Source organism: Heterodontus francisci, unplaced genomic scaffold (genome assembly GCF_036365525.1).
Source record: "Heterodontus francisci isolate sHetFra1 unplaced genomic scaffold, sHetFra1.hap1 HAP1_SCAFFOLD_43, whole genome shotgun sequence".
In the NCBI taxonomy this organism is placed as follows: Eukaryota; Metazoa; Chordata; class Chondrichthyes; order Heterodontiformes; family Heterodontidae; genus Heterodontus; species Heterodontus francisci.
In genome coordinates, this window is record NW_027141852.1 from 14,874,461 (window position 1) to 16,027,893 (window position 1,153,433).

A 1,153,433-nucleotide genomic window follows, 5' to 3' on the forward strand; every position below is an offset into this window, starting at 1 on the left:
TTTAGTGTCTCATGAACAAGGACACCCAGGTCCCTTTGGACATCGACACTTCCCAGCCTCTCACCATTTAAGAAATACTCTGTCTTTCTGTTTATTCTACCAAAGTGGAGAACTTCACACTTATTCACATGATATTCCATCTGCTATGTTCTAGCCCATTCACTTAGCCTGTCCAAATCCCCTTGAAGCCTCCTTGCATTCATTCTGTACCTTTCAATCATGTAAATTTTGTCTGTTCTATTTCAGATTTTATATTTAAAATGTAACCATGGTGACAGAGTTTATTGAGATCTGATAGTGAGTTTGTTTTTGGACTGCGATTGATGTATCAACCTGTCAGCTGTACTGAATTGGAGTGAAATGGAAACAACTTCTGTCTCTCCTGCTGTTGTTTGACTGTTGGATTGAAAATGTGTCTCTCGACTTTGGGATCAGTGTCTGTCTGACTACTTCTTTTGTTTGTTCCAGTGGAACTGATGAGCTGGCAGTATCTCTGTGCTTTGGGAGTGATCCTGTACCGACTGTGTGTTGGAACGAGATCACTGCACTTTTCCTTGTGTCCAGGAATCACCACATCCATTCAGGTTCCTTCATGTATTTTCCTGCAGGAATGAAAGAACTGGTGAGATAGACGATACAAAAGCGATCAATGTAATCGTCCCAATAATAATCATTATGAACAATCACAAATTGAAAACCAGGAACACAAACAGTGTCAGTGTCTGACTCCACTGCAGTACTGCAGTATTCAGCTTCTGTTTACCAGGTGTTTGCAGAGGTTTTACAACAAGTTTGTGACATTCAGAAACAACACAAGCCCTGCACTGCTCAATGACTGGGACTGTCCGATAGAGCAGTGACCTTTACACAGTCACATTTCTATTTCAACGGAAAACAAGCAGCCACTATTTAAAATGTGCCTTTCACACTTCTCACCTGGTGTCTGCAATAAATGTTCTTTGTCTAACTGTCCACATCGTTATTTTGCGGCTATTTTTCCTCCACTGTTCACAATCCAACAAACAGTGAGAGACTGGAACTAAAGCAGGAAAATTCCTTCTCCTTTGGGTGGTGAAATTGTCAGTGATTTTCAATAGTGATTTCTTCCCATTGTGTCTCCCTGAGCCTGTACAGACACTGTCCGAGAATTAACTCTCCCTTCCCCGTGTCCCCGGCTCACTCCATGTTCCGGGAGCAGCTCCTGCTCCACAGTGTCTGTTACAAACACTCCCCGACTCCCCCTCAACTTCCCACCACTCAATGCTAATCTCTGAGCACATCTGCGGACACACTCCCAAAGCAGTGGCTGCTGGAAGCAGATGCTGTTGTTTCCCTTCCCCCGGGCCCGGGAAGTCTCCATTAGCAGCTGATTTAAAGCATCTTGCCCTGATTGAGTGAATGGCCTCACAGACTGGGTTGGGGAAAGTCTGCGCATGCGCTCCACTCCTCATTGTGACGTCTCACAGGGGGCGGGGCTACAGCGCGCGTGCGCAGATCTCTGCAGCAATTCAGCATTCAAACATCAATGGGAACTTTCCCCATTTCACCCTCATCAAAGTCCCAAAGAAAGTGAAGAGGGGCTTGGACTGGAGGGAGGGAGGGGCGGGGTAGGGGGAACCTAGAACCCAGAAAGCTGCCCACTTGCCCCATTTAGATGCTCAATTTGCGGTCATTCCCTGCAGGGGGTTTGTTATTATTGAGCCCCTCCTGGTAAAACAATCCGATAGAAAGAGGGGAGAAAGGAGGGAGCCGGTGTGTTTGCTGGGACCTTGCAGAATTCATTTCAGCAGCAAAAGTCCCGGGTTATATTAACCCAAGTGAAACACGCTGTCAGTGAGAGGAAAACCGAACGGCCCTTTTCATCTTTTCATTGGAAACAAAGTAGAGCCGGAAGTGCGGCGAGCAGAGCAGACACACAAGCTCAATGACAGGAGAGCTCGGCCGTCCCTGAGTTTCAGCTCCCGGCTCTTACATTTCCTCATCCACACTATCTTTACTGTGGATGTTCAGGGGTTCCTTGTCGGATCTGAGGACTGTATCCATTAAACATTCTGAGTCAGGAGATCCACACACTCTCTGTTACCAAGATTTATGGGCAGGAATGTTTCAAAACTTTGTCTATTAAATCATTGTATTATTCACAGAACTAATGAGGCTGACAGGAGAAGGGAGGGGAAGATGCGTTTGGTAGTGGCATCACGCTGTACCAATGCTTTGTCTTTCAACACACCATTAACATATCGTTTGCCTTTGCTCCATGACCTTCTGGTCAGCTATTCTGTGACCTTGTCCTATTTACACCTTCTCCTTTGCCCCACCCCCACTTTACTTGCTGATAACCTTTTACATTTCTAATATTTATTATTTCTGAAGAAGGGTCACTGACCTGAAACGTTAACTCTGCTTCTCTCTCCACAGATGCTGCCAGACCTGCTGAGTATTTCCAACATTTCTTGTTTTTATTTCAGATTTCCAGCATCCGCAGTATTTTGCTTTTATTATATATAAATGTCTTGAATATTGGAATCACAGAATTGTTATTGCCCCGAAGGAGGCCATTTGGCCCATCGTGTCTGCACTGACTCTCCAAATGAGCAATTCACCTCATGTCACTTCTTCGTCTTCTCCCCATAATCCTGCACATTCTTCCTTTTCAGATAACAGTCTAATTCCCCTTTGAATTCTTCAATTGAACCTGCCTCCATCACATTCTCAGGCAGTTCATACTTTAACCACTCGCTGCGTGAAAAAGTTTTTCCTCATGTCACTTTTGCTTCTTTTACCAATGACTTTAAATCTGTGCCCTCTCGTTCTCGATCCTTTCACAAATGGGAACAGTTTCTCCCTATCCACTCTGTCCACACCCATCATCATTTTGAATACCACTATGAAATCTCCTCTTCGCCTTCTTTTCTCCAAGGAAAACAGTCCTAACTTCTCCAATCTATCTTCATAACTGAAGTTCCTCATTTATTTTTATTTATTTTTTATTTAGAGATACAGCACTGAAACAGGCAATTTGGCCCACCAAGTCTGTGCTGAACAACAACCACTCATTGATCCTAACCCTGCAGTAATCCCTGCCACCACTGGGAATAATTTGGAATGACCAATTTACCTATCAACCTGCAAGTCTTTGGCTGTGGGAGGAAACCAGAGCACCCGGTGAAAACCCACGTGGTCACAGGGAGAACTTTCAAACTCCGCACAGGCAGTACCCAGAATCAAACCCATGTCTCTGGAGCAGTGAGGCTGCAGTGCTAACCACTGCACCACTGTGCTGCCCCAGCCCTGGAACTATTCTCATGAATCTTTTCCATAATCTCTCCAATGCCTTCACATCTTTCCTAAAGTGTGCGCCCAGAACTGGACTCAGTATTTCAGCTAAGGCTAGTGTCTTATACAAGTTCAACATGACCTCCTTGTTCTTGTACTCTATGCCTCTATCACTAAAGCCGAGGACACTGTATGCTTTATTAACCGCTCTCTCCACCAATTCCACCACCTTGGATGACTTATACCCCCAGGTCCTTCTGCTCCTGCACCCCCTTTAGAATTGTACCCTTTATTCGATATTGTCTCTCCATGTTCTTCCTACCAAAATGAATCAATTCACATTTCTCTACATTGACCTTCACCTGTCATCTGTCCTCCCATTCCACCAACTTGTCTATGTCCTTTTGAAGTTTGACACTATCCTCCTTCCAGTTCACAATGCTTCCTATTTTCGTATCATCCATAACCTTTGAAATTGTGCCCTGTGCACTCAGGTCTAGGTCATTCACATATATCAGGAAAGGCGAGGGCCCCAACACTGACTCCTGGGGAACTCCACTGCAAACCTTCCTCTCGCCTGAAAAATATCCATTGCTCACGACTCTTTGTTTCCTGTCACTCAGCCAATTCCATATCCATGTTACTACTGTCCCTTTTATTCCATGAGTTATAACTTAGCTCACAAGTCTGTTGTGTTGCACTGTTTCAAACTCCTTTTGATAGTCAATTAAATAAAAATACTGCAGATGCTAGAAATCTGAAATATAAACAAAATGTGCTGGAAATACTCAGCAGGTCTGGCAGCATCTGTGGAGAGAGAAGCAGAGTTAACATTTCACGTCAGTGACCTTTCAGATGCTGCCAGACCTTTTGAAAGTCCATGTACACCACATCAACAGCATTGCCCTCATCATCCCTCTCTGTTACCTCATCAAAAAACTCCAGCAGGACAGTTAAACATGATTTTCCCTTAAGAAATCCATGCTGACTTTCTGGAATTAACCCACATTTGTCCGTGGGACTATTAATTTTGTCCCGAATTATTCTTTTGAGAAGTTTTCCCACCACCAAAATTGAACTGATTGGGGAGTGAGACGAGGTGAGTTGCTCTAGCAGAGAGCCAGCACGGGTTCGACAGGCCGAACGGCCACCTTCTGTGCTTTCGCCATTCTCTGATTGTATGATTCTAGCGACAACTGCTGGTGGAGAGGCAGTGATGCAGGAATGGGTTGACAGAAAGGGGAAAATCTGGGCTAGTGTGTGTTTGCAGCATTTGCAGTTTGTGTTCGGGTTTGTGAATAAAGGTGATTTGGAAGCTGTGTTCCAAATTGAAGTGTTTACTGGAAGCAAGAAGTTGATGTAAATGAAGAGTAAAACGTGTTAAGATGAAGTGTGGTGTGATTGAGGATAGCAGTAAATATAGTGTTGGTGAATTATTTGTGTTAATAAACTTCCACTGCACCCTCTGCTGCAGGCTGCTGTTTATATCCAGCTGTGTATTAGTGCTGTGTGTTAACTAGATAAATGTTTGTTTCAACGCTGTTTATAAAGCAATAGCATTGCACTCAAACAGTCCCAGACATAGCAACACACGTACAAAAGCAAAATACTGCAGATGCTGGAAATCTGAAACATAAACAGAAAATGCTTGAAATAGTCAGCAGGTCTGGCGGCATCTGTGCAGAGAGAACAGTTAACATTTCAGATCTGTTTCGTTAGCTCACGTTAACTTTGTTTCTTTCTCCACAGATGCTGCCAGACCTGCTGAGTATTTCAAGCATTTTCTGTTTTTATTACAGCAACACAGGTGCTGGGAGGCTCAGCCTGGTTACACAATGTGACAAGGACGCTGAGTAACACCATCGACAATGGGACAGAGAGAAAAACACACAGAAAACCAATAGACTGTGAGGAAGCAAAAGTGAGGGACGCAGAGAGAGAGAAACAGACAGACAACAAGACTGAGATGGAGAATCAAGGCATTTATATTTTATTGAGTTCTCCCTGTTGTATCAAGGTATTTCCTGTTGTGTAAATATGTTTTCTGTTGTGTAAAGATGTCCCCTGTTGTCGTGTCAAGGTTTTCCCTGTTACTGTTTCACTTTTCTGTTGCTGACCGTCTCCTCACTGTGACCATTTGCCCTGGTTTTATTGTGGCCAACATCACCATCTGGTGGTGGAACGGAGACTCTGCAGGAAGGGGTTCACAAAGGGGGAGAGACTCGGTGATTTGTGAGATTTGTTGCTGATTGATATGATCTCTGGAAGAAAAAAGCTCATTGCAGTAAAGTAAGAAGCATGATGTCATTGTGGATAAACACCAGATGTTTTGAAAGTGACCTGTTTGTGTTACTACAAAATAGCAGAGAATGGTTTCGACCTCTGGTTTAAGGGCCCAACACACTTCCGCTGTGCCACTCTGCCACTGGCTGTTTCAAATTCCAGCTGCCTGTTCGTGAAATATGTTCATTTCCCCAATTATTTTTGTAAAAATACGATTGTAGTCAGATTGCTCAAGGATCCCAGACTCAGCAACACACGTGCTGACAGACTCACCCTCACTGCACAATGGCACAAGGACACTGAGTAACAGCACCGACAATCAGGCAGCTTTGTACAAAATTGGATTAAGGACAGAAAATAGCGAGTCGTATTAAATGGTTCTTTGTTAGGAAGGATGCGAGCATAAGAGGGGTGACAATCCCAGGCAGCAGAGGCACTCAGGTGAAAACCTCCCTCCTGCACATGGATGACGTCGCCGTCTTCTGCTCGGATCCGCTGTCCGTGCGCAGACTGATGAGCATCTGCGACCAGTTTGAACTGACCTCGGGAGCCAAAGTTACCCACGGCAAGAGCGAGGCCATGTTCTTTGGGAACTGGGCTGACCGATCCTTTGTCCACTTCACCGTCAGTTCAGATTACCTGAAGGTGCTGGGGATATGGTTCGGAAGGGCCGGGGCGTGCACCAAAACCTGGGAGGAGCGAGTAGCCAAGGTACGACAAAAGTTGGGCATGTGGGGGCAGCGATCTCTCTCCATTGTGGGTAAGAACCTGGTCATCAGGTGCGAGGCGCTCACGTTGTTGCTGTATGTGGCGCAGGTCTGGCCCATACCCCACTCCTGCGCTGTGGTGGTCACCTGAGCCATTTTCCGCTTCATCTGGGGATCTAAAATGGACCGGGTCCGGAGGGACACGATGTTCAAATCTCTGGATGAGGGCGGGAAAAATGTACCCAACGTCGCCCTCATCCTGATGACCACCTTCGTGTGCGGCTGCATCAAGCTGTGTGTAGACCTCCAGTACGCCAACTCCAAGTGTCACTACGTGCTGAGGTTGTATCTGTCCCCGGTGTTGCGAAGGATGGGCCTGGTCACATTGCCGTGGAACAATCCATGCAGTTGGACCGTGCCGTACCACCTATCCTTCGTGGAGCAGTTTCTGCGGGAAAACACCTTTGACCACCGATCCATCAGGCAGTCGTCTGCACAGAATGTCCTCAAGGCCCAACGGGGAAAGGAGACGGTGGATCCTGTATGATGGTTCCCCGAGCAGACCGTCAAAGTCATTTGGCGGAATGCCTCATCACCAGAACTTTCAAGCAAGCACCAAGATGTAGCTTGGCTCGTGGTAAGAAGGGCCCTCCTCGTCAGATCCTTCATGCACACCCGAAGTCTCACCCCCTCCGCGCAATGCCCCCGCGGTGTCTGTGGTGGGGAAGAGACCGTTGCCCACCTCCTCCTGGAATGTGCCTTAGCAAAGCAGGTGTGGAAAGAGATGCAGTGGTTTTTGTCGAGGTTCATCCCAAGCAGCTCTGTAACACAGGAGTCTGTGCTCTACGGGCTGTTCCCAGGGACGCACACCGAGACAAACATCAACTGCTGCTGGAGGACTATCAATTCGGTGAAAGACGCCCTTTGGTCTGCCCGAAACCTGCTGGTCTTCCAGCGCAAAGAGTTGTCCACCACCGAATGTTGCAGACTGGCACATTCCAAGGTCCAGGACTACGTGGTGAGGGACGCACTAAAGCTTAGGGCAGCCGCAGCAAAGGCTCAATGGGGAAAGACCACTGTGTAAGGTCCCCCCACCAGGCTGAACTGAGGGGCTGGATCCATGGGAAACCCCTCGAACTGTATCAGGAAAAGTTTGTGTGCTGTAAAATGTAAAAATGTATATGGCATGACAATGAAATGGAAGGGTTGTGAGGCAACTCATGATTGTAAAGAAGGAAGCTGATCACCTTTGCACTGTTTGTATTTTTTGACTTGATACTGTTTTGAACTGTTTGGGAATGTAATTTTTACAGATTTTTATGAATAAAGTATATTTTGGAAATTAAAAGAAAGTATTAAATGGTTCTCGGTCAGACTGGAGGATAGTCGGCAGTGCTGTTCCCCAAGGGTCAGTGCTAAAACCACTGCTTTTTTTGCTACAGATAAATGACTTGGATCTTGGAATATAGAGTAGAATCTCAAAATATCCCAATGACACCAAACATGGAGGAGTGGCAAACAGTGATATGAAATGAACTGCCTGCAACAGGACAGTGATAGGCTAGCAGAATGGGCAGACAGGTGGCAGATGGAATTTAATAGTGACGAGTGTGAGGTGATGCATTTTAGCAGAAGGAATAGGCTGAGGCAATATATACTTAATGGCACAGTTCTAAAGAGTGTGCAGGAATAGAGGGACTTGGGGTTCATGTGCATCAATCTTTGAAGGTGGCAAGACATATTGCGAGAGTATCTGATCTATGGGAGAAGATTTTAGATATCGGCTTGTTCAATTACAGTTTCTGTTTTCTCTGTTACTTGTGGTTAGCAAATAAATAGAGGTATTGAATACTCCTCCACCAGTCCTAGGGATCATCCAAGTTATTTTAAATCCTCCCATGGGTCCCCATGTCAGACTGAGTTCCATGTTTTAGAATCAAGCAAAGGAAATCTGCTCAGTTCCAAAACTATCAGCGAGTTGAAGCTGATAACGTGCCTCTGGTGTCATCAGCAACACGGGAAATGCTGCAGCTGCAGTGAGAGGTCAGGCAACATCTGGCAGAGTTGCCAGAGGCTATGTGTACCGAAGCACGGACGATGGAGGAGTCCATCCAGGCCTTGGGTGCTGCACTGTCTCTGATGGGGGTGTGTCTGGCTTCCTCCATTGAGAGATTGGTGACTGTCATGGAGAGCCAGATCCAGCCGACCAATCAGTGGCTGCCGGAGATGTTCGCAGACCTGCACTCCATCACTTTGTCCATGAGCTCCATCCAGCGGTGACAAGGTGAGAGGGGGGACGAGGCACCTGAACTCTCCACCAGGTCCACGTCCCTCTCAGGTCAGCAGGGAGGTACAAGTGTGTCTTATAACGGGGAGGAGCAGCTGGCTGCTAAATCTGGGGGTGCCCTCTCTGGGTGCTCCTGGTGTGGACAGTAGCTCCAAAGCCCCTCTGCCAGTGACACCAGTGATGCCAGTGCCTGCCTCCATCACCCTCGATGACAGAGGGGGTCCCTGTACCTGTGCAGGAGGCCCTCAGTGTGCCGGGGCCCTCCAGGCCTCAGGCAGCAAGAGGATGGCCGCCAATGTCATCCCAAGCCATGGGGCAGCAAGGTCAGCAGCCTGTCTCCACCTCAGCTGACAGAGCGGGGGGAGCACCACGTAGGAGCACCCGGAAAAGATTTAAGAAGAACACCTTGATTCACTGAGGGGTTCAAGGGTGAATGTTCATTCCAGATGTACATTCCAGATGGGACGTCATTTAAACCCTTCCTCCCAAGAGGCTGGAAGTGAGGGACCAAGCCCCGAGCTCAGAAAGCTTTGGTCTTGCCACTGTGCAATGTGTACCTGGGTGCTGCAGTGCAGAAGGAAGGAGTCAACAACAGGGCTGCTCACTGTCTGCAATGTAGTGTAATGATGACTTCACCTTTGAGAAACTGTATTCTTTTCGAGACCAAGCCACTGCTGCAACTCATGCCATCATCATACATTTGTAAAGAAACTCCATTTTGAAAGACACATTCAACACATGGCTTGCAATGCATGTACACACGCACACACACATGCATGCAAACACATAGAGGCACACGCGCGCACACACACACATACACGCACATGCACACGCGCGCACATGCACACACACATACACACACATGTACACACACACACATCGAGGCACACGTGCACATACACGCGCACACACGCGCACACACATGCACGCATACACACACATATCATGCACACACACGCATACACACACACACACACACACCAGTAAGGAAAATACCTGGACCTGAGATCATGTCGATAAGTAAGATGATAAGTACTGTTTGTATTTAATTTGAATATAAAGCCTGGGGCATCATTTAATGAAGACTTATGAACACAGCACAACACCATATTTCTCTGGCATTGAGGATCAAAAAAGGAAACCACACAGACAACCAGGGAAATACAGAAGACTTGCATTGACAATTTCAGATTTAAATAAATAGCAATCACCATGTGTGTACAATGACAGCCAGTCTTTCCAGCCTTTACAGAGACACACAGTAATCCAGGGCCACACTGGAGAAAATACTTAGCAAGATTTGAACTCCGAAAGGGGCATTCGATATCAATACACCCCGAAGAAAGTGAACGTTACTCCTACACTCTGCTGAACCAAAAGTCGACAATACTTTCAATACACTCAGAGACACCGGAAGCGATGATGATTATGATGCAGTGAAGAATGCTCTAACAAGATATTCTCAACAAAGGGCAAATCCTCACTATGAAATTTATGTCTTCAGGCAAACAAGGCAAGATAAATGTGAGACTCTTGACCACTACATGATAAGACTCAGAAGTCTGAGCCAGAATTACAACTTCACAAACATGGACAAAACATCATCTCCCAGATCATTATGACCTGCAAATCATCAAGACTAAGATGGCAAGCTCTTAGAGAGAGCAAATTGGCAAATTGTTAAACTTGCAAAGGCTACTCAATAATGACAGAACGTGGGAAGCCAGCAAAAGACAAGCTGAAGTCTGAGAAGGGAAACCAAATAAAGGAAAGAAGAAATTCTCCTGGTTCCTGTTCAGGGGTTTTTGCACCATTGTAAAAACATCCCAAAGTTATTCACCTGCTGTCCTGGCAGTATATTCACATTAATCTATTTACCCCAGCTATCACTTCACAGTATTGCTCATGTACCTTTAGAGATCTGTGCAACGGAACACCCAGACAACTGCTTGAGATTATTTTCTTTCTCAACCTTCTTTAATCCTTTTCCCTGAAGGGTGAGATCAGTTCATTGAGCACAGGCCCTTCCTGCTCTATATGCTGTTCAGTGCCTCATCAAATGAGAATAACTAACACACCACAGGCCAGGGAGCATCGGCCCATCCTCCCCTGATTGTGGTTCAGTGTCAACCAGGTCAGATCAGCTAATTCAACACAGGCCGGAGATGGAACCTGGATCTTTCCTGCTCTGGGGGCTCCGTACCATACCAGGTGTGATAAAGTAAAATACCACAGGCTGGGGATGGAGCCTGGGATTTTCCTGTTCTGTGTGGGGCTCTGTACAAAACCGTGTGAGATGAACTATCATCCCTCAGGCTGAGGAAGGAGCCTGGGCCCATTCTGTTCTGTGTGACTCCGTACCACACTGGGTGCGATCAGTTCACTCAACACAGGCCATGAATACAACCAGGCCCTTTCCTGCTCTGTGTGACTCGGTATCACACCAGGTGACATCAGCTAACACAGCACAGACTGGGGCTGGAGCCTGGGCCTGTCCTGCTCTGTGGACTCAGTAACACGATCTGTGAATACCTTTTATAAACACTCTGTGTCCAACATTGTGAGGCAGTTCTCTGTGTTTATATAGAGTGTCATTTATTGAGTGCTCTCTTGGATCCAACAGGGTAAAAGACGGTTGGGTGGTGGGGTGTGGATGGTGGTGCGGGGTGTGTGCAGAGAATTCGGGGGTGAGCTCTGATTCCTAACCATTTCTGGATTGTAAGGAATAAAGAATCAATGAAAGAGGGAGAAGCAATGTGGGAGAAGGGATGATTGAAGAATTTGTCCATGAAGCTGATTAAAAGTGTCTCAAACACAAGATAATATTCTTCTTTGGCCTCCCTGTCTCGAGAGACAGTGGGTAAGCACCTGGAGGTGGTCAGTGGTTTGAGAAGCAGTGCCTGGAGTGGCTATAAAGACCAATTCTAGAGTGACAGACTCTTCCACAGGTGCTGCAGATAAAATTGGTTGTCAAGGCTGATACACAGTTGGTTCTCTCCTTACATTTCTGTCTTTTTTCCTGCCAACTGCTAAGTCTCTTCGATTGTGGTCAATGTCACAGGGCTTCATGTCCCGTTTGTAGACGTCTTTAAATTGGAGACATGGACGGCTGGTGGGTCTGATACCAGTGACGAGCTCGCTGTACAATGCGTCCTTGGGGATCCTGCCATCTTCCATGCGGCTCACATGGCCAAGCTATCTCAAGTGCCGCTGCTCAGTCGGGTGTATATGCTGAGGAAGAGTCAGTTACTAGGGGACATAGGTTTAAGGTGCGAGGGGTAAAGTTTAGAGGGGATGTGCAAGGCAAGTTTTTTACACAGAGGGTGGTGAGTGCCTGGAACTTGCTGCCAGGGGAGGTGGTGGAAGCAGATACGATAGCGACGTTTAAGAGACATCTTGGCAAATATATGAATAGGAAGGGAATAGAGGGATATGGGCCCCGGAAGTGCAGAAGGTGCTAGTTTAGGCAGGCATCAAGATCAGCGCAGGCTTGGAGGGCCGAATGGCCTGTTCCTGTGCTGCACTGTTCTTTGTTCTTGTTTGTTGTTGTTGTTAATGTTGGCTGCCTTGAGGACTTCTGCGTTGGAGATACAGTCCTGCCACCTGATGCCAAGTTAATATTAATATTAAGAATTGGGAGGATTTTTAAAAAACCACCAAATGAGGAGTAGGAAATTGATAAAGAGGGAGAAAATGGAATCTGAGAGTAAACTGTCAAGAAACAAGTTATAAAAGGTTTTACTAGTATACAAAAAGCTCAACAATAACAAACAGATTCCTTCGATGCAGAGACAAGAAATTTATTGTGGGGAGAAAGAAAATGGTAGAGAGTTTACACAAATATTTTGTGTCTGTTTTCACAGTAGAAGGTACAGCGAACATGTCGGAAATCGTGTGGAACGGGGAAGAGATCTGTTCGTTGCCACCCTGGCTCAGGGTACTTAATGATAGCGACTAACTCTGTCATACAATCGGTTAGTGTGTTCAGCTATTACCTGTAGTGTTGGTGTTTTAAGCCCACCTGGTGACAGAGGCAGAGTCTATTTTCCTCATTTAGGATTCATTGTCACACAGTTCCAAATTGTGAATGTGTGCTTTGGCTGCAAGCAAGTATTTCCCAAACATTGCCAGCTCCGCTGTTATCCAGTAAATCACACCCTAATGCTTTTCCTTGCATTCATTTCACATAAAATTCTTAAATATTTAGATGATCATGTACCTCCAGCCAACCCATTAGAAATAAATCAAGTTATTGGGTTCAAAGTGCATTTATAGAACTGGAACACGCAATCCCACCGTGTGAAGCTACATTAAATTTGTGGTGATTGTACAGCTGGTATTAGAGAAAACAATCCAGAACATGTTGGACCATTTTAATGATATTTTACTTGCTTCTAATAACCTTATTTATGTTGATGTAAAATTTTGGAAAATCCTCTGGTCCAATAGCAGGTACATGAGAAAATGATGCAATATTTATATAAGCCTGGTGTGCTGGAATTCCTGCCTAAACTCCTCCACCTGTAACACTCCATCACCTCCTTAAAACTGAAAGTTTTGATCAGTATTTCGGACAGGAGTCAGCCCTGCCTTTTGCCCTGATTTGTCAGTAATCATTTAAAACCATTTTGGGTCAATCCCTTCCTTTAAATCCTGCACAGCAGCAGTGACAATAACTTTGTGGATTTAATGGTTGAGCCAAATCCGACTCAGTTCCCCAGGAGAAATTCCTGAACTCATGGGCACTTTGTATCAAGCAGCAGTTAGCAGCAAAAAGTCTGATTAATCAGAGTAGTGAGTCCAGTAAATACTTAAACAGAAGACACCCTGTAAAACAGAACTCCAAGTATCAGTTTGAATAAAGTATTGAACTGACAGAGTGGAGAGCAGATGAGGATTGAATTAAATTGCAATTCACTGAATCGAAACAAGAAGTGATTCTATCAAGAATGGGACACAGCTCTCTGTTTGTGAGCTTGTGGCGCAACGGTAGCGCGTCTGACTGCACATTAGAAGGTTGCGTGTTCAAATCACGTCAGGCTCAGTGAAATTTTACAGCAGCTCAAGCTGCTGGATTTTATATCAGAAGAGAGTTCGCTCTGTTGGGATAAAAACAAGAAATGCTGGAACCACTCAGCAGGTCTGGCAGCATCTGTTGAAAGAGAAGCAGAGTTAATGTTTCGGGTCAGTAACCTTTCGGAACTGTTCGTGTATTGTTCAATTTCAAAATCGACTTTAATAGATTAAAGTTCTTATTTCTGGATCCGTTCAATTTCCACGCTCAGTTCTTATTTCTCAGTTTTCTATCGGAACAATGTTTCAGGGATGTGCTATCTCCATTGTTTATACAATAACTCTGTCAGCAAGTGTGCGAAGTAAAACACAAACGACCCAGCGTGGGTCTCATCCCACACCCGGCTCCGTCTGCACAGCTCCTTAGTTCAGTTGACGAGAACGCAGTGTTAATAACACCGAGGCTGTGGATTTGAACGCCGTAAGTGCTGGCAGATGTTCAGTTATTACTTTGACATGTTTTCCTAACACTTCAAATCCAACTTTTAGATGCACACAGAATGTCAGAGAACTTATTTTGAATAACATCCATTGCCTCTTTGTCACTGGGCTGGAGTAATCCAGAATACATTTTAATAATCTTCCGTTTGCTGATAAAGGTTGAATTTGCGGCTGTTCCCGTTAATGGTCACAAGCAGGAACAAACAGACAGAGTGTATCTGACCGCCCAGAGATGTGGAAAGGCTTCAGTTTAGGACAATTGCATCAAATCAAATGTTCACCAGGCCCCGAGAGAGTCAAAAGCTGGGGGAAAGGACGGAATGAGATAGTGAATAAGCTAAACTGAGGTGGAGGTGGGATGGCAGCGGTCCAGGGGACAGAAGCAGCGAGGCCGGGAGTGAGCGGCCGAAGCAGGGTATTTTGTGGGGAATGGAAATGACGATCGCAGCCACTGAGGGGTGAGGCAATGTTTGGACGTAATTCCGTCTTGTGTCGGTGCGTGATGACGTCGGTGCACACATGCGCAGATTCATACTGGCAAGCTGACAAATGTTTGGATGCACTGATGATGTCGACGATCGCTCTGCACATGCTCTGTGTTGTCAGGAAACACTCTGTAGTGAATAAGCTAAATACAGAAGATATAAATATTTCCCATCCTTGATGTCTCACTATTCCAGTCCAACCCAATCCTTCAATGCTGGGTAAATAATTTCAGTAAAAATTGTGCAGCTCGAGGATCGAAACCAAAGGCCAATGCAGAATAAAGGAGAACTGACGGAACTCCAGACTGAACCAGAGATCTTCAGTCTAACACTCTCCCAACTGAGCTATTTCAGTCTCACAGTGAAGTATCCTTTGTGTCATTTATTTATTTATTTAGAGATACAGCACTGAAACAGGCCCTTCGGCCCACCGAGTCTGTGCCAACCAACAACCACCCATTTATACTAATCCTACATTAGCCCCATATTCTCTACCACATCCCCACCATTCTCCTACCACCTACCTACACTAGGGGCAATTTACAATGGCCAATTTTACCTATCAACCTGCATTTCTTTGGCTGTGGGAGGAAACCAGAGCACCCGGCGGAAACCCACACAGCCACAGACTGTGTGGCTTACAAACTCTACACAGATAGTGCCCAGAACTGAACCCGAGTCGCTGGAGCTGTGAGGCTGCAGTGCTAACCACTGCGCCACTGTGCCACCATTGTTTTGGAAGAAAATATAACCCTGGTGGAATTGCCCCTCCCAATCACACCTCACTTTATAGAACATAGAAAATGGAGAAAATTTATGGCACAGAAGAAGACCATATAGCAATCGTGTCTGTGCCAGCTGAAAAAGAGCGATCCAGCCCAATCCCACTTTCCAACTCTTGGGAATGGGATCTGAACAGATCTCAGAGCTCACATTATGTGAATGTTGTGCTGAAGTGTTGGTAAACATAGGAAGTTGACACACTAGGGGGGACCTCACACTGTTAGACACAGCGTGAAATACACTCAAGTGTTTATAAAACATTACAACATGTGAGTAATATTCCCCATTACTTTCTCAACACTGATAGATTGTGAAGGGAGAGACAGTCAGAAGTCTCACTGATCCACAGTGACCCCCAGCTGAGAATGAAATGAGATAAAGTTCAATCTTTAGCAGTGAGATGCTGGAGAGAGGTAAGAGTCCTGAATCAAGGAGAGACTTTCAGATAATGCTGTTGAATCTCATTTCAAACACTCCTTGAATTCACTGCCGAGGAATTCAGAGCTGGAGAATGCCTGTAAAATCAGCCGAAACAGGAAAAATAAACACCCACCATGGGGCTCAAACTCAAAAGCTTGAGATTCGGAGTTTCATGCTTTCATCGACTGAGCTCACTGGGCCTGAGACAGTGTCCCCGTCCTGTCTGTTATTGGACGGTGCAGCTGTTGGCTCCACCCCAGGGGCTGAATTTGTTCTGTAAACCATGAACCAGCTTCCTCTCAAATCCCAGGTTTATCAATAAATCCTCTTACAAAAGCCCCAAAGTGTGATGTATTCCTCTCACTCATCCAGAATAAAAGTTACATTCTATGATTCTAACTCTGTCAAATCTGTTCTGAACTAGGGACAGAAGACATCGGACCGGATCTTTTTGTCGGCGGCTGACATGGAGGGCGGACTTCTCACATCCACATGGCGAGAAGGTGTTTCAGGTGTTTAAATCTGATTGTCAGCAGTTTTATTCACTGGGTCCAATTGAACAATGGCACATGGGAACCTCGGGGCTTGACAGCCTCGCCTGGTTAAAGGAGGTGACTGGGAAGTGGGAGCTGAGTGTTGGCTTCACTAGGAAGCCATTGGGTGAGGTAGCATCACTTGGCAGCAAGGGTGGAGGGGGAAAGGGCATCGGGAAACACTGTCAGGATTGGGGGCTAAGGTGGCAGCTCTGCAGGCGGAGCCACACCAGGGTGCCATTGGGGCAGTGCCACCTCATTGAGGGTGACAAGTGAGGTAAAGGTGGCTGGGTGTTGTTTACTGTGAAGGCCTTGCACTCAGGGAAGGCTAACCTGTCATGGGCCTCATTCACCCTGGATTCGAGGCTCCCATTGAGGAGGTACAGTGGCTGCATAGTGGTTAGCACCGCAGCCTGACAAAGAACAAAGAACAGTACAGCACAGGAACAGGACTTTTGGCCCTCCAAGCCTGTTCGATCTTGATGCATGTCTGATCTAAAACTTTCTGCACTTCCGCAACCCGGGTTCAGTTCTGGGCACTGCCTGTGCAGACTTTGCAAGTTCTCTCTGTGACCGCGTGGGTTTCCGCTAGGTGCTCTGGTTTTCTCCCACAGCCAGAAACTTGCAGGTTGATAGGTAAATTGGCCATTGTAAAGTGCCCCTAGTGTAGGTGGGTGCGAGGAGAATGGTGGGGATGTGGTAGGAAATATGGGATTAATGTAGGATTATATAAATGGGTGGTTGTTGGTCATCACAGACTCGGTGGGCTGAAGGGCCTGTTTCAGTGCTGTATGACTCTATGAGAGAGAGGGAGGGAGATGCAGGCACCACAGCAGCTTGGGGGCCCACAGGAGGGCCAGCCTTGAACAAAAGGCTGGAGAAGGAGGCAGAGGAACACATCAGCCGAGGTTCAACTACCTGCAAATGCCCGAGTGACAGTGTCTCCGCAGACTGCACCTCTCCATGGAGGTCGTCACTGATCTCTCTGCCATGGTGCAGTTGGCCCCATGGGTCTTGGTGGGCATCTGATGCCAGTGTCCCTGTGCCACTGAACTCCTACACCACCAGATCGTTGCAGGGATCCACTGGAGATAGGTGCATAACCTCACAGTCTGTGGTGAATCAGTACATCAACATCACCAATGTCCTGTTCAGGAGGGCCGGCGACTATGTGTGCTTTGATCCAAACAGTCAAGCTGAGAGGGCTATAGGATTCGGGACCATCACTGGATTCCCCCAGGTGTAGGGTGTCATTGACTGTACATACTTGGCCATCAAGGCTTCTGTAGACCAGCCAGCAGCCTTCAACAGGAAGGGTTTCCACTTGCTCAGTATGCAACTGGTCTGCGACCACCGCAAATGTATCCTACAGGCGTATGCATGATTCCCAGGAAGCAGCCACAACACCTGTATAGCAAGGCAGTCCCAGGTGACAGAACTTTTCCGTGCCCCCACCCCCATGTGCCTTCAGAGATGGATCCTTGGGACAAGGGCTACCCAATGAGGACATGGCTACTGACGCCTGTGAGGAACCCACGCACAGATGCAGAGGAGAGGTACAACACCTGCCACCCGAGCGACCATCGAGGATGCCATTGGATTCTTGAAGATGAGATTCAGGTGCCGAGAGCAATCCAGTGGATCCCTTCAGTATGCCCTAGCGAGGGTCTCACGTATCATGGTGGTTTGCTGTGCAATGCACTATCTGGCACTACAGAGGGGTGAGGTGTTGACCAGTGAGGATATCATGGAGTGCAATGCCTCCTCTGATGATGAGGATGCGGAGGATGCCAGGCAATGCCAGATGAAGGGCCTCAGGCACAGCAGGAAAGCCACCAAGAGAGACACGAGACACCCTTATACATGCACGTTTCCCTTGAGCCTTACCCCCCTTTTTAAAAATTCATTTTTTTTTATTCGTTCGTGGGATGTGGGCATCGCTGGCTAGGTCAGCATTTATTGCCCATCCCTAATTGCCCTTGAACTGAGTGGCTTGCTAGGCCATTTCAGAGGGCATTTAAGAGTCAACCACATTGCTGTGGGTCTGGAGTCACATATAGGCCAGACCAGGGAAGGATGGCAGGTTTCCTTCCCGAAGGGCATTAGTGAACTAGATGGGTTTTTACAACAATTGACAATGGTTTCATGGTCACCATTAGAATGGCTTTTAATTCCAGATTTTTTATTAATTGAATTCAAATTTCACCATCTGCCATGGTGGGATTCGAACCCATGTCCCCAAAGCATTAGCCTGAGCCTCTGGATTATTAGTCCAGTGACATTACCACGACGCCACCACCTCCCCTTCTGGAACCACAGCAATAAAGCCTTAGCTTTCAGCAGCCCTGTTGTCACCTCCTTCCTTCTGTACTGCAGCGCCCAGGTACACATTGCACAGTGGAAAGGCCGAAGCTTTGTGAGCTCGGGGCTTGGTCTCTCACTTCCAGCCCCTTGGGAGGAAGTATTTAAATGGAGTCCCAAAGGGCATCAACACTAGGAAGGAGACATAGTGAGAGAACAACATTTCTTTATTCCATGTGACATCAAACGCAACCCCATCCATCTGGAATATACATTCACCCGTGAATCCCAAAGTGAATCTAGGTGCTCTTCTGAAATCTTTTCCGGGTGCTCCTACATGGTTTTCCCCCTGCTCTGTCAGCTGAGGTGGAGACAGGCTGCTGACCTTGCTGCCCCATGGCTTGGGATGACATTGGCGGCTGTCCTCTCACTGCCTGAGGCCTGGAGGGCCCTGGCACACTGAGTTCCTCCTGCACAGGTACAGGGACCCCCTCTGTCATCGAGGATGATGGAGGTGCTGGCATCACTGGTGTCACTGGCAGAGGGGCTTTGGAGCTACTGTCCACACCATGAGCACCCAGAGAGGAGACCCCAGATGTAGCAGCCAGCTGCTCCTCCACCTTATAAGACACACTTGTACCTCCCTGCTGACCTGAGAGGGACGTGGACCTGGTGGAGAGTTCAGGTGCCTCGTCCCCCCTCTCACCTTGTCACCACTGGATCGAGCTCATGGACGAAGTGATGGAGTGCAGGTCTGCGAACATCTCCGGCAACCACTGATTGGTCGGCTGGATCTGGCTCTCCATGACAGTCACCAATCTCTCAATGGAGGAAGCCAGACACACCCCCATCAGAGACAGTGCAGCACCCAAGGCCTGGATGGACTCCTCCATCATCCTTGCTTGAGTACACATAGCCTTTGGCATCTCTGCCAGATGTTGCCTGACCTCTCGCTGCAGCTGCAGCATTTCCAGTGCTACCGGTGACACCAGAGGCACGTCATCAGCCTAGGACTCAGCATGGGCCTGGCATCCCACAGTCCTCCCTCTGTCAGTGGCCTCGGCTGTCACAGCCTCCGTCAGCTGCCCGCGCCTGTCTGTGATGTGCTCACCAGCTTGTGAGCTCGAATCGAACCGCGATCGGATACCCACCGTGTAAGAGTTTCTGTGCTGGTGGAGGATGCGGGGAATGATGTGACGGTGCACCCTCTGAGGCTCCCTCCTCCTCCTCAGAGGTGTCCGGCTGTCCCCCAGTCTCTCCAGCTCTTCGCTCTTGTCATTCATCCGGGCCTGCATGTGAAAACAGGGACATTGAAGGGTTAGGGTCTTCCCATCGGGACATTCCAACCACCCCTACTGTGCAGCTCCATTGATGCAGTGGTGAACAGATGAGCAGTGTGGCTCCTTTGCAGCAGATGCTCCCTTGTGCCCCAGGAGATGCTCACTCACTCTCTTGGGTAGGTCTCCCTGTCTCTCCATCAGCTATGGAGCAGCTGCCTTGCTGCCCAGCCAGTTCCATGGCCTCCTCCTCCATCGGGATGAGGACATTGGAGATAAGGCACTCCACCGCCAGTCTTGACACGCTCTTTCCAATTGTGGGCTGTCTTCTCCTGCAGACACAATGATGAACAAAATTAGTCTCCCAGCGGGGACAAGCCCAACATCTCTGATGGTGATAGTCCAGCAGTCCATGATGGGGACACACATAAGTCTCCTGCATGCGGCCCCTCTCGAGGGACTGTGTGAGGTTATGCAATGACTGACGTGCGCCTCTCACTGAAATGCAGCCAAGCCTCAGGCAGCATGTCCTGCTGCCCTTCCCCAATACACATGACTGGGTGGTCACTCCCTTTCCACCAAACACTCCCTCTCACTCTGCCACATGCAATGTCCAAAGGGTCCAAATTGTTTAGAGTTCTCACCTGAGCAGCCCGGATCAGGTCATTGACCCACTTGCTGCACTGGATCCATGTCCTGGGGGTGAACCCACAGCTGCTGACCTCCCCCAATACCTCTAGCCAACCTTGCTTGGCCAGGTGGGCAGGCCTCCTCCTCCTGCCCCTGGGGAAGAGGATTTCCCGCCTTTCCCTTGCAGCCTGAAGGAGAACATGCAGGGAGACATCGCTAAACCATGGGGCCACCTGGTGTCTTCTTTCAGTCATGGACGCTGCAGGTTCGTGTTCAGCTCCTTGCCCATCAGGCAGCAGAGGCAGCAGAACGGGTCCTGGGACAGCAGAGGGTTCTCAGGAAGACACTCCTTTAAACCAGGCAGCAGTGAATGCAGGGCTGGCAGCCCTTTTAATATGGTGCCAGCACCTGCCGTTGTGTCAGATGTCGGTGCCATCGGTACCTCGTTCCCTGCCTCTGGTCCTTGATTCCACGGGCCCCACGTCTCCCCTTCATTAATTGGTCGGCTGCTCCGTGATCGGGGTCGGCCGGCCACATTTCACTCGTGTGGGGACGACACCTGCTTCCGGTGCCTCTGCCGAGAGCCGCACCGTTAGTTTAAAATTCAGCCCATGGGATCAAGAGTGGAAAATCTCCCCTCTGATTCTCTCTACTTAAAATGAAGGAGTCACCAAATTAAAACTGATGAAACCAGGGATTGTATCCTGGTTCTTCAATCTAGTGTTCTCCCAACTGAGCTATTCCATCCTCACTATGAACTCATCTTCATTGGAGACAAATATAACTCCAGGTGGAATTTCCTCACCCGTTCATTCCTCTCTTCAGGGGAATGGGACCCGACTAGATCGCGGAACTCAGATTATGTTAATGTTCTGCTCTTGATATCTTAATATTATCTTGCGTTTGAGCCACTTTTAATCAGGTTCAAGGACAAATTCTTCCATCATCCCTTCTCCCACATTCTCTCTCTCTCATTCATTCTTTATTCCTCACAATCCAGAAAGGGTTAGGAATTAGAGCTCACCCCCAAACCCTCTGCACACAGACCTCTGTCTGTTACCCTGTTTGATCCAAGAGACCAGTCAATAAATTACACTTTTTATAAACACAGAAAGCTGCCTCACAGTGTTGGACAGAGTTAAATACACTAAAGTCTTTCTAAAAAGGTTCATCTCACAGATTGTGTTACTGAGTCCACAGAGCAGGACAGGCCCAGGCTCCAGCCCCAGTCTGTGCTGTGTTAACTGATGCCACCTGGTGTGATACTGAGCCACACGGAGCAGGAAAGGGCTTGGTTGTATTCATGGCCTGTGTTGAGTTAACTGATCCCACCCAGTGTGGTAGGAGCCACACAGAACAGACTGGGCCCAGGCTCCTTCCTCAGCCTGAGGGATGATAGTTCATCTCGCACGGTGTTGCACAGAGCCCCACACAGAACAGAGAAATCACAGGCTCCATCCCCGGAGTGTGGTATTTTACTTCGTCACTCCTGGTATGGTACGGAGTCCCCAGAGCAGGAAAGGTCCAGCTTCCATCTCCGGCCTGTGCTGAATTAGCTGATCTGACCTGGTTGGCACTGAACCACAATCAGGGGAGGATGGGCCGAGGCTCCATGGCCTGTGGTGTGTTGCCAGCGGAGGTGGTAGACGCGGGCACGATAGCGTCTTTTAAGATGTATCCAGACAGATACATGAATGGGCTGGAAGCAAAGAGATACAGACCCTTAGAAAATAGGCGACATGTTTAGATAGAGGATCTGGATCGGCGCAGGCTTGGAGGGCCGAAGGGCCTGTTCCTGTGCTGTAATTTTCTTTGTTCTTTGTTAGTTATTCTCATTTGATGAGGTACTGAGCACCATATAGAGCAGGAAGGGCCTGTGCTCAGTGAACTGATCTCACCTTGTGTAGTCCTGAGACCCACACACAGAGCAGGACAGGACTAGGCCGAATATCCGGCCTGTGTTCAATTAGCTGATCTCATCCAAAAGATTTTGATAAGGTTCCACACAAGAGGCTTCTCTACAAGATTAAAGTCCCTGGTATCAGTGGTAATATATTGAGCTGGATTGGGAACTGACTGGCAGGACGTAGGCAGAAGGTAGTTACAGATGGATCTGGATCTGTTTGGAGACCAGTTACCAGTGGTGTCCCACAGGGATCGGTGTTGGGACTGTTGCTCTTTACTATTTCTATTAATGATCTGGATGTAGGTGTCGGGGGCACCATCTGTAAATTTACAGATGATTTGAAGATCTGTGCGAGTGTTCAGACTGTAGACGATACTCGACTGTTTCAGGCTGATCTTCATGTGTTGGGAGATTGGGTTCATGACTGGTAAATGATGTTTAAATTGTGTAAGTGCAGTGTTATTCATGTGGACAAGGGCGAATGCTCAACATTCATACACCCTTCAGGGAAAAACATTAAAGCAGGTGGAGAAAGAAAATAATTTTGAGCAGAGATCTGGATGTTCTAGTGCACAGATCTCTAAAGTTACAGCAGCAATGCTGTGAAGTGATAGCTGGAGCAAATAGAGGGTTGGGCTGCATTCAGAGGACAATTGAGTATAAGATGAGGCATATTCTTGCATGGGTTGTGAGTGACGCTGGGAAGGCCAGAATTTGTTACCCATCCCCATTTGTCCTTGACAAGGCGGCGGTGAGCTGCCTTCTTGAATTGCTGCACTCCATGTGGTGTAGGTACACCCACAGAGCTGTTAGGAAGGGAGATCCAGGATTTTGACCCAACATCAGTGAATGAACAGCGATATATTTGCAGATCAGATGGTGGGTGACTTGGAGGGGAATTTGCAGATGGTGGTGTTTCCATGAATCTGCAGCCCTTGTCCTTCAAGGTGGTGGAGGTCTTGTGTTTGGAAGGTGCTGTCAAAGGAGCCTTGGCGGGTTGCAGCATTGCATCTTGTAGATGGTACACACTGCTGCCACCGTGTGTCAGTGATGGAGGGAGAGAATGGAGGTGGTGGATGGGGTGACAATCAAATGGGCTGCTTTGTCCTGAATGATGTTGAGCATCTAGAGTGCTGTTGGAGCTGCACTCATCCTGACTTCTGCCTTGTAGATGGACAAGTTTTGGAGAGTCAAGAATCACAGAATTGTTACAGTGCAGAAGCAGGCCATTCGGCCCATCGTGTCTGCATTGGATCATAGAAAGTCGACGGCACAGAAAGAGGCTGCTTAGTCCATCGTCTCTGCACCAGTCAAAAAATGAGTCACCCAGCCTCATCCCATTGTCCAACATTTGGTCCGTAGCCCTGCAGGTTCAGGCACTCGAGGTGCACATCCAGACACCTTTTAAATGAGTAGGGGGTTTCTGCCTCAACTACCCTTGCAGGCACTCATTTCCAGAGTCCTCGTACCCTCTGGGTGAAAAAACGTTTCCTCATCTCCCCTCTAATCATTCTACTAATCACTTTAATTCGATGACCCCCTAGTCACTGACCTCTCTGATAAGGTAAATAAGCCCTTCCCATCCACTCTATCCAGGCCCCTCACAATTTTGTACATTTCAATCAAATTTCAATCAAAATTCAAAAGCAGGGATGTAATGCTGGAACTGTATAAAATGCTGGTTATGCCACAGTTGGAGAATTGCATACAGTTCTGGTCACCACATTACAGAAAGGACATAATTGCACTGGAGAGAGTACAGAGGAGATTTACCAGAATGTTGCCAGGACTCAAAAGTTGTAGCTATGAGGAAAGATTGGATAGGCTAGGGTTGTTTTCCTTAGAACAGAGGAGGCTGAGGGTTGACTTAATAGAGGTGTAAAAAATTATGAGGGTCCCAGATAGAATAGACAGGAAGGACCTATTTCCCCTAGCGGAGAGGTCAATTACCAGGGGGCACAGATTTAAGGTGATTGGCAGAAGGATTAGAGGGGACATGAGGAGAAAGTTTTTCACCCAGTGGGTGCTGGGTGTCTGGAATTCACTGCCAGGAATGGTGGTGTCGGCAGAAACCCTCAATTCTTTTAAAAGGTACTTGGACATGCACCTGAAGTGCTGTAACCGGCAAGGCTATGGACCAGGTTTTGGAAGGTGGGATTAGATTGGGCGGCTAGATTTTTTTCGGCCTGCACGGACGCAATGGGTTGAATGGCCTCCTCCTGTGCCGTAATTTTTCTATGGTTTCTATGGTTTCCAATTTTTCTTCATTGCTGCATTTTTCCAGTCCTGGCAACATCCTCGTAAATCTCCTTTGTATCCTCTTCAGTGCAATTACATCCTTTCTGTAATGAGGTGACCAGAACTGCACACAGAAGTCAAGCTGGCGCTTAACTAAAGATTCATCCAGTTCCAGCATAACCTCCCTGCTCTTATATTCTATACCTCGGCTAATAAAGGAAATGATTCCATAAGCGTTCTCAACCAACTTATCAACCTGTCCTGCTACTTTCAGGGATTTGTGGACATTCACTTCAAGGTCCCTCACTTCCTCTACAGCTCTCAGTATTCTCCCACTAATAGTGTATTCCTTTGACAGCTTGACCTCCCCAAATGCATCACTTCACACTTCTCCGAGTTGAACTCCATTTGCCACTTTTCTGCACACCTGATCAGTCCATTGCACCAGCTCTCCTGATGAGCTTTTCACCAAGTGCCTAGAGCTGCGTGACTGATTGCAGAATTCCAAGAATTCCCAGCCTCTGATTTACCCTTGGTGCCACAATATTTATATGGATGGTCCAGTAAGCTTCTGTCAATGGTAACCCCCAGGATGTTGATGGTGGGGGGATTCAGCGATGGTCATGCTGTTGAACGTCAAAGGGAGTTGGTTACATTCTCTCTTGTTGGAGATGGTCATTGCCTGGTACTTATGTATTGTGAATGTTACTTGCCACTTAGCAGCCCAAGCCTGAATGTTGTCCAGGTCTTGCTGCTTCTGGACATGGACTCCTTCAGTATCTGAGATGTCCCGAATTTGTCCTTTTGTGAAACCTTGGTCAGGCCTCACATGGAATATCGTGTCCAGTCCTGGTCTCCTCACATGATGGGTGATATTGAGGCCTTGGAAAGGGTACAGAGGAGAGACGTTAGACTAATTCCCAGTATAAGACATCTTCGTTATCAAGTTAGACTAAAAGAGTTGGGATCCCACATCTGAGAGAAACCTAGACTGAGGGGTGATCTGATTGAGGTTTATAAGATCATGAAGGGTCCAATTTAGCGTGGGAGATGAGTCATAATTGTAGATTGTAAAAGGCCAGATGGCACCTGAATCACATTAAATTTCATTTTGTTGGATTTGGCTACTGCATCAGGATGGTTGAGTGGTTAAGGTGTTGGACTTAAAATCCAGTAGACATGTGTCTGCCTGGGTTTAAGTCTCACTCCTGGTATCTATGCCTTCTAAATGTTGTTTGCTCCCACTTTTGCCTTGCACCATCATCTCTTCTGTCATTTAATCACTCCTGCCTTCCAACCAAACACAGCTTCCTATTATTTGATCTGCCCTGCACCTTTCCTTGCCTCTGCATTTGCTTATAAACTGGTAAATCTTGAACGTAATCTCCTCTGTACCCTCACAATGACCTTCTCATCCTTCCTGAATTGTGGTTCCTCACAGGATCCGCTGCCTCTCCAACTCCCCTCCAGGTCATTGAAGGCCCCGCGCCTGGGTCTCACTTGATAGGCTCGCCGGTAGTTGGTTCCTCAGAGGTCCACCACCGCTCCAGACTCCCTCCAGGAAGGGCTTGCCATAATCCTCCAATCTTCCCTGGATAAGGGGATTGGAGAGTGGCAAATAACACCCTGATTCAAGAAAGGGTGTAAGGACAGTCCAAGCAACTCCATGCCCGTTAATTTAACATCAGTGTTGGATAAGGATTCAGAAATGATAATCAGGGAAAATATCAATGGACACTTAGAGTGGTTTGAGTTAATTAAGGATAACCAGCATGGATTTGTAAAAGGCAGATCATGCTTGACTAATCTAATTGAATTTTTTGATGTAATAACAGAGAAGGTTGATGAAGGAAATGCAGTGGATGTTGTTTATTTATTTTATTTAGAGATACAGCACTGAAACAGGCCCTTTGGCCCACCGAGTCTGTGCTAACCATCAACCACCCATTTCCACTAATCCTACATTAATCCCATATTCCGACCACATCCCCACCTTCCCTCAATTCCCCTACCACCTACCTATACTAGGGGCAATTTATAATGGCTAATTTACCTATCAACCTGCAAGTCTTTGGCTGTGGGAGGAAACCAGGGCACCCGGCGAAAACCCACGCGGTCACAGGGAGAACTTGCAAAGTCCGCACAGGCAGTACCCAGAATTGAACCCAGGTCACTGGAGCTGTGAGGCTGCGGTGCTAACCACTGCGCCATTGGATTTGAAGAAAGCCTTTGATAAGGCACCACATAAAAGGCTGGTTAACAAACTTGAGGCTCATGGAATAGGAGGGTCAGTGTCCAAATGGAAAGAAAATAGGCTTCAGGGCCGAAAACAGTGAGTTGTCGCAGATGGTTGCTTTTTGGATTGGGGAATGTGCTGGGATCAATGCTTTTCTTGCTATGTATAAAATATGTGGATCTTGGAATATAGAGTAGAATCTCAAAATTTGCCGATTACACCAAACTTGGAGGTGAGGCAAACAGTGAGGATGATATGAACTGTTTGCAACAGGACATAGATAGGCCAGCAGAATGGGCAGAGAGGTGACAGATGGAATTTAATACTGTTATGTATGAGTTGATGCATTTTGACAGAAGGAATAGGGAGAGGCAATGTATACCTAATGGCACAGTTCTAAAGAGTGTGCAGGGTCAGAGGGACCTGGGGGTACATGTGCATAGATCTTTGAAGGTGACAGGACATATTGAGAGAGTTGTTGGTAAAGCATATGGGATCTTAGGCTTTATAAATAAAGGCAGTGAGTACAAAAGCAGAGAAGGTATGCTAAACCTTTATATAGCTCTGGTTAGGGGCCAAATGGATTACTGCATGCAGTTCTGGTCACTGCACTTTAGGAAGTATGTGAGGGTCCTTGAGAGTGTGCAGAGGAGATTTACCACAATGGTTCCAGGGCTGGAGGATTTTAGTTACAGTTGGAACTTGGAAAAGCTGGGTGGAGATTTAATAGAAGTGTACAAGGTTATGACAGTCAGTAGATAAGTTAGACAAGGAAAACCTGTTCCCATTAACAAATGGTACAAGGGCTAGGGGACACAGATTGAAAGTTTTGGGCAGAAGAGGCAGGGGAAATATGAGGAAGCACTTTTTTACACAGTGGGAAGTAATGACCTGGAACTCGCTGCCCACAAGCGTGGTGAAAGCGAAGATGATCAATGACTTCACGAGGAAGTTGGATGGCCACCTGACAGAAATAGACTTGCAAGGTTACAGGGATCGAGCCGGGGAGTGGGACTGACTGCATTGCTCCATAGAGAGCTGGTATGGACTCAATGGACCGAATGGCCTCCGTCAGTGTCATAAATAAATGACTCTAAGACTCTGAAATGAATTTTAAACCGATGATTCTTGTGTTGGTTATTGAATTAATTCATGAGAAGTCTGAATAATTTAATATGATTTGCAGCATCACGGAGAGAGCATTGGGATTTTGGAAACTGACAAATTGGAACTCCAGTCAGTGCTGGTTTAGGTAAAGGATGTAAGAAGTGAAGCAGGTAAAACCTTTTGAGTTAATTACCAAATGATCCACTTGTCTCTGGTAACCAACCTTGCTTTCAAGAAGCTACTTTTTTTTTCCAAAATATACTTTATTGATAAAAATCTCAAAAAATTACATTCCCAAACAGTTTAAACCAGCAAAAAGTCAAAAAATACAAACAGTGCAAAGGTGATCAGTTTCCTTCTATACAATTATGAGTTGCCTCACAACCTTTCCATTTCATTGTCATGCCATATACATTTTTACATTTACAGCACACAAAATTTTCCCAATACAGTTCGAGGGGTTTTCCATGGATCCAGCCCCTCAGTTCAGCTTGGTGGGGGGACCTTACACTGAGGTCTTTCCCCATTGAGCCTTTGCTGCGGCTGCCCCAAGCTTTAGTGCATCCCTCAGCACGTCGTCCTGGAACTTGGAATGTGCCAGTCTGCAACATTCGGTGGTGGACAACTCTTTTCGCTGGAAGACCAGCAAGTTTCGGGCAGACCAAAGGGCGTCTTTCACCGAATTGAAGCTACTGCTCTCTGAAATCACTTCATTGCTTTAAACAGTTTTTCAACAAAAAATGGTCTCATTTCTTTTCCCTATTTCCATATCAGGGTAACTTGTGGAGGGTTCAACATGTTTGTGTGAAATGATCATCTGTCAAATTAGAAGGCCCAACTGTAAAGTGCTGTAATTTTTCACTTCACTTGCAGTGTTGTGGGGTTTTGTTGGAGAGAACAACGCTATTAGAAAATGTAACATCCGTGTAAGGCAGTACCAGAACAAACTGTTCTGCCTGAATGAATTTTCTAGATCCTGGTATCCATAGAAACCTGACACCAGGGTGTGTCCTGTTGTAAAGCATAAAAATAAATCAGTTTGTGATGAACATGCAGCACCTGTTTATAGATGGATGTAAAAGGTAGTTTCCAATATGCAGGATTGGACTAAATTGCACCTGTGATTCTGTAAGCTTGTTGGTCTGTGGATTTGAAGTTGGGCCTTATGGCTGCATACCTGCTGTACCTTCCGTAATGGATGAACCCACATATAGAAGGCAGTAAGCACAATATCACTACAGTAACCAATACATGCTGTTAAACTGATTGGCCTGAAGGCAGGCAGGAAATATGGCTGCCTTCTTCCTGCAAGTCCAATCTTTTTACATAGATTTACATAGATTCACAGCACAGAAACAGGCCATTCAACCACAACTGGTCTGTGTCAGTGTTAATGCCTCACACAGCCTCTTCCCATCCGTCTTGTTCTAATCCCATTAACATATCCTTCTATTCCTTTCTCAATCCTGCTTATCCACATTCCCTTTAAATGCCTCTGTTCTATTTTAAGACAGGTATTAACTCATTTTAAATAAATTCATTTCAAAGAAACAGGTTAAAGCCATTAAAATAGCAGACAGAGGAGCTGACAGAAGCCTGTTAACTGCTGGTACAATTATACAACAAATATTTGATCCTCGGATAAAGAAGCGTGTTTCCAGGAATTCCCTGTTTTATTGATTTGTGAGTGTTCGACACCAGAATAACTAAAAATACACAATCTGCAACATCCACGGGAGGCACAATCCCGACAGTTACTCTGAGATCACTCCTGCTGTGGAACTCCACCACTGACCCCGCATTACATTGAGTACATAGAGTTACATCAAATCGACAGCAGTGGTTCTCAAAGTGTTTTGGTTGAAGGACCCCTTTTTAAATGGATTAGTAATCACGGACCCCTCCCCATCTAAATTATACTATAACCTCCTTTCACATTTACATTTCTGAATGTAAAATTCATCAGTGATCTGTTAAAGGGAGTTACAGGAAAGTTTACCAGGACTGTCCAGTATAGTGTACATTGATGTGATTGATGATGTGAAAACTTTTATCCTCCCTTCAGCTGAAAGATAACTTGACAGGTTCAGCAACCTGCCTGTTAAATACTTCACCACATGACACCTGCCTGCTCTTCCTGGAGTGGGATTAGGCTTTGTGGCTCCTGTTGTAAGTTTCAGGTGTAACCCTCCACCACCTGCCTACTCACTGCACAGTTGCTGAGTGTTTCAGGGTATTTTTCTCCCCCTCTGCTGTTTCCCAGCCTGTGTGCACTGGAATATCTCTGACTCACTGCCTGGTGTTCAGCATTCCTGCCATCAGGACACCGCCAGGAACTGGGACTGCGGCTTTATTCCGGATCCAGCTGCCGTACACAGTGAATGAAGCTGAGAGTAATCATCATTCCAGGCCTCTGAACAAGGCTGATGTGGCGGCTCCTTCCTCACCTCCCCCAGCCCCAGTCCTGTGAATACATTCCTGGTGTGTCTGGGGTCTCCCGTCTTCTCTCTCGAGATTCTCAGTCAGTCCAAGGCATCGCTAATCCGGTTACATGTCTGTTTCCAGAACTGCCTCAGCCCCAGTGCTGGCCCAGTGATCACTTCCCAAAGTCTTGCTGGAAATGGATCCCATTCCCATTACTCCACACACCCCCTGGAAAATCTGTACGGAGTGGCAGGGGTTCACAGACCCCAGTTTGAAAACCACTGATTTACAGGATTATTCTTCAGCATCAGTGACTTCCTGTCCCAGATCCAGACTCACGCTGCCTTCAGAGAATAAATCTCTGTTCATGATCTAATGTCGGCTTTTGTTTAATGAGAATGGGTCTGTACAATGATAGAATGTGAAGTAAATTGATGCTAACCTGGATCTGACGATAATAGTTTGAAATGTGTCTCAATGTACTTGGACCAGACACTTCCCTGATGCAGGGAGTGGGAGAACTTTTCACCATCTCCCACTTTGTGTCAGGACAACTGCTTTGAGAGATCAGAGAGAGGCCCAGCAGACATTCTGTCTGTGGACGGAAGTGTAAGGATTCTGTCTACGGACGGAGGCTAAGACATTCTGTCTGTAGATGGAGGTCCAAATATTCTGCCTGTGGATGGAGGTCCAGACATTTGGTCCACCTACGGGGATCCGGACATTCTGTCTACTGATGGAGATCCAGACATTCTGTCCACGGACAGAGGACCAGCCATTCTGTCTAGGGAGGGGGATCCAGACATTCTGTCTATGGATGGAGCTCCAGACATTCTGTCTACTGACGGGGATCCAGACATTTGGTCGACTGCCACAATCTGTGTTTCAAGTTCTAATGCATCTATTTCTAAACATTGACTTGAGATGATGAAATCTGTGAATTGATTAATTAATGTGTGACTTTAACCAGCACATTTATTGAAGGGACATTTCTGAGTTAGTGAATTATTGGTAGTTAGTGAACGATGAGCAATTTTATTCATGAAGCTGTACCTAGAAATCCATGGTCTGTTCCCAGTGTCCGGATCCTCAGTCATTGTTTCAATCCACCCACGTTCCTTTACATTCACTGTTTCTGCTACTCTTCCTCAAACACCAGCATGTCCAAATAGATCAACCTGTCCTTCGGGATCTAAATCATCCGCATCATGTGAAATGTCAAAAGTTTAAATTAAAAAATCTTCTGGTGAGTTATCTGTAATCTTTCTGATTATTTTTCTCTATCTCACACTAACTTGAGGACCATTTTGATCCTGTCCCGAGGAGAGTGCCATCTCTCCAGATGTATCACTTGATACCTGGTGTCTATGATGGGGAGGTTGTTGTCCTGTCTAGACCACCCTGATTATCCTTGCTCCATAACTGTCACGAAGAGAAGGTCCTGATATTGCAAGGAGAGCCTCAGGGCATCAGTCTCAGGGAATCTGTAAAATAGAGGAACACATGAGCGTAATGAGGCCATTCAGTCCCTCCAGCCTGGTCCACCATTCAATAACATCATGACTGATCTGTATTTCAACTAAATTTACCCAGGTTGGTTCCACATCCTTTCATAACCTAACTGAACAAAAATATATCAATCTCAAGTTTTGAAATTCACTCTGTCTCTCGTGGTCAGTCTCTTGCTCCCTCTCTCTGTCTCTATCTTTCACTCTCACCGTTTGTGTCTATCTCCCACCCTGTATGTGTCTCCCCCTCTCTGAATCTCCCCCTCTGTCTCGCTCTCTCTTACCCTCTGTCTGTCTCTCACACTCTACCTTTCACTCTCTGTTTATCTCCCACCCTCTCTCTGTCTCTATCTCACTTGCTCTCATTTTGTCTTACGCTGACATTGATTCTCCTGTTCAGATACCTTTGAGCTGCCACTCCAAGGTCAACACAACACACATGAGCCCAGGGCTGTGACCTCATACAGAAGACAATTGGACCAATGATTCCAGTCATTTACAATCAGGGTACATGAAGATGATGGTAGATAAGAACAACATTAATCAGAGTGGAAGGAAATCAGACTCATCCTGGTGTGAATCAGGTGCTGACTTAAAGCCCCATTGATCTTCCCTTTCTGTGATAGCACCATCTCCTGATTACGAGTGTCAGGAAAAGGCTGAATTGCATGTGGCAGAAAAGCTGATTGATCCAGATATGTAAACGTTTCCACAGCATAAATCCCAATTTAATTTTTAATGTGAAAGAAATGATTTGAACTAATTAACGACAGGTTTATAACGATGGCACCTTAAGCGTCTCAGCGACTGAATTTCATTAACCAAAAGGCTCCTGTAAAGTACATTTACTGGGATAATTTCAATTTGAACCAGGTTTGCTCTATTCACACATCGAAGGTGTGAGAGATGTTGTGGGACACACACAAAGTCCAGTGGCTAAAAGTGATTAACAGACTGGGTTTTGTGTTTCGTGATCCCGGGTCTGTTAGAACAAAGAACAAAGAACAGTACAGCACAGGAACAGGCCATTCGGCCCTCCAAGCCTGCGCCGATCTTGATACCTGCCTAAACTAAAACCTTCTGCACTTCCGGGGTCCGTATCCCTCTATTCCCATCCTATTCATGTATTTGTCAAGATGCCTCTTAAACGACTCTATGGTACCTGCTTCCACCACCTCCCCCGGCAACAAGCTCCAGGCACTCACCACCCTCTGTGTAAAGAACTTGCCTCGCACATCCTCTCTAAACTTTGACCCTCTCACCTTAAACCTGTGTCCCCAAGTAACTGACTCTTCCACTCTGGGAAAAAGCTTCTGACTATCCACTCTGTCCATGCCGCTCATAACTTTGTAAACCTTTATCATGTCGCCCCTCCACCTCCGTCGTTCCAGTGAAAACAATCCGAGTTTATCCAACCTCCCCTCATAGCTAATACCCTCCAGACCAGGCAACATCCTGGTAAACCTCTCCTGTACCCTCTCCAAAGCCTCCACGTCCTTTTGGTAGTGTGGCGACCAGAATTGCACGCAATATTCTAAGTGTGGCCGAACTAAGGTTCTGTACACCTGCAGCATGACTTGTCAATTTTTATACTCTATGCCCCAACCGATTAAGGCAAGCATGCCGTATGCCTTCTTGACTACCTTATCCACCTGCGTTGCCACTTTCAGTGACCTGTGGACCTGTACACCCAGATCTCTCTGCCTGTCAATACTTCTAAGGGTTCTGCCATTTACTGTATACCTCCCACCTGCATTAGACCTTCCAAAATGCATTACCTCACATTTGTCCGGATTAAACTCCATCTGCCATTTCTCCACCCAAGTCTCCAACCGTTCTATATCCTGCTGTATCCTCTGACAATCCTCATCACTATCCGCAACTCCACCAACCTTTGTGTCGTTTGCAAACTTACTGATCAGACCAGCTACATTTTCCTCCAAATTATTTATATATACTACAAACTGCAAAGGTCCCAGCACTGATCCCTGCGGAACACCACTAGTCACATCCCTCCATTCAGAAAAGCACCCTTCCACTGCTGCCCTCTGTCTTCTATGACCGAGCCAGTTCTGTATCCATCTTGCCAGCTCCCCTCTGATCCCATGTGACTTCACCTTTTGTATCAGTCTGCCATGAGGGACCTTGTCAAAGGCTTTACTGAAGTCCATATAGATAACTTCCACTGCCCTTCCTTCATCAATCATCTTTGTCACTTCCTCAAAAAGCTCAATCAAATTAGTGAGACACGACCTGCCCTTCACAAAACTATGCTGCCTCTCGCTAATAAGTCCATTTGTTTCCAAATGGGAGTAAATCCTGTCCCGAAGAATCCTCTCTAATAATTTCCCTACCACTGACGTAAGGCTCACCTGCCTATAATTTCCTGGATTATCCTTGCTACCCTTCTTAAACAAAGGAACAACATAGGCTATTCTCCAGTCCTCTGGGACCTCACCTGTAGCCAATGAGGATGCAAAGATTTCTGTCAAGGCCCCAGCAATTTCTTCCCTTGCCTCCCTCAGTATTCTGGGGCAGATCCCATCAGGCCCTGGGGACTTATCTACCATAAAGCTTTGCAAGACACCAAACACCTCCTCTTTTTTGATAATGAGATGACGGAGACTATCTACACACCCTTCCCTCGGCTCATCATCCACCAAGTCCTTCTCCTTGGTGAATACTGATGCAAAGTACTCATTTAGTACCTCGCCCATTTCCTCTGGCTCCACACATAGATTCCCTTCTCTGTCCTTGAGTAGGCCAACCCTTTCCCTGGTTACCCTCTTGCTGTTTATATACGTATAAAAAGCCTTGGGATTTTCCTGAATCCTGTTTGCCAATGACTTCTCATAATCCCTTTTAGCCCTCCTAGCTCCTTGCTATTGTCTTTCTATTCCTCAAGGGATTCGTCTGTTCCTAGCCTTCCAGGCCTTACGAATGCTTCCTTTTTGACGAGGCTCACAATATCCCGCGTTATCCAAGGTTCCCGAAACTTGCCAAACTTATCCTTCTTCCTCACAGGAACATGCTGGTCCTGGATTCTAATCAACTGACGTTTGAAAGGCTCCCACATGTCAGATGTTGATTTACCCTCAAACAGCCGCCCCCAATCTAAATTCTTCAGTTTTTGCCTAATATTGTTATAATTAGCCTTCCCCCAATTTAGCACCTTCACCCGAGGACTACTCTTATCCTTATTCACAAGTACCTTAAAACTTATGGAATTAGGGTCACTGTTCCCGAAATGCTCCCATACTGAAACTTCGACCACCTAACCGGGCTTATTTTTTTATTTCCAAAATATACTTTATTCATAAAAATCTGTAAAAATTACATTCCCAAAAAGTTTAAAACAGTATCAAGTCAAAAAATACAAACAGTACAAAGTGATCAGTTTCCATCCATACAATCATGAGTTGCCTCACAACCCTTCCATTTCATTGTCATGCCATATACATTTTTACATTTACAGCACACACAATTTTCCCGATACAGTTCGAGGGGTTTCCCATGGATCCAGCCCGTCAGTTCAGCTTGGTGGGGGGACCTTACACTCTGGTCTTTCCCCACTGAGCCTTTGCTGCGGCTGCCCCAAGCTTTAGTGCGTCCCTCAGCACGTAGTCCTGGACCTTGGAATGTGCCAGTCTGCAACATTCGGTGGTGGACAACTCTTTGCGCTGGAAGACCAGCAAGTTTCGGGCAGACCAAAGGGCGTCTTTCACCGAATTGATAGTCCTCCAGCAGCAGTTGATGTTTGTCTCGGTGTGCGTCCCTGGGAACAGCCCGGAGAGCACAGACTCCTGTGTGACAGAGCTGCTTGGGATGAACCTTGCACTGCATCTCTTTCCACACCTGCTTTCCAAAGACACATTCCAGGAGGAGGTGGGCAACCATCTCTTCCCCACCACAGCCAACACGGGGGCATTGCGCGGAGGGGGCGAGACTTCGGGCGTGCTGGAAGGATCTGACAAGGAGGGCCCTTCTCAATACCAGCCAAGCTACATCTTGGTGCTTGTTTGAAAGTTCTGGTGATGAGGCAATCTGCCAAATGACTTTGACAGTCTGCTCGGGGAACCATCCGACAGGCTCCCCCGTCTCCTTTTCTCGTAGGGCCTTGAGGACATTCCGTGCAGACCACTGCCTGATGGACCGGTGGTCAAAGGTGTTTTCCCGCAGAAACTGCTCCATGAAGGATAGGTGATACAGCACGGTCCAACTGCATGGAGCGTTCCGCGGCAATGTGACCAGGCCCACCCTTCGCAACACCAGGGACAGATAGAACCTCAGCACGTAGTGACACTTGGAGTTTGCGTACTGGGGATCCACACACAGCTTGATGCAGCCACACACGAAGGTGGTCATCAGGATGAGGGCGACGTTGGGTACATTTTTCCCGCCCTTGTCCAGAGATTTGAACATCGTGTCCCTCCGGACCCGGTCCATTTTAGATCCCCAGATGAAGCGGAAAATGGCTCGGCTGACCACCAGAGCGCAGGAGTGGGTTATGGGCCAGGCCTGCACCACGTACAGCAACAACGTGAGTGCCTTGCACCTGATGACCAGGTTCTTACCTACAAAGGAGAGAGATCGCTGCCCCCACATGCCCAACATTTGTCGTACCTTGGCTTCTCGCTCCTCCCAGGTTTTGGTGCACGCCCCGGCCCTGCCGAACCATATCCCCAGCACCTTCAGGTAGTCTGACCTAACGGTGATGGGGACAAAGGATTGGTCAGCCAAGTTCCCAAAGAACATGGCCTCGCTCTTGCCGTGGTTAACTTTGGCTCCCGAGGCCAGTTCGAACTGGTCGCAGATGCTCATCAGTCTGCGCACGGACAGCGGATCCGAGCAGAAGATGGCGACGTCATCCACGTACAGGGAGGTTTTCACCTGAGTGCCTCCGCTGCCTGGGATTGTCACCCCTCTTGTGCTCGCATCCTTCCTAATAGACTCAGCAAATGGTTCAATACAGCAAACAAATAAGACCGGGGAGAGAGGACAGCCCTGTCTGACTCCAGATTGGATCGGGAAACTTTCCGATTCCCACCCACTGATTGAGTCTGCGCTACTGATGTTTGTGTAGAGCAGTTTGATCCAATTGCAGATTCCTTCCCCAAACCCCATTTTGGAAAGCACGTCCATCATGTAGGTGTGCGATATCCTGTCAAAAGCCTTATCCTGGTCCAGGCTGATGAGGCAGGTGTCCACCCTCCTGTCCCGTACATAGGCGATTGTATCCCTGAGTAGCGCGAGACTGTCAGAGATCTTCCTGCCGGGTACAGTACAGGTCTGATCAGGGTGAATCACCAACTCCAGAGCAGATTTGACTCGACTGGCTATGACTTTGGACAGAATTTTGTCGTCAGCATTAAGCAGTGAGATGGGCCGACAATTTCTGATTTCTGCCCTCTCCCCCTTTCGCTTGTAAATGAGGGTGATGATGCCTTTCCTCATGGATTCTGACATGCTGCCGGCCAGGAGCATACTCTCGTATAGTTCCAGCAGGTCCGGGCCGACCCAGTACCACAGGGCCGAGTACAACTCGACCGGTAAGCCGTCGCTTCCGGGAGTTTTACTCGTCTCGAAGGACTCGACGGCCTTTGTCAGCTCGTCCAGAGTTAGCGGCTTGTCCAGTCTCTCCCTCCTGCTGTCATCTAAGACCTCTGTGATAGATGACAGGAAGGACTGGGAGGCTCTGCTGTCTGTGGGCTTTGCGTCATACAGCCCAGCATAAAAGGATTTGCTGATCCTCAGTATGTCGGACTGCGAAGATGTTACCGAGCCATCCTCTTCCTTCAGGCTGCTGATAACAGAGCTCTCTGTGTACCTTTTGGAAGAAGTAACGCGAGCACGTCTCATCCTGCTCGATGGAGCGGACTCTGGACCGGAAGATGATCTTGGAGGCCTCCCTGGCAAAGAGCGTGGCCTGCTGGCTCTTCACCTCTTGGAAGTCCTCCTTGACCTTGACCCCCATTGACTGCAACTGGAGCAGATTTTGCATACTTTTCTGGAGTCGGGACATTTCCCTCTGTCTCTCTCTCACCCTCTGAACACCTTTGTGAATGAAGAACCTCTTGATGTCCACCTGGCCGGGCTTATTCCCCAATACCAGCTCCAGTACGGCCCTATCCCAAGTTGGACTATCTACGTATTGTTTCAGGGAATTCCTGCACTGACTGCCTGCCCATTCTAGCAGTCACCCATCTATCTGCCTGCACCTTGGGTGTAACCACTTCTCGAAAGCTCCTGTCTTTGACACTTTCTGCCACCTGCATGCTCTTAAGTGCCTCCAGTTGCTGCTCCAACCGATCCATGCGGTCTGTGAGGAGCTGCAACTGGGTACACTTCCTGCAGATGTAGTCGTCTGGAACGCTGGAAGAGTTTGTGATGCCTTCCCTGAATACCAAAGCTAGGAGAGGCATTCTGGAAGGTATGGGGAGCCGTGTGTTGTTCCTGAGAATAACTGACAGTATCAGAACTGAAATAATCTAGAGTTAGAAAGAAGAAAAGGCCCAAAAATGGGAACAGTCGGTAGCAGGATATGAATTAGTCAACACTTATCTTGGAGAAATTAAGGACCTGACACAGTGTGTGTTTAAAACAACATTAATTGATTTAACAGATCTCAAAATATGAAACTCAAGCCCATTTGTAGGAGTTATTGACAAGAGGACAATTAAACTCTGACAATTAAACATATTTCAGTCCTGGATGTGATTAGTCTTAGGCAGTTCCTCGGGAACGAGGATGACTATCTTCCCCTCCAGGATGCTTAGGTGACACAATAATCCAATTCTGATATTCCAGATCCCCAAGTCCATTTTGAGGGGGTGGTAGATGCCTTTGCGTGGGTTCTTTTAACTTGGGGTGGCCATTGCACACCGACTACCACACAGTCCGAGCGAAGCACTGTCTTTGTCCAATGGCAGGGATGGCCGAGGTGACTGGAGACCAGTCTCCACTACACAGACGGGGACTAATACGTACACATGGCCAGCAGGTCCAGCTGGCGAGCCCGGACGCAGGCCGTGTGGATCTGTGTCAGGGTGTTCCTGAAAGAGCAGCTGAAAGCCTGCTCCGAGGGCTCCTGTGAGAAGGGCTCCACGGGACACCTCATGGAGTTGGCAGGAATAGGCTGAAGCAGAAAAACCAATATAACCAGTGGCCAGTCACAGGCTCAGCAGGAGACTGAAGTCTCTCAATCAGAGCATGGTGGGGGAAGAGTAGTAAATTAATCAAAGTTACTTTAAATATCTTCCATGCGGCTCACATGGCCATGTGAGCCGCATGGAAGATGGCAGGATCCCCAAAGACACATTGTACAGTGAGCTCGCCACTGGTACCAGACCCACCGGACATCCATGTCTCCACTTCAAAGACGTCTGCAAATGCGACATGAAGTCCTGTGACATTGATCGCAAGTCGTGGGAGTCAGTTGCCAGCGTTCGCCAGAGCTGGCGGGCATTCATCAAGGCGGGGCTAAAGTGTGGCGAGTCGAAGAGACTTAGCAGTTGGCAGGAAAAAAGACAAAAGCGCAAGGGGAGAGCCAACTGTGTAACAGCCCCGACAAACACATTTTTCTGCAGCACCTGTGGAACAGCCTGCCACTCCAGGCACTGCTCCACACACCACTGACCACCTCCAGGCGCTGCTCCACACACCACTGACCACCTCCAGGCGCTGCTCCACACGCCACTGACCACCTCCAGGCGCTGCTCCACACACCACTGACCACCTCCAGGCGCTGCTCCACACACCACTGACCACCTCCAGGCGCTGCTCCACACACCACTGACCACCTCCAGGCGCTGCTCCACACACCACTGACCACCTCCAGGCGCTTACCCATTGTCTCTCGAGATGAGGAGGCCAAAGAGAAGAGAACTTTAAATATCACAACAGAGCTTAGCGGGGGTGAGCGCGGCCTCCGCTGCACCGAGTCTCAGCGGCTCTCAGGACCCCAATCAAAGCCGCTGGGCCCGGCGGACGTGCAGCGAGGACCCCGGGGAAGGGAGGATGCACCATTAAAGTGATGGTGCAGCACCTCCCCCATCCTAGCCACCGCTACCCGGTTTCTTCTCCCGTTTATCTCAACATTAAGAAGACGCTTTTGCTCTGGACTACACTGGTTATAATGTAAGACCCAACTTTGTCACTGAATGTGACTAATAGCAGCAACAACAGCAGAATCTAGCCATTTCAGTCACATGTGAACTCGCTGATGTTGCAGCAGATTGGATGACTGAGTGAATCTCTTCCCACACACGGAGCAGGGGAACGGCCTCTCCCCAGAGTGAGTGCGTCGGTGTTTCAGCAGATCATTACTGCTTTTAAAGCTCTTCTCACAGTCAGGACATTGAAAAGGTCTCTGATCAGTGTGAACAAGTTGATGTTCAGTGAGGTTGGATGACTGACTGAATCCCTTCCCACACACGGAGCAGGTGAATGGTCTCTCCCCACTGTGAATTCTCTGGTGGTTCAGCAAGTTGGATGGGCGATTAAATGTCTTCTCACACACGGAACAGGTGAATGGCCTCTTCCCAGAGTGAGTGTATTGGTGCTGCAGTAGATCATTGCTGCTTTTAAAGCACTTCTCACAGTGAGGACATTTAAAAGGTCTCTCATCAGTGTGAACTTGTTGGTGTTGCTGCAGATTGAATAACCGAGGAAATGCTTTCCCACACACAGTGCAGGGGAATGGCCTCTCCCCAGTGTGAGTGCGTTGGTGGTTTAGCAGATACCTTGAGCTTTTAAAACTCTTCCCACAGTCAGGACATTTAAAAGGTCTCTCCTCAGTGTGAACAAGTTGATGTTCAGTGAGCTGGGATGTCTGAGTGAATCCCTTCCCACACACGGAGCAGATAAATGGCCTCTCCCCAGTGTGAACTCGCTGGTGTGTCAAAAGGTTTGATGAAGTTTTGAATCCTTTCTGACAGACGGAGCAAGTGAATGGCTTCTCCCCAGTGTGAACTCGCTGGTGTGAGAATAGATTGGAGGCAGTTGTAAATCCTTTCTGACACACGGAACAGGTGAAAGGTTGTTCCAGAGTGTGACTTCGCAGGGGTGATGAGTGAGTGAATCCCTTCCCACACACTGAGCAGGTGAAAGGCTTCTCCCCAGGGTGACTGCGTCGATGTATTTCCAGCTGGGATGGAGATCTGAATCCCTTCCCACAGTCCCCACATTTCCATGGTTTCTCCATGGTGCGGGTGTCCTTGTCTCTCTCCAGGTTGGACAATCAGTTGAAGCCTTGTCCCCACACACAAACACGTGTACAGTTTCTCCCCACTGTGAATGGTGTGATGTGTTTTCAGGCTGTGTAATTGGTTAAAGTTCTTTCCATAGTCAGTGTACAGGAACAATATCACTCTGGTATGTGTCTCATTGCCTTTCCAGTGAAACCGATGTTTCAAATCTTTTCCAACAGACAGAACAGACGAATATTTTTCTTTCTACATACAAAGGCTGATGATATTCCGGTTCTGATAAGTCTAGTGACGTCAATCCTCGGCGTGATGCTTGGTTTGATCTTTCTATCTCAAATACTCTACTTCTAAAACCCTGTAAAAGAAGTTTACAAAAGTTATCAGTGTAAATGCAGGATAGATATTCAGGACAGACAGTTCTAATTTCTATGGAACATTCTTTCCTGTCTTGTTCTCCAAAAGCTGAAAATCCCCATCCCACACACTCCCCCTCCTCCCTGTGCTGAAATCCAAACTCATCACACCATCTCCCACAGTTTTCCTTTTGGTTGACTTTTCTCCCTCCCCTGAAGGTGCTGACTCTGGCTTGATTCAGTTCTACACTCACTGCTTCCCCTCTCTCTCCTCCCCTGAAGGTGCTAACTCTGGCTGGGTTCAGTTCAACACTCACTGCTTCCCCTCTCTCTCCTCCCCTGAAGGTGCTAACTCTGGCTGGGTTCAGTTATACACTCACTGCTTCCCCTCTCTTTCCTCCCCTGAAGGTGCTGACTCTGGCTTGAAAAAGTTCTACACTCACTGCTTCCCCTCTCTCTCCTCCCCTGAAGGTGCTGACTCTGGCTGGGTTCAGTTCCACACTCACTGCTTCCCCTCTCTTTCCTCCCCTGAAGGTGCTAACTCTGGCTGGGTTCAGTTCCACACTCACTGCTTCCCCTCCCACTCCTCCCCTGAAGGTACTGACTCTGGCTGGGTCCAGTTCTACACTCACTGGTTCCCATCTCTTTCCTCCCCTGAAGGTGCTGACTCTGGCTGGGTTCAGTTCTACACTCACTGCTTCCCCTCTCTTTCCTCCCCTGAAGGTGCTGACTCTGGCTGGGTTCAGTTCTACACTCACTGGTTCCCCTCTCTCTCCTCCCTTGAAGGTGCTAACTCTGGCTGGGTTCAGTTCCACACTCACTGCTTCCCCTCCCACTCCTCCCCTGAAGGTGCTGACTCTGGCTGGGTTCAGTTCTACACTCACTGGTTCCCCTCTCTCTCCTCCCCTGAAGGTGCTGACTCTGGCTGGGTTCAGTTCTACACTCACTGCTTCCCCTCTCTTTCCTCTCCTGAAGGTGCTGACTCTGGCTGGGTTCAGTTCTACACTCACTGATTCCCCTCTCTTTCCTCCCCTGAAGGTGCTAACTCTGGCTGGGTTCAGTTCCACACTCACTGGTTCCCCTCCCACTCCTTCCCTGAAGGTGCTGACTCTGGCTGAGTTCAGTTCCACACTCACTGCTTCCCCTCTCTCTCCTCTCATGAAGGTGCTGACTCTGGCTTGATTCAGTTCTACACTCACTGCTTCCCCTCTTTCTCCTCCCCTGAAAGTGCTGACTCTGGCTGGGTTCAGTTCCACACTCTCTGCTTCCCCTCTCTTTCCTCCCCTGAAGGTGCTAACTCTGGCTGGGTTCAGTTCCACACTCACTGCTTCCCCTCTCTTTCCTCCCCTGAAGGTGCTGACTCTGGCTGGGTTCAGTTCTACACTCACTGGTTCCCCTCTCTTTCCTCCCCTGAAGGTGCTGACTCTGGCTGGGTTCAGTTCTACACTCACTGCTTCCCCTCTCTTTCCTCCCCTGAAGGTGCTGACTCTGGCTGGGTTCAGTTCTACACTCACTGGATCCCCTCTCTTTCCTCCCCAGAAGGTGCTGACACGGGCTGGGTTCAGTTCTACACTCACTGCTTCCCCTCTCTTTCCTCCCCTGAAGGTGCTAACTCTGGATGGGTTCAGCTCCACACTCACTGCTCCCCCTCCCACTCCTCCCCTGAAGGTGCTGACTCTGGCTGGGTTCAGTTCTACACTCACTGGTTCCCCTCTCTCTCCTCCCCTGAAGGTGCTGACTCTGGCTGGGTTCAGTTCTACACTCACTGCTTCCCCTCTCTTTCCTCCCCTGAAGGTGCTGACTCTGGCTGGGTTCAGTTCTACATTCACTGCTTCCCCTCTCTTTCCTCCCCTGAAGGTGCTAACTCTGGCTGGGTTCAGTTCCACACTCACTGGTTCCCCTCCCACTCCTCCCCTGAAGGTGCTGACTCTGGCTGGGTTCAGTTCCACACTCACTGCTTCCCCTCTCTCTCCTCTCCTGAAGGTGCTGACTCTGGCTTGATTCAGTTCTACACTCACTGCTTCCCCTCTCTCTCCTCCCCTGAAGGTGCTAACTCTGGCTGGGTTCAGTTCCACACTCACTGCTTCCCCTCCCACTCCACCCCTGAAGGTGCTAACTCTGGCTGGGTGCAGTTCCACACTCACTGGTTCCCCTCCCACTCCTCCCATGAAGGTGCTGACTCTGGCTGGGTTCAGTTCCACACTCACTGCTTCCCCTCTCTCTCCTCTCCTGAAGCTGCTGACTCTGGCTTGATTCAGTTCTACACTCACTGCTTCCCCTGCCTCTCCTCCCCTGAAGGTGCTGACTCTGGCTGGGTTCAGTTCTACACTCACTGCTTCCCCTCTCTCTCCTCTCCTGAAGGTGCTGACTCTGGATAGATTCAGTTCTACACTCATTGCTTCCCCTCTCTCTCCTCCCCTGAAGGTGCTGACTCTGGCTGGGTTCAGTACCACACTCACTGCTTCCCCTCTCTTTCCTCCCCTGAAGGTGCTGACTCTGGCTGGGTTCAGTTCTAAACTCACTGCTTCCCCTTTCTTTCCTCCCCTGAAGGTGCTGACTCTGGCTGGGTTCAGTTCCACACTCACTGCTTCCCCTCTCTTTCCTCCCCTGAAGGTGCTAACTCTGGCTGGGTTCAGTTCCACACTCACTGCTTCCCCTCCCACTCCTCCCCTGAAGGTGCTGACTCTGGCTGTGTTCAGTTCTACACTCACTGGTTCCCCTCTCTCTCCTCCCCTGAAGGTGCTAACTCTGGCTGGGTTCAGTTCCACACTCACTGCTTCCCCTCCCACTCCTCCCCTGAAGGTGCTGACTCTGGCTGGGTTCAGTTCTACACTCACTGGTTCCCCTCTCTCTCCTCCCCTGAATGTGCTGACTCTGGCTGGGTTCAGTTCTACACTCACTGCTTCCCCTCTCTTTCCTCCCCTGAAGGTGCTGACTCAGGCTGGGTTCAGTTCTACACTCACTGCTTCCCCTCTCTTTCCTCCCCTGAAGGTGCTAACTCTGGCTGGGTTCAGTTCCACACTCACTGGTTCCCCTCCCACTCCTCCCCTGAAGGTGCTGACTCTGGCTGGGTTCAGTTCCACACTCACTGCTTCCCCTCTCTCTCCTCTCCTGAAGGTGCTGACTCTGGCTGGGTTCAGTTCCACACTCACTGCTTCCCCTCCCACTCCTCCCCTGAAGGTGCTAACTCTGGCTGGGTTCAGTTCCACACTCACTGGTTCCCCTCCCACTCCTCCCCTGAAGGTGCTGACTCTGGCTTTATTCAGTTCTACACTCACTGCTTCCCCTCCCTCTCCTCCCCTGAAGGTGCTGACTCTGGCTGGGTTCAGTTCCACACTCACTGCTTCCCCTCTCTCTCCTCTCCTGAAGGTGCTGACTCTGGCTTGATTCAGTTCTACACTCACTGCTTCCCCTCTCTCTTCTCCCCTGAAGGTGCTGACTCTGGCTGGGTTCAGTTCTACACTCACTGCTTCCCTTCTCTTTCCTCCCCTGAAGGTGCTAACTCTGGCTGGGTTCAGTTCCACACTCACTGGTTCCCCTCCCACTCCTCCCCTGAGAGTGCTGACTCTGGCTGGGTTCAGGTCCACACTCACTGCTTCCCCTCTCTCCCCTCTCCTGAAGGTGCTGACTCTGGCTTGATTCAGTTCTACACTCACTGGTTCCCCTCTCTCTCCTCCCCTGAAGGTGCTAACTCTGGCTGGGTTCAGTTCCACACTCACTGCTTCCCCTCCCACTCCTCCCCTGAAGGTGCTAACTCTGGCTGGGTTCAGTTCCACACTCACTGGTTCCCCTCCCACTCCTCCCCTGAAGGAGCTGACTCTGGCTGGGTTCAGTTCCACACTCACTGCTTCCCCTCTCTCTCCTCTCCTGAAGGTGCTGACTCTGGCTTGATTCAGTTCTACACTCACTGCTTCCCCTCTCTCTCTCCTCCCCTGAAGGTGCTGACTCTGGCTGGGTTCAGTTCTACACTCACTGCTTCCCCTCTCTTTCCTCCCCTGAAGGTGCTAACTCTGGCTGGGTTCAGTTCCACACTCACTGGTTCCCCTCCCGCTCCTCCCCTGAAGGTGCTGACTCTGGCTGGGTTCAGTTCCACACTCACTGCTTCCCCTCTCTCTCCTCTCCTGAAGGTGCTGACTCTGGCTTGATTCAGTTCTACACTCACTGCTTCCCCTCTCTCTCCTCCCCTGAAGGTGCTAACTCTGGCTGGGTTCAGTTCCACACTCACTGCTTCCCCTCCCACTCCTCCCCTGAAGGTGCTAACTCTGGCTGGGTTCAGTTCCACACTCACTGGTTCCCCTCCCACTCCTCCCCTGAAGGTGCTGACTCTGGCTGGGTTCAGTTCCACACTCACTGCTTCCCCTCTCTCTCCTCTCCTGAAGGTGCTGACTCTGGCTTGATTCAGTTCTACACTCACTGCTTCCCCTCTCTCTCCTCCCCTGAAGGTGCTGACTCTGGCTGGGTTCAGTTCTACACTCACTGGTTCCCCTCTCTCTCCTCCCCTGAAGGCGCTGACTCTGGCTGGGTTCTATTCTACACTCACTGCTTCCCCTCTCTTTCCTCCCCTGAAGGTGCTGACTCTGGCTGGGTTCAGTTCTACACTCACTGCTTCCCCTCTCTTTCCTCCCCTGAAGGTGCTAACTCTGGCTGGGTTCAGTTCCACACTCACTGGTTCCCCTCCCACTCCTCCCCTGAAGGTGCTGACTCTGGCTGGGTTCAGTTCCACACTCACTGCTTCCCCTCCCTCTCCTCTCCTGAAGGTGCTGACTCTGGCTTGATTCAGTTCTACACTCACTGCTTCCCATCTCTCTCCTCCCCTGAAGGTGCTAACTCTGGCTGGGTTCAGTTCCACACTCACTGCTTCACCTCCCACTCCTCCCCTGAAGGTGCTGACTCTGGCTGGCTTCAGTTCCACACTCACTGGTTCCCCTCCCACTCCTCCCCTGAAGGTGCTGACTCTGGCTGGGTTCAGTTCCACACTCACTGCTTCCCCTCTCTCTCCTCTCCTGAAGGTGCTGACTCTGGCTTGATTCAGTTCTACACTCACTGCTTCCCCTCTCTCTCCTCCCCTGAAGGTGCTGACTCTGGCTGGGTTCAGTTCCACACTCACTGCTTCCCCTCTCTCTCCTCTCCTGAATGTGCTGACTCTGGCTTGATTCAGTTCTACACTCACTGCTTCCCCTCTCTCTCCTCCCCTGAAGGTGCTAACTCTGGCTGGGTTCAGTTCCACACTCACTGCTTCCCCTCCCTCTCTTCCACTGAAGGTGCTGATTCTGTCTGTGTGTACATGCTCTCTCTTCGCACCCCCCCCCCCCCCGCCCCCCCGCCAACCCCAACACGCTGATCCTCCCGGTTCAACATAATATCTCCCAGTTTTGGTGACGTGCTCTCCCTGACCCCTCTCCATTTCTCCTTCTTATACAGACTTTCCCTGACTGTCACTATTTCACAGAATCATACAGCACAGAAGGAGGCCAATCGGCACATTGTGCCTGTGCTGAATCTCTAAAAAAAAATTATGCAATTAGTCCCGCTCACTGCCTATTTCCCCATAGTTCTGGAGAATTTCACTTTGAAATATTTGTCCAATTCCTTTATGAAAGTTGTAATTGAATCTGTTTCCACCACCCTGTCAGACAATTCATTCCAAATCCGAATCAGTTACTGGGTAAAAAGATCTCTCCTCGACTGTCTTTGACGCTTTTGGCCGATTATTTTAAATCTGTGTCCTCTGGTTACTGACCCCCAGGACAGTGGAAACAGTTTCTCCCTCTCTACCCTATGAAAATCCTTCATGATTCTGAACACCTCTATTAAATCTTCCCTTAACATTCTCTACTCTGAGGAGAACAATCCCAGCTTCACCAGCCTGTCCAGAGAACTGAAACCCCTCATCTCTGGTATCATTCTAGTAAATCTCCTCTGAACTGTCTCAAAAGCTGTGATGTCCTTTCTAAAGCCTGGTGCCCATAACTGGATACATTACTCTAGCTGAGATCGAGCCAGCGACGCCCACATCCCAGGAACGAAGAAAAAAAGTCCCCTGACCAGTTCCCATTTCCCTCCATTTACAGACACTCCCTGCCCAGTCCTCAATTCTTATCCATTTACAGACACTCCCTGACCAGTCCCCATTTCCCTCCATTTACAGACACTCCCTGCCCAGTCCTCAATTCTTATCCATTTACAGACACTCCCTGACCAGTTCCCATTTCCCTCCATTTACAGACACTCCCTGCCCAGTCCTCAATTCTTATCCATTTACAGACACTCCCTGACCAGTCCCCATTTCCCTCCATTTACAGACACTCCCTGCCCAGTCCTCAATTCTTATCCATTTACAGACACTCCCTGACCAGTCCCCATTTCCCTCCATTTACAGACACTCCCTGCCCAGTCCTCAATACTTATCCATTTACAGACGCTCCCTGCCCAGTTGCCCGACATGTCTGGCTGGCAGTTTCCGAGAAGCCTCACCAGGAAAAGCTTCACCGCCGCCATCCGCAGGGACACAGACGGGATTGTTCCATTATATTGCGGCCCTGAGGCCCTGCTCCAGCTGTGTGTGCCCGCAATGAGCACGGTCTTCCCGCACTTTGTGAATATTCCGCTCCCGCTCCGGAGCCGGAGCTCCAACTGCTGACGGAACTCAGCCCCAACCGCGCTTGCGTGCCCCCGCTCCTGGAACAGACAGGGCGGATTCCGGAGCGCAGAGCATTCTCGGTAACCACACCTGTCATTAATGCCAGTCTCTCGTATGCGAATCAGGGTTTATTTCGTACTTTTCAGTTCCTGGTATGTTACTGCATGTTTTCTTTTGTACCTGTCAGTGCCTGGGAGGAGAGAGCCAGCTTCACGTTGTCACCGTGAGTTTCTGGTGTGAGAAAGTGGGCTTCTGCTCGGTATGTTTCAGTTTTTATTTTGAGATACAGCACTGAAACAGGTCCTTCGGACCACAGAATCTGTGCCGACCAAGAACCACCCATTTACACTAACCCTACCGTAATCCCATATTCCCTACCTGCACTACGGGCAATTTGCAATGGCCAATTTCTTTGGTGGTGGGAGGAAACCGGAGCACTCGGCGAAAGCCCACACAGTCACAGGGAGAACTTGCAAACTCCGCACAGGCAGTACCCAGAATTGAACCCTGGTCCCTGGAACTGTGAAGCGGCGGTGCTAACCACTGCGCCATTGTGACTGTTTCTGCTATTGTCATGTGAGTTTCACCACATGTATTTCAACAACTTGTATGTGAGCATCAGCTTTTGTTGATATCTATCAGTTTCTAATATGTGAGAAAGGGTTTGATTCGATCCCTACCAGTTTTTGTTACATTACATACCTCCTCTAAGTGTTCTCTATACTTGTCAGTCTCTTGTAGTCTGTGTTTTGCTTTGTATCTCTCACTCTTCCAAGTGTGAGCCTGGGTTTGTACCTAGTTTCCTTTGGACCTTGCAGTTTGGATATGGAAGAAAGGTTTTTACACGTTAACTGCCAACTCCTGCTAAGTGATAAAAACATAGAAAATAGGAGCAGGAGTAGGCCATTCAGCCCTTTGAGCCTGCTCCGCCATTCATTATGCACATGGCTGATCATCCAATTCAGTAACCTGTTCCCACTTTCCCCCCATATCCTTTGCTCCCTTTCGCCCCAAGAGCTATATCTAACTCCTTCTTGAAAACATATAAAGTTTTGGCCTCAACTGCTTTATGTGGTAGCGAATTCCACAGGCTCACCACTCTCTGGGTGAAGAAATTTCTCCTCATCTCAGTCCTGAAAGGTTTACTCCGCATCCTCAGACTATGACCCCTGCTTATGGACTCCCCCACCATCGGGAACATCCTTCCTGCATCTACCCTGTCAAGTCCTGTTAGAATTTTAGAGGTTTCTATGAGATCCCCCTTCACTCTTCTGAACTCCAGCGAATATAATCCGAGCTGACTCAATCCCTCATACGTCAGTCCCGCCATCCCAGGAATCAGTCTGGTAAACCTTCGCTGCACTCCCTATATAACAAGAACATCCTTCCTCAGATTAGGAGACTGAACCTGCACGCAATATTCCAGGTGTGGCCTCACCAAGGCACTGCATAATTGCAGCAAGACATCCCTGCTCCTGTACTCGAATCCTCTCGCGATGAAGGCCAACATACCATTTGCCCTTTTTACCACCTGTTGCACCTGCATGCTTACCTTCAGTGATTGGTGTATGAGAACACCCAGGTCTCGTTGCATATTCCCCTCTCTCAGTTTATAGCCCTTCAGATGATAATCTGCCTTCCTGTTTTTGCTACCAAAGTGGATAACCTCACATTTATCCACATTATACTCCATCTGCCATGCATTTGCTTACTCAGTCAACTTGCCCAAATCACCCTGAAGCCTCTCTGCATCCCCCTCATAACTCACCCTCCCACCCAGTTTTGTGTCATCTGCAAATTTGGAGATATTACATTTAGTTCCCTCATCTAAATCATTAATATATATTGTGAATAGCTGGGGTCCTAGCATTGATCCCTGCGGTACCCCACTAGTCACTGCCTGCCATTCAGAAAAAGACCCGTTTATTCCTCCTCTTTGTTTCCTATCTGCCAACCAATTTTCTATCCATTGCAGTACACTATCCCCAATCCCATGCGCTTTAATTTTACATGCTAACCTCTTATGTGGGACTTGGTCGAAAGCCTTCTGAAAGTCCAAGTAAACCACATCCACTGGCTCTCCCTCATCAACTCTACTAGTTATATCCTCGAAGAATTCTTGTAGATTTGTCAAAAATGATTTCCCTTTCGTAAATCTATGCTGACTCAAATCCATGCTGACTCTGTCCGATTCTACCACTGTTCTCTAAGTGCTCTGCTCTAAAATCTTTGATAATGGACTCTAGAATTTTTACCACTACCGACGTCAGGCTGACTGGTCTATAATTCCCTGTTTCCTCTCTACCTCCCTTTTTAAATAGTGGGGTTACATTAGCTACCCTCCAATCTGTAGGAACTGTTCCAGAGTCTACAGAATCTTGAAAGATGACCACCAATGCATCCACTATTTTAGGCTCACTTGCTTAAGTACTCTGGGATATAGATTATCAGGCCCTCGGGATTTATTGGCCTTCAATTCCTTCAATTTCCCCAACACAATTCCTCTTCTAATACTGATTTCTCTCAGTTCCTCCCTCTCACTAAACCCTGTGTTCCCCAACATTTCTGATATGTTATTTATGTCCTCATTTGTGAAGACTGAAACAAAGTATGCATTTAGTTGGTCAGCCATTTCTTTGTTCCCCAGAATAATTTCCTCTGTTTCTGACTGTAAGGGGCCTACATTTGTCTTCACCAATCTGTTTCTCTTCACATACCTATAGAAACTTTTAGAGTCAGTTTTTATGTTCCCTGCAAGCTTACTCTCGGACTCTATGTTCCCCTTCTTAATCAATCCCTTGGTCCTCCTTTGCTGAACTCTAAACTACTCCCAATCCTCAAGTCTGTTGTTTTTTTCTGGCGAATTTTTATGCCTCTTCCTTGGATCTAATGCTATCTCTACTTTCCCTTGTAAGCCATGGTTTGGCTGCCTTTCCGTTTTACTTTTGCACCAGACAGGAATAAACAATTGTTGCACTTCAGCCATGTGCACTTTGAATGTTTGCCATTGCCTATCCACCGACATCCCTTTAAGTAACATTTCCCAATCCATCATAGTCAACTCGAGCCTCATATTTTTTATTTTACTTTTATTTAGAGATACAGCACTGAAACAGGCCCTTCGGCCCACCGAGATTGTGCCGACCAACAACCACCCATTTATACTAACCCGACAGTCATCCCATATTCCCGATCACCTCCCTGCACGAGGGGCAATTTACAATGGCCAATTTACCTATCACCTGCAAGTTTTTGGATGTGGGGGAAACCGGAGCACCCGGCAAAAACCCACGCAGACACAGGGAGAACTTGCAAACTCCGCACAGGCGGTACCCAGAATCGAACCCGGGTCCCTAGAGCTGTGAGGCTGCGGTGCTAACCACTGCGCCACTGTGCCGCCCATACTTTCGTACTTTCATTTTTTAAGATTCAGGATCTAGTCTCAGAATCAACTACGTCACTCTCCATCTTGATGAAGAATTCTATCATATTATGGTCGCTCACCCCCAAGGGGTCTCGCACAACTTGACTGTCAATTATTCCTCTCTCAGTGGACAATACCCAGTCTAGGATGACCTGCTCTCTAGCCGGTTCCTCAACGTATCGGTTTGTGGGTTTCACACTGTATCTGTCAGTCTCTGGTATGTTAGTGTAAGGTTTATACTGGAACTGTTAGTTTCTGGTCTCGGAGTGTTGGTTTTACTCTGTATAGAATCATAGATCGTAGAGTAGTTACAGCACAAAAGGAGGCCATTCAGCCTGTCGTGCTTGTGCTGCCTCTCTGCACAAGCTACTCAGCTCAGGACACATCCTCATGTATTCATGAAGCTCTGCAATTTTCTTTTCTCTTCAGATAATTATCTGATACCCTTTTGAAAGGCATGGTTGAATCTACCTCTGTTACAATCTCAGGTAGTGCATATCAGATCTTAACCAGTCGTTGCATAAAAAAAAAGTTTTTTCTCATGTTGGCTTTGGTTCTTTTACCGGTCACCTTCGATTAGTGTACTTTGGTTCTCAAACTCTCCACCAACGAGAACAGTTTCTCCCTATGCACTCTGTCCAGAGCTCCCATGATTTTGAATAGCTCTATCAAATCCCCTCCAACCATCTCTTCTCTAAGCAGAACAGACAAAACTCCTCTAATCTATCAATGTATATGCCAGTCTCTGGTGTATAATGCACTGTACCTGCTGTCATGCACACCGGAACTGCGATGATACACAACCATGGAATAGCTCTGAAGTGTTATGACAAACGGACTTTGTCTTTAAAAAATAAACCTTTATGTTAGAAAGTGAACAATGGTCCAAAATGGCCACCGAAGAAAAAGGGGATTGGCCTTTTGTGTGTTCAAACTGTTTGACAAAGGCAAAGGACAAATCTTCGAATCTGAAAGGTGTTGAGGTAACCCATCCTACATCTATCCTCAAACATTCCAGAATTGAATGTCTTCTTATGAAACAAAGGAGGTGTGAAGTATCCATGTCCTGGTCCATTGTGCAATCACCATGCGGAGGAAACCAGAGTTCCTCCCAACAAGAGTTGAGAGATAACAGCATTTCCTTGAAAAAGAGCCAGAGAGAGAGAGACTCACCCAGGAGCAAAAAGCAACATCAGAACAGCTTTCATTCCAGCCAAGCAAAGAAGCACGTGCCCTGCTGAAAAAATCCAACATCTCCCTTTTTTAGCAGTGAGAGCTGGAAGTAACCCATCGTTTTCAACAGAACCTTCAATCAAGAGAGAAATCTACACTCATCTCAGGCCTGAATTCATCTCGAACTTGATTTCCAAGAGTATTCAACAGGTTTATCATAACCTTTCCCCCACTAAAAACCATCTTCCATTTGCCCTTCTCGATCTATCTTCTTGTGTGTGTGCGCGCGAATGCATGAATGGATGTGGTTGCCACAATTTCAGGATAAAGCATAGTTATCAATAAACAATTGATTTTCTGTTTTTAGAATCTACAAGAAAATCTGTCGCTTTCTGTTTATTAGCACAATAAAGCATCAAGATGCTAAACCCAAATTCAAATACACTTGCTGTGGTCAGGTGGGGAGTTGAAGAATGGGAACCGCTCACATCAAACCACATGGCTGTAACACTGGCAGTTTGTGGTATGTAAATATGCATTTTATTCTCTATCTGCCAGTTTCTGCTACTCGAATCTAGGTTTCACTCTGTATCTGTCAGTCTCTTGTATGTGAGTATGGGTTTTACTCTGTACGTGGCAGTTTTTAGTATGTAAATGTATATCTGCTAGTTTCTGATTTGTGAGTTCTGTCCTGTACCTGTCAGTTTCTGCTTTATACAAATGTATATTATCCTGCACCTGTCAATTTCTGTTATGTAAATCCGTATGTTGTTATGTACCTGTCAGTTTCTGGTACATGAGTCTGGGTTTTGCTCTGTATCTGTCTGTCTCTGAAGTGTCTACATAGATCGGTTGGAGACTTGGGCGGAGAAATGGCAGATGGAGTTTAATCCGGACAAATGTGAGGTAATGCATTTTGGAAGGTCTAATGCAGGTGGGAGGTATACAGTAAATGGCAGAACCCTTAGGAGTATTGACAGGCAGAGAGATCTGGGCGTACAGGTCCACAGGTCACTGAAAGTGGCAACGCAGGTGGATAAGGTAGTCAAGAAGGCATTCGGCATGCTTGCCTTCATCGGTCGGGGCATAGAGTATAAAAATTGGCAAGTCATGTGGCAGCTGTACAGAACCTTAGTTAGGCCATACTTAGAATATTGCGTGCAATTCTGGTCGCCACACGTCCAGAAGGATGTGGAGGCTTTGGAGAGGGTAAAGAGGAGGTTTACAAGGATGTTGCCTGGTCTGGAGGGCATTAGCTATGAGGAGAGGTTGGAAAAACTCGGATTGTTTTCACTGGAACGACGGAGGTGGAGGGGCGACATGATAGAGTTTTACAAAGATATGAGCGGCATGGACAGAGTGGATAGTCAGAAGCTTTTTCCCAGGGTGGAAGAGTCAGTTACTAGGGGACATAGGTTTAAGGTGCGAGGGGCAAAGTTTAGAGGGGATGTGAGAGGCAAGTTTTTTACACAGAGGGTGGTGAGTGCCTGGAACTTGCTGCCAGGGGAGGTGGTGGAAGCAGATACGATAGAGACGTTTAAGAGACATCTTGACAAATATATGAATCGGAAGGAAATAGAGGGATATGGGCCCCGGAAGTGCAGAAGGTGTTAGTTTCAGCAGGCATCAACATCGGCGCAGGCTTGGAGGGCCGAATGTACTGTTCTTTGTTCTTTTTGTTCTTTGTGAGCCTTTTTTCCTTTGTACCTTACAGCCAACAAAATCGGAACTCAGTGAATCCATTGATTCTCTAGCCAGCGGAAAAGCCCCTGGGAAGGACGGCATTACCCCTGAAATAATCAAGAGTGCTAAGCCTGCCATACTTTCAGCACTCTATGAACTGCTTTGCCTGTGCTGGGACGAGGGAGCAGTGCACAGGACATGCGCGATGCCAATATCATCACCCTCTATAAAAACAAAGGTAACCGCGGTGACTGCAACAATTACCGTGGAATCTCCCTGTTCAGCATAGTGGGGAAAGTCTTCACTCGAGTTGCTTTAAACAGACTCCAGAAGCTGGCCCAGCATGTCTACCCTGAGGCACAGTGTGGCTTTCAAGCAGAGAGATCAACCATTGACATGCTGTTCTCCCTTCGTCAGCTACAGGAGAAATGCCGCGAACAACAGATGCCCCTCTACATTGCTTTCATTGATGTCATCAAAGCCTTTGATCTCATCAGCAGACGTGGTCTCTTCAGACTACTAGCAAAGATCGGATGTCCACCAAAGCTACTAAGTATCATCACCTGATTACATGACAATATGAAAGGCACAATTCAGCATAGTGGCGCCTCATCAGACCCCTTTCCTATCCTGAGTGGCGTGAAACAGGGCTGTGTTCCCGCACCTACACTGTTTGGGATTTTCTTCTCCCTGCTGCTCTCACATGCGTTCAAGTCTTCAGAAGAAGGAATTTTCCTCCACACAAGATCAGGTGGCAGGTTGTTCAAACTTGCACACCTAAGAACGAAGACCAAAGTACAGAAAGTCCTCATCAGGGAACTCCTCTTTGCTGACGATGCTGCATTAACATCTCACACTGAAGAGTGTCTGCAGAGTCTCATCGACAGGTTTGAGGCTGCCTGCAACAAATTTGGCCTAACCATCAGCCTCAAGAAAACGAACATCATGGGACAGGACGTCAGAAATGCTCCATCCATCAATATCAGCGACCACGCTCTGGAAGTGGTTCAAGAGTTCACCTACCTAGGCTCAAATATCACCAGTAACCTGTCTCTCGATGCAGAAATCAACAAGTGCATGGGAAAGGCTTCCACTGCTATGTCCAGACTGGCCAAGAGAGTGTGGGAAAATGGCGCACTGACACGGAACACAAAAGTCCGAGTGTATCAAGTCTGTGTCCTCAGTACCTTGCTCTATGGCAGCGAGGCCCGGACAACGTATGTCAGCCAAGAGCGACGTCTCAATTCATTCCATCTTCGCAGCCTCCGGAGAATCCTTGGCATCAGGTGGCAGGACCGCATCTCCAACACAGAAGTCCTCGAGGCGGCCAACATCCCCAACTTATACACACTACTGAGTCAGCGGCGCTTGAGATGGCTTGGCTATGTGAGCCGCATGGAAGATGGCAGGATCCCCAAGCACACATTGTACAGCGAGCTCGCCACTGGTATCAGACCTACCAGCCGTCCATGTCTCTGCTTTAAAGAAGTCTGCAAACGCGACATGAAGTCCTGTGACATTGATCACAAGTCGTGGGAGTCAGTTGCCGGCGTTTGCCAGAGCTGGCGGGCAGCCAGAAAGGCGGGGCTAAAGTGTGGTGAGTCGAAGAGACTTAGCAGTTGGCAGGAAAAAAGACAGAAGCGCAAGGGGAGAGCCAACTGTGTAACAGCCCCGACAACCAATTTTTTCTGTAGCACCTGTGGAAGAGTCTGTCACTCGAGTATTGGCCTTTATAGCCACTCCAAGGCGCTGCTCCACAAACCACTGACCACCTCCAGGCGCTTACCCATTGTCTCCAGAGACAAGGAGGCCAAAGAAGAAGAAGACCTTACTGTATGGATGTGGATGAGAGTCATAGAGTTTTACAGCTTTTACACTGGATCTGCCAACTCCTGCTAATCAATTGTGGGCTCACTCTGTATCTGTCAGTCTCTGGAATATGAGTATAAATTTTACTCTGTACCTGTCAGTTTCTAGTATGTAGATATGGGTTGTACTCGTACCTGTCAGTTTCTGGTATATAAATGTGTATTTTGTCTGGACCTGTCAGTTTTTGTAAATGTGTATTTTGTTCCGTACCTGTCACTTTCTGCAATGGGTGTGGGTTTTGCTTCATCCCGGTCAGTTTCTGGTATGTCAGCATGGTTTTATACTTTTCTGGGAGGTGAGTTATGTTTTCTTTCTTTTTCTACTGTTATCATTCAATTTCTGGTCTGTGGGTGTGTGTTTCACTCCATATCTCTCAATCTCTGGTCTACAGCTTCTCTATATCTGTCAGTTTCTGATTTTAAGTGCGGTGTTATCTGTACCTGTCAAATTCTATTTTGTGAGAAAGGTCTTATTCTGTATCTTTCAGCTTCTGATGTGTGTTTATGGCTTGTACTCTGTCCTGGTCAGTTTCTGGTATGAGTATGTGTCTAACTCTTTATTTTTCATTTCTGGTTTATGAGTGGGGATTCACTTTTTATCTTTTATTGTCTGGATTTTGAATTTTGACCAGTACCCGTCCACTTCTAATGTGTGGGTGTGATTTTTAATCTGTGCATGTCATTCTCTGATGGGAGTAGGGGTTTTATTCTTGTATGTGTGTGGATTTTACACCATATCTCTTATTGTCCAGGATGTGATTGTGATTTTTAATCATTGTGTCCCAGTTTCTGACATGTTGGTGTGATTTTTACTCCATACATTTCATTCTCTGGTATTGGACTGTAGATTTTATTCCATACCTGTCAGTTTCTAATATGTGAGTGCAAGTTGTAGTCTGTATCTGGTATATAAATCTGCTTAATTGTGTGTGGGTTTTACTCTGTATCTGTCAGAGTCTGAAGTGTGAGAATAGGGTTTTCTTTGTACATGGCAGGTTCTGGTATGTATGAGAGATTTTCACTCTATACCTGTCAATTTCCAGTATTTCAGTATGGATTTCACTCTGCATCTGTCAGTGTGTAAATGTTTTATTCTGTATCTCTCATTTTCTGGGATGCAAATGTCGATTTTACTGCCTGTTTCTGGTATGTGAGTCTGGGTTTCAATCTGTATCTGCCAGGTTCTGGTACGTGTCTGCTATTTTAATCTGTACCTGTCATTTTTCTGGTATCTGAGTATCAGTTTTAATCTGTATCTGCAGGTTTTGGGTATGTGAGCATGGGTTTATTCTGTATCATTCAATCTCTAGCATATGAGTAGCAGCTCTTCTCTGTATCTGTTGGTTTCTGGTATGTGACTGTGTGTTTTAATTTGCATCTTTCAGTTTCTGATTCATGTGTATGTGTTTTTCTGTAGCTATCAACGTCTGCGTGTCATTCTTACCTTTCAATTTTTGTTATAGAGGAATTGATTCCACTCTGGACCTCTCTGTTTTTGGTATATGTCTGTGTGTTTTACATTGTAACTGTCCATCTTTGTTTTGGGAATCTGGTTTATTCTGTATCTGGCAGTCTCTGGTATATGAGTGGTTTATTTTATTCACTGTACATGTCAGTTTCTGTTTTGTGAGTGAGGATTTTAATCTTTATTTAAACTTTTCAAATACTTTTTAATGTGCTTTTCACACTGTATCTGTCAGTTTCCAGTAGATAAGTGTGCGTTTTATTGTGTACAAATCTTGTATCTTCACCTTGGAATGTGTGTCTCAGTTAAACTCCTCTGTATCTGTCAGTCCCTGATGTGGGCATGTTTATTTTAATCTATATCTGTTAGTCTCATTTAAATGATTGCTTCTGTGTGTGTCTGTGTGTTTAGTATTTACTTTCAATGACCAGAACACCAACCACATCTACACCCAACCCCTCACCTATTTCTAACTCTTGCATTTGTCAAAATATCTAAAATTCAATTACATTCACAGAATCCTGCTAATTTTCAGATTTTTAATTGTGAATTACTACCACAATTTCTGTCCATTAAATACCAACTCAGCTTTCAGTTGTTTGATAACTGTCACAGTTCTATATCTGATACTCATTGAGGCAGTTTGTGTTTGTGAGATTCATTAAGTGTCAGTCAGTCGCTTGATCTTGATCTATTCTGTGTCTTTCTGTGTTAATGTGTGTCAGAGTGTGAATATTTTTATATTTGCCAGTCCGTACTGCTATGTGCCATTGTGGGATTAATTTTAATCTGTCAGTCTCTGGTACGACATGTGAATGTGTGAATATGTAATTGTGAGTCTCTCGTACTGTGTGAGAGTTAGATTAATTCTGTACAACATAGTCTCCAGTGCTGTACGTTAGTATGAAATTGAATCTGTGCTTGTCCGCAATGTGCTGTATGAGAGTCTGTCACATTTTTCCAAATGTTCTTCTGTGCTATTGTATGTTAATTAGTCATTCATTTTGTATCTCTGTCAATCTGTGGTGATGTATGTCAATATGAGATTTATTCTCCAACTGTCACTCACTGCTACTGCATGTTTTGTGGGATTTATTTCTGTGTCTGACAGTCTCTGTTACTCTTTGTGAAACTTTTAAATCTTGAAGTTCAGAGTCTTGGGTGCAGTCGTACAAGGAACACAAAGTCAGCTTGCAAATACTGCAAACAATTAGGAAGGCAGATGGCATGTTAGCCTTTATTAAAAGGACATTGGAGTCCAAGCATAAGGAAGACTTGCTACAATTGTGGAGGGTTTTGATGAGACCACACATGCAGCTGTGTGTACTCTTCCTGGTTTCCATATTTAAGGAAGGATATACTTGCATTGGAGATGGTGAAATGAATATTCACTCGATTGATTCCGGAGATTAGAGTGTTGTACTATGATGAGAGCTGACTAAATTGGTTGTTTATTCTGTTACGACCAGGTGAGAAGGGGTCCAGGGGTTCCCTCTCAGTCTTTGCCTGGTTTAATCGTAACAGGGTTCAATTTTTAAAATACCGTGCTTTTAGCTCCCCCTTAGTGAATCCTTGTTCATTGCTCCAGTTGTAAGGCAAAGAAATCAAACAGATTTCCTTAGATTTAAACAAGAAAGTTAGAAGTTTATTAACCTTAAACTCTAATCTGGTTAACGACTATGAATACGCGAAGTGACCAGGCTAGCATACCCGATAAACACAGGTGCAGATAGAGACAGAATACATAGAAGGAATAAAGGGGGAACAGTTTGAGGCAATATCTGGTATTTACAGTCCTTTAGGTTCAACATGGAGTCTTTGGTTGCCAGTAAGTCTTGCAATTCGTTGGGGCTGATTTCACACTTCAACTTGTTCCGATGTAGGAGTCTTTTCTCTCTTGAGGTTTATGTGTCTTCTGTGGGTCCGGTGGCTTGGGTGAAAGGAGGAGAGCCAGGCGAGAGACTTGTTTGTTTCAACTACAGTTGCACACCGCCTTCTGAATTCAAACTGTCCTGTGGCAAGTTCAAAAAACCTGGACCAGCCAGTTAGTCATGTGACCAGCTGGTTTAACCGGTCCTGGCTCTGTGAATTGCATCATCTTAGCAGGGCCTGGAATGTGCTTCCTTACACCTTCAATGTCTGGTGATCAAAATCCATTTGGGGTTAATTAGAGCAGGGAAACAGTCCTTTATCTCCACATGCAGCATCTCTTAGTATGTAAATAACCTTCCAGCCCAGTGTCTGGTGATCTTCAAGCAAGTTATTTCTTCATTCCAGCAACAGTTTAAAATCAATGTTCATTTGACAAAAGTAATATGCCTCATTCTTGGCAGGTGGGGGCCAGCGAAATGAAATGCAAATTGTTTTTAAAGTGCATTTCATTAAAAGGGACTGGAGAGAAAATTAGGAATGGAACACATACACTCATCTCTCACACTCATTCAGAACCCTAACGATTGTTACAGGCTGTCTTTTCTTGGTAGCAGTGCTGCTTTAAACGGCATTTTCTGACATCCCAATAAACATGTGGATTTTGGGGAAGTTATTTTTTACAGTTTACATATTTCCAAGATTGTCTAAGGTGTCTTTGTCCCAATTGAGGTAAAAGCCTGCTACCCAACCCGAACCTGACGGGACCCGATGACGTGTCGGGTTCGGGTCAGGCCGCTCTTCCGGGTCCGCCTTCGGGCCGGACGCACACTGCAAGAATTGCAGGTAAGTATTAAGAGTTAAAAACGTACCTGAGCTGCGAGTCCAGAATGTCAAGCAGGGAAACTCTGAATCTGCGCAGGGAGCATCTTTATGACGTCATCACGCTTGTGCTGCAGCTTCCTGAAGATTGGGAGTTGGAAGGTAAGTAAAGAGAACATTGCGGGGGTTGGGTCGGGTCGGGCTGGGCTCGGGGGGAAAATGGAGGGAACTCAGGCCGGGTTGGGTCCAATGTGATTCTGTCGGGTTCGGGTTGGGTTTTTTTTTGTTATCTGAGCAGGCCTTTATGTTGAGGTCTGCAGAGGGGAGGGTTAGGTTTAAGTATACCTCGGTGAGAGTTCTGCTCAGGGGTGGGGGCAGTGGGCAGTTCCACTCTGAATTCTCTTTCAGTGCTTTGATGAGTCATGCAAGGGCTCTTCACTCAGGGAACGGCTGATTCCCTTTTTTCCTGACTGTGGGGGTGGATTGTTTGCTAATCCCCCCCATTCTCCTCTGGGACAATCCTGCCTGCAGGTATTTGTCCAATTTCTGCTGCAATCCCCTGCGTTACTTCGACTAGGTGAGGCATCACCTGCAATGTTTCTCTGCCTCTTGAGAACTTTATTTGTCTCTGCAGGTGCCTGCAAATGCTGCTAGCAACTCTGGTGGGGTGCTTCTAGTGTCTGCATTTACATAGGAGGATGTGGTGTTTAATTTTTCAAACATTTTGGGGTTTGCTGACTGGACAGTGGGGGTTTCATCCGGGATTCTTTCCAGACTTCCTTTAACCTGCCCTCTTGGTCCCTTTTTCCCCGTTCCTTTCTCACCTTTTGCCAGCCTGATGCCTGGCCTATTCCCTTTTGTTCTCAGCAGGAGTCCCTTACAGTTCACCAGCCTTCTGCTGTCGGGGCCTCCAAACACCGATACAGGACTTAGAGGTGTAGATTTCACTGCAGGCTGGGGTTTCCCCTCAATCTGGCACATGTGGAAACTCCTACAGTACTCCACTACATCTTTGTAGAGTTTTAGCCAGTCAAACCGCTGTGCTATGTGGGCTCTGGGTTTTTGTACACCGACATATACAGCCACTGTAGTCCCGTGGGCCATTCTTAATATTTCTCTCCGGTCCCTCTGTGGCAGCACTAACTGGTGAACCACTGTCCACTCCTTGCTCTCAGGTCTGTGACGAGAACTCCACTTCTTCATCAGTACCTCATTCTTTAAACAGTAGCAATCAGGGACTCCCTCTGCTTCAATTTCAGAATAGGTAGCCTGTGCTAACTCTCTCAATACTGGGTCAGCTCGCTGAGCCTCAGCTAGGGAAGATCTATTTAACTGATTCCCTGGGTCTTCTAACTTTCCAAAGAAAGTCTCGGACAGGCAGACCTCATGGTCATCTGCCTGCATTGCCAATTCAGTCTCCTCTGGGGGAGCTGGTTTGATCATGGCCTCACTCATTACATTCAGAGAAACTGCAGAGGACCATCTCCCGCCACTGCCCTGTCTCTCTCACCTCCTGCGGTCTCTCTTTCACTACTGGGGAAGCTACCACCTTTGTCCCTGCCCGATCATTACCTAGGAGCAGGTCAACCCCATCCACAGGCAAACTAGGGACAATCCCTATGGTCACCGGTCCTAAAAATAGGTCGCACTCCAAGTGCACCTGGTGCAAAGGTACAGGCATACGCTGCCCTCCAATACCATTTACCACTATTCTGTAGTTTACTGCACTCTCTGGGGCAAAGGTCAGGCCTTTTCCCAGTAAAAGGGATCTAGTGACCCTGTGTCCCTGAGAATTACTATGGGCTTGCTGGCCCCACTCCAGTGGTATGGGGTTACTCTTCCTTCAGACACACAACCGTGATAACCTTCAGGAATCCTATTAAATTTTCCTGCACTTGCAACGGTAGACTTCCTGGGTCTCACTCTTACTGCAGTTAAAGCCATAACTTGTTCTGCTGTGCTTTCCATCAGGGTCCTTTCTTCACTGAGCGGGTGTGCCCTGATTAACCCGACAGGTTTTCCTTTTAGTTTCCAGCAGTCAGCTCTTAAATGCCCTGCTTTATTACAAATGGAAGCACACAGGTCTCCGGGTCTCACTCCTACTTACAGCACTTTCCTTTTTGGCTGAAGGAGGGTCCCCTGTGTCTCCTGCTTTTCTTCCCCTCCCAGGATTGCTTGGGCTTCTATCACCTTCCCACCCTCTGTCCTTTTCGGATTTGTAGGGGTGATTAGGAAAGGTTTTCCCCTGGGAAACTGATTTATAAATGAGAGCAAAGTCATCGGCCAGGACTGCTGCCTGCTGTGCTTTATGAGCCTTTTGTTCCTCCACATGTGTCTTTATGGAGAGCAGGAGAGAGTTTTTAAATTCCTCTAACAAAATTACTTCTCTGAGATTTTCATAGCTGTACTTTAAGAGCCCTCAGCCACTGGTCAAAAGCCACCTGCTTATTTCTCTCAAACTCCAGGTAATTTTGATCAGCTTGTTTTTGAGGGTCTAAATATTTGGCGATAGGCTTCTGGTACTAACTCATATGCCCCGAAGATAGCATTTTTTGTCAGTTCATAATTTCATGAACTCTCATCTGGCAACATGGAATAAACCTCATCAGCTTTTCCCACTAATTTGCTCTGTAACAACAGAGTCCAAGCCTCAGCTGGTCACTTTAACTGCCTTATCAGTTTTTCAAAAGACACAGAAAATGCTTCCATGTCTCCCTCATTGAATTTTGGGATCAGTTGGGAAAGTTTTAACAATCCTGTACCCAGCCCTGAATTGTGTTCCTCCATATTGGCCATGCTTTCACTGTGGTTACTCTGTCGCCCCTGAGTTAACTCAATCCATCTCAGCTCTCTTTCTTTGCATTCTTTCTGGAAGGTTCTTTCTCTTTCCCTCTCCTCTCTCTCTCTTTCCCTGTCTTCTAATTCAAGTTTCCTCTGTTCCAATTGTACCTTTGCTAGCAATACCCTGTCAGAGTCTACTTCTAACCCTGTTTCTGCTTCTTCAGATTCAAGGGAAAAATGATTGGCCACTGGTCTTAGGAGTTCAGACTTCCTCACCTTGTCACGTACAGTGATCCCACACTACTCAGCCATTTTCCTCAACTCCTCCATAGTCAGTGCTTTTAACTTATTCCAAGTTACTTCCCCCTGGCTTGGGGAGCTACTAGCTTCCATCGCAGACATGTTAGTATTCCAGCACACACAACCACGAGAAAACCTGTATTGAAATCTTTTCTCTTTGTTGATTGGGAAAATATTGGCTTCCCACTTCCAATTTCCCTTTTGTCTATGGGTAAAATCTCAGATGCTCGCCCCCAAATTTCTCTTATGACTAGGTGAGAAGGGGTCGAGGGGTTCCCTCTCAGCCTTTGCCTGGTTTAACTGAAACAGGGGTTAATTTTTAAAACACTGTGTTTTTAGCTCCCCCTTAGTGAATCTTTGTTCACTGCTCCAATTGTAAGGCAAAGAAATCAAATAGGTTTCCTTAGATTTAAACAAGGTAAAAGTTTATTAATCTTAACCTCTAATCAGGTTAACGATTATGAACATGCGATGCGACCAGGCTAGCATGCATATACGATAAACACACGCAGCTAGAGACAGAAAAAGTAGAAGGAATAAATGGGAAATGTTTGAGGCAATATCTGGTAGTTACAGTCCTTTAAGTTCAATGTGGAGTCTTTGGTTGTCGATAGGTCTTGCAATTTGTTGGGGCACAGGTTCTGATGTAGCAGTCTTTTCTCCATTGAGATTTACGTGTCTTCCGTATCCAGTGCCTTCAGTCGTTTCTTGATATCATGTGGAGTGAATCGAATTGGCTGAAGTCTGGCATCCGTGATGCTGGGGACTTCAGGAGGAGGCCGAGATGGATCATCAACTCGGCACTTCTGGCTGAGGATTGTTGCAAATGCTTCAGCCTTATCTTTCACACTGATGTGCTGGGCTCCTGCATCATTGAGGATGGGGATATTTGTGGAGCCACCTCCTCCAGTTAGTTGTTTAGTTGTCCACCACCATTCATGGCTGCATGTGGCAGGACTGCAGAGCTTAGATCTGATCCGTTGGTTATGGGATCACTTAGCTCTGTCTATTGCATGCTGCTTACGCAGTTTGGCACGCAGATAGTCCTGTGTTGTAGTTTCACCAGGTTGACACCTCATTTTGAGGTATGCCTGGTGCTGCTCCTGGCATGCCCTCCTGCACTCTTCATTGAATTAGGGTTGGTCTCCTGGCTTGATGGAGTAGAGTGGGGGATATGCCGGGCCATGAGGTTACAGATTGTGGTTGAGTACAATTCTGCTGCTGCTGATGGCCCACAGCGCCTCATGGATGCCCAGTTTTGCATTGCTAGATCTGTTCAAAATCAATCCCATTTAGCACGGTGATAGTGCCACACAACACGGTGGACGGTATCCTCAATGTGAAGGCGGGACTTTGTCTCCACAAGGACTGTGCAGTGGTCACTCCTATCAATACAGTCATGAACAGATGCATCTGCAGCAGGCAGATTGGTCAGGACGAAGTCAAGTATGTTTTCCCCTCTTGTTGGTTCCCTCACCACCTGCCACATACCCAGTCTAGCAGATATGTCCTTTTGGACTCGGCCAGCTCGGTCCGTAGTGGTGCTACCGAGCCACTGTTGGTGATGGACATTGAGGTCACCACCCAGAGTACATTCTGTGCCCTCGCCACCCTCAGTGCTTCCTCCAAGTGCTGTTCAACATGGAGGAGTACTGACTCATCAGCTGAGGGAGGGCAGTAGGTGGTAATCAGCAGGAGGTTTCCTTGTCCATGTTTGATCTGATGCCATGAGACTTCATGGGGTCCAGAGTCAATGTTGAGGACTCCCAGAGCAACTCCCTCCCTACTGTATACCACTATGCCGCCACCTCTGGTGGGTCTGTCCTGCCGGTGGGACAGGACATACACGGGGATGGTGATGGCAGTGTCTGGGACACTGTCTGTCAGGTATGATTCCGTGAGTATGACTATGTCATGCTGTTGCTTGACTAGTCAGTGGGACAGCTCTCCCAACTTTGGTACAAGCCCCCAGATGTTAGTAAGGAGGACTTTGCAGGGTCGACAGGGCTGGGTTTGCCATTGTCGCTTCCGGTGCCTGGGTCGATGCCGGGTGGTCCGTCCAGTTTCATTACTTTTTATTGACTTCGTAGCGGTTAGGTACAACTGAGTGGCTTGCTGGGCCATTTCAGAGGGCATGTAAGAGTTAACCACATTGCTGTGGGTCTGTGCTAACTTATTCGGATTCATTCTGTACCTTTCCATCTGCTGCTCTACCTCATATTTAATTTGTAGCTTAGGCTGCACTCTTGTGGGATTGATCCGGTGCCTTTCAATCTGATAGTGGGTGTGATTGTGAACTGAGATTGATGGATCTACCTTTGAGCAGTACTGAGTTGGGGTGAATTGGAAACAACTTCTGCCTCTCCTGCTTTGTTTGATTGTCTGCTGGATTGAAAATGTGTCTCTGGAACTTGGGATCAGTGTGAGTCTGACTGCTTCTGCTCTCTGTGACTGTGGAACTCATGGCCTGTCTGTGTCTCTGAGCTCTGGGAGTGATAATGTACCTACTCTGTGTTAGAAGGAGTGGACTGTACATATCCTTGTGCTGGGGAATCATCACAATCCTTCTGGTTCCTTCAAGTATTTGCCGAGAGAAAGAAAGAAAAATATCTCTTGTAACTCAAGATCAATTGAGGTGGAAACTAGAAAAGACATGAATGTAATATTTCAATTAATAATCATTATGACCAACCACAAAGGATGATCAGTAATACAAAGAATGTCAGTGTCTGATTCCACTGCAGCACTCAGCTTCTGCTGATCAGGTTTTCTTTGGTAGTTTTATAACAATTTAGTGACATCCAGGAACAACCCAACATCTGCACTGCTCCATGAATGGGAATACCTGCTGGAGCAGGGATATTTGCACAAGTCAGATTTTTAATTCCACCTGGCATTATAATGCAAGAACTAGGAGCAGGATTAGGCCATCTGCCAGTCGAGTCTGTTCCACCATTCAATCAGATCATGGCAGATCTGATCATAGTCTCAACTCCACTATCCTGCCTGTCCCAATAACACTTCACTCCCTTGTAAATCAAAAGTCAGTCTAACTCAGCCTTGAATATATTCAATGACCAGCTTCCACCATCCTCTTGGGTAGAGAATTCCAAAGAACAACAACCCTTTGAGAGAAGAAATTCCTCCTCAATTCCATCGAAAATGGGAGATCCCTTATGTTGAAACTGTTCCCCCGAGTTCTTGTTTCCCCTCATGAGGGGAAACATCATCTCAACATCATCAAGCCCCTCAGTATCCTATATGTTTCAAAAGATCACCTCTCATTCTTCTGAACTCCAATGAGTGTAGCACAACCAGGTCAACCTTTCCTCACAAGACAACCATTCATCCCAGGAATCAACCTAGTGACACTTGCCTGAACTACCTCCAATGCAAATATATTCCTCCTTAAATAAGGAGACCAAAACTGTAGGCAACACTCAAGGTGTGGTCTCACCAACACCCTGTTCAGTTGCAGCAAGACTTTCCTACATTTATACCACATCCCCCTTGCAATAACGGCCAACATTCCATTAGCCTTCCTAATTACTTGCAGTACTTTCATGCTAACTTTTTGGGATGCATACACAAGGACACCCAGATCCCTCTGTACCACAGCATTCTGCAGTCGCTCTCCATTTAAATAATATTCTGCTTTTCTATACAGTCTACCAAAGTGGATAACCTCACATTTTCCCCACACTATACTTAATTTGCCAAATTTTTGCCCACACATTTAACCTGTCTTTATCCCTTTGCAGACTCTTTGTGTCCTCCTCACAACTTGCTTTCCCACCTATCTTTGTATCAGTAAATTTAGTTACAATACATTCTGAAGGGGGAGGTGAAAGGGAAAAGGACATGTAACAGTGAACAAAGGAGAAGGCCTGGTGAACCACGAGTAGTCATGTCTGACATAAACCAGACAAGGGTGAAAGTTTCATGCGTTCGTGCCTTGCTAATGATTGGATAGTATAATGTATACCTGCTTAGAATGTAATTGGGTAACCTAGCTATGTACAAGTAGACACAACTGGATTGAGATAAGAGACAAGACTGTGTAACAGAATGATTGGTAAATGTAAATGAGCTGCTATCTGTAAAATGGTATAAAAATGATGTTTTTGGAACTATTTGGGGAGTTCGTACACCATCTCGAATGGGTACGGTCTCCCTTGCAGATGCTTGCAATAAACCGGTGAACAAAGAGCTTGAGTCTCGTGTGGTCTATTATGGACAGAGGGTGACTGAACTCCTTTTCACACTCGGTCCCTTCATCAAAATCATTAATATAGATTGTAAGTAGTTGAGGCCCCAGCACTGATCCCTGTGGCACCCCACTAGTTACAGTTTGCCAACCTGAAAATGACCCATTTATCCCAGTTCTGTTTCTTGTTCAATAGTCAATCCTCTGTCCATGCTGATATATTACCCCTCAATACCATGAGCTCTTACCTTGTGTTGTAATCTTATACAGGGCACTTTAGCAAATACCTTTTAAAAGTCCAAATACACTACATCTACTGGTTCCCCTGCATCTACCCTGCTTGTTACATCCTCAAAGAACTCTACTAATTTTGTCAAACATGATTTCCCTTTCATAAATCCATGTTGAATCTGCATGATTGTATTATAAATGTTCTTTTGCTCTTTACTTCATCATGGATTCCAGCATTTTCCCAATGACACCCATTAGGCTAGCAGGCCTGTCATTGCCTGCTTTCTCTCTTCCTCCTTTCCTGAATAGGGACGTTACATTTGTGGTTTTAATATCCACTGGGACTGTTCCAGAATCTAGGGAATTTAAGAAGATTACAACCAATGCATCCACTATCTCTGTAGCCACTTCTTTTAAACCGATGCAAGCCATCAGGTCCAGGGGACCCGTCAGCCATTAGTCCCATTAGTTTTCTTCGTACATTTTCTCTAGTGATAGTGATTGTTTCAAATTCCTCCCTCCTTTTCTGCCTTGATTTTCTACTATTCTTGGGATGCTTTTAGTGTCTTCAGTGAAGACATACAAAATTCTTGTTCAAAGTCTCTGCCATTTACTTGTTTCTCATTCCACCAACCATTCAACCGAAACCGACAGCCGCTGTTCAAACCCTTAACACTTCTCACCTGGTGCCAGCCATAGGTGTCGTTTGCATAACTGTCCCCATCCCTACTGTCCGGCTCTGTTCCCTCTATTCACTGCTCAATAACAACAAACAGTGTGAAACTGGAGCTAAACCAGGAACATGCATTACAGGTTTGAGGATAGAAAACAACAATTATTTTCAACAGCAGCTTCTTCCCGTTCTGTCTCCCTTACCTTGTCCACAAATCGCCTGAGAAAGGCTTCTCCTTCCGCGCTCACTCCATGTTCCGGGACCAGTTCCTGCTCCACTCCGCCTCTTACAAACAGCCCGCGAACTTGCTCCAGAGTCAATGTTGATCTCTGAGCCCCTCTGCGGACAGGCTCCCAAAACAACGTGCTGCTGGAAGGAGACTGCTGTTTACTCGCTTACACCGGGACTCCCATCTGTTTCAAACAAACTTCTTCCGCTCACAGAGTAAATGACGCGAAAGGACACTGCGAGGGGAGGGGAGAGCGCATGCGCTCTTCTGCTCCTGAACAGTGGGGCGGGTGGGATTGCATCGCGCATGCGCTTCTTTCCCCACTCATTCAGAAAATAAAAATGAATTGGAACTTTCCCCAGTTCAGTTTTCTCCGAGTTTGAGCAAAGGAACTGGGGCTGTGGGGAAAGGTCAGAGAACGTTTCAAGCTGGGGGATTCCCCCTTTCTGAAGCTCAGTTTGAGATCATTCCCTGCAGTGTGTTTGCTCTTCATTCACCCGTCTTCTCAAAGCAATCCTCCGAGGGAGTCGCTGTGTTTGCTGCGATCGCGCAGGAGTTAATATCTGTCAGTAACAGTCCCAGATTAATGTCATCACATTGAAACTGTCCCTCACTGACAGTCATATCGAACGGTGTGAGCTGAAAGATTACAGAGATCAACAGGGCCAAGAGCGTTAAATCTGGAACATTGTTCACCTCACGAACTGTTTCACAGAGTCGAGGAATAATAATGTGTCTGTTTATGACACAGTATCAGTTAGAGATGAGACTGCACCGTCTGTCTCCCAGGGGATCTTTCAAAATAAAATGAGGCTTCCAGGTCAGCCTGTAACTGCTGATGGGGATCTCTCTCTGTCTCACCTCTCATCACCCCCCGCCCGTTTCCACCCCGCCCCCGTCTCTCTCAATTTTTCACTATCACCTCTGTCTCTCGTGCTCTATATAAACGTGGGATCCAGTTATTTGGTGTGACATGGACATACTGATAGAAAATGCACTATTGATACTGTCTCTCTTCCTCTCTAAATGCTGCACATATGTTTGGGATACATTATTGTTATCAAAGTTATTGAGTGTGATACGTGTGCACTTTATTGTGTTACTGATACTGTCTCTGATGATACATATGAATGTGTAATACAGTGTGATATGGGCACACTGTTAGGAATGGTCGGACTTATTCTCTGCGGTGCTGTATATGAAGGGGGATAATGTTAGTGAACATGATAGAATCATAGAAGGTTTAAGGCAGAGAAAGAGGCCACTTGGCCCATCATGATCTGTGGCAGCAGAAAAAGGGCTAACATAAAGGAATGGCAGGGGTGCTTCAACCTCGAGAATGCACCTCTTGTGCTATGTGGGAGCTCCAGGATGCTTCCCGTATCCTGGAGAACCATTTGTGCCAGGAAGTATTGTCAATTGCAGCTGCTTAAACTCTGGGTTTGGAACTTCAGCGGCAGCTGGTGAAACTGCGGTGCATTCGTGAGAAGTGAGTTATATGGATAGTATGTTTATAGATGTGGTCAACCCACAGATTAAGAGTATGCAGGGAGAGAGGGAATGGGTGACCACTAGGCAGACAAAGAGAATCAGGCAGGTATGCAGGACACCCTGAGTGCATCACACTCTCCGACAGGTTCTGAACACAGAGGACAGTGATGCTTCAGTTGGGGAGTGCAGCCAGAGCCAAATCCATGGCACCACGGGTGGCTCAGCTGCAAAGGGGAGTACAGGGAAGACTGGAAAAGCCATAGTGATAGATGATTCAATAGTCAAGGGAACAATCAGGCATTTCTGTGGCTGTAGACGTGAATCCCAGAATACTGTGGTGCCTCCCTGCTGCCAGGGTCAAGGATGTCATTAAGCAGTTACAGAGCATCCTAAAGGGGGAGGGTGAACAGCCAGCAGCTGTGGTCCACATCGGAACCAATGACAAAGTTGAAAGAAGGATGTTGTCCTCCAGTCAGAATTTAGGGAGCTCGGTAAGAAATTAGCATCAAAAGCAGTATTCTCCGGATTACTCCCAGTGCCAGGCAAAAATGAGTACAAGAATAGAAGGATAAGACAGATAAATGCCTGGCTGGAAAGATGGTGCAGGAGGGAGGGCTTTAGATTCTTGGGACAGCTCGGATGGGTTACACCTGAACAGAGCCGGGATGGAGTTCCTTGTGGGACATTTGCTAGTACTGTTGGGGAGGGTTTAAACTCATTTGGCAGGGGGGTGGGGACTGGAAGGTAGACTCAGATGGGACAAAATTAAAAATGAAAATGGAAGGCAGAAAATTAATGGATGAGTCTGGAAGACAGAGGAAACAAAGGTTAGAATTTTTTTTAAAGTTTGGCAGTGCTCAAGAGTATCAATTTCAACGCAAGGAGTATAGAAAACGAAGCAGATGAGCTGAGGGCACAGATGGGCACGTAGCAGTATGATATCATAGCTATTACAGAAACATGGCTTAAGGAGGGACAGGAATGGCAGCTCAACATTACTGGTTACAGGGTTTTCAGACACGATAGGGAGGAGGATAACAAAGGAGGGAGAGTGGCAATTTTGGTCAAAGAAACTAATCCAGCTGTGAGGAGGAATGATATGTTGGAAGGTTTATCAAATGAGGCCGCATAGATTGAGCTAAGGAAAAAAAAAGGGGCAATCACACTGCTGGGAGTGTACTAAAGACCCCCAAACGGTCAGAGGGAGATAGAAGAGCAGATATGTAGGCAAATCTCTAAGAAGTGCAAGAACAATAGGGCAGTAACAGGAGGGGATTTTAACCACCCCAACATGAACTGGGATACTTTTAGTGTGAAAGGAATTGAGGGAGCAGAATTCTTGTGATGCATTCAGGAGAACTTTTTTGCAACAAGAGAGGGTGAAGTTTTAGATGTAGTTTTAGGAAATGAAGATGGGCAGGTGGAAGGAGTGGCAGTGGGAGAGCATTTTGGTGGTAGTGATCATAATTCAGTCAGAGTTAACATAATTATTAAAGGACAAGGATAGAACAGGAGTTAAAGTTCTCAGTTGGGGCAAGGACAACTTTACTAAGCTGAAGAGTGATTTAGCAAAAGTGGACTGGAAACAGGTACTTGAAGGTAAATCAGTGTCAGAGCAGTGGGAAGAATTCAAAGGGAAGATTCAAGGGGTTCGGAGTCAACATGTTCCCACAAAGAAAAAGGGTGGGAAGGCCAAATCTAGAGCCCCATGGATGTCAAGGAGCTTATGGGTATGATAAGGCAGTAAATGAAAAATTATGCCCGACATAGAGAACTCAATACTACAGAAAGCCGAGAGGGGTATAGAATGAGGAGTGGAGCGGGGTGGGGGGTGGGGGGGGGGGGGGGGGTGGATGCGGAATCAACATCGAAATTAGGGAAACTAAGAGCGGGCATGGAAGAATATTGGTAATCAAAATCAAGGTGAACACAAAAATGTTTTATCAATGCATTAAGAGTAAAAGGATAACTAAGGAAAGAGTTGGGCACAGAAAAGACCAAAAAGGCAACCTATGTGTAGAGGCAGAAGATGCTGGCATTGTTCTTAATGAATAATTTGCATCTGTCTTCACAAAAGAGGGGGACGATGCAGATACTGTGGATAACGAAGAGGGGTGTGAAGTATTAGACGTGATCAACAGAGGGAGAGAGGACATATTAATGGAATTAGCTTATTTGAAAATTGATAAATCACCAGGGCCGGATGAAATGAACCCCAGGCTCTTCAAAAGCAAGAGAGGAAATAGCGGAAGGTCTGACCATCGTTTTTCAGACCTCACTGGATACAGGTGTGATGCTGGAGGATTGGAGGACTGCTAACATTGTACCTCTGTTTAAAAAGGGAGTGAGGGATAGACCGAATAATTACAGGACAGTCAGTCTGACCTCAGTAGTGGGAAAATTATTGGAATCTATTCAGAGAGACAGGATAAAATGTCACTTAGAAAGGCACAGATTAATCAAGGATAGTCCAGCATGGATTTGTTAAGGGAAGATCTTGTCTGACCAACTTGAACAAAATTTTGAAGAATTAAAAAGGAAGATAGTTGAGGGCAGTGCAGCTGATGTAGTCTACATGGATGTAAATGTAGGAAGCATGATCAAGAAGTTTGCAGATGACACAAAGATTGGCCATGTGGTAAATAGCAAGGAGGATAACTGTAGGCTGCAGGAAGATCTTCATGGTTTGGCCAGATGGGCAGAAAAATGGCAAATGGAATTCAATCCAGAGAAGTGTGAGCTGATGCATTTGGGGAGGTCAAACAAGGCAAAGGAATACACAATTAATAGGAAAATGCTGAAAGGTGTAGAGAAAGTGAGGGACCTTGGGGTAAATGTCCACAGATCCCTGAAGGTAGCAGGGCAGGTCGATAAGGTGGTAAGAAGGCATAGGGAATCCTTTCCTTTATTAGCCGAGGGATAGATATAAGAGCAGAGAGGTTATGCTGGAACCGTATAAATCATTAGTTAGGCCACAACTTGAGTAATGTGTGCAGTTCTGAGCACCTCATTACAGAAAGGATGTAATTGCCCTAGAGAGAGTACAGAGGAGATTTACGAGGATGTTGCTGGGACTGGAACAACGCAGCTGTGAGGAAAGATTGGATAGGCTGGGGCGGTTCCCCTTGGCACAGAGAAGGCTGAGGGGAGATCTGACTGAAATGAACAAAATTTTGTGGATTCTGGATAGAGTTGAAGTGAAGGGCCTGTTTACCTTAGCAAAGAAATCAGTGACTCGGGGAATAGATTTTCAGTGATTGGCAGAAAGATTACAGGGGAGATGAGGAAAAAAAAATTCAGCCAGAGGGTGGTGGGTGTCTGGAACTCACTGCCTGAAAGGGTAGTTGAGGCAGAAACCCTCAACTCATTCAAAAGGAGTCTGGATATACACTTCAAATGCCGTAATCTGCAGGGGTACCGACCAAATGCTGAAATGTGGGATTAGAATGGGTGGAAATTTTTTCATCTGGCACAGACATGATGGGCCAAATGGCCTCTTGCTGTGCCATAAACTTGCTTTGATTCAATAATTATCCAGCTGCTGCAGTGGAATTTGAACTCATGTCTCTGGACCATTAGTGGAGACTTTTGGATTACTCGTCCTTTAATGTAACCACAAAATCACCATACCTCTGTATGAGAGTTTTTACTGGTTTGTCATGTGGAGTTCAGTCTGCACAAATGGAATTGATAATCTATTTCACTCTGATCATGTATGAGATGTTTTTGGCTGGTAAATAATGTGGATCACAGTCAACTGTATTTTTCAATTCTGCAGTCTGGGTGAGTTCTACCCAGGCATCTAATTTACATCACAGTTTACACTTCGTATCAGCATTGCTCAGTCTGATACTGTATGTGATTTTTGGACTGGCAATGTTTAGATAAATTTACAGTAATGGAATTGATACTGTATTTCAGTTTGATATTGTATCAGTTTTTAGAATGGTATGTAATGTTTAGATCAATCTGCACTAATAGAATTGATACTGTGTGTTTTTAGAATGGTATACAATGTTTAGATCAATCTGCATGAATAGTATTGATACTGTATTTCAGTTTGGTATTGTATGAGTTTTTAGAATGGTAGATAATGTTTAGACCAAACTACACTAATGGAATTGATTCCGTATCTTTCCATTTCACAGTGTGGGTGAGTTCTGAACTGGTATCTAATTTGTGTCTCAGCTTACAATATCTTTCAGCACCTTTGAAACTTTCACTGTAATGAATGTTGGACTTGTTTGCGACTTGTATCTCAGGGTACACCATGGGGATGTTTCAACATCCTTTATAATCAATGGGTGTGAGCTTTGGGTATGGTATTTAATTTAAATCTCAGGGTACATCATTAGGTTAGATTCTGTGCCAATCAATCAGTCTTCTTCTTCTTTGGCCTCGTTGTCTCGAGAGACAATGGGTAATTGCCCAGAGGCAGTCAGTGGTTTGTGAAGCAGCTCCTGGAGTGGCTAGAAAGGCCAATTCTCGAGTGACAAACTCTTCCACAGGCACTGCAGATAAAATTGGTTGTCGGGGCTGTTACACAGTTGGCTCTCTCCTTGTGCTTCTGTCTTTTTTCCTGCCATCTGCTAAATCTCTTCGACTCGCCACTCTTTAGCCCCGCTTTTATGGCTGCCCGCCAGCTCTGGCAATCTCTGGCAACTGACTTCCATGACTTGTGGTCAATGTCACAGGACTGCATGTCGCGTTTGCACATGTCCTTAAAGCGGAGACATGGATGGCCGGTGGGTCTGATACCAGTGACGAGTTCCCTGCACAATGCGAGATGGGGATCCTGTCATCTTCCATGTGGCTCACATGGCCAAGCCATCTCAAGCGCCGCTGGCTCAGTAGGGTGTATATGCTGGGAATGCTGACCGTCACGAGGACTTCTGCATTGGAGATACAGTCCTGCCACCTGATGCCAAGGATTCTACGGTGGCAGCAAATATGGAATGAGTTGAGATGTCAGTCTTGGCTGACGGACGTTGTCTAGCCTTGCTGCTGCAGAGCAAGGTACTGAGGACACAGGCTTGATAAACTTGGACTTTTGTGTTCTGTGTCAGTGCATCATTTTCCCACACCCTCTTGGCCAGTCTGGATATAGCAGCAGATGCCTTTCCCATGCGCTTGTTGATTTCTGCATCGAGAGATAGGTTACTAGTGATAGTTGAGCCTAGGTAGGTGAACTCTTGAACCACTTCCAGAGTGTGGTCGCCGATATTGATGGTATCAATAACAAACAGTAACGTGTACCAATTCTATCTGATATTTAATTGCTAGCTAAGTCTGCATTATATTTAGATTGACACATTGCATTTCAATCTGCTAGTGGGTGTGATTTTGACCTGGGATTGATGTATGTGACTGTCAGTGGGACTGAATTGGGTGAAATGGAAACAACTTCTTTCTCTCCTGCTTTGTTTGATTTTTGGATTGAAAATGTGTCTCTGCAACTTGGGATCCATGTGGGCCTGACTACTTCTGCGGTCTGAGACTAGGGAATTGATGAACCATCTGTACCTCTGTAGTCTGAGTGATAATGTACCTCTTGTGTGTGAGAGGAGCTGGCTGCACTGTTCCTTGTGCCTCGAGTGCAGCAACCATCACATTCATCATGATTCCGTCAAGTATTTGCCTGTATGAAGAAAAAATATATCTTATAACTCAAGAACAGGTGAGGTGCAAAATATCAAAGATGTGAATTTACTTTCTGAATTAATAATTATTAAGAACACACACAATTGAAAACCCATGTCAGTATCTGCCTCCACTGAAGTACTGAAGCTCCCAGCTCCTGCATCACAAGTGTTCTGGGCAGATCCATCCAGACAAAACACTGCACTGGGATCGTCCCAACTGCTCTATGCTCTACACAATATTTCCAGCCATCCTGCATCATTTGCATAAATAAAGAAAAATAAAGCCTGATATGTATATTGCTCAATTCATTTCTCCCCATACACTTGCTCACTTGTTCCACCTCCCCTTACGTGCATCAATACTATTCACCTCAATCTCTCCATGTGATAGAAAATTCCAGATTCTATCCATTCACTGCGTAAATACAATTTTCATGAATTCCTCATTGGCTTTAGGAATGATGATTTTATATTTTTGGCTCTTGTTTCAGACACCACCACAAGTGGAAACATGTCTCCGTGTATTCCATAAAAGCCCTTCACTATTTCCTCACTTTTTTCATTTGTTATGTGACGTGAATGTTACTTGACACTTATCAGCCTCAGCCTGGATGTTGTCCAGGTCTTGCTGCATCTGGGTTCGGGCTGCTTCAGTATCTGAGGAGTCATGAATGGTGCTGAACATTGCACAATCATCAGTGAACATCCCCACTTTCAGCCTTGTGATGGAGGGAAGGTCATTGATGAAGCAGCTGAAGATGGTTGGGCCCAGAACATGAGCCTGAGGAATTCCAGCTGTAATGTCCTGAGACTGAGATGATTGACCTGAACAACCACAGCCATCTTCCTTTGTGCTAGGTATGACTCCAACCAGCAGAGAGTTTTGCCCAATTCCCATTTACTCCAGTTTTGCTTGGGCTCCTTGATGCCATACATGGTCAATAGCTGCCTTGATATCAAGGGCAGTCACTCTCACCTCACAAGGCAATGTTTCTTTAACTCTAAAATAAAAGCAAAATTCTGCAGATGCTGCAAATCTGAAATTAAAAAAAACAAAATTGCTGGAAATACTTAGCAGTTCAGGCAGCGTATGTGGAGAGAGAAACAGAATTAACATTTCACGTCTGTGTCCTTTCATCTTACAATATGTTTTATGTCCTGGTATGTAATGGTCAAGTTCATTCAGTTTGCAGTAATGGAATTAATACTGTGTCTTCCGCTCTGACCATTTGTGAGATTTGTGGAGTGATGTGTAACATGGAGCTCAGTCTGCAGTCTGGGTACATTATTGGGATAAATTCTGTACTTTACAATCAGGTTCTGTTTGTCTGCTGTATCTGACATTGAATTTGTAGTTCAGGCTGCACTCTTGTGAGAGTGACACAGTGCCTTGCAATCTGATAGTGGGTGTGATTTTGGACTGGGATTGATGTATCTCCTGGTCAGTTGGGGTGAAATGGAGACAACTTCAGTCTTTCCTGCTCTGAGTGACTGTTGGATTGAATAAATGTTTCTGGAACTTGGGATCAGTGCCGGTCTGACTACTTCTGCTGGCGGTAATTGTGGAATTGATGTCTCTGCTCTCTGTGAGTGATACTGTACTTACTGTGTGTGAGGAGCTGGCTGCACTTCCTCTTGTGTCGAGGAATCACTGCATTTATTCTGCTTCCTTCAAGTATTTGCCTATGGAAAGAAAAAAGTATTTATTATAATTCAGGAAGAGATGTGGTAGAAGATACAAAAGTGACCAAAACAATTTTTCAATTAATAATCATTGTGAACAATCACAAAGGAAACCCAGCAATGCAAACAGAGTCAGTGTCTGATTCCACTGCAGTCCTGCAGCCCCCAGCTACTGCATACCAGGGGCTTTGGCCATTTTACAACAATTAAATGACATCCAGAAACAATCCACTGGGACATGAATGGGACTGACCGACGGAACAGGAACTTTTACACAGGTCAGATTTCCAGTTCCCGCTCCCATGGTCTAACCGTTCAAGCGAAACCAAACAGCCGCTGTTTAAAATGTGTCCTTCACACTTCTCACCTGGTGCCGATAATAGATTCTCTTTGTGTAACTCCCCACATCCTGACTGTCCGCATCTGTTTCCACACTTCACTGTCCAATAACAAGAAACTGTGGGATGAGGCTGGATCGCTCTCTTTGCGCTGGCACGGACATGATGGGCCGAATGGCCTCATTCTGCGCCGGAAATTTTCCATGTTTCTGTTTGCTGAATTGTTGCAGAAATCTGCGCCTGCGCTCCCCTCCCCCAGCACTGCCTGTGAGCGGAAGAAGATGGTTGAAAACAGCCGCGAATGGAGAGATCCCAGTCCCGGGGGAAGGGAGCAAACAGCAGCCTCCTTCCAGCAACACATCGCTTTGGGAGCGTGTCCGCAGATAGACTCAGAGATCAGCATCGAGTCCGGGGCAAGTTCAGGCGGAGGCGGGGGCTGTTTGTAAGAGGTGGAATGGAGCAGTAACTGGTCCCGGAACATGGAGTGAGTGGGGGAAGGGAGAGGCCATTTTCGGGCTGTGTGTGGACAGGGAAAGGAGACGGAATGGGAAGAACCTGTTACTGCAGTGCAGTCAAACAATGATAATATTTGTATGGCTGGGCTTCCTTTGTGGGCGTTCATTATTATTTGAGAGATTAAATTCTTTAAAATCCTGTATGTTCTACCTTCCCTGTATTTCAGTTATAAACATACTTTTGTTCAAACAGGCAAATAATTGAATGAACCGGAATAAATGTGATGTTTCCTCCACCCAAGTTACAAGGAAGAGTGTCACCAGCTCCTTCTCATACAGTCCGTACATTATCACTCACAGAGCGCAGACGCGCAGACAGGTCATCAGTTCCACAGTCTCAGACAGCAGAAATAGATCCAGAGACACATTTTCAATCCCTCAATCAAACAGAGCAGGAGAGACAGACGTTGTTTCCATGTCACCCCAACTCATAAATCCCAGTCCAAATTCTCACCGACTATCAAATTATCACTGTGCCAATCCCACGATCGTGCAACCTCAGCTACAAATTATGGTTCCCGTTTCAAAGTTACAGAATTAACCTCAATAATGGAGGCATTATGTGTGTTTATGGGCGGCACAGTGGTTATCATCGCAGCCTCACAGTTCCAGCGACCCCCGGGTTCAGTTCTGGGTACTGCCTGTGTGGAGTTTGCGAGTTCTCCCTGTGTCTGCGTGGGTTTCCGCCGGCTGCTCCGGTTTCCTCCCACCTCCAAAGACTTGCAGGTTGATAGATTAATTGGCCATTGTAAATTGCCCCCAGTGTAGGTAGGTGGTAGGAGAATGGTGGGGATGTGGTAGAGAATATGGGATTAATGTAGGATTAGGATAAATGGGTGGTTGTTGGTTGGCACAGACTCAGTGGGCCGAAGGGCCTGTTTCAATGCTGTATCTCTAAATAATATAAAAATATACTCTGAGATTCAAGTTAAATACCAGCCCAACACGTTCTGAGTTTATGAGTAATAATTGCCATAATGTGTCCAGACATATACATTAAAACTCATCTGGATTATGAAAATAAAAGTTACAATATAAATTTGATTTGTGTAGTCTGAGCTATAAATAACATACCAGTCCTAAAACCTCATACTGTGTCAGTTGGAAGATACTGTACAATTCCAGACTGAGTTCATTTTACATGCAAGTCCAAGATTCTCCCTCAGACTGAATGGCACTGATCAAATTGATTCGTACAGCCTGAGTTACACTTGCACACCAATCCTGTATCAGATTGAAGGATACATTATTTTTCACTATTGTGTTTACAGTGACAGATATTTAATATCAGGTAAAACCTCAAACATACTGTCTGCTTAAAACCTATCACATCTGTGGCCTGTTGCATTGCTGACATTTTATGTAGAATGAATCCAGACTTGCAAACAGTCCCAGGGACGGAAGGTTATATAATGAATCCCACACTCACACAGAGTACCAGATACTGACAGATACAGAGTGATTCTGATACACATGCTCAGTGCCAGATGCTGAAAGGTATAGGTTGATTGCTGCACTCACTCACAGTATCGCAGCCTGAGTCATCTAAAGCAATCTAACACACAAATAGTAGCACTGAGACATTGAGAAAGAGTCCAAAACTCACATAGAGTACCAGACACTGACAGATACAAACTGAAAACTGCACGCACATGGATATAGGATTGGCTAACTCACAGAAAACAGAGTGGGGATAAATGGGGCATTTTCAGATTGGCAAACTGTAACTAATGGAGTGACACAGGTACAGTGCTGGGGCCTCAACTATTTATGATCTATATTAATAACTTGCATGAAGGGACTGAGTGTACTGTTGCCAAATTTATGGATGGTACAAAGATAGGTAGGAAAGCAAGTTGTGAGGAGGACACAATGTGTCTGCAAAGAGATATAGATAGGTTAAGTCAGTGGGCAAACGTTTGGCAGATGGAGTATAATATGGGAAAATGTGAGATTGTCTACTTAGGCAGGTAGAATAGAAAACAGAATATTATTTGCACAGTGACAGACTGCAGAATGCTGCTGTACCAAGGAATCTGGGTGTCCAGGTACATGAATTACAAAAAAGTTAGCATGAAGGTATAGCAAGTAATTAGGAAGGCAAATGGAATGTTGGTATTTTTAGCAAGGGGAATGGAGTATCAAAGTAAGGAAGTTTTGCTATAACTTTACAGGACATTAGTGACATCCCAACTCCACACAGTTTTGGTCTCCTTACTTAAGGAGGGATATACTTGCATTGGAATCAGTTCAGATAAGGTTCACTAGGCTGATTCCTGGGATGTTGGATTGTCATATGAGAAAAAGTTGAGCAAGTTGGGCCTATACTCACTGGAGTTTAGAACATTGAGAGTTGATCTTCTGGAAACCTACAAGATTCTCAGTTGCTGGCCGGGGAGATGCTGAGAAGATATTTCTACTTGTGGGGAAAAGTAGAATTAGGGACCACAGTTTCAAGATAAGTGGTCTCCCATTCAAGAAGGAGATGAGGAGGATTTTCTTCTCTCAGAGGGTTGTTCATCTTTGGAATTCTGTTCCCCAGAGGACTGTGGAGGCTGGGTCATTGAATATATTCAAGGCTGTGACAGACAGATTTTTGATCTACAAGGGAGTCAATGGTTCTGGGCGCAGGCAGGAAAGTGGAATTTAGGCCACAATCAGAACAGCTATGATCTTATTGAATGGCGGGGCAGGCTCGATGGGCCAAATGGTCTTCCCCTGCTCCTATTTTGTATCTTCTTTTCTTCTTGCACACACACATTCAACCAGTGTGTGGTGGACCGAGAATGAATCCCACTTTCATCCACAATTGCAGTGACTGAAAGGTATAGAATTAATCCCACAGATGCACGCAGTACCACTGAAAGGTGCAGAATGAATCCCATGCTCACACACAGCAACAGGGATTGAAAAATACATGTGATTCCCACCCTCACAGAACAATATCAGACTGAGTTACAGAATGATTTCCACATTCACATAGTGCACCACTGACGGCTAATTAATTCATCCCACAATCACACACATTACAGAGGCTGACAGATACAGAATCTATCTCACACTTTCACAAATTGAGTGACAGGTACAGAATGAATCCCAAATTCATAAACTGTCCGAGAGAATAACAGATACAGTACCAATGACAATTCAGAATTAATCCCAAATTTACACATGAAATTCGAGATGGACCGATACAAAATTAATTCCACATTCACACTCCGCGAGAGACTGATAGTTACAAAGTGGATCCAGAACTTGCAGACAGTGCCTGAGACTGACAATTACAGAATGAATTAAACACTCTCATACAGTACCAGAGATGACTGAAATGGAATTGATAACACACACATATGTGATACCAGCGATGGAGCATACAGAATGAATCACATTCTGGAACAGAGATAGAGTTATACAGTATGAATCTCACACTCATGTACAGTACAACAGATTAACAGGTAAAATATCAACCTCAAACACACATACATTACCAAGGGTCAGTTCAGAATGACTAACAAACTCAATTAATGTGTTAGAGGCTGAAAGATACAGATGAATACAAAGCTCAAACACAAGATACAGCCTGAAAGCCACACTCAAACACAGTACTGGAGACCAACAGATACAGAATGAATCCCACACTCGCACATAATTCCAGAGACTGACAGATGCAGAATGGATGTCACACTCAAACTTCTTCTTAGGCAGTCCCTTGGGAACAAGGATGACTTTCTTCCACTACAGGGTTGTGTGTCCTTAAGTAACTGAATAGTCCAATTCTTGATCCACACACTCGGCTACAGGTGGGGCAGATGGTGTTTGGTGAGGTGGATGAATGGGATACTTGAATTTCCAAATACTCCTTCCACTGTTTGCGTTTGGTTGCTACCTGGGCATGCCGACGTTGTTCAAACTGGCTGGCACCTTCACGGTTGCTTCTTCACCATTTTGGGTGGTCTCAGGTAAGAGATGCCCACGAATCAGTGGAGATGTTACTTATTTTTCAGGGAGTCTTTAAGGAAATTCTTGTAACGTTTCCTCTGCCCTCCTGGTAGTCTCTTGCCCTGACGGACCTCAGAGTAAAAAGCTTGATTTGGAAGTCTGGTGTCAGGCATGCGGATAATGTGGCCCACCCAACATAACTGACTAGCCATGAACAGTGTCTCGATACTGGGGTTGTTGGCCTGAGAGAGGACACTGATATTGGAAGCGCCTGTCCTGCCACTGAATTTGCAGGATCTTGCGGAAGCACCGCTGGTGATATCTCTCCGGGGTTTTGAGATGTCTGCTGAACAGTGTTGATGTTTCCGACACATACAGGAGGGCAGGTAACACTGCAGCCATGTCAACCATGAGTTTGTGTCTGATTTGAGGTCTTTGTCATCAAACATTCTTTTCCTCAGACAACTCAAGGCTGTGCTGACACACTGGAGGTGATGCTGAGTGACATTTTTAGTTTAGTTTAGAGATACAGCACTGAAACAGGCCCTTCGGCCCACTGAGTCTGTGCCGACCATCAACCACCCATCCATACTAATCCTACACTAATTCCATATTCCTACCACATCCCCACCTGTCCCTATATTTCCCTACCACATACCTATACTAGGGGCAATTTTTAACGGCCAATTTACCTATCAACCTGCAAGTCTTTGGCATGTGGGAGGAAACCCACGCAGACACAGGGAGAACTTGCAAACTCCACACAGGCAGTACCCAGAATTGAACCCTGGTCCCTGGAACTGTGAGGCTGCGGTGCTAACCACTGCACCACTGTGCCGCCCTATATGCCGCTGTGCCGTCTTATGTGAAAAGGTTGAGCAGGTTGGGCCACTGCGCCGCTACTGTGCCATCTTATGTGAAAAGGTTGAGCAGGTTGGGCCAAAACTCACTGGAGTTTAGAAGATTGAGAGGTGATCTTTTTGAAACCTATAAGATTCTCAGTTGCTGGACAGGTAGATGCTGAGAGGATGTTTCTCCTTGTGGGGAATGTAGAATTAAGGGCCACAGTTTCAAGATAAGTGGTCTCCCATTCAAGAAGGAGATGAGGAGGAATTTCTTCTCTCAGAGGGTTGTTCATCTTTGGAATTCTGCTCTCCAGAGGATTGTGGAGGCTGGGTCATTGAATATATTCAAGGCTGTGATAGATAGATTTTTGACCTACAAGGGAGTCAATGGTCATGGGCGCAGGCAGGAAAGTGGAATTAAGGCCACAATCAGAACAGCTATGATCTTACTGAATGGCGCAGCAGGCTCGATGGGCCAAATGGCCTTCTCCTGTTCCTATTTTGTCTCTTATTATCTTCTTACACACACACACTCAACCAGTGTGTGGCGGATCTAGAATTAATCCCACTTTCGTACAAAATACCAGAGACTGAAAGGTACAGAATTAATCCCACAGCTATATACAGTGCCACCGACAGGGACAGAATGAATCCCATGCTCACATACAGCATCAGGAATTGAAAGATACATGTGATTCCCACCCTCACAGAACAATATCAGACTGAGTTACAGAATGATTTCCACATTCACATAGAGCACCACTGACTGCTAATTAATTCATCCCACAATCACACACACTACCGGAGGCTGGCAGATACAGAATGTATCGTTCACTTTCACAAAGTACTAGTGAGTGACAGGTACAGAATGAATCCCAAATTCACAAACTGTACTAGAGAATGGCAGATCCAGTGCCAATGACCAATTCAGAAAGAATTCCAAATTTACACATGACACTAGAGATGGAGAGATACAAAATTAATTCCACATCCACACTCTGCGAGAGACTGATCGTTACAAAATGGATCCAGAACGTGCAGACAGTGCCAGAGACTGATCGTTACAGAATGAAATAAACACTCACATACAGTACCAGAAATAACAGAAATGGAATTGATACCACACACATATGTGATACCAGTGATGGAGCATACAGAATGAATCACACACACATAACAGGAACAGAGATAGAGTTATACAGAATGAATCTCACACTCATGTGCAGTACAACAGATTAACAGGTAAACCAACAACCTCAAACACACATACATTACCAAGGGTCAGTTCAGAATAACTGCAAAACTCAAATAATGTGTTAGAGGCTAAAAGATACAGATGAATACAAAACTCACACACAAGATACCAATAGATACAGCCTGAAAACTGCACTCAAACACAGTACCAGATACCGACAGATAATGAATGAATCCCACACTCATACTCAATACCAGAGACTGACAGATGCAGAATGGATGTCACACTAAACTTCTTCTTAGGCAATCCCTCGGTAAGGAGGATGACTTCCTTCCACTCCAGGGTTGTGGGTTCTTAGGTAACTGAATAGTCCAATTCTGGATCCAGACACTCGGCCACAGGTGGGGCAGATGGTGCTTGGTGAGTTGGGATAATGGGATTCTCCAATTTCCAAGTACTCCTTCCACTGTTTGCATTTGGTTGCTTACTGGGCATGTCGACGAATTTTGAACTGGCTGGCACCTTCGCGGATGCTTCTTCTCCAGTTTGGGTGGTCTCAGGCAAGAGATGCCCATGAATCAGTGCAGATGTCACGTTTTTTCAGGGAGTGTTGAAAGGAAATTCTTGTAACGTTTGCTCTGCCCTCCTAGTAGCCTCTTGCCCTGACGGAGCTCAGAGTAGAAAGCTTGTTTTGGGACTCTGGTGTCGGGCATGCGGATAATGTAGCCTGCCCAACATAACTGACTCACCATGACCAGTGTCTGGTTACTGAGGATGTTGGCCTGAGAGAGGACACTGATATTGGAGCGCCTGTCCTGCAACTGAATTTGCAGGATCTTGCGGAGGCACCACTGGTGATATCTCTCCAGGGTTTTGGGATGTCTGCTGTACAGTATCTATGTTTCTGACACATACAGGAGGGCAGGTAACACTGCAGCCATGTCAACCAAGAGCTTGGTGTCTGATTTGAGGTCTTTGTCATCAAACATTCTTTTCCTCAGATGACTGAAATCTGCCCTGACACACTGGAGGTGATGCTGAGTGTCATTGTCGATATCTGTCCTTGGTGACAGGAGGCCCCCAAGGTATGAACAGTGATCCACATTGTCCAGTGGTTCGCCGTGGATCTTGATAGTCGGGGGGCAGTGTCAGGGAGCAGGTTGGTAGAGGACCTTTGTCTTCTGGAGGTTTAGCTTAAGGCCAATTATTTCATATGCCTCTGTGAATGCATCGATAAGGGTTTGAAGCTTGGCCTCTGAGGGTGTGCATATGCCAGCGTCATCAGCATACTGCAGCTCGATGACAGAGGTTGGAATAGCCTTGCATCTGGACTGGAGGCAACATATGTTAAATCGTTTCCCAGCAGGTCTTGCAGCATCTGTGGAAAGAGAAGCAGAGTTAACGTTTCAGGTCAGTGACACTTCTTCGGAACTGGCAAATATTAGAAATGTCAAAGGTTATAAGCAAGTAAGTCGGGGGTGGGGCAAGAGATAACAAAGGAGAAGGAGTAGATTGGACAAGGCCACATAGCTGACCAAGAGGTCATGGAGCAAAGGCAAACAATATGTTAATGGTGTGTTGAAAGACGAAGCATTAGTACAGATAGGGTGTTAACGAACTGACGATTGAACAGCAGCAAGTACAAACATGAAAAAAACAGTGGGTAAGCAAACTGAACAAACTACAATGAAATGAAATGAACAAAAGAAAGAAAATTGTAAAATATGTAAAAAAGAAAAAAGAACTAAAAATTAAAGTAAAATGACGGGCCCCCGTCCTTGACTACATTCCAATGCATGGTACCCACCGTGCTGTCAGCACAATTCCTGACTGACAGAGACTGAAAAGGCAAACTGACAGCTAAAAATCCATAAGGCCGCTTGCGTATATGGAATTCCCGCCGAAATTCTAAAATACGGCAGAGAAGCACTCTTGACACAAATACATGGTCTCATTTCTCTCATCTGGAAGGAAGAGAGCATGACAGGGGATCTCTGAGATGCCGGAATTGTGATCATCTTCAAAAAAAGGTGACAAGACAGACTGTGTTAACTACAGAGGGGTATCCCTGCTGTCCACCACAGGGAAGGTCATCACAAGAGTCCTTCTCAACTGCCTCCTCCCCGTGGCTGAAGACGTCCTACTGGAATCACAATGTGGATTCTGTCCATCAACAGAAACAGTGAACATAATCTTCACAGCAAGACAACTTCAAGAAAATGTAGGGAGCAGCAGCAACCTTTATAAATGGCCTTCTCTGTCCTGACAAAGGCCTTCGACTCGACCAACTGGGAGGGATTATGGAACGTCCTCCTCAAATTTGGCTGCCTGGAGAAATTCGTCACCATCCTCCGATGACTGCATGAGGACATGCAAGCTGTAATCCTTCCCAACAGCCCTACCACTGAACCAATGCTAATAAAAAATGGGCTCAAGCAAGGCTGTGTCACCACACCAATGCTCTTTTCTATCATCCTCGCCACAACACTCCACCTCATCTCCTCACACTCACATGACCAGAGACTGAGAGACAGAATGGATGTCAAACTCACACACAGTACCAGAGTCTGAGAGATACAGAATGAATCCATACAGCACCAGACACTGAGAGCTACCGAATGACAGAACACTCTCAAACACAAAAGAAGAGAGTAAAATAATTGAATTAACTGCACACTCACCTACAATAGCAGAGACACAAGGACACATAAGTGTCCTCCCAACAACAGCCAGGACATTTCCAGGGAGGTTTACACGGGCAGCGGCTCTTTCAATATAAACTGGGTTTGGAGAGAGTCTTTATGAAATATACTTCCTGATTGCAGGTAGGGTGTTTGTGACTGGTTGCAAATCTTTAATCTGATTGGATGGGGAAAGACACCAATTAGAGAATTACAATATAAAACCTTTGTAACATCACTTCCAATCACCCAATCACAATCTTTACTTTCCCCCATCCGTCAATAGCATAGAGTTGTGGGATTGTCTATTTAATCCGCACTCGGAAGGGGTTTGGTTTATTTCTGTGTCTGAAATTGGAACTGAAGATGGTTGAGGAGAAGAGGAAAGCTCTACACAAACATCAGTAGCGCAGTCTCAATCAACGGGTGGGAATCTGAAAGTTTCCCGATCAAATCTGGAGTCAGACAGGGCTGTCCTCTGTCCCCGGTCTAGTTTGTTTGCTGTATTGAACACTTTGCTGAGTCGATGAGGAAGGATGCGAGCATAAGATGGGTGACAATCCCAGGCAGCGGAGGCACTCAGGTCAAAACCTCCCTGTACATGGATGACGTCGCCGTTTTCTGCTCGGATCCGCTGTCCGTGCGCAGACTAATGAGCATCTGCGACCAGTTCGAACTGGCCTCGGGAGCCAAAGTTAACCACGGCAAGAGCGAGGCCATGTTCTTTGGCAACTGGGCTGACCGATCCTTTGTCCCCTTCACCGTCAGGTCAGATTACCTGAAGGTGCTGGGGATATGGTTCGGAAGTGCCGGGGCGTGCACCAAAACATGGGAGGAGCGAGTAGCCAAGGTACGACAAACGTTGGGCATGTGGGGGCAGCGATCTCTCTCCATTGTGGGTAAGAACCTGGTCATCAGGTGCGAGGCGCTCACGTTGTTGCTCTACATGGCGCAGGTCTGGCCTATACCCCACTCCTGCGCCGTGGCAGTCACCCGAGCCATTTTCCGCTTCGTCTGGGGATCTAAAATGGACCGGGTCCGGAGGGACACGATGTTCAAATCTCTGGACAAGGGCGGGAAAAATGTACCCAACGTGGCCCTCATCCTGATGACCACCTTCGTGTGCGGCTGCATCAAGCTGTGTGTAGATCCCCAGTACACAAACTCCAAGTGTCACTACGTGCTGAGGTTCTATCTGTCCCCGGTGTTGCGAAGGATGGGCCTGGTCACATTGCCGCGGAACGCACCATGCAGTTGGGCGGCGCCGTACCACCTATCCTTCGTGGAGCAGTTTCTGCGGAAAAACACCTTTGACCACCGGTCCATCAGGCAGTGGTCTGCACGGAATGTCCTCAAGGCCCTACGGGAAAAGGAAACGGTGGATCCTGTCGGATGGTTCCCCGAGCAGACCGTCAAAGTCATTTGGCGGAATGCCTCATCACCAGAACTTTCAAACAAGCACCAAGACGTAGCTTGGCTGGTGGTGAGAAGGGCCCTCCCCGTCAGATCCTTCATGCACACCCGAAGTCTCGCCCCCTCCGCACAGTGCCCCCGCGTAGGCTGTGGTGTGGAAGAGATGGTCGCCCACCTCCTCCTGGAATGTGACTTTGCAAAGCAGGTGTGGAAAGAGATGCAGTGGTTTTTGTCAAGGTTCATCCCAAGCACCTCTGTAACACAGGAGTCTGTGCTCTGCGGGCTGTTCCCAGGGACGCACACCGAGACAAACATCATCTGCTGCTGGAGGACTATCAATTCGGTGAAAGACGCCCTTTGGTCTGCCCGAAACTTGCTGGTCTTCCAGCGCAAAGAGTTGTCCACCACCGAATGTTGCAGACTGGCACATTCCAAGGTCCAGGACGACGTGCTGAGGGACGCACTGAAGCTTGGGGCAGCCGCAGCAAAGGCTCAATGGGGAAAGACCACAGTGTAAGGTTCCCCCACCAAGCTGGACTGAGGAGCTGGATCAATGGGAAACCCCTCGAACTGTATCGTTAATATTCTCAATTGCTGTAAATGTAAAACTGTAATTGACATGACAATTGTGAAACGGAAGGGTTGGGAAGAAACTCATGACAGTATTGAAGGAAACTGATCTCCCTTGCAATGTTTGTATTTTTTGGTGCTGTTTGGAAACTGTTTGGCAATGTAATTTTTACAGATTTTTATGAATAAAGTATATTTTGGAAAAAAGAAAGAAGAAAGCAGCTCCTAAGAAGGGCGCCAAGAAAACCTTAAGTAAACCATCAGCAAAGGGCGGCAAGAGGCGGAGAAAGTCGAGGAAGGACAGTTACTCCATCTACATCTACAAAGTGATGAAGCAGGTTCACCCCGACACCGGCATCTCCTCCAAGGCCATGAGCATCATGAACTCCTTTGTGAACGATATTTTCGGGCGCATCGCGGGTGAGGCTTCCCGCCTGGCCCATTGCAACAAGAGCAGAACCATCAGCTCCCGGGAGACCCAGACCGCCGTGCGCCTGCTGCTGCCCGGGGAGCTGGCCAAGCACGCCGTGTCGGAAGGGACAAAGGCGGTGACCAAGTACACCAGCTCCAAGTAAAACTGCACAATGGACTGAAAAATATCCCAAACACAACGGCTCTTTTAAGAGCCACCCACAATCTCTCTGAAAAAGCTACAACTTCATCTCTATGGTATCGATTTGTTTTGTTTCTTATATATGAAAAGTCTGGAACTTTCTAATTGCCTTTGTGATCTCTGTTTTATCCCAGGTATATTTGGGTGATTCACTTTCACTGTCTGTGAGATCTTTGTGTCTCTACTTAATGATGCCATGTAAATTAATTACTGACCACTGACCGCAAGTGCGCTTTGATTTCAGACGCGTTCATATTCGGCCCCTTTCCTGTATTCCGCTAATAAAAGCTGACAGATCAGTTCTCAGTCACTTGTTTCCCTTGTTCAAGCTTGGCCTCAATAATTAATAAGTACATTATCTGGAAACCCCGCTGTTGTAGGAAACCTCAGTCTCACATTTCAACTCCTGACAATAAAACACTTTCTCTCCGCTTTTGTCTCCCACAAATAGGTTCAATCTAGAATCAGTGATTCGGTATCTTGACAAAGATTGACCTGAAATGTATCCGTTTGCAGAATGCTGTGAAAGAGACTTTCTGCCGCCGCTTCCAGACTGTTTCAAAAAGGACGGAGAATAAACCCGAATAGATACCAGATTGGAAAAGTGTATCTGGAACTTGTGACAATGTGTGGAATAATACAAGAGAAAGAGTTTAAAATCTTTGCTGTAAAAGATCTTTGCTGACAAATATCATTGAAATGTTCTGATCATGTTCATAAGATGAATTAAAGCAAATTTCTCCTTTGTCAAAACCGTTGTTTCCGGCACTGATATTGGCGGTTTTTTTTAAAATTGAGTAATCAGTAATAATCGACCAATCGGAGGCAATAGCTTCCTGTGTTTCTGTTTATTATCGGGGTTTGGTTTAAACTGACTGGGCGTCGGGTTCCAGCCAATTACTGCTCAGGGCGGTTCCTCACAGAGTTTAAAAAGGCGGATGTGCAGCAGATTCAGTATTAACAGTCTGTGTGTCTCAGATTGTGCAGAATCCGTTGAGAAAATGGCCCGGACAAAGCAGACAGCGCGTAAATCGACCGGAGGGAAAGCTCCTCGCAAACAGCTGGCTACCAAAGCGGCCCGGAAGAGCGCTCCAGCCACGGGTGGAGTAAAGAAGCCTCATCGCTACAGACCCGGCAGTGTGGCTCTGAGGGAGATCCGCCGCTACCAGAAATCCACTGAGCTCCTCATCCGCAAACTGCCCTTCCAGCGCCTGGTCAGAGAGATCGCTCAGGACTTCAAGACAGACCTGCGCTTCCAGAGCTCGGCCGTCATGGCCCTGCAGGAGGCCAGCGAGGCTTACCTGGTGGGGCTCTTTGAGGACACCAACCTGTGCGCCATCCACGCCAAGCGAGTCACCATCATGCCCAAAGATATCCAGCTGGCCCGCCGCATCCGCGGGGAACGCGCCGAAAACCCGGCTTCAGTAACAAGTGTAACAAGGGCTCTTTTCAGAGCCACCAAATCAGCAAAGGAAAGAGCTTCCATCTCTGTTCATCATCAAACACATTAGATTGGAGGGGCGGTCACATGGTTTCTGTTTTGTCACATCACTTTCCCGAAAGGCCTGTCGGACTGAGAGCTGATCTGGAATTTAGAAAGCAGCATTACCGGAGACTCATTGCTGTTCAGCACAATCACAACCCTGCTCCTGGGATCCGTTAGCTGACATTTGGGGAAAAGAAATGGATCCCAGTTTTATTTGGAAGGCATTAATGGAGCCAGCTCCGTTCACATGAGGGTTATTTACAAACATTACCCAATGAGTTCGCTAATAGTTGAATCCATTGGAGATCGGTACACAGGACATGTAAGGCAGCTCGGTCACACTGACTCGAACCGCCAGTTCCCCGGGGTTGCAAACCCTGACACTGCGGGGAGAGAATCCCCGACTCTCCCGCCGCCGGGGGAGTAGACAGCTTTGTGTCCGGAGAATAGGGAGGGCCGGGGGGAAGGCACATATTAAAGCGCTGCAATGGACTCAGCTCCCGTGTGTGAGCAACTCTCAGATTCCGTCCTCTGGGAACAGTGCGGTCTGAACAGATCAGGTTAGGAGAGAAACATACAGCCCGAGAATGGCCTCTTCCTGCATTTACTCTGCTCCGGGAGCAAATTCTCATTGAGAAGCCGGAGAGAGAGAAAAAACAGAATTCAAACTGTCTGCATGCGAAACAGGTCAATCCACTGTTACAATAACTCCATCTCTGATTCCCTCCTGACAGTAACCAGCCCTTTCACAGAGACTGTGGGTGGCTCTGAAAAGAGCCTTTGGTTTATTAGATGATATTTTGGCCGCTTTACTTTTTCTGGGAGCTCTGAGCACTGGTTTTCTTGGGCAGCAGCACGGCCTGGATATTAGGCAGCACCCCACCCTGAGCGATGGTCACTCCTCCCAGCAGCTTGTTGAGCTCCTCGTCGTTGCGGACGGCCAGCTGCAGGTGTCTGGGGATGATGCGGCTCTTCTTGTTGTCCCGGGCCGCGTTCCCGGCCAGCTCGAGGATTTCAGCGGTCAGATACTCGAGCACAGCAGCCAGATAGACCGGGGCTCCGGCACCCACACGCTCAGCATAGTTACCCTTTCTCAGGAGTCTGTGAACACGGCCCACTGGGAACTGCAGTCCAGCCCGGGAGGAGCGAGACTTGGCCTTGGCCCGAGCTTTCCCGCTGGTCTTTCCTCTTACTTTTTTTTTTATTTCCATAATATACTTTATTCATAAAAATGTGTAAAAATTACATTGCCAAACAGTTTCCAAACAGCACGAAAAAATACAAACATTGCAAAAGAGATCAGTTTCTTTCAATAATGTCATGAGTTTCTTCCCAACCCTTCCGTTTCACAATTGTCATGTCAATTACAGTTTTACATTTACAGCAATTGAGAATATTAACGATACAGTTCGAGGGGCTTCCCATGGTTCCAGCCCCTCAGTCCAGCTTGGTGGGGGAACCTTACACTGTGGTCTTTCCCCATTGAGCCTTTGCTGCGGCTGCCCCAAGCTTTAGGTCGTCCCTCAGCACGTAGTCCTGGACCTTGGAATGTGCCAGTCTGCAACATTCGGTGGTGGACAACTCTTTGCGCTGGAAGACCAGCAAGTTTCGGGCAGACCAAAGGGCGTCTTTCACCGAATTGATAGTCCTCCAGCAACAGTTGATGTTTGTCTCAGTGTGCGTCCCTGGGAACAGCCCGTAGAGCACAGACTCCTGTGTTACAGAGCTGCTTGGGATGAACCTTGACAAAAACCACTGCATCTCTTTCCACACCTGCTTTGCAAAGGCACATTCCAGGAGGAGGTGGGCGACCGTCTCTTCCCCACCACAGCCAACGCGGGGGCACTGTGCGGAGGGGGCGAGACTTCGGGTGTGCATGAAGGATCTGACGGGGAGGGCCCTTCTCACCACCAGCCAAGCTACGTCTTGGTGCTTGTCTGAAAGTTCTGGTGATGAGGCATTCCGCCAAATGACTTTGACGGTCTGCTCGGGGAACCATCCGACAGGATCCACCGTTTCCTTTTCCCGTAGGGCCTTGAGGACATTCCGTGCAGACCACTGCCTGATGGACCGGTGGTCAAAGGTGTTTTTCCACAGAAACTGCTCCACGAAGGATAGGTGGTACTGCGCCGCCCAACTGCATGGTGCGTTCCGCGGCAATGTGACCAGGCCCATCCTTCGCAACACCGGGGACAGATAGAACCTCAGCACGTAGTGACACTTGGAGTTTGCGTACTGGGGATCTACACATAGCTTGATGCAGCCGCACACGAAGGTGGTCATCAGGATGAGGGCCACGTTGGGTACATTTTTCCCGCCCATGTCCAGAGATTTGAACATCGTGTCCCTCTGGACCCGGTCCATTTTAGATCCCCAGACGAAGCGGAAAATGGCTCGGGTGACTGCCACGGCGCAGGAGTGGGGTATGGGCCAGACCTGCGCCACGTAGAGCAACAACGTGAGCGCCTCGCACCTGATGACCAGGTTCTTACCCACAATGGAGAGAGATCGCTGCCCCCACATGCCCAACTTTTGTCGTACCTTGGCTACTCGCTCCTCCCATGCTTTGGTGCACGCCCCGGCCCTTCCGAACCATATCCCCAGCACCTTCAGGTAATCTGACCTGACGGTGAAGGGGACAAAGGATCGGTCAGCCCAGTTCCCAAGGAACATGGCCTCGCTCTTGCCGTGGTTAACTTTGGCTCCCGAGGCCAGTTCGAACTGGTCGCAGATGCTCATCAGTCTGCACATGGACAGCGGATCCGAGCAGAAAACGGCGACGTCATCCATGTACAGGGAGGTTTTGACCTGAGTGCCTCCGCTGCCTGGGATTGTCACCCCTCTTATACTCGCATCCTTCCTCATAGACTCAGCAAAGGGTTCAATACAGCAAACATACAAGACCGGGGACAGAGGACAGCCCTGTCTGACTCCAGATTTGATCGGGAAACTTTCAGATTCCCACCCGTTGATTGACACTGCGCTACTGATGTTTGTGTAGAGCAGTTGGATCCAATTGCAGATTCCCTCCCCAAACCCCATTTTGGAAAGCACGTCCATCATGTAGGTGTGCGATATCAACAATCTCACAAATACCTTGACGAAGAATGGTTATTTTCCGCAGCATTTACTGTACTTATAGACTGAGAACTCATCTCATTGGTCGGTACTTAATTCACCTCATTTGCCTATATTCTTCACCAATCAGGACACTGACAAACGGAAGAGGGCGGGATTTACCCGCCACACTACCAGAAGCAGAGAATTTGTCAATTTCACAAAGCCCGCCAATTTCATTCTCGGAAAAGAGCGGATTAAAATAAATGTCATCCTTAGTCAAAGATTTCAAATCCCTTCTCTTTTTTTTGTTTTATTCAATTCTTTCCGTCACCAATCACAAGCGCGGTTTAAAAATGTTGTGTAAATTGTGGTTCATTCTACAATCGTTTACAAACTGTTCCAGTTGGGAATAAATCCCTGTTCATAGCATTTCCCTGAAGGAAAACACTCAGTTTAGTCTTCAATCAGAGCCCAGTGTCCTCTGAAAAGAGGAAGCCGGATCTGCTCAATCTGCTCTGTTCCTGTTCCGGCGAGTTGCTGTGAATGAAACGATGAATCAGTTCACATTTCAGGAATAGAGTGAAGGGACTAAGGTCTGACCTTTACAGCTAAAAACAGCTGTTAATGCAGTCATTGAGGAGCTGTGCAATAATAACAGCTTTTAGCAAAAAAGCGAAGGTGGATGAGCGGATTATGTGTCCGTGTACAGTTTATGGGACAGAAGACACAGGTACAGCAGTGGGAACGTTATTATGTTATACATTGTTTTAAAATAATTTAATAGAGATGTTCGGATGCAGCTTTTTCAGAGAGATTGTGGGTGGCTCTTAAAAGAGCCGTTGTGTTTGATCTGTTTTTCAGTCCATTGTGCAGTTTTACTTGGAGCTGGTGTACTTGGTCACCGCCTTTGTCCCTTCCGACACGGCGTGCTTGGCCAGCTCCCCGGGCAGCAGCAGGCGCACGGCGGTCTGGATCTCCCGGGAGCTGATGGTGCTGCGCTTGTTGTAATGGGCCAGGCGGGAAGCCTCACCCGCGATGCGCTCGAAAATATCGTTCACAAACGAGTTCATGATGCTCATGGCCTTGGAGGAGATGCCGGTGTCGGGGTGAACCTGCTTCATCACTTTGTAGATGTAGATGGAGTAACTCTCCTTCCTCGACTTTCTCCGCTTCTTGCTGCCCTTTGCTGACGGTTTATTTAAGGCTTTCTTGGCGCCCTTCTTCGGAGCTGCTTTCTTCTTTTCAGGCATCTTCAGATCCAATTTCAGACACAGAAATAAACCAAACCCCTTCCGAGTGCGGATTAAATAGACAATCCCACAGCTCTATGCTAATGAGGGATGGGGGGAAAGTAAAGATTGTGATTGGGTGATTGGGAGTGATGTCATAAAGGTTTTTTAACTGTAATTCTCTAATTGGTGTTTTTCCTCATCCAATCAGAATAAACATTTGCAACCAATCACAAACACCCTTCCTGCAATCAGGAAGGATATTTCACGAAGATCCTCCGGCCCCAGTTGATATTGAAAGAGCCGCTCCCTGTGTACAGCTCCCTGGAAATGTCCTGGCTGTTGGTGGGAGGACACTTATTGATGATTCTCTGTCGTTGTGTCTCTGCTATTGCATGTGAATGTGCAATTAATTCCACTGCTTTTAGTATGTGGTACTGTGTTTGCACATGTTATGTAATTCGGTAGCTCTCGGTCTCTGGTGCTGTATGGATTCCTTATCTATCTGTCAGACTCTGGTACTGTGTTTGAGTATGACATCCATTCTGTATCTGTCAGTCTCTGGGATGGTACGTGAATTTGGGACTGACTCTGAATCTGTCAGTGGTTCTGTATGTGTGGAATTCAAGCTATCTGTGTCAGCATCTCACAATATGTAGGAGTTCACGATTTATTTGTCAGTCTCTGGTAATTTTGGCAGTTACTGAATCTGCCAGTGGTACTGTAGGAGTGTTTGTGATTGATTTTGTATGTGTCAGTCTTTGCTACTACATCGGAGTGTGGGATTAATTTTGTATCTCTCAACCTCTGGTAGTGTGTGAGATTGTGGGATGAATTGATCAGCAGTCAGTGGTGCTCTATGTGAATGTGGAAATCATTCTGTAACTCCGTCTCATATTGTCATGTGCGAGTGGGAATCACATGTATCTTTTAATACCTAGTGGTGTGTGTGAGCATGGGATTCATCCTGTACTTGTTGGTGGTACTGTATGCATCTGTGGGATTGATTCTGTACCTTTCAGTCACTGGTATTGTGTATGAAAGTGAGATGAATTCTGGAACTGCCACACACTGGTTGTGTGTGTGTGTGTACACGTGTGTGTAAGAATATAATAAGATACGAAATAGGAGCAGAAATAGACCATTCGATAAGATCATGGCTCTTCTGATTGTGACCTTAATTTCACCTTCCTGCCTGCGCCCATAACCATTGATTCCCAACCATTGATTCCCATGTAGATCAAAAATTTGTCGAACAGAGCCTTGATTCAATAACTCAGCCTCCACAGTCCTCTGGGGAACAGAATTCCAAAGATGAACAACCCTCTGAGAGAAGAAATTCCTCTTCATCTCCTTCTTGAATGGAAGACCACTTAGCTTGAAACTCTCGCCCCTCCATTCCCCCACAAGGAGAAACATCCTCTCAGCATCTACCTGTCCAGCCCACTGAGAATCTTATAGGTTTCAATAAGATCACCTCTCAATCTTCTAACTACAGTGGGTATAGGCCCAACCTGCTCAACATTGTCTCATAAGGCAATCCTTCATCACAGAAATCAGCCTAGTGAACCTTATTTGAGTTGATTCCAATGCAAGTATATCCCTCCTTAAGTAAGGAGACCAAAACTGTATGGAGTCCTTTAGTTGGGTTGTCACTAATGCCCTAGACAGTTTTAGTAAAACTTCCCTACTTTTATACTCCATTCCCCTTGCTAAAAATGCCAACATTCCATTTTCCTTCCTAATTACTTGCTATACCTTCATGCTAACTTTTTGTAATTCATGTACCTGGCACCCAGATCCCTTGGTACAGCAGCATTCTGCAGTCTCTCTCTATGTAAGTAATATTCTTTTTTTCTATTCTTCCTGCCAAATTAGACAACCTCACATTTTCCCACATTATACTCCAGCTGCCAAACTTTTGCCCATTGACTTAACCTATCTATATCTCTTTGCAGACACTTTATCCTCTTCATAACTTTCTTTCCTATCGATCTTTGTCACATCCATAAATTTGGCAACAATACACTTGATCGCTTCATGTAAGTTATTAATATAGACCATACATAGTTGAGGCACCAGCACTGATCACTGTGGCACTCCATTAGTTAGATTGCGAAAATGAAAATGCCCAATTTATCCCCACTCTCTGTTTCCTGTGAGTTAGCTCATCCTAGATCCATGTGTGTATAGTCTTCAGTTTGTATCTGTCAGCATCGAGTGCTCCATGTGAGTTTTGGACTCTTTCTCAATCTCTCAGTGCTACTATTTGTGTGTTAGATTGCCTTAGATGACTCAGGCTGAGGAATTGTGAGTGAGTGCAGTCATCAACCGATGCCTTTCAGCACCTGGCACTGAGCATGTGTTTCAGCATCACTCTCCATCTGGCAGTGTCTGGTACTCTGTATGAGTATGGGATTCATTATATAATCTTCTGTCCCTGGGACTGTTTGCAAGTCTGGATTCATTCTACATAAAATGTCAGCACAGCAACAGGCCACTGATGTGGTCGGTTTTAAGCAGACAATACGTTTGAGGTTTTGCCTAGTATTAAATATCTGTCACTGTGAACACAATAGTGAAAGATAATGTATCCTACAATCTAATACCGGATTGGTGTGCAAGTGTAACTCAGACTGTACGAAGCAATTTGATCAGTGTCATTCAGTCGGACAGTGAGAATTTTGGACTTGCATGTAAAATGACCCTATACATCTGGAACTGTACAGTATCTTCCATCTGACACTATATGTGGTTTTTGGACTGGTAGAAAACTTATAGCTCACTAGACAAATCAAATTTATATTGTATCTTTTAGTTCCACAATCCAGATAAGTTTTAAACTGGAATCTGAGTTTGTATCTTAGGTTATACTGTTTTTCATAATCTCTCAATCTGATTATGCAGTTGAGATATGGACTAGTGTCCAAATGTGGGTGATGCAGTGGTTAGCACCGCAGCCTCACAGCTCCAGTGACCCGGGTTCAGTTCTGGGTACTGCCTGTGTGGAGTTTGCAAGTCCACCCTGTGACCGCGTGGGTTTCCGCCGCGTGCTCCGGTTTCCTCCCACAGCCAAAGACTTGCAGGTTGATCAGTAAATTGGCCATTGTAAATTTCCCTAAGTGTAGGTCGGTGGTTGGAGAATGGTGGGGATGTGGTAGGGAGTATGGGATTAATGTAGGATTAATATAAATGGGTGGTTGTTGGTCGGCACAGACCCGGTGGGCCGATAGGCCTGTTTCAATGCTGAATCTCTAAATAAAAATAAATACATTATGGGAATTAATACTGCAACTTCTAAACTCATAACGTGTAAATATTTAGCTGGTATTTAACCTGAATCTCAGAGTACATTATTGAGGTTAATTCTGTAACTTTGAAACTGGAACCACGTGCCAGTTCTATATGTATTTAAATTGTAGCTGAGGTTAGTCATAGAGTCAGAGTTATACAGCATAGAAACAGGCCCTTCAGCCCATCGTGTCCATGTCAGCCATCAAGCACCTATCTTTTCTAATCCTATTTTCTAGCACTTGGCCTGTAGACTTGTATGCTATGGCATTTCAAGTGCTTATCTAAATTATTCTTAAATGTTGTGAGGGTTCCTGCCTCTACCGCCCCTTCAAGCAGTGTGTTCCAGATTCCAACCCCTCTCTGGGAGAAAAGGTTTTTCCTCAATTCCCCGCTCAACCTCTTGCCCCTTACCTTAAATCCATGCCCCCTGGTTATTGACACCTCTGCTAAGGGAAAAAAAGTTTCTTCCTATCTACCGTATCCATGCCACTCATAATTTTTTATACCTCAATCAGGTCCCCCCTCGGCCTTCTCTGTTCTAAGGAAAACAACCATGGCCTATCCAGTCTCTCTTCACAGCTGAAATGTTCCAGCTCAGGCAACATCCTGGTGAATCTCCTCTGCAACCTCTCCAGTGCAATCACATCCTTCCCATAGTGTGGCGACCAGAACTGTACACAGTACTCCAGCTGTGGCCGAACGAGCATTTTATACAACTCCATCATAACCTCCCTGCTCTTATATTCTATGCCTCGGCTAATAAAGGCAACTATCCCATATGTCTTCCTAACCACCTTTTCCACCTGTGCTGCTGCCTTCGGTGTTCAATGGACAAGTATACCAATGTCCCTCTGTACTTCCTGTGGTCCTTTCATCTATTGTATATTCTCTTGCCTTGTTAGTCCTCCCAAAATGCATCACCTCACACTTCTCAGAATTAAATTTTATCTGCCACTGCTCTGCCCACCTTACCAACCCATCTATATCGTCCATAATCCAAGGCTTTCCTCCTCACTATTTACGACACCCACCAATTTTCATGTCATCTGCGAACTTACTAATCATATCACCTATATTCACATCTAAATCATTAATGTACACTGCAAACAGCAAGGGTCCCTGCACCAATCCCTGCGTACACCACTGGTCACAGGCTTTCAATCGCAAAAACAACCCTCGACCATCACCCTCTGCCTCCTGCCAATAAGCCAATTTTGGATCCAATTTGCCAAATTGCTCTGGATCCCATGGACTCTTACCTTCTTGACCAATCTCCCATGTGGGACCTTATCAAAAGCCTTACTGAAGTCCATGTAGACTACATCAACTGCTTTAACCTCATCTACATGCCTAATCACCACCTCACAAAATTCAATCAAATTTGTTAGACACGATCTCCCCCTGACAAAGCCATACTGACTATCCCTGATTGATCCCTGCCTCTCCAAGTGGAGATTAATCCTGTCCCTCAGAATTTTTTCCCAATAGTTTTCTTACCACTGATGTTAGACTCACTGGCCTGTAATTACCTGGTTTATCCCTGCTCCCCTTCTTGAATAATGGTACCACATTCACCGTCCTCCAGTCCTCTGGCACCTCTCCTGTGGCCAGAGAGGATTTGAAAATTTGTGTCAGAGACCCTGCAATCTCCTTCCTTGCCACACATAGCAGCCTGGAATACATCTCATTTGGGCCTGATGATTTATCCACTTTTGAGCCCGCTAAAACCGCTAACACCTCCTCCCGTTCAATGCTAATTTGTTCACGTATATCACAATCCCCCTCCATGATCTCTACACCAACATCGTCCTTCTCCATAGTGAACACAGAAGAAAAGTAACCAACCAAAACCTCGCTTACATCCTCCGGCTCCACATACAGATTGCCACGTTGGTCCCTAATGGGCCCTACTCTTTCCCTGGTTATCCTCTTGCCCTTAATATACTTATAAAATGCCTTGGGATTTTCCTTTATCTTGCCCACCAGTGTTTTTTCATGCCCCCTCTTCGCTCTCTTAATTACTTTTTTTTTTAATGTACCCACCCCCACCTGCACTTTCTATACTCCTCGAGGGCCTTTGCTGTTTTCAGCCCTCTGAATCTGCCACAAGCCTTTTTTTTTTCCTTATTCAATCCTTGATATCCCTTGACATTCAGGGTTCCCTAAACTTGTTGGTCCTCCCCTTCATCTTTACGGGAACATGTGGGCCCTGAACTCTCACTATCTCCTTTTCAATGACTCCCGCTGGTCTGATGTAGACTTTCCTAGAAGTAGCTGCTCCCAGTCCACTTTGGCCAGATCCTGTTTTATCATATTGAAATTGACCTTCCCCCAAAACAGTACCTTTATTTCCAGTTCATTTTTGTCCTTTTCCATAACTGCCTTAAATCTTAGAGTTATGGTCACTATCCATGAAATGCTCCCCCACTGACACTTCTACCACTTGTGCGGCTTCATTCCCCGAGATTAGGTCCAGTACCACTTTCTCTTGCAGGACTCTCTACGTGCTTGCTCTAAAAGCTCTCCCGAATGCACTTTCAGAATTCCACCCCCTTTAACCTTTTGCACTACGACTATCCCAGTTAATATTGGGGAAGTTGAAATTCCCTCTTATTACCCTATTATTTTTACACCCCTTTTAGATTTACCTACATATCTGCTCCTCTATCTCTCCCTGACTGTTTGGAGGCCTGTAGTACACTCCCAGACAAGTGCTTGCCCCATTTTTGTTTTTAAGTTCTAACCATATGGCCTCATTTAAAGAACCTTTTAATATATCATCCTTCCTTACTGTAGTAAATGATTCCTTGGTCAATAGTGCAATGCCACCTCCTCTTTGACATTCACCCCACCCCCTCCCCCTCCCCCTCCCCCTTGCCCCCATTCCAGTCCTTGTCACACCTGAAGATTCTATACCCTGGAATATTGAGCTGTCAGTCCTGCCCTTCCCTCAACCATGTTTCTGTGATAGCAATATCATATTGCCATGTGTTAATCAACGCCCTCAATTCATCTTCGGAGTTCTGAAGAAGGGTCACTGACCTTTTATTTTTTTATTTAGAGATACAGCACTGAAACAGGCCCTTTGGCCCACCGAGTCTGTGCCGACCATCAACCACCCATCCATACTAATCCTACACTAATTCCATATTCCTACCACATCCCCACCTGTCCCTATATTTCCCTACCACATACCTATACTAGGGGCAATTTATAATGGCCAATTTTACCTATCAACCTGCAAGTCTTTGGCATGTGGGAGGAAACCGGAGCACCCGGAGAAAACCCACGCAGACACAGGGAGAACTTGCAAACTCCACACAGGCAGCACCCAGAATTGAACCCGGGTCGCTGGAGCTGTGAGGCTGCGGTGCTAACCACTGTGCTGCCCCAAATGCCCTGAAATGGTAACTCTGCTTCTCTCTCCACAGATGCTGCCAGACCTGCTGAGTATTTTGAGCATTTCTTGTTTTTAGCCCTCAATTCATCTGCCTTACTTGTAAGACGCCTTGCGTTAAAATAGATGAAATCCAGCCTTGCATTATTCGCTTGCAATATTGTGGGATTGACACAGTGATAATTTGATAGTGAGAGAGAATTTGGACTGGGATTTATGTATCTACCTGTCAGTGGTACTGCGTTGGGGTGACATGGAAACAACGTCTGTCTCTCCTGCTCTGTTTGATTGATGGATTGAAAATATGTCTCTGGAACGATTTCTGCTGTCTGAGACTGTGGAACTGATGACCTGTCTGTGTCTCTGCGCTGTGTGTGTGATAATGTACGGACTGTGTGTGAGAAGGAGCTGGTGGTTGGGCTTTGTCTGTGAATGGCTCTGTGGTGTAGTAGACAGCACGTCACTGTTATATTAAATTTACGTCACCATCCAGTTGATGAAACCCTCCATTCTTTAACCATTGCACTGCCCCATGACAGGTAGATGGGGGAGGGGAGCGCAGGTGCAGATTTCTGCAAGAATTCACCAAACAGAAACATCAAAAAGTTCCAGCACAGAATTAGGCCATTTGACCCATCGTATCCACACCAATGCAAAGGCAGAAATCCAGTCTAATCCCATAGTTTGTTATTGGACAGTGGGATGTGGGGAGTTACACAAAGAGAATCTATTATAGGCACCAGGTGAGAAGTGTGAAGGACACATTTTAAACAGCGGCTGTTTGGTTTCGCTTGAACGGTTAGACCATGGGAGCGGGAACTGGAAATCTGACCTGTGTAAAAGTCCCTGCTCCGTCGGTCAGTCCTATTCTTGGCCCAGTGGATTGTTTCTGGATGTCATTTAATTGTTGTAAAATGGCCAAAGCCCCTGGTATGCAGTAGCTGGGGGCTGCAGGACTGCAGTGGAATCAGACACTGACTCTGTTTGTGTTGCTGGGTTTCCTTTGTGATTGTTCATAATGATTATTAATTGAAAAATTGTTTTGGTCACTTTTGTATCTTCTACCACATCTCTTCCTGAATTATAATAAATACATTTCCTTTCTACAGGCAAATACTTGAAGGAAGCAGAATAAATGTCGTGATTCCTCGACACAAGAGGAAGTGCAGCCAGCTCCTCACACACAGTAAGTACAGTATCACTCACAGAGAGCAGAGACATCAGTTCCACAATCACCGACAGCAAACGTAGTCAGACCGGCACTGATCCCAAGTTCCAGACACATTTATTCAATCCAACAGTCACACAGCGCAGGACAGACTGAGGTTGGTTCCATTTCACCCCAACTCTGTCCCAGCTGGATACATCAATCTCCGCACAAAATCACACCCACTATCAGATTGCAAGGCACTGTGTCATTCTCACAAGAGTGCAGCCTGAACTACAAATTCTATGTCAGATGGGAAAGACAAACAGGACCTGATAGTAAAGTACAGAATTAATCTCAATAATGTTAGATTGCAGACTGAGCTACATGTTACACACTACTCCACAAAACTCATAAATGGTAAAAATGGAAGACATAGTCTTCCATTACTGCAAACTGAGCACAAGTAGGAGGAGGAGCAGGCCATTCAGCCCCTCAAGCCTGGCCCGCCATTCAATAAGATCATGGCTGATCTCTCCCATGCCTCAACTCCTCTTTTGAGCCTGCTCCGCTTAACCCTCCACTCCCTGAGATTTCAAAAATCTATCTACCACCTCCTTAAATACATTTCGTGACCTAGCCTCCACAACTCTCTGAGGTAGAGAATTCCAGAGATTCACCACCCTCAGAGAAAAAAATTCATACACATCTCAGTTTTAAATGTGTGCCCCCTTATTCTGTAACAATGTCCCCTAGTTCGAGATTCCCCCACCAGTGGAAATATATTCTCAACATCTACCCTGTCAAGCCCCCTTAGAATCTTATTTGTTTCAATAAGATCATCTCTCATTCTGTTCTTGATAAGACAACCCCTGCATTCCAGGAATCAGCCTAGTGAACCTTTTCTGAACTGCCTCCAATGCTAGGATATCCTTCCTTAAATACAGTGACCAAAACTGTACGCAGTACTCCACGTGTGGCCTCACCAACACCCTGTACAGTTGTAATAAGACTTTCCTATTTTTAAACTCTCACCCCTGAGCAATAAAGGCCAAAATTCCATTTGCCTTCCGAATTATTTGCTGCACCTGCATGCTAACTTTTTGTGTTTCCTGCACAAGAACACCCAGATCCCTCTGAACTGCATTTTGAATTTTGTAGTTTTTCTCCATCTAAATAATAATCTGCCTTTTTATTCTTCCTGCCAAAGTGGATTACCTCACACTTTCCCACATTGAACTCCATCTGCCAAGTTTTTGCCCACTCACTTAACATATCCCTTTACAGTTTCTTTGTGTCCTCATCACAACATGCCTTTCCACCTATTTTTGTATCGTCAGCAAATTTGGATACTCTACAATCTGTCCCTTCCTCCAGGTCATTAATATAGATAGTAAATAGTTGAGGCCCTAGGACTGATCCTTGTGGCACCACACTAAATACGGCTTTCCAACCTGAAAAAGACCAATTAATCCCGACACTTTGCCTTCTGTGTGTTAGCCAATCCTCAATCCATGCTAACACATTACCCCCAATACCCTGAGCTCCTATTTTGTGCAATAACCTTTTATGTGGCGCCTTCTGAAAATCCAAATACACTACATCTACTGGTTCCCCTTTATCCACTCTGCTTGTTATATCCTCAAAGAGCTCTAACAAGTTTGTCAAACATGATTTCCCTTTCATAAAACCATGTTGACTCTGTTTGATTGCATTATGTTTTTCTAAATGTCCTGCTATTTCTTCCTCAATAATGGACTCTAGCATTTTCCCAATGACAGATGTTAAGCTAACTGGTCTATAGTTTCCTGCCTTCTGTCTCCCTCCTTTCTTGAATAAGGGCGTCGCATTAGCGGTTTTCCAATCCGCTGGCACCCTACGGAATCCAGTGAATTTTGGTATATTATGACCAATGCCCCTACTATCTCTGCAGCCACTTCTTTTAAAACCCTTGGATGGAGGCCATCAGGTCTTGGCGACTTGTCTGTCTTTAGTCCCATCAGTTTGTCCAGCACCTTTTCCCTCGTGATAGAGATTGTTACAAGTTCCTCCCTCCCATTTACACCTTGCTCATCTATTATTGTTGGGATGTTTATAGTGTCTTCCACCGTGAAGACCGATGCAAAATATTGGCTTAAATTATCTGCCATTCCCCTGTTCCATGTTATTTATTCCCCAGTCTCATCCTCTAAGGGTCCCACATGTACTTTAGCTACTCTCTTCCTTTTTATGTTCAAGGATATTCGATATTCCGGAAGAATAGGGAGAAAGGAAAAGGAGGTGGGGTAGCTTTGTTATTAAAGGAAGGGATCAGTGCAGTTGTGAGGAATGATATCGGTGTAATAGATGGTGATGTAGAATCAGTTTGGGTGAAAATAAGGAATAGCAAGGGAAAGAAATCACGCATTGGAGTGGTCTATAGGCCCCCGAGCTCTTGCTGTTTGTTTTTATATTTCTTGCCAATTTACTCTCAATCAATTTTCTCTCTTTATTCATTTTTTAAGTCATGCACTGCTGGTTTCTAAAAAAATCCCATTCCTCTGGCCTAGCACTAGCTTTTGCTGCTTTGTCTGCCTTTGCTTTTGATTTGATACTCTCCTTAACTTACTTTGTTATCCTCGGGTGGTTCATCGTTCTCCTCGAGTCCTTCCTTCTGACCGGAATAAATGTTTGCTGAGTGTTATGAAATATCTGCTTAAAGGTCTGCCACTGCTCATCGACTGACTTCCCCCGTAGTCTATTTTCCCAGCCTGCTTTAGACAACTCATTCTTCCTACCACTGTAATTGCCCTTGTTCAAGTTGAAGACACTGGTTTGAGACCCCAGTTGCTCACCCTCAAACTGAATTTGAAATTCTACCATGTTATGATCACTTCCCCCTAGAGGATCCTTCACTGCGAGATATCTTATTAATCCTACCTCATTACACATTACCAAGTCTAAAATAGCCTGTTCCCGGCTAGGTTCTGCAATGTTCGAAGAAACAATCCCTGATGCACTCTACAAATTCGTCTTCCATGCTACCCTTGCCAATTTGATTTGTCCAGTCTATATGAAGATTAAAATCACCCACGATAATTGCAGTGTTCTTCTTACATTATTTCCTGATTAATATTTTGTCCTACAGAGGCACAACTCCTCAGGGGCCTATAGACCATTCCCATCCGTGATTTCTTCCCCTTGCTGTTCCTTATTTCCAACCAAACTGATTCTACATTACCATCTATTACACCTATATCATTCCTCACAACTGCACTGATCCCTTCCTTTAACAAAGCTACCCCACCTCCTTTTCCTTTCTGCCTATTCTTCCGGAACGTCGAATATCCTTGAACATTGAGATTCCAGTCCTGGTCATCCTGCAACCACGTCTCAGTGATAGCTATCAAATCATATTCATTTATTTCTCTGTGTGCCGTCAGCTCATCTATCTTGTTACAAATGCGATGTGCATTCAGATAAAGAGCCTGAAGCTTTGACTTATTCCCATTTTTACCTATTCTAGTTCTAATTTCTACTGTACTCTTATGCTTGTATTCTCTGTTCCTACCGGTCACACTCTGATTAATGTATGCCCCTTCACTACCCTGCACCTCTGTTCTCTCGTTACTTTTCAACTTTATAAACTTCCCTTCAATAGAACCCTCCACCCCACTATTTAGTTTAAAGCCTTATCTACAAGCCTAGTTGTACGATTCGCCAGGACACTGGTCCCAGCATGGTTCAGGTGCAGCCCATCCCAATGGAACAGCTCTCTCTTTCTCCAGTACTGGTGCCAGTGTCCCATGAATTGGAACTCATTTCTCCCACAAAAATCTTTGAGCCACGCATTTACCTCTCTAATCTTATTTACCCTGTGCCAATTTGCACGTGGCTCAGATAGTAATCCGGAGATTATTACCTTTGTGGTTCTGCTTTTTAATTTAGCCTCAAGCTGCTCATAGTCCCTCAGCAGAACCTCTTTCCCAGTCCGACCTATGTTGTTGGTATCTATGTGGATCACAACAACTGGATCCTTTCCTTCCCACTCCAAATTCCTCTCTCGCCCGGAAAAGATGTCCTTAACCTTGGCACCAGGTAGGCAACACAATCTTCGGGACTCTCTATATCTTTGCTGTGGATAACAGTATTTATTCCCCTAACTATGCTATCCCCTATGACTACAATATTTCTCTTTTCTCCCCCCACTTGAATGGCGCTCTGAACCAGGGTGGTCAGTTCACTCATCCTCCCTGCAGCCTGTGCCCTTATCCACATTGGAAGCAAAAATCTCGTACCTATTGGATAAGGGCACTGGCTGAGGCTCCTCCAAAGCTAAATTCTGGATCCCCATACCTGCCTCACTCGCAGTCACACCCTCCTGTCCCTGACCATGGTCCAAATTGTATGTAATTAATCTAAGGGGTGTGACTGTCTCCTGAAACAGTGTCCAGGTAACTTTCGCCCTCCCTGATGCGTCGCAGTGTCCACAGCTCGGACTCCAGCTCATCAACTCTGAGCCAAAGTTCCTCAATCAGCTAACACTTGCTGAAGATGTGGTCACCGTGGATTGCATCGGCGTCCACCAGCTCCCACATACTACAGCTGTAACACATCGCCTGCCCAGCCATCTCTATTCTATTTAATTAATTAATTTGGATTGCAGTATTTAAAAAAAATCATTTAATTGTAATCTTAACCTGTAATGACATCTCCTGATTTAAATCACTTGGCCAAAACAAAACAGACATGGAAGAAATACCCACCAATCACTTACCGGCTCTCCTGTGATGTCACACTTCGATTATTGCTGGTCAAGCAGGTCCACAGAACTGAACAGAGCTCTTGCCACCGACACTGTCACTGTTTCTGGTCTCGGGCCTCGGCTCACTGCTCTTTATACCCCAGCTCCTCTCGCCACCGACATTGTCACTGCTTCTGGTCTCGGGCCTCGGCTCACTGCTCTTTATACCCCAGCTCCTCTCGCCACCGACACTGACACTGCTTCTGGTCTCGGGCCTCGGCTCACTGATCTTTATACCCCAGCTCCTCTCGCCACCGACACTGTCACTGCTTCTGGTCTCGGGCCTCGGCTCACTGCTCTTTATACCCCAGCTCCTCTCGGCACCGACACTGTCACTGCTTCTGGTCTCGGGCCTCGGCTCACTGCTCTTTATACCCCAGCTCCTCTCGCCACCGACACTGTCACTGCTTCTGGTCTCGGGCCTCGGCTCACTGCTCTTTATACCCCAGCTCCTCTCGCCACCGACACTGTCACTGCTTCTGGTCTCGGGCCTCGGCTCACTGCTCTTTATATCCCAGCTCCTCTCGCCACCGACACTGTCACTGCTTCTGGTCTCAGGCCTCGGCTCACTGCTCTTTATACCCTGGCTCCTCTCGCCACCGACACTGTCACTGCTTCTGGTCTCGGGCCTCGGCTCACCGCTCTTTATACCCCAGCTCCTCTCGCCACTGACACTGTCACTGCTTCTGGTCTCGGGCCTCGGCTCACCGCTCTTTATACCCCGGCTCCTCTCGCCACCGACACTGTCACTGCTTCTGGTCTCGGGCCTCGGCTCACTGCTCTTTATACCCCAGCTCCTCTCGCCACCGACACTGTCACTGCTTCTGGTCTCGGGCCTCGGCTCACTGCTCTTTATACCCCAGCTCCTCTCGCCACCGACACTGTCACTGCTTCTGGTCTCAGGCCTCGGCTCACTGCTCTTTATACCCCGGCTCCTCTCGCCACCGACACTGTCACTGCTTCTGGTCTCGGGCCTCGGCTCACTGCTCTTTATACCCCAGCTCCTCTCGCCACCGACACTGTCACTGCTTCTGGTCTCGGGCCTCAGCTCACCGCTCTTTTACCCAGGCTCCTCTCGCCACCGACACTGTCACTGCTTCTGGTCTCGGGCCTCGGCTCACTGCTCTTTATACCCCAGCTCCTCTCGCCATCGACACTGTCACTGCTTCTGGTCTCGGGCCTCGGCTCACCGCTCTTTCTACCCCGGCTCCTCTCGCCACCGACACTGTCACTGCTTCTGGTCTCGGGCCTCGGCTCACTGCTCTTTGTACCCCAGCTCCTCTCGCCACCGACACTGTCACTGCTTCTGGTCTCGGGCCTCGGCTCACTGCTCTTTATACCCCGCCTATCACCTGACCTTACATACCGGGACATAAAACATATCGTAAGATGAAAGGACACAGACCTGAAACCTTAATTGTGTTTCACTCTCCACATTTGCTGCCTGAAGGCCTGAGTATTTGCAGCACTTTTGTTTTTTTTTCAAATTTCCAGCAGCTGCAGAATTTTGCTTTTGTTTTCGGGTTAAAGCAACACTGCATTGTGAGGTGAGAGTGACTGCCTTTGACATCAAGGCCGCCTTTGTCCGTGTATGGTACCATGGAGCCCAAGCAAAACTAGAGTAAATGGGAATCAGGAGTAAAACTCTCCGCTGGTTGGAGTCAGACCTAACACAAAGGAATATGGCTATGGTTGTTCAGGTCAATCATCTCAGTCACAGGACATTACTGCTGGAGTTCCTCAGGCTAGTGTTCGAGGCCCAACCATCTTCAGCTGCTTCATCAATGACCTTCCCTCCATCACAAGGCCAGAAGTGGCGATATTCACAATGTTCAGCACCATTCGTGACTCCTCAGATAGCCCATGATCAGATGCAGCAAGACCTGGTCAACATCCAGGCTTGGGCTGATGAGTGGCAGTAACATTCATGCCACATAAGTGCCAGGCAATGACCATCTCAAACAAGAGAGAATCTAATCATCTCTACTTGATGATCAATGGCATTACCATCACTGAATCCACCACCATCAACATCCTGGAGGTTACCATTGACCAGAAACTGAACTGGACCAGCCACATAAATGCTGTGGCTACAACAGCAGGTCTGCTAGGAACAACAGCTAGGAACTCTGTGGCGAATAACTCACCTCCTGTCTCCCCACACATGTCCACCATTTACAAGGCACAAGTCAGGAGTGTGATGCAATACTCTCCACTTGTCTGGATAAGTGCAGCTCCAACAACACTCAAGTAGCCTGTTTGATTGCCCCCATCCGCCACCTTCAACATTCATCACCGATGCACAGTGGCAGCAGTGTGTACCATCTACAAGATGCACTGCAGCAACTCACCAACGCTCCTTCGACAGCACCTTCCAAACCCGCAACCTCTACTACCTAAAAGGACAAGGGTAGCAGATGCATGGGAACACCACGTTCCCCTGCAAGCCACAAACCATCCTGACTTGGAACTATATCGCCATTCCTTCATTGTCGCTGGGTAAAAATCCTGGAACTCCCTTCCAAACAGCACTGTTGGTGTTCCGACATCTCAAGGACTGCAGCGGCTCAAGAAGGCAGCTCACTACCACTTTGTTTAGGGCAATTTGGAATGGGCAATGAATGCTGGCATAGCCAGTGATGCCTACATCCCATGAACAAATGAAAAAAGTGAGGAAATAATGAACGGCTTTTATAAAGTACAAGGAGGCATGTTTACTTTTGTGGTGAAACAAGAGCCAAAAATATAAAATCGCCATTCATAAAACCAATGAGGAATTCATGAAATATGTATTTATGTAGTGAATGGTTAGAAGCTGGGATTTGCTATCACAGGGAGAGGTTGAGGCAAATAGTATCGATGCAGGGAAGGTGGAACAAGTGTATGGGGAGAAAGGAATTGAGAGATATACATATCGGACTTTATTTATCTTTCATTCATATGAAGCAAGATGGTTGGAAATATATGTAGAGCATAGAGCAGTTGGAACAATCCCAGTGCAGTGTTTTGTCTGGATGGATAAACTGCATTTATTTTAATGCAAGAAGCCTTACAGGTAAGGCAGATGAACTCAGAGCATGGATCGGTACATGGGATTGTGATATTATAGCTATTACGGAATTGTAGTTGAGGGATGGGCAGGACTGGCAGCTCAATGTTCTGGGGTACCGATCCTTCCGGTGTGACAGAGGTGGAGGTAAGAGAGGAGGGGGAGTTGCAATATTGATTAGGGAAGTCATCACGGCAGTACTTAGAGAGGATATCCCGGGGTGAATGTCCAGTGAGGCCAAATGGGTAGAACTTAGAAATAAGAAAGGGGTGATCCCTTTGATGGGATTATACTATAGACCCCCCAATAGTCAGAGGGAAGTGGAGGAGCATATAGGTAGGGAAATCACAGATAGGTGTAGGAATTATAGGGTTGTAATAATAGGTGATTTTAACTTCCCTCATATTGACTGGGACTGCCTTCGTGCTAAGGGATCAGATGGGAAGAATTTTTTAAATGTGTCCAGGATAGTTTTCTGAAGCAGTATGTGGATGGCCCGACTAGAGAAGGGGCTACACTCGACCTCCTCTTAGGAAATGAGGATGGGCAGGTGGTTGATGTGTCAGTGGGGGAGCACTTTGGGACCAGTGAACATAATTCTATTAGCTTCAAGATAGTTATGGAAAAGGATAGGACTGGTCCTCAGGTTGAAGTCATAAATTGGGGGAAGGCTAATTTTGATGGCATCAGACAGGAATTCTCAAAAGTTGAATGGGAGAGGTTGTTTACAGGTAAAGGGACGTCTGGCAAGTGGGAGGCTTTTAAAAGTGAGATAGGAAGAGTTCAGGGCCAGCATGTTCCTGTTAGATGGAAGGGCAAGGCTGGCAAGTTTAGGGAACCTTGGTTGACGAGGGATATTGAGGGTCTGGTCAGGACAAAGAAGGAGGCACATGTCAGGTATAGGCAGCTGGGATCGAGTGAGTCCCTGGAGGAGTATAGGGGATTTAGGACGACACGTAAGAAGGAAATAGGAAATTAGGAGGGTTGCCACATGACCAGAAGGACGTGGGGGCTTTGGAGAGGGTATAGAAGAGGTTTACCAGGATGTTGCCTGGTCTGGAGGGCATCAGCTATGAGGAGAGGTTGGATAAACTCATTGTTTTCACTGGAACGACGGAGGTGGAGGGGCGACATGATAGAGGTTTTCAAAGTTATAAGCGGCATGGACAGAGTGGATAGTCAGAAGCTCTTTCCCAGGGTGGAAGAGTCAGTTACTAGGGGACATAGATTTAAGGTGAGAGGAGCAAAGTTTAGAGGGGATGTGCGAGGCAAGTTCTTTACACAGAGGTTGGTGAGTGCCTGGAACTTGCTGCCGGGGGAAGTGGTGGAAGCAGGTACGATAGCGACGTTTAAGAGGCATCTTGACAAATACATGAATAGGAAGGGAATAGAGGGATACGGTCCCCGGAAGTGCAGAAGGTTTTAGTTTAGGCAGGCATCAAGATCGGCGCAGGCTTGGAGGGCCGAATGGCCTGTTACTGTGCTGTACTGTTCTTTGTTCTTTGAAAAGGGGCCATGAGATTTCCCTGGCAGATAATATAAAGGAGAATCCTAAAAGATTCTATAAGTATATTAAGAGGAAGAGGGTAGCTAGGGGGACAGTAGGTCCCCTTAAGGATCAGTGTGGCAATCTATGTGTGGAGCCACAGGAAATTGGCGAGGTCTTAAATGAATATTTTTCGTCCGTATTTACCGTGGAGAAGGTCATGGAATCTAGTGAGTTCAAGGGAGGGAACAGCAATATCCTGGAGCATATCAACATTACAAAGGAGGTGGTGTTGGAGGTTTTGAAGTGCATTAAGGTGGATAAATCCTCAGGGTCTGACCAGGTGTATCCTAGGATGCTATGGGAAGCAAGGGAGGAGATTGCTGGGGCCCTGGCAGAGATTTTTGTATCATCGTTAGCCACGGCTGAGGTACCGGAAGACTGGAGGATAGCTGATGTTGTGCCTTTATTTAAGAAGGGCTGCAGGGATAAGCCAGGGAACTGCAGGCCGGTGAGCCTTACATCAGTGGAGGGAAATTTATTGAAAGGGATTCTGAGAGACAGGATTTATATGCATTTGGAAAGGCATGGTCTGATTAGGGATAGTCAAAATGGCTTTGTGCGTGGGAAATCATGTGTAATGAATTTGATTCAGTTTCTCGAGGAGGTGACCAAGAGGATTGATGAGGGCAGAGCGATGGACGTTTTCTACATGGACTTTAGCAAGGCCTTTAGCAAGGCCCCGCAAGATAGGCTGGTCCGGAAGGTTCGAACACATGGGATCCAGGGTAAGCTAGCAAATTGGATACAAAATTGGCTTGGTGATTGGAGGCAGAAGGTGGTAGTGGAGGGTTGTTTTTCCGATCGGAGGCCGGTGACCAGTGGTGTGCCGCAGGGGTCGGTGCTTTGCCCTCTGTTTGTCATATATATTAATGACTTAGATGTGAATGTTGGGGGCATGATTAGTAAGTTTGCAGATGACACCAAAATTGGTGGTATAGTGGACAGTGAAGAAGGTTGTCTAATGTTACAACAGGATATAGATAAACTGGGAAAGTGGGCAAGGGATTGGCAAATGGAATTTAACGCAGACAAGTGTGAAGTGATGCATTTTGGGAAGTTAAACCAGGGCAGGACATATATAGTGAATGGCAGGGCCTTGGGGAGTGTTGTTGAGCAGAGAGACCTTGGGGTGCAAGTACATAGTTCCCTGAAAGTAGCAACACCGGTAGACAGGATGGTGAAGAAGGCATATGGCATGCTTGACTTCATCGGCTGAGGCATTGAGTACAAGAGTTGGGACAACATGTTACAGTTGTACAAAACGTTGGTTCGGCTGCATTTGGAGTACGGTGTGCAGTTATGGTCGCCACACGACAGGAAAGATGTGATTAAGCTAGAGAGGGTGCAGAAAAGATTCACAAGGATGTTGCCTGGTTTGGAGGGCTTGAGTTATAAAGAGAGATTGGATAGGCTGGGTCTGTTTTCCCTGGAGCAAAGGAGGCTGAGAGGAGACATGATAGAGGTATATAAAATTATGAGGCATAGGTGGGTGGACAGCCAGAGTCTGTTTCCCATGGTAGGGGTGACTAAAACTAGACGGCATAGATTTAACGTGAGAGGGAGGAGGTTTAAAGAGGATCAAAGGGGTAAATTTTTCACACAAAGAGTAGTGGGTATCTGGAATGAGCTGCCTGAGGTGGTGGTGGAGGCAGGAACAGTAGCAACATTTAAGAGGCATCCGGACAGGTACTTGAATGAGCAAGGCATAGAGGGATATGGAATTAATGCAGGCAGGTGTGATTAGTATGGATGGGCATTATGGTCGGCATGGACGCGGTGGGCTGAAGGGCCTGTTTCTATGCCGTATGACTCTATGACTCTATGGATCTGCCCAGAACACTTGTGATGCAGGAGCTGGGAGCTTCAGTACTTCGGTGGAGGCAGATACTGACACTGGTCTACATTTGTGGCTGTTATTAATGATTATTCATTGAGAAATTTAATTCATCTGATATTTTGCACCGCATCTGTTCTTGAGTTATAAGATATACTTTTTCTTCATGCAGGCAGATACTTGAAGGAATTGTGATGGTTCCTGCACTTGAGGCACAAGGAACTGTACAGCCAGCTCCTCTCTCACACAGTAGGTACATTATCACTCAGAGTACAGAGGCACAGACAGTTCATCAGGTCCCTAGTCTCAGACTGCAGAAGTAGTCAGGCTCACATTGATCCCAAGTTCCAGAGGCACATTTTCAATCCAACAATCAAACAAAGCTGGAGAGAAAGAGGTTGTTTCCATTTCACCCCAATTCAGTCCCATTGACAGTCAGATACCTCAATCCCAGGTCAAAATCACACCCACTAGCAGATTGAAATGCAATGTGTCAGTCTAAATATAATGCAGACTTAGCTAGCAATTAAATATCAGATAGAATTGGCCCACGGTACTGATTGAATGGCACAGAATCTGACCGAATGATATAGCCTGATATTTAAATTAAATACCATACCCAAAGCTCACACCCATGATAAAGGATGTTTAAATATCCCCATAGTGTACCTTGAGTGGCATACAAGTCCAACATTTTTTACAGTGAAAGCTTCAAAGGTGCTGAAAGATACTGTAACCTGAGACACAAATTAGATACCAGTTCAGAACTCACCCACACCGTGAAATTGAAAGATGCAGTATAAATTCCAATAGTGCAGATTGATCTAAACATTGCCAATCCAAAAATTACATACAGTATTAGATTGAGCAAAACTGATATGAAGTGTAAACTGTGATATAAATTAGATGCCTGTACAGAACTCAGCCAGACTGCGGAATTGAAAAATACAAAGACAGAGATACACATTATTTACCAGTCAAAAAATTCATACATTATCAGAGTGAAACAGATTATCAATTCCATTTGTGTATACTGAAATCCACATTACAAACCAGTAAAAAATCTCAGAGGTATGGTGATTTTGTGGTTACTTTACAGGACGAGTAATCCAGAAGTCTCCACGAATGGTCCAAAGACATGAGTTCAAATTCCACTAAAGCAGCTGGGTAATTTATAGAATCATAGAAAGTTGAAGGCACAGAAAGAGGCCACTTGGCCCATTGTGTCTGTGCCAGATGAAAAACATTCTACCCATTCGAATCCCACCTTCCAACATTTGGTCCGCAGCCCTGCAGATTATGGCATTTGAGGTGCATATCCAGACTCCTTTTGAATGAGTTGAAGGTTTCTGTCTCAACTCCCCTTTCAGGCAGTGAGTTCCAGACCCTCACCACCCTCTGGTTGAAAAAACATTTCCTCTTCTCTCCTGTAACCTTTCTACCAATCACTTTAAATCTATGCCCCTAGTCACTGATCTCTCTGCTAAGGTGAATAGACCCTTCACCTCAACTCTATCCAGACCCCTCAAAATTTTGTACATTTCAGTCTTCTCTGCACCAAGGAGAACAGCCCCAGCCTATCCAATCTTTCCTCATAGCTGCATTTTTCCAGTCCCGGCAACATCCTCGTAAATCTCCTCTGTACCCTCTCTAGTGCAATTACATCCTTTCTGCAATGAGATGATCACAACTGCACACAGTACTCATGTTGTGGCCTGACTAATGATTTATACAGTTACAGCACAACCTCCCTGCTCTTATATTCTATACCTCGGCTCATAAAGAAAAGGATTCCACATACCTTCTGACCACATTATCGACCTGTCCTGCTACCTTCAGGGATCTGTGGACATTTACTCCAAGGTCCCTCACTTTCTCTACACCTATCAGCATTTTCTTATTAATCGTGTCTTCCTTTGCCTTGTTTGACCTCCCCAAATGCTTCACCACACACTTCTCCAGGTTGAATTCCATTTGCCATTTTTCTGCCCACCTGACCAGACCATCAATATCTTTCTGCAGCCTACAGCTATCCTCCATGCTATTTACCAGATGACCAATCTTTGTGTCATCTGCAAATTTCTTGGATCGTGACCCGCACGTTTACGTCCATGTAGACTACATCAACTGCACGACCCTCGTCTATCTTCCTTGTTACTTCTTCAAAAAATTCAATCAAGTTGGTCAGACAGGATCTTCCCATAACAAATCCATGCTGACTATGCTTGATTTATCTGTGCCTTTCTAAGTGACAGTTTATCCTGTCGCTCTGAATGGTTTCCAATAATTTGCCCACTACTGAGGTTAGTCTGGCTGGCCTGTAATTATTCGGTCTATCCCTCACTCCCTTTTTAAACAGATGTACAACGTTAGCAGTTCTCCAAAACCACACCTGTATCCAGTGAGGACTGGAAAATGATGGTCAGACCTTCTGCTGTTTCCTCTCTTTCTTCTTTTAACAGCCTGGGGTACTTTTCATCCTGCCCTGGTGATTTATCAACTTTCAAATACACTAATCCTATTAATATGTCCTCTCTCCCTCTGTTGATCACATCCAATACTTCACACCGCTCTTCCTTAACTACAACACCTGCATCGTCCCCTCTCTTTTGTGAAGACAGATGCAAAGTATTCATTAAGAACATTACCAACATCTTCTGCCCCTACACACAAGTTACCTTTCTGGTCTTTTATGGGCCATACAATTTCCTTAGTTATCCTTTTACTCTTAATGTATTGATCAAACATCTCTGGGTTCACCTTGATTTTGATTGCCAATATTCTTTCATGCTTTCTCTTCAGTTTCCTAATTTCATTTTTGATTTCCCCCCTCCACATTCTATACTCCTCTTGGCTTTCTGCAGTATTGAGTTCTCTGTGTCGGGCATAAGCTTTCCTTTACTGCCTTATTATACCCATAAGCTCCTTGACATCCATGGGGCTCTAGATTTGGCCGTCCCACCCTTTTTCTTTGTGGGAACATGTTTACTCTGAACCCCTTGAATCTCCCGTTTGAATTCTTCCCACTGCTCTGACACTGATTTACCTTCAAGTAGCTGTTTCCAATCCACTTTCGCTGAATCACTCCTCAGCTTCGTAAAGTTGTCCTTGCCCCAATTGAGAACTCGAACTCCTGTTGTATCCTTGTCCTTTCCATAGTTATGTTAAAACTGACTGAATTATGATCACTCCCACCAAAATGCTCTCCCACTGCCACTCCTTCCACCTGCCCATCTTCATTTCCTAAAACTAAGTCTAAAACTGCACCCTCTCTTGTTGAACTTGCTACATATTGGCTAAAAATGTTCTCCCGAATGCAGCTCAAGAATTTTGCTCCCTCAATTCTTTTCATATTAAAACTATCCCAGTTCATGTTGGTTAAAATCCCCTACTATTTTTTTTTTTATTTCCAAAATATACTTTATTCATAAAAATCTGTAAAAATTACATTGCCAAACAGTTTCCAAACAGCATGAAAAAATACAAACATTGCAAAAGAGATCAGTTTCTTTCAATAATGTCATGAGTTTCTTCCCAACCCTTCCGTTTCACAATTGTCATGTCAATTGCAGTTTTACATTTACAGCAATTGAGAATATTAACGATACAGTTCGAGGGGCCTCCCATGGTTCCAGCCCCTCAGTCCAGCTTGGTGGGGGAACCTTACACTGTGGTCTTTCCCCATTGAGCCTTTGCTGCTGCTGCCCCAAGCTTCAGTGCGTCCCTCAGCATGTAGTCCTGGACCTTGGAATGTGCCAGTCTGCAACATTCGGTGGTGGACAACTCTTTGCGCTGGAAGACCAGCAAGTTTCGGGCAGACCAAAGGGCGTCTTTCACCGAATTGATAGTCCTCCAGCAGCAATTGATGTTTGTCTCGGTGTGCGTCCCTGGGAACAGCCCGTAGAGCACAGACTCCTGTGCTGCAGAGCTGATTGGGATGAACCTTAACAAAAACCACTGCATCTCTTTCCACACCTGCTTTGCAAAGGCACATTCCAGGAGGAGGTGGGCGACCGTCTCTTCCCCACCACAGCCAACGCGGGGGCACTGTGCGGAGGGGGCGAGATTTCGGGTGTGCATGAAGGATCTGACGGGGAGGGCCCTTCTCACCACCAGCCAAGCTACGTCTTGGTGCTTGTTTGAAAGTTCTGGTGATGAGGCATTCCGCCAAATGACTTTGACGGTCTGCTCGGGGAACCATCCGACAGGATCCACCGTTTCCTTTTCCCGTAGGCCCTTCAGGGCATTCCGTGCAGACCACTGCCTGATGGACCGGTGGTCAAAGGTGTTTTTCCGCAGAAACTGCTCCACGAAGGATAGGTGGTACGGCGCCGCCCAACTGCATGGTGCGTTCCGCGGCAATGTGACCAGGCCCATCCTTCGCAACACCGGGGACAGATAGGGCCACGTTGGGTACATTTTTCCCGCCCATGTCCAGAGATTTGAACATCGTGTCCCTCCGGACCCGGTCCATTTTAGATCCCCAGACGAAGCGGAAAATGGCTCGGGTGACTGCCATGGCGCAGGAGTGAGGTATGGGCCAGACCTGCGCCACGTAGAGCAACAACGTGAGCGCCTCGCACCTGATGACCAGGTTCTTACCCACAATGGAGAGAGATCGCTGCCCCCACATGCCCAACTTTTGTCGTACCTTGGCTACTCGCTCCTCCCATGTTTTGGTGCACGCCCCGGCACTTCCGAACCATTTCCCCAGCACCTTCAGGTAATCTGACCTGACGGTGAAGGGGACAAAGGATCGGTCAGCCCAGTTCCCAAAGAACATGGCCTCGCTCTTGCCGTGGTTAACTTTGGCTCCCGAGGCCAGTTCGAACTGGTCGCAGATGCTCATCAGTCTGCGCACGGACAGCGGATCCGAGCAGAAGACGGCGACGTCATCCATGTACAGGGAGGTTTTGACCTGAGTGCCTCCGCTGCCTGGGATTGTCACCCCTCTTATGCTGGCATCCTTCCTAATAGACTCAGCAAAGGGTTCAATACAGCAAACAAACAAGACCGGGGACAGAGGGCAGCCCTGTCTGATTCCAGATTTGATCGGGAAACTTTCCAATTCCCACCCGTTGATTGACACTGCGCTACTGATGTTTGTGTAGAGCAGTTGGATCCAATTGCAGATTCCCTCCCCAAACCCCATTTTGGAAAGCACGTCCATCATGTAGGTGTGCGATATCCTGTCAAAAGCCTTCTCCTGGTCCAGGCTGATGAGGCAGGTGTCCACCCTCCTGTCCCGTACGTAGGCGATCGGATCCCTGAGTAGCGCGAGACTATCAGAGATCTTCCTGCTGGGTACAGTACAGGTCTGATCGGGGTGAATCACCAACTCCAGAGCAGACTTGACTCGACTGGCTATGACTTTGGACAGAATCTTGTAATCAACATTAAGCAGTGAGATGGGCCGCCAATTTCTGATTTCTGCCCTCTCACCCTTCTGCTTGTAAATGAGGGTGATGATGCCTTCTCTCATGGTCTCTGACATGCTGCCGGCCAGGAGCATACTCTCGTATACTTCCAGCAGGTCCGGGCCGACCCAGTCCCACAGGGCCGAGTACAACTCGACCGGTAAGCCGTCGCTCCCGGGGGTTTTACTCGTCTCGAAAGACTCGACGGCCTTTGTCAGCTCGTCCAGAATTAGCGGCTTGTCCAGTCTCTCCCTCCTGCTGTCATCTAGGACCTCTGTGATAGATGACAGGAAGGACTGGGAGGCTCTGCTGTCTGTGGGCTTCGCGTCATACAGCCCAGCATAAAAGGATTTGCTGATCCTTAGTATGTCGGACTGCGAAGTCGTTACCGAGCCATCTTCTTCCTTCAGGCTGCTGATAACAGAGCTCTCTCTGTGTACCTTTTGGAAGAAGTAACGCGAGCACGTCTCATCCTGCTCGATGGAGCGGACTCTGGACCGGAAGATGATCTTGGAGGCCTCCTTGGCAAAGAGCGAGGCCTGCTGGCTCTTCACCTCTTGGAGGTCCTCCTTGACCTCGACCCCCATTGACTGCAACCGGAGTAGATTTTGCATAATTTTCTGGAGTCGGGACAGTTCCCTCTGTCTCTCTCTCGCCTTCTGAACACCTTTGTGGATGAAGAACCTCTTGATGTTCTCCTTTATCGCTTCCCACCAGTGAACTGGAGACTCAAAGAGGGGTTTCACCGTCCTCCAACCTTTGTAATCCCTTTTGAGTTCCTCAACGTTCTCTGGGGTCAGCAGTGTCGCATTGAGCTTCCACGTCCCTCTGCCAACCCGCTGGTCGTCCTGTAAGTGACAGTCGGCCAGTAAGAGGCAGTGGTCGGAGAAGAACACCGGCTTGACGTCGGTGGATCCGACCGTGACAGCACGGGACACAAACAGGAAGTCAATCCTGGAACGGGCAGACCCATTCCGATCTTGACCATGTGTATCTGCGCTGCGCTCCGTCTGCAGGTTTGCTGAAGACGTTGTGCAGTTTGGCATCCTTAATTGTTTCTACTAGGAATCTGGACGTAGCGTCCAGTTTGCTGTCGTCACTGCCGGATCGTCCAGCCGCATCGATGATGCAGTTGAAGTCACCGCCTAGGATGACCGGCCTGGACGTCGCCAGCAGCAGTGGGAGCTGCTGGAAGACGGTCAGCCGCTCGCTGTGTTGTACCGGGGCGTACACGTTGATCAACCGGAGCGGAGCGTTGTTGTACATCACGTCTGCTACGAGGAGGCGGCCGCCCACCACCTCCTTAACTTCGGAGATGGTGAAGTTACCACCCCGCAGCAGAATACCCAGGCCGGAGGAACGGCAGTCATTACCCCCCGACCAGATCGATGGCCCGTGGGACCACCATCGCGACCACTGCCTGTAGGTGCTGAGGTGTGGTATTCCACACTCCTGCAGAAACAGTAGGTCAGCTTTGACCTTGGCAAGGTAATCCAAGGTTGAAACACATCGCGTAGTCGATTTAATGCGACGCACATTAATGGAAGCAATTCTTACACCCATTTTTTACTAAAAATTAGTTGTTGCTTCCCATACCATTTGTCCTCGCTAGTCCCAGTCCTTCCCCTTCGGGATGTTCCTGCATACCCATCGTATGCGCAAGCAGTTTCACGTTGGTTGGGCTCAGAAACCCCTCCTGATTTTTCATGCAGGGTTTGTGCCGCTCGGGTGACATCGGGGGGGGGGGTCTTGTAGGCAGAGAGGATTGGGTTGTCCTCAGCTGCTTCCATCTGTTCCTCCTCGAAAACATCACAGCTCCCGGTCTCCCGGAGCTCAGGTGTGCCAGACGTGTCTTTGCTCCCGGTGTCGCAGAGCTGAGATGCGTTGGCCTCTTCGTTACGTGTCGGGCATTGGGGTTGGGGCACGCTGGGCCCATCACAGCTTCCAGTGCCCGGGGGCTGGGATGCTTTATCATCCATCTCGGAGTTCTGCTGCCTCTTTTGAAGGGGCTGTCGTTCCAGCATTTCCCCGTCCAGTGAAGAGGAGTTGTTGCAGTCTGATTCAGAAGAGAGCCTCCTCTTGCCACTGGTTTGGGTGGTGGCTTTGGGATGTTTTTTCTTTGTGGTTTTCCTCTGGACCACTTGCCACTGACCTGTTTGTCCATCTGCTGCCTCCTCCTCCATTGATTCTGTCTGTGGAGGAGGGGTTTCCGGTCGCTGGATAGGTGCTGGGTCGTTGGTTTCAGCTGCCTCCCCTTCCTTCTCAGGCTGAAGTTCCTCACTGCGGAGAAGGTTGCTGGTCTCCTTTCGGACAGCGGACGCCTTCGTCGAACCTTCGCCCGGCCATTCCTTGGACCTTGCCGCCTGAGCATAGCTGAGACAGCGTTTGGGGCAGGTCTTGTAGAGATGGCCTGCCGCACCGCACAAGTTGCAACACTTCGTCTGCTTACAGTCCTTGGTCTGATGGCCTTCCTCCTTGCAGTTCTTGCAAACAACCGTGCTGCAGTTGGCTGCCATGTGACCAGATTTGCCACAGGTGCGGCAAACTCTGGGCTGCCCAGCGTAGACCAAGAAGCCTCGACTTCCCCCGATAGCAAAGCTGGAGGGAGGGTGGATGATGGCTCCACTGGGATCTACCTTCAAGGTCACCTTGACCTGCCGCTTGCTGGTCCAGATCCCAAAGGGGTCCTTGACATCGGTGCTGCTGCCGGCCACCTCGACGTACCTGGCGAGAAAGGTGAGTACATCCACCACCGGAACATGGGGGTTGCAGAGGTGAATCGTCACCACCCGGTCCCGTTGTGACGGAAGCGTGAAGAGCGGCTCCGCTGTGAGGATCGACAGTGGAGCCCGGTCCCCTTTCTCCTTGAACGCCTTCAGGAACTTGATGCATCCCGCCACGTTCCGGAACGTCACTTCGAAGTATCCACTGCTGGGGAAATCCTGCAGGCAGAAGACGTCCGTCGCTTGAAATCCGCAGCAATCGAAGAGAATTTTCTTGATGAAGAAGGTGCGATCGACCGGTGCATCTCCTTCCTTGTCCGTCACGAACACCCGAACTGTGTTGCGCACTCCCTGGCCCGAAGCTCGAAAATTGGTTATAGCCATTTTACTCAAAGCTTCCCCATAATCACGCTTCGGTTAAACCTCATTAGCTACGATATTGCCACTGCGCAAAACTCAAATCCCCTACTATTACTGCTCTATTGTTCTTGCACTTCTCAGAGATTTGCCTACATATCTGCTGTTCTATCTCCCACTGACTGTTTGGGGGTCCATAGTACACTCAGTGTACTATGATTGCCACTTTTTTTGTTCCTTAGCTCGATCCATATAGTCTCATCTGATAAACCTTACAACATATCATCCCTCCTCACAGCTGTAATAGTTTCTTTGGCCAAAATTGCCACTCCCCCTCCTTTCTTATCCCCCTCCCTATCGCGTCTGAAAACCCTGTAAACAGGAACATTGAGCTGCTATTCCTGTCCCTCCTTAAGCCATGTTTCTGTAATAGCTATGATATCATACTGCCATGTGTCTCTCCGTGCCTTCAGCTCATCTGCTTTATTTGCTCTACTCCTTGCATTAAAATAGATACCCTTGAGCACTGCCAAACTTTTTTTTTTAATTTTCTAACCTTTGTTTCCTCTGTCTTCCAGACATTAATTTTCTGCCTTCCATTTTCATTTCAGCTTTTGTCCCATCTGAGTCTACCCTCAGGTCCCCATCCCCCTGCCAAACTAGTTTAAACCCTCTCCAACAGCACTGACAAAATGTCCCGCAAGGAACTCAGTCCCAGCTCTGTTCAGGTGCAACCCATCCGATCTGTCCCAAGAATCTGAAGCCCTCCCTCCTGCACCATCTTTCCAGCCACACATTCATCTGTGTTACCCTTCTATTCCTGTACTCATTTGCACGTGGCACTGGGAATAATCTGGAGATTACTACTTTTGATGGCAAGTTTGCTGATTTCTTACCGAGCTGCCTAAGTTCTGACTGCAGGACAACATCCTTCTTTCTAACTATGTCGATGGGTCCAATGTGGACCACAACTGCTGGCTGTTCATCCTCCCCCTTCAGGATGCTCTGTAGATGCTCAATGACATCCTTGACCCTGGCACCAGGAAGGCAACACTCCATTCCTGGATTCACATCTGCGGCCACAGGAATGCCTCATTTTTCCTTGACTATTGAGTCGCCTATCACTATGGCTTTTCCAGTCTTCCCTGTACTCCCCTTTACAGCTGAGCCACCCATGGTGCCATGACTTGGTTCTGACTGCTCTCCCCAGGGAAGCATCATTGTCCTCCATATTCAGAACTGAATACCAGTTGGAGAGTGAGATGCACTCAGTGTCCTGCAGTACCTGCCTGATTCTTTTTGACTGCTTGGTGGTCACCCATTCCCTCTCTCCCTGCTTACTGTTAAGCTGTGGGGTGACTACATCTATGAACATGCTATCCATGCAGCTCTCATCCTTTCAAGTGAACCGCAGTGTCGCCAGCTGCTGCATAAGTTCCAAAACCCAGAGCTCAAGCTGCCGCAATTGACCACACTTCCTGCACAAATGGTTCTCCAGGATACGGGAAGGATCCTGGAGCTCCCACATAGCACAGGAGGTGCACTCTCGAAGCTGAAGCACCCCTACCATTCATTTATTTATTAGTTGACCCTTTGCTACTGCTTAAAAAAAACCTTACCAATACTACAACACCTTAGAATTATTAATAAAACCTTACCAGTACTGATAAATCCTACTAAAAATCAATACAGTTCACCAGTTAAAATAAACCTTACTCAAAAAATAACACTCAGCTACTCACTTGTTCATTATTATGAATATTGAATTTATACTGTTTTTTTTTTAGTCTGCCAGAGTTGAGACGCTATAACCCAACTATTTATGCACCCACCCGAACGGTGGTGTATTAACGATTTATTGATAATCCCTAACAGCAGTTACTCACAACCAATCACCTTGCAGCTTTCCTGTTATGTCACAGTTCACTTTGTTTTCAAACTCCGATGGCCTGGGCTCCTGTCTGCTCCACTCACGCTGCTTCCTGCTGTCTGAGTGATCTCTCTGTCTCTCTCTCTCTATTTTATAGCTGTACATTGTGAGTTGTGGATTGGTATTCAATATTTAGCTCTGTGAAAACGATTGTGAATGAAAACTTAACTTTCAATCTTATGCATGGGCTGCTATGCAAGCTCCAAGTCCTTCACTTTGTAGTAATGGAATTGATACTTTATCTTTCAGTCTTAATCTTTGTGGGACTTTTTGACTGCTATGTAATGTGTAGCTCGGTCTAACATCTGACGTACATTATTGAGATTCGTAGGATCATAGGAAATAGGGGCAGGAGGCCAATCGGCCCATCGCACCTGCTCCGCCATTCAAACAGATCGTGGCTGATCAACTACCTCTACACTATTTTTCCCCACTATCTCCGTATCCCTTGACATAACTAGCCACATAACTAGGGAGGTAGAGAGGGCGTTAAACGGAATAGTAGGGGCAAGGGATCAACTTTGGGAAGACAATGGTAAATCAAAGAGTAGAGACAAGGCAAGAGAGAATGGTATGAATATTGGAAATGATAAACAGACTGTGACAGGAAGGACAGAGCATACAAATCTAAGAGTAAATCAACAGATAAGGCTACAGGTCACAAAAACAATAAAAGGACACAACTAAAGGCTCCGCATCCGAATGCATGTACAATTCGAAACAAAACAAAACAGATGAACTGAGAGCGCAAATAGAAATAAATCAGTATGATCTGTTAGCCATTACAGAGACATGGCAGCAGGACAACATAGATTAGGACCTGAATATTGAAGGGTACATGGCATTTAGGAAGGATAGGAAGCTAGGAAAAGATGGAGGGGTAGCTCTGTTAATTAATGATGCTATTAGCGCAATAGAGAGGGATGACCTAAGTTGAGGATACCAGGATGTAGAAGTAACGCAGTTTGGGTAGAAATGAGAAATCATAAAAGGCAAGAAATCACTTTTGGAAGTGGGGTACAGGCCACCTAACATTAACCACACTGTAGGACAGGGTATAAAGGAAAAAAATAATGGCAGCTTGTCAGAAAGGTACAGTAATAATTATGGGGGATTTTAACCTACAGACAGACTGGAAAAATCGGATGGGCAGAGGTAGCTTCGATGAGGAGTACACAGAATGTTTTTGGGATAATTTCTTGGAACAATACATTCTGGAGCCAACCAGAGAGCAGGCTATACTAGACCTGGCATTGTGCAATGTGATAGGATTAATTAATGACCTCATAGTTAAGGCACCCCCAGGTAGCAGCGATCATAATATGAATGAATTTTACATTCAGGTTGAGGGAGGGAAGAGTGGGTCCAAGACCAGTATTTTAAACTTAAATAGGGCAATTATGAGAGCATGAAAGCAGAGCTGGCTAAAGTGAACTGGCATATCAGGTTAAGGGATAAGTCAATTGAGATGCAGTGACAGACGTTAAAGGGGATATTTCAGAATGCACAGAAAAGATACATTTCAACGAGAAAGAAAAATTCTGAAGGTGGGACCCACCAACCATATTTAACTAAAACAGTTAAATATAGTATCAAACTTAAAGAAAAAGCTTACAATTGCACAAAAATGGGAGACAGGTCAGAAGATTGCCGTTTTTTATATACTGTTCAAAGAATGACTAAAAGGTTGATAAGGAAGGTTAAATTAGAGGACAAGAGAATGCTAGCTCGAAATATAAAGACAGATAGTAAGAGTTTCTATAGATATTTTAAAAAGAGTTAATAAAGTGAATGTTGGTCCTATAAAAAGTGAGTCTGGGGAATTAATCATGGATAAGGAGATGGCAGATGAATTGAACAGATATTTTGCATCGATCTTCACTATTGAAGATACAAATAACATCCCAGTATTAGCCGTAAGTCAGAAATGGAAGGGCGAGAGGAAATCAAGAAAATTACAATCACCAGGCAAGTGATATTGAACAAATTGTAGGAGCTGTGGGCTGACAAGTCCCCGGGTCCTGATGGACTTCATCCAAGGGTCTTAAAAGAAATGGCTACTGAGATAGTTGATGCGTTAGTTTTAATTTTCCAAAATACCCTAGATTCGGGGAAAGTTCTGTTAGATTGGAAAATAGTGAATATAACTCCCTTATTCAAAAAGGGAAGGAGACAGAAAGCAGGAAACTGCAGGCCAGTTAGCTCAACATCTCTCTTAGGGAAAATGTTAGAAGCTATTAAAGACATTTAAAGGGCATTTAGAAAAATTGAAGGTAATCAGGCAGAGTCAATATGGTTTTGTGAAAGGGAAATCATGTTTTACCAATTTATTGGAGTTCTTTGTGGGAGTTACATGTGCCGTGGATAAAGGGGAAGCAATGGATGTATTGCACTTAGATTCCAGAAGGCATTTGATAAGGTGCCACATCAAAGGTTATTACAGAAAATAAAAGCTCATGGTGCAGGGGGTAACATATTGGCATGGACAGAAGATTGGCTAGCTAACAGGAAACAGAGTAGGCATAAAAATGGGTCATTTTGTGGTTGGCAAGGTGTAACGAGTGGTGTGCCACATGGATCTGTGATGGGGCCTCAACATTTTACAATTAATAGAAATGACTTTGATGAAGGGACTGAAGGAATGGTTGCTAAATTTGCTGAAGACAAAGATAGGTCGGAAAGTAACTCGTGAGGAGGACATAAGGAGGATACAAAGGGGTATAGATAAGTTAAGTGAGTGGGCAAAGACCTGGCAAATGGAGTATAATGTGAGAAAGTGTGAAATTGTCCACTTTGGAAGAATAAAAAAGAAACAGATTATCTAAATGGTGAGAGATTGCAGAGCTCTGAGATGCCGAGGGAACTGGGTGTCCTACTGCATGAATCACAAAAGGTTAATATGCAGGTACAGCACGTCATTAGGAAAGCTAATAGAATGTTATAGTTTAACGCAAGGGGAATTGAAAACAGAAGTAGGGAGGTTATGCTGCAGCTATACAGGCATTGGTGAGACCATGTCTGGAGTACTGAGTACAGTACTGGTCTACTTATTTAAGGAAGAATGTAAATGAGTTGGAGGCAGTACAGAGAAGGTTTACTAGACTAATACCTGGAATGGGGGGCGTGGGGGGGGGGGTGCTTTATGAAGAAAGACTGGACAGGCTAGGCTTGTATCAGCTGGAATTTAGAAGAGTAAGAGGCGACTTGATTGAAACATATCAGATCCTGAGGGGTCTTGACAGGGTGGATGTGGAAAGGATGTTTCCCCTTGTGAATCTAGAACCAGGGGTCACAGTTTATAATTACGGGGTCGTCCATTTAAGACAGAGATAAGGAGAATTTTTTTTCCCTGAGGGTCGTGAGTCTTTGGAATTCTCTTGCTCAAAAAGTGGTGAAAGCAGAGTCTTTGCATATTTTTTAAGGCAGAGGTAGATAGATTCTTGATAAGCGAGGGGATGAAAGGTTATCGGGGGTAGGTGGAAATGTGGAGTAATCAGTTCAGCCATGAACTTATTGAATGGCGGAGCAGGCTCGAAGGACCGAGTGGCCCACTCCTGCTCCTAATTCGGATGTTCGTACGTATGATAACATTAGTATTCAGAAATCTATCGATTTCTGTCTTGAGTATATTCAATGATTGAGCCTCCACAGCCCTCTGGGACAGAGAATTCCACAGATTTCCCACTCTCTGAGCAAAGAAATTCCTGCTCATCTCAGTCTCAAATCGCCTGCCCTTATTCTGAGACTGTGTCCCTTTGTTCCAGCCTCACTAGCCAGAGGAAACATCCTAACTATATCTACCCCGTCACGCCCTGTGAGAATGTTGTAAGTTTCAATGAGATCACCTCTCATTCTTGGAAACTCGAGAGAACACAGGCCCAGTTTCTGCAGTCTCTCATCATAAGACAATCCCGCCATCCCAGGGCATGAGTCTGGTGAACCTCCGTTGCACTCCCTCTATGACAAGTATATCCTTCTTTAGATAAAGAAACCAAAATTGTACAGAATACTGCAGGTGCGGTCTCACCAAGGCTTCATACAATTGAAGCAATACATCTTTACTCATGCACTCAAATCCCCTTTCAATGAAGGCCAACATACCATTTGCCTCTTAATTGCTTGCTGCACCTGCACACTAGCTTTTAGTGACTCATGAACAAGGACACCCAGGTCCCTTTGGACATCGACACTTCCCAACCTCTCACCATTTAAGAAATACTCTGCCCTTCTGTTTTTTCTACCAAAGTGGATCACTTCAAACTTATTCACATTATATTCCATCTGCTATGTTCTTGCCCATTCACTTAGCCTGTCCGAATCCCCTTGAAGCCTCCGTGCATTCATTCTGTACCTTTCAATCAGGTAAATTTTGTCTGTAATAAAAACAAGAAATGCTGGAAATACTTAGTAGGTCTGGCAGCATCTGAAAGGTCACTGACCTGAAACGTTAACTCTGCTTCTCTCTCCACAGCTGCTGCCAGACCTGCTGAGTATTTCCACCATTTCTTGCTTTTATTTCAGATTTGCAGTATTTTGCTTTTAAATTTTGTCTGTTCTATTTCAGATTTTATATTTAAAATGTGGCCATGGTGACAGAGTTTATTGAGATCTGATAGTGGGTTTGTTTTTGGACTGTGATTGATGTATCAACCTGTCAGCTGTACTGAATTGGAGTGAAATGAAAACAACTTCTGTCTCTCCTGCCGTTGTTTGACTGTTGGATTGAAAATGTGTCTCTCGACTTTGGCATCAGTGTATGTCTGACTACTTCTTTTGTTTGTTCCAGTGGAACTGATGAGCTGGCAGTATCTCTGTGCATTGTGAGTGATCCTGTACCTACTGTGTGTTGGAACGAGCTCGCTGCACTTTTCCTTGTGTCCAGGAATCACCACATCCATTCAGGTTCCTTCATGTATTTGCCTGCAGGAATGAAAAGTAACTCTTAAACCTTAACATAAAAGCAAAATACTGCGGATGCTGGAAATCTGAAATAAAAACAAGAAATGCTGGAAATACTCAGCAGGTCTGGCAGCATCTGTGGAGAGAGAAGCAGAGATAACATTTCAGGACAGTGACCCTTCTTCAGAACTAGCAAATATTAGAAATGTAAAAGGTTACAAGCAAGTAAAGCAGGGGTGGGGCAAGAGATAACAAAAGACAAGGTGCAGATAGGAGAAGGTCACAGAATAGTTGACTAGAAGGTCATGGAGCAAAGGCAAATGATATGTTAATGTGTGCGGAAAGACAAAGCATTAGTACAGATAGGGTGTTAACGGACTGAAAATTGAACAGCCACAAGTACCAACATGAAAAAAAAACAGTGGGTAAGCAAACTGAACAAACTATGAAATAAAATAAAAACAAAACATATATTAAAAAAGGAAAAAAAAAACTAAAAATAAAAGTAAAATGGGGGGCCCGTCATGCTCTGAAATGATTAAACTCAATGTTCAGTCCGGCAGGCTGTCGTGTGCCTAATTGGTAAATGATATGCTGTTCCTCGAGCTTGCGTTGATGTTCACTGGAACACTGCAGCAAGCCCAGGACAGAGATGTGAGCATGAGAGCAGGGGGGAGTGTTGAAATGGCAAACAACCGGAAGCTCAGGGTCCTGCATGCGGACTGAGCACAGGTGTTCCGCAAAGTGGTCACCCAGTCTCCGTTTGGTCTCCTAAATGGACAGGAGAGCATATTGTGAGCAGTGAATACCGTATACTACATTGAAAGAAGTACAGGTAAATCGCTGCTTAATCTGAAAGGAGTGTTTGGGGCCTGGGATAGTGAGGAGAGAGGAGGTAAATGGGCAGGTATTACACCTCCTGCGATTGCAGGGGAAGGTGCCATGGGAAGGGGATGAGGTGGTGGGGGTAATGGAGGAGCGGACCAGGGTGTCACGGAGGGAGCGATCCCTTCAGAATGCTGACAGGGGAAGGCAGGGGAAGATGCGTTTGGTAGCGGCATCACGCTGTACTAATGCTTTGTCTTTCAACACACCATTAACATATTGTTTGCCTTTGCTCCACGACTTTCTGGTCAACTATTCTGTGACCTTCTCCTATCTGCACCTTGTCTTTTGTTATCTCTTGCCCCACCCCTGCTTTACTTGCTTATAACCTTTTACATTTCTAATATTTGCCAGTTCTGAAAAAGGGTCACTGACCTGAAACGTTAACTCTGCTTCTCTCTCCACAGATGCTACCAGACCTGCTGAGTATTTCCAGCACTTCTTGTTCTTATACCTGAAGAATTGGTGAGGTAGAAGATACAAAAGCGATCAATGTAATCGTTCCAATAATAATCATTATGAACAATCACAAAATGAAAACCAGGAACACAAACAGTGTCAGTGTCTGACTCCACTGCAGTACTGCAGTATTCAGCTTCTGTTTACCAGGTGTTTGCAGTGGTTTTACAACAAGTTTGTGACATTCAGAAACAACACAAGCCCTGCACTGCTCAATGACTGGGACTGTCCGATAGAGCAGTGACCTTTACACAGTCACATTTCTATTTCAACAGAAAACAAGCAGCCACTATTTAAAATGTGCCTTTCACACTTCTCACCTGGTGTCTGCAATAAATGTTCTTTGTCTAACTGTCCACATCGTTATTTTGCGGCTATTTTCCCCCCACTGTTCACAATCCAACAAACAGTGAGAGACTGGAACTAAAGCAGGAAAATTCCCTCTCCTTTGGGTGGTGAAATTGTCAGTGATTTTCAATAGTGATTTCTTCCCATTGTGTCTCCCTGAGCCTGTACAGACACTGTCTGAGAATGAACTCTCCCTTCCCCATGTCCCCGGCTCACTCCATGTTCCGGGAGCAGCTCCTGCTCCACAGTGTCTGTTACAAACACTCCCCGACTCCCCCTCAACTTCCCACCACTCAATGCTAATCTCTGAGCACATCTGCGGACACGCTCCCAAAGCAGTGGCTGCTGGAAGTAGATGCTGTTTGTTCCCTTCCCCCGGGCCCGGGAAGTCTCCATTAGCAGCTGATTTGAAGCATCTTCCCCTGATTGAGTGAATGGCCTCACAGACTGGGTTGGGGAAAGGATGCACATGCGCTCCACTCCTCATTGTGACGTCCCACTGGGGGCGGGGCTACATCGCGCGTGCGCAGAGATCTGCAGCAATTCAGCATTCAAACATCAATGGGAACTTTCCCCATTTCACCCTCATCAAAGTCCCAAAGAAAGTGAAGAGGGGCTTGGACTGGAGGGAGGGAGGGGCGGGGTAGGGGGAACCTAGAACCTAGAACGCTGCCCACTTGCCCCATTTACATGCTCAATTTGCGGTCATTCCCTGCAGGGGGTTTGTTATTATTGAGCCCCTCCTGGTAAAACAATCCGATAGAAAGAGGGGAGAAAGGAGGGAGCCGGTGTGTTTGCTGGGACCTTGCAGAATTCATTTCAGCAGGAAAAGTCCCGGGTTATATTAACCCGAGTGAAACGCGCTCTCTGTCAGAGGAAAACCGAACAGCCCTTTTCAACTTTTCATTCGAAATTAAAGAGACCCGGAAGTGTCTTAGACTCGCGAGTGGAGCCAGAGGACTGGAGAATTGCCAACGTTGCACCGTATGTCTTCAGGGAAAATTATGTTTAACTAACTTTCTGGAGTTTTTTGAGGACGTAACAGAGAGGGTTATTGAGGACAATGCTGTTGATGTGTACATGAACTTTCAAAAAGCATTAGATACTCATGGAATAAAAGGGACAGTAGCAACATGGATACGGAATTGGCTGAGTGACAGGAAACAAAGAGTAGTGATCAATGGATGTTTATTTGGGCTGGAGGAAGGTTTGTAGTGGAATTCCCCAGGGATCAGTGTTGGGTCCCTTGCCTTTCCTGATATATATTAATGACCGAGACCTTGGTGTACAGGGCAGAATTTCAAAGTTTGTGGATAATACGAAACTTGGAAGCATTGTGAACTGTGAGGAGGATAGTGTAGAACTTCAAAAGGACATAGACAAGTTGGTGGACTGATGGCAGATGAAGTTCAATGCAGAGAAATTAGGTGATTCACTTGGTAATGAGAACATGGAGACACAATATGGAATAAAGGGAACAATTCTAAGAAGGTGCAGGAGCAGAGGGAGCTGGGGGTATAAATAACCCATAAATCTTGGTAACAGAGAGTGTGTGGATCTCCTGGCTCAGAATGTTTAATGGATACAGTCCTCAGATCCGACAAGGAACCCCTGAACATCCACAGTAAAGACAGTGTGGATGAGGAAATGTAAGAGCCGGGAGCTGAAGCTCAGGGACAGCCGAGCTGTCCTGTCATTGAGCTTGTGTGTCTGCTCTGCTCACCGCAGAATCACAGAATTGTTACAGTGCAGAGGAGGCCATTCGGCCCATCATGTCTGCCCCGGCTCTCTGAAAGAGCAATTCCCTCAGTCCCATTCTCCTGCTTTCTCCCCATAACCCTGCACATTCTTCCTTTTCACTTAACTGTCTAATTCCCTTTTGAATGCTTCAATTGAACCTGCCTCCACCACTTTCTGAGGCAGCGCATTCCAGACCTTAACCACTCGCTGTGTGAAAAGTTTTTCCTCATGTCACTTTTGCTTCTCTTACCAAATACATTAAATCTGTGCCCTCTCCTTCTCGATCCTTTCATGAGTGGGAACAGTTGCTCTCTATCTACTCTGTCCAGACCCCTCATGATTTTGAATACCTCTATCAAATCTCCTCTCAGCCTTCTCTCCTCCAAGGGAAACCATCCCAACTTCTCCAATCTATCTTCATAACTGAAGTTCCTCATTCCTGGAACCATTCTCGTGAATCTTTTCTGTACTCTCTCCAATGTCTTCTCATCCTTCCTAAAGTGCAGCACCCAGAAATGGATGCAATACTCCAGCTGAGGCCGAACTGGTGTCTCATACAAGTTCAACATAACTTCCTTGCTCTTGTACTCTATGCCCCTCTTAATAAAGCCCAGGATACTGTATGCTTGATTAACCACTCTCTCAACCTGTCCTGCCACCTTCAATGACCTATGCCCATATAAACATAGGTTCCTCTGCTCCTAAACTCCTTTAGAATTGTGCCCTTTATTTTGTATTGTTTCTCCATGCTCTTCTTACCAAAATAAATCACCTCACATTTCTCCACATTGAACCTCATCTGTCACCTGTCTGCCCTTTTGAAGTTCTACACAGTTCACAATGCTTCCAAGTTTCATATCATCCATAAACTTTGAAATTCTGCTCTGTACACCTAGGTCTAGATCATTAATATATATCAGGAAAAACAAGGGTCCCAACACTGACCCGTGGGGAACTCCACTACAAACATTCTCCCAACTCGAAAAACATCCATTAACCACAACTCTTTGCTTTCTGTCACTCAGCCAATTCCATATCCATGTTGCTACCTCCCTTTTATTCCATGAGCTATAATTTTGCTCACAAGTCTGTTGTGTGGCACTGTATCAAACACCTTTTGAAAGTCCATGTACACCACATCAACTGCATTGCCCTCATGAACCCTCTCTATTACCTCATCAATAAACTCCAGCAAGTTAGTTAAACATGATTTTCCCTTAAGAAATTCATGCTGGCTTTCTTGAATGAACCTGCATTTGTCCATGTGACTATTAATTTTGTCCTGAATTATTTGTTCTCGAAGTTTCCCCACCACCAATGTTAAACTGACTGGGGCGTGGGACTAGGTGAATTGCTCTAGCAGAGAGCCAGCACCGGTTCGACAGGCCGAATGGCCTCCTTCTGTGCTGTCGCCATTCTATGATTGTATGATTCTATCAGCAACTGTTGATGGAGAGGCAGTGATGCAGGAATGTGTTGACAGAAAGGGGAAAGTCTGGGCTGGTGTGTGTTTGCAGCATTTGCAGCTTGTGTTCAGGTTTGTGAATAAAGGTGTTTTGGAAGCTATGTTCCAAATTGAAGTGTTTATTGGAAGCAAGAAGTTGATGTAAATAATGAGTTAAGACGAGGTGAATGTGCGTAGCAGTAAATATTGTGTTGGTGAATTATTTGTGTTAATAAACTTCCACTGCGCCCTCTGCTGCAGGCTGCTGTTTATATCCAGCTGTGTATTCGTGCTGTGTGTTAGCGAGATAAATGTTTGTTTCAACGCTGTTTATAAAGCAATAGCATTGCACTCAAACAGTCCCAGACATAGCAACGCATGTACAAAGGCAAAATACTGCAGATGCTGGAAATCTGAAACATAAACAGAAGATGCTTGAAATACTCAGCAGGTCTGGCGGCATCTGTGGAAAGAGAAGCAGAGTTAACGTTTCGGGTCAGTGACCCTTCTTCGGAACGTTAACCTGAAACATTATCTATTAACAGATGCCGCCAGACACACTGAGTATTTCCAGATTTTCTGTTTTTATTACGGCAAAGCAGGTGTTGGGAGGCTCAGCAATGTTACAAGGAAAAAGCTGATGGCATTCCAGTGTTTTCAGAAGCGTGATGCGATTGTGGGTAACACAATGTTTTAAAGGTGAGTTGTTGGCGTTACGATGAAAGATAAATAGCAGAGAATGGTTTCCATCCATCGACCTCTGGGTTAAGGGCCCAGCATGCTTCCGCTGCGCTACTCTGCTGTGGGACGATTGAATTCAAGCTACATATTAGTGCTTAGCGAAAGAGATGTCTTTTTTCTTGATCTTTTTAAAATAATAGTCTTGCAGTCAGCTCGCTCAAGAATCCCAGAGTCAGCAACACATGCGCTGATAGACTCACCCTCACTGCACAATGGTATAAGGACACTGAGTAACATCACCAAGAATGGGGCAGGAAGAGAAAAACACACAGAAAAACAGCAAACCACTATTAGCATTCAGAAAGGAACTGACAGAAAAAGGTAAATTAAAACCAAAATACTGCGGACAAAAAAAGGGACTGAGCAAATCAGCAAGAGACAGCGAGAGATTCAGTCTGCGTGTTGGATTCAGTCTGTATCTCTCAGTCTCTGGTACAGTTTATGCGTGTTGGATTCAGTCTGTATCTCTCAGTCTCTGGTACAGTTTATGCTTGTTGGATTCAGTCTGTATATGTCAGTCTCTGGTACAGTTTATGTGTGATGGATTCAGTCTGTATCTCTCAGTCTCTGGTACAGTTTATGTGTGTTGGATTCAGTCTGTATCTCTCAGTCTCTGGTACAGTTTATGCGTGTTGGATTCAGTCTGCATCTCTCAGTCTCTGGTACAGTTTATGTGTGTTGGGTTCTGTCTGTATCTCTCAGTCTCTGGTACAGTTTATGCGTGTTGGATTCAGTCTGTATCTCTCAGTCTCTGGTACAGTTTATGCTTGTTGGATTCAGGCTGTATATGTCATTCTCTGGTACAGTTTATGTGTGTTGGATTCAGTCTGTAACTCTCAGTCTCTGGTACAGTTTATGCGTGTTGGATTCAGTCTGTGTATGTCAGCCTCTGGTACAGTTTATGTGTGATGGATTCAGTCTGTATATCTCAGTCTCTGGTACAGTTTATGTGTGTTGGGTTCAGTCTGTATCTCTCAGTCTCTGGTACAGTTTATGTGTGTTGGATTCAGTCTGTATCTCTCAGTCTCTGGTACAGTTTATGCGTGTTGGATTCAGTCTGCATCTCTCAGTCTCTGGTACAGTTTATGCGTGTTGGATTCAGTCTGTGTATGTCAGCCTCTGGTACAGTTTATGCGTGTTGGATTCAGTCTGTGTATGTCAGCCTCTGGTACAGTTTATGTGTGATGGATTCAGTCTGTATATCTCAGTCTCTGGTACAGTTTATGTGTGTTGGGTTCAGTCTGTATCTCTCAGTCTCTGGTACAGTTTATGCGTGTTGGATTCAGTCTGTATCTCTCAGTCTCTGGTACATTTTATGTGTGTTGGGTTCAGTCTGTATCTCTCAGTCTCTGCTATGGTTTATGCCTGTTGGATTCAGTCTGTATCTCTCAGTCTCTGGTACAGTTTATGTGTGTTGGATTCAGTCTGTATCTCTCAGTCTCTGGTACAGTTTATGCGTATTGGATTCAGTCTGTATCTCTGAGTCTCTGGTACAGTTTATGTGTGTTAGATTCAGTCTGTATCTCTCAGTCTCTGGTACAGTTTATGCATATTGGATTCAGTCTGTATCTGTCAGTCTCTCGTACGGGTCATGTGTGTTGGGTTCTGTCTGTATCTGCCAGTCTCTGGTACAGTTTATGCATGTTGGATTCAGTCTGTATCTGTCAGTCTCTGGTACAGGTTATGTGTGTTGGATTCGGTCTGTACCTGTCAGTCTCTGGTACGGGTTATGTGTGTTGGATTCAGTCTGTATCTGTCAGTCTCTGGTACAGTTTATGTGTGTTGGGTTCAGTCTGTATCTCTCAGTCTCTGCTATGGTTTATGCCTGTTGGATTCAGTCTGTATCTCTCAGTCTCTGGTACATTTTATGTGTGTTGGATTCAGTCTGTATCTCTCAGTCTCTGGTACAGTTTATGTGTGTTAATTTCAGTCTGTATCTCTCAGTCTCTGGTACAGTTTATGTGTGTTGGGTTCTGTCTGTATCTATCAGTCTCTGGTACAGTTTATGCGTGTTGGATTCAGTCTGTATCTGTCAGTCTCTGGTACAGTTTATGTGTGTTGGATTCAGTCTGTATCTGTCAGTCTCTGGTACAGTTTATGCGTGTTGGATTGAGTCTGTTTATGTTGGTCTCTGGTACAGTTTATGTGTGTTGGATTCAGTCTGTATATGTCAGTCTCTGGTACAGTTTATGCATGTTGGATTGAGTCTGTATATGTTGGTCTCTGGTACAGTTTATGCTTGTTGGACTCAGTCTGTATATCTCAGTCTCTGGTACGGTTTATGTGTGTTGGAATCAGTCTGTATCTGTCAGTCTCTGGTACAGTTTATGTGTGTTGGATTCAGTCTGTATATGTTGGTCTCTGGTACAGTTTATGTGTGTTGGATTCAGTCTGTATCTGTCAGTCTCTGGTACGGTTTATGTGTGTTGGATTCAGTCTGTATCTGTCAGTCTCTGGTACGGTTTATGTGTGTTGGATTCAGTCTGTATCTGTCAGTGTCTGGCACAGTTTATGCGTGTTGGATTCAGTCAGTATCTGTCAGTCTCTGGTACAGTTTATGTGTGTTGGGTTCTGTCTGTATCTCTCAGTCTCTGGTACAGTTTATGCGTGTTGGATTCAGTCTGTATCTCTTAGTCTCTGGTACAGTTTATGTGTGTTGGGTTCAGTCTGTATCTCTCAGTCTCTGCTATGGTTTATGCCTGTTGGATTCAGTCTGTATCTCTCAGTCTCTGGTACAGTTTATGTGTGTTAGATTCAGTCTGTATCTCTCAGTCTCTGGTACAGTTTATGTGTGTTGGGTTCTGTCTGTATCTCTCAGTCTCTGGTACAGTTTATGCGTGTTGGATTCAGTCTGTATCTGTCAGTCTCTGGTACGGGTTATGTGTGTTGGATTCAGTCTGTATCTGTCAGTCTCTGGTACAGTTTATGTGTGTTGGATTCAGTCTGTATCTGTCAGTCTCTGGTACAGTTTATGCGTGTTGGATTGAGTCTGTTTATGTTGGTCTCTGGTACAGTTTATGTGTGTTGGATTCAGTCTGTATATGTCAGTCTCTGGTACAGTTTATGTGTGTTGGATTGAGTCTGTATCTGTTGGTCTCTGGTACAGTTTATGCGTGTTGGACTCAGTCTGTATATCTCAGTTTCTGGTACGGTTTATGTGTGTTGGAATCAGTCTGTATCTGTCAGTCTCTGGTACAGTTTATGCGTGTTGGATTCAGTCTGTATCTGTCAGTCTCTGGTACAGTTTATGTGTGTTGGATTCAGTCTGTATATGTTGGTCTCTGGTACAGTTTATGTGTGTTGGATTCAGTCTGTATCTGTCAGTCTCTGGTACGGTTTATGTGTGTTGGATTCAGTCTGTATCTGTCAGTCTCTGGTACGGTTTATGCATGTTGGATTCAGTCTGTATATGTTGGTCTGTGGTACAATTTATGTGTGTTGGATTCAGTCTGTATCTGTCAGTTTCTGGTACAGTTTATATGTGTTGGATTCAGTCTGTATCTGTCAGTGTCTGGCACAGTTTATGCGTGTTGGATTCAGTTTGTATCTGTCAGTCTCTGGTACTGTTTATGTGTGTGGTATTAAATCAGTATCTGTCACTATCAGATACTGTGTGAGAGTTTGGGTCACATTCTGATTTTGTCAATAGTACTTTACATTGCCTGTTACCAGTGTTGTAGTTATACTGGAACACCATGGCTTGGGGTTCGGCTAGTTCTGGAACACAAGTCTTCAGTACTACAGCCAGATTGTTGGCAGGGTCAATAACCTTTTCGGTATCCAGTCCTTTCAGCTGTTTCTTCATATCACAATTGGCTGAAGACTGGCATTTGTGACTCCTGGGGATCTCAGGAGGAGGATCATCCACTCAGCACCTCTGGCTAAAGATGGTGTAAATGAGCAGCGTTGTCTATTGCAATGATGTGCTTGACTCCCACATCATTGTGGATGGAAATGGTTGTGGAGCCTCCTCCACTGGTTAGTTCTTTCATTGTCCACCACCATTCACAACTGTCTGTTGCAGGACTGAAGAGCTTCGATCTGATCCATTGGCTGTGGGATGGCTTAGCTCTGTCTAACACATTTTGCTTCTGCTACTTAGCATGTATGTAGCCCTGTGTTGTAGCTTCATCAGGATGGCACCTCATCTTTATGTAGGCCTGATGCTGCTCCCGGCATGCTCTCCTTCACTCTTCATTGAACCAGGGTTGATTCCATGGCTTGATGGTAATGGTAGAGAGAGGAATATGCCTGGCCAGAGGTTACAGAGTGTGTTTGAATACCAATCTGCTGCTGCTGATGGTCCACAGTCCCTCATGGATGTCCAGTTTTGAGCTGCTAGATCTGTTCCGAATCTATCACATTTAGCATGTTGGTAGTACCACACTACACGATGGAGGGAGTCCTCAGTGTGAAGATGGGACTTTATCTCCACAAGCACTGTGTGGTGGTCATGCTTAACAGTGCTGTCATGGACAGATGTGTCTGCAACAGGTAGATTGGTGAGGACAAGGTCAAGTAGGATTTTCCCCTCTTGTTGGTTCTCCACCTGCATTGTTCCAGTCTGGCAGATATGTCCTTCAAGTCGCCCACCCAGAGTATATTCTGTGCCCTTGCTACCCTCAGTGCTTCTTCCAGTTGGTGTTCAACATGGAGGAGTACTGATTCTCCAGCTGAGGGAGGGTAATTAGCAGGAAATGGGCGGCACAGTGGCGCAGTGGTTAGCACCGCAGCCTCACAGCTCCAGCGACCCGGGTTCAATTCTGGGTACTGCCTGTGTGGAGTTTGCAAGTTCTCCCTGTGTCTGCGTGGGTTTTCTCCGGGTGCTCCGGTTTCCTCCCACATGCCAAAGACTTGCAGGTTGAGAGGTAAATTGGCCATTCGCAATTGCCCCTAGTATAGGTAGGTGGTCGGGAGATATAGGGACAGGTGGGGATGTGGTAGGAATATGGGATTAGTGTAGGATTAGTATAAATGGGTGGTTGATGGTCGGCACAGACTCGGTGGGCTGAAGGGCCTGTTTCAGAGCTGTATCTCTAAACATAAACCTAAACATAAACACATTCTGTTGCCCATGTTTGACCTGACACCATGAGACTTCATTGAGGACTCCCAGGGCAACTCTATCCTGACTGTATACAATTGTGCCGCCAGCTCTGGTGGATCTGTCCTGCTGGTAGCACAGGACATGGTAATGGTTGAGGGCTGTTTTTGCGATTGGAAGCCTGTGACCAGTGGTGTACCACAGGGATCGGTGCTGGGACCCTTGATCTTTGTAGTGCACATTAATGATTTAGATGTGAATATAGGAGGCATGATCAGTAAGTTCGCAGATGACATGAAAATTGGTGGTGTTGTAAATAGTGAGGAGGAAATCCTTAGATTACAGGGAGATATAGATGGGCTGGTAAGAAGGGCAGAGCAGTGGCAAATGGAATTTAATCCTGAAAAGTGTGAGGTAATGCATTTTGGGAGGACGAACAAGGCAAGGGAATGCACAATGGATGGTAGGCCCCTAGGAAGTACAGAAAGTCAGAGGGACCTTGGTGTACTTGTCCATAGATCACTGAAGGAGGCAGCACAGGTAGATAAGGTAGTTAGGAAGGCATATGGGATACTTGCCTTTATTAGCCGAGGCATAGAATATAAGAGCAGGGAGATTATGATGGAGCTGTATAAAATGCTAGTTAGGCCTCAGCTGGAGTACTGTGTACAGTTCTGGTCACCACACTATAGGAAGGATGTGATTGCACTGGAGAGGGTGCAGAGGAGATTCAACAGGATGTTGTCTGGGCTGGAGCATTTCAGCTATGAAGAGAGACTGAAAAGGCTAGGGTTGTTTTCCTTAGAGCAGAGAAGGCTGAGGGGGGACATGATTGAGGTGTACCAGATTATGAGGGGCATTGATAAGTTAGATAGGAGGAAACTTTTTCCCTTAGCGGAGGGGTCAAGAACCAGGGGGCATAGATTTAGGGCAAGGGGCAGGAGGCTTAGGGGAGATTTGAGGAAACATTTTTTCACCCAGAGGGTGGTTGGAATCTGGAACGCAATGCCTGAAGAGGTGGTGGAGGCAGGAACCCTCACAACATTTAAGAGGTATTTAGATGACCACTTGAAACGCCATAGCATACAGGGCTGTGGGCCAAGTGCAGGAATATGGGATTAGAATAGTTGGGTGTTTTATGGCCAGCACGGACAGAATGGGCCGAAGGGCCTGTTTCTATATAACTCTATGACTCTATGACATACCCATGGATGGTGATGGAAGAGTCTGGAACATTGGTTGCAAGGTATGATTCAATATTCTCTATGAGTGTGGGAATCATCATACATCTCGTAGTCTCTAATAGCGTGTGTGAGTTTGGAATCCATTCTATCTCAGTCAGTCAGTGGTACTGTATGGAGTGTAGAATTCAGTCTGTCTTGTTCTGTCTCCACTGCTTTATGTGAGTGTGGGATTATTTCAATATCTGTCAATCTCTGGCGCGATGTGTGAGTATTGGATTCATTCTGTATCTCTCAGTTCTGGTACTGTATATGTATGCAGTATTTCATCTGTATCTGACAGGCTCTGGTACTGTGTGTGTAGGATACAGGCTGTACCTGTCAATCTCTGTTAGTGTATTTGAGCATAGTATTTAGTCCGTATCTGTCTGTCTCTGGACCTGTGGATAGTATTGGAGATAATTTTGAATGTGTCAGTGGTACTGTGTGTAGGTATAGGATTCATTTTGTACCTGGTAGTGCATGTGAGTGTGGAATTGATTTTGTTTCTCTCAGTCTCTGGTACAGTTTGTGAGTTTGGAACTCATTCTGAATTGGTCATTGACACTGTATGTGTGCTTACAATTGGTTTTGTATCTGTCTATCTCTAATACTGTATCTGAGTGTGGAAATCATTCTGTATCTCTTATGCTTGGATAATGAATGTGTGTAGGATTCAGGCTGTACCTGTCAATCTCTGATGATATGTGTGCATGCAAGATTCATTCTGTATCGTTGTGTCTCTGGTACACTGTATGGGTGTGGGATTCATTATGTCTCTGGGACATTTTGTGTGTCTGGATTCATTCTACTGACAGGGGCCATTTGTCGCAATTGCTTGATGGTTCTCCCTCCACCCATTCTACATCAATTCTCACTATCTGCATCTCCCTGAAATCCTTTATACCTCAGACACTTATCGAGCTTTTCCTTAAACCCCTCTCTGCACTTCGCCATAACTGCTCTAGGTGATAGCAGCTTCCAAATGTTAAACGTTCTCAGGGAAAATACGTTCTCCTGTTTATTTTTGATTTAGTTTTTAGTTTTAGTTTAGTTTTAGAGATACAGCACTGAAACAGGCCCTTCGGCCCACCGAGACTGTGCCGACCATCAACCACCCATTTATACTAATCCTACACTAATCCCATATTCCTACCACATCTCCACCTGTCCCTATCACCTACCTATACTAGGGGCAATTTATAATGGCCAATTTACCTACCAACCTGCAAGTCTTTTGGCAGGAAACCGGAGCACCCGGAGAAAACCCACGCAGACACAGGGAGAACTTGCAAACTCCACACAGGCAGTACCCAGAATTGAACCCGGGTCGCTGGAGCTGTGAGGCTGTGGTGCTCACCACTGCGCCACTGTGCCGCTCTAATGACTGTTTTATATTTTTGGCCCCTCACTTTGGAAACCTCCACAAGTGGAAACATCTCCATGTCTACCCTATCAATCCACTTCCTAATTCCTCATATTGCCCTGTTTCTGCAACACTGACAGATCCTATGAATTTCTGCCACTCTGTTGCAGTTCTCACTCCCGGCCACTAGATATCACCACACTGCGGTACAACGAAGTTTGCAGATCAAAGAAAAACGCAACAGACAAGAATTGTTCATATTCTGGTGGACGGGTAGGTTTACAAACACTAGGGGCTGGTTTTTGTTCTCATCCTGATGGCGGATTTTGTGGTGGGGGGTGAGGAGGCGAAGAATCAGGGCAGAATTACCCACCACCATGGAACCCGACGTCGGGAATCCTGGTTCAGATTCTCCTGGAGGCGGAATCGTCTGACAACAACCTTCCTACTCAATGGCCTCCCTGCGGGATGGCGGGGGTGGTCCCTCCTTCGTGGATAATCTGTGGCCGACAGAGGAGCCCCACTGGGAACAACTGTATCCCCAGGGACAACACACCCCCAAACCAAACGCCCACCCCACCCCTCGCTGGGGCCTTCCGGACTGGCCCCAGCAAACCCGCCTCACTGCCACTTTGCCAAGATCCAGTGCTGGGCCTGGGTCTGAGGCCTCTGCAGTACTGGCAATGGCCACTACTCCCAGTGGAGCTGCCGATACTGCTGAACTGCCAGCCCTGTAAACGACCGGCAGCTCTTGGGGATGGGATCCCGGTTCCTATTAAAGTTTTTAATAGGACACGGATCCCGGCTCCTTAAACTTTGACAACAAAAGATTCAGAATCGCTCGAGGGGCAGGGGTGCTGAAAAAATGCAGAGGCAGGTCTCCCCCCACCTTTTAGGCCTGGCACCAGGAGCCCCGCCTCCTGCAAAAAATCCAGCCGAGGTATGAAAATATCTGTGATTACCTTTTGTTATACAAACAATAGCTGTAATGTTGTGCTAAATCCATCAGCCTGTTGTCCTGTAAGTGAGAGTGAGATTCATTATTACCTGCCAGTCTCCAGTATAGTTTGTGAATGTAGGATTCATTTTGTCTCAGTTACTCATTGTTACTGTGTGAGATACATTCTGAACCTGTCAGTCTCTGGTATTGAATATGAGTGTAGGATACATTCTGTCAGTGGTCTGTATGTGATTGTTGGATTCATTTGGTATTTTTTCAGCCACTAGTATTGTATATAAATGTGGGATTCATTCTATATCCGTCAGTCTCTGGTAGTGTGTGTGTGTGTGTGTCTCAATGTCAGCTGCTCTCTGTCAGTGTCTGGTACTCCATGTGAGTGTCTGCTGCTCTATGTGAGTGTCTGGTGCTCTATGTCAGTGTCTGGTACTCTATGTGAGTGTCTGCTGCTCTATGTGAGTGTCTGCTGCTCTTTGTGAGTGTCTGGTGCTCTGTGTCAGTGTCTGGTACTATATGTGAGTGTCTGCTGCTCTATGTGAGTGTCTGGTGCTCTATGCATGTGTCTTGTACTCCATGTGAGTGTCTGCTGCTCGATGTGAGTGTCTGGTACTCTATGTGAGTGTCTTGTACTCTATGTGAGTGTCTGCTGTTCTATGTGAGTGTCTGGTGCTCTATGCATGTGTCTTGTACTCTATGTGAGTGTCTGGTACTCTATGTGAGTGTCTTGTACTCTATGTGAGTGTCTGGTGCTCTATGCATGTGTCTTGTACTCTATCTGAGTGTCTGGTGCTCTATGCATGTGTCTGGTACTCTATGTGAGTATCTGCTGCTCTACGTGAGTGTCCGGTACTCTACGTGAGTGTCCGGTACTCTACGTGAGTGTCTGGAACTCTACGTGAGTGTCTGGTACTCTTTCTGAATCGGTCAGTAGTACTATTAGCATGTGAGAGATTGAGTATCACTAAGGCTCAGGTACTGTGAGTGAGTATAATAGTCAGTCTGTATCTTTCAGCATCTAATACTGGACATGTATTTCAGAATCACTATCTGTCAGTCTTTGCTACTTCATGTTAATGTGGGATTCATTATGTAACCTTCAGTCTCTGGGACTGTTTGCAAGTCTGGATTCATTCTACATACAAATTTCAGCACAACAACAGGCCATTGATGGAGTAGGTTTTAAGCAGACAAAGTGTGTAAGATTTTGCCTACTATTAAATATCTGTCACTGTGAACACAACAGTGAAAGATAATGTATCCTTCAATCTGATACAGGATTGGTGTGCAAGTGTAACTCAGGCTGTACTAATCAATTTGATCAGTGCCATTCAGTCTGACTCTGAGTGAGAATCTTGGACTTGCCTGTAATGTAGAGCTGAGTCTGCACGAATGGAACTGCTACAGTATCTTCCAGTCTCATACTGTATGAAGGCTGGAATGTGATCCAAAGCACAGTCAATACAAATTGAATTGCTATTGTATCTTTTAGTTTCACAGTCCGGGGGAGTTTTAAAGTGGAAACTGAGTTTGTATCTCAGGTTATAGAGTCATAGGGTTATGCAGCACAGAAACAGGCCCTTCAGCCCATCGTGTTTGTGCTGGCCATCAAGCACCTATCTATTCTAATCCCATTTTCCAGCACTTGGTCCATAGCCTTGTATGCTATGGCATTTCAAGTGCTCATCTAAAGACTTCTTAAACGTTGTGAGGGTTCCTGCTTCTACCACCCCTTCAGGCAGTGTGTTCCTGATTCCAACCACCATCTGGGTGTAAAATGTTTTCCTCAAATTCCCTCTAAACCTCCTTCCCTTTACCTTAAATCTATGGCCCCTGGTTATTGACCCCTCTGCTAAGGAAAAAGGTTTCTTCCTATCTAACCTATCAATGCCCCTCATAATTTTGTATACCTCAATCAGGTCCCCCCTCAGCCTTCATGCTCTAAAGAAAACAATCCTAGCCTATCCAGTTTCTCTTCACAGCTGAAATGCTCCAGCCCAGGCAACATCCTGGTGAATCTCCTTTGCACCCTCTCCAGTGCAATCACATCCTACCTGCAGTGTGGTGCCCAGAACTGTACACAGTACTCCAGCTGTGGCCTAACTAACATTTTATACAGCTCCAACATAACCTCCCTGCTCTTACATTCTATGCCTTGGCTAATAAAGGCAAGTGTCCCATATGCCTTCCTAATCACCTTATCTAACTGTGCTCCTGCCTTCAGTGATCTATGGACAAGTACACCAAGGTCCCTCTGGCCCTCTGTTCTTCCTAGGGTCCTACCATCCATTGTATATTCCCTTGCTTTGTTAGTCCTCCCAAAATGCATCATCTTGCACTTCTCAGGATTAACTTCCATTTGCCACTGCTCTGCCCATCTATATCGTCCTGTAATTGAAGTATTTCCTCCTCACTATTTACGACCCCCACCAATTTTAGTGTCATCTGCGAACTTACTGATCATACCTCCTATATTCATGTCTAAGTCGTTAATGTACACTACAAACAGCAAGGATCCCAGCACCGATCCCTGTGATACACCACTGGTCACAGGCTTCCACTCGCAAAAACAACCCTTGACCATCACCCTCTGCCTCCTGCCAATTTTGGATCCAATTTGCCAAATTGCCCTGGATCCCATGGGCTCTTACCTTCTTAACCAATCTCCCATGCGGGACTTTATCAAAAGCCTTACTGAAGTCCATGTAGACTACATCAACTGCTTTACCCTCATCTACACATCTAGTCACCTCCTCGAAAAATTCAATCAAGTTAGTTAGACACGATCTCCCCCTCACAAAGCCATGCTGACGATCACTGATTAATCCCTGCCTCTCCAAGTGGAGATTAATCCTGTCCCTCAGAATTTTTCCCAATAGTTTCACTACCACTGATGTTAGACTCACCAGCCTGTAATTACCTGGTTTATCCCTGCTACAATTCTTGAATAAAGGTACCACAGTAACTTTCCTCCAGTCCTCTGGTACCGCTCCTGTGGCCAGAGAGGATTTGAAAATTTGTGTCAGAGCCCCTGCTATCTCCTCCCTTGCCTCACATAACATCTCATCTGGCCCTGCGGATTTATCCACTTTTAAGCCCGCTAAAACAGCTAATACTTCTTCCCTTTCAGTGCTAATTTGTTGAAGTTTATCACAATCCCCCTCCCTGATCTCTATACCTACATCGTCCTTCTCCATAGTGAACACAGATGAAAAGTAATCATTTAAAACCTCACTTATGTCCTCCGGCTCCACATACAGATTGCCACTTTGGTCCCTAATGGTCCCTACTCTTTCCCTAGTTACCCTCTTGCGGCACAGTGGCGCAGTAGTTAGCAGTGCAGCCTCACAGCTTCGGTCAACCTGTGTTCAGTTCTGGTTACTGCCTGTGCAGAGTTTGCAAGTTCTCCCTGTGTCTGTGTGGGTTTCTGCTGGATGCTCCGGTTTCCTCCCACCTCCAAAGACTTGCAGGTTGATAGGTAAATTGGTCATTGTAAATTGCCCCTAGTGTAGGTAAGTGGTAGGAGAATGGTGGGGATGTGGTAGAGAATATGGGGTTAATGTAGGATTAGTACAAATGGGTGCTTGTTGATCGGCGCAGACTCGGTGGGCTGAAGGGCCTGTTTCAGTGCTGTATCTCTAAATAAAATTTAAAAAATAAATAATATACTTATAAAATGCCTTGGGATTTTCCTTTATCTTGCCCGCCAGTGTTTTCTCATCACCCCACTTTGCTCTCCTAATTACTTTTTTAAAGTACTGCCCTACACTTTCCATACTCCTCTCGTGCCTCCACTGTTTTCAGCACTCTGAATCTGCCATAAGCCTCCTTTTTTTTCCTTATCCAATCCTCTATATCACTTGACATCCAGGAAAGACATTCTATTTTACGGAATCTCTCAATCTGATTCTGCACCTGAAATTTGGACTAGTATCTAATGTATATGTCAGCATACACTATGGGAATTAATACTGCAACTTATAAACCCATAATGTGTTAATATTGGGCGGGTACATTATTGAGGCTAATTCTGTAACTTTGAAACGGGAACCATGTACCCAGTTCTATGTGTATTTAATTTGTAGCTGAGGTTGCAGTGTTGTGGGATTGACACACTGATAATTTGATAGTGGGTGTGAATTTGGACTGGGATGTATGTATCTACCTGTCAGTGGTACTGAGTTGGGGTGACATGGAAACAACGTCTGTCTCTCCTGTTCTGTTTGATTGATACATTGAAAATGTGTCTCTGGAACTATTTCTGCTGTCTGAGACTGTGGAACTGATGATCTGTCTGTCTCTCTGCGCTCTGTGAGTGATATTGGACGTACTGTGTGTGAGAAGGAGCTGGTGACACTCTTCCTTGTAACTTGGGTGGAGGAAAAATGACATTTACTCTGGTTTCTTCAATTATTTGCCTGTTGGAACAAAAGTATGTTTTTTAATTCAAATCAAGGTGAAATAGGAGATAGAGTTTTAATTAATTTAATCCCTCAAATAATAATCATTATGGATACCCGCAAAGGAACCCCAGCCACACAAATATTGTCAGTGTTTCACTCCACTACAATAACAGTTTCTTCCCATTCTGTCTCCCTCCCCTTGTCCACACACAGCCCGAGAATAGTCTCTCCCTTCCCCCACTCACTCCATGTTCCGGGACCAGTTCTCGCTCCACTCCGTCTCTTACAAACAGCCCCCACCTCGCCCTGAACTTGCCCCGGACTCGATGCTGATCTCTGAGTCCATCTGCGGACACGCTCCCAAAGCGATGTGCTGCTGGAAGGAGGCTGCTGTTTGCTGCCTTCCCCCAGTACCGGGATCTCTTCATTGGCGGCTGTTTTAAAGCATCTTCTTCCGCTCACAGGCAGTGCTGGGGGAGGGGAGTGCAGGCGCAGATTTCTGCAACAATTCCGCTAACAGAAACATGGAAAATTTCCGACACAGAATGAGGCCATTCGGCCCATCGTGACCGTGCCAGCGCAAAGAGCGATCCAGCCTGATCCCACAGTTTATTGTTATTGGACAGTGAAGTGTGGAAACAGAAGCGGACAGTCAGGATGTGGGGATTTACACAAAGAGAATCTATTATAGGCACCAGGTGAGAAGTGTGAAGGACACATTTTAAACAGCGGCTGTTTGGTTTCGCTTCGACCATAGGAGCGGGAACTGGAAATCTGACCTGTGTAAAAGTCTCTGCTCCGTCGGTCAGTCCCATTCATGGCCCAGTGGATTGTTTCTGGATGTCATTTAATTGTTGTAAAATGGCCAAAGCCTCTGGTATGCAGTAGCTGGGGGCTGCAGGACTGCAGTGGAATCAGACACTGACTCTGTTTGTGTTGCTGGGTTTCCTTTGTGATTGTTCACAATGATTATTAATTGAAACATTGTTTTGGTCACATTTGTATCTTCTACCACACATCTTCCTGATTTTTTTTATTCGTTCATGTGACGTGGGCATCGCTGGCTAGGCCAACATTTATTGCCCATCCCTAATTGTCCTTGAGAAGGTGGTGGTGAGCTGCCTTCTTGAACAGCTGCAGTCCATGTGGGTTAGGTACACCAACAGTGCTCTTAGAAAGCGAGTTCCAGGATTTTGATTGGGGAGGCAGTGATGCAGTGGTATTGTCACTGGGCGAGTACCTCAGAAACCCAGGGCCTTGTTCTGGGGACATGGGTTCAAATTCCACCATGGCAAAATGTTGAATTTATTTAATAAATCTGGAATTAAATGAAGCTCGTTTTATGATGGCCATGAAACCATTGTTGGTTGTTGTAAAAACCCATCTGGTTCACTATTTTCCTTCTGGGAAGGAAATCTGCTCTCCTTACTTGGTCCGGCCTACATGTGACTCCAGACCCACAGCAATAAATTTGACTCTTAAATGCCCTGTGAAATGGCCTAGCAAGCCTCTCAGTTGTATCTAACTGCAACAAAGTCAACTATAAATACCTTTTCTTCCTACAGGCAAATACTTGAAGGAAGTGGAATAAATGTAGTGATTCCTCGACTCAAGGGGAAGTGCAGCCAATCCACACATAGTAAGTACAGTATCACTCTCAGAGAGAAGAGACATCAGTTCCACCAACAACAGAAGTAGTCAGACTGGCACTGATCTCAAGTTCCAGAGACATTCATTCAATCCAACAGTCACACAGAGCAGGAAAGACTGAAGTTGTTTCCATTTCGCCCCAACTCAGTCCCACTGACAGGTAGATACATCAATCCCAGTCCAAAATCACACCCACTATCAGATTGCAAGGCACTGTGTCACTCTCATAAGAGTGCAACCTCAACTACAAATTCAATGTCAGTGGTGCAGTGGTTAGCACCGCAGCCTCACAGCTCCAGCGACCCGGGTTCGATTCTTGGTACTGCCTGTGTGGAGTTTGCAAGTTCTCCCTGTGTCTGCGTGGGTTTCCTCTGGGTGCTCCGGTTTCCTCCCACCTCCAAAAGACTTGCAGGTTGATAGGCAAATTGGCCATTGTAAATTGCCCCTAGTGTAGGTAGGTGGTAGGTATGTGGTAGGAGAATAGTGGGGATGTGGTAGAGAATATGGGGTTAGTGTAGGGTTAGTATAAATGGGTGGTTGTTGGTCGGCACAGACTCGGTGGGCCGAAGGGCCTGTTTCAGTGCTGTATCTCTAAATAAAAATAAAAAAATAACAAAGATAGAACAGACAAACAGTACCTGATTGCAAGGTACAGAATTAATCTCAATAATGTACCCAGACTGCAGACTGAGCTACTTGTTACACACCACTCCACAAAACTGACAAAGGGTCAGACTGGAAGACGCAATATTAATTCCATTGTTACGAGTTGAATGAAGCTGACCTCACATACCAGGCCATCAATCAGATTGTAAAATATATTGCCATTCTCAAATTGTGTTCACAGTGATACTGATTGAATACTAGACCAAAACTCTCTCACAATATCTGATTAAAACCAACAGCTATTAACTTCAGTTGATCCACCTTTCAATTAGATACAAGTCAGAATACATTTATGGAACATTAAGGTGTGAAACATATCCTTTCCAACACCATACCTGACCGATACAGAATGCATCCCAAACTCACATGGAACACCAGATAGTGAGAGCAACTGAATGAATCCCACATTCATATACAGCACTCCAAACAGAGAGCTACACAACAAATCCTACATGTTAACAGATTAACAGATACAGAATAAATCCCACACTGATACATAATGCTAGTGAGTGGCAACTATAAAATAAATCCTGTGCTCACATACAGTACCAGAGGTTGACAGATGCAGAATGAATCCCGCACTCATACACAGTGCCATGGACTGACAGGTAAAGAATGAATCCCACAAGCATGTATTGTACAACTGACTGATCGATGCAGAATAAGTCTCAAACAGTTCCAGAGATGGAGAGCTACCGAATGAATCCCACACTCATACATTGCTGAGTGTTACAGAGGAGTCACTATTACATGACCAGAAACAAAGACTGATGGAGACAGAATGAGTTGCAAACTTATGCACAGAATCAGGGACTAAGATTTACAGAATGTAATCATACAGAATACCAGAGTCTCACACAGACAAAATGAATCCCACACTCATATATCATCCCTCAAACTGACAGATACAGAATTAATCCCACTCTCACATACAGCACCAATGTTATCCAAGTATAGAATGAGTCTAAATGAATACAAGAGGTGGAGTGATTGTGAGTGTGGGACTTATTCTCATTCAGCCCTCGGCACTGAGAGATGCAGAATAATTTCAGTTGCTTACCATACCTGAGAATGGCAGACAGAGGATGTATCCCACAGGGTGGCACAGTGGTGCAGCGGTTAGTACCGCAGCTTCACAGCTCCAGCGACCTGGGTTCCGTTCTGGGTACTGCCTGTGCGGAATTTGCAAGTTCTCCCTGTGACTGTGGGTTTCCGCCGGGTGCTCTAGTTTCTTCCCACTGCCAACGACTTACAGGTTGATAGGTAAATTGGCCATTGTAACTTGCCCCTCGTGTAGGTAGGTAGGTGGTAGGAGAATTGAGGGAAGGTGGAGATGTGGCAGGGAATATGGGATTAATGTAGGATTAGTAGAAATGGGTGGCTGATGGTTGGCACAGACTCAGTGGGCTGAAGGGCCTGTTTCAGTGCTGTATCTCTCTATAACTCTCACACAGTACCAGAGATTGACAGATACAAGCTGAATTTTACACTTCCATTCAACTCCAGGTGTTAACAGGTATGGAATTAATATCATATTCACACACAGTACCAGGCACTGGCACGAATGAGTGAGACCTGCATTCAGATGCAATACCAGAGAGTAACTGACATTCAGTAATTACCAGTGACATTTAGTTTCAGTTATTGACTGAAACAGAATTAATCCTATTTAGTTTCAGTGAGTGATGGATAAGGAAGGATATCAACATCTTTATAGAGTGCCCAAGGCAGATGGATGAAGAAAGAAACTTATACTCACATAGAGTATCAGAGACTGTCATATTTTTATTAATCCATCATGGACACACAGGAACAGAGCCTGGCATACAGATGCGCACACTCAGACATAATACCAAAGATTCAAAGATATAGAAAAAATACCACATTCACTGACAGTGTTAGAGACTGACAAACACACTCACATACTGTTCCAGAAATTGACAGCTGCAGAATGAATCCCATACTCACATACAGTGCCAGAGATTGACAGATGGAGAATGAATTCCACACTCAGACACTACCACAACCTCACAAACACTGAATTAATCCCATACTCAGACACAATGTATCAGAAAAACAGAGACTGAATAAATTCCACACTCACACACAGAATGAGAGACCACAGTTACAGAAAGAAAACTCCTCCCCCCACCAAACACACCAAGTATCAGACACAGAATGAATCCCAGACTCATGTATAACAGCTCTGACAGATACAAAGTGTTTTCCACACTCACACATGCATTACCAGAAAATGACAAATACAGTGTTAATCCCACACTCACACACTGCACCAGTGAATGACAGATAGGTAATGAATTTCACTGATGGTCAGTACCAGAGACTGACAGATTTAAAAAATGACTTTCACTTTCACAGGCAAGACAACAAGCTGACAGATTTATGACAACATCAAAACCAATGATTGCTTAAATAAAATGCATTAATAGCTCATCTCCACTCCTAGTATTTCTAAATCCCACACATTCACTATAATGTGAACAATTATTTCCTGTTGTGTCCCTCGCAGATTTGTAAACTTCACTGTATTGGAGTGAGGTGACATCTACTGGCTGGAAGCAAGAATTTCAATAGAGTGGCAGAAACTCCCAAAGTCTGTCAGAGTTAAAGAAACCTTGCAATATGAGGAAATAGTGAAGGGGGTTTGATAGGGTAGATGGAGACATGTTTCCACTTGTGGGAAAAAAGGGCGAGAAATTTAAAATTTAAAAGAAATGAGGAATTAATGAAAAATGTGTTTATGTAGTGAGTGCTTAGAATCTGGAACATGCTACCACAGGGAGAGGTTGAGGCGAATAGTATCGGTCGGTGCACTGAAGGGGACGCTGAACAGATGTATGGGGTGAAAGGAATAGAGGACTATACATATAGGGCTTTATTTTTCTGTTATTCATTTATATGAAGCAGGATGGCTGGAAATATGTGTAGAGCATAGAGCAGTTGGGATGATCCCAATGCAGTGTTTTGTCAGGATGGATCTGCCCAGAACACTTGTGATGCAGGAGCTGGGAGCTTCAGTACTTCAGTGGAGGCTGATACTGACACTGGTTTTCAATTGTGTGTGTTCTTAATGAATATTAATTGAGAAATTAAATTGATCACTTTGATATTTTGCACCTCACCTGTTCTTGAGTTATAAGATATATTTTTTCTTCCAACAGGCAAATATTTGAAGGTATTGTGATGAATGTAATGGTTGCTGCACTCGAGGCACAAGGAACAGTGCAGCCAGCTCCTCTCACACACAGTAGGTACATTATCACTCAGAGGACAGAGGGATAGACAGTTCATCAGTTCCCCAGTCTCAGACTGCAGATGTAGTCAGGCTCACATTGATCCCGAGTTCCAGAGTCATATTTTCAATCCAACAATCAAACAAAGCGGGAGAGAAATAAATTGTTTGTGTTTCACCCCAACTCAGTACCACTAACAGGTCGATACATCAATCCCAGGTCATAATCACACCCACTGGCAGATTGAAATGCAATGTGTCAATCTAAATATAATGCAGACTTAGCTATCAATTAAATATCAGATAGAACTGGCACACAGTATTGACTGAATGGCACAGAATCTGACCTAATGATGTACCCTGAGTTTTTAATTAAATACCATACCCAAAGCTCACGCCTATTGATTATAAAAGATGATTAACCATCCCAACAGTGTACCCTGAGATACAAGTTACATACAAGTTCAACATTCATTACAGTAAAATATTTAAAAGGGCTGAAAAATCGCGTAACCTGAGACACAAATTAGATACCAGTTCAAAACTCACCCACACCATGAAAAATTACTAAATATTACATACCATTCTAAAAACACATACAATATCAAACTGAAATACAGTATCAGTTCCATTAGTACAGATTGAGCTAAACATTGCCAGTCCAAAAATCACACACAGGGCTGAATTGTATAAGCCTGCTGCCGAAATCGACGGCCGGTGAAAACAATGGTGGTCCGCTCGTGCGGGCCACACGTCGTGGAGTCACCGCGATCCGAAGCGTGGTGGCTCATTTAAATAGCCGGGGTGGGCCACCTCCCGCCGATCACATGTAGGGGGCGAGCTGACCATCCCTGGCAATGGCGTCAGCCGCCTGTGCGCAGGCGCTGATACCATTTTTAAAGGGCTTTGAGCCCTATCTTTAAATTTAAATATTTAAACCGCAAGGACATGAAAATAAACAAAGACATTTCTTCTGTCTCTCTCCCACCCCCAGTATCAATTAAATTAATGACTTGCCCTCTCTCCCCAAAAACACTTACCTTGTCCACCTGACCTTCCGTGCCCCCCCCACCCAAAGTGCATAAACTTTAACCTCAAACCCTTCCCACCATCCCCTACACCAATATGTTACTTTGACCATGTTCCCCCTCCCTCCTGCACTAAGAAACTTACCTCCTTCCCCCTGCCCATGAGTGTGTGCCTCGTTTCCCGGGACAGGGATCCGAAGGCCAGCCACCAGACTGACGATGGGAGCAGTAACTCAGGTGGGGACGTAAATATAATTAGTGCATTCATTTACATATATTTGAATATGCAAATGGAGGTCTGGTCGCTGAGCGGCGGGAAATGGGGTGCTGCCATGAGGCCTCGCTGCCACCGGCAATATCGGCGGGCCGGACCCTCCCAGCCTCTCCCGGAGGCATTTTCTGCTGACCCCCCCCTCCCCCATCATGAAAGGCAATGTCGGGTGGGGGTCTGTAAAATCCAGCCCACAGTATCCGATTGTGCAATGCTTGTAAATTGTAAACTGTGGTGTAAATTAGATGTCAGTGCAGAACTCACCCAAACTGCAGAATTGAAAAATACAGCAGACTGAATTACACATTATTTACCAGCCATAAAAACATATACAGTATCAGAATGAAATAGAGTATCAATTTCTTTTGTGTAGACTGAGCTCCACATTACAAACCAGTAAAAAATCTAATCTAACAGAGGTATGGAGGTTTTAGTGGTTGTGGTACAGGATTAATCCAGAAGTCTCGACTAATGATTCAGAGACATGAGTTTAAATTCCACTACAGCAGCTGGGTAATTTAAATTCAGTTAATTAAATAAATCTGGAATAAAAAAAATCTAGTCTCAGCACTGGTGACCCTGGAGCTACTGGATTGCTGTCAAAAAATCCATCAGATTCATGAATGTCCTTGAGAGAAGGAAATCTGCCATTCTGACCCAGTCTGAAGTATAAGTGATTCCAGGCCCACAGCAATGTGATTGAATCTTAACTGTCCTCTGAAATGGCCCAGCAAACCACTCAGCTGTATTGAAAGTGTAATTAGGGATGGGCAATAAATGCTGACCTTGCCAGTGACACTAACGTCCTGTGAATTAATAAACAAGCATTATCAGACTTAGAGATAACATTATCTATTCCATTGGAACCAGCTGAAGTACAGATAACATAGCACTCCAAAAATCTATCGTGTTAGAGTGAAAGATACTGTCTCAATTATTGATTGCAGCCTGAGCTCCACATTACATACCAATCTAAAATCGCATACAGTTTCAGACTGAGATACAAGATTGATTCCATTACTGCAACCGAACTACATGTTCCACATTATTGAATAAGCCTGAGCTCCTTTCTCTGGAAAGAAGGAGGCTCAGTGTTCAGGCTAATAGAAGCATTGGCTATGAAAGGATTTGATAGGGTAGAGGTAGAGATTTTTCACACTTGTGGGAAAAGTTGTGAATAGGAAATAGTCAGTAATAAATCAAATAAATAATTCAGGAGAAACTTCTTCACCCTGCTTTGACCGTGGTTAGAATCTGTAACATGTCACCACATGCAGCAGTTGAGTTCATGAACATTGCGACATTTAACAGCAAGTTAAATGATTATATAAGGCAGAAAAGATTTGAGGGGTTTGCTGATCAGATTAGATGAAGTAGAGTTGGAGGAGGCTCATGTGGAAATGCAAAATCTTGGGCACAATAGCCTGTCTCTTTGCTGTAAATTCTATGTAATTCTGTGTAGAATGAATTCAGAACCGCAAAACATCCCAGAGATTAATGGTTGCGGAATATATCCCATAAACAGAATCCCAGAGACTTACAGATACTGAACGAAACCCATACTCACAGGCAGTACCAGAGACTGACAGATACTGAAAAAACCCACACTCATAGGCAGTACCAGAGACTGACAGATGCTGAACAAAACCCACATTCACAGGCAGTACCAGAGACTGACAGATACTGAATGAAACCCACATTCACAGGCAGTACCAGAGACTGACAGATACTGAATGAAACCCACATTCACAGGCAGGACCAGAGACTGACAGATACTGAACAAAACCCACATTCACAGGCAGTACCAGAGACTGACAGATACTGAATGAAACCCACACTCACAGGCTGTAGCAGAGACTGACAGATACTGAATGAAACCCACACTCACAGGCTGCAGCAGAGACTGACAGATACTGAACGAAACCCACACTCACAGGCAGTACCAGAGACTGACAGATACTGAACAAAACCCACATTCACAGGCAGTACCAGAGACTGACAGATACTGAATGAAACCCACATTCACAGGCAGTACCAGAGACTGACAGATACTGAATGAAACCCACATTCACAGGCAGTACCAGAGACTGACAGATACTGAATGAAACCCACATTCACAGGCACTACCAGAGTCTGACAGATACTGAATGAAACCCACATGCACTGGCCATACCAGAGATTGACAGATACTGAATGAATGCCACACTCATACACAGGACGAGAGACTGATACTGAATGAGTCCCAGATTCAAAAAGTTACAGTGGCTGAGAATTACAACAATATTCCTACACTCACATACTGTACCAGTAACTTAAAGATACAGAATGAATCGCACACTCAAATAGCATACATGAGACTGAGATACAGAATGAGTCCACACTAACATACAGTACTGACAGAAACAATGGATCATAAAGTCACATACAGCAACAGAGACCTATTAGCACAGTATGAATCAGTCACATACAGGACTAGAATATGACTGACTGCAGCATGAATCCCATACTCCCACTCAGTAACCAAGACTGACAGTTCGCCGCATATAAAGAATGATTCGCATTCTCATGTACGGGACAACAGGCTGGCTGATGTGGCACAATGGTACAATTAATGTTTGGACAAACTCAGTGCAATAATGGCTATCTGTAGGACCTCAGAAGTAGTAATCTCAGGATTGCTACCAGTGCCACGTGATAGTCAGAGTAGAAATGAAAGAATAGTCAGGATGAATGCGTGGCTTGAGAGATGGTGCAGGAGTGAGGGGTTCAGATTTTTGGGACATTGGGACCGGTTCTGGGGGAGGTGGGACTATTACAAATTGGACGGTCTACACCTGGGCCGGACTGGAATCAATGTCCTTCGGGGTGCTTTTGCTAACGCTGTTGGGGAGGGTTTAAACTAATGTGGCAGGGGGATGGGAACCAAATGAGGAGGTCAGTGGACAGTAAGGAGGCAGTAACTAAAGCCTGTAAGGAACTAGATAATGAAGTCAGCGTGACAAAGGGAAAGAGTAGGCAGGGAGCAGATAATGTACGCAAAGGGACTGGTGGTCTGAGGTGTATTTGTTTTAATGCAAGAAGTGTAGTAGGTACGGCAGATGAACTTAGGGCTTGGATTAGTACCTGGGAGTATGATGTTATTGCTATTACTGAGACTTGTTTGAGGGAAGGGCACGATTGGCAACTAAATATCCCAGGATATCGATGCTTCAGGCAGGATAGAGAGGGAGGTAAAAGGGGTGGAGGAGTTGCATTACTGGTAAAAGAGGATATCACAGCTTGTGCTGAAGGAGGGCACTATGGAGGACTCGAGCAGTGAGGCAATATGGGCAGAACTCAGAAATAGGAAGGGTGCGGTAACAGTGTTGGGGCTGTACTATAGGCCTCCCAACAGCGAGCGTGAGATAGAGGTACAAATATGTAAACAGATTATGGAAAGATGTAGGAGCAACAGGGTGGTGGTGATAGGAGATTTTAATTTTCCCAACATTGGCTGGGATTCACTTAGTGTTAGAGGTCTAGATGGAGCAGAATTTGTAAGGAGCATCCAGGAGGGTTTTCTAGAGCAGGATGTAAACAGTCCAACTCGGGAAGGGGCCATACTGGACCTGGTGTTGGGGAATGAGCCCGGCCAGGTGGTTGAAGTTTTAGTAGGGGACTACTTTGGGAATAGTGATCACAATTCCATAAGTTTTAGAATACTCATGGACAAAGACGAGAGTGGTCCTAAAGGGAGAGTGCAACATTGGGGGAAGGTCAACTATACCAAAATTCGGCAGGAGCTGGGGAATGTAGATTGGGAGCAGCTGTTTGAAGGTAAATCCACATTTGATATGTGGGAGGCCTTTAAAGAGAGGTTGATCAGTGTGCAGGAGAGACATGTTCCTGTGAAAATGAGGGGTAGAAATGGCAAGATTAGGGAACCATGGATGACAGGTGAAATTGTGAGACCAGCTAAGAGAGAAAAGGAAGCATACATAAGGTCTAGGCGGCTGAAGAAAGACGAAGATTTGGAAGAATATCGGGAATGTAGGACCAATCTGAGACGAGTAATTAAGAGGGCTAAAAGGGGTCATGAAATATCTTTAGCAAACAGGGTTAAGGAAAATCCCAAAGCTTTTTATTCACATCTAAGGAGCAAGAGGGTAACTAGAGAAAGGATTGGCCCACTCAAGGACAAAGGAAGAAAGCTTTGCGAGGAGTCAGAGTAAATGGGTGAGATTTTAAATGAGTACTTTGCATCGGTATTCAACGAGGAGAGGGACATGACGGATGTTGAGGTTCGGGGCAGATGTTTGATTACTCTAGGTCAAGTCGGCATAAGGAGGGAGGAAGTGTTGGGTATTCTAAAAGGCATTAAGGTGGGCAAGTCCCCAGGTCCGGATGGGATCTATCCCAGGTTTCTGAGGGAAGCAAGAGAGGAAATAGCTGGGGCCTTAACAGATATCTTTGCAGCATCCTTAAACACGGGTGAGGTCCCGGAGGACTGGAGAATTGCTAATGTTGTCCCCTTGTTTAAGAAGGGTAGCAGGGAAAATCCAGGTAATTATAGACCTGGGAGCCTGATGTCAGTGGTAGGGAAGCTGCTGGAGAAGATACTGAGGGATAGGATCTATTCCCATTTGGAAGAAAATGGGCTTATCAGTGATAGGCAACATGGTTTTGTGCAGGGAAGGTCATGTCTTACCAACTTAATAGAATTCTTTGAGGAAGTGACAAAGTTGATTGATGAGGGAAGGGCTGTAGATGTCATATACATGGACTTCAGTAAGGCGTTTGATAAGGTTCCCCATGGTAGGCTGATGGAGAAAGTGAAGTCGCATGGGGTCCAAGGTGTACCAGCCAGATGGATAAAGAACTGGCTGGGCAACAGGAGACAGAGAGTAGTAGTGGAAGGGAGTTTCTCAAAATGGAGAAGTGTGACCAGTGGTGTTCCACAGGGATCCGTGCTGGGACCACTGTTGTTTGTGATATACATAAATGATTTGGAGGAAAGTATAGGTGGTCTGATTAGCAAGTTTGCAGACGACACTAAGATTGGTGGAGTAGCAGATAGTGAAGGGGACTGTCAGAGAATACAGCAGAATGTAGATAGATTGGAGAGTTGGGCAGGGAAATGGCAGATGGAGTTCAATCAGGGCAAATGCGAGGTGATGCATTTTGGAAGATCCAATTCAAGAGCGAACTATACAGTAAATGGAAAAGTCCTGGGGAAAATTGATGTCCAGAGAGATTTGGGTGTTCAGGTCCATTGTTCCCTGAATGTGGCAGCGCAGGTCAATAGAGTGGTCAAGAACGCACACGGCATGCTTTCCTTCATCGGACGGGGTATTGAGTACAAGAGTTGGCAGGTCATGTTACAGTTGTATAAGACTTTGGTTCGGCCACATTTGGAATACTGCATGCAGTTCTGGTCGCCACATTACCAAAAGGATGTAGATGCTTTGGAGAGGATGCAGAGGAGGTTCACCAGGATGTTGCCTGGTATGGAGGGCGCTAGCTATGAAGAGAGGTTGAGTAGATTAGGATTATTTTCATTAGAAAGACGGAGGTTGAGGGGGGACCTGATTGAGGTGTACAAAATCATGAGAGGTATAGACAGGGTTGATAGCAAGAAGCTTTTTCCCAGAGTGGGGGATTCAATTACTAGGGGTCACGAGTTCAAAGTGAGAGGGGAAAAGTTTAGGGGGGATATGCGTGGAAAGTTCTTTACGCAGAGGGTGGTGGGTGCCTGGAACACGTTGCCAGTGGAAGTGGTAGACGCGGGCACGATAGCGTCTTTTAAGATGTATCTAGACAGATACATGAATGGGCAGGAAGCAAAGAGATACAGACCCTTAGAAAATAGGCGACATGTTAAGAAAGAGGATCTGGATCGGCGCAGGCTTGGAGGGCCGAAGGGCCTGTTCCTGTTCAGTAATTTTCTTTGTTCTTTGTTCTTTGTCTCCATTCCCAATATTTCTAAGTTCCACCTGTCCAACATAAGCTGAACAATTATTGCATGTTGTGACTGACGGTCTGATCTGTGAACTGCACTGCATCACAGATTGCTGACATTTGCTAGCTGAAATTGAGAACTGTAACATAGGAGAAGAAATTTACACAGTCTGTCAAGGTTAAAGATGCAGGTAATGTGAGGTAATAGATTTTGTCTGTAAGTGCTGCACTCATATTGCTTCATATTTTTATATTGAAAATAAAGGTAATTGATTCTTATTTTAAAAAATTGCCTTAATTGATTAGATATTTGTAAATGTGCCCTGTTATATTTCACACTAAATGGAGCAGTATTTCTGTCTGATTTTTTTCGGATACTATTTACATCACTTCAAATAAAGAAAACATAACTACACAAAGAACTGAGCAGAACGCTGAAAGTTTCACAGCAAACAGTCAAAAGGGAAAGGGATGAAATACAAAAAAAAACTAAAATACTGAAAACACTCAGCCAGTCCAGAAACAACTGTGGAGAAGAGAAGCTCAGGTTAATGGTCCAGTTCTGTGACCCTTCTGAAGACCTGAAACGTTGCTCCTGCCTTCCTCTCTCCACAGATACTGCTGGAACTGCTGAGTGTTTCCAGAATCTTCTGTTATTCAGATTTCCAGCAAGTTTCTGTTTTTGAAGAATGAAATATTCCCTGGGAAGGAATTGTAAGATTTTGGTTCGGTCTTCACAGATACACAAAGAAGGGGACCGAGCTCATAATGTGATTTTAAAATAGTTTATTAAGTAGCAACAGTTTAATGTCATATTAAGAAGTATCAGTTTAAATATGAACAGTTTAAATATGATGATGCGTAAGCTAAATAGATGAATTAGACGTACGACCCATAACAGATTGAATGGATTACCGATCCGGATCATACAGTGGGGAAGAACAGTGTTGACAGTCTCCCTGACGATGAAGCAGGCGAGGTGTTGGTGTCCTCAGTCTTCTTCAGCCAACCAAAGTGTTAGGCCAAAGTCTAACACTCAGCTGAAGCCGAGCTTTGGGAAGCTCTCCTGTCTGAATAAGACTGACTATTTCCCTGTCGAGCACCTGTTTATATACTTTATTTCTCGGGACTGGTACCCTATGTCAATCATTTGTTCAAACACTTCTAACCAATGAATACAGGACAGGTAACTGAAGTATCAGGGTGGCCACCCCCCCAACTTTGTCCATCACTTTTGCTCAAGGTCATCTTTTAGTTTATCTTATACTGGAGCCCATTTTTAGCTTTCACTAGACACTTGTACTGATAACAGGGTACACAAAGTGCTAGAAGACTCCCTGTATCATTTCAGGAATATCTATGGTGTCCAGTGGCTTCTACATGACCCCCCTCAGGAACAGCATACTCCTCAGCCCCGATCTTTGTTTATACCAGTGCTGAACCTGGCTGCTAAGAACTGCTTCTCTCTCCCTCAGGAGAGAGAAAAACAGCTTTTCTGCGGGTGGCCTCATGCTATGCCTGCAACTTTTATTTTATTTATTTAGAGATACAGCACTGAAGCAGGCCCTTCGGCCCACTGAGTCTGTGCTGACCATCAACTACCCATTTATACTAATCCTATATTCCTGCCACATCCCCACACCTATACTAGGGGCAATTTATAATGGCCAATTTACCTATCAACCTGCAAGTCTTTGGCTGTGGGAGGAAACCGGAGCACCCGGTAGAAACCCACGCGGTCACAGGGAGAACTTGCAAACTCCGTACAGGCAGTACCCAGAATCGAACCGGGGTCGCTGCAGCTGTAAGGCTGCAGTGCTAACCACTGCACCACTGTGCCGCTATAATATATTGATATAAGCATTCTACATTATTATGAGAAGAACCAGTTATTAAAGGTCCCATTTCTTACAGAATGGAACTTTGCATAAGAAGTCGGATGAGGCCACTCGGCCCTTCGAAATAGCTCTGCCATTCGATAAGATCAGGGCTGATTTCCGACCTCAACTCCATCTCACTACACAAGCACAGATCCCTTGATCACCTAAGTGTCCAAAAACCTATTAATCTCTCTCTTGAATATACGCAATGATTGAGCATCCACAGCTCTCTGGGGAAGAGAATTCCAAAGATTAGCAACCATTAGAGTGAAAAAAAAACTCTTCTCAGTCCTGAATGACTGAGCCCTTCACACTGAGACTATGAGCCTTTGTTCTAGGTTTGCCAGCCAGAGGAAACATCCTCCCAGTATCTATTCTGTCAAACCACTTAAGATTTTTATTTGTCAGTACGATTACTTGTCATTCTTCTGCATTCTGGGGAATTCTAGCATAGTCTACTCGAGCTTTTCTCATACATGGATGACGTTGCCGTCTTCTGCTCAGTACGCAAACACCAAGTGTCATTATGTGCTGTGGTTCTTTCTGTACCCGATGGTGAGAAGGATGGACCTGGTCACATTGCCGCGGAACGCTCCATCCAGTTGGACCGTGCCGTACCACCTATCCTTCGTGGGAAGGTTTCTGCGGAAAACACCTTTGACCACCAATTCATCAGACAGTGGTTTGCACGGAATGTCCTCAAGGCCCTACGGGAAAAGTAGATGGTGGATCCGGTCGGATGGTTCCCCGAGCAGACTGCCAAAGTCATTTGGCAGAATGCCTCATCACCAGAACTTTTAAACAAGCACCAAGATGCAGTTCCGAAGAAGGGTCACTGACCCGAAACGTTAACTCTGCTTCTCTTTCCACAGATGCTGCCAGACCTGCTGAGTGAATCCAGCATTTCTTGTTTTTATTGTGACCAAGATGTAGCTTGGCTGGTGGTGAGAAGAGCCCTCCCCGTCAGATCCTTCCTGCACGCCTGAAGTCTCATCCCCTCCGCACAATGCCCTCGAGGTGGCTGTGGTGGGGAAGAGACGGTTGCCCATCTCTTTCTGGAATGTGTCTTTGCAAAGCAGGTGTGGAAAGAGATGCAGTGGTTTTTGTCGAGGTTCATCCCAAGCAGCTCTGTAGCACAGGAATCTGTGCTCCACGGGCTGTTCCCAGCGACACACACCGAGATAAACATCAACTGCTGCTGGAGGACTATCAATTCGGTGAAAGACGCCCTTTGGTCTGCCCGAAACTTGCTGGTCTTCCAGCACAAAGTGTTGTCCATGACTGAATGTTGCAGACTGGCACATTCCATGGTCCAGGACTACGTGCTGAGGGACGCACTAAAGCTTGGGGCAGCCACAGCAAAGGCTCAATGGGGAAAGACCACTGTGTAAGTTCCCCACATCAAGCTGAACGGAGGGGCTGGATCCATGGAAAACCCCTCGAACTTTATCGGGAAAATTTTGTGTGCTGTAAAATGTAAAAATGGATCTGGCATGACAAATGAAATGGAAGGGTTGTGAGGCAACTCACTCCTTTATTGAAGGAAACTGACCTCCTTTGCACTGTTTGTATTTTTTGACTTGATGCTGTTTGAAAATGTTTGGTAATGTATTTTTTTTTACAGATTTTCATGAATAAAGTATATTTTGGAAATAAAAAAAAGTCTGGAAGAGGAAAGAGCGGTGGGAAAGCTCGGTCCAAGGCCAAGTCTTGCTCCTCCTGGGCTGGACTGCTGTTCCCGGTGGGCCGTGTTCACAGGCTCCTGAGAAAGGGCAGCTATGCTGAGCATGTGGGTGCCGGAGCCCCAGTCTATCTGGCTGCTGTGCTCGAGTATCTGACCGCTGATATCCTCGAGCTGGCCGGTAATGTGGCCCGGGACAACAAGAAGACCCGCATCATCCCCAGACACCTGCAGCTGGCGGTCCGCAATGATGAGGAGCTCAACAAGCAGCTGGGAGGAGTGACCATCGCTCAGGGCAGGGTGCTGCCTAATATTCAGGCCGTGCAGCTGCCCACGAAAACCAGCACTCAGAGCTCCCAGAAAAAGTAAAGCAGCCAAAATGTCATCCAATAACCCAAAGGCTCTTTTCAGAGCCACCCACAGTCTCTGGTGAAAGGGCTGGTTACTGTCAGGAGGGAGTCAGTGATGGAGTTATTGTAACAGTGGATTGACCTGTTTCACATCTGGGGTGGCGCAGTGGTTAGCACCGCAGCCTCTCAGCTCCAGCGACCCGGGTTTCAATTCTGGGTACTGCCTGTGTGGAGTTTGCAAGTTCTCCCTGTGTCTGCGTGGGTTTCCTCCCACGTGCCAAAGACTTGCAGGTTGATAGGTAAATTGGCCATTATAAATTGTCCCTAGTATCGGTAGGTGGTAGGGAAATATAGGGACAGGTGAGGATGTGGTAGGAATATGGAATTAGTGTAGGATTAGTATAAATGGGTGGTTGATGGTTGGCACAGGCTCGGTGGGCCGAAGGGCCTGTTTCAGTGCTGTATCTCTAAACTAAAACTAAAGATGTGTTTTCCGTTCCCTCTCTGGATTGCGCTCTGTTTCTCTGCTCACACATTCCCCTGCACCCACCCATCCCCAGTTCAATGAAGAACTGAGCTACAGGGTGTCAGTCAACAATTTCATAAATGCCGCCACCTTCAATTTCATAAATTCGGAGATCCTCCTGGTACATTAATGATAAGTGGTTTGGCGCTGATGAATTAATTTAATAATGACAGTATCTGGGTCAATTCTGGTCTGTTTTTCATTTAGACAGTTTGAATTCTGTTTTTTTTTCCTCCGGTGATCTGAGCGCCGCTTCTCAATGAGAATCTGCTCATGGAACAGAGTGAGTGCAGAGTAAGAGAAGGAACTTGAAACAATCACTATCGCTAGAAAAAATGTATGAGGAAAACTAATGGGACTAAAGGCTGACAGATCCCCTGGACCTGATGGCCTGCATCCTAGAGTTTAAAAGAAATGGCTACAGTGGAGGCATTGGTTGTAATTTTAAATTCCCGAGATTCTGGAACAGTCCCAGTGGATATTAAACCGCAAATGTGAAACCCCTATTCAAAAAGCAGGTAATGATAGGCCTGCTAGCCTAATGTCTGTCATTGGGAAAATGCTGAAATCCATGATTAAGTAAGTGGTAGCAGAACATTCAGAAAATTAATGTACAATCATGCAGAGTCAACATGGATTTATGAAAAAGAAATCATATTTGACAAAATTATTTTTGAGGATGTAACAAGCAGGGTATATGAAGGGGAACCAGTAGATGTAGTGATCTGCTCTGATGATGCTACCTTCCATGACAGCACTTCTGATATGTCTTCCTTTTTCCTCAACAGAGGATTCCCCCCACCGTGGTTGACAGGGCCCTCAACTGTGTCGGGCCCATTTCCCGCACCTCTACCCTCACCCCTTCCCCTTCCTCCCAGAACCGTGACAGGGTTCCCCCTGCCCTCACTTTCCACCCCATCAGCCTCCATATCCAAAGGATCATCCTCCGCCATTTCCGCCACCTCCAGCATGATGCCACTACCAAACGCATCTTCCCCTCCCTTCCCCTGTCAGCATTCTGAAGGGATCTTTCCCTCCACCACACCCTGGTCCACTCCTCCATTACCCCCACCACCTCGTCCACATCCCATGGCACCTTCCCCTGCAATCGCAGGAGCTGTAATACCTGCCCATTTACCTCCTCTCTCCTCACTATCCCAGGCCCCAAACACTCCTTTCAGGTTAAGCAGCAACTTATTTGTACTTCTTTCAATGTAGTATACTGTATTTGCTGCTCACAATGTGGTCTCCTCTACATTGGGGAGACCAAACGCAGACAGGGTGACCGCTTTGCGGAACACCTCCGCTCAATCCGCAAGCAGGACCCTGAGCTTCCGGTTGCTTGCCATTTCAACACTCCCCCCTGCTCTCATGCTCACATCTCTGTCCTGGGATTGCTGCAGTGTTCCAGTGAACATCAACGAAACTCGAGGAACAGCATCTCATTTACCAATTAGGCACACTACAGCCTGCCGGACTGAACATTGAGTTCAATAATTTCAGAGCATGACAGCCCCCCATTTTACTTTCATTTTTAGTTATTTTTTCTTTTTACATTTTTTTGTATGTTTATTTTATTTCATCTTAGTCTGTTCAATTGGCTTACCCACTGTTTATTTTCAGGTTTGTACTTGCTGCTATTCAATTTTCAGTCCGTTAACACCCAATCTGTACTAATGCTTTGTCTTTCAACACATCATTAACATATTGTTTGCCTTTGCTCCATGACCTTCTGGTCAGTTATTCTCTGTGACCTTGTCCTATCTACACCTTCTCCTTTCTTATCTCTTGCCCCACCCCCGCTTTACTTGCTTATAACCTTTGACATTTCTAATATTTGCCAGTTCCGAAGAAGCGTCACTGACCCGAAACGTTAACTCTGCTTCTCTTTCCACAGATGCTGCCAGACCTGCTGAGTATTTCCAGCATTTCCTGTTTTTATATCAGTAGATGTTGTTTATTTGGAGTTTAAAAGGCGTTCGATAAAGTGCCATGTAAAAGGTACACAAGATAAGAGTTCATGGTGTTCAGGTGTAATATATTAGCATGGATAGAGGATTGACTAACTAACAAGAAACAGGGAATTGGGTTCAATGGGTCATTTTTCAGTTTGGCAAACTAACTAATGGTGTGCCACAGGGATCGGTGTTGGGGCCTCAACTACTTACAAGCTATAATTACTGGCTTAGATGAAGGGATCGAGTGTATTGTAACCAAATTTGCTGGTGATACAAAGATAGGTGGGAAAGCAAGTTGTGAGGAGGACACAAAGAGTTTGCAAAGGGATAAAGACAGGTTAAGTGTGTGGACAAAAATTTGGCAATGAAGTATAATGTAGGAAAATGTGAGGTTATCCACTTTGGTATGATGTAAAGAAAAGCAGAATATTATTTAAATTGAGAGAGACTGCAGAATGCTGTGGTACAGAGAATCAGGGGGTCCTTGTATATGAATCACAAAATGTTAGCATGAAAGTACAGCAAGTAATTAGGAAGGAAAATGGAATGTTGGCCTTTATTCCAATGGGGAAATGTGCAAGTTGTTGGTTCGACCACACCTTGAGTGTTGCATGCAGTTTTGGTCTCCTTATTTATGGAGAGATATATTTGCATTGGAGGTAGTTCAGGCAATTACCACTAGGTTGATTTCTGGGATGAAGGTGTTGTGTTATGTGGAAAGGTTGACCTGGTTGTGGTGCACTCATTGGAGTTTAGAAGAATGAGAGTCAATCTTATTGAAATATATAAGATTCTGAGGGGGCTTGACAGGGTATTTACTGAGATGATGTTTCCCCTCATGAGGGAATCAAGAACTCGGGGGAACAGTTTCAAAATAAGGGGTCTCATTTTCGATGTAGGTGAGGAGGAATATCTTCTCTCAAAGGGCTGCTATTCTTTGGAATTCTCGACCCATTGAATATATTTAAGGCTGAGTTAGACTGACTTTTGATATACAAGGCAGTGAAGGGTTATAGGGGCAGGCAGGACAGTGGAGTTGAGGCCATGATTAGATCTGCCATGATCTGATTGAATGGTGGAGCAGGCTCAATTGGTGGAATGGCCTAATCCTGCTCCTAGTTATTATGTTCTTATGTTATAATGCCAGATGGAAATAAAATCCTGACTTATGCATACAGCCCTGCTCCAGCAGGTATTCCCATTCATGGAGCAGTGCAGATGTTGGGTTGTTCCTGGATGTCACTAATTTGTTGTAAAACTACCAAAGAAAACCTGATCAGCAGAAGCTGAGTGCTGCAGTGGAATCAGACACTGACGCTCTTTGTATTACTGATCATCCTTTGTGGTTGGTCATAATGATTATTAATTGAAATATTACATTCATGTTATGCCGAAAACCACACCTGCCAAAAACGAGACATATTAATTTGTCATATGGAACATTATTTTTTGAACTGTTATGGACTTGAAATACCTTGTTTAAAAAGACCACAACAATGGCTGAAAATATGGCTGCACATTTGCATTCTAAAAGACTAAACAAGACAGTGGGAGTGCTCCCTGATTCAATTAGCCAGATGGGGTTGTCAATAGAGATGATCAAGAGACATTGAATGTGTAAGATACTGCATTCCGCTCCCCCCTCCCCACGCAACCCTCCCCCCACGCACCATCACACTCCACTCTCCCAGCAGACAATCAAACAATGCAGGAGAGGCAGAAGTTGTTTCCAATTCACCCCAACTCAGTACTGCTGAAAGGTAGGTCCATCAATCTTAGTTCAAAATCACATGCACTATCAGATTGAAAGGCACCGGATCAATCTCACAAAAGTGCAGCCTAAGCTACAAATTAAATATGAGGTAGAGCAGCTGATGGAAAGGTACAGAATGAATCCTAAGAATGTAGACCAGAGTGCAGACTGAGAGACAGATTGCAATGTAGTACAAACATCTCATACAGTATCAAAAGGAAAGTTACAGTATAATGCCAATTAGTGCAGACTGCACTACACATTACATACCCATCCAATAATCTCTGTAAGAGCTGTAATGAAAGATAGAGTATCAATTCAATGATTCTGATTAGACTGAGCACACCATTTGTGAGTTTGAAATATATGTCATCATTCACAAATGTGTTCTGAGTTACAGACTAAATACTAGTCCAAAACAAACAGAGATGAGGAGAAATTTCTTTACTCAGAGGGTTGTTAAACATTAGGAATTCTCTACCCCAGAGAACTGTGGAAGCTCAGTCATTGAGTATGTTTAAAGCAGAGATTGACAGATTTGTAAATACAAATGACATAAGGGGATATGAGGATAGTGTGGGAAAAAGGCATTGAAGTGGATGATCAGTCCTGATCCTATTGAATGGCAGAGCATGCTGGGTGTCCTGCTCCTATGTTCCATAAACTCTCACACCACAACTCAATAAAACACTCAGTTAAAATGAGGCAAATTGTGATACATTATGGCGTTAAACAAATAGTTCTCAATACCATCCCTGAGATACATATTAAGTACCGGTACAGAGGAATCCTGCACCAGAGTCTCATAGATACAGAATGTACCACACTTGTAGACAATACCAGTAGCTGAGAGATACAAAATTAATTCCACTTTAACTGACTGTCCCAGAAACAGACACATAAAAAGTGAATTGCAACACACATTAAGTACCAGAGACTGCCAAATGCAGAATGAGCTCTGGATGTGCACATGCAGACTGTACCAGAAATTGACTAATACTGAATGGGACCCACACTCATACGTTGTACCAGAGACTAACAGCTAAAGAATATATCCAACATTCACTTCCAGTACCAGAAAATAATATATGCATAACAGATATCACTCACATACACGAGCAGAGATTGACAGACAACAGAATGAATCCCACAATCTCATTCAGTACCAGATACTAACAGGTACAGAATTACTCCCATACACACTGTACTAGGCACTGAAAGACATAGGAGGAATTGTACATTCACATACAATAGCAGACACTGACAGATACTGTAGGAGTCACATGCTCACAGTGAGTACCAGATACTGTTGAAAAGAGAATTAATCCCACACTTGCATTCATTGCAAGAGACTGACAGATACATAAATGATATCAATACTCACATCGGAGACTGACATGCAGAACTTGAACCACACCCATACATAGTACCAAAACCTGAAAGGTATTAAATCAATAAAACAATCAGTATCTTACACATTCAATAAAACAGTGTCAAAGACTGACAAAGGTCACTTGCATAGAATAGCAGAGATTTTCATGGACAGAATGCATCTTATTTCACATTCAGTCTGGATATTGACCAATACACAATGAATCCTACGATCATACTCAATACCAAGTTCAGACAGACACCATATATATCCCCCACTTATTCACAGTATCATAGATTGACAGACACAGAGTGAGTCACAAAATCAATGAATTTCAGAGACCAGCAGATAGAGAATTAATCTCACTCTCACAGAAAGAACCAGAGACTGACAAATATACAATGAGACCCAAGCTCACATAAAGTGACAGACACTTAATTAAAACCACACACATACATAATACCTTAGACTTACACATAGAGAATGAATCAAACAATCACATTCTGACTGTAAGACTGGTGCATACAGAATGAATCTCACACTTAAATTTAATTCCAGACACTGACAGATACAGAATGATATCCACATTCACCCACAGTAGCAGATAAATACAGAAGCTGCCACACATTCACATACAATACTCATGATTGACATACAGAATGAATCACACAATCACATTTAGTTCCATAGACTGACACTCAAATAATCTCACACTCAGATACAGGACAACAGAGATAGATTTAGAATTAAATTTTCTGTCATATAATGTACCAGAAAGTGTGACAAAATTAATCTCATACAGTACAAAAGATTGATGGAATTTGTCCCACACTCAATGTAATAGGTTTTAAGTAAGTGAAGTGGGGATGGCGGAAGGGTGGGGAGGATAGGTGGAGGTGGGGAAGAGAACAAAAGGGAAGGTGTGTGTTCAGGCAGGAGACAGTTGCCCACCTCCTCCTGGAATGTGTCTTTGCAAAGCAGGTGTGGAAAGAGATGCAGTGGATTTTGTTGAGATTCATCCCAAGCAGCTCTGTAACGCAAGAGTCTGTGCTCTACGGGCTGTTCCCAGAGACGCGCACCGAGACAAACATCAACTGCTGCTGGAAGACTATCAATTTGGTGAAAGACGCCCTTTGGTCTGCACAAAACTTGCTGGTCTTCCAGCGCAAAGAGTTGTCCACCACCGAATGTTGCAGACTGGCACATTCCAAGGTCCAGTACTACGTGCTGAGGAACGCACTAAAGCTTGGGGCAGCCGCAGCAAAGGCTCAATGGGGAAAGACCAATGTGTAAGGTTGCCCCAACAAGATGAACGGAGGGGCTGGATCCATGGAAAACCCCTTGAACTGAATCTGGAAAATTTTTGTTTGCGAAAAAATGTAAAATGAAATGGAAGGGTGGTGAGGCAACTCACTCCTTTATTGAAGGAAACTGATCTCCTTTGCATTGTTTGTATTTTTGTAATGTATTTTTTACAGATTTTTATGAATAAAATATATTTTGGAATTTTACAAAAAGTGTTAGGGCAGGAGAGATTAACTGGCAAGCAGGTCATGCGGCAAAGACAAAGGGAGAGTGCTAATGGTGCAGTGAAGGACAAAACATTAGTGTACAGACAGTGTTAATGACAGAATAATGAACAGCTCGCTCCAAAAGCACAAACTTGAAAAACCAAGATTAAGGCAGGAACATGGTAACAAAAAATTATCAATCAAAATAAAATAAAATAATAAAAAAGATCCAGCCATGCTCTGAAATTATTTTACTCAATGTTCAGTCCGGAAGGCTGTTGAGTGTCTAATCAGAAAATGAGGTTCTGTTCCTGGAGCTTGCTTTACTGGAACACTGCAGCAGGCCGAGGACAGAAATGTGGGCATGAGAACAGTGTGGTGAAGTGAAGTGGCAAGCAACCGGAAGCTTGGGTTCATGCTTGCAGATTGTCCGGAGATGCTCCGCAAAGCAGTCACCCAATCTACGTTTGGTCTCCCCAATGTAGAGGTGCTGCATTGTGAGCAGCGAATACAGAAGACTAAATTGAAAGAAGTACAAGTAAATCGCTGCTTCACCTGGAAGGAGTGCTTGGGGCCTTGGATGGTGAGGAGAGAGGAGGTAAAAGGGCAGGATCTATGCCTCCTGCGATTATATGGGAAGAGGCCATGGGAAGGGGAATGCTGACAGGGCAGTGGAGGGGAAGATGTGTTTCGTAATGGCATCATGCTGGAGGTGGCAGAAATAGTGGAGGATGATCCTTTGGATGTGCAGGCAGGTCGGGTGGAATTTGGTTGCAGTTCTGGGAGGGAGGGGATGGGATGAGGGCAGAAGTGCAGGAAATAGGTCAGACACGGTTGAGGGCCCTGTCAACCACAGTGTGGGGGAATCCTCGGTTGAGGAAAAAGGAAGACATATCAGAACTGCTGTTGTCGAAGGTTGCATCATCAGAAATGATGTGTCAGAGATGGAGAAACTGGGAGAATGGAATGGAGTCCTTACAGGAAGCAGGGTGTGAGAAAGTGTAGTCAAGGTAACTGTGGGAGTCGGTGGGCTTAGAAAGAATATTAGCGGACAGCCTTAAATTCAGAGATGGAGACATAGAAGTCACAAAGGGAAGGGAAGTGTCGGAGATAGATCATGTGAAGGTGAGGGAAGGGTGGAAATTGGAAGCAAAGTTGATGAAGTTTTCCAGTTCCGGGCGGGAGCAGGAAATGACACTGACACAGTCATCATTCTACCGGAAAAAGAGCTGGGGTGTGGGGCCCTGAGTAGGACTGGAAAAAGGAATGTTTGACATACACCACAAAAAGACAGGCATAACTAGGACCCATGTGGGTAACCATGGCAACACCTTTTATGTTATTCTCTGAGTAACACACCTCCTGATTCACCAAACCGTGTCCAAGGCACAAGTGAGGTGTGTAATGGAATACTCTCCACTTGCCTAGCTGAGTTCAGCTCTTACTTCACTCTGGAAGCTCGACCCCATCCAGGACAAAGTAGCTCACTTGATCAACACCCCGTCCACCACCTTAAATATTCACTCCTTCCACCACTGGTGCACAGTGGCAGCAGTGTTTTCAATCCTAGACAGCACCTTCCAAACACGTGAACTCTACCACCATTTTTAAAAATTAATTCATGGGATGTGGGTGTTGCTGGCTAGGCCAGCATTTATTGCCCATCCCTAATTGCCCTGGAGAAGGTGGTGGTGATCTGCCTTCTTGAACCGCTGCAGTCCATGTGAGGTAGGTACACTCACAGTGCCGTTAGGAAGGGAGTTCCAGGGCTTTGACCCAGTGACAGTGAAGGAACGACAATATAGTTCCACATCAGGATAGTGTGTGACTTGGAGGGGAACCTGCTGGTGGTGGTGTTCCCATGCATTTGCTGCCCTTGTACTTCTAGTTGGTATAGGTTGTGGATTTGGAAAGTGCTGTCTAAGGATCCTCGGTGCGTTGCTGCAGTGCATCTTGTAGATGGTGCACACTGCTGCCACTGTGCGCGCTGGTGGAGGGAGTGAATGTTTGTGGATGGGGTGCCAATCAAGTGGGCTGCTTTGTCCTGCATGGTATCAAGCTTCTTGCATGTTCTTGGAGCTGCATCCATCCAGGCAAGTGGAGAGTGTTCCATCACGTTCCTGACTTGTGCCTTGTAGATGGTCGACAGGCTTTGGGGAGTCAGGAGGAGACTTACTCTTTGCAGGACTACTAGCCTGTGACCTGCTTTTGTAGCCACAGTATTTTGTGGCTACTCCAGTTCAATTTCTGGTCAATGGCAGCCCCTAGGATGTTGATAGTGGGGGATTCGGCAATGGTAATGCCATTGAATGTCAAGGGAGATGCTTAGATTCTCTCTTGTTGAAAGTGGTCATTGGATAAGTCCTGGATACTGTCGAGCACTTGTTGCATTTCTACACAGACTGCTTCAGTATCTGAGGAGTCACGAATGGTGCTGAACACTGTGCAATTATCAGCCAAAATCCCCACTTCTGACCTTATGATTGAAGAAGGTTATTGATGAAGCAGCTGAAGATGGTTGGGCCTAGGACACTACCCTGAGGAACTCCTGCAGTGATCTCCTGGAGCTCAGATGATTGACCTCCAACAACCACAACCATCTTCCTTTTTGCTAGGTATGTCTCTAACCAGCGGAGAGATATCCCCCTGATTCCTTAGAAGGACAAGAGCAGCAGACACATGGGAATACTACAATCAGCAACCTCATCTCCAATCCAAATCCTGACTTGGAACTATTTTGCCGTGCCTTCCCTGGGGCATATCAAAATCCTGGAACTCCCTCCCTAATAGCACTGTGTGTGTACCTATAACATATGGACTGCAGTGGTTCAAGTAGGCAGCTCACCAAAACCAGGGCAATTAGGGATGGGCAATAAATGATGGTCTTGCCAGCGATGCTTACATCCCATGAAAAAAATAACAAAAATAAAATGGAGTTAAAATCTCTATGAAAGAAATCTTTATAAAATTCTGCAATCAGTCCATGTGACCAGGGGATCCCCACACCCTTCATTCCAGTTTTTACTTGCATTGATTCCACTTCATTGTCACACACGATTCTCTCATCCTCCTTTCAACCCTCTTCAATAAAACCACTCACTTTCCATCAACAATTTGCAAATGGATTCATTTATGATGCTGGAACATTCCTCACACAGAAATTATTCAACTCAGTAAAAACATTCTTACAGCTGATAACTTTGCTACCAATTGAAGGACTGTCTAATGTGGTTATCAAGTCAGAGTGAAAAGTTTATTAAACTTGGTTCCATTCAATCCAGCTGTCATAAACTTTGAACCTTTATTCATTTTATAAACAGTATTTGAAGGGTCTCAGTAACAATGTTCAGTGTTGATGAGAGTGGGGTCTGGGTGAGAAGCTGCTGAGTGTGACAGGGTCAGGACTGAATGCAGGAAGTTCTCTAACAGTCTCTCTCTCTCTTTCTCCCTCTCTATTGCTGAAGGGATTGAGTTGATTGACAACTGGCGGCTGCTGGTATTTGAATAAATGAAGTTCCTTCCAACCATTTTTTGATTGACAGCTACACAGAACTTTTTTGTCCCAGGACACAAAAATGAACAGAAGTGGATCAGTGCAGGATGATTCTCGGTCTGTATAAAAGGGGTGTGATTTCAGCTGCCATGGTCCAGTGGTTAAAGATTTCAACATTGAAATCCACTGGACTAATCCGAGTTTGGTTTGAGTCCTGCTCACAGAGGACCTATTCAGTGATTTTAATTATTTTAAATCTTTAATCCTCTATTTCCACAAAACGCAGGCACTGAAATAACTCATACTCCTCACCATTGCTATCCATTATACAGGTAGTGGCTGCATGGTCCAATGGAGACACACTCGGAGGGCTCTGGGAGAGGTTTCTTCTCGGGTTTTAGGACTCTTTTGGTCCACCAACAGCAACTGGATGTCTGCAGAGGAACTCGGAGTGCCAGGCCGCTCAGAGGACAGACTTCCTAGGATCAATTTTAATCAGGGGACAAAATATCAGTGGAACAGAAAATCAAAGATCCGAGGATTGAGGATGAAATTCCCGATGTTTTGGAAGAAACCTGCAGATGTGGGACGTTAATATTTGCTCGGTGCAGATTCACTTTAGTCCGTTATTGTGTCCTGCGACAAACAAATGGCTGGCAGCTGTCAATCCAAAAAATAAAAATCAGAAGATTCTGGCAATTTCCACCCTTACAGCTCTCAGCAGTCTTGGTTCCATCCCATCCAGTCCTAATGACTTATCAACATGAAGTACAGCCAGCCGTTCCAGTATCTCCTATTTATTAGAATGCGCTGACTGAGCTGTGTCTTCATCACTTCTGGGCAATCAGACAGTTCACCCTTCATTCTGCTCTGATTCACTTTCCCAAAGCGGATCTCCAGATTCTCAAATCTGGGGACAAGGATTTCTTATTTGCTTCCTTTCAGTTTTTATCATTCTCAACTGATAATATAATCCAAAACTCGGACAAATCCTCCACCTTGCATCGTGTCCCAGACTCAGTAGAAAGCAGCACATAGTGACATGAACACACTGACAGATACAATCCGTCACACTCTGATTCAGTGAGATTAATGTCAAGAGTGGTTTCCAGATCAAATGCAATGATGAACAAATTTCTCTCAAAGGAGGTGTGGTTGACTGACGTACCTTTATAGTATTTGCAGTGAATTTCTGTGCAAGAAGGGACAATCGTCAAACATCCATTCCGAAATCCTTCGCTCAGCAAAGACAGATAGAGTCCTGTTTTAAATAAAAACAGAAAGTGCTGGAAATATTCAGCAGGTCTGGTAGCATCTGTGCAGAGAGGAGCAGAGTTAACATTTCAGCAGTTCTGATAAAATGTCACAGACCTGAAAGGTTAACTCTGCGTCTCTGTCCACAGATGCCACCAGACCCGCTGAGTATTTCCAGTACTTTCTGTTTTCATTTCAGATTTCCAGCATCTGCAGTATTTTGCTTTTGTTACTGTTCTGTCTTATTGTGCTGCTCAATAAAGTAGTTGGAAAACCAAGTTACAGTAAGGCTTTAAGGGGATTTGAATCCAGGATTGATCTGTTCATTAAAGAGGTGCTTCGACCAACTAAATCAAAGGGTCAAAATACAGTGTTTGAGTTTTTTGAGCTACAGATTAGTGCAGATCTTTCTAGCTGTGCTGAACATTGATTTCCATCTCCGGGTTCTTTCTGAGTCTGTGAGTTTGCAGTTCTTTGCGAGTGAGTGCCAGACCTGAAGATATGTTTAGACGATTTCTCGTAAGTCATTTGCATCTCCATATTTTTCTGAAATTTGTACAAACACATTAAATGAGGGAATCACATAAGTCACGCCGTGAAATTTCTCCACAAAACACTGAAAGGTGACAGTGTTTATTGTGAGGTGTTTCCACTTATTCAGACACATATCTAGTAAAAGTGATAGGACGTGATTCACATATGTAGTGTATTTGTATATTATGCTAATAATGTAATGACGTGATGATGTAATGGCGTGAATAAACACTTATTTGAACTGGCCATATTTGGTGTCCATTTCCTCTGCTGGACCCACGTGAAAATATTAGAGAAAATGGCAACTAGGGGAAGATAAAGTCTGTAAATATAGGCAGAAAACGGCAGCAGGGACTGCAGTAAACAAGATCAGCCTGGTGACTTAGTTGCTCGGATAGTGGAGAATTTAGCTGGGTTGTGGGCAGCCTGAGCCTCAGACTGTCTCCTGAGTTGAATAGGATACCGCAGGGTCTTAGTGCTCATTGAGGAAATTTGGCTGTACCCATGGGATACAGCGGAAAGCTGGCAACGAATGAGAGGGTTTGAGCAACATTCCGTTCCTATATTGAAAGAATGGGCATATTCTTAGAGTTAAGAATATTTTGGGACTGGTAGGTGAGGCGGTCAAGACTCAGAATAAGGCAATTCCTGAGCAAAAGAAAACAATTTTGCTTGTGGAAATTGGCCTGGAAGTGTCTGGCATGCTGACAGGCTCTGAACAAAGCAAAATATGTGCCAGTCAAAACAAAATCACCAAGTTGGAGGAACATTTCAATCCTAATCCACTAGAGATAGCAGAATGCTATAAATTTGGAACCAGAAATCAGAAAAGTAGTGAAGCAGTTGGTGAGTATATTGTGGCACTGAAGAATTTTTATTCCGTTGCAACGTGGGCACATTCTTAGACCATGCATTTTGAGACATATTTGTGTGTGGATTTGTGAACAAAAGAATCCAATCAAAGTTACTAAACACACAAAATCTTACATTTGAGATCGTGTGTAAGATTGTTGTTTCCATGGAGATGGCATCAAAGAATGTTAGGGAATTTTATCCCATGCTGGTATCTAGTACAGGCTTCTGTCCACTGTTAAAGTGCTTCAGCCAAGTCTGAAGTGGACAGACATAGCCAGAAGAGTGCCAATGATAGCAGTTTAGTGTTGTTATCACCATAAGGGCAACCACACAGCACAATCATGTCAGTACAGAAACGCAAAATGTTTTAATTGTCAAGCAGAGGCCAAAGAAGGAAAGGGAACTAATTCCAGTGGTAATGGAAAACAGTGATGTTATAAGGGTGGAGTTCACAATCTTGAAGTGAATCCAGAGTGCCTAACCAAAGAGGAGCAAGGGCTTTACAGCATTTATGCCACTAGCAATCACTCAAATGACGCAGACTTTTGTACAATGTTGTTGGTAAATAAACAGCAAATTGCTACGACCATGGATTGCTCCATCATGAATAGAGAAATGTATGGGAGCAAAGTCAGTGATGTACCTCTAACTGAGAGCACAGCTCAATTGAAAACCTACTCTGGTGAGGTGTTAGCAATGTGTTGGCAAATGGAGTGTAATGTGCAACATAAGGGCAGGCCCCTCAAGATACCTGTTTTTATTCATTATTTCATGGGAGGCGGGCATCACTGGCAAGGCCAGCATTTATTGCCCATTCCTAATTGCCCTTGACAACTGAATTGCTTGCTAGGTCATTTCAGAGGACAGGTGAGAGTAAACCACATTGTTGTGGGCCAGCATCACATACAGGCCAGACCAGGTAAGCACAGCAGATTGCCTTCTGTAAAGGGTATGAGTGAACCAGATGGGTTTTAATGAAAATCAATTATTGTTGCATGGCGCCACTACTCAGATTTTATATTATTCATTAATGAATTGAATCTGAATTCCACCAGCTGCCATGGTGGGATTTAAACCCCTATCCCCAGGGCATTAGTCTGTGTCGTGAGATTATCAGTTCAGTGACATTACTGCTATGCCAGCCTCTCCCCTACAAGGTAGTGAGATATGTCAACGAACCAATAATAATGGGGAAAGACTGGCTTTGAAAGCTGAAGTTAGACTGGAAGCATGTTTTTTCATGTGGTGTACCTTGGCCTGAAAATCAATGAAAAGAACTCCAGCGAGTGAAAGAGAAGATAGAGGCTATGGTCAAAGCCCCAAAGACAAAAAGATGTGTCTGAGCTTAGATCTTTTCTCGGCATGGTCCAATACTACTCACAATTTCTGCCTGAGCATGCAATGGTGTTAGCTCCACTACATAAGTTGTTGAAGAAAGATGTGAAATGGAAATGGTCTGAAACACAAGATGCTAATGATGCATGTAAGAGAAGCTCGATCAGTGACACACTACACATTCATTACCACACAAATGGTGAACTGAAGCTAGCTTCAAAATATGGAGTTGGAGCAGTAATCAGTCATGTTGTGGATCATGGCCGCTGCAAAGGCTCAATGGGGAAAGAACACTGTGTAAGGTCTTCCCACCAGAGTGAACTAAAGGGCTGGACCCATGGGAAACCCCTCTGGCTGTCTACACCAACATGGATCTGCTGTAAAATGTACATGGCATGTAAAATGGAATGGAAGGGTTGTGAGGCAACTCACTCCTGTATCGAAGAAAACTGATTTCCTTTGCGCTTTTGGAATGTCAACTTGGTGCTGTTTTGGACTGTTTTGTAAAGCTTTTTTTAAACAGATTTTTATGAATGGAGTATACTTTTGGGAAAAAGTGTCTGGCAGAGGTGAAGGATGCAAGGGACCTGGCAAAGGCAGAGCAAAGCGGCACCGCACAGTGCTTCTTGATAATATCCAGGGCATCACCAAACCAGCAATCCTCCGCCTGGCTCGCCGTGGCAGGGTCAAGCGGATCTCGGGTTTGATCTATGAGGAGACGCGCGGGGTGTTGAAAGGTTTCCTGGAGAATGTGATCAGGGATGCGGTCACCTACACTGAGCACGCCAAGCGCAAGACGGTCACTGCCATGGATGTGGTGTACGCTCTGAAACGGCAGGGCCGCACTCTGTGCGGATTCGGCGGCTGAGAAACCAGCCCCTTTCCCACAAACACACAACAAAGGCTCTTCGAAGAGCCACCCACCGCCTCACAGAGAGAGCAGTGACCTGGAAACGGGAGATGGGATAGGCTGTTCAGAACTGACTGCAATAAATCTGTGCTGTGTTCGGGTATAAAACTGGAATCCCCGAGTTTGACATTTCATTTGCAGCAAGGATGTGCAGTGGATTTGATTTTCTAAACGGGCTGTGTAAACAGTGCCCGAGGCTCTACACTTAGTTATTTCCCCAGTCGACACATGCCCTCAGTGAAAAGCCACATCACTCCTCCAGAATCACTCATTGTTTACAAAGAATTTCAAAATGATTTCGCTGCAATGAGGGAATACGGGAGTTTTGCAGCAGCCGTTAAATCGGTCACTGGAACCAGACCCACTTGTGATGTTATTTCCCCCGAGACGGTGTTTCCTGCACTGAAACTGACAGGGTTTGTGAAACTGACCAATTTCCAAAATATACTTTATTCATAAAAATCTGTAAAAATTACATTGCCAAACAGTTTCAAACAGCACCAAAAAATACAAACATTGCAAGGGAGATCAGTTTCCTTCAACACAATCATGAGTTGCTTCACAACCCTTCCATTTCACATTTGTCATGCCAATTACAGTTTTACATTTACAGCAAATGAAAATTTTCCCGATACAGTTCGAGGGGTTTCCCATGGATCCAGCCCCTCAGTTCAGCCTGGTGGGGGGACCTTACACAGTGGTCTTTCCTCATTGAGCCTTTGCTGCGGCTACCCCAAGCTTTAGTGCATCCCTCAGCACGTAGTCCTGGTCCTTGGAATGTGCCAGTCTGCAACATTCGGTGGTGGACAACTCTTTGCGCTGGAAGGCAGCAAGTTTCGGGCAGACCAAAGGGCGTCTTTCACCGAATTGATAGTCCTCCAACAGCAGTTGATGTCTGTCTCGGTGTGTGTCCCTGGGAACAGCCAGTAGAGCACAGACTCCTGTGTTACAGAGCTGCTTGGGATGAACCTCGACATAAACCAATGCATCTCTTTCCACACCTGCTTTGCAAAGACATATTCCAGGAGGAGGTGGGCAACCATCTCTTCCCCACCACAGCCACGGTGGGGGCATTGCGCGGAGGGGGCGAGTCTTCGGGCGTGCAGGAAGGATCTGACGGGGAAGGCTCTTCTCATCACCAGCCAAACTACATCTTGGTGCTTGTTTGAAAGTTCTGGTGATGAGGCATTCTGCCAAATGACTTTGGTGGTCTGCTCGGGGAACCATCCGACAGGATACCCCATCTCCTTTTCCCGTAGGGCCTTGAGAACATTCCGTGCAGACCACTGCCTGATGGATCAGTGGTCAAATGTGTTTTCCCGCAGAAACTGCTCCACGAAGGATAGGTGGTACAGCACGGTCCAACTACATGGAGCGTTCCGCGGCAATGTGACCAGGCCCATCCTTCGCAACACTGGGAACAGATAGAACCTCAGCACGTAGTGACACTTGCAGCTTGCATACTGGAGGTCTACACACAGCTTGATGCAGCCGCACACGAAGGTGGTCATCAGGATGAGGGCAACGTTGGGTACATTTTTCCCGCCCTTGACCAGAGATTTGAACATCGTGTCCCTCTGGACCCAGTCCATTTTAGATCCCCAGATGAAGCGGAAAATGGCTCGGGTGACCACCACACTTGAGTGCCTCTGCTGCCTGGGATTGTCACCCCCTCTCATGCTCGCATCCTTCCTAATAGACTCAGCAAAGGGTTCAACACAGCAAACAAACAAGACAGGGGAGAGAGGACAGCCCTGTCTGACTCCAGATTGGATCAGGAAACTTTCCGATTCCCACCCATTGATTGAGACTGCGCTACTGATGTTCGTGTAGAGCAGTTTGATCCAATTGCAGATTCCCTCCCTAAACCCCATTTTGGAAAGAACGTCCATCATGCAGGTGTGCGATTTCCTGTCAAAAGCCTTCTCCTGGTCCAGGCTGATGAGGCAGGTGTCCACCCTCCTGTCCCGTACATAGGCGATCGTATCCCTGAGTAGCACGAGACTATCAGAGATCTTCCAGCCGGGTACAGTACAGGTCTGGTCAGGGTGAATCACCAACTCCAGAGCAGACTTGACTCGACTGGCTATGACTTTGGACAGAGTTTCATCTCAGTCATTCAGGGACCTGGAATTCACACAGTTTGAGCCCATGCTTACCCGAACCCACTTCTGATTGGTCACCCTCTTCTTATTCACATGTCTTAACCAATCGCAGAGCCTTGAATTAGAAAATGCAGCCAAGCATTGGCTTAAATTGTCGACCTGACAGAATATTTTAAATCGAAAAAGCCTCCAATTTCAGTGCAGTAAAGAAGCGAATTCCTGGAAAATCTATGTCCAGTAGCTTGGGGCCCAGGCAACTGAAGGCAGGACCGCCAGTGGTGGAGCTTCTCAGCCTTTTGGCTAAGATCAAGTGTAGTATCTGTTCTTATCAGTACTTACTTGGCAGTGGAGAAACCATGATCAGTGGCTTTTGATCCTGGGTAGGCTTTGAGTAAAATGGCTATAACCAATCTTTGAGCTTCAGGCCAGGGAGTGCGGAACACCATTCGGGTGGTGGTGAAGGACAAGGAAGGAGATGCACTGGTCGATCGCACCTTCTTCATCAAGAAAATCCTCATCGATTGCTGTGGATTTCAAGCTAGGCACATCTTCTGCCTGCAGGATTTCCCCAGCAGTGGGTATATCGACATGACATTCAAGAATGTGGCGGGATGCATCAAGTTCCTGAAGGCGTTCAAGGAGAAAGGGGACCGGGCGCCGCTGTCGATCCTCCCAGTGGAGCCGCTCTTCACGCTTCCGTCACAACATGACCGGGTGGTGACAATTCACCTCTACAACCCCCATGTTCCTGTGGTGGATGTACTCACCTTTCTCGCCAGGTACGTCGAGGTGGCCAGCACTGATGTCAAAGACCCCTTTGGGATTTGGACCAATAAGCGGCAAGTCAAGGTGACCTTGACGGTCGATGCCAATGGAGCCATCATCCACCCTCCCTCCAGCTTCGCTATCAGGGGAAGTCGAGGCTTCTTGGTCTACGCTGGGCAGCCCAAAGTTTGTCGCACCTGTGGCAAATCTGGTCACGTGGCAGCTAACTGCAGCACGGTTGTCTGCAAGAACTGCAAGAAGGAAGGCCATCAGACCAAGGACTGTAAGCAGAGTAAGTGTTGCAACCTGTGCGGTGCGGCAGGCCATCTCTACAAAACCTGCCCCAAACGCTGCCTCAGTTATGCTCAGGTGGCAAGGTCCAAGGAAAGGCCGGGAGAAGGTTCGACGAAGGCGTCCGGTGTTGGAAAGGAGACAAGCAACCTTCTCTGCAGTGAGGAACTTCTACCTGAGAAGGGGAAGAAAGGGAAGGCAACTGAAACCAGCAACCCGGCACCTACCCTGCACCCGGAAACCCCTCCTCCACAGACAGAATCAATGGAGGAGGAGGCAGCAGATGGACAAACCGGTCAGTGGCAGTTTGTCCAAAGGAAAACCACAAAGAAAAGACCTCCAAAAGCGGAACAGGCCACCACCCAAACCAGTGGCAAGAGGAGGCTACCGTCTGAGACAGACTACAGCAGCTCCTCTTCACTGGATGAGGAAGTGCCGGAGCGACAGCACCTTCAAAAGAAGCGGCAGAACTCAAAAGGAGCTGGAAGATAAAGCCCCCCAGCCCCCGGGCACTGGAAGCTGTGATGGGCCTGTCAAGCCCCAAACCCAAAGCGCCACACCTAGCGACATGGCCAACACATCCCAGCTCTGGGACACTGAGAGCAAAGACACATCTGGCGCACTTCAGCTCTGGGAAGCCGGCAGCAGTGATGTTTTCGAGGAGGAACAGAGGGGAATAGCACAGAACAGCCCAATCCCTGCTGCCAACAAGACCCCCGCACCCCCACCGATGTCACCTCAGTGGAAGAAACCCTGCATGAAAAACCAGGAGGGGTTTCTGAGCCCAACGAGTGTGAAACAGCTTGCGTACACTATGGGTATACAGGAACATCCTGAAGGACTGGGACTAGCAAGGACAAATGGTATGGGAAGCAACAACTAACTTTAAAAAAATGGGTATAAGGATTGCTTCAATTAATGTGCGTAGCATTAAATCCACTATGCGATGGATTACCTCGCCAAGGTCAAAGCCGACCCCCTGTTTCTGCAGGAGTGTGGAATACCACATCTCAGCACCGACAGGCAGTGGTCGCAATGGTGGTCCCACGGGCCATCGATCTGGTCAGGGGGTAATGATTGCCATTCCTCCGGCCTGGGTCTTCTGCTGCGGGGAGGTAACTTCACCATCTCCGAACTTAAGGAGGTGGTGGGCAGTCGCCTCCTCATCGCAGATGTAATGTACAACAATGCTTCGCTCTGGTTGATCAGCATGTACGCCCCGTTTCAATGCAGCGAACGGTTGACCGTCTTTAGAATTAGAATTAGAATTAGAACTAGAACATTACAGCGCAGTACAGGCCCTTCGGCCCTCGATGTTGCGCCGACCATCTGACCTACACTATTCCATTTTCATCCATATGTCTATCCAATGACCACTTCAATGCCCTTAAAGTTGGCGAGTCTACTACTGTTGCAGACAGGGCGCTCCACGCCCCTACTACTCTCTGCATAAAGAAACTACCTCTGACATCTGTCCTATATCTTTCACCCCTCAACTTAAAGCTATGGCCCCTCGTGTTTGCCATCATCATCCGAGGAAAAAGACTTTCAATATCCACCCTATCTAACCCTCTGATTATCTTGTATGTCTCTATGAAGTCACCTCTTCTCCTCCTTCTCTCTAACGAAAACAACCCCAAGTCCCTCAGCCTTTCCTCGTAAGACCTTCCTTCCATACCATGCAGCATCCTAGTAAATCTCCTCTGCACCCTTTCCAAAGCTTCCACATCCTTCCTATAATGCGGTGACCAGAACTGCACGCAATACTCAAGGTGCGGCCTCACCAGAATTTTGTACAGCTGCATCATGACCTCGTGGCTCCGAAACTCGATCCCCCTACTAATAAAAGCTAACACACCATATGCCTTCTTAACAGCCCTATTAACCTGGGTAGCAACCTTCAGGGATTTATGTACCTGGACACCAAGATCTCTCTGTACATCTACACTACCAAGAATCTTCCCATTAGCCCAGTACTCTGCATTGCTGTTACTTCTTCCAAAGTGAATCACCTCACACTTCTCCGCATTAAACTCCATTTGCCATCTCTCAGCCCAGCTCTGCAGCCTATCTATGTCCCTCTGTACCCTACAACACCCTTCGACACTATCCACAACTCCACCGACCTTCGTGTCATCCGCAAATTTACTAACCCACCCTTCTACACCCTCATCCAGGTCATTTATAAAAATGACAAACAGCAGTGGCCCCAAAACAGAACCTTGCGGTACACCACTGATAACTAAACTCCAGGATGAACATTTGCCATCAACCATTGCTGCTGGCAACGTGCAGGCCAGTCATCCTAGGCGGTGACTTCAACTGCATCATCGATGCAGCTGGGCGATCTGGCAGAGACGACAGCAAACTGGACGCTATGTCCAGATTCCTAATAGAAACAGTAAAAGATGCAAAACTGCACGACGTATTCAGCAAACCTGCAGACGGAGTGCAGCATAGATAGACATGGTCAAGATTGGACGGGTCTGCCCATTCCAGGATTGACTTCCTGTTTGTGGCCCATGCCGTCACGGTCAGATCCATTGACGTCAAGCCGGTGTTCTTGTCGAACCACTGCCTCGTAATGGCCGACTGTCACTTACAGGACGACTAGCGGGTTGGCAGAGGGACGTGGAAGCTCAATGCTACACTGCTAACCCCAGAGAACGTTGAGGAACTTAAAAGGGATTACAAAGGTTGGAGAACCGTGAAACCCCTCCTGAGTCTCCAGTTCACAGGTGGGACGCGATCAAGGAGAACATCAAGAGGTTCTTTCTCCTCAAAAGGTGTTCAGAGGGCGAGAGAGAGAGAGGGAAATGTCCTGACTCCAGAAAAGTATGCAAAATCTGCTCCGGCTACAGTCGATGGGGGTTGAGGTCAAGGAGGACCTCCAAGAGGTGAAGAGAAAGCAGGCCTCGCTCTTTGCCACGGAGACCTCCAATATCATCTTCCGGTCCAGAGTCCACCCCATTGAGCAGGATGAGATGTGCTTGCATTACTTCTTCCAAAAGGTACACAGAGAGAGCTCTGTTATCAGCAGCCAGAAGGAAGAAGATGGCTCGGTAACATCTTCGCAGTCCGACATACTAAGGATCAGCAAATCCTTTTATGCTGGCCTGTATGACGCGAAGCCCACAGACAGAAGAGCCTCCCAGTCCTTCCTGTCATCTATCACAGAGGTCTTAGATGACAGCAGGAGGGAGAGACTGGACAAGCCGCTAACTCGGGATGAGCTAACAAAGGCCGTCAAGTCCTTCGAGACGAATAAAACTCCCAGAAGCGATGGCTTACCGGTTGAGCTGTATTGTGTCCTGTGGGACTGGGTTTGCCTGGACCAGCTGGAAGTATACGAGAGTATGCTCCTGGCCGGCAGCATATCAGAATCCATGAGGAAAGGCATCATCACCCTCATTGACAAGCGGAACGGGGAGAGGGCAGAAATTGGAAATTGGCAGCCCATCTCACTGCTTAATGTTGACGACAAGATTCTGTCCAAAGTCATAGCCAGTCGAGTCAAGTCTGCTCTGGAGTTGGTGATCCACCCTGATCAGACCTGTACTGCACGTGGCAGGAAGATCTCCGATAGTCTCGCACTACTCAGGGATACAATCGCCTATGTACGGGACAGGAGGGTGGACACCTGCCTCATCAGCCTGGACCAGGAGAAGGTTTTTGACAGAATATCACACACATACATGATGGACGTGTTTCCAAAATGGCGTTTGCGGAGGGAATCTGCAATTGGATCAAACTGCCCTACACAAACATCAGTGGCGCAGTCTCAATCAATGGGTGGGAATCGGAAAGTTTCCCGATCCAATCTGGAGTCAGACAGGGCTGCCCTCTGTCCCCGGTCTTGTTTGTTTGCTGTATTGAACCATTTGCTGAGTCTATTAGGAAGAATGTGAGCAGAAGAGGGGTGACAATTCCAGGCAGAGGAGGCACTCAGGTTAAAACCTCCCTCTACATGGATGACGTCGCGGTCTTCTGCTCGGACCCGCTGTCTGTGTGCAGACTGATGAGCATCTGCGACCAGTTGAAACTGACCTCGGGAGCCAAAGTTAACCACGGCAAGAGAGAGGCCATGTTCTTTGGGAACAGGGCTTACCGATCCTTTGTCCCCTTCACCGTCAGCTCAGACTACCTGAAGGTGCTGGGAATATGGTTCAGAAGGGCCGGGGTGTGCACCAAAATCTGGGAAGAGCGAGCAGCCAAGGTGCGACACAAGCTGAGCATGTGGGAGAAGCGATCTCTCTCCAATGTGGGTAAGAACCTGGTCATCAGGTGCAAGGCGCTCACGTTGTTGCTGTTCATGGCGCAGGTCTGGCCCATACCCCACTCCGGCGCTGTGGCGGTCACCCGAGCCATTTTCCGCTTCATCTGGGGATCCAAAATGGACCGGGTCCGGAGGGACACGATGCTCAAACCTCTGGATAAGGGTGGGAAAAATGTACCCAACATCACCCTCATCCTGATGACTACCTTCGTGTGTGGCTGCATCAAGCTGTGTGTAGACGCAAACTCCAAGTGTCACCACTTGCTGAGGTTCTATCTGTCCCCGGTGTTGCGAAGCCTTGTCACATTGCCGCGGAATGCTCCATCCAGTTGGACTGTGTCGTTCCACCTATCCTTCGTCGAGCGGTTTCTGCGGAAAAACACCTTTGACCACCGGTCCATCAGCCAGTGGTCTGCACAGAATGTCCTCAAGGCCCTACAGGAAAAGGAGATGGCGGATCCTCTTCCCCAAGCAGACCACCGAAGTCATTTGGCGGAATGCCTCATCACCAGAACCTTCAAACAAGCACCAAGATGAAACTTGGCTGGTGGTGAGAAGAGCCCTCCCAGTCAGATCCTTCCTGCACACCCGAAGTCTCACCCCCTCTGCACAACATCCTCGAGGTGACTTTGGTGGGGAAGAGATGGTTGCCCACCTCCTTCTGGAATTTGTCTTTGCAAAGCAGGTGTGGAAAGAGATGCAGTGGTTTTTGTCGAACTTCATCTCAAGCAACTCTGTAACATAGGAGTCTGTGCTCTACGGGCTGTTCCCAGGGACGCACACTGAGATAAGCATCAACTGCTGCTGGAGGACTATCAATTCGGTGAAAGACACCCGTTGTTCTGCCCGAAACTAGCTGGTCTTCCAGCAGAAAGAGTTGTCCACGACCGAATGTTGCAGACTGGCACATTCCAAGGTCCAGGACTATGTGCTGAGGGACGCACTAAAGCTTGGGGCAGCCGCAGCAAATGTTCAATGGGAAAAGACCACTGTGTAAGGTCCCCCCACCAAGTTGAACGGATGGGCTGGGTCGATGGAAAACCCCTCGAAATGTATCAGGAAAATTTTCGTTTGCTGTAAAATGTATATGGCATGGAAAATGAAATCGAAGGGTTGTGAGGCAGCTCACTCCTGCAATGAAGGAAATTGAACTCCTTTGCACTGTTTGTAATTTTCGACTTGGTGCTGTTTAGAACTGTTTAGTCATGTACTTTTTACAGATTTTTATGAATAATGTATATTTTGGAAATAATAAAAAAAAGTCCAGTAACAAGTTAAAAACCTGTTTCCATATTCCACTTTTACTGTCACAAATTCCGGGCGCTATTTCACAAGCAGATTTAATTTGTCAATTGTTGTCAACTGTTCGAACTGGCGGTAAACAACTCTGTTCAGCAATCTATAATGGGACAAGTAACTCAAACTCCGTGTGGAACAAAGAACGAAGAACAAAGAAAATTACAGAACAGGAACAGGCCTTTCGGCCCTCCAAGCCTGCGCCGATCCAGATCCTCTTTCTTAACATGTCGCCTATTTTCTAAGGGTCTGTATCTCTTTGCTTCCTGCCCATTCATGTATCTGTCTAGATACATCTTAAAAGACGCTATCGTGCCCACGTCTACCACCTCCGCTGGCAACGCGTTCCAGGCACCCACCACCCTCTGCGTAAAGAACTTTCCACGCATATCCCCCCTAAACCTTTCCCCTCTCACTTTGAACTCGTGACCCCGAGTAATTGAATCCCCCACTCTGGGAAAAAGCTTCTTGCTATCCACCCTGTCTATACCTGTCACGAATTTGTAAACTTCAATCAGGTCCCCCCTCAACCTCCGTCTTTCGAATGAAAATAATCCTAATCTACTCAACCTCTCTTCATAGCTAGCGCCCTCCATACCAGGCAACATCCTGGTGAACCTCCTCTGCACCCTCTCCAAAGCACCTACATCCTTTGGAAGTAATAAATTATGGACAATTGGTAATTCCCCTTCACACAGGCTTCAGGGGGACAGTGAGAAGTCACTGAAATAGTTGCTTAAACATTTTAAATAGTTGCCATTCCTGTTACAAATGTTTTGAAATTAGACAGTAATCAGCCCTTTCACAGAGACTGTGGGTGGCTCTGAAAAGAGCCTTTGGCTTATGAGATGACATTTTGGCCGCTTTACTTTTTCTGGGAGCTCTGAGCGCTGGTTTTTTTGGGCAGCAGCACGGCCTGGATATTAGCCAGCACCCCGCCCTGTGCAATGGTCACCCCTCCCAGCAGCTTGTTGAGCTCCGCGTTGTCGCGGACGGCCAGTTGCAGGTGTCGGGGGATGATGCGGATCTTCTTGTTGTCCCGGGCCGCGTTACCGGCCAGCTCGAGGATTTCAGTGGTTAGATACTCGAGCACAGCAGCCAGCACCCACAGGCTCAGCATAGTTGCCCTTTCTCAGGAGCCTGTGTACACGGCCCACTGGGAACTCCAGTCCAGCCCGGGAGGAGTGAGACTTGGCCTTGGACTGAGCTTTCCCGCTGGTCTTACCTCTTCCTGACTTTTTTTATTTCCAAAATATACTTTATTCATAAAAATCTGTAAGAAAAAACAATACAGAACAGTTCCAAACATCATCGAGTCAGACAATACAAAGAGTGCAAAGGAGATCAGTTTCCTTCAATACAGGAGTGAGTTGCCTCACAACCCTTCCATTTCATTTTACGTACCATGTACATTTTACAGCAAACAAATATTTTCCCGATAAAGTTCGAGGGGTTTTCTATGGATCCAGCCCCTCAGTTCAGCTTGGTGGGGGGACCTTACACAGTGGTGTTTCCCCATTGAGCCTTTGCTGCGGCTGCCCCAAGCTTTAGTACGTCCCTCAGCACGTAGTCTTGGACCTTGGAATGCGCCAGTCTGCAACATTCGGTCGTGGACAACTCTTTGTGCTGGAAGACCAGCAAGTTTCGGGGGGCAGACCAAATTGATAGTCCTCCAGCAGCAGTTGATGTTTATCTCTGTGTATGTCCCTGGGAACAGCCAATACAGCACAGACTCCTGTGTTACAGAGCTGCTTGGGATGAACCTCGACAAAAACCACTGCATCTCTTTTCACACCTGCTTTGCAAAGACACATTCCAGAAGGAGGTGGGCAACCGTCTCTTCCCCACCGCAGCCACCTCAAGGGCATTGTGCGAAGGGTGAGAGACTTCGGGCGTGCAGGAAGGATCTGACGGGGAGGGCTCTTCTCACCACCAGCCAAGCTACACCTTGGTGCTTGTTTGAAAGTTCTGGTGATGAGGCATTCTGTCTAATGACTTTGGCAGTCTGCTTGGGGAACCATCCAACAGGATCCACCATCTCCTTTTCCCGTAGGGCCTTGTGGACATTCCATGCAGACCACTGCCTGATGGGTTGGTGGTCAAAGGTGTTTTTCTGCAGAAATTTTCCCACGAAGGATAGGTGGTACGGCACGGCCCAACTGGATGGAGCGTTCCGCGGCAATGTGACGAAGTCCATCCTTCTCAACATCGGGTACAGATAGAACCTCAGCACATAGTGACACTTGGTGTTTGCGTACTGGGGATCTACACACAGCTCGATGCAGCCGCACACGATGGTAGTCATCAGGATGAGGGCAATGTTGGGTACATTTTTCCCGCCCTTATCCAGAGGTTTGAACATCGTGCCCTCCAGACCCGGTCCATTTTGCATCCCCAGATGAAGTGGAAAATGACTTGGGTGACCACCAGAGCGCAGGAGTGGGGTATGGGCTAGACCTGCGCCACATACAGCAACAACGTGAGCACCTCGCATCTGATGACCAGTTTCTTACCCATATTGGAGAGAGATCGCTGCTCCCACATGCTCAGCTTATGTTGTACCCTGGCTACTCACTCCTCCCAGGTTTTGGTGCACGCCCCGGCCCTTCCGAACCATATCCCCAGCATCTTCAGGTACTGTGACCTAATGGTGAAGGGGACAAAGAATTGGTCAGCCCAGTTCCCAAAGAACATGGCCTCGCTCTTGCCCTGGTTAACTCTGGCCCCTGAGGCCAGTTCGAACTGGTTGCATATGCACACAGACAGCAGGTCCAAGCAGAACACGACGATTTCATCCATGTACAGGGAGGTTTTAACCTGAGTGGCTCTGCTGCCTGGGATTGTCACCCCTCTTATGTTCACATCCTTCCTAATATACTCAGCAAAGGGTTCAAACAGCAAACAAACAAGACCGGGGAGAGAGGACAGCCCTGTCTGACTCCAGATTGGATCGGAAAACTTTCTGATTCCCACCCATTGATTGAGACAGCGCTACTGATGTTTGTGAAGTGCAGTTTGATCCAATTGCAGATTCCCTCCCCAAACCCCATTTTGGAAAGTACATCCATCATGAAGGTGTGCGATATCCTGTCACAAGCCTTCTCCTGGTCCAGGCTGATGAGGCAGGTGTACACCCTCCTGTCCCGTACATAGGCGATCGTATCCCCGAGTTACGCGAGACTATCAGAGATCTTCCTGCCGGGTACAGTACAGGTCTGATCAGGGTGAATCACCAACTCCAGAGCGGACTTGACTCGACTGGCTATGACTTTGGACAGCATCTTGTAGTCAAAATTAAGTAGTGAGATGGGCTGCCAAATTCTGATTCCTGCCCTCTCCCCCTTCCGCTTGGAGATGAGGGTGATGATGCCTTTCCTCATGGATTCTGACATGCTGCCGGCCAGGAGCATACTCTCGTATCCTTCCAGCAGGTCTGGGCCGATCCAGTCCCACAGGGCCGAATACAACTCAACCAGTAAGGCATCGCTTCCGGGAGTTTTACTCGTCTCAAAGGACTTGCCGGCCTTTGTCAGCTTGTCCAGAGTTAGCGGCATGTCCAGTCTCTCCCTCATGCTATCATCTAAGACAGCTGTGATAGATCACAGGAAGCTCTGCTGTCTGTGCGCTTCGTGTCAGACAGCCCGGCATAAAAGGATTTGCTAATTCTTAGTATGTCGGACTGCGAAGACGTTACCGAGCCATCCTCTTCCTTCAGGCTTCTGATGAAGCTGTGTGTAGCTTTTGGAAGAGGTAGTGCAAACACATCTCATCCTGTTCGATGGAGTGGACTCTGGACCGGAAGATGATTTTGGAGGCCTCTGTGGCAAAGAGTGAGGCCTCCTGACTCTTCACCTCATGGAGGGCCTCCTTGACCTCGACCTCCATCGTCTGAAACACATGCTAAGTGCCAGATGCTGAAAGGTTTTTTTTTTAGATTAGAGATACAGCACTGAAACAGGCCCTTCGGCCCACCGAGTCTGTGCCGAACATCAACCACCCATTTATACTAATCCTACACTAATCCCATATTCCTACCAAACATCCCCACCTTTCCCTCTATTTCCCAACCACCGACCGATACTAGTGACAATTTATAATGGCCAATTTACCAATCAACCTGCAAGTCTTTTAACTTGTGGGAGGAAACAAGAGCACCCGGAGAAAACCCACGCCGACACAGGGAGAACTTGCAAACTCCACACAGGCAGTACCCAGAATCGAACCCGGGTCCCTGGAGCTGTGAGGCTGCGGTGCTAACCACTGCGCCACTGTATAGGTTGATTACTGCACTCACAGTATCTCAGCCTGAGTCATCTAAAGGAACCTAACACACAAATAGTAGCACTGAGAGATTGTGAAAGAGTCCAAAACTCAGAGTACCAGACACTGACAGACACAATCTGAAAACTACACACACATGGATATAGAATTGGCTAACTCACAGGAAACAGAGAGTGGGGATAAATGGGGCATTTTCAGATTGGCAAACTGTAACTAATGGAGTGTCACAGGGATCAGTGCTGGTGCCTCAACTATTTATGGCCTATATTAATAATTGCATGAAGGCACTGAGTGTTTTGTTGCCAAATTTATGGACGGTACAAAGATAGGTAGGAAAGCAAGTTGTGAGGAGGCCACAAAGTGTCTGCAAAGAGATATAGATGGGTTAAGTCAGTGGGCAAAAATTTGGCAGATGGGGTATAATACGGGAAAATGTGAGATTGTCTACTTTGGCAGGAAGAATAGAAAAGCAGAATATTACTTGCATCAGAGAGACTGCAGAATGCTGCTGTACCAAGGAATCTGTGTGTCCAGGTACATGAATTACAAAAACGTTAGCATGCAGCTAAGGCAAGTAATTAGGAAGGCAAATGGAATGTTGGCATTTTAGCAAGGGGAATGGAGTATAAAAGTAGGGAAGTTTTGCTATAACTGTACAGGGCATTAGTGACATCCCAACTAAAGGACTCCACACAGTTTTGGTCTCCTTATTTAAGGAGGGGGACACATGCATTGGAATCAGTTCAGAGAAAGTTCACTCGGCTGATTCCTGGGATGTTGGATTGTCTTTAGTTTAGAGATACAGCACTAAAACAGGCCCTCCGGCCCACCGAGTCTGTGCCAACCATCAACCACCCATTTATACTAATCCTGCACTAATTCCACATTCCTACCACATCCCCACCTGTCCCTATATTTCCCTACCACCTACCTCTACTCGGGGCAATTTTTATAATGGCCAATTTACCTATCAACCTGCAAGTCTTTGGCATGTGGGAGGAAACCGGAGCACCCGGAGGAAACCCACGCAGACACAGGGAGAACTTGCAAACCCCACACAGGCAGTACCCAGAATTGAACCCGGGTCGCTGGAGCTGTGAGGCTGCAGTGCTCACCACTGCGCCACTGTGCTGCCCTATTGTCGATGGCTGCCCTTGATGAGACAATGCTCGCTAGGGATGAGCAGTGATCACATCATCCAGTGGTTCGCCATGGATCTTGATATAGAGGGGCAGTGTCGGGGAGCAGGCTGGCAGAGCACCTTTGTCTTCCAGACATTTAGCTTAAGGCCAATTCTTTCATATGCCTCAATGAATGCATCGATCAGGGTTTGAAGCTTGGTCACTGGGTGTGCGCACCCGCAGGCGTTGTCAGCGTATTGCAGCTAGATGACAGATGTTGGAATGGCCTTGCTTCTGGACTGGAGGCAAAGTCAGTTCAATAGTTTCCAACTCGTACTATAGAGTAGATCGACTGACACAACAGCTGGTGGGCTGAAAGAACGCTGGAACTACAAAAACTTGCTGAAAGCCACGACACATGTGGCTTCTTCGGCACTGTCAAGATCATTCACGGCCCAAGTATCAAAGGACATACCCCACTGAGAGCAAAGAATGGAGTGACACTGATCAAGGACAGAGAGGCAGTCAGCACTCATTGGAAGGAGCACTTTGAATATCTCCTCAATTGCGATGCCGTCTTTGATGTGAGTGCCCTTGACTACATTCCACAGCATGCTACCCACCATGACGTCAGCACAATCCCAGACTGACAGAGATTGACAGCTAAAAAAAAAATAAGGCCACCGGCATAGATGGAATTCCCACCAAAATTCGAAAATACAGCAGAGAAGCACTCTTGACACAAATACATCATCTCACGTCTCTCATGTGGAAGGAAGAGAGCATGTCAGGGATTTCCGAGATGCCGTAATTGTGACCATCTTCAAAAAAGGTGACAAACCCGACTGTAGTAACTACAGAGGGGCAGCCCTGCTGTCCGTCACAGGGAAGGTCATCACAAGAGTCCTTGTCAACCGCCTCCTCCCCATGGCTGAAGAGCTCCTACTGGAATCACAATGTGGATTCTGTCAATCAAGAGGCACAGTGAACATAATCTTCACAGCAAGACATTCCCAAGAAAAATGTCGGGAACAGCAGCAACCTTTCTACATGGCCTTCTCTGACCTGACAAAGGCCTTCATCTCTCCAAACTGGGAGGGATTATGGAACATCTTCTTCAAATTTGGCTGCCCGGAGAAATTCGGCACCATCGTCTGCCGACTGCATGACATGTAATCATTGGCAACGGACCTACCACTGACCTAATCCCAATGCAAACTGGGCTCAAGCAAGGCTGTGTCATCGCACCAACGCTCTTTTCCATCTTCCTCCCTGCAACATTCCACCTCATCTCCTCACACTCAAACACAGTACCAGAGACTGACAGATACAGAATGGATGTCACACTCACAGTACCAGAGTCTGTAATATACAGAATGAATCCCGACTGCACCAGAGACTGAGAGCTACCGAATTACACAACACGCTCAAACACAGGATCAGAGAAAAAAGAAATGAAATTAATTGCACGCTCACATGCAATAGCAGAGACACAAGGACACAGAATCAGCCAATATGTGTCTTCCCAACAACAGCCAGGACATTTCCAGGGAGCTTTACATAAGAAGCGGCTCTTTCAACAGAAACTGGGGTTGGAGACAGTCTTTGGGAAATATACTTCCTGATTGCAGGAAGGGTGTTTGTGATTGGTTGCAAATGTTTAATCTGATTGGATGGCGAAAGAAACCAATTAGAGAATTACAATATGAAACCTTTGTGACATCACTGCAAGTCACCCAATCACAATCTTTATTTTCCCCCATCCCTCATTAGCATAGAGCTGTGGGATTGTCTATTTAATCCGCACTCGGAAGGGGTTTGGTTTATTTCTGTGTCTGAAATTGAGACTGAAGATGGTTGAAGAGAAGAAGAAAGCAGCTCCTAAGAAGGGCGCCAAGAAAACCTTAAATAAACCGTCAGCAAAGGGCGGCAAGAAGCGGAGAAAGTCGAGGAAGGAGAGTTACTCCATCTACATCTACAAAGTGATGAAGCAGGTTCACCCCGACACCGGCATCTCCTCCAAGGCCATGAGCATCATGAACTCGTTTGTGAACGATATTTTCGAGCGCATCGCGGGTGAGGCTTCCCGCCTGGCCCATTACAACAAGCGCAGCACCATCAGCTCCCGGGAGACCCAGACCGCCGTGCGCCTGCTGCTGCCCGGGGAGCTGGCCAAGCACGCCGTGTCGGAAGGGACAAAGGCGGTGACCAAGTACACCAGCTCCAAGGAAAACTGCACAATGGACTGAAAAACATCCCAAACACAACAGCTCTTTGAAGAGCCACCCACAATCTCTCTGAAAAAGCTGCATCCGAACATCTCTATTAAATCACTTTAAGATAATGTATAATATAATAACGATCCCACTACTGTGTTTGTGTCTTCTGTCCCATGAACCCATAATGCGCTCATTCGCCTTTCCTTTTTTGCTTAAAGCTGTTATTTTTTTTGCACAGCCCCTGAATGACCGCTTTAACAGCTGCTTTCAGCGGGAAGAGTCAGACCTCCGTTCCTTCACTCTATTCCTGAAATGTGAACTGATTCATCATTTTATTAACAGTAACTCTCCGCAGTGTAACAGCCCAGAATGGGATCATTATAGAGCAGATTAAGGGCAGTTTGAGGATTCGATCCGGCTCCCTCTTTTCAGAGAAGGACACTGGGCTCTGATTGAAGATAAACTGAACGTTTCGCTTCAGGGAAATGCTGTGAACAGGGATTTAGTACCTCCCGGGACAGTTTGAAAGCGATTGTGGGAAGATCCACAATTTAAACAACATTTAAAACCCGCGTCTCTGATTGGTGACGAATGGAGTTGAATAAAACAAAATAAAGAGAAGGGATTTTAAATCTTTGACGAAGGATGACATTTATTTTAATCCGCTCCTTTCCGAAAATGAAATTGGCGGGCTTTTTGAAATTGACAAATTCTGTTTCTGAGGTTGTGGTGGGTAAATCCCGCCCTCTTCTGTTGTCAGTGACCTGATTGGTGATGAATATAGGCAAATAAGGTGAATTAAGTACCGACCAATGAGGAGAGTTTTCAGTCTGTAAGTACAGTAAATGCAGTGGAAAATATCCATTCTTCGTCAAAGAATTTGTGAAAATGTCTGGAAGAGGAAAGACCGGCGGCAAAGCTCGGGCCAAGGCCAAGTCTCGCTCCTCCCGGGCTGGACTGCAGTTCCCGGTGGGCCGTGTTCACATGCTCCTGAGAAAGGGCAACTATGCTGAGCGTGTGGGTGCCGGAGCCCCGGTCTATCTGGCTGCTGTGCTCGAGTATCTCACCGCTGAAATCCTCGAACTCGCCGGTAACGCGGCCCGGGACAACAAGAAGACCCGCATCATCCCCAGACACCTGCAGCTGGCCGTCCGCAACGACGAGGAGCTCAACATGCTGCTGGGAGGGGTGACCAGCGCTCAGGGCGGGGTGCTGCCTAATATCCAGGCCGTGCTGTTGCCCAAGAAAACCAGCGCTCAGAGCTCCCAGAAAAAGTAAAGCGGCCAAAATATCATCGAATAAACCAAAGGCTCTTTTCAGAGCCACCGACAGTCTCTGTGAAAGGGCTGATTACTGTCTGATTCCAGAATGTCAGTAACAGGACCGAATCAGATTTATTTACAATGTTCAAGCAACTATTTCAGTGACTTCTCACTGTCCCCCGAAACCCTGTCCAATGTATTACTTCCACACCGAATTTGAGTTATTTGTCCCGTTACATTTTGCCGGCAGTTACAGATGAGTAACCAATAATATTACAGATTAAAGCTGTTCGTAAAATATGGACATAACCATCCAAAATCTTGTTTTTTATTCCGCTTTTATCAGCACAATTTCCTGGCGCTATTTTACGAACAGCTTTAAAATGGTGCCAGGAATTTGCTGATAAAAGCGGAATATAAATGTTTTTTAATGGTCATACATGTATATATATATATATATATATAAAACGATCAGCTTTGGATAGATTTTCCAGTAATCGCTTCTTTCCGATACTGAAATTGGCGGCTTTTTCGAATTGAAACTTTGTCAGGTCGACAATTTAAGCCAATGATTTGCTGCATTTTCCAATTCGAAGCTCTGTGATTGGTTAAGACATACGAATGGGAAGAGGGTGACCAATCAGAAGTGGGCTCGGGCTCAAACTGCGGGAATTTCAGGTCCCTGAATGATTGAGCTGAAACTGATCAGTTTCACAAACCCTGTCAGTTTCAGTGCAGGAAACACCGTCTCGGGGGAAATAACATCACAAGTGGGTCTGGTTCCAGTGACCGATTCAACGGCTGCTGCAAAACTCCCGGATTCTCTCATTGCATCGAAATCATTTTGAAATTCTATGAAAACAATGAGTGATTCTGGAGGAGTGATGTGGCTTTTCACTGAGGGCATGTGTCGACTGGGGAAATAACTAACTGGAGAGTCTCGGGCACTGTTTACACAGCACGTTTACAAAATCAAATCCACTGCACATCCTTGCTACAACTGAAATATCAAACTCGGGGATTCCAGTTTTGTATCCCGAACACAGCAGATTGATTGAACTGTTCTGAACAGCCTATCCCAGCTCCCATTTCCAGGTCACTGCTTTCTCTGTGAGGTGGTGGGTGGCTCTTCGAAGAGCCTTTGTTGTGCGTTTGCTGGAAAGGGTCAAGTTGTTCAACCGCCGAATCCGTAGAGAGTGCGGCCCTGCCGTTTCAGAGCGTACACCACATCCATGGCAGTGACCGTCTTGCGCTTGACGTGCTCAGTGTAGGTGACCGCATCCCTGATCACATTCTCCAGGAAAACCTTCAACACCCCGCGAGTCTCCTCACAGATCAAACCCGAGATTCGCTTGACCCCGCCACTGCGAGCCAGGCGGCGGATTGCTGGTTTGGTGATGCCCTGGATATTATCACGAAGCACTTTGCGGTGCCGCTTTGCTCCGCCTTTGCCCAGTCCTTTGCCTCCTTTACCTCTGCCAGACATGATGATTCTTCACTCAGATCACTGCAGTACATGAGTAACAGAATCCTTCAGGATCCTTTGTATACAGACCCCCTGGGCCTGGCTGAGAAAGGCAGAGTGAGAGCAGGGAGTGGAGGAGACTGAGTGAGGATTAAACAGAGAGCGAGAGGGAGGAGACACTCAGAGTGACAGACAGAGAGAGAACGGCCCCTCATCTTTCAGATCCACCTCCAGTTTCCTCCGGGCTGCCAATTTCAAACCCTTTATTAACAGTAGAACCGAAACCCAGCTCTCCACACAAACCCTTCCAGACTCGGCATTCATAGTCAAAGCCTTCCAGAAAGCCGGAGCTTTTAAATATGGTCCCGCTACAATTAACACTCAGTAATGTTCCCACCGAAACACAATCCATTCGATACTAAGAAACCTCCTCAGTAACATCACCATTTCCACACACATCCGCTTCCAGCAGTTTACAAACACCTTATTACAGCTGTTTGGGGAATCTCCTGTGTTAAGATTGGAGTTGGAAAGCGGCCTTTACCCGGCAGTGTTATCGGCTCACAGTGAACCTGCCGACTGGTCGACTCAGCCATGGCCACAATTTCTATTATGAAGATTGCACCTTCACAGTCTACATCTAAATCTTCATGCAGTAAATGTGACAGTGCGTCAGCGATAGCATTCTCCTTTGAACTACGATATTCAATGTTACAGTCAAACAGTGAGAGAAGTACAGCCCACTGCAGCATCCTTGATACTGCCATTGTCAGTTTTGTAGACTTTGGTCCCAGAATAGCTATTAGTGGTTTATGATCTGTTACTAGCGTAAAGTTTCCACCCAACAAAATCTGGTGAAACTTTTTGTTTCCAAAGATGATTCCAAACACTTCCTTTCCTATCTGTGTGTAGTTCCAGTCACTCTTGGTCAGGGTACGTGACACAAATGCTCTGGGCTTCTCCTGACCATGATCCACAACATGACTGATTGCTGCTCCAACTCCATATTTTGAAGCTAGCTTCAGTTCACCATTTGTGTGGTAATGAATGTGTAGTGTGTCACTGGTCAAGCTTCTCTTACATGCATCATAAGCATCTTGTTGTGCTTTAGACCATTTCCATTTCACATCTTTCTTCAACAACTCATGTAGTGGAGCTAACACCATTGCATGCTCAGGCAGAAATTGCAAGTAGTATTGGACCATGCGTAGAAAAGATCTAAGCTCAGACACATCTTTTTGTCTTAGGGGCTTTGACCATAGCCTCTATCTTCTCTTTCACTGGCTGTAGTACTTTTCATTGATTATCAGGCCAAAGTACACCACCTCAGATTGTACAAAGGCACACTTGTTCTTTTTCAACTGACACATTGTGATCATTGAGCCTTTTTAACACTTCATCCAACACTTGAAAATTCTCTTCATTTGTTACAGTCATGATCAACACATCATCCTGATTGCACAAGCAATGTAGCACTCCTTGTAAAATCTTACCCATTGTAACTTGGAAGAAGTTTGGAGAAGGCTTCACACCGTACGGCAGCTTTATGTAGGAGTATAACCCCATGTGTGTGTTTATTGTGAGATACTGCAGATTCACTTGATTCACATTGAGCTGTGCATAAGCATGGAATAAATCCAACTTTGTGAATAGCTTGGATCCTGCTAAATCCGCATACAAATCTCGAGATCAGTAGTGGATACTTCTCATAATCCACTGCCTGGTTCATTGTGACATTGTCGTCCCCACATAGACTGATGGTTTTGTCTGACTTGGGCACAATGACAATTGGGTTTGCCCAATCACAGTGATCAGTTTTCACCAGCACACCATATCTCTCCAGATTCTTTTGCTCCTCTTCAACCTGGGTTTTGGAAGCATAAGGAAGCAGCCAAACTTTGCAATGTCCTGGTTTGGTATCAGGCCTGATTCAGATGTGAGCTTTCACACTGATTATGCCTTCATAGCTGTCCTCGAAAGTGTTCCTGTAACAATTCAATGCCTGATCAAGCTCCTTGGTTGTTTCAACTTGAAAAAACATGCTTCCAGTCTAACTTCAGCTTTCAAAGCCAGTCTTTCCCCATTATTATTGGTTTGTTGACATATCTCACTACCTTGTAGGGGAGAGGCTGGCATAGCAGTAATGTCACTGAACTAATAATCTCACGACTCAGACTAATGCCCTGGGGATATGAGTTTAAATCCCACCATGGCAGCTGGTGGAATTCAGATTCAATTCATTAATGAATAATATAAAATCTGAGCAGTGGTGCCATGCAACTATAATTGATTTTCATTAAAAACCATCTGGTTCACTCATACCCTTCACAGAAGGCAATCTGCTGTGCTTACATGGTCTGGCCTGTATGTGATGCTGGCCCACAACAATGTGGTTTACTCTCACCTGTCCTCTGAAATGACCTAGCAAGCAATTCAGTTGTCAAGGGCAATTAGGAATGGGCAATAAATGCTGGCCTTGCCAGTGATGCCTACTTCCACTGACCTAATTTTTTAAACAATGGGTAACTTGAGGGGCCTGCCCTTATGTTGGATATTGCACTCCATTTGCCCACACATTTCTCACACCTCACCAGAGTAGGTTTTCAATTGACTGGTGCTCTCAGTTTGACGGACATCACTGACTTTGCTCCCATACATTTCTCTACTCATGATGGAGCAATCCATGGTCGTAGCAATGGACTGTTTATTTACCAACAACATTATACAAAAGTCTCCATCATTTGAGTGATTGCTAGTGGCATAAATGCTGTCCAGCCCTTGCTCCTCTTTGGTTAGGCACTCTGGATTCACTTCAAGATTGTGAACTCCACCCTTATAACATCACTGTTTTCCATTACCACTGGAATTAGTTCCCTTTCCTTCTTTGGCCTCTGCTTGACAATTGAAACATTTTGCATTTCTGTACTGACCTGATTGGGCTGTGTGGTTGCCCTTATGGTGATAACGACACTAAACTGCTATCATTGGCACTCTTCTGGCTATGTCTGTCCACTTTAGACTTGGCTGAAGCACTTTAACAGTGGACAGAAGCCTGTACTAGTTACCTGTTTAGGACAAAATTCCCTAACATTCTTTGATGCCATCTCCATGGAAACAGCAATCTTACACACGATCTCAAATGTAAGATTTTGTGTGTTTAGTTAATTCGATTGGATTCTTTTGTTCACAAATCCACACACAAATATGTCTCATAATGCATGGTCTAAGAATGTGCCAAAGTTGCAACGTAATAAAAATTCTTCACTGCCACAATATACTCACCAACTGCTTCACTACTTTTCTGATTTCTGGTTCCAAATTTATAGCATTCTGCTATCTCTAGTGGCTTAGGATTGAAATGTTCCTCCAACTTGGTGATTTTGTTTTGACTGGCACATATTTTGCTTTGTTCAGAGCAGGAAGCTTTGTTAGCATGTCATACACTTCCAGGCCAATTTCCACAAGCAAAATTGTTTTCTTTTGCTCAGGAATTGCCTTATTCTGAGTCTTGACCGCCTCACCTTCCAGTCCCAAAATATTCTTAACTCGAAAAACATGCCCATTCTTTCAATACAGGAACAGAATGTTGCTCAAACCCTCTCATTCGTTGCCATCTTTCAGCTGTATCCCATGAGTACAGCCAAATTTCCTCAATGAGCACGAAGACCGCGCGGTATCCTATTCAACTCAGGAGACAGTCTGAGGCTCAGGCTGTCCACAACCCATCTAAATTCTTCACTATCCGAGCAACTAAGTCACCAGGAACTGGCTGATCTTGTTTACTGCAGTCCCTGCTGCTGTTTTCTGCCTATATTTACAGACTTTATCTTCCCCTTGTTGCCATTTTCTCTATAATATTCAGGTGGGTCGAGCAGAAAAAATGGATACCAAATATGGCCAGTTTAAGGAAGTGTTTCTTCACGCCATTACGTCATCACGTCATGTGTGAATCACGTTCTGATCACTCCTTCCAAATGTCTGTCTGAATAAGTGAAAAACCCCCCTCACAATTATCAATGTCACCTTTCAGTGTTTTGTGGAGAAATTTCACGGCGTGACGTATGTCATTAATGTGTTCGTACAAATTTCAGAAAAATATGGAGTTGCAAATGATTTGCCAGGAAATCGTCTAAACATATCTCCATGTCTCCCACTCACTCGCAAAGAACTGCAAACTCACAGATTCAGAAAGAACCCGGAGATGGAAATCAATGTTCAGCACAGCTAGAAAGATCTGCACTAATCTGTAGCTCAAAAAACTCAAACACTGTATTTTGACCCTTTGACTTAGTTGGTCGAAGTCCCTCTTTAATGAACAGATCAATCCTGGATTCAAATCCCCTTTCAGCCTGACTGTAACTTGGTTTTCCAACTACTTTATTGAGCAGCACAATAAGACAGGACAGTAACAAAAGCAAAATACTGCAGATGCTGGAAATCTGAAATGAAAACAGAAAGTGCTGGAAATACTCAGCGGGTCTGGTGGCATCTGTGGACAGAGAAGCAGAGTTAACCTTTCAGGTCTGTGACATTTTATCAGAACTGCTGAAATGTTAACTCTGCTCCTCTCTGCACAGATGCTACCAGACCTGCTGAATATTTCCAGCACTTTCTGTTTTTATTTAAAACAGGACTCGATCTGTCTTTGCTGAGCGAAGGATTTCGGAATGGATGTTTGACGATTGTCCCTTCTTGTACAGAAATTCACTGCAAATACTATAAAGGTACCTCAGTCAACCACACCTCCTTTGAGAGAAATGTGTTCATCATTGCATTTGATCTGGAAACCACTCTTGACATTAATCTCACTGAATCAGAGGGTGACGGATTGTATCTGTCAGTGTGTTCACGTCACTCTGTGCTGCTTTCTACTGAGTCTGGGACACGATGCAAGGCGGAGGATTTGTCCGAGTTTTGGATTATATTGTCAGTTGAGAAGGATAAAAACTGAAAAGAAGCAAACAAGAAATCCTTGTCCCCAGATTTGAGAATCTGGAGATCCACTTTGGGAAAGTGAATCAGAACAGAATGAAGGAAGAACTGTCTGATTGCCCAGAAGTGATGAAGACACAGCTCAGTCAGCACGTTCCCCTGGTTTATGATGCTGGAACATTCCTCACACAGAAATTATTCAACTCAGTAAAAACATTCTTACAGCTGATAACTTTGCTACCAATTGAAGGACTGTCTAATGTGGTTATCAAGTCAGAGTGAAAAGTTTATTAAACTTGGTTCCATTCAATCCAGCTGTCATAAACTTTGAACCTTTATTCATTTTATAAACAGTATTTGAAGGGTCTCAGTAACAATGTTCAGTGTTGATGAGAGTAGGGTCTGGGTGAGAAACTGCTGAGTGTGACAGGGTCAGGACTGAATGCAGGAAGTTCTCTAACAGTCTCTCTCTCTCTTTCTCCCTGTCTATTGCTGAAGAGATTGAGTTCATTGACAACTGGCGGCTGCTGGTATTTGAATAAATGAAGTTCCTTCCAACCATTTTTTGATTGACAGCTACGAAGAACTTTTTTGTCCCAGGACACAAAAATGAACAGAAGTGGATCAGTGCAGGATGATTCTCGGTCTGTATAAAAGGGGTGTGATTTCAGCTGCCATGGTCCAGTGGTTAAAGATTTCAACATTGAAATCCACTGGACTTATCCCAGTTTGGTTTAAGTCCTGCTCACAGAAGATCTATTCAGTGATTTTAATTATTTTTAATCTTTAATCCTCTATTTCAACAAAACGCAGGCACTGAAATAACTCATACTCCTCACCATTGCTATCCATTATACAGGTAGTGGTTGCATGGTCAAATGGAGACACACTCGGAGGGGTTTGGGAGACGTTTCTTCTCGGGTTTTCGGGATCTTTTGGTCCACCAACAGCAACCGGATGTCTGCAGAGGAACTCGGAGTGCCAGGCCGCTCAGAGGACAGACTTCCCAGGATCAATTTTAATCAGGGGACAAAATATCAATGGAACAGAACATAAAAGGTCCGAGGATTGAAACTGAAATTCCTGATGTTTTGGAAGAAACCTGCAGATGTGGGACGTTAATATTTGCTCGGTGCAGATTCATTTTAGTTCGTTATTGTGTCCTGGGACAAACAAATGGCTGGCAGCTGTCTATCCAAAAAATAAAAATCAGAAGATTCTGGCAATTTCCACCCTGACAGCTCTCAGCAGTCTTGGTTCCATCCCATCCAGTCCTAATGACTTATCAACATGAAGTACAGCCAGCCGTTCCAGTATCTCCTATTTATTAGGAGTTATGTGCAAATGAATCCATTTGCAAATTATTGAAAGTGAGTGGTTTTATTGAAGAGGGTTTAAAGGAGGATGAGAGAATCGTGTGTGACAATGAAGTGGAATCAATGCAAGTAAAATTAGCAGGAACTGGAATGAAGGGGGTGGGGATCTCCTGGTCACATGGACTGATTGCAGAATTTTATAAAGATTTCTTTCATAGAGATTTCAACTCCATTTCATTTTTGTTATTTTTTTCGTGGGATGTAAGCATTGCTGGCAAGACCATCATTTATTGCCCATCCCTAATTGCCCTGGTTTTGGTGAGCTGCCTACTTGAACCACTGCAGTCCACATGTTATAGGTACACACACAGTGCAATTAGGGAGGGAGTTCCGGGATTTTGATATGCCCTCGGCAAAATAGATCCAAGTCACGATGTTGTGTGGCTTGGAGGGGAGGTTGCTGGTTGCAGTGTTCCCATGTATCTGCTGCTATTGTCCTTCCAGGGAATCAGGGGGAAATCTCTCTGCTGGTTGGTGTCATACCTCGCACAAAGGAAGATGGTTGTGGTTGTTGGAGGTCAATCATCTGAGCTACAGGACATCACTGCAGGAGTTCCTCAGGGTCGTGTCCAAGGCCCAACCATCTTCAGCTGCTTCATCAATGACCTTCCTTCAATCAGAAGGTCATAAGTGGGGATTTTCGCTGATAATTGCACAATGTTCAGCAGCATTCATGACTGCTCAGACACTGAAGCAGTCTGTGTAGAAATGCAGCAAGACCTGGACAATATCCAGGCTTGGGCTGATAAGTGGCAAGTAACATTCGCGCCACACAAGTGCCAGCAATAACCATCTCCAACAAGAGAGAATCTAACCATCTCCCCTTGACATTCAATGGCATTACCATCGCCGAATCCCCCACTATCAACATCCCAGGGGCTACCATTGACCAGAAATTGAACTGGAGTCGCCAAAATAATAATGTGGCTACAAGAGCAGGTCAGAGGCTAGGAATCCTGCGGCAATTAACTCACCTCCTGACTCCACAAAGCCTGTCCACCATCGACAAGTCACAAGTCAGGAGTGTGATGGAATACTGTCCACTTGCTGGATAGGTGCAGCTCCAACAACACTCAAGAAGCTCGATACCATCCAGGCCAAAACAGCCTACTTGATTGGCACCCTATCCACAAACATTCACTCCCTCCGCCACTGATGTACAGTGGCAGCAGTGTGCACCTTTTTAAAATTCATTCATGGGATGTGGGCGTCGCTGGCTCGGCCAGCATTTATTGCCCATCTCTAACTGCCCTTGAGAAGGTGATGGTGAGCTGCTGTCTTGAACCACTGCAGTCCATGCGAGGTAGGTACACTCACAGTGCTGTTCGGAGGGGAGTTCCAGGATTTTGACCCAGTGACAGTGAAGGAACTGCGATATAGTTCCAAGTCAGGATAGTGTGTGACTTGGGGGGAACTTGCAGTTGGTGGCGTTTCCATGCATCTGCTGCCCTTGTCTTCTAGTTGGTAGAAGTTGCGGGTTTGGAAGGTGCTGTCGAAGGACCCTTGGTGCGTTGCTGCAGTGCATCTTGTAAGAAAAATGGTGGTAGAGGTCGGGTGTTTGGAAGGTGATGTCTAGGATGTTAAACGCTGCTGCCACTGTCCACCAGTGGTGGAGGGAGTGAATATTTAAGGTGGTGGACGGGGTGTCGATCAAGTGAACTACTTTGTCCTGGATGGAGTCGAGCTTCCAGAGTGTTGTTGGAGCTGCATTCATCCAGGCAAGTGGAGAGTATTCCATTACACACCTAACTTGTGCCTTGTAGATAATGGACAGGGTTTGGTGAGTCAGAAGGTATGTTACTCAGAGAATAACATAAAAGGCTTTGCTATGGATACCCGCATAGGTCCTAGTTATGCCTGTCTTTTTGTGGTGTATGTCAAACATTCCTTTCTCCAGTCCTACTCAGGGCCCCACCCCCCAGCTCTTTTTCTGGTAGAATGATGACTGTGTCAGTGTCATTTCCTGCTCCTGCCCCGAACTGGAAAAATTCATCAACTTTGTTTCCAATTTCCACCATTCCCTCACCTTCACATGATCTATCTCCGACACTTCCCTTCCCTTTGTGACTTCTCTGTCTCCATCTCTGAGGATAAGGCTGTCCACTAATATTCATTCTAAGCCCACTGACTCCCACAGTTACCTTGACTACACTTCCTCACACCCTTCCTCTTGTAAGGACTCCATTCCATTCTCCCAGTTTTTCCATCTCAGGCACATCATTTCTGATGATGCAACCTTCGACAACAGCACTTCTGATGTGTTTTCATTTTTCCTCAACCGAGGATTTCCCCCCAGCTGTGGTTGACAGGGCCCTCAACCGTGTCTGACAAATTTCCTGCACTTGTACCCTCATCCCTTCTCCTCCCTTCCAGAACTGCAATCAAGTTCCACCCGACCTGCCTGCACATCCAAAGGATCATTATCCACCATTTCTGCCACCTCCAGCGTGATGCCATTACCAAACCCATCTTCCCCTCCCCTGTCAGCAATCCAAAGGACTGTTCCCTCCGTGACACCCTTGTCCACTCCTGCATTACCCCTGACACCTTGTCCCCTTCCCATGACAACTTTGCATGTAATTGCAGGAGGCATAGATCCTGTCCTTTTACCTCCCCTCTCTTCACCATCCAAGGCCCCAAACACTCCTTCCAGGTGAAACAGTGATTTACTTGTACTTCTTTCAATTTAATACATTGTATTCGCTGCTCACAATGCAGCCACCTCTACATTGGGGAGATCAAACATAGATTGGGTGACTGCTTTGCGGAACATCTCTGCTCAGTCCGCAAGCATAAACCCAAGCTTCCGGTTGCTTGCCATTTCAGTTCACCACCCTGCTCTCATGCCCACATTTCTGTCCTCGGCCTGCTGCAGTGTTCCAGTGAAGCAAGCTCCAGGAACAGAACCTCATTTTCTGATTAGACACTCAACAGCCTTCCGGACTGAACATTGAGTACAATAATTTCAGAGCATGACTGGCTCTTTTAGATTATTTTATTTTATTTTATCATTTTTTGTCACCATGTGTCTGCCTTAATCTTGATTTTTCAAGTTTGTGCTTTTGGACAGAACTGTTCATTATTCTGTCATTAACACTCTCTCTATACTAATGTTTTGCCTTTCACTGCACCCTTAGCACTCTCCCTTTACCGCATGACCTATTTGTCAGTTAATCTCTCCTGCCCTCTGCCCTAACACATACCTTCCATTTTGTTCTCTTCCCCACCTCCACCCCCATCCCTCCGACAACCCCACTTCGCTTACTTAAAACCTATTACATTGAGTGTGGGACAAATTCCATCCATCCTCTATACTGTATGAGATTAATTTTGCCACACTTTCTGGTACATTATATGACAGTGAATTTAATTCTAAATATATCTCTGTGGTACTGTGTCTGAGTGTGAGATTATTTGAGTGTCAGTCTATGGAACTAAATGTGATTGTTTGATTCATTCTGTATGTCATTCATGAGTGTTGTATGGGAATGTGGGGCAGCTTCTGTATCTATCTGCTACTGTGGCTGAATGTGGATATCATTCTGTATCTGTCAATGTCTGGAACTAAATGTGAGTGTGAGCTTCATTGTGTATGCATCAATCTTATTGTCAGAATGTGTTTGATTCATTCTCAATGTGTCAATCTAAGGTACTATGTATGTGCGTGGTTTTAATTATGTGTGTCACTTTATGTGAGCTTGGGTCTCATTGTATATCTGTCACTCTCTGGTTCTTTCCGTGACAGTGAGATTAATTCTCTATCTGCTGGTCTCTGAAGTTAATTGATTTTGTGATTCACTCTGTGTCTGTCAGTCTATGATACTGTGAATAATTGGGGGATATATATGGTGTTTGTCTGAACTTGGTATTGAGTATGATTGTAGTGATTCATTGTGTATCTGTCAGTATCCAGACTGAATGTGAAACAAGATGCATTCTGCACATGTAAATAACTGGTATTCTATGGAAGTGAACTCTATAATATGCCTGTCAGTCTTTGACACTGTATCTGATTGTGGTATTGACTCAATATCTTTCAGGTTTTGGTACTATATATGGGTGTGGATCAAGTTCTGCATGTCAGTCTCTGTTACTCTATGTGAGTGTGGGAAAACCTTTATGTAACTGTCAGTCTCTTGCAATGAATGCAAGTGTGGGATTAATTCTCTTTTCAACAGTATCTGGTACTGACTGTGAGCATGTGACTCCTACAATATCTGTCAATGTTTGCTCTTGTCTGTGAATGTGCAATGCTTCCTATGTCTTTCAGTTCCTAGTACAGTGTGTACGGGTGGGATTAATTCTGTACCTGTCAGTATCTGGCACTGAATGAGATTGTGGGATTCATTCTCAGAATTAGAATTAGAACATTACAGCGCAGTACAGGCCCTTCGGCCCTCGATGTTGCGCTGACCTGTGAAACCATCTGACCTGCACTATTCCATTTTCATCCATATGTCTATCCAATGACCACTTCAATGCCCTTAAAGTTGGCGAGTCCACTACTGTTGCTGGCAGGGCATTCCACGCCCCTACTACTCTGAGTAAAGAAACTACCTCTGACATCTGTCCTATATCTATCACTCCTCAACTTAAAGCTATGTCATCTCGTGTTTGCCATCACCATCCGAGGAAAAAAACTCTCACTATCCACCCTATGCAACCCTCTGATTATCTTATATGTCACTATTAAGTCACCTCTCCTCCTCCTTCTCTCCAACGAAAACAACCTCAAGTCCCTCAGCCTTTCCTCGTAAGACCTTCCCTTCATACCAGGCAACATCCTAGTAAATCTCCTCTGCACCCTTTCCATAGCTTCCACATCCTTCCTATAATGCGGTGACCAGAACTGCATGCAATACTCCAGGTGCGGTCTCACCAGAGTTTTGTACAGCTGCAGCATGACCTCGTGGCTCCGAAACTCGATCCCCCTACTAATAAAAGCTAACACACCATATGCCTTCTTAACAGCCCTATTAACCTGGGTAGCAACCTTCAGGGATTTATGTACCTGGACACCAAGATCTCTCTGTTCATCTACACTACCAAGAATCTTCCCATTAGCCCAGTACTCTGCATTCCTGTTACTCCTTCCAAAGTGAATCACCTCACACTTTTCTGCATTAAACTCCATTTTCCATCTCTCAGCCCAGCTCTGCAGCCTATCTATGTCCCTCTGAACCCTACAACATCCTTCGGCACTATCCACAACTCCACCGACCTTCGTGTCATCCACAAATTTACTAACCCACCCTTCTACACCCTCTTCCAGGTCATTTATAAAAATGACAAACAGCAGTGGCCCCAAAACAGATCCTTGCGGTACACCACTAGTAACTAAATTCCAGGATGAACATTTGCCATCAAACACCACCCTCTGTCTTCTTTCAGCTGGCCAATTTCTGATCCAAAGCTCTAAATCACCTTCAACCCCATACTTCCGTATTTTCTGCAATAGCCTACCTTGGGGAACCTTATCAAACGCCTTACTGAAATCCATATACACCACATCCACTGCTTTACCCTCATCCACCTGTTTGGTCACCTTGTCGAAAAACTCAATAAGGTTTGAGAGGCACGACCTACCCTTCACAAAACCGTGCTGACTATCGCTAATGAACTTATTGTTTTCAAGATGATTATAAATCCTGTCTCTTATAACCTTTTCCAACATTTTACCCACAACCGAAGTAAGGCTCACAGGTCGATAATTACCAGAGCTGTCTCGACTCCCCTTCTTGAACAAGGGGACGACATTTGCTATTCTCCAGTCTTCCGGCACTATTCCTGTCGACAATGACGATAAAGATCAAGGACAAAGGCTCTGCAATCTCCTCCCTAGCTTCCCAGTGAATCCTCGGATAAATCCCATCTGGCCCAGGGGACTTATCTATTTTCACACTCTCCAAAATTGATAATACCTCCTCCTTGTGAACCTCAATCCCATCTAGTCTAGTAGCCTGATTCTCAGTATTCTCCTCGACAACATTTTCTGTCTCTACTGTAAATACTGACGCAAAATATTCATTTAACACTTCCCCTACCTCCTCTGATTCCACACACAACTTCCCACTACTATCCTTGATTGGCCCTAATCTAACTCTCGTCATTCTTTTATTCCTGATATACCTATAGAAAGCCTAAGGGTTTTCCCTGATCCTATCCGCCAATGACTTCTCGTGTCCTCTCCTTGCTCTTCTTAGCTCTCCCTTTCGATCCTTCCTAGCTAGCTTGTAACTCTCAAGCGCCCTAACTGAGCCTTCACGTCTCATCCTAACATAAGCCTTCTTCTTCCTCTTGACATGCGCTTCAACTTCTTTAGTAAACCACGGCTCCCTCGCTCGACAACTTCCTCCCTGCCTGACAGGTACATACTTATCAAGGACACGCAGTAGCTGCTCCTTGAATAAGCTCCACATTTCGATTGTTCCCATCCCCTGCAGTTTCCTTCCCCATCCTACACATCCTAAATCTTGCCTAATCGCATCATAATTTCCTTTCCCCCAGCTATAATTTTTGCCCTGCAGTATATACCTGTCCCTGCCCATCGATAAGATAAACCTAACCGAATTGTGATCACTATCACCAAAGTGCTCACCAACATCTAAATCTAACACCTGGCCGGGTTCATTACCCAGTACCAAATCCAATGTGGCATCCTGGTTGGTCTGTCTACATACTGTGTCAGAAAACCCTCCTGCACACACTGGACAAAAACAGACCCATCTAAAGTACTCGAACTATAGTATTTCCAGTCGATATTTGGAAAGTTAAAGTCCCCCATAACAACTACCCTGTTACTCTCGCCCCTGTCGAGAATCATCTTCGCTATCCTTTCCTCTACATCTCTGGAACTATTTGGCGGTCTATAAAAGACTCCCAACAGAGTGACCTCACCTCTCCTGTTTCTAACCTCGGCCCATACTACCTCAGTAGACGAGTCCTCAAACGTCCTTTCTGTCGCTGTAATACTCTCCTTGATTAACAATGCCACACCCTCCCCCCCCCCCCCACCCTCTTTTACCCTCTTCTCTGTTCTTACTGAAACATCTAAATCCCGGAAACTGCAACATCCATTCCTGCCCCTGCTCTCCCCATGTCTCCGAAATGGCCACTACATCGAGATCCCAGGTACCAACCCATGCTGCAAGCTCACCCACCTTGTACCGGATGCTCCTGGCGTTGAAGTAGACACACTTTAAAACAGGTTCTTGCTTGCCAGTGCCCTCTTGCGTCCTTGTAACCTTATCCCTGACCTCACTACTCCACATCCTGTACACTGGCACTACATTTTAGGTTCCCATTCCCCTGCTGAATTAGGTTAACCCCCCCCCCCCGAAAAGCACTAGCAAATATCCCCCCCAGGATATTGGTACCCCTCTGGTTCAGGTGAAGACCATCCTGTTTGTAGAGGTCCCACCTACCCAGAAAGAGCCCCAATTATCCAGGAAACCAAAACCCTCCCTCCTACACCATCCCTGCAGCCACATGTTCAACTCCTCTCTCTCCCTATTCCTCGCTTCGCTATCACGTGGCACGGGCAACAACCCAGAGATAACAACTCTGTTTGTTCTCGCCCTAAGCTTCCACCCTAGCTCCCTGAATTTCTGTCTTAAATCCCCATCTCTCTTCCTACCTATGTCGTTGGTGCCTATGTGGACCACAACTTGGGGCTGCTCCCCCTCCCCCTTAAGGATCCCAAAAACACGATCCGAGACATCACGAACCCTGGCACCTGGGAGGCAACATACCAACCGTGCGTCTCTCTCGTTCCCACAGAACCTCCTATCTGTTCCCCTAACTATGGAGTCCCCAATGACTAAAGCTCTGCTCCTCTTCCCCTTCCCTTCTGAGCAACAGGGACAGACTCTGTGCCAGATACCTGTACCCCATTGCTTACCCCTGGTAAGTCGTCCCCCGCAACAGTATCCAAAACGGTATACCTGTTGTTGAGGGAAAGGGCCAGAGGGGATCCCTGCACTGCCTGCTGGTTCCCTCTCCTTCCCCTGACGGTAACCCATCTACCTACTTTTACCTGAGGTGTGACTACCTCCCCATAACTCCTCTCAATAACCCCCTCCGCCTCCCGAATGATCCGAAGTTCATCCAGCTCCAGCTCCTGTTCCCTAACGCGGTTCTCGAGGAGCTGGAGTTGGGTGCACTTCCCGCAGATGCAGTCAGCAGGGACACTCTTGGCGACCCTGACCTCCCACATTCCGCAGGAGGAACATACAACTGCCTTCACTTCCATTCCCTCTATTCTAAATTCCCAACAAATCTACTGAAAAACCAAAACACTGTCAAAACTTGTTAGGTTAGCAATCCAACGGACAGAACTTCTTAAATAAAAAGCTTACCTTATCAACACAACAGAGTCCTTTTTTTTGTTAGAGGAGGAGGGTGGGTGGGAGACACTACACGTGTAGTGTCTCGGGTACAGCCACCACCCAAATATATAGTTTTTACTTACCCAGCAGTCCCCTGGCCCTCCGAAAACAAAAGGGAATTAACTTTTAAAGTCCCACTGAAATTGACTTCCCAGCTGTAAGCTCGCTCTCGCACCTTCGCTACTGTCAAGCTGCAGTCACCAAAACTAAAAGAAAGAGATTATAAACCACCCAAATATATAGTTTTTACTTACCCAGCAGTCCCCTGGTCCTCCGAAAACAAAAGGGAATTAACTTTTAAACTCCCACTGAAATTGACTTCCCAGCTGTAAGCTCGCTCTCACACCTTCGCTACTGTCAAGCTGCAGTCACCAAAACTAAAAGAAAGAGATCATAAACCACCCAAATATATAGTTTTTACTTACCCAGCAGTCCCCTGGTCCTCCGAAAACAAAAGGGAATTAACTTTTAAACTTCCACTGAAATTGACTTCCCAGCTGTAAGCTCGCTCTCGCACCTTCCCGACTGTCAAACTGCATTCTGTTGTTTGTCAATCTCTGCTACTGTACATGAGTGATATCTGTTATGCATATATCATTTTCTGGTACTGGAAGTGAATGTTGGTTTTATTCTTCAGCTGTTAGTCTCTGGTACTGCATATGAGTCTGGGTCTCATTCAGTATCAGTCAATTTCTGGTACACTCTGCATGTGCACATCCAGGGTTCATTCTGCATTTGGCAGTCTCTGGTACTGAATGTGTGTTACAATTCATTTTTTATGTGTCTGTTTCTCAGACAGTCAGTTACAGTGGGATTAATTTTGTATCTCTCAGCTACTGCCATTGTCTGCAAATGTGATACATTGTGTATCTATGAAATTCTGGTAGAGCATTCCTCTGTACCTGCACTTAATATGTATCTCAGTGATGGTATTGAGAACTATTTGTTTAATGCCATAATGTGTCACGATTTGCTTGCCTCATTTGTATTTCAAAATATGGATCACATTTTAACTGTGTGTTTTATTGAGTTGTGGTGTGAGAATTTTAGGAACATAGGATCATAGGAGCAGGAAATTCAGCCGATTGAGCATGCTCTGCCATTCAATATGATCATGGCTGATCATCCACTTCAATGCCTTTTTCACACACTATCCTCATTTCCCCTTTTGTCATTTGTATTTAGAAATCTGTCACTCTCTGCTTTAAACATGCTCAATGACTGAGCTTCCACAGCCCTCTGGGGTGCAGAATTCCAAATGTTTCACAACGCTCTGAGTAAAGAGGTTTTTCCTCATTGCTATCTGTTTTGGACTAATATTTAGTCTGTAACTCTGAACACATTTGTGAATGATGGCAGATGTTTCAAACTCACAAATGGTGTGCTCAGTACAATTAGAATCATTGAATTGATACTCTATCCTTCGTTACAGCTCTGACAGAGATTATTGGACTGGTATGAAATGAGTAGTGCAGTGTTCACTAATTGACATAATACTATAACTTTATTTTTGATACTGTATGAGATGTTTGTACTACATTGTAATCTGTCATTGAGTCTGCAGTTTGGGCTACATTTATTTTTTTTATTTATTTAGAGATACAGCACTGAAACAGGCCCTTCGGCCCACCGAGTCTGTGCCAAACATCAACCACCCATTTATACTAATCCTGCACTAATTCCATATTCCTACCACATCCCAACATTTCCCTACCACCTACCTACACTAGGGGCAATTTTATAATGGCCAATTTACCTATCAACCTGCAAGTCTTTGGCATGTGGGAGGAAACCGGAGCACCCGAAGGAAACCCACGCAGACACAGGGAGAACTTGCAAACTCTACACAGGCAGTATCCAGAATTGAACCCGGGTCGCTGGAGCTGTGAGGCTGCGGTGCTAACCACTGCGCCACTGTGCCGCCTCTGAGGAATCTAAGGATTCATTCTGTACCTTTCCATCAGCTGCTCTACCTGATATTTAATTTGTAGCTTAGGCTGCACTTTTGTGGGATTAATCCGGTGCCTTTCAATCTGATGGTGGGTGTGATTTTGAACTGAGATTGATAGACCTACCTTTCAGCAGTACTGAGTTGGGGTGAATTGGAAACAACTTCTGCCTCTCCTGCATTGTTTGATTGTCTGCTGGATTGAAAATGTGTCTCTGGAACTTGGGATCAGTGCGGGTCTGGCTACTTCTGCTCTCTGTGCCTGTGGAACTCATGGCCTGTCTGTGTCTCTGTGCTCTGGGTGTGATAATGTACCTACTCTGTGTTAGAAGGAGTGGACTGCACTTTTCCTTGTGCTGGGGAATCACCACCTTCCTTCAGGTTCCTTCAAGTTTTTGCCTACAGAGAGAAAGAAAAATATCTCTGTAACTCAAGATCAATTGAGGTAGAAGCTAGAAAAGTCATTGTTACGACCAGGTGAGAAAGGCTCCCCCTCTCAGCCTCTTTCTTACCTGTAACAGGGTTTAACTTTTTAAAACACCATGTTTTAGCTTCACTACTCCCTAATTCTAATGGCAAAGAAATCAACCAGGCATGTTTTCTCAGATTTAAAAAAGAACAGTGTAAGTTTATTAACCTTAAAAATCTAATTCAGTTAAAATGAATAAAGATACGCAGCACAACCACGCTAGCGTGCATATGTGATAAACAGACACACAAATAGAAACGGAAAAGGGGAAAAGATTTGAAGCAATAGCTGGAGTTCAGTTGCTGGCTTTGGGTTTGATGGAAAGTCTTTGATTGCTGTTATGGCTTGCAGTTCTTGTTGGGGACCAGTGCACACTTTCAAACTTGTTTCGCTGGTCTTCTGTCTTGAGGGTTGAGCTACTCCCATGGGTCTCTGGGACTCTGCATGTGTGTGTGAGAGAGAGAGAGAGACCTGCCTTCTGTTGTCTTCAGATTGCAGTCTCTGTCAGATTTTTATTTCCATCTGGCATTATAGCATAAGAACATAATAACTAAGAGCAGGATTAGGCTATTCTGCCACTCGAGCCTGTTCCACCATTCAATAAGATCATGGCAGATCTAATCATGGCCTCAACTCCACTTTCCTGCCTGCCCCTATAACCAATTATTCCCTTGTAGATCAAAAGTCAGTGTAACTCAACCTTGAATATATTCAATGACTAACCGCCACCATCCTCTTGGGTAGATAATTCCAAAGAATAGCAGTCCTTTGTGAGAAGAAATTCCTCCTCAACTCCATCTAAAATGAAAGACTCCTTATTTTGAAACTGTTCCCCCATAGTTCTCGATTCCCTCATGAGGGGAAACATCATTTCAGCAAATACCTTGTCAAGCCCCCTCAGAATCTTATGTTTTTCAATAAGATTGACTCTCATTCTTCTAAACTCCAATGAGTGCACCACAACCAGGTCAACCTTTCCACATAACACAACACCTTTACCCCAGAAATCAACCTAGTGGTACTTACCTGAACTACCTCCAATGCAAATATATCTCTCCTTAAATAAGGAGACCAAAACTGCATGCAACACTCAAGGTGTGGTCGAACCAACAACCTGCACATTTATACCCCATCCCCCTTGCAATAAACACCAACATTCCATTTGCCTTCCTAATTACTTGCTGTGTTTTCATGCTAACATATTGTGATTCATATATGAGGACACCCAGATCCCTCTGTACCACAGTACTCTGCATTCTCTCTCTAATTAAATAATATTCTGCTTTTCTATACGTCATACCAAAGTGGATAACCTCACATTTTCCCACATTATACTTCATTGCCAAATTTTTGTCCACACACTTAACCTGTCTTTATCCCTTTGCAAACTCATTGTGTCCTCCTCACAACTTGCTTTCCCACCTATCTTTGTATCCCCAGCAAATTTGATTACAATACACTCGATCCCTTCATCCAAGTTATTAATATAGATTGTAAGTAGTTGAGGCCCCAACACCAATCCCTGTGGCACCCCACTAGTTAGTTTGCCAACCTGAAAAATGACCCATTTAACCCAATTCTCTGTTTCTTGTTAGTTAGCCAATCCTCTATCCGTGCTAACATATTACACCTGAACACCATGAGCTCTTATCTTCTGTTGTAACTTTTTACATGGCACTTTATCGAACGCCTTTAAAATCCAAATACACTACATCTACTGGTTCCCCTTCATATACCCTGCTTGTTACATCCTCAAAGAACTCTAATAATTTTGTCAAACATGGTTTCCCTTTCATAAATCCATGTTGACTCTGCATGATTGTACTTTAATTTTCTGAATGTTCTGCTACCACTTACTTAATCATGGATTCCAGCATTTTCCCAATGACAGACATTAGGCTGGCAGGCCTATCATTACCTGCTTTTTGAATAGGGGTTTTACATTTGTGGTTTTAATATCCACTGGCACTGTTCCAGAATCTCGTGAATTGACGAAGATTACAACCAACGCATCCACTATGGCTGGAGCCATTTCTTTTAAACTCTGGGATGCAGGCCATCAGGTCGAGGGGATCTGTCAGATTTTAGTCCCATTAGTTTTCCTCATACATTTTTTCCAGCGACAATGATCGTTTCAAGTTCCTTCCCTCCTTTCCCCCTTGATTTTATACTATTCTTTGGATGCTTTTAGTGTTTTCTACCATGAAGACTGAGTCAAAATACATGTTCAAAGTCTCTGCCATTTCCTTGTTTCTCATTGGACCAACCATTCAACCGAAATCGACAGCCGCTGTTTAAAATATTTCCTCGATACTTCTCACCGAGTGACAGCAATAGTTGTTGTTCGCATAACTGCCCACATCCCTACTGCCCGGCTCTATTTCCTCTATTCACTGTTCAAGAACAACAAACAGTGTGAAACTAAAGCCAAACCAGGAACGTGCATTACAGGTTTGAGGACAGAAAACAACAATGATTTTCAATAGCAGATTCTTCCCGTTCTGTCTCCCTTACCTTGTCCACACACAGCCCGAGAATGGCCTCTTCCTTCCTGCACTTGCTCTGTTCCGGGAGCAGATTCTCATTGATCACCGGAGAGAGAAAAAAGAATTCAAACTGTCTCAATGAAAAACAGACCAGAATTGACCCAGATACTTCCATGATTAAATAAATTCATCAGCACCAAACCACTTATCATTAATGCACCGGGAGGGTCTCCAAATTTATGAAATTGAAGGTGGCGGCATTTATTAAATTGTTGATTGACATCATGTAGTTCAGTTCTTCATTTAATTGGGGGTGGGGGGAAGGGTGCAGGGGGATGTGTGAGCAGAGGAGCAGAGCGAAATCCAGAGAGGGAACGGAAAACACACCTGGACAGATGTGAAACTGGTCAATGCACCATTACAATAACTCCATCTCTGACTCCCTCCTGACAGTAACCAACCCCTTCACAGAGACTGTGGGTGGCTCTGAAAAGAGTCTTTGGTTTATTAGATGACATTTTGGCCGCTTTACTTTTTCTGGGAGCTCTGAGCGCTGGTTTTCTTGGGTAGCAGCACGGCCTGGATATTAGGCAGCACACCGCCCTGAGCGATGGCCTCCCTTCCTAGCAGCTTGTTGAGCTCCTCGTCGTTGCGGACGGCCAGTTGCAGGTGCCTGGGGATGATGCGGCTCTTCTTGTTGTCCCGGGCCGCGTTACCGGCCAGCTCGAGGATTTCAGTGGTCAGATACTCGAGCACAGCAGCCAGATAGACCGGGGCTCCGGCACCCACACGCTCAGCATAGTTGCCCTTTCTCAGGAGCCTGTGAACACGGCCCACCGGGAACTGCAGTCCAGCCCGGGAGGAGTGAGACTTGGCCTTGGCCCTGGCCCGAGCTTTCCCGCTGGTCTTTTTTTCTTCCTCTTTTCCCCCAAAATATACTTTATTCATAAAAATCTGTAAAAAAATACAGTACAAAACAGTTCAAAATAACACCAAGTTGACATCCCAAAAAGTGCAAAGGAAATCAGTTTTCTTTGATGCAGGAGTGAGTTTCCTCACAACCCTTCCATTTTACAGCAAACCCATATTCAGTGTATACAGCCCGAGGGGTTTCCCATGGGTCCAGCCCCTCAGTTCACTTTGGTGGGAGAACCTTACACAGTGTTTACACCTCATTGAGACTTTGCAGTGGCTGCCCCTCTTCCAGACACTTTTTTTAAATTTCCAAAGTATACTTTATTCATAAAAAACTATAAAAAAAATAGATTACCAAACAGTTCCAAAAAGCACAAAGTCGAAAAATACAAGGAGTGCAAATGAGATTAGTTTCTTTCAATACAGGAGTGAGTTGCCTCACAACCCTTCCATTTCATTTTACATGCTATGTACATTTTACAGCAAACCAAATATTTTCTGGATACAGTTGAGGGGTTTCCCATTGGTCCAGCCCCTCCGTTCACTTTGCTGGGGGGACCTTACACTGTGATCTTTCCACATTGAGCCTTTGCTGCGGCTGCCCCAAGCTTTAGTGCGTCCTTCAGCACGTAGTCCTGGACCTTGGAATGTGCCAGTCCGCAACATTCGGTCCTGGACAACTCTTTGCGCTGGAAGACCAGCAAGTTTTGTGCAGACCAAAGGGCGTCTTTCACCAAATTGATAGTCTTCCAGCAGCAGTTGATGTTTATCTCGGTGTGCGTCCCTGGGAACAGCCCGTGGAGCACAGACCCCTGTGCTACAGAGCTGCTTGGGATGAACCTCGACAAAAACCATTGCATCTCTTTCCACACCTGCTTTGCAAAGACACATTCCAGGAGGAGTTGGGCAACCATCTCTTCCCCACCACAGCCACCTCGAGGGCATTGTGTGGAGGGGGTGAGACTTCGGGCATGCAGGAAGGATCTGACGGGGAGGGCTCTTCTCACCACCAGCCAAGCTACATCTTGGTGCTTGTTTGAAAGTTCTGGTGATGAGGTATTCTGCCAAATGACTTTCGCAGTCTGCTCAGGCCACAATCTCACAAATACTTTCACAAAGAATGCTGAAATCCGCTGACATTGGTCCCTCTGGGCTGGGATGTTAGTGGTGGAGGCTGCTGATTGGTCACTCTGTTACTGCATCTCATGATGTGGTTCATGTTTCCAATCCCAGAGCTGCTTAATTCACCAATCCGGAGATTCCACGCTGAATAACGGCGGAAAATAACGGCGCTAAATTGTCAGACTCCAACCGATTTTTTTAATTTGAAAAGCCCGCTAATATATCTGTAAAACAAGGAGCAGCTTCAATATAGAATATCGCATTAACAGGCAATTTCATTTTACAGCAAAAAAATTTAAAATCTTTCTCCTCTTGTATTATTCTACACTTTGTCACAAGTTCCAGATACACTTTTACAATCCGGTATCTATTCGGGTTTATTCTCAGTCCTTTTTGAAACAGTCTGTAAGCGGAGGCAGAAAGTCTCATTCACAGCATTCTGCAAGCTGACACAATTCAGATCAATCTTTGTCAAGATACCGCATCACTGATTCTAGATTGAACCTATTTGTGGGAGACAAAAGCGGAGAGAAGATTTTTACTGTCAGGTGTTGAAATGTGAGACTGAGGGTTCCTACAACAGCGGGGTTTCCAGATAATGTACTTATTAATTATTGAGGCCGAGCTTGAACAAGGGAAACAAGTGACTGAGAACTGATCTGTCAGCTTTTATTAACGAGATACAGGAAAGGGGTCGAATATGAACGCGTCCGAGATCCAAGCGCACTTGGGGTCAGTGATCAGTAATTAATTTACACGGCATTAATAAGTAGAGACACAAAGATCTCAACAGTGAAAGTGAATCACCCAGAATCCATGGGGTTAAAACAGAGATCAGAAAGGCAATTAGAAAGTTCCAGACTCTTCATAAAAAAAAACAAATCGATACCATTGAGATGATGTAGCTTTTTCAGAGAGATTGTGGGTGGCTCTTAAAAGAGCCGTTGTGTTTGGGATGTTTTTCAGTCCATTGTGCAGTTTTACTTGGAGCTGGTGTACTTGGTCACCGCCTTTGTCCCTTCCGACATGGCGTGCTTGGCCAGCTCCCCGGGCAGCAGCAGGCACACGGCGGTCTGGATCTCCCGGGAGCTGATGGTGCTGCGCTTGTTGTAATGGGCCAGGCGGGAAGCCTCACCCGCGATGCGCTCTAAAATATCGTTCACAAACGAGTTCATGATGCTCATGGCCTTGGAGGAGATGCCGGTGTCGGGGTGAACCTGCTTCATCACTTTGTAGATGTAGATGGAGTAACTCTCCTTCCTCGACTTTCTCCGCTTCTTGCCGCCCTTTGCTGACGGTTTATTTAAGGCTTTCTTGGCGCCCTTCTTAGCAGCTGTTTTCTTCTCTTCAGGCATTTTCAGATTCAATTTCAGACACAGAAATAAACCAAACCCCTTCCGAGTGCGGATTAAATAGACAATCCCACAGCTCTATGCAAATGAGGGATGGGGGAAAGTTAAGATTGTGATTGGGCGATTGGCAATGATGTCACAACGGTTTTATATTGTAATACTACAATTGGTCTCTTCAGCCATCCAATCAGATTTAACATCTACAAACCAATCACTAACTCTTTCACTCCATTCAGGAATTCCATTTCCCAAAGACTCTCTCCAGTCGCAGTTTCTATTGGAAAATCCACCGGGAAATGTGTCCTGGCTGCGAGGGTCCCTTATTCTCAGCAGTTTCTCACATTCCGGCCTCTCTAAGTTGAGCCACTTTTTTGGGTGCTCGGGAGGGAAAGAGTCGCCTTCAGATTGACACTTTGGTTGGCTCAAGAAGACTGAGGACACCAACACCTCACCTGCCTCATCGTCGGGGAGACTGTCAACACTGTTCTTCCCCACTGTATGATCCGGGACCGGTCATCCATTCAATCTGTTACGGGTCGTTTGTCTTTTCTGTCTGTTTGGCTTATGCATTACCATAATTAAACTGTTCATATATAAACTGTTACTTCTTAATATTATATTTAAACTGTTGCTTCTTAATAAACTATTATGAGCTCGACATTATGAGCTCGACCCGCTTCTTTGTGTATCTGTGAACACAGAACCTAAATCTTACAATTCCTTCCCAGGGAATATTTTATTCAAAAAGAGACTTTTTGCACACACTGGAAATCTGGATAATAACAGAAGATTCTGGAAACACTCAGCACTTCCCGCAGCATCTGTGGAGAGAGGAAGGTAGGAGCAACGTTTCAGGTTTATTGAAGGGTCGCAGAACTGGACCATTAACCCGAGCTTCACTTCTCCACAGTTGTTTCCGGACTGGCTGAGTGTTTTCAGTATTTTAGCTTTTATCTTTCTGTATTTCATCGCTTTCTATTTTAACTGTTTGCTGTGAAATTTTCAGCATTCTGCTCAGTTCTTTGCGTAGTTATGTATTCTTTATTTGAAGTAATGTAAATACTATCCTGAAAAAACAGACAGAAATACTGGTCAATGGTAAATACTGGTAAAATATAACAGGGCACATTTACAATCATCGGATCAACGAAGACAGCCTTTATTACGAATCAATTATCTTTATTTTCAATATAAATATATGAAGCAATATCAGTGTAGCACTTACAGACAAAAATCTATTACCTCACATTACCTGCTTCTTTAACCCTGACAGACCATGTCAATTTCTGCCCCTATGTTGCATTTCTCACTTTTAGCTAGAAAACGTCAGCAATTTGTGATATAGTGCAGTTTACAGATCAGACAGTCAGACACAACCTGCAATAATTGTTCAGCTTTTGTTGGACAGATGGGATTTAGAAATACTAAGAAACAAGACGAGCTGTTATTGCATTTAGTTAGCTCAAACATGAGTGATGACCCTGTGCCAAATAAGTGAGCCTGTTGTCCCGTACCTTAGAGTAAGAATCATTCTTTATCTGTGGCGATCTGTCAGTTTCCGTTACTGAAAGAGAATGTGGAATTCATGCTGCCGTCAGTCAGTCTCTAATTCTGTTTGTGAGCTTAGGATTCAGACACTGCCAATAAGTCTCTGTTGCAGTATGTAACTGTGTGATTCATTCTGTATCAGTCAGCCTCTGGTACTGTGTGTGAGAGTAGGATTGCTGTTGTACCTCTCTGCCACTGTAAACCTTTGAATCTGGGCTCATTTAACATCCGTCAGTCTCTGGTACTGCCTATGAGTGTGGGTTTTATTCAGTATGTGCCAGTTTCTGGTACTGCCTATGAGTGTGGGTTTTATTCAGAATCTGTCAGTTTCTGGTACTGCCGATAAGTGTGAGTTTTGTTCAGTGTCTGTCAGTCTCTGGTACTCTATGTGTGGGATGCATTCAGAAATCATTAATCTCTGGGATAGTTTGTATTTCAGAATTCATCCTACACACAATTACATAGAATTTACAACACAGAGACAAGCTATTCTGCCCAAGTGCTGCTGGTTCCACATGAGCCTCCTCCCACCTTACCTCCTCTAATTGTATCTGCAAATCCCTCAAATCTTTTCTGCCTCATATTTAATTTATCAATCATTTAATTTGATGTTAAATGTAACAATTCTCATCAACCCAAGTGCTGCATGTTCCAGATTCTAACCAGGTCCAAAGCAGGGTAAAGAAGTTTCTCCTGAATTAATTATTTGATTTATTCCTGACTATTTCATATTTACAGCTTTTGACTCCACCACAAATGGGAAATATCTCTACCTCTACCCTATCAAATCCTTTCATATAATTCAGTGCTTCTATTCGGTGATCATTCAGCTTCCTCTTTTCCAAACAAAAGAGACCAGACTTGTTCAGTATTTAGAACTTCTGCGAAACAAGTAGCTCAGTTTGCAGTAATGGAATAAATAGTGTATCTCAGTCTGAAACTGTATGCGATTTTAGATAGTGATGTCTCGGATCATGTTTTTGGGATCCTTAGGGGGGAGGGGGAGCAGCCCCAAGTCGTGGTCCACATAGGCACCAACGACATAGGTAGGAAGAGAGATGGAGATTTAAGGCAGAAATTCAGGGAGCTAGGGTGGAAGCTTAGAGCGAGAAAAAACAGAGTTGTTATCTCTGGGTTGTTGCCCGTGCCACGTGATAGCGAAGCGAGGAATAGGGAGAGAGAGGAGTTGAACAAGTGGCTGCAGGGATGGTGCAGGAGGGAGGGTTTTGGTTTCCTGGATAATTGGGGCTCTTTCTGGGGTAGGTGGGACCTCTACAAACAGGATGGTCTTCACCTGAACCAGAGAGGTACCAATATCCTGGGGGGGGGGGGGGGAGATTTGCTAGTGCTCTTCGGGGGGGGGGGGGTTTAAACTAATTCAGCAGGGGAATGGGAACCTAAATTGTAGTTCCAGTGTACAGGATGTTGAGAGTAGTGAGGTAAGGGATAAGGTTACAAGGACGCAAGAGGGCACTGGCAAGCAAGAACCTGGTTTAAAGTGTGTCTACTTCAACGCCAGGAGCATCTGGAATAAGGTGGGTGAGCTTGCAGCATGGGTTGGTACCTGGGATCTCGATGTAGTGGCCATTTCGGAGACATGGGGAGAGCAGGGGCAGGAATGGATGTTGCAGGTTCCGGGATTTAGATGTTTCAGTAAGAACAGAGAAGATGGTAAAAGGGGGGTGGGGGTGGTGGCATTGTTAATCAAGCAGAGTATTACAGCGACAGAAAGGACGTTTGAGGACTCGTCTACTGAGGTAGTATGGGCCGAGGTTAGAAACAGGAGAGGTGAGGTCACCCTGTTGGGAGTCTTTTATAGACCTCCGAATAGTTCCAGAGATGTAGAGGAAAGGATAGCAAAGATGATTCTCGACAGGGGCGAGAGTAACAGGGTAGTTGTTATGGGGGACTTTAACTTTCCAAATATTGACTGGAAATACTATAGTTCGAGTACTTTAGATGGGTCAGTTTTTGTCCAGTGTGTGCAGGAGGGTTTTCTGACACAGTATGTAGACAGGCCAACCAGGGGCGATGCCACATTGGATTTGGTACTAGGTAATGAACCCGGCCAGGTGTGAGATTTAGATGTAGGTGAGCACTTTGGTGATAGTGATCACAATTCGGTTAGGTTTACCTTAGTGATGGGCAGGGACAGGTATATACCGCAGGGCAAGAATTCTCGTTGGGGGAAAGGAAATTATGATGCGATTAGGCAAGATTTAGGATGCGTAGGATGGGGAAGGAAACTGCAGGGGATGGGAACAATCGAAATGTGGAGCTTTTTCAAGGAGCAGCTACTGCGTGTCCTTGATAAGTATGTACCTGTCAGGCAGGGAGGAAGTTGTCGAGCGAGGGAGCCGTGGTTTACTAAAGAAGTTGAAGCGCTTGTCAAGAGGAAGAAGAAGGCTTATGTTAGGATGAGACGTGAAGGCTCAGTTAGGGTGCTTGAGAGTTACAAGCTAGCCAGGAAGGATCTAAAGGGAGAGCTAAGAAGAGCAAGGAGAGGACACGAGAAGTCATTGGCGGATAGGATCAGGGAAAACCCTAAGGCTTTCTATAGGTATATCAGGAATAAAAGAATGACTAGAGTTAGATTCGGGCCAATCAAGGATAGTAGTGGGAAGTTGTGTGTGGAATCAGAGGAGGTAGGGGAAGTGTTAAATGAATATTTTGCGTCAGTATTTACAGTAGAGAAAGAAAATGTTGTCAAGGAGAATACTGAGATTCAGGCTACTAGGCTAGATGGGATTGAGGTTCACAAGGAGAAGATGTTAGCAATTTTGGAGAGTGTGAAAATGGATAAGTCCCCTGGGCCAGATGGGATTTATCCTCGGATTCTCTGGGAAGCAAGGGAGGAGATTGCAGAGCCTTTGTCCTTGATCTTTATGTCGTCATTGTCGACAGGAATAGTGCCGGAAGACTGGAGGATAGCAAATGTTGTCCCCTTGTTCAAGAAGGGGAGTAGAGACAGCCCTGGTAATTATAGACCTGTGAACCTTACCTCGGTTGTGGGTAAAATGTTGGAAAAGGTTATAAGAGACAGGATTTATAATCATCTTGAAAAGAATAAGTTCATTAGCGATAGTCAGCATGGTTTTGTGAAGGGTAGGTCGTGCCTCACAAACCTTATTGAGTTTTTCGAGAAGGTGACCAAACAGGTGGATGAGGGTAAAGCAGTGGATGTGGTGTATATGGATTTCAGTAAGGTGTTTGATAAGGTTCCCCACGGTAGGCTATTGCAGAAAATACGGAAGTATGGAGTTGAAGGTGATTTAGAGCTTTGGATCAGAAATTGGCTAGCTGAAAGAAGACAGAGGGTGGTGGTTGATGGCAAATGTTCATCCTGGAGTTTAGTTACTAGTGGTGTACCGCAAGGATCTGTTTTGGGGCCACTGCTGTGTGTCATTTTTATAAATGACCTGGAAGAGGGTATAAAAGGGTGGGTTGGTAAATTTGTGGATGACACGAAGGTCGGTGGAGTTGTGGATAGTGCCGAAGGATGTTGTAGGGAACAGAGGGACATAGATAGGCTGCGGAGCTGGGCTGAGAGATGGCAAATGGAGTTTAATGCAGAAAAGTGTGAGGTGATTCACTTTGGAAGGAGTAACAGGAATGCAGAGTACTGGGCTAATGGGAAGATTCTTGGTGGTGTAGATGAACAGAGAGATCTTGGTGTCCAGGTACATAAATCCCTGAAAATTGCTACCCAGGTTAATTGGGCTGTTAAGAAGGCATATGGTGTGTTTGCTTTTATTAGTAGGGGGATCGAGTTTCGGAGCCACGAGGTCATGCTGCAGCTGTATAAAACTCTGGTGAGACCGCACCTGGAGTATTGCATGCAGTTCTGGTCACCGCATTTTCGGAAGGATGTGGAAGCTTTGGAAAGGGTGCAGAGGAGATTTACTAGGATGTTGCCTAGTATGGCGGGAAGGTCTTACGAGGAAAGGCTGAGGGACTTGAGGTTGTTTTCGTTGGAGAGAAGGAGGAGGAGAGGTGACTTAATAGAGACATATAAGATAATCAGAGGGTTAGATAGGGTGGATAGTGAGAGTCTTTTTCCTCGGATGGTGATGGCAAATACGAGGAGACATAGCTTTAAGTTGAGGGGTGATAGATATAGGACAGATGTCAGAGGTAGTTTCTTTACTCAGAGAGTAGTAGGGGCGTGGAACGCCCTGCCTGCAGCAGTAGTAGACTCACCAACTTTAAAGAAATTTAAGTGGTCATTGGATAGACATTTGGATGAAAATGGAATAGTGTAGGTCAGATGGTTTCACAGGTCGGCGCAACATCGAGGGCTGAAGGGCCTGTACTGCGCTGTAATGTTCTAATTCTAAAAAAAAAGGTATGTAATGTGTAGCTCAGGCTGCAATAAATAATTGAGACAGTATCTTTCATTCGAACACTATAGATTTATGGCGTGTTATGTTATCTGTACTTCAGTCTGTTCCAATGGAATATATAATGTTATTTCTCAGTCTGATACTGCTTGTTTATTCATTCACAGGATGTTGACATCGCTGGCAAGGTCAGTATTTATTGCCCATCAGTAATTACTCTTACAATTATGCTGAGTGGTTTACTGGGCCATTTCAGAGGACAGTTAAGATTGTATCACATTCCTGTGGGTCTGGAATCACTTATAGGCCAGACTGGGTCAGAATGGCAGATTTCCTTCTCTTAAGGACATTCCTGGATCTGATGGATTTTCTTGCAACAATCTAGTAGTTCCAAGGTCACTAGTATTGATACTAGATTTTTTAATTCCAGATTTTTTTAATTAACTGAAATTAAATTACTCAGATTCTGTCGTAGAATTTGAACTCATGTCTCTGGATCATTAGTCGAGACTTCTGGATTACTAGTCTTGTAGCATAATAACTAAAACAACCTGATATGAGATTTTTTTATACTGCTTTGTAAAGTGGAGCTCAGTCTACACAAATGGAATTGATAATCTATTTCACTCTGATAATGTATGAGATGTTTTTGGCTGGTAAATAATCCGTATCTCAGTCTACTGTATTTTTCAATTCCGCAGTCTGGGTAAGTTCTGCACTGGCATCTAATTTACATCAGTTTAGACTTCATATCAGCATTGCTCAATCTGATACTGCATGTGATTTTTGCACTGGTATTGTTTAGATCAAACTATATGAATGGAATCAATACTGTATTTCAGTTTGATATTGTTTGAGTTTTTAGAATGGTATATAATGTTTAGATCTAATGGAATTGATTCTGTATCTTTCAATTTTACAGTGTGGGTGAGTTCTGAACTGGCATCTAATTTGTGTCTCAGGTTCTAATATCTTTCAGCAGCTTTAAATATTTCACTGTAATGAATGTTGGACTTGTATGTAACTTGTATCTTCAGGTACACTATGGGGATGTTTAAACATCCTTTATAATCAATCGATGTGAACTTTGCCTATGGTATTTAATTTAAATGTCAGGGTATACCATTACGTTAGATTCTGTGTCATCCAATCAGTACCATGTGCCAATTCTATCTGATATTTAATTGATAGCTAAGTCTGCATTATATGTAGATTGACACATTACATTTTAATCTGCTAGTGGGTGTGATTTTGACCTGGGATTGATGTACCTGACTGTCAGTGGGACTGAAGTGGGGTGAAATGGAAACAACTTCTTTCTCTCCTGCTTTGTTTGATTCTTGGATTGAAATGATGTCTCTGGAACGTGGGATCAATGTGGGCCTGACTACTTCTGCAGTCTGACACTGTGGAACTGATGAACCAACTGTGGGTCTGCATTCTGAGTGATAATGTACCTACTGTGTGTGAGAGGAACTGGCTGCACTGTTCCTTGTGCCTCAAGTGCAGCAACCATCACATTCATCATGATTCCTTCAAGTATTTGCCTGGAAGAAGAAAAAGTATATCTTATAACTCAAGAACAGGTGATGTGTAAAATATCAAAGTGATCAATTTAATCTCTCAACGAATAATCATTAATAATAGCCACAAATGAAAACCAGTGTCAGTGTCTGCCTCCACTGAAGTACTGAAGCTCCCAGCTCCTGCAACACAAGTGTTCTGGGCAGATCCATCCAGACAAAACACTGCACTGGGAACATCCCAACTGCTCTATGCTCCACACATATTTCCAGCCATCCTGCTTCATATGAATGAATGAAAGAAAAATAAAGCCCAATGTGTGTATCCCACAATTCCTTTCTCCCCATACACGTGTTCCACCTCCCCTTAAATGTGTCAATACTATCCGCCGCATCCTCTCCTTGTGATAGCAAATTCCAGATTCCACTCACCACTCACTACATAAATAGGGTTTTCAAGATTTCCTCAATGGTTTTATTAATGATGATTTTATATTTTTGGCTCTTGTTTCGGACACCAACACAAGTAGACACATATCTCCGTGTACCCTATCAAAGCCCTTCACCATTTCCTTACCTTTCTTTCATTTGCTCATAGGTTGTGGGCATCATTGGCCAGGCCAGCATTTATTGTCCGTTCCTTATTGTCCTTGATATAGTGGTGGTGAGCTGCCTTCTTGAACCACTGCAGTCCTTGCTGTGTAGGTACAACCAAAGCGCTGTTTGGAAGGGAGTACCAGGATTTTGACCCAGTGACAGTGAAGGATTGGCAATTTAGTTCCAAGTCAGGATGGTGTGTGGCTTGGAGGGGAACTTTCAGATGGTGGTTTTCTAATGTGTCTGCTGCCCTTGTCCTTTTAGGTGGTAGAGGTGGCGGGTTTGGAAGGTACTGTCCAAGAAGCCTTGGTGAGTTGTTGCAGTGCAGCTTGTAGATGGTACACACTGCTGTCACTGTGCATCAGTGGTAATGGGAGTGAATATTTAAGGTGGCGGATGCGATGCCAATCAAGCGGGCTAATTTGTCCTGGATGGCGTCGAGCTTCTTGAGTGTTGTTAAAGCTGCATTCATCCACGCAAGGGGAGAATATTTGATCACACTTCTGACTTGTGCCTTGTAAATAGTGGGCAGGTATTGGGGAGACAGGAGGTGAGTTACTTGCTGAAGAATTCCTAGCCTCTGACCTGCTCTTACAGCCACAGCATTTATGTGGCTGGTATAATTAAGTTTCTGGTCAATGGTATCCCCAAGATGTTAATAGTGGGGGATTCAGCAATGGCAATGTCATTGAACATCAAGGGGAGATGATTAGATTCTTTCTTGTTTGAGATGGTCATTGCCTGGCATTTATGTGGCACGAATGTTACTTGCCAGGTATCAGCCCAAGCCTGGATGTTGTCATCTGGACACGGGCTGCTTCAGTATCTGAGGAGTCATGAATGGTGCTGAACATTGTGCAATCATCAGCCAACATCCCCACCTCTCGCCTTTTGATGGAGGGAAGGTCATTAATGAAGCAGCTGAAGATGGTTGGTCCTTGGACAATACCCTGAGGAACTACTGCAGTGATGTCCTGGGAGTGAGATGACTGACCTGAACAACCACAGCCATCTTCCTTTATGCTTGGTATTAACTTTCTTTTTAAAAAAAAATGTTTTCCCCCTAATTCCCATTGACTCCAGTTTTGCTAGGGCTCCTTGATGCTATACAAGGTCAATGGCTGCCTTGATGTCAAGGGCAGTCACTCTCACCTCACAATGCAATGTTTCTTGAACCCTAAAATAAAAGCAAAATTCTGCAGATGCTGGAAATCTGAAATAAAAACATAAAATACTGAAAATACCCAGCACGTCAGGCAGCATATGTTGAGAGAGAAGCAGAGTTAATTTCTCAGGTCTGTGGCCGTTCATCTTATAATCTGTTGTATGTAAGATCAGGTTCATTCAGTTTGCAGTAATGGAATGAATACTGTGTCTTCCACTCTGACTATTTGTGAGATTTGTGGAGTGGTGTGTAACATGGAGCTCAGTCTGCAGTCTGGGTACATTATTGAGATTAATTCTGTACTTTACAATCAGGTACTGTTTGTCTGTTCCATCTGACATTGAATTTGTAGTTCAGGCTGCTCTCTTGTAAGAGTGACACAATGCCTTGCAATCTGATAGTGGGTGTGATTTTGGACTGAGATTGATGTATCTACCTGTGAGTAGGACTGAGTTGGGGTGAAATGGAAACAACTTCAGTCTTTCCTGCTCTGTGTGACTGTTGGATTGAGTAAATGTCTCTGGAACTTGGGATCAGTGCCGGTCTGACGACTTCTGCTGTCAGTGACTGTGGAATTGATGTCTCTGCTCTCTGTGAGTGATCCTGTACTTACTGTGTGTGAGGAGCTGGCTGCACTTCCCCTTGTGTCGAGGAATCATTACATTTATTTTACTTCCTTCAAGTATTTGCCTGTAGAAAGAAAAAGTATTTATTATAATTCAGGAAGAGATGTGGTAGAAGATACAAAAGTGACCAAAACAATTTTTCAATGAATAATCATTATGAACAATCACAAAAGAAACCCAGCAATGCAAACAGAGTCAGTGTCTGATTCCACTGCAGTCCTGCAGCCCCCAGCTACTGCATACCAGGGGCTTTGGCCATTTTACAACAATTTGATGACATCCAGAAACAATCCACTGGGCCATGAATGGGACTGACCGACGGAACAGGGACTTTTACACAGGTCAGATTTCCAGTTCCCGCTCCCATGGTCTAACCGTTCAAATGAAACCAAACAGCCACTGTTTAAAATGTGTCCTTCACACTTCTCACCTGGTGCTGATAATAGATTCTCTTTGTGTAACTCCCCACATCCTGACTGTCCGCTTCTGTTTCCACACTTCACGGTCCAAAAACAACAACTATGGGATGAATCGCTCCCTTTGCGCTGGCGTGGACAGGATGGGCCGAATGGACTCATTGTTTGCCCCAAATTTTCCATGTTTCTGTTTGCGGAATTGTTGCAGAAATCTGCGCCTGCGCTCCCCTCCCCCAGCACTGCCTGTGAGCGGAAGAAGATGGTTTAAAACAGCCGCGAATGAAAAGATCCAGGTCCCGGGGGAAGGGAGCAAACAGCAGCACATCGCTTTGGGACCGTATCCGCAGATGGACTCAGAGATCAGCATCGAGTCCGGGGTCAAGTTCAGGGAGAGGCGGGGGCTGTTTGTAAGAGGCGGAATGGAGCAGGAACTGGTCCCGGAACATGGAGTGAGTGGGGGAAGGGAGAGACCATTCTCAGCGTGTGTGGACAAGGGGATGGAGACAGAATGGGAAGAATTTGTTATTGAAATTCAATGCTGCTTCCTCTCCCCAGACCAGCAGTGAATATTCCTGGTTTAGTTCCAGTCTCAGCCGGTTTGTTGCTATTTGACAGTGAAGAGCGGAAACAGAGCCAGAGAGCAAGAATGTGGGGAGTTATACAAAGAGCATCTGTAAGTCGCCAGGTGAGACCTAAGACAGGCTCATTTTAAACAGGTTAATGCCATGGGAGCAATAAATGGAAATCTGACCAGTGCAAACGTCTCTGCTCCATCGGATATTTCCATTCATGGAACAGTGCAGGGTTTGGGCTCTGTCTACATATCATTACATTGTTGTCATCGCGCCCAATACTCCAAGGATACAGACCCTGAGTGCTGCAGTACTGCAGTGGAGTCAAATATTTGATAATGTCTGTATCCCTGGGGTTCCTTTGTGGCCGTTCATAATGATTATTAATCGAGACATTAAGCTGATGGTCTTTGTATCTTCCACCTCACCTGTACTTGTGTTGTAAAACATACTTTTGTTTCAACAGGAAAATAAATGAAGAAGCCAGAGTAAATGGGATGTTTCCTCCACCAAGTTACAAGGAAGAGTGTCACCAGCTCCTTCTCACACACAGTCCGTACATTATCACTCACAGAGCGCAGAAACACAGACAGGTCATCAGTTCCACAGTCTCAGACAGCAGAAATAGTTCCAGAGACACATTTTCAATCCATCTATCCAACAGAGCAGGAGAGACAGACGTTGTTTCCCTGTTACCATAACTCAGTACCACTGACAGGTAGATACATAAATCCCAGCCCAAATTCTCACCCACTATCAAATTATCAGTGTGTCAATCCCACAATAGTGCAACCTCAGCTACAAATTAAATACACATAGAACTGACACATGGTTCCTGTTTCAAAGTTACAGAATTAACCTCAATAACATAATCTGAGATTCAAATTAAATACCAGCCCAATATTTACTCACGTTATGATTTTATAAGTTTTAGTATTAATTCCCATAGTGCATCCTGACATATACATTAGATACATAATTATTAATGTTTTAGACGTGAATATAGCAGGTATGATAAGTAAGCTCGCAGATGACACAAAAATTGGTGATGTTGTAATAGTGAGGAGGAAAGCCTTAGGTTACAGGACAATATAGATGGGCTGATAAGATGGACGGAGCAGTGGCAAATGGAATTTCATCCTGAGAAGTGTGAGGAGATGCACTTTGGGAGGACTAACAAGGCAAGGGAATAGACAATGGATGGTAGCACCCTAGGAAGTACAGAAGGTCAGAGGGGACTTGGTGTACTTGTCCATAGATCACTGAAGGCAGCAGCACAGGTAGATAAGGTGGTTAGGAAAGCATATGGGGTACTTGTCTTTATTAGTGGAGGCATAGAATATAAGAGCAGGGAGGTTATGATGGAGCTGTATAAAACGCTAGTTAGGCCACAGCTGGAGTACTGTGTACAGTTCTGGACACCATACTATAGGAAGGATGTGATTGCACTGGAGAGGGTGCAGAGGAGATTCACCAGGATGTTGCCTGGGCTGGAGCATTTCTGCTATGAAGAGAAACTGAAAAGGCTAGGGTTGTTTTCCTTAGAGCAGAGAAGGCTGAGGGGGGACATCATTGAAGAATACAAAATTATGAGGGGCATTGATAGGTTATATAGGAAGAGACTTCTTCCGTTAGCGGAGGGGTCAATAACCAGGGGGCAAAGATTTAAGGTAAAGGGAAAGAGGTTTAGAGGGGAATTTGAGGAAATTGTTTTCCACCCAGAGGGTGGTTGGAATCTGAACACACTGCCTGAAGGGGTGGTAGAGGTAGGAACCCTCACAACATTTAAGAAGCATTTAGATGAGCACTTGAAACGTCATAGCATACAAGGCTGCGGGCCAAGTGCAGGAAAATGGGATTAGAATACTTTGGTGCTTGATGGTCTGCACAGACACGATGGGCCGAATGGCCTGTTTCTGTACTGTATAACTCTATGACTCTATATAAGTCTAAGTCTAAAGTGCGTTATCAGATTGAGAGAATCTGAAAGATAGTATAACCTGAGAAACAAACTGAGATTTCAGTTTAAAACGCACCCAGATTGTGAAACTGAAAGATACAATAGCAATTCAATTTGTATAGACTGAGCTTTGGATCATATTCCAGCCCTCATACAGTATCAGACTGGAAGATCCTGTCGCAATTCCATTAGTGCAGACTCAGCTCTACATGACAGAGCAGGCAACATATTTAAACAACCGGGAACACTTTTACACAAGACGGATCATATTTACACAACTGAGAAGATCCTTACCCAACAGGGAACCATTTTACATAATACCAGAGAGCATCTTTACACAACAGCGAATACAGTAAGAAAGAAAAGAAGCAAATTATTATCGTGCACAGGGAATGTGGGGTGGATTGTGATCTCAGATAGGGAATGTGGGATGGACTGGGATTTCACACAGGGAATGTGGGTGGACTGGGCTCTCACACAGGGAATGTGGGTTGGACTGGGATCTCACACACAGCCTCATGCTGTGCGAAAGACCCAGAGAGCCAGTGAAGGACGTTTAAAACATAGTCACTGTTGTAGGAAATGCTGCATCCAATTTGCCACGAAGATCAATCTGATAATGAGCAGATAATCACTTGTTTTAGTGACGTTGAGGGATAAATACTGGCCAGGACAAGAGGGAGAGCTTAAAACAGAAAACACTGAAAATATTCTATTACACAGCAGGAAATATCTTTAAAAGAACACAGGGGACATCTTAACAGAGAACACGTTTCCATAAATCATCCGTCTTTCGCTGTCTCTTGCTGGTTTGCTCAGTAACTTTCTCTGTCTGTTCCTTTCTGGGTCCTGAAATCTCTTCCTGGTTTTCTGTGTGTCTTTCTCTGCCTGCCTGATTGTCGGTGCTGTTACTCAGTGTCCTTGTGCCATTGTGCAGTGAGGGTGAGTCTGTCAGCGAGTGTGTTGCTGAGTCTGGGTTCTTGAGCAATCTGACAACAATCCGATTTTGTTAAAAAAAAATTGGGGAAATGATCATATTTCACTAATAGGCAGTTGAAATCAAAGTCACCCGGTAGCAGAGTGGCGCAGCGGAAGCGTGCTGGGCCCATAACCCAGAGGTCGATGGATCGAAACCATTCTCTGCTATTCATGTTTTGTAGTAACACAAATTGTTTACTTTCAAAACATCAAGTGTTTATCCACAATCACATCATGCTTCTTCAAACGCTTTATTGCAATCAGCTTTTTTCTTCCACTCAATACATCAATCAGCAACAAGTCTCACAAACCAATTTGTTGCGCACAGGAACACAAGCTGCACCAGCTGCAAACACGTTTCACCCCAGTCTCTCCTCTTTGTTAAACCATTCCTGCAGCGCCTCCTCTCCACCAGCAGATGTAAAACGACGGCAAATGGTCACAGTCAGGAGATGGTGAGTAACAGAAAGTAAAACAATAAGACGGAAAACCTTTACTGAACATTGAATTCAATAATTTCCGAGCATGACAGCACCCACCACACACTCCCCCCACCCTCTCCTTTTTATGTGTAGTTATTTTTCCTTTTTTTCTTTTTAATTTGCTTATTTTATTTTAGGTTTTTTCGTGTGTTTAGTTTGTTTCTACTGTGCCTACCCACTGTTTCTGCTTTTTAATTTTTTTAATGCTTGTGCTTGGACTGCTCTGTGCTTTACAGTCTATTTACACCCTCTCTGCAGTAATGCTTTGTCTTTCAGCACACCATTAACATACTCTGCTGAGTGATTCCAGCATTTCTTGTTTTTGTTTCAGATTTCCAGCATCCGCAGTATTTTGCTTTTATTTTGCCATTAACATACGGTTGGCCTTTGTTCCATGACCTTCTGGTCAGTTATTCTCTGTGACCTTGTCCTATCAACACCTTCTCTTTTGTTATCTCTCCCCCCCCCCCCCCCCCACCCACCTGCTTTACTTGCTTCAAATCTTTTACATTTCTAATATTTGTCAGTTCTGAAGAAGGGTCACTCCCTGAAACGTTAACTATGTTTCTCTCTCCACAGATGCTGCCAGAGCTGCTGGGTATTTCCAGCATTTCTTGTGTTTATTTCAGACAAGTGCCCTGTTTCTCTATCTCAGTCTCATTGTCTCTCTCTCGCTCTGTCTGTCCCTCACTTTCTGCTTCCTAATAGTCTATTCTTGGTTTTCTGTGTTTTTCTCTCTGTGTCCCATTGTCGATGGTGTTGCTCAGCGTCCTTGTAACATTGTGTAGCCAGGCTGAGCCTCCCAACACCTGTGTTGCTGTAATAAAAACAGAAAATGTTGGAAATGCTCATTAGATCTGGCGGCATCTGTGGAGAGAGAAACAAAGTTAACTTGAGTTAACGAAACAGACCTGAAATGTTAACTGTTCTCTCTGCACAGATGCTGCCAGACCTACTGAGCATTTCAAGCATTTTCTGTTTATGTTTCAGATTTGCAGTATCCGCAGTATTTTGCTTTTGTACGTGTGTTGCTATGTCTGGGACTGTTTGAGTGCAATGCTATCGCTTCATAAACAGCGTTGAAACAAGCATTTATCTCGCAAACACACAACACCAATACACAGTTGGATAGAAACAGCAGCCTGCAGCAGAGGGCGCAGTGGAATTTATTAACACAAATAATTCACCAACACATTATTTACTGCTACCCGCATTCACAACACGCTTTGTGTTAACACATTTTACTCTTTATTTACATCAACTTCTTGCTTCCAGTCAACACTTCAATCTGGAACACAGCTTCCAAATCACCTTTATTCACGAACCCGAACACAAGCTGCAAATGCTGCAAACACACACCAGCCGAGATTTTCCCCTTTCTGTCAACACATTCTTGCATCATTGCCTCTCCACCAACAGTTGCTACTAGAATCATAAAATCATAGAATGGCTACAGCATAGAAGCAGGCCATTCAGCCTGTCGAACCCGTGCTGGCTCTCTGCCAGAGCAACTCACCTCGTCCCACTCCCCAGTCAGTTTAATTTCGAAGGTGGGGAAACTTATCGAAAGAATAACTCGAGACAACATTAATAGTCTCTTGGACAAATGTGGGTTAATTCAAGAAAGCCAGCATAGATTCCTTAAGGGAAAATCACGTTTAACTGTGCTGCTGGAGTTTTTTTGATGAGGTAACAGAGAGGGTTGATGAGGGCAATGCTGTTGATGTGGTCGACATGGACTGTCAAAAGGTCTGGCAGCATCTGAAAGGTCACTGACCTGAAACGTGAACTTATTTCAGATTTCCAGCATCTGCAGTATTTTGCTTTTATTGCCTTTCAAAAGGTGTTTGATACAATGCAACACAACAGACTTGTGAGCAAATTTATAACTCATGGAGTATAAGGGACAGTAGTAACAGGGATATGGATGGCACAGTGGCACAGTGCAGCACTGCAGCCTCACAGCTCCAGCGACCCGGGTTCAATTCTGTGTACTGCCAGTGTGCAGTTTGCAAGCTCTCCCTGTGTCTGTGTGGGTTTTCGCCGGGTGTTCCAGTTTCCTCCCACAAGCCAAAAGACTTGCAGGTTGGTAAGTAAATTGGCCATTATAAATTGCCCCTAGTATAGGTAGGTGGTAGGGAAATAGAGGGACAGGTGGGGATGTGGTAGGAATATGGGATTAGTGTAGGATTAGTATATATGGGTGGTTGATGGTTGGCACAGACTCGGTGGGTCGAAGGGCTTGTTTCAGTGCTGTATCTCTAAAAAAAAATGGAATTGGCTGAGTGACGGGAAACAAAGTGTAGTGATCAATGGATGTTTTTCGGGCTCGGGGAAGGTTTGGAGTGGAGGTCACCAAGGGTCAGTGTTGGGACTCCTGCTTTTCCTGATATATATTAATTACCTAGACCTTGGTATACAGGGCAGAATTTCAAAGTTTGTGGATGTTATGAAAATTGGAAGCATTGTGAACTCTGAGGAGGATAGTGTAGAACTTCAAAAGGACATGGACAAGTTGGTGGAAAGGGCAGACAGATGGCAGGTGAAGTTCAATGTCGAGAAATGTCAATTGATAAATTTTGGTCAGAAGAACATGGAGAGACAATATAAAATAAAGGGTACAATTCTAAATGGGGTGCAGGAGCAGAAGGACCTGAGGGTATAAGTCATTGAAGGTGGCAGGATAGGTTGAGAGAGTTGTTAATAAAGCATACAGTTGCCTCAGCTTTAGTAATAGAGGCATAGAGTACAAGAACAAGGAGGTCATGTTGAACTTGTACAAGACACTAGACTCAGCTGAAGTACTGCGTCCAGTTCTGGGTGCCACACTTTAGGAAAGATGTGAAGGCATTGGAGAGATTATGGAAAAGATTCATGAGAATGGTTCCAGGGATGAGGAACTTCAGTTATGAAGATAGATTGGAGAAGTTAGGACTGATTTACTTGGAGAAACGAAGACTAAGAGGAGATTTCATAGTGGTATTCAAAATGGACAGAGTGGATAGGGAGAAACTATTCCCACTTGTGAAAGGATCGAGAATAAGAGGGCACAGATTTAAAGCTAAAAGAAGCAAAAGCGAGATGCGGAAAAACTTTTTCATGCAGCGAGTGGTTAAAGTATGAACTGCCTGAGAATGTGATGGAGGCAGGTTCAATTGAAGCATTCAAAGGGGAATTAGACTGTTATCTGAAAAGGAAGAACGTGCAGGATTATGGGGAGAGGACGGGGAAGTGACATGAGGTGAATTGCTCATTTGGAGAGTCAGTGCAGACACGATGGGCCAAATGGCCTCCTTCTGTGCAGTAACAATTCTGTGATTCTGTGATTCCAATATTCAAGTCATTTGTATATATGGTGGTCCTGGCACTGACCCTTGTGGACATTACTGTCCACCATCTTCCATTCTGAAAAACAACCAAATACTCACTTTTTTTTGTTATTTCAGCCATTTTTTAATCCAAGCAGATACTGACCCTCCTATTCCAGGAGCCTCAGTTTTGTTACCCAGCCTTTTATGTGGTAGTTTCTCAAACGCTTTCTTAAAATCCATATAGAAAACATCCATTGCTTTCCCTTCATCAACCTTTTCTGTTTCTTCATCAAAAAAATCAGTTAGATTAGTGAAGAAGTGGAAAGGTGCTGAACCTCTCAGTTTTCGGTCTTCCCAAACCAAGTTCAAGGCCTGAATAATGAACCGATTGCCTCATTAGTTCTGTGAATAATACAATGATTTCATAGACAAAGTTTTGAAACATTCCTGCCCATAAATCTTGATAACAGAGAGTGTGTGGATCTCCTGACTCAGAATGTTTAATGGATACAGTCCTCAGATCCGACAAGGAACCCCTGAGCATCCACAGCAAAGACAGTGTGGATGAGGAAATGTAAGAGCCGGGAGCTGAAACTCAGGGACGGCCGAGCTCTCCTGTCATTGAGCTTGTGTGTCTGCTCTGCTCGCCGCACTTCCGGCTCTACTTTGTTTCCAATGAAAAGATGAAAAGGGCCGTTCGGTTTTCCTCTCACTGACAGCGTGTTTCACTCGGGTTAATATAACCCGGGACTTTTGCTGCTGAAATGAATTCTGCAAGGTCCCAGAAAACACACCGGCTTCCTCCTTTCTCCCCTCTTTCTATCGGATTGTTTTACCAGGAGGGGCTCAATAATAACAAACCCCCTGCAGGGAATGACCACAAATTGAGCATCTAAATGGGGCAAGTGGGCAGCTTTCTGGGTTCTAGGTTCCCCCTACTCCGCCCCTCCCTCCCTCCAGTCCAAGCCCCTCTTCACTTTCTTTCTTTGGGACTTTGATGAGGGTGAAATGGGGAAAGTTCCCATTCATGTCTGAATGCGGAATTGCTGCAAAGATCTGCGCAAGCGCGACATATCCCCGCCCCCAATGTGACGGCACAATCAGGATTGGAGCGCATGCGCAGCCTTTCCCCAACCCAGTCTGTGAGGCCATTCACTCAATGAGGGGAAGACGCTTTAAATCAGCTGCTATAGGAGACTTCCCGGATCCGGGGGAAGGGAACAAACAGCATCTGCTTCCAGCAGCCACTGCTTTGGGAGCGTGTCCGCAGATGTGCTCAGAGATTAGCATTGAGTGGTGGGAAGTTGAGTGGGAGTGTTTGGAACAGGCACTGTGGAGCAGGAGCTGCTCCCGGAACATGGAGTGAGCCGGGAACACGGGGAAGGGAGAGTTCATTCTCGGACAGTGTCTGTACAGGCTCAGGGAGACACAATGGGAAGAAATCACTATTGAAAATCACTGACAATTTCACCACCCAAAGGAGAGGGAATTTTCCTGCTTTAGTTCCAGTCTCTCACTGTTCGTTGGATTGTGAACAGTGGGGGGGAAATAGCCGCAAAATAACGATGTGGACAGTTAGACAAAGAGCATTTATTGCAGACACCAGGTGAGAAGTGTGAAAGGCACATTTTAAATAGTGGCTGCTTGTTTTCCGTTGAAATAGAAATGTGACTGTGTAAAGGTTACTGCTCTATCGGACAGTCCCAGTCATTGAGCAGTGCAGGGCTTGTGTTGTTTCTGAATGTCACAAACTTGTTGTAAAACCACTGCAAACACCTGGTAGACAGAAGCTGAATACTGCAGTACTGCAGTGGAGTCAGACACTGACACTGTTTGTGTTCCTGGTTTTCATTTTGTGATTGTTCATAATGATTATTATTGGGACGATTACATTGATCGCTTTTGTATCTTCTATCTCACCAGTTCTTAAGGTTTAAGAGTTACTTTTCATTCCTGCAGGCAAATACATGAAGGAACCTGAATGGATGTGGCGATGTGGTGATTCCTGGCCACAAGAAAAAGTGCAGCGAGCTCGTTCCAACACACAGTCGGTACAGGATCACTCCCAAAGCACAGAGATACTGCCAGCTCATCAGTTCCACTGGAACAAGCAAAAGAAGTAGTCAGACAGACACTGATCCCAAAGTCGAGAGACACATTTTCAATCCAACAGTCAAACAACAGCAGGAGATACAGAAGTTGTTTCCATTTCACTCCAATTCAGTTCAGCTGACAGGTTGATACATCAATCACAGTCCAAAAAAAAACTCACTATCAGATCTGTATAAACTCTGTCACCATGGTCACATTTTAAATATAAAATCTGAAACAGAACAGACAAAATTTACATGATTGAAAGGTACAGAATGAATTATTTACAATTGGGGGAAGGGTAGATATGATGCTGTCAGGCAGGAACTGAGGAGCATAAGTTGGGAGCATATGCTGGCAGGGAAGGGCACGGTCGAAATGTGGAACTTTTTCAAGGAGCAGATAGTAGGGGCCATTGATAAGCATGTCCCTGTCAGACAGGGAAGGGATGGTCATGTGAGGGAACCGTGGTTGACAAGAGAGGTTGAGAGTCTTGTTAGGAAGAAGAAGGATGCGTATATAAGGTTGAGGAAAAAGGGCACAGGCATAGCTCTGGAGGGATACAAGATGGCCAGGAAGGATCTGAAGAAAGGGATTAGGAGAGCTAAGAGAGGGCATGAAAAATGCTTGGCGGGTAGGATAAAAGAAAACCCCAAGGCCTTTTACGCGTATGTCAGAAATATGAGGATGACTAGGGGGACCGTAGGTCCGGTCAAGGACAATAGCGGGAGACTGTGTGTTGAGCCGGAAGAGATAAGTGAGGTTTTGAATGAGTACTTCTCTTCGGTATTTACGAATGAGAAGGGGTGTATTACTGAAGAGGACGGTGTGAAACAGACTGGTAAGCTCGAGGAAGTGCTCGTTAGGAGGGAAGATGTGTTGGGGTTTTTGAATAACTTGAAGATAGACAAGTCTCCCGGGCCTGACGGGGTATATCCAAGGATGTTATGGGAAGCAAGGGATGAAATTGCAGAGCCGCTGGCAATGATCTTTTCATCTTCTCTGTTGACGGGGGTGGTACCAGGTGATTGGAGGGTGGCAAATGTTGTGCCCCTGTTCAAGAAAGGGAATAGGAACAACCCTGGGAATTACAGGCCAGTTAGTCTTACTTCGGTGGTAGGCAAGTTGATGGAAAAGGTGCTGAGGGATAGGATTTCTGAGCATCTGGAAAGACACTGCTTGATTCGGGACAGTCAGCACGGTTTTGTGAGGGGTAGGTCTTGCCTCACAAGCCTGATTGAATTCTTTGAGCAGGTGACCAAGCAAGTGGATGAGGGTAAACCAGTGGATGTGGTGTACATGGATTTTAGTAAGGCATTTGATAAGGTCCCCCATGGTAGACTTATGGAGAAAGTCAGGAGGCATGGGATAGTGGGGAATGTGGCCAGTTGGATTAAGAATTGGCTAACTGATAGAAGGCAGAGAGTGGTCTTAGATGGTAAATACTCAGCCTGGAGCCCAGTTACCAGTGGCGTGCCACAGGGATCAGTTCTGGGTCCTCTCCTGTTTGTGATTTTTATTAACGACTTGGATGAGGAAGTCGAAGGGTGGGTCAGTAAATTTGCAGATGATACAAAGGTTGGTGGAGTTGTGGATACCGAGGAGGGCTATTGTCGTCTGCAAAGGGACTTGGATAGGTTGCAGTGCTGGGCTGAAAAGTGGCAGATGGAGTTTAACCCTGAAAAGTGTGAGGTCGTCCATTTTGGAAGGACAAACACGAATGCAAAATACTGGGTTAACGGTAGGGTTCTTGGGCATGTGGAGGAGCAGAGAGACCTTGGGGTCTATGTGCATAGATCGTTGAAAGTTGCAACTCAAGTGGATAGGGCTGTGAAGAAGGCATATGGGGTGTTAGCGTTCATTAGCAGAGGGATTGAATTTAAGAGCCGTGAGGTGATGATGCAGCTGTACAGGACCTTGGTAAGGCCTCATTTGGAGTACTGTGTGCAGTTCTGGTCGCCTCATTTTAGGAAGGATGTGGAAGCCTTGGAGAGGGTGCAGAGGAGATTTACCAGGATGTTGCCTGGAATGGAGAATAAGTCTTACGAGGAAAGGCTGAACCTTCTAGGCCTCTTCTCATTAGAACGGAGAAGGATGAGGGGTGACATGATAGAGGTTTATAAGATGATCAGGGGAATAGATAGGGTAGACAGTCAGAAACTTTTTCCCCGGGTGGAGCAAAGCGTTACAAGGGGTCATAAATTTAAGGTGAAGGGTGGGAGATATAAGGGGGATGTCAGGGGAAGGTTCTTTACCCAGAGAGTGGTCGGGGCATGGAATGCCTTGCCTGGGGAAGTTGTTGAGTCAGAAACTTTAGGGACTTTCAAACGGCTTTTAGATAGGTATATGGATAAAGGAGAATGATGGGGTATAGATTAAATTGTCCTTGACAGAGGACAAAGGATCGGCACAACATCGTGGGCCGAAGGGCCTGTTCTGTGCTATATTTTCTATGTTCTATGTTCTATGAATGCAAGGAGGTTTCAAGGGGATTTGGACAAGGTAAGGGAATGGGCAAGAACATGGCAGATGGAATATAATGTGAGTAAGTGTGAAGTTCTCCACTTTGGTAGAAAAAGCAGAAAGACAGAGTATTTGTTAAATGGTGAGAGGTTGGGAAGTGTCGATGTTCAAAGTGACCTGGATTTCTTTTTTATTCATTCATGGGTTGTGGGTGTCACTGGCGAGACCAGCATGTATTGCCCATCCCTAATTGCCCTTGAGAAGTTGGTGGTGAGCTGCCTTCTTGAACCGCTGCAGTCCATGTGGGGTAGGTACACCCACAGTGCTGTTAGGGAGTTCCAGAATTTTGACCCAGCAACTGTGAAGGAATGGCAATATACTTCCAAGTCAGGATGGCGTGTGGCTTGGGGGAGAACTTGCAGCTGGCGGTGTTCCCATGCATTTGCTGCCCTTGTCGTTCTAGGTGGTAGAGGTTGCGGGTTTGGAAGGTTTTGTCGAAGGAGCCTTGGTGTGTTTCTGCCATGCATCTTGTAGATGGTACACACTGGTGCTGCTGTGCGTCAGTGATGGAGGGAGTGAATGTTTGTGAATGGGGTGCCAATCAAGTGGGCTGCTTTGTCCTGGATGGTGTCGAGCTTCTTGAGTGTTGTTGGAGCTGCACCCATCCAGGCAAATGGAGAATATTCCATCACACTCCTGACTTGTGCCTAAGAGATGGTGGACAGGCTTTTGGGAGTCAGGAGATGAGTTACTCGCCACAGGATTCCTAGCCTCTGACCTGCTCTTTTAGCCACGGTATTTATATGGCTACTCCAGTTCAATTTCTGGCCAGTGGTAGCCCCTAGTCTGTTGATAGTGGGGGATTCAGTGATAGTACTACCATTGAATCTCATGGGGAGATGGTTAGATTCTCTCTTGTTGGAGATGGATGTCCTTGTTCATGAGCTACTGGAAGCTAGTATGCAGGTGCAGCAAGCAATTAAGAAGGCAAATTGTATGTTGGCTTCATTGAAAGGGGATTTGAGTACCTGAGTAAAGATGTATTGCTTCAATTGTATAATGACTTGGTGAGACCACACCGAGAATATTCTGTACAATTGTGGTTTCTTTATCTCGGGAAGTATATACTTGTGTTACGACCAGGTGAGAAAGGTGTCTCGGGGTCTGTTAATTTCTTCACCTGGTCTTATTGTAACAGGGCTTAATTTTTAAACACATTGTGTTTTGAGCTCCCCCTTTGTGAATCCTTGTTCACAGCTTTCCAATTATAAGGCAAAGTAATGAGCAAAAACAGGCTTTCTTTGGTTTAAAGAAGAAAACCGATATTTATTAAACTTACATAAACTCTAATACGGTTCACCCATACGGATATACGACGTGCCCACGCTAGCATGCATACGCGATACACACATGCAAATAAGGACAGAAAAGAGAAGAAATTGTTAGATGAAAGGTTTGAGGCAGTCTCTAACGTTTTATTTTACTCTGCTGCATGCTCACTTGATTGTAGTTAGTCTTGCTGTTCGTTGGGGCCTAGTGTTCTTCTTAAACCTTGTTCACGTAGGAGACTTTTCTCTCTTTGAGCTTCATCTGTTTTCACAAGATTCAGTTCCGTGGGGAAGAGATGGAGGCAGGCAGGAGGGAGGTCTTATCAGTCCAGGAGAAAAGTGCTTTCTGATTTCAAGTACTGTTTTCTCCAATTTAAAAACTCTCAGTTCAAACCTCTGGAATAGCCAGTTAGTCATGTGACTAAAACTGGTCTGACCATTTCTTCTGTGCATTGGGGAAGCAACAACTGGGTCCCCATTGTTTCAACACTGTCTGTTACTATGCAAATGTCTTTCCAGTCTGGGGCTTGCAATTTTTAAGTTTTAATGTTCATGCGGTGAAATAATGTGTCCCTCAGTCTTGGCAGGTGGGGGTTTGCCTGACACTTGTCATAGAGGGAGTGCAACAGATGTTCACCAGACTAATCCCCTGGGATGGAAGATGATGAGAGACTGCAGAAACTGGCCCTGTATTCTCTAGAGTTTCAAAGAATGACAGATGATCTAATTGAAACTTACAAAATTCTTCCTGGGTCTGACAGGGTCGATATGGATAGAAGGTTTCTTCTGGCTAGTGAGTTTAGAACAAGAGGACACAGTCTCAAAATAAGGGCCGGGCATTTGAGACTTAGATGAGCAGGAATGTCTTTACTTGGTGTGGCAAATCCGTGGAATTCTCTACCCCAGAGGGCTGTGGAGGCTCAATCATTGAACATATTCAAGACAGAAGTTGATAGATTTCCGAATACTAATGAGATCAAGGGATATGGAGATAGTGGCGAAAAATGGCGTAGAGGTAGATGATCAGCCACGAGCTATTTGAATGGTAGAGCAGGCCGATGGGCCGAATGGCCTACTGCCCCTATTTCCTATGATGCTATAAATCCCAATAATATACATCAGACGTTAGACCGAGCTACACATTACATAACAGTCCAATAATCCCACAAAGTTTAAGACTGAATGATACAGTATCAAATCGATTATGACAAACTGAAGGACTTGGAGCTTGCATACCAGCCCACCGAAGTTATATTTTCATTCACGATCGTTTTCACAGAGCTAAATATTGAATACCAATCCACAACTTGCACAGGACTACCAAATAAAACCCACAGTTGTAAAATACAGTTAATTCATATTTTAAATTAAACACAAGACAAACATAGATTGATACATTGAGAGTAGGGAGCAGCGAGAGTGGAATGGAGCATAAAGACCCCAGAGAGTGACAGCGAGAGACAGATCGAGTTCGGGTTCAAGTTCGCTCAAAGAGCGGGAAACAGCGAGAGTGGAGCGGACAAGAGTCCAGGCCGCCGTAGTGTGAAAACAAAGTGAATAGTGACATCACAGGAAAGCTGCAAGGTGATTGGTTGTGAGCAAATGCTGTTTCGGAGAATCAGTAAATCGTTAGTACACCACTGTTGGGGTGGATGTGCAAATAGCTGGGTTTTCGTTTCTCAACAACTGGCAGACTTAAAAAAAAAAGTATCAATAATAAGGAACAAGTGAGTAGCCGGTGAGTATGTTTTTTTCAGTAAGGTTTATTTTAACTAGTGAACTGTATTGATTTTTATTAGGATTTATCAGTACTAGTAAGGTTTTATTCATAATTCTAAGGTGTTGTAGAATTTGTCAGGCTTTATTTTAGCAGCAGCAAAGGGTCAACTAATACATAAAGGAATGGCAGGGGTGCTTCAATCTCGAGCGTGCACCTCCTGTGCTATGTGGGAGCTCCCAGATGCTTCCCGTATCCTGGAGAACCATTTGTGCCAGGAAGTGATGTCAACTTTGGCAGCTTGAGCTCTGGGTTTTGGAACTTGAGCGGTAACTGGCGACACTGTGCTGCATTGGTGAGGATGAGAGCTACATCTATGTGTGGAGCCAGAGGAAATGGCGAGGTACTAAATGAGTACTTTGCATCAGTATTCACCAAAGAGAAGGACTTGGTGGATGATGAGTATAGGGAAGGGAGTGTAGATAGTCTGGGTCATGTCGTTATCAAAAAGGAGGAGGTGTTGGGCATCTTGCAAAGCATTAAGGTAGATAAGTCCCCTGGGCCTGATGGGATCTCCCCCAGAATACTGAGGGAGGCAAGGGAAGAAATAGCTGGGGCCTTGACAGAAATCTTTGTATCCTCATTGGATACAGGTGAGGTCCCAGAAGACTGGAGAATAGCCAATGGTGTTCCTTTGTTTAAAAAGGGTAGCAAGGATAATCCAGGAAATTATAGGCCGGTCAGCCTTAATTCAGTGGTAGGGAAATTATTGGAGAGGATTCTTCGGGATAGGATTTACTCCCATTTGGAAACAAATGGATTTCTTAGCGAGAGGCAGCATAGTGTTCCCTAACTTGATCGAGTTTTTTGAGGAAGTGATGAAGATGATTGATGAAGGAAGGGCAGTAGATGTTGTCTATATGGACTTCAGTAAAGCCTTTGACGAGGTCCCTCATGGCAGACTAGTACAAAAAGTGAAGTCACACGGGATCAGAGGTGAGCTGGCAAGATTGATACAGAACTGGCTCGGTCATAGAAGACAGAGGGTAGCAGTGGAAGGGTGCTTTTCTGAATGGAGGGCTGTGACTAGCGGTGTTCCGCAGGGATCAGTGCTGGGACCATTGCTGTTTGTAGTATAGATAAATGATTTTGAGGAAAATGTAGCTGGTCTGATTAATAAGTTTGCGGATGACACAAAGGTTGGTGGAGTTGCGGATAGTGATGAGGATTGTCAGAGGATACAGCAGGATATAGATCGGTTGGAGACTTCGGCGAAGAAATGGCAGATGGAGCTTAATCCGGACAAATGTGAGGTAATGCATTTTGGAAGATCTAATACTGGTGGGAAGGATACAATAAATGGCAAAACCCTTAGGAGTATTGACAGGCAGAGAGATCTGGGCGTACAGATCCACAGGTCACAGAAAGAGGCAACGCAGGTGGATAAGGTAGTCAAGAAGGCATATGGCATGCTTGCCTTCATCGGTCGGGGCATAGAGTATAAAAATTGGCAAGTCATGCTGCAGCTGTACAGAACTTTAGTTAGGCCACACTTAGAATATTGCGTGCAATTCTGGTCGCCACACTACCAGAGGGACATGGAGGCTTTGGAGAGGGTACAGAAGAGGTTTACCAGGATGTTGCCTGGTCTGGAGGGCATTAGCTATGAGCAGAGGTTGGATAAACTCGGATTGTTTTCACTGGAACGACGGAGGTGGAGGGGCGACATGGTAGAGGCTTACAAAGTTATGAGTGGCATGGACAGAATGAAGAGTCAGAAGCTTTTTCACACGGTGGCAGAGTCAGTTACGAGGGGACATAGGTTTAAGGTGCAAGGGCAAAGTTTAGAGGGGATGTGCAAGGCAAGTTCTTTACATAGAGGGTTGTGAGTGCCTGGAACTTGCTGCCTGGGGAGGTGGTGGAAGCAGGTACGATAGCAACGTTTCAGAGGCATCTTGACAAATACGTGAACAGGATGGGAATAGAGGGATATGGTCCCTGGAAGTGCAGAAGGTTTTAGTTTAGACAGGCATCAAGATGGGCGCAGGCTTGGAGGGCCGAATGGCCTGTTCCTGTGCTGCACTGTTCTTTGTTCTTTCTACATAGATAACACGTTTATAGATGTGGTCACCCCACAGCTTAAGAGTATGCAGGGAGAGAGGGAATGGGTGACCACCAGGCAGTCAAAAGGAATCAGGCAGGTCGTGCAGGACACCCCGAGTGCGTCTCAATCTCCAGCAGGTATTCAGTTCTGAATACAGAGGACAATGATGCTTCAACTGGGGAGTGCAGCCAGAGCCAAGTCCATGGCGCCATGGGTGACTCAGCTGCAAAGGGGAGTACAGGGAAGACTGGAAAAGCCATAGTGATAGGTGATTCAATCGTCAAGGGAACGATCAGGTGTTTCGGTGGCCACAGACGTGAATCCAGGAATGGAGTGTAGGCTCCCTGGTGCCAGGGTCAAGGATGTCATTGAGCAGCTACAGAGCATTCTGAAGGGGGAGGGTGAACAGCCAGCAGGGGTAGTCCACATCAGAACCAACAACATAGGTAGATATAAGGATGTTGTGCTGCATTCAGAAAATAGGGAGCAAGGTAAGAAATTAGCAAGCAGGACATCAAAAGTAATAATCTCCGGATTACTCCCAGTGCCACGTGCAAGTGAGTACAGGAATAGATGGATAAGACAGATGAATGTACAGGAATAGATGGATAAGACAGATGAACGTGTGGCTGGAAAGATGGTGCAGGAGGGAGGACTTTAGATTCTTGGGACAGGTTGGATGGGTTGCACCTGAACCGAGCCGGGACGGAGTTCCTTGCAGGATGTTTTGCTAGTGCTGTTGGGGAGGGTTTAAACTAGTTTGGCAGGGAGATGGGGACCGGAAGGTAGAGTCAGATGGGACAAAATCGGAAATGAAAATGGAAGGCAGAAAATTAATGCAGTTTGGAAGAGAGAGGAAACACTGATTCGGAAATTCAAAACAAAAAATGTTGGCACTGCTCAAGGATATCTAAGTCAATGCAAGGAGTATAGCAAATGAAGCAGATGAGCTCAGGGCACAGTTAGACACAAGGCAGTATGATATCATAGCTATTACAGAAACATGGCTTAAGGAGGGACAGGCATGGCAGCTCAATTTTCCTGGTTACAGGGTTTTCAGACGTGAGAGAGAAGGGGATAAAAAAGGAGGGGGAGTGGCAATTTTGGTCAAAGAAACTATTAAAGCTGTCAGGAGAGATGATATGTTGGAAGGTTTATCAAATGAGACCGTATAGATTGAGCTGAGGAACAAAAAAGAGGCAATCACACGACTGGGAGTGTACTATAGACCCCTAAACAGTCAGAGGGAGATGGAAGAGCAGATATGTAGGCAAATATCTGAGAAGTGCAAGAACAATAGGGCAGGAACAGTAGGGGATTTGAACCACCCCAACATTAACTGGGCTACTTTTCGTGTAGAGGGAATTGAGGGAGCAGAATTCTTGAGGTGTATTCAGGAGTACTTTTTTAGCCAATATGTAGCAAGTCCAACAAGAGAGAGTGAAGTTTTAGACTCAGTTTTAGGAAATGAAGAGGGCAGGTGGAAGGAGTGGCAGTGGGAGAGCATTTTGGTGGTAGTGATCATAATTCAGTCAGTTTTAATATAATTATGGAAAGGACAAGGACAGAACAGGAGTTAGAGTTCTCAATTGGGGCAAGGCCAACTTTACTAAGCTGAGGAGTGATTTACCGAAAGTGGACTGGAAACAGGTACTTGAAGGTAAATCAGTGTCAGAGCAGTGGGAAGAATTCAAAGGGGAGATTCAAGGGGTTCAGAGTCAACATGTTCCCACAAAGAAAAAGGGTGGGAAGGCCAAATCTAGAGCCCCATGGATGTCAAGGAGTTTACGGGTATAATAAGGTAGTAAAGGAAAGTTTATGCCCAACACAGAGAACTGAATACTACAGAAAGCCAAGAGGAGTACAGAATGTGGAGGGGGGAAATCAACATTGAAATTAGGAAAGTTAAGCGACAGCATTAAAGAATATTGGCAATCAAAATTATGGTGAACCCAAAGATGTTTTATCAATTCATTGAGAGTAAAAGGATAAATAAGGAAAGAGTAGGGCACAGAAAAGACCAAAAAGGTAACCTATGTGTCGAGCAGAAGAAGCTGGCATTGTTCTGAATAAATGCTTTGCATCTGTCTTCACAAAAGAGGGGGAAGAAGCATATATTGTAGATACGGAAGAGGGGTGTGAAGTATGGATGTGATCAACAGAGGGAGAGAGGACATATTAATGGGATTAGTGGATATGAAAGTGGATAAATCACGAGCGCCGGATGGAATGCACCTCAGGCTGTTAAAAAGAAGCAAGAGAGGAAATAGCAGAAGAGCTGATCATCATTTTCCAGACCTCACTGGATACAGGTGTGGTGATGGAGGATTGGAGGACTGCTAACGTTGTACCTTTGTTTAAAAAGGGAGTGAGGGAGACCAAATAATTACAGGCCAGTCAGTCTAACATCAGTCGTGGGCAAATTATTGGAATCTATTCTGAGAGACAGGATAAAATGTTACTTCGACAGGCACAGATTAATCAAGGATAGTCAGCATGGATTTGTTAAGGGAAGATCTTGTCTAACCAACTTGATCGAAATTTTGAAGAATTAAGAAGGAAGATAGATGAGGGTAGTGCAGTTGATGTAGTCTACATGGATGTAAAGGTAGGAGGTATGAGTTTGCAGATGGCACAAAGATTGGCTGTGTGGTAAATAGCAAGGAGGATAGCTGTAGGCTGCAGGAAGATATTCATGGTCTGGTCAGATGGACAGAAAAATGGCAAATAGAATTCAATTCAGAAGTGTGAGTTGATGCATTTGGGGAGGTCAAACAAGGCAAAGGAGTACACAATTAATGGGAGAATACTGAGAGGTGTAGAGGAAGTGAGGGACCTTGGAGTAAATGTCCACAGATCCCTGAAGGTAGCAGGACAGGTCGATAAGGTGGTAAGAAGGCATATGGAATCCTTTCCTTTATTAGCCGATGTATAGATTTAAGAGCAGGGAGGTTATGCTGGAACTGTATAAATCATTAGTCAGGCCACAATGAATACTGTATGCAGTTCTGATCACCTCATTACAGAAAGGATGTAATTGCACTCGAGAGGGTACAGAGGAGATTCACGAGGATGTTGCCGGGATTGGAAAAATGCAGCTATGAGGAAAGACTGGATAGGCTGGGGCTGTTCTCCTTGGCACAGAGAAGGCTGAGGGGAAATCTCATTGAAACATACAAAATTTTGAGGTGCCTGGATAGAGTTGAAGTGAAGGGCCTATTTACCTTAGCAGAGAGGTCAGTGACTACGGGAAATAGATTTAAAGTGATTGGTAGAAAGATTACGGGGGAGATGAGGAAAAGTTTTTTTCAGCCAGAGGGTGGTGGGGGTCTGGAACTCACTGCCTCAATTCATTCAAAAGAAGTCTGGATATACACTTCAAGTGCTGTAATCTGCAGGGCTACAGACCAAATGCTGGAAGGTGGAATTAGAACGGGTGGAAATTTTTTCATCTGGCACAGACACGATGGGCCAAGTGGCCTCTTTCTGTGCCTTCACCTTTCTTTGATTCTATGATACTATAATTACCCAGCTGTTGTAATGGAAATTGAACTTGTTTCTCTGGACCATTAGTGGAGACTTCAGGATTACTCGTCCTGTAATGTCACCACAAAACCACCATACCGCTGTACGAGATTTTTTACTGGTTTGTTCTGTGGATTTCAATCTACACAAATGGAATTGATAATCTATTTCACACTGATAATGTTTGAGATGTTTTTGGCTGGTAAATAATGTGTATCTCAGTCGACTGTATTTTTAAATTCCGCAGTCTGGGTGAGTTCAGGCATCTAATTTACATCACAGTTTGCACTTTCTGTCAGCATTACTTAATCTAATACTGTTTTATTTTTGGACTGGCAATGTTTAGATCAATCTACACTCATGGAATTGATACTGTATTTCAGTTTGATATTGTCTGAGTTTTTAGAATGGGATATAATATTTAGATCAATCTACACTAATGGAATTGATTCTGTATCTTTCCATTTCACAGTGTGGGTGAGTTCTGAACTGGTATCTAATTTGTGTCTCGGGTTACAATATCTTTCAGCACCTTAGAACTTTCACTGTAATGAATGTTGAACTTGTATGTAACTTGTATCTCAGGGGACACTATGGGGATGTTTAAACATCCTTTATCATGAATGGATGTGAGCTTTGAGTATGGTATTTAATTTAAATCTCAGGGTACAGCATTACATGAGATTCTGTGCCATTCAATCAATACTGTGTGCCAATTCTATCTGATATTTAATTGATAGCTAAGTCTGCATTATATTTAGATTGACACATTGTATTTCAATCTGTTAATGAGGGTGACTTTGACCTGGGATTGAGGTATCTGACTGTCAATGGGACTGAATTGGGGTGAAATGGAAACAACTTATTTCTCTCCTGCTTTGTTTGATTGTTGGATTGAAAATGTGTCTCTGGAACTTGGAATCAATGTGAGCCTGACTACTTCTGCAGTCTGAGACTAGGGAACTGATTAACTGTCGATACCTCTGTACTCTGAGTGATAATGTACCTACTGTGTGTGAGAGGAGCTGGCTGCACTGTTCCTTGTGCCTCGAGTGCAGCAACCATCACATTCATCACAATATCTTCAAGTATTTGCCTGCATGAAGAAAAAATATGTCTTACCTCAAAAACAGGGGAGGTGCAAAATAACAAAGAGGTGACTTTAATTTTGCAATTAATAATCATTAAAAACACCCACAAATGAAAACCAGTGTCAGTATCTGTCTCCACTGAAGTACTGAAGCTCCCAGCTCCTGCATCACAAGTATTCTGGGCAGTTCCATCGAGACAAAACACTGCACTGGGATCGTCCCAACTTCTCTATGCTCTACACATATTTCCAGCCACCCTGCTTCATATGCACAAATAAAGAAAAATAAAGCCCCATATGTATATCCCTCAATTCCTTTCTTCCCATACAGTTGTTCCACCTCCCCTTAAATGCATCAATACTATTCGCCTCGACCTCTCCCTGTGGTTGCAAATTCCAGATTCTAACCAATCACTACATAAATACCTTTTTCATGAATTCCTCATTGGTTTTATGAATGTCGATTTTATATTTTTGGCTCTTGTTTCAGACACCACCACAAGTGGAAACATGTCTCCGTGTATTCTATAAAAGCCCTTCACTATTTCCTCACTTTTTTCATTTGTTAGTGTGATGTCGGCATCACTGGCTATGCCAGCATTTATTGCCCATTCCAAATTGCCCTTGTCAAAGTGGTGGTGAGCTGCCTTCTTAAGCCGCTGCAGTCCTTGAGCTGCAGGAATTCCAGCAGTGCTGTTTGGAAAGGAGTTCCAGGATTTTTACCCAGCGACAGTGAAGGAATGGTGATATAGTTCCAGGTCAGGATGGTGTGTGGCTTGGAGGGGAACTTGCAGGTGGTAGTTTTCCCATGCATCTGCTGCCCTTGTCGGTGGTCGAGGTTCTGGGTTTGGAAGGTACTGTCGAAGAAGCCTTGGTGTGATGCTGCAGTGCATCTTTTAGCTGGTACGCACTGCTGCCACTGTGCATCAGTGGTGAATGGAGTGAATATTGAAGGTGGTGGATGTGGGCAATCAAATAGGCTACTTGAGTGTTGTTGGAGCTGCACTCATCCAGGCAAGTGGGCAGTATTCCATCACACTCCTGACTTGTGTCTTGTGAATGGTGGACGGATGTGGGGAAACAGGAGGTAAGTTACTCGCCGCAGAATTCCTAGCCTCTGACCTGCTCTTGCAGTCACAGCATTTATATGGCTGGTCCAGTTCAGTTTCTGGTCAATGGTAACCAATGGTCAATGTTAAAGGGTGGGGGATTCAGTGATGGTAATGCCATTGAACATCAAGGGGAGATGATTAGATTCTCTCTTGTTTGAGATGGTCATTGCCTGGCACTTATCTGATGCCAATGTTACTTGCCACTTATCAACCCAAGCCTGGATGTTGTGCAGGTCTTGCTGCATCTGGACATGGGCTGCTTCAGTATCTGAGGAGTCATGAATGGTGCTGAACATTGTGCAATCATCAGAAAACATCCACACTTCTGGCCTTGTGATGGAGGGAAGGTCGTTGATGAAGCTGCTGCAGATGGTTGAGCCGAGAACACCACTCTGAGGAATTCCAGCTGTAATGTCCGGAGACTGAGATGATTGACCTGAACAACAACAGCCATCTTCCTTCGTGCTAGGTATGACTGCAAACAGCAGAGCATTTTGCCCCGATTTCTATTTACACTGGTTTTGCTAGGGCTGCCTTGTTGCCATACATGTCAAAGGCTGCCTTGATGTCAAGGGCAGTCACTCCCACCTCACAATGCAATGTTTCTTTAACTCTAAAATAAATGCAAAAGTCTGCAGATGCTGGAAATCTGAAATAAACAAAAATGCTGGAAATACTCAGCAGTTCAGGCAGCATTTGTGGAGGGAGAAACACAATTAACATTTCAGGTCTGTGTCCTTTCATTTTACAATATGCTTTATGTCCTGGCAGATAACAGTGCATTCAGTTTGTAGTAATGGAATTAATACTGTATCCTCCAGTCTGACCACTTGTGATATTTGTGGAGTTGTGTGTAACATGTAGCTCAGTCTGCAGTCTGGTTACATTATTGAGATTAATTCTGTACTTCACAATCAGGTACTGTTTGTCCGTTCTATCTGACATTGAATTTGTAGTTCAGGCTGCTGTCCTGCGCACTCCAGCTCCAGCTCCGGAAGTCAGGAACAGTGATGTCTTTGAGGAGGGACCGAGGGGAAAGACACCAACAGCAGAGGACAACCCAAGCCTTGCTGCCTACAAGACCCGCCCCCCACCCGCCGATGTCACCCCAGTGGAACAAAACCCTCATGAATAACCATGAGGGGTTTCTGGGCTCAACGAATGTGAAACAGCTTGCGTACACTATGGGTATGCAGGAACATACTCAAGGACTGGGACTAGCAAGGACACCTGGTGTGGTAAGCAACACCCAACTTTATAGTGGATATAAAGATTGCTTCGATTAACATGCATTGTGTTAAATCCACCACGTGATGTGTTTCAACCTTGGATGACTTCGCAAAGGTCAAAGCCGGCGTACTGTTTTGTCAGGAGTGTGGAATCCTGCACCGCAGCACATACAGGCAATGGTCACGATGGTGATCCCATGGGACATCGATCTGGTCCAGGGGAAATGATTCCTGTTCCTCCGGCCTGGGGATTCTGCTGCGGGGAGGCAATTTAACCATCTCTGAAGTTAAGATGCTGGTGGGCGGTCGCCTTCTCGTAGCAGATGTAATGTACAACAATGCTCCGCTCCATTTAAGCAACGTATATGCCCCGGTCGAATACAGTGAGCGGCTGACCATCCTCCAGCAACTCACACTGCTGCTGGTGACATCCAGGCCGATCATTCTTGGAGGTGACTTCAACTGCATCATTGATGCAGCTGGACAATCTGGCAGTGACGACAGAAAACTGGACGCTACGCCCAGATTCTTAAAAAATGCCAAACTGCACAATGTCTTCAGCAAACCTGCAGACAGAGAGCAGCGTAGATACACCTGGTCAAGATCGGACGGGTCTGCCCGTTCCAGGATTGACTTCCTGTATGTGTCCCCTGTTTTCACGGTCAGATCCACCGACGTCAAGCCGGTGTTCTTCTCCAGCCACTGCCTCTTACTGGCTGACTGTCACTTACAGGATGACCAGCGGGTTGGCAGGGGGACATGGAAGCTCAATGCTACACTACTAACCTCAGAGAACATTGAGCAACTCAAAAGAGATTGAAAAAGTTGGAGAACAGTGAGACCCTCCTTGAGTATCCGGTGCACTGGTGGGAAGTGATCAAGGTGAATATCAAGAGGTTCTTTATCTCCAAAGGTGTTCAGAGGGCGAGAGAGAGACAAAGGGAAATGTCCCAACTCCCGAAAAGTATGCAAAATCTGCTACGGCTGCAGTCGATGGGGGTCGAGGTCAAGGAGGATCTCCAAGAGGTGTAGAGCCAGCAGGCCTCGCTCTTTGCCACGGAGGCCTCCAAGATCATCTTCCGGTCCAGAGTCCGCTCCATTGAGCAGGATGAGACGTGCTCGCGTTTCTTCTTCCATAAGGTACACAGAGAGAGCTCTGTGATCAGCAGCCTGAAGGAAGAGGATGGCTCGGTCACAACTTCACACTCCGACATACTAAGGATCAGCAAATCCTTGAATGCTGGGCTGTAAGACGTGAAGTCTATGGACAGCACGTCCTCCCAGTCCTTCCTGTCATCTATCACAGAGGTCTGAGATGACAGCATGCAGGAGAATCTGGACAAACCGCTAACTCTGGACAAGCTGACAAAGGCCATCAAGTCTTTTGAGATGAAGAAAACTCCCGGAAGCGACGGCTTACCAGTTGAGTTGTATTCGGCCCTGTGGTACTGGGTCAGCCCAGACCTGCTGGAAGTGTACGAGAGTATGCTCCTGGCCGGCAGCATGTCAGAATCCATGAGGAAAGGCATCATCACCCTCATCTACAAGCAGAAGGGGGAGAGGGCAGAAATCAGAAATTGGCGGCCCATCTCACTGCTTAATGTAGACTACAAGGTTCTGTCCAAAGTCATCGCCAGTCGAGTCAAGTCTGCTCTGGAGTTGGTGATTCACCCTGACCAGACCTGTACTGTACCCAGCAGGAAGATCTCTGATAGTGTCGTGCTACTTAGGGATACGATCGCCTATGTACGGGTCAGGCGGGTGGACACCTGCCTCATCAGCCTGGACCAGGAGAAGGCTTTTGACAGGATATCGCACACATACATGATGGATATGCTCTCCAAAATGGGGTTTGAGGAGGGAATCTGCAATTGGATCAAACTGCTCTCCACAAACATCAGTAGTACAGTCCAAAACATTGGGTGGGAATCAGAAAGTTTCCAGTCAAATCTGGAGTCAGACAGGGCTGTCCTCTTTCCCCTGCCTTGTGTGTTTGCTGTATCGAACCCTTTGCTGAGTCTATTTGGAAGGATGCGGGCATAAGAGGGGTGACAATCCCAGGCAGCGGAGTCACTCAGGTCAAAGCCTCCCTGTACATGGATGATGTTGCTGTAGTCTGATCGGATCCGCTGTCCATTCACAGACTGATGAGCATCTGCGACCAGTTCGAACTGGATTCGGGAGCCACTGTTAACCATGGCAAGAGCGAGGCCATGTTCCTTGGAAACTGGGCTGACCGATCCTTTGTCCCCTTCACCGTCAGGTCAGACTACCTGAAGGTGCTGGGGATATGGTTTGTAAGGGCCGGGACGCGCACCAAAACCTGGGAGGAGCGAGTAGCCAGGGTACAACATAAACTGAGCAAGTGGGAGCAGCGATCTCTCTCTATTATGGGTAAGAACCTGGTCATCATGTGCAAGGTGCTCACGTTGTTGCTGTAAGTGGCACAGGTCTGGCCCATACCCCACTCCTGCGCTGTGGCGATCACCCGAGCCAATTCCCGCTTTATCTGAAGACACAAAATGGACAGGGTCCAGAGGGACACGATGTTCAAACCTCTGGATAAAGGCGAAAAAATGTACTCAACATCGCCCTCAACCTGATGGCCGCCTTAGTATGTGGCTGCATCAAGCTGTGCGGAGAGCCCCAGTATGCAAACAGCAACTGTCACTATGTGCTGAGGTTCTATCTGACCCCGGTGTTGCGAAGGATGGATCTGGTCACATTGCCACGGAACGCTCCATCCAGTTGGACTGTGCGTTCGTGGAAATGTTTGTGTGGAAAAACACCTTTGACCACCAATCCATCAGGCAGTGGTCTGCACGGAATGTCCTCAAGTATATTTTTGGAAAAGAAAAGTCTGGAAGAGGAAAGACCGGCGGGAAAGCTCGGTCCAAGGCCAAGTCTCGCTCCTCCTGGGCTGGACTGCAGTTCCCGGTGGGCCGTGTTCACAGGCTCCTGAGAAAGGGCAACTATGCTGAGCATGTGGGTGTCGGAGCCCCGGTCTATCTGGCTGCTGTGCTCGAATATCTGACCGCTGAAATCCTCGAGTTGGCCAGTAACGCGGCCCAGGACAACAGGAAGACCCGCAACATCCTCAGACACCTACAGCTGGCTGTCCAGAATGACGAGGAGCTCACCAATCTGCTGGGAGGGGTGACCATCACTCAGGGCTGGGTGCTGCCTAATATCTAGGCCATGCTGCTGCCCAAGAAAACCAGCGCTCCGGGCACCAAAACCAAGGCAATCTGCCAGGATTTTATCAAATACCCAAAGGTTCTTTTCAGAGCCACCCACAGTATCATTCTTGTAAATCTCCTCTGTACTCTCTACACAGCAATTATGTCATTTCTGTAATGTGATGACCAGAACTGTACGCAATACTCCAGCTGTGGCCAAACCACCGTTTTAAACAGTTCTCGCATTACATCCCTGCTTTTGTCGACCAAGAAAGGAAAGCATTCCATATGCCTTCTTCACCACTCTATCTACCTATCCTGTCACTTTCAGGGACCTGTGGACATGCGCTCCAAAGTCTCTCACTTCCTCTACCCATCTCAGTATCTTCCCGTTTATTGTGTATTCCCTTGCTTTGTTTGCCCTTCCCAAATGCATTACCTCACACTTCTCCAGATTGAATTCCATTTGCCACTTTTCCGCCCACTTAATTAATCCATTCATATCATGCTGAAGTCCACAGCCATCCTCCTCACTATTAATTACACGGCCAATTTTTGTGTCATCAGCAAATTTCCCAATCATAGCTCCCACATTTAATTCCAAATAATTAATTTTTTTTTGAAGAGATACAGCACTGAAAGAGGCCCTTCTGCCCACCGAGTCTGTGCCGACCACAAACCATCCATGTTATCCTAATCCTACACTAATTCCATATTCCTACCACATCCCCACCTGCCCCTATATTTCCCTACCACCTACCGAAACTAGGGACAATTTATAATGGCCAATTAACCTAACAACCAGCAATTCTTTGGCATGTGGGAGGAAACTGGAGCACCCGGAGGAAACACACGCAGACACAGGGAGAACTTGCATACTCCACACAGGCAGTACCCAGAATTGAACCAGGGTCGCTGGAGCTGTGAGGCTGCAGTGCTAACCACTGCGCCACTGTGCTGCCCGTGTGGTAATATACACCACAAACAGCAAGGGACCCAACACTGAGACCTGTGGAACGCCACGAAAAACCGCTTTCCATTTGCAAAAACATCCGTTGACTACTATCCTTTGTTTGCTGTCACTGAGTCAATTTTGGATCCAACCTGCCACATTCCCCTGTATCCCATGGGCTTTCATTTTATTGACCAGACTGCCATGTGGGACCTTAGCAAATGCCTTACTAAAATCCATGTAAACCACATCCACCGCACTATCCTCATCAATATTCCTTGTTACTTCCTCAAAAAACTCAATAAAGTTAGTGAGACATGACCTTCCCTTATCAAATCCATGCTGACTATCCCTGATTAATCCGTGCCTTTCTAAGTGGTAGTTTATCCTGTCCCTCAGAATTGATTCGAATAATTTACCCACCACTGAGGTCAGACTTACCACATCCTTTTAAAATAATAGTACAACGTTCGCAGAGCTCCAATCCTCCGGCACCTCCCCCATATCCAGTGAGGATTTGAAGATGATCCTCAGCGCATCCACTATTTACTCCCTGGCTTCCTTTAACAACCTCAGATGCAAACCATCCGGCCCTGGTGATTTATTCATTTTGAAGGATGTCAGACTCTCTAGTACTTCCACTCGCATTATGCTTATCGTATCTAATATTTCACACTCCTCTTCTTTTACTACAATGTCTGCATCATCCCTCTCCTTTGTGAAGGCAGAGACAAAAAACTCATTAAGAACCCCGCCCATATCTTCTGGATCCACACAGAAGTTCCCTTGTACATCTCTGATAGGCCATACCCTTTCCTTAGTTATCCTCTTGCTCTTAATGGACTGATAAAACATCTTTGGGTTTCCTTCAAGTAGTTGTATCCAGTCCACATCCACCAAATCACCTCTCAGTTTTGTAAAATTTGCCTTCCCCCAATTTAGAACTTTTACTTTTCGAGCTGCCCTGCCATTACTTAGCTTTACAAACTCATTATTGCTCGTGTAATAAGTGTAATAAGTAGAATAATTTACCAGTTACTCACCGATCAGCTTCTTCCCCTATACCATGGAGGCTGAAAAGGCAGAAGAGACCAAAGAGCACCTCCTTCCCCCAGTCAGTGAAGTCCCTCACACATCAACTCACAGCTTTACACTCTGTCCAAACAGCACTTTCTAATTAGTAATTATTCATAAATTACACTAACTAAAACATTAGTGACCTGACCAATTACAAGGTAGCTATTTGAGGGTTTTTAAACAAAGAGCTTTTTTCCCTATCCCAAAGGCTCTTTTCAGATCCACCCACAGTATCTGAAAGGGTTGATTACTGTCTGAAGTCTGCTGTACCCACACCTCTGTCTATCCCTCTTCATCTAGAACAACCAGCATCATCTTCCATTCCTTTCACCATCATGTGTTTAACTCGCTTCTCCTTATAGACAGTCAGATATCAATGTAATAATGAAATGATCTGTGTCAGTGCTGGCCATTTCCCTGTCCTGATTTCAGACCCTACTCTGGACACTTGTTTCCCATTCCAGGACCTTCTTGTATTAATATTCAGCACCACCTGTCAGTCAGAAACTTGTCTCAATGAACCGATCCTTTTACTGAACTTCCAACTGCTGCTGTCTATTTCTCGAGGGAAAGAGCTGCTCACTGGATAAGGATGTGAGGGGAATGTAACCCGGCTGCTGGTGAGACGGTCCCGTCTTCTTAATCAAAATTTTACTACAGTGATTCCCAGATTCCCAGCTGGTCTGTTGAGGATTTTGTTTTCACAGAAATATCTTGTTAAATACAAATCTGATTCCAACATGTCAGTAACAGGACAGAATGGGAACCTTTTAAAAGGATGAAGCAACTATTTCAGTGGCTTCTCACTGTCCCCCTGAAGCCTGTGTGAAGGGGAATTACCAATAGTCTGTAATTTATTACTTCCACACCGAGTTTGAGTTATTTGTCGCGTGAAAGATTGCTGAACGGAGTCTTTTACTGTCAGTTACGGATGAGAAGTTGACAAAAATTGGCAAAATAAAGCTGTTCATAAAATAGCACCAGCAATTTGAGTCGGTAAAAGCAAAATTGTGTTTTAAAAGTTTATTTAAACCGCTACGGGAAAATAGATTTTTATGTACTTTTCCAGTCGATCACTTCTTTTCCAAAGTGAAATTGGCGGCTTTCACAAATTCAAATATTGTGCCAGGTTGACAGGTTCAACCAATGATTTTTTATATTTTGTGCTTCGAGATTCTCTGATTGAATCATTCATGTAAGCTAATGGCTGTGTGGCCTAATGGATAAGGCGTCTGACTTCGATATATTCTATGATGTTATCAGAAGATTGCAGGTTCGAGTCCTGCCAAGGTCATTTTGACCCGCAAGGATTTGGGGATTGAGTCGGGGACTGAACAGATTGGAAACCCGACATGGACTCAATGGGGCGAATGGCCTCCTCATGTGCTGTCACTGACTTTATGAGAAGAGGGTGACCAATCAGAAGTGGGCTGGGGTTCCAGCGGGTTCAAACTGCAGGAATTCCTGGTCCCTGAATGACTGAGCTGAAACTGCTCAGTTTCACTGCAGGAAACACCGTCTCGGGGGAAATAACATCACAAATAATTCCATTTGACTAATTATTCAATTATAAAACAATGTGAAGGTGTGATGTTACTTTTCACTGTGAGGGGAGAATCCGCCATCTGGGTAAATCAGCAACTTTATAACATCGTCTGTACGTTTAGAAAAGAAACGATGAAAACTCTCCCCATAACCCTGGTGTGGTGGAAAGGCTCAATTCAGAGATTGGAATATAACGAGAGCAGAACATAAATCATTAACTGATATTTCCGGCATAAAACACACCCCAGCTCCCGTTCCCATGTCACTGCTGTCCCTATGAGGCGGTGGGTGACTCTGAAAAGAGACTTTGTTTTGTGTTTCTGCAGGAAAACCACAAAGATCCTCCCAGGCAGTGAAACGCATCTTCCCAGAATCTCCATACCAGATTGAAACAGAAAACACAAAGACAGTGAGAAAGTTCCAGAGAGTTACTGAGCATTAAAACCAATGAAATAACCCAATTCTAGAGAGATGTTGGTGCAGTTTTTTCAGAGCGATTGTGGGTGGCTCTTAAAAGAGCCGTTGTGTTTCGAGTGTTTTCACTACATGGTGGAGTTTTACTTGGAGTTGATGTACTTGGTCACTCACTTTGTCCCTTCTCACATTCCGAGCGCTTTGTTGGGTGGAAATATTTATTCAGGCAGTTTCAACAGCTCAGAGCCGACATTGAGTCAGAAACCAGAAATGGGATTACGGGACACAGACAAGGAATTTATGCTGGACCTTTAGAAATCTCACTGGTTATAGGCCTCAGTTAGAGCGTTGTGTATAATTCCATGCTCCACACTTTAGCAGGAATGTCAAGGCCTCAGAGAGGGTGCAGAGGAGATTTACTGGAATGGTATCAGAAATGCAGGAATTCAGCTAATGTGGAAAGAATAGGGGTCTGGGGTGTGTGAAGCTGGGGTCCTTCTTCTTAGAGCAGAATGGCAGTTAATAGTTGTGTTCAACATTGTGAAGAGTTTTTATAAGAATAAAGAAGTTTGACTGCAATTAGACAGAGCCTTGGTGAGATCACACATTATGGGCGGCACAGTGGCGCAGTGGTTAGCACCGCAGCCTCACAGCTCCAGCAACCCGGGTTCAATTCTGGGTACTGCCCAGGTGGAGTTTGCAAGTTCTCCCTGTGTCTGTGTGGGTTTTCTCCAGGTGCTCCGGTTTCTTCCCACAAGCCAAAAGACTTGTTGGTAGGTAAATTGGCCATGATAAATTGTCCCTGGTTTAGGTAGGTGGGAGGGAAATATAGGGTCGGTGGGGATGTGGTAGGAATATGGGATTAGTGTAGGATTAGTATAAATGGGTGGTTGTTGGTCGGCACAGACTCGGTGGGCCGAAGGGCCTTTTTCAGTGCTGTATTTCTCTGTGACTCTAGAGATGTGGATGCTCGTTGGGTATATCCAAGAGAGAGATCGATAGGTTTTTGGAGACTAAGGGAATCAAGGGATCTGTGCCAGTGTGGTAAGATGGAGTTGATGTAGGAAATCAGCTGCGATCTTATTGAATGGCAGAGCTATTTCCATGGGCCGAATGGCCCACTCCTATTTTTTATGTAACGTTCCATTCCTCTCAGGGAATATTTTATTTTCAAAAAGAGAAATACTGCACACACTGGAAATCTGAATAATAACAGAAGATTCTGGAAACACTCAGCAGTTCCAGCAATATCTGTGGAGAGAGGAAGGTAGGAGCAATGTTTCAGGTCTATAGAAGGGTCACAGAACTGGACCACTAACCCGAGCTTCTCTTCTCCACAGTTGTTTCCGGACTGGCTGAGTGTTTTCAGTATTTTAGGCTTTTTCTTTCTGTATTTCATCCTTTTCTCACTTGACTATTTGCTGTGAAACTTTCAGCGTTGTGCTCAATTCTTTGTGTCGTTGTGTTGCCTTTATTTGAAGTAATGTAAATAGTTTCCTGAAATGAATTTGCCAAATGGTTGGGCAAATTGTTCCAACCAGTTTTTGAGCAAGTTCACCACATGCACAGTGAAGGATTCCTTCACATTTGCGAAGACCATACAGGACTTGCATATCGATAGCAATGCCGTGTCCATGTGTCATTTGACATTGCTAGCCCATTCACCAATGTACCACTTCAGGAAGCCATAGATATTTGCAATGCAGTGCTATATCATGGTGATCTATACCCGTCACCATTGTGTGAATCTGTATTCATTGAACTTATGAACTCGGCAACTTGCACAGTTGAGTTCAGTTTTATTGACACCATGCATTGCTGGTGTTGCCATGGGATCCCCTCTAGGCCCAGCTCTCACAAACATCTTTGTTGGATTCCATGACAAAACTGTTTTTAAGGGAATGACACCTAACCTCCGACCGCTTGCATATTTCCAATATGTAGATGATACGTTTGCTAAATTTGAATCCGCAGCTGCATGAAATAATTTCCTTGCACGTCTTCATGGGCTCCATCCTACACTCAGATTCACCTTTGGAATGGAGCAGTCAAATGAGCTCCCTTTCCTTGATGTACTAGTTGAGAAATCTGCTAAGGGGTTTTCTACCACGGTCTACCGCAAACCTACCTTCACTGGTCAATACACGCGTTGGGATTATTACAGTTCCACGCGCTATAAAATTGGTCTTATCGACAACGTCATAAATAGGGCTGAGCCATTTGCTCACCATGCAAGCTTGATGCTGAAATAGGGCGAATCAAAGACATCCTGCATTACAATGGCTACACTGATAAGATCATTTCTCACTGTATATCACACAAACTTATAAATGGGCTGAAGGACGTCATTTTGAGCCCTGAAAAGTGCCCAGTCTCCCTCAAATTATCCTGGAAGGGTAATATATCCCCAGTATTTGAGTAACAGGTGAAGCGAGCTGTTTCCTGCTGTTACTATGCAGGAGCAACAAGTGTGGTGTTCGCCACTAACAGGATGCTGCTGTCAAGCAAAAGAGACATCCTGCCTATCACACAAATAAGTAACGTGATATATGAATTTCAATACCAGTGTGATGCTAGGTTTCTAGACCGTACATCCCAAAACTGGCGGATTGTATCAAATAACATGTCCCTTCCGCTGTTCGCAATGGGCCCAACCCAACCAACCCGTGCTTGCAAAACTCAAAACACAGTATCCAACATGAGATGTGATTCCACAATAGGACAACATTTGCTAAATAATTCTCAGTGTGCTAAGAATTACACTGACAACCGATTTAAGACTGTCAGTAGGGCTCGCAGTGTGGTGCACTGGTGTGTACTGTAAGCTACATATATTAATACACAGGGCCCTGTTCTTTGCAGACAGAAAGAACATGCACACATGTTGTGCCAGTTTCAGCTAAACAAAATAAGTGACAGCCATTCACTGGCTCATTCCACAGGGCAATGCCGTGACCAATCAGAGTCAAGCTGCCTGGATTAAATTTCAGACAAAGCTGGGCAGTTATCTGTCAGTTACCATAAACTGATGCATTCTGAATGGCAATGCCTCGACCAATCAGAGTTCACTTGCCAACCAATCAGCACTCTCTTCTCATACAGAAGAAAGTTGTTGTTTTCCCTTAAATTGGTATTCTTGTGGATTGCCCTGCTGAGTGCAAGACGAAAACAACTGGCTACCAAAGTTTGGACAACATGTCACTATTTTCACGAAATGATTACTTTTATTTTCAATATAAAAATATAAAGCAATGTGAGTGTAACATTTACAGACAAATTCTATTACCTCACATTGCCTGATTCTTTCACACTGACAGACTATGTGAACTACTGTCCCGATTTTGCAGTTCTCACTTCCAGTTAGCAAATGTCAGCAATCTGTGATACAGTGCAGTTTACAGACCAGACCGTCAATCACAACATGCAATAATTGTTCAGCTTATGTTGGACTGGTGGGATTTATAAATACTAGGAATTGAGATGAGCTGTTATTGTATTTAATTATTTGTTTCATGGGATGTGGACGTCGCCAGCCAGGCCAGCATTTATTGTCCATCCCTAATTGCCCATGAGAAGGTGGTGATGAGCTTCCTTCTTGAACCACTGCAGTCCATGTGGGGTAGGTACACCCACAGTGCTATTAGGAAGGGAGTTCCAGGATTTTTACCCAGCGACAGTGAAGGAAGGAATAGCGATATAGTTCCAAGTCAAGATGATGTGTAGCTTGGAGGAGAACTTTCAGGTGGTGGTATTCCCATGCATCTGCTGCCCTTGTCCTTCTAGGCAGTAGAGGATGCAGGTTTGGAAGGTGCTGCCTGACTAGCCTTGGTGCATTGTTGCAGTGCATCTTGTAGATGGTACACACTGCTGCCACTGTACGTCAGTGGTGAAGGGAGTGAATGTTGTGGACGGGGTGCCAATCAAGCGTGTTGCTTTGTCCTGGATGGTGTCGAGCTTCTTGAATGTTGTTGGAGCTGCACCCATCCGGGCAAGTGGATAGTATTCCATCACACTCCAGACTTGTGCCTTGTAAATGGTGGACAGGCTTGGGGAGTCAGGAGGTGAGTTACTCACCGCATGATTCCTACCCTCTGACCAGCTCATGTAGTCACACTATTTATAAGGCTACTCCAGTTCAGTTTCTGGTCAATGGGAACCCCCAGGAAGTTGATAGTGGGGGATACAGCGATCGTAATGCCGTTGAATGTCAATGGGAGATCGTTAGATTCTCTCTTGTTCGAGATGGTCATTGCCTGGCACTTGTGTGGCGCGAATGTGACTTGCCACTTATCAGCCCAAGCCTGGATATTGTCCAGGTCTTGCTGCATTTCTACATGGACTGCTTCACTATCTGAGGAGTCGCGAATGGTGCTAAATTTTGCAATCATCAGTGAACATCCCCACTTCTGACCTTATGATTGAAGGAAGGTCACTGATGAAGTAGTGAAGAAGGTTGGGCCGAGGATACTACCCTGAGGAACTCCAGCAGTAATGTCCTGGAGCTGAGATGATTGACCTCCAACAATCACAACCATTTTCCTTTGTGCTAGGTACGATTCCAACCAGTGCAGAGTTTTCCTCTTGATTCCCATTGACTCCAGTTTTGCTCTGGCTCCTTGATGCCATACTCAGTCAAATGCTACCTTGATGTCAAGGGCAGACACTCTCACCTCACCTCTTGAGTTCAGCTCTTTTGTCCTTGTTTGAACCAAGGCTGTAATGAGGTCAGGAGCTGAATGGCCCTGGCGGAACCCAACTGAGCGTCACTGAACAGGTTATTGCAAAGCAAGTGCCCCGTCGATGACATCTTCCATCACGATACTGATGATTGAGAGTAGACTGATTTGGCAGCAATTGGCTGGGTTGGAATTGTCCTGCTATTTGTGTACAGGACATACCTGGGCAATTTTCCACATTGCCGGGTAGATGCCAGTATTGTACCTGTACTGGAACAGCTTGGCTAGGGGCGCGGCACGTTCTGGAGCACAGGTCTTCAGTACTATTGCTGGAATATTGTCAGGGCACGTAGCCTTTGCTGTATCCAGTGCCTTCAGTCGTTTCTTGATATCACATTGAGTGAATCGAATTGGCTGAAGACTGGCATCTGTGATGCTGGGGACTTCAGAAGGAGGCCGAGATGGATCATCAACCCAGCACTTCTGGCTGCAGATTGTTTCAAATTCTTCATCCCTATCTTTTGCACTGATGTGCTGGGCTCCCCCATCATTGAGGTTGGGGATATTTGTGGAGCCACCTCCTCCTGTTGGTTGTTTAATTGTCCACCACCATTCATCATTGGATGTGGCAGGGTGTAGATCTGATCCATTGGTTGTGGGATCACTTAGCCCTGTCTATTGCATGCTGCTTCTGCTGTTTGGCATGAAAGTAGTCCTGGGCTGTAGCTTCATCAGGCTGATGCCTCATTTCAAGGTATGCCTGGTGCTGCTCCTGGCATGCCCTCCTGCACTCTTCATTGAATTAGGGTTGATCCCCCAGCTTGTTGGTAATGTTAGAGTGGGGGAATATTCCGGGCCATGAGGTTATAGAATGTGGTTGACTACAATTCTGCTGCTGCTAATGGTCCACAGCACCTCATGGATGCCCAGTTATACATTGCTGGTTCTGTTCAAAATCTATCCCATTTAGCACAGTCGTAGTGGCACACAACACGATAGAGGGTATCCTCAATGTGAAGACGGGACTTCATCTCCACAAGGACTGTGCAGTGGTCACTCCTACCAATACTGTCATGGACTGATGCATCTGCGGCAGGCAGATTGGTGACGATGAGTTCAAGTATGTTTTTCCCTCTTGTTCGTTCCCTCACCACCTCCCGCAGACCCAATCGAGCAGCTATGTCCGTTAGGACTCGGCCAGCATGGTCAGTAGTGGTGCTACCGAGCCACTCATGGTGATAGACATTGAAATCCCCCAGCCAGACTACATTCTGGACCCTTGCCACCCTCAGTGCTCCCTCCAAGTGGTGTTCATCAGTCTTTCGCTGTCTCTTGCTGGCTTGCTCAGTACCGTTCTCTGTCTGTTCCTTTCTGAGTCCTGATAATATCTTCCTGGTTTTCTGTGTGTCTTTCTCTGCCTGCCTCATTGTCGGTGCTGTTACTCCGTGTCCTTGTGTCATTGCGCAGTGAGGGTGAGTCCGTCAGCATGTGTGTTGCTGAGTCCGGGATTCTTGAGAAATCCGACGACAATCCTATTTTTATCAAAACATTGGGGAAATGAACATATTTCACTAACGGGCAGCCAAAATTTAAAACAGCAGTTAGCAGAGTGGCGCAGTGGAAGCGTGCTGGGCCTATAACCCAGAGGTCAATAGATCGAAACCATTTTCTGCTATTTATGCTTCGTAATAATGCAAACTGTTCACTTTCAAAACATCAAGTATTTCCCCAGAATAACAAGATGCTTCCAAAGGCACTCCATTGCAATCAGCTTCTTCCTTCCAGTGAACACATCAATCAGTAACAAATCACATTTGCTCACACGAACACAAGCTGCAAACACGGACCAGCCGAGTCTCTCCCACTTTGTCAACCCCTTCCTGCAGAGCCTCCTCTCCACCACCAGATGGTGATGTTGGCCACAATAAAACCAGGACAAATGGTCACAGTGAGGAGACGGTCAGTCACAGAAAATAAAACAATAACAGGGAAAACCTTTGCACAACAACAGGGGACATCTTTACACAACAGAAAACATATTTACACACCAGGAAATACCTTTAGACAACAGGGAGAACACAATCATACAAATGCCTTGTTTCTCCGTCTCAGTCTCGTTGTCTCTCTCTCTGTCCCTCAGTTTTGCTTCCTCACTGTCTATTGGTTTTCTGTGTGTTTTTCTCTCTGTCCCGTTGTCGATGGTGTTACTCAGCGTCCTTGTAACATTGTGTAGCCAGGCTGAGCCTCCCAACACCTGTATTGCTGTAATAAAAACAGAAAATGCTGGAAATGCTCAGTACGTCTGGCAGCATCTGTGGAGAAAGAAACAGTTAACAGTTCAGATCTGTTTCCTTAGCTCACATTAACTTTGTTCTCTCTCCACAGATGCCGCCAGACCTGCTGACTATTTCAAGCATTATCTGTTTATGTTTCAGATTTCCAGCATCCACAGTATTTTGCTTTTGTACGTGTGTTGCTATGTCTGGGACTGTTTGAGTGCAATGCTATTGCTTTATAAACAGCGTTGAAACAAACATTTATCTCGCTAACACACAGCACTAATACACAGCTGGATATAAACAGCAGCCTGCAGCAGAGGGCGCAGTGGAAGTTTATTAACACAAATAATTCACCAACACTATATTTACTGCTATCCCCAATCACACCACGCTTCGTCTTAACATGTTTTACTCTTTATTTGCATCAACATCTTCCTTCCAGTAAACACTTCAATTTGGAACACAGCTTCCAAATCACCTTTATTCACAAACCCGAACACACACCAGCCCAGACTTTCCCCTTCCTGTCAACCCATTCCTGCATCACTGCCTCTCCACCAACAGTTGTTGCTAGAATTATACAATCATAGAATGGCGACAGCACAGAAGGAGGCCATTCAGCCTGTCGAACCCGTGCTGGCTCTCTGTTAGAGCTCTAAAGTAAAAGCAAAATACTGCGGATGCTGGAAATCTGAAACAAAAACAAGAAATGCTGGATTCACTCAGCAGGTCTGGCAGCATCTGTGGAAGGGTCACTGACCCGAAACGTTAACTCTGCTTCTCTTTCCACAGATACTGCCAGACCTGCTGAGTGAATCCAGCATTTCTTGTTTTTGTCTCTGTTAGAGCAACTCACCTCATTTCACTCCCCAGTCAGTTCAATTTTGGAGGTGGGAAAACTTCTCGAAAGAATAATTCGGGACAAAATTAATAGTCCCATGGACAAATGTGGGTTAATTCAAGAAAGCCAGCATGGATTTCTTAAGGGAAAATCATGTTTAACTGTCCTGCTGGAGATTTTGATGAGGTAACAGAGAGGGTTGATGAGGGCAATGCTGTTGATGTGGTCTACATGGACTTTCAAAAGGTCTGGCAGCATCTGAAAGGTCACTGACCTGAAACGTTAACTTTGCTTCTCTCTGTACAGATGCTGCCTGACCTGCTGAGTATTTCCAGCATTTCTTGTTTTCATTATGGCACAGAGTTCCCTTTTCAAACTTACAGAATTAACCACAATAGTGTACTCTGAGATTCAAGTTAAATATCAGCCCAATATCTACACACATTATGAGTTTATAAGTTTCAGTATTAATTCCCATAGTGCATCCTGACATATACATTAGATATAACATAACATAAGAACAGAAGAAATAGGAGCAGGAGTAGGCCATTCGGCCCCTCAAGCCTGCCCTGCCATTCAGTAAGATCATGGCTGATCTGCCCCAGACCTCAACTCCTCTTTCATGCCAGCTCTTCATAGACCTCAACTCTCCAATATTTCAAAGATCTATTTGCATCCTCTTTAAATACTTTCAGTGATTTAGCCTCCAATACTGACTCTTCCTGGTTTTCTGTGTGTCTTTCTCTGTCTGTTCCCTTCTGGGTCCGAATGATCTCTACCCGGTTTTCTGTGTGTCTTTCTCTGCCTGCCTCATTGTCGGTGCTGTTACTCTGTGTCCTTGTGTCATTGGGCAGTGAGGGTGAGTCCGTCAGCACGTGTGTTGCTGAGTCCGGGATTCTTGAGAAATCCGACTCCAATCCTATTTTTATAAAAACATTGGGGAAATGAACATATTTCACGAACAGGCAGCTAAAATTTAAACCAGCAGTTTGCAGAGTGGCGCAGCGGAAGCGTGCTGGGTCGATGGATCGAAACCATTCTCTGCTATTTATGTTTGGTCGGAAGACAAACAATTCACTTTCAAAACATCAAGTGTTTCCCCATAATAACAAGATGCGCTCGATTGCGATCAGCTTTTTCCTTCTCGTGAACACATCAATCAGTAACAACTCACTTTTGCTCACACGAACACAAGCTGCAAACACGGACCAGCCGAGTCTCTCCCACTTTGTCAACCCCCTTCCTGCAGAGCCTCCTCTCCACCACCAGATGGTGATGTTGGCCACAATAAAACCAGGACAAATGGTCACAGTGAGGAGACGGTCAGCAACAGAAAATAAAACAATAACAGGGAAAACCTTTGCACAACAACAGGAGACATCTTTACACAACAGAAAACATATTTACACAACAGGAAATACCGTTACACAACAGGGAGTACACAATCATACAAATGCCTTGTTTCTCCATCTCAGTTTCGTTGTCTGTCTCTCTCTCTCCGTTCCTCACTTTTATTTCCTCACAGTCTATTAGTTTTCTGTGTGTTTTTCTCTCTGTCCCGTTGTCGATGGTGTCACTCAGCGTCCTTGTAACATTGCGTAGCCAGGCTGAGCCTCCCAACACCTGTGTTAGAGAACATAGAACATAGAACAGTACAGCACAGTACATGCCCTTCGGCCCACGATGTTGTGCCGAACCTTTAACCTACTCTAAGATCAAAACTACCGACATACCTTTCATTCTACTATCATCCATGTACCTATCCAAGAGACGCTTAAATGTCCCTAATGTATCTGCTTCTACTACCACCGCTGGCAGTGCATTCCACGCACCCACCACTCTCTGTGTAAAGAACCTACCTCTGACATCTCCCCGAAACCTTCCTCCATCACCTTAAAATTATGCCCCCTGGTGATAGCCCTTTCCACCCTGGGAAAAAGTCTCTGGCTATCCACTCTATCTATGCCTATCATCATCTTGTACCCCTCTATCAAGTCACCTCTCATCCTTCTTCGTTCCAATGGGAAAAGCCCCAGCACCCTCAACCTTTCTTCGTAAGACATGCCCTCCAGTCCAGACAGCATCCTGATAAATCTCCTCTGCACCCTCTCTAAAGCTTCCACATCCTTCCTATAATGAGACGACCAGAACTGAAAACAATATTCCAAGTGTGGTCTAACCAGGGCTTTATAGAGCTGCAGCATAACCTCGCGGCTCTTAAACTCAATCCCCCTGTTAATGAAAGCCAACACACCATACGCCTTCTTAACAACCCTATCAAACTTGGGTGGCAACTTTGAGCGATCTATGGACATGGGCCCCAAGATCCCTCTGTTCCTCCACACTACCAAGAATCCTGTCTTTTAGCCTGTATTCTGCATTCAAATTCGACCTTCCAAAATGAATCACTTCACACTTTTCCAGGTTGAACTCCATCTGACACTGCTCAGCCCAGCTCTGCACCCTGTCAATGTCCCGTTGCAACCTACAACAGCCTTCGACACTATCCACAACTCCAGCAACCTTCGTGTCATCGGCAAACTTGCTAACCCAGACTTCCACTTCCTCATCCAAGTCATTTATAAAAATCACAAAGCGCAGTGGTCCCAGAACAGATCCCTGCGGAACACCACTGGTCACCGAGCTCCAGGCTGAATACTTTCCATCTACTACCACCCTCTGTCTTCTATGGGCCAGCCAATTCTGTATCCAGACAGCCAACTTTCCCTGCATCCCATGCCTCCTTACTTTCTGAATGAGCCTACCATGGGGAACCTTATCAAACTCCTTGCTAAAATCCATATACACCACATCCACTGCGCTTCCTTCATCGATGTGTTTTGTCACATCTTCAAAGAATTCAATAAGTCTTGTGAGGCATGACCTGCCCCTCACAAAGCCATGCTGACTGTCTCTAATCAAACTATGCTTTTCCAACTAATCATAAATCCTGTCTCTCAGAATCCTCTCCAATAATTTGCCCACTACCGACATAAGACTGACTGGTCTATAATTCCCAGGGTTATCCCTATTCCCTTTCTTGAACAAGGGAATAACATTTGCCACCCTCCAATCATCTGGTACTACTCCAGTGGACAGTGAGGACGCAAAGAACATCGGCAAAGGCGCGGCAATCTCTTCCCTCGCTTCCCGTAATATCCTTGGGTATATCCCGGCTGGCCCCAGGGACTTATCTGTCCTCATGTCTTTCAAAATTTCCAGCACATCCTCCCTCTTAACATCAACCTGTTCGAGCATATCAGCCTGTTCCACGCTGTCCTCACAAACGTCCAGGTCCCTCTCACTAGTGAATACTGAAGCAAAGTATTCATTTAGGACCTCCCCTACCTCCTCCGACTCCAGGCACAAGTTCCCTCCACTATCCCTGATCGGCCCTACCCTCAGTCTGGCCATCCTCTTGTTCCTCACATAAGTGTAGAACGCATTGGGATTTTCCTTAATCCTACCCGCCAAGACTTTTTCATGTCCCCTTCTAGCTCTCCTAAGTCCATTCTTCAGTTCCTTCCTGGCTACCTTGTAACCCTCTGGAGCCCTGTCTGATCCTTGCTTCCTCAACCTTAAGTAAGCTTCCTTCTTCCTCTTGACTAGCTGTTCCACATTTCTTGTCATCCAAGGTTCCTTCACCCTACCATCCCTTCCTTGCCTCATCGGGACAAACCTATCCAGCAGTCGCAGCAAGTGCTCCCTAAACAACCTCCACATTTCTGTCGTGCATTTCCCTGAGAACATCTGTTCCCAATTTATGCACCCCAGTTCCTGCCTAATAGCATTGTAATTCCCCCTCCCCCAATTAAATATTTTCCCATCCCGTCCGCTCCTGTCCCTCTCCATGACTACAGTAAAGGTCCGGGAGTTGTGATCACTATCACCGAAATGTTCTCCCACCGAGAGATCTGCCACCTGGCCTGGTTCGTTGCCAAGCACCAAATCCAACATAGCCTCCCCTCTAGTCGGCTTATCTACATATTGAGTCAGGAAACCTTCCTGGACACACCTGACAAAAACTGCTCCATCCACACTATTTGCACGAAGGAGGTTCCAATCAATATTAGGGAAGTTGAAGTCACCCATGACAACAACCCTGTTACTTCTGCACCTTTCCAAAATCTGCCTCCCAATCTGTTCCTCCGTGTCTCTGTTGCTATTGGGGGGTCTATAGAAAACTCCCAATAAAGTGACTGCTCCTTTCCTGTTTCTGACTTCCACCCATAATGACTCAGTAGACAAACCCTCCTCGATGACCTCCCTTTCTGCAGCTGTGATACTATCCCTGATTAACAATGCAACTCCCCCACTTCTTTTACCTCCCTCCCTATTCCTTTTGAAACATCCAAACCCGGGAACATCCAACATCCATTCCTGCCCCTGTGATCTCCAAGTGTCCGTAATGGCCACAACATCGTAGCTCGAAGTACTGATCCATGCTCTAAGTTCATCACCCTTATTCCTGACACTTCTTGCATTAAAATAGACACACTTCAACCCATCATACTGGCTGAAACTTTGCCCTGTCAACTGTCTAACCTTCCTCACAGACTCTCTGCACTCTGTATCTGCCTGTTCAACAGCTACCCCATCCACTGATCCGTAGCTCCGGTTCCCATACCTCTGCCAAACTAGTTTAAACCCTCCCGAAGAGCTCTAGCAAACCTCCCGCCCAGGATATTGGTGTCCCTCCAGTTCAGATGCAACCCGTCCTTCTTGTCCAGGTCCCACCTTCCCCAGAAGGTATCCCAATGATCCACATAACTGAAGCCCTCCCTCCTACACCAGCTCTGTAGCCACGTGTTCAGCTGCACTCGCTCTCTGTTTCTAGCCTCACTAGCACGTGGCACCGGTATCAATCCTGAGATTACTACTCTGCTCGTCTTGCCTTTTAGCTTCCAACCGAACTCCTATATTCGCTTTTCAGGTCCTCATCCCTTTTCCCAGCTATGTCATATGTACCACGACTTCTGGCTGCTCCCCCTCCCCTTTAAGAATCCGAAAGACTCGATCTGAGACATCCCTGACCCTGGCACCCAGGAGGCAACATACCATCCGGGAGTCTCGTTCGTGACCACAGAATCTCCTGTCTGTTCCTCTAACCATTGAATCTCCTATCACTATCGCTCTCCTATTCTCCACCCTTCCCTTCTGAGCCGCAGAGCCAGGCTCAGTGCCAGAGACCTGGCCGCTGTGGCTTTCCCCTGGTAGGTCCCCCCCCCACAACCGTATACAAAACGGTATACTTATTCTTGAGGGGAACGGCCACAGGGGATCCCTGCACTGTGTGCCTATTCACTTTCCCTCCCCTGACGGTCACCCAGCAACCTTTATCCTGTGACTTAGGTGTCAGGACTTCCCTATAACTGCTCTCTATCATCCCCTCTGCCTCCCGCATGATCCGAAGTTCATCCAGCTCCAGCTCCCGTTCCCTAACGCGGTCTGTGAGGAGCTGGAGTTGGGTGCACTTCTCACAGGTGAAGTCAGCAGGGACACAAGTGGTGACCCTTACCTCCCACATCCTGCAAGAGGAGTATGCAACTGCCCTAGCTTCCATCCCCTCTGCTCCAAATTGACGACAGAGAATAAAAAAATATAAAGGAAAACCTTACCTTACCAAACCCTCCACACAAGAGTCCTTTTTTTTGGTTGGAGGAGGAGGATGGGTGGGAGACACGACACGTGTAGTGTTTCGGGTTTAGCCACTGCCCGAATATATAAGTTCACTTACCCAGCAGTCCCCGTGTCCGCGTCCGCCGAATCGTCAGGTAAGTACTTTATAGTGAAACGTACCTTCCCGGCTGCCCCCTGGCTCGCACTATCACCGCTACTGCTGATCAAAGGTGTTGCTGTAATAAAAACAGAAAATGCTGGAAATGCTCAGTAGGTCTGGCAGCATCTGTGCAGAGAGAAACAGTTAACAGTTCAGGTCTGTTTCCTTCGCTCACATTAACTTTGTTTCTTTCTCCACAGATGCTGCCAGACCTGCTGACTATTTCAAGCATTTTCTGTTTATGTTTCAGATTTCCAGCATCTGCAGTATTTTCCTTTTGTACGTGTGTTGCTATGTCTGGGACTGTTTGAGTGCAATGCTATTGCTTCATAAACAGCGTTGAAACAAACATTTATCTAGTGAACACACAGCACTAATACACAGCTGGAAAAAACAGCAGCCTGCAGCAGAGGGTGCAGTGGAAGTTTATTAACACAAATAATTCACCAACAATATATTTACTGCGATCCTCAATCACACCACCCTTCATCTTAACACGTTTTATTCTTCATTGACATCAACTTCTTGCTTCCAATAAACACTTCAATTTGGAACACAGCTTCCAAATCACCTTTATTCACAAACCCGAACACAAGCTGCAAATGCTGCAAACACACACCAGCCCAGACTTTCCCCTTTCTGTCAACCCATTCCTGCATCACTGCCTCTCCACCAACAGTTGCTGCTAGAATCATACAATCATAGAATGGCTAAAGCACAGAAGGAGGCCATTCGGCCTGACGAACCCATGCTGGCTCTCTGCTAAAGCAACTCACCTCGTCTCACTCCCCAGTCAGTTCAATGTCGGTGGTGGGAAAACTTCTCGAAAGAATAATTCGGGACAAAATTAATAGTCCCATGGACAAATGTGGGTTAATTCAGGAAAGACAGCATGGATTTCTTCAGGGAAAATCATGTTTAACTGTCCTGCGGGAGTTTTTTGATGAGGTAACAGCGAGGGATGATGAGGGCAATGCTGTTGATGTGGTCTACATGGACTTTCAAAAGGTCTGGCAGCATCTGAATGGTCACTGACCTGAAACATTAACTTTGTTTCTCTCTCCACAGATGTTGCCAGACCTGCTGAGTATTTCCAGCACTTTTTGTTTACATTTCAGATTTCTAGCATCTGCAGTATTTTGCTTTTATTGACTTTCAAAAGGAGTTTGATACAATGCAACACAACAGACTTGTGAACAAAGTTATAACTCATGGAATAAAAGGGACAGTAGTAACATGGACATGGAATTGGCTGAGTGACAGGAAACAAAGAGTAGTGATCAATGGATGTTCTTCGGGCGAGAGGAAGGTTTGTTGTGGAGTTCCCCAGGAGTCAGTGTTGGGACCCTTGCCTTTCCTGATATATATTAATGACCTAAACCTTGGTGTACAGGGCAGAATTTCAAAGTTTATGGATGATACGAAAATTGGAAGCATTGTGAATTTGTAGTAACAATTCTGTGATTCTGTGATTCCAATATTCAAGTCATTTATATATATGGTGGTCCTGACACTGACACTTGTGGACATCACTGTTCACCATCTTCCATTCTGAAAAACAACTAAATACCACAACTCGCTTTTCTTGATATTTCATACATTTTTTAATCTAAGCAGATACTGACCCTCCTATTCCAGGAGCCTGAGTTTTGTTACCCAGCCTTTTATGTGGTAGTTTGTCAAACGCTTTCTTAAAATCCATATAGACAACATCCATTGCTTTCCCTTCATCAACCATTCTGTTACTTCATCAAAAAAATCAGTTATTTATTAATAGATGCAGTACTGAAACAGGCCCTTCGGCCCATCAAGTCTGTGCCGACCAACAACCACCCATTTATACTAATCTGACATTAATCCCATATTCCCTATCACAGCCCCACCATTCTTCTCCCACCTCCCTGCACTGGGGGCAATTTACAATGGCCAATTTACCTATCAATCTGCAAGTCTTTGGCTGTGCGAAGAAACCCACGCAGTCACAGGGAGAACTCAAACTGCGCACAGGGACTGAACACGGGTCGCTGGAGCTGTGAGGCTGCGGTGCTGAACACTGATCGCCCAAAATGACCGTGGCAGGACTCGAACCAACAATCTTCTGATAACCTTGTTAAATACACCGAAGTCAGACGCCTTATCCATTAGGCCACAAGGCCAATAGTGAAGAAGTAAAAAGGTGCTGAACCTCTCAGTTTTCGGTCTACCCAAACCAAGTTCAAGGCCTGAAAAATGAACCGATTGCCTCATTCGTTCTGTGAATAATACAATGATTTCATAGACAAAGGTTTGAAACATTCCTGCCCATAAATCTTGATAACAGAGAGTGTGTGGATCTCCTGACTCAGAATGTTTCATGGATACAGTCCTCAGATCCGACAAGGAACCCCTGAACATCCACAGTAAAGACAGTGTGGATGAGGAAATGTAAGAGCTGGGAGCTGAAACTCAGGGACGGCCGAGCTCTCCTGTCATTGAGCTTGTGTGTCTGCTCTGCTCGCCGCACTTCCGGCTCTACTTTGTTTCCAATGAAAAGATGAAAAGGGCCGTTCGGTTTTCCTCTCACTGACAGCGTGTTTCACTCGGGTTAATATAACCCGGGACTTTTGCTGCTGAAATGAATTCTGCAAGGTCCCAGCAAACACACCGGCTCCCTCCTTTCTCCCCTCTTTCTATCGGATTGTTTTACCAGGAGGGGCTCAATAATAACAAACCCCCTGCAGGGAATGACCGCAAATTGAGCATCCAAATGGGGCAAGTGGGCAGCTTTCTGGGTTCTAGGTTCCCCCTACACCGCCCCTCCCTCCCTCCAGTCCAAGCCCCTCTTCATTTTCTTTGGGACTTTGATGAGGGTGAAATGGGGAAAGTTCCCATTGATGTTTGAATGCTGAATTGCTGCAAAGATCGGCGCACGCGCGACATAACCCCGCCCCCCAGTGGGACGTCACAATGAGGAGTGGAGCGCATGCGCATCCTTCCCCAACCCAGTCTGTGAGGCCATTCACTCAATCAGGGGAAGATGCTTTAAATCAGCTGCGAATGGAGACTTCCCGGGCCCGGGGGAAGGGAACAAACAGCATCTGCTTCCAGCAGCCACTGCTTTGGGAGCGTGTCCGCAGATGTGCTCAGAGATTAGCATTGAGTGGTGGGAAGTTGAGGGGGAGTCGGGGAGTGTTTGAAACAGACACTGTGGAGCAGGAGCTGCTCCTGGAACATGGAGTGAGCCGGGGACACGGGGAAGGGAGAGTTCATTCTCGGACAGTGTCTGTACAGGCTCAGGGAGACACAATGGGAAGAAATCACTATTGAAAATCACTGACAATTTCACCACCCAAAGGAGAGGGAATTTTCCTGCTTTAGTTCCAGTCTCTCACTGTTTGTTGGATTGTGAACAGTGGGGGGAAAATAGCTGCAAAATAACGATGTGGACAGTTAGACAAAGAACATATATTGCAGATAACAGGTGAGAAGTGTGAAAGGCACATTTTAAATAGTGGCTGCAGGTTTTTTCGTTGAAATAGAAATGTGACAGTGTGAAGGTCACTGCTCTATCGGACAGTCCCAGTCATTGAGCAGTTCAGGGCTTGTGTTGTTTCTGAATGTCACAAACTTCTTGTAAAACCACTGCAAACACCTGGTAAACAGAAGCTGAATACTGCAGTGCTGCAGTGGAGTCAGACACTGACACTGTTTGTGTTCCTGGTTTTCATTTCGCGATTGTTCATAATGATTATAATTGGGACGATTACATTGATCGTTTTTGTATCTTCTACCTCATCAATTCTTTCATTCCTGCAGGAAAATACATGAAGGAACCTGACTGGATGTGGTGATTCTTGGACACAAAGAAAAGTGCAGCGAGCTCGTTCCAACACACAGTCGGTACAGGATCACTCCCAAAGCACAGAGATACTGCCAGCTCATCAGTTCCACTGGAACAAATAAAAGTAGTCAGACAGACACTGATCCCAAAATCGAGAGACACATTTTCAATCCAACAGTCAAACAACAGCAGGACAGACAGAAGTTGTTTCCATTTCACTCCAATTCAGTACAGCTGACAGGTTGATACATCAATCACAGTATAAAAACAAACTCACTATCAGATCTAAATAAAGTCTGTCACCATGGTTACATTTTAAATATAAAACTTGAAACAGAACAGACACAATTTACCTCATTGAAAGGTACAGAATGAATGCAAGGAGGCTTCAAGGGGATTTGGACAGGGTAAGTGAATGGGCAAGAACATGGCAGATGGAATATAATGTAAATAAGTGTGAAGTTCTCCACTTTGGTAGAATAAACAGAAAGACAGAGTATTTCTTAAATGGTGAGAGGTTGAGAAGTGTCGATGTCCAAAGGGACCTGGGTGTCCTTGTTCACGAGACACTAAAAGCTGGTGTGCAGGTGCCGCAAGCAATTAGGAAGGCAAATGGTATGTTGGCTTCATTGAAAGCGTATTTGAGTACATGGTTAAACATGTATTGCTTCAATTGTATAAAGTCTAGCTGAGACTGCACCTGGAGTATTCTGTACTATTTTGGTTTCCTCATTGAAGGAAGGATAGACCTGTCACAGAGGGAGTGCAACAGAGATTCACCAGACTAATCCCCTGGGATGGTGGGATTGTCTTATGATGAGAGACTGCAGAAACTGGGCCGAAATTCTCTGGAGTTTCGAAGAATGAAAGGTGATCTCATTGAAACTTACAAAATTCTTATGGGGTGCGACAGGGTAGATATGGATAGGATGTTTCCTCTGTCTAGTGAGTCCAGAACAAGGGGACACAGTCTCAGAATAAGGGCAGGCCATTTGAGACTGAGATGAGCAGGAATTTCTTTACTCAGAGGGTGAGAAATCTGTGGAATTCTTTATCCCAGTGGGCTGTGGAAGATCAATCATTGAACATATTCAAGACAGAAATCGATAGATTTCTAAATACTAACGGGATCAAGGGATATGGAGAGAGCAGGGAAAAATGGCGTAGAGACAGATGATCAGTCACGATCTGTTTGAATATTGGAGCAGGCTTGATGGGCTGAATGGTCTAATGCCCCAATTTCCTATCATCCTTTGAATCCCAATAATGTACATCAGAACGTTAGACCAAGTTATGCATTACATACCAGTTCAAAAATCCCACAGAGATTAAGACTGAAAGATACAGTATCAATTCCATTACTACAAAATGAAGGACTTGGAGCTTGCAGACCAGCCCATGTATAAGATTGAAAGTTATATTTTCATTCACTATTGTTTTCACAGAGCTAAATATTGAATACCAATCCACAACTTGTACAGGACTACCAAATAAAACCTACAACTGTAAAATACAGTTAATCCATATTTTGAATTAAACACAAGGCAAATAAATATTGATACATTAAGAGAGCTGGAAACAGTGAGAGCAGAGTGGAGCATAAAGAGCCCAGGAGAGGGAGCATGAGTTCACTCGGAGAGCAGGGAACAGTGAGAGCAGGCGTCAAAAAAGGCAAAGGAATCCACAATTAATGGGAGAACACTGAATGGTGCAGAGGAAGTGAGGGACGTTGGAGTGAATGTCCACAGATCCCTGAAGTAGCAGTACAGGTCAATAAGGTGGTTCAGAAGGTATATGGAATCCTTTCCTTTATTAACTGAGGTATAGAATGTAAGGGTGACCTGGGTGTCCATGTCAATAAGTCACTGACAGCTAACATGCAGGTGCAGCAAGCAATTAGGAAGGCTAATAGTATGTTAGCCTTTATCACAAGAGGATTTGAGTACAGGAGTAGTGAATTCTTGCTTCAATTGTATCGAACCTTGGTTAGACTGCACTTGGAGTACTGTGTACAGTTTTGGTCTCCTTACCTTACGCAGGATATTATTGCCATGGAGGGAGTTCAATGAAGGTTCATCAAACTTGTTCCTGGGATGGTGGGATTGTCCTATGAAGAGAGATTGGGGAAACTGGGGCTGTATTCTCTAGAGTTTTGAAGAATGAGAGGTGATCCCATTGAAACGCACAAAATATTGAAAGGACAGTGAGGGTAGATGCAGCTAAGATGTTTCCCCTGGTTGGGGAGTCGAGAACCAGGGGACGCAATTTCAAAATAAGGGGGAAGCTCCTTAGGACAGAGATGAGGAGAAATTTCTTTACTCGGAGGGTTGTGAATCTTTGGAATTCTGTACACCAGAGGGCTGTGGAAGCTCAGTCATTGAGTATGTTTAAAGCAGAGATTGATAGATTTCTAAATACAAATGACATAAGGGAATATGAGGAAAGTGTGGGGAAAAGGGCATTGAAGTGGATGATCAGCCATGATCATATTGAATGGTGGAGTAGGCTCGATGGGCTGAATGGCCGACTCCTGCTCCTATGTTTCAATGTTCCTAATTCCACATGATCGGCGAGACACAGCCTCAGGCCGACTTGTCGGGTGTTGCAAACAGATAACACTGCTTCTGATCTTCACCAGAACAGAGAGTGAGATGTAACATTGATCATCAAACAAACTGTGAGAGAATACAACAGAATAAAACAAATGGAGAGACATTGTGGAATAACAAATAGATTTGATTGGAATGTTGAATTTTGATTGGAATGGATAAAACACCAGAAACAGCAGATGAAATTGGGATTCTCATCATTATATTGATCTGAAACAGAAAAGAGAAACTGATGGGAAGAAGGAAGAATGGAACTGTTCAGTTTTTTTGAGTTTTTCACTCACCCATGAAAGCTGATTAAAAAAAGATGCAAATAACAGAGAATTTCACCAAAAAGGGAGATTAAATGCTGCCGAAACCTTGGATGGAAGGATGCCCCAACAGATCACCTGTTTAACTGTCTCCTCACTGGGGGATTTCAATCAGTGAGCAATATTGTTCTCTACCTTTTTTTTGTTAAATGAACCCAGAACTGTCACTTGGAGTTAATATCTGCATTCCGACTCCTGAATATTTTCTGGACACATTTCCTGCTGAAAGAACGAAGAACTCTTTTCTAATTTACACAATACTATATACACATTCATCAAACCTCTTAAGCTAGCATCCTTGGTGCTGCTCTCTCTTCTCCCAAACCTCATCTCATGTGACTGTTACATCACCACTCTGACAGTGGGAGGGGTTGATCCCACTGTCTTCAGCATTAACCCTTTACATTCTTATACTACACTGCCTGTCCAAACAAATGGGTGGAGGGAACTTCCTTCATTTATTCAAACACTTGAAAATCAACTCAAAGCCATCAGAGAGAGAGAGAGAGAGAGAGAGAGAGAGAGAGAGAGAGAGTGTCAGAGCACTTCCTGCATCCAGTCCTGACCCTGTCACACTCAGCAGCTGCTCACCCAGACCCCACTCTCATCAACACTGAACATTGTTACAGAGACCCTTCAAATAATGTTTATAAAAGGCGGAAAAATTCAAAGTTCATCGCAGCCGGATTGAATGGAACAAAGTTTAATATCTTCTCACCGTCTCTCAAAACCCACGAGACATAGGTTTTCTTATTTGGTTCCTTTGATTTTTCTTGTTCCTGATTGACAAATATTCCAAACCTCGGATCAACCCTCCCACTTGCGTCATGTCCCCAGTCTCGGTTAAAAGCAACACATAACGACACAAACACTCTGAAATATACAACGCAGTCACACTTTCCTTCAGTGAGATTAATGTCGAGCTGTTTTCCAGATTGAATGTAACCGTGAACAAATTTGTATCAAAGAAGTTGCCTTTGGCGTATCAGCACTGAATTTCTGGACAAGGAGGAACAGCCATTCCCAACTCACATCCTTCACAAAGGCTGTTTTCTCCTGTGACTGAAATTCATCATGTAATTTGAATTCCAAGTTCAAGTTCACAAAACAGAGATATAAATGATTGATAAGGAAACTTCTAAAGCGTATCACAAATGTGAAATGAGGCTCTGCTGGGAGTTGAACCCAGTCTTTTCTATTTACTAGAGAGGTGCTTTAACCAACTAAGCGACAGAGCCAGATCACAAATGATTGCGTCGTTGAAATCAGAGGAGGATCTGTTTATTCTCATCACACTTCTCCACTGGTCACAACATATTTTAACTTTTCCTACTTACTGATACAGTCATATACTCTATTTTTCCCAAAACTGAGAATGGAGGTGGAGGGGCGACATGATAGAGGTTGACAAAGTTATGAGTGGCAGAGACAGAGTGGATAGTCAGAAGCTTTTTCACAGGGTGGCAGAGTCAGTTACGAGGGGACATAGGTTTAAGGCGAGAGTGGCAAAGTTTAGAGGGGATATGCGAGGCAAGTTCTTTACACAGAGGGTGGTGAGTGCCTGGAACTTGCTGCCGGGGAAGGTGGTGGAAGCAGGGAAGATAGCGATGTTTAAGAGGCATCTTGACAAATACATGAATAGGATGGGAAGAGAGGGATACGGTCCCCTGAAGTGCAGAAGGTTTTAGTTTAGACAGGCATCAAGATCGGCGCGGGCTTGGAGGGCCGAATGGCCTGTTCCTGTGCTGTACTGTTCTTTGTTTATAGATGTGGTCACCCCACAGCTTAAGTGTATGCCGGGAGAGAGGGAATGGGTGACCACCAGGCAGTCAAAAAGAATCAGGCAGGTAGTGCAGGACACCCCGAGTGCGTCTCACTCTCCAGCAGGTATTCAGTTCTGAATACAGAGGACAATGATGCTTCACCTGGGGAGTGCAGCCGGAGCCAAGTCCATGACACCATGGGTGACTCAGCTGCAAAGGGGAGTACAGGGAAGACTGGAAAAGCCATAGTGATAGGTGATTCAATCGTCAAGGGAACAATCAGGTGTTTCTATGGCCACAGACGTGAATCCAGGAATGGAGTGTTGGCTCCCTGGTGCCAGGGTCAAGGATGTCATTGAGCAGTTACAGAACATCCTGAAGGGGGAGGGTTAACAGCCAGCAGTGGTAGTCCACATCAGAACCAACAACATAGGTAGATATAAGGATGTTGTGCTGCAGTCAGAACTTAGGGAGTGAGGTAAGAAATTAGCAAGCAGGACATCAAAAGTAATAATCTCCGGATTACTCTCAGTGCCACGTGCAAGTGAGTACAGGAATAGATGGATAAGACAGATGAATGTACAGGAATAGATGGATAAGACAGATGAACGTGTGGCTGGAAAAATGGTGCAGGAGGGAGGACTTTAGATTCTTGGGACAGGTTGGACGGGTTGCACCTGAACCGAGCCAGGACGGAGTTCCTTGCAGGATGTTTTGCTAGTGCTGTTGGGAAGGGTTTAAGCTAGTTTGGCAGGGAGATGGGGACTGGAAGGTAGAGTCAGATGGGACAAAATCAGAAATAAAAATGGCAGGCAGAAAATTAATGGAGTCTGGAAGAGAGAGGAAACACTGATTAGAAAATTCAAAACAAAAAATGTTGGCAGTGCTCAAGGATATCTAAATTAATGCAAGGAGTATAGCAAATGAAGCAGATGAGCTCAGGGCACAGTTAGACACATGGCAGTATGATATCATAGCTATTACAGAAACATGGCTAAAGGAGGGACAGGCATGGCAGCTCAATTTTCCTGGTTACAGGGTTTTCAGACGTGAGAGGGAAGGGGATAAAAAAGGAGGGGGAGTGGCAATTTTGGTCAAAGAAACTATTACAGCTGTGTGGAGGGATGATATGTTGGAAGGTTTATCAAATGAGACCGTATAGATTGAGCTGAGGAACAAAAAAGAAGCAATCACACTGCTGGGAGTGTACTATAGACCCCTAAACAGTCAGAGGGAGATGGAAGAGCAGATATGTAGGCAAATCGCTGAGAAGTGCAAGAATAATAGGGCAGGAACAGTGGGGGATTTGTACCACCCAAACATTAACTGGGATACTTTTTGTGTGGAGGGAATTGAGGGAGCAGAATTCTTGAGGTGCATTCAGGAGTACTTTTTTAGCCAATATGTAGCAAGTCCAACAAGAGAGGGTGAAGTTTTAGACTTAGTTTTAGGAAATGAAGAGGGGCAGGTGGAAGGAGCGGCAGTGGGACAGCATTTTGGTGGTAGTGATCATAATTCAGTCAGTTTTAATATAATTATGGAAAGGACAAGGACAGAACAGGAGTTAGAGTTCTCAGTTGGGGCAAGACCAACTTTACCAGGCTGGAGAGTGATTTACCGAAAGTGGACTGGAAACAGGTACTTGACAGTAAATCAGTGTCACAGCAGTGGGAAGAATTCAAAGGGGAGATTCAAGGGGTTCGGAGTCAACATGTTCCCACAAAGAAAAAGGGTGGGAAGGCCAAATCTAGAGCCCCATGGATGTCAAGGAGTTTACGGGTATAATAAGGCAGTAAAGGAAAGTTTATGCCCAACACAGAGAACTGAATACTACAGAAAGCCGAGAGGAGTATAGAATGTGGAGGGGGGAAATCAACATTGAAATTAGGAAAGTTAAGCGAGAGCATTAAAGAATATTGGCAATCAAAATCATGGTGAACCCAAAGATGTTTTATCAATACATTGAGAGTAAAAGGATAAATAAGGAAAGAGTAGGGCACAGAAAAGACCAAAAAGGTAACCTATGTGTAGAGCAGAAGATGCTGACATTGTTCTGAATAAATGCTTTGCATCTGTCTTCACAAAAGAGGGGGAAGATGCATATATTGTAGATAAGGAAGAGGGGTGTGAAGTATGGATGTGATTCATACAGAGGGAGAGAGGACATATTAATGGGATTAGTGTATATGAAAGTTGATAAATCATGAGCGCCGGATGGAATGCACCTCAGGCTGTTAAAAAGAAGCAAGAGAGGAAATAGCAGAAGAGCTGATCATCATTTTCCAGACCTCACTGGATACAGGTGTGGTGATGGAGGATTGGAGGACTGCTAACGTTGTACCTTTGTTTAAAAAGGGAGTGAGGGAGACCAAATAATTACAGGCCAGTCAGTCTAACATCAGTATTGGGCAAATTATTGGAATCTATTCTGAGAGACAGAATAAAATGTTACTTCGAAAGGCACAGATTAATCAAGGATAGTCAGCATGGATTTGTTAAGGGAAGATCTTGTCTGCCCAACTTGATCGAAATTTTGAAGAATTAAGAAGGAAGATAGATGAGGGTAGTGCAGTTGATGTAGTCTACATGGATGTAAATGTAGGGGGTATGAGTTTGCAGATGGCACAAAGATTGGCTGTGTGGTAAATAGCAAGGAGGATAGCTGTAGGCTGCAGGAAGATCTTCATGGTCTGGTCAGATGGGCAGAAAAATGGCAAATAGAATTCAATTCAGAAGTGTGAGTTGCTGCATTTGGGGAGGTCAAACAAGGCAAAGGAATACACAATTAATGGGAGAGTACTGAGAGGTGTAGAGGAAGAGAGGGACCTTGGAGTAAATGCCCACAGATCCCTGAAGGTAGCAGGACAGGTCGATAAGGTGGTAAGAAGCCATATGGAATCCTTTCCTTTATTAGCCGAGGTATAGATTTAAGAGCAGGGAGGTTATGCTGGAACTGTATAAATCATTAGTCAGGCCACAATGAATACTGTATGCAGTTCTGATCACCTTATTACAGAAAGGATGTAATTGCACTAGAGAGGGTACAGAGGAGATTCACGAGAATGTTGCCGGGATTGGAAAAATGCAGCTATGAGGAAAGACTGGATAGGCTGAGGCTGTTCTCCTTGGCACAGAGAAGGCTGAGGAGAAATCTCATTGAAACATACAAAATTTTGAGGTGCCTGGATAGAGTTGAAGTGAAGGGCCTATTTACCTCAGCAGAGAGGTCAGTGACTAGGGGAAATAGATTTAAAGTGATTGGTAGAAAGATTACGGGGGAGATGAGGAAAAGTTTTTTTCAGCCAGAGGGTGGTGGGGGTCTGGAACTCACTGCCTCAATTCATTCAAAAGAAGTTTGGATATACATTCAAGTGCTGTATTCTGCAGGGCTACAGACCAAATGCTAGAAGGTAGAATTAGAATGGGTGGAAAGTTTTTCATCTGGCACAGACACGATGGTCCAAGTGGCCTCTTTCTGTGCCTTCACCTTTCTTTGATTCTATGATACTATAATTACCCAGCTGTTGTAATGGAAATTGAACTTGTTTCTCTGGACCATTAGTGGAGGCTTCAGGATTACTCGTCCTGTAATGTGACCACAAAACCACCATACCGCTGTATGAGATTTTTTACTGGTTTGTTCTGTGGATTTCAGTCTACACAAATGGAATTGATAATCTATTTCACTCTGATAATGTTTGAGATGTTTTTGGCTGGTAAATAATGTGTATCTCAGTCGACTGTATTTTTAAATTCCGGAGTCTGGGTGAGTTCAGGCATCTAATTTACATCACAGTTTGCACTTTCTATCAGCATTACTTAATCTAATACTGTTTTAATTTTGGACTGGCAATGTTTAGATCAATCTACACTCATGGAATTGATACTGTATTTCAGTTTGATATTGTATGAGTTTTTAGAATGGTATAGAATATTTAGATCAATCTACACTAATGGAATTGATTCTGTATCTTTCCATTTCACAGTGTGAGTGAGTTCTGAACTGGTATCTAATTTGTGTCTCAGGTTACAATATCTTTCAGCACCTTAGAAACTTTCACTGTAATGAATGTTGGACTTGTATGTAACTTGTATCTCAGGGGACACTATGGGGATGTTTAAACATCCTTTATCATGAATGGATGTGAGCTTTGAGTATGGTATTTAATTTAAATCTCAGGGTATAGCATTACAAGAGATTCTGTGCCATTCAATCAATACCGTGTGCCAATTCTATCTGATATTTAATTGATAGCGAAGTCTGCATTATATTTAGATTGACACATTGTATTTCAATCTGTTAATGAGGGTGACTTTGACCTGGGATTGATGTATCTGACTGTCAATGGGACTGAATTGGGGTGAAATGGAAACAACTTATTTTTCCTCCTGCTTTGTTTGATTGTTGGATTGAAAATGTGTCTCTGGAACTCGGGATCAATGTGGGCCTGACTACTTCTGCAGTCTGAGACTAGGGAACTGATGAACTGTCTATCCCTCTGTACTCTGAGTGATCATGTACCTACTGTGTGTGAGAGGAGCTGGCTGCACTGTTCCTTGTGCCTCGAGTGCAGCAACCATCACATTCATCACGATACCTTCAAGTATTTGCCTGCGTGAAGAAAAAATATGTCTTAACTCAAGAACAGGGGAGGTGCAAAATATCAAAGAGGTGAATTTAATTTCGCAATTTATAATCATTAAAAACACCCACAAATGAAAACCAGTGTCAGTATCTGTCTCCACTGAAGTACTGAAGCTCCCAGCTCCTGCATCACAAGTATTCTGGGCAGATCCATCTAGACAAAACACTGCACTGGGATCGTCCCAACTTCTCTATGCTCTACACATATTTCCAGCCACCCTTCTTCATATGCACAAATAAACAAAAATAAAGCCCATTCTGTATATCCCTCAATTCCTTTCTTCCCATACAGTTGTTCCACCTCCCCTTAAATGCATCAATACTATTTGCCTCGACCTCTCCCTGTGGTTGCAAATTCCAGATTCTAACCACTCACTACGTAAATACATTTTTCATGAATTCCTCATTGGTTTTATGAATGTCGATTTTATATTTTTGGCTCGTTTCAGACACCACAAGTGGAAACATGTCTCTGTGTATTCTATAAAAGCCCTTCAATATTTCCTCACTTTTTTCATTTGTTAGTGTGATGTAGGCATCACTGGCTATGCCAGCATTTATTGCCCATTCCAAATTGTCCTTGACAAAGTGTTGGTGAGCTGCCTTCTTAAGCCGCTGCAGTCCTTGAGCCACAGGAATTCCAGCAGTGCTGTTTGGAAGGGAGTTCCAGGATTTTTACCCAGCGACAGTGAAGGAATGGTGATATAGTTCCAAGTCAGGATGGTGTCTGGCTTGGAGGGGAACTTGCAGGTGGTAGTGTTCCCATGCATCTGCTGCCCTTGTCCTTGTTGGTGGTGGAGGTTCTGGGTTTGGAAGGTACTGTCGAAGAAGCCTTGGTGTGATGCTGCAGTGCATCTTTTAGCTGGTATGCACTGCTGCCACTGTGCATCAGTGGTGAATGGAGTGAATATTGAAGGTGGTGGATGTGGGCAATCAAACAGGCTACTTGAGTGTTGTTGGAGCTGCCTTCATCCAGGCAAGTGGACAGTATTCCATCACAATCCTGACTTGTGTCTTGTGAATGGTGGACGGATGTGGGGAAACAGGAGGTCAGTTACTCGCCGCAGAATTCGTAGCCTCTGACCTGCTCTTGCAGTCACAGCATTTATATGGCTGGTCCAGTTCAGTTTCTGGTCGATGGTAACCAATGGTCAATGTTAATGGTGGAGGATTCAGTGATGGTAATGCCATTGAACATCAAGGGGAGATGATTAGATTCTCTTTTGTTTGAGATGGTCATTGCCTGGCACTTATCTGATGCCAATGTTACTTGCCACTTATCAACCCAAGCCTGGGCGTTGTCCAGGTCTTGCTGCATCTGGACACGGGCTGCTTCAGTATCTGAGGAGTCATGAATGGTGCTGAACATTGTGCAATCATCAGAAAACATCCACACTTCTGGCCTTGTGATGGAGGGAAGGTCATTGATGAAGCTGCTGAAGATGGTTGGGCCTAGAACACCTCTCTGAGGAATTCCAGCTGTAATGGCCGGAGACTGAGATGATTAACCTGAACAACCACAGCCATCTTCCTTAGTGCCAGGTATGACTGCAAACAGCAGAGCATTTTGCCCTGATTTCTATTAACACTGGTTTTGCTAGGGCTGCCTTGTTGCCATGCACGTCAAAGGCTGCCTTGATGTCAAGGGCAGTCACTCTCACCTCACAGAGCCCCATCTCTGGGCAAAAAGTCTCACTTCTCAAGGGGTGTCTCGAGAAGACACAGTGGCGCAGTGGTTAGCACCGCAGCCTCACAGCTCCAGAGTCCCCGATTCGATTCTGGGTACTGCCTGTGTAGAGTTTGCAAGTTCTCCCTGTGTCTGTGTGGGTTTTCCCCGGGTGCTCCGGTTTCCTCCCACAGCCAAAGACTTGCAGGTGATAAGTAAAATGGCCATTGTAAATTGCCCCAAGTGCAGGTAGGTGATAGGGAATAAGGGATTACTGTCGGGTTAGTATAAATGGGTGGTTGTTGGTCGGCACAGACACGGTGGGCCGAAGAGCCTGTTTCAGTGCTGTATCTCTAAATAAATAAAAAAAATGCAATGTTTCTTTAACTCTAAAATAAAAGCAAAAGTCTGTAGATGCTGGAAATCTGAAATAAACAAAAATGCTGGAAATACTCAGCAGTTTAGGCAGCATTTGTGGAGGGAGAAACGCAATTAACATTTCTGGTCTGTGTCCTTTCATTTTACAATATGTTTTATGTCCTGGTAGGTAACAGTGCATTCAGTTTGCAGTAATGGAATTAATACTGTGTCTTCCAGCCTGACTATTTGTGAGATTTGTGGAGTGGTGTGTAACATGTAGCTCAGTCTGCAGTCTGGTTACATTATTGAGATTAATTCTGTACTTTACAATCGGGTACTGTTTGTCTGTTCTATCTGACATTGAATTTGTAGTTCAGGCTGCTGTCTTGTGAGAGTGACACAGTGCCTTGCAATCTGACAGTGGATGTGATTTTGGACTGGGATTGATGTATCTACCTGTCAGTGGGACAGAGTTGGGGTGAAATGGAAACAACTTCAGTCTGTCATGCTCTGTGTGACTGTTGGATTGACTGTTAGTCTCTGGAACTTGGGATCAGTGCCGGTCTGACTAGTACTGCTGGCAGTGATTGTGGAACTGATGTTTCTTTTCTCTCTGAATGATACTGTACTTACTGTGTGTGAGGAGCCGGCTGCACTTCCCCTTGTGCTGAGGCATCATTATATTTATTCTACTTCCTTCAAGTATTTGCCTGTAGAAAGAAAACGTATTTATTATAATTCAGGAAGAGGTGTGGTGGAAGTGACAAGAGAGACCAAAACAATCTTTGAATGAATAATCATTGTGAACAATCACAAAGGAAACCCAGCAATACAAACAGAGTCAGTGTCTGATTCCACTGCAGTCCTGCAGCCCCCAGCTACTGCATACCAGGGGCTTTGGCCGTTTTACAACAATTAAATGACATCCAGACATAATCCGCTGGGCCATGAATGGGACTGACCGACGGAACAGGGACTTTTACACAGGTCAGATTTCCAGTTCCCGCTCCCATGGTCTAACCGTTTAGTCGAAACCAAACAGCTGTTGTTCAAAATGTGTCCTTCACACTTCTCACCTGGTGCCTATAATAGATTCTCTTTGTGTAAATCTCCACATCCTGACTGTCCGCTTCTGTTTCCACACTTCACTGTCCAATAACAAGAAACTGTGGGAACAGGCTGGATCGCTCTCTTTGCGCTGGCACGGACATGATGGGCCGAATGGCCTCATTCTGCGCCGGAAATTTTCCATGTTTCTGTTTGCTGAATTGTTGCCGGAATCTGCGCCTGCGCTCCCCTCCCCCAGCACTGCCTGTGAGCGGAAGAAGATGGTTTAAAACAGCCGCGAATGGAGAGATCCCGGTCCCGGGGGAAGGGAGCAAACAGCAGCCTCCTTCCAGCAGCACATCGCTTTGGGAGCGTGTCCGCAGACTGACTCAGAGATCACTATCGAGTCCAGGGCAAGTTCAGGGGCAGGCGGGGGCTGTTTGTAAGAGGTGGAATGGAGAATCAACTGGTCCTGGAACATGGAGTGAGTGGGGGAAGGGAGAGGCCATTCTCAGGCTGTGTGTCGACAGGGAAAGGAGACAGAATGGGAAGAAACTGTTACTGCAGTGCAGTCAAACAATGATAATATTTGTATGACTGGGCTTCCTTTGTGGGGGCTCATTATTATTCGAGAGATTAAATTCATTAAAATCCTGTATCTTCTATCTCACCTGTATTTTAGTTATAAACATACTTTTGTTCAAACAGACAAATAATTGAATGAACCAGAATAAATGTGATGTTTCCTCCACCCAAGTTACAAGGAAGAGTGTCACCAGCTCCTTCTCACACACAGTCCGGACATTATCATTCACAGAGCGCAGAGACACAGACAGGTCATCAGTTCCACAGTCTCAGACAGCAGAAATAGTTCCAGAGACACATTTTCAATCCATCTATCCAACAGAACAGGAGAGACAGACGTTGTTTCCATGTCACCCCAACTCAGTACCACTGACAGGTAGATACATAAATCCCAGCCCAAATTCTCACCCACTATCAAATTATCAGTGTGTCAATCCCACAATAGTGCAACCTCAGCTACAAATTAAATACACAAAGAACTGACACATGGTTCCCTTTTCAAAGTTACAGAATTAAGGGCGGCGCAGTGGTTAGCACCGCAGCCTCACATCTCCAGCGACCCGGGTTCAATTCTGGGTACTGCCTGTGTGGAGTTTGCAAGGCCTCCCTGTGTCTGCGTGGGTTTCCTCCTGGTGCTCTGGTTTCCTCCCACATGACCAAAAGATTTACAGGTTGATAGGTAAATTGGCCATGATAAATTGCCCCTAGTATAGGTAGGTGGTAGGGAAATATAGGGACAGGTGGGGATGTGGTAGGAATATGGAATTATTGTAGGATTAGTATAAATGGGTGGTTGATGGTTGGCACAGACTCGGTGGGCCGAAGGGCCTGTTTCAGTGCTGTATCTCTAAACTAAACTAATATAATCTGAGATTCAAGTTAAATACCAGCCCAAGATTTACACATGTTATCAGTTTATTATCAGTATTAATTCCCATAATGTGTCCAGACATATACATTAGATACAAGTCCAAATCTAAAATGCATAATCAGATTGAGAGATTCTGAAATATCGTATAACCTGAGATACAAACTCAGATTCCAGTTTAAAACTCATCCGGATTGTGAAACTAAAAGATACATTATAAATTTGATGAGTTTAGTCTGAGCTATAAATTACATACCAGTCCTAAAACCTCATAGTGTCAGATGGAAGATACTGTACAATTCCAGACTGAGCTCATTTTACACACAAGTCCAAGATTCTCCCTCAGAGTCAGACTGAATGGCATTGATCAAATTGATTAGTACAGCCTGAGTTACACTTGCACATCAATCCTGTATCAGATTGAAAGATACATTATCTTTCACTATTATGTTCACAGTGACAGATATTTAATACTTGGCAAAACTTCAAACATATTGTCTGCTTAAAACCGACCACATCTGTGGCCTGTTGCTGTGCTGACATTTTATGCAGAATGAATCCAGACTTGCAAACAGTCCCAGGGACGGAAGGTTATATAATGAATCCCCCACTCACACAGAGTACCAGATATTGACAGATAAAGTGATGCTGATACACATGCTCAGTGCCAGATGCTGAAAAGTATAGGTTGATTATTGCACTCACTCACAGTACCTCAGCCTGAGTCATCTAAAGCAACCTAACACACAAATAGTAGCACTGAGAGATTGAGAAAGAGTCCAAAACTCACATAGAGTACCAGACACTGACAGATACAAACTGAAAACTACACGCACATGGATATAGGATTGGCTAACTCACAGAAAAGAGAGTGGGGATAAATGGAGCATATTCAGATTGGCAAACTGTAACTAATGGAGTGCCACAGGTACAGTGCTGGGGCCTCAACTATTTATGGTCTATATTAATAACTTGCATGAAGGGACCAAGTATATTGTTGCCAAATTTGTAGATGGTACAAAGATATTTAGGAAAGCAAGTTGTGAGGAGGACACAATGTGTCTGTGAAGAGATATAGAAAGGTTAAGTCAGTGGGAAAACATTTGGCAGATGGAGTATAATATGGGGAAATGTGAGATTGTCTACTTTGGCAGGTAGAATAGAAAAACAGAATATTATTTATATAGAGAGAGACTGCAGAATGCTGCTGTACCAAGGAATTACAAAAATGTTAGCATGAAGGTATAGCAAGTAATTGGCATTTTTAGCAAGGGGAATGGAGTATAAAAGTAAGGAAGTTTTGCCATAACTTTACAGGGCATTAGTGACATCCCAACCCCATACAGTTTTGGTCTCCTTACATAAGGAGGAATATACTTGCATTGGAATCACTTCAAAGAAGGTTCACTCGGCTGATTGCTGGGATGTTTGATTGTCTTAAGAGAAAAAGTTGAGCAGGCTGGGCCTATACTCACTGGAGTTTAGAAGATTGAGAGGTGATCATATTGAAACCTGCAAGATTCTCAGTGGGCTGGACAGGTAGATGCTGAGAGGACGTTTCTCCTTGTAGGGGATTGTAGAATTAGGGGCCAGAGTTTCAGATAAGCAGTCTCTCTTTCAAGAAGGAGATGAGGAGGAATTTCTTCTCTGAGAGGGTTGTTAATCTTTGGAATTCTGCTCTCCAGAGGACTGTGGAGGCTGTGTCATTGAATATATTCAACGCAGCAATAGACAGATTTTTGATCTACAACAGAGTCAATGGTTATGGGGGCAGGCAGGAAAGTGAAGTTAAGGCCACAATCAGAACAGCCACGATCTTATTGAGTGGCGGAGCAGGCTTGATGGGCCAAATGGTCTACTCCTGTCCTATTTCGTATCTTCTTATGTTCTTATGCACACACACACACACACACAACCAATGTGTGGCGGATCTAGAATTAATCCCACTTTCATACACAATACCAGTGACTGAAAGGTACAGAATTAATCCCACAGATAGATACGGTACCACCGACAGGTACAGAATGAATCCCATGCTCACAGTCAGCACCCGGGATTGAAAGATACATCTGATTCCTACCCTCACATAACAATATCAGACTGAGTTACAGAATGATTTCCAATTTCATACTGGGCACCAATGACTGCTAATTAATTCATCCCACAATCACACACACTACCAAAGGCTGACAGATACAGAATTAATCCCACACTCCTATGTAGTAGCAAAGACTGACACATACAAAATCATTCACAAATACTCCTACAGTAGCTGGCAGATTCAGTGACTGCCAAACTCACATAAATCACCAGAGACTGACAGATAAAGAATGAACTCACACACACACTGAGCTACTGACAGATATAGCTTGAATTCCACATATACAGAACAACTGACAGATTAAGACAAAGTCCCAAATTACATAACATTCCAGAGACTAACAGAATGAATAAAATCCTCACATACTGTGGAACTGACAGAATGTATTCCACACTCACATGCAATACTGAAGACTGACAAATACAGAATGTAACTCACACTTTCACAAATTACCAGTGAGTGACAGGTACAGAATGAATCCCACATTCACACATGACACTAGAGATGGATCGCCAAAAAAACAATAAGGCTGCCAGAATAGATAGAATTCACATCAAAATTCTAAAATATGGCAGAGAAACACTCGACACAAATACATGTCTCATTTCCCTCATCTGGAAGGAGGAGAGCATGTCAGGGGATCACCGTGATGCGGTAATTGTGATCATCTTTAAAAAAGGTTGACACAACCGACTGTGTTAACTATAGAGGGGTATCCCTGCTGTCCACCACAGGGAAGGTCATCACAAGAGCCCTTCTCAACTGCCTCCTCCCCGTGGCTGAAGAGCTCCTACTGGAAACACAATGTGGATTGTGTCCATCAACAGGCACAGTGAACATAATCTTCACAGCAAGACAACTTCAAGAAAATGTAGGGAGCAGCAGCAACATTTATACATGGCCTTCTCTGACCTGACAAAGGCCTTCGACTCTAACAGCCGAGAGGGATTATGGAATGTCCTCCTCAAACATACTGCACTACGACATGCAAGCTGTAATCCTTGCCAACGGATCTATCACTGACCCAATCCGAGTGCAAACGACGTCAAGTAAGGCTGTCATCGGCACCAATGCTCTTTTCCATCTTCCTTGCTGCAACACTCCACCTCATCTCCTCACACTCAAACACAGTACCTGACAGAGACAGAATGAATCCATACAGCACCAGAGACTGAGAGTTACCAAATTACATAAAACACTCGAACACAGTAGCCGAGACTAAAAAGGAAATTAATTGCACACTCACATGCAATAGCAGAGACACAACGACACAGAATCAGTCAATAAGTGTCCTCCCAACAACAGCCAGGACATTTCGAGGAAGCGCGACACAGTGAGCAGCTCTTTCAATATAAACTGGGGCTGGGGAGAGTCTTTGTGCAATATACTTCCTGATTGCAGTCAGGGTGTTTGTGATTGGTTGCAAATATTTAATCTGATTGGATGGCGAAAGAGACCACTGACAGAATTACAATAAAAAACCATTGTGACATTACTCCCAATCACGCAATCACAATCTTTACTTTTCCCCATCCCTCATTAGCATAGAGCTGTGGGATTGTCTATTTAATCCGCACTCGGAAGGGGTTTGGTTTATTTCTGTGTCTGAAATTGAATCTGAAGATGGTTGAGGAGAAGAAGAAAGCAGCTGCTAAGAAGGGCGCCAAGAAAACTGTGAGTAAACCGTCAGCAAAGGGTGGCTAGAAGCGGAGAAAGTCGAGGAAGGAGAGTTACTCCATCTACATCTACAAAGTGATGAAGCAGGTTCACCCCGACACCGGCATCTCCTCCAAGGCCATGAGTATCATGAACTCGTTTGTGAACGATATTTTCGAGCGCATCGCGGGTGAGGCTTCCCGCCTGGCCCATTACAACAAGCGCAGCACCATCAGCTCCCGGGAGATCCAGACCGCCGTGCGCCTGCTGCTGCCCGGGGAGCTGGCCAAGCACGCCGTGTCGGAAGGGACAAAGGCGGTGACCAAGTACACCAGCTCCAAGTAAAACTGCACAATGGACTGAAAAACATCCCAAACACAACGGCTCTTTTAAGAGCCACCCACAATCTCTCTGAAATAGCTGCATCCGAACATCTCTATGAAATCATTTTAAGACAATGTGTAACATAATGAATGTCCCACTCTTGTGTTTTTGTCTGCTGTCCGATAAACCGAACTCAAACCCATAATCCGCTCATCCGCCTTTCCTTTTTTGCATAAAGCTGTTATTGTGGTTTTGCACAGCCCCTGAATGACCTCATTAACAGCTGCTTTCAGCGGTAAGGGTCAGACCTCAGTCCCTTCACTCTATTCCTGAAATGTGAACTAATTCATCATTTTATTAACAGCAACTCTCCGCACTGTAACAGCCCGGAATGGGATTATTACACAGCAGACTAAGGGCAGTTTGAGGACTCGATCCGGCTCCCTCTTTTCAGAGAAGGACACTGGGCTCTGATTGAAGATAAACTGAACGTTTCGCTTCAGGGAAATGCTGTGAACAGGGATTTAGTCCCGGTACAGTTTGAAAGCGATTGGAGAAAGATCCACAATTTAAACAACATTTTAAACCCGCGCCTGTAATTGGTGACGGAACGAGTTGAATAGAAAAAAATAAAGAGAAGGGATTTTAAATATTTGACTCAGGATGACATTTATTTTGATCCGCTCCTTTCTGACAATGAAATTGTGAAATTGGCGGGCTTTTTGAAATTGACACATTTTCTGCTTCTGATGTTGTGGCGGGAAAATCCCGCCCACTGTGTTTGTCAGTGACTTGATTGGTGAAGAATATAGGCAAATGAGGTGAATTTTGTAGCGACCAATGGGGAGAGTTTTCAGTCTATAAGTAAAGTAAATGCTGCAGAAAATATCCATTCTTTGTGAAAGTCTTTGTGAGATTGTGGAAATGTCTGGAAGAGGAAAGACCAGCGGCAAAGCTCGGGCCAAGGCCAAGTCTCGCTCCTCCCGGGCTGGACTGCAGTTCCCGGTGGGTCGTGTTCACAGGCACCTAAGAAAGGGTAACTATGCTGAGCGTGTGGGTGCCGGAGCCCCGGTCTATCTGGCTGCTGTGCTCGAGTATCTGACCGCTGAAATCCTCGAGCTGGCTGGTAACGCGGCCCGGGACAACAAAAAGACCCGCATCATCCCCAGACACCTGCAGCTGGCCGTCCGCAACGACGAGGAGCTCAACAAGCTGCTGGGAGGGGTGACTATCGCTCAGGGCGGGGTGCTGCCTAATATCCAGGCCGTGCTGCTGCCCAAGAAAACCAGCGCTCAGAGCTCCCAGAAAAAGTAAAGCGGCCAAAATGTCATCTAATAAACCAAAGGCTCTTTTCAGAGCCACCCACAGTCTCTGTGAAAGGGCTGGTTCCTGTCTGATTCCAAAATGTCAGTAACAGGACCGAATGAGAACTATTTCAAATGTTTAAGCATCTGTTTCAGTGATTTCTCACTCCCCTCAAAGCCTGTCTAATTTATTACTTTAACACCAAGTTTGAGTTATTTGTCCCGTTACAGATTGCTGAATAGAGTCTTTTCCCGCCAGATACAGATAAGTAGACAAAAAATTAGATTAGAACGACGTAATATATATAACCCATCAAAAACTTTTTCAATTCCGCTTTTATCAGCACAAAGTCCTGGCGCGATTTTACGAACAGCTTTAAACTAACGCCAGATTTTCCATCAATTCGCTTCTTTCCGACACTGAAATTGGCGGCTTTTTCGAATTCAAACTGTCTGCCAATTTAAGCCAGTGACTGTTGTATTTCCTAATTCGAAGCTCTGCGATTGGTTAAGACATGTGAATGAGAAGAGGGTGACCAATCAGAAGTGGGCTCGGGATAGCGCGAGCTCAAACTGCGGGAATTCCAGGTCCCTGAATGATTGAGCTGAAACTGATCAGTTTCACAAACCCTGTCAGTTTCAGTGCAGGAAACACCGTCTCGGGGGAAATAACATCACAAGTGGGTTTGGCTCCAGTGACCGATTCAACGGCTGCTGCTAAACTCCCGGATTCCCTTACTGCAGCGAAATCATTTTGAAATTCTATGAAAACAATGAGTGATTCTGGAGGAGTGATGTGGCTTTTCACTGAGGGCATGTGTCGACTGGGGACATAACTAACTGTAGAGTCTCGGGCACAGTTTACACAGCCCGTTTAGAAAATCAAATCCACTGCACATCCTTGCTGCAAATGAAATGTCAAATTCGGGGATTCCATTTTTTTTCATCCCGAACACAGCAGATTGATTGAACAAAGAAGTAAAAGCAAAATACTGCGAATGCTGGAAATCTGAAATATTTCAGATTGATTGAACTGTTCTAAACAGCCTATCCCAGCTCCCATTTCTAGGTCACTGCTCGCTCTGTGAGGCAGTGGGTGGCTCTTAGAAGAGCCTTTGTTGTGTGTTTGCTGAAAAGGGTCGAATTGTTCAGCCGCCGAATCCGGAGAGTGCAGCCCTGCCGTTTCAGTGCGTACACCACATCCATGGCAGTGACCGTCTTGCGCTTGGCGTGCTCAGTGCAGGTGATTACATCTGAGTGCGAGACAAATTCCATCCATCTTTTGTACTTTATGAGATTAATTTTGACACTTTCAGGTACATTATGTGACAGCGAGTTTAATTCTACATCTATCTGTCTGTGGTACTGTGTCTGAGTGTGAGATTATTTGAGTATCAGTCTATGAAACTAAATGTGATTGTGTGATTCATTCTGTATGTCAATCATGAGTATTGTATGCGTGGCAGCTTCTGTATCTATCTGCTACTGTGGCTGAATGTGGATATCATTCTGTATCTGTCAGTGTCTGGAACTAAATGTGAGTGTGAGATTCATTCTGTATGCACCACTCTTCACAGTCAGAATGTGACTGTGTGATTCATTCTCTATGTGTCAGTCTAAAGTACTATATATGCCATGGTTTTAATTATGTGTCTGTCATTTTATGTGAGCTTGGGTATCAATGTATATATGTCAATCTCTGGTTCTTTCTGTGAGAGTGAGATTAATTCTCTATCTGCTGGTCTCTGAAATTAATTGATTTTGTGATTCACTCTGTGTCTGTCAGTCTATGAGACTGTGAATAAGTGGGGGGTATATATGGTGTCTGTCTGAACTTGGTATTGAACATGATTGTAGGATTCATTGTGTATCTATCAGTATCCAGACTGAATGTGAAATAAGGTTCATTCTGTACATGAAAATCTCTGGTATTCTATGGAAGTGAACTCAAATATGCCTATCAGTCTTTGACACTGTATCTGATTATGGGATTGACTCAATACCTTTCAGACTTTGCTACTATGCATATGTGTGGTTCAAGTTCTGCACGTCAGTCTCTGTTACTCTATTTGAGTGTGGATATCTTTTATGTATCTCAGTCTCTCGCAATGAATACAAGTGTGGGATTAACTCTCTTTTCAACAGTATCTGGTAATGATTGTGAGCATGTGAGTCCGACAGTATCTGTCAGTATTTTCTATTGTATGTGACTGTGCAATTCTTCCTTTGTCTTTCAGTGCCTAGTACAGTGTGTATGGGATTCATTCTGTACCTGTCAGTATCTGGTACTGAATGAGATTGTGGGATTCATTCTGTTGTCTGTCAATCTCTGCTAATGTATGTGAGTGATATCTGTTATGCATATATTATTTTCTGGTAGTGGAAGTGAATATTGTATTTATTCTTTACCTGTTAGCCTCTGGTACTACGTATGAGTGTGGGTCTCATTCTGTATCAGTCAGTTTCTGGTACAGTCTGCGTGTGCATATCCAGGGCTCATTTTGCATTTGGCAGTCTCTGGTACTGAATGTGTGTTACAATTTATTTTTTATGTGTCTATCTCTAGGACAGTCCATTACAGTAGGATTCATTTTGTATCTCTCAGCTACTGGTATTGTCTGCAATCGTGATACATTCTGTATCGATGTGACGCTGGTGCTGTATGAGTGTGGAATTCTTCTGTACCTGTACTTAATATGTATCTACGGGATGCTATTGAGAACTATTTGTTGGACACCATAATGTATCACTATTTTCTTGTCTCACTGGTATTTTAAAATATAAACCACTGCACATTTTAACTGTGTGTTTTACTCAGTTGTGGTCTGAGCTTTTTGGACTAGTATTTAGTCTGCAACTGTATGAACACATTTGTGAATGACAACATATATTTCAAACTCACACATGGCATGCTCAGTATAATCAGAATCATTCATTTGATACGATATCATTCAGTACAGCTCTTACAGAGATTATTGGATTGGTATGTAATGTGTAGTGCAGTGTGCACTAATTGACATAATACTGTAACTTTCCTTTTGATACTGTATCAGATTTTTGTACTACATTGTAATCTGTCACTCAGTCTGCAGTCTGGGCTACATTATTAGGATTCATTCTGCACGTTTCCATCAGCTGCTCTACCTCATATTTAATTTGTAGCTTAGGGTGCACTCTTGTGGGATTGATCCGGTGCCTTTCAATCTGATAGTGGGTGTGATTTTGAACTGAGATTGATGGATCTACCTTTCAGCAGTACTGAGTTGGGGTGAATTGGAAACAACTTCTGCCTCTCCTGCTTTGTTTGATTGTCTGCTGGATTGAAAATGTGTCTCTGGAACTTGGGATCAGTGTGAGTCTGACTGCTTCTGCTCTCTGTGACTGTGGAACTCATGGCCTGTCTGTGTCTCTGAGCTCTGGGAGTGATAATGTACCTACTCTGTGTTAGAAGGAGTGGACTGTACATATCCTTGTGCTGGGGAATCATCACAATCCTTCTGGTTCCTTCAAGTATTTCCTGACAGAAATAAAGAAAAATATCTCTTGTAACTCAAGATCAATTGAGGTAGAAACTAGAAAAGACATGAATGTAATATTTCAATTAATAATCATTATGACCAACCACACAGGATGATCAGTAATACAAAGAATGTCAGTGTCTGATTCCACTGCAGCACTCAGCTTCTGCTGATCAGGTTTTCTTTGGTAGTTTTAGAACAATTTAGTGACATCCAGGAACAACCCAACATCTGCACTGCTCCATAAATGAGAATAACTGCTGGAGCAGGGATATTTGCACAAGTCAAGTTTTTAATTCCACCTGGCATTATAATGCAAGAACATAATAACACGGAGCAGGATTAGGCCATTCCGCCACTCAGTCTGTTCCACCATTCAATAAGATCATGGCAGATCTGATCAAAGTCTCAACTCCACTGTCCTGCGTGTCCCAATAACACTTCACTCCCTTGTAAATCAAAAGTCAGTCTAACTCAGCCTTGAATATATTCAATGACCAGCCTCCACCATCCTCTTGGGTAGAGAATTCTAAAGAACAACAACCCTTTGAGAGAAGAAATTCCTCTTCAATTCCATCGAAAATGGGAGCCCCCTTATGTTGAAACTGTTCCCCCTAGTTCTTGATTCCCTCATGAGGGGAAACACCATCTCAGTAAATACCCTGTCAAGCCCCTTCAGTATCTTATATGTTTCATAAGATCACCTCTCATTCTTCTAAACTCCAATGAGTGTAGCACAACCAGGTCAAACGTTCCTCATAAGACAACATCTTCATCCCTGGAATCAACCTAGTGATGTTTGCCTGAACTACCTCCAATGCAAGTATTTTCCTCCTTAAATAGGGAGACCAAAACTGTATACACACTCAAGGTGTGGTCTCACCAACACGCTGTACAGTGGTAGCAAGACTTCCCTACTTTTCTACTCCAACCCCATTGCAATAAAGGCCAAAATTCCAATAGCCTTCCTAATTACTTGCTGTACTTCCATGCTAACTTTTTGTGATTCATATAAGAGGACACCCAGATCCCTCTATACCACAGCATTCTGCAGTCTCTCCCTATTTAATATTCTTCTTTTCTCTACATCATACCAAAGTGGATAACCTCACATTTTCCCACATTATACTTAAAATGCCAAATTTTTCCCACACACTTAACCTGTCTTTATCTCTTTGCAGACTCATTGTGTCCTCCGCACAACTTGCTTTCACACCTTTCTTTGTATCAACAGCAAATTTAGTTACAATACACTCGATCCCTTCATCCAAATCATTAATCCAGGCTGTAAGTAGTTGAGGCCCCAGCACTGATCCCTGTGGCACTCCACGAGTTCCAGTTTGCAAACCTGAAAATAACACATTCATCATAATTCTCTGGTTCTTGTTAGTTAGCATGTACCAGCGACCTGGGTTCGATTCTGGGTACTACCTGTGCAGAGTTTGCAAGTTCTCCCTGTGACCGCGTGGGTTTTCGCCGGGTGCTCCGGTTTCCTCCCACAGCCAAAGACTTGCAGGTTGATAGGTAAATTGGCCATTATAAATTGCCCCTAGTATAGGTAGGTGGTAGAGGAATTGAGGGAAGTTGGGGATGTGAGAGGGTAATGGGATTAATGTAGGATTAGTATAAATGGGTGGTTGATGGTCAGCACAGACTCGGTGGCTGAAGGGCCTGTTTCAGTACTGTATCTCTAAATAAATAAAATAAATAATATAGTACTCGTTAACACCACAAGCGCTGAGCTTGTGTAAGAACATTTTGCATGGCACTTTAGCGAATGCCTTTTCAAAATACAAATACATTACATCTACTGGTTCCCCTTCAGTTACCGTGCTTCTTACATCCTCAAAGAACGCTCATAATGTTGGCAAACTTGATTTCCTTTTCATAAATCCATGTTGACTCTGCATGATTGTATTATAATTTTCTAAATGTTCCACAGATTGGAGGGTGGCAAATGTAACCTCACTATTTAAAAAAGGAGAGAGAGAAAAAACAGGGAATTACGGACCAGTTAGCCTTACATCAGTAGTGGGGAAAGTGCGAGAGTCTATTATAAAGGATGTGGTAGCAGAACACCTGGAAAGCATAAACGGGTTTGGACAAAGACAGCATGGGTTAACGAAAGGGAAATCTTGCTGAACAAATCTACTGGCGTTTTTGAGGATGGAACTAGTAGAATAGATAAAGGAGAACCAGGGGATGTGTTGTTGCTGGATTTTAAGAAGGCTTTTGATAAGGTCCCACATAAGAGGTTCGTGTGCAAAATTAAAGCTGATGGAATTGGGGGTAATATACTGGCATTGATTGATAATTGGTTGACAAACAGGAAACAGAGAGGAGGAATAAACGGGCCTTTTGCCAGGTGGCAGGCAGTGACAAGTGGCGTACTACAGGGATCAATGCCTGGGCCCCAGCTATTCACAATATATATTAATGACTTGGGTGAGGGAACATTTCCAGGTTTGCAGACGACACAAAGCTGGGGAGGAAACTGAGTTGTGAGGAGTATGCAAAGAGGCTCCAATGTGATTTGGACAAGTTGGGTGAGTGGGCAAATGCATGGCAGATGCAGTATAACGTGGATTAATGTGAGGTTATTCACTTCGGTTGTAAAAACAGAAAGGCAGATTATTATCTGAATGGTGACAGATTGGGAAAGGGGGAGGTACAAAGAGACCTGGGTGTCCTTGTACACCAGTCGCTGAAAGCAAATATTCAGGTGCAGCAAGCAGTTAGGAAGGCAAATGGTATGTTGGCCTTCATTGCAAGCGGATTTGAGTACAGGAGCAAGGAAGTCTTACTACAGTTATACAGGGCTTTGGTGAGAGCACATCTGGAGTATTGTGTGCAGTTTTGGTCTCCTTATCTGAGGAAGGATGTTCTTGCCATGGAGGGAGTGCAAAGAAGATTTACCAGGCTGATTCCTGGGATGGCAGGATTGACATTGAGGAGAGATTGGGTTGACTAGGCCTATATTCACTAGAGTTTAGAATAATGAGAGGGAATCTCATAGAAACCTATAAAATTCTAACAGGACTAGGCAGGCTAGATGCAGGGAGGATGTTCCTGATGGCTGGGGAGTCCAGAATCAGGGGTCACGGTCTCAGGATACGGGTATGCCATTTAGAACCGAGATGAGGAGAAATTTCTTCACTCAGAGGGTGATGAACCTGTGGAATTCTCTGCAAAGAAAATTACAGCACAGGAACAGGCCCTTCGGCCCTCCAAGCCTGCACCGATCCAGATCCTCTATCTAAACATGTCGCCTATTTTCTAAGGGTCTGTATTTCTTTGCTTCCTGCCCATTCATGTATCTGTCTAGATACATCTTAAAAGACGCTATCGTGTCCACGTCTACCACCTCCGCTGGCAACGTGTTCCAGGCACCCACCACCCTCTGCGTAAAGAACTTTCCACGCATATCCCCCCTAAACTTTTCCCCTCTCACTTTGAACTCATGACCCGTAATAATTGAATCCCCCACTCTGGGAAAAAGCTTCTTGCTATCCACCCTGTCTATACCTCTCATGATTTTGTACTGCAGAAGGCAGTGGAGGCCAAGTCATTAAATATATTCAAGAAGGAGATAGATATATTTCTTAATACAAAAGGGATCAAGGGATATGGGGAGAAAGCGGGAAGAGGGTACTGAATTATATGATCAGACTTGATCATTTTTGAATGGCAGAGCAGGGCCGAATGGCCTACTCCTGCTCCAAATTTTCTATGTTTTCTGCGATAACTGACTTAATCATTGGTTCCAGCATCTTCTCAATGGCAGACATTAGGCTAACAGGCCTATCGTTGCCTGCTTTCTCTTTACTGCTTTCTTGAACAGGGACATTACATTTGCAGTTTAATATCCACTGGAACTGTTGCAGGATCGAGGGAATTTAAGAAGATTACAACCAATGCATCCACTATCTATGCAGACACTTCTTTTAAACCTTAGAATGTAGGCCATCAGATCCAGTGGACTTGTCAACCTTTAGTCCCATTAGTTTTCCAAAAACATGTTTTTCTCGCGATGGTGATGTTTTAAGGTCCCCCCTCCTTACTCCCCTTGATTTTCTACTATTCTTGGGATGTTTTTTGTGTCTACTTCTGTGAAGACAGATGAAAAATTCTTGTTCAGAGTATCTGCCATTTCCTTGCTTCTCTTGGATCAATCGTTCAACGGAAACCGACAGCTGCTGTTTAAAATGTTTCCTTGACACTACTCACCTGGCGCCAGCAATAGGTGTTGTTTGCATAACTGTCCCCATCCCTACTGTCTGGCTCTGTTCCCTGTATTCACTGCTCAATAACAACACAGTGTGAAACTGGAGCTAAACCATGAACATGCATTACAGGTTTGAGGAGAGAAAACAACAATGATTTTCAACAGCAGCTTCTTCCTGCTCTGTCTCCGTTACCTTGTCCACAAACAGCCTGAGAAAGGCTTCTCCTTCCGCGCTCACTCCATGTTCCTGCTCCACTCCGCCTCTTACAAACAGCCCCCAACTCCCCCTGAACTTGCTCCGTAGTCAATGCTGATCTCTGAGCCCCTCTGCGGACAGGCTCTCAAAGCAATGTGCTGCTGGAAGGAGACTGCTGTTTACTCACTTATCCCGGGGCTCTCAGTCTCCATTCCCGTCTGTTTCAAACAAACTTCTTCCGCTCACTAATTAAATGACGCAGAAGGACACGGCTGGAGGAGGCGCATCGCGCATGCGCTTCTTTCCCCACTCATTGACAAAAAAAAAATAAATTGGAAGAAAAGCAAAATACTGCGGATGCTGGAAATCTGAAATAAAAACAAGAAATGCTGGAACCACTCAGCAGGTCTGGCAGTATCTGTGAAAAGTGAAGCAGAGTTAACGTTTCGGGTCAGTGACCCTTCATCGGAACTGACAAAAATAAACTGGAACTTTCCCCAGTTCAGTTTTCTCCGAGTTTGAGCAAAGGAACTGGGGCTGTGGGGAAAGGTCAGAGAACGTTTCAAGCTGGGGGATTCCCCCTTTCTGAAGCTCAGTTTGACATCATTCCCTGCAGTGTGTTTGCTCTTCATTCACCCGTCTTCTCAAAGCAATCCTCCGAGGGAGTCGCTGTGTTTGCTGCGATCGCGCAGGAGTTAATATCTGACAGTAACAGTCCCAGATTAAAGTCATCACATTGAAACTGTCCCTCACTGACAGTCATATCGAACGGTGTGAGCTGAGAGATTACAGAGATCAACAGGGCCAAGAGCCTTAAATTTGGAACATTGTTCACCTCACTCTCTAACTGCACCCAGAGTCTAGGAATAATAATGTGTCTGTTTCTGAGACAATATCAGTTAGAGATGAGACTGCACCGTCTGTCTCCCACGGATCTTTCAAGATAAAATGAGGCTTCCAGGTCAGCCTGTAACTGCTGATGGGGATCTCTCTCTCTCTCTCACTTATTCACTTTCAGCTTTGTCTCTGGTGCTCTATAAAAACGTGGGACCCAGTTATTGGGTGTGATATGGACACACGAATAGAAAATGCACTATTGACACTCCCTCTCTAATGCTGTACATATGTTTGGGATACCATTATTTAGGATGATATGTATGCACTTTATTGTGTTACTAATACTGTCTCTGATGATACATAAGAATGTGTAATACAGTGTGATATGGACACACTGTTACGAATGGCCGGACTGATTCTCTCTCTCTCTGTGGTGCTGTATATGAAAAGGGGATAATGTTAGTGAGCATCATAGAATCATAGAAGGTTTAAGGCAGAGAAAGAGACCACTTCGCCCATCATCGTATGCGGCAGCCGAAAAACAGTGAACGTAAAGGAATGGCAGGGGGGCTTCAACCTCGAGAGTGCACCTCCTGTGCTATGTGGAAGCTCCTGGATGCTTCCCGTGTCCTGGAAAACTATTTGGCGGTCATCACCTCGTAGCAGATGTAATGTACAACAATACTCCGCTCTCGTTGATTGACGTCTACGCCCCGGATCAATGCAGCGAGCATCTGACCGTCTTCCAGCATCTCCCACTGCTGCTGGAGACGTCCAGGCCGGTCATCCTAGGCAGTGACTTCAACGGCATCATCGATGCACCTGGATGATCCGGCAGAGACGTCAGCAAATTGGATGCTATGTCCATATTCTTAATAGAAACAGTAAAAGATGCCAAACTGCACGACGTCTTCAGCAAACCTGCAGACAGAGCGCAGCATAGATACACATGGTCAAGAAAGGACGGGTCTGCCCATTCCAGGATTGACTTCCTATTTGTGTCCCGTGTTTTCACGGTCAGATTCACCGACGTCAAGCCGGTGTTCTTCTCCAAGCATTGCCTTTTACTGGCTGACTTTCACTTACAGGATGACCAGCGGGTTGGCAGGGGGACATGGAAGCTCAATGCTACACTGCTAACCCCAGAGAATCTTGAGGAACTCAAAAGAGATTACAAAGGTTGGAGGACCGTGAAACCCCACCTTTGAGTCTCCAGTTCCCTGGTGGGAAGCGATCAAGGAGAACATCAAGAGGTTCTTTATCTTCAAAGGGGTTCAGAGGGTGAGAGAGAGAGACAGATGGAAATGTCACGACTCCAGAAAAGTATGCAAAATCTGCTCTGGCTTCAGTCGATGGGGGTCAAGGTCAAGGAGGACCTTCATGAGGTGAAGAGCCAGCAGTCCTCGCTCTTTGCCACGGAGGCCGACAAGATCATCTTCCAGTCCAGAGTCCGCTCCATTGAGCAGGATGAGATGTGCTCGTGTTACTTCTTCTAAAAGGTACACAGAGAGAGCTCTGTTATCAGCAGCCTGAAGGAAGAGGATGGCTCGGTAACGTCTTCGCAGTCTGACATACTAAGGACCAGCAAATCCTTTTATGTTGGGCTGTATGACGCGAAGCCCACAGACAGCAGAGCCTCCCAGTCCTTCCTGTCATCTATCAAAGAGGTCTTCGATGACAGCAGGAGGGAGAGACTGGTCAAACCGCGAATTCTGGATGAGCTCACTAAGGCCATCAAATCCTTCGAGATAAATAAAACTCCTGGAAGCGACGGCTTACCGGTTGAGTTGTATTTGGTCCTGTGGGACTGGGTCGGCCCGGACCTGCTGGAAATATACGACAGTATGCTCCTAGCCGGCAGCATGTCAGAATCCATGAGGAAAGGCATCATCACCCTCATCAACAAAGGGAAGGGGAGAGGGCAGAAATCAGAAATTGGCGGCCCATCTCACTGCTTAATGTCGACTACAAGATACTGTCAAAAGTCATAGCCAGTCGAGTCAAGTCTGCTCTGGAGTTGGTGATCCACCCTGATCAGACCTGTACTTTACCCACTCAGGGACACGATCACCCACATACGGGACAGGAGGGTGGACACCTGCCTCATCAGCCTGGACCAGGAGAAGGCTTTTGACAGGATATCGCACACCTGCATGATGGACGTACTTTCCAAAATGGGGATTGGGGAGGGAATCTGCAATTGGATCAAACTGCTCTGCACAAACATCAGTAGCACAGTCTCAATCAATGGGTGGGAATCGGAAAGTTTCCCAATCCAATCCGGAGTCAGACAGGGTTGTCCTCTCTCCCCTGTCTTGTTTATTTGCTGGATTGAACCCTTTGCTGAGTCTATCAGGAAGGATGCGAGCATAAGAGGGGTGACAATCCCAGACAGTGGAGGCACTCAGTTTAAAACCTCCCTGGACATGGATGACGTCGCGGCCTTCTGCTCGAACCCGCTGTCTGTGCGCAGAGATGAGCATCTGCGACCAGTTCGCACTGGCCTTGGGAGCCAACGTTAACCACGGCAAGAGAGAGGCCATGTTCTTTGGGAACTGGGCTGACCGATCCTTTGTCCCCTTCACCGTCAGGTCAGACTACCTGAAGGTGCTGGGGATATGGTTCTGAAGGGCCGTGGCATGCACCAAAACCTGGAAGGAGCGAGTAGCCAGGGTCCAACACAAGCTGAGCATGTGGGAGCAGCAACTCTCTCCATTATGTGTAAGAACCTGGTCATCAGGTGCGAGGCGCTCACGTTGTTGTTGTAAGTGGCACAGGTCTGGCCCATACCCCATTCCTGCGCTGTGGCGATCACCCGAGTCATTTCCAGCTGCATCTCTGGATCCAAAATGGAGCGGGTCCAAAGGGACACGATGTTCAAACCTCTGGATAAGGGCGGGCATAATGTACCCAATATCACCCTCATCCTGATGACTACCTTCGTGTGCAGCTGCATCAAGCTGTGTGCAGATCCCCAATACGCCAACACCAAGTGTCACTACGTGCTGAGATTCTCTCTGTCCCCAGTGTTGTGAAGGAAGGGCCTGGTCGCTTTGCCGTGGAACGCTCCATCTAGTTGGACTGTGCCGTACCACCAATCCTTCGTGGAACAGTTTCTGCGGAAAACACCTTTGACCACCAATCCATCAGGCAGTGGTCTGCACGGAATGTCCTCAAGGCCCTACGGGAAAAGGAGATGGTGGATCCTGTCGGATGGTTACCAGAGCAGACCGCCAAATCATTTGGCGGAATGCCTCATCACCAGAACTTTCAAACAAGCACCAAGGTGTAGCTTGGCTGGTGGTGAGCAGAGACCTCCCCGTCAGATCCTTCCTGCACGCCCGAAGTCTCACCCCCTCCGCACAATGCCCTCGAAGTGGCTGTGGTGGGGATGACATGGTTGCCCAGCTTCTTCTGGAATGTGTCTTTGCAAAGCAGGTGTGGAAAGAGATGCATTGGTTTTTGTCGAGGTTCATCTCAAGCAGCTCTGTAACACAGGAGTCTGTGCTCTGCGGGCTGTTCCCAGGGACACACACCGAGATAACCACAACTGCTGCTGGAGGACTATCAATTCGGTGAAAGACACTCTTTGGTCTGCCCAAAACTTGCTGGTCTTCCAGCACAAAGAGTTGTCCAATGTTGCAGACTGGCACACTCCAAGGTCCAGGACTACGTGTTGAGGGACGCACTAAAGCTTGGGGTAGCCACAGCAAAGGCTCAATGGGGAAAGACCACCATGTAAGCTCCCCCCACCAAGCTGAACTGAGGGGCTGGATCCATGGAAAACCCCTCAAACTGCAGCGGGAAAATTTTCGTTTGCCATAAAATGTATATGGCATGAAAAATGAAATGGAAGGGTTGTGAGGCAACTCCCTCCTGTATTGAATGAAACTGACCTCCTTTGCACTGTTTGTATTTTTTGACTTGGTGCTGTTTGGAACTGTTTTGTAATGTATTTTTTACAGATCTTTATGAATAAAGTATATTTTGGAAATAAAAAAAACATTTGTGCAAGTAAGTGTAATCAATTGCGGCTGCTTGAGCTCTGGGTTTGGAACTTGAGCAGCAGCTGGAGACACTGCTGTGCATTCATGAGGAGAGTTACATGGAAAGCATGTTCTTAGATGTGGTCACCCCACAGCTTAAGAGTACGCAGGGAGAGAGGGAATGGGTGACCACAAGGCAGTCAAAAAGAATCAGGCAGGAAGTGCAGGACATCCCGAGTGCATCTCACTCTCCAACAGGTATTCACTTCTGAATACGGAGGACAGTGATGCTTCACCAGGGGAGTGCAGCCAGATCCAAGTCCATGGCACCATGGGTGACTCAGCTGCAACGGTGGAGACAGGGAAGATTGGAAAAGCCATAGTGATAGATGATTCAATAGTGAAGGGAACAATCAGCTGTTTCTGTGGCCACAGACGTGAATCCAGGAATGGTGTGTTGCCTCCCTGGTGCCAGGGTCAAGGATGTCATTGAGCAGTTACAGAGCATCCTGAAGGGTGAGGGTGAACAGCCATCCTTTGTGGTCCACATCGGAACCAACAACATAGGTAGAAATAAGGATGTTGTCCTGCAGTCAGAATTTATGAAGCTAGGTAAGAAATTAGCAAGCAGGGCATCAAAAGTAGTAATCTCCGGATTAATCCCAGTGCCACGCGCAAGTGAGTACAGGAATAAAAGGATAAGACAGATGAACGTGTGTCTGGAAAGATGGTGCAGGAGGGAGGGCTTTAGATTCTTGGGACAGGTCCCACGGATTGCAGTTGAACAGAGCCTGGACAGAGTTCCTTGCGGGACATTTTGCTAGTGCTGTTGGCGAGGGTTTAAACTCATTTAGCAGGGGGATGGGAAACGGAAGGTAGAGTCAGATGGGACAAAATCAGAAATGAAAATGGAAGTCACAAAATTAATGGATGAGTCTGGAAGAAAGAGGAAACAAAGGTTAGAAAATTTAAAAAGAGTTTGGCAGTGCTCAAGCATATCTATTTCAATGCAAGGAGTATAGAAAATAAAGCAGATGAGCTGAGGGCACAAATAGACATGTGGCAGTATGATATCACAGCTATTACAGAAACATGGCTTAAGGAGGGACAGGAATAGCAGCTCAACATTCCTGGTTACAGGGTTTTCAGATGTGATAGGGAGGGGGATAAGAAAGGAGGGGGGGGTGGCAGTTTTGCTCAAAGTAACTATTACAGCTGTGAAGACGGATGATATGTTGGAAGGTTTATCAAATGAGGCCGTATAGATTGAGCTGAGGAACAAAAAAGGGGCAATCACACTGCTGAGAGTGTGCTATAGACCCCCAAACAGGAGATAGAAGAGCAGATATGTAGGCAAATCTCTGAGAATTGCAAGAACAATAGGGCAGTAATAGTAGGGGATTTTAACCACCCCAACATGAACTGGGATACTTTTAGTGTGAAGGAAATTGAGGGAGCAGAAGTCTTGAGGTGCATTCAGGAGAACTTATTTAGCCAATATGCAGCAAGTCCAACAAGAGAGGGTGCAGTTTTAGATGTGGTTTTAGGAAATGAAGATAGGCAGGTGGAAGGAGTGGCAGTGGGAGAGCATTTTGGTGGTAGTGATCATAATTCAGTCAGTTTTAACATAATTATGGAAAGGACAAGGATAGAACAGGAGTTAAAGTTCTCAGATGGGGCAAGGACAACTTTACTAAGCTGAGGAGTGAATTAGCAAAAGTGGACTGGAAACAACTACTTGAAGGTAAATCAATGTCAGAGCAGTGGGAAGCACTCAAAGGGGAGATTTCAGGGGTTCAGAGTCAATATGTTCCCACAAAGAAAAAGGGTGGGATGGCCAAATCTAGAGCCCCATGGATTTTATAAGGTAGTATTATAAGACAGTAACGGAAAGCTTATGCCCGACTCAGAGAACTCAATACTGCTGAAAGCCGAGAGGTGTATAGAATGTGGAGGGGGGATATCAACATTGAAATTAGGAAAGCAAAGAGAGGGCATGAAAGAATATTGGCAATCAAAATCAAGGTTCGCACAAAGATGTTTTATCAATACATCAATACAGAAAAAGGATAACTATGGAAAGAGTAGGGCCCATAAAAGATCATGAAGGTAACCTATGTGTAGGGGCAGAAGATGGTGGCACTGTTCTTAATAAATACTTTGCATCTGTCTTCACAAAAGAGGGTGATGATGCAGATATTGGAGTTAAGGAAGAAGGGTATGAAGTATTGGATGTGATCAATAGAGGGAGAGAGGACATATGAGTGACAGGACATACAAATAGCATATTTGTAAGTTGATAAATCACTAGGGATGGATGAAATGTACCCCACGCTGATAAAAGAAGCAAGAGAGGAAACAGCGGAAGGTTTGACCATCGTTTTCCAGACCTCACTGGATACAGGTGTGATGCTGGAGGATTGGAAGACTGCAAACATTGTACCTCTGTTTAAAAAGGGAGTGAGGGATAGACCGAATAATTACAGGACAGTCAGTCTAACCTCAGTAGTGGGCAAATTATTGGAATCTATTCTGAGTGACAGGATAAAATGTCACTTAGAAATGCACAGATTAATCAAGGAGAGTCAGCATGGATTTGTTAAGGGAAGATCTTGTCTGACCAACTTGATTGAAATTTTGATTGGCTGTGTGGTAAATAGCAAGGAGGATAGCTGTTGGCTGCAGGAAGATCTTCATGGTCTGGTCAGATGCACAGAAAAATGACAAATGGAACTCAATCCAGAGAAGTGTGAGGTGATGCATTTGGGGAGGTCAAACAAGGTAAAGGAATACACGATTAAGAGGAAAATGTTGAGAGGTGTAGAGAAAGTGAGGTACCTTGGAGTAAATGTCCACAGATCCCTGAAGGTAGCAGGACAGGTCGATAAGGTGGGAAGAAGACAATATGGAATCCATTCCTTTATTAGCTGAGGTATAGAATATAAGAGCAGGGAGGTTATGCTGGAACTGTATAAATCATTAGTCAGGCCACAACTTGAGTACTGTGTGCAGTTCTGATCACCTCATTACAGAAAGGATGTAATTGCACTAGAGAGGGTACAGAGGAGATTTACGAGGATGTTGCCGGGACTGGAAAAATGCAGCTTTGAGGAAAGATTGGATAGGCTGGGGCTATTCTCCTTGGCACAGAGAAGGCTGAGGGGGGATCTGACTGGCATGTACAAAATTTGTGGAGTCTGGATAGAATTGAAGTGAAGGGCCTGTTTACCTTAGCAAAGAGATCAGTGACTAGGGGAATAGATTCAAAGTGATTGGCAGAAAGATCACAGGGGAGATGAGGAAAAGACTTTTTAGCCAGAGGGTGGTGGGGGTCTGGTGGAATTGATACTGTATTTTAGTTTGATATTGCATCACTTTTTAGAATGGTATGTAATGTTTATATCTATCTACACTGATGGAATTGATTCTGTCTCTTTCAATTTCACAGTGTGGGCGAGGTCTGAACTGGTATTTAATTTGTGTCTCAGCTGACAATATCTTTCAGCACCTTTGAAACATTCACTGCAATGAATGTTGGACTTGTATGTAACTTGTACCTCAGGGTACACCATGGGGATGTTTAAACATCCTTTATAATGAATGGGTGTGAGCTTTGGGTATGATATTTAATTTAAATCTCAGGGTACATCACTAGGTTAGATTCTGTGCCATTCAATCAGTAGCGTGTGCCAATTCTATCTGATATTTAATTGCTAGCTCAGTCTGCATTATATTAGACAGGCAGAGAGACTTGGGCGTACAGGTCCACAGGTCACTAAAAGTGGCAACGCAGGTGGATAAGGTAGTCAAGAACCCATATGGCATGCTTTCCTTCATCGGTCGGGGCATCGAGTATAAAAATAGGCAAGTCATGCTGCAGCTGTACAGAATTTTAGTTCGGCCACACTTAGAATATTGCATGCAATTCTGGTCGCGACACAACCCGAAGGACGTGGAGGCTTTGGAGAGGGTACAGAAGAGGTTTACCAGGATGTTGCCTGGTCTGGAGGGCATTAGCTATGAGGAGAGTTTGGATAAACTCGGATTGTTTTCACTGGAACGACGGAGGTGGAGGGCCGACATGATAGAGGTTGACAAAGTTATGAGCGGCATGGACAGAGTGGATAGTCAGAATCTTTCTCCCTGGGTGGAAGAGTCAGTTACTAGGGGACATAGCTTTAAAGTGCGAGGGGCAAAGTTTAGAGGGATGTGCGAGGCAAGTTCTTTACACAGAGGGTGGTGAGTGCCTGGAACTTGCAGCCGGGGGAAGTGGTGGAAGCAGGTACGATAGCGACGTTTAAGAGGCATCTTGACAAATACATGAATAGGATGGGAATAGAGGGATACGGACCCCAGACGTGCAGAAAGTTTTAGTTTAGGCAGGCATCAAGATCGGCGCAGGCTTGGAGGGCCGAATGGCCTGTTCCCGTGCTGTACTGTTCTTTGTTCTTTGTTAGATTGACACATTGCATTTCAATCTGCTAGTGGGTGTGATTTTGACGTGGGATTGAAGTATCTGACTGTCAGTGGGACTCAATCGGGGTGAAATGGAAAAAACTTCTTTCTCTCCTGCTTTGTTTGGTTGTTGGATTGAAAATGTGTCTCTGGAACTTGGGATCAATGTGAGCCTGACTATTTCTGCAGTCTGAGACCAGGGAACTGATGCACTATCTGCACTCTGAGTGATAATGTACCTACTGTGTGTGAGTGGAGCTGGCTGCACTGTTCCTTGTGCCTCGAGTGCAGCAACCATCACATTCATCACAATATCTTCAAGTATTTGCCTGTATGAAGAAAAAAATACATCTGATAACTCAAGAACAGATGCGGTGCATAATATCAAAGAGGTCAATTTAATTTCTCAATCAATAATCATTAAGAACATCCACAAATGAAAACCGGTGTCATTATCTGCCTCCACTGAAGTACTGAAGCTCCCAGCTCCTGCATCGCAAGTGTTCTGGGCAGATCCATCCAGACAAAACACTGCACTGGGATCGTCCCAACTGCTCTCTGCTCGACATATATTTCCAGCCATCCTGCTTCATATGCAAAAAAATTTTTTAAATGAAGCTCGATATGTATATCCCTCCATTCCTTTCTCCACATACAATTGTTCATTTGTTCCACCTCCCCTTCAGTGCATCGATACTATTCACCCCAACATCTCCCTGTGATAACAAATTCCAGATTCGAACCATTCACTGCGTAAATACATTTTTCATGAATTCCTCATTGGTTTTATGAATGACGATTTTATATTTTGGCTCTTGTTTCAGACGCCACCACAAGTGGAAGCATGTCTCCATGTATTCTAAAAAAGCCCTTCACTATTTCCTCACTTTTTTCATTTGTTTGTGGAATGTAGGCATTAGTGGCTATGCTAGCATTTATTGCCCAATCCAAATTGCCCTTGACAAAGTGGTGGTGAGCTGCCTTCTTGAGCCGCTGCAGTTCCTGAGATGTAGGAACACCAACAGTGCTGTTTGGAAGGGAGTTCCAGGATTTTTACCCAGCGACAATGAAGGAATGGCGATATAGTTCCAAGTCAGGATGTTGTGTGGCTTGGAGGGGAATTTGCAAGTGGTAGTGTTCCCTTGCAACTGCTGCCCTTGTCCTCCTCAGTAGTAGAAGTTCCAGGTTTGGAAGGTACTGTCAAAGGAGCTACTGTGTGTTGCTGCTGTGCAAGTTGTAGATGGTACACACTGCTGCCACTGTGCATCAGTGGTGAATGGGGTGATTGTTGAAGGTGGTGCTTGGGGGCAATCAAGCAAGCTACTTGAGTGTTGTTGGAGCTGCACTCATCCAGGCAAGTGGAGAGTATTCCATCATACTCCTGACTTGTGTCTTGTGAATGGTGGATAGGTTTGGGGAGACAGGAGGTAAGTTACTCACCACAGAGTTCCTAGCCTCTGACCTGCTCTTGTAGGCACGGCATTTATGTGGCTGGTCCAATTCGGTTTATGGTCAATGGTAACCCCCCCCCCCCCAATGTTGATGGTGGGGGATTCAGTGATGGTAATGCCATTGAAGATCAAGAGGAGATGATTAGATTCTCTCTTGTTTGAGATGGTCATTGCCTGGCACTTATCTGACGCGAATGTTACTTGCCACTTATCAGCCCAAGCCTGGATGTTGTCCAGGTCTTGCTGCATCTGGGCACGGGCTGCTTCAGTAGCTGAAGAGTCATGAATGGTGCTGAACATTGCGCAATCATCAGTGAACATCCCCACTTTCGGCCTTGTGATGGAGGGAAGGTCATTGATGAAGCAGCTGAAGATGGTTGGGCCTAGAACACGAGCCTAAGGAATTCCAGCTGTAATGTCCTGAGACTGAGATGATTGACCTGAACAACCACAGCCATCTTCCTTAGTGCGAGGTATGACTCCAACCAGCAGAGAGTTTTGCCATGATTCCCATTTACACTAGTTTTGCTAGGGCTCCTTGGAGCCATTAATGGTCAAAGGTTGCCTTGATGTCAAGGGCAGTCACTCTCACCTCACAATGCAATGTTTCTTTAACTCTAAAATAAAAGCAAAATTCTGCAGATTCTGGAAATATGAAATTTAAAAAACAAAAATGCTCAAAATACTCAACAGTTCAGGCAGCGTATGTGGAGAGAGAAACAGAATTAACATTTCAGGTCTGTGTCCTTTCATCTTACAATATGTTTTATGTCCTGGTATGTAATGGTCAGGTTCATTCAGTTTGCAGTAAAGGAATGAATACTGTGTCTTCCACTCTGACTATTAGTGAGATTTGTGGAGTGGTGTGTAACATGGAGCTCAGTCTGCAGTCTGGGTACATTATTGAAATTAATTCTGTATTTTACAATCAGGTACTGTTTGTCTGTTCCATCTGACATTGAATTTGTAGTTCAGGCTGCTGTCTTGTGAGAGTGACACAGTGCCTTGCAATCTGATAGTGGGTGTGATTTTGGACTGGGATTGATGTATCTACCTGTCAGTGGGACTGAGTTGTGGTGAAATGGAAACAAGTTCAATCTTTCCTGCTCTGTGTGACTGTTGCATTGACTGTTGGTCTCTGGAACTTGGGATCAGTGCCAGTCTGACTACTTCTGCTGGCGGTGATTGTGGAATTGATGTCTCTGCTCTCTGTGAGTGATACTGTACTTACTGTGTGTGAGGAGCTGGCTGCACTTCCTCTTGTGTCGAGGAACCACGACATTTATTCTGCTTCCATCAAGTATTTGCCTGCAGAAAGGAAATGTATTTATTATCATTCAGGAAGAGATGTGGTAGAAGATACAAAAGTGACCAAAACAATTTTTCAATTAATAATCATTATGAACAATCACAAAGGAAACCCAGCAATGCAAACAGAGTCAGTGTCTGATTCCACTGCAGTCCTGCAGCCCCCAGCTACTGCATACCAGAGGCTTTGGCCATTTTACAACAATTAAATGACATCCAGAAACAATCCACTGGGCCATGAATGGGACTGACCGACGGAACAGGGACTTTTACACAGGTCAGATTTCCAGTTCCCGCTCCCATGGTCTAACCGTTCACGCGAAACCAAACAGCCACTGTTTAAAATGTGTCCTTCACATTTCTCACCTGGTGCCTATAATAGATTCTCTTTGTGTAAATCCCCACATCCTGACTGTCCGCTTCTGTTTCCACACTTCACTGTCCAATAACAAGAAACTGTGGGATGAGGCTGAATCGCTCTCTTTGCGCTGGCACGGACATGATGGGCCGAATGGCCTCATTCTGTGTCGGAAATTTTCCATGTTTCTGTTTGCGGAATTGTTGCAGAAATCTGCGCCTGCGCTCCCCTCCCCCAGCACTGCCTGTGAGCGCAAGGAGATGGTTTAAAACAGCCGCGAATGGAGAGATCCCAGTCCCAGTGGAAGGGAGCAAACAGCAGCCTCCTTCCAGCAGCACATCGCTTTGGGAGCGTGTCCGCAGATGGACTCAGAGATCAGCATCGAGTCCGGGGCAAGTTCAGGGGCAGGCGGGGGCTGTTTGTGAGAGGCGGAGTGGAGCGGGAACTGGTCCCGGAACATGGAGTGAGTGGGGGAAGGGAGAGGCCATTCTCGGGTTGTGTGTGGACAAGGGGATGGAGACAGAATGGGAAGAACCTGTTACTGCAGTGCAGTCAAACAATGATAATATTTGTATGGCTGGGCTTCCTTTGTGGGCGTTTATAATTATTATGAGAGATTAAACTCATTAAAATCCTGTATCTTCTACCTCACCAGTATTTGAATTATAAACATTCTTTTGTTCAAACAGGCAAATAATTGAATGAACCAAAATAAATATGATGTTTCCTCCACCAAGTTACATGGAAGAGTGTCACCAGCTCCTTCTCACACACAGTCCGTACATTATCACTCACAGTGCGCAGAGACACAGACAGGTCATCAGTTCCACAGTCTCAGACAGCAGAAACAGATCCAGAGACACATTTTCAATCCATCAATCAAATGGAGCAGGAGAGACGCACGTTGTTTTCATGTCACCCCAACTCAGTACCACTGACAGGTATATACACAAATCCCAGTCCAAATTCTCACCCACTATCAAATTATCAGTGTGTCAATCTCACAATAGAGCAACCTCAGCGACAAATTAAATACACAGAGAACTGACACATGGTTGCTGTTTCAAAGTTACAGAAATAATCTCAATGAAGTGCTCCGAGATTCAAGTTAAATACCAGCCTAATATTTACACGGGTTTTGACTTTATTATCAGTATTAATTCCCATAATGTGTCCAGACATATATATTAGATACAAATCTCAAGTGCATCATCAGATTGCAGAGGTACAAACTCAGATTCCACTTTAAAACTCATCCGGATTGTGAAACTAAAAGATACAATATAAATTTGATTCGTATAGTTTGAGCTATAAATTACGTACCAGTCCTAAAACCTCATATAGTGTCAGATGGAAGATACTGTACAATTCCAGACTGAGCTCATTTTACATGCAAGTCCAAGATTCTCACTCAGAGTTGGACTGAATGGCACTGATCAAATTGATGAGTACAGCCTGACTTACACTTGCACATCGATCCTGTATCAGATTGTTGGATACATTATATTTCACTATTGTGTTCACAGTGACAGATACTATTTAATACCAGGCAAAACCTCAAACAGGATTTATGTATCTACCTATCTGCTTAAAACCTACCACATCAGTGGCCTGTTGCGGTGCTGAATTTTTATGTAGAATAAATCCAGACTTGCACCAGTCCCAGTGACGGAAGGTTATATAATGAATCTCACACTCTCACAGAGTACCAGACACTGACAGTTAGAGAGTGATTTTGAAACCCATGCTAGGTGCCAGATGCTGAAAGGTATAGGTTGATTACTGCACTCACTGACAGTACCTCAGCCTGAGTCATCTAAAGCAACCTAACACACAAATAGTAGCACTGAGAGATTGAGAAAGAGTCCAAAACTCAGAGTAACAGACACTGATAGACACAATCTGAAAACTGCATGCAAATGGATACAGTATTGGCTAACTCACAAGAAACAGAGTGGGGATAATTGGGGAATTTTCAAATTGGCAAACTGTAACTAATGGAGTGCCACAGAGATCAGTGCTGGTGCCTCAATCTTTATGGTCTTTATTAATAACTTGCATGAAGGGACCGAGTGTAAATCCAAATTTATGGATGGTACAACGATAGGGAGGAAAGCAAGTTGTGAGAAGGACACAAAGTGTCTGCAAAGAGATATAGCTAGGTTAAATCAGTGGGAAAAAGTTTGGCAGATGGAGTATAATATGGGAAAATGTAAGATTGTCTACTTTGGCAGGAAGAATAGAAAAACAGAATATTACTAACATCGAGAGAGACTGCAGAATGCTGCTGTACCAAGGAATCTGTGTGTCCAGGTACATGAATTACAAAAAAGTTAGCATGCAGCTACAGCAAGTAATTAGGAAGGCAACTGGAATGTTGGCATTTTTAGAGAGGGGAATGGAGTTTAAAAGTAGGGAAGATTTGCTGTAACTGTACAGGGCATTAGTGACATCCCAACTAAAGTACTCCACACAGTTGTGGTCTCCTTACTTAAGGAGGGATATACTTGCATTGGAATCAGTTCAGAGAAGGTTCACTCGGCTGATACTTGGGAAGTTGGATTGTCTTAGGAGAAACAGTTGAGCAGGTTGGCCCATACTCACTGGAGTTTAGAAGATTGAGAAGAGATCTTATTGAAACCTATAAGATTCTCAGTGGGCTGGACAGGTAGATGCTGAGAGGATGTTTCTCCTTGTGGGGGAATGTAGAATTAGGGGCCACAGTTTCAAGATAAGTGGCCTCCCATTCAAGAAGGAGATGAGGAGGAATTTCTTCACTCAGAGGGTTGTTCATCTTTGGAATTCTGTTCTCCAGAGGACTGTGGAGGCTGGGTCATTGAATATATTCAAGGCTGTGATAGACATATTTTTTATCTACAAGGGAGTCAATGGTCATGGGCGCAGGCAGGAAAGTGGAGTTAAGGCCACAATCAGAACAACCCCGATCTTATTGAATGGCAGAGCAGGCTCGATGGGCCAAATGGCCATCTCCTGCTCCTATTTTGTATCTTTTTATCTTCTTACACACACATACACACACACACTCAACCAGTGTCTGGCAGTGGATCTAGAATTAATCCCACTTTCGTACAAAATACCAGAGACTGAAAGGTACAGAATAAATCCCACAGATACGTACAGTATGACTGACAGGTACAGAATGAATCCCATGCTCACACACAGCACCAGGGATTGAAAGATACATGTGATTCCCACCCTCACTGAACAATATCAGACTGAGTTACAGAATAATTTCCACATTCACATCGAGCACCACTGACTGCTAATTAATTCATCCCACAATCACACACACTACCAGAGGCCGACAGATATAGAATGTATTGCACACTTTCACAAAGTACCAGTGAGTGACAGGTACAGAATGAATCCCACATTCACAAACTGTACTAGAGAATGGCAGATCCAGTACCAATGATCAATTCAGAATGAACTCCTAAGTTACACATGACACTAGAGATGGAGAGATACAAAATTAATTCCACATTCACACTGCGCGAGAGACTGATAGTTACAAAATGGATCCAGAACATGCAGACAGTGCCAGAGACTGACAGTTACAGAATGAAGTAAACACTCACATCCAGTACCAGAAATGACAGAAATGGAATTGAGACCACACATATATGTGATACCAGAGATGGAGCATTTAGAATGAATCACACACACAGAACAAGAACAGAGATAGAGTTATACAGAATGAATCACACACACACACAACAAGAACAGAGATAGAGTTATACAGAATGAATCTCACGCTCATGTACAGGACAACAGATTAACAGGTAAACAATTACCCTCAAACACACATACATTACCAAGGGTCAGTTCAGAATGACTACAAAACTCAAATAATGTGTTCGAGGTTGAAAGATGCAGATGAATACAAAACTCACACACAAGATACTAATAGATACAGCCTGAAAACTGCACTCAAACACAGTACAAGGGACCGACAGATGCTGAATGAATCCCACACTCATATTCAATACCAGAGACTGACAGATGCAGAATGGATGTCACACTAAACTTCTTCTTCGGAACTCCCTTGGGAATGAGGATGACTTTCTTCCACTCCAGGGTTGTGGGTCCTTCGGTAACTGAATAGTCCAATTCTTGATCCACACACTCAGCCACAGGTGGGGCAGATGGTGCTTGGTGAAGTGGGTGAATGGGATTCTCCAATTTCCCAATACTCCTTCCACTGTTTGCATTTCGTTGCTTCCTGGGCATGTCGACGAATTTCAAATTGGCTGGCACCTTCGCGGATGCTTCTTCTCCATTTTGGGTGGTCTCAGGCAAGAGATGCCCATGAATCAGTGCAGATGTCACGTTTTTTCAGGATGTCTTGCAGGAAATTCTTGTAATGTTTCCTCTGCCCTCCTGGTAGCTTCTTGCCCTGATGGAGTTCAGAGTAGAAAGCTTGTTTTGGGTCTCTGGCGTCAGGCATGGGGATGATGTGGCCCATCCAACATAACTGACTAGCCATGACCAGTGTTTCGATACTGGGGATGTTGGCCTGAGAGAGGACACTGATATTGCAGCGCCTGTCCTGCAACTGAATTTGCAGGATCTTGCGGAATCACCACCGGTGATATCTCTCCAGGACGTTGAGATGTCTGCTGTACAATATCCATGATTCTGACACATACAGGAGGGCAGGTAACACTGCAGCCATGTCAACCATGAGCTTGGTGTCTGATTTGAGTTCTTTGTCATCAAACATTCTTTTCCACAGATGACTGAAGGCTACGCTGACACACTAGACGTGATGCTGGGTGTCATTGTCGATATCTGCCCTTGGTGACAGGAGGTTCCCAAGGTATGAGCAGTGATCCACATTGCCCAGTGGTTCGCTGTGGATCTTGATAGTTGAGGGGCAGTGTCGGGGAGCAGGCTGGTAGAGGACCTTTGTCTTCTGGATGTTTTGCTTAAGGCCAATTATTTCATACACCTCCATGAATGCATTGATCAGGGTTTGAAGCTTGGCCTCTGAGTGTGCGCATACGCAGGCATCGTCAGCATACTGCAGCTTGATGACAGAGGTTGGAGTGGCCTTACATCTGGACTGGAGGCAACATAGGTTAAATAGTTTCCCACTCGTCCTGTAGACTAGATCTACACATGCAACCTAAAGAACAGCTGATGGGCTGAAAGAACACTGGAACAACAAAAACTTGCTGACAGCCACGACATGTGTGGATTCTCCAGCACAGTCAAGACCATTCACGGCCCACGTACCCAAGGACCTACCGTACTGAGAGCAAAAGAATGGAGTGACACTGATCAAGGACAGATAGGCAGTCTGCACTCGTTGCAAGGAGCACTTTGAAGATCTCCTCAATCGTGCCTCAGTCCTTGATGCGAGTGCCCTTGACCGCATTCCACAGCATGCTACCCACCGTGCTGTCAGCACAATTCCAGGCTGACAGAGATTGAAAAGGCCATCTGACAGCTAAAAAACAATAAGGCCGCTGGCATAGATGGAATTCCCATCAAAATTCTAAAATCTGGCAGAGAAGTACTCTTGACACAAGTACATGGTCTCATTTCCCTCATTTGGAAGGAGGAGAGCATGACAGGGGATCTCCGAGACACTGTAATAGTGATCATCTTTAAAGAAGGTGACAAGACTGACTGTGGTAACTACCGAGGGGTATCCCTGCTGTCCGCCACAGGGAAGGCCATCACAAGAGTCCTTCTCAACTGCCTCCTCCCCGTGGCTGAAATCACAATGTGGATTCTGTCCATCAAGAAGCACAATGGACATGATTTTCACAGCAAGACAACTCCAAGAAAATGTAGGGAGCAGCAACAACCTTTATACCTGGTTTTCTCTGACCTGACAAAGGCCTTCGACTCTCCCAACCAGGAGGGATTATGGAACGTCCTCAAATTTGGCTGCCCAGAGAAATTCATCATCATCCTCTGATGACTGCATGATGACATGCAAGCTGTAATCCTTCCCAACGGACCGACCATTGACCCAATCCCAATGCAAACTGGGGTCGAGCAAAGCTGTGTCATCGCACCAATGCTCTTTCCCATCATCCTTGCCGCAACACTCCACCTCATCTCCTCATACTCACAGTACCAGAGACTGACAGATACAGAATGGATGTCACACTCACAGTACCAGAGTCTGACAGATACAGAATGGATGTCACACTCACAGTCCTAGAGTCTGATAGATACAGAATGGATGTCACACTCACAGTACCAGAGACTGACAGATACAGAATGGATATCACACTCACAGTCCTTGAGTCTGATAGATACAGAATGGATGTCACACTCACAGTACCAGAGACTGACAGATACAGAATGGATATCACACTCACAGTCCTAGAGTCTGATAGATACAGAATGAATCCACACAGCATCGGAGACTTCTTTTCTTCTTCTTCTTCTTTGGGCTCCTTGTCTCGAGAGACAATGGGTAAGCGCCTGGAGCTTGTCAGTGGTTTGTGAAGCAGTGTCTGGAATGGCTATAAAGGCAAATTCTAGAGTGACAGACTCTTCCACAGGTTCTGCAGATAAAATTGGTTGTCGGGGCTGTTACACAGTTGTCTCTCCCCTTGAGCTTCTGTCTTTTTTCCTGCCAACTGCTATGTTTCTTCGACTCACCGTACTTTAGCTCCGCATTTATGGCTGTCCGCCATCTCTGGCGATCACTGGCAACTGACTCCCACGACCTGTGATCAATGTCACAGGACTTCATGTCGTGTTTGCAAACGACTTTAAAGTGGAGACATGGATGGTCGGTGGTTCTGATACCAGTGACGAGGTTGCTGTACAATGTGTCCTTGGGGATCCTGCCATCTTCCATGCGGCTCACATGGCCAATCCATCTCAAGCGCCGCTGGCTCCGTAGGGTGTATGTGCTGGGGATGTTGACCGCCTCAAGGACGTCTGTGTTGGAGATATGGTCCTGCCACCTGATGCCAAGGATTCTCCAGAGGCAGCAAAGATGGAATGTATTGAGACGTCACTCTTGGCTGACATACGTTGTCCAGGCCTCGCTGCCGTAGAGCAAAGTACTGAGGACACAGTACTTGGACTGATATACTTGGACTTTTGTGTTCCGTGTCAGTGTGCCATTTCCCCACACTCACTTGGCCAGTCTGGACATAGCAGTGTTCTCGCACCTACACTGTTTGGGATCTTCTTCACCCTGCTGCTCTCACATGCGTTCAAGTCTTCAGAAGAAGGAATTTTCCTCGACACAAGATCAGAAGGCACTTTGTTCAACCTTGCCCGTTTAAGAGCGAAGAGCAAAGTACAGAAAGTCTGCATCAGGGAACTTCTCTTTGCTGACGATGCTGCATTAACATCCCACACTGAAGAGTGTCTGCAGAGACTCATTGACAGCATTGCGGCTGCCTGCAACGAATTTGGCCTAACCATCAGCCTCATGAAAACGAACATCATGGGACAGGACATTATAAATACTCCATCCATCAATATGGGCGAACACGCTCTGGAAGTGGTTCAAGAGTTCACCTATCCAGGCTCAACTATCACCAGTAACCTGTCTCCCGATGCAGAAGTCAACAAGTGCATGGGAAAGGCTTCCACTGCTATGTCCAGACTGGCCAAGAGAGTGTGGGAAAATGGCGCACTGACACGGAACCAGAGACTGAGAGCGACCAAATTACATAAAACACTCAAACACAGTAGCAGAGAGTAAAATAAATGAAATTAATTGCACACTCACATGCAATAGCAGAGACACAACGACACAGAATCAGTCAAAAAGTGTCCTCCCAACAACAGCCAGGACATTTCCAGGGAGCTTTACACAGGGAGCGACTGTTTTACTATAAACTGGGACTGGAGAGAGTCTTTGTGAAATATACTTACGGATTGCAGTAAGGGTGTTTGTGATTGGTTGCAAATATTTATTCTGATTGGATGGCGGAAGACACCAGTTAGAGAATTACAATATAAAACCGTTTTGACATCATTGCCAATCACCCAATCACAATCTTAACTTTCCCCCATCCCTCATTAGCATAGAGCTGTGGGATTGTCTATTTAATCCGCACTCGGAAGGGGTTTGGTTTATTTCTGTGTCTGAAATTGAATCTGAAGATGGTAGAGGAGAAGAAGAAAGCAGCTGCAAAGAAGGGCGCCAAGAAAACTGTGAGTAAACCGTCAGCAAAGGGCGGCAAAAGGCGCAGAAAGTCGAGGAAGGAGAGTTACTCCATCTACATCTACAAAGTGATGAAGCAGGTTCACCCCGACACCGGCATCTCCTCCAAGGCCATGAGTATCATGAACTCGTTTGTGAACGATATTTTCGAGCGCATCGCGGGTGAGGCTTCACGCCTGGCCCATTACAACAAGCGCAGAACCATCAGCTCCCGGGAGATCCAGACCACCGTGCGCCTGCTGCTGCCCGGGGAGCTGGCCAAGCACGCCGTGTCGGAAGGGACAAAGGCGGTGACCAAGTACACCAGCTCCAAGTAAAACTGCACAATGGACTGAAAAACATACCAAACACAACGGCTCTTTTAAGAGCCACCCACAATCTCTCTGAAAAAGCTACAACATCATCTCTATGGTATCAATTTGGTTTTTTTTATACGAAGAGTCTGGAACTTTCTAATTGCCTTTGTGATACCTGTTTTTACCCCATGGATTCTGGGTGATTCACTTTCACTGTTGAGATCTTTGTGTCTACTTAACAATGCCCTGTAAATTAATTACTGATCACTGACCCCATGTGCGCGTTCATTTTCGCTGTTGTACTATTTCGTCAATAAGCTGACAGATCAGTTCTCAGTCACTTGTTTCCCTTGTTCAAGCTCGACCTCAATAATTAATAAGTACATTTTCTAGAAACCCCGCTGTTGTAGGAAACCTCAGTCTCACATTTCAACTCCGGACACTTTCTCTCCGCTTTTGTCTCCCACAAATAGGTTCAATCTAGAATCAATGATGCGGTATCTTGACAAAGATTGACCTGAAATGTGTCCGCTTCCAGAATGCTGTGAAAGAGACTTTCTGCCGCCGCTTACAGACTGTTAAAAAAAGGACGGAGAATAGTCCGAGATCAAAGAGCACATGGGCTCAGTGATCAGTAATTAATTTACGCGGCATTATTAAGTAGACACAAAGATCTCAGACAGTGAAACTGAATCACCCAGAATCCATGGGGCTAAAAGAGATCAGAAAGGCAATTAGAAAGTTCCAGACTCTTCGTATAAAAAAAACAAAACAAATCAAAACCAGAGAGATGATGTTGTAGCTTTTTCAGAGAGATTGTGGGTGGCTCTTAAAAGGGCCGTTGTGTTTGGGATGTTTTTCAGTCCATTGTGCAGTTTTACTTGGAGCTGGTGTACTTGGTCACCGCCTTTGTCCCTTCCGACACGGCGTGCTTGGCCAGCTCCCCGGGCAGCAACAGGCGCACGGCGGTCTGGATCTCCCGGGAGCTGATGGTTCTGCGCTTGTTGTAATGGGCCAGGCGGGAAGCCTCACCCGCGATGCGCCCGAAAATATCGTTCACAAACGAGTTCATGATGCTCATGGCCTTGGAGGAGATGCCGGTGTCGGGGTGAACCTGCTTCATCACTTTGTAGATGTAGATGGAGTAACTCTCCTTCCTCGACTTTCTCCGCTTCTTGCCGCCCTTTGCTGACGGTTTACTCACAGTTTTCTTGGCGCCCTTCTTAGCAGCTGCTTTCTTCTTCTCCTCAACCATCTTCAGATTCAATTTCAGACACAGAAATAAACCAAACACCTTCCGAGTGCGGATTAAATAGACAATCCCACAGCTCTATGCTAATGAGGGATGGGGGAAAGTAAAGATTGTGATTGGGAGTGATGTCACAATGGTTTAATATTGTAATACTATAATTGGTGTCCTGCACCATCCAATCACATTCAAACTTTGCAGCCAATCACAAACATTCGTACTGCAATCAGGAAGTATATTTCACAAAGACTCTCTCCAGCTGCAGTTTACATTGAAAGAGCCGCTCCCTGTGCTAAGCTCTCTGGAAATGTTCTGCATGTTGTTGAGAGGACGCTTATTGATGATTCTGTGTCGTTACTATTGCATGTGAGTGTGCAATTAATTCCATTTATTTTATTCTCTGCTCCTGTGTTTGAGAGTGTTCTGTCATTCAGCAGTTCTTAGTCTCTGGTGCTGTATGGATTTATTCCGTATTTATTTATTTCGAGATACAGCACTGAAACAGGCCCTTCAGGCCGCCGAGTCTTTGCCGGCCAACAACCGCCTATTTATACTAACCCCGCAGTAATCCCAACCTACACACGGGCAATTTATAATGACCAATTTGCTGATCAACCTGCAAGTTTTTGGCGGTGGGAGGAAACCGGAGCACCCGGCGAAAACCCACGCGGTCACAGGGAGAACTTGCAAACTCCGCACAGGCAGTACCCAGAATCGAACCCGGGTCATTGGAGCTGTGAGGCTGCAGTGCTAACCACTGCACCACTGTATCTGTCAGACTCTGGTACTGTGTTTGAGTGTGAGGAGTTGAGGCGGAGTGTTGTGGTGAGGAAGATGGAAAAGAGCGTTGGTGAGATGACACAGACTTAGTTGACCCCAGTTTGCATTGGGATTGGGTCAGTGGTAGGTCCGTTGGGAAGGATTACAGCTTGCATGTCATCATGCAGTCGTTGGAGGTTGGTGACAAATTTTTCCGGCAGCCAAATTTGAGGAGGACGTTCCATAATCCCTCCTGTTTGGTAGAGTCGAAGGCCTTTGTCAGGTCAGAGAAGACCAGGTAGAAAGGTTGCTGCTGCTCCCTACATTTTCTTGGCGTTGTCTTGCTGTGAAGATCATGTCCACTGTGTCTCTTGATGGACAGAATCCACATTGTGATTCCAGTAGGAGATCTTCAGCCACGGGGAAGAGACAGTTGAGAAGGACTCTTGTGATGACCTTCCCTGTAGTGAACAGCTGGGATACCCCTCTATCATTACCACAGTCGGTCTTGTCACCATTTTTGGTGATGATCACAATGACAGCATCTCAGAGATCCCTGGCGTGCTCTCGTCCTTCCAGCTGAGGGAAATGAGACCATGTATTTGTGTTAAGTGTTCTTCTCTGTCGTATTTTAGATTTTCAGAGGGAATTCCATCGATGCCGGTGGCCTTCATTTTTTTTTACCTGTTAGATTGCCTTTTCAATTTCTGTTGGGCTGGGATTGTGCTGACGTCATGGTGGGTAACATATTGTGGAATGTGGCACTTGCATCAAGGACTGAGTTGCGATTGAGAAGATCTTCAAAGTGCTACTTCCAACGAGTGCTGACTGCCTCTCTGACCTTGATCAGTGTCACTCCATTCTTTACTCTCAGTAGGGTAGGTCCTTGGTAATTTGGGCCATAAATGGTCTTGACGGTGCTGAAGAATCCACACATGTCGTGGCTGTCAGCAAGTTGCTGTATTTCCTGCACTCTTTCAGCCCATCAGCTGTTCTTTAGTTCGTGTAAGCAGATCTACTCTACAGGACGAGTGGGAAACTATTGAAACTACATTGCCTGCAGTCCTGAAGCAAGGCCACTCCAACATCTGTCATCGGGCTGCAGTGTGCTGACAATGCTTGCATATGCGTACACCCAGAGGCCAAGCTTCAAACCCTCATCGATGCATTCATGGAGGGGTATGAAAGAATTGGCTTGAAGCAAAACATCCGGAAAGCTAAGGTCCTCTGCCAGCCTGCTCCCCGACACTGCCCCCAACTATTAAGATCCACGGCGAATCACTGGACAATGTGGATCACTGCTCATACCTTGGGAACCTCCTGTCACCAAGGGCAGATATCGACAATGACACTCAGGATCGCTTCCAGAAGGCCATGTGGCCCATAAATCCTGCTCTGCCATTCAATAAGATCATGCCTGTTCTGATTGAGGCCTTAATTCCACTTTCCTGCCTGTGCCCATTGACCAATGACTCCCTTGTACATCAAAAAATCTGTCTATCACAGCCTTGAATATATTCAATGACCCAGCCTCCACAGTCCTCTGGAGAACAGAATTCCAAAGATGAGCAACCCTCTGACAGAAGAAATTCCTCCTCATCTCTTTCTTGAATGGGAGACCACTTATCTTGAAACTGTGGCCCATAATTCTACATTCCCCCACAAGGAGAAACATCTTCCCAGGATCTACCTGTCCAGCCCACTGAGAATCTTATAGGTTTCAATAAGATCACCTCTCAATCTTCTAAACTCCAGTGAGTAGAGGCCCAATCTGCTCAACTTTTTCTCACAAGTCAACCCTTCATCCCAGGAATCAGCCCAGTGAACATTCTTTGAACTGATTCCAATACAAGTATATCCCTCCTTAAGTAAGGAGACCAAAACTGTATGGAGTACTTTAGTTGGGATGCCACTAATGCCCTGCACAGTTACAGCAAAACTTCCCTACTTTTATACTCCATTCCCCTTGCTAGAAATTCCAACATTCCATTTGCATTCCTAATTACTTGCTGTACTTTCATGCTAACTTTTCTGTAATTCATGTACCTGGCACCCAGATCCCTCAGTACAGCAGCATTCTGCAGTCTGTCTCTATGTAAGTAATATTCTGTTTTTCTATTCTTCCTGCCAAAGTAGACAATCTCAAATTTTCCTATATTATACTCCATCTGCCAAACTTTTTCCCACTGACTTAACCTATCTATATCTCTTTGCAGACACTTTATGTCCTCCTCACAGCTTTCTTTCCTACCTATCTTTGTACCATCCATAAATTTGGCAACAGTACACTCGGTCCCTTCATGCAATTATTATAATAGATCATAAATAGTTGAGGCACCAGCACTGGTCACTGTGGCAATCCATTAGTTACAGTTTGCCAATCTGAATATGCCCCATTTGTCCCCACTCTCTGTTTCCTGTGAGTTAGCCAATCCTATATCCATGTGTGTGTAGTATTCAGTTTGAATCTATCAGTGTCTGGTACTCGATGTGAGTTTTGGACTCTTTCTTACTCTCTCACTGCTATTTTTTGTGTGTTAGGTTGCTTTAGATGACTCAGGCTGAAGTACTGAGAGTGAGTGCAGTAATCAACCTCTATCTTTCAGCATCTGGCACTGAGCATGTGTTTCAGCATCGGTCTCTATCTGTCAGTATCTGGTACTCTGTGTGAGTGTGGGATACATTATATAATCTTCCGTCCCTGGGACTGATGGCAAGTCTGGATTTATTCTCCATAAAATGTCAGCACAGCAACAGGCCACTGATGTGGTAGGTTTTAAGCAGACAATATATTTGAAGTTTTGCTTAGTATTAAATATCTGTCATTGTGAACACAATGGTGAAAGATAATGTATCCTACAATCTGATACAGGATTGGTGTGCAAGTGTAACTCAGGCTGTACTGATCAATTTGATCAGTGCCATTCAGTCTGAGTGAGTATCTTGGATTTGCATGTAAAATGAGCTCAGTCTGGAATTGCACAGTATCTTCCATCTGCCACTGTACGAGGTTTCAGGACTGCTATGTAATTTAGAGCTCAGACTATACTGATCAAATTTATAATGTATCTTTTAGTTTCACAATCCGGATGAGTTTTAAACTGGCATCTGAGTTTGGATCTCAGGTTATACGATATTTCAGAATCTCTCAATCTGATTATGGACTTGAGTCTAATGTATATGTCTGGAAACATGATGGGAATTAATACTGATAATAAACTCATAACCTGTGTAAATATTGGGCTGGTATTTAACTTGAATCTCAGAGTACATTATTGAGGTTAATTCTGTAACTTTGAAACAGGAACAACGTGTCAGTTCTCTGTGTGTTTAATTTGTAGCTGAGGTTGCACTATTGTGGGATTGACACACTGATAATTTGATTGTGGGTGAGTTGTTGGACTGGGATTTATGTATCTACCTGTCAGTGGTAATGAGTTGGGATGACATGGAAACAACGTCTGTCTTTCCTGCTCTATTTGATTGATGGATTGAAAATGTGTCTCTGGAACTATTTCTGCTGTCTGAGACTGTGGAACTGATGACCTGTCTGTGTCTCTGCGCTTTGTGAGTGATAATGTACGTATTGTGTGTGAGAAGGAACTGGTGACACTCTTCCTTGTAACTTGGGTGGAGGAAATAGCCCATTTATTCTGGTTCATTCAATCATTTGCCTGTTTGAACAAAAGTATGTTTGCAACTAAAATACAGGTGAGATCAAAGATATAGAGTTTTAATGAATTTAATCTCTCAAATAATAATCATTATGGATACCCGCAAAAGAACCACCGCAACACAAATATTGTCAGTGTTTCACTCCACTACAATAAGTTTCTTCCCATTCTGTCTCCATCCCCTTGTCCACACACAACCGGAGAATGTCCTCTCCACTCACTCCATGTTCCGAGACCAGTTCCAGATCCACTCCGCCTGCCCCTGAACTTGCCCCGGACTCGATGCTGATCTCTGAGTCTTTCTGCGGACATGCTCCCAAAGCGATGTGCTGCTGGAAGGAGGCTGCTGTTTTCTCTCTTCCCCCAGGATGGGATCTCTCCATTCGCGGCTGTTTGAAACCGTTTTCTTCCGCTCACAGGCAGTGCTGGGGGAGGGGAGCGCAGGCCCAGATTTCTGCAGCACTTCAGCCAGAAACGTGGAAAACTTCCAGCACAGAATGAGTCCATTCGGCCCATCATGTCCGCGCCAGCGGAATGAGAGGGATATAGCCTGTTCCCACAGTTTATTGTTATTGGACAGTGAAGTGTGGAAACAGAAGCGGACAGTCAGGATGTGGGGAGTTACACAAAGAGAATCTATTATAGGCACCAGGTGAGAAGTGTGAAGGACACATTTTAAACAGCGGCTGTTTGGTTTCATTTGAACGGTTAGACCATGGGAGCGGGAACAGGAAATCTGACCTGTGTAAAAGTCCCTGCTCCGTCGGTCAGTCCCATTCATGGCCCAGTGGATTGTTTCTGGATGTTATTAAATTGTTGTAAAATGGCCAAAGCCCCTGGTATGCAGTAGCTGGGGGCTGCAGGACTGCAGTGGAATCAGACACTTACTCTGTTTGTATTGCTGGGTTTCCTTTGTGATTGTTCACAATGATTATTCATTGAAAAATTGTTTTGGTCTCTCTTGTAACTTCCACCACATCTCTTCCTGAATTATAATAAATACTTTTTCTTTCAACAGGCAATACTTGAGGAAGCTGAATAAATGTAGTGATTCCTCGACACAAGGGGAAGTGCAGCCAGCTCCTCACACACAGTAAGTGCAGTATCACTCACAGAGAGCAGAGACATCAATTCCACAATCACCGACAGCAGAAGTAGTCAGAACATAAAAACACACACAATAGGAGCAGGAGTAGATCATGTGGCCGGTGGAGCCTGCTCCGCCATTCAGTACCATCATGGATGATCTTCGGCTTCAATTCCACTTTCCCGCCTGCTCGCCTTATCCCCTGATTCTCTGAGAGATCAAAAATCTGTCTATCGCAGCTTTACATGTATTCAATGATGGAGCATCCACAATCCTCTGGAGTAGAAAATTCCAAAGTTTCACAACCCTTTGAGTGAAGTAATTTCTCCTCATCTCAGTCCAATATGATCAGCCCCTTATCGTGGGACTGTGTCCCCATGTTTTAGATTCTCTGACCAGCAGAAACAATCTCTCAGTGTCTCCTCTATCCAGCCCCTTCGGAATTATGTATGTTTCAATGAGATCACCTCTCATTCTTCTAAACTCCAGAGTATAGGCCCAGTTTACTCAGCCTCTCATCATAGGACAATCCCCTCATCCCAGGGACTAATTTAGTGAACATTTGCTGCACCGCCTCCAATGCACATATATCCTTTCTTCAGTGTGCAGACTCAAACTTCACACTGTATTCCAGATGTGGTCTCACCGAAATCCTGTACAATTGTAACTCACTTCTTTATTGCTATATTCTAATCCCCGCGCAATAAAGGCCAACACGCCATTTGCCTTCCTAATTGCTTGTTGTACCTGCATGCTAACTTTCTGTATTCCTTGGACAAGTACACTCAAGTCTCTTTGAACACCAACAGTTACAAGTTTCACACCTTTTATCAAATATTCTACTTTTCTATTCTTATGACCAAAGTGAAGAACTTCACACTTCCCTACATTATACTCCATCTACCATCTTCTTGCCCACTCACTGAACTTGTCTATATCTCTTTGCAGCCTCTCTATGTCCTCCCACAGCTTCCCTTTCCACCTACCCTTGTATCATCAGCAAACTTAGATACATTACTCTCTGTCTCTTCATCTAAGTCATTAATTTAGATTGTAAATAGCTGAGACCCCAGCACTTATCCTTGCGACACTCCATTATTCACTGCCTGCCAATCTGTTTATACCCACTCTTTGCTTCCTGTCCATTAACCAATCCTCTATCCATGCTAATATATTACCCACAATTCCATGAGTCCCTTATCTTCTCTATTAACCTTTAATGTAGCACCTTATTGAATGCCTTTTGGAAATCCAGGAATACGACTAGTTTCCCTTTACCCTGCTAGTTACATCCTCAAAAAACTCTCATAAATTTGTCAAACAAGATTTCCCTTCAGGAAAATCATGTTGACTTGTTTGAATGCTTTTCTCTGCATTGTTCAGACTTCCTGGATTTTCCCAAGGACTGATATTAGGCTAACTGGCCTGTAGTTCACAGTCCTCCTGATTAGGCACCCTGTTCCCCATGGAGGGCCACCCTCAAAGCTCCAACCTCCCCGATTGGGCACCTCCGGACCCTGTACCTGACCCCCCCCATTGCCTCAGATTTAAAGGTAACATTATATATTCTATCAGAACAGACTGAATGACAGATAACATAGCACTCCACAAAACTATAGTGTTAGAGTGACAGATATTGTCTCAGTTATTTATTGCAGCCTGAGCTACACATTATATGCCAATCTAAAATCACATACAGTTTCAGACTGAGATACAGTATTTATTCCATAAATGCAAACCGAACTATATGTTCCACAGGAGTTCATACTATTGAACAAGCCTGGGCTCTTTTCTCTGAGTGGTCACCTAATAGAAGCATTGAATAATATGAAGGGTTTTGTGAGGGTAGAGGTAGAGATGTTTCCCACTTGTGGTGGAGTCCGAAGCTGTCGATATGAAATAGTCAATAATAAATTAAATAAATAACTCAGGGGAAACTTCTTTACCCTGCTTTGACAGCACTTGAGCTGCTGAACATTATTACATTTAACGTCAAGCTAAATGATTAAATGAGGCAGAAACAATTTGAGAGATTTGCTGATAGGATTAGATGAAGAAGGGTTGGAGTAACCTTATTGGAACTACCAGCACTTGGGCAGAAAAGCCTGTCACTGTGCTGTAAATACTATGTACTTCTGTGCAGAGTGAATCCAGAATGACAAACTAACCCAGAGATTAATGGCTACTGAATGCATCCCACACACAGGCAGTACCAGAGACTGACAGATACTGAACAAAACCCACACTCGCAGGCAATACCAGAGACTGACAGATACTGAACATAACCTACACTCACAGGCAGTGCCAGAGACTGACAGACATTGAACATAACCGACACTCACAGGCAGTACCAGAGACTGACAGATACTGAACAAAACCCACACTCACAGGCAGTACCAGAGACTGACAGATACCGAACATAACCTACACTCACAGGCAGTGCCAGAGACTGACAGACATTGAACATAACCCACACTCACAGGCAGTACCAGAAACTGAAAATATTGAACAAAAAGTACATACGCGGACAGTACCTGAGACTGACAGATATTGAACAAAACACACACTCACAGGCAGTACCAGAGACTGACAGATGTTATGTTCATCCCAAATTCACAACAGAAACAATAACTGAGAGATCCAACAGAAATCCAACACTTACACATAATATCAGTGACTTAAAGGTCCAGAATTAATCGCACTCTTAAATATAGTGCATGTGACTGGTATACAGAATGAGTCTATACTGACACATAGTACCAGGGAATGGCAGATACAGAATGAATCACACAGTCACATGCAGCAACAGGGACATTTTGGCACAGTATGAATCTGACAGTCGTGTACAGAAACAGAGGCTGACAGATATCAAATGAAACCCACACACACATACAGTGACACTGAGAGCTATAACATATATGCCACATTCATATATAGTACCAGAGATTGACAGATACAGAATGAATTCCACACACACAAACAGTTCCAGAACCTTATACATTCAGAGTGAATATCACACTTTGTACCAGAGACTGACCAATGCAGCGTGAATCCCACACTCCCACTCAGTAATAGAGACTGACAGCCACAAATACAGAATGATTCTCATTCTCATGTACAGGACAACAGACTGATTTGCCACAATGCTGTCTCTAATCTTTGGGCAAACTCAGTGCAATAACAACTCATCTCCATTCCCAGTATTTCTAAATCCCACCTGTCCTCCATAATCTGAACAGTTATTGCATGTCGTGTTGACTGTCTGATCTGTAAACTGCACTGTATCACAGATTGCAGACATTTGCTAGCTGAAAGGGAGAACTGCAACATAGAAGCAGAAATTGGCACAGCCTGTCAGGGTTAATAAACAGGTAATGTGAGGTAATAAACTTTGTAATAAACTCATATTGCTTCACATTTTTATACTGAAAATAAAAGTAATCAATTCTTAATAAAAATGTTTACTACATTGATCTGATATTTGTAAATGTGCCCTGTTATATATTACACTACATTGAGCAGTATTTCTGTCTGATTTTTCAGGATACTATTTGCATTACTTCAAATAAAGAAAACATAACGACACAAAGAACTGAGCACAATGCTGAAAGTTTCACAGCAAACAGTCAAAAGGGAAAGAGATAACATATAGAAAGAAAAAAAGCTAAAATACTGAAAACACTCAGCCAGTCCGGAAACAACTGTGGAGAAGAGAAGCTCGGGATAATGGTCCAGTTCTGTGACCCTTCTATAGACCTGAAACATTGCTCCTCCCTTCCTCTCTCCACAGATACTGCTGGAACTGCTGAGTGTTTCCAGAATGTTCTGTTATTCAGATTTCTAGCGGCTGCACTGTTTCTCTTTTTGAAGAATAAAACAATCCCTGGGAGGGAATGAAAGTTTACATAAGAAATAAGAGCAGGAGTGGCCACTCTGCCCATCGAAATAGTTCCACCATTCAATAAGATAACAGCTGATCTCCTACCTCAACTCCATTTTACCACACTGGCACAGCCCCCTTGATTCCCTTAGTATCCAAAAACCTATCGATCTCTCTTGAATATACACAATGATTGAGGATCCAGAGCTCTCTGGGATAGAGAATTCCAAAGATTCTTAACCCTTTGACTGAAAAGAAAATCTCCTCTTCTCTGTCAAATATGACCAAGCCCTTTATACTGAGACTGTAACCCTTCATTCGAGATTGCCCAGCTAGAGGAAACATCCTCCCAGCATTTACCATGTCAAGCCACTGAGCATTTTATCTGCCAGTGAGATTACCTCTCACTCTTCTGAATTCTGGGGAATAGAGGCCTAGTCTATTCAATCTCTTCTCATAGGACAATCCCCTCATCCTAGGAAGCAGCCTAGTGGCACGTCTCTGTACTCCCTCTAAGGAAAGTATATCCTTCCTTAGATAAGGGGACCAAAACTGCACAGCACTCCAAGCGTGATCTCACGCTGTATAATTGCAATAAATACTCATACTCTAATCTCTTTGCAATGAAGACAAACATATCATTTGCTTTCCTAATTGGTTGAGTACCTGCACGTTAACTTTCTGTGATTCCTGGACAAGGACACTCGGGTCCCTCTGAATGTAAACATTTCCCAGTCTCTCACTAATTTCAAAAATGTTCTGTATTGCTGTTTTCCTGCCAAAGTGTGTAACTTTACACTTCTCCCCATTATATTCCATCTCTCACATTCTTGCCCACATACTTAGTCTGTCTAAATCCCTTTTCTCCCCCTTTGCATCCTCCTCACAGTTTACTTTGCCACCTCACTTTATATCATCGGCAAATATGGATAACATTACATTCAGTCACCTCATCTAAGTCATTGATACAGAATGGAAATAACTGAGTCCCGAGCACCAATCCTTGCAGTATCCAATTACTTACAGCTTTCCTGCCGAAAATGACTCGGTTATTCCTACTCTCTGTTTTTTGTCTGTTAACTACTACTCAATCTATACTAATATATTATCCCCAAATTGCATGGGACCTACATTGGTGTAATAACCTCTTGTTTGATAACTTATTGAATGCTTTTTGAAAATCCAAACAGACTACATCCACTGGTTCCCCTTATCTACCCTGGCAGTTACAACATCAACAAATTCTAATAATTTATCATTGACAATTTCCTTTTAATAAATCCATGTTGACTCTGCCCAACCATATTCTGATATTCCACATCACCATTTACCATGTCTGTAATAATAGATTGTAGCATATTCCCCATTGCTGATGTCAGGCAAACTGGCCTCTAGTTCCTTGCTTTCTCTCTCCTTCCTTTCTTGAATAGTGTGGATATGTTTGTTACCCTCTAATCCACAGCTTCCAGAATCCAGGAATTGTTTATTCTAAGGAACGGGAATAGCTGTGGGAAAATGAATTTGAGTAATTCTATTCTGAGTCCACTGTATGATTCAGGTCAAATAATAATTATCAATAAAAAGGAGTAAAATCAGAGTTCAATTGAACTATAATTTGAAGGAAATCAGCGTTGGAAATATGTTTATTCAAATTATACACTTCTTGCTTTGGGAAACAAAATTCCTTTGAGACAGCACCCAACTCAGTTCCTGTCTTTCAGTTTCTCATCTGAGGAATTTAAGGAACGCCAAACTGCAATGGCTGGGAATCAAACCCGGGCACAGCTGCTTGGAAGGTCATTGACCTGAAACATTTACTGTTCTCTCTCCACAGATGCTGCCTGACCTGCTGAGTATTTCCAGCATTTTCTGTTTTTGTTCCAGCTGTTTGGAAGGCAGCTATGCTCACTGCTCTAACAGCATCACTCACATGGAGCAATACATTGAGTCTTTCTGTGGACTTTGGGACTGGGCCGCTGTCTTTTGGTCTCTGATGCTATAATGACAGCCAATAAAATACTCAGCTCAGTTCCAGGTGTTTAAAACTGGTGAACTGAAAGGCGACATGATGTTTCAGGATGTGTCAGGATGTTTCTGAACAGCAATAATCACAATTTTTGCAACACAGAAAGAGTTCATTTGAACAATTGTGCTGCTCTTTGAAAGATCTATCCAATCAGTCCCACCTCCCTGTCATTTTCACATTGCCCTGTAATTTCCCCATCAAATAATGATCCAATTCCCTCAGGAAAGTTATTATTGAATCTGTTTTCACCTCCCTTTTCAAGCAGTACATTTCTGATCATCAGAACGCGTGTTAAAATATCACCTGATCTTCCCCTGATTCTTTTAACAATTCTGTGTCCATTGGTTACAGACCCTTCTGCCAGTGGGAACAGTTCCTCTTCAACCCATTAGAATGTAGAACACAACGATTAAATATTACATTAACATCTCTGCACCAAGAAGAACGACCCTAGATTTGCTATCCTTTCACGCATCTCTTGAACCATTCGAGTCAATCTCCTCTGCACTCTCTCTCAGGCCTTGATATCCCTGCTAAAATGTGGAACCTAGAATTAGACACAATGCTCCAGCTGAGGCCGATAACCAGTTAGATTTATAAAGGTTCAGCACAAACTCCTTGTTTGTGACCCGTATTGCCATTTCAGGTTTCTAACCCAGTGTCGGCTCTGAGCTGTTGAAACTGCCTGAATAAATATTTCCGCCCAACAAAGCGCTCAACTTCGAGGCCGGAATGTGAGAAGCTGCTGAGAATAAGAGACCCTCCAGCCAGGCGTCATTTCCCGGTGGATTTTTCAATAGAAACTGGGGCTGGAGAGAGGCTTTGGGAAATGTCATTCCTGAATGCAGTGAGGGAGTTTGTGATTGGTTGCAGATATAAAACTATTCTGACATCACTGCCAATCACCCAATCACAATCTTTACTTTCTCCCATCCCTCATTAGCATAGAGCTGTGGGATTGTCTATTTCATCCGCACTCAGAAGGGGTTTGGTTTATTTCTGTGTCTGAAATCGAAACTGAAAATGGTAAGGTCCCCCCACCAAGCTGCACTGAGTGGCTGGACCCCTGGGAAACCCCTCGAACTGTATCGGGAAAAGTTTAATTTGCTGTAAATGTAAAAATGTAATTGGCATGACAAATGTGAAATGGAAGGGTTGTGAAGCAACTCATGATTGTATTGAAGGAAACTGATCTCCCTTGCAATGTTTGTATTTTTTGGTGCTGTTTGAAACTGTTTGGCAATGTATTTTTAACAAATTTGTATGAATAAAGTATATTTTGGAAATAAAAAAAAGAGAAGAAAGCAGCTCCTAAGAAGGGCGCCAAGAAAACCTTAAATAAACCGTCAACAAAGGGCGGCAAGAAGCGGAGGAAGGAGAGTTACTCCATCTACATCTGCAAAGTGATGAAGCAGGTTCACCCCGACACCGGCATCTCCTCCAAGGCCATGAGCATCATGAACTCGTTTGTGAACGATATTTTCGAGCGCATCGCGGGTGAGGCTTCACGCCTGGCCCATTACAACAAGCGCAGCACCATCAGCTCCCGGGAGATCCAGACCGCCGTGCGCCTGCTGCTGCCCGGGGAGCTGGCCAAGCAAGGGACAAAGGCGGTGACCAAGTACACCAGCTCCAAGTAAAACTGCACAATGGACTGAATAACATCCCAAACACAACGGCTCTTTTAAGAGCCACCAACAAGCTCTGAAAAAGCTGCATCCGACATCTCTATGAAATCACTTTAAGACAATGTATAACATAATAACGATCCCACTGCTGTGTTTGTATCTCCTGTTATTAACCGAACACGAACCCATAATCTGATCACCCGCCTTCACTTTTTTTGCTTAAAGCTGCTCTTATTCTGGTTTTTCACAGCCCCTGAATGACCACATTAACAGCTGATTTCAACGGTAAGGATTAGACCTTAATCCCTTCACTGATTAATCATTTTATTAACAGCAACTCTCCGCAGTGTAACAGCCTGGGATGGGATTATTACAGAGCAAGTTAAGGGCCGTTTGAGGACTTGATCCGGCTTCCTCTTTTCAGAGAAGGACACTGGGCTCTGATTGAAAAGTAAACTGAGTATTTCACTTCAGGCCAATGCAGGCCCCACCCGGGACAGTTTGAAAGCGATTGTAGAATGAGTCACAGTTAAAATAACATTTTACAAGTTGAATAAAACAAAATCAAGAGATGGGATTTTAAATCTTTGACGAAGGATGACATTTATTTTAATCCACTCCTTTCCGGCAATGAAATTGGCGGTGTTTTTGAAATTGACAAATTCTCTGCTTCTGATGTCGTGGCGGGTAAATCCCGCCCTCTTCTGTTGGTCACATGACTGGGGAAGAATATAGGCAAATGGAATTAAGTACCGACCATTGAGGAGAGTTCTCAGTCTTTAAGTAAAGTAAATGCTGCGGAAATTATCCATTTGTGAAAGCATTTGTGAGATTGTGGAAATGTCTGGAGGAAAGACCGGCGGGAAAGCTCGGGCCAAGGCCAAGTCTCGCTCCTCCCGGGCTGGACTGCAGTTCCCGGTGGGCCGTGTTCACAGGCTCCTGAGAAAAGGCAACTGTGCTGAGCATGTGGGTGCTGGAGCCCCGGTCGATCTGGCTGTTGTGCTCGAGTATCTGACCGCTGAAATCCTCGAGCTGGCCGGTAACGCGGCCGGGACAACAAGAAGACCCGCATCATCCCCAGACACCTGCAGCTGGCTATCCGCAACGAGGAGGAGCTCAACAAGCTGCTGGGAGGGGTGACCATCGCTCAGGGCGGGGTGCTACCCAAGAAAACAAGCGCTCAGAGCTCCCAGAAAAAGTAAAGCAGACAAAATGTCATCTAATAAACCAAATACTCTTTTCAGAGCCACCCACAGTCTCTGAAAGGGCTGATTACTGTCTGATTCCAGCATGTCAGTAACAGAACAGAATAGGAACTAATTAAAATGTTTATGAGCAACTATTTCAGTGGCTTCTCACTGTCCCCCTGATCCCTGTGTGAAGGGGAATTACCAAGAGTCTAATTTATTCCTTTCCACACCGAGTTTGAGTTATTGGTCCCTGAAGGATTGCTGAATGGAGTCTTTTCCCGCCGGTTACAGATAAGAAGTGGGGGAAAAATGACAGGTTAAAGCAGTGCGTAAAATAGCGCCAGGAATTTGTGGCGATAATAGCGGAATAAAGAAAGGTGTTTAAAGGTTGGTGGAAAATATTTTACGAACAACTTTAAATAGATTTTCCAGTAATTCGCTTTTTGCCGACACTGAAATTGGCGCCTTTTTCGAATTCAAACGTTCTGCCAATTTCGACAATTTAAGCCAATGATTTGCTGCATTCTCCCCAATTCGAGGCTCTGCGATTGGTTAAGAAATGCGAATGGGAAGAGGGTGACCAATCAGAAGTGAGCGCGGGCTCAAACTGCGGGAATTCCAGGTCCCTGAATGATTGAGCTGAAACTGATCAGTTTCACAAACCCTGTCAGTTTCACTGCAGGAAACACCGTCTCGGAGGAAATAACATCACAAGTGGGTCTGGTTCCAGTGACCGATGTAAGGGCTGCTGCAAAACTCCTGGATTCTCTCATTGCAGCGAAATCATTTTGAAATTCTATGAAAACAATGAGTGATTCTAGAGGAGTGATGTGGCTTTTCACTGAGGGCATGTGTCGACTGGGGAAATAACTAACTGTAGAGTCTCAGGCACTGTTTACACAGCCCGTTTAGAAAATCAAATCCACTGCACATCCTTGCTGCAGCTGAAATGTCAATTTCGGGGATTCCAGTTTTATACCCGAACACAGCACAGATTTATTCCAGTCAGTTCTGAACAGCCTATCCCATCTCCCGTTTCCAGCTCACTGCTCTCTCTGTGAGACGGTGGGTGGCTCTTCGAAGAGCCTTTGTTGTGTGTTTGCTGGAAAAGGTCGAGTTGTGCGGCCCTGCCGTTTCAGAGCGAACACCACATCCATGGCAGTGACCATCTTGCGCTTGGCGTGCTCAGTGTCGGTGACCGCATCCCTGATCACATTCTCCAGGAAAACCTTCAACACCCCGCGAGTCTCCTCACAGATCAAACCCGAGATCCGCTTGACCCCGCCACGGCGAGCCAGGCGGCGGATTGCTGGTTTGGTGATGACCTGGATATTATCAGGAAGCACTTTGCGGTGACGCTTTGCTCCGCCTTTGCCTAGTCCTTTCCCTCCTTTACCTCTGCCAGACTTTCTTTTTTTAACTTCCAAAATATACTTTATTCATAAAAATCTGTAAAAAAAAAACATTACAATACAGTTCCAAAAAGCACCAAGTCAAACAATACAAAGAGTGGAAAGGAGATCAGTTTCCTTCAATACAGGAGTGAGTTGCCTCACAACCCTTCCATTTCATTTCTCATGCCATGTACATTTTACAGCAACCAAAAATTTCTGGCTACAGTTCGAGGGGTTTCCCATGGATCCAGCCCCTCAGTTCACTATGGTGGGGGGACCTTACACAGTGGTCTTTCCCCATTGAGCCTTTGCTGCAGCTGCCCCAAGCTTTAGTGCGTCCCTCAGCACGTAGTCCTGGACCTTGGAATGTGCCAGTCTGCAACATTCGGTGGTGGACAACTCTTTGCGCTGGAAGACCAGCAAGTTTCAGGCAGAGCAAAGAGCATCTTTCAACGAATTGATAGTCTTCCAGCAGCAGTTGATGTCTATCTCGGTGTGCGTCCCTGGGAACAGCCTGTAGAGCACAGACCCCTGTGCTACAGAGCTGCTTGGGATGAACATCGACAAAAACCATTGCATCTCTTTCCACACCTGCTTTGCAAAGACACATTCCAGAAAGAGGTGGGCAACCGTCTCTTCCCCATCACAGCCACCTCGAGGGCATTGTGCAGAGGGGGTGAGACTTCGGGCGTGCAGGAAGGATCTGACGAGGAGGACTCTTCTCACCATCAGCCAAGCTACATCTTAGTGCTTGTTTGAAAGTTCTGGTGATGGGGCATTCCGCCAAATGACTTTGGAAGTCTGCTCGGGGAACCATCCGACAGGATCCACCATCTTCTTTTCCCGTAGGGCCTTGAGAACATTCCGTGCAGACCAGTGCCTGATGGATTGGTGGTCAAAGGTGTTTTTCCACAGAAACTTTTCCATGAAGGATAGGTGTTACAGCACAGTCCAACTGGATGGAGCGTTCCACGGCAATGCGACCAGGCCCATCCTTCGCAACACTGGGGACAGATAGAACCTCAGCACGGAGTGACACTTGGAGTTTGTATACTGGAGGTCTACACACAGCTTGATACAGCCACACACAAAGGTAGCCATCAGGATGAGGGCGATGTTGGGTACATTTTTCCCGCCTTTCTCCAGAGGTTTGAACATCGTGTCCCTCGGGACCTGGTCCATTTTGGATCCCCAGATGAAGCGTAAAATGGCTCAGGTGATCACCACAGTGCAGGAGTGCAGTATGGGCCAGACCTGCACCACGTACAGTAACCTGACACAATGGAGAGAGATCGCTGTTCCCACATGTTCAGCTTATGTTGTACCCTGGTTACTCATTCCTCCCAGGTTTTGGTGCACGCCCCGGCCCTTCCAAATCATACCCCAGCACCTTCAGGTTGTCTGACCTAATGGTGAAGGGGACAAAGGATCGGTCAGCTGAGTTCCCACAGAACATGGCCTCGCTCTTGCTGTGTTTAACATTGGCTCCCGAGGCCAGTTCGAGCTGGTCACAGATGCTCATCAGTCTGCGCACAGGCAGCGGATTCAAGCAGAAAACGGTGACGTCATTCATGTACAGGGAGGTTTTAACCTGAGTGCCTCCACTGCCTGGGATTGTTACCCTTCTGATACTCGCATTCTTCCTAATAGACTCAGAAAAGGGTTCAATACAGCAAACAAAGAAGACAGGGGAGAGAGGACAGCCCTGCCTGACTCCAGATTGGATTGAGAAACTTTCTGATTCCCACCCATTGATTGAGACTGCGCTCCTGATATTTGTGGAGACCAGTTTGATCCAATTGCAGATTCCCTCCCCAAACCCCATTTTGGAAAGTACGTCCATCATGTAGGTGTGCGATATCCTGTCAAAAGCCTTCTCCTGGTCCAGGCTGATGAGGCAGGTGTCCACCCTCCTGTCCCATACATAGGTGATCGTATCCCTGAGTAGCGCAAGACTATCAGAGATCTTCCTGCCTGGTAGAGTACAGGTCTGATCAGGGTCAATCACCAACTCCAGAGTAGATTTGACTCGACTGGCAATGACTTTTGACAGAATCTTGTAGTCGATGTTAAGCAATGAGATGAGCCGCCAATTTCTGATTTCTGCCCCCTCCCCCTTCCGCTTGTAGATGAGGGTGATGATGCATTTCCTCATGGACCATACTCTGGTATACTGCCAGACTTTTTTTTTAAATTTCCAAAATATACTTTATTCATAAAAATCTGTAGAAATTACATTCCCAAACAGTTTAAAACAGCATCAAGTCAAAAAATACAAACAGTGCAAAGGTGATCAGTTTCCTTCCATATAATCATGAGTTGCCTCACAACTCTTCCATTTCATTGTCATGCCATATACATTTCTACATTTACAGCACACAAAATTTTCCCGAGACGGTTCGAGGGGTTTCCCATGGATCCAGCCCCTCCGCTCAGCTTGGTGGGGGGACCTTACACAGTGGTCTTTCCCCATTGAGCCTTTGCTGCGGCTGCCCCAAGCTTAAGTGCGTCCCTGACCACGTTGTCCTGGACCTTGGAATGTGCCAGTCTGCGACATTCGGTGGTGGACAACTCTTTGCGCTGGAAGACCAGCAAGTTTCGGGCAGACTAAAGGGCGTCTTTCACCGATTTGATAGTCCTCCAGCAGCAGTTGATGTTGATCTCGGTGTGCGTCCCAGGGAACAGCCCGTGGAGCACAGACTCCTGTGTTATCGAGCTGCTTGGGATGAACCTCGACAAAAACCACTGCATCTCTTTCCACACCTGCTTTGCAAAGACACATTCCAGGAGGAGGTGGGCGACCGCCTCTTCCCCACCACAGCCACCATGATAATTCTTGCCTCAAATCAGTGCACAATAAAAGAGACTGATTCCGTCAGCTTCCTTTTTTTTACAGGCCGCCCGGACCTGGCTGAGAAAGGCAGAGTGAGAGCACGGAGGGGAGGAGACAAGAGTGAAGATTAAACAGAGAGCGAGAATGAAGGAGACACCCAGAGTGACAGACAGAGAGAGAACGGCCCCTCATCTTTCAGCTCCACTTCCAGTTTCCTCCGGGTTGCCAATTTCAAACCCTTTATTAACAGTAGAACCGAAACCCAGCTCTCCACGCAAACTCTTCCAGACTCAACCTTCATAGTCAAGGCTTTCCAGAAAGCCAGAGTTTTTAAATATGGTCCCGCAACAATTAACACTCAGTAATATTCCCACCTAAACACAGTCCATTCTATACGAAGAAACCTCCTCAGTAACATCACCATTTCCACACACATCCGCTTCCAGCAGTTTACAGCACCTTACTGCAGCTGTTTGGGGAATCTCCTGTGTTAAGATTGGAGTTGGAAAGCGGACTTTACCCGGCAGTGTTATTGTCTCACACTGAATCTGCTAGACATCCTGTTCTCTTATTGCGAGAGAGAAAGCACATATTTAGGAAATGTTCATTTGAAATGATCTCTATTGAGAACGAGCCCGGCCGTGGGACAGGTATTCCAGTGCAAAGAGCTGTCCATGACCGAGTGTTGCAGACTGGCACATTGCAACATCCAGGACTATGTGCTGTGGGACGGCATTAAAGCTTGGGGAAGCCACCATGGAGTCTCAATAGAAAAGGGACAGTCTAAGGCCCTAGTGCAGCGAGAGGCTGGAACCTGTGTAAAACCCCTCGGGCTGTTTGCACCAGAGAATGTTTGATGTGTAATGTAAATACTGTAAATATAACCTGTGCAGGCAGGGATAGTGAGATACCTCATGTACTTTATTGAAAGAAACTGATCTGTATTGTACCTTATGTAATATTAAAATTGAACTGCTTTGCAATGTAATTGCACAAATTTGATGAATAAATTGCATATTGTGCAAAAGAAAGCAGCTTTCCTGTCAATACGCACCTTGTCTCAGGGCACAACTTTCCTGTGATCTTGTCACACCCAACTTCGCTCTATATCTTCTGACACACATACTTTACAGTCTGTCATTTCCAAAAACAAGCATTCTAAAATCAAAAGACCTTTTGTTTATTTCTCCTTTCTTTTCATTTCTCCTCTATTCTTCTCAATCACTCCCTTCAACAGTCCTATTCAGATCAAGGTGGAATGTGAATAGTGTCACAACTCACCTCTGACACTATTATTACCCTTCTCTTCTCTTGTCTTATTCAATGTGAATGTTTTATTCACCAGTCTGTTGCTGTTTTACACTCTTGCCATGCCATCTGGTATTGCATCCATCTGAATTCTGTGCTTTCATGGCCTTACATATCTTTTCCTCTTCCGAATGATTTGTTTGCTTCAGTTCCATTCAACCAGGCTGGACCACAGGGAAGCTTAGAACAAAGAACAAAGAACAGTGCAGCACAGGAACAGGCCATTTGGACCTCCAAGCCTGCGCTGATCTTGATGCCTGCCTAAACTAACACCTTCTGCACTTCCGGGGCCCATATCCCTCTATTCCCTTCCTATTCATGTGTTTGTCAAGATGTCTCTTAAACGTCGCTATCGTATCTGCTTCCACCACCTCCCCTGGCAGCAAGTTCCAGGCACTCACCACCCTCTGTGTAAAAAAACTTGCCTCGCACATCCCCTCTAAACTTTGCCCCTCGCACCTTAAACCTATGTCCCCTAGTAACTGACTCTTCCACCCTGGGAAAAAGCTTCTGACTATCCACTCTGTCCATGCCGCTCATAACTTTGTAAACCTCTATCATGTCGCCCATTCACCTCCGTCGATCCAGTGAAAACAATCCGAGTTTTTCAAACCTCTCCTCATAGCTAATGCCCTCCAGACCAGGCAACATCCTGGTAAACCTCCTCTGTACCCTCTCCAAAGCCTCCATGTCCTTCTGGTAGTGTGGCGCCCAGAATTGCACGCAATATTCTAAGTGTGGCCTAACTAAGGTTCTGTACAGCTGCAACATGACCTGCCAATTTTTATACTCTATGCCCCGACCGATGAAGGCAAGCATGCCGTATGCCTTCTTGACTACCTTATCCACCTGCGTTGCCACTTCCAGTGACCTTTGCCTTGGACGGGTCCACGTTGGTCCATTACATTCAGAATCACCTCCTTGAAATAACTCCATAGTACAACGACAGTAACCACACAGAATCTGCTTCAAACACTCCTGCACATTTTATCTGTTCTGACTGTCAACACCTCCAGCTCTTTTGTTTCAGTGGAACCCATCAGGTTTGTATAGGCTCCTTCTATTCTGAAAGCTGTAGCACTGGTTCAGGGAATTCAGCCCTGTTTCTCTACTCTAAAGGCTCAGCCATGCTTGATCTGCGTGGTATTTCGCTTTTATTGCAACGTTACAAGACCTCCAATCCTCTGGAAAACGATGGTCAGACCTTCCACTATTTCTTCCCTGGCTTCTTTCAACAGCCTGGGGTACATTTCATCTGGTCCTGGTGATTTATCCACATTCAAGGATGCTCATTCCATTAAGACTTCCTCTCTCCTTAAGTTATCACGTCCAATACTTCACACTCCTACTCCTTCATAACAATATCTGCATCACCTTCACATTTGAGAAGACAGTGATGTATTCATTAAGGATATTGGCAACATCTTCCACTCCGATACAAAGGTTACATTTTTGATCTTTTCTGTGCCCTGCTCTTTGCTCAGTTGCCTCTGACTCGAATGTTTTGATGCAACATCTTTGGGTCCATGTTATTTTGTTTGTCTATGTTCTTTCCTGCTCTTTTTTTGTTTTTCACCGCTGCTCCCAAACGCCTCCAGTGCAGTCAAAACGCAACGTGTCAGAAGTGGGATTTGAACCCACGCCTCCAATGGAGACTGCGACTTAAACGCAGCGCCATCCTGACCGCCTGCCGGATATTATCAATGCTAAGGAAATTATTCATTCTTTGTGAAAGTATTTGTGAGATTGTGGAAATGTCTGGAAGAGGAAAGACCAGCGGGAAAGATCGGGCAAGGCCAAGTCTCACTCCTCCCGGGCTGGACTGCAGTACCCGGTGGGCCGTGTTCATAGGCTCCTGAGAAAGGGCAACTATGCTGAGCGTGTGGGTGCCGGAGACCCGGTCTATCTGGCTGCTGTGCTCGAGGATCTGACTGCTGAAATCCTCGAGCTGGCCGGCAACGCGGCCCGGGACAACAAGAAGACCCGCATCATCCCCAGACACCTGCAACTGCCCGTCCGCAACGACGAGGAGCTCAACAAGCTGCTGGGAGGTGTGACCATCGCTCAGGGCGGGGTGCTGCCTAATATCCAGGCCTTGCTGCTGCCCAAGAAAACCAGCACTCAGAGCTCCCAGAAAAAGTAAAGCGGCCAAAATGTCATCCAATAACCCAAAGGCTCTTTTCAGAACCACCCACAGTCTCTGTGAAAGGGCTGGTTACTGTCAGGAGGGAGTCAGTGATGGAGTTATTGTCACAGTGGATTGACCTGTTTCACATCTGTCCAGCTGTGTTTTCAGTTCCCTCTCTGGATTTCGCTCTGTTTCTCTGCTCACACATCTCCCCCTCCAGTTAAGTGAAGAAGTGAACTACAGGGTGTCAGAATCAACAATTTAATAAATCCTGCTGCCTTCGATTTGATAAATCCCGAGATTATCCCGGTACATTAACGGGAACTGGTTCGGAGCTGCTGAATTAATTTAATAATGGAAGTGTTCGGGTTAATTCTCTTTTTTATTTGGACAGTTTGAATTGTGTTTTTTTTTTCTCTCCGGTGATCTGAGCGCCGCTTCTCAATGAGAATCTGCTCCCAGAACAGAGTAAATGCAGGAAGAAAGAGGCCATTCTCGGGCTGTGTGTTTCTCTCCTAACCTGATCTGTTTAGACCGCACTGTTCCCAGAGGACGGAATCAGTGAGAGTTGTGCACACACAGGAGCTGAGTCCACTGCAGCGCTTTAATATGTACCTTCTCCCCGGCCCTCCCTCTTCTCCGGACACAAAGTTGTTTGTTCCCCCGGCGGCGGGGTAGAGTCGGGGATTCTCTCCCCGCAGTGTCAGTGTCTGCAGCCCCGGGGAACTGGCGGTTTCAGTCAGAGTGACCGAGCTACCTGACAGGACTCTCCCCCTGCATTTGTGAACTGAGACTACACCGAACACATCTCCAGTTAGAGTGAGGGCCGGACATCCTTCTGTTTTATTACAAAGAGTGGGGAAAGGGCTGGGTGGAGCGGATGTCAGCGAGTCACCAGGGATCCTGGATTTACTCCAAATCATTTCCATGTGGAATCTGCAGGCGGGGCCGGGCCAGGGATCATTTGATCAGGGGATCAGCTCTTTCCTGAGAGATGTGGGTGGCTCTGAGAAGAGCCTTTGTGTTCAGATGTTTACAAGTTTCCCGCGCTCTTTCACTTCTTTCCAGACCCTGCTTTCTGAGCCTTCGCTGCTTTCAGCTTGACCTTGCTCTTCGATGTCTACACTTTCTTCAGCGCCTTTCTGCCCGCCGCACTCTTGCCTTTTTTGACCTTCTTCGCAGCAGACTTTTTCTGAAGCGCTGCTTTCTTCACCGCCTTATTTGGCGTTGCCGCCGCCTTGCTGCTCGTTTTCTTGGCTGTTACTTTCTTTGTTGTCACTTTCTTGGCTGCTGGTTTCTTCACCAATGATTTCTTGTCTGCTGGTTTCTAACGAAGGATTTCTTGTCTGCTGGTTTCTTCACTAAAGATTTCTTGGCTGCTGATTTCTTCACTAAAGATTTCTTATCTACTGGTGTCTTCACTAAAGATTTCTTAGCTGCTGGTTTCTTCACTAAAGATTTATTGTCTACTGGTGTCTTCACTAAAGATTTCTTAGCTGCTGGTTTCTTCACTAAAGATTTCTTGTCTGCTAGTTTCTTCATGAAAGATTTCTTGTCTGCTAGTTTCTTCATGAAAGATTTCTTGTCTGCTGATTTCTTCACTAAAGATTTCTTGTCTGCTGGTTTCTTCACTAAAGATTTCTTGTCTGCTAGTTTCTTCATGAAAGATTTCTTGTCTGCTGATTTCTTCACTGAAGATTTCTTGTCTGCTGGTTTCTTCATGAAAGATTTCTTGTCTGCTAGTTTCTTCATGAAAGATTTCTTGTCTGCTGATTTCTTCACTAAAGATTTCTTGTCTGCTGGTTTCTTCATGAAAGATTTCTTGTCTGCTGGTTTCTTCATGAAAGATTTCTTGTCTGCTAGTTTCTTCATGAAAGATTTCTTGTCTGCTAGTTTCTTCATGAAAGATTTCTTGTCTGCTGATTTCTTCACTAAAGATTTCTTGTCTGCTGGTTTCTTCACTAAAGATTTCTTGTCTGCTAGTTTCTTCATGAAAGATTTCTTGTCTGCAGGTTCTTCATGAAAGATTTCTTGTCTGCTGGTTTCTTCACTAAAGATTTCTTGTCTGCTGGTTTCTTCATGAAAGATTTCTTGTCTACTGGTGTCTTCACTAAAGATTTCTTGGCTGCTGGTTTCTTCATGAAAGATTTCTTGTCTGCTAGTTTCTTCACTAAAGATTTCTTGTCTGCTGGTTTCTTCATGAAAGATTTCTTGTCTGCTAGTTTCTTCATGAAAGATTTCTTGTCTGCTAGTTTCTTCATGAAAGATTTCTTGTCTGCTGATTTCTTCACTAAAGATTTCTTAGCTGCTGGTTTCTTCACTAACGATTTCTTGTCTGCTGGTTTCTTCATGAAAGATTTCTTGTCTGCTAGTTTCTTCATGAAAGATTTCTTGTCTGCTGATTTCTTCACTAAAGATTTCTTGTCTGCTGATTTCTTCACTAAAGATTTCTTGTCTGCTGGTTTCTTCATGAAAGATTTCTTGTCTGCTGGTTTCTTCATGAAAGATTTCTTGTCTGCTGGTTTCTTCATGAAAGATTTCTTGTCTACTGGTGTCTTCACTAAAGATTTCTTGGCTGCTGATTTCTTCACTAAAGATTTCTTGTCTACTGGTGTCTTCACTAAAGATTTCTTGGCTGCTGGTTTCTTCACTAAAGATTTCTTGTCTGCTGGTTTCTTCATGAAAGATTTCTTGTCTGCTAGTTTCTTCATGAATGATTTTTTGTCTGCTGGTTTCTTCACTAAAGATTTCTTATCTGCTGGTTTCTTCACTAAAGATTTTGTATCTGCAGGTGTCTTCGCTAAAGATTTCTTGGTTGCTGGTTTCTTCACTAAAGATTTCTTGACTGCTGGTTTCTTCACTAAAGATATCTTGTCTGCTGGTTTCTTCACTAAAGATTTCTTAGCTGCTGCTTTCTTCACTAAAGATATCTTGTCTGCTGGTTTCTTCACTAAAGATTTCTTGTCTGCTGGTTTCTTCACTAAAGATTTCTTGTCTGCTAGTTTCTTCACCGTCTTTCCCACTTTTCCCTGGGTTTTCCTTCTTGCTGATTTTGAAGGAGCCGGAGGCTCCCTGTCCCTTGCTCTGCACCAGGGAGCCTTTGTTCACATTCCTCTTGATACTTTGCTTGATCTGGGTCCTGAGCTTCTCCACATCGACACCGCTGCTACCCAGAGCCTTCTTTATGGCGGCCAGGGACATCCCCTTGCGATCGCTGAAAGCCGGCACAATCTTAAGGATCTGTTCGCCCAACGGGAGACCGGCTGGCTTGTTCCGGGGAGCCGCCTTCTTCTTCTTGGGGGTCTTGACTTGGGCGGCGGCGGCGGCTGGAGGAGCCGTTTGGGCGGCTGCACTATCGGTCATGTCCGGGACTCTGCACAAATTCTCTCTGTCAATGTGAACTGGGTCAGAAATGAAGCCGGTGATGGTGGCACAGAGCAACTTCAAGGCAGAGAGAGGACGGGGCGGAGACAAGCTGCTGTCAGCTCCCGGCTCCTGCTGTCTCTCTGTGTTTCTCTCTCCTCACAAACTCTCCAATTCCATTGAAATTCAGAGACTCCAGACTTCCAGACGAGATCTTTCCTGTCTCTCACTCCAGTATGTTTGCTGTTGAAAAGCTTTCACTCGGATTGAGGACTCCATTTTCCATTTCACCTGGTTTTATTGCTGCACTGACCGCCCACTCTCACCCCTCGCTGACATGTTCTCTACTTTTCAACTGAAATCTTGAAGTCAAAAAAAAATGATCCCGGATTCCCACTTTGGGGCTGAGCAGGGAGCAGGGCGGTTCTTTGACTGGAAAATCATTTGATTTTACACAAGAATGACTCTGAAATCCGGCGATGAGAGCGGACCCACAAACACAGTGGCTTCAGACTAACCCGCCCTCCCCTTTAATACAATCTCTCTTCCACAATATTCACATCTGCATATTCACAGGACAAACTGTTCCCTGAATGTAGAGTTCCCAGGATAGGTTTTCCCCTCCGCTCGGTCTGTGCTGTGGATTCTCGGGGGTGAGTTGTATTTTCTCAGCTCAGTCAGTGTTAAACAGTCTGGGGCCGGTGCTCCGAATATTGTCTGTTAACCAGAGTCCGCTACAAGAGCCAATCACAGTTGTGGCTTTTTTTATTCGTTCATGGGATTTGGGTGTGAGTCCAGAACCAGGGGTCATAATCTAAGGATACGGGGTAAACCTTTCAGGTTGTCCTTTCTCTCTCTGCCCCTCTCTCTCTGCCGACACCCACCCCCGGTCTCCTCTCTCCCTCTTATTCTCCTCTCTCTTTCTCCCTCTCTCTGACAGTTGCAGAGAGCGAGAACTCTCAGCTTTATGGTTAGTCTTTTTAAAAAAATCGCTGCCGTCAGTTTCACAGCTGACAGGTGCTTTGAGCAGAGACAGCACTTCCGAAACTCGGACAAGCTCGGGTTTTTCTGGAGGGCTTTTAAATGAAATCAGAACTGCCGGAAAGCTCCGAACTTGTCCGAGGTTCTGAAACGTTGTCTCTGCTCTCAGGACCTGTCAGCTGTGAAACTGACGGCTGCGATTTGATTGAAAGTCAGACTGGTCTGGAAGAAGAAGCCAATGGGAAATTTCTCATCCCTGAAATTATCAGTCACGGACCGAACTGTTTTAACGTGGACACTGGTGTCCATGTACAGACATGTTGCCAACCCCTGTTCTTCACACAGACTTATCAATCACACACTGATCAACGCCAACAAATAATTTGACTTTTTTATTGAAGACTGACAATACTATATACAATTTACAGGAGAGGATCACAGGCACATCTTACCGGGGATCATCCCATCTCCTCCTCTGTCACATACTGTATGACATCACTTCCTGAAGTGATGATGCACACACCAATTACCAATTCCTTGAAACAAAGAGTAGGCATAAATGGGCCATTTTCTCATTGGCAGGATGTGACTGGTGGAGTGCCACAAGGATCAGTGCTTGGGGTTCAATTATTTACTATCTATATTAATGACATGGAGGAGGGGGCAGAGTGTAATATATCCAAATTTGCTGATGATACAAAAATAGGTAGGGCATGTTGTCATGAAGACATAAGGAATCTGCAAGGGGATATAGATAGGTTGAGTGAGTGGGCAAAAACCTGGCAGATGGAGTTTAATGTAGGAAAGTATGAGGTCATACACTTTGGTAGGAAGAATCAAAATGCAGACTATTATTTAAATAGACAGAGACTCCAAAAAAGAGGGATCTGGGTGTTCTTGTGATTGAAACACAAAATGTTAGCATGCAGGTGCAGCAAGTAATTAAGAGGGCAAATGGAATTTTGGCCTTTATTGCTAGGGGGTTGGAGTTTAAAAATAGGGAAGTCTTGTGAAAGCTGTACAGGGTGTTGGTGAGGCCACACCTGGAGTACTGTGGACAGTTTTGGTCCCTGTATTTAAGAAAGGATATATTGGCATTGGATACAGTCAAAAGAGATTCACTCGGCTGATTCCTGGGAGAAAGGGGTTGACTTATCAAGAATGGCTAACAAGTTAGGCCTTTATACATTAAAGTTTAGAAGAATAAGGGTGATCTTATTGAAATGTATAAGATTCTGAGGGGGCTTGACAGGGTAGATGTTTCCACTAGTGGGGGAATCTCAAACTAGGTGACATAGTTACAGAATAAGGGGACAGTCATTTAAAACTGAGATGCAAAGGAATTTCTTCTCTCAGAGGGTAGTGAATGTCTGGAATTCTCTACCCAGAGAGTTGTGGAGGCTAGATCACTGAAAGCATTTAAAGAGGAGGGAGATAGATTTTTGAAAGATTGGGGAGTTGAGGGCTATGAGGAGCTGGCATGAAAGAGGAGTTGAGGTCTGGGGCAAATCATCCCTGATCTTATTAAATGGTGGGGCAGGCTTTGGGGACTGAATGGCCTACTCCTGCTCCTATTTCTTATGTTCTTATAAGGGGGCTACAAAGAGATGTAGATCGGTTAAGTGATTGGGCAACAACCTGGCAAATGGAGTAAAATGTGGGAAAGTGTGAAATTGTCCACTTTGGCAGGAAGAATAAAAAAGAAGCATATTATCGAAATGGTGAGAGATTGCAGAGCCCTGAGATGCAGAGGGATCTAGGTGTCCTCGTGTATGAATCGCACAAGGTTAGTATGCAGGTACAGCACGTAATTAGGAAAGCGAATAGAATGCTCGTGTTTATCGCGAGGGGAATTGAATACAAAAGTAGGGAGGTTATGCTTCAGCTATACAGGGCATTGGTAAGACCACATCTGGTGTACTGTCTACAGAACTGGTCTCCTTATTTAAGGAAGGATGTGAATGCATTGGAGGCAGTTCAGAGAAGGTTTACTGGACAAATACCTGGAATGGTGGGCTGTCTTACAAGGAAAAATTGGACAGGCTTGGCTTGTATCCACCAGATTTTATAAGAGTAAGAGGCAACTTGATTGAAACACATAAGATCCTGAGGGTCTTGACAGGGTGGATGTAGAAAGGATGTTTCCCCTTGTGGGAGAATCTAAAATTAGGGGTCACTGTTTAAAAATATGGGGTCGCCCATTTAAGACAGAGATGAGGAGAATTTTTTTCTCTTAGAGGGTTGTGAGTCTTTGCAGTTCTCTTCCTCAAAACGCAGTGGAAGCAGAGTCTTTGAATATTTTTAAGGCAGATGTAGATAGATTCTTGATAAGCAAGGGGGTGGTCAGGGGTAGCTGGAAATGTGGGTCATCAGTTCAGCTATGAAATTATTGAATGGCGGTGCAGGCTGGAAGGGCCGAGTGGCCTACTCCTGCTCCTAATTCATATGTTCGTATGCTTGTATGTTTGTATAAAGCCCAAGATGCCATATATTTTACTACTACTCTCTCAATATGCCCTGCTACCTGCAAAGATCGATGCACATGCATCCCCAGGTCCCTCTGTCCCTGAACACTCTTTAGAACTGTGCCATTAAGCATACATTGCCTCTCCCTATTCCTTCTGTCAAAATGCATCACCTCACACTTAACAGTATTAAATTCCATCCGTCACCTCTCTGCTCATTCTGCTAGCCTATCTATGTCCTATTGCAGGCGGTTCATATCATCCTCACTGTTTGCCTCACCTCCAAGTTTGGTATTGTCAGCAAATTTTGAGATTCTGTTCCGTATTCCAAGATCCACATATTTTATACATAGCAAGAAAAGCAGTGATCCCAGCACTGACCCTCGGGGAACACCACTGTCGACCATCCCCTAGTCTGAAAAGAAACCATTTACTACAACTTGCTTGTTTCTGCCCTTAATCCAATTTTTTAACCAATTGGACACTGACCCTCCTATTCCATGAGCCTCAATTTTGTTAACCAGCCTTATATGTGATACCTTATCAAATGCTTTCGTAAAATCCATAGAAACAACATCCACTGCATTTCCTTCATCAAACTTCTCTGCTCCTTCATCAAAAAATTCAATTAGATTAGTGAAGCATGATCTGCTTTTTACAAATCCATGCTGGATATCCTTAATTAACTCAAACTTCTGTAAATGTCCATTGATATTTTCCCTGATTATCATTAATGAAACCTTACCCAGCATTGATGTTAAATTAACTGACATGGAGTTGCTTGGACTGTCCTTACACCCTTTCTTGAATAAGGGTGTCATTTGCCACTCTCCAATCCCCTTATCCAGGGAAGATTGGAAGATTATGGCAAGCCCTTCCTGGAGGAGTCTGGACATGCAAGGACTCAACTACCAGCAAGCGTATAAAGCAAGACCCAGGCTCAGGGCCTTCAGTTACCTCTGGAGGGGAGTCGGAGAGGCAGCGAGTGGATCCTGTGAGGAACCACAGTTCAGGAAAGATGAGAAGGTCATTGTGAAGGGACAGAGGAGATTAAGTTCAAGGTTTACCAGCTTATAAGCAAGTGCAGAGACAAGGAACGGTGCTGGGGCAAATAATAGGAAGCTGTGATCGGTTGGAAGGCAGGAGTGATTAAATGACAGAAGAGATGATGGTGCAAGGCAAAAGTTAGGGAAACAACAACTAACATTTGGCCAGCACAGATACCAGGAGTGGGGTTTGAACACACACAGACATATATTCATTGGATTTTAAGTCCAGCACCTTAACCACTCAGCCCTCCTGGTTCATTAACCCGTTGATGAAAATGAAATTTAATGTGATCCGGGTGACATCTGGCCTTTTACAATATACAATTATGACTCCTCTCCGTTGCTAAATTGGACGCTTCATTACTTATGAACCTCAATCGGATCACCCCTCAGTCTAGGTTTCTCTAAGGTGTAGGGTCCCAACTCTTTTAGTCTAACTTGATAACGAAGATAAAAGCAAAATACTGCGGATGCTGGAAATCTGAAACAAAAACAAGAAATGCTGGATTCACTCAGCAGGTCTGGCAGCATCTGTGGAAAGAGAAGCAGAGTTAACGTTTCGGGTCAGTGACCCTTCTTCGGAACTCCGAAGAAGGGTCACTGACCCGAAACGTTAACTTGATAACGAAGATGTCTTACACTGGGAATTAGTTTAATGTCTCTCCTTTGTACCCTGTCAAAAGCCTCAATATCACCCATCATGTGAGGAGACCAAGACTGGATACAATATTCCAAGTGAGGCCTGACCAAGGTTTCATTAAAGGACAAATTCGGGACATCTCAGATACTGAAGGAGTCCGTGTCCAGAAGCAGCAAGACCTGGACAACATTTCGGCTTGGGCTGCTAAGTGGCAAGTAACATTCACACCACATAAGTACCAGGCAATGACCATCTCCAACAAGAGAAAATGTAACCATCTCCCTTTGACGTTCAACGGCATTACCATCGCTGAATCCCCCCCCCCCCACCATCAACATCCTGGGGGTAACCATAGACACAAGCTTAACTGGACCATTCATATAAATACTGTGGCACCAAGGGTAAAACAGATAGTGAGAATTCTGCAATGAATAATTCAGCTCGAGGCACGAGCTGAAATGCACATTAGGAGAGCTGGAAAAATGGACTGGTCAGGTGTGCAGAAAAGTGGCAAATGGAATTCAACTTGGAGAAGTGTGAGGTGATGCCTTTGGTGAGGTCAAACAGAGCAAAGGAATACACAATTAATGGGTGAATACTGAGAGGTCTAGAGGAAGTGAGGGACCTTGAAGTGAATGTCCACAGATCCCTGAAAGGAGCAGGACAGGTTGATAAGTTGGTTGAGAAGGCTTATGGAATCCTTTCCTTTATTAGCCGAGGTATAGAATATCAGAGCAGGGAGGTTATGCTGGAACTGTATCAATCATTAGTTAGGCCACAACTTCAGTACTGTGTGCAGTTCTGGTCACCTCATTACAGAAAGGATGTAATTGCACTAGAGAGGTTACAGAGGAGATTTACGAGGATGTTGCCAGCTCTGGAAAAATGCAGCGATGAGGAAAGATTGGATCAGCTGGGGTTGAATAGAGGAGGCTGAGGGGAGATTTGATTGAAATGTATAAAATTGTGAGGGGTCTGGATAGAGTGGATGGGAAGGCTCTATTTACCTTAGCAGGGAGGTCAATGACTGAGGGGCATAGATTTAAAGGGATTCGTTGAACGATTAGAGGGGAGATGAGGAAACGTTTTTTCACCCAGAGGGTGCGAGGGGTTTGAAACTCACTGCCGATAAGGGTAGTTGACGCAGAAACCCTCAACTCATTTAAGAGGAGTGTGGATGTGCACCTCAAGTACCTGAACCTGCAGGGCTACGGTCCAAATGCTGGACAATGGGATTCCGCTGGGTTGCCCGATTTTTGGCCTTCCTGTGCTGTAAACTTTCTATGTTCAATGATTCTATGCAGACACAGTGGGCCGAATAGCCTCCTTCTGCACTGTAACAATTCTGTGATTTTTGACTCTCCAAAACTTGTCCACCATCTGCAAGGCACAAGCCAGAATGAGTGCAGCTCCAACAATACTCTAGAAACTCAACACTGTTCAGGACAAAGCAGCTGCCTTGATTGTCACCCCATTCACCACCATAAACATTCACTCCCTTCACCACTGACGCACAGTGGCAGTAGTGTGTACCATCTACCAGATGCACTGCTGCAACTCACCAAGGCTCCTTCGAAAACACCTTCCAAACCGAAGACCTCCACCACCTTGAAGGACAAGGGCTGCAGATGCATGGAACCACCACCATCTGCAAGTTCCCCTTCAAGTCACACACCATCTGATCTGCAACCATATCGCTGTTCATTCACTGATGTTGGGTCAAAATCCTGGATCTCCCTTCCTAACAGCACTGTGGGTGTACCTACACCACATCGAGTGCAGCAATTCAAGAAGGCAGCTCACCGCCACCTTGTCAAGGACAATTAGGGATGGGTAACAAATTCTGGCCTTGCCAGTGTCGCTCACATCCCATGAAAGAATATGCCCCATCTTATATGCAATTATCCTCTGAATGCAGCCCAACCCTCTATTTGCTCCAGCTATCACTTCACAACATTGCTGCTGTACCTTTCGAGATCTGTGCACCAGAACATCCAGATCTCTGCTCAAAATTATTTTATTTCTCCACCTGCTTTAATGTTTTTCCCTGAAGGGTGTATGAATGTTGAGCATTCGCCCTGTCCGCATGAATAACACTGCACTTACCCAAATTAAACATCATTTACCAGTCATGAACCCAATCTCCCAACACATTAAGCTCAGCCTGAAACAGTCGAGCATCGTCTACAGTCTGAACACTCGCACAGATCTTCAAATCATCTGTAAATTTACAGATGGTGCCCCCTACACCTACATCCAGATCATTAATAAAAATAATAAAGAGCAACAGACCCAACACCGATCCCTGTGGGACACCACTGGTAACTGGTCTCCAAACAGATCCAGATCCATCTGTAACTACTTTCTGTCTACGTCGTGCCAGTCAGTTCCCAATCCAGATCAATATATTACCACTGATAACAGGGACTTTAATCTTATAGAGAAGCCTCTTGTGTGGAACCTTATCAAAATCTTTTGGATGAGATCATCTAATTAAACTCAGGCCGAGGATTAGGCCTAGGCCTGTCCTGCTTTGTGTGTGGGTCTCAGGACGACACAAGGTGAGATCAGCTCACTGAGCACAGGCCCTTCCTGCTCTATATGGTGCTCAGTACCTCACCAAATGAGAATAACTAACACACCACATGCCAGGGAGCCTCGGCCCGTCCTCCCCTGATTGTGGTTCAGTGCCAACCAGGTCAGATCAGCTAATTCAGCACAGGCCGGAGATGGAAGCTGGATCTTTCCTGCTCTGGGGGCTCCGTACCATACCAGGTGTGATGAAGTAATATACCACAGGCTGGGGATGGAGCCTGAGATTTTCCTGTTCTGTGTGGGGCTCTGTACAACACCGTGTGAGATAAACTATCATCCCTCAGGCTGAGGAAGGAGCCTGGGCCCATTCTGTTCTGTGTGGCTCCTACAACATTGGGTGGGTTCAGTTCACTGAACACAGGCCATGAATACAACCAGGCCCTTTCCTGCTCCATGTGGCTCAGTATCACACCAGGTGACATCAGCGAACACAGCACAGGTGGGGCTGGGGCTGGAGCCTGGGCCTGTCCTGCTCTGTGGGCTCAGTACACAACCCGTAAGATGAACTTTTTTCAAAAGACTTCAGTGTATTTCACTCTGTGTCCAACACTGTGAGGCAGCTTTCTGTGTTCTGAAGAGTGTAATTTATTGACTGGTCTCTTGGATCTTGGAGCAAACAGGGTGACAGACAGAGGTCTGTGTGCAGAGGGTTTGGAGGTGAGCTCTGATTCCTAACCCTTTCTGGATTGTGAGGAATAAAGAATGAATGAGAGAGAGAGAATGTGGGAGAAGGGATGATGGAAGAATTTGTCCGTGAACCTGATTAAAAGTGGCTCAAACGCAAGATAATATTAAGATATCAAGAGCAGAACATTAACATAATCTGAGCTCCGCGATCTGGTCGGGTCCCATTCCCCTGAAGTGAGGAATGAACGGGTGGGGAAATTCCACCTGGAGTTATATTTGTCTCCAATGAAGATGAGTTCACAGTGAGGATGGAATAGCTCAGTTGGGAGAACACTAGATTGAAGAACCAGGATACAATCCCTGGTTTCATCAGTTTTAATTTGGTGTCTCCTTCATTTTAAGTAGAGAGAATCAGAGGGGAGATTTTCCACTCTTGACCCCATGGGCTGAAATTTAAACTAACGGTGCGGCTCTCGGCAGAGGCACCGGAAGCGGGTGTCGTCACCACATGAATGAAATGTGGCCGACCGACTCCGATCACGGAGCAGCCGACCAATTAATGAAGGGGAGGCGTGGGGCCCATGTAAACAAGGACCAGAGGCAGGGAACGAGGTGCCGATGGCACCGACATCTGACACAACGGCAGGTGCTGGCACCACATTTAAAGGGCTGCCAGCCCTGCATTCACTGCTGCCTGGTTTAAAGGAGTGTCTTCCTGAGAGCCCTCTGCTGTCCCAGGACCAGTTCTGCTGCCTCTGATGCCCCAGGACCCGTTCTGGAGCTGAATGCGAGCATGCCGTGACCATGGTCCCACGGTTTAGCAATGCCTCCCTGCAGGTTCTCCTCCAGGTGGCAAGAGAAAGGTGGAAGATCCTCTTCCCCAGGGATGGGAGGTGGACACCTGTCCACCTGACCAAGCAAAACTGGCTGGAGACAGTAGGTGAGGTCAGCAGCCATGGGTTCACCCCCAGGACATGGATCCAGTGCAGGAAGTGGGTCAATGACCTGATCCAGGTTGCTCAGGCGACAACTCAAAACACTTTGGACCTTTTGGACATTGCATGTGGCAGAGTGAGAGGGAATGTTTAGTGGAAAGGGAGTGACCACCCAGTCATGTGTATTGGGGAAGGGCAGCAGGAGAGGCACACGTCAGTCATTATATAACCTCACACAGTCCCTCAACAGGTGCCGCATGCAGGAGGCATATGTGTGTCCACATCATGGACTGCTGGACTATCACCATCAGAGATGTTGCGCTTGTCCCAGCTGGGAGACTAACTTTGTTTATCATAGTGGCTGCAGGAGAAGACATCCCACAATTGGAAAGAGCGTGTCAAGACTGGCGGTGGAGTGCCTTATCTCCATGTCCTCCTCCCGATGGAGGAGGAGGCCATGGAACAGGCAGGGCAGCAAAGCAGCTGCTCCATAGCTGATGGAGAGCCAGGGGAATCTACCCAAGAGAGTGAGTGAACATCTCCTGGGGAACAAGGGAGCATCTGCTGCAAAGGAGCCACACTGCTCATCTGTTCACCACTGCGTCAATGGAGCTGCACAGTAGGGGTGGTTGGAATGTCACGATGGGCAGACCCTAACCCTTCAATGTCCCTGTTTTCTCATGAAGGCCCGGATGAACGACAAAAGCAAAGAGCTGGAGAGACTGGGAGACAGCCGGACACATCTGAGGAGGAGGAGGGAGCCTCAGATGGTGCACCATCACATCATTCCCCTGCACCCTCCACCAGAACAGAAACGCTCACGCAAACTGATGAGCACATCACAGACAGGCCCGGGCAGCTGACGGAGGCTGTGTTAGCCGAGGCCACTGACAGTTGGTGGTCTGTGGGAGGCCAGGCCCACACTGAGCCCCAGGCTGATGACATGCCTCTGGTGTCACCAGCAACACGGGAAATACCGCAGCTGCAGCGAGAGGTCAGGTAACATCTGGCAGAGTTGCCAGAGGCTATGTGTACCCAAACAAGGATGGTGGAGGAGTCCATCCAGGTCTTGTGTGCTGCACTGTCTCTGATGGGGGTGTGTCTGGCTTCCTCCATTGAGAGATTGGTGACACTCATGGAGAGCCAGATCCAGCCGATCAATCAGTGGCTGCCAGAGATGTTCGCAGACCTGCACTCCATCACTTTGTCCATGAGCTCCATCCAGCGGTGACAAGGTGAGAGGGGGGACGAGGCACCTGAATTCTCCACCAGGTCCACGTCCCTCTCAGGTCAGCAGGGAGGTACAAGTGTGTCTTATAAGGGGGAGGAGCAGCTGGCTGCTACATCTGGGGTCTCCTCTCAGGGTGCTCCTGGTGTGGACAGTAGCTCCAAAGCCCCTCTGCCAGTGACACCAGTGATGCCAGTGCCTCCATCATCCTCGATGACAGAGGGGGGTCCCTGTACCTGTGCAGGAGGCCCTCAGTGTGCCGGGGCCCTCCAGGCCTCAGGCAGCCAGAGGACGGCCACCAATGTCATCCCAAGCCATGGGGCAGCAAGGTCAGCAGCCTGTCTCCACCTCAGCTGACAGAGCAGGGGGAGCACCACGTAGGAGCACCCGGAAAAGATTTAAGAAGAGCACCTAGATTCACTGAGGGGTTCACGGGTGAATGTACATTCCAGATGGATAGGGTTGTGTTTGGTGTCACACAGAATAAAGAAATGATGTTCTCTCACTCTGTCTCCTCCTAATTGTTGATGCCCTTTGGGACTTCATTTAAACCCTTCCTCCCAAGGGGCTGGAAGTGAGGGACCAAGCCCTGAGTTCACAAAGCTTCGGCCTTGCCACTGTGCGATATGTACTTGGGCGCTGTAGTGCAGAAGGAAGGAGGTGACAACAGGGCTGATCAAAGCTAAGACTTTATTGACTTGGTTCCAGAAGGTGGTAAGGCTCAAAGGAAACGTGAATGTATAAGGGTGTCTCGTGTCTCCCTTGTGTGTATCTCATGGTGGCTTTCCTGCTGTGCCTGAGGTCCTTCATCTGGCACTGCCTGAGCAGCATCCTCCTCCACATCCTCATCATCAGAGGAGACATCACACTCCATGATCTCCTCACGAGTCAACACCTCACCCCTCTGTAATGCCAGATTGTGCTGTGCACAGCAAACCACCGCGATATACGAGACCCTCGCCGGCACATACTGAAGGACTCCACTGGAACAATCCAGGCGCTTCAATCTCATCTTCAGGAGACCAATGGCCTCCTTGATGGTCACTCGGGTTGACCCGCAGCAGGTTTTGTACCTCTCCTCTGCATCCTTGTGTGGATTCCTCACAGGCGTCAGTACTCATGTTCTCACTGGGTTGCCCTTGTCTCCAAGGATCCATCTCAGAAAGCGCATGGGGCCACGGAAAAGTTCTGGCACCTGCGACTGCCTTGGTATGCAGGCGTTGTGGCTGCTTCCAGGGATTTGTGCACACACCTGTAGGATCCATTTGTGATGGTCACAGACCAGTTACACACTGAGCAAATGGAAGCCCTTCCTGTTGAAGGCTGCTGGCTGGTCTGCAGGAGCCTTGATGGTCACATGGGTGCAGTCAATGACACCCTACACCTGGGGAAATCCAGCGATGGCCCTGAATCCTATAGCCCTCTTAGCGTGACTGATTGGATCGATGTGCACATAGTCACCGGCCCTCCTGAAGAGGACATTGGTGACCTCCTTGATGCACTGATTCACCACAGACTGTGAGATTCCACACATATCTCCAGTGGATCCCCGCAATGATCTGGTCATCCAGAAGTTCAGTGGCACAGTGACCTTCAGTGACAACGGCATCAGGTGCCCACCAAGTCCCATGGGGCACAGCTGCATCATGGCAGAGAGATCAGTGACAACCTCCGTGGAGAGGTGCAGTCTGTGGAGACACTGTCACTCGGACATCTGTAGGTAGTTGAACCTTGGCTGACATGTTCCTCTGCCTCCTTCTCCAGCCTCCTGTTCGAGGCTGGCCTTCCTGTGGGCACCCAAGCTGCTGTGGTGTCCCTGCTGGTGCCTGCCCTTCCCTCCCTCCCTCTCTACTCCTCCTCAATGGGAGCCTCGAATCCAGGGTGAATGAGGCCCATGAACAGGTTGCCCCTCCCTGATTGCAAGGCCTTCACAGTAAACAACACCCAGCCACATTTACCTCACTCTTTACCCACTCACATTTACCCTCATTGAGGTGGCACTGCCTCAATGGCACCCTGGTGTAGCTCCCCCTGCAGAGCTGGCACATTGGCCCAAACTCCTGACAGTGTTTCCGGATGCCCTTTCCCCCTCCACCCTTGCTGCCAAGTTACGCTACCTCACCCGACAGCTTCCCAGTGAAGCCAACACTCAGCTCCCACCTCCCAGTCACCTCCTTTAACCAGGCGAGGCTCTGAAGCCCCGTGGTTCCCGTGTGCTATTAGTTCAATTGGATCCAGTGAATAAAATTGCTGACAATTGGACTCAGAAATACTTGAAATGCCTTCTTGCCGTGTGGATGTGCGAAGTCTGCCCTCCATGTCATCCGCCGACAGAAAAATCCATTCCAATGTATTCCATTCCAATTGGCCATTCTCAATAAAGTGTCAGGAATGAAGGTCAGAGGAACAGACCAGGCTGGAAACACAGAAAGAGTGAGGAGAAGCTGGTGTGAAAAACATAGATTAAACAACAGGCTTGTTCAGTTGGTTTGCGTCTGGTGTTTAGAATATCCGGAATCTGGGTTCACTTCCCTTCCAACTCAGCGAATTGTATCAACATTATGTTCATAAAACCACAGACTGATACCCAAAGAAGGAGACCATTTGGTCCATTGTGTCAGTGCTGTCTCTTTGGTTGTGCGATCCAATTAGTCCTGCTGCTCAGCTTTTTCCTGTAATCCGTACATTTTTCCTTCCAGTATTTATCCCAATTGCTTTTCAAAGTTACTACTGAATCTGCTTTCAAGTCCTGATCAGACAGTGCATTCCAGATCACAACACATCACTGCATAAAAAATCATTCCTCATTTCGCCTCTGGTTCTTTTCTCAATCACCTGATAAATACATCCTCTGGTTACTGACCTTTTTGCCACTGGAAACAATTTCTCCTTATTTAACTTATTGAAAACCTTCTTGATGATGTCACATACTAGACTGCCAGTAAAACTGAAGCCCATGTAATAAAAGGGACAATGACAGCATGCATGTGAAGTTAGCAGACTGATAGGAACATAGAAGCAGGAGTAGGCCATTCAGCCCATTGAGACCACCCCGCCATTCAATATGATGATGATTGATCATCCACTTCAATGCCTTTTTCCCACACTATCTCCATATCCCCTATGTCATTTGTATTTAGAAATCTGTCAATCTCTGCTTTAAACATACTCAATGACTGAGCTTCCACAGCCCTCTGGGGTAGAGAATTCCAAAGATTCACAACCCTCTGAGTAAAGAAATTTCTCCTGGTCTCTGTCCTAAGTGGCTTTCCCCTTCTGTTGAAATTGTGTCCCCTGGTTCTAGATTCCTCAACCGGAGGAAAAACTTCATCTACCCTGTCTATCCCTTTCAATATTTTGTAAGTTTCAATGAGATCACCTCTCATTCTTTGAAACTCAAGAGAATACAGGCCCAGTTTCCCCAGTCTCTCTTCAGAGGACAGTCCTGCCATCCCGGGAACAAGTCTGGTGAACCTTCATTGCACTCCCTCTACAGCAATGATATCCTTCCTAAGGTAAGGGGAACAAAACTTCACACAGTATTCCAAACTGCAGACCAACCAAGGTTATATACAATTGAAGCAAGACTTCACTACTCCTGTACTCAAATCCTCTTGCGATAGAGGCTAACATATCATTCGCCTTCCTAATTGCTTGCTGCACCTGCATGTTAGCTTTCAGTCACTTATTGACAAGGACACCCAGGCCCCATTGTACATCTACACTTTCTAATCTCTTACCATTTAAGAAATAATCTGCACATCTGTTCCTCCTACCAAAGTGTATAACCTCACATTTATACACATTATATTCCATGTGCCACTTTCTTGTCCACTCACTAAGTCTGTCCAAATCCCCTTGAAGCCGCTTTGCATTTTCCTCACAACACACATTCCCACCTAGTTTTGTGTCATCTGCGAACTTGGAAATACTACATTTGGTCCCCACATCCGAATCATTGATGTCTTTTGTGAACAGCTGGGTCACAGTGTAGTGGTGAACAGTTGTATTTCTGTCTGGAGGAAGGTTTACAGTGGGTTCCCCATGGTTCCTCATAACTTCAGACTGGAAAAGCTGGGGTTGTTCTCCTTGGAGCAGAGCAAGTTCAGAACAACTTTGACAGAGTTAGAATCAAGGAATCAAATGGTTACAGGACGGAAGGAGACCATTCAGTCCATCATGTCCATGACAGCTCTTTGCAAGAGCAAATCAGCTAATTCCACTCCTCTGCCCTTTCATTGTAACCCTGCAAATTTTCTCTAATCAGGTGTTTATCCAATTCCCTTTTGAAAACCACGATTGAATCTGCCTCCAGCACTCTCAGGCAGTGTAATCCAGATCCGAACCACTCACTCTGTCCCACACCCCTGGTACCATTGCAGAAAATCTCTTCTGTTCATTTCATCCCTCATAAATAATTGAAATGAAATGTTTATTAGGAAATGCACAATATAAAAAAGAGAGAGAAATAAATGCTGAGAAAAATAGAAGTCAATGTTTGGAAGGTAAAAAGAGCAAAAGATGTAACTTTTATTCTGGTTGAGTGAGAGGAATATATCACACTTTGGGGCTTTTTAAGCGGATTTACTGCTAAACCTGGGATTTGAGAGGAAGCTGGTTCATGGTTTACAGAACAAATTCAGTCCCTGGGGTGGAGGCAACAGCTGCACCGTCCAATAACAGACAGGACGGGGACACTGTCTCAGGCCTGGTGAGCTCAGTCAATGAAAGCATGAAACTCTGAATCTCAAGTTTTTGAGTTTGAGCCCACGATGGGTGTTTTTTATTTTCTTTTTAGGCTGATTTTACAGGCATTCTCCAGCTCTGAATTCCTCGGCAGAGAGTTCAAGGAGTGTTTGAAATGAAATTCAACAGCAGTATGAGAAAGTCTCTCCTTGATTCAGGACTCTTACCTCACTGCAGCAACTCACTGCTGAAGATTGAACTTTATCTCATTTCATTTTCAGCTCATGGTCAGTGTGAATCAGTGAGACTTCTGGCTGTCTCCCACTTCACAATCCATCAGTGCTGAGAAATCAATGGGGAAATATTACTCACATGTTACAATGCTTTATAAATACTTGAATGTATTTCACACTGTGTCTAACAGTGTGAATCTCCCCTGGTATATCAGCTCACCAATACTACAACAGAACATTCACATAATGTGAGCTCTGAGATCTGTTCAGATCCCATTCCCAGACCTGGAAAGTGGGATTGGGCTGGATCGCTCTTTTTCAGCTGGCACAGACACGATTGCTAAATGGTCTCATTCTGTGCCATAAATTTTCTCCATTTTCGATGTTCTATGAAGTGAGGTGTGATTGGGAGGGACAATTCCACCAGGGTTGTATTTTCTACCAAAACAATGACACAAGGGCTACTTCAACGTTTTCATTCATTCATTCATGCGATGTGGGCTTCGCTGGCTAGGCCAGCATTTATTGCCCATGAGAAAGTGGTGGTGAGCTGCCTTCTTGAACCATTACAGTCCATGTGGGATAGGTACACCCACAGTGCTGTGAGAAAGGGAGTTCCAGGATTTTGACCCAGCGACAGTGAAGGAACGGCGATATAGTTCCAAGTCAGGATGGTGTGTGGCTTGGAGGGGAACTTGCATGTGGTGGTATCCCCTGCATTTGCTGCCCTTGCCCTTCTAGGTGGTAAAGGTCACTGGTTTGGAAGGTGCTGTCTAAGGAGTCGTGGTGCATTGCTGCAGTGCATCTTGTAGACGGTACACACTCTGCAACTGTGCGTCGATGGTGGAGGGAGTGAATGTTTGCAGATGGGGTGCCAATCATGCGGGCTGCTTTGGCCTGGCGATGTTGAGATTCTTGAGTTGGAATTGCACCCATCCAGGCAAGTGGAGAGTATTCCATCACACTCTTGACTTGTGCCTTGTGGATGGTGGACAGGCTTTGGGGAGTCAAGAGTCATGGATGAGTGAGAGGAATATATCACACTTTGGGGCTTTTGGAAGAGGATTTATTGATAAACCTGGGATTTGAGAGGAAGCTGCTTCATGGTTTACAGAACAAATTCAGCCCCTGGGGTGGAGCCAACAGCTGCACTGTAATTACTCGCCTCAGGATTCCAAGCCTCTGACCTGCTCTTGTAGCAACGTTATTTGTTTGGCTCCCCTTTGGTAACCCCCATAATGTTGATAGTGCTGGATTCAGTGATTGTAATGCTATTGAATGTCAAGGGGAGATGGTTAGATTCTCTCTTGTTGGAGATATTCATTGCCTGGCACTTGTGTGGTGCGAATGTTACTTGCCACTTATCATCCCAAGTCTGTGTGACTGAAATAGCTCAGTTGGGAGTGTGTTGGACTGAAGATCCCAGGTTCAATCTGGGGTTTTGGCAGTTCTCCTTTATTCTGCATCGCCATTTGGTTTTGACTCTTGAGCTGCACAATTTACACTGAAATTATTTACCCAACTCTGAAGGTTGGATTGGAATAGAGAGATATCAAGGATGGGAAATATTTACATTGTCTGCTGTAGCTTATTCTCTATCTCCCTGTGTCCTTTTCCCCAGTTTTTGACTCTCTCGGGGCAGGGTGAACATTTGATTTGCTGCATTTGTCCCAAACTGAAGCCTTTTCCACATCTCTGGGTGGTCAGACTCACTCTGTCTGTTTTTGTTGCTCGTGACCATTAACGAGAACAGGCCACGAGTTCAACGTTTATCAGCAAACGGAAGATAATTGGAAAGAATTCTGTGTTACTCGAGACCAGTGACAAAGATACAATGGATGTTATTCAAAATAAGTTTCCTCTGACATTTTATGTGAACTTGTTTGCATCTAAAAGTTGGATTTTAAGTGCAACAAAAATGTGCCCAATTATTGACTGACCATGTAACAGCGCACATGGGGATCAAATCCACAGCCTTGTTGTTATCAACACTGCGTCCTAACCAACTGAACTAAGTGGCCTATAGACAGAGCCAGGTATGGGTTTGAGCCGCACGCTGGGCGGTTTGTGTTTTATTTCTCACACTGGGTGACAGAGCCATTGTACAAACAATGGACACATCACATCCCTGAAACATTGTTCTGATATAAAACAGTGTGAAATAAGAACTGAGCATGGAAATGGAGCGGAACCAGAAATCAGGACTTTCATCTATTAAAGTTGATCTTGAAATTCAACCATTTACTGAACATTCCAAAAGATTGAATTCTCTCCTGAGATAAAATCCAGGAACGTGAGCTGCTGTAAAATGCAACTGAGCCTGATGTGAGTTTAACACACAACCTTCGGATCTGGAGTCAGACGCGCTACCGTTGTGCCACAAGCTCACAGATAAAGCAAAGTTTTCCATTCCTGGCAGATTTACTTCTTGTTTAGATTCAGTGATTGAAATTAATTCAATCCTCATCTGACCTCCACTCTGTAAAGGCCTACTCCCCGACCTGAATCCGACGGGACCCGACGACCTGTGTCGGGTTCGGGTCATGTCGGGTCGCTGATCTGGGTCTGGCTTTAGGACTCGGGTAGGGTCAGGCCAGGTTCAGGTCAGGCTGGGTCCAGGTTGGACTGAGTCCGGGTGTGACACACACAGTAAGTATTACATTTAACTCTGCTGGGAAGTTGAGTTTAATAAGTGTCAAAAGTTGAAAAGCCAACCAAAGCCGGGAGTCCGGGTCATTAAGGAGGGAAACACTGAGTCTGCTCAGTGAGCAAGTGAGCATCTCTATGATGTCATTGCGCTCATGCTGCAGCTTCCTGTAGATTCGAAATCGGGAGGTAGGTAAAGTGAACATTCCGGTGGTCAGGTAAGGCTCGGGTCGGTTTGGGCATGGGAATAAATGGAGATACTCGGGCCGGGTCGGGCTTGGGTCCAATGTGGTTCTGTCGGGTTCGGGTCGGGTATTTTTTCCTGACCTGAGCAGGCCTTTACCGCTCTGTCAGTTCAGTGCCTTATTTAAACTATTACTTGGAGTTCTGTTTTACAGGGTCTCGGCTGTTTAAGTGTTTCCCAGACCCACTACTCTGATTAATCAGACATTTTGCTGCTAACTGCTGCTGCTACAATTGAAATGTAAAAAAAGAATTTCCAGTGACCTGCAACCAATGGACAAATACATTTCAGAAAGTTAAAGCTCATTCACCAATCCACAAATGTGTCTTTCTGCTTATATTTATAAACAACTCCTTCTCTCCACTTTGGGAACTATACAATCACTACAGTTATTTGAAAGTTAGTATAAGATGTTCCAGTTCATCAATTTTAAAACTGCAGCAGGTATTTTCCAGAAAACTTCTCTGTTGGAACCTCAGTCCCATTTAGATTGAAAGTGGACAATTAATGTATTCACTTGTTCATTGTGGACAGGTGACTGACTTAGAATAAATCTCATTAACTTTCAATGAGGTGGCAGTATTTCTGTGCACCCATTTTACACAGTCTGTCCTGTTCATGCACCATGTTTTTATTCTCCTCTCCCATTCTCCACAGGATACAGATTGCAAGCATCATCAATCTAGCTGTTGAAAAGCATTGGAAGAATCTGGTCACACAGGTATTGAAACATTCATTATCTTCCATTTTACAAGTTGGTTGCTTTAAACACAGTACGATGTGCAATCATCTTGAAAAGAGTTTCTCTTCAATATCCAATACAAATTGAATTACAAACCTGACAGACAAACACAGGAGAACAAGTGACAAGTGAACACAAACCTCATGGTGCTCATTTTCAGATTTATTGCAGTCACTTACAAAACAAGTGAAAGAATATTACAGTGAAATGATTTGGAAAGTAGGTGTGACTTTTGTTGGTGCCTTTCTTTGCTCTGTTGGTGAAACTTTCTTGCACCTGACTCCTGTTCATGTCTCTGTTTCCTCTATTGAATGAGGAAGGAGGTATTTGATCAGAAATCAACTGGATTGTGCACCTTTGAGAGGGGATTTCTGCACCGTCAGGGCTGGAAACAGGAGTGAGTGAAAGACAATGTGTGGAGTTTGATTTTGTACAGAGGGAGAGCAAATCTAACAGGACTGTGAGATATTGGCCTGGATTTTGCAGCCCAATAGTGGTGAACTCTGAGACTTTCACTGCTATTGAGGGTCTGAACAGCACTGCAACTGCCAGTATATGCACACACTAACACCAGCATCTGGAAGTTGTGGTGGTGAGAAATGTGCTTAGAAGGAGCCTCTGATCATAATTGCACCAGCCCACTCTTTAAAGTGACAGGGACCTGTAGTTCAGCAATTTGGGCTCATTGCCCACAACGTACCCTAATTTTTACCTGGGTTGGATTAGAGCCGGTACCAACAGGTTCAGGTGTGCTCGGGAAGGACTTTTCTGTTGACACAACAGCTCCACTATTCCAGGAAGACACCGGCAGCAGCAGGGGTCAACTTTCAGAGGGAGTTCAGACATTTTAAATGTTGTATTTTGTTTCTTAATTGTATGTAACTTTTTAGCATCGCCTTATCAGAGTTCTTAAATATACATCTGACTTTTTATTAACAAGATTGAAGTGCTTTCAAAAGATCTCTAAATATATATGACTTTTTATCGAGATTTATCTGGCTTCTTTGTAAAGACTCGAGTAAGATTGAAATGACTTTTAAAAACTACATCTTATCCTTTAAAATCCTGCTGACATGTCGATGACATTGGAAGATGGCTTCAGAATAACTTAGACTATTTTTCTAACAGGTACTGCAATAGCTTCAGTCCTACTTTCTGCAAAAGCTGGTGAATTACAAAGAAACAATGTATTGAGCATTTTATAAACTGTTGTTGCAGATGGGATTCAAACTCATACATGTAAAACAGAAGGAATTAACAATCCATCATCTTAACCTCTCAAACACTTCATCACCCAGCTTTGTGCCAGCAACCCATCACATGTCTTTTTTGCCTCTATGGAAATTTGGGAAGGATGGTCACCTTCAGCTCAGATCCTGACTGTGCATCCAGATGTGCAATGATGGAAATGTAGCTTCTTTTAGTAAATGACATTTCCATCACATCAGGTCATGGCCTGTTGGGAATGGAGTGGTGTGAAACATTTCCCGACCATGTCCAACACGTTTCTACTCAGTGTGAAAACTCACCATGGAAAGACTGGAACATACAATCATTTGATCACATCATGATTAACATCACTCAGACACCTGAACCATTAGGTCACTGACGAAGTCATGATGACTTCGAATTTCTCATGAAATGACAACTGAACTAACTGACTGGAAGAATTGCTTTAACTCCACGTGATCAGAGAGGCACAGCCTCAGACCGACTTGGCAGATGAATATTGATTGAATAATTTCTGTGTGAGGAATGTTCCAGCATCATAAACCGGGGGAACGTGCTGACTGAGCTGTGTCGTCATCTCTTCTGGGCAGTCGGACAGTTCACCCTTCATTCTGCTCTGATTCACTTTCCCAAAGCGGATCTACAGATTCTCAAATCTGGAGACGGGGTTTTCTTATTTTGTTCCTTTTGATTTTTCTTGCTCCTGAATGATAATATATTCTAAACCTCGGATCAACCCTCCCCTTTGCGTCGTGTTATAGTCTTGGTTAAAAGAGACACAAAACGGCACAAACACTCTGAAACATACAACACGGTCACACTTTCCTTCAGTGAGATTAATGTTGAGCTGTTTTCCAGGTTAAATGCAACTGCAAACACATTGCTCTCAAAGAAATTGTAGGGGATTGAGTTGCCGTTGTAATATTTGCACTGGACATCTGTACGAGCAGGAACAGCCATTTCAAACTCACATCCTTCACAAAGGCAATCACTGAGCTGTTTTCTTTTGTGAATGAAATTCATAAGAAAAGTTAAAGTTCACAAGAAAATGGATGTAAATGATTGATAGCTAAACTTTTGAAGCAAGGATATGAATCCAAGATTTTCTGATGAGAAGACAAACACTCGAACCAATTAAGCTACTGAGCCAGATCACAAGTGCTGTGACAACTAAGGGCAGAGGAGGGCACTCTTTATTCTCATCCCACTTCTCCACAGGTCACAACATCTATGTGAACTTTTCCCACATACTGATACAGTCAATCATGTACTCTATTTTTCCTAGAATAGAAGACACTGACCAGGTTTCTTCAATGAACAACAAAATTATCCATTTATTGTCGAACAGGTTTTAACTAGTCATGAAGTAAAGCATAAACACACAGGTGGAAATTTTAAAAGTTCCTTTTTCACCTTTACCAACTTTTAAAGTCCTTTTTTTATCTTCGAGCCACATGCACACACACACCGGATGGCTGAAAAAAATAAAAGGGGTTTAAAAAAAATTCAGCACTCTGTTACAGACAAAAAAAACCTCTTGGGCTGTTTATTTGCTCATTTTTGAAGAAATCATCAGATGAGATATGTTGCTCCAAAACTGGAATACAGTCTAACTTACGAGTATACGTAGACAGGTCACTAGGGTATTTTAGAACAGTTCTTTTCAGAAGGCATTGAGAATTAATTTTAGCAGGCCTTCTTCAAAGACATGCGACAAGATGAATTAACTCAGTGGACTTCTCAGGGTCTTTTAAAGATTTTCTGGAAAACAAACTGGGTTGTGGTCTTCTCTCCTTCCTTGACGATTCTTCAGGCTTACTTTATCAGCTGCTAACTCCAGCAGGTAAAACACACTGACTGCTACAATCAAAGGTTGTGAGTTTTCTGCCGTCTTAGGTTTGCGCTGCTGCTGCCAAGCTTGTCCAATCAAGGGGCATGACTGACTTCTCTGTCCACATTTCTCCCTGTTACCAGGGTTTCTGTTCTATACTTAACTTGAATCATGTGACAACCAGTAAACATAGTTGCCAAATTGGTTCTTTTGGTGCCCTCTTGAAAAAGAACTGGTCCTACACTTATTCAGTTTGATTATGACTTCTTCAAAAAATATTTTAACAAAAGAAACAGAATCCCTTCCATAACATCATGTACTTTCCCTGAGCTACAGGTTATTGCAAGTCTCTCTGCCAGTGTTTATTTTAGGTGATTTTGTACTCAGGTTCTTTTGGAATCCATGTGTTTGCAGCTCTTTGTGAGTGAGAGATGTGGTAATATGTTTAAAAGATTTCCCTGTAAATTATTCATATCTCCATCTTTCCCCGAACTTTGTACAAACACATTAATATGGGAATCACACACATCAGGCCGTCAAACCTGTCCGCTAAACATTGAAAGGTGACAGTGTTTATTGTGACGGGGTTCCATTTATGAAGACACATCTTGATGATTCACACATGTAAAAATTTGTATATTAAGTTCATGACATAATGACATAAATAAACATTTCCTTGCACTTGCCACGCTTGTTGAACATTTTCTCTGCTGATGCCCCCTGAATATATTAGAGAACATGGTGACGAGGTTGAGATTAAAGTCTGTAAATATAGGCAGCAAACAGCAGCAGGGACTGCAGTGAACAAGATTTACGTGACATATTTGTGCTTATATTGGTGGGTGAAATAATATACTAAACACAAAATCCTACATTTGAGCTCGCGTAAAAGATTGCTCTGTCTATGGAGATAGCATCAAAGAATGCTCAGGAATTTTGTCCTATGCCAGTGATCGTAACACACTTCAGGGGAACTTAAAAAAAAAATGGTATAATGGGCTTTCACATAACAGATGAAATTTTACACAGAGAAGTGTGAAGTGATACAATTTGGAAGGAAGAATGCCATATAAATGAAAGGTTACAATTCTAAACTGGGTGCAGGAGCAGAGAGACAATGTACACCAATGTTAGAAGGATTGAAAAGGTTGCTTAGAGCAAACAGGACACTTGGCTTCATTAATAGAGGCATAGAGTAAAAACATATAAGTTATGCTAAACCTTTATAAAATACTGGGAATCAATGGCCTCTTCCTGTACCTCCACAGAAAGCTTCCATTCCAGGTTTACACACACTCGTCAGGATCACTCTCCACAGATCCTGCCACTCCAGGCTCGGACACCCACTTCAGGATCACTCTCCACAGATCCCGCCACTCCAGGCTCGGACACCCACTTCAGGATCACTCTCCACAGATCCCGCCATTCCGGGTTCGTACACCCACTTCAGGATCACTCTCCAAAGATCCCAGCACTACGGGCTTGGAGACCCTCTTCAGAGATCCTAAATCTCCAGACACGGACATCCTTTGAGGACCACTCTCCACAGATTCTGCCCTCCAGGCTCAGACACCCTCTTCAGAATCACTCTCCATACATCCCGCCGCTCCACGCACGGATATCTCCCTCAGGATCAGATCAAAGAATGTTGCTTGTCACTTATCAGCTCAAGCCTGAATGTTGTTCAGGTCTTGCTGCTTGCAGGCACAGACTGCTTCAGTATCTGAGGAGTTGTGAATCATCAGCGAACATTCCCACTTCTCACTTATGTTGAAGAGAAAGCCATCAATGAAACAGCTGAGGATGTTTGGGCCTAGGACACTGCCCTGAGAAACTAGGTATCCAGTCATGAATGGTGGTCGACAATTAAATAACGAACCAGATGAGGAGGCTCCAAAAACATCCCTATCCTCAATGTTGGTGGAGCCGAGCACGTCAGTGCAAAAGATAAAGCTGAAGCATTTGAAACCATCTTCAGTCAGAAATTGCTCAGTGGATGATTCAACTTGGCCTCTTGAGTTCCCCAGCATCACAGCTTCCAGTTTTCAGCCAATTTGCTTCACTCCACATAATGGCAAGAAACAGCTGCAGGCACTCGATACAGCAAAGACTATGGGCCCGAACATCATTTCGGCTCTAGTACAGAAGACTGTGTGCTCCAGAACTCGCTGCGCCCTCAGCCAAGCTGTTCCAGTAGAGCGACAACACAGGCATCTACTTGCTGCCCCATCAGTCTACTATCAATCATCAGCAAAGCAATGGAAGATGTCACCAACAGTGCTATCAAGCACCACACACTTAGCAATAATCTGATCATCGATGCTCAATTTAGGTTCTGCCAGGGTCTCTCAGCTCCAGGAAATAATTTGGCAGATAGAGGAGAATGTGGGAAAATGTGAGGTTATCCACTTTGGTAGGAAGAACAGAAAAGGAAAATATTATTTAAATTGTGAGAGATTACAGAATGCTGCGGTGCAGAAGGATTTGGGTGTCCTCGTACATGAATCACAAACAGTTGACATGCAGGTACAGCAAATAATTAGGAAGGCAAATGGAATGTTACCCTTTATTGCAAGGGGGATGGAGTATAAAAGTAGAGAAGTCTTGCTACAAATGTACATGGTGCTGGTGAAACCACACCTAGAGTACTGTGTACAGTTTTGGTCTCCTTATTTAAGGAGGGATATACTTGCATTGGAGGCAGTTGAGAGAAGGTTCATTGGATTGATTCCTGTGATGAAGGTGTTGTCTTTTGAGAAAAGTTGAGCAGGTTGGACCGATACTCATTGGAGTTGAGAAAAATGAAAGGTGAACGTATTGAGACATATAAGATTCTGAGGGGGCTTGACAGGGTAGATGCTGAGAGGATGTTTCCTCTCGTGGTGGAATCTAGAACGAGGGGACATAGTTTCAGATTTAGGGGTTTTTCATTTAAGATGAATTTCTTCTCTCAGAGGGTCATTAATCTTTGGAATTCTTTACCGCAGAGAGCATTGGAGGCTGGGTCATTGAATGTCTTCAAGATTTTTATCTACAAGCGAGCCAAGGGTTATGTGGGCAGGCAAGAAAGTGGGGTTGAGGTCATGATCAGGTCAGCCATGATCCTATTGAATGGCGGAGCAAGGTCGAGGGGCCAAATGGCCTACTCCTGCTACTAGTTCTTCTGATCTTATGTTCGTATGATCTCATTGCAGCTTGGTCCAAACAGAGACGTAAGAGTGGAATTCCAGAGGAGAGGTGAGTGTGATTGCCCTTGAGTGAGTGTGGCATCAAGGATCCCCAGCAAAATTGAAGTCAATGGGAATCAGGGGGAAAACTCTCCACTTGCTGGAGTCATACCTCGCACAAAGCAAGATGGTTGTGGTTAGTGGAGGCCAATCATCTCAGCCCAGGACATTGCCTCAGGAGTTTCTCAGGCTAGTGTCGCAGACCCAAACTTCCCAGCTGTTTCATTGACGACTTTCTCTTCAACATAAGTCAGAAGTGGGAATGTTAGATGATGATTCACAACTCTTCAGATACTGAAGCAGTCTGTGCCTGCAAGCAGCAAGACCTGAACAACATTCAGGCTTGAGCTGATAAGTGACAAGCAACCTTCTGGCCACACAAGTGCCAAGCAGTGAACATCTCCAATGAGAGAGAAAACAAATCTACCTTTTGATATTCAGAAGCATTATCATCATTAAATCCCCCACCATCAACATCTTGACCAGAAACGTAACTAGACCAGTCACATCTATGCTGTGGCTATAAGCGCAGGTCAGAGATTACGAATTCTGCAGCAAGTATCTCACCTCCTGACACCCCAAATCCTGTCCACCATCTACAAGGCACAAGTCAGGAGTGTGATGGAATACATCCCACTCAACAACACTCAAGAAGCTCAACACCATCCAGGACAAAGCAGCGCACTTGATCGGCACCTAACCCGCCACCTTAAACATTCAATCCCTCCACAACCAGTACACAGTGGCTGCAGTGTGTACCATCTCCATTTGCACTGCAGCAACTCGCCAAGTATCCTTCAACAGCACCTTCCAAACTCGTGACCACTACCACCTCGAAGGACAAGGGCAGCAGAGGCATGGGAACTCACTACCTGCAGGTTCCCCTCCAAGTCACTCACCATCCTGACTTGGAACGATATCGCCATTTCTTCACTGTTGTTGGGTCACAATCCTGGAACTCCCTCCCCAATAGCACTGTGGGTGTTCCTGCACCATATGGACTGCATCAGTTCAAGAAGGCAGCTCTCCACCACCTTCTCAACGGCAATAGGAATGGGTAATAAATGCTAGCCTTATCAGCGATACTCACACCCAAGAATGAATAAAAACCAAATCACTCTCCACAGATTCCCCACAATCTGGGCTTGGACATTTACTTCAGGAGCACAGAGCTTTATATCACTGCAACATGAGTTCCAATCTTCAGATTCTGTTCACTTTTCACATTATTTTCTACCAGTCTACGAGCTTTTATTAATTCAGCATTCGGGTCTCTGCTCCTCAACCGTTTCTAACATCTCACCTCTTACAAAAAAACACTCTGATCTATCGTAGGTACTAAATGACCCCTCATTTTAAACTCCATCTGCCAAAGCATTGCTCACTCACTTAATCTATCAAGAAGATTTGAAAATAAATTTCTTTCCAAAGGATAATTTTCTGCATCTGCTCCCTCGCCATTTGCTTTTCCCATTTGTCTTTCACTTGGTGCAAATCGAGAGAAAGTAAAGATGGAAGGAAGGAGGGGAGGAAAAATCCTGCTCCGTTTCGTGATCCCTATTTGATCTTCATTCCAGTGCAGTTTGGGTGAAGAATTCCAATTGTCTGTCTCAATTTTAATAAAGTATAACCAATTCTGGAATCACTGTCTGGACATGGACAAGAACAGGTTTCGAGGCTGACTTTACACGTCAACTCCCCCAACAGAAACAATACACTAAAAAGTTCATAAACTAGCAACAAGGATGGGATTTGAACCCACGTGTGCACAGCACAATGGATTAGCAGCCCATCACCTTAACCTCTCGGCCACCTTGTCAGTTGCGTAGACATAGCTGTCACCTTCAGCACAGTTTCTGGCTGTGCAGCTAGTTGTGCAATGATGGAAAAAGAACTTCTGGAAGAAAATGAAGTTGGGAATGGAGTGGTGTGAAACATTTCCAGACCATGTCCAACACGTTTCTAGTCAATGTGAAAACCCACCACGGAAAGACTAGAACATAGAATCATTTCATCACATCATGATTAACATCACTCAGACACCTGAACTATTAGTTCACTGACGAAGTCATGATGACCGAATTTCTCATGAAATTACAACTGAACTAACTGACTGGAAGAATTGCTTTAACTCCACGTGATCAGCGAGGCACAGCCTCAGGCCGACTTGTCGGGTGGTGTAAACAGATATCACTGCTTCTGATCTTCACCAGAACAGAGAGTGAGATGTAACATTGATCATCAAACAGACTGTGAGAGAATACAACAGAATAAAACACATGGAGAGTCACTGTGGAATAACAAATAGATTTGATTGGAATGTTGAAATTTTGATTGGAATGGATAAAACACCAGAAACAACAGATTAAAGTGGGATTCTCATCATTATATTGATCTGGGACAGAAAAGAGAAACTGATGGAAAGAAGAGAAGAAGGAAGAAAAGAAAGGATGGAACTGTTCAATCTTTTCAGTTTTTTCACTCGCCCATGAAAGCTGATAAAAAAAGTTGCAAATAACAGAGAATTTCACCAAAAAGGGAGATTAAATGTTGCTGAAACCTTGGATCGAAGGATGCCCCAACAGATCACCTGTTTAACTGTCTCCTCACTGGGGGATTTCAATCAGTGAGCAATATTATTCTCTACTTTTTTTGTTAATTGGTCCCAGAACTGTCACTTGGAATTAATATCTGTGTTCCGACTCCTGAATAATAAAATTGTGAGTTTGTCGATATTTTCTGGACACAGTTCCTGCTGAAAGAACTAAGAACTGTTTTCTAATTTACTCAATACTCTGTACACACTCATCAAGCCTGCTAATCGAGCATCCTTGGTGCTGCTCTCTCTTCTCCCAAACTTCATCTCATGTGACTGTTACATCATCACTCTGACAGTGGGAGGGGTTGATCCCACTATCTTCAGCATTAACCCTTTACATCCTTATACCACATTGTCTGTCCAAAAAAAATGGGTGGAGGGAACTTCCTTCATTTATCAAAAAACCAACAGCAGCACAGTGGTGCAATGGTTAGCACCGCAGCCTCACAGCTCCAGCGACCAGGATTCAGTTCTGGGTACTGCCTGTGTGGAGTTTGCAAGTTCTCCCTGTGTCTGTGTGGGTTTCCGCAGGGTGCTCTGGTTTCCTCCCACCTCCAAAAGACTTGCAGGTTGGTAGGTAAATTGGCCATTGTACATTGTCCCGAGTGCAGGTACGTAGTAGGAGAATGGTGGGGATGTGGTAGAGAATATGGGATTAATGCAGGATTAGTATAAGTGGGTGGTTGCTGGTTGGCACAGACTCAGTGGGCCGAAGGGCCTGTTTCAGTGCTGTGTCTCTGAATAAGAAAAGTAAAATAAAAGCTTCCAGTCGCAAATCAACTCAAACCCATTAGAGAGATAGAGGGAGACTGTCAGAGAACTTCCTGCATCCAGTCCTGACCCTGTCACACTCAGCAGCTTCTCACCCAGACCCCACTCTCATCAAAACTGAACATTGTTACCGAGACCATTCAAATCCTGTTTATAAAAGGTAGAAACATTCAAACTTCATCACAGCTAGATTGAAGAGAACAAAGTTTAATATCTTCTCGTCATCACTCGGTAACCACATGAGACAGTCCTTAAATCAGTAGCATAAATTATCAGCTGGAAGAATGTTTGTCATTGGGTTGAATCATTTATGTGTGATGAATGTTCCAGCATCATAAACCAGGGGAACGTGTTGACTGAGCTGTGTCTTCATCTCTTCTGGACAGTTCACCCTTCATTTTGCTCTGATTCACTTTCCCAAAGCGGATCTACAGATTCTCAAATCCAGAGACTGGGTTTTCTTATTTTGTTCCTTTTGATTTTTCTTGCTCCTGAATGATAATATATTCCAACCTCGGATCAAACTTGCCCTGTCTCACAGTCTCGGTTTAAAGCGACAAATAACGGCACCAACATTCTGAAACAAACAACACGGTCACATTCTGATTCAGTGAGATTAATGCTGAGGCTGTTTCCGTGTCGAATGCGATTGTGAACAAATTTCTCTCAAGGAAATTGTGAGTGATCAAGTATTTGCACTGAATTTCTGTGCAAGAAGGGACAGTTTCAAACAGCCATTCCCTAATCACTTCCTTCACAAAGAAAAAGACTGTGCTGTCTTAACGAGTGACTCAACTTCACAAACAAATTTGAACTCGAAGTTCAGGAGAAGACAAAGATGTGAATGATTGACAGTGTAATCTTTAAATCATAATTTTCCGTTTCTTCGTTGAAGTGAGGCTCAACCCTAAGCCACTAGAGATCGCGGAAAGCTACAAACTTGGATCCGGAAATCAGAAAAGTAGTGAAACAGTTGGTGAGTACATTGTGACACTGAAGAATTTATCACTACATTGCAACATTGGCACATTCTTAGACCGTACATTATGAGACAGATTTGTGCTTATATTGGTGGATGAGGAAAGTTACTAAACACACAAAATCCCAATTTGAGCTGGTGTGTAAGATTGCTCTTTCCACGGAGATAGCATCAAAGAATGCTCGTGAATTTCATCCTATGCCAGTGACAGTAACACACTTCAGAGGAACTTCAACACACTGGTAAAATGGGCTTTCACACAACAGATAACATTTTACACAGAGACTTGTGAAGTGATACAGTTTGGGAGGAAGAATGAGACAATGTACACCAATCTTTTTTGATCAAGGTTTGAAAAGGTTGCTAAGAGCAAACAGGACACTTGGCTTTATTAATAGAGGCATAGAGTAAAAGCAAATAAGTTATGCTAAACCTTTATAAAACACTGGGGCTGAATGACCTACTCCTGTACCTCCACGGAAAGCTTCCACTCCAGGCTCGGACACCCTCTTCAGGATCACTCTCCATACATCCCGCCACTCCACATACGGATATCTCCCTCAGGATCAGATCACAGCTCCACAGTCCTGCCACATCCAGTCGTGAATGGTGGTGGATAATTAAATAACTAACAAGATGAGGAGGCTCCAAAAACATTCACATCCTCAATGATGGTGGTGCTGAGCACGTCAGTGCAAAAGATGAAGCTGAAGCATTTGCAACCATCTTCAGTCAGAAATATTAAGTGGATTTGATCTGTGCTAATTTCAGCTCCTCATGCTCGCTGGTGCCTTGGTTCTCTGGTGCTAATTTCAGAGTAAATCATGCAGCTTGACAATTGGAGCCAAAGAAAAAGACACAGGAGAGGTTGAAAGTGCCAATACTTGGTATTGAACCAAGAACTGTTTAACTGTTAGTACAGCACGAACTCAACAAAGCTATTTCAACAACACACTAAAGCCACCATTCTGTCACTGCTTTGGAAGACAATATATACATTAAAGTGTTTGTAAAAAGTTACAGAACACAACATGTGAGTCATATTCCCCATTGTTTTCTCAGTACTGATGGACTGTGAAGTGGGAGACAGCCAGAAGTCCCACTGTGCCACACTCACCCTGAGCTGTGAGTGAAATGAGATAAAGTTCAACCTTTAGCAGAGAGATTCTGGAGAGAGGTAAGAGTCCTGAATCAAGGAAAGACTTTCTGACACAATAAAAGCAAAATACTGCAGATGCTGGAAATCTGAAATAAAAACAAAAAGTGCTGGAAATACTCAATAGCTCTGGCAGTATCTGTGGTGAGAGAAACGGAGTTAACATTTCTGGTCTGTGACCTTTCATCAGAACTGACACAGGTTAGAAAAGAATTAGGTTTTAAACAAGTGAAGGGGAGGGGCATGTGGGAGAGAACAAAGGGGAAGGTGTTTGAAAGGGCAGAGGGCAGGAGAGATTAAATAACAAAGCTGTCCTGGGACAAAGTGTGTTAATGCTTGTGGTTGCCTGACACCAGTCATGCTCTGATGTTATTGAACACAATGTTCAATCCACAAGGCTGTAGAGTGCGGAATCAAAAGGTCGGGTACTGCACCTCGAGCTTGGGTCGATTTTCACTGGAACACTGGAGCAGGCCAAAGACAGAAATGTTGACATGAGAGCAGGGGGGAGTGTTGAAATGGCAAGCAACCAGAAGCTCAGGATCATGCTTTCGGCCTGAGCAGAGGTGTTCCACCTAATCTGCTTTTGGTCTCCCCAGTTTAGAGGAGCCCGCATTGTGAGTAGTGAATACAGTATAGATAATTGAAAGAAGTACAAGTAAATCGCTGCTTCACCTAAAAGGAGTGTTTGGGGCTTTAGATAATGAGCAGAGAGGACGGAAAAGGGCAGGTATTATATCTCCTGCGATTGCATGGGAAGGTGCCTTGGGAAGGGGAAGAGGTGTTGGGGTAATGGAGGAGTTGTCCAGGGTGTTGTGGAAGGAACAATCCCTTCGGAATGCTGACAAGGGAGGGGAAGTTGCGTTTGGTGGTGGCATCACGCTGGAGGTGGCGGAAATGGTGGAGGATGATCCTTTGGATGTGTTTATGTTTCGAGATACAGCACTGAAACAGGCCCTTCGGCCCACCGAGTCTGTGCCGACGATCAACCACCCATTTATACTAATTCTATACTCCTACCACATCCCCACCTGTCCCTATATTTCCCTACGACCTACCTATACTAGGGGCAATTTATAATGGCCAATTTACCTACCAACCTGCAAGTCTTTTGGCTTGTGGGAGGAAACTGGAACACCCGGAGGAAACCCGAAAAGACACAGGGAGAACTTGCAAACTTCACACAGACAGTACCCAGAATTGAACCCGGGTTGCTGGAACTGTGAGGCTGCAATGCTAACCACTGCGCCACTGTGCTGCTGTGGAGGCAGGTGGGGTGGAAAGTGAGGACAAGGGGATCCCTGTTGCAGTCCTGGGAGGGAGGGGAAGGGGGAGGGCAGAGGTTGAAGGTCCATTCAACTCCACTGGGAGTGGGGGAGTTGAAATCTGGTGATGTTGTTGAATTTAATTTCAAACACCCCTTGAACTCTCTGCCGATGAAGTCTGAAAAAGGTAAGAACAACCACACAACATGGGTCTCAAATCCAAGACCCTGAGATTAAAAGTCTCATGCTCTACCAACTGAGTTAACAAGGCCTGATACAGTACTTCTACTCTGTCTATTATTGGACGGATGCAGCTGTTGGCTCCACCCCGAGGGCGGGAGTTTGTTCCACCAACCATGAAGCAGCTTCCTATCAATTCCCAAAATTATCAGTAAATCCACTTACAGAAGCCCCAAACCGTGATATATTCCTCTCACTCATCGATAATAAAACTTATAAATCTTTTTACCTTGCAAATGCTGCCATCTATTTTGTCAGTATTTATTTCTCTCTCCTTTTTATTTAGTTCATGCATTCCTTTGGAATTTGTTCCAATTATATCTGAGGGAAGAAATGAAGAGATCTGGCAACTCAAAACTGGTCATCCATGAGGCACTGTGGGCCATCAGCAGCAGCAGAATTGTATTTAAACACAATATGTTACCTCATAGCCTGACATATCCCTCACTCTACCATTACCATCAAGCCAAGGGAGCAATAGTGGTTCAATGAAGTGTGCAGGAGGGCATGTCAGGAGCAGCACCAAGCAGACCTAAAAATGAGTGAAGCTACAACACAGGATTACTTTCATGTCAAACAGTGGAAGCAGCATGCAATAGACAGAGCTGAGTGATCTCACAACCAACAGATCAGATCAAAGCTCTGCAGTCCTGCCACATCCAGTCCTGAATGGTGGTGGGTAATTAAACAATCAACAGGAGGTTCCACAAATATCCCCATCCTTAATGATAGGGGAGACCAGCATATCAGTGCAAAATACAAGTTTGAATAATTTGCAACCATCTTCAGCCAGAAGTATCAACTAAATGATGCATCTCGACCTCCTCCTGATGTCTCCAGCATCGCAGATGCCAATCTTCAGCAAATCCACTTCACTCCACATGATATCAAGAAATGGCTGAAGGCACTGGATACTGACAACATCCCGGCTGTAGTGCTGATGACTTATGCTCCAGAACTAGCCGCGCCACCAGCTACGCTGTTCCAGTACAGCTACAACACTGGCATCTACACAGCAACGTGGAAAATTACCCAGGTATGTCCTGCAAACAAAAAGCAGGACAAATCCAACCCTGTCAATTACTGCCCCATCAGCCTCCTCTTGATCATCAGTAAAGTGATGGAAGGTGTCATTGACAGTGCTATCAAGCAGCACTTACACAGCAATAACCTTCTCATCAATGCTCATTTTGGGTTCTGCCAGAGCCACTTGGTTCCTGACCTCGTTGCAGCCTTGACCCAAATTTGGACAAAAGAGCTGAACTCAAGAGGTGAGGTGAGGAGACAGTGACTGCTCTTGCCAAGGGCATCAAGGAGCCCTTGCAAAATTGAAGTCAATGGCAACCAGGGAGAAAACTCTCCACTAGAAATCTTTGAGGAAGTGACAAAGTTGATTGATGAGGGAAGGGCTGTAGATGTCATATACATACTTCAGTAAGGCGTTTGATAAGGTTCCCCATGGTAGGCTGATGGAGAAAGTGAAGTCGCATTGGGTCCAGGGTGTACTAGCTAGATGGATAAAGAACTGACTGGGCAACAGGAGACAGAGAATAGCAGTGGAAGGGAGTTTCTCAAAATGGAGACGTGTTCCACAGTGATCCGTGCTGGGACCACTGTTGTTTGTGATATACATAGATGATTTGGAGGAAAGTATAGGTGGTCTGATTAGCAAGTTTGCAGACGACACTAAGATTGGTGGAGTAGCAGATAGTGAAGGGGACTGTCAGAGAATACAGCAGAATATAAATAGATTGGAGAGTTGGGCAGAGAAATGGCAGATGGAGTTCAATCAGGGTAAATGCGAGGTGATGCATTTTGGAAGATCCAATTCAAGAGTGAACTATACAGTAAATGGAAAAGTCCTGGGGAAAATTGATGTACAGAGAGATTTGGGTGTTCAGGTCCATTGTTCCCTGAAGGTGGCAACGCAGGTCAATAGAGTGGTCAAGAAGGCATACGGCATGCTTTCCTTCATCGGACGGGGTATTGAGTACAAGAGTTGGCAGGTCATGTCACAGTTGTATGGGACTTTGGTTCGGCCACATTTGGAATACTGCATACAGTTCTGGTCTCCACATTACCAAAAGGATGTGGATGCTTTGGAGAGGGTGCAGAGGAGGTTCACCAGGATGTTGCCTGGTATGGAGGGTGCTAGCTATGAAGAGAGGTTGAGTAGATTAGGATTATTTTCATTAGAAGGCCGACGGTTGAGGGGGGACCTGATTGAGGTGTACAAAATCATGAGAGGTATAGACAGGGTGGATAGCAAGAAGCTTTTTCCCAGAGTGGGGGATTCAAATACTAGGGGTGACGAGTTCAAAGTGAGAGGGGAAAAGTTTATGGGGGATATGCGTGGAAAGTTCTTTACGCAGAGGGTGTTGGGTGCCTGGAACGCGTTGCCAGCGGAGGTGGTAGACGCGGGCACGATAGCGTCTTTTAAGATGTATCTAGACAGAAACATGAATGGGCAGGAAGCAAAGAGATACAGACCCTTAGAAAGTAGGCGACATGTTTAGGTAGAGGATCTGGATCGGCGCAGGCTTGGAGGGCCGAAGGGCCTGTTCCTATGCTGTAATTTTCCTTGTTCTTTGTTCTTTAGTTGGAGTCATACCTAGCGCAAAGGAATATGGTGATAGTTGTGGGTGGCCAATCATCTCAGTCCCAGAACAGCACTCAGGAGTTCCTCAGGGTAGTGTCCTAGGCCCCAACCATATTCCGTTGATTCATCAATGACCTTCCCTCTCTCATAAGGTCAGAAGTGGGGATGTTCGCTGATGATTGCAAAATGTTCAGTAGCATTAGCAACTCCTCAGCTACTGAAGCAGTCCGTGTCCACATGTAGAGAGACCTGGACAACATTGGGCTTGGGCTGATAAGTGACAAGGAACATTCAACCCACAAAAGTGCCAGGCAATGAACATCTCCAACAAGAGAGAATCTAACCATCTCCCCTTGACATTCAATGGCATTACCATTGCTGAATCCCTCACTATCAACATTCTGGGGGTTACCGTTGAGCAGGATCTGAATTGGATCAGCCATATAAATACCGTAGCTACAAGAGCAGGTCAGAGTCTGGGAATTCAGCTGTGAATCACTCACCTCCTGTCCACCATCTACAAGGCACAAGTCAGGAGCGTGATGGAATACTCCCCATTTGCCTGGATGAGTGCAGCTCCAAAAACACTCAAGAAGCTCAACATCATCCAGGACAAAGCAGCTCGCTTGATCAGCACCCCATCCACCACCTTAAATATTCACTCCCTCCACCACCAGTGAACAGTGGTAGCAGTGCGTACCATCTACAAGATGCACTGCAATAACTCACCAAGACTCCTTCGACAGCGCCTTCCAAACCCATGACCTCGACCACCGAAAAGGACATTGGATGCGTAGGAACACCACCATCTGCCAGTTCCCGTCCAAGCTACACACCATCCTGACTGGGAACTATATCACCGTTCCTTCACTGTCACTGGATCAAAATCCTGGAACTCCCTTCCAAACAGCACTGTGGATTTACCTACACGACATGGACTGCAACAGCTCAAAAAGGCGGCTCACCACCACCTTCTCAAGGGAAGTTAGGAATGGGCAATAAATGCTGGCGTTGCCAGCGATGCCCACATTCCGTGAAAGAATAAAAAAGAGATTTGCCACAACGGTAGCAGGGTGAGGGACTTCAGTGATGTGGAGAGATTGGAGAAGCTGGGGTTGTTCTCCTTGCAGCAGAGAAAGTTCCGAAAAGATTTGACACATTTGTTCAAAATCATGGAGGTTTTCAATAGTTTAAATAAGGAGAAACTGTTTCCAGTGGTAAAAGGGTCAGTAAGCAGAGGACACAGATATCAGGTGATTGGAAGAAGAACCAGAGGTGACATGAAGAACCATTTTTTACACAGTAATGTGTTGTGATAAAGAAAGAAAAGACTTGCATTTATATCGCACCTTTCAAGACCACTGGACATATCAAAGCACTTTGTAGACAATGAAATACTTTTGAAGTGTAATCACTGATGTAATGTCAGAAATGCAGCAGCTAATACCCACAAACAGCAATGTGATAATGACCAACTGATCTGATTGAGGGGCAAATATTGATCACAACACCAGGGAGAATTGCTCTTCACTTGTTTGAAATTTCAGCATGGGATCTTTTACATTCACCCAAACATGCGGACCAGGTCTTGGTTTAACATCACACCTGAAAGGCAGCACCTTCAACACCCTCAGTGCTGTACTGGAGTGTCAGCTGTGAACTCTGAGCCCAGAAGCTTGTGATTTCGAGGTGAGTGTGACCAACTGAGCCACAGCTTTTCCCTGAGTCTCAATCCTTCTACCAACAGTTTCTCTCTATCGGGTCTGTCACGACCCCTCATGATTGTGAACACCTCTATCAAATCTCCTCTCTAAGGAGAACAACCCCAGCTTCTCCAATCTATCCACATAACTGAAATCCTAACCACACGTTGCAGAAAGGAATTTTTCCTCAAGTTCTTTCCAGTTTTGTGAGTCACATTAAATCTGTTACCTTCGGTTATTGACGGTTCAGCAGTTAGAAACAGTTCCTCAGTATTTACTCTACCTCAAACCTTCAAGGAAGCTCTGCAAAGTAACTGAAAATCAAGTTGTCAGAAGTGGGATTTAAACACATGCCTCCAGTGAAGGCTGCAATCTGAACAGAGAATCTGAAACCGCTCAGTCACCTCAACTGTTCAGACATATTGCGAGAGTGGTTATCAAAGCATGTGGGATCTTGGGCTTTAACAATAGAGACATTGAGTACAAAAGCAGGGTTGTTATGCTGAACTCTGGTTAGGCCCCAATTGGAGTGTTGCATCCAGATCTGCTCACCAATCTTTAGAAAGAATGTGCGGATTCTTGAGAGGATGCAGAGGAGATTTACCAGAATAGTTCCAGGGATGGAGGGTTTTAGTTTCAAGGTTAGGTCAGAAAAACAGGGTTTTTTCTGCCTGTATCAAAGGAGATTGAGGGGAGAATTGATAGAGGTGTCGAAGGCTATGACAGTTTTAGATAAGTTGGCAAGGAAACATTGTTCCCATTAACTATTGGTACAAGGACTAGGGGATTCAGATTGAAGGTTCTGGACAAGAGACGCAGGGAGAATGTGCGGAAGAACTTTTTTACACAGTGATTGGTAATGATCTGTAACTCGCTGCCCCCGAGGGCGGAGGAAGTGGAGACAATCGTTGGTTACAAAAGGAATTTCGATGGGCATTTGAAGGAAATAAATTTACAGGGCTAGGGGGATCGAGCAGACGAGTGGGACTGACTGGATCGCTCCATGGAGAGCTGGCCTGTACTCGATGGGGCGAATGGCCTCCTTCTATACCACAAATGACCCAATGACTCGATGAGTCTATGTCACTCTCAGAATCAAGACAACAGAGTGACAGATTTAACACAACATTATAACATATGTTTGGTTTGACAAATTCAATAATAACTCGTCTCCACTCCTAGTATTTCTAAATCCCACACATTCACTATAAAGTGAACAATTATTTCCTGTTGTGTCTCTCTCACATTTGTTAACTTCACTATATTGGAGTGAGGTGACATCTACTGGCGGGAAGCAAGAACTGCAATCAAGCAGCAGAAACTCCACAGTCTGTCAGGGTGAAAGAAACATTGCAATATGAGGAAATAGTGAAGGGGTTTGATCGGGTTGATGGAAACATGATTCCACTTGTTGTATCGTATGAAGCAAGGGCCGGAAATATAAAATTGTCGTTAATAAAAGAAATGAGGAATTCATGAAAAATGCATTTGCTTAGAGAATGGTTATTGAGATAGACAGCACTGATATAGGCCCTTTGGCCCACTGAGTCTGCACTGACCATCAACCACCCATTTATACTAATCCTATGTTAACCCAGAATTCCCTACCACATCCCCACATTTCTCCTATCACCTACCCTAGGGCCAATTTGCAACAGTCAATTTATCTATCAACCCAGAAGTCTTTCGTTGTGGGAGGAAACCAGAGTACCTTGTGGAAGCCCACATAAACAACTTGCAAACTCCACACAGGCAGTATACAGAACTGAATCGGAGTCATTGAAGTTGTGAAGCTACAGTGCTCACCACTGCACCACCCTAAGAATGTGGATAGAGTAAAAAGTGAGATTGGATGGACAGAAGCAGTCTGAAAAGATGGCTCAAACAAAAGGTGAAAACCCTGAAATGTTAACTCTGTTTCTCTCTCCACAGATGCTGTCAGAGGTGCTGAGTATTTCCAGCACTTTCTGTTTTTATTTCAGCTTTGTAGGATATTGTTTTGATCTGAGAAAAATGCATGATCGGCTGTGGGTAACAGTGAAATTCCACAGGAGCGAATAAAAGCTGTGTTAACGGTGGCTCGTTGGTCTTGGGGTATGATTCTCGCTTTGGGGATATAAATGATTAAAATATGAGAGGTCCTGGGTTCAAATCCCAGACGAGCCCTTCTCTGTTGCCATTTTTAGTTTAAGGTCATCGATTGCTTTCAGCCTTCCAGAAAGCGGAATCGATTTCCAAACTGAGCCTGCTTGAGGACAGGGGAACTGGATTCAAAGAGCTTGACGACAAAATTGAAATGAACAAAATATACAGATTGTCAAGTGGGAATATAAGGTTGCGACAGTAAGTAAAGGCCTGCTCGGGTCAGCAAATGAAACCCGACCCAAGCCTGACAGCACCGCATCCGACCTGGTCCGAGTCCTTTCATTTTTTTCCCGTGCCCGAACTGACCACCAGAATGTTCAGTTAAACTTGCTTCCGTTTTTCACTTTTTAAGCTTGTGCAGGTAAGCAACAAAAACTGTAACTGGACTTGAAAGGTTGTTTAAATGTACATTAAGATTAGAGCTACGTACCGGAGGTGATGAGCTGAAGATTGTTACCATAGAAGTTAGTGATTGTTAGGTCACTAGTTCAAGAGAAATTCATGGAGTTGTGCCCAGACAGGTTGTCCCACACTGTATTGATTAAAATATTGCCCGAAGGCGAGAAAATATCATTATACATTCCCTAGACTCTTGCTTTCCAGGTTGAAATACTTTCTGCAAGTTTATCCAGAGAGCAGCTGAGATGCAGAGACCAGGAAGGTCTTGAGTGATTAATTATTATAAAATATACATTCTTATATTAAAGAGATTGTGCTCTACCTTCGATGGAACCGCTCACTGCAGACTAGTGCGGAGTGTTTCCCGCCTTGACGTCCTGGCTGTCACTGGATCTTGAGTCCAGGCCTCTGGATTACTGGTCCAGTAATCTTTGAAATTTCTCCCTTGATCTAATATTTTAATCTGGTAAGTCAGATTTTACAAAAAAAAATTAAATGATTTAAGACTGCTTCATGTTCAGCTGTGCCAAATGAATAAAGAAATTCAAATATATTCAAAATTATATATCAACTATTAAATACTAATGCCCAGCTTTGAATACAAAAAATGCCTCTAATTGTGTTCTGGTCTGGAATGGAATTCTTCAGTGTTTCTGTTTAGCTTGGATTGACTCATCGATTTTCTTGTTTTTCACTTTGTCGATGCCTTTGAATAATTGTGGATCCTTCTTCAGGGTGTCTTCTTTCACCAGGTAGTTCTGACCTCTGATGATGTTGATCGTAATCAGCTTCAATTTGCTGATAGTTTTGGAAGTGAGCAGATTTCCTTTGCTTGAGTTTACAACATGGAACTTAGCCTGACGTGTGGACCCATGGGAGGATTTGAAAGCTGCCCTTGCATTGGAGCATACAGTTGCATCCATCAAAACAGAGGTACAGGAGAAGTGACATATTCAGTTCAGTCTGTCGATCATGGGACTTTTAATCTCAGGGTTGTGAGTTTGAGCGCCATTTAGTTTTTCCACTTTTTAGGCTTCATTAGCAGAGAGTACAAGGAGTGTTTGAAATGAAATTCAACAACAGTATGAGAAACGCTCTCTTTCATTCGGGACTCTTAACTCTCTGCAGCATCTCGCTGTGAAAGATTGAACTTTATCTCATTTCTTTTTCAGCTGGGAGTTAGTGCGGCTCAGTGGGACTTCTGGCTGTCTCCCACCTCCCAATTCATCAGTGCTGAGAAAGCAATGGGAAATATTACTCATGGCTGAGTAAGCAGAGGACACCGATTTAAGGTGAATGGGAAAAGAACCAAAGGCAACATGAGGAAAAACCTTTTTTATGCAGCAAATGGTTAAGATCTGATATGTACTGCCTGAGAGTGTGACGGAGGAAGATTCAACCATCGCTTTCAAAAGGATATATGATAATTATCTGAAGGGAAAAAAAAATCAGCTTTTCATGGAATACATGAGGATGTGGCATGAGCTGAGTTGCTTGTGCAGAGAGGCAGCAGAAGCACGATGAGCTGAATCCCTCCTTTTGTGCTGTAAGTATTCTGTGATCTCTGATTCTATACAAAGTGAAACCAACACTCACATATGAGAAACTGACAGGTACCGTGTAAACCCCACACTAACAAACCAGCAAATGCCAGGGACAGAGTAAAACCAACAGTCTGAGACAAGAAACTGACAGATACTGTGTGAAACCCAAAAATCACTTATCAGGATTTGGCAGTTAATGTGTAAAAACCTCTCTTCAATATCCATCCTGCAAGGTACAAAGAAAATTAGGTACAAACCCAGGCTCATACTTCGAAGACTGAGAGATAAAGAGCAAAACACAGACTCACCTACCAGAGGCTGACAAGTACAGAGAATAAAATAGAGGGGGTGCAGATTAAAAACACATGCATGTAACGGATACTGATAGGGATAGAATCAAACCCTTTCTCACACATGACACGAAAATTGGTGGTGTTGTAAATAGTGAGGAGGAAAGCCTTAGATTACAGGCCAATATAGATCGTCCGAGGCAGAGAATATAAGAGCAGGGAAGTTATGACGGAGCTGTATAAAATGCTAGTTAGGCCACAGCTGGAGTACTGTGTACTGTTCTGGGCACCACACTATAGGAAGGATGTGATTGCACTGGAGAGGGTGCAGAAGAGAGTCACCAGGATGTTGCCTGGGCTGGAGCATTTCAGCTATGAAGAGAGACTGAAAAGGCTAGCGTTGTTTTCCTTAGAGCAGAGAAGGCTGAGGGGAGATAAGATTGAGGTTTACAAAATTATGAGGGGCATTGATGGGTTAGATAGGAAGAAACATTTTACCTTAGCGGAGGGGTCAATAACCAGGTGGCATAGATTTAAGGTAAGGGGCAGGAGGTTTAGATGGGATTTGAGGAAAAAATTTTTACCCAGAGGGTGGTTGGAATCTGGAACGCACTCCCTGAAGAGGAGGTAGAGGCCGGAACCCTCACAACATTTAAGAAGTAACTGATTCGGATTTGGAATGAATTGTCCGACAGGGTGGTGGAAACAGATTCAATTATCACTTTCATAAAGGAATTGGACAAATATTTCAAAGTGAATTTCTCCAGGACTATGGGGAAATAGGCAGGGGGTAGGACTAATTGCATCATTTTTTTCACAGATTCAGCACAGGCACAAAAGACCGATTGGCCTCCTTCTGTGCTGTATGATTCTATGAAATAGTGACAGTCAGGGCAAGTCTGTATTGGAAGGAGAAATGGAGACAGGTCAGGGAGAGCACATCACCAAAGCTGGAGATACTACATTGGACAGGGAGGGTCAGAGGGGGAGAGAGCATGTACATACAGTCAGAATCAGCACATTCAGGGGAGGGGAGGGAGAGGAACCAGTGAGTGTAGAACTGAACCCAGCCAGAGTCAACCTGCTGAAACACCAGTGAGTTCACACTGGGGAGAGATCATTCACCTGCTCCGTGTGTGGGAAGGGGTTCACTCAGTCATCCAACCTCACTGAACATCAACTTGTTCACACTGATCAGAGACCTTTTCAATGTCCTGACTGTGAGAAGAGCTTGAAAAGCAGTAAAGATCTGCTGAAACACCAACACATTCACTCTGGGGAGAGGCCGTTCCCCTGCCATGTGTGTGGGAAGGGATTCACTCAGTCATTCAATCTGCAGCAACATCAGCAAGTTCACATGTAACTACAGGGGTTGGATTCTGCTGTTGTTGCTGCTATTCATCACTTTCAGAGACAAAGTTGGGTCTTACTTTATAACCAGTGCAGTCCAGAGCAAAAGCGTCTTCTTAATGTTGAGATAAACGGGAGAAGAAACCGGGAAGTGGCGGCGAGGATGGGGGAGGTGCTGCACCATCACTTTAATAGTGCACCCTCCCTCCCCCGGGGTCCTCGCTGCACGTCCGCCAGGCCCGGTGGCTCTGATTGGGGTCCTGAGAGCCCCTGAGACTCGGGGCAGCTGAGGCTGCGCTCACCCACGCTCAGCTCTGTTGTGATATTTAAAATATGAAAGGCCTGTTGGACTGAGAGCTGATCTGGAATTTAGAAAGCAGCATTACTGGAGGCTCATTGCTGCTCAGCACAATCTCACCCCCGATCCTGGGAATTGTTGATTCTGCACCCTGCAGTTCAGTTCTGCAATGAACTCGAGGGGGAGATGTGTGAGCAGAAAAACAGAGCAAATTAAAAAACACAGCTGGACAGATGTGCAACAGGTCAATCCACTGTTACAATAACTCCATCACTGATTCCCTCCTGACAGTAACCAACCCTTTCACAGAGACTGTGGGTGGCTCTGAAAAGAGCCTTTGGTTTATTAGATGTCATTTTGGCCGCTTTACTTTTTCTGGGAGCTCTGAGCGCTGGTTTTCTTGCGCAGCAGCACGGCCTGGATATTAGGCAGCACCCCGCCTGAGCGATGGTCACCCCTCCCAGCAGCTTGATGAGCTCCTCGTTGTTGCGGACGGCCAGCTGCAGGTGTCTGGGGATGATGCGGGTCTTCTTGTTGTCCCGGGCCGCGTTACCGGCCAGCTCGAGGATTTCAGCGGTCAGGTACTCGAGCACAGCAGCAAGATAGACCGGGGCTCCAGCACCCACACGCTCAGCATAGTTGCCCTTTCTCAGGAGCCTGTGAACACGGCCCACCGGGAACTGCAGTCCAGCCCGGGAGGAGCGAGACTTGGCCTTGGACCGAGCTTTCCTGCCGGTCTTTCCTCTTCCAGACATTTCCACAATCTCACAAATACTTTCACAAAGAATGGATAATTTCTCAGCTTTTGTCATAAGCTTGAAACAGTCAGGATGGCCGAGTGGTCTAAGGGGCTGTGTTCAAGTCGTAGTGTTTTCTGGAAGCGTGTGTTCAAATCCCAAATCCACCAAGTTGTGTTTTGACTGAACTTGAGGGATTTGGGAGCAGCGGTGAAGGGAAAGCATGGAAGAATATTGACAAGGAAAATGAAAATGGACCCAAAGATGTTTCTTCAATACATTAAGCTAAGAGGCAACTAAAGAAAGAGGAGTGCACTGAAAAGACCAAAGAATCACAGTGATTTTTGACATCTTGCCAGGATTGACTGGCGCGTGCACGGGATGATGTCATTTTGCAGCGCCAACATCATCACATTTCCGCAACAAATCCATCTTCGTGCATGCGTGAAATGCGTCATTGGGTGTCTCGCCACCCCATCCCCCCACCACTTGGCTGGAGGAAGTGGCTGAATGGGAGATTTTGAAGCTGTAGCTCTCCCCCCTCGGCAACTCACTCCAGGCCTCGACGATTCCCCCCCCTCAGCCGCTCGCTCCAGACCTCGCTGTTCCCCCACCTCCCCACTCCCCTGGCCAGTTGTTCCTCGCTTCGCACTACCCCACTCTCTGGCCACTCACTCCAGGCCGCGCCGCTTCCCTCCTCTCAGCCACTCACTCCTCCGTCGCCCTGTCACCCCTTGCGGCCCTCCTGCTTCTACAGGTGGCGCCTGGTGAAGAAATGTGGGAGCGAGTGTCACGGCCAGAGCTAGCAGCTGTGGGCTGGGCTGGGACAGGGTGGGGGGTGGGGGTGCGGAGAGCGAACAGCCAGAGTGCGGAATTTCGCCAGTAGGGAGGAGGGGGAGAAAGCGAGTTGCAGAGGGGGGAGAGCGGTCAGTGAGGTGGGAGCTAGTAGCTGAGTTCGGGTGAAGTCAGTCCTGGTCAGTTACATAAACAAATCACAATAACGAATTGGCAGCACATTTTATCCTCTGCCCGATTTTCCTTTCCATCGATCGGGGTGCTAATTCACTATCTTCCAATGGAAATTCAATCATAAAATTCCTTTTGTATTTAATAGGATTACTGAAATGTTAAATGGATCTGAGGATTACAGTTAGTATTAGCAAACGCACCCGAGTGAATTAGCACCCCAATCGATGGAAAGGAAAATCGGGGAAAGTATAAAATGTGCCGCCAATTTCGTTATTGAGATTCGTTGAGTAATTCGATTCTGCCCAACACTGAAATTGGCGGCTTTTTTGAATTCAACCTTTCTGCCAGGACGACAATTTAAGCCAATGATTAGCTGTATTTTCTAATTCGAGGCTCGGCAATTTGTTAAAACATGCGAATGGGAAGAGGGTGACCAATCAGAAGTGGGCTCTGGATAGCGTGGGCTCAAACTGCGGGAATTCCAGGTCCCTGAATGACTGAGCTGAAACTGATCAGTTTCACAAACCCTGTCAGTTTCAGTGCAGGAAACACCGTCTCGGGGGAAATAACATCACAAGTGGGTCTGGTTCCAGTGACCGATTCAACGGCTGCTGCAAAACTCCCGGATTCCCTCATTGCAGCGAAATCATTTTGAAATTCTTTGAAAACAATGAGTGATTCTGGAGGAGTGATGTGGCTTTTCACTGAGGGCATGTTTCGACTGGGGAAATAACTAACTGTAGAGCCTCAGGCACTGTTTACACAGCCCGTTCAGAAAATCAAATCCACTGCATATCCTTGCTGCAAATGAAATGTCAAATTTGGGGATTCTAGTTTTGTATCTCGAACAGAGCACAGATTTATTCCAGACAGTTCTAAACAGCCTATCCCAGCTCCCGTTTCTAGGTCACTGCTCTCTCTGTGAGGCGGTGGGTGGCTCTTAGAAGAGCCTTTGTTGTGTTTGCTGGAAAGGGTCGAGTTGTTCAGCCGCTGAATTCGTAGAGAGTGCGGCCCTGCCGTTTCAGAGCGCACACCACATCCATGGCAGTGACCGTCTTGCGCTTGGCGTGTTCAGTGTAGGTGACCGCATCCCTGATCACATTCTCCAGGAAAACCTTCAACACCCCGCGAGTCTCCTCATAGATCAAACCCGAGATCCGCTTGACCCCACCACGGCGAGCCAGGCGGCGGATTGCTGGTTTGGTGATGCCCTGGATATTATCACGAAGCACTTTGCGGTGCCGCTTTGCTCCGCCTTTGCCCAGTCCTTTCCCTCCTTTACCTCTGCCAGACTTTCTTATATTAATTTCCAAAATATACTTTATTCATTAAAATCTGTAAAAAAAAATACATTACAAAACAGTTCCCAAAAGCACCAAGTCAAACAATACAAAGAATGCAAAGGAGATCAGTTTCCTTCAATACAGGAGTGAGTTGCCTCACAACCCTTCCATTTCATTGTCATGCCATGTAGATTTTACAGCAAATAAATATTTTCTGGCAACAGTTCGAGTGGTTTCCCATGGATCCGGCCCCTCAGTTCAGCTTGGTGAGGGGACCTTACACAGTGGTCTTTCCACATTGAGCCTTTGCTGCGGCTGCCCCAAGTTTTAGTGCGTCCCTCAGCACGTAGTCCTGGCCCTTGGAATGTGTCAGTCTGCAACATTCGGTCGTGGACAACTCTTTGCACTGGAAGACCAGCAGGTTTCGGGCAGACCAAAGGGCGTCTTTCACCGAATTGATAGTCTTCCAGCAACAGTTGATGTTTATCTTGGTGTGCGTCCCTGGGAACAGCCCACAGAGCACAGACTCCTGTGCTACAGAGCTGCTTGGGATGAACCTCGACAAAAAACACTGCATCTCTTCCACACCTGCTTTGCAAAGACATATTCCAGAAAGAGGTGGGCATCGTCTCTTTCCCACCACAGCCACCTCGAGGGCCGCGTGTGGATGGGGTGAGACTTCGGGTGTGCAGGAAGGATCTGACAGGGAGGGCTCTTCTCATCATCAGCCAGGCTACATTTTGGTGCTTGTTTGAAAGTTCTGGTGATGCGGCATTCTGCCAAATGACTTTGGACTTCTGCTCAGGGGACCATCCGACAGGATCCACCATCTCCTTTTCCCGTAGGGCCTTGAGGATATTCCGTGCAGACCACTGCCTGATGGATTGGTGGTCAAAGTTGTTTTTCCACAGAAACTTTTCCATGAAGGATAGGCAGTACGGCACAGTCCAACTGGATGGAGCATTCCACGGCAATATGACCAGGCCCATCCTTTGCAACACCGGGGACAGATAGAACCTCAGCACGTAGTGACACTTGAAGTTTGCAAACTGGGGATCTACACACAGCTTGATGCAGCCGCACACAAAGGTAGCCATAAGGATGAGGGCGACGTTGGGTACATTTTTCCCGCCCTTATCCAGAGGTTTGAACAACGTGTCCCTCCGGACTCGGACCATTTTGGATCCCCAGATGAAGCGGAAAATGGCTCAGGTGATCGCCACAGCGCAGGAATGCGGTATGGGCCAGACCTGCACCACGTACAGCAATGTGAGCACCTCGCCCTTGATGACCAGTTTCTTACCCATAATGGAGAGAGATCGCTGCTCCCACATGCTCAGCTTATGTTGTACCCTGGCTACTCGCTCCTTCCAGGTTTTGGTGCACATCCCAGCCCTTCCAAACCATATCCCCAGCACCTTCAGGTAGTCTGACCTAACGGTGAAGGGGACAAAGGATCGGTCAGCCCAGTTCCCAAAGAACATGGCCTCGCTCTTGCCGTGTTTAACATTGGCTCCCAAGGCCAGTTCGAGCTGGTCGCAGATGCTCATCAGTCTGCGCACAGACAGTGGATCCGAGCATAAAATGGCGATGTCATCCATGTGCAGGGAGGTTTTCACCTGAGTGCCTCCGCTGCCTGGGATTGTCACCCCTCTGATGCTCGCATTCTTCCTAATAGACTCAGCAAAGGGTTCAATACTGCAAACAAACAAGACAGGGGAGAGAGGACAGCCCTGTCTGACTCCAGATTGGATCGGGAAACTTTCTGATTCCCACCCACTGATTGAGACTGCAGTACTGATGTTTGTGTAGAGTAGTTTGACCCAATTGCAGATTCCCTCCCCAAACCCCATTTTGGAATGCACATCCATCATGTAAGTGTGCGATATCCTGTCAAAAGCCTTCTCCTGGTCCAGGCTGATGAGGCAGGTGTCCACCCTCCTGTCCCGTACATAGGTGATCATATCCCTGAGTAGCACAATGCTATCAGAGATTGTCCTGCCTGGTATAGTATAGGTCTGATCAGGGTGAATCACCAACTCCAGAGCAGACTTGAATCGACTGGCTATGACTTTTGACAGAATCTTGTAGTCAGCATTAAGCAGTGAAATGGGCAACCAATTTCTTATTTCTGTCCTCTCCCCCTTCCGCTTGTCGATGAGGCTGATGATGCCTTCCCTCATAGATTCTAACATACTGCCAGCCTGGAGCATACTCTTGTTTACTGCCAGACATGTTGATTCTTGCCTCAAATCAGTGCACAATAAAAGAGACTGATTCCGTCAGGCTCCTTTTTATACAGGCCACCCGGACCTGGCTGAGAAAGGCAGAGTGAAAGCAGGGAGGGGAAGAGACAAGAGTGAAGATTAAACAGAGAGCTAGATGGTGGAGACACCCAGAGTGACAGACAGAGAGAGAATGGCCCCTCATCTTTCAGCTCCACCTCCAGTTTCCTCCGGGCTGCCAATTTCAAACCCTTTATTAACAGTAGAACCGAAACCCAGCTCTCCACACAAACCCTTCCAGACTCGGTCTTCATAGTCAAGGCTTTCCAGAAAGCCGGAGCTTTTAAATATGGTCCCGAGGCAATTAACACTCAGTAATATTCCCACCTAAACACAGTCCATTCCATAACAAGAAACCTCCTCAGTCACATCACCATTTCCACACACATCCGCTTCCAGCAGTTTACAGCACCTTCCTGCAGCTGCTTGGGGAATCTCCTGTGTTAAGATTGGAGTTGGAAAGCGGCCTTTACCCGGCAGTGTTATTGTCTCACACTGAATCTGCTAGACATCCTGTTCTCTTTATTGTGAGAGAGAAAGCACGGATTTAGGAAATGTTCATTTGAAATGATCTCTATTGAGAACGAGCCCGGCCGTGGGATAGGTATTCCAGTGCAAAGAGCTGTCCATGACCGAGTGTTGCAGACTGGCACATTGCAACGTCCAAGACTATGTGCTGTGGGACGGCATTAAAGCTTGGGGAAGCCACCATGGAGACTCAATGGGGAAAGGCTGCAGTCTAAGGCCCTAGTAGGCCATAGTACAGTGAGGGGCTGGAACCCGTGTAAAACCCCTCGGGCTGTTTGCACCAGAGAATGTTTGATGTGTAATGTAAATACTGTAAATATAACCTGTGCAGGCAGGGATAGTGAGATACATCATGTACATTATTGAAGGAAACTGATCTGTATTGTACCTTATGTAATATTAAATTTGAACTGCTTTGCAATGTAATTGCACAAATTATACGAATAAAATACATATTGTGCAAAAGAAAGCAGCTTTCCTGTCAACACACACCTTGTCTCAGGGCACAACTTTCCTGTGATCTTGTCATACCCAACTTCGCTCTATATCTTCTGACAAACACACTTTACAGTCTGTCATTTCCAAAAACAAGCATTCTAAAATCAAAAGACCTTTTGTTTATTTCTCCTTTCTTTTCATTTCTCCTCTATTCTTCTCAATCACTCCCTTCAACAGTCCTATTCAGATCAAGGTGGAATGTGAATAGTGTCACAACTCACCTGACACTATTATTACCCTTCTTTTATCTTGTCTCATTCAATGGGAAAGTGTTATTCACCAGTCTGTTGCTGTTTTACACTCTTGCCATACCATCTGGTATTGCATCCATCTAAATTCTGTGCTTTCATGGCCTTACATATCTTTTCTTCTTCTGGATGATTTGTTTGCTTCAGTTCCATTCAACCAGGCTGGACCACAGGGAAGTTTAGAACCTTTGCCTTGGACGGGTCCACGTTGATCCATTACATTCAGAATCACCTCCTTGAAATAACTCCATAGTACAACTACAGTAACCACACAGAATCTGCTTCAAACACTCCTCCACATTTTATGTGTTCTGACCGTCAACACCTCCAGCTCTTTTGTTTAAGTGGAACCCATCAGGTGTGTATAGGCTCCTTCTATTTTGAAAGCTGTAGCACTGGTTCAGGGAATTCAGCCCTGTTTCTCTACTCGAAAGGATCAGCCATGCTTGATCTGCCTCGTATTTTGCTTTTATTGCAACGTTACAAGACCTCCAATCCTCTGGCACCACACCTGTATCCAGTGAGGGATTGGAAAATGATGGTCAGACCTTCCACTATTTCTTAAAAGCAAAATACTGCGGATGCTGGAAATCTGAAACAAAAACAAGAAATGCCGGATTCACTCAGCAGGTCTGGCAGCATCTGTGGAAAGAGAAGCAGAGTTAACGTTTCGGGTCAGTGACCCTTCTTCGGAACTTCGGAGTTCCGAGGAAGGGTCACTGACCCGAAACGTTAACTCTGCTTCTCTTTCCACAGATGCTGCCAGACCTGCTGAGTGAATCCGGCATTTCTTGTTTTTGTTCCACTATTTCTTCCCTGGCTTCTTTCAACAGCCTGGGGTACATTTCATCTGGTCCTGGTGATTTATCTACATTCAAGGATGCTCATCCCATTAAGACTTCCTCTCTCCTTAAGTTATCACGTCCAATACTTCACTCTCCTCCTCCTTAATAACAATATCTGCATCACCCTCTCATTCGGGAAAACAGTAAAGTATTCATTAAGGATATTGGCAACATCTTCCACCCCGATACAAAGGTTACATTTTTGATCTTTTCTGTGCCCTGCTGTTTGCTTCGTTGCCTCTTCCTCGAATGATTTGATGCAACATCTTTGGGGCCATTGTTATTTTGTTTGTCCATGTTCTTTCCTGTTTTCTATTTGCTCTTCACCGCTGCTCCCAAACGCCTCCAGTTCAGTCAAAACACAACTTGTCAGAAGTGGGATTCGAACCCACGCCTCCAGTGGAGACTGCGACTTGAACACAGCGACTTAGACCGCTCAGCCATCCTGACTGCTTGCGATGTAGTATCAATGCTAAGGAAGTTATTCATTCTTTGTGAAAGTATTTGTGAGATTGTGGAAATGTCTGGAAGAGGAAAGGCCAGCGGGAAAGCTCGGGCCAAGGCCACGTCTCACTCCTCCCGGGCTGGACTGCAGTTCCCGGTGGGCCGTGTTCACAGGCTCCTGAGAAAGGGTAACTATGCTGAGCGTGTGGGTGCCGGAGCCCCGGTCTATCTGGCTGCTGTGCTCGAGTATCTGACCACTGAAATCCTCGAGCTGGCCGGTAACGCGGCCCGGGACAACAAGAAGACCCGCATCATTCCCAGACCCCTGCAGCTGGCCGTCCGCAACGACGAGGAGCTCAACAAGCTGCTGGGAGGGGTGATTATCGCTCAGGGCGGGGTGCTGCCTAATATACAGGCCGCACTGCTGCCCAAGAAAACCAGCACTCAAGAGCTCCCAGAAAAAGTAAAGCGGCCAAAATGTCATCTAATAAACCAAAGGCTCTTTTCAGAGCCACCCACAGTCTCTGTGAAAGGACTGGTTACTGTCAGGAGGGAGTCAGAGATGGAGTTATTGTGACAGTGGATTGACCTGTTTCACATCTGTCCAGGTGTGTTTTCAGTTCCCTCTGTGGATTTCGCTCTGTTTATCTGCTCACACATCTCCCCCTCTAGTTAAGTGAAGAACTGAACTACAGGGTGTCAGAATCAACAATTTAATAAATCCTGCTGCCTTCGATTTGATAAATCCCGAGATTATCCCGGTACATTAACGGGAACTGGTTCGGAGCTGATGAATTAATTTAATAATGGAAGTGTCCGGGTTAATTCTCTGTTTTTTATTTGGACAGTTTGAATTGTGTGTTTTTTTTCTCTCTGGTGATCTGAGCGCCGCTTCTCAATGAGAATCTGCTCCCAGAACAGAGTAAATGCAGGAAGGAAGAGACCATTCTCGGGCTGTGTGTTTCTCTCCTAACCTGATCTGTTTCGACCGCACTGTTCCCAGAGGACGGAATCAGTGAGAGTTGTGCACACACAGGAGCTGAGTCCATTGCAGCGCTTTAATATGTGCCTTCTCCCCAGCCCTCCCTATTCTCCGGACACAGAGCTGTCTGTTTCCCCCGGCGGCGGGATAGAGTCGGGGATTCTCTCCCCGCAGTGTCAGGGTCTGCAACCCCGGGGAACTGGCGGTTTCAGTCAGAGTGACCGAGCTGCCTTACATATCCTGTGTACTAATCTCCAATGGATTCAAATATTAGTGAACTCATTGGGTAATGTTTGTAAATAACCCTCATGTGAACGGACCCGGCTCCATTAATGCCTTCCAAATAAAACTGGGATCCATTTCTTTTCCCCAAATGCCAGCTAACGGATCCCAGGAGCGGGGTTGAGATTGTGCTGAGCAGCAATGAGTCTCCGGTAATGCTGCTTTCTAAATTCCAGATCAGCTGTCAGTCCGACAGGCCTTTCGGGAAAGTGATGTGACAAAACAGAAACCATGTGGCCGCCCCTCCAATCTAATGGGTTTGATGATGAACAGAGATGGCAGCTCTTTCCTTTGCTGATTTGGTGGCTCTGAAAAGAGCCCTTGTTACACTTGTTACTGAAACTGGGTTTTAGGTGCGTTCCCCGCGGATGCGGCGGGCCAGCTGGATGTCTTTGGCCATGATGGACCGGGATCATTCTGGTGAATCTGCTTATTTTCCGGCACAAGCATCAGTCGCTGTTTGAACTGTTTAAAGTCAGGGGTGTATTAGCAGCCAGAAAGTGAAGGGCAGTTCATTGCTCCCTGCAGCATTATCCGCCTCTTTCAGGAGAAAAGATCAGACACCGCTCGTTTCTGTCAGTCCCCGAGAAGCCTGTGAGAAGCGGTTAGTCGCTAATTTGTTCCTTTTACAGAGAAGAAGCTGATATTTGTCCCGTTTTAAATTGCTGAACTGGACCTTCCTCCCTCCGCTTACAGTTAACAGATTGACAAATGAAAACGATTCCTAAAATCGCGTCAGGATTTTGTGACGGTAAATACTGTAAAACAGAACATAAAATGAGAGGTTTTAAAATTGTTGCCTGAAAATTGAAATTTTCCATCACTTCAATTCCTTCCTGCTCTGGAATTGCCGGGCTTTTTCCAATTGGAAAATCTAAGCCAATGAGAACTTCTATTTACTTATATGTGATTCTCCTATTGGTTAAGAATTGGATTGAGAAGAGGATGACCAATCAGAGACAGAGTCAAACTGTGGGGATTCCAGGCCCCCAGTAACTGAGCTGAAACTGTTCAGATTGACAAACCCTGGCAGTAGCTTCACACATTGGACACTTCACACTGAGTCATTCAAGGGCTGGTGTGAGAGAAGCTTCAGATCCTGTCATTACTCTCTGACTCATTATTCATCTAGAACCAAACAATTAGTAAATGTGAAGCAGTGAAGAGACTTTTCACTCTCACTGCAGAATGTGTCATCTGGGGAAATAAGGAACTATTATATTCGGAGATTCCAGGTACATTCCTCCCTGAACAAATCCATTCTTCACATTCCCGATCACAGCCTATCCCAGCTCCTGTTGTCACCCGACTCCAGCTGAATTGGAGAAACTCATGTGTTGGGGTTTGAGTTGTGAGGTGGGGTTTCTCCGCCAGTGTTACTGTCTTACAGACTCTCCCCCTGAATTTGTGAACTGAGACTGCACCTAATACATCCCCAGTTAGAGTGAGGGCCGGATATCCCTCTGTTTTATTACAGAGAGAGGGGAAAGGGCTGTGTGGAGGGGAGTCACCAGGGATCCTGGATTTACTCCAAATCATTTCCATGTGGAATCTGCAGGCGGGGCCGGGACAGGGATCATTTGATCAGGGGATCAGCTCTTTCCTGAGAGATGTGGGTGGCTCTGAGAAGAGCCTTTGTGTTCAGATGTTTACAAGTTTCCCGTGCTTTCACTTCTTTCCAGACCCTGCTTTCTGAGACTTCGCTGCTTTCGGCTTGACCTTGCTCTTCCATGTCTGCACTTTCTTCAGCGCCTTTCCGCCCGCCGCACTCTTGCCTTTTTTGACCTTCTTCGCAGGAGACTTTTTCTGAAGCACTGCTTTCTTCACCGCCTTATTTGGCGTTGCCGCCGCCTTGCTGTTACTTTCTTTGTTGTCACTTTCTTGTCTGCTGGTTTCTTCACTAAAGATTTCTTGTCTGCTGGTTTCTTCACTGAAGATTTCTTGTCTGCTGGTTTCTTCACTAAAGATTTCTTGGCTGCTGGTTTCTTCACCTTCTTTCCCACCTTTCCCTGGGTTTTCCTTCTTGCTGAGTTTGAAGGAGCCGGAGGCGCCCTGTCCCTTGCTCTGCGCCAGGGAGCCTTTGTTCACATTCCTCTTGATACTTTGCTTGATCTGGGTCTTGAGCTTCTCCTGACCGGTGGCAGACCTGCAAGGAATCAACTACCAGCTAGCGTATAAAGCGAGACCAAGGCTCAGGGCCTTCAGTTACCTGGAGGGGAGTCGGAGAGGCAGCGGATCCTGTGAGGAACCACAATCCAGGAAGGATGAGAAGGTCATTGTCAGGGTACAGAGGAGATTAAGTTAAAGATTTACCAGTTTATAATCAAGCGCAGAGCCAAGGAACGGTGCTGGGGCAGATCAAATAATAGGAAGCTGTGATCAGTTGGAAGGCAAGAGTGATTAAATGACAGAAGAGATGATGGTGCAAGGCAAAAGTCAGGGAAAGAATAAGTAACATTTTGTAAGCACAGATACCAGGAGTGGGGTTTGAACCCACGCAGACACATGTCCATTGGATCTTAAGTCCAACGCCTTAACCACTCGGCCATCCTCGTACATTAACCAAACACTGAAAATGAAATTTAATGTGATCCGGGTGCCATCTGGCCTTTTACAATACAAAGTTATGACTCCTCTCCCATGCTAAATTGGACCCTTCATTATTTATGAACCTCAATCGGATCACCCCTCAGTCAAGGTTTCTCTAAGGTGTAGGGTCCCAACTCTTTTAGTCTAACTTGATAACCAAGATGTCTTATACTGGGAATTCGTCGAATGTCTCTCCTCTGTACCCTTTCCAAAGCCTCAATATCACCCATCATGTGAGGAGACCAAGACTGGATACAATATTCCAAGTGAGTCCTGACCAAGGTTTCATAAAAGGACAAATTCGGGACATCTCAGATACTGAAGGAGTCCGTGTCCAGAAGCAGCAAGACCTGGACAACATTCAGACTTGGGCTGCTAAGTGGCAAGTAACATTCACACCACATAAGTACCAGGCAATGACCATCTCCAACAAGAGAGAATGTAACCATCTCCCTTTGACGATCAACAGCATTACCATCGCTGAATCCCCCCACCATCAACATCCTGGGGGTTACCATTGACAAAAGCTTAACTGGACCATTCATATACATACTCTGGCTACAAGAGTAAATCAGATAGTGGGAATTCTGTGATGAGTAACTCAGCTCAAGGCACGTGGTGAAATGCTCATTAGGAGAGCTGGAGAAATGGACTGGTCAGGTGGGCAGAAAAGTGGCAAATGGAACTCAACTTGGAGAAGTGTGAGGTGATGCCTTTGGTGAGGTCAAACACAGCAAAGGAATACACAATTAATGGGTGAATGCTGAGAGGTGTAGAGGAAGTGAGGGACCTTGAAGTGAATGTCCACAAATCCCTGAAAGTAGCAGGACAGGTTGATAAGTTGGTTGAGAAGGCTTATGGAATCCTTTCCTTTATTAGCCGATGTATAGAATATAAGAGCAGGGAGGTTATGCTGGAACTGTATCAATCATTAGTTAGGCCACAACTTGCGTTCTGTGCGCAGTTCTGGTCACCTCATTCCAGAAAGGATGTAATTGCACTAGAGAGGTTACAGAGGAGATTTACGAGGATGTTGCCAGGACTGGAAAAATGCAGCTATGAGGAAAGATTGGATAGACTGGGGTTGTTCTCCTTGGAATAGAAGAGGCTGAGGGGAGATTTGATTGAAATGTACAAAATTGTGAGGGGTCTGGATAGAATGGATGGGAAGGGTCTATTTACCTTAGTAGGGAGGTCAGTGACTAGGGGGCATAGATTTAAAGTGATGTGTTGAACAATTAGAGAGGAGATGAGGAAAGGTTTTTTCACCCAGAGGGCTGTGGGAGTCTGGAACTCACTGCCTGTAAGGGTAGCTGAGGCAGAAACCCTCAACTCATTTAAAAGGAGTCTGGATGTGCACCTCAAGTACCTGAACCTGCAGGGCTACGGTCCAAATGCTGGACAATGGGATTCAGCTGGGTGGCTCGTTTTTTGGCCTGCCTGTGCTGTAAACTTTCTATGTTCTATGATTCTATGCAGACACAATGGGCCGAATGGCCTCCTTCTGCACTGCAATAATTTTGTGATTTTTGACTCTCCAAAACTTGTCAACCATCTACAAGGCACAAACCAGGATGAGTGCAGCACCAACAATACTCTAGAAACTCGACGCTGTTCAGGACAAAGCAGCCACCTTGATTGTCACCCCATTCACCACCTTAAACATTCACTCCCTTCATCACTGACGCACAGTGGCAGTAGTGTGTACCATCTACCAGATGCACTGCTGCAACTCACCAAGGCTCTGCAGACAGCACCTTCCAAACCGAAGACCTCCACCACCTTGAAGGACAAGGGCTGCAGATACATGGAAACTCCACCATGTGCAAGCTCCCCTCCAAGTCACACACCATCTGATCTGCAAATATATCGCTGTTCATTCACTGATGCTGGGTCAAAATTCTGGATCTCCCTTCCTAAAAGCACTGTGGGTGTACCTACACCACATGGAGTGCAGCAATTCAAGAAGGGAGCTCACCGCCACCTTGTCAAGGACAATTAGGGATGGGTAACAAATTCTGGACTTGTCAGTGTCGCTCACATCCCATGAAAGAATATGCCTCATTTTATACTCAATTGTCCTCTGAATGCAGCCCATCCCTCTATTTGCTCCAACTATCACTTCACAGCATTGCTGCTGTAACTTTAGAGATCTGTGCACTAGAACATCCAGATCTCTGCTCAAAATTATTTTCTTTTTTCCACCTACTTTAATGTTTTTCCCTGAAGCGTGTATGAATGTTGAGCATTCGCCCTGTCCACATGAATAACACTGCACTTACCCAAATTAACCATCATTTCCCAGTCATGAACCCAATCTCCCAACACATGAAGATCAGCCTGAAACAGTCGAGTATCGTCTACAGTCTAAACACTCGCACAGATCTTCAAATCATCTGTAAATTTACAGATGGTGCCCCCTACACCTACATCCAGATCATTAATAAAAATAGTAAAGAGCAACAGTCCCAACACCGATCCCTGTGGGACACCACTGGTAACTGGTCTCCAAACAGATCCAGATCCATCTGTAACTAATTTCTGCCTACGTCTGCCAGTCAGTTCCCAATCCAGATCAATATATTACCACTGATACCAGGGACTTTAATCTTATAGAGACGCCTCTGGTGTGGAACCTTATCAAAATCTTTTGGCTGAGATCTGCTAATTGAACACAGGCCGGGGATGAGGCCTAGGCCTGTCCTGCTTTGTGTGTGGGTCTCAGGACCACACAAGGTGAGATCAGCTCACTGAGCACAGGCCCATCCTGCTCTATATAGTGCTCAGTCCCTCACCAAATGAGAATAACTAACACACCACAGGCCATGGAGCCTCGGCCCATCCTCCCCTGATTGCGGTTCAGTGCCAACCAGGTCAGATCAGCTAATTCAGCACAGGCCGGAGATGGAAGCTGGATCTTTACTGCTCTGGGGACTCCTTACCATGCCAGGTGCGATGAAGTAAAATACCACAGGCCGGGGATGGAGCCTGAGATTTCCCTGTTCTGTGTGGGGCTCTGGACAACAACGTGTGAGAAGAACTATCATCCCTCAGGCTGAGGAAGGAGCCTGGGCCCATTCTGTTCTGTGTGGATCCTACCACACTGAGTGGGATCAGTTAACACAACACAGGCCATGAATACAACCAGGCCATTTCCTGCTCCGTGTGGCTCAGTATCACACCAGGTGGCATCAGCTAACACAGCACAGGCTGGGGCTGGGGCTGGAGCCTGGGCTCGCCCTGCTCTGTGGGCTCAGTAACAACCCGTAAGATGAACTTTTTTCAAAAGACTTCAGTGCATTTATCTCTGTCCAACACTCTGAGGCAGCTTTCTGTGTTTATAATGAGTGTAATTTATTGACTGGTCTCTTGGATCAAACAGGGTAACAGACAGAGGTCTGTGTGCAGAGGGTTTGGGGGTGAGCTCTGATTCCTAACCCTTTCTGGATTGTGAGGAATAAAGAATGAATGAGAGAGAGAGAATGTGGGAGAAGGGATGATGGAAGAATTTGTCCGTGAACCTGATTAAAAGTGGCTCAAACGCAAGATAATATTAAGATATCAAGAGCAGAACATTAACATAATCTGAGTTCCGCGATCTGGTCGGGTCCCATTCCCCTGAAGTGAGGAATGAACGGGTGGGGAAATTCCGCCTGGAGTTATATTTGTCTCCAATGAAGATGAGTTCACAGTGAGGATGGAATATCTCAGTTGGGAGAACATTAGATTGAAGAACCAGGATACAATCCCTGGTTTCATCAGTTTTAATTTGGTGTCTCCTTCATTTTAAGTAGAGAGAATCAGAGGGGAGATTTTCCACTCTTGACCCCATGGGCTGAATTTTAAACTAACGGTGCGGCTCTCGGCAGAGGCACCGGAAGTGGGTGTCGTCACCACACGAGTGAAATGTGGCCGACCGACCCCGATCACGGAGCAGCCGACCAATTAATGAAGGGGAGGCGTGGGGCCCATGTAAACAAGGACCAGAGGTAGGGAACGAGGCACCGATGGCACCGACATCTGACACAACGGCAGGTGCTGGCACCATATTTAAAGGGCTGCCAGCCCTGCATTCACTGCTGCCTGGTTTAAAGGACTGTCTTCCTGAGAGCCCTCTGCTGCCCCAGGTCCCGTTCTGCTGCCTCTGCTGTCCCAGAACCCGTTCTGCTGCCTCTGCTGTCCCAGAACCCGTTCTGCTGCCTCTGCTGCCCCAGGTCCCGTTCTGCTGTCCCAGGACCCGTTCTGCTGCCCCAAGACCCGTTCTGCTGCCTCTGATGCCCCAGGACCCGTTCTGCTGCCCCAGGACCCGTTCTGCTGCCTCTGCTGCCCCAGGATCCGTTCTGCTGCCTCTGCTGCCCCAGAACCCGTTCTGTTGCCCCAGGACCCGTTCTGCTGCCTCTGCTGCCCCAGGATCCGTTCTGCTGCCCCAGGACCCGTTCTGCTGCCTCTGCTGCCCCAGGATCCGTTCTGCTGCCTCTGCTGCCCCAGGACCCGTTCTGTTGCCTCTGCTGCCCCAGGACCCGTTCTGCTGCCCCAGGACCCGTTCTGCTGCCTCTGCTGCCCCAGGACCCGTTCTGCTGCCTCTGATGCCCCAGGACCCGTTCTGCTGCCCCAGGACCCGTTCTGCTGCCTCTGCTGCTCCAGGACCCGTTCTGCTGCCCCAGGACCCGTTCTGCTGCCTCTGCTGCTCCAGGACCCGTTCTGCTGCATCTGCTGCTCCAGGACCCGTTCTGCTGCATCTGCTGCCCCAGGACCTGTTCAGCTGCCTCCGCTGCCCCAGGACCTGTTCTGCTGCATCTGCTGCCCCAGGACCTGTTCTGCTGCCTCTGCTGCCCCAGGACCTGTTCTGCTGCCTCTGCTGCCCCAGGCCCAGTTCTGCTGCATCTGCTGCCCCAGGACCTGTTCTGCTGCATCTGCTGCCCCAGGACCAGTTCTGCTGCATCTGCTGCTCCAGGACCTGTTCTGCTGCCTCTGCTGCCCCAGGACCAGTGCTGCTGCATCTGCTGCCCCAGGACCTGTTCTGCTGCATCTGCTGCCCCAGGACCTGTTCTGCTGCCTCTGCTGCCCAGGACCCGTTCTGCTGTCACTGATGCCCCAGGACCCGTTCTGCTGTCTCTGCTGCATGATAGGTAAGGAGCTGAATGCGAGCCTGCAGTGACCATGGTCCAATGGTTTGGTGATGCCTTCGTGCAGGTTCGCCTCCAGGTGACAACAGATAGGTGGAAGATCCTCTTCCCCAGGGATGGGAGGTGGAAACCTGTCCACCTGACCAAGCAAAGCTGCTTTGAGATAGAAGGTGAAGTCAGAAGCCGTGGGGTCATCCCCAAGACATGGATCCAGTGCACGAAGTGGGTCAATGACCGGATCCGGGCTGCTCAGGCGCAAACTCAAAACACTTTGGACTCTTTGGACATTGCGCATGGCAGAGTGAGAGGCAGTGTTTGGTGGAAAGGGAGTGACCACCCAGTCATGTGTATTGAGGAAGGGCAGCAGGACATGCACCTGAGGCTTGGCTGCATCTCGGTGGGAGGTGCACGTCAGTCATTGTATAAACTCACACAGTCCCTCGAGAGGGGCCACATGCAGGAGGAATATGTGTGTCCACATCATGGACTGCTGGACTATCACCATCAGAGATATTGGGCTTGTCCCCGCTGGGAGACTAACTTTGTTGATCATAGTGGCTGCAGGAGAAGACAGCCCACAATCGGAAAGAGCGTGCCAAGACTGGCAGTGGATGCCTTATCTCCATGTCCTCATCCCGATGGAGGAGGAGGCCATGGAACAGGCCGGGCAGCAAAGCAGCTGCTCCATAGCTGATGGAGAGACAGGGACACCTACCTAAGAGAGTGAGTGAACATCTCCTGGGGCACAAGGGAGCATCCGCTGCAAAGGAGCCACACTGCTCATCTGTTCACCACTGCATCAATGGAGCTGCACAGTAGGGGTGGTTGGAATGTCACGATGGGCAGACCCTAACCCTTCAATGTCCCTGTTTTCACATGCAGGCTAGGATGAATGACAAGAGCGAAGAGCTGGAGAGACTGTGGGACAGCCAGACACCTCTGAGGAGGAGGAGGGAGCCTCAGATGGTGCACCATCACCTCATTCCCCTGCACCCTCCACCAGCACAGAAACCCTCAATCTGTGGGTATCCACCTGCTGTTAGATTTGGGCACACAAGCTGGTGAGCACGTCACAGACAGGCCCGGGCAGCTGACGGAGGCTGTGACAGCCGAAGCCACTGGCAGTTGGAAGTCTGTGGGAGGCCAGGCCCATGCTGAGTCCCAGGCTGATGACGTGCCTCTGGTGTCACCAGCAACACGGGAAATGCTGCAGCTGCAGCAAGAGGTCAGGCAACATCTGGCAGAGTTGCCAGAGGTTATGTGTACCCAAGTTCGGATGATGGAGGAGTCCATCCAGGCCTTGCATGCTGTACTGTCTCTGATGGGGGTGTGTCTGGCTTCCTTCCTTGAGAGATTGGTAACTCTGATGGAGAGCCAGATCCAGTCGACCAATCAGTGGCTGCCGGAGATGTGCGCAGACCTGCACTCCATCGCTTTGTCCATGAGCTCCATCCAGCGGTGACAAGGCGAGAGGGGGGACGAGGCACCTGAACTCTTCACCAGGTCCACATCCCTCTCAGGTCAGCAGGGAGTTACAAGTGTGTCTTATAAGGGGGAGGAGCAGCTGGCTGCTACATCTGGGGTCTCCTCTCAGGGTGCTCCTGGTGTGGACAGTAGCTCCAAAGCCCCTCTGCCAGTGACACAAGTGATGCCAGTGCATGCCTCCATCATCCTCGATGACAGAGGGGGGTCCCTGTACCTGTGCAGGAGGCCCTCAGTGTGCCGGGGCCCTCAAGGTTCCTCAGGCAGCAAGAGGACGGCTACCAATGTCATCCCAAGCCATGGGGCAGCAAGGTCAGCAGCCTGTCTCCACCTCAGCTGACAGAGCAGGGGGAGCACCACGTAGGAGCACCCGGAAAAGATTTAAGAAGAGCACCTAGATTCACTGAGGGGTTCACGGGTGAATGTACATTCCAGATGGATAGGGTTGTGTTTGGTGTCACACGGAAGAAAGAAATGATGTTCTCTCACTATGTCTCATTCCCATTGTTGATGCCCTTTGGGACTTCATTTAAACCCTTCCTCCCAAGGGGCTGGAAGTGAGGGACCAAGCCCTGAGTTCACAAAGCTTCGGCCTTGTCACTGTGCGATGTGTACCTGGACACTGCAGTGCAGAAGGAAGGAGGCGACAACAGGGCTGCTTAAAGCTAAGACTTTTTTGCTGTGGTTCCAGAAGGTGGTAAGGCTCAAAGGAAACTTGAATGTATAAGGGTGTCTCATGTCTCCCTTGTGTGTATCTCATGGCCCCTTTCCTACTGTGCCTGAGGTTCTTCATCTGGCACTGCTTGGGCAGCATCCTCCTCCACATCCTCATCATCAGAGGAGACATCACACACCACGATATCCTCACTAGTCAACACCTCGCCCCTCTGTAATGCCAGATTGTGCTGTGCACAGCAAACCACCACGATATGCGAGACCCTCGCTGGGACATACTGAAGGGCTCCACTGGATCGATCTAGGCACCTGAATCTCATCTTCAGGAGACCAATGGCCTCCTTGATGGTCGCTCTGGTTGACCCGCAGCAGGTGTTGTACCTCTCCTCTGCATCCGTGCGTGGGTTCCTCACAGACGTCAGTAGTCACGTCCTCAGTGGGTAGCCCTTGTCTCCAAGGATCCATCTCTGAAAGCGGATGGGGCCGCGGAAAGGTTCTGGCACCTGGGAGTGCCTTGGTATGCAGGCGTTGTGGCTGCTTCCCGGGATTTGTGCACACACCTATGGGATCCATTTGCAGTGGTCGCAGACCAATTGCACACTGAGCAAGTGGAAGCCCTTCCTGTTGAAGGCTGCTGGCTGGTCTGCAGGAGCCTTGATGGTCACATGGGTGCAGTCAATGACACCCTACACCTGGTGGAATCCAGCGATGGCCCCAAATCCTATACCTCTCTCAGCTTGACTGTTTGGATCAATGTGCACATAGTCACTGGCCCTCCTGAACAGGACATTGGTGACCTCCTTGATGCACTGATTCACTACAGACTGTGAGATTCCACACATATCTCCAGTGGATCCCCGCTATGATCTGGTGGTGAAGAAGTTCAGTGGCACGGTGACCTTCAGTGACACTGGCATCAGGTGCCCACCAAGTCGCAGTGGGCACAGCTGCATCATGGCAGAGAGATCAGTGACGACCTCCGTGGAGAGGTGCAGTCTGCGGAGACACTGTCACTCGGACATCTGCAGGTAGTTGAACCTCGGCTGACGTGTTCCTCTGCCTCCTTCTCCAGCCTCCTGTTCGAGGCTGGCCTTCCTGTGGGCCCCCAAGCTGCTGTGGTGCCCCTGCTGGTGCCTGTGCCTCCCTCCCTTCCTCTCTACTCCTCCTCCTCCTCCTCAATGGGAGCCTCGAATCCAATGAGAGCCTCGAATGAGGCCCATGACAGGTTGCCCCTCCCTGAGTGCAAGGCCTTCACAGTAAACAACACCCAGCCACATTTACCTCACTTGTCATCCTCAATGAAGTGGCACTGCCCCAATGGCACCCTGGTGTTGTTCCCTCTGCAGAGCTGGCACATTGGCCCCCACTCCTGACAGTGTTTCCTGATGCCCTTTCCCCCTCCACCCTTGCTGCCAAGTTTTGCTGCCTCACCCGATAGCTTCCCAGTGAAGCCAACACTCAGCTCCCATCTCCCAGTCACCTCCTTTAACCAGGCGAGGCTCTGAAGCCCCGTGGTTCCCGTGTGCTATTAGTTCAATTGGATCCAGTGAATAAAATTGCTGACAATTGGACTCATACATACTTTAAATGCCTTCTTGCCGTGTGGATGTGCGAAGTCTGCCCTCCATGTCAGCCGCTGACAGAAAAATCCGGTCCAACGTCTTCCATCCCTATTTTATACACCCCCCTCCCCCTCCCCAGCCTCCATTCCCGTCTCCAACGGTCCCTTAAAATTCTGGCCCATGTCTCTAAGACTAATGGGAGTGAAACCACATCTGCTCCTTAGACTGAACAGGGAGAGCTGCTCTCTCTGTATTTAAAGTGAATGAATCTGCTCTTTACCTTGTCTTACTGGAACATTCACTGTCTGGAAATGTCTGTTTGAAAATGTTTTCCTGTTATATTAATGGAGCAGAGGAGCAGATGTGAGGTACTGTTGAACAGAGAGGTTTGGAAGTGGGTGAAGGGGTGGAGTGACGGTGTGAGTGAGAGGCGCAGTGAGTTGGCCATTCTCAATAGAGTGTCAGGAATGAAGGTCAGAGGAACAGACCAGGCAGGAAACACAGAAAGAGCGAGGAGAAGCTGGTGTGAAAAACAGAGATTAAACAACGGGCTTGTTCATTTGGTTTGGGTCTGGTGTTTAGAATACCCGCAATCTGGGTTCACTTCCCTTCCAACTCAGCGAATTGTATCAACATTATGTTCATAAAACCATAGAATGATACCCAAAGAAGGAGACCATTTGTTCCATTGTGTCAGTGCTGTCTCCTGTAATCTGTACATTTTTCCTTCCAGTATTTATCCCAATTGCTTTTCAAAGTTACGACTGAATCTGCTTTCAAGCCCTGATCAGACAGTGCATTCCAGATCACAACACATCACTGTATAAAAAATCATTCCTCATTTCGCCTCTGGTTCTTTTCTCAATCACCTGATAAATACATCCTCTGGTTACTGACCCTTTTGCCACTGGAAACAATTTCTCCTTATTTAACTTATTGAAAACCTTCTTGATGATGTCACATACTAGACTGCCAGTAAAACTGAAGCCCATGGAATAAAAGGGACAATGACAGCATGCATATGAAGTTTACAGACTGATAGGAACATAGGAGCAGGAGTAGGCCATTCAGCCCGTCGAGCCCACCCTGCCATTCAATATGATGATGATTGATCATCCACTTCAATGCCTTTTTCCCACACTATCTCCATCTCCCCTATGTCATTTGTATTTAGAAATCTGTCAATCTCTGCTTTAAACATACTCAATGACTGAGCCTTACAGCCCTCTGAGGTAGAGAATTCCAAAGATTCACAACCCACTGAGTAAAGAAATTTCTCCTCATCGCTGTCCTAAGTGGCTTTCCCCTTCTGTTGAAATTGTGTCCCCTGGTTCTAGACTCCTCAACCGGGGGAAACATCTTAGCTTCATCTACCTGTCTATCCCTTTAAATATTTTGTAAGTTTCAATGAGATCACCTCTCATTCTTCAAAACTCTAGAGAATACAGGCCCAGTTTCCCCAATATCTCTTCATTTGACAGTCCCACCATCCCGGGAACAAGTCTGGTGAACCTTCGTTGCACTCCCTCGATGGCAATGATATCCTTCCTAAGGTAAGGGGAACAAAACTGCACACAGTATTCCAAACTGCAGACCAACCAAGGTTAAATGAAGCAAGACTTCACTACTCCTGTACTCAAATCCTCTTGTGAAAGAGGCTAACATATCATTAGCCTTCCTAATTGCTTGCTGCACCTGCATGTTAGCTTTCAGTCACTTATTGACAAGGACACCCAGGCCCCTTTGTACATTCACACTCTTACCATTTAACAAATAATCTGCACATCTGTTTCTCCTACCAAAGTGGATAACCTCACATTTTTACACATTATATTTCATGTGCCACTTTCTTGTCCACTCACTAAGTCTGTCCAAATTCCCTTGAAGCCGCTTTGCATCTTCCTCACAACACACATTCCCACCTAGTTTTGTGTCATCTGCAAACTTGGAAATACTACATTTGGTCCCCACATCCAAATCATGTGAACAGCTGGGTGACAGTGTGGTGGTGAACAGTTGTATTTCTGTCTGGAGGAAGGTTTACAGTGGGTTCCCCATGGTTCCTCATAACTTCAGTTATGTGCAGACACTGGAAAAGCTGGGGTTGTTCTCCTTGGAGCAGAGCAAGTTCAGAACAAATTTGACAGAGTTAGAATCAAGGACTCAAATGGTTACAGTACAGAAGGAGACCATTCAGTCCATCATGTCCATGACAGCTCTTTGCAAGAGCAGATCAGCTAATTCCACTCCTCTGCCCTTTCAGTGTAGCCCTGCAAATTTTCTCTATTCAGGTGTTTATCCAATTCCCTTTTGAAAGCCACGATTGAATCTGCCTCCAGCACACTCTCAGGCAGTGTATTCCAGATCCGAACCACTCACTCTGTCCCACACCCCGGTACCATTGCAGAAAATCTTTTCTGTTCATTTCATCCCTCATAAATAATTGAAATTAAATGTTTATTAGGAAATGCACAACATAAAAAGGAGAGAGAAATAAATGCTGAGTAAAATAGAAGTCAATGTTTGGAAGGTAAAAAGAGCAAAAGATGTAACTTTTATTCTGGATGAGTGAGAGGAATACATCACACTTTGGGGCTTTTGCAAGAGGATTTACTGATAAACCTGGGATTTGAGAGGAAGCTGGTTCATGGTTTACAGAACAAATTCAGCCCCTGGGGTGGAGCCAACAGCTGCACCGTCCAATAACAGACAGGACGGGGACACTGTCTCAGGCCTGGTGAGCTCAGTCGATGAAAGCATGAAACTCTGAATCTCAAGTTTTTGAGTTTGAGCCCACGGTGGGTGTTTTCTATTTCCTTTTTAGGCTGATTTTACAGGCGTTATCCAGCTCTAAATTCCTCGGCAAAGAGTTCAAGGAGTGTTTGAAATGAGATTTAACAGCAGTATGAGAAAGTCTCTCCTTGATTCAGGACTCTTACCTCTCTGCAGCATCTCACGGCTGAAGATTGAATTTGGTCTCATTTCATTCTCAGCTCAGGGTCAGTGTGGATCACTGGGACTTCTGGCTGTCTCCCACTTCACAATCCATCAGTGCTGAGAAATCAATGGGGAATATTACTCACATGTTGTAATGTTTTATAAATACTTGATTGTATTTCACACTGTGTCTAACAGTGTGAATCTCCCCTGGTATATCAGCTCATCAACACTTCAACAGAACATTCACATAATGTGAGCTCTGAGATCTGTTCAGATCCCATTCCCAAGACCTGGAAAGTGGGATTGGGCTGGATCACTCTTTTTCAGCTGGCACAGACACGATTGCTAAATGGTCTCATTCTGTGCCATAAATTTTCTCCATTTTCGATGTTCTATGAAGTGAGGTGTGATTGGGAGGGGCAATTCCACCAGGGTTATATTTTCTACCAAAACAATGACACAAGGGATACTTCACTTTTTTATTCATTCATTCATGCGATGTGGGCATCGCTGGCTAGGCCAGCATTTATTGCCCATCCCTAATTGCCCATGAGAAGGTGGTGGTGAACTACCTTCTTGAACCGCTGCAGTCCATGTGGGGTAGGTACACCCACAGTGCTGTGAGGAAGGGAGTTCCAGGATTTTGACCCAGCGACAGTGAAGGAACGGCGATATAGTTCCAAGTCAGGATGGTGTGTGGCTTGGAGGGGAACTTGCAGGTGGTGGTATCCCGTGCATTTGCTGCCCTTGCCCTTCTCGGTGGTAAAGGTCGCTGGGTTTGGAAGGTGCTGTCGAATGAGTCTTGGTGCATTGCTGCAGTGCATCTTGTAGACGGTACACACTGCTGCCACTGTGTGCCGATGGTGGAGGGAGTGAATGTTTGTAGATGGGGTCCCAGTCAAGTGGGCTGCTTTGTCCTGGACGGTGTTGAGATTCTTGAGTTGGAATTGCACCCATCCAGGCAAGTGGAGAGTATTCCATCACACTCTTGACTTGTGAATTGCAGATGGTGGACAGGCTTTGGGGAGTCAGTAGTCATGGATGAGTGAGAGGAATATATCACTCTTTGGGGCTTTTGTGAGAGGATTTATTGATAAACCTGGGATTTGAGAGGAAGCTGCTTCATGGTTTACAGAACAAATTCAGCCCCTGGGGTGGAGCCAACAGCTGCACTGTAATTACTCGCCTCAGGATTCCAAGCCTCTGACCTGCTCTTGTAGTCACGTTATTTGTATGGCTACCCATGGTAACCTCCATGATGTTGATGGTGGGGGATTCAGTGATTGTAATGCTGTTGAATGTCAAGGGGAGATAGTTAGATTCTCTCTTGTTGGAGATGGTCATTGCCTGGCACTTGTGTGGTGCGAATGTTACTTGCCACTTATCATCCCAAGCCTGTGAGACTGAAATAGCTCAGTTGGGAGTGTGTTAGACTGAAGATCCCTGGTTCAATCTGGGGTTTTGGCAGTTCTCCTTTATTCTGCATCGCCCTTTGGTTTTGACTCTTGAGCTGCACAATTTACACTAAAATTATTTCCACAACTCTGAAGGTTGGATTGGAATAGAGAGATATCAAGGATGGGAAATATTTACATTGTCAGCTTTAGCTTATTCTCTATCTCCTTGTGTCCTTTTCCCCAGTTTTTGAATCTTTCGTGGCCGGGTGAACATTTGATTTGCTGCATATGTCCCAAACTGAAGCCTTTTCCACATCTCTGGGCGGTCAGACTTGCTCTGTCTGTTTTTGCTGCTCGTGACCATTAACGAGAACAGGCCACGAGTTCAATGTTTATCAGCAAACGGAAGATAATTGGGAAGAATTCTGTGTTACTCCAGACCAGTGACAAAGATGCAATGGATGTTTTTCAAAATAAATTCCCTTTGACATTTTATGTAAACTTGTTTGCATCTAAAAGTTGGATTTTAAGTGTTGCAAAAATGTGACGAGTGAACACAAACCTCATGGTGCTCATTTTCAGATTTATTGCAGTCATCCGACAAAACAAGTGAAAGAATATTCCAATGAAATGATTTGGAAAGTAGGTGTGACTTTTGTTGGTGCCTTTCTTTGCTCTGTTGGTGAAACTTTCTTGCACCTGACTCCTGTTCATGTCTCTGTTTCCTCTATTGAATGAGGAAGGAGGTATTTGATCAGAAATCAACTGGATTGTGTACCTTTGAGAGGGGATTTCTGCACCATCAGGGCTGGAAACAGGAGTGAGTGAAAGACAATATGTGGAGTTTGATTTTGTACAGAGGGAGAGCAAATCTAACAGGACTGTGAGATATTGGCCTGGATTTTACAGCCCCAATAGCGGTGAACTCTGAGACTTTCACTGCTATTGAGGTCTGAACAGCACTGCAACTGCTAGTACATGCACACACTAACACCAGCATCTGGAAGTTGTGGTGGTGAGAAATGTGCTTAGAAGGAGCCTCTGATCATAATCGCACCAGCCCACTCTTTAAAGTGACAGGGACCTGTAGTTCAGCAATTTGGGCTCATTGCCCACATTGTACCCTGATTTTTACCTGGGTTGGATTAGACCCGGTACCAACAGGCTCAGGGCCTGCTCGGGAAGGACTTTTCTGTTGACACAACAGCTCCACTATTCCAGGAAGACACCGGCAGCAGCAGTGGTCAACTTTCAGAAATGAGTTCAGACATTTTAAATGTTGTATTTTATTTCTTAATTGTATGTAACTTTTTAGCATGGCCTTATCAGAGTTCTTAAATTTACATCTGACTTTTTATTAACAAGATTGAAGTGCTTTTAAAAGATCTCTAAATGTATATGACTTTTTATCAAGATTTACTTGGCTTCTTTGAAAAGACTATTGAGCAAGATTGAAGTGACTTTTAAAAACTACATCTTGTCCTTTAAAATCCTGCTTCCATGCAGATGACATTGGAAGATGACTTCAGAATAGCTTAGACTATCTTTCTAACAGGTACTGCAACAGCTTAAGACCTACTTTTCTGCAAAAGCTGGTGAATTACCTTCCGGGAGCGGAGAGGAGCGGAGCGGAGCAGACCTAATTGGACCGATATGAGGAGAACGTTGAGAGCGGAGCCTATAAATCCAATCCGAGGATCGAGGCCCAGTCTCTTACCTTCCAGGAGTGGAGTGGAGCTCTTCCAGTGTGCTGGAGTTTTGAAAAAAAAAGAAGCCAACTGTGATGTCAGAGGAGAGCTGCAAGGTGATTGGTTGGTGAGTCACTGCTGTTAGTGTATTTAAATATCATAAAGAAAAGGGCAAAGTTTTTTAGTTGAAAAAAAACCTCTGCTGATAAGATGAGTACTACTAAAGTGTTTTTTTTATTCAGTGTAACTTATGAAGGACTTTAGATTGTAGTGGGTAGAACAAGGCCCCGAGTGTCATTAGCGTTTTTTAATTAAGGGAGTAACTAATTAATCTAAGGGTAAGTCATGGCAGGAGAACTCAGTCCCGTGATATGCTCCTCCTGCGCTATGTGGGGATTCAGGAACCCTCCCAGTCTCCATGACGACCATGTGTGCAGGAAGTGTATCCAGCTGCAGCTACTGGCTACTCGCATTATGGATCTGGAACTGCGGGTGGTTTCACTGTGGAGCGTCCACGAAGCTGAGGGCGTCATGGATAGCATGTTTCGTGAGGTGGTCGCACCGCAGGTAATGGATGCACAGGCAGAAAAGGGATGGGTGACCACCAGATGGAATAGTAGGAGCAGGCAGGCAGTGCATGAGTCCCCTGTGGCCATCCCCCTCTCAAACAGATACACCGCTTTGGTTCCTGTTGGGGGGAAGACCTCCCAGGGGAAAAGAGCAACAGCGCGGTCCGTGGCACCACAAAGGGTTCTGCCGCACAGCAGGGGAGGAAAAGGGGTGGAAGAGCTATTGTGATAGGGGATTCTATCATAAGGGGTGCAGATAGGCGTTTCTGTGGCCGCAAACGAGACTCCAGGATGGTATGTTGCCTCCCTAATACTAGGGTCGAGGATGTTTCGGAGCAGCTGCCGGAAATTCTGAAAGGGGAGGGTGTGCAGCCAGAGATCGTGGTCCATATTGGTACGAACGACATAGGCAGGAAGAGAGATGCGGTTCTGCAAAGTGAATATAGGGAGTTAGGCAGAAGGTTAAAGAGCAGGACCTCGAGGGTTGTAATCTCAGGATTACTCCCTGTGACACGTGCTAGTGCGGGTAGGAATAGGAGGATTAGGCAAATGAATGCGTTGCTGAAGACTGGCGAAGGCGGGAGGGCTTCAGGTACTTGGATCATTGGGATCTCTTCTGGTGCAGAGGTGACCTGCACAAGAGGGACGGGTTGCATCTGAACTGGAAGGGGACCAATATCCTTGTAGGGAGATTTTATAGTAATACACTGGAGGGGTTAAACTAGTCTTGCAGCGGGGGTGGGACCCAAAGTAGTAGTCTCTCCGATGAGATAGTTGAGGCAAATGGAGAGGTTAAAGCAAGCAAGTCCAGTAGGCAGGCCAGGCAGGGGCAGGACAGGGAGCGTGGAAGGTCTGGTGGGCTAAACTGAATTTACTTTAATGCAAGTATCCTTACAGGTAAGGCAGATGAACTCAGAGCATGGATCGGTACATGGGATTGTGGTATTGTAGCTATTACGGAAACGTGGTTGAGGGATGGGCAGGACTGGCAGCTCAATGTTCCGCGGTACCGATCCTTCCGGCGTGACAGAGGTGGAGGTAAGAGAGGAGGGGGAGTTGCACTATTGATTAGGGAGGACATCACGGCAGTACTTACAGAGGATATCCCGGGGTGAATGTCCAGTGAGGCCATACTGGTAGAACTTAGAAATAATAAAAGGGTGATCCCTTTGATGGGATTATACTATAGGCCCCCCAATAGTCAGAGGGAAGTGGAGGAGCATATATGTAGGGAAATCACAGATAGGTATAGGAATTATAGGGTTGTAATAGTCGGTGATTTTAACTTCCCTAATATTGACTGGGACTGCCTTAGTGCTAAGGGATCAGATGGGGAAGAATTTGTTAAGTGAGTCCAGGATAGTTTTCTGAAGCAGTACGTGGATGGCCCGACTAGAGAAGGGGCTACACTCGATCTCCTCTTCGGAAATGAGAATGGGCAGGTGGTTGGTGTGTCAGTGGGGGAGCACTTTGGGACCAGTGACCATAACTCTATTAGCTTCAAGATAGTTATGAAAAAGAATAGGACTGGTCCTCAGGTTGAAGTCCTAAATTGGGGGAAGGCTAATTTCCATGGCATCAGACAGGAACTCTCAAAAGTTGAATGGGAGAGGCTGTTTACAGGTAAAGGGACGTCTGGCAAGTGGGAGGCTTTTAAAAGTGAGATAGGAAGAGTTCAGGGCCAGCATGTTCCTGTTAGATGGAAGGGCAAGGCTGGCAAGTTTAGGGAACCTTGGTTGACGAGGGATATTGAGGGTCTGGTCAGGACAAAGAAGGAGGCATACGTCAGGTATAGGCAGCTGGGATCGAGCGAGTCCCTCGAGAAGTATAGGGGATATAGGAGTATACTTAAGAAGGAAATTAGGAGGGCGAAAAGGGGCCATGAGATTTCCCTGGCAGATAAGATAAAGGCGAATCCTAAAAGATTCTATAAGTGTATTAAGAGTAAAAGGGTAGCTAGGGAGAGAGTAGGTCCCCTTAAGGATCAGTGTGGCAATCTATGTGTGAAGCCACGCGAAATGGGCGAGGTCTGAAATGAATATTTCTCGTCTGTATTTACCGTGGAGAAGGTCATGGAAGCTAGTGAGTTCAAGCGAGGGAACAGCGATATCCTGCAGCATATCAACATTACAAAGGAGGAGGTGTTGGAGGTTTTGAATCGCATTAAGGTGGATAAATCCCCAGGGCCTGATCAGATGTATCCTGGGATGCTATGGGAAGCAAGGGAGGAGATTGCTGGGGCGCTGGCAGAGATTTTTGTATCATCATTAGCCACGGGTGAGGTACCGGAAGACTGGAGGATAGCTAATTTGTTAATTAATAAATTAAATAACAAATCATGTCGCCTCTTTCTCTTCAAAACTCTGGCGGAGACAAGCCTAGCTTGTCCAATCTTTCCTCGTAAGACAGCCCACCCATTCCATGTATTAGTCTCGTAAACTTTCTCTGTACTACCTCCAATGCATTTACATCCTTCCGCAAATAAGGAGACCAGTACAGTACTCAGTACTGCAGAAGAGGTCTCACCAATGTCCTGTATAGCTGAAGCATAACCTCCCTACTATTGTATTCAATTCCCATGGTGATAAATGATAACATTCTATTAGCTTTCCTAATTACGTGCTGGACCTGCATACTAACCTTTTGCAATTCATGCCCTCGGACACCCAGATCCCTCTGCATCTCAGAGCTCTGCAATCTCTCACCATTTAGATAATATGCTTTTTTATTCTTCCTGCCATAGTGGACAATTTCCGACTTTCCCACATTATACTCCATTTGCCAGGTCTTTGCCCAATGACTTAACCTATCTATATCCCTTTGTAGCCCCCTTATGTCCTCTTCACAACCTACTTTCCTACCTATCTTTGTGATCAGCAAATTTAGCAACAATACCTTCGGTCCCTTCATCTAAGTCATTTATATAAATTGTAAAAAGTTGAGGCCCCAGCACAGATCCCTGTGGCACACCACTCGTTACTTCTTGCCAACCATAAAATGACCCATTTATGCTGACTGTCTGTTTCCTGTCAGCTAGCCAATCTTCTATCCATGCCAATATGTTACCCCCGACACCATGAGCTTTTATTTTCTGCAATAACCTTTGATATGGCACCTTATCCTTCTGGAAATCGAAATACAATACATCCACTGGTTCCCCTTTATCCACAGCACATGTAACTCCCTGAAAGAACTCCAATAAATTGGTTAAACATGATTTCCCTTTCAAAAAACCATGTTGACTCTGCCTGATTACCTTAATTTTTTTCTAAATGCCCTGCTATAACATCCTCTGTCATAGCTCCAAACATTTTCCCTCAGACAAATGTTAAGCTAACTGGCCTGTCGTTTCCTGCTTTCTGTCTCCCTCCCTTTTTGAATAAATGAGTTACATTCACTCTTTTCCAATCTAACGGAACCTTCTCGAATCTAGGGAATTTTGGAATATTAAAACCAGCGCATCAACTATCTCACTAGCCAATTCAGGACCTGGCGACTTGTCAACCCGCAGCTCCAACAATTTGTTTCGTACCACTTCCCTGGTGATTGTAATTTTCTTGAGTTCCTCCATCCCTTCAATTTGCTGATATACGGCTAATACTGGGATGTTATTTGTATACTCAATAGTGAAGACCGATGCAAAGTATCTGTTCAATTCATCTGCCACCTCTTAATTATCCATTATTAATTCCCCAGACACACTTTCTATAGGACCAACAGTCGCTTTGTTAACTCTTTTCTTTTTAAAATATCTATCGAAACTCTTACTAGTTGTCTTGAAATTCCTTGCGAGCTTTCTCTCATACTCTAATTTTACCTTCCTTATCAATCCTTTAGTAATTCTTTGCTGTTTTTTTTATATTCTGTCCAATCTTCTGACCTGCCTCCCACCTTTGCACAATTATAGGCTTTTTCTTTAAGTTTGATAGTATCTTTAACTGTTTTCGTGAACCATGGATGGTGAGTCCCACCTTTGGAACTTTTCTTTCTCGTTGAAATGTATCTATTCTGTGTATTCTGAAATATCCCCTTAAATGTCTGCCACTGCATCTCTATTGACTTATCCCTTAACCTAATTTGCCAGTTCACTTTAGCTAGCTCTGCTTTCATGACCTTTTAATTGCCCTTATTTAAATTTAAAATACTAGTCTGGGACCCACTCTCCTCTCCCTCAAACTGAATGTAAAATTCAATCATATTATAATCGCTACTACCTAGGGGCACCTTAACTATGAGGTCATTAATTAATCCTATCTCGTTGCACAATGCCAGGTCTAGTATAGCCTGCTCTCTGGTTGGCTCCAGAATGTATTGTTCCAAGAAATTATCCCCAAAACATTCTATGTACTCCTCATCTAGGCTACCTCTGCCCATCTGAATTTTCCAGTCTATATGTAGATTAAAATCCCCCATAATTATCACTGTACCTTTCTGACAAGCTGCCATTATTTCTTCCTTGATATCCCATCCGACAGTGTGGTTAATGTTAGGTGGCCTGTACACCACTCCCACAAGTGACTTCTTGCCTTTATGATTTCTCATTTGTACCCAAACTGCTTCTACATCGTGATCTCCTGAACTTAGGTCATCCCTCTCTATTACGCTAATACCATCATTAATTAACAGAGCTACCCCGCCAGCTTTTCCAAGCTTCCTGTCCTTCCAAAATGCCATGTCACCTCCAATATTCACATCCCAATCTATGTCGCCCTGCAGCCATGTCTCTGTAATGACTATCAGATCGTACTTATTTATTCTATTTGTGCTCTCAGTTCATCTGTTTTGTTTCGAATGCTCCATGCATTCAGATACAGAGCATTTAGTTTTGTCCTTTTATTATTTTTGTCACCTCTAGCCTTATCTGTCGATTTACTCTTAGATTTGTACATTCTGTCCCTTGCTGTCTCGGTCTCTTTATCATTTCCCATATTTATACCTTTCTCTCTTGCCTTGTCTCTCCTCCTTGATTCACCATATCTTCCCAAATTTGATCCCTTGCCCCCACTATTCAGTTTAAAACCGTCTCTACTTCTCTAGTTATTTGGCTCGCTAGAACACCGGCACCAGCATGGTTCAGGTGTAGACCGTCCCAACGGTACAGCCACCACTTTCCCCAGTACTGTTGCCAATGCCCCACGAACCAGAACCCACTACTACCACACCAGTCTTTCAGCCGCACATTACTTTCTCTAATCTTATTTGTCCTATGCCAATTTGCACATGGCTCAGGTAATAATCCAGAGATGATTAACTTTGAGGTTCTGCTTCTTAATTTGCTGCCTAGTTCCTCATACTGACTTTGCAGAACCTCTATCCTTGTCCTGCCTATGTCCTTGGTACCGACATGGACCACGACGACTGGATCCTCCCCCTCCCATTGTATGTTTCACTCCAGCCCTGAGCAGATGTCCTGAATCCTGGCACCGGCAGGCAACACAGCCGTCTGGACTCTTGCTCTTTGCTGCAGAGAACAGAGTCAATCCACCTTACTATACTGTCCCCTACTACCACTACATTCCTTTTTTCTCCCTCTTTGAGCTGCAAACACTTACTGCAGACGTGTTTGCCCTGGATCACACTGGCATCCAGGAGCTCCCATATGCTGCAGCTGTGACACATCACCTGTCCTGTCATCCTTAATGTGTTTCAATTAACTACTTAAATATTTTATTCAATTATTCATTTTACTGTATATTTTATTAAACTTACCACTAGTTTGTTTACTATTTTAAACGTCAGGACTAAAATGGAGCTTAATCACTGACCAGATTCGCATCAAGCACATCGGTTCTTCCAAACCAATCAACTACCTGCTTGCCTGTGATGTCACAGCTTACCAGATCCTCACCAAACAGCTCCTTTCACTGCACCGAAGAAAGAACCAAATCCTGTATCCTCACCCCAGCGGCTCTCTGTTTCCCTGCTCTCACTCTCCATTGTGACGTCACTCCACGATTTTTTTTTTCCCCCTGCTCTGCTCCTCTCTCTCTCGCTCTGTCACCGAGTCTGTGCTTTTGGCGCATTTCTTCATTTGTTGTTCCGTTGTGCTCCTCTGTTTCTGGTCCAAAATCTGACTCTGGTGGGACTTCAACCCACAACCTTTGAATATCTTCGTAATCATTAATTAGAAGTCCAACACGCTACCCATTGCACCACAGAGCCTCACACATTTTTATTAACATCACTAAGGCCTTTGATCTTGTCAGCAGAGACGGCTTCTTCAAACTGCGATGGAACACAGGCTGCCCTCCTGACCTCTTGGGCATCATCTCTTCTTTCCACGAGAACATGCACAGTTCCATCAGTTACAATGGAGCAACATCAGACGCTTTCAAGATCAGCAATGGGGTAAAGCAGGGCTGCACGCTGACGCCAACTCTCTTAGGAACAGAGGAACATCGGAGTAAGCCACTCAGCCCGTCGAGCCTGCTCTGCCATTCAATTCGATCATGGCTGATCAGCTACCTCAAAGCCCCTTTCCCGTGCTATCCCCATATCCCTTGATGTCATGAGTATCAAGATTACTATCAATTTCTGTCTTGAACATGCTCAATGATTGAGCTTCCACAGCCCTATGGGGCACAGTATTCCAATGATTCACCACCGTCTGAGTGAAGAAATTCCACCCATCTCAGTTTTAAATGGCCTACTCCTTATTCTGAGACGATGTCCTTTGGTTTTAGACTCACCAACCAGGGCAAACATCCTGTCTACATCCACACTGTCGCGCCCTGTAAGAATTTTGTCAGTTTCAATCAGATCACCTCTCATTCTTCGAAACTTTAAGGAATACAGGCCCAGTTTCCTCATAAGACAATCCCACCATCCCAGGGATTAGTCTGGTGACATAAAAACAAGAAATGCTGGAACCACTCAGCAGGTCTGGCAGCATCTGTGAAAAGAGAAGCAGAGTTAACGTTTCAGGTCAGTGACCCATCTTCGGAACTGACATATATTAGAAAAGTCACAGGTTATAAGCATGTGAGGTGGGGGTGGGGCAAGAGATAACAAAGGAGAAGGTGTAGATTGGACAAGGCCACATAGCTGACCAAAAGGTCATGCAGCAAAGGCAAACAAAATGTTAATGGTGTGTTGAAAGACAAAGCATTCGTACAGATTAGGTGATAACGGACTGAATATTGAACAGCAGCAAGTACAAATCTGAAAAAAAACAGTAGGTAAGCAAACTGAACAAACTGAGATGAAATGAAATAAATGCAAAAAAAAGATTAGTCTGTTGACCCTCTGTTTCACTCCCTCTTTGGCAAGTATATCCTTCAAAAGATGAGGAGACTAAACTGTACACAGTACTCCAGTGCGGATTCACCAAGGCTCTATACAATTGCAGCAAGACATCTTTACTCCTGTACTCATGACCCCTCGTGTGGGTACAACATACCATTTGCCTTCCTAATTGATTGCTGCACCTGCACAAGAGCTTTTAGTGTCTCAGGAACAAGGACACCCAGGTCCCTTTGGACATAGACACTTCCCAACCTCTCACCATTTAAGAAATACTCTGTCTTTCTGTTTATTCTACCAAAGTGGATAACTTCACACTTATTCACATTATATTCCATGTTCTTGCCCATTCACTTAGCCTCTCCAGATCCCCTAGAAGCCTCTCTGCATCCTCCTCACAACTCATCCTTCACCTAGCTTTGTGCCATCTGCAAACTTGGAAATATTACGTTTAATCCCCACATCCAAATCATTTATATAGGTTGTTAACAGCTGTGGCTCCAACACTGATCCTTGCAGTACCCCAATAGTAACAGCCTGCCATCCTGAGGAGGACCCGTAATTCCTGCTCTCTGTTTTAGGTCTGTTAACCAATTCTCAATCCATATCAGTATATTATCCCCAAGCCTATGTGCTCTAATTTTGTTTACTCACCTCCTGTGTGGGACCTTACCAAAGGAAAATGCAAATACCACACATCCACTGGTTCTCCTTTATCTGTTCAATAGGTAACATCCTCAAAAAACTCAAGAGGTTTTTCAAACCTGTTTTCCTTTTCATAAATCTATGTTGACTCTGCCCAATCATATCATCATTTTCGAACTGTCCAGTTATCACATCCTTTATAATTGGCATATTCTTCTCCATGCTGCTATTGTACACTTTCAATGACTCAGATGGGGGTGTTCACCTGCACATCAGAGCTGACGACAAGCTGTTCAACTTGGCAAGACTGTGCGCCAAGACCAAAGTGGGTAAATTCCTTGTCTGTGAGTTGCTGTTTGCTGATGATGCTGTGCTGACATCCCATAATGAAGTTCAGTCACAGCAGCTTGTAGATCGGTTCTCCCTGGCCTGCAAAGAGTTTGGACTGACGATCAGCATCAGGAAGATGAAAGTTATGGGCCAGGACGTAGAGACTCCACTTTCCATCAACATCAACAACCTCACTTTGGAGGTTGTCAACAGCTTCACATACCTTCGATCAACAATCACCAGCAATCCGTCCCTTGATACTGAAATCAGCACCAGGATTGCCAATGCTGCAGCTGTCATGTCAAAGTTGAGAAGACAAGTGTGAACCGACAGCAAACTGACCGAAAATACAAAGCTCCACGTGTACCAGGCTTGTGTTCTCAACACCCTCCTTTATAGTAGAGAAGCATCAACAACTTATACAAACCAAAAAAAGCGGCTGAACAGCTTCCACCTCCACTGCCTCAGATGGATACTGGGCATCTCCTGGCAGGACAGAGTGCCGAATGCGGAAGTACACCAGCGTGCAGTGATCCGGAGCATGTTTGCCCTCTTGAGTCAGCGGTGACTCTGTTGACTGGGCCAAATGGATGACGGTCACATTGCCAAATACATGCTCTATGGTGAGCTTGCTATCAGCACGAGACCAACAGGTCAGGGAAAAAAAGTCCTTTGGAGAGTGGGCATGGATTTATAAATGGGAGTTCATGCTTGACGAATCTAACTGCATTTGTTGATAAACGATCTGAGAATGCTGATGAAGGGAATGCAGTGGATGTTGTTTATATGGATGTTACGAAAGCATTTTATAAAGTACCACATAAAAGGGTGGTTAACAAAATTGGGGTTCATGGATTAGGAGGGTCAGTGTCCATTTGGATAGTAAATTGTTTTAAAGACTAAAAACAGCGAGTCATATTAAATGGTTCTTGGTCAGACCGGAGGATAGTCGACAGTGGTGTTCCCCAAGGGTCAGTGCGAGAACCACTGCTTTTTTTGCTAAAGGTAAGTGACTTGGATCTTGGAATACAGAGTAGAATCTCAAAATATGCCGATGACACCAAACTTGGAGGAGTGGCAAACAGTGAGGATGATATGAACTGCCTGCAACAGGACAGTGATGGGCTAGCAGAATGGGCAGACAGGTGGCAGATGGAATTTAATAGTGACAAGTGTGAGGTGATGTATTTTGGCATAAGGAATAGGGAGAGGCAATATATACTTAATGGCACAGTTCTAAAGAGTGTACTGGAATAGAGGGACTTGGGGTTCATGTGCATCGATCTTTGAAGGTGGCAAGACATATTGCGAGAGTGGTTAGCAAAGCATATGGGATCTTGGGCTTTATAAATAGAGGCATTGAGTACAAAAGCAGGGAAGTTATGCTGAACCATTATAAAACTCTGGTTAGGCCCCAATTGGAGTGTTGCTTCCAGTTCTGCTCAGCAGACTTTAGAAAGAATGTGAGGGTCCTTGAGAGGATGCAGAGGTGATTTACCAGAATGGGTCAAGGGATGGGAGATTTTAGTTCCAAGGTTAGGTTGGAAAAGCTAGGATTATTCGGCCTATATCAAAGGAGATTGAGTGGAGAATTGATAGAGGTGTAAAACACCTCTTGAGAACAGGCCATCCTGGACTGGGTATTGAGAAAGGATTAGTTAACAATCTTGTTGTGTGGGGTCCCTTGGGGAAGTACGCCCTTAATCTGATAAAATTCTTCATTAAGATGGAGAGTGAGAGAGTTGATTCCGAGACTAGGGTCCTGAATCTAAACAAAGGAAACTTTGAAGGTCTGAGGCGGGAGTTGGCTATGATAGATTGGGGAACGTTACTTAAAGGGTTGACAGTGGATAGGCAATGGCTAGCCTTTGAAGGGCGCATGGATGAATTACAACAATTGTTCATTCCTGTCTGTGCAAAAGTAAAACAGGAAGGGTGGCTCAACTGTGGCTTACAAAAGAAATTAAGGAAAGTATTAGATCCAAGGAGGAGAAATATAAAATGGCCAGAACAAGCAGCAAACCTGAAGATTGTGAGCAGTTTGGAATTTAGCAGAGGAGGACAAAAGGATTGATGAAGAAGGGGGAAATAGAGTATGAGCGTAAGCCAGCAGAGAACATTAAAACTAACTGTAAAAGCTTCTATAGATATGTGTAGAGAAAAAGATTAGTGAAGACAAATGTGGGTCCCTTACAGTCAGAAACGGGGGAATTTATAATGGGGAACAAAGAAATGGCAGACCAATTAAATACATACTTTGGTTCTGTCTTCACAAAGGAGGATACAAATTACCTCCCAGTAATGTTGGGGAACATAGGGTCTTGTGAGAAGGAGGAACTGTATGAAATCAGTATTAGTAGGGAATGTTTGGGAAATTGATGGCATTGAAGGCCGATAAATCCCCAGGGCCTGATAATCTACATCCCAGAGTACTTAAGGAAGTGGCCCTTGAAATAGCAGATGCATTTCTGGTCTTTTTTCAAAATTCTGTAGACTCTGGAACAGTTCCAATGGATTGGACGGTAGTTAATGTAACTCCACTATTTAAAAAAAGAGGCAAAAAGAAAACAGCGAATTATATACCGGTTCGCCTGACATCAGTCGTGGCGAAAATGCTGGAGTCCATTATAAAAGATGTAATAGCAGAGTGCAATAATAACTCGTCTCCACTCCTAGTATTTCTAAATCCCACACATTCACTATAATGTGAACAATTATTTCCTGTTGTGTCTCTCTCAGATTTGTAAACTTCACTGTTTTGGAGTGAGGTGATATCTACTGGCGGGAAGCAAGAACTGCAATCAAGCAGCAGAAACTCCACAGTCTGTCAGGGTTAAAGAATCATTGCAATGTGAGGAGACAGCGAAGTGGTTTGATTGGGTAGATGGAGACATGATTCCACTTGTGGTGGTGTCTGAAGCAAAGGCCAGAAATACAAAATTGTCATTAATAAAATAAATGAGGAATTCATGAAAAATGTAGTAACGTAGTGAGTGGTTAGAATGTGGATAGAATAGAAAGTGAGATTGGTTGGACAGAAGCAGTCTGAAAGGATGGCTGACACAAAAGATGAGTGCCTTGAAACGTTAACTGTGTTTCTCTCAGCACAGATGCTGCCAGAGCTGCTGAACATTTATAGCACTTTCTGTTTTTATTTCAGCATTTGCAGGATGTTGCTTTGATCTGAAAAAATTGGATGATTGACTGGGGGGTTCCAGTGAAATTCCACAGCAGCTAAAGAAGCCCAACCCATCAGTGGCTCGTTGGTCTCGGGGTATGATTCTCGCTTCGGGAGTATGGTTAATTAACATGCGAGAGATATTGGGTTCAAGTTCCGGATGAGCCCTGGTCTGCTGGCATTTTTAGATTAAGGTTATCTATTTGTTTCAGCCTTGCAGAAGGTGGAATTGACTTCCATGCGGAGCTGGCTTGAGGACCAGACAACTGGATTCAAAGAGCTTGTCGACAAAATTGTAATTAACTAAATGAACAGATAGCCAAGTGGGAACATGAAGTTGTTGCAGTAATTGAGACCTGACACAACAAACAACATGACTGGATTGGAATGGAATTCTTCAGTGTTTCTGTTGTTTGGCTTGCATTGACTCATCGATTTTCTTGTTTTTCACTTTGTCGATGCCTTTGATTAATTGTGGATCCTTCTTCAGGGTGTCTTCTTTCACCAGGTAGTTCTGACCTCTGATGATATTGATTGGAATCAGCTTCAATTTGCTGATAGATTTGGAAGTGAGCAGATTTCCTTTGCTTGAGTCTACAACATGGAACTCAGTCTGACATGTGGACCCATGGGAGGATTTGAATGCCACCCCTGCGTTGGAGTTGCATCCATCCAATAAAAGACCGAGTAGAAGTGACAGTTCTGTCAGTCGAACATGAGACTTTTAATGGCAGGGTTGTGAGTTTGAGTGCCATTCTGTTTTTCCCTTTTTTAAGGCTTCATGAGCAGAGAGTACAGGGAGTGTTTGAAATGAGCAAGTCTCGCTTTGATTCAGGACTCTTACCTCTCAGCAGCATCTCACTATGAAAGATTGAATTTGATCTCATTTCATTCTCAGCTCGGGGTCTGTGCGGCTCAGTGGCACTTCTGGCTGTCTCCCGCTTCACAATCCATCAGTACTGAGAAAGCAATGGGGAATATTACTCACATGTTGTGTTCTTTAATTTTTTGGAAAACTTGAATGTATGTGTTTTCCTCCAAAACAAGGACACCAAGAAACTGTTAATTTAGGACTGAAATAGCTCAGTTGGGAGAGCGTTAGACTGAAGATCTAAAAGTTCCTGATTCAATCCTGGGTTTCAGCAATTCCGTTTCCTTATGCGTCCCTTGCCTTGGTTCTGATTTTCCAGTTGCATAATTTCCTTTGAAATTATTTACCAAGAACCAGTGGATTGAATTTAAGAAACAACACAGAGCCATTTACAGCATAGAAGGTGGTCATTTGGCCTATCACGTCCATGCTGGCTATCCCCGGAGCAATCTAGTCAGTCCCACTCACCAGCTCGATCCCTTTCGTCCTGCAAATTTCTTTCCTTCAAGTATCCATCCAATTTCCTTTTCAAATCATTGATTGTCTCTGCTTCCACCACACTCGTGGGCCAAGTCATTACCACCCACAACATAAAAAAGTTCCACCTCATCAAGGATGGGAAATACTTATACCTTCTCTTTGCTTATTCTCTATTTCTATGAGAATAGACTGACAGTCAACATGAAAGGGAACCCAAAAATCTTCGAGCAGCATGTAAATGATAAGTGGGGAGGAAGAAGTTGAGTAAGGCCTATTCGGGACAAAAAGGATAATATAAGCTGAGAGGTGCAGGGCAATGTTAATCTACTTCATGAGTACTTTGTATCAGTGATCACTAAGGAAGTGGAATTTGACAAAATATCAGAGAGGCAATGGAGAGAGTACAAATTGAGAGAGGGAGGCACTAAAATGAGGTATAAAGTATAAGGGTGACCTGGTATCCATGTCAATAAGTCACTGACAGCTAACATGCAGGTGCAGCAAGCACTTAGAAAGGCTAATAGTATGTTAGCCTTTATCACAAGAGGATTTGAGTACAGGAGTAGTGAAGTCTTGCTTCAATTGTATAGAACCTTGGTTAGACCGCACTTGGAGTACTGTGTGCAGTTTTGGTCTCCTTACCTTAGGAAGGATATTATTGCCATGGAGGGAGTTCAACGAAGGTTCATCAGACTTGTTCCTGGGATGGTGGGCCTGTTCCATGAAAAGAGATTGGGAAACTGGGGCTGTATTCTCTAGAGTTTCGAAGAATGAGAGGTGAACTCATTGAAACCTACAAAATACTTAAAGGACAGTCAGGGTAGATGCAGCTAAGATGTTTCCCCTGGTTGGGGAGTCGAGAACCAGGGGATGCAATTTCAAAATAAGGGGGAAGCCACTTAGGACAGAGATGTGAAAAAATGTTGTTATTCAGAGGGTTGTAAATCTTTGGAATTCTGTACCCCAGAGGGCTGTGGAAGCTCAGTCATTGAGTATGTTTAAAGCAGAGATTGACAGATTTCTAAATACAAATGACATAAGGGAATATGACGAAAGTGTGGGGAAAAGGACATTGAAGTGGATGATCAGCCATGATCATATTGAATGGCGGGGCAGGCTCGATGGGCTGAATGGCCGACTCCTGTTCCTATGTTCCGAACCCCACATGATCAGAGAGACACAGCCTCAGACCGACTTGTCGGGTGGTGTAAACAGATATCACTGCTTCTGATCTTCACCAGAACAGAGAGTGAGATATAACATTGATCATCAAACAGACCGTGAGAGAATGCAACAGAATAAAACACATGGAGAGACACTGTGGAATAACAAATAGATTAGATTGGAATGTTGAATTCTGATTGGAATGGATAAAACACCAGAAACAACAGATTAAATTGGGATTCTCATCACTATCTTGATCTGAGACAGAAAAGCGAAACTGATGGAAAGAAGGGAAGAAGGAAGAAAAGAAAGAATGGAACTGTTCAATTTTTTTCAGTTTTTTCACTCGCCCATCAAAGCTGGATTAAAAAAAGTTGCAAATAACAGAGAATTTCACCAAAAAGGGAGATTAAACGCTGCTGAAAGCTTGGATCGAAGGATGTCCCAACAGATCACCTGTTTAACTGTCTCCTCACTGGGGGATTTCAATCAGTGAGAAATATTATTCGCTACCTTTGTTTTGTTAATGAACCCAGAACTGACACTTGGTGTAATATCTGTGTTCCGACTCCTGAATAATAAAATTGTGAGTTTCTCGATATTTTCGGGACAAATTTCCTGCTGAAAGAACTAAGAACTCTTTTCTAATTTACTCAATACTATATACACACTCATCAAGCCTCCTAAGCTCGCATCCTTGGTGCTGCTCTCTCTTCTCCCAAACCTCATCCCATGTGACTGTTACATCATCACTCTGACAGTGGGAGGGGTTGATCCCACTGTCTTCAGCATTAACCCTTTACATCCTTATACTGCACTGTCTGTCCAAAAAAATCAGTGGAGGGAACTTGATTTATCGAAACACCAACAGCTGCCAGTTGAAAATCAACTCAACCCATCAGAGAGAGAGAGAGAGACTGTCAGAGAACTTCCTGCATCCAGTCCTGACCCTGTCACACTCAGCAGATGCTCACCCAGACCCCGTTCTCATCAACACTGAACATTTTTACTGAGACACTTCAAATACTGTTTATAAAAGGCAGGAAAGGTCAAAGTTCACACAGTTGTATTGAATAGAACAAAGTTTAATATCTTGTGACCTTTTCTCGGTAACCACGAGACATAGGTTTTCTTATCTGGTTACTTTGATTTTTCTTGTTCCTGACTGACAAATATTCCAAACCTCAGATAAACCCTCCCACTTGCGTCATGTCCCAGTCTCGGTTAAAAGCAACACATAATGACACAAACACTCTGCAACACAGAACGCGTTCACACGTTTCTTCAGTGAGATTAATGTCAAGCTGTTTTCCAGGTTGAATGGAACGGTGAACAAATTTCGATCAAAGATGTTACCTTTGAAATATCAGGACTGAATTTCTGGACAAGGAGGAACAGCCATTCCAAACTCACATCCTTCACAAAGGTTGTTTTCTCCTGTGACTGAAATTCATCATGTAAATTGAATTATGAGTTCAAGCTCACAAGACGCAGATGTGAACTTCCAAAGCATGTTGCTGATAATGACAGAAGGCTCTGCTGGGAGTTGAACCCAGGATCTCCTATTTAATAAGCAGGTGTTTTAGCCAACTAAGCTACAGAGCCAAACAACAAATGTTTCTACAGTTGAAATCAGAAGAGGGCACTATATTCTCATCCCATTTCTCCACTGGTCACAACATATTTTAAACATTTCCCACCTACTGAGACAGGCAATCATATACTCTATTTTTCTCTGTACTGAGAATGAATGTTTTGGAAGAAAATACATACATTCAATTGTTTCTGAAAGGTTACAGAACACAACATATGAGTAATATTCCAGATTGCTTTCTCAACACTGATGGATTGTGAAACGGGAGACAGCCAGAGGTCCCACTGAGCCGCACTGACCCCGAGCTGAGAAAGAAATGAGATAAAGTTCAATCTCTCACAGCGAGATGCTGCAGAGAGAGGAGTCCCAAATCAAAGTGAGACTTTCTCATACTGTTGTTGAATTTCATTTCAAACACTCCTTGTACTCTCTGCTAATGAAGCCCCCAAAAAAGGGAAAAACAGAATGGCACTCAAACTCACAACCCTGAGATTAAAAGTCTCATGTTCGACTGACTAAACTGTCACTTCTACTCAGTCTCTTATTGGATGGATGCAACTGTATGCTCCAATGCAGGGGCAGCTTTAAAATCCTCCCATGGATCCACATGTCAGTCTGAGTTACATGTTGTAGACTTAAGGAAAGGAAATCTGCTCACTTCCAAAACTATCAGTGAGTTGAAGCTGATTACGATCAACATCATCAGAGGTCAGAACTACCTGGTGAAAGAAAACACCCTGAAGAAGGATCCACAATTCTTCAAACGCATCAAAAAAGTGAAAAACCAATAAATGCATGAGTTAATCCAAGACAAACAACAGAAACACATAAGAATTCCATTCCATACCAGATACAAGTCGTATTGTTTCTGTATCCAGCTCTCAGTTACTGCTCCACCTTCATACACCCCCTTGGTGATCTGCACATTTTGTTCATTTCAATTTTGTCGACAGGCTCTTTGAATCCAGTTCTCTGGTCCTCAAACAGGCTCCGTTTGAAAGTCAATTCCGCCTGCTGTCAGGCTGCAACCGATCGATGACCTTCAACTAAAAACACAAAAGACAAAGGGCTCGTCCGGGAGTTGAACCCCGGACCTCTCGCATATTAACCAATTATAGACCCAAAGTGAGAATCATACCTCTAGACCAACAAGCCACTTACAATGCATGTGCTTTTAGCTCCTTTGGAAAAGCTGTTCATCCATTTTTTTTTCAGATCAAAGCAACATCCTGTAAATGCTGAAATCATAACAGAAAGTGTTGGAAATGTTCAGCAGCTCTGGCAGCATCTGTGGAGAGAGAAACACAGTTAACGTTTCAGGGTGTTCAACTTTTGTCTCAGCCATCCTTTCAGAATGCTTCTGTCCATCCAATCTCACTTTCTATTCTATCCACATTCTAACCATTCACTACATAATTACATTTTTCATGAATTCCTCATTTCTTTTATGAATGACAATTTCGTATTTCCGGCCCTTGCTTCGGACACCACCACAAGTGGAATCATGTCTCCATCTACCCAATCAAACCACTTCGCTGCATCCTCACATTGCAATGTTTCTTTCACCCTGACAGACTGTGGAGTTTCTGCAGCTTGATTGCAGTTCTTGTTTCCTGCCAGTAGATGTCACCTCACTCCAAAACAGTGAAGTTTACAAATCTGAGAGAGACACAACAGGAAATAATTGCTCACATTATAGTGAATGTGTGGGATTTCGAAACACGAGGAGTGGAGACGAGTTATTATTGCATTTTGTCAAAACAAACATAACTTATAATGTTGTGTTAAATCCATCACTCTGTTTTCTTGACTCTGCGAGTGACCTGGAGTCATTGAGTCACTGAGTCATTTGTGGGATAAAAGGAGGCCATTCGCCCCATCGAGTCCATGGCGGCTCTCCAGGGAACGATCCAGTCATTCCCACTCGAATGCTCGATCCCCGTAGCCCTGTAAATTTATTTCCTTCAAGGGCCCATCCAAATTCCTTTTGTAATCATCGATTGTTTTCACTTCCACCACCCTCATGGGCAGCGAGTTACAGATCATCACCAATCACTGTGTAAAAAAGGTTCTTACGCACATCCCCCCTGCATCTCTTGCCTAAAACATTCAATCTGTGTCCCTAGTCCTTGTACCAATAGTTAATGAGAACAGTTTTTCCTTGCCAACTTATCTAAAACTGTCATAGCCTGATACACCTCTATCAATTCTCCCCTCAATCTCCTTTGATACAGGCAGAACAACCCTAGCTTTTCCAGCCTAACCTTGAAACTATAATCCTCCATCCCTGGAACCATTCTGGTAAATCTCCTCTGCATCCACTCAAGGATCCGCACATTCTTTCTAAAGTGTGGTGAGCAGAACTGGACACAACACTCCAATTGGGGCCAAACCAGAGCTTTATAATGGTTCAGCATAATTCCCCTGCTTTTGTACTCAATGCCTCTATTTATAAAGCCCAAGATCCCACATACTTTGCTAACCACTCTCGCAATATGTCTTGCCAACTTCATAGATTGATGGACATGCACCCAAGTCCCTCTACTCCTGCACATTCTTCACCACTGGAGCATTGAGTATATATTGTCTCTCCCTATTCCTTCTGCTAAAATACTTCACCTCACATCAATCACTATTAAATTCCAGCTGCCACCTGTCTGCCCATTCTGCTCGCCTATCACTGCCCTGTTGCAAACAATTCATATCATCCTCACTGTTTGCCACTCATCCAGGTTTGGTGTTATCGGCATATTTTGAGATTCTACTCTATATTTCAAGATCCAAGTCATTTATCTGTAGCAAAAAAAGCAGTGGTTCTAGCACTTACCCCTGGGGAACACCACTGTCGACTATCCTCCAGTCTGACAAAGAACCATTTAATATGACTCACTGTTTTCTGTCCTTTCGCCACTTTTCTATCAAATTGCACACTGATCCTCCTATTCCATGAACCTCAATTTTGTTAACCACCCTTTTATGTGGTACCTTATCAAATACTTTCATAAAATCCATATAAACAACATCCACTGCATTCCCTTCATCAACCTGCTCTGTTAATTCATCAAAAAATGCTGTTAGATTAGTCAAGCATGAACTTCCCTTTATAAATCCATGCTCACTATCCTTAATTAACTCAAACCTCTCCAAGTGACTGTTGATTTTTCCCTGTTTATTGTTTCTGAAACCTTGCCCACCACTGCTGTTAATCTAACAGGCCTGTAGTTAGCCCAACTGTCCTTACACCCTTTCTTGAATAAGGGTGTGATATTTGCCTCTGTTCAATCCTCTGGCACCTCCCCCGTATCCAGGGAAGATTGGAAGATTATAACAAGCCCTTCCGTTATCTGCATCCGCATTTCCTTTTGCAATCTGGGATGTAAGCCAACTGGACCAGGTGATTTATCTACCCGAAGCACAGCCAGCCTTTTTAGTAGCTCCCTCTCTCAATTTGTACCCTATCCATTGCCTCTACTCTCTCCGCTTCTACTGATATTTTGTCAGATTCCAATTCCTTAGTGATCACTGATACAAAGTACTCATTAAATATATTAACATTGCCCAGCACCTCTGAGCATATACTGTCCTCTTTGTCCTTAATAAGGCCCACTCCACCTCTTGCTACCCACTGATTACTTATCTACTGCTCAAAGATCTTTGGGTGCCCTTTCATGTTGACTGCCATTCTCTTCTCATAGAAATAAAGAATAAGCTAAATATAGAAGATATAAATATTTCCCATCCTTGGGTGAGGTGGAATTTTTTAATGTTGTGAGTGGTAATGTCCTGACCCACGAGTGTGGTGGAAGCAGAGACAATCAATGATTTGAAAAGGAAATTGAATGGATACTTGAAGGAAAGAAACTTGCAGGAGGAAAGGGATTGAGCTGGTGAGTGGAACTGACTCGATTGCTCCGGGGAGAGCCAGCATGGACATGATGGGCCAAACGACCACCTTCTATGCTGTAAATGACTCTGTGTTGTTTCTCAAATCCAATCCACTGGTGTTTGGTAAATAATTTCAAAGTAAATTGTACAACTGGAAAATCAGAACAAAAGCATGGGACGCATAAAGAATTGAAATTGCCTTTAGATCTTCAATCTAACACTCCCCCAACTGAGCTATTTCAGCCCCACATTGTTAATGTCTTTGTGTCCTTGTTTTGGAAGAAAATACATACATTCAATTGTTTCTGAAAGGTTACAGAACACAACATGGGAGTAATATTCCCCATTGCTTTCTCAGCTCTGATGGATTGTGAAGTGGGAGACAGCCAGAAGTCCCACTGAGACGCACAGACCCCCAGCTGAGAATTAAATGAGAAAAAATTCAATCTTTCATCGCAAGATGCTGCAGAGAGATGAGTCCTGAATCAAAGCAAGACTTGCGCAGACTGTTGTTGAATTTCATTTCAAACACTCCTTGTACTCTCTGCTAATGAAGCCTAAAAAAAGGGAAATATAGAATGGCACTCAAACTCACAACCCTGAGATTAAAAGTCTCATATTCGACTGACTGAACTGTCAATTCTACTCAGTCTCTTATTGGATGGATACAACTGTATGCTCCAATGCAGGGGTGGCTTTCAAATCCTCCCTTGTCAGACTGAGTTACATCTTGCAGACTCAAGCAAAGCAAATTTGCTCAGTTCCAAAACTATCAGAAGCTTATTACAATCAACATCATCAGAGGTCAGAACTTCCTGGTGAATGGAAACACCCTGAAGAAGGATCCACAATTATTCAAACGCATCAAAAAAGAGAAAAACAAGAAAATCGATGAGTTATTATTATTAGAGATACAGCACTGAAACAGGCCCTTCGGCCCACCAAGTCTGTGGCGACCAACAACCACCCATTTATACTAACCCTACAGGAATCCCATATTCCCTACCACCTACCGACAGTAGGGACAATTTACAATGGCCAATTTACCTATCATCTGCAAGTCTTTGGAGGGGACAGGAAACCAGAGCACCCAGCAAAAACCCACACAGACACAGGGAGAACTTGCAAACTCCACACAGGCAGTACTCAGAATTAAACCCAGGCCCCTGAGACTGTGAGGTTGTGGGGCTAACCACTGCGTCACTGTGCTGCCCTAACCCGAACCAAACAACAGAAACACAGAAGAATTCCATTCCATACTAGATACTAGTCGTGTTGTTTTTGTATCCAGCTCTCAGTTACTGCTCCACCTTCAGACACCCACTTGGTGACCTGTACATTTTGTTCATTTCAATTTTGTCGACAGGCTCTTTGAATCCAGTTCTCTGGTCCTCAAACAGGATCTGTATGAACGTCAATTTCGCTTTCTGTAAGGCTGCAACCAATTGATGACCTTCAACTAAAAACACTAATGAAGAAGGGCTGGTCTGTTAACCTCTCGCATATTAACCAACCAGACACCCAAAGCGGGAATCATACCCCTGGACCAACAAGCCACTTACAAGGTGCATTATTTTTAGTTCTCTTTAGAACTGTGCCATTAAGTATATATTGTCTCTCCCAATTCCTTCTGCTATAGTGCATCACCTCACACTAGTCGCTGTTAAATTCTATTTGCCACCTGTCTGCCCATTCTGCTAGCCTTTCACTGTCCTGTTGCAGGCAGGTCATATCATCCTCACTGTTTACCACTCCTCCAGGTTTGGTGTTATCGGTATATTTTGATATTCTACTCGATATTCCAAGATCCGAGTCATTTCCATATAGCAGAAAAAGCTGTGGTTCTCGCAGTGAACACTGGAGAACACCCACTGTCGACTATCCTCCAGTCTGACAAAGAACCATTTACTACGATACGCTATTTTCTGTCCATAAGGCAATTTTCTATCCAATTGGACAGTGACTCTCCTATTCCATCAACCTCAATTTTGTTAACCGCCCTTTTATGTGGTACCTCATAATCCATTCTTAATCCATCCATCCATCCTTTCTTAAAATCCATATCAACAACATTCGCTGCATCATCTTCCTGTTAGTTCATCAGAAAATGCAGTTAGTCAAGCATGAACTCCCATTTAGAAATCCATGCTCACTCTCCTCAATTAACTCAAATCTCTCCAAGTGACTGTTGATTTTTTCCCCAATATTGTTTCTAAAACCTTACTCACCACTGCTGTTAATCACACTGGCCTGTAGTTACCCGGACGATCCTTCCACCCTTTGTTGAAATAGGAAGTCACATTTGCCACTGTTCAGTCCTCTGGCACCTGCACAGTGCTTTTTGGGAGGGTGTTCCTGGTTTTTGACCCTGCAACAGTAAAGGAATGGCGGTAGAATGCCGAGTCAGGATGGTGTGTGACTTGGAGGGGAACTTGAAGGTGGTGATGTTCCCATGCGTCTGCTACCTTTGTCCTTCTAGGTGGTAGAGTTTGTGGGTTGGAAGGTGCTGTTGAAGGAGGCTTGGTAAGTTGCTGCAGTACGTATTGTAAATGTTACACACTGCTGCCACTCTGCACTGGTCTTCGAGCGAATGAATGTGTAAGGTGGTGGATGGGGTGCCAATCAAGTGGGCTGCTTTGACCTGATGATGTCAATCTCTTGAGTGTTGTTGGAGCTGCAGGCATCCAGGCATGAGTATTCCATCACATTCCTGACTTGTGCCTTGTAGATGGTGGGCAGGCTTTGGCGAGTCAAGAGGTGAGTTAGTTGCCGCAGAGTTCCCAGCCTCCGACCCGCTCTTGTAGTTGTAGCTGTAGCTGTAATAGTAATAGGCAACCGTCCGTCTCGGAAGACGATGGGCAACGCCCGGGGTGGACGTCACTTCTGTCTTAAACATCGTTTGTTGTGGCTGTAGAGGACGACACGTGAGTGACAATCCCTTACACAGCTGGTACAGATGAATATCATTGGTCCGATGTCGACTGACAATTTTTCCTTCCTCTGAGCTCTCTTTCCCGCCAACTGGTCATTTCTTTTGTCCTCTGCTTTTCCCATGGTCTTCCTGAATGCCTTTCTCCAGGAATGCCAGTCAGCAGGAAGGAATTCCCATGCATCGACTACACTCCCAGTCTGCTGGATATCTCGCTTGCAGATGTCCTTGTATCACAGACGTGGGTGACCTGTTGGTCTCATGCTGATAGCAAGCTCACCAAAGAGCGTGTCTTTGGCAAAGTGACCGTCATCCATTCAGCACACATGACCCAGTCAACAGAGTCACCGCTGACTCAAGAGGACAAACATGCTGCAGATCCCTGCACGCTGGTGTACTACCGCATTCGGCACTCTGTCCTGCCAGGAGATGCCCAATATCCATCTGAGACAGCGGAGGTGGAAGCTGTTCAACTGCTTTTCTTGGCTTGTATAAGTTGTTGATGCTTCTCTACTATAAAGGAGGGTGCTGAGAACACAAGCCTGGTACATGTGGAGCTTTGTATTTTTGATCAGTTTGCTGTTGGTTCACATTGGTCTTCTCAACCTTGACATGACAGCTGCAGCATTGACAATCCTGGTGCTGATTTCAGTATCAAGGGACAGATTGCTGGTGATTGTTGATCCTCCAAAGTGAGGTTGTCGATGTTGATGGAAGGTGGAGTCTCTACGTCCTGGCCCAAAACTTTGATCTTCTTGATGCTGATCGTCAGTCCAAACTCCTTGCAGGCCAGGGAGAACCGATATACAAACTGCTGCAAGTGAATTTCATTATGGGATGTCAGCACAGCGTCATCAGCAAACAGCAACTCACAGACTAGGAACTGACTCATTTTGGTCTTGGTGTGCAGTCTTGCCATGATGAACAGCTTGTCATCAGCTCTGGTATGCAGGTGGACACCCCCATCTGAGTCACTGAAAGTGTACAATAGCAGCATGGAGAAGAGTATGCTAATTGTAAAGGATGTGAGCTGTGAGGAGGTTATAAGGAGGCTTCCAGGGGACTTGGATAGGATAAGTGAATGAAATGACAGATGGAATATAATATGAAGAAGTGTGAAGTTATCCACTTTGGTAGAATAAACAGAAAGACAGAGTATTTCTTAAATGGTGAGAGTTTGGGAAGTGTTGATGTCCAAAGGGACCTGGGTGTCCTTGTTCATGAGACACTAAAAGCTCGCATGCAGGTGCAGCAATCAATTAGGAAGGCAAATGGTATGTTGGCCTGAACACGAGGGGTCATGAGTACAGGAATAAAGATGTCTTTCTGCAATTGTATAGAGCCTTGGTGAGACCGCGCTGGAGTATTGTGTCCAGTTTTGGCTTCCTTATCTAAGGAAGGATATACATTCCATAGAGGGAGTGCAATGGAGGGTCACCAGACTAATCCCTGGGATGAGGAAACTGGACTTGCATTCCTTAAAGTTTCATTTAAAAGGCCATTTAAAACTGAGATAGGGTGGAAGTTCTTCACTCAGAGGGTGGTGAATCTTTGGAATTCTCTACCACAGGGGTCTGTGGCAGCTCAGTCTTTGAGCATGTTCAAGACAGAAATTGATAGAAACCTTGATACTCATGACATCAAGGGATATGGGGATAGCATGGGAAAGGGGCGTTGAGGCAGATGATCAGCCATGATCTAATCGAATGGCAGAGCAGGCTCGACGGGCTAAATGGCCTCCTCCTATGTTCCTCTGTTTCTAAGAGAGTTGTCACCAGGACACAGCCCTGCTTTACCCCACTGCTGATCTTGAAAGCATCTGATGTTGCTCCATGGTAACTGATGGAACTGTGCATGTTCTCGTGGAAAGAAGAGATGATGCCCAAGAGTTCAGGAGGGCAGCCTATGTTCCATCGCAGCTTGAAGAGTCCGTCTCTGCTGACAAGATCAAAGGCCTTGGTGATGTCTATAAAGACAATGTAGAGTGGTCTGTACTGTTCACAGTACTTCTCCTGTAACTGCCGAAGTGAGACAATCATGTCGACTGTCGATCTACCAGATCTGAAGCTGCACTGAGACTCAGCATAGATGTGTGATGCCAGGGTCTGCAATCTGGTCAGAGCAATGTGAGCAAAGACCTTCCCCACAATACTTAGCAAGGAGATGCCTCGGTAATTGCTGCAGTCACTGTGATTCCTATATTTTTGTACAAGGTGACAATGTTTGCATCACGCATGTTTTCAGGCGCAGATCTCTCCTTCCAACAGAGGCACAGAAGTTCATGGAGATGCTACAACTGTGCCGCTTTTCCGCTTTTGATGATTCCAGGTGGTATACCATCATTTCCCGGGGCTTTATCACTGGCAAGACGGTCAATGGCATTGTTGAGCTCTATTATAGTGGACTCACTGTCCAACTCCTCCATGACAGGGAAGTCTGGAATGGTGCTGAGAGCTACTTCAATGACAATGTTCTCCGTTATGTAGAGTTCAAGGTAATGCTCCACTCACCTTTCCATCTGCTTGTTAGGTTCAGTGATGATTGTCCCTGTCTTTGTCTTCAAAGGTGCTGATTTAGTTACTGCTGGGCCGGTTGCTTCCATAATTTTTTTTTTATTCATTCATGTGATGTGGTCATCACTGGCTAAGCCAGCATTTATTGCCCATCCCTCATTTCCCATGAGAAGGTGGTGGTGAGCTGCCTTCTTGAACCGCTGCAGTCTATGTGAGGTAGGTACACCCACAGTGCTGTTAGGAAGGGAGTTGCAGGATTTTGACCCAGCGACAGTGAAGGAAAGGCGATATAGTTCCAAGTCACGATAGTGTGTGGCTTGGAGGGGAACTTGCAGGTGGTGGTGTTCCCATGAATTTGCTGCCCTTGTCCTTCTAGTTGGTAGAGGTTGCGGGTATGGAAGGTGCTGTCTAAGGAACCTTGGTGTGTTGAATTCCTTCATATGTCCCTCCAGCATCCCCCAGATTCAGCGGCAGATTGAATACTGTTGCAGTGTTTTAACCAGTATTGATTGGTGCAGTGCCGAGCAGTCTGCAGAGACTTGTTTCTGGTAGTTCTGAGAGTGTCGAGAGTTTGTCTGCTGGGGACTGGTTTGTAGTTCATGAGGGCTCTCTTCTTAGTTACAGTAACTGACTCCATTTCAGTCCAATAAGCCTCAAACCAGTCAGCATTCCTCCCATCTCTTTTCCCGTGCAGAGTTATAGATGGTGGCGTGCAGATGATTCCACTTTGACACCGCACTGACGCCTTGGGTGTTTTCTGAAAGAGCCTGATCAATGATGTTGAGGAACTCCTGAGTCCTTTCTGGATCAGTGGTTCGGCAAGTGTTGCTCCATGAAGGACCTTTCTTCTTGGATGGGTGAAGCTTCCTCGGCTGAAGCCTGACCTTGCTACGCACCAGGGTGTGGTCAGTGTCACAGACAGCGCTGTGATAGCTGTGAGTGATGAGGACACTGCTGAGGGTGGTACATCTGGTGATGTTAAGTTCTAGCTGGTGCCAGTGGCGTGATCTTGGATTGCTCCAGGACACCTTGTGGCACAGCTTGAACTGGAAGTAGCTGGTTGTCACACAGAGTCCATGGTGACAGCATAGATCCAGCAACCTCTGTCCATTTTTGATCATCTTGCCAATCCCCTGGTGCCCTATGCTCGTTGGCCAAGCTATAGTCAGTACCCACACTTGCGTTGAAATCTCCGAGAAGATACAATCCCTCAGTGCTGGGAATTCTACTGATGGCAGCGTCAAGTGTCTCATAGAATTGATCCTTGACATCTGGGGTGGAGGTGAGTGTCGGGACATAGATGCACATGAGATTAACTGGGCCCGCGCTTGTTGACAAGTGAAGAGTATGAAGTCTCTCTGAGCCTACTGTGGGTGGTTCACTCATCACATGTAGCGTGTTTTTTACTGTGAAACCCATGAGTTGACTCTTGGGCTTTCCCCTGCCAGAAGAAGGTGCAGTGTTTCTCTTTGAGGGATCCACTTTGAACGAGTCTAGTTTCTTGCAGCACAGCAATGTTCACATTGAGCCTTGTGAGTTCCTTGTCGATCACAGCTGTCTTGTGTGTGTCATCAACCTGCAGAAGGTTGTCAGTAAGGCCATGGTCCTCACATTCCAGCTTGCGATGCGAAGGACTGGTGTCTTCTTTGTTAAGTTTGTCTTGCCTGGTGCATAGATTATCGAACTGCCTGTTGAGAGATGACTCTCTGAGCTCCAAGCACCCATTGAAGCAAGTAGGTCGTGGCAGGACAGCAGTTAACTGAGTGAGTGGTAGCTATCCAATGAGACATGATGATCTCTCCCTCTGTCAGAAGTAACCCCTGGTGCTCATACTCTGCACCAATTGAGTGAGAGCTTACAATCAGCAACTGTTTATTCCCGTGTTGTGCTAATGTTTAACCACAAAGCTGGAGTGTCCTCTCCAGGGCACAGGCCTGGGCAAATAGTATGGAGACACTGAGCATCAGGACACCCTCTCAGCATTGCGAGTATTGTCCAAAGGAAAGGAAAAAAACAGTACTGTTTGGTATTGCTCTGCTGGAGGAGTTGCTGGAAAACTACCTGATAAGTAACAGGTAACTGCCTAAGGGACTCCAATCCAGATTTACTGTCCAGGTTTACTCCCTCTGCCTTCTTCTCTCTCAAGCCATCCACAGGGAAGTGAGATTTTTTGCCCATAGCTGGGGCTCTGTTTCTTGGCATCAGGATGGAACCACATGCCAGTGGGCCTGCATGACATGCACAAGGATATCACACATTGCCCCATCCCTGTGACAGCTCAGAGAGATACCCTGATGATAATGCACCCCACAGGAACATCACAAACAGCCCCCTCCCGAGGACAGCTCAGGGTCAGACACTGCACACACTGCAGCAACAGTGACATTACTGTATTAGTCCCTCCATTCTGAAAAACAAGCATTCACCCTACTTTATGTTTTCTGTCCCTCAGCCAATTTTGTATCTACGCTGCCACTGCCTCTTTAATCCCATCTGCTCAAATTTTGTTAACAAGTCTATTTTATGGTACTTTTTTAAACACAATTTTGAAGTCCAGACGCACACCATCAACCTCACCACCCTGGTCAACTCTCTGTGAAACTTCATCAAAGAAATTAATTAATTATTTCAGACACAATCTTCTGTTAACCAATTTGTCCTGGCTGTCATTTATTAGCCCATGTTCTACCAAGTGACAGTTAATTTTCTCCTGGATATTTGTCTCTAAAAGTTTCCCCACCACCGACATTAGACTAACTGGTCTTTAGTTCCTTGGTTTATCTCTCTTTTTAAACAGGGCTATAAAATTAGCAATCCTTGCAGACTTATCTTTCAGTTCTGGAAAGTCTATTGTGGACAATCTCTTTGGGCATGACTTTAACCAATTAAAGCAACAGGATACTAGATTAGTAAGTCCAGAACTTTTATTGAGAGTAAAATAGTGCTTAATAATTGAAAGCAAAATTATCTTTAACAAACTTGGACAATATAACTTTACAGCTCGAGCAGGTGTGTGGACTAGTCGAGCTTGGTCTCAGAGTGTCACGGTCCTCTTTGTCCAGTCTTGATCCCTCATCAGGTGGAAAACTTGGTTGATGATCTGAGCCTTTACCCCTGAGATCTTCTAGCGTTCCTGCGCACAGAAACCTTACAAAATCCCTACTTTTAACCCCTGGATTGCCATCACACCACCTTGCAAAATAATATTTGGTCCGAGCTGTTGCTAGGTACATTTAATAAGTTCTTAATTATGTCTTCCACTAACAGTCACCTGTCCTCAGAATCTCAGACATGAGTACAATGGAGTGGTTTCACACTGTCTCCCAATCTGATCTGAAACAAGTTTCCTATTCATTAAATCGAGACTCTTGACGGTCACGATGTACCAGACCATGGGTTTTATCAGGGGTCTGAGAAAGGTCCATTGTTTGAATACGTTTCGCTGAAACTGCCCTTTCCCACACAGACACAGAAACTCACAGTAATTAGATTGAACTAACTTTAAATGAAAACCCATTCTCTCTAAAATGTTTATTGATTCATTATTTATAACTCAATCAAGGTTCATTACCTTTACAAACATCTGTTTCATGATGGGTAGCTACTCATTAATTTTGCAGGATATAAACGTTAGTACTGAACACAAAATGGCACCTTTGGTCATGTGTTAATTGTAAAATGGCTTCCTTGACCTTATTAGTTATTACAACAGATACATTATAAAAATGGTCAAGTTAAACTGAGATCGAACTACCTAAGCTTACCTGCATCCTCCAGTCCTCTGGCATCATTCCCATATTCAAGGAGGATTGAAAGATTGTGGTTTGAGTCTCTGCTATTTCCAACCTTACTTCCCTCAGCAACCCAGGATGCAGCCCATCCAGACCGGGTGACTTTTCTACTGTGAGCACTGCTAACCTTGTAATTGTCTCCTCTTTATCTATTTTCATCCCCTCCAATTTCTCCACAACCTCCTCCTTTACTGTGACATTTGCACAATCTGCTTGTTTTGTGATGACAGATGAAATGTACTTAATTAGTACCTCAGTTACAACCTCTGCCTCCACAGGATCTCCTAATTGACCCACCCTTTCTTTGCCTGTCCATATGTTGGTAAAAGACTTCAGTGTTCCCAGTTATGTGACCTGCTAATCTTTTCTCATACATTCTCTTGCTGATCTCATTTCCTTTTTCAGCTCTCCTCTGTACTTTCTGTATTCTGCTTGTTTCTCCTGCATATGAATCCTCACATGATTTCGATATTAATGGTTTATGAACTATTTTGTTGAAGGATTGAGTTTTGTAAATTTCTCCCGAGCTCCCCTCATGGTCAGGCAGAAAGTTTAACTGCTGTGTTTTCAAACAGCAACAGCTTTATTTGAAAAGCCATTGGGACAGGATTCCGGGTTTTAATCCATCACAAATCTGGTTCTGATGTCTTGTGGCTCCAGCTGTCACATGACCTGTCAGAGGATGACCTCATAATTGACCCAGGCATGGAGCTGTGGGTTGATGTTTAAATTGTTTCAAAATAATTTTCAAGAAGGACAATCAAAATGAATCGATATATAAAAGGTAGATTTTGTGAATTTGTGCTCCCAGTGGAAATTCCTGCAGAGTCTGCTGGTTTTCATATCCCCAATTTCCCACAGGAAGCTCTGTGCTCGGAGTCTGTATTCCTTACATCAACATTATACAGAATCATTTCATGGGAGACCCCAGTGTGAATTGTAGACAGGTGGGTCAGTTTTAACTTTCAAAGTAACACAGGAGCAAAATACTGCAGATACTGGAAATCTGAAATAAAAACAGAAAATGCTGGAAATACTCAGCAGGTCTGGCAGCATCTGTGGAGAGAGAAACAGAGTTAACGTTTCAGATCTGTGATCTTTCATCAGAACTGGGCTGAAATTGTCTGAGGGACTGCGATTGTGGAATCAATTTCAGGGTCAAAGACATTGTACTCTGTCAGGATGGGAAGATGGTGATTATTAAGTATGGTGCAAAAATATAGATGCTTTTACATTATTTGAATCAACATTGATTTAAACTTTGTGCTCATGAATCCTATCTTTTGATCAAAATGACACTGATAACAATGGAAAAAGCAACACATGCATTTCACGACCACAGGACTTTGTAAAGCCTTTTACAGCCAATGAAGGACTTTCCAAGTGTTGTCACTGTACAGTACAATACAATACCCGACAATAAGGATATTTCACATTCGAGTCACACAAGTGCCAGGCAATGACCATCTCAAACAAGAGAGAATCTAACCATCTCCCCTTGACGTTCAACAGCATTACGTTTGCTGAATCTCCCACTATCAACATCCTGGGCGTTACCATTGACCAGAAACTGAACTGCAGTAGCCATATAAATATCATGGCTACAAGAGCAGGTCAGAGACTAGGAATCCTGCGGCGAGTAACTCACCTCCTGACTCCCCAAAGCCTGTCCACTATCTACAAGGCACAAGTCAGGAGTGTGATGGAATACTCTCCACTTGCCTGGATAGGTGCAGCTCCAACAACACTTCAGAAGCTCAACGCCATCTGGGACAAAGCAGCCCACTTGATTGGCACCTCATTCACAATGTTCACTCTCTCCATCACCGATGCACTGTGGTAGCAGCGTGCACCATCCACAAGATGCACTGCAGCAAGGCAGCAAGCCTCCTTCGACAGCACCTTCCAAACCCGTGACTTCTACTACCTAGAAGGACAAGGGCAGCAGATGCATGGGAACACCACCACCTGCAAGTTCCCCTCTGAGCCATACAACATCCTGAATTGGAAATATATCACTGTTCTCTTCCTTTTGATGGGTCAAAATCCTGGAACTCCCTTCCGAGCAGCATCACATCGACTGCAGTGGTTCAAGAAGGCAGCTCACCACCACTTTCTCCAGGGAATTAGGGATGGGCAATAAATAAAAATAAAATCAATAAAAAAGACAATAATTCCCAAAAGTAGAAAATACATATGAAAATGAAAATATAATAAAGCACAGTCAGCATGGATTTCACAAAGAAAGACTTGATTAACCTTATCTTTGAAGAATCAACAGCAAGAGTAATACAGCAGATGGAGAAGAGTTTAAGTTAATAAAGCCTCATCCTTTTTTGTGTTTAAACCAACAAATTGTGGGTGAACAGACAAGCACACTAACTGACAGAGCAGCATGTTGTGCTTTCTAAATTACCCTGAAGCAGGGTGTTAATGAGTTAAATCTTCAAGTTGCTGCAACCAGAATAGCCATTGTCCACTATCAGTTTTACTGTTATAAATAAAGATGGAACATTCATTGTGAATCTATAGAAACAGTCTGGTCCTGCACACTGCAGACACATCCACGTCATCACCAACCAACTCGCCTATAATTGATGCAGTTATTTGACTTTTCCCCATTAGCTCCATGGAATTAATTTTAAAAGATTTTAATTCTAAGAAGTTTTGTTAATATTCAGCCCTTGAGAAGAAACCATTCCCTGGCCACAGTGGAGAAAGCATTGAATATAAAACAGTAGACGACCAGGTAACACAGTGAAAGCTTATCAGCTAATCTAGAATTGCTTAGTATTCTTACTTTTGCTCTTGCTATTCGGTTTTTCATCCTTTTCAGCTCCTGACTGTGGATATTATTGTGATTCAATGTGAAAAGATGCACTGTGTCTCAGCCCCGTTATATTGACACTTTCTCTGTCCAGTGCTGTACACACTCAGATACTGACAGTGTCTCTCCCTCCCTCAACTTTCCAGCCCTGACGGTGCAGAAAGCGCTGTTCAAAGTTACACATTCTGACTGTTTGCAGTTGATTAGTGAGAGATTATTAACGTATCCTTCTGCAGCGCTGCCTCGGTTAATAACAGCAGATCGAAGTCACATTTCAGATACAGAAACAGACGCATCAATTATTCACTCTTTCCCAGAGTGAGTGAGGCCGGGACAAGCAGCAACATTCCAGCCCCACACTCTGCAATTACCCAGCACCAGCGGAAAGCAGTGAATACAGATTCAATCAGTGGGTTAATGTCCATTACAGGGATGCAAGATTCCACGGCCCAGGACAAACATCCCCATACACCGAGAACAAGCTCAGGAAAACCCGGGGGAGTTAATATCCCAGTCACTGAGCATTCCAGTAACATTGAACAAGTTACTGAATTGAGTGAACTTTCAAAGTACAGAAGTGATGACGAGGTCAAAAAGGTCTGAACAGTTGAGGTGACTGAGCGGTTTCAGCTTCTCTGTTCAGGTTGCAGCTTTAACTGGAGGCATGTGTTTAAATCCCACTTCTGACAACTTGATTTTCAGTTACTTTACAGAGCTTCCTTGAAGGTTTGAGGTGGAGTAAATACTGAAGAACTGTTTCTAACTGCTGAACGGTCCATAACGAAAGTTACAGATTTAAGGTGACTCACAAAACCAGAAGGAACTTGAGGAAAAATTCCTTTCTGCAATGTGTGGTTAGGATTTCAGTTATGTGGATAGATTGGAGAAGCTGGGGTTGTTCTCCTTAGAGAGGAGATTTGATAGAGGTGTTCACAATCATGAGGGGTCGTGACAGACCAGATAGAGAGAAACTGTTGGTAGAAGGATTGAGACTCAGGTAAAAGCTGTGGCTCAGTTGGTCACACACACCTCTAAATCACAAGCTTCTGGGTTCAGATTTCACAGCTGACACTCCAGTGCAGCACTGAGGGTGTTGAAGGTGCTGCCTTTCAGGTGTGATGTTAAACCAAGACCTGGTCTGCATGTTTGGGTGAATGTAAAAGATCCCATGCTGCATTTTCAAACAAGTGAAGAGCAAAAGTTGCAGGTTCCAGGATTTAGATGTTTCAGTAAGAACAGAGAAGATGGTAAAATAGGGGGGGGGGGGGGGTGTGGCATTGTTAATCAAGGAGAGTATTCCAGCGACAGAAAGGACGTTTGAGGACTCGTCTACTGAGGTAGTATGGGCCGAGGTTAGAAACAGGAGAGGTGAGGTCACCGTGTTGGGAGTCTTTTATAGACCTCCAAATAGTTCCAGAGATGCAGAGGAAAGGATAGCGAAGATGATTCTCGACAGGGGCGAGAGTAACAGGGTAGTTGTTATGGGGGACTTTAACTTTCCAAATATCGACTGGAAATACTATAGTTCGAGGACTTTAGATGGGTCAGTTTTTGTCCAGTGTGTGCAGGAGGGTTTTCAGACACAGTATGTAGACAGGCCAACCAGGGGCAATGCCACATTGGATTTGGTACTGGGTAATGAACCCGGCTAGGTGTTAGATTTAGATGTTGGTGAGCACTTTGGTGATAGTGATCACAATTCGGTTAGGTTTACCTTAGCGATGGGCAGGGACAGGTATATACCGCAGGGTAAAAATTATAGCTGGGGAAAGGAAATTATGATGCGATTAGGCAAGATTTAGGATGCGTAGGATGGGGAAGGAAACTGCAGGGGATGGGAACAATCGAAATGTGGAGCTTATTCAAGGAGCAGCTACTGCGTGTCCTTGATAAGTATGTACCTGTCAGGCAGGGAGGAAGTTGTCGAGCAAGGGAGCCGTGGTTTACGAAAGAAGTTGAAGCACTTGTCAAGAGAAAGAAGAAGGCTTATGTTCGGATGAGACGTGAAGGCTCAGTTAGGGCGCTTGAGAGTTACAAGCTAGCCAGGAAGGATCTAAAGGGAGAGCTAAGAAGAGCAAGGAGAGGACACGAGAAGTCATTGGCGGATAGGATCAGGGAAAACCCTAAGGCTTTCTATAGGTATATCAGGAATAAAAGAATGACTAGAGTTAGATTAGGGCCATTCAAGGATAGTGGTGGGAAGTTGTGTGTGGAATCAGAGGAGGTCGGGGAAGTGTTAAATGAATATTTTGCGTCAGTATTTACAGTAGAGAAAGAAAATGTTGTCGAGGAAAATACTGAGATTCAAGCTACTAGGCTAGATGGGATTGAGGTTCACAAGGAGGAGGTGTTAGCAATTTTGGAAAGTGTGAAAATAGATAAGTCCCCTGGGCCAGATGGGATTTATCCTAGGATTCTCTGGGAAGCTAGGGAGGAGATTGCAGAGCCTTTGTCCTTGATCTTTATGTCGTCATTGTCGACAGGGATAGTGCCGGAAGACTGGAGGATAGCAAATGTTGTCCCCTTGTTCAAGAAGGGGAGTAGAGACAGCCCTGGTAATTATAGACCTGTGAGCCTTACTTCGGTTGTGGGTAAAATGTTGGAAAAGGTTATAAGAGACAGGATTTATAATCATCTTGAAAAGAGTAAGTTCATTATCGATAGTCAGCACGGTTTTGTGACGGGTAGGTCGTGCCTCACAAACCTTATTGAGTTTTTCGAGAAGGTGACCAAACAGGTGGATGAGGGTAAAGCAGTGGATGTGGTGTATATGGATTTCAGTAAGGCGTTTGATAAAGTTCCCCATGGTAGGCTATTGCAGAAAATACGGAAGTATGGAGTTGAAGGTGATTTAGAGCTTTGGATCAGAAATTGGCTAGCTGAAAGAAGACAGAGGGTGGTGGTTGAAGGCAAATGTTCATCCTGGAGTTTAGTTACTAGTGGTGTACCGCAAGGATCTGTTTTGGGGCCACTGCTGTTTGTCATTTTTATAAATGACCTGGAAGGGGGTGTAGAAGGGTGGGTTCGTAAATTTGCGGATGACACTAAGGTCGGTGGAGTTGTGGATAGTGCCGAAGGATGTTGTAGGGTTCAGAGGGACATAGATAGGCTGCAGAGCTGGGCTGAGAGATGGCAAATGGAGTTTAATGCGAAAAAGTGCGAGGTGATTCACTTTGGAAGGAGTAACAGGAATGCAGAGTACTGGGCTAATGGGAAGATTCTTGGTAGTGTCGATGAACAGAGAGATCTTGGTGTCCAGGTGCATAAATCCCTGAAGGTTGCTACCCAGGTTAATAGGGCTGTTAAGAAGGCATATGGTGTGTTAGCTGTTATTAGTAGGGGGATCGAGTTTCGGAGCCACGAGGTCATGCTGCAGCTGTACAAAGCTCTGGTGAGACCGCACCTGGAGTATTGCGTGCAGTTCTGGTCACCGCATTATAGGAAGGATGTGGAAGCTATGGAAAAGGTGCAGAGGAGATTTACTAGGATGTTGCCTGGTATGGAGGGAAGGTCTTACGAGGAAAGGCTGAGGGACTTGAGGTTGTTTTCGTTAGAGAGGAGGAGGAGAGGTGACTTAATAGAGACATATAAGATAATCAGAGGGTTAGATAGGGTGGATAGTGAGAGTCTTTTTCCTCGGATGGTGATGGCAAACACGAGGGGACATAGCTTTAAGTTGAGGGGTGATAGATATAGGACAGATGTCAGAGGTAGTTTCTTTACTCAGAGAGTAGTAGGGGCGTGGAACGCCCTGCCTGCAACAGTAGTAGACACGCCAACTTTAAGGGCATTTAAGTGGTCATTGGATGGACATATGGATGAAAATGGAATAGTGTAGGTCAGATGGTTTCACAGGTCGGCGCAACATCGAGGGTCGAAGGACCTGTACTGTGCTGTAATGTTCTAATTCTAATTCTAATTCTAATTCTAATTATCCCTGGTGTTATGATCAATATTTTCCCCTCAATCAGATCAGTTGGTCATTATCACATTGCTGTTTGTGGGTATTAGCTGCTGCATTTCTGACATTACAACAGTGATTACACTTCAAAAGTATTTCATTGTTTACAAAGTGCTTTGATATGTCCAGTGGTCTTGAAAGGTGTTATATAAATGCAAGTCCTTTCTTTCTTTATCACAACACATTGCTGTGTAAAAAATGGTTCTTCATGTCACCTCTGGTTCTTCTTCCAATCACCTGATATCTGTGTCCTCTGCTTACTGACCCTTTTACCACTGGAAACAGTTTCGCCTTATTTAAAATGATTTTGAACAAATGTGTCAAATCTCTTCTGACCTTTCTCTGCTGCAAGGAGAACAACCCCAGCTTCTCCAATCTCTCCACATCACTGAAATCCCTCACCCTGCTACCATTGTGGTAAATCTCTTTTTTATTTTTTCATGGGATGTGGGCATTGCTGGCAAAGCCAGCATTTATTGCCCATCCCTAATTTCCATTGGGAAGGTGGTGGTGAGCCGCCTTTTTGAGCCATTGCAATACGTGCTGTTAGGAAGGGAGTTCCAGGATGTTGATCCAGTGACAGTGAAGGAATCATGATATAGTTCCAAGACAGGATGGTGTGCAGCTTGGAGGGGAACTTGCAGATGGTAGTGTTGCCATTCACCCAATGTCCTTCCAGGTGGCCGAGGTAGTGGTGGATGGAGTGCTGATCAAGTGAGCTGCTTTGTCCTGGATGGTGTTGAGCTTCTTTGGTGTTGTTGGAGCTGCACTCATCCAGGCAAGTGAGGAGCCTTTCATCACACTCCTGACTTGTGTCTTGGAGATGGTGGACAGGAGGTAAGTGATTCACAGTAGAATTCCCAGCCTCTGACCTGCTCTTGAAGCTGTGGTATTTATATGGCTGTTCCAATTCAGTTTCTGTTCATTGGCAAACCCCAGGATGTTGATAGTGAGGGATTCAGCAATGATAATGCCATTGAATGTCAAGGGGAGATAGTTAGATTCTCTCTTGTTGGAGATGATAATTTTGGGAATTGATAGGAAGCTGCTTCATGGTTGGTGGAACAAACGCCCGCCATTGGGGTGGAGCCAACAGCTGCATCCGTCCAATAACAGACAGAGTGGAAGTACTGTATCAGGCCTTGTTAGCTCAGTTGGTGGAGCATGAGACTTGTAATCCCAGGGTCTTCGATTTGAGACCCATGTTGTGTGGTTGTTCTTCCCTTTTTCAGACTTCGTCAGCAGAGAGTTCAAGGAGTGTGTCTGGTCCATTTCCCACACATCTGCCCTCCCCTCTTCCCATCCCTCCCTGAAACGCCACAGGTTTCCGCTTGTCCTTACTTTCCACCCACCTGCCTCCACATCCAAAGGATTATCCTCCGCCATTTCCACCACCTCCAGCGTGATGCCACCACCAAATGCATCTTCCCCTCCCCTGTCAGCATTCTGAAAGGATCGTTCCCTCCGCAACACTCTGGTCCACTCCTCCATTAACCCCAATACCTCGTCCCCTTCCCACGGCACCTTCCCATTCAATCGCAGGAAGTGCAATAGCTTCCCTTTTACCTCCTCTCTCCTCACTATCCAAGGCCCCAAACACCCCTTTCAGGTGAAGCAGCGATTTACTTGTACTTCTTTCAATTTAGTGTACTGTATTTTCTGTTCACAATGCGGTCTTCTCTAAAGTGGGGAGACCAAACGCAGATTAGCTGACCGCTTTGTAGAACACCTCCACTCAGTCCGAAAGCATGACCCTGAGCTTCTGGTTGCTTGCCATTTCAACACTTCCCCCTGCTCTCATGTCAACATTTCTGTCTTTGGCCTGCTCCAGTGTTCCAGTGAACATCAACGCAAGCTCGAGGAACAGCACCTGATCTTTCGATTCGTCACTCTACAGCCTTGTGGACCGAACCTTGAGTTCAATAACTTCAGAACATGACTGGTGTCAGGAAAACCCCCCCACCCCACCTGCCAAGACTGAGGCGCACATGATTTTTGCCACATGAACATTAAAACTTAAAATTGCAAGCGCCTGACTGGAAAGAAATTTGCATAGTAACAAACAGTATTGAAACAAAGGGACGCAGTCTTTTGCTTCCCCAATACACAGCAGAAGTGGTCAGACCAGTTTTAGTCACATGACTAGTTGGCTGTTGGTTTTTTGAACTTGCCACAGATTTGAACTCAGAACACCATGTGCTCCCGGATGGGGCAGACCCTCTCCAGTCCTGCCTGCCTCCATCTCTTTCCCACAGGACTGAACCTTGTGAAAACATGTGAATCTCAAAGAGAGAAAAGTCTCCAACATGTACAAGGTTTAAGTAGAATACTGGGCCCTACGAAATGCAAGAATTACCTACAAAAGTGCTATACCGTGAGCTCGAAGCACAGTAACAAGATATTGCCTCAAACTGTTCCACTTTATCTTTTATTTTTTCTGTCCCCGCTGCATCTGTATATCATGTGTGCATGCTAGCATGGGTACATCGTATGTTTGTAGGCCTGAACCATATTAAAGTTTAAGCAAGTTTAATAAGTTTCACTTTTCTTCTTTAAACCAAAGAAAGCCTGTTTGTGTTCATTTCTTTGCATTATAATTGGAAAGCTGTGAACAAGGATTCACAAAAGGGGGAGCACAAAACACAGTGTGTTTAAAACCATGTGCCTGTTTTTCATATAGTCAGAGCTGCTCATTATTCTGCTATTAACACTCTCTCTGGACAAATGCTTTGTCTTTGACCACAAACATTAACGGACTCTTTGCCTTTGTCCCAGGACAACTTTGTTATTTAATCTTTCCTGCCCTCTGCCCTATCAAACACCTTCCCCTTTGTTCTCTCCCACAGGCCCCTCTCCTTCACTTGTTTAAAACCCAATTCTTTTCTAACCTTTGCCAGTTCTGATGAAAGGTCACAGACTTGAAACTTTAACTCTGTTTCTCTCTCCACAGATGCTGCCAGACCTGCTGAGTATTTCCAGCACCTTTGTTTTTATTTCAGATTTCCAGCATATGCAGTATTTTGCTTTTACTATATCAGAAAGTCTCTCCTTGATTCAGGACTCTTATGTCTCTCCAGCGTCTCGTTGCTAAAGATTGAACTTTATCTCATTTCACTCTCAGCTCTGGGTAGGTGTGGATCAGTGGGACTTCTGGCTGTCTCCTGCTTCACATTCCATCAGTGCTGAGAAAACAATGGGAAATATTACTCATGTTGTGTTCTGTAAATTTTGACAAACACTTGAATGTAAATATTGTCTTCCAAAGCAATGAGCGAAGGCTGGTTTTAGTGTGTGGCTGAAATAGATCAGCTGGATTTGCATTGCACTAAAAATCGCAGTTCTTGGTTCAATCCCAGGTTTTGGCACTTTCAACCTCTCCTGTGTCTTTTTCTTTGGCTCCAATTGTCAAGCTGCATGATTTACTCTGAAATTAGCACCAGAGAATCAAGGCACCAGCGAGCATGAGGAGCTGAAATTAGCACAGATCGAAACCACTTAATACTTCTGACTGAAGATGGTTGCAAATGCTTCAGTTTTGCCTTTTGCACTGACGTGCTCGGCTCCACCATCATTGAGGATGTGGGTGTTTTTGGAGCCTCATCATCTGGTTAGTTATTAAATTATCCACCACCATTCACGACTGGATGTGGCAGGACTGTGGAGCTGTGATCTGATCCTGAGGGAGATATCCGTGCGTGGAGTGGCAGGATGTATGGAGAGTGATCCTGAAGAGGGTGTCCGAGCCTGGAGTGGAAGCTTTCTGTGGAGGTGCAGGAGTAGGCCATTCAGCCCCAGTGTTTTATAAAGGTTTAGTATAACTTATTTGCTTTTACTCTATGCCTCTATGAATAAAGCCAAGTGTCCTGTTTGCTTTTAGCAACATTTTCAAACCTTCTAAGATTGGTGCACATTGTCTCATTCTTCCTCCCAAACTTTATCACTTTACACTTCTCTGTGTAAAATTTTATCTGCCATGTGAAAGCCCATGTTGACAGTTTTTTTATCTTCTCCTGAAGTGTGTTACTGTCACTGGCATAAGACGAAATTCCCCAGCATTCTCTGATGCTATCTCCATGGAAAGAGCAATCTTACACGCCAGCTGAAATGTAGGATTTTGCGTGTTTAGTATCTTTTCTCATCCACCAATATAAGCACAAATCTGTCTCATAATGTACGGTCTAAGAATGTGCCAAAGTTGCAATGTAGTGATAAATTCTTCATGCCACAATGTACTCACCAACTATTTCACTACTTTTCTGCTTTCTGGTTCCAAATTTCTAGCTTGCCGTGATCTCTAGTGGCTTCGGGTTAAAATGTTCCTCCAACTTGGTGATGATTGTTTTGAATTCACATCTTTTGCCTTGATGGGAGCAGGAAGATTTGTTAGCATGTCATGCACTTCCAGGATAATTTACATTCGCAAAATTACTTTCTTGCCCTCAAGATTTGCCTTATTCTGAGTCTTGACCTCTTCACTTTCACCTTCAAGTTCCAAAATGTTATTAGCTCTGAAAAACATGTCCATTCTTTCAATCTATGAACTGAATGGTTCTCGAGCCCTCTCATAAGTTCCAAGTCTTCTGATGTATTCCTTGGGTGCAACCATATTGTCCCAAATAATCACTTTGAATCTGATGCACACTAAGACCCTGCGATAAAGGCCTGCTCATTTATGAAATTGAAACCCGACCCGGTCCGACCTGACCACATCCAACCTGAACCTGACCCGGGCCCGAGTCCTTTGATTTTTTTCCCGCACCCGACCTGAACCGACCCGACCCGACCCGACTACCATAATAAAGTTAATTATAACAAACATACCTTGTCCAAATGTTGTGATCCTCCATTCCGAAAGCTGGCTATTCCTGCGGAATCATGCAGAAGTTCCCTCCCTGAGCAAGGCAGCACTGTGTCGGCCTCCAGCCCGACCCGTCACGAACCCGAATGCCGGACACGGAAGAGAGACCCGACCCGAACCCGACACATGTCATCGGGTCTGGTCGGAGTCGGGTCGGGTAGCCATGCTTTACCCTAGGGCATCTCATTCAACTGAGGAGACAGTCTGTAGCACAGGCTTCACACAATCCACCCAAAATCTCCACCATCTGAGCAGGTAGGTCACCAGGAGCTGGCTGTTCTTGTTCACTGCAGTCCCTGCTGCTGTTTGCTGCCTGTATTTACAGACTTTTATCTCATCCTCATCACCATTTTCTCCAATATATTCAGGGGGCATCAGCAGAGAAAATGGACATCAAATGCGACAAGTGCAAGGAAATGTTTATTTACAATATTACATCATAAACATAATATACAAAAACATTACACGTGTGAAACACGTCCCGATCAAGATGTGTCTGAATAAATGGATCCCCTCACAATAAACACTGTCACCTTTCAATGTTTAGCGGACGAGTGTGAGGGCCAGATGTGTGTGATTCCCACAGTAATGTGTTTGTTCAAAGTTCAGGAAAAGATGGAGATATGAATAATTTACAGGGAAATCTTTGAAGCATATCTCCATGTCTCTCACTCACAAAGATCTGCAAACTTGTGGATTCAGAAAGAACCCAGAGACAGATAGTCCTGCAATAACCTGTAACTCCAGGAAAGGATGTGTTTGAGATTTTGCCCTGTAGCTTAGTTGGTTAAAGCCTCTGTCTAATAAACAGCAGAACCTCACTTCAAACCCCAACAAAGCCTCACTGCAGTGAAGAAATGGAAAGTTATGATTTAAAGATTACTCTGTCAATCATTCACATCTCTGTCTTCCCCTGAACTTTGAGTTCAAATTTGTTTGTGAAGTTGAGTGGCACGTTAAGACAGCACAGTCTTTGTCTTTGTGAAATAAGTGATTTCGGAGTGGCTGTTTGAAACTGCCCCTCCTTGCACAGAAATTCAGTGCAAATACTCAGATCACCCACAATTTCCACGAGAGAAATTTGTTCACAATTGCATTTGACGTGAAACCGCCTCAACATTAATCTCACTGAAGCAGAGTGTGACCATGTTGTATGTTTCAGAGTGTTGGTGCCATTATGTGTCGCCTTTAACCGAGACTGGGACACAGGGCAAGGTTGATCCAAGGTTGGAATATATTATCATTCAGGAGCAAGAAAAATCAAAAGGAACCAAATAAGAAAACCCAGTCTCCAGATTTGAGAATCTGTAGATCCGCTTTGGGAAAGTGAATCAGAGCAGAATGAAGGGTGAACTGTCTGACTGCCCAGAAGAGATGAAGACACAGCTCAGTCAGCACGTTCCCCTGGTTTCTGATGCTGGAACATTCCTCACACAGAAATTATTCAACCCAATGACAAACATTCTTACAGCTGATAATTTATGCTAACGATTGAAGGACTTTCTCATGTGGTTACCTAGTGGTGAGAAGATATTAAACTTAGTTTCAATCAATCCAGCTGTGATGAACTTTGAATTTTTCTGCCTTTTATAAACATTATTTGAAGGGTCTCAGTGACAATGTTCAGTGTTGATGAGAGTGGGGTCTGGGTGAGCAACTGCTGATCGTGACAGGGTCAGGACTGGATGCAGGAAGTTCTCAGACAGTCTGTCTCTCGCTCTCTCTCTGATGGGTTTGAGTTGGTTGACAACTGGCAGCTGTTGGTGTTTCGATAAATGAAGGAAGTTCCCTCTAACCATTTTTTTTGATTCACAGTGTAGTATAAGGATGTAAAGGGTTAATGCTGAAGACAGTGGGATCAACCCCTACCACTGTCAGAGTGATGATGTAACAGTCACATGAGATGAGGTTTGGGAGAAGAGAGAGCAGCACCAAGGATGCTGGCTGAGGAGGCTTGATGAGTGTGTATATAGTACTGTGTAAATTAGAAAAGAGTTCTTAGTTCTTTCAGCAGGAAATGTGTCCAGAAAATATCGAGAAACTCACAATTTTATTATTCAGGAGTCGGAACACAGATATTAACTCCAAGTTACATTTCTGGGTTCATTTAACAAAAAAATTTAGAGAATAATATTGCTCACTGATTGAAATCCCCCAGTGAGGAGACAGTTAAACAGTTGGGACATCCTTCAATCCATGGTTTTGGCAGCATTTGCAACTTTTGCAACTTTTTTTTATCCAGCTTTGATGGACGAGTGAAAAAACTGAATAAACTGAACAATTCCATTCTTCCTTCTTCTCTTCTTTCTATCAGTTACTCTTTTCTGTCCCAGATCAATATAATGATGAGAATCCCAATTTAATCTGCTGTTTCTGGTGTTTTATCCATTCCAATTAAAATTCAACATTCCAATCAAATCTATTTGTTGTTCCACAGTGACTCTCCATGTGTTTTATTCTGTTGTATTCTCTCACAGTCTGTTTGATGATCAATGTTACATCTCACTCTCTGTTCTGGTGAAGATCAGAAGCAGTGATATCTGTTTACACCACCTGACAAGTCGGCTGAGGCTGTGCCTCACTGATCACGTGGAGTTGAAGCAATTCTTCCAGTCAGTTTTCTCAGTTGTCATTTCATGAGAAATTTGAAGTTATCATGACTTCGTCAGTGACCGAATGGTTCAGGTGTCTGAGTGATGTTAATCATGCTGTGATCAAATGATTGTATGTTCCAGTCTTTCCGTGGTGGGTTTTCACACTGAGTAGAAACGTGTTGGACATGGTCTGGAAATGTTTCACACCGCTCCATTCCCAACAGGCCATGACCTGATGTGATGGAAATTTCATTTACTTTCAGAAGCTACATTTCCATCATTGCGCATCTGGCTGCACAGCCAGGATCTGTGTGAAGGTGACGGTTGTGCTTCTATTACTTGCCAGGTGACGAGGTGGCTGCGGGCTTAAGGCGATGGGTTACTAATCCTTTGTGTTGTGCACGCGTTGGTTTGAATCCCATCCTTGTCGTTAGTTTATCAACAGCCTGTTGCATTCTTGTTTGCAGCTTCAATGTAATGTCGGCCTGGTAACCTGTTCTTGTCAGTATCTTGACGGTGGTTCCAGAATTGTTTATACTTTATTAAAATTGAGACAGACAATTGGAATTCTTCACCCAAATTGGACTGGAATGAAGATCAAATAGGGATCACAAAACGGAGCAGGATTTTCCCTCCCCTCCTTCCTTCTTTCCATCTTTACTTTCTCTGGATTTACACCAAGTGAAAGACTAACGGGAAAAGCAAATGGCGAGGGAGCAGAAGCAGAACATTATCCTTTGGCAAGAAATTTATTTTCAAATCTTCTTGATAGATTAAGTGAGTGAGCAATGCTTTGGCAGATGGAGTTTAAAATGAGGGGTCATCTAGTACCTACGAAAGATAGATCAGAGTGTTTTTTGTTAAGTGGTGAGATGTTAGAAACTGCGGAGGTGCAGAGACCCGAGTACTGAATCACTAAAGGCTAGTGGACTGGTAGAAAAATAATGTGAAAAGTGAACGGAATATGAAGATTGGAACTCATGTTGCAGTTATATAAAGCTCTGTGCTCCTGAAGTAAATGTCCAAGCCCAGATTGTGGGGAATCTGTGGAGAGTGATTTGTTTTTTATTCATTAATGGGCGCGAGTATCGCTGATAAGGCTGGCATTTATTACCCATCCCTAATTGCCCTTGAGAATGTGGTGGTCAGCTGCCTTCTTGAACTGATGCAGTCCATATGGTGCAGGAACACCCACAGTGCTATTGGGGAGGGAGTTCCAGGATTGTGACACAACAACAGTGAAGAAATGGCGATATAGTTCCATGTCAGGATGGTGAGTGACTTGGAGGGGAACCTGCAGGTAGTGAGTTCCCATGCATCTGCTGCCCTTGTCCTTCGAGGTGGTAGTGGTCACGGGTTTGGAAGGTGCTGTTGAAGGATACTTGGCGAGATACTGCAGTGCATATGGAGATGGTACACACTGCAGCCACTGTGTACTGGTGGTGGAGGAAGTGAATGTTTAAGGTGGTGGGTTAGGTGCCGATCAAGTGGGCTGCTTTCTCCTGGATGGTGTTGAGCTTCTTGAGTGTTGTTGAGTGGGATGTATTCCATCCCACTCCTGACTTGTGCCTTGTACATGGTGGACAGGATTTGAGGTGGCAGGAGGCGAGATACTTGCTGCAGAATTCCTACTCTCTGACCTGCATTTATAGCTGCAGCATAGATGTGACTGGTCCAGTTTAGTTTCTGGTCAATGGTAACCCCCAAGATGTTGATGGTGGGGGATTCAGTGATGATTATGCTGCTGAATATCAAAAGGTAGATGGTTTGATTCTCTCTCAATGGAGATGTTCACTGCTTAGCACTTGTGCGGCCAGAAGGTTGTTTGTCACTTATCAGCTCAAGCCTGAAGTTTGTACAGGTCTCGCTGCTTGTGGGCACAGACTGCTTCAGTAGCTGAGGAGTTGTGAGTCATCAGCGAACATTCCCACTTCTGACTTATGTTGAAGGGAAAGTGATCAATGAAACAGCTGAGGATGTTTGGGCCGAGGACACTACCCTGAGAAAGTCCTGAGGCAATGTCCTGGGCTGAGATGATTGGTCTCCACTAACCACAACCATCTTGCTTTGTGCGAGGTATGACTCCACCAAGTGGAGAGTTTTCCCCTTGACTCTCATTGACTTCAATTTTGCTAGGGATCCTTGATGCCACACTCACTCAAGGGCAATCACTCTCACCTCTCCTCTAGAACTCCACTCTTTTGTGTCTGTTTGAACCAAGCTGCAATAAAAAATAAGAACAGTAGAAATATTAGCAGGAGTAGGCCATTTGGCCCCTCGAGCCTGCTCCACCATTCAATAGGATCATGGCTGACCTGATCATGGCCTCAACCCCACTTTCTTGCCTGCCCCCCATAACCCTTGACTGCCTTGCAGATAAAATTCTGTGAAACTCAGTCTTGAAGACATTCAATGACCCAGCCTCCACTACTCTCTGTGGTAGAGAATTCCAAAGATTAATGACTCTCTGAGAGAAGAAATTCCTCATTTCCTTCTTAAATGGAAGACCATTATTCTGAAACTGTGTCCCCTAGTTCTAAATTCCACCATGAGGGGAAACATCCTCTCAGCATCCACCCTGTCAAGCCCTCTCAAAATCTTATATGTTTCAATACGATCACCGATCATTTTTCTTAACTCCAATGAGTATAGGTCCAACCTGATCAACTCTCCACATAAGACAACCACTTCATCACAGGAATCAATCCAGTGAACCTTCCCTGAACTGCCTCCAATGCAAGTATATCCCTCCTTAAATAAGGAGACCAAAACTGTACACAGTACTCCAGGTGTGTATTCACCAACACCCTATACATTTGCAGCAAGACTTCTCCTCTTTTATACTCCATCCCCCTTGAAATAAAGGGCAACATTCCATTTGCCTTCCTAATTATTTGCTCTACCTGCATGGTAACTTTTTGTGATTCATGTACGAGGACACCCAGATCCTTCTATACCACAGCATTCTGTAATCTCTCACAATTTAAATAATATTTTGCTTTTCCATTCTTCTTACCAAAGTGGATAACCTCACATTTTCCCACATTATACTCTACCTGCCAAGTATTTGCCTGGAGTCGAGGAACCCTGGCAGAACCTAAACTGAGCATCGATGAGCAGATTATTGCTAAGTGTCTGGTGCTTGATAGCACTATTGATGACATCTTCCATCACTTTGCTGATGATTGATAGGAGACTGATGGGGTGGTAATTGGTCAGATTGGATTTGTCCTGCTTTTTTTTTATGGAGTGGGCACACTTGGGCAATTTTCCACATTGTCGGGTAGATGCCTGTGTTGTAACTCTACTGGAACAGTGTGGCTGAGAGCGCAGCTAGTTCTGGAGCACAGGTCTTCAGTACTAGAGCCGGGATGTTGTTAGGGCCTATTGTCATTGCTGTATCGAGTGACTTCAGCTGTTTCTTGCTATCATGTGGAGTGAATCGAATTGGCTGAAGACTGGAAACTGTGATGCTGGGGACCTCAGGAGGCCGAGATGAATCATCCACTGAGCAATTTCTGATGGAAGATGGTTGTAAATGATTTAGCTTTGGCTCCACCATTATTGAGGATGGGGATTTTTTGCAGCCTCCTCATCTGGTTAGTTATTTAATTGTCCACCATCATTCATGACTGGATGTCGCAGGACTCAGGACCTGTGATCTGATCATGAGGGAGATATCCATGCATGGAGTGGTGGGATCTATGGAAAGTGATCCTGAAGAGGGTGTCCGAGCCTGGAGTGGCGGGATCTGTGGAGAGTGATCCTGACGAGTGTGTGCAAACCTGGAATGGAAGCTTTCTGTGGAGGTAGAGGAGTAGGCCATTCAGACCCAGTATTTTATAAAGGTTTATCATAACTTATTTGCTTTTACTATATGTCTCTATTAATAAAGCCAAGTGTCCTGTTTGCTCTTAGAAGCCTTTTCAAACCTTCTAAGATTGGTGTACATTGTCTCTCTGTTCCGGCACCCACTTTAGAATTGTACCATTTCATTTCTATGGCCTCTCCTTATTCTTCCTCTCAAATTGTATCTCTTCACAATTCTCTGTGTAAATTTTATCTGCCATGTGAAAGCCCATTTTACCAGTTTTGTTAAGCTCCCCTGAAGTGTGTTACAATCACTGGCACAGGATGAAATTCTCGAGCATTCTTTGATGCAATCTCCATGGAAAGAGCAATCTTACATGCGTGCTCGAATGTGAGATTTTGTGTGTTTAGTATCTTTTCTCATCCACCAATATAAGCACAAATCTGTCTCATAATGCACGGTCTAAGAATATGCCAAAGTTGCAATGTAGTGATAAATTCTTCAGTGCCACAATGTACTCACCAACTGTTTCACTACTTTTCTGATTTCTGCTTCCAAATTTCTAGCTTGCCGTGATCTCCAGTGGCTTAGGGTTGAAATGTTCCTCCAACTTGGTGATGATTGTTTTGAATGGCACATCTTTTGCCTTGATGGGAGCAGGAAGCTTTGTTAGCTGGTCATACACTTCCAGGCTAATTTCCATTGGCAAAATTGCTTTCTTGCCCTCAAGAATTGCTTTATTCTGAGTCTTGACCTCTGCACTTTCACCTTCAAATTCCAAAATGTTATTAGCTCTGAAAAACATGTCCATTCTTTCAATATATGAACTGAATGGTTCTCAAGCCCTCTCATAAGTTCCTCACCTTCCGATGTATCCCACATGTGTGCAGCCATATTGTCCCAAATAAGCAATTTGAATCAGATGCACAGGAAGACCCTGCGGTATCTCATTCAACTGAAGAGACATTCTGTGGCCCAGGCTTCACACAATCCACCAAAAATCTGCACCATCCGAGCAGGTAGGTCACCAGGAGCTGCCTGATCCTGTTCACTGCAGTCCCTGCTGCTGTTTGCTGCCTATATTTACAGACTTTTATCTCATCCTCATCACCATTTTCTCTAATATATTCAGGGGGCATCAGCAGAGAAAATATACACCAAGCGTGGCAAGTGCAAGGAATTGTTTATTTGCGTCATTATGTCATGCACATAATATACAAATACATTACATGTGTGAATCATTTCTTGAGCACTTTTATACCAGATGTGTCTGAATAAATGGAACCCCATCACAATAAACACTGTCACCTTTCAATGTTTAACGGAGAGGTTTGACGGCCTGATGTGTGTGATTCCCACAATAATGTGTTTCTACAAAGTTCGGAGAAAGACGGAGATATGAATAATTTGCAGGGAAATCTTTAAGCATATCTCCATGTTTCTCACTGACAAAGTTCTGCAAACACATGGATTCAGAAAGAACCTGAGTGCAAAATCAACAAAAATAAACACAGCCAGAGAGACTTGCAATAACCTGTAGCTCAGGGAAAGTACATGATGTTATGGAAGTGATTTTGATTTTTTTTTTGTGAAATTTTTTTTGAGGAATTCATCGTCAAACTTAATAAATGTCAGACCAGTTCTTTTTCAAGAGGGTACTGAAAGTACTAATTTGGCAACTATGTTTACTGGTTGTCACATGACTCAAGTTAAATGTAGAACAGAAACCCTGGTAACAGGGGGAAATGTGGACAGAGAAGTCAGTTGCGCCTCTTGATTGGACAAACCCGGCAGCAGCAGCACTCACCGAAGAGGGCAGAAAAATCACAAGCTTTTATTTGTCGCAGTCATTGTGTTTTACCTTCTGGAGTGAGCAGCTGATAAAGTTAGCCTGAAGAAGTGTCAAGGAAGGAGAGAAGATCACAACCCACGTTGTTTTGCAGCAAATCTTTAAAAGACCCTGAGAACTTCACTGTGTCAATTTATCTCTTCTCCTGTCTTTGAAGAAAGCCTGCTAAAATTAATTCTCAACACTGCCTCTAAAAAACTGTTCTAAAAGACCCTGGTGACCTGTCTACGCATACTCAGAAGTTAGACTGTTTGCCAGTTTTGGAACAACATATCTCATCTGCTGTTTTCTTCAGGAATGAACAAGTAATCAGCCCAAGTGTTGTTTTTGTCTTTAACAGAACTCAGAATTGTAAACAATAATTCTTTTTTTACAGTTAACCGGTGTATGTGTGTGTGCGTGTGTGGGGCTGTGGTAAGAAAGGGGCTTTCAATGTTGGTTAAGGTAAAAAGGGAACTTTTAAAATTTCTACCTGTGTATTTATGCTTTATTTCATGACTAGTTAAAACTTGTTCTGTAATAAACTGATAATTTTGCTGTTCATTAAAGAAACCTGGTCAGTGTCTTCTATTCTGGGAAGAATAGAGTATATGATTGACTGTTTCAGGAAGTGGGAAAAGTTAAAATATATGTTGTGACCTGTGGAGAAGTGGGATGAGAATATATAGAAGGGAATGAAGAAGGGTCATTGACCTGAAACGTTAACTCTGCTTCTCTCTCCACAGATGCTGCCAGACCTGATGAGTATTTCCAGCGTTTCTTGTTTTTATTTGAGATTTCCAGCATCTGCTGGATTTTGCTTTGATATTGTTATTATATGAGAATAAATAGTGTACTCCTCTGATGTTAGCAGTTACAACTTCTGGCTCTGTAGCTTAGTTGGTTAAAGCACGTGTCTTGTAAACAGGAGATCCTGGGTTCAATTCTCAGTAAAGTCTTGTTTCACATTTGTGATGTAGTAATTACCTTATCAATCACTTCTAACTGTGTCTTTTGACCTTGAAGTGAGAATTCAAATTACATGATTAATTTTCGTTCCAGGAGATAACAGCCTTTGTGAAGGATGTGAGTTTGGAATGGCTGTTCCTCCTTGTACAGAAATCCAGTGCTGATATTTCAAAGGCAACTTCTTTGATACAAATTTGTTCACAGTTGTATTCAACCTGGAAAACAGCTCGACATTATTGTCACTGAAGGAAAATGTGACTGCGTTGCATGTTTCAGAGTGTTTGTGTTGTTATGTGTTGCTTGTGACTGAGACTGGGACATGATGCAAGTGGGAGGGTTGATCTGAGGTTTGGAATATTTGTTAATCAGGAACAAGAAAAATCAAAGGAACCAAATAAGAAAACCTATGTCTCGTGGTTACCGAGAAACGGTGAGAAGATATTAAACTTTGTTCTATTCAATACAGCTGTGTGAACTTTGACCTTTCCTGCCTTTTATAAACAGTATTTGAAGTGTCTCGGTAACAATGTTCAGTGTTGATGAGAGTGGGGCCTGGGTGAGCATCTGTGAGTGTGACAGGGTCAGGACTGGATGCAGGAAGTTCTCTGACAGTCTCTCTCTCTCTCTCTCTCTCGCTGATGGGTTTGAGTTGATTTTCAACTGGCAGCTGTTGGTGTTTCGATAAATCAAGTTCCCTCCACCCATTTTTTTGGACAGACAGTGTAGTATAAGGATGTAAAGGGTTAATGCTGAGGACATTGGGATCAATCACTCCCACTGTCAAAGTGATGATGTAACAGTCACAGGAGATGAGGTTTGGGAAAAGAGAGAGCAGCACCAAGGATGCTAGCTTAGGAGGCTTGATGAGTGTGTATATAGTATTGTGTAAATTAGAAAAGAGTTCTTAGTTCTTTCAGCAGGAAATGTGTCCCGAAAATATCGAGAAACTAACAATTTTATTATTCAGGAATCGGAACACAGATATTAATTCCAAGTGACCGTTCTGGGTTCATTAACAAAAAAAGGTAGAGAATAATATTGCTCACTGATTGAAATCCCCCAGTCAGGAGACAGTTAAACAGGTGATCTGTTGGGGCATCCTTCGTTCCAAGGTTTCTGCAGCATTTAATCTCCCTTTTTGGTGAAATTCTCTGTTATATGCAACTTTTTTTTTATCCAGCTTTGATGGGCAAGTGAAAAAACTGAACAGTTCCATCCTTTCTTTTCTTCCTTCTTCCCTTCTTTCCAACAATACTCTTTTCTGTCTCAGATCAATATAATGATGAGAATCCCAATTTAATCTGCTGTTTCTGGTGTTTTATTCATTCCAATCAAATTCAACATTCCAATCAAATCAATTTGTTATTCCACAGTGTCTCTCCATGTGTTTTATTCTGTTGTATTCTCTCACAGTCTGTTTGATAATCAATGTTACATCTCACTCTCTGTTCTGGTGAAGATCAGAAGCAGTGATATCTGTTTGCACCACCCACCAAGTCGGACTGAGGCTGTATCTCGCCGATCATGTGGAGTTAGGAACATAGGAACATAGGAGCAGGAGTCGGCTATTCACCCCATCGAGCCTGCCCCGCCATTCAATAAGATCATGGCTGATCATCCACTTCAATGCCCTTTTCCCCACACTTTCCTCATATTCCCTTATGTCATTTGTATTTAGAAATCTGTCAATCTCTGCTTTAAACATACTCAACGACTAAGCTTCCACAGCTCTCTGGGGTACAGAATTCCAAAGATTCACAACCCTCCGAGTAAAGAAATTTCTCCTCATCTCTGTCCTAAGGAGCTTCCCCCTTATTTTGAAATTGAGCCCCTGGTTCTCGACTCCCCATCCAGATGAAACATCTTAGCTGCATCTACCCTGACTGTCCTTTAAATATTTTGTAGGTTTCATTGAGATCACCTCTCATTCTTTGAAACTCTAGGGAATACAGCCCCAGTTTCCCAATCTCTCTTCACAGAACCGTCCCACCATCCCAGGAACAAGTCTGATGAACCTTCGTTGAACTCCCTCCATGGCAATAATATCCTTCCTAAGGTAAGGAGACCAAAACTGTACACAGTACTCCAAGTGCGGTCTAACCAAGGTTCTATACAATTGAAGCAAGAATTCACTACTCCTGTACTCAAAGCCTCTTGTGATAAAGGCTAACATACTGTTAGCCTTCCTAATTGCTTGCTGCACCTGCATGTTAGCTGTCAGTGACTTATTGACATGGACACCCAGATCACCCTTATATTCTATACCTCAGTTAATAAAGGAAAGGATTCCATATACCTGCTGAACCACCTTATTGACCTGTCCTGCTACCTTCAGGGATCTGTGGACATTCACTCCAATGTCTCTCACTTCCTCTGCACCGTTCAGTGTTCTCCCATTAATTGTGTATTCATTTGCCTTTTTTGACCTCCCAAATGCATCACCTCACCCTTGTCCAATTTGAATTCCATTTACCACTTCTCTGCCCACCTGACCAGTCTATTGATATCTTCCTGCAGTGTACAGCTATCCTCCTCCCTATCAACAACACGGACAATTTTTGTTTCATCTGCAAACATCTTGATTGTGCCCTCTACATTTATGTCCATATCATTAATATATACCACAAAAAGCAGGGGACCTAGTTCTGAGCCCTGTGGAACACCACTGGAAACAGTCCTCCAGTTGCAAAAACACCTGTAACCAATTCCTTCGTGTTTCCTGCCACAGAACCAATTTTGTGTCCAGCTTGCTACATTCCCCTGGATCCCATGATCTTTTATTTTTTTTAACCAGTTTGCCATGTGGGACCTTGTCAAAAGTCTTGCTAAAATCCATGTAGATCAGATCAACTGCACTATCCTCACAATCCTCCTTGTTACTTCTTCAAAAACATTCAATCAAGATAATCAGACAGGAGCTTTCCTGAACAAATCCATGCTGATGATACTTGATTAATCTGTGCCTTTCTAAGTGACAGTTTATCCTGTCTCTCAGAATTAATTCCAATAATTCGCCCACTATTGAGGTTAGGCTGACTGGTCTTTAATTATTCCGTCGATCACTCGCTTCCTTTTTCAAGAATGGTGCAATGTTAGCAATAAAAACAAAAAGTGCTGGACATACACAGCAGGTCTGGCAGCATCTGTGGAGAGAGAAGCAAAGTTAACATTTCAGGTCAGTGACCTTTCATCAGAACAGAAACGTTAACTTTGCTTCTCTCTCCACAGTTGCTGCCAGATCTGCTGTGTATTTCCAATGCAACTAGTTTTTATTTCAGATTTGCAGCATCTGCAGAATTTTGCTTTTATTGCAGTGTTACGAGACCTCCAATCCTCTGACATCACACCCGTATCCAGTGAGGGATTGGAAACTGATGGTCAGACCTTCCACTATTTCCTCCCTGACTTCTTTTAACAGCCTGGGGTACATTTCATCCGGCCCTGATGATTTATCCACTTTCAAGGATGCTAATCCCATTTATACTTCTTCTCTCCCTCAGTTTATCATGTCCAATACTTCACACTCCTTCTCCTTAATTACAATATCTGCATCACCCCCCTCATTTGTGAAGACAGTAAAATATTCATTAATAAACATCCCAACATCTTCCACACTGACACATAGGTTACATTTTTAGGTCTTTGATGGGCCCTACTCTTTCCTCAGTTGCCTCTGACTGCAATGTATTGATGAAACATCTTTGGATTTGTTTTGATTTTGCTTGATTATATTCTTTCATGATCTCTGTTTGTTCTTCATCGCTACTCCCAAATACCTCTAGTCATGTCAAAACACAACTTGTCAGAAGGGGAATTTGAACCCACCCCTGCAGAGAGAATTGTGATCTGATTGATCCGTCTCAGACTGCTCGACCATCCTGACAACCCCATGTGTATGTTTAATGCTGACGAAATTATCCATTCATTGTGATAGTATTTGTGAGATTGTGGAAATGTCTGGAAGAGGAAAGACCAACGGGAAAGCTCGGTCCAAGGCCAAGTCTCGCTCCTCTCGGGCTGGACTGCAGTTCCCGGTGGGCCGCGTTCACAGGCTCCTGAGAAAGGGTAACTATGCTGAGCGTGTGGGTGCCAGAGCCCAGGTCTATCTGGCTGCTGTGCTCGAGTATCTGACTGCTGAAATCCTCGAGCTGGGCGGTAACGCGTCCCGGGACAACAAGAAGACCCGCATCATCCCCAGACACCTACAGCTGGCCGTCCTCAATGACGAGGAACTCAACAAGCTGCTGGGAGGGGTGACCATCGTTCAGGGTAGGGTGCTGCCTAATATCCAGGCCGTGTTGCTGCCCAAGAAAACCAGCACTCCGGGCACCAAAACCAAGTCAATCTGCCAGGATTTTTTCAAATACTCAAAGGCTCTTTTCAGAGCCACCCACAGTATCTGAAAGGGCTGATTACTGTCTGAAGTCTGCTGTACTCACACCTCTGTCTATCCCTCTTCATTTGGAACAACCAATGCCATCTTCCATTCCTTTCACCATTATGTGTTTAACTAGCTTCTCCTTATAGTCAGTCCAATATCAATGTACTAATGAAATGATCTGTGTCAGTGCTGGCAATTTCCATAGAATCATAGAAAAATTAGGGCACAGAAGGAGCCCAGTCAGCCCATCGCGTTTGCTCTGGCCGAAAAAACTAGCCACCCAATCTATTCCCACCTTCCAGCACCTGATCCGTAGACTTGCAGGTTACAGCACTTCAGGTGCATGTCCAGGTATTTTTAAATGAGTTGAGGGCTTCTGCCTCCACCACCATTCCTGGCAGCGATTTCCAGACACCCACCACCGTCTGGGTAAAAACGTTTCCCCTCATGTCCCCTCTAATCCTTCTACCAATCACCTTAAATCTGTGCCCCCTGGTAACTGACCTCCCCACCAGGGGAAACAGGTCCTTACTGTCCACTCTGTCTAGGCGCCTCATAATTTTGTACACCTCATTCAAGTCACCCCTCAGACTCCTCTGTTCTAAGGAAAACAACCCGAGTTGCTCCAATATTTGCTCATAGCTGCAACTTTCAAGCCCTGGCAACGTTCTTGTAAATCCCCTCTGTACTCTCTCCAGAGCAATTATGTCCTTTCTGTAATGTGGTGACCAGAACTGTACGCAATACTCCAGCTGTGGCCGAACCGCCGTTTTATGCAGTTCTAGCATTACATCCCTGCTTTTCTATTCAATACCTTGGCCAATAAAGGAAAGCATTCCATATGCCTTCTTCACCACTCTATCTACCTGTCCTGCCACTTTCAGGGACCTGTGGACATGCACTCCAAAGTCTCTCACTTCTTCTAACCCTCTCAATATCTTCCCGTTTATTGTGTATTCCCTTGCTTTGTTTGCCCTCCCCAAATGCATTACCTCACACTTCTACAGATTGAATTCCATTTGCCACTTTTCCGCCCACTCAACCAATCCATTCATATCATTCTGAAGTCTACAGCTATCCTCCTCACTATCAATTACACGGCCAATTTTTGTGTCATCAGCAAATTTCCCAATCATACCTCCCACATTTAATTCCAAATCATTAATATATACCACAAACAGCAAGGGACCCAACACTGAGCCCTGTGGAATGCCACTGAAAACTGCTTTCCATTCGCAAAAACATCCGTCGATAACTATCCTTTGTTTCCTGTCACTGAGTCAATTTTGGATCCAACCTGCCACATTCCCCTGTATTCCATGGGCTTTCATTTTACTGACCAGTCTGCCATGTGGGACCTTACTAAAATCCATGTAGACCACATCCACCACACTATCCTCATCAATGTTCTTTGTTACTTCCTCAAAAAACTCAATCAAGTTCGTGAGACATGACCTTCCCTTAACAAATCCATGATGACTATCCCTGATTAATCCGTGCCTTTCTAAGTGGCAGTTTATCCTGTCCCTCAGAATTTATTCTGATAATTTACCCACCACCGAGGTCAGACTGACTGGTCTATAATTATTTGGCCTATCCCTCACATCCTTTTTAAATAATAGTACAACTTTCGCAGACCTCCAATCCTCCGGCACCTCCTCCATATCCAGTGAGGATTTGAAGATGATCCTCAGCGCATCCACTATTTCCTCCCTGGCTTCCTTTAACAACCTCAGATGCAAACCATCCGGCCCTGGTGATTTATTCATTTTGAAGGATGTCAGACTCTCTAGTACTTCCACTCTCATTATGCTTATCGTATCTAATATTTCACACTCCTCTTCTTTGTCTGCATCATCCCTCTCCTTTGTGAAGGCAGAGACAAAAACTCATTAAGAACCCCACACACATCTTCTGCATCCACTCATACGTTCCCTTGTACATCTCTGATAGGCCGTACCCTTTCCTTAGTTATCCTCTTGCTCTTAATGTACTGATCGAACATCTTTGGGGTTTCCTTCAAGTAGTTGTAACCAGTCCACATCCACCAAGTCACCTCTCAGTTTTGTAAAATTTGCCTTCCCCCAATTTAGAACTTTTACTTCTGTTGTATCTTTGTCCTTTTACATGATTATGCCAAAACTAATTGCGGTATGGTCACTCGGGGTGGTGGTGGCGTAGTGGTCTTGTCAGTGGACTTGTCAGTGGATTAGTAACCCAGACACCTAGGGTATTGCTCAGGGGACGTGGATTCAAATCCCACCATTGAAATTTAAATCCAAATAATAAATCTGCAATTAAAAAGCAAGTCTAAAGATGGCCATGAAACCATTGTTGATGGTTGTAAAAACCCATCTGGTTTACTAATGCCCTTTAGGGAAGGAAATCTGCTGTTCTTGTCTGGCCTGCATGTGACTGCATACCCACAGCAATGTGTTTGACTCTTACATGCCCTCTGAAATGGCCGAGCGAGCCACTCAGTTGAAACTAAACACTACGAAGTCAATAAAAAGGAATGAAAGCAGACGGACCACCCGGCGTCGACCTGGGCACCAGAAATGACAATGGCAAACCCAGCGCTGTCGACCCTGCAAAGTCCTCCTTAGTAACATCTGGTGGCTTGTGTTAAGTTGGGAGAGCAACAGCCTGACATAGTCATACTCACAGAATCATACCTTGCAGGCAATATCGCAGACACTGCCATCACCATCCCTGGGTATGTCCTGTCCCACGGGCAGGACAGACTCACCAGAGGTGTCGGTACAGTAGAGAGGGAATTGCCCTGGAAGTCCTCAACATCGACTCTGGACCCCATGAGGTCTCATGGCATCAGATCAAACATTGGACAAGGAAACCTCCTGCTGATTATCACCTACTGCCCTCCCTCAGCTGATGAGTCAGTACTCCTCCATGTTGAACAGCACTTGGAGGAAGCACTGAGGGTGGCAAGAGCACAGAATGTACTCTGGGTGGGGGACTTCAATGTCCATCACCAAGAGTGGCTCGGGAGCATCTCTACTGGCCGAATCCTAAAGGACATATCTGCTAGTGCTGCTTGATGGCAATGTTGATGACACCTTCCATCACTTTAGGCCCCATAAGTCTACTCTCAATCATCAGTAAAATGATGGAAGGTGCCATCAAGCGGCACTTGCTTAGCAATAACCTGCCTCAGTGACACTCAGTTTGGGTTCTGCCAGGGCCACTCAGCTCCTGACCTCATGACAGCCTTGGTTCAAACATGGACAAAAGAGGTGAGGTGTGAGTGATTGCCTTTGACATCAAGGCAGTATTTGACCGAGTATGGCATCAAAGAGCCCGAGCAAAACTGAGGTCAATGGGAAAACCCTCCACTGGCTGGAGTCATACCTAGAGCAAAGGAAGATGGTTGTGGTTGTTGGAGGTCAATCATCTGAGCTCCAGGACATCACTGCAGGCGCTCCTCAGGGTAATGTCCTCGGCCCAACCATCTTCAGCTGCTTCATCAATGACCTTCCTTCAATCATAAGGTCAGAAGTGGGGATGTTCGCTGATGATTGCACAATGTTCAGTACCATTCATGACTCCTCAGATACTGAAGCATTTCTGTGTAGAAATGCAGCAAGACATGGACAATATCCAGGATTGGGCTGATAAGCGGCAAGTAACATTCGGGCCGCACAAGTGCCAGGCATTGACCATCACCAACAAGAGAGAATCGAACTAACTCCCCTTGACATTCAATGGCATTACCATTGCTGAATCCCCCACTATCAACATCCTAGGTGCACCATTGACCAGAAGCTGAACTGGAGTAGCCATATAAATACCGTGGCTACAAGAGCAGGTCAGAGGCTAGGAATCCTGAGGCGAGTAACTCACCTCCTGACTCCCCAAAGCCTGTCCACCATCTACAAGGCACAAGTCAGGAGTGTGTTGGAATAGTGTCCACTTGCCTGGATAGGTGCAGCTCCAACAACACTCAAGAAGCTCAACACCATCCAGGACAATGCAGCCCACTTGATTGGCACCCCATCTACAAACATTCACTCCATCCACCATCGACGCACAGTGGCAGCAGTGTGTACCATCTACAAGATGCACTGCAGCAATGCACCAAGGCTCCTTGAACAGCACCTTCCAAACCTGTGACCTCTGCCAACTAGAAGTACAAGGGCAGAAAATGCATGGGAACACCACCACCTGCAAGTTCCCCACCAGGACACACACCATCCTGACTTGGAACTATATCGCTGATCCTTCACTGTCACAGGGTCAAAATCCTGGAACTCCATTCTGAATAGCACTGTGGGTGCACCTACCCCAAATGGACTGCAGCGGTTCAAGAAGGCAGCTCACCACCACCTTCCCAAGGGGAGTTAGGGATGGGTAATAAATGCTGACCTGGCCAGCGACGCCCAAAATCCCATGAATGAATAAAAAAAAGCTATCTCCAAAATGGTCACCCACTGCTACTTGCCCAGCTTCATTACTGAAGACTCGCTCTAGAATTGTACCCCCTCTCATTGGACTTGTGATGTGCTGGCTATTAAAGTTCTCTTGAATGCAGTTCAGGAATTTTGTGCCCTTCACACTGTTTGTATCCCAGTTGATATTGGGATAGTTGAAATCCCCAACTATTATTTCCCTTTAGTTTTGCACTCAGAAATTTGCCTACATATTTCTTCTTCTATCTCTCTCTCACTATTTGGGGGTCTACAGTGCACTCCTAGTAGTGTGGCTGCCCCTTTTTTATTTCTGAGCTCCACCCATATGGCCTCATTTGATGATTCATTCAGCATATAATCCCTCCTCAAAGCTGTATGCCATCCTTAACTAATAATGCTACACTCCCACCTTTTTTATCCCTATGCCACATGAAAACTCTATATCCAGAGATGTTGAGCTGCCATTCTTGCCCTCTTTAAGCCAAGTTTCCCTTATTGCAAAGATATTGTGTTACCATGTGTGGGCACAATGGCGCAGTGGTTAGCACCACAGCTCGAGGAACCCGGGTTCGATTCTGGGTACTGCCTGTGTGGAGTTTGCAAGTTCTCCCTGTGGGTTTTCGTCGGGTGCTCCGGTTTCCTCCCACAGCCAAAGACTTGCAGGTTGATAGGTAAATTGGCCATTGTAAATTGCACCTTGTGTAAGTCGGTGGTAGGGAATATGGGATTACTGTAGGCTTAGTATAAATGGGTGGTTGTTGGTCAGCACAGACTCAGTGGGCCAAAGGGCCTGTTTCAGTGCTGTATCTCTAAATAAAAATAAAAAGTGTGATTTTACTTTATCAGCACAAGCTTGGAGGGCCGAATGGCCTGTTCCTGTGCTGTATTGTTCTATGTGTCTATCTGTGCCCTCAGCTCATCAGCTTTATTTACTATATGAATATACATACAAGTATAAAAATTAGGAGCAGGAGTAGGCCATTCGACCCCGAGACCCTGCTTCCCCATTCAATAAGTTCACGGCTGAACTGATTACTCCACATTCCCGCCTACCCCCGATAACCTTTCACCCCTTTGCATCTCAAGAATCGATGTCCCTCTGCCTTAAAAAATTCATAGTCTCTGCTTCCACCGCCTATTGAGGAAGAGAGTTCCAAAAACTCACCACCCTCTGAGGGAAAAAAATTCTCCTCATCTCTGTCTTAAATGGGTGACCCCTTATTTTTTAACAGTGACTCCTAATTCCAGATTCTCCCACAAGTGGAAACATCCTTTCCACATCCACCCTGTCAAGACTCCTCAGGATCTGATATGTTTCAATCAAGTTGCCTCCTTAAATACATAAATATCCTTTAACACTGCCAAATTCCTCTGCTGCACACATTTTAAACTTTGCTTCTTCTGCCTTTCAGAGTCATTCGCTAATTTTCTGCCTCCCGTTCCCTGCCCTGAAATTGCCCTGTCTGAAACTGCCCTCAGGTTCCCATCAAGCTGCCAAATTAGTTTAAACAATCCCCAACAGCACCTGCAAGGATATTCATCCTGGTCCTGTTCAGGTGTGGACGGTTCGACTTATATAGGTCCTACCTTCCCCAGAACTGGTCCCAATGCCCTAGAAATCGGAAGCCCTCCTTCCTGCACCATCTCTCCAGCCATGCATTCATCTGGTGTATTCTCCTATTTCTATACTCACTAGCATGTGGCCTTGGGAGTAATTTGGAGATTACTACCTTTGAGGTCCTGCTTGCTAATCTCTTTCCTAACTCCCTAAACTCAGCCTGAAGGATCTCATCCCTCTTTCTTCCTATATCGTTGGTACCAATGTGGACCACGACCTCTGGCTGTGCATCCTTGCCCTCCAGAATGCTCTGTAGCCAGTGATATCCATGATCCTTGCACCAAGGAGGAAACCTGGTTTGCGAGCACTGAAATACCTATCTGTTCCCCTAACTATACAATCCCCTACCAGTATTGCTCTCTTGTATTTTCTACTCCCTCCCTGCACAGCTGAGCCACCCATGGAGTTCTGGTCATGACTCTCACTGCACTCTCCAGAGGAACCCTCTCTCCCATCAGTACTCAGAACTGAATACCAGTTAGAAAGTGGGATGCCCTCCAGGGACTCCTGCACTACCTGCCTTGACCTTCTTGTCTGTCTGGCAAACTCCCAATCCCTCTCAGCCTGTGCTCTCTTCAGCACTGGGGTGACAACCTGCTGAAAAGTCCTATCCACGTAGTTCTCTGCCTTGCGGATGCACAACACTGACTCCAGTTGCTGCTCGAGTTCTGAAACCCGGAGCTCAAGCTTCTGCAGCTGGTGACACTTCCTGCAGATGTGTTTGTCAAGGACACATGGTGCATCCATGACTTCCCACATACCACAGGAGGCACATTCCACTTGGCCGAGCTGCCCTGCCATTACTTAGCTTTGCAAACTAATTGTTGCTCGTGTAATAAATGTAATAAGTAGAATTATTTACCAGTTACTCACCAATCAGCTTCTTCCCCTGTACCATGGAGGCTGAAAAGGCAGAAAAGAAAAGACCAAACAGCACCTCCTTCCCCTAGTCAGTGAAGTCCCTCACACATCAACTCACAGCTTTCCACTCTGTCCAAACAGCACTTTCTAATTAGTAATTATTATAAATTACACTAACTAAAACATTTGTAACCTGACCAATTACAAGGTAGCTATTTGAGGGTTTTTAAACAAAGAGATTTTTTCCCTATCCTGATTTCAGGTCCCACTCTGGACACTTGCTTTTGATTCCAGGACACTGAGGGCAGGGTGCTGCCGAATATCCAGGCCGTGCTGCTGCCCAAGAAAACCAGCGCTCCGGGCACAAAAACCAAGTCAATCTGCCAGGATTTTATCAAATACCCAAAGGCTCTTTTCAGATCCACCCACAGTATCTGAAAGGGCTGATTACTGTCTGTAGTCTGCTGTACCCACACCTCTGTCTATCCCTCTTCATCTAGAACAACCAGCGTCATCTTCCATTCCTTTCACCATCATGCGTTTAACTCGCTTCTCCTTTTAGACAGTCAGATATCAATGTAATAATGAAATGATCTGTGTCAGTGCTGGCCATTTCCCTGTCCTGATTTCAGACCGCACTCTGGACACTTGTTTCCCATTCCAGGACCTTCTTGTATTAATATTCAGCACCACCTGTCAGTCAGAAACTTGTCTCAATGAACCGATCCTTTTACTGAACTTCCAACTTCTGCTGTCTATTTCTCGAAGGAGAGAGCAGCTCACTGTGTAAGGATGTGAGGGGAATGTAACCCGGCTGCTGGTGAGAAGGTCCCGTCTTCTCAATCAAAAGCCTTTTATTTTACTTCAGTGATTCCCAGATTCCCAGCTGGTCCGTTGAGGATTTTGTTTTCACAGAAATAACTTGTTAAATACAAATCTGATTCCAACACATCAGTAACAGGACAGAATGGGAACCTTTTAAAAGGATGAAGCAACTATTTCAGTGGCTTCTCACTGTCCCCCTGAAGCCTGTGTGAAGGGGAATTACCAATAGTCTGTAATTTATTACTTCCACACCGAGTTTGAGTTATTTGTCGCGTGAAAGATTGCTGAACGGAGTCTTTTACTGTCAGTTACAGATAAGAAGTTGACAAAAATTGGCAAAATAAAGCTGTTCATAAAATAGCGCCAGCAATTTGAGTCGGTAAAAGCAGAATTGTGTTTTAAAAGCTTTTTTTTAAATCATGATGGGAAAATAGATTTTTATGTACTTTTCCAGTTGATCACTTCTTTTCCACAGTGAAATTGGCGGCTTTCACGAATTCAAATATTCTGCCAGGTTGACAGGTTCAGCCAATGATTTGCTGTATTTTGTGCTTCGAGGTTCTCCGATTGGATCGTTCATTTTATCTAATGGCCGTTGGCCTAATGGCTAAGGCGTTTGATTTCAGTGTATTTCATGATGTTATCAGAAGATTGCAGGTTCGAGTCCTGCCACGGTCATTTTGACCCAAAGGGATTATGCAGGGCTTTGGGGATCGAGTCGGGGACTGAACAGATTGGAAACCCGACATGGACTTGATTGGGCGAATGGCCTCCTCATGTGCTGTCACTGACTTTATGAGAAGAGGGTGACCAATCAGAAGTGGGCTGGGGTGACAGCGGGCTCAAACTGCAGGAATTCCAGGTCCCTGAATGACTGAGCTGAAACTGATCAGTTTCACTGCAGGAAACACCGTCTCGGGGGAAATAACATAAGAAATAATTCCATTTGACTAATTATTCAATTATAAAACAATGGGCAGATGTGAAGGTGTGATGTTACTTTTCACTGTGAGGGGAGAATCCGCCATCTGGATAAATCAGCAACTTTATAACATCGTCTGTACGTTTAGAAAAGAAACGATGAAAACTCTCACCATAACCCTGGTGCAGTGGAAAGGCTCAATTCAGAGATTGGAATATAACGAGAGCACAACATAAATCATTAACTGTTATTTCCGGCATAAAACACACCCCAGCTCCCGTTCCCAGGTCACTGCTGTCGCTATGAGGCGGTGGGTGACTCTGAAAAGAGAGTTTGTTTTGTGTTTGAGAGAAATGGTCGAGTTTTTTGACTGCCGAATCCACAGGGAGTGCGGCCCTGCCGTTTCAGAGCAGACACCACATGGTTACATCTTGCGCTTGACCTGCTCAATGCAGGTGACCACTTCACTGATGCTGCATTCTGCAGGAAAACCACAAAGATCCTCCCAGGCAGTGAAACTCATCTTCCCAGAATCTCCATACCAGATTGAAACAGAAAACATAGACAGTGAGAAAGTTCCAGAGAGTTACTTAAAATTAAAACCAATTAAATAAACCAATTCTAGAGAGATGTAGGTGCAGCTTTTTTAGAGAGATTGTGGGTGGCTCTTAAAAGAGCCGTTGTGTTTCGAGTGTTTTCACTACATGGTGGAGTTTTACTTGGAGTTGATGTACTTGGTCACTCACTTTGTCCCTTCTCACATTCCGAGCGCTTTGTTGGGTGGAAATGTTTCTTCAGGCAGTTTCAACAGCTCAGAGTCGACATTGAGTTAGAAACCAGAAATGGGAGTACGGGACACAGACAAGGAATTGAGGCTGAACCTTTATAAATCTCACTGGTTATAGGCCTCAGCTCGAGCATTGTGTCTAATTCCATGTTCCACACTTTAGCAGGAATGTCAAGGCCTCAGAGAGGGCACAGAGGAGATTTACTAGAATGGTATCAGAGATACAAGAATTCAGCAAATGTGGAAAGAATAGGGGTCTGGGGTGTGTGAAGCAGGGGTCCTTCTTCTTAGAGCAGAGATGTTAATGAGGCAGTTAATAGCTGTGTTCAACATTGTGAAGAGTTTTTATAAGAACAAAGAAGTTTGACTACAATTAGACAGAGCCTTCGTGAGATCACACCTGGAGCACTGTGTACAGTTTTGGTTCCCCTTATCTAACGAAGGACATTCTTGCCTTGAAGTGTAACAAAGTGTCACTCGATTGCTTCCTGGGAGGAGGGAATTGTCCTATGAGAAGAAATTGAGTCGACAAGGCCGATATTCCTCGTACTCGGCCCTGTGGGACTGGGTCGGCCCGGACCTGCTGGAAGTATACGAGAGGATGCTCCTGGCCGGCAGCATGTCAGAATCCATGAGGAAAGGCATCATCACCCTGATTTACAAGCGGAAGGGGGAGAGGGCAGAAATCAGCAATTGGCGGCCCATCTCACTGCTGAATGTTGACTACAAGATTCTGTCCAAAGTCATAGCCAGTCAAGTCAAGTCTGCTCTGGAGTTGGTGATCCACCATGATCAGACCTGTACTGTACCCGGCAGGAAGATCTCTGATAGTCTCGTGCTACTCAAGGATACGATCGTCTATGTACGGGACAGGAGGGTGGACACCTGCCTCATCAGCCTGGACCAGGAGAAGGCTTTTGACAGGATATCGCACACCTACATGATGGATGTGCTTTCCAACATGGGGTTTGGGGAGGGAATCTGCAATTGGATCAAACTGCTCTACACAAACATCAGTAGCGCAGTCTCAATCAACGGGTGGGAATCGGAAAGTTTCCCGATCAAATCTGGAGTCAGACAGGGCTGTCCTCTCTCCCCGGTCTTGTTTGTTTGCTGTATTGAACCCTTTGCTGAGTCTATTTGGAAGGATGCGAACATAAGAGGGTTGACAATCCCAGGCAGCGGAGGCACTCAGGTCAAAACCTCCCTGTACATGGATGATGTCGCCGTCTTCTGCTCGGATCCGCTGTCCGTGCGCAGACTGATGAGCATCTGCGACCAGTTCGAACTGGCCTCGGGAGCCAAAGTTAATCACGGCAAGAGCGAGGCCATGTTCTTTGGGAACTGGGCTGACCGATCCATTGTCCCCTTCACCGTCAGGTCAGACTACCTGAAGGTGCTGGGGATATGGTTCGGAAGGGAGGGGCAGCGATCCCTCTCCATTGTGGGTAAGAACCTGGTCATCAGGTGCGAGGCACTCACGTTGTTGCTGTACATGGCGCAGGTCTGGCCCATACCCCACTCCTGCGCTGTGGCAGTCACCCGAGCCATTTTCTGTTTCATCTGGGGATCTAAAATGGACCGGGTCCAGAGGGACACGATGTTCAAATCTCTGGACAAGGGCGGCAAAAATGTACCCAAAGTGGCCCTCATCCTGATGACCACCTTCGTGTGCGGCTGCATCAAGCTGTGTGTAGACCTCCAGTACGCAAACTCCAACTGTCACTACGTGCTGAGGTTCTATCTGTCCCCGGTGTTGTGAAGGATGGGCCTGATCACATTGCCGCGGAACACTCCATGCAGTTGGGACGTGCCGTACCACCTATCCTTCGTGGAGCAGTTTCTGCAGGAAAACACCTTTGACCATCGGTCCATCAGGCAGTGTTCTGCATGGAATGTCCTCAAGGCCCTACGGGAAAAGGAGACAGTGGATCCTGTCGGATGGTTCGCCGAGCAGTCTGTCAAAGTCATTTGGCGGAATGCCTCATCACCAGAACTTTTAAACAAGCACCAAGATGTAGCTTGGCTGGTGGTGAGAAGGGCCCTCCCCATCAGATCCTTCATGCACACCCGACGTTTCGCCCCCTCCGCACAATGCCCCCGTGGTGGCTGTGGTGGGGAAGAGAGGGTCACCCACCTCCTCCTGGAATGTGTTTTCGCAAAGCAGGTGTGGAAAGAGATCCAGTGGTTTTTTTCGAGGTTCATCCCAAGCAGCTCTGTAACACAGGAGTCTGTGCTCTACGGGCTGTTCCCAGGGACGCACACCGAGACAAACATCAACTGCTGCTGGAGGACTATCAATTCGGTGAAAGACGCCCTTTGGTCTGCCCGAAAATTGCTGGTCTTCCAGCGCAAAGAGTTGTCCACCACCGAATGTTGCAGACTGGCACATTCCAATGTCCAGGACTACGTGCTGAGGGACGCACTAAAGCTTGGGGCAGCCGCAGAAAAGGCTCAATGAGGAAAGACCACTGTGTAAGCTCCCCCCACCAAGCTGAACTGAGGGGCTGGATCCATGGGAAGCCACTCGAACTGTATCGTTGATATTTTCAATTGCTGTAAATGTAAAACTGTAATTGGCATGACAATTGTGAAATGGAAGGGTTGTGAAGAAACTCATGACAGTATTGAAGGAAACTGATCTCCCTTGCAATGTTTGTATTTTTTGGTGCTGTTTTGAAACTGTTTGGCAATGTAATTTTTACAGATTTTTATGAATAAAGTATATTTTGGAAATAAAAAAAAAGATATTCCTCAGAATTTAGAAGAGTGAGAGGTAATCTTACTGGCACCTAAAAATCTTAAGGGATTTAACAGGGTAAATGCTGGGAGGATGTTTCCTCTGGCTGGGGAATCTAGAACTAGGGATCCCAGTCTCAGTATAAATGGCTCAATCATTTAGGACTGAGAAGAGGAGAATTTCTTTTCACTCAAAGTATTGTGAATCTTTGGAATTCTCTACACACAGTGGTTAGCACCGCAGCCTCACAGCTCCTGTGACCTCGGTTCTGTTCAGGGTATTGCCTGTGCGGAGTTTGCAAGTTCTCTCTGTGACCCCGTGGGTTTCCGCCGGGTGCTCCGGTTTCCTCCCACAGCCAAAGACTTGCAGGTTGATAGGTAAATTGACCATTGTAAATTGCCCCGAGTGCAGATAGGTGGTAGGAGAATGGTGGGGATGTGGTAGGGAATATGGGATGAATGTAGCATTGGTATAAATGGGTGATTGTTGGTCGGCACAGACTCGGTGAGCCGAAGGGCCTTTTTTAGTGCTGTATCTCTCTGTGACTCGAGAGATGTGGATGCTCAATTATTGGGTATATCCAAGAGAGAGATCGATAGGCTTTTGGATACTAAGGGAATCAAGGGATCTGTGCTAGTGTGGTAAGATGGAGTTGATGTAGGAGATCAGCTGTGATCTTATCTGAATAATAACAGAAGATTCTGGAAACGCTCGGCAGTTCCAGCAGTATCTGTGGAGAGAGGAAAGGAGGAGCAATGTTTCAGGTCTATAGAAGGGTCACAGAACTGGACCATTAACCCGAGCTTCTCTTCTCCACAGTTGTTTCCGGACTGGCTGAGTGTTTTCAGTATTTTAGGCTTTTTCTTTCTGTATTTCATCCTTTTCCCATTTGACTATTTGCTGTGAAACTTTCAGCGTTGTGCTCAGTTCTTTGTGTCGTTGTGTTTTCTTTATTTGAAGTAATGTAAATAGTATCCTGAAATGAATTTGCCAAATGGTTGGGCAAATTGTTACAACCAGTTTTTGAGCAAGTTCTCCACATGCACAGTGAAGGATTCCTTCACATTTGTGAAGACCATACAGGACTTGCATATCGATAGCAATGCCGTGTCCATGTGTCATTTGACATTGCTAGACTATTCACCAATGTACCACCTCAGGAAGCCATAGATATTTGCCCTGCAGTGCTATATAATGGCAATCTCGACCCGTCACCATTGTGTGAATCAGTATTCATTGAACTCGGCAACTTGCACAGTTGAGTTCAGTTTTATTGACACCATGTATCGCTGGTGTTGCCATGGGATCCCCTCCAGGCCCAGCTCTCACAAACATCTTTGTTGGATTCCATGACAAACCTTTTTTTTCAGGGATTGACACCTGACCTCCGACCTCTTGCATATTTCCAATATGTAGATGATATGTTTGCTATATTTGAATGCGCAGCTGCATGAAATAACTTCCTTGCACGTCTTCATGGGCTCCATCCTGCACTCAAATTCACCTTTGGAATGGAGCTGTCAAATGAGCTCCCTTTCCTTGATGTACTAGTTGAGAAATCTGCTAAGTGGTTTTCGACCACGGTCTCCCACAAACCTACCTTCACTGGTCAATGCACGCGTTGGGATTATTACAGTTCCACGCGCTATAAGATTGGTCTTATCGGCAACCTCATAAATAGGGCTGAGCCATTTGCTCACCATGCAAGCTTGATGCTGAAATAGGGCGAATCAAAGACATCCTGCACTACAATGGCTCCACTGATCAGATCATTTCTATCTGTATATCACACAAACTTATAAATGGGCTGAAGGCCGTCATTTTGAGCCCTGAAAAGTGCCCAGTCTACTCAAATTACCCTCTAAGGGTAATTTATCCGCAGTATTTGAGTAACAGGTGAAGCTCGCTATTTCCTGCTGTTACTATGCAGGAGCAACAAGTGTGGTGTTCGCCACTAACAGGATGCTGCTGTGAAGCAAAAGAGACGTCCTGTCTATCACACAAATAAGTAACGTGATACATGAATTTCAATACCAGTGTGATGCTAGGTTTCTAGACCGTACATCCCAAAACTGGCGGATTGTATCAAATAACATGTCCCTTCCGCTGTTCGCAATGGGCCCTACCCAACCAACCCGTGCTTGCAAAACTCAAAACACAGTATCCAACATGAGATGTGATTCCACAATAGGACAACATTTGCTAAATAATTCTCAGTGTGCTAAGAATTACACTGACAACCGATTTAAGACTGTCAGTCGGGCTCGCAGTGTGGTGCATTGGTGTAGACTGTAAGCGACATATATTAATACACAGGGCCCTGTTCTTTGCAGATAGAAAGAACATGCACACACATTGTGCCAGTTTCAGCTAAACAAAATAAGTGACAGCATTCACTGGCTGATTCCTCAGGGCAATGCCCTGACCAATCAGAGTCAAGCTGCCTGGTTTAAATTTCAAACAAAGCTGGGCAGTTATCTGTCAGTTACCATAAACTGGTGCATTCTGAATGGCAATGCCTCGCCCAATCAGAGTTCACTTGCCAACCAATCAGAACTCTATTCTCATACAGAAGAAAGTTGTTGTTTTCCTTTAAATTGGTATTCTTGTGGATTGCCCTGCTGAGTGCAAGACAAAAACAACTGGCTACCAAAGTTTGGACAACATGTCACTATTTTCACGAAATGATTACTTTCATTTTCAATATAAAAATATAAAGCAATGTGAGTGTAACATTTACAGACAAATTCTATTACCTCACATTGCCTGATTCTTTCACACTGACAGACTATGTGAACTACTGTCCCGATTTTGCAGTTCTCACTTCCAGTTAGCAAATGTCAGCAATCAGTGATACAGTGCAGTTTACAGATCAGACCGTCAATCACAACATGCAATAATTGTTCAGCTTATGTTGGACTGGTGGGATTTAGAAATGCCAGGAATTGAGATGAGCTGTTATTGTATTTAATTATTTGTTTCATGGGATGTGGACGTCGCCAGCCAGGCCAGCATTTATTGTCCATCCCTAATTGCCCATGAGAAGGTGGTGGTGAGCTTCCTTCTTGAACCACTGCAGTCCATGTGGGGTAGGTACACCCACAGTGCTATTAGGAAGGGAGTTCCAGGATTTTGACCCAGCGACAGTGAAGGAATGGCGATATAGTTCCAAGTCAGGATGATGTGTAGCTTGGAGGAGAACTTTCAGGTGGTGGTGTTCCCATGCATCTGCTGCCCTTGTCCTTCTAGGCAATAGAGGATGCAGGTTTGGAAGGTGCTGCCTGAGTAGCCTTGGTGCATTGTTGCAGTGCATCTTGTAGATGGTACACACTGCTGCCACTGTACGTCAGTGGTGGAGGGAGTGAATGTTGTGGATGGGGTGCCAATCAAGCATGTTGTTTTGTCCTGGATGGTGTCGAGCTTCTTGAGTGTTGTTGGAGCTGCACCCATCCAGGCAAGTGGAGAGTATTCCATCACACTCCAGACTTGTGCCTTGTAAATGGTGGACACGCTTGGGGAGTCAGGAGGTGAGTTACTCACCGCATGATTCCTACCCTCTGACCAGCTCATGTAGTCACACTATTTATAAGGCTACTCCAGTTCAGTTTCTGGTCAATGGGAACGCCCAGGAAGTTGATAATGGGGGATTCAGCGATCGTAATGCTGTTGAATGTCAATGGGAGATGGTTAGATTCTCTCTTGTTGGAGATGGTCATTGCCTGGTACTTGTGTGGCATGAATGTTACTTGCCACTTATCAGCCCAAGCCTGGATATTGTCCAGGTCTTGCTGCATTTCTGCATGGACTGCTTCAGTATCTGAGGAGTCGCGAATGGTGCTGAATGTTGCAATCATCAGCAAACATCCCCACTTCTGACCTGATGATTGAAGGAAGGTCACTGATGAAGTAGTGAAGAAGGGTGAGCCGAGGATACTACCCTGAGGAACTCCAGCAGTAATGTCCTGGAGCTGAGATGATTGACCTCCAACAATCACAACCATTTTCCTTTGTGCTAGGTACAATTCCAACCAGTGGAGAGTTTTCCTCTTGATTCCCATTGACTCCAGTTTTGCTCTGGCTCCATGATGCCATACTCAGTCAAATGCTACCTTGATGTCAAGGGCAGACACTCTCACCTCACCTCTTGAGTTCAGCTCTTTTGTCCTTGTTTGAGCCAAGGCTGTAATGAGGTCAGGAGCTGAATGGCCCTGGCGGAACCCAACTGAGTGTCACTGAACAGGTTATTGTGAAGCAAGTGCCACTCGATATCACTATCGATGACACCTTCCATCACTATACTGATGATTGAGAGTACACCGATGCGGCAGCAATTGGCTGGGTTGGATTTGTCCTGCTATCTGTGTACAGGACATACCTGGGCAATTTTCCACATTGCCGAGTAGATGCCAGTGTTGTAGCTGCACTGGAACAGCTTGGCTAGGGGCGCGGCAAGTTCTGGAGCACAGGTCTTCAGTACCATTGCCGGAATATTGCCAGGGCCTGTAGCCTTTGCTGTATCCAATGCCTTCATTCGTTTCTTGATATCACCCGGAGTGAACTGAATTGGCTGAAGACTGAAATCTGTGATGCTGGGGACTTCAGGAGGAGGCCGAGATGGATCATCAACCAGGCACTTCTGGCTGAAGATTGTTGCAAATTCTTCATCCTTGTCTTTTGCACTGATGTGCTGGGCTCCCCCATCATTGAGGTTGGGGATATTTGTGGAGCCACCTCCTCCTGTTGGTTGTTTAATTGTCCACCACCATTCATCATTGGATGTGGCTGGGTGTCGATCTGATCCGTTGGTTGTGGGATCTCTTAGCCCTGTCTATTACATGCTGCTTCTGCTGTTTGGCATGAAAGAAGTCCTGGGCTGTAGCTTCATCAGGCTGACGCCTCATTTCAAGGTATGCCTGGTGCTTCTCCTGGCATGTCCTCCTGCACATCTTCATTGAATTAGGGTTGATCCACAGCTTGTTGGTAATGTTAGAGTGGGGGAATATGCCGGGCCATGAGGTGACAGATTGTGGTTGAGTGCAATTCTGCCGCTGCTAATGGTCCACAGCACCTCATGGATGCCCAGCTACGCATTGCAAGATCTGTTCAAAATCTATCCCATTTAGCACAGTGGTAGTGGCACACAACACAATGCAGGGTATCCTCAATGTGAAGACGGGACTTCATCTCCACAAGGATTGTGCAGTGGTCACTCCTACCAATACTGTCATTGACAGATGCATCTGCGGCAGGCAGATTGGTGAGGATGAGGTCAAGTATGTTTTTCCCTCTTGTTAGTTCCCTCATCACCGACTATTGACATGCTGTTCTCCCTTCGTCAGATACAGGAGAAATGCCGTGAACAACAGATGCCCCTCTACATTGCTTTCATTGATCTCACCAAAGCCTTTGACCTCGTCAGCAGACGTGGTCTCTTCAGACTACTAGAAAAGATCGGATGTCCACCAAAGCTACTAAGTATCATCACCTCATTCCATGACAATATGAAAGGCACAATTCAACATGGTGGCTCCTCATCAGAGCCCTTTCCTATCCTGAGTGGTGTGAAACAGGGCTGTGTTCTCGCACCCACACTTTTTGGGATTTTCTTCTCCCTGCTGCTTTCACATGCGTTCAAATCCTCTGAAGAAGGAATTTTCCTCCACACAAGATCAGGGGGCAGGTTGTTCAACCTTGCCCGTCTAAGAGCGAAGTCCAAAGTACGGAAAGTCCTCATCAGAGAACTCCTCTTTGCTGACGATGCTGCTTTAACATCTCACACTGAAGGATGCCTGCAGAGTCTCATCGACAGGTTTGCGTCTGCCTGCAATGAATTTGGCCTAACCATCAGCCTCAAGAAAACGAACATCATGGGGCAGGATGTCAGAAATGCTCCATCCATCAATATTGGCGACCACGCTCTGGAAGTGGTTCAAGAGTTCACCTACCTAGGCTCAACTACCACCAGTAACCTGTCTCTAGATGCAGAAATCAACAAGCGCATGGGTAAGGCTTCCACTGCTATGTTCAGACTGGCCAAGAGAGTGTGGGAAAATGGCGCACTGACACGGAACACAAAAGTCCGAGTGTATCAGGCCTGTGTCCTCAGTACCTTGCTCTACGGCAGCGAGGCCTGGACAACGTATGCCAGCCAAGAGCGACGTCTCAATTCATTCCATCTTCGCTGCCTTCGGAGAATACTTGGCATCAGGTGGCAGGACTATATCTCCAACACAGAAGTCCTTGAAGCGGCCAACATCCCCAGCTTATACACACTACTGAGTCAGCGGCGCTTGAGATGGCTTGGCCATGTGAGCCGCATGGAAGATGGCAGGATCCCCAAAGACACATTGTACAGCGAGCTCGCCACTGGTATCAGACCCACCGGCCGTCCATGTCTCCGTTATAAAGACGTCTGCAAACGCGACATGAAATCGTGTGACATTGATCACAAGTCGTGGGAGTCAGTTGCCAGCATTCGCCAGAGCTGGCGGGCAGCCATAAAGACAGGGCTAAATTGTGGCGAGTCGAAGAGACTTAGTAGTTGGCAGGAAAAAAGACAGAGGCGCAAGGGGAGAGCCAACTGTGCAACAGCCCCAACAAACAAATTTCTCTGCAGCACCTGTGGAAGAGCCTGTCACTCCAGAATTGGCCTTTATAGCCACTCCAGGCGCTGCTTCACAAACCACTGACCACCTCCAGGCGCGTATCCATTGTCTCTCGAGATAAGGAGGGCCAAAAGAAAAAGAAGTTCCCTCATCACCTACTGCAGACCCAATCGAGCAGCTATGTCCTTTAGGACTCGGCCAGCATGCTCAGTAGTGGTGCTACCGAGCCACTCATAGTGATGGACATTGACATCCCCCAGCCAGACTACATTCTGCGCGCTGTTCCACCTCAGTGCTCCCTCCAAGTGGTGATCAACATAGAGGAGTACTGACTCATCAGCTGAGGGGCGGGGAGAGGGTGTGGTTGGGAGGGGGTGGTAGGTGATAATCAGCAGGAGGTTTCCTTGCCCATGTTTGAACTGATGCCATGAGTTAGCCCAAACATTAGTTACACCGTTATGTCAAATCAGTCTGTCTGTTGCCCTGTACATGTCAGTGAGAATCATTCTCAGCGCTCAGAACTCCCAGAAAAAGTAAAGTGGAAAAATGTCATTTCATAACCCAAAGGCTCTTTTCAGAACCACCCACAGTCTCTGTGAAAGGATTAGTTACTGTCAGGAGGGAGTCTGAGATGGAGTATTTGTAAAAGTGGATTGATCAGTTTCACATCTGATGAAAGGTCACTGACCTGAAACGTTAACTCTGCTTCTCTCTATACAGATGCTGCCAGACCTGCTGAGTATTTCCAGCATTTCTTGTTTTCATTATAGCACAGAGTTCCCATTTCAAAGTTACAGAATTAACCACAATAATGTACTCTGAGATTCAAGTTAAATACCAGCCCAATATTGACACACATTATGAGTTTATAAGTTTCAGTATTAATTCCCATAGTGCATCCTGACATATACATTAGATATAACATAAGAAATAGGAGCAGGAGTAGGCCATTCGGCCCCTCAAGCCTGCCCCGCCATTCAGTAAGATCATGGCTGATCTGCCCCAGACCTCAGTTCCTCTTTCATGCCAGCTCTTCATAGCCCTCAACTCTCCAATATTTCAAAAATCTATCTACTTCCTCTTTAAATACTTTCAGTGATCTCGTCTCCACAACTGTCTGGGGTAGATAATTCCAGACATTCACTACCCTCTGAGAGAAGAAATTCCTTTGCATCTCAGTTTTAAATGAGTGTCCCCTTATTCTGTAACTATGTCGCCTTGTTTGAGATTCCCCCACTAGTGGAAACATCTTCTCAACATCGACCCTGTTAATAAAAACAAGAAATGCTGGAAATACTCAGCAGGTCTGGCAGCATCTGTGAATAGAGAAGCAGAGTTAATGTTTCAGGTCAGAGGCCCTTCTTTACCCTGTTAAGCACCCTCAGAATCTTGTTTGTTTCAAAAAGATCACCCCTCATTCTTCTGAACTCGAATGAATAACCTGTTTCGCCGTTCTTGATAAGTCAACCCCTTCATCTCAGGAATCAGCTGAGTGAATCTCTTTTGAACTCGTCCAATGCCAGTACATCCTTTCTTAAGTCTAAATCTCAAGTGCGTCATCAGATTGAGAGAATCTGAAAGATAGTATAACCTGAGATACAAACTGAGAATTCAGTTTAAAACTCCCCCTGGATTGTGAAAATAAAAGATCCAATAGCAATTTAATTTGTAAAGACTGTGCGTTGGATCACATTCCAGCCCTCATCCAGTATCAGACTGGAAGATACTGTAGCAATTCCATCAGTGCAGACTCAGCTCGACATTGCAGAGCAGGGAACATATTTAAACAACCCGGTACACTTTTACACAAGATGGATCATATTTACACAAGTAAGAAGATCTTTAACCAACAGGGAACCATTTTACACAATAACAGAGAACATCTTTACACAACAGCGAATACAGTAACACAACAGAGAACATATTACACAGCAGGAAAAATATTTTAAAAACACAGGGGACATCTTTACACAATAGAGAACACGATTACATAAATCATTGGTCTCTCGCTGTCTCTGCCTGGTTTTCTGTGTGTCTTTCTCTGTCTGTTCCTTTCTGGGTCCTGATAATCTCTTCCTGGTTTTCTGTGTGTATTTCTCTGCCTGTCTCATTGTCGGTGCTGTGACTCACTGTCCTTGTGTCATTGTGCAATGAGGGTGAGTCCGTCAGCACGTGTGTTGCTGAGTCTGGGATTCTTGAGCATTCAGACGACAATCCTATTTTTATAAAAACATTGGGGAAATGAACATATTTCACTAACAGGCAGTTAAAACTAAAACAGTAGTTAGCAGAGTGGCGCAGCGGAAGCGTGTTGGGCCCATAACCCAGATATCAATAGATCGAAACCATTCTCTGCTATTTATGTTCGGTAGTAACACAAACAGTTCACTTTTAAAACATCATAACAAGATGCTTCCTGAGGCACTCGACTGCAATCAGCTTTTTTCTTCTCGTGAACACATCAATCAGTAACAATTCACTTTTGCTCACACGAACACAAGCTGCACAAACTGCAAACACGGACCAGCCGTGTCTCTCCCCCTTTGTCAACCCCTTCCTGCAGAGCCTCTGCTCCACCACCAGATGGTGATGTTGGCCACAATAAAACCAGGGCAAATGGTCACAGTTAGGAGACGGTCAGCAACAGAAAATAAAACAATAATAGGGAAAGCCTTTACACAACAACAGGGGACATCTTTACACAACAGAAAACATATTTACACAACAGGAAATACCTTCAGATAACAGGGAGAACACAATCATACAAATGCCTTGTTTCTCCATCTCAGTCTCGTTGCCTCTCTCTCTGTCCCTCACTTTTGCTTCCTCATCGTCCATTCTTGGTTTTCTGTGTGTTTTTCTCTCTGTCCCGTTGTCGATGGTGTTACTCAGCGGCCTTGTAACATTGTGTAGCCAGGCTGAGCCTCCCAACACCTGTGTTGCTGTAATAAAAACAGAAAATGCTGGAAATGCTCAGTAGGTCTGGCAGCATCTGTGCAGAGAGAAACAGTTAACAGTTCAGGTCGGTTTCCTTAGCTCACATTAACTTTGTTTCTTTCTCCACAGATGCCGCCAGACCTGCTGACTATTTCAAGCATTTTCTGTTTATGTTTCAGATTTCCAGCATCTGCAGTATTTTGCTTTTGTACGTGTGTTGCTATGTCTGGGAATGTTTGAGTGCAATGCTATTGCTTTATAAACAGCGTTGAAACAAACATTTATCTCGCGAACACACAGCACGAACACACAGCTGGATATAAACAGCAGCCTGCAGAAGAGGGCGCAGTGGAAGTTTATTAACACAAATGATTCACCAACACTATATTTACTGCTGCCCACAATCACACCATGCTTCATCTTAACACGTTTTAATCTTAACTTACATCAACTTCTTGCTTCCAACAAACACTTCAATTTGGAACACAGCTTCCAAATCACCTTTATTCACAAACCCGAACACAAGCTGCAAATGCTGCAAACACACACCAGCCCAGACTTTCCCCTTTCTGTCAACCCATTCCTGCATCACTGCCTCTCCATCAACAGTTGTCGCTAGAATCATACAACCATAGAATGGCTAAGGCACAGAAGGAGGTCGTTCAGCTTGTCGAACCCGTGCTGGCTCTCTGTTGGAGCAACTCACCTCGTCTCACTCCCCAGTCAGTTCAATTTTGGTGGTGGGAAAACTTCTCGAAAGAATAATTCGGGACAAAATTAATAGTCCCATGGACAAATGTGGGTTAATTCAAGAAAGCCAGCATGGATTTCTTAAGGGAAAATCATGTTTAACTATCCTTCTGGAGTTTTTTGATGAGGTAACAGAGAGGGTTGATGAGGGCAATGCTGTTGATGTGGTGTACATGGACTTTCAAAAAGTCTGGCAGCATCTGAAAGGTCACTGAGCTGAAACATTAACTCTGTTTTTCTCTCCACAGATGCTGCCAGATCTGCTGAGTACTTCCAACACTTTTTGTTTATATTTCAGATTTCTAGCATCTGCAGTATTTTGCTTTTATTGACTTTCAAAAGGAGTTTGATGCAATGCAACACAACAGACTTGTGAGCAAAGTTATAACTCATGGAATAAAAGGAACAGTAGTAACATGGATATGGAATTGGCTGAGTGACAGGAAATAAAGAGTAGTGAGCAATGGATGTTCTTCGGACTAGAGGAAGGTTTGTCGTGGAGTTCCCCAGGAGTCAGTGTTGGGAGCCTTGCCTTTCCTGATATATATTAATGACCTAGACCTTGGTGTACAGGGCAGAATTTCAAAGTTTATGGATGATACGAAAATTGGAAGCATTGTGAACTGTAAGGATGATAGTGCAGAACTTCAAAAGGACATAGACAAGTTGGTGGAATGGGAGGACAGATGACAGGTGAAGTTCAATGCAGAGAAATGTGAATTGATTCATTTTGGTAGGAAGAACATGGAGAGACAATACAGAATAAAGGGTACAATTCTAAAGGGGGTCCAGGAGCAGAGGGCCCTGGGGGTATAAGTCATTGATTGAGAGAGCGGTTAATAAAGCATACAGTATCCTCGGCTTTAGTGATAGAGGCATAGAGTACAAGAACAAGGAGGTCATGTTGAACTTGTATAAGACACTAGACTCAGCTGAAGTACTGAGTCCAGTTCTGGGCGCACACTTTAGGAAAGATGTGAAGGCATTGGAGAGATTATGGAAAAGATTCATGAGAATGGTTCCAGGGATGAGGAACTTCAGTTATGAAGATAGATTGGAGAAGTTAGGACAGTTTTCCTTGGAGAAAAGAAGGGTAAGAGGAGATTTCATAGTGGTATTCAAAATGATGAGGGGTGTGGACAGAGTGGATAGGGAGAAACTGTTCCCACTTGTGAAAGGATTGAGAACGAGAGGGCACAGATTTAAAGTAATTGGTAAAAGAAGCAAAAGCGACATGAGGAAAAACTTTTTCACACAGCGAGTGGTTAAAGTATGAACTGCCTGAGAATGTGATGGAGGCAGGTTCAGTTGAAGAATTCAAAGGGGAATTAGACTGTTCTCTGAAAAGGAAGAATGTGCAGGATTATGGGGAGAAGACGGGGAAGTGACATGAGGTGAATTGCTCATTTGGAGAGTCAGTGCAGACATGATGGGCCAAATGGCCTCCTTCTGTGTGGTAACAATTCTGTGATTCTGTGATTCCAATATTCGAGTCATTTCTATATATGGTGGTCCTGACACTGACCCTTGTGGACATCACTGTTCACCATCTTCCATTCTGAAAAACAACCAAATATCACAACTCGCTTTTCTTGATATTTCATCCATTTTTTAATCGAAGCAGATACTGACCCTCCTATTCCAGGAGCCTGAGTTTTGTTACCCAGCCTTTTATGTGGTAGTTTGTCAAACGCTTTCTTAAAATCCACATAGGCAACATCCATTGCTTTCCTTTCATCAACCTTTTCTGTTACTTCATCAAAAAAATCAGTTATTTATTAATGGATGCAGCACTGAAACAGGCCCTTCGGCCCATCAAGTCTGTGTCAACCAACAACCACCCATTTATACTAATCCTACATTAATCCTACATTCCCTGTCACATCCCCCACCATTCTTCTCCCACCTCTCTACACTAGGGGCAATTTACAATGGCCAATTTACCTATCAATCTGCAAGTCTTTGGCTGTGGGAGGAAACCGGAGCACCCGGTGGAAACCCACGCGGTCACAGAGAGAACTCAAATAATGAACTGATTGCCTCATTAGTTCTGTGAATAATACAATGATTTAATAGACAAAGATTTGAAACATTCCTGCCCATAAATCTTGATAACAGAGAGTGTGTGGATCTCCTGGCTCAGAATGTTTAATGGATACAGTCCTCATATCCGACAAGGAACCCCTGAACATCCACAGTAAAGACAGTGTGGATGAGGAAATGTAAGAGCCGGGAGCTGAAACTCAGGGACGGCCGAGCTCTCCTGTCATTGAGCTTGTGTGTCTGCTCTGCTCGCCGCACTTCCGGCTCTACTTTGTTTCCAATGAAAAGATGAAAAGGGCCGTTCGGTTTTCCTCTCACTGACAGCGTGTTTCACTCGGGTTAATATAACCCGGGACTTTTGCTGCTGAAATGAATTCTGCAAGGTCCCAGCAAACACACCAGCTCCCTCCTTTCTCCTCTCTTTCTATTGGATTGTTTTACCAGGAGGGGCTCAATAATAACAAACCCCCTGCAGGGAATGACCACAAATTGAGCATGTAAATGGGGCAAGTGGGCAGCTTTCTGGGTTCTAGGTTCTCCCTACCCCGCCGCTCCCTCCCTCCAGTCCAAGCCCCTCTTCGCTTTCTTTGGGACTTTGATAAGGGTGAAATGGGGAAAGTTCCCATTGATGTTTGAATGCTGTATTGCTGCAGGGATCTGCGCAGGCGCGATGAAGCCCCGCCCCCAGTGAGACGTCACAATGAGGAGTGGAGCGCATGCGCAGCCTTTCCCCAACCCAGTCTGTGAAGTCATTCACTCAATCAGGGGAAGATGGTTTAAATCAGCTGCGAATGGAGACTTCCCAGGCCTGGGGAAGGGAACAAACAGCATCTGCTTCCAGCAGCCACTGCTTTGGAACCTGAATGGATGTGGTTATTCTTGGACACAAAGAAAAGTGCAGCGAGCTTTTTCCAACACACTAAAATAAAAGCAAAATACTGCGGATGCTGGAAATCTGAAACAAAAACAAGAAATGCTGGAATCACTCAGCTGGTCTGGCAGCATCTGTGGAAAGAGAAGCAGAGTTAACGTTTCCAACATTCCGAAGAAGGGTCACTGACCCGAAACGTTAACTCTGCTTCTCTTTCCACAGATGCTGCCAGACCTGCTGAGTGATTCCAGCATTTCTTGTTTTTGTTTCGTGCCAACACACAGTCGGTGCAGGATCACTCCCAAAGCACAGAGATACTGCCAGCTCATCAGTTCCACTGGAACAAACAAAAGAAGTAGTCAGACACTGATCCCAAAGTCAAGAGACACATTTTCAATCCAACAGTCAAACAACAGCAGGAGAGACAGAAGTTGTTTCCATTTCACTCCAATTCAGTACAGCTGATAGGTTGATACATCAATCGCAGTCCAAAAACAAACTCACTGTCAGATCTAAATAAACTCTGTCACCATGGCCACATTTAAAAAATAAAACTTGAAATTGAACAGACAAAATTTACCTGATTGAAAGGTACAGAATGAATGCAAGGAGGCTTCAAGGGGATTTGGACAGGGTAAGTGAATGGGCAAGAACGTGGCAGACGGAATATAATGTGAATAAGTGTGAAGTTCTCCACTTTGGTAGAATAAACAGAAAGACAGAGTATTTCTTAAATGGTGAGAGGTTGGAAAGTGTTGATGTCCAAAGGGACCTGGGTGTCCTTGTTCATGAGAAACTAAAAGCTAGTGTGCAGGTGCAGAAAGCAATTAATAATGCAAATGGTATGTTGTCTTCATTGAAAGGGGATTTGAGTACATGGTTAAACATGTATTGCTTCAATTGTATAAAGTCTAGATGAGACCGCACCTGGAATATTCTGTACAATTTTGGTTTCCTTATCTAAGGAAGGATAGACGTGTCATGGAGAGAGTGCAACGGAGATTCACCAGACTAATCCCCTGGGATGGTGGGATTGTCTTATGATGAGACACTGCAGAAACTGGGCCGAAATTCTCTGGAGTTTCGAAGAATGAAAGGTGATCTCATTGAAACAGACAAAATTCTTACAGGGTGTGACAGGGTAGATATGGATAGGATGTTTCCTTTGTCTGGTGAGTCTAGAACAAGGAGACACAGTCTCAGAATAAGGATAGGCTATTTGAGACTGAGATGAGCAGGAATTTCTTTACTCAGTGGGTGGGAACTCTGTGGAATTCTTTCTCCCAGAGGGCTGTGGAGCCTCAATCATTGAACATATTCAAGACAGAAATCGATAGATTTCTAAATACCAACGGGATCAAGGGATATGGAGATCGCAGGGAAAAATGGCGTAGAGGTAGATGATCAGTCACGATCTGTTTGAATGGCGGAGCAGGCTCGATGGGCTGAATGGCCTAATGCCCCTATTTCCTATGATCCCATGAATCCCAATAATGTACATCAGACGTTAGACCAAGTCATGCATTACATACCAGTTCAAAAATCCCACAGAGATTAAGACTGAAAGATACAGTATCAATTCCATTACTACAAAATGAAGGACTTGGAGCTTGCAGACCAGCCCATGTATAAGATTGAAAGTTATATTTTCATTCACAATCGTTTTCACAGAGCTAAATATTAAATAACAATCCACAACTTGTACAGGACTACCAAATAAAACCTACAACTGTAAAATACAGTTAATCCATATTTTAAATTAAACACAAGGCAAACAAATATTGAAACATCAAGAGAGCGGGAAACAGTGAGAGCAGAATGGAGCATAAAGAGCCCAGGAGAGGGAGCAAGAGTTCACTCAGAGAGCAGGGAACAGCGAGAGCAGATGCAAAAAAAGGCAAAGGAAAACACAATTAATGGGAGAACACTGAATGGTGTAGAGGAAGTGAGGGACGTTGGAGTGAATGTCCACAGATCCCTGAAGGTAGCAGGACAGGTCAATAAGGTGGTTCAGCAGGTATATGGAATCCTTTCCTTTATTAGCTGAGGTACAGAATAGAAGGGTGATCTGGGTGTCCATGTCAATAAGTCACTGAAAGCTGACATGTAGGTGCAGCAAGCAATTAAGAAGGCTAATAGTATGTTAGCCTTTATCGCAAGAGGATTTGAATACAGGAATAGTGAATTCTTGCTTCAATTGTAAAGAACCTTGGTGAGACCGCACTTGGAGTACTGTGTGCAGTTTTGGTCCCCTGACCTTAGGAATGATATTATTGCCACAGAGGGAGTGCAACAAAGGTTCATCAGACTTGTTCCTGGGATGGTGGGACTGTCCTATGAAGAGAGATTGGGGAAACGGGCTGTATTCTCTAGAGTTTCAAAGAATGAGAGGTGATCCCATTGAAACCCACAAAATACTTAAAGGACAGTCAGGGTAGATGCAGCTGAGATGTTTCTCCTGGTTGGGGAGTCGAGAACCAGGGGACGCAATTTCAAAATAATGGGGAAACCACTTAGAACAAAGAACAAAGAAAATGACAGCACAGGAACAGGCCCTTCGGCCCTCCAAGCCTGCGCTTATCCAGATCCTCTATCTAAACCTGTCGCCTATTTGCTAAGGGTCTGTATCTCTTTGCTTCCTGCCCATTCATGTATCTGTCTAGATACATCTTAAAAGACGCGATCGTGTCCACGTCTACCACCTCCGCTGGCAACGTGTTCCAGGCACCCACCACCCTCTGTGTAAAGAACTTTCCACGCATATCCCCCCTAAACTTTTGCCCTCTCACTTTGAACTCGTGACCCCTCGTAATTGAATCCCCCACTCTGGGAAAAAGCTTCTTGCTATCCACCCTGTCTATACCTCTCATGATTTTGTACACCTCAATCAGGTCCCCCCTCAACCTCCGCCTTTCTAATGAAAATAATCCTAATCTACTCAACCTCTCTTCATAGCTAGCGCCCTCCATACCAGGCAACATCCTGGTGAACCTCCTCTGCACCCTCTCCAAAGCATCTACATCCTTTTGGTAATGTGGCGACCAGAACTGCACGCAGTATTCCAAATGTGGCCGAACCAAAGTCTTATACAACTGTAACATGACCTGCCAACTCTTGTACTCAATACCCCGTCCGATGAAGGAAAGCATGCCGTATGCCTTCTTGACCACTCCATTGACCTGCGTTGCCACCTTCAGGGAACAATGGACCTGAACACCCAAATCTCTCTGTACATCAATTTTCCCCAGGACTTTTCCATTTATTGTATAGTTCACTCTTGAATTGGATCCTCCAAAATGCACCACCTCGCATTTGCCCGGATTGAACTCCATCTGCCATTTCTCTGCCCAACTCTCCAACCTATCCATATTCTGCTGTATCCTCTGACAGTCCCCTTCACTATCTGCTACTCCACCAATCTTAGTGTCGTCTGCAAACTTGCTAATCAGACCACCTATACTTTCCTCCAAATCATTTATGTATATCACAAACAACAGTGGTCCCAGCACGGGTCCCTGTGGAACACCACTGGTCACACGTCTCCATTTTGAGAAACTCCCTTCCACTGCTACTCTCTGTCTCCTGTTGCCCAGCCAGTTCTTTATCCATCTAGCTAGTACACACTGGACCCCATGCGACTTCAATTTCTCCATCAACCTACCATGGGGAACCTTATCAAACGCCTTACTGAAGTCCATGTACATGACAGCTACAGCCCTTCCCTCATCAATCAATTTTGTCACTTCCTCAAAGAATTCTATTAAGTTGGTAAGACATGACCTTCCCTGCACAAAACCATGTTGCCTATCACTGATGAGCCCATTTTCTTCCAAATGGGAACAGATCCTATCCCTAAGTATCTTCTCCAGCAGCTTCCCTACCACTGACGTCAGGCTCACCGGTCTATAATTACCTGGATTATCCCTGCTACCCTTCTTAAACAAGGGAACAACATTAGCAATTCTCCAGTCCTCCGGGACCTCACCCGTGTTTAAGGATGCTGCAAAGATATCTGTTAAGGCCCCAGCTATTTCCTCTCTCGCTTCCCTCAGTAACCTGGGATAGATCCCATCCGGACCTGGGGACTTGTCCACCTTAATGCCTTTTGGAATACCCAACACTTCCTCCCTCCTTATGCCGACTTGACGTAAAGTAATCAAACATCTATCCCTAACCTCAACATCTGTCATGTCCCTCTCCTCGGTGAATACCGATGCAAAGTACTCATTTAGAATCTCACCCATTTTCTCTGACTCCACGCATAATTTTTCTCCTTTGTCCTTGAGTGCGCCAATCCTTTCTCTAGTTACCCTCTTGCTCCTTATATATGAATAAAAGGCTTTGGGATTTTCCTTAACCTTGTTTGCTAAAGATATTTCATGACCCCTTTTAGCCCTCTTAATTCCTCGTTTCAGATTGGTCCTACATTCCCAATATTCTTCCAAAGCTTCGTCTTTCTTCAGCTGCCTAGACCTTATCTATGCTTCCTTTTTCCTCTTAGCTAGTTTCACAATTTCACCTGTCATCCATGGTTCCCATATCTTGCCATTTCTATCCCTCATTTTCACAGGAACATGTCTCTCTTGCACGCTAAATCAACCTCTCTTTAAAAGCCTCCCACATATCAAATGTGGATTTATCTTCAAACAGCTGCTCCCAATCTACATTCCCCAGCTCCTGCCGAATGTTGGTATCGTTGGCCTTCCCCCAATTTAGCACTCTTCCTTTAGGACCACTCTCATCTTTGTCCATGAGTATTCTAAGACTTACGGAATTGTGATCACTATTCCCAAAGTAGTCCCCTACTGAAACTTCAACCACCTGGCCGGGCTCATTCCCCAACACCAGGTCCAGTCTGGCCCCTTCCCGAGTTGGACTATTTACATACTGCTCTGGAAAACCTTCCTGGATGCTCCTTACAAATTCTGCTCCATCTAGACCTCTAACACTAAGTGAATCCCAGTCAATGTTGGGAAAATTAAAATCTCCTATCACCACCACCCTGTTGCTCCTACATTTTTCCATAATCTGTTCACATATTTGTACCTCTGTCTCATGCTTGCTGTTGGGAGGCCTGCAGTACAGCCCCAACATTGTTACCGCACCCTTCCTATTTCTGAGTTCTGCCCATATTGCCTCACTGCTCGAGTCCTCCATAGTGCCCTCCTTCAGCACAGCTGTGATATCCTCTTTGACCAGTAATGCAACTCCTCCACCCCTTTTACCTCCCTCTCTATCCCGCCTGAAGCATCGATATCCTGGGATATTTAGTTGCCAATCGTGCCCTTCCCTCAACCAAGTCTCAGTAATAGCAATAACATCATACTCCCAGGTCCTAATCTAAGCCCTAAGTTCATCTGCCTCACCTACTACGCTTCTTGCATTAAAACAAATGCACCTCAGACCACCAGTCCCTCTGCGTTCATCATCTGCTCCCTGCCTACTCTTCCCCTTAGTCACGCTGACTTCATTATCTGGTTCCTTACAGGCTTTAGTTGCTACCTCCTTACTGTCCACTGACCTCCTCATTTGGTTCCCATCCCCCTGCCACATGAGTTTAAACCCTCCCCAACAGCGTTAGCAAAAGCACCCCCAAGGACACATAGGACAGAGATGAGGAGAAATGTTGTTACTCAGAAGGTTGTGAATCTTTGGAATTCTTTACCCCAGAGGGCTGTGGAAGCTCAGTCATTGAGTATGTTTAAAGCAGAGATTGACAGATTTCTAAATACAAATGATATAAGGGAATATGAGGAAAGTGTGGGGAAAAGGGCATTGAAGTGGATGATCAACCATGATCATATTGAATGGTGGGGCAGGCTCGATGGGCTGAATGGCCGACTCCTGCTCCTATGTTCCGATGTTCCTAACTCCACATGATCGGCGAGGCACAGCTTCAGGCCGACTTGTCGGGTGGTGTAAACAGATATCACTGCTTCTGATCTTCACCAGAACAGAGTGAGATGTAACATTGATCATCAAACAGACTGTGAGAGAATGCAACAGAGTAAAAGACTGTGGAATAACAAATAGATTTGATTGGAATGTTGAATTTTGATTGGAATGGATAAAACAGCAGATTAAATTGGGATTCTCATCATTATATTGATCTGGGACAGAAAAACGAAACTGATGGAAAGAAGGGAAGAAGGAAGAAAAGAAAGGATGGAACTGTTCAGTTTTTTTGAGTTTTTTCACCCACCCATCAAAGCTGGATTAAAAAGAAGATGCAAATAACAAAGAATTTCACCAAAAAGAGAGATTAAATGCTGCCGAAACCTTGGATCGAAGGATGCCCCAATAGATCACCTGTTTAACTGTCTCCTCACTGGGGGATTTCAATCAGTGAGTGATATTATTCTCTACCTTTTTTTTTGTTAAATGAACCCAGAACTGTCACTTGGAATTAATATCTGTGTTTTGACTCCTGAATAATAAAATTGTGAATTTCTCGATATTTTCTGGACACATTTCCAGCTGAAAGAACTAAGAACTCTTTTCTAATTAACTCAATACTATATACACACTCATCAAGCCTCCGATACTGACATCCTTGGTGCTGCTCTCTCCTCCCAAACCTCATCTCATGTGACTGTTACATCATCACTCTGACAGTGGGAGGGGTTGAAGCCACTGTTTTCAGCATTAACCCTTTACATCCTTGTAATACACTGTCTGTCCAAAAAATGGGTGGAGGGAACTTCTTTCATTTATTGAAACACCAACAGCTGCCAGTTGAAAATCAACTCAAACCCATCAGAGAGAGAGAGAGAGACTGTCAGAGAACTTCCTGCATCCAGTCCTGACCCTGTTACACTCCGCAACTGCTCACCCAGACCCCACTGAACACTGTTCCCGAGACACTTCAAATACTGTTTACAAAAGGCAGAAAACGTCAAAGTTAATCACAGCTGTATTGAATAGAACAAAGTTTAATATCTTCTCACCGTCTCTCGGTAACCACATGAGACACAGGTTTTCTTATTCGCTTCCTTTGATTTTTCTTGTTCCTGACTGACAAATATTCCAAACCTCGGCTCAACCCTCTCGCTTGCGTCATGTCCCAGTCACGGTTGAAAGCAACACATAACGACAGAAACACTCTGAAACAGACAACACGGTCACACTTTCCTTCAGTGAGATGAATGTCGAGCTTTTTTCCAGGTTGAATGCATCTGTGAACAAACTTCTATGAAAGAAGTTGCCTTTGAAATATCAGCACTGAATTTCTGTACAAGGAGGAACAGCCATTCCAAACTCAGATCCTTCACAATGGCTGTTTTCTCCTGTGACTGAAATTCATTATGTAATTTGAATTCGAAGTCAAAGTTCACAAGACATGGATAAAATTATTGATTAGGAAACTTCTAAAGCACACTGTAATAAGGCTCTGCTGGGAGATAAACCCAGGATCTCCTGTTTACTAGACAGGTGCTGTAACCAACTAAGCTACAGAGCCAGATTGAAAGTGCTTGTGCAGTTGAAATCAGAGAAGGGCACTATTTATTCTCAAAAAAAAACAACAAATGCTGGAACCACTTCGCAGGTCTGGCAGCATCTGTGGAAAGAGAAGCAGAGTTAACGTTTTGGGTCAGTGACCCTTCTTCGGAACTTCCGAAGAAGGGTCATTGACCCGAAACGTTAACTCTGCTTCTCTTTCCACAGATGCTGCCAGACCTGCTGAGTGGTTCCAGCATTTATTGTTTTTATTTCAGATTTCCAGCATCCGCAGTATTTTGCTACTATTTATTCTCATCCCATTTCTCCACTGGTCACAGAATATTTTAACTTTTCCCACTTACTGATACAGTCAATCATATTCTCTATTTTTCCCAGAACTGAGAATGAATGTTTTGGAAGAAAATACATAATTCAATTTTTTCCAAAAGGTTACAGAACACAACATGTGAGTAATATTCCCCATTGCTTTCTCAGTGCTGATGGATTGTGAAGCGGGAGTCAGCCAGAAGTCCCACTGAGCCGCAGTGACTCTGAGCTGACAATGAAATGAGATAAAGTTCAATCTTTCACAGTGAGATGCTGCAGAGAGATAAGATTCCCGAATCAAAGTGAGACTTTCTCATACTGTTGTTGAATTTCATTGCAAACACTCCTTGTACTCTCTGCTAGTGAAGCCTAAAAAAATGGAGAAACAGAATGGCACTCAAACTCACAACCCTGAGATGAAAAGTCTCATGTTCGACTGACTGAACTATCACTTCTACTCGGTCTCTTATTGTTTGGATGCAATGTATGCTCCGATGCTGGGGCAGCTTTCAAATCCTGCCATGGATCCACATGTCAGAGTGAGTTACATGTTGTAGACTCAAGCAAAGGAAATCTGCTCACTTCCAAAACTATCAGCGAGTTGAAGCTGATTACGATCAACATCATCAGAGGTCAGAACTACCTGGTGAAAGAAAATACCCTGAAGAAGGATCCACAATTATTCAAACGCATCGGCAAAGTGAAAAACAAAAAATCGATGAGTTAATCCAAGACAAACAACAGAAACACAGAAGAATTCCATTCCATACCAGAACCCAGTCCTGTAGTTTTTGGATCCAGCTCTCAGTTACTGCTTCACCTTCATACACACACTTGGCAATCTGTACATTTAGTTCATTTCAATTTTGTCAACAGGCTCTTTGAATCCAGTTCTCTGGTCCTAAATAGGCTCCGTGTGAAAGTCAACTCCGCTTTTTGTAAGGCTGCAACCAATACATGACCTTCAACTAAAAACACAAATGAAGTAGAGGTCATGCAGGATTTGAAAACAGGACCTTTTACATGCTATCCAATCACACACCCAAAGTGAAAAACATACCCCCAGACCAACAAGCCATTTGCAAAAAGTACCATTTTTAGCTCTCTTTAGTACTGTGCCATTAAGTATATATTGCCTCTCCCTGTTCCTTCTGCTCAAGTGCATCACCTCACACAAGTCATATTAAATTCCATCTGCCACCTGTCTGCCCATTCTGCCTATCACTGTCCTGTTGCAGGCAGGTCATTTCATCCTCACTGTTTACCACTCTTCCAGGTTTGGTGATTTCGGTATATTTTGAGATTCTACTCCATATTCCAAGATCCTAATCATTTACATATCGCAGGAAAAGCAGTGGTTCTCGCAGTGACCATTGGAGAACACCCACTGTCGACTATCCTCCAGTCTGACAAAGAACCATTTACTACGACTCTTTATTTTCTGTCCTTAAGGCAATTTTCTATCCAATTGGACAGGGAGTCTCCTATTCCATGAACCTCAATTTTGTTCACCGCCCTTTTATGTGGTACCTTCTCATCCATTCTTAATCCATCCATCCATCCTGTCTTAAAATCCATCATCCTCCTGTTTGTTCATCAAAAAATGCAGTTAGTCAAGCATGAACTCCCATTTATTAATCCATGCTCACTCTCCTCAATTAAGTCAAATCTCTCCAAGTGACTGTTGCTTTTTTCCCCTAATTATTGTTCCTAAAACCTGACTCACCACTGCTGTTAATCTAACTGGCCTGTAGTTACCTGGATTGTCCTTACACCCTTTGTTGAAATAGGAAGTCACATTTGCCACTGTTCAATCCCCTGGCACCTCCACAGTGCTTGTTGGGAGGGTGTTCCTGGTTTTTGACCCTGCAACAGTGAAGGAATGGCGGTACAGTGCCAAGTCAAGATGGTGTGTGACTTGGAGGGGAACTTGAAGGTGGTGATGTTCCCATGCGTCTGCTGCCTTTATCCTTCTAGGTGGTAGTGTTTGTGGGTTGGAAGGTGCTGTTGAAGGAGGCTTGGTAAGTTGCTGCAGTACGTATTGTAAATGTTACACACTGTTGCCACTCTGCACTGGTGCTAGAGGGAATGAATGTTTAAGGTGGTGGATGGGGTGCCAATCAAGTGGGCTGCTTTGACCTGATGGTGTCAATCACTTGAGTGTTGTTGGAGCTGCACTCATCCAGGCATGAGTATTCCATCAAATTCCTGACTTGTGCCTTGTAGATGGTGGGCAGGCTTTGGTGAGTCAAGAGTTGAGTTAGTTGCCGCAGAGTTCCCAGCCTCTGGCCCGCTCTTGTAGTTGTAGCTGTAGTTGTAATTGTAATAGGCAACCGTCCGTCTCGGAAGGCGATGGGCTACACCCAGGGTGTACGTCACTTCTGTATTAAACATCATTTGTTGTGGCTGTGGAGGACGACTCGCGTGTGACAATCCCTTCCGCAGCTGGTACAGATGAATATCATTGGCCTGAGGTCGACTGATAATTTGTCCTTCCTCTGGGCTCTCTTTCCCTCCAAATGGTCATTTCTTTTGTCCTCTGCTTTTCCCATGGTCTTCCTGAATGCCTTTCTCCAGGAATTCCAGTCAGCAGGAAGGACTTCCCATGCATCGACTCCAATCCCAGTCAGCTTGAGATCTCTCTTGCAGATGTCCATGTATCACAGACGTGGGTGACCTGTTGGTCTCGTGCTGATAGCAAGCTCACCAAAGAGCGTGTCTTTGGAAAGGCGACCGTCATCCATTCAGCACACATGACCCAGTCAACAGAGTCACCGCTGACTCAAGAGGGCAAACATGCTGCAGATCCCTGCACGCTGGTGTACTTCCGCATTCGGCTCTCTGTCCTGCCAGGAGATGCCCAATATCCATCTGAGGCAGCGGAGGTGGAAGCTGTTCAGCTGCTTTTCTTGAATTGCATAAGTTGTTGATGCTTCTCTATTGTAAAGGAGGGTGCTGAGAACACAAGCCTGGTACACGCAGAGCTTTATATTTTCGATCAGTTTGCTGTCGGTTCATACTCGTCTTCTCAACTTTGACATGACAGCTGCAGCATTGGAAATCCTGGTGCTGATTTCAGTATCAAGGGACAGATTGCTGGTGATTGTTGATCCAAGGTATGTGAACTGTTGACAACCTCCAAAGTGAGGTTGTCGATGTTGATGGAAGGTGGAGTCTCTACGTCCTGACCCATAACTTTGATCTTCCTGATGCTGATCACCAGTCCAAATTCCTTGCAGGGCAGGGAGAAGCGATCTACAAGCTGCTGCAAGTGAACTTCATTATGGGATGTTAGCACAGCGTCATCAGCAAAGAGCAACTCACAGACTAGGAATTTACCCACTTTGGTCATGGCGCGCAGTCTTGCCAAGTTGAACAGCTTGTCGTCAGCTCTGGTATGCAGGTGGACACCCCCATCTGAGTCACTGAAACTGTAAAATAGCAGCATGGAGAAGAATATGCCAATTGTAAAGGATGTGAGCTGTGAGGAGGTTACAAGGAGGTTTCCAGGGGTCTTGGAGAGGCTAAGTGAATGGGAAAGAACATGACAGATGGAAAATAATGTGAATAAATGTGAAGTTATCCACTTTGGTAGAATAAACAGAAAGATAGAATATTTCTTAAATGGTGAGAGCTTAAGCACTGTTAATGTCCAAAGGGACCTGGGTGTCCTTGTTCATGAGACACTAAAAGCTCACATGCAGGTGCAGCGATCAATTAGGAAGGAAAATGGTATGTTGGCCTTCACACAAAGGGTCTTGAGAACAGGAGTAAAGATGTCTTGCTGCAATTGTACAGAGCCTTGGTGAGACCGCGCTGGAGCATTGTGTCCAGTTTTGGCTTCCTTATCTAAGGAAGGATATACTTGCCATAGAGGGAGTGCAGCAGAGGGTCACCAGATGAATCCCTTGGATAGTGGGATTGTCCAATGAAGAAACTGGGCCTGTATTCCTTACAGTTTCGAAGAGTGAGAGGTGATCTCATTGAAACTTGCAATATTCTTACAGGGTGTGACAGTGTGGATGTAGACAGGATGTTTGCCCTGGTTGGTGAATCCAAAACCAGGAGACATAGTCTCATAATAAGGGATAGGCCATTTAAAACTGAGATGGGTGGAATTTCTTCATTCAGAGGGTGGTGAATCTTTGGAATTCTCTACCCCAGGGGTCTGTGGAAGTTCAATCATTGAGCATGTTCAAGACAGAAATTGATAGAAATCTTGATACTCATGACTTCAAGGGATATGGGGATAGCATGGGAAAGCAGTGTTGAGGTAGATGATCAGCCATGATCATTGAATGACAGAGCAGGCTGGACGGGCTGAATGGACTCCTCCTATGTTCCGAAGAGAGTTGGCACCAGGACGCAACCTGCTTTATCCCACTGCTGATCGTGAAAGCGTCTGATGTTGCTCTATTGTAACTCACAGAACTGTGCATGTTTTCGTAGAAAGAAGCGATGAGGTCCAAGAGTTCAGGAGGGCAGCCTAGTTTCCATAGCAGTTTGAAGAGTCTTTCTTTGCTGACAAGATCCAAGGCCTTGGTGATGTCTATAAAGACAATGTAGAGTGGTCTGTACTGTTCACAGTACTTCTCCTGTAACTGCCGACGTGAGACAATCATGTCGACTGTCAATCTGCCAGCTCTGAAGCTGCACTGAGACTCAGGATAGATGTGTGATGTCAGGGTCTGCAATCCGGTCAGAGAAATGCGAGCAAAGACCTTCCCCACAATACTTAGCAAGCAGATGCCTCGGTAATTTCTGCAGTCACTGCGATTCCCCCTTATTTTTGTACAAGGTGACAATACTTGCATCACGTATGTTTTGAGGTGCAGATCTTTCCTTCCAACAGAGACACAGAAGTTAATGGAGATGCTGCAGCAGAGCTGCTTTTCCACTTTAGATGATTCCAGGTGGAATACCATCATTTCCCGGGGCTTTACCACTGGCAAGATGGTCAATGGCCTTGTTGAGCTCTATTATGGTGGGGTCACTGTCCAGCTCCTCCATGACAGGGAAGTCTGGAATGGCGCTGAGAGCTACTTCAATGACAATGTTCTCCGTTATGTAGAGTTCAAGGTAATGCTCCACTCACCTTTCCATCTGCTTGTTAGGTTCAGTGATGATCACCCCTGTCTTTGTCTTCAAAGGTGCTGATTTAGTTACTGCTGCTCTCATTGCTTTCTTAATTCCTTCATACATCCCTCTAGCATCCCCAGATTCAGCAGCAGATTGTATGATGCCGCAGAGTTTTAACCAGTATTGATTGGTGCAGTGCCGAGCAGTTTTTTAAAATTTCCAAAATATACTTTATTCATAAAAAATCTGTAAAAAATACATGACCGAACAGTTTCAAACAGCACCAAGTCAAAAAATGCAAACAGCGCAAGGGAGATCAGTTTCCTTCAATACAATCATGAGTTGCCTCACAACCCTTCCATTTCATTTGTCATGCCATATACATTTTTACATTTTACAGCAAATGAAAATTTTCCCAATACAGTTCGAGTGGTTTCCCATGGATCCAGCTCCTCAGTTCAGCTTGGTGGGGGGACCTTACACAGTTGTCTTTCCTCATTGAGCCTTTGCTGCGGCTGCCCCAAGCTTTAGTGCGTCCCTCAGCACGTAGTCCTGGACCTCGGAATGTGCCAGTCTGCAACATTCGGTCGTGGACAACTCTTTGCTCTGGAAGACCAGCAAGTTTCGGGCAGACCAAAGGACGTCTTTCACTGAATTGATAGTGTTCCAGCAGCAGTTGATGTTTGTCTCAGTGTGCGTCCCTGGGAACAGCCGTAGAGCACAGACTCCTGAGTTACCGAGCTGCTTGGGATGAACCTCGACAAAAACCACTGCATCGCTTCCACACCTGCTTTGCAAAGACACATTTCAGAAGGAGGTGGGCCGAGCAGTCTGCAGAGACTTGTTTCTGGCAGCTCTGAGAGCATCTAGATGTTGTTAGCTGGGTACTGGTTTGTAGTTCATGAGGGCTCTCCTCTTAGTTGCAATAACTGACTCTATTTCAGTCCAATAAGCCTCACACCAGTCAGCATTCCTCCCATCTCTTTTCCCATACACAGTGAGTGCAGAGTTATAGATGGTGGTGTGCAGATGATTCCACTTTGACACTGCACTGAGGCCTTGAGCATTGTTGTTTGAAAGAGCCTGATCGAGGATGTTGAGGAACTCCTGGGTCCTTTCTGGATCAGTGGTTCGGCAAGTGTTGATCAGAGGACGACCTTTCTTCATGGATGGATGAAGCTTCCTTGTCTGAAGCCTGACCTTGTTACACACCAGGGAATGGTCAGTGTCACAGTCAGCGCTGTGATAGCTGTGCGTGATGAGGACACTGCTGAGGGTGATACGTCTGGTGATGATAAGGTCTAGCTGGTGCCAGTGGCGTGATCTCGGATGTCTCCAGGACACCTTGTAGCACAGCTATCCCTGGAAGTAGCTGTTCATCACACAGAATCCATGGTGACAGCATAGCTCCAGCAACCTCTGTCCATTTTTGTTGATCTTGCCAATCCCCTGGTGCCCTAAGCTCATTGGCCAAGCTATAGTCAGTATCGAAGTTTGCGTTGACGTCTCCTAGAAGGTACAATCCCTCAGTGCTGGGAATTCTACTGATGGCAGTGTCAAGTGTCACATAGAATTGATCCTTGACATCTGGGGTGGAGGTGAGTGTCGGCACATAGATGCACATGAGATTAACTGGGCCCGCGCTTGTTGACAACTGAAGAGTAAGAAGTCTCTCTGAGCCTACTGCGGGTGGTTCACTCATCGCAAGTAGCATGTTATTTACTGTGAAACCCACTCCATGCTCACGAGTTGCCTCTTGGGCTTTCCCCTGCCAGAAGAAGGTGTAGTGTTTCTCTTTGAGGGATCCACTTTGAACGAGTCTAGTTTCTTGCAGAACAGCAATGTCCACATTGAGTCTTGTGAGTTCTTTGTCCATCACAGCTGTCTTGTGTGTGTCATCAACCTGCAGAAGGTTGTCGGTAAGGCCAGGACACATGGTCCTTACATTCCAGCTTGTGATGCGAAGGACTGGTGTCTTCTTTGTTGAGTTTGTTTTTCTTGGTGCATAGATTATCGATCCGCCTGTTGAGAGATGACTCTCTAAGCTCCAAGCACCCATTGAAGCAAGCAGGTCGTGGCAGGATAGCAACTAACTGACTGGGGGCTGCCCAGCTTGGAGTACATGGTAGTTATCCAATGAGGTCTGATGTTGTCTCCCACTGTCGGAAGTAACCCCTGGTGCTCATACCCTACACCAATTGAATGAGAGCTTATAATCGGTAACTGTTTCTTCCCATGTTGCTTTAATGTTTAACCACAAAGTTGGAGTGTCCTCTCCTGGGCAAATAGTATGGAGACCCTGAGCATCAGGACCCCCTGTCAGCATTGCTGGTATTGTCCAAAGGAAAGGGAAAATCCAGTACTGTTTGGTACCAGCTCTGCTACAGGAGTTGCTGGAAAACTGCCTGATAAGTAACAGGTAACTGCCTCCAGGACTCCACTCCGGATTTACTGTCCAGGTTTACTCCCTAACCCTGCTTTTCTCTCAAGACACCCAAAGAGAAGTGAGACTTTTTGCCCATCGATGGGGCTCTGTTTCCTGGCATCAGGATGGAACCGCAAGCCAGTGGGCCTGCATGACATGCACAAGGATATCACACACTGCCCCATCCCTGTGACAGCTCAGAGAGAGACCCTGATGATAATGCACCCCACAGGAACATCACAAACAGCCCCCACCCTAAAACAGATCAGGGTCAGACACTGCACACATTACAACAACAGTGACATTACTATATTCGTCCCTCCATTCTGAAAAACAAGCATTCACCCTACTTTATGCTTTCTGTCCCTCAGCAAATTTTGTATCTACACTGCCACTGCCTCTTTAATCCCATCTGCTCCAATTTTGTTAGCAAGTCTATTTTATGGTACTTTTTCAAACACAATTTTGAAGTCCAGACACACACCATCAACCTCACCACCCTGGTCAACTCTCTGTGAAACTTCATCAAAGAAATTAATTCATTATTTCAGACACAATCTTCTGTTAACCAATCTGTGCTGGCTGTCATTTATTAGCCCATGTTCGACCAAGTGACAGTTAATTTTCTCCTGGATAATTGTCTCTAAAATTTTCCCCACCACCGTCTTTAGACGAACTGGTCTGTCGTTCCTGGGTTTATCTCCCTTTTTAAACAGGGCTGTAAAATTAGCAATCCTTGCAGACTTATCTTTCAGTTCTGGAAAGTCTATTGTGGACAATCTCTTTGGGCATGACTTTAACCAATTAAGGCAACAGGATAATTGATTAATAAGTCCTGAACATTTATTGAGAGGAAAATAGTACTTAATAATTGAAAGTAAAATTATATTTAACAAACTTGGACAATATAACTTTACAGCTCTAGCAGGAGTGTGGACTGGTCGAGCTTGGTCTCAGAGTGTCACGGTCCTCTTTGTCCAGCCTAGATCCCTCGTCAGGTGGAGAACTTGGTTGATGATCTGAGCCTTTACCCCTGAGATCTTCTAGTGTTCCTGCACACTGACACCTTACAAGATCCCTACTTTTAACCCCTGGATGGCCATCACACCACCATGTAAAATAATAATTGCTCCTATCTGTTGCTAGGTACATTTAATTAGTTCTTAATGATGTCTTCCACTAAGAGCCACCTGTCCTCAGAATCTCAGACATGAGTACAATGGAGTGGTTTCACACTGTCGCCCAATCTGATCTGAAACAAGTTTCCTATTCATTAAATCGAGACTCCTGAAGGTCACGATGTACCATACCATGGGTTTTATCAGGGGTCCTAGAAAGGTCCATTGTTTGAATACATTTCGCTGAAACTGCCCTTTCCCACAAAGACACAGAAACTCACAGTAATTAGAATGAACTAACTTTAAATGAAAACCCATTCTCTCTAAAATGATTATTGATTCATTAATTATAACTCAATCATGGTTCATTACTTTTACAATCATCTGTTTCAGGATGGGTAGCTACTCATTAATTACACAGGATATAAACGTTGGTACTGAACACAAAATGGCTCCTTTGGTCATGTGTTAATTATAAAATAGCTTTCTTAACCTTGTTAGTTATTACAATGGATACGTTATAAAAACGGTCAAGTTAAACTGATATCAAACTACCCAAGCTTACCTCCATCCTCCAGTCCTCTGGCATCATTCCCATATTCAAGGAGGATTGAAAGATTGTGGTTCGAGTCTCCGCTATTTCCACCCTGACTTCCCTCAGCAACCCAGGATTCAGCCCATCCAGACCGGGTGACCTTTCTACTGTGAACACTGCCAACCTTGTAATTGTCTCCTCTTTATCTATTTTCATCCCCTCCAAATTCTCCACAATCTCCTCCTTTACTGTGACATTTGCAGCATCCACTTATTTTGTGATGACAGATTAAATGTACTTAATTAATACCTCAGCCACACCCTCTGCCTCCACAGGATCTCTAATTGACCCACCCTTTCATTGACTGTCCATCTGTTGGTCAAAGACTTCAGTGTTCCCAGTCATGTGACCTGCTAATCTTTTCTCATACACTCTCTTGCTGATCTCATTTCCTTTTTCAGCTCTCCTCTGCACTTTGTGCATTCTGCTTGTTTCTCTTCTGCATATGAATCCTCACATGATTTGCAAAAACTCACACGGCCACCGGGAGAACCTGCAAACTCCGCACAGGCAGTACCCAGTAACAAACCCGGGTCGCTGGAGCTGTAAGGTTGCGGTGCGAACCACTGCACCACTGTGCCACCCGAAAATCTGACTTTGGTGGGACGCGAACCCACAACCTTTCAATATCATTTTTCGCATCATTTAGAAGTCCAACACACTATCCATTGCGCCACAGAGCCACCTTTTCATTGCATGGATGTTACTTGCCACTTATCAGCCCAATCCCAATATGGTCCCGGTCTCTCCAAATGTGGACATGGACTGCTTTAGTATCTGAGGAGTTGCTAATGCGACTGAACATTTTGCAATCATCAGTGAACATCCCCACTTCTAACCTTATGATACAGGGAAGGTCACTGATGAAGCAGCTGAAGATGGTTGGGGCCTAGGACGTGACCCTGAGGAAATCTTGAGCAATGTTCTGGGACTGATATGATTGGCCACCAACAACCATCACCATATTCCTTTGCACGAGGTATGACTCCAACCAGTGGAGAGTTTCCCCCTGATTGACATTGACTTCAATTTTGCAAGGGCTCCTTGATGTCCTTGGCAAGAACAGTCAATGTTACCTCACCTCACCTCCTGAATTCAGCTCTTTTACCCATATTTTGGCCAAGGCCATAGAAAGTTCAGGAACTGAGTGGCTCTGGCGGAACCCAAACTGAGCATCGGTGAGCAGGTTATGACTGTGTAAGTGCTGCTTGATAGCACTGTCAACGACACCTTCCATCACTTTACTGATGATCAGGAGAAGGCTGATGGGGCAGTAATTGACAGGGTTGGATTGTCCTGCTTTTTGTATACAGGACATACCTGGGCAATTTTCCACATTGCCGGGTAGATGCCAGTGTTGTAGCTGTATTGGAACATCTTGGCTAGCGGCGCGGCTAGTTCTGGAGCACAAGTCTTCAGCACTACAGCTGGGATGTTGTCAATATCCAGTGCCTTCAACCATTTTTTGATATCATGTGGAGTGAATTGGATTAGCTGAAGATTCGCATCTGTGATGCTGGGGACATCAGGAGGAGGCCAAGATGGATCATCTACTTGATACTTCTGGCTGAAGATGGTTGTAAATGATTCAACCTTGTATTTTGCACTGATATACTGGTCTCCCCTATCATTAAGGATGGGGATATTTGTGGAGCCTTGACCTCCTGTGAATTGTTTAATTATCCACCACCATTCAGGACTGGATGTGGCAGGACTGCAGAGCTTTGATCTGATCTGTTGGTTGTGAGATCACTTAGCTCTGTCTATTGCATGCTGCTTCCACTGTTTGACATGCAAGTAATCCTGTGTTGTAGCTTCACCAGGTTGACACCTCATTTTTAGGTCTGCTTGGTGCTGTTCCTGACATGCCCTCCTGCACACTTCATTGAACCACTATTGCTCCCTTGGCTTGATGATAATGATAGAGTGAGGGATATGCCAGGCCATGAGGTAACATATTGTGTTTAAATACAATTCTGCTGCTGCTGATGGCCCACAGTGCCTCATGGATGCCCAGTTTTGAGCTGCCAGATTCCTTTGCGCTAGGTATGACTCCAACAAGTGGAGAGTTTCCCCCTGATTGACATTGACTTCAATTTTGCAAGGGCTCCTTGATGCCCTTGGCAAGAGCAGTCACTGTTACCTCATCTCACCTCCTGAATTCAGCTCTTTTGCCCATATTTGGGCCAAGGCCATAATGAGGTCACGAACTGAGTGGCCCTGGCGGAACCCAAACTGAGCATCGGTGAGCAGGTCCTCAGAAATAATTGGAAAAAAGTTCCTAAGGAATTCTAAGTGTCTGGTGCTTGATAGCACTGTTGATGAGATCTTCCATCACTTTGCTGATGATTGGTAGCAGACTGATGGGGCGGCAATTGGTCAGATTGGATTTGTCCTGATTTTTTTTACGGAAAGGGCACACCTGGGCAATTTTCCACATTGTCCAGTAGATGCCTGTGTTGTAGCTCTACTGGAACAGCTTGGCTGAGGGCGCAGCTAGTTCTGGAGCACAAATCTTCGGTACTGGAACCGGGATGTTGTTAGGGCCCATAGTCTTTGCTGTATCGAGTGACTTCAGCTGTTTCTTACTATCATGTGGAGTGAATCGAATTGGCTGAAGACTGGAAACTGTGATGCTGGGGACCTCAGGAGGCTGAGATGAATCATCCACTGAGCAATTTCTGACAGAAGATTGTTAGAAATGCTTCAGCTTTGGTTCCAGCATCATTGAGGATGGGGATGTTTTTGGAGCCTCCTCATCTCATCTGTCCACCTCCATTCATGACTGGATGTGGTAGGACTAAGGACCTGTGATCTGATCGTGAGGGAGAAATCTATGCGTGGAGTGGTGGGATCTATGGAGAGTGACCTGAAGAGGGTGTCCGAGCCTGGAGTGGTGGGATCTATGGAGAGTGATCCTGACGAGTGTGTGTAAACCTGGAATGGAAGCTTTCTGTGAAGGTACAGGAGTAGGCCATTCAGACCCAGTATTTTATAAAGGTTTATCATAACTTATTTACTTTTACTCTGTGCCTCTATTAATAAAGCCAAGTGTCCTGTTTGCTCTTTGAAGCCTTTTCAAACCTTCTAAGATTGGTGTACATTGTCACTTTGTTCCTGCATCCACTTTAGAATAGTACCATTTCATTTATATGGCCTCTCCTTATTCTTCCTCCCAAATTGTATCTCTTCACAATTCTCTGTGTAAATTTTATCTGCCATGTGAAAGCCCATTTTACCAGTTTTTTGAAGTTCCCCTGAAGTGTGTTATTATCACTGGCACAGGATGAAATTCCCGAGCATTCTTTGATGCTATCTCCATGGAAAGAGCAATCTTACACGTTAGCTCAAATGTAGGATTTTGTGTGTTTAGTATCTTTTCTCATCCACCAATATAAGCACAAATCTGTCTCATAATGCACGGTCTAAGAATGTGCCAAAGTTGCAATGTAGTGATAAATTCTTCAGTTCCACAATGTACTCACCAACTATTTCACTACTTTTCTGCTTTCTGGTTCCAAATTTCTAGCTTGCCGTGATCTCTAGTGGCTTAGGGTTAAAATGTTCCTCCAACTTGGTGATGATTGTTTTGAATGGCACATCTTTTGCCTTGATGGGAGCAGGAAGATTTGTTAGCATGTCATACACTTCCAGGCTAATTTCCATTCGCAAAATTCTTTCTTGCCCTCAAGAATTGCCTTATTCTGAGTCTTGACCTCTTTATTTTCATCTTCACATTCCAATATGTTATTAGCTCTGAAAAACATGTCCATTCTTTCAATATATCAACTAAATCGTTCTCGAGCCCTTTCATATGTTCCTAGCCTTCCGATGTATCCCATAGGTTCAGCCATATTGTCCCAAATAATCACTTTGAATGTGATGCACACTAATACCCTGCAACATCTCATTCAACTGAGGAGACAGTGTGTGGCCCAGGCTTCACACAATCCACCCAAATTCTCCACCATCCGAACAGGTAGGTCACCAGGAGCTGGCTGATCTTGTTCACTTCAGTCCCTGCTGCTGTTTGCTGCCTATATTTACAAACTTTTATCTCATCCTCATCACCATTTTCTCAAAGATATTCAGGGGGCATCAGCAGAGAAAATATACACCAAGCGTGGCAAGTGCAAGGAATTGTTTATTTACATCATTAGATCATGAATATAATATACAAATACATTACCTGTGTGAGTCACATCTCGATCACTGATACTTTTACACCAGATGTGTCTGAATAAATGGAACCTCATCACAATATACACTGTCACCTTTCAATGTTTAGTGGAAAGGTTTGATGGCTTGATATGTGTGGTTTCCACATTAATGTGTTTGTACAAAGTTCGGAGCAAGCCGGAGATATGAATAATTTATTGGGAAATCTTTAAGCACATCTCCATGTCTCTCACTCACAAAGATCTGCAAACACATGGATTCAGAAAGAACCTGAGTGCAAAATCAACAGAAAAAAACACAGCCAGAGAGACTTGCAATAACCTGTAGCTCAGGGAAAGTACATGATGTTATGGAAGGGACTTCGAACTTTTTTTTTGTGAATTTTATTTTGTTGAGGAAATTATAATCAAACTGAATAAATGTAAGACCAGTTCTTTTTCAAGAGGGCACTGAAAGTATTAATTTGACAACTATGTTGACAAGTTGTCACGACTCAAGTTAAATGTAGAACAGAAGCCCTGGTAACGGGGAAATGTGGACAGAGAAGTCAGTCGTGCCTCTTAATTGGACAAGCCCGGCAGCAGCAGCGCGCACCAAAGAGGGCAGAAAAATCGCAAGCTTTTGTTTGGAGCAGTCATTGTGTTTTACCTTCTGGAGTGAGCAGCTGATAAAGTTAGCCAGAAGAAGTGTCAAGGAATGAGAGAAGACCGCAACCCACCTTGTTTTGCAGCAAATCTTGAAAAGACTCTGAGAAGTTCACTGTGTCAATTCGTCTCATATTCTGTCTTTGAAGAAAGCCTGCTAAAATTAATTCTCAACCCCGCCTCTAAATAAACTCTTTTAAAAGACCCTAGTGACCTGTGTACATGTACTCGGAAATTAGACTGTATGTCAATTTTGGAACAACATATCTCATCTGCTGTTTTCTTCAGAAATGAGCAAGTAATCAGTCCAAGTGTTTTTTTTTTGTCTTTAACAGAGCTCTGAATTGTAAAAAATAATCCCTTTTATTTTTTTCAGTTAACCGGTGGATGTGTGTGTCCGTGTGTGAGGCTGAGGTAAGAAAGGGACTTGAAAAGTCAGTTAAGATAAAAAGGGAACTTTTAAAATTTCCACCTGAGTATTTATACTTTAATTCATGACTAGTTAAATCTTGTTCGATAAGAAACTGATAATTTTGTTGTTCATTAAAGAAACCTGGTCAGTGTCTTCTATTCTGTGAAAAATAGAGTACATGATTGACTCCATCAGTAAGTGGGAAAAGTTAAAATTTTTGTTGTGACCTGTGGAAAAGTGGTATAAGAATAAATAGTAACCACCTCTGATTTCAATTGTAGTACCATTTGTAAACTGGCTCTGTAGCTTAGCTGGTTAAAGCACCTATCTAATAAACAGGCGATTGTGGGTTCAACTTCCAGCCGTGCCTTATTTCACATTAGTGATGGGCTTTATCTGTTTCTATATCAACATTTACATCATTATCATGTGAACTTTAACTTAGAATTCAAATTTCATGATGAGTTTCAGTCACAGGAAAAAACAGCCTTTGTGAAGGATGTGAGTTTGGAATGGCTGCTCCTCCTTGGACAGAAATTCAGTGCTGATAGTCCAAAGGCAACTTCTTTGATAGAAATTTGTTCACAGTTGCATTCAACCTGGAAAACAGCTCGACATTAATCTCACTGAAGGAAAGTGTGACCATGTTGTATGTTTCAAAGTGTTTGTGTCATTGTGTGTTGCTTGTAACTGAGACTGGGACATGACATAAGCAGGAGGATTGATCCAAGGTTTGGAATATTAGTCAATCAGGAACAAGAAAAATCAAAGGAACCAAATAAGAAAACCTATGTCTCGTGGTTACCGAGAGACAGTGAGAAGATATTAAATCTTGTTCTACTCAATACAGCTGTGATTAACTTTGACCTTTTCTGCCTTTTATCAACAGTATTTGAAGGGTCTCGGTAACAATGTTCAGTGTTGATGAGAGTGGGGTCTCGGTGAGCAGCTGCTGAGTGTGTCAGGGTCAGGACTGGATGCAGGAAGTTCTCTGACAGTCTCTCTCTCTCTCTCTGATGGGATTGAGTTGATTTTTAACTGGCGGCTGTTGATGTTTCAATAAGTGAAGGAAGTTCCCTCCAACCATTTTATTTTGACTTTCAGTGTAATATAAGGATGGAAAGGGTTAATGCTGAAGACACAGTGGTGCAGTGGTTAACACCGCAGCCTCACAGCTCCATGAACCCGGGTTTGACTCTGGGTACTGCCTGTGTGGAGTTTGCAAGTTCTCCCTGTGACCGTGTGGGTTTTTGCCGGGTGCTCTGGTTTCCTCCCACAGCCCAAGACTTGCAGGTTGATAGATAAATAGGTCATTGTAAATTGCCCCCAGTGTAGGTAGGTGGTAGGGAATATGGGATTATTGCAGGGTTAGTATAAATGGGTGGTTGGTGGTCGGTACAGACTTGGTGGGCCGAAGGGCCTGTTTCAGTGCTGTATCTCTGAATAAAAAATAAAATAAAAAGTGGGAACAACCCCTCCCACTGTCAGAGTGATGATGTCACATGACATGAGGTTTGGGAGAAGAGAGAGCAGCACCAAGGATGCTAGTTTAGGAGGCTTGATGAGTGCGTATCTAGTATTGTGTAAATTAGAAAAGAGTTCTTAGTCCTTTCAGCAGGAAGTGTGTCCAGAAAATATCGAGAAACTCACAATTTTATTATTCAGGAGTTGGAACACAGATATTAAACCCAAGTGACAGTACTGGGTTCATTTAACAAAAGAAGAGAATAATATTACTCACTGATTGAAATCCCCCAGTGAGGAGACAGTTAAACAGGTGATCTGTTGGGCCATCCTTCGATCCAAGGTTTTGACAGCATTTAATCTCCCTTTTTGATGAAATTCTGTTATTTGCAACTTTTTTATCCAGCTTTGACGGTCGAGTGAAAAAACTGAAAAAGTGAACAATTCCATCCTTTGTTTTCTTCCTTCTTTCAATCAGTTTCTCTTTTCTGTCCCAGATCAATATAATGATGAGAATCCCAATTTAATCTGCTGTTTCTGCTGTTTTATCCATTCCAATCAAAATTCAACATTCCAATCAAATCGATTTGTTATTCCACAGTGTCTCTCCATGTGTTTTATTCTGTTGTATTCTCTCACAGTCTGTTTTATGAACAACATTACATCTCACTCTCTGTTCTGGTGAAGATCAGAAGCAGTGATATCCGTTTGCACCACCCACCAAGTCGGCCTGAGGCTGTGCCTCACCGATCATGTGAAGTTAGGAACATAGAAACATAGCTCATCGCCAGAACTTTCAAATAAGCACCAAGATGCAGCCTGGCTGGTGGTGAGAAGGGCCCTCCCTGTCAGATCTTTCCTGCATGCCCAGAATCTCACAGCCTCCACACGCTGCCCTTGAGGTGGCTGTGGCGGGGAAGGGACAGTTGCCCACCTCCTTCTGGAATGTGCCTTTGCAAAACACGTGTGTTTAGTTTAGATAGTTTAGAGATGCAGCACTGAAACAGGCCCTTCGGCCCACCGAGTCTGTGCCGACCATCAATCACCCATTTTTACTAATCCGACACTAATTCCATATTCCTACCACATCCCCACCTGTCCCTATATTTCCCGACCACCTACCTATACCAGGGGCAATTGCTGATGGCCAATTTACCTATCAACCTGCAAGTCTTTGGCATGTGGGAGGAAACCCACGCAGACACAGGGAGAACTTGCAAACTCCACACAGGCAGTACCCAGAATTGAACCCGGGTCGCTGGAGCTGTGAGGCTGCGGTGCCAACTACTGCGCCACTGTGCCGCCCAAGAGTGTGGAAAGAGATGCAGTGGTTTTTGTCGAGGTTCATCTCAAGCAGCTCTGGAACACAGGAGTCTGTGTTCGACGGGCTGTTCCCAGGGACACACACCGAGATAGACATTAACTGCTGCTGAATGACCATCAATTCAGTGAAAGACGCTCTTTGGTCTGCTCGAAACTTGCTCGTCTTCCAGTGGAAAGAGTTGTCCACGACCGAGTGTTGCAGACTGGCACATTCCGAGGTCCAGGACTACATGCTGTGGGGCGCACTAAAGCTTGGGGCAGCCGCTGCAAAGTCTCAATGGGGAAAGACCACTGTGTAAGGTCCTCCCACCAAAATGAACTGAGAGGCTGGATCCATGGGAAACCCCTCGGGCTGTATACACCAAATATGGGTTTGCTGTAAAATGTACATGGTATGGAAAATGGAATGGAAGGGTTGTCAAAGTCGAGGAAGGAGAGTTACTCCATCTACATCAACAAAGTGATGAAGCAGGTTCACCCCAACACCACCATCTCCTCCAGGGCCATGAGCATCATGAATTCGTTGGTGAACGATATTTTGAATTTATGGCTTTTACTGTTAAATATTTTTCCGGCGGATTGTGATTCCATTTTTGAATCGTTTTTCTATCCGGTGGTAAGTTTCTGGGAAATGCAGTTTCACTACCCAGCAGAATATTTGTCTCCCGATTCACTGTTTGTGATTTAAACTGAACACTGCTCCCTGATCCTTTGTCGTTTTCTGGTCTGACCCGTTCATGTTCCGCCTCTTCCCAGACTGTGGTCAGTAAGATAAAAGCAAAATACTGCGGATGCTGGAAATCTGAAACAAAAACAAGAAATGCTGGATTCACTCAGCAGGTCTGGCAGCATCTGTGGAAAGAGAAGCAGAGTTAACGTTTCGGGTCAGTGACCCTTCTTCGGAACTGACAAATATTAGAAAAGTCACAGATTATAAACAAGTGAGGTGGGGGTTGGGCAAGAGATAACAAAGGAGAAGGTGCAGATTGGACCAGGCCACATAGCTGACCAAAAGGTCATGGAGCAAAGGCAAACAATATGTTAATGGTGTGTTGAAAGACAAAGCATTAGTACAGATTAGGTGTGAATATACTGAATATTGAACATCAGCAAGTACAAACCTGAAGAAAAACAACCTGAAAAAAACAGTGGGTGAGCAAACTGAACAAACTAAGATGAACTGAAATAAATACAAAAAAAGATTGTAAAAAATGTAAAAAGGAATGCCAAAAAAAAAAGGGAAGAAAAAATAACTAAAAATGAAAGTAAAGTGGGGGGCTGTCATGCTCTGAAATTATTGAACTCAATGTTCAGACCGGCAGGCTGTAATGTGCCTAATCGGTAGATGAGATGCTGTTCCTCGAGCTTGCGTTGATGTTCACTGGAACACTGCAGCAATCCCAGGACAGAGATGTGAGCATGAGAGCAGGGGGGAGTGTTGAAATGGCAAGCAACCGGAAGCTCAGGGTCCTGCTTGCGGACTGAGCGGAGATGTTCCGCAAAGCGGTCACCCAGTCTGCGCTTGGTCTCCCCAATGTAGAGGAGACCACACTGTGAGCAGCGAATACAGTATACTACATTGAAAGAAGTACAAGTAAATCGCTGCTTCACCTGAAAGGAGTGTTTGGGGCCTGGGATAGTGAGGAGAGAGGAGGTAAAGGGGCAGGTATTACACCTCCTGCGATTGCAAGGGAAGGTGCCCTGGGACGGGGACGAGGTGGTGGGGGTAATGGAGGAGTGGACCAGGGTGTCGCGGAGGGAACGATCCCTTCGGAATGCTGACAGGGGAAGGGAGGGGAAGATGCGACTGGTAGTGGCATCACGCTGGAGGTGGCGAAAATGGCGGAGGATGATCCTTTGGATATGGAGGCTGGTGGGATGAAAAGTGAGGACAAGGGGAACCCTGTCACGGTTCTGGGAGGGAGGGGAAGGGGTGAGGGTAGAGGTGCGGGGAATGGGTCGGACACGGTTGAGGGCCCTGTCAACCACAGTGGGGGGAAATCCTCGGTTGAGGAAAAAGGAGGTCATATCAGAAGCACCGTCATGGAAGGTAGCATCATCAGAGCAGATGCGTCGGAGACGGAGAAACTGGGAGAATGGAATGGAGTCCTTACAGGAGGTAGGGTGTGAAGAAGTGTAGTCGAGGTAGCTGTGGGAGTCAGTGGGCTTATAATGGATATTGGTAGACAACCTATCCCCAGAGATGGAGACAGAGAAGTCGAGGAAGGGAAGGGAAGTGTCAGAGATGGACCATGTAAAGGTGAGAGAAGGGTGGAAATTGGAAGCAAAGTTGATAAAGTTTTCTAGTTCAGGGCGGGAGCAGGAAACGGCACCGATACAGTCATCAATGTACCGGAAAAAGAGTTGGGGGAGGGGGCCTGAGTAGGACTGGAACAAAGAATGCTCGACATATCCCACAAAAAGACAGGCATAACTAGGACCCATGCGGGTACCCATAGCGACACCTTTTACTTGAAGGAAATGCATGGAGTTGAAGGAGAAGTTGTTCAATGTGAGAACAAGTTCAGCCAGGCGGAGGATGAACCGCCTGGCTGAACTTGTTCTCACATTGAACAACTTCTCCTTCAACTCCATGCATTTCCTTCAAGTAAAAGGTGTCGCTATGGGTACCCGCATGGGTCCTAGTTATGCCTGTCTTTTTGTGGGATATGTCGAGCATTCTTTGTTCCAGTCCTACTCAGGCCCCCTCCCCCAACTCTTTTTCCGGTACATTGATGACTGTATCGGTGCCGTTTCCTGCTCCCGCCCTGAACTAGAAAACTTTATCAACTTTGCTTCCAATTTCCACCCTTCTCTCACCTTTACATGGTCCATCTCTGACACTTCCCTTCCCTTCCTCGACTTCTCTGTCTCCATCTCTGGGGATAGGTTGTCTACCAATATCCATTATAAGCCCACTGACTCCCACAGCTACCTCGACTACACTTCTTCACACCCTACCTCCTGTAAGGACTCCATTCCATTCTCCCAGTTTCTCCGTCTCCGACGCATCTGCTCTGATGATGCTACCTTCCATGACGGTGCTTCTGATATGACCTCCTTTTTCCTCAACCGAGGATTTCCCCCCACTGTGGTTGACAGGGCCCTCAACCGTGTCCGACCCATTCCCCGCACCTCTACCCTCACCCCTTCCCCTCCCTCCCAGAACCGTGACAGGGTTCCCCTTGTCCTCACTTTTCATCCCACCAGCCTCCATATCCAAAGGATCATCCTCCGCCATTTTCGCCACCTCCAGCGTGATGCCACTACCAGTCGCATCTTCCCCTCCCTTCCCCTGTCAGCATTCCGAAGGGATCGTTCCCTCCGCGACACCCTGGTCCACTCCTCCATTACCCCCACCACCTCGTCCCCGTCCCAGGGCACCTTCCCTTGCAATCGCAGGAGGTGTAATACCTGCCCCTTTACCTCCTCTCTCCTCACTATCCCAGGCCCCAAACACTCCTTTCAGGTGAAGCAGCGATTTACTTGTACTTCTTTCAATGTAGTATACTGTATTCGCTGCTCACAGTGTGGTCTCCTCTACATTGGGGAGACCAAGCGCAGACTGGGTGACCGCTTTGCGGAACATCTCCGCTCAGTCCGCAAGCAGGACCCTGAGCTTCCGGTTGCTTGCCATTTCAACACTCCCCCCTGCTCTCATGCTCACATCTCTGTCCTGGGATTGCTGCAGTGTTCCAGTGAACATCAACGCAAGCTCGAGGAACAGCATCTCATCTACCGATTAGGCACATTACAGCCTGCCGGTCTGAACATTGAGTTCAATAATTTCAGAGCATGACAGCCCCCCACTTTACTTTCATTTTTAGTTATTTTTTCTTCCCTTTTTTTTTGGCATTCCTTTTTACATTTTTTACAATCTTTTTTTGTATTTATTTCAGTTCATCTTAGTTTGTTCAGTTTGCTCACCCACTGTTTTTTTCAGGTTGTTTTTCTTCAGGTTTGTACTTGCTGATGTTCAATATTCAGTATATTCACACCTAATCTGTACTAATGCTTTGTCTTTCAACACACCATTAACATATTGTTTGCCTTTGCTCCATGACCTTTTGGTCAGCTATGTGGCCTGGTCCAATCTGCACCTTCTCCTTTGTTATCTCTTGCCCAACCCCCACCTCACTTGTTTATAATCTGTGACTTTTCTAATATTTGTCAGTTCCGAAGAAGGGTCACTGACCCGAAACGTTAACTCTGCTTCTCTTTCCACAGATGCTGCCAGACCTGCTGAGTGAATCCAGCATTTCTTGTTGTTGTGGTCAGTAAGAGCTGATTTAAAGGGAATGGCTCAGTCTTCAGTCACTCATTTCTCTTTTTCCAGTTTGTTTACTTATTGGGGAATATTAATTCATTAACCGTAAACCGCTGGGAGTGTAACAACCTTAATGTCACTTTTACTTCTTACACCAGAAGTTTGGGCTCAGGTTTAGCTCCCTTGGCAGCTCCTGTCACCAGGAATCAATCTATAATCTGTGATGTGTTTTCTTTACACAGATTGAGCTGGAATGTGTCCCGTCACAGAATGCTGTGAATGAGGCTTTATACCCGCCCGTTACAGACAGTGTCAAATCCAAGGGACAATAAACCCGAATACAGACCGGATTTTAAAAGCAAGTCATAGAGTCATAAAGTTATACAGCACAGAAACAGGCCCTTCAGCCCATCGTGTCTGTGCCGGCCATCAAGCACCTAACTATTCTAATCCCATTTTCCAGCACTTGGGATGTAGCCTTGTATCCTATGGCATTTCAAGTGCTCATTGAAATACCTCTTAAATGTTGTGACGGTCCATGCCTCTACCACCTCTTCAGGTAGTGTTTTCGAGATTCGAACCACCCTCTGAGTGAAAGAAAATGTCCTCAAATCCCCTCTAAACCTCCTGTCCCTTATCTTAAATCTATGCCCCCTCGTTATTGACCCCTCCGCTAAGGGAAAAAGTTTCTTCCTATCTAAACTATCAATGCTCCTCATAATTTTGTATACCTCAATCATGTCCCCCCTCAGCCTTCTCTGCTCTAAGGAAAACAACCCTAGCCTTTTCAGTCTCTCTTCATAGCTGAAATGCTCCAGCCCAGGCAACATCCTGGTGAATCTCCTCTGTACCCTCTCTGGGGCAATCACATCCCTCCTATAGTGTGGTGCCCAGAACTGGACACAGTACTCCAGCTGTGGCCTAACTCGCATTTTATACAGCTCCATCATAACCTCCCTGCTCTTATATTATATGCCTCGGCTAATAAAGGCAACTATCCCATATGCCTTCCTAGCCAGCTTATCGAGCTGTGCTGCTGCCTTCAGTGATCTATGACAAGTACACCAAGGTCCGTCTGACCCTCTGTACTTCCTAGTGTCCTACCATCCATTGTATATTCCCTTGCCTTGTTAGACCTCCCAAAATGCAAGGCCTCACACTTCTCAGGATTGAATTCCATTTGCTACTGCTCCGCCCATCTTACCAGCCCATCTATATTGTCCTGTAATCGAAGGCTTTCCTCCTTATTATTTATGATACAACCAATTTTCATGTCATCTGCAAACTTACTTATCATACCTGCTGTATTCACTTCTAAATCATTAATGTCCACTAAAAACAGCAAGGGTCCCAGCACCGATCCCTGGTCACAGTCTTCCACTCGCAAAAACAACCCTTGACCATTACCTCTGCCTCCTGCCACTCAGATAATTTTGAATCAAATTTGCCCAATTGGCCTGTATCCCATGGGCTCTTACCTTCTTAACCAATCTCCCATGTGGGACTTTATCAAAAGCCTTCGTGACGTCCATGGAGACTACATCAACTGCTTGACCCTGCAGTGGCCAGCACCGCAGCCTCACAGCTCCAGGGACCTGGGTTCGATTCTGGGTACTGCCTGTGTGGAGTTTGCAAGTTCTCCCTGTGTCTGCGTGGGTTTTCTCCGGGTGCTCCGGTTTCCTCCCACAAGCCAAAAAGACTTGCAGGTTGATAGGTAAATTGGCCATTATAAATTGTCACTAGTTTCGGTAGGTGGTCGGGAAATATAGGGACAGGTGGGGATGTTTGGTAGGAATATGGGATTAGTGTAGGATTGGTATAAATGGGTGGTTGATGTTCGGCACAGACTCGGTGGGCCGAAGGGCCTGTTTCAGTGCTGTATCTCCAATCTAATACACATCTAGTCACCACCTCGAAAAATTCAATCAGGTTAGTTAGAAACGCGCTCCCCCTGACAAAGCCATGCTGACTATCCCTGATTAATCACTGCCTCTCCAAGTGGAGATTAATCCTGTCCCTCAGAATTTTTCCCAATATAGTTTCCCTACCACTGATGTTAGACTCACCGGCCTGTAATTACCTGGTTTATCCCTGCTACCGTTCTTGAATAAAGGAACCACATTTGCTGTCCTCCAATCTTCTGGAACCTCTCCTGTGGCCAGAGAGGATTTGAAAATTGGTGTCAGAGTCCCTGCTATTTCCTCCCTTGCCTCACATAATAGCCTGGGATACATCTCATCTGGGCCTGAGGATTTATCCACTTTTAAGCCCAATAAAACAGTTAATACTTCCTCCCTTTTAATGCTAATATGTTCAAGTATATCACAATCCCCCTCCCTGATCACTACACCTACATTGTCCTTCTCCATAGTGAACACAGATGAAAAGAAATAATTTAAAACATCACCTATGTCCTCCGTTCTCCCACACAGGTCTGCTCCACTCCCGGAAGGTAAGTGACTGGGCCGCGATCCTTGGGCATAATTTATCAGCTCCACTCTCGGTGTTCTCCCCACAGGTCTGCTCCTCTCTGCTCTGTTCCCGGAAGGAAACTAAGTCTGGTATCTGTGACGGACAATGAAGAGAAACACAATATCAGGAGAGAGTGAAATACATTTTACTCTTTAGACGATAATATTTATTATATTTCAGCTGTTCCTTGTTTTACAAATATTTTGGCGGGCTTTTCAGATTTGAGAATGGATTTCAGCTCTGACAATTTGTCATTCACCGCCCCATTTTCTCATTGCCCTTTGATGATCGGCGAAATAGCAGCTACCTGATTGGTGACATGAACCAGCCAATGAGATTCAGCAGACAGTAACCAATCAGAAGTAGCCGGACTGCATTCCTCCAGCAGGTAAAGCAGGGAAGTGCGGGAGGAATTCCTCACTCTTTGTGAAAGTATTTGTGAGATTGTGGAAATGTCTGGAAGAGGTGCAGGGGAGAGACCATGATCCTGTCTCAGGTAAGTTTTTGAGTAAAATGGCCGAAACCAATTCTGTAACTTCAGGCCAGGGAGTGTGTAACACCGTTCGGGTGGCAGTGAAGGATAAGGAAGGAGATGCACCGGTTGATCGTACCTTCTTCATTAAGAAAATCCTTATTGATTGCTGTGGATTCCAAGCTGTAAACATCTTCTGCCTGCAGGACTTCCCCAGCAGTGGATATTTTGACGTGACATTCAAGTACGTGGCGGATGCATCAAGTTCCTGAAGGTGTTCAAGGAGAAGGGAAACCAGGCGCCGCTGTCGATCCTCACAATGGAGCCGCTCTTCACACTGCCATTCGCAACGTGACCAGGTGGTGAGAAGCCACCTCTACAACCCCCATGTTCCTGTCGTGGATGAACTCACCTTCCTCACCAGGTATGTTGAGGTGGCCGGCGGCAGCACTGATGTCAAGGAACCATTTGGGAATTGGACCAGCTAGCGGCAGGTCAAGGTGACCTTGAAGGTCGATGCCAATGGAGCCATCATCCATCCTCCCTCCAGCTTCGCTTTCGGGGGAAGTCGAGGCTTCATGGTCTATGCGGAGCAGCCCAGAGTTTGTCGTACCTGCGGCAAATCTGGTCACGTGGCAGCTAACTGCAGCACAGTCGTCTGCAAGAACTGCAAGAAGGAAGGCCATCACACCAAGGACTGTAAACATTGTAAGTACTGCAACCTGTGAGGTGGGGCAGGCCACCTCTACAAAACCTGCCCAAACGCTGCCTCAGTTATGCTCAGGCAGCAAGGACCAAGGAAAGACCGGGCTAAGGAATGGTGAACATGTCTGGTTCTGGGAGGGAAACAAGCAATCCTCCCCACAGCGATGAAAGTCGATCTGAGAAAGAGAAGAAAGGGGAGGCAGCTGCAACCAATGACCCAACACCTACTCCATGCCTGGAAACTCCTCCTCTACAGACAGAATTAATGGAGGAGGAGGCAGCAGATGGACAAACAGGTCAGTGGCAGGTGGTACAAAGGAAGACCACAAAGAAAAAAGCTCCAAAAAAAGAACAGGTCACCACCCAAACCAGTGGCAAGAGGAGGCTACCGTCTGAGACAGACTACAGCAGCTCCTCCTCACTGGACGAGGAAGGGCCGGAACGATGGCACCTCCAAAAGAAGCAGCAGAACTCAAAGGAGCTGGAAGATAACGCCCCCCAGCTCCGGGGCACTGGAAGCTGTGACACGCCCAGCGCACCCCAAACCAAAAGCATGGAACCCAAGGAGATGCTCAGTGCACCCCAGCTCTGGGAGACCGAGAGCAGCAAAGTGTCCTGCGCACTCCAGCTCCGGGAAGTCAGGAACAGTGATGTCTTCAAGGAGGGACCGAGGGGAAAGACACCAACAGCAGAGGACAACCCAAGCCTTGCTGCCTACAAGACCCGCCACCCACCCGCCGATGTCACCCCAGTGGAACAAAACCCTCATGAATAACCATGAGGGGTTTCTGGGCTCAACGAATGTGAAACAGCTTGCGTACACTATGGGTATGCAGGAACATACTCAAGGACTGGGACTAGCAAGGACACCTGGTGTGGTAAGCAACACCCAACTTTATAGTGGATATAAAGAATGCTTCGATTAACATGCATTGTGTTAAATCCACCACGTGATGTGTTTCAACCTTGGGTGACTTCGCAAAGGTCAAAGCCGGCATACTGTTTTGTCAGGAGTGTGGAATCCTGCACCGCAGCACTTACAGGCAATGGTCACGATGGTGATCCCACGGGCCATCGATCTGGTTCAGAGGAAATGATTCCTGTTCCTCCGGCCTGGGGATTCTGCTGTGGGGAGGCGATTTAACCATCTCTGAAGTTAAGATGCTGGTGGGCGGTCGCCTTCTCGTAGCAGATGTAATGTACAACAATGCTCCGCTCCAGTTAAGCAACGTCTATGCCCCGGTCCAATACAGTGAGCGGCTGATCATCCTTCAGCAACTCACACTGCTGCTGGCGACATCCAGGCCTGTCATTCTTGGAGGTGACTTCAACTGCATCATTGATGCAGCTGGACGATCTGGCAGTGACGACAGAAAACTGGACGCTCGGCCCAGATTCTTAAATGAAACAGTAATAAATGCCAAACTGCACAATGTCTTCAGCAAACCTGCAGACAGAGAGCAGCGTCGATACACATGGTCAAGATTGGACGGGTCTGCCCATTCCAGGATTGACTTCCTGTATGTGTCCCCTGCTTTCAAGGTCAGATCCACCAACGTCAAGCCGGTGTTCTTCTCCGACCACTGCCTCTTACTGGTTGACTGTCACTTACAGGATGACCAGCGGGTTGGCAGGGGGACATGGAAGCTCAATGCTACACTGCTAACCTCAGAGAACATTGAGCAACTCAAAAGAGATTGAAAAAGTTGGAGAACAGTGAGACCCTCTTTGAGTATCCGGTGCACTGGTGGGAAGCGATCAAGGTGAATATCAAGAGGTTCTTTATCTCCAAAGGTGTTCAGAGGGCGAGAGAGACAAAGGGAAATGTCCCAACTCCAGAAAAGAATGCAAAATCTGCTCCGGCTGCAGTCGATGGGGTTCGAGGTCAAGGAGGATCTCCAAGAGGTGAAGAGCCAGCAGGCCTCGCTCTTTGCCACGGAGGCCTCCGAGATCATCTTCCGGTCCAGAGTCCGCTCCATTGAGCAGGATGAGACGTGCTCGCGTTTCTTCTTCCAAAAGGTACACACAAAGAGCTCTGTGATCAGCAGCCTGAAGGAAGAGGATGGCTCGGTCACAACTTCACAGTCCGACATTCTAAGGATTAGCAAATCCTTGAATGCTGGGCTGCACGACGTGAAGTCTAAGGACAGCACGTCCTCCCAGTCCTTCCTGTCATCTATCACAGAGGTCTTAGATGACAGCATGCAGGAGAATCTGGACAAACCACTAACTCTGGACAAGCTGACAAAGGCCATCAAGTCTTTTGAGACGAAGAAAACTCCCGGAAGCGACGGCTTACCAGTTGAGTTGTATTCGGCCCTGTGGTACTGGGTCAGCCCGGACCTGCTGGAAGTATATGAGAGTACGCTCCTGGCCGGCAGCATGTCAGAATCCATGAGGAAAGGCATCATCACCCTCATCTACAAGCAGAAGGGGGAGAGGGCAGAAAACAGAAATTGGCGGCCCATCTCACTGCTTAATGTATTAAGATTCTGTCCAAAGTCATCGCCAATCGAGTCAAGTCTGCTCTGGAGTTGGTGATTCACCCTGACCAGACCTGTACTGTACCCAGTAGGAAGATCTCTGATAGTCTCGTGCTACTCAGGGATACGATCGCCGATGTACGGGTCAGGAGGGTGGACACCTGCCTCATCAGCCTGGACCAGGAGAAGGCTTTTGACAGGATATCGCACACATACATGATGGATATGCTCTCCAAAATGGGGTTTGGGGAGGGAATCTGCAATTGGATCAAACTGCTCCACACAAACATCAGTAGTACAGTCCAAAAAATTGGGTGGGAATCAGAAAGTTTCCAATCAAATCTGGAGTCGGACAGGGCTTTCCTCTTTCCCCTGCCTTGTGTGTTTGCTGTATCGAACCCTTTGCTGAGTCTATTTGGAAGGATGCGGGCATAAGAGGGGTGACAATCCCAGGCAGTGGAGTCACTCAGGTCAAAGCCTCCCTGTCCATGGATGATGTTGCAGTATTCTGATCGGATCCGCTGTCCATTCACAGACTGATGAGCATCTGCGACCAGTTCGAACTGGATTCGGGAGCCAATGTTAACCATGGCAAAAGCGAGGCCATGTTCCTTGGAAACTGGGCTGACCGATCCTTTGTCCCCTTCACCGTCAGGTCAGACTACCTGAAGGTGCTGGGGATATGGTTTGTAAGGGCCGGGACGTGCACCAAAACCTGGGAGGAGCGAGTAGCCAGGGTACAACATAAACTGAGCAAGTGGGAGCAGCGATCTCTCTCTATTATGGGTAAGAATTAGAATTAGAATTAGAATTAGAATATTACAGCGCAGTACAGGCCCTTCGGCCCTCGATGTTGCGCCGATCATCTGACCTACACTATTCCATTTACATCCATATGTCTATCCAATGACCACTTAAATGCCCTTAAAGTTGGCGAGTCTACTACTGTTGCAGGCAGGGCGTTCCACGCCCCTACTACTCTCTGCGTAAAGAAACTACCTCTGACATCTGTCCTATATCTTTCACCCCTCAACTTAAAGCTATGTCCCCTCGTGTTTGCCATCCTCATCCGAGGAAAAAGACTCTCACTATCCACCCTATCTAACCCTCTGATTATCTTGCATGTCTCTATTAAGTCACCTCTCCTCCTCCTTCTCTCTAACGAAAACAACCCCAAGTCCCTCAGCCTTTCCTCGTAAGACCTTCCTTCCATACCAGGCAACATCCTAGTAAATCTCCTCTGCACCCTTTCCAAAGCTTCGACATCCTTCCTATAATGTGGTGACCAGAATTGCACGCAATACCCCAGGTGCGGCCTCACCAGAGTTTTGTACAGCTGCATCATGACCCCGTGGCTCCGAAACTCGATCCCCCTACTAATAAAGGCTAACACACCATATGCCTTCTTAACAGCCCTATTAACCTGGGTAGCAACTTTCAGGGATTTATGTACCTGGATACCAAGATCTCTCTGCTCATCTACACTACCAAGAATCTTCCCATTAGCCCAGTACTCTGCATTGCTGTTACTCCTTCCAAAGTGAATCACCTCACACTTCTCCGCATTAAACTCCATTTGCCATCTCTCAGCCCAGCTCTGCAGCCTATCTATGTCCCTCTGTACCCTACAACACCCTTCTACACTATCCACAACTCCACCGACCTTCGTGTCATCCGCAAATTTACTAACCCACCCTTCTACACCCTCATCCAGGTCGTTTATAAAAATGACAAACAGCAGTGGCCCCAAAACAGAACCTTGCGGTACACCACTAGTAACTAAACTCCAGGATGAACATTTGCCATCAACCACCACCCTCTGTCTTCTTTCAGCTAGCCAATTTCTGATCCAAAGCTCTAAATCACCTTCAACCCCATACTTCCGTATTTTCTGCAATAGCCTACCGTGGGGAACCTTATCAAACGCCTTACTGAAATCCATATACACCACATCCACGGCTTTACCCTCATCCACCTGTTTGGTCACCTTCTCGAAAAACTCAATAAGGTTTGTGAGGCACGACCTACCTTTCACAAAACCGTGCTGACTATCGCAAATGAACTTATTCTTTTCAAGATGATTATAAATCCTGTCTCTTATAACCTTTTCCAACATTTTACCCACAACCGAAATAAGGCTCACAGGTCTATAATTACCAGGGCTGTCTCTACTCCCCTTCTTGAACAAGGGGACAACATTTGCTATCCTCCAGTCCTCCGGCACTACTCCTGTCGACAATGACGACTTAAAGATCAACAACAACGGCTCTGCAATCTCCTCCCTGGCTTCCCAGAGAATCCTAGGATAAATCCCATCTGGCCCAGGGGACTTATCTATTTTCACTCTTTCCAAAATTGCTAACACCTCCTCCTTGTGAATCTCAATCCCATCTAGCCTAGTAGGCTGTATCTCAGTAATCTCCTCGGCAACATTTTCTTTTTCTACTGTAAATACTGACGAAAAATATTCATTTAACGCTTCCCCTATCTCCTCTGATTCCGCACACAACTTCCCACTACTATCCTTGATTGGCCCTGTTCTAACTCTTATCATTCGTTTATTCCTGATATACCTATAGAAAGCCTTAGGGTTTTCTTTGATCCTATCCGCCAATGACTTCTCGTGTCCTCTCCTTGCTCTTCTTAGCCCTCCCTTTAGATCCTTCCTGGCTAGCTTGTAACTCTCAAGCGCCCTAACTGAGCCTTCACGTCTCATCCTAACATAAGCCGCCCTCTTCCTCTTGACAAGCGCTTCAACTTCTTGAGTAAACCACGGCTCCCTCGCTCGACAACTTCCTCCCTGCCTGACAGGTACATACTTATCAAGGACACGCATTAGCTGCTCCTTGAATAAGCTCCACATTTCGTTTGTGCCCATCCCCTGCAGTTTCCTTCCCCATCCTACACATCCTAAATCTTGCCTAATCGCGTCATAATTTCCTTTCCCCCAGCTATAATTCTTGCCCTGCGGTATATACCTGTCCCTGCCCATCGCTAAGGTAAACCTAACCGAATTGTGATCACTATCGCCAAAGTGCTCACCTACATCTAAATCGAACACCTGGCCGGGTTCATTACCCAGTACCAAATCCAATGTGGCATCGCCCCTGGTTGGCCTGTCCACATACTGTGTCAGAAAACCCTCCTGCACACACTGGACAAAAACAGACCCATCTAAAGTACTCGAACTATAGTATTTCCAGTCAATATTTGGAAAGTTAAAGTCCCCCATAACCACTACCCTGTTACTCTCGCTCCTGTCGAGAATCATCTTCGCTATCCTTTCCTCTACATCTCTGGAACTATTCGGAGGTCTATAGAAAACTCCCAACAGGGTGACCTCTCCTCTCCTGTTTCTAACCTCGGCCCATACTACCTCAGTAGACGAGTCCTCAAACGTCCTTTCTGCCGCTGTAATACTTTCCTTGATTAACAATGCCACACCCCCCCCCTCTTTTACCCTCTTCTCTGTTCTTTCTGAAACATCTAAATTCCGGAACCTGCAACATCCATTCCTGCCCCTGCTCTACCCATGTCTCTGAAATGGCCACAACATCAGGATCCCAGGTACCAACCCATGCTGCAAGCTCACCCACCTTATTCCGGATGCTCCTGGCGTTGAAGTAGACACACTTTAAACCAAGTTCTTGCTTGCCAGTGCCCTCTTGCGTCCCTGTAACCTTATCCCCTACCTCACTACTCTCAACAGCCTGTACACTGGAACTACAATTTAGGTTCCCATTCCCCTGCTGATTTAGTTTAAACCCCCCCGAAGAGCACTAACAAATCTCCCCCCCAGGATATTGGTACCCCTCTGGTTCAGGTGAAGACCATCCTGTTTGTAGAGGTCCCACCTACCCCAGAAAGAGCCCCAATTATCCAGGAAATCAAAACCCTCCCTCCTACACCATCCCTGCAGCCACGTGTTCAACTCCTCTCTCTCCCTATTCCTCTCTTCGCTAGCACGTGGCACAGGCAACAACCCAGAGATAACAACTCTGGTTGTTCTCGCTCTAAGCTTCCACCCTAGCTCCCTGAATTTCTGCCTTGAATCCCCATCTCTCTTCCTACCTATGTCGTTGGTGCCTATGTGGACCACGACTTGGGGGTGCTCCCCCTCCCCCTTAAGGATCCCAAAAACACGATCGGAGACATCACGTACCCTGGCACCTGGGAGGCAACACACCAACCGTGAGTCTCTCTCGTTCCCACAGAACCTCCTATCTGTTCCCCTAACTATGGAGTCCCCAATGACTAATGCTCTGCTCCTCTTCCCTTTTCCCTTCTGAGCAACAGGGACAGACTCTGTGCCAGAGACCTGCACCCCATTGCTTACCCCTGGTAAGTCGTCCCCCCCAACAGTATCCAAAACGGTATACCTGTTGTTGAGGGAAACGGCCACAGGGGATCCCTGCACTGCCTGCTGGTTCCCTTTCCTTCCCCTGACGGTAACCCATCTACCTACTTCTTTTACCTGAGGTGTGACTGCCTCCCTATAACTCCTGTCAATAATCCCCTCCGCCTCCCGAATGATCCGAAGTTCATCCAGCTCCAGCTCCAGTTCCCTAACGCGGTCTGCGAGGAGCTGGAGTTGGGTGCACTTCCCGCAGATGCAGTCAGCAGGGACACTCTTGGCGACCTTTACCTCCCACATTCTGCAGGAGGAACATACAACTGCCTTTACCTCCATTCCCACTATTCTAGATTCCCAATAAATCTACTGAAAAACCAAACGAAAAAAAAAAAAAGTCAAAACTTGTTCGCTTAGCAATCCGACGGACTGAACATTTTAAATAAAAAGCTTACCTTATCAACACACTAGAGTCCTTTTTTTTTGGTTAGAGGAGGAGGGTGGGTGGGAGACACTACACGTGTAGTGTCTCGGGTACTGCCACTGCCCAAATAAATAGTTTTCCCCTACCCAGCAATCCCCGGTCCTCCGAAACAAAAAAGGGATTAACTTGTAACTTACTGAAATTGACCGCTCAGCTGAAAGTCCGCTCCGCACCCCGTTCTATCAAGGCTGCTCCTCGCAAAAGACAAAGATTTTAAAACTGCCCAAATAAATAGTTTTCCCCTACCCAGCAGTCCCCGGTCCTCCGAAACAAAAAAGGGATTAACTTGTAACTTACTGAAATTGACCGCTCAGCTGAAAGTCCGCTCCGCACCCCGTTCTATCAAGGCTGCTCCTCGCAAAAGACAAAGATTTTAAAACTGCCCAAATAAATAGTTTTCCCCTACCCAGCAGTCCCCGGTCCTCCGAAACAAAAAAGGGATTAACTTGTAACTTACTGAAATTGACCGCTCAGCTGAAAGTCCGCTCCGCACCCCGTTCTATCAAGGCTGCTCCTCGCAAAAGACAAAGATTTTAAAACTGCCCAAATAAATAGTTTTCCCCTACCCAGCAGTCCCCGGTCCTCCGAAACAAAAAAGGGATTAACTTGTAACTTACTGAAATTGACCTCTCAGCTGAAAGTCCGCTCCGCACCCCGTTCTATCAAGGCTGCTCCTCGCAAAAGACAAAGATTTTAAAACTGCCCAAATAAATAGTTTTCCCCTACCCAGCAGTCCCCGGTCCTCCGAAACAAAAAAGGGATGACCTGGTCATCAGGTGCAAGGTGCTCACGTTGTTGCTGTAAGTGGCACAGGTCTGGCCCATACCCCACTCCTGTGCTGTGGCGATCACCCGAGCCAATTCCCGCTTTAGATGAAGACGTAAAATGGACAGGGTCCAGAGGGACACGATGTTCAAACCTCTGGATAAAGGCGAAAAAATGTACTCAACGTCGCCCTCAACCTGATGGCCACCTTCGTATGTGGCTGCATCAAGCTGTGCGTAGAGCCCCAGTATGCAAACATCAAGTGTCACTACGTGCTGAGGTTCTATCTGACCCCGGTGTTGCGAAGGATGGATCTGGTCACATTGCCACGGAACGCTCCATCCAGTTGGACTCTGCGTTTGTGGAAATGTTTGTGTGGAAAAACACCTTTGACCACCAATCCATCAGGCAGTGGTCTGCACGGAATGTCCTCAAGTATATTTTTGGAAAAGAAAAGTCTGGAAGAGGAAAGACCGGCGGAAAAGCTTGGTCCAAGGCCAAGTCTCGCTCCTCCCGGGCTGGTCTGCAGTTCCCGGTGGGCCGTGTACACAGGCTCCTGAGAAAGGGCAACTATGCTGAGCGTGTGGGTGCCGGAGCCCCGGTCTATCTGGCTGCTGTGCTCGAGTATCTGACCGCTGAAATCCTCGAGTTGGCCAGTAACGCGGCCCAGGACAACAAGAAGACCCGCAACATCCTCAGACACCTACAGATGGCCGTCCTCAATGACGAGGAGCTCACCAAGCTGCTGGGAGGGGTGACCATCACTCAGGGCTGGGTGCTGCCTAATATCTAGGCCAGGCTGCTGCCCAAGAAAACCAGCGCTCCGGGCACCAAAACCAAGGCAATCTGCCAGGATTTTATCAAATACCCAAAGGTTCTTTTCAGAGCCACCCACAGTATCATTCTTGTAAATCTCCTCTGTACTCTCTCCACAGCAATTATGTCCTTTCTGCAATGTGATGACCAGAACTGTACGCAATACTCCAGCTGTGGCCAAACCACCGTTTTAAACAGTTCTCGCATTACTTCCCTGCTTTTGTCGACAAGAAAGGAAAGCATTCCATATGCCTTCTTCACCACTCTATCTCCCTATCCTGTCACTTTCAGGGACCTGTGGACATGCACTCCAGAGTCTCTCACTTCTTCTACCCCTCTCAATATCTTCCCGTTTATTGTGTATTCCCTTGCTTTGTTTGCCCTCCCCAAATGCATTACCTCACATTTCTCCAGATTGAATTCCATTTGCCACTTTTCCGCCCACTCAATTAATCCATTCAAATCATTCTTCAGTCCACAGCTATCCTCCTCACTATCAATTACACGGCCAATTTTTGTGTCATCAGTAAATTTCCCAATCATAGCTCCCACATTTAATTCCAAAGAATTAATTATTTTTTTAAAGAGATACAGCACTGAAACAGGCCCTTCGGCCCACCGAGTGTGTGCCGACCATCAACCATCCATGTTATACTAATCCTACACTAATTCCATATTCCTACCACATCCCCACCTGTCCCTATATTTCCCTACCACCTACCTCGGGATAATTTATAATGGCCAATTAACCTATCAACCAGCAAGTCTTTGGCATGTGGGAGGAAACTGGAGCACCCAGAGGAAACCCACACAGACAGAGGGAGAACTTGCATACTCCACACAGGCAGTACCCAGAATTGAACCCACCACTGAGGTCAGACTTACCACATCCTTTTTAAATAATAGTACAACGTTCGCAGACCTCCAATCCTCCGGCACCTCCCCCATATCCAGTGAGGATTTGAAGATGATCCTCAGCGCATCCACTATTTACTCCTTGGCTTCCTTTAACAACCTCAGATGCAAACCATCTGGCCCTGGTGATTTATTCATTTTCAAGGATGTCAGACCCTCTCGTACTTCCACTCTCATTATGCTTATCGTATCTAATATTTCGCACTCCTCTTCTTTTCCGACAATGTCTGCATCATCCCTCTCGTTTGTGAAGGCAGAGACAAAAAACTCATTAAGAACCCCGCCCACATCTTCTGGATCCACACAGAAGTTCCCTTGTACATCTCTGATAGGCTATACCCTTTCCTTAGTTATCCTCTTGCTCTTAATGGACCGATAAAACATCCTTGGGGTTTCCTTCAAGTAGTTGTATCCAGTCCACATCCACCAAATCACCTCTCAGTTTTGTAAAATTTGCCTTCCCCCAATTTAGAACTTTTACTTTTCGAGCTGCCCTGCCATTACTTAGCTTTACAAACTCATTATTGCTCGTGTAATAAGTGTAATAAGTAGAATAATTTACCAGTTACTCACCGATCAGCTTCTTCCCCTGTACCATGGAGGCCGAAAAGGCAGAAGTGAAGAGACCAAAGAGCACCTCCTTCCCCTAGTCAGTGAAGTCCCTCACACATCAACTCACAGCTTTACACTCTGTCCAAACAGCACTTTCTAATTAGTAATTATTCATAAATTACACTAACTAAAACATTAGTAACCTGACCAATTACAAGGTAGCTATTTGAGGGTTTTTAAACAAAGAGCTTTTTTTCCTATCCCAAAGGCTCTTTTCAGATCCACCCACAGTATCTGAAAGGGCTGATTACTGTCTGAAGTCTGCTGTACCCACACCTCTGTCTATCCCTCTTCATCTAAAACAACCAGCGTCATCTTCCATTCCTTTCACCATCATGTGTTTAACTCGCTTCTCCTTATAGACAGTCAGATATCAATGTAATAATGAAATGATCTGTATCAGTGCTGGCCATTTCCCTGTCCTGATTTCAGAGCCCACTCTGGACACTTGTTTCCCATTCCAGGACCTTCTTGTATTAATATTCAGCACCACCTGTCAGTCAGAAACTTGTTTCAATGAACCGATCCTTTTACTGAACTTCCAACTGCTGCTGTCTATTTCTCGAGGGTAAGAGCTGCTCACTGTGTAAGGATGTGAGGGGAATGTAACCCGGCTGCTGGTGAGAAGGTCCCGTCTTCTCAATCAAAAGCCTTTTATTTTACTACAGTGATTCCCAGATTCCCAGCTGGTCCGTTGAGGATTTTGTTTTCACAGAAATATCTTGTTAAATACAAATCTGATTCCAACACGTCAATAACAGGACAGAATGGGAACCTTTTAAAAGGATGAAACAACTATTTCAGTGGCTTCTCACTGTCCCCCTGAAGCCTGTGTGAAGGGGAATTACCAATAGTCTGTAATTTATTACTTCCACACCGAGTTTGAGTTATTTGTCGTGTGAACGATTGCTGAACGGAGTCTTTTACTGTCAGTTACGGATGAGAAGTTGACAACAATTGGCAAAATAAAGCTGTTCATAAAATAGCACCAGCAATTTGAGTCGGTAAAAGCAAAATTGTGTTTTAAAAGTTTATTTAAACCGCTACGGGAAAATAGATTTTTATGTCCTTTTCCAGTCGATCACTTCTTTTCCAAAGTGAAATTGGCGGCTTTCACAAATTCAAATATTCTGCCAGGTTGACAGGTTCAACCCATGATTTTTTGTATTTTGTGCATCGAGGTTCTCTAATTGAATCATTCATGTTAGCTAATGGCCGTGTGGCCTAATGGATAAGGCGTCTGACTTCGGTATATTCCATGATGTTATCAGAAGATTGCAGGTTCGTGCCCTGCCATGGTTATTTTGACCCAACTGGATTATGCAGGGCTTTGGGGATCGAGTCGGGGACGAAACAGATTGGAAACCCGACATGGACTGAATGGGGTAAATGGCCTCCTCATGTTCTGTCACTGACTTTATGAGAAGAGGGTGACCAATCAGAAGTGGGCTGGGGAGACAGCGGGCTCAAACTGCAGGAATTCCAGGTCCCTGAATGACTAAGCTGAAACTGATCAATTTCACTGCAGGAAACACCGTCTCGGGGGAAATAACATCGCAAATAATTCCATTTGACTAATTATTCAATTATAAAACAATGGGCAGATGTGAAGGTCTGATGTTACTTTTCACTGTGAGGGGAGAATCCGCCATCTGCATAAATCAGCAACTTTATCACATCGTCTGTGCGTTTGGAAAAGAAACGATGAAAACTCTCCCCATAACCCTGGTGTGGTGGAAAGGCTCAATTCAGAGATTGGAATATAACGAGAGCACAACATAAATCATTAACTGATATTTCCGGCATAAAACACACCCCAGCTCCCGTACCCATGTCACTGCTGTCCCTATGAGGTGGTGGGTGACTCTGAAAAGAGACTTTGTTTTGTGTTTCTGCAGAAAAACCACAAAGATCCTCCCAGGCAGTGAAACTCATCTTCCCAGAATCTCCATACCAGATTGAAACAGAAAACACAAAGACAGTGAGAAAGTTCCAGAGAGTTACTGAGCATTAAAACCAATGAAATAAACCAATTCTAGAGAGATGTTGGTGCAGCTTTTTCAGAGAGATTGTGGGTGGCTCTGAAAAGAGCCGTTGTGTTTCGGGTGTTTTCACTACATGGTGGAGTTTTACTTGGAGTTGATGTACTTGGTCGCTCACTTTGTCCCTTCTCACATTCCGAGCGCTTTGTTGGGTGGAAATATTTATTCAGGCAGTTACAACAGCTCAGTGCCGACATTGAGTCAGAAACCAGAAATGGGAGTACGGGACACAGACAAGGAATTGAGGCTGAACCTTTCTAAATCTCACTGGTTATCGGCCTCAGCTAGAGCATTGTGTCTAATTCCATGCTCCACACTTTAGCAGGAATGTCAAGGCCTTAGAGAGGGTGCAGAGGAGATTTACTAGAATGTATCAGAGATGCAGGAATTCAGCTAATGTGGAAAGAATAGGGGTCTGGGGTGTGTGAAGCTGGGGTCCTTCTTCTTAGAGCAGAGGTGTTAATGGGGCAGTTGAAAGTTGTGTTCAACATTGTGAAGAGTTTTTATAAGAATAAAGAAGTTTGACTGCAATTAGACAGAGCCTCGGTGAGATCACACCTGGAGCACTGTGTACAGTTTTGGTCCCCTTATCTAAGGAAGGATATACTTGCCTTAAAGGAAGTGTAGCAAAGTGTCACTCGTTTGCTTCCTGGGATGAGGGGATTGACCTATGAGAAGAGATTGAGTGGACGAGGCCGATATTCCTCAGAATTTAGAAGAGTGAGAGGTAATCTTACTGGCACCTAAAAATCTTAAGGGATTTAACAGGGTAAATGCTGGGAGGATGTTTCCTCTGGCTGGGGAATCTCGAACTAGGGATCACAGTCTCAGTATAAATGGCTCAATCATTTAGGACTGAGAAGAGGAGAATTTCTTTTCACCCAAAGTATTGTGAATCTTTGGAATTCTCGACGCACAGTGGTTAGCACCGCAGCCTCACAGCTCCTGTGACCTCGGTTCTGTTCAGGGTACTACCTGTGCAGAGTTTGCAAGTTCTCTCTGTGACCACGTGGGTTTCCGCCGGGTGCTCCAGTTTCCTCCCACAGCCAAAGACTTGCAGGTTGATAGGTAAATTGACCATTGTAAATTGCCCCTAGTGTAGATAGGTGGTAGGAGAATGGTGGGAACGTGGAAGGGAATATGGGATGAATGTAGGATTAGTATAAATGGGTCGTTGTTGGTCGGCACAGGCTCGGTGGTCCCAAGGGCCTTTTTCAGTGCTGTATCTCTCTGTGACTCTAGAGATGTGGATGCTCAATCATTGGGTATATCCAAGAGAGAGATCGATAGGTTTTTGGATACGAAGGGAATGAAGGGATCTATGCTAGTGTGGTAAGATGGAGTTGATGTAGGAGATCAGCTGTGATCTTATTGAATGGCAGAGCTATTTCGATGGGCCGAATGGCCCACTCCTATTTTTTATGTAAAGTTCCATTCCTCTCAGGGAATATTTTATTTTCAAAAAGAGAATTACTGCACACACTGGAAACCTGAATAATAACAGAAGATTCTGGAAACACTCAGCAGTTCCAGCAGTATCTGTGGAGAGAGGAAGGGAGGAGCAATGTTTCAGGTCTATAGAAGGGTCACAGAACTGGACCATTAACCCGAGCTTCTCTTCTCCACAGTTGTTTCCGGACTGGCTGAGTGTTTTCAGTATTTTAGGCTTTTTCTTTCTGTATTTCATCCTTTTCCTATTTGACTATTTGCTGTGAAACTTTCAGCGTTGTGCTCAGTTCTTTGTGTCGTTGTGTTTTCTTTATTTGAAGTAATGTAAATAGTATCCTGAAATGAATTTGCCAAATGGTTGGGCAAATTGTTACAACCAGCTTTTGAGCAAGTTCTCCACATACACAGTGAAGGATTCCTTCACATTTGCGAATACCATCCAGGACTTGCATATCGATAGCAATGCCGTGTCCATGTGTCATTTGACATTGCTAGCCTATTCACCAATGTACCACTTCAGGAAGCCATAGATATTTGCACTGCAGTGCTATATCATGGCGATCTAGACCCGTCACCATTGTGTGAATCCGTATTCATTGAACTTATGAACTCGGCAACTTGCACAGTTGAGTTCAGTTTTATTGACACCATGTATCGCTGGTGTTGCCATGGGATCCCCTCTCGGCCCAGCTCTCACAAACATCTTTGTTGGATTCCATGACAAACCATGACAAAGCTGCATGAAATAATTTCCTTGCACGTCTTCATGGGCTCCATCCTAGACTCAAATTCACCTTTGGAATGGAGCAGTCAAATGAGCTCCCTTTCCTTGATGTACTAGTTGAGAAATCTGCTAAGGGGTTTTCTACCACGGTCTACCACAAACCTACCTTCACTGGTCAATGCACGCGTTGGGATTATTACAGATCCACGCGCTAGAAGATTGGTCTTTTCGGCAACCTCATAAATAGGGCTGAGCCATTTGCTCACCATGCAAGCTTGATGCTGAAATAGGGCGAATCAAAGACATCCTGCATTACAATGGCTACACTGATCAGATCATTTCTATCTGTATATCACACAAACTTATAAACGGACTGAAGGACGTCATTTTGAGCCCTGAAAAGTGCCCAGTCTCCCTCAAATTACCCTGGAAGGGTAATATATCCCCAGTATTTGAGTAACAGGTGAAGCTCGCTGTTTCCTGCTGTTACTATGCAGGAGCAACAAGTGTGGTGTTCACCACTAACAGGATGCTGCTGTCAAGCAAAAGAGATGTCCTGCCTATCACACAAATAAGTAACGTGATATATGAATTTCAATACCAGTGTGATGCTAGGTTTCTAGACCGTACATCCCAAAACTGGCGGATTGTATCAAATAACATGTCCCTTCAGCTGTTCGCAATGGGCCCTACCCAACCAACCCGTGCTTGCAAAACCCAAAACACAGTATCCAACATGAGATGTGATTCCACAATAGGACAACATTTGCTAAATAATTCTCAGTGTGCTATGAATTACACTGACAACCAATTTAAGACTGTCAGTCGGGCTCGCAGTGTGGTGCATTGGTGTGGACTGTAAGCTACATATATTAATACATAGGGCCCTGTTCTTTGCAGACAGAAAGAACATGCACACACATTGTGTCAGTTTCAGCTAAACAAAATAAGTGACAGCCATTGACTGGCTCATTCCACAGGGCAATGCCTTGACCAATCAGAGTTCACTTGCCCACCAATCAGCACTCTCTTCTCATACAGAAGAAAGTTGTTGTTTTCCTTTAAATTGGTATTCTTGTGGATTGCCCTGCTGAGTGCAAGACGAAAACAACTGGCTACCAAAGTTTGGACAACATGTCACTATTTTCACGAAATGATTACTTTTATTTTCAATATAAAAATATAAAGCGATATGAGTGTAACATTTACAGCAAAATTCTATTACCTCACATTGCCTGATTCTTTCACACTGACAGACTATGTGAACTACTGTCCCGATTTTGCAGTTCTCATTTCCAGTTAGCTAATGTCAGCAATCTGTGATACAGTGCAGTTTACAGACCAGACCGTCAAGCACAACATGCAATAATTGTTCCACTTCTGTTGGACTGGTGTGATTTAGAAATACTAGGAATTGAGATGAGCTGTTATTGTATTTAATTATTTGTTTCATGGGATGTGGACGTCGCCATCCAGGCCAGCATTTATTGTCCATCCCTAATTGCCCATGAGAAGGTGGTGGTGAGCTTCCTTCTTGAACCACTGCAGTCCATGTGGGGTAGGTACACCCACAGTGCTATTAGGAAGGGAGTTCCAGGATTTTGACCCAGCGACAGTGAAGGAATGGCGATATAGTTCCAAGTCAGGATGATGTGTAGCTTGGAGGAGAACTTTCAGGTGGTGGTATTCCCATGCATCTGCTGCCCTTGTCCTTCTAGGCAGTAGAGGATGCAGGTTTGGAAGGTGCTGCCTGAGTAGCCTTGGTGCATTGTTGCAGTGCATCTTGTAGATGGTACACACTGCTGCCACTGTACGTCAGTGGTGAAGGGAGTGAATGTTGTGGACGGGGTGCCAATCAAGCATGTTGCTTTGTCCTGGATGGTGTCGAGCTTCTTGAATGTTGTTGGAGCTGCACCCATCCGGGCAAGTGGATAGTATTCCATCACACTCCAGACTTGTGCCTTGTAAATGGTGGACAGGCTTTGGGGAGTCAGGAGGTGAGTTACTCACCGCATGCTTCGTACCTTCTGACCAGCTCATGTAGTCACACTATTTATAAGGCTACTCCAGTTCAGTTTCTGGTCAATGGGAACCCCCAGGAAGTTGATAGTGGGGGATTCAGCGATCGTAATGCCGTTGAATGTCAATGGGAGATCGTTAGATTCTCTCTTGTTCGAGATGGTCATTGCCTGGCACTTGTGTGGCGCGAATGTTACTTGCCACTTATCAGCCCAAGCCTGGATATTGTCCAGGTCTTGCTGCATTTCTACATGGACTGCTTCAGTATCTGAGGAGTCGCGAATGGTGCTAAATTTTGCAATCATCAGTGAACATCCCCACTTCTGACCTTTTGATTGAAGGAAGGTCACTGATGAAGTAGTGAAGAAGGTTGAGCCGAGGATACTACCCTGAGGAACTCCAGCAGTAATGTCCTGAAGCTGAGATGATTGACCTCCAACAATCACAACCATTTTCCTTTGTGCCAGGTACGATTTCAACCAGTGCAGAGTTTTCCTCTTGATTCCCATTGACTCCAGTTTTGCTCTGGCTCCTTGATGCCATACTCAGTCAAATGCTACCTTGATGTCAAGGGCAGACACTCTCACCTCACCTCTTGAGTTCAGCTCTTTTGTCCTTGTTTGAACAAAGGATGTAATGACGTCAGGATCTGAATGGCCCTTGCGGAACCCAATTGAGCGTCATTGAACAGGTTATTGCAAAGCAAGTGCCACTTGATAGCACAGTCGATGACATCTTCCATCACTATACTGATGATTGAGAGTAGACTGATGCGGCAGCAATTGGCTGGGTTGGATTTGTCCTGCTATTTGTGTACAGGACATACCTGGGCAATTTTCCACATTGCCGGGTGGATGCCAGTGTTGTAGCTGTACTGGAACAGCTTGGCTAGGGGTGCGGCAAGTTCTGGAGCACAGGTCTTCAGTACCATTGCTGGAATATTGTCAGGGCCCGTAGCCTTTGCTGTATCCAGTGCCTTCAGTCGTTTCTTGATATCAAGTTGAGTGAATCGAATTGGCTGAAGACTGGCATCTGTGATGCTGGGGACTTCAGAAGGAGGCCGAGATGGATCTTCAACCCGGCACTTCTGGCTGAAGATTGTTTCAAATTCGTCATCCTTGTCTTTTGCACTGATGTGCTGGGCTCCCCCATCATTGAGGTTGGGGATAATAGTGGAGCCACCTCCTCCTGTTGGTTGTTTAATTGTCCACCACCATTCATCATTGGATGTGGCAGGGTGTAGATCTGATCCGTTGGTTGTGGGATCACTTAGCCCTGTCTATTATATGCTGCTTCTGCTGTTTGGCATGAAAGTAGTCCTGGGCTGTAGCTTCATCAGGCTGACGCCTCATTTCAAGGTATGCCTGGTGCTGCTCCTGGCATGCCCTCCTGCACTCTTCATTGAATTAGGGTTGGTCCCCAGCTTGTTGGTAATGTTAGAGTGGGGGAATATGCCGGGCCATGAGGTTATAGAATGTGGTTGACTACAATTCTGCTGCTGGTAATGGTCCACAGCACCTCATGGATGCCCAGTTATACATTGTTAGATCTGTTCAAAATCTATCCCATTAAGCACAGTGGTAGTGGCACACAACACGATGGAGGGTATCCTCAATGTGAAGACGGGACATCATCTCCACAAGGACTGTGCAGTGGTCACTTCTACCAATACTGTCATGGACAGATGCATCTGCGGCAGGCAGATTGGTGAGGATGAGGTCAAGTATATTTTTCCCTCTTGTTCGTTCCCTCACCACCTACTGCAGACCCAATCGAGCAGCTATGTCCTTTAGGACTCGGCCAGCATGGTCAGTAGTGGTGCTACCGAGCCACTCATGGTGATGGACATTGAAATACCCCAGCCAGACTACATTTTGCACCCTTGCCACCCTCAGTGCTCCCTCCAAGTGGTGTTAATCAGTCTTTCGCTGTTACTTGCTGGTTTGCTCAGTACCTTTCTCTGTCTGTTCCTTTCTGGGTCCTGATAATCTCTTCCTGGTTTTCTGTGTGTCTTTCTCTGCCTGCCTCATTGTCAGTGCTGTTACTCAGTGTCCTTGTGTCATTGTGCAGTGAGGGTGAGTCTGTCAGCACGTGTGTTGCTGAGTCCGGGATTCTTGAGAAATCCGACGACAATCCTATTTTTGGAAAAACATTGGGGAAATCAACATATTTCACTAACGGGCAGCTAAAATTGCAAATGGTAGTTAGCAGAGTGGCGCAGCGGAAGCGTGCTGGGCCCTCAACCCAGAGGTCAATGGATCGAAACCGTTTTCTGCTATTTATGTTTGGTTGCAATACAAACAGTTCACTTTTGAAGCATCAAGTATTTACCCACAATAACAAGATGCTTCCAAAGGCACTCAATTGCAATCAGCTTCTTCCTTCCAGTGAACACATCAATCAGTAACAAATCACTTTTGCTCACACGAACACAAGCTGCAAACACGGACCAGCCGAGTCTCTCCCACTTTGTCAACCCCTTCCTGCAGAGCCTCCTCTCCACCACCAGATGGTGATGTTGGCCACAATAAAACCAGGACAAATGGTCACAGTGAGGAGACGGTCAGTAACAGAAAATAAAACAATAACAGGGAAAACCTTTGCACAACAACAGGGTACATCTTTACACAACAGAAAACATATTTACTAAACAGGAAATACCTTTAGACAACAGGGAGAATACAATCATACAAATGCCTTGTTTCTCCATCTCAGTCTCGTTGTCTCTCTCTCTGTTCCTCACTTTTGCTTCCTCACAGTCTATTGGTTTTCTCTGTGTTTTTCTCTCTGTCCCGTTGTCGATGGTGTTACTCAGCGACCTTGTAACATTGTGTAGCCAGGCTGAGCCTCCCAACACCTGTGTTGCTGTAATAAAGTCAGAAAATGCTGAAAATGCTCAGCTGGTCTGGCAGCATCTGTGCAGAGAGAAACAGTTAACAGTTCAGATCTGTTTCCTTAGCTCACATTAACTTTGTTTCTTTCTCCACAGATGCTGCCAGACCTGCTGACTATTTCAAGCATTTTCTGTTTATGTTTCAGATTTCCAGCATCTGCAGTAGTTTGCTTTTGTACGTGTGTTGCTATGTCTGGGACTGTTTGAGTGCAATGCTATTGCTTTATAAACAGCGTTGAAACAAACATTTATCTCGCTAACACACAGCACTAATACACAGCTGGATATAAACAGCAGCCTGCAGCAGAGGACGCACTGGAAGTTTATTAACACAAATAATTCACCAACACTATATTTACTGCTGTCCCCAATGACACCACACTTCATCTTAACACGTTTTACTCTTTATTTACATCAACTTCTTCCTTCCAGTAAACACTTCAATTTGGAACATAGCTTCCAAATCACCTTTATTCACAAACACAAACACACACCAGTCCAGACTTTCCCCTTTCTGTCAACCCATTCCTGCATCACTGCCTCTCCACCAACAGTTGTTGCTGGAATCATACAATCATAGAATGGCTACAGCACAGAAGGAGGCCATTCGGCCTGTCGAACCCGTGCTGGCTCTCTGTTAGAGCAACTCACCTCATTTCACTCCCCAGTCAGTTCAATTTTGGAGGTGAGAAAACTTCTCGAAAGAATAATTCGGGACAAAATTAATAGTCCCATGGACAAATGTGGGTTAATTCAAGAAAGCCAGCATGGATTTCTTAAGGGAAAATCATGTTTAACTGTCCTGCGGGAGTTTTTTGATGAGGTAACAGAGAGGGATGATGAGGGCAATGCTGTTGATGTGGTGTACATGGACTTTCAAAAGGTCTGGCAGCATCTGAAAGGTCACTGAACTGAAACGTTAACTTTGCTTCTCTCTGTACAGATGCTGCCAGACCTGCTGAGTATTTCCAGCATTTCTTGTTTTCATTATGGCACAGAGTTCCCTTTTCAAACTTACAGAATTAACCACAATAATGTACTCTGAGATTCAAGTGAAATATCAGCCCAATATTTACACACATTATGAGTTTATAAATTTCAGTATTAATTCCCATAGTGCATCCTGACATATACATTAGATATAACATAACATAAGAACAGAAGAAATAGGAGCAGGAGTAGGCCATTCGGCCCCTCAAGCCTGCCCCGCCATTCAGTAAGATCATGGCTGATCTGCCCCAGACCTCAACTCCTCTTTCATGCCAGCTCTTCAAAGCCCTCAACTCTCCAATATTTCAAAAATCTATTTACATCCTCTTTAAATACTTTCAGTGATTTAGCCTCCAATACTGTCTGGGGTAGATAATTCCAGACATTCACTACCCTCTGAGAGAAGAAATTCCTTTGCATCTCAGTGTTAAATGAGTGTCCCCTTATTCTGTAACTATGTCGCCTAGTTTGAGATTCCCCCACTAGTGGAAACATCTTCTCAACATCTACCCTGTTAATAAAAACAAGAAATGCTGGAAATACTCAGCAGGTCTGGCAACATCTGTGAAGAAAGAAGCAGAGTTAATGTTTCAGGTCAGAGACCCTTCTTCACCCTGTTAAGCCCCCTCAGAATCTTGTACGTTTCAAAAAGATCACCCCTCATTGTTCTAAACACGAATGAATAACCTGTTTTGCCGTTCTTCATAAGTCAACCCCTTCATCCCAGGAATCAGCTGAGTGAATCGCTTTTGAACTCCTCCAATGCCAGTGCATCCTTTCTTAAGTCTAAACCTCAAGTGTAATATCAGATTGAGAGAATCTGAAAGAGAGCATAACCTGAGATACAAACTGAGAATTCAGTTTAAAACTCCCCCGGATTGTGAAACTAAAAGATACAAGAGCAATTCAATTTGTATAGACTGTGCTTTGGATCACATTCCAGCGCTCATCCAGTATCAGACTGGAAGATACTGTAGCAATTCCATTAGTGCAGACTCAGCTCTACATTACAGAGCAGGGAACATATTTAAACAACCGGGAACACTTTTACTCAAGACGGATCATATTTACACAACTGAGAAGATCTTTACCCAACAGGGAACCATTTTACACAATAACAGAGAACATCTTTACACAACAGCGAATACAGTAACACAACAGAGAACATATTACACAGCAGGAAATATTTTAAAAGAACACAGGGAACATCTTTACACAACAGAGAACACAATTACATAAATCATTGGTCTTTCGCTGTCTCTTGCTGGTTTGCTCAGTACCTTTCTCTGTCTGTTCCCTTCTGGGTCCTGATAATCTCTTCCTGGTTTTCTGTGTGTCTTTCTCTGTCTGTTCCTTTCTGGGTCCGAATGATCTCGACCCGGTTTTCTGTGTGTCTTTCTCTGTCCGTTCCTTTCTGGGTCCTGATAATCTCTTCCTGGTTTTCTGTGTGTCTTTCTCTGTCTGTTCCTTTCTGGGTCCGAATGATCTCTCCCTGGTTTTCTGTGTGTCTTTCTCTGTCTGTTCCTTTCTGGGTCCTGATAATCTCTTCCTGGTTTTCTGTGTGTCTTTCTCTGTCTGTTCCTTTCTGGGTCCTGATAATCTCTTCCTGGTTTTCTGTGTGTCTTTCTCTGTCTGTTCCTTTCTGGGCCCTGATATTCTCTTCCTGGTTTTCTGTGTGTCTTTCTCTGCCTGCCTCATTGTCGGTGCTGTTACTCAGTGTCCTTGTGTCATTATGCAGTGAGGGTGAGTCAGTCAGCACGTGTGTTGCTGAGTCCGGGATTCTTGAGAAATCCGACTGCAATCCTATTTTTATAAAAAATTGGGGAAAAGAACATATTTCACTAATGGGCAACTTAAAATTAAAACAGCAGCTAGCGGAGTGGTGCAGCGGAAGCGTGCTGGGCCCATAACCCAGAGGTTGATAGATCGAAACCATTTTCTGCCATTTATGTTTGGTAATAACACAAACAGCTTACTTTCAAAACTTCAAGTGTTTCCCCATAATAACAAAATGCGCTCGATTGAAATCAGCTTTTTCCTTCGAGTGAACACATCAATCAGTAACAAATCACTTTTACTCACACGAACACAAACTGCAAACACGGACCAGCCGAGTCTCTCCCACTTTGTCAACCCCTTCCTGCAGAGCCTCGTCTCCAGCACCAGATGGTGATGTTGGCCACAATAAAACCAGGACAAATGGTCACAGTGAGGAGACGGTCAGTAACAGAAAATAAAACAATGACAGGGAAAACCTTTACACAACAACAGGGTACATCTTTACACAACAGAAAACGTATTTACACAACAGGAAATACCGTTACACAACAGGGAGAACACATTCATGCAAATGCCTTGTTTCTCCATCTCAGTTTCGTTGTCTGTCTCTCTCCGTTCCTCACTTTTATTTCCTCACAGTCTATTACTTTTCTGTGTGTTTTTCTCTCTGTCCCGTTGTCGATGGTGTCACTCAGCATCCTTGTAACATTGCGTAGCCAGGCTGAGCCTCCCAACACCTGTGTTATGGAACATAGAGCATAGAACAGTACAGCACAGTACAGGCCCTTCGGCCCACGATGTTGTGCCGAACCTTTAACCTACTCTAAGATCAAAACTACCTACATACCCTTCATTCTACTATCATCCATGTACCTATCCAAGAGACGCTTAAATGTCCCTAATGTATCTGCTTCGACCACCACCGCTGGCAGTGCATTCCACGCACCCACCACTCTCTGTGCAAAGAACCTACCTCTGACATCTCCCCGAAACCTTCCTCCATCACCTTAAAATTATGCCCCCTGGTGATAGCCCTTTCCACCCTGGGAAAAAGTCTCTGGCTATCCACTCGATCTATGCCTCTCATCATCTTGTACCCCTCTATCAAGTCACCTCTCATCCTTCTTCATTCCAATGAGAAAAGCCCCAGCTCCCTCAATCTTTCTTCGTAAGACATGCCCTCCAGTCCAGGCAGCATCCTGATAAATCTCCTCTGCACCCTCTCTAAAGCTTCCACATCCTTCCTATAATGAGACGACCAGAACTGAAAACAATATTCCAAGTGTGGTCTAACCAGGGCTTTATAGAGCTGCAACATAACCTCGCGGCTCTTAAACTCAATCCCCCTGTTAATGAAAGCCAACACACCTTGCGTCTTCGGAACAACCCTATCAACTTGGGTGGCAACTTTGAGCGATCTATGGACATGGGCCCCAAGATCCCTCCGTTCCTCCACACTACCAAGAATCCTGTCTTTTAGCCTGTATTCTGCATTCAAATTCGACCTTCCAAAATGAATCACTTCACACTTTTCCAGGTTGAACTCCATCTGCCTTTTCTCAGCCCAGCTCTGCATCCTGTCAATGTCCCGTTGCAACCTACAACAGCCTTCCACACTATCCACAACTCCAGCAACCTTCATGTCATCGGCAAACTTGCTAACCCAGACTTCCACTTGCTCATCCAAGTCATTTAGAAAAATCACAAAGAGCAGAGGTCCCAGAACAGATCCCTGCGGAACACCACTGGTCACCGAGCTCCAGGCTGAATACTTTCCATCTACTACCACCCTCTGTCTTCTATGGGCCAGCCAATTCTGTATCCAGACAGCCAACTTTCCCTGCATCCCATGCCTCCTTACTTTCTGAATGAGCCGACCATGGGGAACCTTATCAAACACCTTGCTAAAATCCATATACACCACATCCACTGCTCTTCCTTCATCAATGTGTTTTGTTACATCTTCAAAGAATTCAATAAGGCTTGTGAGGCATGACCTGCCCCTCACAAAGCCATGCTGACTGTCTCTAATCAAACTATGCTTTTCCAACTAATCATAAATCCTGTCTCTCAGAATCCTCTCCAATAATATGCCCACTACCTACGTAAGACTGACTGGTCTATAATTCCCAGGGTTATCCCTATTCCCTTTCTTGAACAAGGGAATAACATTTGCCACCCTCCAGTCATCTGGTACTACTCCAGTGGACAGTGAGGACGCAAAGATCATCGCCAAAGGCGCGGCAATCTCTTCCCTTGCTTCCCTTAATATCCTTGGGTATATCCCGTCTGGCCTCAGGGACTTATCTGTCCTCATGTCTTTCAAAATTTCCAGCACATCCTCCCTCTTAACATCAACCTGTTCGAGCATATCAGCCTGTTTCACGCTGTCCTCACAAACGAACAGGTCCCTCTCACTAGTGAATACTGAAGCAAAGTATTCATTTAGGACCTCCCCTACCTCCTCCGACTCCAGGCACAAGTTCCCTCCACTATCCCTGATCGGCCCTACTCTCACTCTGGCCATCCTCTTGTTCCTCACATAATTGTAGAACGCATTGGGATTTTCCTTAATCCTACCCGCCAAGACTTTTTCATGTCCCCTTCTAGGTCTCCTAAGTCCATTCTTCAGTTCCTTCCTGGCTACCTTGTAACCCTCTAGAGCCCTGTCTGATCCTTGCTTCCTCAACCTTAAGTAAGCTTCCTTCTTCCTCTTGACTAGCTGTTCCACATTTCTTGTCATCCAAGGTTCCTTCACCCTACCATCCCTTCCTTGCCTCATCAGGACAAACCTATCCAGCAGTCGCAGCAAGTGCTCCCTAAACAACCTCCACATTTCTGTTGGGCATTTCCCTGAGAACATCTGTTCCCAATTTATGCACCCCAGTTCCTGTCTAATAGCATTGTAATTCCCCCTCCCCCAATTAAATATTTTCCCATCCCGTCCGCTCCTGTCCCTCTCCATGACTATAGTAAAGGTCAGGGAGTTGTGATCACTATCACCGAAATGCTCTCCCACCGAGAGATCTGCCACCTGGCCTGGTTCGTTGCCAATCACCAAATCGAACATAGCCTCCCCTCTAGTCGGCTTATCTACATATTGAGTCAGGAAACCTTCCTGGACACACCTGACAAAAACTGGTCCATCCAAACTATTTGCACTAAGGAGGTTCCAATCAATATTTGGGAAGTTGAAGTCACCCATGACAACAACCCTGTTACTTCTGCACCTTTCCAAAATCTGCCTCCCAATCTATTCCTCCGTGTCTCTGTTGCTATTGGGGGGTCTATAGAAAATTCCCAATAAAGTGACTGCTCCTTTCCTGTTTCTGACTTCCACCCATAATGACTCAGTAGACAAACCCTCCTCGATGACCTCCCTTTCTGCAGCTGTGATACTATCCCTGATTAACAATGCCACTCCCCCACTTCTTTTACCTCCCTCCCTATTCCTTTTGAAACATCTAAACCCCGAAATATCCAACATCCATTCCTGCCCCTGTGATCTCCAAGTCTCCATAATGGCCACAACATCGTAGCTCGAAGTACTGATCCATGCTCTAAGTTCATCACCCTTATTCCTGACACTGCTTGCATTTAAATAGACACACTTCAACCCATCGTACTGGCTGCAACTTTGCCCTGTCAACTGTCTAACCTTCCTCACAGACTCTCTGCACTCTGTATCTGCCTGATCAACAGCTACCCCATCCACTTATCCATAGCTCCGGTTCCCATCCCCCTGCCAAACTAGTTTAAACCCTCGCAAAGAGCTCTAGCAAACCTTCCACCCAGGATATTGGTGCCCCTCCAGTTCAGATGCAACCCGTCCTTCTTGTCCAGGTCCCACCTTCTCCTGAAGGTATCCCAATGATCCACATAACTGAAGCCCTCCCTCCTACACCAGCTCTGTAGCCACGTGTTCAGCTGCACTCGCTCTCTGTTTCTAGCCTCACTAGCACGTGGCACCGGTATCAATCCTGACATTACTACTCTGCTCGTCCTGCCTTTTAGCTTCCAACCTAACTCCTATATTCGCCTTTCAGGTCCTCATCCCTTTTCCTAGCTATGTCATTGGTACCGATATGTACCGTGACTTCTGGCTGCTCCCCCTCCCCTTTAAGAATCCTGTAGACTCGATCCGAGACATCAATGACCCTGGCACCAAGGAGGCAACATACCATCCGGGAGTCTCGCTCGCGACCACAGAATCTCCTGTCTGTTCCTCGAACCATTGAATCTCCTCTCACTATCACTCTCCTATTCTCCACCCTTCCCTTCTGAGCTGCAGAGCCAGGCTCAGTGCCAGAGACCTGGCCGCTGTGGCTTTCCCCTGGTAGGTTCCCCCCCCCCCCACAACTGTATCCAAAACGGTATACTTATTATTGAGGGGAACGGCCACAGGGGATCCCTGCACTGTGCGCCTATTCCCTTTCCCTCCCCTGACGGTCACCCAGCTACCTTTATCTTGTGACTTAGGTGTCAGTACTTCCCTATAACTGCTCTCTATCATCCCCTCTGCCTCCCGCATGATCCGAAGTTCATCCAGCTCCAGCTCCAGTTCCCTAACGCAGTCTGTGAGGAGCTGGAGTTGGGTGCACTTCTCACAGGTGAACTCAGCAGGGACAAAAGTGGTGACTCTTACCTCCCACATCCTGCAAGAGGAGCATGCAACTGCCCTAGCTTCCATCCCCTCTGCTCGACATTGACAACAGAGAATAAAAAAAATAAAGGAAAACCTTACCTTACCAAACCCTCCACACAAGAGTCCTTTTTTTTGGTTGGAGGAGGAGGATGGGTGGAAACACTACACGTGTAGTGTTTCGGGTTTAGCCACTACGCAAATATATAAGTTCACTTACCCAGCAGTCCCCGTGTCCGCGTCCCCCGAATTGCCAGGTAAGTACTTGATAGTGAAACGTACCTTCCCGGCTGCCCCCTGGCTCGCACTATCACCGCTACTGCTGATCAAAGGTGTTGCTGTAATAAAAACAGAAAATGCTGGAAATGCTCAGTCGGTCTGGCAGCATCTGTGCAGAGAGAAACAGTTAACAGTTCAGGTCTGTTTCCTTAGCTCACATTAACTTTGTTCTCTCTCCACAGATGCTGCCAGACCTGCTGACTATTTCAAGCATTTTCTGTTTATGTTTCAGATTTCCAGCATCCGCAGTATTTTGCTTTTGTACGTGTGTTGCTATGTCTGGGACTGTTTGAGTGCAATGCTATTGCTTTATAAACAGCGTTGAAACAAACATTTATCTAGTTAACACACAGCACTAATACACAGCTGGATATAAACAGCAGCCTGCAGCAGAGGGCGCAGTGGAAGTTTATTCACACAAATAATTCACCAGCACTATATTTACTGCTATCCACAATCACACCACGTTTCATCTTAACACATTTTATTCTTCATTGACATCAACTTCCTGCTTCCAATAAAAACTTCAATTTGGAACACAGCTTCCAAATCACCTTTATTCACAAACCCGAACACAAGCTGCAAATGCTGCAAACACACACCAGCCCAGACGTTTCCCTTTCTGTCAACACATTCCTGCATCACTGCCTCTCCACCAACAGTTGCTGCGAGAACCATACAATCATAGAATGGCTAAAGCACAGAAGGAGGCCATTCGGCCTGACGAACCCATGCTGGCTCTCTGCTAAAGCAACTCACCTCGTCTCACTCCCCAGTCAGTTCAATTTCGGTGGTGGGAAAACTTCTCAAAAGAATAATTCAGGACAAAATTAATAGTCCCATGGACAAATGTGGGTTAATTCAGGAAAGACAGCATGGATTTCTTAAGGGAAAGTCATGTTTAACTGTCCTGCTGGAGTTTTTTGATGAGGTAACAGAAAGGGTTGATGAGGGCAATGCTGTTGATGTCGTGTACATGGACTTTCAAAAGGTCTGGCAGCATCTGAATGGTCACTGACCTGAAACATTAACTCTGTTTCTCTCTCCACAGATGCTGCCAGACCTGCTGAGTATTTCCAGAACTTTTTGTTTATATTTCAGATTTCTAGCATCTGCAGTATTTTGCTTTTATTGACTTTCAAAAGAAGTTTGATACAATGCAAAACAACAGACTTGTGAGCAAAGTTATAACTCATGGAATAAAAGGGACAGTAGTAACATGGATATGGAATTGGCTGAGTGACAGGAAACAAAGAGTAGTGATCAATGGATGTTCTTCGGGCGAGAGGAAGATTTGTAGTGGAGTTCCCCAGGAGTCAGTGTTGGGATCCTTGCCTTTCCTGATATACATTAATGACCTAGACCTTGGTGTACAGGGCAGAATTTCAAAGTTTATGGATGATACGAAAATTGGAAGCATTGTGAACTGTAAGGATGATAGTGTAGAACTTCAAAAGGACATAGACAAGTTGGTGGAATGGGAGGACAGATGACAGGTGAGGTTCAATGCAGAGAAATGTGAATTGATTCATTTCGGTAGGAAGAACATGGAGTGACAATATCGAATAAAGGGTACAATTCTAAAGGGGGTGCAGGAGCAGTGGGACTGGGGTTAAATGTCATTGGTTGAGAGAGTGGTTAATGAAGCATACAGTATCCTCGGCTTTAGTAATAGAGGCATAGAGTACAAGAACAAGGAGGTCATGTTGAACTTGTATGAGACACTAGACTCAGCTGAAGTACTGCATCCAGTTCTGGGTGCCACACTTTATGAAAGATGTGAAGGCATTGGAAAGATTATGGAAAAGATTCATGAGAATGGTTCCAGGGATCAGGAATTTCAGTTATGAAGATAGATTGGAGAAGTTAGGACTGTTTCCCTTGGAGAAAAGAAGGCTAAGAGGAGATTTCATAGTGATATTCAAAATGATGAGGGGTGTGGACAGAGTGGATAGGGAGAAACTGTTCCCACTTGTGAAAGGATCGAGAATGAGAGGGCACAGATTTAAAGTCATTGGTAAAAGAAGCAAAAGCGACATGAGGAAAAACTTTTTCACACAGCGAGTGGTTAAAGTATGAACTGCCTGAGAATGTGATGGAGGCAGGTTCAATTGAAGAATTCAAAGGTGAATTAGACTGTTATCTGAAAAGGAAGAATGTGCAGGATTATGGGGAGAAGACGGGGAAGTGACATGAGGTGAATTGCTCATTTGGAGAGTCAGTGCAGACACGATGGGCCAAATGGCCTCCTTCTGTGCAGTAACAATTCTGTGATTCTGTGATTCCAATATTCAAGTCATTTATATATATGGTGGTCCTGACACTGACCCTTGTGGACATCACTGTTCACCATCTTCCATTCTGAAAAACAACCAAATATCACAACTCGCTTTTCTTGATATTTCATCCATTTTTTAATCGAAGCAGATACTGACCCTCCTATTCCAGGAACCTCAGTTTTGTTACCCAGCCTTTTATGTGGTAGTCTGTCAAACGCTTTCTTAAAATCCATATAGACAACATCCATTGCTTTCCCTTCATCAACCTTTTCTGTTACTTCATCAAAAAAATTAGTTATGTTGGTGAAGAAGTGGAAAGGTGCTGAACCTCTCAGTTTTCGGTCTACCCAAACCAAGTTCAAGGCCTGAATAATGAACCGATTGCCTCATTAGTTCTGTGAATAATACAATGATTTAATAGACAAAGTTTTGAAACATTCCTGCCCATAAATCTTGATAACAGAGAGTGTGTGGATCTCCTGACTCAGAATGTTTAATGGATACAGTCCTCAGATCCGACAAGGAACCCCTGAACATCCACAGTAAAGACAGTGTGGATGAGGAAATGTAAGAGCCGGGAGCTGAAACTCAGGGACGGCCGAGCTCTCCTGTCATTGAGCTTGTGTGTCTGCTCTGCTCGCCGCACTTCCGGCTCTACTTTGTTTCCAATGAAAAGATGAAAAGGGCCGTTCGGTTTTCCTCTCACTGACAGCGTGTTTCATTCGGGTTAATATAACCCGGGACTTTTGCTGCTGAAATGAATTCTGCAAGGTCCCAGCAAACACACCGGCTCCCTCCTTTCTCCCCTCTTTCTATCGGATTGTTTTACCAGGAGGGGCTCAATAATAACAAACCCCCTGCAGGGAATGACCGCAAATTGAGCATCTAAATGGGGCAAGTGGGCAGCTTTCTGGGTTCTAGGTTCCCCCTACCCCGCACCTCCCTCCCTCCAGCCCAAGCCCCTCTTCACTTTCTTTGGGACTTTGATGAGGGTGAAATGGGGAAAGTTCCCATTGATGTTTGAATGCTGAATTGCAGCAAAGATCTGCGCACGCGTGACATAACCCCGCCCCCAGTGAGACGTCACAATGAGGAGTGGAGCGCATGCGCATCCTTCCCCAACCCAGTCTGTGAGGCCATTCACTCAATCAGGGGAAGATGCTTTAAATCAGCTGCTAATGGAGACTTCCCGGTCCCGGGGGAAGGGAACAAACAGCATCTGCTTCCAGCAGCCACTGCTTTGGGAGCGTGTCCGCAGATGTGCTCAGAGATTAGCATTGAGTGGTGGGAAGTTGAGGGGGAGTCGGGGAGTGTTTGTAACAGACACTGTGGAGCAGGAGCTGCTCCCGGAACATGGAGTGAGCCGGGGACACGGGGAAGGGAGAGTTCATTCTCGGACAGTGTCTGTACAGGCTCAGGGAGACACAATGGGAAGAAATCACTATTGAAAATCACTGACAATTTCACCACCCAAAGGAGAGGGAATTTTCCTGCTTTAGTTCCAGTCTCTCACTGTTTGTTGGATTGTGAACAGTGGGGGGAAAATAGCCGCAAAATAACGATGTGGACAGTTAGACAAAGAACATTTATTGCAGACACCAGGTGAGAAGTGTGAAAGGCATATTTTAAATAGTGGCTGCTTGTTTTCCGTTGAAATAGAAATGTGACTGTGCAAAGGTCACTGCTCTATCGGACAGTCCCAGTCATTGAGCAGTGCAGGGCTTGTGTTGTTTCTGAATGTCACAAACTTGTTGTAAATCCACTGCAAACACCTGGTAAACAGAAGCTGAATACTGCAGTACTGCAGTGGAGTCAGACACTGACACTGTTTGTGTTCCTGGTTTTCATTTTGTGATTGTTCATCATGATTATTATTGGGACGATTACATTGATCGCTTTTGTATCTTCTACCTCACCAGTTCTTTCATTCCTGCAGGAAAATACATGAAGGAACCTGAATGGATGTGGTGATTCCTCGACATACACTGATCCCAAAGTCGAGAGACACATTTTCAATCCAACAGTCAAACAACAGCAGGAGAGACAGAACTTGTTTCCATTTCACTCCAATTCAGTTCACCTGAAAGGTGGATACATCAATCGCAGTCCAAAAACAAACCCACTATCAGATCTGAATAAACTCTGTCACCATGGTCACATTTTAAATATAAAATCTGAAATAGAACAGACAAAATTTACATGATTGAAAGGTACAGAATGAATGCAAAGAGGATTCAAAGGGGATTTGGACATGGTAAGTGAATGGGCAAGAACATGGCAGATGGAATATAATGTGAATAAGTGTGAAGTTCTCCACTTTGGTCGAATAAACAGAAAGACAGAGTATTTCTTCAATGGTGAGAGGTTGGGAAGTGTTGATGTCCAAAGCGACCTGGGTGTCCTTGTTCATGAGACACTAAAAGATAGTGTGCAGGTGCAGCAATCAATTAAGAAGGCAAATGGTATGTTGGCTTCATTGAAAAGGGATTTGAGTACATGTGTAAAGATGTATTGCTTCAATTATATAAAGTCTAGCTGAGACCGCACCTGGAGTATTCTGTGCAACTTTGGTTTCCTTATCTAAGGAAGGATAGACTTGTCACAGAGGGAGTGCAACAGAGATTCACCAGACTAATCCCCTGGGATGGTGGGATTGTTGAAAGATGAGAGACTGCAGAAACTGGGCCTAAATTCTTGAGAGTTTTGAAGAATGAGAGGTGATCTCATTGAAACAGACAAAATTATTACAGGGTGTGACAGGGTAGATATGGAAAGGATGTTTCCTCTGTCTAGTGAGTCTAGAACAAGGGGACACAGTCTCAGAATAAGGGCAGGCCATTTGAGACTGAGATGAGCAGGAATTTCTTTACTCAGAGGGTGGGAAATCTGTGGAATTCTTTATCCCCGAGGGCTGTGGAGGCTCAATCATTGAACATATTCAAGATAGAAATCGATAGATTTCTAAATACTAACAAGATCAAGGGATATGGAGATAGCAGGGAAAAATGGCGTAGAGGTAGATGATCAGTCACGATCTGTTTGAATATTGGAGCAGGCTCGATGGGCTGAATGGCCTAATGCCCCTATTTCCTATGATCCTATGAATCCCAATAATGTACATCAGACGTTAGACCAAGTCATGTATTACATACCAGTTCAAAAATCCCACAGAGATTAAGACTGAAAGATACAGTATCAATTTCATTACTACAAAATGAAGGACTTGGAGCTTTCAGACCAGCCCATGTATAAGATTGAAAGTTATATTTTCATTCACAATCGTTTTCACAGAGCTAAATATTAAATACCAATCCACAACTTACACAGGACTACCAAATACAACTTACAACTGTAAAATACAGTTAATCCATATTTTAAATTAAACACAAGGCAAATAAATATTGATCCATCAAGAGAGCGGGAAACAGTGAGAACAATGGAGCATAAAGAGCCCAGGAGAGGGAGCAAGAGTTCCCTCGGAGAGCAGGGAACAGCGAGAGCAGGCGTCAAAAAAGGCAAAGGAATACACAATTAATGGGAGAACACTGAACGGTGTAGAGGAAGTGAGGGACGTTGAAGTGAATGTCCACAGATCCCTGAAGGTCACAGTACAGGTCAATAAGGTGGTTCAGCAGGTACATGGAATCCTTTCCTTTATTCGCTGAGGTATAGAATATAAGGGTGATCTGGGTGTCCATGTCAATAAGTCACTGACAGCTCACATGCGGGTGCAGCAAGCAATTAGGAAGGCTAATAGTATGTTAGGCTTTTTCACAAGAGGATTTGAGTACAGGAGTCGTGAATTCTTGCTTCAATTGTTAAGAACCTTGGTTAGACTGCACTTGGAGTACTGTGTGCAGTTTCAGTCCCCTTCCCTTAGGAAGGATATTATTGCCACAGAGGGAGTGCAACGAAGGTTCAACAGACTTGTTCCTGGGATGGTGGGACTGTCCTATGAAGAAAGATTGGGGAAACTGGGACTGTATTCTCTAGTGTTTTGAAGAATGAGAGGTGATAAGATGCAGCTAAGATGTTTTCCTTGTTTGGGGAGTCAAGAACCACGGGACGCAATTTCAAAATAAGGGGGAAGCCACTGAGGACAGAGATTAGGAGAAATGTTGTTACTCAGAGGGTTGTGAATCTTTGGAATTCTGTTACCCAGAGGGCTGTGGAAGCTCAGTCATTGAGTATGTTTAGAGCAGAGATTGACAGATTTCTAAATGCAAATGACATAAGGGAATATGAAGAAAGTGTGGGGAAAAGGGCATTGAAGTGGATGATCAGCCATGATCATATTGAATGGCCGGACAGACTTGATGGGCTGAATGGCCGACTCCTGCTCCTATGTTCCTAACTCCACATGATTGGTGAGGCACAGCCTCAGGCCGACTTGGTGGGCGGTGCAAACAGATATCACTGCTTCTGATCTTCACCAGAACAGAGAATGAGATGTCACATTGATCATCAAACAGACTGTGAGAGAATACACAGAATAAAACACATGGAGAGACACTGTGGAATAACAAATCGATTTGATTGGAATGTTGAATTTTGATTGGAATGATTAAAACAGCAGATTAAATTGGAATTCTCATCATTATATTTATCTGGGACAGAAAAGAGAAACTGATGGAAGAAAGAAGAAAAGAAAAAATGGAACAGTTCAGTTTTTTTCAGTTTTTTCACTCGCCCATCAAAGTTGGATTAAAAAAAGATGCAAATAACAGAGAATTTCACCAAAAAGGGAGATTAAATGCTTCTGAAACCTTGGATCGAAGGATGCCCCAACAGATCACCTGTTTAACTGTCTCCTCACTGGGGGATTTCAATCAATGAGCAATATTATTTTCTACTTTTCTTTTGTTAAATGAAACCACTACTGTCACTTGGAGTTAATATCCCTGTGTTCCAACTCCTGAACAATAAAAGTGTGAGTTTCTTGATATTTTCAGGACAAAGTTCCTGCTGAAAGAACTAAGAACTCTTTTCTAATTTACACAATACTATATACACAGTCATCAAGCCTCCTAAACTAGCATCCTTGCTGCTGCTCTCTCTTCTCCCAAACCTCATCTCATGTGACTGTTACATCATCACTCTGACAGTGGGAGGGGTTGATCCCACTGTCTTCAGCATTAACCCATTACATCCTTATACTGCACTGTCTGTCCAAGAAAACGGGTGGAGGGAACTTGATTTATCGAAACAGTAACAGCTGCCAGTTGAAAATCAACTCAATCCCATCAGAGATGGGATTGTTCCTGACTGGCAAATATTCCAAACCTCAGATCAACCCTCCCTCTTGCGTCATGTCCCAGTCTCGGTTAAAAGCAACACATATCGACTCAAACACTCTGAAACATACAACGTGGTCACACTTTCCTTCAGTGAGATTAATGTCTAGCTGTTTTCCAGATTGAATGCAACTGTGAACAAATTTCTGTCAAAGGAGTTGCCTTTGGTGTATCAGCACTGAATTTCTGAAGGAGGAACAGCCATTCCAAATTCACATCCTTCACAAAGGCTGTATTTTTCTGTGACTGAAACTCAACATGTAATTTGAATTCTGAGTTGAAGTTCACAAGACACAGATGTAAACGTAGGTAAGGAAACTTCTAAAGCATGTTGCTACTGTGAATTAAGGCTCTGCTGGGAGTTGAATTCAAGATTTCTTGTTTGTTAGGTAGGTGTTTTAACCAATTAAGCTACAGAGCCAGAGCACAGATGTGTGTGCAATTGAAATCAGAGGAGGGCACTATTTATTCTCATCCCATTTCTCCACAGGTCACAACATATTTTAACTTTTCCCACTTACTGAAACAGTCAATCATATACTCTATTTTTCCCAGTACTGAGAATGAATGTTTTGGAAGAAAATACATACATTCAATTGTTTCTGAAAGGTTACAGAACACAACATGTGAGTAATATTCCCCATGGCTTTCTCAGCACTGATGGATTGTGAAGCGGGAGACCGCCAGAAGTCCCACTGAGCCGCACAGACCCTGAGCTGAGAATGAAATGAGATAAAGTTCAATCTTTCACAGCGAGATGCTGCAGAGAGTTAAGATTCCCGAATCAAAGTGAGACTTTCTCATACTGTTGTTGAATTTCATGTCAAACACTCCTTGTACTCTCTGCTAATGAAGCCTAAAAAAAGGGAAAAACAGAATGGCACTCAAACTCACAACCCTGAGATTAAAAGTCTCATGTTCGACTGACTGAACTGTCACTTCTACTCAGTCTCTTATTGGATGGATGCAACTGTATGCTCCAATGCAGGGGCGGCTTTCAAATCCTCCCATGGATCCACATGTCAGTCTGAGTGACATGTTGTAGCCTCAAGCAAAGGAAATCTGCTCACTTTCAAAACTATCAGTGAGTTGAAGCTGATTACGATCAACATCATCAGAGGTCAGAACTACCTGGTGAACGAAAATACCCTGAAGATGGATCCACAATTATTCAAACATATCAAAAAAGTGTAAAACAAGAAAATCGATGAGTTAATCCAAACCAAACAACAGAAACACAGAAGAATCCATTCCATACCAGATACTAGTCGTGTTGTTTTGCATCCAGCTCTCAGTTACTGCTCCACCTTCATACACACACTTGGTGATCTGTACATTTTGTTCATTTCAATTTTGTCGACAGGCTCTTTGAATCCAGTTCTCTGGTCGTCAAACAGGCTTCGTATGAAAGTCAATTCCGCTTTCTTTAAGGCTGCAACCAATCAATGACCTTCAACTAAAAACACAAATGAAAATGGGCTCGTCGGGCAGTTGAACCCGAGACGCCTCGCATGTTTGTCAATTGTACACCCAAAGCGAGAATCATGCCCCTAAACCAACAAGCCACTTACAGTATGTGTTTTTTTAGCTCCTGTGGAAAAGCTGTTCTTCCATGTTTTTTTCAGATCAAAGCAACATCCTGTAAATGCTGAAATCATAACAGAAAGCGTTGGAAATGTTCAGCAGCTCTGGCAGCATCTGTGGAGAGAGAAACACAGCTAACATTTCAGGGTGTTCACCTTTTGTCTCAGCCATCCTTTCAGACTGCTTCTGTCCATCCAATCTCACTTTCTATTCTATCCACATTCGAACCATTCACTATGTAAATACATTTTTCATGAATTCCTCATTTATTTTATGAATGACAATTTCATATTTCCAACCCTTGCTTCAGACACCACCACAAGTGGAATCATGTCTCCATCTACCCAATCAAACACCTTCACTATTTCCTCACATTGCAATGTTTCTTTAACCCTGACAGACTGTGGAGTTTCTGCTGCTTAATTGCCGTTCTTGTTTCCTGCCAGTAGATGTCACCTCACTCCAATACAGTGAAGTTTACAAATCTGAGAGAGACACAACAGGAAATAATTGTTCACATTATAGTGAATGTGTGGGATTTAGTAACACTAGGAGTGGAGACGAGTTATTATTGCATTTTGTCAAAACAAACATAACTTATAATGTTGTGTTAAATCCGTCACTCTGTTGTCTTGACTCTGCGAGTGACTTAGAGTCATCGAGTCATTGAGTCATTTGTGGTAGAGAAGGAGGCCATTCGCCCCGTCGAGTCCTGGCCGGCTCTCCAGGGAGCGATCCAGTCAGTCCCACTCGTCTGCTCGATCCCCGTAGCCCTGTAAATTTATTTCCTTCAAGTGCCCATCCAAATTCCTTTTGCAATCATCGATTGTTTCCACTTCCTCCACCCACATGGGCAGTGAGTTACAGATCATCACCAATCACTGTGTAAAAAGGTTCTTCTGCACATTCCCCCCGCATCTCTTGTCCAAAACCTTCAATCTGTGTCCCCTAGTCCTTGTACCAATAGTTAATGGGAACAATTTTTCCTTGCCAACTTATCTAAAACTGTCATAGCCTTATACACCTCTATCAATTCTCCCCTCAATCTCCTTTGATACAGGCAGAACAACCCTAGCTTTTCCAGCCTAACCTTGAAACTATAATCCTCTATTCCTGGAACCATTCTGGTAAATCTCCTCTGCATCCTCTCAAAGATCCGCACATTCTTTCTAAAGTGTGGTGAGCAGAACTGAACGCAACACTCCAATTGGGGCCAAACCAGAGCTTTATGCGTTTCAGCATAATTCCCCTGCTTTTGTACGCAATGCCTCTATTTATAAAGCCCAAGATTCCATCTACTTTGCTCACCACTCTCGCAATATGTCCTGCCAACTTCAAAGATTGATGGACATGCACCCAAGTCCCTCTACTCCTGCACATTCTTCACAACTGTAGCATTGCGTATCTATTGCCTCTCCCTATTCCTTCTGCTAAAATACATCACCTCACATCAGTCACTATTAAATTCCATCTGCCACTCGTCTGCCCATTCTGCTAGCCGATCACTGTCCTGTTGCGAGCAGTTCATATCATCCTCACTGTTTGCCACTCATCCAGGTTTGATGTTATCGGCACATTTTGAGATTCTACTCTATATTTCAAGATCCAAGTCATTTATCTGGAGCAAAAAAAGCAGTGGTTCTAGCACTTACCCCTGGGGAGCACCACTGTCGACTATCCTCCAGTCTGACAAAGAACCATTTACTACGACTCACTGTTTTCTATCCATAAACCAATTTTCTATCAAATTGGACACTTATCCTCCTATTCCATGAACCTCAATTTTGTTAACCACCCTTTTATGTGATACCTTATCAAATACTTTCATAAAATCCATATAAACAACATCCACTGCATTCCCTTCATCAACCTGCTCTGTTAGTTCATCAAAAAATGCAGTTAGATTAGTCAAGCATGAAACTTCCATTTCTCAATTCATGCTCGCTCTCCTTAATTAACTCAAACCTCTCCAAGTGACTGTTGATCTTTTCCCTGTTTATTGTTTCTAAAACCTTACCCACCACTACTGTTAATCTAACTGGCCTGTAGTTACCCGGACTGTCCTTACACCCTTTCTTGAATAAGGGTGCCATATTTGCCACTGTTAAATCCTCTGGCCCCTCCCCTGTTTCCAGGGAAGATTATAGCAAGCCCTTCCGTTATCTGCATCAGCATTTCCTTTTGCAACCTGGGATGTAAGACATCCGGACCTGGTGATTTACATACCCTAAACATAGCCAGTCTTTTTAGTACCTCCCTCTCTCAATCTGTATCCTATCCATTGCCTCTACTCTCTCCGCTTCGACTGATAGTTTGTCAGATTCCACTTCCTTAGTGATCACTGATGCAAAGTACTCATTAAGTATATTAACATTGCCCAGCACCTCTCAGCAAACACTATCGTCTTTGTCCTTAATAAGGTCCCACTCCACCTCTTACTACCCACTTATTACTTATATACCGCTCAAGGACTTTTGGGTTGCCTTTCATGTTGACTGCCAGTCTCTTCTCATTGAAATAGAGGATAAGCTAAATATAGAAGATATAAATATTTCACATCCTTGGGTGAGGTGGAACTTTTTATGCCGTAGGTGGTGGAAGCAGAGACAATCAATGATTTGAAAAGGAAATTGGATGGATACTTGAAGGAAAGAAACTTGCAGGAGGAAAGGGATCGAGCTGGTGAGTGGAACTGACTAGATTGCTCCGGGGAGAGCCAGCATGGACGTGATAGGCCAAACGACCACCTTCTATGCTGCAAATGACTCTGTGTTGTTTCTCAAATCCAATCCACTGGTGCTTGTTAAATAATTTCAAAGTAAATTGTGCAACTGGAAAATCAGAACCAAAGCATGGGACGCATAAAGAATTGAAATTGCCTTTAGATCTTCAATCTAACACTCCCCCAACTGAGCTATTTCAGCCCCACATTGTTAATGTCTTTGTGTCCTTGTTTTGGAAGAAAATACATACATTCAATTGTTTCCGAAAGGTTACAGAACACAACATGTGAGTAATATTCCCCATTGCTTTCTCAGTACTGATGGATTGTGAAGTGGGAGACAGCCAGAAGTGCCACCGAGCTGCACTGACCCCGAGCTGAAAATGAAATGAGATAAAGTTCAATCATTCACAGCAGAGAGTTAAGAGTCCCGAATGAAAGTGAGACTTGCTCATACTGTTGTTGACTTTCATTTCAAACACTCCTTGTAATCTCTGCTAATGAAGCCTAAAAAAAGGGAAAAACTAAATAGCACTCAAACTCACAACCCTGAGATTAAACGTCCCATGATCGACAGACTGAACTGTCACTTCTACTCTACCTCTGTTTGGATGGATGCAACTGTATGCTCCAATGCAAGGGCAGCTTTCAAATCCTCCCATGGGTCCACATGTCAGACTGAGTTACATGTTATAGACTCAAGCAAAGGAAATCTGCTCAGTTCCAAAACTATCAGCGAATTGAAGCTGATTACGATCAACATCATCAGAGGTCAGAACTACCTGGTGAAAGAAGACACCCTGAAGAAGGATCCACAATTATTCAAAGGCATCGACAAAGTGAAAAACAAGAAAATCCAAGTCAAACAGAAACACAGAAGAATTCCAATCCAAGCCAAACAGAAACACAGAAGAATTCCATTCCAGACCAGAACACAGTGCTGTTGCTTTTGGAGCTAGGTCTCAGTTAATGCTAGAACATGGCTCCCTGCCTGACCCTAACCCGAAGGGTCCCGATGACATGTGTCGGGTTTGGGTCGCTCCTCCGGGTTCAGCATTTGGGTTCAGCATTCGGGCTCGGGTCAGGCCGGGCTGGGTCAGACACACTCGAACACTCTAAATGCCTTGTGTTATAATTGTGTTGGTGAAACACCGGAAACCGCAGATCTTTTGAAGTGTACTTCCGACTCTGCTTGGTATTTCAACTTCCTGTGTACTATTCAATAAACAGTTTTTGTGTACATTGTAGCAGAACTCAGCCCCAGGGACATAATTATCCAGTTAGCCCTTTCTTGCCCTTTCCTGATTCTAGGGGTGTTGAAGGCCTTTGCCATTTTAATCTTAATGAAATATTTACAATGTAATCAGTTGCTGCACTGTTGTGTAATAAGATGTTTTTAATGAGTTCTATTTTTCATTGACACAAATTTAACCTTTTTATGTTTTGGTTTATTTTTTGGTTTTCCTTCGTGCTTTGTATTCTTGGTGACAAAATCATTTGAACAGCTTCAATCTGCATTAATAGCAACTTCAACCTTTTCTTTAATTGCACAGTTTGCAAATGAATTGACTGCATCCCGTTAGGGGTTGGCAAGACGTCTTGTGCCTGCCTCAAAACATATTATATTGAATAAAGATTGTAAAGCAAAGGAGGCTTGTAATGCAAATTAAGAGATTTAAAGGGGAAAGACAATGAATTATGGTCTGAATTTGGAATATATTTAATCAATTAAGTGTCAGACTTGATAAATCGCTGCTTTTAGTTTAATGTGGCCTCAGTGTTTATGGATAATTAATGAAATTAAGAGGTATGTTTTATATACAAAGCTCGGCATTAGTACTTAATAGTTGATATATAATTTTGAATATATTTTAATTTCTTTATTCATTTGACACTGCTAAATACGAAGCAGTCTTAAATAAGTTAATTTTTTTTTGTAAAATCTGACTTACCAGATTAAAATATTAAATCAAGGGAGACATTTGAAAGATTACTGAACCAGTAATCCAGAGGCCTGGACTCAAGATCCAGTGACAGCCAGGACGTCAAGGTGGGAAACACTCCGCACTAGTCTGCAGTGAGCGATTCCATCGAAGGTAGAGCACAATCTCTTTAATATAAGAATGTATATTTTATAATAATTAATCACTCAAGACCTTACTGGTCTCTGCATCTCAGCTGCTCTCCTGATAAACTTGCAGCAAGTATTTCAGCCTGTAAAGCAGGAGTCTAGGGAATGTATAATGATATTTTCTAGCCTTCGGGCAATATTTTAATCAATACAGTGTGGGACAACCTGTCTGGGCACAACTCCATGAGTTTCTCTTTAACTAGTGACCTAACAATCACTAACTTCTATGGTAACAATCTTCAGCTCATCACCTCCGGTACGTAGCTCGAATCTTAATGTACATTGAAACAACCTTTCAAGTCCAGTTACAGTTTTTGTTGCTTATCTGCACAAGTGAAAAAGTGAAAAAGGGAAGCAAGTTTAACTGAACATTCTGGTGGTCGGTTCGGGCACGGGAAATAAATGAAAGGACTCGGACCAGGTGGGATGTGGCGCTGTCAAGTTTGGGTCAGGTTTCATTTGCAGACCTGAGCACGCCTCTAGTTACTGCTGCAACTTTATTTTCCCACTTGACGATTTGCATATTTTGTTCATTTCAATGTTGTCGACAAGCTCTTTGAACCCAGTTCCCCGGCCCTCAAGCAGGCTCAGTATGGAAATCGATTCCGCTTTCTGGAAGACTGAAACCAATCGATGACTTTCAACTAAAAATAGCAACAGAGAAAGGGTCATTTAGGATTCGAACTCAGGAACTCTCACACGTTAATTATTTATACACCCAAAGCAAGAATCATACCCCTAAACCAATGAGTCGCTGTCGGTGAAGTTTATTTTCCCTCCTGTGGAATTTCACTGGCACCCACAGCCGATCATCCATTTTTTTCTGATCAAAGCAACATCCTGCAAAGCTGAAATAAAAACAGAAAGTGCAGGAAATGCTCAGCACCTCGGGCAGCATCTGTGGAGAGAGAAACAGAGTTAACATTTCAGGGTTTTCACCTTTTGTTTGAGCCATCTTTTCAGACTGCTTCTGTCCATCCAATCTCACTTTTTATTCTATCCACATTCAAAAGGTGGTGCAGTGGTGAGCACTGCAATCTCACAACTCCAATGACCCAGGTTTAGTTCTGAGTACTGCTTGTGTGGAGTTTGCAAGTGGTACTTTATCAAATAAACAACACCCACTGCATTCCCTTCATCAACTTTCTCAGATAGTTTATCACAAAATGCAGTTAGATTTGTCAAGCATGAACTTCCACTTATAAATCCATGCCCACTCTCCTTAATTAACTCAAACCTCTCCAAATGACTTGATTTTTTTCCCTGACCTGTTGGTCTCGTGCTGACAGCAAGCTCACCATAGAGCATGTATTTGGCAATGTGACCGTCATTCATTTGACCCAGTCAACAGAGCCACCACTGACTCAAGAGGGCAAACATGCTGCGGATCCCTGCACGCTGGTGTACTTCCGCATTCGGCACTCTGTCCTGCCAGGAGATGCCCAATATCCATCTGAGGCAGTGGAGGTGGAAGCTGTTCAGCTGCTTTTCTTGGCTTGCATAAGTTGTTGATGCTTCTCTGCGATAAAGGAGGGTGCTGAGAACACAAGCCGAGTACACGTGGAGCTTTGTATTTATGGTCAGTTTGCTGTCGGTTTACACTTGTATTCTCAACTTTGACATGACAGCTGCAGCATTGGAAATCCTGGTGCTGATTTCAGTATCAAGGGACAGATTTCTGGTGATTGTTGATCCAAGGTATGTGAAGCTGTTGACAACCTCCAAAGTGATGTTGTCGATGTTGATGGAAGGTGGAGTCTCGACATCCTGGCGCATAATTTTCATCTTCCTGAGGCTGATCGTCAGTCCAAACTCCTTGCAGGCCAGGGAAAACCGATATACAAGCTGCTGTAAGTGAACTTCATTATGGGATGTCAGCACAGCGTCATCAGCAAACAGCAACTCACAGACTAGGAATTTACCCACTTTGGTCTTGGCGCACAGTCTTGCCAAGTTGAACAGCTTGTCGTCAGCTCTGATGTGCAGGTGCACTCGCCCATCTGAGTACAGAAAGCGTACAATAGCAGCATGGAGAAGAATACGCCAATTATAAAGGATGTGATAAGTAGACAGTTAGAAAATAATGATTTGATTGGGCAGAGTCAACATAGATTTATGAAAAGAAAAACAGGTTTGAAAAACCTGTTGAGTTTTTTGAGGATGTTACCTGCAGAACAGATAAAGGAGAACCTGTGGATGTGTGGTATTTGCATTTTCCTTTGGTAAGGTCCCACACAGGAGGTCAGTAAACAAAGTTAGAGCATGTAGGATTGGGGATAATACACTGGTATGGATTGAGAATTGGTTAACAGACCGAAAACAGAGAGCAGGAATAACGGGTCCTTCTCAGGATGGCAGGCTGTTACTATTGGGGTACTGCAAGGATCAGTGTTGGAGCCACAGCTGTTAACAACCGAAATAAATGATTTGGATGTGGGGATTAAATGTAATATTTCCAAGTTTGCAGATGACACAAAGCTCGGTGAAGTGTGAGTTGTGAGGAGGATGTAGAGAGGCTTCCAGGGGACCTGGAGCAGCTCAGTGAATGGGCAAGAACATGGAATATAATGTGAATAAGTGTGAAGTTATCCACTTTGGTAGAATAAACAGAAAGACAGAGTATTTCTTAAATGGTGAGAGGTCGGGAAGTGTTGATGTCCAAAGGGACCTGGGTGTCCTTGTTCCTGAGACACTAAAAGCTCTTGTGCAGGTGCAGCAATCAATTAGGAAGGCAAATAGTATGTTGGCTTTCACACGAGGGGTCATGAGTACAGGAGTAAAGATGTCTTGTTGCAATTGTATAGAGCCTTGGTGAAACCGCGCTGGAGTATTGTGAATAGTTTGGTTTCCTCATCTCAGGAAGGATATTCTTGCCATAGAGGGAGTGAAACAGAGGGTCACCAGACTAATCCCTGGGATGGTGGGATTGCCTCATGAGGAAACTGGGCCTGTATTCCTTAAACTTTCGAAGAATGAGAGGTGATCTCATTGAAACTGACAAAATTCTTACAGGGCGTGATAGTGTGGGTGTCGACAGGATGTTTGCCCTGGTTGGTGAGTCTAAGACCAGGGGACATAGACTCAGAATAAGGAGTAGGCCATTTAAAACTGAGATAGGGTTGAATTTCTACACTCAGACGGTGGTGAGTCATTGGAGTTCTGTACCCCAGAGAGCTGTGGCAGCTCAATCATTGAGCATGTTCAAGACAGAAATTGATAGAAATCTTGATACTCATGACATCAAGGGATATGGGGATAGCAGGGGAAAGGGGCATTGAGGTAGATAATCAGCCATGATCTAATTGAATGGTAGAGCAGGCTCAACGGGCTGAATGGCCTCCTCCGATGTTCCTCTGTTCCTAAGAGAGTTGGCACCAGCGCGCAGCCCTGCTTTACCCCACTGCTGATCTTGAAAGTGTCTGATGTTGCTCCATTGTAACTGATGGAACTGTGCATGTTCTCGTGGAAAGAAGAAATGACGCCCAAGTGTTCAGGAGGGCAGGCAATGTTCCATCGCAGTTTGAAGAATCCGCCTCTGCTAACAAGATCAAAGGCCTTGGTGATGTCTTCCAGCACATGTATGCCTCTGTGGTGCAATGGATAGCGTGTTGGACTTTTAAATAATGATTAAAAAAAATATTCAAAGGTTGTGGGTTCAAATCCCACCAGAGTCAGATTTTGGACCAGAGACAGAGGAACACGACGGAACAGAGAGTTCAGAAATGCGTCAAAAGCACAGACTCTGAGACAGAGCAAGAGAGAGAGAAGCACAGCAAGAGTGACATCACAATGGAGAGTGAGAGCAGGGAAACAGAGAGCTGCTGGGGTGAGTTTGCAGGATTTGGTTCTTGCTTCGGTGCAGTGGAAGGAGCTGTTTGGTGAGGATCTGGTAAGCTGTGACATCACAGGCAGGCAGGTAGTTGATTGGTTTGGAAGAAGCTACCTGTTTGATGAGTATCTGGTAAGTGATTAAGATCCATTTTAGTCCTAACGTTTAAAATAGTAAACAAACTAGTAGTAAGCTTAATAAAATAGACAGTAAAATAAATAATTGCATCAAATATTTAAGTAGTTAATTGAAACACGTTAAGGATGACAGGACAGGTGATGTGTCACAGCTGCAGAATGTGGGAGTTCCTGGATGCCAGTGTGATCCAGGGCAAACACGGCTGCAGTAAGTGTTTGCGGCTCAAAGAGGGAGAAAAAAGGAATGTAGTGGTAGTAGGGGACAGTATAGTAAGGTGGATTGATTCTGTTCTCTGCAGCAAAGAGCAAGCGTCCAGACGGCTGTGTTGCCTGCCGGTGTTAGGATTAAGGACATCTGCTCAGGGCTGGAGTGAAACATACAATGGGAGGGGGAGGATCCAGTCATCGTGGTCCATGTCGGTACCAACGACATAGGCAGGACAAGGATAGAGGTTCTGCAAAGTCAGTATGAGGAACTAGGCAGCAAATTAAGAAGCAGAACCTCAAAGGTAATCATCTCTGGATTATTACCTGAGCCATGTGCAAATTGGCAGAGGGCAAATAAGATTAGAGAAATTTATGCACAGCTCAAAGACTGGTGTGGTAGTAGTGGGTTCTGGTTCGTGGGGCATTGGCACCAGTACTGGGGAAAGAGGTGGCTGTCCCGTTGGGACGGTCTACACCTGAACCGTGCTGGTACCGGTGTTCTAGCGAACCACATAACTAGGGAAGTAGAGACAGTTTTAAACTGAATAGTGGGGGCAAGGAATCAAATTTGGGAAGATATGGTGAATCAAGGAGTAGAGACAAGGCAAGAGAGAAAGGTATGAATATGGGAAATGATAAAGAGACTGTGACAGGAAGGGACAGAATGTACAAATCAAAGAGTAAATCAACAAATAAGGCGAGAGGTGACAAAAATAATAAAAGGACAAAACTAAATGCTCTGTATCTGAATGCATGGAGCATTCAAAACAAAACAAATGAACTGACAGCACAAATAGAATAAATAAGTACTATCTGATAGTCATTACAGAGACATGGCTGCAGGGCGACATAGATTGGGATGTGAATATTGGAGGTTACATGGCATTTTGGAAGGACAGGAAGCAAGGAAAAGGTGGCGGGGTAGCTCTGTTAATAAATGATGGTATTAGCGCAATAGAGAGGGATGACCTGAGTTCTGGAGATCACGATGTCGAAGCAGTTTGGGCAGAGATGAGAAATCATAAAGGCAAGAAGTCACTTGTGGGAGCGGTGTACAGGCCACCTAACATTAACCACACTGTCGGATGGGGTAGAAAGGAAGAAATAATGGCAGCTTTTCAGAAATGTACAGTGATAATTATCGGGGGTTTTAATCGACAAATAGACTGGAAAATTCAGATGGGCAGAGGTAGCCTAGATGAGGAGTACATAGAATGTTTTTGGGATAATTTCTTGGAACAATACATTCTGGAGCCAACCAGAGAGCAGGCTATACTAGACCTGGCATTGTGCAACGAGATAGGGTTAATTAATGATCTCATAGTTAAGGTGCCTCTAGGTAGTAGCAATCATAATATGATTGAATTTTACATTCAGTTTGAGGGAGAGAAGAGTGGGTCCCAGACTAGTATTTTAAACATAAATAAGGGCCTTTTGGCTAAGATCAAGTGTAGTATCTGTTCTTATCAGTGCTTATTTGGAAGAGAAGAAACCATGATCAGTGGCTTTTGATCCTGGGTAGGTTTTGAGTAAAATGGCTATAACCAATCTTTGCGCTTGAGGCCAGGGAGTGCGGAACACCGTTCGGGTGGTGGTGAAGGACATGGAAGGAGATGCACTGGTCGATCGCACCTTCTTCATCAAGAAAATTCTCATCGATTGCTGTGGATTTCAAGCTTCGGACATCTTCTGCCTGCAGGATTTCCCCAGCAGTGGGTATTTCGACGTGACGTTCAAGAATGTGGCGGGATGCATCAAGTTCCTGAAGGCATTCAAGGAGAAAGGGGACCGGGCGCCGTTGTCGATCCTCACAGTGGAGGCACTCTTCACAACGTGACCGGGTGGTGACGATTCACCTCTACAACCCCCATGTTCCGGTGGTGGATGTACTCACCTTTCTCGCCAGGTACGTCGAGGTGGCCGGCAGCAGCACTGATGTCAAGGACCCCTTTGGGATTTGGACCAGCAAGCGGCAGGTCAAGGTGACCTTGAAGGTCGATGCCAGTGAAGCCATCATCCATCCTCCCTCCATCGTCGCTATCGGGGGAAGTCGAGGCTTCTTGGTCTACGCTGGGCAGCCCAGATTTTGCTGCACCTGTGGCAAATCTGGTCACGTGGCAGCTAACTGCAGCACGGTTGTTTGTAAGAACTGCAAGGAGGAAGGCCATCAGACCAAGGACTGTAAGCAGACTAAGTGTTGCAATTTGTGCGGTGCGGCAGGCCATCTCTACAAAACCTGCCCCAAACGCTGCCTCAGTTATGCTCAGGCGGCAAGGTCCAAGGAAAGGCCGGGAGAAGATTCAACGAAGGCGTCCGGTGCTGGAAAGGAGACAAGCAACCTTCTCTGCATTGAGGAACTTCTACCTGAGAAGGAGAAGAAAGGGGAGGCAGCTGAAACCAGCGACCCAGCACCTACCTTGCACCCGTAAACCCCTCCTCCACAGACAGAATCAATGGAGGAGGAGGCAGCAGATGGACAAACCGGTCAGTGGCAAGTGGTACAAAGGAAAACCACAAAGAAAAGACCTCCAAAAGCGGAATAGGCCACCACCCAAACCAGTGGCAAGAGGAGACTACCATCTGAGACAGACTACAACAGCTCCTCTTCACTGGATGAGGAAGTGCTGGAACGACGGCCCCTTCAAAGGAAGCGGCAGAACTCCAAGGAGCTGGAAGATAAAGCCCCCCAGCCCCCGGACACAGGAGGCTGTGATGGGCCTGGCGAGCCCCAACACCAAAGCGCCAAACCTAACGACATGGCCAGCGCATCCCAGCTCCGGGACACCGGGAGCAAAGACACGGCTGGCGCACCTCAGCTCCGGGAAGCCGGGAGCAGTGATGTTTTCGAGGAGGAACAAAGGGGAACAGCAGAGAACAAACCAATACTTGCTACCTACAAGACCGCCCCCCCCCCGCCCCCCGTTGTCACCCCAGCGGAACAAATGTGAAACAGCTTGCGTACACTATGGCTATGCAGGAACATCCCGAAGGACTGGGACTAGCTAGGACAAATGGTATGGGAAGCAACAACCAACTTTTAAAAAATGGGTATAAGAATTGCTTCCAGTAACATGCACAGCATTAAATCCACTGCGCGATGTGTTTCAACCTTGGATTACCTTGCCAAGGTCAAAGCCGACCGACTGTTTCTGCACGAGTGTGGAATACCACACCTCAGCACCGACAGGCAGTGGTCGCGATGCTGGTCCCACGGGCCATCGATCTGGTCGGGGGGTAATGACTGCCGTTCCTCCGGCCTGGGTATTCTGCTGCGGGGAGGTAACTTCACCATCTCCGAAGTTAAGGAGGTGGTGGGCGGCCGCCTCCTCGTAGCAGATGTAATCTACAACAACGCTCCGCTCCGGTTGATCAACGTGTACGCCCCGGTACAATGCAACGAGCAGCTGACCGTCTTCCAGCAGCGCCCACTACTGCTGGCGACATCCAGGCCGGTCATCCTAGGCGGTGACTTCAACTGCAGCATTGATGCAGCTGGACGATCCGGCAGAGACGACAGCAAACTGGACGCTACGTCCAGATTCCTAATAGAAACAGTTAAAGATGCCAAACTGCACGACGTCTTCAGCAAACCTACAGACGGAGCGCAGCACAGATACACCTGGTCAAGATCGGACCGGTCTGCCCGTTCCAGCATTGACTTCCTGTTTGTGTCCCGCACTGTCATGGTCGGATCCACCGACGTCAAGCCGGTGTTCTTCTCCAAGCATTGCCTCTTCCTGGCTGACTTTCACTTACAGGATGACCAGTGGGTTGGCAGAGGGACGTGGAAGCTCAATGCTACACTGTTAACCCCAGAGAACGTTGAGGAACTCAAAAGGGATTACAAAGGTTGGAGGACCGTGAAACCCCTCCTGAGTCTCCAGTTCACTGGTGGGAAGCGATCAAGGAGAACAGCAAGAGGTTCTTCATCCACAAAGGTGTTCAGAGGGTGAGAGAGAGAGAGAGGAAAATGTCCCGACTCCAGAAAAGTATGCAAAATCTGCTCCGGCTGCAGTCAATGGGGGGCGAGGTCAAGGAGGACCTCCAAGAGGTGAAGAGCCAGCAGGCCTCGCTCTTTGCCAAGGAGGCCTCCAAGATCATCTTCGGGTCCAGAGTCCGCTCCATTGAGCAGGATGAGATGTGCCCGTGTTACTTCTTCCAAAAGGTACACAGAGAGAGCTCTGTGATCAGCAGCCTGAAGGAAGAAGATGGCTCGGTGACGGCGTCGCAGTACGAGATACTAAGGATCAGCAAATCCTTTTATGCTGGGCTGTATGACGCGAAGCCCACAGACAGCAGAGCCTCCCAGTCCTTCCTGTCATCTATCACAGAGGTCTTAGATAACAGCAGGAGGGAGAGACTAGACAAGCCGCAAACTCTGGACGAGCTGACAAAGGCCGTCGGATCCTTCGAGACAAGTAAAACTCCCAGAAGCGACGGCTTACCGGTTGAGTTGTATTCGGCCCTGTGGGACTGGGTCAGCCCGGACCTGCTGGAAGTATACGAGAGTATGCTGCTGGCCCGCAGCATGTCAGACTCCATGAGGAAAGACATCATCACCCTCATCTACAAGCGGAAGGGGGAGAGGGCAGAAATGAGAAATTGGCGGCCCGTCTCACTGCTTAATGTTGACTACAAGATTCTGTACAAAGTCATAGCCAGTCGATTCAAGTCTGCTCTGGAGTTGGTGATCCACCCTGATCAGACCTGTACTGTACCAGGCAGGAAGATCTCTGATAGTATCGTGCTACTCAGGGATACGATCGCCTATGTACGGGACAGGAGGGTGGACACCTGCCTCATCAGCCTGGACCAGGAGAAGGCTTTTGACAGGATATTGCACACATACATGATGGACGTGCTTTCCAAACTGGGGTTTGGGGAGGGAATCTGCAATTGGATCAAACTGCTCTCCACAAACATCAGTAGCGCAGTTTCAATCAATGGGTGGGAATTGGAAAGTTTCCCGATCCAATCTGGAGTCAGACAGGGCTGTCCTCTCTCCCCGGTCTTGTTTGTTTGCTGTATTGAACCCTTTGCTGAGTCTATTAGGATGGATGCGAGCATAGGAGGGGTGACTATCCCAGGCAGTGGATGCACTCAGGTGAAAACCTCCCTGTACATGGATGACGTCGCCGTCTTCTGCTCAGATTCGCTGTCCGTGCGCAGACTGATGAGCATCTGCGACCAGTTCGAACTGGCCTCGGGAGCCAAAGTTAACCACGGCAAGAGCGAGGCCACGTTCTTTGGGAACTGGGCTGACCGATCCTTTATCCCCTTCACCGTTAGGCCAGACTACCTGAAGGTGCTGGGGATATGGTTCGGAAGGGCCAGGGCATGCACCAAAACCTGGAAGGAGCGAGTAGCCAGGGTACAACACAATCTGAGAATGTGGGGGCAGCAACTCTCTCCATTATGGGTAAGAACCTGGTCATCAGGTGTGAGGCACTCACGTTGTTGTTGTACGTGGCGCAGGTCTGGCCCATACCCCACTCCAGCGCTGTGGCAGTCACCAAGCCATTTTCCGCTTCATCTGGGGATCTAAAATGGACCGTGTCCGGAGGGACACGATGTTCAAACCTCTGGATAAGGGTGGGAAAAATGTACCCAACGTGGCCCTCATCCTGATGACCACCTTCGTGTGCGGCTGCATCAAGCTGTGTGTAGACCTCCAGTACGCAAACTCCAAGTGTCACTACGTGCTTAGATTCTATCTGTCCCCGGTGTTGTGAAGGATGGGCCTGGTCACACTGCTGCAGAACGCTCCATCCAGTTGGACTGTGCCCAACCACCTATCCTTCGTGGAGCAGTTTCTGCGGGATAACACCTTGGACCACCGATCCATCAGGCAGTGGTCCTCAAGGCACTCCGGGAAAATGAGACGGTGGATCCTGTCGGATGGTTCCTCGAGCAGACTGCCAAAGTCATTTGGCGGAATGCCTCATCACCGGAACTTTCAAACAAGCACCAAGATGTAGCTTGGCTGGTGGTGAGAAGAGCCCTCCCCGTCAGATCCTTACTGCACGCCCGAAGTCTCACCCCCTCTGCACAATGCCCTCACGGTGGATGTTCTGGGGAAGAGACAGTTGCCCACCTCCTCCTGGAATGTGTCTTTGCAAAGCAGGTGTGGAAAGGGATGCAGTGGTTTTTGTCGAGGTTCATCCCAAGCAGCTCTGTAACACAGGAGTCTGTGCTCCACAGACTGTGCCCAGGGACGCACACCGAGATAAGCATCAACTGCTGCTAGAAGACTATCAATTCGGTGAAAGACGCCCTTTGGTCTGCCCGAAACTTGCTGGTCTTCCAGCGCAAAGAGTTGTCCACGACTGAATGTTGCAGAATGGCACATTCCAAGGTCCAGGACTACGTGCTGAGGGACGCACTAAAGCTTGGGGCAGCCGCAGCAAAGGCTCAATGGGGAAAGACCACAGTGTAAGGTCCCCCGACCAAGTTGAACCGAGGGGCTAGATCCATGGGAAACCCCTTGAACTGCATCGGGAAAATGTTTTTTCCTGTAAAATGTAAAAATGTATCTGGCACGACAAATGTGAAACGGAAGGGTTGTGAGGCAACCCATGATTGTATTGAAGCAAACGGACCTCCTTTCCACTGTTTGTAATTTTTGACTTGGTGCTGTTTGAAACTGGTGATGTATTTTTTACAGATTTTTATGAATAAAGTATATTTTGGAAATAAAAAAAAAAGTTCAGAGAAGGTTCACTTCAGAGAAGGCTGATTCCTAGGATGAGGGGTTTGTCTTGTGAGGAAAGGTTGAGCAGGTTGGGCCTGTACTCATTGGAGTTTAGAAGAATGAGAGGTGATCTTATTGAAACATATCAGATCCTGAGGGGGCTTGACAGGCTAGATGCTGAGAGGATGTTTCCTCTTATGGGGGAATGTAGAAATAGGGGATACAGTTTCACATTATGGTGATTCCAATTGAAGATGGTGATGAGGAGGAATTTCTTCTCTCAGAAGGTCATTAGCGTTTGGAATTCTCTTTCCCAGCGAGCAGTGGAGGCTGGGTCAATGAATATATTCAAGGCTGAGTTGGACAGATTTTTGATTGACAAGAGAACCAAGGGTTATTGGGGGGCAGGAAAGTGGAGTAAAGACAACGATAAGATCAGCCATGATTTTATTGAATGGCGGAGCAGGCTCAAGGGGCTGAATGGCCTACTGCTGTTCCTACTTCTTATGCTCTTATACCTACACAGACAGTCCTTTTTCACAGCTAATCTAAAACGAATGATATTTTAATGACTCTTTCACACAATCCTTTCCGACTGAAACATACTTCATTCACCTGACTTCATTCTCCAAATCTAGATCCAGTACCATCTCCTTCCCCATTGGATGGAAATATACTGATTCGGAAAGTTCTCTTACACACATTCCAGGAATTCTTCTCCCTCTTTGCCCTTCACACAGTTATTTTCCCAGCCTGTATTCGGATAATTGAAATCCCCATTAGCATTACTCAGAGGTTCTTGCATCTTTCGACAATTTGCCTGCAAATTTGCTCCTCTGTCCACTTCCTACTATTTAGTGGCCTGGATATACACTGAGCAGTGGAATAACTCCTCTGTTGATGCATTATTCTAAACAAATAGATTCTACCTTTCAACCCTCAAGTGCATTTTCTCTTCCTAGTGCTGTAACAGTATCTTTGATCAATACAGCTGCACCCACACAATCCTCTGCCTATTTTTCTTCTCTATCTTTCTTGAATACATCGCAGTGAGGAATATTAAGTTCCCATTCCTCCCCTTGTTTGATCCATGTCTCCGTTATTGCCACTGGATCACAATCCCATGTGGCTACTTGTGCCTTTAGCTCACCAATCCTATTTACCATGCTTCAAGTATTTACAAACATGCACTCTAAACCTATCTCAGTCTGCCTTGCATTTGTCTCCTGTTTGAGTTTTGTGCTTCTGTACTATTCTTTATTCTAATGCTGTTTGTTTCTCTCAGTCCTCGGTGCACCTTGTATCTATTCTCTAATGCTTCATCCTTGTGCCCCTCCCCCAGCCAAATTAGTATAATTCCTTTCACAAAGCATTACTTAAAGTGACAGCGAGGACATTTGTCCTGTCCATCTTGTGCAGGTCACATCAACACCAGAAGTGGTGACAATGTTCCTGGAAGCTGTAGCCCTGCCTCATCCACCATTTCTCCAGCCATGCATTAACCTGTATTATCCTACTATTCCTATACTCACTAAAACACATGGGAGTAATCCAAATATTATAACCTTTGTGGTCTTGCTCTTTAACTTCCTTCCCAGCTCCTAAAACTCTGATTGTAGGATCTCAACCCTTTTCATACCCATGTCATTGGTTCAAAAATAGACCACGACTTCTGACTGTTCTTCTTCCCCATTGAACATATTTTGAAGACTGAAAACTGGTTTCAGAATCTCACACTTGGTCCCACTGCCAAGCGGCCGGTGGGGAGGTGAGGGTGGGGGGTGGGGGAGCGGCGGGGCTTTCCCGAAGTCGGGGGTCGCGGCGGGTCTCTTCCCGCGGAATTTTATGGCCCCCTCCTGCCGTGACCCATGACATCGAGAGGCTGGTAAAATTCAGCCCGATATGTTCAGCTGCAATGGCGGTTCATGCTGCCCTCTTCTGGTCATTGGCTGACATACATGCAAAGTTTCTGTAAAATGAATGTAACGTGGATATATTGCCAGGACAGGGGAGGATCACCTTGAGATGTTTTTAGGAAGAAGCAGAGCAGTTGGACTAATTGGAGAACACAGCCAAAGATACAGCACTGGCATGATGGGCCAAATGGTCTTTGTTCACTATTCTATGACTCGATGAACATTTCCCATCCTAATTTCACATTTTCTACAACTGCAGCATTTGGCTTTGTAAAGGTCTGGTGTGTAGACTTTTCCCAGAGCTGCAAATAGTACCTTGTGACAATATAAACTGTCAGTGTGTGAATGTGGGTGTCACATTTCTATACAAAATGAGTGCTGAAGTTATGACAGTGTCAGTTGTAAATGTATTTTCATTATGTTTCTAATCTGTAATATGTTATACATGTCTATGATTGAAACTGTGCTCCTGTAAATGGTGAGTTTTATTAATCATTCATTGGATGTGGACATCGTTTACAAGGCCAACATTTACTGCCCATCCTGACTTGCCCTTGAGATGCTGGTGCTGAACCGGCTTCCTGAACAGCTGCAGCCCGTGTGGATTTGCAGTTTTTCTTGTAGTTGTTCATTTGAAACAGATGAACGGTATGCTTGGGCATTTCAGAGAGCAGTAAAGAGTTAACTACATTGCTGTGAGTTTGAAGTCACACATGGGCCAGACCAGGTGAGGAGAACAGATTTCCTGTCCTAAGAACATTAGTGAACCAATACTCCAGTTGTTTCATTGTCACCATTACTGATACAAGCTATTTATTGTTGATTTATTTCATTAACTGAACTTAAATTCTGCAACTGTGGTGATGGGATTTGAAATCACTGTCACCAGATTATTGATGGGATTTGAAATCACTGTCACCAGATTACTGATGGGATTTGAAATCACTGTCACCAGATTATTGATGGGATTTGAAATCACTGTCACCAGATTACTGATGGGATTTGAAATCACTGTCACCAGATTATTGCTGGGATTTGAAATCACTGTCACCAGAGTACTGATGGGATTTGAAATCACTGTCAACAGATTATTGCTGGGATTTGAAATCACTGTCACCAGATTACTGATGGGATTTGAAATCACTGTCACCAGGTTATTGCTGGGATTTGAAATCACTGTCACCAGATTACTGATGGGATTTGAAATCACTGTCACCAGATTATTGCTGGGATTTGAAATCACTGTCAGCAGATTATTGCTGGGATTTGAAATCACTGTCACCAGTTTAGCGATGGGATTTGAAATCACTGTCACCAGATTATTAGTCCAGGCCTCTGGATTACTAGTGCAGTAAATATTACCACTATTTTACTGTAGCCAGGGGTGCATCAATGGGCTCATTATGAATAAATGTGTATGTCTGTGTGTGTGGTTTTGGAATATATTTGTGTGTATCTTTGTGTATAAATGTACTTAGGTGTTATTAATAAATAAAACAGAAATAAATAAACAGATAATTTTTTTTGAATAAGACAATTCAACCTGAATAAATAATAGATTCGTGCAAATAAGCATGTAAGCAGTATTTAACACAAGAAATCAAAAATGTTCGAGTTTAACATGGATGAAAGGAAGAGCAAATGTAACAGGGCTTTCAGGTGATAAACTCATAGAATCAGTGACTGGTTACAGCACAGAAGGAGGCCATTCAGCCTATCGTGTCAATGCTAGCTCTCTGCAACAGCAACTCACCCAGTCCCACTCCCCTGCCTTTTCTCCATTGCCCTGCAAATATTTCTCCTCAGATAATTATCCAATTCTCTTTTGAAGGCCTCGATTGAACCTGCCTCCGCCGCACTCTCAGGCAGTGCATTCCAGATCCTAACCACTCGCTGCTTAAAATAGTTTTTCCTCATGTTGCCATTGATTCTTTAGCCAATCATCTTAAATTGGTGTCCTCTGGTTGTAGATCCTTCCAGCAATGGGAACAGTTTCTCCCTATCTACTCTGTCCAGACACAAGAACACAAGAACATCAGTAGTATGAGAAATGGTCCATTTTCCTGCTGATTTTTCTATTGCCTCACCTCAATAACCACAATAACAATCATCTCCTTGGGTTTCTTGGTTTATTGAATGAATTTGCAGTCCTGACACAGTGTGAATCCACAGAAGTCATCGATCAGGTCCATCTACTGCCCCGTGACATGGTGTAGCTAGCTTTATTCTATCAATGAAAGTAATTCGCATTGGCATTACATACTATATTGCTTGCTTGCCAGCTAATGCATTTTGCTGCTCTCCATTGATGTTTGTATGCTACTTTATTTATAGGGAGAAAATATGTTTTAAATCAGACTGTGTTTTGAAGGCATCAGATTGGCTATACAATTTATATACAGATTAATTGCCCCCATGTCCATGGCTGAGTCAATAATTTTGTCAAATGTCCATGGTGCAACATCAACATGTCAGTGCCTATCCCTGCACAGATAAGAGGGGCTCCCTCTTCATTTAGGGCAGGGGGAGGAGGAATGGCTTTCCCAGAAGACATAAATCTCAAAGAACACATCCATTCACAGTTTTGACTGAACTGAACTGCACAGAATGATGTGAGAGAGCAATCCAGTTCCTTTTCCCACTCTCTTGGGGCTTGAGGAAAAAATGTTCTTTAAAACAAAGAAAGAAATGCACTGGACACATTCAACTGGAGAAACGGGATCAAAATTCTTTGCCGCTGTTTGTTGTTCCACCTCCCCTAAAGGTTTAATGGGTGTATGTGGCGTGTCAATGGAATGATGGAAACTCGGAAACCCCAAGGTCGATTTGCCCAGATTTGTGCTGAGCTGACGTACCACATTTAGTCTCAGTGTCCTTAGTTTAAGAATGGAAAAACGTAGCCAGGATTCCTCCTCCTAATAGCAATTCAGTGACTTGATGTCAATTACACAGGGATGGACCTGAGGCAAGGGAGAGATTAAGCTGAACTTGTGATGTGCTCCAAGCAGCCTGTCAACAATGGCTCTCTCAGCTCACACATGAAGAATGTTCTAGAAGGCTGACCGAACCCATGGATCATAATCCCAGTGAGGACACAACAACCAGAGGAGGAGAAAAACAATGATTGGATAAAATAATTGAAATGCTGTTTGTAAAGTTATATATAATGCAACAGTTCATGCTGCAACAAAACAACATGATGTGGGTTTGAACCCGTAAGTGCCCAGCAGTAATATTCTCCATCTACAGACGAGGAGGCTCCTCAGTGAAAGTGAAATTGGAGTGTCAGCCGAGGACATGAAAGCTAGTGCCAGTTATTTTAGCAAACTAAGACACACAGGTTCAACTGGTAGAAAGCAAAATTAGGACTGATGTCAGGAATTTCCGTACACAAATAGTGATCGCCGTGTGGAAAAGACTTCCAGATAGGGCAGTGAAGATAAAAAAGCTTGTCAACACTGAAGAAACAGTTGGAGAGTGTGGGAGTGAGGGATGCAGTTCTTTCTGAATCAATGAGCTTGAATAGGCCAGATGGCATTCCTCAGAATCCCAATGTTTATAACCTGTAAGGCTGAATTGCTATATGTCTGGGGATAAGTTATCTGTTTGCTTCGTAGTCTGAGTGAAGTGTCTCGCATGGGCAAAACAACCAATGGAAAAGAGGTAACTCACCGACATGAGACTCCCTCTCATGCAGTGACAAGGTTATGATAAGCATGGTGAGGACACAGAACTGCGAGCTCAAGGTACAGCTAACAGATCTTCAAAATAGATTTGGAAAACCTGTATGTATTTTACATCTCCTCTTTGTAAAACCCAAGATCTTATTCACAAATGTGTTTCTGAATCTATTTCACTAATCCTCACATCAACTGGATCCATTATTAAGTCTTTGTGGTCAAAATCCTGAAGTTCCCTCTTGCATTTTGGGTGTATTTAGACTGCATTTTCGATCAGTGTGAAGTGGTTTCAACTTTGCACTGACACTTTTATTATGTTCATTCAAAGGTAATGTAATATCCATCTTCGAAAAGGGTGACAGAACTAAGCCGAATAATTGCAGCCCAGTTAATTTAACATCTATGTTAGTTGAGTGAGTATGTTCAAGACTGAGATTGGTAGAGTGTTGGACATGAATGGAAACAAGGGAAATGGGGATAGGGTGGGAAATGGATTGAGGTAGAAGATCAACCATGATCTTATTGGATGGTGGAGAGGCTCGAGGGGCCGTACTATCTACACCCGCTCCTATTTCTTATTTTCTAGGTCAATGTTTAGAATCTTTAAAGATAAAATTGCTAAATATCCAAGTGAGAAAATTATTAGAAGCAGAAACACTGGTTTCATAAAGGAAAATCGTGCTCGACAAAACCCAATAGAGTTCTTTTGAAGTGACAGATAATGGTGGCCGTGTGTACAGGGACATTCGGAATGCCTTGGAAAAGTTAGTAGAGAGGAGACCATTGGAGAAGATTAACACTTTTGGTATTAGGGGAATGGGATGAAATGGGATTAAAAACTGGTTCTGAGGGAGGGGAGAGTAGGAGTTAAGGGCAGTTTCTCCGAGGGGATGGAAGTGGGTAGCAGTGCCCCACAGGGTTCTGTTCTAGTGCTGCTAATTTGTAGTGTGTAAGGTCACTTGTACACTTGGCGAGGAGTGAATTATGGTGCAGGGCATGGGGAAGATGCAAAAAGACCATCTTTAAGAAAAGGAGTCTGGCCTCAATGGTCCGGGTGGAAACACTTGTGACACCATGCAGTCACAATGACTCCCTCGTATGCATGGGTTTGGCCTGTGTTGACAGCCCGAGCAATAAGGGAATAATTTCTTTCTACAGAATGTAACATTTGTTTCGCTTTCGGTTGAGTTGAAGAATGACGGTTTTTATACAATTGAGAAACCGGTTCTTGCAAACTGCTTGTTTCTCTTATGGAGTTTGTTGAACCCAGACTGAGCCACAACACTTCAATAACCTGAAACATTCTCAGCACAGTAACTTTTTATTCATGTGATTGTGTTTTTTACTCCCCAGATCTAGAAGACAGCAGCTTGACAGATGATATTGAGTCTTCAAGCACTTCACTGAGCTGCTGTGCTTCCAGCAGAGGCTCTGCAGCAAAAGCAGGCTTGCCTTCCGAAGACTGCACTACTAAACAGACCAGACAACTTACCGAAGAAATCCAGAACCTACAGGTCAAACAAAACTCATCCCTGACCTTTTGTAGATATGTTCCCTTTCTCTACAAGCATGAAAAAACATGAGGTAATCAAGATTAGAGCCGTCTGACAATCTGATCCATTCAAGCACAGGGAATATAATTTTTTGGGGGGTGGGAGATGTTTGTAAATAGTTAAGGATCTAAAGGCTAAGTGTGTTGATGAGCAACATTGTGGTAGAACGCGAGGAATTTTGAGGCCAGAGAAACGGTGGTTCTACAAAACACCAGCGTTAATCTAGCATGACCTCTAATAATGCCTCATCAAAAAGATGACTATAATTCATAACCAAGTTCCTTTAACTTCTGTAAACAGCTGCTTTGAAACCGTTTACAAACATAATCACATATATTGTAGATTTTTTAAAACCCAGTGTAATAAGTTCCTCTCCTTCCCAGAGATTTAAGTTATTATAATTCTTAAATGACATTAATCAGATTGTCCCAATCAGGAGCCATTTGACCTGTCTGCTTTTGTAGACTAATCACACTCTATCCTCAAGGCTCAATGGGAACTCAGTGCATTTGTGTAAAAACCAGACAGGGAATTGTGAAAATATACTAAATCTGTGTTTTTTAAGCTGCTGAAAACAAATTGCACTTTTTAATTTAGAAACGCAGTTTCTCGAGTTCCCCAATGGTCTAGTGGTAAAGGCACTGCCGTTCACCTGACATTCAACCATATGAACCAGAGGATCTCAGGTTTGATTCCCACTCTTGGCTGAGTTAGCTAATTTAAACTAGAGACGCTGTCGGGATGCTGCAGTTACCTCAGTCACCACTTGAACCATGTAGGTTTGGTGCTCCGAAGTCGGAGATGATAAAGGGGGTGAGAAAGGGAACGGTGGCCTCATTCCCTGTCTCTGTTCAAGTTTTGGAGCTGGGGGATCCTCCAAACACCACCAGGTTTCATCAATTTCTGTCTCCGCTGGGCAAGCTAATATTGTCACTTGCTGTCCTTCCATCCTCTTCGCAACCACTCACAATCACTCTGGTGAGCAGATTGTTGAGGTATTTGCTGTTTGCTTCTCTCATTGCAGTGTGGCAGGGGCCTGGAGAACATGACCTTTGGAGATGCTGGATGGTTTTGGAGGGTGCTGGACTCAATCATTATCCTGTTGAGGAATAAGCACAACAAAGAGATGCTAACGCTTGAGGTGCTGTCATACCTGTCGAAGAACATGATTCAGTTGAGAGCAAACACTAATCCACCCTTTGTCGATACAATCCTCAGCAGAATTCAGTCACTCTTTGAGGGAAGGTGTGAGAAAGCACTGGTGGAAATGTTCCAATGTGTTGGGAAACTTGACCAAGTGGAATCTGAGGGTGAAGATCTTTCTTCTACCAACAGGTCCATTCCAAACTGGTTCACTTATTGTTGCACTTGGATGGAAAGAGTGAGGAGATCATCAGATCTTGTAGGTCAACACTGTGGATGATCTTGCCACTTACTGGATCTGCCGAGGCTTCCTCATTGATATCTAGAGGAGCCCAATGGGAGTTACATGGACTTCCTCAGATACCTATCACAGCAGTTAGTTTAAGATGCTTCGAAATCTGTGGAGCTTTTATCAGTTCTCCAAGGAAGACAGTCACAGTGACTGCCTGACAGTGTTGGATCTTAAGGATGTGAGAAGCCAGCTGCTCCACAATACCAGGCAGACTGGGACCAGCATATTCCACCATTGCTCTGGCAGCAGAACAACCTCCTTGTTGAATTTGCAGAGGTTCATCATCTGTTCCCATCCTCCATTTCTTTCCATGTATTCAGCTCCGTCACTATAATTGTCTGATTCAAAGGGATCTTTAGTGTCTCCACACTAGTGACACACAAATCCCTACTTATAGATGTTTGAAATTTAGCTGTGAATTCTCTCTGCTGTGATTCACTCTCAGAAACAAAACCATTGATCAGTGAAAGATCAATTCCTATACCATGGATTGTGAGTTATTCTTCAATAATGAGCAGGAGCAGCTCCGAGAACACGCAGTGACCTTTTCAACTTTACTCCTGCAGCAGCTGGAACGTGTCCGACCCGCCCGGTGGGTTACCTGGTGGACGAGCTGTGTAATGAACTGCTGCTGTCCCCCATCAGAATTAAACCTGAAGACACAGACCCCGATCCTCCTCCACCTCCTCCTCTTCAGAACAACAAACTGATCATTCTTTCAACATGACCTACACATTTGTAACTGTATGGATTGTAATTAAATAAATATTCTGTTGTGTTATTGTAACTATTGGTGAACCTTCAAACCCATTCAGGGAGGCAGTATTCCTGACACAGAGCAGCAGTGAGCAGGAGGAACTGGGGATAACATTGAGGAGAAATCTGTCTCCCCCCGGGGGTGACAGAAGCAGGAGGTCTCCGCTGAGGATTCCAAGAGCAAGATCTCCGAGGCCTCGGCTGGTAAAGATCAATGATTGATGAGCATTGGTCTCACACACAGGCTGTGGAGACAGTCTCTTCTCTCCTGGTGCAGATGACGGGACAATTGGAGGAGTCCAGAACTCACACCGACAACACAATGAGGGAGGCAACACATGAAGTGAGGAAGACCCTGGGCACTGGCCGTCCGGGAGATCAATGTAGCTGCCAACCAGACATTAGGATGAGGGTAGAAGAGCTCTGGTCACTTCTACAGTGACAACAGTTACTGCTTCCACAGCTGGCATTCTGACAACGTAGCCTTGACTGCTCAGAAACTGCAGTTTCATCATCATTGCCATAACTCCTGGTAAATCCGTAATCCAGAATTAGCCCACTGTGTGTTCACATTTAGCCATTTCTCCCCCGTCGCTCCAGTCATTTGATTCTGGTGGGTGCACTGTCACAAAATGATCAGAGTTACAGAGGCTCAGAGAGGGAAATCATGGCAGAAATCCCAGTGGTCACTTCTGGTGTGGAGTTTTGCTGTGGGGCCGTGTCCCACTTCACTTGCCAGACCAGCTCCCAGAAGTGGGTGGTTTTTGGAAGGAAATTCCAGCTGGTGATTTTGGGATACGGGTGCTGTGATAATAAGACTCGCCTGTTTGAAATCTGGTTTTCACACAACATTCTGATGACCATAATTTGAAATTGCCTGGAGGCATGAAAACAGAAAGCTGCACTCGAGTGCTGATTCGAAGCAATGTTCTTGGTGCAGTATAAGTGGATTCCACACACACATTTCCACTGAAGGTGTGAAGTGTGCTGTCTGACACACAGCAGCATGTTTCAGGATCACTCAGGGACTGAGGGAACGAAGGCACAGGTTCACAGGTACAGTACTGGAGGTCCTGATGGAGGAGGTCCAAAGGAGGAGGAATGTCCTGTACTTACAGAGGAGAAGGAGTCCACCTCCCTCTCCTGTCTCACCTGTCCTTCTCTCCTGCCGCGGCTGGTGCTGCTCAGCCTGGCCTCGTGTCCTCCTCCCATTTCTCCCGCGGACCGAGCAAGATGTCAATGACCAAACGCTCCCTTTCTCCTGCTGATTCCTGTAAAGTTTCCAATAAGGTGGAGTAACACAGCACTTACTCTTTATAGGTGAAATCCTCTGAGTATTTCCCGAGTAAATGCTGACAGAGTGTTGGTGAAGTCTTGACAAAGTTTCCCAGAAAGTCTCCCAACGTGTTTCAAATGTCCTCTTCAAACCTCCAGCAGTAAGTGAACAGTAAAAGGTGAATAATCTTTAAATAGCACTTGAAATCCTCAGCGATAACTTGTTTACTTCTGTCACTGTCAGGAGACGGTGTGAGTTCAAGAGCCAGCCACCAAAATGCTGAACTGAGCAAGATGTCGATGACTAAACACTCCCTTTGTCCTGGTGACTCTGATAGGGAGGGGTCGACCCAACTCACAATCTCACTGATTTCACACAAATCATAAACTGCAGGACTGTCTGTGAAATTAACCTCCAATGTAGCATTTAAAATAAAATATGAATTCATAATTTAATAGTTTGTTTTAAAACTCCTCTGTGGTCACTGTGATACAAAAACACTTCACTTCCTTCATGTGATGATGTGATCTTCCAAAAGGAAATTGAAACAGTCCTCGTTCAGGAGTGAGAATTCTTCTGGTCACTGGCTGCAGAGTTAAAGGTGCCAACAATAGCTTCCTCTCTTGCGGATTTCCACTGTAATCACAGTTTCATACAACAAGGAAAGTGTTTACCAGCATATATCAGCAGTATGGAATTCTGTTGTGTATACAGGAAAGGGAGGTGGGAACAGGACAGGTACATGGGATTAGGACGACTGCTCATGTGGAGGATGATCACCAGTAATCTATCAGAGATCAGATTACACCAGAGAGACTCCAAAAGAGAAACTGGTGTTGAATTTGTGAGCCTTGCTTTGTGGAATGCTTTAGTGTTTGATGAGAATGTTGAACCAGTGAAATTTTGGAGCTGTGGGATGACAGTTACCTGAATAGATATTATAATATTTATTGCAACATTAAGGTACCATGTGTACTGAGTGTAACAACGTTAGCAGCATCCAATCATACAGCTGTGAAATATCTGCAAATGTTGCTATTTATGTCGTGAGACAAATTGAAAAGTGTTTAATTTCTCTGCGATTTAAGTAGACATCTAGTCACTGGACCCAGAACCCTGAAGTGGAAGAAAATCATTCTCGTTCCCGAGGGACTGCCTAAGAAGAAGAATAATAAGAAGAAGAATGGAATAAAGTAACACCCTGACAGTTCATTAATTGTCTGCATGGAACCTTGCAGAATTTGGAAGACAGGCAGAAAAGTCAAAGTCACTGTCTTGGTCCCAAGTCCTCCACTCTTCCAATATTGCATATTTACATCTCTATAAAGGAGATGGCTTTTTGGTAAAGGAGCAGAATTCCTGCTGTGTATTTGTGTGAGGTCCTGGGTTCAAATCATACATAAGCCCTCATTTCGCCAGTAACATTAGAACTTGTAAGTGAAGTATTTAATACTTTTTCCCATGCGAATTGTGAAATTTACAATAGTCTGCTGCAAAAGAGGTTGAACCTCTGTTGAAAAAGGGAGCGAAGGAAAGACCGAGTAATTACAGGCCAGTCAGACTAACCTCAGTCATGGCCCAATAACTGGAACCTATTCTGAGAGACAGAATAAACTGTCAGTTCGAAAAGCACAGGTTAATCAAGGATAGTCAGCATGGATTTTTAAGCGAAGATCTTGTTTGACCAACTTGATGGATTTTTTTGAAGAAGTAACAAGGAAGATAAATGAGGGAAGTGCAACTGACGTGTCCCACATGGATGTTAGCAAGGCATTTGACAAGGTCCCACATGGCAGACTGGTTAAAAAAATAAAAACCTATGGGATACAGGGAAATGCAGTAAGGTGGATACAAAATTAGCTCAGTGGCAGGAAACAAAGGGTAATTGTTGACGGGTGTTTTAGCGACCGAAGGGCTGTTTCCAGTGGTGTTCTGCAGGGCTCAGTACCAGGTCCCCTGCTTTTTGTGGTACATATTAGCGATTTGGAAGTAGGGGGCATGATCAAGAGCTTTGCAGATGACACAATGATTGGCCATGAGGTAGATAATGAGGAGGATAGCTGTAGGCTGCAGGAAGATATTGATGGTTTGGTCAAGTGGGCAGAAAAGTGGCAAATGGAATTCAACCTGGAGAAGTGTGAGGCGATGCATTTGGGGAGGTCAAACAAGGCAACAGAATACACGATACTGAGAAGTATAGAGGAAGTGAGAGACCTTGGATTGAATGTCCACAGATCCCTGAAGATGGCAGGACAGGTCGATAAGGTGGTTAAGAAGGCAGATGGAATCCTTTCCTTTGTTAGCCGAGGTATAGAATACAAGAGCAGCGAGCTTATACTGCAACTGTATAACTCATTGGTTAGGCTACAACTTGAGTTCTGTGTGCAGTTCTGGACACCTCATTACAGAAAGGATGCAATTGCACGAGAGAAGGTACAGAGGAGATTTACAAGGATGTTGCCAGGACTGGAAAATGCAGCTCTGAGGAAAGACTGGATAGGCTGGGGCTGTTCTCCTTGGAACAGAGAAGGCTGAGAGGAGATCTGATTGAAATGTACAAAATTTTGAGCGGTCTAAATAGAGTGGAAGTGCAAGGTCTATTCACCTTAGCAGAGAGGTCAGTGACGAGGGGGCATAGATTTAAAGTGATTGGTAGAAAAATTAGAGGGGAGACGAGGAAAAACCTTTTCACCCAGAGGATGGTGTGGGTGAGGAACTCACTGCCTGAAAGGGTGGTTGAGACAGAAACCCTCAACTCATCCAAAAGGAGTCTGGATAATCACCTCAAGTGCCGTAATCTGCAGGGCAACGGACCAAATGCTGGAAGGTGGGATGAGAACAGGTGGATCATTTTTCAGACGCCACAGACATGATGGGCCAAGTGGACTCTTTCTGTGCGCTCAACTTTCTATGATTCTGTGATTCTTAACTCTCTCCAGCATCTTGCTTACTGATTTTCTTGTTTTTCTTGTTTTTCACTTTGTCGATGCCTTTGAATAATTGTGGATCCTTCTTCAGAGTGTCTTCTTTCACCAGGTAGTTCTGACCTCTGATGATGTTGATCGTAATCAGCTTCAATTCGCTGATAGTTTTGGAACTGAGCAGATTTCCTTTGCTTGAGTCTACAACATGGAACTCAGTCTGACATGTGGACCCATGGGAGGAGTGGAATGCCACCCCTGCGTTGGAGTTGCATCCATCCAATAAGAGACCGAGTAGAAGTGACAGTTCTGTCAGTCGAATATGAGACTTTTAATGGCAGGGTTGTGAGTTTGAGTGCCATTCTGTTTTTCCCTTTTTTAAGGCTTCATGAGCAGAGAGTACAGGGAGTGTTTGAAATGAGCAAGTCTCGCTTTGATTCAGGACTCTTACCTCTCAGCAGCATCTCACTATGAAAGATTGAATTTGATCTCATTTCATTCTCAGCTCGGGGTCTGTGCGGCTCAGTGGCACTTCTGGCTGTCTCCCGCTTCACAATCAATCAGCACTGAGAAAGCAATGGGGAATATTACTCACATGTTGTGTCCTTTAACTTTTTAGAAAACTTGAATGTATGTATTTTCTTCCAAAACAAGGACACCAAACCACTGTTAATGTAGGGCTGAAATATCTCAGTTGGGAGAGCATTAGACTGAAAATCTAACGGTCCCTGGTTCAATCCTGGGTTTCAGCAATTTTGCTTCCTTATGCGTCCCTTGCCTTGGTTCTGATTTTCCGGTTGCACAATTTACTTTGAAATTATTTGCCAAGCACCAGTGGATTGAATTTGAGAAACAACACAGAGTCATTTACAGCATAGAAGGTGGTCATTTGGCCTCTCATGTCCATGCTGGCTCTCCCCGGAGCAATCTAGTCAGTTCCACTCACCAGCTCGATCCCTTTCCTCCTGCAAGTTTCTTTCCTTCAAGTATTCATCTAATTTCCTTTTCAAATCATTGATTGTCTCTGCTTCCACCACACTCGTGGGCCAAGACATTACCACCCACAACATAAAAAATTCCTCCTCATCAAGGATGGGAAATACTTATATCTTCTATATTTGCTTAATCTCTATTTCTATGAAGTGAAGAGAGTAGAGTCAATGGAGAGGGTACAAATTGAGAGAGGGAGGTACTAAAAAGGCTGGCTGTGCTTCGGGTAGATAAATCACCTGGTCTGGATGGCTGGCATCCCAGGTTGCGAAAGGAAATGCGGATGCAGATAATGGAAGAGTTTGCCATAATCTTCCAATCTTCCCTGGATACGGGGGAGGTGCCAGGAGTAAACAGTGGCAAATGCGACGCCCTTATTCAAGAAAGGGTGTAAGGACAGTCCGGCTCACTACAGGCTAGTTAGATTAACAGCAGCGGTGGGTAAGGTTTTAGAAAGAATAATCAGGGGGAAAAATCAACAGTCACTTGGAGAGGTTTGAGTTAATTAAGGAGAGTGAGCATGGATTTATAAATGGGAGTTCATGCTTGACTAATCTAACTGCATTTTTTGATGAACTAACAGAGCAGGTTGATGAAGGGAATGCAGTGGATGTTGTTTATATGGATTTTCAGGAAGCGTTTGACAAGGTACCACATAAAAGGGGGCTTTACAAAATTGAGGTTCGTGGTATAGGAGGGTCAGTGTCCAATTGGATAGAAAATTGGTTTAAGGACAGAAAACAGCGAGTCTTATGAAATGATTCTTTGTCAGACTGGAGGATAGTCGACCGTGGTGTTTCCCAAGAGTCAGTGCTGGAACCACTGCTTTTTTTGCTAAAGATAAATGACTTGGATCTTGGAATATTGAGTAGAATCTCAAAATATCCCGATGACAACAAACTTGGAGGAGTGGCAAACAGTGAGGATGATATGAACTGCCTGCAACAGGACAATGATAGGCTAGCAGAATGGGCAGACAGGTGGCAGATGGAATTTAATAGTGACAAGTGTGAGGTGATGTATTTTGGCATAAGGAATAGGGAGAGGCAATATTTACTTCATGGCACAGTTCTAAAGTGTGTGCTGGAATAGAGGGACTTGGGGTTCATGTGCATCAATCTTTGAAGGTGGCAAGACATATTGCGAGAGTGGTTAGCAAAGCATATGGGATCTTGGGCTTTATAAATAGAGGCATTGAGTACAAAGCAGGGAAGTTATGCTGAACCATTATAAAGCTCTGGTTCGGCCCCAGTTGGAGTGTTGCTTCCAGTTTTGCTTACCACACTTAAGAAAGAATGTGAGCGTCCTTGAGAGGATGCAGAGGTGATTTACCAGAATGGATCCAGGGATGGGGGATTTTAGTTGCAAGGTGAGGTTGGAAAAGCTAGGGTTGTTCTGCCTGTATCAAAGGAGAGTGAGGGGAGAATTGACAGATATGTTTTCGGCTATGACAGTTTTAAATAAGTTGGCAAGGAAACATTGTTCCCGTTAACTATTGGTACAAGGACTAGGGGACACAGATTGAAGGTTTTGGACAGGAGGTACAGGGGGAATGTGCGCAAGAACTTTTTTTACACTGATTGGTGATGATCTGTATCTCGCTGCCCACGAGGGCGGTGGAAATGGAGACAATCGAGAATTACAAAAGGAATTTGAATGGGCACTTGAAGGAAATAATTTTACAGGGCTATGGGGATCGAGCAGACAAGTAATAACTCGTCTCCACTCCTAGTATTTCTAAATCCAACACATTCACTATCATGGGAACAATTCTTTCCTGTTGTTTCTCTCTCAGATTTGTGAACTTCACGACATTGGAGTGAAGTGACATCTACTGGCAAGAAACAAGAACTGCCGTGATGAGATCAGCCATGATTGTATTGAATGGCAGAGCAGGCTCGAGTGGCTGACTTGCCGACTCCGGCTCCTCGTTCTTATGTTCATAGAATCATACAGCACAGAAGGAGGCCATTCGGCCCCATTGTGCCTCTGCTGACTCTCTGACAAAAAGATGCAATTAGTCCAACCCCCTGCCTATTTCCCCATAATCCTGGAGAATTTCACTTTGAAATATTTGTCCAATTCCTTTATGAAAGCTATAATTGAATCTGTTTCCACCACCCTGTCAGACAATTCATTCCAAATCCGAATCAGTTACTGGGTAAAAAGATCTCTCCTCACCTCCCCTTGACATTTTTGGCCAATTATTTTAAATCTGTGTCCTCTGGTTCCTGACCCCCAGGACAGTGGAAACAGTTTCTCCCTCTCTACCCTATGAAAATCCTTCATGATTCTGAACATCTCTATTAAATCTTCCCTTAACATTCTCTACTCTGAGGAGAACAATCCCAGCTTCACCAGCCTGTCCAGAGAACTGACACCCCGCATCTCTGGGATCATTCTGGTAAATCTCCTCTGAACTGTCTCAGAAGCTTTGATGTCCTTTCTAAAGCCTGGTGCCCAGAACTGGACACATTACTCGAGCTGAGATCGAGCCAGCGACGCCCACATCCCACGAACGAATAAAAAAACGCTCCCGGACCAGTCCCCAATTCTTAAGCATTTATCGACGCTCCCTGCCCAGTCCCCAAATCTTATTCATTTAGAAACGCTTCCTGCCCAGTCTCCAACTCTTATTCAATTATAGACGCTCCCTGCCCAGTCCCCAATTCTTATCCATTTACAGACGCTCCCTGACCAGTACCCAAATTTTATTCATTTAGAGACGCTCCCTGCCCAGTCCCCAATTCTTATCCATTTACGCGGTTTCGGGAAGCTTCACCGGGAAAAGCTTCACCACCGCCATCCGCAGGGATACAGATGGGATTGTTCCATGTTATTGTGGCCCTGAGGCCCTGCTCCAGCTGTGTGAGCCCGCAAAGTCTTCTCGCACTTTGTGAATATCCCGCTCCAACTCCGAACCCGCAGCTCCAGCTGCTGACAAAGCTGCCTCTACTGCGCCTGCGCGCCCCGCTCCTGTCACAGATAGGGCGGATTCTCGGTCGCTGAGCATTCTGGGTACCACACCTGTCATGAATGCTATTCTTTCAGCTGAAAGGTTTTATTACGTACATTTCATGACCTGGTATCTTCGTGAGTGTTTTCTTTTGCACCTGTCAATGCCTGGGAGGATAGAGTAAGCTTTACTTTGTAGCCATGAGTTTCTGGTGTGAGAAAGTGATGTTTAACTCAGTATATTTCAGTTTTTGGTCTGTGACTGTGGGTATTATTCAGTACCTGTTTGTTTCTGCTATTGCTCTGTGAGTTTCACCACATATCTTTCAACAACTTGTATGTGAGCATCAGCTTTTGTCTATATCTATCAGTTTCTGAGAAGTGAGAAAGGGTTTGATTCTATCCCTATCATTTTCTGTTACATGCATGTGTCTTTAATCTGCACCTCCTCTGAGTGTTTCTTCGTCTCTGTACTTGCAGGTGAATATGTGTTTTGCTTTGTATCTCTCAGTCTTTGAAGTGTGAGCCTGGGTTTGTACCTAATTTCCTTTGTACCTTGCAGTTGGGATATGAAAGAAAGATTTTTACACGTTACCTGCCAACTGCTGCTATGTGACTGTGGGTTTCACACTGTATCTGTCAATTTCTTGTCTGGTAATGCGAAGTTTACAGTGTACCTGTCAGTTTCTAGTCCAGGACTGATTGGTTTTACTCTGTCCCTAGCATTCGCTGGTATGTTAGTGTGGGGTTTACATTGTACCTGTCAGTTTCTTGTATGTGAGTGTTGATTTCACTCTGAAAAGAATCATAGATCATAGAATAGTTACAGAACAAAAGGAAGCCATTCAGCTCATTGTGCTTGTGCTGTTTCTATGCACGAGCAACTCAGCTCACGCCACAGACTCATGTATTCCATGAAAACATGCAATTTTTCCACTTCAGATAATTATCTTATACCATTTTGAAAGCCATGGTTGAATCAGCCTCCATCACACTCTCAAGCAGTGCATATCAGATCTTAACCACTCGCTGTGCAAAATAAGTTTTTCCTCATGTTGCCTTTGGTTCTTTTGCCATTCACCTTAAGACGGTGTCCTCAGGTTACTGAGCCGTGAATAATATTCCCCATTGCTTTCTCAGCACTGATGGATTGTGAAGCAGGAGACAGCCAGAAGTCCCACTGAGCCGCACTGACCCCGAGCTGGGAATGAAATGAGATGAAGTTCAATCTTTCACAGCGAGATGATGCAGAGAGATGAGTCCCGAATCAAAGTGAGACTTTCTCATACTTTGATGAATTTCATTTCAAACACTCCTTGTACTCTCTGCTTATGAAGCCTTAAAAAAGGGAAAAACAAAATGGCACTCAAACTCACCACCCTGAAATTAAAAGTTTAATGTTTGACTGACTGAACTGTCACTTCTACTCGGTCTCTTATTGGATGGATGCAACTGTATTCTTCAACGCAGGGGTGGCATTCAAATACTCCCATGGGTCCACATGTCAAACTGAGTTCCATGTTGTAGACTCAAGCAAAGGAAACCTGTTCAGTTCCAAAACTCTCAGTGAGTTGAAGCTCATTACGATCATCATCATCAGAGGTCAGAACTACCTGGTGAAAGAAGACAATCTGAAGAAGGATCCACAATTATTCAAAGGCATCGACAAAGTGAAAAACAAGAAAATCGATGAGTCAATGCAAGCCAAACAGCAGAATCACTGAAGAATTCCATTCCATTCCAGTCCAGAACCCAGTCCTGTTGTTTTTGGAGTCAGGTCACAATTACTGCAACAATTTTATATTCCCACTTGGCTATCTGTACATTTAGTTAATCAAGCTCTTTGAATCCAGCTCTCTGGTCCTCAAGCAGGCTCCATATGGAAATCAATTCCGCCTTCTGCAAGGCTGAAACCAATCAATGACCTTAAACTAAAAATGCCAAAGAAGAAGGGCTTGTCCAGGATTTGAACCCAGGATCTCTCACACATTAATTAATCACTCACCCTAAGCAAGAATCAAACCCCTAGATCAACATGCCACTGATATCAGAACTTCCTTTTAGCTCCTGTGGAATTTCACTGGCAGCCAAAGCCGATCATCCAATTTTTTTTCAGAGCAAAGCAACATCTTGCAAATTCTGAAATAAAAACAGAAAGTGTTGGAAATGTTCAGAAACTCTGGCAGCATCTGTGGAGAGAGAAACAGAGTTCACCTTTCAGGGTGTTTACCTTTTGTTTGAGCCATCCTTTCACACTGCTTCTGTCCACCCAATCTCACTTTCTATTTTATCTAGATTCCACCCACACACTACCTAAATACATTTATCATGAATTCCTAATATCTTTTAATAATGACAATTTTATATTTCTGGCCTTTGCTTTGGACTCCACCACAAGTGGAATCATGTCTCCATCAACCCAATCAAACCCATTCACTATTTCCTCACATTGCAATGTTTCTTTCACCCTGACAGACGATGGAATTTCTGCTGCTTGATTGCAGTTCTTGCTTCCTGCCAGTAGATGTCACCTCACTCCAGTCCAGTGAAGGTGACAAATCTGAGAGCACACAACAAGAAGTAATTGTTCACGTTGTTCCTTGTTCAGTGAACAGGTCCCTCTATTCCTGCACACTCTTTAGAACTGTGCCATTAAGTATATATTGCCTCTCCCTATTCCTTCTGCTAAAATGCATCACCTCACACTAGTCACTATTAAAATCCATCTGCACCTGTCTGCCCATTCTGCTAGCCTATCACTGTCTTGTTGCAGGTGGTTCATTTCATCCTCACTGTTTGCCACTTCTCCAAGTTTGGTGTTATCGGCATATTTTGAGATTCTACTCTATATTCCAAGATCCAAGTCATTTATCTGTCGCAAGCAAAAAGCAGTGGTTCCAGCAGTGACCCTTGGGGAACAGCACTGTCGACAACCTTCCAGTCTGAGAATGAATCATTTATTACGACTTGCTGTTTTCTGTCCTTAAGCCAATTTTCTATCCAATTGGACACTGACCCTCCTATTCCATGAACCTCAATGTTGTTAATCACCCTTTTATGTGTCGTTTCTTAAAATCCACATAAACAACATCCACTGCATGCCCTTCATAAACCTTCTCTGTTAGTTCATCAAAAAATGCAGTTAGATTAGTCAAGCATGAACTCCCATTTATAAATCCATGCTCACGCTCCTGAATTAACTCAAACCTCTACAAGTGACTGTTGATTTTTTCCATGATTGTTCTTTCTGAAACCTTACCCACCACTGCTGTTAATCTAACTGGCCTGTAATTAGCCGGACTGTCCTGACACCCTTTCTTGAATAAGGGTGTCACATTTGCCACTGTTTAATCCTCTGACACCTCCCCCATATCCAGGGAAGATTGGAAGATTATAGAAAGCCTTTCTGTTATCTGCATCCACATTTCCTTTCGCAATCTGGGATGAAAGCCATCCGGACCAGGTAATTTATCTTCCTGAAGCATAACCAGCCTTTTCAGTACCTCCCTCTCTCAATTTGTACCCTCTCCATTGCCTCTACACTCTCCACTTCTCCTGATATTTTGTGAAATTCCACTTCCTTAGTGATCATTGATACAAGGTACTTATTAACTAGATTAACATTGCCCTGCAGCTCTAAGTATATCTTACCCTCTTTGTCCCTAATTGGGCCAACTTCACCGCTGACTACCTGCTTATTATTTATATACTGCTCGAAGATTTTTGGGTTCCCTTTCATGTTGACTGCCATTCTATTCTCGTAGAGATAGGGAATAAGCTAAATATAGAAGATATAAATATTTCCCATCCTTGGGTGAGGTGGAATTTTTTTATGCTGTGAGTAGTAATGTCCTGACCCACGAGTGTGGTGGAAGTAGAGACAATCAATGATTTGAAAAGGAAATTGGATGGATACCTGAAGCAAAGGAACTTGCAGGAGGAAAGGGATCGAGCAGGTGAGTGGAACTGAATTGCTGGCTCCGATAATTGCTGCAGTCACTGCGATCCCCCTTAATTTTGTACAAGGTGACAATGTTTGCATCGCGCATGTTTTGAGCCCTTGTTGAGCTCGACTATGGAGGGCTCACTGTCCAGTTCCTCCATGACAGGGAAGTCTGGAATGGCACTGAGAGCGACTTCAATGACAATGTTCTCCGTTATGTAGAGTTCAAGATAATGCTCCACTCACCTTTCCATCTGCTTGTTAGGTTCAGTGATGATCACCCCTCTCTTAGTCTTCAAAAGGTGCTGATTTAGTTACTACTGGGCCCATTGCTTTCTTAATTCCTTCATACATCCCTCTAGCATCCCCGGATTCAGCAGCAGAGTTTTAACCAGTATTGATTGGTGCAGTGCCGAGCAGTCTGCAGAGACTTGTTTTTGGCAGCTCTGAGAGCATTTAGATGTTGTTTGCTGGGGACTTGTTTGTAGTTCATGAGGGCTCTCCTCTTAGTTACAGTAACTGACTCCATTTCAGTCCAATAAGCCTCAAACCAGTCAGCATTCCTCCCATCTCTTTTCCTATACACAGTGAGTGCAGAGTTATAGATGGTGGTGTGCAGATGATTCCACTTTGACACTGCACTGAGGCCTTGAGCATTGTTGTCTGAAAGAGCCTGATCGAGGATGTTGAGGAACTCCTGGGTCCTTTCTGGATCAGTGGTTCGGCAAGTGTTGATCAGAAGATGAGCTTTCATCATGGATGGATGAAGCTTCCTTGGCTGAAGCCTGACCTTGTTACACACCAGGGAGTGATCAGTGTCACAGTCAGCGCTGTGATAGCTGCGAGTGATGAGGACACTGCTGAGGGTGTTATGTCTGGTGAAGATAAGGTCTAGCTGGTGCCAATGGCATGATCTCGGATGTCTCCAGGACACCTTGTAGCACAGCTTGACCTGGAAGTAGCTGTTCATCACACAGAATCCATGGTGACAGCATAGCTCCAGCACCCTCTGTACATTTTCATTCATCTTGCCAATCCCCTGGTGCTCTATGCACATTGGCAAAGCTGTGTAGTCAGTACCCAAGCTTGTGTTGAAGTCTCCTAGAAGGTACAGTCCCTCAATGCTGGGAATTCTACTGATGGCAGTGTCAAGTGTCACATAGAATTGATCCTTGACATCTGGGGTGGAGGTGAGTGTCGGGACATAGATGCACATGAGATTAACTGGGCCCACACGTGTTGACAAGTGAAGAGTAAGAAGTCTCTCTGAGCCTACTGTGGGTGGTTCACTCATCTCAAGTGGCGTGTATTTTACTGTGTAACCCACTCCATGCTCACGAGTTGCCTCTTGGGCTTTCCCCTGCCAGAAGAAGGTATAGTGTTTCTCTTTGAGGGATCCACTTTGAACGAGTCTAGTTTCTTGCAGCACAGCAATGTCCACATTGAGCATTGTGAGTTCCTTGTCGATCACAGCTGTCTTGTGTGTGTCATCAACCTGCAGAAGGTTGTCGGTAAGGACAGGACACATGTTCCTCACATTCCAGCTTGTGATGCGAAGGACTGGTGTCTTCTTTGTTGAGTTTGTTTTTCTTGGTGCATAGATTATCAATCCGCCTGTTGAGAGATGACTCTCTAAGCTCCAAGCACACATTGAAGCAAGCAGGTCGTGGCTTCACAGCACCTAACTGACTGGGGGCTGCCCAGCTTGGAGTGAATGGTAGCTATCCAATGAGACACTAAGAGCTCTCCCACTGTCCGAAGTAACCCCTGGCGCTCATACTCTACACCAATTGAATGAGAGCTTATAATCAGTAAATGTTTATTCCCGGGTTGTGCTCATGTTTAACCACGAAGCTGGAGTATCCTCTCTGGGGCACAGGCCTGAGCAAACAGTATGGAGACCCTGAGCATCAGGACCTCCTCTCAGCATTGCTCGTATTGTCCAAAGGAAAGGAAAAACCAGTAGTGTTTGTTACCAGTTCTGCTGTAGGAGATGCTGGAAAACTGCCTGATAAGTCACAGGTAACCGCCTCCAGGACTCCACTCCGGATTTACTGTCCAGGTTTACTGCCTCAGCCTTCTTATTTATTTATTTAGAGATACAGTACTGAAACAGGTCCTTCCAGCCCACCGAATCTGTACCGACCATCAACCACCCATTTATACTAATCCTACATTAATCCCATATTCCTACCACATCCCCTCAATTCCCCTACCACCTACCTACACTAGGGGCAATTTACAATGGCCAATTTACCTATCAACCTGCAAGTCTTTGGCTGTGGGAGGAAACCAGAGCACCCGGCAGAAACCCACGCAGTCACAGGGAGAACTTGTAAACTCTGCACAGGCAGTACCCAGAATCGAACGCGGGTCACTCGAGGTGTGAGGCTGCAGTGCTAACCACTGCGCCACTGTGTCTTCTCGAGACACCCCTTGAGAAGTGAGACTTTTTGCCCAGAGATGGGGCTCTGTTTCTTGGCATCAGGATGGAACCACACACCAGTGGGCCTGTATGACATGCACAAGGATATCACACACTGCCGCATCTCTGGTACAGATCAGAGACAGACACTGAACAGATTGCAACCCACAAGGACATCACAACCTTCCCGCTCTCTGTGACAGGTCAGTGTGATACACCAAACAAACAGCACCCCACAGGGACCTCATAAATGTCACGTCCCTGTGACAGATCAAGGTCAGACACTGCAAAGATTGCAACCACAGGAACATCACAAATTGCCCCATCCCTCGGACAGCTCGGGGTCTGACATTGAACATATTGCAACAACAAGGACATTACTGTATTACTCCCTCCATTCTGAAAAACAAGCATTCACCCTACTTTTTGCCCTGCAGCCAATTTTGGATCCACACTGCCACTGCCCCTTTAATCCCATCTGCTTGAATTTTGTTAACAAGTCATAGAGAGATGCAAAACTGAAACAGGCCCTACGGCCCACTGAGTCTGTGCTGACCAACCACCACCCATTTATAGTAATCCTACACCATAATCCCATATTCCCTACCACATCCCCACCATTCTCTTACCTACACGAGGAGCAATTTGCAACAGCCAATTTACCTATCAACCTGCAGTCTTTGCTTGTGGGAGGAAACCGGAGCACCCAGCAAAACACACACAGTCACAGGGAGAACTTGCAAACTCTGCACAGGCAGTACCCAGAACTGAACCTGGGTTGCGAGAGCTGTGAGGTTGCAGTGCCAACGACTGTGCCATTGTGCTGCCCCAAGTCTAGTTTATGGTATCTTTTCAAACACAATTTTGATGTCCAGACACGCACCATTAACCTCACCACCCTCGTCAACTCTCTCTGAATCTTCATCAAAGAAATTAATTCATTAATTATTTCAGACACAATCTTCTGTTAACCAATCTGTACTGGCTGTCGTTTATTAGGCCCATGTTCTACCAAGTGACAGTTAATTTTCTCCTGGATAATTGTGTCTAAAAGTTTCCCCACCACCGACATTAGACTAATTGGTCTGTAGTTCCTGGGTTTATCTCTCTTTTTAAACAGGGCTGTAATATTCGCAACCCTTGCAGACTTATCTTTTAATTCTGGAAAGTCTATTGTGGACAATCACTTTGGGCATGACTTTAACCAATTAAAGCAACAGGATACTTGATTAATAAGTCCAGAACTTTTATTGAGAGTAAAATAGTACTTAATAATTGCAAGTAAAATTATACTTAACAAACTTGGGGAAGATAACTTTACAGCTCTGGGGACTGGTCGAGCTTGGTCTCAGAGTGTCACGGTCCTCTTTGTCCAGTCTCGATCCCTCATCAGGTGGAGAACTTGGTCGATGATCTGAGCCTTTACCCCTGAGGCCTTCTAGTGTTCCTGCACACTGAAACCTTACAAGATCCCTACTTTTAACCCCTGGATGGCCATCACACCACCATGTAAAATAATAATTGGTCCTAGCTGTTGCTAGGTACATTTAATTTGTTCTTAATAATGTCTTCCACTAACAGCCACCTGTCCACAGAATCTCAGACATGAGTACAATGGAGTGGTTTCACACTGTCTCCCAATCTGATCTGAAACAAGTTTCCTATTCATTAAATCCAGACTCTTGAAGGTCACGATGTACCATACCATGGGTTTTATCAGGGGTCCGAGAAAGGTCCATTGTTTAAATACATTTAGCTGAAACTGTCCTTTCCCACAAAGACACAGAAACTCACAGTAATTAGATTGAACTAACTTTAAATGAAAACCCATTCTCTCTAAAATGTTTATTGATTCATTAATTATAACTCAATCAAGGTTAGTTACTTTTACAATCATCTGTTTCAGGATGGGTAGCTACTCATTAATTATACAGGATATAAACGTTAGTACTGAACACAAAATGGTTCCTTTGGTCATGTGTTCATTATAAAATGGCTTTCTTAACGTTGTTAGTTATGACAATGGATACATGATAAAAATGGTCACGTTAAACTGAGATCGAACTACCCAAGCTTACCTCCATCCTCCAGTCCTCTGGCATCATTCCCATATTCAAGGAGGATTGAAAGATTGTGGTTCGAGTCTCTGCTATTTCCACCCTGACTTCCCTCAGCAACCCAGGATGCAGCCCATCCAGACCGGGTGACCTGTAGACAGGTGTGAGTACTGCTAACCTTGTAATTGTCTCCTCTTTATCTATTTTCATCCCCTCCAAATTCTCCACTTCCTCCTCCTTTACTGTGACATTTGCAGCACCCGTTTGTTTTGTGATGACAGATGAAATGTACTTAATTGGTACCTCAGCCACACCCTCTGCCTCCACAGGATCTCCTAATTGACCCACCCTTTCATTGACTGTCCATATGTTGGTAAAAGACTTCAGTGTTCCCAGTTATGTGACCTGCTAATCCTTTCTCATACATTCTCTTGCTGATCTCATTTCCCTTTTCAGCTCTCCTCTGTACTTTCTGTATTCTGCTTGTTTCTCTACTGCATATGAATCCTCACATGATTTTTCAGTGAATGGTTTTTGAACTATTTTGTAAAAGGATTTAGTTTTGTAAATTTCTCCCCAGCTCCCCTCATGGTCAGGCAAAAAGTTTAACTGCTGTGTTTTCAAACAGCAACAGTTTTATTTGAAAAGCCATTATGACAGGATTCCGGGTTTTAATCCAGTCACAAATCTGGTTCTGATGTCTTGTGGCTCCAGCTGTCACATGACCTGTCAGAGGATGACCTCATAATTGACCCAGTCATGGAGCTGTGGGTTGATGTTTAAATTGCTTCAAGATAATTTTCCAGAAGGACAATCAAAATGAATCGATATATAAAAGGTAGATTTTGTGAATTTGTGCTCCCAGTGGAAATTCCTGCAAAGTCTGCTGGTTTTCATATCCCCAATTCCCCACAGGAAGCTCTGTGCTCGGAGTCTGTATTCATTACATCAACATTATACAGAATCATTTCATGGGAGACCCCAGTGTGAATTGTAGACAGGTGGGTCAGTTTTAACTTTCAAAGTAACACAGAAGCAAAATACTGCTGATACTGGAAATCTGAAATAAAAACAGAAAATGCTGGAAATACTCAGCAGGTCTGGCAGCATCTGTGGAGAGAGAGACAGAGTTAACGTTTCAGATCTGTGACCTTTCATCAGAACTGAGCTGAAATTGTCTGAGGGACTGCGATTGTGGAATCAATTTCAGGGTCAAAGACATTGTACTTGGTAAGGATAGGAAGATGGAGATTATTAAGTACAGTGCAAAAATATAGATGCTTTTACATTATTTTAATCAAAATTGATTTAAACTTTGTGCTCATGAATCCTATCTTTTGATCACAATGACACTGATAACAATGGAAAAAGCAAGACTTGCATTTCACGACCACAGGACATTGCAAACCCTTTTACGGCCAATGAAGGAAGGACTTTTCAAGTGTAGTCACTCAACAGTACAATAGAGTACCCTACAATAAAGATGTATAAGATTCTCACCACACAACTGCCAGACAATGACCATCCCAAACAAGAGAGAATCTAACCATCTCCCTTTGACATTCAATGGTATTACCATCGCTGAATCCCCCACTCTCAACAACTTGGGGGTTACCATTGAGCAGAAACTGAACTGCAGTAGCCATATAAATATTATGGCTACAAGAGCAGGTCAAAGACTAGGAATCCTGCGGCAAGTAACTCACCTCCTGACTCCCCAAAGCCTGTACATTAGTCAGGGGTATGATGGAATACTCTCCACTTGTCTGGCTGGGTGCAGCTCAAACAATACTCAAGAAACTCAACAGGACAAAGCAGCCCGCTTGATTGGCACCCCATTTACAACATTCAAGCCCTCCATCACTGGCACACAGTGGCAGCAGTGTGTACCATCCACAAGATGCACTGCAGCAATGTGCCAAGGCTCCTGAGACAGCCCCTTCCAAACCCGCGACCTTTATCACCTAGAAGGACAAGGGCAGCAGATGCATGGGAACACCACAACCTGAAAGTTCCCCTCCAAGCCACACACCATCCTGAATTGTAACTGTATCACCGTTCCTTCACTGTTGCTTGGTCAAAATCCTGGAACTCTCTTCATAACAGCAGCACATGGACTGCAGTGGTTCAAGAAGGCAGCTCAGCACCACCTTCTCAAGGCAATTAGGGATGGATAATAAATGCTGGCCTAGCTAGTGACACCCACCTCCCATGAATGAATTAAAAAAATGATAATATCCTGTAATCCTCCAAAGTAGAAAATACTGATGGAAATGAAAAATAATAAAACACAGTCAGCATGGATTTCACAAAGAAAGACTTGTTGAACCTTATCTTTGAAAAATCAACAGCAAGAGTAATATAGCAGATGTAGAAGAGTTTAATTTAATAAAGCCTCATCCATTTATGTGCTTGAACCATCAAATTGTGGGTTAACAAACAAACACACTAACTGACAGAGCTGCATGTTGTGCTTTCTAAATTACCCTAAAGTAGGATGGTAATGAGTTAAAGCTTCAGGTTGCTGCAACCAGAATAGCCATTGTCCACGATCAGTTTTACTGTTATAAATAAAGATGGAACATTCATTGTCAATCTATAGAAACAGTCTGGTCCTGCACACTGCAGACACATCCACGTCATCACCAACCAGCTCTCCTATAATTGATGCAGTTATTTGACTTTGTCCCATTAGCTCCATGGAAATACTTTTAAAAGATTTTAAATTACAAGCAGTTTTGTTAATGTTCAGCCTTTGAGAAGAAATCATTCCCTGGCCACAGTGGAGACAGCATTGAATATAAAACAGTAGACGACCAGGTAACACAGTGAAAGCTGATCAGCTAATCTATAATTACTTACATTTCTTAATTTTGCTCTTGCTATTCGGTTTTTCATCATTTTCAGCTCCTGACTGTGGATATTATTGTGATTAAATGTGAAAAGATGCACTGTGTCTCAGCCCCGGTATATTGGCTCTTTCTCTGTACAGTGCTGCACACACTGATACTGACAGTGTCTCTCCCTCCCTCAACTTTCCAGCCCTGACAGTGCAGAAAGCGCTGCTCAAAGTTACACATTCTGACTGTTTGCAGTTGATTAGTGAGAGATTATTAACGTATCCTTCTGCAGCGCTGCCTCGGTTAATAACAGCAGATCGAAGTCACATTTCAGATACAGAAACAGATGCATCAATTATTCACTCTTTCCCAGAGTGAGTGAGGCCGGGACAAGCAGCAACATTCCAGCCCCACGCTCTGCAATTACCCAGCACCAGTGGAAAGCAGTGAATACAGATTCAATCAGTGGGTTAATGTCCATTACAGGGATGCAAGATTCCACAGCCCAGGATAAACATCCCCATACACCGAGAACAAGCTCAGGAAAACCCGGGGGAGTTAATATCCCAGTCACTGAGCATTCCAGCAACATTGAACAAGTTCCTGAACTGAGTGAACCTTTCCAAGTACAGAAGTGAGGACGAGGTCAAAAAGGTCTGAACAGTTGAGGTGACTGAGCGGTTTCAGCTTCTCTGTTCAGGTTGCAGCTTTCACTGGAGGCATGTGTTTAAATCCCACTTCTGACAACTTGATTTTCAGTTACTTTGCAGAGCTTCCTTGAAGGTTTCAGGTAGAGTAAGTACTGAGGAACTGTTTCTAACTGCTGAAAGGTCAATAACCGAAGGTTATAGATTTAAGGTGACTCACAAAACCAGAAGGAACTTGAGGAAAAATTCCTTTCTGCAACGTGTGGTTAGCATTTCAGTTATGTGGATAGAGTGGAGAAGCTGGGGTTGTTCTCTTTAGAGAGGAGATTTGATAGAGGTGTTCACAATCATGAGGGGTCGTGACAGACCCGATAGAAATTGTTGGTAGAAGGATTGAGACTCAGGTAAAAGCTGTGGCTCAGTTGGTCACTCACCTCGAAATCACAAGCTTCTGGGTTCAGATTTCACAGCTGACACTGCAGTGCAGCACTGAGGGTGTTGAAGGTGCTGCCTTTCAGGTGTGATGTTAAACCAAAACCTGGTCTGCATGTTTGGGTGAATGTAAAAGATCCCATGCTGCAATTCCAAACAAGTGAAGAGCAATTCTCCCTGGTGTTGTGATCAATATTTGTCCCTCAATCAGATCAGTTGGTCATTATCACATTGCTGTTTGTGGGTATTAGCTGCTGCATTTCTGACATTACAACAGTGATTACACTTCAAAAGTATTTCATTGTCTACATAGTGCTTTGATATGTCCAGTGGTCTTGAAAGGTGCTATATAAATGCAAGACTTTTCTTTCTTTATCACAACACATTGCTGTGTGAACAATGGTTCTTCATGTCACCTCTGGTTCTTCTGCCAATCACCTGATATCTGTGTCCTCTGCTTACTGACCCTTTTACCACTGGAAACAGTTTCTCCTTATTTAAACTATTGAAGAACTTCATGACTTTGAACAAATGTGTCAAATCTTTTCTGAATTTTCTCTGCTGCAAGGAGAACAACCCCAGCTTCTTCAATCTCTCCACACAACTGAAATCCCTCACCCTGCTACCATTGTGGTAAATCTCTTTTTTATTATTTCATGGGATGTGGGCACTGCTGACACAATGTGATTCCTGTCAACGGAGCGGCCCGCTGACATCATCGGACTGTGCCAAGCTGTGCATAGGCACAGCTACATCTTGCCAGGATTAAGTGGCACATGTGGAGGATGATGTCATTGCGCAGCGCCAACATCATCGCATATCCGCGCTTGGTCCATCTTCGCACATGTGCGCTAAAGCGTAATCAGGTATCCAGCCCCTCACTCAGCTGGAGGAAGCGGCTGAATAGGAGACTTTGAGGCTGGAGCTCTGCCCCCTCGGCAACTCGCTCCAGGCCTCGACGCTTCCTCCCCTCAGCCGCTCGCTCTGCACCTCGATGCTCCCCTGGACAATTGTTCCCCACTCGCGTCATCCAGTTCTATGGCCGCTTGCTCTCTGCCCCCCAACCCCCGCTCCAGCCGCTAGCTCTAGGCCGTGCCACTTCCCTCCTCTAGGCCACTCACTACTCACTCCTACGTCACACTTTGCAGCCCACCTTGCTTCTTCGGGCGGCGCGTGGAGACTGGACAAACGTGGGAGCAAGTGGCCGAGAGAAGGGAAGCAGCGCAGCCCAGAGCTAGTGGCTGGAGGGGAGGGGGGGTGGGGAGTGAGCGAACGACTGGAGAATGGGGTGACATGATCGGGAGACAATCGGCCAGGGAAGTAGAGGGGGGGGGAGCAGCGAGGTCTGGAGCGAGCGACTATGGAGGGTGGAAGCGGCCGGTGCAAAGCAGGGGGAGAAAGCGAGTTGTGCCACCTAGTGGTTGCGTTGTCAGCAAACGCAGCCTTTATTGTCCATCCTTAATTGCCCTTGACAAGGTGGTGGTGAGCTGCCTTTTTGGAGCTGCTGCAGTCCATGTGTTGTACGTAAACCCACAGTGCTGTTAGGAAGGGAGTTCCAAGATTTTGATCCAGTGACAGTGAAGGAATGGTGATATAGTTCCCAGTCAGGACGGTGTGTAACTTGGAGGGGAGCTTGCAGATGGTGGTGTTCCCATTCATCCAATGTCCTTCTAGGTGGTCGAGGTTGGGGGTTTGGAAGGTGCTGTCGAAGGAGGCTTGGTGAGTTGCTGCAGTGCATCTTGTAGATGGTACACACTGCCGCCACTGTTCACTGGTGGTGCAGGAAGTGAATATTTAAAGTAGTGGATGGAGTGCTGATCAAGTGATCTGCTTTGTCCTGGATGGTGTTGAGTTTCTTTGGTGTTGTTGGAGCTCCACTCATCCAGGCAAGTGGGGAGTATTACATCACACTCCTGACTTGTGCCTTGTAGATGGTGGACAGGAGGTGAGTTACTTGCAGCAGAATTCCCAGCTTCTGACCTGCTCTTGTAGCTACGGTATTTATATGACTGATCCAATTCAGTTTCTGCTCATTGGTAACCCCCCGGATGTTGATTGTGAAGGATTCAGCAATGGTAATGTCATTGACTGTCAAGGGGAGATGGTTAGATTCACTCTTGTTGGAAATGGTCATTGCCTGGCATTTTTGTGGCGTGCATGTTACTTGCACTTATCAGTCCAAGCCCAATCTTGCCCAGGTCTCTCTACATGTGGACACGGACTGCTTCAGTATCTGAGGAGTTACTAATGCAACTGAACATTTTGCAATCATCAGTGAACATTTCCACTTCTGACCGTATGATGGAAGGAAGTTTATTGATTCTAGACAGATACATGAATGGGCAGGAAGAAAAGAGATACAGACCCTTAGAATATAGGCGACATGTTTAGATAGAGGATCTGGATCGGCGCAGGCTTGGAGGGCCGAAGGGCCTGTTCCTGTGCTGTAATTTTCATTGTTCTTTGTTTGTTCTTTGATGAAGCAACTGAAGACGGTTGGGGCCGAGGACACTACCCTGAGGAACTCCTGAGCGATGTCTGGTACTGAGATGATTGGCCACCAACAACCAGCACCATATTCCTTTGCGCAAGGTATGACTCCAACCAGTGGAGATTTTTCTCCTTGATTGCCATTGACTTCAATTTTGCAAGGGCTCCTTGATGCCCTTGGCAAGAGCAATCACTGTCACGTCACCTCACCTCCTGAATTCAGCTCTTCTGTCCATATTTGGGCCAAGGCCAAAATGAGGTCAGGAACTACGTGGCCCTGGCAGAACCCAAAATGAGCATTGGTGAGTAGGTTATTGCTGTGTAAGTGCTGCTTGATAGCACTGTCAACGACACCTTCCATCACTTTACTGATGATCAAGAGGAGGCTGATCGGGCAGGAATTGACCGGGTTGGATTTGTCCTGCCTTTTGTATACAGAACATACCTGGGCAATTTTCCACATTGCTGGGTAGATGCCAGTCTTGTAGCTTGGTGGGCGGCGTGGCACCTGTCTGGAGCACAAGTCTTCAGCACTGCAGCCAGGATGTTGTCAGTATCCAGAGCCTTCAGCCATTTCTTGATATCATGTGGAGTGAAGTGGATTTAGCTGAAGATTGGCACCTGTGATGCTGGGGACCTCAGGAGGAGGCCGAGATGGATCATCTACTTGGCACTTCTGGCTGAAGATGGTTGCAAATGATTCAACCTTGTATTTTGCACTGATATACTGGTCTCCCTTATCATTAAGGATGGGGATATTTGTGGAGCCTCGTCCTCCTGTTAATTGTTTAATTATCCACCACCATTCAGGACTGGATGTGGCAGGACTGCAGAGCTTTGATCTGATCTGTTGGTTGTGAGATCACTCAGCTTTGTCCATTGCATGCTGCTTCCGCTATATGACATGCAAGTAGTCCTGTGTTGTAGCTTCACTCATTTTTAGGTCTGCTTGGTGCTGCTCCTGACATGCCTTCCTGCACACTTCATTGAACCACTATTGCTCCCTTGGCTTGATGGTAATGGTAGAGTGAGGGATATGTCAGGTCATGAGGTAACATATTGTGTTTAAATACAATTCTGCTGCTGCTGATGGCCCACAGTGCCTCATGGATGCCCAGTTTTGAGCTGCCAGATCTGTTCATTTCTTCCCTCAGATATAATTGAAAAAAAATTCTGAAGGAATGCATGAACTAAATAAAAAGGAGAGAGAAATAAATACTGACAAAATAGATGGCAGCATTTGGAAGGTAAAAAGATTTCAGTTTTATTATTGATGAGTGAGAGGAATATATCACACTTTGGGGCTTCTGGAAGTGGATTTACTGATAATCTGGGGAATTGATCGGAAACTGCTTCATAGTTGGTGGAACAAATTCCCGCCCTTGGTGTGGAGCCAACAGCTGCATCCGTCCAATAACAGACAGAGTAGAAGTACTGTATCAGGCCTTGTTAGCTCAGTTGGTAGAGCATGAGACTTTTAATCTCAGGGTCTTGGATTTGAGACCCTTGTTGTGTGGTTGTTCTTCCCTTTTTCAGTCTTCATCAGCAGAGAGTTCAAGGAGTGTTTGAAATTAAATTCAACAACATCACCAGATTTCAACTACTCCCCCCCCCCCGCCCCCTCCCAGTGTAGTTGACAGGACTCTCAACCTCTGCCTGCCCCCTTCCCCTCCCTCCCAGAACTGCGACAGGGTTCCCCTTGTCCTCACTTTCCACCCCACCTGCCTCCACATCCAAAGGATCATCCTTCACCATTTCCGCCACCTCCAGCGTGATGCCACCACAAAACGCATCCTCCCATCCCCTGTCAACATTTGGAAGGGATTGTCCCCTCCGTGACACCCTGGTCCACTCCTCCATTACCCCCGATACCTTGTCCCCTTCCCAAGGCACTTTCCCATGCAACCGCAGGAGATATAATACCTGCCCTTTTCCCTCCTCTCTGCTCATTATCTAAAGCCCCAAACACTCCTTTTAGGTGAAGCTGCGATTTACTTGTACTTCTTTCAATTATGTATACTGTATTCACTGCTCACAATGCGGTCTCCTCTAAACTGGAAAGACCAAACGCAGATTAGGTGGAACACCTCTGCTCAGGCCGAAATCATGACCCTGAGCTTCTGGTTGCTTGCCATTTCAACACTCCCCCCTGCTCTCATGTCAACATTTCTGTCTTTGGTCTGCTCCAGTGTTCCAGTTAAAATCAACCCAAGCTCGAGGAGCAGCACCCGACCTTTTGATTCGGCACTCTACAGCCTTGTGGATTGAACATTGTGTTCAATAACATCAGAGCATGACTGGTGTCAGGCAACCACAAGCATTAACACACTCTTTGCCTTTGTCCCCGGACAGCTTTGTTATTTAATCTCTCCTGCCCTCTGCCCTATCAAACACCTTCCCCTTTGTTCTCTCCCACATGCCCCTCCCCTTCACTTGTTTAAAACCTAATTCTTTTCTAACCAGTGTCAGTTCTGATGAAAGGTCACAGACCAGCACAGTAGCGCAGTGGTTAGCACCGCCACCTCGCAGCTCCAGGGACCTGGGTTCGATTCCTGGTACTGCCTGTGTGGAGTTTGCAAGTTCTCCCTGTGTCTGCGTGGGTTTTCTCCGGGTGCTCCGGTTTCCTCCCAAAAGACTTGCAGGTTGATAAGTAAATTGGCCATTATAAATTGTCACTAGTTTAGGTAGGTGTTAGGGAAATATAGGAAAAGGTGGGGATGTTTGGTAGGAATGTAGGATCAGTAGAAATGGGTAGCTGATGTTCGGCACAGACTCGGTGGGCCGAAGGGCCTGTTTCAGTGCTGTATCTCTAATCTAATCTAACCAGAAACGTTAACTCTGTTTCTCTCACCACAGATGCTGCCAGAGCTATTGAGTATTTCCAGCACTTTTTGTTTTTATTTCAGATTTCCAGCATCTGCAGTATTTTGCTTTTATTGTGTCAGAAAGTCTTTCCTTGATTCAGGACTCTTACCTCTCTCCAGAATCTCTCTGCTAAAGATTGAACTTTATCTCATTTCACTCACAGCTCAGGGTCAGTGTGGCACAGTGGGACTTCTGGCTGTGTCCCACTTCACAATCCCTCAGTACTGAGAAAACAATGGGGAATATTACTCACATGTTGTATTCTGTAACTTTTTACAAACACTTTAATGTATATATTGTCTTCCAAAGCAGTGACAGAATGGTGGCTTTAGTGTGTTGTTGAAATAGCTTTGTTGAGTTCGTGCTGTACTAACAGTTAAGCAGTTCTTGGTTCAATCCCAGGTTTTGGCACTTTCAACCTCTCCTGTGTCTTTTTCTTTGGCTCCAATTGTCAAGCTGCATGATTTACTCTGAAATTAGCACCAGAGAACCAAGGCACCAGCGAGCATGAGGAGCTGAAATTAGCACAGATCAAATCCACTTAATATTTCTGACTGAAGATGGTTGCAAATGCTTCAGCTTCATCTTTTGCACTGACGTGCTCAGCACCACCATCATTGAGGATGTGAATGTTTTTGGAGCCTCCTCATCTTGTTCGTTATTTAATTATCCACCACCATTCACGACTGGATGTGGCAGGACTGTGGAGCTGTGATCTGATCCTGAGGGAGATATCTGTGCGTGGAGTGACGGGATGTATGGAGAGTGCTCCTGAAGAGGGTGTCCGAGCCTGGAGTGGAAGCTTTCCGTGGAGGTGCAGGAGTAGGCCATTCAGCCCCATTGTTTTATAAAGGTTTAGCATAACTTATTTGCTTTTACTCTATGCCTCTATTAATAAAGCCAAGTGTCCTGTTTGCTCTGAGCAACCTTTTCAAACCTTGATCAAAAAAGATTGGTGTACATTGTCTCATTCTTCCTCCCAAACTGTATCACTTCACAATTCTCTGTGTAAAATTTTATCTGTTGTGTGAAAGCCCATTTTACCAGTGTGTTTAAGTTCCTCTGAAGTGTGTTACTGTCACTGGCATAGGACGAAATTCACGAGCATTCTTTGATGCTATCTCCATGGAAAGAGCAATCTTACACACTTGCTCAAATTGGGATTTTGTGTGTTTAGTATCTTTTCTCATCCACCAATATAAGCACAAATCTGTCTCATAATGTACGGTCTAAGAATGTGCCAATGTTGCAATGTGGTGATAAATTCTTTAGTGTCACAATGTACTCACCAACTGTTTCACTACTTTTCTGATTTCTGGATCCAAGTTTGTAGCTTTCCGCGATCTCTAGTGGCTTAGGGTTGAGCCTCACTTCAACGAAGAAACGGAAAATTATGATTTAAAGATTACACTGTCAAACATTCACATCTCTGTCTTCTCCTGAACTTCGAGTTCAAATTTGTTTGTGAAGTTGAGTCACACGTTAAGACAGCACAGTCTTTGTCTTTGTGAAGGAAGTGATTTAGGAATGGCTGTTTGAAACTGTCCCTTCTTGCACAGAAATTCAGTGCAAATACTTGATCACTCACAATTTCCTTGAGAGAAATTTGTTCACAATCGCATTCGACACGGAAACTGCCTCAGCATTAATCTCACTGAAGCAGAATGTGACCGTGTTGAATGTTTCAGAATGTTGGTGCCGTTATTTGTCGCTTTTAACCGAGACCGGGACACAGGGAAAGGTTCATCCGAGTTTGGAATATATTATCATTCAGGAGGAAGAAAAATCAAAAGGAACCAAATAAGAAAACCCAGTCTCCAGATTTGAGAATCTGCAGATCCGCTTTGGGAAAGTGAATCAGGGCAGAATGAAGGGTGAACAGTCCAACTGCCCAGAAGAGATGAAGACACAGCTCAGTCAACACGTTCCCCTGGTTTATGATGCTGGAACATTCCTCACACAGAAATGATTCAACCCAATGACAAACATTCTTACAGCTGATAATTTATGCTACTGATTTAAGGACTGTCTCCTGTGGTAACCGAGTGATGACGAGAAGATATTAAACTTTGTTCTATTCAATCTAGCTGTGATGAAGTTTGAATTTTTCTCCCTTTTATAAACAGTATTTGAAGGGTCTCGGTAACAATGTTCAGTGTTGATGAGAGTGGGGTCTGGGTGAGAAGCTGCTGAGTGTGACAGGGTCAGGACTGGATGCAGGAAGTTCTCTGACAGTCTCCCTCTATCTCTCTAATGGGTTTGAGTTGATTTACGACTGGTAGCTTTTATTTTACTTTTCTTATTTAGAGATACAGCCCCTTCGGCCCACCGAGTCTGTGCCAACCAGCAACCACCCATTTATACTAATCCTACATTAATCCCATATTCTCTACCACATCCCCACCATTCTCCAACCATGTACCTACACGAGGGACAATTTACAATGGCCAATTTACCTATCAACCTGCAAGTCTTTTGGAGGTGGGAGGAAACCAGAACACCCGGCGGAAATCCACACAGACACAGGGAGAACTTGCAAACTCCACACAGGCAGTACCCAGAACTGAATCCTGGTCGCTGGAGCTGTGAGGCTGTGGTGCTAACCATTGCGCCACTGTGCCGCTGTTGGTGTTTTGATAAATGAAGGAAGTTCCCTCCACCCATTTGTTTTGGACAGACAGTGTGGTATAAGGATGTCTCGGGTTAATGCTGAAGATAGTGGGATCAACCCCTCCCAATGTCAGAGTGATGATGTAACAGTCACATGAGATGAGGATTGGGAGAAGAGAGAGCAGCACCAAGGATGCTAGCTTAGCAGGCTTGATGAGTGTGTATATAGTATTGTGTAAATTAGAAAGAGTTCTTAGTTCTTTCAGCAGGAACTGTGTCCAGAAAATATCGAGAAACTCACAATTTTATTATTCAGGAGTCGGAACACAGATATTAATTCCAAGTGACAGTTCTGGGACCAATTAACAAAAAAAGTAGAGAATAATATTACTCACTGATTGAAATCCCCCAGTGAGGAGACAGTTAAACAGATGATCTGTTGGGGCATTATTCAATCCAAGGTTTCAGCAACATTTAATCTCCCTTTTTGGTGAAATTCTCTGTTATTTGCAACGTTTTTTATCAGCTTTGATGGGCGAGTGAAAAAACTGAAAAAATTGAACAGCTCCATCCTTTCTTTTCTTCCTTCTTCTCTTCTTTCCATCAGTTTCTCTTTTCTGTCCCAGATCAATATAATGATGAGAATCCCAATTTAATCTGCTGTTTCTGGTGTTTTATCCATTCCAATCAAAATTTCAACATTCCAATCAAATCTATTTGTTATTCCACAGTGTCTCTCCATTTGTTTTATTCTGTTGTATTCTCTCACAGTCTGTTTGATGATCAATGTTACATCTCACTCTCTGTTCTGGTGAAGATCAGAAGCAGTGATATCTGTTTACACCACCCGACAAGTCGGCCTGAGGCTGTGCCTCGCTGATCATGTGGAGTTAAAGCAATTCTTCCAGTCAGTTAGTTCAGTTGTCATTTCATGAGAAATTCGGTCATCATGACTTCGTCAGTGACCTAATGGTTCAGGTGTCTGAGTGATGTTAATCATGATGTGATGAAATGATTGTATGTTCCAGTCTTTCCGTGGTGGGTTTTCACACTGAGTAGAAACGTGTTGGACATGGTCTGGAAATGTTTCACACCGCTCCATTCCCAACTTCATTTACTGACAGAAGATATATTTCCATCATTACACAGCTGGCTGCACAGCCAGAATCTGTGCTGAAGGTGACAGCTATGTCTATGCAACTGACAAGGTGGCGGAGAGGTTAAGGCGATGGACTGCTAATCCCTTGTGCTCTGAACACGTGGGTTTGAATCCCATCCTTGTCGCTAGTTTATGAACTGTTCAGTGTATTGTTTATGTGTAAAGTCAGCCTCGAAACCTGTTCTTGTCAATGTCCAGACAGTGATTCCAGAATTGGTTATACTTTATTAAAATTGAGACAGACAATTGGAATTCTTCACCCAAACTGCACTGGAATGAAGATCAAATAGGGATCACGAAACGGAGCAGGATTTTTCCTCCCCACCTTCCTTCCATCTTTACTTTCTCTGGATTTGCACCAAGTGAAAGACAAATGGGAAAATAAAATGGCGAGGGAGCAGATGCAGAAAATTATCCTTTGGCAAGAAATTTATTTTCAAATCTTCTTGATAGATTAAGTGAGTGAGCAATGCTTTGGCAGATGGTGTTTAAAATGAGGTGTCATCTACTACCTACTTTAGATCAGAGTGCTTTTTTGTATGAGGTGCGATGTTAGAAACGGCGGAGGAGCAGAGACCCGAATACTGAATTAATAAAAGCTAGTGGACTGGTAGAAAATAATGTGAAAAGTGAACAGAATATGAAGATTGGAACTCATGTTGCAGTGATATAAAGCTCTGTGCTCCTGAAGTAAATGTCCAAGCCCAGATTGTGGGGAATCTGTGGAGAGTGATTTGGTTTTTATTCATTCTTGGGTGTGAGTATCGCTGATAAGGCTAGCATTTATTACCCATTCCTATTGCCGTTGAGAAGGTGGTGGAGAGCTGCCTTCTTGAACTGATGCAGTCCATATGGTGCAGGAACACCCACAGTGCTATTGGGGAGGGAGTTCCAGGATTGTGACCCAACAACAGCGAAGAAATGGCTATATTGTTCCAAGTCAGGATGGTGAGTGACTTGGAGGGGAACCTGCAGGTAGTGAGTTCCCATGCATCTGCTGCCCTTGTCCTTTGAGGTGGTAGTGGTCACGAGTTTGGAAGGTGCTGTTGAAGGATACTTGGCGAGTTGCTGCAGTGCACATGGAGATGGTACACACTGCAGCCATTGTTTACTGGTTGTGGAGGGATTGAATGTTCAAGGTGGCGGGTGAGGTGCCGATCAAGTGCGCTGCTTTGTCCTGGATGGTGTTGAGCTTCTTGAGTGTTGTTGAGTGGGATGTATTCCATCACACTCCTGACTTGTGCCTTGTAGATGGTGGACAGGATTTGGGGTGTCAGGAGGTGAGATACTCGCTGCAGAATTCGTAATCTCTGACCTGCGCTTATAGCCACAGCAGAGATGTGACTGGTCCAGTTACGTTTCTGGTCAAGATGTTGATGGTGGGGGATTTAACGATGATAATACTTCTGAATATCAAAAGGTAGATTTTTTTTTCTCTCTCATTGGAGATGTTCACTGCTTGGCACTTGTGTGGCCAGAAGGTTGCTTGTCACTTATCAGCTCAGGCCTGAATGTTGTTCAGGTCTTGCTGCTTGCAGGCACAGACTGCTTCAGTATCTGAAGAGTTGTGAGTCATCATCTAATATTCCCACTTCTGACTTATGTTGAAGAGAAAATCGTCAATGAAACAGCTGGGATGTTTGGGTCTCGGACACTACCCTGAGAAACTCCTGAGGCAATGTCTTGGGCTGAGATGATTGGCCTCCACGAAGCACAACATCTTGTTTTGGGCGAGGTATGACTTCAACAAATGGAGAGTTTTCCCCCTGATTCCCATTGATTTCAATTTTGCTGGGGATCCTTGATGCCACACTCACTCAAGGGTAATCACTCTCACCTCTCCTCTGGAATTCCACTCTTTCGTCTCTGCTTCGACCAAGCTGCAATGTGATCATACGAACATAAGATCAGAAGAACTAATAGCAGGAGTAGGCCATTTGGCTGCTCGAGCTTGCTCCGCCATTCAATAGGATCATGGCTGACCTGATCATGACCGCAACCCCACTTTCTTGCCTGCCCACATAACCCTTGGCTATCTTGTAGATAAAAATCTTGAAGACATTCAATGACCCAGCCTCCACTGCTCTCTGCGGTAAAGAATTCCAAAGATTAATGACCCTCTGAGAGAAGAAATGCCTTCTTAAATGAAAAACCCCTAAATCTGAAACTGTGTCCCCTAGTTCTAGATTCCACCACGAGGGGAAACATCCTCTCAGCATCTACCCTGTCAAGCCCCCTCAGAATCTTATATGTCTCAATACGTTCTCCTTTCATTTTTCTCAACTCCAATGAGTATCGGTCCATCCTGCTCAGCTTTCCTCATAAGACAACACCTTCATCACAGGAATCAATCCAATGAACCTTCTCTCAACTGCCTCCAATGCAAGTATCTCCCTCCTTAAATAAAGAGACAAAAACTGTACACAGTACTCCAGGTGTGGTTTCATCAGCACCATGTACATTTGTAGCAAGACTTCTCTACTTTTATACTCCATTCCCCTTGCAATAAAGGGTAACATTCCATTTGCCTTCCTAATTATTTGCTGTACCTGCATGGTAACTTTTTGCGATTCATGTACGAGGACACCCAGATCCTTCTACACCGCAGCATTCTGTGATCTCTCACAATTTAAATAATCTTTTTCTTTTCTATTCTTCCTGCCAAAGTGGATAACCTCACATTTTCCCACATTCTACTCTATCTGCCAAATATTTCCTGGAGCTGAGAGACCCTGGCAGAACCTAAACTGAGCATCGATGATCAGATTATTGCTAAGTGTGTGGTGCTTGATAGCACTGTTGGTGACATCTTCCATCACCTTGCTGATGATTGATAGTAGACTGATGGGGTGGCAATTGGTCAGATTGGATTTGTCCTGCATTTTTTTTATGGAGAGGGCACACTTGGACAATTTTCCACATTGTCAAGTAGATGCCTGTGTTGTAGCTCTACTGGAACAGCTTGGCTGAGGGTGCAGCTCGTTCTGGAGCACAAGTCTTCAGTACTAGAGCCGGAATGTTGTTAGGGCCCATAGTATTTGCTGTATCGAGTGCCTTCAGCTGTTTCTTGCCATTATGTGGAGTGAAGCAAATTGGCTGAAAACTGGAAGCTGTGATGCTGGGGACCTCAAGAGGCCGAGATGAATCATCCACTGAGCAATTTCTGACTGAAGATGGTTTCAAATGCCCCAGCTTCACCTTTTGCACTGACGTGCTCGGCTCCACCAACATTGAGGATAGGAATGTTTTTGGGCCCTCCTCATCTGGTTCGTTATTTAATTGTCCACCACCATTCATGACTGGATACCTAGTTTCTCAGGGCAGTGTCCGAGGCCCAACCATTCTCAGCTGTTTCATTGATGGCTTTCTCTTCAACATAAGTCAGAAGTGGGAATGTTCGCTGATGATTCACAACTCCTCAGATACTGAAGCAGTTTGTGCCTGCAAGCAGCAAGACCTGAACAACATTCAGGCTTGAGCTGATAAGTGACAAGCAACATTCCTTGATCGGATCCTGAGGGAGATATCCGTGTGTGGAGCGGCGGGATGTATGGAGAGTGATTCTGAAGAGGGTGTCTGAGCCTCGAGGGAAGAATCTGTGGAGAGTGATCCTGAAGTGGGTGTCCGAGCCTGGAGTGGCAGGATCTGTGGAGAGTGATCCTGATGAGTGTGTGTAAACCTGGAATGGAAGCTTTCTGTGGAGGTGTAGGAAGAGGCCATTCATTCCCAGTATTCTATAAAGGTTTAGCATAACTTATATGTTTTTACTCTGTGCCTCTATTAATAAAGCCAAGTGTCCTGTTTGCTCTTAGCTACCTTTTCAATCCTTCTGACATTGGTGTACATTGTCTCTCTGCTCCTGCACCCAGTTTAGAATTGTAACGTTTCATTTATATGAGACTGTGCCTCTCTGATCATGTGGAATTAAAGCAATTCTTCCAGTCAGTCAGTTCAGTTGTCATTTCATGAGAAATTCGCTCATCATGACTTCGTCAGTGACCTCATGGTTCAGGTGTCTGAGTGATGTTAATCATGATGTGATGATATGATTGTATGTTCCAGTCTTTCCGTGGTGGGTTTTCACACTGAGTAGAAACGTGTTGGACATGGTCTGGAAATGTTTCACACCGCTCCATTCCCAACAGGCCATGACCTGATGTGATGGAAATTTCATTTACTTACAGAAGCTGCATTTCCATCATTGCACATCTGGCTGCACAGCCAGGATCTGTACTGTCCAAACAGCTGACAAGGTGGTCGAGAGGTTAAGACGGTGGCGTGCTCATGCATTTTGCTTTGCATGTGTGGGTTCGGATCCCAATTTTGTCGTTCGTTCATGAAGTGTCTGGTACATTGTTGTGGGGGAGCTTTTGTGGAACGTTGGCCTGGAAACATGTTCTTGTCAATATCTCGCTGGTGATTCCAGAATTGTTTATCCTTTATTAAAATTGAGACAGACAATCGGAATTCTTCACCCAAATTGGACTGGAATGAAGATCAAATAGGGATCACGAAAAGGAGCAAGATTTTCCCCTCCTTCCTGCCTTCCATCTTTACTTTCTCTGGATTTGCACCAAATGAAATACTAATGGGAAAAGCAAATGGCAAGGGAGCAGAAGCAGAACATTATCCTTTGGCAAGAAATTTATTTTCAAATCTTCTTGATAGATTAAGTGAGTGAGCAATGCTTTGGCAGATGGAGTTTAAAATGTGGGGTCATCTCGGACCTACGAAAGATAGATCAGAGTGTTTTTTATAAGGGGTGAGATGTTAGAAACTGGAGAAGCAGAGACCCGAGTGCTGAATCACTAAAAGCTAGTGGACTGGCAGAAAATAATGTGAAAGGCTAATGGAATCTGAAGATTGGAACTCATGTTGTAGTTATATAAAGCTCTGTGCTCCTGAAGTAAATGTCCAAGCCTGGATTGTGGGGAATCTGTGGAGAATGATTTGTTTTTTATTCATTCTTGGGTGTGAGTATCGCTGGCAAGGCTAGCATTTATTGTCCATCCCTAATTGCCCTTGAGAATGTGGTGGGGAGCTGCCTTCTTGAACTGCTGCAGTCAATGTGGTGTAGGAACACCCACAGTGCTATTGTGGAGGGAGTTCCAGGATTTTGACCCAGCAACAGTGAAGAAATGGTGATATAGTTCCAAGTCATGATGGTGAGTGACTTGGAGGTGAACCTGCAGGTGGTGGTGTTCCCATGCATCTGCTGCCCTTGTCCTTCGAGGTGGTAGTGATCACGGGTTTGGATGGTGCTGTCGAACGTTACTTAGCGAGTTACTGCAGTGCATCTTGTAGGTGGTACACACTGCTGCCACTGTGCTCTGGTGGTGGAGGGAGTGAATGTTTAAAGTGCTGGGTGAGGTACCGATGAAGAGGACTGCTTTGTCCTGGGTGGTATTGAGCTCTTTATGTGTTGTTGGAGCTGCAGCTGTCCAGAAAAGTGGAGAGTATTCCATCACACTCCTGACTTGTGCCTTGTAGATAATGGACAGGCTTTGGCATGTCAGGAGGTGAGATACTTGCTGCAGAATTCCCAATTTCTGACCTACGCTAAAAGCCGCAGCATAGATGTGACTGGTCCAGTTTAGTTTCTGGTCAATGGTAACCCACAAGATGTCGATGGTGAGGGATTCAGTGATGATAATGCTGCTGAGTATTAAAAGGTAGATGGTTTGATTCTCTCTCATTGGAGATGTTCACTGCGTGGCACTTTTGTGGCAACCAAGTCGCTTATCACTTATCAGCTCAAGCCTGAATGTTGTTCAGGTCTCGCTGCTTGCGGACATGGACTGCTTCAGTTTCTGAGGAGTTGTGAATCATCACCTAACATTCCCACTTCTGACTTAAGTTGAGGGGAAACTCATTAATAAAACAGCTGAGGATGGTTGAGCCTAGGACACTACCCTGAGAAACTCCTGAGGCAATGTCCTGGATTGAGATGATCGGCCTCCACCAACCATAATCATCTTGCTTTGTGCTAGGTAAGACTCCAACAAGTGGACAGTTTTCCCCTGATTCCCATTGATTTCAATTTTGCTAGGGATCCTTGATGCCACACTCACTCAAGGGTAATTACTCTCACCTCTCCTCTGGAATTCCACTCTTTTGTCTCTATTTGGAACAAGCTGCAATGAGATCATAAGAACAGAAATAGTAGCAGGAGGAGGACATTTGTCCCCTCGAGCCTTCTCCGCCATTCAATAGGATCATGGATGATCTGATCATGGCATCAACCCCACTTTCTTGCCTGCCCCCCATAACCCTTGACTTCCTTGTAGATAAAAATCCAAAGATGAACGACTGTCTGAGAGAAGAAATTCCTCCTCATTTCCTTCTTAAATGGAAAATCCCTAATTCTGAAACTGTGTCCCCTAGTTCTAGATTCCACCACGAGGGGAAACATCCTCTCAGCATCTACCCTGTCAAGACCCTTCAGAATCTTATATGTCTCAATACGATCACCTCTCATGTTCCTAAACTCCAATCAGTATAGGTCCAACCTGCTCAATCCTCCTCACAAGACAACCCCTTCATCACAGGAATAAATCCAGTGAACATTCTCTGAACTTTTTTTTTAATTTCCAACATATACTTTATTCGTTAAAAAAACTATAAAAAGATACATTACAAAACAGTTCAAAAACAGCACCAAGTCAACAATACAAAGATTGCAAAGGAGATCAGTTTCCTTCAGTACAGGAATGAATTGTCTCACAACCCTTCCATTTCATTTTACCTGCCATGTACTTTTTGCAGCAAACAAATATTTTTTGGAATAAAAACAAGAAATACTGGAACCACTCAGCAGGTCTGGCAGCATCTGTGGAAAGAGAAGCAGAGTTAACGTTTCGGGTCACTGACCCTTCTTCGGAACTGACAAATATTAAAAATGTCACAGGTTATAAGCAAGTGAGGTGGGGGTGGGGCAAGAGATAACAAAGGAGAAGGTGCAGCTTGGACAAGGCCACATAGCTGACCAAAAGGTCATGGAGCAAAGGCAAACAATATGTTAATGGTGTGTTGAAAGACAAAGCATTAGTACAGAATAGGTGTTAACGGACTGAATATTGAACAGCAGCAAGTGCAAACCTGAAAAAAAACAGTGGGTAAGCAAACTGAATAAACTAAGATGAAATGAAATAAATGCAATATAAAAGGTTGTAAAAAATGTAAAAAAAAGCAAAAAAGAAAAAACAACTAAAATGAAAGTAAAATGGGGGGCTGTCATGCTCTGAAATTATTGAACTCCATGTTCAGTCCGGCAGGCTGTAGTGTGCCTAATCGGAAGATGAGATGCTGTTCCTCGAGCTTGCGTTGATGTTCACTGGAACACTGCAGCAATCCCAGGACAGAAATGTGAGCATGAGAGCAGGGGGGAGTGTTGAAAAGGCAAGAAACCGGAAGCTCAGGGTCCTGCTTGCGGACCGAGCGGTGGTGTTCCGCAAAACGGTCACCCAGTCTGCGCTTGGTCCCCCCAACATAGAGGAGACCACATTGTGAGCAGCGAATACAGTATACTACATCGAAAGAAGTACAAGTAAATCGCTGCTTCACCTGAAAGGAGTATTTGGGGCCTGGGATAGTGAGGAGAGAGGAGGTAAATGGGCAGGTATTACACCTCCTGCGATTGCAGGGGAAGGTGCCATGGGATGGGGACGAGATGGTGGGGGTAATGGAGGAGTGGACCAGGTTGTCGCGGAGGGAACAATCCCTTCGGAATGCTGACAGGGGAAGGGAGGGGAAGATGCGTTTGGTAGTGGCATCACGCTGGATGTGGCGGAAATGGCAGAGGATGATCCTTTGGATATGGAGGCTGATGGGGTGGAAAGTGAGGACAAAGGGAACCCTGTCATGTTTCTGGGAGGGAGGGGAAGGGTTGAGGGCAGAGGTACGGGAAATGGGCCAGACACGGTTGAGGGCCCTGTCAACAACAGGGGGGGGGGGGTGCGATTCCTCCGTTGAGGAAAAAGGAGGTCATACCAGAAGCACCGTCATGGAAGGCAGCATCATCAGAGCAGATGCGTCGAAGACGGAGAAACTGGGAGAATGGAATGGAGCCCTTACAGGAGGTAGGGTGTGAAGAAGTGTAGTCGAGGTAGCTGTGGGAGTCGGTGGGCTTATAATGGATATTAGTAGACAACCTATCCCCAGAGATGGAGACAGAGAAGTCGAGGAAGGGAAGGGAAGTATCAGAGATGGACCATGTAAGGGTGAGAGAAGAGTGGAAATTGGAAGCAAAGTTGATAAAGTTTCCCAGTTCGGGGCGGGAGTAGGAAACAGCACCGATACAGTCATCAATATACCGGAAAAAGAGTTGGGGGAGGGGGCCTGAGTAGGACTGGAACAAAGAATGCTCGACATATCCCACAAAAAGATAGGCATAACTAGGACCCATGCGGGTACCCATAGCGACACCTTTTACTTGAAGGAAGTGCGTGGAGTTGAAGGAGAAGTTGTTCAATGTGAGAACAAGTTCAGCCAGGCGGAGGAGGGTGGTGGTGGATGGGGACTGGTAGGGCCTCTGTTCCACGAAGAAGCGGAGAGCCCTCAAACCATCCTGGTGGGGGATGGAGGTGCAGAGGGATTGGACGTCCATAGTAAAGAGGAGGAGGTTGGGACCAGGAAACTGGAAATTGTCAAAATGACGTAAGGCGTCAGAAGAGTCACGGATGTAGGTGGGAAGAGACTGGCCCAGCGGAGAAAAGATAGAGTCAAGATGGGAAGAAATAAGTTCAGTGGGGCAGGAGCAAGCTGACACAATGGGTCTGCCGGGACATTCCCGTTTGTGGATTGTGGGAAGGAGGTGGAAGCGGGCTGTCCGGGGTTGCGGGACTATGAGGTTGGAAGCTGTAGAGGGAAGATCTCCAGAGGAGATGAGGTCAGTGACAGTCCTTTGGATGGTGGCTTGATATTCGCCGATGGGGTCATGGTCCAGAGGGAGGTAGGAAGAGGTGTCTGTGAATTGGCGCTGAACCTCTGCAAGGTAGAGGTCGGTACGCCATACAACAACAGCACCACCCTTGTCTGCAGGTTTGATGACCATGTCGGGGTTAGACCTGAGAGAACGGAGTGCATCAAGATCAGAGGGGGACAGGTTAGAGTGAGTGAGGGGGGCAGAGAAATTGAGATGACAAATGTCCAGCCGACAGTTTTCAATGAAGAGATCTAGAGTGGGTAAGTGGCCAGGGGAGGGGTCCAGGTAGAGGGAGAATGCTGGAGGTGGGTGAATGGGTCTGCTGGTCGGGAGGAGGACTCCTGGTCAAAAGAAGTGAGCCTGGAGGCGGAGAAATATTTTCTGGATACAGCCCGAGGGGATTTCCATGGATCCAGTCCCTCAGTTCACCTTCGTGGGGGTACCTTACACAGTGGTCTTCCCCAGTGAACCTTTGCCCCAAGCTGTAGTGCGTCCCTCAGCACGTAGTCTTGGACCTTGGAATGTGCCAGTCTGCAACATTAGGTCGTGAACAACTCTTTGCGCTGGAAGACCAGAAAGTTTCAGGCAGACCAAAGGGTGTCTTTCACCGAATTGATAGTCCTCCAGCAGCAGTTTATGTTTATCTCGGTGTGCATCCCTGTGAACAGCCTGTGGAGCACAGACTCCTGTGTTACACAGCTGCTTGGGATGAACTGCGATAAAAACCACTGCATCTTTTTCTGCACCTGCTTTGCAAAGACAGACAGGGCAGTCCTCTCTCCTCTGTCTTGTTTGTTTGCTGTATTGAACCCTTTGCTGAGTCTATTAGGAAGGATGCAAGCAGAAGGGAGGTGTTACAATCCGAGGCAGTGGAGTCACTCAGGTTAAAACTTCCCTGTACCTGGATGACGTCGCCGTCTTTTGCTCGGATCCGCTGTCCGTTCGCAGACTGATCAGCATCTGCGACCAGTTCGAACTCGCCTCGGTAGCCAAAGTTAACCACGGCAAGTGCGATGCCATGTTCTTTGGGAACTGGGCTGACCGATCCTTTGTCCCCTTCGCCGTCAGGTCAGACTACCTGAAGTTGCTGGGGATATGGTTCGGAAGGGCCGGGGCGTGCACCAAAACCTGGAAGTAGCGAGTAGCCAGGATACACCATAAGCTGAGCATGTGGGAGCAGCGATCTGTCTCCATTGTGGGTAAGAACCTGGTGATCAGGTGCGAGGCGCTCACGTTGCTGTACGTGGTGCAGTTCTGGCCCATACCCCACTCCTGCGCTGTGGCGATCACCCGAGCCATTTTCCGCTTCATATGGGGTTCCAAAATGGACCAGGTCTGGAGGGACACGATCTTCAAACCCCTGGATAAGGGCGGGAAAAATGTACCCAACGTCGACCTCATCCTGATGACTACCTTCGTGTGCAGCTGCATCAAGCTGTGCGCAGATTCCACGTGCACAATCTCCAAGTGTCACTACGTGCTGAGGTTCTATCTGTCCCCAGCGTTGTGAAGGATGGGCCTGGTCACATTGCCGCGGAATGCTCCATCCAGTTGGACTGTGCCGTACCACCTATCCTTCGTGGGAAAGTTTCTGTGGAAAAACATCTTTGACCACCAATCCTTCAGGTAGTGGTCTGCATGGAATGTCCTCAAGGCCCTACAGGAAAAGGAGGTGGTGGATCCAGTCGGATGGTTCCCCGAGCAAACTTCCAAAGTCATTTGGCGGAATGCCTCATCACCAGAACTTTCACACAAGCACCAAGATGAAACTTGGCTGGTAGTGAGAAGAGCCCTCCCCATCAGATCCTTCCTGCACGCCCGAAGTCTCACCCCCTCCGCTCAATGCCCTCGAGGTGGCTGTGGCGGGGAAGAGACAGTTGCCCACCTCTTTCTCTGAATTGCCTCCAATGCAAGTATATCCCTCCTTAAATAAGGAGACCAAAACTGTTCACAGTACTCCAGGTGTGGTTTCACCAACACCCTGTACATTTGTAGCAAGACTTCTCTCCTTTTATACTCCATTCCCCTTTGTAATAATGGGTAAAATTCCATTTGCCTTCCTAATTATTTGCTCTACCTGCATGCTAACTTTTTGTGATTCACGTACGAAGACACCCAGATCCTTCCATACCGCAGCATTCTGTAGTCTCTCGCAATTTAAATAATATTTAATTTTTCTGTTCTTACTACCAAAGTGAATAACCTCACATTTTCCCACATTATACTCCAGCTTCCAAATGTTTGCCTGGATCTGAGAGGCGGTGGCGGAATCTAAACTGAGCATCGATGAGCAGTTTATTGCTAAATGCGTGGTGATTGATATCACTGTTGATGACATCTTCCATCACTGTGCTGATGATTGATAGTAGACTGATGGGGCGGTAATTGGTCAGATTGGATTTGTCCTGCTTTTTTTTTATGGACAGGGCACACCTGGGCAATTTTCCACATTGTCGAGTAGCTGTTTGTGTTGTAGCTCAAAAAAAATTATCTTAATAAATTATCGGCTGTAAGCACGTTTGTCATCAGGTTGAATAATTTCTGTGTGAGGAATGTTCCAGCATCATAAACCAGGGGAACGTGCTGACTGAGCTGTGTCTTCATCTCTTCTGGGCAGTCGGACAGTTCACCCTTCATTCTGCTCTGATTCACTTTCCCAAAGCAAATCTCTAGATTCTCACATCTGGAGACTGGGTTTTCTTGTTAGGTTCCTTTCGATTTTTCTTGCTCCTGAATGATAATATATGCCAACCTTGGATCAAGGGGAACCCTGTCGCAGTTCTGGGAGGGAGGGGAAGGGGGAAGGCAGAGGTTGAGAGTCCTGTCAACTACACTGGGACGGGGGGGAGGGGGGAGGGTGGAGGGCAGAGGTTGTGGGTCCTGTCAACTACACTGGGACGGAGGTGGGGCGTTGAAATCTGATGATGTTGTTGAATTTAATTTCAAACACTCCTTGAACTCTCTGCCGATGAAGACTGAAAAAAGGAAGAACAACCACACAACAAGGGTATCAAATCCAAGACCCTGAGATTAAAAGTCTCATACTCTACCAACTGAGCGAACAAGGCCTGATACAGTACTTCTACTCTGATACAGTAAATCCACTTACAGAAGCCCCAAAGTGTGAGAAATTCCTCTCACTCATCAATAATAAAACTGAAATCTTTTCCCCTTCCAAATGCTGCCATCTATTTTGTCAGTATTTATTTCTCTCTCCTTTATATTTAGTTCATGCATTTGTTCAGAATTTTGTTATTTCAATTATATCTGAGGGAAGAAATGAACAGATCTGGCAGCTCAAAACTGGGCATCCATGAGGCACTGTGGGTCATCAGCAGCAGCAGAATTGTATTTAAACACAATATGTTCCCTCCTGGCCTGACATATCCCTCACTCTACCATTACCATCAAGCCAAGGGAGCAAGAGTGGTTCAATGAAGTGTGCAGGAGGGCATGTCAGGAGCAGCACCAAGCAGACCTAAATATGAGGTGTCAACCTGGTGAAGCTGCAACACAGGATTACTTGCATGTCATATAGCGGAAGCAGCATGCAATAGACAGAGCTAAGCAATCTCACAATCAACAGATCAGATCAAAGCTCTGCAGTCCTGCCACATCCAGACCTGACTGGTGGTGGATAATTAAACAATTAACAGGAGTCACAGAGAGTCATAGAGTCGTACAGCATAGAACCAGGCCCTTCGGCCCACCGCGTCCATGCCGAACATTATGCCTATCTATACTAATCCGACCTGCCTGCATTAATTCCATATCCCTCCATGCCTTGCTCATTCAAGTACCTGTCCAGATGCCTCTTAAATGTGACTACTGTTCCTGCCTCCACCAGGCAGTTCATTCCAGATACCCACTATTCTTTCTGTGAAAAATTTACCCCTTTGACCCCCTTTAAACCTCCTCCCTCTTAGCTTAAATCTATGCCCTCTAGTTTTAGTCACCCCTACCATGGGAAACAGACTCTGGCTATCTACACTATCGATACCTCTCATAACGTGTGACGTAGGAGTGAAGAACGAGTGGCCAAGAGGAGGGAAATGGCACGGCCTAGAGCTAATGGCTGGAGTGGGGGTTCGGGGGCTGCGAGCGAGTGGCAGGACAGCTGGGTGACGCGAACGGAGAACAATCATCCAGGGGAGCAGCGAGGTGGAGAGCGAGCAGCTGAGGAGAAGAAGCGTCAAGGCCGAGGGGGGAGAGCTCCAACCTCAAAGTCTCCCATTCAGCCGCTTCCTTCAGCTGAGTGAGAGGCTGGATACCCGATGACACTTCAGCGTGAATGTGCGAAGATGGAACATGGGCGGATATGCGATGATGTTGGTGCTGAACCATGACATCATCCTGTGCATGTGCCACTTAATCCTGGCAAGATGTAGCTGCGCCTATGAGCAGCTTGGCGCTCTCCGATGATGTCAGCGGGCCGCTCCGTTGACAGGAATCACATTGTGTCAGCAGTGCCCACATCCCAGGAAAGAATAAAAAAGAGATTTACCACAATGGTAGCAGGGTGAGGGATTTCAGTTATGTGGAGAGATTGGAGAAGCTGGGGTTGTTCTCCTTGCAGCAGAGAAAATTCAGAAGAGATTTGACACATTTGTTCAAAATCATGGAGGTTTTCAATAGTTTAAATAAGGAGAAACTGTTTGCAGTGGTAAAAGGGTCAGTAAGCAGAGGACACAGATATCAGGTGATTGGCAGAAGAACCAGAGGTGACATGAAGAGCCATTTTTTACACTGCAATGTGTTGTGATAAAGAAAGAAAAGACTTGCATTTATATAGCACCTTTCAAGACCACTGGACATATCAAAGCACTTTGTAAACAATGAAATACTTTTGAAGTGTAATCACTGTTGTAATGTCAGAAATGCAGCAGCTAATACCCACAAACAGCAATGTGATAATGACCAACTGATCTGATTGAGGGGCAAATATTGATCACAACACCAGGGAGAATTGCTCTTCACTTGTTTGAAATTGCAGCATGGGATCTTTTACATTCACCCAAACATGCAGACCAGGTCTTGGTTTAACATCACACCTGAAAGGCAGCACCTTCAACACCCTCAGTGCTGCACTGCAGTGTCAGCTGTGAAATCTGAACCCAGAAGCTTGTGATTTCGAGGTGAGTGTGACCAACTGAGCCACAGCTTTTACCTGAGTCTCAATCCTTCTACCAACAGTTTCTCTCTATCGGGTCTGTCACGACCCCTCATGATTGTGAACACCTCTATCAAATCTCCTCTCTAAGGAGAACAACCCCAGCTTCTCCAATCTATCCACATCACTGAAATCCTAACCACACGTTGCAGAAAGGAATTTTTCCTCAAGTTCCTTCTGGTTTTGTGAGTCACTTTAAATCTGTAACCTTCGGTTATTGACCTTTCAGCAGTTAGAAACAGTTCCTCAGTATTTACTCTACCTCAAACCTTCAAGGAAGCTCTGCAAAGTAACTGAAAATCAAGTTGTCAGAAGTGGGATTTAAACACATGCCTCCAGTGAAAGCTGCAACCTGAACAGAGAAGCTGAAACCGCTCAGTCACCTCAACTGTTCAGACCTTTTTGACCTTGTCATCACTTCTGTACTTTGAAAGGTTCACTCAGTTCAGGAACTTGTTCAATGTTACTGGAATGCTCAGTGATTGGGATATTAACTCCCCCGGGTTTTCCTGAGCTTGTTCTCGGTGTATGGGGATGTTTGTCCTGGGCTGTGGAATCTTGCATCCCTGTAATGGACATTAACCCACTGATTGAATCTGTATTCACTGCTTTCCGCTGGTGCTGGGTAATTGCAGAACGTGGGGCTGGAATGTTGCTGCTTGTCCCGGCCTCACACACTCTGGGAAAGAGTGAATAATTGATGCGTCTGTTTCTGTATCTGAAATGTGACTTAGATCTGCTGTTATTAACCGAGGCAGCGCTGCAGGAGGATACGTTAATAATCTCTCACTAATCAACTGTAAACAGTCAGAATGTGTAACTTTGAGCAGCGCTTTCTGCACCGTCAGGGCTGGAAAGTTGAGGGAGGGAGAGACACTGTCAGTATCTGAGTGTATGCAGCACTGTGCAGAGAAATAGCCAATATACCGGGGCTGAGACACAGTGCATCTTTTCACATTTAATCACAATAATATCCACAGTCAGGAGCTGAAAATGATGAAAAACTGAATAGCAAGAGCAAAAGTAAGAAAAGTAAGTAATTATAGATTAGCTGATCAGCTTTCACTGTGTTACCTGGTCGTCTACTGTTTTATATTCAATGCTGTCTCCACTGTGGCCAGGGAATGATTTCTTCTCAAAGGCTGAACATTAACAAAACTGCTTGTAATTTAAAATCTTTTGAAAGTAATTCCATGGAGCTAATGGGGCAAAGTCAAATAACTGCACCAATTATAGGAGAGCTGGTTGGTGATGATGTGGATGTGTCTGCAGTGTGCAGGACCAGACTGTTTCTATAGATTCACAATGAATGTTCCACCCTTTATTTATTACAGTAAAACTGATAGTGGACAATGGCTATTCTGGTTGCAGCAACCTGAAGCTTTAACTCATTAACACCCTACTTTAGGGTAATTTAGAAAGCACAACATGCAGCTCTGTCAGTTAGTGTGTTTGTTTGTTCACCCACAATTTGATGGTTCAAGCACATAAATGGATGAGGCTTTATTAACTTAAACTCTTCTACATCTGCTATATTACTCTTGCTGTTGATTTTTCAAAGATAAGGTTAATCAAGTCTTTCTTTGTGAAATCCATGCTGACTGTGTTTTATTATTTTTCATTTCCATCTGTATTTTCTACTTTGGAGGATTACAGGATATTATCATTTTTTAATTCATTCATGGGAGGTGGGTGTCGCTGGCTGGGCCAGCATTTATTATCCATCCCTAATTGACTTGAGAAGGTGGTGCTGAGCTGCCTTCTTGAACCACTGTAGTCCATGTACTGCTGTTATGAAGAGAGTTCCAGGATTTTGACCCAGCAACAGTGAAGGAACGGTGATACAGTTATAATTCAGGATGGTGTGTGGCTTGGAGGGGAACTTGCAGGTTGTGGTGTTCCCATGCATCTGCTGCCCTTGTCCTTTTGGTGATAAAGGTCACGGGTTTGGAAGGTGCTGTCGAAGGAGCCTTGGCACATTGCTGCAGTGCATCTTGTGGATGGTACACACTGCTGCCACTGTGTGCCAGTGATGGAGGGCATGAAAGTTGTAAATGGGGTGCCAATCAAGCGGGCTGCTTTGTCCTGTTGAGTTTCTTGAGTATTGTTGGAGCTGCACCCAGCCAGACAAGTGGAGAGTGTTCCATCACATTCCTGACTTGTGGACAGGCTTTGGGGAGTCAGGAGGTGAGTTACTTGCCGCAGGATTCCTAGTCTCTGACCTGCTCTTGTAGCCATAATATTTATATGGCTACTGCAGTTCAGTTTCTGCTTAATGCTCACCCCCAGGTTGTTGATAGTGGGGGATTCAGCGATGGTAATGCCATTGAATGTCAAAGGGAGATGGTTAGATTCTCTCTTGTTTGGGATGGTCATCGTCTGGCAGTTGTGTGGTGGGACTCTTATACATCTTTATTGCAGAGTACTCTATTGTACTGATGAGTGACGACACTTGAAAAGTCGTGAAATGCAAGTCTTGCTTTTTCCATTGTTATCAGTGTCATTGTGATCAAAAGATAGGATTCATGAGCACAAAGTTTAAATCAATTTTGATCAAAATAATGTAAAAGCATCTATAATTTTGCACTATACTTAATAATTTCCATCTTCCTATCCTTACCAAATACAATGTCTTTGACCCTGAAATTGATTCCACAATCTCAGTCACTCAGACAATTTCAGCTCAGTTCTGATAAAAGGTCACAGATCTGAAACGTTAACTCTGTTTCTCTCTCCACAGATGCTGCCAGACCTGCTGAGTATTTCCATCATTTTCTGTTTTTATTTCAGATTTCCAGTATCTGCAGTATTTTGCTTCTGTGTTACTTTGAAAGTTAAAACTGACCCACCTGCCTACAATTCACATTGGGGTCTCCCATGAAATGATTCTGTATAATGTTGATGCAGTGAATACAGACTCCGAGCACAGAGCTTCCTGTGGGGAATTGGGGATATGAAAACCAGCAGACTCTGCAGGAATTTCCACTGGGAGCACAAATTCACAAAATCTACCTTTTATATATCGATTCATTTTGATTGTCCTTCTGGAAAATTATTTTGAAACAATTTAAACATCAACCCACAGCTCCATGACTGGGTCAATTATGAGGTCATCCTCTGACAGGTCATGTGACAGCTGGAGCCACAAGACATCAGAACCAGATTTGTGACTGGATTAAAACCCGGAATCCTGTCATAATGGCTTTTCAAATAAAGCTGTTGCTGTTTGAAAACACAGCAGTTAAACTTTCTGCCTGACCATGAGGCGAGCGAGGGAGAAATTTACAAAACTAAATCCTTTTACAAAATAGTTCAAAAACCATTCACTGAAAAATCATGTGAGGACTCATATGCAGTAGAGAAACAAGCAGAATACAGAAAGTACAGAGGAGAGCTGAAAAAGTCAAAGAGATCAGCAAGATGTATGAGAAAAGATTAGCAGGTCACATAACTGGGAACACTGAAGTCTTTTAACAAACATATGGACAGTCAATGAAAGGGTGGGTCAATTAGGAGATCCTGTGGAGGCAGAGGGTTTGGCTGAGGTACCAATTAAGTACATTTCATCTGTCATCACAAAACAAACGGATGCTGCAAATGTCACAGTAAAGGAGGAGGAAGTGGAGAATTTGGAGGGGATGAAAATAGATAAAGAGGAGACAATAACAAGGTTAGCAGTGCTCACAGTAGAAAGGTCACCCGGTCTGGATGGGCTGCATCCTGGGTTGCTGAGGGAAGTAAGGGTGGAAATAGCAGAGACACGAACCACAATCTTTCTATCCTCCTCGAATATGGGAATGATGCCAGAGGACTGGAGGATGGAGGTAAGCTTGGGTAGCTCGATCTTAGTTTAACTTGACCATTTTTATAATGTATCCATTGTCAAAACTAACAACGTTACGAAAGCCATTTTATAATGAACACATGACCAAAGGAACCATTTTGTGTTCAGTACTAATGTTTATATCCTGTATAATTAATGAGTAGCTACCCATCCTGAAACAGATGATTGTAAAAGTAATGAACCTTGATTGAGTTATAATTAATGAATCAATAAACATTTTAGAGAGAATGGGTTTTCATTTAAAGTTTGTTCAATCTAATTACTGTGAGTTTCTGTGTCTTTGTGGGAAAGGGCAGTTTCAGCTAAATGTATTCAAACAATGGACTTTTCTAGGACCCCTGATAAAACCCATGGTCTGGTACATCGTGACCTTCAAGAGTCTCGATTTAATGAATAGGAAACTTGTTTCAGATCAGATTGGGAGACAGTGTGAAACCACTCCATTGTACTCATGTCTGAGATGCCGAGGATAGGTGACTGTTCGTGGAAGACGTCATTAAGAACTAATTAAATGTACCTAGCAACAGATAGGAGCAATTATTATTTTACAAGGTGGTGTGATGGCCATCCAGGGGTTAAAAGTAGGGATCTTGTAAGGTTTCAGTGTGCAGGAACACTAGAAGCTCTCAGGGGTAAAGGCTCAGATCATCAACCAGGTTCTCCACCTGATGAGGGATCTAGACTGGACAAAGAGGACCGTGACACTCTGAGACCAAGCTCGACCAGTACGCACACCTGCTAGAGCTGCAAAGGTATATTCCCCAAGTTTGTTAAGTATAATTTTACTTTCAATTATTAAGTACTATTTTTCTCTCAATACAAGTTCTGGACTTATTAAACAATTATCCTGTTGCCTTATTGGTTAAAGTCATGCCCAAAGTGATTGTCCACAATAGACTTTCCAGAACTGAAAGATAAGTCTGCAAGGATTGCTAATTTTACAGCCCTGTTTAAAAAGAGAGATAAACCCAGGAACTGCAGACCAGTTTCTCTAATGTCGGTGGTAGGGAAACTTTTAGAGGCAATTATCCAGGAGGAAATTAATTGTCACTTGGTAGAACATGGGCTAATAAATGACAGCCAGTACAGTTTGGTTAACAGAAGATTGTGTCTGAAATAATTAATTAATTTCTTTGATGAAGTTTCACACAGAGTTGACCAGGGTGGTGAGGTTGATGGTGTGTGTCTGGACTTCAAAATTGTGTTTTAAAAAGTACCATAAAATAGACTTGTTAACAAAATTCGAGCAGATGGGATTAAAGGGACAGTGGCAGCGTGGATACAAAATTGGCTGAGGGACAGAAAGCATAAAGTAGGGTGAATGCTTGTTTTTCAGAATGGAGGGACCAATACAGTAATGTCACTGTTGTTGCAGTGTGTGCAGTGTCTGACTCTGAGCTGTCCTAGGGAGGGGGCTGTTTGTGATGTTCCTGTGGGGTGTATTATCATCAGGGTATCTCTCTGAGCTGTCACAGGGATGGGGCAGTGTGTGATATCCTTGTGCATGTCATGCAGGCCCACTGGTGTGTGGTTCCATCCTGATGCTAAGAAACAGAGCCCCATCTACGGGCAAAAAGTCTCACTTCCCTGTGGGTGTCTTGAGAGAGAAGAAGGCTTAGGGAGAAAACCTGGGCAGTAATTCCGGAGTGGAGTCCCGGAGGCGGTTACCTGTTACTTATCAGGCAGTTTTCCAGCAACTCCTGTAGCAGAGCTGTTACCAAACAGTACTGGATTTTCCCTTTCCTTTGGACAATACTAGCAATGCTGAGAGGGGGTCCTGATGTTCAGGGTCTCCATACTATTTGCCCATGAGAGGACACTCCAACTTTGTGGTTAAACATTAACACAACATGGGAAGAAACAGTTACCGATTATAAGCTCTCATTCAATTGGTGTAGAGTATGAGCACCAGGGGTTACTTCCGACAGTGGTAGAGAACATCAGATCTCATTGGATAACTACCACCTACTCCAAGCTGGGTAACCCCAGTCAGTTAGTTGCTATCCTGCCACAACCTGCTTGCTTCAATGGGTGCTTGGAGCTCAGAGAGTCATCTCTCAACAGGTGGATCAATAATCTGTGCACCAGGCAAGACGAACTTAACAAAGAAGACACCAGTCCTTCGCATCACAAGCTGGAATCTAAGGACCATGTGTCCTGGCCTTACCGACAACCTTCTGCAGGTTGATGACACACACAAGACAGCTGTGAAGTACAAAGAACTCACAAGACTCAATGTGGACATTGCTGTTCTGCAGGAAACTAGACTCGTTCAAAGTGGATCCCTCAAAGAGAAACACTACACCTTCTTCTGGCAAGGGGAATGCCCAAGAGGCAACTCGTGAGCCTGGAGTGGGTTTCACAGTAAAAAACATGCTTCTTGCGATGAGTGAACCCCCCCCCACCCCCCCCCCCCCCACAGTTGGCTCAGAGACACTTCCTACTCTTCACTTGTCAACAAGCGCGGGCCCAGTTAATCTCATGTGCACCTATGTCCCGACACTCACCTCCACCCTAGATGTCAAGGATCAATTCTATGTGATACTTGACACTGCCATCAGTAGAATTCCCAGCACCGAGGGTTTGTACCTTCTGGGAGACTTCAACACAAGCTTGGGTACTGACTACAGCTTGGCCAACGAGCATAGGGCACCAGGGGCTTGGCAAGATGAACAAAAATGGACAGAGGTTGCTGGAGCTATGCTGTCAGCATGGATTCTGTGTGATGAACAGCTACTTCCAGATCAAGCTGTGCCACAGGGTGTCCTGGAGACATCTGAGATCACGCCACTGGCACCAGCTAGACCTTATCATCACCAGACCTACCACCCTCAGCAGTGTCCTCATCACTCGCAGCTATCACAGTGCTGACTGTGACACTGATCACTCCCTGGTGTGTAACAAGGTCAGGCTTCAGACAAGGAAGCTTCACCCATCCATGAAGAAAGGTCGTCCTCAGATCAACACTCGCCGAACCACTGATCCAGAAAGGACCCAGGAGTTCCTCAACATCCTTGATCAGGCACTTTCAAACAACAATGCACTCACTGTGTATGGAAAAAGAGATGGGAGGAATGCTGACTGGTTTGAGGCTTATTGGACTGAAATAGAGTCAGTTATTGCAACTAAGAGGAGAGTCCTCATGAACTACAAACCAGTCCCCAGCAAACAAAATCTCGATGCTCTCAGAGCTTCCAGAAACAGGTCTCTGCAGACTGCTCGGCACACCTCCTTCTGGAATGTGTCTTTGCAAAGCAGGTGTGGAAAGAGATGCAGTGGTTTTTGTTGAGGTTCATCCCAATCAGCTCTGGAACACAGAAGTCTGTGCTCTGTGGGTTGTTCCCAGGGACGCACACCGAGACAAACATCAACTGCTGCTGGAGGACTATCAATTCGGTGAAAGATGCTCTTTGGTCTGCCCGAAACTTGCTGGTCTTCCAGATCAAAGAGTTGTCCATGATCGAATGCTGCAGACTGGCACATTCCAAGGTCCAGGACTACGTGCTGAGGGACGCACGACAGCTTGGGGCAGCCGCAGCAAAGGCTCAATGGGGAAAGACCACAGTGTATGGTCCCCCCACCAAGTTGAACTGAGGGGCTGGATCCATCAGAAACCCCTCGAACTGTATTGGGAAAATTTTCATTTGCAGTAAAATGTAAAAATGTCCATGGCATGACAAATGAAATGGAAGGGTTGTGAGGCAACTCATGATTGTATTGAAGGAAACTGATCTCCCTTGTGCTGTTTGCATTTTTTGACTTGGTGCTGTTTGAAACTCTTTAGTAATGTATTTTTTACAGATTTTTATGAATAAAGTATATTTTATAAATTTAAAAAAAAACTGCTCGGCACTGCTTCTTAATCAATACTGGTTAAAACTCTGCAACAGCATACAATCTGCTGCTGAATCCGGGGATGCTGGAGGGATGTATGAAGGAATTAAGAAAGCAATGGGACCAGCAGTAACTAAATCAGCACCTTTGAAGACAAAGAGAGGGGTGATCATCACTGAACCTAACAAGCAGATGGAAAGGTGAGTGGAGCATTACCTTGAACTCTACATAACGGAGAACATTGTCATTGAAGTAGCTCTCAGCGCCATTCCAGACTTCCCTGTCATGGAGGAACTGGACAGTGAGCCCTCCATAGTGGAGCTCAACAAGGCCATTGACCGTCTTGCCAGTAGTAAAGCCCCGGGAAATGATGTTATTCCACCTGGAATCATCAAAAGTGGAAAAGCGGCTCTGCTGCAGCATCTCCATGAACTTCTGTGTCTCTGTTGGAAGGAAAGATCTGCACCTCAAAACATACGTGATGCAAATATTGTCACCTTGTCCAAAAATAAGGGGGAAATCGCAGTGACTGCAGAAATTACCGAGGCATCTGCTTGCTAAGTATTGTGGGGAAGGTCTTTGCTCACATTGCTCTGACCAGATTGAAGACCCTGGCATCACACATCTATCCTGAGTCTCAGTGCAGCTTCAGAGCTGGTAGATCGACAGTCGACATGATTTTCTCACGTCGGCAGTTACAGGAGAAGTACTGTGAACAGTACAGACCACACTACATTGTCTTTATCGACATCACCAAGGCCTTCGATCTTGTCAGCAGAGACGGACTCTTCAAACTGCTGTGGAAACTAGGCTGCCCTCCTGAACTCTTGGGCGTCATTTCTTTCCACGAAACATGCACAGTTCCGTCAGTTACAAAGGAGCAACATCAGACACTTTCAAGATCAGCAGTGGAGTAAAGCAGGTTGTAAGCTCCTCACAGCTCACATCTTTACAATTAGCATACTCTTCTCCATTCTGCTATTTTACACTTTCAGTGACTCAGATGGGGAATGTCCACCTGCATACCAGAGCTGACGACAAGCTGTTCAACTTGGCAAGACTGTGCGCCATGACCAAAGTGGGTAAATTCCTAGTCCGTGAGTTGCTGTTTGCTGATGACGCTGTGCTGAAATCCCATAATGAAGTTCACTTGCAGCAGCTTGTAGATCGCTTATCCCTGGCCTGCAAGGAGTTTGGACTGATGATCAGCATCAGGAAGATCAAAGTTATGGGCCAGGACGTAGAGACTCCACCTTCCATCAACATCGACAGCCTCACTTTGGAGGTTGTCAACAGCTTCACATACCTTGGATCAACAATCACCAGCAATCTGTCCCTTGATGCTGAAATCAGCACCAGGATTGTCAATGCTGCAGCTGTCATGTCAAAGTTGAGAAGACGAGTGTGAACCGACAGCAAACTGATCGAAAATATAAAGCTCTGCGTGTACCAGGCTTGTGTTCTCAGCACCCTCCTTTATAGGAGGGAAGCATCAACAACTTATGCAATTCAAGAAAAGCAGCTGAACAGCTTCCACCTCCGCTGTCTCAGATGGATATTGGGCATCTCCTGGCAGGACAGAGTGCCGAATGCAGAAGTACACCAGCGTGCAGGGATCTGCAGCATGTTTGCCCTCTTGAGTCAGCGGTGACTCTGTTGACTGGGTCATGTGTGCTGAATGGATGACGGTCGCTTTGCCAAAGACACGCTCTTTGGTGAGCTTGCTATCAGCACGAGACCAACAGGTCACCCACGTCTATGATACAAGGACATCTGCAAGCGAGATCTCAAGCAGACTGAGATTGGAGTCGATGCATGGGAAGTCCTTCCTGCTGACTGGAATTCCTGGAGAAAGGCATTCAGGAAGACCATGGGAAAAGCAGAGGACAAAAGAAATGACCAGTTGGGGGCAAAGAGAGCTCAGAGGAAGGAAAAATTATCAGTCGACCTCGGGCCAATGATATTCATCTGTACCAGCTGTGGAAGGGATTGTCACTCACGAGTCGTCCTCGACAGCCACAACAAACGATGCTTAATACAGAAGTGACGTACACCCCGGGCGTAGCCCATCGTCTTCTGAGACGGACGATTGCCTATTACTACTACAACTACAGCTACAACTACAAGAGCGGGTCATGAGGCTGGGAACTCTGTGGCGACTAACTCATCTCTTGACTCGCCAAAGACTGCCCACTACCTACAAGGCACAAGTCAGAAATGTGATGGAATACTCATGCCTGGATGAGTGCAGCTCCAACAACACTCAAGAGATTGACACCATCAGGTCAAAGCAGCCCACTTGATTGGCACCCCATCCACCACCTTAAACATTCATTCCCTCTAGCAACAGTGCAGAGTGGCAGCAGTGTGTAACATTTACAATATGTACTGCAGCAACTTGCCAAGCCTCCTTCAACAGCACCTTCCAACCCACAAACACTACCACCTAGAAGGATAAAGGCAGCAGACGCATGGGAACATTACCACCTTCAAGTTCCCCTCCAAGTCACACACCATCCTGACTTGGCACTATACCGCCATTCCTTCACTGTTGCAGGGTCAAAAACCAGGAACACCCTCCCAAAAAGCACTGTGGAGGTGCGAGAGGATTGAACAGTGGCAAATGTGACTTGCTATTTCAACAAAGGGTGTAAGGACAATCCAGGTAACTACAGGCCAGTTAGATTAACAGCAGTCGTGAGTAAGGTTTTAGGAACAATAATTAGGGAAAAAATCAACAGTCACTTGGAGAGATTTGAGTTAATTAAGGAGAGTGAGCATGGATTTATAAATGGGAGTTCATGCTTGACTAACTGCATTTTTTGATGAACTAACAGGAAGATGATGCAGCGAATGTTGTTGATATGGATTTTAAGAAAGGATGGATGGATGGATTAAGAATGGATGAGAAGGGGATTGAGTTTAAGAGCCGCGAGGCTATGCTGCAGCTCTATAAAGCCCTGGTTAGACTACACTTGGAATATTGTGTTCAGTTCTGGTCGCCTCATTATAGGAAGGATGTGGAAGCTTTAGAGAGGGTGCAGAGGAGATTTACCAGGATGCTGCCTGGACTGGAGGGCATGTCTTATGAAGAAAGGTTGAGGGAGCTCGGGCTTTTCTCATTGAAGCGAAGAAGGATGAGAGGTGACTTGAGAGAGGTGTACCACTTGATGAGAGGCATAGATAGAGTGGATAGCCAGAGACTTTTTCGCAGGGCGGAAAGGGCTATCACCAGGGGGCATAATTTTAAGGTGATTGGCGGAAGGTTTAGGGGAGATGTCAGAGGTAGGTTCTTTACACAGAGAGTGGTGGGTGCGTGGAATGCACTGCCAGCGGTGGTAGAAGAAGCAGATACATTAGGGGCATTTAAGCGACTCTTGGATAGGTACATGAATGATAGTAGAATGAATGGCATGTAGGTAGTTTGATCTTAGAGTAGGTTAAAGAGTCGGCACAACATCGTGGGCCGAAGGGCCTGTACTGTGCTGTACTGTTCTAAGGTACCACATAAAAGGGTGGTTAACAAAAGTGAGGTTCATGCAATAGGAGACTCCCTGTCCAATTGGATAGAAAATTGCCTTAAGGACAGAAAATAGCGAATCATAGTAAACGGTTCTTTGTCAGACTGGAGGATGTTCGACAGTGGGTGTTCTCCAATGGTCACTGCGAGAACCACTGCTTTTTCTGCTATATGTAAATGACTAGGATCTTGGAAAATAGAGTAGAATCTCAAAATATGCTGATAACACCAAACCTGGAGGAGTGGTAAATAGTGAGGATGAAATGAACTGCCTGCAACAGGACAGTGATAGGCTAGCAGAATGGGCAGACAGGTGGCAGATAGAATTTAATAGTGACTAGTGTGAGGTGATAGACTTTCGCAGAAGGGATAGGGAGAGGCAATATATACTTAATGACACAGTTCTAAAGAGTGCTAAAAATAAGGCTCTTTATAGTGTCTTGTTGGTCCAGGGGTATGGTTTTCATTTTCGATGTGTAATTGGATAGCATGTGAGAGATCCTAGTTTCTAATCCTGCATGACTCCTACTTCATTTGCATTTTTAGTTGAAGGTCATCGATTGGTTGCAGCCTTACAAAAAGCGGAGTTGACTTTCACACGGAGCCTGTTTGAGGACCAGAGAACTGGATTCAAAGAGCCTGTTGACAAAATTGAAATGAACTAAATGTACAGATTGCCAAGTGTGTGTATGAAGGTGAATCAGTAACTGAGAGCTGGATCCAAAAACAACAGGACTGGGTTCTGGTATGGAATGGAATTCTTCTGTGTTTCTGTTGTTTGTCTTGGATTAACTCATCGATTTTTTTGTTTTTCACTTTGTCGATTTGTTTGAATAATTGTGGATCCTTCTTCAGGGTGTTTTCTTTCACCAGGTAGTTCTGACCTCTGATGATGTTGATCGTAATAAGCTTCAACTCACTGATAGTTTTGGAAGTGAGCAAATTTCCTTTGCTTGAGTCTACAACATGGAACTCAGTCTGACATGTGGATCCATGGGAGGATTTGAAAGCTGCCCCAGCGTTGGAGCATACAGTTGCATCCATCCAATAAGAGACCGAGTAGAAGTGACAGTTCAGTCAGTCGAACATGAGACTTTTAATCTCAGGGTTGTGAGTTTGAGTGCCATTCTGTTTTTCCCTTTTTTTAGGCTTCATTTGCAGAGAGTACAAGGATTGTTTGACGTGAAATTCAACAACAGTATGAGAAAGTCTCACTTTGATTCAGGACTCTTATCTCTCTGCAGCATCTTGCTGCGAAGAATTGAACTTTATCTCATTTCCTTCTCAGCACAGGGTCAGTGCGGCTCAGTGGGACTTCTGGCTGTCTCCCGCTTCACAATCCATCAGTGCTGAGAAAGCAATGGGGAATATTACTCACATGTTGTATTCTGTAAACTTTTGGAAAAAATTGAATTATGTATTTACTTCCAAAACATTCATTCTCAGTTCTGGGAAAAATACAGTATATGATCGACTGTATCAGGAAGTGGGAAAAGTTAAAATATGTTGTGACCAGTGGAGAAGTGGGATGAGAATAAATAGTGCCCTTCTCTGATTTCAACTGCGCAAGCCTTTTCAATCTGGCTCTGTAGCTTAGTTGGTTACAGCACCTGTCTAGTAAATAGGAGATCCTGGGTTCAACTCCCAGCAGAATCTTATTGCACATTTGCAGTGTTCTTTAGAAGCTTCCTTATCTTTCATTTACATTTCTGTCTTGTGAAATTTGACTTCGAATTCAAATTACATAATGAATTTCAGTCACAGGAGAAAACAGCCTTTGTGAAGGATGTGAGTTTGGAATGGCTGTTCCTCCTTGCACAGAAATTCAGTGCTGATACGCCAAAGGCAACTTCTTTGATAGAAGTTTGTTCACAGTTACATTCAACCTGGAAAACAGCTCGACATTAATCTCACTGAAGGAAAGTGTGACTGCGTTGTATGTTTCAGAGTGTTTGTGTCGTTATGTGTTGCTTTCAACCGTGACTGGGACATGACGCAAGTGGGAGGGTTGATCCGAGGTTTGGAATATTTGTCAGTCAGGAACAAGAAAAATCAAAGGAAGCAAATAAGAAAACCTATGTCTCATGTGGTTACCGACAGACGGTGAGAAAATATTAAACTTTGTTCTATTCAATACAGCTGTGTGAACTTTGACCTGTTCTACCTTTTTATAAACAGTATTTGAAGGGTCTCGGTAACAGTATTCAGTGTTGATGAGAGTGGGGTCTGGGTGAGCATCTGCTGAGTGTGACAGGGTCAGGACTGGATGCAGGAAGTTCTCTGACAGTCTCTCACTCTCTCTCTCTCTCTGATGGGTTGAGTTGATTTTCAACTGGCAGCTGTTGGTGTTTCAATAAATGAAAGAGGTTCCCTCCACCCAATTTTTTTGAACAGACAGTGTAGTATAAGGATGTAAAGGGTTAATGCTGAAGACAGTGGGATCAACCCCTCCCACTGTCAGAGTGATGATGTAACAGTCACATGAGATGAGGTTTGGAAGAGAGAGCAGCACCAAGGATGCTAGCTTCGGAGGCTTGATGAGTGTGTACATAGTATTGTGTAAATTAGAAAAGAGTTCTTAGTTCTTCCAGCAGGAAATGTGTCCAAAAAATATTGAGAAATTCACACTTTTGTTATTCAGGAGTGGAAACACAGATATTAACTCCAAGTGACAGTTCTGGGTTCATTTAACAAAAAAAAAGGTAGAGAATAATATTACTCACTGATTGAAATCCCCCAGTGAGGAGACAGTTAAACAGGTGATCTGTTGGGGCATCATTCGATCCAAGGTTTCGGCAGCATTTAATCTCCCTTTTTGGTGAAATTCTTCGTTATTTGCATCTTTTTTTAAAATCCAGCTTTGATGGGTGGGTGAAAAAACTCAGAAAAACTGAACAGTTCCATCCTTTCTTTTCTTCCTTCTTCCCACCAGTTTCTCTTTTCTGTCCCAGATCAATATAATGATGAGAATCCCAATTTAATCTGCTGTTTTATCTATTCCAATCAAAATTCAACATTCCAATCAAATCTATTTGTTATTCCACAGTGTCTCTCCATGTGTTTTATTCTGTTGTATTCTCTCACAGTCTGTTTGATGATCAATGTTACATCTCACTCTCTGTTCTGGTGAAGACCAAAAGCAGTGATATCTGTTTGCACCACCCACCAAGTCGGCCTGAAGCTGTGCCTCACCGATCATGTGGAGTTAGGAACATAGGAACATAGGAGCAGGAGTCGGCCATTCAGCCCATCGAGCCTGCCCCACCATTCAATATGATCATGGCTGATCATCCACTTCAATGCCTATTTCCCCACACTTTCCTCATATTCCCTTATGTCATTTGTATTTAGAAATCTGTCAATCTCTGCTTTAAACATACTCAATGACTGAGCTTCCATAGCCCTCTGGGGTAAAGAATTCCAAAGATTCACAACCTTCTGAGTAACAACATTTCTCCTCATCTCTGTCCTAAGTGGTTTCATCCTTATTTTGAAATTGCACCCTCTGGTTTTCGACTCCCCAACCAGGAGAAACATCTTAGCTGCATCTACCCTGACTGTCCTTTAAGTATTTTGTGGGTTTCAATGGGATCACCTCTCATTCTTTGAAACTCCAGAGAATACAGCCCGTTTCCCCAATCTCTCTTCATAGGACATTCGCACCATCCCAGGAACAAGTCTGATTAACCTTTGTTGCACTCCCTCTGTGGCAATAATATCCTTCCTAAGGTAAGGAGACCAAAACTGCACACAGTACTCCAAGTGCGGTCTAAGCAAGGTTCTTTCCAATTGAAGCAAGAATTCACTATTCCTGTACTCAAATCCTCTTGTGATAAAGGCTAACATACCAATAGCCTTCCTAATTGCTTGCTGCACCTGCATGTTAGCTTTCAGTGACTTATTGACATGGACACCCAGATCACCCTTATATTCTGTACCTCAGTTAATAAAGGAAAGGATTCCATATACCAGCTGAACCACCTTATTGACCTGTCCTGCTACTTCAGGGATCTGTGGACATTCACTCCAACGTCTCTCACTTCCTCGACACCATTCAGTGTTCTCCCGTTAATTGTGTATTCCTTTGCCTTTTTTGACGTCTGCTCTCGCTGTTCCCTGCTCTCCGAGTGAAATCTTTCTCCCTCTCCTGGGCTCTTTATGCTCCGCTTCGCTTTCACTGTTTCCCTCTCTCTTAATGTATCAATATTTGTTTGCCTTGTGTTTAATTTAAAATATGGATTAACTGTATTTTACAGTTGTAGGTTTTATTTGGTAGTCCTGTACAAGTTGTGGATTGGTATTTAATATTCAGTTCTGTGAAAACGATTGTGAATGAAAATATAACTTTCAATCTTATACATGGGCTGGTCTGCAAGCTCCAAGTCCTTCATTTTGTAGTAATGGAATTGATACTGTATCTTTCAGTCTTAATCTCTGTGGGATTTTTGAACTGGTATGTAATGCATAAAATGGTCTAACGTCTGATGTACATTATCGGATTCATCGGAAATAGGGGCATTCGACCATTCAGCCCATCGAGCCTGCTCCACCATTCAAACAGATTGTGGCTGATCATCTACCTCTATGCCATAATCTATCGATTTCTGTCTTGAATATGTTCAATGATTGAGCCTCCACAGCCCTCTGGGATAAAGAATTCCACAGATTTCCCACCCTCTGAGCAAAGAAATTCCTGCTCATCTCAGTCTCAAATGGCCTGCCCTTATTCTGAGACTGTGTCCCCTTGTTCTAGACGCACTAGACAGAGGAAACATCCTATCCATATCTCCCCTGTGACACCCTGTAAGAACTTTGAAAGTTTCAATGAGATCACCTCTCATTCTTCAAAACTCCAGAGAATTTCGGCCCAGTTTCTGCAGTCTCTCATCAGAAGATAACCCCACCATCCCAGGGGATTAGTCTGGTGAATCTCCGTTGCACTCCCTCTATGACAAGTCTATCCTTCCTTAGATAAGGAAACCAAAATTGTACGGAATATTCCAGGTGCGGTCTCATCTAGACTTTATACAATTGAAGCAATACATCTTTACTCATGCACTCAAATCCCCTTTCAATGAAGCCAACATACCAGTTGCCTCTTAATTGCTTTCTGCACCTGCACACTAACTTTTAGTGTCTCATGAGCAAGGACACCCAGGTCCCTTTGGACATCGACACTTCCCAGCCTCTCACCATTTAAGAAATACTCTGTCTTTCTGTTTATTCTACCAAAGTGGAGAACTTCACACTTATTCACATGATATTCCATCTGCTATGTTCTAGCCCATTCACTTAGCCTCTCCAAATCCCCTTGAAGCCTCCTTGCATTCATTCTGTACCTTTCAATCATGTAAATTTTGTCTGTTCTATTTCAGATTTTATATTTAAAATGTAACCATGGTGACAGAGTTTATTGAGATCTGATAGTGAGTTTGTTTTTGGACTGCGATTGATGTATCAACCTGTCAGCTGTACTGAATTGGAGTGAAATGGAAACAACTTCTGTCTCTCCTGCTGTTGTTTGACTGTTGGATTGAAAATGTGTCTCTCGACTTTGGGATCAGTGTCTGTCTGACTACTTCTTTTGTTTGTTCCAGTGGAACTGATGAGCTGGCAGTATCTATGTGCTTTGGGAGTGATCCTGTACCGACTGTGTGTTGGAACGAGATCACTGCACTTTTCCTTGTGTCCAGGAATCACCACATCCAGTCAGGTTCCTTCATGTATTTTCCTGCAGGAATGAAAGAACTGGTGAGATAGAAGATACAAAAGCGATCAATGTAATCGTCCCAATAATAATCATTATGAACAATCATAAAATGAAAACCAGGAACACAAACAGTGTCAGTGTCTGACTCCACTGCAGTACTGCAGTATTCAGCTTCTGTTTACCAGGTGTTTGCAGAGGTTTTACAACAAGTTTGTGACATTCAGAAACAACACAAGCCCTGCACTGCTCAATGACTGGGACTGTCCGATAGAGCAGTGACCTTTACACAGTCACATTTCTATTTCAACGGAAAACAAGCAGCCACTATTTAAAATGTGCCTTTCACACTTCTCACCTGGTGTCTGCAATAAATGTTCTTTGTCTAAATGTCCACATCGTTATTTTGCGGCTATTTTTCCTCCACTGTTCACAATCCAACAAACAGTGAGAGACTGGAACTAAAGCAGGAAAATTCCCTCTCCTTTGGGTGGTGAAATTGTCAGTGATTTTCAATAGTGATTTCTTCCCATTGTGTCTCCCTGAGCCTGTACAGACACTGTCCGAGAATTAACTCTCCCTTCCCCGTGTCCCCGGCTCACTCCATGTTCCGGGAGCAGCTCCTGCTCCACAGTGTCTGTTACAAACACTCCCCGACTCCCCCTCAACTTCCCACCACTCAATGCTAATCTCTGAGCACATCTGCGGACACGCTCCCAAAGCAGTGGCTGCTGGAAGCAGATGCTGTTTGTTCCCTTCCCCCGGGCCCGGGAAGTCTCCATTAGCAGCTGATTTAAAGCATCTTGCCCTGATTGAGTGAATGGCCTCACAGACTGGGTTGGGGAAAGTCTGCGCATGCGCTCCACTCCTCATTGTGACGTCTCACGGGGGGCGGGGCTACAGCGCGCGTGCGCAGATCTCTGCAGCAATTCAGCATTCAAACATCAATGGGAACTTTCCCCATTTCACCCTCATCAAAGTCCCAAAGAAAGTGAAGAGGGGCTTGGACTGGAGGGAGGGAGGGGCGGGGTAGGGGGAACCTAGAACCCAGAAAGCTGCCCACTTGCCCCATTTAGATGCTCAATTTGCGGTCATTCCCTGCAGGGGGTTTGTTATTATTGAGCCCCTCCTGGTAAAACAATCCGATAGAAAGAGGGGAGAAAGGAGGGAGCCGGTGTGTTTGCTGGGACCTTGCAGAATTCATTTCAGCAGCAAAAGTCCCGGGTTATATTAACCCAAGTGAAACACGCTGTCAGTGAGAGGAAAACCGAACGGCCCTTTTCATCTTTTCATTGGAAACAAAGTAGAGCCGGAAGTGCGGCGAGCAGAGCAGACACACAAGCTCAATGACAGGAGAGCTCGGCCGTCCCTGAGTTTCAGCTCCCGGCTCTTACATTTCCTCATCCACACTGTCTTTACTGTGGATGTTCAGGGGTTCCTTGTCGGATCTGCGGACTGTATCCATTAAACATTCTGAGTCAGGAGATCCACACACTCTCTGTTACCAAGATTTATGGGCAGGAATGTTTCAAAACTTTGTCTATTAAATCATTGTATTATTCACAGAACTAATGAGGCTGACAGGAGAAGGGAGGGGAAGATGCGTTTGGTAGTGGCATCACGCTGTACCAATGCTTTGTCTTTCAACACACCATTAACATATCGTTTGCCTTTGCTCCATGACCTTCTGGTCAGCTATTCTGTGACCTTGTCCTATTTACACCTTCTCCTTTGCCCCACCCCCACCTTACTTGCTGATAACCTTTTACATTTCTAATATTTATTATTTCTGAAGAAGGGTCACTGACCTGAAACGTTAACTCTGCTTCTCTCTCCACAGATGCTGCCAGACCTGCTGAGTATTTCCAACATTTCTTGTTTTTATTTCAGATTTCCAGCATCCGCAGTATTTTGCTTTTATTATATATAAATGTCTTGAATATTGGAATCACAGAATTGTTATTGCCCCGAAGGAGGCCATTTGGCCCATCGTGTCTGCACTGACTCTCCAAATGAGCAATTCACCTCATGTCACTTCCCCGTCTTCCCCCCATAATCCTGCACATTCTTCCTTTTCAGATAACAGTCTAATTCCCCTTTGAATTCTTCAATTGAACCTGCCTCCATCACATTCTCAGGCAGTTCATACTTTAACCACTCGCTGCGTGAAAAAGTTTTTCCTCATGTCGCTTTTGCTTCTTTTACCAATGACTTTAAATCTGTGCCCTCTCGTTCTCGATCCTTTCACAAGTGGGAACAGTTTCTCCCTGTCCACTCTGTCCACACCCATCATCATTTTGAATACCACTATGAAATCTCCTCTTCGCCTTCTTTTCTCCAAGGAAAACAGTCCTAACTTCTCCAATCTATCTTCATAACTGAAGTTCCTCATTTATTTTTATTTATTTTTTATTTAGAGATACAGCACTGAAACAGGCCATTTGGCCCACCAAGTCTGTGCTGAACAACAACCACTCATTGATCCTAACCCTGCAGTAATCCCTGCCACCACTGGGAATAATTTGGAATGACCAATTTACCTATCAACCTGCAAGTCTTTGGCTGTGGGAGGAAACCAGAGCACCCGGTGAAAACCCACGTGGTCAGAGGGAGAACTTTCAAACTCCGCACAGGCAGTACCCAGAATCAAACCCATGTCTCTGGAGCAGTGAGGCTGCAGTGCTAACCACTGCACCACTGTGCTGCCCCAGCCCTGGAACTATTCTCATGAATCTTTTCCATAATCTCTCCAATGCCTTCACATCTTTCCTAAAGTGTGCGCCCAGAACTGGACTCAGTATTTCAGCTAAGGCTAGTGTCTTATACAAGTTCAACATGACCTCCTTGTTCTTGTACTCTATGCCTCTATCACTAAAGCCGAGGACACTGTATGCTTTATTAACCGCTCTCTCCACCAATTCCACCACCTTGGATGACTTATACCCCCAGGTCCTTCTGCTCCTGCACCCCCTTTAGAATTGTACCCTTTATTCGATATTGTCTCTCCATGTTCTTCCTACCAAAATGAATCAATTCACATTTCTCTACATTGACCTTCACCTGTCATCTGTCCTCCCATTCCACCAACTTGTCTATGTCCTTTTGAAGTTTGACACTATCCTCCTTACAGTTCACAATGCTTCCTATTTTCGTATCATCCATAACCTTTGAAATTGTGCCCTGTGCACTCAGGTCTAGGTCATTCACATATATCAGGAAAGGCGAGGGCCCCAACACTGACTCCTGGGGAACTCCACTGCAAACCTTCCTCTCGCCTGAAAAATATCCATTGCTCACTACTCTTTGTTTCCTGTCACTCAGCCAATTCCATATCCATGTTACTACTGTCCCTTTTATTCCATGAGTTATAACTTAGCTCACAAGTCTGTTGTGTTGCACTGTTTCAAACTCCTTTTGATAGTCAATTAAATAAAAATACTGCAGATGCTAGAAATCTGAAATATAAACAAAATGTGCTGGAAATACTCAGCAGGTCTGGCAGCATCTGTGGAGAGAGAAGCAGAGTTAACATTTCACGTCAGTGACCTTTCAGATGCTGCCAGACCTTTTGAAAGTCCATGTACACCACATCAACAGCATTGCCCTCATCATCCCTCTCTGTTACCTCATCAAAAAACTCCAGCAGGACAGTTAAACATGATTTTCCCTTAAGAAATCCATGCTGACTTTCTGGAATTAACCCACATTTGTCCCGAATTATTCTTCTGAGAAGTTTTGCCACCACCAAAATTGAACTGATTGGGGAGTGAGACGAGGTGAGTTGCTCTAGCAGAGAGCCAGCACGGGTTCGACAGGCCGAACGGCCACCTTCTGTGCTTTCGCCATTCTCTGATTGTATGATTCTAGCGACAACTGCTGGTGGAGAGGCAGTGATGCAGGAATGGGTTAACAGAAAGGGGAAAATCTGGGCTAGTGTGTGTTTGCAGCCTTTGCAGTTTGTGTTCGGGTTTGTGAATAAAGGTGATTTGGAAGCTGTGTTCCAAATTGAAGTGTTTACTGGAAGCAAGAAGTTGATGTAAATGAAGAGTAAAACGTGTTAAGATGAAGTGTGGTGTGATTGAGGATAGCAGTAAATATAGTGTTGGTGAATTATTTGTGTTAATAAACTTCCACTGCACCCTCTGCTGCAGGCTACTGTTTATATCCAGCTGTGTATTAGTGCTGTGTGTTAACTAGATAAATGTTTGTTTCAACGCTGTTTATAAAGCAATAGCATTGCACTCAAACAGTCCCAGACATCGCAACACACGTACAAAAGCAAAATACTGCAGATGCTGGAAATCTGAAACATAAACAGAAAATGCTTGAAATAGTCAGCAGGTCTGGCGGCATCTGTGCAGAGAGAACAGTTAACATTTCAGATCTGTTTCGTTAGCTCACGTTAACTTTGTTTCTTTCTCCACAGATGCTGCCAGACCTGCTGAGTATTTCAAGCATTTTCTGTTTTTATTACAGCAACACAGGTGCTGGGAGGCTCAGCCTGGTTACACAATGTGACAAGGACGCTGAGTAACACCATCGACAATGGGACAGAGAGAAAAACACACAGAAAACCAATAGACTGTGAGGAAGCAAAACTGAGGGACGCAGAGAGAGAGAAACAGAAAGACAACAAGACTGAGATGGAGAATCAAGGCATTTATATTTTATTGAGTTCTCCCTGTTGTATCAAGGTATTTCCTGTTGTGTAAATATGTTTTCTGTTGTGTAAAGATGTCCCCTGTTGTCGTGTCAAGGTTTTCCCTGTTACTGTTTCACTTTTCTGTTGCTGACCGTCTCCTCACTGTGACCATTTGCCCTGGTTTTATTGTGGCCAACATCACCATCTGGTGGTGGAACGGAGACTCTGCAGGAAGGGGTTGACAAAGGGGGAGAGACTCGGTGATTTGTGAGATTTGTTGCTGATTGATATGATCTCTGGAAGAAAAAAGCTCATTGCAGTAAAGTAAGAAGCATGATGTCATTGTGGATAAACACTAGATGTTTTGAAAGTGACCTGTTTGTGTTACTACAAAATAGCAGAGAATGGTTTCGACCTCTGGTTTAAGGGCCCAACACACTTCCGCTGTGCCACTCTGCCACTGGCTGTTTCAAGTTCCAGCTGCCTGTTCGTGAAATATGTTCATTTCCCCAATTATTTTTGTAAAAATACGATTGTAGTCAGATTGCTCAAGGATCCCAGACTCAGCAACACACGTGCTGACAGACTCACCCTCACTGCACAATGGCACAAGGACACTGAGTAACAGCACCGACAATCAGGCAGCTTTGTACAAAATTGGATTAAGGACAGAAAATAGCGAGTCGTATTAAATGGTTCTTTGTTAGGAAGGATGCGAGCATAAGAGGGGTGACAATCCCAGGCAGCGGAGGCACTCAGGTGAAAACCTCCCTCCTGCACATGGATGACGTCGCCGTCTTCTGCTCGGATCCGCTGTCCGTGCGCAGACTGATGAGCATCTGCGACCAGTTCGAACTGACCTCGGGAGCCAAAGTTACCCACGGCAAGAGCGAGGCCATGTTCTTTGGGAACTGGGCTGACCGATCCTTTGTCCACTTCGCCGTCAGTTCAGATTACCTGAAGGTGCTGGGGATATGGTTCGGAAGGGCCGGGGCGTGCACCAAAACCTGGGAGGAGCGAGTAGCCAAGGTACGACAAAAGTTGGGCATGTGGGGGCAGCGATCTCTCTCCATTGTGGGTAAGAACCTGGTCATCAGGTGCGAGGCGCTCACGTTGTTGCTGTATGTGGTGCAGGTCTGGCCCATACCCCACTCCTGCGCTGTGGTGGTCACCTGAGCCATTTTCCGCTTCATCTGGGGATCTAAAATGGACCGGGTCCGGAGGGACACGATGTTCAAATCTCTGGATGAGGGCGGGAAAAATGTACCCAACGTCGCCCTCATCCTGATGACCACCTTCGTGTGCGGCTGCATCAAGCTGTGTGTAGACCTCCAGTACGCCAACTCCAAGTGTCACTACGTGCTGAGGTTGTATCTGTCCCCGGTGTTGCGAAGGATGGGCCTGGTCACATTGCCGTGGAACACTCCATGCAGTTGGACCGTGCCGTACCACCTATCCTTCGTGGAGCAGTTTCTGCGGGAAAACACATTTGACCACCGATCCATCAGGCAGTCGTCTGCACAGAATGTCCTCAAGGCCCAACGGGGAAAGGAGACGGTGGATCCTGTATGATGGTTCCCCGAGCAGACCGTCAAAGTCATTTGGCGGAATGCCTCATCACCAGAACTTTCAAGCAAGCACCAAGATGTAGCTTGGCTCGTGGTAAGAAGGGCCCTCCTCGTCAGATCCTTCATGCACACCCGAAGTCTCACCCCCTCCGTGCAATGCCCCCGCGGTGTCTGTGGTGGGGAAGAGACCGTTGCCCACCTCCTCCTGGAATGTGCCTTAGCAAAGCAGGTGTGGAAAGAGATGCAGTGGTTTTTGTCGAGGTTCATCCCAAGCAGCTCTGTAACACAGGAGTCTGTGCTCTACGGGCTGTTCCCAGGGACGTACACCGAGACAAACATCAACTGCTGCTGGAGGACTATCAATTCGGTGAAAGACGCCCTTTGGTCTGCCCGAAACTTGCTGGTCTTCCAGCGCAAAGAGTTGTCCACCACCGAATGTTGCAGACTGGCACATTCCAAGGTCCAGGACTACGTGGTGAGGGACGCACTAAAGCTTAGGGCAGCCGCAGCAAAGGCTCAATGGGGAAAGACCACTGTGTAAGGTCCCCCCACCAGGCTGAACTGAGGGGCTGGATCCATGGGAAACCCCTCGAACTGTATCAGGAAAAGTTTGTGTGCTGTAAAATGTAAAAATGTATATGGCATGACAATGAAATGGAAGGGTTGTGAGGCAACTCATGATTGTAAAGAAGGAAGCTGATCACCTTTGCACTGTTTGTATTTTTTGACTTGATACTGTTTTGAACTGTTTGGGAATGTAATTTTTACAGATTTTTATGAATAAAGTATATTTTGGAAATTAAAAGAAAGTATTAAATGGTTCTCGGTCAGACTGGAGGATAGTCGACAGTGCTGTTCCCCAAGGGTCAGTGCTAAAACCACTGCTTTTTTTGCTACAGATAAATGACTTGGATCTTGGAATATAGAGTAGAATCTCAAAATATCCCAATGACACCAAACATGGAGGAGTGGCAAACAGTGATATGAAATGAACTGCCTGCAACAGGACAGTGATAGGCTAGCAGAATGGGCAGACAGGTGGATGATGGAATTTAATAGTGACGAGTGTGAGGTGATGCATTTTAGCAGAAGGAATAGGCTGAGGCAATATATACTTAATGGCACAGTTCCAAAGAGTGTGCAGGAATAGAGGGACTTGGGGTTCATGTGCATCAATCTTTGAAGGTGGCAAGACATATTGCGAGAGTATCTGATCTATGGGAGAAGATATTAGATATCGGCTTGTTCAATTACAGTTTCTGTTTTCTCTGTTACTTGTGGTTAGCAAATAAATAGAGGTATTGAATACTCCTCCACCAGTCCTAGGGATCATCCAAGTTATTTTAAAACCTCCCATGGGTCACCATGTCAGACTGAGTTCCATGTTTTAGAATCAAGCAAAGGAAATCTGCTCAGTTCCAAAACTATCAGCGAGTTGAAGCTGATAACGTGCCTCTGGTGTCATCAGCAACACGGGAAATGCTGCAGCTGCAGTGAGAGGTCAGGCAACATCTGGCAGAGTTGCCAGAGGCTATGTGTACCCAAGCACGGACGATGGAGGAGTCCATCCAGGCCTTGGGTGCTGCACTGTCTCTGATGGGGGTGTGTCTGGCTTCCTCCATTGAGAGATTGGTGACTGTCATGGAGAGCCAGATCCAGCCGACCAATCAGTGGCTGCCGGAGATGTTCGCAGACCTGCACTCCATCACTTTGTCCATGAGCTCCATCCAGCGGTGACAAGGTGAGAGGGGGGACGAGGCACCTGAACTCTCCACCAGGTCCACGTACCTCTCAGGTCAGCAGGGAGGTACAAGTGTGTCTTATAACGGGGAGGAGCAGCTGGCTGCTAAATCTGGGGGTGTCCTCTCTGGGTGCTCCTGGTGTGGACAGTAGCTCCAAAGCCCCTCTGCCAGTGACACCAGTGATGCCAGTGCCTGCCTCCATCACCCTCGATGACAGAGGGGGTCCCTGTACCTGTGCAGGAGGCCCTCAGTGTGCCGGGGCCCTCCAGGCCTCAGGCAGCAAGAGGATGGCCGCCAATGTCATCCCAAGCCATGGGGCAGCAAGGTCAGCAGACTGTCTCCACCTCAGCTGACAGAGCGGGGGGAGCACCACGTAGGAGCACCCGGAAAAGATTTAAGAAGAACACCTTGATTCACTGAGGGGTTCAAGGGTGAATGTTCATTCCAGATGTACATTCCAGATGGGACGTCATTTAAACCCTTCCTCCCAAGGGGCTGGAAGTGAGGGACCAAGCCCCGAGCTCTGAAAGCTTTGGTCTTGCCACTGTGCAATGTGTACCTGGGTGCTGCAGTGCAGAAGGAAGGAGTCAACAACAGGGCTGCTCACTGTCTGCAATGTAGTGTAATGGTGACTTCACCTTTGAGAAACTGTATTCTTTTCGAGACCAAGCCACTGCTGCAACTCATGCCATCATCATACATTTGTAAAGAAACTCCATTTTGAAAGACACATTCAACACATGGCTTGCAATGCATGTACACACGCACACACACATGCATGCAAACACATAGAGGCACACGCGCGCGCACACACACATACACGCACATGCACACGCGCGCACATGCACACACACATACACACACATGTACACACACACACATAGAGGCACACGTGCACATACACGCGCACACACGCGCACACACATGCACGCATACACACACATATCATGCACACACACGCATACACACACACACACACACACACACACACACACACCAGTAAGGAAAATACCTGGACCTGAGATCATGTCGATAAGTAAGATGATAAGTACTGTTTGTATTTAATTTGAATATGAAGCCTGGGGCATCATTTAATGAAGACTTATGAACACAGCACAACACCATATTTCTCTGGCATTGAGGATCAAAAAAGGAAACCACACAGGCAACCAGGGAAATACAGAAGACTTGCATTGACAATTTCAGATTTAAATAAATAGCAATCACCATGTGTGTACAATGACAGCCAGTCTTTCCAGCCTTTACAGAGACACACAGTAATCCAGGGCCACACTGGAGAAAATACTTAGCAAGATTTGAACTCCGAAAGGGGCATTCGATATCAATACATCCCGAAGAAAGAGAACGTTACTCCTACACTCTGCTGAACCAAAAGTCGACAATACTTTCAATACACTCAGAGACACCGGAAGCGATGATGATTATGATGCAGTGAAGAATGCTCTAACAAGATATTCTCAACAAAGGGCAAATCCTCACTATGAAATTTATGTCTTCAGGCAAACAAGGCAAGATAAATGTGAGTCTCTTGACCACTACATGATAAGACTCAGAAGTCTGAGCCAGAATTACAACTTCACAAACATGGACAAAACATCATCTCCCAGATCATTATGACCTGCAAATCATCAAGACTAAGATGGCAAGCTCTTAGAGAGAGCAAATTGGCAAATTGTTAAACTTGCAAAGGCTACTCAATAATGACAGAACGTGGGAAGCCAGCAAAAGACAAGCTGAAGTCTGAGAAGGGAAACCAAATAAAGGAAAGAAGAAATTCTCCTGGTTCCTGTTCAGGGGTTTTTGCACCATTGTAAAAACATCCCAAAGTTATTCACCTGCTGTCCTGGCAGTATATTCACATTAATCTATTTACTCCAGCTATCACTTCACAGTATTGCTCATGTACCTTTAGAGATCTGTGCAACGGAACACCCAGACAACTGCTTGAGATTATTTTCTTTCTCAACCTTCTTTAATCCTTTTCCCTGAAGGGTGAGATCAGTTCATTGAGCACAGGCCCTTCCTGCTCTATATGGTGCTCAGTGCCTCATCAAATGAGAATAACTAACACACCACAGGCCAGGGAGCATCGGCCCATCCTCCCCTGATTGTGGTTCAGTGCCAACCAGGTCAGATCAGCTAATTCAACACAGGCCGGAGATGGAACCTGGATCTTTCCTGCTCTGGGGGCTCCGTACCATACCAGGTGTGATAAAGTAAAATACCACAGGCTGGGGATGGAGCCTGGGATTCTCCTGTTCTGTGTGGGGCTCTGTACAAAACCGTGTGAGATGAACTATCATCCCTCAGGCTGAGGAAGGAGCCTGGGCCCATTCTGTTCTGTGTGACTCCGTACCACACTGGGTGCGATCAGTTCACTCAACACAGGCCATGAATACTACCTGGCCCTTTCCTGCTCTGTGTGACTCGGTATCACACCAGGTGACATCAGCGAACACAGCACAGACTGGGGCTGGAGCCTGGGCCTGTCCTGCTCTGTGGACTCAGTAACACGATCTGTGAATACCTTTTATAAACACTCTGTGTCCAACATTGTGAGGCAGTTCTCTGTGTTTATATAGAGTGTCATTTATTGAGTGCTCTCTTGGATCCAACAGGGTAAAAGACGGTTGGGTGGTGGGGTGTGGATGGTGGTGCGGGGTGTGTGCAGAGAATTCGGGGGTGAGCTCTGATTCCTAACCATTTCTGGATTGTAAGGAATAAAGAATCAATGAAAGAGGGAGAAGCAATGTGGGAGAAGGGATGATTGAAGAATTTGTCCATGAAGCTGATTAAAAGTGTCTCAAACACAAGATAATATTCTTCTTTGGCCTCCCTGTCTCGAGAGACAGTGGGTAAGCACCTGGAGGTGGTCAGTGGTTTGAGAAGCAGTGCCTGGAGTGGCTATGAAGACCAATTCTAGAGTGACAGACTCTTCCACAGGTGCTGCAGATAAAATTGGTTGTCAAGGCTGATACACAGTTGGTTCTCTCCTTACATTTCTGTCTTTTTTCCTGCCAACTGCTAAGTCTCTTCGATTGTGGTCAATGTCACAGGGCTTCAGGTCCCGTTTGTAGACGTCTTTAAATTGGAGACATGGACGGCTGGTGGGTCTGACACCAGTGACGAGCTCGCTGTACAATGCGTCCTTGGGGATCCTGCCATCTTCCATGCGGCTCACATGGCCAAGCTATCTCAAGTGCCGCTGCTCAGTCGGGTGTATATGCTGAGGAAGAGTCAGTTACTAGGGGACATAGGTTTAAGGTACGAGGGGTAAAGTTTAGAGGGGATGTGCAAGGCAAGTTTTTTACACAGAGGGTGGTGAGTGCCTGGAACTTGCTGCCAGGGGAGGTGGTGGAAGCAGATACGATAGCGACGTTTAAGAGACATCTTGGCAAATATATGAATAGGAAGGGAATAGAGGGATATGGGCCCCGGAAGTGCAGAAGGTGTTAGTTTAGGCAGGCATCAAGATCAGCGCAGGCTTGGAGGGCCGAATGGCCTGTTCCTGTGCTGCACTGTTCTTTGTTCTTGTTTGTTGTTGTTGTTAATGTTGGCTGCCTTGAGGACTTCTGCGTTGGAGATACAGTCCTGCCACCTGATGCCAAGTTAATATTAATATTAAGAATTGGGAGGATTTTTAAAAAACCACCAAATGAGGAGTAGGAAATTGATAAAGAGGGAGAAAATGGAATCTGAGAGTAAACTGTCAAGAAACAAGTTATAAAAGGTTTTACTAGTATACAAAAAGCTCAACAATAACAAACAGATTCCTTCGATGCAGAGACAAGAAATTTATTGTGGGGAGAAAGAAAATGGTAGAGAGTTTACACAAATATTTTGTGTCTGTTTTCACAGTAGAAGGTACAGCGAACATGTCGGAAATCGTGTGGAACGGGGAAGAGATCTGTTCGTTGCCACCCTGGCTCAGGGTACTTAATGATAGCGACTAACTCTGTCATACAATCGGTTAGTGTGTTCAGCTATTACCTGTAGTGTTGGTGTTTTAAGCCCACCTGGTGACAGAGGCAGAGTCTATTTTCCTCATTTAGGATTCATTGTCACACAGTTCCAAATTGTCAATGTGTGCTTTGGCTGCAAGCAAGTATTTCCCAAACATTGCCAGCTCCGCTGTTATCCAGTAAATCACACCCTAATGCTTTTCCTTGCATTCATTTCACATAAAATTCTTAAATATTTAGATGATCATGTACCTCCAGCCAACCCATTAGAAATAAATCAAGTTATTGGGTTCAAAGTGCATTTATAGAACTGGAACACGCAATCCCACCGTGTGAAGCTACATTAAATTTGTGGTGATTGTACAGCTGGTATTAGAGAAAACAATCCAGAACATGTTGGACCATTTTAATGATATTTTACTTGCTTCTAATAACCTTATTTATGTTGATGTAAAATTTTGGAAAATCCTCTGGTCCAATAGCAGGTACATGAGAAAATGATGCAATATTTATATAAGCCTGGTGTGCTGGAATTCCTGCCTAAACTCCTCCACCTGTAACACTCCATCACCTCCTTAAAACTGAAAGTTTTGATCAGTATTTCGGACAGGAGTCAGCCCTGCCTTTTGCCCTGATTTGTCAGTAATCATTTAAAACCATTTTGGGTCAATCCCTTCCTTTAAATCCTGCACAGCAGCAGTGACAATAACTTTGTGGATTTAATGGTTGAGCCAAATCCGACTCAGTTCCCCAGGAGAAATTCCTGAACTCATGGGCACTTTGTATCAAGCAGCAGTTAGCAGCAAAAAGTCTGATTAATCAGAGTAGTGAGTCCAGTAAATACTTAAACAGAAGACACCCTGTAAAACAGAACTCCAAGTATCAGTTTGAATAAAGTATTGAACTGACAGAGTGGAGAGCAGATGAGGATTGAATTAAATTGCAATTCACTGAATCGAAACAAGAAGTGATTCTATCAAGAATGGGACACAGCTCCCTGTTTGTGAGCTTGTGGCGCAACGGTAGCGCGTCTGACTTCACATCAGAAGGTTGCGTGTTCAAATCACGTCAGGCTCAGTTAAGTTTTACAGCAGCTCAAGCTGCTGGATTTTATATCAGAAGAGAGTTCGCTCTGTTGGGATAAAAACAAGAAATGCTGGAACCACTCAGCAGGTCTGGCAGCATCTGTTGAAAGAGAAGCAGAGTTAATGTTTCGGGTCAGTGACCTTTCGGAACTGTTCGTGTATTGTTCAATTTCAAAATCGACTTTAATAGATTAAAGTTCTTATTTCTGGATCCGTTCAATTTCCACGCTCAGTTCTTATTTCTCAGTTTTCTATCGGAACAATGTTTCAGGGATGTGCTATCTCCATTGTTTATACAATAACTCTGTCAGCAAGTGTGCGAAGTAAAACACAAACGACCCAGCGTGGGTCTCATCCCACACCCGGCTCCGTCTGCACAGCTCCTTAGTTCAGTTGACGAGAACGCAGTGTTAATAACACCGAGGCTGTGGATTTGAACGCCGTAAGTGCTGGCAGATGTTCAGTTATTACTTTGACATGTTTTCCTAACACTTCAAATCCAACTTTTAGATGCACACAGAATGTCAGAGAACTTATTTTGAATAACATCCATTGCATCTTTGTCACTGGGCTGGAGTAATCCAGAATACATTTTAATAATCTTCCGTTTGCTGATAAAGGTTGAATTTGCGGCTGTTCCCGTTAATGGTCACAAGCAGGAACAAACAGACAGAGTGTATCTGACCGCCCAGAGATGTGGAAAGGCTTCAGTTTAGGACAATTGCATCAAATCAAATGTTCACCAGGCCCCGAGAGAGTCAAAAGCTGGGGGAAAGGACGGAATGAGATAGTGAATAAGCTAAACTGAGGTGGAGGTGGGATGGCAGCGGTCCAGGGGACAGAAGCAGCGAGGCCAGGAGTGAGCGGCCGAAGCAGGGTATTTTGTGGGGAATGGAAATGACGATCGCAGCCACTGAGGGGTGAGGCAATGTTTGGACGTCATTCCGTCTTGTGTCGGTGCGTGATGACGTCGGTGCACGCATGCGCAGATTCATACTGGCAAGCTGACAAATGTTTGGATGCACTGATGATGTCGACGATCGCTCTGCACATGCTCTGTGTTGTCAGGAAACACTCTGTAGTGAATAAGCTAAATACAGAAGATATAAATATTTCCCATCCTTGATGTCTCACTATTCCAGTCCAACCCAATCCTTCAATGCTGGGTAAATAATTTCAGTAAAAATTGTGCAGCTCGAGGATTGAAACCATAAGGCCAATGCAGAATAAAGGAGAACTGACGGAACTCCAGACTGAACCAGAGATCTTCAGTCTAACACTCTCCCAACTGAGCTATTTCAGTCTCACAGTGAAGTATCCTTTGTGTCATTTATTTATTTATTTAGAGATACAGCACTGAAACAGGCCCTTCGGCCCACCGAGTCTGTGCCAACCAACAACCACCCATTTATACTAATCCTACATTAGCCCCATATTCTCTACCACATCCCCACCATTCTCCTACCACCTACCGACACTAGGGGCAATTTACAATGGCCAATTTTACCTATCAACCTGCATTTCTTTGGCTGTGGGAGGAAACCAGAGCACCCGGCGGAAACCCACACAGCCACAGACTGTGTGGCTTACAAACTCTACACAGATAGTGCCCAGAACTGAACCCGAGTCGCTGGAGCTGTGAGGCTGCAGTGCTAACCACTGCGCCACTGTGCCACCATTGTTTTGGAAGAAAATATAACCCTGGTGGAATTGCCCCTCCCAATCACACCTCACTTTATAGAACATAGAAAATGGAGAAAATTTATGGCACAGAAGAAGACCATATAGCAATCGTGTCTGTGCCAGCTGAAAAAGAGCGATCCAGCCCAATCCCACTTTCCAACTCTTGGGAATGGGATCTGAACAGATCTCAGAGCTCACATTATGTGAATGTTGTGCTGAAGTGTTGGTAAACATAGGAAGTTGACACACTAGGGGGGACCTCACACTGTTAGACACAGCGTGAAATACACTCAAGTGTTTATAAAACATTACAACATGTGAGTAATATTCCCCATTACTTTCTCAACACTGATAGATTGTGAAGGGAGAGACAGTCAGAAGTCTCACTGATCCACACTGACCCCCAGCTGAGAATGAAATGAGATAAAGTTCAATCTTTAGCAGTGAGATGCTGGAGAGAGGTAAGAGTCCTGAATCAAGGAGAGACTTTCAGATAATGCTGTTGAATCTCATTTCAAACACTCCTTGAATTCACTGCCGAGGAATTCAGAGCTGGAGAATGCCTGTAAAATCAGCCGAAACAGGAAAAATAAACACCCACCATGGGGCTCAAACTCAAAAGCTTGAGATTCGGAGTTTCATGCTTTCATCGACTGAGCTCACTGGGCCTGAGACAGTGTCCCCGTCCTGTCTGTTATTGGACGGTGCAGCTGTTGGCTCCACCCCAGGGGCTGAATTTGTTCTGTAAACCATGAACCAGCTTCCTCTCAAATCCCAGGTTTATCAATAAATCCTCTTACAAAAGCCCCAAAGTGTGATGTATTCCTCTCACTCATCCAGAATAAAAGTTACATTCTATGATTCTAACTCTGTCAAATCTGTTCTGAACTAGGGACAGAAGACATCGGACCGGATCTTTTTGTCGGCGGCTGACATGGAGGGCGGACTTCACACATCCACATGGCGAGAAGGTGTTTCAGGTGTTTAAATCTGATTGTCAGCAGTTTTATTCACTGGGTCCAATTGAACAATGGCACATGGGAACCTCGGGGCTTGACAGCCTCGCCTGGTTAAAGGAGGTGACTGGGAAGTGGGAGCTGAGTGTTGGCTTCACTAGGAAGCCATTGGGTGAGGTAGCATCACTTGGCAGCAAGGGTGGAGGGGGAAAGGGCATCGGGAAACACTGTCAGGATTGGGGGCTAAGGTGGCAGCTCTGCAGGCGGAGCCACACCAGGGAGCCATTGGGGCAGTGCCACCTCATTGAGGGTGACAAGTGAGGTAAAGGTGGCTGGGTGTTGTTTACTGTGAAGGCCTTGCACTCAGGGAAGGCTAACCTGTCATGGGCCTCATTCACCCTGGATTCGAGGCTCCCATTGAGGAGGTACAGTGGCTGCATAGTGGTTAGCACCGCAGCCTGACAAAGAACAAAGAACAGTACAGCACAGGAACAGGACATTTGGCCCTCCAAGCCTGCTCGATCTTGATGCATGTCTAAACTAAAACTTTCTGCACTTCCGCAACCCGGGTTCAGTTCTGGGCACTGCCTGTGCAGACTTTGCAAGTTCTCTCTGTGACCGCGTGGGTTTCCGCTAGGTGCTCTGGTTTTCTCCCACAGCCAGAAACTTGCAGGTTGATAGGTAAATTGGCCATTGTAAAGTGCCCCTAGTGTAGGTGGGTGCGAGGAGAATGGTGGGGATGTGGTAGGAAATATGGGATTAATGTAGGATTATATAAATGGGTGGTTGTTGGTCATCACAGAGTCGGTGGGCTGAAGGGCCTGTTTCAGTGCTGTATGACTCTATGAGAGAGAGGGAGGGAGATGCAGGCACCACAGCAGCTTGGGGGCCCACAGGAGGGCCAGCCTTGAACAAAAGGCTGGAGAAGGAGGCAGAGGAACACATCAGCCGAGGTTCAACTACCTGCAAATGCCCGAGTGACAGTGTCTCCGCAGACTGCACCTCTCCATGGAGGTCGTCACTGATCTCTCTGCCATGGTGCAGTTGGCCCCATGGGTCTTGGTGGGCATCTGATGCCAGTGTCCCTGTGCCACTGAACTCCTACACCACCAGATCGTTGCAGGGATCCACTGGAGATAGGTGCAGAACCTCACAGTCTGTGGTGAATCAGTACATCAACATCACCAATGTCCTGTTCAGGAGGGCCGGCGACAATGTGTGCTTTGATCCAAACAGTCAAGCTGAGAGGGCTATAGGATTCGGGACCATCACTGGATTCCCCCAGGTGTAGGGTGTCATTGACTGTACATACTTGGCCATCAAGGCTTCTGTAGACCAGCCAGCAGCCTTCAACAGGAAGGGTTTCCACTTGCTCAGTATGCAACTGGTCTGCGACCACCGCAAATGTATCCTGCAGGCGTATGCATGATTCCCAGGAAGCAGCCACAACACCTGTATAGCAAGGCAGTCCCAGGTGACAGAACTTTTCCGTGCCCCCACCCCCATGTGCCTTCAGAGATGGATCCTTGGGACAAGGGCTACCCACTGAGGACATGGCTACTGACGCCTGTGAGGAACCCACGCACAGATGCAGAGGAGAGGTACAACACCTGCCACCCGAGCGACCATCGAGGATGCCATTGGATTCTTGAAGATGAGATTCAGGTGCCGAGAGCAATCCAGTGGATCCCTTCAGTATGCCCTAGCGAGGGTCTCACGTATCATGGTGGTTTGTTGTGCACTGCACTATCTGGCACTACAGAGGGGTGAGGTGTTGACCAGTGAGGATATCATGGAGTGCAATGCCTCCTCTGATGATGAGGATGCGGAGGATGCCAGGCAATGCCAGATGAAGGGCCTCAGGCACAGCAGGAAAGCCACCAAGAGAGACACGAGACACCCTTATACATGCACGTTTCCCTTGAGCCTTACCCCCTTTTTTAAAAATTCATTTTTTTTTATTCGTTCGTGGGATGTGGGCATCGCTGGCTAGGTCAGCATTTATTGCCCATCCCTAATTGCCCTTGAACTGAGTGGCTTGCTAGGCCATTTCAGAGGGCATTTAAGAGTCAACCACATTGCTGTGGGTCTGGAGTCACATATAGGCCAGACCAGGGAAGGATGGCAGGTTTCCTTCCCGAAGGGCATTAGTGAACTAGATGGGTTTTTACAACAATTGACAATGGTTTCATGGTCACCATTAGAATGGCTTTTAATTCCAGATTTTTTATTAATTGAATTCAAATTTCACCATCTGCCATGGTGGGATTCGAACCCATGTCCCCAAAGCATTAGCCTGAGCCTCTGGATTATTAGTCCAGTGACATTACCACGACGCCACCACCTCCCCTTCTGGAACCACAGCAATAAAGCCTTAGCTTTCAGCAGCCCTGTTGTCACCTCCTTCCTTCTGTACTGCAGCGCCCAGGTACACATTGCACAGTGGAAAGGCCGAAGCTTTGTGAGCTCGGGGCTTGGTCCCTCACTTTCAGCCCCTTGGGAGGAAGTATTTAAATGGAGTCCCAAAGGGCATCAACACTAGGAAGGAGACATAGTGAGAGAACAACATTTCTTTATTCCATGTGACATCAAACGCAACCCCATCCATCTGGAATATACATTCACCCGTGAATCCCAAAGTGAATCTAGGTGCTCTTCTGAAATCTTTTCCGGGTGCTCCTACATGGTTTTCCCCCTGCTCTGTCAGCTGAGGTGGAGACAGGCTGCTGACCTTGCTGCCCCATGGCTTGGGATGACATTGGCGGCTGTCCTCTCACTGCCTGAGGCCTGGAGGGCCCTGGCACACTGAGTTCCTCCTGCACAGGTACAGGGACCCCCTCTGTCATCGAGGATGATGGAGGTGCTGGCATCACTGGTGTCACTGGCAGAGGGGCTTTGGAGCTACTGTCCACACCATGAGCACCCAGAGAGGAGACCCCAGATGTAGCAGCCAGCTACTCCTCCACCTTATAAGACACACTTGTACCTCCCTGCTGACCTGAGAGGGACGTGGACCTGGTGGAGAGTTCAGGTGCCTCGTCCCCCCTCTCACCTTGTCACCACTGGATCGAGCTCATGGACGAAGTGATGGAGTGCAGGTCTGCGAACATCTCCGGCAACCACTGATTGGTCGGCTGGATCTGGCTCTCCATGACAGTCACCAATCTCTCAATGGAGGAAGCCAGACACACCCCCATCAGAGACAGTGCAGCACCCAAGGCCTGGATGGACTCCTCCATCATCCTTGCTTGAGTACACATAGCCTTTGGCATCTCTGCCAGATGTTGCCTGACCTCTCGCTGCAGCTGCAGCATTTCCAGTGCTACCGGTGACACCAGAGGCACGTCATCAGCCTAGGACTCAGCATGGGCCTGGCATCCCACAGTCCTCCCTCTGTCAGTGGCCTCGGCTGTCACAGCCTCCGTCAGCTGCCCGCGCCTGTCTGTGATGTGCTCACCAGCTTGTGAGCTCGAATCGAACCGCGATCGGATACCCACCGTGTAAGAGTTTCTGTGCTGGTGGAGGATGCGGGGGAATGATGTGACGGTGCACCCTCTGAGGCTCCCTCCTCCTCCTCAGAGGTGTCCGGCTGTCCCCCAGTCTCTCCAGCTCTTCGCTCTTGTCATTCATCCGGGCCTGCATGTGAAAACAGGGACATTGAAGGGTTAGGGTCTTCCCATCGGGACATTCCAACCACCCCTACTGTGCAGCTCCATTGATGCAGTGGTGAACAGATGAGCAGTGTGGCTCCTTTGCAGCAGATGCTCCCTTGTGCCCCAGGAGATGCTCACTCACTCTCTTGGGTAGGTCTCCCTGTCTCTCCATCAGCTATGGAGCAGCTGCCTTGCTGCCCAGCCAGTTCCATGGCCTCCTCCTCCATCGGGATGAGGACATTGGAGATAAGGCACTCCACCGCCAGTCTTGACACGCTCTTTCCAATTGTGGGCTGTCTTCTCCTGCAGACACAATGATGAACAAAATTAGTCTCCCAGCGGGGACAAGCCCAACATCTCTGATGGTGATAGTCCAGCAGTCCATGATGGGGACACACATAAGTCTCCTGCATGCGGCCCCTCTCGAGGGACTGTGTGAGGTTATGCAATGACTGACGTGCGCCTCTCACTGAAATGCAGCCAAGCCTCAGGCAGCATGTCCTGCTGCCCTTCCCCAATACACATGACTGGGTGGTCACTCCCTTTCCACCAAACACTCCCTCTCACTCTGCCACATGCAATGTCCAAAGGGTCCAAAGTGTTTAGAGTTCTCACCTGAGCAGCCCGGATCAGGTCATTGACCCACTTGCTGCACTGGGTCCATGTCCTGGGGGTGAACCCACAGCTGCTGACCTCCCCCAATACCTCTAGCCAACCTTGCTTGGCCAGGTGGGCAGGCCTCCTCCTCCTGCCCCTGGGGAAGAGGATTTCCCGCCTTTCCCTTGCAGCCTGAAGGAGAACATGCAGGGAGACATCGCTAAACCATGGGGCCACCTGGTGTCTTCTTTCAGTCATGGACGCTGCAGGTTCGTGTTCAGCTCCTTACCCATCAGGCAGCAGAGGCAGCAGAACGGGTCCTGGGACAGCAGAGGGTTCTCAGGAAGACACTCCTTTAAACCAGGCAGCAGTGAATGCAGGGCTGGCAGCCCTTTTAATATGGTGCCAGCACCTGCCGTTGTGTCAGATGTCGGTGCCATCGGTACCTCGTTCCCTGCCTCTGGTCCTTGATTCCACGGGCCCCACGTCTCCCCTTCATTAATTGGTCGGCTGCTCCGTGATCGGGGTCGGCCGGCCACATTTCACTCGTGTGGTGACGACACCTGCTTCCGGTGCCTCTGCCGAGAGCCGCACCGTTAGTTTAAAATTCAGCCCATGGGATCAAGAGTGGAAAATCTCCCCTCTGATTCTCTCTACTTAAAATGAAGGAGTCACCAAATTAAAACTGATGAAACCAGGGATTGTATCCTGGTTCTTCAATCTAGTGTTCTCCCAACTGAGCTATTCCATCCTCACTATGAACTCATCTTCATTGGAGACAAATATAACTCCAGGTGGAATTTCCTCACCCGTTCATTCCTCACTTCAGGGGAATGGGACCCGACCAGATCGCGGAACTCAGATTATGTTAATGTTCTGCTCTTGATATCTTAATATTATCTTGCGTTTGAGCCACTTTTAATCAGGTTCAAGGACAAATTCTTCCATCATCCCTTCTCCCACATTCTCTCTCTCTCATTCATTCTTTATTCCTCACAATCCAGAAAGGGTTAGGAATTAGAGGTCACCCCCAAACCCTCTGCACACAAACCTCTGTCTGTTACCCTGTTTGATCCAAGAGACCAGTCAATAAATTACACTTTTTATAAACACAGAAAGCTGCCTCACAGTGTTGGACAGAGTTAAATACACTAAAGTCTTTCTAAAAAGGTTCATCTCACAGATTGTGTTACTGAGTCCACAGAGCAGGACAGGCCCAGGCTCCAGCCCCAGTCTGTGCTGTGTTAACTGATGCCACCTGGTGTGATACTGAGCCACACGGAGCAGGAAAGGGCTTGGTTGTATTCATGGCCTGTGTTGAGTTAACTGATCCCACCCAGTGTGGTAGGAGCCACACAGAACAGACTGGGCCCAGGCTCCTTCCTCAGCCTGAGGGATGATAGTTCATCTCACACGGTGTTGCACAGAGCCCCACACAGAACAGAGAAATCACAGGCTCCATCCCCGGAGTGTGGTATTTTACTTCGTCACTCCTGGTATGGTACGGAGTCCCCAGAGCAGGAAAGGTCCAGCTTCCATCTCCGGCCTGTGCTGAATTAGCTGATCTGACCTGGTTGGCACTGAACCACAATCAGGGGAGGATGGGCCGAGGCTCCATGGCCTGTGGTGTGTTGCCAGCGGAGGTGGTAGACGCAGGCACGATAGCGTCTTTTAAGATGTATCCAGACAGATACATGAATGGGCTGGAAGCAAAGAGATACAGACCCTTAGAAAATAGGCGACATGTTTAGATAGAGGATCTGGATCGGCGCAGGCTTGGAGGGCCGAAGGGCCTGTTCCTGTGCTGTAATTTTCTTTGTTCTTTGTTAGTTATTCTCATTTGATGAGGTACTGAGCACCATATAGAGCAGGAAGGGCCTGTGCTCAGTGAACTGATCTCACCTTGTGTAGTCCTGAGACCCACACACAGAGCAGGACAGGACTAGGCCGAATATCCGGCCTGTGTTCAATTAGCTGATCTCATCCAAAAGATTTTGATAAGGTTCCACACAAGAGGCTTCTCTACAAGATTAAAGTCCCTGGTATCAGTGGTAATATATTGAGCTGGATTGGGAACTGACTGGCAGGACGTAGGCAGAAGGTAGTTACAGATGGATCTGGATCTGTTTGGAGACCAGTTACCAGTGGTGTCCCACAGGGATCGGTGTTGGGACTGTTGCTCTTTACTATTTCTATTAATGATCTGGATGTAGGTGTAGGGGGCACCATCTGTAAATTTACAGATGATTTGAAGATCTGTGCGAGTGTTCAGACTGTAGACGATACTCGACTGTTTCAGGCTGATCTTCATGTGTTGGGAGATTGGGTTCATGACTGGTAAATGATGTTTAAATTGTGTAAGTGCAGTGTTATTCATGTGGACAAGGGCGAATGCTCAACATTCATACACCCTTCAGGGAAAAACATTAAAGCAGGTGGAGAAAGAAAATAATTTTGAGCAGAGATCTGGATGTTCTAGTGCACAGATCTCTAAAGTTACAGCAGCAATGCTGTGAAGTGATAGCTGGAGCAAATAGAGGGTTGGGCTGCATTCAGAGGACAATTGAGTATAAGATGAGGCATATTCTTGCATGGGTTGTGAGTGACGCTGGGAAGGCCAGAATTTGTTACCCATCCCCATTTGTCCTTGACAAGGCGGCGGTGAGCTGCCTTCTTGAATTGCTGCACTCCATGTGGTGTAGGTACACCCACAGAGCTGTTAGGAAGAGAGATCCAGGATTTTGACCCAACATCAGTGAATGAACAGCGATATATTTGCAGATCAGATGGTGGGTGACTTGGAGGGGAATTTGCAGATGGTGGTGTTTCCATGAATCTGCAGCCCTTGTCCTTCAAGGTGGTGGAGGTCTTGTGTTTGGAAGGTGCTGTCAAAGGAGCCTTGGCGGGTTGCAGCATTGCATCTTGTAGATGGTACACACTGCTGCCACCGTGTGTCAGTGATGGAGGGAGAGAATGGAGGTGGTGGATGGGGTGACAATCAAATGGGCTGCTTTGTCCTGAATGATGTTGAGCATCTAGAGTGCTGTTGGAGCTGCACTCATCCTGACTTCTGCCTTGTAGATGGACAAGTTTTGGAGAGTCAAGAATCACAGAATTGTTACAGTGCAGAAGCAGGCCATTCGGCCCATCGTGTGTCATTAGATCATAGAAAGTCGACGGCACAGAAAGAGGCTGCTTAGTCCATCGTCTCTGCACCAGTCAAAAAATGAGTCACCCAGCCTCATCCCATTGTCCAACATTTGGTCCGTAGCCCTGCAGGTTCAGGCACTCGAGGTGCACATCCAGACACCTTTTAAATGAGTCGGGGGTTTCTGCCTCAACTACCCTTGCAGGCACTCATTTCCAGAGTCCTCGTACCCTCTGGGTGAAAAAACGTTTCCTCATCTCCCCTCTAATCATTCTACTAATCACTTTAATTCGATGACCCCCTAGTCACTGACCTCTCTGATAAGGTAAATAAGCCCTTCCCATCCACTCTATCCAGGCCCCTCACAATTTTGTACATTTCAATCAAATTTCAATCAAAATTCAAAAGCAGGGATGTAATGCTGGAACTGTATAAAATGCTGGTTATGCCACAGTTGGAGAATTGCATACAGTTCTGGTCACCACATTACAGAAAGGACATAATTGCACTGGAGAGAGTACAGAGGAGATTTACCAGAATGTTGCCAGGACTCAAAAGTTGTAGCTATGAGGAAAGATTGGATAGGCTAGGGTTGTTTTCCTTAGAACAGAGGAGGCTGAGGGTTGACTTAATAGAGGTGTAAAAAATTATGAGGGTCCCAGATAGAATAGACAGGAAGGACCTATTTCCCCTAGCGGAGAGGTCAATTACCAGGGGGCACAGATTTAAGGTGATTGGCAGAAGGATTAGAGGGGACATGAGGAGAAAGTTTTTCACCCAGAGGGTGCTGGGTGTCTGGAATTCACTGCCAGGAATGGTGGTGTCGGCAGAAACCCTCAATTCTTTTAAAAGGTACCTGGACATGCACCTGAAGTGCTGTAACCGGCAAGGCTATGGACCAGGTTTTGGAAGGTGGGATTAGATTGGGCGGCTAGATTTTTTTCGGCCTGCACGGACACAATGGGCTGAATGGCCTCCTCCTGTGCCGTAATTTTTCTATGGTTTCTATGGTTTCCAATTTTTCTTCATTGCTGCATTTTTCCAGTCCTGGCAACATCCTCGTAAATCTCCTTTGTATCCTCTTCAGTGCAATTACATCCTTTCTGTAATGAGGTGACCAGAACTGCACACAGAAGTCAAGCTGGCGCTTAACTAAAGATTCATCCAGTTCCAGCATAACCTCCCTGCTCTTATATTCTATACCTCGGCTAATAAAGGAAATGATTCCATAAGCGTTCTCAACCAACTTATCAACCTGTCCTGCTACTTTCAGGGATTTGTGGACATTCACTTCAAGGTCCCTCACTTCCTCTACAGCTCTCAGTATTCTCCCACTAATAGTGTATTCCTTTGACAGCTTGACCTCCCCAAATGCATCACTTCACACTTCTCCGAGTTGAACTCCATTTGCCACTTTTCTGCACACCTGATCAGTCCATTGCACCAGCTCTCCTGATGAGCTTTTCACCAAGTGCCTAGAGCTGCGTGACTGATTGCAGAATTCCAAGAATTCCCAGCCTCTGATTTACCCTTGGTGCCACAATATTTATATGGATGGTCCAGTAAGCTTCTGTCAATGGTAACCCCCAGGATGTTGATGGTGGGGGGATTCAGCGATGGTCATGCTGTTGAACGTCAAAGGGAGTTGGTTACATTCTCTCTTGTTGGAGATGGTCATTGCCTGGTACTTATGTATTGTGAATGTTACTTGCCACTTCGCAGCCCAAGCCTGAATGTTGTCCAGGTCTTGCTGCTTCTGGACACGGACTCCTTCAGTATCTGAGATGTCCCGAATTTGTCCTTTTATGAAACCTTGGTCAGGCCTCACATGGAATATCGTGTCCAGTCCTGGTCTCCTCACATGATGGGTGATATTGAGGCCTTGGAAAGGGTACAGAGGAGAGACGTTAGCCTAATTCCCAGTATAAGACTTCTTCGTTATCAAGTTAGACTAAAAGAGTTGGGATCCCACATCTGAGAGAAACCTGGACTGAGGGGTGATCTGATTGAGGTTTATAAGATCATGAAGGGTCCAATTTAGCGTGGGAGATGAGTCATAATTGTAGATTGTAAAAGGCCAGATGGCACCTGAATCACATTAAATTTCATTTTGTTGGATTTGGCTACTGCATCAGGATGGCTGAGTGGTTAAGGTGTTGGACTTAAAATCCAGTAGACATGTGTCTGCCTGGGTTTAAGTCTCACTCCTGGTATCTATGCCTTCTAAATGTTGTTTGCTCCCACTTTTGCCTTGCACCATCATCTCTTCTGTCATTTAATCACTCCTGCCTTCCAACCAAACACAGCTTCCTATTATTTGATCTGCCCTGCACCTTTCCTTGCCTCTGCATTTGCTTATAAACTGGTAAATCTTGAACGTAATCTCCTCTGTACCCTCACAATGACCTTCTCATCCTTCCTGAATTGTGGTTCCTCACAGGATCCGCTGCCTCTCCAACTCCCCTCCAGGTAATTGAAGGCCCCGCGCCTGGGTCTCACTTGATAGGCTCGCCGGTAGTTGGTTCCTCAGAGGTCCACCACCGCTCCAGACTCCCTCCAGGAAGGGCTTGCCATAATCCTCCAATCTTCCCTGGATAAGGGGATTGGAGAGTGGCAAATAACACCCTGATTCAAGAAAGGGTGTAAGGACAGTCCAAGCAACTCCATGCCCGTTAATTTAACATCAGTGTTGGATAAGGATTCAGAAATGATAATCAGGGAAAATATCAATGGACACTTAGAGTGGTTTGAGTTAATTAAGGATAACCAGCATGGATTTGTAAAAGGCAGATCATGCTTGACTAATCTAATTGAATTTTTTGATGTAATAACAGAGAAGGTTGATGAAGGAAATGCAGTGGATGTTGTTTATTTATTTTATTTAGAGATACAGCACTGAAACAGGCCCTTTGGCCCACCGAGTCTGTGCTAACCATCAACCACCCATTTCCACTAATCCTACATTAATCCCATATTCCGACCACATCCCCACCTTCCCTCAATTCCCCTACCACCTACCTATACTAGGGGCAATTTATAATGGCTAATTTACCTATCAACCTGCAAGTCTTTGGCTGTGGGAGGAAACCAGGGCACCCGGCGAAAACCCACGCGGTCACAGGGAGAACTTGCAAAGTCCGCACAGGCAGTACCCAGAATTGAACCCAGGTCACTGGAGCTGTGAGGCTGCGGTGCTAACCACTGCGCCATTGGATTTGAAGAAAGCCTTTGATAAGGCACCACATAAAAGGCTGGTTAACAAACTTGAGGCTCATGGAATAGGAGGGTCAGTGTCCAAATGGAAAGAAAATAGGCTTCAGGGCCGAAAACAGTGAGTTGTCGCAGATGGTTGCTTTTTGGATTGGGGAATGTGCTGGGATCAATGCTTTTCTTGCTATGTATAAAATATGTGGATCTTGGAATATAGAGTAGAATCTCAAAATTTGCCGATTACACCAAACTTGGAGGTGAGGCAAACAGTGAGGATGATATGAACTGTTTGCAACAGGACATAGATAGGCCAGCAGAATGGGCAGAGAGGTGACAGATGGAATTTAATACTGTTATGTATGAGTTGATGCATTTTGACAGAAGGAATTGGGAGAGGCAATGTATACCTAATGGCACAGTTCTAAAGAGTGTGCAGGGTCAGAGGGACCTGGGGGTACATGTGCATAGATCTTTGAAGGTGACAGGACATATTGAGAGAGTGGTTGGTAAAGCATATGGGATCTTAGGCTTTATAAATAAAGGCAGTGAGTACAAAAGCAGAGAAGGTATGCTAAACCTTTATATAGCTCTGGTTAGGGGCCAAATGGATTACTGCATGCAGTTCTGGTCACTGCACTTTAGGAAGTATGTGAGGGTCCTTGAGAGTGTGCAGAGGAGATTTACCACAATGGTTCCAGGGCTGGAGGATTTTAGTTACAGTTGGAACTTGGAAATGCTGGGTGGAGATTTAATAGAAGTGTACAAGGTTATGACAGTCAGTAGATAAGTTAGACAAGGAAAACCTGTTCCCATTAACAAATGGTACAAGGGCTAGGGGACACAGATTGAAAGTTTTGGGCAGAAGAGGCAGGGGAAATATGAGGAAGCACTTTTTTACACAGTGGGAAGTAATGACCTGGAACTCGCTGCCCACAAGCGTGGTGAAAGCGAAGATGATCAATGACTTCACGAGGAAGTTGGATGGCCACCTGACAGAAATAGACTTGCAAGGTTACAGGGATCGAGCCGGGGAGTGGGACTGACTGCATTGCTCCATAGAGAGCTGGTATGGACTCAATGGACCGAATGGCCTCCGTCAGTGTCATAAATAAATGACTCTAAGACTCTGAAATGAATTTTAAACCGATGATTCTTGTGTTGGTTATTGAATTAATTCATGAGAAGTCTGAATAATTTAATATGATTTGCAGCATCACGGAGAGAGCATTGGGATTTTGGAAACTGACAAATTGGAACTCCAGTCAGTGCTGGTTTAGGTAAAGGATGTAAGAAGTGAAGCAGGTAAAACCTTTTGAGTTAATTACCAAATGATCCACTTGTCTCTGGTAACCAACCTTGCTTTCAAGAAGCTACTTTTTTTTCCAAAATATACTTTATTGATAAAAATCTCAAAAAATTACATTCCCAAACAGTTTAAACCAGCAAAAAGTCAAAAAATACAAACAGTGCAAAGGTGATCAGTTTCCTTCTATACAATTATGAGTTGCCTCACAACCTTTCCATTTCATTGTCATGCCATATACATTTTTACATTTACAGCACACAAAATTGTCCCAATACAGTTCGAGGGGTTTTCCATGGATCCAGCCCCTCAGTTCAGCTTGGTGGGGGGACCTTACACTGAGGTCTTTCCCCATTGAGCCTTTGCTGCGGCTGCCCCAAGCTTTAGTGCATCCCTCAGCACGTCGTCCTGGAACTTGGAATGTGCCAGTCTGCAACATTCGGTGGTGGACAACTCTTTTCGCTGGAAGACCAGCAAGTTTCGGGCAGACCAAAGGGCGTCTTTCACCGAATTGAAGCTACTGCTCTCTGAAATCACTTCATTGCTTTAAACAGTTTTTCAACAAAAAATGGTCTCATTTCTTTTCCCTATTTCCATATCAGGGTAACTTGTGGAGGGTTCAACATGTTTGTGTGAAATGATCATCTGTCAAATTAGAAGGCCCAACTGTAAAGTGCTGTAATTTTTCACTTCACTTGCAGTGTTGTGGGGTTTTGTTGGAGAGAACAACGCTATTAGAAAATGTAACATCCGTGTAAGGCAGTACCAGAACAAACTGTTCTGCCTGAATGAATTTTCTAGATCCTGGTATCCATAGAAACCTGACACCAGGGTGTGTCCTGTTGTAAAGCATAAAAATAAATCAGTTTGTGATGAACATGCAGCACCTGTTTATAGATGGATGGAAAAGGTAGTTTCCAATATGCAGGATTGGACTAAATTGCACCTGTGATTCTGTAAGCTTGTTGGTCTGTGGATTTGAAGTTGGGCCTTATGGCTGCATACCTGCTGTACCTTCCGTAATGGATGAACCCACATATAGAAGGCAGTAAGCACAATATCACTACAGTAACCAATACATGCTGTTAAACTGATTGGCCTGAAGGCAGGCAGGAAATATGGCTGCCTTCTTCCTGCAAGTCCAATCTTTTTACATAGATTTACATAGATTCACAGCACAGAAACAGGCCATTCAACCACAACTGGTCTGTGTCAGTGTTAATGCCTCACACAGCCTCTTCCCATCCGTCTTGTTCTAATCCCATTAACATATCCTTCTATTCCTTTCTCAATCCTGCTTATCCACATTCCCTTTAAATGCCTCTGTTCTATTTTAAGACAGGTATTAACTCATTTTAAATAAATTCATTTCAAAGAAACAGGTTAAAGCCATTAAAATAGCAGACAGAGGAGCTGACAGAAGCCTGTTAACTGCTGGTACAATTATACAACAAATATTTGATCCTCGGATAAAGAAGCGTGTTTCCAGGAATTCCCTGTTTTATTGATTTGTGAGTGTTCGACACCAGGATAACTAAAAATACACAATCTGCAACATCCACGGGAGGCACAATCCCGACAGTTACTCTGAGATCACTCCTGCTGTGGAACTCCACCACTGACCCCGCATTACATTGAGTACATAGAGTTACATCAAATCGACAGCAGTGGTTCTCAAAGTGTTTTGGTTGAAGGACCCCTTTTTAAATGGATTAGTAATCACGGACCCCTCCCCATCTAAATTATACTATAACCTCCTTTCACATTTACATTTATGAATGTAAAATGCATCAGTGATCTGTTAAAGGGAGTTACAGGAAAGTTTACCAGGACTGTCCAGTATAGTGTACATTGATGTGATTGATGATGTGAAAACTTTTATCCTCCCTTCAGCTGAAAGATAACTTGACAGGTTCAGCAACCTGCCTGTTAAATACTTCACCACATGACACCTGCCTGCTCTTCCTGGAGTGGGATTAGGCTTTGTGGCTCCTGTTGTAAGTTTCAGGTGTAACCCTCCACCACCTGCCTACTCACTGCACAGTTGCTGAGTGTTTCAGGGTATTTTTCTCCCCCTATGCTGTTTCCCAGCCTGTGTGCACTGGAATATCTCTGACTCACTGCCTGGTGTTCAGCATTCCTGCCATCAGGACACCGCCAGGAACTGGGACTGCGGCTTTATTCCGGATCCAGCTGCCGTACACAGTGAATGAAGCTGAGAGTAATCATCATTCCAGGCCTCTGAACAAGGCTGATGTGGCGGCTCCTTCCTCACCTCCCCCAGCCCCAGTCCTGTGAATCCATTCCTGGTGTGTCTGGGGTCTCCCGTCTTCTCTCTCGAGATTCTCAGTCAGTCCAAGGCATTGCTAATCCGGTTACATGTCTGTTTCCAGAACTGCCTCAGCCCCAGTGCTGGCCCAGTGATCACTTCCCAAAGTCTTGCTGGAAATGGATCCCATTCCCATTACTCCACACACCCCCTGGAAAATCTGTACGGAGTGGCAGGGGTTCACAGACCCCAGTTTGAAAACCACTGATTTACAGGATTATTCTTCAGCATCAGTGACTTCCTGTCCCAGATCCAGACTCACGCTGCCTTCAGAGAATAAATCTCTGTTCATGATCTGATGTCGGCTTTTGTTTAATGATAATGGGTCTGTACAATGATAGAATGTGAAGTAAATTGATGCTAGCCTGGATCTGACGATAATAGTTTGAAATGTGTCTCAATGTACTTGGACCAGACACTTCCCTGGTGCAGGGAGTGGGAGAACGTTTCACCATCTCCCACTTTGTGTCAGGACAACTGCTTTGAGAGATCAGAGAGAGGCCCAGCAGACATTCTGTCTGTGGACGGAAGTGTAAGGATTCTGTCTACGGACGGAGGCTAAGACATTCTGTCTGTAGATGGAGGTCCAAATATTCTGCCTGTGGATGGAGGTCCAGACATTTGGTCCACCTACGGGGATCCGGACATTCTGTCTACTGATGGAGATCCAGACATTCTGTCCACGGACAGAGGACCAGACATTCTGTCTAGGGAGGGGGATCCAGCCATTCTGTCTATGGATGGAGCTCCAGACATTCTGTCTACTGACGGGGATCCAGACATTTGGTCGACTGCCACAATCTGTGTTTCAAGTTCTAATGCATCTATTTCTAAACATTGACTTGAGATGATGAAATCTGTGAATTGATTAATTAATGTGTGACTTTAACCAGCACATTTATTGAAGGGACATTTCTGAGTTAGTGAATTATTGGTAGTTAGTGAACGATGAGCAATTTTATTCATGAAGCTGTACCTAGAAATCCATGGTCTGTTCCCAGTGTCCGGATCCTCAGTCATTGTTTCAATCCACCCACGTTCCTTTACATTCACTGTTCCTGCTACTCTTCCTCAAACACCAGCATGTCCAAATAGATCAACCTGTCCTTCGGGATCTAAATCATCCGCATCATGTGAAATGTCAAAAGTTTAAATTAAAAAATCTTCTGGTGAGTTATCTGTAATCTTTCTGATTATTTTTTCTCTATCTCACACTAACTTGAGGACCATTTTGATCCTGTCCCGAGGAAAGTGCCATCTCTCCAGATGTATCACTTGATACCTGGTGTCTATGATGGGGAGGTTGTTGTCCTGTCTAGACCACCCTGATTATCCTTGCTCCATAACTGTCACGAAGAGAAGGTCCTGATATTGCAAGGAGAGCCTCAGGGCATCAGTCTCAGTGAATCTGTAAAATAGAGGAACACATGAGCGTAATGAGGCCATTCAGTCCCTCCAGCCTGGTCCACCATTCAATAACATCATGACTGATCTGTATTTCAACTACATTTACCCAGGTTGGTTCCACATCCTTTCATAACCTAACTGAACAAAAATATATCAATCTCAAGTTTTGAAATTCACTCTGTCTCTCGTGGTCAGTCTCTTGCTCCCTCTCTCTGTCTCTATCTTTCACTCTCACCGTTTGTGTCTATCTCCCACCCTGTATGTGTCTCCCCCTCTCTGAATCTCCCCCTCTGTCTCGCTCTCTCTTACCCTCTGTCTGTCTCTCACACTCTACCTTTCACTCTCTGTTTATCTCCCACCCTCTCTCTGTCTCTATCTCACTTGCTCTCATTTTGTCTTACGCTGACATTGATTCTCCTGTTCAGATACCTTTGAGCTGCCACTCCAAGGTCAACACAACACACATGAGCCCAGGGCTGTGACCTCATACAGAAGACAATTGGACCAATGATTCCAGTCATTTACAATCAGGGTACATGAAGATGATGGTAGATAAGAACAACATTAATCAGAGTGGAAGGAAATCAGACTCATCCTGGTGTGAATCAGGTGCTGACTTAAAGCCCCATTGATCTTCCCTTTCTGTGATAGCACCATCTCCTGATTACGAGTGTCAGGAAAAGGCTGAATTGCAAGTGGCAGAAAAGCTGATTGATCCAGATATGTAAACGTTTCCACAGCATAAATCCCAATTTAATTTTTAATGTGAATGAAATGATTTGAACTAATTAACGACAGGTTTATAACGATGGCACCTTAAGCGTCTCAGCGACTGAATTTCATTAACCAAAAGGCTCCTGTAAAGTACATTTACTGGGATAATTTCAATTTGAACCAGGTTTGCTCTATTCACACATCGAAGGTGTGAGAGATGTTGTGGGACACACACAAAGTCCAGTCGCTAAAAGTGATTAACAGACTGGGTTTTGTGTTTAGTGATCCCGGGTCTGTTAGAACAAAGAACAAAGAACAGTACAGCACAGGAACAGGCCATTCGGCCCTCCAAGCCTGCGCCGATCTTGATACCTGCCTAAACTAAAACCTTCTGCACTTCCGGGGTCCGTATCCCTCTATTCCCATCCTATTCATGTATTTGTCAAGATGCCTCTTAAACGACTCTATGGTACCTGCTTCCACCACCTCCCCCGGCAACAAGCTCCAGGCACTCACCACCCTCTGTGTAAAGAACTTGCCTTGCACATCCTCTCTAAACTTTGACCCTCTCACCTTAAACCTGTGTCCCCAAGTAACTGACTCTTCCACTCTGGGAAAAAGCTTCTGACTATCCACTCTGTCCATGCCGCTCATAACTTTGTAAACCTTTATCATGTCGCCCCTCCACCTCCGTCGTTCCAGTGAAAACAATCCGAGTTTATCCAACCTCCCCTCATAGCTAATACCCTCCAGACCAGGCAACATCCTGGTAAACCTCTCCTGTACCCTCTCCAAAGCCTCCACGTCCTTTTGGTAGTGTGGCGACCAGAATTGCACGCAATATTCTAAGTGTGGCCGAACTAAGGTTCTGTACACCTGCAGCATGACTTGTCAATTTTTATACTCTATGCCCCAACCGATTAAGGCAAGCATGCCGTATGCCTTCTTGACTACCTTATCCACCTGCATTGCCACTTTCAGTGACCTGTGGACCTGTACACCCAGATCTCTCTGCCTGTCAATACTCCTAAGGGTTCTGCCATTTACTGTATACCTCCCACCTGCATTAGACCTTCCAAAATGCATTACCTCACATTTGTCCGGATTAAACTCCATCTGCCATTTCTCCACCCAAAACTCCAACCGATCTATATCCTGCCGTATCCTCTGACAATCCTCATCACTATCCGCAACTCCACCAACCTTTGTGTCATTTGCAAACTTACTGATCAGACCAGCTACATTTTCCTCCAAATTATTTATATATACTACAAACTGCAAAGGTCCCAGCACTGATCCCTGCGGAACACCACTAGTCACATCCCTCCATTCAGAAAAGCACCCTTCCACTGCTGCCCTCTGTCTTCTATGACCGAGCCAATTCTGTATCCATCTTGCCAGCTCCCCTCTGATCCCATGTGACTTCACCTTTTGTATCAGTCTGCCATGAGGGACCTTGTCAAAGGCTTTACTGAAGTCCATATAGATAACTTCCACTGACCTTCCTTCATCAATCATCTTTATCACTTCCTCAAAAAACTCAATCAAATTAGTGAGACACGACCTGCCCTTCACAAAACTATGCTGCCTCTCGCTAATAAGTCCATTTGTTTCCAAATGGGAGTAAATCCTGTCCCGAAGAATCCTCTCTAATAATTTCCCTACCACTGACGTAAGGCTCACCTGCCAAAAATTTCCTGGATTATCCTTGCTACCCTTCTTAAACAAAGGAACAACATAGGCTATTCTCCAGTCCTCTGGGACCTCACCTGTAGCCAATGAGGATGCAAAGATTTCTGTCAAGGCCCCAGCAATTTCTTCCCTTGCCTCCCTCAGTATTCTGGGGCAGATCCCATCAGGCCCTGGGGACTTATCTACCATAAAGCTTTGCAAGACACCAAACACCTCCTCTTTTTTGATAATGAGATGACGGAGACTATCTACACACCCTTCCCTCGGCTCATCATCCACCAAGTCCTTCTCCTTGGTGAATACTGATGCAAAGTACTCATTTAGTACCTCGCCCATTTCCTCTGGCTCCACACATAGATTCCCTTCTCTGTCCTTGAGTAGGCCAACCCTTTCCCTGGTTACCCTCTTGCTGTTTATATATGTATAAAAAGCCTTGGGATTTTCCTTAATCCTGTTTGCCAATGACTTCTCATAATCCCTTTTAGCCCTCCTGGCTCCTTGCTACTGTCTTTATATTCCTCAAGGGATTCGTCTGTTCCTAGCCTTCCAGGCCTTACGAATGCTTCCTTTTTGACGAGGCTCACAATATCCCGCGTTATCCAAGGTTCCCGAAACTTGCCAAACTTATCCTTCTTCCTCACAGGAACATGCTGGTCCTGGATTCTAATCAACTGACGTTTGAAAGGCTCCCACATGTCAGATGTTGATTTACCCTCAAACAGCCGCCCCCAATCTAAATTCTTCAGTTTTTGCCTAATATTGTTATAATTAGCCTTCCCCCAATTTAGCACCTTCACCCGAGGACTACTCTTATCCTTATTCACAAGTACCTTAAAACTTATGGAATTAGGGTCACTGTTCCCGAAATGCTCCCATATTGAAGCTTCGACCACCTGGCCGGGCTTATTTTTTTATTTCCAAAATATACTTTATTCATAAAAATCTGTTAAAATTACATTCCCAAAAAGTTTAAAACAGTATCAAGTCAAAAAATACAAACAGTGCAAAGGTGATCAGTTTCCATCCATACAATCATGAGTTGCCTCACAACCCTTCCATTTCATTGTCATGCCATATACATTTTTACATTTACAGCACACACAATTTTCCCGATACAGTTCGAGGGGTTTCCCATGGATCCAGCCCGTCAGTTCAGCTTGGTGGGGGGACCTTACACTATGGTCTTTCCCCACTGAGCCTTTGCTGCGGCTGCCCCAAGCTTTAGTGCGTCCCTCAGCACGTAGTCCTGGACCTTGGAATGTGCCAGTCTGCAACATTCGGTGGTGGACAACTCTTTGCGCTGGAAGACCAGCAAGTTTCGGGCAGACCAAAGGGCGTCTTTCACCGAATTGATAGTCCTCCAGCAGCAGTTGATGTTTGTCTCGGTGTGCGTCCCTGGGAACAGCCCGGAGAGCACAGACTCCTGTGTGACAGAGCTGCTTGGGATGAACCTTGCACTGCATCTCTTTCCACACCTGCTTTCCAAAGACACATTCCAGGAGGAGGTGGGCAACCATCTCTTCCCCACCACAGCCAACACGGGGTCATTGCGCGGAGGGGGCGAGACTTCGGGCGTGCTGGAAGGATCTGACAGGGAGGGCCCTTCTCAATACCAGCCAAGCTACATCTTGGTGCTTGCTTGAAAGTTCTGGTGATGAGGCAATCTGCCAAATGACTTTGACAGTCTGCTCGGGGAACCATCCGACAGGCTCCCCCGCCTCCTTTTCTCGTAGGGCCTTGAGGACATTCCGTGCAGACCACTGCCTGATGGACCGGTGGTCAAAGGTGTTTTCCCGCAGAAACTGCTCCATGAAGGATAGGTGATACAGCACGGTCCAACTGCATGGAGCGTTCCGCGGCAATGTGACCAGGCCCACCCTTCGCAACACCAGGGACAGATAGAACCTCAGCACGTAGTGACACTTGGAGTTTGCGTACTGGGGATCCACACACAGCTTGATGCAGCCGCACACGAAGGTGGTCATCAGGATGAGGGCGACGTTGGGTACATTTTTCCCGCCCTTGTCCAGAGATTTGAACATCGTGTCCCTCCGGACCCGGTCCATTTTAGATCCCCAGATGAAGCGGAAAATGGCTCGGCTGACCACCAGAGCGCAGGAGTGGGGTATGGGCCAGGCCTGCACCACGTACAGCAACAACGTGAGTGCCTTGCACCTGATGACCAGGTTCTTACCTACAAAGGAGAGAGATCGCTGCCCCCACATGCCCAACATTTATCGTTCCTTGGCTTCTCGCTCCTCCCAGGTTTTGGTGCACGCCCCGGCCCTTCGGAACCATATCCCCAGCACCTTCAGGTAGTCTGACCTAACGGTGATGGGGACAAAGGATTGGTCAGCCAAGTTCCCAAAGAACATGGCCTCGCTCTTGCCGTGGTTAACTTTGGCTCCCGAGGCCAGTTCGAACTGGTCGCAGATGCTCATCAGTCTGCGCACGGACAGCGGATCCGAGCAGAAGACGGCGACGTCATCCACGTACAGGGAGGTTTTCACCTGAGTGCCTCCGCTGCCTGGGATTGTCACCCCTCTTGTGCTCGCATCCTTCCTAATAGACTCAGCAAATGGTTCAATACAGCAAACAAATAAGACCGGGGAGAGAGGACAGCCCTGTCTGACTCCAGATTGGATCGGGAAACTTTCCGATTCCCACCCACTGATTGAGTCTGCGCTACTGATGTTTGTGTAGAGCAGTTTGATCCAATTGCAGATTCCCTCCCCAAACCCCATTTTGGAAAGCACGTCCATCATGTAGGTGTGCGATATCCTGTCAAAAGCCTTATCCTGGTCCAGGCTGATGAGGCAGGTGTCCACCCTCCTGTCCCGTACATAGGCGATTGTATCCCTGAGTAGCGCGAGACTGTCAGAGATCTTCCTGCCGGGTACAGTACAGGTCTGATCAGGGTGAATCACCAACTCCAGAGCAGATTTGACTCGACTGGCTATGACTTTGGACAGAATTTTTTCGTCAGCATTAAGCAGTGAGATGGGCCGACAATTTCTGATTTCTGCCCTCTCCCCCTTTCGCTTGTAAATGAGGGTGATGATGCCTTTCCTCATGGATTCTGACATGCTGCCGGCCAGGAGCATACTCTCGTATAGTTCCAGCAGGTCCGGGCCGACCCAGTACCACAGGGCCGAGTACAACTCGACCGGTAAGCCGTCGCTTCCGGGAGTTTTACTCGTCTCGAAGGACTCGACGGCCTTTGTCAGCTCGTCCAGAGTTAGCGGCTTGTCCAGTCTCTCCCTCCTGCTGTCATCTAAGACCTATGTGATAGATGACAGGAAGGACTGGGAGGCTCTGCTGTCTGTGGGCTTTGCGTCATACAGCCCAGCATAAAAGGATTTGCTGATCCTCAGTATGTCGGACTGCGAAGATGTTACCGAGCCATCCTCTTCCTTCAGGCTGCTGATAACAGAGCTCTCTGTGTACCTTTTGGAAGAAGTAACGCGAGCACGTCTCATCCTGCTCGATGGAGCGGACTCTGGACCGGAAGATGATCTTGGAGGCCTCCCTGGCAAAGAGCGTGGCCTGCTGGCTCTTCACCTCTTGGAAGTCCTCCTTGACCTTGACCCCCATTGACTGCAACTGGAGCAGATTTTGCATACTTTTCTGGAGTCGGGACATTTCCCTCTGTCTCTCTCTCACCCTCTGAACACCTTTGTGAATGAAGAACCTCTTGATGTCCACCTGGCCGGGCTTATTCCCCAATACCAGCTCCAGTACGGCCCTATCCCAAGTTGGACTATCTACGTATTGTTTCAGGGAATTCCTGCACTGACTGCCTGCCCATTCTAGCAGTCACCCATCTATCTGCCTGCACCTTGGGTGTAACCACTTCTCGAAAGCTCCTGTCTTTGACACTTTCTGCCACCTGCATGCTCTTAAGTGCCTCCAGTTGCTGCTCCAACCGATCCATGCGGTCTGTGAGGAGCTGCAACTGGGTACACTTCCTGCAGATGTAGTCGTCTGGAACGCTGGAAGAGTTTGTGATGCCTTCCCTGAATACCAAAGCTAGGAGAGGCATTCTGGAAGGTATGGGGAGCCGTGTGTTGTTCCTGAGAATAACTGACAGTATCAGAACTGAAATAATCTAGAGTTAGAAAGAAGAAAAGGCCCAAAAATGGGAACAGTCGGTAGCAGGATATGAATTAGTCAACACTTATCTTGGAGAAATTAAGGACCTGACACAGTGTGTGTTTAAAACAACATTAATTGATTTAACAGATCTCAAAATATGAAACTCAAGCCCATTTGTAGGAGTTATTGACAAGAGGACAATTAAACTCTGACAATTAAACATATTTCAGTCCTGGATGTGATTAGTCTTAGGCAGTTCCTCGGGAACGAGGATGACTATCTTCCCCTCCAGGATGCTTAGGTGACACAATAATCCAATTCTGATATTCCAGATCCCCAAGTCCATTTTGAGGGGGTGGTAGATGCCTTTGCGTGGGTTCTTTTAACTTGGGGTGGCCATTGCACACCGACTACCACACAGTCCGAGCGAAGCACTGTCTTTGTCCAATGGCAGGGATGGCCGAGGTGACTGGAGACCAGTCTCCACTACACAGACGGGGACTAATACGTACACATGGCCAGCAGGTCCAGCTGGCGAGCCCGGACGCAGGCCGTGTGGATCTGTGTCAGGGTGTTCCTGAAAGAGCAGCTGAAAGCCTGCTCCGAGGGCTCCTGTGAGAAGGGCTCCACGGGACACCTCATGGAGTTGGCAGGAATAGGCTGAAGCAGAAAAACCAATATAACCAGTGGCCAGTCACAGGCTCAGCAGGAGACTGAAGTCTCTCAATCAGAGCATGGTGGGGGAAGAGTAGTAAATTAATCAAAGTTACTTTAAATATCTTCCATGCGGCTCACATGGCCATGTGAGCCGCATGGAAGATGGCAGGATCCCCAAAGACACATTGTACAGCGAGCTCGCCACTGGTACCAGACCCACCGGACATCCATGTCTCCACTTCAAAGACGTCTGCAAATGCGACATGAAGTCCTGTGACATTGATCGCAAGTCGTGGGAGTCAGTTGCCAGCGTTCGCCAGAGCTGGCGGGCATTCATCAAGGCGGGGCTAAAGTGTGGCGAGTCGAAGAGACTTAGCAGTTGGCAGGAAAAAAGACAAAAGCGCAAGGGTAGAGCCAACTGTGTAACAGCCCCGACAAACACATTTTTCTGCAGCACCTGTGGAACAGCCTGCCACTCCAGGCACTGCTCCACACACCACTGACCACCTCCAGGCGCTGCTCCACACACCACTGACCACCTCCAGGCGCTGCTCCACACACCACTGACCACCTCCAGGCGCTGCTCCACACACCACTGACCACCTCCAGGCGCTGCTCCACACACCACTGACCACCTCCAGGCGCTGCTCCACACACCACTGACCACCTCCAGGCGCTGCTCCACACACCACTGACCACCTCCAGGCGCTTACCCATTGTCTCTCGAGATGAGGAGGCCAAAGAGAAGAGAACTTTAAATATCACAACAGAGCTGAGCGGGGGTGAGCGCGGCCTCCGCTGCACCGAGTCTCAGCGGCTCTCAGGACCCCAATCAAAGCCGCTGGGCCCGGCGGACGTGCAGCGAGGACCCCGGGGAAGGGAGGATGCACCATTAAAGTGATGGTGCAGCACCTCCCCCATCCTAGCCACCGCTACCCGGTTTCTTCTCCCGTTTATCTCAACATTAAGAAGACGCTTTTGCTCTGGACTACACTGGTTATAATGTAAGACCCAACTTTGTCACTGAATGTGACTAATAGCAGCAACAACAGCAGAATCTAGCCATTACAGTCACATGTGAACTCGCTGATGTTGCAGCAGATTGGATGACTGAGTGAATCTCTTCCCACACACGGAGCAGGGGAACGGCCTCTCCCCAGAGTGAGTGCGTCGGTGTTTCAGCAGATCATTACTGCTTTTAAAGCTCTTCTCACAGTCAGGACATTGAAAAGGTCTCTGATCAGTGTGAACAAGTTGATGTTCAGTGAGGTTGGATGACTGACTGAATCCCTTCCCACACACGGAGCAGGTGAATGGTCTCTCCCCAGTGTGAATTCTCTGGTGGTTCAGCAAGTTGGATGGGCGATTAAATGTCTTCTCACACACGGAACAGGTGAATGGCCTCTTCCCAGAGTGAGTGTATTGGTGCTGCAGTAGATCATTGCTGCTTTTAAAGCACTTCTCACAGTGAGGACATTTAAAAGGTCTCTCATCAGTGTGAACTTGTTGGTGTTGCTGCAGATTGAATAACCGAGGAAATGCTTTCCCACACACAGTGCAGGGGAATGGCCTCTCCCCAGTGTGAGTGCGTTGGTGGTTTAGCAGATACCTTGATCTTTTAAAACTCTTCCCACAGTCAGGACATTTAAAAGGTCTCTCCTCAGTGTGAACAAGTTGATGTTCAGTGAGCTGGGATGTCTGAGTGAATCCCTTCCCACACACGGAGCAGATAAATGGCCTCTCCCCAGTGTGAACTCGCTGGTGTGTCAAAAGGTTTGATGAAGTTTTGAATCCTTTCTGACAGACGGAGCAAGTGAATGGCTTCTCCCCAGTGTGAACTCGCTGGTGTGAGAATAGATAGGAGGCAGTTGTAAATCCTTTCTGACACACGGAACAGGTGAAAGGTTGTTCCAGAGTGTGACTTCGCAGGGGTGATGAGTGAGTGAATCCCTTCCCACACACTGAGCAGGTGAAAGGCTTCTCCCCAGTGTGACTGCGTCGATGTATTTCCAGCTGGGATGGAGATCTGAATCCCTTCCCACAGTCCCCACATTTCCATGGTTTCTCCATGGTGCGGGTGTCCATGTCTCTCTCCAGGTTGGACAATCAGTTGAAGCCTTGTCCACACACACAAACACGTGGACAGTTTCTCCCCACTGTGAATGTTGTGATGTGTTTTCAGGCTGTGTAATTGGTTAAAGTTCTTTCCATAGTCAGTGTACAGGAACAATATCACTCTGGTATGTGTCTCATTGCCTTTCCAGTGAAACCGATGTTTCAAATCTTTTCCAACAGACAGAACAGACGAATATTTTTCTTTCTACATACAAAGGCTGATGATATTCCGGTTCTGATAAGTCTAGTGACGTCAATCCTCGGCGTGATGCTTGGTTTGATCTTTCTATCTCAAATCCTCTACTTCTAAAACCCTGTAAAAGAAGTTTACAAAAGTTATCAGTGTAAATGCAGGATAGATATTCAGAACAGACAGTTCTAATTTCTATGGAACATTCTTTCCTGTCTTGTTCTCCAAAAGCTGAAAATCCCCATCCCACACACTCCCCCTCCTCCCTGTGCTGAAATCCAAACTCATCACACCATCTCCCACAGTTTTCCTTTTGGTTGACTTTTCTCCCTCCCCTGAAGGTGCTGACTCTGGCTTGATTCAGTTCTACACTCACTGCTTCCCCTCTCTCTCCTCCCCTGAAGGTGCTAACTCTGGCTTGAAAAAGTTCTACACTCACTGCTTCCCCTCTCTCTCCTCCCCTGAAGGTGCTGACTCTGGCTGGGTTCAGTTCCACACTCACTGCTTCCCCTCTCTTTCCTCCCCTGAAGGTGCTAACTCTGGCTGGGTTCAGTTCCACACTCACTGCTTCCCCTCCCACTCCTCCCCTGAAGGTACTGACTCTGGCTGGGTCCAGTTCTACACTCACTGGTTCCCATCTCTTTCCTCCCCTGAAGGTGCTGACTCTGGCTGGGTTCAGCTCTACACTCACTGCTTCCCCTCTCTTTCCTCCCCTGAAGGTGCTGACTCTGGCTGGGTTCAGTTCTACACTCACTGGTTCCCCTCTCTCTCCTCCCTTGAAGGTGCGAACTCTGGCTGGGTTCAGTTCCACACTCACTGCTTCCCCTCCCACTCCTCCCCTGAAGGTGCTGACTCTGGCTGGGTTCAGTTCTACACTCACTGGTTCCCCTCTCTCTCCTCCCCTGAAGGTGCTGACTCTGGCTGGGTTCAGTTCTACACTCAGTGCTTCCCCTCTCTTTCCTCTCCTGAAGGTGCTGACTCTGGCTGGGTTCAGTTCTACACTCACTGATTCCCCTCTCTTTCCTCCCCTGAAGGTGCTAACTCTGGCTGGGTTCAGTTCCACACTCACTGGTTCCCCTCCCACTCCTTCCCTGAAGGTGCTGCCTCTGGCTGAGTTCAGTTCCACACTCACTGCTTCCCCTCTCTCTCCTCTCATGAAGGTGCTGACTCTGGCTTGATTCAGTTCTACACTCACTGCTTCCCCTCTTTCTCCTCCCCTGAAGGTGCTGACTCTGGCTGGGTTCAGTTCTACACTCACTGCTTCCCCTCTCTTTCCTCCCCTGAAGGTGCTGACTCTGGCTGGGTTCAGTTCTACACTCACTGGATCCCCTCTCTTTCCTCCCCAGAAGGTGCTGACACTGGCTGGGTTCAGTTCTACACTCACTGCTTCCCCTCTCTTTCCTCCCCTGAAGGTGCTAACTCTGGATGGGTTCAGCTCCACACTCACTGCTTCCCCTCCCACTCCTCCCCTGAAGGTGCTGACTCTGGCTGGGTTCAGTTCTACACTCACTGGTTCCCCTCTCTCTCCTCCCCTGAAGGTGCTGACTCTGGCTGGGTTCAGTTCTACACTCACTGCTTCCCCTCTCTTTCCTCCCCTGAAGGTGCTGACTCTGGCTGGGTTCAGTTCTACATTCACTGCTTCCCCTCTCTTTCCTCCCCTGAAGGTGCTAACTCTGGCTGGGTTCAGTTCCACACTCACTGGTTCCCCTCCCACTCCTCCCCTGAAGGTGCTGACTCTGGCTGGGTTCAGTTCCACACTCACTGCTTCCCCTCTCTCTCCTCTCCTGAAGGTGCTGACTCTGGCTTGATTCAGTTCTACACTCACTGCTTCCCCTCTCTCTCCTCCCCTGAAGGTGCTAACTCTGGCTGGGTTCAGTTCCACACTCACTGCTTCCCCTCCCACTCCACCCCTGAAGGTGCTAACTCTGGCTGGGTGCAGTTCCACACTCACTGGTTCCCCTCCCACTCCTCCCATGAATGTGCTGACTCTGGCTGGGTTCAGTTCCACACTCACTGCTTCCCCTCTCTCTCCTCTCCTGAAGGTGCTGACTCTGGCTTGATTCAGTTCTACACTCACTGCTTCCCCTGCCTCTCCTCCCCTGAAGGTGCTGACTCTGGCTGGGTTCAGTTCTACAATCACTGCTTCCCCTCTCTCTCCTCTCCTGAAGGTGCTGACTCTGGATAGATTCAGTTCCACACTCACTGCTTCCCCTCTCTCTCCTCCCCTGAAGGTGCTGACTCTGGCTGGGTTCAGTTCCACACTCACTGCTTCCCCTCTCTTTCCTCCCCTGAAGGTGCTGACTCTGGCTTGATTCAGTTCCACACTCACTGCTTCCCCTCTCTCTCCTCCCCTGAAGGTGCTAACTCTGGCTGGGTTCAGTTCCACACTCACTGCTTCCCCTCCCACTCCTCCCCTGAAGGTGCTAACTCTGGCTGGGTTCAGTTCCACACTCACTGGTTCCCCTCCCACTCCTCCCCTGAAGGTGCTGACTCTGGCTTGATTCAGTTCTACAATCACTGCTTCCCCTCCCTCTCCTCCCCTGAAGGTGCTGACTCTGGCTGGGTTCAGTTCCACACTCACTGCTTCCCCTCTCTCTCCTCTCCTGAAGGTGCTGACTCTGGCTTGATTCAGTTCTACACTCACTGCTTCCCCTCTCTCTTCTCCCCTGAAGGTGCTGACTCTGGCTGGGTTCAGTTCTACACTCACTGCTTCCCCTCTCTTTCCTCCCCTGAAGGTGCTAACTCTGGCTGGGTTCAGTTCCACACTCACTGGTTCCCCTCCCACTCCTCCCCTGAGAGTGCTGACTCTGGCTTGGTTCAGGTCCACACTCACTGCTTCCCCTCTCTCTCCTCTCCTGAAGGTGCTGACTCTGGCTTCATTCAGTTCTACACTCACTGCTTCCCCTCTCTCTCCTCCCCTGAAGGTGCTAACTCTGGCTGGGTTCAGTTCCACACTCACTGGTTCCCCTCCCACTCCTCCCGTGAAGGTGCTGACTCTGGCTGGGTTCAGTTCCACACTCACTGCTTCCCCTCTCTCTCCTCTCCTGAAGGTGCTGACTCTGGCTTGATTCAGTTCTACACTCACTGCTTCCCCTCTCTCTCCTCCCCTGAAGGTGCTAACTCTGGCTGGGTTCAGTTCCACACTCACTGCTTCCCCTCCCACTCCTCCCCTGAAGGTGCTAACTCTGGCTGGGTTCAGTTCCACACTCACTGGTTCCCCTCCCACTCCTCCCCTGAAGGTGCTGACTCTGGCTGGGTTCAGTTCCACACTCACTGCTTCCCCTCTCTCTCCTCTCCTGAAGGTGCTGACTCTGGCTTGATTCAGTTCTACACTCACTGCTTCCCCTCTCTCTCCTCCCCTGAAGGTGCTGACTCTGGCTGGGTTCAGTTCTACACTCACTGGTTCCCCTCTCTCTCCTCCCCTGAAGGTGCTGACTCTGGCTTGGTTCTATTCTACACTCACTGCTTCCCCTCTCTTTCCTCCCCTGAAGGTGCTGACTCTGGCTGGGTTCAGTTCTACACTCACTGCTTCCCCTCTCTTTCCTCCCCTGAAGGTGCTAACTCTGGCTGGGTTCAGTTCCACACTCACTGGTTCACCTCCCACTCCTCCCCTGAAGGTGCTGACTCTGGCTGGGTTCAGTTCCACACTCACTGCTTCCCCTCCGTCTCCTCTCCTGAAGGTGCTGACTCTGGCTTGATTCAGTTCTACACTCACTGCTTCCCCTCTCTCTCCTCCCCTGAAGGTGCTAACTCTGGCTGGGTTCAGTTCCACACTCACTGCTTCCCCTCCCACTCCTCCCCTGAAGGTGCTGACTCTGGCTGGGTTCAGTTCCACTCTCACTGCTTCCCCTCTCTCTCCTCTCCTGAAGGTGCTGACTCTGGATAGATTCAGTTCTACACTCACTGCTTCCCCTCTCTCTCCTCCCCTGAAGGTGCTGACTCTGGCTGGGTTCAGTTCTACAATCACTGCTTCCCCTCTCTCTCCTCTCCTGAAGGTGCTGACTCTGGATAGATTCAGTTCTACACTCACTGCTTCCCCTCTCTCTCCTCCCCTGAAGGTGCTGACTCTGGCTGGGTTCAGTTCCACACTCACTGCTTCCCCTCTCTTTCCTCCCCTGAAGGTGCTGACTCTGGCTGGGTTCAGTTCTACACTCACTGCTTCCCCTCTCTATCCTCCCCTGAAGGTGCTGACTCTGGCTGGGTTCAGTTCCACACTCACTGGTTCCCCTCTCTCTCCTCCCCTGAAGGTGCTAACTCTGGCTGGGTTCAGTTCCACACTCACTGCTTCCCCTCCCACTCCTCCCCTGAAGGTGCTGACTCTGGCTGGGTTCAGTTCTACACTCACTGGTTCCCCTCTCTCTCCTCCCCTGAAGGTGCTGACTCTGGCTGGGTTCAGTTCTACACTGACTGCTTCCCCTCTCTTTCCTCCCCTGAAGGTGCTGACTCTGGCTGGGTTCAGTTCTACACTCACTGCTTCCCCTCTCTTTCCTCCCCTGAAGGTGCTAACTCTGGCTGGGTTCAGTTCTACAATCACTGCTTCCCCTCTCTCTCCTCTCCTGAAGGTGCTGACTCTGGATAGATTCAGTTCTACACTCACTGCTTCCCCTCTCTCTCCTCCCCTGAAGGTGCTGACTCTGGCTGGGTTCAGTTCCACACTCACTGCTTCCCCTCTCTTTCCTCCCCTGAAGGTGCTGACTCTGGCTGGGTTCAGTTCTACAATCACTGCTTCCCCTCTCTCTCCTCTCCTGAAGGTGCTGACTCTGGATAGATTCAGTTCTACACTCACTGCTTCCCCTCTCTCTCCTCCCCTGAAGGTGCTGACTCTGGCTGGGTTCAGTTCCACACTCACTGCTTCCCCTCTCTTTCCTCCCCTGAAGGTGCTGACTCTGGCTGGGTTCAGTTCCACACTCACTGCTTCCCCTCCCACTCCTCCCCTGAAGGTGCTGACTCTGGCTGGGTTCAGTTCTACACTCACTGGTTCCCCACTCTCTCCTCCCCTGAAGGTGCTAACTCTGGCTGGGTTCAGTTCCACACTCACTGCTTCCCCTCCCACTCCTCCCCTGAAGGTGCTGACTCTGGCTGGGTTCAGTTCTACACTCACTGGTTCCCCTCTCTCTCCTCCCCTGAAGGTGCTGACTCTGGCTGGGTTCAGTTCTACACTCACTGCTTCCCCTCTCTTTCCTCCCCTGAAGGTGCTGACTCTGGCTGGGTTCAGTTCTACACTCACTGCTTCCCCTCTCTTTCCTCCCCTGAAGGTGCTAACTCTGGCTGGGTTCAGTTCCACACTCACTGGTTCCCCTCCCACTCCTCCCCTGAAGCTGCTGACTCTGGCTGGGTTCAGTTCCACACTCACTGCTTCCCCTCTCTCTCCTCTCCTGAAGGTGCTGACTCTGGCTTGATTCAGTTCTACACTCACTGCTTCCCCTCTCTCTCCTCCCCTGAAGGTGCTAACTCTGGCTGGGTTCAGTTCCACACTCACTGCTTCCCCTCCCACTCCTCCCCTGAAGGTGCTGACTCTGGCTGGGTTCAGTTCCACACTCACTGCTTCCCCTCTCTCTCCTCTCCTGAAGGTGCTGACTCTGGATAGATTCAGTTCTACACTCACTGCTTCCCCTCTCTCTCCTCCCCTGAAGGTGCTGACTCTGGCTGGGTTCAGTTCTACAATCACTGCTTCCCCTCTCTCTCCTCTCCTGAAGGTGCTGACTCTGGATAGATTCAGTTCTACACTCACTGCTTCCCCTCTCTCTCCTCCCCTGAAGGTGCTGACTCTGGCTGGGTTCAGTTCCACACTCACTGCTTCCCCTCTCTTTCCTCCCCTGAAGGTGCTGACTCTGGCTGGGTTCAGTTCTACACTCACTGCTTCCCCTCTCTATCCTCCCCTGAAGGTGCTGACTCTGGCTGGGTTCAGTTCCACACTCACTGGTTCCCCTCTCTCTCCTCCCCTGAAGGTGCTAACTCTGGCTGGGTTCAGTTCCACACTCACTGCTTCCCCTCCCACTCCTCCCCTGAAGGTGCTGACTCTGGCTGGGTTCAGTTCTACACTCACTGGTTCCCCTCTCTCTCCTCCCCTGAAGGTGCTGACTCTGGCTGGGTTCAGTTCTACACTGACTGCTTCCCCTCTCTTTCCTCCCCTGAAGGTGCTGACTCTGGCTGGGTTCAGTTCTACACTCACTGCTTCCCCTCTCTTTCCTCCCCTGAAGGTGCTAACTCTGGCTGGGTTCAGTTCTACAATCACTGCTTCCCCTCTCTCTCCTCTCCTGAAGGTGCTGACTCTGGATAGATTCAGTTCTACACTCACTGCTTCCCCTCTCTCTCCTCCCCTGAAGGTGCTGACTCTGGCTGGGTTCAGTTCCACACTCACTGCTTCCCCTCTCTTTCCTCCCCTGAAGGTGCTGACTCTGGCTGGGTTCAGTTCTACAATCACTGCTTCCCCTCTCTCTCCTCTCCTGAAGGTGCTGACTCTGGATAGATTCAGTTCTACACTCACTGCTTCCCCTCTCTCTCCTCCCCTGAAGGTGCTGACTCTGGCTGGGTTCAGTTCCACACTCACTGCTTCCCCTCTCTTTCCTCCCCTGAAGGTGCTGACTCTGGCTGGGTTCAGTTCCACACTCACTGCTTCCCCTCCCACTCCTCCCCTGAAGGTGCTGACTCTGGCTGGGTTCAGTTCTACACTCACTGGTTCCCCTCTCTCTCCTCCCCTGAAGGTGCTAACTCTGGCTGGGTTCAGTTCCACACTCACTGCTTCCCCTCCCACTCCTCCCCTGAAGGTGCTGACTCTGGCTGGGTTCAGTTCTACACTCACTGGTTCCCCTCTCTCTCCTCCCCTGAAGGTGCTGACTCTGGCTGGGTTCAGTTCTACACTCACTGCTTCCCCTCTCTTTCCTCCCCTGGAGGTGCTGACTCTGGCTGGGTTCAGTTCTACACTCACTGCTTCCCCTCTCTTTCCTCCCCTGAAGGTGCTAACTCTGGCTGGGTTCAGTTCCACACTCACTGGTTCCCCTCCCACTCCTCCCCTGAAGCTGCTGACTCTGGCTGGGTTCAGTTCCACACTCACTGCTTCCCCTCTCTCTCCTCTCCTGAAGGTGCTGACTCTGGCTTGATTCAGTTCCACACTCACTGCTTCCCCTCTCTCTCCTCCCCTGAAGGTGCTAACTCTGGCTGGGTTCAATTCCACACTCACTGCTTCCCCTCCCACTCCTCCCCTGAAGGTGCTAACTCTGGCTGGGTTCAGTTCCACACTCACTGGTTCCCCTCCCACTCCTCCCCTGAAGGTGCTGACTCTGGCTTGATTCAGTTCTACACTCACTGCTTCCCCTCCCTCTCCTCCCCTGAAGGTGCTGACTCTGGCTGGGTTCAGTTCCACACTCACTGCTTCCCCTCTCTCTCCTCTCCTGAAGGTGCTGACTCTGGCTTGATTCAGTTCTACACTCACTGCTTCCCCTCTCTCTTCTCCCCTGAAGGTGCTGACTCTGGCTGGGTTCAGTTCTACACTCACTGCTTCCCCTCTCTTTCCTCCCCTGAAGGTGCTAACTCTGGCTGGGTTCAGTTCCACACTCACTGGTTCCCCTCCCACTCCTCCCCTGAGAGTGCTGACTCTGGCTTGGTTCAGGTCCACACTCACTGCTTCCCCTCTCTCTCCTCTCCTGAAGGTGCTGACTCTGGCTTCATTCAGTTCTACACTCACTGCTTCCCCTCTCTCTCCTCCCCTGAAGGTGCTAACTCTGGCTGGGTTCAGTTCCACACTCACTGGTTCCCCTCCCACTCCTCCCCTGAAGGTGCTGACTCTGGCTGGGTTCAGTTCCACACTCACTGCTTCCCTTCTCTCTCCTCTCCTGAAGGTGCTGACTCTGGCTTGATTCAGTTCTACACTCACTGCTTGCCCTCTCTCTCCTCCCCTGAAGGTGCTGACTCTGGCTGGGTTCAGTTCTACACTCACTGCTTCCCCTCTCTTTCCTCCCCTGAAGGTGCTAACTCTGGCTGGGTTCAGTTCCACACTCACTGGTTCCCCTCCCACTCCTCCCGTGAAGGTGCTGACTCTGGCTGGGTTCAGTTCCACACTCACTGCTTCCCCTCTCTCTCCTCTCCTGAAGGTGCTGACTCTGGCTTGATTCAGTTCTACACTCACTGCTTCCCCTCTCTCTCCTCCCCTGAAGGTGCTAACTCTGGCTGGGTTCAGTTCCACACTCACTGCTTCCCCTCCCACTCCTCCCCTGTAGGTGCTAACTCTGGCTGGGTTCAGTTCCACACTCACTGGTTCCCCTCCCACTCCTCCCCTGAAGGTGCTGACTCTGGCTGGGTTCAGTTCCACACTCACTGCTTCCCCTCTCTCTCCTCTCCTGAAGGTGCTGACTCTGGCTTGATTCAGTTCTACACTCACTGCTTCCCCTCTCTCTCCTCCCCTGAAGGTGCTGACTCTGGCTGGGTTCAGTTCTACACTCACTGGTTCCCCTCTCTCTCCTCCCCTGAAGGTGCTGACTCTGGCTTGGTTCTATTCTACACTCACTGCTTCCCCTCTCTTTCCTCCCCTGAAGGTGCTGACTCTGGCTGGGTTCAGTTCTACACTCACTGCTTCCCCTCTCTTTCCTCCCCTGAAGGTGCTAACTCTGGCTGGGTTCAGTTCCACACTCACTGGTTCCCCTCCCACTCCTCCCCTGAAGGTGCTGACTCTGGCTGGGTTCAGTTCCACACTCACTGCTTCCCCTCCGTCTCCTCTCCTGAAGGTGCTGACTCTGGCTTGATTCAGTTCTACACTCACTGCTTCCCCTCTCTCTCCTCCCCTGAAGGTGCTAACTCTGGCTGGGTTCAGTTCCACACTCACTGCTTCCCCTCCCACTCCTCCCCTGAAGGTGCTGACTCTGGCTGGGTTCAGTTCCACACTCACTGGTTCCCCTCCCACTCCTCCCCTGAAGGTGCTGACTCTGGCTGGGTTCAGTTCCACACTCACTGCTTCCCCTCTCTCTCCTCTCCTGAAGGTGCTGACTCTGGCTGGGTTCAGTTCCACACTCACTGCTTCCCCTCCCACTCCTCCCCTGAAGGTGCTGACTCTGGCTGGGTTCAGTTCCACACTCACTGCTTCCCCTCTCTCTCCTCTCCTGAAGGTGCTGACTCTGGCTGGGTTCAGTTCCACACTCACTGCTTCCCCTCTCTCTCCTCTCCTGAAGGTGCTGACTCTGGCTTGATTCAGTTCTACACTCACTGCTTCCCCTCTCTCTCCTCCCCTGAAGGTGCTAACTCTGGCTGGGTTCAGTTCCACACTCACTGCTTCCCCTCCCTCTCTTCCACTGAAGGTGCTGATTCTGTCTGTGTGTACATGCTCTCTCTTCGCACCCCCCCCCCCGCCCCCCCGCCAACCCCAACACGCTGATCCTCCCGGTTCAACATAATATCTCCCAGTTTTGGTGACGTGCTCTCCCTGACCCCTCTCCATTTCTCCTTCTTATACAGACTTTCCCTGACTGTCACTATTTCACAGAATCATACAGCACAGAAGGAGGCCAATCGGCACTTTGTGCCTGTGCTGAATCTATAAAAAAAATTATGCAATTAGTCCCGCTCACTGCCTATTTCCCCATAGTTCTGGAGAATTTCACTTTGAAATATTTGTCCAATTCCTTTATGAAAGTTGTAATTGAATCTGTTTCCACCACCCTGTCAGACAATTCATTCCAAATCCGAATCAGTTACTGGGTAAAAAGATCTCTCCTCGACTGTCTTTGACGTTTTTGGCCGATTATTTTAAATCTGTGTCCTCTGGTTACTGACCCCCAGGACAGTGGAAACAGTTTCTCCCTCTCTACCCTATGAAAATCCTTCATGATTCTGAACACCTCTATTAAATCTTCCCTTAACATTCTCTACTCTGAGGAGAACAATCCCAGCTTCACCAGCCTGTCCAGAGAACTGAAACCCCTCATCTCTGGTATCATTCTAGTAAATCTCCTCTGAACTGTCTCAAAAGCTGTGATGTCCTTTCTAAAGCCTGGTGCCCATAACTGGATACATTACTCTAGCTGAGATCGAGCCAGCGACGCCCACATCCCAGGAACGAACAAAAAAAGTCCCCTGACCAGTTCCCATTTCCCTCCATTTACAGACACTCCCTGCCCAGTCCTCAATTCTTATCCATTTACAGACACTCCCTGACCAGTCCCCATTTCCCTCCATTTACAGACACTCCCTGCCCAGTCCTCAATTCTTATCCATTTACAGACACTCCCTGACCAGTCCCCATTTCCCTCCATTTACAGACACTCCCTGCCCAGTCCTCAATACTTATCCATTTACAGACGCTCCCTGCCCAGTTGCCCGACATGTCTGGCTGGCAGTTTCCGAGAAGCCTCACCAGGAAAAGCTTCACCGCCGCCATCCGCAGGGACACAGACGGGATTGTTCCATTATATTGTGGCCCTGAGGCCCTGCTCCAGCTGTGTGAGCCCGCAATGAGCACGGTCTTCCCGCACTTTGTGAATATTCCGCTCCCGCTCCGGAGCCGGAGCTCCAACTGCTGACGGAACTCAGCCCCAACCGCGCTTGCGTGCCCCCGCTCCTGGAACAGACAGGGCGGATTCCGGAGCGCAGAGCATTCTCGGTAACCACACCTGTCATTAATGCCAGTCTCTCGTATGCGAATCAGGGTTTATTTCGTACTTTTCAGTTCCTGGTATGTTACTGCATGTTTTCTTTTGTACCTGTCAGTGCCTGGGAGGAGCGAGCCAGCTTCACGTTGTCACCGTGCGTTTCTGGTGTGAGAAAGTGGGCTTCTGCTCGGTATGTTTCAGTTTTTATTTTGAGATACAGCACTGAAACAGGTCCTTCGGACCACAGAATCTGTGCCGACCAAGAACCACCCATTTACTTTAACCCTACCGTAATCCCATATTCCCTCCCTGCACTCGGGGCAATTTGCAATGGCCAATTTCTTTGGCGGTGGGAGGAAACCGGAGCACTCGGCGAAAGCCCACACAGTCACAGGGAGAACTTGCAAACTCCGCACAGGCAGTACCCAGAATTGAACCCTGGTCCCTGGAACTGTGAAGCGGCGGTGCTAACCACTGCGCCATTGTGACTGTTTCTGCTATTGTCATGTGAGTTTCACCACATGTATTTCAACAACTTGTATGTGAGCATCAGCTTTTGTTGATATCTATCAGTTTCTAATATGTGAGAAAGGGTTTGATTCGATCCCTACCAGTTTTTGTTACATTACATACCTCCTCTAAGTGTTCTCTATACTTGTCAGTCTCTTGTAGTCTGTGTTTTGCTTTGTATCTCTCACTCTTCCAAGTGTGAGCCTGGGTTTGTACCTAGTTTCCTTTGGACCTTGCAGTTTGGATATGGAAGAAAGGTTTTTACACGTTAACTGCCAACTCCTGCTAAGTGATAAAAACATAGAAAATAGGAGCAGGAGTAGGCCATTCAGCCCTTTGAGCCTGCTCCGCCATTCATTATGCACATGGCTGATCATCCAATTCAGTAACCTGTTCCCACTTTCCCCCCATATCCTTTGCTCCCTTTCGCCCCAAGAGCTATATCTAACTCCTTCTTGAAAACATATAAAGTTTTGGCCTCAACTGCTTTATGTGGTAGCGAATTCCACAGGCTCACCACTCTCTGGGTGAAGAAATTTCTCCTCATCTCAGTCCTGAAAGGTTTACTCCGCATCCTCAGACTATGACCCCTGGTTATGGACTCCCCCACCATCGGGAACATCCTTCCTGCATCTACCCTGTCAAGTCCTGTTAGAATTTTAGAGGTTTCTATGAGATCCCCCTTCACTCTTCTGAACTCCAGCGAATATAATCCGAGCTGACTCAATCCCTCATACGTCAGTCCCGCCATCCCAGGAATCAGTCTGGTAAACCTTCGCTGCACTCCCTATATAACCAGAACATCCTTCCTCAGATTAGGAGACTGAACCTGCACGCAATATTCCAGGTGTGGCCTTACCAAGGCACTGCATACTTGCAGCAAGACATCCCTGCTCCTGTACTCGAATCCTCTCGCGATGAAGACCAACATACCATTTGCCCTTTTTACCACCTGTTGCACCTGCATGCTTACCTTCAGTGATTGGTGTATGAGAACACCCAGGTCTCGTTGCATATTCCCCTCTCTCAGTTTATAGCCCTTCAGATGATAATCTGCCTTCCTGTTTTTGCTACCAAAGTGGATAACCTCACATTTATCCACATTATACTCCATCTGCCATGCATTTGCTTACTCAGTCAACTTGCCCAAATCACCCTGAAGCCTCTCTGCATCCCCCTCATAACTCACCCTCCCACCCAGTTTTGTGTCATCTGCAAATTTGGAGATATTACATTTAGTTCCCTCATCTAAATCATTAATATATATTGTGAATAGCTGGGGTCCTAGCATTGATCCCTGCGGTACCCCACTAGTCACTGCCTGCCATTCAGAAAAAGACCCGTTTATTCCTCCTCTTTGTTTCCTATCTGCCAACCAATTTTCTATCCATTGCAGTACACTATCCCCAATCCCATGCGCTTTAATTTTACATGCTAACCTCTTATGTGGGACTTGGTCGAAAGCCTTCTGAAAGTCCAAGTAAACCACATCCACTGGCTCTCCCTCATCAACTCTACTAGTTATATCCTCGAAGAATTCTTGTAGATTTGTCAAAAATGATTTCCCTTTCGTAAATCTATGCTGACTCAAATCCATGCTGACTCTGTCCGATTCTACCACTGTTCTCTAAGTGCTCTGCTCTAAAATCTTTGATAATGGACTCTAGAATTTTTACCACTACCGACGTCAGGCTGACTGGTCTATAATTCCCTGTTTCCTCTCTACCTCCCTTTTTAAATAGTGGGGTTACATTAGCTACCCTCCAATCTGTAGGAACTGTTCCAGAGTCTACAGAATCTTGAAAGATGACCACCAATGCATCCACTATTTTAGGCTCACTTGCTTAAGTACTCTGGGATATAGATTATCAGGCCCTCGGGATTTATTGGCCTTCAATTCCATCAATTTCCCCAACACAATTCCTCTTCTAATACTGATTTCTCTCAGTTCCTCCCTCTCACTAAACCCTGTGTTCCCCAACATTTCTGATATGTTATTTATGTCCTCATTTGTGAAGACTGAAACAAAGTATGCATTTAGTTGGTCAGCCATTTCTTTGTTCCCCAGAATAATTTCCTCTGTTTCTGACTGTAAGGGGCCTACATTTGTCTTCACCAATCTGTTTCTCTTCACATACCTATAGAAACTTTTAGAGTCAGTTTTTATGTTCCCTGCAAGCTTACTCTCGGACTCGATGTTCCCCTTCTTAATCAATCCCTTGGTCCTCCTTTGCTGAACTCTAAACTACTCCCAATCCTCAGGTCTGTTGTTTTTTTCTGGCGAATTTTTATGCCTCTTCCTTGGATCTAATGCTATCTCTACTTTCCCTTGTAAGCCATGGTTTGGCTGCCTTTCCGTTTTACTTTTGCACCAGACAGGAATAAACAATTGTTGCACTTCAGCCATGTGCACTTTGAATGTTTGCCATTGCCTATCCACCGACATCCCTTTAAGTAACATTTCCCAATCCATCATAGTCAACTCGAGCCTCATATTTTTTATTTTACTTTTATTTAGAGATACAGCACTGAAACAGGCCCTTCGGCCCACCGAGATTGTGCCGACCAACAACCACCCATTTATACTAACCCGACAGTCATCCCATATTCCCGATCACCTCCCTACACGAGGGGCAATTTACAATGGCCAATTTACCTATCACCTGCAAGTTTTTGGATGTGGGGGAAACCGGAGCACCCGGCAAAAACCCACGCAGACACAGGGAGAACTTGCAAACTCCGCACAGGCAGTACCCAGAATCGAACCCGGGTCCCTGGAGCTGTGAGGCTGCGGTGCTAACCACTGCGCCACTGTGCCGCCCATACTTTCGTACTTTCATTTTTTAAGATTCAGGATCTAGTCTCAGAATCAACTACGTCACTCTCCATCTTGATGAAGAATTCTATCATATTATGGTCGCTCGCCCCCAAAGGGGTCTCGCACAACTTGACTGTCAATTATTTCTCTCTCAGTGGACAATACCCAGTCTAGGATGACCTGCTCTCTAGCCGGTTCCTCAACGTATCGGTTTGTGGGTTTCACATTGTATCTGTCAGTCTCTGGTATGTTTGTGTAAGGTTTATACTGGAACTGTTAGTTTCTGGTCTCGGAGTGTTGGTTTTACTCTGTATAGAATCATAGATCGTAGAGTAGTTACAGCACAAAAGGAGGCCATTCAGCCTGTCGTGCTTGTGCTGCCTCTCTGCACAAGCTACTCAGCTCAGGACACATCCTCATGTATTCATGAAGCTCTGCAATTTTCTTTTCTCTTCAGATAATTATCTGATACCCTTTTGAAAGGCATGGTTGAATCTACCTCTGTTACAATCTCAGGTAGTGCATATCAGATCTTAACCAGTCGTTGCATAAAAAAAAAGTTTTTTCTCATGTTGGCTTTGGTTCTTTTACCGGTCACCTTCGATTAGTGTACTTTGGTTCTCAAACTCTCCACCAACGAGAACAGTTTCTCCCTATGCACTCTGTCCAGAGCTCCCATGATTTTGAATAGCTCTATCAAATCCCCTCCAACCATCTCTTCTCTAAGCAGAACAGACAAAACTCCTCTAATCTATCAATGTATATGCCAGTCTCTGGTGTATAATGCACTGTACCTGCTGTCATGCACACCGGAACTGCGATGATACACAACCATGGAATAGCTCTGAAGTGTTATGACAAACGGACTTTGTCTTTAAAAAATAAACCTTTATGTTAGAAAGTGAACAATGGTCCAAAATGGCCACCGAAGAAAAAGGGGATTGGCCTTTTGTGTGTTCAAACTGTCTGACAAAGGCAAAGGACAAATCTTCGAATCTAAAAGGTGTTGAGGTAACCCATCCTACATCTATCCTAAAACATTCCAGAATTGAATGTCTTCTTATGAAACAAAGGAGGTGTGAAGTATCCATGTCCTGGTCCATTGTGCAATCACCATGCGGAGGAAACCAGAGTTCCTCCCAACAAGAGTTGAGAGATAACAGCATTTCCTTGAAAAAGAGCCAGAGAGAGAGAGACTCACCCAGGAGCAAAAAGCAACATCAGAACAGCTTTCATTCCAGCCAAGCAAAGAAGCACGTGCCCTGCTGAAAAAATCCAACATCTCCCTTTTTTAGCAGTGAGAGCTGGAAGTAACCCATCGTTTTCAACAGAACCTTCAATCAAGAGAGAAATCTACACTCATCTCAGGCCTGAATTCATCTCGAACTTGATTTCCAAGAGTATTCAACAGGTTTATCATAACCTTTCCCCCACTAAAAACCATCTTCCATTTGCCCTTCTCGATCTATCTTCTTGTGTGTGTGTGCGCGAATGCATGAATGGATGTGGTTGCCACAATTTCAGGATAAAGCATAGTTATCAATAAACAATTGATTTTCTGTTTTTAGAATCTACAAGAAAATCTGTCGCTTTCTGTTTATTAGCACAATAAAGCATCAAGATGCTAAACCCAAATTCAAATACACTTGCTGTGGTCAGGTGGGGAGTTGAAGAATGGGAACCGCTCACATCAAACCACATGGCTGTAACACTGGCAGTTTGTGGTATGTAAATATGCATTTTATTCTCTATCTGCCAGTTTCTGCTACTCGAATCTAGGTTTCACTCTGTATCTGTCAGTCTCTTGTATGTGAGTATGGGTTTTACTCTGTACGTGGCAGTTTTTAGTATGTAAATGTATATCTGCTAGTTTCTGATTTGTGAGTTCTGTCCTGTACCTGTCAGTTTCTGCTTTATACAAATGTATATTATCCTGCACCTGTCAATTTCTGTTATGTAAATCCGTATGTTGTTATGTACCTGTCAGTTTCTGGTACATGAGTCTGGGTTTTGCTCTGTATCTGTCTGTCTCTGAAGTGTCTATATAGATCGGTTGGAGACTTGGGCGGAGAAATGGCAGATGGAGTTTAATCCGGACAAATGTGAGGTAATGCATTTTGGAAGGTCTAATGCAGGTGGGAGGTATACAGTAAATGGCAGAACCCTTAGGAGTATTGACAGGCAGAGAAATCTGTGCGTACAGGTCCACAGGTCACTGAAAGAGGCAACGCAGGTGGATAAGGTAGTCAAGAAGGCATTCGGCATGCTTGCCTTCATCGGTCGGGGCATAGAGTATAAAAATTGGCAAGTCATGTGGCAGCTGTACAGAACCTTAGTTAGGCCATACTTAGAATATTGCGTGCAATTCTGGTCGCCACACGTCCAGAAGGATGTGGAGGCTTTGGAGAGGGTAAAGAGGAGGTTTACAAGGATGTTGCCTGGTCTGGAGGGCATTAGCTATGAGGAGAGGTTGGAAAAACTCGGATTGTTTTCACTGGAACGACGGAGGTGGAGGGGCGACATGATAGAGTTTTACAAAGTTATGAGCGGCATGGACAGAGTGGATAGTCAGAAGCTTTTTCCCAGGGTGGAAGAGTCAGTTACTAGGGGACATAGGTTTAAGGTGCGAGGGGCAAAGTTTAGAGGGGATGTGAGAGGCAAGTTTTTTACACAGAGGGTGGTGAGTGCCTGGAACTTGCTGCCAGGGGAGTTGGTGGAAGCAGATACGATAGAGACGTTTAAGAGACATCTTGACAAATATATGAATCGGAAGGAAATAGAGGGAATTGGGCCCCGGAAGTGCAGAAGGTGTTAGTTTCAGCAGGCATCAACATCGGCGCAGGCTTGGAGGGCCGAATGTACTGTTCTTTGTTCTTTTTGTTCTTTGTGAGCCTTTTTTCCTTTGTACCTTACAGCCAACAAAATCGGAACTCAGTGAATCCATTGATTCTCTAGCCAGCGGAAAAGCCACTGGGAAGGACGGCATTACCCCTGAAATAATCAAGAGTGCTAAGCCTGCCATACTTTCAGCACTCTATGAACTGCTTTGCCTGTGCTGGGACGAGGGAGCAGTACACAGGACATGCGCGATGCCAATATCATCACCCTCTATAAAAACAAAGGTAACCGCGGTGACTGCAACAATTACCGTGGAATCTCCCTGTTCAGCATAGTGGGGAAAGTCTTCACTCGAGTTGCTTTAAACAGACTCCAGAAGCTGGCCCAGCATGTCTACCCTGAGGCACAGTGTGGCTTTCAAGCAGAGAGATCAACCATTGACATGCTGTTCTCCCTTCGTCTGCTACAGGAGAAATGCCGCAAACAACAGATGCCCCTCTACATTGCTTTCATTGATGTCATCAAAGCCTTTGATCTCATCAGCAGACGTGGTCTCTTCAGACTACTAGCAAAGATCGGATGTCCACCAAAGCTACTAAATATCATCACCTGATTACATGACAATATGAAAGGCACAATTCAGCATAGTGGCGCCTCATCAGACCCCTTTCCTATCCTGAGTGGCGTGAAACAGGGCTGTGTTCCCGCACCTACACTGTTTGGGATTTTCTTCTCCCTGCTGCTCTCACATGCGTTCAAGTCTTCAGAAGAAGGAATTTTCCTCCACACAAGATCAGGTGGCAGGTTGTTCAAACTTGCACACCTAAGAACGAAGAGCAAAGTACAGAAAGTCCTCATCAGGGAACTCCTCTTTGCTGACGATGCTGCATTAACATCTCACATTGAAGAGTGTCTGCAGAGTCTCATCGACAGGTTTGAGGCTGCCTGCAATAAATTGGGCCTAACCATCAGCCTCAAGAAAACGAACATCATGGGACAGGACGTCAGAAATGCTCCATCCATCAATATCAGCGACCACGCTCTGGAAGTGGTTCAAGAGTTCACCTACCTAGGCTCAAATATCACCAGTAACCTGTCTCTCGATGCAGAAATCAACAAGTGCATGGGAAAGGCTTCCACTGCTATGTCCAGACTGGCCAAGAGAGTGTGGGAAAATGGCGCACTGACACGGAACACAAAAGTCCGAGTGTATCAAGTCTGTGTCCTCAGTACCTTGCTCTATGGCAGCGAGGCCCGGACAACGTATGTCAGCCAAGAGCGACGTCTCAATTCATTCCATCTTCGCAGCCTCCGGAGAATCCTTGGCATCAGGTGGCAGGACCGCATCTCCAACACAGAAGTCCTCGAGGCGGCCAACATCCCCAACTTATACACACTACTGAGTCAGCGGCGCTTGAGATGGCTTGGCTATGTGAGCCGCATGGAAGATGGCAGGATCCCCAAGGACACATTGTACAGCGAGCTCGCCACTGGTATCAGACCTACCAGCCGTCCATGTCTCTGCTTTAAAGAAGTCTGCAAACGCGACATGAAGTCCTGTGACATTGATCACAAGTCGTGGGAGTCAGTTGCCGGCGTTTGCCAGAGCTGGCGGGCAGCCAGAAAGGCGGGGCTAAAGTGTGGTGAGTCGAAGAGACTTAGCAGTTGGCAGGAAAAAAGACAGAAGCGCAAGGGGAGAGCCAACTGTGTAACAGCCCCGACAACCAATTTTTTCTGTAGCACCTGTGGAAGAGTCTGTCACTCGAGTATTGGCCTTTATAGCCACTCCAAGGCGCTGCTCCACAAACCACTGACCACCTCCAGGCGCTTACCCATTGTCTCCCGAGACAAGGAGGCCAAAGAAGAAGAAGACCTTACTGTATGGATGTGGATGAGAGTCATAGAGTTTTACAGCTTTTACACTGGATCTGCCAACTCCTGCTAATCAATTGTGGGCTCACTCTGTATCTGTCAGTCTCTGGAATATGAGTATAAATTTTACTCTGTACCTGTCAGTTTCTAGTATGTAGATATGGGTTGTACTCGTACCTGTCAGTTTCTGGTATATAAATGTGTATTTTGTCTGGACCTGTCAGTTTTTGTAAATGTGTATTTTGTTCCGTACCTGTCACTTTCTGCAATGGGTGTGGGTTTTGCTTCATCCCGGTCAGTTTCTGGTATGTCAGCATGGTTTTATACTTTTCTGGGAGGTGAGTTATGTTTTCTTTCTTTTTCTACTATTATCATTCAATTTCTGGTCTGTGGGTGTGTGTTTCACTCCATATCTCTCAATCTCTGGTCTACGGCTTCTCTATATCTGTCAGTTTCTGATTTTAAGTGCGGTGTTATCTGTACCTGTCAAATTCTATTTTGTGAGAAAGGTCTGTATCTCTCAGCTTCTGATGTGTGTTTATGGCTTGTTCTCTGTCCTGGTCAGTTTCTGGTATGAGTATGGGTCTAACTCTTTATTTTTCATTTCTGGTTTATGAGTGGGGATTCACTTTTTATCTTTTATTGTCTGGATTTTGAATTTTGACCAGTACCCGTCCACTTCTAATGTGTGGGTGTGATTTTTAATCTGTGCATGTCATTCTCTGATGGGAGTAGGGGTTTTATTCTGGTATGTGTGTGGATTTTACACCATATCTCTTATTGTCCAGGATGTGATTGTGATTTTTAATCATTGTGTCCCAGTTTCTGACATGTTGGTGTGATTTTTACTCCATACATTTCATTCTCTGGTATTGGACTGTAGATTTTATTCCATACCTGTCAGTTTCTAATATGTGAGTGCAAGTTGTAGTCTGTATCTGGTATATAAATCTGCTTAATTGTGTGTGGGTTTTACTCTGTATCTGTCAGAGTCTGAAGTGTGAGAATAGGGTTTTCTTTGTACATGTCAGGTTCTGGTACGTATGAGAGATTTTCACTCTATACCTGTCAATTTCCAGTATTTCAGTATGGATTTCACTCTGCATCTGTCAGTGTGTAAATGTTTTATTCTGTATCTCTCATTTTCTGGGATGCAAATGTCGATTTTACTGCCTGTTTCTGGTATGTGAGTCTGGGTTTCAATCTGTATCTGCCAGGTTCTGGTACGTGTCTGCTATTTTAATCTGTACCTGTCATTTTTCTGGTATCTGAGTATCAGTTTTAATCTGTATCTGTAGGTTTTGGGTATGTGAGCATGGGTTTATTCTGTATCATTCAATCTCTAGCATATGAGTAGCAGCTCTTCTCTGTATCTGTTGGTTTCTGGTATGTGACTGTGTGTTTTAATTTGCATCTTTCAGTTTCTGATTCATGTGTATGTGTTTTTCTGTAGCTATCAACGTCTGCGTGTCATTCTTACCTTTCAATTTTTGTTATAGAGGAATTGATTCCACTCTGGACCTCTCTGTTTTTGGTATATGTCTGTGTGTTTTACATTGTAACTGTCCATCTTTGTTTTGGGAATCTGGTTTATTCTGTATCTGGCAGTCTCTGGTATATGAGTGGTTTATTTTATTCACTGTACATGTCAGTTTCTGTTTTGTGAGTGAGGATTTTAATCTTTATTTAAACTTTTCAAATACTTTTTAATGTGCTTTTCACACTGTATCTGTCAGTTTCCAGTAGATAAGTGTGCGTTTTATTGTGTACAAATCTTGTATCTTCACCTTGGAATGTGTGTCTCAGTTAAACTCCTCTGTATCTGTCAGTCCCTGATGTGGGCATGTTTATTTTAATCTATATCTGTTAGTCTCATTTAAATGATTGTTTCTGTGTGTGTCTGTGTGTTTAGTATTTACTTTCAATGACCAGAACACCAACCACATCTACACCCAACCCCTCACCTATTTCTAACTCTTGCATTTGTCAAAATATCTAAAATTCAATTACATTCACAGAATCCTGCTAATTTTCAGATTTTTATTTGTGAATTACTACCACAATTTCTGTCCATTAAATACCAACTCAGCTTTCAGTTGTTTGATAACTGTCACAGTTCTATATCTGATACTCATTGAGGCAGTTTGTGTTTGTGAGATTCATTAAGTGTCAGTCAGTCGCTTGATCTTGATCTATTCTGTGTCTTTCTGTGTTAATGTGTGTCAGAGTGTGAATATTTTTATATTTGCCAGTCCGTACTGCTATGTGCCATTGTGGGATTAATTTTAATCTGTCAGTCTCTGGTACGACATGTGAATGTGTGAATATGTAATTGTGAGTCTCTCGTACTGTGTGAGAGTTAGATTAATTCTGTACAACATAGTCTCCAGTGCTGTACGTTAGTATGAAATTGAATCTGTGCTTGTCCGCAATGTGCTGTATGAGAGTCTGTCACATTTTTCCAAATGTTCTTCTGTGCTATTGTATGTTAATTAGTCATTCATTTTGTATCTCTGTCAATCTGTGGTGATGTATGTCAATATGAGATTTATTCTCCAACTGTCACTCACTGCTACTGCATGTTTTGTGGGATTTATTTCTGTGTCTGACAGTCTCTGTTACTCTTTGTGAAACTTTTAAATCTTGAAGTTCAGAGTCTTGGGTGCAGTCGTACAAGGAACACAAAGTCAGCTTGCAAATACTGCAAACAATTAGGAAGGCAGATGGCATGTTAGCCTTTATTAAAAGGACATTGGAGTCCAAGCATAAGGAAGACTTGCTACAATTGTGGAGGGTTTTGATGAGACCACACATGCAGCTGTGTGTACTCTTCCTGGTTTCCATATTTAAGGAAGGATATACTTGCATTGGAGATGGTGAAATGAATATTCACTCGATTGATTCCGGAGATTAGAGTGTTGTACTATGATGAGAGCTGACTAAATTGGTTGTTTATTCTGTTACGACCAGGTGAGAAGGGGTCCAGGGGTTCCCTCTCAGTCTTTGCCTGGTTTAATCGTAACAGGGTTCAATTTTTAAAACACCGTGCTTTTAGCTCCCCCTTAGTGAATCCTTGTTCATTGCTCCAGTTGTAAGGCAAAGAAATCAAACAGATTTCCTTAGATTTAAACAAGAAAGTTAGAAGTTTATTAACCTTAAACTCTAATCTGGTTAACGACTATGAATACGCGAAGTGACCAGGCTAGCATACCCGATAAACACAGGTGCAGATAGAGACAGAATACATAGAAGGAATAAAGGGGGAACAGTTTGAGGCAATATCTGGTATTTACAGTCCTTTAGGTTCAACATGGAGTCTTTGGTTGCCAGTAAGTCTTGCAATTCGTTGGGGCTGATTTCACACTTCAACTTGTTCCGATGTAGGAGTCTTTTCTCTCTTGAGGTTTATGTGTCTTCTGTGGGTCCGGTGGCTTGGGTGAAAGGAGGAGAGCCAGGCGAGAGACTTGTTTGTTTCAACTACAGTTGCACACCGCCTTCTGAATTCAAACTGTCCTGTGGCAAGTTCAAAAAACCTGGACCAGCCAGTTAGTCATGTGACCAGCTGGTTTAACCGGTCCTGGCTCTGTGAATTGCATCATCTTAGCAGGGCCTGGAATGTGCTTCCTTACACCTTCAATGTCTGGTGATCAAAATCCATTTGGGGTTAATTAGAGCAGGGAAACAGTCCTTTATCTCCACATGCAGCATCTCTTAGTATGTAAATAACCTTCCAGCCCAGTGTCTGGTGATCTTCAAGCAAGTTATTTCTTCATTCCAGCAACAGTTTAAAATCAATGTTCATTTGACAAAAGTAATATGCCTCATTCTTGGCAGGTGGGGGCCAGCGAAATGAAATGCAAATTGTTTTTAAAGTGCATTTCATTAAAAGGGACTGGGGAGAAAATTAGGAATGGAACACATACACTCATCTCTCACACTCATTCAGAACCCTAACGATTGTTACAGGCTGTCTTTTCTTGGTAGCAGTGCTGCTTTAAACGGCATTTTCTGACATCCCAATAAACATGTGGATTTTGGGGAAGTTATTTTTTACAGTTTACATATTTCCAAGATTGTCTAAGATGTCTTTGTCCCAATTGAGGTAAAAGCCTGCTACCCAACCCGAACCTGACGGGACCCGATGACGTGTCGGGTTCGGGTCAGGCCGCTCTTCCGGGTCCGCCTTCGGGCCGGACGCACACTGCAAGAATTGCAGGTAAGTATTAAGAGTTAAAAACGTACCTGAGCTGCGAGTCCAGAATGTCAAGCAGGGAAACTCTGAATCTGCGCAGGGAGCATCTTTATGACGTCATCACGCTTGTGCTGCAGCTTCCTGAAGATTGGGAGTTGGAAGGTAAGTAAAGAGAACATTGCGGGGGTTGGGTCGGGTCGGGCTGGGCTCGGGGGGAAAATGGAGGGAACTCAGGCCGGGTTGGGTCCAATGTGATTCTGTCGGGTTCGGGTTGGGTTTTTTTTGTTATCTGAGCAGGCCTTTATGTTGAGGTCTGCAGAGGGGAGGGTTAGGTTTAAGTAGACCTCGGTGAGAGTTCTGCTCAGGGGTGGGGGCAGTGGGCAGTTCCACTCTGAATTCTCTTTCAGTGCTTTGATGAGTCATGCAAGGGCTCTTCACTCAGGGAACGGCTGATTCCCTTTTTTGCTGACTGTGGGGGTGGATTGTTTGCTAATCCCCCCCATTCTCCTCTGGGACAATCCTGCCTGCAGGTATTTGTCCAATTTCTGCTGCAATCCCATGCGTTACTTCGACTAGGTGAGGCATCACCTGCAATGTTTCTCTGCCTCTTGAGAACTTTATTTGTCTCTGCAGGTGCCTGCAACTGCTGCTAGCAACTCTGGTGGGGTGCTTCTAGTGTCTGCATTTACATAGGAGGATGTGGTGTTTAAGTTTTCAAACATTTTGGGGTTTGCTGACTGGACAGTGGGGGTTTCATCCTAGATTCTTTCCAGACTTCCTTTAACCTGCCCTCTTGGTCCCTTTTTCCCCGTTCCTTTCTCACCTTTTGCCAGCCTGATGCCTGGCCTATTCCCTTTTGTTCTCAGCAGGAGTCCCTTACAGTTCACCAGCCTTCTGCTGTCGGGGCCTCCAAACACCGATACAGGACTTAGAGGTGTAGATTTCACTGCAGGCTGGGGTTTCCCCTCAATCTGGCACATGTGGAAACTCCTACAGTACTCCACTACATCTTTGTAGAGTTTTAGCCAGTCAAACCGCTGTGCTATGTGGGCTCTGGGTTTTTGTACACCGACATATACAGCCACTGTAGTCCCGTGGGCCATTCTTAATATTTCTCTCCGGTCCCTCTGTGGCAGCACTAACTGGTGAACCACTGTCCACTCCTTGCTCTCAGGTCTGTGACGAGAACTCCACTTCTTCATCAGTACCTCATTCTTTAAACAGTAGCAATCAGGGACTCCCTCTGCTTCAATTTCAGAATAGGTAGCCTGTGCTAACTCTCTCAATACTGGGTCAGCTCGCTGAGCCTCAGCTAGGGAAGATCTATTTAACTGATTCCCTGGGTCTTCTAACTTTCCAAAGAAAGTCTCGGACAGGCAGACCTCATGGTCATCTGCCTGCAGTGCCAATTCAGTCTCCTCTGGGGGAGCTGGTTTGATCATGGCCTCACTCATTACATTCAGAGAAACTGCAGAGGACCATCTCCCGCCACTGCCCTGTCTCTCTCACCTCCTGCGGTCTCTCTTTCACTACTGGGGAAGCTACCACCTTTGTCCCTGCCCGATCATTACCTAGGAGCAGGTCAACCCCATCCACAGGCAAACTAGGGACAATCCCTATGGTCACCGGTCCTAAAAATAGGTCGCACTCCAAGTGCACCTGGTGCAAAGGTACAGGCATACGCTGCCCTCCAATACCATTTACCACTATTCTGTAGTTTACTGCACTCTCTGGGGCAAAGGTCAGGCCTTTTCCCAGTAAAAGGGATCTAGTGACCCTGTGTCCCTGAGAATTACTATGGGCTTGCTGGCCCCACTCCAGTGGTATGGGGTTACTCTTCCTTCAGACACACAACCGTGATAACCTTCAGGAATCCTATTAAATTTTCCTGCACTTGCAACGGTAGACTTCCTGGGTCTCACTCTTACTGCAGTTAAAGCCATAACTTGTTCTGCTGTGCTTTCCATCAGGGTCCTTTCTTCACTGAGCGGGTGTGCCCTGATTAACCCGACAGGTTTTCCTTTTAGTTTCCAGCAGTCAGCTCTTAAATGCCCTGCTTTATTACAAATGGAAGCACACAGGTCTCCGGGTCTCACTCCTACTTACAGCACTTTCCTTTTTGGCTGAAGGAGGGTCCCCTGTGTCTCCTGCTTTTCTTCCCCTCCCAGGATTGCTTGGGCTTCTATCACCTTCCCACCCTCTGTCCTTTTCGGATTTGTAGGGGTGATTAGGAAAGGTTTTCCCCTGGGAAACTGATTTATAAATGAGAGCAAACTCATCGGCCAGGACTGCTGCCTGTTGTGCTTTATGAGCCTTTTGTTCCTCCACATGTGTCTTTATGGAGAGCAGGAGAGAGTTTTTAAATTCCTCTAACAAAATTACTTCTCTGAGATTTTCATAGCTGTACTTTAAGAGCCCTCAGCCACTGGTCAAAAGCCACCTGCTTATTTCTCTCAAACTCCAGGTAATTTTGATCAGCTTGTTTTTGAGGGTCTAAATATTTGGCGATAGGCTTCTGGTACTAACTCATATGCCCCGAAGATAGCATTTTTTGTCAGTTCATAATTTCATGAACTCTCATCTGGCAACATGGAATAAACCTCATCAGCTTTTCCCACTAATTTGCTCTGTAACAACAGAGTCCAAGCCTCAGCTGGTCACTTTAACTGCCTTATCAGTTTTTCAAAAGACACAGAAAATGCTTCCATGTCTCCCTCATTGAATTTTGGGATCAGTTGGGAAAGTTTTAACAATCCTGTACCCAGCCCTGAATTGTGTTCCTCCATATTGGCCATGCTTTCACTGTGGTTACTCTGTCGCCCCTGAGTTAACTCAATCCATCTCAGCTCTCTTTCTTTGCATTCTTTCTGGAAGGTTCTTTCTCTTTCCCTCTCCTCTCTCTCTCTTTCCCTGTCTTCTAATTCAAGTTTCCTCTGTTCCAATTGTACTTTTGCTAGCAATACCCTGTCAGAGTCTACTTCTAACCCTGTTTCTGCTTCTTCAGATTCAAGGGAAAAATGATTGGCCACTGGTCTTAGGAGTTCAGACTTCCTCACCTTGTCACGTACAGTGATCCCACACTGCTCAGCCATTTTCCTCAACTCCTCCATAGTCAGTGCTTTTAACTTATTCCAAGTTACTTCCCCCTGGCTTGGGGAGCTACTAGCTTCCATCGCAGACATGTTAGTATTCCAGCACACACAACCACGAGAAAACCTGTATTGAAATCTTTTCTCTTTGTTGATTGGGAAAATATTGGCTTCCCACTTCCAATTTCCCTTTTGTCTATGGGTAAAATCTCAGATGCTCGCCCCCAAATTTCTCTTATGACTAGGTGAGAAGGGGTCGAGGGGTTCCCTCTCAGCCTTTGCCTGGTTTAACTGTAACAGGGGTTAATTTTTAAAACACTGTGTTTTTAGCTCCCCCTTAGTGAATCTTTGTTCACTGCTCCAATTGTAAGGCAAAGAAATCAAATAGGTTTCCTTAGATTTAAACAAGGTAAAAGTTTATTAATCTTAACCTCTAATCAGGTTAACGATTATGAACATGCGATGCGACCAGGCTAGCATGCATATACGATAAACACACGCAGCTAGAGACAGAAAAAGTAGAAAGAATAAATGGGAAATGTTTGAGGCAATATCTGGTAGTTACAGTCCTTTAAGTTCAATGTGGAGTCTTTGGTTGTCGATAGGTCTTGCAATTTGTTGGGGCACAGGTTCTGATGTAGCAGTCTTTTCTCCATTGAGATTTACGTGTCTTCCGTATCCAGTGCCTTCAGTCGTTTCTTGATATCATGTGGAGTGAATCGAATTGGCTGAAGTCTGGCATCCGTGATGCTGGGGACTTCAGGAGGAGGCCGAGATGGATCATCAACTCGGCACTTCTGGCTGAGGATTGTTGCAAATGCTTCAGCCTTATCTTTCACACTGATGTGCTGGGCTCCTGCATCATTGAGGATGGGGATATTTGTGGAGCCACCTCCTCCAGTTAGTTGTTTAGTTGTCCACCACCATTCATGGCTGCATGTGGCAGGACTGCAGAGCTTCGATCTGATCCGTTGGTTATGGGATCACTTAGCTCTGTCTATTGCATGCTGCTTACGCAGTTTGGCACGCAGATAGTCCTGTGTTGTAGTTTCACCAGGTTGACACCTCATTTTGAGGTATGCCTGGTGCTGCTCCTGGCATGCCCTCCTGCACTCTTCATTGAATTAGGGTTGGTCTCCTGGCTTGATGGAGTAGAGTGGGGGATATGCCGGGCCATGAGGTTACAGATTGTGGTTGAGTACAATTCTGCTGCTGCTGATGGCCCACAGCGCCTCATGGATGCCCAGTTTTGCATTGCTAGATCTGTTCAAAATCAATCCCATTTAGCACGGTGATAGTGCCACACAACACGGTGGACGGTATCCTCAATGTGAAGGCGGGACTTTGTCTCCACAAGGACTGTGCAGTGGTCACTCCTATCAATACAGTCATGAACAGATGCATCTGCAGCAGGCAGATTGGTCAGGACGAAGTCAAGTATGTTTTCCCCTCTTGTTGGTTCCCTCACCACCTGCCACATACCCAGTCTAGCAGATATGTCCTTTTGGACTTGGCCAGCTCGGTCCGTAGTGGTGCTACCGAGCCACTGTTGGTGATGGACATTGAGGTCACCACCCAGAGTACATTCTGTGCCCTCGCCACCCTCAGTGCTTCCTCCAAGTGCTGTTCAACATGGAGGAGTACTGACTCATCAGCTGAGGGAGGGCAGTAGGTGGTAATCAGCAGGAGGTTTCCTTGTCCATGTTTGATCTGATGCCATGAGACTTCATGGGGTCCAGAGTCAATGTTGAGGACTCCCAGAGCAACTCCCTCCCTACTGTATACCACTATGCCGCCACCTCTGGTGGGTCTGTCCTGCCGGTGGGACAGGACATTCACGGGGATGGTGATGGCAGTGTCTGGGACACTGTCTGTCAGGTATGATTCCGTGAGTATGACTATGTCATGCTGTTGCTTGACTAGTCAGTGGGACAGCTCTCCCAACTTTGGTACAAGCCCCCAGATGTTAGTAAGGAGGACTTTGCAGGGTCGACAGGGCTGGGTTTGCCATTGTCGCTTCCTGTGCCTGGGTCGATGCCGGGTGGTCCGTCCAGTTTCATTACTTTTTATTGACTTCGTAGCGGTTAGGTACAACTGAGTGGCTTGCTGGGCCATTTCAGAGGGCATGTAAGAGTTAACCACATTGCTGTGGGTCTGTGCTAACTTATTCGGATTCATTCTGTACCTTTCCATCTGCTGCTCTACCTCATATTTAATTTGTAGTTTAGGCTGCACTCTTGTGGGATTGATCCGGTGCCTTTCAATCTGATAGTGGGTGTGATTTTGAACTGAGATTGATGGATCTACCTTTGAGCAGTACTGAGTTGGGGTGAATTGGAAACAACTTCTGCCTCTCCTGCTTTGTTTGATTGTCTGCTGGATTGAAAATGTGTCTCTGGAACTTGGGATCAGTGTGAGTCTGACTGCTTCTGCTCTCTGTGACTGTGGAACTCATGGCCTGTCTGTGTCTCTGAGCTCTGGGAGTGATAATGTACCTACTCTGTGTTAGAAGGAGTGGACTGTACATATCCTTGTGCTGGGGAATCATCACAATCCTTCTGGTTCCTTCAAGTATTTGCCGAGAGAAAGAAAGAAAAATATCTCTTGTAACTCAAGATCAATTGAGGTGGAAAATAGAAAAGACATGAATGTAATATTTCAATTAATAATCATTATGACCAACCACAAAGGATGATCAGTAATACAAAGAATGTCAGTGTCTGATTCCACTGCAGCACTCAGCTTCTGCTGATCAGGTTTTCTTTGGTAGTTTTATAACAATTTAGTGACATCCAGGAACAACCCAACATCTGCACTGCTCCATGAATGGGAATACCTGCTGGAGCAGGGATATTTGCACAAGTCAGATTTTTAATTCCACCTGGCATTATAATGCAAGAACTAGGAGCAGGATTAGGCCATCTGCCAGTCGAGTCTGTTCCACCATTCAATCAGATCATGGCAGATCTGATCATAGTCTCAACTCCACTATCCTGCCTGTCCCAATAACACTTCACTCCCTTGTAAATCAAAAGTCAGTCTAACTCAGCCTTGAATATATTCAATGACCAGCTTCCACCATCCTCTTGGGTAGAGAATTCCAAAGAACAACAACCCTTTGAGAGAAGAAATTCCTCCTCAATTCCATCGAAAATGGGAGATCCCTTATGTTGAAACTGTTCCCCCGAGTTCTTGTTTCCCCTCATGAGGGGAAACATCATCTCAACATCATCAAGCCCCTCAGTATCCTATATGTTTCAAAAGATCACCTCTCATTCTTCTGAACTCCAATGAGTGTAGCACAACCAGGTCAACCTTTCCTCACAAGAGAACCATTCATCCCAGGAATCAACCTGGTGACACTTGCCTGAACTACCTCCAATGCAAATATATTCCTCCTTAAATAAGGAGACCAAAACTGTAGGCAACACTCAAGGTGTGGTCTCACCAACACCCTGTTCAGTTGCAGCAAGACTTTCCTACATTTATACCACATCCCCCTTGCAATAACGGCCAACATTCCATTAGCCTTCCTAATTACTTGCTGTACTTTCATGCTAACTTTTTGGGATGCATACACAAGGACACCGAGATCCCTCTGTACCACAGCATTCTGCAGTCGCTCTCCATTTAAATAATATTCTGCTTTTCTATACAGTCTACCAAAGTGGATAACCTCACATTTTCCCCACACTATACTTAATTTGCCAAATTTTTGCCCACACATTTAACCTGTCTTTATCCCTTTGCAGACTCTTTGTGTCCTCCTCACAACTTGCTTTCCCACCTATCTTTGTATCAGTAAATTTAGTTACAATACATTCTGAAGGGGGAGGTGAAAGGGAAAAGGACATGTAACAGTGAACAAAGGAGAAGGCCTGATGAACCACGAGTAGTCATGTCTGACATAAACCAGACAAGGGTGAAAGTTTCATGCGTTCGTGCCTTGCTAATGATTGGATAGTATAATGTATACCTGCTTAGAATGTAATTGGGTAACCTAGCTATGCACAAGTAGACACAACTGGATTGAGATAAGAGACAAGACTGTGTAACAGAATGATTGGTAAATGTAAATGAGCTGCTATCTGTAAAATGGTATAAAAATGATGTTTTTGGAACTATTTGGGGAGTTCGTACACCATCTCGAATGGGTACGGTCTCCCTTGCAGGTGCTTGCAATAAACCGGTGAACAAAGAGCTTGAGTCTCGTGTGGTCTATTATGGACAGAGGGTGACTGAACTCCTTTTCACACTCGGTCCCTTCATCAAAATCATTAATATAGATTGTAAGTAGTTGAGGCCCCAGCACTGATCCCTGTGGCACCCCACAGTTTGCCAACCTGAAAATGACCCATTTATCCCAGTTCTGTTTCTTGTTCAATAGTCAATCCTCTGTCCATGCTGATATATTACCCCTCAATACCATGAGCTCTTACCTTGTGTTGTAATCTTAGACAGGGCACTTTAGCAAATACCTTTTAAAAGTCCAAATACACTACATCTACTGGTTCCCCTGCATCTACCCTGCTTGTTACATCCTCAAAGAACTCTACTAATTTTGTCAAACATGATTTCCCTTTCATAAATCCATGTTGACTCTGCATGATTGTATTATAAATGTTCTTTTGCTCTTGACTTCATCATGGATTCCAGCATTTTCCCAATGACACCCATTAGGCTAGCAGGCCTGTCATTGCCTGCTTTCTCTCTTCCTCCTTTCCTGAATAGGGACGTTACATTTGTGGTTTTAATATCCACTGGGACTGTTCCAGAATCTAGGGAATTTAAGAAGATTACAACCAATGCATCCACTATCTCTGTAGCCACTTCTTTTAAACCGATGCAAGCCATCAGGTCCAGGGGACCCGTCAGCCATTAGTCCCATTAGTTTTCTTCGTACATTTTCTCTAGTGATAGTGATTGTTTCAAATTCCTCCCTCCTTTTCTGCCTTGATTTTCTACTATTCTTGGGATGCTTTTAGTGTCTTCAGTGAAGACATGCAAAATTCTTGTTCAAAGTCTCTGCCATTTACTTGTTTCTCATTCCACCAACCATTCAACCGAAACCGACAGCCGCTGTTCAAACCCTTAACACTTCTCACCTGGTGCCAGCCATAGGTGTCGTTTGCATAACTGTCCCCATCCCTACTGTCCGGCTCTGTTCCCTCTATTCACTGCTCAATAACAACAAACAGTGTGAAACTGGAGCTAAACCAGGAACATGCATTACAGGTTTGAGGATAGAAAACAACAATTATTTTCAACAGCAGCTTCTTCCCGTTCTGTCTCCCTTACCTTGTCCACAAATCGCCTGAGAAAGGCTTCTCCTTCCGCGCTCACTCCATGTTCCGGGACCAGTTCCTGCTCCACTCCGCCTCTTACAAACAGCCCCCGAACTTGCTCCAGAGTCAATGTTGATCTCTGAGCCCCTCTGCGGACAGGCTCCCAAAACAACGTGCTGCTGGAAGGAGACTGCTGTTTACTCGCTTACACCGGGACTCCCATCTGTTTCAAACAAACTTCTTACGCTCACAGAGTAAATGACGCGAAAGGACACTGCGAGGGGAGGGGAGAGCGCATGCGCTCTTCTGCTCCTGAACAGTGGGGCGGGTGGGATTGCATCGCGCATGCGCTTCTTTCCCCACTCATTCAGAAAATAAAAATGAATTGGAACTTTCCCCAGTTCAGTTTTCTCCGAGTTTGAGCAAAGGAACTGGGGCTGTGGGGAAAGGTCAGAGAACGTTTCAAGCTGGGGGATTCCCCCTTTCTGAAGCTCAGTTTGAGATCATTCCCTGCAGTGTGTTTGCTCTTCATTCACCCGTCTTCTCAAAGCAATCCTCCGAGGGAGTCGCTGTGTTTGCTGCGATCGCGCAGGAGTTAATATCTGACAGTAACAGTCCCAGATTAATGTCATCACATTGAAACTGTCCCTCACTGACAGTCATATCGAACGGTGTGAGCTGAAAGATTACAGAGATCAACAGGGCCAAGAGCGTTAAATTTGGAACATTGTTCACCTCACGAACTGTTTCACAGAGTCGAGGAATAATAATGTGTCTGTTTATGACACAGTATCAGTTAGAGATGAGACTGCACCGTCTGTCTCCCAGGGGATCTTTCAAAATAAAATGAGGCTTCCAGGTCAGCCTGTAACTGCTGATGGGGATCTCTCTCTGTCTCGCCTCTCATCACCCCCCGCCCGTTTCCACCCCGCCCCCGTCTCTTTCAATTTTTCACTATCACCTCTGTCTCTCGTGCTCTATATAAACGTGGGATCCAGTTATTGGGTGTGACATGGACATACTGATTGAAAATGCACTATTGATACTGTCTCTCTTCCTCTCTAAATGCTGCACATATGTTTGGGATACATTATTGTTATCAAAGTTATTGAGTGTGATACGTGTGCACTTTATTGTGTTACTGATACTGTCTCTGATGATACATATGAATGTGTAATACAGTGTGATTTGGGCACACTGTTAGGAATGGTCGGACTTATTCTCTGCGGTGCTGTATATGAAGGGGGATAATGTTAGTGAACATGATAGAATCATAGAAGGTTTAAGGCAGAGAAAGAGGCCACTTGGCCCATCATGATCTGTGGCAGCAGAAAAAGGGCTAACATAAAGGAATGGCAGGGGTGCTTCAACCTCGAGAATGCACCTCTTGTGCTATGTGGGAGCTCCAGGATGCTTCCCGTATCCTGGAGAACCATTTGTGACAGGAAGTATTGTCAATTGCAGCTGCTTAAACTCTGGGTTTGGAACTTAAGCGGCAGCTGGTGAAACTGCGGTGCATTCGTGAGAAGTGAGTTATATGGATAGTATGTTTATAGATGTGGTCACCCCACAGATTAAGAGTATGCAGGGAGAGAGGGAATGGGTGACCACTAGGCAGTCAAAGAGAATCAGGCAGGTATGCAGGACACCCTGAGTGCATCACACTCTCCGACAGGTTCTGAACACAGAGGACAGTGATGCTTCAGTTGGGGAGTGCAGCCAGAGCCAAATCCATGGCACCACGGGTGGCTCAGCTGCAAAGGGGAGTACAGGGAAGACTGGAAAAGCCATAGTGATAGATGATTCAATAGTCAAGGGAACAATCAGGCATTTCTGTGGCTGTAGACGTGAATCCCAGAATACTGTGGTGCCTCCCTGCTGCCAGGGTCAAGGATGTCATTAAGCAGTTACAGAGCATCCTAAAGGGGGAGGGTGAACAGCCAGCAGCTGTGGTCCACATCGGAACCAATGACAAAGTTGAAAGAAGGATGTTGTCCTCCAGTCAGAATTTAGGGAGCTCGGTAAGAAATTAGCATCAAAAGCAGTATTCTCCGGATTACTCCCAGTGCCAGGCAAAAATGAGTACAAGAATAGAAGGATAAGACAGATAAATGCCTGGCTGGAAACATGGTGCAGGAGGGAGGGCTTTAGATTCTTGGGACAGCTCGGATGGGTTACACCTGAACAGAGCCGGGATGGAGTTCCTTGTGGGACATTTGCTAGTACTGTTGGGGAGGGTTTAAACTCATTTGGCAGGGGGGTGGGGACTGGAAGGTAGACTCAGATGGGACAAAATTAAAAATGAAAATGGAAGGCAGAAAATTAATGGATGAGTCTGGAAGACAGAGGAAACAAAGGATAGAAATTTTTTTTAAAGTTTGGCAGTGCTCAAGAGTATCAATTTCAACGCAAGGAGTATAGAAAACGAAGCAGATGAGCTGAGGGCACAGATAGACACGTAGCAGTATGATATCATAGCTATTACAGAAACATGGCTTAAGGAGGGACAGGAATGGCAGCTCAACATTACTGGTTACAGGGTTTTCAGACACGATAGGGAGGAGGATAACAAAGGAGGGAGAGTGGCAATTTTGGTCAAAGAAACTAATCCAGCTGTGAGGAGGAATGATATGTTGGAAGGTTTATCAAATGAGGCCGTATAGATTGAGCTAAGGAAAAAAAAAGGGGCAATCACACTGCTGGGAGTGTACTAAAGACCCCCAAACAGTCAGAGGGAGATAGAAGAGCAGATATGTAGGCAAATCTCTAAGAAGTGCAAGAACAATAGGGCAGTAACAGGAGGGGATTTTAACCACCCCAACATGAACTGGGATACTTTTAGTGTGAAAGGAATTGAGGGAGCAGAATTCTTGTGATGCATTCAGGAGAACTTTTTTGCAACAAGAGAGGGTGAAGTTTTAGATGTAGTTTTAGGAAATGAAGATGGGCAGGTGGAAGGAGTGGCAGTGGGAGAGCATTTTGGTGGTAGTGATCATAATTCAGTCAGAGTTAACATAATTATTAAAGGACAAGGATAGAACAGGAGTTAAAGTTCTCAGTTGGGGCAAGGACAACTTTACTAAGCTGAAGAGTGATTTAGCAAAAGTGGACTGGAAACAGGTACTTGAAGGTAAATCAGTGTCAGAGCAGTGGGAAGAATTCAAAGGGAAGATTCAAGGGGTTCGGAGTCAACATGTTCCCACAAAGAAAAAGGGTGGGAAGGCCAAATCTAGAGCCCCATGGATGTCAAGGAGCTTATGGGTATGATAAGGCAGTAAAGGAAAAATTATGCCCGACATAGAGAACTCAATACTACAGAAAGCCGAGAGGGGTATAGAATGAGGAGTGGAGCGGGGTGGGGGGTGGGGGGGGGGATGCGGAATCAACATCGAAATTAGGGAAACTAAGAGCGGGCATGGAAGAATATTGGTAATCAAAATCAAGGTGAACACAAAAATGTTTTATCAATGCATTAAGAGTAAAAGGATAACTAAGGAATGAGTTGGGCACAGAAAAGACCAAAAAGGCAACCTATGTGTAGAGGCAGAAGATGCTGGCATTGTTCTTAATGAATAATTTGCATCTGTCTTCAAAAAAGAGGGGGACGATGCAGATACTGTAGATAACGAAGAGGGGTGTGAAGTATTAGACGTGATCAACAGAGGGAGAGAGGACATATTAATGGAATTAGCTTATTTGAAAATTGATAAATCACCAGGGCCGGATGAAATGAACCCCAGGCTCTTCAAAAGCAAGAGAGGAAATAGCGGAAGGTCTGACCATCGTTTTTCAGACCTCACTGGATACAGGTGTGATGCTGGAGGATTGGAGGACTGCTAACATTGTACCTCTGTTTAAAAAGGGAGTGAGGGATAGACCGAATAATTACAGGACAGTCAGTCTGACCTCAGTAGTGGGAAAATTATTGGAATCTATTCAGAGAGACAGGATAAAATGTCACTTAGAAAGGCACAGATTAATCAAGGATAGTCCAGCATGGATTTGTTAAGGGAAGATCTTGTCTGACCAACTTGATCAAAATTTTGAAGAATTAAAAAGGAAGATAGTTGAGGGCAGTGCAGCTGATGTAGTCTACATGGATGTAAATGTAGGAAGCATGATCAAGAAGTTTGCAGATGACACAAAGATTGGCCATGTGGTAAATAGCAAGGAGGATAACTGTAGGCTGCAGGAAGATCTTCATGGTTTGGCCAGATGGGCAGAAAAATGGCAAATGGAATTCAATCCAGAGAAGTGTGAGCTGATGCATTTGGGGAGGTCAAACAAGGCAAAGGAATACACAATTAATAGGAAAATGCTGAAAGGTGTAGAGAAAGTGAGGGACCTTGGGGTAAATGTCCACAGATCCCTGAAGGTAGCAGGACAGGTCGATAAGGTGGTAAGAAGGCATATGGAATCCTTTCCTTTATTAGCCGAGGGATAGATATAAGAGCAGAGAGGTTATGCTGGAACCGTATAAATCATTAGTCAGGCCACAACTTGAGTAATGTGTGCAGTTCTGAGCACCTCATTACAGAAAGGATGTAATTGCCCTAGAGAGAGTACAGAGGAGATTTACGAGGATGTTGCTGGGACTGGAACAACGCAGCTGTGAGGAAAGATTGGATAGGCTGGGGCGGTTCCCCTTGGCACAGAGAAGGCTGAGGGGAGATCTGACTGAAATGAACAAAATTTTGTGGATTCTGGATAGAGTTGAAGTGAAGGGCCTGTTTACCTTAGCAAAGAAATCAGTGACTCGGGGAATAGATTTTCAGTGATTGGCAGAAAGATTACAGGGGAGATGAGGAAAAAAAAATTTCAGCCAGAGGGTGGTGGGTGTCTGGAACTCACTGCCTGAAAGGGTAGTTGAGGCAGAAACCCTCAACTCATTCAAAAGGAGTCTGGATATACACTTCAAATGCCGTAATCTGCAGGGGTACCGACCAAATGCTGAAATGTGGGATTAGAATGGGTGGAAAGTTTTTCATCTGGCACAGACATGATGGGCCAAATGGCCTCTTGCTGTGCCATAAACTTGCTTTGATTCAATAATTATCCAGCTGCTGCAGTGGAATTTGAACTCATGTCTCTGGACCATTAGTGGAGACTTTTGGATTACTCGTCCTTTAATGTAACCACAAAATCACCATACCTCTGTATGAGAGTTTTTACTGGTTTGTCATGTGGAGTTCAGTCTGCACAAATGGAATTGATAATCTATTTCACTCTGATCATGTATGAGATGTTTTTGGCTGGTAAATAATGTGGATCACAGTCAACTGTATTTTTCAATTCTGCAGTCTGGGTGAGTTCTACCCAGGCATCTAATTTACATCACAGTTTACACTTCGTATCAGCATTGCTCAGTCTGATACTGTATGTGATTTTTGGACTGGCAATGTTTAGATAAATTTACAGTAATGGAATTGATACTGTATTTCAGTTTGATATTGTATCAGTTTTTAGAATGGTATGCAATGTTTAGATCAATCTGCACTAATAGAATTGATACTGTGTGTTTTTAGAATGGTATACAATGTTTAGATCAATCTGCATGAATAGTATTGATACTGTATTTCAGTTTGGTATTGTATGAGTTTTTAGAATGGTCGATAATGTTTAGACCAATCTACACTAATGGAATTGATTCTGTATCTTTCCATTTCACAGTGTGGGTGAGTTCTGAACTGGTATCTAATTTGTGTCTCAGCTTACAATATCTTTCAGCACCTTTGAAACTTTCACTGTAATGAATGTTGGACTTGTTTGCGACTTGTATCTCAGGGTACACCATGGGGATGTTTCAACATCCTTTATAATCAATGGGTGTGAGCTTTGGGTATGGTATTTAATTTAAATCTCAGGGTACATCATTAGGTTAGATTCTGTGCCAATCAATCAGTCTTCTTCTTCTTTGGCCTCGTTGTCTCGAGAGACAATGGGTAATTGCCCAGAGGCAGTCAGTGGTTTGTGAAGCAGCTCCTGGAGTGGCTAGAAAGGCCAATTCTCGAGTGACAAACTCTTCCACAGGCACTGCAGATAAAATTGGTTGTCGGGGCTGTTACACAGTTGGCTCTCTCCTTGTGCTTCTGTCTTTTTTCCTGCCATCTGCTAAATCTCTTCGACTCGCCACTCTTTAGCCCCGCTTTTATGGCTGCCCGCCAGCTCTGGCAATCTCTGGCAACTGACTCCCATGACTTGTGGTCAATGTCACAGGACTGCATGTCGCGTTTGCACATGTCCTTAAAGCGGAGACATGGATGGCCGGTGGGTCTGATACCAGTGACGAGTTCCCTGCACAATGCGAGATGGGGATCCTGTCATCTTCCATGTGGCTCACATGGCCAAGCCATCTCAAGCGCCGCTGGCTCAGTAGGGTGTATATGCTGGGAATGCTGACCGTCACGAGGACTTCTGCATTGGAGATACAGTCCTGCCACCTGATGCCAAGGATTCTACGGTGGCAGCAAATATGGAATGAGTTGAGATGTCAGTCTTGGCTGACGGACGTTGTCTAGCCTTGCTGCTGCAGAGCAAGGTACTGAGGACACAGGCTTGATAAACTTGGACTTTTGTGTTCTGTGTCAGTGCATCATTTTCCCACACCCTCTTGGCCAGTCTGGATATAGCAGCAGATGCCTTTCCCATGCGCTTGTTGATTTCTGCATCGAGAGATAGGTTACTAGTGATAGTTGAGCCTAGGTAGGTGAACTCTTGAACCACTTCCAGAGTGTGGTCGCCGATATTGATGGTATCAATAACAAACAGTAACGTGTACCAATTCTATCTGATATTTAATTGCTAGCTAAGTCTGCATTATATTTAGATTGACACATTGCATTTCAATCTGCTAGTGGGTGTGATTTTGACCTGGGATTGATGTATCTGACTGTCAGTGGGACTGAATTGGGTGAAATGGAAACAACTTCTTTCTCTCCTGCTTTGTTTGATTTTTGGATTGAAAATGTGTCTCTGGAACTTGGGATCCATGTGGGCCTGACTACTTCTGCAGTCTGAGACTAGGGAATTGATGAACCATCTGTACCTCTGTACTCTGAGTGATAATGTACCTACTGTGTGTGAGAGGAGCTGGCTGCACTGTTCCTTGTGCCTCGAGTGCAGCAACCATCACATTCATCATGATTCCGTCAAGTATTTGCCTGTATGAAGAAAAAATATATCTTATAACTCAGGAACAGGTGAGGTGCAAAATATCAGAGATGTGAATTTACTTTCTTAATTAATAATTATTAAGAACACACACAATTGAAAACCCATGTCAGTATCTGCCTCCACTGAAGTACTGAAGCTCCCAGCTCCTGCATCACAAGTGTTCTGGGCAGATCCATCCAGACAAAACACTGCACTGGGATCGTCCCAACTGCTCTATGCTCTACACAATATTTCCAGCCATCCTGCATCATTTGCATAAATAAAGAAAAATAAAGCCTGATATGTATATTGCTCAATTCATTTCTCCCCATACACTTGCTCACTTGTTCCACCTCCCCTTACGTGCATCAATACTATTCACCTCAATCTCTCCATGTGATAGAAAATTCCAGATTCTATCCATTCACTGCGTAAATACAATTTTCATGAATTCCTCATTGGCTTTAGGAATGATGATTTTATATTTTTGGCTCTTGTTTCAGACACCACCACAAGTGGAAACATGTCTCCGTGTATTCCATAAAAGCCCTTCACTATTTCCTCACTTTTTTCATTTGTTATGTGACGTGAATGTTACTTGACACTTATCAGCCTCAGCCTGGATGTTGTCCAGGTCTTGCTGCATCTGGGTTCGGGCTGCTTCAGTATCTGAGGAGTCATGAATGGTGCTGAACATTGCACAATCATCAGTGAACATCCCCACTTTCAGCCTTGTGATGGAGGGAAGGTCATTGATGAAGCAGCTGAAGATGGTTTCGCCCAGAACATGAGCCTGAGGAATTCCAGCTGTAATGTCCTGAGACTGAGATGATTGACCTGAACAACCACAGCCATCTTCCTTTGTGCTAGGTATGACTCCAACCAGCAGAGAGTTTTGCCCAATTCCCATTTACTCCAGTTTTGCTTGGGCTCCTTGATGCCATACATGGTCAATAGCTGCCTTGATATCAAGGGCAGTCACTCTCACCTCACAAGGCAATGTTTCTTTAACTCTAAAATAAAAGCAAAATTCTGCAGATGCTGCAAATCTGAAATTAAAAAAAACAAAATTGCTGGAAATACTTAGCAGTTCAGGCAGCGTATGTGGAGAGAGAAACAGAATTAACATTTCACGTCTGTGTCCTTTCATCTTACAATATGTTTTATGTCCTGGTATGTAATGGTCAAGTTCATTCAGTTTGCAGTAATGGAATTAATACTGTGTCTTCCGCTCTGACCATTTGTGAGATTTGTGGAGTGATGTGTAACATGGAGCTCAGTCTGCAGTCTGGGTACATTATTGGGATAAATTCTGTACTTTACAATCAGGTTCTGTTTGTCTGCTGTATCTGACATTGAATTTGTAGTTCAGGCTGCACTCTTGTGAGAGTGACACAGTGCCTTGCAATCTGATAGTGGGTGTGATTTTGGACTGGGATTGATGTATCTCCTGGTCAGTTGGGGTGAAATGGAGACAACTTCAGTCTTTCCTGCTCTGAGTGACTGTTGGATTGAATAAATGTTTCTGGAACTTGGGATCAGTGCCGGTCTGACTACTTCTGCTGGCGGTAATTGTGGAATTGATGTCTCTGCTCTCTGTGAGTGATACTGTACTTACTGTGTGTGAGGAGCTGGCTGCACTTCCTCTTGTGTCGAGGAATCACTGCATTTATTCTGCTTCCTTCAAGTATTTGCCTATGGATAGAAAAAAGTATTTATTATAATTCAGGAAGAGATGTGGTAGAAGATACAAAAGTGACCAAAACAATTTTTCAATTAATAATCATTGTGAACAATCACAAAGGAAACCCAGCAATGCAAACAGAGTCAGTGTCTGATTCCACTGCAGTCCTGCAGCCCCCAGCTACTGCATACCAGGGGCTTTGGCCATTTTACAACAATTAAATGACATCCAGAAACAATCCACTGGGACATGAATGGGACTGACCGACGGAACAGGAACTTTTACACAGGTCAGATTTCCAGTTCCCGCTCCCATGGTCTAACCGTTCAAGCGAAACCAAACAGCCGCTGTTTAAAATGTGTCCTTCACACTTCTCACCTGGTGCCGATAATAGATTCTCTTTGTGCAACTCCCCACATCCTGACTGTCCGCATCTGTTTCCACACTTCACTGTCCAATAACAAGAAACTGTGGGATGAGGCTGGATCGCTCTCTTTGCGCTGGCACGGACATGATGGGCCGAATGGCCTCATTCTGCGCCGGAAATTTTCCATGTTTCTGTTTGCTGAATTGTTGCAGAAATCTGCGCCTGCGCTCCCCTCCCCCAGCACTGCCTGTGAGCGGAAGAAGATGGTTGAAAACAGCCGCGAATGGAGAGATCCCAGTCCCGGGGGAAGGGAGCAAACAGCAGCCTCCTTCCAGCAGCACATCGCTTTGGGAGCGTGTCCGCAGATGGACTCAGAGATCAGCATCGAGTCCGGGGCAAGTTCAGGCGGAGGCGGGGGCTGTTTGTAAGAGGTGGAATGGAGCAGTAACTGGTCCCGGAACATGGAGTGAGTGGGGGAAGGGAGAGGCCATTTTCGGGCTGTGTGTGGACAGGGAAAGGAGACGGAATGGGAAGAACCTGTTACTGCAGTGCAGTCAAACAATGATAATATTTGTATGGCTGGGCTTCCTTTGTGGGCGTTCATTATTATTTGAGAGATTAAATTCTTTAAAATCCTGTATGTTCTACCTTCCCTGTATTTCAGTTATAAACATATTTTTGTTCAAACAGGCAAATAATTGAATGAACCGGAATAAATGTGATGTTTCCTCCACCCAAGTTACAAGGAAGAGTGTCACCAGCTTCTTCTCATACAGTCCGTACATTATCACTCACAGAGCGCAGACGCACAGACAGGTCATCAGTTCCACAGTCTCAGACAGCAGAAATAGATCCAGAGACACATTTTCAATCCCTCAATCAAACAGAGCAGGAGAGACAGACGTTGTTTCCATGTCACCCCAACTCATAAATCCCAGTCCAAATTCTCACCGACTATCAAATTATCACTGTGCCAATCCCACGATCGTGCAACCTCAGCTACAAATTATGGTTCCCGTTTCAAAGTTACAGAATTAACCTCAATAATGGAGGCATTATGTGTGTTTATGGGCGGCACAGTGGTTATCACCGCAGCCTCACAGTTCCAGCGACCCCCGGGTTCAGTTCTGGGTACTGCCTGTGTGGAGTTTGCGAGTTCTCCCTGTGTCTGCGTGGGTTTCCGCCGGCTGCTCCGGTTTCCTCCCACCTCCAAAGACTTGCAGGTTGATAGATTAATTGGCCATTGTAAATTGCCCCCAGTGTAGGTAGGTGGTAGGAGAATGGTGGGGATGTGGTAGAGAATATGGGATTAATGTAGGATTAGGATAAATGGGTGGTTGTTGGTTGGCACAGACTCAGTGGGCCGAAGGGCCTGTTTCAATGCTGTATCTCTAAATAATATAAAAATATACTCTGAGATTCAAGTTAAATACCAGCCCAACACGTTCTGAGTTTATGAGTAATAATTGCCATAATGTGTCCAGACATATACATTAAAACTCATCTGGATTATGAAAATAAAAGTTACAATATAAATTTGATTTGTGTAGTCTGAGCTATAAATAACATACCAGTCCTAAAACCTCATACTGTGTCAGTTGGAAGATACTGTACAATTCCAGACTGAGTTCATTTTACATGCAAGTCCAAGATTCTCCCTCAGACTGAATGGCACTGATCAAATTGATTCGTACAGCCTGAGTTACACTTGCACACCAATCCTGTATCAGATTGAAGGATACATTATTTTTCACTATTGTGTTTACAGTGACAGATATTTAATATCAGGTAAAACCTCAAACATACTGTCTGCTTAAAACCTATCACATCTGTGGCCTGTTGCATTGCTGACATTTTATGTAGAATGAATCCAGACTTGCAAACAGTCCCAGGGACGGAAGGTTATATCATGAATCCCACACTCACACAGAGTACCAGATACTGACAGATACAGAGTGATTCTGATACACATGCTCAGTGCCAGATGCTGAAAGGTATAGGTTGATTGCTGCACTCACTCACAGTATCGCAGCCCGAGTCATCTAAAGCAATCTAACACACAAATAGTAGCACTGAGAGATTGAGAAAGAGTCCAAAACTCACATAGAGTACCAGGCACTGACAGATACAAACTGAAAACTACACGCACATGGATATAGGATTGGCTAACTCACAGAAAACAGAGTGGGGATAAATGGGGCATTTTCAGATTGGCAAACTGTAACTAATGGAGTGCCACAGGTACAGTGCTGGGGCCTCAACTATTTATGATCTATATTAATAACTTGCATGAAGGGACTGAGTGTACTGTTGCCAAATTTATGGATGGTACAAAGATAGGTAGGAAAGCAAGTTGTGAGGAGGACACAATGTGTCTGCAAAGAGATATAGATAGGTTAAGTCAGTGGGCAAACGTTTGGCAGATGGAGTATAATATGGGAAAATGTGAGATTGTCTACTTAGGCAGGTAGAATAGAAAAACAGAATATTATTTACACAGTGACAGACTGCAGAATGCTGCTGTACCAAGGAATCTGGGTGTCCAGGTACATGAATTACAAAAAAGTTAGCATGAAGGTATAGCAAGTAATTAGGAAGGCAAATGGAATGTTGGTATTTTTAGCAAGGGGAATGGAGTATCAAAGTAAGGAAGTTTTGCTATAACTTTACAGGACATTAGTGACATCCCAACTCCACACAGTTTTGGTCTCCTTACTTAAGGAGGGATATACTTGCATTGGAATCAGTTCAGAGAAGGTTCACTAGGCTAATTCCTGGGATGTTGGATTGTCATATGAGAAAAAGTTGAGCAAGTTGGGCCTATACTCACTGGAGTTTAGAACATTGAGAGTTGATCTTCTGGAAACCTACAAGATTCTCAGTTGCTGGCCGGGGAGATGCTGAGAAGATATTTCTACTTGTGGGGAAAAGTAGAATTAGGGACCACAGTTTCAAGATAAGTGGTCTCCCATTCAAGAAGGAGATGAGGAGGATTTTCTTCTCTCAGAGGGTTGTTCTTCTTTGGAATTCTGTTCCCCAGAGGACTGTGGAGGCTGGGTCATTGAATATATTCAAGGCTGTGACAGACAGATTTTTGATCTACAAGGGAGTCAATGGTTCTGGGTGCAGGCAGGAAAGTGGAATTTAGGCCACAATCAGAACAGCTATGATCTTATTGAATGGCGGAGCAGGCTCGATGGGCCAAATGGTCTTCCCCTGCTCCTATTTTGTATCTTCTTGTCTTCTTGCACACACACATTCAACCAGTGTGTGGTGGACCGAGAATGAATCCCACTTTCATCCACAATTGCAGTGACTGAAAGGTATAGAATTAATCCCACAGATGCACGCAGTACCACTGACAGGTGCAGAATGAATCCCATGCTCACACACAGCAACAGGGATTGAAAAATACATGTAATTCCCACCCTCACAGAACAATATCAGACTGAGTTACAGAATGATTTCCACATTCACATAGTGCACCACTGACGGCTAATTAATTCATCCCACAATCGCACACATTACAGAGGCTGACAGATACAGAATCTATCTCACACTTTCACAAATTGAGTGACAGGTACAGAATGAATCCCAAATTCATAAACTGTCCGAGAGAATAACAGATACAGTACCAATGACAATTCAGAATTAATCCCAAATTTACACATGAAATTCGAGATGGACCGATACAAAATTAATTCCACATTCACACTCCGCGAGAGACTGATAGTTACAAAGTGGATCCAGAACTTGCAGACAGTGCCTGAGACTGACAATTACAGAATGAATTAAACACTCTCATACAGTACCAGAGATGACTGAAATGGAATTGATAACACACACATATGTGATACCAGCGATGGAGCATACAGAATGAATCACATTCTGGAACAGAGATAGAGTTATACAGTATGAATCTCACACTCATGTACAGTACAACAGATTAACAGGTAAAATATCAACCTCAAACACACATACATTACCAAGGGTCAGTTCAGAATGACTAACAAACTCAATTAATGTGTTAGAGGCTGAAAGATACAGATGAATACAAAGCTCAAACACAAGATACAGCCTGAAAGCCACACTCAAACACAGTACTGGAGACCAACAGATACAGAATGAATCCCACACTCGCACATAATTCCAGAGACTGACAGATGCAGAATGGATGTCACACTCAAACTTCTTCTTAGGCAGTCCCTTGGGAACAAGGATGACTTTCTTCCACTACAGGGTTGTGTGTCCTTAAGTAACTGAATAGTCCAATTCTTGATCCACACACTCGGCTACAGGTGGGGCAGATGGTGTTTGGTGAGGTGGATGAATGGGATACTTGAATTTCCAAATACTCCTTCCACTGTTTGCGTTTGGTTGCTACCTGGGCATGCCGACGTTGTTCAAACTGGCTGGCACCTTCACGGTTGCTTCTTCACCATTTTGGGTGGTCTCAGGTAAGAGATGCCCACGAATCAGTGGAGATGTTACTTATTTTTCAGGGAGTCTTTAAGGAAATTCTTGTAACGTTTCCTCTGCCCTCCTGGTAGTCTCTTGCCCTGACGGACCTCAGAGTAAAAAGCTTGATTTGGAAGTCTGGTGTCAGGCATGCGGATAATGTGGCCCACCCAACATAACTGACTAGCCATGAACAGTGTCTCGATACTGGGGTTGTTGGCCTGAGAGAGGACACTGATATTGGAAGCGCCTGTCCTGCCACTGAATTTGCAGGATCTTCGGAAGCACCGCTGGTGATATCTCTCCGGGGTTTTGAGATGTCTGCTGAACAGTGTTGATGTTTCCGACACATACAGGAGGGCAGGTAACACTGCAGCCATGTCAACCATGAGTTTGTGTCTGATTTGAGGTCTTTGTCATCAAACATTCTTTTCCTCAGGCAACTCAAGGCTGTGCTGACACACTGGAGGTGATGCTGAGTGACATTTTTAGTTTAGTTTAGAGATACAGCACTGAAACAGGCCCTTCGGCCCACTGAGTCTGTGCCGACCATCAACCACCCATCCATACTAATCCTACACTAATTCCATATTCCTACCACATCCCCACCTGTCCCTATATTTCCCTACCACATACCTATACTAGGGGCAATTTTTAACGGCCAATTTACCTATCAACCTGCAAGTCTTTGGCATGTGGGAGGAAACCCACGCAGACACAGGGAGAACTTGCAAACTCCACACAGGCAGTACCCAGAATTGAACCCTGGTCCCTGGAACTGTGAGGCTGCGGTGCTAACCACTGCACCACTGTGCCGCCCTATATGCCGCTGTGCCGTCTTATGTGAAAAGGTTGAGCAGGTTGGGCCACTGCGCCGCTACTGTGCCATCTTATGTGAAAAGGTTGAGCAGGTTGGGCCAAAACTCACTGGAGTTTAGTAGATTGAGAGGTGATCTTTTTGAAACCTATAAGATTCTCAGTTGCTGGACAGGTAGATGCTGAGAGGATGTTTCTCCTTGTGGGGAATGTAGAATTAAGGGCCACAGTTTCAAGATAAGTGGTCTCCCATTCAAGAAGGAGATGAGGAAGAATTTCTTCTCTCAGAGGGTTGTTCATCTTTGGAATTCTGCTCTCCAGAGGATTATGGAGGCTGGGTCATTGAATATATTCAAGGCTGTGATAGATAGATTTTTGACCTACAAGGGAGTCAATGGTCATGGGCGCAGGCAGGAAAGTGGAATTAAGGCCACAATCAGAACAGCTATGATCTTACTGAATGGCGCAGCAGGCTCGATGGGCCAAATGGCCTTCTCCTGTTCCTATTGTGTCTCTTATTATCTTCTTACACACACACACTCAACCAGTGTGTGGCGGATCTAGAATTAATCCCACTTTCGTACAAAATACCAGAGACTGAAAGGTACAGAATTAATCCCACAGCTATATACAGTGCCAACGACAGGGACAGAATGAATCCCATGCTCACATACAGCATCAGGAATTGAAAGATACATGTGATTCCCACCCTCACAGAACAATATCAGACTGAGTTACAGAATGAATTCCACATTCACATAGAGCACCACTGACTGCTAATTAATTCATCCCACAATCACACACACTACCGGAGGCTGGCAGATACAGAATGTATCGTTCACTTTCACAAAGTACTAGTGAGTGACTGGTACAGAATGAATCCCAAATTCACAAACTGTACTTGAGAATGGCAGATCCAGTGCCAATGACCAATTCAGAAAGAATTCCAAATTTACACATGACACTAGAGATGGAGAGATACAAAATTAATTCCACATCCACACTCTGCGAGAGAGTGATCGTTACAAAATGGATCCAGAACGTGCAGACAGTGCCAGAGACTGATCGTTACAGAATGAAATAAACACTCACATACAGTACCAGAAATAACAGAAATGGAATTGATACCACACACATATGTGATACCAGTGATGGAGCATACAGAATGAATCACACACACATAACAGGAACAGAGATAGAGTTATACAGAATGAATCTCACACTCATGTGCAGTACAACAGATTAACAGGTAAACCAACAACCTCAAACACACATACATTACCAAGGGTCAGTTCAGAATAACTGCAAAACTCAAATAATGTGTTCGAGGCTAAAAGATACAGATGAATACAAACTCACACACAAGATACCAATAGATACAGCCTGAAAACTGCACTCAAACACAGTACCAGATACCGACAGATAATGAATGAATCCCACACTCATACTCAATACCAGAGACTGACAGATGCAGAATGGATGTCACACTAAACTTCTTCTTAGGCAATCCCTCGGTAAGGAGGATGACTTCCTTCCACTCCAGGGTTGTGGGTTCTTAGGTAACTGAATAGTCCAATTCTGGATCCAGACACTCGGCCACAGGTGGGGCAGATGGTGCTTGGTGAGTTGGGATAATGGGATTCTCCAATTTCCAAGTACTCCTTCCACTGTTTGCATTTGGTTGCTTACTGGGCATGTCGACGAATTTTGAACTGGCTGGCACCTTCGCGGATGCTTCTTCTCCATTTTGGGTGGTCTCAGGCAAGAGATGCCCATGAATCAGTGCAGATGTCACGTTTTTTCAGGGAGTGTTGAAAGGAAATTCTTGTAACGTTTGCTCTGCCCTCCTAGTAGCCTCTTGCCCTGACGGAGCTCAGAGTAGAAAGCTTGTTTTGGGACTCTGGTGTCGGGCATGCGGATAATGTAGCCTGCCCAACATAACTGACTCACCATGACCAGTGTCTGGTTACTGAGGATGTTGGCCTGAGAGAGGACACTGATATTGGAGCGCCTGTCCTGCAACTGAATTTGCAGGATCTTGCGGAGGCACCACTGGTGATATCTCTCCAGGGTTTTGGGATGTCTGCTGTACAGTATCTATGTTTCTGACACATACAGGAGGGCAGGTAACACTGCAGCCATGTCAACCAAGAGCTTGGTGTCTGATTTGAGGTCTTTGTCATCAAACATTCTTTTCCTCAGATGACTGAAATCTGCCCTGACACACTGGAGGTGATGCTGAGTGTCACTGTCGATATCTGTCCTTGGTGACAGGAGGCCCCCAAGGTATGAACAGTGATCCACATTGTCCAGTGGTTCGCCGTGGATCTTGATAGTCGGGGGGCAGTGTCAGGGAGCAGGTTGGTAGAGGACCTTTGTCTTCTGGAGGTTTAGCTTAAGGCCAATTATTTCATATGCCTCTGTGAATGCATCGATAAGGGTTTGAAGCTTGGCCTCTGAGGGTGTGCATATGCCAGCGTCATCAGCATACTGCAGCTCGATGACAGAGGTTGGAATAGCCTTGCATCTGGACTGGAGGCAACATATGTTAAATCGTTTCCCAGCAGGTCTTGCAGCATCTGTGGAAAGAGAAGCAGAGTTAACGTTTCAGGTCAGTGACCCTTCTTCGGAACTGGCAAATATTAGAAATGTCAAAGGTTATAAGCAAGTAAGTCGGGGGTGGGGCAAGAGATAACAAAGGAGAAGGAGTAGATTGGACAAGGCCACATAGCTGACCAAGAGGTCATGGAGCAAAGGCAAACAATATGATAATGGTGTGTTGAAAGACGAAGCATTAGTACAGATAGGGTGTTAACGAACTGACGATTGAACAGCAGCAAGTACAAACATGAAAAAAACAGTGGGTAAGCAAACTGAACAAACTACAATGAAATGAAATGAACAAAAGAAAGAAAATTGTAAAATATGTAAAAAAGAAAAAAGAACTAAAAATAAAAGTAAAATGACGGGCCCCCGTCCTTGACTACATTCCAATGCATGGTACCCACCGTGCTGTCAGCACAATTCCTGACTGACAGAGACTGAAAAGGCAAACTGACAGCTAAAAATCCATAAGGCCGCTTGCGTATATGGAATTCCCGCCGAAATTCTAAAATACGGCAGAGAAGCACTCTTGACACAAATACATGGTCTCATTTCTCTCATCTGGAAGGAAGAGAGCATGACAGGGGATCTCTGAGATGCCGTAATTGTGATCATCTTCAAAAAAAGGTGACAAGACAGACTGTGTTAACTACAGAGGGGTATCCCTGCTGTCCACCACAGGGAAGGTCATCACAAGAGTCCTTCTCAACTGCCTCCTCCCCGTGGCTGAAGACGTCCTACTGGAATCACAATGTGGATTCTGTCCATCAACAGACACAGTGAACATAATCTTCACAGCAAGACAACTTCAAGAAAATGTAGGGAGCAGCAGCAACCTTTATAAATGGCCTTCTCTGTCCTGACAAAGGCCTTCATCTCGACCAACTGGGAGGGATTATGGAACGTCCTCCTCAAATTTGGCTGCTTGGAGAAATTCGTCACCATCCTCCGATGACTGCATGAGGACATGCAAGCTGTAATCCTTCCCAACAGCCCTACCACTGAACCAATGCTAATATAAACTGGACTCAAGCAAGGCTGTGTCACCACACCAATGCTCTTTTCTATCATCCTCGCCACAACACTCCACCTCATCTCCTCACACTCACATTACCAGAGACTGAGAGACAGAATGGATGTCAAACTCACACACAGTACCAGAGTCTGAGAGATACAGAATGAATCCATACAGCACCAGACACTGAGAGCTACCGAATGACAGAACACTCTCAAACACAAAAGAAGAGAGTAAAATAATTGAATTAACTGCACACTCACCGACAATAGCAGAGACACAAGGACACATAAGTGTCCTCCCAACAACAGCCAGGACATTTCCAGGGAGGTTTACACGGGCAGCGGCTCTTTCAATATAAACTGGGTTTGGAGAGAGTCTTTATGAAATATACTTCCTGATTGCAGGTAGGGTGTTTGTGATTGGTTGCAAATCTTTAATCTGATTGGATGGGGAAAGACACCAATTAGAGAATTACAATATAAAACCTTTGTGACATCACTTCCAATCACCCAATCACAATCTTTACTTTCCCCCATCCGTCAATAGCATAGAGCTGTGGGATTGTCTATTTAATCCGCACTCGGAAGGGGTTTGGTTTATTTCTGTGTCTGAAATTGGAACTGAAGATGGTTGAGGAGAAGAAGAAAGCTCGACACAAACATCAGTAGCGCAGTCTCAATCAACGGGTGGGAATCTGAAAGTTTCCCGATCAAATCTGGAGTCAGACAGGGCTGTCCTCTGTCCCCGGTCTAGTTTGTTTGCTGTATTGAACACTTTGCTGAGTCGATGAGGAAGGATGCGAGCATAAGAGGGGTGACAATCCCAGGCAGCGGAGGCACTCAGGTCAAAACCTCCCTGTACATGGATGACGTCGCCGTTTTCTGCTCGGATCCGCTGTCCGTGCGCAGACTAATGAGCATCTGCGACCAGTTCGAACTGGCCTCGGGAGCCAAAGTTAACCACGACAAGAGCGAGGCCATGTTCTTTGGCAACTGGGCTGACCGATCCTTTGTCCCCTTCACCGTCAGGTCAGATTACCTGAAGGTGCTGGGGATATGGTTCGGAAGGGCCGGGGCGTGCACCAAAACATGGGAGGAGCGAGTAGCCAAGGTACGACAAACGTTGGGCATGTGGGGGCAGCGATCTCTCTCCATTGTGGGTAAGAACCTGGTCATCAGGTGCGAGGCGCTCACGTTGTTGCTCTACATGGCGCAGGTCTGGCCTATACCCCACTCCTGCGCCGTGGCAGTCACCCGAGCCATTTTCCGCTTCGTCTGGGGATCTAAAATGGACCGGGTCCGGAGGGACACGATGTTCAAATCTCTGGACAAGGGCGGGAAAAATGTACCCAACGTGGCCCTCATCCTGATGACCACCTTCGTGTGCGGCTGCATCAAGCTGTGTGTAGATCCCCAGTATGCAAACTCCAAGTGTCACTACGTGCTGAGGTTCTATCTGTCCCCGGTGTTGCAAAGGATGGGCCTGGTCACATTGCCGCGGAACGCACCATGCAGTTGGGCGGCGCCGTACCACCTATCCTTCGTGGAGCAGTTTCTGCGGAAAAACACCTTTGACCACCGGTCCATCAGGCAGTGGTCTGCACGGAATGTCCTCAAGGCCCTACGGGAAAAGGAAACGGTGGATCCTGTCGGATGGTTCCCCGAGCAGACCGTCAAAGTCATTTGGCGGAATGCCTCATCACCAGAACTTTCAAACAAGCACCAAGACGTAGCTTGGCTGGTGGTGAGAAGGGCCCTCCCCGTCAGATCCTTCATGCACACCCGAAGTCTCGCCCCCTCCGCAGAGTGCCCCCGCGTTGGCTGTGGTGGGGAAGAGACGGTCGCCCACCTCCTCCTGGAATGTGCCTTTGCAAAGCAGGTGTGGAAAGAGATGCAGTGGTTTTTGTCAAGGTTCATCCCAAGCACCTCTGTAACACAGGAGTCTGTGCTCTGCGGGCTGTTCCCAGGGACGCACACCGAGACAAACATCATCTGCTGCTGGAGGACTATCAATTCGGTGAAAGACGCCCTTTGGTCTGCCCGAAACTTGCTGGTCTTCCAGCGCAAAGAGTTGTCCACCACCGAATGTTGCAGACTGGCACATTCCAAGGTCCAGGACGACGTGCTGAGGGACGCACTGAAGCTTGGGGCAGCCGCAGCAAAGGCTCAATGGGGAAAGACCACAGTGTAAGGTTCCCCCACCAAGCTGGACTGAGGAGCTGGATCAATGGGAAACCCCTCGAACTGTATCGTTAATATTCTCAATTGCTGTAAATGTAAAACTGTAATTGACATGACAATTGTGAAACGGAAGGGTTGGGAAGAAACTCATGACAGTATTGAAGGAAACTGATCTCCCTTGCAATGTTTGTATTTTTTGGTGCTGTTTGGAAACTGTTTGGCAATGTAATTTTTACAGATTTTTATGAATAAAGTATATTTTGGAAAAAAGAAAGAAGAAAGCAGCTCCTAAGAAGGGCGCCAAGAAAACCTTAAGTAAACCATCAGCAAAGGGCGGCAAGAGGCGGAGAAAGTCGAGGAAGGAGAGTTACTCCATCTACATCTACAAAGTGATGAAGCAGGTTCACCCCGACACCGGCATCTCCTCCAAGGCCATGAGCATCATGAACTCGTTTGTGAACGATATTTTCGGGCGCATCGCGGGTGAGGCTTCCCGCCTGGCCCATTGCAACAAGAGCAGAACCATCAGCTCCCGGGAGACCCAGACCGCCGTGCGCCTGCTGCTGCCCGGGGAGCTGGCCAAGCACGCCGTGTCGGAAGGAACAAAGGCGGTGACCAAGTACACCAGCTCCAAGTAAAACGGCACAATGGACTGAAAAACATCCCAAACACAACGGCTCTTTTAAGAGCCACCCACAATCTCTCTGAAAAAGCTACAACTTCATCTCTATGGTATCGATTTGTTTTGTTTCTTATATATGAAAAGTCTGGAACTTTCTAATTGCCTTTGTGATCTCTGTTTTATCCCAGGTATATTTGGGTGATTCACTTTCACTGTCTGTGAGATCTTTGTGTCTCTACTTAATGATGCCGTGTAAATTAATTACTGACCACTGACCGCAAGTGCGCTTTGATTTCAGACGCGTTCATATTCGGCCCCTTTCCTGTATTCCGCTAATAAAAGCTGACAGATCAGTTCTCAGTCACTTGTTTCCCTTGTTCAAGCTTGGCCTCAATAATTAATAAGTACATTATCTGGAAACCCCGCTGTTGTAGGAAACCTCAGTCTCACATTTCAACTCCTGACAATAAAACACTTTCTCTCCGCTTTTGTCTCCCACAAATAGGTTCAATCTAGAATCAGTGATTCGGTATCTTGACAAAGATTGACCTGAAATGTATCCGTTTGCAGAATGCTGTGAAAGAGACTTTCTGCCGCCGCTTCCAGACTGTTTCAAAAAGGACGGAGAATAAACCCGAATAGATACCAGATTGGAAAAGTGTATCTGGAACTTGTGACAATGTGTGGAATAATACAAGAGAAAGAGTTTAAAATCTTTGCTGTAAAAGATCTTTGCTGACAAATATCATTGAAATGTTCTGATCATGTTCATAAGATGAATTAAAGCAAATTTCTCCTTTGTCAAAACCGTTGTTTCCGGCACTGATATTGGCGGTTTTTTTAAAATTGAGTAATCAGTAATAATCGACCAATCGGAGGCAATAGCTTCCTGTGTTTCTGTTTATTATCGGGGTTTGGTTTAAACTGACTGGGCGTCGGGTTCCAGCCAATTACTGCTCAGGGCGGTTCCTCACAGAGTTTAAAAAGGCGGATGTGCAGCAGATTCAGTATTAACAGTCTGTGTGTCTCAGATTGTGCAGAATCCGTTGAGAAAATGGCCCGGACAAAGCAGACAGCGCGTAAATCGACCGGAGGGAAAGCTCCTCGCAAACAGCTGGCTACCAAAGCGGCCCGGAAGAGCGCTCCAGCCACGGGTGGAGTAAAGAAGCCTCATCGCTACAGACCCGGCAGTGTGGCTCTGAGGGAGATCCGCCGCTACCAGAAATCCACTGAGCTCCTCATCCGCAAACTGCCCTTCCAGCGCCTGGTCAGAGAGATCGCTCAGGACTTCAAGACAGACCTGCGCTTCCAGAGCTCGGCCGTCATGGCCCTGCAGGAGGCCAGCGAGGCTTACCTGGTGGGGCTCTTTGAGGACACCAACCTGTGCGCCATCCACGCCAAGCGAGTCACCATCATGCCCAAAGATATCCAGCTGGCCCGCCGCATCCGCGGGGAACGCGCCGAAAACCCGGCTTCAGTAACAAGTGTAACAAGGGCTCTTTTCAGAGCCACCAAATCAGCAAAGGAAAGAGCTTCCATCTCTGTTCATCATCAAACACATTAGATTGGAGGGGCGGTCACATGGTTTCTGTTTTGTCACATCACTTTCCCGAAAGGCCTGTCGGACTGAGAGCTGATCTGGAATTTAGAAAGCAGCATTACCGGAGACTCATTGCTGTTCAGCACAATCTCAACCCTGCTCCTGGGATCCGTTAGCTGACATTTGGGGAAAAGAAATGGATCCCAGTTTTATTTGGAAGGCATTAATGGAGCCAGCTCCGTTCACATGAGGGTTATTTACAAACATTACCCAATGAGTTCGCTAATAGTTGAATCCCTTGGAGATCGGTACACAGGACATGTAAGGCAGCTCGGTCACACTGACTCGAACCGCCAGTTCCCCGGGGTTGCAAACCCTGACACTGCGGGGAGAGAATCCCCGACTCTCCCGCCGCCGGGGGAGTAGACAGCTTTGTGTCCGGAGAATAGGGAGGGCCGGGGGGGAAGGCACATATTAAAGCGCTGCAATGGACTCAGCTCCCGTGTGTGAGCAGCTCTCAGATTCCGTCCTCTGGGAACAGTGCGGTCTGAACAGATCAGGTTAGGAGAGAAACATACAGCCCGAGAATGGCCTCTTCCTGCATTTACTCTGCTCCGGGAGCAAATTCTCATTGAGAAGCCGGAGAGAGAGAAAAAACAGAATTCAAACTGTCTGCATGCGAAACAGGTCAATCCACTGTTACAATAACTCCATCTCTGATTCCCTCCTGACAGTAACCAGCCCTTTCACAGAGACTGTGGGTGGCTCTGAAAAGAGCCTTTGGTTTATTAGATGATATTTTGGCCGCTTTACTTTTTCTGGGAGCTCTGAGCACTGGTTTTCTTGGGCAGCAGCACGGCCTGGATATTAGGCAGCACCCCACCCTGAGCGATGGTCACTCCTCCCAGCAGCTTGTTGAGCTCCTCGTCGTTGCAGACGGCCAGCTGCAGGTGTCTGGGGATGATGCGGCTCTTCTTGTTGTCCCGGGCCGCGTTCCCGGCCAGCTCGAGGATTTCAGCGGTCAGATACTCGAGCACAGCAGCCAGAAAGACCGGGGCTCCGGCACCCACACGCTCAGCATAGTTACCCTTTCTCAGGAGTCTGTGAACACGGCCCACTGGGAACTGCAGTCCAGCCCGGGAGGAGCGAGGCTTGGCCTTGGCCCGAGCTTTCCCGCTGGTCTTTCCTCTTCCTTTTTTTTTTATTTCCATAATATACTTTATTCATAAAAATGTGTAAAAATTACATTGCCAAACAGTTTCCAAAGAGCACGAAAAAATACAAACATTGCAAAAGAGATCAGTTTCTTTCAATAATGTCATGAGTTTCTTCCCAACCCTTCCGTTTCACAATTGTCATGTCAATTACAGTTTTACATTTACAGCAATTGAGAATATTAACGATACAGTTCGAGGGGCTTCCCATGGTTCCAGCCCCTCAGTCCAGCTTGGTGGGGGAACCTTACACTGTGGTCTTTCCCCATTGAGCCTTTGCTGCGGCTGCCCCAAGCTTTAGGTCGTCCCTCAGCACGTAGTCCTGGACCTTGGAATGTGCCAGTCTGCAACATTCGGTGGTGGACAACTCTTTGCGCTGGAAGACCAGCAAGTTTCGGGCAGACCAAAGGGCGTCTTTCACCGAATTGATAGTCCTCCAGCAACAGTTGATGTTTGTCTCAGTGTGCGTCCCTGGGAACAGCCCGTAGAGCACAGACTCCTGTGTTACAGAGCTGCTTGGGATGAACCTTGACAAAAACCACTGCATCTCTTTCCACACCTGCTTTGCAAAGGCACATTCCAGGAGGAGGTGGGCGACCGTCTCTTCCCCACCACAGCCAACGCGGGGGCACTGTGCGGAGGGGGCGAGACTTCGGGTGTGCATGAAGGATCTGACGGGGAGGGCCCTTCTCACCACCAGCCAAGCTACGTCTTGGTGCTTGTTTGAAAGTTCTGGTGATGAGGCATTCCGCCAAATGACTTTGACGGTCTGCTCGGGGAACCATCCGACAGGATCCACCGTTTCCTTTTCCCGTAGGGCCTTGAGGACATTCCGTGCAGACCACTGCCTGATGGACCGGTGGTCAAAGGTGTTTTTCCACAGAAACTGCTCCACGAAGGATAGGTGGTACGGCGCCGCCCAACTGCATGGTGCGTTCCGCGGCAATGTGACCAGGCCCATCCTTCGCAACACCGGGGACAGATAGAACCTCAGCACGTAGTGACACTTGGAGTTTGCGTACTGGGGATCTACACATAGCTTGATGCAGCCGCACACGAAGGTGGTCATCAGGATGAGGGCCACGTTGGGTACATTTTTCCCGCCCATGTCCAGAGATTTGAACATCGTGTCCCTCTGGACCCGGTCCATTTTAGATCCCCAGACGAAGCGGAAAATGGCTCGGGTGACTGCCACGGCGCAGGAGTGGGGTATGGGCCAGACCTGCGCCATGTAGAGCAACAACGTGAGCGCCTCGCACCTGATGACCAGGTTCTTACCCACAATGGAGAGAGATCGCTGCCCCCACATGCCCAACTTTTGTCGTACCTTGGCTACTCGCTCCTCCCATGCTTTGGTGCACGCCCCGGCCCTTCCGAACCATATCCCCAGCACCTTCAGGTAATCTGACCTGACGGTGAAGGGGACAAAGGATCGGTCAGCCCAGTTCCCAAGGAACATGGCCTCGCTCTTGCCGTGGTTAACTTTGGCTCCCGAGGCCAGTTCGAACTGGTCGCAGATGCTCATCAGTCTGCACATGGACAGCTGATCCGAGCAGAAGACGGCGACGTCATCCATGTACAGGGAGGTTTTGACCTGAGTGCCTCCGCTGCCTGGGATTGTCACCCCTCTTATGCTCGCATCCTTCCTAATAGACTCAGCAAAGGGTTCAATACAGCAAACAAACAAGACCGGGGACAGAGGACAGCCCTGTCTGACTCCAGATTTGATCGGGAAACTTTCAGATTCCCACCCGTTGATTGACACTGCGCTACTGATGTTTGTGTGGAGCAGTTGGATCCAATTGCAGATTCCCTCCCCAAACCCCATTTTGGAAAGCACGTCCATCATGTAGGTTTGCGATATCAACAATCTCACAAATACCTTGACGAAGAATGGTTATTTTCCGCAGCATTTACTGTACTTATAGACTGAGAACTCATCTCATTGGTCGGTACTTAATTCACCTCATTTGCCTATATTCTTCACCAATCAGGACACTGACAAACGGAAGAGGGCGGGATTTACCCACCACACTACCAGAAGCAGAGAATTTGTCAATTTCACAAAGCCCGCCAATTTCATTCTCGGTAAAGAGCGGATTAAAATAAATGTCATCCTTAGTCAAAGATTTCAAATCCCTTCTCTTTTTTTTGTTTTATTCAATTCTTTCCGTCACCAATCACAAGCGCGGTTTAAAAATGTTGTGTAAATTGTGGTTCATTCTACAATCGTTTACAAACTGTTCCAGTTGGGAATAAATCCCTGTTCATAGCATTTCCCTGAAGGAAAACACTCAGTTTAGTCTTCAATCAGAGCCCAGTGTCCTCTGAAAAGAGGAAGCCGGATCTGCTCAATCTGCTCTGTTCCTGTTCCGGCGAGTTGCTGTGAATAAAACGATGAATCAGTTCACATTTCAGGAATAGAGTGAAGGGACTAAGGTCTGACCTTTACAGCTAAAAACAGCTGTTAATGCAGTCATTGAGGAGCTGTGCAATAATAACAGCTTTTAGCAAAAAAGCGAAGGCGGATGAGCAGATTATGTGTCCGTGTACAGTTTATGGGACAGAAGACACAGGTACAGCAGTGGGAACGTTATTATGTTATACATTGTTTTAAAATAATTTAATAGAGATGTTCGGATGCAGCTTTTTCAGAGAGATTGTGGGTGGCTCTTAAAAGAGCCGTTGTGTTTGATCTGTTTTTCAGTCCATTGTGCAGTTTTACTTGGAGCTGGTGTACTTGGTCACCGCTTTTGTCCCTTCCGACACGGCGTGCTTGGCCAGCTCCCCGGGCAGCAGCAGGCGCACGGCGGTCTGGATCTCCCGGGAGCTGATGCTGCTGCGCTTGTTGTGATGGGCCAGGCGGGAAGCCTCACCCGCGATGCGCTCGAAAATATCGTTCACAAACGAGTTCATGATGCTCATGGCCTTGGAGGTGATGCCGGTGTCGGGGTGAACCTGCTCCATCACTTTGTAGATGTAGATGGAGTAACTCTCCTTCCTCGACTTTCTCCGCTTCTTGCCGCCCTTTGCTGACGGTTTATTTAAGGCTTTCTTGGCGCCCTTCTTCGGAGCTGCTTTCTTCTTTTCAGGCATCTTCAGATTCAATTTCAGACACAGAAATAAACCAAACCCCTTCCGAGTGCGGATTAAATAGACAATCCCACAGCTCTATGCTAATGAGGGATGGGGGGAAAGTAAAGATTGTGATTGGGTGATTGGGAGTGATGTCATAAAGGTTTTTTAACTGTAATTCTCTAATTGGTGTTTTTCCTCATCCAATCAGAATAAACATTTGCAACCAATCACAAACACCCTTCCTGCAATCAGGAAGGATATTTCACGAAGATCCTCCGGCCCCAGTTGATATTGAAAGAGCCGCTCCCTGTGTACAGCTCCCTGGAAATGTCCTGGCTGTTGGTGGGAGGACACTTATTGATGATTCTCTGTCGTTGTCTCTCTGCTATTGCATGTGAATGTGCAATTAATTCCACTGCTTTTAGTCTGTGGTACTGTGTTTGCACATGTTATGTAATTCGGTAGCTCTCGGTCTCTGGTGCTGTATGGATTCCTTATCTATCTGTCAGACTCTGGTACTGTGTTTGAGTATGACATCCATTCAGTATCTGTCAGTCTCTGGGATGGTACGTGAATTTGGGACTGACTCTGAATCTGTCAGTGGTTCTGTATGTGTGGAATTCAAGCTATCTGTGTCAGCATCTCACAATATGTAGGAGTTCACGATTTATTTGTCAGTCTCTGGTAATTTTGGCAGTTGCTGAATCTGCCAGTGGTACTGTAGGAGTGTTTGTGATTGATTTTGTATGTGTCAGTCTTTGCTACTACATCGGAGTGTGGGATTAATTTTGTATCTCTCATCCTCTGGTAGTGTGTGAGATTGTGGGATGAATTGATCAGCAGTCAGTGGTGCTCTATGTGAATGTGGAAATCATTCTGTAACTCCGTCTCATATTGTCATGTGCGAGTGGGAATCACATGTATCTTTTAATACCTAGTGGTGTGTGTGAGCATGGGATTCATCCTGTACTTGTCGGTGGTACTGTATGCATCTGTGGGATTGATTCTGTACCTTTCAGTCACTGGTATTGTGTATGAAAGTGAGATGAATTCTGGATCTGCCACACACTGGTTGTGTGTGTGTGTGTACACGTGTGTGTAAGAATATAATAAGATAAGAAATAGGAGCAGAAATAGACCATTTGACCCATCAAGCCTGCTCTGCCATTCGATAAGATCATGGCTCTTCTGATTGTGACCTTAATTTCACCTTCCTGCCTGCGCCCATAACCATTGATTCCCAACCATTGATTCCCATGTAGATCAAAAATTTGTCGAACAGAGCCTTGATTCAATAACTCAGCCTCCACAGTCCTCTGGGGAACAGAATTCCAAAGATGAACAACCCTCTGAGAGAAGAAATTCCTCTTCATCTCCTTCTTGAATGGAAGACCACTTAGCTTGAAACTCTCGCCCCTCCATTCCCCCACAAGGAGAAACATCCTCTCAGCATCTACCTGTCCAGCCCACTGAGAATCTTATAGGTTTCAATAAGATCACCTCTCAATCTTCTAACTACAGTGGGTATAGGCCCAACCTGCTCAACATTGTCTCATAAGGCAATCCTTCATCACAGAAATCAGCCTAGTGAACCTTATTTGAGTTGATTCCAATGCAAGTATATCCCTCCTTAAGTAAGGAGACCAAAACTGTATGGAGTCCTTTAGTTGGGTTGTCACTAATGCCCTAGACAGTTATAGTAAAACTTCCCTACTTTTATACTCCATTCCCCTTGCTAAAAATGCCAACATTCCATTTTCCTTCCTAATTACTTGCTATACCTTCATGCTAACTTTTTGTAATTCATGTACCTGGCACCCAGATCCCTTGGTACAGCAGCATTCTGCAGTCTCTCTCTATGTAAGTAATATTCTTTTTTTCTATTCTTCCTGCCAAATTAGACAACCTCACATTTTCCCACATTATACTCCAGCTGCCAAACTTTTGCCCATTGACTTAACCTATCTATATCTCTTTGCAGACACTTTATCCTCTTCATAACTTTCTTTCCTATCGATCTTTGTCACATCCATAAATTTGGCAACAATACACTTGATCGCTTCATGTAAGTTATTAATATAGACCATACATAGTTGAGGCACCAGCACTGATCACTGTGGCACTCCATTAGTTAGATTGCGAAAATGAAAATGCCCAATTTATCCCCACTCTCTGTTTCCTGTGAGTTAGCTCATCCTAGATCCATGTGTGTATAGTCTTCAGTTTGTATCTGTCAGCATCGAGTGCTCCATGTGAGTTTTGGACTCTTTCTCAATCTCTCAGTGCTACTATTTGTGTGTTAGATTGCTTTAGATGACTCAGGCTGAGGAATTGTGAGTGAGTGCAGTCATCAACCGATGCCTTTCAGCACCTGGCACAAGGGCATGTGTTTCAGCATCACTCTCCATCTGGCAGTGTCTGGTACTCTGTATGAGTATGGGATTCATTATATAATCTTCTGTCCCTGGGACTGTTTGCAAGTCTGGATTCATTCTACATAAAATGTCAGCACAGCAACAGGCCACTGATGTGGTCGGTTTTAAGCAGACAATACGTTTGAGGTTTTGCCTAGTATTAAATATCTGTCACTGTGAACACAATAGTGAAAGATAATGTATCCTACAATCTAATACCGGATTGGTGTGCAAGTGTAACTCAGACTGTACGAAGCAATTTGATCAGTGTCATTCAGTCGGACAGTGAGAATTTTGGACTTGCATGTAAAATGACCCTATACATCTGGAACTGTACAGTATCTTCCATCTGACACTATATGTGGTTTTTGGACTGGTAGAAAACTTATAGCTCACTAGACAAATCAAATTTATATTGTATCTTTTAGTTCCACAATCCAGATAAGTTTTAAACTGGAATCTGAGTTTGTATCTTAGGTTATACTGTTTTTCATAATCTCTCAATCTGATTATGCAGTTGAGATATGGACTAGTGTCCAAATGTGGGTGATGCAGTGGTTAGCACCGCAGCCTCACAGCTCCAGTGACCCGGGTTCAGTTCTGGGTACTGCCTGTGTGGAGTTTGCAAGTCCACCCTGTGACCGCGTGGGTTTCCGCCGCGTGCTCCGGTTTCCTCCCACAGCCAAAGACTTGCAGGTTGATCAGTCAATTGGCCATTGTAAATTTCCCTAAGTGTAGGTCGGTGGTTGGAGAATGGTGGGGATGTGGTAGGGAGTATGGGATTAATGTAGGATTAATATAAATGGGTGGTTGTTGGTCGGCACAGACCCGGTGGGCCGATAGGCCTGTTTCAATGCTGAATCTCTAAATAAAAATAAATACATTATGGGAATTAATACTGCAACTTCTAAACTCATAACGTGTAAATATTTAGCTGGTATTTAACCTGAATCTCAGAGTACATTATTGAGGTTAATTCTGTAACTTTGAAACTGGAACCACGTGCCAGTTCTATATGTATTTAAATTGTAGCTGAGGTTAGTCATAGAGTCAGAGTTATACAGCATAGAAACAGGCCTTTCAGCCCATCGTGTCCATGTCAGCCATCAAGCACCTATCTTTTCTAATCCTATTTTCTAGCACTTGGCCTGTAGACTTGTATGCTATGGCATTTCAAGTGCTTATCTAAATTATTCTTAAATGTTGTGAGGGTTCCTGCCTCTACCGCCCCTTCAAGCAGTGTGTTCCAGATTCCAACCCCTCTCTGGGAGAAAAGGTTTTTCCTCAATTCCCCGCTCAACCTCTTGCCCCTTACCTTAAATCCATGCCCCCTGGTTATTGACACCTCTGCTAAGGGAAAAAAGGTTTCTTCCTATCTACCGTATCCATGCCACTCATAATTTTTTATACCTCAATCAGGTCCCCCCTCGGCCTTCTCTGTTCTAAGGAAAACAACCATGGCCTATCCAGTCTCTCTTCACAGCTGAAATGTTCCAGCTCAGGCAACATCCTGGTGAATCTCCTCTGCAACCTCTCCAGTGCAATCACATCCTTCCCATAGTGTGGCGACCAGAACTGTACACAGTACTCCAGCTGTGGCCGAACGAGCATTTTATACAACTCCATCATAACCTCCCTGCTCTTATATTCTATGCCTCGGCTAATAAAGGCAACTATCCCATATGTCTTCCTAACCACCTTTTCCACCTGTGCTGCTGCCTTCGGTGTTCAATGGACAAGTATACCAATGTCCCTCTGTACTTCCTGTGGTCCTTTCATCTATTGTATATTCTCTTGCCTTGTTAGTCCTCCCAAAATGCATCACCTCACACTTCTCAGAATTAAATTTTATCTGCCACTGCTCTGCCCACCTTACCAACCCATCTATATCGTCCATAATCCAAGGCTTTCCTCCTCACTATTTACGACACCCACCAATTTTCATGTCATCTGCGAACTTACTAATCATATCACCTATATTCACATCTAAATCATTAATGTACACTGCAAACAGCAAGGGTCCCTGCACCAATCCCTGCGTACACCACTGGTCACAGGCTTTCAATCGCAAAAACAACCCTCGACCATCACCCTCTGCCTCCTGCCAATAAGCCAATTTTGGATCCAATTTGCCAAATTGCTCTGGATCCCATGGACTCTTACCTTCTTGACCAATCTCCCATGTGGGACCTTATCAAAAGCCTTACTGAAGTCCATGTCGACGACATCAACTGTTTTAACCTCATCTACATGCCTAATCACCACCTCACAAAATTCAATCAAATTTGTTAGACACGATCTCCCCCTGACAAAGCCATACTGACTATCCCTGATTGATCCCTGCCTCTCCAAGTGGAGATTAATCCTGTCCCTCAGAATTTTTTCCCAATAGTTTTCTTACCACTGATGTTAGACTCACTGGCCTGTAATTACCTGGTTTATCCCTGCTCCCCTTCTTGAATAATGGTACCACATTCACCGTCCTCCAGTCCTCTGGCACCTCTCCTGTGGCCAGAGAGGATTTGAAAATTTGTGTCAGAGACCCTGCAATCTCCTCCCTTGCCACACATAGCAGCCTGGAATACATCTCATTTGGGCCTGATGATTTATCCACTTTTGAGCCCGCTAAAACCGCTAACACCTCCTCCCGTTCAATGCTAATTTGTTCACGTATATCACAATCCCCCTCCCTGATCTCTACACCAACATCGTCCTTCTCCATAGTGAACACAGAAGAAAAGTAACCAACCAAAACCTCGCTTACATCCTCCGGCTCCACATACAGATTGCCACGTTGGTCCCTAATGGGCCCTACTCTTTCCCTGGTTATCCTCTTGCCCTTAATATACTTATAAAATGCCTTGGGATTTTCCTTTATCTTGCCCACCAGTGTTTTTTCATGCCCCCTCTTCGCTCTCTTAATTACTTTTTTTTTTAATGTACCCACCCCCACCTGCACTTTCTATACTCCTCGAGGGCCTTTGCTGTTTTCAGCCCTCTGAATCTGCCATAAGCCTTTTTTTTTTCCTTATTCAATCCTTGATATCCCTTGACATTCAGGGTTCCCTAAACTTGTTGGTCCTCCCCTTCATCTTTCCGGGAACATGTGGGCCCTGAACTCTCACTATCTCCTTTTCAATGACTCCCGCTGGTCTGATGTAGACTTTCCTAGAAGTAGCTGCTCCCAGTCCACTTTGGCCAGATCCTGTTTTATCATATTGAAATTGACCTTCCCCCAAAACAGTACCTTTATTTCCAGTTCATTTTTGTCCTTTTCCATAACTGCCTTAAATCTTAGAGTTATGGTCACTATCCATGAAATGCTCCCCCACTGACACTTCTACCACTTGTGCGGCTTCATTCCCCGAGATTAGGTCCAGTACCACTTTCTCTTGCAGGACTCTCTACGTGCTTGCTCTAAAAGCTCTCCCGAATGCACTTTCAGAATTCCACCCCCTTTAACCTTTTGCACTACGACTATCCCAGTTAATATTGGGGAAGTTGAAATTCCCTCTTATTACCCTATAATTTTTACACCCCTTTTAGATTTACCTACATATCTGCTCCTCTATCTCTCCCTGACTGTTTGGAGGCCTGTAGTACACTCCCAGACAAGTGCTTGCCCCATTTTTGTTTTTAAGTTCTAACCATATGGCCTCATTTAAAGAACCTTTTAATATATCATCCTTCCTTACTGTAGTAAATGATTCCTTGGTCAATAGTGCAATGCCACCTCCTCTTTGACATTCACCCCACCCCCTCCCCCTTGCCCCCATTCCAGTCCTTGTCACACCTGAAGATTCTATACCCTGGAATATTGAGCTGTCAGTCCTGCCCTTCCCTCAACCATGTTTCTGTGATAGCAATATCATATTGCCATGTGTTAATCAACGCCCTCAATTCATCTTCGGAGTTCTGAAGAAGGGTCACTGACCTTTTATTTTTTTATTTAGAGATACAGCACTGAAACAGGCCCTTTGGCCCACCGAGTCTGTGCCGACCATCAACCACCCATCCATACTAATCCTACACTAATTCCATATTCCTACCACATCCCCACCTGTCCCTATATTTCCCTACCACATACCTATACTAGGGGCAATTTATAATGGCCAATTTTACCTATCAACCTGCAAGTCTTTGGCATGTGGGAGGAAACCGGAGCACCCGGAGAAAACCCACGCAGACACAGGGAGAACTTGCAAACTCCACACAGGCAGCACCCAGAATTGAACCCGGGTCGCTGGAGCTGTGAGGCTGCGGTGCTAACCACTGTGCTGCCCCAAATGCCCTGAAATGGTAACTCTGCTTCTCTCTCCACAGATGCTGCCAGACCTGCTGAGTATTTTGAGCATTTCTTGTTTTTAGCCCTCAATTCATCTGCCTTACTTGTAAGACGCCTTGCGTTAAAATAGATGAAATCCAGCCTTGCATTATTCGCTTGCAATATTGTGGGATTGACACAGTGATAATTTGATAGTGAGAGAGAATTTGGACTGGGATTTATGTATCTACCTGTCAGTGGTACTGCGTTGGGGTGACATGGAAACAACGTCTGTCTCTCCTGCTCTATTTGATTGATGGATTGAAAATGTGTCTCTGGAACGATTTCTGCTGTCTGAGACTGTGGAACTGATGACCTGTCTGTGTCTCTGCGCTGTGTGTGTGATAATGTACGGACTGTGTGTGAGAAGGAGCTGGTGGTTGGGCTTTGTCTGTGAATGGCTCTGTGGTGTAGTAGACAGCACGTCACTGTTATATTAAATATACGTCACCATCCAGTTGATGAAACCCTCCATTCTTTAACCATTGCACTGCCCCATGACAGGTAGATGGGGGAGGGGAGCGCAGGTGCAGATTTCTGCAAGAATTCACCAAACAGAAACATCAAAAAGTTCCAGCACAGAATTAGGCCATTTGGCCCATCGTATCCACACCAATGCAAAGGCAGCAATCCAGTCTAATCCCATAGTTTGTTATTGGACAGTGGGATGTGGGGAGTTACACAAAGAGAATCTATTATAGGCACCAGGTGAGAAGTGTGAAGGACACATTTTAAACAGCGGCTGTTTGGTTTCGCTTGAACGGTTAGACCATGGGAGCGGGAACTGGAAATCTGACCTGTGTAAAAGTCCCTGCTCCGTCGGTCAGTCCTATTCATGGCCCAGTGGATTGTTTCTGGATGTCATTTAATTGTTGTAAAATGGCCAAAGCCCCTGGTATGCAGTAGCTGGGGGCTGCAGGACTGCAGTGGAATCAGACACTGACTCTGTTTGTGTTGCTGGGTTTCCTTTGTGATTGTTCATAATGATTATTAATTGAAAAATTGTTTTGGTCACTTTTGTATCTTCTACCACATCTCTTCCTGAATTATAATAAATACATTTCCTTTCTACAGGCAAATACTTGATGGAAGCAGAATAAATGTCGTGATTCCTCGACACAAGAGGAAGTGCAGCCAGCTCCTCACACACAGTAAGTACAGTATCACTCACAGAGAGCAGAGACATCAATTCCACAATCACCGACAGCAAACGTAGTCAGACCGGCACTGATCCCAAGTTCCAGACACATTTATTCAATCCAACAGTCACACAGCGCAGGACAGACTGAGGTTGGTTCCATTTCACCCCAACTCTGTCCCAGCTGGATACATCAATCTCCGCACAAAATCACACCCACTATCAGATTGCAAGGCACTGTGTCATTCTCACAAGAGTGCAGCCTGAACTACAAATTCTATGTCAGATGGGAAAGACAAACAGGACCTGATAGTAAAGTACAGAATTAATCTCAATAATGTTAGATTGCAGACTGAGCTACATGTTACACACTACTCCACAAAACTCATAAATGGTAAAAATGGAAGACATAGTCTTCCATTACTGCAAACTGAGCACAAGTAGGAGGAGGAGCAGGCCATTCAGCCCCTCAAGCCTGGCCCGCCATTCAATAAGATCATGGCTGATCTCTCCCATGCCTCAACTCCTCTTTTGAGCCTGCTCCGCTTAACCCTCCACTCCCTGAGATTTCAAAAATCTATCTACCACCTCCTTAAATACATTTCGTGACCTAGCCTCCACAACTCTCTGAGGTAGAGAATTCCAGAGATTCACCACCCTCAGAGAAAAAAATTCATACACATCTCAGTTTTAAATGTGTGCCCCCTTATTCTGTAACAATGTCCCCTAGTTCGAGATTCCCCCACCAGTGGAAATATATTCTCAACATCTACCCTGTCAAGCCCCCTTAGAATCTTATTTGTTTCAATAAGATCACCTCTCATTCTGTTCTTGATAAGACAACCCCTGCATTCCAGGAATCAGCCTAGTGAACCTTTTCTGAACTGCCTCCAATGCTAGGATATCCTTCCTTAAATACAGTGACCAAAACTGTACGCAGTACTCCACGTGTGGCCTCACCAACACCCTGTACAGTTGTAATAAGACTTTCCTATTTTTAAACTCTCACCCCTGAGCAATAAAGGCCAAAATTCCATTTGCCTTCTGAATTATTTGCTGCACCTGCATGCTAACTTTTTGTGTTTCCTGCACAAGAACACCCAGATCCCTCTGAACTGCATTTTGAATTTTGTAGTTTTTCTCCATCTAAATAATAATCTGCCTTTTTATTCTTCCTGCCAAAGTGGATTACCTCACACTTTCCCACATTGAACTCCATCTGCCAAGTTTTTGCCCACTCACTTAACATATCCCTTTACAGTTTCTTTGTGTCCTCATCACAACATGCCTTTCCACCTATTTTTGTATCGTCAGCAAATTTGGATACTCTACAATCTGTCCCTTCCTCCAGGTCATTAATATAGATAGTAAATAGTTGAGGCCCTAGGACTGATCCTTGTGGCACCCCACTAAATACGGCTTTCCAACCTGAAAAAGACCAATTAATCCCGACACTTTGCCTTCTGTGTGTTATCCAATCCTCAATCCATGCTAACACATTACCCCCAATACCCTGAGCTCCTATTTTGTGCAATAACCTTTTATGTGGCGCCTTCTGAAAATCCAAATACACTACATCTACTGGTTCCCCTTTATCCACTCTGCTTGTTATATCCTCAAAGAGCTCTAACAAGTTTGTCAAACATGATTTCCCTTTCATAAAACCATGTTGACTCTGTTTGATTGCATTATGTTTTTCTAAATGTCCTGCTATTTCTTCCTCAATAATGGACTCCAGCATTTTCCCAATGACAGATGTTAAGCTAACTGGTCTATAGTTTCCTGCCTTCTGTCTCCCTCCTTTCTTGAATAAGGGCGTCGCATTAGCGGTTTTCCAATCCGCTGGCACCCTACGGAATCCAGTGAATTTTGGTATATTATGACCAATGCCCCTACTATCTCTGCAGCCACTTCTTTTAAAACCCTTGGATGGAGGCCATCAGGTCTTGGCGACTTGTCTGTCTTTAGTCCCATCAGTTTGTCCAGCACCTTTTCCCTCGTGATAGAGATTGTTACAAGTTCCTCCCTCCCATTTACACCTTGCTCATCTATTATTGTTGGGATGTTTATAGTGTCTTCCACCGTGAAGACCGATGCAAAATATTGGCTTAAATTATCTGCCATTCCCCTGTTCCATGTTATTTATTCCCCAGTCTCATCCTCTAAGGGTCCCACATGTACTTTAGCTACTCTCTTCCTTTTTATGTTCAAGGATATTCGATATTCCGGAAGAATAGGGAGAAAGGAAAAGGAGGTGGGGTAGCTTTGTTATTAAAGGAAGGGATCAGTGCAGTTGTGAGGAATGATATCGGTGTAATAGATGGTGATGTAGAATCAGTTTGGGTGAAAATAAGGAATAGCAAGGGAAAGAAATCACGCATTGGAGTGGTCTATAGGCCCCCGAGCTCTTGCTGTTTGTTTTTATATTTCTTGCCAATTTACTCTCAATCAATTTTCTCTCTTTATTCATTTTTTAAGTCATGCACTGCTGGTTTCTAAAAAAATCCCATTCCTCTGGCCTAGCACCAGCTTTTGCTGCTTTGTCTGCCTTTGCTTTTGATTTGATACTCTCCTTAACTTACTTTGTTATCCTCGGGTGGTTCATCGTTCTCCTCGAGTCCTTCCTTCTGACCGGAATAAATGTTTGCTGAGTGTTATGAAATATCTGCTTAAAGGTCTGCCACTGCTCATCGACTGACTTCCCCCGTAGTCTATTTTCCCAGCCTGCTTTAGACAACTCATTCTTCCTACCACTGTAATTGCCCTTGTTCAAGTTGAAGACACTGGTTTGAGACCCCAGTTGCTCACCCTCAAACTGAATTTGAAATTCTACCATGTTATGATCACTTCCCCCTAGAGGATCCTTCACTGCGAGATATCTTATTAATCCTACCTCATTACACATTACCAAGTCTAAAATAGCCTGTTCCCGGCTAGGTTCTGCAATGTTCGAAGAAACAATCCCTGATGCACTCTACAAATTCGTCTTCCATGCTACCCTTGCCAATTTGATTTGTCCAGTCTATATGAAGATTAAAATCACCCACGATAATTGCAGTGTTCTTCTTACACACCTCCATTATTTCCTGATTAATATTTTGTCCTACAGAGGCACAACTCCTCAGGGGCCTATAGACCATTCCCATCCGTGATTTCTTCCCCTTGCTATTCCTTATTTCCAACCAAACTGATTCTACATTACCATCTATTACACCTATATCATTCCTCACAACTGCACTGATCCCTTCCTTTAACAAAGCTACCCCACCTCCTTTTCCTTTCTGCCTATTCTTCCGGAACGTCGAATATCCTTGAACATTGAGATTCCAGTCCTGGTCATCCTGCAACCACGTCTCAGTGATAGCTATCAAATCATATTCATTTATTTCTCTGTGTGCCATCAGCTCATCTATCTTGTTACAAATGCGATGTGCATTCAGATAAAGAGCCTGAAGCTTTGACTTATTCCCATTTTTACCTATTCTAGTTCTAATTTCTACTGTACTCTTATGCTTGTATTCTCTGTTCCTACCGGTCACACTCTGATTAATGTATGCCCCTTCACTACCCTGCACCTCTGTTCTCTCGTTACTTTTCAACTTTATAAACTTCCCTTCAATAGAACCCTCCACCCCACTATTTAGTTTAAAGCCTTATCTACAAGCCTAGTTGTACGATTCGCCAGGACACTGGTCCCAGCATGGTTCAGGTGCAGCCCATCCCAATGGAACAGCTCTCTCTTTCTCCAGTACTGGTGCCAGTGTCCCATGAATTGGAACTCATTTCTCCCACAAAAATCTTTGAGCCACGCATTTACCTCTCTAATCTTATTTACCCTGTGCCAATTTGCACGTGGCTCAGATAGTAATCCGGAGATTATTACCTTTGTGGTTCTGCTTTTTAATTTAGCCTCAAGCTGCTCATAGTCCCTCAGCAGAACCTCTTTCCTAGTCCGACCTATGTTGTTGGTATCTATGTGGATCACAACAACTGGATCCTTTCCTTCCCACTCCAAATTCCTCTCTCGCCCGGAAAAGATGTCCTTAACCTTGGCACCAGGTAGGCAACACAATCTTCGGGACTCTCTATATCTTTGCTGTGGATAACAGTATCTATTCCCCTAACTATGCTATCCCCTATGACTACAATATTTCTCTTTTCTCCCCCCACTTGAATGGCGCTCTGAACCAGGGTGGTCAGTTCACTCATCCTCCCTGCAGCCTGTGCCCTTATCCACATTGGAAGCAAAAATCTCGTACCTATTGGATAAGGGCACTGGCTGAGGCTCCTCCAAAGCTAAATTCTGGATCCCCATACCTGCCTCATTCGCAGTCACACCCTCCTGTCCCTGACCATGGTCCAAATTGTATGTAATTAATCTAAGGGGTGTGACTGTCTCCTGAAACAGTGTCCAGGTAACTTTCGCCCTCCCTGATGCGTCGCAGTGTCCACAGCTCGGACTCCAGCTCATCAACTCTAAGCCAAAGTTCCTCAATCAGCTAACACTTGCTGAAGATGTGGTCACCGTGGATTGCATCGGCGTCCACCAGCTCCCACATACTACAGCTGTAACACATCGCCTGCCCAGCCATCTCTATTCTATTTAATTAATTAATTTGGATTGCAGTATTTAAAAAAAAACATTTAATTGTAATCTTAACCTGTAATGACATCTCCTGATTTAAATCACTTGGCCAAAACAAAACAGACATGGAAGAAATACCCACCAATCACTTACCGGCTCTCCTGTGATGTCACACTTCGATTATTGCTGGTCAAGCAGGTCCACAGAACTGAACAGAGCTCTTGCCACCGACACTGTCACTGCTTCTGGTCTCGGGCCTCGGCTCACTGCTCTTTATACCCAGGCTCCTCTCGCCACCGACACTGTCACTGCTTCTGGTCTCGAGCCTCGGCTCACTGCTCTTTATACCCCAGCTCCTCTCGCCACCGACACTGTCACTGCTTCTGGTCTCGGGCCTCGGCTCAATGCTCTTTATACCCCAGCTCCTCTCGCCACCGACACTGTCACTGCTTCTGGTCTCGGGCCTCGGCTCACTGATCTTTATACCCCAGCTCCTCTCGCCACCGACACTGTCACTGCTTCTGGTCTCGGGCCTCGGCTCACTGCTCTTTATACCCCAGCTCCTCTCGGCACCGACACTGTCACTGCTTCTGGTCTCGGGCCTCGGCTCACTGCTCTTTATACCCCTGCTCCTCTCGCCACCGACACTGTCACTGCTTCTGGTCTCGGGCCTCGGCTCACTGCTCTTTATACCCCAGCTCCTCTCGCCACCGACACTGTCACTGCTTCTGGTCTCGGGCCTCGGCTCACTGCTCTTTATACCCCAGCTCCTCTCGCCACCGACACTGTCACTGCTTCTGGTCTCAGGCCTTGGCTCACTGCTCTTTATACCCCGGCTCCTCTCGCCACCGACACTGTCACTGCTTCTGGTCTCAGGCCTCGGCTCACTGCTCTTGATATCCCAGCTCCTCTCGCCACCGACACTGTCACTGCTTCTGGTCTCGGGCCTCAGCTCACCGCTCTTTATACCCAGGCTCCTCTCGCCACCGACACTGTCACTGCTTCTGGTCTCGGGCCTCGGCTCACCGCTCTTTATACCCCAGCTCCTCTCGCCACCGACACTGTCACTGCTTCTGGTCTCGGGCCTCGGCTCACCGCTCTTTATACCCCGGCTCCTCTCGCCACCGACACTGTCACTGCTTCTGGTCTCGGGCCTCGGCTCACTGCTCTTTATACCCCAGCTCCTCTCGCCACCGACACTGTCACTGCTTCTGGTCTCGGGCCTCGGCTCACTGCTCTTTATACCCCAGCTCCTCTCGCCACCGACACTGTCACTGCTTCTGGTCTCAGGCCTCGGCTCACTGCTCTTTATACCCCGGCTCCTCTCGCCACCGACACTGTCACTGCTTCTGGTCTCGGGCCTCGGCTCACTGCTCTTTATACCCCAGCTCCTCTCGCCACCGACACTGTCACTGCTTCTGGTCTCGGGCCTCAGCTCACCGCTCTTTATACCCAGGCTCCTCTCGCCACCGACACTGTCACTGCTTCTGGTCTCGGGCCTCGGCTCACTGCTCTTTATACCCCAGCTCCTCTCGCCATCGACACTGTCACTGCTTCTGGTCTCGGGCCTCGGCTCACCGCTCTTTATACCCCGGCTCCTCTCGCCACCGACACTGTCACTGCTTCTGGTCTCGGGCCTCGGCTCACTGCTCTTTGTACCCCAGCTCCTCTCGCCACCGACACTGTCACTGCTTCTGGTCTCGGGCCTCGGCTCACTGCTCTTTATACCCCGCCTATCACCTGACCTTACATACCGGGACATAAAACATATCGTAAGATGAAAGGACACAGACCTGAAACCTTAATTGTGTTTCACTCTCCACATTTGCTGCCTGAAGGCCTGAGTATTTGCAGCACTTTTGTTTTTTTTTTCAAATTTCCAGCAGCTGCAGAATTTTGCTTTTGTTTTCGGGTTAAAGCAACACTGCATTGTGAGGTGAGAGTGACTGCCTTTGACATCAAGGCCGCCTTTGTCCGTGTATGGTACCATGGAGCCCAAGCAAAACTAGAGTAAATGGGAATCAGGAGTAAAACTCTCCGCTGGTTGGAGTCAGACCTAACACAAAGGAATATGGCTATGGTTGTTCAGGTCAATCATCTCAGTCACAGGACATTACTGCTGGAGTTCCTCAGGCTAGTGTTCTAGGCCCAACCATCTTCAGCTGCTTCATCAATGACCTTCCCTCCATCACAAGGCCAGAAGTGGCGATATTCACAATGTTCAGCACCATTCGTGACTCCTCAGATAGCCCATGATCAGATGCAGCAAGACCTGGTCAACATCCAGGCTTGGGCTGATGAGTGGCAGTAACATTCATGCCACATAAGTGCCAGGCAATGACCATCTCAAACAAGAGAGAATCTAATCATCTCTCCTTGATGATCAATGGCATTACCATCACTGAATCCACCACCATCAACATCCTGGAGGTTACCATTGACCAGAAACTGAACTGGACCAGCCACATAAATGCTGTGGCTACAACAGCAGGTCTGCTAGGAACAACAGCTAGGAACTCTGTGGCGAATAACTCACCTCCTGTCTCCCCACACATGTCCACCATTTACAAGGCACAAGTCAGGAGTGTGATGCAATACTCTCCACTTGTCTGGATAAGTGCAGCTCCAACAACACTCAAGTAGCCTGTTTGATTGCCCCCATCCGCCACCTTCAACATTCATCACCGATGCACAGTGGCAGCAGTGTGTACCATCTACAAGATGCACTGCAGCAACTCACCAACGCTCCTTCGACAGCACCTTCCAAACCCGCAACCTCTACTACCTAAAAGGACAAGGGTAGCAGATGCATGGGAACACCAAGTTCCCCTGCAAGCCACAAACCATCCTGACTTGGAACTATATCGCCATTCCTTCATTGTCGCTGGGTAAAAATCCTGGAACTCCCTTCCAAACAGCACTGTTGGTGTTCCGACATCTCAAGGACTGCAGCGGCTCAAGAAGGCAGCTCACTACCACTTTGTTTAGGGCAATTTGGAATGGGCAATGAATGCTGGCATAGCCAGTGATGCCTACATCCCATGAACAAATGAAAAAAGTGAGGAAATAATGAACGGCTTTTATAAAGTACAAGGAGGCATGTTTACTTTTGTGGTGAAACAAGAGCCAAAAATATAAAATCGCCATTCATAAAACCAATGAGGAATTCATGAAATATGTATTTATGTAGTGAATGGTTAGAAGCTGGGATTTGCTATCACAGGGAGAGGTTGAGGCAAATAGTATCGATGCAGGGAAGGTGGAACAAGTGTATGGGGAGAAAGGAATTGAGAGATATACATATCGGACTTTATTTATCTTTCATTCATATGAAGCAAGATGGTTGGAAATATATGTAGAGCATAGAGCAGTTGGAACAATCCCAGTGCAGTGTTTTGTCTGGATGGATAAACTGCATTTATTTTAATGCAAGAAGCCTTACAGGTATTACGGAATTGTAGTTGAGGGATGGGCAGGACTGGCAGCTCAATGTTCCGGGGTACCGATCCTTCCGGTGTGACAGAGGTGGAGGTAAGAGAGGAGGGGGAGTTGCAATATTGATTAGGGAAGTCATCACGGCAGTACTTAGAGAGGATATCCCGGGGTGAATGTCCAGTGAGGCCAAATGGGTAGAACTTAGAAATAAGAAAGGGGTGATCCCTTTGATGGGATTATACTATAGACCCCCCAATAGTCAGAGGGAAGTGGAGGAACATACAGGTAGGGAAATCACAGATAGGTGTAGGAATTATAGGGTTGTAATAATAGGTGATTTTAACTTCCCTCATATTGACTGGGACTGCCTTCGTGCTAAGGGATCAGATGGGAAGAATTTTTTAAATGTGTCCAGGATAGTTTTCTGAAGCAGTATGTGGATGGCCCGACTAGAGAAGGGGCTACACTCGACCTCCTCTTAGGAAATAAGGATGGGCAGGTGGTTGATGTGTCAGTGGGGGAGCACTTTGGGACCAGTGAACATAATTCTATTAGCTTCAAGATAGTTATGGAAAAGGATAGGACTGGTCCTCAGGTTGAAGTCATAAATTGGGGGAAGGCTAATTTTGATGGCATCAGACAGGAATTCTCAAAAGTTGAATGGGAGAGGTTGTTTACAGGTAAAGGGACGTCTGGCAAGTGGGAGGCTTTTAAAAGTGAGATAGGAAGAGTTCAGGGCCAGCATGTTCCTGTTAGATGGAAGGGCAAGGCTGGCAAGTTTACGGAACCTTGGTTGACGAGGGATATTGAGGGTCTGGTCAGGACAAAGAAGGAGGCACATGTCAGGTATAGGCAGCTGGGATCGAGTGAGTCCCTGGAGGAGTATAGGGGATTTAGGACGACACGTAAGAAGGAAATAGGAAATTAGGAGGGTTGCCACATGACCAGAAGGACGTGGAGGCTTTGGAGAGGGTATAGAAGAGGTTTACCAGGATGTTGCCTGGTCTGGAGGGCATCAGCTATGAGGAGAGGTTGGATAAACTCATTGTTTTCACTGGAACGACGGAGGTGGAGGGGCGACATGATAGAGGTTTTCAAAGTTATAAGCGGCATGGACAGAGTGGATAGTCAGAAGCTCTTTCCCAGGGTGGAAGGGTCAGTTACTAGGGGACATAGGTTTAAGGTGAGAGGAGCAAAGTTTAGAGGGGATGTGCGAGGCAAGTTCTTTACACAGAGGTTGGTGAGTGCCTGGAACTTGCTGCCGGGGGAAGTGGTGGAAGCAGGTACGATAGCGACGTTTAAGAGGCATCTTGACAAATACATGAATAGGAAGGGAATAGAGGGATACGGTCCCCGGAAGTGCAGAAGGTTTTAGTTTAGGCAGGCATCAAGATCGGCGCAGGCTTGGAGGGCCGAATGGCCTGTTACTGTGCTGTACTGTTCTTTGTTCTTTGAAAAGGGGCCATGAGATTTCCCTGGCAGATAATATAAAGGAGAATCCTAAAAGATTCTATAAGTATATTAAGAGTAAGAGGGTAGCTAGGGGGACAGTAGGTCCCCTTAAGGATCAGTGTGGCAATCTATGTGTGGAGCCACAGGAAATGGGCGAGGTCTTAAATGAATATTTTTCGTCCGTATTTACCGTGGAGAAGGTCATTGAATCTAGTGAGTTCAAGGGAGGGAACAGCAATATCCTGGAGCATATCAACATTACAAAGGAGGTGGTGTTGGAGGTTTTGAAGTGCATTAAGGTGGATAAATCCTCAGGGTCTGACCAGGTGTATCCTAGGATGCTATGGGAAGCAAGGGAGGAGATTGCTGGGGCCCTGGCAGAGATTTTTGTATCATCGTTAGCCACGGCTGAGGTACCGGAAGACTGGAGGATAGCTGATGTTGTGCCTTTATTTAAGAAGGGCTGCAGGGATAAGCCAGGGAACTGCAGGCCGGTGAGCCTTACATCAGTGGAGGGAAAGTTATTGAAAGGGATTCTGAGAGACAGGATTTATATGCATTTGGAAAGGCATGGTCTGATTAAGGATAGTCAAAATGGCTTTGTGCGTGGGAAATCATGTCTAATGAATTTGATTCAGTTTCTCGAGGAGGTGACCAAGAGGATTGATGAGGGCAGAGCGATGGACTTTTTCTACATGGACTTTAGCAAGGCCTTTAGCAAGGCCCCGCAAGATAGGCTGGTCCGGAAGGTTCGAACACATGGGATCCAGGGTAAGCTAGCAAATTGGATACAAAATTGGCTTGGTGATTGGAGGCAGAAGGTGGTAGTGGAGGGTTGTTTTTCCGATCGGAGGCCGGTGACCAGTGGTGTGCCGCAGGGGTCGGTGCTTTGCCCTCTGTTTGTCATATATATTAATGACTTAGATGTGAATGTTGGGGGCATGATTAGTAAGTTTGCAGATGACACCAAAATTGGTGGTATAGTGGACAGTGAAGAAGGTTGTCTAATGTTACAACAGGATATAGATAAACTGGGAAAGTGGGCAAGGGATTGGCAAATGGAATTTAACGCAGACAAGTGTGAAGTGATGCATTTTGGGAAGTTAAACCAGGGCAGGACATATATAGTGAATGGCAGGGCCTTGGGGAGTGTTGTTGAGCAGAGAGACCTTGGGGTGCAAGTACATAGTTCCCTGAAAGTAGCAACACCGGTAGACAGGATGGTGAAGAAGGCATATGGCATGCTTGACTTCATCGGCTGAGGCATTGAGTACAAGAGATGGGACAACATGTTACAGTTGTACAAAACGTTGGTTAGGCTGCATTTGGAGTACGGTGTGCAGTTCTGGTCGCCACACGACAGGAAAGATGTGATTAAGCTAGAGAGGGTGCAGAAAAGATTCACAAGGATGTTGCCTGGTTTGGAGGGCTTGAGTTATAAAGAGAGATTGGATAGGCTGGGTCTGTTTTCCCTGGAGCAAAGGAGGCTGAGAGGAGACATGATAGAGGTATATAAAATTATGAGGCATAGGTGGGTGGACAGCCAGAGTCTGTTTCCCATGGTAGGGGTGACTAAAACTAGACGGCATAGATTTAACGTGAGAGGGAGGAGGTTTAAAGAGGATCAAAGGGGTAAATTTTTCACACAAAGAGTAGTGGGTATCTGGAATGAGCTGCCTGAGGTGGTGGTGGAGGCAGGAACAGTAGCAACATTTAAGAGGCATCCGGACAGGTACTTGAATGAGCAAGGCATAGAGGGATATGGAATTAATGCAGGCAGGTGTGATTAGTATGGATGGGCATTATGGTCGGCATGGACGCGGTGGGCTGAAGGGCCTGTTTCTCTGCCGTATGACTCTATGACTCTATGGATCTGCCCAGAACACTTGTGATGCAGGAGCTGGGAGCTTCAGTACTTCGGTGGAGGCAGATACTGACACTGGTCTACATTTGTGGCTGTTATTAATGATTATTCATTGAGAAATTTAATTTATCTGATATTTTGCACCGCATCTGTTCTTGAGTTATAAGATATACTTTTTCTTCATGCAGGCAGATACTTGAAGGAATTGTGATGGTTCCTGCACTTGAGGCACAAGGAACTGTGCAGCCAGCTCCTCTCTCACACAGTAGGTACATTATCACTCAGAGTACAGAGGCACAGACAGTTCATCAGGTCCCTAGTCTCAGACTGCAGAAGTAGTCAGGCTCACATTGATTCCAAGTTCCAGAGGCACATTTTCAATCCAACAATCAAACAAAGCAGGAGAGAAAGAGGTTGCTTCCATTTCACCCCAATTCAGTCCCATTGACAGTCAGATACCTCAATCCCAGGTCAAAATCACACCCACTAGCAGATTGAAATGCAATGTGTCAGTCTAAATATAATGCAGACTTAGCTAGCAATTAAATATCAGATAGAATTGGCCCACGGTACTGATTGAATGGCACAGAATCTGACCGAATGATATAGCCTGATATTTAAATTAAATACCATACCCAAAGCTCACACCCATGATAAAGGATGTTTAAATATCCCCATAGTGTACCTTGAGTGACATACAAGTCCAACATTTTTTACAGTGAAAGCTTCAAAGGTGCTGAAAGATACTGTAACCTGAGACACAAATTAGATACCAGTTCAGAACTCACCCACACCGTGAAATTGAAAGATGCAGTATAAATTCCAATAGTGCAGATTGATCTAAACATTGCCAATCCAAAAATTACATACAGTATTAGATTTAGCAAAACTGATATGAAGTGTAAACTGTGATATAAATTAGATGCCTGTACAGAACTCATCCAGACTGCGGAATTGAAAAATACAAAGACAGAGATACACATTATTTACCAGTCAAAAAATTCATACATTATCAGAGTGAAACAGATTATCAATTCCATTTGTGTATACTGAAATCCACATTACAAACCAGTAAAAAATCTCAGAGGTATGGTGATTTTGTGGTTACTTTACAGGACGAGTAATCCAGAAGTCTCCACGAATGGTCCAAAGACATGAGTTCAAATTCCACTAAAGCAGCTGGGTAATTTATAGAATCATAGAAAGTTGAAGGCACAGAAAGAGGCCACTTGGCCCATTGTGTCTGTGCCAGATGAAAAACATTCTACCCATTCGAATCCCACCTTCCAACATTTGGTCCGCAGCCCTGCAGATTATGGCATTTGAGGTGCATATCCAGACTCCTTTTGAATGAGTTGAAGGTTTCTGTCTCAACTCCCCTTTCAGGCAGTGAGTTCCAGACCCTCACCACCCTCTGGTTGAAAAAACATTTCCTCTTCTCTCCTGTAACCTTTCTACCAATCACTTTAAATCTATGCCCCTAGTCACTGATCTCTCTGCTAAGGTGAATAGACCCTTCACCTCAACTCTATCCAGACACCTCAAAATTTTGTGCATTTCAGTCTTCTCTGCACCAAGGAGAACAGCCCCAGCCTATCCAATCTTTCCTCATAGCTGCATTTTTCCAGTCCCGGCAACATCCTCGTAAATCTCCTCTGTACCCTCTCTAGTGCAATTACATCCTTTCTGCAATGAGATGATCACAACTGCACACAGTACTCATGTTGTGGCCTGACTAATGATTTATACAGTTACAGCACAACCTCCCTGCTCTTATATTCTATACCTCGGCTCATAAAGAAAAGGATTCCACATACCTTCTGACCACATTATCGACCTGTCCTGCTACCTTCAGGGATCTGTGGACATTTACTCCAAGGTCCCTCACTTTCTCTACACCTATCAGCATTTTCTTATTAATCGTGTCTTCCTTTGCCTTGTTTGACCTCCCCAAATGCTTCACCACACACTTCTCCAGGTTGAATTCCATTTGCCATTTTTCTGCCCACCTGACCAGACCATCAATATCTTTCTGCAGCCTACAGCTATCCTCCATGCTATTTACCAGATGACCAATCTTTGTGTCATCTGCAAATTTCTTGGATCGTGACCCGCACGTTTACGTCCATGTAGACTACATCAACTGCACGACCCTCGTCTATCTTCCTTGTTACTTCTTCAAAAAATTCAATCAAGTTGGTCAGACAGGATCTTCCCATAACAAATCCATGCTGACTATGCTTGATTTATCTGTGCCTTTCTAAGTGACAGTTTATCCTGTCGCTCTGAATGGTTTCCAATAATTTGCCCACTACTGAGGTTAGTCTGGCTGGCCTGTAATTATTCGGTCTATCCCTCACTCCCTTTTTAAACAGATGTACAACGTTAGCAGTTCTCCAAATCCACACCTGTATCCAGTGAGGACTGGAAAATGATGGTCAGACCTTCTGCTGTTTCCTCTCTTTCTTCTTTTAACAGCCTATGGTACTTTTCATCCTGCCCTGGTGATTTATCAACTTTCAAATACACTAATCCTATTAATATGTCCTCTCTCCCTCTGTTGATCACATCCAATACTTCACACCGCTCTTCCTTAACTACAACACCTGCATCGTCCCCTCTCTTTTGTGAAGACAGATGCAAAGTATTCATTAAGAACATTACCAACATCTTCTGCCCCTACACACAAGTTACCTTTCTGGTCTTTTATGGGCCATACAATTTCCTTAGTTATCCTTTTACTCTTAATGTATTGATCAAACATCTCTGGGTTCACCTTTATTTTGATTGCCAATATTCTTTTATGCTTTCTCTTCAGTTTCCTAATTTCATTTTTGATTTCCCCCCTCCACATTCTATACTCCTCTTGGCTTTCTGCAGTATTGAGTTCTCTGTGTCGGGCATAAGCTTTCCTTTACTGCCTTATTATACCCATAAGCTCCTTGACATCCATGGGGCTCTCGATTTGGCCGTCCCACCCTTTTTCTTTGTGGGAACATGTTTACTCTGAACCCCTTGAATCTCCCGTTTGAATTCTTCCCACTGCTCTGACACTGATTTACCTTCAAGTAGCTGTTTCCAATCCACTTTCGCTGAATCACTCCTCAGCTTCGTAAAGTTGTCCTTGCCCCAATTGAGAACTCTAACTCCTGTTGTATCCTTTTCCTTTCCATAGTTATGTTAAAACTGACTGAATTATGATCACTCCCACCAAAATGCTCTCCCACTGCCACTCCTTCCACCTGCCCATCTTCATTTCCCAAAACTAAGTCTAAAACTGCACCCTCTCTTGTTGAACTTGCTACATATTGGCTAAAAATGTTCTCCCGAATGCAGCTCAAGAATTCTGCTCCCTCAATTCTTTTCATATTAAAACTATCCCAGTTCATGTTGGTTAAAATCCCCAACGATTTTTTTTTTTATTTCCAAAATATACTTTATTCATAAAAATCTGTAAAAATTACATTGCGAAACAGTTTCCAAACAGCACGAAAAAATACAAACATTGCAAAAGAGATCAGTTTCTTTCAATAATGTCATGAGTTTCTTCCCAACCCTTCCGTTTCCCAATTGTCATGTCAATTGCAGTTTTACATTTACAGCAATTGAGAATATTAACGATACAGTTCGAGGGGCCTCCCATGGTTCCAGCCCCTCAGTCCAGCTTGGTGGGGGAACCTTACACTGTGGTCTTTCCCCATTGAGCCTTTGCTGCTGCTGCCCCAAGCTTCAGTGCGTCCCTCAGCACGTCGTCCTGGACCTTGGAATGTGCCAGTCTGCAACATTCGGTGGTGGACAACTCTTTGCGCTGGAAGACCAGCAAGTTTCGGGCAGACCAAAGGGCGTCTTTCACCGAATTGATAGTCCTCCAGCAGCAGTTGATGTTTGTCTCGGTGTGCGTCCCTGGGAACAGCCCGTAGAGCACAGACTCCTGTGTTACAGAGCTGCTTGGGATGAACCTCGACAAAAACCACTGCATCTCTTTCCACACCTGCTTTGCAAAGGCACATTCCAGGAGGAGGTGGGCGACCGTCTCTTCCCCACCACAGCCAACGCGGGGGCACTGTGCGGAGGGGGCGAGACTTCGGGTGTGCATGAAGGATCTGACGGGGAGGGCCCTTCTCACCACCAGCCAAGCTACGTCTTGGTGCTTGTTTGAAAGTTCTGGTGATGAGGCATTCCGCCAAATGACTTTGACGGTCTGCTCGGGGAACCATCCGACAGGATCCACCGTTTCCTTTTCCCGTAGGGCCTTGAGGGCATTCCGTGCAGACCACTGCCTGATGGACCGGTGGTCAAAGGTGTTTTTCCGCAGAAACTGCTCCACGAAGGATAGGTGGTACGGCGCCGCCCAACTGCATGGTGCGTTCCGCGGCAATGTGACCAGGCCCATCCTTCGCAACACCGGGGACAGATAGAACCTCAGCACGTAGTGACACTTGGAGTTTGCGTACTGGGGATCTACACATAGCTTGATGCAGCCGCACACGAAGGTGGTCATCAGGATGAGGGCCACGTTGGGTACATTTTTCCCGCCCATGTCCAGAGATTTGAACATCGTGTCCCTCCGGACCCGGTCCATTTTAGATCCCCAGACGAAGCAGAAAATGGCTCGGGTGACTGCCACGGCTCAGGAGTGAGGTATGGGCCAGACCTGCGCCACGTAGAACAACAACGTGAGCGCCTCGCACCTGATGACCAGGTTCTTACCCACAATGGAGAGAGATAGCTGCCCCCACATGCCCAACTTTTGTCGTACCTTGGCTACTCGCTCCTCCCATGTTTTGGTGCACGCCCCGGCACTTCCGAACCATTTCCCCAGCACCTTCAGGTAATCTGACCTGACGGTGAAAGGGACAAAGGATCGGTCAGCCCAGTTCCCAAAGAACATGGCCTCGCTCTTGCCGTGGTTAACTTTGGCTCCCGAGGCCAGTTCGAACTGGTCGCAGATGCTCATCAGTCTGCGCACGGACAGCGGATCCGAGCAGAAGACGGCGACGTCATCCATGTACAGGGAGGTTTTGACCTGAGTGCCTCCGCTGCCTGGGATTGTCACCCCTCTTATGCTCGCATCCTTCCTAATAGACTCAGCAAAGGGTTCAATACAGCAAACAAACAAGACCGGGGACAGAGGGCAGCCCTGTCTGACTCCAGATTTGATCGGGAAACTTTCCAATTCCCACCCGTTGATTGACACTGCGCTACTGATGTTTGTGTAGAGCAGTTGGATCCAATTGCAGATTCCCTCCCCAAACCCCATTTTGGAAAGCACGTCCATCATGCAGGTGTGCGATATCCTGTCAAAAGCCTTCTCCTGGTCCAGGCTGATGAGGCAGGTGTCCACCCTCCTGTCCCGTACGTAGGCGATCGTATCCCTGAGTAGCGCGAGACTATCTGAGAACTTCCTGCCGGGTACAGTACAGGTCTGATCGGGGTGAATCACCAACTCCAGAGCAGACTTGACTCGACTGGCTATGACTTTGGACAGAATCTTGTAATCAACATTAAGCAGTGAGATGGGCCGCCAATTTCTGATTTCTGCCATCTCCCCCTTCTGCTTGTAAATGAGGGTGATGATGCCTTTTCTCATGGTCTCTGACATGCTGCCGGCCAGGAGCATACTCTCGTATACTTCCAGCAGGTCCGGGCCGACCCAGTCCCACAGGGCCGAGTACAACTCGACCGGTAAGCCGTCGCTCCCGGGGGTTTTACTCGTCTCGAAAGACTCGACGGCCTTTGTCAGCTCGTCCAGAATTAGCGGCTTGTCCAGTCTCTCCCTCCTGCTGTCATCTAGGACCTCTGTGATAGATGACAGGAAGGACTGGGAGGCTCTGCTGTCTGTGGGCTTCGCGTCATACAGCCCAGCATAAAAGGATTTGCTGATCCTTAGTATGTCGGACTGCGAAGACGTTACCGAGCCATCTTCTTCCTTCAGGCTGCTGATAACAGAGCTCTCTCTGTGTACCTTTTGGAAGAAGTAACGCGAGCACGTCTCATCCTGCTCGATGGAGCGGACTCTGGACCGGAAGATGATCTTGGAGGCCTCCTTGGCAAAGAGCGAGGCCTGCTTGCTCTTCACCTCTTGGAGGTCCTCCTTGACCTCGACCCCCATTGACTGCAACCGGAGTAGATTTTGCATAATTTCCTGGAGTCGGGACAGTTCCCTCTGTCTCTCTCTCGCCTTCTGAACACCTTTGTGGATGAAGAACCTCTTGATGTTCTCCTTTATCGCTTCCCACCAGTGAACTGGAGTCTCAAAGAGGGGTTTCACCGTCCTCCAACCTTTGTAATCCCTTTTGAGTTCCTCAACGTTCTCTGGGGTCAGCAGTGTCGCATTGAGCTTCCACGTCCCTCTGCCAACCCGCTGGTCGTCCTGTAAGTGACAGTCGGCCAGTAAGAGGCAGTGGTCGGAGAAGAACACCGGCTTGACGTCGGTGGATCCGACCGTGACAGCACGGGACACAAACAGGAAGTCAATCCTGGAACGGGCAGACCCGTCCGATCTTGACCATGTGTATCTGCGCTGCGCTCCGTCTGCAGGTTTGCTGAAGACGTTGTGCAGTTTGGCATCCTTAATTGTTTCTACTAGGAATCTGGACGTAGCGTCCAGTTTGCTGTCGTCACTGCCGGATCGTCCAGCCGCATCGATGATGCAGTTGAAGTCACCGCCTAGGATGACCGGCCTGGACGTCGCCAGCAGCAGTGGGAGCTGCTGGAAGACGGTCAGCCGCTCGCTGCGTTGTACCGGGGCGTACACGTTGATCAACCGGAGCGGAGCGTTGTTGTACATCACGTCTGCTACGAGGAGGCGGCCGCCCACCACCTCCTTAACTTCGGAGATGGTGAAGTTACCTCCCCGCAGCAGAATACCCAGGCCGGAGGAACGGCAGTCATTACCCCCCGACCAGATCGATGGCCCGTGGGACCACCATCGCGACCACTGCCTGTAGGTGCTGAGGTGTGGTATTCCACACTCCTGCAGAAACAGTAGGTCAGCTTTGACCTTGGCAAGGTAATCCAAGGTTGAAACACATCGCGTAGTAGATTTAATGCGACGCACATTAATGGAAACAATTCTTACACCCATTTTTTACTAAAAATTAGTTGTTGCTTCCCATACCATTTGGCCTCGCTAGTCCCAGTCCTTCCCCTTCGGGATGTTCCTGCATAACCATCGTATGCGCAAGCAGTTTCACGTTGGTTGGGCTCAGAAACCCCTCCTGATTTTTCATGCAGGGTTTGTGCCGCTCGGGTGACATCGGGGGGGTCTTGTAGGCAGAGAGCATTGGGTTGTCCTCAGCTGCTTCCATCTGTTCCTCCTCGAAAACATCACAGCTCCCGGTCTCCCGGAGCTCAGGTGCGCCAGACGTGTCTTTGCTCCCGGTGTCGCAGAGCTGAGATGCGTTGGCCTCTTCGTTACGTGTCGGGCATTGGGGTTGGGGCACGCTGGGCCCATCACAGCTTCCAGTGCCCGGGGGCTGGGATGCTTTATCATCCATCTCGGAGTTCTGCCGCCTCTTTTGAAGGGGCTGTCGTTCCAGCATTTCCCCGTCCAGTGAAGAGGAGTTGTTGCAGTCTGATTCAGAAGAGAGCCTCCTCTTGCCACTGGTTTGGGTGGTGGCTTTGGGATGTTTTTTCTTTGTGGTTTTCCTCTGGACCACTTGCCACTGACCTGTTTGTCCATCTGCTGCCTCCTCCTCCATTGATTCTGTCTGTGGAGGAGGGGTTTCCGGGCGCTGGATAGGTGCTGGGTCGTTGGTTTCAGCTGCCTCCCCTTCCTTCTCAGGCTGAAGTTCCTCACTGCGGAGAAGGTTGCTGGTCTCCTTTCGGACAGCGGACGCCTTCGTCGAACCTTCGCCCGGCCATTCCTTGGACCTTGCCGCCTGAGCATAGCTGAGACAACGTTTGGGGCAGGTCTTGTAGAGATGGCCTGCCGCACCGCACAAGTTGCAACACTTCGTCTGCTTACAGTCCTTGGTCTGATGGCCTTCCTCCTTGCAGTTCTTGCAAACAACCGTGCTGCAGTTGGCTGCCATGTGACCAGATTTGCCACAGGTGCGGCAAACTCTGGGCTGCCCAGCGTAGACCAAGAAGCCTCGACTTCCCCCGATAGCAAAGCTGGAGGGAGGGTGGATGATGGCTCCACTGGGATCTACCTTCAAGGTCACCTTGACCTGCCGCTTGCTGGTCCAGATCCCAAAGGGGTCCTTGACATCAGTGCTGCTGCCGGCCACCTCGACGTACCTGGCGAGAAAGGTGAGTACATCCACCACCGGAACATGGGGGTTGTCGAGGTGAATCGTCACCACCCGGTCCCGTTGTGACGGAAGCGTGAAGAGCGGCTCCGCTGTGAGGATCGACAGTGGAGCCCGGTCCCCTTTCTCCTTGAACGCCTTCAGGAACTTGATGCATCCCGCCACGTTCCGGAACGTCACTTCGAAGTATCCACTGCTGGGGAAATCCTGCAGGCAGAAGACGTCCGTCGCTTGAAATCCGCAGCAATCGAAGAGAATTTTCTTGATGAAGAAGGTGCGATCGACCGGTGCATCTCCTTCCTTGTCCGTCACGAACACCCGAACTGTGTTGCGCACTCCCTGGCCCGAAGCTCGAAAATTGGTTATAGCCATTTTACTCAAAGCTTCCCCATAATCACGCTTCGGTTAAACCTCATTAGCTACGATATTGCCACTGCGCAAAACTCAAATCCCCTACTATTACTGCTCTATTGTTCTTGCACTTCTCAGAGATTTGCCTACATATCTGCTGTTCTATCTCCCACTGACTGTTTGGGGGTCCATAGTACACTCAGTGTACTATGATTGCCACTTTTTTTGTTCCTTAGCTCGATCCATATAGTCTCATCTGATAAACCTTACAACATATCATCCCTCCTCACAGCTGTAATAGTTTCTTTGGCCAAAATTGCCACTCCCCCTCCTTTCTTATCCCCCTCCCTATCGCGTCTGAAAACCCTGTAAACAGGAACATTGAGCTGCTATTCCTGTCCCTCCTTCAGCCATGTTTCTGTAATAGCTATGATATCATACTGCCATGTGTCTCTCCGTGCCTTCAGCTCATCTGCTTTATTTGCTCTACTCCTTGCATTAAAATAGATACCCTTGAGCACTGCCAAACTTTTTTTTTTTAATTTTCTAACCTTTGTTTCCTCTGTCTTCCAGACATTAATTTTCTGCCTTCCATTTTCATTTCAGCTTTTGTCCCATCTGAGTCTACCCTCAGGTCCCCATCCCCCTGCCAAACTAGTTTAAACCCTCTCCAACAGCACTGACAAAATGTCCCGCAAGGAACTCAGTCCCAGCTCTGTTCAGGTGCAACCCATCCGATCTGTCCCAAGAATCTGAAGCCCTCCCTCCTGCACCATCTTTCCAGCCACACATTCATCTGTGTTACCCTTCTATTCCTGTACTCATTTGCACGTGGCACTGGGAATAATCTGGAGATTACTACTTTTGATGGCAAGTTTGCTGATTTCTTACCGAGCTGCCTAAGTTCTGACTGCAGGACAACATCCTTCTTTCTAACTATGTCGATGGGTCCAATGTGGACCACAACTGCTGGCTGTTCATCCTTCCCCTTCAGGATGCTCTGTAGATGCTCAATGACATCCTTGACCCTGGCACCAGGAAGGCAACACTCCATTCCTGGATTCACATCTGCGGCCACAGGAATGCCTCATTTTTCCTTGACTATTGAGTCGCCTATCACGATGGCTTTTCCAGTCTTCCCTGTACTCCCCTTTACAGCTGAGCCACCCATGGTGCCATGGACTTGGTTCTGACTGCTCTCCCCAGGGAAGCATCATTGTCCTCCATATTCAGAACTGAATACCAGTTGGAGAGTGAGATGCACTCAGTGTCCTGCAGTACCTGCCTGATTCTTTTTGACTGCTTGGTGGTCACCCATTCCCTCTCTCCCTGCTTACTGTTAAGCTGTGGGGTGACTACATCTATGAACATGCTATCCATGCAGCTCTCATCCTTTCAAGTGAACCGCAGTGTCGCCAGCTGCTGCATAAGTTCCAAAACCCAGAGCTCAAGCTGCCGCAATTGACCACACTTCCTGCACAAATGGTTCTCCAGGATACGGGAAGGATCCTGGAGCTCCCACATAGCACAGGAGGTGCACTCTCGAAGCTGAAGCACCCCTACCATTCATTTATTTATTAGTTGACCCTTTGCTACTGCTTAAAAAAAACCTTACCAATACTACAACACCTTAGAATTATTAATAAAACCTTACCAGTACTGATAAATCCTACTAAAAATCAATACAGTTCACCAGTTAAAATAAACCTTACTCAAAAAATAATACTCAGCTACTCACTTGTTCATTATTATGAATATTGAATTTATACTGTTTTTTTTTTAGTCTGCCAGAGTTGAGACGCTATAACCCAACTATTTATGCACCCACCCGAACGGTGGTGTATTAACTATTTATTGATAATCCCTAACAGCAGTTACTCACAACCAATCACCTTGCAGCTTTCCTGTTATGTCACAGTTCACTTTGTTTTCAAACTCCGGTGGCCTGGGCTCCTGTCTGCTCCACTCACGCTGCTTCCTGCTGTCTGAGTGATCTCTCTGTCTCTCTCTCTCTATTTTATAGCTGTACATTGTGAGTTGTGGATTGGTATTCAATATTTAGCTCTGTGAAAACGATTGTGAATGAAAAGTTAACTTTCAATCTTATGCATGGGCTGCTATGCAAGCTCCAAGTCCTTCACTTTGTAGTAATGGAATTGATACTTTATCTTTCAGTCTTAATCTTTGTGGGACTTTTTGACTGCTATGTAATGTGTAGCTCGGTCTAACATCTGACGTACATTATTGAGATTCGTAGGATCATAGGAAATAGGGGCAGGAGGCCAATCGGCCCATCGCACCTGCTCCGCCATTCAAACAGATCGTGGCTGATCAACTACCTCTACACTATTTTTCCCCACTATCTCCGTATCCCTTGACATAACTAGCCACATAACTAGGGAGGTAGAGAGGGCGTTAAACGGAATAGTAGGGGCAAGGGATCAACTTTGGGAAGACAATGGTAAATCAAAGAGTAGAGACAAGGCAAGAGAGAATGGTATGAATATTGGAAATGATAAACAGACTGTGACAGGAAGGACAGAGCATACAAATCTAAGAGTAAATCAACAGATAAGGCTACAGGTCACAAAAACAATAAAAGGACACAACTAAAGGCTCCGCATCCGAATGCATGTACCATTCGAAACAAAACAAAACAGATGAACTGAGAGCGCAAATAGAAATAAATCAGTATGATCTGTTAGCCATTACAGAGACATGGCAGCAGGACAACATAGATTAGGACCTGAATATTGAAGGGTACATGGCATTTAGGAAGGATAGGAAGCTAGGAAAAGATGGAGGGGTAGCTCTGTTAATTAATGATGCTATTAGCGCAATAGAGAGGGATGACCTAAGTTGAGGATACCAGGATGTAGAAGTAACGCAGTTTGGGTAGAAATGAGAAATCATAAAAGGCAAGAAATCACTTTTGGAAGTGGGGTACAGGCCACCTAACATTAACCACACTGTAGGACAGGGTATAAAGGAAAAAAATAATGGCAGCTTGTCAGAAAGGTACAGTAATAATTATGGGGGATTTTAACCTACAGACAGACTGGAAAAATCGGATGGGCAGAGGTAGCTTCGATGAGGAGTACACAGAATGTTTTTGGGATAATTTCTTGGAACAATACATTCTGGAGCCAACCAGAGAGCAGGCTATACTAGACCTGGCATTGTGCAATGTGATAGGATTAATTAATGACCTCATAGATAAGGCACCCCCAGGTAGCAGCGATCAGAATATGAATGAATTTTACATTCAGTTTGAGGGAGGGAAGAGTGGGTCCAAGACCAGTATTTTAAACTTAAATAGGGCAATTATGAGAGCATGAAAGCAGAGCTAGCTAAAGTGAACTGGCATATCAGGTTAAGGGATAAGTCAATTGAGATGCAGTGACAGACGTTAAAGGGGATATTTCAGAATGCACAGAAAAGATACATTTCAACGAGAAAGAAAAATTCTGAAGGTGGGACCCACCAACCATATTTAACTAAAACAGTTAAATATAGTATCAAACTTAAAGAAAAAGCTTACAATTACACAAAGATGGGAGACAGGTCAGAAGATTGCCGTTTTTTATATACTGTTCAAAGAATGACTAAAAGGTTGATAAGGAAGGTTAAATTAGAGGACAAGAGAAAGCTAGCTCGAAATATAAAGACAGATAGTAAGAGTTTCTATAGATATTTTAAAAAGAGTTAATAAAGTGAATGTTGGTCCTATAAAAAGTGAGTCTGGGGAATTAATCATGGATAAGGAGATGGCAGATAAATTGAACAGATATTTTGCATCGATCTTCACTATTGAAGATACAAATAACATCCCAGTATTAGCCGTAAGTCAGAAATGGAAGGGAGAGAGGAAATCAAGAAAATTACAATCACCAGGCAAGTGATATTGAACAAATTGTAGGAGATGTGGGCTGACAAGTCCCCGGGTCCTGATGGACTTCATCCAAGGGTCTTAAAAGAAATGGCTACTGAGATAGTTGATGCGTTAGTTTTAATTTTCCAAAATACCCTAGATTCGGGGAAAGTTCTGTTAGATTGGAAAATAGTGAATATAACTCCCTTATTCAAAAAGGGAAGGAGACAGAAAGCAGGAAACTGCAGGCCAGTTAGCTCAACATCTCTCTTAGGGAAAATGTTAGAAGCTATTAAAGACATTTAAAGGGCATTTAGAAAAATTGAAGGTAATCAGGCAGAGTCAATATGGTTTTGTGAAAGGGAAATCATGTTTTACCAATTTATTGGAGTTCTTTGTGGGAGTTACATGTGCCGTGGATAAAGGGGAAGCAATGGATGTATTGCACTTAGATTCCAGAAGGCATTTGATAAGGTGCCACATCAAAGGTTATTACAGAAAATAAAAGCTCATGGTGCAGGGGGTAACATATTGGCATGGACAGAAGATTGGCTAGCTAACAGGAAACAGAGTAGGCATAAGAATGGGTCATTTTCTGGTTGGCAAGGTGTAACGAGTGGTGTGCCACAGGGATCTGTGATGGGGCCTCAACATTTTACAATTAATAGAAATGACTTTGATGAAGGGACTGAAGGAATGGTTGCTAAATTTGCTGAAGACAAAGATAGGTCGGAAAGTAACTCGTGAGGAGGACATAAGGAGGATACAAAGGGGTATAGATAAGTTAAGTGAGTGGGCAAAGACCTGGCAAATGGAGTATAATGTGAGAAAGTGTGAAATTGTCCACTTTGGAAGAATAAAAAAGAAACAGATTATCTAAATGGTGAGAGATTGCAGAGCTCTGAGATGCCGAGGGAACTGGGTGTCCTACTGCATGAATCACAAAAGGTTAATATGCAGGTACAGCACGTCATTAGGAAAGCTAATAGAATGTTATAGTTTAACGCAAGGGGAATTGAAAACAGAAGTAGGGAGGTTATGCTGCAGCTATACAGGGCATTGGTGAGACCATGTCTGGAGTACTGAGTACAGTACTGGTCTACTTATTTAAGGAAGAATGTAAATGAGTTGGAGGCAGTACAGAGAAGGTTTACTAGACTAATACCTGGAATGGGGGGCGTGGGGGGGTGGTTTATGAAGAAAGACTGGACAGGCTAGGCTTGTATCAGCTGGAATTTAGAAGAGTAAGAGACGACTTGATTGAAACATATCAGATCCTGAGGGGTCTTGACAGGGTGGATGTGGAAAGGATGTTTCCCCTTGTGAATCTAGAACCAGGGGTCACAGTTTATAATTAAGGGGTCGTCCATTTAAGACAGAGATAAGGAGAAATTTTTTCCCTGAGGGTCGTGAGTCTTTGGAATTCTCTTGCTCAAAAAGTGGTGAAAGCAGAGTCTTTGCATATTTTTTAAGGCAGAGGTAGATCGATTCTTGATAAGCGAGGGGATGAAAGGTTATCGGGGGTAGGTGGAAATGTGGAGTAATCAGTTCAGCCATGAACTTATTGAATGGCGGAGCAGGCTCGAAGGACCGAGTGGCCCACTCCTGCTCCTAATTCGGATGTTCGTACGTATGATAACATTAGTATTCAGAAATCTATCGATTTCTGTCTTGAGTATATTCAATGATTGAGCCTCCACAGCCCTCTGGGATAGAGAATTCCACAGATTTCCCACTCTCTGAGCAAAGAAATTCCTGCTCATCTCAGTCTCAAATGGCCTGCCCTTATTCTGAGACTGTGTCCCTTTGTTCCAGCCTCACTAGCCAGAGGAAACATCCTAACTATATCTACCCCGTCACGCCCTGTGAGAATGTTGTAAGTTTCAATGAGATCACCTCTCATTCTTGGAAACTCGAGAGAACACAGGCCCAGTTTCTGCAGTCTCTCATCATAAGACAATCCCGCCATCCCAGGGCATGAGTCTGGTGAACCTCCGTTGCACTCCCTCTATGACAAGTATATCCTTCTTTAGATAAAGAAACCAAAATTGTACAGAATACTGCAGGTGCGGTCTCACCAAGGCTTCATACAATTGAAGCAATACATCTTTACTCATGCACTCAAATCCCCTTTCAATGAAGGCCAACATACCATTTGCCTCTTAATTGCTTGCTGCACCTGCACACTAGCTTTTAGTGACTCATGAACAAGGACACCCAGGTCCCTTTGGACATCGACACTTCCCAACCTCTCACCATTTAAGAAATACTCTGCCCTTCTGTTTTTTCTACCAAAGTGGATCACTTCAAACTTATTCACATTATATTCCATCTGCTATGTTCTTGCCCATTCACTTAGCCTGTCCGAATCCCCTTGAAGCCTCCGTGCATTCATTCTGTACCTTTCAATCAGGTAAATTTTGTCTGTAATAAAAACAAGAAATGCTGGAAATACTTAGTAGGTCTGGCAGCATCTGAAAGGTCACTGACCTGAAACGTTAACTCTGCTTCTCTCTCCACAGCTGCTGCCAGACCTGCTGAGTATTTCCACCATTTCTTGCTTTTATTTCAGATTTGCAGTATTTTGCTTTTAAATTTTGTCTGTTCTATTTCAGATTTTATATTTAAAATGTGGCCATGGTGACAGAGTTTATTGAGATCTGATAGTGGGTTTGTTTTTGGACTGTGATTGATGTATCAACCTGTCAGCTGTACTGAATTGGAGTGAAATGGAAACAACTTCTGTCTCTCCTGCCGTTGTTTGACTGTTGGATTGAAAATGTGTCTCTCGACTTTGGCATCAGTGTATGTCTGACTACTTCTTTTGTTTGTTCCAGTGGAACTGATGAGCTGGCAGTATCTCTGTGCTTTGTGAGTGATCCTGTACCTACTGTGTGTTGGAACGAGCTCGCTGCACTTTTCCTTGTGTCCAGGAATCACCACATCCATTCAGGTTCCTTCATGTATTTGCCTGCAGGAATGAAAAGTAACTCTTAAACCTTAACATAAAAGCAAAATACTGCGGATGCTGGAAATCTGAAATAAAAACAAGAAATGCTGGAAATACTCAGCAGGTCTGGCTGCATCTGTGGAGAGAGAAGCAGAGTTAACATTTCAGGACAGTGACCCTTCTTCAGAACTAGCAAATATTAGAAATGTAAAAGGTTACAAGCAAGTAAAGCAGGGGTGGGGCAAGAGATAACAAAAGACAAGGTGCAGATAGGAGAAGGTCACAGAATAGTTGACCAGAAGGTCATGGAGCAAAGGCAAATGATATGTTAATGTGTGCGGAAAGACAAAGCATCAGTACAGATAGGGTGTTAACGGACTGAAAATTGAACAGCCACAAGTACCAACATGAAAAAAAAAAACAGTGGCTAAGCAAACTGAACAAACTATGAAATAAAATAAAAACAAAACATATATTAAAAAAGGAAAAAAAAAACTAAAAATAAAAGTAAAATGGGGGGCCCGTCATGCTCTGAAATGATTAAACTCAATGTTCAGTCCGGCAGGCTGTAGTGTGCCTAATTGGTAAATGATATGCTGTTCCTCGAGCTTGCGTTGATGTTCACTGGAACACTGCAGCAAGCCCAGGACAGAGATGTGAGCATGAGAGCAGGGGGGAGTGTTGAAATGGCAAACAACCGGAAGCTCAGGGTCCTGCATGCGGACTGAGCACAGGTGTTCTGCAAAGTGGTCACCCAGTCTCCGTTTGGTCTCCTAAATGGACAGGAGAGCATATTGTGAGCAGTGAATACCGTATACTACATTGAAAGAAGTACAAGTAAATCGCTGCTTAATCTGAAAGGAGTGTTTGGGGCCTGGGATAGTGAGGAGAGAGGAGGTAAATGGGCAGGCATTACACCTCCTGCGATTGCAGGGGAAGGTGCCTTGGGAAGGGGATGAGGTGGTGGGGGTAATGGAGGAGCGGACCAGGGTGTCACGGAGGGAGCGATCCCTTCAGAATGCTGACAGGGGAAGGGAGGGGAAGATGCGTTTGGTAGTGGCATCACGCTGTACTAATGCTTTGTCTTTCAACACACCATTAACATATTGTTTGCCTTTGCTCCACGACTTTCTGGTCAACTATTCTGTGACCTTCTCCTATCTGCACCTTGTCTTTTGTTATCTCTTGCCCCACCCCTGCTTTACTTGCTTATAACCTTTTACATTTCTAATATTTGCCAGTTCTGAAAAAGGGTCACTGACCTGAAACGTTAACTCTGCTTCTCTCTCCACAGATGCTACCAGACCTGCTGAGTATTTCCAGCACTTCTTGTTCTTATACCTGAAGAATTGGTGAGGTAGAAGATACAAAAGCGATCAATGTAATCGTCCCAATAATAATCATTATGAACAATCACAAAATGAAAACCAGGAACACAAACAGTGTCAGTGTCTGACTCCACTGCAGTACTGCAGTATTCAGCTTCTGTTTACCAGGTGTTTGCAGTGGTTTTACAACAAGTTTGTGACATTCAGAAACAACACAAGCCCTGCACTGCTCAATGACTGGGACTGTCCGATAGAGCAGTGACCTTTACACAGTCACATTTCTATTTCAACAGAAAACAAGCAGCCACTATTTAAAATGTGCCTTTCACACTTCTCACCTGGTGTCTGCAATAAATGTTCTTTGTCTAACTGTCCACATCGTTATTTTGCGGCTATTTTCCCCCCACTGTTCACAATCCAACAAACAGTGAGAGACTGGAACTAAAGCAGGAAAATTCCCTCTCCTTTGGCTGGTGAAATTGTCAGTGATTTTCAATAGTGATTTCTTCCCATTGTGTCTCCCTGAGCCTGTACAGACACTGTCCGAGAATGAACTCTCCCTTCCCCATGTCCCCGGCTCACTCCATGTTCCGGGAGCAGCTCCTGCTCCACAGTGTCTGTTACAAACACTCCCCGACTCCCCCTCAACTTCCCACCACTCAATGCTAATCTCTGAGCACATCTGCGGACACGCTCCCAAAGCAGTGGCTGCTGGAAGTAGATGCTGTTTGTTCCCTTCCCCCGGGCCCGGGAAGTCTCCATTAGCAGCTGATTTGAAGCATCTTCCCCTGATTGAGTGAATGGCCTCACAGACTGGGTTGGGGAAAGGATGCGCATGCGCTCCACTCCTCATTGTGACGTCCCACTGGGGGCGGGGCTACATCGCGCGTGCGCAGAGATCTGCAGCAATTCAGCATTCAAACATCAATGGGAACTTTCCCCATTTCACCCTCATCAAAGTCCCAAAGAAAGTGAAGAGGGGCTTGGACTGGAGGGAGGGAGGGGCGGGGTAGGGGGAACCTAGAACCTAGAACGCTGCCCACTTGCCCCATTTAGATGCTCAATTTGCGGTCATTCCCTGCAGGGGGTTTGTTATTATTGAGCCCCTCCTGGTAAAACAATCCGATATAAAGAGGGGAGAAAGGAGGGAGCCGGTGTGTTTGCTGGGACCTTGCAGAATTCATTTCAGCAGCAAAAGTCCCGGGTTATATTAACCCGAGTGAAACACGCTCTCTGTCAGAGGAAAACCGAACAGCCCTTTTCAACTTTTCCTTCGAAATTAAAGAGACCCGGAAGTGTCTTAGACTCGCGAGTGGAGCCAGAGGACTGGAGAATTGCCAACGTTGCACCGTATGTCTTCAGGGAAAATTATGTTTAACTAACTTTCTGGAGTTTTTTGAGGAGGTAACAGAGAGGGTTATTGAGGACAATGCTGTTGATGTGTACATGAACTTTCAAAAAGCATTAGATACTCATGGAATAAAAGGGACAGTAGCAACATGGATACGGAATTGGCTGAGTGACAGGAAACAAAGAGTAGTGATCAATGGATGTTTATTTGGGCTGGAGGAAGGTTTGTAGTGGAATTCCCCAGGGATCAGTGTTGGGACCCTTGCCTTTCCTGATATATATTAATGACCGAGACCTTGGTGTACAGGGCAGAATTTCAAAGTTTGTGGATAATACGAAACTTGGAAGCATTGTGAACTGTGAGGAGGATAGTGTAGAACTTCAAAAGGACATAGACAAGTTGGTGGACTGATGGCAGATGAAGTTCAATGCAGAGAAATTAGGTGATTCATTTGGTAATAAGAACATGGAGAGACAATATAGAATAAAGGGAACAATTCTAAGAAGGTGCAGGAGCAGAGGGAGCTGGGGGTATAAATAACCCATAAATCTTGGTAACAGAGAGTGTGTGGATCTCCTGGCTCAGAATGTTTAATGGATACAGTCCTCAGATCCGACAAGGAACCCCTGAACATCCACAGTAAAGACAGTGTGGATGAGGAAATGTAAGAGCCGGGAGCTGAAACTCAGGGACAGCCGAGCTGTCCTGTCATTGAGCTTGTGTGTCTGCTCTGCTCACCGCAGAATCACAGAATTGTTACAGTGCAGAGGAGGCCATTCGGCCCATCATGTCTGCCCCGGCTCTCTGAAAGAGCAATTCCCTCAGTCCCATTCTCCTGCTTTCTCCCCATAACCCTGCACATTCTTCCTTTTCACTTAACTGTCTAATTCCCTTTTGAATGCTTCAATTGAACCTGCCTCCACCACTTTCTGAGGCAGCGCATTCCAGACCTTAACCACTCGCTGTGTGAAAAGCTTTTCCTCATGTCACTTTTGCTTCTCTTACCAAATACATTAAATCTGTGCCCTCTCCTTCTCGATCCTTTCATGAGTGTGAACAGTTGCTCTCTATCTACTCTGTCCAGACCCCTCATGATTTTGAATACCTCTATCAAATCTCCTCTCAGCCTTCTCTCCTCCAAGGGAAACCATCCCAACTTCTCCAATCTATCTTCATAACTGAAGTTCCTCATTCCTGGAACCATTCTCGTGAATCTTTTCTGTACTCTCTCCAATGTCTTCTCATCCTTCCTAAAGTGCAGCACCCAGAAATGGATGCAATACTCCAGCTGAGGCCGAACTGGTGTCTCATACAAGTTCAACATAACTTCCTTGCTCTTGTACTCTATGCCCCTCTTAATAAAGCCCAGGATACTGTATGCTTGATTAACCACTCTCTCAACCTGTCCTGCCACCTTCAATGACCTATGCCCATATAAACATAGGTTCCTCTGCTCCTAAACTCCTTTAGAATTGTGCCCTTTATTTTGTATTGTTTCTCCATGCTCTTCTTACCAAAATAAATCACCTCACATTTCTCCACATTGAACCTCATCTGTCACCTGTCTGCCCTTTTGAAGTTCTACACAGTTCACAATGCTTCCAAGTTTCATATCATCCATAAACTTTGAAATTCTGCTCTGTACACCTAGGTCTAGATCATTAATATATATCAGGAAAAACAAGGGTCCCAACACTGACCCTTGGGGAACTCCACTACAAACCTTCTCCCAACTCGAAAAACATCCATTAACCACAACTCTTTGCTTTCTGTCACTCAGCCAATTCCATATCCATGTTGCTACCTCCCTTTTATTCCATGAGCTATAATTTTGCTCACAAGTCTGTTGTGTGGCACTGTATCAAACACCTTTTGAAAGTCCATGTACACCACATCAACTGCATTGCCCTCATGAACCCTCTCTATTACCTCATCAATAAACTCCAGCAAGTTAGTTAAACATGATTCTCCCTTAAGAAATTCATGCTGGCTTTCTTGAATGAACCTGCATTTGTCCATGTGACTATTAATTTTGTCCTGAATTATTTGTTCTCGAAGTTTCCCCACCACCAATGTTAAACTGACTGGGGCGTGGGACTAGGTGAATTGCTCTAGCAGAGAGCCAGCACCGGTTCGACAGGCCGAATGGCCTCCTTCTGTGCTGTCGCCATTCTATGATTGTATGATTCTATCAGCAACTGTTGATGGAGAGGCAGTGATGCAGGAATGTGTTGACAGAAAGGGGAAAGTCTGGGCTGGTGTGTGTTTGCAGCATTTGCAGCTTGTGTTCAGGTTTGTGAATAAAGGTGTTTTGGAAGCTATGTTCCAAATTGAAGTGTTTATTGGAAGCAAGAAGTTGATGTAAATAAAGAGTTAAGACGAGGTGACTGTGCGTAGCAGTACACACTGTGTTGCTGAATTATTTGTGTTAATAAACTTCCACTGCGCCCTCTGCTGCAGGCTGCTGTTTATATCCAGCTGTGTATTCGTGCTGTGTGTTAGCGAGATAAATGTTTGTTTCAACGCTGTTTATAAAGCAATAGCATTGCACTCAAACAGTCCCAGACATAGCAACGCATGTACAAAGGCAAAATACTGCAGATGCTGGAAATCTGAAACATAAACAGAAGATGCTTGAAATACTCAGCAGGTCTGGCGGCATCTGTGGAAAGAGAAGCAGAGTTAACGTTTCGGGTCAGTGACCCTTCTTCGGAACGTTAACCTGAAACATTATCTATTAACAGATGCCGCCAGACACACTGAGTATTTCCAGATTTTCTGTTTTTATTACGGAAAAGCAGGTGTTGGGAGGCTCAGCCTGGCTACACAATGTTACAAGGAAAAAGCTGATGGCATTCCAGTGTTTTCAGAAGCGTGATGCGATTGTGGGTAACACAATGTTTTAAAAGTGAGTTGTTTGCGTTACGATGAAAGATAAATAGCAGAGAATGGTTCCATCCATCGACATCTGGGTTAAGGGCCCAGCATGCTTCCGCTGCGCTACTCTGCTGTGGAACGATTGAATTCAAGCTACATATTAGTGCTTAGCGAAAGAGATGTCTTTTTTCTTGATCTTTTTAAAATAATAGTCTTGCAGTCAGCTCGCTCAAGAATCCCAGAGTCAGCAACACACGCGCTGACAGACTCACCCTCACTGCACAATGGTATAAGGACACTGAGTAACATCACCAAGAATGGGGCAGGAAGAGAAAAACACACAGAAAAACAGCAAACCACTATTAGCATTCAGAAAGGAACTGACAGAAAAAGGTAAATTAAAACCAAAATACTGCGGACAAAAAAAGGGACTGAGCAAATCAGCAAGAGACAGCGAGAGATTCAGTCTGCGTGTTGGATTCAGTCTGTATCTCTCAGTCTCTGGTACAGTTTATGCGTGTTGGATTCAGTCTGTATCTCTCAGTCTCTGGTACAGTTTATGCTTGTTGGATTCAGTCTGTATATGTCAGTCTCTGGTACAGTTTATGTGTGATGGATTCAGTCTGTATCTCTCAGTCTCTGGTACAGTTTATGTGTGTTGGATTCAGTCTGTATCTCTCAGTCTCTGGTACAGTTTATGCGTGTTGGATTCAGTCTGTATCTCTCAGTCTCTGGTACAGTTTATGTGTGTTGGGTTCTGTCTGTATCTCTCAGTCTCTGGTACAGTTTATGCGTGTTGGATTCAGTCTGTATCTCTCAGTCTCTGGTACAGTTTATGCTTGTTGGATTCAGTCTGTATCTCTCAGTCTCTGGTACAGTTTATGCGTGTTGGATTCAGTCTGTGTATGTCAGCCTCTGGTACAGTTTATGTGTGATGGATTCAGTCTGTTTATCTCAGTCTCTGGTACAGTTTATGTGTGTTGGGTTCAGTCTGCATCTCTCAGCCTATGCTATGGTTTATGCGTGTTGGATTCAGTCTGTATCTCTCAGTCTCTGGTACAGTTTATGCGTGTTGGACTCAGTCTGTATCTCTCAGTCTCTGGTACAGTTTATGCGTGTTGGATTCAGTCTGTATCTCTCAGTCTCTGGTACAGTTTATGTGTGTTGGATTCAGTCTGTATCTGTCAGTCTCTGCTATGGTTTATGCGTGTTGGATTCAGTCTGTATCTCTCAGTCTCTGGTGCAGTTTATGCGTGTTGGATTCAGTCTGCATCTCTCAGTCTCTGGTACATTTTATGTGTGTTGGGTTCAGTCTGTATCTCTCAGTCTCTGCTATGGTTTATGCCTGTTGGATTCAGTCTGTATCTCTCAGTCTCTGGTACAGTTTATGTGTGTTGGATTCAGTCTGTATCTCTCAGTCTCTGGTACAGTTTATGCGTGTTGGATTCAGTCTGTATCTCCCAGTCTCTGGTACAGTTTATGTGTGTTAGATTCAGTCTGTATCTCTCAGTCTCTGGTACAGTTTATGCATGTTGGATTCAGTCTGTATCTGTCAGTCTCTCGTACGGGTTATGTGTGTTGGGTTCTGTCTGTATCTGTCAGTCTCTGGTACAGTTTATGCGTGTTGGATTCAGTCTGTGTATGTCAGCCTCTGGTACAGTTTATGTGTGATGGATTCAGTCTGTTTATCTCAGTCTCTGGTACAGTTTATGTGTGTTGGGTTCAGTCTGCATCTCTCAGCCTATGCTATGGTTTATGCGTGTTGGATTCTGTCTGTATCTCTCAGTCTCTGGTACAGTTTATGCGTGTTGGACTCAGTCTGTATCTCTCAGTCTCTGGTACAGTTTATGCGTGTTGGATTCAGTCTGTATCTCTCAGTCTCTGGTACAGTTTATGTGTGTTGGATTCAGTCTGTATCTGTCAGTCTCTGCTATGGTTTATGCGTGTTGGATTCAGTCTGTATCTCTCAGTCTCTGGTGCAGTTTATGCGTGTTGGATTCAGTCTGTATCTCTCAGTCTCTGGTACATTTTATGTGTGTTGGGTTCAGTCTGTATCTCTCAGTCTCTGCTATGGTTTATGCCTGTTGGATTCAGTCTGTATCTCTCAGTCTCTGGTACAGTTTATGTGTGTTGGATTCAGTCTGTATCTCTCAGTCTCTGGTACAGTTTATGCGTGTTGGATTCAGTCTGTATCTCTCAGTCTCTGGTACAGTTTATGTGTGTTAGATTCAGTCTGTATCTCTCAGTCTCTGGTACAGTTTATGCATGTTGGATTCAGTCTGTATCTGTCAGTCTCTCGTACGGGTTATGTGTGTTGGGTTCTGTCTGTATCTGTCAGTCTCTGGTACAGTTTATGCATGTTGGATTCAGTCTGTATCTGTCAGTCTCTGGTACGGGTTATGTGTGTTGGATTCGGTCTGTATCTGTCAGTCTCTGGTACGGGTTATGTGTGTTGGATTCAGTCTGTATCTGTCAGTCTCTGGTACAGTTTATGTGTGTTGGGTTCAGTCTGTATCTCTCAGTCTCTGCTATGGTGTATGCCTGTTGGATTCAGTCTGTATCTCTCAGTCTCTGGTACAGTTTATGTGTGTTGGATTCAGTCTGTATCTCTCAGTCTCTGGTACAGTTTATGTGTGTTAATTTCAGTCTGTATCTCTCAGTCTCTGGTACAGTTTATGTGTGTTGGGTTCTGTCTGTATCTATCAGTCTCTGGTACAGTTTATGCGTGTTGGATTCAGTCTGTATCTTGCAGTCTCTGGTACAGTTTATGTGTGTTGGATTCAGTCTGTATCTGTCAGTCTCTGGTACAGTTTATGCGTGTTGGATTGAGTCTGTTTATGTTGGTCTCTGGTACAGTTTATGTGTGTTGGATTCAGTCTGTATATGTCAGTCTCTGGTACAGTTTATGCGTGTTGGATTGAGTCTGTATATGTTGGTCTCTGGTACAGTTTATGCTTGTTGGACTCAGTCTGTATATCTCAGTCTCTGGTACGGTTTATGCGTGTTGGAATCAGTCTGTATCTGTCAGTCTCTGGTACAGTTTATGTGTGTTGGATTCAGTCTGTATATGTTGGTCTCTGGTACAGTTTATGTGTGTTGGATTCAGTCTGTATCTGTCAGTCTCTGGTACGGTTTATGTGTGTTGGATTCAGTCTGTATCTGTCAGTCTCTGGTACGGTTTATGTGTGTTGGATTCAGTCTGTATCTGTCAGTGTCTGGCACAGTTTATGCGTGTTGGATCCAGTCAGTATCTGTCAGTCTCTGGTACAGTTTATGTGTGTTGGGTTCTGTCTGTATCTCTCAGTCTCTGGTACAGTTTATGCGTGTTGGATTCAGTCTGTATCTCTTAGTCTCTGGTACAGTTTATGTGTGTTGGGTTCAGTCTGTATCTCTCAGTCTCTGCTATGGTTTATGCCTGTTGGATTCAGTCTGTATCTCTCAGTCTCTGGTACAGTTTATGTGTGTTAGATTCAGTCTGTATCTCTCAGTCTCTGGTACAGTTTATGTGTGTTGGGTTCTGTCTCTATCTCTCAGTCTCTGGTACAGTTTATGCGTGTTGGATTCAGTCTGTATCTGTCAGTCTCTGGTACGGGTTATGTGTGTTGGATTCAGTCTGTATCTGTCAGTCTCTGGTACAGTTTATGTGTGTTGGATTCAGTCTGTATCTGTCAGTCTCTGGTACAGTTTATGCGTGTTGGATTGAGTCTGTTTATGTTGGTCTCTGGTACAGTTTATGTGTGTTGGATTCAGTCTGTATATCTCAGTTTCTGGTACGGTTTATGTGTGTTGGAATCAGTCTGTATCTGTCAGTCTCTGGTACAGTTTATGCGTGTTGGATTCAGTCTGTATCTGTCAGTCTCTGGTACAGTTTATGTGTGTTGGATTCAGTCTGCATATGTTGGTCTCTGGTACAGTTTATGTGTGTTGGATTCAGTCTGTATCTGTCAGTCTCTGGTACGGTTTATGTGTGTTGGATTCAGTCTGTATATGTTGGTCTGTGGTACAATTTATGTGTGTTGGATTCAGTCTGTATCTGTCAGTTTCTGGTACAGTTTATGTGTGTTGGATTCAGTCTGTATCTGTCAGTGTCTGGCACAGTTTATGCGTGTTGGATTCAGTTTGTATCTGTCAGTCTCTGGTAATGTTTATGTGTGTGGTATTAAATCTGTATCTGTCACTATCAGATACTGTGTGAGAGTTTGGGTCACATTCTGATTTTGTCAATAGTACTTTACATTGCCTGTTACCAGTGTTGTAGTTATACTGGAACACCATGGCTAGGGGTTCGGCTAGTTCTGGAACACAAGTCTTCAGTACTACAGCCAGATTGTTGGCAGGGTCAATAACCTTTTCGGTATCCAGTCCTTTCAGCTGTTTCTTCATATCACAATTGGCTGAAGACTGGCATTTGTGACTCCTGGGGATCTCAGGAGGAGGATCATCCACTCAGCACCTCTGGCTAAAGATGGTGTAAATGAGCAGCGTTGTCTATTGCAATGATGTGCTTGACTCCCACATCATTGTGGATGGAAATGGTTGTGGAGCCTCCTCCACTGGTTAGTTCTTTCATTGTCCACCACCATTCACAACTGTCTGTTGCAGGACTGAAGAGCTTCGATCTGATCCATTGGCTGTGGGATGGCTTAGATCTGTCTAACACATTTTGCTTCTGCTACTTAGCATGTATGTAGCCCTGTGTTGTAGCTTCATCAGGCTGGCACCTCATCTTTATGTAGGCCTGATGCTGCTCCCGGCATGCTCTCCTTCACTCTTCATTGAACCAGGGTTGATTCCATGGCTTGATGGTAATGGTAGAGAGAGGAATATGCCTGGCCAGAGGTTACAGATTGTGTTTGAATACCAATCTGCTGCTGCTGATGGTCCACAGTCCCTCATGGATGTCCAGTTTTGAGCTGCTAGATCTGTTCTGAATCTATCACATTTCGCATGTTGGTAGTACCACACTACACGATGCAGGGAGTCCTCAGTGTGAAGATGGGACTTTATCTCCACAAGCACTGTGTGGTGGTCATGCTTACCAGTGCTGTCATGGACAGATGTGTCTGCAACAGGTAGATTGGTGAGGACAAGGTCAAGTAGGATTTTCCCCTCTTGTTGGTTCTCCACCTGCATTGTTCCAGTCTGGCAGATATGTCCTTCAAGTCGCCCACCCAGAGTACATTCTGTGCCCTTGCTACCCTCAGTGCTTCTTCCAGTTGGTGTTCAACATGGAGGAGTACTGGTTCTCCAGCTGAGGGAGGGTAATTAGCAGGAAATGGGCGGCACAGTGGCGCAGTGGTTAGCACCGCAGCCTCACAGCTCCAGCGACCCGGGTTCAATTCTGGGTACTGCCTGTGTGGAGTTTGCAAGTTCTCCCTGTGTCTGCGTGGGTTTTCTCCGGGTGCTCCGGTTTCCTCCCACATGCCAAAGACTTGCAGGTTGAGAGGTAAATTGGCCATTCGCAATTGCCCCTAGTATAGGTAGGTGGTCGGGAGATATAGGGACAGGTGGGGATGTGGTAGGAATATGGGATTAGTGTAGGATTAGTATAAATGGGTGGTTGATGGTCGGCACAGACTCGGTGGGCTGAAGGGCCTGTTTCAGAGCTGTATCTCTAAACATAAACCTAAACATAAACAAATTCTGTTGCCCATGTTTGACCTGACACCATGAGACTTCATTGAGGACTCCCAGGGCAACTCTATCCTGACTGTATACAATTGTGCCGCCAGCTCTGGTGGATCTGTCCTGCTGGTAGCACAGGACATGGTAATGGTTGAGGGCTGTTTTTGCGATTGGAAGCCTGTGACCAGTGGTGTACCACAGGGATCGGTGCTGGGACCCTTGATCTTTGTAGTGTACATTAATGATTTAGATGTGAATATAGGAGGCATGATCAGTAAGTTCGCAGATGACATGAAAATTGGTGGTGTTGTAAATAGTGAGGAGGAAATCCTTAGATTACAGGGAGATATAGATGGGCTGGTAAGAAGGGCAGAGCAGTGGCAAATGGAATTTGATCCTGAAAAGTGTGAGGTAATGCATTTTGGGAGGACTAACAAGGCAAGGGAATGCACAATGGATGGTAGGCCCCTAGGAAGTACAGAAAGTCAGAGGGACCTTGGTGTACTTGTCCATAGATCACTGAAGGCAGCAGCACAGGTAGATAAGGTAGTTAGGAAGGCATATGGGATACTTGCCTTTATTAGCCGAGGCATAGAATATAAGAGCAGGGAGATTATGATGGAGCTGTATAAAATGCTAGTTAGGCCTCAGCTGGAGTACTGTGCACAGTTCTGGTCACCACACTATAGGAAGGATGTGATTGCACTGGAGAGGGTGCAGAGGAGATTCACCAGGATGTTGTCTGGGCTGGAGCATTTCAGCTATGAAGAGAGACTGAAAAGGCTAGGGTTGTTTTCCTTAGAGCAGAGAAGGCTGAGGGGGGACATGATTGAGGTGTACCAGATTATGAGGGGCATTGATAAGTTAGATAGGAGGAAACTTTTTCCCTTAGCGGAGGGGTCAAGAACCAGGGGGCATAGATTTAGGGTAAGGGGCAGGAGGTTTAGGGGAGATTTGAGGAAACATTTTTTCACCCAGAGGGTGGTTGGAATCTGGAACGCAATGCCTGAAGAGGTGGTGGAGGCAGGAACCCTCACAACATTTAAGAGGTATTTAGATGACCACTTGAAACGCCATAGCATACAGGGCTGTGGGCCAAGTGCAGGAATATGGGATTAGAATAGTTGGGTGTTTTATGGCCAGCACGGACAGAATGGGCCGAAGGGCCTGTTTCTATATAACTCTATGACTCTATGACATACCCATGGATGGTGATGGAAGAGTCTGGAACATTGGTTGCAAGGTATGATTCAATATTCTCTATGAGTGTGGGAATCATCATACATCTCTTAGTCTCTAATAGCGTGTGTGAGTTTGGAATCCATTCTATCTCAGTCAGTCAGTGGTACTGTATGGAGTGTAGAATTCAGTCTGTCTTGTTCTGTCTCCACTGCTTTATGTGAGTGTGGGATTATTTCAATATCTGTCAATCTCTGGCGCTATGTGTGAGTATTGGATTCATTCTGTATCTCTCAGTTCTGGTACTGTATATGTATGCAGTATTTCATCTGTATCTGACAGGCTCTGGTACTGTGTGTGTAGGATACAGGCTGTACCTGTCAATCTCTGTTAGTGTATTTGAGCATAGTATTTAGTCCGTATCTGTCTGTCTCTGGACCTGTGGATAGTATTGGAGATAATTTTGAATGTGTCAGTGGTACTGTGTGTAGGTATAGGATTCATTTTGTATCTGGTAGTGCATGTGAGTGTGGAATTGATTTTGTTTCTCTCAGTCTCTGGTACAGTTTGTGAGTTTGGAACTCATTCTGAATTGGTCATTGACACTGTATGTGTGCTTACAATTGGTTTTGTATCTGTCTATCTCTAATACTGTATCTGAGTGTGGAAATCATTCTGTATCTCTTATGCTTGGATAATGGATGTGTGTAGGATTCAGGCTGTACCTGTCAATCTCTGATGATATGTGTGCATGCAAGATTCATTCTGTATCGTTGTGTCTCTGGTACACTGTATGGGTGTGGGATTCATTATGTCTCTGGGACATTTTGTGTGTCTGGATTCATTCTACTGACAGGGGCCATTTGTCCCAATTGCTTGATGGTTCTCCCTCCACCCATTCTACATCAATTCTCACTATCTGCATCTCCCTGAAATCCTTTCTACCTCAGACACTTATCGAGCTTTTCCTTAAACCCCTCTCTGCACTTCGCCATAACTGCTCTAGGTGATAGCAGCTTCCAAATGTTAAACGTTCTCAGGGAAAATACGTTCTCCTGTTTATTTTTGATTTAGTTTTTAGTTTTAGTTTAGTTTTAGAGATACAGCACTGAAACAGGCCCTTCGGCCCACCGAGACTGTGCCGACCATCAACCACCCATTTATACTAATCCTACACTAATCCCATATTCCTACCACATCTCCACCTGTCCCTATATTTCCCTACCACCTACCTATACTAGGGGCAATTTATAATGGCCAATTTACCTACCAACCTGCAAGTCTTTTGGCAGGAAACCGGAGCACCCGGAGAAAACCCACGCAGACACAGGGAGAACTTGCAAACTCCACACAGGCAGTACCCAGAATTGAACCCGGGTCGCTGGAGCTGTGAGGCTGCGGTGCTCACCACTGCGCCACTGTGCCGCTCTAATGACTGTTTTATATTTTTGGCCCCTCACTTTGGAAACCTCCACAAGTGGAAACATCTCCATGTCTACCCTATCAATCCACTTCCTAATTCCTCATATTGCCCTGTTTCTGCAACACTGACAGATCCTATGAATTTCTGCCACTCTGTTGCAGTTCTCACTCCCGGCCACTAGATATCACCACACTGCGGTGCAACGAAGTTTGCAGATCAAAGAAAAACGCAACAGACAAGAATTGTTCATATTCTGGTGGACGGGTAGGTTTACAAACACTAGGGGCTGGTTTTTGTTCTCATCCTGATGGCGGATTTTGTGGTGGGGGGTGAGGAGGCGAAGAATCAGGGCAGAATTACCCACCACCATGGAACCCGACGTCGGGAATCCTGGTTCAGATTCTCCTGGAGGCGGAATCGTCTGACAACAACCTTCCTACTCAATGGCCTCCCTGCGGGATGGCGGGGGTGGTCCCTCCTTCGTGGATAATCTGTGGCCGACAGAGGAGCCCCACTGGGAACAACTGTATCCCCAGGGACAACACACCCCCAAACCAAACGCCCACCCCACCCCTCGCTGGGGCCTTCCGGACTGGCCCCAGCAAACCCGCCTCACTGCCACTTTGCCAAGATCCAGTGCTGGGCCTGGGTCTGAGGCCTCTGCAGTACTGGCAATGGCCACTACTCCCAGTGGAGCTGCCGATACTGCTGAACTGCCAGCCCTGTAAACGACCGGCAGCTCTTGGGGATGGGATCCCGGTTCCTATTAAAGTTTTTAATAGGACACGGATCCCGGCTCCTTAAACTTTGACAACAAAAGATTCAGAATCGCTCGAGGGGCAGGGGTGCTGAAAAAATGCAGAGGCAGGTCTCCCCCCACCTTTTAGGCCTGGCACCAGGAGCCCCGCCTCCTGCAAAAAATCCAGCCGAGGTATGAAAATATCTGTGATTACCTTTTGTTATACAAACAATAGCTGTAATGTTGTGCTAAATCCATCAGCCTGTTGTCCTGTAAGTGAGAGTGAGATTCATTATTACCTGCCAGTCTCCAGTATAGTTTGTGAATGTAGGATTCATTTTGTCTCTGTTACTCATTGTTACTGTGTGAGATACATTCTGAACCTGTCAGTCTCTGGTATTGAATATGAGTGTAGGATACATTCTGTCAGTGGTCTGTATGTGATTGTTGGATTCATTTGGTATTTTTTCAGCCACTAGTATTGTATATAAATGTGGGATTTATTCTATATCCGTCAGTCTCTGGTAGTGTGTGTGTGTGTGTGTCTCAATGTCAGCTGCTCTCTGTCAGTGTCTGGTACTCCATGTGAGTGTCTGCTGCTCTATGTGAGTGTCTGATGCTCTATGTCAGTGTCTGGTACTCTATGTGAGTGTCTGCTGCTCTATGTGAGTGTCTGCTGCTCTTTGTGAGTGTCTGGTGCTCTATGTCAGTGTCTGGTACTATATGTGAGTGTCTGCTGCTCTATGTGAGTGTCTGGTGCTCTATGCATGTGTCTTGTACTCTATGTGAGTGTCTGCTGCTCGATGTGAGTGTCTGGTACTCTATGTGAGTGTCTTGTACTCTATGTGAGTGTCTGCTGTTCTATGTGAGTGTCTGGTGCTCTATGCATGTGTCTTGTACTCTATCTGAGTGTCTGGTGCTCTATGCATGTGTCTGGTACTCTATGTGAGTGTCTGCTGCTCTACGTGAGTGTCCGGTACTCTACGTGAGTGTCCGGTACTCTACGTGAGTGTCTGGAACTCTACGTGAGTGTCTGGTACTCTTTCTGAATCGGTCAGTAGTACTATTAGCATGTGAGAGATTGAGTATCACTAAGGCTCAGGTACTGTGAGTGAGTATAATAGTCAGTCTGTATCTTTCAGCATCTAATACTGGACATGTATTTCAGAATCACTATCTGTCAGTCTTTGCTACTTCATGTTAATGTGGGATTCATTATGTAACCTTCAGTCTCTGAGACTGTTTGCAAGTCTGGATTCATTCTACATACAAATTTCAGCACAACAACAGGCCATTGATGGAGTAGGTTTTAAGCAGACAAAGTGTGTAAGATTTTGCCTACTATTAAATATCTGTCACTGTGAACACAACAGTGAAAGATAATGTATCCTTCAATCTGATACAGGATTGGTGTGCAAGTGTAACTCAGGCTGTACTAATCAATTTGATCAGTGCCATTCAGTCTGACTCTGAGTGAGAATCTTGGACTTGCCTGTAATGTAGAGCTGAGTCTGCACGAATGGAACTGCTACAGTATCTTCCAGTCTCATACTGTATGGAGGCTGGAATGTGATCCAAAGCACAGTCAATACAAATTGAATTGCTATTTTATCTTTTAGTTTCACAGTCCGGGGGAGTTTTAAAGTGGAAACTGAGTTTGTATCTCAGGTTATAGAGTCATAGGGTTATGCAGCACAGAAACAGGCCCTTCAGCCCATCGTGTTTGTGCTGGCCATCAAGCACCTATCTATTCTAATCCCATTTTCCAGCACTTGGTCCATAGCCTTGTATGCTATGGCATTTCAAGTGCTCATCTAAAGACTTCTTAAACGTTGTGAGGGTTCCTGCTTCTACCACCCCTTCAGGCAGTGTGTTCCTGATTCCAACCACCATCTGGGTGAAAAATGTTTTCCTCAAATTCCCTCTAAACCTCCTTCCCCTTACCTTAAATCTATGGCCCCTGGTTATTGACCCCTCTGCTAAGGAAAAAGGTTTCTTCCTATCTAACCTATCAATGCCCCTCATAATTTTGTATACCTCAATCAGGTCCCCCCTCAGCCTTCATGCTCTAAAGAAAACAATCCTAGCCTATCCAGTTTCTCTTCACAGCTGAAATGCTCCAGCCCAGGCAACATCCTGGTGAATCTCCTTTGCACCCTCTCCAGTGCAATCACATCCTACCTGCAGTGTGGTGCCCAGAACTGTACACAGTACTCCAGCTGTGGCCTAACTAACATTTTATACAGCTCCAACATAATCTCCCTGCTCTTACATTCTATGCCTTGGATAATAAAGGCAAGTGTCCCATATGCCTTCCTAATCACCTTATCTAACTGTGCTCCTGCCTTCAGTGATCTATGGACAAGTACACCAAGGTCCCTCTGGCCCTCTGTTCTTCCTAGGGTCCTACCATCCATTGTATATTCCCTTGCTTTGTTAGTCCTCCCAAAATGCATCATCTTGCACTTCTCAGGATTAACTTCCATTTGCCACTGCTCTGCCCATCTATATCGTCCTGTAATTGAAGTATTTCCTCCTCACTATTTACGACCCCCACCAATTTTAGTGTCATCTGCGAACTTACTGATCATACCTCCTATATTCACGTCTAAGTCGTTAATGTACACTACAAACAGCAAGGATCCCAGCACCGATCCCTGTGATACACCACTGGTCACAGGCTTCCACTCGCAAAAACAACCCTTGACCATCACCCTCTGCCTCCTGCCAATTTTGGATCCAATTTGCCAAATTGCCCTGGATCCCATGGGCTCTTACCTTCTTAACCAATCTCCCATGCGGGAATTTATCAAAAGCCTTACTGAAGTCCATGTAGACTACATCAACTGCTTTACCCTCATCTACACATCTAGTCACCTCCTCGAAAAATTCAATCAAGTTAGTTAGACATAATCTCCCCCTGACAAAGCCATGCTGACTATCCCTGATTAATCCCTGCCTCTCCAAGTGGAGATTAATCCTGTCCCTCAGAATTTTTCCCAATAGTTTCACTACCACTGATGTTAGACTCACCAGCCTGTAATTACCTGGTTTATCCCTGCTACAATTCTTGAATAAAGGTACCACAGTAACTTTCCTCCAGTCCTCTGGTACCGCTCCTGTGGCCAGAGAGGATTTGAAAATTTGTGTCAGAGCCCCTGCTATCTCCTCCCTTGCCTCACATAACATCTCATCTGGCCCTGTGGATTTATCCACTTTTAAGCCCGCTAAAACAGCTAATACTTCTTCCCTTTCAGTGCTAATTTGTTGAAGTTTATCACAATCCCCCTCCCTGATCTCTATACCTACATCGTCCTTCTCCATAGTGAACACAGATGAAAAGTAATCATTTAAAACCTCACTTATGTCCTCCAGCTCCACATACAGATTGCCACTTTGGTCCCTAATGGTCCCTACTCTTTCCCTAGTTACCCTCTTGCGGCACAGTGGCGCAGTAGTTAGCACTGCAGCCTCACAGCTTCAGTCAACCTGTGTTCAGTTCTGGTTACTGCCTGTGCAGAGTTTGCAAGTTCTCCCTGTGTCTGTGTGGGTTTCTGCTGGATGCTCCGGTTTCCTCCCACCTCCAAAGACTTGCAGGTTGATAGGTAAATTGGTCATTGTAAATTGCCCCTAGTGTAGGTAAGTGGTAGGAGAATGGTGGGGATGTGGTAGAGAATATGGGGTTAATGTAGGATTAGTACAAATGGGTGCTTGTTGATCGGCGCAGACTCGGTGGGCTGAAGGGCCTGTTTCAGTGCTGTATCTCTAAATAAAATTTAAAAAATAAATAATATACTTATAAAATGCCTTGGGATTTTCCTTTATCTTGCCCGCCAGTGTTTTCTCATCACCCCACTTTGCTCTCCTAATTACTTTTTTAAAGTACTGCCCTACACTTACCATACTCCTCTCGTGCCTCCACTGTTTTCAGCACTCTGAATCTGCCATAAGCCTCCTTTTTTTTCCTTATCCAATCCTCTATATCACTTGACATCCAGGAAAGACATTCTATTTTACGGAATCTCTCAATCTGATTCTGCACCTGAAATTTGGACTAGTATCTAATGTATATGTCAGCATACACTATGGGAATTAATACTGCAACTTATAAACCCATAATGCGTTAATATTGGGCGGGTATTAACTTGAATCTCAGAGTACATTATTGAGGCTAATTCTGTAACTTTGAAACGGGAACCATGTACCCAGTTCTATGTGTATTTAATTTGTAGCTGAGGTTGCAGTGTTGTGGGATTGACACACTGATAATTTGATAGTGGGTGTGAATTTGGACTGGGATGTATGTATCTACCTGTCAGTGGTACTGAGTTGGGGTGACATGGAAACAACGTCTGTCTCTCCTGTTCTGTTTGATTGATACATTGAAAATGTGTCTCTGGAACTATTTCTGCTGTCTGAGACTGTGGAACTGATGATCTGTCTGTCTCTCTGCGCTCTGTGAGTGATAATGTACGTACTGTGTGTGAGAAGGAGCTGGTGACACTCTTCCTTGTAACTTGGGTGGAGGAAAAATGACATTTACTCTGGTTTCTTCAATTATTTGCCTGTTGGAACAAAAGTATGTTTTTTAATTCAAATCAAGGTGAAATAGGAGATAGAGTTTTAATTAATTTAATCCCTCAAATAATAATCATTATGGATACCCGCAAAGGAACCCCAGCCACACAAATATTGTCAGTGTTTCACTCCACTACAATAACAGTTTCTTCCCATTCTGTCTCCCTCCCCTTGTCCACACACAGCCCGAGAATAGTCTCTCCCTTCCCCCACTCACTCCATGTTCCGGGACCAGTTCTCGCTCCACTCCGTCTCTTAAAAACAGCCCCCACCTCCCCCTGAACTTGCCCCGGACTCGATGCTGATCTCTGAGTCCATCTGCGGACACGCTCCCAAAGCGATGTGCTGCTGGAAGGAGGCTGCTGTTTGCTGCCTTCCCCCGGTACCGGGATCTCTTCATTGGCGGCTGTTTTAAAGCATCTTCTTCCGCTCACAGGCAGTGCTGGGGGAGGGGAGTGCAGGCGCAGATTTCTGCAACAATTCCGCTAACAGAAACATGGAAAATTTCCGACACAGAATGAGGCCATTCGGCCCATCGTGACTGTGCCAGCGCAAAGAGCGATCCAGCCTGATCCCACAGTTTATTGTTATTGGACAGTGAAGTGTGGAAACAGAAGCGGACAGTCAGGATGTGGGGATTTACACAAAGAGAATCTATTATAGGCACCAGGTGAGAAGTGGGAAGGACACATTTTAAACAGCGGCTGTTTGGTTTCGCTTCGACCATAGGAGCGGGAACTGGAAATCTGACCTGTGTAAAAGTCCCTGTTCCGTCGGTCAGTCCCATTCATGGCCCAGTGGATTGTTTCTGGATGTCATTTAATTGTTGTAAAATGGCCAAAGCCTCTGGTATGCAGTAGCTGGGGGCTGCAGGACTGCAGTGGAATCAGACACTGACTCTGTTTGTGTTGCTGGGTTTCCTTTGTGATTGTTCACAATGATTATTAATTGAAACATTGTTTTGGTCACATTTGTATCTTCTACCACACATCTTCCTGATTTTTTTTATTCGTTCATGTGACGTGGGCATCGCTGGCTAGGCCAACATTTATTGCCCATCCCTAATTGTCCTTGAGAAGGTGGTGGTGAGCTGCCTTCTTGAACAGCTGCAGTCCATGTGGGTTAGGTACACCAACAGTGCTCTTAGAAAGCGAGTTCCAGGATTTTGATTGGGAAGGCAGTGATGCAGTGGTATTGTCACTGGGCGAGTACCTCAGAAACCCAGGGCCTTGTTCTGGGGACATGGGTTCAAATTCCACCATGGCAAAATGTTGAATTTATTTAATAAATCTGGAATTAAATGAAGCTCGTTTTATGATGGCCATGAAACCATTGTTGGTTGTTGTAAAAACCCATCTGGTTCACTATTTTCCTTCTGGGAAGGAAATCTGCTCTCCTTACTTGGTCCGGCCTACATGTGACTCCAGACCCACAGCAATAAATTTGACTCTTAAATGCCCTGTGAAATGGCCTAGCAAGCCTCTCAGTTGTATCTAACTGCAACAAAGTCAACTATAAATACCTTTTCTTCCTACAGGCAAATACTTGAAGGAAGTGGAATAAATGTAGTGATTCCTCGACTCAAGGGGAAGTGCAGCCAATCCACACATAGTAAGTACAGTATCACTCTCAGAGAGAAGAGACATCAGTTCCACCAACAACAGAAGTAGTCAGACTGGCACTGATCTCAAGTTCCAGAGACATTCATTCAATCCAACAGTCACACAGAGCAGGAAAGACTGAAGTTGTTTCCATTTCGCCCCAACTCAGTCCCACTGACAGGTAGATACATCAATCCCAGTCCAAAATCACACCCACTATCAGATTGCAAGGCACTGTGTCACTCTCATAAGAGTGCAACCTCAACTACAAATTCAATGTCAGTGGTGCAGTGGTTAGCACCGCAGCCTCACAGCTCCAGCGACCCGGGTTCGATTCTTGGTACTGCCTGTGTGGAGTTTGCAAGTTCTCCCTGTGTCTGCGTGGGTTTCCTCTGGGTGCTCCGGTTTCCTCCCACCTCCAAAAGACTTGCAGGTTGATAGGCAAATTGGCCATTGTAAATTGCCCCTAGTGTAGGTATGTGGCAGGAGAATAGTGGGGATGTGGTAGAGAATATGGGGTTAGTGTAGGGTTAGTATAAATGGGTGGTTGTTGGTCGGCACAGACTCGGTGGGCCGAAGGGCCTGTTTCAGTGCTGTATCTCTAAAAAAAATAACAAAGATAGAACAGACAAACAGTACCTGATTGCAAGGTACAGAATTAATCTCAATAATGTACCCAGACTGCAGACTGAGCTACTTGTTACACACCACTCCACAAAACTGACAAAGGGTCAGACTGGAAGACGCAATATTAATTCCATTGTTACGAGTTGAATGAAGCTGACCTCACATACCAGGCCATCAATCAGATTGTAAAATATTTTGCCATTCTCAAATTGTGTTCACAGTGATACTGATTGAATACTAGACCAAAACTCTCTCACAATATCTGATTAAAACCAACAACTATTAACTTCAGTTGATCCACCTTTCAATTAGATACAAGTCAGAATACATTTATGGAACATTAAGGTGTGAAACATATCCTTTCCAACACCATACCTGACCGATACAGAATGCATCCCAAACTCACATGGAACACCAGATACTGAGAGCAACTGAATGAATCCCACATTCATATACAGCACTCCAAACAGAGAGCTACACAACAAATCCTACATGTTAACAGATTAACAGATACAGAATAAATCCCACACTGATACATAATGCTAGTGAGTGGCAACTATAAAATAAATCCTGTGCTCACATACAGTACCAGAGGTTAACAGATGCAGAATGAATCCCGCACTCATACACAGTGCCATGGACTGACAGGTACAGAATGAATCCCACAAGCATGTATTGTACAACTGACTGATCGATGCAGAATAAGTCGCAAACAGTTCCAGAGATGGAGAGCTACCGAATGAATCCCACACTCATACATTGGTGAGTGTTACAGAGGAGTCACTATTACATGACCAGAAACAAAGACTGATGGAGACAGAATGAGTTGCACACTTATGCACAGAATCAGGGACTAAGATTTACAGAATGTAATCATACAGAATACCAGAGTCTCACACAGACAAAATGAATCCCACACTCATATGTCATCCCTCAAACTGACAGATACAGAATTAATCCCACTCTCACATACAGCACCAATGTTATCCAAGTATAGAATGAGTCTAAATGAATACAAGAGATGGAGTGATTGTGAGTGTGGGACTTATTCTCATTCAGCCCTCGGCACTGAGAGATGCAGAATAATTTCAGTTGCTTACCATACCTGATGGCAGACAGAGGATGTATCCCACAGGGTGGCACAGTGGTGCAGCGGTTAGTACCGCAGCTTCACAGCTCCAGCGACCTGGGTTCCGTTCTGGGTACTGCCTGTGCGGAATTTGCAAGTTCTCCCTGTGACTGTGGGTTTCCGCCGGGTGCTCTAGTTTCTTCCCACAGCCAACGACTTACAGGTTGATAGGTAAATTGGCCATTGTAACTTGCCCCTCGTGTAGGTAGGTAGGTGGTAGGAGAATTGAGGGAAGGTGGAGATGTGGGAGGGAATATGGGATTAATGTAGGATTAGTAGAAATGGGTGGCTGATGGTTGGCACAGACTCAGTGGGCTGAAAGGCCTGTTTCAGTGCTGTATCTCTCTATAACTCTCACACAGTACCAGAGATTGACAGATACAAGCTGAATTTTACACTTCCATTCAACTCCAGGTGTTAACAGGTATGGAATTAATATCATATTCACACACAGTACCAGGCACTGGCACGAATGAGTGAGACCTGCATTCAGATGCAATACCAGAGAGTAACTGACATTCAGTAATTACCAGTGACATTTAGTTTCAGTTATTGACTGAAACAGAATTAATCCTATTTAGTTTCAGTGAGTGATGGATAAGGAAGGATATCAACATCTTTATAGAGTGCCCAAGGCAGATGGATGAAGAAAGAAACTTATACTCACATAGAGTATCAGAGACTGTCATATTTTTATTAATCCATCATGGACACACAGGAACAGAGCCTGGCATACAGATGCGCACACTCAGACATAATACCAAAGATTCAAAGATATAGAAAAAATACCACATTCACTGACAGTGTTAGAGACTGACAAACACACTCACATACTGTTCCAGAAATTGACAGCTGCAGAATGAATCCCATACTCACATACAGTGCCAGAGATTGACAGATGGAGAATGAAGTCCACACTCAGACACTACCACAACCTCACAAACACTGAATTAATCCCATACTCAGACACAATGTATCAGAAAAACAGAGACTGAATAAATTCCACACTCACACACAGAATGAGAGACCACAGTTACAGAAAGAAAACTCCTCCCCCCCACCAAACACACCAAGTATCAGACACAGAATGAATCCCAGACTCATGTATAACAGCTCTGACAGATACAAAGTGTTTTCCACACTCACACATGCATTACCAGAAAATGACAAATACAGTGTTAATCCCACACTCACACACTGCACCAGTGAATGACAGATAGGTAATGAATTTCACTGACGGTCAGTACCAGAGACTGACAGATTTAAAAAATGACTTTCACTTTCACAGGCAAGACAACAAGCTGACAGATTTATGACAACATCAAAACCAATGATTGCTCAAATAAAATGCATTAATAGCTCATCTCCACTCCTAGTATTTCTAAATCCCACACATTCACTATAATGTGAACAATTATTTCCTGTTGTGTCCCTCGCAGATTTGTAAACTTCACTGTATTGGAGTGAGGTGACATCTACTGGCTGGAAGCAAGAATTTCAATAGAGTGGCAGAAACTCCCAAAGTCTGTCAGGGTTAAAGAAACCTTGCAATATGAGGAAATAGTGAAGGGGGTTTGATAGGGTAGATGGAGACATGTTTCCACTTGTGGGAAAAAAGGGCGAGAAATTTAAAATTTAAAAGAAATGAGGAATTAATGAAAAATGTGTTTATGTAGTGAGTGCTTAGAATCTGGAACATGCTACCACAGGGAGAGGTTGAGGCGAATAGTATCGGTCGGTGCACTGAAGGGGACGCTGAACAGATGTATCGGGTGAAAGGAATAGAGGACTATACATATAAGGCTTTATTTTTCTGTTATTCATTTATATGAAGCAGGATGGCTGGAAATATGTGTAGAGCATAGAGCAGTTGGGATGATCCCAATGCAGTGTTTTGTCAGGATGGATCTGCCCAGAACACTTGTGATGCAGGAGCTGGGAGCTTCAGTACTTCAGTGGAGGCTGATACTGACACTGGTTTTCAATTGTGTGTGTTCTTAATGAATATTAATTGAGAAATTAAATTGATCACTTTGATATTTTGCACCACACCTGTTCTTGAGTTATAAGATATATTTTTCTTCCAACAGGCAAATATTTGAAGGTATTGTGATGAATGTGATGGTTGCTGCACTCGAGGCACAAGGAACAGTGCAGCCAGCTCCTCTCACACACAGTAGGTACATTATCACTCAGAGGACAGAGGGATAGACAGTTCATCAGTTCCCCAGTCTCAGACTGCAGAAGTAGTCAGGCTCACATTGATCCCGAGTTCCAGAGTCATATTTTCAATCCAACAATCAAACAAAGCGGGAGAGAAATAAATTGTTTGTGTTTCACCCCAACTCAGTACCACTAACAGGTCGATACATCAATCCCAGGTCATAATCACACCCACTGGCAGATTGAAATGCAATGTGTCAATCTAAATATAATGCAGACTTAACTATCAATTAAATATCAGATAGAACTGGCACACAGTATTGACTGAATGGCACAGAATCTGACCTAATGATGTACCCTGAGTTTTTAATTAAATACCATACCCAAAGCTCACGCCTATTGATTATAAAAGATGATTAACCATCCCAATAGTGTACCCTGAGATACAAGTTACATACAAGTTCAACATTCATTACAGTAAAATATTTAAAAGGGCTGAAAAATCGCGTAACCTGAGACACAAATTAGATACCAGTTCAAAACTCACCCACACCATAAAAAATTACTAAATATTACATACCATTCTAAAAACACATACAATATCAAACTGAAATACAGTATCAGTTCCATTAGTACAGATTGAGCTAAACATTGCCAGTCCAAAAATCACACACAGGGCTGAATTTTATAAGCCTGCTGCCGAAATCGACGGCCGGTGAAAACAATGGTGGTCCGCTCGTGCGGGCCACACGTCGTGGAGTCACCGCGATCCTAAGCGTGGTGGCTCATTTAAATAGCCGGGGTGGGCCACCTCCCGCCGATCACATGTAGGGGGCGAGCTGACCATCCCTGGCAATGGCGTCAGCCGCCTGTGCGCAGGCGCTGATACCATTTTTAAAGGGCTTTGAGCCCTATCTTTAAATTTAAATATTTAAACCGCAAGGACATGAAAATAAACAAAGACATTTCTTCTGTCTCTCTCCCACCCCCAGTATCAATTAAATTAATGACTTGCCCTCTCTCCCCAAAAACACTTACCTTGTCCACCTGACCTTCCGTGCCCCCCCACCCAAAGTGCATAAACTTTAACCTCAAACCCTTCACACCATCCCCTACACCAATATGTTACTTTGACCATGTTCCCCCTCCCTCCTGCACTAAGAAACTTACCTCCTTCCCCCTGCCCATGAGTGTGTGCCTCGTTTCCCGGGACAGGGATCCGAAGGCCAGCCACCAGACTGACGATGGGAGCAGTAACTCAGGTGGGGACGTAAATATAATTAGTGCATTCATTTACATATATTTGAATATGCAAATGGAGGTCTGGTCGCTGAGCGGCGGGAAATGGGGTGCTGCCATGAGGCCTCGCTGCCACCGGCAATATCGGCGGGCTGGACCCTCCCAGCCTCTCCCGGAGGCATTTTCTGCTGCCCCCCCCCCTCCCCCATCATGAAAGGCAATGTCGGGTGGGGGTCTGTAAAATCCAGCCCACAGTATCCGATTGTGCAATGCTTGTAAATTGTAAACTGTGGTGTAAATTAGATGTCAGTACAGAACTCACCCAAACTGAAGAATTGAAAAATACAGTAGACTGAATTACACATTATTTACCAGCCATAAAAACATATACAGTATCAGAATGAAATAGAGTATCAATTTCATTTGTGTAGACTGAGCTCCACATTACAAACCAGTAAAAAATCTAATCTAACAGAGGTATGGAGGTTTTAGTGGTTGTGGTACAGGATTAATCCAGAAGTCTCGACTAATGATTCAGACACATGAGTTTAAATTCCACTACAGCAGCTGGGTAATTTAAATTCAGTTAATTAAATAAATCTGGAATAAAAAAAATCGAGTCTCAGCACTGGTGACCCTGGAGCTACTGGATTGCTGTCAAAAAATCCATCAGATTCATGAATGTCCTTGAGAGAAGGAAATCTGCCATTCTGACCCAGTCTGAAGTATAAGTGATTCCAGGCCCACAGCAATGTGATTGAATCTTAACTGTCCTCTGAAATGGCCCAGCAAACCACTCAGCTGTCTTGAAAGTGTAATTAGGGATGGGCAATAAATGCTGACCTTGCCAGTGACACTAACATCCTGTGAATTAATAAACAAGCATTATCAGACTTAGAGATAACATTATCTATTCCATTGGAACCGGCTGAAGTACAGATAACATAGCACTCCAAAAATCTATAGTGTTAGAGTGAAAGATACTGTCTCAATTATTGATTGCAGCCTGAGCTCCACATTACATACCAATCTAAAATCGCATACAGTTTCAGACTGAGATACAATATTTATTCCATGACTGCAACAGAACTACATGTTCCACATTATTGAATAAGCCTGAGCTCCTTTCTCTGGAAAGAAGGAGGCTCAGTGTTCAGGCTTATAGAAGCATTGGCTATGAAAGGATTTGATAGGGTAGAGGTAGAGATTTTTCACACTTGTGGGAAAAGTTGTGAATAGGAAATAGTCAGTAATAAATCAAATAAATAATTCAGGAGAAACTTCTTCACCCTGCTTTGACCGTGGTTAGAATCTGTAACATGCCACCACATGCAGCAGTTGAGTTCATGAACATTGCGACATTTAACAGCAAGTTAAATGATTATATGAGGCAGAAAAGATTTGAGGGGTTTGCTGATCAGATTAGATGAAGTAGAGTTGGAGGAGGCTCATGTGGAAATGCAAAATCTTGGGCACAATAGCCTGTCTCTTTGCTGTAAATTCTATGTAATTCTGTGTAGAATGAATTCAGAACAGCAAGACATCCCAGAGATTAATGGTTGCGGACTATATCCCATAAACAGAATCCCAGAGACTTACAGATACTGAACGAAACCCACACTCACAGGCAGTACCAGAGACTGACAGATACTGAAAAAACCCACACTCACAGGCAGTACCAGAGACTGACAGATACTGAACAAAACCCACATTCACAGGCAGTACCAGAGACTGACAGATACTGAATGAAACCCACATTCACAGGCAGTACCAGAGACTGACAGATACTGAATGAAACCCACATTCACAGGCAGTACCATGGACTGACAGATACTGAACAAAACCCACATTCACAGGCAGTACCAGAGACTGACAGATACTGAATGAAACCCACACTCACAGGCTGTAGCAGAGACTGACAGATACTGAATGAAACCCACACTCACAGGCTGCAGCAGAGACTGACAGATACTGAACGAAACCCACACTCACAGGCAGTACCAGAGACTGACAGATACTGAAAACACCCACATTCACAGGCAGTACCAGAGACTGACAGATACTGAATGAAACCCACATTCACAGGCAGTACCAGAGACTGACAGATACTGAATGAAACCCACATTCACAGGCAGTACCAGAGACTGACAGATACTGAATGAAACCCACATTCACAGGCAGTACCAGAGACTGACAGATACTGAATGAAACCCACATGCACAGGCCATACCAGAGATTGACAGATACTGAATGAAAGCCACACTCATACACAGGACGAGAGACTGATACTGAATGAGTCCCAGATTCAAAAAGTTACAGTGGCTGAGAATTACAACAATATTCCTACACTCACATACTGTACCAGTAACTTAAAGATACAGAATGAATCGCACACTCAAATAGCATACATGAGACTGAGATCCAGAATGAGTCTACACCAAGACACAGTACTGACAGATACAGACTGGATCATAAAGTCACATACAGCAACAGAGACCGATTAGCACAGTATGAATCAGTCACATATAGGACTAGAATATGACTGACTGCAGCATGAATCCCATACTCCCACTCAGTAACCAAGACTGACAGTTAGCCGCATATAAAGAATGATTCGCATTCTCATGTACGGGACAACAGGCTGGCTGATGTGGCACAATGGTACAATTAATGTTTGGACAAACTCAGTGCAATAATGGCTATCTGTAGGACCTCAGAGGTAGTAATCTCAGGATTGCTACCAGTGCCACGTGATAGTCAGAGTAGAAATGAAAGAATAGTCAGGATGAATGCGTGGCTTGAGAGATGGTGCAGGAGTGAGGGGTTCAGATTTTTGGGACATTGGGACCGGTTCTGGGGGAGGTGGGACTATTACAAATTGGACGGTCTACACCTGGGCCGGACTGGAATCAATGTCCTTCGGGGTGCTTTTGCTAACGCTGTTGGGGAGGGTTTAAACTAATGTGGCAGGGGGATGGGAACCAAATGAGGAGGTCAGTGGACAGTAAGGAGGTAGTAACTAAAGCCTGTAAGGAACCAGATAATGAAGTCAGCGTGACAAAGGGAAAGAGTAGGCAGGGAGCAGATGATGTACGCAAAGGGACTGGTGGTCTGAGGTGTATTTGTTTTAATGCAAGAAGTGTAGTAGGTACGGCAGATGAACTTAGGGCTTGGATTAGTACCTGGGAGAATGATGTTATTGCTATTACTGAGACTTGGTTGAGGGAAGGGCACGATTGGCAACTAAATATCCCAGGATATCGATGCTTCAGGAGGGATAGAGAGGGAGGTAAAAGGGGTGGAGGAGTTGCATTACTGGTCAAAGAGGATATCACAGCTTGTGCTGAAGGAGGGCACTATGGAGGACTCGAGCAGTGAGGCAATATGGGCAGAACTCAGAAATAGGAAGGGTGCGGTAAGAATGTTGGGGCTGTACTATAGGCCTCCCAACAGCGAGCGTGAGATAGAGGTACAAATATGTAAACAGATTATGGAAAGATGTAGGAGCAACAGGGTGGTGGTGATAGGAGATTTTAATTTTCCCAACATTGACTGGGATTCACTTAGTGTTAGAGGTCCAGATGGAGCAGAATTTGTAAGGAGCATCCAGGAGGGTTTTCTCGAGCAGTATGTAAATAGTCCAACTCGGGAAGGGGCCATACTGGACCTGGTGTTGGGGAATGAGCCCGGCCAGGTGGTTGAAGTTTTAGTAGGGGACTACTTTGGGAATAGTGATCACAATTCCATAAGTTTTAGAATACTCATGGACAAAGACGAGAGTGGTCCTAAAGGAAGAGTGCTAAATTGGGGGAAGGCCAACTATACCAAAATTCGGCAGGAGCTGGGGAATGTAGATTGGGAGCAGCTGTTTGAAGGTAAATCCACATTTGATATGTGGGAGGCCTTTAAAGAGAGGTTGATTAGTGTGCAGGAGAGACATGTTCCTGTGAAAATGAGGGGTAGAAATGGCAAGATTAGGGAACCATGGATGACAGGTGAAATTGTGAGACTAGCTAAGAGGGAAAAGGAAGCATACATAAGGTCTAGGCGGCTGAAGAAAGACGAAGCTTTGGAAGAATATCGGGAATGTAGGACCAATCTGAAACGAGGAATTAAGAGGGCTAAAAGGGGTCATGAAATATCTTTGGCAAACAGGGTTAAGGAAAATCCCAAAGCTTTTTATTCATATCTAAGGAGCAAGAGGGTAACTAGAGAAAGGATTGGCCCACTCAAGGACAAAGGAAGAAAGCTTTGCGTGGAGTCAGAGAAAATGGGTGAGATTTTAAATGAGTACTTTGCATCGGTATTCACCGAGGAGAGGGACATGACGGATGTTGAGGTTAGGGACAGATGTTTGATTACTCTAGGTCAAGTCGGCATAAGGAGGGAGGAAGTGTTGGGTATTCTAAAAGGCATTAAGGTGGACAAGTCCCCAGGTCCGGATGGGATCTATCCCAGGTTTCTGAGGGAAGCGAGAGAGGAAATAGCTGGGGCCTTAACAGATATCTTTGCAGCATCCTTAAACACGGATGATGTCCCGGAGGACTGGAGAATTGCTAATGTTGTCCCCTTGTTTAAGAAGGGTAGCAGGGAAAATCCAGGTAATTATAGACCTGGGAGCCTGATGTCAGTGGTAGGGAAGCTGCTGGAGAAGATACTGAGGGATAGGATCTATTCCCATTTGGAAGAAAATGGGCTTATCAGTGAAAGGCAACATGGTTTTGTGCAGGGAAGGTCATGTCTTACCAACTTAATAGAATTCTTTGAGGAAGTGACAAAGTTGATTGATGAGGGAAGGGCTGTAGATGTCATATACATGGACTTCAGTAAGGCGTTTGATAAGGTTCCCCATGGTAGGCTGATGGAGAAAGTGAAGTCGCATGGGGTCCAAGGTGTACTAGCCAGATGGATAAAGAACTGGCTGGGCAACAGGAGACAGAGAGTAGTAGTGGAAGGGAGTTTCTCAAAATGGAGAAGTGTGACCAGTGGTGTTCCACAGGGATCCGTGCTGGGACCGCTGTTGTTTGTGATATACATAAATGATTTGGAGGAAAGTATAGGTGGTCTGACTAGCAAGTTTGCAGACGACACTAAGATTGGTGGAGTAGCAGATAGTGAAGGGGACTGTCAGAGAATACAGCAGATTGTAGATAGATTGGAAAGTTGGGCAGGGAAATGGCAGATGGAGTTCAATCAGGGCAAATGCGAGGTGATGCATTTTGGAAGATCCAATTCAAGAGTAAATGGAAAAGTCCTGGGGAAAATTGATGTCCAGAGAGATTTGGGTGTTCAGGTCCATTGTTCCTTGAAGGTGGCAGCGCAGGTCAATAGAGTGGTCAAGAACGCACACGGCATGCTTTCCTTCATCGGACGGGGTATTGAGTACAAGAGTTGGCAGGTCATGTTACAGTTGTATAAGACTTTGGTTCGGCCACATTTGGAATACTGCATGCAGTTCTGGTCGCCACATTACCAAAAGGATGTAGATGCTTTGGAGAGGATGCAGAGGAGGTTCACCAGGATGTTGCCTGGTATGGAGGGCGCTAGCTATGAAGAGAGGTTGAGGAGATTAGGATTATTTTCATTAGAAAGACGGAGGTTGAGGGGGGACCTGATTGAGGTGTACAAAATCATGAGAGGTATAGACAGGGTTGATAGCAAGAAGCTTTTTCCCAGAGTGGGGGATTCAATTACTAGGGGTCACGAGCTCAAAGTGAGAGGGAAAAGTTTAGGGGGGATATGCGTGGAAAGTTCTTTACGCAGAGGGTGGTGGGTGCCTGGAACACGTTGCCAGCGGAAGTGGTAGACGCGGGCACGATAGCGTCTTTTAAGATGTATCTAGACAGATACATGAATGGGCAGGAAGCAAAGAGATACAGACCCTTAGAAAATAGGCGACATGTTAAGAAAGAGGATCTGGATCGGCGCAGGCTTGGAGGGCCGAAGGGCCTGTTCCTGTTCTGTAATTTTCTTTGTTCTTTGTTCTTTGTCTCCATTCCCAATATTTCTAAGTTCCACCTGTCCAACATAAGCTGAACAATCATTGCATGTTGTGACTGACGGTCTGATCTGTAAACTGCACTGCATCACAGATTGCTGACATTTGCTAGCTGAAAGTGAGAACTGTAACATAGGAGAAGAAATTTACACAGTCTGTCAAGGTTAAAGATGCAGGTAATGTGAGGTAATAGATTTTGTCTGTAAGTGCTGCACTCATATTGCTTCATATTTTTATATTGAAAATAAAGGTAATTGATTCTTATTTTTTAAAATTGCCTTAATTGATTAGATATTTGTAAATGTGCCCTGTTATATTTTACACTAAATTGAGCAGTATTTCTGTCTGATATTTTAGGATACTATTTACATCACTTCAAACAAAGAAAACATAACTACACAAAGAACTGAGCACAACGCTGAAAGTTTCACAGCAAACAGTCAAAAGGGAAAGGGATGAAATACAAAAAAAAAACTAAAATACTGAAAACACTCAGCCAGTCCAGAAACAACTGTGGAGAAGAGAAGCTCAGGTTAATGGTCCAGTTCTGTGACCCTTCTATAGACCTGAAACGTTGCTCCTGCCTTCCTCTCTCCATAGATACTGCTGGAACTGCTGAGTGTTTCCAGAATCTTCTGTTATTCAGATTTCCAGCAAGTTTCTCTTTTTGAAGAATGAAATATTCCCTGGGAAGGAATTGTAAGATTTTGGTTCGGTCTTCACAGACACACAAAGAAGGGGACCGAGCTCATAATGTGATTTTAAAATAGTTTATTAAGAAGCAACAGTTTAATGTAATATTAAGAAGTATCAGTTTAAATATGAACAGTTTAAATATGATGATGCGTAAGCTAAATAGATGAATTAGAGGTACGACCCATAACAGATTGAATGGATTACAGATCCGGATCATACAGTGGGGAAGAACAGTGTTGACAGTCTCCCTGACGATGAAGCAGGCGAGGTGTTGGTGTTGGTGTCCTCAGTCTTCTTCAGCCAACCAAAGTGTTAGGCCAAAGTCTAACACTCAGCTGAAGCCGAGCTTTGGGAAGCTCTCCTGTCTGAATAAGACTGACTATTTCCCTGTCGAGCACCTGTTTATATACTTTATTTCTCGGGACTGGTACCCTATGTCAATCATTTGTTCAAACACTTCTAACCAATGAATACAGGACAGGTAACTGAAGTATCAGGGTGGCCACACCCCCAACTTTGTCCATCACTTTTGCTCAAGGTCATCTTTCAGTATATCTTATACTGGAGCCCATTTTTAGCTTTCACTAGACACTTGTACTGATAACAGGGTACACAAAGTGCAAGAAGACTCCATCTATCAGTTCAGGAATGTCTATGGTGTCCAGTGGCTTCTATTATGACCACCTCAGGAACAGCATACTCCTCAGCCCCTATCTTTGTTTATATCAGTGCTGACCCTCGCTGCTAAGAACTGCTTTTCTATGGGTGGCCTCATGCTCTGTCTGCTACTTTTATTTATTTAGAGATACAGCACTGAAGCAGACCCTTCGGCCCACAGAGTCTGTGCTGACCATCAACTACCCATTTATACTAATCCTATATTCCTACCACATCCCCACACCGATACTAGGGGCAATTTATAATGGCCAATTTACCTATCAACCTGAAAGTCTTTGGCTGTGGGTGGAAACCGGAGCACCCAGCGAAAATCCACATGGTCGCAGGGAGAACTTGCAAACTCCGTACAGGCAGTACCCAGAATCGAACCGGGGTCGCTGCAGCTGTGAGGCTGCAGTGCTAACCACTGCGCCACTGTGCCGCTATAATATATTGCTATAAGCATTCGACATTATTATGAGAAGAACCAGTTATTAAAGGTCCCATTTCTTACAGAATGGAACTTTGCATAAGAAGGAGGATTAGGCCACTCGGCCCTTCGAAATAGCTCTGCCATTCGATAAGATTAGGGCTGATCCCTTGATCACCGAAGTGTCCAAAAACCTATTAATCTCTCTCTTGAATATACGCAATGATTGAGCATCCACAGCTCTCTGGGGAAGAGAATTCCAAAGATTAACAACCATTAGAGTGAAAAAAAATCTCTTCTCAGTCCTGAATGACTGAGCCCTTCACACTGAGACTATGAGCCTTTGTTCTGGGTTTGCCAGCCAGAGGAAACAGCCTCCCAGTATCTATTGTGTCACACCACTTAAGATTTTTATTTGTCAGTACGATTACTTGTCATTCTTCTACATTCTGGGGAATTCTAGCATAGTCTACTCGAGCTTTTCTCATACATGGATGACGTTGCCGTCTTCTGCTCAGTACGCAAACACCAAGTGTCATTACGTGCTGAGGTTCTATCTGTACCCGATGTTGAGAAGGATGGACCTGGTCACATTGCCGCGGAACGCTCCATCCAGTTGGACCGTGCCGTACCACCTATCCTGCATGGGAATGTTTCTGCGGAAAACACCTTTGACCACCAATCCATCAGGCAGTGGTCTGCACGGAATGTCCTCAAGGCCCAACGGGAAACGTAGATGGTGGATCCGGTCGGCTGGTTCCCCGAGCAGACCGCCAAAATCATTTTGCAGAATGCCTCATCACCAGAACTTTCAAACAAGCACCAAGATGTAGCTTGGCTAGTGGTGAGAAGAGCCCTCCCCGTCAGATCCTTCCTGCACGCCTGAAGTCTCACCCCCTCCGCACAATGCCCTCGAGGTGGCTGTGGTGAGAAAGAGACGGTTGCCCACCTCCTTCTGGAATGTGTCTTTGCAAAGCAGGTGTGGAGAGAGATGCAGTGGTTTTTGTCGAGGTTCATCCCAAGCAGCTCTGCAACACAGGAATCTGTGCTCTATGGGCTGTTCCCAGGGACGCACACCGAGATAAACATCAACTACTGCTGGAGGACTATCAATTCGGTGAAAGACGCCCTTTGGTCTGCCCGAAACTTGCTGGTCTTCCAGCACAAAGTGTTGTCCATGACCGAATGTTGCAGACTGGCACATTCCATGGTCCAGGACTATGTGCTGAGGGACGCACTAAAGCTTGGGGCAGCCGCAGCAAAGGCTCAATGGGGAAAGACCACTGTGTAAGTTCCCCTCATCAAGCTGAATGGAGGGGCTGGATCCATGGAAAACCCCTCGAACTTTATCTGGAAAATATTTGTGTGCTATAAAATGTAAAAATGTATCTGGCATGACAAATGAAATGGTTGTGAGGCAACTCACTCCTTTATTGAAGGAAACTGACCTCCTTTGCACTGTTTGTATTTTTTGACTTGATGCTGTTTGAAACTGTACGGTAATGTATTTTTTTTTCCAGATTTTGATGAATAAAGTATATTTTGGAAATAAAAAAAAAGTCTGGAAGAGGAAAGACCAGCGGGAAAGCTCGGGCCAAGGCCAAGTCTCGCTCCTCCCAGGCTGGACTGCTGTTCCCGGTGGGTCGTGTTCACAGGCTCCTGAGAAAGGGTAACTATGCTGAGCGTGTGGGTGCCGGAGCCCCGGTCTATCTGGCTGCTGTGCTCGAGTATCTGACCGCTGAAATCGGCGAGCTGGCCGGTAATGCGGCCCGGGACAACAAGAAGAGCCGCATCATCCCCAGACACCTGCAGCTGGCGGTCCGCAATGACGAGGAGCTCAACAAGCTTCTGGGAGGAGTGACCATCGCTCAGGGCGGGGTGCTGCCTAATATCCAGGCCGTGCTGCTGCCCAAGAAAACCAGCGCTCAGAGCTCCCAGAAAAAGTAAAGCGGCCAAAATGTCATCCAATAACCCAAAGGCTCTTTTCAGAGCCACCGACAGTCTCTGTGAAAGGGCTGGTTACTGTCAGGAGGGAGTCAGTGATGGAGTTATTGTAACAGTGGATTGACCTGTTTCACATCTGTCCAGGTGTGTTTTCCGTTCCCTCTCTGGATTGCGCTCTGTTTCTCTCCTCACACATCCCCCTGTACCCACCCACCCCCAGTTAAATGAAGAACTGAACTACAGGGTGTCCATCAACAATTTAATAAATGCTGCCACCTTCAATTTCATAAATTCGGAGACCCTCCTGGTGCATTAATGATAAGTGGTTTGGCGCTGATTAATTAATTTAATAATGACAGTATCTGGGTCAATTCTGGTCTGTTTTTCATTTAGACAGTTTGAATTCTGTTCTTTTTTTCCTCCGGTGATCTGAGCGCCGCTTCTCACTGAGAATCTGCTCATGGAACAGAGTGAGTGCAGAGTAAGAGAAGGAACTTGAAACAATCCCTATCGCTAGAAAAAATGTAGTTGGAAAACTAATGGGACTAAAGACTGACAGATCCCCTGGACCTGATGGCCTGCATCCTAGAGTTTAAAAGAAATGGCTACAGTGGATGCATTGGTTGTAATCTTAAATTCCCGAGATTCTGGAACAGTCCCAGTGGATATTAAAACCGCAAATGTGAAACCCCTATTCAAAAAGCAGGTAATGATAGGCCTGCTAGCCTAATGTCTGTCATTGGGAAAATGCTGAAATCCATGATTAAGTAAGTGGTAGCAGAACATTCAGAAAATTAATGTACAATCATGCAGAGTCAACATGGATTTATGAAAAAGAAATCATATTTGACAAAATTATTTTTGAGGATGTAACAAGCAGGGTATATGAAGGGGAACCAGTAGATGTAGTGATCTGCTCTGATGATGCTACCTTCCATGACAGCACTTCTGATATGTCTTCCTTTTTCCTCAACAGAGGATTCCCCCCACCGTGGTTGACAGGGCCCTCAACCGTGTCGGGCCCATTTCCCGCACCTCTATCCTCACCCCTTCCCCTTCCTCCCAGAACCGTGACAGGGTTCCCCTTGTCCTCACTTTCCACCCCATCAGCCTCCATATCCAAAGGATCATCCTCCGCCATTTCCGCCACCTCCAGCATGATGCCACTACCGAACGCATCTTCCCCTCCCTTCCCCTGTCAGCATTCTGAAGGGATCTTTCCCTCCGCCACACCCTGGTCCACTCCTCCATTACCCCCACCACCTCGTCCCCTTCCCATGGCACCTTCCTCTGCAATCGCAGGAGGTGTGATACCTGCCCATTTACCTCCTCTCTCCTCACTATCCCAGGCCCCAAACACTCCTTTCAGGTTAAGCAGCAACTTATTTGTACTTCTTTCAACGTAGTATACTGTATTTGCTGCTCACAATGTGGTCTCCTCTACATTGAGGAGACCAAACGCAGACTGGATGACCGCTTTGCGAAACACCTCCGCTCAGTCCGCAAGCAGGACCCTGAGCTTCCGGTCGCTTGCCATTTCAACACTCCCCCTTGCTCTCATGCTCACATCTCTATCATGGGCTTGCTGCAGTGTTCCGGTGAACATCAACGAAAGCTCGAGGAACAGCATCTCATTTACCAATTAGGCACACTACAGCCTGCCGGACTGAACATTGAGTTCAATAATTTCATTGCATGACAGCCCCCCATTTTACTTTCATTTTTAGTTATTTTTTCTTTTTACATTTTTTTGTATGTTTATTTTATTTCATCTTAGTCTGTTCAATTGGCTTACCCACTGTTTTTTTTATGTCTGTACTTGCTGCTATTCAATTTTCAGTCCGTTAACACCCTATCTGTAATAATGCTTTGGCTTTCAACACATCATTAACATATTGTTTGCCTTTGCTCCATGACCTTCTGGTCAGTTATTCTCTGTGACCTTGTCCTATCTACACCTTCTCCTTTCTTATCTCTTGCCCCACCCCCGCTTTACTTGCTTAGAACCTTTGACATTTCTAATATTTGCCAGTTCCAAAGACGTGTCACTGACCCGAAACGTTAACTCTGCTTCTCTCTCCACAGATGCTGCCAGACCTGCTGAGTATTTCCAGCATTTCCTGTTTTTATATCAGTAGATGTTGTTTATTTGGAGTTTGAAAGGTGTTCGATAAAGTGCCATGTAAAAGACACAAGATAAGAGCTCATGGTGTTCAGGTGTAATATATTAGCATGGATAGAGGATTGGCTACCTAACAAGAAACAGGGAATTGGGTTCAATGGGTCATTTTTCAGTTTGGCAAACTAACTAATGGTGTGCCACAGGGATCGGTGTTGGGGTCTCAACCACTTACAATCTATAATTACTGGCTTAGATGAAGGGATCGAGTGTATTGTAACCAAATTTGCTGGTGATACAAATATAGGTGGGAAAGTTGTGAGGAGGCCACAAAGAGTTTGCAAAGGGATAAAGGCAGGTTAAGTGTGTGGACAAAAATTTGGCAATGAAGTATAATGTGGGAAAATGTGAGGTTATCCACTTTGGTATGATGTGAAGAAAAGCAGAATATTATTTAAATAGAGAGAGACTGCAGAATGCTGTGGTACAGAGAATCAGGGGGTCCTTGTATATGAATCACAAAATGTTAGCATGAAAGTACAGCAAGTAATTAGGAAGGCAAATGGAATGTTGGCCTTTATTCCAAGGGGGATGGGGTAGAAATGTGCAAGTTGTTGGTTCGACCACACCTTGAGTGTTGCATGCAGTTTTGGTCTCCTTATTTATGGAGAGATATATTTGCAATGGAGGTCGTTCAGGCAAGAACCACTAGGTTGATTTCTGGGATGAAGGTGTTGTGTTATGTGGAAAGGTTGACCTGGTTGTGGTGCACTCATTGGAGTTTAGAAGAATGAGAGTCAATCTTATTGAAATACATAAGATTCTGAGGGGGCTTGACAGGGTATTTACTGAGATGATGTTTCCCCTCATGAGGGAATCAAGAACTCGGGGGAACAGTTTCAAAATAAGGGGTCTCATTTTCGATGTAGTTGAGGAGGAATATCTTCTCTCAAAGGGCTGCTATTCTTTGGAATTCTCTACCCAAGAGGATGGTGGAGACTGGTCATTGAATATATTTAAGGCTGAGTTAGACTGACTTTTGATCTACAAGGGAATGAAGGGTTATAGGGGCAGGCAGGATAGTGAAGTTGAGGCCATGATTAGATCTGCCATGATTTTATTGAATGGTGGAGCAGGCTCAATTGGTGGAATGGCCTAATCCTGCTCCTAGTTATTATGTTCTTACATAATATTGCCAGGTGGAAATAAAATCCTGACTTATGCATACATCCCTGCTCCAGCAGGTATTCCCATTCATGGAGCAGTGCAGATGTTGGGTTGTTCCTGGATGTCACTAACTTGTTGTAAAACTACCAAAGAAAACCTGATCAGCAGAAGCTGAGTGCTGCAGTGGAATCAGACACTGACACTCTTTGTATTACTGATCATCCTTTGTGGTTGGTCATAATGATTATTAATTGAAATATTACATTCATGTTATGCCGAAAACCACACCTGTCAAAAATGAGACATATTAATTTTGTCGTATGAACTGTTATGGACTTCAAATACCTTGTTTAAAAAGACCACAACAATGGCTGAAAATATGGTTGCACATTTGCATTCTAAAAGACTAAACAAGACCGTGGGAGTGCTCCCTGATTCAATTAGCCAGATGGGGTTGTCAATGGAGATGATCAAGAGACATTGAATGTGTAAGATACTGCATTACACTCCCCCCTCCCCACGCAACCCTCCCCCCACGCACCACCACACTCCACTCTCCCAGCAGACAATCAAACAATGCCGGAGAGGCAGAAGTTGTTTCCAATTCAGCCCAACTCAGTACTGCTGAAAGGTAGGTCCATTGATCTCAGTTCAAAATCACACACACTATCAGATTGAAAGGCACCGGATCAATCTCACAAAAGTGCAGCCTAAGCTACAAATTAAATATGAGGTTGAGCAGCTGATGGAAAGGTACAGAATGAATCCTAAGAATGTAGACCAGAGTGCAGACTGAGAGACAGATTACAATGTAGTACAAACATCTCATACAGTATCAAAAGGAAAGTTACAGTATTATGCCAATTAGTGCAGACTGCACTACACATTACATACCAATCCAATAATCTCTGTCAGAGCTGTAATGAAAGATAGAGTATCAATTCAATGATTCTAATTATACTGAGCACACCATTTGTGAGTTTGAAATATATGTCATCATTCACAAATGTGTTCAGAGTTACAGACTAAATACTCGTCCAAAACAAACAGAGATGAGGAGAAATTTCTTTACTCAGAGGGTTGTTAAACATTAGGAATTCTTTACCCCAGAGAACTGTGGAAGCTCAGTCATTGAGTATGTTTAAAGCAGAGATTGACAGATTTGTAAATACAAATGACATAAGGGGATATGAGGATAGTGTGGGAAAAAAGGCATTGAAGTGGATGATCAGTCCTGATCCTATTGAATGGCAGAGCATGCTGGGTGTCCTGCTCCTATGTTCCTAAAACTCTCATACCACAGCTCAATAAAACACACAGTTAAAATGAGGCAAATTGTGATACATTATGGCGTTAAACAAATAGTTCTCAATACCATCCCTGAAATACATATTAAGTACCGGTACAGAGGAATCCTGCACCAGAGTCTCATAGATACAGAATGTACCACACTTGTAGACAATACCAGTAGCTGAGAGATACAAAATTAATTCCACTTTAACTGACTGTCCCAGAAACAGACACATAAAAAATGAATTGTAACACACATTAAGTACCAGAGACTGCCAAATGCAGAATGAGCTCTGGATGTGCACATGCAGACTGTACCAGAAATTGACTAATACTGAATGGGACCCACACTCATACGTTGTACCAGAGACTAACAGCTAAAGAATAAATCCAACATTCACTTCCAGTACCAGAAAATAATATATGCATAACAGATATCACTCACATACACTAGCAGAGACTGACAGACACATAGTGAATCACAAAATCAATTAATTTCAGAGACCAGCAGATAGAGAATTAATCTCACTCTCACAGAAAGAACCAGAGACTGACAAATATACAATGAGACCCAAGCTCACATAAAGTGACAGACACTTAATTAAAACCACACACATACATAATACCTTAGACTGACACATAGAGAATGAATCAAACAATCACATTCTGACTGTAAGACTGGTGCATACAGAATGAATCTCACACTCACATTTAGCTCCAGACACTGACAGATACAGAATAATATCCACATTCACCCACAGTAGCAGATAGATACAGAAGCTGCCACACATTCACATACAATACTCATGATTGACAGACAGAATGAATCACACAATCACATTTAGTTCCATAGACTGACACTCAAATAATCTCACACTCAGATACAGTACAACAGAGATAGATTTAGAATTAAATTTGCTGTCATATAATGTACCAGAAAGTGTGACAAACTTAATCTCATACAGTACAAAAGATTGATGGAATTTGTTCCACACTCAATGTAATAAGTTTTAAGTAAGTGAAGTGGGGATGGCGGAGGGGTGGGGAGGGTAGGTGGAGGTGGGGAAGAGAACAAAAAGGAAGGTGTGTGTTCAGGCAGGAGACGGTTGCCCACCTCCTCCTGGAATGTGTCTTTGCAAAGCAGGTGTGGAAAGAGATGCAGTGGATTTTGTTGAGATTCATCCCAAGCAGCTCTGTAACACAAGAGTCTGTGCTCTACGGGCTGTTCCCAGAGACGCGCACCGAGATAAACATCAGCTGCTGCTGGAAGACTATCAATTTGGTAAAAGACGCCCTTTGGTCTGCACAAAACTTGCTGGTCTTCCAGCGCAAAGAGTTGTCCACCACCGAATGTTGCAGACTGGCACATTCCAAGGTCCAGGACTACGTGCTGAGGAACGCACTAAAGCTTGGGGCAGCCGCAGCAAAGACTCAATGGGGAAAGACCAATGTGTAAGGTCCCCCCACCAAGCTGAACGGAGGGGCTGGATCCATGGAAAACCCCTTGAACTGTATCCGGAAAATTTTTGTTTGCTATAAAATGTAAAATGAAATGGAAGGGTGGTGAGGCAATTCACTCCAGTATTGAAGGAAACTGATCTGCTTTGCATTGTTTGTATTTTTGTAATGTATTTTTTACAGATTTTTATGAATAAAATATATCTTGGAATTCAACAAAAAGTGTTAGGGCAGGAGAGATTAACTGACAAGCAGGTCATGCAGCAAAGACAAAGGGAGAGTGCTAATGGTGCAGTGAAGGGCAAAACATTAGTGTACAGACAGTGTTAATGACAGAATAATGAACAGCTCTCTCCAAAAGCACAAACTTGAAAAACCAAGATTCAGGCAGGAACATGGTAACAAAAAATTATCAATCAAAATAAAATAAAATAATAAAAAAGATCCAGCCATGCTCTGAAATTATTTTACTTAATGTTCAGTCCGGAAGGCTTTTGAGTGTCTAATCAGAAAATGAGGTTCTGTTCCTGGAGCTTGCTTCACTGGAACACTGCAGCAGACCGAGGACGGAAATGTGGGTATGAGAACAGTGTGGTGAAGTGAAGTGGCAAGCAACCTGAAGCTTGGGTTCATGCTTACAGATTGTCCAGAGATGTTCCGCCAAGCAGTCACCCAATCTACGTTTGGTCTCCCCAATGTAGAGGTGCCGCATTGTGAGCAGCGAATACAGAAGACTAAATTGAAAGAAGTACAAGTAAATCGCTGCTTCACCTGGAAGGAGTGCTTGGGGCCTTGGATGGTCAGGAGAGAGGAGGTAAAAGGGCAGGATCTATGCCTCCTGCGATTATATGGGAAGAGGCCATGGGAAGGGGAATGCTGACAGGGCAGTGGAGGGGAAGATGTGTTTGATAATGGCATCATGCTGGAGGTGGCAGAAATAGTGGAGGATGATCCTTTGGATGTGCAGGCAGGTCGGGTGGAACTTGGTTGCAGTTCTGGGAGGGAGGGGAAGGGATGAGGGCAGAAGTGCAGGAAATGGGTCAGACACGGTTGAGGGCCCTGTCAACCACAGTGTGGGGGAATCCTCGGTTGAGGAAAAAGGAAGACATATCAGAACTGCTGTTGTCGAAGGTTGCATCATCAGAAATGATGTGTCAGAGATGGGGAAACTGGGAGAATGGAATGGAGTCCTTACAGGAAGCAGGGTGTGAGAAAGTGTAGTCAAGGTAACTGTGGGAGTCGGTGGGCTTAGAAAGAATATTAGCGGACAGCCTTAAATTCAGAGATGGAGACAGAGAAGTCACAAAGGGAAGGGAAGTGTCGGAGATAGATCATGTGAAGGTGAGGGAAGGGTGGAAATTGGAAACAAAGTTGATGAAGTTTTCCAGTTCCGGGCGGGAGCAGGAAATGACACTGACACAGTCATCATTCTACCGGAAAAAGAGCTGGGGGGTGGGGCCCTGAGTAGGACAGGAAAAAGGAATGTTTGACATACACCACAAAAAGACAGGCATAACTAGGGCCCATGTGGGTAACCATGGCAACACCTTTTATGTTATTCTCTGAGTAACACAGCTCCTGATTCACCAAACCCTGTCCACCATCTACATGGCACAAGTGAGGTGTGTAATAGAATACTCTCCACTTGCCTAGCTGAGTTCAGCTCTAACTTCACTCTGGAAGCTCGACCCCATCCAGGACAAAGTAGCTCCCTTGATCAACACCCCGTCCACCACCTTAAATATTCACTCCTTCCACCACTGGTGCACAGTGGCAGCAGTGTTTACAATCCGAGACAGCACCTTCCAAACACGTGAACTCGACCACCATTTTTAAAAAATCATTCATGGGATGTGGGTGTTGCTGGCTAGGCCAGCATTTATTGCCCATCCCTAATTGCCCTGGAGAAGGTGGTGGTGAGTTGCCTTCTTGAACCGCTGCATTCCATGTGAGGTAGGTACACACACAATGCCGTTAGGAAGGGAGTTCCAGGGCTTTGACCCAGTGACAGTGAAGGAACGACAATATAGTTCCACATCAGGATAGTGTGTGACTTGGAGGGGAACTTGCTGGTGGTGGTGTTCCCATGCATTTGCTGCCCTTGTACTTCTAATTGGTATCAGTTGTGGGTTTGGAAAGTGCTGTCTAAGGAGCCTCGGTGTGTTGCTGCAGTGCATCTTGTAGATGGTGCACACTGCTGCCACTGTGCGCGCTGGTGGAGGGTGTGAATGTTTGTGGATGGGGTGCCAATCAAGTGGGCTGCTTTGTCCTGCATGGTATCAAGCTTCTTGCGTGTTCTTGGAGCTGCATCCATCCAGACAAGTGGAGAGTGTTTCATCACGTTCCTGACTTGTGCCTTGTAGATGGTGGACAGGCTTTGGGGAGTCAGGAGGAGACTTACTCATTGCAGGATTACTAGCCTGTGACCTGCTCTTGTAGCCACAGTATTTTGTGGCTACTCCAGTTCAATTTCTGGTCAATGGTAGCCCCTAGGATGTTGATAGTGGGGGATTCGGCAATGGTAATGCCATTGAATGTCAAGGGAGATGCTTAGATTCTCTCTTGTTGAAGGTGGTCATTGGATAAGTCCTGGATACTGTCGAGCACTTGTTGCATTTCTACACAGACTGCTTCAGTATCTGAGGAGTCACGAATGGTGCTGAACACTGTGCAATTATCAGCGAAAATCCCCACTTCTGACCTTATGATTGAAGAAGATTATTGATGAAGCAGCTGAAGATGGTTGGGCCTAGGACACTACCCTGAGGAACTCCTGCAGTGATCTCCTGGAGCTCAGATAATTGACCTCCAACAACCACAACCATCTTCCTTTTTGCTAGGTATGACTCTAACCAGCGGAGAGATATCCCCTTGATTCCTTAGAAGGACAAGAGCAGCAGACACATGGGAACACTACAATCAGCAATCTCCCCTCCAATCCACATCCTGACTTGGAACTATTTTGCCGTCCCTTCCCTAGGGCATATCAAAATCCTGGAACTCCCTCCCTAATAGCACTGTGTGTGTACCTATAACATATGGACTGCAGTGGTTCAAGTAGGCAGCTCACCAAAACCAGGGCAATTAGGGATGGGCAATAAATGATGGTCTTACCAGCGATGTTTACATCCCATGAAAAAACATAACAAAAATAAAATGGAGTTAAAATCTCTATGAAAGAAATCTTTATAAAATTCTGCAATCAGTCCATGTGACCAGGAGATCCCCACCCCCTTCATTCCAGTTTTTACTTGCATTGATTCCACTTCATTGTCACACACGATTCTCTCATCCTCCTTTAAACCCTCTTCAATAAAACCACTCACTTTCCATCAACAATTTGCAAATGGATTCATTTATGATGCTGGAACATTCCTCACACAGAAATTATTCAACTCAGTAAAAACATTCTTACAGCTGATAACTTTGCTACCAATTGAAGGACTGTCTAATGTGGTTATCAAGTCAGAGTGAAAAGTTTATTAAACTTGGTTCCATTCAATCCAGCTGTCATAAACTTTGAACCTTTATTCATTTTATAAACAGTATTTGAAGGGTCTCAGTAACAATGTTCAGTGTTGATGAGAGTGGGGTCTGGGTGAGAAGCTGCTGAGTGTGACAGGGTCAGGACTGAATGCAGGAAGTTCTCTAACAGTCTCTCTCTTTCTCCCTCTCTATTGCTGAAGGGATTGAGTTGATTGACAACTGGCGGCTGCTGGTATTTGAATAAATGAAGTTCCTTCCAACCATTTTTTGATTGACAGCTACACAGAACTTTTTTGTCCCAGGCACAGTTGCGCAGTGGTTAGCACTGCAGCCTCACAGCTCCAGCGACCCGGGTTCGATTCTGGGTACTGCCTGTGCGGAGTTTGCAAGTTCTCCCTGTGTCTGCGTGGGTTTCCTCCGGGTGCTCCGGTTTCCTCCCACATGCCAAAGACTTGCAGGTTGATAGGTTAATTGGCCATCATAAATTGCCCCTAGTATAGGTAGGTGGTAGGGAAATATAAAGGGACCGGTGGGGATGTTATTGGAATGTGGGATTCGTGTAGGATTAGTATAAATGGTTGGTTGATGGTCGGCACAGACTCGGTGGGCCGAAGGGCCTGTTTCAGTGCTGTATCTCTAAACTAAAACTAGACACAAAAATGAACAGAAGTGGATCAGTGTAGGATGATTCTCGGTCTGTATAAAAGGGGTGTGATTTCAGCTACCATGGTCCAGTGGTTAAAGATTTCAACATTGAAATCCACTGGACTTATCCCAGTTTGGTTTGAGTCCTGCTCACAGAGGATCTATTCAGTGATTTTAATTATTTTAAATCTTTAATCCTCTATTTCCACAAAACGCAGGTACTGAAATAACTCATACTCCTCACCATTGCTATCCATTATACAGGTAGTGGCTGCATGGTCTAATGGAGACACACTAGGAGGGCTCTGGGAGAGGTTTCTTCTCGGGTTTTAGGACTCTTTTGGTCTACCAACAGCAACCGGATGTCTGCAGAGGAACTCGGAGTGCCAGGCCGCTCAGAGGACAGACTTCCCAGGATCAATTTTAATCAGGGGACAAAATATCAGTGGAACAGGACATCAAAGGTCCGAGGATTGAGGCTGAAATTCCCGATGTTTTGGAAGAAACCTGCAGATGTGGGACGTTAATATTTGCTCGGTGCAGATTCACTTTAGTCCGTTATTGTGTCCTGCGACAAACAAATGGCTGGCAGCTGTCAATCCAAAAAATAAAAATCAGAAGATTCTGGCAATTTCCACCCTTACAGCTCTCAGCAGTCTTGGTTCCATCCCATCCAGTCCTAATGACTTATCAACATGAAGTACAGCCAGCCGTTCCAGTATCTCCTATTTATTAGAATGCGCTGACTGAGCTGTGTCTTCATCACTTCTGGGCAATCAGACAGTTCACCCTTCATTCTGCTCTGATTCACTTTCCCAAAGCGGATCTCCAGATTCTCAAATCTGGGGACAAGGATTTCTTATTTGCTTCCTTTCAGTTTTTATCATTCTCAACTGACAATATAATCCAAAACTCGGACAAATCCTCCACCTTGCATCGTGTCCCAGACTCAGTAGAAAGCAGCACATAGTGACATGAACACACTGACAGATACAATCCGTCACACTCTGATTCAGTGAGATTAATGTCAAGAGTGGTTTCCAGATCAAATGCAATGATGAACAAATTTCTCTCAAAGGAGGTGTGGTTGACTGAACTACCTTTATAGTATTTGCAGTGAATTTCTGTGCAAGAAGGGACAATCGTCAAACATCCATTCCGAAATCCTTCGCTCAGCAAAGACAGATAGAGTCCTGTTTTAAATAAAAACAGAAAGTGCTGGAAATACTCAGCGGGTCTGGTGGCATCTGTGGACAGAGAAGCAGCGTTAACCTTTCAGGACTGTGACATTTTATCAGAACTGCTGAAATGTTAACTCTGCTCCTCTCTGCACAGATGCTACCAGACCTGCTGAATATTTCCAGCACTTTCTGTTTTTATTCTGGAAATATTCAGCAGGTCTGGTAGCATCTGTGCAGAGAGGAGCAGAGTTAACATTTCAGCAGTTCTGATAAAATGTCACAGTCCTGAAAGGTTAACTCTGCTTCTCTGTCCACAGATGCCACCAGACCCGCTGAGTATTTCCAGCACTTTCTGTTTTCATTTCAGATTTCCAGCATCTGCAGTATTTTGCTTTTGTTACTGTCCTGTCTTATTGTGCTGCTCAATAAAGTAGTTGGAAAACCAAGTTACAGTCAGGCTTAAAGGGGATTTGAATCCAGGATTGATCTGTTCATTAAAGAGGTGCTTCGACCAACTAAATCAAAGGGTCAAAATAAAGTGTTTGAGTTTTTTGAGCTATAGATTAGTGCAGATCTTTCTAGCTGTGCTGAACATTGATTTCCATCTCCGGGTTCTTTCTGAGTCTGTGAGTTTGCAGTTCTTTGCGAGTGAGTGCCAGACATGAAGATATGTTTAGACGATTTCTCGTAAGTTATTTGCATCTCCATATTTTTCTGAAATTTGTACAAACACATTAAATGAGGGAATCACATAAGTCACGCCGTGAAATTTCTCCACAAAACACTGAAAGGTGACAGTGTTGATTGTGAGGGGTTTCCACTTATTCAGACACATATCTAGTAAAAGTGATCAGGACGTGATTCACATATGTAGTGTATTTGTATATTATGCTAATAATGTAATGACGTGATGATGTAATGGCGTGAATAAACACTTATTTGAACTGGCCATATTTGGTGTCCATTTCCTCTGCTGGACCCACCTGAAAATATTAGAGAAAATGGCAACTAGGGGAAGATAAAGTCTGTAAATATAGGCAGAAAACAGCAGCAGGGACTGCAGTAAACAAGATCAGCCTGGTGACTTAGTTGCTCGGATAGTGGAGAATTTAGCTGGGTTGTGGGCAGCCTGAGCCTCAGACTGTCTCCTGAGTTGAATAGGATACCGCAGGGTCTTAGTGCTCATTGAGGAAATTTGGCTGTACCCATGTGATACAGCTGAAAGCTGGCAACGAATGAGAGGCTTTGAGCAACATTCCGTTCCTGTATTGAAAGAATGGGCATGTTCTTAGAGTTAAGAATATTTTGGGACTGGTAGGTGAGGCGGTCAAGACTCAGAATAAGGCAATTCCTGAGCAAAGGAAAACAATTTTGCTTGTGGAAATTGGCCTGGAAGTGTCTGGCATGCTGACAAAGCTTCCTGCTCTGAACAAAGCAAAATATGTGCCAGTCAAAACAAAATCACCAAGTTGGAGGAACATTTCAATCCTAAGCCACTAGAGATAGCAGAATGCTATAAATTTGGAACCAGAAATCAGAAAAGTAGTGAAGCAATTGGTGAGTATATTGTGGCACTGAAGAATTTTTATTCCGTTGCAACTTTGGCACATTCTTAGACCATGCATTTTGAGACATATTTGTGTGTGGATTTGTGAACAAAAGAATCCAATCGAAGCTACTAAACACACAAAATCTTACATTTGAGATCGTGTGTAAGATTGCTGTTTCCATGGAGATGGCATCAAAGAATGTTAGGGAATTTTATCCCATGCTGGTAACTAGTACAGGCTTCTGTCCACTGTTAAAGTGCTTCAGCCAAGTCTAAAGTGGACAGACATAGCCAGAAGAGTGCCAATGATAGCAGTTTAGTGTTGTTATCACCATAAGGGCAACCACACAGCACAATCATGTCAGTACAGAAACGCAAAATGTTTTAATTGTCAAGCAGAGGCCAAAGAAGGAAAGGGAACTAATTCCAGTCGTAATGGAAAACAGTGATGATATAAGGGTGGAGTTCACAATCTTGAAGTGAATCCAGAGTGCCTAACCAAAGAGGAGCAAGGGCTTTACAGCATTTATGCCACTAGCAATCACTCAAATGACGCAGACTTTTGTACAATGTTGTTGGTAAATAAACAGCAAATTGCTACGACCATGGATTGCTCCATCATGAATAGAGAAATGTATGGGAGCAAAGTCAGTGATGTACCTCTAACTGAGAGCACAGCTCAATTGAAAACCTACTCTGGTGAGGTGTTAGCAATGTGTTGGCAAATGGAGTGTAATGTGCAACATAAGGGCAGGCCCCTCAAGATACCTGTTTTTTATTCATTATTTCATGGGAGGCGGGCATCACTGGCAAGGCCAGCATTTATTGCCCATTCCTAATTGCCCTTGACAACTGAATTGCTTGCTCGGTCATTTCAGAGGACAGGTGAGAGTAAACCACATTGTTGTGGGACAGCATCACATACAGGCCAGACCAGGTAAGCACAGCAGATTGCCTTCTGTAAAGGGTATGAGTGAACCAGATGGGTTTTAATGAAAATCAATTATAGTTGCATGGCACCACTACTCAGATTTTATATTATTCATTAATGAATTGAATCTGAATTCCACCAGCTGCCATGGTGGGATTTAAACCCATATCCCCAGGGCATTAGTCTGAGTCGTGAGATTATCAGTTCAGTGACATTACTGCTATGCCAGCCTCTCCCCTACAAGGTAGTGAGATATGTCAACAAACCAATAATAATGGGGAAAGACTGGCTTTGAAAGCTGAAGTTAGACTGGAAGCATGTTTTTTCATGTGGTGTACCTTGGCCTGAAAATCAATGAAAAGAACTCCAGCCAGTGAAAGAGAAGATAGAGGCAATGGTCAAAGCCCCAAAGACAAAAAGATGTGTCTGAGCTTAGATCTTTTCTCGGCATGGTCCAATACTACTCACAATTTCTGCCTGAGCATGCAATGGTGTTAGCTCCACTACATAAGTTGTTGAAGAAAGATGTGAAATGGAAATGGTCTGAAACACAAGATGCTAATGATGCATGTAAGAGAAGCTCGATCAGTGACACACTACACATTCATTACCACACAAATGGTGAACTGAAGCTAGCTTCAAAATATGGAGTTGCAGCAGTAATCAGTCATGTTGTGGATCATGGCCGCTGCAAAGGCTCAATGGGGAAAGAACACTGTGTAAGGTCTTCCCACCAGAGTGAACTAAAGGGCTGGACCCATGGGAAACCCCTCTGGCTGTCGACACCAACATGGGTCTGCTGTAAAATGTACATGGCATGTAAAATGGAATGGAAGGGTTGTGAGGCAACTCACTCCTGTATCGAAGAAAACTGATTTCCTTTGCGCTTTTGGAATGTCAACTTGGTGCTGTTTTGGACTGTTTTGTAAAGCTTTTTTTAAACAGATTTTTATGAATGGAGTATACTTTTGGGAAAAAGTGTCTGGCAGAGGTGAAGGATGCAAGGGACCTGGCAAAGGCAGAGCAAAGCGGCACCGCACAGTGCTTCGTGATAATATCCAGGGCATCACCAAACCAGCAATCCTCCGCCTGGCTCGCCGTGGCAGGGTCAAGCGGATCTCGGGTTTGATCTATGAGGAGACTCGCGGGGTGTTGAAAGGTTTCCTGGAGAATGTGATCAGGGATGCGGTCACCTACACTGAGCACGCCAAGCGCAAGACGGTCACTGCCATGGATGTGGTGTACGCTCTGAAACGGCAGGGCCGCACTCTCTGCGGATTCGGCGGCTGAGAAACCAGCCCCTTTCCCACAAACACACAACAAAGGCTCTTCGAAGAGCCACCCACCGCCTCACAGAGACAGCAGTGACCTGGAAACGGGAGATGGGATAGGCTGTTCAGAACTGACTGGAATAAATCTGTGCTGTGTTCGGGTATAAAACTGGAATCCCCGAGTTTGACATTTCATTTGCAGCAAGGATGTGCAGTGGATTTGATTTTCTAAACGGGCTGTGTAAACAGTGCCCGAGGCTCCACACTTAGTTATTTCCCCAGTCGACACATGCCCTCAGTGAAAAGCCACATCACTCCTCCAGAATCACTCATTGTTTTCAAAGAATTTCAAAATGATTTCGCTGCAATGAGGGAATCCGGGAGTTTTGCAGCAGCCGTTAAATCGGTCACTGGAACCAGACCCACTTGTGATGTTATTTCCCCCGAGACGGTGTTTCCTGCACTGAAACTGACAGGGTTTGTGAAACTGACCAATTTCCAAAATATACTTTATTCATAAAAATCTGTAAAAATTACATTGCCAAACAGTTTCAAACAGCACCAAAAAATACAAACATTGCAAGGGAGATCAGTTTCCTTCAACACAATCATGAGTTGCTTCACAACCCTTCCATTTCACATTTGTCATGCCAATTACAGTTTAACATTTACAGCAAATGAACATTTTCCCGATACAGTTCGAGGGGTTTCCCATGGATCCAGCCCCTCAGTTCAGCCTGGTGGGGGGACCTTACACAGTGGTCTTTCCTCATTGAGCCTTTGCTGCGGCTACCCCAAGCTTTAGTGCATCCCTCAGCACGTAGTCCTGGTCCTTGGAATGTGCCAGTCTGCAACATTCGGTGGTGGACAACTCCTTGCGCTGGAAGACAGCAAGTTTCGGGCAGACCAAAGGGCGTCTTTCACCGAATTGATAGTCCTCCAACAGCAGTTGATGTCTGTCTCGGTGTGTGTCCCTGGGAACAGCCCGCAGAGCTGCTTGGGATAAACCTCGACATAAACCAATGCATCTCTTTCCACACCTGCTTTGCAAAGACATATTCCAGGAGGAGGTGTGCAACCGTCTCTTCCCCACCACAGCCACCGTGGGGGCATTGCGCGGAGGGGGCGAGTCTTCGGGCGTGCAGGAAGGATCTGACGGGGAAGGCTCTTCTCACCACCAGCCAAACTACATCTTGGTGCTTGTTTGAAAGTTCTGGTGATGAGGCATTCTGCCAAATGACTTTGGTGGTCTGCTCGGGGAACCATCCGACAGGATACCCCATCTCCTTTTCCCGTAGGGCCTTGAGAACATTCCGTGCAGACCACTGCCTGATGGATCAGTGGTCAAAGGTGTTTTCCCGCAGAAACTGCTCCACGAAGGATAGGTGGTACAGCACGGTCCAACTACATGGAGCGTTCCGCGGCAATGTGACCAGGCCCATCCTTCGCAACACTGGGAACATATAGAACCTCAGCACGGAGTGACACTTGCAGTTTGCATACTGGAGGTCTACACACAGCTTGATGCAGCCGCACACGAAGGTGGTCATCAGGATGAGGGCAACGTTGGGTACATTTTTCCCGCCCTTGACCAGAGATTTGAACATCGTGTCCCTCCGGACCCAGTCCATTGTTGATCCCCAGATGAAGCGGAAAATGGCTCGGGTGACCACCACACTTGAGTGCCTCTGCTGCCTGGGATTGTCACCCCCTCTCATGCTCGCATCCTTCCTAATAGACTCAGCAAAGGGTTCAACACAGCAAACAAACAAGACAGGGGAGAGAGGACAGCCCTGTCTGACTCCAGATTGGATCAGGAAACTTTCCGATTCCCACCCATTGATTGAGACTGCGCTACTGATGTTCGTGTAGAGCAGTTTGATCCAATTGCAGATTCCCTTCCCTAAACCCCATTTTGGAAAGAACGTCCATCATGTAGGTGTGCGATTTCCTGTCAAAAGCCTTCTCCTGGTCCAGGCTGATGAGGCAGGTGTCCACCCTCCTGTCCCGTACATAGGCGATCGTATCCCTGAGTAGCACGAGACTATCAGAGATCTTCCTGCCGGGTACAGTACAGGTCTGGTCAGGGTGAATCACCAACTCCAGAGCAGACTTTACTCGACTGGCTATGACTTTGGACAGAGTTTCAGCTCAGTCATTCAGGGACCTGGAATTCACACAGTTTGAGCCCATGCTTACCCGAACCCACTTCTGATTGGTCACCCTCTTCTTATTCACATGTCTTAACCAATCGCAGAGCCTTGAATTAGAAAATGCAGCCAAGCATTGGCTTAAATTGTCGACCTGACAGAATATTTTAAATCGAAAAAGCCTCCAATTTCAGTGCAGTAAAGAAGCGAATTCCTGGAAAATCTATGTCCAGTAGCTTGGGGTCCAGGCAACTGAAGGCAGGACCGCCAGTGGTGGAGCTTCTCAGCCTTTTGGCTAAGATCAAGTGTAGTATCTGTTCTTATCAGTACTTACTTGGCAGAGGAGAAACCATGATCAGTGGCTTTTGATCCTGGGTAGGCTTTGAGTAAAATGGCTATAACCAATCTTTGAGCTTCAGGCCAGGGAGTGCGGAACACCATTCGGGTGGTGGTGAAGGACAGGGAAGGAGATGCACTGGTCGATCGCACCTTCTTCATCAAGAAAATCCTCATCGATTGCTGTGGATTTCAAGCTAGGCACATCTTCTGCCTGCAGGATTTCCCCAGCAGTGGGTATATCGACATGACATTCAAGAATGTGGCGGGGTGCATCAAGTTCCTGAAGGCGTTCAAGGAGAAAGGGGACCGGGCGCCGCTGTCGATCCTCCCAGTGGAGTCGCTATTCACGCTTCCGTCACAACATGACCGGGTGGTGACAATTCACCTCTCCAACCCCCATGTTCCTGTGGTGGATGTACTCACCTTTCTCGCCAGGTACATCGAGGTGGCCAGCACTGATGTCAAAGACCCCTTTGGGATTTGGCCCAATAAGCGGCAAGTCAAGGTGACCTTGACGGTCGATGCCAATGGAGCCATCATCCACCCTCCCTCCAGCTTCGCTATCAGGGGAAGTCGAGGCTTCTTGGTCTACGCTGGGCAGCCCAAAGTTTGTAGCACCTGTGGCAAATCTGGTCACGTGGCAGCTAACTGCAGCACGGTTGTCTGCAAGAACTGCAAGAAGGAAGGCCATCAGACCAAGGACTGTAAGCAGAGTAAGTGTTGCAACCTGTGCGGTGCGGCAGGCCATCTCTACAAAACATGCCCCAAACGCTGCCTCAGTTATGCTCAGGCGGCAAGGTCCAAGGAAAGGCCGGGAGAAGGTTCGACGAAGGCGTCCGGTGTTGGAAAGGAGACAAGCAACCTTCTCTGCAGTGAGGAACTTCTACCTGAGAAGGAGAAGAAAGGGAAGGCAACTGAAACCAGCAACCCGGCACCTAACCTGCACCCGGAAACCCCTCCTCCACAGACAGAATCAATGGAGGAGGAGGCAGCAGATGGACAAACAGGTCAGTGGCAGTTTGTCCAAAGGAAAACCACAAAGAAAAGACCTCCAAAAGCGGAACAGGCCACCACCCAAACCAGTGGCAAGAGGAGGCTACCGTCTGAGACAGACTACAGCAGCTCCTCTTCACTGGATGAGGAAGTGCCGGAGCGACAGCACCTTCAAAAGAAGCGGCAGAACTCAAAAGGAGCTGGAAGATAAAACCCCCCAGCCCCCGGGCACTGGAAGCTGTGATGGGCCTGTCAAGCCCCAAACCCAAAGCGCCACACCTAGCGACATGGCCAACACATCCCAGCTCTGGGACACTGAGAGCAAAGAAACGTCTGGCGCACTTCAGCTCTGGGAAGCCGGCAGCAGTGATGTTTTCGAGGAGGAACAGAGGGGAACAGCAGAGAACAGCCCAATCCCTGCTGCCAACAAGACCCCCGCCCCCCCACCGATGTCACCTCAGTGGAAGAAACCCTGCATGAAAAACCAGGAGGGGTTTCTGAGCCCAACGAGTGTGAAACAGCTTGCGTACACTATGGGTATACAGGAACATCCTGAAGGACTGGGACTAGCAAGGACAAATGGTATGGGAAGCAACAACTAACTTTTAAAAAATGGGTATAAGGATTGCTTCAATTAATGTGCGCAGCATTAAATCCACTATGCGATGGATTACCTCGCCAAGGTCAAAGCCGACCCCCTGTTTCTGCAGGAGTGTGGAATACCACATCTCAGCACCGACAGGCAGTGGTCGCAATGGTGGTCCCACGGGCCATCGATCTGGTCAGGGGGTAATGATTGCCATTCCTCCGGCCTGGGTCTTCTGCTGCGGGGAGGTAACTTCACCATCTCCGAAGTTAAGGAGGTGGTGGGCAGTCGCCTCCTCATCGCAGATGTAATGTACAACAATGCTTCGCTCTGGTTGATCAGCATGTACGCCCCGTTTCAATGCAGCGAACGGTTGACCGTCTTTAGAATTAGAATTAGAATTAGAACTAGAACATTACAGCGCAGTACAGGCCCTTCGGCCCTCGATGTTGCGCCGACCATCTGACCTACACTATTCCATTTTCATCCATATGTCTATCCAATGACCACTTAAATGCCCTTAAAGTTGGCGAGTCTACTACTGTTGCAGACAGGGCGTTCCACGCCCCTACTACTCTCTGCGTAAAGAAACTACCTCTGACATCTGTCCTATATCTTTCACCCCTCAACTTAAAGCTATGTCCCCTCGTGTTTGCCATCATCATCCGAGGAAAAAGACTTTCAATATCCACCCTATCTAACCCTCTGATTATCTTGGATGTCTCTATTAAGTCACCTCTCCTCCTCCTTCTCTCTAACGAAAACAACCCCAAGTCCCTCAGCTTTTCCTCGTAAGACCTTCCTTCCATACCAGGCAACATCCTAGTAAATCTCCTCTGCACCCTTTCCAAAGCTTCCACATCCTTCCGATAATGCGGTGACCAGAACTGCACGCAATACTCAAGGTGCGGCCTCACCAGAATTTTGTACAGCTGCATCATGACCTCGTGGCTCCGAAACTCGATCCCCCTACTAATAAAAGCGAACACACCATATACCTTCTTAACAGCCCTATTAACCTGGATAGCAACCTTCAGGGATTTATGTACCTGGACACCAAGATCTCTCTGTACATCTACACTACCAAGAATCTTCCCATTAGCCCAGTACTCTGCATTGCTGTTACTTCTTCCAAAGTGAATCACCTCACACTTCTCCGCATTAAACTCCATTTGCCATCTCTCAGCCCAGCTCTGCAGCCTATCTATGTCCCTCTGTACCCTACAACACCCTTCGACACTATCCACAACTCCACCAACCTTCGTGTCATCCGCAAATTTACTAACCAACCCTTCTACACCCTCATCCAGGTCATTTATAAAAATGACAAACAGCAGTGGCCCCAAAACAGAACCTTGCGGTACACCACTAGTAACTCAACTCCAGGATGAACATTTGCCATCAACCATTGCTGCTGGCAACGTGCAGGCCAGTCATCCTAGGCGGTGACTTCAACTGCATCATCGATGCAGCTGGGCGATCTGGCAGAGACGACAGCAAACTGGACGCTATGTCCAGATTCCTAATAGAAACAGTAAAAGATGCAAAACTGCACGACGTGTTCAGCAAACCTGCAGACGGAGTGCAGCGTAGATAGACATGGTCAAGATTGGACGGGTCTGCCCATTCCAGGATTGACTTCCTGTTTGTGGCCCATGCCGTCACGGTCAGATCCATTGACGTCAAGCCGGTGTTCTTGTCGAACCACTGCCTCGTAATGGCCGACTGTCACTTACAGGACGACTAGCGGGTTGGCAGAGGGACGTGGAAGCTCAATGCTACACTGCTAAACCCAGAGAACGTTGAGGAACTTAAAAGGGATTACAAAGGTTGGAGAACCGTGAAACCCCTCCTGAGTCTCCAGTTCACAGGTGGGACGCGATCAAGGAGAACATCAAGAGGTTCTTTCTCCTCAAAAGGTGTTCAGAGAGCGAGAGAGAGACAGAGGGAAATGTCCTGACTCCAGAAAAGTATGCAAAATCTGCTCCGGCTACAGTCGATGGGGGTTGAGGTCAAGGAGGACCTCCAAGAGGTGAAGAGAAAGCAGGCCTCGCTCTTTGCCACGGAGACCTCCAATATCATCTTCCGGTCCAGAGTCCACCCGATTGAGCAGGATGAGATGTGCTTGCATTACTTCTTCCAAAAGGTACACAGAGAGAGCTCTGTTATCAGCAGCCAGAAGGAAGAAGATGGCTCGGTAACATCTTCGCAGTCCGACATACTAAGGATCAGCAAATCCTTTTATGCTGGGCTGTATGACGCGAAGCCCACAGACAGAAGAGCCTCCCAGTCCTTCCTGTCATCTATCACAGAGGTCTTAGATGACAGCAGGAGGGAGAGACTGGACAAGCCGCTAACTCGGGATGAGCTAACAAAGGCTGTCAAGTCCTTCGAGACGAATAAAACTCCCGGAAGCGATGGCTTACCGGTTGAGCTGTATTGTGTCCTGTGGGACTGGGTTTGCCTGGACCAGCTGGAAGTATACGAGAGTATGCTCCTGGCCGGCAGCATATCAGAATCCATGAGGAAAGGCATCATCACCCTCATTGACAAGCGGAACGGGGAGAGGGCAGAAATTGGAAATTGGCAGCCCATCTCACTGCTTAATGTTGACGACAAGATTCTGTCCAAAGTCATAGCCAGTCGAGTCAAGTCTGCTCTGGAGTTGGTGATCCACCCTGATCAGACCTGTACTGCACCTGGCAGGAAGATCTCCGATAGTCTCGCACTACTCAGGGATACAATCGCCTATGTACGGGACAGGAGGGTGGACACCTGCCTCATCAGCCTGGATCAGGAGAAGGTTTTTGACAGAATATCACACACATACATGATGGACGTGTTTCTAAAATGGCGTTTGCGGAGGGAATCTGCAATTGGATCAAACTGCCCTACACAAACATCAGTGGCGCAGTCTCAATCAATGGGTGGGAATCGGAAAGTTTCCCGATCCAATCTGGAGTCAGACAGGGCTATCCTCTCTCCCCTGTCTTGTTTGTTTGCTGTATTGAACCATTTGCTGAGTCTATTAGGAAGAATGTGAGCAGAAGAGGGGTGACAATTCCAGGCAGAGGAGGCACTCAGGTTAAAACCTCCCTCTACATGGATGACGTCGCGGTCTTCTGCTCGGACCCGCTGTCTGTGTGCAGACTGATGAGCATCTGCGACCAGTTGAAACTGACCTCGGGAGCCAAAGTTAACCACGGCAAGAGAGAGGCCATGTTCTTTGGGAACAGGGCTTACCGATCCTTTGTCCCCTTCACCGTCAGCTCAGACTACCTGAAGGTGCTGGGAATATGGTTCAGAAGGGCCGGGGTGTGCACCAAAATCTGGGAAGAGCGAGCAGCCAAGGTACAACACAAGCTGAGCATGTGGGAGAAGCGATCTCTCTCCAATGTGGGTAAGAACCTGGTCATCAGGTGCAAGGCGCTCACGTTGTTGCTGTTCATGGCGCAGGTCTGGCCCATACCCCACTCCGGCGCTGTGGCGGTCACCCGAGCCATTTTCCGCTTCATCTGGGGATCCAAAATGGACCGGGTCCGGAGGGACACGATGCTCAAACCTCTGGATAAGGGTGGGAAAAATGTACCCAACATCACCCTCATCCTGATGACTACCTTCGTGTGTGGCTGCATCAAGCTGTGTGTAGACGCAAACTCCAAGTGTCACCACGTGCTGAGGTTCTATCTGTCCCCGGTGTTGCGAAGCCTTGTCACATTGCCGCGGAATGCTCCATCCAGTTGGACTGTGTCATTCCACCTATCCTTCGTCGAGCGGTTTCTGCGGAAAAACACCTTTGACCATCGGTCCATCAGCCAGTGGTCTGCACAGAATGTCCTCAAGGCCCTACAGGAAAAGGAGATGGCGGATCCTCTTCCCCAAGCAGACCACCGAAGTCATTTGGCGGAATGCCTCATCACCAGAACCTTCAAACAAGCACCAAGATGAAGCTTGGCTGGTGGTGAGAAGAGCCCTCCCAGTCAGATCCTTCCTGCACACCCGAAGTCTCACCCCCTCTGCACAACACCCTCGAGGTGACTGTGGTGGGGAAGAGATGGTTGCCCACCTCCTTCTGGAATTTGTCTTTGCAAAGCAGGTGTGGAAAGAGATGCAGTGGTTTTTGTCGAACTTCATCTCAAGCAGCTCTGTAACACAGGAGTCTGTGCTCTACGGGCTGTTCCCAGGGACGCACACTGAGATAAACATCAACTGCTGCTGGAGGACTATCAATTCGGTGAAAGACACCCGTTGTTCTGCCCGAAACTTGCTGGTCTTCCAGCACAAAGAGTTGTCCACGACCGAATGTTGCAGACTGGCACATTCCAAGGTCCAGGACTATGTGCTGAGGGACGCACTAAAGCTTGGGGCAGCCGCAGCAAATGTTCAATGACAAAAGACCACTGTGTAAGGTCCCCCCACCAAGTTGAACGGATGGGCTGGGTCGATGGAAAACCCCTCGAAATGTATCAGGAAAATTTTCGTTTGCTGTAAAATGTATATGGCATGGAAAATGAAATGGAAGGGTTGTGAGGCAGCTCACTCCTGCAATGAAGGAAACTGACCTCCTTTGCACTGTTTGTAATTTTCGACTTGGTGCTGTTTAGAACTGTTTAGTCATGTACTTTTTACAGATTTTTATGAATAATGCATATTTTGGAAATAATAAAAAAAAGTCCAGTAACAAGTTAAAAACCTGTTTCCATATTCCACTTTTACTGTCACAAATTCCGGGCGCTTTTTCACAAGCAGATTTAATTTGTCAATGGTTGTCAACTGTTCGAACTGGCGGGGAACAACTCTGTTCAGCAATCTATAATGGGACAAGTAACTCAAACTCCGTGTGGAACAAAGAACGAAGAACAAAGAAAATTACAGAACAGGAACAGGCCCTTCGGCCCTCCAAGGCTGCGCCGATCCAGATCCTCTTTCTTAACATGTCGCCTATTTTCTAAGGGTCTGTATCTCTTTGCTTCCTGCCCATTCATGTATCTGTCTAGATACATCTTAAAAGACGCTATCGTGCCCGCGTCTACCACCTCCGCTGGCAACGCGTTCCAGGCACCCACCACCCTCTGCGTAAAGAACTTTCCACGCATATCCCCCCTAAACCTTTCCCCTCTCACTTTGAACTCGTGACCCCGAGTAATTGAATCCCCCACTCTGGGAAAAAGCTTCTTGCTATCCACCCTGTCTATACCTGTCACGATTTTGTACACCTCAATCAGGTCCCCCCTCAACCTCCGTCTTTCGAATGAAAATAATCCTAATCTACTCAACCTCTCTTCATAGCTAGCGCCCTCCATACCAGGCAACATCCTGGTGAACCTCCTCTGCACCCTCTCCAAAGCACCTACATCCTTTGGAATTAATAAATTATGGACAATTGGTAATTCCCATTCACACAGGCTTCAGGGAGACAGTGAGAAGTCACTGAAATAGTTGCTTAAACATTTTAAATAGTTGCCATTCCTGTTACAAATGTTTTGGAATTAGACAGTAATCAGCCCTTTCACAGAGACTGTGGGTGGCTCAGAAAAGAGCCTTTGGCTTATTAGATGACATTTTGGCCGCTTTACTTTTTCTGGGAGCTCTGAGCGCTGGTTTTTTTGGGCAGCAGCACGGCCTGGATATTATCCAGCACCCCGCCCTGTGCAATGGTCACCCCTCCCAGCAGCTTGTTGAGCTCCGCGTTGTCGCGGACGGTCAGTTGCAGGTGTCGGGGGATGAGGCGGATCTTCTTGTTGTCCCGGGCCGCATTACCGGCCAGCTCGAGGATTTCAGTGGTTAGATACTCGAGCACAGCAGCCAGCATCCACAGGCTCAGCATAGTTGCCCTTTCTCAGGAGCCTGTGTACACGGCCCACTGGGAACTCCAGTCCAGCCCGGGAGGAGTGAGACTTGGCCTTGGACTGAGCTTTCCCGCTGGTCTTTCCTCTTCCTGACTTTTTTTATTTCCAAAATATACTTTATTCATAAAAATCTGTAAGAAAAAACAATACAGAACAGTTCCAAACATCATCGAGTCAGACAATACAAAGAGTGCAAAGGAGATCAGTTTCCTTCAATACAGGAGTGAATTGCCTCACAACCCTTCCATTTCATTTTACGTACCATGTACATTTTACAGCAAACAAATATTTTCCCGATAAAGTTCGAGGGGTTTTCTATGGATCCAGCCCTGCAGTTCAGCTTGGTGGGGGGACCTTACACAGTGGTGTTTCCCCATTGAGCCTTTGCTGCGGCTGCCCCAAGCTTTAGTACGTCCCTCAGCACGTAGTCTTGGACCTTGGAATGTGCCAGTCTGCAACATTCGGTCGTGGACAACTCTTTGTGCTGGAAGACCAGCAAGTTTCGTGGGGCAGACCAAATTGATAGTCCTCCAGCAGCAGTTGATGTTTATCTCTGTGTATGTCCCTGGGAACAGCCAATACAGCACAGACTCCTGTGTTGCAGAGCTGCTTGGGATGAACCTCGACAAAAACCACTGCATCTCTTTTCGCACCTGCTTTGCAAAGACACATTCCAGAAGGAGGTGGGCAACCGTCTCTTCCCCACCGCAGCCACCTCAAGGGCATTGTGCGAAGGGTGTGAGACTTCGGGCGTGCAGGAAGGATCTGACGGGGAGGGTTCTTCTCACCACCAGCCAAGCTACACCTTGGTGCTTGTTTGAAAGTTCTGGTGATGAGGCATTCTGTCTAATGACTTTGGCAGTCTGCTTGGGGAACCATCCAACAGGATCCACCATCTCCTTTTCCCGTAGGGCCTTGTGGACATTCCATGCAGACCACTGCCTGATGGGTTGGTGGTCAAAGGTGTTTTTCTGCAGAAATTTTCCCACGAAGGATGGGTGGTACGGCACGGTCCAACAGGATGGAGCGTTCCGCGGCAATGTGACGAAGTCCATCCTTCTCAACATCGGGTACAGATAGAACCTCAGCACATAGTGACACTTGGTGTTTGCGTACTGGGGATCTACACACAGCTCGATGCCGCCGCACACGATGGTAGTCATCAGGATGAGGGCAACGTTGGGTACATTTTTCCCGCCCTTATCCAGAGGTTTGAACATCGTGTCCCTCCGGACCCGGTCCATTTTGCATCCCCAGATGAAGTGGAAAATGACTTGGGTGACCACCAGCGCGCAGGAGTGGGGTATGGGCTAGACCTGCGCCACATACAGCAACAACGTGAGCACCTCGCATCTGATGACCAGGTTCTTACCCATATTGGAGAGAGATCGCTGCTCCCACATGCTCAGCTTATGTTGTACCCTGGCTACTCACTCCTCCCAGGTTTTGGTGCACGCCCCGGCCCTTCCGAACCATATCCCCAGCATCTTCAGGTACTGTGACCTAATGGTGAAGGGGACAAAGAATTGGTCAGCCCAGTTCCCAAAGAACATGGCCTCGCTCTTGCCCTGGTTAATTCTGGCCCCTGAGGCCAGTTCGAACTGGTTGCAGATGCACACGGACAGCGGGTCCAAGCAGAAGACGACGACGTCATCCATGTACAGGGAGGTTTTAACCTGAGTGGCTCTGCTGCCTGGGATTGTCACCCCTCTTATGTTCACATCCTTCCTAATATACTCAGCAAAGGGTTCAAACAGCAAACAAACAAGACCGGGGAGAGAGGACAGCCCTGTCTGACTCCAGATTGGATCGGAAAACTTTCTGATTCCCACCCATTGATTGAGACAGCGCTACTGATATTTGTGAAGTGCAGTTTGATCCAATTGCAGATTCCCTCCCCAAACCCCATTTTGGAAAGCACATCCATCATGAAGGTGTGCGATATCCTGTCACAAGCCTTCTCCTGGTCCAGGCTGATGAGGCAGGTGTACACCCTCCTGTCCCGTACATAGGCGATCGTATCCCTGAGTTACGCGAGACTATCAGAGATCTTCCTGCTGGGTACAGTACAGGTCTGATCAGGGTGAATCACCAACTCCAGAGCAGACTTGACTCGACTGGCTATGACTTTGGACAGCATCTTGTAGTCAAAATTAAGTAGTGAGATGGGCTGCCAATTTCTGATTCCTGCCCTCTCCCCCTTCCGCTTGGAGATGAGGGTGATGATGCCTTTCCTCATGGATTCTGACATGCTGCCGGCCAGGAGCATACTCTCGTATACTTCCAGCAGGTCTGGGCCGATCCAGTCCCACAGGGCCGAATACAACTCAACCAGTAAGGCATCGCTTCCGGGAGTTTTACTTGTCTCAAAGGACTTGACGGCCTTTGTCAGCTTGTCCAGAGTTAGCGGCATGTCCAGTCTCTCCCTCATGCTATCATCCAGACAGCTGTGATAGATCACAGGAAGCTCTGCTGTCTGTGCGCTTCGCGTCAGACAGCCCGGCATAAAAGGATTTGCTAATTCTTAGTATGTCGGACTGCGAAGACGTTACCGAGCCATCCTCTTACTTCAGGCTTCTGATGAAGCTGTGTGAAGCTTTTGGAAGAGGTAGTGCAAACACATCTCATCCTGTTCGATGGAGTGGACTCTGGACCGGAAGATGATTTTGGAGGCCTCTGTGGCAAAGAGTGAGGCCTCCTGACTCTTCACCTCATGGAGGTCCTCCTTGACCTCGACCTCTATCGTCTGAAACACATGCTAAGTGCCAGATGCTGAAAGGTTTTTTTTTAGATTAGAGATACAGCACTGAAACAGGCCCTTCGGCCCACCGAGTCTGTGCCGAACATCAACCACCCATTTATACTAATCCTACACTAATCCCATATTCCTACCAAACATCCCCACCTTTCCCTACCACCTACCTATACTAGCGACAATTTCTAATGGCCAATTTACCTACCAACCTGCAAGTCTTTTGGCAGGAAACCAGAGCACCCGGAGAAAACCCACGCAGACACAGGGAAAACTTGCAAACTCCACACAGGCAGTACCCGTAATCAAACCCGGGTCCCTGGAGCTGTGAGGCTGCGGTGCTAACCACTGCACCACTGTATAGGTTGATTACTACACTCACAGTATCTCAGCCTGAGTCATCTAAAGGAACCTAACACACAAATAGTAGCACTGAGAGATTGTGAAAGAGTCCAAAACTCAGAGTACCAGACACTGACAGACACAATCTGAAAACTACACACACATGGATATAGAATTGGCTAACTCACAGGAAACAGAGAGTGGGGATAAATGGGGCATTTTCAGATTGGCAAACTGTAACTAATGGAGTGTCACAGGGATCAGTGCTGGTGCCTCAACTATTTATGGCCTATATTAATAATTGCATGAAGGCACTGAGTGTTTTGTTGCCAAATTTATGGACGGTACAAAGATAGGTTGGAAAGCAAGTTGTGAGGAGGCCACAAAGTGTCTGCAAAGAGATATAGATGGGTTAAGTCAGTGGGCAAAAATTTGGCAGATGGGGTATAATACGGGAAAATGTGAGATTGTCTACTTTGGCAGGAAGAATAGAAAAGCAGAATATTACTTGCATCAGAGAGACTGCAGAATGCTGCTGTACCGAGGGATCTGGGTGTCCAGGTGCATGAATTACAAAAACGTTAGCATGCAGCTAAGGCAAGTAATTCGGAAGGCAAATGGAATATTGGCATTTTTAGCAAGGGGAATGGAGTATAAAAGTAGGGAAGTTTTGCTATAACTGTACAGGGCATTAGTGACATCCCAACTAAAGGACTCCACATAGTTTTGGTCTCCTTATTTAAGGAGGGGTGCACATGCATTTGAATCAGTTCAGAGAAAGTTCACAAGGCTGATTCCTGGGATGTTGGATTGTCTTTAGTTTAGAGATACAGCACTAAAACAGGCCCTTCGGCCCACCGAGTCTGTGCCAACCATCAACCACCCATTTATACTAATCCTGCACTAATTCCACATTCCTACCACATCCCCACATTTCCCTACCACCTACCTCTACTCGGGGCAATTTTTATAATGGCCAATTTACCTATCAACCTGCAAGTCTTTGGCATGTGGGAGGAAACCGGAGCACCCGGAGGAAACCCACGCAGACACAGGGAGAACTTGCAAACCCCACACAGGCAGTACCCAGAATTGAACCCGTGTCGCTGGAGCTGTGAGGCTGCAGTGCTAACCACTGCACCACTGTGCTGCCCTGTTGTCGATGGCTGCCCTTGATGAGACAATGCTCGCTAGGGATGAGCAGTGATCACATCGTCCAGTGGTTCGCCATGGATCTTGATATGGAGGGGCAGTGTCGGGGAGCAGGCTGGCAGAGGACCTTTGTCTTCCAGACATTTAGCTTAAGGCCAATTCTTTCATATGCCTCAATGAATGCATCGATCAGGGTTTGAAGCTTGGTCACTGGGTGTGCGCACCCGCAGGCGTTGTCAGCGTATTGCAGCTAGATGACAGATGTTGGAATGGCCTTGCTTCTGGACTGGAGGCAAAGTCAGTTCAATAGTTTCCAACTCGTACTATAGAGTAGATCGACTGACACAACAGCTGGTGGGCTGAAAGAACGCTGGAACTACAAAAACTTGCTGAAAGCCACGACATATGTGGCTTCTTCGGCACTGTCAAGATCATTCACGGCCCAAGTATCAAAGGACCTACCCCACTGAGAGCAAAAAATGGAGTGATACTGATCAAGGACAGAGAGGCAGTCAGCACTCATTGGAAGGAGCACTTTGAATATCTCCTCAATTGCGATGCCGTCTTTGATGTGAGTGCCCTTGACTACATTCCACAGCATGCTACCCACCATGACGTCAGCACAATCCCAGACTGACAGAGATTGACAGCTAAAAAAAAAATAAGGCCACCGGCATAGATGGAATTCCCACCAAAATTCGAAAATACAGCAGAGAAGCACTCTTGACACAAATACATCGTCTCACGTCTCTCATGTGGAAGGAAGAGAGCATGTCAGGGATTTCCGAGATGCCGTAATTGTGACCATCTTCAAAAAAGGTGACAACCCCGACTGTAGTAACTACAGAGGGGCAGCCCTGCTGTCCGTCACAGGGAAGGTCATCACAAGAGTCCTTCTCAACCGCCTCCTCCCCATGGCTGAAGAGCTCCTACTGGAATCACAATGTGGATTCTGTCAATCAAGAGGCACAGTGAACATAATATTCACAGCAAGACATTCCCAAGAAAAATGTAGGGAGCAGCAGCAACCTTTCTACATGGCCTTCTCTGACCTGACAAAGGCCTTCAACTCTCCAAACTGGGAGGGATTATGGAACATCTTCTTCAAATTTGGCTGCCCGGAGAAATTCGGCACCATCGTCTGCCGACTGCATGACATGTAATCATTGGCAACGGACCTAGCACTGACCTAATCCCAATGTAAACTGGGCTCAAGCAAGGCTGTGTCATCGCACCAAAGCTCTTTTCCATCTTCCTCCCTGCAACATTCCACCTCATCTCCTCACACTCAAACACAGTACCAGAGACTGACAGATACAGAATGGATGTCACACTCACAGTACCAGAGTCTGTAAAATACAGAATGAATCCCTACTGCACCAGAGACTGAGAGCTACCGAATTACACAACACGCTCAAACACAGGATCAGAGAAAAAAAGAAATGAAATTAATTGCACGCTCACATGCAATAGCAGAGACACAAGGACACAGAATCAGCCAATATGTGTCTTCCCAACAACAGCCAGGACATTTCCAGGGAGCTTTACATAAGAAGCGGCTCTTTCAACAGAAACTGGGGTTGGAGACAGTCTTTGGGAAATATACTTCCTGATTGCAGGAAGGGTGTTTGTGATTGGTTGCAAATGTTTAATCTGATTGGATGGCGAAAGAGACCAATTAGAGAATTACAATATGAAACCTTTGTGACATCACTGCCAGTCACCCAATCACAATCTTTATTTTCCCCCATCCCTCATTAGCATAGAGCTGTGGGATTGTCTATTTAATCCGCACTCGGAAGGGGTTTGGTTTATTTCTGTGTCTGAAATTGAGACTGAAGATGGTTGAAGAGAAGAAGAAAGCAGCTCCTAAGAAGGGCGCCAAGAAAACCTTAAATAAACCGTCAGCAAAGGGCGGCAACAAGCGGAGAAAGTCGAGGAAGGAGAGTTACTCCATCTACATCTACAAAGTGATGAAGCAGGTTCACCCCGACACCGGCATCTCCTCCAAGGCCATGATCATCATGAACTCGTTTGTGAACGATATTTTCGAGCGCATCGCGGGTGAGGCTTCCCGCCTGGCCCATTACAACAAGCGCAGCACCATCAGCTCCCGGGAGATCCAGACCGCCGTGCGCCTGCTGCTGCCCGGGGAGCTGGCCAAGCACGCCGTGTCGGAAGGGACAAAGGCGGTGACCAAGTACACCAGCTCCAAGTAAAACTGCACAATGGACTGAAAAACATCCCAAACACAACGGCTCTTTGAAGAGCCACCCACAATCTCTCTGAAAAAGCTGCATCCGAACATCTCAATTAAATCATTTTAAGATAATGTATAATATACTGTGTTTGTGTCTCCTGTCCCATGAACCCATAATGCGCTCATTCGCCTTTCCTTTTTTGCTTTAAGCTGTTATTTATTTTGCACAGCCCCTGAATGACCGCTTTAACAGCTGCTTTCAGCGGGAAGAGTCAGACCTCCGTTCCTTCACTCTATTCCTGAAATGTGAACTGATTCATCATTTTATTAACAGTAACTCTCCGCAGTGTAACAGCCCGGAATGGGATCATTAGAGAGCAGATTAAGGGCAGTTTGAGGATTCGATCCGGCTCCCTCTTTTCAGAGAAGGACACTGGGCTCTGATTGAAGATAAACTGAACGTTTCGCTTCAGGGAAATGCTGGGAACAGGGATTTAGTACCTCCCGGGACAGTTTGAAAGCGATTGTGGGAAGATCCACAATTTAAACAACATTTAAAACCCGCGTCTCTGATTGGTGACGAAAGGAGTTGAATAAAAGAAAATAAAGAGAAGGGATTTTAAATCTTTGACGAAGGATGACATTTATTTTAATCCGCTCCTTTCCGAAAATGAAATTGGCGGGCTTTTTGAAATTGACAAATTCTGTTTCTGAGGTTGTGGTGGGTAAATCCCGCCCTCTTCTGTTGTCAGTGACCTGATTGGTGATGAATATAGGCAAATAAGGTGAATTAAGTACCGACCAATGAGGAGAATTTTCAGTCTGTAAGTACAGTAAATGCAGTGGAAAATATCCATTCTTCGTGAAAGAATTTGTGAAAATGTCTGGAAGAGGAAAGACCGGCGGCAAAGCTCGGGCCAAGGCCAAGTCTCGCTCCTCCCGGGCTGGACTGCAGTTCCCGGTGGGCCGTGTTCACAGGCTCCTGAGAAAGGGCAACTATGCTGAGCGTGTGGGTGCTGGAGCCCCGGTCTATCTGGCTGCTGTGCTCGAGTATCTGACCGCTGAAATCCTCGAACTCGCCGGTAACGCGGCCCGGGACAACAAGAAGACCCGCATCATCCCCAGGCACCTGCAGCTGGCCGTCCGCAACGACGAGGAGCTCAACATGCTGCTGGGAGGGGTGACCATCGCTCAGGGCGGGGTGCTGCCTAATATCCAGGCCGTGCTGTTGCCCAAGAAAACCAGCGCTCAGAGCTCCCAGAAAAAGTAAAGCGGCCAAAATATCATCGAATAAACCAAAGGCTCTTTTCAGAGCCACCGACAGTCTCTGTGAAAGGGCTGATTACTGTCTGATTCCAGAATGTCAGTAACAGGACCGAATCAGATTTATTTACAATGTTCAAGCAACTATTTCAGTGACTTCTCACTGTCCCCCGAAACCCTGTCCAATGTATTACTTCCACACCGAATTTGAGTTATTTGTCCCGTTACATTTTGCCGGCAGTTACAGATGAGTAACCAATAATATTACAGATTAAAGCTGTTCGTAAAATATGGACATAACCATCCAAAATCTTGTTTTTTATTCCGCTTTTATCAGCACAATTTCCTGGCGCTATTTTACGAACAGCTTTAAAATGGTGCCAGGAATTTGCTGATAAAAGCGGAATATAAATGTTTTTTAATGCTCATACATGTATATATATATATATATATATATAAAACGATCAGCTTTGGATAGATTTTCCAGTAATCGCTTCTTTCCGATACTGAAATTGGCGGCTTTTTCGAATTCAAACTTTGTCAGGTCGACAATTTAAGCCAATGATTTGCTGCATTTTCCAATTCGAAGCTCTGCGATTGGTTAAGACATACGAATGGGAAGAGGGTGACCAATCAGAAGTGGGCTCGGGCTCAAACTGCGGGAATTCCAGGTCCCTGAATGATTGAGCTGAAACTGATCAGTTTCACAAACCCTGTCAGTTTCAGTGCAGGAAACACCGTCTCGGGAGAAATAACATCACAAGTGGGTCTGGTTCCAGTGACCGATTCAACGGCTGCTGCAAAACTCCCGGATTCTCTCATTGCATCGAAATCATTTTGAAATTCTATGAAAACAATGAGTGATTCTGGAGGAGTGATGTGGCTTTTCACTGAGGGCATGTGTCGACTGCGGAAATAACTAACTGGAGAGTCTCGGGCACTGTTTACACAGCACGTTTACAAAATCAAATCCACTGCACATCCTTGCTACAACTGAAATATCAAACTCGGGGATTCCAGTTTTGTATCCCGAACACAGCAGATTGATTGAACTGTTCTGAACAGCCTATCCCAGCTCCCATTTCCAGGTCACTGCTTTCTCTGTGAGGTGGTGGGTGGCTCTTCGAAGAGCCTTTGTTGTGCGTTTGCTGGAAAGGGTCAAGTTGTTCAACCGCCGAATCCGTAGAGAGTGCAGCCCTGCCGTTTCAGAGCGTACACCACATCCATGGCAGTGACCGTCTTGCGCTTGGCATGCTCAGTGTAGGTGACCGCATCCCTGATCACATTCTCCAGGAAAACCTTCAACACCCCGCGAGTCTCCTCACAGATCAAACCCGAGATTCGCTTGACCCCGCCACGGCGAGCCAGGCGGCGGATTGCTGGTTTGGTGATGCCCTGGATATTATCACGAAGCACTTTGCGGTGCCGCTTTGCTCCGCCTTTGCCCAGTCCTTTGCCTCCTTTACCTCTGCCAGACATGATGATTCTTCACTCAGATCACTGCAGTACATGAGTAACAGAATCCTTCAGGATCCTTTGTATACAGACCCCCTGGACCTGGCTGAGAAAGGCAGAGTGAGAGCAGGGAGTGGAGGAGACAGAGTGAGGATTAAACAGAGAGCGAGAGGGAGGAGACACCCAGAGTGACAGACAGAGAGAGAACGGCCCCTCATCTTTCAGATCCACCTCCAGTTTCCTCCGGGCTGCCAATTTCAAACCCTTTATTAACAGTAGAACCGAAACCCAGCTCTCCACACAAACCCTTCCAGACTCGGCATTCGTAGTCAAAGCCTTCCAGAAAGCCGGAGCTTTTAAATATGGTCCCGCTACAATTAACACTCAGTAATGTTCCCACCGAAACACAATCCATTCGATACTAAGAAACCTCCTCAGTAACATCACCATTTCCACACACATCCGCTTCCAGCAGTTTACAAACACCTTATTACAGCTGTTTGGGGAATCTCCTGTGTTAAGATTGGAGTTGGAAAGCGGCCTTTACCCGGCAGTGTTATCGGCTCACAGTGAACCTGCCGACTGGTCGACTCAGCCATGGCCACAATTTCTATTATGAAGATTGCACCTTCACAGTCTACATCTAAATCTTCATGCAGTAAATGTGACAGTGCGTCAGCGATAGCATTCTCCTTTGAACTACGATATTCAATGTTACAGTCAAACAGTGAGAGAAGTACAGCCCACTGCAGCATCCTTGATACTGCCATTGTCAGTATTGTAGACTTTGGTCCCAGAATAGCTATTAGTGGTTTATGATCTGTTACTAGCGTAAAGTTTCCACCCAACAAAATCTGGTGAAACTTTTTGTTTCCAAAGATGATTCCAAACACTTCCTTTCCTATCTGTGTGTAGTTCCAGTCACTCTTGGTCAGGGTACGTGACACAAATGCTCTGGGCTTCTCCTGACCATGATCCACAACATGACTGATTACTGCTCCAACTCCATATTTTGAAGCTAGCTTCAGTTCACCATTTGTGTGGTAATGAATGTGTAGTGTGTCACTGGTCAAGCTTCTCTTACATGCATCATAAGCATCTTGTTGTGCTTTAGACCATTTCCATTTCACATCTTTCTTCAACAACTCATGTAGTGGAGCTAACACCATTGCATGCTCAGGCAGAAATTGCAAGTAGTATTGGACCATGCGTAGAAAAGATCTAAGCTCAGACACATCTTTTTGTCTTCGGGGCTTTGACCATAGCCTCTATCTTCTCTTTCACTGGCTGTAGTACTTTTCATTGATTATCAGGCCAAGGTACACCACCTCAGATTGTACAAAGGCACACTTGTTCTTTTTCAACTGACACATTGTGATCATTGAGCCTTTTTAACACTTCATCCAACACTTGAAAATTCTCTTCATTTGTTACAGTCATGATCAACACATCATCCTGATTGCACAAGCAATGTAGCACTCCTTGTAAAATCTTACCCATTGTAACTTGGAAGAAGTTTGGAGAAGGCTTCACACCGTACGGCAGCTTTATGTAGGAGTATAACGCCATGTGTGTGTTTATCGTGAGATACTGCAGATTCACTTGATTCACATTGAGCTGTGCATAAGCATGGAATAAATCCAACTTTGTGAATAGCTTGGATCCTGCTAACTCCGCATACAAATCTCGAGATCAGTAGTGGATACTTCTCATAATCCACTGCCTGGTTCATTGTGACATTGTCGTCCCACATAGACTGATGGTTTTGTCTGACTTGGGCACAATGACAATTTGGTTTGCCCAATCACAGTGATCAGTTTTCACCAGCACACCATATCTCTCCAGATTCTTTTGCTCCTCTTCAACCTGGGTTTTGGAAGCATAAGGAAGCAGCCAAACTTTGCAATATACTGGTTTGGTATCAGGCCTGATTCAGATGTGAGCTTTCACACTGATTATGCCTTCATAGCTGTCCTCGAAAGTGTTCCTGTAACAATTCAATGCCTGATCAAGCTCCTTGGTTGTTTCAACTTGAAAAAACATGCTTCCAGTCTAACTTCAGCTTTCAAAGCCAGTCTTTCCCCATTATTATTGGTTTGTTGACATATCTCACTACCTTGTAGGGGAGAGGCTGGCATAGCAGTAATGTCACTGAACTAATAATCTCACGACTCAGACTAATGCCCTGGGGATATGAGTTTAAATCCCACCATGGCAGCTGGTGGAATTCAGATTCAATTCATTAATGAATAATATAAAATCTGAGCAGTGGTGCCAAGCAACTATAATTGATTTTCATTAAAAACCATCTGGTTCACTCATACCCTTCACAGAAGGCAATCTGCTGTGCTTACCTGGTCTGGCCTGTATGTGATGCTGGCCCACAACAATTTGGTTTACTCTCACCTGTCCTCTGAAATGACCTAGCAAGCAATTCAGTTGTCAAGGGCAATTAGGAATGGGCAATAAATGCTGGCCTTGCCAGTGATGCCTACTTCCACTGACCTAATTTTTTAAACAATGGGTAACTTGAGGGGCCTGCCCTTATGTTGGATATTGCACTCCATTTGCCCACACATTTCTCACACCTCACCAGAGTAGGTTTTCAATTGACTGGTGCTCTCAGTTTGACGGACATCACTGACTTTGCTCCCATACATTTCTCTACTCATGATGGAGCAATCCATGGTCGTAGCAATGGACTGTTTATTTACCAACAACATTATACAAAAGTCTCCATCATTTGAGTGATTGCTAGTGGCATAAATGCTGTACAGCCCTTGCTCCTCTTTGGTTAGGCACTCTGGATTCACTTCAAGATTGTGAACTCCACCCTTATAACATCACTGTTTTCCATTACCACTGGAATTAGTTCCCTTTCCTTCTTTGGCCTCTGCTTGACAATTGAAACATTTTGCATTTCTGTACTGACATGATTGGGCTGTGTGGTTGCCCTGATGGTGATAACGACACTAAACTGCTGTCATTGGCACTCTTCTGGCTATGTCTGTCCACTTTAGACTTGGCTGAAGCACTTTAACAGTGGACAGAAGCCTGTACTAGTTACCTGCATAGGACAAAATTCCCTAACATTCTTTGATGCCATCTCCATGGAAACAGCAATCTTACACACGATCTCAAATGTAAGATTTTGTGTGTTTAGTAGCTTCGATTGGATTCTTTTGTTCACAAATCCACACACAAATATGTCTCATAATGCCCGGTCTAAGAATGTGCCAAAGTTGCAACGTAATAAAAATTCTTCAGTGCCACAATATACTCACATACTGCTTCACTACTTTTCTGATTTCTGGTTCCAAATTTATAGCATTCTGCTATCTCTCGTGGCTTAGGATTGAAATGTTCCTCCAAATTGGTGATTTTGTTTTGACTGGCACATATTTTGCTTTGTTCAGAGCAGGAAGCTTTGTTAGCATGTCATACACTTCCAGGCCAATTTCCACAAGCAAAATTGTTTTCTTTTGCTCAGGAATTGCCTTATTCTGAGTCTTGACCGCCTCACCTTCCAGTCCCAAAATATTCTTAACTCTAAAAACATGCCCATTCTTTCAATACAGGAACAGAATGTTGCTCAAACCCTCTCATTCGTTGCCATCTTTCAGCTGTATCCCATGAGTACAGCCAAATTTCCTCAATGAGCACGAAGACCGTGCGGTATCCTATTCAACTCAGGAGACAGTCTGAGGCTCAGGCTGTCCACAACCCATCTATATTCTTCACTATCCGAGCAACGAAGTCACCAGGAACTGGCTGATCTTGTTTTCTGCAGTCCCTGCTGCTGTTTTCTGCCTATATTTACAGACTTTATCTTCCCCTTGTTGCCATTTTCTCTATAATATTCAGGTGGGTCGAGCAGAAAAAATGAATACCAAATATGGCCAGTTCAAGGAAGTGTTTCTTCACGCCATTACGTCATCACGTCATGTGTGAATCACGTTCTGATCACTCCTTCCAAATGTATGTCTGAATAAGTGAAAAACCCCCCTCACAATTAACAATGTCACCTTTCAGTGTTTTGTGGAGAAATTTCACGGCGTGACGTATGTCATTAATGTGTTCGTACAAATTTCAGAAAAATATGGAGTTGCAAATGATTTGCCAGGAAATCGTCTAAACATATCTCCATGTCTCCCACTCACTCGCAAAGAACTGCAAACTCACAGATTCAGAAAGAACCCGGAGATGGAAATCAATGTTCAGCACAGCTAGAAAGATCTGCACTAATCTGTAGCTCAAAAAACTCAAACACTGTATTTTGACCCTTTGACTTACTTGGTCGAAGTACCTCTTTAATGAACAGATCAATCCTGGATTCAAATCCCCTTTCAGCCTGACTGTAACTTGGTTTTCCAACTACTTTATTGAGCAGCACAATAAGACAGGACAGTAACAAAAGCAAAATACTGCAGATGCTGGAAATCTGAAATGAAAACAGAAAGTGCTGGAAATACTCAGCGGGTCTGGTGGCATCTGTGGACAGAGAAGCAGAGTTAACCTTTCAGGTCTGTGACATTTTATCAGAACTGCTGAAATGTTAACTCTGCTCCTCTCTGCACAGATGCTACCAGACCTGCTGAATATTTCCAGCACTTTCTGTTTTTATTTAAAACAGGACTCGATCTGTCTTTGCTGAGCGAAGGATTTCGGAATGGATGTTTGACGATTGTCCCTTCTTGTACAGAAATTCACTGCAAATACTATAAAGGTACCTCAGTCAACCACACCTCCTTTGAGAGAAATTTGTTCATCATTGCATTTGATCTGGAAACCACTCTTGACATTAATCTCACTGAATCAGAGGGTGACGGATTGTATCTGTCAGTGTGTTCACGTCACTATGTGCTGCTTTCTACTGAGTCTGGGACACGATGCAAGGTGGAGGATTTGTCCGAGTTTTGGATTATATTGTCAGTTGAGAATGATAAAAACTGAAAAGAAGCAAATAAGAAATCCTTGTCCCCAGATTTGAGAATCTGGAGATCCACGTTGGGAAAGTGAATCAGAACATAATGAAGGATGAACTGTCTGATTGCCCAGAAGTGATGAAGACACAACTCAGTCAGCACGTTCCCCTGGTTTATGATGCTGGAACATTCCTCACACAGAAATTATTCAACTCAGTAAAAACATTCTTACAGCTGATAACTTTGCTACCAATTGAAGGACTGTCTAATGTGGTTATCAAGTCAGAGTGAAAAGTTTATTAAACTTGGTTCCATTCAATCCAGCTGTCATAAACTTTGAACCTTTATTCATTTTATAAACAGTATTTGAAGGGTCTCAGTAACAATGTTCAGTGTTGATGAGAGTAGGGTCTGGGTGAGAAACTGCTGAGTGTGACAGGGTCAGGACTGAATGCAGGAAGTTCTCTAACAGTCTCTCTCTCTCTTTATCCCTGTCTATTGCTGAAGGGATTGAGTTCATTGACAACTGGCGACTGCTGGTATTTGAATAAATGAAGTTCCTTCCAACCATTTTTTGATTGACAGCTACGAAGAACTTTTTTGTCCCAGGACACAAAAATGAACAGAAGTGGATCAGTGTAGGATGTTTCTCGGTCTGTATAAAAGGGGTGTGATTTCAGCTGCCATGGTCCAGTGGTTAAAGATTTCAACATTGAAATCCACTGGACTTATCCCAGTTTGGTTTAAGTCCTGCTCACAGAAGATCTATTCAGTGGTTTTAATTATTTTAAATCTTTAATCCTCTATTTCCACAAAACGCAGGCACTGAAATAACTCATACTCCTCACCATTGCTATCCATTATACTGGTAGTGGTTGCATGGTCTAATGGAGACACACTCGGAGGGGTTTGGGAGACGTTTCTTCTCGGGTTTTCGGGATCTTTTGGTCCACCAACAGCAACCGGATGTCTGCAGAGGAACTCGGAGTGCCAGGCCGCTCAGAGGACAGACTTCCCAGGATCAATTTTAATCAGGGGACAAAATATCAATGGAACAGAACATAAAAGGTCCGAGGATTGAAACTGAAATTCCTGATGTTTTGGAAGAAACCTGCAGATGTGGGACGTTAATATTTGCTCGGTGCAGATTCATTTTAGTTCGTTATTGTGTCCTGGGACAAACAAATGGCTGGCAGCTGTCAATCCAAAAAATAAAATTCAGAAGATTCTGGCAATTTCCACCCTGACAGCTCTCAGCAGTCTTGGTTCCATCCCATCCAGTCCTAATGACTTATCAACATGAAGTACAGCCAGCCGTTCCAGTATCTCCTATTTATTAGGAGTTATGTGCAAATGAATCCATTTGCAAATTATTGAAAGTGAGTGGTTTTATTGAAGAGGGTTTAAAGGAGGATGAGAGAATCGTGTGTGACAATGAAGTGGAATCAATGCAAGTAAAATTAGCAGGAACTGGAATGAAGGGGGTGGGGATCTCCTGGTCACATGGACTGATTGCAGAATTTTATAAAGATTTCTTTCATAGAGATTTTAACTCCATTTCATTTTTGCTATTTTTTTCATGGGATGTAAGCATCGCTGGCAAGACCATCATTTATTGCCCATCCCTAATTGCCCTGGTTTTGGTGAGCTGCCTACTTGAACCACTGCAGTCCACATGTTATAGGTACACACACAGTGCTATTAGGGAGGGAGTTCCGGGATTTTGATATGCCCTCGGCAAAATAGATCCAAGTCACGATGTTGTGTGGCTTGGAGGGGAGGTTGCTGGTTGCAGTGTTCCCATGTATCTGCTGCTATTGTCCTTCCAGGGAATCAGGGGGAAATCTCTCCGCTGGTTGGTGTCATACCTAACACAAAGGAAGATGGTTGTGGTTGTTGGAGGTCAATCATCTGAGCTACAGGACATCACTGCAGGAGTTCCTCTGGGTAGTGTCCAAGGCCCAACCATCTTCAGCTGCTTCATCAATGACCTTCCTTCAATCAGAAGGTCAGAAGTGGGGATTTTCGCTGATAATTGCACAATGTTCAGCAGCATTCATGACTGCTCAGACACTGAAGCAGTCTGTGTAGAAATGCAGCAAGACCTGGACAATATCTAGGCTTGGGCTGATAAGTGGCAAGTAACATTCATGCCACACAAGTGCCAGCAATAACCATCTCCAACAAGAGAGAATCTAACCATCTCCCCTTGACATTCAATGGCATTACCAATGCCGAATCCCCCACTATCAACATCCCAGGGGCTACCATTGACCAGAAATTGAACTGGAGTCGCCAAATAAATAATGTGGCTACAAGAGCAGGTCAGAGGCTAGGAATCCTGCGGCAATTAACTCACCTCCTGACTCCACAAAGCATGTCCACCATCGACAAGTCACAAGTCAGGAGTGTGATGGAATACTGTCCACTTGCTGGATAGGTGCAGCTCCAACAACACTCAAGAAGCTCGATACCATCCAGGCCAAAACAGCCCACTTGATTGGCACCCTATCCACAAACATTCACTCCCTCCGCCACTGATGTACAGTGGCAGCAGTGTGCACCTTTTTAAAATTCATTCATGGGATGTGGGCGTCGCTGGCTCGGCCAGCATTTATTGCCCATCTCTAACTGCCCTTGAGAAGGTGATGGTGAGCTGCTGTCTTGAACCACTGCAGTCCATGTGAGGTAGGTACACTCACAGTGCTGTTCGGAGGGGAGTTCCAGGATTTTGACCCAGTGACAGTGAAGGAACTGCGATATAGTTCCAAGTCAGGATAGTGTGTGACTTGTGGGGAACTTGCAGTTGGTGGCGTTTCCATGCATTTGCTGCCCTTGTCTTCTAGTTGGTAGAGGTTGCGGGTTTGGAAGGTGCTGTCGAAGGACCCTTGGTGCGTTGCTGCAGTGCATCTTGTAAAAAAAATGGTGGTAGAGGTCGGGTGTTTGGAAGGTGATGTCTAGGATGTTAAACGCTGCTGCCACTGTCCACCAGTGGTGGAGGGAGTGAATATTTAAGGTGGTGGACGGGGTGTCGATCAAGTGAACTGCTTTGTCCTGGATGGAGTCGAGCTTCCAGAGTGTTGTTGGAGCTGCATTCATCCAGGCAAGTGGAGAGTATTCCATTACACACCTAACTTGTGCCTTGTAGATGATGGACAGGGTTTGGTGAGTCAGAAGGTATGTTACTCAGAGAATAACATAAAAGGCTTTGCTATGGATACCCGCATAGGTCCTAGTTATGCCTGTCTTTTTGTGGTGTATGTCAAACATTCCTTTCTCCAGTCCTACTCAGGGCCCCACCCCCCAGCTCTTTTTCTGGTAGAATGATGACTGTGTCAGTGTCATTTCCTGCTCCTGCCCCGAACTGGAAAAATTCATCAACTTTGTTTCCAATTTCCACCATTCCCTCACCTTCACATGATCTATCTCCGACACTTCCCTTCCCTTTGTGACTTCTCTGTCTCCATCTCTGAGGATAAGGCTGTCCACTAATATTCATTCTAAGCCCACTGACTCCCACAGTTACCTTAACTACACTTCCTCACACCCTTCCTCTTGTAAGGACTCCATTCCATTCTCCCAGTTTTTCCATCTCAGACACATCATTTCTGATGATGCAACCTTCGACAACAGCACTTCTGATGTGTTTTCATTTTTCCTCAACCGAGGATTTCCCCCCAGCTGTGGTTGACAGGGCCCTCAACCGTGTCTGACAAATTTCCTGCACTTGTACCCTCATCCCTTCTCCTCCCTTCCAGAACTGCAATCAAGTTCCACCCGACCTGCCTGCACATCCAAAGGATCATTATCCACCATTTCTGCCACCTCCAGCGTGATGCCATTACCAAACCCATCTTCCCCTCCCCTGTCAGCAATCCAAAGGACTGTTCCCTCCGTGACACCCTTGTCCACTCCTGCATTACCCCTGACACCTTGTCCCCTTCCCATGACATCTTTGCATGTAATTGCAGGAGGCATAGATCCTGTCCTTTTACCACCCCTCTCTTCACCATCCAAGGCCCCAAACACACCTTCCAGGTGAAACAGTGATTTACTTGTACTTCTTTCAATTTAATACATTGTATTCGCTGCTCACAATGCAGCCACCTCTACATTGGGGAGATCAAACATAGATTGGGTGACTGCTTTGCGGAACATCTCTGCTCAGTCCGCAAGCATAAACCCAAGCTTCCGGTTGCTTGCCATTTCAGTTCACCACCCTGCTCTCATGCCCACATTTCTGTCCTCGGCCTGCTGCAGTGTTCCAGTGAAGCAAGCTCCAGGAACAGAACCTCATTTTCTGATTAGACACTCAACAGCCTTCCGGACTGAACATTGAGTACAATAATTTCAGAGCATGACTGGCTCTTTTAGATTATTTTATTTTATTTTATCATTTTTTGTCACCATGTGTCTGCCTTAATCTTGATTTTTCAAGTTTGTGCTTTTGGACAGAACTGTTCATTATTCTGTCATTAACACTCTCTCGATACTAATGTTTTGCCTTTCACTGCACCCTTAGCACTCTCCCTTTACCGCATGACCTATTTGTCAGTTAATCTCTCCTGCCCTCTGCCCTAACACATACCTTCCATTTTGTTCTCTTCCCCACCTCCACCCCCATCCCTCCGACAACCCCACTTCACTTACTTAAAACCTATTACATTGAGTGTGGGACAAATTCCATCCATCCTTTGTACTGTATGAGATTAATTTTGCCACACTTTCTGGTACATTATATGACAGTGAATTTAATTCTAAATATATCTCTGTGGTACTGTGTCTGAGTGTGAGATTATTTGAGTGTCAGTCTATGGAACTAAATGTGATTGTTTGATTCATTCTGTATGTCATTCATGAGTGTTGTATGGGAATGTGGGGCAGCTTCTGTATCTATCTGCTACTGTGGCTGAATGTGGATATCATTCTGTATCTGTCAATGTCTGGAACTAAATGTGAGTGTGAGCTTCATTGTGTATGCATCAATCTTATTGTCAGAATGTGTTTGATTCATTCTCAATGTGTCAATCTAAGGTACTATGTATGTGCGTGGTATTAATTATGTGTGTCACTTTATGTGAGCTTGGGTCTCATTGTATATCTGTCACTCTCTGGTTCTTTCCGTGACAGTGAGATTAAATCTCTATCTGCTGGTCTCTGAAATTAATTGATTTTGTGATTCACTCTGTGTCTGTCAGTCTATGAAACTGTGAATAATTGGGGGATATATATGGTGTTTGTCTGAACTTGGTATTGAGTATGATTGTCGTGATTCATTGTGTATCTGTCAGTATCCAGACTGAATGTGAAACAAGATGCATTCTGCACATGTAAATAACTGGTATTCTATGGAAGTGAACTCTATAATATGGCTGTCAGTCTTTGACACTGTATCTGATTGTGGTATTGACTCAATATCTTTCAGGTTTTGGTACTATATATGGGTGTGGATCAAGTTCTGCATGTCAGTCTCTGTTACTCTATGTGAGTGTGGGAAAACCTTTATGTAACTGTCAGTCTCTTGCAATGAATGCAAGTGTGGGATTAATTCTCTTTTCAACAGTATCTGGTACTGACTGTGAGCATGTGACTCCTACAATATCTGTCAATGTTTGCTCTTGTATGTGAATGTGCAATGCTTCCAATGTCTTTCAGTGCCTAGTACAGTGTGTACGGGTGGGATTAATTCTGTACCTGTCAGTATCTGGCACTGAATGAGATTGTGGGATTCATTCTTAGAATTAGAATTAGAACATTACAGCGCAGTACAGGCCCTTCGGCCCTCGATGTTGCGCTGACCTGTGAAACCATCTGACCTACACTATTCCATTTTCATCCATATGTCTATCCAATGACCACTTAAATGCCCTTAAAGTTGGCGAGTCCACTACTGTTGCTGGCAGGGCATTCCACGCCCCTACTACTCTGAGTAAAGAAACTACCTCTGACATCTGTCCTATATCTATCACTCCTCAAATTAAAGCTATGTCATCTCGTGTTTGCCATCACCATCCGAGGAAAAAAACTCTCACTATCCACCCTATCCAACCCTCTGATTATCTTATATGTCTCTATTAAGTCACCTCTCCTCCTCCTTCTCTCCAACGAAACAAACCTCAAGTCCCTCAGCCTTTCCTCGTAAGACCTTCCCTCCATACCAGGCAACATCCTAGTAAATCTCCTCTGCACCCTTTCCATAGCTTCCACATCCTTCCTATAATGCGGTGACCAGAACTGCATGCAATACTCCAGGTGCGGTCTCACCAGAGTTTTGTACAGCTGCAGCATGACCTCGTGGCTCCGAAACTCGATCCCCCTACTAATAAAAGCTAACACACCATATGCCTTCTTAACAGCCCTATTAACCTGGGTAGCAACCTTCAGGGATTTATGTACCTGGACACCAAGATCTCTCTGTTCATCTACACTACCAAGAATCTTCCCATTAGCCCAGTACTCTGCATTCCTGTTACTCCTTCCAAAGTGAATCACCTCACACTTTTCTGCATTAAACTCCATTTTCCATCTCTCAACCCAGCTCTGCAGCCTATCTATGTCCCTCTGAACCCTACAACATCCTTCGGCACTATCCACAACTCCACCGACCTTCGTGTCATCCACAAATTTACTAACCCACCCTTCTGCACCCTCTTCCAGGTCATTTATAAAAATGACAAACAGCAGTGGCCCCAAAACAGATCCTTGCGGTACACCACTAGTAACTAAATTCCAGGAAGAACATTTGCCATCAAACACCACCCTCTGTCTTCTTTCAGCTGGCCAATTTCTGATCCAAAGCTCTAAATCACCTTCAACCCCATACTTCCGTATTTTCTGCAATAGCCTACCTTGGGGAACCTTATCAAACGCCTTACTGAAATCCATGTACACCACATCCACTGCTTTACCCTCATCCACCTGTTTGGTCACCTTGTCGAAAAACTCAATAAGGTTTGTGAGGCACGACCTACCCTTCACAAAACCGTGCTGACTATCGCTAATGAACTTATTGTTTTCAAGATGATTATAAATCCTGTCTCTTATAACCTTTTCCAACATTTTACCCACAACCGAAGTAAGGCTCACAGGTCTATAATTACCAGGGCTGTCTCCACTCCCCTTCTTGAACAAGGGGACAACATTTGCTATTCTCCAGTCTTCCGGCACTATTCCTGTCGACAATGACGATAAAGATCAAGGACAAAGGCTCTGCAATCTCCTCCCTAGCTTCCCAGTGAATCCTCGGATAAATCCCATCTGGCCCAGGGGACTTATCTATTTTCACACTCTCCAAAATTGATAATACCTCCTCCTTGTGAACCTCAATCCCATCTAGCCTAGTAGCCTGATTCTCAGTATTCTCCTCGACAACATTTTCTGTCTCTACTGTAAATACTGACGCAAAATATTCATTTAACACTTCCCCTACCTCCTCTGATTCCACACACAACTTCCCACTACTATCCTTGATTGGCCCTAATCTAACTCTCGTCATTCTTTTATTCCTGATATCCCTATAGAAAGCCTAAGGGTTTTCCCTGATCCTATCCGCCAATGACTTCTCGTGTCCTCTCCTTGCTCTTCTTAGCTCTCCCTTTCGATCCTTCCTGGCTAGCTTGTAACTCTCAAGCGCCCTAACTGAGCCTTCACGTCTCATCCTAACATAAGCCTTCTTCTTCCTCTTGACATGTGCTTCAACTTATTTAGTAAACCACGGCTCCCTCGCTCGACAACTTCCTCCCTGCCTGACAGGTACATACTTATCAAGGACACGCAGTAGCTGCTCCTTGAATAAGCTCCACATTTCGATTGTTCCCATCCCCTGCAGTTTCCTTCCCCATCCGACACATCCTAAATCTTGCCTAATCGCATCATAATTTCCTTTCCCCCAGCTATAATTTTTGTCCTGCAGTATATACCTGTCCCTGCCCATCGCTAAGATAAACCTAACCGAATTGTGATCACTATCACCAAAGTGCTCACCTACATCTAAATCTAACACCTGGCCGGGTTCATTACCCAGTACCAAATCCAATGTGGCATCCTGGTTGGTCTGTCTACATACTGTGTCAGAAAACCCTCCTGCACACACTGGACAAAAACAGACCCATCTAAAGTACTCGAACTATAGTATTTCCAGTCGATATTTGGAAAGTTAAAGTCCCCCATAACAACTACCCTGTTACTCTCGCCCCTGTCGAGAATCATCTTCGCTATTCTTTCCTCTACATCTCTGGAACTATTTGGCGGTCTATAAAAGACTCCCAACAGGGTGACCTCACCTCTCCTGTTTCTAACCTCGGCCCATACTACCTCAGTAGCCGAGTCCTCAAACGTCCTTTCTGTCGCTGTAATACTCTCCTTGATTAACAATGCCACACCCTCCACCCCCCCCCCCCTCTTTTACCCTCTTCTTTGTTCTTACTGAAACATCTAAATCCCGGAAACTGCAACATCCATTCCTGCCCCTGCTCTCCCCATGTCTCCGAAATGGCCACTACATCGAGATCCCAGGTACCAACCCATGCTGCAAGCTCACCCACCTTGTACCGGATGCTCCTGGCGTTGAAGTAGACACACTTTAAACCAGTTTCTTGCTTGCCAGTGCCCTCTTGCGTCCTTGTAACCTTATCCCTGACCTCACTACTCCACATCCTGCACACTGGCACTACATTTTAGGTTCCCATTCCCCTGCTGAATTAGGTTAAACCCCCCCGAAAAGCACTAGCAATTCTCCCCCCCAGGATATTGGTACCCCTCTGGTTCAGGTGAAGACCATCCTGTTTGTAGAGGTCCCACCTACCCAGAAAGAGCCCCAATTATCCAGGAAACCAAAACCCTCCCTCCTACACCATCCCTGCAGCCACATCTTCAACTCCTCTCTCTCCCTATTCCTCGCTTCGCTATCACGTGGCACGGGCAACAACCCAGAGATAACAACTCTGTTTGTTCTCGCCCTAAGCTTCCACCCTAGCTCCCTGAATTTCTGTCTTAAATCCCCATCTCTCTTCCTACCTATGTCGTTGGTGCCTATGTGGACCACAACTTGGGGCTGCTCCCCCTCCCCCTTAAGGATCCCAAAAACACGATCCGAGACATCACGAACCCTGGCACCTGGGAGGCAACATACCAACCGTGCGTCTCTCTCGTTCCCACAGAACCTCCTATCTGTTCCCGTAACTATGGAGTCCCCAATGACTAAAGCTCTGCTCCTCTTCCCCTTCCCTTCTGAGCAACAGGGACAGACTCTGTGCCAGATACCTGTACCCCATTGCTTACCCCTGGTAAGTCGTCCCCCGCAACAGTATCCAAAACGGTATACCTGTTGTTGAGGGAAAGGGCCAGAGGGGATCCCTGCACTGCCTGCTGGTTCCCTCTCCTTCCCCTGACGGTAACCCATCTACCTACTTTTACCTGAGGTGTGACTACCTCCCCATAACTCCTCTCAATAACCCCCTCCGCCTCCCGAATGATCCGAAGTTCATCCAGCTCCAGCTCCTGTTCCCTAACGCGGTTCTCGAGGAGCTGGAGTTGGGTGCACTTCCCGCAGATGCAGTCAGCAGGGACACTCTTGGCGACCCTGACCTCCCACATTCCGCAGGAGGAACATACAACTGCCTTCACTTCCATTCCCTCTATTCTAAATTCCCAACAAATCTACTGAAAAACCAAAACACTGTCAAAACTTGTTAGGTTAGCAATCCAACGGACAGAACTTCTTAAATAAAAAGCTTACCTTATCAACACAACAGAGTCCTTTTTATTTGTTAGAGGAGGAGGGTGGGTGGGAGACACTACACGTGTAGTGTCTCGGGTACAGGCACCACCCAAATATATAGTTTTTACCTACCCAGCAGTCCCCTGGCCCTCCGAAAACAAAAGGGAATTAACTTTTAAACTCCCACTGAAATTGACTTCCCAGCTGCAAGCTCGCTCTCGCACCTTCGCTACTGTCAAGCTGCAGTCACCAAAACTAAAAGAAAGAGATTATAAACCACCCAAATATATAGTTTTTACTTACCCAGCAGTCCCCTGGTCCTCCGAAAACAAAAGGGAATTAACTTTTAAACTCCCACTGAAATTGACATCCCAGCTGTAAGCTCGCTCTCGCACCTTCGCTACTGTCAAGCTGCAGTCACCAAAACTAAAAGAAAGAGATTATAAACCACCCAAATATATAGTTTTTACTTACCCAGCAGTCCCCTGGTCCTCCGAAAACAAAAGGGAATTAACTTTTAAACTTCCACTGAAATTGACTTCCCAGCTGTAAGCTCGCTCTCGCACCTTCCCGACTGTCAAACTGCATTCTGTTGTTTGTCAATCTCTGCTACTGTACATGAGTGATATCTGTTATGCATATATTATTTTCTGGTACTGGAAGTGAATGTTGGTTTTATTCTTCAGCTGTTAGTCTCTGGTACTGCATATGAGTCTGGGTCTCATTCAGTATCAGTCAATTTCTGGTACATTCTGCATGTGCACATCCAGGGCTCATTCTGCATTTGGCAGTCTCTGGTACTGAATGTGTGTTACAATTCATTTTTTATGTGTCTGTTTCTCAGACAGTCAGTTACAGTGGGATTAATTTTGTATCTCTCAGCTACTGCCATTGTCTGCAAATGTGATACATTGTGTATCTATGAAATTCTGGTAGAGGATTCCTCTGTACCTGCACTTAATATGTATCTCAGTGATGGTATTGAGAACTATTTGTTTAATGCCATAATGTGTCACGATTTGCTTGCCTCATTTGTATTTCAAAATATGGATCACATTTTAACTGTGTGTTTTATTGAGTTGTGGTGTGAGAATTTTAGGAACATAGGATCATAGGAGCAGGAAATTCAGCCGATTGAGCATGCTCTGCCATTCAATAGGATCATGGCTGATCATCCACTTCAATGCCTTTTTCACACACTATCCTCATTTCCCCTTATGTCATTTGTATTTAGCAATCTGTCACTCTCTGCTTTAAACATACTCAATGACTGAGCTTCCACAGCCCTCTGGGGTACAGAATTCCAAATGTTTAACAACGCTCTGAGTAAAGAGGTTTTTCCTCATTGCTATCTGTTTTGGACTAATATTTAGTCTGTAACTGAACACATTTGTGAATGATGGCATATATTTCAAACTCACAAATGGTGTGCTCAGTACAATTAGAATCATTGAATTGATACTCTATCTTTCGTTACAGCTCTTACAGAGATTATTGGACTGGTATGAAATGAGTAGTGCAGTGTGCACTAATTGACATAATACTATAACTTTATTTTTGATACTGTATGAGATGTTTGTACTACATTGTAATCTGTCACTGAGTATGCAGTCTGGGCTACATGCTAAGGATTCATTCTGTACCTTTCCATCAGCTTCTCTACCTGATATTTAATTTGTAGCTTAGGCTGCACTTTTGTGGGATTAATCCGGTGCCTTTCAATCTGATGGTGGGTGTGATTTTGAACTGAGATTGATAGACCTACCTTTCAGCATTACTGAGTTGGGGTGAATTGGAAACAACTTCTGCCACTCCTGCATTGTTTGATTGTCTGCTGGATTGAAAATGTGTCTCTGGAACTTGGGATCAGTGCGAGTCTGACTACTTCTGCTCTCTGTGCCTGTGGAACTCATGGCCTGTCTGTGTCTCTGTGCTCTGGGTGTGATAATGTACCTATTCTGTGTTAGAAGGAGTGGACTGCACTTTTCCTTGTGCTGGGGAATCACCACCTTCCTTCAGGTTCCTTCAAGCTTTTGCCTACAGGGAGAAAGAAACATATCTCTGTAACTCAAGATCAATTGAGGTAGAAGCTAGAAAAGTCATTGTTACGACCAGGTGAGAAAGGCTCCCCCTCTCAGCCTCTTCCTTACCTGTAACAGGGTTTAACTTTTTAAAACACCATGTTTTAGCTTCACTACTCCCTAATTCTAATGGCAAAGAAATCAACCAGGCATGTTTTCTCAGATTTAAAAAAGAACAGTGTAAGTTTATTAACCTTAAAAATCTAATTCAGTTAAAATGAATAAAGATAGGCAGCACAACCACGCTAGCGTGCATATGTGATAAACAGACACACAAATAGAAACGGAAAAGGGGAAAAGATTTGAAGCAATAGCTGGAGTTCAGTTGCTGGCTTTGGGTTTGATGGAAAGTCTTTGATTGCTGTTATGGCTTGCAGTTCTTGTTGGGGACCAGTGCACACTTTCAAACTTGTTTCGCTGGTCTTCTGTCTTGAGGGTTGAGCTACTCCCATGGGTCTCTGGGACTCTGCATGTGTGTGTGAGAGAGAGAGAGAGACCTGCCTTCTGTTGTCTTCAGATTGCAGTCTCTGTCAGATTTTTATTTCCATCTGGCATTATAGCATAAGAACATAATAACTAAGAGCAGGATTAGGCTATTCTGCCACTCGAGCCTGTTCCACCATTCAATAAGATCATGGCAGATCTAATCATGGCCTCAACTCCACTATCCTGCCTGCCCCTATAACCAATTATTCCCTTGTAGATCAAAAGTCAGTCTAACTCAACCTTGAATATATTCAATGACTAACCGCCACCATCCTCTTGGGTAGATAATTCCAAAGAATAGCAGCCCTTTGTGAGAAGAAATTCCTCCTCAACTCCATCTAAAATGAGAGACTCCTTATTTTGAAACTGTTCCCCCATAGTTCTCGATTCCCTCATGTGGGGAAACATCATTTCAGCAAATACCTTGTCAAGCCCCCTCAGAATCTTATGTATTTCAATAAGATTGACTCTCATTCTTCTAAACTCCAATGAGTGCACCACAACCAGGTCAACCTTTCCACATAACACAACACCTTTATCCCAGAAATCAACCTAGTGGTACTTACCTGAACTACCTCCAATGCAAATATATCTCTCCTTAAATAAGGAGACCAAAACTGCATGCAACACTTAAGGTGTGGTCGAACCAACAACCTGCACATTTATACCCCATCCCCCTTGCAATAAACACCAACATTCCATTTGCCTTCCTAATTACTTGCTGTGTTTTCATGCTAACATATTGTGATTCATATATGAGGACACCCAGATCCCTCTGTACCACAGTATTCTGCATTCTCTCTCTAATTAAATAATATTCTGCTTTTCTATACGTCATACCAAAGTGGATAACCTCACATTTTCCCACATTATACTTCATTGCCAAATTTTTGTCCACACACTTAACCTGTCTTTATCCCTTTGCAAACTCATTGTGTCCTCCTCACAACTTGCTTTCCCACCTATCTTTGTATCCCCAGCAAATTTGATTACAATACACTCGATCCCTTCATCCAAGTTATTAATATAGATTGTAAGTAGTTGATGCCCCAACACCAATCCCTGTGGCACCCCACTAGTTAGTTTGCCAACCTGAAAAATGACCCATTTAACCCAATTCTCTGTTTCTTGTTAGTTAGCCAATCCTCTATCCGTGCTAACATATTACACCTGAACACCATGAGCTCTTATCTTGTGTTGTAACTTTTTACATGGCACTTTATCGAACGCCTTTAAAATCCAAATACACTACATCTACTGGTTCCCCTTCATATACCCTGCTTGTTACATCCTCAAAGAACTCTAATAATTTTGTCAAACATGGTTTCCCTTTCATAAATCCATGTTGACTCTGCATGATTGTACTTTAATTTTCTGAATGTTCTGCTACCACTTACTTAATCATGGATTCCAGCATTTTCCCAATGACAGACATTAGGCTGGCAGGCCTATCATTACCTGCTTTTTGAATAGGGGTTTTACATTTGTGGTTTTAATATCCACTGGCACTGTTCCAGAATCTCGTGAATTGACGAAGATTACAACCAACGCATCCACTATGGCTGGAGCCATTTCTTTTAAACTCTGGGATGCAGGCCATCAGGTCGAGGGGATCTGTCAGATTTTAGTCCCATTAGTTTTCCTCATACATTTTTTCCAGCGACAATGATCGTTTCAAGTTCCTTCCCTCCTTTTCCCCTTGATTTTATACTATTCTTTGGATGCTTTTAGTGTTTTCTACCATGAAGACTGAGTCAAAATACATGTTCAAAGTCTCTGCCATTTCCTTGTTTCTCATTGGACCAACCATTCAACCGAAATCGACAGCCGCTGTTTAAAATATTTCCTCGATACTTCTCACCGAGTGACAGCAATAGTTGTTGTTCGCATAACTGCCCACATCCCTACTGCCCGGCTCTATTTCCTCTATTCACTGTTCAAGAACAACAAACAGTGTGAAACTAAAGCCAAACCAGGAACGTGCATTACAGGTTTGAGGACAGAAAACAACAATGATTTTCAATAGCAGATTCTTCCCGTTCTGTCTCCCTTACCTTGTCCACACACAGCCCGAGAATGGCCTCTTCCTTCCTGCACTTGCTCTGTTCCGGGAGCAGATTCTCATTGATCACCGGAGAGAGAAAAAAGAATTCAAACTGTCTCAATGAAAAACAGACCAGAATTGACCCAGATACTTCCATGATTAAATAAATTCATCAGCACCAAACCACTTATCATTAATGCACCGGGAGGGTCTCCAAATTTATGAAATTGAAGGTGGCGGCATTTATTAAATTGTTGATTGACATCATGTAGTTCAGTTCTTCATTTAATTGGGGGTGGGGGGAAGGGTGCAGGGGGATGTGTGAGCAGAGGAGCAGAGCGAAATCCAGAGAGGGAACGGAAAACACACCTGGACAGATGTGAAACTGGTCAATGCACCATTACAATAACTCCATCTCTGACTCCCTCCTGACAGTAACCAACCCCTTCACAGAGACTGTGGGTGGCTCTGAAAAGAGTCTTTGGTTTATTAGATGACATTTTGGCCGCTTTACTTTTTCTGGGAGCTCTGAGCGCTGGTTTTCTTGGGTAGCAGCACGGCCTGGATATTAGGCAGCACACCGCCCTGAGCGATGGCCTCCCTTCCTAGCAGCTTGTTGAGCTCCTCGTCGTTGCGGACGGCCAGTTGCAGGTGCCTGGGGATGATGCGGCTCTTCTTGTTGTCCCGGGCCGCGTTACCGGCCAGCTCGAGGATTTCAGTGGTCAGATACTCGAGCACAGCAGCCAGATAGACCGGGGCTCCGGCACCCACACGCTCAGCATAGTTGCCCTTTCTCAGGAGCCTGTGAACACGGCCCACCGGGAACTGCAGTCCAGCCCGGGAGGAGTGAGACTTGGCCTTGGCCCTGGCCCGAGCTTTCCCGCTGGTCTTTTTTTCTTCCTCTTTTCCCCCAAAATATACTTTATTCATAAAAATCTGTAAAAAAATACAGTACAAAACAGTTCAAAATAACACCAAGTTGACATCCCAAAAAGTGCAAAGGAAATCAGTTTTCTTTGATGCAGGAGTGAGTTTCCTCACAACCCTTCCATTTTACAGCAAACCCATATTCAGTGTATACAGCCCGAGGGGTTTCCCATGGGTCCAGCCCCTCAGTTCACTTTGGTGGGAGAACCTTACACAGTGTTTACACCTCATTGAGACTTTGCAGTGGCTGCCCCTCTTCCAGACACTTTTTTTAAATTTCCAAAGTATACTTTATTCATAAAAAACTATAAAAAAAAAGATTACCAAACAGTTCCAAAAAGCACAAAGTCGAAAAATACAAGGAGTGCAAATGAGATTAGTTTCTTTCAATACAGGAGTGAGTTGCCTCACAACCCTTCCATTTCATTTTACATGCTATGTACATTTTACAGCAAACCAAATATTTTCTGGATACAGTTGAGGGGTTTCCCATTGGTCCAGCCCCTCCGTTCACTTTGCTGGGGGGACCTTACACTGTGATCTTTCCACATTGAGCCTTTGCTGCGGCTGCCCCAAGCTTTAGTGCGTCCCTCAGCACGTAGTCCTGGACCTTGGAATGTGCCAGTCCGCAACATTCGGTCCTGGACAACTCTTTGCGCTGGAAGACCAGCAAGTTTTGTGCAGATCAAAGGGCGTCTTTCACCAAATTGATAGTCTTCCAGCAGCAGTTGATGTTTATCTCGGTGTGCGTCCCTGGGAACAGCCCGTAGAGCACAGACCCCTGTGCTACAGAGCTGCTTGGGATGAACCTCGACAAAAACCATTGCATCTCTTTCCACACCTGCTTTGCAAAGACACATTCCAGGAGGAGGTGGGCAACCATCTCTTCCCCACCACAGCCACCTCGAGGGCATTGTGTGGAGGGGGTGAGACTTCGGGCATGCAGGAAGGATCTGACGGGGAGGGCTCTTCTCACCACCAGCCAAGCTACATCTTGGTGCTTGTTTGAAAGTTCTGGTGATGAGGTATTCTGCCAAATGACTTTGGCAGTCTGCTCAGGCCACAATCTCACAAATACTTTCACAAAGAATGCTGAAATCCGCTGACATTGGTCCCTCTGGGCTGGGATGGTAGTGGTGGAGGCTGCTGATTGGTCACTCTGTTACTGCATCTCATGATGTGGTTCATGTTTCCAATCCCAGAGCTGCTTAATTCACCAATCCGGAGATTCCACGCTGAATAACGGCGGAAAATAACGGCGCTAAATTGTCAGACTCCAACCGATTTTTTAAATTTGAAAAGCCCGCTAATATATCTGTAAAACAAGGAGCAGCTTCAATATGGAATATCGCATTAACAGGCAATTTCATTTTACAGCAAAAAAATTTAAAATCTTTCTCCTCTTGTATTATTCTTCACTTTCTCACAAGTTCCAGATACACTTTTACAATCCGGTATCTATTCGGGTTTATTCTCAGTCCTTTTTGAAACAGTCTGTAAGCGGAGGCAGAAAGTCTCATTCACAGCATTCTGCAAGCTGACACAATTCAGATCAATCTTTGTCAAGATACCGCATCACTGATTCTAGATTGAACCTATTTGTGGGAGACAAAAGCGGAGAGAAGATTTTTACTGTCAGGTGTTGAAATGTGAGACTGAGGGTTCCGACAACAGCGGGGTTTCCAGATAATGTACTTATTAATTATTGAGGCCGAGCTTGAACAAGGGAAACAAGTGACTGAGAACTGATCTGTCAGCTTTTATTAACGAGATACAGGAAAGGGGTCGAATATGAACGCGTCCGAGATCCAAGCGCACTTGGGATCAGTGATCAGTAATTAATTTACACGGCATTAATAAGTAGAGACACAAAGATCTCAACAGTGAAAGTGAATCACCCAGAATCCATGGGGTTAAAACAGAGATCAGAAAGGCAATTAGAAATTTCCAGACTCTTCATAAAAAAAACCAAATCGATACCATTGAGATGATGTAGCTTTTTCAGAGAGATTGTGGGTGGCTCTTAAAAGAGCCGTTGTGTTTGGGATGTTTTTCAGTCCATTGTGCAGTTTTACTTGGAGCTGGTATACTTGGTCACCGCCTTTGTCCCTTCCGACATGGCGTGCTTGGCCAGCTCCCCGGGCAGCAGCAGGCGCACGGCGGTCTGGATCTCCCGGGAGCTGATGGTGCTGCGCTTGTTGTAATGGGCCAGGCGGGAAGCCTCACCCGCGATGCGCTCGAAAATATCGTTCACAAACGAGTTCATGATGCTCATGGCCTTGGAGGAGATGCCGGTGTCGGGGTGAACCTGCTTCATCACTTTGTAGATGTAGATGGAGTAACTCTCCTTCCTCGACTTTCTCCACTTCTTGCCGCCCTTTGCTGACGGTTTATTTAAGGCTTTCTTGGCGCCCTTCTTAGCAGCTGTTTTCTTCTCTTCAGGCATTTTCAGATTCAATTCAGACACAGAAATAAACCAAACCCCTTCCGAGTGCGGATTAAATAGACAATCCCACAGCTCTATGCAAATGAGGGATGGGAGAAAGTTAAGATTGTGATTGGGCGATTGGCAATGATGTCACAACGGTTTTATATTGTAATACTACAATTGGTCTCTTCAGCCATCCAATCAGATTTAACATCTACAAACCAATCACTAACTCTTTCACTCCATTCAGGAATTCCATTTCCCAAAGACTCTCTCCAGTCGCAGTTTCTATTGGAAAATCCACCGGGAAATGTGTCCTGGCTGCGAGGGTCCCTTATTCTCAGCAGTTTCTCACATTCCGGCCTCTCCAAGTTGAGCCACTTTTTTGGGTGCTCGGGAGGGAAAGAGTCGCCTTCAGATTGACACTTTGGTTGGCTCAAGAAGACTGAGGACACCAACACCTCACCTGCCTCATCGTCGGGGAGACTGTCAACACTGTTCTTCCCCACTGTATGATCCGGGACCGGTCATCCATTCAATCTGTTACGGGTCGTTTGTCTTTTCTGTCTGTTTGGCTTATGCATTACCATAATTAAACTGTTCATATATAAACTGTTACTTCTTAATATTATATTTAAACTGTTGCTTCTTAATAAACTATTATGAGCTCGACATTATGAGCTCGACCCGCTTCTTTGTGTATCTGTGAACACAGAACCTAAATCTTACAATTCCTTCCCAGGGAATATTTTATTCAAAAAGAGACTTTTTGCAAACACTGGCAATCTGGATAATAACAGAAGATTCTGGAAACACTCAGCACTTCCCGCAGCATCTGTGGAGAGAGGAAGGTAGGAGCAACGTTTCAGGTTTATTGAAGGGTCGCAGAACTGGACCATTAACCCGAGCTTCACTTCTCCACAGTTGTTTCCGGACTGGCTGAGTGTTTTCAGTATTTTAGCTTTTATCTTTCTGTATTTCATCGCTTTCTATTTTAACTGTTTGCTGTGAAATTTTCAGCATTCTGCTCAGTTCTTTGTGTAGTTATGTATTCTTTATTTGAAGTAATGCAAATACTATCCTGAAAAAACAGACAGAAATACTGGTCAATGGTAAATACTGGTAAAATATAACAGGGCACATTTACAATCATCGGATCAACGAAGCCAACCTTTATTACGAATCAATTATCTTTATTTTCAATATAAATATATGAAGCAATATCAGTGTAGCACTTACAGACAAAAATCTATTACCTCACATTACCTGCTTCTTTAACACTGACAGACCATGTCAATTTCTGCCCCTATGTTGTATTTCTCACTTTTAGCTAGAAAACGTCAGCAATTTGTGATATAGTGCAGTTTACAGATCAGACAGTCAGACACAAAATGCAATAATTGTTCAGCTTTTGTTGGACAGATGGGATTTAGAAATACTAAGAAACAAGACGAGCTGTTATTGCATTTAGTTAGCTCAAACATTAGTGATGACCCTGTGCCAAATAAGTGAGCCTGTTGTCCCGTACCTTAGAGTAAGAATCATTCTTTATCTGTGGCGATCTGTCAGTTTCCGTTACTGAAAGAGAATGTGGAATTCATGCTGCCGTCAGTCAGTCTCTAATTCTGTATGTGAGCTTAGGATTCAGACACTGCCAATAGGTCTCTGTTGCAGTATGTAACTGTGTGATTCATTCTGTATCAGTCAGCCTCTGGTACTGTGTGTGAGAGTAGGATTGCTGTTGTACCTCTCTGCCACTGTAAACCTTTGAATCTGGGCTCATTTAACATCCGTCAGTCTCTGGTACTGCCTATGAGTGTGGGTTTTATTCAGTATGTGCCAGTTTCTGGTACTGCCTATGAGTGTGGGTTTTATTCAGAATCTGTCAGTTTCTGGTACTGCCTATGAGTGTGAGTTTTGTTCAGTGTCTGTCAGTCTCTGGTACTCTATGTGTGGGATGCATTCAGAAATCATTAATCTCTGGGATAGTTTGTAGTTCAGAATTCATCCTACACACAATTACATAGAATTTACAACACAGAGACAAGCTATTCTGCCCAAGTGCTGCTGGTTCCACATGAGCCTCCTCCCACCTTACCTCCTCTAATTGTATCTGCAAATCCCTCAAATCTTTTCTGCCTCATATTTAATTTATCAATCATTTAATTTGATGTTAAATGTAACAATTCTCATCAACCCAAGTGCTGCATGTTCCAGATTCTAACCAGGTCCAAAGCAGGGTAAAGAAGTTTCTCCTGAATTAATTATTTGATTTATTCCTGACTATTTCATATTTACAGCTTTTGACTCCACCACAAATGGGAAATATCTCTACCTCTACCCTATCAAATCCTTTCATATAATTCAGTGCTTCTATTCGGTGATCATTCAGCTTCCTCTTTTCCAAACAAAAGAGACCAGACTTGTTCAGTATTTAGAACTTCTGCGAAACAAGTAGCTCAGTTTGCAGTAATGGAATAAATACTGTATCTCAGTCTGAAACTGTCGGCGATTTTAGATAGTGATGTCTCGGATCATGTTTTTGGGATCCTTAGGGGGGAGGGGGAGCAGCCCCAAGTCGTGGTCCACATAGGCACCAACGACATAGGTAGGAAGAGAGATGGAGATTGAAGGCAGAAATTCAGGGAGCTAGGGTGGAAGCTTAGAGCGAGAACAAACAGAGTTGTTATCTCTGGGTTGTTGCCCGTGCCACGTGATAGCGAATCGAGGAATAGGGAGAGAGAGGAGTTGAACAAGTGGCTGCAGGGATGGTGCAGGAGGGAGGGTTTTGGTTTCCTGGATAATTGGGGCTCTTTCTGGGGTAGGTGGGACCTCTACAAACAGGATGGTCTTCACCTGAACCAGAGGGGTACCAATATCCTTGGGGGGGGGGGGGGAGATTTGCCAGTGCTCTTCGGGGGGGGGGGGGGGTGGTGTTAAACTAATTCAGCAGGGGAATGGGAACCTAAATTGTAGTTCCAGTGTACAGGATGTTGAGAGTAGTGAGGTCAGGGATAAGGTTACAAGGACGCAAGAGGGCACTGGCAAGCAAGAACCTGGTTTAAAGTGTGTCTACTTCAACGCCAGCAGCATCTGGAATAAGGTGGGTGAGCTTGCAGCATGGGTTGGTACCTGGGATCTCGATGTAGTGGCCATTTCGGAGACATGGGGAGAGCAGGGGCAGGAATGGATGCTGCAGGTTCCGGGATTTAGGTGTTTCAGTAAGAACAGAGAAGATGGTAAAAGCGCGGGGGGGGGGGGGGGTGGCATTGTTAATCAAGCAGAGTATTACAGCGACAGAAAGGACGTTTGAGGACTCGTCTACTGAGGTAGTATGGGCCGAGGTTAGAAACAGGAGAGGTGAGGTCACCCTGTTGGGAGTCTTTTATAGACCTCCGAATAGTTCCAGAGATGTAGAGGAAAGGATAGCAAAGATGATTCTCGACAGGGGCGAGAGTAACAGGGTAGTTGTTATGGGGGACTTTAACTTTCCAAATATTGACTGGAAATACTATAGTTCGAGTACTTTGGATGGGTCAGTTTTTGTCCAGTGTGTGCAGGAGGGTTTTCTGACACAGTATGTAGACAGGCCAACCAGGGGCGATGCCACATTGGATTTGGTACTAGGTAATGAACCCGGCCAGGTGTTAGATTTAGATGTAGGTGAGCACTTTGGTGATAGTGATCACAATTCGGTTAGGTTTACCTTAGTGATGGGCAGGGACAGGTATATACCGCAGGGCAAGAATTATAGCTGGGGGAAAGGAAATTATGATGCGATTAGGCAAGATTTAGGATGCGTAGGATGGGGAAGGAAACTGCAGGGGATGGGAACAATCGAAATGTGGAGCTTATTCAAGGAGCAGCTTCTGCGTGTCCTTGATAAGTATGTACCTGTCAGGCAGGGAGGAAGTTGTCGAGCGAGGGAGCCGTGGTTTACTAAAGAAGTTGAAGCGCTTGTCAAGAGGAAGAAGAAGGCTTATGTTAGGATGAGACGTGAAGGCTCAGTTAGGGTGCTTGAGAGTTACAAGCTAGCCAGGAAGGATCTAAAGGGAGAGCTAAGAAGAGCAAGGAGAGGACACGAGAAGTCATTGGCGGATAGGATCAGGGAAAACCCTAAGGCTTTCTATAGGTATATCAGGAATAAAAGAATGACTAGAGTTAGATTAGGGCCAATCAAGGATAGTAGTGGGAAGTTGTGTGTGGAATCAGAGGAGGTAGGGGAAGTGTTAAATGAATATTTTGCGTCAGTATTTACAGTAGAGAAAGAAAATGTTGTCAAGGAGAATACTGAGATTCAGGCTAGTAGGCTAGATGGGATTGAGGTTCACAAGGAGAAGATGTTAGCAATTTTGGAGAGTGTGAATATGGATAAGTCCCCTGGGCCAGATGGGATTTATCCTCGGATTCTCTGGGAAGCAAGGGCCTTTGTCCTTGATCTTTATGTCGTCATTGTCGACAGGAATAGTGCCGGAAGACTGGAGGATAGCAAATGCTGTCCCCTTGTTCAAGAAGGGGAGTAGGGACAGCCCTGGTAATTATAGACCGGTGAGCCTTACCTCGGTTGTGGGTAAAATGTTGGAAAAGGTTATAAGAGACAGGATTTATAATCATCTTGAAAAGAATAAGTTCATTAGCGATAGTCAGCATGGTTTTGTGAAGGGTAGGTCGTGCCTCACAAACCTTATTGAGTTTTTCGAGAAGGTGACCAAACAGGTGGATGAGGATAAAGCAGTGGATGTGGTGTATATGGATTTCAGTAAGGTGTTTGATAAGGTTCCCCACGGTAGGCTATTGCAGAAAATACGGAAGTATGGGGTTGAAGGTGATTTAGAGCTTTGGATCAGAAATTGGTTAGCTGAAAGAAGGCAGAGGGTGGTGGTTGATGGCAAATGTTCATCCTGGAGTTTAGTTACTAGTGGTGTACCGCAAGGATCTGTTTTGGGGCCACTGCTGTGTGTCAGTTTTATAAATGACCTGGAAGAGGGTGTAAAAGGGTGGGTTGGTAAATTTGCGGATGACACGAAGGTCGGTGGAGTTGTGGATAGTGCCGAAGGATGTTGTGAGGTACAGAGGGACATAGATAGGCTGCAGAGCTGGGCTGAGAGATGGCAAATGGAGTTTAATGCAGAAAAGTGTGACGTGATTCACTTTGGAAGGAGTAACAGGAATGCAGAGTACTGGGCTAATGGGAAGATTCTTGGTAGTGTAGATGAACAGAGAGATCTTGGTGTCCAGGTACATAAATCCCTGAAAATTGCTACTCAGGTTAATAGGGCTGTTAAGAAGGCATATGGTGTGTTAGCTTTTATTAGTAGGGGGATCGAGTTTCGGAGCCACGAGGTCATGCTGCAGCTGTATAAAACTCTGGTGAGACCGCACCTGGAGTATTGCATGCAGTTCTGGTCACCGCATTATAGGAAGGATGTGGAAGCTTTGGAAAGGGTGCAGAGGAGACTTACTAGGATGTTGCCTAGTATGGCGGGAAGGTCTTACGAGGAAAGGCTGAGGGACTTGAGGTTGTTTTCGTTGGAGAGAAGGAGGAGGAGACTTAATAGAGACATATAAGATAATCAGAGGGTTAGATAGGGTGGATAGTGAGAGTCTTTTTCCTCGGATGGTGATGGCAAACACGAGGAGACATAGCTTTAAGTTGAGGGGTGATAGATATAGGACAGATGTCAGAGGTAGTTTCTTTACTCAGAGAGTAGTAGGGGCGTGGAACGCCCTGCCTGCAGCAGTAGTAGACTCACCAACTTTAAGGAAATTTAAGTGGTCATTGGATAGACATATGGATGAAAATGGAATAGTGTAGGTCAGATGGTTCCACAGGTCGGCGCAACATCGAGGGCTGAAGGGCCTGTACTGCGCTGTAATGTTCTAATTCTAAAAAAAAAAGTATGGAATGTGTAGCTCAGGCTGCAATAAATAATTGAGACAGTATCTTTCATTCGAACACTATAGATTTATGGCGTGCTATGTTATCTGTACTTCAGTCTGTTCCAATGGAATATATAATGTTATTTCTCAGTCTGATACTGCTTGTTTATTCATTCACAGGATGTTGACATCGCTGGCAAGGTCAGTATTTATTGCCCATCAGTAATTACTCTTACAATTATGCTGAGTGGTTTCCTGGGCCATTTCAGAGGACAGTTAAGATTGAATCACATCCTGTGGGTCTGGAATCACTTATAGGCCAGACTGGGTCAGAATGGCAGATTTCCTTCTCTTAAGGACATTCCTGGATCTGATGGATTTTCTTGCAACAATCTAGTAGTTCCAAGGTCACTAGTATTGATACTAGATTTTTTAATTCCAGATTTTTTAAATTAACTGAAATTAAATTACTCAGATTCTGTCGTAGAATTTGAACTCATGTCTCTGGATCATTAGTCGAGACTTCTGGATTACTAGTCTTGTAGCATAATAACTAAAACAACCTGATATGAGATTTTTTATACTGCTTTGTAATGTGGAGCTCAGTCTACACAAATGGAATTGATAATCTATTTCACTCTGATAATGTATGAGATGTTTTTGGCTGGTAAATAATCCGTATCTCAGTCTACTGTATTTTTCAATTCCGCAGTCTGGGTAAGTTCTGCACTGGCATCTAATTTACATCACAGTTTAGACTTCATATCAGCATTGCTCAATCTGATACTGCATGTGATTTTTGCACTGGTATTGTTTAGATCAATCTATATGAATGGAATCAATACTGTATTTCAGTTTGATATTGTTTGAGTTTTTAGAATGGTATATAATGTTTAGATCTAATGGAATTGATTCTGTATCTTTCAATTTTACAGTGTGGGTGAGTTCTGAACTGGCATCTAATTTGTGTCTCAGGTTCCAATATCTTTCAGCAGCTTTAAATATTTCACTGTAATGAATGTTGGACTTGTATGTAACTTGTATCTTCAGGGACACTATGGGGATGTTTAAACATCCTTTATAATCAATCGATGTGAACTTTGCCTATGGTATTTAATTTAAATGTCAGGGTATACCATTAGGTTAGATTCTGTGTCATCCAATCAGTACCATGTGCCAATTCTATCTGATATTTAATTGATAGCTAAGTCTGCATTATATGTAGATTGACACATTACATTTTAATCTGCTAGTGGGTGTGATTTTGACCTGGGATTGATGTACCTGACTGTCAGTGGGACTGAATTGGGGTGAAATGGAAACAACTTCTTTCTCTCCTGCTTTGTTTGATTCTTGGATTGAAATGATGTCTCTGGAACGTGGGATCAATGTGGGCCTGACTACGTCTGCAGTCTGACACTGTGGAACTGATGAACCAACTGTGGCTCTGCATTCTGAGTGATAATGTACCTACTGGGTGTGAGAGGAACTGGCTGCACTGTTCCTTGTGCCTCAAGTGCAGCAACCATCACATTCATCATGATTCCTTCAAGTATTTGCCTGGAAGAAGAAAAAGTATATCTTATAACTCAAGAACAGGTGATGTGTAAAATATCAAAGTGATCAATTTAATCTCTCAACGAATAATCATTAATAATAGCCACAAATGAAAACCAGTGTCAGTGTCTGCCTCCACTGAAGTACTGAAGCTCCCAGCTCCTGCAACACAAGTGTTCTGGGCAAATCCATCCAGACAAAACACTGCACTGGGAAAATCCCAACTGCTATATGCTCCACACATATTTCCAGCCATCCTGCTTCATATGAATGAATGAAAGAAAAATAAAGCCCAATGTGTGTATCCCACAATTCCTTTCTCCCCATACACGTGTTCCACCTCCCCTTAAATGTGTCAATATTATCCGCCGCATCCTCTCCTTGTGATAGCAAATTCCAGATTCCACTCACCACTCACTACATAAATAGGGTTTTCAAGAATTCCTCAATGGTTTTATTAATGATGATTTTATATTTTTGGCTCTTGTTTCGGACACCAACACAAGTAGAAATATATCTCCGTGTACCCTATCAAAGCCCTTCACCATTTCCTTACCTTTCTTTCATTTGCTCATAGGTTGTGGGCATCATTGGCCAGGCCAGCATTTATTGTCCGTTCCTTATTGTCCTTGATATAGTGGTGGTGAGCTGCCTTCTTGAACCACTGCAGTCCTTGCTGTGTAGGTACAACCAAAGCGCTGTTTGGAAGGGAGTACCAGGATTTTGACCCAGTGACAGTGAAGGATTGGCAATTTAGTTCCAAGTCAGGATGGTGTGTGGCTTGGAGGGGAACTTTCAGATGGTGGTTTTCTAATGTGTCTGCTGCCCTTGTCCTTTTAGGTGGTAGAGGTGGCGGGTTTGGAAGGTACTGTCCAAGAAGCCTTGGTGAGTTGTTGCAGTGCAGCTTGTAGATGGTACACACTGCTGTCACTGTGCATCAGTGGTAATGGGAGTGAATATTTAAGGTGGCGGATGCGATGCCAATCAAGCGGGCTAATTTGTCCTGGATGGCGTCGAGCTTCTTGAGTGTTATTAAAGCTGCATTCATCCACGCAAGGGGAGAATATTTGATCACACTTCTGACTTGTGCCTTGTAAATAGTGGGCAGGTATTGGGGAGACAGGAGGTGAGTTACTTGCTGAAGAATTCCTAGCCTCTGACCTGCTCTTACAGCCACAGCATTTATGTGGCTGGTATAATTAAGTTTCTGGTCAATGGTATCCCCAAGATGTTAATAGTGGGGGATTCAGCAATGGCAATGTCATTGAACATCAAGGGGAGATGATTAGATTCTCTCTTGTTTGAGATGGTCGTTGCCTGGCATTTATGTGGCACGAATGTTACTTGCCAGGTATCAGCCCAAGCCTGGATGTTGTCCAGGTCTTGCTACATCTGGACACGGGCTGCTTCAGTATCTGAGGAGTCATGAATGGTGCTGAACATTGTGCAATCATCAGCCAACATCCCCACCTCTCGCCTTTTGATGGAGGGAAGGTCATTAATGAAGCAGCTGAAGATGGTTGGTCCTTGGACAATACCCTGAGGAACTACTGCAGTGATGTCCTGGGAGTGAGATGACTGACCTGAACAACCAGAGCCATCTTCCTTTATGCTTGGTATTAACTTTCTTTTTAAAAAAAAATGTTTTCCCCCTAATTCCCATTGACTCCAGTTTTGCTAGGGCTCCTTGATGCTATACAAGGTCAATGGCTGCCTTGATGTCAAGGGCAGTCACTCTCACCTCACAATGCAATGTTTCTTGAACGCTAAAATAAAAGCAAAATTCTGCAGATGCTGGAAATCTGAAATAAAAACATAAAATACTGAAAATACCCAGCACGTCAGGCAGCATATGTTGAGAGAGAAGCAGAGTTAATTTCTCAGGTCTGTGGCCTTTCATCTTATAATCTGTTGCATGTAAGATCAGGTTCATTCAGTTTGCAGTAATGGAATGAATACTGTGTCTTCCACTCTGACTATTTGTGAGATTCGTGGAGTGGTGTGTAACATGGAGCTCAGTCTGCAGTCTGGGTACATTATTGAGATTAATTCTGTACTTTACAATCAGGTACTGTTTGTCTGTTCCATCTGACATTGAATTTGTAGTTCAGGCTGCTCTCTTGTAAGAGTGACACAATGCCTTGCAATCTGATAGTGGGTGTGATTTTGGACTGGGATTGATGTATCTACCTGTGAGTAGGACTGAGTTGGGGTGAAATGGAAACAACTTCAGTCTTTCCTGCTCTGTGTGACTGTTGGATTGAGTAAATGTCTCTGGAACTTGGGATCAGTGCCGGTCTGACTACTTCTGCTGTCAGTGACTGTGGAATTGATGTCTCTGCTCTCTGTGAGTGATCCTGTACTTACTGTGTGTGAGGAGCTGGCTGCACTTCCCCTTGTGTCGAGGAATCATTACATTTATTTTACTTCCTTCAAGTATTTGCCTGTAGAAAGAAAAAGTATTTATTATAATTCTGGAAGAGATGTGGTAGAAGATACAAAAGTGACCAAAACAATTTTTCAATGAATAATCATTGTGAACAATCACAAAGGAAACCCAGCAATACAAACAGAATCAGTGTCTGATTCCACTGCAGTCCTTCAGCCCCCAGCTACTGCATACCAGGGGCTTTGGCCATTTTACAACAATTTAATGACATCCAGAAACAATCCACTGGGCCATGAATGGGACTGACCGACGGAACAGGGACTTTTACACAGGTCAGATTTCCAGTTCCCGCTCCCCCATGGTCTAACCGTTCAAATGAAGCCAAACAGCCACTGTTTAAAATGGGTTCTTCACACTTCTCACCTGGTGCTGATAATAGATTCTCTTTGTGTCACTCCCCACATCCTGACTGTCCGCTTCTGTTTCCACACTTCACGGTCCAAAAACAACAACTATGGGATGAATCGCTCCCTTTGCGCTGGCGTGGACAGGATGGGCCGAATGGACTCATTGTTTGCCCCAAATTTTCCATGTTTCTGTTTGCGGAATTGTTGCAGAAATCTGCGCCTGCGCTCCCCTCCCCCAGCACTGCCTGTGAGCGGAAGAAGATGGTTTAAAACAGCCGCGAATGAAAAGATCCAGGTCCCGGGGGAAGGGAGCAAACAGCAGCACATCGCTTTGGGACCGTATCCGCAGATGGACTCAGAGATCAGCATCGAGTCCGGGGTCAAGTTCAGGGAGAGGCGGGGGCTGTTTGTAAGAGGCGGAATGGAGCAGGAACTGGTCCCGGAACATGGAGTGAGTGGGGGAAGGGAGAGACCATTCTCGGCGTGTGTGGACAAGGGGATGGAGACAGAATGGGAAGAATTTGTTATTGAAATTCAATGCTGCTTCCTCTCCCCAGACCAGCAGTGAATATTCCTGGTTTAGTTCCAGTCTCAGCCGGTTTGTTGCTATTTGACAGTGAAGAGCGGAAACAGAGCCAGAGAGGAAGAATGTGGGGAGTTATACAAAGAGCATCTGTAAGTCGCCAGGTGAGACCTAAGACAGGCTCATTTTAAACAGGTTAATGCCATGGGAGCAATAAATGGAAATCTGACCAGTGCAAATGTCTCTGCTCCATCGGATACTTCCATTCATGGAACAGTGCAGGGTTTGGGCTCTGTCTACATATCATTACATTGTTGTCATCGCGCCCAATACTCCAAGGATACAGACCCTGAGTGCTGCAGTACTGCAGTGGAGTCAAATATTTGATAATGTTTGTATCCCTGGGTTTCCTTTGTGGCCGTTCATAATGATTATTAATCGAGACATTAAGCTGATGGTCTTTGTATCTTCCACCTCACCTGTACTTGAGTTGTAAAACATACTTTTGTTTCAACAGGAAAATAAATGAAGAAGCCAGAGTAAATGGGATGTTTCCTCCACCAAGTTACAAGGAAGAGTGTCACCAGCTCCTTCTCACACACAGTCCGTACATTATCACTCACAGAGCGCAGAAACACAGACAGGTCATCAGTTCCACAGTCTCAGACAGCAGAAATAGTTCCAGAGACACATTTTCAATCCATCTATCCAACAGAGCAGGAGAGACAGACGTTGTTTCCCTGTTACCATAACTCAGTACCACTGACAGGTAGATACATAAATCCCAGCCCAAATTCTCACCCACTATCAAATTATCAGTGTGTCAATCCCACAATAGTGCAACCTCAGCTACAAATTAAATACACATAGAACTGACACATGGTTCCTGTTTCAAAGTTACAGAATTAACCTCAATAACATAATCTGAGATTCAAATTAAATACCAGCCCAATATTTACTCACGTTATGATTTTATAAGTTTTAGTATTAATTCCCATAGTGCATCCTGACATATACATTAGATACATAATTATTAATGTTTTAGACGTGAATATAGCAGGTATGATAAGTAAGTTCGCAGATGACACAAAAATTGGTGATGTTGTAATAGTGAGGAGGAAAGCCTTAGGTTACAGGACAATATAGATGGGCTGATAAGATGGACGGAGCAGTGGCAAATGGAATTTCATCCTGAGAAGTGTGAGGAGATGCACTTTGGGAGGACTAACAAGGCAAGGCAATAGACAATGGATGGTAGCACCCTAGGAAGTACAGAAGGTCAGAGGGGCCTTGGTGTACTTGTCCATAGATCACTGAAGGCAGCAGCACAGGTAGATAAGGTGGTTAGGAAAGCATATGGGGTACTTGTCTTTATTAGTGGAGGCATAGAATATAAGAGCAGGGAGGTTATGATGGAGCTGTATAAAACGCTAGTTAGGCCACAGCTGGAGTACTGTGTACAGTTCTGGACACCATACCATAGGAAGGATGTGATTGCACTGGAGAGGGTGCAGAGGAGATTCACCAGGATGTTGCCTGGGCTGGAGCATTTCTGCTATGAAGAGAAACTGAAAAGGCTAGGGTTGTTTTCCTTAGAGCAGAGAAGGCTGAGGGGGGACATCATTGAAGAATACAAAATTATGAGGGGCATTGATAGGTTATATAGGAAGAGACTTCTTCCCTTAGCGGAGGGGTCAATAACCAGGGGGCAAAGATTTAAGGTAAAGGGAAAGAGGTTTAGAGGGGAATTTGAGGAAATTGTTTTCCACCCAGAGGGTGGTTGGAATCTGAACACACTGCCTGAAGGGGTGGTAGAGGTAGGAACCCTCACAACATTTAAGAAGCATTTAGATGAGCACTTGAAACGTCATAGCATACAAGGCTGCGGGCCAAGTGCAGGAAAATGGGATTAGAATACTTTGGTGCTTGATGGCCAGCACAGACACGATGGGCCGAATGGCCTGTTTCTGTACTGTATAACTCTATGACTCTATATAAGTCTAAGTCTAAAGTGCGTTATCAGATTGAGAGAATCTGAAAGATAGTATAACCTGAGAAACAAACTGAGATTTCAGTTTAAAACGCACCCAGATTGTGAAACTGAAAGACACAATAGCAATTCAATTTGTATAGACTGAGCTTTGGATCATATTCCAGCCCTCATACAGTATCAGACTGGAAGATACTGTCGCAATTCCATTAGTGCAGACTCAGCTCTACATTACAGAGCATGGAACATATTTAAACAACCGGGAACACTTTTACACAAGACGGATCATATTTGCACAACTGAGAAGATCCTTACCCAACAGGGAACCATTTTACATAATACCAGAGAGCATCTTTACACAACAGCGAATACAGTAAGAAAGAAAAGAAGCAAATTATTATCGTGCACAGGGAATGTGGGGTGGATTGTGATCTCAGATAGGGAATGTGGGATGGACTGGGATCTCACACAGGGAATGTGGGTGGACTGGGCTCTCACACAGGGAATGTGGGTTGGACTGGGATCTCACACACAGCCTCATGCTGTGCGAAAGACCCAGAGAGCCAGGGAAGGACGTTTAAAACATAGTCACTGTTGTAGGAAATGCTGCATCCAATTTGCCACGAAGATCAATCTGATAATGAGCAGATAATCACTTGTTTTAGTGACGTTGAGGGATAAATACTGGCCAGGACAAGAGGGAGAGCTTAAAACAGAAAACACTGAAAATATTCAATTACACAGCAGGAAATATCTTTAAAAGAACACAGGGGACATCTTAACAGAGAACACGTTTCCATAAATCATCCGTCTTTCGCTGTCTCTTGCTGGTTTGCTCAGTAACTTTCTCTGTCTGTTCCTTTCTGGGTCCTGAAATCTCTTCCTGGTTTTCTGTGTGTCTTTCTCTGCCTGCCTGATTGTCGGTGCTGTTACTCAGTGTCCTTGTGCCATTGTGCAGTGAGGGTGAGTCTGTCAGCGAGTGTGTTGCTGAGTCTGGGTTCTTGAGCAATCTGACAACAATCCGATTTTGTTAAAAAAAAATTGGGGAAATGATCATATTTCACTAATAGGCAGTTGAAATCAAAGTCACCCGGTAGCAGAGTGGCGCAGTGGAAGCGTGCTGGGCCCATAACCCAGAGGTCGATGGATCGAAACCATTCTCTGCTATTCAAGTTTTGTAGGAACACAAATTGTTTCCTTTGAAAACATCAAGTGTTTATCCACAATCACATCATGCTTCTTCAAACGCTTTATTGCAATCAGCTTTTTTCTTCCACTCAATACATCAATCAGCAACAAGTCTCACAAACCAATTTGTTGCGCACAGGAACACAAGCTGCACCAGCTGCAAACACGTTTCACCCCAGTCTCTCCTCTTTGTCAAACCATTCCTGCAGCGCCTCCTCTCCACCAGCAGATGTAAAACGACGGCAAATGGTCACAGTCAGGAGATGGTGAGTAACAGAAAGTAAAACAATAACACGGAAAACCTTTACTGAACATTGAATTCAATAATTTCCGAGCATGACAGCACCCACCACACACTCCCCCCACCCTCTCCTTTTTATGTGTAGTTATTTTTCCTTTTTTTCTTTTTAATTTGCTTATTTTATTTTAGGTTTTTTAGTGTGTTTCGTTTGTTTCTACTGTGCCTACCCACTGTTTCTGCTTTTTAATTTTTTTAATGCTTGTGCTTGGAGTGCTCTGTGCTTTACAGTCTATTTACACCCTCTCTGCAGTAATGCTTTGTCTTTCAGCACACCATTAACATACTCTGCTGAGTGATTCCAGCATTTCTTGTTTTTGTTTCAGATTTCCAGCATCCGCAGTATTTTGCTTTTATTTTACCATTAACATACGGTTGGCCTTTGTTCCATGACCTTCTGGTCAGTTATTCTCTGTGACCTTGTCCTATCAACACCTTCTCTTTTGTTATCTCTCCCCTCCCCCCCCCCCCCCACCTGCTTAACTTGCTTCAAATCTTTTACATTTCTAATATTTGTCAGTTCTGAAGAAGGGTCACTCCCTGAAACGTTAACTATGTTTCTCTCTCCACAGATGCTGCCAGAGCTGCTGGGTATTTCCAGCATTTCTTGTGTTTATTTCAGACAAGTGCCCTGTTTCTCTATCTCAGTCTCATTGTCTCTCTCTCGCTCTGTCTGTCCCTCACTTTCTGCTTCCTAATAGTCTATTCTTGGTTTTCTGTGTTTTTCTCTCTGTGTCCCATTGTCGATGGTGTTGCTCAGCGTCCTTGTAACATTGTGTAGCCAGGCTGAGCCTCCCAACACCTGTGTTGCTGTAATAAAAACAGAAAATGTTGGAAATGCTCATTAGGTCTGGCGGCATCTGTGGAGAGAGAAACAAAGTTAACTTGAGTTAACGAAACAGACCTGAAATGTTAACTGTTCTCTCTGCACAGATGCTGCCAGACCTACTGAGCATTTCAAGCATTTTCTGTTTATGTTTCAGATTTGCAGTCTCCGCAGTATTTTGCTTTTGTACGTGTGTTGCTATGTCTGGGACTGTTTGAGTGCAATGCTATTGCTTCATAAACAGCGTTGAAACAAGCTTTTATCTCGCAAACACACAACACCAATACACAGCTGGATAGAAACAGCAGCCTGCAGCAGAGGGCGCAGTGGAATTTATTAACACAAATAATTCACCAACACATTATTTACTGCTACCCACATTCACAACACGCTTTGTGTTAACACATTTTACTCTTTATTTACATCAACTTCTTGCTTCCAGTCAACACTTCAATCTGGAACACAGCTTCCAAATCACCTTTATTCACAAACCCGAACACAAGCTGCAAATGCTGCAAACACACACCAGCCAAGATTTTCCCCTTTCTGTCAACACATTCTTGCATCATTGCCTCTCCACCAACAGTTGCTACTAGAATCATAAAATCATAGAATGGCTACAGCATAGAAGCAGGCCATTCAGCCTGTCGAACCCGTGCTGGCTCTCTGCCAGAGCAACTCACCTCGTCCCACTCCCCAGTCAGTTTAATTTCGAAGGTGGGGAAACTTATCGAAAGAATAACTCGAGACAACATTAATAGTCTCTTGGACAAATGTGGGTTAATTCAAGAAAGCCAGCATAAATTCCTTAAGGGAAAATCACGTTTAACTGTGCTGCTGGAGTTTTTTTGATGAGGTAACAGAGAGGGTTGATGAGGGCAATGCTGTTGATGTGGTCGACATGGACTGTCAAAAGCTCTGGCAGCATCTGAAAGGTCACTGACCTGAAACGTGAACTTATTTCAGATTTCCAGCATCTGCAGTATTTTGCTTTTATTGCCTTTCAAAAGGTGTTTGATACAATGCAACACAACAGACTTGTGAGCAAATTTATAACTCATGGAGTATAAGGGACAGCAGTAACAGGGATATGGATGGCACAGTGGCACAGTGCAGCACTGCAGCCTCACAGCTCCAGCGACCCGGGTTCAATTCTGTGTACTGCCAGTGTGCAGTTTGCAAGTTCTCCCTGTGTCTGCGTGGGTTTTCGCCGGGTGTTCCAGTTTCCTCCCACAAGCCAAAAGACTTGCAGGTTGGTAAGTAAATTGGCCATTGTAAATTGCCACTAGTATAGGTAGGTGGTAGGGAAATAGAGGGACAGGTGGGGATGTGGTAGGAACATGGGATTAGTGTAGGATTAGTATATATGGGTGGTTGATGGTTGGCACAGACTCGGTGGGTCGAAGGGCTTGTTTCAGTGCTGTATCTCTAAAAAAAATGGAATTGGCTGAGTGTCGGGAAACAAAGTGTAGTGATCAATGGATGTTTCTCGGGCTAGGGGAAGGTTTGGAGTGGAGGTCACCAAGGGTCAGTGTTGGGACTCCTGCTTTTCCTGATATATATTAATTACCTAGACCTTGGTATACAGGGCAGAATTTCAAAGTTTGTGGATGTTATGAACATTGGAAGCATTGTGAACTCTGAGGAGGATAGTGTAGAACTTCAAAAGGACATGGACAAGTTGGTGGAAAGGGCAGACAGATGGCAGGTGAAGTTCAATGTCGAGAAATGTCAATTGATAAATTTTGGTCAGAAGAACATGGAGAGACAATATAAAATAAAGGGTACAATTCTAAATGGGGTGCAGGAGCAGAAGGACCTGAGGGTATAAGTCATTGAAGGTGGCAGGATAGGTTGAGAGAGTTGTTAATAAAGCATACAGTTGCCTCAGCTTTAGTAATAGAGGCATAGAGTACAAGAACAAGGAGGTCATGTTGAACTTGTACAAGACACTAGACTCAGCTGAAGTACTGCGTCCAGTTCCGGGTGCCACACTTTAGGAAAGATGTGAAGGCATTGGAGAGATTATGGAAAAGATTCATGAGAATGGTTCCAGGGATGAGGAACTTCAGTTATGAAGATAGATTGGAGAAGTTAGGACTGATTTACTTGGAGAAACGAAGACTAAGAGGAGATTTCATAGTGGTATTCAAAATGGACAGAGTGGATAGGGAGAAACTATTCCCACTTGTGAAAGGATCGAGAATAAGAGGGCACAGATTTAAAGCTAAAAGAAGCAAAAGCGAGATGAGGAAAAACTTTTTCATGCAGCGAGTGGTTAAAGTATGAACTGCCTGAGAATGTGATGGAGGCAGGTTCAATTGAAGCATTCAAAGGGGAATTAGACTGCTTTCTGAAAAGGAAGAACGTGCAGGATTATGGGGAGAGGACGGGGAAGTGACATGAGGTGAATTGCTCATTTAGAGAGTCAGTGCAGACACGATGGGCCAAATGGCCTCCTTCTGTGCAGTAACAATTCTGTGATTCTGTGATTCCAATATTCAAGCCATTTGTATATATGGTGGTCCTGGCACTGACCCTTGTGGACATCACTGTCCACCATCTTCCATTCTGAAAAACAACCAAATACTCACTTTTTTTGTTATTTCAGCCATTTTTTAATCCAAGCAGATACTGACCCTCCTATTCCAGGAGCCTCAGTTTTGTTACCCAGCCTTTTATGTGGTAGTTTCTCAAACGCTTTCTTAAAATCCATATAGAAAACATCCATTGCTTTCCCTTCATCAACCTTTTCTGTTTCTTCATCAAAAAAATCAGTTAGATTAGTGAAGAAGTGGAAAGGTGCTGAACCTCTCAGTTTTCGGTCTTCCCAAACCAAGTTCAAGGCCTGAATAATGAACCGATTGCCTCATTAGTTCTGTGAATAATACAATGATTTCATAGACAAAGTTTTGAAACATTCCTGCCCATAAATCTTGATAACAGAGAGTGTGTGGATCTCCTGACTCAGAATGTTTAATGGATACAGTCCTCAGATCCGACAAGGAACCCCTGAGCATCCACAGTAAAGACAGTGTGGATGAGGAAATGTAAGAGCCGGGAGCTGAAACTCAGGGACGGCCGAGCTCTCCTCTCATTGAGCTTGTGTGTCTGCTCTGCTCTCCGCACTTCCGGCTCTACTTTGTTTCCAATGAAAAGATGAAAAGGGCCGTTCGGTTTTCCTCTCACTGACAGCGTGTTTCACTCGGGTTAATATAACCCGGGACTTTTGCTGCTGAAATGAATTCTGCAAGGTCCCAGAAAACACACCGGCTCCCTCCTTTCTCCCCTCTTTCTATCGGATTGTTTTACCAGGAGGGGCTCAATAATAACAAACCCCCTGCAGGGAATGACCGCCAATTGAGCATCTAAATGGGGCAAGTGGGCAGCTTTCTGGGTTCTAGGTTCCCCCTACTCCGCCCCTCCCTCCCTCCAGTCCAAGCCCCTCTTCACTTTCTTTCTTTGGGACTTTGATGAGGGTGAAATGGGGAAAGTTCCCATTCATGTCTGAATGCGGAATTGCTGCAAAGATCTGCGCAAGCGCGACATAACCACGCCCCCCAATGTGACGTCACAATCAGGATTGGAGCGCATGCGCAGCCTTTCCCCAACCCAGTCTGTGAGGCCGTTCACTCAATGAGGGAAAGATGCTTTAAATCAGCTGCTAATGGAGACTTCCCGGATGCGGGGGAAGGGAACAAACAGCATCTGCTTCCAGCAGCCACTGCTTTGGGAGCGTGTCCGCAGATGTGCTCAGAGATTAGCATTGAGTGGTGGGAAGTTGAGGGGGAGTGTTTGGAACAGACACTGTGGAGCAGGAGCTGCTCCCGGAACATGGAGTGAGCCGGGAACACGGGGAAGGGAGAGTTCATTCTCGGACAGTGTCTGTACAGGCTCAGGGAGACACAATGGGAAGAAATCACTATTGAAAATCAGTGACAATTTCACCACCCAAAGGAGAGGGAATTTTCCTGCTTTAGTTCCAGTCTCTCACTGTTCGTTGGATTGTGAACAGTGGGGGGGAAATAGCCGCAAAATAACGATGTGGACAGTTAGACAAAGAGCATTTATTGCAGACACCAGGTGAGAAGTGTGAAAGGCACATTTTAAATAGTGGCTGCTTGTTTTCCGTTGAAATAGAAATGTGACTGTGTAAAGGTCACTGCTCTGTCGGACAGTCCCAGTCATTGAGCAGTGCAGGGCTTGTGTTGTTTCTGAATGTCACAAACTTGTTGTAAAACCACTGCAAACACCTGGTAAACAGAAGCTGAATACTGCAGTGCTGCAGTGGAGTCAGACACTGACACTGTTTGTGTTCCTGGTTTTCATTTTGTGATTGTTCAAAATGATTATTATTGGGACGATTACATTGATCGCTTTTGTATCTTCTATCTCACCAGTTCTTAAGGTTTAAGAGTTACTTTTCATTCCTGCAGGCAAATACATGAAGGAACCTGAATGGATGTGGCGATGTGGTGATTCCTGGCCACAAGAAAAAGTGCAGCGAGCTCGTTCCAACACACAGTCGGTACAGGATCACTCCCAAAGCACAGAGATACTGCCAGCTCATCAGTTCCACTGGAACAAGCAAAAGAAGTAGTCAGACAGACACTGATCCCAAAGTCGAGAGACACATTTTCAATCCAACAGTCAAACAACAGCAGGAGATACAGAAGTTGTTTCCATTTCACTCCAATTCAGTTCAGCTGACAGGTTGATACATCAATCACAGTCCAAAAACAAACTCACTATCAGATCTATATAAACTCTGTCACCATGGTCACATTTTAAATATAAAATCTGAAACAGAACAGACAAAATTTACATGATTGAAAGGTACAGAATGAATGCAAGGAGGCTTCAAGGGGATTTGGACAAGGTAAGGGAATGGGCAAGAACATGGCAGATGGAATATAATGTGAGTAAGTGTGAAGTTATCCACTTTGGTAGAAAAAGCAGAAAGACAGAGTATTTGTTAAATGGTGAGAGGTTGGGAAGTGTCGATGTTCAAAGGGACCTGGATTTCTTTTTTATTCATTCATGGGTTGTGGGTGTCACTGGCGAGACCAGCATGTATTGCCCATCCCTAATTGCCCTTGAGAAGTTGGTGGTGAGCTGCCTTCTTGAACCGCTGCAGTCCATGTGGGGTAGGTACACCCACAGTGCTGTTAGGGAGTTCCAGAATTTTGACCCAGCAACTGTGAAGGAATGGCAATATACTTCCAAGTCAGGATGGTGTGTGGCTTGGGGGAGAACTTGCAGCTGGCGGTGTTCCCATGCATTTGCTGTCGTTGTCGTTCTAGGTGGTAGAGGTTGCGGGTTTGGAAGGTTTTGTCGAAGGAGCCTTGGTGTGTTTCTGCCACGCATCTTGTAGATGGTACACACTGGTGCTGCTGTGCATCAGTGGTGGAGGGAGTGAATGTTTGTGAATGGGGTGCCAATCAAGTGGGCTGCTTTGTCCTGGATGGTGTCGAGCTTCTTGAGTGTTGTTGGAGCTGCACCCATCCAGGCAAATGGAGAATATTCCATCACACTCCTGACTTGTGCCTAAGAGATGGTGGACAGGCTTTTGGGAGTCAGGAGATGAGTTACTCGCCACAGGATTCCTAGCCTCTGACCTGCTCTTTTAGCCACGGTATTTATATGGCTACTCCAGTTCAATTTCTGGCCAGTGGTAGCCCCTAGTCTGTTGATAGTGGGGGATTCAGTGATAGTACTACCATTGAATCTCATGGGGAGATGGTTAGATTCTCTCTTGTTGGAGATGGATGTCCTTGTTCATGAGCTACTAGAAGCTAGTATGCAGGTGCAGCAAGCAATTAAGAAGGCAAATTGTATGTTGGCTTCATTGAAAGGGGATTTGAGTACCTGAGTAAAGATGTATTGCTTCAATTGTATAATGACTTGGTGAGACCACACCGAGAATATTCTGTACAATTGTGGTTTCTTTATCTCGGGAAGTATATACTTGTGTTACGACCAGGTGAGAAAGGTGTCCAGGGGTCTGTTAATTTCTTCACCTGGTCTTATTGTAACAGGGCTTAATTTTTAAACACATTGTGTTTTGAGCTCCCCCTTTGTGAATCCTTGTTCACAGCTTTCCAATTATAAGGCAAAGTAATGAGCAAAAACAGGCTTTCTTTGGTTTAAAGAAGAAAACCGATATTTATTAAACTTACTTAAACTCTAATACGGTTCACCCATACGGATATACGACGTGCCCACGCTAGCATGCATACGCGATACACACATGCAAATAAGGACAGAAAAGAGAAGAAATTGTTAGGTGAAAGTTTTGAGGCAGTCTCTAACGTTTTATTTTACTCTGCTGCATGCTCACTTGATTGTAGTTAGTCTTGCTGTTCGTTGGGGCCTAGTGTTCTTCTTAAACCTTGTTCACGTAGGAGACTTTTCTCTCTTTGAGCTTCATCTGTTTTCACAAGATTCAGTTCCGTGGGGAAGAGATGGAGGCAGGCAGGAGGGAGGTCTTATCAGTCCAGGAGAAAAGTGCTTTCTGATTTCAAGTACTGTTTTCTCGAATTTAAAAACTCTCAGTTCAAACCTCTGCAATAGCCAGTTAGTCATGTGACTAAAACTGGTCTGACCATTTCTTCTGTGCATTGGGGAAGCAACAACTGGGTCCCCATTGTTTCAACACTGTCTGTTACTATGCAAATGTCTTTCCAGTCTGGGGCTTGCAATTTTTAAGTTTTAATGTTCATGCGGTGAAATAATGTGTCCCTCAGTCTTGGCAGGTGGGGGTTTGTCTGACACTTGTCATAGAGGGAGTGCAACAGTTGTTCACCAGACTAATCCCCTGGGATGGAAGATGATGAGAGACTGCAGAAACTGGCCCTGTATTCTCCAGAGTTTCAAAGAATGACAGATGATCTAATTGAAACTTACAAAATTCTTCCAGGGTCTGACAGGGTCGATATGGATAGAAGGTTTCTTCTGGCTAGTGACTTTAGAACAAGAGGACACAGTCTCAAAATAAGGGCCAGGCATTTGAGACATAGATGAGCAGGAATGTCTTTACTTGGTGTGGCAAATCCGTGGAATTCTCTACCCCAGAGGGCTGTGGAGGCTCAATCATTGAACATATTCAAGACAGAAATTGATAGATTTCCGAATACTAATGAGATCAAGGGATATGGAGATAGTGGCGAAAAATGGCGTAGAGGTAGATGATCAGCCACGAGCTATTTGAATGGTAGAGCAGGCCGATGGGCCGAATGGCCTACTGCCCCTATTTCCTATGATGCTATAAATCCCAATAATATACATCAGACGTTAGACCGAGCTACACATTACATAACAGTCCAAAAATCCCACAAAGTTTAAGACTGAATGATACAGTATCAAATCGATTATGACAAACTGAAGGACTTGGAGCTTGCATACCAGCCCATCGAAGTTACATTTTCATTCACGATCGTTTTCACAGAGCTAAATATTGAATACCAATCCACAACTTGCACAGGACTACCAAATAAAACCTACAGTTGTAAAATACAGTTAATTCATATTTTAAATTAAACACAAGACAAACATAGATTGATACATTGAGAGTAGGGAGCAGCGAGAGTGGAATGGAGCATAAAGACCCCAGAGAGTGACAGCGAGAGACAGATCGAGTTCGGGTTCAAGTTCGCTAAAAGAGCGGGAAACAGCGAGAGTGGAGCGGACAAGAGTCCAGGCCGCCGAAGTGTGAAAACAAAGTGAATAGTGACATCACAGGAAAGCTGCAAGGTGATTGGTTGTGAGCAAATGCTGTTTCGGAGAATCAGTAAATCGTTAGTACACCACTGTTGGGGTGGATGTGTAAATAGCTGGGTTCTCACATCTCAACAACTGGCAGACTTTAAAAAAAAGTATCAATAATAAGGAACAAGTGAGTAGCCGGTGAGTATGTTTTTTTCAGTAAGGTTTATTTTAACTAGTGAACTGTCTTGATTTTTATTAGGATTTATCAGTACTAGTAAGGTTTTATTCATAATTCTAAGGTGTTGTAGAATTTGTCAGGCTTTTTTTTAGCAGCAGCAAAGGGTCAACTAATACATAAAGGAATGGCAGGGGTGCTTCAATCTCGAGCGTGCACCTCCTGTGCTATGTGGGAGCTCCCAGATGCTTCCCGTATCCTGGAGAACCATTTGTGCCAGGAAGTGATGTCAACTTTGGCAGCTTGAGCTCTGGGTTTTGGAACTTGAGCGGTAACTGGCGACACTGTGCTGCATTGGTGAGGATGAGAGCTACATCTATGTGTGGAGCCAGAGGAAATGGCGAGGTACTAAATGAGTACTTTGCATCAGTATTCACCAAAGAGAAGGACTTGGTGGATGATGAGTATAGGGAAGGGAGTGTAGATAGTCTGGGTCATGTCGTTATCAAAAAGGAGGAGGTGTTGGGCATCTTGCAAAGCATTAAGGTAGATAAGTCCCCTGGGCCTGATGGGATCTCCCCCAGAATACTGAGGGAGGCAAGGGAAGAAATAGCTGGGGCCTTGACAGAAATCTTTGTATCCTCATTGGATACAGGTGAGGTCCCAGAAGACTGGAGAATAGCCAATGGTGTTCCTTTGTTTAAAAAGGGTAGCAAGGATAATCCAGGAAATTATAGGCCGGTGAGCCTTAATTCAGTGGTAGGGAAATTATTGGAGAGGATTCTTCGGGATAGGATTTACTCCCATTTGGAAACAAATGGATTTCTTAGCGAGAGGCAGCATAGTGTTCCCTAACTTGATCGAGTTTTTTGAGGAAGTGATGAAGATGATTGATGAAGGAAGGGCAGTAGATGTTGTCTATATGGACTTCAGTAAAGCCTTTGACGAGGTCCCTCATGGCAGACTAGTACAAAAAGTGAAGTCACACGGGATCAGAGGTGAGCTGGCAAGATTGATACAGAACTGGCTCGGTCATAGAAGACAGAGGGTAGCAGTGGAAGGGTGCTTTTCTGAATGGAGGGCTGTGACTAGCGGTGTTCCGCAGGGATCAGTGCTGGGACCATTGCTGTTTGTAGTTTAGATAAATGATTTTGAGGAAAATGTAGCTGGTCTGATTAATAAGTTTGCGGATGACACAAAGGTTGGTGGAGTTGCGGATAGTGATGAGGATTGTCAGAGGATACAGCAGGATATAGATTGGTTGGAGACTTGGGCGAAGAAATGGCAGATGGAGCTTAATCCGGACAAATGTGAGGTAATGCATTTTGGAAGATCTAATACTGGTGGGAAGGATACAATAAATGGCAAAACCCTTAGGAGTATTGACAGGCAGAGAGATCTGGGCGTACAGATCCACAGGTCACAGAAAGAGGCAACGCAGGTGGATAAGGTAGTCAAGAAGGCATATGGCATGCTTGCCTTCATCGGTCGGGGCATAGAGTATAAAAATTGGCAAGTCATGCTGCAGCTGTACAGAACTTTAGTTAGGCCCCACTTAGAATATTGCGTGCAATTCTGGTCGCCACACTACCAGAGGGACATGGAGGCTTTGGAGAGGGTACAGAAGAGGTTTACCAGGATGTTGCCTGGTCTGGAGGGCATTAGCTATGAGCAGAGGTTGGATAAACTCGGATTGTTTTCACTGGAACGACGGAGGTGGAGGGGCGACATGGTAGAGGCTTACAAAGGTATGAGTGGCATGGACAGAATGAAGAGTCAGAAGCTTTTTCACACGGTGGCAGAGTCAGTTACGAGGGGACATAGGTTTAAGGTGCAAGGGCAAAGTTTAGAGGGGATGTGCAAGGCAAGTTCTTTACATAGAGGGTTGTGAGTGCCTGGAACTTGCTGCCTGGGGAGGTGGTGGAAGCAGGTACGATAGCAACGTTTCAGAGGCATCTTGACAAATACGTGAACAGGATGGGAATAGAGGGATATGGTCCCTGGAAGTGCAGAAGGTTTTAGTTTAGACAGGCATCAAGATGGGCGCAGGCTTGGAGGGCCGAATGGCCTGTTCCTGTGCTGCACTGTTCTTTGTTCTTTCTACATAGATAACACGTTTATAGATGTGGTCACCCCACAGCTTAAGAGTATGCAGGGAGTGAGGGAATGGGTGACCACCAGGCAGTCAAAAGGAATCAGGCAGGTCGTGCAGGACACCCCGAGTGCGTCTCAATCTCCAGCAGGTATTCAGTTCTGAATACAGAGGACAATGATGCTTCACCTGGGGAGTGCAGCCAGAGCCAAGTCCATGGCACCATGGGTGACTCAGCTGCAAAGGGGAGTACAGGGAAGACTGGAAAAGCCATAGTGATAGGTGATTCAATCGTCAAGGGAACAATCAGGTGTTTCGGTGGCCACAGACGTGAATCCAGGAATGGAGTGTAGGCTCCCTGGTGCCAGGGTCAAGGATGTCATTGAGCAGCTACAGAGCATTCTGAAGGGGGAGGGTGAACAGCCAGCAGGGGTAGTCCACATCAGAACCAACAACATAGGTAGATATAAGGATGTTGTGCTGCAGTCAGAAAATAGGGAGCAAGGTAAGAAATTAGCAAGCAGGACATCAAAAGTAATAATCTCCGGATTACTCCCAGTGCCACGTGCAAGTGAGTACAGGAATAGATGGATAAGACAGATGAATGTACAGGAATAGATGGATAGGACAGATGAACGTGTGGCTGGAAAGATGGTGCAGGAGGGAGGACTTTAGATTCTTGGGACAGGTTGGATGGGTTGCACCTGAACAGAGCCGGGACGGAGTTTCTTACAGGATGTTTTGCTAGTGCTGTTGGGGAGGGTTTAAACTAGTTTGGCAGGGAGAGGGGGACCGGAAGGTCGAGTCAGATGGGACAAAATCGGAAATGAAAATGGAAGGCAGAAAATTAATGCAGTTTGGAAGAGAGAGGAAACACTGATTCGGAAATTCAAAACAAAAAATGTTGGCACTGCTCAAGGATATCTAAATCAATGCAAGGAGTATAGCAAATGAAGCAGATGAGCTCAGGGCACAGTTAGACACATGGCAGTATGATATCATAGCTATTACAGAAACATGGCTTAAGGAGGGACAGGCATGGCAGCTCAATTTTCCTGGTTACAGGGTTTTCAGACGTGAGAGAGAAGGGGATAAAAAAGGAGGGGGAGTGGCAAATTTGGTCAAAGAAACTATTAAAGCTGTGAGGAGAGATGATATGTTGGAAGGTTTATCAAATGAGACCGGATAGATTGAGCTGAGGAACAAAAAAGAGGCAATCACACTGCTGGGAGTGTACTATAGACCCCTAAACAGTCAGAGGGAGATGGAAGAGCAGATATGTCGGCAAATATCTGAGAAGTGCAAGAACAATAGGGCAGTAACAGTAGGGGATTTGAACCACCCCAACATTAACTGGGATACTTTTCGTGCAGAGGGAATTGAGGGAGCAGAATTCTTGAGGTGCATTCAGGAGAACTTTTTTAGCCAATATGTAGCAAGTCCAACAAGAGAGGGTGAAGTTTTAGACTCCGTTTTAGGAAATGAAGAGGGCAGGTGGAAGGAGTGGCAGTGGGAGAGCATTTTGGTGGTAGTGATCATAATTCAGTCAGTTTTAATATAATTATGGAAAGGACAAGGACAGAACAGGAGTTAGAGTTCTCAATTGGGGCAAGGCCAACTTTACTAAGCTGAGGAGTGATTTACCGAAAGTGGACTGGAAACAGGTACTTGAAGGTAAATCAGTGTCAGAGCAGTGGGAAGAATTCAAAGGGGAGATTCAAGGGGTTCAGAGTCAACATGTTCCCACAAAGAAAAAGGGTGGGAAGGCCAAATCTAGAGCCCCATGGATGTCAAGGAGTTTACGGGTACAATAAGGTAGTAAAGGAAAGTTTATGCCCAACACAGAGAACTGAATACTACAGAAAGCCAAGAGGAGTACAGAATGTGGAGGGGGGAAATCAACATTGAAATTAGGAAAGTTAAGCGACAGCATTAAAGAATATTGGCAATCAAAATTATGGTGAACCCAAAGATGTTTTATCAATACATTGAGAGTAAAAGGATAAATAAGGAAAGAGTAGGGCACAGAAAAGACCAAAAAGGTAACCTATGTGTCGAGCAGAAGAAGCTGGCATTGTTCTGAATAAATGCTTTGCATCTGTCTTCACAAAAGAGGGGGAAGATGCATATATTGTAGATACGGAAGAGGGGTGTGAAGTATGGATGTGATCAACAGAGGGAGAGAGGACATATTAATGGGATTAGTGCATATGAAAGTTGATAAATCACGAGCGCCGGATGGAATGCACCTCAGGCTGTTAAAAAGAAGCAAGAGAGGAAATAGCAGAAGAGCTGATCATCATTTTCCAGACCTCACTGGATACAGGTGTGGTGATGGAGGATTGGAGGACTGCTAACGTTGTACCTTTGTTTAAAAAGGGAGTGAGGGAGACCAAATAATTACAGGACAGTCAGTCTAACATCAGTCGTGGGCAAATTATTGGAATCTATTCTGAGAGACAGGATAAAATGTTACTTCGACAGGCACAGATTAATCAAGGATTGTCAGCATGGATTTGTTAAGGGAAGATCTTGTCTAACCAACTTGATCGAAATTTTGAAGAATCAAGAAGGACGATAGATGAGGGTAGTGCAGTTGATGTAGTCTACATGGATGTAAAGGTAGGAGGTATGAGTTTGCAGATGGCACAAAGATTGGCTGTGTGGTAAATAGCAAGGAGGATAGCTGTAGGCTGCAGGAAGATCTTCATGGTCTGGTCAGATGGACAGAAAAATGGCAAATAGAATTCAATTCAGAAGTGTGAGTTGATGCATTTGGGGAGGTCAAACAAGGCAAAGGAATACACAATTAATGGGAGAATACTGAGAGGTGTAGAGGAAGTGAGGGACCTTGGAGTAAATGTCCACAGATCTCTGAAGGTAGCAGGACAGGTCGATAAGGTGGTAAGAAGGCATATGGAATCCTTTCCTTTATTAGCCGATGTATAGATTTAAGAGCAGGGAGGTTATGCTGGAACTGCATAAATCATTAGTCAGGCCACAACGAATACTGTATGCAGTTCTGATCACCTCATTACAGAAAGGATGTAATTGCACTCGAGAGGGTGCAGAGGAGATTCACGAGGATGTTGCCGGGATTGGAAAAATGCAGCTATGAGGAAAGACTGGATAGGCTGGGGCTGTTCTCCTTGGCACAGAGAAGGCTGAGGGGAAATCTCATTGAAACATACAAAATTTTGAGGTGCCTGGACAGAGTTGAAGTGAAGGGCCTATTTACCTTAGCAGAGATGTCAGTGACTAGGGGAAATAGATTTAAAGTGATTGGTAGAAAGATTACGGGGGAGATGAGGAAAAGTTTTTTTCAGCCAGAGGGTGGTGGGGGTCTGGAACTCACTGCCTCAATTCATTCAAAAGAAGTCTGGATATACACTTCAAGTGCTGTAATCTGCAGGGCTACAGACCAAATGCTGGAAGGTGGAATTAGAATGGGTGGAAAGTTTTTCATCTGGCACAGACACGATGGGCCAAGTGGCCTCTTTCTGTGCCTTCACCTTTCTTTGATTCTATGATACTATAATTACCCAGCTGTTGTAATGGAAATTGAACTTGTTTCTCTGGACCATTGGTGGAGACTTCAGGATTACTCGTCCTGTAATGTCACCACAAAACCACCATACCGCTGTACGAGATTTTTTACTGGTTTGTTCTGTGGATTTCAATCTACACAAATGGAATTGATAATCTATTTCACACTGATAATTTTTTTTTTTTTAGATTAGAGATACAGCACTGAAACAGAAAATGTTTGAGATGTTTTTGGCTGGTAAATAATGTGTATCTCAGTCGACTGTATTTTTAAATTCCGCAGTCTGGGTGAGTTCAGGCATCTAATTTACAACACAGTTTGCACTTTCTGTCAGCATTACTTAATCTAATACTGTTTTATTTTTGGACTGGCAATGTTTAGATCAATCTACACTCATGGAATTGATACTGTATTTCAGTTTGATATTGTATGAGTTTTTAGAATGGTATATAATATTTAGATCAATCTACACTAATGGAATTGATTCTGTATCTTTCCATTTCACAGTGTGGGTGAGTTCTGAACTGGTATCTAATTTGTGTCTCGGGTTACAATATCTTTCAGCACCTTAGAACTTTCACTGTAATGAATGTTGGACTTGTATGTAACTTGTATCTCAGGGGACACGATGGGGATGTTTAAACATCCTTTATCATGAATGGATGTGAGCTTTGAGTATGGTATTTAATTTAAATCTCAGGGTACAGCATTACATGAGATTCTGTGCCATTCAATCAATACTGTGTGCCAATTCTATCTGATATTTAATTGATAGCTAAGTCTGCATTATATTTAGATTGACACATTGTATTTCAATCTGTTAATGACGGTGACTTTGACCTGGGATTGAGGTATCTGACTGTCAATGGGACTGAATTGGGGTGAAATGGAAACAACTTATTTCTCTCCTGCTTTGTTTGATTGTTGGATTGAAAATGTGTCTCTGGAACTTGGAATCAATGTGAGCCTGACTACTTCTGCAGTCTGAGACTAGGGAACTGATTAACTGTCGATACCTCTGTACTCTGAGTGATAATGTACCTACTGTGTGTGAGAGGAGCTGGCTGCACTGTTCCTTGTGCCTCGAGTGCAGCAACCATCACATTCATCACAATATCTTCAAGTATTTGCCTGCATGAAGAAAAAATATGTCTTAACTCAAGAACAGGGGAGGTGCAAAGTATCAAAGAGGTGAATTTAATTTCGCAATTAATAATCATTAAAAACACCCACAAATGAAAACCAGTGTCAGTATCTGTCTCCACTGAAGTACTGAAGCTCCCAGCTCCTGCATCACAAGTATTCTGGGCAGATCCATCGAGACAAAACACTGCACTGGGATCGTCCCAACTTCTCTATGCTCGACACATATTTCCAGCCACCCTGCTTCATATGCACAAATAAAGAAAAATAAAGCCCCATATGTATATCCCTCAATTCCTTTCTTCCCATACAGTTGTTCCACCTCCCCTTAAATGCATCAATACTATTCGCCTCGACCTCTCCCTGTGGTTGCAAATTCCAGATTCTAACCACTCACTACATAAATACCTTTTTCATGAATTCCTCATTGGTTTTATGAATGTCGATTTTATATTTTTGGCTCTTGTTTCAGACACCACCACAAGTGGAAACATGTCTCCGTGTATTCTATAAAAGCCCTTCACTATTTCCTCACTTTTTTCATTTGTTAGTGTGATGTCGGCATCACTGGCTATGCCAGCATTTATTGCCCATTCCAAATTGCCCTTGTCAAAGTGGTGGTGAGCTGCCTTCTTAAGCCGCTGCAGTCCTTGAGCTGCAGGAATTCCAGCAGTGCTGTTTGGAAAGGAGTTCCAGGATTTTTACCCAGCGACAGTGAAGGAATGGTGATATAGTTCCAGGTCAGGATGGTGTGTGGCTTGGAGGGGAACTTGCAGGTGGTAGTTTTCCCATGCATCTGCTGCCCTTGTTGGTGGTGGAGGTTCTGGGTTTGGAAGGTACTGTCGAAGAAGCCTTGGTGTGATGCTGCAGTGCATCTTTTAGCTGGTACGCACTGCTGCCACTGTGCATCAGTGGTGAATGGAGTGAATATTGAAGGTGGAGGATGTGGGCAATCAAACAGGCTACTTGAGTGTTGTTGGAGCTGCACTCATCCAGGCAAGTGGGCAGTATTCCATCACACTCCTGACTTGTGGCTTGTGAATGGTGGACGGATGTGGGGAAACAGGAGGTAAGTTACTCGCCGCAGAATTCCTAGCCTCTGACCTGCTCTTGCAGTCACAGCATTTATATGGCCGGTCCAGTTCAGTTTCTGGTCAATGGTAACCAATGGTCAATGTTAATGGTGGGGGATTCAGTGATGGTAATGCCATTGAACATCAAGGGGAGATGATTAGATTCTCTCTTGTTTGAGATGGTCATTGCCTGGCACTTATCTGATGCCAATGTTACTTGCCACTTATCAACCCAAGCCTGGATGTTGTGCAGGTCTTGCTGCATCTGGACATGGGCTGCTTCAGTATCTGAGGAGTCATGAATGGTGCTGAACATTGCGCAATCATCAGAAAACATCCACACTTCTGGCCTTGTGATGGAGGGAAGGTCGTTGATGAAGCTGCTGCAGATGGTTGAGCCGAGAACACCACTCTGAGGAATTCCAGCTGTAATGTCCGGAGACTGAGATGATTGACCTGAACAACAACAGCCATCTTCCTTCGTGCTAGGTATGACTGCAAACAGCAGAGCATTTTGCCCCGATTTCTATTTACACTGGTTTTGCTAGGGCTGCCTTGTTGCCATACATGTCAAAGGCTGCCTTGATGTCAAGGGCAGTCACTCCCACCTCACAATGCAATGTTTCTTTAACTCTAAAATAAAAGCAAAAGTCTGCAGATGCTGGAAATCTGAAATAAACAAAAATGCTGGAAATACTCAGCAGTTCAGGCAGCATTTGTGGAGGGAGAAACACAATTAACATTTCAGGTCTGTGTCCTTTCATTTTACAATATGCTTTATGTCCTGGCAGATAACAGTGCATTCAGTTTGTAGTAATGGAATTAATACTGTATCCTCCAGTCTGACCACTTGTGATATTTGTGGAGTTGTGTGTAACATGTAGCTCAGTCTGCAGTCTGGTTACATTATTGAGATTAATTCTGTACTTCACAATCAGGTACTGTTTGTCCGTTCTATCTGACATTGAATTTGTAGTTCAGGCTGCTGTCCTGCGCACTCCAGCTCCAGCTCCGGGAAGTCAGGAACAGTGATGTCTTTGAGGAGGGACCGAGGGGAAAGACACCAACAGCAGAGGACAACCCAAGCCTTGCTGCCTACAAGACCCGCCCCCCACCCGCCGATGTCACCCCAGTGGAACAAAACCCTCATGAACAACCATGAGGGGTTTCTGGGCTCAACGAATGTGAAACAGCTTGCGTACACTATGGGTATGCAGGAACATACTCAAGGACTGGGACTAGCAAGGACACCTGGTGTGGTAAGCAACACCCAACTTTATAGTGGATATAAAGATTGCTTCGATTAACATGCATTGTGTTAAATCCACCACGTGATGTGTTTCAACCTTGGATGACTTCGCAAAGGTCAAAGCCGGCGTACTGTTTTGTCAGGAGTGTGGAATCCTGCACCGCAGCACTTACAGGCAATGGTCACGATGGTGATCCCATGGGACATCGATCTGGTCCAGGGGAAATGATTCCTGTTCCTCCGGCCTGGGGATTCTGCTGCGGGGAGGCAATTTAACCATCTCTGAAGTTAAGATGCTGGTGGGCGGTCGCCTTCTCGTAGCAGATGTAATGTACAACAATGCTCCGCTCCATTTAAGCAACGTATATGCCCCGGTCGAATACAGTGAGCGGCTGACCATCCTCCAGCAACTCACACTGCTGCTGGTGACATCCAGGCCGATCATTCTTGGAGGTGACTTCAACTGCATCATTGATGCAGCTGGACAATCTGGCAGTGACGACAGAAAACTGGACGCTACGCCCAGATTCTTAAAAAATGCCAAACTGCACAATGTCTTCAGCAAACCTGCAGACAGAGAGCAGCGTAGATACACCTGGTCAAGATCGGACGGGTCTGCCCGTTCCAGGATTGACTTCCTGTATGTGTACCCTGCTTTCACGGTCAGATCCACCGACGTCAAGCCGGTGTTCTTCTCCAGCCACTGCCTCTTACTGGCTGACTGTCACTTACAGGATGACCAGCGGGTTGGCAGGGGGTCATGGAAGCTCAATGCTACACTACTAACCTCAGAGAACATTGAGCAACTCAAAAGAGATTGAAAAAGTTGGAGAACAGTGAGACCCTCCTTGAGTATCCGGTGCACTGGTGGGAAGTGATCAAGGAGAATATCAAGAGGTTCTTTATCTCCAAAGGTGTTCAGAGGGCGAGAGAGAGACAAAGGGAAATGTCCCAACTCCCGAAAAGTATGCAAAATCTGCTACGGCTGCAGTCGATGGGGGTCGAGGTCAAGGAGGATCTCCAAGAGGTGTAGAGCCAGCAGGCCTCGCTCTTTGCCACGGAGGCCTCCAAGATCATCTTCCGGTCCAGAGTCCGCTCCATTGAGCAGGATGAGACGTGCTCGCGTTTCTTCTTCCAAAAGGTACACAGAGAGAGCTCTGTGATCAGCAGCCTGAAGGAAGAGGATGGCTCAGTCACAACTTCACACTCCGACATACTAAGGATTAGCAAATCCTTGAATGCTGGGCTGTAAGACGTGAAGTCTATGGACAACACGTCCTCCCAGTCCTTCCTGTCATCTATCACAGAGGTCTGAGATGACAGCATGCAGGAGAATCTGGACAAACCGCTAACTCTGGACAAGCTGACAAAGGCCATCAAGTCTTTTGAGACGAAGAAAACTCCCGGAAGCGACGGCTTACCAGTTGAGTTGTATTCGGCCCTGTGGTACTGGGTCAGCCCAGACCTGCTGGAAGTGTACGAGAGTATGCTCCTGGCCGGCAGCATGTCAGAATCCATGAGGAAAGGCATCATCACCCTCATCTACAAGCAGAAGGGGGAGAGGGCAGAAATCAGAAATTGGCGGCCCATCTCACTGCTTAATGTAGACTACAAGGTTCTGTCCAAAGTCATCGCCAGTCGAGTCAAGTCTGCTCTGGAGTTGGTGATTCACCCTGACCAGACCTGTACTGTACCCAGCAGGAAGATCTCTGATAGTGTCGTGCTGCTTAGGGATACGATCGCCTATGTACGGGTCAGGAGGGTGGACACCTGCCTCATCAGCCTGGACCAGGAGAAGGCTTTTGACAGGATATCGCACACATACATGATGGATATGCTCTCCAAAATGGGGTTTGAGGAGGGAATCTGCAATTGGATCAAACTGCTCTCCACAAACATCAGTAGTACAGTCCAAAAAATTGGGTGGGAATCAGAAAGTTTCCAGTCAAATCTGGAGTCAGAAAGGGCTGTCCTCTTTCCCCTGCCTTGTGTGTTTGCTGTATCGAACCCTTTGCTGAGTCTATTTGGAAGGATGCGGGCATAAGAGGGGTGACAATCCCAGGCAGCGGAGTCACTCAGGTCAAAGCCTCCCTGTACATGGATGATGTTGCTGTAGTCTGATCGGATCCGCTGTCCATTCACAGACTGATGAGCATCTGCGACCAGTTCGAACTGGATTCGGGAGCCACTGTTAACCATGGCAAGAGCGAGGCCATGTTCCTTGGAAACTGGGCTGACCGATCCTTTGTCCCCTTCACCGTCAGGTCAGACTACCTGAAGGTGCTGGGGAGATGGTTTGTGAGGGCCGTGACGCGCACCAAAACCTGGGAGGAGCGAGTAGCCAGGGTACAACATAAACTGAGCAAGTGGGAGCAGCGATCTCTCTCTATTATGGGTAAGAACCTGGTCATCAGGTGCAAGGTGCTCACGTTGTTGCTGTAAGTGGCACAGGTCTGGCCCATACCCCATTCCTGCGCTGTGGCGATCACCCGAGCCAATTCCCGCTTTATCTGAAGACGCAAAATGGACAGGGTCCAGAGGGACACGATGTTCAAACCTCTGGATAAAGGCGAAAAAATGTACTCAACATCGCCCTCAACCTGATGGCCGCCTTAGTATGTGGCTGCATCAAGCTGTGCGGAGAGCCCCAGTATGCAAACAGCAACTGTCACTATGTGCTGAGGTTCTATCTGACCCCGGTGTTGCGAAGGATGGATCTGGTCACATTGCCACGGAACGCTCCATCCAGTTGGACTGTGCGTTCGTGGAAATGTTTGTGTGGAAAAACACCTTTGACCACCAATCCATCAGGCAGTGGTCTGCACGGAATGTCCTCAAGTATATTTTTGGAAAAGAAAAGTCTGGAAGAGGAAAGACCGGCGGGAAAGCTCGGTCCAAGGCCAAGTCTCGCTCCTCCTGGGCTGGACTGCAGTTCCCGGTGGGCCGTGTTCACAGGCTCCTGAGAAAGGGCAACTATGCTGAGCATGTGGGTGTCGGAGCCCCGGTCTATCTGGCTGCTGTGCTCGAGTATCTGACCGCTGAAATCCTCGAGTTGGCCAGTAACGCGGCCCAGGACAACAGGAAGACCCGCAACATCCTCAGACACCTACAGTTGGCTGTCCAGAATGACGAGGAGCTCACCAAGCTGCTGGGAGGGGTGACCATCACTCAGGGCTGGGTGCTGCCTAATATCTAGGCCATGCTGCTGCCCAAGAAAACCAGCGCTCCGGGCACCAAAACCAAGGCAATCTGCCAGGATTTTATCAAATACCCAAAGGTTCTTTTCAGAGCTACCCACAGTATCATTCTTGTAAATCTCCTCTGTACTCTCTACACAGCAATTATGTCCTTTCTGTCATGTGATGACCAGAACTGTACGCAATACTCCAGCTGTGGCCAAACCACCGTTTTAAACAGTTCTCGCATTACATCCCTGCTTTTGTCGACCAAGAAAGGAAAGCATTCCATATGCCTTCTTCACCACTCTATCTACCTATCCTGTCACTTTCAGGGACCTGTGGACATGCGCTCCAAAGTCTCTCACTTCTTCTACCCCTCTCAATATCTTCCCGTTTATTGTGTATTCCCTTGCTTTGTTTGCCCTCCCCAAATGCATTACCTCACACTTCTCCAGATTGAATTCCATTTGCCACTTTTCCGCCCACTTAATTAATCCATTCATATCATTCTGAAGTCCACAGCCATCCTCCTCACTATCAATTACACGGCCAATTTTTGTGTCATCAGCAAATTTCCCAATCATAGCTCCCACATTTAATTCCAAATAATTAACTTTTTTTTGAAGAGATACAGCACTGAAACAGGCCCTTCTGCCCACCGAGTCTGTGCCGACCTCAAACCATCCATGTTATCCTAATCCTACACTAATTCCATATTCCTACCACATCCCCACCTGCCCCTATGTTTCCCTACCACCTACCGATACGAGGGACAATTTATAATGGCCAATTAACCTATCAACTAGCAAGTCTTTGGCATGTGGGAGGAAACTGGAGCACCCGGAGGAAACACACGCAGACACAGGTAGAACTTGCATACTCCACACAGGCAGTACCCAGAATTGAACCAGGGTCGCTGGAGCTGTGAGGCTGCGGTGCTAACCGCTGCGCCACTGTGCTGCCCGTGTGGTAATATACACCACAAACAGCAAGGGACCCAACACTGAGCCCTGTGGAACGCCACGAAAAACCGCTTTCCATTTGCAAAAACATCCGTTGACTACTATCCTTTGTTTGCTGTCACTGAGTCAATTTTGGATCCAACCTTCCACATTCCCCTGTATCCCATGGGCTTTCATTTTATTGACCAGACTGCCATGTGGGACCTTATCAAATGCCTTACTAAAATCCATGTAAACCACATCCACCGCACTATCCTCATCAATGTTCCTTGTTACTTCCTCAAAAAACTCAATAAAGTTAGTGAGACATGACCTTCCATTAAAAAATCCATGCTGACTATCCCTGATTAATCCGTGCCTTTCTAAGTGGTAGTTTATCCTGTCCCTCAGAATTGATTCGAATAATTTACCCACCACTGAGGTCAGACTTACCACATCCTTTTAAAATAATAGTACAACGTTCGCAGACCTCCAATCCTCCGGCACCTCCCCCATATCCAGTGAGGATTTGAAGATGATCCTCAGCGCATCCACTATTTACTCCCTGGCTTCCTTTAACAACCTCAGATGCAAACCATCCGGCCCTGGTGATTTATTCATTTTGAAGGATGTCAGACTCTCTAGCACTTCCACTCTCATTATGCTTATCGTATCTAATATTTCACACTCCTCTTCTTTTACTACAATGTCTGCATCATCCCTCTCCTTTGTGAAGGCAGAGACAAAAAACTCATTAAGAACCCCGCCCACATCTTCTGGATCCACACAGAAGTTCCCTTGTACATCTCTGATAGGCCATACCCTTTCCTTAGTTATCCTCTTGCTCTTAATGGACTGATAAAACATCCTTGGGTTTCCTTCAAGTAGTTGTATCCAGTCCACATCCACCAAATCACCTCTCAGTTTTGTAAAATTTGCCTTCCCCCAATTTAGAACTTTTACTTTTCGAGCTGCCCTGCCATTACTTAGCTTTACAAACTCATTATTGCTCGTGTAATAAGTGTAATAAGTAGAATAATTTACCAGTTACTCACCGATCAGCTTCTTCCCCTACACCATGGAGGCTGAAAAGGCAGAAAAGACCAAAGAGCACCTCCTTCCCCCAGTCAGTGAAGTCCCTCACACATCAACTCACAGCTTTACACTCTGTCCAAACAGCACTTTCTAATTAGTAATTATTCATAAATTACACTAACTAAAACATTAGTAACCTGACCAATTACAAGGTAGCTATTTGAGGGTTTTTAAACAAAGAGCTTTTTTCCCTATCCCAAAGGCTCTTTTCAGATCCACCCACAGTATCTGAAAGGGCTGATTACTGTCTGAAGTCTGCTGTACCCACACCTCTGTCTATCCCTCTTCATCTAGAACAACCAGCATCATCTTCCATTCCTTTCACCATCATGTGTTTAACTCGCTTCTCCTTTTAGACGGTCAGATATCAATGTAATAATGAAATGATCTGTGTCAGTGCTGGCCATTTCCCTGTCCTGATTTCAGACCCTACTCTGGACACTTGTTTCCCATTCCAGGACCTTCTTGTATTAATATTCAGCACCACCTGTCAGTCAGAAACTTGTCTCAATGAACCGATCCTTTTACTGAACTTCCAACTGCTGCTGTCTATTTCTCGAGGGAAAGAGCTGCTCACTGTATAAGGATGTGAGGGGAATGTAACCCGGCTGCTGGTGAGACGGTCCCGTCTTCTCAATCAAAATTTTACTACAGTGATTCCCAGATTCCCAGCTGGTCTGTTGAGGATTTTGTTTTCACAGAAATATCTTGTTAAATACAAATCTGATTCCAACATGTCAGTAACAGGACAGAATGGGAACCTTTTAAAAGGATGAAGCAACTATTTCAGTGGCTTCTCACTGTCCCCCTGAAGCCTGTGTGAAGGGGAATTACCAATAGTCTGTAATTTATTACTTCCACACCGAGTTTGAGTTATTTGTCGCGTGAAAGATTGCTGAACGGAGTCTTTTACTGTCAGTTACGGATGAGAAGTTGACAAAAATTGGCAAAATAAAGCTGTTCATAAAATAGCACCAGCAATTTGAGTCGGTAAAAGCAAAATTGTGTTTTAAAAGTTTATTTAAACCGCTACGGGAAAATAGATTTTTATGTACTTTTCCAGTCGATCACTTCTTTTCCACAGTGAAATTGGCGGCTTTCACAAATTCAAATATTCTGCCAGGTTGACAGGTTCAACCAATGATTTTTTGTATTTTGTGCTTCGAGATTCTCTGATTGAATCATTCATGTAAGCTAATGGCTGTGTGGCCTAATGGATAAGGCGTCTGACTTCGATGTAGTCTATGATGTTATCAGAAGATTGCAGGTTCGAGTCCTGCCACGGTCATTTTGACCCAAAGGGATCATGCAGGGATTTGGGGATTGAGTCGGGGACTGAACAGATTGGAAACCCGACATGGACTCAATGGGGCGAATGGCCTCCTCATGTGCTGTCACTGACTTTATGAGAAGAGGGTGACCAATCAGAAGTGGGCTGGGGTTCCAGCGGGTTCAAACTGCAGGAATTCCAGGTCCCTGAATGCCTGAGCTGAAACTGCTCAGTTTCACTGCAGGAAACACCGTCTCGGGGGAAATAACATCACAAATAATTCCATTTGACTAATTATTCAATTATAAAACAATGTGAAGGTGTGATGTTACTTTTCACTGTGAGGGGAGAATCCGCCATCTGGGTAAATCAGCAACTTTATAACATCGTCTGTACGTTTAGAAAAGAAACGATGAAAACTCTCCCCATAACCCTGGTGTGGTGGAAAGGCTCAATTCAGAGATTGGAATATAACGAGAGCAGAACATAAATCATTAACTGATATTTCCGGCATAAAACACACCCCAGCTCCCGTTCCCATGTCACTGCTGTCCCTATGAGGCGGTGGGTGACTCTGAAAAGAGACTTTGTTTTGTGTTTCTGCAGGAAAACCACAAAGATCCTCCCAGGCAGTGAAACTCATCTTCCCAGAATCTCCATACCAGATTGAAACAGAAAACACAAAGACAGTGAGAAAGTTCCAGAGAGTTACTGAGCATTAAAACCAATGAAATAAACCAATTCTCGAGAGATGTTGGTGCAGTTTTTTCAGAGCGATTGTGGGTGGCTCTGAAAAGAGCCGTTGTGTTTCGAGTGTTTTCACTACATGGTGGAGTTTTACTTGGAGTTGATGTACTTGGTCACTCACTTTGTCCCTTCTCACATTCCGAGCGCTTTGTTGGGTGGAAATATTTATTCAGGCAGTTTCAACAGCTCAGAGCCGACATTGAGTCAGAAACCAGAAATGTGAGTACGGGACACAGACAAGGAATTTATGCTGGACCTTTAGAAATCTCACTGGTTATAGGCCTCAGTTAGAGCGTTGTGTCTAATTCCATGCTCCACACTTTAGCAGGAATGTCAAGGCCTCAGACAGGGTGCAGAGGAGATTTACTGGAATGGTATCAGAAATGCAGGAATTCAGCTAATGTGGAAAGAATAGGGGTCTGGGGTGTGTGAAGCTGGGGTCCTTCTTCTTAGAGCAGAATGGCAGTTAATAGTTGTGTTCAACATTGTGAAGAGTTTTTATAAGAATAAAGAAGTTTGACTGCAATTAGACCGAGCCTTGGTGAGATCACACATTATGGGAGGCACAGTGGCGCAGTGGTTAGCACCGCAGCCTCACAGCTCCAGCAACCCGGGTTCAATTCTGGGTACTGCCTAGGTGGAGTTTGCAAGTTCTCCCTGTGTCTGTGTGGGTTTTCTCCAGGTGCTCCGGTTTCTTCCCACAAGCCAAAAGACTTGTTGGTAGGTAAATTGGCCATGATAAATTGTCCCTGGTTTAGGTAGGTGGGAGGGAAATACAGGGTCGGTGGGGATGTGGTAGGAATATGGGATTAGTGTAGGATTAGTATAAATGGGTGGTTGTTGGTCGGCACAGACTCGGTGGGCCGAAGGGCCTTTTTCAGTGCTGTATCTCTCTGTGACTCTAGAGATGTGGATGATCGTTGGGTCTATCCAAGAGAGAGATCGATAGGTTTTTGGATACTAAGGGAATCAAGGGATTTGTGCTAGTGTGGTAAGATGGAGTTGATGTAGGAAATCAGCTGTGATCTTATTGAATGGCAGAGCTATTTCGATGGGCCGAATGGCCTACTCCTATTTTTTATGTAAAGTTCCATTCCTCTCAGGGAATATTTTATTTTCAAAAAGAGAAATACTGCACACACTGGAAATCTGAATAATAACAGAAGATTCTGGAAACACTCAGCAGTTCCAGCAGTATCTGTGGAGAGAGGAAGGTAGGAGCAATGTTTCAGGTCTATAGAAGGGTCACAGAACTGGACCACTAACCCGAGCTTCTCTTTTCCACAGTTGTTTCCGGACTGGCTGAGTGTTTTCAGTATTTTAGGCTTTTTCTTTCTGTATTTCATCCTTTTCTCACTTGACTATTTGCTGTGAAACTTTCAGCGTTGTGCTCAATTCTTTGTGTCGTTGTGTTGCCTTTATTTGAAGTAATGTAAATAGTTTCCTGAAATGAATTTGCCAAATGGTTGGGCAAATTGTTCCAACCAGTTTTTGAGCAAGTTTTCCACATGCACAGTGAAGGATTCCTTCACATTTGCGAAGACCATACAGGACTTGCATATCGATAGCAATGCCGTGTCCATGTGTCATTTGACATTGCTAGCCCATTCACCAATGTACCACTTCAGGAAGCCATAGATATTTGCACTGCAGTGCTATATCATGGTGATCTATACCCGTCACCATTGTGTGAATCTGTATTCATTGAACTTATGAACTCGGCAACTTGCACAGTTGAGTTCAGTTTTATTGACACCATGCATTGCTGGTGTTGCCATGGGATCCCCTCTAGGCCCAGCTCTCACAAACATCTTTGTTGGATTCCATGACAAAACTGTTTTTAAGGGAATGACACCTAACCTCCGACCGCTTGCATATTTCCAATATGTAGATGATACGTTTGCTAAATTTGAATCCGCAGCTGCATGAAATAATTTCCTTGCACGTCTTCATGGGCTCCATCCTACACTCAAATTCACCTTTGGAATGGAGCAGTCAAATGAGTTCCCTTTCCTTGATGTACTAGTTGAGAAATCTGCTAAGGGGTTTTCTACCACGGTCTACCGCAAACCTACCTTCACTGGTCAATACACGCGTTGGGATTATTACAGTTCCACGCGCTATAAAATTGGTCTTATCGACAACCTCATAAATAGGGCTGAGCCATTTGCTCACCATGCAAGCTTGATGCTGAAATAGGGCGAATCAAAGACATCCTGCATTACAATGGCTACACTGATCTGATCATTTCTCACTGTATATCACACAAACTTATAAATGGGCTGAAGGACGTCATTTTGAGCCCTGAAAAGTGCCCAGTCTCCCTCAAATTACCCTGGAAGGGTAATATATCCCCAGTATTTGAGTAACAGGTGAAGCGAGCTGTTTCCTGCTGTTACTATGCAGGAGCAACAAGTGTGGTGTTCGCCACTAACAGGATGCTGCTGTCAAGCAAAAGAGACATCCTGCCTATCACACAAATAAGTAACGTGATATATGAATTTCAATACCAGTGTGATGCTAGGTTTCTAGACCGTACATCCCAAAACTGGCGGATTGTATCAAATAACATGTCCCTTCCGCTGTTCGCAATGGGCCCAACCCAACCAACCCGTGCTTGCAAAACTCAAAACACAGTATCCAACATGAGATGTGATTCCACAATAGGACAACATTTGCTAAATAATTCTCAGTGTGCTAAGAATTACACTGACAACCGATTTAAGACTGTCAGTAGGGCTCGCAGTGTGGTGCACTGGTATGTACTGTAAGCTACATATATTAATACACAGGGCCCTGTTCTTTGCAGACAGAAAGAACATGCATACATGTTGTGCCAGTTTCAGCTAAACAAAATAAGTGACAGCCATTCACTGGCTCATTCCACAGGGCAATGCCGTGACCAATCAGAGTCAAGCTGCCTGGTTTAAATTTCAGACAAAGCTGGGCAGTTATCTGTCAGTTACCATAAACTGATGCATTCTGAATGGCAATGCCTCGACCAATCAGAGTTCACTTGCCAACCAATCAGCACTCTCTTCTCATACAGAAGAAAGTTGTTGTTTTCCCTTAAATTGGTATTCTTGTGGATTGCCCTGCTGAGTGCAAGACGAAAACAACTGGCTACCAAAGTTTGGACAACATGTCACTATTTTCACGAAATGATTACTTTTATTTTCAATATAAAAATATAAAGCAATGTGAGTGTAACATTTACAGACAAATTCTATTACCTCACATTGCCTGATTCTTTCACACTGACAGACTATGTGAACTACTGTCCCGATTTTGCAGTTCTCACTTCCAGTTAGCAAATGTCAGCAATCTGTGATACAGTGCAGTTTACAGGCCAGACCGTCAATCACAACATGCAATAATTGTTCAGCTTATGTTGGACTGGTGGGATTTAGAAATACTAGGAATTGAGATGAGCTGTTATTGTATTTAATTATTTGTTTCATGGGATGTGGACGTCGCCAGCCAGGCCAGCATTTATTGTCCATCCCTAATTGCCCATGAGAAGGTGGTGATGAGCTTCCTTCTTGAACCACTGCAGTCCATGTGGGGTAGGTACACCCACAGTGCTATTAGGAAGAGAGTTCCAGGATTTTTACCCAGCGACAGTGAAGGAAGGAATGGCGATATAGTTCCAAGGCAGGATGATGTGTAGCTTGGAGGAGAACTTTCAGGTGGTGGTGTTCCCATGCATCTGCTGCCCTTGTCCTTCTAGGCAGTAGAGGATGCAGGTTTGGAAGGTGCTGCCTGACTAGCCTTGGTGCATTGTTGCAGTGCATCTTGTAGATGGTACACACTGCTGCCACTGTACGTCAGTGGTGAAGGGAGTGAATGTTGTGGACGGGGTGCCAATCAAGCGTGTTGCTTTGTCCTGGATGGTGTCGAGCTTCTTGAATGTTGTTGGAGCTGCACCCATCCGGGCAAGTGGATAGTATTCCATCACACTCCAGACTTGTGCCTTGTAAATGGTGGACAGGCTTGGGGAGTCAGGAGGTGAGTTACTCACCGCATGATTCCTACCCTCTGACCAGCTCATGTAGTCACACTATTTATAAGGCTTCTCCAGTTCAGTTTCTGGTCAATGGGAACCCCCAGGAAGTTGATAGTGGGGGATTCAGCGATCGTAATGCCGTTGAATGTCAATGGGAGATCGTTAGATTCTCTCTTGTTCGAGATGGTCATTGCCTGGCACTTGTGTGGCGCGAATGTTACTTGCCACTTATCAGCCCAAGCCTGGATATTGTCCAGGTCTTGCTGCATTTCTACATGGACTGCTTCACTATCTGAGGAGTCGCGAATGGTGCTAAATTTTGCAATCATCAGTGAACATCCCCACTTCTGACCTTATGATTGAAGGAAGGTCACTGATGAAGTAGTGAAGAAGGTTGGGCCGAGGATACTACCCTGAGGAACTCCAGCAGGAATGTCCTGGAGCTGAGATGATTGACCTCCAACAATCACAACCATTTTCCTTTGTGCGAGGTACGATTCCAACCAGTGCAGAGTTTTCCTCTTGATTCCCATTGACTCCAGTTTTGCTCTGGCTCCTTGATGCCATACTCAGTCAAATGCTACCTTGATGTCAAGGGCAGACACTCTCACCTCACCTCTTGAGTTCAGCTCTTTTGTCCTTGTTTGAACCAAGGCTGTGATGAGGTCAGGAGCTGAATGGCCCTGGCGGAACCCAACTGAGCGTCACTGAACAGGTTATTGCAAAGCAAGTGCCCCATCGATGACATCTTCCATCACGATACTGATGATTGAGAGTAGACTGATTTGGCAGCAATTGGCTGGGTTGAAATTGTCCTGCTATTTGTGTACAGGACATACCTGGGCAATTTTCCACATTGCCGGGTAGATGCCAGTATTGTACCTGTACTGGAACAGCTTGGCTAGGGGCGCGGCACGTTCTGGAGCACAGGTCTTCAGTACTATTGCTGGAATATTGTCAGGGCACGTAGCCTTTGCTGTATCCAGTGCCTTCAGTCGTTTCTTGATATCACATTGAGTGAATCGAATTGGCTGAAGACTGGCATCTGTGATGCTGGGGACTTCAGAAGGAGGCCGAGATGGATCATCAACCCAGCACTTCTGGCTGCAGATTGTTTCAAATTCTTCATCCTTATCTTTTGCACTGATGTGCTGGGCTCCCCCATCATTGAGGTTGGGGATATTTGTGGAGCCACCTCCTCCTGTTGCTTGTTTAATTGTCCACCACCATTCATCATTGGATGTGGCAGGGTGTAGATCTGATCCATTGGTTGTGGGATCACTTAGCCCTGTCTATTACATGCTGCTTCTGCTGTTTGGCATGAAAGTAGTCCTGGGCTGTAGCTTCATCAGGCTGATGCCTCATTTCAAGGTATGCCTGGTGCTGCTCCTGGCATGCCCTCCTGCACTCTTCATTGAATTAGGGTTGATCCCCCAGCTTGTTGGTAATGTTAGAGTGGGGGAATATGCCGGGCCATGAGGTTATAGAATGTGGTTGACTACAATTCTGCTGCTGCTAATGGTCCACAGCACCTCATGGATGCCCAGTTATACATTGCTGGTTCTGTTCAAAATCTATCCCATTTAGCACAGTGGTAGTGGCACACAACACGATAGAGGGTATCCTCAATGTGAAGACGGGACTTCATCTCCACAAGGACTGTGCAGTGGTGACTCCTACCAATACTGTCATGGACTGATGCATCTGCGGCAGGCAGATTGGTGAGGATGAGTTCAAGTATGTTTTTCCCTCTTGTTCGTTCCCTCACCACCTACCGCAGACCCAATCGAGCAGCTATGTCCGTTAGGACTCGGCCAGCATGGTCAGTAGTGGTGCTACCGAGCCACTCATGGTAATAGACATTGAAATCCCCCAGCCAGACTACATTCTGGACCCTTGCCACCCTCAGTGCTCCCTCCAAGTGGTGTTCATCAGTCTTTCGCTGTCTCTTGCTGGTTTGCTCAGTACCGTTCTCTGTCTGTTCCTTTCTGAGTCCTGGTAATATCTTCCTGGTTTTCTGTGCGTCTTTCTCTGTCTGCCTCATTGTCGGTGCTGTTACTCCGTGTCCTTGTGTCATTGCGCAGTGAGGGTGAGTCCGTCAGCATGTGTGTTGCTGAGTCCGGGATTCTTGAGAAATCCGACTACAATCCTATTTTTATAAAAACATTGGGGAAATGAACATATTTCACTAACGGGCAGCCAAAGTTTAAAACAGCAGTTAGCAGAGTGGCGCAGTGGAAGCGTGCTGGGCTCATAACCCAGAGGTCAATGGATCAAAACCATTTTCTGCTATTTATGCTTCGTAATAATGCAAACTGTTCACTTTCAAAACATCAAGTATTTCCCCATAATAACAAGATGCTTCCAAAGGCACTCTATTGCAATCAGCTTCTTCCTTCCAGTGAACACATCAATCAGTAACAAATCACATTTGCTCACACGAACACAAGCTGCAAACACGGACCAGCCGAGTCTCTCCCACTTTGTCAACCCCTTCCTGCAGAGCCTCCTCTCCACCACCAGATGGTGATGTTGGCCACAATAAAACCAGGACAAATGGTCACAGTGAGGAGACGGTCAGTCACAGAAAATAAAACAATAACAGGGAAAACCTTTACACAACAACAGGGGACATCTTTACACAACAGAAAACATATTTACACACCAGGAAATACCTTTAGACAACAGGGAGAACACAGTCATACAAATGCCTTGTTTCTCCATCTCAGTCTCGTTGTCTCTCTCTCTGTCCCTCAGTTTTGCTTCCTCACTGTCTATTGGTTTTCTGTGTGTTTTTCTCTCTGTCCCGTTGTCGATGGTGTTACTCAGCGTCCTTGTAACATTGTGTAGCCAGGCTGAGCCTCCCAACACCTGTATTGCTGTAATAAAAACAGAAAATGCTGGAAATGCTCAGTAGGTCTGGCAGCATCTGTGGAGAAAGAAACAGTTGACAGTTCAGATCTGTTTCCTTAGCTCACATTAACTTTGTTCTCTGTCCACAGATGCCGCCAGACCTGCTGACTATTTCAAGCATTTTCTGTTTATGTTTCAGATTTCCAGCATCCGCAGTATTTTGCTTTTGTACGTGTGTTGCTATGTCTGGGACTGTTTGAGTGCAATGCTATTGCTTTATAAACAGCGTTGAAACAAACATTTATCTCGCTAACACACAGCACTAATACACAGCTGGATATAAACAGCAGCCTGCAGCAGAGGGCGCAGTGGAAGTTTATTAACACAAATAATTCACCAGCAATATATTTACTGCTATCACCAATCACACCACGCTTCGTCTTAACACGTTTTACTCTTTATTTGCATCAACATCTTCCTTCCAGTAAACACTTCAATTTGGAACACAGCTTCCAAATCACCTTTATTCACAAACCCGAACACCAGCCCAGACTTTCCCCTTCCTGTCAACCCATTCCTGCATCACTGCCTCTCCACCAACAGTTGTTGCTAGAATCATACAATCATAGAATGGCGACAGCACAGAAGGAGGCCATTCAGCCTGTCGAACCCGTAAAAGCAAAATACTGCAGATGCTGGAAATCTGAAACAAAAACAAGAAATGCTGGATTCACTCAGCAGGTCTGGCAGCATCTGTGGAAGGGCCACTGACCCGAAACGTTAACTCTGCTTCTCTTTCCACAGATGCTGCCAGACCTGCTGAGTGAATCCAGCATTTCTTGTTTTTGTCTCTGTTAGAGCAACTCACCTCATTTCACTCCCCAGTCAGTTCAATTTTGGAGGTGGGAGAACTTCTCGAAAGAATAATTCGGGACAAAATTAATAGTCCCATGGACAAATGTGGGTTAATTCAAGAAAGCCAGCATGGATTTCTTAAGGGAAAATCATGTTTAACTGTCCTGCTGGAGATTTTGATGAGGTAACAGAGAGGGTTGATGAGGGCAATGCTGTTGATGTGGTCTACATGGACTTTCAAAAGGTCTGGCAGCATCTGAAAGGTCACTGACCTGAAACGTTAACTTTGCTTCTCTCTGTACAGATGCTGCCTGACCTGCTGAGTATTTCCAGCATTTCTTGTTTTCATTATGGCACAGAGTTCCCTTTTCAAACTTACAGAATTAACCACAATAGTGTACTCTGAGATTCAAGTTAAATATCAGCCCAATATTTACACACATTATGAGTTTATAAGTTTCAGTATTAATTCCCATAGTGCATCCTGACATATACATTAGATATAACATAACATAAGAACAGAAGAAATAGGAGCAGGAGTAGGCCATTCGGCCCCTCAAGCCTGCCCTGCCATTCAGTAAGATCATGGCTAATCTGCCCCAGACCTCAACTCCTCTTTCATGCCAGCTCTTCATAGACCTCAACTCTCCAATATTTCAAAAATCTATTGACATCCTCTTTAAATACTTTCAGTGATTTAGCCTCCAATACTGACTGGGGTAGAGAATTCCAGACATTCACTACCCTCTGAGAGAAGAAATTCCTTTGCATCTCAGTTTAAATGAGTGTCCCCTTATTCTGTAACTATGTCGCCTAGTTTGAGATTCCCCCACTAGTGGAAACATCTTCTCAACATCGACCCTGTTAATAAAAACAAGAAATGCTGGAAATACTCAGCAGGTCTGGCAGCATCTGTGAAGAGAGAAGCAGAGTTAATGTTTCAGGTCAGAGACCCTTCTTCACCCTGTTAAGCACCCTCAGAATCTTGCACGTTTCAAAAAGATCACCCCTCATTCTTCTAAACACGAATGAATAACCTGTTTAGCCGTTCTTCATAAGTCAACCCCTTCATCCCAGGAATCAGCTGAGTGAATCGCTTTTGAACTCCTCCAATGCCAGTACATCCTTTCTTAAGTCTAAATCTCAAGTGCGTCATCAGATTGAGAGATTCTGAAAGATAGCATAACCTGAGATACAAACTGAGATTTCAGTTTAAAACTCCCCTGGATTGTGAAACTAAAAGATACAATAGCAATTCAATCTGTATAGACTGTGCTTTGGATCATATTCCTGCCCTCATACAGTATCAGACTGGAAGATACTGTAGCAATTCCATTAGTGCAGACTCAGCTCTACATTACAGAGCAGGGAACATATTTAAACAACCGGGAACACTTTTACACAAGACGGATCATATTTACACAACTGAGAAGATATTTACCCAACAGGGAACCATTTTACACAATAACAGAGAACATCTTTACACAACAGCGAATATAGTTACACAACAGAGAACATATTACACAGCAGGAAATATCTTTAAAAGAACACAGGGAACATCTTTACACAACAGAGAACACAATTACATAAGTCATCAGTCTTTTGCTGTCTCTTGCTGGTTTGCTCAGTACCTTTCTCTGTCTGTTCCTTTCTGAGTCCTGATAATATCTTCCTGGTTTTCTGTGTGTCTTTCTCTGTCTGTTCCTTTCTGCGTCCTGATAATCTCTTCCTGGTTTTCTGTGTGTCTTTCTCTGTCTGTTCCCTTCTGGGTCCGAATGATCTCTACCCGGTTTTCTGTGTGTCTTTCTCTGCCTGCCTCATTGTCGGTGCTGTTACTCTGTGTCCTTGTGTCATTGGGCAGTGAGGGTGAGTCCGTCAGCACGTGTGTTGCTGAGTCCGGGATTCTTGAGAAATCCGACTCCAATCCTATTTTTATAAAAACATTGGGGAAATGAACATATTTCACGAACAGGCAGCTAAAATTTAAACCAGCAGTTTGCAGAGTGGCGCAGCGGAAGCGTGCTGGGTCGTTGGATCGAAACCATTCTCTGCTATTTATGTTTGGTCGGAAGACAAACAGTTCACTTTCAAAACATGAAGTGTTTCCCCATAATAACAAGATGCGCTCGATTGCGATCAGCTTTTTCCTTCTCGTGAACACATCAATCAGTAACAACTCACTTTTGCTCACACGAACACAAGCTGCAAACACGGACCAGCCGAGTCTCTCCCACTTTGTCAACCCCCTTCCTGCAGAGCCTCCTCTCCACCACCAGATGGTGATGTTGGCCACAATAAAACCAGGACAAATGGTCACAGTGAGGAGACGGTCAGCAACAGAAAATAAAACAATAACAGGGAAAACCTTTGCACAACAACAGGAGACATCTTTACACAACAGAAAACATATTTACACAACAGGAAATACCGTTACACAACAGGGAGAACACAATCATACAAATGCCTTGTTTCTCCATCTCAGTTTCGTTGTCTGTCTCTCTCTCTCCGTTCCTCACTTTTATTTCCTCACAGTCTATTAGTTTTCTGTGTGTTTTTCTCTCTGTCCCGTTGTCGATGGTGTCACTCAGCGTCCTTGTAACATTGCGTAGCCAGGCTGAGCCTTCCAACACCTGTGTTAGAGAACATAGAACATAGAACAGTACAGCACAGTACATGCCCTTCGGCCCACGATGTTGTGCGGAAACTTTAACCTACTCTAAGATCAAAACTACCTACATACCTTTCATTCGACTATCATCCATGTACCTATCCAAGAGACGCTTAAATGTCCCTAATGTATCTGCTTCGACTACCACCGCTGGCATTGCATTCCACGCACCCACCACTCTCTGTGTAAAGAACCTACCTCTGACATCTCCCCGAAACCTTCCTCCATCACCTAAACATTATGCCCCCTGGTGATAGCCCTTTCCACCCTGGGAAAAAGTCTCTGGCTATCCACTCTATCTATGCCTATCATCATCTTGTACCCCTCTATCAAGTCACCTCTCATCCTTCTTCGTTCCAATGGGAAAAGCCCCAGCACCCTCAACCTTTCTTCGTAAGACATGCCCTCCAGTCCAGACAGCATCCTGATAAATCTCCTCTGCACCCTCTCTAAAGCTTCCACATCCTTCCTATAATGAGACGACCAGAACTGAACACAATATTCCAAGTGTGGTCTAACCAGGGCTTTATAGAGCTGCAGCATAACCTCGCGGCTCTTAAACTCAATCCCCCTGTTAATGAAAGCCAACACACCATACGCCTTCTTAACAACCCTATCAAACTTGGGTGGCAACTTTGAGCGATCTATGGACATGGGCCCCAAGATCCCTCTGTTCCTCCACACTACCAAGAATCCTGTCTTTTAGCCTGTATTCTGCATTCAAATTCGACCTTCCAAAATGAATCACTTCACACTTTTCCAGGTTGAACTCCATCTGCCACTGCTCAGCCCAGCTCTGCACCCTGTCAATGTCCCGTTGCAACCTACAACAGCCTTCCACACTATCCACAACTCCAGCAACCTTCGTGTCATCGGCAAACTTGCTAACCCAGACTTCCACTTCCTCATCCAAGTCATTTATAAAAATCACAAAGCGCAGAGGTCCCAGAACAGATCCCTGCGGAACACCACTGGTCACCGAGCTCCAGGCTGAATACTTTCCATCTACTACCACCCTCTGTCTTCTATGGGCCAGCCAATTCTGTATCCAGACAGCCAACTTTCCCTGCATCCCATGCCTCCTTACTTTCTGAATGAGCCTACCATGGGGAACCTTATCAAACTCCTTGCTAAAATCCATATACACCACATCCACTGCTCTTCCTTCATCGATGTGTTTTGTCACATCTTCAAAGAATTCAATAAGTCTTGTGAGGCATGACCTGCCCCTCACAAAGCCATGCTGACTGTCTCTAATCAAACTATGCTTTTCCAACTAATCATAAATCCTGTCTCTCAGAATCCTCTCCAATAATTTGCCCACTACCGACATAAGACTGACTGGTCTATAATTCCCAGGGTTATCCCTATTCCCTTTCTTGAACAAGGGAATAACATTTGCCACCCTCCAATCATGTGGTACTACTCCAGTGGACAGTGAGGACGCAAAGATCATCGGCAAAGGCGCGGCAATCTCTTCCCTCGCTTCCCGTAATATCCTTGGGTATATCCCGGCTGGCCCCAGGGACTTATCTGTCCTCATGTCTTTCAAAATTTCCAGCACATCCTCCCTCATAACATCAACCTGTTCGAGCATATCAGCCTGTTCCACGCTGTCCTCACAAACGTCCAGGTCCCTCTCACTAGTGAATACTGAAGCAAAGTATTCATTTAGGACCTCCCCTACCTCCTCCGACTCCAGGCACAAGTTCCCTCCACTATCCCTGATCGGCCCTACCCTCAGTCTGGCCATCCTCTTGTTCCTCACATAAGTGTAGAACGCATTGGGATTTTCCTTAATCCTACCCGCCAAGACTTTTTCATGTCCCCTTCTAGCTCTCCTAAGTCCATTCTTCAGTTCCTTCCTAGCTACCTTGTAACCCTCTGGAGCCCTGTCTGATCCTTGCTTCCTCAACCTTAAGTAAGCTTCCTTCTTCCTCTTGACTAGCTGTTCCACATTTCTTGTCATCCAAGGTTCCTTCACCCTACCATCCCTTCCTTGCCTCATCGGGACAAACCTATCTAGCAGTCGCAGCAAGTGCTCCCTAAACAACCTCCACATTTCTGTCGTGCATTTCCCTGAGAACATCTGTTCCCAATTTATGCAACCCAGTTCCTGCCTAATAGCATTGTAATTCCCCCTCCCCCAATTAAATATTTTCCCATCCCGTCCGCTCCTGTCCCTCTCCATGACTACAGTAAAGGTCCGGGAGTTGTTATCACTATCACAGAAATGTTCTCCCACCGAGAGGTCTGCCACCTGGCCTGGTTCGTTGCCAAGCACCAAATCCAACATAGCCTCCCCTCTAGTCGGCTTATCTACATATTGAGTCAGGAAACCTTCCTGGACACACCTGACAAAAACTGCTCCATCCAAACTATTTGCACGAAGGAGGTTCCAATCAATATTAGGGAAGTTGAAGTCACCCATGACAACAACCCTGTTACTTCTGCACCTTTCCAAAATCTGCCTCCCAATCTGTTCCTCCGTGTCTCTGTTGCTATTGGGGGGTCTATAGAAAACTCCCAATAAACTGACTGCTCCTTTCCTGTTTCTGACTTCCATAATGACTCAGTAGACAAACCCTCCTCGATGACCTCCCTTTCTGCAGCTGTGATACTATCCCTGATTAACAATGCAACTCCCCCACTTCTTTTACCTCCCTCCCTATTCCTTTTGAAACATCCAAACCCGGGAACATCCAACATCCATTCCTGCCCCTGTGATCTCCAAGTGTCCGTAATGGCCACAACATCGTAGCTCGAAGTACTGATCCATGCTCTAAGTTCATCGCCCATATTCCTGACACTTCTTGCATTAAAATAGACACACTTCAACCCATCATACTGGCTGAAACTTTGCCCTGTCAACTGTCTAACCTTCCTCACAGACTCTCTGCACTCTGTATCTGCCTGTTCAACAGCTACCCCATTCACTGATCCGTAGCTCCGGTTCCCATACCTCTGCCAAACTAGTTTAAACCCTCCCGAAGAGCTCTAGCAAACCTCCCGCCCAGGATATTGGTGTCCCTCCAGTTCAGATGCAACCCGTCCTTCTTGTCCAGGTCCCACCTTCCCCAGAAGGTATCCCAATGATCCACATAACTGAAGCCCTCCCTGCTACACCAGCTCTGTAGCCACGTGTTCAGCTGCACTCGCTCTCTGTTTCTAGCCTCACTAGCACGTGGCACCGGTATCAATCCTGAGATTACTACTCTGCTCGTCTTGCCTTTTAGCTTCCAACCTAACTCCTATATTCGCTTTTCAGGTCCTCATCCCTTTTCCTAGCTATGTCATATGTACCACGACTTCTGGCTGCTCCCCCTCCCCTTTAAGAATCCGAAAGACTCGATCTGAGACATCCCTGACCCTGGCACCCAGGAGGCAACATACCATCCGGGAGTCTCGTTCGTGACCACAGAATCTCCTGTCTGTTCCTCTAACCATTGAATCTCCTATCACTATCGCTCTCCTATTCTCCACCCTTCCCTTCTGAGCCGCAGAGCCAGGCTCAGTGCCAGAGACCTGGCCGCTGTGGCTTTCCCCTGGTAGGTCCCCCCCCACAACCGTATACAAAACGGTATACTTATTCTTGAGGGGAACGGCCACAGGGGATCCCTGCACTGTGTGCCTATTCACTTTCCCTCCCCTGACGGTCACCCAGCAACCTTTATCCTGTGACTTAGGTGTCAGGACTTCCCTATAACTGCTCTCTATCATCCCCTCTGCCTCCCGCATGATCCGAAGTTCATCCAGCTCCAGCTCCCGTTCCCCAACGCGGTCTGTGAGGAGCTGGAGTTGGGTGCACTTCTCACAGGTGAAGTCAGCAGGGACACAAGTGGTGACCCTTACCTCCCACATCCTGCAAGAGGAGTATGCAACTGCCCTAGCTTCCATCCCCTCTGCTCCAAATTGACGACAGAGAATTAAAAAAAAAAAGGAAAACCTTACCTTACCAAACCCTCGACACAAGAGTCCTTTCTTTTGGTTGGAGGAGGAGGATGGGTGGGAGACACGACACGTGTAGTGTTTCGGGTTTAGCCACTGCCCGAATATATAAGTTCACTTACCCAGCAGTCCCCGTGTCCGCGTCCGCCGATTCATCAGGTAAGTACTTTATAGTGAAACGTACCTTCCCGGCTGCCCCCTGGCTCGCACTATCACCGCTACTGCTGATCAAAGGTGTTGCTGTAATAAAAACAGAAAATGCTGGAAATGCTCAGTAGGTCTGGCAGCATCTGTGCAGAGAGAAACAGTTAACAGTTCAGGTCTGTTTCCTTCGCTCACATTAACTTTGTTTCTTTCTCCACAGATGCTGCCAGACCTGCTGACTATTTCAAGCATTTTCTGTTTATGTTTCAGATTTCCAGCATCTGCAGTATTTTGCTTTTGTACGTGTGTTGCTATGTCTGGGACTGTTTGAGTGCAATGCTATTGCTTTATAAACAGCGTTGAAACAAACATTTATCTAGTTAACACACAGCACTAATACACAGCTGGATATAAACAGCAGCCTGCAGCAGAGGGTGCAGTGGAAGTTTATTAACACAAATAATTCACCAGCAATATATTTACTGCGATCCTCAATCACACCACCCTTCATCTTAACACGTTTTATTCTTCATTGACATCAACTTCTTGCTTCCAATAAACACTTCAATTTGGAACACAGCTTCCAAATCACCTTTATTCACAAACCGGAACACAAGCTGCAAATGCTGCAAACACACACCAGCCCAGACTTTCCCCTTTCTGTCAACCCATTCCTGCATCACTGCCTCTCCACCAACAGTTGCTGCTAGAATCATACAATCATAGAATGGCTAAAGCACAGAAGGAGGCCATTCGGCCTGACGAACCCATGTTGGCTCTCTGCTAAAGCAACTCACCTCGTCTCACTCCCCAGTCAGTTCAATGTCGGTGGTGGGAAAACTTCTCGAAAGAATAATTCGGGACAAAATTAATAGTCCCATGGACAAATGTGGGTTAATTCAGGAAAGACAGCATGGATTTCTTCAGGGAAAATCATGTTTAACTGTCCTGCTGGAGTTTTTTGATGAGGTAACAGCGAGGGATGATGAGGGCAATGCTGTTGATGTGGTCTACATGGACTTTCAAAAGGTCTGGCAGCATCTGAATGGTCACTGACCTGAAACATTAACTCTGTTTCTCTCTCCACAGATGTTGCCAGACCTGCTGAGTATTTCCAGCACTTTTTGTTTACATTTCGGATTTCTAGCATCTGCAGTATTTTGCTTTTATTGACTTTCAAAAGGAGTTTGATACAATGGAACACAACAGACTTGTGAACAAAGTTATAACTCATGGAATAAAAGGGACAGTAGTAACATGGACATGGAATTGGCTGAGTGACAGGAAACAAAGAGTAGTGATCAATGGATGTTCTTCGGGCGAGAGGAAGGTTTGTTGTGAAGTTCCCCAGGAGTCAGTGTTGGGACCCTTGCCTTTCCTGATATATATTAATGACCTAAACCTTGGTGTACAGGGCAGAATTTCAAAGTTTATGGATGATACGAAAATTGGAAGCATTGTGAATTTGTAGTAACAATTCTGTGATTCTGTGATTCCAATATTCAAGTCATTTATATATATGGTGGTCCTGACACTGACACTTGTGGACATCACTGTTCACCATCTTCCATTCTGAAAAACAACTAAATACCACAACTCGCTTTTCTTGATATTTCATACATTTTTTAATCTAAGCAGATACTGACCCTCCGATTCCAGGAGCCTGAGTTTTGTTACCCAGCCTTTTATGTGGTAGTTTGTCAAACGCTTTCTTAAAATCCATATAGACAACATCCATTGCTTTCCCTTCATCAACCATTCTGTTACTTCATCAGAAAAATCAGTTATTTATTAATAGATGCAGTACTGAAACAGGCCCTTCGGCCCATCAAGTCTGTGCCGACCAACAACCACCTAATTATACTAATCTGACATTAATCCCATATTCCCTATCACAGCCCCACCATTCTTCTCCCACCTCCCTGCACTGGGGGCAATTTACAATGGCCAATTTCCCTATCAATCTGCAAGTCTTTGGCTGTGCGAAGAAACCCACGCAGTCACAGGGAGAACTCGAACTGCGCACAGGGACTGAACACGGGTCGCTGGAGCTGTGAGGCTGCGGTGCTAAACACTGATCGCCCAAAATGACCGTGGCAGGACTCGAACCGACAATCTTCTGATAACCTTGTTAAATGCACCGAAGTTAGACGCCTTATCCATTAGGCCACAAGGCCAATAAGGAAGAAGTAAAAAGGTGCTGAACCTCTCAGTTTTCGGTCTACCCAAACCAAGTTCAAGGCCTGAATAATGAACCGATTGCATCATTCGTTCTGTGAATAATACAATGATTTAATAGACAAAGTTTTGAAACATTCCTGCCCATAAATCTTGATAACAGAGAGTGTGTGGATCTCCTGACTCAGAATGTTTCATGGATACAGTCCGCAGATCCGACAAGGAACCCCTGAACATCCACAGTAAAGACAGTGTGGATGAGGAAATGTCAGAGCTGGGAGCTGAAACTCAGGGACGGCCGAGCTCTCCTGTCATTGAGCTTGTGTGTCTGCTCTGCTCGCCGCACTTCCGGCTCTACTTTGTTTCCAATGAAAAGATGAAAAGGGCCGTTCGGTTTTCCTCTCACTGACAGCGTGTTTCACTCGGGTTAATATAAACCGGGACTTTTGCTGCTGAAATGAATTCTGCAAGGTCCCAGCAAACACACCGGCTCCCTCCTTTCTCCCCTCTTTCTATCGGATTGTTTTACCAGGAGGGGCTCAATAATAACAAACCCCCTGCATGGAATGACCGCAAATTGAGCATCCAAATGGGGCAAGTGGGCAGCTTTCTGGGTTCTAGGTTCCCCCTACACCGCCCCTCCCTCCCTCCAGTCCAAGCCCCTCTTCACTTTCTTTGGGACTTTGATGAGGGTGAAATGGGGAAAGTTCCCATTGATATTTGAATGCTGAATTGCTGCAAAGATCTGCGCACGCGCGACATAACCCCGCCCCCCAGTGGGACGTCACAATGAGGAGTGGAGCGCATGCGCATCCTTCCCCAACCCAGTCTGTGAGGCCATTCACTCAATCAGGGGAAGATGCTTTAAATTAGCTGCGAATGGCGACTTCCCGGGCCCGGGGGAAGGGAACAAACAGCATCTGCTTCCAGCAGCCACTGCTTTGGGAGCGTGTCCGCAGATGTGCTCAGAGATTAGCATTGAGTGGTGGGAAGTTGAGGGGGAGTCGGGGAGTGTTTGTAACAGACACTGTGGAGCAGGAGCTGCTCCTGGAACATGGAGTGAGCCGGGGACACGGGGAAGGGAGAGTTCATTCTCGGACAGTGTCTGTACAGGCTCAGGGAGACACAATGGGAAGAAATCACTATTGAAAATCACTGACAATTTCACCACCCAAAGGAGAGGGAATTTTCCTGCTTTAGTTCCAGTCTCTCACTGTTTGTTGGATTGTGAACAGTGGGGGGAAAATAGCTGCAAAATAACGATGTGGACAGTTAGACAAAGAGCATTTATTGCAGATAACAGGTGAGAAGTGTGAAAGGCACATTTTAAATAGTGGCTGCTGGTTTTTTCGTTGAAATAGAAATGTGACTGTGTGAAGGTCACTGCTCTGTCGGACAGTCCCAGTCATTGAGCAGTTCAGGGCTTGTGTTGTTTCTGAATGTCACAAACGTCTTGTAAAACCACTGCAAACACCTGGTAAACAGAAGCTGAATACTGCAGTGCTGCAGTGGAGTCAGACACTGACACTGTTTGTGTTCCTGGTTTTCATTTCGCGATTGTTCATAATGATTATAATTGGGACGATTACATTGATCGTTTTTGTATCTTCTACCTCATCAATTCTTTCATTCCTGCAGGAAAATACATGAAGGAACCTGACTGGATGTGGTGATTCTTGGACACAAAGAAAAGTGCAGCGAGCTCGTTCCAACACACAGTCGGTACAGGATCACTCCCAAAGCACAGAGATACTGCCAGCTCATCAGTTCCACTGGAACAAATAAAAGTAGTCAGACAGACACTGATCCCAAAATCGAGAGACACATTTTCAATCCAACAGTCAAACAACAGCAGGACAGACAGAAGTTGTTTCCATTTCACTCCAATTCAGTACAGCTGACAGGTTGATACATCAATCACAGTATAAAAACAAACTCACTATCAGATCTAAATAAAGTCTGTCACCATGGTTACATTTTAAATATAAAACTTGAAACAGAACAGACACAATTTACCTCATTGAAAGGTACAGAATGAATGCAAGGAGGCTTCAAGGGGATTTGGACAGGGTAAGTGAATGGGCAAGAACATGGCAGATGGAATATAATGTAAATAAGTGTGAAGTTCTCCACTTTGGTAGAATAAACAGAAAGACAGAGTATTTCTTAAATGGTGAGAGGTTGAGAAGTGTCGATGTCCAAAGGGACCTGGGTGTCCTTGTTCATGAGACACTAAAAGCTGGTGTGCAGGTGCAGCAAGCAATTAGGAAGGCAAATGGTATGTTGGCTTCATTGAAAGCGTATTTGAGTACATGGTTAAACATGTATTGCTTCAATTGTATAAAGTCTAGCTGAGACTGCACCTGGAGTATTCTGTACTATTTTGGTTTCCTTATTGAAGGAAGGATAGACTTGTCACAGAGGGAGTGCCACAGAGATTCACCAGACTAATCCCCTGGGATGGTGGGATTGTCTTATGATGAGAGACTGCAGAAACTGGGCCGAAATTCTCTGGAGTTTCGAAGAATGAAAGGTGATCTCATTGAAACTTACAAAATTCTTATGGGGTGTGACAGGGTAGATATGGATAGGATGTTTCCTCTGTCTAGTGAGTCCAGAACAAGGGGACACAGTCTCAGAATAAGGGCAGGCCATTTGAGACTGAGATGAGCAGGAATTTCTTTACTCAGAGGGTGAGAAATCTGTGGAATTCTTTATCCCAGTGGGCTGTGGAAGATCAATCATTGAACATATTCAAGACAGAAATCGATAGATTTCTAAATACTAACGGGATCAAGGGATATGGAGATAGCAGGGAAAAATGGCGTAGAGATAGATGATCAGTCACGATCTGTTTGAATATTGGAGCAGGCTTGATGGGCTGAATGGTCTAATGCCCCAATTTCCTATCATCCTTTGAATCCCAATAATGTACATCAGAACGTTAGACCAAGTTATGCATTACATACCAGTTCAAAAATCCCACAGAGATTAAGACTGAAAGATACAGTATCAATTCCATTACTACAAAATGAAGGACTTGGAGCTTGCAGACCAGCCCATGTATAAGATTGAAAGTTATATTTTCATTCACAATCGTTTTCACAGAGCTAAATATTGAATACCAATCCACAACTTGTACAGGACTACCAAATAAAACCTACAACTGTAAAATACAGTTAATCCATATTTTGAATTAAACACAAGGCAAATAAATATTGATACATTAAGAGAATTGGAAACAGTGAGAGCAGAGTGGAGCATAAAGAGCCCAGGAGAGGGAGCATGAGTTCACTCGGAGAGCAGGGAACAGTGAGAGCAGGCGTCAAAAAAGGCAAAGGAATCCACAATTAATGGGAGAACACTGAATGGTGCAGAGGAAGTGAGGGACGTTGGAGTGAATGTCCACAGATCCCTGAAGTAGCAGTACAGGTCAATAAGGTGGTTCAGCAGGTATATGGAATCCTTTCCTTTATTAACTGAGGTATGGAATGTAAGGGTGACCTGGGTGTCCATGTCAATAAGTCACTGACAGTTAACATGCAGGTGCAGCAAGCAATTAGGAAGGCTAATAGTATGTTAGCCTTTATCACAAGAGGATTTGAGTACAGGAGTAGTGAATTCTTGCTTCAATTGTATAGAACCTTGGTTAGACTGCACTTGGAGTACTGTGTACAGTTTTGGTCTCCTTACCTTACGCAGGATATTATTGCCATGGAGGGAGTTCAATGAAGGTTCATCAAACTTGTTCCTGGGATGGTGGGATTGTCCTATGAAGAGAGATTGGGGAAACTGGGGCTGTATTCTCTAGAGTTTTGAAGAATGAGAGGTGATCCCATTGAAACCCACAAAATATTGAAAGGACAGTGAGGGTAGATGCAGCTAAGATGTTTCCCCTGGTTGGGGAGTCGAGAACCAGGGGACGCAATTTCAAAATAAGGGGGAAGCTCCTTAGGACAGAGATGAGGAGAAATTTCTTTACTCGGAGGGTTGTGAATCTTTGGAATTCTGTACACCAGAGGGCTGTGGAAGCTCAGTCATTGAGTATGTTTAAAGCAGAGATTGATAGATTTCTAAATACAAATGACATAAGGGAATATGAGGAAAGTGTGGGGAAAAAGGGCATTGAAGTGGATGATCAGCCATGATCATATTGAATGGTGGGGTAGGCTCGATGGGCTGAATGGCCGACTCCTGCTCCTATGTTTCGATGTTCCTAATTCCACATGATCGGCGAGACACAGCCTCAGGCCGACTTGTCGGGTGTTGCAAACAGATAACACTGCTTCTGATCTTCACCAGAACAGAGAGTGAGATGTAACATTGATCATCAAACAAACTGTGAGAGAATACAACAGAATAAAACACATGGAGAGACATTGTGGAATAACAAATAGATTTGATTGGAATGTTGAATTTTGATTGGAATGGATAAAACACCAGAAACAGCAGATGAAATTGGGATTCTCATCATCATATTGATCTGAAACAGAAAAGAGAAACTGATGGGAAGAAGGAAGAATGGAACTGTTCAGTTTTTTTGAGTTTTTCACTCACCCATGAAAGCTGATTAAAAAAAGATGCAAATAACAGAGAATTTCACCAAAAAGGGAGATTAAATGCTGCCGAAACCTTGGATCGAAGGATGCCCCAACAGATCACCTGTTTAACTGTCTCCTCACTGGGGGATTTCAATCAGTGAGCAATATTATTCTCTACCTTTTTTTTGTTAAATGAACCCAGAACTGTCACTTGGAGTTAATATCTGCATTCCGACTCCTGAATATTTTCTGGACACATTTCCTGCTGAAAGAACGAAGAACTCTTTTCTAATTTACACAATACTATATACACATTCATCAAACCTCTTAAGCTAGCATCCTTGGTGCTGCTCTCTCTTCTCCCAAACCTCATCTCATGTGACTGTTACATCACCACTCTGACAGTGGGAGGGGTTGATCCCACTGTCTTCAGCATTAACCCTTTACATCCTTATACTACACTGTCTGTCCAAACAAATGGGTGGAGGGAACTTCCTTCATTTATTCAAACACTTGAAAATCAACTCAAAGCCATCAGAGAGAGAGAGAGAGAGAGAGAGAGTGTGTCAGAGCACTTCCTGCATCCAGTCCTGACCCTGTCACACTCAGCAGCTGCTCACCCAGACCCCACTCTCATCAACACTGAACATTGTTACAGAGACCCTTCAAATAATGTTTATAAAAGGCGGAAAAATTCAAAGTTCATCGCAGCCGGATTGAATGGAACAAAGTTTAATATCTTCTCACCGTCTCTCAATACCCACGAGACATAGGTTTTCTTATTTGGTTCCTTTGATTTTTCTTGTTCCTGATTGACAAATATTCCAAACCTCGGATCAACCCTCCCACTTGCGTCATGTCCCCAGTCTCGGTTAAAAGCAACACATAACGACACAAACACTCTGAAATATACAACTCAGTCACACTTTCCTTCTGTGAGATTAATGTCGAGCTGTTTTCCAGATTGAATGTAACCGTGAACAAATTTGTATCAAAGAAGTTGCCTTTGGCGTATCAGCACTGAATTTCTGGACAAGGAGGAACAGCCATTCCCAACTCACATCCTTCACAAAGGCTGTTTTCTCCTGTGACTGAAATTCATCATGTAATTTGAATTCCAAGTTCAAGTTCACAAAACCGAGATATAAATGATTGATAAGGAAACTTCTAAAGCATATCACAAATGTGAAATAAGGCTCTGCTGGGAGTTGAACCCAGTCTCTTCTGTTTACTAGACAGGTGCTTTAACCAACTAAGCTACAGAGCCAGATCACAAATGATTGCGTCGTTGAAATCAGAGGAGGATCTGTTTATTCTCATCACACTTCTCCACTGGTCACAACATATTTTAACTTTTCCTACTTACTGATACAGTCATATACTCTATTTTTCCCAAAACTGAGAATGGAGGTGGAGGGGCGACATGATAGAGGTTGACAAAGTTATGAGTGGCAGAGACAGAGTGGATAGTCAGAAGCTTTTTCACAGGGTGGCAGAGTCAGTTACGAGGGGACATAGGTTTAAGGCGAGAGTGGCAAAGTTTAGAGGGGATATGCGAGGCAAGTTCTTTACACAGAGGGTGGTGAGTGCCTGGAACTTGCTGTCGGGGAAGATGGTGGAAGCAGGGAAGATAGCGATGTTTAAGACGCATCTTGACAAATACATGAATAGGATGGGAAGAGAGGGATACGGTCCCCTGAAGTGCAGAAGGTTTTAGTTTAGACAGGCATCAAGATCGGCGCGGGCTTGGAGGGCCGAATGGCCTGTTCCTGTGCTGTACTGTTCTTTGTTTATAGATGTGGTCACCCCACAGCTTAAGTGTATGCAGGGAGAGAGGGAATGGGTGACCACCAGGCAGTCAAAAAGAATCAGGCAGGTAGTGCAGGACACCCCGAGTGCGTCTCACTCTCCAGCAGGTATTCAGTTCTGAATACAGAGGACAATGATGCTTCACCTGGGGAGTGCAGCCGGAGCCAAGTCCATGACACCATGGGTGACTCAGCTGCAAAGGGGAGTACAGGGAAGACTGGAAAAGCCATAGTGATAGGTGATTCAATCGTCAAGGGAACAATCAGGTGTTTCTATGGCCACAGACGTGAATCCAGGAATGGAGTGTTGGCTCCCGGGTGCCAGGGTCAAGGATGTCATTGAGCAGTTACAGAGCATCCTGAAGGGGGAGGGTGAACAGCCAGCAGTGGTAGTCCACATCAGAACCAACAACATAGGTAGATATAAGGATGTTGTGCTGCAGTCAGAACTTAGGGAGTGAGGTAAGAAATTAGCAAGCAGGACATCAAAAGTAATAATCTCCGGATTACTCCCAGTGCCACGTGCAAGTGAGTACAGGAATAGATGGATAAGACAGATGAATGTACAGGAATAGATGGATAAGACAGATGAACGTGTGGCTGGAAAAATGGTGCAGGAGGGAGGACTTTAGATTTTTGGGACAGGTTGGACGGGTTGCACCTGAACCGAGCCAGGACGGAGTTCCTTGCAGGATGTTTTGCTAGTGCTGTTGGGAAGGGTTTAAGCTAGTTTGGCAGGGAGATGGGGACTGGAAGGTAGAGTCAGATGGGACAAAATCAGAAATAAAAATGGCAGGCAGAAAATTAATGGAGTCTGGAAGAGAGAGGAAACACTGATTAGAAAATTCAAAACAAAAAATGTTGGCAGTGCTCAAGGATATCTAAATCAATGCAAGGAGTATAGCAAATGAAGCAGATGAGCTCAGGGCACAGTTAGACACATGGCAGTATGATATCATAGCTATTACAGAAACATGGCTAAAGGAGGGACAGGCATGGCAGCTCAATTTTCCTGGTTACAGGGTTTTCAGACGTGAGAGGGAAGGGGATAAAAAAGGAGGGGGAGTGGCAATTTTGGTCAAAGAAACTATTACAGCTGTGAGGAGGGATGATATGTTGGAAGGTTTTTCAAATGAGACCGTATAGATTGAGCTGAGGAACAAAAAAGAAGCAATCACACTGCTGGGAGTGCACTATAGACCCCTAAACAGTCAGAGGGAGATGGAAGAGCAGATATGTAGGCAAATCGCTGAGAAGTTCAAGAACAATAGGGCAGTAACAGTGGGGGATTTGTACCACCCAAACATTAACTGGGATACTTTTTGTGTGGAGGGAATTGAGGGAGCAGAATTCTTGAGGTGCATTCAGGAGTACTTTTTTAGCCAATATGTAGCAAGTCCAACAAGAGAGGGTGAAGTTTTAGACTTAGTTTTAGGAAATGAAGAGGGGCAGGTGGAAGGAGTGGCAGTGGGACAGCATTTTGGTGGTAGTGATCATAATTCAGTCAGTTTTAATATAATTATGGAAAGGACAAGGACAGAACAGGAGTTAGAGTTCTCAGTTGGGGCAAGACCAACTTTACTAAGCTGGAGAGTGATTTACCGAAAGTGGACTGGAAACAGGTACTTGACGGTAAATCAGTGTCACAGCAGTGGGAAGAATTCAAAGGGGAGATTCAAGGGGTTCGGAGTCAACATGTTCCCACAAAGAAAAAGGGTGGGAAGGCCAAATCTAGAGCCCCATGGATGTCAAGGAGTTTACAGGTATAATAAGGCAGTAAAGGAAAGTTTATGCCCAACACAGAGAACTGAATACTACAGAAAGCCGAGAGGAGTATAGAATGTGGAGGGGGGAAATCAACATTGAAATTCGGAAAGTTAAGCGAGAGCATTAAAGAATATTGGCAATCAAAATCATGGTGAACCCAAAGATGTTTTATCAATACATTGAGAGTAAAAGGATAAATAAGGAAAGAGTAGGGCACAGAAAAGACCAAAAAGGTAACCTATGTGCAGAGCAGAAGATGCTGACATTGTTCTGAATAAATGCTTTGCATCTGTCTTCACAAAAGCGGGGGAAGATGCATATATTGTAGATAAGGAAGAGGGGTGTGAAGTATGGATATGATTCATACAGAGGGAGAGAGGACATATTAATGGGATTAGTGTGTATGAAAGTTGATAAATCACGAGCGCCGGATGGAATGCACCTCAGGCTGTTAAAAAGAAGCAAGAGAGGAAATAGCAGAAGAGCTGATCATCATTTTCCAGACCTCACTGGATACAGGTGTGGTGATGGAGGATTGGAGGACTGCTAACGTTGTACCTTTGTTTAAAAAGGGAGTGAGGGAGACCAAATAATTACAGGCCAGTCAGTCTAACATCAGTATTGGGCAAATTATTGGAATCTATTCTGAGAGACAGAATAAAATGTTACTTCGAAATGCACAGATTAATCAAGGATAGTCAGCATTGGTTTGTTAAGGGAAGACCTTGTCTGCCCAACTTGATCGAAATTTTGAAGAATTAAGAAGGAAGATAGATGAGGGAAGTGCAGTTGATGTAGTCTACATGGATGTAAATGTAGGGGGTATGAGTTTGCAGATGGCACAAAGATTGGCTGTGTGGTAAATAGCAAGGAGGATAGCTGTAGGCTGCAGGAAGATCTTCATGGTCTGGTCAGATGGGCAGAAAAATGGCAAATAGAATTCAATTCAGAAGTGTGAGTTGCTGCATTTGGGGAGGTCAAACAAGGCAAAGGAATACACAATTAATGGGAGAGTACTGAGAGGTGTAGAGGAAGTGAGGGACGTTGGAGTAAATGCCCACAGATCCCTGAAGGTAGCAGGACAGGTCGATAAGGTGGTAAGAAGGCATATGGAATCCTTTCCTTTATTAGCCGAGGTATAGATTTAAGAGCAGGGAGGTTATGCTGGAACTGTATAAATCATTAGTCAGGCCACAATGAATACTGTATGCAGTTCTGATCACCTTATTACAGAAAGGATGTAATTGCACTAGAGAGGGTACAGAGGAGATTCACGAGAATGTTGCCGGGATTGGAAAAATGCAGCTATGAGGAAAGACTGGATAGGCTGAGGCTGTTCTCCTTGGCACAGAGAAGGCTGAGGAGAAATCTCATTGAAACATACAAAATTTTGAGGTGCCTGGATAGAGTTGAAGTGAAGGGCCTATTTACCTTTGCAGAGAGGTCAGTGACGAGGGGAAATAGATTTAAAGTGATTGGTAGAAAGATTACGGGGGAGATGAGGAAAAGTTTTTTTCAGCCAGAGGTTGGTGGGGGTCTGGAACTCACTGCCTCAATTCATTCAAAAGAAGTTTGGATATACATTCAAGTGCTGTAATCTGCAGGGCTACAGACCAAATGCTAGAAGGTGGAATTAGAATGGGTGGAAAGTTTTTCATCTGGCACAGACACGATGGGCCAAGTGGCCTCTTTCTGTGCCTTAAACTTTCTTTCATTCTATGATACTATAATTACCCAGCTGTTGTAATGGAAATTGAACTTGTTTCTCTGGACCATTGGTGGAGACTTCAGGATTACTCGTCCTGTAATGTCACCACAAAACCACCATACCGCTGTATGAGATTTTTTACTGGTTTGTTCTGTGGATTTCAGTCTACACAAATGGAATTGATAATCTATTTCACTCTGATAATGTTTGAGATGTTTTTGGCTGGTAAATAATGTGTATCTCAGTCGACTGTATTTTTAAATTCCGCAGTCTGGGTGAGTTCAGGCATCTAATTTACATCACAGTTTGCACTTTCTATCAGCATTACTTAATCTAATACTGTTTTATTTTTGGACTGGCAATGTTTAGATCAATCTACACTCATGGAATTGATACTGTATTTCAGTTTGATATTGTATGAGTTTTTAGAATGGTATATAATATTTAGATCAATCTACACTAATGGAATTGATTCTGTATCTTTCCATTTCACAGTGTGAGTGAGTTCTGAACTGGTATCTAATTTGTGTCTCAGGTTACAATATCTTTCAGCACCTTAGAAACTTTCACTGTAATGAATGTTGGACTTGTATGTAACTTGTATCTCAGGGGACACGATGGGGATGTTTAAACATCCTTTATCATGAATGGATGTGAGCCTTGAGTATGGTATTTAATTTAAATCTCAGGGTACAGCATTACAAGAGATTCTGTGCCATTCAATCAATACCGTGTGCCAATTCTATCTGATATTTAATTGATAGCGAAGTCTGCATTATATTTAGATTGACACATTGTATTTCAATCTGTTAATGAGGGTGACTTTGACCTGGGATTGATGTATCTGACTGTCAATGGGACTGAATTGGGGTGAAATGGAAACAACTTATTTTTCTCCTGCTTTGTTTGATTGTTGGATTGAAAATGTGTCTCTGGAACTCGGGATCAATGTGGGCCTGACTACTTCTGCAGTCTGAGACTAGGGAACTGATGAACTGTCTATCCCTCTGTACTCTGAGTGATAATGTACCTACTGTGTGTGAGAGGAGCTGGCTGCACTGTTCCTTGTGCCTCGAGTGCAGCAACCATCACATTCATCACGATACCTTCAAGTATGTGCCTGTATGAAGAAAAAATATGTCTTAACTCAAGAACAGGGGAGGTGCAAAATATCAAAGAGGTGAATTTAATTTCGCAATTAATAATCATTAAAAACACCCACAAATGAAAACCAGTGTCAGTATCTGTCTCCACTGAAGTACTGAAGCTCCCAGCTCCTGCATCACAAGTATTCTGGGCAGATCCATCTAGACAAAACACTGCACTGGGATCGTCCCAACTTCTCTATGCTCTACACATATTTCCAGCCACCCTGCTTCATATGCACAAATAAACAAAAATAAAGCCCATTCTGTATATCCCTCAATTCCTTTCTTCCCATACAGTTGTTCCACCTCCCCTTAAATGCATCAATACTATTTGCCTCGACCTCTCCCTGTGGTTGCAAATTCCAGATTCTAACCACTCACTACGTAAATACATTTTTCATGAATTCCTCATTGGTTTTATGAATGTCGATTTTATATTTTTGGCTCGTTTCAGACACCACAAGTGGAAACGTGTCTCTGTGTATTCTATAAAAGCCCTTCACTATTTCCTCACTTTTTTCATTTGTTAGTGTGATGTAGGCATCACTGGCTATGCCAGCATTTATTGCCCATTCCAAATTGCCCTTGACAAAGTGGTGGTGAGCTGCCTTCTTGAGCCGCTGCAGTCCTTGAGCCGCAGGAATTCCAGCAGTGCTGTTTGGAAGGGAGTTCCAGGATTTTTACCCAGCGACAGTGAAGGAATGGTGATATAGTTCCAAGTCAGGATGGTGTGTGGCTTGGAGGGGAACTTGCAGGTGGTAGTGTTCCCATGCATTTGCTGCCCTTGTCCTTGTTGGTGGTGGAGGTTCTGGGTTTGGAAGGTACTGTCGAAGAAGCCTTGGTGTGATGCTGCAGTGCATCTTTTAGCTGGTACGCACTGCTGCCACTGTGCATCAGTGGTGAATGGAGTGAATATTGAAGGTGGTGGATGTGGGCAATCAAACAGGCTACTTGAGTGTTGTTGGAGCTGCCTTCATCCAGGCAAGTGGACAGTATTCCATCACAATCCTGACTTGTGTCTTGTGAATGGTGGACGGATGTGGGGAAACAGGAGGTCAGTTACTCACCGCAGAATTCGTAGCCTCTGACCTGCTCTTGCAGTCACAGCATTTATATGGTTGGTCCAGTTCAGTTTCTGGTCTATGGTAACCAATGGTCAATGTTAATGGTGGGGGATTCAGTGATGGTAATGCCATTGAACATCAAGGGGAGATGATTAGATTCTCTCTTGTTTGAGATGGTCATTGCCTGGCACTTATCTGATGCCAATGTTACTTGCCACTTATCAACCCAAGCCTGGACGTTGTCCAGGTCTTGCTGCATCTGGACACGGGCTGCTTCAGTATCTGAGGAGTCATGAATGGTGCTGAACATTGTGCAATCATCAGAAAACATCCACACTTCTGGCCTTGTGATGGAGGGAAGGTCATTGATGCAGCTGCTGAAGATGGTTGGGCCTAGAACACCTCTCTGAGGAATTCCAGCTGTAATGGCCGGAGACTGAGATGATTAACCTGAACAACCACAGCCATCTTCCTTAGTGCCAGGTATGACTGCAAACAGCAGAGCATTTTGCCCTGATTTCTATTTACACTGGTTTTGCTAGGGCTGCCTTGTTGCCATGCACGTCAAAGGCTGCCTTGATGTCAAGGGCAGTCACTCTCACCTCACAGAGCCCCATCTCTGGGCAAAAAGTCTCACTTCTCAAGGGATGTCTCGAGAAGACACAGTGGCGCAGTGGTTAGCACCGCAGCCTCACAGCTCCAGAGACCCCGATTCGATTCTGGGTACTGCCTGTGTGGAGTTTGCAAGTTCTCCCTGTGTCTGTGTGGGTTTTCCCCGGGTGCTCCGGTTTCCTCCCACAGCCAAAGACTTGCAGGTGATAAGTAAATTGGCCATTGTAAATTGCCCCAAGTGCAGGTAGGTGATAGGGAATAAGGGATTACTGTCGGGTTAGTATAAATGGGTGGTTGTTGGTCGGCACAGACACAGTGGGCCGAAGAGCCTGTTTCAGTGCTGTATCTCTAAATAAATAAAAAAATGCAATGTTTCTTTAACTCTAAAATAAAAGCAAAAGTCTGTAGATGCTGGAAATCTGAAATAAACAAAAATGCTGGAAATACTCAGCAGTTTAGGCAGCATTTGTGGAGGGAGAAACACAATTAACATTTCAGGTCTGTGTCCTTTCATTTTACAATATGTTTTATGTCCTGGTAGATAACAGTGCATTCAGTTTGCAGTAATGGAATTAATACTGTGTCTTCCAGCCTGACTATTTGTGAGATTTGTGGAGTTATGTGTGACATGTAGCTCAGTCTGCAGTCTGGTTACATTATTGAGATTAATTCTGTACTTTACAATCGGGTACTGTTTGTCTGTTCTATCTGACATTGAATTTGTAGTTCAGGCTGCTGTCTTGTGAGAGTGACACAGTGCCTTGCAATCTGACAGTGGATGTGATTTTGGACTGGGATTGATGTATCTACCTGTCAGTGGGACAGAGTTGGGGTGAAATGGAAACAACTTCAGTCTGTCATGCTCTGTGTGACTGTTGGATTGACTGTTAGTCTCTGGAACTTGGGATCAGTGCCAGTCTGACTAGTACTGCTGGCAGTGATTGTGGAACTGATGTTTCTTTTCTCTCTGAATGATACTGTACTTACTGTGTGTGAGGAGCCGGCTGCACTTCCCCTTGTGCTGAGGCATCATTATATTTATTCTACTTCCTTCAAGTATTTGCCTGTAGAAAGAAAAAGTATTTATTATAATTCAGGAAGAGGTGTGGTGGAAGTGACAAGAGAGACCAAAACAATCTTTGAATGAATAATCATTGTGAACAATCACAAAGGAAACCCAGCAATACAAACAGAGTCAGTGTCTGATTCCACTGCAGTCCTTCAGCCCCCAGCTACTGCATACCAGGGGCTTTGGCCGTTTTACAACAATTAAATGACATCCAGACATAATCCGCTGGGCCATGAATGGGAATGACCGACGGAACAGGGACTTTTACACAGGTCAGATTTCCAGTTCCCGCTCCCATGGTCTAACCGTTTAGTCGAAACCAAACAGCTGCTGTTCAAAATGTGTCCTTCACACTTCTCACCTGGTGCCTATAATAGATTCTCTTTGTGTAAATCTCCACATCCTGACTGTCCGCTTCTGTTTCCACACTTCATTGTCCAATAACAAGAAACTGTGGGAACAGGCTGGATCGCTCTCTTTGCGCTGGCACGGACATGATGGGCCGAATGGCCTCATTCTGCGCCGGAAATTTTCCATGTTTCTGTTTGCTGAATTGTTGCCGGAATCTGCGCCTGCGCTCCCCTCCCCCAGCACTGCCTGTGAGCGGAAGAAGATGGTTTAAAACAGCCGCGAATGGAGAGATCCCGGTCCCGGGGGAAGGGAGCAAACAGCAGCCTCCTTCCAGCAGCACATCGCTTTGGGAGCGTGTCCGCAGACTGACTCAGAGATCACTATCGAGTCCAGGGCAAGTTCAGGGGCAGGCGGGGGCTGTTTGTAAGAGGTGGAATGGAGAATCAACTGGTCCCGGAACATGGAGTGAGTGGGGGAAGGGAGAGGCCATTCTCAGGCTGTGTTGCGACGGGGAAAGGAGACAGAATGGGAAGAACCTGTTACTGCAGTGCAGTCAAACAATGATAATATTTGTATGACTGGGCTTCCTTTGTGGGGGCTCATTATTATTCGAGAGATTAAATTCATTAAAATCCTGTATCTTCTATCTCACCTGTATTTTAGTTATAAACATACTTTTGTTCAAACAGACAAATAATTGAATGAACCAGAATAAATGTGATGTTTCCTCCTCCAAGTTACAAGGAAGAGTGTCACCAGCTCCTTCTCACACACAGTCCGGACATTATCACTCACAGAGCGCAGAGACACAGACAGGTCATCAGTTCCACAGTCTCAGACAGCAGAAATAGTTCCAGAGACACATTTTCAATCCATCTATCCAACAGAACAGGAGAGACAGACGTTGTTTCCATGTCACCCCAACTCAGTACCACTGACAGGTAGATACATAAATCCCAGCCCAAATTCTCACCCACTATCAAATTATCAGTGTGTCAATCCCACAATAGTGCAACCTCAGCTACAAATTAAATACACAAAGAACTGACACATGGTTCCCTTTTCAAAGTTACAGAATTAAGGGCGGCGCAGTGGTTAGCACCGCAGCCTCACATCTCCAGCGACCCGGGTTCAATTCTGGGTACTGTCTGTGTGGAGTTTGCAAGGTCTCCCTGTGTCTGCGTGGGTTTCCTCCTGGTGCTCTGGTTTCCTCCCACATGACCAAAAGATTTACAGGTTGATAGGTAAATTGGCCATGATAAATTGCCCCTAGTATAGGTAGGTGGTAGGGAAATATAGGGACAGGTGGGGATGTGGTAGGAATATGGAATTATTGTAGGATTAGTATAAATGGGTGGTTGATGGTTGGCACAGACTCGGTGGGCCGAAGGGCCTGTTTCAGTGCTGTATCTCTAAACTAAACTAATATAATCTGAGATTCAAGTTAAATACCAGCCCAAGATTTACACATGTTATCAGTTTATTATCAGTATTAATTCCCATAATGTGTCCAGACATATACATTAGATACAAGTCCAAATCTAAAATGCATAATCAGATTGAGAGATTCTGAAATATCGTATAACCTGAGATACAAACTCAGATTCCAGTTTAAAACTCATCCGGATTGTGAAACTAAAAGATACATTATAAATTTGATGAGTTTAGTCTGAGCTATAAATTACATACCAGTCCTAAAACCTCATAGTGTCAGATGGAAGATACTGTACAATTCCAGACTGAGCTCATTTTACACACAAGTCCAAGATTCTCCCTCAGAGTCAGACTGAATGGCATTGATCAAATTGATTAGTACAGCGTGAGTTACACTTGCACATCAATCCTGTATCAGATTGAAAGATACATTATCTTTCACTATTATGTTCACAGTGACAGATATTTAATACTTGGCAAAACTTCAAACATATTGTCTGCTTAAAACCGACCACATCTGTGGCCTGTTGCTGTGCTGACATTTTATGCAGAATGAATCCAGACTTGCAAACAGTCCCAGGGACGGAAGGTTATATAATGAATCCCCCACTCACACAGAGTACCAGATACTGACAGATAAAGTGATGCTGAAACACATGCTCAGTGCCAGATGCTGAAAAGTATAGGTTGATTATTGCACTCACTCACAGTACCTCAGCCCGAGTCATCTAAAGCAACCTAACACACAAATAGTAGCACTGAGAGATTGAGAAAGAGTCCAAAACTCACATGGAGTACCAGACACTGACAGATACAAACTGAAAACTGCACGCACATGGATATAGGATTGGCTAACTCACAGAAAAGAGAGTGGGGATAAATGGAGCATATTCAGATTGGCAAACTGTAACTAATGGAGTGCCACAGGTACAGTGCTGGGGCCTCAACTATTTATGGTCTATATTAATAACTTGCATGAAGGGACCAAGTATATTGTTGCCAAATTTGTAGATGGTACAAAGATAGGTAGGAAAGCAAGTTGTGAGGAGGACACAATGTGTCTGTGAAGAGATATAGAAAGGTTAAGTCAGTGGGAAAACATTTGGCAGATGGAGTATAATATGGGGAAATGTGAGATTGTCTACTTTGGCAGGTAGAATAGAAAAACAGAATATTATTTATATGGAGAGAGACTGCAGAATGCTGCTGTACCAAGGAATCTGGGTGTCCAGGTACATGAATTACAAAAATGTTAGCATGAAGGTATAGCAAGTAATTGGCATTTTTAGCAAGGGGAATGGAGTATAAAAGTAAGGAAGTTTTGCCATAACTTTAAAGGGCATTAGTGACATCCCAACCCCATACAGTTTTGGTCTCCTTACATAAGGAGGAATATACTTGCATTGGAATCACTTCAAAAAAGGTTCACTCGGCTGATTGCTGGGATGTTTGATTGTCTTAAGAGAAAAGGTTGAGCAGGCTGGGTCTATACTCATTGGAGTTTAGAAGATTGAGAGGTGATCTTATTGAAACCTGCAAGATTCTCAGTGGGCTGGACAGGTAGATGCTGAGAGGACGTTTCTCCTTGTAGGGGATTGTAGAATTAGGGGCCAGAGTTTCAGATAAGCAGTCTCTCTTTCAAGAAGGAGATGAGGAGGAATTTCTTCTCTGAGAGGGTTGTTAATCTTTGGAATTCTGCTCTCCAGAGGACTGTGGAGGCTGTGTCATTGAATATATTCAACGCAGCAATAGACAGATTTTTGATCTACAACAGAGTCAATGGTTATGGGGGCAGGCAGGAAAGTGAAGTTAAGGCCACAATCAGAACAGCCACGATCTTATTGAGTGGCGGAGCAGGCTTGATGGGCCAAATGGTCTACTCCTGACCTATTTCGTATCTTCTTATGTTCTTATGCACACACACACACACACACAACCAATGCGTGGCGGATCTAGAATTAATCCCACTTTCATACACAATACCAGTGACTGAAAGGTACAGAATGAATCCCACAGATAGATACGGTACCACCGACAGGTACAGAATGAATCCCATGCTCACAGTCAGCACCCGGGATTGAAAGATACATCTGATTCCTACCCTCACATAACAATATCAGACTGAGTTACAGAATGATTTCCACATTCATACTGGGCACCAATGACTGCTAATTAATTCATCCCACAATCACACACACTACCAAAGGCTGACAGATACAGAATTAATCCCACACTCCTATGTAGTAGCAAAGACTGACACATACAAAATCATTCTCAAATACTACTACAGTAGCTGGCAGATTCAGTGACTGCCAAACTCACATAAATCACCAGAGACTGACAGATAAAGAATGAACTCACACACACACTGAGCTACTGACAGATATAGCTTGAATTCCACATATACAGAACAACTGACAGATTCAGACAAAGTCCCAAATTATATAACATTCCAGAGACTAACAGAATGAATCAAATACTCACATACTGTGCCACTGACAGAATGTATTCCACACTCACATACAATACTGAAGACTGACAAATACAGAATGTAACTCACACTTTCACAAAGTACCAGTGAGTGACAGGTACAGAATGAATCCCACATTCACACATGACACTAGAGATGGATCGCCAAAAAAACAATAAGGCTGCCAGAATAGATAGAATTCACATCAAAATTCTAAAATATGGCAGAGAAACACTCGACACAAATACATGTCTCATTTCCCTCATCTGGAAGGAGGAGAGCATGTCAGGGGATCACCGTGATGCGGTAATTGTGATCATCTTTAAAAAAAGTTGACACAACCGACTGTATTAACTATAGAGGGGTATCCCTGCTGTCCACCACAGGGAAGGTCATCACAAGAGTCCTTCTCAACTGCCTCCTCCCCGTGGCTGAAGAGCTCCTACTGGAAACACAATGTGGATTGTGTCCATCAACAGGCACAGTGAACATAATCTTCACAGCAAGACAACTTCAAGAAAATGTAGGGAGCAGCAGCAACATTTATACATGGCCTTCTCTGACCTGACAAAGGCCTTCGACTCTACCAGCCGAGAGGGATTATGGAATGTCCTCCTCAAACATACTGCACTACGACATGCAAGCTGTAATCCTTGCCAACGGATCTATCACTGACCCAATCCGAGTGCAAACGACGTCAAGTAAGGCTGTCATCGGCACCAATGCTCTTTTCCATCTTCCTTGCTGCAACACTCCACCTCATCTCCTCACACTCAAACACAGTACCTGACAGAGACAGAATGAATCCATACAGCACCAGAGACTGAGAGTTACCAAATTACATAAAACACTCGAACACAGTAGCCGAGACTAAAAAGGAAATTAATTGCACACTCACATGCAATAGCAGAGACACAACGACACAGAATCAGTCAATAAGTGTCCTCCCAACAACAGCCAGGACATTTCGAGGAAGCGCGACACAGTGAGCAGCTCTTTCAATATAAACTGGGGCTGGGGAGAGTCTTTGTGCAATATACTTCCTGATTGCATTCAGGGTGTTTGTGATTGGTTGCAAATATTTAATCTGATTGGATGGCGAAAGAGACCACTGACAGAATTACAATAAAAAACCATTGTGACATCACTCCCAATCACGCAATCACAATCTTTACTTTCCCCCATCCCTCATTAGCATAGAGCTGTGGGATTGTCTATTTAATCCGCACTCGGAAGGGGTTTGGTTTATTTCTGTGTCTGAAATTGAATCTGAAGATGGTTGAGGAGAAGAAGAAAGCAGCTGCTAAGAAGGGCGCCAAGAAAACTGTGAGTAAACCGTCAGCAAAGGGTGGCAAGAAGCGGAGAAAGTCGAGGAAGGAGAGTTACTCCATCTACATCTACAAAGTGATGAAGCAGGTTCACCCCGACACCGGCATCTCCTCCAAGGCCATGAGCATCATGAACTCGTTTGTGAACGATACTTTCGAGCGCATCGCGGGTGAGGCTTCCCGCCTGGCCCATTACAACAAGCGCAGCACCATCAGCTCCCGGGAGATCCAGACCGCCGTGCGCCTGCTGCTGCCCGGGGAGCTGGCCAAGCACGCCGTGTCGGAAGGGACAAAGGCGGTGACCAAGTGCACCAGCTCCAAGTAAAACTGCACAATGGGCTGAAAAACATCCCAAACACAACGGCTCTTTTAAGAGCCACCCACAATCTCTCTGAAATAGCTGCATCCGAACATCTCTATGAAATCATTTTAAGACAATGTGTAACATAATAAATGTCCCACTCTTGTGTTTTTGACTGCTGTCCCAAAAACCGAACTCAAACCCATAATCCGCTCATCCGCCTTTCCTTTTTTGCATAAAGCTGTTAATGTGGTTTTGCACAGCCCCTGAATGACCGCATTAACAGCTGCTTTCAGCGGTAAGGGTCAGACCTCAGTCCCTTCACTCTGTTCCTGAAATGTGAACTAATTCATCATTTTATTAACAGCAACTCTCCGCACTGCAACAGCCCTGAATGGGATTATTACACAGCAGACTAAGGGAAGTTTGAGGACTCGATCCGGCTCCCTCTTTTCAGAGAAGGACACTGGGCTCTGATTGAAGATAAACTGAATGTTTCGCTTCAGGGAAATGCTGTGAACAGGGATTTAGTCCCGGGACAGTTTGAAAGCGATTGGAGAAAGATACACAATTTAAACAACATTTTAAACCCGCGTCTGTAATTGGTGACGGAAAGAGTTGAATAGAACAAAATAAAGAGAAGGGATTTTAAATATTTGACTTAGGATGACATTTATTTTGATCCGCTCCTTTCTGACAATGAAATTGGCGGGCTTTTTGAAATTGACACATTTTCTGCTTCTGATGTTGTGGCGGGAAAATCCCGCCCACTTCTGTTTGTCAGTGACTTGATTGGTGAAGAATATAGGCAAATGAGGTGAATTTTGTAGCGACCAATGGGGAGAGTTTTCAGTCTATAAGTAAAGTAAATGCTGCAGAAAATATCCATTCTTTGTGAAAGTCTTTGTGAGATTGTGGAAATGTCTGGAAGAGGAAAGACCAGCGGCAAAGCTCGGGCCAAGGCCAAGTCTCGCTCCTCCCGGGCTGGACTGCAGTTCCCGGTGGGTCGTGTTCACAGGCACCTAAGAAAGGGTAACTATGCTGAGCGTGTGGGTGCCGGAGCCCCGGTCTATCTGGCTGCTGTGCTCGAGTATCTGACCGCTGAAATCCTCGAGCTGGCTGGTAACGCGGCCCGGGACAATAAGAAGACCCGCATCATCCCCAGACACCTGCAGCTGGCCGTCCGCAACGACGAGGAGCTCAACAAGCTGCTGGGAGGGGTGACTATCGCTAAGGGCGGGGTGCTGCCTAATATCCAGGCCGTGCTGCTGCCCAAGAAAACCAGCGCTCAGAGCTCCCAGAAAAAGTAAAGCGGCCAAAATGTCATCTAATAAACCAAAGGCTCTTTTCAGAGCCACCCACAGTCTCTGTGTAAGGGCTGGTTCCTGTCTGATTCCAAAATGTCAGTAACAGGACCGAATGAGAACTATTTCAAATGTTTAAGCATCTGTTTCAGTGATTTCTCACTCCCCTCAAAGCCTGTCTAATTTATTACTTTAACACCAAGTTTGAGTTATTTGTCCCGTTACAGATTGCTGAATAGAGTCTTTTCCCGCCAGATACAGATAAGTAGACAAAAAATTAGATTAGAACTACGTAATATATATAACCCATCAAAAACTTTTTTAATTCCGCTTTTATCAGCACAAAGTCCTGGCGCGATTTTACGAACAGCATAAAACTAACGCCAGATTTTCCATCAATTCGCTTCTTTCCGACACTGAAATTGGCGGCTTTTTCGAATTCAAACTGTCTGCCAATTTAAGCCAGTGATTGTTGTATTTCCTAATTCGAAGCTCTGCGATTGGTTAAGACATGTGAATGAGAAGAGGGTGACCAATCAGAAGTGGGCTCGGGATAGCGCTGGCTCAAACTGCGGGAATTCCAGGTCCCTGAATGATTGAGCTGAAACTGATCAGTTTCACAAACCCTGTCAGTTTCAGTGCAGGAAACACCGTCTCGGGGGAAATAACATCACAAGTGGGTTTGGTTCCAGTGACCGATTCAACGGCTGCTGCTAAACTCCCGGATTCCCTCATTGCAGCGAAATCATTTTGAAATTCTATGAAAACAATGAGTGATTCTGGAGGAGTGATGTGGCTTTTCACTGAGGGCATGTGTCGACTGGGGAAATAACTAACTGTAGAGTCTCGGGCACTGTTTACACAGCCCGTTTAGAAAATCAAATCCACTGCACATCCTTGCTGCAAATGAAATGTCAAATTCGGGGATTCCATTTTTTTTCATCCCGAACACAGCAGATTGATTGAACAAAGAAGTGAAAGCAAAATACTGCGAATGCTGGAAATCTGAAATATTTCAGATTGATTGAACTGTTCTAAACAGCCTATCCCAGCTCCCATTTCTAGGTCACTGCTCGCTCTGTGAGGCAGTGGGTGGCTCTTCGAAGAGCCTTTGTTGTGTGTTTGCTGAAAAGGGTCGAATTGTTCAGCCGCCGAATCCGGAGAGTGCGGCCCTGCCGTTTCAGAGCGTACACCACATCCATGGCAGTGACCGTCTTGCGCTTGGCGTGCTCAGTGCAGGTGATTACATTGAGTGCGAGACAAATTCCATCCATCTTTTGTACTTCATGAGATTAATTTTGACACTTTCTGGTACATTATGTGACAGCGAGTTTAATTCTACATCTATCTGTCTGTGGTACTGTGTCTGAGTGTGAGATTATTTGAGTATCAGTCTATGAAACTAAATGTGATTGTGTGATTCATTCTGTATGTCAATCATGAGTATTGTATGCGTGGCAGCTTCTGTATCTATCTGCTACTGTGGCTGAATGTGGATATCATTCTGTATCTGTCAGTGTCTGGAACTAAATGTGAGTGTGAGATTCATTCTGTATGCACCACTCTTCACAGTCAGAATGTGACTGTGTGATTCATTCTCTATGTGTCAGTCTAAAGTACTATATATGCCATGGTTTTAATTATGTGTCTGTCATTTTATGTGAGCTTGGGTATCAATGTATATATGTCAATCTCTGGTTCTTTCTGTGAGAGTGAGATTAATTCTCTATCTGCTGGTCTCTGAAATTAATTGATTTTGTGATTCACTCTGTGTCTGTCAGTCTATGATACTGTGAATAAGTGGGGGGTATATATGGTGTCTGTCTGAACTTGGTATTGAACATGATTGTAGGATTCATTGTGTATCTATCAGTATCCAGACTGAATGTGAAATAAGGTTCATTCTGTACATGAAAATCTCTGGTATTCTATGGAAGTGAACTCAAATATGCCTATCAGTCTTTGACACTGTATCTGATTATGGGATTGACTCAATACCTTTCAGACTTTGCTACTATGCATATGTGTGGTTCAAGTTCTGCACGTCAGTCTCTGTTACTCTATATGAGTGTGGATATCTTTTATGTCTCTCAGTCTCTCGCAATGAATACAAGTGTGGGATTAACTCTCTTTTCAACAGTATCTGGTAATGATTGTGAGCATGTGAGTCCGACAGTATCTGTCAGTATTTTCTATTGTATGTGACTGTGCAATTCTTCCTTTGTCTTTCAGTGCCTAGTTCAGTGTGTATGGGATTCATTCTGTACCTGTCAGTATCTGGTACTGAATGAGATTGTGGGATTCATTCTGTTGTCTGTCAATCTCTGCTAATGTATGTAAGTGATATCTGTTATGCATATATTATTTTCTGGTACTGGAAGTGAATATTGTATTTATTCTTTACCTGTTCGCCTCTGGTACTACGTATGAGTGTGGGTCTCATTCTGTATCAGTCAGTTTCTGGTACAGTCTGCGTGTGCATATCCAGTGCTCATTTTGCATTTGGCAGTCTCTGGTACTGAATGTGTGTTACAATTTATTTTTTATGTGTCTATCTCTAGCACAGTCCATTACAGTAGGATTCATTTTGTATCTCTCAGCTACTGGTATTGTCTGCAAACGTGATACATTCTGTATCTATGTGACGCTGGTGCTGTATGAGTGTGGAATTCTTCTGTACCTGTACTTAATATGTATCTACGGGATGCTATTGAGAACTATTTGTTGGACACCATAATGTATCACTATTTTCTTGTCTCACTGGTATTTTAAAATATAAACCACTGCACATTTTAACTGTGTGTTTTACTCAGTTGTGGTCTGAGCTTTTTGGACTAGTATTTAGTCTGCAACTGTATGAACACATTTGTGAATGACAACATATATTTCAAACTCACACATGGCATGCTCAGTATAATCAGAATCATTCATTTGATACGATATCATTCAGTACAGCTCTTACAGAGATTATTGGATTGGTATGTAATGTGCAGTGCAGTGTGCACTAATTGACATAATACTGTAACTTTCCTTTTGATACTGTATCAGATGTTTGTACTACATTGTAATCTGTCACTCAGTCTGCAGTCTGGGCTACATTATTAGGATTCATTCTGCACGTTTCCATCAGCTGCTCTACCTCATATTTAATTTGTAGCTTAGGGTGCACTCTTGTGGGATTGATCCGGTGCCTTTCAATCTGATAGTGGGTGTGATTTTGAACTGAGATTGATGGACCTACCTTTCAGCAGTACTGAGTTGGGGTGAATTGGAAACAACTTCTGCCTCTCCTGCTTTGTTTGATTGTCTGCTGGATTGAAAATGTGTCTCTGGAACTTGGGATCAGTGTGCGTCTGACTGCTTCTGCTCTCTGTGACTGTGGAACTCATGGCCTGTCTGTGTCTCTGAGCTCTGGGAGTGATAATGTACCTACTCTGTGTTAGAAGGAGTGGACTGTACATATCCTTGTGCTGGGGAATCATCACAATCCTTCTGGTTCCTTCAAGTATTTCCTGACAGAAAGAAAGAAAAATATCTCTTGTAACTCAAGATCAATTGAGGTAGAAACTAGAAAAGACATGAATGTAATATTTCAATTAATAATCATTATGACCAACCACACAGGATGATCAGTAATACAAAGAGTGTCAGTGTCTGATTCCACTGCAGCACTCAGCTTCTGCTGATCAGGTTTTCTTTGGTAGTTTTATAACAATTTAGTGACATCCAGGAACAACCTAACATCTGCACTGCTCCATGAATGAGAATACCTGCTGGAGCAGGGATATTTGCACAAGTCAAGTCTCACCAACACGCTGTACAGTGGTAGCAAGACTTCCCTACTTTTCTCCTCCAACCCCATTGCAATAAAGGCCAAAATTCCAATAGCCTTCCTAATTACTTGCTGTACTTCCATGCTAACTTTTTGTGATTCATATAAGAGGACACCCAGATCCCTCTATACTACAGCATTCTGCAGTCTCTCCCTATTTAATATTCTTCTTTTCTCTACATCATACCAAAGTGGATAACCTCACATTTTCCCACATTATACTTAATATGCCAAATTTTTCCCACACACTTAACCTGTCTTTATCTCTTTGCAGACTCATTGTGTCCTCCGCACAACTTGCCTTCACACCTTTCTTTGTATCAACAGCAAATTTAGTTACAATACACTCGATCCCTTCATCCAAATCATTAATCTAGGCTGTAAGTAGTTGAGGCCCCAGCACTGATCCCTGTGGCACTCCACGAGTTCCAGTTTGCAAACCTGAAAATGACACATTTATCCTAATTCTCTGGTTCTTGTTAGTTAGCATGTACCAGCGACCTGGGTTCGATTCTGGGTACTACCTGTGCAGAGTTTGCAAGTTCTCCCTGTGACCGCGTGGGTTTTCGCCGGGTGCTCCGGTTTCCTCCCACAGCCAAAGACTTGCAGGTTGATAGGTAAATTGGCCATTATAAATTGCCCCTAGTATAGGTAGGTGGTAGGGAAATTGAGGGAAGTTGGGGATGTGAGAGGGTAATGGGATTAATGTAGGATTAGTATAAATGGGTGGTTGATGGTCAGCACAGACTCGGTGGCTGAAGGGCCTGTTTCAGTACTGTATCTCTAAATAAATAAAATAAATAATATAGTACTCGTTAACACCACAAGCGCTTAGCTTGTGTAAGAACATTTTGCATGGCACTTTAGCGAATGCCTTTTCAAAATACAAATACATTACATCTACTGGTTCCCCTTCAGTTACCGTGCTTCTTACATCCCCAAAGAACGCTAATAATGTTTGCAAAATTGATTTCCTTTTCATAAATCCATGTTGACTCTGCATGATTGTATTATAATTTTCTAAATGTTCCACAGATTGGAGGGTGGCAAATGTAACCTCACTATTTAAAAAAGGAGAGAGAGCAAAAACAGGGAATTACGGACCAGTTAGCCTTACATCAGTAGTGGGGAAAGTGCGAGAGTCTATTATAAAGGATGTGGTAGCAGAACACCTGGAAAGCATAAACGGGTTTGGACAAAGACAGCATGGGTTAACGAAAGGGAAATCTTGCTTAACAAATCTACTGTCGTTTTTGAGGATGGAACTAGTAGAATAGATAAGGGAGAACCAGGGGATGTGTTGTTGCTGGATTTTAAGAAGGCTTTTGATAAGGTCCCACATAAGAGGTTCGTGTGCAAAATTAAAGCAGATGGAATTGGGGGTAATATACTGGCATTGATTGATAATTGGTTGACAAACAGGAAACAGAGAGGAGGAATAAACGGGCCTTTTGCCAGGTGGCAGGCAGTGACAAGTGGCGTACTACAGGGATCAATGCCTGGGCCCCAGCTATTCACAATATATATTAATGACTTGGGTGAGGGAACATTTCCAGGTTTGCAGACGACACAAAGCAGGGGAGGAAACTGAGTTGTGAGGAGTATGCAAAGAGGCTCCAATGTGATTTGGACAAGTTGGGTGAGTGGGCAAATGCATGGCAGATGCAGTATAACGTGGATTAATGTGAGGTTATTCACTTCGGTTGTAAAAACAGAAAGGCAGATTATTATATGAATGGCGACAGATTGGGAAAGGGGGAGGTACAAAGAGACCTGGGTGTCCTTGTACACCAGTCGCTGAAAGCAAATATTCAGGTGCAGCAAGCAGTTAGGAAGGCAAATGGTATGTTGGCATTCATTGCAAGTGGATTTGAGTACAGGAGCAAGGAAGTCTTACTACAGTTATACAGGGCTTTGGTGAGAGCACATCTGGAGTATTGTGTGCAGTTTTGGTCTCCTTATCTGAGGAAGGATGTTCTTGCCATGGAGGGAGTGCAAAGAAGATTTACCAGGCTGATTCCTGGGATGGCAGGATTGACATTGAGGAGAGATTGGGTTGACTAGGCCTATATTCACTTGAGTTTAGAATAATGAGAGGGAATCTCATAGAAACCTATAAAATTCTAACAGGACTAGGCAGGCTAGATGCAGGGAGGATGTTCCTGATGGCTGGGGAGTCCAGAATCAGGGGTCACGGTCTCAGGATACGGGTATGCCATTTAGAACCGAGATGAGGAGAAATTTCTTCACTCAGAGGGTGATGAACCTGTGGAATTTTCTGCAAAGAAAATTACAGCACAGGAACAGGCCCTTCGGCCCTCCAAGCCTGCGCCGATCCAGATCCTCTATCTAAACATGTCGCCTATTTTCTAAGGGTCTGTATTTCTTTGCTTCCTGCCCATTCATGTATCTGTCTAGATACATCTTAAAAGACGCTATCGTGTCCACGTCTACCACCTCCGCTGGCAACGTGTTCCAGGCACCCACCACCCTCTGCGTAAAGAACTTTCCACGCATATCCCCCCTAAACTTTTCCCCTCTCACTTTGAACTCATGACCCGTAATAATTGAATCCCCCACTCTGGGAAAAAGCTTCTTGCTATCCACCCTGTCTATACCTCTCATGATTTTGTACTGCAGAAGGCAGTGGAGGCCAAGTCATTAAATATATTCAAGAAGGAGATAGATATATTTCTTAATACAAAAGGGATCAAGGGATATGGGGAGAAAGCGGGAAGAGGGTACTGAATTATATGATCAGACTTGATCATTTTTGAATGGCAGAGCAGGGCCGAATGGCCTACTCCTGCTCCAATTTTTCTATGTTTTCTGCGATGACTGACTTAATCATTGGTTCCAGCATCTTCTCAATGGCAGACATTAGGCTAACAGGCCTATCGTTGCCTGCTTTCTCTTTACTGCTTTCTTGAACAGGGACATTACATTTGCAGTTTAATATCCACTGGAACTGTTGCAGGAACTAGGGAATTTAAGAAGATTACAACCAATGCATCCACTATCTATGCAGACACTTCTTTTAAACCTTAGAATGTAGGCCATCAGATCCAGTGGACTTGTCAACCTTTAGTCCCATTAGTTTTCCAAAAACATGTTTTTCTCGCGATGGTGATGTTTTAAGGTCCCCCCTCCTTACTCCCCTTGATTTTCTACTATTCTTGGGATGTTTTTTGTGTCTACTTCTGTGAAGACAGATGAAAAATTCTTGTTCAGAGTATCTGCCATTTCCTTGCTTCTCTTGGATCAATCGTTCAACGGAAACCGACAGCTGCTGTTTAAAATGTTTCCTTGACACTACTCACCTGGCGCCAGCAATAGGTGTTGTTTGCATAACTGTCCCCATCCCTACTGTCTGGCTCTGTTCCCTGTATTCACTGCTCAATAACAACACAGTGTGAAACTGGAGCTAAACCATGAACATGCATTACAGGTTTGAGGAGAGAAAACAACAATGATTTTCAACAGCAGCTTCTTCCTGCTCTGTCTCCGTTACCTTGTCCGCAAACAGCCTGAGAAAGGCTTCTCCTTCCGCGCTCACTCCATGTTCCTGCTCCACTCCGCCTCTTACAAACAGCCCCCAACTCCCCCTGAACTTGCTCCGTAGTCAATGCTGATCTCTGAGCCCCTCTGCGGACGGGCTCTCAAAGCAATGTGCTGCTGGAAGGAGACTGCTGTTTACTCACTTATCCCGGGGCTCTCAGTCTCCATTCCCGTCTGTTTCAAACAAACTTCTTCCGCTCACTAATTAAATGACGCAGAAGGACACGGCTGGAGGAGGCGCATCGCGCATGCGCTTCTTTCCCCACTCATTGACAAAAAAAAAATAAATTGGAAGAAAAGCAAAATACTGCGGATGCTGGAATTCTGAAATAAAAACAAGAAATGCTGGAACCACTCAGCAGGTCTGGCAGTATCTGTGAAAAGTGAAGCAGAGTTAACGTTTCGGGTCAGTGACCCTTCATCGGAACTGACAAAAATAAACTGGAACTTTCCCCAGTTCAGTTTTCTCCGAGTTTGAGCAAAGGAACTGGGGCTGTGGGGAAAGGTCAGAGAACGTTTCAAGCTGGGGGATTCCCCCTTTCTGAAGCTCAGTTTGACATCATTCCCTGCAGTGTGTTTGCTCTTCATTCACCCGTCTTCTCAAAGCAATCCTCCGAGGGAGTCGCTGTGTTTGCTGCGATCGTGCAGGAGTTAATATCTGACAGTAACAGTCCCAGATTAAAGTCATCACATTGAAACTGTCCCTCACTGACAGTCATATCGAACGGTGTGAGCTGAGAGATTACAGAGATCAACAGGGCCAAGAGCCTTAAATTTGGAACATTGTTCACCTCACTCTCGAACTGTTACCCAGAGTCTAGGAATAATAATGTGTCTGTTTCTGAGACAATATCAGTTAGAGATGAGACTGCACCGTCTGTCTCCCACGGATCTTTCAAGACAAAATGAGGCTTCCAGGTCAGCCTGTAACTGCTGATGGGGATCTCTCTCTCTCTCTCACTTATTCACTTTCAGCTCTGTCTCTAGTGCTCTAGAAAAACGTGGGACCCAGTTATTGGGTGTGATATGGACACACGAATAGAAAATGCACTATTGACACTCCCTCTCTAATGCTGTACATATGTTTGGGATACCATTATTTAGGATGATATGTATGCACTTTATTGTGTTACTAATACTGTCTCTGATGATACATAAGAATGTGTAATACAGTGTGATATGGACACACTGTTACGAATGGCCGGACTGATTCTCTCTCTCTCTGTGGTGCTGTATATGAAAAGGGGATAATGTTAGTGAGCATCATAGAATCATAGAAGGTTTAAGGCAGAGAAAGAGACCACTTGGCCCATCATTGTATGCGGCAGCCGAAAAACAGTGAACGTAAAGGAATGGCAGGGGGGCTTCAACCTCGAGAGTGCACCTGCTGTGCTATGTGGAAGCTCCTGGATGCTTCCCGTGTCCTGGAGAACCATTTGGCGGTCATCACCTCGTAGCAGATGTAATGTACAACAATACTCCGCTCTCGTTGATTGACGTCTACTTCCCGGATCAATGCAGCGAGCATCTGACCGTCTTCCAGCATCTCCCACTGCTGCTGGTGACGTCCAGGCCGGTCATCCTAGGCAGTGACTTCAACGGCATCATCGATGCACCTGGATGATCCGGCAGAGACGACAGCAAACTGGATGCTATGTCCATATTCTTAATAGAAACAGTAAAAGATGCCAAACTGCACGACGTCTTCAGCAAACCTGCAGACAGAGCGCAGCATAGATACACATGGTCAAGAAAGGACGGGTCTGCCCATTCCAGTATTGACTTCCTATTTGTGTCCCGTGTTTTCACGGTCAGATTCACCGACGTCAAGCCGGTGTTTTTCTCCAAGCATTGCCTTTTACTGGCTGACTTTCACTTACAGGATGACCAGCGGGTTGGCAGGGGGACATGGAAGCTCAATGCTACACTGCTAACCCCAGAGAATGTTGAGGAACTCAAAAGAGATTACAAAGGTTGGAGGACTGTGAAACCCCACCTTTGAGTCTCCAGTTCCCTGGTGGGAAGCGATCAAGGAGAACATCAAGAGGTTCTTTATCTTCAAAGGGGTACAGAGGGTGAGAGAGAGAGACAGATGGAAATGTCACGACTCCAGAAAAGTATGCAAAATCTGCTCTGGCTTCAGTCGATGGGGGTCAAGGTCAAGGAGGACCTTCATGAGGTGAAGAGCCAGCAGGCCTCGCTCTTTGCCACGGAGGCCTACAAGATCATCTTCCAGTCCAGAGTCCCCTCCATTAAACAGGATGAGATGTGCTCGTGTTACTTCTTCTAAAACGTACACAGAGAGAGCTCTGTTATCAGCAGCCTGAAGGAAGAGGATGGCTCGGTAACGTCTTCGCAGTCCGACATACTAAGGACCAGCAAATCCTTTTATGTTGGGCTGTATGACGCGAAGCCCACAGACAGCAGAGCCTCCCAGTCCTTCCTGTCATCTATCACAGAGGTCTTCGATGACAGCAGGAGGGAGAGACTGGACAAACCGCTAATTCTGGATGAGCTGACTAAGGCCATCAAATCCTTCGAGATAAATAAAACTCCTGGAAGCGACGGCTTACCGGTTGAGTTGTATTTGGTCCTGTGGGACTGGGTCGGCCCGGACCTGCTGGAAGTATACGACAGTATGCTCCTAGCCGGCAGCATGTCAGAATCCATGAGGAAAGGCATCATCACCCTCATCAACAAGGGGAAGGGGAGAGGGCAGAAATCAGAAATTGGCGGCCCATCTCACTGCTTAATGTCGACCACAAGATACTGTCAAAAGTCATAGCCAGTCGAGTCAAGTCTGCTCTGGAGTTGGTGATCCACCCTGATCAGACCTGTACTTTACCCACTCAGGGACACGATCACCCACATACGGGACAGGAGGGTGGACACCTGCCTCATCAGCCTGGACCAGGAGAAGGCTTTTGACAGGATATCGCACACCTGCATGATGGACGTACTTTCCAAAATGGGGATTGGGGAGGGAATCTGCAATTGGATCAAACTGCTCTACACAAACATCAGTAGCACAGTCTCAATCAATGGGTGGGAATCGGAAAGTTTCCCGATCCAATCCGGAGTCAGACAGGGTTGTCCTCTCTCCCCTGTCTTGTTTATTTGCTGTATTGAACCCTTTGCTGAGTCTATCAGGAAGGATGCGAGCATGAGAGGGGTGACAATCCCAGACAGTGGAGGCACTCAGGTTAAAACCTCCCTGGACATGGATGACGTCGCGGCCTTCTGCTCGAACCCGCTGTCTGTGCGCAGAGATGAGCATCTGCGACCAGTTCGCACTGGCCTTGGGAGCCAACGTTAACCACGGCAAGAGAGAGGCCATATTCTTTGGGAACTGGGCTGACCGATCCTTTGTCCCCTTCACCGTCAGGTCAGACTACCTGAAGGTGCTGGGGATATGGTTCTGAAGGGCCGTGACATGCACCAAAACCTGGAAGGAGCGAGTAGCCAGGGTCCAACACAAGCTGAGCATGTGGGAGCAGCAACTCTCTCCATTATGTGTAAGAACCTGGTCATCAGGTGCGAGGCGCTCACGTTGTTGTTGTAAGTGGCACAGGTCTGGCCCATACCCCATTCCTGCGCTGTGGCGATCACCCGAGTCATTTTCAGCTGCATCTCTGGATCCAAAATGGAGCGGGTCCAAAGGGACACGATGTTCAAACCTCTGGATAAGGGCGGGCATAATGTCCCCAATATCACCCTCATCCTGATGACTACCTTCGTGTGCAGCTGCATCAAGCTGTGTGCAGATCCCCAATACGCCAACACCAAGTGTCACTACGTGCTGAGATTCTCTCTGTCCCCAGTGTTGTGAAGGAAGGGCCTGGTCGCATTGCCGTGGAACGCTCCATCTAGTTGGACTGTGCCGTACCACCAATCCTTCGTGGAACAGTTTCTGCGGAAAACACCTTTGACCACCAATCCATCAGGCAGTGGTCTGCACGGAATGTCCTCAAGGCCCAACGGGAAAAGGAGATGGTGGATCCTGTCGGATGGTTACCAGAGCAGACCGCCAAATCATTTGGCGGAATGCCTCATCACCAGAACTTTCAAACAAGCACCAAGGTGTAGCTTGGCTGGTGGTGAGAAGAGCCCTCCCCGTCAGATCCTTCCTGCACGCCCGAAGTCTCACCCCCTCCGCACAATGCCCTCGAAGTGGCTGTGGTGGGGATGACATGGTTGCCCAGCTTCTTCTGGAATGTGTCTTTGCAAAGCAGGTGTGGAAAGAGATGCATTGGTTTTTGTCGAGGTTCATCCCAAGCAGCTCTGTAACACAGGAGTCTGTGCTCTGCGGGCTGTTCCCAGGGACACACACCGAGATAACCACCACTGCTGCTGGAGGACTATCAATTCGGTGAAAGACACTCTTTGGTCTGCCCAAAACTTGCTGGTCTTCCAGCACAAAGAGTTGTCCAATGTTGCAGACTGGCACACTCCAAGGTCCAGGACTACGTGTTGAGGGACGCACTAAAGCTTGGGGTAGCCACAGCAAAGGCTCAATGGGGAAAGACCACCATGTAAGCTCCCCCCACCAAGCTGAACTGAGGGGCTGGATCCATGGAAAACCCCTCAAACTGCAGCGGGAAAATTTTCGTTTGCCATAAAATGTATGTGGCATGAAAAATGAAATGGAAGGGTTGTGAGGCAACTCACTCCTGTATTGAATGAAACTGACCTCCTTTGCACTGTTTGTATTTTTTGACTTGGTGCTGTTTGGAACTGTTTTGTCATGTATTTTTTACAGATCTTTATGAATAAAGTATATTTTGGAAATAAAAAAACATTTGTGCAAGTAAGTGTTGTCAATTGCGGCTGCTTGAGCTCTGGGTTTGGAACTTGAGCAGCAGCTGGAGACACTGCTGTGCATTCATGAGGAGAGTTACATGGAAAGCATGTTCTTAGATGTGGTCACCCCACAGCTTAAGAGTACGCAGGGAGAGAGGGAATGGGTGACCACAAGGCAGTCAAAAAGAATCAGGCAGGAAGTGCAGGACATCCCGAGTGCATCTCACTCTCCAACAGGTATTCACTTCTGAATACGGAGGACAGTGATGCTTCACCAGGGGAGTGCAGCCAGATCCAAGTCCATGGCACCATGGGTGACTCAGCTGCAACGGTGGAGACAGGGAAGATTGGAAAAGCCATAGTGATAGATGATTCAATAGTGAAGGGAACAATCAGCTGTTTCTGTGGCCACAGACGTGAATCCAGGAATGGTGTGTTGCCTCCCTGGTGCCAGGGTCAAGGATGTCATTGAGCAGTTACAGAGCATCCTGAAGGGTGAGGGTGAACAGCCATCCTTTGTGGTCCACATCGGAACCAACAACATAGGTAGAAATAAGGATGTTGTCCTGCAGTCAGAATTTATGAAGCTAGGTAAGAAATTAGCAAGCAGGGCATCACAAGTAGTAATCTCCGGATTATTCCCAGTGCCACGCGCAAGTGAGTACAGGAATAAAAGGATAAGACAGATGAACGTGTGTCTGGAAAGATGGTGCAGGAGGGAGGGCTTTAGATTCTTGGGACAGGTCCCACGGATTGCAGTTGAACAGAGCCTGGACAGAGTTCCTTGCGGGACATTTTGCTAGTGCTGTTGGCGAGGGTTTAAACTCATTTAGCAGGGGGATGGGAAACGGAAGGTGGAGTCAGATGGGACAAAATCAGAAATGAAAATGGAAGTCACAAAATTAATGGATGAGTCTGGAAGAAAGAGGAAACAAAGGTTAGAAAATTTAAAAAGAGTTTGGCAGTGCTCAAGCATATCTATTTCAATGCAAGGAGTATAGAAAATAAAGCAGATGAGCTGAGGGCACAAATAGACATGTGGCAGTATGATATCACAGCTATTACAGAAACATGGCTTAAGGAGGGACAGGAATAGCAGCTCAACATTCCTGGTTACAGGGTTTTCAGATGTGATAGGGAGGGGGATAAGAAAGGAGGGGGGGTGGCAGTTTTGCTCAAAGTAACTATTACAGCTGTGAAGACGGATGATATTTTGGAAGGTTTATCAAATGAGGCCGTATAGATTGAGCTGAGGAACAAAAAAGGGGCAATCACACTGCTGAGAGTGTGCTATAGACCCCCAAACAGGAGATAGAAGAGCAGAATTGCAAGAACAATAGGGCAGTAATAGTAGGGGATTTTAACCACCCCAACATGAACTGGGATACTTTTAGTGTGAAAGAAATTGAGGGAGCAGAAGTCTTGAGGTGCATTCAGGAGAACTTATTTAGCCAATATGCAGCAAGTCCAACAAGAGAGGGTGCAGTTTTAGATGTAGTTTTAGGAAATGATGATAGGCAGGTGGAAGGAGTGGCAGTGGGAGAGCATTTTGGTGGTAGTGATCATAATTCAGTCAGTTTTAACATAATTATGGAAAGGACAAGGATAGAACAGGAGTTAAAGTTCTCAGATGGGGCAAGGACAACTTTACTAAGCTGAGGAGTGAATTAGCAAAAGTGGACTGGAAACAACTACTTGAAGGTAAATCAATGTCAGAGCAGTGGGAAGCACTCAAAGGGGAGATTCCAGGGGTTCAGAGTCAATATGTTCCCACAAAGAAAAAGGGTGGGATGGCCAAATCTAGAGCGCCATGGATTTTATAAGGTAGTATTATAAGACAGTAACGGAAAGCTTATGCCCGACTCAGAGAACTCAATACTGCTGAAAGCCGAGAGGTGTATAGAATGTGGAGGGGGGGATATCAACATTGAAATTAGGAAAGCAAAGAGAGGGCATGAAAGAATATTGGCAATCAAAATCAAGGTTCGCACAAAGATGTTTTATCAATACATTAACAGAAAAAGGATAACTATGGAAAGAGTAGGGCCCATAAAAGATCATGAAGGTAACCTATGAGTAGGGGCAGAAGATGTTGGCACTGTTCTTAATAAATACTTTGCATCTGTCTTCACAAAAGAGGGTGATGATGCAGATATTGGAGTTAAGGAAGAAGGGTATGAAGTATTGGATGTGATCAATAGAGGGAGAGAGGACATATTAGTGACAGGACATACAAATAGCATATTTGTAAGTTGATAAATCACTAGGGATGGATGAAATGTACCCCACGATGATAAAAGAAGCAAGAGAGGAAACAGCGGAAGGTTTGACCATCGTTTTCCAGACCTCACTGGATACAGGTGTGATGCTGGAGGATTGGAAGACTGCAAACATTGTACCTCTGTTTAAAAAGGGAGTGAGGGATAGACCGAATAATTACAGGACAGTCAGTCTAACCTCAGTAGTGGGCAAATTATTGGAATCTATTCTGAGTGACAGGATAAAATGTCACTCAGAAATGCACAGATTAATCATGGAGAGTCAGCATGGATTTGTTAAGGGAAGATCTTGTCTGACCAACTTGATTGAAATTTTGATTGGCTGTGTGGTAAATAGCAAGGAGGATAGCTGTTGGCTGCAGGAAGATCTTCATGGTCTGGTCAGATGCACAGAAAAATGACAAATGGAACTCAATCCAGAGAAGTGTGAGGTGATGCATTTGGGGAGGTCAAACAAGGCAAAGGAATACACGATTAAGAGGAAAATGTTGAGAGGTGTAGAGAAAGTGAGGTACCTTGGAGTAAATGTCCACAGATCCCTGAAGGTAGCAGGACAGGGCGATAAGGTGGTAAGAAGACAATATGGAATCCATTCCTTTATTAGCTGAGGTATAGAATATAAGAGCAGGGAGGTTATGCTGGAACTGTATAAATCATTAGTCAGGCCACAACTTGAGTACTGTGTGCAGTTCTGATCACCTCATTACAGAAAGGATGTAATTGCACTAGAGAGGGTACAGAGGAGATTTACGAGGATGTTGCCGGGACTGGAAAAATGCAGCTTTGAGGAAAGATTGGATAGGCTGGGGCTATTCTCCTTGGCACAGAGAAGGCTGAGGGGAGATCTGACTGGCATGTACAAAATTTGTGGAGTCTGGATAGAATTGAAGTGAAGGGCCTGTTTACCTGAGCAAAGAGATCAGTGACTAGGGGAATAGATTCAAAGTGATTGGCAGAAAGATCACAGGGGAGATGAGGAAAAGACTTTTTAGCCAGAGGGTGGTGGGGGTCTGGTGGAATTGATACTGTATTTTAGTTTGATATTGCATCACTTTTTAGAATGGTATGTAATGTTTATATCTATCTACACTGATGGAATTGATTCTGTCTCTTTCAATTTCACAGTGTGGGCGAGGTCTGAACTGGTATTTAATTTGTGTCTCAGCTGACAATATCTTTCAGCACCTTTGAAACATTCACTGCAATGAATGTTGGACTTGTATGTAACTTGTACCTCAGGGTACACCATGGGGATGTTTAAACATCCTTTATAATGAATGGGTGTGAGCTTTGGGTATGATATTTAATTTAAATCTCAGGGTACATCACTAGGTTAGATTCTGTGCCATTCAATCAGTAGCGTGTGCCAATTCTATTTGATATTTAATTGCTAGCTCAGTCTGCATTATATTAGACAGGCAGAGAGACTTGGGCGTACAGGTCCACAGGTCACTAAAAGTGGCAACGCATGTGGATAAGGTAGTCAAGAACGCATATGGCATGCTTTCCTTCATCGGTCGGGGCATCGAGTATAAAAATAGGCAAGTCATGCTGCAGCTGTACAGAATTTTAGTTCGGCCACACTTAGAATATTGCATGCAATTCTGGTCGCGACACAACCAGAAGGACGTGGAGGCTTTGGAGAGGGTACAGAAGAGGTTTACCAGGATGTTGCCTGGTCTGGAGGGCCTTAGCTATGAGGAGAGGTTGGATAAACTCGGATTGTTTTCACTGGAACGACGGAGGTGGAGGGCCGACATGATAGAGGTTGACAAAGTTATGAGTGGCATGGACAGAGTGGATAGTCAGAATCTTTCTCCCTGGGTGGAAGAGTCAGTTACTAGGGGACATAGGTTTAAAGTGCGAGGGGCAAAGTTTAGAGGGATGTGCGAGGCAAGTTCTTTACACAGAGGGTGGTGAGTGCCTGGAACTTGCAGCCGGGGGAAGTGGTGGAAGCAGGTACGATAGCGACGTTTAAGAGGCATCTTGACAAATACATGAATAGGATGGGAATAGAGGGATACGGACCCCAGACGTGCAGAAAGTTTTAGTTTAGGCAGGCATCAAGATCGGCGCAGGCTTGGAGGGCCGAATGGCCTGTTCCCGTGCTGTACTGTTCTTTGTTCTTTGTTAGATTGACACATTGCATTTCAATCTGCTAGTGGGTGTGATTTTGACGTGGGATTGAAGTATCTGACTGTCAGTGGGACTCAATCGGGGTGAAATGGAAAAAACTTCTTTCTCTCCTGCTTTGTTTGGATGTTGGATTGAAAATGTGTCTCTGGAACTTGGGATCAATGTGAGCCTGACTATTTCTGCAGTCTGAGACCAGGGAACTGATGCACTATCTGCACTCTGAGTGATAATGTACCTACTGTGTGTGAGTGGAGCTGGCTGCACTGTTCCTTGTGCCTCGAGTGCAGCAACCATCACATTCATCACAATATCTTCAAGTATTTGCCTGTATGAAGAAAAAAATACATCTGATAACTCAAGAACAGATGCGGTGCATAATATCAAAGAGGTCAATTTAATTTCTCAATCAATAATCATTAAGAACATCCACAAATGAAAACCGGTGTCATTATCTGCCTCCACTGAAGTACTGAAGCTCCCAGCTCCTGCATCGCAAGTGTTCTGGGCAGATCCATCCAGACAAAACACTGCACTGGGATCGTCCCAACTGCTCTCTGCTCGACATATATTTCCAGCCATCCTGCTTCATATGCAAAAAAATTTTTTTAATGAAGCTCGATATGTACATCCCTCGATTCCTTTCTCCACATACAATTGTTCATTTGTTCCACCTCCCCTTCAGTGCATCGATACTATTCACCCCAACATCTCCCTGTGATAACAAATTCCAGATTCGAACCATTCACTGCGTAAATACATTTTTCATGAATTCCTCATTGGTTTTATGAATGACGATTTTATATTTTGGCTCTTGTTTCAGACGCCACCACAAGTGGAAGCATGTCTCCATGTATTCTAAAAAAGCCCTTCGCTATTTCCTCACTTTTTTCATTTGTTTGTGGAATGTAGGCATTAGTGGCTATGCTAGCATTTATTGCCCAATCCAAATTGCCCTTGACAAAGTGGTGGTGAGCTGCCTTCTTGAGCCGCTGCAGTTCCTGAGATGTAGGAACACCAACAGTGCTGTTTGGAACGGAGTTCCAGGATTTTTACCCAGCGACAATGAAGGAATGGCGATATAGTTCCAAGTCAGGATGTTGTGTGGCTTGGAGGGGAATTTGCAAGTGGTAGTGTTCCCTTGCAACTGCTGCCCTTGTCCTCCTCAGTAGTAGAAGTTCCAGGTTTGGAAGGTACTGTCAAAGGAGCTATTGTGTGTTGCAGCTGTGCACCTTGTAGATGGTACACACTGCTGCCACTTTGCATCAGTGGTGAATGGGGTGATTGTTGAAGGTGGTGCTTGGGGGCAATCAAGCAAGCTACTTGAGTGTTGTTGGAGCTGCACTCATCCAGGCAAGTGGAGAGTATTCCATCATACTCCTGACTTGTGTCTTGTGAATGGTGGATAGGTTTGGGGAGACAGGAGGTAAGTTACTCACCACAGAGTTCCTAGCCTCTGACCTGCTCTTGTAGCCACGGCATTTATGTGGCTGGTCAAGTTCTGTTTATGGTCAATGGTAACCCCCCCCCCCACCCCCAATGTTGATGGTGGGGGATTCAGTGATGGTAATGCCATTGAACATCAAGAGGAGATGATTAGATTCTCTCTTGTTTGAGATGGTCATTGCCTGGCACTTATCTGACGCGAATGTTACTTGCCACTTATCAGCCCAAGCCTGGATGTTGTCCAGGTCTTGCTGCATCTGGGCACGGGCTGCTTCAGTAGCTGAAGAGTCATGAATGGTGCTGAACATTGCGCAATCATCAGTGAACATCCCCACTTTCGGCCTTGTGATGGAGGGAAGGTCATTGATGAAGCAGCTGAAGATGGTTGGGCCTAGAACACGAGCCTAAGGAATTCCAGCTGTAATGTCCTGAGACTGAGATGATTGACCTGAACAACCACAGCCATCTTCCTTCGTGCGAGGTATGACTCCAACCAGCAGAGAGTTTTGCCATGATTCCCATTTACACTAGTTTTGCTAGGGCTCCTTGGTGCCATTAATGGTCAAAGATTGCCTTGATGTCAAGGGCAGTCACTCTCACCTCACAATGCAATGTTTCCTTAATTCTAAAATAAAAGCAAAATTCTGCAGATTCTGGAAATATGAAATTTAAAAAAACAAAAATGCTCAAAATACTCAACAGTTCAGGCAGCGTCTGTGGAGAGAGAAACAGAATTAACATTTCAGGTCTGTGTCCTTTCATCTTACAATATGTTTTATGTCCTGGTATGTAATGGTCAGGTTCATTCAGTTTGCAGTAATGGAATGAATACTGTGTCTTCCACTCTGACTATTAGTGAGATTTGTGGAGTCGTGTGTAACATGGAGCTCAGTCTGCAGTCTGGGTACATTATTGAGATTAATTCTGTATTTTACAATCAGGTACTGTTTGGCTGTTCCATCTGACATTGAATTTGTAGTTCAGGCTGCTGTCTTGTGAGAGTGACACAGTGCCTTGCAATCTGATAGTGGGTGTGATTTTGGACTGGGATTGATGTATCTACCTGTCAGTGGGACTGAGTTGTGGTGAAATGGAAACAAGTTCAATCTTTCCTGCTCTGTGTGACTGTTGCATTGACTGTTGGTCTCTGGAACTTGGGATCAGTGCCAGTCTGACTACTTCTGCTGGCGGTGATTGTGGAATTGATGTCTCTGCTCTCTGTGAGTGATACTGTACTTACTGTGTGTGAGGAGCTGGCTGCACTTCCTCTTGTGTCGAGGAATCACGACATTTATTCTGCTTCCATCAAGTATTTGCCTGCAGAAAGGGAATGTATTTATTATCATTCAGGAAGAGATGTGGTAGAAGATACAAAAGTGACCAAAACAATTTTTCAATTAATAATCATTATGAACAATCACAAAGGAAACCCAGCATTGCAAACAGAGTCAGTGTCTGATTCCACTGCAGTCCTGCAGCCCCCAACTACTGCATACCAGAGGCTTTGGCCATTTTACAACAATTAAATGACATCCAGAAACAATCCACTGGGCCATGAATGGGACTGACCGACGGAACAGGGACTTTTACACAGGTCAGATTTCCAGTTCCCGCTCCCATGGTCTAACCGTTCACGCGAAACCAAACAGCCACTGTTTAAAATGTGTCCTTCACATTTCTCACCTGGTGCCTATAATAGATTCTCTTTGTGTAAATCCCCACATCCTGACTGTCCGCTTCTGTTTCCACACTTCACTGTCCAATAACAAGAAACTGTGGGATGAGGCTGAATCGCTCTCTTTGCGCTGGCACGGACATGATGGGCCGAATGGCCTAATTCTGTGTCGGATATTTTCCATGTTTCTGTTTGCGGAATTGTTGCAGAAATCTGCGCCTGCGCTCCCCTCCCCCAGCACTGCCTGTGAGCGCAAGGAGATGGTTTAAAACAGCCGCGAATGGAGAGATCCCAGTCCCAGTGGAAGGGAGCAAACAGCAGCCTCCTTCCAGCAGCACATCGCTTTGGGAGCGTGTCCGCAGATGGACTCAGAGATCAGCATCGAGTCCGGGGCAAGTTCAGGGGCAGGCGGGGGCTGTTTGTGAGAGGCGGAGTGGAGCGGGAACTGGTCCCGGAACATGGAGTGAGTGGGGGAAGGGAGAGGCCATTCTCGGGTTGTGTGTGGACAAGGGGATGGAGACAGAATGGGAAGAACCTGTTACTGCAGTGCAGTCAAACAATGATAATATTTGTAAGGCTGGGCTTCCTTTGTGGGCGTTTATAATTATTATGAGAGATTAAACTCATTAAAATCCTGTATCTTCTACCTCACCAGTATTTGAATTATAAACATTCTTTTGTTCAAACAGGCAAATAATTGAATGAACCAAAATAAATATGATGTTTCCTCCACCAAGTTACATGGAAGAGCGTCACCAGCTCCTTCTCACACACAGTCCGTACATTATCACTCACAGAGTGCAGAGACACAGACAGGTCATCAGTTCCACAGTCTCAGACAGCAGAAACAGATCCAGAGACACATTTTCAATCCATCAATCAAATGGAGCAGGAGAGACGCACGTTGTTTTCATGTCACCCCAACTCAGTACCACTGACAGGTATATACACAAATCCCAGTCCAAATTCTCACCCACTATCAAATTATCAGTGTGTCAATCTCACAATAGAGCAACCTCAGCTACAAATTAAATACACATAGAACTGACACATGGTTGCTGTTTCAAAGTTACAGAGATAATCTCAATGAAGTGCTCCGAGATTCAAGTTAAATACCAGCCTAATATTTACACGGGTTTTGACTTTATTATCAGTATTAATTCCCATAATGTGTCCAGACATATACATTAGATACAAATCTCAAGTTCATCATCAGATTGCAGAGGTACAAACTCAGATTCCAATTTAAAACTCATCCGGATTGTGAAACTAAAAGATACAATATAAATTTGATTAGTATAGTTTGAGCTATAAATTACGTACCAGTCCTAAAACCTCATATAGTGTCATATGGAAGATACTGTGCAATTCCAGACTGAGCTCATTTTACATGCAAGTCCAAGATTCTCACTCAGAGTTGGACTGAATGGCACTGATCAAATTGATGAGTACAGCCTGACTTACACTTGCACATCGATCCTGTATAAGATTGCAGGATACATTATATTTCACTATTGTGTTCACAGTGACAGATACTATTTAATACCAGGCAAAACCTCAAACAGGATTTATGTATCTACCTATCTGCTTAAAACCTACCACATCAGTGGCCTGTTGCGGTGCTGAATTTTTATGTAGAATAAATCCAGACTTGCACCAGTCCCAGTGACGGAAGGTTATGTAATGAATCTCACACTCTCACAGAGTACCAGACACTGACAGTTAGAGAGTGATTTTGAAACCCATGCTAGGTGCCAGATGCTGAAAGGTATAGGTTGATTACTGCACTCACTGACAGTACCTCAGCCTGAGTCATCTAAAGCAACCTAACACACAAATAGTAGCACTGAGAGATTGAGAAAGAGTCCAAAACTCAGAGTAACAGACACTGATAGACACAATCTGAAAACTGCATGCACATGGATACAGTATTGGCTAACTCACAAGAAACAGAGTGGGGATAATTGGGGAATTTTCAAATTGGCAAACTGTAACTAATGGAGTGCCACAGAGATCAGTGCTGGTGCCTCAATCTTTATGGTCTTTATTAATAACTTGCATGAAGGGTCCGAGTGTAAATCCAAATTTATGGATGGTACAACGATAGGGAGGAAAGCAAGTTGTGAGAAGGACACAAAGTGTCTGCAAAGAGATATAGCTAGGTTAAATCAGTGGGAAAAAGTTTGGCAGATGGAGTATAATATGGGAAAATGTAAGATTGTCTACTTTGGCAGGAAGAATAGAAAAACAGAATATTACTTACATAGAGAGAGACTGCAGAATGCTGCTGTACCAAGGAATCTGTGTGTCCAGGTACATGAATTACAAAAAAGTTAGCATGCAGCTATAGCAAGTAATTAGGAAGGCAACTGGAATGTTGGCATTTTTAGAGAGGGGAATGGAGTTTAAAAGTAGGGAAGATTTGCTGTAACTGTACAGGGCATTAGTGACATCCCAACTAAAGTACTCCACACAGTTCTGGTCTCCTTACTTAAGGAGGGATATACTTGCATTGGAATCAGTTCAGAGAAGGTTCACTCGGCTGATACTTGGGAAGTTGGATTGTCTTAGGAGAAACAGTTGAGCAGGTTGGGCCTCTACTCACTGGAGTTTAGAAGATTGAGAAGAGATCTTATTGAAACCTATAAGATTCTCAGTGGGCTGGACAGGTAGATGCTGAGAGGATGTTTCTCCTTGTGGGGGAATGTAGAATTAGGGGCCACAGTTTCAAGATAAGTGGCCTCCCATTCAAGAAGGAGATGAGGAGGAATTTCTTCGCTCAGAGGGTTGTTCATCTTTGGAATTCTGTTCTCCAGAGGACTGTGGAGGCTGGGTCATTGAATATATTCAAGGCTGTGATAGACAGATTTTTGATCTACAAGGGAGTCAATGGTCATGGGCGCAGGCAGGAAAGTGGAGTTAAGGCCACAATCAGAACAACCCCGATCTTATTGAATGGCAGAGCAGGCTCGATGGGCCAAATGGCCATCTCCTGCTCCTATTTTGTATCTTTTTATCTTCTTACACACACACACACACACACAGACACACACACTCAACCAGTGTGTGGCAGTGGATCTAGTATTAATCCCATTTTCGTACAAAATACCAGCGACTGAAAGGTACAGAATAAATCCCACAGATGCGTACAGTATGACTGACAGGTACAGAATGAATCCCATGCTCACACACAGCACCAGGGATTGAAAGATACATGTGATTCCCACCCTCACAGAACAATATCTGACTGAGTTACAGAATGATTTCCACATTCCCATCGAGCACCACTGACTGCTAATTAATTCATCCCACAATCACACACACTACCAGAGGCCGACAGATACAGAATGTATTGCACACTTTCACAAAGTTCCAGTGAGTGACAGGTACATCATCTCTATGGTATCAATTTGTTTTTTTCATGAAGAGTCTGGAACTTTCCAATTACCTTTGTGATCTCTGTTTTAACCCCATGGATTCTGGGTGATTCACTTTCACTGTTGGGATCTTTGTGTCTCTACATAATGCCCTGTAAATTAATTACTGATCACTGACCCCATGTGCGCGTTCATTTTCGCTATTGTACTATTTCGTCAATAAGCTGACAGATCAGTTCTCAGTCACTTGTTTCCCTTGTTCAAGCTCGGCCTCAATAATAAGTACATTTACTAGAAACCCCGCTGTTGTAGGAAACCTCAGTCTCTCATTTCAACTCCTGACAGTAAAAATCTTCTCTCCGCTTTTTTCTCCCACAGATAGGTTCAATCTAGAATCAGTGATGCGGTATCTTCACAAAGATTGACCTGAAATGTGTCCGCTTCCAGAATGCTGTGAGAGACTTTCTGCCGCCGCTTACAGACTGTTTCAAAAAGGACGGAGAATAGTCCGAGATCAAAGCGCACATGGGCTCAGTGATCAGTAATTAATTTACGCCGCATTATTAAGTAGAGACAAAAAGATCTCACAGACAGTGAAACTGAATCACCCAGAATCCATGGGGTTAAAAGAGATCAGAAAGGCAATTAGAAAGTTCCAGACTCTCCGTATAAAAAAACAAAACAAATTAAAACCAGAGATGATGATGTAGCTTTTTCAGAGAGATTGTGGGTGGCTCTTAAAAGAGCCGTTGTGTTTGGGATGTTTTTCAGTCCATTGTGTAGTTTTACTTGGAGCTGATGTACTTGGTCACCGCCTTTGTCCCTTCCGACACGGCGTCTTTGGCCAGCTCCCCGGGCAGCAGCAGGCGCACGGCGGTCTGGATCTCCCGGGAGCTGATGGTTCTGCACTTGTTGTAATGGCCCAGGCGGGAAGCCTCACCCGCGATGCGCCCGAAAATATCGTTCACAAACGAGTTCATGATGCTCATGGCCTTGGAGGAGATGCCGGTGTCGGGGTGAACCTGCTTCATCACTTTGTAGATGTAGATGGAGTAACTCTCCTTCCTCGACTTTCTCCGCCTCTTACCGCCCTTTGCTGATGGTTTACTCACAGTTTTCTTTGCGCCCTTCTTAGCAGCTGCTTTCTTCTTCTCCTCAACCATCTTCAGATTCAATTTCAGACACAGAAATAAACCAAACCCCTTCCGAGTGCGGATTAAATAGACAATCCCACAGCACTATGCTAATGAGGGATGGGGGAAAGTAAAGATTGTGATTGCGTGATTGGGAGTGATGTCACAATGATTTTATATTGTCATACTATAATTGGTGTCCTTCACCATCCAATCACATTCAAACTTTGCAGCCAATCACAAACATTCGTACTGCAATCAGGAAGTCTGTTTCACAAAGACTCTCTCCAGCTGCAGTTTACATTGAAAGAGCCGCTCCCTGTGTCAAGCTCTCTGGAAATGTTCTGCATGTTGTTGAGAGGACGCTTATTGATGATTCTGTGTCGTTGTGAGTGTGCAATTAATTCCATTTCTTTTATTCTCTGCTCCTGTGTTTGAGTGTGTTCTGTCATTCAGCAGTTCTCAGTCTCTGGTGCTGTGTGGATTTATTCCGTATTTATTTATTTCGAGAATATAGCACTGAAACAGGCCCTTCGGGCCACCGAGTCTGTGCCGACCAACAATCACCCATTTATACTAGCCCTGCAGTAATCCCAACCTACACTAGGGGCAATTTACAATGACCAATTTACTTATCAACCTGCAAGTCTTTGGCGGTGGGAGGAAACCGGAGCACCCGGCGAAAACCCACGCGGTCACAGGGAGAACTTGCAAACTCTGCACAGGTAGTACCCAGAATCGAACCCGGGTTATTGGAGCTGTGAGGCTGCAGTGCTAACCACTGCACCACTGTATCTGTCAGACTCTGGTACTGTGTTTGAGTATGACATCCATTCTGTATCTGTCAGTCTCTGTTGCTGTGTTTGAGTGTGAGGAGTTGAGGCAGAGTGTTGCGGCGAGGAAGATGGAAAAGAGCGTTGGTGCGATGACACAGACTTAGTTGACCCCAGTTTGCATTGGGATTGGGTCAGTGGTAGGTCCGTTGGGAAGGATTACAGCTTGCATGTCATCATGCAGTCGTTGGAGGTTGGTGACGAATTTTTCCGGCAGCCAAATTTGAGGAAGACGTTCCATAATCCCTCCTGGTTGGTAGAGTCGAAGGCCTTTGTCAGGTCAGAGAAGACCAGGTAGAAAGGTTGCTGCTGCTCCCTACATTTTCTTGGAGTTGTCTTGCTGTGAAGATCATGTCAACTGTGTCTCTTGATGGACAGAATCCACATTGTGATTCCAGTAGGAGATCTTCAGCCACGGGGAAGAGACAGTTGAGAAGGACTCTTGTGATGACCTTCCCTGTAGTGAACAGCTGGGATACCCCTCTGTCATTACCACAGTCGGTCTTGTCACCATTTTTGGTGATGATCACAATGACAGCATCTCAGAGATCCCTGGCATGCTCTCGTCCTTCCAGCTGAGGGAAATGAGACCATGTATTTGTGTTAAGTGTTATTCTCTGTCGTATTTTAGATTTTCAGAGGGAATTCCATCTATGCCGGTGGCCTTCATTTTTTTTTTACCTGTTAGATTGCCTTTTCAATTTCTGTTGGGCTGGGATTGTGCTGACGTCATGGTGGGTAACATGCTGTGGAATGTGGCACTTGCATCAAGGACTGAGTTGCGATTGAGAAGATCTTCAAAGTGCTACTTCCAACGAGTGCTGACTGCCTCTCTGACCTTGATCAGTGTCACTCCATTCTTTACTCTCAGTAGGGTCGGTCCTTGGTAATTTGGGCCATAAATGGTCTTGACGGTGCTGAAGAATCCACACATGTCGTGGCTGTCAGCAAGTTGCTGTATTTCCTGCACTCTTTCAGCCCATCAGCTGTTCTTTAGTTTGTGTAAGCAGATCTACTCTACAGGACGAGTGGGAAACTATTGAAACTACATTGCCTGCAGTCCTGAAGCAAGGCCACTCCAACATCTGTCATCGGGCTGCAGTATGCTGACAATGCTTGCATATGCGCATACTCAGAGGCCAAGCTTCAAACCCTCATCGATGCATTCATGGAGGCGTATGAAAGAATTGGCTTGAAGCAAAACATCCGGAAAGCTAAGGTCCTCTGCCAGCCTGCTCCCCGACACTGCCCCCGACTATTAAGATCCACGGCGAATCACTGGACAATGTGGATCACTGCTCATACCTTGGGAACCTCCTGTCACCAAGGGCAGATATCGACAATGACACTCAGGATCGCTTCCAGAAGGCCATGTGGCCCATAAATCCTGTTCTGCCATTCAATAAGATCATGCCTGTTCTGATTGAGGCCTTAATTCCACTTTCCTGCCTGTGCCCATTGACCAATGACTCCCTTGTACATCAAAAAATCTGTCTATCACAGCCTTGAATATATTCAATGACCCAGCCTCCACAGTCCTCTGGAGAACAGAATTCCAAAGATGAGCAACCCTCTGACAGAAGAAATTCCTCCTCATCTCTTTCTTGAATGGGAGACCACTTATCTTGAAACTGTGGCCCATAATTCTACATTCCCCCACAAGGAGAAACATCTTCCCAGCATCTACCTGTCCAGCCCACTGAGAATCTTATAGGTTTCAATAAGATCACCTCTCAATCTTCTAAACTCCAGTGAGTAGAGGCCCAATCTGCTCAACTTATTCTCACAAGTCAACCCTTCATCCCAGGAATCAGCCTAGTGAACATTCTTTGAACTGATTCCAATACAAGTATATCCCTCCTTAAGTAAGGAAACCAAAGCTGTATGGAGTACTTTAGTTGGGATGCCACTAATGCCCTGTACAGTTACAGCAAAACTTCCCTACTTTTATACTCCATTCCTCTTGCTAAAAAATTCCAACATTCCATTTGCATTCCATAATTACGTGCTATACCTTCATGCTAACTTTTCTGTAATTCATGTACCTGGCACCCAGATCCCTCAGTACAGCAGCATTCTGCAGTCTGTCTCGATGTAAATAATATTCTGTTTTTCTATTCTTCCTGCCAAAGTAGACAATCTCACATTTTCCTATATTATACTCCATCTGCCAAACTTTTGCCCACTGACTTAACCTATCTATATCTCTTTGCAGACACTTTATGTTCTCCTCACGACTTTCTTTCCTACCTATCTTTGTACCACCCATAAATTTGGCAACAGTACACTCAGTGCCTTCATGCAATTATTAATATAGACCATAAATAGTTGAGGCACCAGCACTGATCCCTGTGACATTCCATTAGTTACAGTTTTCCAATCTGAAAATGCCCCATTTGTCCCCACTCTCTGCTTCCTGTGAGTTAGCCAATCTTATATCCATGTGTGTGTAGTTTTCAGTTTGTATCTATCAGTGTCTGGTACACTATGTGAGTTTTGGACTCTTTCTTACTCTCCCACTGCTATTTTTTGTGTGTTAGGTTGCTTTAGATGACTCAGGCTGAAGTACTGTGAGTGAGTGCAGTAATCAACCTATATCTTTCAGCATCTGGCACTGAGCATGTGTTTCAGCATCACTATCTATCTGTCAGTATCTGGTACTCTGTGTGAGTGTGGGATTCATTATATAATCTTCCGTCCCTGGGACTGATGGCAAGTCTGGATTTATTCTCCATAAAATGTCAGCACAGCAACAGGCCACTGATGTGGTAGGTTTTAAGCAGACAATATATTTGAGGTTTTGCTTAGTATTAAATATCTGTCACTGTGAACACAATAGTGAAAGATAATGTATCCTACAATCTGATACAGGATTGGTGTGCAAGTGTAACTCAGGCTGTACTAATCAATTTGATCAGTGCCATTCAGTCTGAGTGAGTATCTTGGTTTTGCATGTAAAATGAGCTCAGTCTGGAATTGTACAGTATCTTCCATCTGACACTATGCGGTTTCAGGACTGCTATGTAATTTAGAGCTCAGACTATACTGATCAAATTTATAATGTATCTTTTAGTTTCACAATCTGGATGAGTTTTAAACTGGAATCTGAGTTTGGATCTCAGGTTATACGATATTTCAGAATCTCTCAATCTGATTATGGACTTGAGTCTAATGTTTATGTCTGGAAACATTATGGGAATTAATACTGATAATAAACTCATAACCTGTGTAAATATTGGGCTGGTATTTAACTTAAATCTCAGAGTACATTATTGAGGTTAATTCTGCAACTTTGAAACAGAAACCACGTGTCAGTTCTCTGTGTGTTTAATTTGTAGCTGAGGTTGCACTATTGTGGGATTGCCACACTGATAATTTGATTGTGGGTGAGATGTTGGACTGGGATTTATGTATCTACCTGTCAGTGGTAATGAGTTGGGGTGACATAGAAACAACGTCTGTCTTTCCTGCTCTATTTGATTGATGGATTGAAAATGTGTCTCTGGAACTATTTCTGCTGTCTGAGACTGTGGAACTGATGACCTGTCTGTGTCTCTGCGCTCTGTGAGTGATAATGTACGTATTGTGTGTGAGAAGGATCTGGTGGCACTCTTCCTTGTAACTTGGGTGGAGGAAATAGCCCATTTATTCTGGTTCATTCAATCATTTGCCTGTTTGAACAAAAGTATGTTTGTAACTAAAATACAGGTGAGATCAAAGATATAGAGTTTTAATGAATTTAATCTCTCAAATAATAATCATTATGGATACCCGCAAAAGAACAACCGCAACACAAATATTGTCACTGTTTCACTCCACGACAATAAGTTTCTTCCCATTCTGTCTCCCTCCCCTTGTCCACACACAACCGGAGAATGGCCTCTCCACTCACTCCATGTTCCGAGACCAGTTTCAGATCCACTCCGCCTCCTACAAACAGCCCCCGCCTGCCCCTGAACTTGCCCCGGACTCGATGCTGATCTCTGAGTCTATCTGCGGACATGCTCCCAAAGCGATGTCCTGCTGGAAGGAGGCTGCTGTTTGCTCCCTTCCCCCAGGACCGGGATCTCTCCATTCGCGGCTGTTTTAAACCATCTTCTTCCGCTCACAGGCAGTGCTGGGGGAGGGGAGCGCAGGCCCAGATTTCTGCAGCACTTCAGCCAGAAACTTGGAAAACTTCCGGCACAGAATGAGTCCATTCGGCCCATCATGTCCGCGCTAGCGGAATGAGAGGGATATAGCCTGTTCCCACAGTCTGTTGTTATTGGACAGTGAAGAGTAGAAACAGAAGCGGACAGTCAGGATGTGGGGAGTTACACAAAGAGGTACACTATTATCGGCACCAGGTGAGAAGTGTGAAGGACACATTTTAGTCAGCGGCTGTTTGGTTTCATTTGAACGGTTAGACCATGGGAGCGGGAACAGGAAATCTGACCTGTCTAAAAGTCCCTGTTCCGTCGGTCAGTCCCATTCATGGCCCAGTGGATTGTTTCTGGATGTTATTTAATTTTTGTAAAATGGCCAAAGCCCCTGGTATGCAGTAGCTGGGGGCTGCAGGACTGCAGTGGAATCAGACACTGATTCTGTTTGTATTGCTGGGTTTCCTTTGTGATTGTTCACAATGATTATTCATTGAAAAATTGTTTTGGTCTCTCTTGTAACTTCCACCACATCTCTTCCTGAATTATAATTCATACTTTTTCTTTCTACAGGCAATACTTGAGGAAGCTGAATAAATGTAGTGATTCCTCGACACAAGGGGAAGTGCAGCCAGCTCCTCACACACAGTAAGTACAGGATCACTCACAGAGAGCAGAGACATCAGTTCCACAATCACCGACAGCAGAATTAGTCAGAACACAAAAACACACAAAATAGGAGCAGGAGTAGATCATGTGGCCCGTGGAGCCTGCTCCGCCATTCAGTACCATCGTGGATGATCTTAGGCTTCAATTCCACTTTCTCGCCTGCTCGCCTTATCCCCTGATTCTCTGAGAGATCAAAAATCTGTCTATCGGAGCTTTACATGTATTCAATGATGGAGCATCCACAATCCGCTGGAGTAGAAAATTCCAAAGATTCACAACCCTTTGAGTGAAGTAATTTCTCCTCATCTCAGTCCTAAATGATCAGCCCCTTATCGTGGGACTGTGTCCCCATGTTTTAGATTGTCTGACCAGCAGAAACAATCTCTCAGTGTCTCCCCTATCCAGCCCCTTTGGAATTTTGTATGTTTCAATGAGATCACCTCTCATTCTTCTAAACTCCAGAGTATAGGCCCAATTTACTCAGCCTCCCATCATGGGACAATCCCCTCATCCCAGGGACTAATTTAGTGAACATTTGCTGCACCGCCTCCAATGCACATATATCCTTTCTTAAGTGTGCAGACCAAAACTTCACACTGTATTCCAGATGTGGTCTCACCGAAATCCTGTACAATTGTAGCAAACTTCTTTATTCCTGTATTCTAATCGCCTCAAAAAAAAGGCCAACACGCCATTTGCCTTCCTAATTGCTTGTTGTACCTGCATGCTAACTTTCTGTATTCCTTGTGCAAGAACACTCAAGTCTCTTTGAACACCAACAGTTACAAGTTTCACACCTTTTATCAAATATTCTACTTTTCTATTCTTATGACCAAAGTGAAGAACTTCACACTTCCCTACATTATACTCCATCTACCATCTTCTTGCCCACTCACTGAACTTGTCTATATCTCTTTGCAGCCTCTCTATGTCCTCCAACAGCTTCCCTTTCCACCTACCTTTGTATCATCAGCAAACTTAGATACATTACTCTCTGTCTCTTCATCTAAGTCATGAATTTAGATTGTAAATAGCTGAGACCCCAGCACTTATCCTTGCAACACTCCATTATTCACTGCCTGCCAATCTGTTTATACCCACTCTTTGCTTCCTGTCCATTAACCAATCCTCTATCCATGCTAATATATTACCCTCAATTCCATGATTCCCTTATCTTCTCTATCAACCTTTTATGTAGCACCTTATTGAATGCCTTTTGGAAATCCAGGAATACGACTAGTTTCCCTTTACCCTGCTAGTTAAATCCTCAAAAAACTCTCATAAATTTGTCAAACAAGATTTCCCTTCAGGAAAATCATGTTGACTTGTTTGAATACTTTTCTCAATGCATTGTTCAGACTTCCTGCATTTTCCCAAGGACTGATATTAGGCTAACTGGCCTGTAGTTCACAGTTTTCTCTCTCCCTCCTTTCCTGAAAGGCAGTGTAACATTTGCCAACTTCCAATCTGATGGAAATTTTCTGACCCCCTCCCACACCCACTGCAATATTACAGGGAACGGGGGTGGGGAGAAACAGCCTGTCTGCCCCAGGCCAATCAAGGCCCTTAATTGGCCAATTAACAGCCACTTATGGGCCTCCTCTCTCTGCTGCAGGTATTTTATCCTCGGTTGGGTTGGGGGCGGGGAGGCAGTGTGGCAAAGGCACCAAGAACCCTGCCTGATAAAACCAGGCATCTTTCTTGCGGGCTGCGGGGGGGGGGGTCCTCCTGATTAGGGACCCTGTTCCCCATGGAGGGCCACCCTCAAAGCTCCAACCGCCCCCATTGGGCACCCCCGGACCCTCTACCTGACCCCCCATTGCCTCAGACTTAAAGGTAACATTATATATTCTATCAGAACAGACTGAATGACAAATAACATAGCACTCCACAAAACTATAGTGTTAGAGTGAAAGATATTGTCTCAGTTATTTATTGCAGCCTGAGCTACACATTATATGCCAATCTAAAATCACATACAGTTTCAGACTGAGATACAGTATTTATTCCATAAATGCAAAATGAGCTATATGTTCCACAGGAGTTCATACTATTGAACAAGCCTGGGCTCTTTTCTCTAAGTGGTCACCTAATAGAAGCATTGAATAATATGAAGGGTTTCGTTAGGGTAGAGGTAGAGATGTTTCCCACTTGTGGTGGAGTCCAAAGCTGTCGATATGAAATAGTCAGTAATAAATTAAATAAATAACTCAGGGGAATCTTCTTTACCCTGCTTTGACAGCACTTGAGCTGCTGAACATTGTTACATTTAACATCAAGCGAAATGATTAAATGAGGCAGAAACAATTTGAGAGATTTGCTGATAGGATTAGATGAAGTAGGGTTGGAGTAACCTCATTGGAACTACCAGCACTTGGGCAGAAAAGCCTGTCTCTGTGCTGTAAATACTATGTAATTTTGTGTAGAGTGAATCCAGAATGACAAACTAACCCAGAGATTAATGGCTGCTGAATGCATCCCACACACAGGCAGTACCAGAGACTGACAGATACTGAACAAAACCCACACTCACAGGCAGTACCAGAGACTGACAGATGCTGAACAAAACTCACACTCACAGGAAGTACCAGAGACTGACAGATACTGAACAAAACCCACACTCACAGGCAGTACCAGAGACTGACAGATACTGAACATAACCTCCACTCACAGGCAGTACCAGAGACTGACAGATACAGAACAAAACCCACACTCACAGGCAGTACCAGAGACTGACAGATGCTGAACAAAACTCACACTCACAGGAAGTACCAGAGACTGACAGATACTGAACAAAACCCACACTCACAGGCAGTACCAGAGACTGACAGATACTGAACATAACCTCCACTCACAGGCAGTACCAGAGACTGACAGATACTGAACAGAACCCACACTCACAGGCAGTACCAGAGACTGACAGATACTGAACAAAACCCACACTCACAGGCAGTACCAGAGACTGACAGATACTGAACAAAACCCACACTCACAGGCAGTACCAGAGACTGACAGATGCTGAACAAAACTCACACTCACAGGAAGTACCAGAGACTGACAGATACTGAACAAAACCCACACTCACAGGCAGTACCAGAGACTGACAGATACTGAACATAACCTCCACTCACAGGCAGTACCAGAGACTGACAGATACTGAACAGAACCCACACTCACAGGCAGTACCAGAGACTGACAGATACTGAACAAAACCCACACTCACAGGCAGTACCAGAGACTGACAGATACTGAACAAAACCCACACTCACAGGCAGTACCAGAGACTGACAGATGCTGAACAAAACTCACACTCACAGGAAGTACCAGAGACTGACAGATACTGAACAAAACCCACACTCACAGGCAGTACCAGAGACTGACAGATACTGAACATAACCTCCACTCACAGGCAGTACCAGAGACTGACAGATACAGAACAAAACCCACACTCACAGGCAGTACCAGAGACTGACAGATGCTGAACAAAACTCACACTCACAGGAAGTACCAGAGACTGACAGATACTGAACAAAACCCACACTCACAGGCAGTACCAGAGACTGACAGATACTGAACATAACCTCCACTCACAGGCAGTACCAGAGACTGACAGATACTGAACAGAACCCACACTCACAGGCAGTACCAGAGACTGACAGATACTGAACAAAACCCACACTCACAGGAAGTACCAGAGACTGACAGATACTGAACAAAACCCACACTCACAGGCAGTACCAGAGACTGACAGATGCTGAACATAACCTACACTCACAGGCAGTGCCAGAGACTGACAGACATTGAACATAACCTCCACTCACAGGCAGTACCAGAGACTGACAGATACTGAACAAAACCCACACTCACAGGAAATACCAGAGACTGACAGATACTGAACAAAACCCACACTCACAGGCAGTACCAGAGACTGACAGATACTGAACATAACCTCCACTCACAGGCAGTACCAGAGACTGACAGATACTGAACAAAACCCACACTCACAGGCAGTACCAGAGACTGACAGATACTGAACAAAACACACACTCACAGGAAGTACCAGAGACTGACAGATACTGAACAAAACCCACACTCACAGGCAGTACCAGAGACTGACAGATACTGAACATAACCTACACTCACAGGCAGTGCCAGAGACTGACAGACATTGAACATAACCTACACTCACAGGCAGTACCAGAGACTGACAGATACTGAACAAAACCCACACTCACAGGAAGTACCAGAGACTGACAGATACTGAAGAAAACCCACACTCACAGGCAGTACCAGAGACTGACAGATACTGAACATAACCTACACTCACAGGCAGTGCCAGAGACTGACAGACATTAAACATAACCTGCACTCACAGGCAGGACCAGAAACTGAAAATATTGAACAAAACGTACACACGCGAACAGTACCTGAGACTGACAGATACTGAACAAAACCCACACTCACAGGCAGTACCAGAGACTGACAGATACTGAACATAACCTACACTCACAGGCAGTGCCAGAGACTGACAGACATTGAACATAACCTCCACTCACAGGCAGTACCAGAGACTGACAGATACTGAACAAAACCCACACTCACAGGAAATACCAGAGACTGACAGATACTGAACAAAACCCACACTCACAGGCAGTACCAGAGACTGACAGATACTGAACATAACCTCCACTCACAGGCAGTACCAGAGACTGACAGATACTGAACAAAACCCACACTCACAGGCAGTACCAGAGACTGACAGATACTGAACAAAACACACACTCACAGGAAGTACCAGAGACTGACAGATACTGAACAAAACCCACACTCACAGGCAGTACCAGAGACTGACAGATACTGAACATAACCTACACTCACAGGCAGTGCCAGAGACTGACAGACATTGAACATAACCTACACTCACAGGCAGTACCAGAGACTGACAGATACTGAACAAAACCCACACTCACAGGAAGTACCAGAGACTGACAGATACTGAAGAAAACCCACACTCACAGGCAGTACCAGAGACTGACAGATACTGAACATAACCTACACTCACAGGCAGTGCCAGAGACTGACAGACATTAAACATAACCTGCACTCACAGGCAGGACCAGAAACTGAAAATATTGAACAAAACGTACACACGCGAACAGTACCTGAGACTGACAGATACTGAACAAAACACACACTCACAGGCAGTACCAGAGACTGACAGATGTTATGTCCATCCCAAATTCACAACAGAAAAAATAACTGAGAGATCCATCAGAAATCCAACACTTACATATAATACCAGTGACTTAAAGGTACAGAATTAATCGCACTCTCAAATATAGTGCATGTGACTGGGATACAGAATGAGTCTATACTGACACATAGTACCAGGGAATGACAGATACAGAATGAATCACACAGTCACATACAGCAACAGGGACATTTTGGCACAGTATGAATCTGACAGTCGTGTACAGAAACAGAGGCTGACAGATATCAAATGAAACCCACACACACATCCAGTGACACTGAGAGCTATAACATATATGCCACATTCATATATAGTACCAGAGATTGACAGATACAGAATGAATTCCACACACACAAACAGTTCCAGAGCCTTATACATTCAGAGTGAATATGACACTTTGTACCAGAGACTGACCAATGCAGCATGAATCCCACACTCCCACTCAGTAATAGAGACTGACAGATAGCCACAAATAAAGAATGATTCTCATTCTCATGTACAGGACAACAGACTGATTTGCCACAATGGTGTCTCTAATCTTTGGGCAAACTCAGTGCAATAACAACTCATCTCCATTCCCAGTATTTCTAAATCCCACCTGTCCTCCATAATCTGAACAATTATTGCATGTCGTGACTGACTGTCTGATCTGTAAACTGCACTGTATCACAGATTGCTGACATTTGCTAGCTGAAAGTGAGAACTGCAAAATAGAAGCAGAAATTGGCACAGCCTGTCAGGGTTAATAAACAGGTAATGTGAGGTAATAAACTCATATTGCTTCACATTTTTATACTGAAAATAAAAGTAATCAATTCTTAATAAAAATGTTTACTATATTGATCTGATATTTGTAAATGTGCCCTGTTATATATTACACTACATTGAGCAGTATTTCTGTCTGATTTTTCAGGATACTATTTGCATTACTTCAAATAAAGAAAACATAACTACACAAAGAACTGAGCACAATGCTGAAAGTTTCACAGCAAACAGTCAAAAGGGAAAGAGATAACATATAGAAAGAAAAAAAGCTAAAATACTGAAAACACTCAGCCAGTCCGGAAACAACTGTGGAGAAGAGAAGCTCGGGTTAATGGTCCAGTTCTGTGACTCTTCTATAGACCTGAAACATTGCTCCTCCCTTCCTCTCTCCACAGATACTGCTGGAACTGCTGAGTGTTTCCAGAATCTTCTGTTATTCAGATTTCTAGCGGCTGCAGTATTTCTCTTTTTGAAGAATAAAACAATCCCTGGGAGGGAATGAAAAGTTTACATAAGAAATAAGAGCAGGAGTGGCCGCTCTGCCCATCGAAATAGTTCCACCATTCAATAATATAACAGCTGTTCTCCTACCTCAACTCCATCTTACCACACTGGCACAGCCCCCTTGATTCCCTTAATATCCAAAAACCTATCGATTTTTCTTGAATATACACAATGATTGAGCATCCAGAGCTCTCTGGGATAGAGAATTCCAAAGATTCATAACCCTTTGACTGAAAAGAAAATCTCCTCTTCTCAGTCAAATATGACCAAGCCCTTTATACTGAGACTGTAACCCTTCATTCTAGATTGCCCAGCTAGAGGAAACATCCTCCCAGCATTTACCATGTCAAGCCACTGAGCATTTTATCTGCCAGTGAGATTACCTCTCACTCTACTGAGTTCTGGGGAATAGAGGCCTAGTCTATTCAATCCCTTCTCATCGGACAATCCCCTCATCATAGGAAGCAGCCTAGTGGCACGTCTCTGTGCTCCCTCTAAGGAAAGTATATCCTTCCTTAGATAAGGGGACCAAAACTGCACAGCACTCCAAGTGTGATCTCACGCTGTATAATTGCAATAAATACTCATACTCTAATCTTTTTGCAATAAAGACAAACATATCATTTGCTTTCCTAATTGGTTGAGTACCTGCACGTTAACTTTCTGTGATTCCTGGACAAGGACACTCGGGTCCCTCTGAATGTAAACATTTCCCATTCTCTCACTAATTTCAAAAATGTTCTGTATTGCTGTTTTAGATTAGAGATACAGCACTGAAACAGGCCCTTCGGCCCACGGAGTCTGTGCCGAACATCAACCACCCATTTATACTAATCCTACACTAATCCCATATTCCAACCAAACATCCCCACCTGTCCCTATATTTCCCGACCACCGACCGATACTAGTGACAATTTATAATGGCCAATTTACCAATCAACCTGCAAGTCTTTTGGCTTGTGGGAGGAAACCGGAGCACCCGGAGAAAACCCACGCAGACACAGGGAGAACTTGCAAACTCCACACAGGCAGTACCCAGAATCGAACCCGGGTCCTTGGAGCTGTGCGGCTGCGGTGCTAACCACTGCGCCGCCCTGCCAAAGTGTGTAACTGTACACTTCTCCCCATTATGTTCCATCTCTCACATTCTTGCCCACATACTTAGTCTGTCCAAATCCCTTTTTTCCCCCTTTGCATCCTCCTCACAGTTTACTTTGCCACCTCACTTTATATCATCGGCAAACATGGATAACATGACATTCGGTCACCTCATCTAAATCATTGATACAGAATGGAAATAACTGAGTCCCGAGCACCAATCCTTGCAGTATCCAACTACTTACAGCTTTCCTGCCGAAAATGACTCGGTTATTCCTACTCTCTGTTTTTTGTCTGTGAACTACTACTCAATCTATACTAATATATTATCCCCAAATTGCATGGGACCTACATTGGTGTAATAACCACTTGTTTGATAACTTATTGAATGCTTTTTGAAAATCCAAACAGACTACATCCACTGGTTCCCCTTATCTATCCTGGCAGTTACAACATCAACATATTCTAATAATTTATCATTGACAATTTCCTTTTAATAAATCCATGTTGACTCTGCCCAACCATATTCTGATATTCCACATCACCATTTACCATGTCTGTAATAATAGATTGTAGCATATTCCCCATTGCTGATGTCAGGCAAACTGGCCTCTAGTTCTTTGCTTTCTCTCTCCTTCCTTTCTTGAATAGTGTGGATATGGTTGTCACCCTCCAATTCACAGCTTCCAGAATCCAGGAATTGTTTCTTATCAGGAACGGGAATAGCTGTGGGAAAATGAATCTGAGTAATTCTATTCTGAGTCCACTGTATGATTCAGGTCAAATAATAATTATCAATAAAAAGGAGTAAAATCAGAGTTCAATTGAACTTTAATTTGAAGGAAATCAGCGTTGGAAATATGTTTATTCAAATTATACACTTCTTGCTTTGGGAAACAAAATTCCTTCGAGACAGCACCCAACTCAGTTCCGATCTTTCAGTTTCTCATCTGAGGAATTTAAGGAATGCCAAACTGTAATGGCTGGGAATCAAACCCGGGCACAGCTGCTTGGAAGGTCATTGACCTGAAACATTAACTCTGTTCTCTCTCCACAGATGCTGCCTGACCTGCTGAGTATTTCCAGCATTTTCTGTTTTTATTCCAGCTGTTTGGAAGGCAGCTATGCTCATTGCTCTAACAGCATCGCTCACATGGAGCAATACATTGAGTCTTTCTGTGGATTTTGGGACTGGGCCGCTGTCTTTTGGTCTCTGATGCTATAATCACAGCCAATAAAATACTCAGCTCAGTTCCAGGTGTTTAAAACTGGTGAACTGAAAGGCGACATGATGTGTCAGGATGTTTCTGAACAGCAATTATCACAATTTTACAACACAGAAAGAGTTCATTTGAACAATTGTGCTGCTCTTTGAACGATCTATCCAATCAGTCCCACCTCCCTGTCATTTTCACATTGCCCTGTAATTTCCCCATCAAATAATGATCCAATTCCCTCAGGAAAGTTATTATTGAATCTGTTTTCACCTCCCTTTTCAAGCAGTACATTTCTGATCATCAGAACGCGTGTTAAAATATCACCTCATCTTCCCCTGATTCTTTTAACAATTCTGTGTCCATTGGTTACAGACCCTTCTGCCAGTGGGAACAGTTCCTCTTCAACCCATTAGAATGTAGAACACATCTATTAATTATTACATTAACATCTCTGCACCAAGAAGAACGACCCTAGATTTGCTACAAAAACAAGAAAAGCTGGAATCACTCAGCAGGTCTGGCAGCATCTGTGGAAAGAGAAGCAGAGTTAACGTTTCGGGTCAGTGACCCTTCTTCGGAACTGACAAATATTAGAAAAGTCACAGATTATAAGCAAGTGAGGTGGGGGTGGGGTAAGAGATAACAAAGGAGAAGGTGCAGATTGGACCAGGCCACATAGCTGACCAAAAGGTCACGGAGCAAAGGCAAACAATATGTTAATGGTGTGTTGAAAGACAAAGCATTAGTACAGATTAGGTGTGAATACACTGAATATTGAACAGCAGCAAGTGCAAACCTGAAAAAAACCTGAAAAAAACAGTGGGTAAGCAAACTGAACAAACTAAGATGAAACGAAATAAATGCAAAAAAAGATAGTAAAAAATGTAAAAAAGAATGTATAAAAAAGGAAGAAAAAATAACTAAAAATGAAAGTAAAATGGGGGGCTGTCATGCTCTGAAATTATTGAACTCAATGTTCAGTCCGGCAGGCTGTAGTGTGCCTAATCGGTAGATGAGATGCTGTTCCTCGAGCTTGCGTTGATGTTCACTGGAACACTGCAGCAATCCCAGGACAGAGATGTGAGCATGAGGGCAGGGGGGAGTGTTGAAATGGCAAGCAACCGGAAGCTCAGAGTCCTGCTTGCGGACTGAGCGGAGATGTTCCGCAAAGCGGTCACCCAGTCTGCGCTTGGTCTCCCCAATGTAGAGGAGACCACACTGTGAGCAGCGAATACAGTATACTACATTGCAAGAAGTACAAGTAAATCGCTGCTTCACCTGAAAGGAGTGTTTGGGGCCTGGGATAGTGAGGAGAGGGGAGATAAATGGGCAGGTATTACACCTCCTGCGATTGCAGGGGAAGGCGCCCTGGGACGGGGACGAGGTGGTGGGGGTAATGGAGGAGTGGACCAGGGTGTCGCGGAGGGAACGATCCCTTCGGAATGCTGACAGGGGAAGGGAGGGGAAGATGCGACTGGTAGTGGCATCACGCTGGAGGTGGCGAAAATGGCGGAGGGTGATCCTTTGGATATGGAGGCTGGTGGGATGAAAAGTGAGGACAAGGGGAACCCTGTCACGGTTCTGGGAGGGAGGGGAAGGGGTGAGGGTAGAGGTGCGGGGAATGGGTCGGACACGGTTGAGGGACCTGTCAACCACAGTGGGGGGAAATCCTCGGTTGAGGAAAAAGGTCATATCAGAAGCACCGTCATGGAAGGTAGCATCATCAGAGCAGATGCGTCGGAGACGGAGAAACTGGGAGAATGGAATGGAGTCCTTACAGGAGGTAGGGTGTGAAGAAGTGTAGTCGAGGTAGCTTTGCTATCCTTTCACGCATCTCTAGTGCCATTCTAGTCAATCTCCTCTGCACTCTCTCTCAGGCCTTGATATCCCTGCTAAAATGTGGAACCTAGAATTAGACACAATGCTCCAGCTGAGGCCGATAACCAGTGAGATTTATAAAGGTTCAGCATAAACTCCTTGTTTGTGACCCGAATTTCTATTTCTGGTTTCTAACCCAGTGTCGGCTCTGAGCTGTTGAAACTGCCTGAATAAATATTTCCGCTCAACTTAGAGGCCGGAATGTGAGAAGCTGCTGAGAATAAGAGACCCTCGCAGCCAGGCGTCATTTCCCGGTGGAGTTTTCAATAGAAACTGGGGCTGGAGAGAGTCTTTGGGAAATGTAATTCCTGAATGCAGTGAGAGAGTTTGTGATTGGTTGCAGATATAAAACTATTGTGACATCACTGCCAATCACCCAATCACAATCTTTACTTTCTCCCATCCCTCATTAGCATAGAGCTGTGGGATTGTCTATTTAATCCGCACTCGGAAGGGGTTTGGTTTATTTCTGTATCTGAAACTGAAAATGGTAAGGTCCCCCCACCAAGCTGAACTGAGGGGCTGGACCCCTGGGAAACCCCTCGAACTGTATCGGGAAAATTTTCATTTGCTGTAAATGTAAAAATGTAATTGGCATAAGAAATGTGAAATGGAAGGGTTGTGAAGCAACTCATGATTGTATTGAAGGAAAATGATCTCCCTTGCAATGTTTGTATTTTTTGGTGCTGTTTGAAACTGTTTGGCAATGTATTTTTAACAGATTTTTATGAATAAAGTATATTTTGGAAATAAAAAAAGAGAAGAAAGCAGCTCCTAAGAAAGGCGCCAAGAAAACCTTAAATAAACCGTCAACAAAGGGCGGCAAGAAGCGGAGGAAGGAGAGTTACTCCATCTACATCTACAAAGTGACGAAGCAGGTTCATCCCGACACCGGCATCTCCTCCAAGGCCATGAGCATCATGAACTCGTTTGTGAATGATGTTTTCGAGCGCATAGCGGGTGAGGCTTCCCGCCTGGCCCATTACAACAACCATCAGCTCCGGGTGATCCAGACCGCCGTGCGCCTGCTGCTGCCCGGGGAGCTGGCCAAGCACGCCGTGTCGGAAGGGACAAAGGCGGTGACCAAGTACACCAGCTCCAAGTAAAACTGCACAATGGACTGAAAAACATCCCAAACACAACGGCTCTTTTAAGAGCCACCCACAATCTCTCTGAAAAAGCTACATCCGACATCTCTATGAAATCACTTTAAGACAATGTATCATATACATTGGGGGCTGCACAGTGGCGCAGTGGTTAGCACCGCAGCCTCACAGCTCCAGGGATCCGCGTTCGATTCCGGGTACTGCCTGTGTGGAGTTTGCAAGTTCTCCCTCTGTCTGCGTGGGTTTTCTCCGGGTGCTCCGGTTTCCTCCCACAATTCAAAAGACTTGCAGGTTGATAGGTAAATTGGCCATTATAAATTGTACTAGTATAGGTAGGTGGTAGGGAAATATAGACACAGGTGGGGATGTTTGGTAGGAATATGGGATTAGTGTAGGATTAGTATAAATGGGTGGTTGATGGTCGGCACAGACTCGGTGGGCCGAAGGGCCTGTTTCAGTGCTGTATCTCTAATTTCATCTCATAATAACGATCCCACTGCTGTGTTTGTATCTCCTGTTATTAACCAAACACGAACCCATAATCTGAACACCCGCCTTCACTTTTTTTGCTTAAAGCTGCTCTTATTCTGGTTTTTCACAGCCCCTGAATGACCGCATTAACAGCTGATTTCAGCGGTAAGGATTAGACCTTAATCCCTTCACTGATTAATCATTTTATTAACAGCAACTCTCCGCAGTGTAACAGCCTGGGATGGGATTATTACAGAGCAAGTTAAGGGCCGTTTGAGGACTTGATCCGGCTTCCTCTTTTCAGAGAAGGACACTGGGCTCTGATTGAAAACTAAACTGAGTATTTCACTTCAGGCCAATGCAGGCCCCTCCCGGGACAGTTTGAAAGCGATTGTCGAATGAGTCACAATTTAAATAACATTTTACAAGTTGAATAAAACAAAATCAAGAGATGGGACTTTAAATCTTTGACTAAGGATGACATTTATTTTAATCCGCTCCTTTCCGACAATGAAATTGGCGGGCTTTTTGAAATTGACAAATTCTCTGCTTCTGATGTCGTGGCGGGTAAATCCCGCCCTCTTGTGTTGGTCAGTGACCTGATTGGTGAAGAATATAGGCAAATAGAATTAAGTACCGACCATTGAGGAGAGTTCTCAGTCTTTAAGTAAAGTAAATGCTGCGTAAATTATCCATTTGTGAAAGTATTTGTGAGATTGTGGAAATGTCTGGAGGAAAGACCGGAGGGAAAGCTCGGGCCAAAGCCAAGTCTCGCTCCTCCCGGGCTGGACTGCAGTTCCCGGTGGGCCGTGTTCACAGGCTCCTGAGAAAGGGCAACTATGCTGAGCATGTGGGTGCTGGAGCCCCGGTCGATCTGGCTGCTGTGCTCGAGTATCTGACCGCTGAAATCCTCGAGCTGGCCGGTAACGCGGCCCGGGACAACAAGAAGACCCGCATCATCCCCAGACACCTGCAGCTGGCAGTCCGCAACGAGGAGGAGCTCAACAAGCTGCTGTGAGGGGTGACCATCGCTCAGGGCGGGGTGCGACCCAAGAAAACCAGCGCTCAGAGCTCCCAGAAAAAGCAAAGCAGACAAAATGTCATCTAATAAACCAAAGACTCTTTTCAGAGCCACCCACAGTCTCGGAAAGGGCTGATTACTGTCTGATTCAAGCATGTCAGTAACAGAACAGAATAGGAACTATTTAAAATGTTTATGAGCAACTATTTCAGTGGCTTCTCACTGTCCTCCTGATCCCTGTGTGAAGGGGAATTACCAATAGTCTAATTTATTCCTTTCCACACCGAGTTTGAATTATTGGTCCCTTAAGGATTGCTGAATGGAGTCTTCCACCGCCGGTTACAGATAAGAAGGGGGGGGGGTAAAAATGACAGGTTAAAGCTGTGCATAAAATAGCGCCAGGAATTTGTGGCGATAATAGCGGAATAAAGAAAGGTTTTTAAAGGTTGGTGGAAAATATTTTACCAACAACTTTAAATAGATTTTCCAGAAATTCGCTTTTTGCCGACACTGAAATTGGCGCCTTTTTCGAATTCAAACGTTCTGCCAATTTCGACAATTTAAGCCAATGATTTGCTGCATTTTCCCCAATTCGAGGCTCTGCGATTGATGAAGAAATGCGAATGGGAAGAGGGTGACCAATCAGAAGTGAGCGCGGGCTCAAGCTGTGGGAATTCCAGGTCCCTGAATGATTGAGCTGAAATTGATCAGTTTCACAAACCCTGTCAGTTTCAGTGCAGGAAACACCGTCTCGGGGGAAATAACATCACAAGTGGGTCTGCTTCCAGTGACCGATTCAACGGCTGCTGCAAAATTCCCGGATTCCCTCATTGCAGCGAAATCATTTTGAAATTCTATGAAAACAATGAGTGATTCTGGAGGAGTGATGAGGCTTTTCACTGAGGGCATGTGTCGACTGGAGAAATAACTAACTGTGGAGCCTCGGGCACTATTTACACAGCCCGTTTAGAAAATCAAATCCACTGCACATCCTTGCTGCAACTGAAATGTCAATTTCGGGGATTCCAGTTTTCTACCCGAACACAGCACAGATTTATTCCAGTCAGTTCTGAACAGAGTATCCCATCGGGATTTTCGTTTGTCTCTTTTACCTTGTTCACCTTCATTGCTTTCTATTTCCCTCCTGGTGTTTGATAAGGTATCTACCAAAACTCGTTTTCACAGCCACATCTCCTTCCTCAGTGATTGCCTTTGCTCAGTGACCTTTTGGTCAGCTATGTGGCCTGGTCCAATCTGCACCTTCTCCTTTGTTATCTCTTGCCCAACCCCCACCTCACTTGTTTATAATCAGTGACTTTTCTAATATTTGTCAGTTCCGAAGAAGGGTCACTGACCCGAAACGTTAACTCTGCTTCTCTTTCCACAGATGCTGCCAGACCTGCTGAGTGAATCCAGCATTTCTTGTTTTTGTTTCAGATTTCCAGCATCCGCAGTATTTTGCTTTTATATTAGCCTATCCCATCTCCCGTTTCCAGCTCACTGCTCTCTCTGTGAGACGGTGGGTGGCTCTTCGAAGAGTGTGTGTTTGCTGGAAAGGGTCGAGTTGTGCGGCCCTGCCGTTTCAGAGCGTACACCACATCCATGGCAGTGACCGTCTTGCGCTTGGCGTGCTCAGTGTAGGTGACCGCATCCCTGATCACATTCTCCAGGAAAACCTTCAACACCCCGCGAGTCTCCTCATAGATCAAACCCGAGATCCGCTTGACCCCGCCACGGCGAGCCAGGCGGCGGATTGCTGGTTTGGTGATGCCCTGGATATTGTCAGGAAGCACTTTGCGGTGCCGCTTTGCTCCGCCTTTGCCTCGTCCTTTCCCTCCTTTACCTCTGCCAGACTTTCTTTTATTAACTTCCAAAATATACTTTATTCATAAAAATCTGTAAAAAAAAATACATTACAAAACAGTTCCAAAAAGCACCAAGTCAAACAATACAAAGAGTGGAAAGGAGATCAGTTTCTTTCAATACAGGAGTGAGTTGCCTCACAACCCTTCCATTTCATTTCTCATGCCATGTACATTTGACAGCAAACAAATAATTTCTGGCTACAGTTCGAGGGGTTTCCCATGGATCCAGCCCCTCAGTTCACTATGGTGGGGGGACCTTACACTGTGGTCTTTCCCCATTGAGCCTTTGCTGCAGCTGCCCCAAGCTTTAGTGCGTCCCTTAGCACGTAGTCCTGGACCTTGGAATGTGCCAGTCTGCAACATTCGGTGGTGGACAACTCTTTGCGCTGGAAGACCAGCAAGTTTTGTGCAGACCAAAGAGTGTCTTTCACCGAATTGATAGTCTTCCAGCAGCAGTTGATGTTTATCTCGGTGTGCGTCCCTGGGAACAGCCCGTAGAGCACAGACTCCTGTGTCACAGAGCTGCTTGGGATGAACCTCGGCAAAAACCACTGCATCTCTTTCCACACCTGCTTTGCAAAGACACATTCCAGAAAGAGGTGGGCAACCGTCTCTTCCCCACCACAGCCACCTCGAGGGCATTGTGCGGAGGGGGTGAGACTTCAGGCGTGCAGGAAGGATCTGACGGGGAGGGCTCTTCTCACCACCAGCCAAGCTACATCTTGGTCACAATAAAAACAAGAAATGCTGGATTCACTCAGCAGGTCTGGCAGCATCTGTGGAAAGAGAAGCAGAGTTAACATTTCGGGTCAGTGACCCTTCTTCGGAACTGCATCTTGGTGCTTGTTTAAAAGTTCTGGTGATGAGGCATTCTGCCAAATGCCTTTGGCAGTCTGCTCGGGGAACCATCCGACCGGATCCACCATCTACTTTTCCCGTAGTGCCTTGAGGACATTCCGTGCAAACCACTGTCTGATGAATTGGTGGTCAAAGGTGTTTTCCGCAGAAACCTTCCCACGAAGGATAGGTGGTATGGCACGGTCCAACTGGATGGAGCGTTCCGCGGCAATGTGACCAGGTCCGTCCTTCTCACCATCGGGTACAGAAAGAACCACAGCACATAATGACACTTGGTGTTTGCGTACTGAGCAGAAGACGGCAACGTCATCCATGTATGAGAAAAGCTCGAGTAGTCTATGCTAGAATTCCCCAGAATGTAGAAGAATGACAAGTAATCGTACTGACAAATAAAAATCTTAAGTGGTTTGACACAATAGATACTGGGAGGCTGTTTCCTCTGGCTGGCAAACCTAGAACAAAGGCTCATAGTCTCAGTGTGAAGGGCTCAGTCATTCAGGACTGAGAAGAGTTTTTTTTTCACTCTAATGGTTGTTAATCTTTGGAATTCTCTTCCCCAGAGAGCTGTGGATGCTCAATCATTGCGTATATTCAAGAGAGAGATTAATAGGTTTTTGGACACTTAGGTGATCAAGGGATCTGTGCTTGTGTAGTGAGATGGAGTTGAGGTAGGAAATCAGCCCTGATCTTATCGAATGGCAGAGCTATTTCGAAGGGCCGAGTGGCCTCATCCGACTTCTTATGCAAAGTTCCATTCTGTAAGAAATGGGACCTTTAATAACTGGTTCTTCTCATAATAATGTAGAATGCTTATATCAATATATTATAGCGGCACAGTGGTGCAGTGGTTAGCACTGCAGCCTTACAGCTGCAACTACCCCGGTTCGATTCTGGGTACTGCCTCTACGGAGTTTGCAAGTTCGCCCTGTGACCGCGTTGGTTTCTACCGGGTGCTCCGGTTTCCTCCCACAGCCAAAGACTTGCAGGTTGATAGGTAAATTGGCCATTATAAATTGCCCCTAGTATAGGTGTGGGGATGTGGTAGGAATATAGGATTAGTATAAATGGGTAGTTGATGGTCAGCACAGACTCAGTGGGCCGAAGGGCCTGCTTCAGTGCTGTATCTCTAAATAAATAAAATAAAAGTTGCAGGCATAGCATGAGGCCACCCACAGAAAAGCTGTTTTTCTCTCTCCTAAGGGAGAGAGAAGCAGTTCTTAGCAGCCAGGTTCAGCACTGGTATAAACAAAGATCGGGGCTGAGGAGTATGCTGTTCCTGAGGGGGGTCATATAGAAGCCACTGGACACCATAGATATTCCTGAAATGATACAGGGAGTCTTCTAGCACTTTGTGTACCCTGTTATCAGTACAAGTGTCTAGTGAAAGCTAAAAATGGGCTCCAGTATAAGATAAACTAAAAGATGACCTTGAGCAAAAGTGATGGACAAAGTTGGGGGGTGGGGGGTGGCCACCCTGATACTTCAGTTACCTGTCCTGTATTCATTGGTTAGAAGTGTTTGAACAAATGATTGACATCGGGTACATGTCCCGAGAAATAAAGTATATAAACAGGTGCTCGACAGGGAAATAGTCAGTCTTATTCAGACAGGAGAGCTTCCCAAAGCTCGGCTTCAGCTGAGTGTTAGACTTTGGCCTAACACTTTGGTTGGCTGAAGAAGACTGAGGACACCAACATCAACATCTCGCCTGCTTCATCGTCAGGGAGACTGTCAACACTGTTCTTCCCCACTGTATGATCCGGATCGGTAATCCATTCAATCTGTTATGGGTCGTACATCTAATTCATCTATTTAGCTTACGCATCATCATATTTAAACTGTTCATATTTAAACTGATACTTCTTAATATTACATTAAACTGTTGCTTCTTAATAAACTATTTTAAAATCACATTATGAGCTCGGTCCCCTTCTTTGTGTATCTGTGAAGACCGAACCAAAATCTTACAATTCCTTCCCAGGGAATATTTCATTCTTCAAAAACAGAAACTTGCTGGAAATCTGAATAACAGAAGATTCTGGAAACACTCAGCAGTTCCAGCAGTATCTGTGGAGAGAGGAAGGCAGGAGCAACGTTTCAGGTCTTCAGAAGGGTCACAGAACTGGACCATTAACCTGAGCTTCTCTTCTCCACAGTTGTTTCTGGACTGGCTGAGTGTTTTCAGTATTTTAGTTTTTTTTTGTATTTCATCCCTTTCCCTTTTGACTGTTTGCTGTGAAACTTTCAGCGTTGTGCTCAGTTCTTTGTGTAGTTATGTTTTCTTTATTTGAAGTGATGTAAATAGTATCCGAAAAAATCAGACAGAAATACTGCTCCATTTAGTGTAAAATATAACAGGGCACATTTACAAATATCTAATCAATTAAGGCAATTTTTTAAAATAAGAATCAATTACCTTTATTTTCAATATAAAAATATGAAGCAATATGAGTGCAGCACTTACAGACAAAATCTATTACCTCACATTACCTGCATCTTTAACCTTGACAGACTGTGTAAATTTATTCTCCTATGTTACAGTTCTCACTTTCAGCTAGCAAATGTCAGCAATCTGTGATGCAGTGCAGTTTACAGATCAGACCGTCAGTCACAACATTCAATAATTGTTCAGCTTATGTTGGACAGGTGGAACTTAGAAATATTGGGAATGGAGACAAAGAACAAAGAACAAAGAAAATTACAGAACAGGAACAGGCCCTTCGGCCCTCCAAGCCTGCGCCGATCCAGATCCTCTTTCTTAACATGTCGCCTATTTTCTAAGGGTCTGTATCTCTTTGCTTCCTGCCCATTCATGTATCTGTCGAGATACATCTTAAAAGACGCTATCGTGCCCGCGTCTACCACTTCCGCTGGCAACGTGTTCCAGGCACCCACCACCCTCTGCGTAAAGAACTTTCCACGCATATCCCCCCTAAACTTTTCCCCTCTCACTTTGAACTCGTGACCCCTAGTAATTGAATCCCCCACTCTGGGAAAAAGCTTCTTGCTATCAACCCTGTCTATACCTCTCATGATGTTGTACACCTCAATCAGGTCCCCCCTCAACCTCCGTCTTTCTAATGAAAATAATCCTAATCTACTCAACCTCTCTTCATAGCTAGCGCCCTCCATACCAGGCAACATCCTGGTGAACCTCCTCTGCATCCTCTCCAAAGCATCTACATCCTTTTGGTAATGTGGCGACCAGAACTGCATGCAGTATTCCAAATGTGGCCGAACCAAAGTCCTATACAACTGTAACATGACCTGCCAACTCTTGTACTCAATACCCCGTCCGATGAAGGAAAGCATGCCGTGTGCGTTCTTGACCACTCTATTGACCTGCGCTGCCACCTTCAGGGAGCAATGGACCTGAACACCCAAATCTCTCTGGACATCAATTTTCCCCAGGACTTTTCCATTTACTGTATAGTTCACTCTTGAATTGGATCTTCCAAAATGCATCACCTCGCATTTGCCCTGATTGAACTCCATCTGCCATTTCCCTGCCCAACTCTCCAATCTATCTACATTCTGCTGTATTCTCTGACAGTCCCCTTCACTATCTGCTACTCCACCAATCTTAGTGTCGTCTGTAAACTTGCTAATCAGACCACCTATACTTTCCTCCAAATCATTTATGTATATCACAAACAACAGTGGTCCCAGCACGGATCCCTGTGGAACACCACTGGTCACACTTCTCCATTTTGAGAAACTCCCTTCCACTACTACTCTCTGTCTCCTGTTGCCCAGCCAGTGCTTTATCCATCTGGCTAGTACACCTTGGACCCCATGCGACTTCACTTTCTCCATCAGCCTACCATGGGGAACCTTATCAAACGCCTTACTGAAGTCCATGTAAATGACATCTACAGCCCTTCCCTTATCAATCAACTTTGTCACTTCCTCAAAGAATTCTATTAAGTTGGTAAGACATGACCTTCCCTGCACAAAACCATGTTGCCTATCACTGATAAGCCCATTTTCTTCCAAATGGGAATAGATCCTATCCCTCAGTATCTTCTCCAGCAGCTTCCCTACCACTGACATCAGGCTCCCAGGTCTATAATTACCTGGATTTTCCCTGCTACCCTTCTTAAACAAGGGGACAACATTAGCAATTCTCCAGTCCTCCGGGACCTCACCCGTGTTTAAGGATGCTGCAAAGATATCTGTTAAGGCCCCAGCTATTTCCTCTCTCGCTTCCCTCAGAAACCTGGGATAGATCCCATCCGGACCTGGGGACTTGCCCACCTTAATGCCTTTTAGAATACCCAACACTTCCTCCCTCCTTATGCCGACTTGACCTAGAGTAATCAAACATCTGTCCCGAACCTCAACATCCGTCATGTCCCTCTCCTCGGTGAATACCGATGCAAAGTACTCATTTAAAATCTCACCCATTTTCTCTGACTCCACGCAAAGCTTTCTTCCTTTGTCCTTGAGTGGGCCAATCCATTCTCTAGTTACCCTCTTGCTCCTTAGATGTGAATAAAAAGCTTTGGGATTTTCCTTAACCCTGTTTGCTAAAGATATTTCATGACCCCTTTTAGCCCTCTTAATTACTCGTTTCAGATTGGTCCTACATTCCCGATATTCTTCCAAAGCTTCGTCTTTCTTCAGCCGCCTAGACCTTATGTATGCTTCCTTTTCCCTCTTAGCTAGTCTCACAATTTCACCTGTCATCCATGGTTCCCTAATCTTGCCATTTCTACCCCTCATTTTCACAGGAACATGTCTCTCCTGCACACTAATCAACCTCTCTTTAAAGGCCTCCCACATATCAAATGTGGATTTACCTTCAAACAGCTGCTCCCAATCTACATTCCCCAGCTCCTGCCGAATTTTGGTATAGTGGCCTTCCCCCAATTTAGCACTCTTCCTTTAGGACCACTCTCGTCTTTGTCCATGAGTATTCTAAAACTTATGGAATTGTGATCACTATTCCCAAAGTAGTCCCCTACTGAAACTTCAACCACCTGGCCGGGCTCATTCCCCAACACCAGGTCCAGTATGGCCCCTTCCCGAGTTGGACTATTTACATACTGCTCTAGAAAACCCTCCTGGATGCTCCTTACAAATTCTGCTCCATCTAGACCTCTAACACTAAGTGAATCCCAGTCAATGTTGGGAAAATTAAAATCTCCTATCACCACCACCCTGTTGCTCCGACATCTTTCCATAATCTGTTTACATATTTGTACCTCTATCTCACGCTCGCTGTTGGGAGGCCTATAGTACAGCCCCAACATTGTTACCGCACCCTTCCTATTTCTGAGTTCTGCCCATATTGCCTCACTGCTCGAGTCCTCCATAGTGCCCTCATTCAGCACAAGCTGTGATATTCTCTTTGACCAGTAATGCAACTCCTCCACCCCTTTTACCTCCCTCTCTATCCTGCCTGAAGCATCGATATCCTGGGATATTTAGTTGCCAATCGTGCCCTTCCCTCAACCAAGTCTCAGTAATAGCAATAACATCATACTCCCAGGTACTAATCCAAGCCCTAAGTTCATCTGCCGTATCTACTACACTTCTTGCATTAAAACAAATACACCTCAGACCACCAGTCCCTTTGCGTACATCATCTGCTCCCTGCCTACTCTTTCCATTTGTCACGCTGACTTCATTATCTAGTTCCTTACAGGCTTTAGTTACTGCCTCCTTACTGTCCACTGACCTCCTCATTTGGTTCCCATCCCCCTGCCACATTAGTTTAAACCCTCCCCAACAGCGTTAGCAAAAGCACCCCGAAGGACATTGATTCCAGTCCGGCCCAGGTGTAGACCGTCCAATTTGTAATAGTCCCACCTCCCCCAGAACCGGTCCCAATGTCCCAAAAATCTGAACCCCTCACTCCTGCACCATCTCTCAAGCCATGCATTCATCCTGACTATTCTTTCATTTCTACTCTGACTATCACGTGGCACTGGTAGCAATCCTGAGATTACTACCTCTGAGGTCCTACAGATAGCCATTATTGCACTGAGTTTGTCCAAACATTAATTTTACCATTGTGCCACATCAGCCAGCCTGTTGCCCCGTACATGAGAATGCGAATCATTCTTTATATGCGGCTAACTGTCAGTCTTGGTTACTGAGTGGGAGTATGGGATTCATGCTGCAGTCAGTCATATTCTAGTCCTGTATGTGACTGATTCATACTGTGCTAATAGGTCTCTGTTGCTGTATGTGACTTTATGATCCATTGTTTCTGTCAGTACTGTATGTTAGTGTGGACTCATTCTGTATCTCAGTCTCATGTATGCTATTTGAGTGTGCGATTCATTCTGTATCTTTAAGTTACTGGTACAGTATGTGAGTGTAGGAATATTGTTGTAATTCTCAGCCACTGTAACTTTTTGAATCTGGGACTCATTCAGTATCAGTCTCTCGTCCTGTGTATGAGTGTGGCTTTCATTCAGTATCTGTCAATCTCTGGTATGGCCTGTGCATGTGGGTTTCATTCAGTATCTGTCAGACTCTGGTAGTGCCTGTGAATGTGGGTTTCATTCAGTATCTGTCAGTCTCTGGTACTGCCTGTGAATGTGGGTTTCATTCAGTATCTGTCAGTCTCTGGTACTGCCTGTGAATGTGGGTTTCATTCAGTATCTGTCAGTCTCTGGTACTGCCTGTGAATGTGGGTTTTGTTCAGTATCTGTCAGTCTCTGGTACTGCCTGTGAGTGTGGGTTTCGTTCAGTATCTGTCAGTCTCTGCTGCAGCCTGTGAGTGTGGGTTTCATTCAGTATCTGTCAGTCTCTGCTACAGCCTGTGAGTGTGGGTTTCATTCAATATCTGTCAGTCTCTGGTACTGCCTGTGAATGTGGGTTTTGTTCAGTATCTGTCAGTCCCTGGTACTGCCTGTGAATGTGGGTTTCATTCAGTATCTGTCAGTCTCTGGTACTGCCTGTGAATGTGGGTTTCATTCAGTATCTGTCAGTCTCTGGTACTGCCTGTGAATGTGGGTTTTGTTCAGCATCTGTCAGTCTCTGGTACTGCCTGTGAGTGTGGGTTTTTTCAGTATCTGTCAGTCTCTGGTACTGCCTGTGAGTGTGGGTTTCGTTCAGTATCTGTAAGTCTCTGGGATTATGTTTATGGGATATATTCCGCAACCATTAATCTCTGGGATGTTTTGCGGTTCTGAATTCATTCTACACAGAATTACATAGAATTTACAACAAAGAGACAGGCTATTGTGCCCAAGATTTTGCATTTCCACATGAGCCTCCTCCAACTCTACTTCATCTAATCTGATCAGCAAACCCCTCAAATCTTTTCTTCCTCATATAATCATTTAACTTGCTGTTAAATGTCGCAATGTTCATGAACTCAACTGCTGCATGTGGTGACATGTTACAGATTCTAACCACGGTCAAAGCAGGGTGAAGAAGTTTCTCCTGAATTATTTATTTGATTTATTACTGACTATTTCCTATTCACAACTTTTCCCACAAGTGTGAAAAATCTCTACCTCTACCCTATCAAATCCTTTCATAGCCAATGCTTCTCTTAGCCTGAACACTGAGCCTCCTTCTTTCCAGAGAAAGGAGCTCAGGCTTATTCAATAATGTGGAACATGTAGTTCTGTTGCAGTAATTGAATAAATATTGTATCTCAGTCTGAAACTGTATGCGATTTTAGATTGGTATGTAATGTGGAGCTCAGGCTGCAATCAATAATTGAGACAGTATCTTTCACTCTAACACGATAGATTTTTGGAGTGCTATGTTATCTGTACTTCAGCTGGATCCAATGGAATAGATAATGTTATCTCTAAGTCTGATAATGCTTGTTTATTAATTCACAGGACGTTAGTGTCACTGGCAAGGTCAGCATTTATTGCCCATCCCTAATTACACTTTCAATACAGCTGAGTGGTTTGCTGGGCCATTTCAGAGGACAGTTAAGATTCAATCACATTGCTGTGGGCCTGGAATCACTTATACTTCAGACTGGGTCAGAATGGCAGATTTCCTTCTCTCAAGGACATTCATGAATCTGATGGATTTTTTGACAGCAATCCAGTAGCTCCAGGGTCACCAGTGCTGAGACTAGATTTTTTTTATTCCAGATTTATTTAATTAACTGAATTTAATTTACCCAGCTGCTGAAGTGGAATTTAAACTCATGTCTCTGAATCATTAGTCGAGACTTCTGGATTAATCCTATACCACAACCACTAAAACCTCCATACCTCTGTTAGATTAGATTTTTTACTGGTTTGTAATGTGGAGCTCAGTCTACACAAAAGAAATTGATACTCTATTTCATTCTGATACTGTATATGTTTTTATGGCTGGTAAATAATGTGTAATTCAGTCTACTGTATTTTTCAATTCTGCAGTTTGGGTGAGTTCTGTACTGACATCTAATTTACACCACAGTTTACAATTTACAAGCATTGCACAATCGGATACTGTGGGCTGGATTTTACAGACCCCCACCCGACATTGCCTTTCATGATGGGGGATGGGGGGGGCAGCAGAAAATGCCTCCGGGAGAGGCTGGGAGGGTCCGGCCCGCCGATATTGCCAGTGGCAGCGAGGCCTCATGGCAGCACCCCATTTCCCGCCGCTCAGCGACCAGACCTCCATTTGCATATTCAAATATATGTAAATGAATGCACTAATTATATTTACGTCCCCACCTGAGTTACTGCTTCCATCGTCAGTATGGTGGCTGGCCTTCGGATCCCTGTCCCGGGAAACGAGGCACACACTCATGGGCAGGGGGAAGGAGGTAAGTTTCTTAGTGCAGGAGGGAGGGGGAACATGGTCAAAGTAACATATTGGTGTAGGGGATGGTGGGAAGGGTTTGAGGTTAAAGTTTATGCACTTTGGGTGGGGGGGGCGCGGAAGGTCAGGTGGACAAGGTAAGTGTTTTTGGGGAGAGAGGGCAAGTCATTAATTTAATTGATACTGGGGGTGGGAGAGAGACAGAAGAAATGTCTTTGTTTATTTTCATGTCCTTGCGGTTTAAATATTTAAATTTAAAGATAGGGCTCAAAGCCCTTTAAAAATGGTATCAGCGCCTGCGCACAGGCGGCTGACGCCATTGCCAGGGATGGTCAGCTCGCCCCCTACATGGAATCGGCGGGAGGTGGCCCACCCCGGCTATTTAAATGAGCCACCACGCTGAGGATCGCGCTGACTCCACGACGTGTGGCCCGCACGAGCGGACCACCATTGTTTTCACCGGCCGTCGATTTCGGCAGCAGGCTTATAAAATTCAGCCCTGTGTGTGATTTTTGGACTGGCAATGTTTAGCTCAATCTGTACTAATTGAACTGATACTGTATTTCAGTTTGATATTGTATCTGTTTTTAGAATGGTATGTAATATTTAGTAATTTTTCATGGTGTGGGTGAGTTTTGAACTGGTATCTAATTTGTGTCTCAGGTTGCGCGATTTTTCAGCCCTTTTAAATATTTTACTGGAATGAATGTTGAACTTGTATGTAACTTGTATCTCAGGGTACACTATTGGGATGGTTAATCATCTTTTATAATCAATAGGCGTGAGCTTTGGGTATGGTATTTAATTAAAAACTCAGGGTACATCATTAGGTCAGATTCTGTGCCATTCAGTCAATACTGTGTGCCAGTTCTATCTGATATTTAATTGATAGCTAAGTCTGCATTATATTTAGATTGACACATTGCATTTCAATCTACCAGTGGGTGTGATTATGACCTGGGATTGATGTATCGACCTGTCAGTGGTACTGAGTTGGGGTGAAACACAAACAATTTATTTCTCTCCCGCTTTGTTTGATTGTTGGATTGAAAATATGACTCTGGAACTCGGGATCAATGTGAGCCTGACTACTTCTGCAGTCTGAGACTGGGGAACTGATGAACTGTCTATCCCTCTGTACTCTGAGTGATAATGTACCTACTGTGTGTGAGAGGAGCTGGCTGCACTGTTCCTTGTGCCTCGAGTGCAGCAACCATCACATTCATCACAATACCTTCAGATATTTGCCTGTTGGAAGACAAAATATATCTTATAACTCAAGAACAGGTGAGGAGCAAAATATCAAAGTGATCAATTTAATTTCTCAATTAATATTCATTAAGAACACACACAATTGAAAAGCAGTGTCAGTATCAGCCTCCACTGAAGTACTGAAGCTCCCAGCTCCTGCATCACAAGTGTTCTGGGCAGATCCATCCTGACAAAACACTGCATTGGGATCATCCCAACTGCTCTATGCTCTACACATATTTCCAGCCATCCTGCTTCAAATAAATGAATAACAGAAAAATAAAGCCCTATATGTATAGTCCTCTATTCCTTTCACCCCATACATCTGCTCAGCGTCCCCTTAAGTGCACCGACCGATACTATACTCATTAGCATGTGGCATTGGGAGTAATCCAGAGATTACAACCTTTGAGGTCCTGCTTTTTAATCTGCTATCTAGCTCCCTAAATTCTGGTTGCAGGACCTCATCCCTCTTTCTACCTATGTCATTGGTGCCAATGTGTACCATGACCTCTGACTGTTCACCCTCCCCCTTGTCCTGCAGCCACTCTGTGACATCCTTGACACGAGCACCAGGGAGGCAACATACCATCCTGGAGTCACGTTTGCAGCCACAGAAATGCCTATCTGTACCTCTTACGATAGAATCCCCTATCACTATAGCTCTTCTACTCCTTTTCCGCCCCTCCTGTGCAGCTGATCCACCTGTGGTGCCACAGACTTGGTTCTTGCTGCATTCCCCTGAGAAGCTATTTCCCCCAGCAGTATTCAAAGTAGAAAATCTGTTAGAAAGCGAGATGGATCCAGGGGACTCCTTCACTACCTGCCTAGTTCTTCTACTCTGCCTGGTGGTCACCCATTCCCTTTCTACCTGAGCATTCTTTACCTGCGGTGTGACCACCTCCCTATACGTGCTATCCACAATGATCTCAGCCTCGCGGATGCTCCACAGTATCTCCAGCCGCCGCTCCAGATCCAAAACGTGGATTTCGAGTAGCTGCAGCTGGAGACACTTCCTGCACACGTGTTCTCCCTGGACACTGGAAGTGTCCCTGACTTCCCACATTGCACAGGAGGATCACTCCACATTGCTGAGCTGCCCTGCCATGACCTACCCTTAATTTATCCCCTTAAATTACCCAAAAATTAAAATTATTTACACTAGGGACCTTGATTCTCCCCCAAAAAACACGACCTCCTTTCTTGAAAAAACTGAAGACCTTTCCCTTTACTTTTAGTTACTGACCCAGCTATTTAGAGTAACTCCCTAACAGCAGATACTCACCAACCAATCACCTTGCAGCCTTCCTATGACATCACTGCTCACTTTGTTTTCAAACTCCGGAGTGCCTGGACTGCTCTCCGCTCCTCTCCCGGAAGGTGAGTGACAAGGCCGCGATCCTCAGGCTCAATTTATCGGCTCCACTCTCGGTGTTCTCCCCACAGGTCTGCTCCTCTCCCGGAAGGTGAGTTACTGGGCCACGATCCTCGGGCTCAATTTATCGGCTCCGCTCTCGGTGTTCTCCCCTCAGGACCAGTCCTCTCCCGGAAGGTGAGTGACTGGGCCGCGATCCTTGTGCTCAATTTATTGGTTCTGCTCTTGGCGTTCTCCCCACAGGTCCACTCTTCTCCGCTCCGCTCCTGGAAGGAAAGTAAGTCTGGTATCTGTGACGGACAATGAGGAGAAACACAATATCAGGAGAGAGTGAAATACATTTTACTCTTTAGACGATATTATTTATTATATTTCAGCTGTTTCTTGTTTCGCAAATATTTTGGCGGGCTTTTCAAATTTGTGAATGGGTTTCAGCTCTGACAATTTGCCGCTGTCAATCTCCACCCCATTTTCTCATTGCTCTTTGATGATCGGCGAAATAGCAGCTACCTGATTGGTGACAGGAACCAGCCAATGAGATTCAGCAGACAGTAACCAATCAGAAGTAGCCGGACTGTATTCCTCCAGAAGGTAAAGCAGGGAAGTGCAGGAGGAATTCTTCACTCTTTGTGAAAGTATTTGTGAGATTGTGGAAATGTCTGGAAGAGGAGCAGGGGAGAGACCATGATCCTGTCTCAGGTAAGCTTTTGAGTAAAATGGCTGTAACCAATTCTGTAACTTCAGGCCAGGCAGTGTGTAACACCGTTCGGGTGGCAGTGAAAGATAATGATGGAGATGCACCGGTTGATCGTGCTTTCTTCATTAAGAAAATCCTTATTGATTGCTGTGGATTCCAAGCTGCGAACATCTTCTGCCTGCAGGACTTCCCCAGCTGTGGATATTTTAACGTGACCGGGTGGTGAGAAGCCACCTCCACAACCACCATGTTCCTGTCGTGGATGTACTCACCTTCCTCACCAGGTATGTTGAGGTGGCCGGCGGCAGCACTGATGTCAAGGACCCATTTGGGATATGGAACAGATAGCGGCAGGTCAAGGTGACCTTGAAGGTCGATGCCAACGGAGCTATCATCCATCCTCCCTCCAGCTTCGCTTTCGGGGGAAGTCGAGGCTTCATGGTCTATGCGGAGCAGCCCAGAGTTTGTCATACCTGCGGCAAATCTGGTCACGTAGCAGCTAACTGCAGCACAGTCGTCTGCAAGAATTGCAAGAAGGAAGGCCATCAGACGAAGGACTGTAAACATTGTAAGTACTGCAACCTGTGAGGTGGGGCAGGCCGCCTCTACAAAACCTGCCCCAAACACTGCCTCAGTTATGCTCAGGCAGCAAGGACCAAGGAAAGGCTGGGTTAAGGAATGGTGAGCATGTCTGGTGCTGGGAGGGAAACAAGCAATCCTCCCCACAGCGATGAAAGTCCATCTGAGAAAGAGAAGAAAGGGGAGGCAGCTGCAACCAGCGACCCAACACCTCCTCCGTGCCTGGAAACTCCTCCTCTACAGACAGAATTAATGGAGGAGGAGGCAGCAGATGGACAAACAGGTCAGTGGCAGGTAGTACAAAGGAAGACCACAAAGAAAAAACCTCCAAAAATAGAACAGGTCACCACCAAAACCAATGGCAAGAGGAGGCTACCGTCTGAGACAGACTACAGCAGCTCCTCCTCACTGGACGAGGAAGGGCCGGAACGATGGCACCTCCAAAAGAAGCAGCAGTACTCAAAGGAGCTGGAAGATAAAGCCCACCAGCTCCGGGGCACTGGAAGCTGTGACACTCCCAGCGCACCCCAAACCAAAAGCATGGAACCCAAGGAGATGCTCAGTGCACCCCAGCTCCGGGAGACCGAGAGTAGCGAAGTGTCCAGCGCACTCCAGCTCCAGCTCCGGGAAGTCAGGAACAGTGATGTCTTCAAGGAGGGACCGAGGGGAAAGACACCAACAGCAGAGGACAACCCAAGCCTTGCTCCCTACAAGACCCGCCACCCACCCGCCGATGTCACCCCAGTGGAACAAAACCCTCATGAATAACCATGAGGGGTTTCTGGGCTCAACGAATGTGAAACAGCTTGTGTACACTATGGGTATGCAGGAACATACTCAAGGACTGGGACTAGCAAGGACACCTGGTGTGGGAAGCAACACCCAACTTTATAGTGGATATAAAGATTGCTTCGATTAATATGCATTGTGTTAAATCCACCACGTGATGTGTTTCAACCTTGGATGACTTCGCAAAGGTCAAAGCCGGCATACTGTTTCGTCAGGAGTGTGGAATCCTGCACCGCAGCACTTACAGGCAATGGTCACGATGGTGATCCCATGGGACATCGATCTGGTCCAGGGGAAATGATTCCTGTTCCTCCGGCCTGGGTATTCTGCTGCGGGAAGGCAACTTAACCATCTCTGAAGTAAAGATGCTGGTGGGCGGTCGCCTTCTCGTAGCAGATGTCATGCACAACAATGCTCTGCTCCAGTTAAGCAACGTATCTGCCCCGGTCCAATACAGTGAGCGGCTGACCATCCTCCAGCAACTCACACTGCTGCTGGCGACATCCAGGCCGGTCATTCTTGGAGGTGACTTCAACTGCATCATTGATGCAGCTGGACGATCTGGCAGTGACGACAGAAAACTGGACGCTCCGCACAGATTCTTAAATGAAACAGTAAAAAATGCCAAACTGCACAATGTCTTCAGCAAACCTGCAGACAGAGAGCAGCGTAGATACACCTGGTCAAGATCGGACGGGTCTGCCCGTTCCAGGATTGACTTCCTGTATGTGTCCCCTGCTTTCACGGTCAGATCCACCGACGTCAAGCCGGTGTTCTTCTCCAGCCACTGCCTCTTACTGGTTGTCTGTCACTTTCAGGATGACCAGCGGGTTAGCAAGGGGACATGGAAGCTCAATGCTACACTGCTAACCTCAGAGAACATTGAGGAACTCAAAAGAGATTGAAAAAGTTGGAGAACAGTGAGACCATCTTTGAGTATCCGGTGAACTGGTGGGAAGTGATCAAGGAGAACATCAAGAGGTTCTTTATCTCCAAAGGTGTTCAGAGGGTGAGAGAGGCAGAGGGAAATGTCCCGACTCCAGAAAAGAATGCAAAATCTGCTCTGGCTGCAGTCGATGGGGGTCGAGGTCAAGGAGGATCGCCAAGAGGTGAAGAGCCAGCAGGCCTCGCTCTTTGCCACAGAGGCCTCCAAGATCATCTTCCAGTCCAGAGTCCGCTCCATTGAGCAGGATGAGACGTGCTCGCGTTTCTTCTTCCAAAAGGTACACAGAGAGAGCTCTGTGATCAGCAGCCTGAAGGAAGAGGATGTCTCGGTCACAACTTCGCAGTCCGACATACTAAGGATCAGCAAATCCTTGAATGCTGGGCTGTAAGAAGTGAAGTCTATGGACAGCACGTCCTCCCAGTCCTTCCTGTCATCTATCACAGAGGTCTTAGATGACAGCATGCAGGAGAATCTGGATAAACCGCTAACTCTGGACAAGCTGACAAAGGCCATCAAGTCTTTTGAGACGAAGAAAACTCCCGGAAGCAACGGCTTACCAGTTGAGTTGTATTCGGCCCTGTGGTACTGGGTCAGCCCAGACCTGCTGGAAGTATACGAGACTATGCTCCTGGCCGGCAGCATGTCAGAATCCATGAGGAAAGGCATCATCACCCTCATCTACAAGCAGAAGGGGGAGAGGGCAGAAATCAGAAATTGGCGGCCCATCTCACTGCTTAATGTAGACTACAAGGTTCTGTCCAACGTCACTGCCAGTCGAGTCAAGTCTGCTCTGGAGTTGGTGATTCACCCTGATCAGACCTGTACTGTACCCAGCAGGAAGATCTCTGATAGTGTCATGCTACTCAGGGATACGATCACCAATGTACGGGTCAGGAGGGTGGACACCTGCCTCATCAGCCTGGACCAGGAGAAGGCTTTTGACAGGATATCGCACACATACATGATGGACGTGCTTTCCATAATGGGGTTTGGGGAGGGAATCTGCAATTGGATCAAACTGCTCTACACAAACATCAGTAGTACAGTCCAAAAAATTGGGTGGGAATCAAAAAGTTTCCAATCAAATCTGGAGTCAGACAGGGCTGTCATCTTTCCCCTGCCTTGTGTGTTTGCTGTATCAAACACTTTGCTGAGTCTATTAGGAAGGATGCGGGCATAGGAGGGGTGACAATCCCAGGCAGTGGAGTCACTCAGGTCAAAGCCTCCCTGTACATGGATGATGTTGCTGTATTCTGATCGGATCCGCTGTCCATTCACAGACTGATGAGCATCTGCGACCAGTTCGAACTGGATTCGGGAGCCAATGTTAACCATGGCAAGAGCGGGGCCATGTTCCTTGGGAACTGGGCTGACCGATCCTTTGTCCCCTTCACCGTCAGGTCAGACTACCTGAAGGTGCTGGGGATATGGTTTGAAAGGGCCGGGACGTGCACCAAAACCTGGGAGGAGCGAGTAGCCAGGGTACAACATAAACTGAGCAAGTGGGAGCAGCGATCTCTCTCTATTATGGGTAAGAACCTGGTCATCGGGTGCAAGGTGCTCACGTTGTTGCTGTAAGTGGCACAGGTCTGGCCCATACCCCACTCCTGTGCTGTGGCGATCACCCGAGCCAATTCCCGCTTTATCTGAAGACGTAAAATGGACAGGGTCCAGAGGGACACGATGTTCAAACCTCTGGATAAAGGCGAAAAAATGTACTCAACGTCGCCCTCAACCTGATGGCCGCCTTAGTATGTGGCTGCATCAAGCTGTGCGTAGAGCCCCAGTATGCAAACACCAAGTGTCACTACGTGCTGAGGTTCTATCTGACCCCGGTGTTGCGAAGGATGGATCTGGTCACATTGCCACGGAACGCTCCATCCAGTTGGACTGTGCGTTTGTGGAAATGTTTGTGTGGAAAAACACCTTTGACCACCAATCCATCAGGCAGTGGTCTGCACGGAATGTCCTCAAGTATATTTTTGGAAAAGAAAAGTCTGGAAGAGGAAAGACCGGCGGGAAAGCTCGGTCCAAGGCCAAGTCTCGCTCCTCCCGGGCTGGACTGCAGTTCCCGGTGGGCCGTGTTCACAGGCTCCTGAGAAAGGGCAACTATGCTGAGCGTGTGGGTGTCGGAGCCCCGGTCTATCTGGCTGCTGTGCTCGAGTATCTGACCGCTGAAATCCTCGAGTTGGCCAGTAACACGGCCCAGGACAACAAGAAGACCCGCAACATCCTCAGACACCTACAGCTGGCTGTCCAGAATGACGAGGAGCTCACCAAGCTGCTGGGAGGGGTGACCATCACTCAGGGCTGGGTGCTGCCTAATATCTAGGCCATGCTGCTGCCCAAGAAAACCAGCGCTCCTGGCACCAAAACCAAGGCAATCTGCCAGGATTTTATCAAATACCCAAAGGTTCCTTTCAGAGCCACCCACAGTATCATTCTTGTAAATCTCCTCTGTACTCTCTACACAACAATTATGTTCTTTCTGTAATGTGATAACCAGAACTGTACGCAATACTCCAGCTGTGGCCAAACCACCATTTTAAACAGTTCTCGCATTACATCCCTGCTTTTGTTGACCAAGAAAGGAAAGCATTCCATATGCCTTCTTCACCACTCTATCTACCTATCCTGTCACTTTCAGGGACCTGTGGACATGCACTCCAAAGTCTCTCACTTCTTCTACCCATCTCAATATCTTCCCGTTTATTGTGTATTCCCTTGCTTTGTTTGCCCTCCCCAAATGCATTACCTCACACTTCTCCAGATTGAATTCCATTTGCCACTTTTCCGTCCACTCAATTAATCCATTCATATCATTCTGAAGTCTACAGCCATCCTCCTCACTATCAATTACACGGCCAATTTTTGTGTCATCAGCAAATTTCCCAATCATAGCTCCCACATTTAATTCCAAATAATTATTATTTTTTAAAGAGATACAGCACTGAAACAGGCCCTTCGGCCCACCGAGCGTGTGCCGACCATCAACCATCCATGTTATACTAATCCTACACTAATTCCATATTCCTACCACATCCCCACCTGCCCCGATATTTCCCTACCACCTACCGAGGGACAATTTATAATGGCCAATTAACCTATCAACCAGCAAGTCTTTGGCATGTGGGAGGAAACTGGAGCACCCAGAGGAAACCCACACAGACACAGGGAGAACTTGCATACTCCACACAGGCAGTACCCAGAATTGAACCCACCACTAAGGTCAGACTTACCACATCCTTTTAAAATAATAGTACAACGTTCGCAGACCTCCAATCCTCCGGCACCTCCCCCATATCCAGTGAGGATTTGAAGATGATCCTCAGCGCATCCACTATTTCCTCCCTGGCTTCCTTTAACAACCTCAGATGCAAACCATCTGGCCCTGGTGATTTATTCATTTTCAAGGATGTCAGACCCTCTCGTACTTCCACTCTCATTATGCTTATCGTATCTAATATTTCACACTCCTCTTCTTTTACGACAATGTCTGCATCATCCCTCTCCTTTGTGAAGGCAGAGACAAAAAACTCATTAAGAACCCCGCCCACATCTTCTGGATCCACACAGAAGTTCCCTTGTACATCTCTGACAGGCCATACCCTTTCCTTAGTTATCCTCTTGCTCTTAATGGACTGATAAAACATCTTTGGGTTTCCTTCAAGCAGTTGTATCCAGTCCACATCCACCAAATCACCTCTCAGTTTTGTAAAATTTGCCTTCCCCCAATTTAGAACTTTTACTTTTCGAGCTGCCCTGCCATTACTTAGCTTTACAAACTCATTATTGCTCGTGTAATAAGTGTAATAAGTAGAATAATTTACCAGTTACTCACCGATCAGCTTCTTCCCCTGTACCATGGAGGCTGAAAAGGCAGAAAGGAAAAGAGAGACCAAAGAGCACCTCCTTCCCCTAGTCAGTGAAGTCCCTCACACATCAACTCACAGCTTTACACTCTGTCCAAACAGCACTTTCTAATTAGTAATTATTCATAAATTACACTAACTAAAACATGAGTAACCTGACCAATTACAAGGTAGCTATTTGAGGGTTTTTAAACAAAGAGCTTTTTTCCCTCTCCTGATTTCAGGTCCCACTCTGGACACTTGCTTTTGATTTCAGGACACTGAGGACAGGGTGCTGCCGAATATCCAGGCCGTGTTGCTGCCCAAGAAAACCAGCGCTCGGGGCAACAAAACCAAGTCAATCTGCCAGGATTTTATCAAATACCCAAAGGCTCTTTTCAGATCCACCCACAGTATCTGAAAGGGCTGATTACTGTCTGAAGTCTGCTGTACCCACACCTCTGTCTATCCCTCTTCATCTAGAACAACCAGCGTCATCTTCCATTCCTTTCACCATCATGTGTTTAACTCGCTTCTCCTTATAGACAGTCAGATATCAATGTAATAATGAAATGATCTGTGGCAGTGCTGGCCATTTCCCTGTCCTGATTTCAGACCCCACTCTGGACACTTGTTTCCCATTCCAGGACCTTCTTGTATTAATATTCAGCACCACCTGTCAGTCAGAAACTTGTCTCAATGAACTGATCCTTTTACTGAACTTCCAACTGCTGCTGTCTATTTCTCGAGGGAAAGAGCTGCTCACTGTATAAGGATGTGAGGGGAATGTAACCCGGCTGCTGGTGAGAAGGTCCCGTCTTCTCAATCAAAAGCCTTTTATTTTACTGTAGTGATTCCCAGATTCCCAGCTGGTCTGTTGAGGATTTTGTTTTCACAGAAATATCTTGTTAAATACAAATCTGATTCCAACATGTCAATAACAGGAAAGAATGGGAATCTTTTAAAAGGATGAAGCAACTATTTCAGTGGCTTCTCACTGTCCCCCTGAAGCCTGTGTGAAGGGGAATTACCAATAGTCTGTAATTTATTACTTCCACACCGAGTTTGAGTTATTTGTCGCGTGAAAATTGCTGAACGGAATCTTTTACTGTCAGTTACGGATGAGAAGTTGACAAAAATTGGCAAAATAAAGCTGTTCATAAAATAGCACCAGAAATTTGAGTCGGTAAAAGCAAAATTGTGTTTTAAAAGTTTATTTAAACCGCTACGGGAAAATAGATTTTTATTTACTTTTCCAGTCGAACACTTATTTTCCATAGTGAAATTGGCGGCTTTCACAAATTCAAATATTCTGCCAGGTTGACAGGTTCAACCAATGATTTTTTGTATTTTGTGCTTCGAGGTTCTCTAATTGAATCACTTATACGGGCTAATGGCTGTGTGGCCTAATGGGTAAAGCGTCTGACTTTGGTACATTCTGTGATGTTAGTAGAAGATTGCAGGCTCGAGTCCTGCCACAGTCATTTTGACCCAAAGGGATTGTGCAGGGCTTTGGGGATCGAGTCGGGGACTGAACAGATTGGAAACCCGACATGGACTTAATGGGGCGAATGGCCTCCTCATGTGCTGTCACTGACTTTATGAGAAGAGGGTGACCAATCAGAAGTGGGCTGGGGTGACAGCGGGCTCAAACTGCAGGAATTCCAGGTCACCGAATGACTGAGTTGAAACTGATCAGTTTCACTGCAGGAAACACCGTCTCGGGGGAAATAACATCACAAATAATTCCATTTGACTAATTATTCAATTATAAAACAATGTGCAGATGTGAAGGTGTGATGTTACTTTTCACTGTGAGGGGAGAATCCGCCATCTGGGTAAATCAGCAACTTTATAACATCGTCTGTACGTTTGGAAAAGAAACGATGAAAACTCTCCCCATAACCCTGGTGCGGTGGAAAGGCTCAATTCAGAGATTGGAATATAACGAGAGCACAACATAAATCATTAACTGTTATTTCCGGCATAAAACACACCCCAGCTCCCGTTCCCAGGTCACTGCTGTCCCTATGAGGCGGTGGGTGACTCTGAAAAGAGACTTTGTTTTGTGTTTCTGCAGGAAAACCACAAAGATCCTCCCAGGCAGTGAAGCTCATCTTCCCAGAATCTCCATACCAGATTGAAACAGAAAACACAAAGACAGTGAGAAAGTTCCAGAGAGTTACTGAGCATTAAAACCAATGAAATAAACCAATTCTAGAGAGATGTTGGTGCAGCTTTTTCAGAGAGATTGTGGGTGGCTCTTAAAAGAGCCGTTGTGTTTCGAGTGTTTTCACTACATGGTGGAGTTTTATTTGGAGTTGATGTACTTGGTCACTCACTTTGTCCCTTCTCACATTCCGAGCGCTTTGTTGGGTGGAAATATTTATTCAGGCAGTTTCAACAGCTCAGAGCCGAAATTGAGTCAGAAACCAGAAATGGGAGTACGGGACACAGACAAGGAATTTACACTGGACCTTTATAAATCTCACTGGTTATAGGCCTCAGTTAGAGCGTTGTGTCTAATTCAATGCTCCACACTTTAGCAGGAATGTCAAGGCCTTAGAGATGGTGCAGAGGAGATTTACTGGAATGGTATCAGAAATACAGGAATTCAGCTAATGTGGAAAGAATTGGGGTCTGGGGTGTGTGAAGCTGGGGTCCTTCTTCTTAGAGCAGAATGGTAGTTAATAGTTGTGTTCAACATTGTGAAGAGTTTTTATAAGAATAAAGAAGTTTGACTGCAATTAGACAGAGCCTTGGTGAGATCACACATTATGGGTGGCACAGTGGTGCAGTGGTTAGCACCGCAGCCTCACAGCTCCAGCAACCCGGGTTCAATTCTGGGTACTGCTTGTGTGGAGTTTGCAAGTTTTCCCTGTCTCTGTGTGGGTTTTCTCCAGGTGCTCTGGTTTCCTCCCACAAGCCAAAAGACTTGTTGGTCGGTAAATTGGCCATGATAAATTGTCCCCAGTATAGGTAGGTGGGAGGGAAATATAGGGTCGGTGGGGGTGTGGTAGGAATATGGGATTAGTGCAGGATTAGTATAAATGGGTTGTTGTTGGTTGGCATAGACTCGGTGGGCCGAAGGGCCTTTTTCAGTGCTGTATCTCTCTGTGACTCTAGAGATGTGGATGCTCAATCATTGGGTATATCCAAGAGAGAGATCGATAGGTTTTTGGATACGAAGGGAATCAAGGGATTTGTGCTAGTGTGGTAAGATGGAGTTGATGTAGGAAATCAGCTGTGATCTTATTGAATGGCAGAGCTATTTCGATGGGCCGAATGGCCTACTCCTATTTTTTATGTTAAGTTCCATTCCTCTCAGGGAATATTTTATTTTCAAAAAGAGAAATACTGCACACACTGGAAATCTGAATAATAACAGAAGATTCTGGAAACACTCAGCAGTTCCAGCAGTATCTGTGGAGAGAGGAAGGGAGGAGCAATGTTTCAGGTCTATAGAAGTGTCACAGAACTGGACCATTAACCCGAGCTTCTCTTCTCCACAGTTGTTTCCGGACTGGCTGAGTGTTTTCAGTATTTTAGGCTTTTTCTTTCTGTATTTCATCCATTTCCCATTTGACTATTTGCTGCGAAACTTTCAGCGTTGTGCTCAATTCTTTGTGTCGTTGTGTTTTCTTTATTTGAAGTAATGTAAATAGTAACCTGAAATGAATTTGCCAAATGGTTGGGCAAATTGTTAAAACCAGTTTTTGAGCAAGTTCTCCACATGCACAGTAAAGGATTCCTTCACATTTGCGAAGACCATACAGGACTTGCATATCGATAGCAATGCCGTGTCCATGTGTCATTTGACATTGCTAGCCTATTCACCAATGTACCACTTCAGGAAGCCATAGATATTTGCACTGCAGTGCTATATCATGGCGATACAGACCCGTCACCATTGTGTGAATCAGTATTCATTGAACTTATGAACTCGGCAACTTGCACAGTTGAGTTCAGTTTTACTGACACCATGTATCGCTGGTGTTGCCATGGGATCCCCTCCAGGCCCAGCTCTCACAAACATCTTTGTTGGATTCCATGACAAACCTGTTTTTAAGGGAATGACACCTAACCTCCTACCTCTTGCATATTTCCAATATGTAGATGATACGTTTGCTATATTTGAATCCGCAGCTGCATGAAATAATTTCCTTGCACGTCTTCATGGGCTCCATCCTGCACTCAAATTCACCTTTGGAATGGAGCAGTCAAATGAGTTCCCTTTCCTTGATGTACTAGTTGAGAAATCTGCTAAGGGGTTTTCTACCACGGTCTACCGCAAACCTACCTTCACTGGTCAATACACGCGTTGGGATTATTACAGTTCCACGCGCTATAAGATTGGTCTTATCGACAACCTCATAAATAGGGCTGAGCCATTTGCTCACCATGCAAGCTTGATGCTGAAATAGGGCGAATCAAAGACATCCTGCATTACAATGGCTGCACTGATCAGATCATTTCTCACTGTATATCACACAAACTTATAAACGGGCTGAAGGACGTCATTTTGAGCCCTGAACAGTGCCCAGTCTCCCTCAAATTACCCTGGAAGGGTAATATATCCCCAGTATTTGAGTAACAGGTGAAGCGAGCTGTTTCCTGCTGTTACTATGCAGGAGCAACAAGTGTGGTGTTCACCACTAACAGGATGCTGCTGTCAAGCAAAAGAGACGTCCTGCCTATCACACAAATAAGTAACGTGATATATGAATTTCAATACCAGTGTGATGCTAGGTTTCTAGACCGTACATCCCCAAACTGGCGGATTGTATCAAATAACATGTCCCTTCCGCTGTTCGCAATGGGCCCTACCGAACCAACCCGTGCTTGCAAAACTCAAAACATAGTATCCAACATGAGATGTGATTCCACAATAGGACAACATTTGCTAAATAATTCTCAGTGTGCTAAGAATTACACTGACAACCGATTTAAGACTGTCAGTCGGGCTCCCAGTGTGGTGCATTGGTGTGTACTGTAAGCTACATATATTAATACACAGGGCCCTGTTCTTTGCAGACAGAAAGAACATGCACACATATTGTGCCTGTTTCAGCTAAACAAAATAAGTGACAGCCATTCACTGGCTCATTCCACAGGGCAATGCCTTGACCAATCAGAGTCAAGCTGCCTGGTTTAAATTTCAAACAAAGCTGGGCAGTTATCTGTCAGTCACCATAAACTGATGCATTCTGAATGGCAATGCCTCGACCAATCAGAGTTCACTTGCCAACCAATCAGCACTCTCTTCTCATACAGAAGAAAGTTGTTGTTTTCCCTTAAATTGGTATTCTTGCGGATTGCCCTGCTGAGTGCAAGACGAAAACAACTGGCTACCAAAGTTTGGACAACATGTCACTATTTTCACGAAATGATTACTTTTATTTTCAATATAAAAATATAAAGCAATATGAGTGTAACATTTACAGACAAATTCTATTACCTCACATTGCCTGATTCTTTCACACTGACAGACTATGTGAACTACTGTCCCGATTTTGGAGTTCTCACTTCCAGTTAGCAAATGTCAGCAATCTGTGATACAGTGCAGTTTACAGACCAGACCGTCAATCACAACATGCAATAATTGTTCAGCTTCTGTTGGACTGGTGGGATTTAGAAATACTAGGAATTGAGATGAGCTGTTATTGCATTTAATTATTTGTTTCATGGGATGTGGACGTCGCCAGCCAGGCCAGCATTTATTGTCCATCCCTAATTGCCCATGAGAAGGTGGTGGTTTTCTTCCTTCTTGAACCACTGCAGTCCATGTGGGGTAGGTACACCCACAGTGCTATTAGGAAGGGAGTTCCAGGATTTTTACCCACGACAGTGAAGGAATAGCGATATAGTTCCAAGTCAGGATGATGTGTCGCTTGGAGGAGAACTTTCAGGTGGTGGTATTCCCATGCATCTGCTGCCCTTGTCCTTCTAGGCAGTAGAGGATGCAGGTTTGGAAGGTGCTGCCTGAGCAGCCTTGGTGCATTGTTGCAGTGCATCTTGTAGATGGTACACACTGCTGCCACTGCACGTCAGTGGTGGAGGGAGTGAATGTTGTGGACGGGGTGCCAATCAAGCGTGTTGCTTTGTCCTGGATGGTGTCGAGCTTCTTGAATGTTGTTGGAGCTGCACCCACCCGGGCAAGTGGATAGTATTCCATCACACTCCAGACTTGTGCCTTGTAAATGGTGGACAGGCTTGGGGAGTCAGGAGGTGAGTTACTCACCGCATGCTTCCTACCCTCTGACCAGCTCATGTAGTCACACTATTTATAAGGCTACTCCAGTTCAGTTTCTGGTCAATGGGAACTCCCAGGAAGTTGATAGTGGGGGATTCAGCGATCGTAATGCCATTGAATGTCAATGGGAGATCGTTAGATTCTCTCTTGTTCGAGATGGTCATTGCCTGGCACTTGTGTGGCGCGAATGTTACTCGCCACTTATCAGCCCAAGCCTGGATATTGTCCAGGTCTTGCTGCATTTCTACATGGACCTCTTCAGTATCTGAGGAGTCGCGAATGGTGCTAAATTTTGCAATCATCAGTGAACATCCCCACTTCTGACCTTATGATTGAAGGAAGGTCACTGATGAAGTAGTGAAGAAGGTTGGGCCGAGGATACTACCCTGAGGAACTCCAGCAGTAATGTCCTGGAGCTGAGATGATTGACCTCCAACAATCACAACCATTTTCCTTTGTGCTAGGTACGATTCCAACCAGTGGAGAGTTTTCCTCTTGATTCACCCATTGACTCCAGTTTTGCTCTGGCTCCTTGATGCCATACTCAGTCAAATGCTACCTTGATGTCAAGGGCAGACACTCTCACCTCACCTCTTGAGTTCAGCTCTTTTGTCCTTGTTTGAACCAAGACTCTAATGAGGTCAGGAGCTGAATGGCCCTGGCAGAACCAAACTGAGCGTCACTGAACAGGTTATTGCAAAGCAAGTGCCCCGTCGATGACATCTTCCATCACTATACTGATGATTGAGAGTAGACTGATGAGGCAGCAATTGGCTGGTTTGGAATTGTCCTGCTATTTGTGTACAGGACATACCTGGGCAATTTTCCACATTGCCGGGTAGATGCCAGTATTGTAGCTGTACTGGAACAGCTTGGCTCGGGGCGCGCCAAGTTCTGGAGCACAGGTCTTCAGTACTATTGCCGGAATATTGTCAGGGCCTGTAGCCTTTGCTGTATCCAGAGCCTTCAGTCGTTTCTTGATATCACGTTGAGTGAATCGAATTGGCTGAAGACTGGCATCTGTGATGCTGGGGACTTCAGGAGGAGGCCGAGATGGATCATCAACCCGGCACTTCTGGCTGAAGATTGTTTCAAATTCTTCATCCTTGTCTTTTGCACTGATGTGCTGGGCTCCCCCATCATTGAGGTTGGGGATATTTGTGGAGCCACCTCCTCCTGTTGGTTGTTTAATTGTCCACCACCATTCATCATTGGATGTGGCAGGGTGTAGATCTGATCCGTTGGTTGTGGGATCACTTAGCCCTGTCTATTACATGCTGCTTCTGCTGTTTGGCATGAAAGTAGTCCTGGGCTGTAGCTTCATCAGGCTGACGCCTCATTTCAAGGTATGCCTGGTGCTGCTCCTGGCATGCCCTCCTGCACTCTTCATTGAATTAGGGTTGATCCCCCAGCTTGTTGGTAATGTTAGAGTGGGGGAATATGCCGGGCCATGAGGTTATAGAATGTGGTTGACTGCAATTCTGCTGCTGCTAATGGTCCACAGCACCTCATGGATGCCCAGTTATCCATTGCTAGATCTGTTCAAAATCTATCCCATTTAGCACCGTGGTAGTGGCACACAACACGATAGAGGGTATCCTCAATGTGAAGACGGGACATCATCTCCACAAGGACTGTGCAGTGGTCACTCCTACCAATACTGTCATGGACAGATGCATCTGCGGCAGGCAGATTGGTGACGATGAGGTCATGTATATTTTTCCCTCTTGTTAGTTCCCTCACCACCTACCGCAGACCCAATCGAGCAGCTATGTCCGTTAGGACTCGGCCAGCATGGACAGTAGTGGTGCTACCGAGCCACTCATGGTGATAGACATTGAAATCCCCCAGCCAGACTACATTCTGTGCCTTGCCACCCTCAGTGCTCCCTCCAAGTGGTGTTCATCAGTCTCTCGCTGTCTCTTATAATAAAAACAAGAAATGCTGGAACCACTCAGCAGGTCTGGCAGCATCTGTGGAAAGAGAAACAGAGTTAACGTTTCGGGTTTACGATGAAGTGTCACCGACCCGAAACGTTAACTCTGCTTCTCTTTCCACAGATGCTGCCAGACCTGCTGAGTGGTTCCAGCATTTATTGTTTTTATTTCAGATTTCCAGCATCCGCAGTATTTTGCTTTTATCTCGCTGTCTCTTGCTGGTTTGCTCAGTACCATTCTCTGTCTGTTCATTTCTGGATCCTGATAATCTCTTCCTGGTTTTCTGTGTGTCTTTCTCTGTCTGTTCCTTTCTTAGTCCTGATAATCTCTTCCTGGTTTTCTGTGTGTCTTTCTCTGTCTGTTCCTTTCTGAGTCCTGATAATATCTTCCTGGTTTTCTGTGTGTCTTTCTTTGTCTGTTCCTTTCTGGGTCCTGATAATCTCTTCCTGGTTTTCTGTGTGTCTTTCTCTGCCTGCCTCATTGTCGGTGCTGTTACTCAGTGTCCTTGTGTTGTTGTGCAGTGAGGGTGAGTCCGTCAGCACGTGTGTTGCTGAGTCCGGGATTCTTAAGACATCCGACAACAATCCTATTTTCATAAAAACATTGGGGAAATGAACATATTTCACTAACGGGCAGCTAAAATTTAAAACAGTAGTTAGCAGAGTGGCACAGTGGAAGCGTGCTGGGCCCATAATCCAGAGGTTGATGGATCGAACCCATTCTCTGCTATTTATGTTCGGTAGCAACACAAACAGTTCACTTTCAAAACATCAAGTATTTTACCCATAATAACAAGATGCTTCCAAAGGCACTCTGTTGTAATCAGCTTTTTCCTTCTAGTGAACACATCAATCAGCAACAAATCACTTTTCTCACACGAACACAAACTGCAAACACGGACCAGCCGAGTCTCTCCCACTTTGTCAACCCCTTCCTGCAGAGCCTCCTCTCCACCACCAGATGGTGATGTTGGCCACAATAAAACCAGGACAAATGGTCACAGTGAAGAGACGGTCAGTAACAGAAAATAAAACAATAACAGGGAAAACCTTTACACAACAACAGGGTACATCTTTACACAACAGAAAACATATTTACACAACAGGAAATACAGTTACACAACAGGGAGAACACAATCATACAAATGCCTTGTTCCTCCATCTCAGTTTCGTTGTCTGTCTCTCTCTCTCCATTCCTCACTTTTGCTTCCTCACAGTCTATTCTTGGTTTTCCTCTCTGTCCCGTTGTCGATGGTGTTACTCAGCGTCCTTGTAACATTGTGTAGCCAGGCTGAGCCTCCCAACACCGGTGTTGCTGTAATAAAGACAGAAAATGCTGGAAATGCTCAGGAAATTTGGCAGCATCTGTGCAGAGAGAAACAGTTAACAGTTCAGTTCTGTTTCGTTAGCTCACATTAACTTTGTTCTCTCTGCACAGATGCTGCCAGACCTGCCGACTATTTCAAGCATTTTCTGTTTATATTTCAGATTTCCAGCATCCGCAGTATTTTGCTTTTGTACGTGTGTTGCTGTGTCTGGGACTGTTTGAGTGCAATGCTATTGCTTTGTAAACAGTGTTGAAACAAACATTTACCTCGTTAACACACAGCACTAATACACAGCTGGATATAAACAGCAGCCTGCAGCAGAGGGCGCAGTGGAAGTTTATTAACACAAATAATTCACCAACACAATATTTACTGCTATCCCCAATCACACCACACTTCATCTTAACACATTTTACTCTTTATTTACATCAACTTCTTCCTTCCAGTAAACACTTCAATTTGGAACATAGCTTCCAAATCACCTTTATTCACAAACCCGAACACACACCAGCCCAGACATTCCCCTTTCTGTCAACCCATTCCTGCATCACTGCCTCTCCACCAACAGTTGTTGTTAGAATCATACAATCATAGACTGGCTACAGCACAGAAGGAGGCCATTCGGCCTGTCGAAACCGTGCTGGCTCTCTGTTAGAGCAACTTACCTCATTTCACTCCCCAGTCAGTTCAATTTTGGAGGTGGGAAAACTTCTCAAAAGAATAATTCGGGACAAAATTAATAGTCCCATGGACAAATGTGGGTTAATTCAAGAAAGCCAGCATGGATTTCTTAAGGGAAAATCATGTTTAACTGTCCTGCTGGAGTTTTTTGATGAGGTAACAGAAAGAGTTGATGAGGGCAATGCTGTTGATGTGGTGTACATGGACTTTCAAAAGATCTGGCAGCATCTGAAAGGTCACTGACCTGAAACGTTAACTTTGCTTCTCTCTGTACAGATGCTGCCTGACCTGCTGAGTATTTCCAGCATTTCTTGTTTTCATTATGGCACAGAGTTCCCTTTTCAAACTTACAGAATTAACCACAATAGTGTACTCTGAGATTCAAGTTAAATATCAGCCCAATATTTACACACATTATGAGTTTATAAGTTTCAGTATTAATTCCCATAGTGCATCCTGACATATACATTAGATATAACATAACATAAGAACAGAAGAAATAGGAGCAGGAGTAGGCCATTCGGCCCCTCAAGCCTGCCCCGCCATTCAGTAAGATCATGGCTGATCTGCCCCAGACCTCAACTCCTCTTTCATGCCAGCTCTTCATAGCCCTCAACTTTCCAATATTTCAAAAATCTATTTACATCCTCTTTAAATACTTTCAGTGATTTAGCCTCCAATACTGACTGGGGTAGAGAATTCCAGACATTCACTACCCTCTGAGAGAAGAAATTCCTTTGCATCTCAGTTTTAAATGAGTGTCCCCTTATTCTGTAACTATGTCGCCTTGTTTGAGATTCCCCCACTAGTGGAAACATCTTCTCAACATCGACCCTGTTAATAAAAACAAGAAATGCTGGAAATACTCAGCAGGTCTGGCAGCATCTGTGAAGAGAGAAGCAGAGTTAATGTTTCAGGTCAGAGACCCTTCTTCACCCTGTTAAGCACCCTCAGAATCTTGTACGTTCCAAAAAGATCACCCCTCATTCTTCTGAACTCGAATGAATAACCTGTTTAGCCGTTCTTGATAAGTCAACCTCTTCATCTCAGGAATCAGCTGAGTGAATCTCTTTTGAACTCCTCCAATGCCAGTACATCCTTTCTTAAGTCTAAATCTCAAGTGTGATATCAGATTGAGAGAATCTGAAAGATAGTATAACCTGAGATACAAACTGAGATTTCAGTTTAAAACTCCCCCGGATTGTGAAACTAAAAGATACAATAGCAATTCAATTTGTATAGACTGTGCTTTGGATCATATTCCAGCCCTCATACAGTATCAGACTGGAAGATACTGTAGCAATTCCATTAGTGCAGACTCAGCTCTACATTACAGAGCAGGGAACATATTTAAACAACCCGGAACACTTTTACACAAGACGGATCATATTTACACAACTGAGAAGATCTTTACCCAACAGGGAGCCATTTTACACAATAACAGAGAACATATTTACACAACAGCGAATACAGTAACACAACAGAGAACATATTACACAGCAGGAAATATCTTTAAAAGAACACAGGGAACATCTTTACACAACAGAGAACACAATTACATAAATCATCCGTCTTTCGCTGCCTCTTGCTGGTTTGCTCAGTACCTTTCTCTGTCTGTTCCCTTCTGAGTCCGAATGATCTCTACCCGGTTTTCTGTGTGTCTTTCTCTGTCTGTTCCTTTCTGTGTCCTGATAATATCTTCCTGGTTTTCTGTGTATCTTTCTCTGCCTGCCTCATTGTCGGTGCTGTTACTCTGTGTCCTTGTGTCATTGTGCAGTGAGGGTGAGTCCGTCAGCACGTGTGTTGCTGAGTCCGGGATTCTTGAGAAATCCGACTCCAATCCTATTTTGATAAAAACATTGGGGAAATGAACATATTTCACTAACGGGCAGCTAAAATTTAAAACAGTAGTTAGCAGAGTGGCGCAGCAGAAGCGTGCTGGACCCATAACCCAGAGGTCGATGGATTGAAACCATTCTCTGCTATTTATGTTTGGTAGTAACACAAACAGTTCACTTTCAAAACATCAAGTGTTTCCCCATAATAACAAGATGCGCTCGATTGCAATCAGCTTTTTCCTTCGAGTGAACGCATCAATCAGTAACAAATCACTTTTGCTCACACGAACACAAGCTGCAAACACGGACCAGCCGAGTTTTCCCACTTTGTCAACCCCCTTCCTGCAGAGCCTCCTCTCCACCACCAGATGGTGATGTTGGCCACAATAAAACCAGGACAAATGGTCACAGTGAGGAGACGGTCAGCAACAGAAAATAAAACAATAACAGGGAAAACCTTTACACAACAACAGGGTACATCTTTACACAACAGAAAACATATTTACACAACAGGAAATACAGTTACACAACAGGGAGAACACAATCATAAAAATGCCTTGTTTCTCCATCTCAGTTTCGTTGTCTGTCTCTCTCTCCGTTCCTCACTTTTGCTTCCTCACAGTCTATTAGTTTTCTGTGTGTTTTTCTCTCTGTCCCGTTGTCGATGGTGTCACTCAACGTTATTGTAACATTGCATAGCCAGACTTAGCCTCCCAACACCTGTGTTATAGAACATAGAACATAGGACAGTACAGCACAGTACAGGCCCTTCGGCCCACAATGTTGTGCCGAACGTTTAACCTACTCTGAGATCAAAACTACCTACATACCCTTCATTCTATATCATCCATGTACCTATCCAAGAGACGCTTAAATGTCCCTAATGTATCTGCTTCTACTACCACCACTGGCAGTGCATTCCACGCACCCACCACTCTCTGTGTAAAGAACCGACCTCTGACATCTCCCCGAAACCTTCCTCCATCACCTTAAAATTATGCCCCCTGGTGATAGCCCTTTCCACCCTGGGGAAAAGTCTCTGGCTATCCACTCTATCTATGCCTCTCATCATCTTGTACCCCTCTATCAAGTCACCTCTCATCCTTCTTCGTTCCAATGGGAAAAGCCCCAGCTCCCTCAATCTTTCTTCGTAGGACATGCCCTCCAGTCCAGGCAGCATCCTGATAAATCTCCTCTGCACCCTCTCTAAAGCTTCCACATCCTTCCTATAATGAGACGACCAGAACTGAACACAATATTCCAAGTGTGGTCTAACCAGGGCTTTATAGAGCTGCAGCATAACCTCGCGGCTCTTAAACTCAATCCCCCTGTTAATGAAAGCTAACACACCATACGCCTTCTTAACAACCCTATCAACTTGGGTGGCAACTTTGAGCGATCTTTGGACATGGACCCCAAGATCCCTCTGTTCCTCCACACTACCAAGAATCCTGTCTTTTAGCCTGTATTCTGCATTCAAATTCGACCTTCCAAAATGAATCACTTCACACTTTTCCAGGTTGAACTCCATCTGCCACTTCTCAGCCCAGCTCTGCATCCTGTCAATGTCCCGTTGCAACCTACAACAGCCTTCCACACTATCCACAACTCCAGCAACCTTCGTGTCATCGGCAAACTTGCTAACCCAGACTTCCACTTCCTCATCCAAGTCATTTAGAAAAATCACAAAGAGCAGAGGTCCCAGAACAGATCCCTGCGGAACACCACTGGTCACCGAGCTCCAGGCTGAATACTTTCCATCTACTACCACCCTCTGTCTTCTATGGGCCAGCCAATTCTGTATCCAGACAGCCAACTTTCCCTGTATCCCATGCCTCCTTACTTTCTGAATGAGCCTACCATGGGGAACCTTATCAAACGCCTTGCTGCAATCCATATACACCACATCCACTGCTCTTCCTTCATCACTGTGTTTTGTCACATCTTCAAAGAATTCAATAAGGCTTGTGAGGCATGACCTGCCCCTCACAAAGCCATGCTGACTGTCTCTAATCAAACTATGCTTTTCCAACTAATCATAAATCCTGTCTCTCAGAATCCTCTCCAATAATTTTCCCACTACCTACGTAAGACTGACTGGTCTGTAATTCCCAGGGTTATCCCTATTCCCTTTCTTGAACAAGGGAATAACATTTGCAACCCTCCAATCATCTGGTACTACTCCAGTGGACAGTGAGGACGCAAAGATCATCGCCAAAGGCGCGGCAATCTCTTCCCTCGCTTCCCGTAATATCCTTGGGTATATCCCGTCCGGCCCCAGGGACTTATCTGTCCTCATGTCTTTCAAAATTTCCAGCACATCCTCCCTCTTAACATCAACCTGTTCGAGCATATCAGCCTGTTTCACGCTGTCCTCACAAACGACCAGGTCCCTCTCACTAGTGAATACTGAAGCAAAGTATTCATTTAGGACCTCCCCTACCTCCTCCGACTCCAGGCACAAGTTCCCTCCACTGTCCTTGATCGGCCCTACCCTCACTCTGGCCATCCTCTTGTTCCTCACATAAGTGTAGAACGCATTGGGATTTTCCTTAATCCTACCCGCCAAGACTTTTTCATGTCCCCTTCTCGCTCTCCGAAGTCCATTCTTCAGTTCCTTCCTGGCTACCTTGTAACCCTCTAGAGCCCTGTCTGATCCTTGCTTCCTCAACCTTAAGTAAGCTTCCTTCTTCCTCTTGACTAGCTGTTCCACATTTCTTGTCATCCAAGGTTCCTTCACCCTACCATCCCTTCCTTGCCTCACCGGGACAAACCTATCCAGCAGTCGCAGCAAGTGCTCCCAAAACAACCTCCACATTTCTGTCGTGCATTTCCCTGAGAACATCTGTTCCCAATTTATGCACCCCAGTTCCTGCCTAATAGCATTGTAATTCCCCCTCCCCCAATTAAATATTTTCCCATCCCATCCGCTCCTGTCCCTCTCCATGACTATAGTAAAGGTCAGGGAGTTGTGATCACTATCACTGAAATGTTCTCCCACCGAGAGATCTGCCACCTGGCCTGGTTCGTTGCCAAGCACCAAATCCAACATCGCCTCCCCTCCAGTCAGCCTATCTACAATGTTCAAATCTCTGGACAAGGGCGGGAAAAATGTACCCAACGTGGCCCTCATCCTGATGACCACCTTCGTGTGCGGCTGCATCAAGCTGTGTGTAGATCCCCAGTACGCGATCTCCAAGTGTCACTACGTGCTGAGGTTCTATCTGTCCCCGGTGTTGCGAAGGATGTGCCTGGTCACATTGCCGCGGAACGCTCCATGCAGTTGGGCGGTGCCGTACCACCTATCCTTCGTGGAGCAGTTTCTGCGGGAAAACACCTTTGACCACCAGTCCATCAGGCAGTGGTCTGCACGGAATGTCCTCAAGGCCCTACGGGAAAAGGAAACGGTGGATCCTGTCGGATGGTTCCCCGAGCAGACCGTCAAAGTCATTTGGCGGAATGCCTCATCACCAGAACTTTCAAACAAGCACCAAGACGTAGCTTGGCTGGTGGTGAGAAGGGCCCTCCCCGTCAGATCCTTCATGCACACCCGAAGTCTCGCCCCCTCCGCTCAGTGCCCCCGCGTTGGCTGTGGTGGGGAAGAGACGGTCGCACACCTCCTCCTGGAATGTGCCTTTGCAAAGCAGGTGTGGAAAGAGATGCAGTGGTTTTTGTCAAGGTTCATCCCAAGCAGCTCTGTAACACAGGAGTCTGTGCTCTACGGGCTGTTCCCAGGGACGCACACCGAGACAAACATCAACTGCTGCTGGAGGACTATCAATTCGATGAAAGATGCCCTTTGGTCTGCCCGAAACTTGCTGGTCTTCCAGCGCAAAGAGTTGTCCACCACCGAATGTTGCAGACTGGCACATTCCAAGGTCCAGGACTACGTGCTGAGGGACGCACTAAAGCTTGGGGCAGCCGCAGCAAAGGCTCAATGGGGAAAGACCACAGTGTAAGGTTCCCCCACCAAGCTGGACTGAAGGGCTGGATCCATGGGAAACCCCTCGAACTGTATCGTTAATATTCTCAATTGCTGTAAATGTAGAACTGTAATTGACATGACAATTGTGAAACGGAAGGGTTGGGAAGAAACTCATGACAGTATTGAAGGAAACTGATCCCCCTTGCAATGTTTGTATTTTTTGGTACTGTTTGGCAATGTAATTTTTACAGACTTTTATGAATAAAGTATATTTTGGAAATTAAAAAAAAAATCGACATATTGAGTCAGGAAACCTTCCTGGACACACCTGACAAAAACTGCTCCATCCAAACTATTTGCACTAAGGAGGTTCCAATCAATATTAGGGAAGTTGAAGTCACCCATGACAACAACCCTGTTACTTCTGCACCTTTCCAAAATCTGCCTCCCAATCTGTTCCTCCGTGTCTCTGTTGCTATTTGGGGGTCTATAGAAAACTCCCAATAAAGTGACTGCTCCTTTCCTGTTTCTGACTTCCACCCATAATGACTCAGTAGACAATCCCTCCTCGATGACCTACCTTTCTGCAGCTGTGATACTATCCCTGATTAATAATGCAACTCCCCCACTTCTTTTACCTCCCTCCCTATTCCTTTTGAAACATCTAAACCCCGGAACATCCAACATCCATTCCTGCCCTTGTGATTCCCAAGTGTCCGTAATGGCCACAACATCGTAGCTCGAAGTACTGATCCATGCTCTAAGTTCATCACCCTTATTCCTGACACTTCTTGCATTAAAATGGACACACTTCAACCCATCATACTGGCTGCAACTTTGCCCTGTCAACTGTCTAACCTTCCTCACAGACTCTCTGCACTCGGTATCTGCCTGTTCAACAGCTACCCCATCCACTGATCCATAGCTCCGGTTCCCATCCCCCTGCCAAACTAGTTTAAACCCTCCCGAAGAGCTCTAGCAAACCTCCCGCCCAGGATATTGGTGCCCCTCCAGTTCAGATGCAACCCGTCCTTCTTGTACAGGTCCCACCTTCCCCAGAAGGTATCCCAATGATCCACATAACTGAAGCCCTCCCTCCTACACCAGCTCTGTAGCCACGTGTTCAGCTGCACTCGCTCTCTGTTTCTAGCCTCACTAGCACGTGGCACCGGTATCAATCCTGAGAATACTACTCTGCTCGTCCTGTCTTTTAGCTTCCAACCTAACTCCTATATTCGCTTTTCAGGTCCTCATCCCTTTACCTAGCTATGTCATTGGTACCGATATGTACCACGACTTCTGGCTGCTCCCCGTCCCCCTTAAGAATCCTGTAGACTCGATCTGAGACATCCCTGACCCTGGCACCCAGGAGGCAACATACCATCTGGGAGTCTCATTCGCGACCACAGAATCTCCTGTCTGTTCCTCTAACCATTGAATCTCCTATCACTATCGCTCTCCTATTCTCCACCCTTCCCTTCTGAGCCGCAGAGCCAGGCTCAGTGCCAGAGACCTGGCCGCTGTGGCTTTCCCCTGGTAGGTCCCCCCCCCAACCGTATCCAAAACGGTATACTTATTATTGAGGGGAACGGCCACAGGGGATCCCTGCACTGTGTGCCTATTCCCTTTCCCTCCCCTGACGGTCACCCAGCTACCTTTATCCTGTGACTGAGGTGTCAGTACTTCCCTATAACTGCTCTCTATCATCCCCTCTGCCTCCCGCGTGATCCGAAGTTCATCCAGCTCCAGCTCCGGTTCCCTAACGCGGTCTGGGAGGAGCTGGAGTTGGGTGCACTTCTCACAGGTGAAGTCAGCAGGGACACAAGTGGTGACCCTTACCTCCCACATCCTGCAAGAGGAGCATGCAACTGCCCTAGCTTCCATCCCCTCTGCTCGAAATTGACAACAGAGAATAAAAAAATATAAAGGAAAACCTTAACTTACCAAACCCTCCACACAAGAATCCTTTTACTTGGTTGGAGGAGGAGGATGGGTGGGAGACACTACACATGTAGTGTTTCGGGTTTAGCCAATGCCCGAATATATAAGTTCACTTACCCAGCAGTCCCCGTGTTCGCGTCCGCCGATTCGTCAGGTAAGTACTTTATAGTGAAACGTACCTTCCTGGCTGCCCCCTGGCTCGCACTATCACCACTACTGCTGATCAAAGGTGTTGCTGTAATAAAAACAGAAAATGCTGGAAATGCTCAGTAGGTCTGGCAGCATCTGTGCAGAGAGAAACAGTTAACAGTTCAGGTCTGTTTCCTTAGCTCACATTAACTTTGTTTCTCTCTCCACAGATGCTGCCAGACCTGCCGACTATTTCAAGCATTTTCTGTTTATGTTTCAGATTTCCAGCATCCGCAGTATTTTGCTTTTGTACGTGTGTTGCTATGTCTGGGACTGTTTGAGTGCAATGCTATTGCTTTATAAACAGCGTTGAAACAAACATTTATCTAGTTAACACACAGCACTAATACACAGCTGGATATAAACAGCAGCCTGCAACAGAGGGTGCAGTGGAAGTTTATTAACACAAATAATTCACCAACACTATATTTACTGCGATCCTCAATCACACCACCCTTCATCTTAACACGTTTTATTCTTCATTGACATCAACTTCTTGCTTCCAATAAACACTTCAATTTGGAACACAGCTTCCAAATCACCTTTACTCACAAACCCGAACACAAACTGCAAATGCTGCAAACACACACCAGCCCAGACTTTCCCCTTTCTGTCAACCCATTCCTGCATCACTGCCTCTCCACCAACAGTTGCTGCTAGAATCATACAATCATAGAATGGCTAAAGCACAGAAGGAGGCCATTCGGTCTGACGAACCGATGTTGTCTCTCTGCGAAAGCAACTCACCTCGTCTCACTCCCCAGTCAGTTCAATTTCGGTGGTGGGAAAACTTCTCGAAAGAATAATTCGGGACAAAATTAATAGTCCCATGGACAAATGTGGGTTAATTCAGGAAAGACAGCATGGATTTCTTCAGGAAAAATCATGTTTAACTGTCCTGCTGGAGTTTTTTGATGAGGTAACAGAGAGGGATGATGAGGGCAATGCTGTTGATGTGGTGTACATGGACTTTCAAAAGGTCTGGCAGCATCTGAATGTTCACTGACCTGAAACATTAACTCTGTTTCTCTCTCCACAGATGCTGCCAGACCTGCTGAGTATTTCCAGCACTTTTTGTTTACATTTCAGATTTCTAGCATCTGCATTATTTTGCTTTTATTGACTTTCAAAAGGAGTTTGATACAATGCAACACAACAGACTTGTGAACAAAGTTATAACTCATGGAATAAAAGGGACAGCAGTAACATGGAAATGGAATTGGCTGAGTGACAGGAAACAAAGAGTAGTGATCAATGGATGTTCTTTGGGCGAGAGGAAGGTTTGTTGTGGAGTTCCCCAGGAGTCAGTGTTGGGACCCTTGCCTTTCCTGAGATATATTAATGACCTAGACCTTGGTGTACAGGGCAGAATTTCAAAGTTTATGGATGATACGAAAATTGGAAGCATTGTGAATTTGTAGTAACAATTCTGTGATTCTGTGATTCCAATATTCAAGTCATTTATATATATGGTGGTCCTGACACTGACACTTGTGGACATCACTGTTCACCATCTTCCATTCTGAAAAACAACTAAATACCACAACTCGCTTTTCTTGATATTTCATACATTTTTTAATCTAAGCAGATACTGACCCTCCTATTCCAGGAGCCTGAGTTTTGTTACCCAGCCTTTTATGTGGTAGTTTGTCAAACGCTTTCTTGAAATCCATATGGACAACATCCATTGCTTTCCCTTCATCAACCATTCTGTTACTTCATCAAAAAAATCAGTTATTTATTAATAGATGCAGTACTGAAACAGGCCCTTCGGCCCATCAAGTCTGTGCCGACCAACAACCACCCATTTATACTAATCTGACATTAATCCCATATTCCCTATCACAGCCCCACCATTCTTCTCCCACCTCCCTGCACTGGGGGCAATTTACAATGGCCAATTTACCAATCAATCTGCAAGTCTTTGGCTGTGCGAAGAAACCCACGCAGTCACAGGGAGAACTCAAACTGCGCACAGGTGCTGAACACGGGTCGCTGGAGCAGTGAGGCTGCGGTGCGAAACACTGATAGCCCAAAATGACCGCGGCAGGACTCGAACCTACAATCTTCTGATAACCTTGTTCAATACACCGAAGTCAGACGAATTACCCATTAGGCCACACGGCCAATAGTGAAGAAGTAGAAAGGTGCTGAACCTCTCAGTTTTCGGTCTACCCAAACCAAGTTCAAGGCCTGAATAATGAACCGATTGCCTCATTCGTTCTGTGAATGAAACAATGATTTAATAGACAAAGTTTTGGAACATTCCTGCCCATAAATCTTGATAACAGAGAGTGTGTGGATCTCCTGACTCAGAATGTTTAATGGATACAGTCCTCAGATCCGACAAGGAACCCCTGAACATCCACAGTAAAGACAGTGTGGATGAGGAAATGTAAGAGCTGGGAGCTGAAACTCAGGGACGGCCGAGCTCTCCTGTCATTGAGCTTGTGTGTCTGCTCTGCTCGCCGCACTTCCGGCTCTACTTTGTTTCCAATGAAAAGATGAAAAGGGCCGTTCGGATTTCCTCTCACTGAGAGCGTGTTTCACTCGGGTTAATATAACCCGGGACTTTTGCTGCTGAAATGAATTCTGCAAGGTCCCAGCAAACACACCGGCTCCCTCCTTTCTCCCCTCTTTCTATCGGATTGTTTTACCAGGAGGGGCTCAATAATAACAAACCCCCTGCAGGGAATGACCGCAAATTGAGCATCTAAATGGGGCAAGTGGGCAGCTTTCTGGGTTCTCGGTTCCCCCTACCCCGCCCCTCCCTCCCTCCAGTCCAAGCCCCTCTTCACTTTCTTTGGGACTTTGATGAGGGTGAAATGGGGAAAGTTCCCATTGATGTTTGAATGCTGAATTGCTGCAAAGATCTGCGCACGCGCGACATAGCCCCGCCCCCAGTGGGACGTCACAATGAGGAGTGGAGCGCATGCGCATCCTTTCCCCAACTCAGTCTGTGAGGCCATTCACTCAATCAGGGGAAGATGCTTTAAATCAGCTGCTAATGGAGACTTCCCGGGCCCGGGGGAAGGGAACAAACAGCATCTGCTTCCAGCAGCCACTGCTTTGGGAGCGTGTCCGCAGATGTGCTCAGAGATTAGCATTGGGAAGTTGAGGGGGAGTCGGGGAGTGTTTGTAACAGACACTGTGGAGCAGGAGCTGCTCCCGGAACATGGAGTGAGCCGGGGACACGGGGAAGGGAGAGTTCATTCTCGGACAGTGTCTGTACAGGCTCAGGGAGACACAATGGGAAGAAATCACTATTGAAAATCACTGACAATTTCACCACCCAAAGGAGAGGGAATTTTCCTGCTTTAGTTCCAGTCTCTCACTGTTTGTTGGATCGTGAACAGTGGCGGAAAAATAGCCGCAAAATAACAATCTGGACAGTTAGACAAAGAGCATTTATTGCAGACACCAGGTGAGAAGTGTGAAAGGCACATTTTAAATAGTGGCTGCTTGTTTTCCGTTGAAATAGAAATGTGACTGTGTAAAGGTCACTGCTCTGTCGGACAGTCCCAGTCACTGAGCAGTGCAGGGCTTGTGTTGTTTCTGAATGTCACAAACTTGTTGTAAATCCACTGCAAACACCTGGTAAACAGAAGCTGAATACTGCAGTACTGCAGTGCAGTCAGACACTGACACTGTTTGTGTTCCTGGTTTTCATTTTGTGATTGTTCATAATGATTATTATTGGGACGATTACATTGATCGCTTTTGTATCTTCTACCTCACCAGTTCTTTCATTCCTGCAGGAAAATACATGAAGGAACCTGAATGGATGTGGTGATTCTCGGACACAAGGAAAAGTGCAGTGATCTCGTTCCAACACACAGTCGGTACAGGATCACTCCCAAAGCACAGAGATACTGCCAGCTCATCACTTCCACTGGAACAAACAAAAGAAGTAGTCAGACAGACACTGATCCCAAAGTCGAGAGACACATTTTCAATCCAACAGTCAAACAACAGCAGGAGAGACAGAAGTTGTTTCCATTTCACTCCAATTCAGTACAGCTGACAGGTTGATACATCAATCACAGTCCAAAAACAAACTCACCATCAGATCTAAATAAACTCTGTCACCATGGTGACATTTTAAATATAAAATCTGAAATAGAACAGTGGCACAGTGGCGCGCACCGCAGCCTCACAGCTCCAGGGACCCGGGTTCAATTCTGGGTACTGCCTGTGAGGAGTTTGCAAGTTCTCCCTGTGTCTGCGTGGGTTTCCTCCGGGTGCTCAGGTTTCCTCCCACATGCCGAAGACTTGCAGGTTGATAGGTTAATTGGCCATTATAAATTGCCTCTAGTGTAGGTGGGTGGTAGGGAAATATAGAGACAGGTGGGGATGTGTTAGGAATATGGAATAAGTGTAGGATTAGTATAAATGGGTGGTTGATGGTCGGTACCGACTTGGTGGGCCGAAGGGCCTGTTTCAGTGCTGTATCACTAAAATTTACAGAATTGGAAGGTACAGAATGAATGCAAGGAGGCTTCAAGGGGATTTGGACAGGTTAAATGAATGGGCAAGATCATGGCAGATGGAATATAATGTAAATAAGTGTGAAGTTCTCCACTTTGGTAGAATAAACAGAAAGACAGAGTATTTCTTAAATGGTGAGAGGCTGGTAAGTGTCGATGTCCAAAGGCACCTGGGTGTCCTTGTTCATGAGACGAAAAGCTGGTATGCAGGTGCAGCAAGCAATTAGGAAGGCAAATGGTATGTTGTCTTCATTGAAAGCGTATTTGAGGACATGAGTAAAGATGTATGAAGTCTAGATGAGACCGCATCTGGAGTATTCTGTACAATTTTGGTTTCCTTATCTAAGGAAGGATAGACTTGTCATAGAGAGAGTGCAACAGAGATTCACCGGTCTCATCCCCTAGGATAGTGGGATTGTCTTATGATGAGAGACTGCAGAAACTGGGCCAAAATTCTCTAGAGTTTTGAAGAATGAGAGGTGATCTCATTGAAACAGACAAAGTTCTTCCAGGGTGTGACAGGGTAGATATGGATAGGATGTTTCCTCTGTCTAGTCAGTGTAGAACAAGGGGACACAGTCTCAGAATAAGGGCAGGCCATTTGAGACTGAGATGAGCAGGAATTTCTTTACTCAGAGGGTGAGAAATCTGTGGAATTCTTTATCCCCGAGGGCTGTGGAAGATCAATCATTGAACATATTCAAGACAGAAATCGATAGATTTCTAAATACTAACAAGATCAAGGGATATGGAGATAGCAGAGAAAAATGGCGTAGAGGTAGATGATCAGTCACGATCTGTTTGAATGTTGGAGCAGGCTCGATGGGCTGAATGGCCTCATGCCCCTATTTCCTATGATCCTATGAATCCCAATAATGTACATCGGAACGTTAGACCAAGTTATGCATAACATACCAGTTCAAAAATCCCACAGAGATTAAGACTGAAAGATACACTATCAATTCCATTACGACAAAATGAAGTACTTGGAGCTTGCAGACCAGCCCATGTATAAGATTGAAAGTTATATTTTCATTCGCAATCGTTTTCACAGAGCTGAATATTGAATACCAATCCACAACTTGTACAGGACTACCAAATAAAACCTACAAATGTAAAATACAGTTCATCCATATTTTAAATTAAACACAAGGCAAATAAGTATTGATACATTAAGAGAGCGGGAAACAGTGAGAGCAGAGTGGAGCATAAAGAGCCCAGGAGAGGGAGCAAGAGTTCACTCGGGGAGCAGGGAACAGCGAGAGCAGGCGTCAAAAAAGGCAAAGGAATACACAATTAATGGGAGAACACTGAATGGTGTAGAGGAAGTGAGGGACGTTGGAGTGAATGTCCACAGATCCCTGAAGTAGCAGTACAGGTCAATAAGGTGGTTCAGCAGGTATATGGAATCCTTTCCTTTATTAACTGAGTTATAGAATATAAGGGTGACCTGGTATCCATGTCAATAAGTCACTGACAGCTAACATGCAGGTGCAGCAAGCAATTAGGAAGGCTAATAGTATGTTAGCCTTTATCGCAAGAGGATTTGAGTACAGGAGTAGTGAATTCTTGCTTCAATTGTATAGAACCCTGGTTAGACTGCACTTGGAGTACTGTGTGCAGCTTTGGTCCCCTTCTTTTCGGAAGGATATTTTTGCCATAGATGGAGTGCAAAGAAGGTTCATCAGACTTGTTCCTGGGATGGTGGGACTGTCCTATGAAGAGAGATTGGGGAAACTGGGGCTGTATTCTCTAGAGTTTTGAAGAATGAGATGTGATCTCATTGAAACCTACAAAATATTTAAAGGACAGTCAGCGTAGATGCAGCTAAGATGTTTCTCCTGGTTGGGGAGTCGAGAACCAGGGGACGCAATTTCAAAATAAGGGGCAAGCCACTTAGGACAGAGATGAGGAGAAATGTTGCTCCTCAGAGGGTTGTGAATCTTTGGAATTCTTCACCCCAGAGGGCTGTGGAAGCTCAGTCATTGAGTATGTTTAAAGCAGAGATTGATATATTTCTAAATACAAATGGCATAAGGGAATATGAGGAAAGTGTGGGGAAAAGGGCATTGAAGTGGATGATCAGCCATGATCATATTGAATGGTGGGGTAGGCTCGATGGGCTGAATGGCCGACTCCTGCTCCTATGTTCCTGACTCCACATGATCGATGAGACACAGCCTCAGGCCGACTTGTCGGGTGTTGCAAACAGATAACACTGCTTCTGATCTTCACCAGAACAGAGAGTGAGATGTAAAATTGATCATCAAACAGACTGTGAGAGAATACAACAGAATAAAACACATGGAGAGACACTGTGGAATAACAAATAGATTTGATTGGAATGTTGAATTTTGATTGGAATGAATAAAACACCAGAAACAACAGATTAAATTGGGACAGAAAAGAGAAACTGATGGGAAGAAGGAAGAAAAGAAAGGATGGATCTGTTCACTTTTTTCAGTTTTTTCACTGGTCCATCAAAGCTGGATTAAAAAACGATGCAAAAAACAGAGAATTTCACCAAAAAGGGAGATTAAATGCTGCCGAAACCTTGGATCGAAGGATGCCCCAACAGATCACCTGTTTAACTGTCTCCTCACTGGGGGATTTCAATCAATGAGCAATATTATTCTCTTCTTTTGTTAAATGAAACCCCTACTTTCACTTGGAGTTAATATCCCTGTCTTCCAACTCCTGAATAATAAAATTGTGAGTTTCGCGATATTTTCTGGACACATTTCCTGCTGAAAGAACTAAGAAATCTTTTCTAATTTACACAATACTATATACACACCCAACAAGCCTCCGAACCTAGCATCCTTGGTGCTGCTCTCTCTTCTCCCAAACCTCATCTCATGTGACTGTTACATCATCACTCTGATTGTGGGAGGGGTTAATCCCAGTTCTCTTCAGCATTAACCCTTTACATCCTCATACTGCACTGTCTGTCCAAAAAAATCGGTGGAGGGAACTTGAATTATCAAAACAGCAACAGCTGCCAGTTGAAAATCAACTCAACCCATCAGAGAGAGACTGTCAGAGAACTTCCTGCATCCAGTCCTGACCCTGTCACATTCAGCAGTTGCTCACCCAGACCCCACTCTCATCAACACTGAACATTTTTACTGAGACCCTTCAAATACTGTTTATACTGCCGCAAAAATCATAGTTCACACTGTAGTATTAAATATAACAAAGTTTAATATCTTCTCACCGTTTCTCGGTAACCACATGAGACATAGGTTTTCTTATTTGGTTCCTATGATTTTTCTTGTTCCTGACTGACAAATATTCCAAACCTCAGATAAACCCTCCCACTTGCGTCATGTCCCAGTCTCGGTTAAAAGCAACACATAATGACACAAACACTCTCCTTCAGTGAGATTAATATCAAGCTGTTTTCCAGGTTGAATGTAACTGTGAACAAATTTATGTCAAAGAAGTTACCTTTGATGTATCAGCACTGAAGTTCTGTACAAGGAGGAACAGCCATTCCAAACTCAGATCCTTCACAAAGGCTGTTTTTTTGTGTGATTGAAATTCATCATTTATTTTGAATTAAAGTTCACAAGACACAGATGTCAATGTTGAAACTTTTCAAGTATGTTGCTACTGTGAAATAAGGCTCTGCCGGGAGTTGAACCCAGGATTTTTTATTTACTAGACAAGTGCTTTAACCAACTAAGCTACAGAGCCAGATCACGAATGTGCGTGCAATTGAAATCAGAGGAAGGCCTTGTAGATGGTGGGCAGGCTTTGGCGAGTCAAGAGCTGAGTTCGTCACGGCAGTGTTCCCAGCCTCTGACTCGCTCTTGTAGTTGTAGTTGTAGCTGTAGTTGTAATTGTAATAGGCAACCGTCCGTCTCGGAAGACGATGGGCTACACCCGGGGTGTACGTCACTTCTGTATTAAACATCGTTTGTTGTGGCTGCAGAGGATGACTCGTGAGTGACGATACCTTCCGCAGCTGGTACAGATGAATATCATTGGCCCGAGGTCGACTGATAATTTTTCCTTCCTCTGAGCTCTCTTACCCACCATCTGGTCATTTCTTTTGTCCTCTGCTTTTCCCATGGTCTTCCTGAATGCCTTTCTCCAGGAATTCCAGTCAGCAGGAAGGACTTCCCATGCATTGACTCCAATCCCAGTCACCTTGAGATCTCGCTTTGCAGATGTCCTTGTATCACAGACGTGGGTGACCTGTTGGTCTCGTGATGATAGCAAGCTCACCATCGAGCGTGTCTTTGGCAATGCGACCGTCATCCATTCAGCTCACATGACCCAGTCAACAGAGTCACTGCTGACTCAAGAGGGCAAACATGCTGCAGATCCCTGCACGCTGGTGTACTTCTGCATTCGGCACTCTGTCCTGCCAGGAGATGCCCAATATCCATCTGAGACAGCGGAGGTGGAAGCTGTTCAGCTGCTTTTCTTGGCTTGCATAAGTTGTTGATGCTTCTCTACTATAAAGGAGGGTGCTGAGAACACAAGCCTGGTACATGTGGAGCTTTGTATTTTCGATCAGTTTGCTGTCGGTTCACACTCGTCTTCTCAACTTTGACATGACAGCTGCAGCATTGACAATCCTGGTGCTGATTTCAGTATCAAGGGACAGGTTGCTGGTGATTGTTGATCGAAGGTCTGTGAAGCTGTTGACAACCTCCAAAGTGAGGCTGTCGATGTTGATGGAAGGTGGAGTCTCTACGTCCTGGCCCATAACTTTGATCTTCCTGCTGCTGATCGTCAGTCCAAACTCCTTGCAGGCCAGGGAGAACCGATATACAAGCTGCTGTTAATGAACTTCATTATGGGATGTCAGCACAGCGTCATCAGCAAAGAGCAACTCACAGACCAAGAACTGACTCATTTTGGTCTTGGTGCGCAGTCTTGCCAAGATGAACAGCTTGTCATCAGCTCTGGTATGCAGGTGGACACCCCCATCTGAGTCACTGAAAGTTTAAAATAGCAGCATGGAGAAGAATATGCCAATTGTAAAGGATGTGAGCTGTGAGGAGGTTACAAGGAGGTTTCCAGGGGACTTGGACAGGATAAGTGAATGAAATGACAGATGGAATATAATGTGAATAAGTGTGAAGTTATTCACTTTGGTAGAATAAACAGAAAGACAGAATATTTCTTAAATGGTGAGAGGTTAGGAAGTGTTGATGTCCAAAGGGACCTGTGTGTCCTTGTTCATGAGACACTAAAAGTTCGCATGCAGGTGCAGCAATCAATTAGGAAGGCAAATGGTATGTTGGCCTTAACATGAGGGGTCATGAGTGCAGGAATAAAGATGTCTTGCTGAAATTGTATAGAGCCTTGGTGAGATCGTGCTGGAGTATTGTGTACAGTTTTGGTTTCCTTATCTCAGGAAGAATATACTTGCCACAGAGGGAGTGCAACGGAGGGTCACCAGACTAATCCCTGGGATGGTGGGATTGTCTTCTGAGGAAACTGGGCTTGTATTCCTTAAAGTTTCATTTAAAAGGCCATTTAAAACTGAGATAGGGTGGTTTTTCTTCACTCAGGTTGGTGAATCTTTGGAATTCTCTACCTCAGGGGTTTGTGAAAGTTCAATCATTGAGCATGTTCAGGACAGAAATTGATAGAAATCTTGATACTCATGACATCAAGGGATATGGGGAGAGCGCGGGAAAGTGGTGTTGAGGTAGATGATCATCAAGGATGTAATTGAATGACAGATCAGGCTCGACAGGTTAAACTGCCTCCTCCTACGTTCCGAAGAGAGTTTGCACCAGGACACAGCCCTGTTTTACCCCACTGCTGACCGTGAAAGTGTCTGATGTTGCTCCATTGTAACTGACGGAACTGTGCATGTTCTCGTGGAAAGAAGAGATGACGCCCAAGAGTTCAGGAGGGCAGCCTAGTTTCCACAGCAGTTTGAAGAGTCTGTCTCTGCTAACAAGATCGAAGGCCTTGGTGATGTCTATAAAGACAATGTAGAGTGGTCTGTACTGTTCACAGTACTTCTCCTGTAACTGCCGAAGTGAGAAAACCATGTCAGCTGTCAATCTACCAGCTCTGAAGCTGCACTGAGACTCAGGATAGATGTGCGATGTCAGGTTCTGCAATCTGGTCAGAGCAATGCGAGCAAAGACCTTCCCCACAATACTTAGCAAGGAGATGCCTCGGTAATTGCTGCAGTCACTGCGATTCCCCCTTATTTTTGTACAAGGTGACAATGTTTGCATCACGCATGTTTAGAGGCGCAGATCTCCCCTTCCAACAGAGACACAGGAGTTCATGGAGATGCTGCAGCAGAGCCGCTTTTCCACTTTAGATGATTCCAGGTGGAATACCATCATTTCCCAGGGCTTTACCACTGGCAAGACGGTCAATGGCGTTGTTGGGCTCTGTGGTGGTGTCACTGTCCAGCTCCTCCATGACAGGGAAGTCTGGAATGGTGCTGAGAGCTACTTCAATGACAATTTTCTCCGTTATGTCGAGTTCAAGGTAATGCTCCACTCACCTTTCCATCTGCTTGTTAGGTTTAGTGATGATTGTCCCTGTCTTTGTCTTCAAAGGTGCTGAGTTAGTTACTGCTGGGCCCGTTGCTTTCATAAATTTTTTTTTATTCATTCATGTGATGTGGTCATCACTGGCTAAGCCAGCATTTATTTCCCATCCCTCATTTCCCATGAGAATGTGGTGGTGAGCTGCCTTCTTGAACCGCTGCAGTCTGTGTGAGGTAGGTACACCCATAGTGCTGTTAGGGAGGGAGTTCCAGGATTTTGGCCCAGCAACAGTGAAGGAAAGGCGACATAGTTCCAAGTCACGATAGTGTGTGGCTTGGAGGGGAACTTGCAGGTGGTGGTGTTCCCATGAATTTGCTGCCCTTGTCCTTCTAGTTGGTAGAGGTTGCGGGTATGGAAGGTGCTGTCTAAGGAACCTTGGTGTGTTGAATTCCTTCATATGTCCCTCTAGCATCCCCCAGATTCAGTGGCAGATTGTATGCTGTAGCAGATTTTTAACCAGTATTGATTGGTGCAGTGCCGAGCAGTCTGCAGAGACTTGTTTCTGGCAGCTCTGAGAGCATCCAGAGTTTGTTTGCTGGGGACTTGTTTGTAGTTCATGAGGGCTCTCTTCTTAGTTGCAGTAACTGACTCCATTTCAGTCCAATAAGCCTCAAACCAGTCAGCATTCCTCCCATCTCTTTTCCCATACACAGCGAGTGCAGAGTAAAAGATGGTGGTGTGCAGATGATTCCACTTTGATACCACACTGAGGCCTTGGGTGTTCTCTGAAAGAGCCTGATCGAGGATGTTGAGGAACTCCTGGGTCTTTTCTGGATCAGTGGGTCGGCAAGTGTTGATCCGAGAACGACCTTTCTTCTTGGATGGGTGAAGCTTCCTTGGCTGAAGCCTGACCTTGTTGCACACCAGGGAGTGATCAGTGTCACAGTCAGCACTGTAATAGCTGCGTGTGATGAGGATACTGCTGAGGGTGGTATGTCTGGTGATGATAAGGTCTAGCTGGTGCCAGTGGCATGATCTCGGACGTCTCCAGGACACCTTGTGGCACAGCTTGACCTGGAAATAGCTGTTCATCACACAGAATCCATGGTGACAGCATAGCTCCAGAAACCTCTGTCCATTTTTGTTCATCTTGCTCATCCCCTGGTGCCCTATGCTCATTGGCCAAGCTGTAGTCAGTACCCAAGCTTGCGTTGAAATCCCCGAGAAGATACAGTCCCTCGGTGCTGGGAATTCTACTGATGGCAGTGTCAAGTGTCTCATAGAATTGATCCTTGACATCTGGGGTGGAGGTGAGTGTCGGGACATAGATGCATATGAGATTAACTGGGCCCGCGCTAGTTGACAAGTGAAGGGTAAGAAGTCTCTCTGAGCCAACTGTGGGGGGTTCACTCATTGCAAGTAGCGTGTTTTTTACTGTGAAACCCACTCCATGCTCACGAGTTGCCTCTTGGGCTTTCCCCTGCCAGAAGAAGGTGTAGTGTTTCTCTTTGAGGGATCCACTTTGAATGAGTCTAGTTCCTTGCAGCACAGCAATGTCCACATTGAGCCTTGTGAGTTCCTTGTCAATCACAGCTGTCTTGTGTGTGCTATCAACCTGCAGAAGGTTGTCAGTAAGGCCAGGACACATGGTCCTGACATTCCAGCTTGTGATGCAATGCACTGGTGTTTTCTTTTTTGAGTTTGTCTTGCCTGGTGCATAGATTATCAATCCGCCAGTTGAGAGATATCTCTCTAAGCTGCAAGCACCCATTAAAGCAAGTAGGTCGTGGCAGGACAGCACCTAACTGACTGGGGGCTGCACAGCTGGGAGTAGGTGGTAGTTATCCATTGAGACGCGATGATCTCTCCCACTGTCAAAAGTAACCCCTGGTGGTCATACTCTACACAAATTAAGTGAGAGCTTATAATCGGTAACTGTTTCTTCCCATGTTGTGCTAATGTTTAACCATGAAGCTGGAGTGTCCTCTCCAGGACACAGGCCTGGGCAAATAGTATGGAGACCCTGAGCATCAGGACCCCCTCTCAGCATTGCTAGTATTGTCCAAAGGAAAGGAAAAAAACAATACTGTTTGGTACCAGCTCTGCTGTAGGAGTTGCTGGAAAACTGCCTGATAAGTAACAGGTAACCGCCTACGGGACTCCACTCCGGATTTACTGTCCAGGTTTACTCCCTCAGCCTTCTTCTCTCTCAAGACACCCACAGGGAAGTGAGACTTTTTGCCCATAGATGGGGCTCCGTTTCTTGGCATCAGGATGGAACCACACGCCAGTGGGCCTGCATGACGTGCACAAGGATATCACACACTGTCCCATCCCTGGGACAGCTCAGAGAGATACCCTGATGATAATGCACCCCACAGGAAAACCACAAACAGCCCCCTCCCTAGGACAGCTCAGGGTCAGACACTGCACACACTGCAACAACAGTGACATTACTGGATTTGTCCCTCCATTCTGAAAAACAAGCATTCACCCTACTTTATGCTTTCCGTCTCTCAGCCAATTTTGTATCCACGCTGCCACTGCCTCTTTAATCCCATCTGCTAAAATTTTGTTAACAAGTCTATTTTATGGTACTTTTTCAAACACAATTTTGAAGTGCAGACACACACCATCAACCTCACCACCCTGGTCAACTCTCTGTGAATCTTCATCAAAGAAATTAATTCATTAATTAATTCATACACAATCTTCTGTTAACCAATCTGTACTGGCTGTCATTTATTAGCCCATGTTCTACCAAGTGCCAGTTAATTTTCTCCTGGATAATTGTCTCTAAAAGTTTCCCCACCACTGACATTTGACTAACTGGTCTGTAGTTCCTGGGTTTATCTCTCTTTTTAAACAGGGCTGTAAAATTAGCAATCCTTGCAGACTTATCTTTCAGTTCTGGAAAGTCTATTGTGGACAATCTCTTTGGGCATGACTTTAACCAATTAAATCAACAGGATACTTGATTAATAAGTCCAGAACTTTTATTGAGAGTAAAATAGTACTTAATAATTGGAAGTAAAATTATTTTGAACAAACTTGGGGAATATAGCTTGACAGCTCTAGCAGGTGTGTGGACTGGTCGAGCTTGGTCTCAGAGTGTCACGGTCCTCTTTGTCCAGTCTAGATCCCTCATCAGGTGGAGAACTTGGTTGATGATCTGAGCCTTTACCCCGAGATCTTCTAGTGGTCCTGCACACTGAAACCTTACAAGATCCCTACTTTTAACCCCTGGATGGCCATCACACCACCATGTAAAATAATAATTGGTCTGAGCTGTTGCTAGGTACATTTAATTAATGTCTTCCACGAACAGCCAACTGTCCTCAGAATCTCAGACATGAGTACAATGGAGTGGTTACACACTGTCTCCCAATCTGATCTGAAACAAGTTTCCTGTTCATTAAATCGAGACTCTTGAAAATGCTGGAAATACTCAACAGGTCTGACAGCATCTGTGGAGAGAGAAACAGAGTTAACGTTTCAGATCTGTGATCTTTCATCAGAACTGGGCTGAAATTGTTTGAAGGACTGAGATTGTGGAATCAATTTCAGGGTCAAAAACATTGTACTCTGTCAGGATGGGAAGATGGTGATTATTAAGTACAGTGCAAGAATATAGATGCTTTTGCATTATTTGAATCAACATTGACTTAAACCTTGTGCTCACGAAACCTATCTTTTGATCAAAATGACACTGATAACAATGGAAAAAGCAACACATACATTTCACGACCACAGAAATTTATAAAGCCTTTTACAGCCAATGAAGGACTTTCCAAGTGTAGTCACTGTACAGTACAATACAATACCCTACAATAAGGATATTTCACATTCGAGTCACGCAAGTGCCAGGCAATGACCATCTCAAACAAGAGAGAATCTAACCCTCTCCCCTTGACATTCAACAGCATTACGATTGCTGAATCCCCCACTATCAACATCCTGGGGGTTACCATTGACCAGAAACTGAACTGCAGTAGCCATATAAATATCATGGCTACAAGAGCATGTCAGACACTAGGAATCCTGCGGCAGGTAACTCACCTCCTGACTCCCCAAAGCCTGTCCCCTATCTACAAGGCACAAGTCAGGGGTGTGACGCAATACACTCCATTGCCTGGATAGGTGCAGCTCCAACAAAACTTAAGAAGCTCAACGTCATCCAGGACAAAGCAGCCCACTTGATTGGCGCCTCATTCACTATATTCACTCTCTCTATCACCAACGCACAGCGTGCACCATCCACAAGATGTACTGCAGCAACGCAGCAAGCCTCCTTACACAGCACCTTCCAAACCCATAACTTCTATCACCTAGGAGGACAAGGGCAGCAGATGCATGGGAACACCACCACCTGCAAGTTCCCCTCTGAGCCACACACCATCCTGGAATTGGAACTATATCACCGTTCCTTCACTGTGGCTGGGTCAAAATCCTGGATCTCCCTTCCTAACAGCACCACATCGACTGCAGTGGTTCAAGAAGGCAGCTCACCACCACCTTCTCCAGGGAATTAGGGATGGGCAATAAATGCAATAAATAAAAATAAAATCAATAAAAAAGACAATAATCCCCAAAAGTAGAAAATACATATGAAAATGAAAATATAATAAAGTACAGTCAGCATGGATTTCACAAAGAAAGACTTGATTAAACTTATCTTTGAAGAATCAACAGCAAGGGTAATACAGCAGATGTAGAAGAGTTTAATTTAATAAAGCCTGATCCTTTTATGTGCTTGAACCAACAAATTGTGGGTTAACAAACAAGCACACTAACTGGCAGAGCTGGGTGTTGTTCTTTCTAGATTACCCTAAAGCAGGGTGTCAATGAGTTAAATCTTCAGGTTGCTGTCTCCGGATATTATTGTGATTAAATGTGAAAAGATGCACTGTGTCTCAGCCCCGGTATATTGGCTCTTTCTCTGTACAGTGCTGTATACACTCAGATACTGACAGTGTCTCTCCCTCCCTCACTTTTCCAGCCCTGACATTGCAGAAAGTGCTGCTCAAAGTTACACATTCTGACTGTTTGCAGTTGATTAGTGAGAGATTATTAACGTATCCTTCTGCAGCGCTGCCTCGGTTAATAACAGCAGATCGAAGTCACATTTCAGATACAGAAACAGACGTATCAATTATTCACTCTTTCCCAGAGTGAGTGAGGCCGAGACAAGCAGCAACATTCCAGCCCCACACTCTGCAATTAAACAGCACCAGCGGAAAGCAGTGAATACAGATTCAATCAGTGGGTTAATGTCCATTACCGGGATGCAAGATTCCACAGCCCAGGACAAACATCCCCATACACCAAGAACAAGCTCAGGAAAACCCGGGGGAGTTAATAACCCAATCACTGAGCATTCCAGCAACATTGAACAAGTTCCTGAACTGAGTGAACCTTTCAAAGTACAGAAGTGATGACGAGGTCAAAAAGGTCTGAACAGTTGAGGTGACTGAGCGGTTTCAGCTTCTCTGTTCAGGTTGCAGCTTTCACTGGAGGCATGTGTTTAAATCCCCGTTCTGACAACTTGATTTTCAGTTACTTTGCAGAGCTTCCTTGAAGGTTTGAGGTGGAGTAAATACTGAGGAACTGTTACTAACTGCTGAACGGTCAATAACCGAAGGTTACAGATTTAAAGAGACTCACAAAACCAGAAGGAACTTGAGGAAAAATTGCTTTCTGCAATGTGTGGTTAGGATTTCAGTGATGTGGTTAGATTGGAGAAGCTGGGGTTGTTCTCCTTCGAGAGGAGATTTGATAGAGGTGTTCACAATCATGAGGGGCTGTGACAGACCCGATAGAGAGAAACTGTTGTTAGAAGGATTGAGACTCAGGTAAAAGCTGTGGCTCAGTTAGTCACACTCACCTCGAAATCACAAGCTTCTGGGTTCAGATTTCACAGCTGACACTCCAGTGCAGCACTGAGGGTGTTGAAGGTGCTGCCTTTCAGGTGTGATGTTAAACCAAGACCTGGTCTGCATGTTTGGGTGAATGTAAAAGATCCCATGCTGCAATTTCAAACAAGTGAAGAGCAATTCTCCCTGGTGTTGTGATCAATATTTGCCTCTCAATCAGATCAGTTGGTCATTATCACATTGCTGTTTGTGGGTATTAGCTGCTGCATTTCTGACATTACAACAGTGATTGCACTTCAAAAGTATTTCATTGTCTACAAAGTGCTTTGATATGTCCAGTGGTCTTGAAAGGTGCTATATAAATGCAAGTCTTTTCTTTCTTTATCACAACACATTGCTGTGTAAAAAATGGTTCTTCATGTCACCTCTGGTTCTTCTGCCAATCACCTGATATCTGTGTCCTCTGCTTACTGACCCTTTTACCACTGGAAACAGTTTTTCCTTATTTAAACTATAGAAACCCTCCATGATTTTGAACAAATGTGTCAAATCTCTTCTGAATTTTCTCTGCTGCAAGGAGAACAACCCCAGCTTCTCCAATCTCTCCACATAACTGAAATCCCTCACCCTGCTACCATTGTGGTAAATCTCTTTTTTATTCTTTCATGGGATGTGGGCACTGCTGACACAATGTGATTCCTGTCAATGGAGCGGCCCGCTGACATCATCGGACTGTGCCAAGCTGTGCATAGGCACAGCTACATCTTGCCAGGATTAAGTGGCACATGCGCAGGATGATGTCATTGTGCAGCGCCAACGTCATCGCATATCCGCGCCTGGTCCATCTTCGCTCATGTGCGCGAAAGCATCATCGGGTATCCAGCCCCTCACTCAGCTGGAGGAAGCGGCTGAATAGGAGACTTTGAGGCTGGAGCTCTCCCCCTTCGGCAACTCGCTCCAGGCCTCGACGCTTCCTCCCCTCCTCCACACCTCGATGCTCCCCTGGCCGATCGTTCCCCGCTCGTGTCACCGAGCTCTCTGGCTGCTCGCTCTCAACCCCCCAATCACCGCTCCAGCTGCTAGCTCTAGGCTGTGCCACTTCCCTCCTCTAGGCCACTCACTACTCGCTCCTATGTCACACTTTGCAGCCCACCTTACTTCTTCGGGCGGCGCGTGGAGACTGGACAAACGTGGGAGCAAGTGGCCGAGAGAAGGGAAGCAGCGCAGCACAGAGCTAGCGGCTGGAGGGGAGGGGGGGTGGGGAGTGAGCAAGCGACCAGAGAATGGGGTGACGTGATCGGGGGACAATCGTCCAGGGAAGTGGGGGGAGCAGTGAGGTCTGGAGTGAGCGACTGTGGAGGGTGGAAGCGGCCGGTGCGAAGGAGGGGGAGAAAGCGAGTTGTGCCACCTAGTGGTTGTGTTGTCAGCAAACGCAGCCTTTATTGTCGATCCTTAATTGCCCTTGAGAAGTTGGTGGTGAGCAGCTTATTTGAGCCACTGCAGTCCATGTGTTTTATAAACAACAGTGCTGTTGGGAAGGGAGTTCCAGGATTTTGATCAAGTGACAGTGAAGGAACGGTGATATAGTTCCAAGTCAAGATGGTGTGCAGCTTGGAGGGGAGCTTGCAGATGGTGGTGTTCCCATTCATTCAATGTCCTTCCAGGTTCTCAAGGTCGGGCGTTTGGAAGGTGTTGTTGAAGGAGGCTTGGTGAGTTGCTGCAGTGCATCTTGTAGATGGTACACACTGCTGCCACTGTTCACTGGTGGTGCAGGGCATGAATATTTAAAGTCGTGGATGAGGTGCTGATCAAACGTCCTGCTTTGTCCTGGACGGTGTTGAGTTTCTTTGGTGTTGTTGGAGCTCCACTCATCCAGGCAAGTGGGGAGTATTGCATCACACTCCTGACTTGTGCCTTGTAGATGGTGGACAGGAGGTGAGTCAGTCACAGCAGAATTTCCAGCCTCTGACCTGCTCTTGTAGCTATGCTATTTATATGGCTGATCCAATTCAGTTTCTGCTCAATGGTAACCCCCAGAATGTTGATAGTGAAGGATTCAGAAATGGTAATGTCATTGAATGTCAAGGGGATATGGTTAGATTCTCTCTTGTTGGAAATGGTCATTGCCTGGCATTTTTGTGGCGTGAATGTTACTTGCCACTTGTTAGCCCAAGCCCAACGTTGTCCAGGTCTTTCTACATGTGGACTTGGACTGCTTCAGTATCTGAGGAGATGTTAATGCGACAGAACATTTTGCAATCATCAGCGAACATCCCCACTTCTGACCTTATTACAGAGGGAAGGTCATTGATGACGCAGCTGAAGATGGTTGGGGCCTAGGACACTACCCTGAGGAAGTCCTGAGTGATGTTCTGGGACCGAGATGATTGGCCACCAACAAGCATCACCATGTTCCTTTGCGCGATGTATGACTCCAACTAGTGGAGAGTTTTCCCCTGATTAAAATTGACTTCAATTTTGCAAGGGCTCCTTGATGCCCTTGGCAAGAGTAGTCACTGTCACCTCACCTCACCTCCTGAATTCAACTCGTCTGCCCATATTTGGGCCAAGGCCATAATGAGGTCAGGAACTGAGTGGCCCTGGCGGAACCCAAAATGAGCAATGAAGAGCAGGTTATTGCTGTGTAAGTGCTGCTTGATAGCACTGTCAACGACACCTTCCATCACTTTACTGATGATCAAGAGGAGGCTGACGGGGCAGTAATTGACCGGGTTGGATTTGTCCTGCTTTTTGTGTACAGAACATACCTGGGCAATATTCCACATTGCCGGGTAGATGCCAGTGTTGCAGCTGTACTGGAACAGCTTGGCTGGTGGCACGGCTAGTTCTGGAGCATAAGTCTTCAGCACTACAGCCGGGATGTTGCCAGTATCCAGAGTCTTCAGCCATTTCTTGATTTTCTTTTTATTCATTCATGGGATATGGGCGACGCTGGCCAGGCCAGCATTTATTGCCCATCCCTAATTGCCCTTGAGAAGGTGGTGGTGAGCTGCCTTCTTGAACCGCTCCAAATATCATGTGGAGTGAATTGGATTAGCTGAAGATTGGCATCTGTGATGCTGGGAACCTCAGGAGGAGGCCGAGATGGATCATCAACTTGGCACTTCTGGCTGAAGGTGGTTGCAAATGATTCAACCTTGTATTTTGCACTGATATGCTGGTCTCCCCTATCATTAAGGATGGGAATATTTGTGGAGCCTTGACCTCCTGTTAATTGTTTAATTATCCACCACCATTCAGGTCTGGATGTGGCAGGACTGCACTGCTTTGATCTGATCTGTTGGTTGTGAGATCACTCAGCTCTGTCTATTGCATGCTGCTTCCACTGTTTGACATGCAAGTAATCCTGTGTTATAGCTTCACCAGGTTGACACCTCATTTTTAGGTCTGCTTGGTGCTGTTCCTGACATGCCCTCCTGCACACTTCATTGAACCACTATTGCTCCCTTGGCTTGATGGTAATGGTAGAGTGAGGGATATGTCAGGCTATGAGGTAACATATTGTGTTTAAATACAATTCTGCTGCTGCTGATGGCCCACAGTGCCTCATGGATGCCCAGTTTTGAGCTGCCAGATCTGTTCATTTCTTCCCTCAGAAATAATTGGAAAACAAATTCCTAAGGAATGCATGAACTAAATAAAAAGGAGAGAGAAATAAATACTGACAAAATCGATGGCAGCATTTGGAAGGTAAAAAGATTTCAGTTTTATTATTGATGAGTGAAAGGAATATATCACACTTTGGGGCTTCTGGAAGTGGATTTCCTGATAATCTGGGGAATTGAAGGGAAGCTGCTTCATGGTTGGTGGAACAAACTCCCGCCCTTGGGGTGGAGCCAACAGCTGCATCCGTCCAATAACAGACAGAGTAGAAGTACTGTATCAGGTCTTGTTAGCTCAGTTGGTCGAGCAGGAGACTTTTAATCTCAGGGTCTTGGATTTGAGACCCTTGTTGTGTGGTTGTTCTTCCCTTTTTCAGACTTCATCGGCAGAGAGTTCAAGGAGTGTTTGAAATTAAATTCAACAACATCATCAGATTTCAACTCCCCCCCCCACCGCCCCCTCCCAGTGTAGTTGACAGGACCCTCAACCTCTGCCCTCCGCCTTCTCCTCCCTCCCAGAACTGCGACAGGGTTCCCCTTGTCCTCACTTTCCACCCCACCTGCCTCCACATCCAAAGGATCATTCTCCACCATTTCCGCCACCTCCAGCGTGATGCCACCACCAAACGCATCCTCCCCTCCCCTGTCAGCATTCTGCTGGGATTGTTCCCTCCACGACACCCTGGTCCACTCCTCAATTACCCCAACACCTCGTCCCCTTCCCAAGGCACCTTCCCATGCAATCGCAGGAGATATAATACCTGCCCTTTTCCCTCTTCTCTGCTCATTATCCAAAGCCCGATACACTCTTTTCAGGTGAAGCAGCGATTTACTTGTACTTCTTTCAATTATGTATACTGTATTCACTGCTCACAATGCGGTCTCCTCTAAACCGGGGAGACCAAACGCAGATTAGGTGGAACACCTCTGCTCAGTGCGAAAGCATGACCCTGAGCTTCTGGTTGCTTGCCATTTCAACACTGCACTCTGTTCTCATGTCAACATTTCTGTCTTTGGCCTGTTCCAGTGTTCCAGTGAACATCAACGCAAGCTCGAGGAGCAGCACCTGACCTTTTGATTCAGCACTCTACAGCCTTGTGGACTGAACATTGAGTTCAATAACATCAGAGCATGACTGGTGTCAGGCAACCACAAGCATTAACACACTCTTTGCCTTTGTCCCAGGACAGCTTTGTTATTTAATCTCTCCTGCCCTCTGCCCTATCAAACAACTTCCCCTTTGTTCACTCCCACACACCCCTCCCCTTCACTTGTTTAAAACCTAATTCTTTTTTAACCTTTGGCTGTTCTGATGAAAGCTCACAGACCTGAAATGTTTTCTCTGTTTCTCTCTCCACAGATGCTGCCAGACCTACTGAATATTTCGAGCACTTTTTGTTTTTATTTCAGATTTCCAGCATCTGCAGTATTTGGCTTTTATTATGTCAGAAAGTCTCTCCTTGATTCAGGACTCTTACCTCTCTCCAGAATCTCTCTGCTAAAGATTGAACTTTATCTCATTTCACTCACAGCTCAGGGTCAGTGTGGCACAGTGGGACTTCTGGCTGTGTCCCACTTCACAATCCCTCAGTACTGAGAAAACAATGGGGAATATTACTCACATGTTGTGTTCTGTAACTTTTTACAAACACTTTAATGTATATATTGTCTTCCAAAGCAGTGACAGAATGGTGTCTTTAGTTGAAATAGCTTTGTTGAGTTCGTGCTATACTAACAGTTAAACAGTTCTTGGTTCAATACCAGGTTTTGGCACTTTCAACCTCTCCTGTGTCTTTTTCTTTGGCTCCAATTGTCAAGCTGCATGATTTACTCTGAAATTAGCACCAGAGAACCAAGGCACCAGCGAGCATGAGGAGCTGAAATTAGCACAGATCAAATCCACTTAATATTTCTGACTGAAGATGGTTGCAAATGCTTCAGCTTCATCTTTTGCACTGACGTGCTCAGCACCACCATCATTGAGGATGTGAATGTTTTTGGAGCCTCCTCATCTTGTTAGTTATTTAATTATCCACCACCATTCACGACTGGATGTGGCAGGACTGTGGAACTGTGATCTGATCCTGAGGGAGATATCCGTGCGTGGAGTGGCGGGATGTATGGAGAGTGATCCTGACAAGGGTGTCCGAGACTGGAGTGGAAGCTTTCTGTGGAGGGACAGGAAGAGGCCATTCAGCCCCAGTGTTTTATCAAGGTTTAGCATAACTTATTTGCTTTTACTCTATGCCTCTATTAATAAAGCCAAGTGTCCTGTTTGCTCTTAGCAACCTTTTCAAACCTTGATCAAAAAAGATTGGTGTACATTGTCTCATTCTTCCTCCCAAACTGCATCACTTCACACTTCTCTGTGTAAAATTTTATCTGTTGTGTGAAAGCCCATTTTACCAGTGTGTTTAAGTTCCTCTGAAGTGTATTACTGTCACTAGCATAGGACGAAATTCCCGAGCATTCTTTGATGCTATCTCCATGTCAAGAGCAATCTTACACGCTAGCTCAAATGTGGGATTTTGTGCGTTTAGTATCTTTTCTCATCCGCCAATATAAGCACAAATCTGTCTCATAATGTACGATCTAAGAATGTGTCAAAGTTGCAATGTAGTGATAAATTCTTCAGTGCCACAATGTACTCACCAACTGTTTCACTACTTTATGCTTTCTCATTCCAAATTTGTAGATTTCCGTAATCTCGCGTGTCTTCGGGTTGAGCCTCACTTCAGCGAAGAAACAGAAAATTATGATTCAAAGATTACACTGTCAATTATTCACTTCTCTGTCTTCTCCTGAACTTCGAGTTCAGATTTGTCTGTGAAGTTGAGTCACACGTTAAGACAGCACAGTTTTTGTCTTTGTGAAGGAAGTGATTTGGGAATGGCTGTTTGAAACTGTCGCTTCTTGCACAGAAATTCAGTGCAAATACTCAATCACCCACAATTTCCTCGAAAGAAATTTGTTCACAATCGCATTCGACATGGAAACTGCTTCAGCATTAATCTCACTGAAGCAGAGTGTGACCATGTTGTATGTTTCAGAGTGTTGGTGCCGTTATGTGTCACTTTTAACCGAGACTGGGACAGAACACAAGGTTGATCCAAGGTTGAAATATATTATCATTCAGGAGCAAGAAAAATCGAAAGGAACTATATAAGAAAACCCAGTCTCCAGATTTGCTCTTACCTTCCAAGAGTGGAGAGGCGAGGAGCAGAGCGGACCTGTGGGGGGAACACCGGGAGCGGAGCCTGTAAATTGACCCCGAGGATCGAGGCCCAGTCTCTTACCTTCCGGGAGCGGAGAGCAGTCGAACCTCTTCCAATGCACCGGAATATTGAACAAAAAAGGCAAACAGTGACATCAGAGGAGAGCTGCAAGCCGATTGGTTGGTAAGTAGCAGCTGTTTGAATATCTTAAAAAATAAGGGGAAAGTTGTTTTTTTTTGTTGGAAAAAAAACCTCTGGTGATAAGGTGAGTACTACTAAAGTGTTCTTTTTTTCAGGACTTTAGATTGTAGTGGGTGGAACAATTACCCGAGTATAATTAGTATTTTTTAATGAAGGTAGTAACTAATTAACCTAAGGGTAAGTCATGACAGGAGAGCTCAGCCCCGTGATATGCTCCTCCTGCGCATTGAGGGAAATCAGGGACGCTTCCAGTGTCCCTGGTGACCATGTCTGCAGGAAGTGTATCCAGCTGCAGCTAGTGGCTACCCGCATTACGGAACTGGAGCTGCAGGTGGATTTACTGTGGAGCATCCGTGATGCTGAGGACGTTGTGGATAGCATGTTTAGTGAGGTGGTCACAATGCAGGTAATGGCTGCACAGGCAGAAAAGAGATGGGTGACCAACAGACGGAGTAGCAGATGGTGCAGGAGTCCCCTGTGGCCATCCCCCTCTCAAACAGATATACCGCTTTGGATACTGTTGCGGGGGGATGACCTCCCAGGGGAAAGCAGCAACAGCCAAGTTTGTGGCACCACGGAGGAAAAATGTTGCAAGAGCTATACTGATGGGGATTCTATAGTAATGGGTGCAGATTGGCGTTTCTGTGGCCACAAACGAGACTCCAGGATGGTATGTTGCCACCCTGGTGCTAAGGTCAAGGATGTCTCGGAGCGGCTGCAGGACATTCTGAAAGGGGAAGGTGAGCAGCCAGAGTTCGTGGTCCATATTGGTACTAACGACATAGGCAGGAAGAGAGATGAGGTCCTGCAAAGTGAGTATAGGGAGTTAGGCAGAAGGTTAAAAAGCAGGACCTCTAGGGTTGTAATCTCAGGATTATTCCACGTGATAGTGAGGGTAGGAATAGGAGGATAAGGCAAATGAATGCGTTGCTGAAGACTGGCGAAGGCGGGAGGGCTTCAGCTACTTGGATCATTGGGATCTCTTCTGGTGCAGAGGTGACCTGGACAAGAAGGATGGGTTGCATCTGAACTGGAGGGGGACCAATATCCTTGCAGAGAGGTTTGCTTGTACTAATCAGGAGGGTTTAAACTAGTCTTGCAGGGGGTGGGATCTAAAGTAGTAATCTCTCAGATGAGATGGTTGAGGCAAATGTAGAGGTGAAAGCAAGCAAGTCCAATAGGCAGGCTGGGCAGGGGCAGGACAGGGAGCGTGGAAGGTCTGGTAGGCTAAACTGCATTTACTTTAATGCAAGAAGCCTTACAGGTAAGGCAGATGAACTCAGAGCATGGATTGGTATATGGGATTGTGATATTGTAGATATTACGGAAACGTGGTTGAGGGATGGGCAGGACTGGCAGCTCAATGTTCCGGGGTACCGAAGCTTTCGGCGTGACAGAGGTGGAGGTAAGAGAGAAGGGAGAGTTGCACTATTGATTAGGGAGGACATTTACAGCAGTACTTAGAGAGGATATCTGGGGGGGAATGTCCAGCGAGGACCTGTGGGTAGAAGTTAGAAATAAGAAAAGGGTGATCACTTTGATGGGATTATACGATAGGCCCCCCAATAGTCAGAGGGAAGTGGAGGAGCATATATGTAGGGAAATCACAGATAGGTGTAGGAATTATAGGGTTGTAATAGTAGGTGATTTTAGCTTCCCTAACATTGACTGGGACTGCCTTAGTGCTCAGGGATGAGATGGGGAAGAATTTGTTAAATGTGTCCAGGATAGTTGTCTGAAGCAGTATATGGATGGTCCTACTAGAGAAGGGGTTACACACGACCTCCCCTTAGGAAATGAGGATGGGCAGGTGGTTGATGTGCCAGTGGGGGAGCACTTTGGGACCAGTGACCATAACTCTATTAGCTTCAAGATAGTTCTGGAAAAGGATAGGACTGGTCCTCAGGTTGAAGTCCTAAATTGGGGGAAGGCTAATTTCGATGGCATCAGACAGGAACTCTCAAAAGTTGAATGGGAGAGGCTGTTTGCAGGTAAGTGGGAGGCTTTTAAAAATGAGATAGGAAGAGTTCAGGGCAGGCATGTTCCTGTTAGATGGAAGGGCAAGCTGACAGGTTTAGGGAACCTTGGTTGACGAGGGATATTGAGGTCTGGTCAGGGCAAAGAAGGAGGCATATGTCAGGTATAGGCAGCTGGGATCGAGCGAGTATAGGGGATGTAGGACTACACTTAAGAAGGTAATTCGGAGGGCGAAAAGGGGCCATGGGATTTCCCTGGCACATAAGATAAAGGAGAATCCTAAAAGATTCTATAAGTATATTAAGAGTAAAAGGGTAGCTAGAGAGAGAGGAGGTCCCCTTAAGGATCAGTGTGGCAATCTATGTGTGGAGCCACGGGAAATGGGCGAGGTCTTAAATGAATATTTCTTATCCGTATTTACCGTGGAGAAGGTCATGGAAGCTAGTGAGTTCAAGGGAAGGAACACTGCTATCCTGGAGCATATCAACATTACAAAGGATGAGGTGTTGGAGGTTTTGAAGTGCATTAAGGTGGATAAATCCCCAGGGCCTGACCAGGTGTATCCTAGGATGCTATGGGAAGAAAGGGAGGAGATTGCTGGGGCCCTGGCAGAGATTTTTGTGTCATCGTTAGCTACGGGTGAGGTACCGGAAGACTGGAGGATAGCTAATGTTGTGCCTTTATTAAGAAGGGCAGAAGGGATAAGCTAGGAAACTACAGGCCGGTGAGTCTTACATCAGTGGTGGGAAGGTTATTGGAAGGCATTCTGAAAGACAGAATTTATATGCTTCTGGAAAGGCATGGTCTGATTAGCGATAGTCAGCATGGCTTTGTGCGTGTGAAATCATGTCTCACGAATTTGATTGAGTTTTTCAAGGAAGTGACCAAGAGGATTGACGAGGGCAGGGCGATGGATGTTGTCTACATGGACTTTAGCAAGGCCTTTGACAAGGTCCCACTTGGTAGGCTGGTCCAGAAGGTTCGAACAAATGGGATCCAGGATGAGCTAGCAAATTGGATGCAAAATTGGCTTGGTGATAGGAGGCAGAGGGTGGTAGTGGACGGTTGTTTTTCAGATTGGAGGCCGGTGACCAGTGGTGTGCCGCAGGGATCGGTGCTGGACGCCCTGTTGTTTTTCATATATATTAATGACTTGGATGTGAATGTAAGGGGCATGATTAGTAAGTTTGCAGAAGACACCAAAATTGGTTGTATAGTGGACAGTGAACAAGGTTGTCTAAGGTTACAACAGGATATAGATCAACTGGGAAAGTGGACAAGGGCTTGGCAAATGGAATTTAATGCAGACAAGTGTGAAGTGATGCATTTTGTGAAGTTAAGCCAGGGCAGGACATATACAGTGAATGGCAGGGCTCTGGGGAGTGTTGTTGAGCAGAGAGACCTTGGTGTGCAAGTACATAGTTCCCTGAAAGTGACAACACAGGTAGACAGGGTGGTGAATGGGGCGTATGGCATGCTTGCCTTCATCAGCCGAGGCATTGAGTACAAGTGTTAGGACGTCATGTTACAGTTATACATAACGTTGGTTAGGCCATATTTGGAGTACTGTGTGCAGTTCTGGTTGCCGCATTACAGGAAAGATGTGATTAAGCTAGAAAGGGTGCAGAAAAGATTCACAAGGATGTTGCCTGGTTTGGAGGGCATGAGTTATCAAGAGAGATTGGACAGGCTGGGTCTGTTTTCCCTGGAGCGAAGGAGGCTGAGAGGAGACATGATAGAGGTATATAAAATTATGAGAGGCATAGATAGCATAGATAGCCAGAGTCTGTTTCCCATGGGAGGGGTGACTAAAATTAGAGGGCATAGATTTAAGGTGAGAGGGAGGAGGTTTAAAGGGGATCAAAGGGGTAAATTTTTCACATAAAGAATCGTGGGTATCTGGAATGAGCTGCCTGAGGAGGTGGTGGAGGCAGGAACAGTAGTGACAATTAAGAGGCATCTGGACAGGTACTTGAATGAGCAAGGCAGAGAGGGATATGGAATTAATGCAGGCAGGTGGGATTAGTATAGATAGGCATTATGGTCGACATGGATGCGGTGGGCCGAAGGACCTGTTTCTATGCTGCACGATTCTGTGACTATTTGAGAATCTGAAGATCCGCTTGGGGAAAGCGAATCAGAGCAGAATGAAGGGTGAACTGTCCGACTGACCAGAAGAGATGAAGACACAGCTCAGTCAGCACGTTCCCCTGGTTTATGATGCTGGAATATTTCTCACACAGAAATTATTCAACCCAATGACAAACATTCTTGCAGCTGATAATTTATGCTACTGATTTAAGGACTGTCTCTCATGTGGTCACTGAGTGACGGTGAAAAGATATTAAACTTTGTTCTGTTCAGTCCAGCTGCGATGAACTTTGAATGTTTCCGCCTTTTATAAACATTATTTGAAGGGTCTCGGTAACAGTATTCAGTGTTGATGAGGGTGGGGTCTGGGTGAGCAGCTGCTGAGTGTGACAGGGTCAGGACTGGATGCAGGAAGTTCTCTGACAGTCTCTCTCTCTCTCTCTCTCTGATGGGTTTGAGTTGATTTACAACTGGCAGCTGTTGGTGTTTCGATAAATGAAGGAAGTTCTCTAACCATTTTTTGGACAGACAGTGTAGCATAAGAATGTAAAGGGTTAATGCTGAAGACAGTGGGATCAACCTCTCCCACTGTCAGAGTGATGATGTAACACTCACATGAGATGAGGTTTGGGAGAAGAGAGAGCAGCAACAAGGATGCTAGCTTAGGAGGCTTGATGAGTGTGTATATAGTATTGTGTAAATTAGAAAAGAGTTCTTAGTTCTTTCAGCAGGAAATGTGTCCCGAAAATTTCGAGAAACTCACAATTTTATTATTCAGGAGTCGGAACACAGATATTAATTCCAAGTGACAGTTCTGGGTTTATTTCACAAAAAAAGTAGTGAATAATATTGCTCACTGATTGAAATCCCCCAGTGAGGAGACAGTTAAACAGGTGATCTGTTGGGGCATCCTTCAATCCAAGGTTTCGGTAGCATTTAATCTCCCTTTTTGGTGAAATTCTCTGTTATTTGCAACTTTTTATCCAGCTTTGATGGGCAAGTGAAAAAACTGAAAAAAGTAAACAGTTCCATCCTTTCTTTTCTTCCTTCTTCCCTTCTTTCCATCAGTTTCTCTTTTCTGTCCCAGATCAATATAATGATGAGAATCCCAATTTAATCTGCTGTTTCTGGTGTTTTATCCATTCCAATTAAAATTCAACATTCCAGTCAAATCTATTTGTTTTTCCACAGTGTCTCTCCATGTGTTTTATTCTGTTGTATTCTCTCACAGTCTGTTTGATGATCAATGTTACATCTCACTCTCTGTTCTGGTGAAGATCAGAAGCAGTAATATCTGTTTAAGCCACCTGACAAGTCGGCTGAGGCTGTGTCTCTCTGATCATGTGGAGTTAAAGCAATTCTTCCAGTCAGTTCAGTTGTCATTTCATGAGAAATTAGAAGACTTCGTCATTGACCTAATGGTTCAGATGTCTGAGTGATGTTAATCATGGTGTGATCAAATGTTTGTATGTTCCAGTCTTTCCGTGGTGAGTTTTCACACTGAGTAGAAACGTGTTGGACATGGTCTGGAATGTTTCACACCGCTCCATTCCCAACATCACCTGATGTGATGGAAATTTCATTTACTAACAGAAGCTACATTTCCATCATTGCACATCTGTCTGCACAGTCAGGATCTGAGCTGAAGGTGACCATCACACCAAAACAGTTGACAAGGTGGCGGAGAGGTTAACATGATGGATTGTTAATCTATTGTGCTTTGCGCGTGTGGGTTCAAATCCCATTCTTGTTAGTTTATGAACTGTCGAGTGCATTGTTGTTTCCAGGGGGGGAAATTTTGTGTTAAGTCGGCCTGGAAACCTCTTCTTGTCAATATCTTTGCGGCGCCATGGTTAGCACCGCAGCCTCACAGCTCCAGCGACCTGGGTTCAATTCCGGGTACTGCCTGTGTGGAGTTTGCAAGTTTTCCCTGTGTCTGCGTGGGTTTTCTCCGGGTGCTCTGGTTTCCTCCCACATGCCAAAGACTTGCAGGTTGATAGGTTAATTGGCCATCATAAATTGCCCCTAGTATAGCTCGGTGGCAGGGACAGGTGGGGATGTGGTAGGAATATGGGATTGGTGTAGGATTAGTATAAATGGGTGGTTGATGGTCGGCACAGACTCGGTGGGCCGAAGGGCCTGTTTCAGTGCTGTATCTCTAAACTAAATGTCTAGAAGGTGATTCCAGAATTGTTTATACTTTATTAAAATTGAGACAGACAATTGGAATTCTTCACCAAATTGGACTGGAATGAAGATCAAATTGGGATCACGAAAAGGAGGAAGATTTTTCCCTCCCTCCTTCCTTCCATCTTTACTTTCTCTGGATTTACACCAAATGAAAGACTAACGGGAAAAGCAAACGGCGAGGGAGCAGAAGCAGAACATTATCCTTTGGCAAGAAATTTATTTTCAAATCTTCTTGATAGATTAAGTGAGTGAGCAATGCTTTGGTAGATGGAGTTTAAAATGAGGGGTCATCTAGGACCTACGAAAGATAGATCAGAGTGTTTTTTATAAGTGGTGAGATGTTAGAATCTGGGGAAGCAGAGACCCGAGTGCTGAATCACTAAAAGCTAGTGGACTGGTAGAAAATAATGTGAAAGGCTAATGGAATCTGAAGATTGGAACTCATGTTGTAGTTATATAAAGCTCTGTGCTCCTGAAGTAAATGTCCAAGCCTGAATTGTGGGGAATCTTTGGAGAGTGATTTGGTTTTTATTCATTCTTGGGCGCGAGTATCGCTGATAAGTCTAGCATTTATTACCCATCCCTAATTGCCTTTCAGAATGTAGTGGTGAGCTGCCTTCTGGAACCACTGCAGTCCATATGGTGTAGGAACACCCACAGTGCTATTGGGGAGGGAGTTCCAGGATTGTGACCCAACAATAGCGAAGAAATGGGGATATAGTTCCATGTCAGGATGGTGAGTGACTTGGAGGGGAAACTGCAGATAGTGAGTTCCCATGCATCTGCTGCCCTTGTCCTTCGAGGTGGTCGTGGTCACGGGCTTGGAAGGTGCTGTTGAAGGATACTTGGCAAGTTACTGCAGTTCATATGGAGATGGTACACACTGCAGCCACTGTGTACTGGGGTGGAGGAAGTGAATGTTTAAGGTGGTGGGTTAGGTTCTGATCAAGTGGGATGCTTTGTCCTGGATGGTGTTGATTTTCTTGAGTGTTGTTGAGTGAGGTGTATTCCATCACACTCCTGACTTGTGCCTTGCAGATAGTGGACAGGTTTTGGTGTATCAGGAGGTGAGATACTTGCTGCAGAATTCCCAATCTCTGACCTACGCTTATGGCCGCAGCATAGATGTGACTGGTCTAGTTTAGTTTCTGGTCAATGGTAACCCCCAAGAGGTTTATGGTGAGGGATTCAGCGATGGTAATGCTGCTGAATATCAAAAGGTGGATGGTTTGATTTTCTCTCATTGGAGATGTTCACTGCTTGGCACTTGTGTGGCCAGAAGGTTGCTGGTCACTTATCAGCTGAAGCCTGAACGTTGTCTCGGTCTTGCTGCTTGTGGGCACAGACTGCTTCAGTATCTGAGGAATTGTGAATCAGCAGGGAACATTCCCGCTTCTGACTCTTCTGAGTCAACAATGAAACAGCTGAGGATGTCTGGACCTAGGACACTACCCTGAGAAACTCCTGAGGCAATGTCCTGGGCTGAGATGATTGGCCTCCACTAACCACAACCATCTTGCTTTGTGCGAGGTACGACTCCACCAAGTGGAGAGTTTTCCCCCGATTCCAATTGACTTCAATTTTGCTGGGATCCTTGATGCCACACTCACTCAAGGGCAATCACTCTCACCTCTCCTCTGGAATTCTACTCATTCTGGGGCGGCACAGTGGCGCAGTGGTTAGCACCGCAGCCTCATAGCTCCAGGGACCCGGGTTCGATTCCGGGTACTGCCTGTGTGGAGTTTGCAAGTTTTCCCTGTGTCTGCGAGGGTTTTCTCCGGGTGCTCCGGTTTCCTGCCAAAAGACTTGCAAGTTGATAGGCAAATTGGCCATTAGAAATTGTCACTAGTGTAGGGAGGTGGTAGGGAAATATAGGGACAGGTGGGGATGTTTGGTAGAAATATGGGATTAGTGTACGATTAGTATAAATGGGTGGTTGATGTTCGGCACAGACTCGGTGGGCCGAAGGGCCTGTTTCAGTGCTGTATCACTAATCTAAAAAAAAATAATCTAATCGAAAATTCGTCTCTGTTTGAACCAATCTGCAAAGAGGTTATAAGAACAGAAGAAATAGTAGCAGGAGTAGGCCATTTTGCCCCTCGAGCCTGCTCCGCCATTCAATAGGATCATGGCTGACCAGATCATGGCCTCAACCCCACGTTCTTCCTGGTTGATAAAAGTCTGTCGAACTCAGTCTTGAAGACATTCAATGATCCAGCTTCGATTGCTCTCTGCGCTAGAGAATTCCAAAGATTAATGAATCTCTGAGAGAAGAAATTCCGCCTCATTTCCTTCTTAAATGGAAAACCCCTAATTCTGAAACCGTGTCCCTGAGTTCTAGATTCCACCATGAGGGGAAACATTATCTCAGCATCTACCCCGTCAAGTCCCCTCAGAATCTTATATGTTTCAATACGATCACCGATCGTTTTTTCTCAGTTCCAATGAGTACAGGTCCAGCCTGCTCAACTCTCCTCATAAGACAACCCCTTCATCACAGGAATCAATCCAGTGAACCTTTTCTGAACTGCCTCCACTGCAAGGATATCCCTCCTTAAATAAGGAAACCAAAACTGTACACGGTACTCTCGGTGTGTTTTCACCAACACCCCTGTACATTTGCAGCAAGACTTCTCTACTTTTGTCCTCCATTCCCCCTTGAAATAAAAGGTAACATTCCATTTGCCTTCCTAATTATTTGCTCTACCTGCATGCCAACTTTTAGTGATTCATGTACAAGGACACCCAGATCCTTCCACACCGTAGCATTCTGTAGTCTCTTGCAATTTAAGTAATATTTTGCTTTTCCATTCTTCCGACCAAAGTGGATAACCTCACATTTTCCCATATTATACTCTACCTGCTAGTATTTGCTTGGAGCCGAGAGACCCTGGCAGAACCTAAACTGAGCATCGATGAGCAGATTATTGCCAAGTGTGTGGTGCTTGATCGCACTGTTGATGACATCTTCCATCACTTTGCTGCTGATTGATAATAGACTGATGGGGTGGTAATTGGTCAGATTGCATTTGTCCTGATTTTTTTTATGGAGAGGGCACACTTGGGCAATTTTCCACATTGTCGAGTAGATACCTGTGTTGTAGCTCTACTGGAACAGCTTGGCTGAGAGTGCAGCTAGTTCTGGAGCACAAGTCTTCAGTACTAGAGCCGGAATGTTGTTAGGGCCCATAGTCTTTGCTGCATCGAGTGCCTTCATCTGTTTCTTACTATCATGTGGAATGAATCGAATTGGCTGAAGACTGGAAACTGTGATGCTGGGGACCTCAGGAGGCCGAGATGAATCATCCACTGAGCAATTTCTGACAGAAGATTGTTAGAAATGCTTCAGCTTTGGCTCCAACATCATTGAGGATGGGGATGTTTTTGGAGCCTCCTCATCTCATCTGTCCACCATCATTCATGACTGGATGTGGTAGGACTAAGGACCTGTGATCTGATCGTGAGGGAGATATCCTTGCATGGAGTGGTGGGATCTATGGAGAATGATCCTGACAAGTGTGTGTAAACCTGGAATGGAAGCTTTCTGTGGAGGTTCAGGAGTAGGCCATTCAGACCCAGTATTTTATAAAGGTTTATCATAACTTATTTACTTTTACTCTATGCCTCTATTAATAAAGCCAAGTGTCCTGTTTTCTCTTAGCAGCCTTTTCAAACCTTCTAAGATTGGTGTACATTGTCTCTTTGTTCTTGCACCCACTTTAGAATTGTAACATTTCATTTATATTGCCTCTCCTTATTCTTCCTCCGAAATTGTATCACTTCACAATTCTCTGTGTAAATTTTATCTGCCATTTGAAAGCCCATTTTCCAGTTTTTTTTTTTAAGCTCCCCTGAAGTGTGTTACTATCACTGGCACAGGATGAAATTCCCGAGCATTCTTTGATGCTATCTCCATGGAAAGAGCAATCTGACACGCTAGCTCAAATGTAGGATTCTGTGTGTTTCGTATCTTTTCTCATTCACCAATATAAGCACAAATCTGTCTCATAATGTACTGTCTAAGAATGTGCCAAAGCTGCAATGCAGTGATAAATTCTTCAGTGTCACAATGTACTCACCAACTGTTTCACTACTTTTCTGCTTTCTGGTTCCAAATTTTTAGCTTGCCGTGATCTCTCGTGGCTTAGGGTTGAAATGTTCCTCTAACTTGGTGATGATTGTTTTGAATGGCACATCTTTTGCCTTGATAGGAGCAGGAAGCTTTGTTAGCTGGTCGTACACTTCCAGGCTAATTTCCATTAGCAAAATTGCTTTCTTGCCCTCAAGAATTGCTTTATTCTGAGTCTTGACCTCTATATTTTCATCTTCACATTCCAATATGTTATTAGCTCTGAAAAACATTTCAATTCTTTCAATATATGAACTGAATGGTTCTCGAGCCCTCTCATATGTTCCGAGCCATGTATCCCTTGGGTGTAGCCATATTTTCCCAAAATATCACTTAGAATCGGATGCACACTAAGACCCTGCGGCATCTCATTCAACTGAGGAGACAGTCTGTGGCCCAGGCTTCACACAATCCACCCAAAACCTCCACCATCCGAGCAGGTAGCTCACCAGGAGCTGGCTGATCTGGTTCACTGCAGTCCCTGCTGCTGTTTGCTGCCAATATTTTCGGACTTTTATCTCATCCTCATCACCATTTTCTCTGATATATTCAGGGGGCATCAGCAGAGAAAATGTACACCAAGTGTGGGAAGTGCAAGGACGTGTTTATTTACATCATTACCTCATGAACATAATATACAAATACATTACATGTGTGAATCACATCTTGATCACTATTACCTTTATACCAGATGTGTCTGAATAAATGGAACCCCGTCACAATAAACACTGTCACCTTTCAATGTTTAGCGGAGAGGTTTGACGGCCTGGTGTGTGTGATTCCCACATTAATGTGTTTGTACAAAGTTCGGAGAAAGACGGAGATATGAATAATTTGTTGGGAAATCTTTAAGCATATCACCATGTCTCTCACGCACAAAGAACTGCAAACACATGGATTCAGAAAGAACCTGAGTGCAAAATCAACAGAAAAAAACACAGCCAGAGAGACTTGCAATAACCTGTAGCTCAGGGAAAGTACATGATGTTATGGAAGGGACTTCGAACTTTTTTTTTGTGAATTTTATTTTGTTGAGGAAATTATAATCAAACTGAATAAATGTAAGACCAGTTCTTTTTCAAGAGGGCACTGAAAGTATTAATTTGACAACTATGTTGACAAGTTGTCACGACTCAAGTTAAATGTAGAACAGAAGCCCTGGTAACGGGGAAATGTGGACAGAGAAGTCAGTCGTGCCTCTTAATTGGACAAGCCCGGCAGCAGCAGCGCGCACCAAAGAGGGCAGAAAAATCGCAAGCTTTTGTTTGTAGCAGTCATTGTGTTTTAGCTTCTGGAGTGAGCAGCTGATAAAGTTAGCCAGAAGTAGTGTCAAGGAATGAGAGAAGACCGCAACCCGCCTTGTTTTGTAGCAAATCTTGAAAAGACTCTGAGGAGTTCACTGTGTCAATTCGTCTCATATTCTGTCTTTGAAGAAAGCCTGCTAAAATTAATTCTCAACCCCGCCTCTAAATAAACTCTTCTAAAAGAACCGAGTGACCTGTGTACATGTACTCGGAAATTAGACTGTATGTCAATTTTGGAACAACATATCTCATCTGCTGTTTTCTTCAGAAATGAGCAAGTAATCAGTCCAAGTGTTTTTTATTGTCTTTAACAGAGCCCTGAATTGTATAGAAAAGTCCCTTTTTTTCAGTATGTGTGTGTGCGTGTGTTCAGCTGAGGTAAGAAAGGGACTTTAAATGTTGGTTAAGGTAAAAAGGGAACTTTTAAAATTTCCACCTGTGTGTTTATGCTTTACTTCATGATTAGTTAAAACTTGTTCTATCAGAAACTGATAATTTTGTTGTTCATTAAGTGTCTTCTATTCTGGGAAAAATAGAGCAGATGATTGACTGTATCAGTAAGTGGGAAAAGTTAAAATTTTTGTTGTGACCTGTGGAGAAGTGGGATGAGAATAAATAGTAACCACCTCAGATTTCAATTGCAGCAGCACTTGTGATCTGGCTCTGTAGCTTAGTTGGTTAAAGCACCTGTCTTGTCAACAGGAGATCCTGGGTTCGATTCCCAGCGGAGCTTTATTTCATATTTGCAATATGCTTGAGAAGTTTCCGTATCAACATTTATGTCTGTGTCTTGTGAACTTTAACTGAGAATTCAAATTTCATGATGAATTTCATTCACAGGAGAAGACAGCCTTTGTGAAGGATGTGAGTTTGGAATGGCTCTTCCTCCTCGTCCGGAAATTCAGTGCTGATATTTCAAAGGCAACTTCTTTGATACAAATTTGTTCACAGTTGCATTCAACCTGGAAAAAAAGCTCGACCTTAATCTCACTGAAGGAAAGTGTGACCGTGTTGTATGTTTCAAAGTGTGTGTGTCATTATGTGTTGCTTGTAACTGAGACTGGGACACGACACAAGTGGGAGGGTTGATCTGAGGTTTGGAATATTTCTCAGTCAGGAACAAGAAAAATCAAAGGAACCAAATAAGAAAACCATTGTCTCATGTGGTTACCGAGAAACGGTGAGGAGATATCAAACTTTGTTCTATTCAAAACAGCTGTGTGAACTTTGACCTTTCCTGCCTTTTATAAACAGTATTTGAAGTGTCTCAGTAACAATGTTCAGTGTTGATGAGAGTGGGGTCTGGGTGAGCATCTGCTGAGTGTGACAGGGTCAGGACTGGATGCAGGAAGTTCTCTGACAGTCTCTCTCTCTCGCTGTTGGGTTTGAGTTGATTTTCAACTGGGAGCAGCTGGTTTTTCGATAAATGAAGGAAGTTCCCTCTCTCCATTTTTTTCTGACAGATAGTGTAGTATAAGGATGTAAAGGGTTAATGCTGAAGACAGTGGGATCAACCCCTCCCACTGTCTGAGTGATGATGTAACAGACAAATGAGATGAGGTTTGGGAGAAGAGAGAGCAGCACCAAGGATGCCAGCTTAGGAGGCTTGAAGAGTGTGTATATAGTATTGTGTAAATTAGAAAAGAGTTCTTAGTTCTTTCAGCTGGAAATGTGTCCAGAAAATATTGATAAAGTCACAATTTTATAATTCAGGAGTCGGAACACAGATATTAACTCCAAGTGACAGTTCTGGGTTCATTTAACAAAAGTAGAGAATAATATTACTCACTGCTTGAAATCCCCCAGTGAGGAGACAGTTAAACAAATGATCTGTTGGGGCATCCTTCGATCCAAGGTTTCGACAGCACTTAATCTCCCTTTCTGGTGAAATTCTCTGTTATTTGCAACTTTTTTATCCAGCTTTGATGGGTGAGTGAAAAAACTGAAAAAAGTGAACAGCTCCATCCTTTCTTTTCTTTCTTCTTCCCTTCTTTCCATCAGTTTCTCTTTTCTGTTCCAGATCAATGAGAATCCCAATTTAATCTGCTGTTTTATCCATTCCAATCAGAATTCAACATTCCAATCAAATCTATTTGTTATTCCACAGTGTCTCTCCATGTGTTTTATTCTGTTGTATTCTCTCACAGTCTGATTGATGATCAATGTTACATCTCACTCTCTGTTCTGGTGAAGATCAGAAGCCGTAATATCTGTTTGCACCACCCACCAAGTCGGCCTGAGGCTGTGCCTCGCTGATCATGTGGAGTTAGGAACATAGGAACATAGGAGCAGGAGTCGGCCATTCAGCCCATCGAGCCTGCCCCACCATTCAATATGATCATGGCTGATCGTCCACTTCAATGCCCTTTTCCCACACTTTCCTCATATTCCCTTATGTCATTTGTATTTAGAAATCTGTCAATCTCTGCTTTAAACATACTCAATGACTGAGCTTCCACAGCCCTCTGGGGTAGAGAATTCCAAAGATTCACAAACCTCTGAGTCAAGAAATTTCTCCTCATCTCTGTCCTAAGCGGCTACTCCCTTATTTTGAAATTCCTTCCCTTGGTTCTCGGCTCCCCAACCAGGGATCTTAGCTGCATCTACCCTGACTGTCGTTTAAGTATTTTGTAGGTTTCAATGAGATCACCTCCCATTCTTTGAAACTCTAGAGAATACAGCCCCAGTTTCTCCAACCTTTCTTCATACAACAGTCCCACCATCCCTGGAAGAAGTCTGATGAACCTTCGTTGAACTCCCTCCATGGCAATAATATCCTTCCTAAGGTAAGGAGACAAAAACTGTATTCCAAGTGCGGTCTAACCAAGTTTCTGTACAATTGAAGCAAGAATTCACGACTCCCGTACTCAAATCCTCTTGCGATAAAGGCTAACATACTTTGAGCTTTCCTAATTGCTTGCTGCACCTGCATGTTAGCTTTCAGTGACTTATTGACAAGGACACCCAGATCACCCTTATATTCTATACCTCAGCTAATAAAGGAAAGGATTCCATATACCTGCTGAACCACCTTTTTGACCTGTCCTGCTACCTTCAGGGATCTGTGGACATTCGCTCCAACGTCCCTCACTTCCTCTACACCGTTCAGTGTTCTCCCATTAATTCTGTATTCCTTTGCCTTTTTTGACCTCCCAAATGCATCAGCTCACACTTGTCCAATTTGAATTCCATTTGCCACTATTCTCCCCACCTGACCAGTCTATTGATTTCTTCCTGCAGTGTACAGCTATCCTCCTCGCTATCAACAACACGGACAATTTTCATGTCATCTGCAATCGTCTTGATTATGCCCTCTACATTCATGTCCAAATCATTAATTTATACCACAAAAAGCAGGGAACCTAGTTCTGAGCCCTGTGGAACACCACTTGAAACAGACCTCGAGTTGCACAAACACCCGTACCCAATTCCTTTTTGCTTCCTGACACCGAGTCTATTTTATGTCCAGCTTGCTACATTCCCCTGGATCCCATGTGCTTTTATTTTTTTTAACCGGTTTGTCATGTGGGACCTTGTCAAAAGTCTTGCTAAAATCCATGTAGGCCACATCAACTGCACTACCCTCACAATCCTCATTGTTACTTCTTCAAAAAATTCACTCAAGATAGTCAGACAGGAGCTTCCCTTAACAAATCCATGCTGATGATACTTGATTAATCTGAGCCTTTCTAAGTGACAGTTTATCCTGTCTCTCAGAATTAATTCCAATAATTCACCCACTATTGAGGTTAGGCTGACTGGCCTTTAATTATTCGGTCTTGCTTCCTTTTTCAACAATGGTGCAATGTTAGCAATAAAAACAAAATGTACTGCAAATACACAGCAGATCTGGCAGCATCTGTGGAGAGAGAAGCAAAGTTAACATTTCAGGTCAGTGACTTTTCATCAGAACAGATATGTTAACTTTGTTTCTCTCTCCACAGATGCTGCCAGACCTGCTGTGTATTTCCAGCACTAATAGTTTTTATTTCAGATTTGCAGCATCTGCAGAATTTTGTTTTTATTGCAGAGACCTCCAATCCTCTGACATCACACCTGTATCCAGTGAGGGATTGGAAACTGATGGTCAGACCTTCCACTATTTCCTCACTGGCTTCTTTTAACAGCCTGGGGTACATTTCATCCGGCCCTGATGATTTATCCACTTTCAAGGATGTTCATCCCATTTATACTTCTTCTCCCCCTCAGTTTATCATGTCCAATGCTTCACACTCCTTCTCCTTAATTATAATGTCTGCATCACCCCCTCATTTGTGAAGACAGTAAAGTATTCATTAACAAACATACCAACATCTTCAACCCTGACACATAGGTTACTTTTTAGTTCTTTGATGGGCCCTACTTTTTCCTCTGTTGCCTCTTACTCCCATGTATTGAAGAAATATCTTTGAATTCGTTTTGATTTTGCTTGTCAAAATTCTTTCATGCTCTGTGTTTTTCACCACTGCTCCCAAATGCCTGTAGTCATGTCAAAGCACAACTTGTCAGAAGTGGGATTTAAACCAACCCCTCCAGAGAGCGTTGTGATCTGAATGCACCATTTCAGACTGCTTGACCATCCTGTCTACCCCATGTGGATGCTTAATGCTGAGGTAGTTATCCATTATTTGTGAAAGTATTTGTGAGATTGTGGAAATGTCTGGAAGAGGAAAGACAAGCGGGAACTCTCGGTCCAAGGCCAAGTCTCGCTCCTCCCGGGCTGGACTGCAGTTCCCGGTGGGCCGTGTTCACAGGCTCCTGAGAAAAGGTAACTATGCTGAGCGTGTGGGTGCGGGAGCCCCGGTCTATCTGGCTGCTGTGCTCGAGTATCTGACCGCTGAAATCCTCGAGCTGGCCGGTAACGCGGCCCGGGACAACAAGAAGACCCGCATCATCCCCAGACACCTGCAGCTGGCCGTCCGCAACGACGAGGAGCTCAACATGCTGCTGGGAGGAGTGATCATCGCACAGGGCGGGGTGCTGCCTAATATCTAGGCCGTGCTGCTGCCCAAGAAAACCAGCGCTCAGAGCTACCAGAAAAAGGAAAGCGGCCAAAATGTCATCTAATAACCCAAAGGCTCTTTTCAGAGCCACCCACAGTCTCTGTGAAAGGGCTGATTACTGTCTAATTCCAGCATGTCAGTAACAGGACAGAATAGGATCTATTTAAAATGTTTAAGCAACTATTTCAGTGGCTTCTCACTGTCCCCCTGATCCCTGTGTGAAGGGAATTACCAATAGTCTAATTTATTCCTTTCCACACCAAGTTCGAGTTATTGGTCCCTTAAGGTTGCTGAATGGAGTCTTTTACCGCCAGTTACAGATAAGAAATGGGAAAAAAATGACAGGTTAAAACTGTGCGTAAAATAGCGCCAGGAATTTGTGGCGAAAATAGCGGAATAAACAAAGGTTTTTAAAGGTTGGTGGAAAATATTTTACGAACAACTTTAAATAGATTTTCCAGTAATCACTTCTTTCCGACACTGAAGTTGGCGCCTTTTGCGAATTCAAACTTTCTGCCAGGTCGACAATTTAAACCAATGTAATAAAAACAATAAATGCTGGAACCACTCAGCAGGTCTGGCAGCATCTGTGGAACGAGAAGCAGAGTTAACGTTTTGGATCCGGAACTGTTCGCACCCACACTGTTTGGGATCATCTTTTCCCTGCTGCTCTCATATGCATTCAAGTCTTCAGAAGAAGGAATTTTCCTCCACACATGATCAGGAGGCAGGTTGTTCAACCTTGCCTGTCTAAGAGCGAAGACCAAAGTACGGAAAGTCCTCATCAGGGAACTCCTCCTTGCTGACAATGCTGCATTAACATCTCACACTGAAGAGTGTCTGCAGAGTCTCATCGACAGGTTTGCGACTGCCTGCAACGAATGTGGCCTAACCATCAGCCTCAAGAAAACGAACATCATGGGACAGGATGTCAGAAATGCTCCCTCCATTAATATCAGCAACCACACTCTGGAAGTGGTTCAAGACTTCACCTACCTAGGCTCAACTATCACCAGTAACCTGTCTCTCGATGCAGAAATCAACAAGTGCATGGGAAAGGCTTCCACTGCTATGTCCAGACTGGCCAAGAGAGTGTGGGAAAATGGCGCACTGACACGGAACACAAAAGTCCAAGTGTATCAAGCCTGTGTCCTCAGTATCTTGCTCTACAGCAGCGAGGCCTGGACAACATATGTCAGCCAAGAGCGACGCCTCAATTCATTCCATTTTCGCTGCTTCAGGAGAATCCTTGGCATCAGGTGGCAGGACCGTATCTCTAACACAGAAGTCCTCGAGGTGACCAACATCCCCAGCTTATAGGCCCGACTGAGCCAGCGGCGCCTGAGATGGCTTGGCCATGTGAGCTGCATGGAAGATAGCAGGATACCCAAGGACACATTGTACAGAGAGCTCGCCACTGGTATCAGACCCACCGGCCATCCATGTCTCCACTTTAAAGACGTCTGCAAATGCGACATGAAGTTCTGTGACATTGATCACAAGTCATGGGAGTCAGTTGCCAGTGATCGCCAGAGCTGGCGGGCAGCCATAAAGGCGGGGCTATAGTGCGGCGAGTTGAAGAGACTTAGCAGTTGGCAGGAAAAAAGACAGAAGCGCAAGGGGAGAGCCAACTGCATAACAGCCCTGACAACCAATTTTATCTGCAGCACCTGTGGAAGAGTCTGTCACTCTCGAATTGGTCTTTATAGCCACTCCAGGCACAGCTCCACAAACAACTGACCACCTCCAGGCGCTTACCCATTGTCTCTCGAGACAAGGAGGCCAAAGAAGAAGGTGTGGCATTTCACTGAGGGCATGAGTCGACTGGGGAAATAACTAACTGTGGAACCTCAGGCACTGTTTACACAGCCCGTTTAGAAAATCAAATCCACTGCACATCCTTGCTGCAAGTGAAATGTCAAATTCGGGGATTCCAGTTTTATTCCCGAATACAGCACAGATTTATTCCAGTCAGTTCTGAACAGCCTATCCCAGCTCCCGTTTCCAGGTCACTGCTCTCTCTGTGTGAGGCGGTGGGTGGCTCTTAGAAGAGCCTTTGTTGTGTGTTTGCTGGAAAGGGTCGAGTTGTTCAGCCGCCGAATCCGTGGAGTGCGGCCCTGCTGTTTCAGAACGTACACCACATCCATGGCAGTGACCGTCTTGCGCTTGGCGTGCTCAGTGTAGGTGACCGCATCCCTGATCACATTCCCGCGAGTCCCCTCATAGATCAAACCCGAGAACCGCTTGACCCCGCCGCGGCGAGCCAGGCGGCGGATTGCTGGTTTAGTGATGCCCTGGATATTATCACGAAGCACTTTGTGGTGCCGCTTTGCTCCGCCTTTTTAGTACCTCCCTCTCTCAATTTGTACCCTCTCCATTGCCTCCACTCTCTTCACTTCCACTGATATTTTGTCCAATTCCACTTCCTTAGTGATCACTGATACAAAATACTCATTAAGTAGATTAACATTGCCCTGCACTTCCAAGCATATATTACCCTCTTTGTCCCTAATCGGCCGCACTCTACCTCTTACTACCCACTTATCATTTACATGCTGCTCAAAGATTTTTGGGTTCCTTTTCATGTTGACTGCCAGTCTATTCTCATAGAAATAGAGAATAAGCTAAATATAGAAGATATAAATATTTCGCATCCTTGATGAGGTGGAACTTTTTTCTGTTGTGGGTGGTAATGACTTGGCCCACGAGTGTGGTGGAAGCAGAGACAATCAATGATTTGAAAGGGAAATTGGATGGATACTTGAAGGAAAGAAACTTGCAGGAGGAAAGGGATCGAGCTGGTGAGTGGAACTGACTAGATTGCTCCAAGGAGAGCCAGCATGGACATGATGGGCCAAAGGACCACGTTCTGTGCTGTAAATAACTCTGTGTTGTTTCTCAAATTCAATCCACTGGTGCTTGGTAAATAATTTCAAAGTAAATTGTGCAACTGGAAAATCAGAACCAAGGCAAGGGACGCGTAAGGAAGCAGAATTGCTGAAGCCCGGGATTGAACCTGGGTTCCCATGGATCAGATACTCCTCCACTAGGGATCCACTAGGGATCATCCAAGTTACTTTTAAATCCTCCCATGGGTCCACATGTCAGACTGAGTTCCATGTTGTAGAATCAAGCAAAGGAAATCTGCTCAGTTCCAAAACTATCAGCAAATTGAAGCTGATTACGATCAACATCATCAGAGGTCAGAACGACCTGGTGAAAGAAGACACCCTGAAGAAGGATCCACAATTATTCAAAGACATCAGCAAAGTAAAAAAGAAGAAAATCGATGATAAAAACAGAAAGTGCTGGAAAAACTGAGCAGGTCTGGCAGCATCTGTGGAGAGAGAAGCAGAGTTAACATTTCAGGTCAGTGAACCTTCTTCAGAACTGGCAGATATAAGAAATGTAAAGGATTTTAAGCAAGTAAAGTGCGGGTGGGGCAAAAGATAACAAAGGAGAAGGTATTGATAGGACAAGGTCACGGAATAGCTTAACAGAAGGAGAGGGCGGGGGAAGTGGGGGTTGGAGAGGGTGGGGGGACATAGCGGGGGAAGTGAGGGGAGAGGGCGGGGAGAGGGGTGGGAAGCAAGTAGAGAGCGTGGGGGAAGCGGGGAGAGAGTGTGGGGGAAGCAAGTAGAGAGCGTGGGGGAAGTGGGGAGGGAGCGGCCGAAGACGGTGGTGGCGGTGGGTGTGCTCTCCTCCTGCTCCCCGCTCTCTCCGGACATTCTCCCCCGCCTGATCTCTCTGGCCATTCCCTGCTGCCATGTAAACACATGGCCTTTGTTTTGCTTTACATTGCCTTTGTGTGATTATTTGAGCAGCGCCATCTTTAGTCCTGGCAGCTGCCAGAACGTCGCTGACTGGGACGTTTTATTTGAACAGGCTGCTTTTGCACATGTGCTGATGCAGCGCCACCTAGTGGTGGCATTGTCAGCAAATGCAGCCTTTCATTTCCTGGAATGTTCGTGCGTGTTTTCTTTTGTACCTGTCAGTGCCTGGGAGGAGAGAGTCAGCTTCTCTTCGTAACCGTGAATTTCTGGTGTGACAATGTGGGTTTTTACTCTGTATGTTTCAATTTTTGATCTGTGACTGTTTGTTTCTGCTATTGCGATGTGAGTTTCACCACCTATCTTTCAACAACTTGTATGTGAGCATCAGCTTTTGTCCAATTCTATCAGTTTCTGATATAGAGTCATAGAGTTATACAGCACAGAAACAGGCCCTTCGGCCCATCGTGTCTGTGCCAGCCATCAAGCACCTAACTATTCCATTTCCCATTATCCAGCACTTGGCCCGTAGCCTTGTATGCTATGGCATTTCAAGTGCTCATCTAAATACTTCTAAAATGTTGTGAGGGTTCCTGCCTCTACCACCCCTTCAGGCAGTGTGTTCCAGATTCCAACCACCCTCTGGGTAAAATTTTTTCCTCAAATCCCCTCTAAGCCTCCTGCCCCTTACCTTAAATCTACGCCCCCTGGTTATTAACCCCTTTGCTAATGGAAATACTTTCTTCCTATCTAAACTATCAATGCCCTTCATAATTCTGTATAGCTCTCCCCTCAGCCTTCTCTGCTCTAAGGAAAACAACCCTCGATTTTTCAGTCTCTCTTCATAGCTGAAATTCCCCAGTCCAGGCAACATCCTGGTGAATCTCCTCTGCACCCTCTCCAGGGCAATCACATCCTTCCTATCATGTGGTGCCCAGAACAGTACACAGTACTCCATCTGTGGCCTAACTAGCATTTTATACAGCTCCATCATAACGCCCTGCTCTTATATTCTATGCCTCAGACGATCTATATCGTCCTGTAATCTAATATTTACGACACCACCAATTTTCGTGTCATGTGTGAGAAAGGGTTTGATTCTATCCCTATCAATTTCTGTTACATGCATGTGCTTTTAATCTGCACCTCCTCTAAGTGAGTGTGTTTTATTCTCTGTAATGGTCTGTCTCTTGTAGGTGAGTCTGTGTTTTGCTTTTTATCTCTCAGTCTTCCATGTATGAGCCTGGTTTTGTACCTACTTTTCTTTGTACCTTGCAGTATGGATATGGAAGAGAGGTTTTTACACATTACCTGCCAAATCCTGCGAAATGATTTTTGGGTTTCACACAGTATCTGTCAGTTTCTTGTCTAGGCCTGTTGTTTTAATCTGTCCCTGGCATTTGCTGGTTTGTTAGTGTGGGGTTTACACTGTACCTGTCAGTTTCTCAGATGTGAGTGTTGGTTTCACTTTGTATAGAATCATAGATCACAGAATACTTACAGCACAAAAGGAGGTTTCAGCTCATCGTGCTTGTGCTGCCTCTCTGCACAAGCAACTCAGCTCATGCCACATCGTCATGTATTCCATGAAAACCTGATTTTTTTTTCTCGTCAGATAATTATCATATATCCTTTTGAAAGCTATGGTTGAACCTTCCTCCGTCACACTCTCAGGCAGTACATATCAGATCTTAACCACTCGCTGCGTAAAAAAAGGTTTTTCCTCATGTTGCCTTTGGTTCTTTTCCCAATCACCTTAAATCGGTGTCCTCTGCTTACTCAGCCATGAGCAATATTTCCCATTGCTTTCTCAGCACTGATGAATTGTGAGGTGGGAGACAGCCAGAAGTCCCACTGAGCTGCACTGACTCCCAGCTGAAAAAGAAATGAGATAAAGTTCAATCTTTCACAGCGAGATGCTGCAGAGAGTTAAGAGTCCCGAATGAAAGTGAGACTTTCTCATACTGTTGTTGAATTTCATTTCAAACACTCCTTGTACTCTCTGCTACTGAAGCCGAAAAATAGGGAAAATCTAAATAGCACTCAAACTCACAACCCTGAGATTAAACGTCCCATGATTGACAGACTGAACTGTCACTTCTACTCCACCTCTGTTTGGATGGATGCAACTGTATGCTCCAATGCAAGGGCAGCTTTCAAATCCTCCCATAGATCCACATGTCAGACTGAGTTCCATGTTGTAAACTCAAGCAAAGGAAATCTGCTCACTTCCAAAACTATCAGCAAATTGAAGCTGATTACGATCAACATCATCAGAGGTCAGAACTACCTGGTGAAAGAAGACACCCTGAAGAAGGATCCACAATTATTCAAAGTCATCGACAAAGTGAAAAACAAGAAAATCGATGAGCCAATCCAAGCCAAACAGAAACAATTGAAGAATTCCATTCCAGACCAGAACACAATTTTGTTGCTTTTGGAGCCAGGTCTCAGTTAATGCTAGAATATGGCTACCTGCCTGACCCTAACCCGACGGGTCCTGATGACATGTGTCGGGTTTGGGTCGCTCCTCCGGGTTCGGCATTTGGGTTCGGCATTCGGGCTCAGGTCAGGCCGGGCTGGGTCAGACACACTCGAATACTCTAAATGCCTTGTGTTCGAATTGTGTTAGTGAAACACTGGAAACTGCAGATCTTTTGAAGTGTACTTCCTACTCTGCTTGGTATTTCAACTTACTGTGTACTAATCAATAAACAGTTTTTGTGTACATTGTAGCAGAACTCAGCCACAGGCGCATAATTATCCGGTTAGCTCTTTCTTGCCCTTTCCTGATTCTAGGGGTGTTGAAGGTCTTTGCCATTTTAATCTTAATGAAATATTTACAATGTAATCAGTTGCTGCACTGTTGTGTAATAAGATGTTTTTAATGAGTTCTATTTTTCATTGACACAAATTTAACCTTTTTGTGTTTTGGTTTCTCTCTTGGTTTTCCTTCGTGCTTTGTATTATTGGTGACAAAAGCAGTTGAACAGCTTCAATCTGCATTAATAGCAACTTCACCCTTTTCTTTAAGTGCACAGTTTCCAAATGAATTGACTGCATCCCGTAAGGGGTTGGCAAGACGTCTCGTGCCTGCCTCAAAACATATTGTATTGAATAAAGATTGTAAAGTAAAGGAGGCTTGTAATGCAAATTAAGAGATTTATAGGGGAAAGACAATGAATTATGCTCTGAATTTGGAATATATTTAATTAATTAAGTGTCAGACTTGATAAATCGCTGCTTTTAGTTTAATGTGGCCTCAGTGTTTATGGATAATTAGTGAAATTAAGAGGCATTTTTTATATACAAAGCTGGGCATTAGTACTTAATAGTTGATAAATAATTTTGAATATATTTTAATTTCTTTATTCATTTGACACGGGTAAATACGAAGCAGTCTTAAATAAGTTAATTTTTTTTTGTAAAATCTGATTCCCAGATTAAAATATTAGATCAAGGGAGAAATTTCAAAGATTACTGGACCAGTAATCCAGAGGCCTAGACTCAAGATCCAGTGACAGACAGGACGTTAAGGCGGGAAACACTCTGCACTAGTCTGCAGTGAGCGATTCCATCGAAGGTAGAGCACAATCTCTTTAATAAAAGAATGTATATTTTATAATAATTAATCACTCAAGACCTTCCTGGTCTCTGCATCTCAGCTGCTCTCTGGATAAACTTGCAGAAAGTATTTCAACCTGTAAAGCAGGAGTCTAGGGAATGTATAATGATATTTTCTAGCCTTCTGGCAATATTTTAATCAATACAGTGTGAGACAAACTGTCTGGGCACAACTCCATGACTTTCTCTTTAACCAGTGACCTAACAATCACTAACTTCTATGGTAACAATCTTCAGCTCATCACCTCCGGTACACAGCTCTATTCTTAATGTACATTTAAACAACCTTTCAAGTCCAGTTACAGTTTTTGTTGCCTTATCTGCACAAGCTTAAAAAGTGAAAAACGGAAGCAAGTTTAACTGAACATTCTGGTGGTCGGTTCGGGCACGTGAAAAAATGAAAGGACTCGGACCAGGTCGGATGTGGTGCTGTCAGGCTTGGGTCGGGTTACATTTGCTGACCCGAGCAGGCCTTTAGTTACTGTTGCAACCTTATATTCCCACTTGACAATCTGTATATTTTGTTCATTTCAATTTTGTCGACAAGCTCTTTGAATCCAGTTCCCCGGTCCTCAAGCAGGCTCAGTTTGGAAATCGATTCCGCTTTCCGGAAGGCTGAAACCAATCGATGACCTTAAACTAAAAATGTCAACAGAGAAGGGCTCGTCTGGGATTTGAACGCAGGACCTCTCGCATGTTAATCATTTATACACCCAAAGTGAGAATCATGCCCCGAGACCAACGAGCCACGATTGGTGAACTTTTTATTTGCTCCTGTGGAATTTCACTGGCGCCCACAGCCGATCATCCATTTTTTTCTGATCAAAGCAACATCCTGCAAAGCTGAAATAAAAACAGAAAGTGCAGGAAATGCTCAGCACCTCGGGCAGCATCTGTGGAGAGAGAATCAGAATTAACATTTCAGGGTTTTCACCTTTTGTTTGAGCCATCTTTTCAGACTGCTTCTGTCCATCCAATCTCACTTTTTATTCTATCCACATTCTAAAGGTGATACAGTGGTGAGCACTGCAATCTCACAACTCCAATGACCCAGGTTTAGTTCTGAGTACTGCTTGTGTGGAATTTGCAAGTGATACTTTTTCAAATGCATTCGTAAAATCCAAATAAACAACATCCACTGCATTCCATTCATCAACTTTCTCAGATAGTTTATAAAAAAATGCAGTTAGATTTGTCAAGCATGAACTCCCATTTATAAATCCATGCCCACTCTCCTCAGTTAACTCAAACCTCTCCAAATTTGATTAGATTATGGATACAGCAGTGAAACAGGCCCTTCAACCCACCAAGTCTGTGCCGAACATCAACCACCCATTTACACTAATCCCATATTCCGACCAAACATCCCCACCTGTCCCTATATTTCCCTACCACCTACCTATACTAGTGACAATTTATAATGGCCAATTTACCTATCAACCTGCAAGTCTTTTGGCTTGTGGGAGGAAACCGGAGCACCCGGAGAAAACCCACGTAGACACAGGGAGAACTTGCAAACTCCACACAGGCAGTACCCAGAATCGAACGCGGGTCCCTGGAACTGTGAGGCTGCGGTGAAAACCACTGTGCCGCCCAAATGACTTCAATTTTTTTCCCTAACCTGTTGGTTTCATGCTGATAGCAAGCTCACCATGGAGCATGTATTTGGCAATGTGACCGTCATTCATTTGGCCCAGTCAACAGAGTCACCGCTGACTCAAGAGGGCAAACATGCTGTGGATCACTGCACGCTGGTGTACTTCCGCATTCGGCACTCTTTCCTGCCAGGAGATGGCCAATATCCATCTGAGACAGCGGAGGTGGAAGCTGTTCAGCTGCTTTCCTTGGCTTATATAAGTTGTTGATGCTTCTCTACTATAAAGGAGGGTGCTGAGATCACAAGCCTGTTACACGTGGAGCTTTGTATCGTTCAGTTTGCTGTCGGTTCACACTCATCTTCTCAACTTTGACATGACAGCTGCAGCATTGACAATCCTGGTGCTGATTTCAGTATCAAGGGACAGATTGCTGGTGATTGTTGATCCAAGGTATGTGAAGCTGTTGACAACCTCCAAAGTGAGATTGTCGATGTTGATGGAAGGTGGAGTCTCTACGTCCTGGCCCATAACATTGACCTTCCTGAGGCTGATCGTCAGTCCAAATTCCTTGCAGGCCAGGGAGAAGCTATCTACAAGCTGCTGTAAGTGAACTTCATTATGGGATGTCAGCGCAGCATCATCAGCAAACAGCAACTCACAGACTAGGAATTTACCCACTTTGGTCTTGGCGCACAGTCTTGCCAAGTTGCACAGCTTGTCGTCAGCTCTGATGTGCAGGTGAACACCCCCATCTGAGTCACTGAAAGCGTACAATAGCAGCATGGAGAAGAATACACCAATTATAAAGGATGTGATAACTAGACAGTTAGAAAATAATGATATGATTGGGCAGAGTCAACATAGATTTATGAAAAGGAAAACAGGTTTGAAAAACCTGTTGAGTTTTTTGAGGATTTTACCTGCAGAACAGATAAAGGAGAACCAGTGGATGTGTGGTATTTGCATTTTCCTTTGGTAAGATCCCACACAGGAGGTGAGTAAACAATATTAGAGCACATAGGATTGGGGATAATATACTGGCATGGATTGAGAATTGGTTAACAGACCGAAAACAGAGAGCAGGAATAACGGGTCCTCCTGAGGATGGCAGGCTGTTACTATTGGGGTACTGCAAGGATCAGTGTTGCAGCCACAGCTGTTAACAACCTATATAAATGATTTGGATGTGGGGATTAAATGTAATATTTCCAAGTTTGCAGATGACACAAAGCTCGGTGAAGTGTGAGTTGTGAGGAGGATGCAGAGAGGCTTCCAGGGGACCTGGAGAGGCTAAGTGAATGGGCAAGAACATGGACTATAATGTGAGTAAGTGTGAAGTTATCCACTTTGGTAGAATAAACAGAAAGACAGAGTATTTCTTAAATGGTGAGAGGCTGGGAAGTGTTGATGTCCAAAGGGACCTGGGTGTCCTTGTTCCTGAGACACTAAAAGCTCTTGTGCAGGTGCAGCAATCAATTAGGAAGGCAAATGGTATGTTGGCCTTCACACGAGGGGTCTTGAGTACAGGAGTAAAGATGTCTTGCTGCAATTGTATAGAGCCTTGTTGAATCCGCACTGGAGTATTGTGTACAGTTTGGTCTCCTCATCTAAGGACGGATATACTTGCCATAGAGGGAGTGAAACAGAGGGTCACCAGACTAATCCCTGGGATGGTGGGATTGTCTGATGAGGAAACTGGGCCTGTATTCCTTAAAGTTTCGAAGAATGAGAGGTGATCTCATTGAAACTGACAAAATTCTTACAGGGCGTGATAGTTTGGATGTAGACAGGATGTTTGCCCTGGTTGGTGAGTCTAAAACCAGGGGACATCGTCTCAGAATAAGGAGTAGGCCATTTAAAACTGAGAAAAGGTTGAATTTCTTCACTCAGATGGTGGTGAATCATTGGAATTCTGTACCCCAGAGGGCTGTGGCAGCTCAATCATTGAGCATGTTCAAGACAGAAATTGATAGAAATCTTGATAATCATGATATCAAGGGAGATGGGGATAGCAGGGGAAAGGGGCATAGAGGTAGATAATCAGCCATGATCAAATTGAATGGTCGAGCAGGCTCGACGGGCTGAATGGCCTAGTCCTATGTTCCTCTGTTCCTAAGAGAGTTGGCGCCAGCGCGCAGCCCTGCTTTACCCCACTGCTGATCTTGAAAGTGTCTGATGTTGCTCCATTGTAACTGATGGAACTGTGCATGTTCTTGTGGAAAGAAGAAGAGACCATCTCTGCTGACAAGATCAAAGGCCCTGGTGGTGTTTCTTAAAACATATGTGGCTCTGTGGTGCAATGGATAGTGTGTTGGACCTGATAAATAATGATAGAGAAAATGTTCAAAGGTGTGGGTTCGTTTCTCATCAAAGTCTAATTTTGGACCAGAGACACAGGAGCACGACGGAACAGAGAGATAAGAAGTGCGTCAAAAGCACAGACTTGGAGACAGAGCAAGGCAGGAGTGACATCACAATGGAGAGTGAGAGCAGGGAAACAGAGAGCCGCTGGGGTGAGTTTCCAGGATTTGGTTCTTGCTTCGGTGCAGTGGAAGGAGCTGTTTGGTGAGGATCTGTTAAGCTGTGACATCACAGGCAAGCAGGTAGTTCATTGATTTGGAAGAAGCTGCATGTTTGATGAGTATCTGGTAAGTGATTAATTTCCATTTTAGTCCTAATGTTTAAAATAGTAAACAAACTAGTGGTAAGCTTAATAAAATACACAATAAAATAAATAATTGAATAAAATAATTAAGTAGTTAATTAGAACACGTTAAGGATGACAGGACAGGTGATGTGTCACAGCTGCAGCATGTGGGAGTTCCTGGATGCCAGTGTGATCCAGGGCAAACACGTCTGCAGTAAGTGTTTGCGGCTCAAAGAGGGAGAAAAAAGGAATGTAGTGGTGGTAGGGGACAGTATAGTAAGGTGGATTGACTCTGTTCTCTGCAGCAAAGAGCAAGAGTCCAGACGGCTGTGTTGCCTGCTGGTGTTCGGATTAAGGACATCTGCTCAGGGCTGGAGTGAAACATACAAAGGGAGGGGGAGGATCCAGTTGTCGTGGTAAATGTCGGTACCAACGACATAGGCAGGAGAAGGATAGAGGTGCTGCATCGTCAGTATGAGGAACTAGGCAGCAAATTAAGAAGCAGAACCTCAAAGGTAATCATCTCTGGATTATTACCTGAGCCACGTGCAAATTGGCATAGGACAAATAAGATTGGAGAAACTTATGCACAGCTCAAAGTCTGGTGTGATAGTAGTGGGTTCTGGTTCGTGGGGCATTGGCACCAGTACTGGGGAAAGAGGTGGCTGTTCCGTTGGGACAGTCTGCACCTGAACCATGCTGGGGCCGGTGTTCTAGCGAGCCACATAACTAGGGAAGTAGAGACGGTTTTAAACTAAATAGTAGGGGCAAGGGATCAAATTTGGGAAGATATGGTGAATCAAGGAGGAGAGACAAGGCAAGAGAGAAAGGTATAAATAGGGGAAATGATAAAGAGACCGAGACAGGAAGAGATAAAGCATACAAATCAAAGAGTAAATCAACAGATAAGGCTAGAGGTGACAAAAATAATAAAAGGACAAAACTAAATGCTCTGTATCTGAATGCATGGAGCATTCGAAACAAAACAAATGAACTGAGAGCACAAATAGCATAAATAAGTACGATCTCGATCTGATAGTCATTACAGAGACATGGCTGCAGGGCGACATAGATTGGGATGTGAATATTGGAGGTGACATGACATTTAGGAAGGACAGGAAGCTTGGAAAAGGTGATGGGGTAGCTCTGTTAATTAATGATGGTATCAGCACAATAGAGAGGGATGACCTAAGTTTAGGAGATCAGGATGTAGAAGCAGTTTGGGTAGAGATGAGAAATCATGAAGGCAAGAAGTCACTTGTGGGAGCAGTGTATAGGCCACCTAACATTAACCACACTGTAGGATGGGGTATAAAGGAAGAAATAATGGCAGCTTGTCAGAAAGGTACAGCGATAATTATGGGGGGTTTTAATCTACATGTAGACTGGAAAATTCAGATGGGCAGAGGTTGCCTAGATGAGGAATACATAGAATGTTTTTGGGATAACTTCTTGGAACAATACATTCTGGAGCCAACCAGAGAGCAGGCTATACTAGACCTGGCATTGTGCAACGAGATAGGATTAATTAATGACCTCATAGTTCAGGTGCCCCTAGGTAGTAGCAATCATAATATGATTGAATTTTACATTCAGTTTGAGGGAGAGAAGAGTGGGTCCCAGACTAGTATTTTAAACATAAATAAGGGCCTTTTGGCTAAGATCAAGTGACGTATCTGTTCTTATCGGTGCTTATTTGGAAGAGAAGAAAGCATGATCATTGGCTTTTGATCCTGGGTAGGCTTTGAGTAAAATGGCTATAACCAATCTTCGCGCTTCAGGCCAGGGAGTGCGGAACACCGTTCGGGTCGTGGTGAAGGACAAGGAAGGAGATGCACTGGTCGATCGCACCTTCTTCATCAAGAAAATCCTCATCAATTGCTGTGGATTTCAAGCTTCGGACATCTTCTGCCTGCAGGATTTCCCCAGCAGTGGGTATTTCGACATGATGTTCAAGAATGTGGCAGGATGCATCAAGTTCCTGAAGGCGTTCAAGGAGAAAGGGGACCAGGCGCCGTTGTCGATCCTCACAGTGAAGGCACTCTTCACAACGTGACCAGGTGGTGACGATTCATCTCTACAACCCCCATGTTCCGGTGGTGGATGTACTCACCTTTCTCACCAAGTACGTCGAGGTGGCCGGCAGCAGCACTGATGTCAAGAACCCCTTTGAGATTTGGACCAGCAAGCGGCAGGTCAAGGTGACCTTGTAGGTCGATGCCAGTGGAACCATGATCCACCCTCCCTCCAGCTTCGCTATCGGGGGAAGTCGAGGCTTCTTGGTCTACGCTGGGCAGCCCAGATTTTGCTGCACCTGTGGCAAATCTGGTCACGCGGCAGCTAACTGCAGCACGGTTGTTTGCAAGAACTGCAAGGAGGAAGGCCATCAGACCAAGGACTGTAAGCAGACTAAGTGTTGCAACTTGTGCGGTGCGGCAGGCCATCTCTACAAAACCTGCCCCAAACGCTGCCTCAGTTATGCTCAGGCGGCAAGGTCCAATGAAAGGCCGGGAGAAGGTTCGACGAAGGCGTCCGGTGCTGGAAAGAAGACAAGCAACCTTCTCCGCAGTGAGGAACTTCTACCTGAGAAGGAGAACAAAGGGGAGGCAGCTGAAACCAGCGACCCAGCACCTCCCCTGCATCCGGAAACCCCTCCTCCACAGACAGAATCAATGGACGAGGAGGCAGCAGATGGACAAACCGGTCAGTGGAAAGTGGTACAAAGGAAAACTACAAAGAAAAGACCTCCAAAAGCAGAACAGGTCACCACCCAAACCAGTGGCAAGAGGAGACTACCTTCTGACACAGACTACAACAGCTCCTCTTCACTGGATGAGGAAGTGCTGGAACGACGGCCCCTTCAAAAGAAGCGGCAGAACTCCAAGGAGCTGGAAGATAACGCCCCCCAGCCCCCGGACACAGGAAGATGTGATGGGCCTGGCGAGCCCCAACCCCAAAGCGCCACACCTAACAACATGGCCAGCGCATCCCAGCTCCGGGACACTGAGAGCAAAGACACGTCTGGCGCACCTCAGCTCCGGGAAGCAGGGAGCAGTGATGTTTTCGAGGAGGAACAGAGGGGAACAGCAGAGGACAACCCTATCCTTACTGCCTACAAGACCCCCCCCCCCCCCACCGATGTCAACCCAGCGGAACAAACCCTGCATGAAAAACCAGGAGGGGTTTCTGAGCCCAACGAATGTGAAACAGCTTGCGTACACTATGGGTATGCAGGAACATCCCGAACGACTGGGACTAGCAAGGACAAATGGTATGGGAAGCAACAACCAACTTTTTAAAAATGGGTATAAGGATTGCTTCCACAAATGTGAGTAGCATTAAATCCACTACGCGATATGTTTCAACCTTGGATTACCTTGCCAAGGTCAAAGCCGACCTCCTGTTTCTGCAGGAGTGTGGAATACCACATCTCAGCACCTACAGGCAGTGGTCACGATGGTGGTCCCATGGGCCATCGATCTGGTCGGGGGGAAATGACTGCCGTTCCTCCGGCCTGGGTATTCTGCTGCGGGGAGGTAACTTCACCATCTCCGAAGTTAAGGAGGTGGTGGGCGGTCGCCTCCTCGGAGCAGACGTAATGGACAACAACGCTCCGCTCCGGTTGATCAACGTGTACGCCCCGGTACAACGCAGCGAGCGGCTGACCGTCTTCCAGCAGCTCCCACTGCTGCTGGCGACGTCCAGGCCAGTCATCCTAGGCGGTGACTTCAACTGCATCATCAATGCGGCTGGACGATCCGGCAGTGACGACAGCAAACTGGACACTACGTCCAGATTCCTAATAGAAACAGTTAAAGATGCCAAACTGCACGACGTCTTCAGCAAACCTGCAGACGGAGCGCAGCGCAGATACACATGGTCAAGATCGAACTGGTCTGCCCGTTCCAGGATTGACTTCCTGTTTGTGTCCCGTGCTGTCACGGTCAGATCCACCGATGTCAAGCCGGTGTTCTTCTCCGACCACTGCCTCTTACTGGCCGACTGTCACTTACAGGACGTCCAGCGGGTTGGCAGAGGGAGGTGGAAGCTCAATTCTACACTGCTGACCCCAGAGAACGTTGAGGAACTCAAAAGGGATAACAAAGGTTGGAGGACCGTGAAACTTCTCTTTGAGTCTCCAGTTCAGTGGTGGGAAGCGATCAAGGAGAACATCAAGAGGTTCTTCATCCACAAAGGTGTTCAGAGGGCGAGAGAGAGACAGAGGGAAATGTCCCGACTCCAGAAAAGTATGCAAAATCTGCTCCGGCTGCAATCAATGGGGGTCGAGGTCAAGGAGGACCTCCAAGAGGTGAAGAGCCAGCAGGCCTCGTTCTTTGCCACGGAGGCCTCCAAGATCATCTTCCGGTCCAGATTTCGCTCCATTGAGCAGGATGAGATGTGCTCGCATTACTTCTTCCAAAAGGTACACACAGAGAGCTCTGTTATCAGCAGCCTGAAGGAAGAGGATGGCTCAGTCACGTCTTCACAGTCCGACATACTAAGGATTAGCAAATACTTTAATGCTGGGCTGAATGACGCGAAGCCCACAGACAGCAGAGCCTCCCAGTCCTTCCTGTAATCTATCACAGAGGTCTTAGATAACAGCAGGAGGGAGAGACTGGACAAGCCGCTAACTCTGGACGAGCTGACAAAGGCCGTTGAGTCCTTCGAGACGAGTAAAACTCCCGGGAGCGACGGCTTACCGGTTGAGTTGTACTCGGCCCTGTGGGACTGGGTCGGCCCGGACCTGCTGGAAGTATCCGAGAGTATGCTCCTGGCCGGCAGCATGTCAGAATCCATGAGGAAAGGCATCATCACCCTCATTTACAAGCGGAAGGGGGAGAGGGCAAAAATCAGAAATTGGCGGCCCATCTCACTGCTTAATGTTGATTACAAGATTCTGTCCAAAGTCATCACCAGTCGAGTCAAGTCTGCTCTGGAGTTGGTGATTCACCCTGATCAGACCTGTACTGTACCCGACAGGAAGATCTCTGATAGTCTCGCACTACCCAGGGATACGATCGCCTATGTATGGACAGGAGGGTGGACACCTGCCTCATCAGCCTGGACCAGGAGAAGGCTTTTGACAGGATATCGCACACCGACATGATGGACGTGCTTTCCAAAATGGGGCTTGGGGAGGGAATCTGCAATTGGATCCAACTGCTCTACACAAACATCAGTAGCGCAGTCTCAATCAACGGGTGGGAATCGGAAAGTTTCCCGATCAAATCTGGAGTCAGACAGGGCTGTCCTCTCTCCCCGGTCTTGTTTGTTTGCTGTATTGAACCCTTTGCTGAGTCGATTAGGAAGGATGCGAGCGGAAGAGGGGTGACAATCCCAGGCAGTGGAGGCACTCAGGTGAAAACCTCCCTGTACATGGATGACGTCGCCGTCTTCTGCTCGGATCCGCTGTCCGTGCGCAGACTGATGAGCATCTGCGAACAGTTCGAACTGGCCTCGGGAGCCAAAGTTAACTATGGCAAGAGCAAGGCCATGTTCTTTGGGAACTGGGCTGACCGATCCTTTGTCCCCTTCATCGTCAGGTCAGACTACCTGAAGGTGCTGGGGATATGATTCGGAAGGGAGGGGCAGCGATCTCTCGCCATTGTGGGTAAGAACCTGGTCATCAGGTGCGAGGTGCTCACTTTGTTGCTGTATGTGGTGCAGGTCTGGCCCATACCCCACTCCTGCGCTGTGGCGGTCACCCGAGCCATTTTCCGCTTCATCTGGAGATCTAAAATGGACCGGATCCGGAGGGACATGATGTTCAAATCTCTGGACAACGGTGGGAAAAATGTACCCAACGTGGCCCTCATCCTGATGACCACCTTCGTGTGCGGCTGCATCAAGCTGTGTGTACATCTCCAGTACGCAAACTCCAAGTGTCACTACGTGCTGAGGTTCTATCTGTCCCCGGTGTTGCAAAGGATGGGCCTGGTCACATTGCCGCGGAACGCTCCATGCAGTTGGACCGTGCCGTACTGCCTATCCTTCATGGAGCAGTTTCTGCGGGAAAACACCTTTGACCGCCGATCCATCAGGCAGTGGTCTGCACGGAATGTCCCCAAGGCCCTATGGGAAAAGGAGACGGGGGATCCTGTCGGATGGTTCCCTGAGCAGACCGCCAAAGTCATTTGGTGGAATGCCTCATCATCAGAACTTTCAAGCAAGCACCAAGATGTAGCTTGGCTGGTGGTGAGAAGGGCCCTCCCCGTCAGATCCTTCCTGCATGCCCGAAGTCTCGTCCCCTCTGCGCAATTCCCCCCGCGGTGGCTGTGGTGGGGAAGAGATGATTGCCCACCTCCTCCTGGAATGTGTCTTTGCAAAGCAGGTGTGGAAGAGATGAAGTGGTTTTTGGTGAGGTTCATCCCTAGCAGCTCCGTAACACAGGAGTCTGTGCTCTGCGGGCTGTTCCCAGGGACGCACACCGAGACAAACATCAACTGCTGCTGGAGGACTATCAATTCGGTGAAAGACGCCCTTTGGTCTGCCCGAAACCTGCTGGTCTTGCAGCGCAAAGAGTTGTCCACGACCGAATGTTGCAGACTGGTACATTCCAAGGTCCAGCACTACGTGCTGAGGGACGCATTAAAGCTTGGGGCAGCTGCAGCAAAGGCTGAATGGGGAAAGACCACAGTGTAAGGTCCCCCCACCAAGCTGAACTGAGGGGCTGGCTCCATGGAAAACCCCTCGAACTGTTTTGGGAAATTTCCGTTTGCTGTAAAATGTACATGGCATGAAAAATGAAATGGAAGGGTTGTGAGGCAACTCACTCCTGTATTGAAGGAAACTGACCTCCTTTGCACTATTTGTAATTTTTGACTTGGTGCTGTTTAGAACTGTTTTGTCATGTAATTTTTTACAGATTTTTATGAATAAAGTATATTTTGGAAATTAAAAAAAAGTTCAGGGAAGCCAGGGTCCACCATCAACTGAGCATGTGGGAGCAACAATCTCTCCATTGTGGGTAAGAACCTGGTCATCAGGTGCGAGGTGCTCACGTTGTTGCTGTACGTGGCGCAAGTCGCCCAGTCTCCACTCCTGCGCTGTGGTGGTCACCCGAGCCATTTTCCGCTTTATCTGGAGGTCTAAAATGGACCAGGTCCGGAGGGACACGATGTTCTAACCTCTGGATAAGGGCGGGAAGAATGTACCCAACATCGCCCTCATCCTGATGACCACCTTCTTGTGCGGCTGCATCAAGCTGTGTGTAGACCCCCAGTACGCAAACTCCAAGTGTCACTATGTGCTGAGGTTCTATCTGTCCCCGTTGTTGTGAAGGATGGGCCTGGTCACATTGCCGCGGAACGCTCCATCCAGTTGGACCGTGTCGCACCAACTATCCTATGTGGGAATGTTTCTGCGGGAAAACACCTTTGACCACCAATCCATCAGGCAGTGGTCTTCACAGAATGTCCTCAAGGCCCTATGGGAAAAGGAGATGGTGGATCCGGTCGGATGGTTCCCCAAGCAGACCGTCAAAGTCATTTGGCGGAATGCCTCATCACCAGAACTATCAAACAAGCACCAGGATGTAGCTTGGCTGCTGGTGAGAAGGGCCCTCCCCGTCAGATCCCTCTTGCACACCCGGAGTCTATCCCCCTCCACACGCTGCCCTTGAGGTGGCTGCAGTGGTGAAGAGACTCCTTCTGGAATGTGTCTTTGCAAAGCATGTGTGGAAAAGCATTTGTCGAGGTTCATCCCAAGCAGCTCTGTAACACAGGAGTCTGTGCTCTGTGGGCTGATCCCAGGGACACACACTGAGATAAACATCAACTGCTGCTGGAGGACTATCAATTTGGTGAAAGACGCTCTTTGGTCTGTACGAAACTTGCTGGTCTTCCAGCGCAAAGAGTTGTCCACCACCGAGTGTTGCAAACTGGCACATTCCAAGGACCAGGACTACAGGCTGAGGGATGCACTCAAGCTTGGGGCTGCCGTCACAAAGGCTCAATGGGGAAAGACCACAGTGTAAAGTCGCCCCACCATAGTGAACTGAGGGGCTGGACCCATGGGAAACCCCTCGGGCTGCATACACCAAATGTGGGTTTGCTGTAAAATGTACACGACATGAAAAAAGGAATGGAAGGGTTGTGTGGCAACTCACTCCTACTTTGAAGAAAACTGATTTCTTTTGCACCTTTTTTTTAGAATTAGAATTAGAACATTACAGCACAGTACAGGCCCTTCGGCCCTCGATGTTGCGCCGACCTGTGAAACCATCTGACCTACACTATTCCATTTTCATCCATATGTCTATCCAATGACCACTTAAATGCCCTTAAAGTTGGCGAGTCTACTACTGTTGCAGGCAGGGCGTTCCACGCCCCTACTACTCTCTGAGTAAAGAAACTACCTCTAACATCTGTCCTATATCTATCACCCCTCAACTTAAAGCTATGTCCCCTCGTGTTTGCCATCACCATCCGAGGAAAAAGACTCTCACGATCCACCCTATCTAACCCTCTGATTATCTTATATGTCTCTATTAAGTCACCTCTCCTCCTCCTTCTCTCCAACGAAAACAACCTCAAGTCCCTCAGCCTTTCCTCGTAAGACCTTCCCTCCATACCAGGCAACATCCTAGTAAATCTCCTCTGCACCCTTTCCAAAGCTTCCACATTCTTCCCATAATGCGGTGACCAGAACTGCACGCAATACTCCAGGTGCGGTCTCGCCAGAGTTTTGTACAGCTGCAGCATGACCTCGTAGCTCCGAAACCCGATCCCCAGACTAATAAAAGCTAACACGCCATATGCCTTCTTAACAGCCCTATTAACCTGGGTAGCAATTTTCAGGGATTTATGTACCTGGACACCAAGATCTCTCTGTTCATCTACACTACCAAGAATCTTCCCATTAGCCCAGTACTCTGCATTCCTGTTACTCCTTCCAAAGTGAATCACCTCACACTTTTCCACATTAAACTCCATTTGCCATCTCTCAGCACAGCTCTGCAGCCTATCTATGTCCCTCTGTACCCTACAACATCCTTCGGCACTATCCACAACTCCACCGACCTTCGTGTCACTCGCAAATTTACTAACCCACCCTTCTACACCCTCTTCCAGGTCATTTATAAAAATGACAAACAGCAGTGGCCCCAAAACAGATCCTTGCGGTACACCACTAGTAACTAAACTCCAGGATGAACATTTGCCATCAACCACCACCCTCTGTCTTCTTTCAGCTAGCCAATTTCTGATCCAAAGCTCTAAATCACCTTCAACCCCATACTTCCATATTTTCTGCAATAGCCTACCGTGGGGAACCTTATCAAACGCCTTACTGAAATCCATATACACCACATCCACTGCTTTACCCTCATCCACCTGTTTGGTCACCTTCTCGAAAAACTCAATAAGGTTTGTGAGGCACGACCTAACCTTCACAAAACCGTGCTGACTATCGCTAATGAACTTATTCTTTTCAAGATGATTATAAATCCTGTCTCTTCTAACCTTTTCCAACATTTTACCCACAACCGAAGTAAGGCTCACAGGTCTATAATTACCAGGGCTGTCTCTACTCCCCTTCTTGAACAAGGGGACAACATTTGCTATCCTCCAGTCTTCCAGTACTATTCCTGTCGACAATGACGACATAAAGATCAAGGACAAAGGCTCTGCAATCTCCTCCCTAGCTTCCCAGAGAATCCTAGGATAAATCCCATCTGGCCCAGGGGACTTATCTATTTTCACACTTTCCAAAATTGCTAACACCTCCTCCTTGTGAACCTCAATCCCATCTAGCCTAGTCGTCTGAATCTCAGTATTCTCCTCGACAACATTTTCTTTCTCTGCAGTAAATGCTGACGAAAAATATTCATTTAACGCTTCCCCTATCTCCTCTGATTCCACACACAACTTCCCACTACTATCCTTGATTGTCCCTAATCTAGGGCGGAACAGTGGCGCAGTGGTTAGCACCGCAGCTTCACAAGTCCAGCGACCTGGGTTCAATTCCGGGGACTGCCTGTGTGGAGTTTGCAAGTTCTCCCTGTGTCTGTGTGGGTTTTCTCCGGGTGCTCCGGTTTCCTCCCACAAGCCTAAGACTTGCAGGTTGATAGGTTAATTGGCCATTATAAATTGCCCCTAGTATAGGTAGGTGGTAGGGAAAATATAGGGACAGGTGGGGATGTGGTAGGAATATGGGATGAGTGTAGGATTAGTATAAATGGGCGGTTGTTGGTCGGCACAGACTCGGTGGGCTGAAGGGCTTGTTTCAGTGCTGTATCTCTAAACTAACTCTGGTCATTCTTTTATTCCTGATATACCTATAGAAAGCCTTAGGGTTTTCCTTGATCCTATCCGCCAATGACTTCTCGTGTCCTCTCCTTGCTCTCCCTTTAGATCCTTCCTGGCGAGCTTGTAACTCTCAAGCGCCCTAACTGAGCCTTCACGTCTCATCCTAACATAAGCCTTCTTCTTCCTTTTGACAAGCGCTTCAACTTCTTTAGTGAACCACGGCTCCCTCGCTCGACAACTTCCTCCTTCCCTGACAGGTACATACTTATCAAGGACACGCAGTAGCTGCTCCTTGAATAAGTTCTACATTTCGATTGTTCCCATCCCCTGCAGTTTCCTTCCCCATCCTACACATCCTAAATCTTGCCTAATCGCATCATAATTTCCTTTCCCCCAGCTAAAATTCTTGCCCTGCGGAATATACCTGTCCCTGCCCATCGCTAAGGTAAACCTAACCGAATTGTGATCACTATCACCAAAGTGCTCACCTACATCTAAATCTAACACCTGGCCGGGTTCATTACCCAGTACCCAATCCAATGTGGCATCGCCCCTTGTTGGCCTGTCTACATACTGTGTCAGAAAACCCTCCTGCACACACTGGACAAAAACTGACCCATCTAAAGTACTCGAACTATAGTATTTCCAGTCAATATTTGGAAAGTTAAAGTCACCCATAACAACTACCCTGTTACTCTCGCCCCTGTCGAGAATCATCTTCGCTATCCTTTCCTCTACATCTCTGGAATGTCAACTTGGTGCTGTTTTGAACTGTTTTGTCATGCATTTTTTTTTTACAGATTTTTATGAATAAAGCATATTTTTGGGGGGAGAAAAAGTTCAGAAAAGTTTCACTCGGCTGATTCCTCGGATGAGGGGTTTGTCTTATGAGGAAAGGTTGAGCAGGTTGGGCCTGTACTCATTGGAGTTTAGAAGAATGATAGGTGATCTTATTGAAACATATCAGATCCTGAGGGGGCTTGACAGGCTAGATGCTGAGAGGATGTTTCCTCTCATGGGGGAATGTAGAAATAGGGCACACAGTTTCAAATTAAGGTGATTCCAATTGAAGATGGTGATGAGGAGGAATTTCTTCTCTCAGAAGGCCATTAGCATTTGGAATTCTCTTTCCCAGCGAGCAGTGGAGGCTGGGTCAATAAATATATTCAAGGCTGAGTTCGACAGATTTTTGATTGACAAGGGAGCCAAGGGTTATGAGGGGGCAGGAAAGTGAAGTTAAGACCACGATCAGATCAGCCATGATTTTATTGAATGGCGGAGTAGGATCAAGGGGCTGAATGGCCTACTGCTGTTCCTACTTCTTATGTTCTTATACCCACACAGACAGTCCTTTTTCACAGCTACTCGAAAACGAATGATATTTTAATGACTCTTGCACACAATCCTCTCCGACTGAAACATACTTCATTCACCTGACTTCATTCTCCAAATCTAGATCCAGTACCATCTCCTTCCCCATTGGATGGAAATATACTGATTCAGAAAGTTCTCTTACACACATTCCAGGAATTCTTCTCCCTCTTTGCCCTTCACACAGTTATTTTCCCAGCCTGTATTCGGATAATTGAAATCCCCATTCGCATTACTCAGAGGTTCTTGCATCTTTCGACAATTTGCCTGCAAATTTGCTCCTCTATCCACTTCCTACTATTTAGTGGCCTGGATATACACTGAGCTGTGGAATAACTCCTCTGTTGATGCATTATTCTAAACAAATAGATTCTACCTTTCAACCCTCAAGTACATTTTCTCTTCCTAGTGCTGTAACAGTATCTTTGATCAATACAGCTGCACCCACACAATCCTCTGCCTATTTTTCTTCTCTATCTTTCTTGAATACATCGCAGTGAGGAATATTAAGTTCCCATTCCTCCCCTTGTTTGATCCATGTCTCCGTTATTGCCACTGGATCACAATCCCATGTGACTGCTTGTACCTGCAGCTCACCAATCCTATTTACCATGCTGCAAGTATTTACAAACATGCACTCTAAACCTATCTCAGTCTGCCTTGCATTTGTCTCTTGTTTGAGGCTTGTGTTTCTGAACTATTCTTTATTCTAATGCTGTTTGTTTCTCTCAGTCCTCGGTGCACCTTGTATCTATTCTTTAATGCTTCATCCTTCATCCTTGTGCCCCTCCCCCAGCCAAATTAGTATAAATCCTTTCACAAAGCATTAGTTAAAGTGACAGCGAGGACATTTGTCCTGTCCATCTTGTGCAGGTCACATCAACACCAGACGTGGCGACAATGTTCCTGGAAGCTGTAGCCCTGCCTCATCCACCATTTCTCCAGCCATGCATTAACCTGTATTATCCTACTATTCCTATACTCACTAATACACATGGGAGTAATCCAAATATTATAACCTTTGTGGTCTTGCTCCTTAACTTCCTTCCCAGCTCCTAAAACTCTGATTGTAGGATCTCAACCCTTTTCTTACTCATGTCATTGGTTCCAAAATAGACCACGACTTCTGACTGTTCTTCTTCCCCATTGAACATATTTTGAAGCCTGAAAACTGGTTTCAGAATCTCACACTTGGTCCCACTGCCACGCGGCTGGGGGTGGGTGGGGGGGGGGGAGGGGGAGGCTGCACCGAGGTCCCCCCACTGCTGGTAATATGTGGTGGGCCTTTCCCGAAGTCGGGGGTCGAGGCGGGCCTCTTCCCGCAGAATTTTATGGCCCCCTCCTGCCGTGACCCATGAATCGAGAGACTGGTAAAATTCAGCCCAATACGTTCAGCTACAATGGCGGTTCATGCTGCCCTCTTCTGGTCATTGGCTGACTTACGTGCAAAGTTTCTGTAAAATGAATGTAACGTGGATATATTGCCAGGACAGGGGAGGATCACCTTGAGATGTTTTTAGGAAGAAGCAGAGCAGTTGGACTAATTGGAGAACACAGCCAAAGATACAGCACTGGCATGATGGGCCAAATGGTCTTTGTTCACTATTCTATGACTCGATGAACATTTCCCATCCTAATTTCACATTTTCTACAACTGCAGCATTTGACTTTGTAAAGGTCTGGTGTGTAGACCTTTCCCAGAGCTGCAAATAGTACCTTGTGACAATATAAACTGTCAGTGTGTGAATGTGGGTGTCACATTTATGTACAAAATGAGAGCTGAAGTTATGACGGTGTCAGTTGTAAATGTATTTTCATTATGTTTCTAATCTGTAATATATTATACATATCTATGATTGAAACTGTGCTCCTGTAAATGGTGAGTTTTATTAATCATTCATTGGATGTGGACATCGTTTACAAGGCCAACATTTACTGCCCATCCTGACTTGCCCTTGAGATGCTGGTGCTGAACCGGCTTCCTGAACAGCTGCAGCCCGTGTGGATTTGCAGTTTTTCCTGTAGTTGTTCATTTGAAACAGATGAACGGTATGCTCGGGCATTTCAGAGAGCAGTAAAGAGTTAACTACATTGCTGTGAGTTTGAAGTCACACATGGGCCAGACCAGGTGAGGAGAACAGATTTCCTGTCCTAAGAACATTAGTGAACTAATACTCCAGTTGTTTCATTGTCACCATTACTGATACAAGCTATTTATTGCTGATTTATTTCATTAACTGAACTTAAATTCTGCAACTGTGGTGATGGGATTTGAAATTACTGTCACCAGATTATTGATGGGATTTGAAATCACTGTCACCAGATTACTGATGCGATTTGAAATCACTGTCACCAGATTATTGATGGGATTTGAAATCACTGTCACCAGATTATTGATGGGATTTGAAATCACTGTCACCAGATTACTGATGGGATTTGAAATCACTGTCACCAGATTATTGTTGGGATTTGAAATCGCTGTCACCAGATTACTGGTGGATTTGAAATCACTGTCACCAGATTATTGATGGGATTTGAAATCACTGTCACCAGATTACTGATGGGATTTGAAATCACTGTCACCAGATTATTGCTGGGATTTGAAATCACTGTCACCAGATTAGTGATGGGATTTGAAATCACTGTCAACATATTATTGCTGGGATTTGAAATCACTGTCACCAGATTATTGCTGGGATTTGAAAGCACTGTCACCAGATTACTGATGGGATTTGAAATCACTGTCAGCAGATTATTGCTGGGATTTGAAATCACTGTCACCAGATTAGTGATGGGATTTGAAATCACTGTCACCATATTATTGCTGGGATTTGAAATCACTGTCACCAGATTATTAGTCCAGGCCTCTGGATTACTAGTGCAGTAAATATAACCACTATTTTAATGGAGCCAGGGGTGCATCAATGGGCTCATTATGAATAAATATGTGTCTGTGTGCGTGGTTTTGGAATATATTTGTGTGTATCATTGTGTATAAATGTACTTAGGTGTTATTAATAAATAAAACAGAAATAAATAAACAGATATTTTTTTTTGAATAAGACAATTCAACCTGAATAAATAATAGATTCGTGCAAATAAGCATGTAAGCAGTATTTAACACAAGAAATCAAAAATGTTCGCGTTTAACATGGATGAAAGGAAGAGCAAATGTAACAGGGCTTTAAGGTGATAAACTCAAAGAATCAGTGACTGGTTACAGCACAGAAGGAGGCCATTCAGCCCATCGTGTCAATGCTAGCTCTCTGCAACAGCAACTCACCTCGTCTCAATCCTCTGCCTTTTCTCCATTGCCCTGCAAATTTTTCTCCTCAGATAATTATCCAATTCTCTTTTGAAGGCCTCGATTGAACCTGCCTCCGCCGCACTCTCAGGCAGTGCCTTCCAGATCCTAACCACTCGCTGCTTAAAATAGTTTTTCCTCATGTTGCCATTGATTCTTTAGTCAATCATCTTAAATCGGTGTCCTCTGGTTGTAGATCCTTCCAGCAATGGGAACAGTTTCTCCCGATCTACTCTGTCCAGACACAAGAACACAAGAACATCAGTAGTATGAGAAATGGTCCATTTTCCTGCTGATTTTTCTATTGCTTCACCTCAATAACCACAATAACAATCATCTCCTTGTGTTTCATGGTTTATTGAATGAATTTGCAGTCCTGACACAGTGTGAATCCACAGAAGTCATCGATAAGGTCCATCGACTGCCTCGTGACATGGTGCAGCTAGCTCTATTCTGTCAATAAAAGTAATTCGCATTGGCATTACATACTATGTTGCTTGCTTGCTAGCTAATGCATTTTGCTGCTTTCCATTGATGTTTGTATGCTACTTTATTTATAGGGAGAAAATATGTTTTAAATCAGACTGTGTTTTGAAGGCATCAGATTGGCGATACAATTTATATACAGATTAATTGCCCCCATGTCCGTGGCTGAGTCAATAATTTTGTCAAATGTCCATGGTGCAACATCAACATGTCAGTGCCTATCCCTGCACAGATAAGAGGGGCTCCCTCTTCATTTAGGGCAGGGGGAGGAGGAATGGCTTTCCCAGAAGACATAAATCTCAAAGAACACATCCATTCAGAGTTTTGACTGAACTGAACTGCACAGAATGTTGTGAGAGAGCAATCCAGTTCCTTTTCCCACTCTCTTGGGGCTTGAGGAAAAAATGTTCTTTAAAACAAAGAAAGAAATGCACTGGACACATTCAACTGGAGAAACGGGATCAAAATTCTTTGCCGCTGTTTGTTGTTCCACCTCCCCTAAAGGTTTAATGGGTGTATGTGGCGTGGCAATGGAATGATGGAAACTCGGAAACCCCAAGGTAGATTTGCCCAAATTTGTGCTGAGCTGACGTACCACATTTAGTCTCAGTGTCCTTCGTTTAAGAATGGGAAAACGTAGCCAGGATTCCTCCTCCTAATAGCAATTCAGTGACTTGATGTCAATTACACAGGTATGGACCTTAGGCAAGGGAGAGATTAAGCTCAACTTGTGATGTGCTCCACAGTCAAGTCGCCTGTCAACAATGGCTATCTCAGCTCACACATGAAGAATGTTCTGGAAAGCTGACCGAACCCATGGATCATAATCCCGGTGAGGACTCAACAACCAGAGGAGGAGAAAAAGTAGGAAAAAAAACAATGATTGGATAAAATAATTGAAATGCTATTTGTAAAGTTCTATATAATGCAATAGTTCATGCTGCAACAAAACAACATGATGTGGGTTTGAACCCGTAAGTGCCCAGCAGTAATATTCTCCATCTACAGACTAGGAGGCTCCTCAGTGAAAGTGAAATTGGAGTGTCAGCCTAGGACATGAAAGCTAGTGCCAGTTATTTTAGCAAACTAAGACACACAGGTTCAACTGGTAGAAAGCAAAATTAGGACTGATGTCAGGAATTCCGTCCACAAATAGTGATCGCCATGTGGAAAAGACTTCCAGATAGGGCAGTGAAGATAAAAAAGCTTGTCAACACTGAAGAAACAGTTGGAGAGTGTGGGAGTGAGGGATGCAGTTCTTTCTGCATCAATGAGCTTGAATAGGCCAGATGGCATTCCTCAGAATCCCAATGTTTATAACCTGTAAGGTTAAATTGCTATATGTCTGGGGATAGGTTATCTGTTTGCTTCGTAGTCTGAGTGAAGTGTCTCGCATGGGCAAAACAACCAATGGAAAAGAGATAACTCACCTACATGAGACTCCCTCTCATGCAGTGACAGGGTTATGATAAGCATGGTGAGGACACAGAACTGCGAGCTCAAGGTACAGCGAACAGATCTTCAAAATAGATTTGTCAAACCTGTATGTATTTTACATCACCTCTTTGTAAAACCCTAGATCTTATTCACAAATGTGTTTCTGAATCTATTTCACTAATCCTCACATCAACTGGATCCATTATTAAGTCTTTGTGGTCAAAATCCTGAAGTTCCCTCTTACATTTTGGGTGTATTTAAACTGCATTTTCGATCAGTGTGAAGGGGTTTCAACTTTGCACTGACACTTTTATTATGTTCATTCAGAGGTAATGTAATATCCATCTTCGAAAAGGGTGACAGAACTAAGCCGAATAATTGCAGCCCAGTTAATTTAACATCGATGTTAGTTGAGTGAGTATGTTCAAGACTGAAATTGGTAGAGTGTTGGACACGAATGGAAACAAGGGAAATGGGGATAGGGTGGGAAATGGATTGAGGTAGAAGATCAACCATGATCTTATTGGATGGTGGAGAGGCTCGAGGGGCCGTACAATCTACACCCGCTCTTTTTTCTTATTTTCTAGGTCAATGCTTAGAATCTTTAAAGATTAAATTACTAAATATCCAAGTGAGAAAATTATTAGAAGTAGAAACACTGGTTTCATAAAGGAAAATCGTGCTCGACAAAACCCAACAGAGTTCTTTTGAAGTGACAGATAATGGTGGCCGTGTGTCCAGGGACATTCGGAATGCCTTGGAAAAGTTAGTAGAGAGGAGACCATTGGAGAAGATTAACACTTTTGGAATTAGGGGAATGGGATGAAATGGGATTAAAAACTGGTTCTGAGGGAGGGGAGAGTAGGAGTTAAGGGCAGTTTCTCCGAGGGGATGAAAGTGGGGAGCAGTGCCCCACACGCTTCTGTTCTAGTGCTGCTAATTTGTAGTGTGTAAGGTCAGTTGTGCACTTGGCGAGGAGTGAATTATGGTGCAGGGCATGGGGAAGATGCAAAAAGACCATCTTTAAGAAAAGGAGTCTGGCCTCAATGGTCCGGGTGGAAACACTTGTGACACCATGCAGTCACACTGACTCCCTCGTATGCATGGGTTTGGCCTGCGTTGACAGCCCGAGCAATAAGGGAATAATTTTTTTCAACAGAATGTAACATTTGTTTCGCTTTCGGTTGAGTTGAAGAATGACGGTTTTTATACAATTGAGAAACCGGTTCTTGCAAACTGCTTGTTTCTCTTATGGAGTTTGTTGAACCCAGACTGAGCCACAACACTTCAATAACCTGAAACATTCTCAGCACAGTAACTTTTTATTCATGTGATTGTGTTTTTTACTCCCCAGATCTAGAAGACAGCAGCTTGACAGATGATATTGAGTCTTCAAGCACTTCACTGAGCTGCTGTGCTTCCAGCAGAGGCTCTGCAGCAAAAGCAGGCTTGTCTTCCGAAGACTGCACTACTAAACAGACCATACAACTTACCGAAGAAATCCAGAACCCACAGGTCAAACTAAACTCATCCCTGACCTTTTGTAAATGTGTTCCCTTTCTCTACAAGCATGAAAAAACATGAGATAATCAAGATTAGAGCCATCTGACAATCTGATCCATTCAAGCACAGGGAATATAATTTTTTGGAGGTGTGGGAGATGGTTGTAAATAGTTAAGGATCTAAAGGCTAAGTGTGTTGATGAGCAACATTGTGGTAGAACGCGAGGAATTTTGAGGCCAGAGAAACCGTGGTTCTACAAAACACCAGCGTTAATCTTGCATGACCTCTAATAATGCCTCATCAAAAAGATGACTATAATTCATAACCGAGTTCCTTTAACTTCTGTAAACAGCTGCTTTGAAACCGTTTACAAACATAATAACATATATTGTAGATTTTTAAAAACCCAGTGTAATAAGTTCCTCTCCTTCCCAGAGATTTAAGTTATTATAATTCTCAAATGACATTAATAGGATTGTCCCAATCAGGAGCCATTTGACCTGTCTGCTCTTGTAGACTAATTACACTCTATCCTCAAGGCTCAATTGGAACTCAGTGCATTTGTGTAAAAACCAGACAGGGAATTGTGAAAATATACTAAATCTGTGTTTTTTAAGCTGTTGAAAACAAATTGCACGTTTTAATTTAGAAACACAGTTTCTCGAGTTCCCCAATGGTCTAGTGGTAAAGGCACTGCTGTTCACCTGACATTCAACCATATGAACCAGAGGATCTCAGGTTTGATTCCCACTCTTGGCTGAGTTAGCTAATTTCAACTAGAGACACTGTCGGGGCTGCTGCAGTTACCTCAGTCACCACTTGAACCATGTAGGTTTGGTGCTCCGAAGTCGGAGATGATAAAGGGGGTGAGAAAGGGAACGGTGGCCTCATTCCCTGTCTCTGTTCAAGTTTTGGAGCTGGGGGATCCTCCAAACACCACCAGGTTTCATCAATTTCTGTCTCCACTGGGCAAGCTAATATTGTCACTTGCTGTCCTTCCATCCTCTTCGCAACCACTCAAAATCACTCTGGTGAGCAGATTGTTGAGGTATTTGCTGTTTGCCTCTCTCATTGCAGTGTGTCAGGGGCCTGGGGAACATGACCTTTGGAGATGCTGGATGGTTTTGGAGGGTGCTGGACTCAATCATTATCCTGTTGAGGAATAAGCAGAACAAAGAGATGCTAACGCTTGAGGTGCTGTCATACCTGTCGAAGAACATGATTCAGTTGAGAGCAAACACTAATCCACCCTTTGTCGATACAATCCTCAGCAGAATTCAGTCACTCTTTGAGGGAAGGTGTGAGAAAGTACTGGTGGAAATGTTCCAATGTGTTGGGAAACTTGACCAAGTGGAATCTGAGGGTGAAGATCTTTCTTCTACCAACAGGTCCATTCCAAACTGGTTCACTTATTGTTGCACTTGGATGGAAAGAGTGAGGAGATCATCAGATCTTGTAGGTCAACACTGGATGATCTTGCCACTTACTGGATCTGCTGAGGCTTCCTCATTGATATCTAGAGGAGCCCAATGGGAGTTACATGGACTTCCTCAGATACCTATCACAGCAGTTAGTTTAAGATGCTTCGAAACCTGTGGAGCTTTTATCAGTTCTCCAAGGAAGACAGTCACAGTGACTGCCCGACAGTGTTGGATCTTAAGGATGTGAGAAGCCAGCTGCTCCACAATACCAGGCAGACTGGGACCAGCATATTCCACCATTGCTCTGGCAGCAGAACAACCCCCTTGTTGAATTTGCAAAGGTTCATCATCTGTTCCCATCCTCCATTTCTTTCCATGTATTCAGCTCCGTCTCTATAATTGTCTGATTCAAAGGGATCTTTAGTGTCTCCACACTATTGACACACAAATCCCTACTTATAGATGTTTGAAATTTAGCTGTGAATTCTCTCTGCTGTGATTCACTCTCAGAAACAAAACCATTGATCAGAGAAAGATCAATTCCTATACCATGGATTGTGCGTTATTCTTCAATAATGAGCAGGAGCAGCTCCGAGAACACGCAGTGACCTTTTCAACTTTACTCCTGCAGCAGCTGGAACGTGTCTGACCCGCCCGGTGGGTTACCTGGTGGACGAGCTGTGTAATGAACTGCTGCTGTCCCCCACCAGAATGAAACCTAAAGACACAGACCCCGATCCTCCTCCACCTCCTCCTCTTCAGAACAACAAACTGATCATTCTTTCAACATGACCTACACATTTGTAAATGTATGGATTGTAATTAAATAAATATTCTGTTGTGTTATTGTAACTATTGGTGAATCTTCAAACCCATTCAGGGAGGCAGTATTCCTGAAACAGAGCAGCAGTGAGCAGGAGGAACTGTGGATAACATTGAGGAGAAATCTGTCTCCCCCCGGGGGTGACAGAAGCAGGAGGTCTCAGCTGAGGATTCCAAGAGCAAGATCTCCGAGGCCTCGGCTGGTAAAGATCAATGATTGATGAGCATTGATCTCACACACAGGCTGTGGAGACAGTCTCTTCTCTCCTGGTGCAGATGACGGGACAATTGGAGGAGTCCAGAACTCACACCGACAACACAATGAGGGAGGCAACACATGAAGTGAGGAAGACCCTGGGCACTGGCCGTCCGGGAGATCAATGTAGCTGCCAGCCAGACATTAGGAGGAGGGTAGAAGAGCTCTGGTCACTTCTACAGTGACAACAGTTACTGCTTCCATAGCTGGCATTCTGACAACGTAGCCTTGACTGCTCAGAAACTGCAGTTTCATCATCATTGCCATAACTCCTGGTCAATCCCTGATCCAGAATTAGCCCACTGTGTGTTCACATTTAGCCATTTCCCCCCCGTCGCCCCAGTCATTTGATTCTGGTGGGTGCACTGTCACAAAATGATCAGAGTTACAGAGGCTCAGAGAGGGAAATCATGGCAGAAATCCCAGTGGTCACTTCTGGTGTGGAGTTTTGCTGAGGGGCCGTGTCCCACTTCACTTGCCAGACGAGCTCCCAGAAGTGGGTGGTTTTCAGAAGGAAATTCCAGCTGGTGATTTTGGGATACGGGTGCTGTGATAATAAGACTCGCCTGTTTGAAATCTGGTTTTCACACAACATTCTGATGACCATAATTTGAAATTGCCTTGAGGCATGAAAACAGAAAGCTGCAGTTCATCACTCGAGTGCTGATTCGAAGCAATGTTCTTGGTGCAGTTTTAGTGGGTTCCACACACACATTTCCACTGAAGGTGTGAAGTGTGCTGTCTGACACACAGCAGCATGTTTCAGGATCACTCAGGGACTGAGGGAACGAAGGCACAGGTTCACAGATACAGTACTGGAGGTCTTGATGGAGGAGGTCCAAAGGAGGAGGAATGTCCTGTACTTACAGAGGAGAAGGAGTCCACCTCCCTCTCCTGTCTCTCCTGTCCTTCTCTCCTGCCGCGGCTGGTGCTGCTCAGCCTGGCCTCGTGTCCTCCTCCCATTCCTCCCGCAGACCGAGCAAGATGTCAATGACCAAACGCTCCCTTTCTCCTGCTGATTCCTATAAAGTTTCCAATAAGGTGGAGTAACACAGCACTTACTCTTTACAGGTGAAATCCTCAGAGTATTTCCCGAGTCAATGCTGACAGAGTGTTGGTGAAGTCTTGACAAAGTTTCCCAGAAAGTCTCCCAACGTGTTTCAAATGTCCTCTTCAAACCTCCAGCAGTATGTGAACAGGAAAAGGTGATTAATCTTTAAATAGCACTTGAAATCCTCAGCGATGACTTGTTTAATCCTGTCACTGTCAGGAGACGGTGTGAGTTCAAGAGCCAGCCACCAAAATGCTGAACTGAGCAAGATGTCGATGACTAAACACTCCCTTTGTCCTGGTGACTCTGATAGGGAGGGGTCGACCCAACTCACAATCTCACTGATTTCACACAAATCATAAACTGCAGGACTGTCTGTGAAATTAACCTCCAATGTAGCATTCAAAATAAAATATGAATTCATAATTTAATAGTTTGTTTTAAAACTCCTCTGTGGTCACTGTGATACAAAAACACTTCACTTCCTTCATGTGATGATGTGATCTTCCAAAAGGAAATTGAAACAGTCCTCGTTCAGGAGTGAGAATTCTTCTGGTCACTGGCTGCAGAGTTAAAGGTGCCAACAATAGCTTCCTCTCTTGCGGATTTCCACTGTAATCACAGTTTCATACAACAAGGAAAGTGTTTACCAGCATATATCAGCAGTATGGAATTCTGTGGTGGATACAGGAAAGGGAGGTGGGAACAGGACAGGTACATGGGATTAGGACGACTGCTCATGTGGAGGATGATCACCAGTAATCTATCAGAGATCAGATTACACCAGAGAGACTCCAAAAGAGAAACTGGTGTTGAATTTGTGAGCATTGCTTTGTGGAATGCTTTAGTATTTGATGAGAATGTTGAACCAGTGAAATTTTGCAGCTGTGGGATGACAGTTACCTGAATAGATATTATAATATTTATTGCAACATTAAGGTACCATGTGTACTGAGTGTAACAACGTTAGCAGCATCCAATCATACAGCTGTGAAATATCTGCAAATGTTGCTATTTATGTCGTGAGACAAATTGAAAAGTGTTTAATTTCTCTGCGATTTAAGTAGACATCTAGTCACAGGACCCAGAACCCTGAAGTGGAAGAAAATCATTCTCGTTCTCGAGGGACTGCCTAAGAAGAAGAAGAAGAAGAAGAATGGAATAAAGTAACACCCTGACAATTCATTAATTGTCTGTATGGAACCTTGCAGAATTTGGAAGACAGGCAGAAAAGTCAAAGTCACTGTCCTGGTCCCAAGTCCTCCACTCTTCCAATATTACATATTTACATCTCTATAAAGGAGATGGCTTTTTGGTAAAGGATCAGAATTCCTGCTGCGTATTTGTGTGAGGTCCTGGGTTCAAATCATACATAAGCCCTCATTTCGCCAGTAACATTAGAACTTGTAAGTGAAGTATTTAATACTTTTTCCCATGCGAATTGTGAAATTTACAATAGTCTGCTACAAAAGAGGTTGAACCTCTGTTGAAAAAGGGAGCGAAGGAAAGACCGAGTAATTACAGGCCAGTCAGACGAACCTTAGTCATGGCCCAATAACTGGAACCTATTCTGAGAGACAGAATAAACTGTCAGTTCGAAAAGCACAGGTTAATCAAGGATAGTCAGCATGGATTTTTAAGCGAAGATCTTGTTTGACCAACTTGATGGAATTTTTTGAAGAAGTAACAAGGAAGATAAATGAGGGTAGTGCAGCTGACGTGTCCTACATGGATGTTAGCAAGGCATTTGGCAAGGTCCCACATGGCAGACTGGTTAAAAAAATAAAAACCCATGGGATCCAGGGAAATGCAGTAAGGTGGATACAAAATTAGCTCAGTGGCAGGAAACAAAGGGTAATTGTTGACGGGTGTTTTAGCGACTGGAGGGCTGTTTCCAGTGGTGTTCTGCAGGGCTCAGTACCAGGTCCCCTGCTTTTTGTGGTACATATTAGCGATTTGGAAGTCAATGTAGGGGGCATGATCAAGACCATTGCAGACGACACAAAGATTGGCCATGAGGTAGATAATGAGGAGGATAGCTGTAGGCTGCAGGAAGATATTGATGGTTTGGTCAGGTGGGCAGAAAAGTGGCAAATGGAATTCAACCTGGAGAAGTGTGAGGTGATGCATTTGGGGAGGTCAAACAAGGCAACAGAATACACGATACTGAGAAGTATAGAGGAAGTGAGAGACCTTGGATTGAATGTCCACAGATCCCTGAAGATGGCAGGACAGGTCGATAAGGTGGTTAAGAAGGCAGATGGAATCCTTTCCTTTGTTAGCCGAGGTATAGAATACAAGAGCAGCGAGCTTATGCTGCAACTGTATAACTCATTGGTTAGGCTACAACTTGAGTTCTGTGTGCAGTTCTGGACACCTCATTACAGAAAGGATGCAATTGCACTAGAGAAGGTACAGAGGAGATTTACAAGGATGTTGCCAGGACTGGAAAAATGCAGCTATGAGGAAAGACTGGATAGGCTGGGGCTGTTCTCCTTGGAACAGAGAAGGCTGAGAGGAGATCTGATTGAAATGTACAAAATTTTGAGCGGTCTAAATAGAGTGGAAGTGCAAGGTCTATTCACCTTAGCAGAGAGGTCAGTGACGAGGAGGCATAGATTTAAAGTGATTGGTAGAAAAATTAGAGGGGAGACGAGGAAAAACCTTTTCACCCAGAGGATGGTGTGGGTGTGGAACTCACTGCCTGAAAGGGTGGTTGAGACAGAAACCCTCAACTCATCCAAAAGGAGTCTGGATAATCACCTCAAGTGCCGTAATCTGCAGGGCTACGGACCAAATGCTGGAAGGTGGGATTAGAACAGGTGGATCGTTTTTCAGCCGCCACAGACATGATGGGCCTAGTGGCCTCTTTCTGTGCGCTACACTTTCTATGATTCTGTGATTCTTAACTCTCTCCAGCATCTTGCTTATTGATTTTCTTGTTTTTCTTGTTTTTCACTTTGTCGATGCCTTTGAATAATTGTGGATCCTTCTTCAGGGTGTCTTCTTTCACCAGGTAGTTCTGACCTCTGATGATGTTGATCGTAATCAGCTTCAATTCGCTGATAGTTCTGGAACTGAGCAGATTTCCTTTGCTTGAGTCTACAACATGGAACTCAGTCTGACATGTGGACCCATGGGAGGATTTGAATGCCACCCCTGCGTTGGAGTTGCATCCATCCAATAAGAGACCGAGTAGAAGTGACAGTTCTGTCAGTCGAACATGAGACTTTTAATGGCAGGGTTGTGAGTTTGATTGCCATTCTGTTTTTCCCTTTTTTAAGGCTTCATGAGCAGAGAGTACAGGGAGTGTTTGAAAATGAGCAAGTCTCGCTTTGATTCAGGACTCTTACCTCTCAGCAGCATCTCACTATGAAAGATTGAATTTTATCTCATTTCATTCTCAGCTCGGTGTCTGTGCGGCTCAGTGGCACTTCTGGCTGTCTCCCGCTTCACAATCCATCAGTACTGAGAAAGCAATGGGGAATATTACTCACATGTTGTGTTCTTTAATTTTTTGGAAAACTTGAATGTATGTATTTTCTTCCAAAACAAGGACAGCAAGGTGCTGTTAATGCAGAATAATGTAAAATAGCTCAGTTGGGAGAGCGTTAGACTGAAGATCTAAAGGTCCCTGATTCAATCCCGGGTTTCAGCAATTTTGCTTCCTTATGCGTCCCTTGCCTTGGTTCTGATTTTCCAGTTGCACAATTTACTTTGAAATTATTTACCAAGCATCAGTGGATTGAATTTGAGAAACAACACAGAGTCATTTACAGCACAGAAGGTGGTTGTTTGGCCTATCACGTCCATGCTGGCTCTCCCCGGAGCAACAGAGTCAGTTCCACTCACCAGCTCGATCCCTTTCCTCCTGCAAGTTTCTTTCCTTCTAGTATCCATCCAATTTCCTTTTCAAATCATTGATTGTCTCTGCTTCCACCACACTCGTGGGCCAAGTCATTACCACCCACAACATAAAAAAGTTCCACCTCATCAAGGATGGGAAATACTTATATCTTCTATATTTAGCTTATTCTCTATTTCTATCAGACTAGACTGGCAGTCAATATGAAAGGGAACCCAAAAATCTTCGAGCAGCATGTAAATGATAAGTGGGTAGTAAGAGGTTGAGTAGGGCCCATTAGAGACAAAAAGGATAATATAAGCTTCGAGGTGCAGGGCAATGTTAATCTACTTAATGAGTACTTTGTATCAGTGATCACTTTGGAAGTGGAATTTGACAAAATATCAGTAGAAGTGAAGAGAGTGGAGGCAATGGAGAGAGTACAAATTAGGAGAGGGAGGTACTAAAAAGGCTGGCTGTGCTTAGGGTAGATAAATCACCTGGTCCGGATGGCTTACATCCCAGGTTGCGAAAGGAAATGCGGATGCAGATAACGGAAGGGCTTGCTATAATCTTCCAATCTTCCCTGGATACGGGGAGGTGCCAGAGGATTAAACAGTGGCAAATGCGATGCCCTCATTCAAGAAAGGGTGTAAGGACAGTCTGGGTAACTACAGGCTAGATAGATTAACAGCAGTGGTGGGTAAGGTTTTAGAAAGAATAATCAGGGTAAAAAATCAACAGTCACTTGGGGAGGTTTGAGTTAATTAAGGAGAGTGAGCATGGATTTATAAATGGGAGTTCATACTTGACTAATCTCACTGCATTTTTTGATGAACTAACAGAGCAGGTTGATGAAGGGAATGCAGTGGATGTTGTTTATATGGATTTTAAGGAAGCGTTTGACAAGGTACCACATAAAAGGGTGGTTAACAAAATTGAGGTTCGTGGTATAGGAGGGTCAGTGTCCAATTGGATAGAAAATTGGTTTAAGGACAGAAAACAGCGAGTCTTATTAAATGGTTCTTTGTCAGACTGGAGGATAGTCGACAGTGGTGTTCCCCAAGGGTCAGTGCTAGAACCACTGCTTTTCTTGCTCAAGGTAAGTGACTTGGATCTTGGAATACAGAGTAGAATCTCAAAATATGCCGATGTCACCAAACTTGGAGGAGTGGCAAACAGTGAGGATGATATGAACTGCCTGCAACAGGACAGTGATAGGCTAGCAGAACGGGCAGACAGGTGGCAGATGGAATTTAATAGTGACAAGTGTGATGTGATGTATGTTGGCAGAAGGTATAGGGAGAGGCAAAGAACAAAGAACAAAGAAAATTACAGCACAGGAACAGGCCCTTCGGCCCTCCAAGCCTACGCCGATCCAAATCCTCTATCTAAACCTGTCGCCTATTTTCTAAGGGTCTGTATCTCTTTACTTCCTGCCCATTCATGTATCTGTCTAGATACATCTTGAAAGACGCTATCGTGCCCGCGTCTACCACCTCCGCTGGCAATGCGTTCCATGCACCCACCACCCTCTGCGTAAAGAACTTTCCACGCATATCCCCCCTAAACTTTTCCCCTCTCACTTTGAACTCGTGACCCCTCGTAATTGAATCCCCCACTCTGGGAAAAAGCTTCTTGCTATCCACCCTGTCTATACTTCTCATGATTTTGTACACCTCAATCAGGTCCCCCCTCAACCTCCGTCTTTCTAATGAAAATAATCCTAATCTACTCAACCTCTCTTCATAGCTAGCGCCCTCCATACCAGGCAACATCCTGGTGAACCTCCACTGCACCCTCTCCAAAGCATCCACATCCTTTTGGTAATGTGGCGACCAGAACTGCACGCAGTATTCCAAATGTGGCCGAACCAAAGTCCCATACAACTGTAACATGACCTGCCAACTCTTGTACTCAATACCCCGTCCGATGAAGGAAAGCATGCCGTATGCCTTCTTGACCACTCTATTGACCTGCGTTGCCACCTTCAGGGAACAATGGACCTGAACACCCAAATCTCTCTGTACATCAATTTTCCCCAGGACTTTTCCATTTACTGCATAGTTCACTCTTGAATTGGATCTTCCAAAATGCATCACCTCGCATTTTCCCTGATTGAACTCCATCTGCCATTTCTCTGCCCAACTCTCCAGTCTATCTATATTCTGCTGTATTCTCTGACAGTCCCCTTCACTATCTGCTACTCCACCAATCTTAGTGTCGGCTGCAAACTTGCTAATCAGACCACCTATACTTTCCTCCAAATCATTTATGTATATCACAAACAACAGTGGTCCCAGCACGGATCCCTGTGGAACACCACTGGTCACACGTCTCTATTTTGAGACACTCCCTTCCACTGCTACCCTCTGTCTCCTGTTGCCCAGCCAGTTCTTTATCCATCCAGCTAGTACACCTTGGACCCCATGCGCCTTCACTTTCTCCATCAGCCTACCATGGGGAACCTTATCAAACGCCTTACTGAAGTCCATGTATACGACATCTACAGCCCTTCCCTCATCAATCGACTTTGTCACTTCCTCAAAGAATTCTATTAATTTGGTAAGACATGACCTTCCCTACACAAAACCATGTTGCCTATCACTGATCAGCCCATTTTCTTCCAGATGGGAATAGATCCTATCCCTCAGTATCTTCTCCAGCAGCTTCCCTACCACTTACGTCAGGCTCACCGGTCTATAATTACCTGGATTATCCCTGCTCCCCTTCTTAAACAAGGGGACAACATTAGCAATTCTCCAGTCCTCCGGGACCTCACCCGTGTTTAAGGATGTTGCAAAGATATCTGGTAAGGCCCCAACTATTTCCTCTCTCGCTTCCCTCAGTAACCTGGGATAGATCCCATCCGGACCTGGGGACTTGTCCACCTCAATGCCTTTTAGAATACCCAACACTTCCTCCCTCCTTATGCCGACTTGACCGAGAGTAATCAAACATCTGGCCCTAACCTCAACATCCCTCATGTCCCTCTCCTCGGTGAATACCGATGCAAAGTACTCATTTAGAATCTCACCCATTTTCTCTGACTCCACGCAGAACTTTCCTCCTTTGTCCTTGAGAGGGCCAATCCTTTCTCTAGTTACCCTCTTGCTCCTTATATATGAATAAAAGGCTTTGGGATTTTCCTTAACCCTGTTTGCTAAAGATATTCCATGACCCCTTTTAGCCCTCTTAATTCTTCATTTCAGATTGCGCCTGCAATCCCGATATTCTTTCAAAGCTTCGTCTTTCTTCAGCCGCCTAGACTTTATGTATGCTTCCTTTTTCCTCTTAGCTAGTCTCACAATTTCACCTGTCATCCATGGTTCCCTAATCTTGCCATTTCTACCCCTCATTTTCACAGGAACATGTCTCTCATGCACGCTAATCAACCTCTCTTTAAAAGCCTCCCACATATCAAATGTGGATTTACCTTCAAACAGCTGCTCCCAATCTACATTCCCCAGCGCCTGCCGAATTTTGGTACAGTTGGCCTTCCCGCAATTTAGCACTCTTCCTTTAGGACCACTCTCGTCTTTGTCCATGAGTATTCTAAAACTTGCGGAATTGTGATCACTATTCCCAAAGTAGTCCCCCACTGAAACATCAACCACCTGGCCAGGCTCATTCCCCAACACCAGGTCCAGTATGGCCCCTTCCCGAGTTGGACTATTTACATACTGCTCTAGAAAACCCTCCTGGATGCTCCCGACAAATTCTGCTCCATCTAGACCTCGAACACTAAGTGAATCCCAGTCAATGTTGGGAAAATTAAAATCTCCTATCACCACCACCCTGTTGCTCCTACAGCTTTCCATAATATATATACTTAATGGCACAGTTCTAAAGAGTGTGCTGGAATAGAGGGACTTGGGGTTCATGTGCATCAATCTTTGAAGGTGGCAAGACATATTGCGAGAGTGGTTAGCAAAGCATATGGGATCTTGGGCTTTATAAATAGAGGCATTGAGTACAAAAGCAGGGAAGTTATGCTGAACCATTATAAAACTCTGGTTAGGCCCCAATTGGAGTGTTTCTTCCAGTTCTGCTCAGCAGACTTTCGAAAGAATGTGAGGGTCCTTGAGAGGACGCAGAGGTGATTTACCAGAATGGATCCAGGGATGGGGGATTTTAGTTACAAGGTTAGGTTGGAAAAGCTAGGATTATTCTGCCTATATCAAAGGAGCTTGAGTGGAGAATTGATAGAGGTGTATAACACCTCTAGAGAACAGGCCATCCTGGACTGGGTATTGTGTAATGAGAAAGGATTAGCTAACAATCTTGTTGTGTGGGGTCCCTTGGGGAAGTGCGCCCATAATATGATAAAATTCTTCATTAAGATGGAGAGTGAGAGAGTTGATTCCGAGACTCGGGTCCTGAATCTAAACAAAGAAAACTATGAAGGTATGAGGCGGGAGTTGGCTATGATAGATTGGGGAACGTTACTTAAAGGGTTGACAGTGGATAGGCAATGGCTAGCATTTAAAGAGCGCATGGATGAATTACAACAATTGTTCATTCCTGTCTGTGCAAAAGTAAAACAGGAAGGGTGGCTCAACTGTGGCTTACAAAAGAAATTAAGGAAAGTATTAGATCCAAGGAGGAGAAATATAAAATGGTCAGAACAAGCAGCAAACCTGAAGATTGTGAGCAGTTTGGAATTTAGCAGAGGAGGACAAAAGGATTGATTAAGAAGGGGGAAATAGAGTATGAGAGTAAGCTAGCAGAGAACATAAAAACTGACTGTAAAAGATTCTATAGATATGTGTAGAGAAAAAGATTAGTGAAGACAAATGTGGGCCCCTTACAGTCAGAAACGGGGGAATTTATAATGGGGAACAAAGAAATGGCAGACCAATTAAATACATACTTTGGATCTGTCTTCACAAAGGAGGATACAAATTATCTCCCAGAAATGTAAGGGAACATAGGGTCTAGTGAGAAGGAGGAACTGTATGAAATCAGTATTAATAGGGAATGTTTGGGAAATTGATGGGATTGAAGGCCGATAAATCCCCAGGGCCTGATAATCTACATCCCAGAGTACTTAAGGAAGTGGCCCTTGAAATAGCAGATGCATTTCTGGTCTTTTTTCAAAATTCTATAGACTCTGGAACAGTTCCAATGGATTGGACGGTAGTTAATGTAACTCCATTATTTAAAAAAAGAGGCAGAAAGAAAACAGCGAATTATATACCGGTCAGCCTGACATCAGTCGTGGGGAAAATGCTGTAGTCCATTAGAAAAGATGTAATAGCAGAGTGCAATAATAACTCGTCTCCACTCCTAGTATTTCTAAATCCCACACATTCACTATAATGTGAACAATTATTTCCTGTTGTGTCTCACTCAGTTTTGGAAACTTCACTGTATTGGAATGAGGTGACATCTACTGGCGGGAAGCAAGAACTGCAATCAAGCAGCAGAAACTCCACAGTCTGTCAGGGTGAAAGAAATATTGCAATGTGAGGATACAGCGAAGTGGTTTTATTGGGTAGATGGAGACATGATTCCACTTGTGGTGGCGTCTGAAGCAAAGGCCAGAAATACAAAATTGTCATTAATAAAAGAAATGAGGAATTCATGAAAAATGTAGTAACGTAGTGAATGGTTAGAATGTGGATAGAATAGTAAGTGAGATTGGATGGACCGAAGTAGTCTGAAAGGATGGCTGAAACAAAAGATGAGTGCCCTGAAACGTTAACTGTGTTTCTCTCAGCACAGATGCTGCCAGGGCTGCTGAACATTTCCAGCACTTTCTGTTTTTATTTCAGCATTTGCAGGATGTTGCTTTGATCTCAAAAAAAATGGATGATTGACGGGGGGGTGGGGGTGGGGGGGGGTTCCAGTGAAATTCCACAGCAGCTAACAAAACCTGACCTGTCAGTGACTCGTTGGTCTAGGGGTATGATTCTCGCTTCGGGAGTATGATTAATTAACATGCGAGAGATCCCGTGTTCAAGTCCCGGACGAGCCCTGGTCTGCTGGCATTTTTAGATTAAGGTTATCTATTGGTTTCAGCCTTCCAGAAAGTGGAATTGACTTCCCTGCGGATCTGGCTTGAGGACCAGACAACTGGATTCAAAGAGCTTGTCGACAAAATTGTAATTAACTAAATGTACAGATAACCAACTGGGAATATAAAGTTGTTGCAGTAATTGAGACCTGTCTCCAAAAAACAACAGGACTGGGTTCTGGACTGGAATGGAATGGAATTCTTCAGTGTTTCTGTTGTTTGGCTTGCATTGACTCATCGATTTTCTTGTTTTTCACTTTGTCGATGCCTTTGAATAATTGTGGATCCTTCTTCAGAGTGTCTTCTTTCACCAGGTAGTTCTGACCTCTGATGATGTTGATTGTAATCAGCTTCAATTCGCTGATAGTTTTGGAAGTGAGCAGATTTCCTTTGCTTGAGTCTACAACATAGAACTCAGTCTGACATGTGGACCCATGGGAGGAGTGGAATGCCACCCCTGCGTTGGAGTTGCATCCATCCAATAAGACACCGAGTAGAAGTGACAGTTCTGCCAGTCGAATATGTGACTTTTAATGGCAGGGTTGTGAGTTTGAGTGCCATTCTGTTTTTCCCTTTTTTAAGGCTTCATGAGCAGAGAGTACAGGGAGTGTTTGAAATGAGCAAGTCTTGCTTTGATTCAGGACTCTTACCTCTCAGCAGCATCTCACTGTGAAAGATTGAATTTTATCTCATTTCATTCTCAGCTCAGGGTCTGTGCGGCTCAGTGGCACTTCTGGCTGTCTCCCGCTTCACAATCCATCAGTACTGAGAAAGCAATGGGGAATATTACTCACATGTTGTGTTCTTTAATTTTTTGGAAAACTTGAATGTATGTATTTTCTTCCAAAACAAGGACACCAAGCCACTGTTAATGTAGGGCTGAAATAGCTCAGTTGGGAGAGTGTGAGACTGAAAATCTAAAGGTCCCTGGTTTAATCCCGGGTTTCAGCAATTTTGCTTCCTTATGCGTCCCTTGCCTTGGTTCTGATTTTCCAGTTGCACAATTTACTTTGAAATTATTTACCAAGCACCAGTGGATTGAATTTGAGAAACAACACAGAGTCATTTACAGCACAGAAGGTGGTCGTTTGGCCTATCACGTCCATGCTGGCTCTCCCCGGAGCAATCTAGTCAGTTCCACTCACCAGCTCGATCCCTTTCCTCCTGCAAGTTTCTTTCCTTCTAGTATCCATCCAATTTCCTTTTCAAATCATTGATTGTCTCTGCTTCCACCACACTCGTGGGCCAAGTCATTACCACCCACAACATAAAAAGGTTCCACCTCATCAAGGATGGTAAACACTTATATCTTATATACTTGCTTATTCTCTATTTCTATGAGAATAGACTGGCAGTCAATATGAAAGGGAACCCAAAAATCTTCGAGCAGCATGTAAATGATAAGTGGGTAGTAAGAGGTTGAGTAGGGCCTATGAGGGACAAAAAGGATAATATAAGCTTCGAGGTGCAGGGCAATGTTAATCTACTTAATGAGTACTTTATATCAGTGATCACTAAGGAAGTGGAATTTGACAAAATATCAGTCGAAGTGAAGAGAGTAGAGGCAATGGAGAGAGTACAAGTTAGGAGAGGGAGGTACTAAAAAGGCTGGCTGTGCTTAGGTAAGATAAATCACCTGGTCCGGATGGCTCACATCCCAGGTTGCGAAAGGAAATGCGGATGCAGATAACGGAAGGGCTTGCTTAATCTTCCAATCTTCCCTGGATACGGGGGAGGTGCCAGAGGATTAAACAGTGGCAAATGCGATGCCCTTATTCAAGAAAGGGTGTAAGGACAGTCTGGGTAACTACAGGCTAGTTAGATTAACAGCAGTGGTGGGTAAGGTTTTAGAAAGAATAATCAGGATAAAAAATCAACAGTCACTTGGAGAGGTTTGAGTTAATTAAGGAGAGTGAGCATGGATTTATAAATGGGAGTTCATGCTTGACTAATCTAACTGCATTTTTTGATGAACTAACAGAGCAGCTTGATGAAGGGAATGCAGTGGATGTTGTTTATATGGATTTTAAGGAAGCGTTTGACAAGGTACCACATAAAAGGGCGGTTAACAAAATTGAGGTTCGTGGTATAGGAGGGTCAGTGTCCAATTGGATAGAAAATTGGTTTAAGGACAGAAAACAGCGAGTCTTATTAAATGGTTCTTTGTCAGACTGGAGGATAGTCGACAGTGGTGTTCCCCAAGGGTCAGTGCTTTTTTTGCTCAAGGTAAGTGACTTGGATCTTGGAATACAGAGTAGAATCCACAAATATGCCGATGACACCAAACTTGGAGGAGCGGCAAACAGTGAGGATGATATGAACTGCCTGCAACAGGACAGTGATAGGCTAGCAGAATGGGCAGACAGGTGGCAGATGGAATTTAATAGTGACAAGTGTGAGGTGATGTAAAGGAATAGGGAGAGGCAATATATACTTAATGGCACAGTTCTAAAGAGTGTGCTGGAATAGGGGGACTTGGGGTTCATGTGCATCAATCTTTGAAGGTGGCAAGACATATTGCGAGAGTGGTTAGCAAAGCATATGGGATCTTGGGCTTTATAAATAGAGGCATTGAGTACAAAAGCAGGGAAGTTATGCTGAACCATTATAAAACTCTGGTTAGGCCCCAATTGGAGTGTTGCTTCCAGTTCTGCTCAGCAGACTTTCGAAAGAATGTGAGGGTCCTTGAGAGGACGCAGAGGTGATTTACCAGAATGGATCCAGGGATGGGGGATTTTAGTTACAAGGTTAGGTTGGAAAAGCTAGGATTATTCTGCCTATATCAAAGGAGATTGAGTGGAGAATTGATAGAGGTGTATAACACCTCTAGAGAACAGGCCATCCTGGACTGGGTATTGTGTAATGAGAAAGGATTAGTTAACAATCTTGTTGTGTGGCGTCCCTTGGGGAAGTGCGCCCATAATATGATAAAATCCTTCATTAAGATGGAGAGTGAGAGAGTTGATTCCGAGACTCGGGTCCTGAATCTAAACAAAGGAAACTATGAAGGTATGAGGCGGGAGTTGGCTATGATAGATTGGGGAACGTTACTTAAAGGGTTGACAGTGGATAGGCAATGGCTAGCATTTAAAGAGCGCAGGATGAATTACAACAATTGTTCATTCCTGTCTGTGCAAAAGTAAAACAGGAAGGGTGGCTCAACTGTGGCTTACAAAAGAAATTAAGGAAAGTATTAGATCCAAGGAGGAGAAATATAAAATGGTCAGAACAAGCAGCAAACCTGAAGATTGTGAGCAGTTTGGGATTTAGCAGAGGAGGACAAAAGGATTGATTAAGAAGGGGGAAATAGAGTATGAGAGTAAGCTAGCAGAGAACATAAAAACTGACTGTAAAAGATTCTATAGATATGTGTAGAGAAAAAGATTAGTGAAGACAAATGTGGGCCCCTTACAGTCAGAAACGGGGGAATTTATAATGGGGAACAAAGAAATGTCAGACCAATTAAATACATACTTTGTATCTGTCTTCACAAAAGAGGATACAAATTATCTCCCAGAAATGTTAGGGAACATAGGGTCTAGTGAGAAGGAGGAACTGTATGAAATCAGTATTAGCAGGGAATGTTTGGGAAATTGATGGGATTGAAGGCCGATAAATCCCCAGGGCCTGATAATCTACATCCCAGAGTACTTAAGGAAGTGGCCCTTGAAATAGCAGATGCATTTCTGGTCTTTTTTCAAAATTCTATAGACTCTGGAACAGTTCCAATGGATTGGACGGTAGTTAATGTAACTCCATTATTTCAAAAAAGAGGCAGAAAGAAAACAGCGAATTATATACCGGTTAGCCTGACATCAGTCGTGGGGAAAATGCTGGAGTCCATTATAAAAGATGTAATAGCAGAGTGCAATAATAACTCGTCTCCACTCCTAGTATTTCTAAATCCCACACATTCACTATAATGTGAACAATTATTTCCTCTCAAATTTGTAAACTTCACTGTATTGGAGTGAGGTGATATCTACTGGCGGGAAGCAAGAACTGCAATCAAGCAGCAGAAACTCCACAGTCTGTCAGGGTTAAAGGAACATTGCAATGTGAGGATCCAGCGAAGTGGTTTGATTGGGTAGATGGAGACATGATTCCACTTGTGGTGGTGTCTGAAGCAAAGGCCAGAAATACAAAATTGCCATTAATAAAAGAAATGAGGAATTCATGAAAAATGTAGTAACGTAGTGAATGGTTAGAATGTGGATGGAATAGAAAGTGAGATTGGATGGACAGAAGCAGTCTGAAAGGATGGCTGAAACAAAAGATGAGTGCCCTAAAACGTTAACTGTGTTTCTCACAGCACAGATGCTGCCAGAGCTGCTGAACATTTCCAGCACTTTCTGTTTTTATTTCAGCATTCGCAGGACGTTGCTTTGATCTGAAAATAAATAGTTGATTGACTGGGTGGTTCCTGTGAAATTCCACAGCAGCTAATAAAACCTGACCTATCAGTGGCTCGTTGGTCTCGGGGTATGATTCTTGCTTCGGGAGTATGGTTAATTAACATGTGAGAGATCCCGGGTTCAAGTCCCGGACGAGCCCTGGTCTGCTGGCATTTTTAGATTAAGGTTATCTATTGGTTTCAGCCTTGCAGAAGGTGGAATTGACTTCCATACGGAGCTGGCTTGAGGACCAGACAACTGGATTCAAAGATCTTGTTGACAAAATTGTAATTAACTAAATGTGCAGATAACCAACTGGGAATATAAAGTTGTTGCAGTAATTGTGACCTGACTCCAAAAACAACAGGATTGGGTTCTGGACTGGAATGGAATGGAATTCTTCAGTGTTTCTGTTGTTTGGCTTGCATTGACTCATCGATTTTCTTGTTTTTCACTTTGTCGATGCCTTTGAATAATTGTGGATCCTTCTTCAGGGTGTCTTCTTTCACCAGGTAGTTCTGACCTCTGATGATGTTGATTGTAATCAGCTTCAATTCGCTGATAGTTTTGGAAGTGAGCAGATTTCCTTTGCTTGAGTCTACAACATGGAACTCAGTCTGACATGTGGACCCATGGGAGGATTTGAATGCCACCCCTGCGTTGGAGTTGCATCCATCCAATAAGAGACCGAGTAGAAGTGACAGTTCTGTCAGTCGAACATGAGACTTTTAATGGCAGGGTTGTGAGTTTGAGTGCCATTCTGTTTTTCCCTTTTTTAAGGCTTCATGAGCAGAGAGTACAGGGAGTGTTTGAAATGAGCAAGTCTCGCTTTGATTCAGGACTCTTACCTCTCAGCAGCATCTCACTATGAAAGATTGAATTTGATCTCATTTCATTCTCAGCTCGGGGTCTGTGCGGCTCAGTGGCACTTCTGGCTGTCTCCCGCTTCACAATCCATCAGTACTGAGAAAGCAATGGGGAATATTACTCACATGTTGTGTTCTTTAATTTTTTGGAAAACTTGAATGTATGTATTTTCTTCCAAAACAAGGACACCAAGCCACTGTCAATGTAGGGCTGAAATAGCTCAGTTGGGAGAGCGTTAGACTGAAGATCTAAAGATCCCGGGTTTCAGCAATTTTGCTTCCTTATGCGTCCCTTGCCTTGGTTCTGATTTTCCGGTTGCACAATTTACTTTGAAATTATTTACCAAGCACCAGTGGATTGAATTTGAGAAACAACACAGAGTCATTTACAGCACAGAAGGTGGTCGTTTGGCCTATCACGTCCATGCTGGCTCTCCCCGGAGCAATCTGGTCAGTTCCACTCACCAGCTCGATCCCTTTCCTCCTGCAAGTTTCTTTCCTTCAAGTATCCATCTAATTTCCTTTTCAATCATTGATTGTCTCTGCTTCCACCACACACGTGGGCCAAGACATTACTGCCCACAACATAAAAAAGTTCCACCTCATCAAGGATGGGAAATACTTACACTTCTATATTTGCTTATTCTCTATTTCTATGAGAATAGACTGGCAGTCAACATGAAAGGAAACCCAAAAATCTTCGAGCAGCATGTAAATGATAAGTGGGTAGTAAGAAGTTGAGTCGGGCCTATTATGGACAAAGAGCATAATATATGCTTAGGGGTGCAGGGCAATGTTAATCTGCTTAATGAGTACTTTGTATCAGTGATCACTAAGGAAGTGGAATTTGACCAAATATCAGTCGAAGTGAAGAGAGTAGAGGCAATGGAGAGGGTACAAATTGAGAGAGGGAGGTACTAAAAAGGCAGGCTGTGCTTAGGGTAGATAAATCACCTGGTCTGGATGGTTTGCATCCCAGGTTGCAAAAGGAAATGCAGATGCAGATAATGGAAGAGTTTGAGATAATCTTCCAATCTTCCCTGGATACGGGGGAGGTGCCAGGAGTAAACAGTGGCATATGCGACGCCCTTATTCAAGAAAGGGTGTAAGGACAGTCCGGCTAACTACAGGCCAGTTAGATTAACAGCAGTGGTGGGTAAGGTTTTAGGAAGAATAATCAGGGTAAAAAATCAACAGTCACTTGGAGAGGTTTGAGTTAATTAAGGAGAGTGAGCATGGATTTATAAATGGGAGTTCATGCTTGACTAATCTGACTGCATTTTTTGATGAACCAAGAGAGCAGCTTGATGAAGGGAATGCAGTGGATGACGTTTATATGGATTTTAAGGAAGCGTTTGACAAGGTACCACAAAAAAGGGTGGTTTACAAAATTGAGGTTCGTGGGATAGGAGGGTCAGTGTCCAATTGGATAGAAAATTGGTTGAATCACAGAAAACAGCGAGTCTTATGAAATGATTCATTGTCAGCCTGGAAGATAGTCGACAGTGATGTTCCCCAAAGGTCAGTGCTAGAACCACTGCTTTTTTTGCGAAAGATAAATGACTTGGATCTTGGAATATTGAGTAGAATCTCAAAATATCCCGATGACAACTAACTTGGAGGAGTGGCAAACAGTGAGGATGATATGAACTGCCTGCAACAGGACAATGATAGGCTAGCAGAATGGGCAGACAGGTGGCAGATGGAATTTAATAGTGACAATTGTGAGGTGATGTATTTTGGCATAAGGAATAGGGAGAGGCAATATTTACTTAATGGCACAGTTCTAAAGTATGTGTTGGAATAGAGGGACTTGGGGTTCATGTGCATCAATCTTTGAAGGTGGCAAGACATATTGCGAGAGTGGTTAGCAAAGCATATGGGATCTTGGGCTTTATAAATAGAGGCATTGAGTACAAAGCAGGGAAGTTATGCTGAACCATTATAAAACTCTGGTTAGGCCCAGTTGGCGTGTTGCTTCCAGTTTTGCTTACCACACTTAAGAAAGAATGTGAGGGTCCTTGAGAGGATGCAGAGGAAATTCACCAGAATGGATCCAGGGATGGAGGATTTTAGTTGCAAGGTTAGGTTGGAAAAGCTAGGGCTGTTCTACCTGTATCAAAGGAGAGTGAGGGGAGAATTGATAGATGTGTTTTCGGCTGTGACAGTTTTAAATATGTTGGCAAGGAAACATTGTTCCCGTTAACTATTGGTACAAGGACTAGGGGACACAGATTGAAGGTTTTGGACAGGAGGTACAGGGGGAATGTGTGCAAGAACTTTTTTACACAGTGACTGGTGATGATCTGTAACTCGCTGCCCAAGAGGGCGGTGGAAATGGAGACAATCGAGGATTACAAAAGGAATTTGGATGGGCACTTGAAGGAAATAATTTTACAGGGCTATGGAGATCGAGCAGACAAGTAATAACTCGTCTCCACTCCTAGTATTTCTAAATCCCACACATTCACTATAATGTGAACAATTATTTCCTGTTGTGTCTCTCTCCGATTTGTAAACTTCACTGTATTGGAGTGAAGTGACATCTACTGGCAAGAACCAAGAACTGCCGTGATGAGATCAGCCATGATTGTATTGAATGGCAGAGCAGGCTCGAGTGGCTGAATTGCCGACTCCTGCTCCTAGTTCTTATGTTCATAGAATCATACAGCACAGAAGGAGGCCATTCAGCCCCATTGTGCCTCTGCTGACTCTCGCACAAAAAGATGCAATTAGTCCAACCCCCTGCCGACTTCCCCATAATCCTGGAGAATTTCACTTTGAAATATTTTTCCAATTCCTTTATGAAAGTTATAATTGAATCTGTTTCCACCACCCTGTCAGACAATTCATTCCAAATCCAAATCAGTTACTGGGTAAAAAGATCTCTCCACACCTCCCCTTGACATTTTTGGCAAATTATTTTAAATCTGTGTCCTCTGGTTACTGACCCCCAGGAAACTGGAAACAGTTTCTCCCTCTCTACCCTATGAAAATCCTTCATGATTCTGAACACCTCCATTAAATCTTCCCTTAACCTTCTCTGCTCTGAAGAGAACAATCCCAGCTTCACCAGCCTGTCCAGAGAACTGACACCCCGCATCTCTGGGATCATTCTAGTAAATCCCCTTTGAATTGTCTCAGAAGCTTTGATGTCCTTTCTAAAGCCTGGTGCCCAGAACTGGACACATTACTCGAGCTGAGATCGAGCCAGCGACGCCCACATCCCACGAAAGAATAAAAAAACGCTCCCTAACCAGTCACCAATTCTTATCCATTTACAGACGCTCCCTGACCAGTCCCCAAATCTTATTCATTTAGAGACGCTCCCTGCCCAGTCCCCAATTCTTATCCATTTAGAGACGCGGTTTCGGGAAGCCTCACCGGGAAAAGCTTCACCGCCACCATCCGCAGAGATACAGATGGGATTGTTCCATGTTATTGTGGCCCGGAGGCCCTGCTCCAGCTGTGTGAGCCCGCAAAGGGCGCGGTCTTCTCGCACTTTGTGAATATCCCGCTCCAACTCCGAACCCGCAGCTCCAGATGCTGACAGAGCTGTCTCTACTGCGCCTGCGCGCCCCGCTCCTGTCACAGATCGGGCGGATTCTAGGCCGCTGAGCATTCTGGGTATCACACCTGTCATTAATGCTATTCTTTCAGCTGATCGGCTTTATTCCGTACATTTCATGACCTGGAATCGTCGTGAGTGTTTTCGTTTGCACCTGTCAATGCCTGGGAGGAGAGAGTCAGCTTCACTTTGTAGCCATGAGTTTCTGGTGTGAGAAAGTGGTGTTTCCCTCAGTATATTTCAGTTTTTGGTCTGTGACTGTGGGTATTATTCAGTACCTGTTTGTTTCTGCTATTGCTATGTGAGTTTCACCACATATCTTTCAACAACTTGTATGTGAGCATCAGCTTTTGTCTATATCTATCAGTTTCTGAGAAGTGAGAAAGGGTTTGATTCTATCCCTATCAGTTTCTGTTACATGCATGTGTCTTTAATCTGCACCTCCTCTGAGTGTGTCTTCTTCTCTGTACTTGTAGGTGAGTATGTGTTTTGCTTTGTATCTCTCAGTCTTTGAAGTGTGAGCCTGGGTTTGCACCTAATTTTCTTTGTACCTTGCAGCTGGGATATGAAAGAAAGATTTTTACACGTTACCTGCCAACTGCTGCAAAGTGACTGTGGGTTTCACACTGTATCTGTCAATTTCTTGTCCGGTAATGCGAAGTTTACTGTGCACCTGTCAGTTTCTAGTCCAGGACTGATTGATTTTACTCTGTCCCTAGCATTCGCTGGTCTGTTAGTGTGCGGTTTCCATTGTACCTGTCAGTTTCTTGTATGTGAGTGTTGATTTCACTCTGAAAAGAATCATAGATCATAGAATAGTTACAGAACAAAAGGAAGCCATTCAGCTCATTGTGCTTGTGCTGCTTCTCTGCACGAGCAACTCAGCTCATGCCACAGACTCATGTATTCCATGAAAACATGCAATTTTTTTCACTTCAGATAATTATCTTATACCATTTTGAAAGCCATGGTTGAATCAGCCTCCATCACACTCTCAAGCAGTGCATATCAGATCTTAACCACTCGCTGTGCAAAATAAGTTTTTCCTCATGTTGCCTTTGGTTCCTTTGCCATTCACCTTAAATCGGTGTCCTCTGGTTACAGAGCCGTGAATAATATTCCCCATTGCTTTCTCAGCACTGATGGATTGTGAAGCAGGAGACAGCCAGAAGTCCCACTGAGCCGCACTGACCCCGAGCTGGGAATGAAATGAGATGAAGTTCAATCTTTCACAGCGAGATGCTGCAGAGAGATAAGAGTCCCGAATCAACGTGAGACTTTCTCATACTTTTGCTGAATTTCATTTCAAACACTCCTTGTACTCTCTGCTCATGATGCCGTAAAAAAGGGGAAAACAAAATGGCACTCCAACTCACCACCCTGAAATTAAAAGTTTCATGTTCGACTGACTGAACTGTCACTTCTACTCGGTCTCTTATTGGATGGATGCAACTGGATTCTTCAACGCAGGGGTGGCATTCAAAACCTCCCATGAGTCCACATGTCAGACTGAGTTCCATGTTGTAGACTCAAGCAAAGGAAATCTGCTCAGTTCCAAAACTATCAGTGAGTTGAAGCTCATTACGATCATCATCATCAGAGGTCAGAACTACCTGGTGAAAGAAAACACCCTGAGGAAATATCCACAATTATTCAAAGGCATCAACAAAGTGAAAAACAAGAAAATCGATGAGTCAATGCAAGCCAAACAACAGAAATGGGAAAGGTTTCCTTTCCATACCAGAACCCAGTTCTGTTGTTTTTTGGAGCCAGGTTTCAGTTAAATTTACAACTTTATATTCCCACTTGGCTCTCTGTAAATTTCATTCATTCCAATTTTGTCGACAAGCTCTTTGAATCCAGCCCTCTGGTCCACAAGCAGACTCCATATGGAAATCAATTACGCCTTCTGCAAGGCTGAAACCAATCAATGACCTTAAACTAAAAATGCCAAAGAAGAAGGGCTTGTCTTGGATTTAAACCCAGGATCTCTCACACATTAATTAATCACTCACCCTGAGCAAGAATCATACCCCTAGATCAACATGCCACTGATATCAGAACTTCCTTTTGGCTCCTGTGGAATTTCACTGGCAGCCAAAGCCGATCATCCATTTTTTTTCAGAGCAAAGCAACATCTTGCAAATTCTGAAATTAAAACAGAAAGTGTTGGAAATGTTCAGAAACTCTGGCAGCATCTGTGCTGAGAGAAACACAGTTAACATTTCAGGGCACTCACCTTTTGTTTCAGCCATCCGTTCAGACTGCTTCTGTCCATCCAATCTCACTTTCTATTCTATCCACATTCCAACCATTCACTCCGTTCCTACATTTTTCATGAATTCCTCATTTCTTTTATTAATGACAATTTTATATTTCTGGCCTTTGCTTTGGACTCCACCACAAGTGGAATCATGTCTCCATCAACCCAATCAAACCCATTCACTATTTCCTCACATTGCAATGTTTTTTTCACCCTGACAGACGATGGAGCTTATGCTGCTTGATTGCAGTTCTTGCTTCCTGCCAGTAGATGTCACCTCACTCCAGTCCAGTGAAGGTTGCAAATCTGAGAGCACACAACAGGAAGTGACTGTTCACGTGACAGTGAACAGGTCCCTCTATTCCTGCACACTCTTTAGAACTGTGCCATTAAGTATATATTGCCTCTCCCTATTCCTTCTGCTAAAATGCATCACCTCACACTAGTCACTACTAAAATCCATCTGCACCTGTCTGCCCATTCTGCTAGCCTATCACTGTCTTGTTGCAGGTGGTTCATTTCATCCTCACTGTTTGCCACTTCTCCAAGTTTCGTGTTATCGGCATATTTTGAGATTCTACTCTATATTCCAAGATACAAGTCATTTATCTGTCGCAAATAAAAAGCAGTGGTTCCAGCAGTGACCCTTGGGGAACAGCACTGTCGACAACCTTCCAGTCTGAGAATGAACCATTTATTACGACTTGCTGTTTTTTGTCCTTAAGCCAATTTTCTATCCAATTGGACACTGACCCTCCTATTCCATGAACCTCAATGTTGTTAATCACCCTTTTATGTGTCGTTTCTTAAAATCCACATAAACAACATCCACTGCATGCCCTTCATAAACCTTCTCTGTTAGTTCATCAAAACATGCAGTTAGATTAGTCAAGCATGAACTCCCATTTATAAATCCATGCTCACTCTCCTTAATTAACTCAAACCTCTACAAGTGACTGTTGATTTTTTCCCTGATTGTTCTTTCTGAAACCTTACCCACCACTGCTGTTAAGCTAACTGGCCTGTAGTTGGCCGGACTGTCCTTACACCCTTTCTTGAATAAGGGTGTCACATTTGCAACTGTTTAATCCTCTGACACCTCCCCCGTATCCAGGGAAGATTGGAAGATTATAGCAAGCCTTTCTGTTATCTGCATCCACATTTCCTTTCGCAATCTGTGATGAAAGCCATCCGGACCAGGTAATTTATCTTCCTGAAGCATAACCAGCCTTTTCAGTACCTCCCTCTCTCAATTTGTACCCTCTCCATTGCCTCTACACTCTCCACTTCTCCTGATATTTTGTCAAATTCCACTTCCTTAGTGATCATTGATACAAGGTACTCATTAACTAGATTAACATTGCCCTGCAGCTCACAGTATATATTACCCTCTTGGTCCCTAATGGGGCCCACTTCACCGCTGACTACCTGCTTATTATTTATATCCTGCTCGAAGATTTTTGGGTTCCCTTTCATGTTGACTGCCATTCTATTCTGGTAGAGATAGGGAATAAGCTAAATATAGAAGATATAAATATTTCCCATCCTTGGGTGAAGTGGAATTTTTTATGCTGTGAGTGGTAATGTCCTGACCCACGAGTGTGGTTGAAGTAGAGACAATCAATGATTTGAAAAGGAAATTGGATGGATACTTGAAGCAAAGGAACTTGCAGGAGGAAAGGGATCGAGCAGGTGAGTGGAACTGAGTAGCTGGCTCCGATAATTGCTGCAGTCACTGCGATCCCCCTTAATTTTGTACAAGGTGACAATGTTTGCATCACGCATGTTTTGAGCCCTTGTTGAACTCGACTATGGTGGGCTCACTGTCCAGTTCCTCCATGACAGGGAAGTCTGGAATGGCACTGAGAGCTCCTTCAATCACAATGTTCTCCGTTATGTAGAGTTCAAGGTAATGCTCCACTCACCTTTCCATCTGCTTGTTAGGTTCAGTGATGATCACCCCTCTCTTTGTCTTCAAAAGGTGCTGATTTAGTTCCTACTGGGCCCATTGCTTTCTTAATTCCTTCATACATCCCTCTCGCATCCCCCCATTCATCAGCAGAGTTTTAACCAGTATTGATTGGTGCAGTGCCGAGCAGTCTGCAGAGACTTGTTTCTGGCAGCTCTGAGGGCATCTAGATGTTGTTTGCTGGAGACTTGTTTGTAGTTCATGAGAGCTCTCCTCTTAGTTGCAGTAACTGACTCCATTTCAGTCCGATAAGCCTCAAACCAGTCAGCATTCCTCCCATCTCTTTTCCCATACACAGCGAGTGCAGAGTTATAGATGGTGGTGTGCAGATGATTCCACTTTGACACTGCACTGAGGCCTTGAGCATTGTTGTCTGAAAGAGCCTGATCGAGGATGTTGAGGAACTCCTGGGTCCTTTCTGGGTCAGTGGTTCGGCAAGTGTTGATCAGAAGACGACCTTACTTCTTGGATGGATGAAGCTTCCTTGGCTGAAGCCTGACCTTGTTACACACCAGGGAGTGGTCAGTGTCACAGTCAGCGCTGTGATAGCTGCGAGTGATGAGGACACTGCTGAGGGTGGTATGTCTGGTGATGATAAGGTCTAGCTGGTGCCAATGGCATGATCTCGGATGTCTCCAGGACACCTTGTAGCACAGCTTGACCTGGAAGTAGCTGTTCATCACACAGAATCCATGGTGACAGCATAGCTCCAGCAATCTCTGTCCATTTACGTTCATCTTGCCAATCCCCTGGTGCTCTATGCACATTGGCAAAGCTGTGTAGTCAGTATCCAAGCTTGTGTTGAAGTCTCCTAGAAGGTACAGTCCCTCAGTGCTGGGAATTCTACTGATGGCAGTGTCAAGTGTCACATAGAATTGATCCTTGACATCTGGGGTGGAGGTGAGTGTCGGGACATAGATGCACATGAGATTAACTGGGCCCACACGTGTTGACAAGTGAAGAGTAAGAATTCTCTCTGAGCCTACTGTGGGTGGTTCACTCATCTCAAGTAGCGTGTATTTTACTGTGAAACCCACTCCATGCTCACGACTTGCCTCTTGGGCTTTCCCCTGCCAGAAGAAGGTGTAGTGTTTCTCTTTGAGGGATCCACTTTGAACGAGTCTAGTTTCTTGCAGCACTGCAACGTCCACATTGAGCCTTGTGAGTTCTTTGTCGATCACAGCTGTCTTGTGTGTGTCATCAACCTGCAGAAGGTTGTCGGTAAGGCCAGGACACATGTTCCTCACATTCCAGCTTGTGATGCGAAGGACTGGTGTCTTCTTTGTTGAGTTTGTTTTTCTTGGTGCATAGATTATCAATCCGTCTGTTTAGAGATGATTCTCTAAGCTTCAAGCACCCATTGAAGTAAGCAGGTCGTGGCAGGACAGCACCTAACTGACTGGGGGCTGCCCAGCTTGGAGTGAATGGTAGCTGTCCAATGAGACACTAAGAGCTCTCCCATTGTCCGAGATAACCCCTGGCGCTCATACTCTGCACCAATTGAATGAGAGCTCACAATCAGTAACTGTTTATTCCCGGGTTGTGCTAATGTTTAACCATGAAGCTGGAGTGTCCTCTCCAGTGCACAGGCCTGGGCAAATAGTATGGAGACCCTGAGCATCAGGAACCCCTGTCAGCATTGCTGGTATTGTCCAGAGGAAAGGAAAATACCAGTACTGTTTGTTACCAGATCTGCTGTAGGAGTTGCTGTAAAACTGCCTGAAAAGTCACAGGTATCCGCCTCCAGGACTCCACTTCGGATTTACTGTCCAGGTTTACTCCCTCAGCCTTCTTATTTATTTAATTAGAGATACAGTACTGAAACAGGCCCTTCCAGCCCACCGAGTCTTTGCCAACCATCAACCACCCATTTATACTGATCCTACATTTATCCCATATTCCTACCACATCCCCTCAATTCCCCTCCCACCTACAGACACTAGGGGTAATTTACAATGGCTAATTTACCTATCAATCTGCAAGTCTTTGGCTGTGGGAGAAAACCGGAGCACCCGGCAGAAACCCACGCAGTCACAGGGAGAACTTGCAAACTCTGCACAGGCAGTACCCGGAATCGAACGCAGGTCACTGGAGGTGTGAGGCTGCGGTGCTCACCACTGCACCACTGTGTCTTCTCAAGGTACCGATAGAGAAGTGAGACTTTTTGCCCATATCTGGGGCTCTGTTTCTTGGCTTCGGGATGGAACCACACGCCAGTGGGCCTGTATGACATGCACAAGGATATCACACACTGCCCCATCCCTGGGACAGCTCAGAGAGAGACCCTGATGATAATGCACCCCACAGGAACATCACAAACAGCCCCCTCCCTAGGACAGCTTAGGGTCAGACACTGCACACACTGCAACAACAGTGACATTACTGTATTAGTCCCTCCATTCTGAAAAACAAGCATTCACCCTACTTTATGCTTTCTGCCCCTTATCCACGCTGCCACTGCTCCTTTAATCCCATCTGCTCCAATTTTGTTAACAAGTCTATTTTATGGTACTTTTTCAAACACATTTTTGAAGTCCAGACACACACCATCAACCCCACTACCCTGGTCAACTCTCTCTGAAACTTCATCAAAGAAATTAATTCATTAATTCAGACACAATCTTCTGTTAACCAATCTGTACTGGCTGTCATTTATTAGCCCATGTTCTACCATGTGACAGTTAGTTTTCTCCTGGATAATTGTCTCGAAAAGTTTCCCCACCACCGACTTTAGACTAACTGGTCTGTAGTTCATGGGTTTATCTCTCTTTTTAATCAGGGCTGTAAAATTAGCAACCCTTGCAGAGTTATCTTTTAATTCTGGAAAGTCTATTGTGGACAATCTCTTATGGCATGACTTTAACCAATTAAGGCAACAGGATACTTGATTAATAAGTCCAGAACTTTTATTGAGAGTAAAATAGTACTCAATAATTGAAAGTAAAATTATACTTAACAAACTTGGGGAATATAACTTTACAGCTCCAGCAGGTGGGCGGAATGGTCGAGCTTGGTCTCAGAGTGTCACGGTCCTCTTTGTCCAGCCTAGATCCCTCATCAGGTGGAGAACTTGGTTGATGATCTGAGCCTTTACCCTTGAGCTCTTCTAGTGTTCCTGCACATTGAAAGCTTTCAAGATCCCTACTTTTAACCCCTGGATTGCCATCACACCACCTTGTAAAATAATAATTGTTCCGAGCATTTGCTAGGTACATTTAATTAGTTCTTAATGATGTCTTCCACTAACAGCCAACTGTCCTCAGAATCTCAGACATGAGTACAATGGAGTGGTTTCACACTGTCTCCCAATCTGATCTGAAACAAGTTTCCTCTTCATTGAATCTAGACTTTTGAAGGTCACGATGGAACATACCATGGGTTTTATCAGGGGTCCGAGAAAGGTCCATTGTTTGAATACATTTAGCTGAAACTGCCCTTTCCCACAAAGACACAGAAACTCACAGTAATTAGATTGAACTAACTTTAAATGAAAACCCATTCTCTCTAAAATGATTATTAATTCATTAATTATAACTCAATCAAGGTTCATTACTTTTAGAATTAGAATTAGAATTAGAACATTACAGCGCAGTACAGGCCCTTCGGCCCTCGATGTTGCGCCGACCTGTGAAACCATCTGACCTACACTATTCCATTTCCATCCATATGTCTATCCAATGACCACTTAAATGCCCTTAAAGTTGGCGAGTCTACTACTGTTGCAGGCAGGGCGTTCCACGCCCCGACTACTCTCTGAGTAAAGAAACTACCTCTGACATCTGTCCTATATCTATTACCCCTCAACTTAAAGCTATGTCCCCTCGTATTTGCCATCACCATCCGAGGAAAAAGACTCTCACTATCCACCCTATCTAACCCTCTGATTATCTGATATGTCTCTATTAAGTCACCTCTCCTCCTCCTTCTCTCCAACAAAAACAACCTCAAGTCCCTCAGCCTTTCCTCGTAAGACCTTCCCTCCATACCAGGCAACATCCTAGTAAATCTCCTCTGCACCCTTTCCATAGCTTCCACATCCTTCCGAAAATGCGGTGACCAGAACTGCACGCAATACTCCAGGTGCGGTCTCACCAGAGTTTTGTACAGCTGCAGCATGACCTCGTGGCTCCGAAACTCGTTCCCCCTACTAATAAAAGCTAACACACCATATGCCTTCTTAACAGCCCTATTAACCTGGGTAGCAACCTTCAGGGATTTATGTACCTGGACACCAAGATCTCTCTGTTCATCTACACTACCAAGAATCTTCCCATTAGCCCAGTACTCTGCATTCCTGTTACTCCTTGCAAAGTGAATCACCTCGCACTTTTCCGCATTAAACTCCATTTTCCATCTCTCAGCCCAGCTCTGCAGCCTATCTATGTCCCTCTGTACCCTACAACATCCTTCGGCACTATCCACAACTCCACCGACCTTCGTGTCATCCGCAAATTTACTAACCCACCCTTCTACACCCTCTTCCAGGTCATTTATAAAAATGACAAACAGCAGTGGCCCCAAAACAGATCCTTGCGGTACACCACTAGTAACTAAACTCCAGGATGAACATTTGCCATCAACCACCACCCTCTGTCTTCTTTCAGCTAGCCAATTTATGATTCAAAGCTCTAAATCACCTTCAACCCCATACTTCTGTATTTTCTGCAATAGCCTACCATGGGGAACCTTATCAAACGCCTTACTGAAATCCATATTCACCACATCCACTGCTTTACCCTCATCCACCTGTTTGGTCACCTTCTCGAAAAACTCAATAAGGTTTGTGAGGCACGACCTACCCGTCACAAAACCGTGCTGACTATTGCAAATGAACTTATTCTTTTCAAGATGATTATAAATCCTGTCTCTTATAACCTTTTCCAATATTTTAACCACAACAGAAGTAAGGCTCACAGGTCTATAATTACCAGGGCTGTCTCTACTCCCCTTCTTGAACAAGGGGACAACATTTGCTATCCTCCAGTCTTCCGGCACTATTCCTGTCGACAATGATGACATAAAGATCAAGGGCAAAGGCTCTGCAATCTCCTCCCTAGCTTCCCAGAGAATCCTCGGATAAATCCCATCTGGCCCAGGGGACTTATCTATTTTCACACATTCCAAAATTGATAACACCTCCTCCTTGTGAACTTCAATCCCATCTAGCCTAGTAGCCTGAATCTCAGTATTCTCCTCGACAACATTTTCTTTCTCTACTGTAAATACTGACCCAAAATATTAATTTAACACTTCCCCTACCTCCTCTGATTCCACACACAACTTCCCACTACTATCCTTGATTGGCCCTAATCTAACTCTAGTCATTCTTTTATTCCTGATATACCTATCGAAAGCCTTAGGGTTTTCCCTGATCCTATCCGCCAATGACTTCTCGTGTCCTCTCCTTGCTCTTCTTAGCTCTCCCTTTAGATCCTTCCTGGCTAGCTTGTAACTCTCAAGCGCCCTAACTGAGCCTTCACGTCTCATCCTAACATAAGCCTTCTTCTTCCTCTTGACAAGCGCTTCAACTTCTTTAGTAAACCACGGCTCCCTTGCTCGACAACTTCCTCCCTGCCTGACAGGTACATACTTATCAAGGACACGCAGTAGCTGCACCTTGAATAAGCTCCACATTTCTATTGTTCCCATCCCCTGCAGTTTCCTTCCCCATCCTACGCATCCTAAATCTTGCCTAATCGCATCATAATTTCCTTTCCCCCAGCTATAATTTTTGCCCTGCGGTATATACCTGTCCCTGCCCATCGCTAAGGTAAACCTAACCGAATTGTGATCACTATCACCAAAGTGCTCACCTACATCTAAATCTAACACCTGGCCAGGTTCATTACCCAGTACCAAATCCAATCTGGCATCGCCGATGGTTTTACAATCATCTGTTTCATGATGGGTAGCTACTCATTAATTATAAAGGATATAAACGTTAGTACTGAACACAAAATGGTTCCTTTGGTCATGTGTTCATTATAAAATGGCTTTCTTAACGTTGTTAGTTATTACAATGGATACATTATAAAAATGGTCAAGTTAAACTGATATCGAACTACCCAAGCTTACCTGCATCCTCCAGTCCTCTGGCAACATTCCCATATTCAAGAAGGATTGAAACATTGTGGCTCGAGTCTCTGATATTTCCACCCTTACTTCCCTCAGCAACCCAGGATGCAGCCCATCCAGACCGGGTGACTTTTCTACTGTGAGTGCTGCCAACCTTGTAATTGTCTCCTCTTTATCTATTTTTATCCCGTCCAATTTCTCCACAACCTCCTCCTTTACTGTGACATTTGCACAATCTGCTTGTTTTGTGACAGATGAAATGTACTTAATTAGAACCTCAGCCACACCCTCTGCCTCCACAGGATCTCCTAATTGACCCACCCTTGCATTGACTGTCCATATGTTGGTAAAAGACTTCAGTGTTCCCAGTTATGTGACCTGCTAATCTTTTCTCATACACTCTCTTGCTGATCTCTTTTCCTTTTTCAGCTCTCCTCTGCACTTTCTGTATTTTGCTTGTTTCTCTACTGCATATGAATCCTCACATGATTTCGATATTAATGGTTTATGAACTATTTTGTTGAAGGATTTAGTTTTGTAAATTTCTCCCGAGCTTCCCTCATGGTCAGGCAGAAAGTTTAACTGCTGTGTTTTCAAACAGCAACAGCTTTATTTGAAAAGCCATTGTGACAGGATTCCGGGTTTTAATCCAGTCACAAATCTGGTTCTGATGTCTTGTGGCTCCAGCTGTCACATGACCTGTCAGAGGATGACCTCATAATTGACCAAGTCATGGAGCTGTGGGTTGATGTTTAAATTGTTTCAAAATAATTTTCCAGAAGGACAATCAAAATGAATCAATATATATCAGGTAGATTTTGTGAATTTGTGCTCCCAGTGGAAATTCCTGCAGAGTCTGCTGGTTTTCATATCCCCAATTCCCCACAGGAAGCTCAGTGCTCGGAATCTGTATTCATTACATTAACATTATACAGAATCATTTCATGGGAGACGCAAGTGTGAATTGTAGACAGGTGGGTCAGCTTTAACTTTCAAAGTAACACAGAAGTAAAATACTGCAGATACTGGAAATCTGAAATAAAAACAGAAAATGCTGGAAATACTCAGCAGGTCTGGCAACTTCTGTGGAGAGAGAAACAGAGTTAACGTTTCAGATCTGTGACCTTTCATCAGAACTGGGCTGAAATTGTCTGAGGGACTGAGATTGTGGAATCAATTTCAGGGTCAAAGACATTGTACTCTGTAAGGATAGGAAGATGGTGATTATTAAGTAGAGTGCAAGAATATAGATGCTTTTACATTACTTGAATCAACATTGATTTAAACTTTGTGCTCACGAATCCTATCTTTTGATCAAAATGACATTGATAACAATGGAAAAAGCAACACATGCATTTCACGACCACAGGACTTTGTAAAGCCTTTTACAGCCAATGAAGGACTTTCCAAATGTTGTCACTCTGCAGTACAATACAATACCCTACAATAAGTATACTTCACATTCGAGTCACACAAGTGCCAGGCAATGACCATCTCAAACAAGAGAGAATCTAACCATCTCCCCTTGACATTCAACGGTGCTACGATTGCTGAATCCCCCCACTATCAACATCCTGGGGGTTACCATTGACCAGAAACTGAATTGCAATAAGCATATAAATATCATGGCGACAAGAGCAGGTCAGACACTAGGAATCCTGCGGCGAGTAACTCACCTCCTGACTCCCCAAAGCCTGTCCCCTATCTGCAAGGCACAAGTCAGGAGTGTGATGGAATATTCTCCACTTGCCTGGATAGTTGCAGCTCCAACAACACTCAAGAAGCTCGACGCCATCCAGGACAAAGCAGCCCACTTGATTGGCACCTCATTCACAAAATTCACTCTCTCCATAACTGACGCACAGTGGTAGCAGTGTGTACCATCCACAAGATGCACTGCAGCAAGGCAGCAAGCCTCCTTAGACAGCACCTTCCAAACCCGTGACTTCTACCACCTTGAAGGACAAGGGCAGCAGATGCATGGGAACACCACCACCTGCAGGTTCCCCTCTGAGCCACACACCACCCTGGAATTGGAACTATATCACCATTCCTTCACTGTGGCTGGGTCAAAATCCTGGAACTCCCTTCCTAACAGCACCACATCGACTGCAGTGGTTCAAGAAGGCAGCTCACCACTACCTTCTCGAGGGAATTAGGGATGGGCAATAAATGCAATAAAATCAATAAAAAGACAATATCCTGTAATCCCCAAAAGTAGAAAATACATATGAAAATGAAAATATAATAAAGCACAGTCAGCATGGATTTCACAAAGAAAGTCTTGATTAACCTTATCTTTGAAGAACCAACAGCAAGAGTAATACAGCAGATGTAGAAGAGTTTAAGTTAATAAAGCCTCATCCTTTTAAGTGCTTGAACCAACAAATTGTGGGTGAACAAACAAGCACACTAACTGACAGAGCTGGGTGTTGTGCTTTCTAGATTACCCGAAAGCAGGGTGTCAGTTAAATCTTCAGGTTGCTGCAACCAGAATAGCCATTGTCCACTATCAGCTTTACTGTTACAAATAAAGGGTGGAACATTCATTGTGAATCTACAGAAACAGTCTGGTCCTGCACACTGCAGACACATCCAGGTCATCACTAACCAGCTCTCCTATAATTGATGCAGTTATTTGATTTTTCCCCATTAGCTCCATGGAATTATTTTTGAAAGATTTTAAATTCCAAGAAGTTTTGTTAATATTCAGCCCTTGAGAAGAAATCATTCCCTGGCCACAGTTGAGAAAGCTATGAATATAAAACTGTAGACTACCAGGTAACACAGAGAAAGCTGATCAGCTAATCTATAATTACTTACTTTTCTTAATTTTGCTCTTGCTATTCGGTTTTTCATCCTTTTCAGTTCCTGACTGTGGATATTATTGTGATTAAATGTGAAAAGATGCACTGTGTCTCAGCCCCGGTATATTGGCTCTTTCTCTGTACAGTGCTGTACACACTCAGATACTCACACACACACACTCAAATTTCCAGCCCTGACGGTGCAGAAAGCGCTGCTCAAAGTTACACATTCTGACTGTTTGCAGTTGATTAGTGAGAGATTATTAACGTATCCTTCTGCAGCGCTGCCTCGGTTAATAACAGCAGATCTAAGCCACATTTCAGATACGGAAACAGACGCATCAATTATTCACTCTTTCCCAGAGTGTGTGAGGCCGGGACAAGCAGCAACATTCCAGCCCCACACTCTGCAATTACCCAGCACCAGCGGAAAGCAGTGAATACAGATTCAATCAGTAGGTTAATGTCCATTACAGGGATGCAAGATTCCACGGTCCAGGACAAACATCCCCATAGACCGAGAACAAGCTCAGGAAAACCCGGGGGAGTTAATATCCCAATCACTGAGCATTCCAGTAACATTGAACAAGTTCCTGAACTGAGTGAACCTTTCAAAGTACAGAAGTGATGACGAGGTCAAAAAGGTCTGAACAGTTGAGGTGACTGAATGGTTTCAGCTTCTCTGTTCAGGTTGCAGCTTTCACTGGAGGCATGTGTTTAAATCCCACTTCTGACAACTAGATTTTCAGTTACTTTGCAGAGCTTCCTTGAAGGTTTGGGGTCAAGTAAATACTGAGGAACTGTTTCTAACTGCTGAATGGTCAATAACCAAAGGTTACAGATTTAATGTGGCTGACAAAACCAGAAGGAACTTGAGGAAAAATTCCTTTCTGCAACGTGTGGTTAGGATTTCAGTTATGTGGATAGATTGGAGAAGCTGGGGTTGTTCTCCTTCGAGAGGAGATTTGATAGAGGTGTTCACAATCATGAGGGGCCGTGACAGACCCGATAGAGAGAAACTGTTGGTAGAAGGATTGAGACTCAGGTAAAAGCTGTGGCTCAGTTGGTCACACTCACCTCGGAATCACAAGCTTCTGGGTTCAGATTTCACAGCTGACACTCCAGTGCAGCACTGAGGGTGTTGAAGGTACTGCCTTTCAGGTGTAATGTTAAACCAAGACCTGGTCTGCATGTTTGGGTGAATGTAAAAGATCCCATGCTGCAATTTCAAACAAGTGAAGAGCAATTCTCCCTGGTGTTGTGATCAATATTTGCCCCTCAGATCAGTTGGTCATTATCACATTGCTGTTTGTGGGTATCAGCTGCTGCATTTCTGACATTACAACAGTGATTACACTTCAAAAGTATTTCATTGTCTATGAAGTGCTTTGATATATCCAGTGGTCTTGAAAGGTGCTATATAAATGCAAGTCTTTTCTTTCTTTATCACAACACATTGCTGTGTAAACAATGGTTCTTCATGTCATCTCTGGTTCTTCTGCCAATCACCTGATATCTGTGTCCTCTGCTTACTGAAACTTTTACCACTGGAAACAGTTTCTCCTTATTTAAACTATTGAAAACCTCCATGATTTTGAACAAATGTGTCAAATCTCTTCTGAACTTTCTCTGCTGCAAGGAGAACAACCCCAGCTTCTCCAATCTCTTCACATAACTGAAATCCCTCACCCTGCTACCATTGTGGTAAATCTCTTTTTTATTCTTTCATGAGATGTGGGCACTGCTGACACAATGTGATTCCTGTCAATGGAGCGGCCCGCTGACATCATCGGAGAGCGCCAAGCTGCTCATAGGCACAGCTACATCTTGCCAAGATTAAGTTGCACATGCGCAGGATGATGTCATGGCTCAGCGCCAACGTCATCGCATATCCGCGCCTGGTCCATCTTCGCACATGCACGCTGCAGCATCATCAGGTATCCAGCCTCTCACTCAGCTGGAGGAAGCAGCTGAATAGGAGACTTTGAGGCTGGAGCTCTCCCCCCTCGGCAACTCGCTCCAGGCCTCGATGCTTCCTCCCCTCAGCCGCTCGCTCGACACCGCACTGCTCCCCTGGCCGACTGTTCCCCGCTCGCGTCACCCAGCTCTCCTGCCACTCGCTCCCAGCCCCCCAAACTCCGCTCCAGCCATTAGCTCGAGGCCGTAGCACTTCCTTCCTCTCGGCCACTCACTACTCGCCTCTACGTCACACTTTACAGCCCGCCTTGCTTCTTCGGGCGGCGCGTGGAGACTGGACAAACGTGGGAGCAAGAGGCCGAGAGAAGGGAAGCAGCACAACCTAGAGCTTGCGGCTGGAGGGGAGGGGGTGGGGTGGGGAACGAGCGACCAGAGAATGGGGTGGCGCGATCAGAGGACAATCGGCCAGGGAAGTGGGGGAGAGCAGTGAGGTCTGGAGTGAGCGGCTGTGGAGGGTGGAAGCGGCCAGTGCGAAGGAGGGGGAGAAAGCGAGTTGTGCCACTTAGTGGTTGCGTTGTCAGCAAACGCAGCCTTTATTGTCCATCCTTAATTGCCCTTGAGAAGGTGGTGGTGAGCTGCCTTTTTGGAGCTGCTGCAGTCCATGTGTTGTACGTAAACCCACAGTGCTG

At 45.3% G+C, this 1,153,433-nt stretch overlaps 4 protein-coding genes, 17 non-coding genes and 4 pseudogenes across 21 annotated transcripts; 14 read left to right on the top strand and 11 right to left on the bottom strand.

Moving 5' to 3' along the window:
• Window positions 1–13,525: 13,525 nt before the first annotated feature.
• On the top strand, window positions 13,526–13,597 carry trnac-gca (transfer RNA cysteine (anticodon GCA)). The gene has a single exon. It is a non-coding gene; the product is annotated as a tRNA-Cys (tRNA).
• A 26,521-nt stretch (window positions 13,598–40,118) lies between these two features.
• LOC137364982 (oocyte zinc finger protein XlCOF7.1-like) lies at window positions 40,119–700,683 on the bottom strand (the record flags this gene model as incomplete). Its single annotated transcript, XM_068027855.1, has 3 exons — window positions 40,119–40,449; window positions 40,618–40,964; window positions 699,700–700,683. Coding segments are annotated over 3 exons (1,662 nt in total), but the record flags the coding sequence as incomplete, so codon positions are not given.
• LOC137365039 (U4 spliceosomal RNA) lies at window positions 123,133–123,189 on the bottom strand (annotated as a pseudogene).
• LOC137365027 (U2 spliceosomal RNA) lies at window positions 183,126–183,260 on the top strand (annotated as a pseudogene).
• trnam-cau (transfer RNA methionine (anticodon CAU)) lies at window positions 236,630–236,701 on the top strand. The gene has a single exon. It is a non-coding gene; the product is annotated as a tRNA-Met (tRNA).
• On the top strand, window positions 263,399–263,487 carry trnar-ucg (transfer RNA arginine (anticodon UCG)). Its single transcript is given in 2 exon segments — window positions 263,399–263,435; window positions 263,452–263,487. It is a non-coding gene; the product is annotated as a tRNA-Arg (tRNA).
• Window positions 383,205–383,286, bottom strand: trnas-gcu (transfer RNA serine (anticodon GCU)). Its single transcript has one exon. It is a non-coding gene; the product is annotated as a tRNA-Ser (tRNA).
• trnal-caa (transfer RNA leucine (anticodon CAA)) lies at window positions 406,566–406,648 on the bottom strand. Its single transcript has one exon. It is a non-coding gene; the product is annotated as a tRNA-Leu (tRNA).
• Window positions 410,379–410,461, bottom strand: trnal-uaa (transfer RNA leucine (anticodon UAA)). Its single transcript has one exon. It is a non-coding gene; the product is annotated as a tRNA-Leu (tRNA).
• On the bottom strand, window positions 432,006–432,096 carry trnar-ucu (transfer RNA arginine (anticodon UCU)). Its single transcript is given in 2 exon segments — window positions 432,006–432,041; window positions 432,060–432,096. It is a non-coding gene; the product is annotated as a tRNA-Arg (tRNA).
• Window positions 512,557–512,630, bottom strand: trnat-agu (transfer RNA threonine (anticodon AGU)). Its single transcript has one exon. It is a non-coding gene; the product is annotated as a tRNA-Thr (tRNA).
• On the top strand, window positions 556,960–557,031 carry trnae-cuc (transfer RNA glutamic acid (anticodon CUC)). Its single transcript has one exon. It is a non-coding gene; the product is annotated as a tRNA-Glu (tRNA).
• trnak-uuu (transfer RNA lysine (anticodon UUU)) lies at window positions 582,929–583,020 on the top strand. Its single transcript is given in 2 exon segments — window positions 582,929–582,965; window positions 582,985–583,020. It is a non-coding gene; the product is annotated as a tRNA-Lys (tRNA).
• On the top strand, window positions 656,034–656,107 carry trnat-agu (transfer RNA threonine (anticodon AGU)). Its single transcript has one exon. It is a non-coding gene; the product is annotated as a tRNA-Thr (tRNA).
• A 53,344-nt stretch (window positions 700,684–754,027) lies between the features above and the next one.
• LOC137364983 (histone H3-like) lies at window positions 754,028–757,973 on the top strand. Its single transcript, XM_068027856.1, has 2 exons — window positions 754,028–754,495; window positions 757,758–757,973. The coding sequence occupies exons 1-2, from the start codon at window positions 754,064–754,066 to the stop codon at window positions 757,971–757,973; spliced, it is 648 nt and encodes a 215-aa protein (XP_067883957.1). The 5' UTR covers window positions 754,028–754,063.
• Window positions 757,974–758,484: 511 nt separating this feature from the next.
• Window positions 758,485–758,859, bottom strand: LOC137364964 (histone H2B 1/2-like). Its single transcript, XM_068027835.1, has one exon. It carries the CDS (start codon window positions 758,857–758,859, stop codon window positions 758,485–758,487), a length of 375 nt encoding a protein of 124 aa, XP_067883936.1.
• Window positions 758,860–786,696: 27,837 nt separating this feature from the next.
• LOC137365040 (U4 spliceosomal RNA) lies at window positions 786,697–786,753 on the bottom strand (annotated as a pseudogene).
• Window positions 786,754–846,586: 59,833 nt separating this feature from the next.
• On the top strand, window positions 846,587–846,721 carry LOC137365034 (U2 spliceosomal RNA; annotated as a pseudogene).
• A 14,683-nt stretch (window positions 846,722–861,404) lies between these two features.
• Window positions 861,405–861,794, top strand: LOC137364959 (histone H2A-like). Its single transcript, XM_068027829.1, has one exon. The coding sequence runs from the start codon at window positions 861,405–861,407 to the stop codon at window positions 861,792–861,794; it is 390 nt and encodes a 129-aa protein (XP_067883930.1).
• Window positions 861,795–899,692: 37,898 nt separating this feature from the next.
• trnam-cau (transfer RNA methionine (anticodon CAU)) lies at window positions 899,693–899,764 on the top strand. Its single transcript has one exon. It is a non-coding gene; the product is annotated as a tRNA-Met (tRNA).
• A 24,545-nt stretch (window positions 899,765–924,309) lies between these two features.
• Window positions 924,310–924,398, top strand: trnar-ucg (transfer RNA arginine (anticodon UCG)). The gene is given in 2 exon segments: window positions 924,310–924,346; window positions 924,363–924,398. It is a non-coding gene; the product is annotated as a tRNA-Arg (tRNA).
• Window positions 924,399–931,353: 6,955 nt separating this feature from the next.
• trnam-cau (transfer RNA methionine (anticodon CAU)) lies at window positions 931,354–931,425 on the top strand. Its single transcript has one exon. It is a non-coding gene; the product is annotated as a tRNA-Met (tRNA).
• A 16,088-nt stretch (window positions 931,426–947,513) lies between these two features.
• On the bottom strand, window positions 947,514–947,587 carry trnat-agu (transfer RNA threonine (anticodon AGU)). Its single transcript has one exon. It is a non-coding gene; the product is annotated as a tRNA-Thr (tRNA).
• Window positions 947,588–1,053,022: 105,435 nt separating this feature from the next.
• Window positions 1,053,023–1,053,096, bottom strand: trnat-agu (transfer RNA threonine (anticodon AGU)). Its single transcript has one exon. It is a non-coding gene; the product is annotated as a tRNA-Thr (tRNA).
• Window positions 1,053,097–1,081,138: 28,042 nt separating this feature from the next.
• trnat-ugu (transfer RNA threonine (anticodon UGU)) lies at window positions 1,081,139–1,081,212 on the top strand. Its single transcript has one exon. It is a non-coding gene; the product is annotated as a tRNA-Thr (tRNA).
• Window positions 1,081,213–1,153,433: the final 72,221 nt, after the last annotated feature.

What these genes read in the sequence shown, in the direction of transcription:
- LOC137364983 (XM_068027856.1), top strand. Translation starts at nt 754,064, where the DNA reads ATGGCCCGGACAAAGCAGACAGCGCGTAAATCGACCGGAGGGAAAGCT. An exon ending in ACCCGGCTTCAGTAACAAGT is followed by an intron (nt 754,496 to 757,757) that starts GTAACAAGGGCT and finishes TTCACCAATCAG; the next exon opens with GACACTGACAAACGGAAGAG.
- LOC137364959 (XM_068027829.1), top strand. Translation starts at nt 861,405, where the DNA reads ATGTCTGGAAGAGGAAAGACCGGCGGCAAAGCTCGGGCCAAGGCCAAG.
- LOC137364964 (XM_068027835.1), bottom strand. Translation starts at nt 758,859, where the DNA reads ATGCCTGAAAAGAAGAAAGCAGCTCCGAAGAAGGGCGCCAAGAAAGCC.